Consider the following 1,130,394-nt stretch of genomic DNA (forward strand, 5'->3'; position numbering starts at 1 on the left):
GTGAAGGAAACTGAGCAATTTTCTTGAACACTGGGTGAGTCTAAGGTTTGAACAGTGGCAAATACCTAAGACAAGCTGCAGTTTTCTCTTTGGTCAGGAGGCAGAGAGGGAAGGAAGAAGTGGATAAGAGAGGTTTGAATACAGACTTCTCTGTGTGGGTGCCTTATTCTCCAGTTTATAGAAGGGCAGGCAGACTTATGGCTTGCTTTTCTGCAGCAAAAGCCATACAGCCCAGATCTCTCTAGTTGCCCATCTGATATTACCAGGGTGCCCTAAAGGCATGACTGAAACCAAATGCAATATCCTCCACCTCTCCTGAAACCAGAAGCCTGGAAGCCTGCCAATAGCACCAAGTAGCCTGGATGTTATACCTGAGACACTGTCTCCTTCAAGACAGGAGAATCACCAGGGCCCACGGGATCTCCTTCCTCAATTTCTCTTGGGTCTGCCCTGTTCTCTATAACTCACCCTCACTTTCTGAGCTTAGGCCACCCACATATTCCCCCTGGATCAATGCAAAGTCCTCATAACTAGTCTCAGCCAAGTGTGCCAAGCCTTTGGGCCTTTGCACACACTGATCCCTCTGTCTGGAATACACTGTCCCCACAGTTCCTGATTAACTTTTTTTTTGAGATGGAGTCTTGCTCTTTTGCCCAGGCTGGAGTGTAGTGGCCGGATCTCTGGTCACTGCAAGCTCTGCCTCCCAGGTTTACGCCATTCTCCTGCCTCAGCCTCCCGAGTAGCTGGGACTACAGGCACCCACCACTGCGCCAGGCTAATTTTTTGTGTTTTTAGTAGAGACGGGGTTTCACTGTGTTAGCCAGGATGGTCTCGATCTCCTGGCCTCGTGATCCACTCGACTAGGCCTCCCAAAGTGTTGGGATTACAGGCGTGAGCCCCCGCATCCGGCCTCAATGTTTTTGTTTTTGAGACAGAGTTTTGTTCTTGTTGCCTAGGCTGGAGTGCAGTGGTGTAATCTCAGCTCATTGCAACCTCCGCTTCCCAGGTTCGAGCAATTATCCTGCCTCAGCCTCCCCAGTAGCTGGGATTAGAGCCCCCCACCACCATGCCTGGATAATTTTGTATTTCCAGTAGAGATGTGGTTTCGCCACGTTGCCCAGGCTGGTCTCAGACTCCTGACCTCAGGGGATCCACCAGCCTTGGCCTCCCAAAGTGCTGGGATTACAGACTTGAGCCACCGCATCTGGCTCCTGATTAACTTCTTTTCCTGGAAGCTTTCCTGCCCCTCCAAGAATCCTCACACAAAAAGTACAGATGGGATCTGTCTGTGAAGGTGAATTTTATGCATCAACCTTACCACGCCACAGGATGCCGAGATTAAACATGTTTTCTGGATATGAGGGTACTTCCAGATGACACCAACATTTCAATTGGTGGACTGAGTAAGGCAGATTACCCTTCCTAATGTAAGTGGGCATCATCCAATTCATTGAGAGTCTGAACAGAACCTAAATGTGGAAAAGGAGGAATTTGCCCTTTTTCTTCCTGCCTGTTGAGCTGGGATGTCTCATCTCATCTTCCCCTGCCCTTGGACTGAGATTTACACCATCAGCTCTCCTGGTTCTCAGCCCTTCAGACTCAGAATGGAATTGATACCACGGGCTTTCCTGGATCTCCAGCTTGCAGGGAGCAGATCATGGGATTTCTCAGCTTCCTAAATTGCGTGAGCCAATTTCTCATGATCACTCTCCTTTCTCTGGGGAACCCTGACTACTATAGCATCAATTTCAGGAATAGAGTTACATTCAGAGAGGGAGAGGAAGTGAGAAAGCTAGACTAAGCTGGGACATTAGCAGCTTCTCTAAGGTTTTCTTTCTTTTCTTTTTTTTTTTTTGATGGAGTCTCACTCTGTCACCCAGGCTGGAGTGCAGTGGCGCGATCTTGGCTCACCGCAACCTCCGCCTCCCAGGTTCAAGCAATTCTCATGCCTCAGCCTCTGGAGTAGCTAGGATTACAGGTGCATGCCACCACGCCCAGCTAATATTTTATATTTTTGGTAGAGACAGGGTTTCGCCATTTTTCCCAGGCTGGTCTCCAACTCCTGGCCTCAAGTGATCTGCCCGCCTCAGCCTCCCAAACTGCTGGAGTTACAGGCATGAGCCATCATGCCCGGCCTCTAAAGAAGTTTTATTTCTTGAAAAAGAAATAGAGCCTGGTGCGGTGGCTCTTGCTTGTAATCCCAGCACTTTGGGAGGCTGGGGCAGAAAGATGGCTTGAGGCCAGGAGTTGAGGACATGCCTGGGCAATATAGCAAGACTCTGTTCCTACAAAAAAATAATAAAATATTAGCTGAACATGGTGGAGCATGCCTGTAGTCCAAACTACTTGGGCGGCTGAGATGGGAGAATTACTTGAGCCTGGGAGGTAGGGGCTGCAGTGAGCTATGATTATGCCATTGCACTCCAGCCTGGACAATAGAGTAAGTCCCTGTCTCTTAAAAAAAAAAGAAGAAAGAAAAGAAAGAGATAGAGATAAAAATTCAGAAGGAGAGAATGAGAGAGAGAGAGAGATCTCTGTTAAATGTGGGTGATAAGAATGCTGCTGTCTGTTATTTTATGTGTGTTTGAAATATTTCATAATTAAAAATAAAACTTTTAAAATGAGCAATGCTCCCTCTCTTTTACTACTCTAATCTTGTGTGATGAATCCTTCCATAGGACTTCTGAACCTGGGCTATGACTTTAGGTTTTCTTGAGTGTTCTTTCTACGAAAATGTAAACTGCCTGTGGGTTGTTTGTATCCCTCCCACATCCTATCAGTGCCTGGCAGACGCTTGCTGGTGACTCGAATGAATCTCTGTCTGCTGTGTGGTGAAGGCTGGGGCTACTGGGTGGTGTTGGCAGTTGGCAGATGTGTGTGGAAACCTGCAGGGGGAGAGAGGAGGAAGTTCTGTAGGGAATTTGGCAGAATCCATCTGGATTAGTCCATTTTCACACTGGTGATAGAGACATACCCGAGACTGGGTAATTTATAAAGAAAAATAGGTTTAATCGAATCATAGTTCCACGTGGCTGGGGAGGCCTCACAATCATGGCAGAAGGTGAAAGCCACGTCTTATATGGTGGCAGACAAGAGAGAATGAGAACCAATCAAAAAGGGAAACCCTTTATAAATCCATCAGATCTTGTGAGACTTACTCACTACCATGAGAACAGTATGGGGGAAACCTATGATTCATTTATCTCCCACTGGGTCCCTCCCACAACACAAAGGAATTATGGGAGCTGCAATTCAAGATGAGATTTGGCTGGGGACACAGTTAAACCCTATCACTGTCTATCCCAGCCCAGGGGGGTGATGTATTGAGGCTGTGAAGACCTTGGATCCAGCCAGGGGGACTGATGCTGTGGTTCTCAGGGAAGGTGACTGGCTTGTCTCTTGGCCAGAGGAGAGCCCAACTCCATAGCACCAGATGCTGGCTGAAAGTGCCCTCCGGCACTAGATGAAGAGGCTGAAGATCACCTCCCAACCCAGCTTATCAGAGAGGATAAGGAATTCCTGGACAGGCCAGAGAAACTAAAACAAACATATAAATACAGAGCATACCTGATTTTGACAAAGGCATGAGAAGCAGGGGAAGGAGGATGGGAGGTGGAGGAATTTTTCTATTTTAAAAATAAAATATAAAATATACTTTTATATTTATAAAGCACCTGTCCCAGAGAGGAGAGATGGGAAAGCACGAGAATTCTGCACCCCCAGACAATTTGTATATCTGAGCCATGCGATGTCATTTGGTTTGTTCAATTACTTCTTTAGCAAATATTTTCTGAGCACCTACTATGTGCTGGGCACAGTGTTAGATGCTGGGAATAAAGGGATGTGCAAAATAAGCTGTCGTGTGGCTAAGGACGATTATTTCAGCCACAGAGCTGAGGCCATTTGTCCATCCAAGGTCACAGATGAAATGGAGTCTGTGCACAACCTGTCTCCACCCCACACAGCATGACCCCATGTCCTCCCTTATGTGACAGCACAATAGACACCTCCGGTGCCCCCTAATCCTTAAACATTCTGTATTTTTTGTTTTTTTTTTGAGATGGAGTCTCACTGTGTCACCCAGGCTGGAGTGCAATAGTGTGATGTCAGCTCACTACAACCTCTGCTGCCTGGGTTCAAGCGATTCTCCTGCCTCAGCTTCCCAAGTAGCTGGGATTACAGGCGCCCACCACCATGCCCGGCTAATTTTTGTATTTTTAGTAGAGACAGGGTTTTACCATGTTGGCCAGGCTGGTCTCGAACTCCTGACCCAGTGATTCACCTGCCTCGGCCTCCCAAAGTGCTGGAATTACAGGCGTGAGCCATCGCACCTGGGCCCACATTCTGTTTCCTGGACTGGACACTTCATCCTCAGGGGAGAAGGCTAGTGGAGGGACCAGAGGCTGGCACTGAAAAGACGCCAACCAAGAAGAAGCTATTCCATGGGGTTATCGGCGCATAGAGCCTTGTACAGAGGGAGGATCAAATGTGCAAACCATTCCATGTGGTTCCTGTATGTCAGAGGTTCAAATACATGGAGGGTCAGGTTGGGTTCTCTTTATTCCAGAAGGCTGGGAAGAGTAGAGGCTGAAGGAGACACATACTGAGCCCTTCTCTGGGATGGTGCACTCATGCCTTGCCTGACACTGCGTTCTGGGATGCAGGACTTTCTGCCCAAGACACCCGGGGAATAGCAGGGCTCTGCCAGCTGCCCCATCACAACTCGAGGTTCACATATGCACAGGAAGCTCAGCATCTCCATCCCTCCACCTCTTGGGGAATCTTGCTGCTTTTCCTTTCCTTATCGAAGCTGCTGTTTGGGACTTTTTTTTTTTTTCCGATGGGGCCTTTGTCTATCACCCAAGCTGGAGGGCAGTGGTGTGATCATAGCTCATTACAGCCTCAAACTCCTGGGCTCAAGCAATTCTCTTGCCTCAGCTTCTCAAGTAGCTGGGACTATAGGGGTGTACCACTACAACTCTATTTATTTATTATTTATTTATTTATTATTTAGATGGAGTTTGCTCTGTCACCCAGGCTGGAGTACAGTGGCACGATCTTGGCTCACTGTAACCTCTACCTCCCAGGTTCAACTGATTCTCCTGCCTCAACCTCCCGAGTAGCTGGGACTACAGGCGTAAGCCACCATGCCTATTTTTTATTTTTTGAAGACAGGGTCTCACTATGTTGGCCAGGCTGGTCTGGAACTCCTGACCTCAAGCAGTCGTCCCACCTCGGCCTCCTAAAATGTTGGGGCTACAGGCATAAGCCACCACGCCAGGCTATGCCTCCTTTCTGATGATCCTTCACGGCTTTCTCAAAAGATCCCCACCAGGCAGCCTTTCCTCTGACATTCAAATTCAGTAGGTTTGAGGTGAGCTCTAGGCATCTTTACATGTATAAGGTACCTGGTGATTCTTATAATAATTGCAATTATGTATTGATCTCAATGTCCATCACTGTGAAAAAGTGTTACTAAGACAATGGTCCTTAAACCGGAGGGGGCATCAGAATTATCAGGGGCTTGTGGTTTTCGGCATCTCCAGAGTTTCTGATTGCATAGGCTGTGATGTGGCCTGAGAAGATTAATTTCTAACACATTCCAGGTTCTGCTTCCCTGGAAAGCACACGAGTCAGAAAGAGTAGGAGGAACTAACTGCCCTAATTCTTCACTCTGTGCAGTTAGAATCACCAGGTGAGCTTCTAAAATCCCTGAGGTCAAGGCTGCATCCCAGAACAATGAAGTCACCCAGAACAATGGAATATTTGGGGGCGGGGCCAAGACAGTGTCAGATTTTATTTATTTATTTTATTTTATTATTTTAGAGAAAGAGTCTCATTCCATTATCCAGGCTGAAGTGTGATGCTGCCATCATAGCTCACTACAGCCTGGAACTCCTGGGCTCAGAGATCCTCCTGCCTCAGCCTCCTGAGTAGCTGGGACTACAGGTGCCCGCCACCACGCCTGGCTAATTTTTGTATTTTTAGTAGAGACGGGGTTTCACCATGTTGGCCAGGATGGTCACGATCTCTTGACCTCATGATCTGCCTGCCTTGGCCTCCCAAAGTGCTGGGATTACAGGCGTGAACCACCACGCCCGGCCTACTATTTTTAAAACATTTTTGGAGGAGGGAGGAGGTCTTGCTCTATTGTGCAGGCTGATCTTGAACTCCTGGGCTCAAGTGATCTTTCCGCCTCAGCATCCCAGAGTGCTAGGATTACAGGCATGAGACACTGCACCTGGCCAACAGTGATATTTTTTAAAAGCTCCCCAGGCAACTGTCATGTGTAAGCATGGTTGAGAACCACTGCCTGGGAGAGGTCTTTGAAGCTCAGCTAACTTCAAGCTACCCTGAGAGCAGAGAAGAAAGATGGGGAAAGAGTGAGAAGCTGAGGTCCCAAGAGCCAAAGCGGGGCTATGAACCCCAGAGAATCTGAGACAGCATGTCATCTTAATATGGCTCCAGAGATTCCTGGTGGTTGGTACCTGCGTCTTTCTTCTTGGTCTTAGGAAACTCAGAAATGAGAGCAGGGTTCTTGCCTGGTGCAGGCAGCCAGGTCTGAGCACAGCTGCAGAATGGATTACCAAAGACCACTGAAACCATAGGAGCCCTCTGGCCACACACTGACCTATGCTTGGGATGTGGAGCATTGCCCCAGGTACAGAGAACCAGGAGCTACAGGTGTGTACCTGGGAGGCTAGAACATAGCTGTTTCCTCTGCTCAGGGCATGGCCTGGTGATTGAAACCTGGGTGTCCTGGGCCAGGTACAGTGCTTCATGCCTGTAATCCCAGCACTTTGGGAGGCCGAGGTGGGCGGATCACCTGAGGTCAGGAGTTCGAGACCAGCCTGGGCAACGTGGCAAAACCCGTCTCTACGAAAAATACAAAAAAATTAGCCAGGCAATGGTGGTGTGCGCCTGTAATCCCAGCTACTGGGGAGGCTGAGGCACAAGAATCACTTGAACCCAGGAAGCAGAGATTGCAGTGAGCTGAGATCACGCCACTGCACTCTAGCCTGGGAGACAGAGCAAGACTCCATCTTAAAAAAAAAAAAAAAAAAAAAAGAAAGAAAAGGAAAAGAAACCCAGATGTTCTGTGTCCTAAAACCAGGGAGTGCAAGACAGAACTTGGCCTCAGGTCTGCGGCAGCCAAGGCACCAATCCTTTATCACTCAAACCAAAGCTCCTTGCTACAGGTAGACCTTCTGGATTCAGCAGAGAATCCACGGGCACAGCTTTCTAACTGCGAATGTGTCTGAACCACAAACCTTTATGTGAAAGAAAAACCTTTGAATTTCATTTTGCTACGAAATCATGGAAAAATTTCGGCCAGGCGTGGTGGCTCACACCTGTAATCCCAGCACTTTGGGAGGCTGACGCAGATGGATCACCTGAGGTCGGGAGTTCCAGACCAGCCTGCCCGACATGGAGAAACTCTGTCTCTACTAAAAATGCAAAATTAGCCGGGTGTGGTGGTGTGTGCCTGTAATCCCAGCTACTCGGGAGGCTGAGGCAGGAGAATAGCTTGAACCCGGGAGGCGGAGGTTGCGGTGAGCCGAGATCGTGCCACTGCACTCCAGCCTGGGCAACGAGACTGAAACTCCGTCTCAAGAAAAAAATAAATAAAATAAAATAAAAATTTCAATGGGACTGAAAGTTAGGTTCACGTCTTAAGGGAGAATTTTGTCTTTCTTTGGACATTATCCAGTTTGGGCCCACATTGGACAATGAGTCTTTGGGGTTCATTGTCCTCATCTCAGTGTGTCAGGGCTCGGAGACACTGAGTTCTGTGGTCAGTGCTCTGGTGAGCAGTTTGTTACACAGGAAAACTCCTGGGTTGAGTTGCCCGGAAAAAAGAATATTCTTAACTAGGTGCTAGATTATAACAACAAAAATGAAAAACGGCAGATCAGAGAGGATAACCTCTAAGTCATCACCTCGCTGGAATTTTCCAGAGGCCCCTTCAATGGAGTGAAAAGCATAAAGGGTGCTTTATGCCTGAAACATTCTAGTTTTAGGATTTTTAAAACAATAACAGATGCTCAGTGAATTCACCTCATAAGCGACCCCTGAGAAGGTATATAAAATGGAATATTTAAAACAGGGTGCCCGAGAGGACCCTGGAAGATCCAACCCAATTGGAAATTCAGTTTTTTGGCTAAAAACAAGGCATCTGGAAAAATGTGAGATAACATTTTTGAGAAGTGAAGAAAATATGAGATGCTTCATGGTTCTTGGAAACAGGAGGCCGAGTTCCAGTCCAAATTTGGGCAGTGAACCCATAGTCACAGCTAGTCGGGAGGCTGAGGTGGGAAGATCACTGGAACCCAGGAGTTTGACACCAGTCTGGGCAATAAGAGTGAGACCCTGTCTCTGCCAAAAATTAAAAATAAAAATAAGCTGGGTGCTATGGGACAAGCCTGCAGTCCCAGCTATTCAGAAGGCCAAGGCAGGAGGATCACTTGAGCCCAGGAGTTCAATACCAGCCGGGGCAACATACTGAGACCCCATCTCTAAAAAAGTTTTTTAAATTAGCCATTCATAATGGTGCCCACCTGTAGTTTCAGCTACCTAGGAAGCTGAGGTGGGAGGATTGCTTTAACCCAGGTGTTCGAGGCTGCAGTGAGCTATGATTACACCACTGTACTCCAGCCTGGGTGACAGAGGGAGACCCTGTCTCTAAAAAAAGGAAAGAAAAGAAATTTTGGGCATGATCTCAGCTAGTGCCCTTAATCAAGTCACTTAACTTTGTCATACCCTGCGTTTCCTTATTTAAGGAAATAGGTGTCTTTTTCTATTTCCAAGAAGCTCAGATAACATTAAAAATTCCAAAAGCTTAAGTAAAAGCTATGCAATGCCATAACGTAACGTTGAGAAGAATTTGGCAAACAGAATCCCAAAAGGATGACACCATTAGCTTGGGTGTCTGCAAAGTTTTAAAAATTATAATGTCTGCTCCCTAGCCAGAAGACACTTCATAATTCTCACCATATGTTCCACAGTCCACTTACTTGCCCTAATGCCAGTCACCTCTCTTCAGCATCCCAGCAGACAGCAAGATCCCAAGGCCGCTTTCTCACCTGTGGCTTCTTGGTTGCCCTTTGGGGTCCCAGGGATGAGTCTCCTGACCCATTTGTAAATCAAACCACACATAATGAATGGAATCTCTCGTCAAAAGAAAAAAAAACTTTTATTCTTTCTATTGCATAAATAATGGTAAATTAGACTCTTTTTATACAGATTATATATTTACAGACAAGTTCGGTTAAAGAAAACATCTGGTAAATATGGCAGTTTTCCTTTATACACTAAGATAACATATTAATAATATATACTTCATTTGATCGGTAAGTTGCATGCTAAGTTAATTTATATTAATATGTACATTTTATATAAAGATTCTTTTTTGACTAGTCTGCTGACTTTCTCATCACTTAATAGCAGAAATCATCAACTAATACTGAATGAGAGAAAATGGGATGCTAATGAGGTAAATGGGAAGATGGTGATTGATGAGTTCCGTCTTAGTGGCTTATTCTGGATATGAGAGCTGCCAAGCTCCAGTCGTCCTGGCCATGATCAATCCCCAGCTGTGCTTCTATTTACACCCAACATATTGGGGGCAATATACAAAATACAGTCATTTACTACTGTGCTTTGAGAGACAACTCATGTCCTAAGTCTAATGACCGCTATGATCACAGCGACCCCTCCTCCCCACCCAACAGTTGACAGTTCACCAACCCAATGCCTGGACAGACTTTCTGAGTCTAATTTTTTTCCAAAGTCATTGTTTTTGGTTAGTCCTTGGAGAAATAGCTTCTTCCTGGATTCAGAACTGGGGAAGAAAATCAGACCCCACTAAGAAGCCGCTCGAGGACCCCTGAAAGCTGATTTTGAGCTAAGAAAGAGAAAATATGCTTTAATTTTCCTTGGAGAGAGTTGAGAGCCACTGGCTTGTGCAACTCTCCACCAGGAGCTGAGAGGATCCTTTCTTGGCCAATCTAGGTCTTTCCCAGGGAGAACAACAGGGCTTGTTAGAAAAACAATTACTGGGATGTCAGTCTACTTTAGGAAGAGGAAAAAAGAACAAGAATTTAGGGTTTTATGTTGCCTGGGGCAGAAGGGCTAGAGACTTGTGGATCCTGCAGCTGCTCTCTTCCTGCCCTCTCTCCCTGGTCATGGGTGGGTCACATCAAAAGCAGGCACCGCTCAGCACTCAGCATCCCTCATTAGCCATTTAAAGGGCTATCGCAGGTAGCCGGTCCCCCGGGACTGTTAATCTAATTCCTCACAATCACCAGAGATCACGACTCTCTTCTTTCTGTGGTATTAGGAATAATTACAAGCTACTATCAACATATACTGGAAGTGCTGTTATAGTGGCCAGGAAAAAAAAAAAAAAAAAGCAAAGAAAGAAATAACTAGAAATTGTGCTCTTTATTCAGTAGCTTTCAGTAAGGCTTTCTCAAATGGAGAAATAAGCATCTCTTCTTGGAATCTGCCATTATTTCCTCCAACTTTCTTCTGAATTCTGATTCACGTGACCTTTGGGGAGGTGACTGACTCCCTTTATTTTCACACTTGCCAAGACAAAGACAGAAAGCTCATCTTTGATGTTCCCTCGAGTCAGCAAGTCCTTAGGGAATAAACAAAACCTCTTGCCTGCAAGCTGGGACACATTTGACATACACCAATTTGCACTGTTTCATTTACAGACAGCGGACACCAAAAGAGAGACTTTATCACAACTGCCTCTTGGGACTTGTGTTCAAAAAGGAGCTCCCAGTTCCTAGTGCAATTCATGGGTGAAATCCAGACCCTCTCAGTAGGGAGCATTCACTCCATCTTGTTTCAGACAAAACAGATGGGAGGGCTTGTCTGGTTTACTTTCCCTCTGGCTTTAGAGAAACCTGAAGCCAGGGAGGAATGTCACTCAACATAACCTAGATAGTGGGTGGAAGAGTCCTAGCTCCTGGGCTTTCTCCAGCTGGTAGTACCGACCACACTTTGAGTTCTTTCTTCTGCCCTCCTGGCCTCAGTTTAACAGGCCTGAGCGCCCTGAGAGAGGCATTCTGGGCTTGACAGATGTCAGCATCCTTCCAGGAATGGCGAGCTACCAGCCTGCTCTTGAAATTCACAGAGCCTTTCGTGTGGATCAGACTGATGGGCAGCCCCGTGACAACGCCCTGCATATTTCCAAAGTAGGCCAGCGATCCGGAGAAGACCTTCAGAGGACAGCATCTGCAGCCCTTTAAGAACTTTGTCTCCCTCAGGTCCAGGGATGGAGCAATATCACAGTTGCACCTTACATTCCCTGGAATATTCCTTCCTAATTAGCCTGCTCTTCATCCCACTGGAAAATTCCAGCCTCTGCATCCTTTCCACTTGCACACTAACTTCTAACAGTGCGAGAAACACTAGTTTGAAAGCCAACCCATCACACCTGAGGAAAAGAGATGGGTGAGTCTATGCCCGGCATGGGGGGTGTGCTCAACTGATGAACTACCCCAAGGTCAGGGTAGGGGCAGGTGGCCGGGCAAGCTTTTCCACTTTCAGAGGACTGTCTTGTGGGTGGGACTGGAAAAACCTCATTCTTTGTGATATATTTCCAGTCAACAGAATAAAATTAATTTTGCCTTGGAGACATTTTCAACAGTATTGTCATGTCTCTTGAGACCCTATGAAGAGTCCCATATAAATATGAAGGAGAAACCACAGCTGTCAAAATGACCATATGCATTAGCAATGACCATAGGATACTAAGAGAAATGCTTGGCTTGTTGGTGTAATTGATCTCATTCCTCCAAACCAATCATAGAGGTTGGATATTTGTTTCCTCCAAATTTCATGTTGATCTCCAATGTTGGAGGTGGGGCCTGCTGGGAGATATTTGGGTCATAGGGACAGATTCCTCATGAATGACTTGGTGCCCTCCCTGTAGTAATGAGCGAATTCTTACTTTATTAGTTCATGCAATTGCTGGTTGTTAAGAAAAGGAGACTGGCACCTCTTCTCCTCTCTCTTGCTCCTGTTCTTGCTGTGTGACGTGCCTGCTCCCCCTTCACCTTCCACCATGAGTCAAAGCTTTCTGAGGTCTCACCAGAAGCCAAGCAGATGTTGATACCTTGCTCAAACAGCCTGCAGAACTTCAAGCCAAATAAACCTCTTTTCTTTATAAATTACCCAGTGTTAAGGTATTCCTTTATAGCAATGCAAAACGGACTAACATACACCTGTTTATGGCAGGGCCAAAAAATTGAGGACAGTCCCCTGTATGAAGTGAAGCTGAACAGTTGTGACACTGAAATTATTATGGAGACCGGGTTGGTAAGAGGCAGCCCACATTCTCCTCTATGTTGCCGTCACTTTAAATAATTTAAATTGAAAAGTCTTAGCTGGTGATTAATGCTTCTTTTTTAAAATTATTTTTTGAGATGAAGTTTTGCTCTGTTGCCCAGGCTGGAGTGCAGTGGCACGATCTCAGCTCACTGCAGCCTCTACCTCCAGGGTTCAAGTGACTCTCCCACCTCAGCCTCCACAGTAGCTAGGATTACAGGTGCCCAACACCATGCTGAGCTAATTTTTGTATTTTTTTTTTTAGTAGAGATGGGGTTTCACCATGTTGGCCAGGCTGGTCTTGAACTCCTGATCTCAAATGATCCACCTGCCTCGGCCTCCCAAAGTGCTGGGATTATAGGTGTGAGCCACCGCACCTGGTCCCTAATGCTTCTTTCCTATTTCAGATAGATTCTCCCCTTCTGGGGCAGTTGAGCAATCAGGTGTGGAGGGAAGATGGCTATGGTAAGGCCTTTAGGTTACAGACTCTTAGCTCCATGGGGATCACTGAAGAGGCCAATAAGAATGTTCTGATTTGAGGTCTTTTAAGACAGATGTTCTTCAGGAGTTGCAGCTCTGCAGACCTCCTGGTTATACAACCGGGATGTGCGACGTGCTGAAGTCTAAAAGTTTAATCTCAGTTCACCTGTATCATCACGGTGATATAGGAAAAGGGGCCCTTCCTAGCAGGGGAATTCCAGACCCTCCCTGTATCTTGGTGAAATGGTGAAAAATGTAATGACTATGGGCCTTTGGAGAAACAGTGTGGCAAAACGACCCAATAGGGTTTGAGACCTGCAGTTAGGAGGAGCAGAGCTTAGCAGCTTCTGCCAGGAAGGAGAGCAAGGACACAGTAAACACGGATCCCAGGACATGTGACCACACGTGGCCAGGTCAGCCCAGACCAGGGAGCTGTCCTGGGTGGTTGCATCCTGCATTTTCTGTCCATGCCCTCACAGGGCCTCAGGGAAACTGCTAGATTTAGGTGAAGAGCAACGTGCAAAACTGTCTTTGATTCGTGACCTGAGTCTGGACTTAAGCCGAGTAGGAGGCATTTGGAATAAAAGGTAAACTTTTCTCTCTCAGTTCTGAAGCATATCGCTTTATGATTCTATGAATGGGAAGTTGGGAGGGGCATTATTGTCAGAAGCAGCCGTCCATTTTTCATAGGCTCTTTTGGATAACTGCAAGATCGTAGACCATTTGTCAAGTGAAATTTGAGACAGGGCAGGTATCGAGAAAGCAGACTCATAAGACACATCTTGTTCTCTGCAAATAAAACACCCAGACATTTCTGAAACCACTGGGTTTGCCTAAGACCACATGTAAACCTCAGTTCACCAAAGTTCACACGTCTGGCTTGCGGGAGTGTGTTCAACAGGCAAACTGATACTTTTAAAGATTGGAGGCTTAAAATCTTGTTTGCCTTCCAAGATGATATTTCTGCCTATTTACCTAGATTAAGGGGTCCTGGCTCTGGACCCTGGGAGAAGGGGCTGGGAGTAGGGATGGGGAGATAGCAGGGCTTATAGGTAGCTCCTGTTCTCCTGAGTAAATAGAAGGACAAGTTCAAATGCAAGACAAAAAGGCAGAGAAACCACCCAGATTCTTTAAGGGTAACTGCCTCTCCCAGCAGGATACAGATGCAGAGAGTCAGGTTGCACTCAGGCTGAATTGGAGTGTTCTTTAAGAAAATGTTCCCTATTTTTGTGTGCCTTGGCAAACTCAGGGTGGAATGCAAGGGTTGCCATGGTAATATCCCTCTTTTTTTTTTTTTTTTTGTCGGATCAGTCACGTGGGACCCATGCACATTCTGGAAGCCACTGCTAATAGTCCCAATGCTAGATTCTGTCTCGGGGCTTTGTGGGTATCTGGAAAGGTGGGGCACAGCTTCTTTGGGGATCAAGGGGGTCAGGGTCCATTTCCCCTTCTCTCCCAAGGAAAATGCCTTCTTGCTCATCACTTGTGTTTTCCGGGGTGGGGGGTGGCGGGGGGTACCTGCTCTTGCAGCAAGAATGAGCCAACCTGTGTTTGTCAATCACTCAGCCTCCGTACAGTTGGGCAGCCAAGGTCACTGGTTCCTAAGTCTGGAGGACAGAGTGAAGGGTGGGCTCTTCCCTCTCAATTCCTGCGTAAGTCACCTCCAGCTGGGGCTATATGGCATCCCTTGGGCATGGGAGACCAGGACCTTCTGGAACCTTCAGCCATGAGCTTCATAGCCACCATGATGGGGACACTGACTGGCATGGGGCCCTGGCACAAAATTTGTGTGAACAGGGCTGGGAGTTGGCTGCCTGACAAGGAAGTCTTCCCTATGCCCAAGACAAACTGTCCAAGCAAAGCAGCCAGAGTGCAAGTCACCGGGACAAATTCTGAGCTCCGGAAGTCTAAGGAATGCCGCTAGCTCAGGGCCATCTCCACACACTGTGCCCTTCAGTCCCTGGGTGCCACGTGGGGGGTTACCACAGTGGGAAGTTAACTCCTAGGCTGTCAGAAGGAATTCTGTGTCTTCCTTCTTGCCATCTCTCTCTAGCAGTCTGCAGAGGAATGCATTCTCCTAGATTTTCCCCTGGGGAGGGTGGGCTTGCTTCCAGGTCACTGGGAGCAAGAAGGTCACCATTAAGAAAGGAATCCTGCAGCCTTTGTAGAAAACAGAATGATGGTGCCTCTCCAGAACTCCTTTTCCTCCCTACTCCTGCACAGTGGCTAATCTCTCTGCCAATGAAATCTAACCCTCACCTCTTGAAGGGTCTCTGTTCTCCAGCAGGAGGCAGAAGAACTCGCAGAAAAGCCGCCTTCAAAGAAGTACTCATTTTCTGCCCTGAAGACCAGCCTCAGCTGCAGCATTTCAGTCCCCTCTCATGGGGGAGGGGGCTTTGAAGAATCATCCCTGGGGTTTCTACCCAGTCTACTTAGGGTCCTGCACTCCTATGGATGTGGTTTGGTGGTTCAGGGGTCAGAGAAAGACAGGAAATCATGTCTCTTCAAAATCTGCTATGCCCTCCCATCCAAGTCCAGTTGGGAGAGGGCAAACTGCCCCGGGCAGAGATTAAGGATGAAGTTGTTCGATGTATTTATATTCTGCATTTGGACCTGTTCTAGTTGAGAATTCCAATCCTAAGGGGACAGTGGTGAGTCAGCCAACGGGAGCGGCAGAAGGGGCAGGCATGCAGTGTGCAGGCAGCAGGGCAGGTAAGGGAGAAAGGCAGGTTGCTGCCTCCTTGGTCTGGCCTTGCTGGGCTGAACTCCAGGAAGTTTTGAGAGGGACCTGCGATCCCCCAGGCTCTTGGGAGCTTACATCTGCTCCCTCCTCCGTATTATGGCTGAAACCTTAGTTTTACTTGTGCTCATCAGAATATTCACACTCTCCCACCGAGGGAAAGTGTCTACAGCTGCCCCCAGGCTGTTGCCAGTAGCACTTGCAGAGGTGAATGAGAAAACTCTCATCGGAGACCTTGAGTGCTCCAAGTCTGAGAAGGCAGTAGGGAGATAGCTGAGCGGGAAGACAGGGAGGGAGATCAGGAACACGCAACGCACCAAAAAACCCTACCCACTGCATTGAGACAAGAAAGCTTCTGGTGGCTCGCTACTGGAAGAAAGGGGGGGAAGCATGTAGTTTTAGGATGTAATCAAAAGAAGTAGGAGCAAGGTAATTCCATTACAAAATAAAGACCTGAGCTTGGAAAAGTACAAAGGGAACTATTACATCTAGAGATTACTGGCTAATCTGACTACACAAGCTTGAATTCATAGTAGTGGCTGACATCTAGGAAAAGTCAGGAAATTACAGACTTGGAATGGTGTTGAAAACAGATCCTTGGATTCAGTTCCCTTCCCCAACGAAAGTATTCTGCAGGCAGGAGTAAATTACCTGTTCTGTTGGCTAAACTCATAAACATCTTTTGCCCCTACCTCCTGAAAATGAGTCAGTTGCAGAATCTGAAGGCCAGAAGATCTTATGTAAAATACAGTCATTTGATCTCTCCATCTTTCCATTTTGGATTGCATTTCTCTTTTTAGCTGGGGAAGACTAACAGCAAACTCCAAGGTAAGGGAAAGGTAAGATGCACAAGGACCTTAACTTACAAAGGTCATCCGGCATAGAGACGTGGTGGGTCTCCGTGACTCCAGATGGCTGGGTGTGGGTGTCAAAACCTCACCGCCAGTCTCAGTCCCCTCCCCCCTCAACCTGCCTCACCCCTGCCCCAAAGAAGCAGGGATGAGTGTGGGAGGGAGGACAAGCTTATATTAGGTGTAAGCGATTAGGGAAGAATGACATCACACACGAAGAAGCCAAATATATATATCTGTCTATGTTATAGAGATGCCCACGATTATGCTTCTTTTTTTCTCTAATGGCAGCACAGGCGGCAAAGCTGGGAGAAAGGCTCTCTGCAGGTTCCAAAATGCTGGTGCGGGATGGGCTCTAGGAACAGAAAGCCAAGTGCCGACGGAAACTGAGAGCACCCCAGCTCTACCAATGGCAGTCCTCTAGAAAAGGCAGTAAGAACGGAAGCGGTGAGGGGTGCAGCTGAAGACCGCCAGGGGCTGCACCCCACTTAATGGCTTTCCCCTCATGCCTTGGGGGGGTCTCCACTGGGTGGAGGAAGGAAGCCAGGGTGGGATGGAAAGCCCCCTCTTCTGTGGCAACCCTGAAGTCAGCCTCTTGGAACTGAGGGTTGACCTCAGCAGAGAGTCTCCTGTTGACCCTTGGGTTGAAAGAATGGGGAGTGGAGGTGACTGTGTGTTCATGCCTCTCTCTTGCTCTCTCACCATTATACCTGGATGGCCGCTGGAATTCCGAGATGAAGATGAAGTTTTTCTCTAGAGTTATGACTGACGGTTGAAGCAATAATTCGGAAATCCTGGCTATTTATTGCATTAGAAAACAAAACCATTAAAGCACTGAAGACAGCCCTTTAGTGTCCCTGCCAAGGAGATGAAGCTGAAGTGCAACCCCAGTTGCACTCAACCTTGGGTTCTTTACTGAATGGTTCCATTGTCCGCATCCATCCATAGTCCATAGGTCCGTGTCTGCTGTGTGGAGGAAGAGTCTGCCCGCACGGCATGCACATGCGCGGTGAGCTGCAACACAGTGTGGCTGGCGGGAGGCTGCTACTCCATGCCGCTCCGGAGTATCTGGTTGGCTGCAATCAGCATGACACTGATGATGAAGGCCATAGCAAAGGCGCATATGAGGCTCTTCCGGACGCAGGTCTGTCTGTTCTGCTTCTGGGAATGCACTGGTGGTGGGAGGAGCAGGTGTGGGAGGAGGGAAGAGGGGTTGGGAGAAGACAGAAGAGAAAAATAACACAGTGAGATAGGTTGCAACTCTTCCTCAACAGGCCAGCAGTGAGTCCTACAGGATGAGACTGGTCAAATCAAGTTGACAGGCACTTATGGGACCACTGCCATGGAGACTGCATAATACAAAATGCCTTCTGGTGTAAGATATGAAATGAGAAAACTTCTATAACAAGAACCATGATGGATGTGATGATCAGAGTAAGGCCTACATTTTCTGATAGAATAGAGCCAGAGTGACTTTCAGAGCCAGGAAATATGAGACATTCCAGGGTGAGTTTCATAAAAGACATCATCCAGTGACTGCTGTATCCATTTCTGCAGCTGATATGAACAGAGTGGAAGTTCAGATGCTTCCCTACACCTCTGTGATCAGCTGGGTGCAAGTTACCTTTCCTGGACGTTTTCTTGGGTTTTGCTAGTTAAATCACTGTAAGTGACTTCTTGCATTATTTCAGACATACACATAGTGGTTCTACAGTGGGGTTGTTGGACAAGCAGCATCCCCATTACTGAGAGCTTTTTTTTTTTTTCTTTTTTTTAGAGACAGTGTCTTGCTCTGTCTCCCAGGCTAGAGTGCAGTGGTACTATTGTAGCTCACTGCAGCCTTAACCTCCTGGGCTCAAGCTGTCCTCCCACTTCAACCTCCTGAGTAGCTGGAAATACAAGTATGTGCCACCGTGCCTAATTTTTTTTTTTTTTTTTGATAGGGAGTCTCTCTCTGTCACCCAGGCTGGAGTGCAGTGGCAGGATCTCGGCTCACTGCAAGCTCTGCCTCCCAGGTTCACGCCATTCTCCTGTCTCAGCCTCCCGAGTAGCTGGGGACTAGGCTAATTTTTTGTATTTTTAGTAGAGATGGGGTTTCACCATGTTAGCCAGGATGATCTCGATCTCCTGACCTCGTGATCTGCCCGCCTTGGCCTCCCAAAGTGCTGGGATTACAGGCGTGAGCCACCGCGCCCAGCTGACTAATTTTTTTAATTTTCATTTTTGTAGAGATGGGGTCTTGCTATGTTGCCCAGTATAATCTCGAACTCCTGAGCTCAAGCCACCCTCCTGCCTCTGCCTCCCAAAGTGTTGGGATTACAGGCATGAGCCACCATGCTTGGCCACTGGGAGGTTTTTGAAAATGCAGATTCTTGGCTGGGTTTGGTGGCTCTCACACCTGTAATTCCAGCATTTTGGGAGGCTGGGGTGGGCGGATCACCTGAGGTCAGGAGTTTGAGACCAGCCCGGCCAACACGGTGAAACCCCATCTCTACTAAAAACACAAAAATTAGCCGGGCGTGGTGGCGCATGCCTGTAATTCCAGCTGCTCAGGAGGCTGAGGCAGGAGAATTGCTTGAACCCAGGAGATGGAGGTTGCAGTGAGCTGAGATCGCACCACTGCACTCCAGCCTGGGTGACAGAGCAAGACTCTGTCTCAAAAAAACATGCAGATTCTTGTCCAGCCCCCCACCCCAGATCTGCTGAATCAGAGGCTTTGGGAGTGGGGGTCCCCATCTGTGTTTAACAAGCCCTCTGTGAGATCATGGATGCTGCTGAAGTTGGGGAAGTGGGGACTGCTTGCTCTGGGCAGCTCCAATGTGAAGACGGGGAGGCAGCAAACTCTCTTAGACATGCCAGAGGCAGGGTGTCCTGCCTCCAGATACCATGGCCCCATGGGGTTGCCTTTGGGTCTAGGGGTTTCGTTCTCTTAATCTTTCTGTTGTGCCAGGTCTTGCACTTTCATTTTTATAATGCCCGTGAGAAACCATGTATAAGTCTCAATCAAAAGGCATGAATTAGCAGATATTGATATGGGCCAGAAACAGATAAATGGAAATAATAAGAAAAAGCATTAGCCTGTAATTGTAGCACTTTGGGAGGTCAAGGCAGGAGGATTGCTTGAAGCCAGGAGTTTGAGACCAGCCTGGGTAACATACGAAGACCCCATCCCTACAAAAAATAACACAAAAAAATTTAGCTGGGTGTCGTGGTGCATGCCTATGGCCTCAGCTAGTTGGGAGGCTGAGGCAGAAGGATCACTTGAGCCCAAGAGCTCTGGGCTGTGGTGAGCTATGGTCACATCACTGTATTCCAGCCTGAGCCACAGAGGAGTGAGACCCTGCAGGAGAGAAAGAGAGAGAGAGAAAGAAGAAAGAAAGAAGAAAGAGAAAGAAAAAGAAAGAATCAAAGAAAGAGAAAAAAAGAAAGAAAGAAAGGAAGGAGAAAGAAAGAAAGGAAGGAAGGAGCAAGAAAGCGAGAAAGAAAGAAAGGAAGGAAAGAGCAAGAAAGCAAGCAAGCAAGAAAGAAATGAAGGAAGGAAGGAGCAAGAAAGCAAGCAAGCAAGAAAGAAATGAAGGAAGGAAGGAAGGAGAAAGAAAGAAAGAAAGGAAGGAAGAAAGGAAGAAAGAAAGAAAGACAACAGCAAGCAAGCGGGCTTTGATGAAGTGCATCAAGGATCCCAGGCACTGCATTACCTAAGGGAAACTGGGTGGATGTCGGAATGTCTTTCTCATCTCCTCCTCCTTTTCCTCTACACTTTCTCCCTTGCCCTCTGTCCTGCAGTGGTGTGCGGTTCCCCAATTAGCTTAGAGGAGACATCTGTGCCCTGGTGGTAGGCAGGAAGCCACCTACTCCAGGGCAACTGGCTGAAACAGCAGCACGAGCGCCAGCTGCGAGTTTGATACAAATGAGATTCTTGGCCCTATTGCAGAATTACTGAATCAGACCTCTGGGTTGGAGGTTGAGAATTTGTGTTTTAATAAGCTCTCCAGGCAATTAAGCAATTGCTAGACACCCACTCCAGAGTTTCTGATTCAGTAGGCCTGGAGTAGGATGGAGCTGCTGGGGCAGGAGGGGTGTGTGTGTGTGTGTGTGTGTGTATGTATTGTTGGGGACGTTAAATCAGGGGTGTTGAAGAAGATGGCTCTTTACATTCAGCTGTTAAAGAAGACTGCGTAGCAAAAGGTCAAGGTGGTGTCCACATGCCTTTAAAGAATATAAAAATCACTCAAGCTCAACTACCTCTCTCCTTTGATGTTAAGTGGCTCATCCAAATTCCTGGTAATATTAATAACAGGGAAGAAGTAGGAAGCTGGCCATATTTCCAAAGGCAAACAGAACTTTCTCCAAGAGAAAGGGTCCGAAGGGCTTGTCAAAGGATCTCTAAAAATGGCATTGATCTTTTTTATGGCTGTGTAGTATTCCATGGTGTTTATGTACCACATTTTCTCGATCCAATCTACCACTGATCGCCATTTAGGTTGATTCCATGTCTTTGCTATTGTGAATAGTGCAATGAACATACACATGCATGTGTCTTTATGGTAGAACAATTTATGTTCCTTTGGATATATACCCAATAATGGGATTGCTGGATCGAATGGTAGTTCTGTTTCTAGCTCTTTGAGGAATTGCCACACTGCTTTCTACATCCTTTACAGGAACATCAATGGTGCTGGAGGCCATGATCCTTGGCAAACTAACACAGGAAGAGAAAATCAAATACCGCATGTTCTCACTTACAAGTGGGAGCTGAATGATCAGAACACATGGATGCAAAGAGGGGAAACACAGACACTGGAGGCCTACTTGAGGATGGAGGGTGGGAGGAGGGAGAGGAGCAGAAAAAAATCACTATTGGGTTCTAGGCTTAGTGCCTGGGTGATGAAATAATCTGTACAACAAACGCCCATGACACGAGTTTACCTATAGAACAAACCTGCACATGTATCCCTGAACCGAAACTAAATGTTAAAAAAATGGCATTGAGGCTGGGCGCGGTGGCTCATGCCTGTAATCCCAGCACTTTGGGAGGCCGAGGCGGGCGGATCACGAGGTCAGGAGATCGAGACCATCCTGGCTAACACGGTGAAACTCTGTCTCTACTAAAAAATAGAAAAAATTAGCCGAGTGTGTTGGCGGGCGCCTGCAGTCCCAGCTACTGGGGAGGCTGAGGCAGGAGAATGGCGTGAACCCAGGAGGCAGAGCTTGCAGTGAGCCGAGATCGTGCCACTGCACTCCAGCCTGGGCGACAGCGAGACTCCGTCTCAAAAAAAAGAAAAAAAAAATGGCATTGAGCAAGAAGGTTTCTCCAGAAAGCCAGGCTTCAAGAAAATGCACTTCAAACGCTGGGTGTGGTGGACAGAGCTGCGACCTGGCACTAATTCACGCATTTCCTGATAATTATTGAAGATTATCATGCATTTGCATTGTACTATATTTTTGTATATTTATTTACTCTTGCCTCTTGCTGTCTATTATTTAGAAGTCTGTAATAGAAGACTATAGGTCAGCCTGGGATAAACTGTAAGTCTAAGATCTGACTTACAGTGACCCCAGTGAGCCAGCCGCAGCCCCCAGCGCCCTCACCAGTATGATACTTGTGAATTATTTCGCCACTGTCTCTTAGGTCTCATCTTGTTATCTTTATTCCTTCTGAATCCACTGATTTCTGCTTCCCTGGGGTGATTTAAAGTATCTGCGGCTCAGCTTTCTTCTTGCTGATTCAAGCTTCCACCTTTTGGCTGCTACGAATAATGCTGTTTAGGTGTGGGTCTCAGAATCTTACAAGTTCTCACCAAGAAGAAGGCAATATCCTTAGGGTAGAGATGGGCTTTATCCCATCAGTAGGCAAATGTACAAAGATACCAAGTCCCAGGAAGGAAAAAGGAGGTGGCATTTAAGAAGGAAAGGGCCAAAGAAGAAAATAAGACGAGAATGTGGAAGTAGCATATCCTAACGCTTTCTGGCTAATTTATTCTGAGCAGCTTCTTCACCTGGAAGTGTTTCCGAAGGCAGCCCTTTTCCATTCCATCTTGAGGGCCCGCGAAAGCTTCAGGAAGAGAAACATTGCATGATTGGGCTGAGGCAGAAGGTTTTTGCTGAAGCCCTTCTTTGTGAAGGTCAACCAGGAAACAAGGTTGCCAGCAACAGGATTATCCCCGAGGAGAGCGGGGCCGCAACTTTGATCTAAAAATCCGTCCAAGCAGTAGGAAGGGAGAGATAAGGACTGAGCAATCGCCTGGAGAATTCACCAATGTCTTATAAGCGGAGAGTAGCAGAGCCAGGTGCGGTGGCTCATGCCTGTAATCCCAGACTTTGGGAGGCTGAGGCGGGTGGATCACCTGAGGTCAGGAGTTTGAGACCAGCTTGGCCAATGTAGTGAAACCCTGTCTCTACTAAAAATACAAAAAGTTAGCTGGGCATGGTGGCGGGCACCTGTAATACCAGCTACTAGGGAGGCTGAGGCAGGAGAATTGCTTGAACCCAAGAGGCGGAGGTTGCAGTGAGCTGAAATTGTGCCATTGCACTGCAGCCTGGGCAACAAGAGTGAAACTCCATCTCAAAAAAAAAAAAAAAAAAGTGGAGAGGAGCTTCTAGATCATTAGTGGATCGTAGCAGCTCTGAAACAGACCTTAGTCTGAGTCAGTACCCTGTGCTTTGATGAGAATCATTTTACACCACATTCTGACGTCATCATAAATTGTGTGGCTAAGCAAAGAGGAATGACTTCGGAGCCAGACCAAAATCTGGATCATGATTCTCTGTGTGACCTTGAGCAAGCAAATTTCCCTAGGCCTCAATTTTCTCATCTACAAAATGGGATAATAAGATCTATTTTTGTTGGGCTGGGTGTGGTGGCTCACACCTGTAATCCCAGCACTTTGGGAGGTTGAGGTGGGTGGATCACCTGAGGTTAGGAGTTTGAGACCAGCCTGGCCAACTTGGCGAAACCCCATCTCTACTAAAAATACACAAAAATATTAACTGAGCATGGTGTTGTGCGCCTGTAATCCCAGCTACTCGGGAGGCTGAGGCAGGAGAATCACTTGAACCCAGGAGGCAGAGGTTGATCACGCTATTGCACTCTAGCCTGGGCCACAGAGCAAGATTCTGTCTAAAAAAAACCAAAAAACCAAAAAAAAGATCTACCTCCTTGCGGAAATTATGCATACAGGAAGGAACTGGAAAATTGTCTGTGCCCAATGAATGCAAGCTCCCTTGTACAAACCTTTTAAATGCTCCTATTTCCTTATTGAACACCAGCCTCAGTGGGCTGGGTACTGTGTTAACTGCTTTTTTTGTTTTATGTGCAGAGGTTGCATAGTGGCAGATATCACGTGTGATGGGTGTGTCATCTTCATTTATTGCGTGAGGAGCCTGAATTCCAATAAGTGAAGTTCAAGGTCATTTGGGAAATGGCAGAGGTGGGATTTCAGCTGAGGGCTTACTGTAATGCCCAGGTTCAAAACTTGTGTACAAATTCTTCTTGGTCTCCTGCATAGCAATAAACAGGTCCAAAGAAAATGCACTTCAAACATCAGGTGTGGTGGACAGAACTGCAACTTGGCACTAATTTATGCATTTACTGTTAATTATTGAAGGTTATCATACATTTGCATTGTGCTATATTTTTGCATATTTATTTACTCTTGGTGTCTATTATTTAGAAGTCTATAATAGAAGACTATAGGTCAGTCTGGGAAAAACTGTGAGTCCAAGATCTAACTTCTTCCCCTAATTGCCACTCAGGAGCCCTGGACAAGTGAAGGAACTTCTTTGAGCATCAGTTTCTCTCTCTGTAAAAGGAGCTAATAATTGCTCTGCTCATCTCAAGAATTATTTCAAAGATCAAAGAGCTAATCAAAGTGAAAGCTACATCCAACTGTAAACTGCCAGCGAAATACAAAATTTCATTCTTGCATCCCCTGAGGACAGGAGGAAACTCCTGCTGGTTTTTCATCCTATTCCCTGCAGCCTACAGCACGAGGCTGAGACTACCTCAGATGCTCCCAAATCTTTGTTTTCATCTCTTCCTTCATCAAGTCATTCAGAACTGCAGCTAGACTCACCTTTCCCTGCACGGTTCCTGCAAAGGCCCCCGCTGATGGGAGAAGCCTGTTCCAGCCCCTAAGCTCAGCACATAAGACCATAGCTCACTCTCCCCCACTTCCTGGCTCTGTTCCAGCCTTGGCCACCTCTGTTCCTGCCAAGCAGGTCTCCTCATTTTCTTCAGTGTAGATCAGTGGTGGCTTTGATCTTGCCTCTTTTTCTTTTCTTTTCTTTTTTTCTTTTTTGAGATGGAGTCTCACTCTTGCCAGGCTGGAGTGCAATGGCACCATACTGGCTCACTGCAACCTCCAACTCCCTAGCGATTCTCCTGCTTCAGCCTCTCGAGTAGTGGGGAGGGGATTACAGGCACACACCACCACACTCAGCTAATTTTTGTATTTTTAGTAGAGACGGGGTTTCACCATGTTGGCCAGGATGGTCTCGATCTCTCGACCTTGTGGTCCATCCGCCTTGGCCTCCCAAAGTGCTGGGATTACAGATGTGAGCCACCATGCATGCCCGGCCATCTTCCCCCTTTTTCTCTGGGGCCTAGCCCAAACTTTTCTTTCCTCTGAGGTTTCTTCTGAACACCCTGCTCTATAAAAAGGGCCTGCTCCTTGTATTTATTTGTTGTAATGATCTAGCTTTCAATATTCATTTTTAATTAAGATATAGTTCACATACCATAAAATTGGCCCTTGTTCTAAAATTATGTCCAATTCAGCAGCGTTTAACACATTCGCAAGAGTGTGCAACCATCCCACTACCTAATTCCAGAGCATTTTATCACCCTAAAAAGAAATCTCAGGCACATTAACAGTCACTGCTCATTCCGCTCACTCTACAGCCCCAGGCAAACACTAATCTACTGTCTGTCTCTAAGGATTTGCCTACTCTGAATCTTTCAAATAAATACGATCACACAGTAGGTGACCTTTCGTGTCTGGCTTCTTTTAGCATGATTTTTCAAGGTTCCTCCAGCTGTATGTAGCATTTACCAGTACTTCATTCTTTTTTTTTTTTTTTTTTTTTTTTGAGACAGAGTCTTGCTCTGTCGCCCAGGCTGGAGTGCAATGGCACCATCTTGGCTCACTGCAAGCTCCGCCTCCCGGGTTCATGCCATTCTCCTGCCTCAGCCTCCCGAGTAGCTGGGACTACAGGCGCCCACCACCACACCCGGCTAATTTTTTGCATTTTTTTTTTAGTAGAGATGAGATTTCACCATGTTAGCCAGGGTGGTCTCGATCTCCTGACCTTGTGATCCACCTGCCTTGGCCTCCCAAAGTGCTGGGATTACAGGCATGAGCCACCGTGCCTGGCCATTTCATTCCTTTTTATGACTGGATAATATTTTATTGTATGAATATATCACACTTTGTTTATCCATTCGTAAGCTATAAACATTTGGGTTCCTTCTGCCTTTTGGGTACTATGAGTTCTGCCGCTATGAACATCCATGCACATGTTTACATGTCAACATATGTCTTAAATTCTCTTGGGTGCAAACCTAGAAGTTGAATTACTGGGTTATATAGTAACTCTTTCTTTCTTCTTTCTTTCTTTCTTTTTCTTTCTCTCTTTCTTCCTTTCTTTCTTTCTTTCTTTTTCTTTCTTTCTTTCTTTCTTCTTTCTTTCTCTCTCTCTCTCTCTCTTTCTTTCGTTTTTGAGACGGAGTCTCACACTGTCGCCAGGGCTGGTGTGCAGTGGCATGTTCTCGGCTCACTGCAACCTCTGCCTCCCAAATTCAAGTGATTCTCCTGCCTCAGCCTCCCGAGTAGCTAAGATTACAGGTTCCCGCCACCACACCCGGCTAATTTTTTTGTATTTTTAGTAGAGATGGGTTCCACTATGTTGGCCAGGCTGATCTCGAACTCCTGACCTCATGATCCACCTGCCTCTGCCTCCCAAAGTGCTGAGATTACAGGCATGAGCCACCGCGTCCAGCCTATGTTTCATTTTTTCAAGGAACTGACCTTTTGGGGTCTTACTGAATATGTCATGCTGCTGGTAATTCTTATCTATCTTCCCATTAAACCTTGGGCTCTTTTTCAGCACAGTCCTTGGCACAGTGGAAGCTCAGAAAGTATTTGGGAATGAAACGTGAGTTGAGGAGGCTGCGGCGGGAGGACACAGAGGCAGTTTCCTGTTTTCCTGCAAGCTTGTTCACAGGCTCCATGCATGACAGACTGGTGGCTGCCTCAGTGAGACCTGAGTGTGCAAGCTCTAGCGACAGACTGTTTGACTGTTTCTTTCCCTCTCTTATTTTAACAGCCATTCACACTGCTTCACTCGGCAAATGACAGGCAGTGGTTCTTGGCTTCTCTCCTGGAGACGGTCATCTGCAGAGATTCTGCCACTCATCAGCCTGTGGCCCTGGAGACAACAGGTTCATAATCCCTCTGCCTTCAATCTCCACATTTGGGAGCTGGGCTGCACGTTTTCAGAGACACTGTCTTCCAAATGAGGCAAATCAGAGCCATGAAAATTCTGATTCCTTGCTCCACGACAGACCAACAGAAGTCATATTATTTCTGGAAGGGAGGTGGGGGTGCAGGGATGCTAAAAAACAAAACAGTAGCAATCTCAACTCAGGTGATTCTTAGAATAACCAGAGCCACCAGGCCTGGGAGCTATTTTTGCTCTGTGATCCTTCCAGTTCTGATATTTTATGATTCTATGAAATTGGCTATTTATGCATCTTAAAATGGAACTAATTAAGAGCTTTTCAAAAAGAATTTTGTATACACCAATGATATCAGAAATGCCCGGCACCCAAAACTCAAAGGAAGAGCTGGAGGATGTGGCTTCTATGGAATAAGAGAGAGGCTGGTATGTTTCATGATGCTTTTAAGAGGAAGATACGTCATGCTGACTTGTGGGGCTGGGAGCTGCTCCCTTCTCCCCTACAAAATCTCATGCCCCGCATCTCAGGTTTGCTAGACCCCAGACAGCTCTGTTTTGCTTTGAGGGTCTTACAATGGACCCTCGTGCAGTAGCCGGGCATTGTTTTTGTCTCTCTGAAAGCCCTACCCCTTGTTCTAATAACAAAATTCATCTTTTGTGCTTGGGACCTGCACCACTCCATCTAGTGGAACTTAGTCCCTGACTTCACCTTTTCCACCATTGCAAACCAGTTGGCCAGGTGTCATACCCAAAGACTGTTCTGCAGTAGGCACCTGAGTTAAACAGGTTTGATTGGAGCTCCTTTTTGGATGAAGACAGATACTGAGAGAGAAAATCTTGAGACCTTGTGAAGAGAGAGTCTGCCCAAGAACGGAGCTAACAGGGAGTTAAAAAGGACGGAGAGAGGGAGAGGCAGAGAGCAGGCAAGAGAGAGAGAGACAGAGAGAGAGAGAGACACACACACAGAGAGAGAGAGAGAGAGACAGAGAGAGAGAGAGACAGAGAGAGAGACAGAGAGAGAGACAGAGAGAGAGAGACAGAGAGAGAGAGAGAGACACACACAGAGAGAGAGACAGAGAGAGAGAGACACACACACAGAGAGAGACAGAGAGAGAGAGAGACAGAGAGAGAGACAGAGAGAGAGAGAGACAGAGAGAGAGACAGAGAGAGAGACACACACAGAGAGAGAGAGAGACAGAGAGAGAGAGACAGAGAGAGAGAGAGACAGAGAGAGAGAGAGACACACAGAGAGAGAGAGAGACACACACAGAGAGAGAGAGAGACAGAGAGAGAGAGACAGAGAGAGAGAGAGACAGAGAGAGAGAGACACACACAGAGAGAGAGAGAGACAGAGAGAGAGAGACACACAGAGAGAGAGAGAGAGAGATGTTGCTTGAGCTCTTTGAGTCCAGGCCACCCAAAGTTCATGCACTTGACTTCCCCCATTATTTGAGCCAGTGCTTTTTAGTTTAAAAGAATCTTGGTTGGCTTTCTTTTATTTGCAACCCACACTATATTTTATTTATTTATTTATTTATTTTTAGAAACTGGGTTTCACTATGTCTCCCGGGGAGAGCAGTGGCATGATCATAGCTCACTGCAGCCTCGATCTCTTGGGCTCAAGAAATCCTCCTGTCTCAGTCTCCTGAATAGCTGGGACTGCACCATGCTTGGCTAATTTTTTAAAAAACTTTTTGTAAACACGGGTCTCACTATGCTGCCCAGGCTGGTCTTGAACTCCTGGGCTCAAGTGATCCTCCCACCTTTGCCTCCCAAAGTATTTGGATTACAGGTGTGAGCCACCATGCCTGGCTGGTAAGAGTCTTTTTTTTTTTTTTTTTTTTCTCAGATGGAGTTTTGCTCTGTCACCCAGGCTTGAGTGCAGTGGTGTGATCTCAGCTCACTGCAACCTCTGCCTCCAGGGTTCAAGCAATTCTCCTGCCTCAGCCCCCCAAGTAGCTGGGATTACAGGCATGCACCACCATGACTGACTAGCTTTTTTTTATATTTTTAGTAGAGATGGGGTTTCACCACGTTGGCCAGGCTGGTCTCGAACTCCTGACGTCGTGATCCACCTGCCTTGGCCTCCCAAAGTGTTGGGATTACAGGCATCAGCCACCACGCCCGGCTGAGAGTCTTGATGAATATCCTTGATACCCCCAATGTGGGCAGTGATTCGACTCTGGGAATGAATGTATCAACAGCAAGGCTCCCACCCCCTGCATTTGGTTCCTGCTCCATGAAGACATGGGACTCCAGCAGCAGCACATACTCAGCAATGTCTCCAGGTAAAAAAAATAACTAGAAGATAACTGGGGCTAGGGACTGGTTAGCCTTGCCTTTCATTCATTCACTTCCAGTGCTTACTAATATGTTGAGTTTTGTACTGAATATTGTCATGGATGACGTTGTTTAATCCTCAAAACAACTGTATGAGGAAGATTGTATCACGATTCCCCGTTCACAGATGGAGAAAATGAGGCCCTCAATATTTACTCAAGTGCCTCACTCAAGTGAGCACATGCTGGGGAAGGATTTTAAGCCAGGCTCATCCTGGGTGCAGAGCTGGAGCTCTTAACCAGCTCTGTTTTAGTGTATTTGTACAAAACAGCTCTCTGGGTCTTTATTTATTTATTTAGTTAGTTTTTGAGACAGAGTCTTACTCTGTTGCCCAGGCTGGAGTGCAATGGTGCGATCTCAGCTCACTGCAACCTCCGCCTCCTGGGTTCAAGCAATTCTCCTGCCTCAGCCTCCCGAGTAGCCGTGATTACAGGTGCCTGCCACCACACCCAGCTAATTTTTGTGTTTTTTTTTTTTTTTTTGTATTTTTAGTAGAGACAGGGTTTCACCATGTTGGTCAGGCTGGTCTCAAACTCCTGACCTCAAGTGATCCACCGGCCTCAACCTCCCAAAGTGCTGGGACTATAGGCATGAGCCGCCATGCCCAGCTGGGTCTCTATTTTCTATTTCAGAATCTCATTGCTTCCTACAGGTTTGCTGTGAAGGGTCCCCAAACAGAAGAAAAATTCCTTTTTGTCTGAAGTCCCAAATCTCTTTGAAAACTGTCCTCTGTCTCACCACTGGCTACTGACCTCAGCTCCTTAACCTCCTATGTCTATCCAAGGAGAAAGCTTTTATTTCAGGAAATTCACAGCACAGGAGAACTGCGAACAGATGGTGTTGATGACATATTGTGCCCTTTTCATTTAGATGGGCATGAGAGAACCATCGTGCATGGCCAGGTGATGGGGCAGGTCTCCCCATCCAGGTGTGAACTTGATGGCCCGACAAGAACGCTGTGACTTCAGCTGGGAAGACTGAGCTGGGAACCTTGGATTTGGCTGCAAAATTCCTTCTGACCTTCCACTGAGCCCAGAAGTTTCTGTATCTAAATATGACCATCATCATCCAGCCTTTATCAGCATTCCCAAGGTCACACAGCTAGTCGGCACAGAATCCACACCTCTTCCCCAGGGGGCTTCCTGGGGCTGCCTGGCCTGTGTCACCATCCTCAGCACTTGTTTCTTTTGTCCATCATATGGAAGCGCTGAGTGATTCAGAGCAGCTCTGTCTTGTCTTTCACAGAAACTATTTATTCCCCAGTTGGTGATTTCGCTTTACTTGCCTCTCCCGTGCCTGTTGTCAGAATGTCTAGAAAAATCTGACAGCTGGTATTCCATTTAGGGACAACACTTGGGGGATGTGTCTTGAGAGGGCGCGCACACAGATCTTGCTGCGCTTCTACTCAACTTCCAAATATATATAATATGCTTTCATCGGCGATGAAATGGAAAATGACTATGGGTGATGAAGCACCTTTTCGTATGAAGACTTAGAAATCCCTAAGCCCAGGTAAATGACCCAGGGTGACCAATGAAGAGGCCAGGGCCGGGCATTGACAGGTAGACCCGTTAAAATTATTTTTCTTTTGTTTTGACTCAGCAATTTTTTAAAAAAATTTAAGTTCCATGATACATGTGCAGAATGTGCAGGTTTGTTACATAGGTAAACGTGTGCCATGGTGGTTTGCTGTACCTATCAACCCATTACCTAGGTATTCAGCCCCGTATGCATTAGCTATTTATCCTGATGCTCTCCCTCCCATTGCCCCCTGACAGGCCCCGGTGTGTGTTGTTCCCCTCCCTGTGTCCATGTGTTCTCATTGTTCAACTCCCACTTATGAGTGAGAACATGTGGTGTTTGGTTTCCTGTTCCTGTGTTAGTTTGCTGAGGATGGTGGCTTCCAGCTTCATCCATGCCCCTGCAAAAGACATGATCTCATTCCTTTTTATGGCTGCATAGTATTCCATGGTGTATATGTACCACATTTTCTTTATCTAGTTAAAATTCTTTTTATAAAAACATTGAGACAGGGTTTCGCTCTGTCACCCAGGCTGTAGTGAAGTGGCACGATTGTGGCTTACTGCAGCCTCAACCTCCCAGGCTCAAGTGATCCTCCCACCTCAGCCTCCTGAGTAGCTGGGACTACAGGTGCCTGCCACCATGCCTGGTTAAGTATGTATGTATGTATGTATGTATGTATGTATGTATGTATCTGTCTGTCCGTCCGTCTATCTATCTATCTATCTATCTATCTATCTATCTATCTATCTATCATCTATCTATCTATCTATCGAGACAGGGTTTTGCCATGTTGCCCAGGTTGCAGGTTAAAATTCTTAGCCACTATTTGACTTGGGAAAAATGACTTCACTTTGTGGAGCCTCAGTTTCCTCATCTGCACAAAAATGGTAACAGAACTTGTCTTTCAGGGCCATGCAGAGGGGTCAGTGCAATGTGTTCATATTAGGTTGGTGCAAAAGTAATTGCAATTTTTGCCATTAAAACACTTGCCACTGCTGGGCACAGTGGCTCACATCTATAATCCCAGCACTTTGGGAGGCCGAGGTGGGTGGATCACCTGAGGTCAGGAATTCGAGACCAGCTTGGCCAACATGGTGAAACCCCGTCCCTACTAAAAATACAAAAATTAGCTGGGCGTGGTGGTGCGTGCCTATAATCCCAGCTACTCAGGGGGCTGAGGCATGAGAATTGCTTGAACCCAGGAGGTAGAGGTTGCAGGGAGTTGAGATCATATCACTTCGCTCCAGCCCAGGTGACAGAGCAAGACTGTGTCCAAAAAAAAAAAATTGCCATTCCTTTTAATGGCAAAAACCGCAATTACTTGTGCACTAACCTAATAAATGACCAGCACTTGGCAGGCATGTGTGACAGTTCCCTTCCACCCTCTTCCTCCTGGACTGCATCCATATGGATTAAACAGTAAACATCTTGGAAGCAAGCACTATCAACCTTAATAGATAGTATAATGTGTCATGGGAGCATTTAATAAGAATCTGGTGACGAGCAAATAGATGATTCAACCACAAAGACCACTAAATTCCATAGATGCCAGCAACTGGAACCAAATAATAAGATATAAATTCGTCTCAGTGTCATTGAGCTTATGATCTCTAAAACCAAGAATGTCTGGTGCCTAAAATGGGTGGAACTGAGGTAAAATGTCTTTAAGAACTCCCTTATTCAGCATGAATGGTGAATGGGTACTTTCAGTAGACACATACTTAAGTGTCCAACCTGTTATGGGGACACGGGCTTGGTAAGTTCTTTATTCAGAGTTGGGGTCTTGCTCTGTTGCCCAGGCTGAAGTGCACTGGTGCAATCATAGCTCACTGCAGCCTTGAACCCCTGGGCTCAAGTGATCCCTCCACCTCAGCCTCCCAAAGAGCTGAGACTACAGGCATGTGCCACCATGCTCAGCTAATTTAAACATTTTTCTTTTTGTAAGGAAGAGGTCTTGCTATGTTGCCAGGCTATGGTAATTTTTCCAAAAAATTAGGACGCAAAGATTGACAAGTAACAAAAAAGTATATCAAGCTGGGCATGGGGGCTCACGCCTGTAATCCCAGCACTTTGGGAGGCCAAGGATGGGGAATCACTTGAGGTCAGGAGTTTGAGACTAGCCTGGCCAACATGGTGAAACCTCGTCTCTACTAAAAATACAAAAATTAGCTGGGCATGGTGGTGCATGCCTGTAATTCCAGTAGCTCAGGAGGCTGAGGCAGGAGAATTGCTTTAACCCAGGAGGCAGAGGTTGCAGTGAGCCAAGACCGTGCCATTGCACTGGGCAACAAGAGCGAAACTCCGTATCAAAAAACATATATAAATAGAATAAAAAATAAAAAATATATAAATAGAATAAAAAATAAAAGGATGCTAATGGCATCCTCAAGTCTTCCCATTAATTTCTAATCGAGTCCTTGTCCCTCGTGCTGCCCACAGCAGCATTTTGAAATCTTTTCCACACTCCAGATCTCAGTCCTACCTCCAACTCTGCTAAGCTCCCAGCCCTCTGATGTGGGATTTTTAAAATTCCATCTCTGCCACAAATGTGTTTCTTTGCCTGTCTCCTAGTTTCTGGTGAAGAGGCAGATGTGCTGTTCCACCTTCTGATGACAAAGACCTTCCTAACTGCTGTGATTACCTGTTTGATCTAATGAGAGCAGCAGGAAACAACTTCCTAGGGATGAGGGGTGGGTTAGCAAGAGTAGAGAAGACCTGAGTGGGGGCTCTGGGGCTGAGGGAAGAGGCCCAGCCCATTCCTTTCCCTCTCATTGGTCATGTGGGGTTGTGAGGAGGATTCAGTTTAATGAGAAAAGAATTTCATCACTTGGAAGAAATAAAGGAAACCACCTTGGCCCTTCACAGTTAGGTGCTAGATTGATCAAGACTTGGGATGGAGGGAGCAGACAGAGTGAGTCAGGGATCTGAGATTGAACTGTTCTGCCCCTGTGAACCTTAGAAAATTAATCAAGGAAGAAGGGCAGGAGAGAAACAAAAATAAGCCAAATTTGCCACACACTCAGTATTGATCGTGAGGCCAGCTTGTTTTCCAACTTGCTTCCTCATAGGCGTTTGCAGCCTATTGCCCCAGAATCACATAGACCCTATTATAAGATTATAGTTCTTTATAATATAATGATTTATATTCCTTTGTGAATATACCTAGTAATGGGATTTCTGGGTCAAATGATATTTCTGCTCCTAGATCTTTGAGGAATTGCCACACCGTCTTCTGACAGACTGGATAAAGAAAATGTGGTACATACACACCATGGAATACTATGCAGCCATAAAAAGGAACAAGATCATGTCCTTGCAGGGACATGGATGGAGCTAGAAGCCAATCATTCTCAGCAAAGTAACACAGGAACAGAAAACCAAACGCTGCATGTTCTCACTCATAAGTGGGAGCTGAACAATGAGAACACATGTTGGGGAGAGGGGGATGGGGAGGAGAGCATCAGGAAAAATAGCTAATGCATGCTGGCTTAATGCCTAGGTAATGGGTTGATAGGTGCTGCAAATCACCATGGCACACATTTAAATGTAACAAACCTGCATGTCCTCCACATGTACCCCAGAACTTAAAAATTAAAATTAAAATTAATGAAAAAGAAAGCCAGACACGGCCAGGTATGGTGACTCACACCTGTAATCCCAGCACTTTGGGAGGCGGAGATGGGCGGATCACAAGGTCAGGAGATCAAGACCATCCTGGCTAACATGGTGAAACCCTGTCTCTACTAAAAACACAAAAAATTAGTCAGGCATGGTGGCGGGTGCCTGTAGTCCCAGCTACTTGGGAGGCTGAGGCAGGAGAATGGTGTGAACCTGGGAGGCGGAGCTTGCAGTGAGCCAAGATTGCGCCACTGCACTCCAGCCTGGGTGACAGAGCGAGACTCTGTCTCAAAAAAAAAAAAAGAAAGCCAGGTGCACATGCACACATACACACACACACACACACACGATTATAGATCCCCCCCTTTTTTTTTTGAGATGGAGTTTTCACTCTTGTTGCCCAGGCTGGAGTGCAATGGCGCAGTCTTGGCATACTGTAACCTCCGCCTCCTGGGCTCAAGCAATTGTCCTGTCTCAGCCTCCCAAGCAGCTGGGATTCCAGGCACATGCCACCACCGCAGGCTAATTTTTGTATTTTTAGTAGAGACGGGGTTTCATCATATTGGTCAGGCTGGTCTCGAACTCCTAACCTCAGTTTATCCACCCACCTTGGCCTCCCAAAGGGCTGGGATTACAGGCGTGAGCCACTATAATTCCTTTTAATTGCCCTATTGATAACAAGTTGAACAGTATAAAACATTAAGTTTTCCCTTTGAGATATTCTTTAGGTTCTGCATATCAATGAGACTACTGATGTCAGCTGGTCTGAAGGACCCCATAGGGAGCTGACTTACCAAAGAATGCAGTTTCCACATCCTGATGGTTTCATCAAATCAACAACCCCAATTTTTCAATCTCTTGCCCTCCACAATCCCCTTAAAAACCCTAGCTCAACACTCCTCAGGGAATGGATTTGAGATTTCTTCCTGTCTCCTTGCTCAGCTACCCTACTGTCATTAAACTGTTTCTCTGCTGCAAACCCTGCTGTCTCAGTGTATTGGTCTATTACTGAACAGCGGGCATAAGAACCTGGTGGTCCTGTAGCAGGACATCAGCAAGGGCATGGTTGGCGTGGCTGGACAAGGCATGCAGCTTAGGCTAAGGGCAAAAGAGGATAGGGAGGAGCTGACAGTTTGGGAGAGATGGGGAGGCCCCAAAGGGCTCAAGGCTGGGAGGAGGAGAGGGAGATTTAGGAGGTGGAAGCAATCTAACTGTGCAATCAGGTCTTGATAGAAGAAGGGAAAGGTTCAAAATGCCAACAGGCCCCCGTCTGTGGATATGGGACCAATACGGAAGCGAAGGGTCTAAGGTGAGCCACAGGGTCTCAGACAAACTCCTCTAGTCCTAGGAGGCTGAGCAGGTAGACTCAGGAACTCAGTATTCTCTTCCTAGACACCTCTGCCCAAAATGCAACCAGGGAGGCTCTTTCTTGCATGTGGAAAGGCCTGTGAGCATTAAATATATTCACCCATGACTTTGATCATGCTTGAAAAATTCTTAAACCTAAACACAAATCAATGAGCTTGTGTCTGGGGGACAAACAACCCTGACATAATGTTTTTACAAAGTTCCTCTGAGATAAAAATATGCAAAAGGGATTATGTAATGAAGGTCCCAGAGGTCATACAAGAATGCAACGTGCAAATTACAAAATAACAGCTTTTTAAAGTGAAATAAGATAATGAATTTTAAACCACTTAGTGCAGTGCCTGGACTAACAGGCTCACACCTGTAATCCCAGCACTTTGGGAGGCTGAGGAGGGGGAATCACTTGAGGTCAGGAGTTCAAGACCAGCCTGGCTAACACGGTAAAACCCCACCTCTACTAAAAACACAAAAATTAGGCCGAGCGTGATGGCTCACGCCTGTAATCTCAGCATTTTGGGAGGCCGTGGTGGGCGGATCACGAGGTCAGGAGATTGAGACCATCCTTGCTAACACAGTGAAACCCCATCTCTACTAAAAATACGAAAATTAGCCGGGCATGGGGGCGGGTGCCTGTAGTCCCAGCTACTGGGGAGGCTGAGGCAGGAAGATTGCTTGAACCCGGGAAGCAGAGGTTGCAGTGAGCCGAGACTGCGCCACTGCACTCCAGCCTGGGTGACACAGTGAGACTCTGTCTCAAAAACAAACAAAACAAAACAAAACAAAAATATTACTATAGTTATTGGTTAGGTAATGGTTAGGTACCTAAACATGGTTAGATAATACCATAATTATTACCATAATTATTAGTTATGATATTTATTAAATACCATGGTAATAATTATTACCATAATGGTTAATTAATGTTAAGCCACTTAGTGCAGTGCCTGGGCTAATAGTTATTAATGGCAATTAACAATGGTAATAATTATTAGTCCAGGCACTGCACTGACTTAAAATTATTAATTAACCATTATGGTAATAATCATTAATAAACATTAATAATTATAACAACAAGCATTAATAATTATTAATAAACAATTATTAATACTTGCATTATGGTTATTAATAAATATTATAATTGCTATTAATGATCATTCATTATATATTAATCATATTACATTAATTAAAATAAGCTATTGACAAATCATTAAAGCAAATCCAGCAAGGCTTCTATTTGGTAGCCCCTTTGTCAGGCATTTATTTGATTAATGTATAAGGCTTTGAGAAATAAAAAGGCCTTACTTCGAATTTAGATTATTTCCCAGTATAGCCTGACCTTTCCCAAATTACTAAGATCTATGACATTTCCCTGAACAAAACACTGATCCACCAACAAAGGCTGTTGTGGAAAATGAGATGATACCCAAAAATACCCTTCTCCACCCATCTCAAGAGTGCTCACTAGCAGTAGAGGGCTTGAGCCCCACACGCTTTCATTGTGTGGGGCTCACATTGTCTGTCAGCCCCCAAGCGAGATGGATTGGGAAGGCCAGGTCTGCTGTTTTCCCAAGTTTCAGTTCCCAATCCCTTCGCTCCTCACCCCTCCTCACCCTCGCATGTCCTGCTGGAAATGGCCTTGGCTGTGACCACCCCATCCTGCCCTTATAAGATCAGTGTGACTCACACTCCAAATACAGTCATTGATGCTGTCACCCCATTGTCACAGCAAGGAGACCAAGGCAGCTTCAGGACCACAGGTGGGTTTTGTTTGATGCACATGGCTGTTTTGCAGTGTTTAAATTTGAGTGACTTCAGAAGAGATCATCGCTCTCTGCTTTGCAACAGTCTCCACTACTCCCTCTCTCCCACTGTTTGCAACCTTGGAGTATAGGCCATCTCCTGTTCCTTCCTGTCCTGGCCTTTAATGCTGGCTCCATGATGCAGCAATTCAGCCAAGACAGGGCTGATGGGAGCCTGGGTTTGCATGGACAGTTCTGGTGCTTGGGACCAGCTCAGCTCCAAGCACACTAGCCTCCCTCCATAGCACTCACTGGCTCTAAGGGAGACAGCTACGAGACCAGGCAAGCAAATATATCCTTCTGGTGTCTATGTGACAGCTTCCCAACTATGTATACTGACTTATTTAAATGTTCAAAAAAAAAGAAAAGAAAAGAAAAAAAAATTTGACCTCCTTAAGAAATGTCAGAATTGAACAGAAAAGTCGCTGATAGCCTGCTATATGATGTTTTAATGTAATTAAAAATTTTTTTTCTATACATCCGGGGTATTAAAGCCACTCTGATTTTCAAAGTTGGAAGGAAGGATTAAATCCTTTAGCTTCTCAGAATTCTCTACTGATTAGGAGATTCAGTAGGCTCTCTTTTTTCTTTAAATTTGTTTTCATGAATAATAAAAAAAAAAAACCTCTCATGGGTCTCTTTTTTGGCCTCCAGAGAACTTTATTTCTTCTGTAACTACTTGGTTAAGTTCATCAAAGGACTCTGTCCCTTTTTTTTTTCTTTTTTTTTGGCCAGTGCATTTGGGAACATAGAGGTCATCCATTCCTAAGAATTCTGCGAAGTAGGTGTAATTATCCTGATGTTTATAGGTGAGGAAACACAGAGAAGGTCCATCCTTTGCCCAACGCCACACAACGGACTCCACCCAAGTTTGCCGGACAGCCAAAATAGGCTCTCTGCACCGCTCCATGCAGCCACAACAAGAAAAGGCAAACAGCACAAAACCACACATCCAATCACACGCAGACCTCAGAGAGCCTTGAAAGAAAGGACAGGGTCAATGGAGATTCTGCAAAAAATGCAGAATTTGGAGGAAAAAGATGGGGAAAATGAAACCCACCGCATCTTAGCAGAAAAGGTATTTAACCTCAGTCCTGGATTTTTGGCTTCAGTACAAGGCCACATCAGCCCCGGAGCCTGTGTGTAAACACATTTTTCATATAGAGAGCGTGGTGCATTGGCCTGTCCCGGACCGGGGAGGGGACAGCAGCAGGGGCACCTACCTCCTTCGAACTCTGTTTGGCAGTTCCCCGAGGTCTCGTTCAGGCTTTCTTCCTCATTGATAATGATGTTCTCAATGTCCTTCATCGTTAGGTGGTCTCGGAAGGCATGATAGAGAATGTGCTTCAACTCTTCCAGAGTTATTCTTTGCATGTCAAACTGTGGAGATAAAGAGTAGTGAGATGGTCAGAAACATGTGGAGATGGGAAGTCGGGTTGGGCCATGACAGTCAAGACCCACAGCTGCTCTGCAGAAACTTGTCTCAGCGTTTCAGGATATCAGGTGAACAGTGTTCCATCCTGTTCAGCTCCAAGTATACTCGCGAACTTGCAGGGACTTATTGGGATGATAGAGAGTGGAACATATTCCCTTCACTTTAGATTCTTGGAGGAAAAAAAATGCCACCCGCCAGTCTGGTTTCCTATTCACCCAGCCATCTGCTGTCAACCCTGCGTACCTTGTGTACTTTAGAATGGTGAAACCCTTTATATAATGCATACGTCTCTAAAAATTTTATAATTTACCAACACTCTGGCAATTCCCATATTGGTTTAAGTATGTATCTTTTTTTTTTTTTTTTGAGATGGAAACTTGCTCTTTCGCCCAGGCTGGAGTGCAGCTGCGAGATCTCTGCTCAATGCAACTTCTGCCTCCCAGGTTCAAGTGATTCTCCTGCCTCAGCCTCCGTAGTAGCTGGAATTACAGGCGCCCGCCACCACGCCTGGCTAATTTTTTTGTATTCTTAGTAGAGACAGGGTTCACCATGTTGGCCATGCTGGTTTTGAACTCCTGACCTCAAGTGATCCGCCCATCTCGGCCTCCCAAAGTGCTAGGATTATAGGCCTGAGCCACCGCGCCTGGCCTAATTATGTATCGTTTAAAAAAAATTTAGAGACAGGGTCTTGCCCTGTCACCCAGGCTGGAGTCCAGTGGTGTGATCATAACTCCCTGCAGCCTTGAACTCCTGGGCTGAAGCCATCCTCCTGCCTCAGCCTCCCAAGTAGCTGGGATTACAGGCATGAGCCACTGCGCCCATCTAACATTTATAATTTTTTGTAGGGACAAGGTCTTGCTATGTTTCCCAGGCTGGTCTCGAACTCCTGGCCTCAAGTACTCCTCCTGCCTCGGCCTCCTGAAAGTGCTGGGATTACAGGTGTAAGCCACTGTGGCTGGCCATGAATCTTGTTCTAACAAGACAAAAACACAAGGTCAAAGTCATGCTCATGAAGAAAAGCTGCTGAAGGAGAGGTGCAGAATTCCTGATTACACCCTGCTGCTCCCCGAGAGAGGATTGTACTTTTCCACTCCATTTATATTAGCTTTGGTAGCGTCACCTTCTTTTTTCTTTTTTCCGAGATGGAGTCCCGCTCCCATCTTGCAGGCTGGAGTGCAGTGGCGCGATCTCGGCTCACTGCAACCTCTACCTCCCGGGTTCAAGCAATTCTCCTTCCTCAGCCTCCCGAGTAGCTGGGATTACAGGTGTGCACCACCACGCCCAGATAATTTTTGTATTTTTAGTAGAGACGGGGTTTTGCCATGTTGACCAAGCTGGTCTCGATCTCCTGACCTCAGGTGATCCACCCGCCTCAGCCTCCCACAGTGCTGGGATTATAGGCGTGAGCCACTGTGCCTGGCCGGTAGTGTCACTTTCCTGCCAATGCAATGTGAGTAGAAGTTACATCTACCACATCTAATTCACAGCTTTATGAATCATTGTGTGGTTCTAACATTTGTTCTTTCCCTCTGCTATGAGAATTACATGCCCCAGATAGAGACTGTTCCTTCGGGCTGGGTCTCAGAATGAGGATAAAGTGGGAAACAGCTACAGCTGAATGACAATGGACAGCTCACGTCAGGAATACTCTGTGTTGTTATGAACCATTGAGATTTGGGGCTTGTTTGCTACTGCAGCGTAACTTAGACCATTGTTGGTCTATGTCACAAATAGAGAAATTGGTACATAAAACTAAGAGGCAACCATAACCAAAATTCTAAAATACAATGTACTGGTTCCAGAGCCAGGCAGTGAAAAATGAGAAAACCATGACTGGAGGCTGGAAAGGCACGGATCCCTGTTATACCATAGCAAAACACTTGGTAAAACTGTTGCCTGTGATACCTTGGAGGACAGGTAGGTACTGAATCCGAGTCCTGTGGCTTTAGGTAAAAAGTCTGTGAAACAGAATGCCGTGATTCACAATTGAAATTAGTTGCACCCAACAGAGCACTATAAGAAAGAGATGAGCTCAGGAAAGAACTGGTTGATTTGCAAGCCAAAAATAAAAACAACTCAGAAATTCCTGGTGTTGCAGCATTGAAAGGAGCAATTGTTTCTTTTTTTTCTCGTAATGATCTGTTATCTTCCTATCCCCACATTTCTCAAAGCCCCCTTTCTATTTCTAGTTCTATTTTTTTAGAGACAAGGTCTTGCTCTGTGGTCCAGGCTGATTTGCTGTGGTGTGATCATAGCTCACTGCAACTTCAAACTTCTGGGCTCAAGTGATCCTCCTGCCTCATCCTCCTGAGTAGTTAGGATGACAGACATGCACCACCATGCCCAGCTATTTTATTCATTATTATTATTATTTTTATTATTTGAGATGGAGTCTTGCTCTGTCACCCAGGCTGTAGTACAGTGGCGCAATCTTGGCTCACTGCAACCTCCATCTCCCGAGTTCAAATGATCCTCCTGTCTCATCCTCCCAAGAAACTGGGATTACAGGCACACACCACCACACCCAGCTAATTTTTGTATTTTTTGTAGAGACAGGGTCTCGCTATGTTGCCCACCTCAGACTCCCAAGAAGCTGGGATTATAGGCGTGTGCCACCACACCTGGCTAATTTTTGTATTTTTAGTGGAGACAGGGTTTCACCATGTTGGCCAGGCTGGTCTCGAACTCCTGGCCTCAAGCAATACTCTGGCTTCAGCCTCCCAAAGTGCTGAGATTACAGGCACTGCACCAGGAGCAATTGTTTCTCATCTCCAACTAGTAAGAGATAAACAAATGCTTTAAGTAATAATACAGCCCTATTAAAACAAATCAATGCCTCTTTAAAAAATCTCTGAATGTGTTAAGTGACTCTCCTAGGAAGCCTGTTATTAAGTTTAGAGAGAGGTATGTCTCAAAAATAATTGTGGATGTGTTTATTAGCATAAACTGATTGGAGCCAGATAAAAATATAACTAAGTCCTTGAGAGCTATACTGGCCAAGAGCCAACAATCTTGGATTAAAAGACACTATAACTGTTCCAAACTTTAAAAGATCTTTGGGGCTGGGCGCGGTGGCTCACGCCTGTAATCCCAGCACTTTGGGAGGCCAAGGCAGGTGGATCATGAGGTGGGGAGGTCGAGACCATTCTGACTAACATGGTGAAACCCCGTCTCTACTAAAAATACAAAAAATTGCCAGGCGTGGTGGTGGGCGCCTGTAGTCCCAGCCACTCGGGAGGCTGAGGCAGGAGAATGGCGTGAACACGGGAGGCGGGGCTTGCAGTGAGCCAAGACCACGCCATTGCACTCCATCTGGGCAACAGAGTGAGACTCCGTCTCAAAAAAAAAAAAAAAAAAAAAAAAAAATTTGAGCTTCCCAACCTATGGGCCCAAGCAATTATGAGGATAAGCTACACAGGTCCCAGGAAGGGTGTATTGCCCAATGCCCTCATAGAATAAGTACAAGAATAGTGGAAAAGGACAGCTTTCCTGGGAATCTTGGAGAACAGTGTCACCCAGGGTCACTTCTAGGAAGCAGAAGCATCTAACTGAAGGAAAATTCCTCACCCCAAGGTTTTTGTCCAACAGAGTTTCAGAACTGCTCTGAGTCTCTGACCGCTATGGGTATCCCATGTTTTGCTTTCCAGATGGGAATGTTTTTGGTGGTTGGCCTGACCCTGGTCCACCACCATATGTCAAGTGTGTGTTTGTGTCGGGCGAGGGTGAGAGGTAATTTGTCTTTTTAGTTTTTATGTTTCCAGACCAAGAAGAGCCACAACCAGATTTGATAAGCATCATGAGATTCTAGAGCTTGAGTCTGGTGTTATAACTGGATGGGACTTTTGGGGAGTCTCCCTTGGGGAGTGGAGGAGTATATTTTGCAGCTGAAGAGAGGGAAATGAATATCGATGAGCAAGAGTGTGGACTGTAACAGGGTCTATAATTGAGCCTTGAAAAACATGGGTTTGAACTGTGTGGGTCCACTCATATGTGGATTTCCTTCTCCCTCTGCCACTCCTGAGACAGCGAGACCAACCCCTCCTCTTCCTCCTCCTCCTCCACCTACTCAAGGTGAAGCCCATGAGGATGAAGACGTTTATGATGATCCATTTCCAGTTAATGAACTGACTTCCTCCTCTTTATGATTTTCATAATAGCATTTTCTTCTCCCTAGCTTACTTTATTGTAAGAATGCAGTGTACAATACATATAACATACAACATATGAGTTAATCAACTTTTTTTTTTTTTTGAGAGGGAGTCTCGCTCTGTCCCCCATGCTGGAGTGCAGTGACGCAATCTTGGCTCACTGCAATCCCCGCCTCCCAGGTTCACGCCATTCTCCTGCCTCAGCCTCCCGAGTGGCTGGGACTACAGGTGCCTGCCACCACACCCAGCTGTGCCCCTCATCTCTGCTTTGCCTAAGGGTCTACTCTATTTGTTTCCCCTTGTAGGATATCTCTGTGCCTGTTGATGTCAAGCTTTGGCCAATCAACTGAGAGCGAAAGTGATAGCAGAAAAGTATGAAAGTCCAAGGAGAAGCTTCAAAGCCATTGTGTTTTCTGCCATTTCCCTTTCTCTTCTTTCACATAACATTTACACCAAAGAGGGGCTGCTGCTTCATTCTAGGTTCTGGAATGACCTAGGAATTCAACCTGAGCAGATCCTCAACCACCCCACAAAGGACACGGGATCTGAGTGAGAAATAAATGGTTGCTGCTAACTGCTAAGACTCTGTGGTTTCTGCAGTGTAACTTAAGGATGAACACAAAACTCAGTGTTTTCAGTTACTCTGCACCATGAGGAAGGAAAGTTTTAGACTCTTTTTTCCCTCCCTCCCTCCCTTCCTTCCTTTCCTTCCTTCCTTCCTTTCCTTCCTTCCTTCCATTCCTTCCTGCTTCTTTCCCTCCTTCCATTCCCTCCCTCCTTCTTTCCCTCCCTCTCTCTCCCCCTCCCCCTTTCCTCCCCTCCCGCCTTCCCTTCCTTTCTTCCTCCCTCCCTCCCTCCCTCCCCCTCCCTCCCTCCCTCCCTCCCTCCCTCCCTCCCTCCTTCCTTCTTTCCTTCCTTCCCTACTTCCTCTCTCTTTTACTTTCTTGTTTCTTGATTTGTCACCCAGGCTGGAGTGCAGTAGCAGGATCATAGCTTACCGCAGCCTCAAACTCCTGGGCTCAAGCAATCTTCTAGCTGGAACTACAGGTGTGTAACACCAGACATGGCTAATTTTTTTTTTTTTTAATTTTCTTTTTCTTTAGAGAGAAAGTCTTGCTATGCTGCCCAAGCTGGTCTCAAACTCCTGGCCTCAAGCCAACCTCCTGCCTTGCTTGCTTGTTAAACAATTCGTACCTTGCTTTAACTGTGCACCTCTGTTCTAACAAATTAAATTGGGATATTGAATCTTGCTGTAAAATCTAAATGATTCAAGTTCAAAGCCATTTATACAGTTCAGAGCAACTGAAGGGGAGGTGTAAAACGAACTTGTTTTCTGCATTAGAGTTTAACGATCCTAGACAGGAATTTTGACATACACTCAGGGAAAACTCATGGGACCCTGTCTCTTTATATTGGGTAAGGGAGCAAGGCATTGTTCATTTGGCTTTGGGGAGAAGCCTGGCAGAATGCATGAAGAGGATGATTTACAGATGAGAACACCAAGACCCCCTGCCATGATCAGAGATGAAGAGTGGCAAGATCAAGGTCAAAAAGACTCAGAAAATGAGTAACCACTTCCTAACACTTGAAGAGTGTGGTGCCTGGAAAACCTCTAACCTGTTGAGAGGTTGCTGTCATTCAGAAATCAGGCCAAAAGATTGGTCAGGAGCAATGAGAAGACAAGGAAAGATACAGACTCTAAAATCTATAGCTTTGGGCCAGGCATGGTGGCTCACGCCTGTAATCCCAGCACTTTGGGAGGCTGAGGTGGGTGGATCACAAGGTCAGGAGTTTGAGACTAGCCTGACCAACATGGTGAAACCCCGTCTCTACTAAAAATACAAAAATTACCCAGGCGTGGTGACACACGCCTATAATCCCAGCTACTCAGGAGGCTGAGGCAGGAGAATCACGTGAACCTGGGAGGCGGAGACTGCAGTAAGCCAAGATTGCACCACTGCACTCTAGCCTGGGCGACAGAGTGAGACTCTGTCTCAAAAAAAAAAAAAAAAAAAAAAAATCTATAGTTTTGGAGATCTGGGTCATGTTTTAGTATTAGGGTATATATTTAGTATTAGGACATCTAAACAAAATAAGTTGAGTAGCATTCCATATGTCTCCTATATTGTCAATATCTTTCAAAAGTTTGAAAAAAATCACTGTAAAACAATGTGGACCCCATGCCAACAAGCCTTTCTTCCATGATTGTCGATCCATTTTACTTTTCAATTTTTCTTTAGTCAATTTTGGAATGTTGTAGTTTTTAGGAAAACCAGACAGAAAATTTTCATTATTATTAGTATGCAACTATGGACCCCAGTCCTGCAATTTTAAATTCTTCCCAATCATTATTACATCCCATTTCTCCTTTTATTAGTTTCTCTCTTCTAGTTGGTTTTCGTCACCTTTTTCTGTTTTTAATGGATCATAGTTAGAGAAGAGAATGTGGCCCATACAGCTATTTTTGGAAACCTAAGGAATTTTCCACCATAGTAGAATCTCTGTAAGGTCAGTTATACAAATATATTTACATTTATTTATTTATATTTATTTATTTATTTATTTATTTTGAGATGGAGTCTCGCTCTGTCGCCCAGGCTAGAGTGCAGTGGCGCAATCTTGGCTCACTACAACCTCCACCCCCCAGGTTCAAGTGATTCTTCTGCCTCAGCCTTCCAAGTAGCTGGGATTACAGGCACCCACCACCACGCCCAGCTTATTTTCGTATTTTTAGTAGAGATGGGGTTTCACCATGTTGGCCAGGATGGTCTCAATCTCCTGACCTTGTGATCCACCTGCCTTGGCCTCCCAAAGTGCTAGGATCACAAGTGTGAGCCACCGCACCCGGCCATATTTATATTTATTAATTACATTACGTAACCTTATAGTTATAATCTTTTTCTATAAACTTACTTTTTTTTTTTTGGACTATTGGAGTCAAGGACCATGAGTAGCATATTGAAATCTGTGAAGAAAACTTGTTCTCCATAAATTATTCTTATAGTTCAAATATTTGTTAAATGAGGCTATTCTTTTTTGCAAAAAGATTTATATACTAATCCAACAAATGGTTATTAGGAATGACTCTGCCAGATACTGTGACGGGAATACAAAAGTGAACAAGACATAAATCCTGTTCTTGAAACCAAGCAAATGAGTCATTTGAATTCAATGTGGTATGTGCTGTGGGAGGGAAGCCAGGATGTCTTGGCAGCACCTGGTGGGGGGTGAAGGGTGGGTCAGAGGGGGCTTTCTGGAGAACACGCCTACTATCAAAGACCTAAAGGAAAAAGAGGCTGACTTTGCCAGGTGAGTGAGGGGAGGGTGGGAAAAGGATAAGGAGGGAAGAGGAGAAGGTCAGGTAGAGAGCAGGGGGCAGCCGTACCAAGGCACAGAGTTGCAAAAGCTTGACACGTTCATTGACTGACAATATGTTGAGTTCTTCTGAGCCTTCGAGTAGCCAGGAGAAGGTGGGAAGGAATGAGGTGGGGGATACGGGTGGGGCACTAGTCAGTAAAGGCCTTGTATGATATGGTGAAAAGCTTAATTGTTTTTTGTTTGTTTTTATTTTTTAATTCTTACTCATTTTGTAGAGATGGGGGTCTCACTATATTGCCCAGGCTGGACTTGAATTCCTGTGCTCAAGTGATCCTACTGCCTCAACTTCCCCAAATGCTGAGATTACAGGCACTTGCCACCATGACCAGTTTATTTTATTTATTTATTTATTTTTTTGAGCTGGAGTCTTACTCTGTCACCCAGGCTGGAGTGCAGTGGTGCAGTCTGAGCTCACTGCAACCTCTACCTCCTGGGTTCAAGCGATTCTCCTGCCTCAGCCTCCCGAGTAGCTGGGACTACAGGTGTGTGCCACCATGTCTTGCTAATTTTTGTATTTTCAGTAGAGACGGGGTTCCACCATATTGGCCAGGCTGGTCTCGAACTCCTAACCTCATGATTCACCTGCCTCAGCCTCCCAAAGTGCTGGGATTACAGGCATGAGCCACAGCACCCAGCCAACCAGTTTCTTTTTAAAAAATATTTTCGTAAAGACAGGGTCTTGCTATGTTGCCCAGACTGGTCTCAAACTCCCAGGCTCAAGCAATCCTACCACTTCAGCCTCCTGAGTAGCTGGGACTACAGACATGCACCACCACTTGTTTTTATTTATTTATTTTTATTGTGGTAAAACATAATAACTAAAAGTTTACTATTTTATTCTTTTTTTTTTTTTTTGAGACAGGATTTCACTCTTGCTCCCCAGGCTGGAGTGCAGTGGCATGATCTTGGCTCACTGCAACCTCCACCTTCTGGTTTCAAGCGATTCTCCTGCCTCAGCCTCCTGAGTAGTTGAGATTACAGGCACCTGCCACCAAGCCCAGCTAATTCTTGTATTTTTAGTAGAGACAGGGTTTCACCATGTTGGCCAGGCTGGTCTCGAACTCCTGACCTCAAGTGATCTGCCCGTCTTGGCCTCCCAAAGTGTTGGGATTGCAGGTGTGAGCCACCGTGCCTGGCCTATTTTATTCATTTTAAGTGTACAGTTCTGTGGCATTAAGTACTTTCACATTTTCATACAACCACCACCATTATTTCTCTCCAGAAGTCCTTCGTCTTCCCAGACTGAAACTTTGTACACTATTATTAATTATCATTAATTATCATTAAACACTATCTCCCCATTCCTCCCTCACTGCAAACCCAACAACCACCATTCTATTTTATTTTCTCTGTGTCTTTGACTTTTTTAGGTACCTTATATAAGTGGAATCATATGATATTCGTCTTTTTGTGATTGGTTTATTTCACTTAGATAACGCCCTCAAGGTTCATCCATGTTGTGTCATGTGTCAGAATTCCCTTCCTTTTTAAGGCTGGATCATTTTCTGTAAACCCAAAATAGAATTCTAAGCCCCACAACCATCTGAACGGACCCCGCTTCTCAGCCAAGGGCATTCCAAAGTTAACCTGAAAAATGACTGTAGGCTATGATGGGAAGGAAGAATTGAACATGACTCATTATACCCTCCTCCCTTTTGGAATTCAGGCCCAAATATTAAAGTTAATTAATGTTTCAATTAACTAACATTAAAACAGAGTAAGACTGATAGAACAAGGAACACTTACAATCTATTCTCTCTGCAGCCGGCAACCCGGAGGCTTCATCTGCACAATAAAACCTTGGTCTCTACAACCCCTTATCATAAGCCAGACATTCTTTTCTACTGATTCCAAGCCTTTAGATAATACCTCAACCAACTGCCAATCAGAACCCACCAATGACCGATCCACCTATAACCTGGAAGCTCCCCACCCACCAACCTCCAGATGTCCCGCCTTTTCGGACTGAACCAATATACATCTTACATGTATTAATTTACATCTTACATCTCCCTAGAATGTATAAAACTCAGGTGTAGCCTGACCACCTTGAGCACATATTCTCATATTCTATGACCTCCTGAAGGCTGTGTCATAGGCCATTGATCATTTGTATTTGGCTTAGAATGAATATCTTCACATATTGTTCAGAGCCTGAGTCTTTTCATTGGCCATTCCATCGTATGGACATACCACATTCACAACAGACACAAAGTAGAAGCAGCCCAAGTGTCTGCTATGGATGCATGCAGAAGTACAAATATCTGTTCCAGTCACTGCTTTCGGGGTATATACCTAGAAGCAGAATTGTTGAATTATATGGTAATTCTATGTTTTTTTCAGGAACAGAGCTTTGTTTTATCTGTTGGGTATCTTTGAGTTGTATTTTTATCCACTAAAACATTTTCATCAGAGAAATTACTTGATCAGGTTTGAGCTTGAGAAAAATTACCCTTTGCTGATACAAGGGTCCCAACAACCAGAGAGGAGGCTATTGAAGTGACAGATTCTGAGACTGAAGTAGGCTATGGAGATAGAGAAAATTTAAGAGCTGTGTAAACAAGAGGTTGATAAGACCTGATGGATCACCGTGTGTGGCGTGTGATGGAGAATGGGCCATCCAGGAAGACACCTGGGTTTTACGTTCAGCTGAATGGATAGGCTTAGAAAGAAAGGCTACACGTTAAATTTTGGATGCATTCTTTGAATATTCCTGAGGGACAGCCAGGTACAACAGCCTAGGTAGAACAGCCGGGTAGAACAGCCTAGGATGCAGTAGAATGTATAGATACAGGTTAATGATACAGATTTAGCATTCATTTGCATACAGATGATGATAAAGTCATCAGAAAGGATGACACCACCCGAGAAGAGTGTGTGGGGAATGAAAACCCCGAGGGATGCATTCAGAAGACATCAAGATGAACAGGTGGGTGGCCCTCGTTACTGAATGCAGAGTGTGACTTTTATCATTGTATTAGACCGTTTTCATATTCTTCTAATGAAGACATACCCGAGACTGGGTAATTTATGAAGAAGAGGTTTAATGGACTCACCATTCCACATGGCTGGGGAGGGCTCACAATCATGGTGGAAGACGAAAGGCATGTCTTACATGGCAGTGGGCAAAAAAGAATGAGAATCAAGCAAAAGGGGGAAACCCTTTATAAAATCATTAGATCTCATGAGACTTACTCACTACCACCAGAACAGTGTGGGGGAAACTGCCTCCATGATTCAATTATCTCCCACTAGGTCCCTCCTACAACACGTGGGAACTATGGGAGCCACAATTCAAGATGAGATTTGTGTGGGGACACAGCCAAACCATACCAATCATATATACAATCATTATACACAATATTAATATTTTAATATTAAAAAATATTTCAGTGCTTTGCTAATGTCTTTTGGAAAAAATCTATTTTTATATAAGTACAGCTATGCTTATTTCCTTGGGTGTGAATTCTGCTAAATGTTTCTCTTTTTTTTTTTTGAGTCAGGGTCTTGCTGCGTCACCCAAGCTGGAGTGGTGCAGTGGTGTGAATGTGGCTTACTGCAGCCTTGACCTCCTGGGCTCAAGAAATTCTCCCACCTCAGCCTCCTGAGTAGCTGGGACTACAGCTAATTTTTGTATTTTTTGTAGAGACATGGTCTGGCCGTGTTGGCCCAGGCTGGTCTTGAACGCCTGAGCTCAACTGATCTGCCTGCCTCAGCCTCCCAAAGTTCTGTGACCACAGGTGTGAGCTACCACACCTGGCCTTTCTTTTGGTTTTTAAACTTTTTAACGTTATATTTTAGAGGTATGTCTCTTACAAGGAGGCTAGAATTGGATTCTAAAGACATCTAATTTGAGATTCTTTGCTTTCCAATGGTAGAGTCTAATTCCATTTTTATATATTGTTATAAACATATTTGGCTGTCCTTTTGTTATTTTATTTCCTGCTTCTGGTTGAGACTGCGTTTCGCTCTTGTTGCCCAGGCTAGAGTGCAATGGCGCGATCTCGGCTCACCGCAACCTCCACCTCCTGGGTTCAAGTGATTCTCCAGCCTCAGCCTCCCAAGTAGCTGGGATTACAGGCATGCGCCATCATGCCCGGCTAATTTCGTATTTTTAGTAGAGACGGGATTTCTCTGTGTTGGTCAGGCTGGTCTCGAACTCCTGACCTCAGGTGATCTGCCCACCTCGGCCTCCCAAAGTGCTGGGATTGCAGGTGTGGGTCACTGTGCCCGGCCCGCTTCTGGTTCTTATGGTTTGTTTTCTCTTTTACATAAGAAACCTGTGGACATTTTAGTTTTGGTTATACTGCTGGACGTTTTTCCATTTGTGGAATGCATGACTTAAGCCACCATTTCTTAAATTATCAAATTCAAGAAACTAAATTGCATCCTGTCATTTTTTCTTGTATGTAATAAGAAGATTCATAGATCTTTTATTTTCCTACCTCTTGCCTCATGCTTTTCAGTCTTTGTAAGTTGAATTTGAGATTTATGATGACACATATTCTACTATTTGCATCTTTTTCTAGAATAGTATTTGGAGTCTGCATTTAATTTTGTAACAAACTTTATAACAGCTCCTGCTACTTCATTATATTTAAGTGACTCCAATGCTTACTTCCATTTTTTAATAACTGTCCCTACCCTAAGTGCCTAATTGTCATCCAAATATCTGCTAGAGAGCATTTAAAACTATTTGACAGTGAAACATTTGTGAATATTACATTTTCTGCATTCTTAGAATTCTGATACCTTTCTCCCCTTCTCTCATGACAGACAATTTATTTTGACATAAAATTCTAGAATCATACAAATCTCCCCCTCAAAGTTGTTGAAGCTTCTTCAGTTTCTTCTCTCTCTGTCCCTCTGTGTTTTTTTTTTTTTTTTTTTTTTTTTTTTTTTTTTTTTTTTTTAGAGACAGGGTCTCACTCTGTGGCCCAGGCTGGAGTGCAGTAGTAAGATCAGAGCTCACTGTAGCCTTGACCTCCTGGGATAAAGCGATCCTCCTGTGTAGCTGGGATTACAGGTGCATGTCAACAGGCCTGGATAAATTTTTATATTTTTTGTAGAGACGGGATGTGTCTGTTCTCACGCTGCAAATAAAGACATACCCAACCTTGGGTAATTTATAAAGAAACAGATGCTTGGACCAGGAGCGGTGGCTCACACCTGTAATCCCAGCACTTTGGGTGGCCAAGGCAGGCGGATCACAAGGTCAGGAGTTCGAGACCAGCCTGGTCAATATGGTGAAACCCCGTCTCTACTAAAAATACAAAAATTAGCCGGGCGTGGTGGCGGGTGCCTGTAGTCCCACCTACCTGGGAGACTGAGGCAGAAGAATCGCTTGAACCCGGGAGGCGGAGGTTGCAGTGAGCCGAGATTGCACCACTGCACTCTAGCCTGGATGACACAGTGAGATTCCATCTCAAAAAATAAAAATAAAAAAAAGAAAAAAAAAGAAAAGAAAAAGAGAAAAGAAAAGGAAAAAGAGGCTTAATGGACTCACAGTTCCACATGGCTGGGGAGGCCTCACAATCGTGGCAGAAGATGAAGGAAGAACAAAGGGACTTCTTAGATGGTGGCAGGTAAGAGAGAGAACTTGTGCAAAGGGACTCATCTTTATAAATCCATCAGATCCTGTGAGACTTATCCACTAGCATGAGAACAATACAGGAAAGACCCACCTTCATGATCCAATAACCTCCCATCAGTTCCCTCCCATGACACGTGGGAATTGTGGGAGCTACAATTCAAGATGAGATTTGGGTGGGGACACAGCCACACTATATCATGGGTGTCTCATTATATTACCCAGGCTGATCTCAAACTCCTGGACTCAAGGAATCCTCCTGCCCAGGTGCCAGGCCCCTCTGTTTAGTGTGGGGAAAGAGCCAAGAGGTTGGATAATGTATGCAGAATACATGTTTTCTGAATGAATCTTCTATTTGCTCCACAGCCCAGTCTTTCCTGCCTGTTTCCCCTTCCTCAATCATTGTCCCCCCAAAACCCAGGAGAAGGCCAGGAGGAGCACTCTCTGCAGGTGGACTTCTCGTGTTCAGCTTCTCTACCGTGTCGCATGGAAAGAGCAGACTAACTGAACTTGTTTTCCTGCTGTGATAGGAACCTCAGGGGTGCCTGAGTCCCCAGTGAAGTCTGAATTCCCGATAAGATGAAATGCCAGGCTGCCAAAAGGCCAGAGCTCGCTGCTGGCTGCCAGCTGCCTTGTGAGGCCTTTGCTGCATTTTTCGTCCCTGACTCATACTGGGACCTGCCCAGCTGGGGGCCAACATCTTTCCTGCCCAGATTTGTGAGCGAGTCCAATCTCATGTCAACTTTCACTGAATGTCTGGAATGAATTTGATGACACAGTTCTTTCTCCTCTGAAGAAAAAGACAGGCAGAATAAACTCCAAAATATTTCACACCTCTATTCCTTTCTCTGCCCATCTGCAAAAGGCATTTTCCTGCCGAGAGAGAGCTGCCTGGACGATCAATGGGTCAGAACTTCTTAACCACGGAGCAGAATTCATTGCAGTTCACCACAATAGTAACTCCTGTTGTCTGGGGTATCCTGATGGGATCTTGACCAGCTGGAGTCCTACCTACACAGCTGAGTGATCTCACCCATTTATCTTGGTACACAGTATAAAAATACAGTCATGTTTTAAGTCTGCCTTGAGCGCCAATGTGACCAGGCCAAGCGAGGTCAGTAGATCTGCATAACTTCCTTCCAGAGCCTTCTCCTTCCTCCTTGGTCCCCACACTGCAAACAATGCAGCCTCTTCTATCAAATAAGCAGACCCCCTTCCTAAAGGGTGGGTCCAACCATCAACCTCCCAGGGGGGTCCAGATGTGAAGGGCAGGAGACACCAATGTAACCAGAAAGACGTCTAGAGTCTGATTGGTATGGTTTGGCTGTGTCCCCACCCAAATCTCATCTTGAATTGTAGTTCCCATAATTCCCGTGTGTTGTGGGAGGGACCCGGTGGGAGATAACTGAATCATGGGGGCGGTTTCCCTCACACTGTTCTCGTGGTAGTGAATAAGTCTCAAGAGATCTGATAGTTTTATAACGGGTTTCCCCCTTTTGCTTGTCTCTCATTCTTTTTTGCCTGAATGCACAGAGTGTGGCTTTTATCATCATATTAGTCCGTTTTCATGTTCTTCTAATGAAGACATACCTGAGACTGGGTAATTCATAGAGAAGAGGTTTAATGGACTCACAGTTCCACATGGCTGGGGAGGCCTCTGAGATTTTTCCCTATATGAGGAATTAAACAGCGGGACCGAAATGAGAGGTATCCTGAGACAGACTCCTCCCTGCCAAGAACAAAGAGACAGATGTACCTTGGACAAGACCACTTGGGAAGATGAGTAGTTTGGGCAAAGAAATGGAAGATTGGTAAAGGTAATTGAGAAAATGCAACATTCAAAGCAGAAAACAGGCCTGGGCATGGTGGCTCACGTCTGTAATCCCATCACTTTGGGAGGCCGAGGCAGGCTGATCTCTTGAGATCAGGAGTTCGAGACCAGCCTGGCCAACACAGTGAAACCCTGTTTCTACTAAAAATACAAAAATTAGCAAGGCGTGGTGGCAGGCTCCTGTGATCCCAGCTACTTGGGAGGCTGAGGCAAGAGAATCGCTTGAACCTGGATGGTGGAGGTTGCAGTGAGCCAAGACTGTACCACTGCACTCCAGCCTGGGGGACAGAGCGAGACTCTGTCTCAAAAAAAAAAAAAAAAAAAAAAAAAAACTGCAGAAAACAAACAACAAAAAACCCCAAACAGTAGGTGCCGGACTATGGATAAATCCATTCGGACTCCTGCATATCTTGCCTCATTGGTATAGAGAGACAGGAGGACAGAGAGAAAAGTGACTCCCTGCCTTCTTTGGCCCCGCAAGGAATCAGCTCAAGGGAGCAAGGGGATGGGGCCAGGGCACGTGACTAAGCCTCTGCAGTTGACTCCCAGAATGCACTGGTGGCTTAGAAAAAGATGAAAATGCCCAGTAACACCCAAACGAAGATTGAGCACCTATTGACTCCCACAGTCTAGAAGAAATTTTCCACTAACAGCAAGATCTATGGAGCAGACATGTGACGCAGACATCGTGGCTGACTTTGAAAAGCTTTGCTCTCTGAAAAAGAGCACAAGATCACTCTGAGTGAAGCCAGGACGGTGCTCTGACCTGCCCTTGAATACCTCGGGCTGGGGTGTCCCCAGTCTTTGCTCCTGAAGCAGCTCCGACCCCAACCCTAGCCTCTTGTACCAGCAGTCCTCCCTCCGCTCCTCTTCAAAGGCAATCAACCACAGACCAGGTTGGAGGGGACCTTGATGTGGCCTTGCTGCGTGCCTGCCCAGCATCGGATGAAGTGAGGTGTGAATCTGTTGTTCCCACCTCTTATCTCATTTCCTACAGGTCTCGCCCAATGTGGGGTCTCATCATTGCAACCTCTGCCTCCCAGGCTCCAGCAATCCCCAGTCTCAGCCTCCTGAGTAGCTGGGACTACAGGTGCATGCCACCATGTCCACGCAATTTTTGTATTTTTTATAGAGATGGGTGGTCTTGCTATGTTGCCCAGGCTGGTCTCCAACTAGGTTGCTATGGTGCCTAGAGATGTCTATTTCTTATAAAGCACAGCCCTGAACACAAGTCAACATCAATAAGGGCTCAGATGAAGAAATTGATCTCTTGCAGCCCGGAGGAAATGCCAGCCGGACGCACGTAGGGATAGGGTGCAGTCGGAGTCCAGGTCACTTAGACCATCTGTGGCTTTTGCCTTGTCACAGAGCCTGGGCTCTGTGGAAGATGGTATTCCCTACATCATGAGTGAGAGGAGGCTGCATTTCAACTTGGCGTGTCACTTAAATGAAGACCTGTGAATACAGACAAGTTGTCTGGGAGCTGAGCCTGTTGGTGGGTCCTCTGGCGGCAAATCTGAGAAGGGATGGCCACAGGATTGGGCTGTCTGGATGCCAAGTGTCTGGTCCCCACCTAGGCTGTCTGATGGCAGGTCAGACAGGCTAGATGCAGGGAGAGCTTCCTCTGAGCCAGGAGCACAGCAGACGTGGCCTCATTTAAGTCTCATGGAGGAAGCAAAGGCTACATGATGCCTATTTTACAGATAAACGCAGTGGAGTTCAAAGAGGTTAAATAACATAGTCAAAGATAAGAAACAAAAGAGTGAGGCCGGGTGTTGCCGGAAGTCAGAGACCCCAAACGGAGGGACCGGATGAAGCCATGGCAGAAGAACGTGGATTGTGAAGATTTCATGGACATTTATTAGTTCCCCAAATTAATACTTTTGTAATTTCTTATGCCTGTCTTTACTGCAATCTCTAAACATAAATTGTAAAGATTTCATGGACACTTATCACTTCCCCAACAATACCCTTGTGATTTCCTATGCCTGTTTTTACTTTAATCTCTTAATCCTGTAAGCTGAGAAGGATGTATATCGCCTCAGGACCCTGTAATAATTGCATTAACTGCACAAATTGTACAGCATGTGTGTTTGAGCGATATTAAATGTGGGCACCTTGAAAAAAGAACAGGATAACAGCAATTGTTCAGGGAATAAGAGAGAACCTTAAACTCTGACTGCCGGTGAGCCGGGCGGAACACAGCCATATTTCTCTTCTTTCAAAAGCAAATGGGAGAAACATCGCTGAATTCTTTTTCTCAGCATGGAACATCCCTGAGAAAGAGAATGCACACCTGGGGGTGGGTCTCTGAACCGGCCACCCCTGGGCGTGGCCTGTCTCTTATGGTCGAGGCTGCAGGGGTGAAATAGACCCCAGTCTCCCATAGCGCTCCCAGGCTTATTAGGAAGAGGAAATTCCCGCCTAATAAATTTTGGTCAGACTGGTTGATCTCAAAACGCTGTCTCCTGACAAGATATTATCAATGACAATGGTGCCCGAAACTTCATTAGCAATTTTAATTTCGCCTCGGTCCTGTGATCTCGCCCTGCCTCCACTTGCCTTGTGATATTCTACTACCCTGTTAAGTACTTGATGTCTGTCACCCACACCTGTTCGCACACTCCCTCCCCTTTTGAAAATCTCTAATAAAAACTTGCTGGTTTTTGCTGCTTGTGGGGCATCACGGAACCTACCGACATGGGATGTCTCCCCCGGACGCCCAGCTTTAAAATGTCTCTCTTTTGTACTCTGTCCCTTTATTTCTCAAGCCGGCCGAAGCTTAGGAAAAATAGAAAAGAACCTATGTGAATATTCGGGCAGATTCCCCGATAGCCGGGCATGGTGGCTCACGCCTGTAATTCCAGCACTTGGGGAGGCCAAGGTGGGCAGATCACTTGAGGTCGGGAGTTCAAGACAAGCCTGGCCAACATAGTGAAACCCCATCTCTACTAAAAATACAAAAAATTAGCTGGGCATGGTGGTGGGTGCCTGTAGTCCCAGCTACTCAGGAGGCTGAGGCAGGAGAATCACTTGAACCTGGGAGGCGGAGGCTGCAGTGAGCCAAGATTGCACCACTGCAATCCAGCCTGGGTGACAGAGTGAGACTCCATCTTAAAAAATAAATAAAAAATAATAAATAAATAAATAAATAAGGACTCCATGGAAAGTCACATTGAGAAGGTGACATTTGAGGAGGAACATAGAGGAGGCAAGGGTGGATCCATGTGGATATTTGGGGGAAGGACATTCCAGGTACAGGGACCAGCAAGAGCAAAGACCATGAGGCTAGAACCTGCTCTGTGTGCTGGGGCTGGAAGGGAGACGAGGGCACGTGTCTCCACAATGAATAAGTATCACTGGAAGAGCCAGATAAATGTTTCTCCTTTTAAAATGGAGATAATCACCACGCTGAAGTGCATTTCCTCGGGTAAAATTATAGGTATGGTTTTGGAGGACAGGTCAAAGGAGAAGCCCATTAGTAACTGTCTTCTCCCGATTTCCACCACTATCCTGACGGGAGCCTTGGCCCCAAATAATAATTCACTGGTGTCTCAGCCCTTCACGCCGGCTTGATCTGACCCGCTGGAGTGCAGAATGTGTGAGAACTCCAGGGAATAGAGTTCACTCTGCCCTCAAAGAAATGGTTTTGTGATAACCCAATTGGTGGCCCCAAAGATATCCATATCTTAATCCCGAGAACCTATAAATGGGTTACCTTACATGGTAAAAGGGCCTTACAGGTGCAAAGATTCACCTGGATTATGCGGATAGACTCTGTGAAAGGAAAATACCTTGGGACCCCAAAATTACTGAGCTAAAGGGAAAATTCAAGCTTGGAACTGGTCAGGGCAAATCTGCCTCCTGTTCTATTTTGGAAAGACTTATCAGAAAAAAGAATGCAACCATCTGTCTCTCATCTTCCAGTGACCTGGAAGCCCCCTCCCTGTTTTGAGTTGTCCCTGCCTTTCTGAACAGAACCAATGAACTTCTTACACACACACATATATATATATGTAAGATATATATATGTGTGTGTGTCTGTGTGTAATTTGGGGTTTTGTGTGTTTGAGATGGAATCTCGCTCTGTTGCCCAGGCTGGTGTGCAGTGGCGTGATCTCGACTCACGGCAACCTCCGCCTTCCAGGTTCAGGTGATTCTCCTGCCTCAGCCTCCCAGGTAGCTGGGATTATAGGCACACACCACCACATCCAGCTAATTTTTGTATTTTTAGTAGAGACGGGGTTTCCCCATGTTGGCCAGGCTGGTCTTGAACTCCCGATCTCAGGTGATCCTCCCATCTCGGCCTCCCAAAGTGCTGGGATTATAGGTGTGAGCCACCGCGCCCAGCCACATATATTGATTGATATCTCACCTCCCTAAAGTGTATAAAACCAAGCTGGGCCCCAACCACCTTGGGCACATGTCAAGACTTCCGGAAGCTGTGTCACAGGTGCGCGTCCTTAATCTTGGCAAAATAAACTTTCTAAATTAACTGAGACCTGTCTCAAATCAGGGTTCACAACCCTAAATGTAATCATGTAAGACTGGGGGAGAAAGAGATTTCACTAAAGAGGAAAAGGCCCTGTGGGGAAGGAAGAAGGCCCTGTGGGCAGAGAAGATGGGGCAAGCGGCCACCCACTTTGTCACCAAATGCCACCAAAGGGCAAAGAAATGAATTCTTCCCTTGGGGCCTCCAGGAAGACACCTTGGTGTCAGCCCAAGGGAATTGATTACAGACTTCTGACTTCCAGAAATGTAGAATACATTCGTGTTGCTTTAAGCCACAAAGTGTATGATAATTTGTTATAAGAGCAACAAGGAATGAATAGAGATTTATTTTGGTTGTTGTCTGTACAGTAAAGGGCTTTTATGCCAACAGCTCAATCTGTCTGGAAGTAACTCATCATCAGAAATCTGGACACAGGGTAGGCTGTGGTTTGCTAGTGGCGGCCGCACAGCTATTGGACTGCCTGGTTCGGGCCCTGAGGGTAAGCTGTGAATAGCCTCTAGAGTGAAGTGGAATGCAGATGGAGTTCTCAACAGGGAGCCCGCTCTATTCAATACCTGGGAGCTGTTTGCAGTCTGCACTGTCTGGGGATGATGAAATGGGAAATAAACAGGGCAAAGGAAAAATATTCATATCCTCACAGCACTCCTGAGAATAAACAACAGAGAAAATCCCCCATTGCACATCGAAGAGGATGTGCCAGTGTTCTCAAGTGGTTCATTTTATGTGAGACAGACAAGCATGTATTACAGACGTAATTACATGTATTACAGATCTGAGTGAAGATGAAGACTTACTGAAGAAGCCATTGTCTGTCTGTCTCTCTCTGTCTCTCTCTGTCTTTTTCTATGTGTGTATGTGTGCACGAGTAAGTTCCTTTTTTTTTTCTTTTTTGGAGATGGAGTTTCGCTCTTGTTGCCCAGGCTGGGGTGCAATGGCACAATCCTGGCTCACTGCAACCTCTGCCTCCCAGGTTCAAGTGATTCTCCTGCTTCAGCCTCCCGAGTAGCTGGAATTACAGGCATGCGCCATCACGGCCAGCTAATTTTGCATTTTTAGTAGAGATGGGTTTTCTCCATGTTGGTCAGGCTGGTCTCCAACTCCTGACCTCAGGTGATCCACCTGCCTTGGCCTCCCAAAATGCTGGGATTACAGGCATGAGCCACCGTGTCCAGCCGTAAGTTCTTTTTTTTTTTTTTTTTTTTTTTTTTGAGACAGAGTCTGGCTCTGTTGCCCCAGGCTGGAGTGCGGTGGTGCGATCTCGGCTCACTGCAACCTCTGCCTCCCAGGTTCAAGCGATTCTCCTGCCTCAGCCTCCTGAATGGCTGGAATTACAGGTGCCCACCCCCATGTCTGGCTAATTTTTGTATTTTTAGTAAAGATGGGGTTTCACTATGTTGTCCAGGCTGGTCTTGAACTCCTGACCTCAAGTGATCCACCTGCCTCAGCCTCCCAAAGTGTTGGGATTACAAGTGTGAGCTGCCATGCCCGGCCATTGAATAAGTTCTTAGTAGGAATAAAGGGAGAAAAAGTCCGTGAACTTGGTTCTTGCTCAGATACCATCATATAGGGGCTGTGTGACTCATTGAAAGTTACTAAACTTCTCTGTTCCTTAGCTTCTCTGTGAAAAATAGAGATGATGTTATTTATAACATGTGGTTGTTATGTGGATAGAACTCTTTTTATTCCCAAATCACACATCTTCATTTTGCTGTGGCCCACACATAAAAAGTTAAGGAGAAACAAAGTCATTCAGTTTGTTATTGCAGAGGTAAGAACTCATTGACGCCCTGATTCCCCATCCAAAGCTCCTTCGTGTCACTTTTATTGGCAGCTGCAGCTGTTCCAGAAAATAAAATGAATCAGCTAAGTTCTCTGCCTCCTCATGCACATAAATGCAGACCCCGAGTTCAGGAGCTAATGGACTCATAATCTGGGATGGATTCTGCCACTAACTAGTTGCATACCCTGAAGCAGGTCATTTAATGACTTGGAATCTGTTTCCTCATTCATTTAATAGATAATCCTAATGATAAAGAGAATAGGGCCAGGCGCGGTGGCTCAGGCCTGTAATCCCAGCAATTTGGAAGGCCGAGGCAGGTGGATCATGAGGTCAGGAGTTCAAGATCAGCCTGGCCAAGATGGTGAAACCCCGTCTCTACTAAATATACAAAAAATTAGCCTGGTGTAGTGGCGCGCGCCTGTAATCACAGCTACTCAGGAGGCTGAGGCAGGAGAATCGCTTGAACCCAGGAGGCAGACACTGCAGTGAGCCAAGATTGTGCCACTGCACTACAGCCTGGGTGACAGAGCAAGACCCTGGCTCAAAATAATTAATTAATTAGACGAATAATATGAATAGCAATAATATGATAAGAATAACCATAATAATGAAACTCCCTTATCCACCTTATAGAGGTTTTTGTGAGGATCAAATAAAGTAAGAGGCTGGGTGTTGTGGTTCGCATCTGTAAGCCCAGCACTTTGGTAGGAGGAGGTGGGCGGATCACTTGAGCTCAGGAGTTCGAGACTAGCCTGGGCAACATGGCAAAACCCTGTCTCCACAAAAAAATACAAAAACGAGCCGGTGCAGTGTGGCGGCACGCGCCTGTAGTCGCAGCTACCCGGGAAGCTGAGTCAGAAGAATCGCATGAGCCCGGGAGGTGGAGCTTGCAGTGAGCTGAGATCGCTCCATTGCACTCCAGTGTGGGTGAAGGGAGTGAAACTCTGCCTCAAAAAAAAAAAATAAATAAATAAGTAAATAAGAAATGTAAATTTTCTTCCATAAAAAATGCAAAGTAATACAAATATAAGACATACTGTTGATAGGCCCGTTAATGATGTGATGCCAATTTCATCTCTGTATTTAGGCTCAGAATGTCCATCTCTGCTCCAGGCGGGAGGCTGATGTTGCCCAATTCATAATTCTCCCTGAGAATGGTGAAATTTAAGTTCCTCGTGGCTAAAACACTCCAGCTTTTTTTTGTTCTCATTTAAAGCATGTCATGCAGGCTTTTAGGCTTCCCTCAACAGCTTCCATCTGGCATTCAGCAAAGCAAGAGGATGAGATGTCACTGCTATGACTTGTCTTGTTCTGGACAGTTCCTTTTACCACACCAATGACCCCAGGCAAGTCATTCTTACTGAATATCTTCAGATAGAGAAGAAAGCCATTTCTGATGGGGTTTTGAAGGGGAGGGAAAAAGAGTCAAACAGCAACAAATTGCAATCTAAATAAGGAAATGCATTTTTGCTTGTGCTGAGCAAATGAATGAAGTGTGGATTTACCTTGATCCTGTATGCAGGGACTGTGACTTTTGTAGATATGGGCACTTATTCATAAACAAGGTCCCAGAAGCCAAGGTGACTACTGAAAACCCTTCAATGACTCTTAGTTCTTTCATCACTGAGTCCAAGTTCTGAAACACAGCTCCTAAGTGGTTCCTTTTTTGTTTTTTGAGACAGTCTTGCTCTGTCGCCCAGGCTGGAGTGCAGTGGCACAATCTCAGCTCACTGCAACCTCCACCTCCAGGCTTAGGTGATCCTCCCACCTCAGCCTCCCGAGTAGCTGAGACTACAGGCCTGCACTATCATGCCAGGCTAATTTTTTTTTTTTTTTTTTTTGGTAAAGAAGGGGTTTTGCCATTTTGGCCAGGCTGGTCTCGAACTCCTGAGCTCAGGTGATCCACCCGCATTGGCCTCCCAAAGTGCTGGGATTACGGGCATGAGCCGCCATGCTCGCCCACTTGCAAGCGTTTCTATAATATCATCCAGCCTTGTCATTGTGTCCTGCCCACGACGTCTCGATCCTCCGTATGCCAACTGTTCTACTTAGTGGCTGCTCTATGCAACAGGCTTTCTTTCATCCATGGGTTTTTGCCTAGTCTTTCTGTCTGGAACACCATTCTCTGACATGTCCTCCTCCAAACTGATTCCTCCTTTAGGCCTCAACTTCTCTGACATTCTCTGGCAAGCCTTCTAGAGTTCTGGGGGTTGGATGGTGTTTTCTCTTACATGTGATCCATGTTATTCTGTACAACCTTAATACAGCACTTGCAACAGTGTGTGAGAATCACCTGCTGACATTTTTCTTCTGTCCATTAGACTGTGAATTCCTACGGGATAGCGACCATGCCCTATTGGTGGTTTTATCTCCATACTACTTAGCACACGTGAGCCCTAGATCAATATTTGTTGACTACAAGGATGAGTACACATTGTCCTAAGAAACGGGTAAAACAACCAATGCATGGAGGAAAATCCTCACTTATGAAGAAAAATATGTGGCAAGTGGAGACGCTCAACAAAATAAGCCATGATTCCATAGAAGCATTAAAGCAAGGAGAGAGGTGGAATAAAATCTAGTGACAGCCATGAGACTTAAGGAATGGAAAATACAGGATATAACATGGATAAAGAAGAAAAAAGACCAAATAGAGGATGAAGAATCAGAAGACCAGGCAAGGCACAGTGGTGAATGCCTGGAATCCCAGCACTTTGGGAAGCCAAAGCAGGAGGACTGCTTGAGGCCAGACATTTGGGAACAGACTGGGTACCATAGCAAGACCCTGTTTCTACACCCCTGTGCCCCTCTAAAAAGAATTAGCTGGGTTTAGTGGTACAGGCCTGTCATACCAGCTACTTGGGAAGCTGAGGTGGGAGGATCACTTGAGCCCAGGATTTCAAGGCTGAGCTATGATTGTGCTACTGTACTCCAGCCTGGGCAGCAAAGTGAGATCCTGTCTCTTAAAAAACAAAAAAAATCTTAAAAGTTAAATTGGCCCGGCGCAGTGGTTCATGCCTGTAATCCCAACACTTTGGGAGGCCAAGGCGGGTGGATCACAAGGTCAAGAGATTGAGACCATCCTGGTCAACACGGTGAAATCTCATCTCTACTAAAAATACAAAAATTAGCTGGGCGTGGTGGTGCGTGCCTATAGTCCCAGCTACTTGGGAGGCCGAGGCAGGAGAGTGGCTCGAACCCGGGAGGCAAAGGTTGCAGTGAGCCGAGATCACGCCACTGCACTCCAGTCTGGTGACAGAGCAAGACTCCATCTCAGAAAACAAAAACAAAAACAAAAAACAAAAAACAAACCAGTTAAATTAAATTACATAAATGACACAGAGTAAAAAGGAAGTGGCCACCTGCTATCTCAGTCTCCCTTTTAAAGGTAATTACGATCCACCCTAAAAAAAAAAAAATCAGAAGACTTAAGTCAAATTGAGCCCAGGCTGAGTGGAGAGTAGAAAAGAAATACGTATATAGAAGTGGTTGAGAGGAACAGCAAGGTAAGGAGTGTATCCCTTTCATGCCGTACAAATATTAGCATCAATTGTTAAAAACATTGGGAAAACTAAGCTATCGTGTTCTGAGATGGAAAAGTGAAACTAAGGGGGTTATTATGATTTTTTTCTTAGAAGCCCAAAATACTTAGAATATCCTTGCACCAACTTTAGTTCCCAGGGGAAGCCCTGTGCAATTTGGAGACCTCCTCTTTCTTCCAGGAAACAACCAGACAGGATTCCAAGGTTAGGCCCGGGGCCCTCTATTCATTAACCAGATGACAAATGCAGACTGCGTTTAAGCCGTAGTCACTGGGGCACATATACGGTGTATGGGAATGTGGTACAGGACTCTGTTTTAGCTTTTTCATTTCTTTGAGACAGTGTCTTACTCTGTCACCCAGGCTGCAGTACAGTGGCTTGTTCACAGCTCACTGCAGCCTCAAACTCCTGGGCTCAGGCAATCCTCCCACCTCAGCCTTTCGAGTAGCTGGGACTACGGGTGCACGTCACCATGCCCAGGTAATTTAAAAAAAAATTTTCATAGGGATGAGGTCTCACTATGTTGTCTAGGCTGGTCTCAAACTCCTGGCTTCAAGGGATCCTCCTGCCTTGGTCTCCCAATGTGCTGGGATTACAGGAATGAGTCACTGTGCCCAGCCAAGACTTTGTTTTCATAACCAGCTCACAAACAGGGCACTTGCCTAAGCCCCTGGCCTTTTGTTCTGGTAACTGATCACAAAGGTAACATGGCTGAGCTTATAATCCTCTGGTAACCAGAACACTAATATGGCACTTGGATAAGCCACATTTCCTTCTGTTTGTCTTACCAAATCATACATAAGGCATGCAGTTAGGAATTACAACCCTCTGTTTTAGTAACCACAGGGAAACATGGCGGCACAGGGGTAAGTGGTAGAAATATCTATTATATTTAGGAACCATATCACAAACTTAGCCTGTGTTTAAGCCATAGCCTCTCCCTTTTAATAAACAGATCACAAATATGGCAAGTGGCATTGCCTCTCAGATCACAAATTGAGCACACAGCTAAGTTGTGCAATGTGACATTTGTTAGATTCAATTATACTTCCTGGCCTCATCTTTTTAAATTTATTTGTTGCTTATGAAATTTTAATTAGCTAAAGAAAAACAAACACTTTATAGAAACAAGGTAACAGAGGCCATAAAGCACATAAACCACCAGCCCTGTAGAAGCACTTAAAAACATAGGTAGCGATCACATCCAGGAAGTCAGGGAGTCAAGACAGAGAAAACTGTAGAAGAAACACACCGACCCCACTAGAGCTGGCACTGTGAGGGCATCCGAGCAGCCACGGGGTAGACCAAGGACCTTTCCTTGTGAAGCTCTTTTGTCATCATGAATCATCATATTTGGGGACAGCTGGGAGTTATAATTTGGAATATTGCAAAGCAAATATGTACTTCTCTCACTTTGGGGTGTATTCCTGCCCGTTGGTGTTAGACTCGGCCAGATGACTTGCCTTGGGCAATGAGGTGTTAGCAGCTGTGGAATGAGCAGAGGCAATCGGTCACGACCTCTTGCACCAAAGACATCTCAATGAGAAAAACTTGCCTTGAGTTTCTGCTGCCTGGACCCAGAATGAATACATGAGACAGACCTGACCCAACTTCCTCTAGAAGCAGAGCCTCCCAGCTGAGCCCAGCCTAGATCAACCGGGGCTCCGCCCACCTGCAGATCCCGGAACATCAGGGTCAGTGCTTCTTGTGATATGTCACTGAATTTGGGGGTGGCTGCAACCTCATTGTGCAACATTAACTGTTACCCTTGCAATTTCCAAGGGCAAGAGTAACAACGTGATAGGGGCAGGGAGCAGCTGCAGGGAAAAGGCTGCACAGGTGGACCTGGATCTGGAGTGGAGGTCAGGTCCAATGAGTAAAAGGGAGGAAAAGACCTCGCATCTCTGCAGTGGTGTTGACTCCAGGTTCAGTGGCTTTCACCTTCACAGAGAAATAGCCACGCAGAGATGAACCTCCCTTAAGGGACTTATCTGTATTCCATGCTCTCTTCACACTTCTCATAATCCCTACGTGTTGTGGAAGGAGCCCAGTGGGAGGTAATTGAATCATGGGGGAGGTTACCCCCATTCTGTGGTTCTGGTGATAGGGAGTGAGTTCTCAGGGCATCTGATGGTTTTATAAGGTGCTTTTCCCTCTTTTGCTTGCCACTTCTCTTTGCTGTAGCCATGTGAAGAAGGACATGTTTTCTTCTCCTTCTGCCATGATTGTACGTTTCCTGGGTCCTCCCCCGCCATACTGAACTGTGAGTCAATTAAACCTCTTTCCTTTATAAATTACCCAGTCTTGGGTATGTCTTTACCAGCAGCATGAGAACTGACTAATACAACCTGCCTGATTTTTAAAATTTTCTTTAGAGATAGGGTCTCACCATGTTGCTCAGGCTGGTCTCAAACTCCTGGCATCAAGCAATCTTCCCACCTTGACCTTCTAAAGTGCTGGGATTGCAGACATGAGTCACTGAACCTGGCCCATTTTATCATTCTTGAGAGAGAGAGAAAGGGAGACCCATAGAAGAGATACTCCCTCTTTAAACTCTAGGTATCGTCATGTCTAGATGTGATGTTTGGAACTGCTGTAACCATCTGGTAACCATCATGAAAATGACACTTTTGGGCCAGGTGCTCATGCCTGTAATTCCAGCACTTTGGGAGTTGAGGCAGGCACATCACTTGAGGTCAGGAGTTCGAGACCAGCCTGGCCAACATGGTGAAACCCCGGCTCTACTATAAATACAAAAAGCAGCTCGGCATGGTGGCACACACCTGTAATCCCAGCTAGTCAGGAGGCTGAGGCAGGAGATTCGCTTGAATCCAGGAGGTGGCAGTTATAGTGAGCCGAGATCGCACCACTGCACTCCAGCCTGGGTGACAGAATGAAGCTAAGAAAATGATACTTTTCTGGTTATCACTGCCGTATAACAGCTTAACCGTTTTATGGATTCTGTGGGTCAGGAAAGACTCAGATGCTGGATTGGATTATCTGCATGAAGCCTTGTTCACGGTGCCAGAGCTGGAAGGAGTCTGAAACCAGGAGTGCCAACTCAGCCCCTCTCCATGGCCTCTCCAAATGGCTCAGCTTCTTCCTAGCATGGAAGCCTCAGGCTGGCTGGACTTCTTATGGTGGCATCTGAAGGCTCTAATTACAAGTGATCCGGGAAACAAGATAGATACTGCATTCCCTTCCCTGACCTAGCATCACTCTTGCTGCATTCTCTGGGTTACAAAAAAGTCACGTGCCCACCCAGATTCAAAGGGTGGGAAGGTGGACCCCTCTCTCTATGGAGGGCTGCCCAGGTCACATGCAGTGCCACGGCTGTCTTTGGAGAATGCAATCTGCATGGAAGTCAGCACTAAGGCAGGGAGAGGGGCCTCAAAGAATCTGGGTTACTGTTGGGCCACAGATTCAACCAACCCTGAAGTTTTCCCTGACTCTGTTTTTCTGTTTTCTGAGATATTTTCCTATCCTTTAAGCCATTTAGAATTGGTGCGTTTTGTTTTTGTTTTTGACTTGTTGCAAAAGCGTTCTAACAGAAGCAAACAGGCCAGGGGCAGTGGCTCACACCTGTAATCCCAACACTTTGGGAGGCTGAAGTGGGAGGACTGCTTGAGCACAGGAGTTCAATGCTGCAATGAACTACGGCTGCATCATGGCACCCCAGCCTGGGTGACATCACAAGACTCCTGTCTCCACAAAAAATTTAAAAATTAGCCGAGAACGGTGGTGTGCACCCGTAGTCCCAGCTACTTGGGAAGCTGAGTCGGGAGGATCGTTTGAGCCCAGGAGTTTAAAGCTGCAATGAGCTATGATTGCACCATGGCACTCCAGCATGGGTGACAGAGTAAGATGCTCTCTCTCTCGAAAAAAAAAAAAAAGAAAGAAAGAAAAAGAAACAAACCCCTTCTCAACATCCTGCAGGGCCAAGTGTATGGAGGAAATTGTCCAGACAGTGCTTCTCTTTAGACATTAAAGTCAGAGAGACCTGTGACTGCATGGCTGGGCTCTCTTAGGCATTGATTGAACCGCTCAGAGCAAAACCTCAGTTTCTTTATATATAAAATGGGGATAATAATACTAATGAATAGGACAGTTGTGAGGCTGAAATGAAGCAACACTTATAAAATTTTTATTGTTGGCACAGAGCAAACAGTCATTAAATGGTAGCCTTCGTTAGCACTGCTTGACTGTGACTATTTCGTGGTAATATATGATAGCATTTTGGAGGGAAAACCACATTTTGGATATATCCTTTCTATATTTTACTAAGATATGTGTGTGTGTGTCTTAAGAAGGTATTGAAGTCATTTTCCCTTCTTTTTTGAAAACAAAAATACCCTTTTAAAGGTGAAGAGTCAGGGAAGCATCTGTTATGGAATGATAGCCTAGAGCTCTTCATTATCTTAGTGGAGACGTTTTGCAACCAGAAATCATTCCAAATTGAGTTAGGCAACAAACAGAGGCTACATTGGAAGGACAAAAAGAAGTGCCATAGAATCCTAGGAGAGGAGATGAAGGATGCAACGACGGTTCTCCAAGGGTAACAAGGGTAGCTGTGTTCCATAGGATCATTGAAAGTAGAATGCATGACCCTCCCCAGACTCTCACCCCGGGAAGGCAGGCTGCTGCCTCTCTGCCCTCCCTCTCTCTGGGACTGTAAGACCCTCAGCTCTTTCTTCTTCTCTGTTCATGTGGCAGGAAGAAGCCTGCATGACTGTATGATGGTTCCGTCCGTTCATGCCTGCAAAGACTGGATGGAATCATCATGGGCCAATTCCAACAAGATCAACAAATCTCAAAGCAGTATGGAGATTTCCCAGAGCATTCAAAACAGAACTACCACTCAGCCCAGCAATCTTATTTTTACTGGATATCTACACAAAGGAAAATAAATCATTCTACCAAAGACACCCACACTTGTATGTTCATTGCAGCACTATTCACAACAGCAAAGACATGGAATCAATCTAGGTGCCCATCAATGGTGGACTGGATAAAGAAAATGTGGTAGATATACACTGTGGAATACTATGCAGCCATAAAAAGAGTGCAGTCATGGCTTCTGCAGCCACATGGATGCAGCTGGAGGTCATTATTTTAAGTGAATTAACACAGAAACAGAAAACCAAACGTTGCATGTTCTCAATTAAGTGGGAGCTAAACATTGGGTCCATATGGACATAAAAATGCCAGCAATAAACACTAGGGACTACTAGGTTAGGGACAGAGGGAGGGGGACAAGGGATTAAAGACTACCTATTGAGTATTATGTTCACCATTTGGGTGTTGGGTTCAATAGATACCCAAACCCCAGCATTGTACAATATATCCATGTAACAAACCTGTACATGTACTTCAAGAATCTAAAATAGAAAAAAAAAGACAAAAACAAATCTCTAGCCCTTCTTGGTCAAGTGTCTGTGCCAGTTTGTTACTGATGAGGAGAGAGAGATGTATGGCTCATATCTCACATAGGGAGGCTGGAGATAGCTAGATACTAGGCAGCAACTCACATGTCTGCCTCTGTCCTAAAAACAGTCTAGTCCCGAGCAAACTCTTTGACAAGCAGGATTCACCCAATGTGACAATGGAGAATTGCAGCTTGAGTGTGTGTCCTCGAATGACTGAAGCAAGCAATACCATCCCGCCCTGCAGGAGCATAAAAGTGAGGACCCTGCTGTGTCCCAAAAGCTTACTCCGATTCACTGGATGCTCCTCCCAAATTTCTCCCTGATGTTGATCACTGCCATTTTGTCTGGGTTCTTAGAGACACAATCCATTCCCACCTAAGATCAAGGGATGAGTCTGAGCTGTTGGGATTTTGCCCCTGTGGCTTAGCTGATTTCTTCCTGGGATTCTGGCAGCAGGGTTGGTGGCACAAGAGCAAGACATCCACGTTTACAGTCAATTCTGAGTTAAGAAAACCTCAGCGCAGCCTGGAATCCAGCCAGAGAAATACACCGGTACATTAGCTTCTCTGCTTCCATTTGCAACGTTCACCGATGCCTGCAAGCTGTGCTTGTTAGAGCACTTTGATAACATGCTAATGCACTTAGTGAGGCAAAAATAAATAACAGGGCCTCTTTGAGCTTGCCTGGCTTTGAACCCCGTAACTATTGGTACTTCCGTAAGTAATTATTCCCAAAAACTTATAGGTCCGTTCCTGTACCCTCAGCACTGCCTAACTTCGGGGTTATACCTCCTGTAAGTACATTTAGACTGTAACATAACTACATTAGACTGTCATATTGCATTTTACCCTAACAATACTCTAAATACTTTACATGACTGTAAATCTGATTTACAAGGATTCTTGGAAAATCAGTGAAGGAAAATCCTAGACCTCCGGCATTCCAGGGTAGTGAGAGGTTGTTATTTCATTTTTTCTCTGCTAGGCATTAACTAATAAAGGAAGAGATATGAGGATGGGTATTGGATGGCCTCCAAATAAGAAATGTAGGTGAAACACATAATTGATAGAAGCTGGATCCACCATAATTTCTACATCTTCTCATTCTCCCTAAGATGACATTTCTCCTTTCCCCTCTTTAAATGTCTTTCCTATGGTTCCTGAAGACCTCTTAGAAGCTGGGTTGGCCCACCATGAATGCAATGGAGCACCATCCTGAATTCACAAACAAAGAACGAACCAGCCAACTACATCAATGCACTCATTGCAACTAAGAGTAAAAAATTTTAGGCCAGGCATGGGGCCTCATGTCTGTAATCCTAGCACCTTGGGAGGCTGAAGAGGCTGAACTGCTTGAGCTCAGGACTTCAAGACTAGCCTAGGCAACATAGTGAGATCCTATCTCTAAAAAAAATTTTTAGAAAAATAGCCAGGCATGGTAGTGTGCACCTGGAGTCACAGCTACTTGAAAGGCTGCAGCAGGAAGATTGCTTGAGCCCAGGAAATCGAGGCTGCAGTGAGCTATGATTGTACCACTGCACCCCAGCCTGGGTGACAGAGCAAGACCCTGTCTCTAACAGACAAACAAACAAACAAACAAATCCAGAGAGCTAAGCTAAGTTCCTCAGGGCAAAGCTAACCCCCAGTTTCCTCACTTGTAAAATGGGACTAGAATGGATCTAATACATGATACTTATACCATACTTATTATGCTCATGGGCACGCATGAGGTATGCTAAATGCCAGCAGCCACAAGCCCTCTATAAATGTTAATTTCCTCCCCTGTGTCTTCTTTCTTCTCTGACAGTGACTGAAATCTGCACACAGATGGCGTTAGAGATTCTACATAGTGTGCTTGATTTTCTGGGAGAGGAAGTGGGGTAACAGCATCAGCTAAATGCACGTTACTCAGGAATTGATCTCGGTGACTTTTTGGTTGATTTGATGCACTGGGCATTCTGGCATTTATAGAGATGGACCCTGGAGTTGGGACAGTCATGTCACTTTTGCACAAGGAGCACACTGCAATATGATTTTCCTTTCTCCATAGAGCAGGCTACAAAGACAGGAGGGCTGATTGTCACAGGGTGGCAAAGCTATCTTTGTGAAGCCTGATTCTTGGGAATTCCTTTTATGATGGTTATCTGTATCATCCCATCAGATGCCCCTGCCATCATCCCAGCTGATATCTGCTCCTCCTAGAAATAGCTTTGAGCAAGGCCCAATTTTTTCTGATTTAATCTTACTTGCCTCCTTTATAATGACTCAAAAATGTGTTGCTACAGGATAAAACCAAAGTTCTAAGTTTATGTGACACTCACCCTGGAAAAACAACAGCTTTATGCATAGCCAGTTTCTTGAGCATAAATTTGGTACCAAGCATTACAATATCCTTAAGCAGATAAATAACAAATGGGGAAATAATTTAGTCATTTCAATTGGAACAAATTCCCAAAATATCTTCTTGTTATCACTTTCATGAATCAGACTCCAGAGTTCTTAGGGAACATATCACAATAACTAATTAAAGCTTTTAAGATGATGGAAAGGAATTAACATTAAATGGGTTGGACCAAAAGAGGGAACTGTAACACTTAGTGGAAAGGGCAGAAGAGAAAAGGAAGAAATCCTGGCTAAACTAAGAAATGACTGTGAAATGGACTCACCCCTGAGGCAAATGTCCAAAGCAGGGAAGAAATCACATCTTCTACTGAATTCTGCCTTAACCTAAGGATCTGTAATTTATTGGAAACATCATGTGTTTTAAATGGAAACAACATACTCCTCCATCTGAGTTCTTTAATGTCTTATTTTTTAAAATTTTTTACATTTTTTGAGACAGAACCTTGCTCTGTTGCCCAGGCTGGAGTACAGTGGCACGATCTCGGCTCACTGCAACCTCTGCCACCCAGGTTCAAGCAGTACCTCAGCCTGCCAACTAGCTGGGATTAAAGGCATGTGCCACCACACCAGGCTAATTTTTCTATTTTTAGTACAGACAGGGTTTCACCATATTGGCCAGGCTGGTCTTGAACTCCTGACCTCAAGTGATCCTCCTGCCTCGGCCTCCCAAAGTGCTGGAATTACAGGTGTGAGCGACTGCACCTGGCAGAATGTGTCTTACTTGTTCAATTTCACCTGGTTCCTGTCTCTTGATAAAACAAGCTAAGTCCGAAAAACATGTCAGGTGAGAATTTCATATGGAACATCAACACTGACGAATTCCATTCATCTTTCCAATTTGGCAAACACTCTGCCAGAAAGCAGGAACTGAGGAGGAGGCCTAGGCAGGATTTCCTACATGCCTGTGTTTAGTTTAGGTGTGGTCTGTGTGTTTCAATAACTCACCCACCTCCACTTCTAGAGGCTGGCTCTAAGGCCAACAGCTCCTGGCAGCTTGGCTTTGTTCATGGCCCAAGCCCTGGTCTCTCCTCTTCCACTTTGCCCTCTGCTGTTCGGCCTCATTGCAAGGGTCCTGACTTCCTGCTTTATGATTTTCTGCCTCTAGCCCTTTCCCCATAGCCCTGAACCCTAATACAGAGGTTCATCAGCATGGCTGGGGAATTTGTTAGAAATAGATACACTCAGGCCCCGTCCAGAGACTCTGGGGTGGCACCCGGCACCCAGAATCCAGGTGATTCTGGTCATCACTTCTAGGGCTGACCTGGGATTTCCTGCTGGGTTAAGATTAACACTCTCAGCTGGGCGTAGTGGCTCATGCCTGTATCCCAGCACTTTGGGAGGCTGAGGCAGGTGGATCACTTGAGGTCAGGAGTTTGAGACCAGCTTGGCCAACATGGTGAAACCCCATCTTTACTAAAAATACAAAAATTAGCTGGGCATGGGATGCACACCTGTAATCCCAACTAGTCGGGAGGCTGAGGCAGGAGAATCACTTGAACCTGGGAGGCGGAGGTTGCAGTGAGCCGAGATTCCACTACTGCACTCCAGCCTGGGGGACAGAGTGAAACTCAGTGTCAAAAAAAAAAAAAAAAAAAAAAAGATTAACACTCTCCTCCTGGATTTCATCTTCTTCTGCCCACTTTGCATAACAAAACCACACCAAAGGAGGGTTGAACATCCAACACCTGACTGACTGCAGCATTTAGGATACACCAATAAAGAATGGCCCTGTGAGGCGAAAGACATTTCTCATTGAATATATATTGATGCCAAGGTTTGGGAAAGCTGAAACCCCTTAAGTGATGTAATTTTTGCCGTTCTGATTCTCTTATTTTACAGAGATCAGCAGAGACTTGGGAGATGCCAGGCAGAGGTTATGGCCAGGCTAAGGTGCTGTCCATGGTCATGAAATAATGACACAGATTCTTCAGGAGGAAGAAAGGAGCCCGCAGTTTTCTGCTAAGCAGGAAAGGCACCAAACACTGCTCTTGGGAAGCTGTACTAGTTGGGTTCCCCAGAGAAACAGAACTAATAGGATAAAAATATGTGTGTGTGTATGTGTGCGTGTGTGTGTGTATAGACAGATATAGATATGCATATATATTAATATATATATATATTAAGCTTTTTGTTTCCCCCCATTTACAGTGCTATTCTTTACTTCTACAGAGTATTCCTCCTTCTATTGTGCAGAAATTTTCTGTGCAATATTCTGTGGGGTTTTATTTATCTACCTGTCTACTTGGAGGATATATATATAGCCTACTAGGGATAGTAGTAAACAAAATCCATACATATATGTATATATATGAATACAAATATATATACGTGTATATATATATATATGAGCAATATATACATAAATATGTGTATATACTTATATTGTGTGTATATATAATATGTACATATATATTATATATACACGTTATATATATATATACACACATATATAATATTGTTTATGTGATTATGGAGGCTGAGAAGCCCCAGGATCTGCAGGGTGAGGTGGCAAGCTAGAGACCCAGGAGAGCTGATGGTGTAGTTCCAGCCCAAAGGGTGGCAGGCTCAAGATCAGGAAGAGCCCATGTTTCAGTCTCTTCTCTTAGTGAATTCCCTTTAAAGGGAGTGGAAGCCTGAAGGCAGGTGATATGGTTAGGCTGTGTCCCCCACTCAAATCTCATCTTGAATTGTAGCTCCCATAACTCCCATGTATTGTGGGAGGGACCTGGTGGGAGATAATTGAATCATGGGGGTGGCTTCCCCACACTATTCTCGTGGTAGTGAATAAGTCTCATGAGACCTGATGGTTATATAAAGGGTTTCCCAGCTGGGTGCAGTGATGGTTATATAAAGGGTTTCCTAGCTGGGTGCAGTGGCTCACGCTTGTAATCCTAGCAGTTTGGGAGGCCAAGGTGGGTGGATCACCTGAGGTCAGGAGTTCAAGACCAGCCTGGCCAACATAGTGAAACCCCATCTCTACTAAAAAAAAAAATTAGCCAGGTGTGGTGGTGCATGCCTGTAATCCCAGCTACTCAGGAGGCTGAGGCAGGAGAATCTCTTGAACCCAGGTGGCGGAGGTTGCAGTGAGCTGAGATTGCACCACTGCAAGCCAGCCTGGGCAACAGAGTGAGACTCTGTCGAAAAAAGAAAAAAAAGGAAGAAGAAGAAGAAAGAAGAAGAAAGAAGAAGGAGAGGACGAAGATGACAAAGACGACGACGAAGACGAAGACGAAGAAGAAGAAGGAGTTTCCCTTTTTGCTTGGCTCTCTCATTGTGTCTTGCCACCACCATGTAAGAAGTGCCTTTTTTCTTCTGCCATGATTGTGAGGCCTCCCAAGCCACCTGCAACTGTGAGTCCATTAAATCTCTTTTTCTTTATAAATTACCCAGTCTTGGGTATGTCTTTATCAGCAGCATGAAAAGGGACTAATACAGCCAGAAAACAATGATGTCCCAGTTGGAAGGCAGTCAGGCAAGGGGAGTTCTCTCTTGCCCAGGGAAGGGCCAGTCAGTCTTTTTGCTCTATTCAGGCCTTCCGGTGACTGCATGAGGCCCACTCAGATTAGAAAGGACAAGCTGTGTTGCTCAGTCTATTGATGTAAATATTAATCTCATCCAAAAACACCCTCATAGCAATACCCACAATAGTGTTAGACCAAATGTCTGGGCACCCTGTGGTCTAGTCAAGGTAACACATAAAATTCACCATTGCGGAAGTGAAATTGGTTTTAAGAAAGCACCATAGGAGAATGGTACTTCGGGAATGCCAATTTTAAAGAATTGTAAAGAACTGTTCAGACTGTGTCAGATTAGCCAGCTGTGAGCAACACTCCCACAGTCAGAAGATGGGATGATAAAGTATCCCCCTCAGAACTGCATCACATCTGTGCTTGCTAATCAAATTTGATGCTCACACCCATATTTATACTGAATGGCCCCTTCTGTTCAAGAACCAAGTTTGGAATTCTGTTGACATCCAGAACACCAAAGACGAAGACCAAGAAGCACCAGCCATTCTGTGTCCTGGTATTTGTAAACTAGGGTAGACCTTTCTTCTCTGAAGGATAAACAGGAAAATAAAACCCCATAGAATATTGCAAAGAAAATGTCTGTACTGTAAAAGGAGGGATACTCTGTAGACGTACAGAATAACACTAAAAAGGGGTTATTACAGAAAAAAAGCTTAAAAGCCATCTGTTTTGTATTCACAATGAAACACACACACACACACACACACACACACACACACACACATTATTATCTATGAAACAAGAGCTATGATAATTGAAGACTGGGATAGAATTTTTTTAAGTTGAGAAAAAAAGGGAATTCAAGAAAAGAAAAAATTTAATAATATTAAAACATAATAGAAAAAATGACATTGCAAGTTATAAAGTCCAATATTGATGATGCTAAAACTCTTAATTCAGGTTACAGAAAACAAACTTGGAAAGCTCATCAATCAACTATTCAGTTTACCCTTGGGTTGTCCACCTTTTCTTTTTAAATTTTTACTCCTTTTATATATTTTGCATGCTAATCTTTTGTTTACTGTGAATGCTGCAGACATTTTCTCCTGGTCTGTAGTTTCTTTTTTAATTTTTTATGGTGGCTTTCCCCATGCGGGGGTTTTTAAATTTGCATTTAGTCAAAGCTGTTTGTTTTTTCCTTCTGGCTATGGGTGTCTTAAGGTGTTTAACTCAATGGTATAAATATAGTCCACTCTTTTTACATCTAACCATTTTAGAATTCTTACGTGTGTTTAATCTATGTGTAGCTTATTTTTAAAAGTGCTGCCGGGTGAGCATGTAGCTTTTTTACATCTCCAATAGATAGGCAGTTGCCCCAATTGTATTGAATATCCCATCTTTAGCCCAAGTGATTTAGCACAAGTTTCACGCTAAATTCCCATGTAGACCTGGGCATATATATGGACTCCCAGTCTATTCCATTGATCTAGACTCTATTCTATTTACGGCTAGTACTGCATAGGTGTATGTGTGTACTGATATTTGGTAATTCTTTGTTCTTTTTCAATCTTGGATCTTCCTATTTTTTTTTTTTTTTTTTTGCCACATGTATTTTAGGATCAATTTAGCAATTCCATGAGAATCTTGTTAGGATTTGTTTAACTTTATTAGTAATCAGGGAAATGCAACTTAAAACTACGGGATGCTATTTTAAATCTATCTAGTTGGCAAAACATTCACATTTGATGGTATTGAGGGTTGCAGAGAATTTAGTAAGAAAAGGTCTTCTATATTGTTATAGTAACTTTTTTTTTTAAAGACAGGATGTTATTCAGTTGTCCAGGCTGGAATACAGTGGTGCAATCATAGCTTACTGCATCCTCGAACTCCTAGGCTCAATGGATCCTCCCACCTCAGCCTCCTAAGTGGTTGGGGCTATAGGCGCACACCACCACACCTCTGTCATTGTTTTGTAGAGATGGGGTCTATGGTGCCCAGGTTAGTCTCAGACTCCTAGCCTCAAGCAATCCTCCCGCCCAGGCCTTCCAAAGCGCTGGGATTACAGAATCAAGCCACTGCACTCAGCCCGTACTAGCAACTTTTAAAAGTGACAGGACAATGTCTATTAAAGCTGAAAATGCGCATGGCCTACAACTTGGCAATTCTGCTTCCTGGAATCTCTCCTAGAAAAATCCTCACACCTGTGTGCATGGAGGCAAGAACACATATGTTGCCTGAAGGATTCTTGTGAAAGGAAAAAGTACTGGAATCAAGTGTCCATCATAAGAAAAACTAAGGAAAATATCCTTACATGGAATCTATGCCATATATCAAGAGATCTGAGTGCTTAATATACTCAAATACTGTTTTTGTTGTTGGTTTTTCTTGGAGATGGAATCTTGCTCTGTCACCCAGGCTGGAGTGCAGTGGCGCATTCTCGGCTCGCTGCAACCTCCGCCTCCCGGGTTCAAGAGGTTCTCCTGCCTCAGCCTCAAGAGTAGCTGGGATTACACACGCATACTACCACACCCAGCTAATTTTTGTATTTTTTTTAGTAGAGATGGGTTTTTGCCATGTTGTCCATGCTAGTCTCGAACTCCTGACCTCAGATGATTCACCTGCCTTGGCCTCCCAAAGCGCTGGGATTACAGGCATGGGCCACTGCGCCGGCCTGACATTCTCTTGAGTGAAATGAAAAGCAAAAATGCTAAATGTCTATGATATTATTTGTGGAAAAAGAAAAAAATCACACAACAAAATAGTGTATTTTTTGTAGGGGGGAGGTTATAGATTCTGGAAGGATCTATACTAAAGTAATAACAGTGGCTAGTTAGCTCTGCAGAGTTGAATATTTGGCAGGCAGGTAGTGGTAATGAGGTGAATGCACACAGAACAATACAATTAGCTCTTAAAAGCATAGATTAGTGAATAAAATAAAGAACAGAATAAAATATACGTTACAAATATTGTTTACTACTATCCCTAGGCAGAAAGTAGTGGTTGATACATAGTGAGTACTCAATACATATTTGAAAAATGAATGAAAAAACAGAATACCATTTATGTACATTAAGTACGCAAGACTGGTGCAGTCGCTCATGCTCTAATCCCAAAGCATTGGGAGACTAAGGTGGGAGGATTGCTTGAAGCCAGGAGGTCAAGACCAGCCTGGGCAACATAGCCAGACCTCTTTTCTATAAAAATTTAAAAATGGATTAGCTAAGCATGGTGGTGCACACCTGTAGTCCTAGCTACTTGGGAGGCTAAGGTGTGAGGGTTGCGTGAACCCAAGTTACAGTGAGCTGTGACTGCATCAATGCACTCCAGCCTGGGTGACAGAGAGAGACCTTGTCTCAAACACACACACACACACACACGCACACACACAGACGCACGCACACACATCACACATATACAGCTGGGTGCAGTAGGAGGCCGAGATGACCACTTGAGGTAAGGAGTTCCAGATCAATCTGGTCAACATGCCAAAACCCCATCACTACTCAAAAAAAAAAAAACAGAAAAATTAGCCAGGCATGGTGGTGGGTGCTTGTGATCCCAGCTATTTGGGAGGCTGAGGCACCAGAATTGCTTGAATCTAGGAGGCAGAGGTTGCAGTGAGCTTTGATCATGTCACTGCACTCCAACCTAGGTAACAGGCAAGGCCGTGTCTCAAAAAAGAAAAAAAGCATATATATATACATATATATGAATATATACACACGCATATATATATTCACTGAAAGCAAAAATGCAAATTTTGCACCAACAGCCACACATTAAAATCCTTTGGATAATTGCCCATAGGAATAGAGGTGGAATAGGAGTGGGAAACAGAGAGAAAAGGAAATAAACAAATGAGCAAACAAACAAGTAAGTAAGAGAGAGGCTTTGCATGGATCTAAGATGGTGTCCTACCCTAAATGGAGAAATATAATAGATGCAACTCTCTGCCCCTGATACAGAAAAGTGCACAAACAAATGTGTCTGTGAACCGACAAGGAAGAAAACTCCAGAGAGCAGACATTAAGAACAAGCAGTTAATCAAGGGAGAGCTCAGAGCTGGCTTTTTTCCTGAGAGGATCTGCCCAAGCCTGGTGCCTGGAAGCTGTGGTTTAATGACCCTGCAGAACCCGAAGACAGGACGCAGAGTCTATGGACCACACAAGAGGAGGATCTAAATGAGGTTCTGCAAGAAGGCGGAATCCTCAGAACCAGGTGGAATGGTTTCGATATTTATCCATGTCATTAGAACATGATTAGTTCATTCCATTTTGTCATCGAACAGCATTTCATTGCACACGTTCACTACAATTTTATCTGTTCTCTGGTTGATTGACATTTGGTTGTGTCTAGTTTGTGGCTATTACGATCAAGACTCCATGAACAATCTTGTACACATTATTTTACGGACATATGTTTTCACTCCCCTTGGGAAAATACCTAGGAGAAGAATATTTGGGTTGAAGAACAAGTATGTATTTAGCTTTATAAGAAACTGCCGACTGGGCACAGTGACTCACACCTATAATCCTAGCACTTCCGGGAGCTCAGTGGGGAAGACTGATTGAGCTCAAGAGTTTGAGACCAGCCTGGGCATTATAGTGAGACCCTGTCTCTACAAAAAAAAAAAAAAAAAATTAAATCTTAGCTGGGTATGGTAGCATGTGCCTGTGGTTCCAGCCACTCAGTAGGCTGAAGTGGGAGGATCCCTTGAGCTCAGGAGTTTGAGGCTGCAATGAACCATGATCGCACCACTGCACTTCAGCCTGGGTGACAGAGCAAGAGACTCTGCCTCAAAAAAAAAAAAAAAAAAAAAAAGAATACAGAAACTGCCAAACAGTTTTCCAAAGTGATCGTAACATTTTACACTCCTCTCAGTAATGTCTGAGAATCTCATTTACTCCACATCCTTGCCAACGTTTGGTATTTTCAGTCTTTTCGGCTTAACTTTTTTTCTGGGCAAGAAGTGGGTAACTCATGGCTGTTTTAATTTGTAATTTATCTAAGACAAATGATGTTGTACATCTTTATATTGATTGTGCTTATTAGCCATTTGTATATTTTCTCTTGTGAAATAACTAGATGTTGAGCACAACCTTTACAAGATTGTTTGTCTTTTATAGTATTGAGTTGAGACTTTTAAAATATATTTAATATATTCTGCTTACGACTCTTTTCTCAGATAGATACGTTGAAAATATTTTTTTCCTAATCTGTGCCTTGCCTTTTCCTATTCTTAGTGGTTCCTGTTAGAGAGCTGAAGTTTAAACACTTATTATTATTATTTGCTTTTTTTTTTGAGACAGCATCTAACTCTGTCACCCAGGCTGGAGTGCAGTGGTGCAGTCATAGCTCACTGCAGCTTCTAATTTCTGGGCTCAAGCAATCCTCCTGCCTGGGCCTCCCAAAGTGCTGGGATTACAGGCATGAGCCACTGCACTCAGTCTAAAAAGTTATTTTTAAAATTGGATTTAAAAATTTGAAAATATTTTCTAAAATTTTATTTATATAATTGGCAATTAAAAATTGTATATATTATTATTTATGGCATCTAATGTGATGTTTTGATATATGTATACATTATGCAATGGCTAAATCAATCTATTTAACATATACATTATCTCATATGCTTATCAGTTTTTGTGATGAGAACATTTAAAATCTCTCAGCAATTTTAAAGTATGCAATATATCTTTATTGAGAGTCTTCACAATGTATGATAGATCTTTTGAAATTATTTTTCCTGTTTAACTGAAACCTTCTGTCATTCTGAAATTTCAATTTTTTTTAAATTTGAGACAGGGTCTCACTCTGTCAGCCAGGCTGGATTGCAGTGGCACATTCTCGGCTCGCTGCAACCTCTGCCTCCCAGGCTCAAGCAATTCCCCTGCCTCAGCCTCCCGAGTAGCTGGGATTACAGGCATGTGCAACCACACCCGGCTAGTTTTTGTATTTTTAGTAGAGACGGGGTTTCACCATGTTGGCCAGGCTGGTCTCGAACTCCTGACCTCAGGTAATCCACCAGCCTCGGCCTCCCAAAGTGCTGGGATTACAGGTGTGAGCAACTGCGCCCAGCCTGAAGTTTTAAATTTTGATTAAGTCCATGAGTCCATTTTTTAATGGTTTGTGATTTTCATGTTCTGTCTAGGAAACTTGGTCTACCTCCAATTGTGAAGATACTCTGTTTTCTTCCACAATCCACATATTTCTATGCTTTTGGGACTATGATCACCCTAAACTAATTTGTGTGTGTGTGTAGGGTTTGAGGTAGAGGCCAAACAGATGGCAGAATTTTAACTTAAATTTGGATCCTTGATATTTGCTTTAAAAAGTCTTTACACAACATGGACTAGAAGAAAACACCTCAGACCATTGACAGTGTGTGTTTCTGAAAATGAATGGAGAGAAAGAAACAGGCCGGGCGTGGTGGCTCATGCCTGTAATCCCAGCACTTTGGGAGGCCAAGGCGGGTGGATCACCTGAGGTCGGGAGTTCCAGACCAGTCTGGCCAACATGGTGAAACCCTGTCTTTACTAAAAATACAAAAATTAGCCAGGCATGGTGGCAGGCGCCTGTAATCCCAGTTACTCAGGAGGCTGAGGCAGGAGAATCTCTTGAACCTGGGAGGCAGAGGTTGCAGTGAGCTAAGAGCATGCCACTGCACTCCGGCCTCAGTGACAGAGCAAGACTCCATCTCAAAAAATAACAAGAAAAGAAAGACAGACAGAAAGAAAGAAAGAAAAAGAAAGAAAGAAAAAGAAAAGAAACTGAAACGGCACATAAAAGAGGTATCAATGAAATCAGGAATGTGCTATTTATTTTAAGAGGAAAGAAAAGGTCAGAAGCAATTATAGCAAGTTGGTGATGTTTGTTCATTCTGCATTGTGGTTACATCCATGTTTGTTGTAAGGACCCTGTTCTTTTTCCTATTTCAAATAATTTTCCTAAGTAAAACCAAGAAAAAGTGTACACTACAAAGTAGCAATAAAAAGTTACTTTGAAGATTGGCAGTTTCATGCTAGACAGTGCAATTAGATGCAGTTGAAGTTGCCAAACTCTCTCGAAAGATCACAGAAATTTTCAGATTTGGAGAAGCCACATAGCTGATTCATTCACTGTGAATGTCTGTCACTCAGTGGGTGATAACTGTCAGAAGCTTCGGGCTCATTTCCCAAGAAAAACTATATAATGTGAAGCCAAGCTTAATTCAATTAAACAAAGAAAATAAATCACGGCTTCCCTTAAACATTAAGAAGCAGAAAATCTCACAGCTCTTTGATATATCTCAAAATTATGCTGCAATTCAAAACGACGCTAACACTGTCCGGACAAGGGCTATGAATTGTGAAAAGCTCTGGGCTATTCTGAGGTTCTGTGTAAAGAACTGCCGATGGCTGAAAGCGATTTAGAACATGCTTCATACTAACTGTGAACACAGCTTAAACTCAAACTTTGAGCTAATAAAGAAGAAAGGAATATGGAATTGTATGCATCAATGCATGCTAAGGTGAATTGAAAATAAATATGCATCCTAGGGTGGTTCTCCAAGTGTGGTCTATGGGCTGGCAGCATCACCCGATTGCTGATTATAGATGCAAACTTGCAGGTCTCAAGCCTGACTTACTAAATCAAGGGGAGTAGCTCAGGAGTCCGTGTTTTGTGAAGCTTCCCAGGGGATGCTTTGGCTGATGCTGGACAATGACTGCTTTAGTGGAAATGTGACATTCAGTTTTAGACACACAGCACCCAAATTTCCTTTCTACATTGGGCAGCTTCATCTTAGGAGCCTTGGTAAGTATCCCCCACCTCAACTTAGAAGCCCCAAAGGCCATAAATGTCACCATCTCCCATGCAACTGAGATTTGGGCATGTGACCCAGGCTTGGCCATTCAAATGCAGCACCCCAGCCTTTCAATCTGGAGCTACGGCTGCAAAGAAGTTTTTCTGGAGGTTCCATCTGACCTTAGGCAGCACCAAAAGTGTTGTGGTCCCTAGTGGGCACTCTCAGTCCCCCAGTGGCAGTGAGGATCTCGCTGTAGCTGTTGGTGATGGCGTTTGGACTGTGGTGCTGGCTACTCTATACCTCACTTATTTCCTATGCCTTCTCCAAGCCTGACCCACCAGCCTTCCTAGCAACTCTGTGAGCTACCCAGTGCTTTAGAATACATTTCTTTTCAGCTTAAATTGGCCAGAGTTGATTTCTGTAGTGAGCATTAAGAGTCCTGACTACATGTGCATTGAATGCAGTGCTTTTTCATTTATTTTATTTTGGTTTTGCTCCAAAGGCACTTTTTCAACTGATATTATGTGTGTGTGTGTGCACATTATACACACACACATATATATATATACACATTGAGACAGGATCTCTATGTATGTATGTATTTTGTGTATGTAGATATGTATATATTTGAGAGTTTCAAATATATATTTGAATATATTAAAGATATGCATGTATATATGAGAGTTTTCATATATATATTTTGAACTCTCAAATATATACATGCATATATACATATACACAGCCCTTGCCTAGGGTGATATATATGTAAATATACATATATATTTATAAATATACACATAAATATATTTAAACTCCTGAGCTGTTCATTCTGCAATCCTTCATTAATTTTAATGTAAATATTTTGTATGTATATATTTTGAGACAGGGTCTTACTCTGTGGCCCAGGCTGGAGTGCAGTGGTACAATCACAGCTCACTGGAGTCTTGACCTCCAGAGCTCAAGCAATCCTTCTGCCACAGCCTCTCCAGTAGCTGAGACTACAGGTGTGCACCACCACATCTGGTTAATATCTTTGATGATATATTTTAAAGTCAAAGATATTTTTAGAATTTAAAAACATTACTTATTACATGTATGTATCTATATGAACATATACATCTGAATGTGGAGGTCAAATATCTGGAAAAAAATAGGTCATACTGTTTAATTGCTTCATTTTCCATTGTTCTGTATTTTTATATTTGTTTTCCCAAGAATATACGTGTATGCCCAAATAAAAAATAGTAACTATGGATGGGTGTGGTGGCTTATGCCTATAATCCCAGCACTTTGGGAAGCTGAGGTGGGCAGATCACTTGAGGTCAGGAGTTCAAGACCAGGCTGGCCAATGTGGTGAAACCCCATCTCTACTAAAAATACAAAAATTAGCCGGGTTTGGTGGCACATGCCTATAATCCCAGCTACTCAGGAGGCTGAGGTGGAAGGGTTGCTTGAACCTGGGAGGCAGAGGTTGCAGTGAGCCGAGATCGTGCCATTGCACTCCAGCCTGGGTGACAGAGTGAGACTTTGTCTCAAAAATAAAATAAAATGAAATAATAACTGTAGACAACCTCATGATGTGTATGTGTATGTGTGTGTGTGTGTGTGTGTGTGTGTGTGTGTGTGGTGCAAACTGTAAATCTGTCCAGGCCTAAGCGTAGAAACTATGTGTTATTCAAATGGACCATGCTTCTTTTAAAAAAGAATCAGAAATGCAAACAAAGATGTAGGTCAAAAATATCTATCACAATTATTTGTAATTAATACAAAGGACATGAGTTAAATAATCTCACAAATGGGTTAAGTGGATTTTGGTGTCTCCATATTCTGGAATCTTATATGGCTGTTAAATATTAGATTTTTGAAGAAAGGTTCATTCTGCATCTTCCCGCCTCTGGCACTGTCATATTGCTCAGAGTTAAGAATTCAATATAGGGAATGTGTCAGACCCTTGTGAAGTGGGAATTAACCCTGTGAGTCAAAGGAGTTTAAATGGAGGGGCTGGAAGTGCTGTCAGGGCTCTCACCCATTTTGGCTGAGAACTGCTGCCTTGGGCATTTCAAAGGATTGCTCCTTTAGAAAATCATCAGGGGGAGGTTTACCCACATCCATCCTTCATCCTGTCTCCAGCCAACTGGCTGTCTCACTGACTCCTCTTCCCTCTCCTCCCCCTGTTCTCTTGGTGGAGTTGCCCACACTCACTTAATCAGGCCAGCACTGCGGCTGCAGAGTTTGGCATTGGCCAATCGCCCCAGGCAAGGGCTCTGCGATCCTTCATTAATTTTAGTGTAAATTGTTTCATTTACTCCTTCCATGGGAGAGGGGCCAAGGACCAAGGTATCTTAAACCAAGATGTCTGATGAAAATATAAAACAATAATTAGAAAAGGAAAAAGGCATAATGAGAAATAGCTGAGCTCCTCATAGTTCAGACTCCAAAGAGCTCATCACATTCCTGGGAACGCTGCATATTCTGTATTTCTATTATCCAGGAAATGGGCCAAAGAATTGCAGAATCCTGGCACTTAAGAAATCAGGTGATGATAAAAATGTTACAAAAGATGTGCAAAAGGCAAACAAATCTCAGGACCCCTGATATGGTTTGGCTGTGTCCCCACCCAAACGTTGCATTGTAGTTCCCGTAATCCTCATGTGTCGTGAGAGGGACCCTGTGGGATGTAACTGAATCATGGAGGTGGTTACCTCCATGCTGTTCTCATGATAGTGAGTTATCACGAAATAGGACGGTTTCGTAAGTGGCTTTCCCCCCACTTCACTCATTCTTCTCCTTCCTGTCGTCATGTGAAGTCCTGCCATGACTGTAAGTTTCCTGAGGCCTCCCCAGCCATGCTCAACTGTGAGTCAATTAAACCTCTTTCCTTTATAAATCACCCAATCTCGGGTATGTCTTTATTAGCAGTGTGAGAACAGACTAATGCAACCCCCACATCACTAAGTCAAAGGGAGGAGTCGAGCTGGGAACTGTGTCAGGCAAACCTGCCTCCCATTCTGTTCCTACACAAGATAGCTACAAAGATTAAAAAAAAAAAAAAAAAAAAGCTACAGATCCCCCTCATAATTTGCCCACAAGGAAATTCCTTATGGACAAAGGACAGACAGAACTCAAATTCATCCTTCTGCTTATATGAGACAAATATACATCTAATTGCTTCCCCTGCCCTATTATTTCACTAAGCCACACCAAGAGATAAGTGACTCTACTCTCCTCTCACATGTAAATTGTGTATTCAGCGAAAGTCCAATCAGAGATTCAAAAGAATGAATCTACCTATGACCTGGAAGCCCCCTTCCCACCTCAAGTTGTCTTGCCTTTCCCTACCTAACCAATGTACATTTTACACATATTGATTGATGTCTCGTGTCTCCCTAAAATGTATAAAACCAAGCTGTGCCCTGACCACTTTGGGCACATGTCATCATCAGGACCTGCTGAGGCTGTGTCATGGGCACGTCCTTAACCTTGGCAAAATAAACTTTCTAAATTGACTGAGACCCGTCTCGGAATTTTGAGTTCACAGATGTAAACTGAACAGGTTCAGAGTAGAAGAGTACCTCTGCTAGGTAATCATTTTTTTGTCTTTTTTCTTTTTTTGTGTTTTTTTGTTTGTTTTTAGAGACAGAGTTTTGCTCTATCCCCCAGGCTGGAGTGCAGTGGCATGATCTCGGCTCACTGCAACCTCTGCCTCCTGGGTTCAGGCAATTCTCAGGCCTCAGCCTCCCAAGTAGCTGGGATTACAGGCATGCACCACCACATCTGGCTAACTTTTCTATTTTCAGTAGAGACGGGGTTTCATCATCTTGGCCAGGCTGGTCTCGAACTCCTGACCTCAAGCAATCTGCCCGCCTCAGCCTCACAAAGTGCTGGGATTACAGCCACTGTGGGGCATCATTTTTTATTTGTCTGTTGACCTCCGGACACCAAGTCAGGCTAAGCCATTCTTCATGTTGATGTGTTTCTATCACTCCATGCCGTCTTTGAAAGGACGAGTATGGGTTGTTCCCAACAGAGGCCTCTAGGAACTTCGATTTCTCCTGCAACCTCCAGTTGACATCACGACCCTTGGCTATATGAGTTTGAGACTGTAAGTGTGGACTCCTATATCCAGGTACACTCCAAATTCATTTGATCTCCTGTCACCTCTGCTCATTCCAAACTTGAAAGAATCTACAGCAATGAAGGATATCAAACCAGAAACTAAATAAAAAGTTGCCCTTCCTGGCAATGTGGCCCTGCTGCATGGTGTATATGAATAAACTGTAGGATGGAGAATCCATCATTGTTAGTTCTTTTTAACTGAGCCCATGTGGACATGGTGTCAGAGGCGTGTGAACCAGAGTGACTCCATCTTGAATAGGGTCTGGGTAAAATAAGGCTGAGACCTACTGGGCTGCATTCCCAGGAGATTAGGTATTCTTAGCCTGCAGATGGGTATGATTAAGGGGACAGACTGATAACATTTACTAAACAGAGCTGGACTCAGGAATGTCCTGAGATCCCGATAGCTTGAGAACAGGAGCATTCCTAGTCTTGCTTTAAAGATAATAATATCAATTCTTGCGAATATAGTAATTAAGAAAATGAACGCTTTATCACAAACCCTTGTAGTAGAGCATATCTCCCATGATATTTTTGTTACCTTGTATAAACAAGCATTGTACCTAGGGTGGGTGCATTCCTCCTTTTGGGAAAGCCCTGCTCTGCCTTTATTGAGCATTCTTTCTTTTCTTTTCTTTTTTTTTTTTTGAGAAGAAGTCTCACTCTGTCACCCAGGTTGGAGTGCAGTGGAGTGATCTCAGCTCACTGCAACCTCCGCCTCCTGGATTCAAGCGATTCTCCTGCCTCAGCCTCCTAAGTAGCTGGGACTGCAGGCACGTGCCACTATGCCCAGCTAATTTTTGTATTTTTAGTAGAAATGGGGTTTCACCATGCTGGCCAGGCTGGTTTTGAACTCTTGACCTCATGATCCTCCCGCCTTGGCCTCCCAAAGTGCTGGGATTACAGGTATGAGCCACCGCACCCAGCCTTGAGCATTCTTTTATTCCTTTACTTTCTTAATAAACTTTCTTTCACTTTACTCTATGGACTTGCCCTGAATTCTTTCTTGGGCGAGATCCAAGAACCTTCTCTTGGGGGCTGAATCAGGACCCCTTTTCAGTAACAACAACACTAATAGTTATGACATGCCCCATAAAAAATGACATGACATTGTTACATAGCAAAGAAACACCAGGTCAATGTCACATTGCAAGCCTTTAAGGCCACCTACCACTGCCAGGAGAAGTTGAAAGTGAAAGATAGAAAATAGGCAGCGAGGAAGAGTCTTCAGAGTAAACTTCCAGGGAGCACTCTGCCAAGAATGATTAATGCCTGAATCCTCCCTGGGTGGTGCTCCTCTCACCAAAGCTACAGAGAGCATTTGCTGAGGGGACATTTATAGGCAGAGGATGATCCCACGGAGAACTCTCTGTGATCAGGAGACCAACAATGACAAAGGGAACCATCTAGTTCAAAGTAGCCCACATTATTAACTTAACATGTGTGGATCTTCAAAGAGGACCATTTAGGTCAGATACAGAGAGGCAGAACAAGGAATGAAGAGAAGACACTCCTTCCTCATTTCTCCAAGAGATGCATGGAGACATGCATGCTTAACACTGAACCCTGAATGCCATTTTGCATGCATAAAGCAAACTGGTGTGGTGTGGTGTGGTGTGGGGGGTGTGTGTGTTATGCTTATGCAAGTATAAGCTAACCGATAAACATTAATTGAGCATTTACTTGTTTTGGGCACCAAACTGAGTATGCAAAAAAGAGAGACACCTTCCCTCATTTCAAATTGGTCTCTTCACTTAATTTTCTTGTCCTTACAAAATCTCTTTTTTAATCCCTTCTGGTGTTATTTAATAGTGTCAGGGGAAACTCAGATTTGGATTCCACCCTCAGAAAGATCTCATAGGTTATCAAATCTGTGTTCAAGAGTAATGTCCAGGCAAGATGTGGTGGCTCACGCCTGTAATCCCAACATGTTGGGTGGCCGAGGCAAGGGGATCCCTTGAGACCAGGAATTCGAGACCAGGAATTCAAGGCCAGCATGGTAACATAGTGAGACCCTGTGTCTACAAAAAAAAAAAAAAAAATTACAAAAATTAGCCAGGCTTTGTGGTGTGCACCTATATAGTCCCAGCTACTCGGGAGACTGAGATGGGAGGATTGCTGGACCCTGAGAGGTTGAAGCTGCAGTGAGCCCAGATCACACCACTGCACTCCAGCATGGGTGAAAGAGTGAAACTCTATCAAACAACAAAAACAAAAACAAAAAAACAAACAAAAACCAGAGAGAGAGAGAGTAATGTCCAAAACATGTTGATTGGGTTTCCTGCTTTAAGGACTTTTCTTTAGCCTGGTGTAGACCTTTTCAGGTCCTTTTCAGTTTCCTTAGAGAATTCCAGGGCTGCCCATCTACTGAGATGAAAATCCTTGACCATCCAAGACAGGCAGAAGCAGGGAATGGGAAGCTTCACCTTAAGCTGCTAGCTTGTGAGCTGTGCCTTGTTCCTCAAAGGTTAGCAACTAACTTTCTCTAAGACGTGGCCATCTGATCTTTCCTTGACCTTTTTGGGCTGGACAGAGAATCCTGAGCCTAATTCTCAGGAACAACTAGCATCTCATAAATCTGCAAAGGTACCTGCTGTAAGCAGCTTGGGATTCAGGTTTACTCCGCTTTGAAAAATCTAGGGTGTGGCTGAAATAAGATCAGCACATGCTGGAGATGCTTGCCTGTGCTGTTAAGGCCCAAGAATGCTGATAGGGTTTGGCTATGTCCCTACCCAAATCTCATCTTGAATTGTAGCTCCCATAATTCCCACATGTCATAGGAGGGACCCACTGGAAGGTAACTAATCATGGAGACAGGTCTTTCCTGTGCTGTTCTCGTGATAGTGAGTAAGTCTCACGAAAGCTGATGGTTTTATAAAAGGGGCCCCTGCACACGCCCTCTTGCCTGCTGCCATGTAAGACGTGAGTTTGCTTCTCCTTTGCCTTCTGCCATAAACGTGAGGCCTCCCCAGTCATGTGGAACTGAGTCTATTACACCTCTTTCCTTTATGAATTACCCAGTCTCAGGTATGTCTTTATTAGCAGCATGAGAACAGTTTAATACACATGCTGAGTTAGAATGGAAAGACAAAACTACTCCTGTAATTGCTAGGAAGATTCAAGCAATCTTGATAAGCTCACATCTTTAGATACATTATCCTGACCAGGATTTAAATTCCCAGATTTTGTTCAGTGTTTCTTCTAAGTAAGGCACTGTGGTTACTTACTATTCCAGTGGATCAGCTCAAGATGACAATCTACTAATGGGCAGAAATTCAGGAGACAGGGCACCCGTGGTCGCACACGCCTGTAGTCCCAGCTACTCCAGAGGCTGAGGCAGGAGAATTGCTTCAACCTGGGAGGCAGGGATTGTGGTGAGCCGAGTTCATGCCACTGCACTCCAGCCTGGGCAACAGAACTAGTTCCAGCAAGTGGACAGAGAAGAGGAAATCCCATGTAATGACAAGATAATCCAAGTTAGTTGAATGTGGCATGAACGAACTTCAATAGGGGAACTATTATGAAACAACAATGGCTGGGTGTGGTGGCTCACGCCTATAATCCCAGCACTTTGGGAGGCCGAAATGAGTGTATCACTTGAGGCCAGGAGTTTGAGACCAGCCTGGGCAACATAGGGAGACCCCTGTATCTACAAAAATAAAAAAAGTTAGCCAGGCATAGTGGTGAACACCTGTGTCCCAGCTACTTGGGAGGCTGAGGTGGGGAGATTGCTTGGGCCTGGGAGATGGAGGCTGCAGTGAGCCATGATTGCACCACTGCATTCCAGCCTGGGCAACTGAGTGAGAACCTCTCTCTCTCACAAAAAAAGGCCGGGCACAGTGGCTCACATCTGTAATCCCAGCACTTTGGGAGGCCAAGGCAGGCGGATCACCTGAGGTGAAGAGTTCGAGACCAGCCTGGACAACGTGGTGAAACCTCCTCTCTACTAAAAATACAAAAATTAGCAGGGAGTGGTCGCACACGCCTGTAGTCCCAGCTACTCCAGAGGCTGAGGCAGGAGAATTGCTTCAACCTGGGAGGCAGGGATTGTGGTGAGCCGAGTTCATGCCACTGCACTCCAGCCTGGGCAACAGAACTAGACTCCATCTCAAAAAAAAAAGAAGAAAGAAATAACAACACAACACCCATACAAGCAACTAGCTTGATGCCATAGAAAACACACTGCAAAACAACGGAATTACTATTGGGAAGGCTCCACGCAGGAGTCTGTCCACACAACTGACTGTAAGATTAAGAAGTATAAGGCCAGCAATCATGGCACCTGCAGCAATCCTCTAGCCTGTCTGCATCTCTTCCCCGTGTTCTCATGAAGTCTGGGAAGTTGACATTCCATCCTGACTGATGATTCCTCAATCTGTTTCCAGCTCTCTCTCTTTCTTGAGCTCCATGCATGCATAACTAACTGTGAATTCTCCACTGGATGTCTGCATCGAGCAGGAATCTAAAAGTTAGCATGGCCCAAGTTGAGCTCTTTAATTCCACTTCTACTAATTACTAAAGTCAAAGTCCTATTCCCCTATTCTCTGCAAAGCATCCAGTTAGCTTTGTTCTTTACAGAATCTCTGTTGAGGTTAGTGATTTTTAATGTTTAAATATGATCCTCCCTCCCTGATTACAATTCTTCAAATAGCTTCTTATTGCAAATAGAATATATATATATATTTCCTTCCCTCTGTGGTAGATAGATAGAATTTTAAGATAATCTCCAATTACCCACAGTCTTCTATAACCTCCTTCACTTGAGGATGGGATATCACTCCTATGATTAGCTTAAAAATCAGTTGACTTTGAGTTGATGGAAATGGATAGTACACTGGGTGGGCCTGCCCTAATCAGGTGAGGTCTGTGAACCAGGCTCTGGTTGGCCTGGAAGAAAGCAAATGTGCATGCTGTGAAATGCCTGTGTGGGCCACACAGCAAGGATTCATAGGCAGCCTCTAATTGCTAAGAGTAGTTCCTGGCCCAAAGCTAGTACAAAACAGGGACTTCCATCCTGGAGCCACAAGGAACTGAATTCTGATCACCAATTAGAATGAACTTGGACTAGAATCCCGAGCTCCAAAAAAGCATCCCAGTGTTGCTGACACCTTGACTGCAGCCTTCAAATAGCTTCTCAGACAGAGGACCCACCTAAGCCTCCTGACCCATGGAGGCTGAGAAATGATATATTTGGACTGTTTTAAATCACTAAGTTTGTGGCAATCTATTATACAACAATAGAAAATAAATGCACCGGCCGGGTGCAGTAGCTCATGCCTGTAATCCCAGAAATTTGGGAGGCCAAGGCAGGGGGATCACTTGAGGTCAGGAGTTTGAGACCAGCCTGGCCAACATGGTGAAATTCTGTCTCTACAAAAAATATATAAATTACCCAGGCATGGTGGAACACACCTGTAGTACTAGTTACTTGGGAAGCTGAGGTGGGAGAATCTGGAGCCTGGGAGGTGAATCGTTGCAGTAAGCCGAGATCACACCACTGCACTCCAGCCTGGATGGCAGAGTGAGACCCTGTCTCAAAAAAAGGGGGAAAAAAAAAGAAAGCAAGCAAGACAGAAAGCAAGAAATAAAGCAAGCAAGCAAGAAAATAAATGCACCAATAAAATTTGATTTTTGATATGGTTTGGCTCTGTGTCCCTGCCCAATTATCATGGTGAACTGTAATCCCTAGTGTTGAAGGTGGGGTCTGGAGGAGATGATTGGATCGTGGCGGTGGTTTCTCATGGTTTAACATCATCTCCTTGGTGCTGCCCTGGCAAGAGTGAGTTTGCAAGATCTGATTGTTTAACAATGTGTGACACCTCCCTCCTCTCTCTCTTCCTCTTGCTCTGGCCATATAAGAAGCGCCTGCTTCCCCTTCGCCTTCCACCATGATTGTAAGTTTCCTGAGGGCTCCCCAGAAGTTGATGCTGCCCTGCTTCTCATACAGCCTGCAGAACCATGAGCCAATGAAACCTCTTTTCTTTATAAATTACCCAGTCCCAGGTATTTCTTTATAGCAATGTGAGAACAGACTAATACAGTTCTCAAAGCCTTATCTGGTTCTTCCCTGCCTCCTTGGCTTTATTTGCTATTAATCTTCCCCTTCACTCATCATGGAGCATTAAAACATAGCTTTGTCACAACAGCTGACCTTGGAGGGGGTTGTTAATTGGGAGGACACATGGTGGCTTCGGGGGTATTGGCAATATTTCACATCTCATCTAGGTGCTGTTTAGTCAAGGGTATTGAGTTTATTTATAGTTAAAATTCATTTAACTATACATTTGGATTTGTGCATTTTTATTTATGTATTATGCATTAGAGTCAATAAAAAGTTTAAAGTTAGTTTTGCAGAATAATATTTAATGATGTGACAAATGCTCCTAAGTTAATATTTATGTGAGAAAAGTCAAATAAAAATTACCAATTTTAGAAAGAGTAGCAAATAAAACACAAAAGTATACGAATAGCAGCTTTCTGTGAAATGCAAAAATTGTTTAATACCAGTCAAATTTTTTTCTTTTTTTGGAGACAAGAGTCTTGCTCTGTGACCCAGGCTGGAGTGCAGTGGCGTGATCTCGGCTCACTGCAAGCTCTGCCTCCCGGGTTCACGCCATTCTCCTGCCTCAGCCTCCTGAGTAGCTGGGACTACAGGCACGTGCCACCATGCCTGGCTATTTTTTTTTGTATTTTTAGTGGAGACGGGGTTTCACCATGTTAGCCAGGATGGTCTCGATCTCCTGACCTTGTGATCTACCCACCTCAGCCTCCCAAAGTGCTGGGATTACAGGCATGAGCCACTGTGCCCAGCCAATACCAGGCAAATTTTTATGTTTATTATATATTATACATGCAATATTAATTATATATTTATCTGTTCCATATGCTATATTATGTATATTATGCAATATACATATTATATATGTAATAAATCTTATAGACGTTTCCTCATTTTTGCTATCTGTTTTACATGGAACTGTAAAGTAGCATATGATCCATATGTTATCAGTAAAAAACATATGGATCATTGACAGATATTGGAAAGAGATGTTATAAAATGCAATGTTTGGTTTTGAATTGTAAGCCTTTTAGCAAGCTAATAATGGAATGAATTGAGTACTCCACATGCTTGAGAACATTTAACTAAAACTACCAGTCAACATTCTACCGAACCCCCAAACCTAGAGGTGGTCCAGGTAAACTCAGGGGATGATACAGGATGCTTTTCAACTTCAAAATAATTTAGCATGATTCTAGAATTTCAAACCAATATAGTAGAGGTATGAAATAGGGGGGAAAAGGTCTGTTATTTGAAAAAGGAGAAAATTTGGCAGATAATTTGTCTACTAGGAAATCTAAGGGCAGGCTGAGTGTGGTGGCTTACACCTGTAATCCCAGCACTTTGGGTGGCCGAAGCGGGTGAATCACTTGAGGTCAGGAGTTCGAGATCAGTCTGGCCAACATAGCAAAACCCCCGTCTCTACTAAAAATACAAAAATTAGCCAGGGGTGGTGGTGCATGCCTGTAATCCCAGCTACTCAGGAGGCGGAGGTAGGGGAATTGCTTGAATCCGGGAGGCAGAGGTTGCAGTGAGCCAAGATTACACCACTGCACTCCAGCCTGGGTGACAGAGCGAGACTCTGTCTCAAAAAACAAAACAAGACAAAACAAAACACAAAAAACTAAGGACACTTACAGTAGCATTACTCAAATTGATAGAGTATGATCTGGAATGGAAATAAACATAAAAATCAACAGCTATCTTATACACCATCTGTCAGGAAATATGAGGGAAAAAAGAGGCCAGTCACAATAGCATATAAACCATGAAATACATCAAAATGTCCTTAGGGGAATGACAGGAACATCAACCCACCAGAATCTGACCACATGTAGGTTTGAATGCATTTGGTGGTGTGTTGTGGGAGAGATGGGGACTGCCTTTTTACTTATTTATTTTGAGATGGAGTCTAGCTCTGTCTCCAGGCTGGAGTGCAGTGGTGCAATCTCGTCTTATTGCAACCTCCACCTCCTGGATTCAAGTGATTCTCCTGTCTCAGCCTCCCAAGTAGCTGGGATTACAGGGACGCGCCACCATGCCCAGCTAATTTTGGTATTTTTAGTAGAGACGAGGTTTCACCATGTTGGCCAGGATGGTCTCGATCTTCCGACCTTGTGATGTGCCCACTTTGGCCTCCCAAAGTGCTGGGATCACAGGTGTGAGCTACTGTGCCCAACTGGGGACTGCCTTTTAGAATACTCCTTTTGTTCACTTGTTTGGTTTTCTTTTTAACCATCAAAGACCCACAGTATTTGTTGACAGCTGTGTCAGGGCTGTGAGAGTGAACAGAGCCATGCCAAAGGCAGGCTTGCTGGTTACCGGTAGCTGAAGGCTTCTCTGACTCAGCTCTTACTGATTTGTGAGGACTATTTACATATTTACATATTAAAAACGGTCCACTTATGTTTTTAAACATCCATGATAGACATATCTCCTTTTTCATTATTTATTTTAATATACGGTCTTTTCATGTATAAAAGTATTCTTTTTTTGTTTTCAGATCTATTACTATTTATTTTTTGCTTTATTTATGTTTTCACATATTTATGCTTACAAAGTCTATCCCCATCCTAGAATCAGTATAATTCGGAAGAGGGGCAATGTATTAGCCTGTTCTCGCATGGCTATAAAGAAGTACCTGAGACTGGGTAATTTATAAAGGGAAGAGGTTTCATTGGCTCACAGTTCCGAGGGCTATATAGGAAGCATGGAGGCTTCTGCTTCTGGAGAGGCTGCAGAAAGCTTCCAATCACGGCAGAAGGCAAAGGGCAAGTGAGACGTCTCACATGGCAGGAACAGCAAGAGGGGAGGAGGTGTTACACACTTTTTTTTTTTTTTTTTTTTTTGAGACAGAGTTTCGCTCTGTCACCCAGGCTGGAGTGCAGTGGCGCTATCTTGGCTCACTGCAATCTCTGCCTCCCGGGTTCAAGCAATTCTCCTGCCTCCGCCTCCTAAATAGCTAGGATTACAGATGTCCACCACCATGCCCGGCTAATTTTTGTAGTTTTAGTAGAGACAGGGTTTCGCCATGTTAGCCGGGTTGGTCTTGAACTCCTGACCTCAGGTTATCTACCTGCCTCAGCCTCCCAAAGTGCTGGGACTTACAAGAACTCATTCACTCACTATCTCAGGACTAGCACCAAGGAGATGGGGTTAAAGCATTCATGAAGGGCCATCCCCATGATCTAATCACCTCCCCCCAGGTCCTAGCTCCGACATTGGGGATAATTCAACGTGAGATTTGCTCGAGGACACAGATTGAAACCATATCTGGGAAGGATCTGTTTGCCCTATTAATAGTAAAAGAGGATATAAAGTGATAAGAGTTCAATCACTGTGTTTGTAGCCTAAGAATAGAGGTTCCTGTTGAAATATACGCTGACTCCAGGAAGGAGACCAGGAGAGGCTGGCTCAGCTGACCAAACTGTCATCTGACTCATTTCCTCTTAGCTTCCATGGTCTCCTTTTTAAGAACAAGTTGGGTGAGGTAGCTATGTTCACTTTAACAACCTCAGTGAGTCACTACCACAATGGGGGCAGGGACATCTCCTAAAATGGGAGATGAGAAACTCTCCCGTAAGGGTCTATATATACAGCTGCTGGAGATCTGTATAGCACAGAATACATTCAACTTTTTCAAGACCTGGAAAAAACACTCTTTCTTTTTTTTTTCTGAGACGGAGTTTCACTCTTGTTGCCCAAGCTGGAGTGCAATGGCATGATATCAGCTCATTGCAATCTCCGCCTCCCAGGTTCCAGGGATTCTCCTGCCTCAGCCTCCCGAGTAGCTGGGATTACAAGCATGCACCACTATGCCTGGCTAATTTTTTGTATTTTTAGTAGAAACGGGGTTTCATCATATTAGCCAGGCTGGTCTCGAACTCTTGACCTCAGGTGATCTGCCTGCCTTGGCCTCCCAAAGTGTTGGGATTACAGGCTTGAGCCACCGCACCTGGCCAAACATTCCTTTAAATACTGGCTTATGGTCAACTTTCAGCCTTGGTTTCTAATAATGTTAATTTGCCCTTTGTTCTTCATGTAAAACCTAACAGGTAATCAGTATTTTTTAATGTGAATTTGAAGTCTAGAGTGGGCAAACAGTGCTACTCTGCCACCCTCTTAACCTGGGATTAATTTCATTCTTGGAACACAGTGTGTATATCTGAATATTCATGAAGTAGTACGTTTTGCACTCTAGTCTTCGGGTTGATCAGGTTGTTTGAAGGAGAAAATGGAATCATGTAATACAGTTGGAAGATGCCCCAGAAAGGTGAGTGAGACTGCAGGTTGCTGCAGGATCAGATTTTGGGAGTAGAGCAGAGGGGTCACCACCTCCTTCGGGTGGGCCTCAGCTTTGCAGACCAGATTCCTCAGGTTTCCTGGAATTACCAAAACCAAGACACCAACCCAGGTGGGCACTGATTAGCACATCGCAGGAAATCCCCAATGGCCGTAGTTACCTCTGGGGAGAAAAGGAACGATGAGGAGAGGGGATGGGCTTTACCTGCACCTATAATATTTTATTTGTTAAAAAACAAAGAGTAGATGGCGCAGTGGCTGACGCCTGTAATCCCAGCACTTTGGGAGTCCAAGGTGGGCCGATCACCTGAGGTCAGGAGTTTGAGACCAACCTGGCCAACATGGTGAAACCCCGTCTCTACTAAGAATACAGAAATTAGCTAGGTGTGGTGGCATGTGCCTGTAATCTCAGCTACTAGGGAGGCTGAGGCAGGAGAATTCCTTGAACCTGGGAGGTGGAGGTTGCAGTGAGCCAAGATGGCACTATTGCACTCCAGCTGGGCAACAACAGAGAAACTCCATCTCAAAAAAAAAAGAGTGCTCTAAAGCAAATATAGCAACATGTTAACACCTGTTCATTTGGGTTGTTTGTAAATTATTTTTTATACCTGTCTGTATGTTTGAAATGACTCATAATTGAATATTAATTTTTAAGAGAAAAGGCTAAAAAGAAATATATTACAATTAGTGGCTGTCTTTGAATAGTAGAATTTTTTTTCCCTCCTTCCAAATTTTCAATATTTTCCAAAATTTTGATATTGAGTCTTTGCTACTTTTATAATTAGGAGAACAAGAAGCTCCATTTGAAATAGGCATATAACCAATCAACTGAGATCAACAGAAACGTACTGAGGAGGAAAATGGATCAAGGATGACGCTGATAAAATGGCAAATGACGAAGCATAAAATGTGGTTAAGTCTCATTACTATATATTTTACTTATTCTGAATTAATTAGTGGGCAGTTGGGTTGGCCTTGCATGATTGGTGGAGAGAAAAGACTGCATAGCACTAGGTGGAATTCTATTTTTTAATGCTTATTCTATTCTGGAGTTCCACCATACACTTCCTATAGGCAAGGGACGTGTTTTCTACGTATTCAGTTTCTCCTTCCGTTTTGGGGATTTCTGGGCCCTCAACTGTCTGACAACACGCACCTGTTGAAGGAATGATTAAACAAAAAAAAAAGAAAAGAAAAAGAAAAAAGAAAAAAGGTAAGCAAAATTGCGGGGAGGCAGCGACATTCTCAATCTACTTAAGAGAACAAACTCTTTTAATAGCTGTTAGCTCATTAAGTGTTCAAATGTAAATATTGTAGCTAATTAAATACAGTTTTATTTATTCATTTTAGCAAGACCCAGCCGAACATAAATTATACAGGATACATTTTTAATGAATAAAAGAGCTTTAAAAAAAAAACCTATGTTTTCACTAACACTGGCTGACCTCTTTTTCCAATTAGCGTGAATTATCATCAAGCCTCATTTCCCCGGTATCTGTAGCCTGTAGGGCTTTCTCAAACAAAAACTGGACACAACCAGCCCTCTACCTACTCCAGACCTGCACCCACACAGCTGAATGTGACTGGGAAAAAGCATCAAGTTGCCACCTCCAGGCCGGGCACCATGGCTCATTCCTGTAATCCCAGTGCTTTGGGAGGCTGAGTCAGGAGGATCACTTGAGGCCAGGAAAGTTTGTGACCAGCTTGGATAACCGAGTGAGACCCCATCTCTACAAAAAATAAAAACTCCTTGCTGTTCCTGGACTGCCTCCTGCCTGCCCCCACTCCCACCGCCAGATGGCTTCTCCTCAGGACATCCGCACCTTCTGTTCCCACTCCCAGAATGCTCTTCCATCATTTTCCCTGGTTTCCAATGAATCGCTCTCCTCTGGTTTCCCATCACTCACTCTCCTGTTTTTTTTCAAATATCACCTTTTCAGAGACATTCTCAGATTTATGTAAATGTCAGCTCCCCTGTTCCCCACATGCCTGTTGTCCTTCCCAGATCTGCTTTTTACCATAGTATATTTCATCTTCTACCATACGATCAGGACCATCCACAGGACTTTCTGCCATGATGGAAATGATCATTCCGTACTGTCCAACATGGTAGCCACTAGCTACATGTGTCTACTGGGCACTTGAAAATGGCTAACACAACAAGATAACTTAACTTTTAATGTTATTTAGTTTTAATGAATTTAAGTTCAGTTTAAATAATCATATGTAGCTCAGGGCTACTGTGTTGGACATAGTAGGTCTATCATTGATTTGTCCCCGATAGTTTATTCAGAGGTCGGTTGTTTGCACATTTGATCTTCCTGAAAATAATACCCATGATTGACTTATTCCCATCACTAGCATGCACCCTCCATGAGGGCAGATGTTTTTCCTGCACCTGACACATAGGTGTTCAGTAACTGAGTCAATGCCCTTTACCTCAAGTTTATCATTTTAAGAGCCAAAGTGTTTTCATTCTCTAAATATTTTCAGAAATTATTCTAAGCTCTGCAGAATCTGTCCTTATTTTAACTTAGTACCAGAATGCATTGTTTCCTTGCAATTTCAATGTCGCTTTTCTGTACATAACTTGTTATGTTGTAATAAATTGTGTCCTCAGAGACGGTTAATGTTATTCCTTCAACAACTGCACAGATTGCTGGGTTTTTATTGTCTACTAAATGACTGTTTATCATTAACTTTTTCTTGTGTCTGTCTCTACTATATGCTTCATTTACTTTTCTTTCTTTCTTTTTTTTTTTTTTTTTTTTGAGATAGAGTCTCACTCTGTTGCCCAGGCTGGAGTGCAGTGGTGTGATCTCAGGTCACTGCAACCTCTGTCTCCCAGGTTCAAGCGATTCTCCTACCTCAGCCTCCTGAGGAGCTGGGACTACAGGCATGTGCCACCATGCCCAGCTAATTTTAGCATTTTTAGTAGAGACAGGGTTTCACCATGTTGGCCAGGTTGACCTCGAACTCCTGAGCTCAAGCGATCGATCCTCCCTCTTCAACCTCCCAAAGTGCTGAGATTACAGGCGTGAGCCATGGTGCCCGGCCGTGCTTTATTTTTCCATGGAAATGACTGGCTAAGGTTTGAAGGTACTTCCATTCTCCCACATAGTTAAAGACACAAAGTTTGTGACAATTTTTTTTTTTTTTTTTTTTTGAGATGGAGTCTCACCCTGTCACCCAGGCTGGAGTGCAGTGGAGCGATCTTGGCTCACTGCAGCCTTTGCCTCCCAGATTCAAGCGATTCTCCTGCCTCAGCCTCTTGACTAGCTAGGATTATAGGCACCCACCACCACGCCCAGCTAACTTTTGTGTTTTTAGTAGAGACAGGGTTTCACCATGTTGGCCAGCCAGGCAGGTCTTGAACTACTGACCTCAGGTCATCTGCCTGTCTTAGCCTCCCAAAGTGGTGGGATTACAGGTGTGAGCCACCACGCCCAGATGACAATTTTTTTTTTGGACACATTCATGGTCTGTTCAGAGAGACTGGTTGCCTATACATACAGTCATCATGAAAATAATATCAGAAATAATAAAGAAGGCAGTTACTGCTATTTCCCTTTATAAACTGGACCGCGAAAATAAAAGGTTTGAAACCTAAAGCCTCAAATTGAGCTAGAATTAAAACCCAGTGTTTTCCTCTGAGTCCGATGTTCTCATCTAACCCGGTTCTTCTCAAAAGTGTAGTCCATAAGTCACTTACTAAAAATCATCTGCTTTCAACTCAAAGTTGCTCAAGAAAAAAATAAAAGTAAAAACAAAAATATCACCTGCAGTGCTTGTTTAAAACAAGCATCCCTGGGCTACCCACCAGACCTACGTGGGCAGAATCTTGGGGCCAGGCCCCAAAAAGCTGTAGTTTTAATGCACTGCAGAGTTTGAGACCCACTGTGCTAAGTTTACTTTCTGAAGAGAAATATAATACTACCTTGAGCTTTTATTCTATAGGGGAAAAATGACACTATTTTCGTTGGCTCCCAAATCATAAACTTGTAACAACTATTCTGTGGCAAACCAAATGAGAATTTTAAGCCTTGATATATAATTCAACTAACCTGACCATTAAGTAGAGATATGATCAGTAAAAATGTATTTCAGTATAGATTATAGGTCAAAAAATACTTCTAGATTCGGCCAGGTGCAGTGGTTCATGCCTGTAATCCCAGCACTTTGGGAGGCTGAGGCAGGTGGATCACTTGAGGTCGGGAGTTTGAGAACAGCCCGGCCAACATGGTGACATCCCATCTCGACTAAAAATACAAAAATTAGCTGGGCGTGGTGGTGGGTGCCTGTATTACCAGCTATTTGGAAGGCTGAGATATGAGAATCGCTTGAACCTGGGAGGCAGAGGTTACAGTGAGCCAAGATCTTACCACTGCACTCCAGCCTGGGTGACAGTGACACTCCATCTCAAAAAAAAAACCAACCAAAAAAAACCCAAAAAAACAAACAAAAAAAAACTAGATTCCTTCACTGTGTCTTAGGAACAGAAAGATTCATCCATCAAGTATTAAGACCTAAGAGGATACCATTGCTACAATGTAGGGCTAATCTCAGAGAATCTAAAAGGTGATTATTCTATCCAATAAAGAAGGTCATTTGCAGCAAGAGCAAATGCACGTGTCCTTTTGCTAGGTTCACATTCTTCATTCTCTAGTTTGGGTTCCAGAGCACGGAATGACTTTGTGATTTAAAGCCACAGTTGCTGCACGGACTGGGACTGGCTTTGAATATTAGTGGTGTGTATCCTCACCAGCCACTACAGTAATTGGGTCTAGAATACAAGAGAACAACTCTATTTTTCTGTGATTCCCTGGAGCGAGTTCTGGCAAGAAGAGATTCTGGCAGAGCTTTTGCTTCTGCAGTGATTTCAGAGACTTCGAGTGAGACAAGACAGGTCTAGGGTAAACAAGGGTACAAAGGGGAGGCCAACGAGAGAAACGGCCAGAGTGGGAACTCAGGAGCTGAGTCCGGCAGGGCCGAGCACATAGTTGGGAGGGCTTTGTGTGTCTTGGGGTGGGTAAAGGATCAGTAAAACGGCTGGGTACTGTGATTCATGCCTGTAATCCCAGCACTTTCGGAGGCCGAGGTGGGCGGATCACTTGAGGTCACGAGTTCAAGACGAGCCTGGCCAACATGGCAAAACCCCGTCTCTACTAAAAATACAAAAATTAGCTGGGTGTGGTGGTGCATGCCTGTAATCCTAGCTCCTCAAGGGGCTGAGGCATGAGAATCACTTGAGCCTGGGAGGCAGAGGTTGCAGTGAGCTGAGATCACACCACTGCACTCCAGCCTGGGTAAAGGAGATTCTGTCTCAAAAAAAAAAAAAAAAGGAATCAGTAAGACGAGCTCCCTAGTGAATGGTGTCACCAGCTGTGTCAGCAGATGGGCAAATGCAAGGAGCCATGCAGGAGACCAGAGACCTGACAGAATTGGGACAAATCACCCTGAAGTGTGGGTCACATCCAAGTTTGCCACCGGATACCAGGGATCAGTTTACAGGGAAACCTGGATTTCTAGGCAGGAACTGCATTCCAGGAAAGCCCTGGGGTGAAGAGCAGTAAATCATTTTGCAGATTGGGAAAACATGGTAGAATGCCAACTTCTGATGGCACTGTGTGTGCTAAACTGTGATATAATGAAGCCTGTAATTGAGGGTCTGGGTCATGGGGCATAGTCATCAGTTATGAGTCTGTGGCAGGGGGTCATGGCAGGAAGCCAGACCCTAGGACCCTGATACTGGGGACTGTGGTAGAATAATATGCCCCAGATCCTCTGCTCAGCCATCATCTGCCATCAGGAGCTATGTATCTGGAGAATAGGTGAGTAAGAAGCCACCTGTCACCGTCTTTCTAAAGTGAAAAAGAGGTGGGGTAAGGGGGCCCAGCTAGGTTCTTATACTACACACTAGACAGACTCAAATTCCAGGAACTCCATATTGGTCTCTGTTATTAGGAGACTCCATGGGGAGAATGAGGTCTGTTGGCACTTTTGTTATTTCCTGCTCAGTCCACCATGGTGAGAAAAAGGTAGTGCTCACAGACCATGGTCAGTAGCAAAGTGTCCCTGACCATTAGCACAAGCTCAAGGGCAGTGGTCAAGAGGAGACCTCACCCCAACCTCCATAGAAACCTATTTATCAGATGAGAAGTTTGGGGCATTTGGCCAAGAAACCACACAAGTGACTCCCTCTGCTTCATGGTAGGATATGTTTTGACAGTTAACAGGGAAAGAAAAAAAAATAGCCTTGCTATGGTGTGAAAATGGTTTGTTTCCACCAAAAGTCATGTTAGAATTTGATTCCTAAAGTAATGGTGTTGAGAGGTAGTAGAACCTTTAAGAGATGTTTGGGTCATGAGGGCGCCATCATGAAGGGCATATGCCACTTTGGGACACTGGGTTAGTTCTTGTGGGAGTGAGTGAGTTCTTGCTCTTGCAGGACTGCGTTAGTTGCCTTGAGAGTGGGTTGTTATAAAGCAAGGTCACTCCTCGTGTGTTGGCCCTTTCACATGCACTCACTTGCACTTTTCTACCATTTTACAAAACTTTGTGCCAGAAGCTGCCACCAAGCCTTTGGACTTCCCAGCCTCCAGAACCATGAGCCAAATAAACTTTTCTTGATAAATTATCCAGTCTCAGCTATTGTGTTACAGCAACAGAAAACAGACTAGGACAAGTCTTTTTATAAAAAATTCCATAAATGAGGGTATAGAGCTGACTTTTATTAATTCTTTGTGATACATATTACAACAACCCTCTGTGCAAAGCATATACAATGATCTCTTACTTGGTAAGGGGGGAGAATGTGATTTAGAGAGGAAGAACCCTTGATGTCCTCTCCTTCACTCCAACTAACCTAAATGTATCTACATAACATTTTTAGAAAAACACAGTAAAAGTTCAGTAAGTGTTAGCCATTTTTCTTACCCAAAGTTGCCGAGTTTGCAAGTGGCAGAACGAATATTGGGACCCAGACTTCTCTGAGACAGAAACTCAGGCTTCGACCTACCACATTATTACTGTTATCAATGATTACCTTTTATTTGTCGTTTGGTTTAGTTGGGATGGTAAAAGATGAAAAGCTCCAACAATTAGGTGTGCAGGCATTTGTGTTTTAGCTTATCAGACTTATGTTGTGTTATACCCTAGCCCCACAGGTTTAGATAACTTACCTAAGCAATCAATTAGAACTCTTGTTTCTTTGTTTTTGTTTTTTAAAGAAAACTGATGAAACAGGAAAATTGATCGTGACAGTAATTTCTGTTTCTTCTTGCTACAGAATAAGAGCAACACATTAAAGAAAAAAATATACACATCAATAGATGCTGGAAAGACATTTGGTAAAAATCAACAGCCATTCGTAATAAAAATCTTAATTAAAATAGGGCTAGAAGGAAACCACTTAAATGTATTAAAGACCACCAAGCCCAATAGTAAATGTTATTCTAAATGTTGAAAAAGTAAAGCTGTTTTGAATTGAGTCAGGAACTAGCCCAGTGCATTTGCTTTTGCTATTATTTTTCCACATTGTTTGCAGGTTCTAGTGAATGCAGCAAAACAAAAGAGAGTATAAACATAGAAAAAAGAAAATTACCTTCTTATTAAAAATGTCACTGCAAAAAATTACAAACCACTTGAATAAAGAAGATAATTTAATAAAGTGGCTACATATAAGATAAATATTTAGTTTATGTGATAGCTTTTTTCTCTAATCTGGTAATAAAAATCTAGAAATAGAATAGAAAAAGTACTTAATTCAATATAATGAGACCTCAAACTATAAATTATTTATGAATACATTTGGCGAGAAAGTCAGAAGACCTTTATAAAAAAATAAAATCAAATTGATGGAGAAATAAAAAGACATTTTGTATTCTCAGATATAAACACTTAATGTCACAAAAATGCCAGTTATCCTAATGTTAATATATAATTTATTGCAATGCCCCATTGGAACCACAGACTGTTTTAATGGAATGGAATTTATGTTCATTTGAAAGAACAAATAAATGCCCATGAATAGACAAGAAAGTCCAAAATAAAACACTGATGAGGGGCATTCATTTTATGAGACAGTCAATATACAAGCATCTACTAGAAAGCCATTTTGCCATAGTGGTTGTCAAATGTCAGCATGCATCAGAATTTGCTGGGGGACTTGTTAAAACACGGAAGACCAGGCCTCACTCAGAATTCCTGTTTCAGTAGGTCTGGAGTGGAGCCCAAGATTTTGCATTTCTAACAAGTTCCCAGGTGACACCGATGGTGGCTGCTGGGCTAAGGAATACTCTCAGATCAATATAGTGTTGACCAAAAAGAAGACAAACCAGTAGACTAGACTAGAAAAGCCAGGAATTAGCCCAGTATAAGTAAGTATTTAAGAACTGACAAAGGATGTCCATGAGGTGCCACTGGGTAAGAAAAGTTAGATGTATAAAAGTTTGTATAATGTGGGCAAGGCACAGTGGTGCACGCCTGTAATCCCAGCTATTCGGGAGGTGGAGGCAGGAGAATTGCTTGAACCCAGGAGGCAGAGGTTGCAGTGACCCGAGATCATGCCATTGCACTCCAGCCTGGGCAACAAAGTGAGACCCTGTCTCAAAAAAAAAAAAACTGTATAATGTGGTTTCAAAGGAAATGCAAAATTAGTTTCTCATGGACCATCTGGGCCCTATGAGACAGCTGGTACAGGGCTGTCTGAAGGATGACTTAAGAGGGAACCTCAGACCAGACCCCAGTGCAAAGGAGCTACAGGTATGACAGAATCCCTAGAAGCTGGAGGAGAAGGAAGTGAACAGCTGAAATGGAAGTGGATTTTACCTGACATGAACACCACAGGTGAGTGATATTGACCAATGTAGAGTGTGGGAGGTCCTTGAAAACACAAAAATGCCCACAAAATGTGAGAAAGAGGTGGCTTTAACCATCTGCCATGTCCAGACAGCTGAGACAGTAGATCATCACAGTAGTAATGATTACAACTGTGCCAGTCAAAAGGAATGACCCCTGCTGTCCTTCCCTCCACGCCAAGCCTGAATTCCTGGTGACCCAGAGACCACAGCTGTGGAGCTCCAAGAGGAGCAGAAGAATCAGGTGAGAAGAGACAACGAAATCAACCAAGCCCCTTCCCACAACCTGGGTCAGGGATGGGGTGCTGGGACAGTGACTTCCAATGGAACTTGCAGTTTCGACGATGGCATGTTAATGAGTGAACTGAGGACTTATGGGACCTCAAGTGACCATAGCACAGAACATTTTTATTGTCTAAGAGTGAGTAGAAAAATCTGCCTGTGTTTTTACCTGATGGCAGAGAAAGAATAAAACTAAGGGACATGGAGAGACAAAAACAGAGTTGCTTTACTCTAAGAGTGTATTTCTTCAATTTAAGAGTTACATAAGATCATAAAATATTTAAATGAATTGCCATTGAAAAACAACTGAGATGTGTTTTTTTCTCCCCATTAGAAGATGATTATCTCTGTCCTCTGAGTAGGGAACTCCAGATTTTGGGGGCTACTAAGAGCTATAAAGTTTCAACACCCTAGATAGAATGATCTGGCACCCAGAAGATAAGCCTACTCACATCTCCCTCCAAAAGATTTTGTGCAAGAGGCGAAGGCTTGTTTAAAGAAGGGGAGATAAACTCTTGCTGAGAGTGGAAAGGCAGAAATGGTCTCCTGTGAGGTGGAGGCTTCCCTTCCAGAGGCTGAGAAAGAGCAGAGGTTGTGGGGTTTCTGAAAGTTGTAGAGACCTGTTCCCTCCTGTTGTTACTTCCCCAGGTGGGCTGAATGCAGGATAGCTGTCTGGCAGACCAGTTTTTTCTCAGGCTTAGAGACTAAATGGAAAAGATACTCTGAAAAGCTCCAGGGTCCAAGGGATGGCAGAGAGGAAAACTACCAGCATCTTTCTACAGCAAAGGGCAAGAGGGTAACCACGGCAACTTCCACAGAAGGACCAAAAGGACCCTCCTGGGCTCCAGGTACCACTCTGATGCTTACATGCCTCACAGAGATGGAAAGAGGCTCCTCAAACATGACTGAGAAGGAATTTCTCACCATTGTGGTGAGGGAGATTGTGAGCTAGATTAACTCTGAGTTAATAAGCCACTCTGGAACACAAAATATTTGGAGTATATATCCATCTATGCTCTGGACAGACATCTAGGCACTGTAAGCCAAATCCTTGAAAAAACAGAGGTTAGGCTGGGCATGGTGGCTCATGCCTGTAATCCCAGCAACTTTTGGAGGCTGAGGCAGGAAGATCATTAAAGCCCGGGAGTTTGAGGCTATAGTGAGCTATGATTGTGCCACGACCCTCCAGCCTGGGTGATGGAGCAGGATACTGTCTCCAAAAAACAAAAACAGAAACAAAAATGGAGGTTAGAGATTTTCACATTCCCAAACAATTGCTCAAGGTTGATTAGTTTGATCCTTCAATTGAGCTATCAACCTAAAGTGAAAGAGGGAAAGAAATTAACTTGACACACTGCTAATTCTCCATGTGATAGCATTCTCCTAGGGTTGAAGCTATGTCCTCTTCCAGCTTGCATTTTGCTTCAGGAAGACTATAATTACAACATCACTACCTCTTGCATGAACTTTCCCTTGCTCTCTGTGGCTGTGTGTCTCAGGCTGCCCTCGAAATCCAAGAATTGCCCAAGGCTTAGCCCACCTCTACTGGCTTTCTTCCCTTCCCCTGTCTTGCCTTTTCTTTCCCCCTTCTCTTTTCTTCTATGTTTAGGGGATCCTATCTGGTTCTATGTTGATGACCTTTGCATTTATTTCTTTAATAAAATCTCTCCCCCAAATTCTAGACTTTTATATACAACTGCTTACGAAACATCTCCATTTGGGCATCTAAGGACCATTTCAAACTTAAGTTCAAAATGTAATTCTTAAGCCTTCTCCCTCTCTAAAAACAGAAAAATAAATAAATAACTAACAATAAAATCCCCAGACTCTTCCCTCCTTTCGTATTTCAGTAATGGGAATTCCACAGTTGCTCAAGTTACTTGCTATTTGCTAGGAGTTATCTTCCCTACCACTTTCCCTTGCATTCCTTCCATCTAGTTGTGATGGTGAATATTGAGTGCCAACTTGATTGGATTGAAGGATGCAAAGTATTATTCCTGGCTGTGTCTGTGAGGATGTTGCCAAAGGAGATTAACATCTGAGTCAGTGGACTGGGAGAGGCAGATCCACCCTCAATCTGGGTGGGCACCATCTAATCAGCTACCTGCACAGCTAGAATGAAGCAGGTAGAAGGACATGGAAAGACTTGACTTGCTGAGTCTTCCGGTCTTCATCTTTCTCCAGTGCTGGATGCTTCCTGCCCTTGAACATCAGACTCCCAAGTCTTCAGCTTTTGGACTCTTGGACTTACACCAGTGGTTTGCCAGGGGCTCTCGGGCCTTTTGGCCACAGACTGAAGGCTGCACTGTTGACTTCTCTACTTTTGAGATTTTGGGACTGGGACTGGTTTCCTTGCTCCTCCACTTACAGATGGCCTATTGTGGGACTTCACCTTGTGATCGTCTGGGTCAATTCTCCTTAACAAGTTCCCCTTCATATATACATCTATCCTATTAGTTCTGTCCCTCTAGAAAACCCCAACACATACCCTAGTTTATCAGCAAGTTCTATGGTCTTCACCTTTGAAATAGCCCAGTCCTGACACCTTCTCACTGCCCCATCATCACTTCTCTCTAACTGGTCTCCATTCCCCAACTTCTCCCTCTCTGGGTTATCTTCTACCCAGGAGCCACAATGTTGATATAAACATGCAAATTGGATCACGGCTGTCCTTTGCTCCAAATGTTTCCAAGGCATTGATTCACGCTCCAATTAGAGCTCAACAGCCTTACCTAGGGTAAGGCTCTGCAAGGCTATCCCGGGCTCTCCATGATTTGACCTTTGTGTCCCAGTGCTGCTATTCCAAATTATCACACACTTAGTGGCTCACAACACAAATTTATTCTTTTATAGTTTTGGAGGCTATAGCTGAGCACAGTGGTTCATGCCTGTAATCCCAGAACTTTGGGAGATGTAGGTGGGAGGATTGCTTGAGGCCAGGAGTTTGAGGTCAGCCTAAGCAATGTAGCAATATCCTATATTTACAAAAAAAAAAAAAATTAGCCACGTGTGATGGTGTATTGCCTGCAGTCCCAGCTACTTGAGAGGCTAGGGTAGGAGGATCACTTGAGCCCAGGAGTTAGAGGCTACAGTGAGCTGATTGTGCTACTGGACTCCAGCCTGACAGAGTGGGACCCTGTCTCTTAAAAAAAAAAAATTGGAGATTAGAGGTATAAAATCAAGGCATCAGCAGGGTCATGTTCCTTCTGGAGGCTCTAAGGCAGAATCCATTTCCTTGCTTCCTTCAGCATCTTGAGGCTGCCTGCATCCCTTGACTCATGGGCCCATCCCTCTATCTTCAAAGCCAGCAGTGTTCCATCTCCTGTCCTCTCTGACCTCTGCTTTTGTCCTCACGTCTTCTCTCTATCTACCTGGCCCTCCTGCCTTCCTCTTAGGAAGACCCTTGTGATTACACTGGGGCCACTTGGGTAATCCACGAGAATCTCTCCTTCTCAAGGCCTTTAATCACATCAGCAAATTTCCTCTACTGTGTAAGGCAGCATAGTCTCAGGTCCAGGGGTTAGGACATGGACATCTTTGAAGGGCCATGATTCAGCCCACCACACCTGCTTAAATTACCTCTAACCTTGTCTCCGAATACCTGCGTTAGCACTGTGGCTTTAGCCACACTGGCCATCTTGCAAATCCTGGATACATGAAGTTTGTTCTAGATAACTGCTGTCCTCTCAGAGAGGCCTTTCCCTTTGCATCCAATCTAGAATAGTCCTCCCCCAATACTTTGTTCCCTTGTCCTACTTAAAAAAAAAACAACTTTTTAAGAGATGGGGTCTTGCTATGTTGCCCAGGCTGGAGTACAGTGGCACAATCATAGCTCACTTCAGCCTCCAACTCCTGGGCTCAAGTGATCCTCCTGCCTCAGCCTCCAGAGTAACTCGGACAATGGGCATGCCACCATGCCTTTCTAATTTGTGTGTGTGTGTGTGTGTGTTTGTTTTTGTTTTGTGAAGACAGTGTCTCACTGTGTTGCCCAGGCTGGTCTCAAACTACTGGCTTCAAGCAATCCCTCCACCTCCACCTCCAAAGTTTCTGGGATTACAGGCATGAGCCACCACACCCAGCCTCATCTTACTTTACCTTTGATAGCACTTATTATTGACCTACTATATCTTTATTTGTGCATTTTCCCTCTATCACATGAAATACTATGAGGATAGTGAGATATACATCTATAGCTATATATCTATACTAATCTATCCATCTATACACATATACACACATGCACACACACACATTTTGTTTGTTCACTGTCATGTCATCAGTATCTAGAAGAGTTTGTGGTACAAAATAGGTACTCAGAAGTATTTGGTGCTGTATAAATAACTGAATGAACAATTATTCTAGCTTTGGAAGGCCTAGGTGTGAGGATCGCTTGAGGCCAGGGGTTTGAGACCAGCCTAAACAATGTAACGAGATCCCATCTTTACAAAAACCAAAAATGGTGGGGGATGTCTTCAGAGCCTCAGAACTCAGTAGCATTTTAAGTTCTTAAGTTGTAAGTCACTCTGTTTCTCTTCTTCCCGCTTCTTGTTAGGAACGTAATGAGCAGGAAGTAATAATGAGCAGGAATAAGGAGTTAGGAATGTAATGAGCAGGAAGTGTGGAGGAGAAGGGCAACTCCAACTTGCATGCTAATCCACCAAACTGACTCATGGTTAACCCTGTTCCTGGAATGCCTCTAAGACTTGCAGTGTATCTACTGTTCCTTGTGTAAGAGCAGGTGCCTACTGTAAATCCTGCCCTTAGGTCAAACAACCTTGATGTGATCATATTTCACTTACCTTACCCATCCCTTCTGAATTGTCCTTTCCCTGCGGTATATAATCCCTGGGTCTTGAGGGTGTTGGCGTGAGATTTACCATCTCGTTTCACCGCTGCCCAAGACACACACATGGCTTCTATTTATATGTCTCCATTAAATGTTTCTTCCTGAGAAACTGGATACATCAGCCTCCTTCTTTCTTTCTTTCTTTCTTTCTTTTTTTTTTTTTTTTGGAGATGCAGTCTCTCTGTCACCAGGCTGGAGTGAAGTGGCGCGATCTTGCCTCACTGCAATCTCCGCCTCCCAGGTTCAAGTGATTCTCCTGCCTCAGCCTCCCGAGTAGCTGGGACTACAGGTATGCGCCACCACATGCAGCTAATTTTTTGTATTTTTAATAAAGATGAGGTTTCACCATGTTGGCCAGGATGGTCTTGATCTCCTGACCTCATGATCTGCCTCCCTCGGCCTCCTAAAGTGCTGGGATTACAGGTGTGAGCCACTGCGCCTGGGCATATCAGCCTCTTTTGTTAGCCTCTCAGCTTCCTGGGACTTTTGGGGATGGGTTTGCATAGACCCGCCCACCTCGAAACATATGCCTTAAGCAACCTCCACATGCAGTTCTTGAAGAGGTCCAGAATCTTGTGGGGTGTAAGCTGCCTGCTTCCCTTCCCTCCATCAAAACACTGGACAGGGCGGACACATCATCCTATCTGAATACTATGAAAATCAATGGAATGCGAAACCTAACAGAAGCCACAGACCCTGAGGCTGGGGGCGATGATCACTGAACCATGACGTCACCATGTTCCAGCTTGGGCCAGATCGATCTCTCGGTGGTGGTGACGGTTTACACTGGGAACAGTCACCTTTTAAAAATAATACTGAGGACTAAACTCTGATTCTTTTAAATCTTGCCCAAATTCCTAGTTAAGGGGTCTGGGGATTCATGCCCTACAAATCATAAATTCTAATCAGATGGGTTTTATTTAACCTTATATATCGTGATTTACTTTCCAACCTGACTCTGGCATAACATTACAAGACAAGGAATCAAAATATTTTACCCCGAAACCTGTTTCTTCGCCATATTTTGAAATGGTCCTGCAAAGTTGTTCTTTGTGGGGGAAAATCTGCATCTATAATAATCTCTATCAACGTAGCTAGATCTTTTTCTTCCAGACCCTCCCAATCCTAAAAAGACTAACTAAAATTTGAATAGGAAACCTTGTCATCTATTGTCTCTAAGGGCAGCCACTGTAAGACTTCAAAAGAACTTTGGTCTCCACAATCTTTATCTTAACCTGAACATTCCCTTTCTATCAATTCCAGGTCTTTAGACAAACTCAACCAATTGTCAACCAGAAAATGTTAAAATTTCACCTACAGCCTGGAAGCTCCCTGCCCCCTCTGCTTTGAGTTGTCCCGCCTTTCTGGACCAAACCAATGTTATTTCTTTTTTCTTTTTTTTGAGACGGAGTCTTGCTCTGTCACCCAGGCTGGCGTGCAGTGGCGTGATCTCGGCTCACTGCAAGCTCCGCCTCCCTGGTTCACACCATTCTCCTGCCTCAGCCTCCCGAGTAGCTGGGACTACAGGCGCCCGCTACCACACCCAGCTAATTTTTTTGTATTTTTAGTAGAGACAGGGTTTCACCGTGTTAGCCAGGATGGTCGCGATTTCCTGACCTTGTGATCCACCTGCTTTGGCCTCCCAAAGTGCTGGGATTACAGGCATGAGTCACCGTGCCCAGCCATCAATGTTATTTCTTAAATGTATTTGATTGATGTCTCCTGCCCCTCTAAAATGTATAAAACAAAGCTGCACCTGGACCACCTTGGACAGATGTTCTCAGGACCTCCTGAAGGCCATGTTCACTCATACTTGGCTCAGAATAAATCTCTTAAAATATTTTATAGAGTTCAACTCTTTTCACCCACAATATTGTCTTTCTTTTGGGAGTGAGTTCTGTAGGGACAGAATGAGCAAACAGAGAAGTGCTGAGATTAGCACATAAATTACAAACCAAACAAACAAACAAGAGTGAGATGCACTGACCACAAGCAGACAGATTTGCCAAATGTTTCTGACTATTACACATCCCCGGTTCTCTCTTCCTGCGGTTCTATTTTCATCCTTTCCCCTCTTTGGGGAGAAATTCACAGGAGTCTTGCAAACCTTGCTGTACAGCCTGCAAATCAGGAAGGAACCACAAAAGTAACAAATTCATTTCCGTAGTAACAGGCTCAGGACCATCCCGGCTGCCAGTACGATGAGCCGATTTAATTCCTTCCCAGAAAACATGTCCACAATTTTAACATGTGAATGGCAGAAAAAAGTTAATCTGAGGGGTCTAGAGAAGATAGCTGGCTGAAAAATTCAGGGTGGGTTCCAAGACCCAGCAAAGAATCCAGCACACTGTTAACACAAATCCGAAAGTAAGTTGTAAGTTTTCTCTGCTTTGAAAGGAGTGATTCATCATTTCACAGTGACCTACAAAGCCCTTGCCCCACTGCCGCAAGGCAAACGTCTCCTTTGAAAACTTCATTGTTAAATCCAGCAGGGTCCTTAGGACAGCTCAAAGTCACAGCAGCCCCAGTTGGAATAGGCTGGCCTGAAGTGCCCTGGAAGGGATTTTTGGCAGATCCTGCCTTTCCCTTCAGTGTCCAAGGCTTCAGCCACTGCCACGCCCCCTTAGCATGTTACATCTTTGTGTTGAAAGGAATCAGGATGAAGCTTCATGTGCTCTTTCATTCATGCAAGAAGTCTGCAGTCAATTATTGCAAGCCTTCTGGCTGGGTGCGGTGGCTCACGCCTGTAATCTCAGCGCTTTGGGAAGCCAAGACGGGCAGATCACCTGACAGGGTCAGGAGTTTGAGACCAGCCTGGCTAACATGATGAAATTCTGTCTCTACTAGAAATACAAAAATTAGCCAGGCTTGGTGGTGGGCGCCTGTAATTCCAGCTACTCGAGAGGCTGAGGCACAAGAATCACTTGAATCTGGGAGGCGGAGGTTGCAGTGAGCAGAGATCGCACCACTGCACTCCAGCCTGGATGACAAAAGTGAGACTCCGTCTCAAAAACATAAAAAATAAAAAAATAAAAAAAATATTGCATGCCTTCTATGTTACGGGGTCGCATTCTGCAATGAGGATCCAAGCTGTGAAACGGTGTTTGCTGCTGAAGAATTCACATTCTACTGGGGCACAGAGACATGCCCTGAAACCATAAAAATGGGGGCATAGCAAAACAGGATTAGGTACAAAGTGCCGTGAGAACTTAGGGGAGAGAGTGCCTACCTTAGCTGAAGGAACCATGAGCTGCATCGTAGAGAGTGAGTGAGATTTTGCTAAGGGAAAGTTCTGAACGGAGGAAATTCTAAATAATGTTGCAAATGTGTGAAGGTGTAAGAAGGATGGCACGGTTGGGGAGCGTCAAGGGATTTTGTGCGGTAGGGGTGGGGGTGTCAGGAGATCTGTGAGGCTGGCAAGACGGATACAGTTCTGCCCATCAGGATCTTGAAACTCTACTCAAGTGTTTGGGCTTGATCTGTAAAGCCAAGTGCACCAGACACACACCATGGATGGTTTTAGCTGGCAAGTCCATAATTACGTTTTTGTTTTTGAGATGGAGTTTCGCTCTTGTTGCCTAGGCTGGCGTGCAATGGTGCAGTCTCAGCTCACTGCAACCTCCACTTCCTCGGTTCAAGCAATTCTCCTGCCTCAGCCTCCCAAGTAGCTGGATTTACAGGCATGCATCACCATACCCAGCTAATTTGGATTTTTAGTAGAGATGGGGTTTCTCCATGTTGCTCAGGCTGGTCTCGAACCCCCCACCTCAGGTGATCCACCTGCCTCGGCCTCCCAAAGTGCTGGGATTACAGGCATGAGCCACTGCGCCCAGCCCACGATTATGTTTATAGTTTTGGAAAAGAGCTCCGGTAGCAAGAGGGAGATTAGAGCGGGGGTCTCTGCAAAAGTCAAAGCAAGAGGGAATCAAGGTGTGAACTGAGGTAGCCACAGTGCAGGAGAGAGGAGGCAATGCGAGTAAAACGTGCTCAGGGATTTAGAGTTAGCAGAGTCTGGCGAGGGCTGGAGATGGAGGGTCAGAAGGAGGAGAGCAGGTGGACAAGGCTTACCTTGAATTACACAGTGAATGCTGCTACCGAGAATGTGTGTGCAACATGTGTTGCAATAAGTGATGGCAGAATGGGTGGTGCGGGCTTGGAGGGCGATTCCTTCAACGTGGGACCCGTGGAGTTTGATGTGTCTGTAGGGCAACCGGTGGATACGTGCATTAAACTTGGAACCACGGCACTGAAGTGTTGAATTGAGTCTGGGCGTAGAAACAGAGCTGTGAGCATCATAGGGAAGTCTGGGATAAAAGCATAGGCTGGAATAAGACCTCCCAGAGTTTGGGGGCAATGTAATATAAGAAGAGGGCTAAGGAGTAGGGTCTGGGGAACAAAAATGCTTAAGATGCCGGAAGAAGAAGAGAAGGCTGAGAGAGAACGGTCAAACAATTTTGGCTAACTGGGAACAAAAAGCATCTGAAAAACCAACGGGCTGCTAATGGGCATGGGTTTATTTTGGGGGGAGACGAAAATATTCTAAAATCGACTGTAGGGATGACTGCAGAACTCTATGAATATACTGAAAACCGCTGACTTGTGCACTAAAAATGGGGGATTGTATGGTTTGTGGATTGTATCTCAATGTCTCTCTTATTGAGAGACAGAGAGACAGAAAGAGAGAGAAAGGCATTTTTTCTAAAAAAAGCAAAAAAGCAAAAAACAAAAACAAAAACAAAAACAATGAATACCTATGTCCAATACAGCCAAAGGTCAATAAAGAAAGGGCTAAAAAGTAGTCTTTGATGTTGCTAATTAGGACAGTAGTGTTGATCTCAGGGAAGGAGGCATCAATAAAGTGAAAGGAACAGAAGCCATATGGCAATAGGTTGGGTGAGAAGGGAGTTAGTTGTTTCTAGGGTAGGTCGATGGTTAACAAGTTCACAGGCAGAGTTCGGGGCTGGTAGTGAGGAAGTGGAAAGGAGGTGGTGGCAAGAGGGGTGATGTGATGGGGCCTATGCCTAGAGGAGAAAGGGGAGGAGGGCAGGGGACCCAGAGCTTGGGGTGGGGTGCATTGGGAAGAAGGAGACACCATGATGCCACTGAGTTCGGCAAATGAGGCAAAAGAATGAACAATGTTCACCTTCGCTGTTCCCTTTTGTTCATGATGTAGGAATCCAGGCCACTGCTGAGGAGGAGGGAAGCCACAGTGTGGTCGGGAGATCAGGAAAGGTAGGAACAACTTGGGGTACCAGCTACACAGAATAGAGAAAGTACAGGCAGGGGACAGGTGCAGAAACTGCACCACAGTGCCCAGGACCCAGGTGTGATGTGAGATCAGGTGTCTTAGTTCCTTCTGGCTGCTACAACAAAATATCATAAACTGGGTAGATTCTAAACAACTGACATTTACTTCTCACAGCTCTGGAGGCTGGGAAGTCCATGATCAAGGCATCAGCAGATTTGGTGTCTGATGACCTGGTTCCTAGATGGCACCTTCTTCCTGCGTCCTCATGTGGTGGAAGGCGAGCTCCCTTGGGGCTCTTTTATTTATTTTGAGAAACATAACATTTCAATAGATGAAATAAATACTCCAGTACATGCAAGGTAAAAACTTGACATTGGGGGAAAAAAATCACTCTACAGTATAAATTAAAAAATAAAACACATGCTCACAGTAGCTTCCCTCCATTTGCAAATCACTGGGGCTGTTTTATAAAAACACCAGTCTCATTCATGAGGTCTCCATGTTCATGACCTAACCACCTCCCAAAAGGCCCCGCCTCCAAATACCATGACCTTGAAGGAGGTTAGGGTCTCAACCTATGAATAAGGGGGGACACAGACATTCCGACCCCACACCATGGATTTGTGATTGTGTTGAAAAGAATTTGAGTCACTTGGCTGGGCACGGTGGCTCAAGCCTGTAATCCCAGCACTTTGGGAGGCTGAGGTGGGCAGATCACCTGAGGTCAGGAGTTTAAGACCAGCCTGGTCAACATGGCGAAACCCTGTCTCTACTAAAAATACAAAACTTAGCCATACATGGTGGCGTGTGCCTGTAATCCTAGCTACTCTGGAGGCTGAGGCAGGAGAATCATTTGAACCTGGGAGGCAGAGGGTGCAGTGTGCCGAGATCGCACCACTGCACTCCAGCCTGGGTGACAGATCTAGACTCAGTCTCAGAAAAAAAAAAAAAAAAAGAGTCACTTCAGAGTGTAAATTCTAAGAGAAACACAACAGTGGCTGATTTTGAGGTTATTTGAGTTGAATCCCATTCCATTCCCTGAATGAGAGGGATGAGAATGAGAACAGAGCTTCAAGATGGGCACATCAGCCATGACAAATGGTGCCTTGGAAGTTGCTATGCTCTGGAGCCATTACTTGTTTATAAGGGGTGGGAATGGTCCATGTTCTGCCTTCTCCAACCAGATTGTGACATAGAACACTCATCTTCCCTTCCCTCCTTTCCACACAGTTCCTGGGCTTCTGATTCCCTCTTTCTCTCTCCATACTGTGTTCCTCCTTCGTTCTAGCAATACTTTGTTAAAGTCTTTAAAGACCTTTCATTACAGTAGCAATGCATGCTCATATAAAATAGAAAAAATTAAGAAGAAAAAAATTATCCATAATATTTTATCCAGACATAACTACAGATAGTATTTGGTATATCTCTTTCCAATATCTTTCTGTGCACCTATACCTACATACCTACACCTACATGCACCTATGTTTTAACATTGTTAAGGTCAAATGTGCAATTTTGTTTTCTAGCTTTTTTTTTTTTTTTTTTTTTTTTTTGAGATGGTGTCTCACTCTGTTGCCCAGACTGGAGTGCAGTGGTGCAGTTATGGCTCACTGCAGCCTGAACCTCCCCAGGTTCAGATGATCCTCCCACTTCAGCCTCTCGAGTAGCTGAGACTACAGGCATGCACCACCACACCTAGCTCATTTTTGTATGTTTGGTAGAGACAGGGCTTTGTTATTTTGCTCAGCCTAGTTGCGAACTCCTGGGCTCAAGCAATCCACCCACATCAGCCTCCCAAAGTGCTGGGATTACAGGTGTGAGCTACCATGCCTGGCCTTGTTTCCTAACTTTCAACCTAAATGTCTACCCTTTAATAGCCTTCTCCTAGTTATTAAATCTAATTGTAAACACAATTTTCATGGCTGTATAGTATTCTACATACAGATATACTGTAACACAGGAACATTCTTGTGTTCTTAGTTTGTTTCGATTTTTATTTTATTAAAAATGCGACAAAAGCAAAGGAACTCTAATTTTTGTCCACAGCTCTTGCTTCCTAGTAATAGAATTATTAGTTCAAGTCACCATGGATATTTCAAAGATTCTTGATACCTGCTTCCCAATTGCTTTTCAGAAAGCTCATTATTCTTCTGGACTTACTTGACACAAGTCATGTTCAAGGGAGCCCTGTTCCAACTTCCATGGTGCTTTCTCCAGAAGCTGCCTATCAAACTGGTTAAGAGCAGGGACTCTGGAGCAAAATTATTTATCCTAGACTCCCACCTCTGCCACAGCTGTTGTCTTTGGGGAAGCTACTTGGCTTCTTGGTGCCTCCATTTTCCCATCAATAAAATGAGAGGATAATGACAGTGCCTATTGCATAGGGTTCTTAAGAGAACTAAAAGTATCAGAATCTGTAAAGTGCTTTCCTAGCATATAACAAGTGCTATATGCCGGGCGTGATGGCTCACGCCTGTAATCCCAGCACTTTGGGAAGCCAAAGTGGGCAGATCACCTGAAGTCAGGAGTTCGAGACCAGCCTGGCTAACATGGTGAAGCCCCGTCTCTACTAAAAATATAAAAATTAGCCAGGCATGGTGGTGCCCACCTGTAATCCCCGCTACTCAGGAGAATCGCTTGAGCCTGGGAGGCAGAGCTAAGATCATGCTATTGCAATCCTGGATGACAGAGTGAAACTCCATTTCCCAAAAAGAAAGAAAAAAATCCAAATTCTTTTTTATAATTATTATAGATATTTTTCCTGGTTTCTTGTGTGACTTTCAATTTCATGTATGCTGGGCTTTGACAGCAGAGTAAACAGAGGGGTTTACAAAGCCCTCCTCATTCACAGACTTGAGAAATATCTACTTCTGTCTCCTTCCACGTTTTGTATGCTCTGAGTTTTGTATGTTTCTAATAGAGAATTAAGAAAACAGCTAACTCTGTAACTATTAAATGACGTGAGAACCACGTCATTTTTTTTTTTTTTTTTGGAGACAAATTTATTTTTGTCTGCGTGTCCTCACTTTTAGGAAGCTTAAAATGATCATTGAGGTGTGATGTGTCCAAGTAAATTACAACGTGCAACGCTTTGAAATTGACTCTGAAAAGCCAATAAAAAGGTTCTGTTTAATAACTCCTTTTTTTCATTTTCTTTTCCTGGTTCATTACGTTAGATACCACTGTTAACAGCCCACATTTTCTCGATAAGCTATCTTATCCTGGTGGTTCACCACTGGGAAGATCCTGCACCCTCAGGGGACATTTAGCAATGTCTAGAGATATTTTTGGTTGTTTACAACTTGGCTGGGCAAGGGGCGGGGGAGACTCTACTGGCATTTAGTGGGTAGAGGCCAGGGATGCTGCTAAACACCCTATGATGTACAAGAAGGCCTCCCACTACAAAGAATTGTCTGGCCCAAAATGTCAATGATGCTGAGGTGGAGAAACCCTGTTTTAAACTGAAGTGTACAATCTAGTTGAAATAAGGTGTTTCTGGCCAGGTGTGGTGGCTCATGCCTGTAATCCCAGCACTTTGGGGGGCCGAGGCGAGAGAAGCGGATCACTTGAGCCCAGGAATTGAGACCAGCCTGGCCAACATGGCGAAATCCTGTCTCTACTAAAAATACAAAAATTAGCTGGGTGTGGTGGTGCACACATGTAATCCCAGCTACTTGGGAGGCTGAGGATGGAGATTCACTTGAACCTGAGAGGTAGAGGTTGCAGTGAGCCGAGACTGCATCACTGCACTCTAGCCTGGGCAACAGAGCAAGACTCGGTCTTGAATACAAAGAAAAAAAAAAAAAAATGATTAAGGTGCTTCTGCAAACTCTGAGGCTATTCTCGGGATGTCAAGAAGAAAATACCGTGAGATGAACCATTAAGGTTTCCTCCGAGCCTCTTTGGTTCTGCTCATTGCAAGATTTGGGCCTCTCTGGGAATACAGGAGCTGACATGAAGGCTAAGGAAGTAATAGTGGCCCAAAGATCATCTCTTAGGGATCTGAGTATGTTTTCTCTGTGAATCAGGCTTGTACTCCTTCCCATGATGCTGCCCACCTAGACATCACACAAGTTGATAAAATCTCCCAGGATTTAAAAAGCTTGGCGAGACTAGTTTTTTATATTCTGTCAACGTTCTTCAGGACTCAAACTCCTATAGCTACTGAAACTGGGTTCTGATGCCTCGTGCCTGATATCCTAGCATAGCCAGAGCCCTACTTGTGGAGTAATCCTTAGTGATTTTTAGTGCTTCCTTAGTCAGATCTGATGTCTTTATTTAGAAACGGGTTTAATTCTGGACTTATTATACTGTTGATTTCACTGATTTAAATACGATAACTTTATACTATGTTTTAATATCCCATTGGCCAAATCTCACTTATTCCTTCTATCCCCACTCAACCAGAAAGACAGGATCTTGCTCTGTTGCCTAGGCTGGAGTGCAGTGGCATGATCATGCCAACCAGGCTCTCACCTCAGCCTTCTGAATTGCTGGGACTACAGGCACACACTGCTATGCCTAGCTAATTTTTAAATTTTTTTTGTAGAGACGGAGTCTCGTTATGCTGCCCAGGTTGTTCTCAAACTCCTGGCCTCAAGTGATCCTCCCACCTCGACCTCCCAGCGTGGTGGGATTACAGGCATGAGCCACCGTACCCAGCTCAATCAATTATTTTCTTCACGGTCTTCAGTTTGTATTCTGTATTCCAGATGAGATTAGAATATATCTGCCATTTCAATAAAAGTTCCATTGGAATTTTGATTCAGAGCACAATGATCTATGCATTAATCTGAAGGAAATAAAAGAAAAACCCGTATCTTTATTTATTTTGCTTTCTGAGAGCATGATATGTTTTTTCACTTAATCAACTCTTAGTTTAGTTTTCAGTAGTTTAATTTGTATCAATTCTGTATATTTCTTATTAAGGTTATTCCTGTGTGCTTTATATTTTTGTTGTTACTAGAAATGAAGTCTTTTTCCATGTTTCTGACTGGTTATTGATAAGAAAAACAGACTCTGTAATGTTTGTGTTGCATTCAGCTACCTTGAATTTCATTTTCTTTTTTTGGAGACAGGGTCTTGCTCTACTGCCCAGTCTGGAGTGCAGTGTTGCGGTCTTGGCTCACTGCACCCTCTGCCCCCTGGGCTCAAGCGATCCTCTCATCTCAGCCTCCCCAGTAGCTGAGACCACAAGGGTACATTACCACGTCCAGCTAATATTTGTATTTTTTGTACACATGAGGTTTTCCTATGTTGCCCAGGCTGGTCTCAAACTCCTGGACTCAAGCAATCCACTTTCCTTGACCTCCCAAAATGTTGGGATTACAGACATGAACCATTGTGCCCAGCCTCGAATTTCATTTTCAATTTGTGTGTAATTTTGGGTGATTCTCTTGACAATTTTCTCTCTTTTCTTTTCTTTTTTTGAGACAGAGTCTCGCTCTGTTGCTCAGGCTGGAGTGCAGTGGCATGATAACTTTATCTCATTTTAATTGTTCCTCTTGTTTTGATTTCATAGACTTGTCTACAACTTTCAGAAAATGTTAAATAAGATGATCATAGTTCTCATTCATTCGGCAAGAATGACATGACTCATTTTGTTTCTGCTTTTGGCAGAAGCACCTCTCATGTATCACCTTTGGCTGGGCTGACTTTCCCCACTCCCTGGTGAAATTTCCAATTCTCTATCATGGGGTCTAAATTCTGATATAAATATTACATTCATGCCAGGTGCCCAACAAAATTCTCTGTAAGAGTTATGATAGAATGACAAGTTAATATACAGAAGAACAAAAATGACCTTTTAAGGAAGAAATCTGAGAAGAAAAATGACACCTTCTAGAGATGTACCTACTGAGGCATGGATTCCTTCCAGTCATTCATTAGAGTTCGTGCTTGACTCTAGCTGAGAATGAAAGTAATGTGGAACTATCACTTTTAATGGCAAAAACCGCAGTGACTTTTACACCAATCTAATAGTTCCATACCATCATTACCTTAGATTCTAAACTAATAGGAGGGATGCTCCAAATGTCAATTGTTAATAAACTTGGAACCACACTGGCCACAGAAGTATCTCAATGTGCTTATTTCCTGCAAATAATGATCTCAGTAGGCTCCCTAAAATAGGAGTGGGCTGCCCTGTGTAGCGCCTGCTGTGCCCAGAAACCAACTGAATTCTACAAAGGGCAGCAATTATTCTGAAAATGACACTCGCAATACCTTTCCATTTTAATAATATATGCTTTAATTTTTTTTAACAGTCTATTCATTTGCAGTTGTTGCCCAAATGTGAGGAGGGATGTGACTTGATTGGTAATGTCACATTTCTTTGCAGGGCACCAAGCCTCATACATAATACAAATATCTGACAATCCGTGACTACATAAACTCGACAATTGAGGGCTGATTTGTCACCAAATATCATCTCTCTTTACTAATTCAGTGTGTCTCTAGAGAACTTCTTTCTTTCTTACAAGCTCAGCACTTCCTCATGTTTAATAAAAGATTAGGTTCCCCAAAAAATAGCTGAGCAGGTTAAAATGGAATCATGCTTACAAGTCCTGATGCAACAGTTCCCAGTTTCTCACTAAAATACTTGCAAAACAACAAAAAACAATAAACACCGAAATTAGACGAGAATCTTATAGGAATTCACAATGAAAGGCCTGTGATGCTGGATTCACAGATAGGATAGGAGGCCTTGTGTAGGTCCATCAAGCTTCCTGCTCTTGAGTATGAAAGGAAGGAGGACCAGGCTTTGAGAAACCCTCAGTGTGTGTCCGTCTCACATGGGCCCTGAGAGCCTCAGACTGAACCAACAGCAAAGCTGGGCACACGTCTTTGTTTGAGGCAGCCAGAGAGCTCTTAGCTCCTCTCCACCTCCACTCTCATTTTAACTTCTTTCTCTGTCCATACGGAGCTGCAGTTCCCTGATAGCATTCTGCTCCCAAACAGAGGAGAATGGTGAGTTTCCTGGGAGGAGGGTTCCCTCCTGCAGAGCACTGCATGTTTGCCAAGGAGGAAAAAGAAATGCGCTGTGGCAGAGGTTTTCTCTATATTCTAACATTTTTGTGTTTCAACGAGCCAGGAAACAAGGCTATGAGAAGACCCCCATCTCAGTCTAGCAGAACCTTACTGGAGGGTCATTTGCTAAAAACAAAGCAAAACAAAAATCCTTGGAAACTTGCAGGAAATGTGTTCATCCACCAACACAAAAGAAAGCTTAATGTACCTACACAAGGCCTCCTATAATATCTGTGAGTCCAGCATCACAGGCCTTTCGTTGTGAATTCCTGTAAGATTCTCATTTAATTTTGGTGTTTATTGTTTTTTGTTATTTCAAAAGTATTTTAGTGAGAATTTGGGAACTGTTGCACCAGGACTTGTAAGCATAATTTCATTTTAACCTGCTCAGCTATTTCTTGGAAATGTAATCTTTTATTAAACATTATTAAGTGCTGAGCTTGTAAGAGAGAAAGAAGGGGGGATTCTACGAAAGGGCCGGTTGGAAGAACCAATCACTTGCTGTTCTGTTGGTAAACACCAGCTCAGCACACATTTCTTCCTGTCCAAGGATAAAAGAATAGAAAACAAAAATTTCACCTTGAGCCTCTGGAAACACAAGGTAAAGGCTGTGACTGCTCAGATTAAATATACCATCTTTGAAATTTATTTTCTAACGAAAAGGAAGGAAATTGAGCATTTCCTTCTTCTTATTAACAGGATGCAGAAAGATCCAGCAATGGGAAATGAAGAGAGGGGCTGGGGGGAAGATAATATCATCCCAGGCCTCAAAATATTTCGTTAGTGTTCAAATCTAGTATCCCACAAATAATAAAAAATAGTGTGGCCTATGAAGAGACAACACATTATGAACCCAAACCAGCAAAAACAGCAGAGAACAGAAACAGACTTGGAAGGACTTCCAATATTGAGGCTATCAGACACAGACTGTAAAGCAATGTGGTTTACAATGTTCATGGAAGAAAAAACCAAGCTTGAGAATGTTGCCAATCTAGCCAAGGAGTAGTGTTGGGGAAAAAAAAAGAGAGAGAGAGACAGAGGGAAGGAGAGAGAGAGAGAGAGAATGTTGTTAATCAATTGGAAACCATCAGAAAGAACACAGACATTGCAAATAAAGAAAAATAGCAGTCAGATCATCTGAGGTCAGGAGTTCGAGACCAGCCTGGCCAACATGGTGAAACCCCGTCTCTACTAAAAATACAACAATTAGCTGGGTATGGTGGCACTTGCCTGTAGTCCCAACTACTCAGGAGGCTGAGACAGGAGAATCGCTTGAACCCAGGAGGCGGAGGTTGCAGTGAGGCGAGATCGCACTACTGCACTCCAGCTTGGGCGACAGAGTGAGACTCCATCCAAAAAACAAAAAACAAAAAAAAAAAAAAAGAAAGAAAGAAAGAAAAGAAAATATCCCAAAATCTAAAACTCAATAGTTGGGTGTAACAGCAGATTGGACATGGCTGATAAAAGGATTTAGGAACTGAAATGTAGGTCAAAAGGAATATTCCTGAGTGATACTGGTAGAGGGCAGAGAGTATAAGAGACATAAAGCACATTATGAGAAGATCTGACATAAGGCTTATTCCAGAGTTTCACAAGAAGAGGAGATAGAGAATGAGGCAGAAGCAGTATGTGGGGGCTTAAAGGCTAAAATATGCAAGCCATGGTTTGAAGAAGCCCAACAAAGCCCAAGGAAGATACATAAAATGAAATCCACAACTGGACACGTCACAGAAAAACTGAAAAATGCAAAGACACAGCAAAAACCTCCAAAGAGGCCACAGAAAAAATAAGAAGTTACTCTTAAAGAAGCAATAGAGAGACTGATGGCTGACAGATTGCCCTCAAGAAATAACATCCAGATAGAGACGACTCATCTCAACAACAACGGATACAAGAAGACACTGGAATAATATCATCTCATTTGAATGAGAAAGTGACTGCTTGCTTAGAAATTTATTCCAGAAATAAGGGGCATAGCTTAGAAATTAGAAGACAAAACTACAGTTATTGAACTGTACAGAATCATATATCCATAGAATCTAAGAGACTCAGGTTCAATAGGGTGAATAAAATTCGGCAAAACCCAATGGCTTCTGTAAGCCAAAATACTAAAATATAAAGAAAAATTCCACTCACCATAAATACACAACTTCTTTCTCTCCCTCCCTCCCTCCCTCCCTCCCTCCCAGGCCCCTGCAGAGACATCTTTTTTTTTTTTTTTTGAGATGGAGTTTCAGTCGTCGCCCAGGCTGGAGTGTAATGGCGCGATCTCGGCTCACTGCAACCTCTGCCTCCTGGGTTCAAGCGATTCTCCTGCATCAGCCTCCCCAGCAGCTGGGATTACGGCATGTGCCATCACGCCCGGTGAATTCTGTATTTTTAGTAGAGATGGAGTTTCTCCGTGTTGGTCGGGCTGGTCTCGAACTGCCAACCCCAGGTGATATGCCCACCTCGGCCTCCCAAAGTGCTGGGATTACAGGCATGAGCCACCGTGCCCGGCTGAGACACCTTCTATAAAATGCCAAGAAATAATACTAACGAGAAATTTATGGGACGCTTATGAAAAACAGTGAGCATCACCACTGAAATTTATAAAGGAAAAATAAATATTTAGCCATTTCATGTTCCTGAATGGCAACAGCCTATATCTTAAAGGTCCTTAAAGTAATTTAATAAACATCTCGATGATATTTATTTTGGAATTAGAAAAAAAATCACTCTAAAGTTCATAGGAATAAATAAACAGGAAAGAATAATGTGAGAGGGCCAGGTCTCCAGATATTAAAGCATATAACATACTTCAGAATAATTGATAACATGTCGTAACAACAAAATGTCACCATATGGATGCATGGCATAGAATATGTCCATACATATATTAGGCACATTAAGACACTTGATTCTCTGGAAAAAAATCAGGTGAAATTCTCATCACAAGAATAAATGTAAGCTCTAGAAGGACTGAAGAATTTAATGTTACTAAATCAACTATAAGCCATAAAATTTAGAAGAATAGGCAACTATTTAACTCATCACTGTAAGGGCAAAACCTTTTAAATCATAAAACCTGTGGAGTAAATAAAATAAAAACTTGCTAGACTTGTCTACTTTAAATTTTTTAAACTTTATCATGTCAAAAATAGGAGAACGAAGGTGAAAATACAAAGGAAAACTTGCAAAACAGTTTCCATAATTGTGACAAATTTTTAACATCCTGAATATTATGGCTTTTATGGATCAGTAAGAAAAGCAGTTAAGGTCACAGAAAAAGAAAATGCAAATAACTATGGTTATTTTTTTAAATGGCTAATTTAAGACAAAGATGTCCACTTTCACCATTCCTATTCAACACGGTACTGGAAGTCTTAGCCCAGAGCAATCTAGCGAGAGAAAGAAAGACACTCAAACTGGAAAAGACAAAGTCAAATTATCTCTGTTTGCTGATGATATGATCTTATACCTAGAAAACCCTAAAGACTCTGCCAAAAGACTCCTAGATTTGATAAATGAATTCCGTAAGGTTTCAGGATACAAAGTCAATGTGGAAGAATTAGTAGCATTTCTATACACCACTAACAATCAGGCTGAGAGCCCAATCAAGAAGTCATCCCATTAAAGCAGGTAGTTAGTGAAGGAATGGGGCACGATTGCGTGCAGGTGGCTAAAGGCAAAACAAATGGGGCCAAAGAGGTTAGCACAAGGACCCCAGTCAGTAACAGATGTTCCAGAAAGGGGCTAGGGCAGATGTCTGTGGTCACCTGTGGTTGGCAACTTCCTTGCTGAAGGAGGAACGACTGTTGGAGGGAAAGTCCCAAAGGCTGAGCATGCATACTAGCAAAGGACTGTGTCCTTATGCTGCATCTTCCTCATTATAACAGTAAAAAACACACCCCTGGGTGGAGATTTAAAATGCTAATGAGACATCCGATGTAAGTACTAGCATGTACAATAACTGTGCACGTGGGCCCAAGAGACCATCCATAACATGCTGAGCAACAATGTCCATTCCAGCCCTTTCATGAACAATCATGTAAGACTCCCATAAAAGGAGTTTCCCCAGTGCCAGTCAGCACTGTCTCATTCTTGAGCAGCCCACTCTGACCCAGCTATCAGAGTGTACTTTTGCTTTGCAATAAACTTCTTTGCCTACTCTTACTTTGGATTTGCTCTCAAATTCTTTTGGGTGGTGAAGTCAAGACCCTGAACCAGTCCTCTGATAACACTATAACTACAAAAATAATAAGAATAAAATACCTAGAAATGCATTTAACAAAGGAGATGGAAGATCCTTACAAGACAAACACTAATAAAAGAAATTTGAGATAACACGAACAAATAGAAAAATATTCCATGCTCATGGATCGAAAGAATCTGTATCATTAGAATGCTGCCCAAAGCAATCCACAGATTCAGCACAATCCCTATCAAAGTACTAATATCATTTTTCACAGAATTAAGAAAAAACAATCCTAAAATTCATATGGAACCAAAAAAAAAAAAAAAAAACAAAACACACAGAGCCAGAATAGCCAAAGCAATTCTAAGTAAAACAAACAAAGCTGGAGGCATCAACATTACCTAACTTCAAATTATACTACAAGGCTGCAGTAACCAAAACAGAATGGTACTGGTATAAAAATAGATACATAGACCAATGGAACAGAATAGAGAACCCAGAAATAAAGCAACATACCTGATGCCAACTGATCTTTGACAAAGTCCACTGGGGAAGGGACACCCTATTCAATAAACGGTTCTGGAAAAACTGGAGAGCCATATGCAGAAGAATGAAATGACCCTCTCTCTCACCATATACAAAAGTTAACTCAAGATAGATTAAAGACTTAAATATAAGACCCAAAACTATTTAAATACTAGAAGAGAACCTTCAAAAACCTCATCTGGACATTGACTTTGGCAAAGAATTCATGACTAAGACCTCAAATGCAAATGCAACAAAAACAAAAACCAACAAACGGGACAATGGGACTTAATTATTACTAAAGAGCTTTTGCACAGCAAAAGAAATAATCAACAGAGTGAACAGGCAGCCTGAAGAATGGGAGAAAATATCTGCAAACTCTGCATCCAACAAAAGCCTAATATCCAGAATCTACAGGGAACTCAAACAACTCAACAAAAAGATAACAAGTAACCCCATTAAAAAGTGAGCAAAGGACATGAACAGGCTAAGGCAGGAGAATGGTGTGAACCTGAGAGGCGGAGCTTGCAGTGAGCCGAGATCGCGCCACTGTACTCCAGCCTGGGTGACAGTGCAAGACTCCGTCTCAAAACAAACAAACAAACAAAAAAACATATAAATGGCCAAAACTCTTATGGAAAACATGTTCAACATCACTAATCATCAGAGAAATGCAAATTATAACTACAATGAGATACTATCGTACACCAGAGTAGCTATTATTAGTAATAAATAATAACAGTAAAAAATAACAGGTATTGGAGAGGATGTGAAGAAAAGCGAATAGGTGGATAGACCAATGGAACAGAATAGAGAACCCAAAAATAAAGCAACATACCTAAAGTCAACTGAGCTTTGACTGTTGGTGGGAATCTAAATTCATACAACTTTTATGGAACACAGTATGGAGATTTATCAAATAACTAAAAATAGAACTACCATTCAATCCAGCAATCCTACTACTGGGTATCTACCCAAAGGAAAATAAATCATTATACCAAAAGATATGTATAAGTTACATTCTTGTATGTTTATTGCAGCACTATTCACAATAGCAAAGTAGAATTCATAAAGAAGTATTGCATAAGGAAAATGTGCTGTATATATATTACGGAATACTACTCAGCCATAAAAAAGAATCAAATAATGTCTTTTACAGCCATATGGGTGGAACTGGAGGCCATTATCCTAAGTGAAATAACTCAGAAAGTCAAATACTACATGTTCTAATTTATAAGTAAGAGCTAAATAGTGTGTACACATGGACATAGAGAGTAGAATTGCAGACATTGGAAGCTTGGAAGGGTAGGAGGGTGAGAGGAAGGTGAGGGATGAAAAATTACTTAATGGGTATAATATACACTCTTCAGGTGCTTGCTACACTAAAAAGCTCAGACTTCACCACTATACAATAAAACTGCACCTTTACCCTCTAGATCTATAATAACATATTTAAAAAGGGCTAACTTAAATGAGAAACCATTTTTTGAAATCATCCAACTGGCAAGATTTAAAATAAATTCTAGTGTTTAAAGTTGCAGGCATCACATTACCTAACTTCAAAAAAATACTATGAAGCTATAGTAAACAAAGCAGTATGGTATTGGCATAAAAACAGACACACAGACCCAAGGAAGAGAATAAAAAGCCCAGAAATAAATCCACATATTTACAGCAAACTGATTTTTGACAAGGGTGCCAAGAACACACAATGGGGAAAGAATAGTCTCTTCAATGAATGGTGTTGGGAAAACTGGATATCTAAATGCAGAACAAAATTAGAACTTTATCTCAAATCTTACACAAAAATCAACTCAGAATGGATTAGAGACTTCAGTGTAAGACCCAAAACTATGAAATTACTATATGAAAACATAAGTGAAAATCTTCATGACATTGGGCTGGGCAAAGATTCTTTTGGGTAAGACTTCAAAAGCACAGGCAACAAAAGGAAAAATAGACAAATGGGATTATATCAAACTAAAAAGTTTTGTACAGGAAAGGAAACAACAGAGTGACGGGACAACCTACAGAATGGAGGAAAATATTTGCAAAGTATGCATCTGATAAGGGGTTAATATCCAAAATATATAAGGAATTTAACTCCATTGGAAGAAAACAAATAACTGGATTCAAAAATAGGCAAAAGACCTGAATAGATGATTTTTTCAAAATAAGACATATTTTTTCAAAATAAGACAACAGGTATATGAAAAAATGCTCAACATCCCTTATCATCAGTGACATGCAAATCAAAACTGTAATGAGGTATCATCTCACCCCAGTTAGAATGGCTATGATCAAAAGGACAAAATATAACAAATGTTGGGAAGATGGGGAAAAAAAGGAAACCCTTATAAACTGTTTGTGGGAATGTACATTAGTGCAGCCATTATGGCAAACATTATGGAGGTTCCTCAAAAAACTAAAAATACATCTGCCCTAAGATCCAGCAATCCCACTACTCGGTACATGTCTAGAGGAAATGAAATCAGTACATTGAAGAGAATCTGCACTCCCATGTTTGTTACAGCAGTATGCACAATTGCCAAAATATGGAATTAATCTGTCTATCAAAGGATGAATGGGTAAAGAAAATGTGGTATCCATTCCCAATGGAATACTATTCAGCCATGAAAAAGAATAAAATCTTGTTATTTGCAACAACATGGATGGAACTGGAGGACACTGTCAAGGGAAATAAGCCAGGCATAGAAAGACAAACACCAAATAATCTCACTTACATGTGAAATCTAAAAATGTTTATCTCATAGAAGTTGAGAATAGAATGGTGGTTATCAGAGACTGGAGTGGATAGTGGGGAGAAGGAGATGGGGAGATACTGGTGAAAGAACACATAATTACAGTTTGAAAGGAGAAATGTATGTATACTTCAAAACATTACATTGCACGTGGTAAATACATACAATGTTACCTGTCACTTTTTTTTTAATGTAAAAATGAAAAGAGTTCACATTTCTGTGGAATGTGTAACAATATACATTTATGGTTTTGGCTTAGAATTATATTTTGTTATTTTTGTTCTTAATTTCTTTCTTTTATTTATTTATTGAGACAGAGTCTTGCTTTTTTTCTCCCAGGCTGGAGTGCAGTGGTGCGATCTCAGCTCACTGCAACCTCTGCCTCCCGGGTTCAAGCAATTCTCCTGCCTCAGCCTCCTGAGTAGTTGGGATTACAAGTGTCTGTGACCATGCCCAGCTAATTTTTGTATTTTCAGTAGAGACGCGGTTTTAACATGTTGGCCAGGCTGGTCTCGGAACTCCTGACTTTGGGTGATCCGCCTGCCTCAGGCAGATTACAGGTGTGAGCCATCGTGCCTGGCCTATGTATTTATTTTTTAAAATTATATTTCAATAGCTTTTGGGGTACAAGTGGCTTTTTGTTATATGGATGAATTATACAGTGGTGAATTCGGAGACTTCAGTGTACCCATCACCTGAGTAGTGTACATTGTACCTAATGTGTAGTTTTTTTTTTTTTTTTTTATCTCTAGCCCCCCTCCTACCCTCTGAAGTCTCTGAAGTCCATTATATCACTCGACTCAGGATTATATTAACTTTTCTGCCTTCTGTCATAATGTAGTCCAAAAAGATCAGGCTTTTTTGGACATTCTATGGAACATCTCATTGATCCTCTACGTCAGTAGCATGCTAAGCTTACTGAGCTGGATAAGCAAGAAATGGATTAGTCCCCTGGAGACCTTGGCAAGACATATGCACTCCATAGAGTGGGACATAAACTCTCTAAAGAGTCCAGGGCCTGATATGTCAGTAAAATGTTTAGGAATCCAGTCACCAGAGGTACCTGGAATATTTCCTGTAAAGTGAAAAATGCATCATTATAAAAAAAATCTAGAGTTTAACACTGTGAAATTGTATTAGTCTGTTCTCACACTGCTATAAAGACACTACCCAAGACTGGGTAATTTATAAAGGAAAGAAGTTTAATTGACTCACAGTTCCACATGGCTGGGGAGGCCTCAGGAAACTTACAATTATGGCGGAGGTGAAGGAGAAGCAAGCACCTTTTTCATGTGGTGGCAAGAGAGAGAAGAGGAAGCAAAAGAGGAACTTGCCAAACACTTATAAAACCATCCGATCTCAAGAGAACGAACTCACTATCACAAGAACAGCATGTGGGAAATTGACCCCATGATTGAGTCACCTCCCACCAAGTTCCTCCCTCAGTATCTGGGGATTACAATTCAAGATGAGATGTGGGTATGGACACAAGCCTAACCATATAACAAATGGACACTCCCAATCATTGCTGGAAGCTGTGTTCTTGGTGCCATCTTTCTGGCATGCTCTGGTGATCACTCCTATAAATGTGAGATGTTGTGGAATCTGGCAGCAGCTGTGCGGAACTTTTCATTTTCCAGGCTTTGGGAAGTGCAATTTAGAGGTAGACCACGTATTTCCTGGGCCACGAGCCAGCAGGCAGTGAGGAGGAGCTTAGATATTGATCCAGAGACTCCGAATGGGTGGGGAGACGCAGGTGGAATTCAGAATTTAGGGAGGAATATAGGAGTCACTAGAGTTGCAAAGCCCAGGGCAATAGGGACAGGGAAAAGGTCAGAAACCTTGGTTAGGAGCCAGGCAGAAAGCTTGCACGGGCACATTCATTGACAAAAATGGAGCAGGCATGACAGACCAGGCACTGGGTATCACTGATGGTGGTATCACTTGTTACTGATGGTGACAAGCTTGATGTAGTCAAGCACCAACAAGCTTACACTGTAGCAGGGCAAATTGGACAACCAGATTTTAAAAACCAAGCAAATGAGCAAACTTCAAAATAATGCAAGTTTTCATGAGAATGATGAAGGAAATAGATCTGGCATCCAGACAGAGTTAGGGCAGGGACCCTCATTTCCAGAACAAAACAGAAAGCGAGGAGGTAAGACTGGCAGCAGCCAAGGGTTTTGCAGTTGGGTTGCCCAAGTGGCAAATAGGTTCACGATGTCTATTTTTGCAAAATTAAAAACAAAAAGGCTGCATGTAATGTTCAGGTCTGCAGCTCTGTTTTACGCATCTGGGCATCTAGATGAGGAGGTTTCCCCACCCAGTTCAGGTGACAGAGGCAGGGGGCAGGGCCTGGTGCCATCCTGCCTTTTTGCAGCTTGCTTGCATCCACCCTGGGCCAGGCGCAGCTGACTGAACATGGGGGTGCCATTCTCTGGGTGTGGTTTGTGTGTGCTTCCTCTGGCCTTTTCAGCTTTGGATAATTGAACATTTAAGTGATTGTTCCACTTCATAAAGTATGGTCCAGGGAGGCACTGTGCAAATTGCTAAATCAATTTACTTTTAAACAGAAATGAGGTTTAAACACACACACACACGCACACACACACACACACACACACAACAAAGGCTTGATGTGTTCCATTGCAAGGGTCTCCAGAATGCTGCACTGCTCTCCCTGTGAAGTCAATATTACGCATTCCTGGGCTGCAAACCAGAAGGACAAATTGGGGGCAATGTGCACAGCCACATTATTTTTCTTGTTTGCAAAGGTCAGTGATTCTCCATGCATCAACTATGAAGCACACCACACAGCACCTCAGCATCAGCAGAATAAAGCTGTGAGTCAGAACAGGGTTTGGAGCTAGAAAAAGACTTGGACTCCAATTTCAGTCCTTCCCCTATGTGATTTTGGAGCAAACTATTTAACTTCTGGGCCCTCAAGTCTCTTCATGGTTTAAAAGCGATAATACCTATTTTGCTAGGTCTTGCTGAGAATTAAATGACTTTATAATAACAATAGTTGCCAACCTGTATGGAGCACTTATTATGTTCCAAGAACAATGCATAGTGCCCTATCTGTGAATTCTCAGATGTAGATATCCTTAGGAGATGAAAACAATTCAATTCCCATTATGCAGTTGGTATTTGTAATGTGCAGAACACACACTTCCAGTTCTTCCACTGGCCTATAAAATGACTTGTCATGCGCCTATTTTGTATTCAAACATGTTAGATTTGATGATATCCTGTCCCCAGGGACAAAGGATTAACAAAAAATGTATATGCGTATGCCTGTGTGCGCGTGGACATGGGGGCAATGTTGAAACAACTGCTCTTTCGAATCAGAAATGCTTCCTATACCAGATTATTGTGGATTTTAGGTCTAGCTTTCAGGTTATTGCTCCCATCATTTTTACTTGGTTCTGTTACCCTTCAGACAAATGATTTTTTTCTAGGCTTCTCACTTCACACCTCCAGTGAGCTCAGATCAAATCCTGTTTTCTCTGTCTAACCTCCTGAACCCTTTGGTGGCCCCCTTTGTCTCAGGCCTCCACCCAAAATCATCCAATTTTTGGTCCTCGTCTCTCAAAAATCTGAACTCCAGGTATTGCAAAACTTGACTTTTCCCCTATGCTTATACCATATACTTCTTTTTAAAATCATGGGCTTTTAAAACAATTTTGGAATTATTTTTCTTCCAATTTAGGCTCAATTGCAAAACCTGGAGTTTGGTCAAGGAAAGCTACTTTCAATGCCAAGTGAAGACAGAACATAAATCACAAAGTTAATATCGAAAGGTTTCTGAGAAGCCTGGAGAAAGATCAAACCTAAAGGTGACCCTGGAAGTCTGGCTGGGAATAGAAGATAAAAATTCTTTTAATTTCCAAAGTTCGCTGATCTATGAGAAAAGTAGGTATCTTTAAAGGACACGGAAATGCACCAAAAAAATAAACACAACAATGCATAACTAGCTGTTTTAATTCAAAACCCTCTCTCCTGTGCCTGACATGGTATCTCTACCATATCCTCCAAAAAGTAAGGATAGGCAAGGACGGAAGTGTCCTCCTTACTGTGAAAGGGAACTGAGGTAGAGCCTCCTACGGTGGTCAACTCACTAACAGCTTAAGCTGGACAAAGCCAAGTCAATGTGTCCACTCCCAGTTCCAGTGAGTCAACTTGGTCCGTTGATTCAGGGCATATCAGGGTGTAACCTCCTATCCAGGGATGTCCTTTCAGGGATCCAGCAATGTCTAATTGGGCACTTCGATGTTTGTTCATGTTTCATTTCTGGAAATATAACCTTAATGACTTCTCTGTGACATTTTATTGATTGATTGATTGATTGACAGGCAGACAAGGTCTTGCTCTGTCGCCCAGGCTGGAGTGCAGTGGTGCAGTCATAGCTGACTGCAGCCTTAATCTCCCAGGCTCAAGTGATCTTCCCACCTCAGTCTCCTGAGTAGCTGGGACAACAGGCAGGCACCAACACGCCCAGCTGATTTTTATTTTTTAGAGATAGGGTCTTGCTGTGTTGCCCAGGTTGGCCTTGAACTTCTAGGCTCAACTGATCCTTTCACCTTGGCCTCCGGAAGTGCTGGTATTACAGGCATGAGCCACTGTGCCCAGCCTGTATGATGTTTAATTTTGAGTTTCTCATTGCGGCAAGTCATCTTTATTTGTCAAACGTAATTTCCTTGAGATAAAATCAGGTATGCAAGGATTCACATATGTTTCTCATGCAAGCACACCATTTATTCCTCCTTATACAAACACTTACTGGTTAAAAAAAAAGCAGACTGCTAATAAAGGCTTTCTGTACTTCACATGGATTCCAATGGATTGGAAGCCAATGAGCCTTGGAATATTAGATTATTATTATCCAATAATAATATTGTAAGTCTGGGCATCTCAGATTCAGAGAATGAAATTAGGCAGACACTCATCTGAACAAGTCTGGTGTACAATGACAGGCTTCCACACCTTTTTGTCATATTTGTGGTGTTTCAAGTTGCATGGCAGATTTCTCCCCAAGTTAGGGGACATTTGGCATCACTTGGTTTCCATTCTCTGAATACTCTATAGAACACTGTACAAAGGGGATGCATTTGTCAGGACTGTTGAGTTATGCCATTGGTTCTAACTACCCCGAAGTCTCAGGTGACATAACCCCTTAGAGACCCAGTGTATTAGTCAGTTCTCACATTGCTGCAAAGATACTACCTAAGACTGGGTAATTTATAAAGGAAAGAAGTTTAATGGACTCACAGTTCAGCATGGCTGGGGAGGCCTCCCAATCATGGTGTAAGGCAAAGGAGAAGCAAAGGCACGTCTTACAAGGCAGCAGGCAAGAGAGCTTGTGCAAGGGAACTCCCATTTATAAAACCATCGGATCTCATGAGACTTAGTCACTATCACAAGAACAGTATGATTCAGTTATCTCCACCTGGCCCCACCCTTGACACATGGGAATTATTACAATTCAAGGTGAGATTTGGATGGGGACACAGCCAAACTGTATCACCCAGGAAGACAGAGATTCCATCATCTTATGATGCTGCCATGTCAACGCCAGACCTGAGAGTTTGCCATGGTGGGGAAAGATATGGAGAACCACACAGCAGCTCTTAAAGGCTTCCATCCCCAAACCAACCCACATCACTTCTGCCCAAGTTTCATTAGCCAAATCAAGCCATACATCTACATCTAACTTCCGAGGGTTGGGGAGGACATTCCTCTTACATGCCAGAAGGCGAGGAGATCAGGAAATATTGGTGAACACCAGTAATGTCTATGCACTGAACGTTTGTTGGTTCTGGCCGTCCTGCATCCGCACCTAACAGACAGATGACCCAAGCTGGGCCAACTGCACCCTCTCTCCCGGGTGTCAAAGCCACTGAAGCCATGTTCATTTACCTGCAATACCAAGAAACTAACTGAGTCTAGAGATGAAAGTCTCTCTAGAGACTTTTGTTCTTGAGTAGAGTTATGTAAGAACACAGAAAAAAAGGTCTCACTCATTCTAGCAGATTCTAGCAGCCTCATCTTGCTAATCCTGTCAGTTAATTTCCTCCTGTCCAGTCCCCCTGAAGCTACCCTTGTTTCCTGCACCTTTTTTTCTCAGCTTGTTTCTCGAACTGTCCTATGAACCTGAGCACTACCAGTACCCTCCCAATGTGTCACTTTTGTGCTTAGTATAAGACTCAGTTTCTGTTATTTGTGCCAAACATTTTCCCAAACAGAAAGCAAAAGCCAAAAAGAAAATAAACGCCCAACAGAAGCAATTTGCGAGGTGCTCTGAGATATACACACAGGTATGAACTTGTAGGGGGAGGTAGGAAAATTGGGTTCCTGTCTCAGGTCTGTCACCTGTCTTGCTGTGTGAACTTCAACAGACCCCCAAATTCATCCACAAAATGTAAGTCTGGGACTAGTTAATCTTCAAAGTCCTTACTGGCACCAGCAGACAATGACTGTGCCATTTTGGGATTGCTGAAACAAGCACAAACCCTGTATTTTGGTAGCTGATTGAAACCCAAACCAGGCCCCACACTTTGACAAATAACCTGTCAAGTCTCCACGTTGGCTGAGAATCACATTAGCCTAGGAAATCACGGATTGCTTATATTTTACATTTCAAATGTGCAGAGATCTTGGCATCGATCTGAGGGTATGCCATCACCCTGGGGATTCGTTTCAGCAGCAGGGCTGGTATTCAGTGCAAGCAACCATGCTCGGTACTCATCGGATGCCTATTCACCGTGTAGTACGTCCTTTAGTTTGTTTGAGACCAGTTGGGGTCCTTTATTTGCCCGTCAGCTTAGTACCCGAGAGGCAGAAGGACCTGACATTTCCAGAACATTGTGATATACTAATATCAATAAAAGTAAATTATTATTATAAAACCTCAGCTCTCCATCTCTGATTAGAACATCAGGAGCTGGGCAGAGAGAAAAATCCTAAGTATGTCTGTGCAGGTGGGTGTACAGATGAAAAATGAGATGACTTTCCCTGTGAATAAGTTTCACCTCTGATTAAAATTCTGCCTAGAATGAAAGGGTGATGTGCTAAGATATGAATGACTCACTAAATCAGAAGGGCCTCTCTGTACACATTCTTCTTCCTGCCTTTAGCTGCAATAAACTCTCTCTCATTCTTACATTGATAAAAATGGAGGTTTTCAGGATATCCTGCCCAGTAACGATGAAGATGAGTTTCCATCAGGAGCATGGGTGATCCTCGTCTTTCATACATATGAAGGGGCTTCACCAAATCCCAGAACACCACGATCAGGGGAATTTCAGGGGTCATTGATTGCATAGGCTATGGTCGGGGGCAGTCTCTGCTTGTGGATTATTTTTTCCTCTCTGCAAAGCTAACTGGGTGAAACGGGCTCAATCCTAAGATCTGGATCTCTTCACTCCAGGACTAAGTAGGACTGCACTTTAAAGCGGACCTCAGTGAACGTTAGTCTTCTGGGTGAGATGAGAAGAGAAAGGCTTAAGTGGCCGGCCAAACAGAAGGGAGGTCCAGCTGCCTAGTGATTTCAGAAGATCCTGACAAGCTATGTCTTATGGAACCTGAGACTTTCTGCTGCGCCAGAGCCCTTGTTCAGTTCCCTCAGCAAATTCTCAGTGGTCCCAGTTGATGATAACAGACACAGTGCCATGCCAAACCAAAGTTCCTGGCAATTGGAAGATGTAGTTGCTCTAGGATGGATCTCAAGTGTTTCCAATGCAGTTTTCCTGTTGAACACAGTTGCAAATGTCATAACTTGCAGCAACTTAAAAACACAGAAACCAGCCACACACAATTCGTGCAGGTTTGTGTTTAGTACCAGAAATGTGGCTTGGAACTTTTCCATCTTTAATACAAGGTAGGGAATTTTTAAAACAATCCACTGCTTCCAGCATTGGCTCTTTCTCAGGTAGGACTCACCCAATAGATATAACTGAGTTCCCGCTGAACTTGGCAGTAGAGAGCGAACCCAGGAATTTGGCAGGAAGTAAGTTATGTCCGCACAACCTGAGAAGCTACACGTCTGCCTCAGGATGCCACAGGCTTGGGGGTTGGGATTATTCTCCAGATCCCAGGAATCCGTGTCCAATGATTCCGTTATGGCCTCAACTATTGGATCTGGCAGCCCTGAGTTTGGTTTTCAGTATTCGGTTCCAGGGCATTCACTTGTAAAAACAATCCAGAAATGAGATTCTCAGACTCAGCAGTTTCTGCCGCTACCGACTTGACGGACTGAGCCAGGGCTGTGATTGAGCCAGAATTCCTTGGAGGGGAAGCTTGGGGTGCTAAGCTGATTGTGAAGCAGCGGAGGCTGAGAAGAGCATCCAGGATAAGCACTTGCAGGTGATGAGCTGCAAGTGTTTATCTACTTCGTCAACTTTAATAGGAAAAGAGCAAGACCAGGATGTGCATGATCCACTCAGGGTTACCTTGTCTCATCTGGTTGCAGCTGATGACTTTCACCAGAAAGAGGAAAAGTGAAAAGTAAAAAGAGAAATGAGGAGCTGGCCAGGCCAGGGCGTGGAAGGTGGCTTTCATCCATTCTAAATTCTAGCAGTAAGTCACTTCCACTGTGCATTAGGTGAGTTCTCTGCACTTTGCCACAGAAAGCCTTATAGCCACTCTTAGGATGCTATGAGCTGGCTTCTGAAACCTCCTTTAGTGGCGAATTCTTCAAAAGATCAGCGGGGCAGCAACCCCCTGGGGATAATATTTCAGCTGAGGAGATGAACATTGTAGGTACTAACTACAGAATTCAGGGCCAGGCTTCTCTTTATGTATAAGAAAGAAGGATATTGGTGGCAAAAGCCTTCCCACTCCCATAGTACGATGCAAGTTGCAAAAGGTTTTATTGTTTTTTAAAATGTACTTAATGTTTTAGAGACAGGCTCTCCCTCTGTTGTCCAGGCTGGAATGCAGTGTTGCAATCGTAGCTCACTGCAGCCTCAAACTCCCGGGCTCAAGTGATCCTCCTGCCTCAGCCTCCTGAGTAGCTTGGACTACAGGCATGCACTATCACACCCAGCTAAGGCATACAGCACCTGGTATTCACAGTGGTCTCCCATCCATGCACTAACCAGGTCTGACCCTGCTTAGCTTCTGAGATCAGAAAAGACCAGTCATGTTCACAGTGGTACATCTGCAGATGCTACAAAAGGTTTTAATACACATTATCCATTCGAGCTTTATCACAAGCCTGTACAAGGTGTGAGTCAGGAATCACTGTCCCTGGTTTACGATGACAGAAATGAAGGACTGAGGTTAAGTAGCCAGCCCAAGTTTCTGAGCTGGTAAGCAGCAGAACTGAAATTCTTTAATTGTTCACACCATTTCTCCAAAAAAGCAAAGGTTTTGTTTTTTAACTCTTAAATTCAGGGGTAAAAGCGCAGGTTTGTTACATAGGTAAGCTTGTGTCATGAGGGTTTGTTGTACAGATTATTTCATCACCCAGATATTAAACCTAGTACCCATTAGTTATTTTTCCTGATCCACTCCCACCTCTTAACCTCCAGCCTCTGAAAGGCCCCAGTGTGTGTTGTTCCCCACTATGTGTCCACGTGTTCTCATCATTTAGCTCCCACTTGTAAGTGAGAACATGCAGTATTTGGTTTTCTGTTCCTGTGTTAGTTTGTTAAGGATAATGGCCTCCAGCTCCATCCTTGTCCTTGCAAAGGACATGATCTCGTCCTTTTCATAGCTGCATAGTATTCCATGGTGTATATGTACCACATTTTCTTAATCCAGTCTGTCAATGATGAACATTTAGATTGATTCTGTGTCTTGGCTATCGTGAATAGTGCTGCAGTGAATATATTCATGCATGTGTCTTTATAATAGAATGATTTATATTCTTTTGGGTATATACCCAGTAATGGGATTACTGGGTCACATGCTATTTCTGTCTTTAGGTCTTTGGGGAATCACCACACTGTCTCCCACAATGATTGAACTAATTTATACTCCCACCAAGAGTATAAATATCCCTTTTACTACACAAACTTGCCAGCATCTTTTATTTTTTGACTTTTTAATAATAGCCATTCTGACTGGTGTGAGATGGTGTCTCATTGTGGTTTTGATTTGCATTTCTCTAATGATCAGTGATGTTGAGCTTTTTTTTCCTATGATTGTTGGCCGCATGTATGCCTTCTCTTGAAAAGCGTCTGTTCATGTCCACTTTTTTATTACGCATCTGACAAAAGTCTAATAGCTAGTATCTATAAGGAACTTAAACAAATTTACAAGAAAAAACTTAGTTTACAAGAAAAAAAATAAAGTTTGCAAATTGCTTTTAACTCTTACTGAAGGATACATACCCTACAACTAAACAATGGTGGCAACAGGACGCTGGTACACAAACACTTCCTGTGTTTTGTTTAAGGCAACATCACAAAAGGATTAGTCTCTCCACTGCCCTGGGTCTCTCCAGGTCAACGTTCAAGAAGCCTAAATTTTCTCCTTTTGCAACCTTAATTCTCTATTATAGGCCTAATCTCACCCCCTTAGGGGGCCAAGGTCTTCAGTGCAACAAAAGCCCAAGAGAGGATTAACTCTCAACCACACTTGTAATGACTGCCTTAGAAATGAGAAAAGCAATGAGGCCATCTCAGTGGGACTTTCTTTTGAAGAGAGGTGAATCAATTAAGTTTCCGACAACCCCTTTCCTCTTTCTCACTTCTTCCTCTTGAAGCAATCACATCAGGCTCTGAAACCAAATGTCTAGGAATGAAGACATGGCCTGCTGATGTCAAGCAACTATGTATTAAAATACCAATCTAGGCCGGGCACGGTGCCTCACACCTGTAATCCCAGCACTTTGGGAGGCCAAGGTGGGGAGATCACAAGGTCAAGAGATGAAGACCATCCTGGCCAACATGGTGAAACCTCGCTTCTACTGAAAATACAAAAAAATTAGTTGGGCATGGTGGTGCATGCCTGTAGTTCCTGCTACTCAGGAGGCTGAGGTGGGAGAATCACTTGAACAGGGGAGGCGGAGGTTGCAGTGAGCCAAGATCGCGGCATTGCACTCCAGCCTGGCAATAGAGCGAGACTCCGTCTCAAAACAAAAAACAAGCAAACAAACAAAACCCAATCTGCCCGAAAGGTAGAGCAGGGCCCTGAGGATAAGGAACTACCTTTAGTGGACCCAGCTTGCAATTTCTTGAGAAAGAAAACCCATCCCTCCAACCCATCCTCCCAACTCCCAGGATTAGGGGGCACCACTGTCACTGCAAATCTGCAGCAACGTGTGTCTAGTAGCTAAAATGTCACAACCCAAGCCCCACCATTTCTGGAAATGAATTAGAGCAACAGGGCAATAAGACAATAGCATTCTTCCTCCCTGTCCTGTCCCTCCACTTCCACCTCCAGTCCAGCAAATCTTAAAATAGTGAATTTCCCTAGAAATCAATGGTAAGGATTATTTGTTTTTAATGTGGGATGCGACACTTGAGCGAAGATTGGAGGTGGCTTCTAGAAACACAAAGGGATGTACCCATCAAGGTTGCCTAGGATAGTAGTATAAGAAAGAGGATCTTGAGTATATACTAGCGATATAAACATATCTGTTAGTCAATCAAACATTCTTAGTACAGGAAGAGAGAGAAGACTTGGGAGGTAAAATGTAGACTCCTTCCTCAGAGAAGATGGTGAATCAATCGCCTGAAACCAAGCAGAGGACAGGTTTGATACAAATGTGAATTTTTTTGAATGAAGGGAAGAGTCAGGCAAAGAGTGGGCAGAGGAGAAGAAAGGCATCAATGATTTTCTGGATAAAGAAAATGTGGTACATATACACCATAGAATACTATGCAACCATAAAAAGGAATGAGATCATGTCGTTGGCAGGAACATGGATGGAGCTGGAGGCCATTATCCTCAGCAAACTAATGCAGGAACAGAAAACCAAATACCACATGTTCCCACTTATAAGTGGGAGCTGAATGATAAGAACACTTGGACACAGGGAGGGGAACAACACACACTGGGCACCTGTGCTGGGGGAGGAGGAAAAACATCAGGAAGAATAGCTAATGGATGCTGGGATGATCTGTGCAGCAAACCACCATGGCAGACGTTTACCTGTGTAACGAACTGCACATCCTGCACATGCACCCTGGAACTTAAAATATAAGTTGAAGAAGCAAGAAAAAAAAAAGTCTTGGGATATAAGTAGCATAGGTTCTGAAAATCCACTGAGTTTCTCTCCCTAGGCCACAGACAGTCCTCTGACGTGGTACCATCATGTTATCTCAGGACAGCTGGGGTTTTTATCAGACTGTGAGGGCTTTCCACAGGGAGTTAGGGACAAAAGGTCCCATTTTCCACCTTATAGCTCGCAGAGAAGACAAACACCAACATATTTCTTCTAAAGATAATGGATTTAACAGCCTAAGAAATGGTAATGAGCTAGTTGAGAAGGTGCTTTTCTGAGATGTGGAAACCTTGAGCTCAGAGCAGCAAAAGCACAGTGCTGCTTCTCCCAGGAGATTTCACTGGAATTGTCTCATGGCCCATTGATACATTCGGAAGTGCCATCAAAGGCTGAGGAACTTTCAGAAACCCCAGGATGAGGCAGGTTGCCAGAGGTCAAAGGGTGGTAGAAATGGGGAGATAGATGTTGGTCAAAAGGTACAAATGTTCAGTCGCAAGACAAATATATTCTAGAGGTCTAATGTACAGAATGGCGATTATTGTTAATAACACTATTATATAATTGAAACTTGATGAGAGCAGATTGTTAAGTATCCTCGCCCTACATGCATACAAAATGGTAACTATAAATGGTGATGAATATGCTAATTAATTGATTACTGTATTAGTCCATTCTCACACTGCTATAAAGAAATACCTGAGACTGGGTAATTTCTAAATAAAAGAGGTTTAGTTGGCTCACAGTTCTGCATGGCTGGGGAGGCCTCAGGAAACTTTAAACCATGGTGGAAGGCACCTCTTCACAGGGCAGCAGAAGAGAGAATGAGTGCAAGTGGGGGGAGGAAATGCCAGATGCTTAAAAAACCAGCGGATCATGAGACTCATTCATTTTTATGAGAACAGCATGGGGACAATTCAATCACCTCCACCTGGTCCCACGTGTGGGACGTGTGGGGATTATTAAAATTCAAGGTAAGATTTAGGTGGGGGACACAGAGCCAAACCGTATCAATTGTGATTATTCTTACACAGAGTATGTGTATATCAAATCATCACGTTGTACACCTTGAATATGCACAACTTTTATTTGTTAACTATGTCTCAGTGAAACTGGAAAAAGAAAGAAACTTCAGATATGAAAATCCAGACTCAGGACCAAATGCGTTTAGGGTCGATGGCATGCATTATAAAATGATTCTCTTCAATTTTTTATTTTACTCCAATTTCCTCATCTATAAAATGTGGATAATAACAACCCCTGACTTGCCTAGAAGATAGGAATTGCATAAGGATCAAATTAAATCATGCACAAATGAGTGCTTTGTAAAACACACAGCCATACTTGCTTATCACCATTCTTATGAACATTAAAGCACTGTACACACATGTGTGCTGCCTGGCTGAATTACTTTCATGAGGACCTGAGAACAAAGTGTCTCTTGCCATCTTTATCCACCTGAAGACTTTCAAAAAGAGTCGTGAGGTGGGTTATTGACAAAATTGCTTCCTTTGAAACAATGCATCTGTGTGAATCAGGATTTCTCAATAATAAGCTGATCTAAGACTGAAATTCAGCAAATATGCTAATAGCTCTGGGCCTCAACTTATTCCAACTGTAAAATGGGAACAATAACTCAGCCCTTGTAGCATTTCTGATGATTTAGGAGGTGGGGTATGTAGACTGCTTTCCTACTGGGAGAACTGAGGTATGCCAAGGATTTTGCTTGTTTGTTTTTGCATACAAGCACAAGAATGAGAAAATCTGGAGGGAGAAGTTGTTGGCACTAGGCCTGAAATTCTTGAAGACAGTGTGGGAAGCAAAGACCCCCTTCACCTTCTCAGGCACAAAATGCATGTTCCCAGAAGGAAGAAGGTCAACCTAAAGCAGCCTAGACCAAGGATATTTGCTGAGAGTCACTAGGGAAAGGTCATTCCTACTGTCCAAAAAATGCTTAATCCAGCCCCCAGCTCCTTGGAATTCTATCCATCTCTTCAAGCCACGTTCAAGTCTTCCTTTGTGAGACACTCCCAGACCTCCTCATTTGGAATTTCCATTGTTTTCCTAGTTCTACTTTCTTTGGTTGCATTACATAACATGCTTATAGTTTGCCATATTTTATTATTCGTGGGCATCTTGAATTAATCTTTTTAAGAGACTTTGGAGAGCAAGGAGCATGTATTTTTCATCTTTATGTCCCTTATACTGCTCCATAATGATGTCTGTTTTTGAGTGAAATGTGTTTGAAACGCTCACCTCATCATTCATTTAAAGCCAATTCTATAAATAAGCAATGAGGGCTCTCTTTGCCATCACCACCTAATGCCCAATGCTGCCACGCTTCTTAACAGGCATCTTGTCTTCAGACTGGCCCCCCAGATTCATCATCCTTAAATGCCATTTTAAAATTCCTTATTCAAATTTCCCACTCAAAATCTTTTAAAGGCTTCACACTGCCTACATGATAAGGTACAAACGTCAAAGCCTTGAATGTGAGACTATCCACCCGCTGGCATCAATCCAGCTATTTAAACTCATTTAACCCACATATTCCCAAAGCAGTAGGCTGACTTCATTCATTCATTCATTCATTCATTCGGTTGTGCATTCATTCAGCATGGATTGAATGTCCCAGTCATTTTCACAGTCATTGTGTTAGGTGGTAGGGATATCTATAGAAAAAGACACAATCCCTGATCTCAATGCAGTTATCATCCACTGAGTTGGCAAGAAGTAAAGAGAATATTACAATTGTAAGTGATAATAGCTATAGCAGAACAATGTACAAGAGACACTGTGAGTATGGAAAAGCTGGGGCCCAAACTGGCCTAAGGGAGTCAGGGGAGTGTCAGTAAAAGAAGAACCAAAGGAAGACTGGTTTTCCAGGAAGACACTATGGTGGAGTGAAGACAGTGCATTTGAAACAGAGAGAAAATAATATGCCCCCCACACATACACACACACACAAAACCCTACAATGATGCTACGAGAATCTGTTATAAAGCTACCAGTGGTTCGGGAGGACCTAGTTGAAGCTGACCTCAAACTAAAAGAGATTTCTTGTGTCTGTAAGTGGTATTTATTATCTAATGCCAGTATTTCCCGACGTGTTCCTGAGCCTCATTCTGAGAGGCACAGTAAGTAGCTCACCATGATGGAAAGAAAAAAAATCATTCTGTGGTCATAAAATGTCTACAGAGTAAACACATGCTTTTCTCCTTCTTGGGAAGGTACAATGTTCAAAAGCATATGAAAGCTTCTGCTAAGTCTTGCAATAAAACAAGCTGTTTAAAGTGTTGCAGACATGTTTATCTAAAGAGTATCATGCCACTATGTACTTCCTGCAGAATGAGATCCAAGGAAGAGTTTTGGAAACACTGGTCTGTATCTGTACCCTGCTCTTTAGATGCACCTGTACTGGCCTGTAAATAGTTTATGAAGGCACAGGCTTCAAGGACAAACACACTTGATTTTAAATCTTGTCTGCATCACTTAGTTACTGTTTGACCTTGGACAAATTAATTTTTTTTTTTTTGGGATGGAGTCTTGCTCTGTCACCTAGGCTGGAGTGTAGTGGCGCGATCTCGGCTCACTGCAAGCTCTGCCTCCCAGATTCACACCATTCTCTCGCCTCAGCCTCCCGAGTAGCTGAGACTACAGGCGCCCACCACCGCACCCAGCTAATTTTTTTGTATTTTTAGTAGAGATGGGGTTTCACCGTGTTAGCCAGGATGGTCTTGATCTCCTGACCTCATGATCCGACCGCCTCAGCCTCCCAAAGTACTGGGATTACAGGCGTGAGCCACAGCACCAGGCCGACAAATTAGTTTTTTGATGGACAGTTTCCTCATTTGTAAAATGGGCATAATATGTACTTTCTCCATGTGTAGTTTTATTGAGCACATATGCCTGACACATACCTGATTAAATATTTTCTTTTCATTATTAGTGGCAAACATATAAGCTGAACTAGGTATAAGAACCTTGCGGCAATTTCTCAAGGATCTAGAACTAGAAATACCATTTGACCCAGCAATCCCATTATTCAAAAGATTATAAATCATTCTACTATAAATACACATGCATACGTATGTTTATTGTGGCACTGTTCACAACAGCAAAGACTTGGAACCAATCCAAATGCCTATCAGTGATAGACTGGATAAAGAAAATGTGGCACATATACACCATGGAATGCTATGCAGCCATAAAAAAGGATGAGTTCGTGTCCTTTGCAGGGATATGGATGAAGCTGGAAACCATCATTCTAGCAAACCAACACAAGAACAGAAGAGCAAACACCACATATCCTCACTCATAAATGGGAGTTGAACAATGAGAACACATGGACAGAGGGAGAGATACATCAGACACCAGGGCCTGTCGGGGAGTGGGGGTCCAGGGAAGGGAGAGCATTAGGAGAAATACCTAATGTAGATGACAGATTGATGGGTGCAGCAAACCACCATGGCACGTGTATACCTATGTAACAAACCTGCACGTTCTGCACATGTACCCCAAGACTTAAAGTATAATAATAAAAAAAGAACCTTGTAAGTAAGTTATATGGATTTGCTCCTCTTTTAGCATTCTAGTAGAATTTCTTTCCAATGGCTCACCAGTGATTCTTATTTACTGATACTTAAACCTTGGCACAAAAGGATTCCCTGAACTATTGCAATTATATAAATGAGAAGAGAAAGAAGAAGACAAAAAACCACCGTAATACATATATTATCAGGATGGACTGATTTTCCTAAGTGAGGTGCCATAATATTCAGAATAACCCCAATAACCCCAATGTCCCTTAGTGGTTGAAAAATAAACTATATAAAAAAGAAATATCTACCATATTAGGATTAAAATTATGGCATTTAGTGTGGAAGAAATCTTAATCTGCAGATTTTTAAAAGTAGGTGAGGAGGTGCTCTCTTCCATGTCTAGCCTGGGACACATAATCTGTCCTTGGTCCTTGGCTTTGAAAACCCTTTCTCACTGTATCCCCGGAACCATCCCCCCCGCCACCATCCTACCCCCTTCCCAAACACATCCTGGCCAACTCAACTCAACCATTATTTTCTTCATAAAGTTGTCCTTGACTTCCCAGGTTGAGGCAGGTAACAACCTTTGGTTCCCATAGCCTCTTGCGCACACGTTTCCATTAGGCAACAATGAGTGCGTTCTTACTGAGTGGACGTTATGGCCAGGGGCCTGGAGATGCAATTGTTGGCCAAACAGAGGTGGGCCTGCCCTCAGGGAGCTTACTGTCTGACGCAGGCAGCACACACCAAACAGATAAACAGGTGAGTCAGGTATGGTCACAAATGGAGACAAGCACTATGAGCAAATAAAGGAGATGTTATAATTGAAAGTAAAATGGATTCTCTTTTAATTGTTTATCTTGTCTCTTCGGCAGGCTATGAAGGATTTGAGTGTTATATCTGGCTCACATTTGCATAACTTGGCATGGCAATGTGCCTGTATACGTTGAGCATGCATTAACTGCCTCATCAATAAATGAAAGAATGAATGAATTCGATGACAAAGCTGAGACCCATAGGACTAGCCTACAGTGACAACTAGTTAGTGACAGTTTAAAGTCCCCTTCATTTAAAGTGAGTATAATTATATTTATTTATATTTATACATAAATATATTAATATAATATATAAATACGCAACATATAATAGACATATTATCTATAAATATATAATAGACATAATATATTGTCTATAAATATATAATAGACATAATATATTATATATAAATATATAATAGACATAATGTATATAATATATAAACATATAATAAATATATTAATATAACTATATAAATATATGTATGCATATATTTGTATATTCATATATAAGCATATACAATGTGTGCTTATAGATATATAAGATATATACATATATAGATCTATGTATCTATGTATCTATCATACTATACTATACATACTATACTATACTATACTATACTATACTATACTATACTATACTATACTATTACTATACAGCCAGCACATCCAAACAACCTCTTAATATCCAGGCCTAAGAAATGGGTAATTTTGGGTACTCAACAAAATTTATTTTTGGCCCAGCCCTGGCTGCTATTCTTTGTTGGTAAACAAGTGAGTAGCTTCAAAGTGGACTTTACACCACGCAATGTAGAGAAGGCACCCTTTATGCTCATCTGTTCTTTCTGACAGAAAAAGCCTACAGCCAACCTCAGAACGATGACTTCTGTGCTCTGCTGATGCTTGCTTTCATTTGGCTGTTTGGTTCTGTCAGGCCCTATAAAAACACAGATATAATCAACGGCTTCAAAGGAGAACTAGCTAGCTTGAAGGAAGAATGCATTTTATTTGGGAAATGGTGGCTCCCCTATGCACTTGTGATTAAAGGGGGAAGAAAACATTTGTGATTCATCCAATTAACCTCAATAGTATGTCATTCAAGCAAGGTCCAGACAGGAGTCTCACTCTATTATTCCAAATCTTTCATTAAACCAATTCCATCTGGAGCTGGCACTTTCCTGTTTTCCCGGTGCATTCTTGTGATTACCTAATTTAAATAAAGAGCTAGTTTATTGTTTTTCCTGGGTGCCAGGAAGATTTAGAGCAATGACCTGGATCAGGGATAACATTCTCATGTAATTTTCAGAATCTACAAAAAGTTAGAAAGTACACTTAAGGATGCTCATATCCTTCCTGGAGACAACTAGACACAGACGCATTTTTTTTTTCTTTTAGAGCATCACAATAGACCACAGTGTCCCCTCCCTGTGGCCCCCACTAACATTTGATTTTTAAAATGTCACCCATGTTAGCATGGCCTTTGAAGGCTCTGCAACCAGAAGTTTGCAGTTCAAGATTAGGATTTCAGGGCTGGGCATGGTGGCTCACACTTGTAATCCCAGCACTTTGGGAGGCCAGTGTGGGTGGATCACTTGAGGTCAGGAGTTCGAGACCATCCTGGCCAACATGGTGAAACCCCATCTGTACTAAAAATACAAAAATTAGCCAGGCATGGTGGCGGCCACCTGTAATCCCAGCTACTCGTGGGGCTGAGGCAGGAGAATCGCTTGAACCCAGGAGGTGAAGGTTGCAGTGAGCCGAGATCGTGCCATTTCACCCCAGCCTGGGCAACCAGAGTGAAACTCTGTCTCAAAAAAAAAAAAAAAAAAAGATTAGGATTTCAGGTATTTTTGCAGTGGCTGGTAGAACCCACCTCTGCACTTCAGACCAGCATTTTCCAGATATAGAATATAATTCCTTGGTAAGAGGTACAAAATTAACCTTCAAATTTTAATATAATACTTAATATATACAAAAGAATGTTTATATATAATACTTTCAAGGCAATGATGCATAATAAATAAAACACCTATGAACTCCTTATCCATCTTAAGAACCAGAACACACCCAATACTACTGAAGTTATAGATGGGGTCTTTCCAATCCATACTATCTCAGATAAAATAATATCTGAGCTTTGTGTTCCTAATTTCTTGTTTTTAAACAGCTCTACCTTAATCTGTTTTTCTCTGTGTTCCTTTTTTTTTTTTTTTTTTTTTTTTACTCTATCTGCCTTCACGATATCTCTTTACCTTTGGTTTTCAGTGGTTTGACTATGATGTCTATCTTCAAAAAATACAATGCTCATTACACATAAGAGTCTGAAAACAGTATTCTCCTCATTTTTTTCTCTCCAATCTTTTGTTCTATTGTTGTCAATCATTTAACTTTGACATGTGCTACAAATACATTATGTCTTAAAACTATTAATTGCTTTAAGTAATTGCTTTAAAGGATCAATTATTTTTAGGGTGAATCAATAGAAATGGATTTAAAATGAAATCAACCTTTAGATTTACAATGAAATAAATTTGGCCAGGTGCAGTGGCTCATGCCTTTAATCCCAGCACTTTGGGAGGCCGAGGTGGGCAGACTACTTGAGGTCAGGAGTTTGAGACCAGCCTGACCAACATGGTGAAACCTTGTCTCTACTAAAAATACAAAAATTAGCTGGGCGTGGTGGCACATGCTTGTAATCCTAGCTACTCGGGAAACTGAAGAAGGAGGATCTCTTGAACCCAGAAGGTAGAGGTTGCAGTGAGCTGAGATTGTGCCACTGTACTCCAACCTGGGCAACAGAGTGAGACTCTGAGAGAGACAGAGCGAGAGAGAGAGAGAGAGAGAAAAGAAAGAAAGAAAGAAAGATTGATTTATATTGACTTGCCTTTCAACTATTCCTAGAAATTCTCATTCTTTATGAAGATGTAAGTTTCTCCCATTATCGTAATTATTTTAAGAATGTCCTTCACTAGTTTTTATAGTAAAGGTCTGCTGGTAATGTGTTATCAAAGCCCCCCTCCTCCTATTTTTTGTTTTTTTTGGTTGTTGTTTGGTCTGGAAAGTCATTATTTGTCTTTAGTTTTAAAAACTATTTTCCTTTAATTTAAAAAATAATTCCTTTTAAAAATATTTTCCTTTAGTTTTAAAAATATAGACTTCTGGGTTGACAGATTGGGTTTGCGTCAGTTATCCATTTATTGCTTCTCAGCTCTGAATGCATCTTCCAATACAGGCTGTGTGAGAAACAATGTAATCCCTTTGAGCATTTCTCCTTTAAAGTCAGCACGATATTGAGCTTTCTTGGTAGAGGGTGCTGAAGCCAAACTGGAGAAAGAGGCGTTCTGCAATTCCTGGTGTCATCCAAGAGGGGTCAGTGGTGTAGTTTGTTGTTGTTGTTTGAAATGGAGTCTCTCTGTGTCGCTCAGGCTGGAGTGCAATGGCGTGATCTCAGCTCACTGCAACCTTTGCCTCCCAGGTTTAAGTGATTCTCCTGCCTCAGGTTCCCAAGTAGCTGGGATTACAGGCACCTGCCGCCATGCCTGGCTAAGGTGGTGTAGTTTTGAGGACAACTGTCACAACTCAGATAGTGGTCCCTCTGTGGCCTTGAAGCCTCAGTTTGGCAATAATCTTTCTGCAGCCCTCTCAACACAGAAGCTAACTCCCCACATGCTCGGGCTCTCTAAGCAAGCTTCCTCCTCTCCCCAACCCCTCAACCGCCACAGCCTGCTCAAAGCTCTGTGTCCCCGATGAGCAATTTGCAAGTCTCCAGATACCCAAGCTTGCCCCTTCAGCACTGAAAGCCTTTGGCCCCTGCCATCACCCAGATTCCCACTGTATGCTGCTTCACAGCCGGACTCCAGAAAGTTACCTATTGTTTGCCCAGCAACTCCAGACCAGATCTTTTCTGGTCAAACCAATGAGCTTCTCCACTACCCAGTCATCGGAACATACCATCTCCAATAGGCCTATTGGATAGCAAACCCTATCTATGCTTGTTGTGCCGATCAGACCCACTCTGTTACAGTGTTCTCTGAGCATCTTGGATCTGTGATTTGATGTCTTACATTATTTTTAGATAGTGCTTTGCTATTATCTCTTCAAGTAGATCGTCTGTCCCTATCTCTTTCTAATCCTTCTGGCATTCCAATTGTACAAATTTCAGACTATCTGGTATTAGCCTGTTGATCTTGGATGCTCTATTTTTTAAAAAATTTATTCTTTTTACCTCTTTGTGTTTCATTTGGTCAATTTCTATTGATTCACCTTTAAGTTCATAAATTTTTTCCTTGGCTGTGTTAAGTCCACTGATAAGTCCATCAAAGTCATTTTTCATCTCTGTTATTGTATTTCTTATTTGTAAGATTTTCATTAGACTCTTTCTTATAACTTCTCTCTGTGGAAATTCTCCACCATGCATATTGCCTACTTTTTCCATGAGAGCCTTTAATATGTTAATCATAGCTATTTTAAATTTCCCAAGAATTCCAACGTCTTTGTCATCTTTGAGTCTGGTTCTGTTGATTACTTTGACTCTTGACAGTGAATTGTTCTGTCTTGCATTTTTATATGTCTTGTAACTTTTTATTGTACATGAACACTGTGAGGTATGATAGTAGAGAATAAAGTAAATAGTACTTTTGCTTGGTCTGCCAACATAAGAATCTACTGGAATTGATCTGGGTTTAGTTTTTGTTGTTGTTATGCTTACCTTCAGTGTACCACCAGTCTCAAATTTTTTGTATGTGTTTTTTTTGAGACAGAGTCTGACTCTGTTGCCCAGGCTGGAGTGCAGTGGTGCCATCTTGGCTCACTGCAACCTCTGCCTCCTGGACTCAAGTGATTCTCCTGCCTCAGCCTCCTGAGTAGCTGAGACTACAGGTGTGCACCAGCACACCTGGCTAATTTTTATATTTTCAGTACAGATGAGGTTTCACCATGTTGGCCAGGCTGGTCTCGAACTACTGACCTCAGGTGATCCACCCGCCTCAGCCTCCCAAAGTGCTGAGATTACAAGCATGAGCCACTGTGCCCAGCCTCAAATGTTTTTAATGTAATCTGGTTCTTTGGTTAGGGTATGTGTTGCATGAAAGCTGTTTCTAATATTCCTGTTTAACCCTTAGCTTTTGTCTTTCTCTGTGTGTCTGTACCTCAGAGAAGGTCCCTTTTTTATGCTCTTCCTCTTCTCTCAGTGATAGATTGCTACTGTTACTTGATGCCTGCTGGTCTAGTAGTGGTGTATAGGAGAAGACAGGTCTCTGTTTTCCTAGTCCAGCCTTGGTCTTAGGAAGGCCCTGTGTCCCTAAGTCTTGCAGATCAGGCTTTCTCTGTAATTCTGATCTTCCTCCCTGTAGCAGCCAAACGATGTCTTGAATCTTTGGTGGCCCTGTTGAATGGGAGGGTTTCTTGCTCTTCCCCCAGTGGTAGGAGATCTTTAATGGCCTGGGTCCAACACCCAAGAATGGAAGACTTTTCCCTTTTCTTTCTGCTTCCTTGCTGCAATGGTCTTTACCTGTGTCCTAGTGACCACAAGGTTTGCTACCCTTCTCCAGCATCCTAAGGCTTTTGATCCTTAGAGGAACGACCTTGGTGAGACCCTTGGTGAGAATCTGTGCTTTGCCACAGAAGTGACACTCATCTCCTCTCCGTCTTCAATATGGAGGAAGGCTTTCTCTCACCTCCTGCCCCATCGCCAATCTTTCTTGTGAGTGCACAACAGAGGTCCCTGGAGAAGACCCTGTAAGTGGGTGTAAGCCTATGTTCTCATGCAAGTCCACCCCATGACTTCAGAAATGTGTTTAAAAACTTCACTGAATGATTCTCTCCCACTGTATGGCACCTGGCCTCTCGTCCTCCTTGGTCTCCCATAGATGACTCAATGGTTGTGTCCAATCTATCCTTGGGAATGCCTACCTTTCCACTGACTTCAGGCCACCTAATTGCCCTGGGGCTTCAATTCTCTGAGAGGTTTGCCATTACTTTTAATGGCCAAAAAAAAAAAAAAAAAGGCTGTGCATGTTTTGTACAGACACAATTTTTCCCCTGAATATTTTTGATCCACGGTTATTTGAATCCATGGATGCAGAACCCGTGGATACAGAATGCCATTACTTTTAATGGCAAAAAACACAATTACTTTTGCACCAATGCCATATCTTTCACTTAAAGTATACAAGTCAATGGTTTTTTGTATAGTCACAGAGTTATGCCATCATCACAACAACGGATTCTACAACTGATCCTAGAACACTTTTATCGCCGCAAAAAGAAATATTCTAGGCCTGGCGCAGTGGCTCACGCCTATAATATCACCATTTTAGGAGGCTGAGGTGGGCAGATCACTTGAGGTCAGGAGCTCCAGACCAGCCAATATGGCGAAACCCTGTCTCTACTAAAAATTAAAAAAAAAAAAAAAAAAAAAAAAAAAAATTCTTGATTTTCACCTACCCGCCCCCGACCCAAACTCGCCAGCAACCCCTGCTGCTCTCCCACCAGGGACCCACTTCCCTGCTTTCTGATTCAGTGGATTCACCGATTTTGGATGTGTCATGTAAATGGAATTATACGATATGTGACCTTTTGTGTCTGGCTACTTCCACTTAGCATAAAGTTTTATTCACATTGTAGCATGTAACAGAATTTCATTTTTTAAGATTTATTTTTCCAACTTTTAAGTTCAAGGGTACATGTGCAGGATGTGCAGGTTTGTTACATAGTTAAACATGTGCCATGGTGGTTTGCCTCACAGATCATCCCATCAACTATTCAGCCCAGAATCCATTAGCTATTCTTCCTGAAGCCCTCCCTCCTCCCACTCCCCACCCTCTGACAGGCCCCAGTGTGTGTTGCTCCTCCTGATGTGTCCATGTGTTCTCATCATTCAGCTCCCACTTACAAGTGAGAACATGCAGTATTGGTATTTGGTTTTCTGTTCTTGCGATAGTTTGCTGAGGATAATGGCTTCCAGCTCCATCCATGCTTCTGCAAAGGACATGATCTCATTCCTTTTTATGGCTGCATTGTATTCCATGGTGTACATGTACCACATTTTCTTTATCCAGTCTATCACTGATGGGCATGTAGGTCGATTCCATGTCCTTGCTATTGTGAATCATTTCATTTCTTTTTATTGATAAATAATATTCCATTGTATGGATATGCCACTTTTGTTTATTCATCAGCTGAAGGACATTTGGATTATGTCCACTTTTTGGCTATTGTGAACAATGCTGCTATGAATATTCTTTTATATGGTTTTCGTGGATGTATGTTTTTATTTCTCAGTATTACCCAGGAGTGGAATTGATGGAGTATATGGTAATTGTTCAGCTGTTTGAGGGATGCCAGACTGTCTTCCAAATTGGCTGCACAATTTGCATTCACAGCAGCAATGGAAGAGGGTTCCAATTTTTTCCACATCCTTTTTAGTACAGTTGTCCTTCAGTATCTGTGGGGATTGGTTTCAGGACATCTCATGGATACCAAAATCCACGGATGCTCAAGTGTCTTATATAAAATGATGTTGTATTTGCATATAACTGACGCACATGTTCCTGTACACTTTAAATCATCTCTAGATTACTTATAATACCTAATGCAATGTAAATGCTATGTAAATAGTTGTTATATTGTATTGTTTAGGGAAGAGTGACTAAAGAAAAAAATCTGTACATGTTCTGGACAGACACAATTTTTTTCCCAGAATATTTTTGATCTATAGTTATTTGAATCCACAGATGCAGAACCCACGGATACAGAGTGCCAACTGTACTTACTGGTATCTTTTTCAATATAGCCATCCTAGCAGCATGGTGTGGTGAGTCATTATGGCTTTGATTTGCATTTCCTTAAAGACATAATGTCGAACACCTTTTCATGTGATTATCGGCCTTTTGTATATCTTCTTCAGAAAACTCTCTTTTTTAGATCGTTTGTCCATCCTTTCTGTGTGTTGTCTTTCTATCATTGAGTTGAAAGAGTTTATACATTCTAGACACAAGTCCTTTATAAAGCTATATGATTTGCAAATATATGCACTCCATGGTGTGAGTTGTCTTTTTAGTTTCTTGATGGTGTCTTTTTTTATTTTTAATACATTTTTTAATTTTGATGAAGTCCAATTTGCCTATTTTATCTTTGGTCCCTTGTGCTTTATGAACATTTGCTCCTATATTTACTTCTAAGAGTTTTATCGTTTCAGATCTGGAATTTAGGTCTTTGATCCATTTTGAGTTAATTGTTGTGTTTGGTGGTGTAAAGAAGTGGTCCAACTTCATTCTCTCGTGCGTGTATATTCTGGTGTCCCAGTTCCAGAAACTCTTCTGTGCTTCTCACATGCTGTTTTCTGGGTCTCGAAACTCCTTCCCTTCTCTTCTCCATCTTTAAAAGGCTTAATTGCTTTTCAAGTTCAGCATAACTCATGCCAAAGTCTTCTCTGACTTCTTTGTCTAATTTAGATGTCCCTTTTGGTACTTTTATAACACTGTACATGCTTCTAGACAGAGGTCTGCAAACTTTTTTTCTGGCAAAGTGACAGATTACAAATATTTTAGGCTTTGTGTGCCAGAAGGATAAATCAAGGAAACTGTAGAAGCAGTTAATAAGAGAGAAAACAAATTTCCAAAAATATCTGTATTGATGAAATTAACAAATAACAACAGAGGTTTTTCTTTTTGAAATGTGGGTACATGAATGAGAAAAATTGAATTCTTTTTTTAGAGGGGATAACATTTTGCTTAATTGGGATTTAAAGTTAGTTCTTCCTATCATCAAATTGGTAGCATATGTTCATCTGTGAAAACCATTCTTCCTTTTTTTTGTTTGAGATGGAGTCTCACTCTGTCACCCAGGCTGGAGTGTAGTGGAGCAATCTCGGCTCACTGCAACCTCCGTGTCCCGGCTTCAAGTGATTCTCTTGCCTCAGCCTCTGGAGTAGCTGGGATTACAGTCATGTGCCACAACACCCGGTTAATTTTTGTATTTTTAGTAGAGACGGTGTTTCACCATGTTGCCCAGGCTGTTCTTGAACTCCTGAGCTCAAGTGATCCACCCACTTTGGCCTCCCAAAGTGCTGGAATTACAAGTGTGAGCCACTGCGCCCAGCTGAAAACCATGGTTTTCTCGGGCCCTACGAAAACAGGTGGTGAGTTAGATTTGGCTAACGGACTGTAATTTCCTGACATGGTAGGTCAGCAGTTCTAACCCTTTTCTTCAAAGCTGTTGCTACTGAGGGATACAGTGCAATCCCAATCATAATTGTGGATGGTGAGACAGGGATTCTTTTTGAGGAGGGTGATGACAGGAGGCTTACGGTGGCAGGAATTATACATTAGCTTAATCAATAATCATTCTTCTGATTTGTCTTCCTAAAGCGTAGAGGAGCCCAAAACTCATTTCTTAGACTTCTTTGCAGCAAGGGGTCTGCCAGCCCAGCACACTTTACATCAAACCTTGATTTGGAAGTGAGACACGTGAGCAGAGAATCAGGGCACTTGGCATGCAGTTTGCCAGTGTGAATGATGACACTGCTGGTGTGATTCTGGATCTGGCAATTAAGGTGGTAGCTTCTGGATTCAGCAAATGGCTCACTGAATCACCAGCTTCTCTGTTGTGCCACCGGAGGTAGCCACCTTGGAGTCCCCGGTTGTCAGTGTGCTTTGGAGAGTGGTTCTGGGAAGCTAAGACTTTCCAACAATGCCGTGACCCAAGACCCCTAATACATGTTTTATTTATTTATTTCATTTCTCTGTCACCCAGGCTGGAGTACAGTGGCATGATCATAGCTCACTGCAACCCCCAACTCTTGTGCTCAAACAATCTTCCCACCTCAGCCTCCTGAGTAGCTAGGACCACAGGCACACACCACCAAGCCTGGCTAATTTTTTTTGTATTTTTAGTAGAAACAGGGTTTCACCTTGTTAGCCAGGCTGGTCTTGAACTCCTGGTCTGAAGTGATCCCCCTGCCTTGGCAGCAAAGTGCTGCGGTTACAAGCGTGAGCTATCGTGTCTGGTGATAAAATGTTTTAAACTACATTAACTTGAATCTTTTGTCTACAATCTGACTACAAGAAGTATATGTGCCGGGCGAGGTGGCTCATGCCTGTAATCCCAGCACTTTGGGAGGCCGAGGCGGACGGATCATGACGTCAAGAGATTGAGACCATCCTGGCTAACAAGGTGAAACCCTGTCTCTACTAAAAATACAAAAAAAATTAGCCAGGCGTGGTGGTGGGCGCCTGTAGTCCCAGCTACTCGGGGGGCTGAAGCAAGGAGAAAGGCGTGAACCTGGGAGGCGGAGCTTACAGTGAGCCGAGATCACGCCACTGCACTCCAGCCTGGGCAACAGAGCGAGACTCCATCTTAAAAAAAAAAAAAAAAAAGGAAGTATATGTTAGAATCTAGAGACATATGGGAAGATTTTTATTCTGATACACTTCTCCCCATTCATAATCACTACTTTTGACAATTCCAGATAGTGCGCATGTCACATTGATGTAGGAGTTAAGAAGAAACTACTTAGGCAGATAGTGAAGGTACAGGAGTCCTTGGTAAGGTTTCCCTTTTTAACGAAAAGCAGCCTCCAAATCATATTCTAATAAAGAGCAGCCTGCAAAATCGAGCTACAGACATAGACACGCAAGCTAGAAGCTTGCACGGGTGAATGCCGTCAAGAAAAAAGCTACCTGGGACTAGGCATGTCCAAAATGGTGGCCCCATCTTCCCTCCTCTTTGCCAGCCGTGTGTACAGTAAGAAGACAAGATGGCGCCAGTGAAGTGGGAAATCCATTTGCGTAATAAGATTAGGGTGAGGTGGCCAGGCTTCCCAGTGTGGTATGTAAATGTCACACCTGATGGAACCAATCTGTGGGTTCTAGGTAAATCAGACACTGCCTCCTCAAGCCTGCTTATAAAATCTGGTGAACTCCGCTGTCAGCTGGTCTTTCCTTTCAGAAGCCCCTCTCACTAGAGACGGAGCTATTCTCCTTTCTCTTTCTTTTGCCTATTAAACCTCCACTCCTAAACTCCTCATGTGTGTCCATGTCCTAAATTTTCTTGGTGCAAGATGATGAGCCCTGGGTATTTATCCTGGACAACCACACAGCTGCAACATCATAAAAGAAATCGTTGCTTTGCTTAACAGCCATCAGGTCACAATTTTTTGTGAGCAGGCGCTTTGTCTTATTCACCTCTGAATCCTTGGTGCCAGGCAGTCAGTAGAAGCTTAACAAAATGGGCATTTCTAGGTTTTTATGTTCTAGAATTAATTCTCTATATAAATCTTAGCTTATCTCCCAGTGAGAGTGCAAGTTATTTTATGCAGAGAGACTTTAAAATAAGGTATTCTAAGTCACACAGTTCTGCTGTCCTAGGTTCAGAGCAGTATTGATAATTACTGGCCTTCAAAGGGTCAAGGGATTATCAACACCAGGACCAGGCAGGTGATGTGAGTGAGTGACATGGGATGATGCAACACAAAAGGGGTGGCAAGGATCAAGGAAACCCCAAATGTATGTATGTGCAAAGGAAGCAGCTTCAATTGGGGGCTGCCATATGGGAATGTAGGTTCACTCTTTACAGAACAGGCGATCTGAGTTTTTGCATTGAATTTCCCTTTTTGAAAATGCTGATATCAATTTTTTTTTTAAATGTGACTTGTATTTGCCAGACAAAAGAAGGCTGCAGGCTGGAACTGGCTCATGCAGCTTCTAGCTAAAATAGTTCTCTTGACACCTCAAAAGATTGTGAATTCTCAAAGAAAGATAATATTCAATGAGAATTGTTCTTTCTTAGATCCTACATCTGAAGGTGTATTGTTAAGTGGAATAAAGAAAACTGTGGAAGATTGTTAGTACTTATGGGATGTGTGAAGTCACTGGTACAGTCACTGATTATCTTAGTCTATTTTGCGTTGTATAAGGAATACCTGAGGCTGGGTAATTTATAAAGAAAAGAGGTTTGCTTGGCTCATGGTTCTGCAGGATGCACAAGCATGGTGCCAGCATCTGCTTGGCTTCTGGTGAGACCTCAGAAAGCTTTTACTCACGGTAGAAGGCAAAGGGGGAACAGGTGTGCCACGTGACAAGAGAGGGAGCAAGAGAGATGCCAGGCTCTTTTTAAACAACCAGCTCTTGCATGAACTCATAGAATGAGAACTCACTCATTACTGCAGGAAGGGCACCAAGCCATTCATGAGGGATCTGCCCCCATGACCCAAACACTTCCCACCAGGCCCCACCTCCAACACTGAGGGTTGTATTAGTCTGTTCTCATGTTGCTAATAAAGACATACCCAAAACTGGGTAATTTATAAAGAAAAAGAGGTTTAATGGACTCCCACTTCCACATGGCTGGGGAGACCTCTCCATCACGGTGGAAGGCAAGGAGGAGCAAGTCACATCTTACATGGTGGCAGAGAAGAGAGAGAACTTGTGCAGGGGAACTCCTGTTTATAAAACCATCAGATCTTGTGGCACTTATTCACTAACACGAGAACAGCACAGGAAAGACCCACCCCCATGATTCAATTACCTCCCACCAGGTCCTTCCCACAACACATGGGAATTATGGGAGCTATAATTCAAGATGAGATTTGGGTGGGCAAACAACCAAACCATATCAGGGTCACTTTTCCACATGAGATTTGGAGGGGACACACATCCAAACTGTAGCACTGGTGTAGATGTTGTTGTCTCAGGATCCAGAGTAGATGAAAAAGCTTGAGGGGTCCAGGCCAAGGCAATGATGAGGCTTTAATGAAGACGAACTAGATAGAAGGCTGCTAACATTGGTGTGAATCTGGCAAAGGAGTTGTTTCAGCTGTTCCCAGACCAGAGAGCAAACAGGGTGCAGGATAGCAGTAGGTTAAACAAGTGAAAGAAGGAAAAAGTGCTTCTGGCCCTAGGAAGGAAAAAGTGGGAGGTCTTTCTGCCAGGAATGGGACTGTCTGCAGAGTGAATCAGCAGTGGTAGATGGATTCATTAAAAGGAATCCCTCTAGGCCACGTGTGGTGTTTCAATCCCACCACTTTGGGAGGCCGAGGTGGGCAGATCACCTGAGGTCAGGAGTTCAAGACCAGCCTGGCCAACATGGTGAAACCCCATCTCTACTACAAATACCAAATTAGCCAGGCATGATGGCGCATGCCTGTAATCCCAGCTACTCTGGGCTGAGAGGCAGGAGAATTGCTTGAACCCGGGAGGCAGAAGTTGCGGTGAGCAGAGATCGCACCACTACACTCCAGCCTGGGCAACAAGAGCAAAACTCCATCTCAAAAAACAGAAACAAAAACCAAAAAACATCCCTCCTCCTGTACTGCCAGGGCACTGCTTTTCATTTTTCATCTTTCAGCTGTGAGTGAAATGAAGACACCCATCTGCCCAATGGTAATTGAGGTTGTGGGATGCTTGACCACAAAATGCAATCTACAGGTTCCATGTACCTTATGCAGCTTTTGCTTTTAGCTAAAGCTTTTTCTGTAACCTCGTTTTGACAGTGCAGGCAAGGAGGGAGTGTTGACCTGTCAGTGTAGTAGAGACTCCCAGGTGTGCTGGGTGAAGTTGTGCAGCGCATTTGGGATGTTCTTAAAATAATACCCTGGAAGTTCTTCTCAGCATGACCAGAAGCCATGTCAGAACTCTAATGGCATCACCTGCTGAGTTAGAAAAAAGTTTCCAGAAACCACAAGTTTAATTTCATAATAAACAGCTTCTCAGGGCCTCTTCGGCATGGCTACATAAATCTGACTGCTTAAAAATAGATGAGTGGACCGGGCATGGTGGCTCACGCCTGCAATCCCAGCACTTTGGGAGGCTGAGATGGGTGGATCACGAGGTCAGGAGATTGAGACCATCCTGGCTAACACGGTGAAACCCCATCTCTACTACAAATACAAAAAATTAGCTGGGCGTAGTGGCAGGCGGCTGGGCGTCTGAGCGAGACTCCGTCTCAAAAAAAAAAAAAAAAAAAAAATAGATGAGCCCTATAGAGCCTTGCTTCACTCCTCTGGCATTGTACACCAAGCTGGAAGGACCACTGATGATACTGGAACCATCTTCTAGGCCCCTAGGAAATTCTGGGGGAGGTCAACATGGTCACTGAGCTCTAGGGCGTGAAGATTCCACGTGCCTGGTATGGGGCTGCGGCAAAGGCTGGAAGGCGGGTATTTGGGTCTCGTCTGCTGAACTGCCCTTCTTTCTAAGGTATTCTTCCTCAGCCCCTGTTATCTACCCTCCTGAAAGCTTTTTTCAATTTGATCCCCACTTCCAAACTCCATTAGTGATATGGTCTGGCTCTGTGTCCCCACCCAAACCTCATCTTGAATTGTAGCTCCCATAATTCCCATGTGTTAGCGGAGAGCCTGGAGGGAGACAATTTGAACCACGGAGGCAGTTTCCCCCATGCTGTTCTCGTGGTAGTGAGTAAGTCTCACGAGATCTGATGGTTTTATCAGAGGTTTCTGCTTTTGTATCTCCCTCATTTTCTCTTGCTGCCGCCATATAAGAAGTGCCTTTCACCTCCAGCCATGATTCTGAGGCCTCCCCAGCCATGTGGAAGTATAAGTCCGATTAAACCTCTTTTTCTTCCCCGTCTCAGGTATGTCTGTATCCACAGCATGAAAATGGACTAATACAATTAGGCAGCTCTTTAAATATCTATCTTTCTAATCTATATATCACACATAGGAAACCTTGTCTCTACTAAAAATACAAAAGTAGATGGGCATGGTGGTGCATGCCTGTAATCCCAGCTACTTGAGAGGCTGAGACAGGAGACTTGCTTGAACCCGGGAGGCAGAGGTTGCAGTGAGCTGAGATCGTACCATTGCACTGCAGCCTGGGCAACAAGAGTGAAACTTTGTCTCAAAACAAAACAAAACAACAACAACAAAAAAACCCATACATATTTATATGCGTATGTATCTAGATATACACACACATATAAATATGTGTATATGTATTTACATATACACACATATAAATATATATGTATAATATATGTATATGCATGTAATATATATGTATAGATGTATAATTTCATGTGTATATAGGCAGGTATATATGTATAAAACTTGCCCTGTGGACCAGACAGGAGTCCAGTGGTGCAATCATAGCTTACTGAAGCCTCACATTCCTAGGCTCAAGGAATCCTCCCACCTCAGCCTCTTAAGCTGTTAGGGCTACAAGTGTGTACCAATACATCCAGCTAATTTTAAAATGCTTTTTGTAGAGACAGGGTCTCGCTGTGTTGCCAGGCTGATCTCAAACTCCTGGACTCAAGCAATCCTCCCACCTCAGCCTCCCAAACTGATGGGATTACAGGCATGAGCCACTGAGCCTGCCAACTCTTTAAATATTTGAAGGCTGTAGCCATACCTTCTTCCTACCTGGCCTGCTTTAAGGAAAAAAAAAAAAAAAGCAATCTGTGTTCCATCACCCAGCACCCAAGTGAAATGCAGCCTGTGCTTTCACCAATCTGACTGCCCTTTTTCAGAACCACATCATTTTTATCTCTGTCTCTATTTATTCAACACAGATTTATGCAGCACTCAGGGAGGTCCCTTGGGAAGGTTAGGGAAAGACTGACGTTTTAGGCAACATCTGGGTTGGGGCTTGTAGAAAGAGAAAGAGTTTACCAGACAAAGAATGGGTAATGTTCCCAAGAGTATCAGAGAGATTCGCACAGAGATAATCAGGAAATATCATATAGATGGGGGCTGCATTCTTCCCTGGGGTGGAACTTTCATTCCATATCCATCATTTCCAGATAGGGATACATAGCTGTGCCTACCCTGCCCAGAAAGAGAGTGAGAAAGTTGTGACACAATGATGACAGAGACTTTTTTTGCTTATTTGGTGCTCTATCCCCAGTGACTGAAATCATACCTGGAACACAGAAGGTGCTCAAAAAACATTGGGTAAATAAATCAACAAATGAATAAAGTGAAGTCAGTAGGAAGATCAGGGAAAGGTCAGTTAATGGGGCTTCCAAGAGATTCCCATAAAGGACATTATAACCATAATGTGTGTCTGAGAGTGGCGGGGGTGGGGAAGAAGAACTGAGAGGAGCATTATAAAAACGTACACAGGGCCGGGCACGGTGGCTCACGCCTGTAATCCCAGCACTCTGGGAGGCCGAGGCGGGAAGATCACGAGGTCAAGAGTTTGAGACCAGCCTGGCCAACATGGTGAAACCCCGTTTCTACTAAAAATACAAAAATTAGTGGGGCGTGGTGGTGGGCACCTGTAATCCCAGCTACTCGGGAGCCTGAGGCAGGAGAATCGCTTGAAACCAGAAGGCAGGGGTTGCAGTGAGCCGAGATCGCGCCACTGCACTCCAGCCTGGGCGACAGAACGAAACTCTGTCTCAAAAAACAAACAAACGAACAAAAAAACCATAGACAGACCCCACAGACTCACTGAGAACACAGAGCGCCATGGTGGGACAGCAGGAGGGGGCCATGAGGCTTGCAAGAGCAGGAGACGGACAAACACCTGCACTAAATCAATGCTTGTCAATGCTTTCATCATCAATTCAATGCATTCAGTCATCAGGATGATTGAATGATTGAACGAATGAATGAATGAATCTAAAATGGAATGCTGGAAGAAAACAAGACACAAGGAAACCAAAGCTTTTCAGCAATGTTCTAATAAAAGAATAAGAGGGCAGACTAAAGACAGCATGCATTTCAAGCTTCTTGCAACACAAATGGTAGGCAAGGGAAAATCAGGCCAGGAATTAGGAATATTAGCTTATATCTTTTGTGATACTGGATACTACTTATTCCGTGTTTAACGTGTGCCAAAGTTGATGCTAGGTGTCAGGGATACAGCAGTGACCACAGTCTCAATACACTTAATGTGTATGGATGTGGCCGGGCGTGGTGGCTCATGCCTGTAATCCCAGTAGTTTGGGAGGCCGAGGTGGATGGGTCACTTGATCCTAGGAGTTCCAGACCAGCCTGGGCAACATAGTGAAACCCCACCTCTATTAAAAATACAAAAAAAAAAAAAAAAGTTGGCCAGGCGTTGTGGCGGGCACCTGCAATCACAGCTACTCAGGAGGCTGAGGCAGGAGAACCACTTGAACCTGGGAGGCAGAGGATGCAGCAAGCCGAGATCGTGCCATTGCACTTCAGCCTGGGTGACAGAGCAAGACGCTGTCTCAAAAAAAAAAAAAAAAAGTTTATGGATGGTAGTTACGATAATCCTCTCCACCCCACATTCCTAGACAGGAAAATGAGGCAAGAAGCAAAGGTAATTTGCCCACTGCTAGGAAGTGGTGGAGCTGGGCTTGGGATTCACACTGTGATCTGAGACATCTCCTTACATCAACTAAGACAGACCCTAACATTAAGGACACAAAGGATACCTAGGGGTAGAGGTCAGGGCCTGGCTGGCATGGCACATTTCTAAATTCCTCAGGCTACTAGGAAATCCATACTCTTGCCAAACTCCCTAACAATGGGAGCTACCAGGGAAGTTATCAGCTGATTTACAACCCAGACCATGTCAACTCCAATGGACAGAATTCTGATATGCCTTACAAATAACATAAGCAACTGTGGACCTTAAGCCAGTTTCAGCCAGCTTATGGAGCCTGCACAAAAACTGTGTGTCCTCCTAAACCTTTGTTGTTGTTGCTGTTGTTTTGCAGTTTTGCCTCTCTTCAAGGGTATATCCCTTCAAGGGTCTCAACTGGAAACCTGGATGTTCACCAGGGTTCTTCCTTTTTTCCAGGCTCTGATCTCCACTTTTTTTCTCCTCAGCACTGTGAGACTGACAAAAATCTCTGCTTAATTTTTTATCTTTTGAGCACCTAGAAACAAAGATGTATTGAACTTGTATTTTACAGTTTATGAGTTGGTGAATGTCTTGAGGTGAAATTTCATGCAATCTGCTCTTCTGGGATGGAGCCCTTCAAGTTCAGGCTGACTTACTAGCCACTAACTCCAAGCCTGTAGACTCATCCCAGTGAGTACCACGATCTCAATGCCACTGCTTTCTCTTCTACCTTTATACTTGTTACAGCAAATTTCCTGAGTAAAATGCTGTGGAAAACATCCGGCTTACATCAATGCACTCTTCTCTTCTCTCTCACTTTTTGGACCCTCAAGTCTTAGTTGTCTTGTTTACTTTCCAATACCATGAAATGAAACAGCTGTTTTGTTGTTTGCTATTCAGTTTTTATAGTTCTTCTGTTTTTTTTTTTTTCAGAGTGGACCTCAATCTGTCACCCAGGCTGGGGTGGTGTAGTGGCGTGATCTCAGCTCACTGCAACCCCCACCTCCAGGGCTCAAGCGATCCTCCCACCTCAGCCTCTCGAGTAGCTGAAACCACAGACACGGACCACCACACCCAGCTAATTTCTTGTAATTTTGGTAGAGACAGGATTTTGCCATGGTGCCCAGGCTGATCTCAAACTCCTGAGCTAGGCAATCCACCCGCCTCAGCCTCCCAAAGTGCTGAGATAACAGGCGTGAGCCACTGCACCCAGCCTACAGTTCTTCGTTATAGAAGTTTAGTTTTATACAAATTACTCCACTATATCCAGTCGATGTCCAAGGAAATTATTTTCCAAACAAGACTCCAAGGTTTAATAAAAGCCCCCCAAAATCAGTGGATATAATTATATCAATATTATGAATTTCTGGCCAGGCATGATGGCTCACGACTGTAATCTCAGCACTTTGGGAGGCCAAGGTGGGCGCATCACCTGAGGTCAAGAGTTCAAAACCTGCCTGGCCAACATGGTGAAAACCCGTCTCTACTAAAAAATACAAAAATTAGATGGGTGTGGTGGCAGGTGCCTGTAATCCCAGCTACTCGGGAGGTTGAGGCAGGGAAAATTGCCTGAACCTAGGAGGCAGAGGTTGCAGTAAGCCTAGATCACCCCACTCCACTCTAGCCTGAGTGACAGAGTGAGACTGCATCTTGAAAAAAAAAAACGAATTTCTGTTCAACAAGGACACCATAAATGAAGTTAACTGATGGGGGGCAGACTGAGAGGCAATATTTGAAACCTCTAAAATTGATACTACCTAGATAACAAGACAGCAGACCCAGTATAAAAAATGGACAAAAGATATGAATAAGAAATTCACAGAAAGGTAAACCCAACAGCCTCCAGGTTTATGAAGAGAGGTTCAATTTCATTTGTGCTTAGAGAAATGCAAATGAAAAACACCAGTGGTATACACTCAACAGCCATCAAATTGGTAAAAATTATAAAGTCAGATAAATGTTGATGAGAAATTAGAGAAAAAAGAATCTTTTGTGCTGCTGGGAAGAGGGTTAGTATCACCATGCCAGAAATCAATCTAACGGGCAGTGTGTACTTTATATGCCAGCAATCCCATTCCAAATGATATATTCTAGAGAAATTCACACAGGTATGTAAGGGGCCATGAGTGAGAATGTTTATTAGAATGTTTGGGGATTAGGGATTGGGAGACATTCTGACTGCCCCTTGTTAGGGACATAAAAGAGTCAACTGGGCCAGGCACGGTGGCTCACGCCTGTAATCCCAGCACTTTGGGAGGCCGAGGTGGGCAGATCATCTGAGGTCAGGAGTTCCAGACCAGCCTGGCCAACATGGTGAAATCCTGTCTCTACTAAATATACAAAAAGTAGCCGGGCGTGGTGGTGCACACCTGTAGTCCCAGCTACTCGGAGGCTGAGGCAGAAGAATTGCTTGAACCCAGGAGGCCAAGGTTGCAGTGAGCCCAGATCACATCATTGCACTCCAGCCTCGGAGACAGAGCAAATCTCTGTCTCAAAAACAAAAAACAAAAAACAGAACAGTCAACTGACTCTGCCAGACCGCCACGCTGCCGTCATGGACACCAGCCATGTGCAGCCTATCAAGCTGGCCAGGGTCACCAAGGTCCTGGGCAGGACCGGCTCTCAGGGACACTGCACGCAGGTGCGCGTGGAATTTATGGACAACACAAGCCGCTCCAGCATCCGCAATGTAAAAGGCCCCGTGTGTGAGGGGGACGTGTTCACCCTGTTGGAGTCAGAGCGAGAGGCCTGGAAGTTGCGCTGAGCTTGGCTGCTCACTGGGTGTTGGATGTGGGGTTCGACCACTTCGCTGGTGGGAATGGTGTGCCACGATCTGCTCCTTTATTTTTTGCCCACCACACGGGAATTGAGATGCGCCTTTAAAGCATTTGTGCTTCAAATTAAAAAGAAAGAGTAAGCTGAGATGGATGGATGTGATGGAATGCTCTGTGGCGATCCATCAACTAGTGATATCTTTAGCAGGTGATTAGATCTTAAAAGCATCATGTAGAATGAAGAAAGTATGATATAGAAGGATATCTGTAGTATGAAAGGAAAATATCTTGGGCCCCCAATATCACTAAGGAAAACTAAAGGAAAACTGCTTAGGGCAAACCTGCCCCCCATTTTATTCAAAGTCACCCCTCTGCCCACTGAGATAGACCCATATCTGATTTGCCTCCTTTGGAGGGGCTAATCAGAAACTCAAAAGAATGTAACCATTTGTGTATCACCTATCTGTGACCTGGAAGTCCCTTCCCCAGTTCCAATCTTCCGCCTTTGATTCAAGTTGTCCCACCTTTCCAGACAGAACCAATGTACTTCTTACATATATTGATTGATGTCTCATCTCCCTAAATGGATAAAAGCAAGCTATGCCCCAACCACCTTGGGCACATGTCGCCAGGACCTCCTGAGGCTGTGTCACGGGCACGTCCTCAACCTTAGCAAAATAAACTTTCTAAATTAACTGAGACCTGTCTCACATTTTCTGGTTTCACAGTAGTTGCACAATAACATTCAAATACATTTTAAAACACGCACGCAAAACAACACAGTATATTTTAAAATACAGAGTAGATACAGTACTGCAGAGTGATAGAGCTCAGGTTTTATGTAGCCTGGATTCGAGTCCTCACGCTGCCATATGCTAAATGCGTGATCTTGGGAAAATTACTTCACGTATCCATGCCTCTGTTTCCTCTTCTGTTAAATGGGAACAACAAAAGAATTTTTCTTTCTTTTTTTTGAGACAGAATCTCGCTCTGTCACCCAGGCTGGAGCATAGTGGCACGATATCAGCTCACGGCAACCTCTGCCTCTGGGGTTCAAGTGATTCTCATGCCTCAGCCTCCTGAGTAGCTGAGACTACAGGCATGTGTTATAATTTTTTTATTTTTAATAGAGACGGGGCTTCACCATGTTGCCCGGGCTGGTCTCAAACTCATGAACTCAGGTGATCCACTCACTTCAGACTCCCAAAGTGTTGGGATTACAGGAGTGAGCCACCATGCCAGGCCAAAACAATGTTTCTCATAGTGCTGTTGGGAGGATGAAAGAAGATAATGTGTATAAAAGTGCTTGGAACAGGACCTTGGAAAATTAAATTGGAGTTGGCAATAATATTTATTTTCAAAGACATCTATGTATAGGCAGGATGAAAATGGGGAGTGAACATGGAGATAAAGAAAAAATAATAAAATAACACAACACGGTGTCTTTCATGGGCTTATGGTAAGGGTGTGTCCTGAATTGACAGGAATAATGAACTCAAGTTTTGGAACCTGACATTCCCCAAATCTGCAAGAGTTAAGCCTGAAACAAACAGACCAAAGCCCCAGGTTATGAATCTAGTCACTGCTGAGCAGTGAGCTTTCGCCAGCTTCCTTCTGAGAAGGAGCTCAGTGGTTTATGATGTTTTTGTGGTGTTAAGCAATGCTGCTAGGCCGGGTGCAGTGGCTCATGCCTGTAATCCGAGCACTTTGGGAGGCCGAGGCAGACGGATCACTTGAGCCCAGGAGTTCAAGATCAACCTGGGCAACATAGTGGGACCCCATCTCTATTTTAAAAAATAAAAAATAAGAAAACAATGGCTGGGTGCAGTGGCTCACACCTGTAATCCCAGCATTTTGGGAGGCCGAGGCGGGTGGATCATCTGAGGTCAGAGGTTTGAAACCAACCTGGCCAACATGGTGAAACCCTGTCTTTACTAAAAATGCAAAATTAGCCGGGCATGGTGGCACATGCCTGTAATCTCAGCTACTTGGGAGGCTGAGGCAGGAGAATCGCTTGAACCTGGGAGGCAGAGGTTGCAGTGAGCTGAAATCGTGCCATTGCACTCTAGCCTGGGCAACAAGAGTAAAACTCCATACCCTACCCCCCCCCCAACAAAAAAAAAAGAAAGAAAACATTTCTGATTGAATTTATGTAATAATTTGCCTATTGTGTCTAAGCTGTTCTTTAAAAAACTAATTGCTATTAAAATGCTTAATGAGTCAATTACTAATTATAAATCAGTGAATTAATTAATACGTCCCAAGTCACGAATCTGTTATGTTTACAAACAATTGCTACCCTCTGTCTAATCTTTGAATTTGTGCTCATGAAGAAATTGGCTACCAATGTGGTACCAGTCTCCCAGCATCCTTGAAGAAGAGTTAGGAGGTAGGGGAAAACACATGTACATCTGTCCCTAGAGGTGACTACACTGAAATCTAGCTAAGTGATATAGTTTGGATGTTTGTACCCTCCAAATCTCATATTGAAATGTGATCCCCAGTACTGGAGATGGGGTCTGGTGGGAGGGGCATGGGTCATAGGGGCGGATCCCTCATGAATGTCTTGAGGCCCTCCCCACAGTAATAAGTAGGTTCTCCCCCTATTAGCTCAAAGGAGAGCTGGCTGTTTAAAAGAGCATGGCATCTCTTGCTTTCTCTCTCACCATGTGATGTACCTGTTCCCCCTTCCCTTCCACCATGAATAAAAGCTTCCCAAGGCCTTACCAGAAGCCAATCAGATGTGGGTGCCATGATTCTTGTACAGCCTGCAGGAACCAGGAGCCAAGTAAACCTCTTTTCTTTCTAAATGACCTAGTTTTGGCTATTCCTTTATAGTAACACAAAATGGACTAAGACATTAAGTCAACAAGATACACAAAATAACACAGTTAAGTACCAACACAAGGCACAACCCAATGAGAATGAAATAGGCATTGCAGAGTGCCAGTGCTTGAGAGCAGGGCTCCCCAACCCCCGGGCCATGGACCGGAACCAGGCTACACAGCAGGAGGTGAGTGGCAGGTGAGCAAGCATTGCCGCCTGAACTCAACCTCCTGTCAGATCAGCAGCAGCGTTAGATTGTCATAGGTGCTCAAACCCTATTGTAAACTGCACATGCGAGGGATCTAGGTTGTGCACTCCTTGTGAGAATCTAATGCCTGATCATCTGTCACAGTCTCCCATCACCCCCAGATGAGACCGTCTAGCTGCAGGAAAACAGGCTCAGGGCTTCCACTGATTCTACATGATGGTGTGTTGTATAATTATTTCACTATATATTACAATGTAATAATAATAGAAATAAAGTACATAATAAATGTAATGTGGTTGCATTATCTGGAAACCATCCCTCCTCACCGGTCTGTGGAAAAACTGTCTTCCACAAAACTGGTCCCTGGTGCCAAAAAGGTTGGGGACCGCTGCTCCAGAGTTCAGAGAAGTTAGAGCAGAGATGACTTGGGCAGGCTTCTGAAGGACTTCCCCATGAATGGAATTCTGCCCAGGAGAGGCATGGGGTGAGGGCCACTTTAGGGACTGTATTTGGTGGAAGCTCAAATGCAGACTTTGTGGATTAGCTAGGCAATTCAAGTTCCAAAAGGATTTTTGGAAATTGTGGATCTTAGGGAAATGGTAGATGTTGGGCTCATTTTGTTTTAATTAGCTGAAGAACACAACAAGAAAAAAAGTTTCTCCAAAGGAGGGAAATCAGAATATCTTCATACATTTCTATTTTTGTCTGTTTCCCAAGACCTTGAGTAAAAAAAAATCTAATTCTTATAAAAATAGTGACAATGATAACGGTAGCTTGAATTTATGTTGCCTTACATCTAGTGGGTTCCATTTTTTTTTTCTTTTTTCTTTTTCTTTTTTTTTTTTTTTGAGACAGGGTCTTGCTCTGTCACCCAGGCTGGAGTGCAGTGGTGCAATCATAGCTCACCACAGCCTTGACCTCCTGGGCTCAAGTGATCCTCCTGCCTCAGCCTCTCGAGCGGCTAGGACGACAGGTGCACGCCAACAGACTCAGCTAATTTCTTTTTAATAGACAAAGTCTTGCTGTGTTGCCTAGGCCAGTCTTGAACTCCTGGGCTCAAGCAATCCTCCTGCGTTGGCCTCTGAAAATGCTCGGATTACAGGTGTGAGCCACCGTGCCTAGACAGCCAAGAATGTTGCACACATACATCATTTCCCCACATCTGCCATGAGGCAAGCATGACAAGGCCATTTTTCCTCGAGATGGAAAATAAACTGTAAGGCACTGGATGGTACCTGACATGGTCTAGAATCAGGATTTCCTGACTTTGAATTCGGTGCTGTGAGGGATGGCAAGGAAACTGCTGTTTTTCAGTCACCTGAAACCTTAGGTGAGTTGCTGTGTTGGCTAGGCTTGTCATGCACTCCAGGGCTCAAGCAATCTTCCTAGCCTGACCCAAAGCGCTGGGATTATAGGCATGAACCACCATGCAGGAGCCACGTTTGGTGGGAGTTGTGTTTTTTTGTTTTAGTTTGTTTGTTTTTTTGAGACAGAGTCTCGCTCTGCTACCCAGGCTGGAGTGCAGTGGCACGATTTCGGCTCACTGTAACCTCTGACTCCCAGGTTCAAGCCATTCTCGTGGCACAGCCTCCTGAGTAGCTAGGATTACAGGCACCCACCACCACGCCTGGCTAATTTTTGTATTTTTAGTAGAGACAGGGTTTCACCATGTTGCCCAGGCTGGTCTCAAACTCCTGACCTCAGGCGATCTGCCCACCTCAGCCTCCCAAACTGCTGAGATTACAGGCTTGAGCCACCACGCCCGGCCAGTGGGAGTTTTACGTACATTATCTCAGGCAATGCAATCACATCATGAACTAAGGCAATTTTACAGAAATGGACAGAGAATCAGAGAGCATCTTTCAGTTTGAGTTAAAATCCAGTACAATGAAGGTATGATACTGATAGTGAGAATGAGATCAGACATGGAAGCTGGAGCCTCTCTTGACACACCCTTTTCCTATGCTATGGTATGTCTTGAATTTCTGAAAATATCACTGGGCTTAAAAGTGAAGAAAATTATACTGGAAACTTTTTCTTCTTCTAAAAATCTCCACATAAATGGGTCACCTTGAAATACTGTTCTCATAATGCAGTTACGATTTTTTAGAAATTGCTGCCAGGCACGGAGGCTCACACCTGTAATCCCAGCACTTTGGGAGCCCCAGGCAGGTGGATCACCTGAGGTCAGGAGTTCAAGACCAGCCTGGCCAACATGGTGAAACCCTATCTCTATTAAAAATACAAAATTAGACGGTTGTGGTGGTGGGTACCTGTAATCCCAGCTACTCGGGAGGCTGAGGCAGGAGCACTGCTTGAACCTAGGAGGCAGAGGCTGCAGTGAGCCAAGATCGGGCCACTGCACTCCAGCCTGGGCGAGAGAGAGAGGCCCCATCTCAAAAAATAAATAAATAAAATAAAATTAAAATTGCAAGATGTAAACCACTCCTAACCATTCCAATTTACCTCTTTTGTGACTTGTGATATTACCAATATCTTACTGTTGAGACAAAGTTAGCTTTTCCCAATGACCCTTGGCAGTTTTTAGAACCCACTACTGTAGCCACCTTTTTTTTTTTTTTAAGAGAGAGTCTTGCTCTGTCGCCCAGACTGTAGTGCAGTGGTGCAATCTCAGCTCACTGCAACCTCTGCCTCATGGGTTCAAGAGATTCTCCTGCCTCAGCTTCCCAAGTGGCTGGAATTACAGGCACACGCCACCACACCCGGCTAATTTTTATATTTTTAGTAGAGTCAGGGTTTCACCATATTGGCCAGGCTGGTCTTGAACTCCTGACCTCAAACCTCAAGTGATCTACCTGTCTTGGCCTCCCAAAGTGCTGATATTACAAGCTAGAGCCACTGCGCCTGGCTGACACATCTTATACCTTATCTGCTCCCTAAATACCTCTGAATCTCCCCATCCTCAGGTTTGGGCTAAAGTAACCCCTCTTCCAAGGAAAGGTACCTCGTCACCCACAGGATTCTTGTCTTCCTCTCTAGGACTGGTTTATAAGGAAGAAAGAACGTGGTAGATAAGTGGATGAGTTTAAGAGATCTATTCCCAAAGCAAAAAGACACCTGAACCCATGAGAAGAAGGCCAAAGGAGTTACCAACAACAGAGACAAGAAACGCTGTATAAACAGCCACTTCTTAAGAAAGATGTGAGGGCCGGGCACAGTGGCTAACACCTGTAATCCAAGCACTTTGAGAGGCTGAGGCAGGCTGATCACTCGAGGTCAGGAGTTCGAGACCAGCCTGACCAACATGGTAAAGCCCCATCTCTACTAAAAATAACAAAAATTAGCTGGGTGTGGTGGTGGGCACCTGTAATCCCAGCTACTCAGGAGGCTGAGAAGGAGAATTGCTTGAACCCAGGAGGCAGAGGTTGCAGTGAGCTGGTTGCACTGCACTCTAGCCTGGGCGACAGAGCAAGATTCCGTCTCAAAAAAAGAAAAAAAGAAAAAAGAAAAGATGTGGACGTGCTTTTTTCTTCTCTTTTCTGGGGAAGTAGGTATGTAGGAAGATCCACGGAGGGGCAGTGCATTTTTGGGGGACTGATGCCCAGATTTTGTTCAGGTGATAATTATGCTGCCAGACTTCTCATCGAAAGGGCGATGGTGCATGCAGGGAAAGGGTACCTTGAGCCAGCACCCCTGAGGAAGATGTTTGTATTATGAGGACTCAGCAATCGGTCCGGGGAAGGTGTGGATGTCAGCAGAGGAGCTGCACTGCCACAAGGACTCTGTTCTGAGTGGGAGGAAGAGGACCACATAGTCTCTCTTCCCTTGCCCAGGCAGCAAAGGTCCCTTTTTGATCAGCAAATCAAATCAGCAAATAAAAGCTGATTTGATGGATCTTCTAAATGCTCAGTCTATTACTCCCATGACCCAAGGAAGCCATGGCTTTCTAAGAGAGAGTCATCATACATGTGACACTGAGCTCCATTAGAATTTGGTTTCAGGCCGGGCACGATTGGCTTTTGCCTGTAATCCCAGGACTTTGGGAGGCTGAGGCGGGCGGATCACCTGAGGTCAGGAATTCCAGACCAGCCTGGACAACATGGTGAGATCCCCGTCGCTACTAAAAATAAAAAATTACCCAGGCATGGTGGTGCATGCCTGTAATCCTAGCTACTTGGGAGGCTAAGGCATGAGAATCACTTGAACCCAGGAGGTAGAGGTTGCAGTGAGCCAAGATCATGCCACTGCACTCCAGCCTGGGTGACAGAGAGGCTGCCTCAAAAAAAAAAAAAAAAAAAAAAAAAAAGAATTTGTTTTCAGCCAGGTGCAATGGCTCATGCCTGCAATCCCAATGTTTTGGGAGGCCAAGATGGGATGACTGCTTGAACCCAGGAGTTCCACACCAGCCTGGGCAACATAGTGAGACCCTATCTCTACAAAAAAAAATTTAAAAAATAGCCAGGCATGGTGGCATGTACCTGTAGTCTCAGTTACTTGGGAGGCTGAGGTGGGAGGATCACTTGAGCCCAGGAGTTCCAGGCTGCAGTGAGCTGTGATGGCACCACTGCACGCCAGCCTCAGTAACACAGCAAGACTCTGTCTCTTAAAAGAAAAAAAAAAAGGCCAGGAGCAAAGAAGAAAACAGGCGGGGCGCGGTGGCTCAAGCCTGTAATCCCAGCACTTTGGGAGGCCGAGGCGGGCGGATCACGAGGTCAGGAGATCAAGATCATCCTGGCTAACACGATGAAACCCCGTCTCTACTAAAAGTACAAAAAATCAGCCGGGCATGTTGGCGGGCACCTGTAGTCCCAGCTACTCGGGAGGCTGAGGCAGGAGAACGGTGTGAACCCGGGAGGCAGAGCTTGCAGTGAGCCGAGATCGCGCCACTGCACTCCAGCCTGGAGGACACAGCAAGACTCCGTCTCAAAAAAAAAAAAAAAAAAAAAAGAATTTGTTTTCCATGCTGTCAGTTTGTCATTATGACAGTGTGGTCTGGACTGAAGGACTGGCCATAAATATTGTGGACATTCAGAGGAAGGAAGTGAATCCCTGACAGGCTGTGAGGCAGGAGAATAGGGTTTGGAGACAGAGAACATAAGGACTTCCTAGAGCTAAATCAAATGGAAACACTTCAGCTATGACAGGAAATATCCTCTCCATTTACATAGGGTGTAAGTCAAGTAAATGACTAGAACTTTACTTCATCCTCTTCATTTACATAAGGTGTATACCAAGTAACCAATGGAAACCTCGAGAGGGTTGTTTGTTTGAGATGGAGTCTCGCTCTGTTGCCCAGCCTGGAGTGCAGTGGTGCGATCTCAGCTCACTGCAACCTCTCCCTCTGAGGTTCCAGCGATTCTCCTGCCTCAGCCTCCTGAGTAGCTGGGATTACAGGCATGCATCACTGTGCCTGGCTAATTTTTGTTTGTAATAGAGATGGGGTTTCACCACGTTGGCCAGGCTGGTCTCCAACTCCTGACCTCAAGTGATTCACCCACCCTGGCCTCCCGAAGTGGTGAGCTTACAGGTGTGAGCCACCAAACCCAGCCTTAGAGGCTATTTAAACCCCAAAAAATTCTGTAACAGGACTCTTGAGCCCCTATGCCTGGGCCTGCTCCCAATCTGTGGAGTGTACTTTCTTTCTTTTTTTTTTTTTTTTCTTTTTTGAGATGGAGTCTCGCTTTGTCGCCCAGGCTGGAGTGCAGTGGCACGATCTCGGCTCACTGCAAGCTCCATCTCCCGGGTTCACGCCATTCTCCTGCCTCAGCCTCCCGAGTAGCTGGGACTACAGGCACCTGCCACCACGCCTGGCTAATTTTTTTGTATTCTTAGTAGAGACGGGGTTTCATTGTGTTAGCAAGGATGGTCTCGATCTCCTGACCTCGTGATCTGCCCAGCTCAGCCTCCCAAAGTGTTGGGATTACAGGTGTGAGCCATCGCACCCGGCCACTTTCATTTTTAATACATCTCTGCTTTTGTTGCTTCATTCTTTCCTTGCTTCATTTGTGCGTTTTGTCCAATTCCTTGTTCGAGATGCCAAGAACCTGGACACCCTCCCCCAGTAACACCTGGAGAGTGAGCCCCTTGTGGGAGGAGAATTGCTCACAGTTGTTTTAGCCACAGCACAAGTGTGGGCAGGGAGGAAAGGGGTCTTTCATGTAATCTGTTCCAATTCCATCATTTTACAGGTGAGGACACTGAGACACAGGGACTCATTCAAGGTCACCCATAGATACGTGGAAGGGTTGAGAATAGGATCTAGGTCTCCGACAATCACTACCATGCATTTTGGGATATTGCAGAGTACTTGCCAAAAAACCCAGGCATCATCTTTGATTCTGCGTCTTCCTTCAACACCCCATCCCTACGACCAATCCATCACCACGGTCCTCTTAAAGACTTGCAAGCACAGCCTGAATTGATCCTCTCCCCACCACTCTGGCCCAAATCAGCTCATACTGGGTTACTCCCTGACCCAGAGAAGTCAAGTCCTTCTTTTGTCCCTAACACCCCCGATCCACAGAGCCACCCGAGTCAGACTTTGAAACTGTAAATCCAGTCGGAACACACCTGTTTAAACTTCAAGCTACTTCAGACCACACAGGAAATCACATCCAGACTCATACTTGACCAGCCCTTCCCACTGCACATGTGGCACCAGCCAGCCTCCCTCAGTCTGCTCCAGCCAGACTGGCTTTCTTAATGCTCTGGGAACATGCTAAGCTGCTCCCACCTTAGGACTTTGTATCTGCTGTTCCTTCTGCACAGAATGCCATTCCCAGAGTTCTTCATAAAGCCGGCTCCACCTTGTCATTCCTTTCCTAGCCATTTCACCCTCTCTGAGAAGCCTGCCCTAACCAGTCATTCCTGAGTAGGCCCCCGTCTATCCCCGTTTTATTTCTACCATAACACTTATTCATAAATGACATTTCCTTGTTTGTTTGTTCATGTATTGTCTGTCTCCCCCTCTGTCTCTCTCATTCACGGCCAGTGCCTGAAACCTGCTGGGCACATAGTAGGCTCTTAGTAAATATCAGTTTAATTACTCAGTCAAAAGATGACAGCATAGCTGCCTCTAGGGCACAACACCCTTTTCTTTTTATATGGCATAAGGGACTTTGATCAAAGAGCTCTCTAACACCATGTAGTCTCCAGAAAACACTCTCAGTAAAGAAATGCTTTTACTTCCAGTAAAGAATAACAGAAACGGCTGGGTGCATGGCTCATGCCTGTAATCCCAGCACTTTGGGAGGCCGAGACAGCTGCATCACCTGTGGTCAGGAGTTCAAGACTAGCCTGGCCAACATGGTGAAACCCCGTTTCTACTAAAAATACAAAAATTAGCTGGGCATGATGGTGCGTGCCTATAATCCCAGCTACTTGGGAGGCTGAGGCAAGAGGATCGCTTGAACCCAGGAGGCGGAGGTTGCAGTGAGTCGAGATCAAGCCACTGCACCCCAGCCTGGGTGACAGAGCAGTACTCCATCTCAAAAACAAACAAACAAACAAACAAACAAAAACAAAACAAAACAACAACAAAAAAACGAATAACAGAAACAAGTTTTTCCAGCTTCTGCAAGAACTCAGTGAGGAGTCTGGTCTGTTATAGCATCTCTAAATACACTTTTTGGATTGGCAGATGTCACATACCCTACTAAGACAAAACTGATCACAGCCAGAAACCTGGTATCTATGGCTCACTGGCTGGTTCTGATTGGCTCACCTTGAGCCAGGATTTGAAATCAAAGTCTTTGACTTTGAAATTAATGCAAGCGACTTGCAGAATGGTGCATCTTCTTATGTCTTGTGCTTTTTCTGTGCTCTAGTTTGTCAAACTGCTGCAGCCTTTTTTTTTTTCTATATCCCTCCTGGGAGGCAGACCCAACCAATCCATCACTTGCCCAAACCTACAGATGCGGCTGCTGATGGTGGAGGGAGAACCAGGCAGGACCACCCCAGGACGTGAGTGAGTCTGCTTTCTGGGACATCTTCAAGAGAAACAGTTGCTAGCTGAAGTATGAAAAACGAAGAGTCTGCCCAGCAGCTTCCTTCTTGCATCTCTATCAAATCACTGATCTGTTGAATTGGATATGCGACCTGCAACTGCTAAATTGAAGATACCACAGGTCACCTGGCAGGATCTTCCTAAATTATGAAACTTTCATGCTCAGGGTCCTCCCATTCCTGGCTCCACCCTGACGCCTCAACAGTGGCTCAGTGGCTCCCAGTCATTTCTTCCTTTGCCAAGTGCACCCCCCTCACCTCCTTGCCTGAGGAAGATGTTGGTATTAATATGATAATGACTCCACAGTTAGTCCAGGGAAGGCGTGCATGTCAGCAGAGAAGGAGCTGCTCCGCCACAAGGACTTGGCTCTGGGTGAGGGGAAGGGGCCCACATAGGCTTGTCCCTTGGCCAGGCGGCAATGCTCCCTTTTTGAGGCTAGTGGCAAATGAAAGCCGATTTGAGGGGTCCTCCAAACGCTCAATCTCTGCATCACTTCCGTGACCCAAGGAAGCCAAGGCTGCATTACTTCCATGACCCAAGAAAGCTGGTGTAGATCACTAGTGATCTCAACTCATTCCTGGACTATTACAGGTACAGCCGTACAAATGCCCCAGGTGCTGGGCTGTCCCCCCTTGCACAGTCTGCTAGATTCTTCTTTCTAAAACCAAGTTCCACCATGCTCTCATCGGCTTGGCCCCTGTAGGATCCCTGCATCCTTCCTGCCTTCACATTCAAAGCTCATCAAGACCTGTCCAGCTTCTTCTAATCCCCAGAAAGTCTTCTTTAATTCCTCTAGTGGGAGAAAGTGTCTTCCTCTTTAGCTTGTCATAAATGCCTTTTGCATGGCTTTTGTGACTCAGTCCTCCATAATTTATTTACTTTTTGGAGATAAGGTCTTGCCCTGTCATCCAGTTTAGAGTGCAGTGGCGTGACCACAGCTCACTACAGCCTCAAACTCCTGGGCTCAAGCAATCTTCCTTCCTCAGCCTCTTGAGTAGCTGGGACTACAGGCACGCACCACTACACCTAGCTGATATTTTTAATTTTTTGCAGGAACAGGGTCTCGTTATGTTGCCCAGAGTGGTCTTGAACTCCTGGCCTCAAGCAAGCATTCCACTTCGGCCTCCCAAGTAGCTGGGAATACAGGCATGAGCCACCACAGCTGCCTTAGTCCTCCACACTTTATCTTAATCTGTTGGTGCCCATGACTTCTCTCCTCCATCCTGTTCTTCATCTTAGTACTTTCCACATGGCCTTGTTCCCTGAACTATTTAAGTAGATGCGATCAACACACACTTGTGGTAAAAGAATGGATTTATCATCTTAAATGACCACTCCAGGCCACTAAAATTGCTGTATCGTTGGCAGGAGAAAGATATAGTTACCTCTTTTTCTCCTTTATATACTGTCAAGGCTTTGGAGACAAGCCAATTTCTTGCTTTGATATATATATTCTCTTTCTGGTGTTTTCCGCATTCTAAGGTGCTTTCACGCCTATTACGGTATTTTATCTTCACAATAGCTCTTTTGAGATGTGTGTAGAAGTGTTTTGAATAATTGTTGATAAAGTTTCCTGAGAAATAAATATTTACTGAGTGCCATTTATGTGTTAGGCACTGTGCTGGGAGTGGGGACCCAAGGGCCGGCAGGGCTTTGCAGAGACTGACAAGCAGAGGACCAATTTCCATGTCATGGGGCAGATGCCCTGATGGGGCTGGGCTGACGTTTCTACAGGGGAACATAGGAGGCACCTGTCTCCTGGGGAATGAGGGAGGCAGCTAGGATATGTCTTCACAGACAGGGAGAGCTAGCCAGGCAAGGTGGGGCAGTGTGGACAAAAAAACACGATCTCGGTCTCTCAAAGGAAAGAGAACCTGAGAATCTGGCTTACTGGAACAACTGCAATGAATTCACTATTGCTAGAGAATCAGGGGTAAAAGCTGGGCACATTGGCTCACGCCTGTAATCCCAGCACTTTGGGAGGCTGACGCGGGAGGACTGCTTGAGGCTAGGAATTTGAGGCCAACGTGGGCAACACAGCAAGACATCACCTTTATGAGAAATTTAAAAATGGGGCCAAGCACTGTGGCTCATGCCTGTAATCACAGCACTTTAGGAGGCTGAGGGGCCGATCATGTGAGTTCAGGTGTTCAAGACCAGCCTGGCTAACAGCTTGAAACCCCGTCTCTACTAAAAATACAAAAAAATTAGCTGGGCGTGTTGGCACACACCCGTATTCCCAGCTGCTAGGGAGGCTGAGGGAGGAGAAACATTTGAAACAGGGGGACGGAGGTTGCAGTGAGCCGAGATCGTGCCACTGCACTCCAGCCTGGGCAATAGAGTGGGACTCCATCTCAAAAACTTAAAATTTAAAAAAATTAAAAAATAAAAATAAAAATTAGCTGGGCATAGTGGTGTGCACCTGTAGTCCTAGCTTCTCAGGAGGCTGAGGCAGGAGGATCGCATGAGCCTGGGAGGCCATGGCTGCAGTGAGCTGTGATCATGCCACTGTACTCCAGCTTGGGTGACAGAGTAAGACCCCATCTCAAACATTAAAAAGATACGGATTGAGAACTGACTGCTGGATTTAGCAACATGGTGGTCATCAGTGACCTCCACTAGAGCTGTTTTGTTTTATGGAATGGTAAGAATGAAAATCCAGACAGAGTAGATTCAGGAGTCAATGAGAGAAGAGAATTGGCAGCAGTGAGTATAGACCACTATTTGGGGGGTTGATTCAGAGCAGAGGAGTGAGGTTTAACTCTTCTCTACAGGGGAACAAACAGTTTCATTTGACTATTATTATTTGTTTTACCCACATCTTACAAGGCGTGGAATGTTGTTTTTTAGGATGACGGTTGTCTAAGTATGTTTATATCTGTATTAGTCCCTTCTCATACTGCTAACAAAGATATACCCAAGTCTGGGTAATTTGTAACGGAAAGAGGTTTAATGGATTCACAGTCCCACATGGCTGGGGAGACCTCACAGTCATGGCAGAAGATGAAGGAAAAGCAAAGGGACATCCTATATGGCGGCAGGCAGGAGAGAGTGAGAGCCAAGCAAAACAGAAAACCCCTGATAAAACCATCAGATCTCATGAGACTTATTCACTACCACGAAAACAGTATGGAGGAAACCGCCCCCATGGTTCAGTGATCTCCCACCAGGTCCCTCCCACAACACGTGGGAATTATGGGAGCTACAATTCAAGAAGAGATTTGGGTGGGGACACAGCCAAACTGTATCAGTATTCTAATGGGAATGACACAGTGGAGAGGTTGAAAAGCTGATGAACTTTTTACACACGTTCCTTTATTTCAATCTCAAAATGCTCTTTGAGGTCAACATGACCCCTACTCCATAAGTGAGAACTGCAGGAATCAGTGAATTTAGAGATTCCACACTTAGTCAATGGCACAGCAGGGGTTCAAATCCAGGTCTGTTGAACCCCCAAATGAACGCTTTCTCCACTGGTCGAAGTGGAAAATATTACAGAACATACTGCATTGCTTTCCTTAGATTAAAAAACTAACCAACATGGAGGTAATATAGGGCACAGACCTTAAGTTTTGAGCGTGCCCTGGTTCAATAAGCCCCTGATGTTCTGGAACTCAGGAGATCCGTCCCGGAAGGAGTCAGATTCCAACATGACCTGACTATGATGCACTTATTTCAGACCAAGCAGAGAGACAACCTCCTCTGGGAGGAAAGTCAGAAGTAGAATGTACTCTAAGAGGGCTTGAGGGCTGAAGATTGAAAAGCCGCTGTTCAGTCTGGCACCTGGGTGATACCTGGTGATCTCAGAGCCGGCAGTTTCACTGAAAGTCCCCAACCGAGATAGTATAGACTGGGCCATCTATGTTCTGGATTTTTTTTTTTTTTTTTTTTTTTGAGATGGAGTCTCACTCTGTCACCCCAGGCTGGAGAGCAATGGTGCTATCTCAGCTCACTGCAAACTCTGCCTCCTGGGTTCAAGCAATTCTCCTGCCTCAGCCTCCCAAGTAGCTAGGATTACAGACATGTGCCACCATGTCCAGCTAATTTTTGTATTTTTAGTAGAGACAGAGTATCATCATGTTGGCCAGGCTGGTCTCGAACTCCTGACCTCAAGCGATCCTCACTCCTCAGCCTCCCAAAGTGCCGAGATTATAGGCATGAGCCACTGTGCCCAGCCCGTTCTGGAATTTTAATAGCAGAAAGGAACTTTGTTTCCTTTTGTGATGAGGGGGATGATCGAGGGCACATATGTATGCTGTAGGGGAGGATTGGGAGCTACAGAAAGACTGCAGATATGAGTGCCCAGAAATTTTACTATTGGACATTACTTCAATTTAAAGTATTTTTTTAATTATTATTATTTTTGTTTAGATAACCTTTTTTTTTTTTTTTTTTTACAGAGGTAGGGTCTTGCTATGTTGCCCAGGCTGATCTCAAACTCCTGGCCCCAAGTTATCCTCCAGACTCAGCCTCCCACAGTGCTGGGATTACAGGGGCTGACTGTGTCCAGTCCCAACTTAAAAGTTTTGATTGTATGTAGCACTGTAGGCACACAGCAAGCCAGGAGCCTTTACATTTTATTTTATTATTTTATTTTGTTTTTTGAGACAGAGTCTCACTGTCACCCAAGTTGGAGTGCAGTGGCACAATCTCAGCTCGCTGCAATCTCTGCCTCCCAGGTTCAAGCGATTCTTCTGCCTCAGCCTCCTGAGAATCTGGAATTACAGGCACCCACCATAATGCCTGGCTAATTTATGTATTTTTAGTGGAGGTGAGGTTTCACCACGTCGGCCAGGCTGGTCTCAAAACTCGAGACCTCAGGTGATCCACCCACCTCGGCCTCCCAAAGTGCTGGAATTACAGGCGTGAGCCACCGCGCCCAGCCCTATACTTTATTTTTTTGATAGTCAATTCCTGCATCTCCCTTCACGGGAGCTTTATGAATTGGTGGGGAGGTGGTGAAAGTGAAATGAGACACCAAGAGAAGCTCTGAAATTAATCATCTTGTTTCTATCTCAGCCGAAGACATGGTCTGGATGCTGAAGTAATCAAGCAGCCACTCTCAGCTTTGATGGACAATTCACTTTCATTTTCTGTGAGAGAATTTTGATTTACTTCTTTCAGAAAGATTGACAGGAGGTAGGTGGGACTGTGACTTTTTAATTTTTGGTTAAATCTAATATTTTTCTTGACTGTAAGAATTTATCATTAATGATTCTGGAAAGACAAAAAAGTGATGAAATCTGATACAAAAGCCTAAAAAGGAAAATAAAGAGGTTTAAAAAAATAAAACAAAGACATTCTTTTTGTAGTAAGAAACTCAGAGATGAAATATTTCACTCTGCAAAAAATCAAACCCTAATAAAGACACCACTCTCAAACCTTGACACTCTTTCTCTACCCCATTACGATCTGTCGCCTGTACCAATCACTGCAAACCTAAAATACCTTCCTCAATGTACAAATGGCAAACCTCTTAAGTAACTTCAGTTCTCAGACAGATTAATGCAATTTTCCAGTGAGTTAGACAGAAATGAAGTAAGTTGATTCTCTGGATTTTTTGTTGTTTTTGAAGGAGGAGAAGAAACTAGGAATGTTCTCATTTTAAGACTGAAAAATTTAGGCTGGGTGCTGTGGCTCCTCACACCTCGCACTAAGAAAGTGCAGGTTTCTGCTGGGCGCGGTGGCTCACGCTTCTAATCCCAGCACTTTGGGAGGCCGAAGCAGGCAGATCACCTGGGGTCAGGAGTTCGAGACCAACCTGGCCAACATGATGAAACCCCGTCTCTATTAAAAATACAAAAATTAGCAGGGCGTGGTGGCACGCACCTGTAATCCCAGCTACTTGGGAGGCTGAGGCAGAAGAATCTCTTGAACTTGGGAGGCAGAAGTTGCAGTGAGCCCAGATTGTGCCATTGCACTCCAGCCTGGGTGACAAGAGTGAAACTCCATCTCAAAAACAAAAAAAAAAAAAAGAAAGAAAAATAAAAAGAAAGTGCAGTAATTACCAATCTCTTACATGATATATTCCATCATGGTGAAGTCTGGGATTTTAATGAACCTATCATCTTAATAGCGTACATTGTACCCAACAGATAGTTTTTCAAATCCCACCTCCCTCCCAACCTCTCCCTTTATGGAGCCCCCAGTATCTCTTGTTCCCGTTTGTCAGGTTTCTTGCCCTGTTCTCATACTGGTCTTGTTAAAATGAGCTTATTATTAGTTTGATCCATTCTCTGTCTCATGTGACTTTTGGCTTCCTCCAGTTCCCTGTCTTCACTGTAACACACAACAGACAACTCAGGGAGGCCCCTTTGTGTAGTCTTCCTATCTGTCAAAGACCTTATTGGTCCTTGACAAAGCACCAACAGACTACCAAGTTTGCCCAGGCACATGTGGTATATACAGTTCCTGGGAGAAGGGGAAGCTCATTTTCCTTTCCTCAAAAGGACTTGCCTCTCCACCCATCTTAGGAAAGTTTTCCAAATATATAAAAACAACAAAGTCTGGATTCTCCAATCCTATGTTTGCGATCTCCAAGAAAGAACAGAACACACTTCTGGACAACTCGCCCAAACTTCAGAGCTGATCACAATGGTGCTAGTCATATTATGTAGTCTCTTCCATTAGATTTCGTGTTAGCTTGTCATTCAAAACCAGGCAGAAAGGCAGCTCCTCCTGCACCGTGAGACCTGACCCATCACTGCTACCTTAACAGACTGAGTCTCCCACCCAGCCTCACAACAGACATTGTCCAGAGTTCTTTCTTGACTGACAGATCAGACCCTCAGATCACTTTCTAACATGTTGCCTAACTTCTCCGAGTGGCTTTCCTTATGACAGGAGACCTGGAGTATCAGGCTTTCACATGCCGGTACTTTGGGTCACTTGTTAGTTATAAAAGATAGGCATAGGCTGCTCAATTAAAGCAAGAATGTTCTGGAAGCTGTGGCACTATCAAAGGCTAGAAGAGAAAGCAAACTGAATGGCGTGTCCCTCTCCTTTTCATCAGATTTAGTAGCAGTGAAATACCTGTCAAGGTAGGCAGTGATGGGTCAGGTCTCATGGTTCAGGAGGAGCTTCCTTTCTGCCTGGTCTTAAATGACAAGCTAACATGAAATTTAATATCCACATAATGTGACTGGCACCATTGTGATCAGTTCTGAAGGTTAGACAAGTTGTCCAGAAGTGTGTTCTGTTCTTTCTTAGAGATCGCAAGCATATGATTGGAGAATCCAGACTTTGTTGTTTTTAAATATTTGGAAAACTTTCCTAAGATGGGTGGAAAGTCCTTTTGAGGAAAGGAAAGTTGGCTTCCCCTTCTCCCAGGAATATCTACCAAAATGACTATGTTCCTTTCCCAGAGCATAGAGCATAGGGGTATACCAGTTCTCCTGATGAGATGAGATGATACAGATAGAAGAGACTTGGAGTTCAGGACATCTCTACATATTCCCGGGTTTTGACTTTTTGCCTTTCCAGCTTTTTTTTTTTTTAAGTGGGGGAAGGATATGTGTGGTGAATACTTTCAGCAAAGGTGAGAGATGACGGTCACCCACTCCCAACTCCATCAGCACAAGAGGACAGTGGTCAGACTCCATGGTGCTCATAGGACCAGAATCTATTTCTAGTTCTAGTCTCTTTCAATTCCTGGGCAAACCAAATGTGATGTCTCTTCACAGTTGTATTCTTTTTCAAAAATGCATATTTAGGCGGGGCGCAGTGGCTCAGGCCTGTAATCCCAGCACTTTGGGAGGCTGAGGCAGGCAGATCATCTGAGGTCAGGAGTTCGAGATCAGTCTGGTCAACATGGTGAAATCCCGTCTCTACTAAAAATACAAAAATTCGCCAGGCGTGGTGGTGGGTGCCTGTAATCTCAGCTGCTCTAGAGGCTGAGGCAGGAGAATCACTTGAACCCAGGAGATGGAGGTTGCAGTGAGCCAGGACGGCGCCACTGCACTCCAGCCTGGGCAACTGAGAGAGACTCCATCCCAAATAAAATAAAATAAAATAAAATAACTAATAAAATAAAAGCATATTTAGAGGATACAGATGCAGGTTTCTTACATGTATATATTGCATCATGAACCCATCATCTGGACAGTGTACACTGTACCCAATAGGGAATTTTTCAAATCTCACTTCCGTCCCAGCCTCTCCCTTTATGGAGTCCCCAGTATCTATCATTCCCTCTGTACGTCCATTCGTACCCATTTGTTTAGCTCTCATTTATAAGTAAGAACATGCGGTATTTGACTTTCTGTTTCTGAGCTATTTCACTGAGGACAGTAGCTTCCACTTCCATCCAAGTTGCTGCAAAAGATACGATTTCATTCTTTTTTATGGCTGAGTAGTATTCCATGGTGTCTATGTGCCACATTTTCTTTATCCATTCCTCCACTGATGGATATTTAGGTTGATTCCATATCTTTGCTATTGTGAATAGTGCTGCAACAAACATACCAGTGCAAGTATCTTTTTGATATAATGATTTCTTTCCTGGTATTGGGACTGCTGGATTGAATGGCAGTTCTAATTTCAGATCTTTGTTAATAGTTATATTCTTCCACTCAACCTCCATGCAGGTGCAGACTCCTACAGTATTATCTGGTCGTGATATTAAGACTTTTTATTTTATTCTAATTTAATTTTTTTTTTGAGACAGAGTCTCACTCTGTTGCCCAGGTGGAGTGCAGTGGCTCAATCTCAGCTCACTGCAACCTGCACCTCCCAGGTTCAAGTGATTCTCCTGCCTCAGCCTCCTGAGTAGCTGGGATCACAGGCTTGTGCCACCACACCCCGCTAATTTTTATATTTTTAGTAGAGATGGGGTTTCACCATGTTTCCCAGGCTGGTCTTGAACTCCTGACCTAAGGTGATCTGTTTGCCTTGGCCTCCCAAAGTGCTGGAATTACAGGCATGAGCCACTGCTCCTAAGACTTTTTATCTTAAATGAATTTCACATAATCAGCAAAGTTACTATCATTGTCAGTCCAATGAGTCCATACCTATAATACATAAGGTATCTGAAAGATTACTTCTCATTCATTTATTCACAATGGCAGGAACTGCGCCAGATACTGGGTATACAATAGCAAACAAGACAGACAAGGAATCAAACCGAGCTTACATCCCCTCTTCTAAAGACAGATATTTACATCCTAATAGAAATTTCCCTACCAAATGTATTTATACATAGAACCCAGTTCTGTTTCAATGTTAGCACATGAGATCTAGCTGACGAAAATGTTACCTGTATTTCTCCCTTGGGAGTCAGCCCCATAGACCAGTAATTACCAATCTCTTTTCTGCCATAAAACCCATAATAGATTACGTTCACATGTGTACTGTACTCCCATGGGTACTGTTACATGAAATTTGCAAACTTCTTTCTCTCACTATTAAAACAAACAAAAAGGAGTAAGAAAATGTGTGTGGGCAATTCTCCATTTGCCGTCTCCACAAGCCATTCCCTGCACCTCTCTGCCCTGGGCCCTTGGAAACTGATCTCTGTAGATTGCATCTCCTAGACAAACTTGCTGCTAGCTTCTGTTTGGGTGAGGCCAGTTCAGACAATGGCAAGAAATCCAAGGGCAGCAGAAGAGAGAGGGCAGGGTCCTCTTCCCCTGCATACTTTCTGACAAAACTCTGCTACTCTGGCAGTAGCTATGTCTCTTCATAAGCCCATTTCCCGCTACGTGGGAGGTTCCAGTAACCCTTTCCCTTCAGCCCTTGGAGTGGGAACATTTTCCAGCTATTGTAGCCTCAGGGAGCCTCATTATATCTTGTTTGTTCCTTTCACCTGCCTATCCTATGTCCATCATCTCTTCATTTGTATCTGTGTATTCCGTTTTCTCATAAAACAAGATGCAAGTGAAAGATAGGAAAGTTATTATAAGAATAACCTTGTGGCCAGGCCCAATGGCTCACACCTGCAATCCCAGGATTTTGAGAGGATGAGGCTGGAGGATCACTTGAGGCCAGCAGTTCGAGACCAGCCTGGGCAACATAGCAAGACCCTATCTCTAAAAAAAAAAAAGTTTAAAAAATCAGTCATGCCTGGTGCCATGCATCTGTTGTTCCAGCTACTTGAGGCTGAGGCAGGAGGATCACTTGAGCCCAGGAGTTTGAGGCTGCACTGAGCTGTGATGGCACCACTGCACTGCAGCCTGGGTGAAAGAGAGAGACCCAGCCTCCAAGAAATTAATTAATGTGAGTAGAAGCTAATTACCTGTAACAAATACCAATACTGAGTCCATGCTGGGAACTGCTGGCAAAAGCCATGCCATATTTGAGCCCTCTGCATTTGCTACCGTTTGAATGGACATTCTGGACTATATAGAGAGTGAATATTTCCCCTCATCTCAACCTTTCACACTGGTGAGCTCAGGAGGCTAGAAAGTGTGAGACTGACTAAGAAGATTTCAAATTCTCCTAGAAACCTTTCATTATCCAATACTTTTTAAAATTCCACTTTGGGTGCGGTAAGGAGATTTCTCTTCCACATCTTTTCTACAAATTGCTGAAAGCTTTAAACCGGTTTTATCTATAGTATGTCACAGCAAATGTGGGTCTTTTTTCCTTCTAGTGCCTGATCTGTCAGGAATTGCCAGGCCAAAAAGAAAAAAGACAATCCCTGGTGAGATGAAATAAAGTAACAAGGAAAAATGACATCAGAAGAGATCAGTGGGATCTCATCAATTCAACGCTTACTCAAATTCTAGTAACCTTGAAAGATCAAGTATAATAAATTCTCATATAAGGATCTGAGTTTGGCCTTCAAATACTACAAAGAGGACAGGTTTAAACATAGGTATCCAAGATTTGAAACTGGTATTTAAGTTTTGGAATCTCAGTTACCAGGTAAACCTGGAAAGTTTACTCTTGCTAGTCTCACAAATTAGGGTCACCTGTACTAAACAGTAAGCTCCAAGAAACTTGATTATTATTATTATTATTATTATTTTTGAGACAGAGTCTCGCTCTGTCACCCAGTCTGCAGTGTGGTGGTGCGATCTCAGCTCACTGCAACCTCCGACTCCCTGGTTCAAGCGATTCTCCTGCCTCAGCCTCCAGAGTAGCTGGGATTACAGGCGCATGCCACCACGCCCAGCTAATTTTTGTATTTTTAGTAGAGACAGGGTTTTACCATGTTGACCATGTTGGCCAGGATGGTCTCATCTCCCGACCTCATGATCCACCCGCCTCGGCCTCCCAAAGTGCTGGGATTACAGGTGTGAGCCACTGTGCCCAGCCCACATGGCTAATGTTTGTATTTTTAGTAGAGACGGGGTTTCACCATGTTGGCCAGCCTGGTCTCGAACTCCTGACCTCAAATGATCCACCCACCTTGGCCTCCTAAAGTGCTGGGATTACAGGTGTGAGCCACCGTGCCCAGCCTAGGAAACTTTTTCTCTTCTTTTTTTTGTATCCTCTCTCCTTCATCCCCAAATTCCACTTTTTTTTTCCCCTTATCCCCTTGGTCACTTTACATGTTTTATATGTAATATTTACACATGTACTGTAATAGTGGATTACACTTATGAGCACTTATTCTATATTTTAAATGCTACACTTATATTAACTCATCAAACCTGGATAGCAATGCAATGAGATTATTACCATTTTGCAAATGGGAAAACAGGAACAAAAATTAAGTAACTCACCTAACAAAAGAGTAAATAGTGGAGCTGGGATTAGGACCTATGAAGTTTGGCTGAAGAATTCATATTCTTATCCCCTCTGACACACTGCCCCTAAAATGTGTTGTTTTCAATGTCCATGTATTTTAACACAAATGTCTCCTGCTATGAATCTCATTCTGTTTCTTTTATGACTAAAGAGAACATTGTTAAGGTTTATCCACATTGCTATGTATGTACATCTGGATTGTTGCTAAGTATGTCATATGATACACTTTGGCTTACGCATTCCCCTAGGGATGGACACTGAAATGGGAGTGTCCCCTTATCCCCCCTCCCAGGACGTGCGACAGGGTCACTGTGACTCACTTCTTTGCTGTCCTGCTGCTCAAACTCCCAAGGAAGCATGCAGACAGGCAGGTGCAGAGGTCGTGGGGAGCACTTTTGGGCTCCGACCTCACAGCAGTGTCTAAGGGTGAGTGTTTACAGCTCCTGAAGCCTCGGTGGGCGTGTGTTACAGTGTGCTCTTTCAGCTTTGCCGTCTGCAGACAGCTTGTGTTCATGAGCTCAATTAGACCCTCTGCTTATCGCAAGGACAGAGGGCTTTCTATATCCTGGGTTCTTGCCCTAGTGTACTGGAAAACTTGGATCACATGTGGGCTTGGAGGATGAGTGTAAGGTTTTATTGAGTGGTGGAGACAGCTCTCAGCAAGATCATTAATATCATTTTCAAAAGAACAACCGGCTGGGTGCAGTGGCTCACGCCGAGATCGCGCCACTGCACTCCAGCCTGGCAACAGAGCAAGACTCTGTCTCCATAAAAAAAAAAAAAAAAAGAACAACCCTTTATTTCATTCCAAAGTATAGATATATTTAACTTATTGAACACTTCATTAAAAATGCATGCCTGTTTCCCTCTGTATAAATGATAAGTCTGGGCTTTGCAAGAAATGTTGGGAACGAGATGGGCTTTGGGTATGAGTCTTCCAATACTGACCAATGTAATGTTCTATCAGTCCATGAAGAAATCTGTAAGGAATAGATGGTTTCACTGACTTGGGTTGAGCTCAGAATCAGCACCTTAAAAACACTGCCAGACTTTGAGTTAGCAGAGACCGTTTTTGAGGATTCAGGGGAAAATAAGAATGTTTTCTGGCTCACGTTTTATTTTTAACTTTTTAATTTTGGAGACATGGTCTCACTCTGTCGCCCAGGCTAGAGTGCAGTGGTACCATAGTAGCTCACTGCAGCCTCCACCTCTTGTGTTCAAGTCATCCTCCTGCCTCCACCTTCCAAGTAGCTGAGAATACAGGCACATGCCACCCCACCCAGCTAAACTTTTTATTATTCTTTATAGAAACAGAGTCTTGTTATGTTGCCCAGGCTGGTCTCAAACTCCCAGTCTCAGGTGATCTTCCTGCCTCAGCCTCCTAAAGTACTAGGATGACAGGTGTGAGCCACCATGCCCAGCCTCACTTTTTAAAAAGTATCCCTTTAATTGTTCAGATACTAAGATACTACTTTTGGAAAAGCACAGTCTTTAGTGTGAGTCCTAGAAAGAAGGTGCCAACCTTCTGTAAGGAAAACTAAAAGCTTCCTCTCACTTGCAGGTGACATAATTTTATACTCATGAGCCAGGAGTGACTTTAGTAGGCATCTCATTCATTCTACAAAGAAGGGCTTCAGAACTGCTATTTGAAAAACAGTAACAACAAACAAACATTAAATGCACTTAAATGGTGTATAGCTAAATTCCTACATAGGGACTTACCTTATTCATTTAAAAGAAATCCATTTTTCAACTGATACGGTATATACACAACCAAAAGATATATTGTTGAAAGTTCAAAGTTAGGCATATGGTAGTGACCACTTAAAATATTTCACAATTTAAAATTATTGCAGCTATGTTCTGGGGCATAAAAAGATGCCCCAGTATCACTCAATTGAGTGATCCCTAAACAATTTACAAAGATAACTTAGTATTTAAAAGCCTAGAGGATCTTTCTTGGTCTTCTTCCTGTAGAAAAGGACAGTAGCAGTGCTTCTTAGAGCTTTTCACTGTTGAAATATGGAGTTCTGCAAAACCATCAACACCACACTTCTGCCCTCCAAGTACTACCAGGGAGTATAATCTTGCATTCAATCTACACAATACTCAATAAAAAAACTCAGTTGAGACAATTTCTATTTTGCAGGTTAACCTAAAGGATATGCAGTCTGTCTATGCTCCTGTGCAAGACCAGATAACAAATAGTTCTGGTGCTCCTCGTAGCTTCTATCCCAACAATTCAACTCTACAGTCAACTCCATTGTCATAAAGCAAGCAGCCATGGACAATACAAATTAGTGTGGCTATGTTGCAGTAAAACTTTACTTGCAAAATAGGTGGCAAGCTGGACATGGCCTGTGAACCTTGGTCTGTGGAATCCTGCCCTAGGTCAATGGTTGATATGGTTTGGATCTGTGTCCCCACCCAAGTCTCATGTTCAATTTTAATCTTCAATGATGGAGGTGGGGTGGTGGGAGGTGGTTGGATCACGTGGGTGGACTTCTTATGAATGATTTAGCACCATCCTTCTGGTACTGTCCTCTTGATAGTGAGTGAGTTCTCATGAGATCTTGTCATTTAAAAGTGTGTGGCACCTCCCTCCTCTCTCTCCTGCTCCTGCTCCTGCCATGTACGATGCACCTGCTTCCTCTTCGCGTTCTGCCATTATTGTAAGTTTCCTGAGGCTTTTTCAGAAGCCCAGCAGTTCCAGCATCATGCTTCCCATACAGCCTGCAGAATCATGAGCTAATTAAACCTCTCTTCTTTATACATTACCCAGTCTCAGGTATTTACAGCAATACAAGAACAGACAAATACCATGGTTCTTAACATTTCGGGGAGCAAGTGGTGGTCACTGCTCCCATTGAAAGCCTAAAGAAAATTATAGTTCTTCTCTTCCAAAAAATTTAAAGCTAGATTAATTTTACATGCAACTTTATAAGTTGTAAATCCCCCCAAATGAAGAGGCTTTCTCCAGACACTCTAAAATTTATCATTGAATTCTGTCAGAACAACAGAAAGATATGTCCTTGGTTCAGCTTCCCCAACAGAAGCTGTTTCTGGAATATTCTTTGCCATGATGTCATTGGTTTTTATTGAGAACTGTTTAGGAAACATATCTTTGAAACCTATTAACTTGTTTATTCCAATAATGTAGTAGATAAACAGTTCAAAATGGAAACAACTTAAATATTAAACCTAAAACTATAAAATGTATAGAAGAAAACAGAGAAAACCTTTATCTAGGCAAAGATTTCTTAGATAAGATGTATAAAGCATGAATAATGAAGGAGAAAAATAGCAAACTGAACTTCACAATAACTGAAAACTTCTATTTTCAAAAATCACTGTTAAGATAATGAACACACAAGATACAATATGGCAGAAAGTATCGCAAAACAAATACCTGTTAAAGAAACTTGACTAGGTGTGATGACTCATGCCTGTAATCCTAGGGCTTTGGGAAACCAAGTCAGGATGGCTTGAACTCAGGAGTTCCAGACCAGCCTGGGCAACACAGTAAGACCTTGTCTCTACTAAAAATCAAACAAATTAACTGAGCTCAGTGGTGCATGCCTGTAGTCCCAGTTACTCAGGAGGCTGAGGTGGAAAAATCGCTTGAGCCTGAGTCAAGGCTGCAGTGACCCGTGATCATGTCACTGCACTCCAGCCTGGGCAAGAGTGAGACCCTGTCTCAAAAAAAAAAAAAAAAAAAAAGAAAAGGAAAAGAAAAGTCTGCGCCCAGAAAATAAAGAACGTTCAAACTCAATAATAAGAAAGCAATCAATACAATTTAAAAAGGGGGAGATTTGAGCATACATATTACTAAAGAATTTACCAAAGTAAATGAAAGCAAATAAAAACCACAATGAGACACTACTGTAGGCTTATTAAAGAGGCTAAAATTTAAAAGAGAACAAAAAACGCTAAGAATATCTATTGCTAGCAAAGATGTAGAGCAACTGGAACTCTCATATATTGCTGGTAGGAATTAAAAATGGTATCACCACTTTGGAAAACATTTTGGCATCTCTGTATAAAGTTAAACATACATTTCCCATTTTATTCAGTAATCCCACACCTAGGTATTTACTTGAGAGAAATGAAAATATATGCCCACACAAATGCCTGTACATGAATATTTATAGCGACTCTATTCATAGTTACTCCAAACTGGAAACAAGTCAAATGTCTACTAACTAGTGAAGGGATAAATGCACAGAGTGTAAGCTCTGGTAGGACACTCCTGAACAAAAAAAAGAAATAGACTCGTAATACACACATCTACACTGATGAATCTTGAAAGCATTATACTGAATGAAAAGAAGCCAGGCCAAAAGGTTATATACTGTTTCATTCTATTTCTGTGGCATTTTGAAAAATGCAAAACTACAAGAAGTGAGATCAGACCAGCAGTTCCTAGGGGCTGGGACTAGGGCTACTGACTCCAAAGGTACATGAGGCCTTCTTTGGAGTGATAGAAATATTCTCTTTTATTTTTGAGATGAAGTCTTGCTCTGTCTCCCAGGCTGGAGTGCAATGGTGCAATGTTGGCTCGCTGCAACCTCCGCCTCCCGGGTTCCAGCAATTCTCATGCCTCAGTCTCCCAAGAGGCTGGGATTACAGGTTTCACCATGCTGCCCAGGCTGGTATTGAACTCCTGACCTCAAGCGATCCGCCCATCTCTGCCTCCCAAAGTGCTGGGATTACAGGTGTGAGCCACCGTGCTGGGACCCGGGGTGATGGAAATATTCTCCATCTTTAACATAGTGCCAGTTACATGAGAGCATAAATTTTATCAAAATTCATAGAACTGGCTGGCTGTGGTGGCTCACACCTGTAATCCCAGCACTTTGGGAGGCTGAGGTGAGAGGATCGCTTGAGTCCAGGAGTTCAAGACCAGCCTAGGCAACATAGCAAGACCACACCTCTACAATTTTTTTTGTAATTGGCCAGTTACTGTGGCAGTCACCTGTAGTCCCAGCTACTTGGGAGGCTAAGGCAGGGGGATTGCTTGAGCCCAGGAGGTTGAGGCTGCAGTGAGCTATGATTGTACCAATACATTCCAGTCTGGGTGATAGAGCGAGGCTCTATCTCAAAAGCAAAAAAAACAATAAAAATAAAAATAAATAAATAAACCATAGAACTGCACACCCAAAGGATGAATTTTGGAAATTATATCTCCAAATACTTATTCAGTCTCCCCTTCATGTGGAGTCAAAGAAGAACTGTTTCAGCACCAGAAATGGTTAAACAACACTTTGAGTACTGGAGTTGTTTTTATCTTTTGCAGCCTGTGAACCCTGTTTAACTAATTCGTGTTACCCTTTACTGGGGCTCTTAGCAAGCAGGACACTGGGAGTCTGACATGCTTTCTGGGTATTAACCTCCTCAGCATCATCTTACTTTCCTACTTTAATTTGCCTTTTGTCCTGATTTCTTTCTGATAAAACTGTTTTATCTTAATGTGGTCTAGATACTTGTCAGAGACTAAGTATTTTTTTAATCAAGGTACATATCCGAATAAATACATAAATAAATCATGACGGTGTCTCCTCCTGAACATATTAATAAACGTTCAAGCCATAAAAACATAATTCATTAAGGCTTACTGTCATGCAGAATCTACCATGCTTTATTCAATTTGGGATGTTTCTTTTTATGAGGAATGAGGATCTGAACATAGCATTATCAGGAAAAGGTAAACAGGATGGTACTTAGGGAACAGGGGAACAGGGAAGTTTATCCTGGAGAAGAGAAAGAGAAAGACAGTGAAAACACAAAAGCTGTCTTTAAATATTTTATGAGTTGTCAGGTAAAAGGGAAGTAAATTAATTCTGACTTGTCCCATTGAATTAGGTGTGGGGCCAATGGGTGCAGGCTATTGTAGGACCATTTGGAGAAATCCTTTTTTTTTTTGAGACAGGGTCTCACTCTGACACCCAGGCTGGAGTGCAGTGGTACGATCTTGGCTCACTGCAACCTCTGTCTCCTGGGCTCAAGTGATCCTCCCACCTCAGCATTCCAAGTAGCTGAGACAACAAGCTCATGCCACCACTTCCAGCTAATTTTTTGATTTTTGGTAGAGACAGAGTCTCACCACGTTGCCTAGACTGGTCTCGAACTCTTGGACTCAACTGATCCTCCTGCTTGGCCTCCGAAAGTGCTGGGATTACAGGCATGAGCCACCATGCCCGGCCCAGGAACCCATTCCTAGTGGGGCACAGAACAGATGCAATGTACTGTCTGAGAAAAGACAGAGTTTCTAGGCAGTAGTTATCACACTATACACAGGTTGGATAGTCACTTGAGAAGGATCTCCTATAAAGACTGATTTAGATAAATGATTGCTTCCTTCCAATCCCAAGACTTAATAGTTACTTAATCCCGTGAGAAAACAGTATCCTTCCGATATGAAACTAACTTATTTTGACTAAGCAAACACCCTCATTTTCTTACTTATCAACTTATGTTATTATATTAAGTTATATCACAATCCCAGCATATCTGAACAAGTAGCAATGAAAAGGCTATACCAAGAATATGTTCTTATACTCATTTTAGGCTTTGGCCGTTAAGAAATCCAATGCAAAATTGCAACTAGGCTTTTTGGGACTTGTATTTGCAAAATATACCTTTTTTTGTGCAGCCAGCTGCCCTTTTACGCCCTCCAGAAATAGGCAGGCAATACAACATTCTCTGAATGGAAGTTAAAAGTGATTTCCCACTTCGTCCCCGCGCTTTAACACTTAGGCAATAAAGCTCATGACATTTTCAATAAGGAGCAGAGAAGGGAAGTGCTCCTTATTCACAAAAGGGCTCAAGTCATCACCATCCCAGCATTTTCCTATTTGACAAGGCCCAGTTACCGCCAAATGGCAAGACCTACAATTTAAAAACCACTTCGATCAGCACCAGGGATCTGAGGCTGATAGGTTCAGCAAAATTGAGAGCCAATTTCAGGCTGGCTTGAACACCTGGATTCCAAGGCCGTGCAGGTTCACTCGGCATTCTCAGTGGAGGCAAGAAAGACCCTGAAGGCATCTTAGGTGTGATTATGACACTAGGAACTAGTAAAGGAAAGAGCAAAAGCAATACTGCAGTATGACTGAGAATTACAGGCACACAGCTACAAAAGAGGACTGGTAAACAGGGAGTAATGAGTGTGTCTGCTGGAAGGCATGCTACAAAAGAGGCCAAAGAAAGGAGATGAGGCCGGGTGCGGTGGCTCATGCCTGTAATCCCAGCACTTTGGGAGGCCAAGGCGGGCAAATCACCTGACGTCAGGAGTTCAAGACCAGCCTGGCCAACATGGTGAAACCCCGTCTCTACTAAAAATACAAAAAATTAGCTGGGCATGGTGGCAGGTGCCTGTAATCCCAGCTACTAGGGAGGCTGAGGCAGGAGAATCGCTTGAACCTGGGAGGTGGAAGTTGAAGTGAGCCGAGACTGTGCCACTGCACTCCAGCCTGGGCAACAAGAGCGAAATTCCGCCTCAAAAAAAAAAAAAAAACAGCAACAAAAACAAAAAACCTGAATATTTACGGAGCCCCTTGTATGTGCTAAGTACGAAACTAAGTATTCTATAAGCATTATCTCATTTGACTGTCACATCTGCAAGAAGCAAGGTCATATTATTATTCTCATTATACAGGTGAAGAAATACAGGGCCGTGTATGATGGCTTACACCTGTAATCTCACCATTCTGAGGCCAAAGCAGGTGGATCGCTTGAGCCCAGGACTTTGAGAACAGCCTGGGCAACATGGTAAAACCCCGTATCTACAAAAAAGTAAAAAATTAGCCAAGTATGGTAGTGTACACCTCTGGTCCCAGCTACTCAGGAGGCTGAGATGGGAGGATCACCAGAGCCCAGGAGGTTGAGGCTGCATCGAGCTGTGACTGCTCACAGCTCCATTCATAGTCACTCCAAACTGGAACCACTGCACTCCAGCCTGGGCAACACAGTGAGACCCTGTCTCAAAAAAAAAAAAAGAAAGAAAGAACGAAAGAACGAAAGAACGAAAGAAAGAAAGAAAGACACACTCAGAGTTCACGCTATTTGCCCAAGTTCAACCCAACTAAAAAGAGGTGAATACGGATTTAGTACCCACAAATAGACCAGCAAATGAATACACAATACCCTCCAGACATCTGGACTCTGATAGGTTTAAATTTCCATCTCTCTCTGAAACCTTCAGTCTTCTAGGGGTCCACAGGCCCAAAGCTTAATGATGACATTCAATTCGTTCTGAATACCCCACAGGATTTTTCAATAGTGGGCATTTGCATTTTGTTGCACGCTCAGAGAGAAGAAACATTATGTATATCTGACTCGAAAATTGCGTGGGCCAAAAGACTTCTGGTTATAGAATGGTGGCCTTTGTGAGAAATGATCCTTTGGAGGTCTGATCCATTTTTTGTTTTAGTTTATATCTGAAAGGAGAATATTTTTACCTTCTCTTTTATGTTCATCTGCTAAGAGAGAGTGCAATACTTCCACACATGCAGAAGGAACAGACCTAAAGTGGGATAATTTGGCCAAAGGTGTATCCTCTTTTCCTTTGGTATTTTGTGGCAAGTGATAAATGATGTCAGACAAAGCTGTCAGATGAGATTTAGATGGTGTGCAGAGAGACAGCAATCAATTTCCAACTTAGGGAATTTAATGGATTTTAATGAGCCACTCTCTGTTGATTACCATGCAGCTTTCAGCTTCGTGCGTGCTTCATTCACACGTGTGCTTGGCAGTGATTGATGGGCCGTTAAACTCCCCTAATTTGATTCCTGTATAGCAATCAAGGCTGTCTCAGCTGTAACCAGGAGAAGCTGATGTTGAGACCTGCAAGGCGTGTGGGCAGAGTGTGATCTCTTGCCATCTTTTGTTTGTTTCCCATATTTTGCAGCTTGGAACAGTCACCTGATGTTCACTCATGAAAAGAGGGACAGCTCTGTCAACATTGAGCCCCAGGAATTGTCAGGCAGGTGAGAGAATTGTCCTCCAAAGCCCTCACACCATCCCCTAACTGGAGGGTGGGTTCTTTGAGGGTAAACGCTGATCTATTCCAGTTGATGGTCTCATAACAGCAACACAAGTAGGTGCTCTCTCGCTATTTTTGAAAAAATAATCCTGCACTACTTAACAGGCACATTCCCTGAAAATTGAATTTTTTTTCCCCTTTTTTTAAGACACTGTCTCACTCTGTTGCCCTGCCTGGAGTGCAGTGGCACGATCTCGGCTCACTGCAACCTCTGCCTCCCAGGTTCAAGCTATTCTCCTGCCTCAGCCTCCCCAGTAGCTGGGATTACGTGTGTGCACCATCACGCCCAGCTAATTTTTTATTTTTAGTAGAGACAGGGTTTTGCCATGTTGGCCAGGCTGGTCTCGAACTCCTAACCTCAGGTGTTCCATCCGTCTCGGCCTCCCAAAGTGCTGGGATTAGAGGTGTGAGCCACCTCGCCCAGCCTGAATTCTGGTTTGAGTATTCCTTGCTCCTGATGTTCGCACCATAGAAATAATGGCTAAGCCAGAAGATATGTATCTGTGAGCCAATATACGGCCATCTCACTGCGTGGTGAGAGCAGAAATGCATCTTCTCCTTGCTTAAGATGAGGCTTTTAAAACCAGAGACGTGTTTATGAACTGTAAACCCTCATTAAGAATTTTAGATTTGGCACATTTAAGATGTATGATAATGTGATGAGGGGAGGGCCTAAGTCTTCATCTCCATTATCACTGAAAATGAGCTCCCTGGGCAAACAAAGAGTAAATAAAATGACAGAGCTATGTTTAAGTGACTTAGGTAAAAAGAAAACTGCCAGAGACTTTGGCGTTTTAATTGAGGGTATAAAAGGATGCTCTAATTATCAATGCATCTCTGAGCTTCCATTTAAAAATACTTTTTAAAAGTAGCAGTTAGTTTCAATTACCTTCGATATACAAAAATGTGGCGATGTGCTGTAATAAAGCCGCATTTCTTCAAAATGTCTAAATAATGAGATATCTCTAAGTAGTCCAGGCTGGCCTTCCCTGCAGTCTGAATTGATGTAATTCAACCAAATATATAGTAAACAAAATGATGATCTTTATTAACTTGGATCATCCTTGCACTAAAGACACGGCTTGGCCGGGCATGGTGGTTCACGCCTGTAATCCCAGCACTTTGGGAGGCCGAGGCAGGTGGATCATCTGAGGTCAGGAGTTCGAGACCAGCCTGGCCAACACGGCAAAAACCCGTGTTTACTAAAACTACAAAACTTAGCCAGGCGTGGTGGCGTGTGCCTGTGATCCCAGCTACTCAGGAGATTGAGGCAGGAGAATTGCTTGAACCCGGGAGGTGGAAGTTGCAGTGAGCTGACATCGTGCCACTGCACTCCAGCTTGGGTGACAGAGCAAGACTCCATTTCAAAAAAAAAAAAAAAAAAAGAAAAGAAAAGAAAAGAAAAAGAAAAAAAAAAACACACAGCTTATACTGCTATCTAGTCTTTTTTAGAAAAGAATACACAGGCTAGGTGCCTGTTCCACCACCCCTTGAGGTGTTTTCTTCTGCTACGATGCTTACTGACCATTCTGCCCTTGAAGGTTCTGGGAAGAATGCAGTGGATTATAGTGACAATCTGTGACCTGGATGAATTGACAAGCATAAGTGGGCAGGTACCGGCAAGTTCTAGGGAACAAACCATCCACAGAGACGTCTGTGACTTGGAAAGTGCAGCCACAGATGTTCTTTTCCCCTGGCCCTGCTGTCAGTTGGAACAAACTTTCTGGCACTCTGGGAAGGAAGACGGTCACCACCTGGCCCACGGCTCTGCAGCTCCGAGGTTGGACCGGTGCAATTCCGCTCAGGTTCGCAATTAGGTTGGAAGCCAGCACAGGCTCCATTTGGGCAATCGTTCTGGGGGCTGAGATGAAGGCCCCTGAGATGTTTTCCTCTCTGTTCTCATTAACCTTCTGTCTGGGGAAAGAAGGTCCTGTCCTTATGCCAGGAACCCACAGCAGGGCGGCACATCAGTCACCAAATCCCACCCAGCCAGCTGGGGCTTTCACCAAATCCAATTAGTCACTGGCTGCATTTCTTCTCATCAGCAAGAAGGCTGCTGTGCAGGGACAGATACTCTTCTCTGGGCAAACCCATCCCAGCAAACAAGCCCAGAGACAGGTCCTGCAACAGAGGCACATTTAGGGAGGGATGTGACCCCGTGCTAGCCTCTCGTTCCACAATTTGACATTCACTCCTCTGGTGGGTGGCATCTGTGTCCTGAGTCATAAAAAACAATAAAGTTTAAATCCAATGGCAGAATCAATATTTGTAGTCTCTATCCCATCCACTACCTCCCTTGTTAATTTTCCTGGCACAATCCATATCCAGTATCTTCCGTGTGCTTCATGGAACATACCTGTGCTCTTTCATTTTTATTTTTATAATTTTTAAAGAAGGGGGTCTTGTTCTGTTGCCTGGGCTAGGGTGTAGCAATGCAATCATAGCTCACTGCAGCCTCCAACTCCTGGGCTCAGGCAATCCTCCTGCCTCACCCTCCACAGTAGCTGGGACTACAGACATGCACCACCACAACCAGCTAATTTTTTATTTTTATTTTTCTAGAGATAAGATCTCGCTTTGTGACCCAGGCTGGTCTTGATTTCTGGCCTCAAGCGATCCTCTTGCCTCAGCTTCCCTAAGTGCTGGGATGATAGGCATGAGCCACCACATCCGGCCTCTTTATTTCGTTTTTTAATGAGATCATACCAATAATTATTTTTAACCATGAAGACCCATGCCCCTTAATCCTCCCTCTATGCACTAACTTTCACTCTCTTGCTCTTCCACCCTCTTTTCATGATACCAGTTTCAGTACAAAACACACTAGGTTAGGTTGGTGCCAAAGTAATGGCAGCTTTTGCCTAATGTTACTTTTGATGGCAAAAACTGCAATTACTTTTGCACCAACCTGATAGTATTACCAGCTATATTAAGACTTTGAAAATTTGAGATCTCAAGTACACTCTAATTATGCCAGACTCCGATCTCCACAAGAGACAATTTCCAACCATTCGCACCAGACTGAGAGGATTCTCAAGACACTGGTCTTGGGTCCACCATTGACTTTATTTGAACAATAATTTTGGTCAAGAACCAAAGAGCTTCAGAGGGTACACTGATGTAAAACACATGGGGGTAGATCACAAGGCTGGCCATCTGGTCATGGCAATGACTGAAAGGTGACGAATCACGTAACATCCCCAAGCAGGGTGGACTGAGAACCACAGAGAAAGGCAAATATGGTAGCTGGACGTGACCTTCCAGGGACCCTTCCTTTGTGGAGCTAGGTCATGGGGATGGTCTTGGGCCACACATTCCCAGCACTGAGCTTGGCTCCTTCTCCCAGAGATTCTCCCTCCCCAAATGCAGAAATGGGAGCAGCCTGTGTCCTGGAGCATAGATGGCCTCTACAGACTCCTGCAGGGAACCCTAGCCTAGGTTCTGTCCAGAGACAGGAGCGCTGGGCGCAGGGAGGGCTGAGATGTTCCCAGAGATGGGAAATGAACTAGGTCCTCCCTTTGATCCTTATCCTATTGAAAACGGATAGGCTGCGTGAGAGGCTGTGTGCAGTGACTCACGCTGAAACTGTGTCCCCAAAGAGTTAAAAGAAACCAAAGGCAAATGGAAATTCCTGAGTCTGCAGGATGGCAGATAGAAAAAGAAACAACTGGCTGAAACTCCCCCTGCTTATGATATAAAAGAACTGACTGAAATCGATCGGAACCAAGATGGCTGGCTGGAGTTTGCACAGGAGCCTGATGTCACAACCTGAATTTCCCCTGCCTGTTTCAGACTAACTCCCCCTGCAATTTGCACGTGCAACCCATGAGCTAACATGAAGAGATAACTGCACACGCCCAAGGACTTTCCAGACCACCTCTTTCTTTCCAGCAATCACCTAATCTCAAAATCCACCCCAAACCTTTTCTAATAAAAATACTGCCTTGAAGCCAACACACACAGACGAATTTGATCTTGACACTTCTGTCTGCTTATGAGTTGACTTTCCATATAAAGCTTTTCTTTTCTAAAATATCTGATGTCATAGAATTGATTTCAGTCAAAAACCGAAATCAATTCTAGTGCATTGGGCACCAAGCCCCTTTTGCTTGATAACAATGTCTCTAATCTCAGTGCTTTGGGAGGCCAAGGGAGGATTCTGAAACCAGCCTCAGCAACAGAGCAAGACCCTATCTCTACCAAGAAAAAGAAAAAAATCAGCTGGCATTAGTGGCATGCACCTGTATAGTCCCAGGAACTTGGGAGGCTAAGGTGGGAGAATCACTTAAGCCAAGGAGTTCAAGGCTGCAGTGAGCTTTGATGGCACCACTGCACTCCAGTCTGGGCAATACAGCAAGACTCTGTTTCAAAAATTTTAAATAAATAAATAAAAATGAAAACGTGAGCTTGATGAGAGTTTAGACCAGACAGTGTTGCACCTGCTTCCTCTCATCAGATTTTACAATCAGGGGGGCTGGTACCTGGAGTTCAGCCAAATAGGTCTGTCTCATGGGCTATGGACACCTGCTGGGAGCTTACCTGAGACACGTATGTCTTCACAATGCTTGCAAAAAGCAATGCAAAGAGCCAGGTGTGGTGGCTTACACCTGTAATCCCAGCACTTTGAGAGACCGAGGCGGGTGGATCACCTGAGGTCAGGAGTTCAAGAACAGCCTGGCCAACATGGTGAAACCTGATCTCTACTAAAAATATAAAAATTAACCGTGCATAGTGGCAGGCGCCTGTAATCCCAGCTACTCTGGAGGTTGGGGAAGGAGAATCACTTGAACCTGGGAAGCGGAGGTTGCAGTGAGCTGAGATTGTGCCACTGCACTCCAGCCTGGGAGACAGAGTGAGACTCTGTCTAAAAAAAAAAAGCAATGCAAAGAAAACCAAAATCATCCCTCTTCATGCCCACCAGCTCCTGAAGCAAAAGCAGACTAACACACATCTTAGCAGCCGCCAAAGACATGTGTCCAAGCAAAGTGTAGCCTCAAGATCTGCATTCCTTTCTTACGTCTGGAAGCTTCCCCACTAGAAGAGTCTTGGTGGGAATTTGAGCCACTTCTGAGAATAAACCCTCAAACAAGTCAGCTTCTATGCCTAAGGATGGTCCAACCAGATGCATGCAATCAGGATGCTGAATCTTGAGCCAGTATTGCAAAAACTGAGGCACTCTAGAGAATTCTTTATGGTGCTGGCAGAAGAACAGTAGCAGCCTTAGCACTGAGGGCAGGGGCAGCGCCAGCTGTGGCTCCAGGTGTTGTCACAAGACCGATTGTTGACAGGCCTTTGCCTGGTCCTACTGCCTCCCATTGTGCATATAGAGAGAGACTAAACTTCCCTGAGTTGACTGCAGTTTATTCCCAGAGTCATAGGCAACACTAGAGATCCATCCTCCATCTCTGGTGACTATTATGCTTTCACTATATCCTATCACTGTAATACATTTATGCACATGATGGAACTGCAGAAGAGACTTACTGAGCAACTGTTTGTTGGGAGCCAATTCTCTGTGGATCTCTTACATTTCTGCATGTCTTACAAGCACAGGCACCAAATGCTTTTGTTCAGTATTGTCTTTTCAAGGATGTTTGCACAGAGAACAGCCTTTGAAGATACAGTGTCTCCCTCCAGAGAAAGTGCAAATTTAATTACTGCCCAGTATGGTAGAGATGATGTGTCCCTCCAGGACTGAGGTCAGGCAAGCCTACTGCTGCTTAGCTAAGGGGTCCTCCCCTATAATTTTATGCAGATGACACTGTGTCCTCTGAGCATCACTCTATGGTAGTGGTCCCCAACCTTTTTGGCACCAGGGACTGGTTTCATGGAAGATAATTTTTCCAAGGACTGGGGAGAGGGGATGGTTTTGGGGATGATTCAAGCACATTACATTTATTGTGCACTTTACTTCTATTATTATTAGATTGTAATATATAATGAAACAATTATACATCTCGTAATGTAAAATCAGTGGGAGCCCTGGGCTTGTTTTCCTGTAACTAGACAGTCTCATCTGGGGGTGATGGGAGACAGTGACAGATAATCAGGCATTAGATTCTCATAAGGACTGTGCAACCTAGATCCCTCGCATGTGCAGTTCACAATAGGGTTTATGTTTCTATGAGAATCTAATGCTGCCACTGATCTGACAGGAGGTGGAGCTCAGGCAGGAATGAGAGTGATAGGGAGCGGCTGTAAATATAGATGAATCTTCACTGGCTCAACCGCCTCTCACCTCTTGCTGGGCAGACTGCTTCCTAACAGGTCATGGACCATTACTGCTCCACAGCCCGGGGGTTGGGGACCCCTGCTCTATGGGAACTGGGGCTCAGGGGACCAATTAAAAATAATGATACTCTGCCTACTGCTATGGCTTGAGGAATAAAGTTCTTTGTATAATTTAGGTGTCTCATGTCTTCTGCTAGCATCCAGAAAACCATGGCAGGTCACTGGTTAGCGTGCAAGTAGCATAAAGTCTCAGACACATCAGGATTCTTCTTCTTTTTTTTTTTTTTTTTTTTTTTTTTGAGCAGAGTCTTACTCTGTTGCCCAGGCTGGAGTGCAGTGGTACGATCTCTGCTCACTGCAACCTTTACCTCCCAGGTTCAAGGGATTCTTCTGCCTCAGCCTCCCGCGTAGCGGGGATTACAGGTGTGCACCACTATGTCCAGTTAGTTTTTGTATTTTTAGGAGAGACAGGGTTTTACTATGTTGGCCAGGCTGGTCTCAAACTCCTGACCTCAGGTGATTCTCCTGTCTCGGACTCCCACAAGTGCTGGGATTACAGGTGTGAGCCACCGTGCCCAGCCGACACATCAGAATTCTTGACACCACTTTACAACGGCATAGTGTTCCTCAAGGGATATATAAATGAAACACTTTAAATGGTTCTTATCCTCAAGTAACTCAGGATCTAGCAGCAGTGCACCAGTCCAGTGGGCGATAGAAGGGCCTGCTCTGAGCACCACTTCCAAGCCCTCTGCAACATAAATAAGGGAAAGGAAAGACACTGTCCATCTAAACGACAAAGTCATCATTTCTATAGGCCAAAAATGGAACCCAAATGTAATGCAGAAAATTGCCCTGAAACTGAAGGCCTGCTGACTTCGGGTACAGAAACAGAGAGAGGTAGCGGGGTGCTCCTCCCCTCCTGTGGAAAGATGTCTAAAATTGCCCCCTACAAAATGAGACACCTGGGCTCAACTCACTCCTTGAAAGCAGGTGCTGAGAGCAGGCTCCTCGACCACAGGGTTCTTTCCAACCCTGGGGCTGACACGGAGCTGATCTTAAGAGGGCCACAAGAAGCAGAAAAACCACACACCAGGACGCCAGCCACACTGCCCCTGGCTCCCTGGCTAAGACTACAGGAGTCTACAGTGGGAATGTGGATGCCGGGAATCATTCACCGCGGTGCTATGATAGATATTAGTTTTTGTCCATGGTTCCTGGTTCATAACTCCCTTTGCCCTCATTACAATGTTTTGTTATAATATTTAGTGTGTTAGATCTTAGGAACAAGTCTCAGGAGACAGAATCTCTGATTTTCCCCTGTCCTCCTTTCACCTACCCAAAGGCAGGACTCTAATCTTCCCCCACCTTTCTGATTGTGGGTCTTAAGACCCTTTCCAGAGAGGGTCCTCCCCTATACCCTGGGGGACAAAATGCTGACATCATGAGGCGTCCATAAAAACCCAAGAGGGGCTGGGCGCGGTGGTTCACGCCTGTAATCCCAGCACTTTGGGAGGCTGAGGTGGGAGGATCACCTGAGGTCAAGAGTTCGAGACCAGCATGGTGAAACCCCGCCTCTACTAAAAATACAAAAATTAGCCAGGCACACCTGTAGTCCCACCTACTCAGGAGGATGAGGCACAAGAATCACTTGAACCTGGGAGGTGGAGGAGGTTGCAGTGAGCAGAGATCACACCACTGCACTACAGCTTGAGTGACAGAGCGAGACCCTGTCTCAAATAAAAAAACAAAAAAAAACCCAAGAGGACAGGGTTCAGTTTGGGGAGCTTCTGGATAGCTGAACACGTGGAAGTTCCTGGAGGGTGGAACTACCTACCTCTCTCTACGTAGATAGTGTCAGAACGGAATTGAAAGACTCCTGGCTTGTGTCTGCTGCTTGGTGTGGGAGGAAAAATCCTGCGCATCTGGTCACAGAAGTCTTCTTCCGTGTTGACAGTTGTGGTGGTGGTGGTATGAGTCGAAGAAAAACACAGTTGAAGAGTTTTTCTGAAACACTCACCCTTTTCCTGCAATGGGAAACCCTGCAGGCTCCCAGCTCATCCCAGCCAGGCAGGCTGCCTGCTTCCCTCGCCTTGCCTTTGGTGTTTTCTCACTTTTTAGTTGACTTCTAGCTTTCTCTCTTAGGTGATCTATTCAGTATGTGATTATCGACGGCTGTTTTGGTTCTTCTTCTTTGTGAAGGAGGTGAGTACCAGATGCCTCTGGTCGGCCAACTTCATGTGAAGCCCCTCTGTCTCCCTGCCTCTGTGATGTTATCAGGGTCACCCAAAAAAATCAAGAAAAAATGAAGGTGGCAGTGGCCACAGAGATGCTCAATAATTAATTTTGAATTTCATTAAAACATTTTAAAAGATATTAAAATGCAAGGGTTGGCCGGGCACAGTGGCTCACACCTGTAATCCCAGCAATTTGGGAGGCAGAGGCGGATGGATCACCTGAGGTCAGGAGTTCCAGACCAGCCTGGCCAACATGGTGAAACCCCATCTCTACTAAAAATACAAAATTAGCCGGGCATGGTGGCACGTGCCTGTAATCCCAGCTACTCCAGAGGCTGAGGCAGGAGAATCACTTGAACTGGGGAGGCAGAGGTTGCAGTGAGTCAAGATCACGCCATTGCACTCCAGCCTGGGCCACAGGAGTGAAACTCTGTCTCAAAACAAAACAAAAAACAAATGCAAGGGTAACCTTTAAATTAACAGAAATGCAATTTATAGCTTCCAAACCAAGGAAGTGAAATAGGAGTTAAGAAGAAATGATTTGGGCAGATAGTGAGGGTAAGGAAGTCCTCAGTAAAGTTTTCCTTTCAATGGAAAGCAGCCCCCAAATCATTTCCTTTTCTAACAAACAGCAGCCTATAAAATTGAGCTGCAGACATAGAAAGGCAGGCCAGAAGCTTACACGAGTGAATGCCGGCAGCTGTACCGGTAGCAAAGGGGCCACCTGGGACTAAGCATGTCCAACATGGCGGCTCCATCTTCCCTTCTCTTTCTCAACCATGTGCGCAGTAAGGAGCAGACAACCTTGTGCGGGCCAAGTGAAAGCCCATTTGCATAGTAAGATTAGGGTGGGGCAGCCAGCTTCCCCTCACACTATGTAAACATCACACCTGGTCCAACCAATCTGTGGGCCCTATGTAAATCAGGCACCACCTCCTCAAGCCTGTCTATAAAATCCAGTGCAGTCTGCTGCTGGCTGGGAGTCCCACTCAGGCACCCTCTCTCTTGAGACGAGCAAGCTATTCTCCTTTCTCTTTCTTTTGCCTATTAAACCTCCACTCTTCAACTCACTTCTCGTGTGTGTCTGTGTCCTTGATTTCCTCGGCATGAGGCATGAACCTCAGATATTTACCTCAGACAATGATGCCAATTCAGAAGGAAACAAAATGAGAAGAGGATTAATCTACTCAATAGGTAAAGAATGCAACCTATCCAATGATACAGAAAACACAAAATAAGGATAGTACAAATGAGTCCAACAGTGTCTCTATTCACACATACACACACCCACATAGGTGCACACACATACACACAGAGGAAGTGGATTAAACTTATCTCTTTAAAGACAAAGACTATCTGATTGGATGCTTTTTTTTTCTTTTTTTTGAGACGGAATTTTGCGAGTGTTGCCGAAGCGAGAGTGCAATGGTGTGATCTTGGCTCACTGCAGCCTCTGCCTCCTGGGTCCAAGCAATTCTCCTGCCTCAGCCTCCCGAGTAGCTGGGATTACCAGCGCCCACCACCATGCCTGGCTAATTTTTGTATTTTTAGTAGAGACAGGGTTTCGCCATGTTGGCCAGGCTGGTCTCACACTCCCGACCTCAGGCCACCTCGGCCTCCCAAAGTGCTGGGATTACAGGCATGAGCCACCACACCCAGCTGATTGGATGCTTTTAAATCCAGCTATATGCTACTTACAAAGACAAACCCAAGTAAAAACACACAGAAATGTTGAAAATAAATATAATCAAACTATATTAAAGGAGACATTAACAAATTATGATAAAAAAAGAGGAGATGATAACCACACCAAAAGATAATAGTTTGTAAAGACTAATAACATAGATGGACCTCTAGCTAATCTAAAAAAAAATTATATAAACTCTTAAGTGTAAATAATTAATCAAAAGAATACTCTCTTGCAAAAGAGGAAAGAAAACATGATGGCTATCTAGCTAGTGAGGTTAATTCAGGTGAAACAGCACAGATCAGCCAAATAAACACTCTTTCTCTTTGCATAGTGGAGGGTGGAAGAGAGAGAGAGTGGGAGGGGGAACAGGCAGAAGTGTCAAATGATTGGGAGCCTTTGACCATTTAAATGAGAAGGCCAAGAAAGTAGTAGGAATCCAGCCAAGTAGAATTAAATGCTTGATCAAGGTCACAAGGTGTGTAAGCCACATCTGGTTGCTTTAGAATCAGAATCTACTCATCTCATGAAATAAACGGTAATTTGAAGACAGATGTAGTGGATCATCCTTCAAAGTCACAATAACCAAAATAGCAAGAATGATGTTATCCAGGGGAAGAATTTGAGTGACGTATAGAGGGGTTAACTTGCCCCCAGGCACTGGAGAGAACATTTGGACCAGGCTGACTGGTTCCAGCCTCCAGTGACTCATGAACATGTGGTGGTGCTTATTCTCTCCCTCTTCAATCCTGCCCCACCACGTGAACATCACTGGAGGGGTATGGGAGACCCATGGCAGGGGCTGGTACCCTTCCGGAGAGATATGGGAGACCCATGGCAGGAGTTGGGTCTTGCCACCCAAGGCCATCCCAGACCAGGCTGCAGAGTAAATGCACCTGACAGCAGTAACTTTAGCATACCCTTAGAGTAACCCTGTATGGCAAACATATCTGAATGACTCTGGCTAAGCTTATGTAGGAAATGAACCATGGAGTTGCAGATTCATGCAATTACATATCCACACATGGTTGGCGGTTTTCCTCATTCATTACTGCCCAGATTCTTCTACTTGGCAAAAATGGAAGTTCTTTCTCTCTCCTGGGGACGTGGCAAGTTGGCTTGAGTTTGGAGCCATCCAGGCAGACTGTAGCTTGAGTTATTTCTCTGCCTGCTACTGCCCAGGAGCACTGAGTTACTCCAAGTAAGAGTACAACAATGAATCAAAACAAAGAAGAAAAAGACACACCGCCAAATTGAAAAACTTGGCAAAGATGATGAACAGGCAAGCTACAAAAGAGAGAACCCAACTGGCCAATAAAGATGGGGAAATGTTCAGCCTCTCTGAGGTTAAAAGCAGAGCAAATTGAAATGACTATGAAATACCATTTCACACTCTGCAAATTGGCAAAGATTAAGTTACCAAGGATGCAGGTAAGTGGGAGTTTTTATAAAGTATTGGTGAGATTGTGCATTGAAACAAAGTTCTTTAGAAAGCAACGCAGCAGGCTGGGTGCAGTAGTTCATGCCTGTAATCCCATTAGTTTAGGAAGCCGAGGTGGAAGGACTGCATGAGCCCAGGAGTTGAAGACCAGCTTGGGCAACATGGCAAGACACCATCTCTACTTTAAAAACAGAGAGCAACTTACCAATTCTTAATGGAACTAAAGATATGTATTCCCAATAACACAGTTCTAAAGAAACTCGTGCTGTACAGGTAGTTTTCTTTCTTTCTTTTTTTTTTTTTTTTTTTTTTGAGATGGAGTATTGCTCTGTTGCCCAGGCTGGAGTGCAATGGCTCAGTATCGGCTCACTGTAACCCCTGCCCCCCAGGTTCAAGCGATTCTCCTTCCTCAGCCTCCTGAGTAGCTGGGATTACAGGCACCTGCCACCATGCCCTGCTAATTTTTGTATTTTTGGTAGAGACGGGATTTCTCTATGTTGGCCAGGCTGGTCTCGAACTCCTGATCTCAGATGATCCGCCCACCTTGGCCTCCCAAAGTGCTGGGATTACAGGTGTGAGCCACTGTACCCAGCCAGTAGTTAAGATTTCAATAGCAGCACGACTTGTAATAATAAAAATTTGGAAGCAATATAAATGATCCATGATATGAGACTGGACGTATTGATGATGGTATAATGAAATATTCTGCAGCATTTAAAATAATCTATATTGACACACATCAACATGGATAAATCTTTCTTTTTTTTTTTTTGAGACAGAGTCTTGCTCTGCACCTAGGCTGGAGTGCAGTGGCACTATCTCAGCTCACTGCAACCTCCTCCTCCCTGGTTCAAGCGATTCTCCTGCCTCAGCCTCCTGAGCAGCTGGGACTACAGGCATGTGCCACCACGCCCAACTAATTTTTGTATTTTTAGTAGAGATGGGGTTTCACCATGTTGATCATGCTGGTCTCTAACTCCTGATCTCAGGTGATCCACCTGCCTTGGCCTCCCAAAGTGTGAAGATTACAGGTGTGAGCCACTGCGCCTGGCCAGATAAATCTTAAAAAGCATCTTGATGCTTAAAAATATAAACCCAGCTCATTGCAGTCTTACACCACTTAGATAAAATTATACAAGATATTCTCAACACGCACAGTGTGGGTGAACAGAAACTGGCTGAGCAGAATAAAGGTCTTGATCTTCAGCTGCAGACATCACCTTTCACTGATGCCTTTTATGTAAAGCACATTACAGTTTACACTACATACCTACATAGTAAAAACAGAAAAATGTGGTTAGAAAAGATAAAAGCCAATGTGGCCCAGTGGGAAAAAGAAAAGAACTTAAAACCAGGAAGAAAGCTAAGAGGACACAGATCTACAATATTTCACCTCTTTAGAAATTCTGAAGCAAATGCTGCATAGTTTAACATTTGTTCAGTACAGGTGATTTGTTATATAACACAGTGTTTCTTATATTTGCTCTGTACTTTGTTGTAGGAGTAAAATATTTAATTCTTAAAAGTCTTGTGGGGCCAGGCACGATGGCTCATGCCTGTAATCCCAGCACTTTGGGAGACTGAGGCGGGCAGATCACTTGAGACCAGGGGTTTGAGACCAGCCTGGCCAACATAACGAAAACCTGTCTCTATTAAAATTACAAAAATTAGCCAGGCGGTAGTACATGCCTGTAATCCCAGCTACTCGGGAGGCGGAGGCAGAAGAATCACCTGAATCTGGGAGGCAGAGGTTGCAGCGAGCCGAGATCCCTCTACTGCACTCCAGCCTGGGTGACAGAGCGAAGCTTCGTGTCAAAAAAAAAAAGTATCCTCCACACACAAGTCACAGGCCTGCCAGAGTTTTCACCTAGCGACAGTGACATTCCTCTGATGGGATACATTTTATTTTTTTTTTTTATTTTTTTTTTTATTATACTTTAAGGTTTTAGGGTACATATGCACAATGTGCAGGTTTGTTACATATGTATCCATGTGCCATGTTGATTTCCTGCACCCATTAATTCGTCATTTAGCATTAGGTGTATCTCCTAATGCTGTCCCTCCCCCCTCCCCCCACCCCACAACAGTCCCTGGAGCGTGATGTTCCCCTTCCTGTGTCCATGAGTTCTCATTGTTCAATTCCCACCTATGAGTGAGAACATGCGGTGTTTGGTTTTTTGTCCTTGCGATAGTTTACTGAGAATGATGTTTTCCAGTTTCATCCATGTCCCTACAAAGGACACGAACTCATCATTTTTTATGGCTGCATAGTATTCCATGGTGTATATGTGCCACATTTTCTTAATCCAGTCTATCGTTGTTGGACATTTGGGTTGGTTCCAACTCTTTGCTATTGTGAATAGTGCCGCAATAAACATACGTGTGCATGTGTCTTTATAGCAGCATGATTTATAGTCCTTTGGGTATATACCCAGTAATGGGATGGCTGGGTCAAATGGTATTTCTAGTTCGAGATCCCTGAGGAATCGCCACACTGACTTCCACAATGGTTGAACTAGTTTACAGTCCCACCAACAGTGTAAAAGTGTTCCTATTTCTCCACATCCTCTCCAGCACCTGTTGTTTCCTGATTTTTTAATGATGGCCATTCTAACTGGTGTGAGATGGTATCTCACTGTGGTTTTGATTTGCATTTCTCTGATGGCCAGTGATGAAGAGCATTTCTTCATGTGTTTTTTGGCTGCATAAATGTCTTCTTTTGAGAAGTGTCTGTTCATGTCCTCTGCCCACTTTTTGATGGGGTTTTTTGTTTTGTTCTTGTAAATTTGTTTGAGTTCATTGTAGATTCTGGATATTAGCCCTTTGTCAGATGAGTAGGTTGCAAAAATTTTCTCCCATTGTGTAGGTTGCCTGTTCACTCTGATGATAGTTTCTTTTGCTGTGCAGAAGCTCTTTAGTTTAATGAGATCCCATTTGTCGATTTTGGCTTTTGTTGCCATTGCTTTTGGTGTTTTAGACATGAAGTCCTTGCCCACGCCTATGTCCTGAATGGTATTGCCTAGGTTTTCTTGTAGGATTTTAATGGTTTTAGGTCTAACATATAAGTCTTTAATCCATCTTGAATTAATTTTTGTATAAGGTGTAAGGAAGGGATCCAGTTGCAGCTTTCTACATATGGCTAGCCAGTTTTCCCAGCACCATTTATTAAATAGGGAATCCTTTCCCCATTTCTTGTTTTTGTCAGGTTTGTCAAAGATCAGATAGTTGTAGCTATGCGGCATCATTTCTGAGGGCTCTGTTCTGTTCCATTGATCTATGTCTCTGTTGTGGTACCAGTACCATGCTGTTTTGGTTACTGTAGCCTTGTAGTATAGTTTAAAGTCAGGTAGCGTGATGCCTCCAGCTTTGTTCTTTTGGCTTAGGATTGACTTGGCGATGCGGGCTCTTTTTTGGTTCCATATGAACTTTAAAGTAGTTTTTTCCAATTCTGTGAAGAAAGTCATTGGTAGCTTGATGGGGATGGCATTGAATCTATAAATTACCTTGGGCAGTATGGCCATTTTCACGATATTGATTCTTCCAACCCATGAGCATGGAATGTTCTTCCATTTGTTTGTATCCTCTTTTATTTCATTGAGCAGTGGTTTGTAGTTCTCCTTGAAGAGGTCCTTCACATCCCTGGTAAGTTGGATTCCTAGGTATTTTATTCTCTTTGAAGCAATTGTGAATGGGAGTTCACTCATGATTTGGCTCTCTGTTTGTCTGTTATTGGTGTACAAGAATGCTTGTGATTTTTGTACATTAATTTTGTATCCTGAGACTTTGCTGAAGTTGCTAATCAGCTTAAGGAGATTTTGGGCTGAGACAATGGGGTTTTCTAGATATACAATCATGTCATCTGCAAACAGGGACAATTTGACTTCCTCTTTTCCTAATTGAATACCCTTTATTTCCTTCTCCTGCCTGATTGCTCTGGCCAGAACTTCCAGCACTATGTTGAATAGTAGCGGTGAGAGAGGGCATCCCTGTCTTGTGCCAGTTTTCAGAGGGAATGCTTCCAGTTTTTGCCCATTCAGTATGATATTGGCTGTGGGTTTGTTGTAGATAGCTCTTATTATTTTGAGATACGTCCCATCAATACCTAATTTATTGAGAGTTTTTAGCATGAAGGGTTGTTGAATTTTGTCAAAGGCCTTTTCTGCATCTATTGAGATAATCATGTGGTTTTTGTCTTTGGTTCTGTTTATATGCTGGATTACATTTATTGATTTGCGTATGTTGAACCAGCCTTGCATCCCAGGGATGAAGCCCACTTGATCATGGTGGATAAGCTTTTTGATGTGCTGCTGGATTCGGTTTGCCAGTATTTTATTGAGGATTTTTGCATCAATGTTCATCAAGGATATTGGTCTGAAATTCTCTTTTTTGGTTATGTCTCTGCCAGGTTTTGGTATCAGGACGATGCTGGCTTCGTAAAATGTGTTAGGGAGGATTCCCTCTTTTTCTATCGATTCGAATAGTTTCAGAAGGAATGGTACCAGTTCCTCCTTGTACCTCTGGTAGAATTCAGCTGTGAATCCATCAGGTCCTGGACTCTTTTTGGTTGGTAAGGTATTGATTATTGCCACAATTTCAGAACCTGTTATTGGTCTATTCAGAGATTCAACTTCTTCCTGGTTTAGTCTTGGGAGGGTGTATTTGTCGAGGAATTTATCCATTTCTTCCAGATTTTCTAGTTTATTTGCATAGAGGTGTTTGTAGTATTCTCTGATGGTAGATTGTATTTCTGTGGGATCAGTGGTGATATCCCCTTTTTCGTTTTTTATTGCATCTATTTGATTCTTCTCTCTTTTCTTCTTTATTAGTCTTGCTAGCGGTCCATCAATTTTGTTGATCTTTTCAAAAAACCAGCTCCTAGATTCATTAATTTTTTGAAGGGTTTTTTGTGTCTCTATTTCCTTCAGTTCTTCTCTGATTTTAGTTATTTCTAGCCTTCTGCTAGCTTTTGAATGTGTTTGCTCTTGCTTTTCTAGTTCTTTTAATTGTGATGTTAGGGTGTCAATTTTGGATCTTTCCTGCTTTCTCTTGTGGGCATTTAGTGCTATAAATTTCCCTCTACACACTGCTTTGAAGGTGTCCCAGAGATTCTGGTATGTTGTGTCTTTGTTCTCGTTGGTTTCAAAGAACATCTTTATTTCTGCCTTCATTTCATTATGTACCCAATAGTCATTCAGGAGCAGGTTGTTCAGTTTCCATGTAGTTGAGTTGTTTTGACTGAGTTTCTTAATCCTGAGTTCTAGTTTGATTGCACTGTGGTCTGAGAGACAGTTTGTTATAATCTCTGTTCTTTTACATTTGCTGAGAAGAGCTTTACTTCCAACTATGTGGTCAATTTTGGAATAGGTGTGGTGTGGTGCTGAAAAAAATGTATATTCTGTTGATTTGGGGTGGAGAGTTCTGTAGATGTCTATTAGGTCCACTTTATATAGAGCTGAGTTCAATTCCTGGATATCCTTGTTAACTTTCTGTCTCGTTGATCTGTCTAATGCTGACAGTGGGGTGTTAAAATCTCCCATTATTATTGTGTGGGAGTTTAAGTCCCTTTGTAGGTCACTGGGGACTTGCTTTATGAATCTGGGTGCTCCTGTGTTGGGTGCATATATATTTAGGATAGTTAGCTCTTCTTGTTGAATTGATCCCTTTACCATTATGTAATGGCCTTCTTTGTCTCTTTTGATCTTTGTTGGTTTAAAGTCTATTTTATCAGAGACTAGGATTGCAACCCCTGCCTTTTTTTGTTTTCCAGTTGCTTGATAGATCTTCCTCCATCCCTTTATTTTGAGTCTATGTGTGTCTCTGCACGTGAGATGGGTTTCCTGAATACAGCACACTGATGGGTCCTGACTCCTTATCCAGTTTGCCAGTCTGTGTCTTTTGATTGCAGCATTTAGCCCATTTACATTTAACGTGAATATTGTTATGTGTGAATCTGATCCTGTCATTATGATGTTAGTTGGTTATTTTGCGCGTTAGTTGCTATAGTTTCTTCCTAGCCTCGATGGTCTTTACAATTTGGCATGTTTTTGCAGGGGCTGGTACCGGTTGTTCCTTTCCATGTTTAGTGCTTCCTTCAGGAGCTCTTTTAGGGCGGGCCTGGTGGTGACAAAATCACTCAGCGTTTGCTTGTCTGTAAAGTATTTTATTTCTCCTTCACTTATGAAGCTTAGTTTGGCGGGATAGGAAATTCTGGGTTGAAAATTCTTTTCTTTAAGAATGTTGAATATCGGCCCCCACTCTCTTCTGGCTTGTAGAGTTTCTGCTGAGAGATCAGCTGTTAGTCTGATGGGCTTCCCTTTGTGGGTAACCCGACCTTTCTCTCTGGCTGCCCTTAACATTTTTTCCTTCATTTCAACTTTGGTGAATCTGACAATTATGTGTCTTGGAGTTGCCCTTCTCGAGGAGTATCTTTGTGGCGTTCTCTGTATTTCCTGAATCTGAATGCTGGCCTGCCTTGCTAGATTGGGGAAGTTCTCCTGGATAATATCTTGCAGAGTGTTTTCCAACTTGGTTCCATTCTCCCCATCATTTTCAGGTACACCAATCAGACGTAGGTTTGGTCTTTTCACATAGTCCCAAATTTCTTGGAGGCTTTGTTCATTTCTTTTTATTCTTTTTTCTCTAAACTTCCCTTCTCTCTTCATTTCATTCATTTCATCTTCTATCAGCGATACCCTTTCTTCCAGTTGATCGCATCTGCTACTGAGGCTTCTGCATTCTTCGCGTAGTTCTCGAAACTTGGCTTTCAGCTCCATCATCTCCTTTAAGCCCTTCTCTCCATTGGTTATTCTAGTTATCCATTCTTCTAATTTTTTTTCAAAGTTTTTAACTTCTTTGCTGTTGTTTTGAATTTCCTCTTGTAGCTCAGAGTAGTTTGATCGTCTGAAGCCTTCTTCTCTCAACTCATCAAAGTCATCCTCCATCCAGCTTTGTTCCGTTGCTGGTGAGGAACTGCGTTCCTTTGGAGGAGGAGAGGTGCTCTGTTTTTTAGAGTTTCCAGTTTTTTTGGTCTGTTTTTTCCCCATCTTTGTGGTTTTGTCTACTTTTTGTCTTCGATGATGGTGATGTACAGATGGGTTTTTGGTGTGGATGTCCTTTCTGTTTGTTAATTTTCCTTCTACCAGACAAGACCCTCAGCTGCAGGTCTGTTGGAGTTTACTAGAGGTCCACTCCAGACCCTGTTTGGCTGGGTGTCAGCACTGGTGGCTGCAGAACAGCGGATTTTCGTGAGACCACAAATTCAGCTGTCTGATAGTTCCTCTGAAAGTTTTGTCTCAGAGGAGTACCCGGTTGAATGAGGTGTCAGTCTGTCCCACTGGGGGGGTGCCTCCCAGTTAGGCTGCTCAGGGGTGAGGGACCCACTTTAGGAGGCAGTCTGTCCGTTCTCAGATCTCCAGCTGCGTGCTGGGAGAACCACTACTCTCTTCAAAGCTGTCAGTCAGACAGGGACATTTAAGGCTGTGGAGGTTCTCGCTGAGTTTTTGGTTGTCTGTGCCCTGCCCCCAGAGGTGGAGCCTACAGAGGCAGGCGGGCCTCCTTGAGCTGTGGTGGGCTCCACCCAGTTCGAGCTTCCTGGCTGCTTTGTTTACCTAAGCAAGCCTGGGCAATGGCGGGCGCCCCTCCCCCAGCCTCGCTGCTGCCTTGCAGCGTGATCTCAGACTGCTGTGCTAGCAATCAGCGAGACTCCGTGGGCATAGGACCCTCCGAGCCAGGTGCGGGACACAATCTCCTAGTGTGCCGTTTTCCAGGCCCGTTGGAAAAGCGCAGTATTAGGACGGGACTGACCCGATATTCCAGGTGCCGTCTGTTTCCCCTTTCTTTGACTAGGAAAGGGAACTCCCTGACCCCTTGCGCTTCCCGAGTGAGGCAATGCCTCGCCCTGCTTCGGCTCGCGCACAGTGCGCTTCACCGACTGTCCTGAACCCACTGTTAGGCACTCCCTAGTGAGATGAAACCGGTACCTCAAGCAGAAATGCAGAAATCACCCGTCTTCTGTGTCGCTGGGGCTGGGAGCTGGAGACCGGAGCTGTTCCTATTCGGCCATCTTGGCTCCCAAAAAGTCGATGGGATACATTTTAAAAGGGCAACAGAAGGGCAAAAATAAAAGTTGTGCTTTGATTACATCATGAGTTGTGCTTATTCAGCGTCTGTGAACAGGAGGAACCACTGGCTTCAGGACAGGGGCCCATGTGCTATTGCATAAGTCCATGCAGGAGGCTGTGAGGACACAGGAGCAGGACCCCCAGGGGTGGGCCAGGCAGTCTGCTTCCCCAGCGAGCCCTGACTACTAAGCAGCCTACGAACGCATGATGGGGGCACTGGCTTCAGGGAGGAGAGCAGAAAGGGAGGGGCCCATGGGCACAGTTGGAAGAGCCACTGGGAAAGTGTGGAGGTGCGAGGAGATGTGTTGGGACCAGGAGTAATTTGGGAGGTTTTCAGGGTAGGCTTGTGAAAGTGTTACGCAACCCCCATGAGAGGGGACTGGGCTTCGGAGGCAGATCATGCAGGGTTTCGGAATTTGGACTGTCCTGAGGGAGAAGTGGAGTCTTTGAAAGATTTTGAGCAGAGGCTTGACCTTGAAGGATCATCCAGTTCAGTCTCTTGCCTGCAGGCAGATAAATGTCTAAATCTTTCCGGATAGCAGGCTCGTCTCGTTTTTATTGTCTCTAAGGACAGGCTCTAGAGTCTCCATCCTTTATCTTTTTTAGTGTTGGGCACATATAGTTGGGAGTGGAGAAGGTCACTGCACAGGGCAGGACAGATGGGGAAGGGAATGAGACCTCACTCCTGGAATCCAGTGGGTCCAGGGACACAGACTGGAGAGCAGTGGGGGAAGGGAGGCCATGTCAGGCAGCAGGGCACAGAGTGCCCAGGTATGACAACAGGCGTCAGCAAACAGTCTGCAGTAGGAGAAAATGTCTGATGACAACGTCTGATGACAACGACAAGGATGGCCATCTTCGTCATCATCATCATCACAGCAGACACTGATACAGTACTTGTCATGTGTCAGGAAGTGTTTAATGCTTTACACAGTTCCATCAACCCTAGGAGGTGCGTAAATCATATCCCCACTTTAAAGATGAAGGAAATGAAGCAAAAACAAGGAGAAGAAGTTGACTGTGCTTCCACAGCTTGTAAGGGGCAGATCTGGCACTCAGTAGCAGCCAGTTGGCTCCAGCATCTATGAGCCTAACCACAACACCATATTGTGTCTCCAAAGGTGTGTGCGCGCATCCTGCCAGGCACAGAAACTGTGGCAGAGGAGGCTCTCAGGAAGGCATAGCCAGTGCCCCAAGCCCAGAGTCATGTGGAATAGACTCAGAGAGCATACTCGGTGGTTTCTTTCTACATCCTTTCTCCGACACATGGCTGAATTAGTGGAAATTCCTCCCAGATACAAGCCTGTGGTCAACTTTTATCTTCAGTTCACAGTTGGCACTGACTATATTTTAAATTTATTTCTGTGTGTATTCTTCTGGGAAATTAGAAGTCTCCACATACGAGGCGCTAAAAGCAGGGCCCTAGCTATGAGAATGAGATCCAGGCACAGACGCTGACCTGGGCCATCGATCAGAGCTGGTTCACAGGAAGTCTAATGCTTGCTGTTTCCATGTAGAGCATCGGGAATAGGAGGGAGGGGACTGGACACACAGTGAGTGACAGTGTGTCCAGCGTCTCAGACGTGGTCTCGCACTACATCCTCACAATGACCTTGTCATGCAGACATTCCTATGACAGCTAAGGAAGCAGGCTCAGAGGGGCATAGTAACAGGCTCACAGTCCCACAGCAAACAAGAGGCACAGCTGGGAGTAAGGTTATTTGCCTCAAACCCTGTGCTTTTTTCTATTACTCCTCACTGGGAATTTTGCAAGTATCACCCAACTGCATGCTGGCCCAGAGTCAAACCAGATTTCCTTGCTAATTTCCCAGAAGAATATACAAAGAAATAAAAAAGATAGTGCCGACTGTGAAGTATAGATAAGAGATGACTGGCTGGGCACAGTGGCTCATACCTGTACTCCCAACACTTTGGGATGCTGAGGCGGGTGGATCACCTGAGGTCACGAGTTCGAGAGGAGCCTGGCCAACATGGTGAAACCCTGTCTCTACTAAAAACACAAAAATTAGCTGGGCGTGGTGGCATGTGCCTGTAGTCTCAGCTACTTGGGAGACTGAGGCAGGAGAATTGCCTGAAGCCAGGAGGCAGAGGTTTGCAGTGAGCAGATTTCACATCACTGTACTCCAGCCTGGGCGACAGAGTGAGATTCCATCTATTGAAAAAAAAAAAAAAAAAAAAAAAAGATGATCACAAGGCCAATATCTGGGAGGAATTTCCACTAATTCAGCTATGTGTCTAATTCAGCCTTGTGTCTGAGAAACGATGTAGAAAGAAACCACCAAGTACACTATCTGAGCCACAAGAAGACAAACAGCCCCAAAGAAATTGGGAAACCAGGATAGATAACCTTTCCACTTTGCGACAAATCCCAGGATACTGGGAAAATATGGATCCAGGGCGAGCGGGTGGAGGGGAGTTAGCATAACACTTTTGAAAAGGAAATGAAGGAAAATAAACATTATCCTGATTAGAGGAGAAAAACAACTCCAAAAATCACTGTTAGCAAACAAAGATGGTGCTTTCACACAGTTTAGTGTCTTAAAAAAAAAATCCAGGCACACTATGGAACAGAAGCAGGAGGAGAAGAAATTGAAAAGGGGATGAAGCCAAAAGGGATTCAAGAAAGACAGAAGAGGATGTTAGGAAAATAAAAAACCAAGAGCAAAATGAAAATTACGTTGTAGGTTGTGTAGGCTTTGAAACCAGGGTGACTCCATCTTGAATAGGGGCTGGATAAAATGAGGCTGAGACCTACTGGGCTGCATTCCCAGGAGGTTAAGGCATTCTAAGTCACAGGATGAGATTGGAGTTTGGCACAAAATACAGGTCACAAAGATGTTGCCGATAAAGCAGGACGCCGTGAAGAAGCTGGCCAAAACCCACTAAAACCAAAATGGCGATGAAAGTGACCCCTGGTAGTCCTCACTGCTCATCATATGCTAATTATAATAGATGAGCATGCTAAACAACACTCCCACCAGCACCATGACAGTTTACAAATGCCATAGCAATGTCATATGGCCTAAAAAGGGGAGGAACCCTCGGTTCCAGGAATTGCCCACCCCTTTCCTGGAAAACTCATGAATAATCCATCCCTCGTTTAGCATATAACCAAGAAATAACTGTAAGAATACTCAGTGGAGCAGCCCATGCCACTGCTCTGCCTGTGGTGTAGCCATTCTTGTATTCATTTACTTTCTTTTTTTTCTTCTTTCTGTTGCCCAGGCTGGAGTCCAGTGGCATAATCTCAGCTCACTATAACCTCTGCCTCCCAGGTTCAAGCAATCCTCCTGCCTCAGCCTCCTGAGTAGCTGTGATTACAGGCATGCACCACCACACCCGGCTAAGTTTTGTATTTTTAGTAGAGATGGGGTTTCACCATGTTGGCCAGGCTGGTCTCAAACTCCTGACCTCAAGTGATCCACCAGTCTTGGCCTCCCAAAGTGATGGGATTACAGGCGTGAGACACCATGCCCAGCCTATTCCTTTACTTTCTTAATAACATTCTTTTACTTTATTAATAAACTTGCTCTTACTTTACTCTAAGGACTTGCACCAAATTCTTTGTTGTGCGAGGTCCAAGAACCGTCTCTTTGGGGTCTGGATTGGGACCCGTTTCTGGTAACAGTTTCATACAGCACAACATACACTCCAGAAATCAAGGAGTACTAATGCACAGGACCAACATTAGAATCTCTCTGAATTCAGATGGAAAACGTATGAAACAGTGAGGGCGGGTGGACAAATATGAAGGAAGAGAACAGAAGTAAGAATTCGATGTGTTGCACAGGAGAAAACCATAAGGCTGAATAAGAACAAAATGAGAGCATAAGCAAGAATTAAAAAAGGAAATAATAGGCCAGGCAAGGTGGCTCACACCTGTAATCCCAGCAATTTGGGAGGCCAAGGCAGGCAGATCATCTGCAGTCTGGAGTTTGAGACCAGCTTGCCTAACATGGTGAAACCCCATCTCTACTAAAAATACAAAAATTAGCCAGGTGTGGTGGTGGGTTCCTGTAATCCCAGCTACTCGGGAGGCTGAGGCAGGAGGATCACTTGAACCCAGGAGGCAGAGGTTTCGATGAGCTAAGATCATGCTACTGCACTGCAGTCTGGGCAACAGAGTGAGAATCCATCTCAAAAAAAAAAAAAAAAAAAGAATAGCAGAAAACTGCACTAGACGGAAGGCCTGTGTCTACATTTAGAAGGATGTAGAGTGGAAGATGGAGGTGCAGAGGCCCAGGAAGACATCACCAGCATCTGTTGCCACCTTGACTGATCTCACCCTCTGAGATCCAGGAAAAGTAATAATGATGAACCATTCTGACCAATCTATAACATGATTTTAAACAAATAAGAAAGCAAAATCATAAGCACCAGCCAGGTTGTACAAAACAGATTCTCTACAAGGAATATAATCAAGCCAAGTTCAAACTTATTTTCTACAAAGAACAAGAAAACAAGGGACAGATACTTAAAAGTAGTTCCAGTGAGGCATTCTGCCTACAATTTTACTTAGAGGAAGGTTGTGGCTGGTGCCATTTGTGGTATGGCCAGAAGCCACTCACTTCCCCTCTTCCTTTCTTGAAAAACACACACACACACACACACACACACACACAAACACAAAAAACTGATTTGATTTGATAATAATGAGTTTCAAAAATAAGTAATTCAAAATCTAAGCTGTTGGAACTTTAAAATACTTTGACTCTTAAGGGCATGTGATTATGGGTAATCAGTCACATAAACAGGCAGCTGTAACCTAGGCAGCTATCACCTTTGTTTGTATGATTGTAGATTATTCTTCTTCCTTACCTGTTAATACATTGTTTTAGAAATTGTAAATGATGAAAGCACACCAAGGAAGACCCCTTCTCTGTTCACTGTTTATCTTCATTAGATTAACTTCCCACTTACCTTTCTAACACAAAGACATTATGACTATCACATTGTCTAAGATGGAATGTTAAATACAGTCTTTTAAATTGGAAAGGAAATGAAAACAAGCTGCATAGAGAAGAAAATAAACTGTAACTAACTAAATTGCTGTAGCTCATAAATTAGCCTTGTATAAGAAAATGTTATAATTCTACTAAATTCCTTTGTTTACTGCCTATATAAGCAAGACTTTCATATTTTTTTTACTATTATTTTTCCTAGAGACAGAGCCTCATTGTTGCCCAGGCTGCAGCCTCAAACTCCTTGGCTTGAGCCATCCTCTCACCTCAGCCTCCTGAGTAGCTGGGACTACAGGTGCACATCACCATGCCCAGCTAAGTTTTAAACTTTGTTTGTAGAGATGGGGTCTCCCTACGTTGCCCAGGTTCATCTCAAACTCCTGGCTTCAGGCAATCCTCCAGCCTTGACCTTCCAAAGCAATGGGATTATATGTGTAAGCCATCGCACCCGGCAAAGACCTTAACTTTTTTTTTTTTTTTGAGATGGAGTCTCGCTCTTTTGCCCAGGCAGGAGTGCAGTGTCGTGATCTTGGCTCACTGCAAGCTCCGCCTCACGGGTTCACGCCATTCTCCTGCCTCAGCCTCCCGAGTAGCTGGGACTACAGGCGCCCACCACCACGCCCGGCTAATTTTTTGTATTTTTAGTAGAGACAGGGCTTCACTGTGTTAACCAGGATGGTCTCGATCTCCTGACCTCATGATCTGCCCACCTCGGCCTCCCAAAGTGCTGGGATTATAGGCGTGAGCCACCACGCCCATCCCAAAGACCTTAACTTTTAACTTGAGAGCACTGACCCCATTTCTCTGGAGTTTGTGTTTCCTGAATGGCTACTCTTAGCTTTGGGCTGCAATAAACTCTATACTTAATCATATTTTCTAAATCTCGTTACTTAAGGTTGACAGACTCCAGCCCCAAGAGTGGATCATAGAAGATCTAAGCCAATCACGATCACGGGCCTCTTTTCCCATTTTCTCAGCTTCTCTTGCTGCTAAGAGTAGGCATGCCATTCTGATCTTGCTAATAAAACTTACAGGGAAAAGCTGCTAGGAGATTTCTGAGAAAGAGTTCCCTTCGCTCACAAGAAAGAGAACCATCGGAGAAAAAAGGCTTTTTTTGCTACCACCCCCACCCCATTCCAAATATACTTCTGGTGTCTGAGGCTGTAGCAGCCCTTTTGTAGCCAGAAGGCCACATGGATGAGGATGTACTTCCTACAGGCTGAGGATGTAGAGTGGAAGACACAGGTGCAGAGGATCAGGAAGACATCACCAGCCTCTGTTGCCACCTTGACTGCCCATTTTTGTTAGGTCCGTGTCTTTAGTATTTAAGTAATTGTCAGGTTCTCTTTTAGATATAAGTAAGTACTCACTTATATCTTAGTGGACGGTGTGTGCCTGTAGTCCTAGCTACTTGGGAGGCTGAGGTGGGAGGATCACTCAAGCCAAGGAGTTTGAGGCTGCAGTGAGCTATGATTGCACCGCTGCACCCTAGCCTGGGCAACAATGAGGCTTTTTTTTTTTTTTTTTTTTTTTTGACATGGAGTCTCACTCTGTCGCCCAGTTTGGAGTGCAGTTGTGCAATCTCGGCTCACTGCAACCTCTGCCTCCCGGGTTCAAGCGATTCTCCTGCCTCAGCCTCCTGAGTAGCTGGGATTACAGGTGTGTGTCAACACACCCAGCTAATTTTTGTATTTTTAGTAGAGATGGGGTTTCATCATGTTGGGCAGGCTGGTCTCGAACTCCTGGGCTCAAGTAATCCACCTGCCTTTGCCTCCCAAAGTGCTGGGATTACAGGGGTGAGCCACTGTGCCCAGCCGAGGATATAAATATTAACAGGAAAAGCACACCACACAAAAATTCCATCATCATCATTTTATCACTTGAGACATGATACGCTAAACAAAATTAAACAACCTTCTCAAATGAAGGCCTTAATTAAACTAATGTACATTATGAACCTGCAAGAGATGAACTGATATGAAGCATTTTTACTACAAAAAATGTTGAATTATAAGACTGAAATTTAAATGCTGTGACCCCAAACTCTATATTCAGTCCTATTTTAATTTTATTCATAAAGTTAATAGAATAATATTTTCAGACCTGCAAAGGCCTGGAACAATATGTCTCTTGAGTAATACCCAACCCCTACTATGAAAATTTTTAAGAAATGTTTAAATTTTTAAAAATGTTATGAGAGATTTATTATAATTGACAATTCAGATATAAGAAATTTAAAGTACAAAGGAATGACAGTGTAAATAAAAACTGTTTACAGATAGTAAAACTGGGCCAGATACGGTGGCTTATGCCTATAATCCCAGCACTTTGGGAGACTGAAGCAGGTGGATCACCTGAGGTCAGGAGTTCAAAGCCAGCCTGGCCAACATGGCAAAACTCTGTCTCTACTAAAAATACAAAACTTAGCTGGGCATGGTGGTAGGCACCTGTAATCCCAGCTACTTGGGAGGCTGAGGCAAGAGAATCATTTGAACCTGGGAGGCAGAGGTTGCCGTGAGCCGAGATCGTGCCACTGCACTCCAGCCTGGGCGACAGAGTGAGACTTCATCTCAAAAAAAAAAAAAAAAAAAAATAGATAGTAAAATTGAAGTGGTGTTGTTTGTCTGGAGTAATACATGAGATTCGTTGCCTCATACTAAGGAAATTAAGGGTACCAACACACCAGAGTGAGGTTAAGAACGGAAGTTTAATAAGCGAAAGAAAGAGGAGAGCCCTCTGTGCAGAGAGGGGTCCTGGAGAAAGATGGGTTTCTCGTTCTGTGGTGAAATGCAGGTTTCATAGAGGAGTTGCGGAGGCGGTGTCTGATTTACATATGGGACAAAAGATTGGTTGGACCAGGTGTGCCGTCTGCATAGCTCACAAAGAACCTGGCTGCCCCTTCCTAATTTTTTTTTTTTTTTTTTTTTTTTTTTGAGACGGAGTCTGGCTCTGTCCCCCAGGCTGGAGTGCAGTGGCACGATCTCGGCTCACTACAAGCTCTGCCTCCTGGGTTCACGCCATTCTCCTGCCTCGGCCTCCTGAGTAGCTGGGACTACAGGTGCCCACCACCACGCCCGGCTAATTTTTTATATTTTTAGTAGAGACGGGGTTTCACGTGTTAGCCAGGATGGTCTCGATCTCCTGACCTCATGATCCGCCCACCTCAGCCTCCCAAATTGCTGGGATTACAGGCGTGAACCACTGCGCCCGGCCACCCCTTCCTAATTTTTTATTACACACATGGGTTCTCTATCTGGCCGGGGCCATGTTGCCTGGTCCTTACTGTACACGTGATGAAGAGAGAAGGGAAGACGGAGCCTCCGTGCTGAACACACCTGGCTTCCAGGTAGCCCTCCTTTATTAGCACAGCTGCCATCATTCACCCGTGCAAGCTTTAGCCTGCTTATTTATGTTTGCAGCTAGATGTTTTTAGGCTGCTCTTTGTTAGAAAAGAAATTATTTTGGGGCTGCTTTTTGTTAAAAGGGAAGCCTTGCTGAGAATTCCTTTAGCCTCACTATCTGCCTAAGTAATTTCTTTCTAGCTCCTGTACCAAAATTAACTGTTGTAAATATGATACAAAACTAAACACAAGGCCGGGTGCCATGGCTCACGCCTGTAATCCTAGCACTTTGAGAGGCCGAAGTGGGTGAATCACCTGAGGTCAGGAGTTTGAGACCAGCCTGGCCAACATGGTGAAACCCCGTTTCTACTAAAAATACAAAAATTAGCTGGGTGTGGTGGCACACACCTGCAATTCCAGCCACTCAGGAGGCTGAGGCAGGAGAATCACTTGAACTTAGGAGGCAGAGGTTGCAATGAGCTGAGATCGTGTTACTACACTCCAGCCTGGGTGACAAGAGCAAAACTCCATCTCAAAAAACAAAAACAAAAACAAAATACCAAACACAAAGACCAAAATATGATGGAAAAAGAATATTTAATGGTTAAAACCCAGCTACTCGGGAGGCTGAGGCAGGAGAATCGCTTGAATCCAGGAGGTCGAGGTTGCAGTGAGCCGAGATTGCGCCACTGCACTCCAGCCTAGGTGACAGAGTGAGAGTCCATCTCAAAAACAAAAACAAAAAAACGGTTTAATGATAATGGGACTTCTGGTCCAGAGAAGATGGAAGATGATGTGGACTCATTTCTCTCTGCTAAAGGCAACAATAAACCGGAAATAATGTAAGAGGTAATCAAAGGACAGCTCCCAATGGTGCTAAGAGGGAGGTAAACTAGGCAAACTAGGAAGAGGGAGTCTGAGGACCTGGCTCTGGAGGAACTAGACAGAAGCAGGATGTCTTATATTCCCCCACCCAACAAAAGAAGGCAATCAAGAGCTGATGTTTCCTGTCCCCCACATAGCAACAGAAGTGAGCCCAAGTAGGCTTGTTTTTCTCCAAGATTGAACTGAAGTCCCTCACACAGCCCCAGACAAACCCACATGATAGGCAAGGAGGATCTACTGGAACATCACTAACAGTAAAAAGCTAAGGGAGGTGCTTTCCTTCCCTGGCAGGCCTGAAATCTCCCTCTCCCACCAAAATGTAACACGGCAGCCCCAGCAAGGTGGATCTCCACCAAAACAAACAGCCTGATCCCGGTGGTTGAATCCACTATACTGTACTTGTGGTTGAATCCACCACACCGTTGCCCAGAGATTGGAGGCAACAGTATAGTGGATTCAACCACAAGTGCCTGGCCTGGGGAATGCTCTCTGTCCCCCACAGCAGAGGAGAATCTCGTCATAAAAAACACTTGGCTTAGGAAGCTTCCTTGTTCCTGCCTGAGAATCTCCTCCCACAAAGAGACACACCTGCCATCTTGGCCTAAGAAAATCTTTTCTGCCCTGTCAAGCAGCACCAGGAGGAACCAGTGGGACCCCAGCAGCCCTGTAAAAACCAGGCTGGCTAATATAGCACCATAAAGGCTCTGCAGACAATTTCTCATTGCAACCACAGTCCGCAAAGTATACCAGAATCTAAACCTAAATAGGGTGACTAAACCTAAACATGACTAAATCTAAACAAGGTAACTGCCTACTAAAATAAAATATTTAAATAGAACCCAGAGTCTGCTAAGCTACTAGATGAAGTATCTGTGATAATAATGGAAAATCACTCATCCCATCAAGAACCAAGAAACTCACAACTTGAATGAGAAAAGACACTTAACTGACATCAATACCGAGATGAGTCAGACATTGAAATCATCCACAAAGGATTTTAAAGAAACCATCATGCCCCAGTGAGTGTTGTTCCCCTCTCTTTGTCCATGTGTTCTCATTGTTCAGCTCCCACTTATAAGTAAGAACATGCGGTGTTTGGTTTTTTGTACCTGAGTTAGTTAGCTGAGGATAATGGCTTCCAGCTGCATCTATGTCCCTGCAAAGGACATGATCTCATTCCATTTTATGGCTGCATAGTATTCTATGGTGTATATGTACCACTTTTTCCAGTCTGTCAGTGGGGCAAGAGGGAGGGAGAGCATCAGGATAAATAGCTAATGCATGCAGGGCTTATTACCCTAGATGATGGGTTGATATAGCCACCATGGCACATGTTTACCTGTGTAACAAAGCTGCACTGTCCTGCACATGTATCCTTAAAATAAAATAAAATTAAATTTAAAAAAGAAGCCATCATGATGTTTCAAGAATCAACTAAAAAGTCTGCTGAAACAAATGAAACATAAGAAAATCTCAACAAGTAAATAAGAGTTATAGAAAAGAACCAGCTAGGCTTGGTGGCTCACATCTATAACCCCAGCACTTTGGGGAGGCCAAGGTGGGAGGATTGCTTGAGGCCAGGAGTTCAAGACCAGCCTGGAAAACACAGTGAGACTCTATTTCTACAAAAACAAATTTAAATTAGCTGGTTGTGGTGGCATGCACTAATAGTCCCAGCTACTCATGCGAGTGACTGAGGCAGGAGGATGGCTTGAGCCCAGGATTTGGGGGTTGCAGTGTACTATGATTGCAACCACTGCTCTCCAGCCTGGGCTACAGAGCAAGATCCTGGCTCTAAAAAAAAAAAAAAGAAGAAAGAAAGAATCAAATGGAACCAAATGGAAATTACAAAACTGAAAAAAATCAAAATGTACTGGATAGGAGAGTAGAGGACAGATGACAGATGTCAAAATCAGTGATTGTGAAGACAGATCAATAAAATTCACTCATTATGAACACCAGAAAGAAAATAGATGAAATGATATTAGCAGATCCTCAGGGGCAATTAAAAAATTCAACGTTCATGAGAGTCCCAGAAGGAGAGGAGACATGAAATGGTGCTAAAGAGTATTCAAAGAAGTAATAGCCAAAAATTTCCAAATTTAGTGAAAAACACAAATCAAAGATGCAACAAGCTGATGAAACCTCATACAGAAAAAATCCAAATAAGCCTATGCAAAAACATGTTACAATTGAACTTATGATAACTAAAAACTCAGAAAATTTCTAGAAAGCATCCAGAAAGAAATGATGCATTACTTATAGGCAAAAAATAATTCAAATGACAACAATGTCCCCATCTGAAATCATGGAGGCCAGAAGTAAGTGGCACAACATTCTTCAAGTTCTGAAAAATAAAAAGAATTTTTATTTATGAATTTAATTTTATTATTTATTTAGTTTTGAGATGGAGTTTCGCTCTTGTCCCCCTGGCTGGAGTGCAATGGCGTGATCTCAGCTCACTGCAAACTCTGCCTCCAGGGTTCAAGTGACTCTTGTGCCTCAGCCTCCCAAGTAGCTGGAATTACAGGTGCGCACCACTGTGCTTGGCTTATTTTTGTATTTTTAGTAAAGATGGGGTTTCACCATCTTGGCCAGGCTGGTCTGAAACTCCTGACCTCCCCAGGTGCCTCCACCTGCCTCGGCCTCCCAAAATGCTGGGATTATAGTCATGAGCCACAGTGCCTGGCCCATCTATGAATTTTACATCTGGCAAAATTATTCTCTAGAAATGAGGGGAAATAAAAACATTCTTGGATAAAGAAAAACCAAAAAATTTACCATGATCAGATTTACCCTTAAAAACTGCCCTAAAAGAAGTTCTTCAAACAGAAAAGAAATGGGAAGAGAATCAAGCTGGGGGCATCAAGGAGGAGGAAGAAATAAGAGAAACAGTAGCAATCTGGGTACACACAATAGACTATCCTTTTCTTTCTAAGTTGTGCAAATTATATTTAATGATTGAGACACAAATTATAACAACCTCTTGTACTCGAGACAATGATATTTAAGAGCAGGGAAGGTAATGGTTCTAAAAGGAAATGCGGTTTTCATGTTCCACTTGAAGAGGCAAAATGTCGATACCAGTGAAGTGTGATGTCACAGAGCAACCACTACAAAAACTATACAAAGAGATATACTTTTTTTTTTTTTTTTGAGACAGTCACGCTCTGTTCCCCAGGCTGGAGTGCAGTGGCATGATCTTGGCTCACTGCAACCTCCACCTCCCCAGTTCAAGCAATTATCATGCCTCAGCCTCCCAAGTAGCGTACACCATCATACCCAGCTAATTTTTGTATTTTTAGTAGAGATGAGGTTTCACCATGTTGCCCAGGCTGATCTTGAACTCCTGGACCCAAGCAATTACCTGCCTTGGTCTCCCAAAGTGCTGGGATTACAGGTGTGAGCCACCGCACCCAGCCAAAGAGATATACTTTAAAATGCAATGAAAAAAATCAAGATGGAATCTTAAAAGCTGTTCAAGTACCCTACATGAAAAGAAAAACAGAGGAACAAGAATCCAAGGAACCAAACAGAAAAAAATTAATAAAATGGTAGACTTACATAGATAATTAACTTAAATGTAAATGGTCTAAATACACCAATAAAAAAACAGATTGGCAAAGTGGACAGAGACACAATCCAATTTTATGCTGTTTACAAGAAACTGACTTCAAATTCAACAACATAGGCAGAATGGAAAATATTAATTTTAAGAGGCAGCAGTGGCTACATCAATACCAATAAAGTCAACTTCAGAGCAAAGAAAATTACTATTTAATAGAAGCAAAGAGGGACATTATATAATAGTCAAAGGATCAGTCCACCAGGATGATATGCAATCTTAAATATGGACACATCAAAAAGCTTCACAATACATGAAGCAAAAACAGAGTTAACAGGAAAAACAGACAAATCCACAATTATAGTTGGAACAGCCTCCTCTCAGCAAAGGACAGAACAGCCTCCTCTCAGAAAAAAACAGAACTACTAGGGAGAACAATCAGTATGTATACAGAGAGCTACATAGCAGAATCAACCAGCAGGATCTAACTGATATACACAGAACACTCCATCCAACAGCAGCATATGCATTTCTTTTTTTTTGAGTTGGAATCTCACTCTGTCACCCAGACTGGAGTGCAGTGGCACAATCTTAGCTCACTGCAACCTCTGCATTCTGGGTTCAAGTGACTCTCCTGCCTCAGCCTCCCAAGTAGCTGGGATTACAGGCATGCACCACCACACTCTGATAATTTTTCTATTTTTAGTAGAGACAGGTTTTGCCATGTTGGCCAGGCTGGTCTCAAACTTCTGACCTCAAGTGATCCACCAGCCTCAGCCTTCCAAAGTGCTGAGATTACAGGCATGAGACACCGTGCTCAGCCATATGCATTTTTTTAAATGACTATGGAACATTCACCAAGACAGATAATATAAAGGCTATAAAACAAACCACAAAGATATAAATAACTGAAATCACACAGAATTCAGTTATCTGGCCATAATGAAATCAAACTAGAAACTAGCAACAGAAAGACACCAGGAAAACCTCTAAATACCTGGAAAATTAACAACATGCTGCTAAACTCAAGGTTCAAAGAAGTCTCAAAGTAAATAAAAATACAGAGAACTGAAAGAAAGTGAGTGGGGAATGTCAATCAATAATCGAAGTTCCTATCTCAAGAAACTAAAAAAAAGAACAATGCAAGATGAAAAACTACAAAGCAGGCAGAAAGAAGCAAATAGTAAGCTAAGAGCAGAAAACAATGAAATTGGATATAGAAAAATAAGAGAAAAATCAACGAAAAAAAAGCATATTTAAAAAAAGAATAAAACTGACACACCTCTAGCAAGAGTGACAGAAAACAGCTAGAGAAAACACAAATCACCAATATCAGAAATGAAACAGGGAATATTATTATATATCCTGCAACCATTAAAAAGAGAATAGGGGAATACTATGAATAACTTTACACCCATAAATTCAACAACTTAGAAGAACTGGACCAATTCCTGGAAAACCACAAACCCCTAAAACAGATGAAATAGATAATTTGAATGATGCTACAACCATTAAAGAAATTGATTTCATAATTTAAAAGCTTTTGAAAAAAAGAAAAAATCTCCGAGCCTAAATAGTTTCACTGGAAAATTCTACCATTTAAATATGAATTAAAAACCATTTTATACCATCTCTCCCATAAACAGTTTTACACAACTCCCCACAAAATAAAAGAAATAGGAACACTTACTCATTTTACAAGGCCTCATAACAAACCAGACAGCACAAAACAAACAAACAAACAAAAACTGCAGACCATATCTCTCATGAACTTAGAGGTAAGAACCCTAACAAAATACTAGCAAACTGAATCCAGTAATGTATAAAAAGAATCATACACCATGACTGTTACAGTAGGTAGGCAGACATCAGCAGGGCAGGAGAGGGTTCCCCTCTCGACCAGGAATGTCAGACGACCATCGGGTGATGAGCAGGTAGTTGTTAAGTTGTCTCTCTAAAATAGTAATTGGTCATAGCCAGCACCAGGGAAAGGCAGTCTCCCAATAGGTAGAAAAACCTGAAGCAGGTGATCAACTTCTCAATAAGCTCTCAGGAGCTGGGCAAATGGACTCACGTATATGCACTAAGTAACAGTAACTGGTTGTAGCCAGCATCAGGGAAAGGCAGTCTCTAAACAGGGAGAAAAACCTGAAACTGGTGATCAGCTTCTCAATAAGATCTCAGGAGTTGGGTGAATGGGCTCGCATATGTGCACTAAGTGGCAAAGTGGCAGAGTTTAACAGGTACATGACCTTCTAGGAACATCCAACTCAAGAGAGCATGAGTGCAACTCCAGTACACACACTGCATACACATGTGGCCTCTCCTAGGTGCTGGCAGGCCACTGTGCATGTGGACAGCCCACCCCAAGGGGAGAATAAAAGGAGAAGGGACACAAGACCCCAGAAGTATGCCAACATATAAAACCCTAAGTCAAAAGTCAAACCATGCACTTGATAGCTCACACTGCCCACTTGGCCGCCTTCCAAGTGTACTTTACTTCCTTTTGTTCCTGTTCTAAAGCTATTTAATAAACTTTCACTCCTGCCTTAAAATTTGCCTCAGTCTCTCACTCTGCCTTATGCCCCTTGGTTGAATTCTTTCTTCTGAGAAGGCAAGAATTGTGGTTGCTGCAGACCCATCCAAATTGGCCACTGGTAACACGACAAAGACAGATTCATATCAGGTAAGCATGCCTGGTTCAACAGCCAAAAATCAATCAATTTAGTCATATTTAACATTTTAAAAGTCAATCAACATAATCCACCATATCAACAAACTAAAGAAGAAAATCATATAACCGTATCAAGTGAAACAGAAAAAACATCTGACAAAATCCAACACCATTCGTGACAAAAAAAACTTTCAAAAATTTAAGAAGAGAAGAATTAACTGAACTTGGTAAAGAACAACTACAAAAATTCTACAGCTAATGTGAAGGACTGAAAAAATTGAGTGCTTTCCCTATAAGATTGGGAATGAGCCAAGAATATTTACTCCCACCACAGCTAGTCAACATCATACAGATGCTCCTTGAATTATGATGGGATTTGATCCTGATAAACCATTGTAAATTGCAAATAAGGTTAAGTGGAAAATGCATTTAATGCACCTAATATACTGAACATCCTAGTTTAGCCTAACCTACCTTAAACATACTCAGAACATTTATGTTAGCATACAGTTGGACAAAAATCATCTAACACAAGGCCTATTTTATAATAAAATGTTGACCATCTCATGTAATTTATTAAATACTATATTGAAAGCAAAAAAACAAAGTAGATATATGGGTAATTGAAGTACAGTTCCTAGTGAATACATATCACTTTTGCATCATCATAAAGTTGAAAAATTGTAAGTTGAACCACCGTAAGTCAGGGAATGTTTGTACCAGAAATGCCATCCAGCTCAATAAGATAAGAAAAATAAAATAAAAGGTATACAGATTGGAAAAGAAGGAATTAAATTGTCTTTATTTGAAGATTACGTCAACTTTGATGTAGAAAATCCCAAGAAATCTAGGCAAACAAATCCCTCCTAGAACAACTAAGTGAGATCAGCAAGGTTACAAGACACTATTATATTCAGCCTTTAAAAAAAGGAAATCCTGTTATCTGTGACAATATGGATGAACTTGGAGGATATTACGCTAAATGAAAAATAAACCAGGCAAGCACTCCATGATCTCACTTATATGTAGAATCTAAAAAAGCTGAAATCACAGAAACAGAGAATAAAATTATGGTTATCAGGGACTGAGGAGTTGTGAGGTGGGGAGATATTGATGAAAGGATACACAATTTCAATTATGCAGTAGGAGAAAGTTCAGGAGATCTATTATATAATATGGTGGCTATAGCTAACAGTCTATTGTATACTTGAAATTCCTAAGAGATTAGATTTTAAATGATCTCAGTAAGTATGTGAAGTAACTGATATGTTAATTAGCTTGATTTAGCCATTCCACAATGTATACAGATATCAAAACATCATGTACACCATAAATCTATACAATTTTTATTTGCCTATTTGAAAAATTAATAAAATTTAAAAAGATTAACACAAAAAATCACATTTCTATTTACTAACAATAAACATGTTACATTCACTCCAAAGAAGATGAAATACTTAGGTATACCCTTGTCAAGGATCTTTATTCTTAAAATTACAAAATGTGGGTGAAAGAAATCAGTGACTTAATGAAAGGAGAGACATATTGCTTTCATGGACTAGAACAGGTGTCTCCAACTCCCGGGCCATGGACCAGTACCAGATAGCAAGAGGTGAGCGGTGGTTAGGAACTGGACTGCACAGCAGAGGGTGAACGGCAGGCCAGCGAGAGAAGCTTCATCTGTGTTTACAGCTGCTTCCCATCACTCGCATTACTCCCTGAGCTCTGCCTCCTGTCAGATCAGCAGTAACATTAGATTCTCACAGGAGTGTGAATGCTATTGTGAACTACACATGTGAGGGATCTAGGTTGTATGCTCCTTAGGAGAATCTAATACCTGATGATCTGTCACTGTCTCCCATCACCCTTAGATGGGACTGTCTAGTTGCAGGAAAACAAGCTCAGGGTTCCCACTGATTCCACATTCTGGTGAGTTGTATAATTATTTCATTATACATTACAATGTAACAATAATAGAAATAAAGTGCATAATCAATGTGATGTGCTTGAATGATCCCGAAACCATCCCCCACCTTGGCCATGGAAAAATTGTCTTCCAGGAAACCAGACTCTGGTGCCAGAAAGGTTGATGATGCTATTCCTAGACCACTGGACTAGGAGACTCGACATAATAAAGATGCCAATTCTCCCAAGTTGACTTATAGGCTTAAGGCAATTCTTATCAGTATCCTGGTGAATTTTAGTAGGCACAGACAAGCTTATTCTATAATTTACATGGAAATACACAGATCTTAGAAGAGCTAAAACAATCTTGACAGGAAAGAATAAAGTACAAGAATTCACTTAACTGATATTAAGTCTTACTATATAGTTACAGTAATCAAAATAGTGTAGAATTGGCAGCAGGACAGACACATGGATCAACGAAACAGAACAGAGAACCCAGAAATAGACCCACATAAATATGCCCAATTGATTTTTAGCAAAGTCATCTAAGTAATTAAATGGAGAAAGGACAGCCCTTTCAACAAATGATGCTGGAGTAAGTGGATATTTATAGGTAAGAAAATGAATCTTGACTTAAAGGTGTGAACCTTATCCAAAAATTAACTAAATTCTGGATCATGGACTTAAATGTAAAACATAAAACTATAAAACTTTTAGAAGAAAAAAATAGGAGAAAATCTTCAGTATCTAGGGCTAGGCACAGTTCTTAGACTTGACACCAAAATCACAGTCCATAGTGGGAAAAATCGAAAAGCCAGACCACATCAAAATTAAAAGCTTTTGTTCTTCCAAAGGTTATAAGAAGAGAATGAAAAGATAAACTACACACTTGCAGAATACATTTGCGAACAACATATCTGACCAAGGAGTAGTATACAAAATATATAAAGAATTCTCAAAACTCAAGAGCAAAACAAAACAAAACAAAAACAACTAACCAATTTACAAACAACATATCTGACCAAGGAGTAGTATACAAAATATATAAAGAATTCTCAAAACTCAAGAGCAAAACAAAACAAAACAAAAACAAAAACAACTAACCAATTTGCAAACAACATATCTGACCAAGGAGTAGTATACAAAATATATAAAGACCTCAAAACTCAAGAGCAAAACAAAACAAAAAACAAAAACAACTAACCAATTAGAATATGGGCAAAAGACATCAACAGATATTTCACAGAAGAGGACATACAGATGGTAAATGATCACTGTTAAAGATTAGCCATCAGAGAAATGCAAAATCACAGCTGAGAGACCACTCCACACCTACTAGAATGGCTAAAATATAAAATAGTGACATACCAAAGCTGGTGAGAATTGGAAAAACTGAATCACTCATACATTGCTGGTGAGAATATAAAATGTTACCATCACTGTGGAAAAAAAACAGCAGTTTCTTACAAAACAAAACATGCAGTTATGATACTACCCTGCAAGTGCATTTGAGCTCTTTTATCCTGGAGAAATGAAAATATGTTTACACAAAAACCTGCATACAAATGGTTGCAGCAGCTTTATTCATAAAAGCCAAAAACTTGAGACAGCCTAGGTGTCCATCAACATGTGAGTGGGTTAAATAAGTTTCATACCATGAAATAGTCATCCTGTAAAATACTACTCAGCAGTAAAAAGAAGCAAACTTTTTTTTTCTTGTTTTTTTGTTTTTGAGACGGGGTCTCGCTCTTTCACCCACGCTGGAGTTCAGAGATGTGATCACGGCTCACTACAGCTTGGAACTCCCAGGCTGAAGCCACCCTCCCATCTCAGCTTCCCAGGTAGCTGGGACTACAGGCACATGCCACCATGCCCAGCTAACTTACGCATTTTTTTTTTATAGAGATGGGGTTTCCACCATGTTGCTCAGGCTGTTCTCAAACTCCTGGGCTCAAGCAATCCTCCCACCTTAGCCTCCCAAGTGCTAGGCTTATGGGCATGAGCAACCCATGCCTGGCCCAGAGCAAATTATTGATACAACAATTTGAATGAATCTCAAGCATATTATGATGGAAGAAAAACGCCCACTCCAAAATTACATAGTATATGACTCCATTTATATACAATTTTTGCAATGGCAAAATTTTAGACTTTTTAGAAAACCAAGACCTAGTTGACAGAGTTAGGGGTGGGGGTGGGGATGTGGAGATGTTGTCATTAAAGGGCAACAGGGGTGATGGAATTGTTCAATAGCTTGATTGTGGTGGTAGACACAGAAACCTACACACGTGATAAAACTGTATAGAAGTCAACACACTTTCACATGTGAATACAAGCAAAACTGGGGAACTCCGAAGACTACTAGCAGTTTGTATCAATATCAAAATCTCAGTTATGATATTGTATTATGGTTTTGGAAAATGTTACCATTAGGAGAAAATTGGGTGGAGTGTACATGGGATCTTTCTGAATGATTTCCTACAACTGCATGTGAGTCTACAGCCATTTCAATAACTTAAAAAATATCCAGCTTGCATAGTGCCAGATTAATTTAACAGACAGTGACAAGTAAATGGGGAAAGTAAATATAAGCCAAATTTTCTTCCAGGAAAAGTAAGAGGTTAGTTTTTCCTTTGAATTTAATATTCAGACAAATATAATTTTAAATACATATTTCATGAAGGTAAAGAAAATCAGTAAAAGGCTTTTAACAAGAAGAGCTATTGTTCTATTCAATTTAGGAGACAAAATATACAAAACAATCAATAGAACAAAAGATGGAAAGTAAAATAGCTTAAAAGCAAAAAGAATAATATGGGGCCACTGAACTGTGAACAAGCAATAGTTATAACAGGATTGCCAATGGATTAAATCACTCTATTAAAAGACAAATTCTCTCAGGCCGGCTTATAAAAATGATGCTGACACCATGATTTTTATAAAGAGACGGACATCTAAAAAAGTAGACTTTTTTCAAGAAAAAGGATGAATGAGGTTATACCCAGTCAGAACAAATAAAGAGACAATGAGATGAGGTTAGTATTAATATTAGAAAAGGAGGATTCAAGACAAAAATAATGGATGGACCACAAACGCTATTTGTAGGTATAAATGGTAATCATGGATGCATAATGGAAATGCCATATATTAATTTAATGAACAGTGGTACTTCCAATATAAAGCTCACGTCTGTTCCTTACACACCATCTCGGCTCCTCCAACCCTAGTCTGAGCCATCCGCATGCCTCCAAGACTCCTAAAATAACTTCATAACTGGGTCCCCATTTCCATTCTAGCCCCTACACTCCTTCACACAGCAACCAATGATGTACTTTGCATACAAATTAAATCATTCCACTCAAGTTCTTAAAACACTCCAGTGAGAACTGCTTGTACATGAAATCATATCCAAACCCCACACCTTGATGAGATGAGAGCCAGTTCTTGCTCACGTGTCAATTCACCCTTTCTTAATGGCAACCAAAGCCTCAATTTTTAAAATTCTTGGACCAGGACTGTTCGGAATAAAGATGACATTTCCCTTGCTGCCACGTATGGCCACGTGACTGACATCTGGTCGGGGAACATAAGTAGAAGTGATGTTTGCAACTTCTTAAGGACTTCTGTCCAGGTGAAGTGGCTCGCACCTGCAATCCCTGCACTTTGGTAGGCCGAAGCGGGCAGATCACCTGAGGTCAAGAGTTCAAGGCTGGCCTGGCAAATATGGAGAAACCCTGTCTCTACTAAATATACAAAAATTAGCTGGGTATGGTGGTAGGCACCTGTAGTCCCAGCTACTTGGGAGGCTGAAGCAGGAGAATCACTTGAACCCAGGAGGCAGAGATTGCAATGAGCCTGGATCGCATGACTGCACTCTAGCCTGGGCAAGAGAGCGAGACTCTGTCTCAAAACACAAAACAAAACGAACAAAACAACTTAATATTATCTGAAATTTCCTTATTCATTATCCATTTATTTAATGCCTATCTTTCTCCTACCTCTTATACTAAAATGTAAATTCCATGAGTGCGAGAGCCTTGTTTATTGATCACCACAACATCTGTGCTCTATCCAAGAGAGTTTTTAAAAATTATTTTATTAAAAAACAATAGAGATGGGGTTTTGCTATGTTACCCAGGCTAGTCTTGAGCTCCTGGCCTCATGCGATCCTGCTGCCTGGGCCTCCCAAAGTGCTGGGATTATAGCCATGTGTCACTGGGCCCAACCTCAGAAGACTTTCAATAAGCCTCTGTTGAATGAATGAATGAATGAATCACATAATGGCTGGCAATATCAAATACGCACAGACACACACAAAGAGAAAGTGTCAGAAACAGTATTGAGACAAATGTTAACACCATCAGTCTAAGCCAGTGAGTAGATAAAAAATAAATGAGGACATTCATGATTTTAATGTAATTTTTAGTGGAAAGGGGTCATGGATCAATAGCTCTATTTCTTATAAATTGTGCAAGCAATCTATTCAATTACCATATTACGTTTGCAGAAATCAAACACACATTGAGACACAATAAATGGATACAATAAGTAGTATGAAGATATTATATATCTGACATTCTATGATTATGCAAAAAAATGAGAAATCAATAACAAGTATTTAAACAAGGTATTCAGTAATATTCTCCCAAATAACTATTGAGTGAATGAAAATATTATCTACAATTATAGACCATATAATAACTGATCCCAATACATATAAAAATCTCCAGAATGGTGACAAAGCTATACGAAGAAGAAAATTTATATCTAAATTATTTCATTAATAAAAAAGAAAAAAACTAAATAAAATAATTTACACAAATTATTATTATAAATGATAATAAATGATCAGAATAAGAAGAAAGCAAGAGAAAGGAAATGAAGAGAAAAGCTGAAAATACTAGAATGAAAACAGAGAAAAAAGGATTATTCATTAAATAGAAGCATAGATTTTCCCCAAAATCACTAAAATAGACAATCATCTGGCATATCAAATTAATAAAAAATGAGAAAAAAATTATAATTAAGAGAGGCTAAAACAACGGTATGAGAATACTTTGAATTTTTTTTTTTTTTTTTTTTTTTTGAGACAGAGTTTCACTCTTTTGCCCAGGCTGGGATGAAGCAGTGTGATCTCGGCTCACTGCAACCTCCGCCTCCCGGGTTCAAGTGATTCTCCTGCGTCAGCCTCCTATGTAGCTAGGATTACAGATGCCCGCCACCACGCCCATCTAACTTTTGTATTTTTAGTGGAGACGGGGTTTCGCCATGTTGGCCAGGCTGGTCTCAAACTACTGACCTCAGGTGATACACCCACCTCCTCCTCCCAATGTGCTAGGATTACAGGTGTGAGCCACTGCGCCAGCCTCAAATAAATTTTTAAACAATGTTATATGTAAGTAAATGCTATTAAACTAAGTAATTTTGAGGAATTGGTAACCTGAAGATAATATAAGTTTCCAAAACAGACTGAAGAACAATTAACTTCTAATGTTTATCAAATAATCATCTCAAAAAATGAAAACAAACAAAAAAGCAGTTTATGAACTAGCAAGCCTAAAGTCAAAGTTATAAATCAATTCCACACTGTATAGAATTTATTATAGATCACAGAAAATAATAGAAAGCAAACAAATGATTTCATCATGCTAGGTTAACTATGTTTCAAGAACTAACAATGACACTTGTAATTTTGTATAAACTATAGGGAACTTTTATTTATAAATATGAATGAAAAACTAAAAATTAATGGCAAATCAGGCCGGGCGTGGTGGCTCACGCTTGTAATCCTAGCACTTTGGGAGGCCGAGGCGGGCGGATCACGAGGTCAGGAGATCGAGACCACGGTGAAACCCCGTCTCTACTAAAAATACAAAAAATTAGCCAGGTGTGGTGGCGGGCGCCTGTAGTCCCAGCTACTCGGAGAGGCTGAGGCAGGAGAATGGCGTGAACCCGGGAGGCGGAGCTTGCACTGAGCCGAGATTGCGCCACTGCACTCCAGCCTGGGCGACAGAGCGAGACTCCGTCTCAAAAAAAAAAAAAAAAAAAAAAAAAATTAATGGCAAATCAAATTCAAAACTTACACTACAAATTCAAATTGCATTAAGAAAATGGCCTACCATGACAACTAATATTAACCCTAAGAATACAAAAATGATTTAATAATAGGAAATTTATTATCACATGGTATCCAAACAAGAATAATCACATGATCCTATTATTAGAGATTCAAAGGCCATTTGAGAAAAAGCTATCATATATTCATGGTTTTAAAAAACTGTTAGTAAGTTAGATATGGTTTGGCTTTGTCCCCACCCAAATCTCATCTTGAATTGAAGCTCCCATCATTCCCACGTGTCGTGGGAGGGACCATCCCTGGGGGAGATCATTGAATCATAGGGGTGGTTCCCCCATACTGTTCTCATGATAGTGAACAAGTCTCACAAGATCTGATGGTTTTATAACGGGTTTCCCTTTCATTTGGCTCCCATTCTTTCTTGTCTGCCACCATGTAAGACAAGGCTTTCACCTTCCACCATGATTGTGAGGCCTCCCCAGCCACGTGGAACTGTAAGTCCATTAAACCTCTTTTACTTTATAAATTACCCAGTCTCGGGTATGTCTTTAGCAGCAGTGTGAAAACAAACTAATACAGTAAGTAACAGGTTAATTTCATAAAATCAACTATCACCCTTACAGTTTATTAGTAATAACTAGGTTTCAGTCAATACAAATGGGATAAAATATACACTGCCAAAAAGAAGGTAACAAAATTGCTGCAATTTGTAGACAAAGTCATTGCAGGGATAAATAGTCTAAGAAAATCACTGGAAAAATCCATGACTGCTGTTTGTGTTTTCCCAAAATTCATATACTGAAATCCTAACCCCCATTGTGATGGTATTAGGAATCGGGCCCTTTGGGAGATGATTAGATCATGAAGGTAGAGACTCATAAAAAGAATTAATCCCCTTATCCCAAGGGATGAAGGGATAAAAGGACCCAAGGAAATCAGTTGACACTGCAATCTGGGAGAGGGCCTTCACCAGAACCTTCTAGAACTGTAAGCAATGCATTTCTGTTGTTTATAAGCTACCTGGTCTGTAGTATTTAGTTACTGCAGCCTAAACCACCTAGACTTTTGCTAATGAGAGAATTCAGTAAGGCGGCCAGATGAAGCCCAAAATTGCAAAGTCATTTTCCACCATACTGGCAGAAAGGGGTTAGAAACATTTAATGAAAAATTAAAATCAGGCTCAGTGGCTCACATCTGTAATCTCAGCACTTTGGGAGGCTGAGGTGGGTGAATCACCTGCGTTCAGGAGTTCAAGACCAGCCTGACCAATATGGTGAAACTCCATCTCTACTAAAAACACAAAAATTAGCAAGCATTTGGTGGCGCGTGTCTGTAATCCCAGTTACTCAGGAAGCTGAGGTGGAAAAATCATTTGAACCCGGGAGGCAGAGGTTGCAGTAAGCCAAGATCGCGTCACTGCACTCTAGCCATAAAGGAGACGCTGTCAAAAAAAAAAAAAAAAAAAAGAAAAAAGAAAAAGAAAAATTAGCCAGGTGCAGTGGCTAATGCCTGTAATCCCAGCACTTTGGGAGGCTGAGGTGGGCAGACCATGGGGTCAAGAGATCAAGACCATCCTGGCCAACACGGTGAAACCCTGTGTCTTCTAAAAATACAAAAATTAGCTGGGCGTGGTGGCACGCACCTGTAGTCCCAGCTACTTGGGAGGCTGAGGCAGGAGAATTGCTTGAACCCGGGAGGCGGAGGCTGCAGTGAGCCGAGGCATGGCGCCAGTGCACTCCAGCCTGGCAACAGAGCGAGACTCCATCAAAAAAAAAAAAAAAAAGAAGAAGAAAATTAAAATCCTATTTACCATGGTAAATACAGGAAAACACATAAAAAACAAAAAAACAGACAGCAGTACCTCAACAAGACGTGTAGGGCCTGCTCCCCAGTGTCTGTCTGGGAGGGGGTCAGGAGTGTGGGGATCAGGGCCCGCTGATCAGAGAGTCAGGTGGCTGTAGCCACCTCCCTGGTCTCTTGGCTGCACCCTTGAACCTCAGAACTCTATCCTGTGAGTCAAGAGCATTGGAGCTGTGGTCAGAGGCTCCTCCAGGACACCATCCCTGAAGCACAGGAAGACCCTTGTTCCTTCTCCTGAACCTACCTTTGGTTACTTCTTGTTTGGGGTTTGAAGCGATTTACCTGACTGACCCCCAGAAGTCCCCATCAGCTTCCACGCCTGTCTTGCTCCTTTCTCTGCTTCCTCTGAAATTTAACAAGTTCAGGGCCAAGATTCTCCTCTGATAGCATCCATCCTAATCATCTTTCCTTTCCCTCCTGTTTGCTTCATTGAGAGACAGTCTCACTCTGACACCCAGGCTAGAGTGCAGTGGCACTAGCTCACTGCAGCCTTGAACTCCTGAGCTCAAGTGATCCTCCCACCTCAGCCTCCCAAGTAGCTGGGACCACAGGTATGCACCACCAGACCCAGCTAATTTTTAGTTTTTTTTTTTTTCTAGAGACAGGGTCTCTGTATGTTGCCCAGGCTGGTCTTGAACTCTTGAACTCAAGCAGTTCTCAGTCTCTGGAAGTGCTGGGATTACAGGCATGAGCCACCATACTCAGCCCATTTAGATAACTTTCAATGAAAATTCTGCACCTTCCTGGGCGTCTATAGTTCACATCATACCCTATGGGTTAAAGACTTGAGGATAAGTAGATTGAATTAAAAAATACTTTTAAATATAATTTGGGAAGGTTCTGTGGAATAGAGATATGAAACCACTGGTGCCAGGACTTTCCTCATAATGTGACCAGTGATTTTTCTCCTCTCCCCACCTACAGCCACTGGTCAGCTCATCTCAGCTACAGACTGAAGTACCAGCCATGAGGTTATTTTGAAGGGATTTTTAAAAATTGCTTTTAATTGGCCGGGCACAGTGGCTCGCATCTATAATCTCAGCACTTTGGGAGGCCAAGGCAGGCGGATCATGAGGTCAAGAGATCGAGACCATCCTGGCCAACATGGTGAAATACTATCTCTACTAAAAACGTAAAAATTAGCTGGGTGTGGTGGTGGGCACCTGTAGTCCCAGCTACTCAGGAGGCTGAGGCAGGAGAATCACTTGACCCAGGAGGCGGAGGTTGCAGTGAGCTGAGATCGTGCCACTGCACTCCAGCCTGGCAACAGAGCGAGACTCTGTCTCAAAAAACAAAACAAAACAGAAATTACATTTAATCAATTTATTTTTTGTGATCATAAAATCGTTTCAGACTTTTTCCCAAAATATGAGTTTTCAGCATATTAACTGGACCTAACGCTGATATGTGGAGAGCAGCATCAGTGACAGTCCTGCCTTGGGCCTCCTGCAGCCTCTGCAGCAGAGGGTCATACAGCGGCTTTGGGTGACAGCTGCCACTCAGTGGTGGCCAGCGAGTTCCTTTCCTCCTGGCAGCTGGCAGCTGCATTACTTTTGATTTTAGGCTTTATTTATTGATTGATTGATTTTGAGACAGAGTCCCACTCCGTCACCCTGGCTGGAGTGCAAGGGCGTGATCTCAGTTCACTGTAACCTCCGCCTCCTGGGTTCAGGCGATTCTCCTGTCTCAGCCTCCTGAGTTGCTGGGATTACAGGTGCATGCCACCAGGCCTGGCTAATTTGTTTGTATTTTTAGTAGAGACAGGGTTTCACCATATTGGTCAGGATGGTCTCTAACTCCTGACCTCAGGTGATCCACCTGCCTCGGCCTCCCAAAGTACTGGGATTACAGGCGTGAGCCACCATGCCCAGCCGGCTTTTATACTCTTATATCAACTTTGTGCTCCGTTTACCATAACTATGGGCATGTGAACTAGAAACGCTTTAAATTCCAATGACTTCTCCCCTTTTTGTTTTTGCCACTGAAAACAATTCTTGGATAACATAATTTTGCTAATTTGAGATTTTTTTTTTTTTTTGAGACAGGATCTGGCTGTCACTCAGGCTGAAGTGCAGTGACTCGATCATGGCTCACTGTAGCCTCAACTTCCTGGGCTCAAGTGATCCTCCTGCCTCAACCTTCCCAGTAGTTGGGACCACAGATGCATGTCACCACACCCAGCTAATTTTTTTATTTTTGGTAGAGACCGAGTCTCACCATGTAGCCCAGGCTCCTGTCAAACTCCTGGGCTCAAGAGATCCTCCTGCCTCAGCCTCCCAAAATGTTGGAATTACAGACATGAGCTACCACGTCCCGACTAATTTGAGATTTTGTTAACTTTACTGAATAATAACAGAATAGACCATATAGCCTAATACAAACAAGTATAAAGAAAAAACTACATTCACTTTTGTGCCAGTCAAAATAAGTACAATCAGAATTTTTTCCATTTTTTTCTCTCTGACTATAAATGGATGCATAATAGATGAATATAAATGGGCATATAATAGATGTAGATGGTAATGTAATTATACTGTAAATTCCATCTCTATCTTGGCTTTTCCATTTAGTATAAAGTGAAAATATTATTTCTAACAATTATATAATATTTTATCTTTATAATTGCATTTTCCTACATCTCTGACTGATTTTATGTGATTACTAAATGTAGAATTATTTTAAATCACCGGGTTTGAACATATTTTAAATTATACGGCTTTAAAAATTATGGCTAAGTAACATCAAGTAGTTTTCTGAAAAGTTGTACAATTTACAAATTTACATTTCTACAAAGAAATTGTAAATACATTTCTTTCTATTTACATTTCTATCAGTGTTATATGAGTTGGCCCTTTTTTTTTTTTTTTTTTAGATAGAGTTTCACTCTGTCACCTAGGCTGGAGTACAGTAGTTTGGTCTCGGCTCACTGCAGCCTCCGCCCCCCGGGCTCCAGTGATTCCCCTGCCTCAGCCTCCCAAGTAGCTGGGACTACAGATGTGCGCCACCCCGCCCAGCTGATTTTTGTATTTTTAGTAGAGACACGGTTCACCATGTTGGCCAGGCTGGTCTCAAACTCCTGACCTCAGGCGATCCGCCCACCTCAGCTTCCCAAAGTGCTGGAATTACAGGTGTGAGCCACTGCACCCAGCCGAGTTTGCCTATTTTATCTTGCTCTTGACAACTTTTGAGTACTACATGACTTATTTTCCATTCTGAGAGGACAACGGTTAACCAATCCCTGTTTTAATTAACATTTCTAAGATTTCTGGTGAGGTCAAGCTGTTTTAATGTTTATTTCAAATGTCTATCAGTTGTCTATTGCTCTTTATCCCATTTAGTGTCAAGAGGTTTCATATAGCTTTAGAAATGTTCTGTACATGTGCTTTATTCTATAAATTGCCATATTTTTGCCAGTTTGTTAGCTTTTTTGTTTGTTTGCTTTTTGAGACAGGGTCTCGCTCTATTGTCTAGGCTGGAGTGCAGTGGCATGATCATGGCTCCCTGCAGCCTCGACCTCCCAGGCTAAATTGATCCTCCCACCTCAGCCTCCATAGTACCTGGGACTACAGGCATGCACCACCATGTCTGGCTAATTTTTGTATTTGTTTGTAGAGTCAGGATCTTGCTTTGTTACCCAGGCTGGTCTCAAACTCCTGGGCTGAAGCGATCCTCTGCCTCAGTCTCCCAAAGTGCTGGGATTACAGGCGTGAGACACTGCGTCCAGCCTTTGTTAGCTTTTTAAATATTCTTATAATTTAATAGTATAAGTTAGCAGTATTATTTGATTGTTCCATTGCCTCCAATGCTTAGAAAATTATTTCCTACTTAGAAATTAGCTACATATTGATAGGTAATTTCTCCACCTTTTCAAAACAGTTTAAAACTATAGTGTTAAATAGACTAAAGATCAATTACACTTATGAATAAGGGTAACTAAAAGAAAAACCCAAATTACCAAGCCTGGAAGGAAGCCAGGTTCAGAACCAGATCAGTAAACGTAACTCGCTGCCTTGTCCCAAATGTCAGGCTCATTAAAATCCTGTAACTAAGTGACTCTCAAACTCAAGCCAGCGTCGACATCACCTGGAGGGCTTATAGAAACAGATTGCTGGGCCACAGGCCTGGAGTTTCTGATTCAACAGGTCAGTATTGAATATTCAGTTCAATAGGTGGGGCCCAGGAGTTTGCATTTCTTTTTTTTTTTTTTTCTTTTTGAGACAGGGTCTCACTCTGTCGCCCAGGCTGGAATGAAGTGGTGCAATCACAGCTCACTGCAGCCTCAACTGCCTGGATTCTGGCGATGTCCTCACCTCAGCCTCCAGAATAACTGAGACTACAGGCATGTGCCAGCATGCCAGGCTAATTTTTTACATTGTTATTTCTAGAGATGGGGTTTTGCTATGTTGCCCATACTGGTCTTGAACCCCTGCGCTCAAGAGAGCCTCCCACCTCTGCCTACTAAAGTGCTGGGATTATAGGTGTGAGTCACTTGCCGGGCCAGAATTCCCGTTTCTAACAAGTTCCAGGTATTACTAATGCTGCTGGTCCAGGAACCACACTTTGAGAACCACTGTTGACATGAATGCTTCCCATATTCCATTTTTCCACACTTGGTAAGATCCCTGTGGGGACTGAAGGCTTGCTGTCAGTCTAGCAGGCCTTGATATAGACATCACTGCTGAAAACTATTAAGGTTCCATTAGATGATTAAGAATGGAAGAGAGGCCGGGCACAGTGGCTCACGCCTGTAATCCCAGCACTTTGGGAGGCTGAGGCCGGCAGATCACCTGAGGTCAGGAGTTCCAGACCAGCCTGGCCAACACGGTGAAACCCCATCTCTAATAAAAACACAAAAATTAGCTGGGCATGGTGGTGGGCATCTGTAATCCCAGCTACTTGGGAGGCCGAGGCAGGAGAATTGCTTGAACCCGGGAGGTGGAGGTTGCAGTGAGCTGAGATTGCGCCCCTGCACTCCAGCCTGGGCAACACAGTGAGACTCCATCTTGAAAAAAAAAAAAAAAAGTCACTGTCAATGGTTGAATATATTTCCTTCCAGTCTTTTTATGCATAACAGATTTGGAGTCACATTGTATTGTAGCTTTTTGTATGTAATATTTCCTTCACATGTCACAACCATGAAATGCAAATGCTCTCAACTGTCCATGGGTCAAGAATCTTATTTATTTTATTATTATTATTTTTTGAGACAATCTCCCTCTGTTGACCAGGCAGAAGTGCAGTGGCATGATTATAGCTCACTGTAGCCTCAACCTCCTGGCCTCAGGCAATCCTGCCTCAGCCTCTCGAGTAGCTGGAACTACAGCTATGTACCACCACGCCTGGCTAATTTTTAAATTTTTTGTACAGAAGGCATGTCACTCATTGCCTAGGCTGCTCTTAAACTCCTGCCTTGGCCTCCTAAAGTGCTGAGATTATAGGCATGAGCCACTGTGCCAGGCCTAAAGTCAATAATTTTTAAACCAAACCACCTGCCTATCTCTGCCATCAACCTGGGACCAGCTTATAAAATGCCCCAGACAAAAGCCTGGGTCCTGGGCTGGGAAGAACTAGGTTTTGGATCAGAACCTGAGACAGAGATCAAGATTCCTGGGCCAGGCTGGGCATGGTTGCTCACGCCTGTAATCCCAACACTTTGGGAAGCCAAGGTGAGTAGATTACTTGAGGCCAGGAGCTCAAGACCAGCCTGGCCAAAGTGGCAAAACCTCATGTTTACTAAAAATACAAAAAAAAAAAAAAATAGCTGGGTATGGTGGCACACACCTGTAATCCCAGCTACTTGGGAGGCTGAAGCATAAGAATCACTTGAACCCGGGAGGTGGAGGCTGCAGTGAGCCAAGATAGTGCCACTGCACTCCTGCCTAGGCAACAGAGAGAGACTCTGTCTCAAAAATTAAAAAAAAAAAAGTCCAGGACCAAAGCAGAAATGGAAATCCACAGGAGACATGAGACCACAGCAAGAACTGGGATGGAGAGACAAAACGTAAGCCTTTCCGGAAAGGTTTCTGGGGCAGGTATTTTACTGCACCTGCTGCATATTCTCCCACCAGATGAGTGAGGATTGGACAGCAGCAGACCTATGATTTATAACCAGAGAAAGGCAAAGCAAGTCAGCGTGGCAAACAGACTTTGATGCCTACCAAACTGGGGAACGAGTGCCCTATGCACTTTCAGGCTAGAGTAACTTACAGTGTCTTGCACATTGCACACAGCTGTGGGATAAACAAGCTGTTCTGAAGACCAGCTTGCGGAATGGCTCCCTGGACTTCGTGTGTGCTCGGGAGTATTGCCCAGAAGTCCTGAGCATGCAAAAAGACCAGGGAGCTATTACAGGCTTCTTGTCTCCCGAGCTTTAGCCCTGGACTTATTCCAACATGACCAGCACCATCCAATGAGCAGATCTATTGGCTCACAAACTATGAATGTTTCATTTCTTAAAACAGAAACTCTAAATTAGTGAAGTCTTCATGAATAAGGTTTGATTGTGAATAAGATAAAAATGTAAGCAAAGGAACCCAGTTCTACATGAGATGTTTTTGGCATCACTCTGGCTGAGGTGTTCTTGAACCTCACGGTGGCAAAAGTAAGACACACAAACAGCTCGGCTCTCCTCACCAAGTTCAGGACTCATTTCTCTGTTTCTTCAGAGGGAAAAGAGTTTAACAGAAGTGTTGGCTGGCCCCTGGGACTGGCAGACCTGTTTAATCTCCCATGATCCTTTCACGTATGCTCTCTATAGCTTGCTGTCTGCAAACTCACGGCAGAACACTGTTGCACGGGGCTTGAGGTCAAGCAGGAGAAAATGAAAAAGGCTGCTGGGGTGAATTCATGAAAACACCATGATAAAATAGCAGGGCTCTTTCCTCTGCCACTTGGGGACATCTACTGTATCATAAGCCTCTTATTCTTGGATACAAGTAGGCATATGATGTGTGGCGTAAATAAATGGTGGAAAAGCAGGGACCCTGAGGACCATGCTTGACGTCTCGGCAGTTGCAATTAACCTGCAGCATGGAGCAGGAAGGCTACCCCCCAGTTCCGAGTCTCAGCCCCGCTCAGTCCCTTCCTTCCCTCCTCTCCTCTCTGCCATTCCTATATACCATATCCTAAGGCTGACTCCAAACACAGTTTCACATTTCCTCAGCAAATATACCACTGCAGTAACAGCAAACACACAGAAGCTTGATGAACGAAGACTAAGAACACAATCACAGCTTTACAAGTTATGCATAGGAAAGCGGTTCTGACCTGGCTGCCAAAGAGTCTCACACCCAGAGGGTTGAGCGTATGCTGGGAGGACTAGAGACCCTGGGGTATGACTCTCAGACCATCCTCCCTGGGAAGGAAGCTGCATTTGTAGCCAACTATATTCCCCCTTCACTGATAACCAATTTCCTGCAAAGAGCCAGGGGCTCATAACTTTTGCGACTAGTGCCAACCAATAAATAGTTGTTTTTGCTGAATCCCATTTGATTTTATTCTACCCTTGGCAGTATAGGCTAGAACACCAGTAAGGAAAGCACTGGAAAAAAATTATTTTATTTATTTGTTTATTCATTTTTGAGACAGGGTCTTGCTCTGTCACCCAGGCTGGAGTGCAGTGGCTCGATCTCAGCTCACTGCAACCTCCACCTCCCAGGATCAGATGATTCTCATGCTTCAGCCTCCTGAGTAGCTGGGATTACAGGCAACTACCACCATATCCAATTCATTTTTTTTTTTTTTTTGTATTTTTTCAGTAGAGATGAGGTTTCACCATGTTGGCCAGGCTGGTCTCAAACTCCCGGCCTCAAGTGATCTGCCCACCTCAGCCTCCCTAAGTGCTGGGATTACAGGCATAAGCCATCCTGTCTGGCCTGGAAAAAAGGATTTTATTAGGAAAAGGCACCTAGTGCTTGATAGGATTGCTTCTCAGTGATACAGAGAATAGCCTTGGTTATAGGTCTCCTCTAAGGTAGGAAGAAACCTAAGCCTGGGGAAAATGGAAGGCTTGGGGCAGCAATGTCAGATCAGAAGTTGAAGTCCAATGATAGGATCTTTACCCTTTATGGTAGCTAGCCTCCAAAGCAATCCACAATGGCTCCTATCTCCTGGCATTCATTCACCAGAAGGCTGTTCTCTCCCACACTGAATAGGGATGACCTGTGTAATCAAGAGAATATTGTAGAAATGATGGTGTCCAACTTGATAGCTAGGGCATAAAAGATATCATTGCTCTTGCCTAGCACTGTCCTGGATCACTGGCTTTGAGGGAAACTGGCTGCCATGTCAGGAGGACACTCAAGCAGCATTGTGGCGAGGTCCGTGCAGTAGGGACCTGAGGGCTCCTGTCAACCACCAGCAGCACCTTGCCAGCCAGGTGAGTGAGCCACCAGGAAGCACATCTTCCAGTTCAGTCAAGCCCAAGGCTAGTCACAGCTCCAGCCAGCATCTTGGCTGCAACTGGGATTAGAGACCCTGAGCTAGAACCACCCAGTTTAGCTAGCTTTCAAATTCCCAACCCACAGAAACTAAGTGAGATAGAAAATATTTAGTGTTGTTTTCTGTCCCTAGATTTTGGTGTAATGTATTATGCAGCCACAGATCACAAATATATACCCTTCTAGAAGTAGTCTCAGGTCTGTTTCCATGGAAAACTGACTTTGTCACTGGTAGGAAGCCTTGCTAGAGTCTCTTAAGTAGGATGGTCTTCTTTCAAGAATATCAGTACCTCCTAAGATCAATATCTTCTGCCTAGATATCTGGAGGTGAAAAGCTACCTTTCTTATTTTTTATTTTTATTTTTTTTGAGACAGCGTCTCACTCTGTCACCCAGGATGGAGTGCAGTGGCACAATCACAGCTCTCTGTAGCCTCAAACTCCTGGCTTCAAGCGATCCTCCTGCCTCAGCTCCAGAATAGCTAGGACTACAGGGGCACATCACCATGCCCAGCTAATTTTTCAATTTGCTTATAGAGACAGGGTCTCACTGTGTTGGGAAAGCAACCTTTCTGCTTCTTTTTTGTACATTATCTTCAACTACTTCAAGGAAGGAAACACACACATGTATATATATGTGCACACACACACACGCACACTCTCAGCTTTCTTCTAAACCTGAAAAACCACTCAAGCACTGGGAACCTGAACTCTTTTCCAGAAACAAGCCAATGCTGTAGAAGTTTTAAGTACCATTTTTTCACGCTGTCTCTGAAGGGGCAGGCAGTCACAGGGGGAAGAGGGGGAGGCTGATTACTGAGAACTGATGGATGTTTTTGTTCTTGCGTGCTAGTCGTAAAATTCTGAGCTGGGTGAGCACTAGCAGGAGAGGAAAGCCACAGCCACTAAGTCTGTACCTTCCAGCATTGATTTAAATATTTCAAGATGGAATTTTCCCCTTTTACTCTCCTTTCTCCAGCCTATCTTTTCACCCTGAGTGTGGAAGAAAATCTTGAGTAAGACAAAATCATGGAGACTTTGTGAGCATTATAGCATGTCTGAATTATGCTACAGGCAGTCCACATATTGTAAGAGAAATATTTCCTTGCAGTGTACATGCTCTGCTGTGATGAACCTGGAAGACAGGAGGAGTAGGAGTGTAGATTAAGTAGCCATAGCTCCTTCCCATCCAGATGAGGGCCAGAAAGAAGAATGCTTAGAGCTTATAAGGCCCTGGAACATTCTCCTAGGCTGGAGTGGGCCCTAAGGATGGAGGTAAAGAGTAGAAAGCATTCAGGGGCTCAGGTGCCATGGCTCACTCCTGTAAACTCAGCACTTCAGGGGGCCAAGGCAGGAAGATTGCTTGAGGCTAGGAGTTTGAGACCAGCCTGGGCAACATAGCAAGATGCCATCTCTACCAAAAAACACACAAAAAAAATAGCAGGGGATGGTGGCTTGCACCTGTGGTCCCAGCCACTTGGAAGGCTGAAGTGGGAGGATCACTTGAGCCCAGGAGTTCAAGGCTGCAGTGAGCTATGGTTGCATCACTACACTCCAGCCTGGGTGACGGAATGAAATCCTGTCTCTAAAATACACATAAAACAAACAAGCAAAAAGACATTCAGGAGAATAGATGGAGAATGAGAGAAAGAAGAAGGAGAAACACCCAGGGGAGAAGCAACTCGCCAAGGCCCATCAGAGTGGACCTCCATGGGCCGAAAGATGGCCAGATGGGAAACAATGATCCTTCATCTTCTGAACTCTGGAGTCATTTCTTATTTCCACCAGGGGACTCTACCTATTGGTCTTCCCAAGTGTCAAGTCATAACTGAAGGTTCCATGAGCACTACAATATTCTCCTTGCATGGTAAGTAGGGTCCTGGAGATCTTCCAGATTCTAACATCAGTTCAGGGAGATGGCATTTTCCTATCAGCAGTGGGGGGTTCATGAGCCCCTGTCTCACTCTCCCCTGACCCTGGATGTCCTCTGGGACCAGGTCCCATCTCTCTGCTCATCCTCATTTATGCACCTTCCCTCGGTGAGCTCATCCTTGCCTATAATTTTACCCACCAGCTCTCATGAATCTCAATCCAGTGTTCCAGCCCCAACTGATTTCAGCTGTGCATAGACTTTCTCCCTTTACTTGGCTGCTTGACCCTCACCTTCCACTCAGCATGTCCAATTGAGGATTCAACCCCACAAGACTTCTCTGTTGCTCCATGATCTGACCCCTGCCAATAACAGCAAGTTGGGAACTCTGGCGTCAGCCTCACCTCTTCTCTTTCTTCAGGCCCTAAATCCATTCTGCCAGTGGGTCTTGAGGTCTTGCCCTTCAAACAGTATCTTAGTCATGGTCAATGACTTCCCCATGCCAATCCCTTTTCAAACTCTCATCATGGTGCTTGAAATGCCCCCTTTTCTTTCTTTGCATTTAATTCTACCCATATTTCAAGGTTCAAAGCAAGTGTCACATTCCCTAAATTCTTTTCTGACCCTTCAAGACTGTATTTTCTTCCTTTCTTGCCCTTCCATTCATCTATTGAAACAAATAGTTATTGAGGGCTTGCTGTGTACAGCATGCAGAGTGAGCTACAACTCTGAAGCCCTGTGCTTCAAGGAGTTACAGTCTAGTGACCATCACACTAATTAATCACTTGTTTGTTTTCTCTCTCTTAATTGTGTTTCCCTAGCCAAATTATTATTTTTGTTTGTTTGAGACAGGCTCTTGCTCTGTTGCCCACGCTAGAGTGCAGTGGTGTGATCATAGCTCACTGCAGCTTTGAACTCCTGGGCTCAAGCGATCTTCCTGCCTCAGCCTCAAGAGTAGCTGGGACTACAGGCATGTGCCATCACATTTGGCTAATTTTAAAAATTGTTTGCAGAGACGGGATCTCGCTATGTTACCCAAGCTGGTCTTGAACTCTTGGCCTCAAGTGATCCTCCTGTCTTGGCCTACCAAAGCACTGGAACTACAGGCATGAGCCACCAAATTTGACTTCCCCAGCCAAATTCTGAAATAGCTAGGTCTGAGTCTTAAATGCCTTTTGTAAAACCCACAAACACTGACAGATTATAGCGTACATAAGTTCTTACTAAATACTTGTTGGTTCTATGCAAGATGGGTACCTGAATAAGACTAGAAAGACACACCAACTGCAACCCTTATTTAGGTTAGAGAAATCTCTTGGTGAAGGGAAAAACCAGCATTAAGAAATTAAAAAAAAGAAAAATCATGCTGTGTCTGAATGGCGTTTTACGTGTCTAACCGGTAATTTAATTTAATTTGACAGACAACGTGATTCAAATTTTTTAAAATAATGATTGATAACCGACTCCCTAAATTTTATAATCATAAAATAATTGTCACATTTTAAGAGTAGAGAACTAATATAAAAATGATTTCATTATACTTTAATAATTACAATGTTAGATGTTTGGAATTTCCTAAGAGATTTTACAAGATAGAAACAGGAGCTAATTGAGAAGCACTGAATACATATTCTTAGACAAAACCATTCTCTCCCATTAAGTGCAAGGATGTCGACGGGATTCAAATGTACCAGGCAACCATGCCATTCTCTCAGCAAAGATATCCCGGAACTGGGGTCAAAGACAGAACCGGTTCAGATAATATCAGTGTGCCCCTTTGAAGTGTCCCCAGGAAAAAAACTTTTGTGAATGTGCAGTAGAATAATTTCATTTTTCCCAAATGCAAAAAGAAATTGCTATGAGAAAAAAATGGGGAGATATTTCACTCCTCCAAACCCTAAAAAAGGAGTAGTTTTGATTCTTTGTTCGGGAACATATGTCGCTCAGCCCAGAAGAGATCTTCATGTGCCAAAAAGAAGCTCAAGAATTCAGTCAAAAGTTAGTCTCAGACATATTTACTGTCAAACTTAGTCTGAAAAAAAATTCTTACTCACCTGCCAGAATATGCTGTCTATCGTGTTTCCAAGAAAACCATCACGACCTTCTGAAGACACCAGTTTGGGGCCAAGAATGGTCATGAATTCATCAAAATCCACCTGGCCATCCCCTGCAAGGAGAAGATGTAAATATGAGTTGCAAACAAGCTGCACTTGACCTACCGTACCCGATGCAATAAACACCTCTATGCTTTTCTTCTTGGCATGACCTCCATCAATGAAGAAGAGCTGGTAACATCACTTAAAACTGTTCAATGTTCTTCAACGACTGAAAGTACCACAAGAAACTGGCAATCATTAGTACATCCAGCACCACATATTCCTAAACATTTGACAGTATTTCTAGCTAAAGTCCAACCATCACTTCCCACTTAACATGGCTATACCTCACCCCTGCTTCTCCTTTTACTCCAAATTGCCCAGTTGTACATGGAAGTGGGAGCTTCACCCCATCTCTTCCACCATCCTTGTCACCCACATATACATGTAATCATCAAACCTTCTTGATTTCACCTCTTAAGTATCTGTGGTTGCTGTATCTTCCTCATTACTCAATGGCTAGTTCTCTTTTCAACGATGAAGGTGAGAAAATCCTTCTAAGAATTAATGTTCCTAGCAACGATTCTGTTATGAGTAGCACGGCTTTTACGCTTACCTTCACAGTCTCTTCTATGCAGTTCTGAGTTTAATTCCCGAAGACCAAATCTGATCATGCTTTCTATATTTGAACAGCACTTTTATTTTGTTTTTGAGATGGTATCTTGCTCTGTTGCCCAGGCTGGAGTGCAATGGCATGATCTCGGCTCACTGCAACCTCCGCCTCCTGGGTTTAAGTGATTCTCAGGCCTCAGCCTCCAGAGTAGCTGGGATTATAGGAGCAAGTCACCAAGCCCAGCTGATTTTTGTATTTTTAGTAGAGATGGGGTTTCACCATGTTGCCTAGGCTGGCCTCAAACTCCTGACCTCAAGTGATCCGCCTGCCTCGGCCTCCCAAAGTGCTGGGATTACAGGCGTGAGCCACCACATCCGGCCTGAACAGCACCTTTGACTGAAAATAGGGATACCACCTCAGCACAGCGTTCAAGCCTCACCATCTCTTTTGCATCCATTTGTCCCCAACCTTTGCATAAAATACAAGCTCCTTCACACCTCGTGGGGTGTGGTGCATGTGTATGCCTATCCCTCTGTTTCGGGATCCCTTCCCTCACTTCTCTATCTGGTGAATTCTCTTTCTCTAAGATGGAGCTGAAATGTCATGTTCTCTTTCTGTTTTGTTCCTGATCTCATTAGGCAGAACTGGTCGAACTTTTTTTCTGTCTCTCCTACTAACTCCATGTGTACCTACTGTAGAATTTAAAACCATGTATCCTGGCCAGGCGTGGTGGCTCATGCCTGTAATCCCAGCACTTTGGAAGGCCGAGGTGGGTGGATCACCTGAGGTCAGGAGTTCGAGACCAGCCTGACCAACATGGTGAAACCCTGTCTCTACCAAAAGTACAAAATTAGCTGGGTGTGGTGGTCCACGCCTGTAATCCCAGCTACTTGGGAGCCTGAGGCAGGAGAATGGCTTGAATCTGGGAGGCGGAGGTTGCAGTGAGCCAAGATCGCACCACTGCACTCCGGCCTGGGCAATAAGAGCAAGACTCCATCTCAAAAAAAAATAATAATAATAAAACAATAAAATAAAATAAAACCTTATATCCCAGTCACTGATTTGCATGCCTATCTCACAAGCAAAAGATTGTGAGTTCTGCAAGGTCAAGGACTTGGTCTGAAACATCTTTGTATATTGAACACCAAAGCAGGCGTTCAGTATGTACTTGTACAATGAATGAATGATGTCTCTTGCTCCTTCGTTCTTTGTTCAATTCAGCATCTGTTGGATCTTTCATGCTAGAGCTGACAGTAATCAGAAGGTGGATTTGAGCCAATTCAACAGACAAAAGCAAACCTTCAAGGCATTGCTGGATCCTCCAGGAGTCATCGGTGTAGCATTCTGCACCCTTTCAACTGCTCAAAAGGGCAACTCCATCAAAAGTTCACCACATCCCTATCTTGGCTGCAGCCGGCGCAGACGGCCAGGTGTCTGCACACAAGAGTTTGTCCAAATGCCCACACATAAATCAATGCCCTCTCAGAGTGCATTCACCTTCAAAGAATATCCATTCAAAACCTATTTCACAACGCCAAGCAGATGTGAGCATCAAGATACCAATAATTCAGAACAGATTGTCCAGGAACAGATCCCAGCAGAGGGAAAACTTCCTAAAGGATTAGAGAGGCGTGGCAAGTCAACGAGAAAGGGAGGATTTAACCACCAAATGACGAGGGGCAGTCAGTGGCTTCTGGAGAAGAAATCAATTTATCTCATCATTCAACAAGGTAAATCTAAAATTTCACTCTTGCTGGTAATCATAAGAAAGCTAATTCAAGCAACGAGTTACCATCTTGCCTTCAAAATTATCAAATACTTCCAAAAGCACACTAGCCGATGCTGCCAGAAATACACAGAGATCACCTCTATAATGCATTCCTGGTGTACTTGTCCCAGATATAGACAGGAAGCACCAATCAAGATTCTGTAAAGTGCTGTTTCCTTTGGATCTAACAATGCACTTAACAAAATAGAGGGGGGCTGGGTGAGGTGGCTCACACCTGTAATCCCAGCACTTTGGGAGGCCAAGGCGGGCAGATCACAAGGTCGGGAGTTTGCGACCAGCCTGGCCAACATGGTGAAACCCCGTCTCTACTAAAAATACAAAAATTAGCTGGGCCTGGTGGCAGGCACCTGTAATCCCAGCTATTCGGGAGGCTGAGGCAGAAGAATTGCTGAACCCAGGAGGCAGAGGTTGCAGTGAGCCGAGGTAAGACCACTGCACTCCAGCCTGGGCGACAAAGCAAGACTTTGACTGACAGAAGAAAAAAAAATAGAGAGGGGGTCTTGCTATGTTGCCCAGGCTGGTCTTAATCTCCTGGGCTCAAGTGATCCTCCTTCCTCAGCCTCCCAAAGTGCTGGGATTACAGGCATGAGCCACCATATCTGACCTTAATAGCTTCATTTTTAAAGAAAAAACAAAACAACATTTATCTTGAATATAGAACAAGATATTTGCCTACAGATAGATACTGAACCGGTATTTGTAAAAGTGAAAAGCAGAAAGCTAGAGGGAAAGGAGAATGGCCCAGTCTACCTAGAATTTGACACCTCTGAAAGCTAACTCCATGTGGCTCCAACGTCTCGGATAGACATGCCTGTTACATGTGTGCAGTAACTCTCTGCTCACCCCAAATCACCTCCACTGGTTACAGGTGGGGCTGGATGGCCCAACAGTCTCGAACTAAACTATGCATTCTCAAGAGAGACAGTATCACCCACAATGGGGTGAAACTGGATTCTTAGGGAACAAAATAACATTAGCCGATGTCAGATATTACAATGGCTTGCAGCTCTTCTAGGACTACAGTACATAATACACAGTGTATCTGTACAAAATTTCAAGGGGGTGGGACAACTAGAAAAATGCATATCTGAAAAGGCTCTTGGGGGGTGCTTATTTAAAAAAAGAGGAGGAAGGTTAAGAAGCACCGGCCTAGCAGATGCCCCAAGTACTGTGGTTCTTTTTCCCAGGTGCTCCCTCTGGAATGTTGGTCTATCAGCAGTGGGCATCATCTCACTATCTGCACCCACAGTGAGGTCTAACTTCATAGAGGCTTAGAAGCTCAAGGACATGGATCTATTTCTGCAAAGACGTCATGAGGGCCGGGTGCAGTGGCTCATGCCTGTAATCCTAGCACTTTGGGAGGCCGAGGAGGGTGAATAACTTAAGGCCAGGAGTTTGAGACCAGCTTGGGCAACATGGTGAAACCCCATCTCTACTAAAAATACAAAAATTAGCCAGGTGTGGTGGTGGGCACCTGTAGTCCCAGCTATGTGGGATGCAGAGGCAGGAAAACCACCTGAGCCTGGGAGGTGGAGGTTGCAGTGAGCCAAGATGGCACCACTGCACTCCAGCCTGGGTTGACAGAGTGAGACCCTGTCTCAAAACAAACAAACAAACAAAACACAAAAAAACAAATAAACAAAAAAACACATGAGACCTGATCTAAGATATGCCCACCAGGTTGGGCCACTTAAGCTCCTGACCGTGATATAATGGGCACCATTCTCTCCCACTTGGGAACCTCATAGTTTACGGGATGTGGCAAAACCCGTGCTTGCCAGCACCAGGAGAACGAGGCCGTCTTTGAACAGTGCACCTTCAAGGTAGCAAAAGGAGCAGGACCACCCACCTCTCTGAAACCTCGCCTCAGGGTGCAGGGAGTGCAGCAGTTTGGAACTGGTGTATTTCACAGGTCCACATGGAGCTCTGGGCCAAATCATCACAGTACCAGGCAGTGCTCACAGATGGTGCACTTGGCTGGAACTACAGACCAAAAGCTGACAAGCAGAAACGATGCTTCTGAAACACATCTTGGTCCTGGCAAAGGGAGCAGCTCATTTGCTATTCCAAATTGTTGGCCAGAGAAGAAGCGATGGGGAAGGGCACTCAGGATCCTATGGGCAGGGCCAACTATGGCGTGGAGTACACGCGACTTGGCAGAAGAGGTCCAGATCATGGAAATATTTGCTTCTAGTCATTTAGGAGAGGACATTTGGAATCCCAGATTGGCCGATATATATTTTTTGCTTGTGATACTGTGATTTATAATAAGAAATGCATATTGGCCAGGCACAGTGGCTCATGCCTATAATCCCAACACTTTGGGAGGCCGAGATGGGTGGGTCACTTGAGGTCAGGAGTTTGAGACCAGCCTGGCCAACATGGTGAAACCCCCTGTCTACCAAAAATACAAAGATTAGCTGGGTGTGGTGGTGCACACCTGTAATCCCAGCTACTTGGTAGACTGAGGCAGGAGAATCACTTAAGTCTGGGAGGTGGAGGTTGCAGTGAGCTGAGATCATGCCAGTGGCCTCCAGCCTGGGTGAAAGAGCAAGACTCCGTCTCAAATATATACATACAGATAGATAGACAGATATAGATATAGAAATCTTTGTCTCTGTTTCCTGGTACACAGCTCATAAAACACTGATAATTCCCTAAGTAATAGGGGTGCAAAGAGCATCTTTTGTTCTAATATTTGGACTTTTTTTTCTTTTTTTTTTTTTGAGACAGAGTCTCACTCTGCTGCCCAGGCTGGAGTGCAGTGGTGCGATCTCGGCTCGCTGCAAGCTCCACCTCCTGGGTTCATGCCATTCTCCTGCCTCAGCCTCCCGAGTAGCTGGGACTACAGGCACCCACCACCACGCCCAGCTGATTTTTTGTATTTTTGGTAGAGATGGGGTTTCACTGTATTAGCCAGGATGGTCTCAATCTTCTGACCTCGTCATCTGCCCGCCTCGGCCTCCCAAAGTGCTGGGATTACAGGTGTGAGCCACTGCACCCGGCCAATTATTTGGTCTTTGACCCCAGTTCCTGGCCAGAACTCCTAAATCCTTTGGAATTTCCTGGGTGATAGGAATGTCTTTTGTTCTAATGAAGCACTTCTTGGTGGGCTTCCAGTGAGAGATGTTCACCAGAAACACCAAACCATGATTAGAACCTTGGAAATTTCAGTGCCATCTCCCGAACCTCCAGAGAGGAAAGAGGAGCTGAAGATTGGGTTCATAATCAATCATGCATACATGATGAAACCTGGATAAAAATCCCTAATGTATGAGGTTCAGAGAGTTTTCAGGTTGGTGAACGCATGGAGATGCTGGGAGGATGGAGCTCTCAGAGAGGGCGTGGAAGCTGCATGTACCACTCCCATTACCTTACATCTCTCTGGCTTTCCCTGAGTTGTATTCTTTTCTAATAAATGGGTAATAATTAGTAAAGTGCTTTCCTGAGTTCTGTGAACTGCTCTAGTAAATGAATGAACCCAACGAGGGAACCTCTGATTTGTCATCAGAAGCACAGGTGGCCACGTGGACTTTGAAATGGTGTCATAAGTGGGAGCAATCTTGTGGGACTGAGCCCTTCACCTGAGGGACCTAATGTAAGTGGCAATTGTCTAAACAGGTGCTCCTCAAATAATGCTAACTCCAGGTAGATAGTAACAGAATTCAATTTAATTGTAGGACATCTAGTCCAGTGTTTGCAGATAATTGGGGAATTGCTTGGTGAGGGAGAAAAACCCACACTTTGGTATATTTGGTCTTGAGCATGAGAGTATCGGGAAAACGGTCTTCTTTTCTCTTACACTCTCTGTGTTACTCAATGAGCAAAGGGGGATGTCTCCAGGTCCATGGTTGGAGGAATAATCAGGGCAGGTCCCCCATATGTCTAGCTGTCTCCCGGTATTTCTCAGCTCTGGTTCCTAAGTATGTAAGGACACAGCACATTTTATGCAGACCTTCAGTAAATGAAGACTCTTTCCTCTAATCTACAATTCTATACCAACCCTACTGGTAACATAAAGGTTCTATTCAGATTCTGACTACGGAAATGACCTCTTTACCAGATTTTAATTTAACAGACAAACAGGGCTGGGAATACCCCCCCAAAAGTTATCAGCATTGTACTCAGAAGTCTGATCCATATGCCCCCACACCCTCAATCTTAGGGGAATGGAGACAAATAGAATCTCAGAGGTAGGTTTTACACTATGTCCCTAAAAACCATTCCCAAGCTGCAGGCTGAAGCAAGGTCCAGGAAACCTGATAATCATAATAATATCTAATATTTACTGGGCACACACAATGCGGTGGACATGGTTTTTTAAAATACCCACATGATTGATTTTTTTTTTTTTCTTAGAGACAGGGTCTTGCTCTGTTACCTAGGCTGGAGTGCAGTGGTGCCATCATAGCTCCCTGCAGCCCCAAACTCCTGGGCTCAAGCGATCCTCCCACCTCAGCTTCTGGAGTACCTGGAACTACAGGAGCATGCCACCACACTTGGACAATCTTTTAAAATTTTTTCAGAGACGAGGTCTTGCTATGTTGCCCAGGCTGGCCTCAAGCAATCTACCTGCCACAGCCTCCCAAAGTGCTGGGACATACACTAATTCATTTACGTCTTCCTGCTGCCCATTTGACAAATGAGAAAACTGAGGCTCAAAGAGGTTCAGTAGCTTGCAGAAGCTTACACAGGGAGTAGAGCCGAGATTCCAGCCCCAGCACTCTGCCTGTGCTTTTTGTGACCTTTCAAAAGGTCACTCACTGACATGGTCTGTCTGCATCACTGTCTCCTGATCCCGGCCTTTCTTACTAAGGGAGTGCTATGGAGACCAGGTACACAGAGTCAAACTGAAATCTAAATGACTCCCTGTGGTCTAGCTCTTGCATCTCAGGTCAGCCACCAGAGGCCATTCTTCATCATTTCAGAGAGTGATAATAAGTAATAGGAACTACTTATTTAGCACTTGCTATGTGCCAGGCACTGAGCTCAGGGTTTTACATGTATTCCCTTGTTGAATTCCATGCCAACACTATAAATAGGTTCTCCCCTTTCACATTTTATCAATGAGAAAACTTAAAAAAAAAAGAGGTTAAAAATAACTATATCAAGGCCATGCAGCTACCATGAGGCAGAGTGGGGGGCTCAACTCAGAATCTTAGTTGTTTTGTTTTCTGTTTTTCTAGAGACAGGATCTCACTCTGTCACCCAGAAGTGCAGTGGTGCAATCATAGCTCACTGCAGCTTTGAACTCCTGGGTAGAGTGATCCTCCCACCTCGGCCTCACGAGTAGCTAGGACCACACTTATGTGCCACCACGCCTGGCTAATTTTTTTCTTTTTTTTTTTTTTTGAGACAGAGAGACTCGCTCTGTCATCCAGGTTGAAGCGCAATGGCACAATCTTGGCTGATCGCAACTTCCGCCTTCTGGGTTCAAGCGATTCTCCTGCCTCAGCCTCCCGAGTAGTTGTGATTACAGGCACCCGCCACCATGACCGGCTCATTTTTGTATTTTTAGTAGAGACAGGGTTTCGCCATGTTGGCCAGGCTGGTCTCAAACTCCTGACTTCAGGTGATCCGTCCACTCTCCTCGGCCTCCCAAAGTGCTGGGATTACAGGCGTGAGCTACCACACCTCGCTCCTGGCTTTTTTTTTTTTTTTTGAGACAGAATCTCACTCTGTCACCCAGGCTGGAGTGCAGTGGTGCAATCTCAGCTCACTGCAAGCTCCACCTCCAGGGTTCACGTCATTCTCCTGCCTCAGCCTCCCAAGTAGCTGGGACTACAGGCACCCACCACTGTGCCTGGCTAATTTTTGGTATTTTTAGTAGAGACGGGGTTTCACCGTGGTCTCGATCTCCTGGCCTCGTGATCCGCCCACGTCAGCCTCCCAAAGTGCTGGGATTACAGGCATGAGCCACCGCGCCCGGCTGCTCCTGGCTAATTTTTAAATTTTTTGTAGACACAGGGTCTCAGTATGTTGCCCAGGCTAATCTTGAACTCCAGGCCTCAAGTGATCCTCCCACCTCAGCCTCCCAAAGCACTGGGATTGCAAGCATGATCCACTGTGCCTGACCAGAAGCCTGGTATTAACCCCCATATTGTACTGCCTTCCCTTGATATCAGAGACCTCAGCTCTTGGTCCTGGCATAGGATTACAGGATCTCAAACTCTTTTCAAAGCTTGAGAGTTATAGTGTGTTTTCCTATCTGGGCGTTTAGGAAGGAAGTTAGTGGGAAATTGGGAGAGATGGCTATCAGGAGCTTTAATGCAAATGGCAATTGTCAAAACAGATGCTCCTCAAATCGCCTCTTTGTCTGCAGTCAGCATCTTAGTAATTCTCTATAGGTGCTCCTTTCCCAGGGAGGGGATCCAGGTCATTCACACAGAACCCTGCACACATCTGAAGCCTCTTCCACCAGAAAAGAATTGGTCTGATGAACAAAACCTGCTCAGGCCCTGCAGGGTCCCATCAAACTGCCATTACGGAATCACATGCCCCCAAAAGACAATGGTGACTCTCTTCCCAGATCTGCAACCTTTCATGGAATGCAAGAGGTCCTAAAAGCAAAAGCTTTGATTAAATTCTTTTATGACTCTTGAATGAGCAAGTAGCTGCAGAAAGAAAGAATGTAATTCACTCCGACCAGGCCTCATTTTCCCTTCTCTAGCTTCCAAATATCATGATCCACTTAGCAAGAAGGACAGAAAGCTAACCTGCCAAGGACTGTGTCTCGTGGTTTCCCACTGCTATGTGAGTCAAAGTAATGAACTTGAACTAGGGCAGGAAGCTGCAGGAGTGCCAGGACTGTACAACATTCATTAAGACCAACCAGCTGAAATTCTCATAAGGAGGTAAAATAATCCTAAAAAAAATCACTGCAAACTAAAAGGGAGGAGAAGAATATACAGGAAAAGTGGGTGGGCTTCAAAGGGTAACAAGGAGACAAGAAAAAATGTCTATCTGAGACTCCATTCAAATTAGTTGACGAAATCTCCAAAGCATAAGGCGTAGCTTAGCTTCCAGGGGCTTGCAATCCATTACCCAAGGCAGAATGAAGGGAGTGCTGTAATTGACCTAAAAGCGTTGTGCTAAGGCAGGACAAAGTCAGGAACGCAGGGTCCAGACAGGCCATTCTCCATGATTTTGCAGTGAGCCTTTAAAAGAGGGAAGGATTCTAATGAATTGCAAAGGGAGATAAGCTGAGTGGCCTGAGCAATGGTGAGGATGCTAGGAAGGAGGGAAGGTGACCGACCACCCTTCATGCTGGATAGAGGATCCCCATAGGAAGAGAGTAGGACAAGCTGGGCCCAGGTCAAGGCAGGCTGAGGGGCTCATCTTCGATGCAGAGTCAGTAGAACCTGCCCAGGCTTGGGTATGTGAGTGCCAGAACTTTGCTCACCAAAGATCAATCTGGGGACAGTATGAAGGTTGGACTGGGTGCGGTAGAGCTGACTGGGGAAGGGGTCTTAGTTAAGACAATATTAGCCAGTGTGGAGGATGGGGATTGGAGAAGACTTGATACAAGAAAAGGGCATTTCAGATGGAACTGACGAGACATGGCAACTGACTGGAAGGGCAGGAAGGCTAAGAGGCAAGAGTGATGCTAAGGTGTCTGCTCTGCGACACCAAAGGGACCATGAAACTAATTAGGAACAACAAAGAAGTCAGGAGGAGGACGTACTGGGGAAATGCTGGTTTTGAGGTGCAGGCAAGATGGTGTCAGAGAGTGCCTGACAGCTAAGAAATGTGGATTTAAAAGTCTCCAGGATGTGCCCGGGAACGGTGGCTCACGCCTGTAATCTCAACACTTTGGGAGGCCGATCAGACAGATCACTTGTGGCTAGAAGTTTGAGACCAGCCTGGCCAAGACGGCAAACCCCATCTCTACTAAAACACACAAATTAGCCAGGCGTGGTGGTTCATGGCTGTAATTCCAGCTATTCAGGAGGCTGAGGCATGAGAATCGCTTGAACCTGGGAGGCGGAGATTGTGGTGAGCTGTGATCATGCCATTGCACTTCAGCCTGGGCGACAGAATGACAGAGTGAGACTCTGTCTAAAACAAAAAAAAGTCTCCAGGATCTATAGGAAGATCCCTAAGATCTTCAAGATAGCTTCTCAAGTTGAAGAAGCAAGGTATAGAACTGTATTTTAGTATGCTACAATTTGGTTAAAAAAATGGGGAGGTCAAGGAGAATATATAGTCTGATTTCTCTGCATAAGTATTTATATAAAAATATCCAGACTTGTACCCACTCCCCAAAAACTAATAATAGCAATTTATTCATCAGCACGTCTGGCAGGTGGGGCATAGGAATAGTAGAGCATGTTCTCATGACAGCTCCCTTTTTTTTTCTTTTAGTAAAATATACATAATATAAAATTTACCATCACAACCATTTTTAGATGTGCAGGTCTAGTATTAAATGCATTCATAATGTTGTGTAACCATTACCACCACAATCCATCCTCTGAATTCTTTTCTTCTCGCAAAACTGAAACCCCCACCCATGAAACCATAGCTCCTCATTCCCCCTACCCTCCAGCCCCTGATGGCCACCATTCTACTTTCTCTCTCAGATTTTGACTACTCCAAGTATCTCATGCAAGTAGAATCATGTCCTTTTTGTGTCTGGCTTATTTCATGCATAAAGTCCTCAAGGTTCATCCATGTCGTAGCATATGCCAGCATTTCCTTCCTTTTTTAGACTAATAAGGAGGAACTTACTTCTGTCATTTTCCTATTTGTTTCCACATGCCTTAAGGCTTTTGGTCCCTGATTTCCTGCATTGCTGTCTTCTTTTGTGTGTAGTTGATCTTTTTGTAGTGAAATATTTAAATTCCTTTCTCACTTCCTTTTTGTGTATATTTTATATCTATTTTCTTTGTAGTTACCATGGGGATTACATTTAATATACTAAAGTTATACACTCTAATTTGGATTTATACCAGCTTAACTGCAATAACATACAAAAATACTACTCCTTTACATTTCCATTCCCACTCCTTTCAATTGTTGATGTCACAAAATTACCTCTTTATATATTACATGGCCAAAACCACAAACTAGTAATTTTTGAAAATGCATTAATGTCTTAAATTATGTAGAAAACAAAATACAGTTACAAACCAATGTTACAATAATATTAGCTTTTATAATTGCCCACATAATTGCACCTTTATTGTGATCTTTATTGCTTCATACAGCTTCAAGTTACTGTCTAGTGTCCATAAATTTCAGCCTGAAGGACTCCCCTTAGCATCTGTTGCAGGGCAAGTCTAGTCATAACAAACTCCCTCAGATTTTGTTTATCTAAGAATGTCTTAATTTCTCCCTCACCTGTGAAGGACAGTTTTGCTGGATATTGGATTCTTGATTGACAGGTATTTTTTTCTTTTATCATTTTGAATATATCAGCCCACTGCCTTCTGGCATCCAAAGTTTCTGGTGAGAAACATGCTGACAATCTTATTGATAATCTCATATGTGATGAGACACCCCTCTCTTATGGCTACAAAGATTCTCTCTGTCTTTGTCTTTTGAAAGTTGATAATGTGTCTTGCTGTGGGTCTCTTTGAGTTCACCTTACCTGGATATTATCAATCTCCTTGAATGTTTATATTAATATTTTTCATCAAATTTAGGAAGTTTTCAACAATTCTTTCTTCAAATATTCCCTCTGCTCCCTCCTCTATCTTCTTTTACTCCGGGACTCCCACAATAGGTCAATTGGTCCACTTGATGGTGTCCCACAGATTCCTTAGGTTTTGTTCACGTTCCTTCAATCGTTTTTCTTTCATTTCCCCAGTCTTGGTAATTTCCTTTTCCTATCTTCAAGTTTACTGATTCTTCCTTCTGCCTGTTTGAACCCCTCTAGTGAATTTTTCATTTCCATTATTATACTTTTTGGCTTTAGAATTTCTCTTATGTTTCATTTTAGGTTTTCTATCTCTTTACTGATATTTCAACTTACTTCAAAATTATTTTCTTGACTTTCTCAATGTCTTTCTTTATTCTTTGTGTATTAGATCTGCTATCAGGTCCTTTTCAGGAACAGCTTGTTTATTTTTTTTTTCTTTGAATGGGCCATTCTTTCTTGTTTCTTTTATGCTTTGTGTTTTTTTTGCTGAAAACTGGACATGTTAATGTAATAAGTGGTATCTCTGGAAATCAGATTCTCCCCTCTCCCAAGGATTTATTTTTTGTTATTATTTTTGTCATTTTTTATTTGTTTTCATTTACTTGTATTGTTTTAATTTTTGTTTACTGTTTTGATTGTCGCCCAGGCTGGAGTGCAGTGGTGTGATCACAGCTCACTGTACACTCAGACTCCTGGCCTCAAGCCATCCTCCCAAAGTGCTAGGAGCTAGGACTATAGGTGTGAGCCACCCTGCCTAGCCTTAAGTATCTTTTCATAATTTTTTTTTTTGAGGCGGAGTCTCACGCTGTCACCCAGGCTAGAGCGCAGTGGTGCAATCTCGGCTCACTGCAAGCTCCACCTCCTGGGTTCACACCATTCTCCTGCCTCAGCTTCCCGAGTAGCTGGGACCACAGGTGCCCACTACCACCCCAGTTAATTTTTTTGTATTTTTAGTAGAGACGGGGTTTCACTGGGTTAGCCAGGATGGTCTCGATCTCCTGACCTTGTGATCTACCTGCCTCGGCCTCCCAAAGTGCTGGGATTACAGGCCTGAGCCACTGCGCCCAGCCTCTTTTCATAATTTTTGATATTTGAACCACATCATTTATTACCTGTTTAAAAAATAAATAAAATGTAAAGACTAAACAATGAATTCAGTTGTTTGTATCCAGCCAGATGAACTCATCAAGGTACACAGGAAGGAAAACACTGCAATAATCAGTGACCAGAACACAGATCCCTGATATTTGGAGGACAGGATGTTTTTATTTAACCTAGTTCTTGGAAACTGTGTGCAAGCTACTCCTGGAATGCATACACAGCTTCCTGAAACACTAGTACAGGGTTGTGGGTGGGGAATGGGGAGCTGCCTTTACCACCCAAGCCTGAATATCTTGTCTCTATGCCAATGATCAATCTGACTAAACTGAATGTCTTCTCAGGTCTTTTCTGTGCCTGTACATTTCCCTGGGCCTGTGTAGTCACTTTCTAGTGTTCCTTGTAGAGGCAATTGCTTTTGAATGTCCTACTCCTTAATGTCTGGCTCCCCACAGGGGGAAAATAAAAGTGGAGAAGTTGGGGAAGGCGAGATGGAGGGACAGGACACTGGACCTTAAAATCCCCTGAAAGCAACTTCAACCAGAGGGGAAGGGGCTTGCAACAGGGGGCCAGGTGCACCAGCAATGGCTTCCAGCCTCTTTGTCTGCACCTCTGTAGTCAGAACCACTGAACAGTGATCAGAACACAGGTCCTTGATATTTGGAGGACAGGATGTTTTTATTTAACTGAGTCTTGCAAATTGTGTGCAAGCTACTCCTGGAATGCATCCACAGCTTCCTGGATCACAAGTACAGTGTTGTAGGTGGGGAATGGGGAGCTGCCTTTACCCCACCCCCAAAGCTTCTCCTGGAAGTTTCAAGCCTCCATGGACTCCAGAATTGCATCAGCATGGCAAAAACTGCAATTACTTTTGCACCAACCTAGTATCTTATTTTTTTTTTTCTTTTTTGAGATAGGGCCTTGTTCTGTCACCCAGGCTGGAGTGCAGTGGTGTGATCACAGCTCACTGTAACTTTGAACTCCTGACCTCAAGCCACCCTCCCACCTCAGCCTCCCAGAGTGCTAGTGTCAGAGGTGTTTGAACCAGAACAACTCCATCTTGAATAGGAGCTGGGTAAAATAGGCTGAACCCTCTGTGCTGCATTTCCATATGGTTAGGCATTCTAAGTCACAGGATGAAATAGGAGGTCGGCACAAGATACAGGCCATAAAAACCTTGCTGATAAAACAGACTGCAATAAAGAAATAGCCAAAGCCCACCAAAACCAAGATGGCAATGAGAGTGACCTGTGGTCCTCCTCACTGCTACACTCCCACCAGCGCCATGACAGTTTACAAATGCCATGGCAACATCAAGAAGTTACCCTATGCGGTCTAAAAAGGGGAGGCATAAATAATCCACCCCTGGTTTAGTATATCATCAAGAAATAACCATAAAAATGGGCAACCAGCAGCCCTCATGGCTGCTCTACTTATGGAGTAGCCGTTCTTTTATTCCTTTACTTTCCTAATAAACTTGCTTTCACTTTACTGTATGGACTCCCCCCACAATCTTTCTTGCATGAGATCCAAGAACCATCTCTTGGGGTCTGGATCAGGACCCCTTTCCTGTAACACTAGGAGCTAGAACTACAGGTGTAAGCCACCCTGCCTAGCCTTAAATATCTTTTCACAATTTTTGATATTTGAATCATATGACTTATTACCTGTTCAAAAAGTAAATAAAATTTAAAAATTAAACGGTGAATTCAGTTGTTTGTATCTAGCCAGACGAACTCATCAAGAGCAAAGGAAGGAAAGGAGCAAGGCAAGAAAGAGAAGAGGAATAAGCAAAGGGCTTGAGGAGCAGCTATGTAGGTGGCATGTTGGATGGGCTAGGCTCCATAGGATGCAAGCAAAAACACTTTGCTCTTTCTCACAACTCCCTGTTCAAGCTTCCCTATCTCATATCTTTACCTGGAAAGAGCACTGGGCTGGTCCCATTGCTTTGTTATAGACTCTTAAGGAATCAAAAGTCATCCAGTAACTTTTAGATAATAAAAGATCCCGTGCAGGCTACTAATCACATAACTACAGACTTCCCTCCTTTGAAAGAAAACATCTTCCCTCTTTTGACTTGGGCTTGACCCAGGCTAGTAAACCTAGAGTGGGGAAGAGGAATAGATCAGGGTCTCCCCCACCACCACCACTCTTATTGAGTCCACCTCCTTCCACACTGTGCAGCTGTGGTTTCTAGCCACCATAGGTGGATAGGCTTAGGAGGAGGAGTAAGGGAAAAGGGGCCCAGGCCTCTCCCCCTTTTGGCTACTGAAAATGTCCTCCCCAAACCTCTGGGCTTCTGAGGGTCTCTTCCCTCCTCTGGGGCAACATTAGCACTCTAGGAGGTCCTCAAGACATCCCCAAGCAGGCTCCTCCATTGCCCCATGTGTCACTGAGATGGCAGCTCTTCCAAAGGCAGCCCTCTCCTGCTCTGCTTGGTTACTAAACTCTACAGCAGCTCCAGCCCCAGCCCAGGCCTTTAAACTTTTTGCAGGTTGCTGAAACATAAGCTGCCTGTATGTTTTATACTGCAGCAATCACAAGTCAATCTCTACAAATGGCTCTTAGGAAACACCTTTAGCTCAGATTGAATGAGAAAACACCCCTTCCCCACCCTGAGAAAGTTAGGAAAAAAATCAACTATTTCCCAAGGAAATTCTTTTGCCTAATCCTTTAATGTCAACCTCTTAAAAAGCGTTAATGAGGCTGGGCACGGGTGGTTCATGCTTGTAATCCAGCACTTTCGGAGACTGAGGCAGGAGGATCCCTTGAGCCCAGAAGTTTCAGATTTGCCTGGGCAACGTAGTGAGAGCTCATCCCTACAAAAATTACAATAAAAAAAAAAAATAGCCAGCCGTGAAGGTGTGTGCTTTTAGTCCCAGCTACTCAGAAGGCTGAGACAGGAAGATCACTTGATCCTGGGAAGTCGTGGCTGTAGTGAGCTATGATCATGCCACTGCACCCAGGTCTGGGCAACAGAGCAAGACCCTGTCTCAAAAAATAAATTAATTAAATACAGTTGAATTAAATTTAAAAAGTGTTATGGACTGAATTGGGTCCCATCAAAGTTCATAGGTTAATTCCCAATATGGTTGTATTTGGAGACAGGGCCTTTAAAGAAGAAATTAAGGTTAAATTGTCTCATAACTATGGAGCCCTAATCCATATGCACACATGCACAGAGAAAATGTCCAAGTGAGGACACTGAGAAAACGTGGCCATGTGCAAACCGAGGAGAGAGGCCTCAGTAGAAACCAACCCAACCAGCATCTTGAGGTTGGGCTTCCAGCCTTCAGAACTACAAAAAAATAAACAAATTTCCGCTGATGAAGCCACCAGGTCTGTGGTATCCTGGTGTAGCAGCCCAAGCACACTGATACATAAAGATAGGAAAGAACAATGGGATAATGGCAGCAGAGCTGATGCCATCTTAATTGGGGGTGGTCTAGCATGTACTTCTAGGAGGAAAACTTGGCATCTACTGTATTATTCTTCAGCTTTAGGGCCTAAAATTGAGGCAACAGAGTGCCCTTTTGATATCCTACCGCACTCTATGTAAGAGGCGGGAAACAAAGGACAATGGGAACAAAATAGTCTGAGAAGAGAACCGAGAGAGGCAGGTGCCTGAGAGATCAAGGGAGACCTCCAATCAAGGGCAGGTGGTTAGTCTCTAGTACTGTTCAATGCCACAGAGGGCCAAGTAGGATGAAGACTGAGCAAGGGACATTGTGGGGCTGATTACTGGAGTGAGGGGATGGGGGTGAGATATGTTTTGGCTGTGTCCCCACCCAATTTTTTTTTTTCTTTTTGAGACAGCATCTGGCTCTGTTGCCCAGGCTAGAGTGCAGTGGTACAATCTCGGCTCACTGCAACCTCTGCCTCCTGGGTTCAAGCAATTCTCCTGCCTCAGCCTCCCAAGTAGCTGAGATAACAGGTGCACACCACCACACTCAGCTAATTTTTGTATTTTTAGTAGAAACAGGATTTCATCATGTTGGCCAGGCTGGTCTCGAACTCCTGACCTCAGGCGATCTGCCCACCTCAGCCTCCCAAATTGCTGGGATTACAGGTGTGAGCCACCACACCTGGCGCAAATATCATCTTGAATTGTAGCTCCTGTAATTCCCACATGTCATGGGAGGGACCCAGTGGGAGGTAACTGGATTAGGAGGGTGGTCCCTTTCTTGTGCTGCTCTCAAGACAGTGAATAAGTCTCATGAGATCTGATGGCCTGATAAAGGGGAGTTCCCCCACACATAGCCTCTCCTTCTTTGCCTGCCACCATGTAAGACGTGACTTTGCTCCTCCTTGCCTTCTGCCATGATTGTGAGGCCTCCCCAGCCATGTGGAACTATGAGTCCATTAAAGCTATTTCCTTTATAAATTATCTAGTCTCGGGTATGTCTTTATTAGCAGCATGAGAACAGACTAATACAGAGTAGCAAGGTGGCAAAAACCATGTTCTTGTCCTGACAGCAGCACCAGAATTTTTATAGAAGGGACTTAGGAGTAGCAACTTGGTTTGAGGGGGACTGCAGGCTTTCAGATGGGTTATGCATTGGAGGTATCTCACGTTAGGTGGGTGGGCCATGTGTTGGAGGGACCACCAAGACCCCTTACCACGTTCAATAGTTTGGTACAAGTCCTCCCAAGACTGAGCATACAGCTGTATGCATAGCTATAACTTATTATGGAGAAAGAATACAACACGCAATCTTCTAAAGGATCCAGAGTGTGGGGAAAAATCTGGAGGAAACCAGGCTCAAGATTTCAAAATCCTCTCCCAGTGGCATCCACAGGACATGCTTCACTCCCCTAACAACGAGTAGCAGCAATAGATGTGAAATGCTGCTCACCAGAAAAGTTCATTGGAGAATGAATGTCCAAGGTTTTCACTGGGAGCTGGTCATGCAGGCCCTCTCTGCCTGGCATGTACTCAAATTCAAGACTCTCAAACAGGGGCAGGAGCAGTGGATCACACGTATAATCCCAGCACTCTGGGAGGCTGTGGCTGCAGGATTGCTTGAGGCGAGCAGGTTGAGTTGAGGCTGCAGTGAACTCTGATTATGTCACTGCACTCCAGCCTGGGCAACAGAGTGAGACTTCAACTCTTAAAAATAAATAAATAAGACTCCCAAAAGGAAAATGGGTGCTTAGCATAAACCATATTGTTTGAACAAACAGTTTGGCCATGATGAACCACTCTTAAAAGTTTTAGGAATGGTGGGACCCCTCCAAAACTCCAATTTTCCAGAAATCAGCTAAGGGCCAACTTGCAACTGTGCCATCCTAAGGATATCTTGCTAGGCCAACACTTCTGCACACACCCCCACTCTCACTCTCAGTTCCTGAGTCATTCAGCCAAGGCCACAAAAATTTATAGAAACAAACATTTCGACCTAGAGCAGGAATAGATGCATGGCTTCTCGTGGTTCAGAGGCCCTAATATAGATCTTGCAGCTGCTGGTGACACAAGGTAGGGTCCTTCCAGATCTGGGATGTTTAACTCTGTGCAGTGCAAGGGTGCTGCTGTTATTCTGAAAGAACTAGCACAGTCTCGTCATTCTCTTGCTTCTGTTCATGGAATTTTACATTCAGCAGGCTCTCCTAGTTCCTGAACTACCTTATCCTCACACAGCTGGTCAAAGTAAAACAAAGGTCGGGACAACCCAGAGAGGTTCATTGCCTTCAGCAGTACAGAACCCCCAGGAAGCCCATTTCCCAGGGGAGCAGAACAACGAGCACAAAGTTTTTATATGTATTACATAATGCAGAACAATAAACATAGGAAAAAATGCTTTTATGCACACTTTACATTAGAATGAAAAATATCAGTTAACCCATAGCAGAGTAGGAAAATCAAGCCAGGCATGGTGGCTCGTGCCTATAATCCCAACACTTTGGGAGGCTGAGCTGGGAGGATCGCTTGAGGCCAGGAGTTTGAAACCAGCTTGGACAACACAGCCAAACCCCATCTTTACAAAAAATAAAAAAAACTCCCGGGAGGCGCAGCTTGCACTGAGCCGAGATTGCGCCACTGCACTCCAGCCTGGGCGACAGAGCGAGACTCCGTCTCAAAAAAAAAAAAAAAAAAAAAAAAAAAAACTCAGCCAGGCGTGATGGCATTATGCTTTGGTCCCAGCCACTCTGGAGGTCGAGGCAGAAGGATCGCTTGAGCTCAGGAGTTTGAGGCTGCAGTGAGCTATGATTGTGCCACTGCACTCCATCTGGACAACAGAGTGAGACACTGTCTCTTAAATAAAAAAGGGGTAATGGGGTTGTATTAGTTCGTTTCCATGCTGCTGATAAAGACACACATGAGACTGGGCAATTTACAAAAGAAAGAAGTTTAATTGGACTTACAGTTCCACATGGCTGGAGAGGCCTCACAATCATGGCGGAAGGCAAAGGAGGAGCAAGTTACATGCATGCTGGCAGGCAAAGGAGAGAGCTTGTGCAGAGGAACACCTCTTTATAAAACCATCAGATCTCGCAAGACTTATTCGCTATCACAAGAACAGCACAGGAAAGTCCCCCCACCCCCACCATGATTCAATTACCTCCCACCAGGTCCCTCCCACAACACGCGGGAGTTCAAGATGAGATTTGGGTGGGGACACAACCGAACCATATTGGGGTGAATATGAGAGTTGGGGTAGGCTGATGGCACTTCCTAGTGCTGCTATTGTGCCCTCTCTTCTCTCCTCCAAAGAGCAGAACAGCAGGAGCAAATCAGATTGGGTTGGCTCCTAGGATGTGCTATAAGTCTGTGCTCAGAGATGAAGCCCATTTCTGGTCATGTTTCTCATCTATGTGGTAGGTTCATCCAGAGCCGGCCTCCTCAGAGTAGGCCAAGCCACCTCACCCCTGTCTTCTTTTCTGCATGGGGAGATGGGGGGTGAGCAAGGCAGATATAAAGGGGGACTTTATTTCCCATTCCAACTTCTCCTATACACACACCTCCCTCAGGGATCCATATGGAAGAGAAATTATACATGCAAGACAGAAACAGGCCTCTCAATTGCATCAAACCTCACTTTCTATCTACTCCGATGGTTGCAGGGTATTTTTTAACCTTCAGAGAATAATTTCCGCTTAAAACTTTTTTTTTTTTTTTTTTGGCAGAGCCTTGCTCTGTCACCCAGGCTAGAATGCAGTGGTACAATCACAGTTCATTGCAGGCTCAAACTCCTGGGTTCAAGCGAACCTCCTGCTTCAGGTTCCTGAGGAGCCAGGACTACAGGTGTGCACCACCATGCTTGGTAAATTATTTATTTATTTAATTATTTGGAGAGATGGGGTCTTGCTATGTTTCCCAGGCCGATCTCCAACTCCTGGCCTCAAGCAATCCTCCCACCTCAGCCTCCCAAAGCAACGCGATTAGAGGCGTGAGCCACTGCACCCAGCCACAGCCTAAAACTTCTGATCTGAAATATGTTAGGCATTTTGAGAATATGGATGCAATGACTGCAGAATAATCTTGACTTCACGATTAAGAGGCACGGAAATACCAATTTCTGATGTGTTTTTGCTCAACTTCTCATGGAAGTCTCCATGAAACTAGAAAAAGACATAAAGTGACACCGGTCCTAGAAGCTGAAGATAGTCATCCATTTGAACAAATCTGGGGAAACGTACACTCACCATGGCTCCAGTGAAGCGGATGGAGAAATACAGCTGGTGGTCTCTGCAGGCACTACTAGAAAGCACCTGACAGGAAAGGGTAGGAAGAGTCATGAACAGCATGTGCTGCCTGCTCCAAGCTGGGAGGAGACCCAGGTCTGCAAAATCCAGGCACCCAGACAACCAGCTCCTGACTATGTGTGCTTGGATTACTAGGAAGTCTGGCATCTTGTCCCCCTTCCCTTTTATCCATTTCCTCTCCCTTCCTGGTGCCTCTGTTTTGATCTTGAGTTGCAGGAACAACCCCAGCATATTACATGGAGAGAAGTTTCAGCACCTGCAAGTAATGCAATGAGTGGGAGCCACAGGCGGCTCCCTCCACAGGCTCCAGTTTCTTCCTTTTCTTTTTTTGGAGACAGGGTCTCTCTCTGTTGCCCAGGCTGGAGTGCAGTGACACAGTCATAGCTGACTGCAGCTTCCAATTCCAAGGCTAAGGCAATTCTCCTGCCTCAGCCTCCTAAGTAGCTGGGACCACAGGCACACAACACCATGCCTGATTCATTTTTTAATTTTTTCGTAAAGAGACCGGGCGCAGTGGCTCACACCTGTAATCCCAACACTTTGGGAGGCAGAGGTGGGTGGATCACCTGAGGTCAGGACTTTGAGACCAGCCTGGCCAACATGGTGAAACCCTGTCTCTACTAAAAATACAAAAATTAGCTGGGTGTGGTGGCAGGTGGCTGTAATCCTAGCTACTCGGGAGGCGGAGGCAGAAGAATCACTCGAACCCCGGAGGCAGAGGCTGCAGTGAGCTGAGATCGCACCATTGCACTCCAGCCTGGGCAACAGTGAGACTCCCTCTCAAAAAAAAAAGGATTGAAAACTAAGGCCAGGTACAGTAGCTCACCCCTATAATCCCAGCACTTTGGGAGGCTGAGGCAGGAGAATTGCTTCAGCCCAGGAGTTTGAGACCAGCCTGGACAACCTAGCAAAACCCTGTCTCTATAAGAAATACACAAATTAGCTGGGCATGGTGGCATGTGCCGATAGTCACAGGTACTCAGCTGAGGTGGGAGCCTCAGGCTCCAGTTTCCTTCTTTTTTTGGAGACAAGGTCTCTCTCTGTTGCCCAGGCCAGAGTGCAGTGGCACAATCATAGCTCACTGCAGCTTCCAATTCCGAGGCTAAGGCAATTCTCCTGCCTCAACCTCCTGAGTAGCTGAGACTACAGGCACACACCACCATGCCTGATTTATTTTTTAATTTTTTTGTAGAGGCTGGGTGTGGTGGTTCATGCCTGTAATCTCAACACTTTGGGAGGCGGAAGCAGGTGGATCACCTGAGGTCAGGAGTTTGAGACCAGCCTGGCCAACATGGTGAAACCTCGTCTCTACTAAAAATACAAAAATTAGCTGGGTGTTGACAGGTGCCTGTAATCCCAGCTACTCGGGAGGCTGAGGCAGAAGAATCACTTGAACCCGGGAGGTGGAGGCTGCAGTGAGCCGAGATTGCGCCATTGCACTCCAGCCTGGGCAACACAGCAAGACTCTCTCTCAAAAAAAAAAAAAAAAAAAAAAAGAGGATTGAAAACTAAGGCCAGGTGCAGTAGCTCACGCCTATAATCCCAGCACTTTGGGAGGCTGAGAATTGCATGAGCTCAGGAGTTTGAGAACAGCCTGGGCAACCTAGCAAAACCCTATCTCTACAAGAAATACAAAAATCTAGCAAAACCCTGTCTCTACAAGAAATACAAAAATTAGCTGGGCACGGTGGCATGTACCTATAGTCATAGGTACTCAGAAAGCTGAGGTGGGAGAATCACCTGAGCCCAGGGAAGTCAAGGCTGCAGTGAGCCAAGATTGTGCCGTTACACTCTAGCCTGGACAATAGAGTGAAACTCTGTCTCAAAAAAATAAATAAATAAAAATGAAAATTAGCGGGGAAATGTAAGGTTTAATCCAGCAGAGAAGGGAAGCACTGCCCTTTAATGTACAAAAACAAAATTAACTCCTCCAAATTATTCACTATCAGAGAGAGAAGAAAGGTTAAGAAACACCTGCTATGTGTTAGATATGGCCAATGAAAGCCTTCCACAAACAAGAGTTTGTCCACAAATAGACATACGAAGATGAAAAGACAAGAGGCTGAAACAAGAGTGGAAGGAGGCTGAGAGTCTTGGCTACCTGTAATTTCAGCACTTTGGGAGATCGAGGTGAGAGGCTGGGAGTTTGAGACCAGCCTGGACAACACAGCAAGACCCCATCTCTACAAAACAAATAAAAAATTAGCTGGGTGTGGTGGTGAGTGCCGTAGTCCCAGCTACTTGGGAGGCTGAGGCAAGAGGATTGCTTGAGCCCAGGACTTAGAGACTGCACTGAGCTATGATCACACCACTGCACTGCAGTCAGTGTCTCAATAAGATAAAATAAAATGAAAAAAAAATAGAGCCTGGCTTCAGTGAGGAGAACAAACAAGAACAATGAAAATGCACCAGCAAAGTCAAAGCCTACCTGGGATGCGTTAGCAGGGAACTGCAACTTCTAACTCATGTCAATAAATATTTACCCAAACCCATGACGTGGCAGCCATTGTGCTCGGCCTTGGGGATACTGCAGTGAACAGGCGGCACGTGGGCACTGCCCTCTAGGAAATTAGAGTTCAGCTGGGAGCAGAGACAACCAAGGACTCACAAAGGTGTGAGTGTTAAAAAGGGGAAAGTGCTGCGGAAGGAAAATGCAAGGAAATTGGATATTGTCTGGGACACTGGTCTCCATGATGTGAGCAAAGTAAGAGATGCTCATAAGCATCTAACACAGTGTGGGCAGAGATATCGGAGGCTTCATTCATTCATATAGCTTCTTCTTCTTTTTTTTTTTTTTTTTGAGACACAGTCTTGCTCAGTCGCCCAGGCTGGAGTGCAGTGGCATGTTCTTGGCTCACTGCAACCTCCGCCTCCCAGGTTCAAGCGATTCCCCTGCCTCAACCTCCCAAGTAGCTGGGAGTACAGGTGTGTGCCACCGCACCCGGCTAATTTTTGTATTTTAGTAGAGACTGGGTTTCACCCTGTTGGCCAGGTGGGACTTGAACTCTTGAGCTCAAGTGATCCACCCGCCTCAGCCTCCCAAAATGCTGGGATTATAGGCGTGAGCCACCACACCCAGCCCATATCTCTTCTTAATCATCCTTTTCAATTTGTTTTTTGGGTATGCGTTATAAGGGCCGCCACGTATGAGTAGAGCAGCGCCTGCATGTGACATGATAAAGAAATAACAGCGAAGGGGTAGAAATAACAGGGAAGGGGTAGGGCACAGGACCAGGGAAGGGGTAGGACACAGGACCTGGGAGGGACAGAAAGAGAAGCCATTGTGTAACGGAAAAGTTGAAATCTGCATGATATGAACTTTTTACTTATACACTTAAGACTTCGTATACTCCTCTGTTATGTTACTTAAAATAGCATATTAGTATATTAATTTTATAGAGGGAAATAAAAGTACATTTCGGAAAATGTAATTTCCTTCCTTTTCCTCCCCTCCCTCCCTCCCTCCCTTCCCTCCTTGTCTGCCTCCCCTTCTTCCTCCCTCTCCTTCTTCCCTTTTCTTTCCTTCCTTTCTTCTCTGCCTCCCTCCTTCCTTTCCTCCCTTCCTTCCTTCTCTGCCTTTTTTCCTCCCTTCCTTCCTTCCTCCTTCCTTTTTTCCTTCCTTCCTTCTCTTTCTCGCTGTGTTGCCCAGGCTGGAGTGCAGTGCTGTGCCATGATTATAGCCCTCTGTAGCCGCCTCAACCTTCTGGGCCCAAGCAATCCTCCCACTTCAGCCTCCCAAGTAGCTAGAACTACAGGTGCACACCACCATGCCCAGCTACTTTTATTTTTTTTGTAGAGACAGGGTCTTTCTATGTTGCTCAGGCTGCTCTAGAACTTCCAGGTTTAAGCAATCCTCCCGCTTTGGCCTCCCAAAGTGCTAGGATTATCGGTGTCAGCCACCATGCCCAGCCAGAAAATATGATATCATATTACCGGGGGGGGGGGGCGGGGGGCGGGAGGAGAACAATTCCAAAAGCATAATAAATAGCAACAGCCACAGCACAGATAATCACATCAATAACCTACAGCCCCAACCTAGTCTAGACAGGGAAAATAAAAAAGAAGTAAAATGATGAGAGAGAAAGATAACATATGAAACACAGAAATTGGAGACTTGAACTTTACAAGAGAGAAAGACAAAAGGATCCGAGAATACTACAAGGTATAGTAATGAGACATTTTTTTCTGAGCTAAGAAAGGGAAGACTTTCATGTGCTATCAATCAATAGCAGATCAAATAAGCAAATATTAATAACATCACTCACTGTGATGAACTATAGGGCAGGCACATTGTTAAGCTATTTTACTTCTTATGATAGCAATGAAAGGTAGGATTTATTTATTTATTTAGAGATGAAATTTCACTCTTGTTGCTCAGTCTGGAGTGCAGTGGCACCATCTTGGCTCACTGCAACCCCTGCCTCCGAGGTTCAAGCGATTCTCCTGCCTCAGCCTCCTGAGTAGCTGGGATTACAGGCATGCACCACCATGCCCGGCTATTTTTTGTGTTTTTAGTAGAGATGGGGTTTCACCCGTTGGTCGGGCTGGTCTCAAACTCCTGACCTCAGGTGAGCCACCTGCCTCGGTCTCCCAAAGTGCTGGGATTACAGGCGTGAGTACCCGCGCCAAGCCTATTTTTTTTTTTTTTTTTTTTTTTTGAGATGCAGTTTCACTCTGTCACCCAAGATAGAGTGCAGTGGTGCAATCTTGGCTCACTGCAACCTCTGCCTCCCAAGTTGAAGTGATTCTCCTGCCTCAGGGTCCTGAATAGCTGGGACTAGAGGCTCACACCACCACTCCTGGATATACTTTTTTTTTTTGTATGTTTAGTAGAGACGGGGTTTCACCATGTTGGTCAGGCTGGTCTTGAACTCCTGACCACAAATGATCCTCCTGCCTCAGTCTCCCAAAGTGCTGGGATTTCAGGCGTGAGCCCCCTCGCCCGGCCAAAGGGAGGCATTAAGTGATGTCCCTGTTTTAATAAGGCATAAGGGAGGTTCAGATATTAGGTGACCTCTATACGATTATGCCACTAATTGTAATAAAATTCAGATTTGAACCCTGATTTACCTTCAGTCTAAAACATTCTTTTCTTTCCATTACGCCATGTTGTCTTTCAAGATGAGAATTTCAGCAGTACAACTGCAATTACTAGATTATTAGCCATACACACAGAAAATAAGAGGTAATATACAGAATGCTGTAGTAAAAAAGGACTACCTCTTAAAACATTCACGAAACATTTATAAAAACAGGATTATATGGTAGATCACAAAAAAAATCAACTAATTTTTCAAAGCTGAAATAAGCAGACCTCATTCTCCTACTCAAACCCAAAGAAACTAGGATTTAATATTAATAGTAAACATTCAAGCAGAGAGCCCTAGATCATCACTCTGAAATGGAAAACACCCTCCTGATCAATGAAGAATACAAAATGCAAGATATCTTTTAAAGAAAATGATAGTGAAAAAATTACATAACTGAAATATGGAGGTATTCATCATAGTTGTTCTCAGAGGTAAATTCATAGCATTAAAATAATTTCATTATTTTGGGCTGGATTTGGTGGCTCATGCCTGTAATCCCAGCGCTTTGGGAGGCCAAGGTGGGAGGTTAATTTGAGGTCAGGAGTTCGAGACCAGCCGGGCCAACATGGTGAAACCTCGTTTCAACTAAAAAAATACAAAAATTAGCCAAACATGGTGTAATCCCAGTTACTTGGCGGGCTGAGACAGGAGAATCGCGTGAACCCGGGAGGTGGAGGTTGCAGTGAGCCAAGGTTGTGCCACTGCATTCCAGCCTGGGTGACAGAGCAAGACTCCACCACAATAAATAAATAAATAAATAAATAAATAAATAAATAAATAAATATTTGGAAAGGAAAAAATAACACATTTTTTAAAACTTTAGAAAAGTTAGACTTAAAGGAAACAGGGGTAATGATATAATTAGGGTGATGGTAGAATTAGTTAATTGGGAAATTCACAAATAGATATGATATGCATTGTATCAAAAAAGAGAATTATTTGAGAAAACTATAAAATATATGAATGATTGACAAATCTAATCCAGAAAGAAGAAAATATAATTACAACTGAGAAAAGCTATGCAGCCACAAATATAGAAGAGATAAAAATTCTGAAATACTGTACTTTGTATAACCAAAAGCTAATCCATTTTAAATTTTTTGTGAAACTAGTGACTTTATTTTAAAAAGATTCATTAGTATTGATTTAAGAAAATGCAGAAAAACAATGAAATCAGATTTCTAAAACTGATAAACTATTTTTTAAAAATACCTGAAAAGCTTCTCAAATTAGGAAAAATTATATCTGAGTTTTTTCCTGTTGTTGAGAAATAGACACTCCTCATGTTATACTAACTGTTCCAGGATGAAGAAAAAGTGGAAAAGTTAATATAACTCTCACACAAAAATACACAAAAGAAAACCAACCAACACATCTCACATGCAAAAACTCTAAAGCTGGAACTGGAAAATCTAATTTAAAATATGCTCCAAACATAGCTGACCATGGCCAAGTACAGATCATTCCAGAACTTGAGTACAATTTAATGCTAGAAAAATCAATCCATATATGAAATGAAATCAATAGACACAATAAAAAGTGTGGTGATCTCTATGGAAGCTGCAAACAGTGCTGGGGAAAATACAAGATTCCTTCAGGACTTTTTAGAACAAGGACAAGAATAATCCTTTCTCGACAAAGTAAGAGTGATCTATCTCAAGGCAGAAGCATATCCTCCTACACCAGAGGAATTTCCATTAAAATAAGCAATGCCCCAGGGACGCTCGCTATCACTTTTATTCAATGTTGTTCTCCGTGTTCTGGCCAATATTATGACTTGAGATACACGTGAGAAAGATGACTAAAAGAATTCGTGAGACAAGGTGATCACTATTCACGGGATGGTATGATCGTCTATCCAGAAAAAAAGAGATGACTCCATTGTAATTCTGGGAATTTACTAACAGTGGCTGGGTCCTTGACAAACATTTAAAAAATCAATCGTTTCCTTGTGTGGCAGCAATAATCATTTAGAAAACAGAGCAAATGTGGAGTTAAGGGGCTGTGAGTATACAACTGCAAGAACTCTCGACCTGCTGTCCTGGCAAGTCGCCTCTGGAGTGGACACCGGCCAGGGCAGGCAGGTCTCTGGAGGGAAGGTAGAGAGAAGATACAGAGGATCTGCGCCTTCCCCAGGAAGCTCCCCGAGAAAGGGCCACACCTGTTTACTCCAGCAGGCTCTGGGGGGGATTGGGGCTTGGGGGTGATGGTCTTGACCTCACTGACTACTGACCACCCGAAGAAAATCTACTCTATAGCCCGTGTCTCCTGCTCCTGGGTGAGATGTCCCCTAAAGAGAGGGGGCTTCCTCCTTGACCTCAGGAAGGAGGCACACTTGTTTCTGGTCAGGCGAACATGAAAACCTCCGAGCTTCCCCTAACCTGTTGGTGTGCCTTTGCCCTGACTTGGCAGAGAAGGCGGATGGAAATCTACAGCCAGGCAGAGAAATGACAACTCACTTCGGTCTCAGAAATGACAACTCACCCTGTCTCAGTGACCAGAGACAGGGTGACTCAATGAGTCTTTGAAGCACTTGGTTCCCACTGACTACAACTAAAGAAAGACGACATAGGTAAGAACTTAGAGGGTGGCCAGGTGCGGTGGCTCACGCCTGTAATCCCAGCACTTTGGGAGGCCGAGGCGGGAGGATCACCTGAGGATAGGAGTTCAAGACCAGCCTGGCCAATATGGTGAAACCCAGTCTCTACTAAAAATACAAAAATTGGCCAGATGTGGTGGCGGGAGCCTGTAATCCCAGCTACTCAGGAGGCTGAGGCAGGCGAATCGCTTGAGCCTGGGAGGTGGGGTTTGCAGTGAGCCAAGATCTCACCACTGCACTCCAGCCTGGGTGACAGAGCGAGACACTGTCTCAAAAACAAACAAACAAAAGGAATATGTGTTCCCAAAGAGTAGAATCAGCGTACACCAAAGACTCCCAGAAATTAAAAAGCATGATTTTCAAATATGCAGATTCATAGACACTCTGAAATTACCGGCTGGTATGTGTTAGGAACTGAGACAGTGGCCTGGAACCACTGCACAGAACAACCCACAGTATATACCCAGTAATGGAAGTGCTGGGTTGAATGGCAGTTCTGTTTTTAGCTCTTTGAGGAATCGCCACACTGCCTTTCACAAGGGCTGAACTGATTTACACTCCCACCAGCAGTATATGAGTGTTCCCTTTACTCCCCAACCTTACCAGCATGTGTCATTTTTTTTTAGACCTATGTAGCAACTTTGGTTTTCTTTTGCAACCTTTATCAAAGTTTATTTATTTTTTTGATTTTATTTTTCCGTAAGTTATTGGGGTACAGGTGGTATTTGATTACATGAGTAAGCTTTTTAGAGATTTGTGAGATGATGGTGTGCCCATCACCCGAGCAGTATATATTGCACCATATTTGTTGTCTTTTAACCCTCGCCCCCCTCCCACCCTTCCTCCCAGGTCCCCAAAGTCCATCATTCTTACGCCATTGTGTCCTCATAGCTTAGCTCTTACATATCAGGAAAACATACGATGTTTGGTTTTCCATTCCTGAGTTACTTCACTTAGAATAATAGTCTCTAATCTCATCTAGGTCATTGCAAATGCTGTTAATTCATTCCTTTTTATGGCTGAGTAGTATTCCATCGTATATATTGATATATATCACAGTTTCTTTATCCACTCATTGGTTGATGGGCATTTGGGTTGGTGCCATGATTTTGCTTTTGTGAACTGTGCTGTTATAAACACGCATGTGCAAGTATCTTTCTCGTATAATGACTTCTTTTCCTCTGGGTAGATACCCAGTAGTGGGATTGCTGGATCAAATGGTAGTTCTACTTTTAGTTCTTTGAGGAATCTCCACACTGTTTTCCATAGCGGCTATACTAGTTTACATTCCCACCAGCAGTGTAGTTATTTTTGACTTTTTCATAGTAGCCATTCTTACTGGTGTGAGATGATATCTCACTGTGGTTTTGATTTACATTTTTCTAACGGTCAGTGATACTGAGCTTTTTCTATATGCTCATTGGCTGCATGTATGTACATATATATATATATATATATATATATATATATATATATATATCATGGAATACTACGCAGCCATAAAAAAGAATGAGATCATGTCTTTTGCAGGAACATGAATGGAGCTGGAAGCTATTTTCCTTAGCAAACTAATGCAGGAATAGAAAACGAAATACTGCATGTTCTTACTTATAAGTGGGAGCTAAATGATGAGAACACATGGATGCAAAGAGGGGAACAACAGATACTGGGGCCTACTTGAAGGTGAAGGAGGGACAGTACCTCAAATGACTATTGGGTACTAGGCTTAGTACATGGGTGACAAAATAATCTGTACGACAAACCCCTGTGATAGGAGTTTCCCTATTATAACAAACCTGCACATGTGCTCCGGAACCTAAAATAAAAATCAAACAAAACAAAACAAAACACACAGAGCTAGAGATTGGGAGGTAAAAGCTGAGAGACCTGGAGACTAAGATCCCTGAGGTCTAACCTGATGAGGACAGGAATTCCAAAGAAAGAACGAAAGAACAGATGGAAGAGAAATGCTGTTCATGATCGCTGACATCCACAGAGCATTTTTTATCTGCCAGGCATCACAGTACATGAGTTAACTCATTTAATCCTCACACCACACTAACGAGGTAGATATTATTACTATTTCATGTCCTAAATCAGGAAGTCGAAATCAGAAGAGCTTATGCTCAATTTGCACGGGCCAGGCCTGGGGCTGGTTGGGGCAGGGTGAGGTGGGGGTTCTGAATTCAGTGGTCTAACTCCAGAGTCCATCATTTTAACCAAGCTGGTAAAGATTAACAGAGGTTGATTAAACAAATAATAGAAAAAGTAACCCCAATGCAAATAAAGACATATATAGCCAGGAAATTAAAACTTAGAAAAGTCAAACATAAATACAGTAATGGGGTAATGACGGAATTAGGGGAATGGCAGAATTAGTTAACTGGGAAATACACAAATAGATATGGTAATCACCGTTGCAAAAACAGAGGATTCTTTGAGAAACCTATAAAACATATGAATAATTAACAAATCTAACCCAGAAAGATTCAAATAAAATTGCAACGGAGAAAAACTATGTAGCAACAAATACAGAGGAGATAAAAATCATGAAATACTGTACTTTATATAACTGAAAGCAAATACATTTTAAAACTTTTGTGAAATGAGTAATTTTATTGAAAAATCACTAGTTTATGACATTTAGCACCAAGCTCAGCGTCTCACACCTGTAATGCTAACGCTCTGGGGGGCCGAGGTGGGAGGATTGCTTGAGGCTAGGAGTTTGAAACTGGCTTAGGCAACATAGCAAGACCTCATTTCCACAAAAAATAAAAAAATAAAAAAAAAATTAGCCAGTCTTGGTGGCACACACCCATAGAGCCCACTACTCAGGAGGCTGAGGCAGGAGGATTGCTTGAGCTCAGCAGCTGAGGCTGCAGTGAGCTACGATCACACCACTGCAATCCAGCCTGAGCAACAGAGCAAGACCCTGTCTCAATTAAAAAAAAAAAAAAATGACATTTAGGACCCATATGAAGAAACCTATACAACTTCAGTGACATATTTTTAAAGCCTTTAAAAGAAAACATAAAAGAATACCATGTTTTCTGGTAGAAGGATTATACCTTCTACCAAGTATAATCTAACAATTTTTATTCTTCCTAAATTAATAGATATGTTTAATGCAATTTCAGGATAAATCCCTATGGAATTTTTTTGAAAATGTCCCAATGAATTGGTCATTTGGAAGAATGAGCAAGAAAGAAAACCTCTAAAAGTATTTAAGGACAGTAATGCTATATCTAGTAATAAAATCTATTATAAAACTACAATAAAAAAGTACTGATGAAGGCTAAGTAGGAGATAAACAAAACAGGGCAATTCAGAAATACGCCCTAGTAAATAAAGATAATAAACAGAAATAATCGAACAGAAAAAAGGAGGCTTAGTTAACAAATGGTGCTGAAAAGACAGGTTAAGAATTTGAAAGGAAAAATCGATTTTATTCTTCACTTGGCATTTTACTCTAGAACATAAATTAGAGGATAAAAAATTAGAGAAATATATAGGTAAAATGAACAAAATCCTATCTAAACTTAAAATCAATAAAGGAGTAACAAAAAAATAAAGATTCACAGACTTGCTAACATACTCTGCATGTTAAAAACATCAGGGACTAAATTAAATATTTAGCAATAATCTAGGAAAACTCTATGCAATGAATATGGCAAAAGAACAGCATTCTTCAAATACGAAGAAATTCATTAAAAGATGAATACTAAAAGATAAAAACAGATAATCCACAAAAGACAAATACAAATATTAAACATGTAGAAAATGTTCAACTTCAATAATATGAAAATAAATGCAAATTAAAGCAATAGTGAGCTAGCATTTTCCACATCCCCAATATGCAATGTTATTTCATTTTTGTTGTTGTTTTGTTTTAAAAACAAGGTCTCACTCTTGTCACCTAGGCCGGAGTGCAGTGGCGTGATCATAGATCATTACAGCCTCAAATTTCGGGCCTCAAGCACCCCTCCTGCCTCAGCCTCCCCAGTAGCTGGGATTACAAGCACATGCCACCAAGCCTAGCTGTTTTTAAAAAATTTTCGTAGAGATGGGATATCACTATGTTGCCCAGACTGGTCTTGAACCCCTGGCCTGAAGTAATCCTCCCAGTTTGGCCTCCCAAAATGCTGGTATTACAAGCTTGAGCTGTGGAGCCTGGCCAGATTTTATTTTTAAGTGAAAAGACTGAGAGTGCAGTTTGCTGAGTCTTCTCACTAATACTGATGGTAACAGACATGGGTATGGACTTTCTGGATACTAATTTGGCAATGGTATTTAGATAAAAAGTTCCTTCTTAATGTTCTTTTTTTTTTTTGATTCAGTAATTCCTTTTCTGGAATCTGTCCCAGTGAGGTGTTCAGAAATTTGGACAAACATTTCTGCATCATGCTGTTTATCATAACATTATTTGTAACAGTGAAAAATGGAAAAGAATAAGGAATATAAATAGGAAATGAAAAATCAACCCACGGCCCAGAAATAACATACGTGTATTTTCTCTGCATTTTCTTCTAAGCAAATAAACAAAATAATTAAAATTATGTTTTCCAGTCCTTTTTACTTGATATTGTATTGTGAAGATTACAAGTTATTAAAACTCTTTACAATAATGAGTGTAAAAAGCTTATTGGGGAAAATAAAAACCTCTTCATAATAAAATTAGTTGTATGACATCTTACAGAAAGCCATAGATTTCTCCATTGATCCCCTATTTTGGTGTGGTCTTACTGTTTCTGTATTGGCATGAAATATGTTTGTAATAGAACAGGAAGTTGTTTCTCTTTTTCATGCCTTCAAGGGTCTACATGAAAGCGTTCTTGAGGGGTAATGGTTCTGGCAAGCGAATACTGCAGCTGAATGCTGATAATTTCCTCTATGGAACATGTAGCACAGTTTTCTAAGTTGTGCAGAAGTTAAGATGTCACTTGGCACCAGCCCATATTATCCAGAATGTTATACAACCACCATCCGGATCATTTCACGCAAAATTAGAATTGTATAGAAAATTGCTCTTCTGGGGCCCCACCACTATATCACATATTGAATAATCAAGCCACGTTAAATACCTATATGTGCTACCAGTCTTACCAGATGAGACCTGGATGATCGTAAGTGCAATTGTTTCACCTTCAGAAATTAACTTGCTTGAGTAAAAAGTGGGAGTAAATATTTCTTAGTGGCTGCTGGGAGTTGCTAGAAGCTGCAACAAGCTGGTATCTTTTTTTTTGAGACCGAGTCTTGCACTGTCGCCCAGGCTGAAGTGCAGTGGTGCCATCTCGGCTCACTGCAACCTCCATCTCCCGGGTTCAAGAGATTCTCCTGCCTCAGCCTCCCAAGTAGCTGGGATTACAGGAGCCCACCACCGCATCCAGCTATTTTCTTGTATTTTTAGTAGAGATGGAGTTTCACCATGTTGGTCAGGCTGATCTCGAACTCCTGACCTCAGGTGATCTGCCCGCCTCGGCCTCCCAAAGTGCTGGGATTACAGGCATAACCGACCACGCCCAGCCAACAAGCTGGAATCCTTAGGGAATACCCAAGAGTGTCTGTCCACACCCTGGGCAGAGGGCCAAGGGGGCAGGACTTTGGAAGATGGTAAGCTCTGAACTGAAATAGTGGAGAAGAGTAACTTCACAAAGCTCTCTATGAAAAATATGGCTTTGCCCCATATAGATCATAGACACTGGGGATGCTGAGTTGCAATGCAGTGCAAAAGGACAGTGATGTGCAAAAGAAGCCATGGTATTCTGCATTAAAAAAACAAAAGTCGCAAACGAAGAACGCTGTCTGGCTTTAAAACCCAGCTGTCAACAGGGGGAAGTGTAATCATTTTGACATGTTTCCATTTCGTTGAAGATTCAAGGTTTTAAACTTGGACTTAAACCTAAATGTTATGCTTCCTGGATTGTGAATATCCAATTTCATTTATATTTTTAAACTAAAACTTGAGAAATGGATTAAGCAGTTGAAAACTTCTGGGATTCACAAGAGATGTACAGAATATATTCCTTTTAAATGGTCACTTTCAAAAACCTTTATCAAGGAAAATTAACAAACCACTCTTAGGAATGTCATTCCATCTATGGTCTTCAAAATCTTTCTCCATCTTTCCAAGATCTAGACCTCCTAAAAGTAGGTCAGAGGGATTATTTTTTCCTGCCACTTACCTGGTCTTCATTAGCAATGGTATGATAGGGATGGTATATAAAGGGAATGCTCAAATGACAACAGTAGGGATGAAGATTTCTTCAATAACCCATGTCAAGAAAATATGGGCAGATTGAAGCAAACCCTGACAATCCCTCATACTTAGGAACTCCCAACCCTCATTCTTGCCTTGGCAAAAGTTTTCTGAAAAAAAAAGCCAGTAAGTCCATACTTCAGGCTAAATTTAAAGGAAACTACTTGGAAATTACCTTGCTCTGAAATCTTGTTAGAAGTACAGTATTTCCAAAAAGAAATTGAACTATAATAGGTTTCAGAGCTTAGCTTTCAAGGTTGCAAATGACTGTCAATTGTGAACTCAGGGTACCCACAGCAAAAGACTCATGACAGCGGATATCCCTATTTCTGGTGAGTCCCTGCAGCATTCACTCAGTATTTTATAATCCCAGTCCTCCTGTAATTTCCCATAACTTAGTTATAGTGACCTCATTTATGATAAAACATTCAATTAAACACTTAGGTTGAAAAGAAACTGTGAAAAATTTCTGAGAGTTTCTGATGATGGGTAGAGGAAGCAACACTCTACCCTGCTTCTTTCCACTGCTGGCAGCTGTGGAACATGCAGAGAACGGAGGGAACAGCTATTTCGGGATTCTGAGAAGTAAGTCGTAGTAGCAGGTGATTTGGAGAAGAATACCTGAATTTAAAGTACCACCAAACCAGCAAAGAGTTTGCTACAGTTTTTCCTCGAGTACCCCCAGCTAGATGCAATGCTAAAGACCCCTGGCAGTGGGCATTGGTGTGGATGGCGAGAGCTCCAGGAAGCCTCTAGTTCTGGCTTGAGGGGTAGGAAAAGGGTCTCTAACATTCAGAGAAAGTGAGGGAAATACTTCCTGCCTTTTCATTTCACCATTCCTTCATGCCTCAACCCATGGTAACCTGTAGGTGCTTACATGTGCTGAAGGAGAACCTTTCCTTCTGATCAGTGGAACCATCGTCTCGAGTAGGAACAAATGCCTGATGCCTTCTTCTCTTTCTGTTCTCTTGTAGCTTGGATTACGAAGCTGGTACAGCCAAGGAAAGTATGCATAAGAGTAGGACAAATAAAGCCTCAGCTTGCTGGACACAGGAATGAAAAGGAGAGTCCTAAAGAAATGGTAGTACCAAGGAGGTCTTGGAGAGTGAAGAGGTTGGCAAAGCTACCCCATCATTTTGTGTATGAAATCCTGGGCTCACCTGTTAAGTTGTTCATGCCTGTCTAACCCTAAACAGCATTCCCTAGACTCTGAAAACTAGAAAACATGTGAGATGGTTTGGATATTATTTGTCCCCTTCAAATCTCATGTTGGAATGTGAGCCCCAATGTTGAACTTGGGGCCTGTGGGAGATGTTGGACCATGGTGATAGATCCTTCATAAATGGCTTGGTGCCCTCCCCACTGTGATGCATGGTAGTGAGTCATGCAAGATCTGGCTGTTTAGAAGAGTCTGGGATCTCCCCCTCCTCTCTTGCTCCCTCTCTTGCTTTGTGACACACCAGCTGTCCTTCCCTTCCGCCATGACTGAAAGCTTCCTCAGGCCTCACCAGAAGCTGAGCAGATGTGGGTGCCATGCTTCTTGTACAGCCTGCAGAACTGTGAGGCAAATAAACCTGTTTTCTTTATAAATTACTCAGTTTCAGGTATTTCTTGCTAGCAAGGCAAACTTCTCTATAGCAACAACTAACTCACTCAACAGGACAAAGTACTACACAGCTCCCAGAACGGCCCATGGGTGGAGCATGAGCAGAACAGATCTGAAGAGCCTTGCAAAGCCTTGGAAAACTGAACAGACAACAATCCAAAGAAAGCTGGTCAGAATTTTCAGCCTACACCCAACCACTCAATCTGCCTGCTCAAACAAAAATATCAACATTCTCTGGAGGATTTAAAGAAGAGCCAGGGTCTCATATCATAATATTCAAACTGTCCAGACTATAATACAAAATTAATCAGCACATGAAGCAGCAGGAAAATTTGACTTGTATAAGAAAACACAATCACCAGACGCTACTGACACAGTTGTTGGAATTATCTGAAAAAGATGTTAATGAAACCATTAACACTGTGTTCTTATTTATATCATTTATTTCTTTGTTGAGAGGTTTTTATCTTTTTCTATCTTTTCACTCCTCTCATTTGCAAATCCTCTTGAGAGGAATGGGAAAATAGAAAGTCTTGACAAAGAAATACATGATATAAACAAGACTACAATGAAAATTTCAGAACTAAAGAAAAAAAAACAGTAACAGCTAAGAAGCTCTATAGAGGGGCTCAATGTAGAAATGGAGGTGAAAGAAGAGCTAGTGAATTTGAAGATAGATCAATAAAAAGTGTGAGTCTTTCTCCTCTTCTTCTGTGATTAATGTTCCTACTATCAGAGTCACAAAAGGAGATGAGAAAGGCTGTAGAGAAGAAAAAGTATTTAAAGAAATAATAGCCAAAAACTTTCTAAATTTCTCAATAGAAATAAACCAGCTGGGCATGGTGGTTCACGCCTGTAATCCCAGCACTTTGGGAGGCCGAGACAGGCGGATCATGAGGTCAGGAGATCGAGACCATCCTGGCTAACACAGTGAAACCCCATCTCTACTAAAAATACAAAAAATTAGCCGGGCGTGGTGGTGGGCGCCTGTAGTCCCAGCTGCTTGGGAGGCTGAGACAGGAGAATGGCATGAACCCGGGAGGTGGAGCTTGCAGTGAGCCGAGATTGTGCCACGGCACTCCAGCCTGGGCAACAGAGCGAGACTCTGTCTCAAAAAAATAAATAAATAAAAATAAATAAATAAACCAACAGATTCACCAAGCTCCCAAAGCCCCAAATGGGATAAATCTAAAATAATACATCCTCAGACATATCATAATCAAATTGCTGAAGAAGACAAAGAAAAACATCCTGCAATCAGACAGAAACAAATGATGCATTACCAACAGAAAGCAATGATTCCAATGACTATAGATTTCTCATTATAAAACACTGAGACCAGAAGGAAGTGGAACAACATTGTTAAAGAGCAAAGAGATAAAAACCATCAACCCAGAATTCTACATCCAGTGGAAACACGAATGCAGTCAAAATGAAGACATTTTCCAATGAAGAAAAGTAAAGAAATTCATTGTCAGCACACCTGCTCTAAAAAAAATTTTAAAGGATGTTCTCTAAAAAGAAATAAAATGATATCAGGGCTGGGCACAGTGGCTCACGCCGGTAATCACAGCACTTTGGCCAAGGTGGGTGGATCACTTGAGGTCAGGAGTTTTAGATCAGCCTGGCCAACATGGTGAAACCTCATCTCTACTAAAAAATACAAAAATTAGCTGGGTGTGGTGGTGTATGCCTGTAGTCCCAGCTACTTGGGAACCTGAGGCAGGAGAAATCTCTTGAACCAGGGAGGTGGAGGTTGCAGTGAGCCAAGATCATGCCACTGCACTCAAGCCTGGGTGACAGAGTGAGACTCCATCTCAAAAAAAAAAAAGAAAAGAAAAAAGAAAAAGAAATAAAATGATACTAGAAAGGAACTTAGAACATAAGAAATGGCAAATATATGGGTAAATATGAGATTATTCTTACCCTGTTTGGTTCTTTAAAAATGTTCTATGGTTGAAAACAGAAATTTTAACATTGTCTGGTGTGGTTTTCAATGTAGGTTGATATAATATCTAAACCTTTAGCAAGAATGACAAAGGAAATGGATTGATTCTTCAGATAATACAAAACTTACCAACGAAGAAAGACACATCCTAAATAGTCCTATTAAAGAAATTGCATTCATAGTTTAAAACTTTCCAAAAAAGAAATCTTGAGGCCCAGATGGCTTCCTTGGCAAATTCTACCAAAACATTTAAAGAATTTTTTTTCTTTATGGATAAATAATGCTAATTCTACACACTCCCTTCCAGAAAAGAAAAGTGGAAGGAACACATCTCAGTTTATTTGATAAGGCTAACATTGTCCTAATACCAAAACCAAAGACATTACAAGAAAAAACAAACAAAAAAACACCTAGAGTCCAATATCTCTCATGAACTTAAGACACAAAGACATAACATAAGATTTTCTTTGGTGTCAAAACCTGATCAAGTAAAGGATCAAACTGTTCTTGAGTTGTATCTTGAATGTGTTGACCTGTACATGTATATGAATCTACACGTGTTAAAATTCACAGAACAGTACACCCCCAAATGTCAATTGTATGTTAATTCAAAATTTAAATTTTAAATATAAAAATGTTTTAGGGCCATAACTCTCAGATTGCATTAAGAAGCCAGTTTCAACATCTGCAAAGCCATACAATAATCTTTCAAAATGGTATGACACACAATGCCGTAAGTCTCTTGGGAAAGTTTTCCTCTCTCTTAAAAGGGGACAGCCCTGGCTTTACATATTGTCCTGTGAAGATGCAATATGTAGCAGCCATCCTGTATCCACAGGGAGAAGCCAAGAGAACTGCAGAGTTACTGAGCTAGATAGAGGCCTGGCATCTTGAGTGGCTGCATTCACCAGCCAAGAGCTCATCTTATCTCCAGACTTGCCATGAGAGCCAACAAAACTAAATCATTCCATGTACTGGCAGCTGAAAAAAGCATAATTTGGATAGTATACCTGAATATATATTTGAATTACTTTATACAGGTTGAGTATCCCTAATCCTAAAATCTGAAATCAGAAATGCTAAACATTCTGAAACATTTTGAGTGACAACCTGACGTGGAAAGGAAATGCTCGTTGGGGCATTTCAGATTTTGGATTTTGGGATTGTGGATGCCCAATCAGTAAGTATAATACAAATATTCTCAAATCCACACCCCCACTCCCAAAATAAAATCCAAAATCCAAACATTTCTGGTCCCAGGAATTTCAGATAAAGAATACTCAACCTGAATAGCTTTTATGGATGAATTGGACATATGCCTTCTTGTAATAGCAAATTTAAAAACTTCTTTTTCTGGCCAGGCACGGTGGTTCACGCCTGTAATCCCAGCACTTTGGGAGGCCAAGGCAGGCGGATCACCTGAGGTTAGGAGTTCGAGACCAGCCTGACTAACATGGTGAAACCCCGTCTCTACTAAAAATACAAAAATTAGCCAGGCATGGTGGTGTGCTCCTGTAATCCCATCTACTCAGGAGGCTGAGGCAGGAGAATCACTTGAACCCAGGGGGCAGAGGTTGCAGTGAGCCGAGATCATGCCACTGCACTCCAGTCTGGGTGACAGAGTGAGACTCCATCTCAAAAAAAAAAAAATTAATTAATTAAAAATAAGTAAAAATAAAAATGAAAACTTGTTTTTCTCTATGAAGATTCTATGACCCCTAAAGGTGCAATTGAACTTTCTGAGTAGAAAATTACTCAAAATCAATTAAGGTAATGCAAAACTAATCACTTTTGGCAGGTACTCTTAGTTAGCCAGATGGACAATTCTAAACAGCTCTGTTAGATTCGGTAGCTGATCCAGTTAGGTGGGGAAAGGTTTTGTAGCCAGCAAATCCTGACAAGCTATCCTGATATAACCCCAGTAAAAATCATGTATTTTGCAACAACTATTATTTTAACATAGACGGGGATGGTTGTTAAATCCTGACATAGAATCTTCTAACTCAAGGTCATCTCTTTCATGATCCATGATGCAAGACTCCTAGCCTTCCAGATTTCTGATTTTGGATTTTTTGATTAGGGATGCATAACCAGTAAGTATAATACATAAATTCCAAAATCCATCCCCCCTCAAAAATCCAAAATACTTCTGGTCCCAGGCATTTCAGATAAGGGGCACTCAACCTGCATAGCTTTTATGGATGTACTGGTGCTTGCTCAGGCATTTAAGCTGATCCTAGGCTGATCTTTAAGAAAAAAAAAAATCTGAGCTCTGTTATTATGCGGCTCTAGGACTACTTCTGTGCAGAAACATAGCTGCAGTGCACTTGGGCACAGACAGACATCAGGCTATTTGTAAAACATATTAATATTTTGAAATGTTAATATATGTAAAACATATTTATATGTTAATATTAATATATGTAAAATATATTTATATGTTAAAATATTAATATTTTAATGACCTTTGTCACCTAGACATTTGAAATCTAACAAAATATGGGCTACCTTTAAATCAACAACGCATCATGGCCAGCAATCTCAACTATTAGTTTTACTGTTTGTTCATACTACAGCCCAATCTGTTGACTGCTGGAAGTTTTAGTAGCCACATAACTCTACTTTGCATCAAACTCTTGCCTTCACAGCAGTGGCTTCCCCGCCCCCCGCCCCAGCTGGTCCTTGTTATAGTTTTGAGAGCCACCCCAGAAACAGATTCATTCTTCTTTTGCATGACAACCCTTCAAGTATCAAGTGGCAACCTAAACTGTTTAAAGACAACTACCATATCTTCACCTATTCTTCTCTATAAAGCAAGCATTCCCAATCCCATCTCGGATTTACTACAGAACGTATTCTGGAGTCCCACTGAGATCCCCGTTCTTGCCTCCAAATGTCCTCTGTGGGATCTCAAGGTGAGGAAAGCAGGACTGAACCCCACGCTTCATCTGTGTGGAAGTCAGGAGTTCAAGACGAGCCTGGCCAATGTGGTGAAACCCCATCTCCACTAAAAATAAAAAAATTAGCCAGGCGTAGAGGCGGGTGCCTGTAATCCCAGCTACTCAGGAGGCTGAGGCAGGAGAATCGCTTGAACTTGGGAGGCAGAGGTTGCAGTGAGCCAAGATCACACCATTGCACTCCAGCCTGGGCAACAAGAGCGAAACTCCATCTCAAAAAAAAAAAAAGAAAGAAAAAAACAGCAAGGATAGAAGGATAATTACTTATCTTGATATGATGCAATACCTCTAACAGTGCAGCCTCCAAGTAAAATTCGCATTATTGATAGTCCCATCATTCTGTGGATCCACATCCAAGCTCAAGTCTGTCACCTGCACCCGTGCTGGACACTGGTCCTGCTCTTGTCACACTTTTCTCCTCTTGTTTTTGTATAGTTGATTGTTTGGATGCAAATGCAGGATCTTTCCATTGTTTCTGCTAAATCTCATCGTGTTGGATTCAGCCTAATTGGCTCAGCCTGTCAAGACCTTTTTGGATCTTAATTCCATCGGGCACTGGCTTCAGGGAAGCACTGCTAAAATTTTTCAACACAATAAAGTGGGAGACAGAGCCCTGGGGCATGTTACTGGGAGTCTTCCTTTGGGCATAATTATTCATCCAGTCCTAATTCTACCTAATTGCAGTAGCATCCAGCTCATATTTTTCTATCTTAACCACACACATACTAAATTCGTCAATGTAAACTTGTCAAATGCTTTGGTGAAATCCAGATTCACTCTAAGGCACTCATTTTCCTTTTTTTCAGTACTTTTTTTTTCAATAAAAGTGAATGTTTCCCGGAACCAACTGTCCCTTTCTGCTTACTGCTTTATAACCAAATGCAACCGTACCTGCTTCGATCTGCCTTTGTAGACAGCTACTATATGTATGACTCTTTTTGAAGAGACAGGGTCTCTTTCTGTTAATCAGGCTGGAGCACAGTGGCGCCATCATGGCTCACTGCAGCCTTGAACTCCTTGACTCAAGTGACCCTCCTGCCTCAGCCTCTGAGTAGCTGAGACTGCAGGCGTGCTATTTTATTTTATTTTTTTTTGAGACAGAGTCTCACTCTGTTGCCCAAGCTGGAATACAGTGGCACGACCTTGGCTCACTGCAACCTCTGCCTCCTGGGCTCCAGATATTCTCTCGCCTCAGCCTCCCCAGCAGCTGGGATTACAGGCACGTGCCACCACGTCTAGCTAATTTTTTTTTTTTTTTTTGTATTTTAGTAGAGATGGGGTTTTACCATGTTGCCCAGGGTGGTTTTGAACTCCTGAGCTCAGGCATTCCACCCACCTCGGCCTCTCAAAGTGGTGGGATTACAGGCATGAGCCGCCACATCCGGCTGGAACTATAATTCTTAAGTACTTACTCCCCAAGTAAGATGGGTCTGAAATCAAAGGAGAGGCTTCTTCCATGTTTTGGTCAAGTGACGCAGAGATGGGAAAACAGAGGCAGAAATTTAGGTAGAGCCGGACATCTACAGAGCCAAAATAGGTTTCTCCATACCTTTTCTTAGACACAAGGTCTCTCTCTGTCACCCAGGCTGGAGCGCAGTGGTGTGATCATGGCTCACTGCAGCCTCTACCTTCCAGGCTCAAGCCATCCTCCTGCATCAGCCTCCAGAGCAACTGGGACTACAGATGCTGTATTACCATGCCCAGCCAATTTTTTCTATTATTATTTTTAATACAGACGAGGTTTTGCTATGTTGCCCAGGCTGGTCTCAAACTCCTGGCCTCAAATGATCCTCCTGCCTCAGCCTCCGGAAGTGTTGGAATTACAGGCATGAGCCACCACTCTCAGCCACTCCATAATTTTTCTATGACTCTCTCAAGCCTCCAGAGCACTCTGGAAAGCAGTATCTTATAAAGAAAAATAAAAAAAAAATCAGCTATCTCTCAATAAAAAGTTATAGGAGAATCTGTCAATAAGTTACAACCAATCGCTATGCTAAGGAGGAGTCCAGTGAGCTGACTGCTGATCCACCGAATGGCATGCCTCTGTCATGTACCTGGGCAGCGGCACTTAGTATGCTTGGGTCCCGGGTCCAGCAAGGGCTGACCTCAGACCACCTTCTGCTGTCCTCTTCATCTGCATTTGGTGACAGATACAGACCAGGAAGGAGTCACAGGCAAGGAAAGTCAGCTAATTCTACACGGCCTTGCAACTTTGCAGAATGTTTTAATTTTTCAAAGTTATTCCCTCTGTATCTGCTTCTGTGTGCTTTGTATCTTAGTCATTATTTACAAGTCTGGCTTGGCTACCAGATAATGAGGTAAACTAAACTAATTCAGCAATCTCATTATCACCAACCAATTTGTGCCCACGTGTTCATTATAAATATCATCCTCAATTAAAGCTTAAATAATCAATCTTGGCTAAAACCAACAACGATGGGGCAGGGTGAGGGGAGAGCAATTTCCCTACTTTTTAAATGCAAGCACCTCTACCAGCAAAAGATTTTAAAATATACATGACATTCATTTATTCGCAAATTATATACATACACTATTTACTCATCAAATATTAACAGAGATCAATTCTTAATTTTAGATGAGAAATAAATATGAGAAGGTTCTAATATTTTCTTTTTATACCCCAGTGGATTTTTCCCACAACCCTTTAACTACACGCACACCACTTTGAATCCCAGTGGTATCAACCATGATAAGTTAAACAAATCCTGGATTGTAATCACGGCTTATTGACCTAAACCAAGTCATTCCTCCTCTTTGGGCCTCTTTTTTTGGGCCTCCTGTTTTGTTTGTTTGTTTGAGACAGAGTCTTACTCTGTTACCCAAGCTGAAGTGCAGTGGTGAGATCTCACTGCAACCTCCACTTCATGGGTTCAAGCAATTCTCCTGTCTCAGCCTCAGGTAGCTAGGATAACAGATGCCCGCCACCATGCTCAGCTAATTTTTAAATTATTTTTAGTAGACATGGGGTTTCACCATGTTAGCCAGGCTGGTCTTGAACTCCTGGCCTCCAGTGATCTGCCTGCCTTGGCCTCCCAAAGTGTTGGGATTACAGGCGTGAGCCACTGCACTGGGCCTGGGCCTCATTTTGCATATTTTTTTGTTGGATTAATAATACTCATTTAGCTACCTCACACAAGATGGTTAAGGAAAAAATCTCCCAAAAAGTGAAACCATCATATAGATGCAAAATAATGCTATTTTTATTATTGTGATTATCTTATTGATTGAGGACGGTGGAAAAGCTGGAGGAAATAGGTACACTGAAAACATTTGGAAGCAGATGCAGACTGATTCTAAGTTGCAGGAGAGTTCAGAACTGCTTTTGAGTATGCTGAAAATCGCTTTCCCATCAAGAACAATTTGACTGGTCAACCAGAGGAGCAGATGCCAGTGCACACAGAGAGGGCAAGTGACACTGCGGAGTGGCTGGAGATGTCCGTGCGGAATCGCAGACTTCAGGAGAACCACTGCAACTGTCAGACCTCTGACCTCAGGATGAGATGTCACAGCCAGGTAATGGGTCCCCGCTGCTCAGGCAGACACCTGTCAGGGACCAACCTAATGGGACATTGGCCTTGGTGGATGAGTGTAATGAGGTGACATCTTGGATTAGTTTCCTGAGGCAGGTGCAGCCAAGCATCACCCACCTAGTGGCTTAAAAAAACAAAACATGACCTAAATGAATGATCTCACAGTTCTGGAGGCCAGAAGTCTGAAATCAGTATCACTGGGGCCAAATCTAAAGCACTCCTTCTGGAGGCTCTAGGGAGCATCCATTCCTTGCCTCTGCCAGCTTGTGGTGTCTCCAGTACCCTTTGGTTTGTGGCTACACCACTCCAATCTCTGCTCCATCTTCACAAGGCCTTCTTTTCTCTGTGTGTCAAATCTCCCTGTGCCTCTCTTGCAGAGGGATACATGTGATGGCAATTAGAACCCACCCAGATTATCCAGGATAATCTCTCCCCAAATCCTTAACTTACTAAGGATTGCAAAACCTCTTTTCCAAATAAAGTAACATTTACAAGTTCAAAGAGGGAGAGTTTGATATCTTTGGGAGGCCATTTTTCAGCCTACCATACCCCTCCCCAATCTCCCTCTATCTTGAGATACTAGGATTCTATAGTTTATGCATAAGCAACAGTATTTTGTACAAATAAAGTGTTACATAAGCGGCATAATGAGTGCAAAAGCAGTCAGAAAAGGGAGGGAGAGCCCAACTATAACCTCTTGGGGATGACCTGAGTTCCTCACCAGGAGTGTCCCTTCCCAAGAACAACATCTGTCCCCAACCTCTATGGGGCACAGAAGAGAGAGAGTCCCAGAGCCTGACAGTCTCCAGGCAACTCCCTCTAGCCTTGATCCATCCTATTCTCTCTTCTACCTAATATTTTCTAATTGCTTTAGGAAAAATCCTTGTCACTGCAAAGAAAACAGCCTCTCTGTCAAAACTAGTTTGGTCAGTCAACTATAACAACACATATGAAAAGGGAGGGCAGAGGAAGGTGAAATGCCTTTGGGAATGCAGAATCGTTATGGCATTCTCATCTTTCTCTCTCCCAAAACGTAAAAACTTGCACTAGAAGAAAAGTTGCACCAAGTCCTCGCTTTTACATTGCTTCCTCAGGAGCACAAGGCAGAATATATGAGGTATGTCCTGAGTCAGAGAATTTGTCCAACTGCTGCAGGTCCATGAGGCTCTGTCTAGCCCAGCATTCTGTTGTTTACGGAAACCTCAGAGACTCAGCTAGGTTCTCCTTCCTGATGGCAACCTCAAATATTAAATGTATTCCACCTGCTCTTCATAATTATTGGTGATTCATGAATCTGCTTGGACCCTTTTGGAATTTATTTATTTCTCCCACTTCTTTCTTCTTCAAGGATATGAAGAGTTCCCTGAGTTTATTGTGGCTCTATGAATTAGGATTTAATTTTGTACCCAAAACTTCTCATTCAAGGCAAAAGGGACCACAAGGTATCAATTTCCAAATCTGACATATGATTCTGGGCGAATGCCCTGTAGTCACAACATTGTAGATTTTAATCTTGTCCCCCTGTGAGACTTTGCCACTTCAGTCTGAAGGGACCAAACTTTGCAGTTTTTATAAGGTCTCCTCCCCTGTCTATAATTCAATTTCTTAAGTCCAATTGAACATTTGGTTCATGAGGCCTGCTGTGAAATAAAATAGAAGAGCTTCCAATGCAAAGGCTTAATTGAGTTCACCCAGAAAATCAAAACAAAACTGGATGGAGAAGATGGCAAAGCAGAGAGCACTAGGAATCTGTCTCCCCACCTGGACAACAATCACGCTGGCAGAATTTGTCCTGTGTGATTATTTTGAAACTCCAGGCTATTGAAGGCTTGCAACTTCCAGAGGAAGGCTTGGTTGGTAAATTGCAGTTAATTTCCATCAATTTCAGCTCTTAGCACAGTAGCTGCTACCCATCCCATACTCCCAATCCCATGGCAGGGAGCTGTGCACATGTTCCTGGAGCAGCTTGCATGCAGCCAGCAGGAATCAGGTTGGGCAAAAAAGCACCCTGTCCTCCAAATATAGGGGTTCTGTGCTCTGACCAGAGAGGTGTAGACAAAGAGGCAGGGGCCACTGTTGCTACACCTCCGCCCATTGTATAAGCTCCACCCCACCCCCAACCCTGCCTTGCAGCTGAAATGATTTCCAGAGGATTTAGAGTCAGCACTATTTTCCCCCCTTTCATTTTTCTCTTTCCGTCTTTTGGAAGTCAGACATCAAAGACTAAGATATTTAAAAGCAATCACACATACAGGAGAAATAAGAAAAAAATAATCATGCATATCCATGAAAAGGTGCAGGCTCAGAAAAGACCTGAGAAGATCTTACATTTACACCTCAAACTGACCATTGGCCCAAAGACAGCCTATGACAATTAAAATACAAACAAAATAAAAACAAATGCTGGAGAATGCGGAGAATTGAATTTCCAGAAGTATTACATTATTAGCTTCAAATGTCCAGTTTTCTAACAAAAAGTCACAAGACATACAAAGAAACAGGAAAGTATGGTCCATTCAAAGGAAAAAATAATAAATCAACAAAAATTGTCTTTCAAAAAGACCTACTGGTGGAATTAATAGACAAATACTTTAAAACAACTGTTTTAAACATGCTCAAAGAAGGAAGACATAGAGAAAGTCAAGAAAACAATGTTATAAAGAAGATGGGTGATTTGAGCAGGCAGAAGGAAAAAAAGATCAGTGAACTTGAAGCTAGCTTAAAGAAAATTATCACTTCTTCAGAGCAGAAGGAAAAAAAGATTGAAGAAAAGCAAAAAGAACATAAAGTATGTGTGGGACACCATCAAGTGGACCAACATACACATGGAAACATGAGAAAGAGAAAAGGGTAGGGGAATATCTGAAGATATAATGGCTGGAAACTCCCCCAATCTGATGAAAGATACTAGTATCAACATCCAAGAAGCTCAATGAACTTCATCTAAGATGAACTCAAAGAGACCCACATCAAGACATACTATAGTCAAACGTTCAAAAGACAAAGAGAAAATCTTGAAAGTGGTGAGAGAGAAGCGTATTTCCACACAAATTCCCCAATATGAGTATGAGCAGATTTCTCACCAAAAACTTTAGAGGCCAGAAGGCAGTGGGCTGATAGAGCCAATGTGCTAAAAGAAAAAAAGCCTGTCAACCAAGAATCCAACATCCAGCAAAGCTGTCCTTCAAAAGTGAGGGAGAAATTAAGACATTCCTAAACAAAAGCTGAGGCAGTTTGTTATCACTAGACTTGCCCTGCAACAGATACTAAAGGGAGTCCTTCAGGGTGAAATTTAAGGACACTAGACAGTAACTTGAAGCTATATGAAGAAATAAAGATCACAAAAAAATGGTTCAATTATGTGGGCAATTATAAAATCTAGTATTATTGTAACATTGGTTTGTAACTCTACATTTTGTTTTCTACACAATTTAAGAGGTTAATAATTTTTTAAAAGAAATTATCAATTTATAGTTTTGCCCATATAATGTATAAAGAGGTAATTTTGTGACATCAACAAGTAAAAGAAGTGGGGATGAAGTTATAAAGCAGCATTTTTTATATGCTATTGGAGTTAAGCTGGTATAAATCCAAATTAGAATGTATAACTTTAGTATATTAAATGTAATCCCCATGGTAACTACAAAGAAAATAGACATAAAATATATACAAAAGGGAAATGAGAAAGTAATTTAAATATTTCACTACAAAAAGATCACTACACACAAAAGAAGACAGCAATTCAAGAAATGATGGACAAAAAGCTTTAAGGCACATGGGAAACAAATAGGTGAATGACAGAAGTAATTACCTACTTATCAGTCAATCTAAAAAAGGAAGGAAATTCTGACATGTGCTACAATATGGGAGAAACTTGAGGATTTTATAAGTGAAATAAGCCAGTCATAAAAAGACAAATATTGCATGATTCCACTTATATGAGATACTTACAGAGTAGTCAAATGCATAGAGACAGAAAGTGTCTATGGTTGACAGGAACTGGGGGGAAGGGAGAATGGGGTTATTGCTTAATGAGTACAGTTTCAATTTTCCAAAAAGAAAAACGTTACGAAGATGAACAGTAGTGATGCTTATTAAACAATATTTACTTGCTTATTTCCACTGCACTATACACTTCAAAATGGTTACAATGATAAAATTTATATTATTTTACACAATAAAAAAATGGGAAACAAAAACAGATGTAGCGCCTCCAATAAGATCTGCTTTTCTTCTGCTTTTCTGTGGCTTCAAAAACCTACGATTTCAGACTACAAGTTTACTTATTAAACACCAGCCAGGAGAAAAAGGGGAGGGGAATAATAAAGTGTTTATCTGTGTGGAATTAGGGCTGCATTTAGTCTGTCTTTCTTCCTCTCTCTTTCTTTCTCTTTCTTTCCTTTCTTTCTCTTTCTTTTTCTTTCTTTCTCTCTCTCTTCTTTCTTTGTCTCTCTCTCTCTCTCTCTTTCTCTCTCTTTCCTTCCTGTCTTCCTTCTCCCCTCCCCTCCCCTCCCCTCCCTTCTCCTCCCCTCTCCTCTCCTCTCCTCTCCTCTCCTTTCCTTCCTTTTCGGGACAGGATCTCATTCTGTCACCCAGGCTGGAGTGCCGCGGCACAAACATGGCTCACTGCAGTTTCAACTTTCTGGACTCAAGTGATCCTCTCACCTCAACCTCCTGAGTAGCTGGGACTACCTGTGTATGTCACCATGCCTGGCTAATTTTTTAATTATTTTCTAGAAATGAGGTCTTGCCATGTTGTCCAGGTCAGTCTTGAATTCCCCAGCTCAAGCAATCCTCCTGCCTTGGCCTCACAAAGTGCTGGGATTACAGGGAAAAGCGACCATGCATGGCCTGGTCCTTCTTTCAATAAATATTTGATCAGCACCTACTAGGTGCAAGGAGTCGATTAAGAACTGGGGAGAATCAAGTGTCAGGTCCCTGCCCTGAGAAACTAACCATCGCATAGCAGGTTAAAACATGAACACAACTACTGTATTGGTCTTTCTAGATCAGACAGTCAAAACCAGCCGTCGGTTGGTTGAGGAAGTGAACCAGTGAGGAGACATAAAAGATCATGTTGTGGGTTCAGAGAAGAAAAATATCATATTGGACCCATGAGCGAAAATGTTTCCAGAGAGAAGATGCAGTGTGACGTAGGTCTCAGAGGAAACACAGTGCCCTAGTCATAGGGGCAGGACCTCTCAGGGCCACCTCAATGACTCTTTGTGACCAGTTCCCCTCTGCCAATAACAGATGAGCAAATATACCTTTTTGGTTTTTGAGACAGTCTCACTCTGTCAACCAGGCTAGAGTGCAGTGGTGCAATCTTGGCTCACTGCAACCTCTGCCTCCCAGGTTCAAGCGATTCTCCTGCCTCAGCCTCCTGAGTAGCTGGGATTACAGGCACCCACCACCACTCCAGGCTAATTTTTGTATTTTTAGTGGAGACGGGGTTTTGCCATGTTGGCCAGGCTGGTCTCGAACTCCTGACCTCAGAAGATCCGTCCACCTCGGCCTCCCAAAGTGTTGGGATTACAGGCTTGAGCCGCTGCACCTGGCCCCAAATCTACCCCTTTTACAAGAAACCTGGCATCAGATTCAGTGCCCTGACAACCTACTTGCCACGCCCACAAACATTCACTTACTCCACTAATCAACAAATACTCATGAGATGTCTACCATGTGTAGGACATTAGGCTGGGAGCCTGGGGAGCCAAACATAAATCGGAGTAGATCATACTTGGAAGAAGTTAATAGTCTCATGAGATAAGATGTATAAATAAACAGAAGTCAAAAACTTATTAATTAAACGGTATGAAAATGAAGAATGGAAGCATTACTTCCAGCCACATTGGAGACCCAGGAGAGCTGATGGTGCCATTCCAGTCTAAAAGTCTCAGGAGGGTTGAGGCCCAAGAAAAGCCAAGATTTCAGCTTGCATCCAAAGTCAAGAAAAGACTGAGGTCCCAGCTCAAGCAGTCAGGCAGGAGGAGCTCTCTCTAAGTCAGGGGACGGTCAGCCCTTTGTTCGATTCAGATCTTCAACTGATAAGATGAGGCCCACCCACTAGTGGGAAGATAATCTGCTTTACACAACCTACCTATTTAACTGTTAATCTCATCCTAAAGCACCCTCACAGCAACATCTAGAATAATGCTTGACCAAACATCTGGGAACCCTGTGGCCCAGTCAAGTTGACACATAAGATTAATCGCCTCAAGCAGGAATAAAGAAAATCAGGCTGAAAGTTAAAATGCATAGGCTGGAACATCTCACCTTTTAGTTCAGCTGAAACAAAGCCTCTATCTTTAGAGAATTTTGGAGCTTACCTAGTTTACTGTAGTTTTCTGTCTACCGGTTGAGCCTGTGCCTTACTCTACAGCCTACCCTGAAGGGTGACGGCTACAGAGAAAGTGCTCAGTAAACACTTGGTGGGAAATTAGCGCTCCTCTTCCAGCCTGTGTTGACGAGCTTTGTCCCTGTCTTGGCCTGGGTGACAATGCTCAAGCCGAACCCTGGCCCTGCTCAGCTCCATCCCTGCACCAATGTATTCAGATTCCCTGTGACACTGGTGGCTTCTCACTGTCAAGTTTGCTCCTTTTGTCTGATAGTTGCATCGGGACCCCTGCCCTATCTTCAAAGCCCTCAGGCCATGGGAGGTTAGGTTTCAACAAATAGAGACGTCTGGGTGTCAGGAGAAGCTAAACAGCAGAGAGAACAAATGTGCTGGGGAGGAAGGGTAAAAGTTCTCAAGGATCTAAGAACAGATGTCTCTCTGGGGTACAGTGCATAGACACTCATGGGCATGGGGGAGAGGGGTGTCACGAGGAGAGGAAGGATGAAGCCCAGGACGGATGAGGCCAATTCATTTATTCCATAAATACTTCTTGAGCACCTATGAAATGCCAAGCTCTGTCCTAGACTAATAGAGAAGCAAGCTCAGTGAAAATCTTCAGGGGTGCAAACCTCACAGTGGCCGAGGACTTCATTTCAAAATGTGAAACTGCAACAGCCAAAAAGAGCTAATGCATGCTGGCCTTAATACCTAGATGATGGGTTGATAGGTGCAGCAAACCACCATGGCACATGTTTACCTAGGTAACAAACCTGCACATCCTGCACATGTACCCCTGAACTTAAAAAATTAAAAATTAAAAAAAAAAAAAAAGCAGGCCAGGTGCAGTGGCTCACTCCTGTAATCCCAGCACTTTGGGAGGCCCAGGCGAGCAGATCACTTGAGGTCGGGAGTTTGAGACCAGCCTGACCAACGTGGAGAAACCCCGTCTCTACTAAAAATACAAAATTAGCCAGGTGTGATGGCGCATGCCTGTAATCCCAGCTACTTGGGAGGCTGAGGCAGGAGAATTGCTTGAACCCGAGAGGCGGAGGTTGCGGTGAGCCGGGATTGCGCCATTGCACTCTAGCCTGGGGAACAAGAGTGAAACTCCATCTAAAAAAAAAAAAAAAAAAAGAAAAGCGAACACATTTCTTCCTGCTGTCTGTCCAGTTGACACCCACTTCTCCAGAATGAAAACAGCAGTGGGTAGCCACTCCTCAGAGGCTATCTCCTCTCCCTTGGAAAATTCTCATTTGCAAATCTGAAACCAATTCCAGATTGGGTGAAATGAAAGGAGCTTACTGGATTGGGCCAGGATACTAGACCAGCAAGGAACAGAAACAAATTGAAAACATATCTTTCTAAGTGTCTCCAGTATCCTTTCTCTTTCTTTTACCTTCTTTTTTTTTTTCACCTCTGCCTCCCAGGTTCAAGCAATTCTCCTGCCTCAGCCTTCTGAGTAGCTGGGATTACAGGCGCATGCCATCACACCCAGCTAATTTTTTTATTTTTAGTAGAGACAGGGTTTCTCCATGTTGGCCAGGCTGGTCTTGAACTTCTGACCTCAAGTGATCTGCCCGCCTCGGCCTCCCAAAGTGCTAGGATTACAGGGGTGAGCCACTGTGCCCAGCTCTTTTCTCTCTTTTTTATTCTCTTCCTTTTTCCAACCCCTGTCTCTCTTCAAAGGAGTCTTGTTTTCCCTGGACAAAATCTATAGGGATGTGTGTATATGTGTTTGCAAACCAGGATCTCACACAGATAGGTGTGTGTCCAAGGGGACAAATGACACTGGTGAAATAAGACCACACCCATTGTGTTTGCATTTGATCATCGTGCTCCCAGGGACAAGAGAGGCAGTCAGCAAACCAAAGCCATCACTTTGCAGACTATTTTCCAGCAAGATGCTTTCCTTCCTTTCTATGCCAGGTACCTGATAATTGTCACTTACAGACTGTTGGAAACATCGAGGCTCCTCCTGCCCCCTGAAATTCTCCTCACCTGTCAAACGCTGAGAGAGGAGCACAAGGCTTCTAGACAGTTTCCAAAATGAAGTTGTGCTGGGCCCACAGGTCTATGTCTGGAAGGTACAGTTGCCATGGCAATCCCGGCTAATGACTAGGTATGTAAATGAGGGAAGAATCTATTCATCATTTGCCAGTTGCTCTAAGTGTTTGCCCTTTTGGGAGCTTAGGGGAGTGAGGAGTAGTGTGTTAGAAAAGCATATGTTTGGTAAAATTTTTGGATAAATGTTTGCTTTCAGAGCTCCCCATGAGAAATGATTATTTTGGGTGGTATCCTCATAGAGTGGTTTATTCTGCAGCTACCCCGAGAAGGGAATGAGGATTAAGCAAAAACACATGCGACAATCCCACCTGCACTCTGGGTCCCTCTGGGAAAACTGCAGCCATCACTTCTATCACAAGCAGTGGGTTTTTGGTCCTCTTGGGTAGTTGGGAGTCTTAAGTTAAGGCCTCAGAGACTCGCAAGCTGTCCCTGACAGCAGATGAGCAGTATCTGACTTCTCCTCCCCTGATTCCTAATTAAAATGCCCATGAAAACCCATAAACAGACAAAAACTGGCAACAGTAACTGATACTGGAGACAACCAAACACTGAAGCCCAGATTGCCAGATTGTCGAGCAACTCTACTGCCCAGGAGAGGAACTTAGAAGAAGGGCCCCTCCGCCTTCTGAGTAAGAACACTGTCAGGGAGGGCCGGGCGCAGTGGCTTGTGCCTGTAATCTCCGCACTTTGGGAAGCCAAGGCGGGCAGACCACCTGAGGTTAGGAGATGGAGACCAGCCTGGCCAACATGATGAAACCCCACTCTACTAAAAATACAAAAATGAGCTGGGCCTGGTGGCAGGCGCCTGTAATCCCAGCTGCTTGGGAGGCTGAGGCAGGAGAATTGCTTGAACCTGGGAGATGGAGGTTGCCGAGATCACGCCATTGAACTCCAGCCTGGGTGGTAAGAGTGAGACTCCGTCTCAAAAAACAAAACAAACAAACAAAAAACTGCCAGAGACACGAAGATGAGAAAGGAAGCTGCCCGTCGGTACTCGAAGTCCGTCCTGTTGAGCGCTTGCTTTACTCAGCTGCTGCAGTTTCGCATTTTGAAATGAGGTCGTTAACGAAATGCCAGACTTTGTTCTAGGCTAATAGAGAACCAAGCTCAGTGAATTCTTCAAGGATGCAAAGCTCACAATGGCTGAGGACCTTCAAGAAGGCAAAGCCGAGTAAAGCAAAGACATCATTGTTCAGATCATCCTGGAAGACCTCGGGCAATCGACTTAATTTCTGAGTGCTTCCGTGTTCTCATCTGGAAATGAGAACAATAAAAGAACCTACTTCCTAGGGTTACTGTGTGGATAACATCGAGTTAAGATATGTAAGAAGAGTCTATTGCCACTACAATATAAATTCCGTATAAAACCAAGGTGTTAATTTGACCAGGTCTTCCTGACCTGCTTGCTTTTGGCCACTTGCTTTTTGTTATTTTTGTTACTTTTCCTTTTGCCACGTAGCTCATGGCCATGCAGCTATTAAGTTGGTGCAAGAGTAATTGGTGTTTGCCATTTTGTAAGTAATGGCAAAAACTGCAATTACTCTTGCACCAACCGAATAAATGCTGAAACTTAATGCAGGTTAAGTGAAGACTGGCTACCGTATAGGTCATTCCTACATTTCTAGGTCACCATGGTCCTAGTTGCTTCTGTTGTTTTTTAGAAACTTGGGCCAGCTCCTGACCAGTTCAGACTCACTGAGACCACTGGCCCTTCAGCTAGGCCTGTACAAGTGCCCAAGAGGTTGCCTTTTGTCTTTTTTTCTTTTCTTTTTTTTTTTTCAGACGAGGCCTCACTCCGTTGCCCAGGCTGGAGTGCTGTGGCGTGATCTCGGCTCACTGCAGCCTCCGCCTCCTGGGTTCAAATGATTCTCCTGCCTCAGCCTCCCGAGTAGCTGGGATTACAGGCAGGCACCACCACGCCCAGCTAATTTTTGTATTTTTAGTAGAGATGGGGTTTTGCCATGTTGGCCAGGCTGGTCTCGAACTCCTAACCTCAGGTGTTCTGCCCGCCTCGGTCTCCCAAAGTGCTGGGATTACAGGCGTAAGCCACCTCACCTGGCCCAAGAGGTTGCCTTTTGACATCAGTGGGTGAAAAGCCCCACCCTCAGATCATACTATTGCCACATTTACTGTACACGTCCTACGAAACGCCATGAACCCAACTACACCTGTGCAGAATGAACCTGTTACTTCATTTTTTTTCCCCACCACTAATCACTTTTCCCTATGCCTTAAACACCCCACTTCCTAACTCACAAATAATCCTTTAGCCTTATCTTTGGGGAAGTGGATTTGAGAGCTGTTCTCCTGCCTCCTTTCTCCGTGCCCTTGCAAATAAAACTTTTCTCTTTTGCAAAACCCGTGTCACAGGGATTGATTTACTGCATGCAGGCAAAACAGACCCGGACCTGGCAGGTAACACACAGAGGCAGGGATTTTGTTTGTTTCATTTGTGGATCTATGCCAAGTGCCTGGAATGGCACATAGAGGGTGTTCAACTAATGTCTGTGGAATGAACAAGCTGGTTGTTAATTGTGAATGTGGGGTGTAGAGGGTGGAAGCAGGATAAGAGAGTCCCTAGTGTACTGTGCCCTGGGGTATTTGACAGAAAAGGAAAGCTGTCAGCACAAGAATGAGGAAGTGCCTGCTGAACAAGATGTGCTAGGAGGGGTGGGTTTCCACACAGACTCACTCTGTATGCTCTAATAGGTCAGAGAACTGGGCAGAGGTACCTGGAAAGGGAAAGATGCCTGCTAAAATCAGCAAACCACTCTCTTACTAGCCCAGGGGGGAGCTGATGGCTGTTCTCAGCAGGTTTCAGATCGTATTAGTGTGTGTATTACAGAGAAAGGATACTGGAGACAATTAGGTGCATTTTCAACTTGTCCCTGTTTGTTGCTGGTCTAGTATCCCGGCCCAATCCAGTGACCTTCTCAAAGCCCCCTTCGCCTAATCGGGAATTGGTTTCAGATTTGTAAATGAGAACTTTCCGAGGGACAGCTGAGAACAATGCACCTACCCTCACTTTTGACAATTGATCAGGTCAGGCCTGGAAATTTGTTCCTCATTTAAGGACTGATGTAGAGCAGTGAGAGGGTCCTATCCGCAGCGTGTGTGAAGGATTTTGCTATGGAAAAAACCATCTTCAGAAACAGCATACTCTTGACACAAACTGTACCACAGAAATCAAAAGAAACATAGTGGAAAGGGTCTAGGTTATGTTAGCAGAAACTTCTAGAAAACATGAACTGTGAAAGACAAGCCTAACGAAACTAGAGGAAATTCAATTATGGTTAGAATTGCAGAAAGTCACAAGACCCTATCTCCCTCACCCCAACAATGAGAACAGTTGGCATAAGACGCAAAATCATAGTTTTGTTTTTTTGTTTTTGTTTTGTTTTGTTTTGGTGTGTGTGTTTTTTTTCTTTGAGACAGAATCTTGCTCTGTTGCCTAAATGCAATCATAGCTCACTATAGCCTCCAACTCCTGGGATCAAGCAATCCTCCCTCCTCAACCTCCCGAGTAGCTGGGACTACAGGTTTGCACCACCATGCCCAGCTAGACGAGGTCTCACCAGGTTGCCCAGGCTGGTCTCGAATTCCTAGACTCAAGTGATCATCCTGCCTCAGCCTCCTAAAGTGCTAGGATTACAGGTGTGAGCCCTGCTAAGAAACCTACTGAGAACAGCCGTCAGCTCCTCCCTGGACTAGCCAGAACTCATCCAGATGGCTTCCTAATTGAAGCGGGCATCTCTTCTACTCCAGATACCTCTGCTGAGCCAGCTTTATCTTTCTAATCCATCAAAGAGCTAAGAAATAAAGAAATCTGAAAGAGATAAATCCTGCAAAGCGATGAGTCCTTCCTAGGAGAGAAGAGGCTCCCAAAGGTTTTCATTCATGGTAGACATGGGCTTCAGGAGGAGGCTGCCTAACCTGGAACAAACTTTTTTTTTTTTCTTTTGAGACAGAGTCTTGCTCTGTTGCCCAGGCTGGAGTGCAGTGGTACAATCTTGGCTCACTGCAACCTCTGCCTCCTGGATTCAAGCGATTCGCCAGCCTCAGTCTCCTGAGTAGCTGGGATTACAGGCATGTGCTACCAGGCTGGCTAGTTTTTGGATTTTTAGTAGAGACAGGGTTTCACCACGTTGGCCAGGCTTGTCTCGAACTCCTGACCTCAGGTGATCTGCCCACCTCACCCTCCTAAAGTGCTGGGATTACAGGTGTGAGCCACCTCGCCCCGCCGGAACAAACTTTTAACAGCTGCTATGACAGATTCACATTCCAAAAAGCCCCAGCTGAAGAGCACGCTGTACCCACCACTACTTTAGTCCTTAGACCTTAACTGGGTGCAGGCAGTTAGTACGGTGAAGGTTGGATGGGGCAGGAGAGCTGAGGGAAATCCCTCTGAGACCCTCCCTCCATGGCTGAGGTCCTTCCTGCACCTGCTCTTTGAGGACTAGAAACAGAATGGAAGGAGACCTCCTGAAAACCCAGAAAACCATGGTGGAACTGGACAGAAAAAGACAGTGAGCAAAAAGTCAGCATGGTTCTGAAAGCTTGGCAGCTCCACTATAAAGCATAAAGACATCTGCAGAGTCTTCTCATTCCTCCCATCACAAGCTCTGCAAAACAGAAAGTCCTAATGCTACCCTCGAAATCTTTGAAGTTGCTGTGAACCAACTTCAACTAAACCTGTAACAGAACTCCTATCCAACTCAGCTACAGATTACATTGCGTGAAAGCCTGACTCTGGTGCCTGGCAGGAGGGTTCTGCCATTCTTTGGTGTGTAGATTTTATTTATTTTAGACTTGCAGGGTTTTTTTTTTACATGCAGTATCTGGCATTCAATCAGGAATTATGAGAAGATGCAGGAAAGCAGGCCAGGTGTGGTGGCTCATGCCTATAATCCCAGCACTTTGGGAGACTGAGGAGGGCAGTCACCTGAGGTCAGGAGTTCGAGACCAGCCTGGCCAAGTTGGCGAAACCCTGTCTGTACTAAAAATACAAAAATTAGCCAGGTGTGGTGGCGGGCGCATGTAATCCCAGCTACTTGGGAGACTGAGGTGGGAGAATCACTTGAGCCTGGGAGGTGGAGGTTGCAGTGAGCCGAGATCGCACCACTGCACTCCAGCCTGAGAAACAGACATGGAGACATGTTCAAAAAAAGATGCAAGAAAGTGTGACTGATATGCAAGAGAAAATTTCACAGAAGCAGACTTAGAAGATGGTCCAGATGTTGTAATGATCAGAATTTAAAATAAGTATGATAAATGTGGCAAAGATCTCATGGTGAAATAGAAAATGTGAACAAATTGGGGGTTTGAGCAGAGGTATGGAAATTATTTAAAAAGAAATAGTGAGCCCCCCATCTCTACAAAAATTGTGTTTAAAAATCAGCCAGGTGAGGTGGCATGTGCCTGTAATCCTAGTGCTTTCTAAGGCCGAGACAGGAGGATCACTTGAGCCCAGGAGCTTGAGGCTGCATCGAGCTATGATCATGCCACTGCACTTCAGCCTGGGTGGCAGAGCAAGACCTCATCTCTAAAACAAATAAAAATAGGCTGGGCGCGGTGGCTCACGCTTGTAATCCCAGCACTTTGGGAGGCCGAGGCGGGCGGATCACGAGGTCAGGAGATCGAGACCACGGTGAAACCCCGTCTCTACTAAAAATAGAAAAAATTAGCTGGGCGTGGTGGCAGGCGCCTGTAGTCCTAGCTACTCGGAGAGGCTGAGGCAGGAGAATGGCGTGAACCCAGGAGGCGGAGCTTGCAGTGAGCCGAGATCGCGCCACTGCACTCCAGCCTGGGTGACAGAGCAAGACTCTGTCTCAAAAATAAATAAATAAATAAATAAAATAAATAAATAAAAGTAAATGAAAATGCAAGGAATAAAAATACATATAGGCCAGGCACAGTGGCTCACACCTGTAATCTCAGCACTTTGGGAGGCCGAGGCAGGCAGATCACGAGGTTAAGAGATCGAGACCATCCTGGCCAACATGGTGAAACCCCCTCTCTACTAAAAATACAAAAATTAGCTGGGCATGGTGGCATACGCCTGTAGTCCCAGCTACTTGGGAGGCTGAGGCAGGAGAATCGCTTGAACCATACCTAAGTACAGCACAGACTGCCAAAAACTTGCAAAAAAACCTTAAAGCCAGTCAATGGGAAAGACATACTACATAATAATCGCTGGGTGTGGTGGCTCACGCCTGTAATCCCAGTACTTTGGGAGACCAAGGTGGGTGGATCACTTAAGGTCTGGAGCTCAAGACCAGCCTGGCTAACATAGTGAAACCCTGTCTCTACTAAAAATACAAAAATTAGCCGGGCATGGTGGTGTGCACCTGTAGTCCCTGCTACTCGGGAGGCTGAGGCAGGAGAATTGTTTGAACTTGGGAGGCAGAGGTTGCAGTGGGCCAAGATCATGCCACCACACTCCAGTCTGGGCGACAGAGTAAGACTCAGTCTTAAAATAAATAAATAAATAAATAAATAAATAAATAAATAAATAAATAAATAAATAAATTGAAAAACATACTATATAATTAAAAGTAACATTAAAAATATTTGTGAATGTCTCATCAGAACTAATGAAGGCCAGAAGATAAAATATCTTTAAGGTACCCAGCGAAAAATCTGTTACCTAGAATCTTCCATCTGCACCTTAAAAAATAAAGGCAAAATAAAGACATTTTCTTTAAGAGATACATGGAAGTATAAAAGTACTATCATAAAAGTACAATCTTCAAGACAGTGTGCTATTAGTGTACAAAAGACAGCAAGGAGATCCAAAACATAGAATAGAGAATCCAAAAATGACCTGTCACATTTATGGTCAACTGATATCCAATCAAGCTTCTAAGTCAATTCAGTGAGGAAAGAAAAGTAGTTTTAACAGATTACACTGGCTGGGCGCAGTAGCTCACGCCTGTAATCTCAGGACTTTGGGAGGCCGAGGTGGGCAGATCACGAGGTCAGGAGATTGAGACCATCCTGGCCAACATGGTGAAACCCCATCTCTACTAAAAATACAAACTATTAACCGGGCATGGTGCCTGTAGTCCCAGCTACTCAGGAGGCTGAGGCAGGAGAATCGCTTGAACCTGGGAGGCAGAGGTTGCAGTGACCCAATATCGCTCCATTGCACTCCAGCCTGGGTGACAGAGCGAGACTCTGTCTCAAAAAACAAAACAAAACAAAACAAAACAGAACAAAACAAAACAGATTACACTTAGAATAACTAAAACTTGTACAGGGCAAACCAAACCTCAACTTCTACCACACTCCACCTATGAAAACTAATTTCTCATGGCTCACAGACCTAAAAGTAAAAGCTAAAACCATAAATCTTCCAGAAGAAAATGTAGTAAAATATTTTTTTCTTCTTTTTTTTCCTTCTGGAATGCAGTGGGCTGATCTTGGCTCACTGCAACCTCCGCCTCCTGGGTTCAAGCAATTCTCCTGCCTCAGCCTCCCAAGTAGCTGGGATTACAGGCACCCACCACCACACCTAGCTCATTTTTTTTTGTATTTTTAGTAGAGACGGGGTTTCACCATGTTGGCCAGGCTGTTCTCAAACTTCTGACCTCAAGTGATCCACCTGCCTCGGCCTCCCAATGTGCTGGGATTACAATATTTTTATAACATTGACGCAGGCAGAGATTTTTTTTGACAGGAACCAAAGAGTACTGAACATGAAAGAAAAAAGTAATAAATTGGATTTAATCAAAGTTTCAAATGTCAGCTCATCAAAAGATACTACAGTAGTTCCCCCTCACCTGTGGTTTCACTTCTGCAGCTTCAGTTACCCCTTGGTTAACTGGTCAACTGCGGTTGGAAAATATTAAATGGAAAATTCCAGATATAAACAATTCGTAAGTCTTCAACTGCACACTGTTCTAAGTAGTGTGATAAAATCTCATGCCATCCCACTCCAACTTGCCAGAGACGTGAATCACTCCTTTGTCCAGCACATCCAAGCTGTCCATACTACCTGCCCGTTAGTCACTGCTGCCATCTACTTTTGACATTGTCATGGCTCCACGATGACTAGGATCACCTGAAGCACATGTTCCTCTTTCTGACTTATGGTCAGAAGGTCAATAGCAGCCAAACGCTATGTCATTATGCCCACGCCATTCACCTCCATCTCATCACACAGGCATGTTATCATCTGACATTATCACAAGAAGAACATGGCGGCTCCAGCTTGTGATCCCAGCACTTTGGGAGGCTGAAGTGCGAGGATTGCTTGAGACCAGGAGTTTGAGACCAACCTGGGCAACACTGCAAGACCCCATCTCTACAAATTTTTAAAAAATATTTTAAAAGGGGGAGTACTGTATAATAAGATATGTTGACAGAAAGGGAAATCACATTCACATACATTTTTTTAGAGTATATTGTTAAGATTTTATCATTAGTTATTGTAATCTCTTACTGCACCTAATTTATAAATTTAACTTTATTATAATTATGTATAGGAAAAAGCATAGTATATACAGGGTTTGGTACTAGTACAGTTTAAGGCATCTACTGAAGGTCATGGGGCATATGCCCCTTGGATAAGGAGGGGTTATATATTAAGAAATGAAATGTAAGCCACAGAGTGGGAAAAAATTATTTGTCAAGGGATTACCTAGGGTAATAGAAATGTTTTATACTTTATATTGGAGTATGCATTTTACTGCTGTTTATAATTGTCAAAATTCATCAAACTGAACTCAAGAGCTTTACGTTTTATAGTATTTGAATTATGTCTCACTTAAAAAGTAAAAAATCAGGTGGTACAGGCTGAGATGAAAAGGAGGCTGAAGAAAACAAAGAAAAAATACAACAAACTAGAATAACTCCTAGCAGAATTAAAATCCACAACGTAAATCTTCCCTCCAAAAATTGACCTAATACCACTATTAATCAAGACAGTGATATAATTCTCTGGATAAAAATAGATGTATGAGGAAAATCATCTGAAGGTCAGGTTAAGAAAAAAGAGATAAAACAAAAATATGTAAAGTTAGAAATCTCAAAGATGATATATTTACAGAATTAAAGGACATTAAAATATAAAAGAATGGCAAGTATACATTTATGTTAATACATATGAAATCCAAAAGGAATTAGTGATTTCTGAAATGAATAGATAATTGGATCCACTAAAGAAAATGATCACTTGTGTAAATTAATGAACATGACATAAACTAAATATCATTAAAGAACTGCCCTAAACTGTTTTAAGTTTTATGTGATTTCACAGAAATATGTGTTCAAATACTCAAAAATGGTTATTATGTAATCTTTTCCAGTGCAAAAAAGATGGAAAAGTCCCAAATATCCTATACATTTCACCTAACTCTGGTATTAAAAACCTGAAAATGGAAAGAAAATGAAATGGATCAATTATTATTATTATTAATACTATTATTTATTTTTTGAGAGGAGTCTCACTCTGTCACCCAGGCTGGAGTACAATGGCACAACCTTGGCTCACTGCAACCTCTGCCTCTGGAGTTCAAGCGATTCTCCCACCTCTGCCTCCCAAGTAGCTGGGACTACTGGTCTGCGCCACCACGCCTGGCTATGTTGTATTTTTTGGTAGAGATGAGGTTTCAGCACGTTGGTCAGGCTGGTCTCAAACTCCTGACCTCAAGTGATCCGCCTGCCTCAGCCTCCCAAAGTGCTGGGATTACATGCGTGAGCCACTGCACCCAGCCCAATTATTTTTATGGATATATTTGCAAAACCTAAATTAAAAAATAAAACAATAGTGAAACTTAACAGGATATATATAGAGAGAAGCTCAGCTAAAGAGAAGTAATCCATAAACAGTAGCAGTTTTTTTGATTATTGTAAATTCAATTAAATAAGGGTCAAATAAAAAAGTCACATAATAAAAAGACCTGATTTCATCATGAAGTCAAATAATAAAAACTACAGGATTATCTCAATAGATGTCAAAAAGTTACTCAAAGTTGTTACTGATTTAAAAAGATAAAAAGGGTAAGCCACAAGTAAGATATTACCCTAACCATAATAAATAATGTCCATCCCAGACAACAATTGATGTAATTTTCAAGTTTAAACTCAGAACTCTGGGGACCAGTACCATTAAAGTCAGAAACAAAAGAGTGTCTGAAATAACAATTATTACTATTGTTTTGATCTAAAAATTCCACCCACTGAAATAAGGCAGAAATGAAAAATAAGAAGTACCTCTCATAGCACAGACCCAGAACCTCAGGGAGCACTTTGTTACTACAAGAAATGCCTCTGGGAGGCCGAGGCGGGTGGATCACGAGGTCAGGAGTTCGAGAGGAGCCTGGCCAACATGGTGAAACCCTGTCTCTACTAAAAGTACAAAAATTAGCCGGGCATGCTGGTGTGCTCCTATAATCCCAGCTACTCGGGAGGCTGAGGCAGCCATCACCCATCAATCGTCTGACTTAGCAACTGCCCAGTTCTAAAACAGATCCACTAGAGGGTGAGAAAAGTATCTAGTTTATGTCCTCGACAATACTGAAAAGACGTCACATCAACCAGATTAGAAAAGGGACAAGAGATAATTCCACAGAGAGGAGAAAGCATTGTTACAAAAATGAAATCCAGTGATCAGTAGACTAGTCACTGGAAAACCTCCAAGTAGTGAAGCAGAAAATATATGTATGAGAATATAAAAGGCTGAGGAAAAACACAGAGAAAGAACAGCTATGAGGGGTATTGGAAGGCCACAGCCCAGGATCTAAGCTGTGGATAAGGCTAGTAAGAGAGATCGAAATATACGAAGCAAAAGCAGAAAACAAAAAAGGGTTGAACAAATGTTTTCCAGAAAGAAAACTCGGTCTAAAAATTGAGAGTGTAAGCTGGGCGTGATGGTGCATGCCTGTAATCCCAGCACTTTGAGAGGCAGAGACAGGAGGATCACTTGAAACCAGGAGTTTGGAAACAGCCTGGAAAACACAGTGAGACCCTGCCTCTACAAAAAAAATTGAAAGAATTTGCCAGGTATGGTTGCATGCGTCTGTAGTCCCAGCTACTCCGGAGGCTGAGGCAGGAAGATCGCTTGAGCCCAGGAGTTTGAGGTTACAGTGAGCTTTGACTGCACCACTGTACTCCAGCCTGGGACACAGAGTCAGACCCTGTCTCTAAAAATAAACAAGTAAATAAGTAAAAACTGAGAGCATGAATCATATTCCAAGGAACCACAACAACAACATAACACCAGGCACCACCACTACTAGAACACACACACAGATGAATATGAACTGGTGACATTTTCAAACTTCCTGGATAATGATTACATCCTAAGCCAAATTAGATTATTCACAAGGAAGGAAAAGCAGGTTATCACAAACTTAACAATATTAAACCCTAACAATAATGAAGGAGCACTCACAGACCTTTAAAAGAAAAGGGTTATGGGCCAGGAGCAGTGGCTCACGCCTGTAATCCCAGCACTTAGGGAGGCCCAGGCAGGCCGATCACCTGAGGTCAGGAGCTGGAGACCAGCCTGGCCAACACGTTGAAACCCCATCTCTACTAAGAATACAAAAATTAGCCAGGCATGGTGACGCATGCCTGTAATCCAAGCTACTCGGGAGGCTGAGGCACAAGAATCACTTGAACCCAGGAGGTGGAGTTTGCATTCAGCCAAGATTACACCACTGCATTCCAGCCCGGGAGACAGGGTGAGACTTCATCTCAAGAAGAAAAAAAAAAAGAAAGAAGAAGGAAGGAAGGGAAGGAAGGAAAGGAAGGGGAGGAAGGAAGAGAAGTCAGAGTGGTACGGGAAGGAAGGGAAGGAAGGGAAGGAAGGAAGGAAGAAGGTTATAGCCCAAGAATTTTATATCTAACCCAGTTGTTTATGTGTGTTAAGATATTCTCAGACTTGTGTGAATATGTGTGAAAGATATTCTCAGATTTATAATACTAAGAGGATTAATGCTTGAAGTAAACTTCCTGGAAAAAAAAAACAATGAAATTTGGAGAAGTTTATGCCAGAACAAATATGTATTAATTAAAAATAAGAAACAGAAAATGAGTTAAGTATGGCTGGGAGTAAGATGGTTAAATATACAGATAAGTGTTTCTAATATTATTATAAAACTGATATTTTTAAAATTGAAAATAATAAAAGTTGTAAAAAATGAGAGGAACATATTTACAACCACCATACATTAAAATTAACAAAGAACAGAAAAGAGAAAGAGATTAACATTTAATTTCTTATCGTCCATAAAAAAGGTATTATTCATTTGTAACTGATGTTAGCTGTTAGAGATGAGCTCACAAAAAACTTTACGGCCATCACTAAAGAGAGTAAAAGTAAGATATCTACCTTCCACACAGTTGAGTGGATAATATAAAAAAGAAAAACACAACCATAGTTACAAAAGAATAACCTTGTAGTAGGTACACAGGAGAACTCCCACAAAACAAAATGACAGAATTAAGACTCAGCCTTAATGTGAAATAAATATAAAAGGCTAAGTGTACCAATAAAAAGACTCTCAGAATAATTAAAAATTACAACATAATCACATATATTGGGTAAAAGTTTCACCCCTAACAAAATCACAGAAAAAGATAGGGCAGCGTGTACCATATTCCTGGAAGGAGAAGAAACTGAATAATTGTGAACGGTCCCAGTGACCACTGCACATAACGATAAATGTTATGCAAACACAAGCAAAAAGGTTATGTGGCAAAGATCAACAGGACTCAAAAACATAACTCAAAAGCATTTAAAGAACATTTGCACTGATAAAAGGTGAAATCCACTATGAGGGCAAAGCATTGAAAATTAAAATAAAAACTGTTTGAAGTAAATCCAGGAAGTAACATAACATCGATACATCACAATAATTTATCTTGGACAAAATAACCAAAAATAGGGCTACAGGGCACATGGGTAATGTGAAGATAACTTCTATGCACATACAAAAACCCTTGTGGCATAGAGACAATACCTTGATAAAAGTTCATCTTATTCTTGGTTACAGAGAAAAATCTTAGCAAATATCAGGTTATACTTACTTTGCATAATACAATGAAAATAGAAAATCGGCTCACACCTGTAATCCCAGCACTTTGGGAGGCCAAGGTGGGCAGATCACTTGAGGTCAGGAGTTCGAGACTAGCCCGGCCAACACGGTGAAACCCCATGTCTACTAAAAAAAGTACAAAAATTAGCCAGACGTGGTGGTGTATGCCTGTAGTCCCAGCTACTTGGGAGGCTGAGGCAGGAGAATTGCTTGAACCTGGGAGGCGGAGGTTGTAGTGAGCTGAGATCGTGCCACTGCACTCCAGTTTGGGTGACAGAGCTCCATCCAAAAAAGAAGAAAAGTAAAATGTAAACTAGAAATTTAAAAATCCCAGTGACTCAGAAATTAAATTGTAAGGTAGTTTTCTATAAAACTTATGAAGTAGCAGAGGGAATTTTAAAAATACAATAAAATATTATAATGAAAACATCAAAACCATCTATCAAAACTTGAGATATTACTGAGACTTTTCTCAGTGTCCAATTTCCCATCCTAGTTGCCTTAATAATTATTATTATTAACAATAATTATTATTAAGTATATTGATATATTATAATCAATATTATATTATAATATAATATATATTATATATTATAATTAATATAATATTGATTATAATATATATTATACTTAATAATTATTATTATAATCATAATTATTATATTTAATTATAATTATAATTAAGTGTATTATAATTATAATTAATAATTAATAATATATTAATAAATAATAAAGAATTTAAATAAGTAACCTATTGAAGTAGCTAGAAATGGTAACAAATACACAACAACAACCCACAAAAACATCAATTCCCTTATCTGCACTTTCGTGTTTACAACAGCAATATTCACAATAGCTAAGATATGGAATCTATCCAAGTGTCCATCAATGGATGAATGGATTTTAAAAAATGTGGCACATTTACACAGTGGAATATTAGCCATAAAAGGAAGGAAATCCTTTTACTTGCAACAACATGGGTTGAACTGGAGGACACTACGTTAAGTGAAATAAGCCAAGTGCAGAAAGACAAATATCTCATGTTCTCACTGATCTATGGCAGCTTAAAAAAAAATTGAACTCATGGAGAAAGAGTAGAACAATGGTTATAGGGGCTGGGATGGGTAGTGGGTGTGGGGGATAAAAAGAGATAGCTAATGGGTATAAAAATACAGTTATTTAGAAGGAATGAGACCTAGTGTTCAGGAGCACAATAGGGTGATTATTATTAACAGTAATTTATTGGCCGGGGTCAGTGGCTCATGCCTGTAATCCCAGCATTTTGGGAGGCAGAGGGTGGGCGGATCACCTGAGGTCCAGAATTTGAGACCAGACTGGCCAACATGGTGAGACTCTGTTTCTACTAAAAATACAAAAATTAGCCGGGTGGTGCACACCTGTAATCCTAGCTACTTGGGAGGCTGAGGCAGGAGAATCGCTGAAACTGGTAGGCAGAGGTAGCAGTGAGTCAAGATCTCACCATTGCACTCCAGCCTGGGCGACACAGTGAGACTCCATCTCAGACAAACAAACACCCCAGTAATTTATTGTATATTTCAAAATAACTAAAAGAGTGCAACTGCTATGTTCCTAACACAAAGAAATCATGAACACTTTAGGCGACAGATACCTGAATTACCCTGATTTGATCATTACACATCGTATGCTTGTATCAAAATATCACATGTACCCCATAAATATGTATAACTAATGTATATCCATAATAAATAAAAATTAAAAACTAGAAAAATTAATTCTCTATAAGGGAAGTGAGGAATGAAAATAGAATGGTAAAATATTACCTTATTGCTGGTCTGTATAGGTAGGGTTGCAGACTCTAAAGCCTAGAGACCAAGCCAGTTCAGCAAAAGGGGAGTAGGCAGGCATAAAACACGAATGAATAGTGGAGACTGTGGCAGATGCCCTACCCAGAGGGGATGGCTACTCAACTCCACCAAATTACTGCAATGAAGGAATGCAGGTCTAGTCTTGCCAAATTCTCCAATATTTGAACAGGAGAAATGTATATTTTTAATGTGAGATTTTCTGCTTTATAAAATGGCGTATGGCCAAATATAACATGGCTATGAGCTGTACTTGGCTGGTAGTCTGTAAGTATGCAACTTCTGATTTAGACTATTGACTTCAGCTTGAACCAATTTCAATAATTTACATTTTTCCAAAAAGATCTCCATTTCATGTAGATATTCAAGTGCATTAATATGAAACTGTATCAAGTATTCTTTTTAAAAATCTCCCATATTTACCTTTCATATCTAGTTTATTTTAGTGGTAATGCTTTCCTTTTTAATTAAATATGCTATCTTTGTGAATTTGTTGCTTTTCTTTTCCAAAGAATCAGTGCTTGGATCTGTTCATGAGATTGAAAGGTTTTTGGTTTTTAATTTTTAAATTTCCAGGTGGGTGGGATTCTTATTCAAACTTTTGTTACTAATTTCTGGTTTATTGTACTGTAGTCAAAGAATGTGCCTATATTACTTGTTCTTTGTGATTTAATTAGGTTGTCTTTGTAGCCTAATACATAGTCATGTTTTAATGTTCCAGAATCACTTAAAAAGTAAGCTATTCTCTTTTTAAGGCTACAAAATTTATATCACATACACACACACACACGCACACACACTAATATACACACATTCCGTGTCATTCAAATTCTGTTACTTCGTTTTATCCATTTGATCAAAGGGAAAGGAATGTGTAAAGTCTCCCAAAATAATTGTGTTTCGCCCCTCTTCATGGTACTTCTAAGAACTTGCCCTGCAATAAAACTTTTGCAATGAATATGGTATTCTAGTAAAAAAAAAAAAAAAAAAAAAAAAAGGAGAAGCCTAAAATTCTAAAGTTATCATTAGTGTTGTTTACCAAATATTTCCACTTCGTTCCCTTCTGGGCATATAGTTAAGTTGTACTCCTCAACACCCTTTGATAATAATCATGGTCACGTGACTTGCTTTAGCCAGTGAAATGTGAATAGAAGTGACAAAACCCTGAAGAATCACTGTGTGATTCCCTGGGTTTCTTTCCCCTGCCTTAGCTAAGACGGAAGGAGAGATCGGCTGGAGTCACTTTCTGCCAGAACTCTTGAGTGAGGATGACATGGAGGAAAGACCCAACCAACTCACAGTGACACATAGTCTGAGTGAGAGCTTTAATTTTGTGGTTTTAAGCCACTGCTATTTGGGGGTATATTTATTGCTGCAGCATAACTTAGCCTATCTTTACTGAAACAGCTCTGAAAACAAAGTAGGCAGCCTGCAACGGGGAAAAAAAATGGGTAACCAATCAATATATTTAAAAAATTCATCCTCTCACATACTAGTTAAAGCAAAATAAACTGCCACTTTTCACCATCATGTTACTAATGATTTTTAAAAATTATAACACTCAATATTGGTCAAAATGTTCTAAGACAGGCATTCTCATACATTCCTTTTGGTAAACACTGCCTAAGAAAATGTTACTTAGCATGAAGAATTTTAGCAACTTCCTATATTTCACATAATAATCTCACTTCTAGGAATCCAGCACGGTTTCTGCATTGAAGATGGCACCGTACATTTGTACCAGGGAGAAAACAAATTTCCAAAGTGGGATTCTGAGATTGGTTTGCTTGCCTCTAACCTTAAATGAAGTGCTGACCTCTTTGCCCACCAAAAAGGGGATACTAGTATCTACCGCATGCATTAGCATTATGATTAATCAATTGTCATCTGCGGTTTCTTGGGATACAATAATTATTGAAAGTAAGGCTTTGGAAGACCTAAGTGGCTCCAAGGTTTGACCTTTATGGTAACGATGATGACTACCAGGACTGCCAGCTGGGACGGCTGCTTCTGAACACCCTTGCGAGAACAAACAAGCTCAGACCTTTAAACTCTCAGCTCAAGTCACAGAGAACTAGATTGCTTCTATGGTGGTCCTAAAATAATCACTTATTTCTTATAACCTTGAAGGGAAGATGCCAAATTTAACTGTGTGCTCTGTAGAATTGTAAGTTGAAATCAGTCTCATCAAATCTCTTATGTGAAATTTCGGGTCCTGATGGAAAAGGAGTGGGACCTGAGATTCAGAACAGGAATTTTTAGGTGGATTTAGAAAACTGATTCCCAAAGTTTCCCTTACGTCCTCTCTTACCGCTCAGACAAGATCAACTAGAAGACCATGAAGACCTGTAATAAACACAACTAAGGCAGCTGCCTTGATAGGGGATGCCTATTTCTTCAAAGTCTACCCCTACCAGGTTTGTCTCTAAGCCCATGGCTAGAATTAGATTGGCATATCCCAAGAGGAAACATTCTAGGTCTGATGTGAATGAACAGAGAATTGCAATCAGCTTACATCTGGGGAATAGGTGTAACAATGGACTCTAGGTGTTAAATCAAAGAAGATAGACTGTAATGTTGGATGAGGCTGCTCTTATTGAAATAGGTGCACATACCAGAATGGCACGATCTCAGCTCACTGCAACCTCTGCCTCCCAGGTTCAAGTGATTCTCCTGCCTCCGCTTCCCGAGTAGCTGGGATTACAGGCACACACCACAGTGCCCAGCTAATTTTGTATTTTTAGTAGAGATGAGGTTTTTCCCTGTTGGTCAGGCTGGTCTCGAACTCCTGACCTCAGGTGATCTGCCTACCTCAGCCTCCCAAAGTACTGGGATTACAGGCGTGAGCCACCATGCCTGGCCCAGAATTTTTTTTTAATATATTGGCTTGAAGAGCTAGAAGGGACTCAAACAGTCTAGTTAGTCATTGGCTGAAACTTGAATTCAACATGGTCAGTGTTAATAAGATGGAGATGGCATACCTTCCTGGGCGTGCTGTAGAAGACAGACTTGCTTAGGGAGATAGGAATGTTGGAGAGGAACAGTCATGATCATCCACTACCATTCCATGTCCCAAGCAAGTCTGAAGAATTCTCCCTTCACCAAACAATGAGAACTCTAAAGACTGTCTTCAATTCACATCCTCTGCTCTCATACAAGGATATTTTCGGGAGTGGCTACAGTCTTTCACCCAAAGGTAACCTCATGAGAACCGCATGTTTCTAGAGACTATTTTGGAAAGCAATTGGAAGCCAAAACATTCACATATAGGTTTGAAATACCAAGGTACTTATGACTCAGGGGCGTGTGCGTGTGTGTGTGTGTGTCACAGTTTCGATGTCCTGTTGTCACCCTCAGTGACCTATATCCACTAAAATTACAAAAAGAATACTGTATCTAAAAGCTATCTGGTTAAGATCTTAGAGTCATACGGCTCTTACTAGTGGCATGACCTGTGCAAGTTTCTAGAAATCTCGGTACTTCATTTTTCTCATCCACAAAATGAGAATCGTAATAGTTAGCACCTATGGCTTTTCTGAGGACTAAGTAAGTTAATAAATAAAGTGCTTAGAACAGTCTTTGGCCCATGATGAAAACTCTGCATGCATTAGCTAGTATTATTGTTATCCAGGGTTACTATTGGGGTCCTGGTGAGCATTACATAAGTGTTATTTATCATTAATTACCCATTTAAAACTTGCCACAGTAAGATCAAAAGCACACAAGCCATAATTCACTAACACAGAGTGAAATACAAAAGAGTTTAATGCTAATTATGCTTATTCACAAATGCAAGCATTTGCAGAGACATTTTTCTTTAGTTGTTTTTCACCAACACTAGTGGCTTTGTGAATTATGTCGTTTGTAAACTTACAAATCTCCAGGCACTGAGTTCCCTGCAGGAGACTAGGGAGGGGCTTCACTCCCTAGAGAGACCCTCAAAGAAGGAAACACAATTGGGTTTGCTTTCCATTTGTCAAAGTGCGCCTCAGACTAGGGTATCTCCAATTTCAATGTGTATATGAAACACGTGGGAATCTTGGTAAAAGGAAAATTCTGGGCCAAGCCTGGTAGCTCACACCAGTAACCCAAGCACTTTGGGAGGCCAAGGTGGGAGACTGCTTGAGGCCAGGAGTTCTACACCAGCCTGGGCAACATAGCAAAACTTCATTGCTACAAATAATAAAAAACAAAAACTAGCCAGGCGTGGTGACGACGCATGCCTGTAGTCCCAGCGACTCGGGAGGCTGAGGCAGGAGGATGGCTTGAGCCCAGGAGGCAAGGCTGCAGTGAGCTATGATGACACCACTGTATTCCAGCCTGGGCAACAGAGCGAGACCTTGTCTCTAAAAGAAAGAAAGAAAGAAAGAAAGAAAGAAAGAAAGAAAGAAAGGAAGGAAGATAGATAGATAGATAGATAGATAGATAGATAGATAGATAGATAGATAGAAGGAAAATTCTGATTCAGCAAGTCAGGGGTAGGGCCTGAGTTGGAGCATCTTAAACATGCTTCCAAGTGATGCTGACTCTGCCTGTCCCTGGACCACACATGGAGGAGAGAGGACACCAGGTCTCTGCACATGCAAGCACTTTGAGGGCCACCTGCATTCAGTCACCTTAGGGGTGACTGAACCCCTAAGGACAGACTTTACTTCCTTCATCAGGTTCCCAAAGGAAAAACTCCTCATCACCTTGCATTTATCTTCCACTCAGACCTTCTTGCTCCTGCAAATATCCACAAGCTCGATGACTTCTCTGTAGCCAAAGAGTTTTCTTTTAACAAGAGTGCCCCCTGCCCAATTGTGTCAATGGACAGATTGCTGCACAATAACCTGATGTGATTGTTAAAGGATCAGGCTCATGGCCTGGCATGATGGCTAACACCTGTAATCCCAGCCCTTTGGGAGACTGAGGAGGGCCCTTGAGCTGCCGAGAACGCTTCCTGGTTCGATTGTTTCAGGAAAGCATTTGCAAAGCTAGCTGGATTCACCCCAGATGACCTAGTAGAGTGGTTGTGGAGAAATAGGAAAAGTTTTACACTGTTGGTGGGACTGTAAACTAGTTCAACCATTGTGGAAGACAGTGTGGCAATTCCTCAAGGATCTAGAACTAGAAATACCATTTGACCCAGCCATCTCATTACTGGGTATACACCCAAAGGATTATAAATCATGCTGCTATAAAGACACATGCACACGTATGTTTATTGTGGCACTATTCACAATAGCAAAGACCTGGAACCAACCCAAATGTCCATCAATGATAGACTGGATTAAGAAAATGTGGCACACATACACCATGGAATACTATGGAGCCATAAAAAAGGATGAGTTCATGTCCTTTGCAGGGACATGGACGAAGCTGGAAACCATCATTCTCAGCAAACTATCACAAGGACAGAAAATCAAACACCGCATGTTCTCACTCATAGGTGGGAACTGAACAATGAGAACCCTTGGACACAGGAAGGGGAATATCACACACCAGGGCCTGTCGTGGGGTGGGGGGAGAGGGGAGGGATAGCATTAGGAGATATACCTAAGGTAAATGATGAGTTAACAGGTGCAGCACACCAACATGGCACATGTAGACATATGTAACAAACCTGCACGTTGTGTACATGTACCCCAGAACTTAAAGTGTAAAAAAAAAAACACACTGAAAATGCAGAAATCAGTCAAATATATCCCTTAGGTCTTGAGGATACCAAGCCTTTATTCCCCAGTGAATGATGCAGGAAGCTCTGAGATCACCCAAACAGCTGCTGTGGGGACCACAGAGCTAAGGGGAACACATAGGGTGTAGCACAGCCCACAGTGACATCAAGAAGCCATTCTTCTCAACCTGCTTCTATAATTCAGCTTTGGCTGAGTGTGGTGGCTCAAGCCTGTAATCCCAGCACTTTGGGAAGCGCAAGTGGGAGAATCGCTTGAAGCCAGAAGTTCAAGACAGCCTGGGCAACAAAGCGAGACCCCCCATGTCTACCAAAAAAAAAAAAAAAACTTAAACAGAATACAGCTTTGGAGACAATTTTTTGAGTGAGTATTTTTTTTTCTTTTATATATATATTTTTGAGACAGAGTCTCGCTAGGACACCCAGGCTGGAGTGCAATGGCACAATCTTGGCTCACCACAACCTCTGACTCCCAGGTTCAAGCAATTCTCCTGCCTCAACCTGCTGAGCAGCTGGGATTACAGGTGCCTGCCACCATGCCTAGCTAATTTTTGTATTTTTAGTAGAGATGGGGTTTCACCATATTGGCCAGGCCGGTCTCAAACTCCTGACCTCAAGTGATCCACCCGCCTCGGCCTCACAAAGTGCTGGGATTACAGGCGTGAGCCGCCACGCCCGGCCTTTGAGTGACTGTTTTGTCAACCAATCCAAGGATGATACAGAACTAATACGATGCACAGGAGGAAAGTCGATTCCTGACATGCAAAGGACACCTTGGGAATTGGGCTTAAAGGTCTCAAGGAGCCTGGTGGAAAAGAGCTGCAGGCTTCCAGAATCAGGGCTGATGGAGAGATCCTGGCCCCCAAAAAAGGCATCCAGGAAAGGTGAATCTTGGTCCCCAACTGGTGCTTGGTAAAAGTCACCTTAGCTGCAGAGGTTGATGAAAGAGAAATGGAACAGTGACCACAAGAGAACAAAGAACTGAGTTAAAGTTCCAAGAAATAACTTTTGCTGTGATGAGCCAAAGAGGAGACCCCAGGCACTGGGCAGAAGTTTGGGCTTTTTGTTTATTTAACTCTGAATAGTTCAGGCTGTGCCCAGTGGCTCACATCTGTAATCCCACCACTTTGCGAGGCTAAGGCGGGAGGATCCCTTGAGGCCAGGAACTTGAGACCAAACTGGGCAACAGAGACTTTGTCTCTGCAAAGAATAATAAAAAATTTAGCTGGGTGGGGTTGCACAAGCCTGTAGTCCCAGCCATTTGGGAGGCTGAGGTGGGAGGATAGCTTGAAACCAGGAGTTTGAGGCTGCACTGAGCAATGATTGCATACTACTGCACTCCAGCTTGGGTAACAGAGTAAGACCCTGTCTCTATAAAGAATAAAATAAAATCAAATAACTCTGAGCAGTTCAGCCCATTTGGCACACACATGTGCATGCAGGCATGCGTGCATGCACACACACACACACACACACACACACACACACACACACACACACAGCCAGTCCCACCACTGAGGGCAAACTGGCTCCAGGCCGGGTGAGCAATCCCAGACCTTCCTGCCTGCCTTCCATTCTGCCCTCTGGAAATGTCTGGCTGGATCCGTGTCCAGGAAATCCAGGCGAGATCCCTAATCCAGGGAGATGACTGTTTCATGTGCAGCCGGCAAGGCACCCCCCCTCCTAAGGAGCCACCTAATGAAAACCTCATGTGTCAACTTGAGTTGCACAGACAAACCCAGGCGAATTCCAGCTGGGCCTCTTGCCGAAGGTATGACCTCACTGTCGGGCAAAGCAGCAGGGACCCCAGAGAAAGAAGATTGGTGTGTGGGCCAGACCTGCTTCTAACCACAGCCAGATGGAGGCACCACTGCCATCCCGCTTGCCCGATATGGACCAGGAAGCATGGTCATCCTACAGCGAAGAATCCTAAGCTTTGCCCCAAACACTCCTTTTTTTTTTTTTTCTTTTTTTTTTTTGGCATCATCCACATACTAGTTTGGTGTGATTACTTTTGCATCAACCTAATAAAAATCGCTGCCTTTCCACATGTTCCACACCAAAGAGAAACTTGATTAGGTAGGCTTGAATCTCTGGAGGATTCCCAGTTACAGAAAAGAGGAAGGAAGGATATAATTAGAACCTTTTTTTTTTTTCTTAACAGAACAGCTCAAAAGTCCCCACTAAGAGAAGGACAATTAAATGCAGTCATTCTAACCATAACTAGAACCTGGTACCTGAGAAGTTTCACTCATTGGCAAAGTGAAATTTGCAAAATACCTTCAAGACATGCACTTCAACCTCAGACTGGGCATTTTTCATTTAGCTCTTTTCACACTTAGGGACTGTATAAATTTTTGTGGCGGCAATACCTGTAACCTACACTGCTGTGTTCTTTTCATGGATTTTGTACTAAATCTTTTGTAGGCAACAAAACAAAACTTCAAGGAAGCTGAGCTTCAAAAATAAATAAATGTGCTTTTACCTGATGGGTCACCATGAAATAGTTGATGACTTGGGTTTTTGTTAAAGGAACAAACAGAAATTCGCTGCAAGATTTGCTCAGAAGTTCTGCTTTCAGCGTTGGTAGCTGAGTATGATGAGTTGCAAATACATTGGTGAAACTTGTAGTCTCTTAAACCGCATTCGAGATGCCTGAGACCTGATGAGCTCTTTGAACACTATCATCACATAAAGCTCCAAGCTCTCATGAAATCAGGGAGGATTTGCAATGATCTAAAATTTCCCCACAAGCTGGGGTCCAATGAGAGAATATACAAACAAGCATGAACTTGGGGCTGAAGACGCTTAAATCTTTTTTAATTTGTTTGCTTTTGTTTGTTTGTTTTGTTTTTTTTTTTTTTTTTTAGAGATAAGGGTCTAGCTCTGTTACCTGGGCTGGAGTGCAGTGGTGCAATCATAGCTTACTGCAGTCTTGACCTCCTAGGCTCCAGCAATCCTCCTGCATCAGCCTCAACAATCCTCCTGCCTCAGCCTCCCAAGTAGCTGGGATTACAGACGTGTACCACTATGCCCAGCTAATTTTTTCTGTTTTTGCAGAGATGGGTTCTCACTATGTTGCCCAGACTGGTCTCAAATTCCTGGCCTTAAGCAGTCATCCTACCTTGGCCTCCCAAAGTGCTGGGATTACAAAATGTGGGCCACAGTACCCAGCAAGATCCTTAAATCTTATAGGAATAACTCTCCCACAATTATAAGAATAACTTCTGGGCCAGGCACAGTGGCTCACGCCTGTAATCCCAGCACTTTGGGAGGCCGAGACAAGCAGATCATGAGGTCAGGAGATCGAGACCATCCTGGCTAACACGGTGAAACCCCCATCTCTACTGAAAATACAAAGAAAACTAGCCGGGCGTGGTGGTGGGTGCCTGTAGTCCCAGCTACTTGGGAGGCTGAGGCAGGAGAATGGTGTGAACCTGGGAGGCGGAGCTTGCAGTGAGCCAAGATGACACCACTGCACTCCAGCCTGGGCAACACAGTGAGACTCCATCTCAAAAAAAAAAAAAGAATAATTTCTGGACATAACTAGGAATAACACTCCACAAGAAAAATGAGCCCAGCCTATGTGTAAAGAAGTTGCTAATTCCATTCACATTTAGTCCATTTGACTAGGATTTTTGTTTGTTTGTTTTGTTTGTTTTTTGAGACGGGGTATTGCTTTGTCGCCCAGGCTGGAGTGCAGTGGCGCGATCTCAGCTCACTGCAACCTCCGCCTCCTGGGTTCAAGTGATTCTCGTGCCTTAGCCTCCTGAGTAGCTGAGATTACAGGCACGTGGTACCATGCCTGGCTAATTGTTTTGCATTTTTAGTAGAGACGGGATTTCACTATGTTGGTGAGGCTGGTCTCGAACTCCTGACCTCAGATGATCTGCCCGCCTCAGCCTCCGATAACAGGTGCAATTGACTAGGTTTTATTACAAGAGTTGTGTGAGCAGAATCAAAGACCCAAAGCCTTCTTAGTTCCAGAAACAGAGGTATAGATTAAGACTTTTCTTATTTCAAAGAGGAAACTTTTTTTCCTGCAAATGTATCTCTGAAATAATGATGGAAGTCACTGGAAGTGAGATCTTGCTGTAAAAGGTGTGCTTTGCTCCAGCTTTTCAGAATATCTCTAAAATATAAAGCAAGGTCAAATCAGGCCTACAAAGACATGGTGAGTCACCATCAATCAGAATTGGGAGAACAAGCCGAGAACCGCTCATACAACTGAATACCCTGGATAAAACATCTCTATCCTGAACCAGAAAATAAATGTCTACAGCTGCACTTGGCGGTTGTCCCTAGGGTCCATTCACCATATGGTCACCCTTATTATCATCCTCCCAACAAGTCCGGCAAGATAACAGGCGAGAACCACGCTCTTGTAACTGGCCTGCAGGCCAAGCAAACATCTCCTTATCATAACCTTGGTCTGTTCTTCCAAAGAGACTTCCTGCCCATCTCCTCTGTCTTTGCTTCTTGGTGTATATCTAATGCTCAACCTGGGCATGCCAAAAGCCCAGTCCTCTGGTGCCCAATGCCTAGAATTAAGCTGCTTTTCAGAGGACAAGGGTGTGTGTTAACAAAACAAAACAAAACAAAGAGGCCTCCTTCCTGGACCTTTATCTAAGGCAGGATCTAGCTGGTTTGGGATAAAACCTAGGGTTTTAGAGTAAGGAAGAAACTTAAAGATTATCAGATGCAGTCATTTTTCAAAGCTTATTTTATTTTATTTTATTTTAAAGACGGAGTTTCGCTCTTTGTCACCCAGGCTGGAGTACAATGGCACGATCTCGGCTCACCGCAACCTCCGCCTCCTGTGCCTGGTCCATTTTTCAAAGCTTTTTAAACATTATGAGGGCTGGGTGTGGTGGCTCACGCCTGTAATCCCAGCACTTTGGGAGGCTGAGGCAGGCAGATCACTTGAGGTCAGGAGTTCGAGACCAGCCTGGCTAACATGGTGAAACCCCATCTCTACTAAAAATACAAAAATTAGCTGGGCGTGGTGGCATACGTCTGTAATCCCAGCTACTCGGGAGGCTGAGACAGGAGAATTGCTTCAATCTGGGAGATGGAGGTTGCAGTGAGCCAAGATCATGCCACTGCACTCCAGCCTGGGCGTAAGACAGAGTGAGACTGTGTCGCAAATTTAAAAAACACTACAAGGTTGTATTTTTTCCAGTGAGGTTGTATGCAGAAACTCAGTAAATAGAAAATAGACATAAAACAAGCTGGTATGTCCATACAGTGGAATAGGAATATGGCCATCAAAAGAAATGAAGTCATGATAAATTCTACAACACAGGTGAACCTTGGAAACACTATAGTAAGTGCAAGAAGTTACTCACAAAGGAAGGCAAATTATATGATTCCATTAATAGAAAATGTCCAGCAGAAGCAACTATAGAGACAGAAAATAGAGAAGTGCTTGTGTAGGGCTTGGGGAAATATGGGGATTGAGAGGTTATGGCAAAGAGGTACAAGGTTTTGTCTGGGTGTGGTGGCTCACATCTGTAATTCCAGCATTTTGGGAGGCCGAGGCGGGCAGATCACAAGGTCAAGAGATCGAGACCATCCTGGCCACCATGGTGAAATACCATCTCTACTAAAAATGTAAAAATTAGCTGGGTGTGGTGGTGGGCACCTGTAGTCCCAGCTACTCAGGAGGCTGAGGCAGGAGAATCACTTGACCCAGGAGGCAGAGGTTGCAGTGAGCTGAGATCATGCCACTGCACTCCAGCCTGGTGACAGAGTGAGACTCCAACAAAAAAAAAAAAAAAAAAAAAAAAAAAAAAAAAGGGGGAGGTGCAAGATTTCTTTTTGGAGCAATGAAAATGTTCTAAAATCGACCGTGGTATGCATTGCACAAATCTCTGAATCTAGCCTGGCCTGGCTGACCTGGCAGAACCCCTATATACTCCTCTCCTGGATAAGCCCACCAATCACCTGGATATTGAGACCATCGACACTCTGGCGGACGCCATCAATGAGTTTGAGGGTGGTATGAAGCTAGTCAGCTATGACTCTGGACTCATTCAGCAAGTGAGGTCCCGGCCAGGTGTGAGGTACAGCAGGGAGTGTCTAGGTGGTTGGGTGGAGCAGTCATGGCATATGAAGGGGCGTAGTACTTGCTTACTGAATTAAGACAAGAGACTCAGGGTGTAGACACAAGTGGCGAGGACCAGATCTTACGGCTCTACTTATGGGGCTACTTTGAAAGTCTTAAATGAAACATTTCATTTCTTCAGTAGCTACTTGGAGATGTTAACCAACTTAGGATTGCTGAGCCAAATGGGGCAGAGAGTTGGGTAGAAAACAGCGTACTTTTGCTACTGGTCCCAAGATTCTTCAATCCAAAAATAGGATTCTACTAAGAAGGGCGTGGACTCGACAGGGGGCTGCCACAGTCACTGGAGAATAAGCTGCAGGTCATTTCTCTGAAGCTTTGGAGAGGATGGAAGTTGGGGGAAAAAAAAAAGGAGGCTGAGTGAAGCCTCTGAACAGATCTGGACAATGGGAACATCCAGACAGAAGGAAGTGACAATGGGAATGACACAGCAGCTCCAGCTTAGAAGGCCCAAAGCCTACGGGTTACGGTGTCCTTGGGATAGACTATCCCAAAGAACTTAGAGGTAGTGAGGCAGTGTGCAGGATATGGGCTTGCAGGGTAGGGCAGGAAGATAATGCCGTTTTCTTCCTTAGAATCCCCTTCCATCAGTCTGCTGGGCAAGAATGGGGACAGTGACTGGGCCAGGATTAAGTCTAGGATTTGTTTTCTAAGTTGCCTAGGAAATGTGTGTCTGTGGGAAGCAGAGAATCACTGAATGGCCTGGAGACACCCTGGCCAACAGGGAACACCTCAAGTCCAAGCTGGTAGATGAGAATCCCCAGCTCACCAGAAGGACGTACGACACATGAGCCCTCTAGTCTTGGGTTAGGACCTCCGTCTGGAGACCAACAGCTGCTACCCGTTGACCAGTCTCTCAGACAACGTAAAAAAGTGGTTGCCTAGGGCTTGCAGGGACAGGGGGATTGGGAGGTGATGGCTAAGAGATGTGGGATTCCTTTTTGGAGTGATGAAGATGTCCTTTTATTTTCCTTCAACTTTTATTTTAAGTTCTGGGGTCTGTGTGCAGGATGTGCACGTTTGTTACACAGGTAAACGTGTGCCATGGTGGTTTGCTGCACAGATCAACCCATCACCTTGGTATTAAGCGCAGCACCCATTAGCTATTCTTCCCAATGCTCTCCCTCCCCACCCCCAAAAGGCCCCAGTGTGTGTTGTTCCCCCCTGTGTTCATGTGTTCTCATCATTCAACTCCCACTTACAAGTGAGAAAAAGCACAGGTATCTTGGAACCTAAAATAATATACAATTTAGGCTGGGTGCACTGGCTCACACCTGTAATCCCAGCACTTTGGGAGGCCGAGGTGGGCAGATCACGAGATCGGGAGATGGAGACCATTCTGACCAACATGGTGAAACTCCATCTCTACTAAAAACACAAAAATTAGTCGGTTGTGGTGGTGCCTGCCTGTAGTCCCAGCTACTCTGGAGGCTGAGGCAGGAGAATCGCTTGAATCTGGGAGGCGGAGGTTGCAGTGAGTCGAGATCGCATCACTGCACTCCAGCCTGGGCAACAGAGTGAGACTCCATCTCTAAAATAAATAAATAAATAAACTACAATTAAAAAATAAAAATTACATTAAAATAAGACAAAAATGTTAAAATAGACCTGTCATGAAAAAAAAAAAAGGTGAGAACATGTGGTGCTTGGCTTTCCGTTCCTGCATTAGTTTGCTGACGATAACCAACTAAAATCCATTGTGTCATTGGTTTTACAAATCTGTGACTCTTGTCTGGCTACACTGGGGCTACACTCCAGCACTGCTGCAGCACTGCTCCCCTGGCCCCTCCCCTGCCTCTCCACCTGCCTTAGCTGCACTCTTAACTACATCGGGACAGTTACCTGTCTGTTTCATGTCCTCCTTCCAGTTACATTTGCCCGTGTCTGGACTTGACGGGCTGTTCCCTGCAGCCTCTTGCTGGTGAGCTTTTCCTGAGTGTGATGCAGCCAGAGACACTGAGGGTTAGCCCAGGAGCCCAAGGCCAGGCTCCAGCCCATACAGGAGCTTAGGATTCTTGTTTGAGGGGTTTTGGTGATGTTGGAGGAACATTCCCCAACTCACTGCCCCCATTCCTTTTTGCTTCTAGCTTGGAGCTCTGGACCAAGACCCTGGTCTTGGTCAATTTTTAAATAATTTCTCAACAATGTAACTTGTAGATCTGTGTGACATCTACAAAGCATCCAACAAAGAAAGAGGAAACAAACAAACAAAACCCTGCACATCCACTAAGCACCACTGAATTGTGCACTTTAAATGTGTGAATTTTAGAGTATGTGAATTCTATCTCAATAAAGCTGTTATTTAGAAGAAGAGGAGGAGGAAGGGGGGAGGGAGAAGAGGAAGAGGAGGAAGAAGAAGAAGGGGGGAGAGAGTGAGGGAGGGAGGAGGAGGAGTGGGGAGGGAGAGGGGGATAGGGATGGGGATGATGGAGGCAGGAGCGGGGAGGGGATGAGAAGGGAAAAAAGAAGATGCTGTAACTGCTCCACCAGCCAGGCCTCTTTCCTCACCCCATCCTATAGTGGCCCTGAAACCATCTCCATAGGGCCCTGGAACTCTATGGGAAGTTACTGAAAAAGCCTATTCTACTCCAAGTTTCTGCTTCTCAAATGTAAACCAAGTCTTTGGACTTAAAAGCGCAAGGCGCTGCATAAACCGAAGGTCTCACTGATGAGACCGGGGCATGTCTCGGGGGAGAAGCTGCTTGTCCGGGTCTTACCGTCCATGTCCAAGCGCTGCATGATGATGGCCAGCTCCACCTCGCTTGGCATGTACCCCAAAGAGCGCATGGCCATGCCCAGCTCCTGCTTGGAGATGAAGCCGTTCCCATCCCGGTCCAGAACCCGAAAGGCCTCTCGGATTTCTACAATGGGAAAGCAAAGAAAGTCCAGTGGTCACATGGCTGACTTTACTGCACTGCTGTTACTGGAGATTGTCTACTGAGAACTCCTAACTGCTTTACAAACAGTGATTTGTTAAAACTCTTTAATCAGATAAAAGGAAGGACAGAAGAAGAACATAAGAAATGAAGAAAAGAAAAAGGAAAGAGAAAAAAGGAAATGGAAGGGAGGAGAGGAGAAGGGAAAATGAGAAAGGAAGAGAAAGAAAAGAAAAGGGAGAAAGGGAGAGAGAAAAAGAGGAAGGTGGAAGGGAGAGTGGAAGAGAGGAATGGAGGGAGGAAAAAAGAGAAAGAAAGAAGAGAGGAAGGGAGGGAGGGGGAAAAGGGAAGGAGGGAGGGAGAAAGGAAGGAAGAAGGTGAGGGAGGGAGGAAGGAAGGGAGAGAGAGAGAGGAAGGGAGGGAGGGAGGAGCGAAGGAAGGAGGAAGGAAGGAAAGAAGGAAGGAAGGAAAAAAGGAAAGAAGAAAGAAAAAGGAAGGAAGGAGGGAAGAAAGAAACGCAGGCAGACAAAAGAAGGAAAAAAGAAAGAAAAAGAAAGGGAGAAAGAAAAAGAGACAGAAAAAAAGAAAGGAAAGGAAAGGAAGAAAGTGAAAGAAAGAAAGAGAAAGAAAGAAAGAGAGAGAGAGAAAGAGAGAGACAGAAAGAAGAAAGAGAGAGAGAGGAAGGGAGGGATGGAGGGAGGAAGGAGGCAGCTCGACCTGAGCATCCTCCAACTCTGTAGGAGGCACACAATTAGATGGTGGTCCCAGCAGAGAATCATGTTAACCAAGGACACTTTCTGAGCAAAATGAGGATTTGGTTTCAGCTGTGAGGAGAAAGCTGCCTCTTAACTGTAGTCTTCAGGAGGAAAGGAGAATGCAGTTCCCCTCTGCAGGCATATTTCAGATCCCTGCTGCTGTAGAAGCTGTGCAGAAAGCTCTTTCAGCCTCATAGGAGGAGAAGAGTTAAGTATCCGGCTGTTTTTATCTCATTCTCCTAATTTACAGGTGTTTTGTAGATATAAACAACCTCAGATCAATAAGAGCATCATGAAAACTCAAAAGATGCCTTTAATCACTTTGCCCCTGGGCTAGCAGAGAACTTGACTCTGCTGTCAGTAAAGGCTGTTTCACTTGGCAGGCAATCTCCCCTCCTCTTTCCCTAAACCAGAGTTGCTCTAAATTCCACCCAGAGTCCCCTTCTCCAGAGCCACTGCAGCTGTCAGTCCTGGATTGGATGTACAACACAAGGAAGTGGAGGTCACAGTGTGAAGATGAAAGGTTCATTAATTGTTTCTGAGTACACCAGACCTAGAGCAGCTTTGACTTTTCATCAATAAACCCAGTGCAAGCCCAGATATGTCAGTTGCCATTATTCACCATGCCACGCAACTAGTATTGACTTTCTATCACGTGAGAAGCACAGTATTAATAAATACGGAAAAATAAAAATGATCCACCAGGCATTGGGGTTCTCCCACTCGGCTCGACTCTACTCAGGATGGTAAGATGCATGCAGAAACTTTCTATCACTCTTCAAACGCATACAAGCCCCTTGGCTCTGACTCATTTACTTACTACCTCACTGAATATCTGACCATGCCCTAGCATGATCATTACCACAAACTTGGTGATTTAAGACAATAGAAATCTATTCTCTCACAGTCTGGAGGCCAGAATTCCAAAATCAGCATCATTAGATCACAATCATGATGCCAGCAGAGCTGTGCTCCCCGTGAAGGCTCTAAGGGAAAATCCATTTGTCTCTTCCAGCTGCCAGAGGCTGCCAGCATTCCTTGGCTTGCAGCCCCATCACTCCAATCTCCACCTTCTCCTCTTCTGTCTGTAAATCTCCCTCTGCCCTGCTCTTATAAGGACACTTGTGTTTGCATTTAGGGACCACTCAGATAATCCAAGATAATCTTCCCATCTCAAGATTCTTAACTTCATCACATCTTCAAAGACTTTTCTGTAAGGTAACAATTATAAATCTCAGAGATTAGGATTTGATATCTTTGGGGGCTGCTTTTCAGATTGCTACACTATTGCATCCAGTGCTTTTGCCTGAAACATCTTCCCTTCTTCTTTCCCTGCCCAAAATTATATCCATCCTTCAAGGTCAAGTGTGGATGCCAAAGTGACTCCATCTTGGATGCTAATCTGCCATGTTGACTTCTGACAAACTCTAATTCTGAGAATGCCTCCCAGATTTCTATTTTATCTACTGTTCCTTGTGTAAGACCTTGTTCTTACCATACATCCTGCCCTTAGGCAGGCTCCTGCCTTCCCCTACAATTGTTCTGTACTTTCCTTCCCTATGGTATATAAGTCCTGGGTCTGGTAGGTGATGGCCGGGAGGTTCCACCATCTTGTCTCGCCACCCCACAAGACACAGACATAGCCTAAGTCCCTACTAAATGTTTCTTTCTGAGAAGCTAGATATATCAGCCTCTTTTTTCAGCCTCTCAGCTTCCTTGGACTTTGGGAGTAAGTTTGCATGGACTTGCCCATTGCAAAACACCAAACCAGGGGTCATAGATTCCACAAAACTGTCTTTGCTCACCATAGCCAAGTTATCTCCCTTTCTGCTGACTGTTCACAGCAAGTCATTCATTCCTTTCTTGTGACATCCGGCATACTCCATCTAGAAATACTATGATTGGCTTCTTTTCTGAGCGGTAAGCACCTCCTACCCTTCTTTCATCTTAGTGTGTTCCCCGCCCACACTGTAGGAGGCGCTAGACAGACAGTTGTTCATGATGAGTCTGAATGGATAAGGATCATATATTAGTAGTAAATTCATTATCAATACTAATCCAGCATGCCGAATTCTTTCTGGGACGAATTGTGGGCTCCAGCAGAGATAAGACCAGCCTGTGCACCAGGACCCTAGGCTCCTAGCCAGGCGTATTAGCTAATCAGGTCTGTGGCCAAACCCTGGAGGCCTCAGTTGGTTCATGCGTAAAATGAGCTGTGCTGGCTGCAAGGATCCCTCAGGTCCTCCAGCCCTTCTTTATGTGGATCTGTGGACATCGTTAGTTTATGTGAGGAACAGGAAGCCTGTGTTCTCCTACATACCCTATTAATCTGCTGTTCAATGACCTCCTCCCCTTTCTTTCCATCAATGGTATAGAAACAAATTTTAGTCCAACCCAAATTCTGAATCAAGGCGTTTGTCTGCATTTTGAGCTTTTCCCATTGATGAAATATGCCCAAGGTTACCTAAAACAGCCATATGTTTTCCTACCAAGTCCCGACTGGCCTGGAAGGAGCTTGGAGCCACTACTCAGCTTGAGGTCATGGCGCACACTGTGCTCAAGGACACTGGGGTGGAGGATATGGCCTCATGTGGCCTGAGCTCAGATCCCCAATTGCCAAGGATGGGAGGACGCAGAGACCAGGCCTCCCAACGTGAGAGTCAGCCCATGAGGCAGCCAGCATGAAGCGCCAGCTCTGCCCTGCAAGCTGATGCAGGCTCCCCCTCAGCCTCAATTTCCCCATCTGAAAAAATGGGTTAGGTGTGATGTCCTTCCAGCCTCTATTGCAGGGTTTTACATTGGGGCCAGGACATACAATGCAACAGTAGGAAATGTGAGAGGATGACAAGGTCTGCAGCTGCAGTCACTGGATAGCCAGTTGTAAGCTAAGTTTTGCTCTTAGTTCTCCGGAAGGCTCCTTCCCAAGGCATCATCTCCACTTCCCATTCTTTCTGACTCAATCCTGAACTCTCTGGGTTACTGATATGGCTGGACAGGGTGGGTCCCTTCCATTGACAGGCCTTTGTTCCTATGGTCTTCCTGTATGCCCTAGACCTTACGGGTAAGCATCAACCTACATCCTTACACTGGATGACACCCCAGCGGGCCCTAGCTGGGGGTGTTTGAGAACATGGCCTGGAAATGAGGACCTGGACAGCCGAGCCTTTGGACCTCCGAGTTGCTCTACCTTTGGGGCTACTGGATTTAGCAAGTCAGATCATAGAGGGAGGTCACTCCAGAGCTTCCCTCCTCTAAAGGGAACTGTTCCTTCAAAGCCTTGAATGCCTGTGGCTTACTCTGTAGTCTGTAGCAAGGCTGGCCTCCCCCAACCAAGCCCAGGACAGGGCAGGCCACACATCAGCTCAGGGTTCTATTTTCTGTGGCATGCAGGTAAGTAAGACAAAGCTGTCCTTCTTTATTCTCTATTTGCATAGGGAACTCCTGGCTCCCACGTAGAGAATTCGTGTGTGTGTCTGTGTGAGTGTGTGTGTCTGTCTGTCTGCAGAAGCAGACAAACCTCACTAACTTTTTTTTTTTTTTTTTTCAAAATAGCAGAAAGAGGAAAAAAAATACAAAACTAGAAATCCATAAATAGGCACCTCTGGAGATTTAATGTTTCTAGGGTAAGGAAAGCCCAGGCGAACCAGAGGCTTATTAGAAGGAAATGGGTCTTGCAGTCTGGGAGAGACATGTGATGTGTGCCTCATTTTATTTTTAATAGCAGCACAGAGTGTGAAAAATATGCCCGTAAAACCCACAGAGACATTGGAACAGGCAGGATCCCTCTGGCTCTAGAAGGACGGCTCCCAGCGTTCAGTGGGCTTTGGCCACTTTCCAATCCTTGGGAACTGGGGACCACAGATCAAGTTTTCAAGAACAGTCAGTAATGTTGTGTGCTTTTCACTGAAACGTACTCCTTCTTCGGCCTAAAGTCTCTGGTGCGTCAGGGCTACGTGAGCACGCTGTATCTTTGGTCTTTAATTAAACTTTACTCCTCCATCTCATGCAACACGTGCACGTTAGACACTAGTATGCCAATTTTAACCACCTCCAAGATGTCTTTGTAGGCCACAGAAATGCTGTCTGCAATGGTGATAGGAACCTGTCCAACTGTCATTGTGTGGTGTATGAAAGGACACGTGGCAAGACGCATCGTCTGAAAGGACTCCAGTCTCCGCGCGCATATGGAGTCGCCCAAAATCAAAGTCGGCGTTCCCACAGGGATCTCAGCCCCTCCTCCTAAAGGGAAGCAGAGAGTCTTGAGACAAGCAAGGACTTGGAAAGAAATCATCCTGTTATTCAGCCCAAGAGATTTACTTCTCATTACGCTGGTAACTTTTTTTTTTTTTTTTCCTGAGACAGGCTTGCTCTGTTGTCTAGGCTGAAGTGCAGTGGCACCATGATAGCTCACTGCAGCCTTAGCTACTGGGCTCAAGGGATCCTCCTGCCTTGGCCTCTTGAGTACACACCACCATGCTCGACTAATTTTTTATTTTTAATTTTTTGTAAAGACAAAAATTACTGTGTTGCCTAGACTGGTCTCGAACTCCCAGCCTCAAGCAGTCCCTCTGCCTCAGCCTCCCAAAGTACTGGGATTACAGGCATGAGCTGGTAACTCTTTTTTCTTTTCTTTTCTTTTCTTTTTTTTGTTGTTGGAGATGGGGTCTCCCTCTGTCACCCAGGCTAGAGTGCAGTGGCATGAGCTTGGCTCACTGCAACCTCCACCTCCCTGGTTCAAGCGATTTTCCTGCCTCAGCCTCATGAGTAGCTGGGATTACAGGCGCCCACCACCACGACGGCTAATTTTTTGTATTTTTAGTAGAGACGGTGTTTCACTATGTCGGCTGGGCTGGTCTTGAACTCCTGACCTCAGGTGATCCACCAGCCTCAGCCTCCCAAACTGTTGAGATAACAGGCATAAGCCACCGTGCCAGGCTTTCTTATTTCTTAAAAAAATGTCTGCACTGGGACCTAATGCCCTCTGAGAATCAGGCCTCAGCTCCGTGATGCTTCCTAACAACACAGCCAATTCCAGGCAGGAACAACGGCAAAAGCACAGCTATCGCAGGGAGCAGACTCATTTCTCAGGCATCAGATAAAATCCAGACACCAGCCAGCACCGATATTAGTTGGCTGACATTCTAGCTTTGAAGAATCAGGTGAAATTTACAGTACTAATTTGCCACCTCAAATTGGCAATGAAGAACAACAGTTTACCCTATCTCAGTATGTGTACGATGCAAAATCTGCTTATTCTTCACAGAAGTATATCTTCAGGAAGAATGTGGATCTTCATTGCATAAAGTGATGGCTTTATTAACAAAGAAGATGCGTTGTGAGGCTCCACGGCATTGAGACATAGCAAAACTGGAGAAAGATGGGGTTCAGCGAGGCTAGGCCAGGCAGTTATTTAAAAGCAATGGAAATGCACAGGAAAATGTAAGATACAAACTTAGAGTTATTTATGCAAAGCAAGAAATTGGGCAGGGACTGAGCCTATGACAAAGAGATTTAGAAAGGTTTTCACCTTCTCTAAGAAAGGCAAAAAATGAATATTTACAGATGATTAATAAGCCATTCATTCTGCAAAGAGTTGCTGTTTACTTATGTGTCAGGGGCTGTGCTAGGATAGATAAGTAGCAAAAGAAACCTTCCAGGCTGCAAGAAATCTGTACTACAGTTGAAGAGACAGAGAGCTGACCAGATGTTCATAAGCAAGAATGACAAGTGCGTATTCACAATAGCAAAGACTTGGAATCAACCCAAATGTCCAACAACGATAGACTGGATTAAGAAAATGTGGCACGTATACACCATGGAATACTATGCAGCCATAAAAAATGATGAGTTCGTGTCCTTTGTAGGGACATGGATGAAACTGGAAATCATCATTCTCAGTAAACTATCGCAAGGACAAAAAACCAAACACCGCATGTTCTCACTCATAGGTGGGAATTGAACAATGAGAACACATGGACACAGGAAGGGGAACATCACACTCGGGGACTGTTGTGGGGTGGGAGGAAGGGGGAGGGACAGCATTAGGAGATACACCTAATGCTAAATGACGAGTTAATGGGTGCAGCACACCAACATGGCACATGGATACATATGTAACAAACCTGCACATTGTGCACATGTACCCTAAAACTAAAAGTACAATTATAAAAAAAAAGATAAAAAAATAAAATTAAAAAAAAAAAAGAATGACAAGTGCTATAATACAAGTCTACACAAAATCCCACGAAGGTTGAGATGTTGAAGGGACAACTCTGAGGAAGGGCTGTTGGGGTTACGCTTGAATCTTTTAAATCTCAAGTCTATCAAGAGAAGGGTAAACAGGCAGGGGTGGGAAAATGTGGCAAGACACGGGCATGTCTACAATTCTGGCTGCCCGGTGGGTGGAGAAACGAGAAACACTGAGAGATGAGAGTGGAGAATTGCACTAGGGCAATGCTACAGTTTGGATGTTTTTTCCCCAAAATCTCATGTTGAAATTTGATCTCCAGTGTTGGAGGTGGAGCCTAATGGGAGGCCTGTGAGCCATGGGGGCAGATCCTTCATGAACAGATCAATACTCTCTCTGGGAGGAGGGGGAGGGGTTGCGTGAGTCCTCAATTAGTTCCTGCAAGAGTTAGTTAAAAGAAAAGAACCTGGCACCTCCCTCTCTCTCTCTCTTGCTTCCTCTCTTACCGTGGGATCTTTGCACACACTGGCTCCCCTTTGCCTTTCTCCACGGGTGGAAGCATCCTGAGGTCCTCACCAGCAGCCAAGCAATTGCTGGTGCCATGCTTCTTATACGTCTGCAAACCATGAGCCAAATATATATTTTCTATATAAATTATCTAGCTTCAGGTTTTCCTTTATAGCAACGCAAAACAGACTACGACAGGCAATATTGCAATGGGCCTTCAGAGCCATCTGGGCTGTACCCTGCAGGCCAGGGGTTGGCAAAGGGTGGCCTGTACCCAAGCCTAGCTCACCACCTTCTTTCACAAACAAAGTTTTATTGGAACACAACCACGCTCATTTGTTTCTATATGTCTCCACTGGTTGTCTATCGTCTCCTGTTTTTGTGCTACACCAGCAGAATGGAATAATTGTGACAGGAACTGTGTGGCCCACAAAGACTAAAATGTTTATACTCCAGACTTTTCTTTTTAAAGTGTGTGACCCTTTCATGTAGGCCACAGGGAGCTCCCAGTGGTTTTAAAATATATTTTTTTAAGGGTGAGATTTTTAGACCGAGAGCTCAGGCATCAGGGTGGCTACGGCTGGAGTGACAAGAGGTAACAGGCTGTCACAGAGTCTAAGGGGCAGATGAGGTGCTCAGAGCTAAGCCAGCATGGTGGCAGAAGACACTGTGGAAAGAAGGTTTGAGAGACTTTTCAGAGATAGAGTGGATGGTGCTCAAGGAGAGCTCAGATGTCAGAGTCGGGAAGAGGGATGATTTGAAAGACAATGCTGGAGGGCCGGACACAGCGGCTCACGCCTGTAATCCCAGCATTTTGGGAGGCTGAGGTGGGTGGATCACTTGAGGTCAGGAGTTTGAGTCTAGCTTGGCCAACATGGTAAAACCCAAGAAAGAAGTAAAGTAAAAGTAAAAGTAAAAATAAAAGTTAAAGGGAAGAGAAGGGAAGGCAACATTGTAGTTTACCTGATGGCATTAACAACAAACAATTCAGGAGGGACTGCAGGCTGTCTTGGAGGGAAGTGAGGTTTGGCCACACTGAGGACAGGTGTCTCAGTGATACCCTGGTGATTGCTTCTAGCGAGCAGCTGCAAATATTTGGCAAGAGTTTGGAGACAGGTGATGCTGAAAATATGACAAGAATGGAAAATGGGGATAGAATGATGATCGCTGCATAGAAAATGCTGGTTTAATCCCAGTGAGGGCTTTAGTGTGAACGAGTTCTAATTTAATTATAACCTATCAGTCTGCAAATAACGACCAATTGACTTCAGAAATTAGGAAACATACAGGTGAAAGGGACAGAGCTCTGAAGACGGAGGGAAGTGTGCTAGAAAAAGGAGGCTGGGGCCAGGCATGGCAGCTCATGCCTGTAATCCCCACACTTCGGGAGGCCAAGGTGGGCAGATCACCTGAGGTCAGGAGTTTGAGACCAGCCTAGCCAACATGGCGAAACCCCGTCTCTACTAAAAATACAAAAATTTGCTGGGCGCAGTGGCACATGCCTGTAATCCCAGCTACTCGGGAGGCTGAGACAGGAGAATCACTGGAACCTGGGAGGCAGGGGCTGCAGTGAGCCAAGATCATACCATTGCACTCCAGCCGGGGCAACAAGAGAAAAAGGAGGCTGGGCATGCAACAGGAGCTCAGAAATGTTCCCATTTTTAGTAATGTGGGACATTATGGACATTACATTATATATGGACTTAATACTATATATATAGTATAATAATATAGTATAATACAAATATATAGTATAATGTCCATGTCCCACATTATATACTGTATAGTATATATTATACATAATATACAATTATATATAATATATTAATAATATATAGTATATAATATATACGATATATAATATGGAGTGTATAATAATAACATGGGCCACAGAAACAAGCCACTTACATGGAGGGGTGGATACACTGCTGCTTTGTAAACTCACTTTTTTTTAGCACCATCATCTCCACCTGGATTTTTTTTTTTTTTTTACTTTTTCATGGAAAGATCTATTTTAATTTATTTTTTAATATTTTTAATTAAGGTCAAAAATATAATTTACCATCTTTGCCACTGCTAAGTGTTCAGTTCAGTAATGATAAATAGATTATACATATACATTCTTTTTTTTTTCTTTTTTTTAAGACAGAGTGACTGTCGCCCAGGCTGGAGCACAGTGGTGCGATCTCGACTCACTGCAACCTCCGTCTCCTAGGTTCAAGCAATTCTCATGCCTCAGTCTCCTAAGTAGCTGGGATTACAGGTGTGTGCCACCACACCTGGCTAATTTTTGTATTTTTAGTAGAGATGGGTTTCGCCATGTTGGCCAGGCTGGTCTCAAACTCCTGGCCTTGTGATCTGCCTGCCTCGGCCTCCCAGAGTGCTAGGATTACAGGCGTGAGCCACCGCACCCGGCCATATACATTCTTTTTTATTTCCATCCCCCACCTTCTCTCCCCTCCTTCCTTACCTCTGGTAACCAGCAACCTACTCTCTAGTTTCATGAGATCCTCTTTTTTTAGCTCCCATATATGAATGAGAACATGCAAAATTTTTCTTTCTGTGCTTTACTTATTTCACTTAACATAACGACCTCCAGTTCCATCCACGGTGCTGCAAACGACAGGATCTCAACCTTTTTTATGGCTGAATAACAGTCCATTGTGTATATGGACTACAACCTAGTTTTTATTTTTTCTGGGCACATTTTTTAAAAGGGATTGTGACTCCTTAGGTGATTTGCTATTTGAGGTGTGACTGCATCTATTTCAATAAATACTCATTGAATGTGCCTCTACTGCAGGCTCAGACCTGAGAAGAAGGCTCAAGTGAGACATGGCAGAGGCACGCCTGAGCCGAGCCCAGTCCTGAAGGCACTTCCTGCTTTTGTTTGTTGAAATGGAATCTTATTTCACAGAGCATTTTAGGCAGTTTCAAGGACTTATAAATGAGACTAGCCTGCACAACATTGCAAGACTCTGTCCCTGTTTTTTTCAAAAAAGGCTTAAAATATACCTAAGGGAAAAACATGCACAGGAGTTGGAGGACAGAAAGATGAAATAGAAATCTCTGAGGAAATATACAAGGAGAAGGTGAGATTTAGAGGCTGAGAGAGGCTGAGGCTTGGAGGAAGCACAGCAGAGAGGCCCTTCAAAGAGGGCACAACAGGGTAGGGAAGCAGGAGGGGACTGAGCTGGGGCTTTGGGCTTCTCCTGGGTGGCGCCATCCAAAAGGGCACAGCTAGCACTAGCGGCCAGCCATACCTCCAAGTTAGCTGCAAGTATTAACCTGGAACTAGTCACTGCATCTGTGCTATAAGATGAGAAACCGATTTACAGGACTCCTGTAAATCAGTAAATTCCCCAGCCCAGATTCACCTTGGCCAGCTACCACCCAGCTGTTGACCAAAAGAGCCAAACTCTGTAAAATATTTAAAGAGGTTTATTCTGAGCCAGTATGAATGACCATGGCTCGGGTACAGTCTCAAGAGGTCCTGAGAAAGTGTCCAAGGTGGTCAAGTTATAGTTTAATTTTATACATTTTAGGGAGATAGGAATTATAAGCAAAGACATAAATTAATACATGGAAGGGGAGCATTAATTCAGCCAGATATCTTCAAGTGGGGGTGCTTACAGGTCATGGGGGATTAAAAGATTTTCTGAGGCTGAATGTAGTGGCTCATGCCTGTAATCCCAGCACTTTGGGAGGCCAAGACAGGAGGATCATTTGAGACCAGGAATTCAAGACTAACCTGGGCAACATAGTGAAGACCCCACTTCTACAAAAAATTAAAAACCAAATTAACCAGGTGTATTGATGCACACCTGTAGTCCCAGCTACTAAGGAGGCTGAGATGGGAGAATTGCTTGAACCCAAGAGTTTGAAGCTAAAGTGAGCTATGATCATACCACAGTTAAGAAGTCAGAAGAAAGGAATGCTTGAGTTAAAATAAGGGGACTGTCGAAGCCAAGGTTTTTGTTATGTAGATGAAGTCTCATAGATGGCAGCCCTCAGAGAGCATGTGATGCTATACTGGTCAGGCTGGATTTGGTATTTTATTACCTTAAGACACTGTTTGGTCAGTCTTACGATCTGCATTTTAATCTTAATGCTGGTCAGTTATGCCTAAACTCTGAAAGGGAAGGGATATAACAAGGTGTGTCTGACCTCCCTTCCCATCATGGCCAGAATTCAGTTTTTCAGGGTGCTCGGGGGTCCCCTTGGCCCAAACTGGGGTCTGTTCAGTTGGTTGGGGGCCTAGGATTTTATTTTTGGTTTACATTGCTTAAGAATGAGTCACTGTTGGCCAGACATGGTGGCTCCCACCTGTAATCTCAGCACTTTGGAGGGCCAAGCTGGGCAGATCACTTGAGGTCAGGAGTTTGAGACCAGCCTGGCCAACATGGTGAAACTCCATCTTTACTAAAAATACAAAAATTAGCCGGGCCTGGTGGTGGGTGCCTGTAATCCCAGATACTCAGGAGGCTAAAGCAGGAGAATTGCTTGAACCCAGGAGGTGGAGGTTTCAGTGAGCCAAGATCGCGCCACTGTACTCCAGCCTGGGCAACAGTGATAGACACCGTCTCAAAAAACAACAACAAAAAGAATCACTGTTGACCCTGGAACCAGGTAGGAGGCAGTGTTGGGGAAAAAGATGCACAGGCCCAGTGCTCAGGGCTGGTGGGTCATTGATAGGATGAAGCTACTGTGCATCTCAGATGTCCCCACATGCCACACTCCTGGCCTTTCTCATTACCTCATGGCCAAAACCACATTTTTAAAATTAAAACATGAATCTGACTCCTTCCCTAGCTATCATTCTGAAAGAAGGGCATTTTTGTAACTTATTAATTGGTGAAATTATACCAACAAAGACTATCTCAGGTTATGAAAAATAAGAATTTCTTTCATGGCCAAAATCACATCTTTAATGGAAAAATTAAGTCAACTCCTTCCCTAGCTAGCATTCTGAAAGCAGAGCATTTTGGTAACTTTATGAGGTGGTGAAATTCTACCGACTAACTAAAGAATCTCAGGTCATGAAAAGTAATTTCTTTCTTAAGCTAGAATGGCACAAGATAGTCAGAAAGCTAGAGGCATTTCTAAGGGTTTAAGAACTAGAGCATAAAGTTAATCTGTCCCCAAACGTTACACCTGGACAGATTAAGCTGAATCGATTTTAGCATGCCAGGTAGGTTAAAGCTAATGGAAAATTCCTCAACAGTGAAAGAACAAAGCAAATTAGAACAGAAACAAACAAGGAAAGCCCATCCCAGCCAGAGACACTGAATGCTCCAGGCAGGGCCAAAAGGAAAATGAGTGGATGAGATTTAAATATGTATGAGAGTGATAATCACTGGAGGGTTTCCATACAAAATGACAAATGACAAAATTCTTAGGGCTGACCCCTCTGGGAAGACGACGAGTCAAGTCAGAAGGAAGGGATCTCGCATTGCTGGAACACATCAGTTCCATTTGTCTGGAATGGTTCTAGACTCCACTGCTAGGTCATCAACGGCTGCAACTCCAGAGGATCAACAAGGCAACTGCTCCTCCAAAAAAGCATGAAAAACTGTTCAGAATGGGTTTTAAAAATCAAAAGACAGATTTCAAGCAGTATCTATGTTGTGATCTTATTTTAGTAAAATAAAAATGATATATATTTTGGAAGACTGCAAGAATAGACATTAAAATATTAACAGTGAACTTTCTGTGTGGTGAGATTACAGCTGATGTTTATTTTCTTTGCTCATTGGTATTTTCAAAGTCTCTATTGTAAACTTGCTGTATTAGTCGATTTTCACACTGCTGATAAAGACATACCCAAGATTGAGCAATTTACAAAAGAAAGAGGTTTAATGGACTTACAGTTCCACATGGCTGGGGAGGCCTCACAATCATGGTAGAAGGTGAAAGCCATGTCTTACATGGTGGCAGAAAAGAGAAGAGAGAGGACTTGTGCAGGGAAACTCTCCATTTAAAAACTGTCAGATCTCATGAGGCATATTAACTATCACGAGAACAGCACAGGAAAGACCTGACCCCATATGATTCATTAACCTCCCGCCAGGTCCCTCCCATAACACATCGGAATTCAAGATGAGATTTGAGTGAGGACAAAACCAAACCATATCACTTGCATTATATGTTAAAAGAAAGGAAAAAAACAAAAAACAGAGCTAACCTTACATAGGATACTGTATTAGTTTGTTTTTACACTGCTGATAAAGACATACCTAAGACTGGGTAATATATAAAGAAAAAGAGGTTTAATGGACTCACAGATCCACATGGCTGGGGAGGCCTTACGGTCACGGTGGAAGGTGAAAGGCGTGTCTTACATGGTGGCGGCAGGCAAGAGAGAACTTGTGTAGGCAAACTCCCCTTTATAAAGCCATCAAATCTTGTGAGACTTGTTCACCACTATGAGAAGAGCATGGGAAAGACCCATCCTATGATTCAATTACTTCTCACCAGGTCCCTCCCATGACATGTGGGAATTGTTGGAGCTAAAATTCAAGATGAGATTTGGGTGAGGACACAGCCAAATCATATGAGATATGCTACATTTTCCAGATTACATGTAGTTTTTAAAAAGTAATTTCAACTTTTACTTTAGATTCAGGGGTACATGTGCAGGTTCATTTCATGGGTATATTGTGTGATGCTGAGGCTTGGGGCAAGAATGACACTGTCACCCAGGTAGTGAGCATAGAGTCTAACAGGTAATTTTCCAGCCCTTGCCCCCCAGTAGTCCCCAGTGTCTATTGTTCCCATCTTTATGTCCAACACATATTTTTCAATGAAAAATGTCCCCGAAATGTATATAGAAAAAAAATTATCTATATTTCACTGGTCAGCAATAACCATTACTAACATATTAGCACATTTCATTCCATAATTTTTAATATGCAAATGTTCTTAATTCAACTAGGATCATGCTCTCTATATAGCTTTGTATCATTTTTTTCACTTAACACACTCAATTTTCAATCTTCCATATTGGTAACTAGTCTGCAGAACAGCATTTTTGATGGTTGATTAGTATTCCATCCTATGGCCATAGCAAAATTGATTTCACCAAACTCCTACTGTGGGATATTTAGGTAATTCCCAATTTTACATAATGTTGCAATGGAAATCTTTGTACACAAATTGTCATGTATTTTCATGGCCATGTCCTCAAGATGACTTCCTAGGAATGGAATCACTGGGTCCAAGAGCAGGAACACTTTTCAGGCACTTAATACACATTGCCAGGTTGCCCTCAAAAAGGCAGTATCAATTACACCATCCTCTGCTTCCCATCAGTTTCAGGCACAAAAATATAGTCCCCTTGGAAACACACCTTTCATCCAGCTATCTCTTAGGTTTTAGTTCTTGATGTTCAAGATCCAGAGGATTACATGGCTATGCTTCAAGGAAAAGGAGGCAATTCAGATTATGTCTGAAAAAGGCCTGCAGGGTGATCATGGGATGGTGAGTGAACCCCACATGCAGCACAGGGCCTGGCCCAAAGGAGGTCCCCAAGAAAGACACCAGAGCATCCGAATCCAGGTAAGGGGGCCAGGACTCAGTGAGGGGAAAAGGGCTCCCCTGAAAAGGGAGAAGGAGAGGTTTGAGTGGGGAGAAAGCTACTCTCCTAACTCGAGGGCCAGGACTGTTTTGGGGGTGGAACACTTTATATTATATACATATTATCTATTATATATTATATTATATATAATTATAGGTTATATATATTATCTAGTATATATCTATATTTTATATAATTATAGATTATAGATTATCTATTATATATCTATATTATAACTTATATATGAATTATGTATTATATATAAAATCTATATTATATATAATTTATATATGAATTATATATATAATCTATATTATATATAATTTATATATGAATTATATATATAATCTATATTATATATAATTTATATATGAATTATATATATAATCTATATTATATATAATTTATATATGAATTATATATATAATCTATATTATATATAATTATATATTATGTATTATATATAATTCTATATTATGTATTATATAGCTATATAATATATTATAATACATATTATCTATTATATATCTGTATTATATAATTAATATATAAATTATATATAATTTATAAATTAAATATATAATTAATATATAAATTAAATATTATGTAATTAATATATACATTATATATTATATAATTATGTAATATGATATATAAATTATGTATTATATAATATATGGCATATAACATGTACTGTGTATAATATAGATATATATAAATTATGTTATATAATTATATATAGTATAGATATATATAATATAGGTACATAATTATATGTTATTTATAATAGATAAAAATCAAAAATCAACATGGACATGAGTCCCTCACCTTCCTCCTGGACTCTGAGCCAGGTCACTGTCTCTTTAGAGGAAATATGATATGATTTGCATGTGTGCACATGTGTTCTGGAATAGTTGGCTTGCTCTTGTCATTGGCTTAGGATTACATTTCTGGGTAGACAGCATTATCTATCTACCCAGAAACATGTTTGATTATTATAGACATCAAATGTGTATTATAATAAAAATGTTTTGATTATTATAAAGGTTTTATCATGACTATAAATAAGCATATTATAATACGTGTTTTGATTATTGTAAACATGGTTGATTATAAACCTGTTTATCATTATATCTATTATATAATTATATAATATTAATTATCAATTATATATAATATATATTACATGTAATATATAATAGTTTGTTCTACAGAAAGATCGACCTTTTCCCATGTTCCAGCAAACTCCACAGCAGCAGGAGAGAAGCCTGGCACCCCCTCCACAAAATAGTCATTCGTCACACAGCCACAGGCATCTTCTCAGGGAAAATTAGACCAACTGCCTGCCGAAGACAGAAAGTAGGAACTGCATCATTTGGCCCATACGGCAATATTGGATGTGTCTGCAAGTGGCAAATTGAGTGGAATGTATCCGTGAACAACATGGTAATAATCAATAGTTAATCTGTCATTAGATCACACTGTTCCTAAGCTGCAAACGTTAATATACGGAGATTAGACACTCCTTGGCATCTGAGGAAACAAAATCATTTTGTGGATTTAGCATAGATATGCAGGCCAGAAGAACAAAATCCAAGTTCCAGGAAGAAACTAGAGAAAAAGTGAATGGAGAGAAGGGAGCAGCTCTCTCAGGCATGGCACCACCTCCCCTGCCCCCAGGGTCTTGGGAATCCTTTCAAGAAGCTAAGTTTGGCTGGGCATGGTGACTCACACCTGTAATCCCAGTGCTTTGGGAGGCCAAGGTGCGAGGATGACTTGAGGCCAGGAGTTCAAGACTAGCCTGGGCAACACAGCCAGACCCCATCTCTATGAGAAATTTAAAAAATTACTCGGACATGGTGGCACATGCCTAAAGTCCAAGCTACTGGGGCGACTGAGGTTGGGGGATCACTTGAGCCCAGAAGTTTGAGGCTGCAGTGAACTGTGATCATGCCACTGCACTCGAGCCTGGATGACAGAGCAAGACACCGCCTCTGAGAAACAAACAAACAAACAAAGCTAAGTTTATCTTCGGATCATTCAATTCAACTCAATTCAACAAATATTTCTTAGGCACCTATTACATGTCAGGCAGCATTCTAGGTGCTAGGACCAGGTCCCAGGAGACCAAGGTATAAATAGCAACAAGACATCTAAGCAGTGCTAAAGAAAATAATTGTTCAATGATACTTGTGAAAGCACAGTAAGAGAGCCTTTAATTAGCACAACTGCAATATCTACAGAGACCACGGCAATAGGATTTAGATATGGTGGAGAGAGATTGGGCTCAACTCTGAATACTGCATAGCCAAGGGGGAATTCAGAGCCAGGGAGCGGGCTAGGGGTCACAGCTATTTACCACTGTTGCAGTGACCCCAATAGAACAAGAAGACAGTGATGGTCACACATTTGCTTGACTTCTCACTCCTAATTCATCCATTTTGTAGTGCCTTAGACCAAGACAGCTCAGGTGCCTACAACAGGGTCCAAAGACTTCTAGCTGCCTGCTAGAAGTGAGCAGAAAACTTTTTGCTTGTGTAGCTCAGCCCATGAAACAAAAAATTCTCCTAAAGCCATCTGTCAATTAACTCATGGCACTGAGGTGTGGAACAAAATGACAAATGGTGGGAGTTGGAGGAACTGGTTCTAGTCTAGACAAGAACTCCTCTTCTGTTGTGTGATTTTCTTCCCATTTTAACTCATATCAACCTTGTCCTTCCTGTCATCACGTGCAAGGGCACACGTAAAAACCGAGCCATGTCTTGTTTCTAATTTGCTTGCAAATATGAGAGGCCCTGGAATCGCTATCTGTAAAAACGTAGCCAGAGAGAATGCGAGACGACTTGAGGGTAAACTGTGGAAAGGACTGAGACTGGCTCACGGAAGCCCAGCGAACCGCTCCCCTCTGCAGCTCATCAAATGCCTGCACACCAGCACTCCCATTTGTTCTCTGCCACATTATTTCTCAGTCCATTTGGCCTTCCTGATAATTGATAAAGGGCTGACTATGAAGGAAATTGTTCTCCACTGCAGGGTGCATAAATATCCCATTATCAATAGGAAGCAATTTACTTGCTTAAAATTGCCGACTCTCTCATTTTGTTTTAACACACTGTTTCTCTATTGAAGTAAGTCTACACCTTTGAAAAGGCTATCTCCAAAGCCTCACACTGCCTCCGGCTTGAAAAATAAATATGAAATCAGCTGAGGCAGAATGACCTCATCCCAGCCCTCTGATATTAAAAGGGCAGCTCAGAAAAGTGGAAAAATTGCTTTAGGAATTCTATCTACCAGAAATGTAATCCTAAGCAAGTTACAAGACAGTAGGCCAACTATTTCAGAACACACGTGCACACACACACACAAATCATTCCGTATTTCCCCTAAAGAGACAGCGACCTGGCTCAGAGTCCAGGAGGCAGCTGAGTGGCTCATGTCCGTGTGGATTTGGGGATTCTGAAGGTAAATAGTGTGGTAAAGGTAACATTGCAATCTACTGGAGAAAACAGGAAGTACTCAATACATAGACTACAATGAACAGTTAAGAACTTGGAAAAAATTAAGTTACAACTGTGCATCACACCATAGACCCAAATTCACCTTTGGAAAATTAAAAAGCAGAGGGAATTAAAACAATAATAATTACATGACACTTCGGGAGGCCAAGGCAGGAGAATCACTTTGAGGCCAGGAGTTTGAGACCAGCTTGGGTAACACAGCCAGACCCCATTTCTATAAATAATTTTAAAAATTAACTGGGCATACACCAGGCACGTAACTGCGTGCCTGTGGTCTCAGCTACTTGGGAGGCTGAGGTGGGAGGACTGCTTAAGCCCAGAAGTTTTGAAGTTGCAGTGAGGTATGACCCTACCACTGCACTCCAGCCTGGGAGACAGAGCAAGAACCTTTCTCTAAATAGTAGTAATAATATAATTAGATGACAAAAGATCTTTGTAAACAAGAATTGAAGGCAGATTGATATATCAAAAAAAAAAGAAACAAAGAAAAAAAACCATGAAGACAAAAAGACAACCTGAAGAAAAAAAAAAAAACAAATGAACTGACCTACAGCAGACAAGGAAATAGTCTTTGATATGTGAAAAGTTTTACCAGAATGTCCCACCAGAGCAATGCAAAAGACAAACAGCTTTTCCCCAAAAGGAAAAACACAGATATGCAAAAATTACATTAAAAAAATTACAACTCATTATTAAGTTTTTTCAACTCATGGTATTTTTTTACTATTAATTTTCTAGTTCAAGTGAGTATCACCATAATATACCATGGTTTTTGTTTTGCTTTGTTATTTTGTTTTGAGTCAGAGTCTCACTTTGTCACCTGGGCTGGTGTGCAATGGTGCAACCTTGGCTCACTGCAACCTCTGCCTCCCAGGTTCAAGCGATTCCTGTGCCTCAGCCTCCTAAATAGCTGGGACTACTCCCAGCTAATCTGTGTATTTTTTTGGTAGACGGGGTTTCATCATGTTGGCCAGGCTGGTCTCAAACTCTTGGCCTCAAGTGATCCGCCCGCCTCAGCCTCCCAAAATGCTGGGATTACAGCCATGAGCTGCCATGCCCAGCCCACCATCTTTTATCTATCAGATGCATATGCAGCCAGTAAATACTTGCTGATTGTCTCCTATGTGCCAGGCACTGTTCTAGGAGCAGGATATGGCAGTAAACAAAGCAAGGATCCCTGGCCTGCATGCTTGCCATCCACTTGGGGAAGACAGACGATGGGCACTTTGTAAAGTAAATAACATGGTGTATAGGAAAGTGATAAATGCTACAGAAATTTTTTTTAAAAAATAGAGGAGTAAAGTAGACAGCGGTACAGAATTATAGGGTGGGCTAAGAAACAGGTTAGTGTTTTAAAATTTTATTTCAACAGTTTTTGGGGAACAGGTGCATTTTTGTTACATGGATAAGTTCTTTAGTGGTGATTTCTGAGATCTTTGGTGCACCTGTCACCCAAGCAGTGTACACTGTACTCAATATGTAGTCTTTTACCCCTCCTGCCCCCACCTTCCTGTCCTCCCCAAGTCCCAAGTCCACTGTATCATTCTTTGTTGTTTTTGAGACGGAGTCTCACCCTGTCACCCAAGCTGGAGTGCAGTGGCACGATCTCAGCTCCTCCGCCTCCTGGGTTCAAGTGATTCTCTTCCCTCAGCCTACCAAGTAGGGATTATAGGCACGCGCCACCACGCCCAGCTAATTTTTTGTATCTTTAGTAGAGATGAGGTTTCACCATGTTGGCCAGGCTGGCCTCAAACTCCTGACCTCGTGATCCGCCCACCTCGGCCTCCTGAAGTGCTGGGATTACAAGCCTGAGCCACCGCGCCCGGCTCACTGTATCATTCTTATGCCTCTGCATCCTCATAGCTTATCTCCCACTTGTAAGTGAGAACATACGATGTTTGGTTTTCCATCCCTGAGTTGCTTCACTTAGAATAATGGTCTCCAACTCCATCAAAGTTGCCGCAAAGGCCATTATTTCATTCCATTTTATGGCTGAGTATTATTCCACGGTGTATATATACCACATTTTCTTTATCCACTCATTGGTTGATGGGCATTTAGGTTGGTTCCATAATTTTGCAATTGTGACTTCTACTGCTAAAATTTCTTCCAGTTCCTGACTCCAGCAACTGGAAGAAAGATCCACAAGGCTTGTTTGCTGCTATAAACATGTGCACGAATGTGTCTTTCTCATACAATGACTTCTTTTCCTTTGGGTAGGTACTTCTTTTCCTTTGGATAGATACCCAAAAGAAAAGTGGTGATTTCTGAGATTCTGGTGCACCCGTCAACTGAGCAATGTACACTGTACCCAGTTTGTAGTCTTTTACCCCTCACCCCTCCCACCCACCTTTCTCCTGAATCCCCAAAGTCCATTATATCATGTTTATGCCTTTGCATCCTCATAGCTTAGCTCACACTTAGAAGTGAGAACGTATGATATTTGGTTTTCCATTCCTGAGTTGCTTTACTTAGAATAATGGTCTCCAGCTCCATCCAATTTGCTGCAAAGGCCATTATTTCATTCTCTTTTACGGCTGGGAGGGTGGGAGGGGTTGAGGGATGAAAGACTGTAATACATATTGGGTACAATGTACACTGCTGGGGTGACAGGTGCACCAAAGTCTCAGAACTCACCCATAAAGAATTAAATCACCACTAAAGAATTTATCCATGTAACCCAAAACCACCTGTTCCCCAAGAACTATTGAAATAAATATATAAATAAAATTTTAAAAAATCATAACCTGTTCCTTGGGCCTCCAAGGGTAAAAACCCAAAGGAAAGGAAGTAGTGTATTTAAGTGGTACCATTCCATCCAGCAATCATTCCATCCAGTAGATTGCCGGATGGAACGGTACCATTTAAATACAGAGGTTAGGGTATTGAGGGGACATTTGAGCAAAGACTTGAGGTAAGGGTGGTAGCCATGGGCTGTCTAGAGAAGAGTGTTCCAGACAGAGGAAACAGTCAGTGATAAATCCCTAGGTAGATGTGTGCCTGATGTGTTGGAGGAACAGCAAGGATACGGAGTCACTGGGCTGGGGTGGAGTGAGTGAGGCAGGGAGAGAAAAATAGGTGAGAAGACCCAAGAGGCAATGGGTGGGAAGGCAGATTATGCACATTTTGTGTTTTTACTGTGAATGAGGTGGGAGCTCTGGCAGGTTACAGAGCAGAGGAGTCACGGGATCTGACTTGTGTATTAAAAAGATGCCTCTGGCTACTGGAATATCCTGAGAGCAGAGAGAGGCTGCTTCTGTGGTCCAGGGGACAGAGGATGACAGCAGCGGAGGAGGGAAAAGTGGTCAATGTATATACATGGGTTTTAAGGTACAGCCAGCAGTGCGTTCTGTAAACTGGGGCGTGGGATGAAAGAAAAGGAGAGACATCAGGAGGGCTCCAAGGTTTCTGACTCCAGCAACTGGAAGAAAAATCCAGAAGGCTTGTTTGATGATGTGCCTGGTATGGTGTAAGGTGATGGCAACATTTGCACCGTGCTGGTGGGAGTGTAAATTGGTACAATTGAACAGTAAGTAGCAAGAGCCTTAAAAAATACAGAACTTGTTTGATGAGAGCAAATCTTAAATGGACATTTTTGAGATAACTAGAGAAATTTAATTATGAGAAATATGCTGATTTCAGCTAGAGAGACTGATGTGTTTATAAATGAAATGATATGATATATGGGTTTTGCTTCACAATATTCCGTGAAAAAAAATGGTGGGGGCAGGAGTGATCGATGAAATACAATCGGTAAAATGTTGAAAATTGTTGAAACTCAGTCTTTGGGTATGTTTGACAATATTGATAATAAAAATATTTCTTAAGTATGCATGCCCTGGACCCAGCAAATCCATTGTAGGAATTTATCCTAAAAAATAAGAGATACATATTAAAAGATATTTATTACAGCCTCATTTGTAATACTGAAAATAGGAAACCACAAGCAATAGGCGATTAGCTAAATAAATAATATGAAGACATTTAGCTGAAAAATAGTAGAAAGATTAGAGATTGGTCTGTATGCATGCAGAAATTAAGTATATAACAAGAGTGACACTTCAAATAATGGGGAAAGATGAATCCAAAAAATAATGGGAGGACAACTAAGTAGACACCTGGAAAAAAATAAGAATGAAACTGCACTCCACAGTTTATATCAAAATGCATCCCAAAATAATCAAAGATTAAGTATATTAAAACAAACTCATAATTGTTATTACAAAAACATGAGAATTTTAAAATAATTTTAAGAGTGATAAGGGAGGAAACACAAACCAAAAGCCATAAAATAAAAGACCAGTAAGTTCTATATAAATCTTAAAACAGGCCAGGCACAGTGGCTCACGCCTGTAATCCCAGCGCTTTGGAAGGCTGAGGTGGGCGGATCACCTGAGGTCAGGAGTTTGAGACCAGCCTGTCCAACATGGTGAAGCCCCATCTCTACTAAAAATACAAAAGGTTAGCCGGGTGTGGTAGCGGGCATCTATAATCCCAGCTACTCAGGAGGCTGAGGCAGGAGAATCACTTGAACCCAGGAGGCAGAGGTTGCAGTGAGCCGAGATCAGGCCACTGGGCTTCAGCCTGGGGAACAAGAGCGAAACTGTCTCAAAAAAGAAAAAAAAAAAGCTTAAAACGTTTATCAGGGCAAAAATCAAGATAAGCTAAGTGAAAAATCAGAAACAAAGTAAAAATATTTGCACTTTATGTTACAAAAGAGGAGCTAATTTCCCTCACATTAAAAAATTTATATATACAGGATCAATAAGAAAAAAGGCCAACAAGCCAAAATAAAAATGGTCAAAGAACAAGAGCAGACAGTTTCCAAGGCCAGGATTACATATGGCTTTTAAACATATAACACCAAGTTCAGCCCAACTCATAATCAGAGAAATGCAAATTAAAAGTACATTTGTATACTTATATTTCACCTGGAAGGCAGATAAAGATCAAATGGTTTGATAATACACAGTGTGGATAAGACTGTGTGAAAACAGGCCCTCTCAAACATTAGTGATGGGAGTGTGTGTTACTATAAACTCTTTGATGTGCAATTTGGCAGTTTATACTGGTTATAAACGCATACTTTAACTCAATGATTCCACCTCTGGAAATGTATTATTCAGGCATACACACACATAGAATAATATATGAACCAGGCTAGTGGCTGTAATATTGTGTGGTGTGTGTGTATGTTATAGATAGATAGATAAATTTTAAAGATCATATTTAATGATACTAAGGAATTATTGTTACACCTGTTAGGAGTGATATTGGTTTTGTGGGGTTTCTTAAGTCCTCATATTTTTGGAGATATATGCTAAAATAATTACAGACGAAATGATATAATGTCTGGGATTTGCTTTTAAATAATATAGGAAGAAGGAGGTTTGGTAGATGGGAGTGTAAATAAAAATGCTTGGTTCAAGTTAAAGCTTAGTGATGGCCCCCTTAGCATTCATGACACTCAAATTTTCCATAATAAAACCTCAAATATTAAAAAGCTCAGAATCAACTCAAATAGCCATTAACAGAAAAGTTAAATAAACTATGATACACCCAAACAATGGAAGAGTATTGCTATGGTTTGGATATGGCTCATGTTTTGTCTCCTCCAAACCTCATGTTGAAATTTTATCCCCAGTGTGTCAATATTGGAAGGTGGGGCCTGGTGGAAGGGGTCTGGGTCATGAGGGCAGATCCCTCATGAATAGATTAATGCCCTCCCTCAGGGGTGAGTGAGTTCTTGCTTTATTAGTTCTCTCAACAGCTGGTTGTTAAAAAGAACCTGGCACCAACACTCCCCCACCCCCCACCCCCCACCAGGTTTCCTCTCTCACCATGTGATCTCTTTGCACACGTCCACTCCCCTTCTGCTTCTTGCCCTGATTTGACACAGCCTGAGGCTCTCAGCGGAGGTAGATGCCCAATTTTGAACTTTACAGCCACCAGAATCATGAGCCATATAAACCTGTTTTCTTTATAAGCTACCCAGTCTCAGGTATTTTGCTACAGCAACACAAAATGGACTAAGGCAAGTACACAGCTGTTAAAAAACTAAGCGTATTTTATATCCTGATGTGGAATGACCTGCAAGATGTATTGTTAAATGAAGAAGCCAGTTGCAAACAGTGTGCATCAAATGTTTACCATTTACTTATGAAAAAAAAGAAAGACTAGACCAACGTGCTTGTAAGATGTGTCAGTGGTATAGCGGAGAGCATAGCTGCCTTCCAATGTGCTTGTAAATATTAGGTTGGTGCAAAAGTAATGGTGGTTTTTGCCATTAAAAGTATTGGCAAAACCGCAATTGCTTTTGCACCAACCTAACGTGTAGAGTACGTCTGGATAATACATAAGAAACAGATATTCCTGATTGCCTCTGCAGAGGGAAACCAGGTGATGGTGATAAGATGGAGGAGGTATAGGTGTTATGAGGGACACTTTCAGTATATGCTTTTCTACCTGTTGAAATTTGTACCATTAATGCATTATCTATCCAAACAAGTAAAATTTGTGATTGTAAAAATACACACTTAATCATTAACAGTGGTTATTGCTGAAGGATGGGATTGTGGGTGATTCTTATTATTTTCCCAATATTCTACAAAGCACATATTTTTCTTAGGCAATTTGAATAAACAGAAGGTTATTTTTGAAGAGGCAAAAATCAGGAAATGCCTTAATCAAAGAGCTTGTCTCAATCATCAAACAGAAGGTAATCCACTAATTCCCAGTTACAGGACATTGCCACAGCCCTCTTCCTTTGAGAATCATACCTCTTGGTGTACTAAGTACCCATGGGTCATCAGAGACGGCGTAGGTAAGGACATGATGCTGAGTGAGATCTGTTTCTGCCCTTAAAACACTCGTGAAGGGGCAGAGTGGAGAGAGGCAGAAAAGCCAGCAGGCCATTACAGCATGAGGAGATAAGTACTATAATATCCGTAACTGAAGAAATCTGAAGAGGGAGGTGGGAGAGGGTCATGGGAGGAAACTGATTTTTCAGCAGGGATGTACAAGATCCTTAAAGATGAATGGTAATTGGATTCAAGATGCTATGGTGATGATTATGTTTAGTGTCAATGATAAAATGGCTGACTCCATTTGTTAATTGACCTCCCCTGATGATTCAGCACTGAAACGCTGCCTAATAATTTGCATGGTCCTGCAGTGGGGAGCTGAGCTAAATTTACTTATTGCTGCTCCTCATGCTTTTAAACTTTTACCAGGTATCAGAACAAAAATCTTGCTCCATTCCCAGATTTCGGTTACTATTCTAAGTGAATTCAACTGCTTCTCTAACAACTTTACCTCCACTCCATTCAAGAAACCCAACACATGGGCACATTCTGGATCTTGCCCTGACTTAACATTGTTCACACTCTAAAATTTTTAACTCTAAAATTTCACTCTCATCCCATGACCTCATATTTGCCCAACTCTGCCACTCCCACCATCTACTCATCAACAATCCAAGACTTTGACTCTTCAGCATTTCTCTGGATTGTCAGCCTTCATTGTCCCTTCCCACTCAACCCAACTAGAGAAGTTAACTGGAACCACTCTCTTTCCAAAACCCTAACTCCATTACCTCCTAGGTCTCTGTTCTGTGCCTCTAAGGAGCCTTTCCACTCCTGTGGCCAGACACAATTGTTTCCCCATCCCACATGATTGTCATTCAAGATCTGCATTATCCTCTTCAAACCCTCAATCCCATTTCCCAAATCCATCCCCAAACTCTGAAGTCCTCCAGTCACTCAAGGTACATGCAATATATATTTATTGATATACACAAATAACTCAATCTACACAAATACATATTGATCAATATAGCTCTATAGATGCCCCCTCAACTTATGATAAGGTTATGTCTCAGTAAGCCCATTATAAGTTGAAAACATCACAAGTCCAAAATGCATTTAATACACTTAACCTACTGAACATCATCACTTAGTCTAGCCTCTCTTAAACATGCTTAGAACACTTCCATCAGCCTACCGTTGGGCAAAACCATCTAACATAAGGCCAATTTTATAATAAAGTGCTGAATATCTCATGTAATTTCTGCAATTCTGTACTGAAAGTGAAAAACAGAATAGTTGTATGGGTACTCAAAGTATGGTTTCTACTGTGTGTGTGTCACTCTCACACCATCATGAAGTCAAAAATTCGTAAGTCAAGCCATCGGGGACCATTTGAAGTTAGTTTGTTTTCATTACTACAGAACATTCCATCTTCAGTTAATTGATATACAGGTTGCTGAAAAAAATTATATGAAGGATGCCACCACAATAAATATATGTTTGCATCTTGCACAGGCAGTGTTTCTCTCCAGCAGCTGCACAGCCAGTCTACCAGGTGAGGGCCCAGAAAAAATTATATCAACATATGCTGAATTTACACTTGTGTGCTATTGGAGTGTGTTAACTCCATTTCTGGCAATATTGTATGTCCCCAGCTAATAAAATGAGGGCATTAGCATGCGAGAGGGCTCTCTCCAAGACAATGTAGCCCCTCAGAAAAGTTAAAGTAGGGGTCCGCAACCCCCAGGCTACAGACCAATTTCAGTCTGTAGCTTGTTAGGAACTGGGCTGCAGAGCAGGAGGTGAGCAGTGGGCGATTGAGCATTACTGCCTGAGCTCCATCTCCTATCAGATCAGCAGCAGCATTAGATTCTCATAGGAGCAGGTACCCTATTGCAAACTGCACAAGCTAGGGATCTAGGTTGGGCACTCTTTATGAGAATCTAATGCCTGATGATCTGAGGTGGAACAGTTTCATCTTGAAACCATCCACCCCCAACTATCCATGGAAAAAATGGTCTTCCATGACACCGGACCCTGGTGCCAAAAAGGGTGGGGACCACTGAGTTCAAGCATTAAGTTCATTTGATGGACACTATACAATGACTAAAAATAATGCTTCGACTCCTAATGACATGAGAAATGTGCATAATTTATTGTCAAGTGGAAATACAGAGTCATGTGACCATCACTTTGAATAATGAGATTATGCCAAAAGGATTTAAGAACCAGCTTGAAGAGGCTACTACTATATTAAAATAAACAATAACAGCAGTAGCTTATAATCTGTTGAATAAAATAGGAATTGAAGAGTCCAGACTGATATGAATGAATGAATGAATGAATGAGGTTAAGACAAGGCTCTTACTTACAGAATAATGCCAAAAAATGTTGCAAAGATGGTGGACTTAGAAAAACCATTGTATGATTATCATATGGTTACATATGGTAACCACCTTAGTAATAACTGATTCAGGCAAAAATCACTAATGGACACTAAACCTAGTGGGTAAAAGTTTGACGATTATGGATATTCACATAGTTTCAAAGTATTTTCCCACTGAATACTAATTACAAAGGGGGAAAGAGCCACTTTAGAGTGGAAAAGCCTGGCAGACTCCACCTGAATTCAATGATCAAAGTCAACATGACCAGTAATGGGTCAAATCACCCCTAATATTACCTGATTGGGTGCCAGAACAAGGACACATCATTATCACTTCTGTGATATTTCTGCAAAAGCTGCATAACTTAATGTAACTATGAAGGAACATCAGACAAATCCAAAATGAGGAATATGTTACAAAATAACTGGCCTATAACCTTAAAAAATATCCAAGTGGTGAAAGTGAAAAGCTAAATGCTACGGTTTGAGTATGTTCTCTTCAAAATTCTTCAAAATTCATGCTGAAACTTAATCCCCGTTGTGGTGGTATTAAAAAGCATTAAAAGGCCTTTGGGGAAGTGGTTAAGTGATGAGGGCTCTGCCCTCATTAATGGATTAGTGCCTTCTGAGACGGCTGGAGGGACCTAGCTTAGGCCCTTTTTGCTCTTCTGTTCTTCTGCCATATGAGGACATGGCATTCCTTCCCTCCAGAGAATGCAGCAACAGGGCGCCATCTTAGAAGCAGAGAACAGCCCTTGCCAGACACCATTCCTGCTGGCACCTTGATCTTAGACTTCTCAGCTTCCAGAATTGTGGGAAATAAATTTCTGTTCTTTATAAATTACCCAGTAATCCAAGGTATTTTGTTATAGCAGCTCCAAAGGATTGAGACACTAAACAAAACACAAAACCTAAGGAACCTTTTCAGATTGGAGAAAACAGAAGAGACACCACAGATGGATGCTAAATTCAGACATACCTCAAAGATATTGCAGGTTTGGTTCTGGACTACCACCATAAGGCAAGTCACACCAATTTCTTGGTTTCCCAGTGCATATAAAAGTTAAGTTTACATTATACTTTTGTCTATTAAGTGTGCAGTAGCATTATATCTTTAAAAATGTACTTACTTTTATTTAAACATTTTATTGCTAAAATATATGAACAATCATCTGAGCATTCAGCAGTTCATAATCTTTCACTGGTAGAAGGTCTTGTCTAAATGCTGATGGCTGCTGACTGATCAAGGTGGTGGTTGCTGAAGGTTGAGGTGCCTGTGGCAATTTCTTAAAATAAGACAACAATGAATTTGGCTGCATAGATGGACTCATTTCATAAAAAATTAATCTGTAGCATGCAATGCTGTTTGACAGCATTCTACCCACAGTAGAACTTATTTCAGAATTGGAGTCAATCCTTTTAAGCCTTGCCGCTGTTTTATTATGTAAAGAATATGCTGACGGAAGATTCTACAATGTTCACAATGCCATTTCAACAATGTTTACAAAGCATCTTTACCAGGAGTAGATTCTATTTCAAGAAACTACTTTCTTAGCTCATCCATAAGAAGCAACTCTGCATCCATTCAAGTTTGATCATGAGATTGCAGAAATTCAGTTCCATCTTTAGGATCCACTTTTAACTCTCCTTCTCTTGCTATTTCCACCACATCTGCAGTGACTTCCTCCACTGAAGTCTTGAACCCCTCAACATCATCCATAAGGGCTGGAACCTACTTCTTCCAAACTCCTGTTAAATGTTGATATTTTAGCTTCCTCCCATGAATCATAAATGTTCTTAATGGTATTGAGAACAGTGAGTCCTTTCCAGAAGGCTTTAAATTTACTTTGCCCAGATCTATCAGAGGAATCACTATGTATGGCAGCTATAGCCTTACGAAATGCGTTTCTTAAATAATAAGACTTGAAAGTTTAAATTTTAACTCCTTGATGTATGGGCTGCAGAACAGATGTTGTGTTAGAAGGCATGAAAACAACATTCATCTCCTTGTACATCTCCATCAGAGCTCTTGCGTGACCAGGTGCATTGTCAATGAGCAGGAATATTTTGAAAGGAGTCTTTTCTTCTGAGCAGTATTTCTCAACAGTGAGCTTAAAATATTCAATAAACCATGCTATAAACAGATGTGCTGTCATTCAGGCTTTGTTGTTTCATGTCTAGAGCATAGGCAGAATAGATTTACTATCATTCTGAAGGTCCTTAAGATTTGGGGGATGGTAAATGAACACTGGCTTCAGTTTACAGTCACCAGCTGGATTGGCCCCTCACAAGAGTCAGCCTATCCTTTGCAGTTTTGAAGCCAGGCATTGACTTCTCTTCCCCAGCTATGAAAGTCCTAGATGGCATCTTATTCCAATAGAAGGTTGTTTTAAGCTGGGTGCAATGGCTCATGCCTGTAATCCCAGCACTTTGGGAGGCCGAGGTGGGTGGATCACCTGATGTCAGGAGTTCAAGACCAGCCTGGTCAACATGGTAAAACCCCATCTCTACTAAAACTACAAAAATAAGCTGGGCGTGGTGGTAGATGCCCGTAATCCCAGCTACTCAGGAGGCTGAGGCAGGAAGAATTGCTTGAATCCAGGAGGGCAGAGGTTGCAGTGAGCCAAGATTGCACCACTGCACTCCAGCCTGAGCAACAGAGCAAGACTCTGTCTCTTAAAAAACAAAAACAAAAACAAAACAAAAAACAAACAAACAAAAAAGACTGGCTTTTCTGCATTGAAAAATCTGTTGTTGAGTGTAGCCACCTTCATCAATTTTCTTAACTGCATCTTCTTGATAACTTGCTGCAGCTTCTACATGAGGACTTGTTGCTTCACCTTGTACTTTTATATTATGGAGATGACTTCTTAAACCTCATGAACCAACCTTTGCTAGTGTCAAACGTTTTTTCTGCAGCTTCCTTTCCCCTCTCAGCCTTCATAGAATTGAAAAGAGTTGGGGCCTTGCTCACTCTGGATTAGGTTTTGGCTTAAGGGAATGTTGTGGCTGGTTTAATCTTCTGTCCAGACCTCTAAAACTTTCTCCATATGAGCAATAAGGCTGCTTTGCTTTCTTATCATTTGTGTATCCACTAGAGTGGCACTTTTGATTTCCTTCAAGTACTTTTCCTTTGCATTTGCAGCTTGGCTAACTCTCTGGCTCAGGAGGCTAGCTTGCAGCTTATCTCAGCTCTTGTCATGCCTTCCTCACTATGCTTAATCATTTCCAGTTTTTGATTTAAAGTGAGAGACATGAGACTCTTTCTTTCACTTGAACACTTAGAGGCCATTGTAGCATTGCTAATTGGCCTAATTTTGATGTTATTGTATCTCAGGGAATAGGGATCCCCAAGGAGAGGGAGACAAATAGGGAAGGGCTGGTCGGTGGAGCAGTCAGAACACACACAACATTTATTAAGTTCACCATTTTATATAGATGTAGTTTGTGGCCTCAAAATAATCACAATAGTAACATCAAAGATCACTGATCACAATGTAAGAATTAAAGAAAGAGGAAAGAAACATGAAATGTGGCTCAACAGTTAAGGACAGGTTTATTTTAGAGAAAACAAACCTGAGAGGGGCTTCTGGCCAAGTTAGGTCAGAGAGCCCTTCTCTCTTACAGACTAAGGATATTTAAGGGTTTTGGAAAGGGGGTTGTCATAGGTTTGGAATGTTTCTATGTGAAGGAAAGTTTATTGCAGGGTTGGAATGTCTCTGGTCGGAGGGGAGGCTATCTCGGGGTTGGTATGTTTCTGGTCAGAGAGGGGTTTATCTTAGGGTTGGGGATGTTTCTAGTTATGCTGACATTAGCCATTAGGCTGATGTTTTGGTGCTGGATTTAGGTGGTTTTTAAAGAGAACTTACAACGGTGGTGTTTTGTTCAAGATGGCGATGCTCCTGCTCTGTCACACAGATCACCCTAACAGATATAATAATGAAAGCAAATAATGAAAAAGATTGAAATACTTGTGGGAATCACCAAAATGTGACCCAGAGGCACGAAGTGAGCACATGCTCTTGGAAAAATGATACTGACAGACTTGCCCAACCACGGGGTTACCACAAACCTTTAATTTGTAAAAAACAAACAAAACAAAGCAAAACAAAACAAAACAAAACAAACACAGTATCTGCAAGGTGCAATAAAGTCAAGTATAAAATGTGGTATGCAAGTATGATCCTGGATTAAATGATTTAGCTGTAAAAGAAATTATTTGGATAACTGGGGAAATTTGAACAGTCTGTGGATTAGGTGGTGGTATATGATGTTAAGTTTTCTTATTCTGATGTTTATAGTATGCTTATGCTATAGCATCTTTGTGAAAAATATACTCTAGCATATTCAACAGTGGAGGACATCATGCCTGCTGCTTACTGTAAAAAAGTTTAGAAAAAAACAAATTTTAGTATAAATGATATAAATATAGCATATCTATTTGAGAGAGAGAGAATGATACGGAAATGTGCTCAAATGTCTACAATCAGGAAATCTGGGTGAAAGATATATAGGATTTCTTTGTACTGTTCATGCAACTTTCTGCTATTTTTGAAATTATTTAAAGTAAAATAGTAAAACAAAAATAGACTATGGGATGGCAACTTAATTATATCCGTGTGGTGAAATATTACACACACTCAAAAACCACATTTAGTAAGTGACATGAGCAAATACATTTTCTTAAGAAATCAGTATATAAAACTATATGTGTAATATGGCTTAACCTGTGAAAACATGTGCCTAAGGGAAAAAGACATAAAGGAAATATATGACATGTAAAGATGGAATTATCATCAAATGATGCTAATTCTAGATGATCATGGGAAGTTCTTGTATTTTTATTTTGGATTTTTTTTTTTTTTAAATAAACGTCTCCAGGTGTCTGGCTCTTTTAAGAAGAATAAAATGTTATTCTACAAAATGAAACCAACAATGAGTAAACTGAAGGCTTGAATACAAGTGTTCTCTCCTTGCTGGGGAGTATTTTCCTGACGCCATCTGAAGCCTCAGAGTGGAAATCTTATTTCACAAAATTCAAAGCTTCTGTTCTTACACCTGATTCCTCAGGAAACTCTTTTCTCCTACTTGTATTAACCAATTCAGCTGTGAGGAGCAAAGGAGACGGGGACTCTGCCCTTAGCTGGGCTCTGAAGGTGCATATTTTAGCACCAGCTGAGAACTGAGTTAGCTAATCTTCAAAGAGGCTGCCTGCTATCCCATTCAACAACATAAAAAGCAATTTGTTTAGGGGGAGAAAAACCATTTCAACATGAAAATTGGTTTCACGACAATATCCCTGATAAAACGGCACATGAAAGAACCATTGGCTGGCCTCTCTCCCCTGGGTCCCCCCACAACCCCCCACACCCTTACCCTTTCTTTTGCAACTGTCACCATAATGGAAAAGGAAGTTATCTCAATGGAAAAACATGCTGGAACACATTTTACCTCTGGAGTAATGGACCAGGACTGCCCACGCATTCAATGAAAAACAAAATATTTGGTCATTCTGCTCCTTCTACCCAAACGCATTCTAAAGCTTGCAATGCCATCATCCAGCGTTCAACCTCAAAAATTCATGCTTGACTGCTTCCCTTCTTGTTGATGGTACCTCCAGCATCCAGAGTGGTGTGTCAAAGACATCACATCTAATCACGCTTCACTTCAGCTTCAAATTTCTCACTGGTTCCCATTCACTCATTCATTCAACAAGCAGGTTGCTATTCCACACCAGGCCAGAGCCCATGGACATCAGGTAAGGTCAGATCCATCCCCTCTTTGATGTCCCAGGCGCTTCCAGAACTGGGCCATGTACACCTTCTAAGCACCTCAGCCCCATGCCTACCATCTTCTAAGCACCTCAGCCACGCCCACCCTCTTCTACCCACCTCAGCCACGCTCACCCTCTTCTGCCCACCTCCACCGTGCCCACCCTGGGTCTTCTACTCACCTCAGCCACGCCCACCCTCTTCTACCCACCTCAGCCACACCCACCCTCTTCTACCCACCTCAGCCACACCCACCCTCTTCTACCCACCTCAGCCACACCCACCCTCTTCTACCCACCTCAGGCATGCCCATCCTCTTCTAAGCACCTTGGCCATGCCCACCCCCTCAGCCATGCCCACCCTCCTCTAAGTACCTCAGCCATGCCCACCCTCCTCTACTCACATCAGCCACGCCCCTTTCTAAGCACTTCAGTCAAGTCCACCCTCTTCTAAGCCTCTCATCCATGCCCACCTTCTTCGAAGCACCTCGGCCACGTCCACCCTCTTCTAAGCTCCTCAGCCATGCCCATCCTCTTCTAAGCTCCTTGGTCACCTCCACCCTCTAGGCACCTCAGTGCTCTGCCCCTCCTTAACCCACCCTAGAGAGCTGATGGCTGTATTTGGAGCAGGCCTTCACTTTCAGGACTATATACTATGTTGCTACTTCTCTTATCTCTCTTTGCAAATGATAAATACCTATTTATTCTTTCAGATTTACTGAGTCAGGTCTCCTACTAAGCCCTCTTAGGAAGAGGGAGAAGAGGCCCCTCTCCTCTGTTATCTCGTTGGAATATTTCACCACTGTTGGGGGAGGTCAGGAAAGCATGCTCAGAAGTGTCCTGTAATCTCAGCAATTTGGGAGATTGAGATGGGAGGATTGCTTCAGGCCAGGAGTTTGAAACCAGCCTGGGCAACAAAGTAACACCCTGTCTCTGCAATAAATTTAAAAATTAGCTGGGAGTGGTGCTGAACACTTGTAGTCCCAGCTACTAGGGAGACTGAGGCAGGAGCATCACTTGAGCCCAGGAGTTCAAGGCTGCAGTGAGTCATGATTGCACCACCTCAGTCCAGCCTGGGTGACAGAGTGAGACCTTGTCTCAAAATAAGAGAGAGAGAGAGAGAGAGAAGAGAGGAAGAGAGAAAGGGAGAAAGGGAGAAGGAAGGAAGGGAGGAAGGGAGGGAGGGAGGGAGGGAGGGAGGAAGGAAGGAAGGAAGGAAGGAAGGAAGGAAGGAAGGAAGGAAGGAAGGGTGGGAGGATCAAAGAAGGGAAGGAAGGAAGCAAGCAGCTGGAACCAGAGTCCCACCTCCTTCTGCTGCTCCTGTGGACCTGCCCAGACAATTTTAGCACACGCAGCTCTACAGCGAGACCCACTCAGAGGAAATCTTGCTGAAAGTATTTCCCTCTCCCTCCTATCAAAGGAAGACAAGGGCAGAAGCCCCCTCGGGAATTACACCCCAACCTTGGCAGGCAGGGTGTGGCCAGTCTGGGCCTATCTGGCCTATGTCTGTTGAATGGCAGAATAAATGAATGAACAGAGGCAACCCTGGTTGGCTCTTGAGTGGTGTGAGCTGGTCCTGTACCCAGATACTGGGGTGGCCTCGGCAGGGCCCTGGAACCAAATGGGTGTTCAAGACAACCTCCTATCGGAGCTCATCAACTTCCAGGACAGGAGAGAACATGTCACTGCCTCTCTCATGCACAGTCCTGGGGGAAAGCTGGCAAGTACATCAGGGCTGTGCCTGCCTGCCCAGCCCAGGGCGCTGGGGCTTTGCTCTGCAGTCCTGTGGCAGCTGGTCCCCCACCTGGGAGGAGGAAGACAGCCCCATTCTGAATGTCTCTAAAAGAGAAGGTAGAAGATACTAGCCTCCCAGTGTGGACCATGGCAGACTCAGGCTATAGCAACTCCACGGGCTGAGCATGAACTGGTGCTGCGTCGCCCCTCAACCCAAGGCCAAAGTCACTGGCTCCAACCTCTCTGCCTCCTGAGAAGAGTAGCAACAATTATCCAATAGAAAAATTAATCTCACTGGATGCAGTAGCTCATGCCTGTAATTCCAGCAATTTGGGAGGCTGAGGTGGGAGGATCGCTTGAGCCCAGGAGGTTGCAGTGAGCCATGATTGCACCACTGTACTCCAGCCTAAGTGACAGGGCACGATCCTGTCTTAAAAAAAGAAAAGAGAAAGAAAAAAAAGGCCAGGTGCAGTGGCTCACGCCTGCAATCCTAGCACTTTGGGAGGCTGAAGCAAGTGGATCACCTGAGGTCAGGAGATCGAGACCAGCCCCGGCAACATGGTGAAATCCAGTCTGTACTAAAAATACAAAAATTACCTGGGCGTGGTGACACTTTGAAACCACTGACCCTTCGGCTGGGCCTACGCATGTGCCCCAAAACAACCTTTTGTGTCCGAGGGCTCAAAACTCCACTCTCAGATGACGCTAACATCACCATTTTTTTTTTCAAGACAGAGTTTCGATCTTGTCACTCAGGTAGGAGTGCAATGGTGTGATCTCAGCTCACTGCAACCTCCGTCTCCTGGGTTCAGGCGATTCTCCTGCTTCAGCCTCCCGAGGAGCTACTATTACAGGCATGCATCACCACGCCTGGCTAATTTTTGTATTTTTAGTAGAGACAGAGTTTCGCCATGTTGGTCAGGCTGGTCTCAAACTCCTGACTTCAGGTGATCCTCCCACCTCGGCCTCCCAAAGTGCTGGGATTACAGGTGTGAGTCACTGTGCTGGGCCAACATCACCATTTTCTACAGATGGGCCCTATGACAAAACATGAGGCTTGATTACACCTGCACAGTGATATGTTTTGGATGCTTGTCCCCTCCACATTTCAGGTTGAAATATGATCTGCAGGGGTGGTTCCAAGATGGCCGAATAGGAACAGCTCCAGTCTACAGCTCCCAGCGTGAGCGACGCAGAAGACGGGTGATTTCTGCATTTCCAACTGAGGTACCGGTTCATCTCACTGGGGAGTGCCAAACAGTGGGTGCAGAACAGTGGGTGCAGTGCACCGAGCATGAGCCAAAGCAGGGCAAGGCATTGCCTGACCCGGGAAGCGCAAGGGGTCAGGGAATTCCCTTTCCTAGCCAAGGGAAGGGGGGACAAACGGCACCGGGAAAATCGGGTCACTCCCACCCTAATACTGTGCTTTTCTGACGGTCTTCGCAAACGGCACACCAGGAGATTATATTCCGTGCCTGGCTCAGAGGGTCCTACACCCATGGAGCCTCACTCATTGCTAGCACAGCAGTCTGAGATCTAACTACAACGCGGCAGTGAGGCTGGGGGAGACGCACTTGCCATTGCTGAGGCTTGAGTAGGTAAACAAAGTGGCCGGGAAGCTCGAACTGGGTGGATCCCACCACAGCTCAAGGAGGCCTGCCTGCCTCTGTAGACTCCACCTCTGGGGGCAGGGCATAGCTGAACAAAAGGCAGCAGAAACTTCTTCAGACTTAAATGTTCCAGTCTGACATCTTGGAAGAGAGTAGTGGTTCTCCCAGCACGGAGCTTGAGATCTGAGAACGGACAGACTGCCTCCTCAAGTGGGTCTTTGACCCCCTAGTAGCCTAACTGGGAGGCACCCCCCAGTAGGGGCAGACTGACACCTCACATGGCCGGGTACCCCTCTGAGACAAAACTTACAGAGGATTGATCAGGCAGCAACATTTGCTTTCACCAATATTCGCTGTTCTGCAGCCTCCGCTGCTGATACCCAGGCAAACAAGGTCTGGAGGGGACCTCCAGCAAACTCCAACTGACCTGCAGCTGAGGGTCCTGCCTGTTAGAAGGAAAACTAACAAACAGAAAGGACATGCACACCAAAACACCATCTGTACATCACCATCATCAAAGCCCAAAGGTAGATAAAACCACAAAGATGGGGAAAAAACAGAGCAGAAAAACTGAAAATTCTAAAAATCAAAGCACCTCTCCTCCTCCAAAGGAACGCAGCTCCTCACCAGCAACAGAACAAAGCTGGACAGAGAATGACTTTGACGAGTTGAGAGAAGAAGGCTACAGACGATCAAACTTCTCTGAGCTAAAGGAGGAAGTTTGAACCCAACGCAAAGAAGTTAAAAACCTTGAAAAAAGATTAGACGAATAGCTAACTAGAATAACCAATGCAGAGAAGTCCTTAAAGGACCTGATGGAGCTGAAAACCATGGCACAAGAACTACATGATTAATGCACGAGCTTCGGTAGCCGATTCGATCAACTGGAAGAAAGGGTATCAGTGAAGGAAGATCAAATGAATGAAATGAAGCGAGAAGAGAAGTTTAGAGAAAAAAGAATAAAAAGAAAAGAACAAAGTCTCCAAGAAATATGGGACTATGTGAAAAGACCAAATCTACATCTGATTGGTGTACCTGAAAGTGACGGGGAGAATGGAACCAAGTTGGAAAACACTCTGCAGGATATTATCCAGGAGAACTTCCCCAATCTAGCAAGGCAGGCCAACATTCAAATTCAGGAAATACAGAGAACGCCACAGAGATACTCCTCCAGAAGAGCAATACCAAGACACATAATTGTCAGATTCACCAAAGTTGAAATGAAGGAAAAAATGTTAAGGGCGGCCAGAGAGAAAGGTCGGGTTACCCACAAAGGGAAGCCCATCAGACTAACAGCTGATCTCTCGGCAGAAACTCTACAAGCCAGAAGAGAGTGGGGGCCAATATTCAACATTCTTAAAGAAAAGAATTTTCAACCTTGAATTTCATATCCAGCCAAACTAAGACTCATAAGTGAAGGAGAAATAAAATACTTTACAGACAAGCAAATGCTGAGAGATTTTGTCACCACCAGGCCTGCCCTACAAGAGCTCCTGAAGGAAGCACTAAACATGGAAAGGAACAACTGGTACCAGCCACTGCAAAAACATGCCAAATTGTAAAGACCATCGAGGCTAGGAAGAAACTGCATCAACTAATGAGCAAAATAACCAGCTAACATCATAATGACAGGATCAAATTCACACATAACAATATTAACCTTAAATGTAAATGGACTAAATGCTCCAATTAAAAGACACAGATGGGTAAATTGGATAGAGTCAAGACCCATCAGTGTGCTGTATTCAGGAAACCCATCTCATGTGCAGGGACACACATAGGCTCAAAATAAAGGGATGGAGGAAGATCTACCAAGCAAATGGAAAAGAAAAAAGGCAGGGGTTGCAATCCTAGTCTCTGATAAAACAGACTTTAAACCAACAAAGATCAAAAGAGACAAAGAAGGCCATTACATAATGGTAAAGGGATCAATTCAACAAGAAGAGCTAACTATCTTAAATATATATGCACCCAATACAGGAGCACCCGGATTCATAAAGCAAGTCCTTAGAGACCTACAAAGAGACTTAGACTCCCACACAATAATAATGGGAGAATTTAACACCCACTGTCAACATCAGACAGATCAATGAGACAGAAAGTTAACAAGGATATCCAGGAATTGAACTCAGCTCTGCACCAAGCAGACCTAATAGACATCTACAGAACTCTCCACCCCAAATCAGCAGAATATACATTCTTCTCAGCACCACACTGCACTTACTCCAAAATTGACCACATAGTTGGAAGTAAAGCACTCCTCAGCAAATGTGAAAGAACAGAAATTATAACAAACTGTCTCTCAGACCACAGTGCAATCAAACTAGAACTCAGGATTAAGAAACTCACTCAAAACTGCTCAACTACATGGAAACTGAACAACCTGCTCCTGAATGACTACTGGGTTCATAATGAAATGAAGGCAGAAATAAAGATGTTCTTTGAAACCAACAAGAACAAAGACACAACATACCAGAATCTCTGGGACACATTCAAAGCAGTGTGTAGAGAGAAATTTATAGCTAAATGCCCACAAGAGAAAGCAGGAAAGTTCTAGAAATGACACCCTAACATCACAATTAAAAGAACTAGAGAAGCAAGAGCAAACACATTCAAAAGCTAGCAGAAGGCAAGAAATAACTAAGATCAGAGCAGAACTGAAGGAGACAGAGACACAAAAAACCTTTCAAAAAATCAATGAATCCAGGAGCTGGTTTTTTGAAAACATCAACAAAATTGATAGACCACTAGCAAGACTAATAAAGAAGAAAAGAGAGAAGGATCAAATAGACGCAATAAAAAATGATAAAGGGGATATCACCACCGATCCCACAGAAATATAAACTACCATCAGAGAATACTATAAACACCTCTACACAAATAAACTAGAAAATCTAGAAGAAATGGATAAATTCCTCGACACATACACCCTCCCAAGACTAAACCAGGAAGAAGTTGAATCTCTGAATAGACCAATAACAGGCTCTGAAATTGAGACAATAATTAATAGCTACCAACCAAAAAAAGTCCAGGACCAGACAGATTCACAGCCGAATTCTACCAGAGGTACAAGGAAGAGCTGGTACCATTCCTTCTGAAACTATTCCAATCGATAGAAAAAGAGGGAATCCTCCCTAACTCATTTTATGAGGCCAGCATCATCCTGATACCAAAGGCTGGTGGAGACACAACAAAAAAAGAGAATTTTAGACCAATATCCTTGAAGAACATCGATGCAAAAATCCTCAATAAAATACTGGCAAACCAAATCCAGCAGCATATCAAAAAACTTATCCACCACGATCAAGTGGGCTTCATCCCTGGGATGCAAGGCTGGTTCAACATACGCAAATCAATAAACGTAATCCAGCATATAAACAGAACCAATGACAAAAAACACATGATTATCTCAATAGATGCAGAAAAGGCCTTTGACAAAATTCAACAGCCCTTCATGCTAAAAACTCTCAATAAATTAGGTATTGATGGGACGTATCTCAAAACAATAAGAGCTATCTATGACAAACCGACAGCCAATATCATACTGAATGGGCAAAAACTGGAAGCATTCCCTTTGAAAACTGGCACAAGACAAGGATGCCCTCTCTCACCACTCCTATTCAACACAGTGTTGGAAATTCTGGCCAGGGCAATCAGGCAGGAGAAAGAAATAAAGGGTATTCAATTAGGAAAAGAGGAAGTCAAATTGTGTCTCTTTGCAGATGACATGATTCTATATCTAGAAAATCCCATCATCTCAGCCCAAAATCTCCTTAAGCTGATGAGCAACTTCAGCAAAGTCCCAGGATTCAAAATCAATGTGCAAAAATCACAAGCATTCTTATACACCAGTAACAGACAAACAGAGAGCCAAATCATGAGTGAACTCCCATTCACAATTGCTTCAAAGAGAATAAAATACCTAGGAATCCAACTTACAAGGGATGTGAAGGACCTCTTCAAGGAGAACTACAAACCACTGCTCAATGAAATAAAAGAGGATACAAACAAATGGAAGAACATTCCATGCTCATGGGTTGGAAGAATCAATATCGTGAAAATGGCCATAATGCCCAAGGTAATTTATAGATTCAATGCCATCCCCATCAAGCTATCAATGACTTTCTTCACAGAATTGGAAAAAACTACTTTAAAGTTCATATGGCACCAAAAAAGAGCCCACATTGCCAAGTCAAGCCTAAGCCAAAAGAACAAAGCTGGAGGCATCATGCTACCTGACTTCAAACTATACTACAAGGCTACAGTAACCAAAACAGCATGGTACTGGTACCAAAACAGAGATATAAACCAATGGAACAGAACAGAGCCCTCAGAAATAATAGCACACATCTACAACTATCTGATCTCTGACAAACCTGACAAAAACAAGAAACGGGGAAGGAGTCCCTATTTAACAAATGGTGCTGGGAAAACTGGCTAGCCATATGTAGAAACCTGAAACTGGATCCCTTCCTTACACCTTATACAAAAATTAATTCAAGATGGATTAAAGACTTACATGTTAGACCTAAAACCATAAAAACCCTAGAAGAAAACCTAGGCAATACCATTCAGGACATAGGCGTGGGCAAGGATTTCATGTCTAAAACACCAAAAGCCAAAATTGACAAATGGGATCTAATTAAACTAAAGAGCTTCTGCACAGCAAAAGAAACTACCATCAGAGTGAACAGGCAACCTACAGAATGGGAGAATTTTTGCAATCTACTCATCTGACAAAGGGCTAATATCCAGAATCTACAAAGAACTCAAACAAATTTACAAGAAAAACACAACCCCATCAACAAGTGGGCAAAGGATATGAACAGACACTTCTCAAAAGAAGACATTTACGCAGCCAACAAACACATGAAAAAAATGATCATCATCACTGGCCATCAGAGAAATGCAAATCAAAACCACAATGAGACACCATCTCACACTAGTTAGAATGGCCATCATTAAAAAGTCAGGAAACAACAGGTGCTGGAGAGGATGTGGAGAAATAGGAACACTTTTACACTGTTGGTGGGACTGTAAACTGGTTCAACCATTGTGGAAGACAGTGTGGCGATTCCTCAGGGATCTACAACTAGAAATACCATTTGACCCAGCCATCCCATTATTGGGTATATACCCAAAGGATTATAAATCATGCTGCTATAAAGACACATGCACACGTATGTTTATTGCGGCACTATTCACAATAGCAAAGACCTGGAACCAACCCAAATGTCCAACAATGATAGACTGGATTAAGAAAATGTGGCACAGATACACCATGGAATACTATGCACCCATAAAGAATGATGAGTTCATGTCCTTTGTAGGGACATGGATGAAGCTGGAAACCATCATTCTCAGTAAACTATCGCAAGGACAAAAAACCAAACATCGCATGTTCTCACTCATAGGTGGGAATTGAACAATGGGAACACTTGGACACAGGAAGGGGGACATCACACACTGGGGCCTGTTGTGGGGTGGGGGGAGGGTGGAGGGATAGCATTAGGAGATATACCTAATGTACATGACAAGTTAATAGGTGCAGCACACCAAAATGGCACATGTATACATATGTAACAAACCTGCACGTTGTGCACATGTACCCTAGAACTTAAAGTATAATAATAAAAAAAAAATTAAAAAAAAAACCAACCAACCAACCAAACAACAGAAAAAAAAAAAAAAGAAATATGATCCGCAGTGTTGGAGATGGGGCTTGGTAGAAGATGTTTGGATCATGAATGGATTGGTGCCCATCCCACAGTAATGAGTTCACATCAAATCTGGTTGTTTAAAAAAAAAAAAAAAAGTCTGGGCCAGGTGCAGTGGCTCACACTTGTAATCCCAGCACTTTGGGAGGCCAAGGTGGGAGGATCACTTGAGCCCAGGAATTCAAGGCCAGCCTAGGCAACATAGCAAGACCCCACCTCTACAAAAAAGTTAAAAAAAAGAAAGAAAGGAAGAAAGAGAGAGAGAAAGAGAAAGAGAGAGAGAGAGAGGAAGAAAGAAAGAGAGAAAGAGAGAAAGAAAGAAAGAAAGAAAGAAAGAAAGAAAGAAAGAAAGAAAGAAAGAAAGAAAGAAAGAAAGAAAGAAAGCAAGCAAGCAAGCAAGCAAGCAAGCAAGCCAGCCAGCTCTGGTGCCTGTAGTCCCAGCTACTACTTGCGAGGTTGAGGTACGAAGATTGCTTGAGCCCAGGAGTTTGGGTCTGCAGTGAGCCATCATTGTGCCACTGCACTCCACCTTGCAGCCTGGATGACAATGTGAGGACCTGTCTCAAAGAAAAGAAAAAAGAGGCTGAGTATGGTGGCTCACACCTGTAATCCCAGCACTTTGGGAGGCTGAGGCAGGTGGATCACCTGAGGTCAGGTGTTCGAGACCAGCCATGCCAACATGGCGAAACCCCATCTCTATTAGAAATACAAAAATTAGCCGGCAATGGTGACAGGCACCTGTAATCCCAGTCACTCAGGAGGCTGAGGCAGGAGAATCGCTGGAACCCAGAGACGGAGGTTGCAGTGAGCCAAGATCATACCACTGCACTCCAGGCTGGGCAACAGAGTGAGACTCCATTAAAAAAAAAAAAAAAGAAAAAAAGAAGGAAAGGAGGAAAGAAGGAAGGAAGGAAGGAAGGAAGGAAGGAAGGAAGGAAGGAAGGAAGGAAGGAAGGAAATAATAATTAAAATGAGCCTAGCATCTCCTGCTCTTTCTCTTGCTCCCTCTCTTGCTCTGTGATATGCTGGTTTCCCTTCACTTTCTGCCATAAGTACAAGCTCCCTGAGGCCTCTCCAGAAGCAGATACTGACACTGTGCTTCCTGTACAGCCTGCAGAACCATGAGCCAAATAAACCTCTATTCTCGGCCAGGCACAGTGGCTCACATCTGCAATCCCAGCACTTTGGGAGGCCGAGGCGGGTGGATCACTTGAGAGGTCAAGAATACACGACCAGCCTGGCCAACATGGTAAAACCCCGTCTCTACTAAAAATACTAAAATTAGCTGCACATGGTGGCAGTCACCTATAATCCCACCTACTAGAGAAGCTGAGGCAGGAGAATCACTTGAACCCAGAGGTGGAGGACGCAGTGAGCTGAGATCACGCCACTGCACTCCAGGCTGGGTGACAGAGTGAGACTGTGTCTCAAAAATAAATAAATTAAAATTAAAATTAAAAAACCCCTCTGTTCTCTATAAATTACCCAGCCTCAGATATTTCTTTATAGCAACACAAAAACAGATTAACACACACAGAAACCCTGATTAGCTCACCTTTCCCACCCTCCCCTCACCGTTCCCCACACTGTAGAACATGCTGCCTTCTATCCCATAATATTCCCATTCCCTATTTTCAGGCAGGCAGATTTGAGATTTGTTCTCCTATCTCCTCACACAGCACTGCATTGTGAAATCTTTTCTCTTTCACAAAAACTCATTACCACAGTGACCGGCTTCTTGCACATGGGCAGAAAGGACCTGGTCACTAACAGGCACTGCTATAGGAGTTACCAGGACAGGCCAGGCACGGTGGCTCATGCCTGTAATCCCAGCCCTTTGAGACACGGAGGCAGGCAGATCACCTGAGGTCAGGAGTTCAAGACCAGCCTGGCCAACATGGTGAAACTCTGTCTCTACTAAAAATACAAAAAAAAAAAAAAAAAAAAAAATTAGCCAGGCATGGTGGCAGGTGCCTATAATCCAAGCTACTCAGGAGGCTGAGGGCAGGAGAATCGGTTGAACCCAGGAGGCAAGAGGTTGCAATGAGCCGAGATCGTGCCACGCTACACTCCAGCCTGGGCAACAAAACTCCATCCCCTCCCCCAAAAAAAAGATAAACGTTACCAGGACAGACAGTAGCCGCTTCTGTTGAGCAGATCTTCATGAATCTTTTGCATATGCAAGATGGAGCCCAAGTTCCAATTTGCTTGAGGGGGCCTAAATTATTTGAATCAATAAATCAAGGAAACTGAGTTATAAAATACTTTGTATGCTTTAGGAATGGATCCAGTGCCTGGGACAGAGGATTGAAGAAGCCAGGCAAGGTCCCTGTTCTCCCAAAACTTATGTTCTAGGAGGTTTACTCACAAGTAAACAAGACCAATGTTTCAGACGGCAGCAAGTGCTATAAAAAAAAATTGGTAAAGCAGGCAGTGTGCCGGGAGGGTAAGAGGCTCTCCCTTGAGATAAACATCAGGGCTGAGACTCATATAGAAAAGGGAGCCAGCCACGTGGAATGGAGTGGCAGAGCTGCCTAGGCAGGGAATGACCAATGCAAAGATCTTGAGAGGATGAGCTTGATATTGACAGAGCAGAGAGAACACGAGAAGGGCTGAGAAAGGCTACATTGGGCCTCTCCACCTACCAGCCATATATACTCTTGGGCAAGTTTCTTCCTTCTGTGTGTCTCAGTTTTTTCATTTGTAAAATGGGAATGTTACTAACATCAACCGCATTAACTTGTAAGGACTCAGTAATGTAAAACATGTAAAGTATGCTTGTCCAGCATAGAGTAGATGCTCAATAACTATTTGCTGTGATGATATGATGATGATGATGATGATGACGATGATGACATTGTTGTCATGAGCCTGCATTGTGAGGCTGTTGTTCACAATGATAAAAGCCTTAGGCACTATCTACCAGCTGGCCATATTATCACCCTTGGCCCTCACACTGCCTTCTCGTCCTTGCCATCTCCCTGGTTGGATTCTCACAAGCTCATCGTTGCCTGTAAGATGACCCTGTATCCATTTGTTAGGGCTGCCATAACAAAGGACCACAGGCCAGGTGGCTTCAACAATAGAAGTCTATTGTCTCACTGTTCTGGGGGCTAGAATTTGCCATCAAGGTTATCTGTAGGGTTGGTGCCCTCCAAGGGCCTTGGGCAAGAATCTGTTTCACGCCTCTCTCTGCTCGCTTCTTGGAGTCTGCTGGCAATCTTTAGGGTTGCTTGGCTTGTAGATCTCTGCCTTCATCTTCACACCATCTTCTAATGTTCTTCCTGTGTGTGTCTCTGTCCCAATTTCCCCTTTTATAAGGACACTAGTATTAGACTAGAGCCATCCTAATAGTCTCATTTTACCTCTATTATCCCAGTAGAAATCCTATCTCTAAATGAGGCCACATTCTGATGTACTTGAGGGTTGGGGTGCCAACATATTATTTTTCGGGAGGACACAATTCAACCCCATCATAGGCCCACGCATCACATTCAGGAGTCTATCATCAGTGCTGCCTCCCACTTGGGGGACCCTTTCCAATGAGTTACCTTCTCCCACATCCTGCTCTCAGCCAGGGAACATTCTGAACGTGCCTGCAAGACTAACCAGCTACCTTCCACCCATGTGCCTGCCCGGCAGGTATCATTTTTGTTGTTGTTGTTAGAGACAAGGTCTCACTCCGTGGTGTAGGCTGGAGTTCAGTAGCACAGTCATCGCTCACTGCAGCCTTGAACTCCCGAGCTCAAGAGATCCTTTCATCTCAGCCTCCCGGGCAGCTGGGACCACAGGTGCACATCACCACATCTGGCTATTTTTATTTTTTATTTTTATTCTTTTCTTTTTTTTTTTTTTTTCGAGACAGAATCTCACTCTGTCGCCCAGGCAGTGGCGTGATTTCGGCTCACTGTAACCTCCATCTCCTGAGTTCAAGTGATTCTCCTGCCTCAGCCTCCCAAGTAGCTTGGATTACAGGCACCCACTATCACCCAACTAAGTTTTGTATTTTAGTAGAGATGGGGTTTCACCATGTTGGCCAGGCTGGTCTCGAATGCCTGACCTCAAGTGAGCTGCCTGCCTTGGCCTCCCGAAGGGCTGGGAATACAGATGTGAGCCACCATCCCTGGTCTATACATTCTTTCCAAACCCAAAGCTATGAAGAGATTTCCTAGGTCTCTGCCTCCCCTATGGGGAGACCAGGTTCTCTGTGAAAACAAAACAAAACAGGATGTTCTGTTTATGCCAATATGACTGTGGCTTTAAGGCCTTCACTCTCACATCTGCGCCCATTTCTGTTGGTGTCTGATTTCCTGTGAGAGCCCCGGACAGCCACGATCTTCACACAGCTGGAGTTTGCATGGTGCAAGAGAGCAACACATGGAAGAGATGTTTCTAGGGTTCTGCAGTCCATTAGCATCTGGTGACTAGTGACAAGGTTTGATACAACCTGTCTATCTGCCAGGAACCACAGGTCTCAGCAGTCCAGAAGCCCAGCAAGGAGGAACAACACTGAGGAATCCACGGTTATGGTCCTAGAAGCACAAACTCGAGATGTTTCCCAGCCAAAGCTGTTGCACGTTGCCCTCCAGGAAAATTCAGGTCCTCAGACTTCAACTCCCAGCTACCAGCTGAGAGAGAGGCACCATAGAGATTAGAGTTTTTCCTAGTTTTTCTTTGGTTCTAAACGTGACAGGAAGCATTCCCCAGGCTACAGGCTTGTTCCTCTAGGCTGTACAAAATCTGATTCAGGTCTTTCCAAGCTGGGAAAGGTTATCTGAGGTCACTCCATGGGGGAGAAGAATAAACAACTCCAAATAAGGCACTGTTTGTCCCCAGACTGTTCCTGGCCAGTTGGACAAACACACTCAAATACACAGCTGTTTTGTCAGTATCTGAGCTATGTCCCTTTCATGGCTGGGTATCAATCAAAGCAACCACTAGAACAGGGTAGAACCTCAGTGTTCACACTGGGCTCCCCCGGCTACCAGAATCAAGCCCCTTTTCCTATAAATCAGTCACAAATAGTGAATGTTAAGACTGGCACTTCTTGCTTAGAGACCCAAATTCTGTTCCAAGAAGAGTATTTAAGGATCTTCCTCTAGCACTCTTGAGCTGCAGCAATCTTACCTGCCAGGGGACATTATTACAGCGAGATCACACCTAAGCGTGGGCTGCTCCACCAAAAAATATGCCCACTGTTCCACTAGGAGAGATCCTGCCTCTCTCTGCCCTTGGGGAACCTCTAGGGCAGACGTGGTGGCAGGATCTTGGTCAGAAATTGTCTGCCTGCTGACAGTACTGGATTTCTAGAAAGTTGTCAGCCAGGTGCACTGGCTCACTCCCATAATCCCAGCACTTTGGGAGGTCAAGGAGGGAGGACTGCTTGAGGCAAGGAGTTCAAGTCCAGCCTGGGTAATATAAAGAGATCTTGTCTCCACAAAATTAAAAAAAAAAAAAAAATAGCCAAGGATGGTGGTATGTGCCTACAGTCCCAGCTACTCAGGAGGCTGAAGCAGGAGGATCACTTGAGCCCAGGAGTTCAAGGCTGCAGTGAGCCATGATTCGTCACTGCACCCTAGTCTGGCCAAGAGAGTGAGAACCTGTCTCTAAAAAAATAAAAATAAAAAAGAAAAAGAAAGTTGTTAGAAAAAAGCCCTCTCTGAGTAAGGGGAGATCTGTACGGCTCCCTGGCCTTTCATCCCACGACATCCACTGGGTAGTTTCTGCCACTGGGCACTTGAAGGATGCTTTGAAGCACTCTGCCTGGTATCAGCCTGGGAGCTGGTCCTGGCTAACCTGGGCTTTGGTGGTTACAATGATTTTTCAGTGTGCCCAGCGCTCTTGACATGAGACGTTCATGTTTCCAAGGCAGCCTGAACCACTAACAATTCGCATTCCGGTGCAGTGGAGTAGACATTGGCCCAGAGTAACTTCTCTGTGAATTGGACACTAGGAGGGAGGTCTCCAAGACTGGGTCCCATGATGAGATGTCCCTGCAATGGTGTTGGAAGCATCCCTTTTACCAGGAAAGCCTCAGGCTAGATCACAGAAGGCTGGGGTTGGGAAAATAGAAATGGCTTCAACTCCTAGAAAGATAAAATAATGACCTAGGGCCAGACAAACTGCTTCTTTTACTAAGGAGGGTAGTACAATTAAAAAAGAAAAATAGGGGCATACTACGGGATTATTGACACCTTGTCCAGCGTCATGCAAAATGCCTTGGCCAAGCCAAACTTGAACTTGAACTTAACTCTCAAAGCTCGCCATCTACATGTCTGACGAGTGGCCCAGAAGAATTCATTTGCCGTCAGTGAAGGACTGGCCAAACATGCTTGATGAAAAATCCTCAAATATCCCGAATTAGCCTTTGAAGCTCTGGATTATAGAAGCAGAAGGTAAACTCACATGGGTACCGTCTTGAGGATACTTATGTGTTAGCAATGTCTCTACACACCACTCTTATTTGCAAAGGGCACTGAATACCCCAGATGTAAATGGCCTGAGAAACCTTTACCCCCCTTTTGCCCTGATATAACCATAGAGGGCCTCAGTGTCTCCCTCTATTAAAACTCAGATGTTGAAGTCCTAACCTCCAGTAGGGCTTTTAAGGAGGTTATGGGGTTAACTAAGGTCACAGGGTAAGGCTTAATCCGATAAGGCTGGTGTCCTTATAAGAAGAGGAAGAGAGCCAGGCCCAGTGTCTCCTGCCTGTAATCCCAATGCTTTGGGAGGCTGAAGAGAAAGGAAGATTACTTGAGCCCAGGAGTTGGAGACCAACTCAACATAATGAGAGCAATATAATGAGATCCTGTCTCTACAATTTTTTTTCTTTAAATTAGCTGGGCATGGTGGTGTGTGCTTTTAGTCCCAGCTACTCGGGAGGCTGAGGTGGGAAGATTGCTTGAGCCCAGGAGTTGGAGGTTGCAGTGAGCTATGTACCACTGCACTCCAGTTTGGACAACAGAGCATGATCACGTCTCTAAAGAAAATAATGATAGTTAATTAATTTTTAAAAAGAAAAGGAAGAAACACCAGGGATCTCACTCTCTCTGTCTGCATGCTCAGAGGGAAGGACATTTGAGGGCACTGTGAGAAATTGACCATCTGCAAGCCAGAAAGAGAGGCTTCACCAGAAACCAATCTTGCCAACACCTTGGACTTCCAGCCTCCAGAACAGTTAGAAAATATGTGTTGTTTAACAAGGTCAGGAGATTGAGACCATCCTGGCTAACATGGTGAAATCCTATCTCTACTAAAAATACAAAAAATTAGCCGAGCATGGTGGCGGGTGCCTGTAGTCCCAGCTACTTGGGAGGCTGAGGCAGGAGAGTGGCGTGAACCGGGAAGCGGAGGTTGCAGTGAGCTGAGATCGCGCCACTGCACTCCAGCCTGGGCAACAGAGTGAGACTGTCAGAAAAGAAAAGAAAAGAAAAGAAAAGAAAAGAAAAGAAAAGAAAAGAAAAGAAAAGAAAAGAAAAGAAAAAAAGAAAAAGTGTGTTAAGCCACCCGTTCTGTGATACTTCGTTAAGGCAGCCTGAGCAGACGAATAGAGCTTCATTTGGGTTTCAAAAAGCTCTATTCGTCTGCTCAGTCACTCAAAAAGTGAGTGATCCTATTTGGCCAGACAGAGATCCTTTGTACTAGGGAGGGCTGTAATGCCAACCTAGGGGCAATATATTAGTTTCCCATTTCTGCTGTAACAAATTACCCTAACTCTATGGCTTAAAACCACACAAATTTATTATCCTATAGCTCTGGATGTCAGAGGTCCAAAGTGAGTCTTATGGGGCTAAAATCAAGGTGGTAGCTGGGATGGTTCCCCCTGGAAGCTCAGCAAAGAATCCATTCCTTCCCTCTTCCAGCTCCCAGATACCAACCATGGCTCCCTCCTCCACCTTCAATGCCAGCTGAATAGCATTTTCTCCTCTCTCTAACCTCCTGCCTCGCTCTTGTAAGGACCCTTGCGGTTACGTTAAACCCACTCAGATACTCCAGGAGAATCTCTTAATCATATCTGCAAAAGTCCCTTTTGCCATATAAGGTAACATATTCAGAGGTTCCAAGGTTAGGACATGAACATCTTTGCAGGGGCCATCATTCAGCTAACACAGGTAACTAGTGGTCCAAAATCACCCAATGAGATTCTCTAGAACAGGACAAACCAAGGAGAACCTGGAAGGCCATCGGGGTCCAGCAATGGGCTTCCATGTTTAAGCAAAAAGAATGGCACGGGCCTAACAAATAATGGAAGATTGTTTTCCTAAGGAAACCAAGGAAAAGAAGGATTATAGACAAAACTGCTTGCATAGGACAGGACCAGCTGCTCAGAGAGGAGTCCTGAACACAGAATGCTGGGAAGAGCCCCCTGTATCTTCAGACCATGGTGCAAAGAGGCACTCTCTAGCAGCATCTGCCCAAATGTGGGCAGCCTGATGGAGAGTAGGCAGTCAGGCCCACAACACTAGGACCCAAGCCACAAAGCTTGGCTAATGCTCACATTGACTGGCCTGGAGGCAAGACTCCATCACTGTCTCTGTGCGTGGAAGCCAGCACAGAGCCATCCCTCGGGGAAGGGCACCATGAGTCCCCATGTCACCACCGTAGCAACCTACAGGCAGAGCTTGGTGCAGTTCAAGCTGGGCATCCCAACACATTGAGCCATGCTCACCACCATCCAGACATAAGTGCCCTACTGGGGCAAAGTGTTCTGTTTGTATCATAATCTCCTCACTCTAAGGGATGCACCTCCCATGGTGGGAGTGCTCTGGGGGACAGAGATGCAGAAGCCACCAGTTCCTTCTAAAGCTGCTTCGGGATGATGGGGCTGAACATCACAACCCCACCTGCAAAAACCTCAGTCACAGACTTCAAATCACAAAGCACTTCATGCACTTGTAAGTCTCTGTGAGTGGTGATGCTGGGTGTTGAGAGGACGCCAGGATTATCACCAAGACATGACCTCTGTCTACAGAGAGCTGTGATCGCCATGGATGAGACAGATGTTCACGAGATGACATAAACACCAGTCAAATTGATGGAAGTATAAAACAATGTACTAATTTATTAACAAATACCAGCAGAATGTACAAACAAATCGGTTGAGCCCATCTGACCTAGTGGGAGATCTTGATTGATGACATGGGAACTACCGGTCAGAGTTCATTCATTCATTCATTCATTTACCCATTTGGCAAATATTTGTTGAATGCGTTGCGTGCCAAGTACTGCACAAAACAAAGATATGCAAAGACGAATAGACATGGTCCATGTCCTCAAAAACTCTTATCTAGGAAGACAGACAACTACCTTAAAATACACTGGCTGGGTGCAGTGGCTCACACCTATAATCCCAACGCTTTAAGAGGCCACGACAGGAGGAGCACTTGAACCCAGGAGTTTCAGACCAACCTGTGCTATGGGAGGACTCAGGGGCTTCCAACAATGCCTAGTGAGAGAAAGGTCCAGAAAGTTTCCCAGTGAAGGTGACATTCCCACTGAAATGTGCTTCCAGAAAAGGACTTAATCATGTAAAGTGAGAAACGAAAAGAGTTTTAGGAAGACAGAGGGGAAAAAAAAACCAGGGTATTTTTGAAAAACTGAAGAAAGTTCCAGAAAACTGGAGAAGAGGAGGAAGGAGAAGTGGAAATGGAGGGACAGACCATTTCAATTGGCTTTCCAATTTCCAGAAGATACGAATTCACCTCAGGGGCAAAGGAAAGCCATTTGAAAGTTTGTTTGTTTGTTTGTTTGTTTGTTTGTTTGTTTTTGAAAGAGTTTCGCTCTTGTTGCCCAGGCAGGAGTGCAGTGGCACAATCTCGGCTCACTGCAACCTCTGCCTCCCCCGTTCAAGCGATTCTCCAGCCTCAGCCTCCAGAGCAGCTGGGATTACAGGCACCCGCCACCATGCCTGGCTAATATTTTGTATTTTTAGTAGAGACAGGGTTTCACAATGTTGGCCAGGCTGGTCTCGAACTCCTGACCTCAGGTGATCCACCCATCTCGGCCTCCCAAAGTGCTGTGATTACAGGTGTGAGCCACTGCACCCAGCCCATTTGAAGGTTTTAAGAGAGAATTCACAGAATCAGATTTACATTTCACTCATTCAGCCAGCCAAGACATATTTAGTAAGTACCTTTGATGTGAGAGGCCCTGCTCTAGGGGATAAAAGCAGGAACAGAACAGACAAGGTCTCTTCCCTCATGTAGTTTACATTATCATGAGAGATGCTGACAATAAATAACTAAGCACATAAATTAATATGATAATTAAACACTTTGGAAACATCCCCCTGGCAGCAGCAATGTGGGGAGAATGGATTGAAAGGAAGCAAGACCAGAAACAAAGAGAAAGAGTAGGAGGCCCTGGCCGTAGTCCAGACAGGAGATGAGTTTGCATGAGGCACATCATATTGAATGCCTCCCCCAAAATATTCCTTCCCCACTCCACCTCTCCAACCCAACCTTCATCCTGGCCAGCAGAACCTGCTTCCCACACCAACAGCTGAAAATGCCAGAAACTTACTTTCACAGCCTTGTTATCTACAGCGTGGAGAAGTGACCCAATCATGGCCACTGAGACCTGAGAGTAAGGCTACAGAGGGGCCTCGTGGGTAGGCTTTCCTTCCCCGTAAAGAGTGACATGACACAGCAAGACACGTCCCTCTTCTTTGCTTGATGTGTTTGTATCTGCAAGTCGTGCTGAGAACTGTTGCTGGCATCTTGTGACGCTAAGGACTGAGGCATTAAGGGTAGTGGAATGAGTAGTTTGAAAGTACCCGAGTCTTGATACCATTTTTGACTCACTAAATCAGCCCTGTAGCTGCCCTATCTCTTACCCCTTATTATGTGAGATTTATTTGTTTGTTTATTTTTGAGACGGAGTCTCGCTCTGTCGCCCAGACTCAAGTGCAGTGGTGCAATGCCGTGGTGCAATCTCGGCTCACTGCAACCTCTGCCTCCCAGGTTCAAGCAATTCTCCTGCCTCAGCCTCCTGAATAGCTGGGATTACAGGCATGAGCCACTATGCCCAGCTAATTTTTGTATTTTTAGTAGAGATGGGGTTTCTCCATGTTGGCCAGGCTGGTCTCAAACTCCTGACCTCAGATTTCCACCCGCCTCAACCTCTCAAAGTTCTGGGATTACAGGCATGAGCCACTGAGCCTGGCTGTTATTATGTGAGATTTTTAAAGAAACAAACAAAAAGCCTCTCACTGATGAAGCCACTTTTGGTTGGGTATTCTGTTTATCACAATCAATAATGGCTTCAGTGATATGCTGTGCAATGCTAGGATACTTGTGGTATTTAAAGAACTAGAGCCTGGGCAATATAGCAAGACCCCATCTCAAAATCATTTTTTAAAAATTAGCCAGGCATGTGGTGTGTCCCTGTAATCCAGCTACTTCGGAGGCTGAGGCAGGGAGGATCACTTGAACCCAAAAGGCTGAGGCTGCAGAGAACTATGACCACACCACTATACTCCAGCCTGGGCAACAGAGCGAGACCCTGTCTCTAAAATAAAATAACACAGCTAGGCATAGTGGCTTATGCCTGTAATCCCAGCACTTTGGGAGGCCAAGGCAGGTGGATCACCTGAGGTCAGGAGTTTGAGACCCACCTGGCCAAAATGGTAAAACCCCACCTCTACTAAAAATACAAAAATTAGCCGGGTGTGATGGTGGGTGCCTGTGATCCCAGTTACTAGGGAGGCTGAGGCAGGAGGATGGCTTGAACCTGGGAGGCGAAGGTTGCAGTGAACCAAGATCACGCCACTGCACTCCAGCCTGGGTGACAGAGTGAGACTTCATTTTAAAAAAATAAAATAAAATAAAAAGTGGGTAGGTGCAAAAAATATTTAGAAAGAAGAATTGACAGAGCTGGGTGATTATCACTGAAGGTGAAAGAAATAGATATCTCTGAAGTCTGTGACCAGCAGCCCAACAGATAGACCATTAATCACTGTGTCAGGCAACACAGAAAGAAGAGCAGATGTGGACAACTTGGAGGTTCCCTTGTGACTTCCAAAGTGAAGGCAGGTGCGAACAGACAGAAAGGCAAGGGCTGGTCTGGGCAACCAACCCAAACAAGTCCAACTGGTATTCCCCTATCCTGTGGGTCTGCACAATAAGTTACGTATTAACACAGAGAATATAACATGGTTATTCTACTGAGATGCTGGGGAGAGATTAGATTGCCATAAAATATGACTCCCTGATGAGTTCTCATGATGCCCACAGGAAGGAAGAGACATCCGTCATAATCATCAGCATTAAAGAACACTTTATTTGTTTTCTTTTTAGTTTTTTCTTTTTTTTGTTTTAAACAGAGTCTCACTCTGCCGCCCAGGCTGGAGTGCAGTAGTGCGATCTAGTGCCACTGCAACCTCCAGCTCCCAGGTTCAAGCGATTCCCCTGCCTCAGCCACCCGAGTAGCTGGGATTACAGGCATGCGCCACCATGCCCAGCTAACTTTTGCATTTTTGGTAGAGATGGGGTTTCACCATGTTGGCCAGGCTGGTCTCAAACTCTTGATCTCAAGTGATCTGCCCACCTCAATCCCTCAAAGTGCTGGGATTACAGGCATGAGCCACCATGCCCAGACAGAACACTTTATTTTTATGCAACACTAAAGTAAGCCTCTAACACTTAGTATTTGCACAACATAGACATTTGTGGATCCATCGCCAACCCTGATAAATAACAGTGGGTTCATGAATTCAAAGCTCTGCTATAATAAGGAGCTACTCATTATCTCAGCTTATCTTAGAATCTCAGCTCCCTCTAGCCTGACATTCTGAGGCCTGGGAGGGGCACTTTGCTGATGGCAAGCCCCTGCATGGAGAAAGGCTACCAGCACGATGGCTGCTGCAGCACTGTCCCCAAGCTAGCCCTGCAACCATTCCCAACATCTTCCTTCCATACTTGATGGAAAGCTAAGAGAAGTCAAATACTCACTTCCCAGCCTCCTTTGTTTGAAGGGATAACCACGGAACTCAATCTTGGTCAATGAAACCTAACCAAGTTAAACAGAAGCTGGCAGGGAGCTTCTGGGATACCTTGTGCTTTTCTGATGAAAAAGGCAGACAGAGCTGGTCCCTCCATGTCCCTTCTCCCTCCCCCCTCTACAGAGTCAGGTCACCATGGCAGGAGCTTCAACAGCCATTTTGTGACCATGAGGAGAAACGCAAACTAACTAACTCAATAAATAAAAGGATGACATAAGGAGGATTCCCTGCCTTCACTTGGGAAATCTCAAGGGAATCTCCAAATTGTCCACATCTTTCTGTATTCCCTGACACGGTGATTAATGGTCTACCTGTTGAGCTGGAGGTCACGGACTTCAGAAATATCTACCTCTTTCACTTTCAGTGATAATCACCCAGCCCTGTCAATTCTCCTTTCTAAAGAAGAATAAGGTGGAGAAGGATGGAAAGAGGCCTAAATGGTGTCATGAATCAGTTGAATCCAAGGTAGTGACTTTCTGCCCCAGATTTCTCATATAAAACAATGACAAAAAAATTCTATTTGCTTAAGGCACTTGATTTGTTTACTTACAGCTAAATATATCCTAAATTATCTAGAATTTGGTACCTAAAATGGTGGCTGGAGGCAATAGACCCTAAAATGTGGAACTCTCTGCCTGAAGGAGGTAGAATGCTGGGCAAAGAAGACTCAACTATTCTGAACTAGAAAGTTGGCGATTCTTGTACCGCATGTTCTCACTTATAAGTGGGAGGTGAATGATGAGAAGACAGGGACACGGGGAGGGGAGCAACACACACGGGGGCCTGTAGGGGGCAGTGGCGGGTGGGAAGAGGGAGAGCATCCGGAAGAATAGCTGATGGATGCTGGGCTTAATATCTAGGTGCAGCAAACCACCGTAACACATGCTCACCTATGTAACAAACCTGCATATCCTGCACATGTAGTCCTGAGCTTAAAACAAAACTTGAAGAAAAAAAGAAAAAAAGTTGGTGATTCTTGTAATGTCATGGAGGCAAATCTAGGAACTGAATCATATAATATTTTATATATATATATTAGGATTTTGGTATATGTCAGTTCCTTCTAGAAGTTTTCAACAACATTCTATAAGAGAGAGACAAACTCAGATTAGAGGTAACTGATGTTACAGCAGAGAAAGAATAAATTACATCTTTGCTACTAGAGGCTCTCTCTGCCTTCCACTTGGAAACAAAATTCACTGAGAGTCACAATCTATTACCTTGAGTCTTAAGAGCCAATTTCTGTGCCCTAAGTTAAATATATAAAAGTAGTTGGCAGAAAGTATTGGTTTCAGTAATGGCAGAGTAGCTTTTATCAGACTAACCTTCCTACAGATAACAGCAATAAATTCTAAACAAAATATGGAAAATAAATATGTGAAGGCACAGGATGGTGGCCAAAAGCAGATAGAAAGTGAAGGGGACCAGAATCTTCGGGGTTAAAAAAAAAAAAAAAAAGAGGATATATGGGCCAGGCGCGGTGGCTCATGGCTGTGGTCCTGGCACTTTGGGAGGCCAAGGTGGGCAGATCACTTGAGGACAGGAGTTTGAGATCAACCTGGGCAACACGGTGAAACCCCATTTCTACTAAAAATACAAAAATAATTAGCCAGGCATGGTGGTGCATGCCTGTAATCCCAGCTACTCAGGAGGCTGAGGCAAAAGAATCACTTGAGCCTGGGAGGCAGAGATTGCAGCGAGCCAAGATCACGCCACTATACTCCACCTTGGGAAACAGAACAAGACTCTGTCTCAAAACAAAAAAACAAAAACAAACAAAGAGGATACATACATGTTTATATGGCTTTTCTTCTGAAGATACTCCTCTGTATGAACCATGAGGTGGTTAGAAATTAAGGATAACTTAAAGTCTTAATGGATCAAGGTGTCAGATACAAAGTTTGGGGCTGCCAGAAGAGTTAAAAATAGAAAGGAAATATTCCAGAAAGGAGAGAGCTGCACAGGGCAAAGCCTTTCAAATCCACAGCTGACCTCTGAACTGCTCAGGCACAGGAGCACAAGGGGACAGAATTGCCAGAATGCTGAAAGTGCTGAGCAGAGATTTCAGCTGCTGCCCTCCATAGAGGCTGGAGAGACAGAGTTTGGAGTTCAAATCTTGTCAAATTACAGAGATTGGTAAAACGTTTGGAATTTCAATTGAAACTAGAAGGGCTAGTCCCTTGAAATAAAAACTAAATCCCAAAACTGAGGGGTTCATCCTACAATCAAGGACAAAATTGAAAAATGCCATAAAAGAGCATAAAAACAAACTTCTATAAAGTCAAGGTGATTGGAAGATAACTGCTTTTGAGAATAAAAACAACATTATTCAAGAAAAAGAGCATAATCAAGATTCTTTACAAGGCATTATCCACAATGTACTAAAACAAAAAAAATTATTGGAGATGAAAAAAAATAAACAGAAAAACATGTCACATAGTGGAAAACACAGTCAACAGAAACAGACCCCAAGATGACTCAATATTGAAATTGGCAGATAAGGACTTTAAAAGAGCAATTAAAATGAAGTTTAAAGACTCAGAGGAAAATATATCCTAATAGGTGACTAGATGGAGAACCTCTGCAGAGAAACAAAAACTATTACAATGAACTGAATAAAAATTCTAGAACTAAACAGTACAATATCAGTAATAAAAATTTCACTGCATGGGCTTAACAGAAGATTAGAGATGGCAGAAGAATCAATGAATTTGAAGACAGATCAATAGAAATCATCCAATCTGAAGAACAGAAAGAAAAAGATACAGAAAAATATTGATAGAGATTCAGTGACCTGTGAGACAATGAGAGATTTGACATACATGTAATGAAAATCCAAAAGGGAAGACAACATAAAAGAAGAAATATTTGAATATATAACAAGTGAAGATTTCCCAGGCTTCCTGATGAATCCATGATCAGACTACCACAAACAAGATAAAGGCAAAAAGAAGAAAGAAAGAAAAAATGTAAAGAAAGGAGATAAAAGATCAAGAAAGAAGAAACCTATACACATCAAAGAGAGAGAAAAAATGGAGTAGGATGGACTCTAATCCAACAACTTGTATCCTTTTAAGAAGATGGCCATATGGACCAGGTGCAGTGGCTCATGCCTGTAATCCCAGCACTTAGGGAGGCCAAGGTGGGCAGGTCACCTGAGGTGAGGAGTTCAAGACTAGCTTGGCCAACATGGCAAAACCTCATCTCTACTAAAAATACAAAAATTAGCCGGGCATGGTGGCACATGCTTATAATCCTAGCCACTCTGGAGGCTGAGGCAGAGGAATTACTTGAACCTGGGAGCCAAGATCACGCCACTGCACTCCAGCCTGCGTGACAAGAGCAAAACTATGTCAAAAAAAAAAAAAGACGACGACGACAGAGACACATAGGAAGAATGCCATGTGATAATAAGGGCAGAAATTGGAATTATACTCATACGCCAATGAATGGCAAAGATTGCTGAAAACCACTAGAAGACAGAAAGAGGCAAGAAAGTAGAACGTTCTCCCTACAGGTGTTAGAGGAACCACAGCCCAGCTGACATCTTCATTTCAAACATCCATCCTCTAGAACTGTGAGAAAATAAACTGACACTGTTTTAAGCCACTCAGTTCATAGTACACTTTGTGATGGCAGCCCAGAAACATGGTTACATGAGTATATACATTTTTTGTGTATTTGTTTCAGAGATAGGGTCTCCCTCTGTCACCCAGGCTGGAGGGCAGTGACATGATCATGGTTCATTGTAACCTTGAATTTCTCCTCCCACCTCAGCCTCCTGAGTAGCTGGGAATACAGGTGTGTACCACCATGCCTGGCTAATTTTTTAATTTGGGTGTTTTTTTTAGGGTTTTTGTTTGTTTTTTGTAGAGACAGGGTCTCGCTATGTTGCCCAAACTGACCTCAGACTCCTGGCCTCAAGGGATCCTCCTGGCTCAGTCTTCCAAAGTCCTGGGATTACAGGCATAAGCCACTGCACCCAGCCAAGTATATACTTTTAAGTGGTTACATAGGCATATACATTTACCAAATCCATCAAATTGTGCACCAAAGGCCTATGCATTTCACTGCTTCTAAACCGTAAATTTTAAAGTGTAAACAAGGAAGCAGATGTTTTACCAAGATATAAGATTAAAGATCCTGGTAGCAAAGAACAAGTTCAGCATGGTATCTGCCCACCAGAACCCAGAACCTACTGTTTCAAATTTCTTCAAGGCAACTGCCCATACATTCAGGTGTAAGAAGGATGGTAGAAACTAGAAGTGGCGGCCAGGCGTGGTGACTGGCTTCTGTAATCTTAGCACTTTGAGAGGCCGAGGCGGGCAGATCACTTGAGGTCATGAGTTTGAGAACAGCCTGGCCAACATGGTGAAACTGCATTCCTACTAAAAATACAATAAATTAACCAGGCATGGTGGTGCATGCCTGTAATCCCAGCACCCGAGCTACTCAGGAGGCTGAGACAGGAGAATCACTTAAACCCAGGAGGATCGCTTAAACCCAGGAGGCACAGGATGCAGCAAGTTGAGATCACACCACTGCACTCCAGCCTGGCCAATAGGCCAAACTCTGTCTCCCACAACAACAACAACAAACAAACAAACAAAAGCGAAAATGGGAAGGGAAAAGAATTATCAAATTTTAAAAATGGAGCCTAAATAATATCTTTATCCATGATACTAGCATTTAGAATTGCCCAGAAATAAATAACACTTTAGCCATGAGGGCCGTCTCCTTGTGGAAGGTTGAGTGTATACTAGATAAAATGCAGGGAAGAAGGAAATGAATTGTGTTTGTAATGCCAGGTAGCCAGGTTAAACAATTTATATGCATTGCATTGCATTTTATCAATTCAGATGGAAACCCCTGAACCATGATGTTGCCAAGAAACTGTACCAGTAGGCATGTTAGGATCAACCAAATATGTGGGGCTGCTACCCAAATTGTGTAATAGACCTTTTTAGGTGGCTGACCCACCAATTTTCCGAACCTCCTTCTCCTTTCTCATGCTTTGCTACAGAGGCTAGAAAACTAAACATTCACTGTTCCAGCCTCACTTGCAGTGAGCACTAGCCATGTATTACAGTCCTGGCTAATAAAAACATTAGAAGAAAGGTTATATTTTCAAATAAAGAGTGTCTCAGGAGGTGAAGGTGTTTTGCCCTGGTTCAAGTTTCTGTTTTTGTTTGTTTGTTTGTTTGTTTGTTTTTGAGACAGGTTCTCGCTGTTACCCAAGCTGGAGTACAGTGGCATGATCATAGCTCACTGCAGCCTCTAACTCCTAGGCTCAAGCAATCCTCCTACTTCAGCCTCTAGAGTATCTGGGACTACAAGTATGAGCCATCATGCCTATCACGGTCTTGCCGTGTCTTGCAACGGTGATGCCCAGGCTGGTCTTGAACTCCTGGTCTCCTATGAGCCACCATGCCTATCACAGTCTTGCAGGTGTCGCAACGGTGTTGCCCAGGCTGGTCTTGAACTCCTGGTCTCAAGTGATCCTTCCACCTCAGCCCCCTCAAAGTGCTGGGATCACAGGCATGAGCCAACACACCAAGGTGAAACTTCTTATTAAGTGAGCAATCATTGTCTTTGTGACAAGCCACTGTTCAATATTTCTATTACTTGCTACAAAATGCATTCCTAATTGATAAAACTAACAACTGTCTCCCTCCTACCTAAGAGTCCTAACAAATAAGAGCAAAAGATGGGAAACAGAGTGGAGTGGCAAACGGATTATGTAAATATACCACGCATTCTTCGAAGGCTATGAATAGATCAGAGTTTACTTGTTGGCTACCTCTAGCATAAAAATGCCAAGGTAGGCCAGGTGCGGTGGTGGCTTATGCCAGTAATCCCAGCACTTTGGGAGGCCGAGGTGGGTGGATCATTTGAGGCCAGGAGTTCAAGACCAGCTTGGGCAACATGGTGAAACCCCATCTCTACTACAAATACAAAAATTAGCCTGGCGTGGTGGTGGCATGCACCTGTAGTCTCAGCTACTTTGGAAGCTGAGGAATTAGAATTGCTTAAACTGGGAAGGTGAAGGTTGTAGTGAGCCGAGATCATGCCACTGCACTCCAGCCTTGGTGACACAGCAAGACCCTGTCTCAAGGAAAAAAAAAAAAAAAAAAGAAAAGAAAATACCAAGGCAAAAATAAAGCAGTTAATAATAAAAGAAGGGGAAGAAGTAAAATAAGAATTGTTAACGTTCATTGATGGCTTTCTAGGTTCTAAGTAATTTACATGCATTGTGTTATTAATTCAGATGGAAACCCTTGCACCGCAATGCTGCTGAGAAACAATACCAGTAGGCATGTTGGGTCAACCAAGTATGTGGGGCTGCTACCCAAATTGTGTAAAGAGAAAACAGTAGTAGACTGAGAATCAGTAGACTAACATTCTAGTTTCTTTTTTGTCGTTGGTTTTGTTTTTGTTTTACAGCGTCTTTCTCTATCGCCCAGCTTGGAATACAGTAGTGCGGTCTAGGCTCACTACAACCTCTGCCTCCCAGGTTCAAGCAATTCTGCTGCCTCAGCCTCCCCAGCAGCTGGGACTACAGGAGCCCACCACCATGCTCAGCTAATTTTTGTAATTTTAGTAGAGACGAGGTTTCACCATGTTGGCCAGGCTGGTCTTGAACTCCTGACCTCAAGTGATCCACCCTCCTCAGCCTCCCAAAGTGTTGGGATTACAGGCATGAGCCACCGTGCCCAGCTATGTTCTACTCTTCACACTGCTAGTCACATGTTCTGTGAATTTGAAGAATCACTTAATATCTCTGAGATGGTTTTTCTTCCCTTAAAGACAGATGTTGGAGAAAATTATTTGTAGGGTGCACTTGACATCAAACATCCTAATTTCCAACCTATTCAGTTTGGCTGAAGTAATTTGGCTGGATTTGTAACAATTCATGGAATATTTATGAAACATCACAGTCATGTCAAGAGAGCGACAGCAATTGATTATCCCAAGCTCCAAAGACTTGGCAGAAATAGTCAAAGCAGGATACAGAAGATAGAATTCTGCTAATAAAGATAACTTCCTAACCACTCTCAACAAGCTTATACAATAGCTGTGAACTTAATAAAGGAATTATTGCCTGGGCAAGATGTGAATTTGTTGTCAAATGTATGCAATCTATTTTAATGGCCAGAAACTATGTTTAACTGACTCAGGGACAGAGTGATGGCTTGTTTTGGGTTGTCTCTAATAGCAAAATTACGCTTCAAAATTATTTCTCCCCTGAAGCTAGCATTAAAATTCATTTACATTTTCTCAACACATACTTAATTTTTGCAAACAGGCAAAAAAAAAAAAAAAAGAAAATAAACAACTTGGGAAGAGGATCTTAGTTTGAAATATTCACATAGACAATCTAAAGATCTATAATCTGTAGGGTGGAGAATCAAAGGTTGATTATTTGTGAACTAGACTGTGAATAAATTTTTTTAAAAGTTATTCAAGATGCAGAAAATTGCATGGATACGTATTTATGTTTGGCATCAGTAGTAAAGTTACATTTTCTAATGAATCTACAGCTCAGGGCTTTAAAATGTGGATCTTTTAAAATGCACCAAGCAAAATTCCAAGCATTACAAGAAATGTTTTATTTATAATGTTTGTGTGAAGCTAGACATGGCACCCATCTGTCTCTTCCAATATATTTTCACAACTGGATTTATAGACTGTAACTAAAAAAGTAAAAGAGACAGTGTTCTGACTCTTGTGCAGTCTAGTTCAGTCTATTATCATAATTTTATTTGTTATAAGCTGTCAATACAATTTGTCATACTACCCTTCCTCTGCCAGTTTCATGGCAGTAAGTTTTGTGTCCCCTTTCTGAGAAATACTTCAAGGATGCCTGCTTATTCCTTTTTTTTTTTTTTTTTTTTTTTTTTGAGACGGAGTTTCACTCTTGTCAACCAGGCTACAGTGCAGTGATGACATTGCGGCTCATTGCAACCTCCGCCTCCCAGGTTCAAGCGATTCTCCTGCCTCAGCCTCCCGAGTAGCTGGGATTACAGGTGCCCCCCAACACGCTCAGCTAATTTTTGTATTTTTAGTAGAGACGGGATTTTACCATGTTGACTAGGCTGGTCTCGAACTCCTGACCTCAGGTGATCTGCCCGCCTTGGCCTCCCAAAGTGCTGGGACTTCAGGCATGAGCCACCACATCTAGCCCTATTTATTTCTTTATCGCCTTCTTCCCTACATTTACGCATACTTGATGTGGCAGGAGATAAATAAGTATTAAATGAAGGACCAGAACTCTCACTGCACCATATAAAAAGAACTTAAAAGAGAAAAAAAAAGCTCCAAAAAAGTAAAATTTTTCATGTACTCTCCTTGGCCCTCACTTGCCTCTTGTTTTTATCTTTTTGCTTTGTTAGTTTTTATGGTTTTGTTTTTGGTTTGGAGACAGAGCCTCACTCTGTCACCCAGGTTGGAGTACAGCGGTGTGATCATACCTCACTGCAGCCTCGAGCTCCTGGGCTCAAGTGATTCTCCTGTCTCAGTTTCCCAAGTAGCTAGGACTACGGGTGCATGCCACCACACCCAGCTAATTTCTTTTCTTTTTTTTTTTTTTTTCAGATACAGAGTCTTTTTGTGTTGCCCAGGCTGGTCCTGAATTCCTAGCCTCAGGTGATTTTTTTGCCTCAGCCTCTCAAAGTGCTGGGGTTACAGGCTTGAGCCACCGCGCAGCCTTGCCTCTTGCTTATACCCTCATTCTCCCCCTAAGGCTTTAATTTTTATTGTTATTTTCTTTTTCTTTTTTTTTTTTTTTTCCCCAAGACAAAGTCTCGCTGTGTCACCCAGGCTGGAGTACAATCGTGCGATCTCGGCTCACTGCAACTTCCACCTCCCGGGTTCAAGCAATTCTCCCTGCCTCAGCCTCCCCAGTGGCTAGGATTACAGGTGCCCAGCACCACACCCGGCTAGTTTTTGTATTTTTTTAGTAGAGACAGGGTTTCGCCATGTTGGCCAGGCTGGTCTTGAACTCCTGACCTCAGGTGATCCACCTGCCTTGGCCTCCCAAAGCACTGGGATTACAGGCATGAGACACCTCACCCAGCCAATTTTTATTGTTATTTTTTTAGAGACAGGATCACACTCTGTCACCCAGGCTGGAGTGCAATGGTGTACAATCATAGCTCACTGCAGCCTGGAACTCCTAGGCTCAAGCAATCCTCCCTCCCAAGTAACTAGGACATGCCTCAGCTAATTATTTTTTCTTTTTACATTTTGTAGAGACAGGATCTTGCTATGTTGTCCAGGCTGATCTCAAGCTCCTAGCCTCATGTGATCCTGCTCAACCCTTCAAGTGGCTGGGACTACAGGTGTGCGCCATCGTGCCTGGCTACCTCTCTCTTTCTTTTGCTGGCATTTAGTTCTACTCTCTTGTCTATTTACGGCCTTAATGACTCTGATGCTACTTTAGAAAGCATTTCCTATTCATTTTTAGCAATCGCCATTCAGTCTTCGATTGTGACAAGGTCCTCTGTAAGCCAACCAGATGAGCAGCAGCTGCAACCACTTGCAAAACAATCTTCAAAAAGATAAAAAAGAAGTGAATGACCATTTTTACATAACTTGGTTAAAGTCGCAGGAATTTCAACCTGGATGTTAGGGCCAGTGGCATTGCCCCTACCTTATTCCAGAGAACAGAGAACATCGGGCACACACAAAAAGAGAGTGCTACATCCTAAGCTCCAAGATGGGGTTCCTGAGTCATTCTCTGCCTAATTTAGGTCATCTGTCATTGTCATGTCTTTGTATCAAAGTTTCAAAACAACTAAGAAACCAGATTTTTTTAGCAAAGTCATTCAGAGAGAGAGACCAGTTAATTGCTATATTCCACCATAGATTTGAGATGAATTGAATTAAGCACTAGAAACTCATATTTGTGGGTACTTTTAAACAGGATGCTGAACAATGAATATGATTCCACAGAGTCAGACAGGCATGGTGGCTCACGCCTGTAATTCCAGCAATTTGGGAGGCCAAGGCAGGTGGATTGCGTGAGTCCAGGAGTTTTTAAGACCAGCGTGGGCAACATGGCAAGACTCTGTGTTACAAAATATACAAAAATTAGCTGGGCATGGTGGTGTATGCCTGTAATCCCAACTACTCGTGGGGCTGAGGTGGGAGGATAGCTTAAGCCCTTGAGAGTTCAAGGTTGCAGTGAGCCAGATTGCACTACTGCACTCCAGCCTGGGTGACAGAGTGAGATTCAGTCTCAAAACAAAACAAAAAAAAGATTTCACAGAGTCAAAATTAGGTATTGGCTGGTTTAAACTTTTCATCCCTAAAAAATAAGCTGACTTCCAATCAAATCCAACTTGAAAGCCAAGGACTTGGGTATTTGCTCTACACCTCCAAATAATCAGTCTTTTAAAATACATTCCTAAAACGTGTAGCCAGGCGTGGTGGCACACACCTATAATTCCAGCATCTTGACAGGCTCAGAGAGGAGGACGGTTGAGGCAGGAGTTTGAGACCAGCCTGGCCAACATAGTGAGACCCCATTTTTCTTAAAAAAATAAAAATTAAAAATTCCTAAAATGCATGGTGACTGATATAGAAATGATTTGTAATAAATGGCTGACAAATGAACAAATAAATCAATGAAGGAAAAACATCTGAAAACCTGTATTATTTAGCCTCGTATGTTCTCAGTACAAACTTGTTCACCTGCAAAAAAAGAGGCCCACATCCAGGACTAAAATGTGAAGTAGGAGAGGAGAGAAAAAAAAGAGATTTTTGAAGATCTTTGTACTAGGTCCTGTTCATTTATTTTTAGCTGGAAAACAATACTGTGGGATCCTCCTCATTTTACATATTATTATATTTATTTTAGAGATCAGTAAACTAAGGATCACAGCATTTAAATATTTGAAATAGTAATAATGTTTACCATTTACACACACACACAGATCCACACACACACCCATCTTTGATTCTTACAACCTTTCAAGTAATGTGTCGCCATCCCATTTTAAAGGCAAAGAAACTGGGGTCCAGAAAGATCACAGGTCATGTAGCGATCAAGTAGCACAGCCAGAACCATGATGAGAACTGATGAAAGCAGGAAACATCCCAGCAACATCTCTATCTGCTGGTCCTTTTGCAATTATCTCTTTTTGCCATTGTCACAAACAGGCTCATCAACAAAAGAGTAATCCACCAGGGAACAGACCCATGGGGTCCAGCCTGATTGTGACTAAGCAAGAGCCATGGAACCTGTGGAAAAGTTGAACCAAACAGTCTGAGTTTTTAACAGCCATTGTTCAGACTCCCTGTCCACCTCTTAGTTTTTCAAGGCTTTTCAAGAGTAAAAATGAAGTCATCCTTGCCTGAGAAGATGCCACAAAGATGCATGAGATGTCTACCAGGGAGTGCTTTGATACCTTCTCAGTCACATTCAGACCATTTGTCCCTCCTTCACAGCAACCAGTGATGGAGAAGACTTAGAGCCAGAAGGCTCACTAGTCAGTCTTGCCTAGCCCTGATACTTTGTGTTCAAGAGTGAAATGGACCAAAAAGCAGACAAAGCAATGATAAGAAAAGAAAACTCCAGACCAATAACTAGTGAACAAAGATGCCGAAATCCTTATTACAGTATTAGCAAATTAAACCAGTAATCTACAGAAATATATCAAAAGGCATATAACACATCATGACTAAGTAGGGTTTATTCCAGGAATGCAAGCCTGGTTCAACATTTTTTTAAAAAGAGATAATTCACTACCTCAACTGAGTAAGTTGAAAATACTTATGACTATTTCAATGACTGTAGAAAAAAGTACTTGACAAAATTTAACAACTATTCATGGTATAATCTCTCAGCAAATTAGAAATAGTGGGTAATTTCCTCAGTCTGATAAAATCCGTTATATATGAAAGACCTGTATCTCACATCATCCTTGACAGTGAAAGACTGAAGACTTCCCCCCTAAAATTGAGGACAAAGCACAAAGCAAAGATGTCCACTGTTACCATTTCTATTTACCACTGTACTGTAGGTCTTAGCCATTGCAATAAGGCAAGAAAAAAAAGAGATAAATATCTCTTTCTTTAAAAGATCTTAAAATAAGTAAAATGATCCCTTATTTGCAGATGAATGTTTGTACAGAAATTTACAAGGTATCTACAAAAACAATTTCCAAAAGGAATAAATAAACTTAACAAGGTCATAGGATACAAGGTTTATATGAAAAAAATTGCTCTATTTCTATATAGGAGAACAAAAATGAAGCTATAAAAATCAATTCCATCTGCAGTAGTATTGAAAAAAGAAAAATAAAGTACATATGAATAAAACTAATCAAAAATTATACAAAATCTCAAAGATGAAAGTTATAATTTAACGTTATTTGGGCCTTAAGGAAGACCTAAATGAATATATATATCATGTTTATGGGTTAAAATATTCCATATTGTTAAGAGATTAATTTCCCCAATTGATTACAGAGTTAATGCAATTACTATCAAAATTTAACCAGACTTATGCAGACATTGACAATTTGGATTCTAAAATTTACATACAAAGGTTAAATGCTATAAAAAGCCAAAGCAATGGTTTACAAGAATAAAGTTAAAGGACTTAACTGCAGCTGATCTCAAGACTTATTTTGAAGGCCCAGTCAAAAGGACAGACTTCTAGGTAATGGAACAGAATACAGAGTCAAGAAATAGAGATACATATAAATGGATATTTTACAAAGGTGCTAAGGTAATTCAGTGGCAAAAGAAAGGTGGTTTTGTTTGTTTTTAATAAATGATGCTGGAATGCCTAGATATCCACATGAGAAAAAAATAAACAATCATTTTTTCATCTTGTATGTAAAAATGAACTCAAAATTGATAACAGATCTAAATAGAAAAACAAAAACTATAAAACATTGGGAACAAAAGACAAAAGAAATCTCTGTGACCATGAAATAAAGATTATCTAGATAGCACACAAAAAGTATGAATCGTAACACGAAATACTGATACATCTAACTTTATAAAAAATAAAAATGTCTGGTCTTTAAAGGCTACTGTTGAGAAAATACAAAGGCAAACCACAGACTGGGAGAATATATTTGCAACATGCATGCAAACAAAGGACTTCTATCTAGTATATATAAAGAATTTATATAGCTAAAAAATACAAGAGGCTTCAAAAATGAAGAAATACAAATAGCCAATAAACACAGGAAAAGATACACATCATTAGTCATCTGGAAAAGGCAAATAGAAACAACAATTATATACCACCACACTGCAGCAGAATGGTTAAAATCAGACATAGTATCAGGATTGGCAAGGATGTGGAGCAACTGGAACTCTCATACACCAATGGTGGGAGTGCAAAACAGTACAACTACTTTGAAACACAGTTTGGCAATTTCTTAAAAAGTCAAATATCCATCTATCATGCAACCCACCCATTTCACTCACAGCTATTTACCCAAGAGAAATGGAAACATATGTCCACAGGAAGATTTATATAAAAACATTCAAAGAAGCTTTATTACATTTTTGACTATTACTTATAATAGTCAAAAACTAGCTAAACAAAAAACACAAACGTCCATCAACAGGTGGATGGATAAATAAATTGTGGAATAACCACACAATACGGTATCACCCAACAATAAAAAACAAACTACAGATACAGAGCAACACGGATGAATCTCAAAATAATATGCTAAGAGAAAGAAGCCAGACACAAGAGTATATATTGTCTTATCACATTTCTATAAAATTTCAGAAAACAAAAACTGAACTGAGTGATAGAATGCGGATCAGTTTGAGACAGGAAGGTGAGAGCATGGAGGAAGGAATGAATTGCAAGGACTATCACGGAATTTTGGGGTGTGATGGAAATCTTTGGTCTCTTTATTGGGTGGTAGTATTATAGGTGTATACTTAGTCAAAATTCAACAAATTGCACACTTTAAATATGTGCAGTGTATTGTATGTAAGCTATACCTCAATATAATCATTTTTTTTTTTTGAGACAGAGTCTCGCTCTGTCACCCAGGCTGGAGTGCAGTGGTGCAATCTTGGCTCACTGCAAGCTCTGCCTCCCGGGTTCACACCATTCTCCTGCCTCAGCCTCCAGAGTAGCTGAGACTACAGGCGCCTGCCACCACACCTAGCTAATTTTTTGTATTTTTAGTAGAGACAGGGTTTCACCATGTTAGTCAGGATGGTCTCAATCTCCTGACCTCATGATCTGCCCACCTCGGCCTCCCAAAGTGCTGGAATTACAGGAGTGAGCCAAATCATTTTTTAAATAAGAATAAACCAGAGCAAATTCAGAATACAGTAAGTGGGGTAAGAAAGCATGCAATCTGAGACACGAGTGAAGATTCTTGAGGAGCATCATGACTGTCCTCAGATGTCCATCAGATACAAGAGTCAGCTTCTAGACAACCTCACTGCAAGGACCAGAACACACTGGTGGAATTTGGAGATGGCAAACTTCATCTGAGGATAGAGAACAATTTCCTAACCAGAAGAATAATCCACAGCTAAAACTGGCTGCCACGCTGGAGAGGGTATTCCTTGGTAGTGGAGGTATTCATGGAGAAGTAGGCAGACCAGGGCTTTGGAGGAACTTCGTGAGAACAAACACCACCACTTTAAGTTCCAGCTCCCTTTCTAACCTCATGCATTTCAAGGAAATTACTTCGCTTCTAACAACAAGCAGCCTGAAAGAACAGACAGTAAATCACAAATAAAACAGCTCAGGCACAGAGGAAGAGGGAAAGTCTCTTAGGTAACCACCAAATTTCACACTCATACAATGGGCCCCAGTAAAACAGTGGGCCCTAAGAAGCATATTCCTTTCCTCTTAAGTGCACTAAAATAAAAAAAAAAAAAAAACAAATGCAAACTCAGAGGGTATGCCTGCAACTGCAAAAAATGTATGGGAACAGACATAAAACTCTCCCTCCCAAATAAGCAAGACAAAGAGACACAGAAACATTCAGAGTCTGTGATAAGCTCTTCCACCCTGAACCCTTAAAAACTCTTAATCTGTAAGAGAGAGCACCTCTGACCTAGCTTGGCCAGAAGCTCCTCTCAGGTTTATTCTCCAAAATAAACCTGTCTTTGACTGTTAAGCTACTTTTCCTGTTTCTTTCCGCTTTCTTTAATTCTTACAGACAGACCAGGGCTTTGGAAGAACTTTGTGGGAAAGGTAAGGCCTCTTCCAACCTGAAGATGCTAGAATTCTGCAAGACTAGGCATTCCCTGCTGTTTGCTGTTGGCATATGATGGAGTTTGGATGTTTGTCCCCTCCAAATCTCTTGTTGAAATATGATTCCCAGTGTTGGAGGTGAGGCCTGCTTGGAGGTGTTTGGGTCATGGGGGCGGATCCCTCATGAATGTCTTAGTGCTGGCCTTGATAATGAGATCTGGTTATTAAAAAGTCTGTGGCACCTCCTCCCTCTCTCTCTTTCTCCCACTCACGCCATGTAACATGCTGGCTCCTCATCACCTTCCCACCATGATTGGAAGCTTCCTGAGGCCTCATCAGAAGCAGATGCAGGCATCGTGCTTCATGTACAGCCTGTAGAACCATAAGCCAATTAAACTTCTTTATAAATTACCAATCTTCAGGTCTTTCTTCCTAGTGATGCAGGAACAGCCTACTACAGCATAGGAAAGCCCAAAGTTCAATAGAGTCTCCCTTTCCCAGACAATTTTCTCTAAAGAAAATTAAAATGTCAGGATGGAAATGAAGAGGAATTTTCCACCCTGTCTATTTGGTGCCAGATCCCCTTCTTTCTGTTGGCCCAAGAACACTTACACTGAAGATGGATGAATTTTAGGCTTGCTCCCTTCCAAAACCTCATCCTGTAATGACTAATTAGTCTGAAGTTAGCACAAACAGTAGCGGCTGAGTGGAAACACCTATTGTAATTTCTGGTGTGCTGGCTCCCAAAGCCATCCTCGTATTACATCTAACTCATAGCCTTCGTCTCCTGCTGAAACGGTGAGGAGGAGGGATGTGTGGGTGTAATCCTTAAATGTGATGACAAACCAGTTGAGCTACAAGAGCTCATTCACTCATTCATTTATGCATTCATTCAATGAGCACATGAGCATTCTGATGCACCAGAACACTGTCTCCCCTGCTTGGACTGTGTAGCCCCTTCTTATTGTTATTTCAAGTGCTTACCCTGACTTAGAGAGGAGGACACTTGGAGGAGGAGGAGACAGATTTAAGGAAGGTAAACAGAAATAAGACATCCTGGGCTATGTCATGACTCTTAAGCAGGCCTGGCCAGAGGGTCTATGTGAGACTGATCAACAGCTCAGGGTTTTTGTTAATTAATTTTTGATTATTCTCAAAGAGCTCAGGGTTCTTATTTTCTACACCAAGCTTTATGTTACAATAGGACATTTGGGCCGGGCAATGTGGTTCATGCCTGTAATCCCAGCACTTGGGGAGGCTGAGAAGGGCAGATCACATGAAGTCAGGAGTTTGAGACCAGCCTTGCCAACAAGGTGAAACCTCATCTCTACTAAAAATACAAAAATTAGCCGGGCGTGGTGCTGCATGCCTGTAATCCCAGCTACTTGGGAGGCTGAGACAGGAAGATCACTTGAACCTGGGAGGCAGAAGCTGCAGTGAGCTGAGATTGCACCACTTCACTCCAGCCTGGGAGACAGACGAAGACTCCATCTTAAAAAAAAAAGGACATTTGGTGGCGATTTGGCCCTTCTGAAGAGTCATTCCACAGGGCTCCAGGGACAATGGCAACCAAGCTATTTGCTCTTTCTTATTTCCCTTCTAGCATTCTCCTTTGTAACATGTTCGTGTCCCTTAGCACCTCCACCCAGTGCTGATCCAGGGCAACAAAAAAAGAACTCACTCTAGTCCAACCACCTGTTTTCCAGCCAAGTGCTCTTGCTCAAAGAGCCAAGGCAGGAGCTCATTTGGTAGAAGTTGAATCTGAGGCCTTTTATTACCATTAATCTAACCTGCCCCAATTTGAAAGGATGAGGAAGATGTGTTTGCATTCAGCTCAAATCACATCCTGAAAAATGGGGAAAAAAATTCGTAAGCAATTCAGAAGGAGAATAAGGCCCAATGTGTATTGCATAAAGGAATAAAACTCTGAACAATAGTGCTGTCAGAAACAGGAAGGAAGACCTCTTTCCACAAATCCAGATGAGACTAATTCAGCATGGAGAATTATTTCAGCTTGACATTAAAGGGAAATTCTGAGAAAGAAAAGGCAATGGGAAGTGTCACTGTTGAAAAAGGCTGCACTTGTGCAAGAGGTTGAATGGAGTAACATCCAATACATAATCACTGTGATTGCTAACTTAAAAAATGGGTTCTTTGGGCCAGGTGCAGTGGCTCACGCCTGTAATCCCAGCACTTTGGCAGGCCGAGGTAGGTGAATCACGAGGTCAGGAGCTCGAGACCAGCCTGACCAACATGGTGAAACCCTCTCTACTGAAAAGACAAAAATTAGCCAGGCGTGGTGGCGGGCACCTGTAATCCCAGCTACTCAGGAGACTGAGGCAGGAGAATCGCTTGAACTCGGGAGGCGGAGGTTGCAGTGAGCCGGGATCGCACTATTGCACTCCAGCCCAGGCGACAGAGAGAGACTCCAGGTCAAAAAAAAAAAAGAAAGAAAGAAAAGGTTCTTTGACAAACTCCCGCTTTACTTTTCACTTGGATAACGTTTTTATGCATATCATAGATGTCTATTTCAATTAGGGACTATAAACGTCATTTTGTCAGATTTAGACTCCATTGAAATATAAACAGCAAATTTTGAAATGCTTTGTTCTTGTATTTTATATCAAGTTTATTTGAAAAAGTCTGAAGTCTGGGTTTTCCATGTTTTCAGTATTTTTGGTCTTTAGGCATCATGGCTTACTTTAAGAGGCTAACCCCCAATAACATTTGGTTTCCTTTGTAACAAGCGAGATATTAAATGAAAACTGGTGATTTTTTTGGACTAAAATTAGCAAAGGTAAAACTTAGATATTTTCTCACATGGAAGCAACTTTTTAGTTGAAGTCATATCTCACACTAATTGGGTGAAAAGTTGATCTGAATTAGAGATGCTTTAAATTCAGTATTACGCCTTCCAAGGGCATTCAGTAACAAAAGGAAGTAGATAAGAAAAACATTCTATTTATACATCTAACCAGGACAGCTCTAAGAGGCTAAATAAGTTTCACGGGTAATTAACATCATTTGCATGAGGACTAATACGCTTGAGATTAAAAGTTCTTTTTTAAATGTCAAACAATTTTTTTGACTGTTCCCATCTTGACTTAGAGTAATGGCTAGCGCTGGCAAATACATCTGCCCCCAAAGACCAAACAGGTTAAGGCAAGTGTCACTAAACACTTACGTCTGCACCGGAGTTTCCATCAGCCAAAACCAGCAAGTTTTCTCTAATGGAGAATCTTGTCTCATTATACACTGGCAGATTATTTAACTTATCATCATGAAAATTAAAACTGAAGAAGAAAATAATATATATATATGAATATATGCATGTATGTACATATATATGTATAACTTCATATATCCACCTAATTTTCAAACTTGCTCAAAATGACAGATAATAACTAAATCAATCACCATATAACCATAACTCAGATTCAACAATTAGCAATATTTTGCCACATTTGCTTCATCTTTTCCCTTTCTTGCTAAAATATTTTAAAGCACTTCTCAGACGTCATGTCATTTCACCCCTACGCACTGCAATGCACATCTATTAAAAAAAACATTTTCCTATGTAAAAAAGTTATATACTGACTCATATTAACAAAAGACATATACTGTTCCCATATTAACAAAAGACTTGAGTCTATAATCCCATAATCACTGTTCTCAGGATGAAAAAAATCTCATCCATGATCCCACCTCCCTAATTGTCTCACAAAGGTCATTTTACATGATCTGTCCATATCAGGATACAAACAAGGCACACGTTGCTTGTCTCTAACGTGCCCCACCCTCCCCAGCTTCTCATTCTTTTCAAGTCATTGACTTGTCACAGAAACCATGTCAGCTGTCCTGAAGACTGTCCCACAATCCAGAAGCCCTTGGGGTATCATTTAGTTTGTTTCTCTGTCCCTCATATTTCTTGTAAATGGAAGCTGGCCCTAGAGCTTTGAATAGATTCATATTCAGCTTTTCATGAAGACAACTTCATATGGGATGCTGTGAGTTTCAAGTTGTACTAGGACCCCACCCTACCTAGATATGCCAACTATAGTGACAACTAGCAGGTTCGGGGGTGACAGCCCAAAATGTGCATTGTCAAGTTCTCCATAAACCTTTCATCTCATGGTTTCTTTCATCACAGAGCCTTGCTTGATGCAAACACCGTATTTCATTCTTGGCGGCAAACTGGTGATTTCCAAGTGCAATAATTTCTTCCACAATTATTCATTGACATTTTCATACAGAAGGTGTCCTTTTTTTTTTTTTAAATCAACTTGGGCTATCTGGTTACTGTTACTTGGGCTATCTGAAATACTGTTTATGCTTTTTTTCCTTTTTTTTTAGAGACAGGATCTCACAGTGTGGGTCATGCTGGAGTGCAGTGGCACCATCATAGCTCACTGCAATCTCAAACTCCCAGGCTCAAGTGAACCTCCAGCCTCAGCCTCCCACATAGCTGAAGGCTACCACCTACCACCTATCATGCCTGGCTTGTTTATGCTTTTTAAGTGCCAATCTTTGGAGTAAAAATTTGGTACCTGGCCAAGCATGGTGGCTCACACCTATAATCCAAGCACTTTGGGAGGCCGAGGAAGGCGGATCACCTGAGGTCAGGCATTCAAGACCAGCCTGGCCAACATGGTGAAACCCCATCTCTTCTAAAAATACAAAAATTAGCTGGATGTGGTGCAGGTGCCTGTAATCCCAGCTACTTGGGAGGCTGGGGCAGGAGAATCACTTGAACCCAGGAGGCGGAAGTTGCAGTGAGCCGAGATCACGCCACTGCACTCCAGCCTGGGCAACAGAGCGAAACTCCATCTCAAAAAAAAAAAAAGATTTGGTACCCCATAAGCTTTTACCCCTACCATGTTAAAGTACCATGGAAATAAGTCTATATATGTATGTATTGTTAGAAACACATTACAATATATATAACATATAAAATGTATATTATAAACATATAGTTTATAGTATATATTCCAAATATACAATATATAAAATATGTAAAATGTTTATGTACGTTATATGAATATATTTTTAATGTGTTGCTACCAATTGCATTTATTATTTCTTTTACTGCTTAAATCATTCCACTGAGTGGCCTCCAGTTCTTACATAACCTATTAGTCTTTGGACTTAGCACACACTGCCTAGCTCATAGTAAGGACTTCAATAACTTTTTTTTTTTTTTTTTGAGGCAGAGTCTTGCTCCGTCGCCCAGGCTGGAGTGCTATGGCATGGTCTCGGCTCATTGCAACCTCTGCCCCCAGGTTCAAGCGATTCTCCTCCTTCAGCCTCCTGAGTAGCTCGGATTACAGATGTGAGCCACCATGCGGGCCAATTTTTCTATTTTTAGTAGAGTCAAGGTTTCGCCATGTTGGCCAGGCTGGTCTCGAACTCCTGACCTCGTGATCCGTCCATCTTGGCCTCCCAAAGTGCTGGGATTACCGGCATGATCCACCACACCCAGCCGACTTCAATAACTTTTCTCTATTACTATATGAAAGCGAAACTTACTTCCACATAACAATGACCATAAGAACACAAGTATTCAGCCTATTCAACATATCTCTATCATGAGCATTTACTGGGTCCATACTATGTACCAGCACTATCCAAAGTAACTGGATTACAAAGACAGGTATAGCATGTTCAGTGATTATGGGATTACAGACTCGAGCAGCTGTTTATAAACACAGCATTCTAGTGCACCTGCACTTCAGGGTTAGGTTAGAAGTTGGTTATGAATCATTTATAGCTTGCCTTAGAGAAGAGTAGGGATAATTGCAAATGACAGGCTTCTTAAAGAAATAAATAAGAAGAGATTCAAGGTGAGCCCTACAATGTCGCTGGTCTCAGTGTATCTCAATATTCAGAAAACCAGGGAACAAACGCAGCTGGATCACTCAGCATTGCACACTGCAGAGTGTCCTGTATCTGTGCATCATTGATCAAGTGTGTCATGCTCTGAAAAAAAAAAAGCTGGTCTAGGAAGAGCAATGTGTTACCAGACAACTATAACACAGTGGGATGTGTTCTCACAATGCCATCAGAATAGCGATGAGCATGTGGTTGAAAAAAATCTGTAAGAAGGGAAATATCAGTTGGGCTTTTAAGAAATGACTGAAATTCATTTTTTCAGATGCAGTAGTTCAAACCTGTAATCCAACCACTTTAGGAGGCTGAGGAGGGCAGATTACTTGAGGCCAGGAGTTCGAGACCAGCCTCGGCAACATGGTGAAACCCTGTCTCTACAAAAAATAGAAAAATTAGTTAGATGTGGTGGCGCACACCTGTAGTCCCAGCTACTTGGGAGGTTGAGGCGGGAGAATGGCTTGAACCTGGGAGGTGAAGGTTGCGGTGAGCCGAGACCATGCCACTGCACTCCAGCCTGAATTACAGAGCGAACTCTGTCTCCAACAAAACAAAAAATGAAAAAAAAAAAAAAGACGAAAATTATACCAACGTTGTAAAACAAACAAACAAAAAAACAGAAAAGACGTTCTAGACAGGAAGACTAGCTTCTGCAAAGGCACAAAGTTGTGACAATTATATGGACAACAATGACAGGTTTTGTGTGGCTGGAAGACAGTATACTTGAGAGGTAGCAGAGGAAGGTTGAACAGGACCAGGTGGTAAAGGCATTGAATGCTATGAAAAGGAGTCTACGTGTTGTCATTACACCGAAAGGAACCATCCAGTTGTCAAGCAAGAGTAATATGGTCAGCTCTATGGGGCTTTTTTGTTTGTTTTTGGGGTGTTTGTTGTTTGTTTGTTTGTTTTTGAGACAGAGCCTCACTCTATCACCCAGGCTGGAATGCAGTGGCGATCTCAGCTCACTGCAACCTCCGCCTCCCTGGTTCAAGCGATTTTCATGCCTCAGTCTCCCAAGTAGCTGGGATTACAGGCGTGCGCCACCACACCCAGCTAATTTTTTGTATTTTTAGTAGAGATGGGGTTTCATCACATTGGCCAGGCTGGAGATCTATGTTTTTTAAAAGATAACAGAAGAAGGCAAGGAGGGGGAAAGGGTAGATGGACCAAAAGAGAGAAAAAGTCAAAACAAAAAGATGAGTTAGAAATCTACAGTGGCCCAGATGAAAAATTATGAGAGTCTAGAAGTATCCCTTAAACCTGCCAGGTAGAAAAAAAGGAGACAGAAATTCATTCGAAAAGCTTCACCTTTTCGAAAGGTGAAATTTACAGGACTTGGTGACTGCCAAAATGCGAGAAGTCATGAAGAAGAGGAATAAAGGATGACTCTGAGGTTTCTGAGTGTAAACAGGAGGTCGCTGAAATGCAATTCCATTTGCTAACTAGCCAAATCACAGTGCAAATTGATTAAGAATACATGACGGAATGTATTTGCAAAACAGGCAAGTTGCAAAAGACATCTCGGAGAAATAAACTCATCAGGATTTCCATTTTAAAAACACATGCAGGGCAACTCACATTTATAGCCTGTCCATTTTTAAATGTTAATGTTCTCTGGGAAGTAAATTGGGAAGTAAATTATGAACGTCCAGTATGCCAGGATGCCGTCCTTAGCGTCAAAGATGAGTCCCAAATTTGAGGTATAGGTTGCCTAGCAACTAAAGTACCCTCGAACAGAGAAAAACTGACTTTTTTTTTTTCTAGTAAAGTCGCTTCATGGATCCAAAGCAGGAGGAGGGGGAAATGATCATTAAAAATTGACCATATGACGACAGTCCAGTTAAAGAAAATTGAATTTACTCAATCAGCAGGGGGCATCCCACCTTCTCCAAGACCTTTGCCAAAGTTCTCCGTACAGGTTATTTCCCATCCTTGACTAATCTCAGCAAATGATAATCTGTCCTTCCTCTAAACTCTTATTTCACTGGGATGACCCTGGAGGCACAGCCTGGCATGATGGTTAATTTTTCAATTGTCGTCTTCAAATACATTGACATATCTGGAGCCATTATCTTTCACGTCATTTATTGACTGTGGACCTGGACAGCCTAAGTTTGAATCATGACTCCAGCCCTTACTACCTCTGTGGCCTTGAGCAACTGTGTAATGCCTCCATGCCTCAGTTTCCCCATCTTTAAATGCAGGCAGTAATACTACCCTCTCTCATGTTGTAAGCATTCTATGTGCAATACACGAATTTATATTTTCATATTTATGAGTTTATATTTTTATGTGTATAATTTATGTGAGCAGTATAGCAGTTAACATAGTTAAGGTGCTTAACACAGTTCTGGCACATAGGAAGCACTCAGTAGTGATTGGCTCTGATTAGTATTACATCATGTTACCTTGTATCCTCTGTCGTAGCTGGAAAGGTAAACATATAGCATTTATTGTAAAAGTGATAGGTGATTTTCTGGTTCTTTTTCCACTGCTTCCTACTTTCATGTTCCACTTTGCAGGAAAACACTAGAATTTATCTCAGAGCTCCGAAGGGGCCTCAGGAATTATCTGAGTATTCTGCAGGTACTTAGGGAGGAATCAGCCCAACCAAGACAGCCTTACTCTGTCACCCAGGCCGGAATGCAGTGGTGCAATCACAGCTCACTGCAGCCTTGAACCCCTGAGCTCAAGTGATCCCCCATCTCAGCCTCTTGAGTAGCTGGGACTACAGGTACAAATCACCAAGCCCGGCTAATTTTTATTTTATTTTGTTTTTGTAGAGATGAAGGTCTCACTGTGTTGTCCAGGCTGGTCTCAAATTCCTGGGCTCAAACTATCATCCCGCCTTGGCCTCCCAAAGTGCTGGGATTACAGGCTTGAGCCACCACACCCAGCTGAGGCATCTCTGTTGAATTAGTGTGAGAAATTTGCAATTTGTGTGCAGTTGGCTTGAAGGTCCTTCCTCTGGGCCAATCAGCTCACCCAAAGAGTCCAAGCGTAGAGTTTTATCTCCGGAAAAACGTACATGGGAAAGAGATCCCATCTCTTTCCCATGTGCATCCCATAAAAGGAAGGAGCATTTGCTGGGAGATGTTGAAGGCAGCCTCAAGAAGAAAGGAAAAGAAAAAGAGGAATGAGCTTATAACAAACAGGTAGGTGGAGAAAAACCAGAGACAGACCTGAAAACACAGATTGCTCAGGAAGCTTTCCTAGACAGGCCCTGGCATTCGAAGAGGAAGGCAGAGAACTTCCCTTCTCAAGGCCAGCAAACCAGGTTGTGGTAAGCAGAGTAATGGCCCTCCAAGGATGTCCATGTCTACGAATACGTCACCTTATATGACAAATGGGACTTTGCAGGTGTGATCAAGTTAAGGATTTTGAGATAGAGGGTGATATGGTTTGGGTCTGTGTCCCCACCCAAATCTCACCTTGAATTGTACAACCATAATTCCCACGTGTTGTGGGAGGGACCCAGTGGGAGCTAATTGAATCATGGGGGCGGTTTTCCTCACGCTGTTCTTGTGGTAGTAAGTCTCACAAGATCTGATGGTTTTATCAGGGGGTTCCACTTTTGCGTCTTTCTCGTTCTCTCTTTGCCTGCTGTCTAGCATGGAAGACACGATTTGCTCCTCTTTGCCTTCCCCCATGATTGTGAGGCTTTCCCAGCCATGTGGAACTGTAAGTTCAATTAAACCTCTTTCTCTTGTAAATTGCCCAGTCTCAGGTGTGTCTTTATCAGCAGCATGAAAACAAACTAATGCAGAGGGATTATCCTGAATTATGTGGGTGGGTACAATGTCATTACCACAGTCCCTGCTAAGAGGAAGGCAGGAGGGTGAGAGAAGGAGAGGTGAGGGCAGAAGCATAGCCACAGTGATGCATGGCCATGAGCCATGGAGTGCTGGTCACCTCCAAAAGCAGAAAAAGGCAAGGAAAGGATTCTCCACTACAGCTTCCAGAAGGAATGCAGCCCTGCTGCCCCACCCATCACTTCTGACTTTCAGAACTAGAAGATAATGAATTCCTGTTGTTTTAAGCCACTCAAATGGTGATTGTGGTTACAGCAGCAATAGGAACCGAATGGACAGGTGGGAAAAGGGAGGAGTCTGGGAGAAAATTCACGTGCCCTCCCTCAGATAGGCAAGGAGAAGACAGCAAGAGTGGAAGTGGCAAAGCAAACAAATTAGTGCCTATATCAGCATTTTCCTTTAAATTTTTTTAAACTGTAGATTCGGGGGTACATGTACAGGTTTGTTACCTGACGACATCACATGATGCTGAGATTTGGTGAACTGAACCCCTTACACAAGCAGTGAACACAGGACCCAACAGGTAGTTTTTCAGCCCTTGCCTCCTTCCTCCTTCCCCACTCTGGTAGTCTCCAGAGTACCCAATGTTTAGCTCTCACTTACAAGTGAGAACATCCAGTATTTGGTTTTCTGTTTCTGTGTTACTTAGGATAATGGCCTCCAGGTGCATTTGTGTGGCTGCAAAGGACATGATTTTGTCTTTTTTATAGTTGTGTAGTATTCCATGGCGCACATGTACCACCTTTTCTTTATGCAGTCCACCATTGATGGACACCTGTGTTAATTCTCTGACTTTGCTATTGTGAATAGTGCTGCCATAAACATATGAGTGCCGAACTTTTTTTTTTTTTTGATAGAATGATTTCTTTTCCTTTGGGTTGTACCAGCATTTTCTAAACTGTTCTGTAGGATGATATTATGAGTCCCCAGAAACGGACAGGGCAAGTAGGGGAGTTCAGAAGAAGATGAAAGTGGAACCAATTTGACAATCTGAGACTGATGGGAATTTGGTAAAAGAATATGACTGCTTTAGCCAGTTAAAAGTTGCAAGAAAGGCATTATCATTATTATTATTGTAACCATTACTATTATTATGACTCTTCTGTTTTTTGTGGGAAAAACAGGTGAGATTTGAAATGGATGAAAAAGATTGCTGGGTGTCTTGTCTGACACATTTTTCCAGGTTATCTCAGCCTTTCATCCTATTACATAATCTGTAAGTGGTAGAAAACTACTAAGAATGCAAGGAATTCTTGTCCATAGAGATGCAGATTAGTAGCATCTGGTGGAATGCAACCATTGTCTAGGACCGATGATCTAAGACGGGTACAGGTCCATAGCCTGTTAGGAACCGGGCCACACAGCAGGAGGTGAGGGAACATTAACATTAGCTCCTGAGCTCTGCCTCCTGTAAGATCAGTGGTGGCATTAGATTCTCATAGGAGCATAAGCCCTTTTGTGAACTGCACATGCGAGGGATCTAGGTTGCATGCTCCTTATGAGAATCTAATCCCTAATGATCCAAGGTGGAATAGTTTTATCCCAAAACTATCCCCGCCTCAAGTCCATGGAAAAATTGTCTTCCATGAAACTGGTCCCTGCTGCCAAAAGGGTTGGAGGCTGCTGGTCTAGGTGATAGACCCATTTTGCACTCACTTGTAAATCCATGTCAGCATTCGCTCTTTTCGTGTATACGTGTGATTCTTAGTCTTTTCCTTGGAACAAGTCATGTCACCTTACTGGCTCAGTGAATGCCCTATATAAAATTTGTGATATATGTTCATCCTGTATCTGTATGGGAGTCACAATTTCTCATTTTCAAAAATTTATCCTGCAGGAAATGCAAATCAAAACCACAATGCAATACCACCTTACTCCCACAAGAATGGCCATTATCAGAAAATCAAAAAATAATAGATGTTGGTGTGGATGTGGTGAAAAGGAAACACTTCTACACTGCTGGTGGGAACGTAAACTAGTACGGCCACTATGGAAAATAGTGGGGAGATTTCTTAAAGAACTGAAAGTAGAACTACCATTTGATCCAGCAATCTCACTGCTGGGCATCTGCTCAGAGGAAAAGAAATCATTATACAAAAAGGATACTGGCACACGCATGTTTATGGCAGCACGATTTGCAGTTACAAAAATGTGGAACCAGCCCAAATGCCCATCAATCAATGAATGGATAAAGAAACTGAAATATATATACATGTACATACATGTACATATATACACACACATATATGTACATGTATATATATCTGTTTCTTTATATATTTTATATATATTCTTTATATACATATATATGTGATGGAATACCACTCAGCCATAAAAAGGAATAAGTTAATAGCATTTGCAGCAACATGGATGGAATTGGACACTACTAGTCTAAGTGAAGTAACTCAGGAATGGAAAACCAAACATCGTATGTTCTCACTCATAAGTGGGAGCTAAGCTATGAGGATTCAAAGGCATAAGAATGATACAATGAACTCTGGGGACTTGGGGGAAAGGGTGGGAGGGGGGTGAGGAATAAAAGATTACAAATTGGGTTCAGTGTACACTGCTCAGGTGATGGGTGCACCAAAATACCACAGATCACCACTAAAGAACTTACTCATGTAACCAAATACCATCCATTCCCCAAAAATGTATGGAAATAGAAAATTTAAAAATAATAATCATATAAATTAAAAAGAAAACCCATCCTGCAATATTTTATTAGGATACAGCAGTTGTGTAGCTAATATAGCCTGAAAGCGTGTGTGTCCGTCTTTCTCCCACTTTCTCAGGAGCTGACTCAGGTACCACAGTGATGCAGCAAGACCAGGTACCCGAGAGGTATCCCCAGACCCCACTCCCTACACTGCACACACACAAAGCTCTCCCCATCTTGGTCTAAGAGAGACAACTAAGCATTCCTCCTACCAGGACTCTCCCTGCCTTCAGAACTGTGGCTACTCCAGTGAGGAAAAAGAAAAGAGAGAAGCAGAAAGAACTGCAAAGTCGACCCTTAGATGCTGCTACCCAAAATCAGAGCCAAAATTAAGAGAATCTTAACCCCTGCAAAATTATCCAGGTTAAAAACATACATGAGCTTCAGAAAGGGTGAACATAGTCATGGCTGAGAATCGTTGTGGATTATCATGATAGGAAATTGACATGCTTATGGGTGTTCTGTCCTTTGGGGTTGATGTCAGGGAGCCAAGTGGTTGCACTATTTCTGCTGTGTGTCAACATTTCTCAAGTAATATTTGTGTACTGTTTGGAGAGCGGACGTTTTTTGCTTCACTCCTACTTTTACAGAAAAGAATTTTGTTTCTCAAGCGACAAAACATTTGGTCTCTGGTATCAAAGAGGACTTAATTATATTAGAATTATAAAGCTTTAGTTAGGAATAAGTGTTGGACATTATTAAATCAAGTTACTGCAGGCTGGGCATGGTGGCTCACGCCTGTAATCCCAGTACTTTGGGAGGCCAAGACTAGTAGTCTCCAACTCCATTCCATCACTTGAGGCCATGAGTTTGAGACCAGTCTGGCTGTTATGGTGAAACTCCGTCTCTACTAAAGATATAAAAATTAGCATGGTGGCCTGCACCTATAATCCCAGCTACTCCAGAGGCTGAGGCAGGAGAATCACTTGAATCCGGGAGGCAGAGGGTGCAATGAGCCAAGATCCTGCCACTGTACTCCAGCCTAGGCGACAGTGCCAGACTTTGTCTCAAAAAAAAAAAAAATTTACTATGTATGGAGATGATTTTTCATCTTTTCCTTAAACTAGTCATACAACGTACCATGCTAATGAATTCCTTCCCTAGCTTCTCTACTGGGGCGTGGGATACAATACTTTGAATGCATATAGCCGAATTCTGTCTGCTAGTAGATTATTTTAGACTTTTGTGCCTATATCAGCATTTTTTACTGTCCAGCAAGATGTTAGTGTGTACCAATGTTTAAAAAAGGGTTTATTCTCCAACTTGAGAAGTAAATGGTGGGTAAACAAACAAACAAACAAACAAAACAAAACAAATTGCCGGGTGCAGTGGCTCATGCCTGTAATCCCAGCCCTTTGGGAGGCCCAAGTGGGCAGATCACCTAAGGTCAGGAATTCGAGATCAGCCTGGCCCACATGGCGAAACCACATCTCTACTAAAAACATAAAAATTAGCTGGGCACAGTGGCACATCCAGCTACTTAGGAGGCTGAGCCAGGAGAATCGCCTGAACCCAGGAGGGAGAGGTTGCAGTGAGCCAAGCCGAGATTGCACCACTGGACTCCAGCCTGGGTGACAGAGCAAGACTCCGTCTCAAATAACAACACGAAAAAGCTTCAGCAGGTCTCTGCTGCATGAGCACTGAGAAGCTGTAACCAGCTGATGTGCATTGTAAATTTCAAGATAAGGGAAGTGACAGCAGCATTTCCCAAACTTATTTGACTGTGGACCTTTCCCCCGGCACATCTATTCATATTTCCCAGCACACCATTCTGCAAATCACCCGTTTCCAAATGCTAGTTAATGAAAAAGTGAGTCTTGTTTATTTCTGAAATACCTTTATTGAGGTTTGAGTTCAAGATCATGATTGCCTAGAACAAATTTAATACATTAATGTGTGCATGTTTTAGAACATTATCTTTTTAATACAAGAGTCCTTTGAGTCCTTTGTACCTTGAATATTTGAAAGACTTAGCTGTCATTTTATCAGATGCCTCCTGGGAGAGGTTAGCATCGGATACATTTTGTAAATTTTTTCTCAGTCCCAACTTGCTCTGCCCTATTCAAGTGCCTACATCTGTACATCAATTTTTTTTTTCAGTTAAAAAATGTGTTTATTTAAAGCTCAAAACCTGATTGGCATTCAATGGTATGTTTTCATGTTTACATTTCCTTCATAGCTATTGTCAAATACACATTCCCATTTCTAATTCTGTTATATCTTTGGCATTCATTCATTGACCAAGAAACTCAAAGCGACTATTGTACAGCAGGAACCAGGCATGAAAAATGGCCAAGACGTAGTTACTGCTTTTGTGCAAGTCATGGTCTAGTGTGAGAGACAGATGCGCCAACAAATAATTACAATGCACTGTAATGAAGGATGGAATAAAGTCATGCAAGCAGGCTGGGAAGACAAGAAGAATGCGATTGACAGCCTCGACGAATTGGCAACTTCAAAGCCTTTGGATCCTACAAGATGAATAGAGAACAACATAGCAATTTAGGCGGAAGCTACAGACTGTATAAGAGGAAAGAGAAATGAAGAATGGCAGAGGAGGCGAGGCCAGGCATGGTGGCTCACGACTGTAATTTCCACACTTTGGGAGGGCGAGGCAGGTGGATCACTTGAGGTCAGGGGTTCGAGACCAGCCTGGCCAACATAGTGAAACCCCATCTGTAGTAAAAATACAAAAATTAGCTGGGTGTGGTGGCACATGCCTATAATCTCAACTACATGGGAGGCTGAGGCAGGAGAATCACGGATACCCAGGCGGCAGAGGCAAGACTCTGTCTCAAAAAAAAAAAAGAATGGCAGAGGAAGAAAGGAGGAAAAGTGTGCAGAGAGAACATGGAATGGAGCAAAGCAGGATGTGAGGCTGGTCAAATCAGGTTGAACCACAGGTTTGAGTATGTGTTAGGTTCCCAGGGCTGCCATCACAAATTCCCACAGACCTAGTGGCTTAAAACGACACAAGTTCATTATCTGACTGTTCTAGAAGTCAAAGTCTGAAATGGGTTTCATTATCTGGCTGTTCTAGAAGTTGAAGTCTGAAGTGGGTTTCGCTGGATGAAATCAAGGTGTCAGCAGAGCCGCAAGCTCCCCACTAGGCAAGCACCTGTTTCCTTGCCGTTTCTATTAGGTTGGTGCAAAAGTAACTGCATTTTTTGCCATTACCTTTAATGGCAAAAACCTTCAATGGCAATTACCTTTAATGGCAAAAACCACAGTTACTTTTGCACCAATCTGAGAGCTTCCAGAGTGCACCTGAATTTCTTGGTGTATGGCCCCTTCCTCCACATTCAAAGCCAGTCGTGTTGAATCTTCTCTTTCCTCTGACCTCTGCAGAAGGTCGAATATCACAGAGCATTATTTACATAAACCTAGATGGTCTAGCCCACTACACGTCTAGGCTAGATAGTATATGCTATTGCTCCTAGGGTACAAACCTGAACAACATGTTACTGGACTGAATACTGTGGGCAACTGTAACGCAATGGTAAGCATCTGTGTCTCTCTGTTTCCATCATCACGTTTCCTTCTCTCACTCTGCTCCTCCTGCCTCGGTCTTAGAAGACTTGTCAAAACATAGTAATATACTCACAGGTTCTGTTCTGAGAATTAGGACGTGGGAATCTGTGGATGGGGCGGGCATTGTTCTGTCAATCTGCCTAGAGTCTGGATTTTATACCGCAGGCAATAAGGAGCAGTGAAAGATGTTTATGCAGGAAAGTTATCACGATGGATTGTGATAGGAACTCTGACAGGAATGCAAAGAACAGCCTGAAGCAGGGACAGACTGGTTTTAGGACCTGCTAAAATACCCTAGGCAACATTGGGAGATCTCATTTCTACCAAAAACTTTTTAAAAAATTTGCCAGGGCCAGGAACAGTGGCTCACGCCTGTAATCCCAGCACTCTGGGATGCTGAAGCAGGTGGGGATCACTTGAGGTCAGGAGTTCGAGACCAGTCTGGCCAACATGGCAAAATCCCATCTCTGCTAAAAATACAAAAGTTAGCTGGGAGTGGTAGCAGCACATGCCTCTAGTCCCAGCTACTCAGGAGGCTGAAGCAGGAGAACTGCTTGAACACAGGAAGCAGAGGTTTCAGTGAAGCAAGATTGTGCCACTACACTCCAGCCTGGGCGACAGAGTGAGACTCCATCTCAAAAAAAAAAAAAAAAATAGCCAGGTGTGGTGGTGCACAACTGTGGTCCCAGCTACCTGGGAAGCTGAGGTAGGAGGATTGTTTAAGCCTGGGAGATCGAGCCTGCAGTGAGCCATGATCGTACCACTGTACTCCAGCCTGGGCAACAGAGAAGGGTAGAAGAAGACTCAGACATTTCTGTAGAAAATTAAGCCATTATCCAAGCTTGAAAATAATAAAGAATTCACTAGGGAACCCATCAGGTCCAGATGTCATTGCAGGAAGACACAGACGTGCATCACTTAACAATGGGGACACGTCCTGAGAAATGTGTCATTAGGGGATTTTGTGGTCATGCAAATATCATAGTCTACTTACAGAAACCTAGATGGCCTAGCCCACTACACATCTAGGCTAGATGGTATATGCTATTGCTCCTAGGTTACAAACCTGTTCAACATGCTAATGGACTGAATACTGTAGGCAATTGTAGCACAGTGGTAAGCATCTGTGTATCTCAATATATCTAAACATACAAAAGGTTCAGTAAAAATATTCTATCAGTCAATGGGTGGATAAAGAAATTGTCTATACTATTCAGCCATAAAAAGGAACAAAATAATGGCATTCGCAGCAACCTGGATGGAATTGAAGACCATTATTCTAAGTGAAGCGACACAGGGATGGAAAATGATACATTGTACGTTCTCACTCGTAAGTGAAAGCTAAGCTATGAGGATGCAAACGCATAAGAATAATACAATAGACTGAGGACTTGGGGGAAAGGGTGGGAGGGGGTGAGAGATAAGACTACACATTGGGTACACTGTACACTGCTCAGGTGATGGGTGCACCAAAATCTCAGAAATCACCACTCAAGAACATACTCATCTAACGAAAACCCACCTGTTCCCCAAAAATCTATTGAAATAAATAAATTAAAAGTATTATAACCTTGCAGAACCACCATTGTTTATGCAGTCCATCCCTAACTAAAATGTCATTACACAGTGTACAACAGCATCTCTTTGACTGGGTAGACGGCTATGCCATTAATCAAGGCTAAAACTCAGTGCAGTGTGGTAGCTCATGCCTGTAATCCCAGCACTTCGGGAGGCCAAGGCAGGTGGATCATCTGAGTTCAGGAGTTGGAGGTCAGCCTGGCCAACATGGTGAAACCCTGTGTCTTCTAAAAATACAAAAATTGGCCAGGTGTGGTGGTGCATGCTTGTAATCCCAGCTACTCGGGAAGCTGAGGCAGGAGAATCACTTTAGCCTGCGAAAGGGAGGTTGCAGTGAGCCAGGATTTCACCACTGCACTTCAGCCTGGGTGACAGAGTAAGACCCTGTCTCAAACAAAAACAAAAACAGGTTTTGGCAGAAGGGGATCTCCTAACTGGCCTCTTGCCTCTTTTTTTTTTTTTGACAGAGTCTTGCTGTGTCACCAGGCTGGAGTGCAGTGGCACAATCTTGGCTCACTGCAACCTCCGCCTCCTTGGTTCAAGCGATTCTCCTGCCTCGGCCTCCCAAGTAGCTGGGACTACAGGTGCCAGCCACCACGCCCAGCTGATTTTTGTATTTTTAGTAGAGACAGGGTTTCACCATGTTGGCCAGGCTGGTCTCAATCTCTTGACCTCATAATCCACCTGTCTTGGCCTCCCAAAGTACTGGGATTACAGGCATGAGCCTCTTGCCTTTTATTCCTCCCCTGTATTCTGTCCTCCACAATTCTTCCTCACTCTTCCATGGTCCCATATGGTTTAGGTTAAGATCAACTCCTCATTCTAATATACAAGACACTTTATGGTCTGACCCGTCCCCCTGTCTCCAGCTGTATTCCTTGCCTCTCATCCCATCCTCAATCCTCAACATCAGCAAGGTCAAGTCACTTTACAGTTCCTGTTGCATGAAGCAGCACATTGCCAAGTGTCTTCATGCATCAGCTCAGACTGACACCACTGCCTGAAGCATCTGTTTTACAGACACTCCACTCACCTAATATCTGTGCAGACACACTCATCTTTTGAGCCCTTGCTCCTCTGTGCATTCTTTGATATCCCTGCCGGATGGAATAACCACTGTCTTCTCCTACCAGTGGGCAGGTATGGGCTTCCATTATTTAAATTCAGGCACATTTGTAAGTGCCTAACTTTCCCACAGCTGGAAAATAAGTACTCTGAAGTCAAGAACAATCTCTCTCTTTTTTTAAACGACTGGATCTTGCTCTGCCATGCCGGCTGGAGTGCGGTGATGCAGTAATAGCTCACTGCAGCCTCCACTTCCTTTGCTCAAGCTATCCTCCTGCTTCAGCCTCCTGAGTAGCTGGGACTATAGGCAAGTGCTACCATTCCTGGCTAATTTTAAAAAAAATTTTTTGTAGGGATGGGGTCTTACTATGTTGTCCAGGCTGCTCTCTGACTCCTGGCCTCAGGCGATCCTCCTAACTTAGCCTCCCAAAACACTGGGATTACAGGCATGAGCCATTGTGCCCAGCCAAGAACAATACCTTATTCATCAACCCATTCTTGGTGGCTAACACAGCACTTAACATTTTCTAGCTTCTAAATAAATGTTTGGTGAAGGAATTAATAAATCAGTGGAGAAAGATGAAAAATAAAATGAAGTCATTAGAAGTTACAAGATGTCATATTTAGTCCACGAATTGAAAAATGGATAAACAAAATATTGGTATATATATTCAATGGAATATGATTCAGCCATAAAAAGAAATGAAGTACTGATACATGCTACAACATGAAGGAAACTTGAAAACATTACACTCAATGAAAGAATATTTGATATTATTCCATTTATATGAAATGTCCAAAATAAGCAAACAGAGAGAGACAGAAAGTAGATTTGTGGCTGCCTAGGGTTGGGAGATATGGCCAGATTGGAGGAGTGAATGCTAAGGGGTATTAAGTTTCTTTTTCTTTTTCTTTTCTTTTTTTTTTTTTAGGCAGGGTCTCGCTTTGTCACCCAGGCTCCAGTGGAGTGCAGTGGTGAGATCTCGGCTCACTGTGACCTCTGCCTCCTGGGCTCAAGCGGTTCTCCTGCCTCAGCCCCCCAGGTAGCTGAGACTACAGGCGCACACCACCATGCCTGGGTAATTTTTTGTATTTTTGATAGAGAGGTGGTTTCGCCACGTTGCCCAGGCTGGTCTCGAACTCATGAGCTCAAGCAACCCACCCTCTTTGGCCTCCCAAAGTGCTAGAATTACAGGCATGAGCCACCGCTCCTGGCCTTGAGTTTCTTTATGGAGCAACAAAAATGTTCTAAAAGTAATTACGCTGACACACAGCTACGCGATTGTACAAAAAGTCATGGAATTGCACACGTTAAATGGGTGAATTGTATAGTATGTGAACAGCTCAATCAAGCTGTTACCAAAAAAGAAAAAGATGTCATATTTAGATTCAAATATAATTCTTTACTGAAGAAAAAGAAAGAACTAGAGAAACACACTGGGAGATAGGCCCAACTGATGGTGGACATTTATCCAAGGCAGCAGGGAGAAACTGGAATGCAAATACATGTTCACATATATTAAATTCTTCCTATGTGCTTGCCACTATATCAAACACCTTACCTATGTAATTATTTCATCCCCATGAGTTAGATATTTTTATTCCTGTTTACAGATGAGAAAACTGAGTCATTTGCCCAGCAGCACACAGTTAGTATCATGAAACCAGGACTTGAACCCAAGACAACTAGCTCCAAAATCCACACTCTTGACCTCTTGGCTTTGTTTATGAACTTGGAGCGTACGTTAAGATTTTTCCTTTTTTGTTTCTTTAAATGAGGGATAGTCTTTGAAAAACTCTCTAGAGGAATGAGCTTATTTTCTTTAAGAATGGATGCACTTAGTGCAATCAAACTAGAACTCAGGATTAAGAAACTCAGTCGAAACCGCTCAACTACATGGAAACTGAACAACCTGCTCCTGAATGACTATTGGGTACATAATGAAATGAAGGCAGAAATAAAGATGTTCTTTGAAACCAACGAGAACAAAGACACAACATACCAGAATCTCTGGGACACCTTCAAAGCAGTGTGTAGAGGAAAATTTATAGCACTAAATGCCCACAAGAGAAAGCAGGAAAGATCCAAAATTGACACCCTAACATCACAATTAAAAGAACTAGAAAAGCAAGAGCAAACACATTCAAAAGCTAGCAGAAGGCTAGAAATAACTAAAATCAGAGCAGAACTGAAGGAAATAGAGACACAAAAAACCCTTCAAAAAATTAATGAATCCAGGAGCTGGTTTTTTGAAAAGATCAACAAAATTGATGGACCGCTAGCAAGACTAATAAAGAAGAAAAGAGAGAAGAATCAAATAGATGCAATAAAAAACGAAAAAGGGGATATCACCACCGATCCCACAGAAATACAATCTACCATCAGAGAATACTACAAACACCTCTATGCAAATAAACTAGAAAATCTGGAAGAAATGGATAAATTCCTCGACAAATACACCCTCCCAAGACTAAACCAGGAAGAAGTTGAATCTCTGAATAGACCAATAACAGGTTCTGAAATTGTGGCAATAATCAATAGCTTACCAACCAAAAAGAGTCCAGGACCTGATGGATTCACAGCTGAATTCTACCAGAGGTACAAGGAGGAACTGGTACCATTCCTTCTGAAACCATTCCAATCGATAGAAAAAGAGGGAATCCTCCCTAACACATTTTACGAAGCCAGCATCGTCCTGATACCAAAACCTGGCAGAGACATAACCAAAAAAGAGAATTTCAGACCAATATCCTTGATGAACATTGATGCAAAAATCCTCAATAAAATACTGGCAAACCGAATCCAGCAGCACATCAAAAAGCTTATCCACCATGATCAAGTGGGCTTCATCCCTGGGATGCAAGGCTGGTTCAACATAAGCAAATCAATAAATGTAATCCAGCATATAAACAGAACCAAAGACAAAAACCACATGATTATCTCAATAGATGCAGAAAAGGCCTTTGACAAAATTCAACAACCCTTCATGCTAAAAACTCTCAATAAATTAGGTATTGATGGGACGTATCTCAAACTAATAAGAGCTATCTACAACAAACCCACAGCCAGTATCATACTGAATGGGCAAAAACTGGAAGCATTCCCTCTGAAAACTGGCACAAGACAGGGATGCCCTCTCTTACCGCTCCTATTCAACATAGTGCTGGAAGTTCTGGCCAGAGCAATCAGGCAGGAGAAGGAAATAAAGGGTATTCAATTAGGAAAAGAGGAAGTCAAATTGTCCCTGTTTGCAGATGACATGATTGTATATCTAGAAAACCCCATTGTCTCAGCCCAAAATCTCCTTAAGCTGATTAGCAACTTCAGCAAAGTCTCAGGATACAAAATTAATGTATAAAAATCACAAGCATTCTTGTACACCAATCACAGACAAACAGAGAGCCAAATCATGAGTGAACTCCCATTCACAATTGCTTCAAAGAGAATAAAATACCTAGGAATCCAACTTACAAGGGATGTGAAGGACCTCTTCAAGGAGAACTACAAACCACTGCTCAATGAAATAAAAGAGGATACAAACAAATGGAAGAACATTCCATGCTCATGGGTAGGAAGAATCAATATCGTGAAAATGGCCATACTGCCCAAGGTAATTTATAGATTCAATGCCATCCCCATCAAGCTACCAATGACTTTCTTCACAGAATTGGAAAAAACTACTTTAAAGTTCATATGGAACCAAAAAAGAGCCCGCATCGCCAAGTCAATCCTAAGCCAAAAGAACAAAGCTGGAGGCATCACACTACCTGACTTTATACTACAAGGCTACAGTAACCAAAACAGCATGGTACTGGTACCACAACAGAGACATAGATCAATGGAACAGAACAGAGCCCTCAGAAATGATGCCGCATAGCTACAACTATCTGATCTTTGACAAACCTGACAAAAACAAGAAATGGGGAAAGGATTCCCTATTTAATAAATGGTGCTGGGAAAACTGGCTAGCCATATGTAGAAAGCTGCAACTGGATCCCTCCCTTACACCTTATACAAAAATTAATTCAAGATGGATTAAAGACTTATATGTTAGGCCTAAAACCATTAAAATCCTACAAGAAAACCTAGGCAATACCATTCAGGACATAGGCGTGGGCAAGGACTTCATGTCTAAAACACCAAAAGCAATGGCAACAAAAGCCAAAATCGACAAATGGGATCTCATTAAACTAAAGAGCTTCTGCACAGCAAAAGAAACTATCATCAGAGTGAACAGGCAACCTACAGAATGGGAGAAAATTTTTGCAACCTACTCATCTGACAAAGGGCTAATATCCAGAATCTACAATGAACTCAAACAAATTTACAAGAAAAAAACAAACAACCCCATCAAAAAGTGGGCAAAGGACATGAACAGACACTTCTCAAAAGAAGACATTTATGCAGCCAAAAAACACATGAAGAAATGCTCCTCATCACTGGCCATCAGAGAAATGCAAATCAAAACCACAGTGAGATACCATCTCACACCAGTTAGAATGGCCATCATTAAAAAATCAGGAAACAACAGGTGCTGGAGAGGATGTGGAGAAATAGGAACACTTTTACACTGTTGGTGGGACTGTAAACTAGTTCAACCATTGTGGAAGTCAGTGTGGCGATTCCTCAGGGATCTAGAACTAGAAATACCATTTGACCCAGCCATCCCATTACTGGGTATATACCCAAAGGACTATAAATCAGGCTGCTATAAAGACACATGCACACGTATGTTTATTGCGGCACTATTCACAATAGCAAAGAGTTGGAACCAACCCAAATGTCCAACAACGATAGACTGGATTAAGAAAATGTGGCACATATACACCATGGAATACTATGCAGCCATAAAAAATGATGAGTTCGTGTCCTTTGTAGGGACATGGATGAAACTGGAAAACATCATTCTCAGTAAACTATCGCAAGGACAAAAAACCAAACACCGCATGTTCTCACTCATAGGTGGGAATTGAACAATGAGAACTCATGGACACAGGAAGGGGAACATCACACTCCGGGGACTGTTGTGGGGTGGGGGGAGGGGGGAGGGACAGCATTAGGAGATACACCTAATGCTAAATGACGAGTTAATGGGTGCAGGAAATCAACATGGCACATGGATACATATGTAACAAACCTGCACATTGTGCACATGTACCCTAAAACCCTAAAGTATAATAAAAAAAAAAAAAAAAGAAAAAAAAAAGAATGGATGCACTTAAAACTATGAAATTTTACCTCTGGGTAATTTTGAGTGAATTTGGCCAGAAGTCATTTGCATTGCCCTAAATTTTTTTTTTTTTTGAGACAGAGTCTCACTCTGTCACCCAGACTGGAGTGCAGTGGCACGATCTCGGCTCACTGCAACCTCTGCCTCCCAGGTTCAAGTGATTCTTCTGCCTCAGCCTCCTGAGTAGCTGGGATTACAGGCGCACACCACCACGCATGGCTAATTTTTGTATTTTTAGTAGAGATGGGGTTTTGCCAGGTTGGTCAGGCTGGTCTCAAACTCCTGACCTCGTGATCCACCTGCCTTGGCCCCCCCAAAGTGCTGGGATTACAGACATGAGCCACCACACCTGGCCGGTTTGCTTCTTCAGACTGGTGTTACATTATGGCCAAAGAATGTGGCCTGGCTGGACATAGTGGTTCATGCCTGTAATCGAGCACTTTGGGAGGCTGAGGTGGAAGGATGGCTTGAAGCCAGGAGTTCAAGACCAGCCTGGACAACAGTGTGAGATCTTGCCTCTGCAAAAAAAATGAAAAAATAAAAATAAAAAATAAAGAGAGAAAATTAGCCAGGCAAGATGGTGTACACCTGCAGTTTTGGCTACCTGGGAGGCTGAGGCTGGAGGATCACTTGAGCCCAGGAGTTCAGCACTGCAGTGAGGTATGATCATGCCACTGCACTCTAGCCTGGACAATACAGAAAGATGCTGTCTCCGAAAAACAGATAAATACAAATTAAAAATAAATAAAAATAAATGTAAAAAAGAACGTGGCCTGCAGAGTTTCTGCATTGAGGGATTTAAGACACTTTTCTTCGTGGTCTAATCTAGAATCAGGTTTTGTAAAACTGCAGAACTCCTGAAAAAAAAAGGTTCATTCCCTCTTTGGAGGGGAAGTGCCTAGCGCTCCCTGATATATTAAATATAAGGCTTTCATAAAAGGAAATTCCAATTTCTTCTTAAATTATTTTAAAAATAGAATGGCCCTCTCAATAGTTAAATGTTTAATGCAAGCAACATGCTTAGAAGGTAGAGGAGGAAGAATACGTCTCAGTAATTCAAAAGGCCAGAAAGAGCTCAGTCATTTGTAATCAGATATTTCAATACTTGCAAGGCTTTTTACTTTGGCGTGATGAATGGCCATAAAAAACTATACACCTCCATGTAAAAGACGTTGGCTTCCTCTGCTCTTTACACAATCAATTTGACATTTGAATTTTGGCAAAGGATCGCAGGTACCTTGCTTTATTTATTACCTGAGATTAGATAAAAACATCACTGTTATCAAGTCATACCAGGCTTCTTCCTAAAATCATGTGCAATTTTTCAAGTAAGGATCACTTTGTTCTGACATCAAAGTCCCCCAAACAGGATTTCCAAGTATATTATACATAGAAGCCACATTCTCCTCCCTCCCTCCCTTCTCTTTCCCGTCTGCTATAACCACCCCCCACCCTTTACAATAACCCACTCCCAGCAATTCTACCTTCTACCAACTGTGACATTTATAGCATGGGACCAACCTAAAAAACAAAACGGGATTACTAAAGGATTCGTCATCAAAACTGGGCCAGAAAAGAGAAGCGCTCTCAGGCACCAACTCTGTCACTTTGCACACTATATGATCAATACTGAAAGGCAGATGGGTGCCCTAGGACCACAGGCTTGCTTTCATTTGGGATGGGAAGATTTTTAACACTGGGGAAAGGCTAAGAGGGCTACAGCCAGAGAAAGGCACTTGAGGAGGTCATCAAGCTCTCACTAATCCCTGTAGTTATCTCTGTGCTCTCAAAGGCACCCTTAAGAAAGGATCTGTCCAGAACCATCTGAAGAATGAGTAGAGGTTTAAAATGGTAAATTCTGGCTGGGCGCAGTGCCTCATGCCTGTAATCCCAGCACGTTGCGGGGCAGAGGCAGGCAGATCACTTGAGGTCAGCAGTTCGAGATCAGATTGGCCAACATGGTGAAAGCCCATCTCTACTAAAAATACAAAAACTAGCTGGGCGTGGTGGTGGGCGCCTGTAATCCAAGCTACTCAGGAGGCGGAGGCAGGAGAATTGTTTGAACCTGAGAGGCGAAGGTTGCAGAGAGCTGAGACTGTGCCACTGCACTCCAGCCTGGATGACAGAGCAAGACCCTGTCTCAAACAACACAACAATCAACCAATCAATCAATCAATAAGTTCTAATGCCCACTCTCCCAGTTTCCCATGAAAGGCTAAAATCCAAAAATACAGAACCTCAGCTCTCTCTCCAAAACTAAGCCAATGGTCAAACCACAGCCTAAATCTAGAAGCAACTGGCCAAGCCCAGTGGCTCACACCTGTAATCCCAGTGCTTTGGCAGGCTGAGCTGGGGGGCATTGCTTGAGACCAGGAGTTCGAGACCAGGAGTTCAAGACCAGCTTGGGCAACATAGTGAGACCCCATCTCTACAAACAATTAAAAAGTTAGCCACAGTGGTGCCCGTCTGTAATCCCAGCTATTCAGGAGGCTGAGGCAGAAGAATCACTTGAGCCCAGGAGTTCGAGCCTGCGCAACATAGCAAGATGCTATCTCTACAAAATAATTTAAAACTTAGCCAGGCGTAGTGGTGCAAACCTGTAGTCCTAGCTACTTGGGAGGATCTCTGGAGCCCAGGAGGTCAAGATCACAGCTGCAGTGAGCTGTGATTGCGCCACTATACTCCAGCCTGGGAGACAGAGTCCCAACAAACAAAACGACAACAACAACAAAATCCACAACTGAGCCAAAGGTCAAACTATAGCCTAACTCTAGATGGAATCCCTATACCACAGCCCAAACTATAAGGCTTGTCCTGGTTCTACCTCATGAAACAATGACAGGCAGCCTGCAAGGTTAGCAGAATTCTCAGGCGACCTCTACTATGCCCCCTTCAATCTTCAAATAAGAAATGGATTTTGCAGCTTCTATGGCACTCTGCAATTTCCCTTATCCTACCGCCTCTCCACTATATCTCACCTTTCCTCATAAATGTTGATGTCCCGACAAATCAACTCAAAAAAAGCCAAATTAATACGAAATTGGGGAGAGTGGGGGGAGTGGCAGTGACACATTTTTCAGACAGCACGTATGGTGACATGATGGTGAAGAGCCCAGTCTCTGAAGTCAGACAGCCAAGGGTGAATCCCAGCATTACCACCTACTAGCTGTGCAACGATGGGCAAATACCTTAACCTCTCCAAGCCTCCTCCTCTCTGTGAACTAGAAATGTTAATAGTGCCTACCTCATATTCTAAAACATGTGAAGTCCTTGGAAGAATGCTTAACCATAGTGAGCACTCAGTTTATTATTTCTAGGTTTCGAGCACCTTACAAATAGTGGCTCATATTATTTCATTTAATCATCCCAAAGATGCTTTGAGCTCCACTGTGTGGATGAACAAACTGAGACTTAGAGTAGCTCCATAACTAGCTCAAGATAATGGAGCTGGTGGGGTGGAGCTGGGGCTTGAGTTGAGATCTGCCATCAAAGCCCAGGTTCTACCAGCACACCATGCTATGCCCCTGGGGGATGCAGTCTCCATGAAAAAAAAACTACACACAGAGAAAAAGAAAACACCAACCCTGGCAGCAGCAAACAATGATGATGGCTGTTTTTCAAGTGCTCTGTTGGTTTAAACCAAAGAAGAACCAGACAGTGGGAAAAGAACAGGATGTCACATGTCAAAGCTGTAGCTATATTATACACTGGGTTTGTGAATTTGTTTCTCCCTGAAGAAAGCAACTTGGAGATTTCTCAAAGACCTAAAATTGGAATTATCATTCCATCCAGCAATCTCATTACTGGGATGTACCCAAAGGAAAATAAATCATTCTACCAAAAAGACACCTGTTACTCACATGTTTATTGCAGCACTATTCACAATAGCAAAGACATGGAATCAACCTAGGTGCCCATCAACAGTGGATTGGATAATGTAGTATATATACACCATGAAATACTATGCAGCTGTAAAAAAGAATGAAATCATGTCCTTTGCAGGCAACATGAGTGCAGCTGGAGGCCATTATCCTAAGTGAATTAACTCAGGAACAGAAAACCAAATGCTGCATAGGAACAGAAAACCAAATGCTGCATATTCTCACTTTTAAGTGAGAGCTAAATATTAGGTACTCACAGACACAAAGATGGGAACAAGAAATACTGGAGACTACTGGAGGAGCTGGGGGAAGGGTTGAAAAACTATTGTGTGGGGCATGGTGGCTCACGTCTGTAATCTCAGCACTTTGGGAGGCCGAGGCGGGTGGATCACGAGGTCAGATATTCAAGACCAGCCTAGCCAAAATAGTGAAACCCCGTCTCTATTTAAAATATACAAAACTTAGCCAGGCGTGGTGGTGCGCACCTATAATCCCAGCTACTCGGGAGGCTGAGGCAGGAGGATCACTTGAACCTGGTAGGTAAAGGCTGCACTGAGCCGAGACTGTGCCACTGCACTCCAGCCTGGGTGACTGAGTGAGACTCCATTTCAAAAAAAAAAAAAGAAAGAAAGAAAAAGAAAAACTATTTATTGGTACTATGCTCACTACCTGGGTGACAGATCAATCATACCTCAAACCTCAGCATCATGAATATATCCATGTAACAAACATACCCATGTACCCCCTTGAATCTGATTTAAAAAAAAAATGCAGTAACTGTAGCAAGTGAAAGCCAGCTAGAACCTGGAACCTAAATTTGGAACATCATACATCAAACTCCCCTCTAGCCTTAGAAGTGGAACTCACCATACATCACCCAAGAGGACAGAAGACGCAGCCTGGAGCAACCCACACTCCCTATCTGTTGGCAAGAACTAGGTCCGGACAGACCTTGCTTTGAAATAAAGCGGGAAACTGACATGGAGATGTGTAAAACCCTTTCAGAACCATATCCCAAAGTCTCAGTGGGAAGCGCAAGCCTCAAAACAATTCAAGGACACGTCGACTTCATGAAATGTGAGTAAAAGTCTATAGTGAGAGAACCTCCTAAAGGAAAAATGAAATGGAAGGAGATAAAAAGGGATACATGTAACATAAGATTTGCAAGAAATCAAAAAGCATTTAAATATCCACATGGAGATATTTATCAGCAAGACTGATACCGCAGGAAAATCAAATCAGTGATATTAAGAATACACTTGAGAAGTTCTCCAAGAATGTAAAGGAAAAGGATAAAAGAATGAAAGTAATGAGAATGATAGCTCTGTGAAATCCAATTTTAAAACTCCAATATAAATATAATAAATTTTTCAGAATAGAGTAGAATAAAAACAACAAACTAATGAAAAAAAGAAATAGAAAACATCTTTTCTTGACCTTTAGAAAAATCATGTTCTATAAAAAGAGATCCTCACATAGACATATCCTGGCAGAATATGTATTGAAATGCTGGAAAACTTTAAACCATTCCAGGATCTGAGAAACGTACTTAGAACTGAATGAAAATCAGACTGACCCTGGCTTTTCCTCTGTGATAGGAAGTTCAGGAAAACACCAGAATACCATCTACACAGTTGAGGGGAAGGGTTAGAAAACCAAGGAGTAACCAGAAACTTTGAAAACACACTTGTGTAGTCTGCCATCTGTGAAAATAACATGCTTGGCTGTTTTTGCTTTGAGAGTACATATCACCAATAAGCAGCTTAAGAAAAATACCACCTTAGTTCCACCATTATAGAAGACAGTGTGGTGATTCCTCAAGGATCTCGAACCAGAAATACTATGTGACCCAGCATACCCAAAGGATTATAAATCATTCTACTATAAAAACACGTGCACACATGTTTACTGCAGCACTATTTACAATAGCAAAGACTTGGAACCAACCCAAATGCCCATCGATGATGAACTGGATAAAGAAAATGTGGCACACATACACTATGGAATACTATGCAGCCATAAAAAAGAATGAGTTCATGTCCTTTGCAGGGACATGGATAAAACTGGAAACCATCATTCTCAGCCAACTAACACAGGAACAGAAAACCAAACACCACATGTTCTCACTCATAAGTGGGAGTTGAACAATGAGAACACATGGACACAGGGAGGGGAACACCACACACCAGAGCCTGTCAGCAGGTGAGGGCAAGGGGAGGGAGAGCATCAGGACAAATACCTAATGCATGCGGGGCTTAAAACCTAGATCATGGGTTGATGGGTGCAGCAAACCACCATGGCATATGTATACCTATGTAACAAACCTGCACATTCTGCACATGTATCCCAGAACTTAAAGTAAAATAAATAAAAAAAAAAAAAACCTTAAATTTACGTGAAACAATGAGTAGGTCATAGGTCATGCTATTTGTGGGTTTTCCTTAAAAAATTTAGTTCCCAAACTCTGGCGGGTTTGGGGTGGGTTAAGGACTGTCAGGATGTTTCTGGGGACCTGCAATACTTCCCCTGGTAACTCCCCTTCTCCCTGGTTTCTGCCAACTTCCAGAAACCAGGAACTGTGCTCCCTGGATCACATCTTGACTACTACAGTCCACGCCAAGTTTTCCAACCAGTTAAAACAATCCCTGGTGCTTCTCTGTTTCACTCTAATTATCAAGGGCTAAATTATGTACACTGCTGGATGCTGTATGAAAATTAATACAAAGAGCTTTATTCCTCCCTCCCAAACAGGGCAACATCATTTAAAAGGTGTCTTTGTTGCCAAGTAATTTGAGGTCCGATTTTTCTGTTTCTTTATTATTTAATAACTTTTTTTTTTTCTAAGTGCAAAAGTCATACTAGCCCAATGCAGAAGATATAGAAAAGCCAAGGGGTAAAATATACCCATTATCCCAATTACTAAAGAAAAACATTGTTAACTTTCGTTATGTTCTTGCAGCATTTCCTATGCATAGCCTTCATATAAGAGGCCTCTTTTTTTTTTTTTGAGACGGAGTCTCGCTCTGTCACCCAGGCTGGAGTGCAGCGGCACCATCTCAGCTCACTGCAAGCTCCACATCCCAGGTCCATGACATTCTCCTGCCTTAGCCTCCCAAGTGGCTGGGACTACAGGCACCTGTCACCACGCCTGGCTAAATTTTTTTTTTTTTTATTAGAGAGGGGGTTTCACCATATTAGCCAGGATGGTCTGCATCTCCTGACCTCGTGATCCACCCACCTCAGCCTCCCAAAGTGCTGGGATTACAGGCGTGAGCCACCGCACCCAGCCAAGGCCAAGAGGACTCTTTTTTAATGTTAATTGTATTCAACTATACACAGTTTGTTGTTGCCTTTGTTTATACTGTATCAAATTCCCATGTGAAAAAAAAATCTCCAACAATATTATTTTCAATGGCCATATTGCATTCCAGTCCATGAATAATTGACTCATAATTAATGCAACCAACCCCTGATCATTGAATTTTTTAACATTATAGAAATTATACTACACATTATACAATATACTATGTAATGTGGCAATTAAAAATTTAGTTCATGAGGTAAAATTTCCTGAGATCAAATCACTTTTCCACCATTTATTAGCCATGCAATGTTGGGCAAATTAAACAATCTGTGCCTGTTTCTTCATGAGCATAATGGGAATTACAACAGTACTTAACTCACAGAGCTGTGTGGATTAAATGAATTATACATGTAAAGACTTTAGAACACTCCCTGCAACATGGTAAACAGCATATATTTAGCTTCTTTCCAGTTCTTTGCTACAGTGTGGAATGAGCATCCTTCTACATGTAGTTTTTTAAACTAATACAATTATTTTCAATATAAAATTCTTAAAAATGAAATTGCTGGGTCCTGAGGTAATTCACATTTTTAAACTGCTACACATATTGTCTAAATTCCATACCAAAAAATTCTACAATTTTATAATCCTAACAATAAAGAATGAAAATGCTCATTTTCACACAGCATTGCCAACACTGGATATCTACTTTTTCTGTCCAACTCTGCTAAGATAGTGGATAGAAATTTACATTTTGTTGCTTTATTTTCCATTTCTATTACTAAAAGTTGGTGATTCTTCTCTGTAGGCTTATTGATCATCTGATTTTTTTTTCCTTTTGTGCAAAACCTGTTCACATTCTTTCCCCAGTTTTTCTTTTTGTTTCTATTTTTGCTTTTCTTTTGTTTTGTTTTTGAGACAGAGTCTTGCTCTGTCACCCAGGTTGGAGTGCAATGGTGTGATCTCAGCTCACTGCAACCTCCACCTCCCAGGCTCAAGCATCTTCTGCCTTAGCCTCCCTAGTAGCTGGGATTACAGGCATGTACCAATACACATGGCTAATTTTTTGTATTTTTAGTAGAGACAGGGTTTCACCATGTTAACCAGGCTGGTCTCTAACTCCTGACCTCAAGTTGATCCACCCGCCTCCGCCTTTCAAACTGCTGATTACAGGCATGAGCCACCACACCCAGCCTTTCCCCAGTTTTTGTCATAAGTATTTTTCTCCTGATTGCCAAAAGAAATATATATATATATGTTCAGGATAAACATTTATAATATATATTGGAAATATTTTATCTCAGTTTATCAGGCTTGTTTATAATGTTTTGTTTTTTAATGCTTTAAATTTTATAACATCAAAGTTACCAATTTTTCCTTTATACCTTACAACTTTGGGGTTAAACTTGAAAAAGCATTCCCAAATTCAAGTTTGTATGTATTTAACCTACAGTGCAATCTCTAACAGTTCTTTGTGATTTCATATTTTATATTTAACTCTTTAATCCAAATTCAATTAATTGCATGCTTTAGCATAAGGAAAGAACCCAACAATTATCTTCCCAAATATTAATACATTTTCCCAACCATGTTTACTGAATCCTTTTCTCGCTGATTTTGGATTTTAGCCATATACTAGCCAAATAAACTCAAATATATCACCAGCTTCTCCACTGTGCTTTACCAGTCTCCCTGCTTTAATAGCAGCACCACTTTTCATTATTAGAGTATTTAAAGTGAATCCTCAATATCTGGAAGATCAAGGGCTCACTCACCATTTTGTTTTTGTTTTTTGAATAACTTAATGGGCTCTTCAGACGAAGATATTTATTCTTCAGACGAATTTTAGAATCATTTTGTCACATTTATTCTTCAGACGAATTTTAGAATCATTTTGTCACATTCCCCAAAAAATGTTCAGTAGGAATTCTGTTATTGTTATATTTGAAATGCAGCATCTGTCATTGGATTTGTTTTGGCCTCTTCTTCGAAAATATAAATGGTCCCTCTGTTGGATCTTTGCTGTCTGTTCTCTGTACTTACGACGTCTCAAATACCTTTTAGTTTCTTGTCCTCATCCTATACATTCTAGAGCTTCTCTCAAACTCCTCTTCCTTATGACTGCATAAATTCACTGTAATATTACTTCTGCCTCTTACTGCTTCTAACACTATATGTGACTTGCAATTGCATGATTTGCTGCTTCTACTCTTTGAAATTTTGCCAAATTCATTTTCATCTTAGTCAGTGCCTTATCCTATAAGCTTATCTTTTTTTTGTATTTTGCTCTTTTGTTTTAGAGTCTGTTTCCCTTTATTGTGTTTATTCTTTTATTTATTTCTTTTCTTGTTTCATTGCCTAAAATCCCTTAAGACTAGAACAGATGCAGGCTAAAATTTGTTTTTGTTTTCAAAGAAAAAAATCTTTTTTTAACTATGCCCTTTCTTTACTTCTTGAAGAATATGTTTATCTCCTTTCACATTGCAGATTTGTTTATATATCCCATATTGAAGATTTGGTTTTTCCTGCTTATTCAGCCTTTAATAAGAATGGATTTATCCCTTGATGAGATTCATCCCACCTGGCCACCTGGAAGCTGGGACAGCTGCAACATGGGAATCTCATTGAATGAGCTAGGTCCCTGTATTTTTATAAGAACCAAAGACTAGTAATCTTCCCAAATATAGACATTATCTGTCACTGAGCTCCTCTTTTTATCTTTGCTGTAAAGCTGTTGAAACAGTCTCTATATCATCTCTAACATAAATGATAAAATATCAACTATTACAATTTGCCAAAAAGAAAAAGATGCTAATGAACTACTCAAAATGTTGGTAAAATCTGCATTTCATGACATGACTAGCAAGGGCTCCTTTGAGCTGGTCTTTCTATATTTATGCATCCTCCCACTCTCTCCCCGATTCACTAGGCTCCAACCACTCTGGCCCTCTGTCTCTTTGTCGGGGGGAGGGAAAAACTTATTCTTACCTTGAGTTTTGGGTTGAAGGGAATGCTCTGCCGCTGGATCTTCCCATGGCAAACAACTTTTTGTTTTTCAAGTCTCCTTTCAAATGTCCCTCCCTTGAACACCCTCATTGGCCAACTCCTATGTGGTTCCCAACCTGCCAGCCTGTTTTATTTTCTTGAGAGCACTTACAAGTAGCTAAATTCAGCCAGTTTGTTTATTTAGTAGTAGTAGTAGTAGTAGTAGTAGTAGTAGTAGTAGTAGTAGTAGTAGTAGTAGTATTTGAGACAGAGTCTCGCTCTGTCACTCAGGCTGGAGTGCAGTGGCGCAATCTCGGCTCACTGCAAGATCCGCCTCCTGGTAGTGCTGGGATTACAGGCATGAGCCACCACACCCGTCCTGCTTACTTTCTTACATGAGTGTCTCCCCTGCCAAAAATATAAGCCTTGTAAGAAGGACATTCTCTGTTTTTACATTGCTATAACCCCATAATTGAGAACAGTTTCGTATAATTAACAGACACACAATGCATGTTTGTTAAGTGGATAATGGTTATTATATATGACAGGTGGAACTCTGGGCGACTTTTATTTTTCTCTTCTTATTATTCTTTATTCTTCATACTTTGCAATGCATATATATTACTTTTATAGTAAAAAAGTACATTTTAAGACAAAAAAATCTATACAAATTTATCTATAGTATTGGTTTTCAAAGTTTTTAACAGCAAATCTGTTTTACGAAATCTCTGTGAAACTCCAGTACAACAGACATAAAGGCAGTATTTTCTTATCAATGTATTGTTAAACTCAGATCATGACAGTTGCCTCTTATACAATCAACCAATAAAACAAAGAGGCTTTTTAAATGAAAAATTTACATTTTAAATTGAGAAACAGGGAGGAAAGTTTTTATTTAATAAAAGCCTCAAATGGCATTCACTTATTTTAATTTAGCTATTTAATATTGAGGAAAATCCTGATTCACATAGATGGGTAGCTGCAAATGTAGCAGTTTTAATAAGTCACCTGGTTTTATGATATTCTTACATTGAATAGGACTTACAAGAGAAAAGTTATTTTTAAGTTTACACAATCACAAGTCAATCAAGCTACACAAATTTTCACACCGGTGGTTTCTAATAAGTTTGGTTTCTAATACATTTGGGTATCATTTTTATCATAGCTCTAAATAGAGCAGAATGTATTTAAAATACTAAATATGAATAAAACACTTGCACAACCACTCAAGCATGCCCATGGAAGACTGCAGTTGCATGGATGATATTTTGAAAACCACAGGGATATGCCTGCTACTACAACAGTTTAACACTTCATAGGCAGAGAAAAAAAGAGTCAAAAAATACACCAATATGTTAACAGTGGTTCCACCTGGGTGGCAGAATGCCTGGAGACTCTTATTCCTTCTTCTTGCTTTTCCGTATTTTCCAGGGACTTTTTTTAATGGATGTATATTAATTTGTAATGGGAAAACAACTATTTTTTAAAAAGCCAGAAGCCATGCTTGATACGCAGGAATGTCACAAATGTAATGTTGAGCTAAAGAGGCCAGACACAATAGACCATTTTGTTACTTTTACCTAAAATGCAAAAGCAGGAGAAGTGAATACACAGTGTTAGAAGTAAAGGTAGTGGCTGCTCTCCAGGAAGGCTGGGGATTTGAAAGGCATCACATCACCACTTCCAGGGCTCAGAAATTCAGGTCACGTTCTGTTTTTCTTTCTTCCTCCCTCCCTCCCTTTCCTTCCTTCCCTCTCTCATTTCTCCTTCCCATCTTCCTTCCATCCTGTCCTCTCCTTCCCTCCTTTCTTGTGTCATTTCTCTCTTCCTTTTTTATTCCTTCTTTCTCTCCCTCTTTCATTCCTTTCCCCCTTCTCCCTTGACTTCTTCCTTCCCTCCTTCCCTCTTTCCTTCCCTCCTTCTCTCCTTCCTTCCTTCCATCCTTTCTTCCTCCCTTCCTCCCATCCCCTCTCCCTTCCTTCCTTCTCTGCTCCCTTGCTTTTTTCCCTTCCCTTTCTTCCTTACCTCCCTCTCTCCATCCTCCCTTCCTCCCTGTCTCCCTCCCTTTCTCTTTGCAAACAATCAGTGGTTTTTTAGTATATTCAGACACTTGCATCACCAGTCAATATTAGAACATTTTCACCACCTCAAAAAAAAAGAAAACAAAAAATCCTCTACACTTTGACTATCAGGCTCTTTATTCCCCAGCCCTAAGCAGCCATTACTCTACCAGCTGTCTCTATAGACTTGTCTATTCTGGGCATTTCATAGAAATGGAATCCTATATGGCCTTTTGTCTCTGGATTCTCTCTAAAGCAAGCATGTTTTCAAGGCTCAGGTTCTGTTCCTTGACCAAGGGGCTGGTCACCCCACTTGGTGAAAATTCTCTGAGCTGTACAAGATCCTTGATACATTTTTCTGTACCTATGGGATACTTCAATCAAAAGTTCTAGATAATAAAAATTAAAGTCAAAAGAGGGTGTTCCACCAGCATCCCCCGAAGCCCTCGTTTCTGAAGGTGGTCCTCCCCTCTCTACCTTTCCAGGCCCTTCCCAGGCTTCCCACCACCTATCCCCTTTCGTCCTATTGAGAAGGACAACTGCAGGGACACAGTTTGCTTTTCTCCTCATCTTCCATCTCCCCCTTCCAGCCGTCCACCTCCTGCCTCCTATCAGGCTGCTGGGGCTTCTCCAGAACGGCCTCCCCTTGGGGCATGCCTGCCGTTCCATTCTTGTTCTTCCCCACCCCAACCTAATCAAGCTTCTCTTTGGTGTACTCCATCCCTCGGGAATCTTGGTGAATGTGAAGAATGAATTATTTTGTGCTAAGATTTTGTGCTGTCAGAGTAATCTTTCTAAAGTGAACATTTAGGCTGGGTGTGGTGGCTCAAACCTGTAACCCCAGCACTTTGGGAGGCTGTATTGGTTCGTTTTCATACTGCTGTGAAGAACTGCCCAAGACTGGTAATTTATAAAGGAAAGAGGCTTCATTGCCTCACAGTTCAGCTTGGCTGGGGAGGCCTCGGGAAACTTACAATCATGGGGGAAGGTGGAGGGGGAGCAGGCACCTTATTCACAAAGAGGCAGGAAGGAGAATGACACAGGAGCAACTACCGAACACTTAAAAAACCAGCAGATCTCGTAAGAACTCACTATCACAAGAAAGGTATGGAGGAAACCACCCTCATGCTTCAATTATTTAATACCTCCACCTGGTCTCTCCCTTGACACGTGGTGATTATGGGGATTACAATACAAGATGAGATTCTGGGTAGGGACACAGCCAAACCATATCAGATGCTGAGGTGGGGGGGATCCCTTGAGCCCAGGAGTTCAAGACCAGCCTGGGCAAGACGATGAGCCCCTGTCTCTACAAAAAAATTTCAAAAAAATTAGCTGGGCATGGTGGTACAAGCTTGTGGTCCCAGCTACTTGGGAGGCTGAGGCAGGAGGATGCTTTAGCCCAGGAGTTCAAGGCTGTGGTGAGCTATGATTGTGCCACTGCACTCCAGCCTGGGTGACAGAGCAAGACCCTGTCTCTAAAAAATAAATAAAATGAAGTGAAATGAAAATTTGATTGTGACACCCCCAATGAAATCATTCAAAGGGTTCGTATTGCCAACAAAATTAACTTAGGCTCCCTATAGCCTAATTCTCCAGGCTGGCCCCAACCTGACCCTTTCCCACCTCTCCAGACCTCAGTCTCTGCACCTCTTTTCCCTTCCTCTCCAGGCTCCAGAGAAGCTAGGCCAGGTAGAGTTCCTCAAACCCATTACTCTGTTGCACACACTACTGCTTTTGCTGTAACTCTTCCTTCTGCCTAAAACACCTTTCCCGCCCATTCCCTTCCTATTAACTATGCATGACTCAGCTAAAATACATACTGCTGACTCTCAGATGGAGCTCCATTTTGCCTTTTATTTCAACAAGAAAGGAGAGACCATATGCAAAGCATCTGTCCTGTGTCTCCTGACTTTGGGCAAATGAACTTACTCCTATCGTAGTTCAGTGTACCCATCTGTAAAATGATGATGATCCAAGAAATGACTCGATAGGTCTGTAGCAAGAATTAAATTAGATAACACACCTACAGCATGAAAAACAAGGCCCAGTACATCACAAATGTTCGATGAATGTTAGCTATCGCTGCAAAATATCATTGCACGTGCTTGTTCCTATTGATGGTCCCTGCTGCTAAAACAGGAGTCCCTGAGCTCTGGCATATTCATCTAACTTGCCAGCAGATGAGGTGACAGCCGGTGATGGGGTCAGGCCTGGGTTTGAATTAACATTCTTCCACCTATTAGCTGGGCCAGTTTCTACATCTCTCAAATGGAAATATGATAGTGTTGTGCAGAGGATTAAAGATGATGATGATAGAGAGCTCTTGGCACGTTTTCTGGCCCACATGAAAAGCACAATAAACTGTTTCATGTAAGACTTCAGACCTGACTCGTAATAGACACTTGATGAATAACCGTTTTTTATGGCTCCTAGATATCTGATTATTTTCCACTTCAAATCCGTGTTTCCTTTGCTTTTTTTTTTTTTTTTTTTTTTTTTTTGAGACAGAGTCTTGCTCTGTCACCCAGGCTGGAGTGCAGTGGTGTGATCTCGGCTCACTGCAAGCTCCGCCTCCTGGGTTCACGCCATTCTCCTGCCTCAGCCTCTCCGAGTAGCTGGGACTACAGGCGCCCGCCACCACGCCCGGCTAAATTTTTGTATTTTTGGTAGAGACGGGGTTTCACCGTGGTCTCGATCTCCTGACCTCGTGATCCGCCCGCCTCGGCCTCCCAAAGTGCTGGGATTACAAGCGTGAGCCACTGCGCCCGGCCTCCTTTGCTCTTAAATACCAGAGAGGGGCCAGGTGTGGTGACTCATGCCTGTAATCCCAGCACTTTGGGAGGCCAAGGTGGGCAGATCACGAGGTCAGGAGATGGCAACCATCCTGGCTAACACAGTGAAACCCATCTCTACTAAAAATACAAAAAATTAGCCAGGTATGGTGGCAGGCACCTGTAATCCCAGCTACTCGGGAGGCTGAGGCAGACGAATCGCCTGAACCCGCGAGGTGGAGGTTGCAGTGAGCCGAGATTGCGCCACTGCACTCCAGCCTGGGCAACAGAGCGAGACTCCGTCCCAAAAAAAAAAATACCAGAGAGGGGATGAATCTACCCAATAGATACGACATGGGAGAACTGAAGGACTATGACTAAGGAGAGCCGCAGCCCCCATTGAAACTATTCCAAAATATCTTCATCTTCAATCATGCATTGGGGGTACCACAGAAGAAGACCTATCTTAATATTCAGATATTTCTAGACCTGGCATAGTAGCTCACGCCTGCAATCCCAGTGCTTTAGGAGGCTGATAGGAGGATTGCTTGAGGCCAGGAACTCAAGACCAGTAGGGGCAGCAAAGCAAGACTCCATCACTACAAAGAATAGAAAATAAGCCAGGCCTGGTGGCACACACCTGTAGTCCCAGCTACTCAGGAAGCTGAGGCTGGAGGATCACTTGAACCCAAGAGTTGGAGGCCTCAATGAGTTATGATTATACCACTGCACTCCAGCCTGGGCAACATAGCAAGACTCTGACTCCTAAGAGAACATAAACATTTAAAAAAATATATTTCTAAATAACCAGTCTATCAACCAGTCAATAGTGATGACGCAAAATACCTTAACACAAAACTGCTTGTAGGCCACCTTCCACATGGAGAAAACTCTTAAGAGAAACTTTTTATTGTGGAGTCCACAAAACAAAAACACTCGAGAAAGCCTCGCTCTCAGGACCCTCCTTGCTGTGGACTCTGCCCTCATTTCACAGGGCTTGTGATCAACCTGCTGATGAATTTCTGCTCAGAATGAAAATCACTCTGAAGACGTGGGTCCGTTCTGGCAGTAACCCTGCTACCACTAAGACGCATTCCATCCTGCCTCTTATAATTGCTAATGCATCGCGTGTCCTAATTCAAAATAACTAAACATTTGTTCAGACATTGTCCTTGTTCTCCACTCTAGCAAGTTGTCCAGGACGGTCCACTCTGGCCTCAAAGTCAGAGAGAGCAAGTGGCAGTTCTTGGACATCAAGGAATTTTCTGAATTATTTGTTGTGCGTCTTAACCTGGGTTCCCTAAACAAAGAAGCCTCAGGCAAAACTTTATGGGTCAAAGAAGGCAAATCTACAGAAGCAGAAAATAAGATTAGTGGTTGCCTGGGGCTGGGAGTGAGAATGGGAAATGACTGCAAATGGGCTTGAGGAGTGTTTTTGGGGTGATGGAAATCTACTCAAATTGGATTTCGGTGAGGGATGCGCATTGCTGTAGATTTTATGGTATGTAAATGATACTTAATAAATTACACTTCAATAAAGCTGTTGGGGGAAGAAGAAAAGTGTATGAGCTAATGTTTATTTGGGGAATAGCATTGCAGAAAGGCAAGAGTGATGGTATAGGGTTGAGTTGGGGACGGGGGGATGGCAGCTCTGAGAAGTGTTGCCACAAGGCTCTGTGACCAGCTGTGTCTACTCAACAATGCACTCCACTCCAGTGCTGTGTGCTCCACACAGGGAGGGAGAAGGATGCACCCACCACCCTCAGGTCCCCCTGCATTACTGGGTTATGCATGAGCCCAGAGAGAGCTCTGTAGCTTCTTGCATTTCAGGGGCAACCTTAAAGTGAGAGACCAGGGCTACGAGGCAAAGGTGCTGTTGTGGCATTTGCTCAGCAAGCTGAGGGTGGAGTAGAGACCCCTGCAGTGAGCCCTTGGTCTAGGCAGGGGGTACCCAACACGACAGCCACAGGAGGAGCACAGGCCTCGCTAGCTCCATCCCAGCAAGTGCACGAATCTGGGCAGATTCCCCAGCTCAACCCTGTCCACTATGCAATGAACAATGCACAAACAGTTTGGTGACAAGGTGTGTAGCACCATAACTATTGACTAGTTAACGTGCTACCTTCTTTATAAATATTTGCATATTAGCCTGGGTGCAGTGGCTCACGCCTGTAATCCCAGCACTTTGGGAGGCCTAGGCAGACAGATCGCCTGAGGCCAGGAGTTTGACACCAGCTTGGCTAACATGATGAAACCCCGTCTCTACTAAAAATACAAGAATTAGCTGGGTGTGGTGGCACATGCCTATAGTCCCAGCTACTCGGGGGGCTGAGGCAGGAGAATCACTTCAACCGGGAGGTGGAGGTTGCAGTGAGCCAAGATCGCTCCACTGCACTCCAGCCTGGGCGACAGAGGGGGACTCCATCTCAAAAAAAAGAAAAGAAAGAAAGAAAAAAGAAATATTTGCATATTAAGATAGGTCTTTTGAGGACTTTGAGGCTGCAGTGTGCTATGATTGCACCACTGCACTCCAGCCTGGGTGACAGAGCGAGATCTTGTCTCAAGAAAAAGAAAAAAAAAATAGGTCTTCTACATTAGGGGTCCCCAACCACCAGGCAGTGGCCTATTAGGAGCCGAGCTGCACAGCAGGAGGTGAGTGAGGGGTGCAGAAGTGAAGCTTCGTATCTGTATTTACAGCCACTCCCTGTCGCTCGCATTCCTGCCTGAGCTCCACCTCCTGTCAGATCAGTGGCAGCATTAGATTCTCATAGGAGCACAAACCCTATTGTGAACTGTGCATGCACGGGATCTAGGTTGCACGCTCCTTATGAGAATCTAATGCCTGATGATCTGTCACTGTCTCCCATCACCCCCAGATGGGACTATCTAGTTGCAGGAAAACAAGCTCAGGGCTCCCACTGATTCTACATGATGATGAGTTGTATAATTATTTCACTATATATCAAAATGTAATCATAATAGAAATAAATTGCACAATAAATGCAATGCACATGAATCATCCTGAAACCATCCCGCATCTCCCACTGCTCCATAGGAAAAAGTGTCTTCCATGAAACCAGTCCCTGGTGCCAAAAGCGCTGGGGACCACTGGTCTATGTGCTAACATCAATGCATGATTGAAGATGAGGATTGCAGATGTGGCTACATCACCACACCATGTCACCTCTCCAGAAGCCTGACCCAGGCAGAAATGCAAACTTGCCTCACCACCTCTGTTGAACATTAAAGACAAAGGAGAGGCCAGAGGCAGTGGCTCACGCCTGTAATCCCAGCACTTTGGGAGGCTGAGGTGGGCAGATCACCTGAGGTCAGGAGTTCGAGACCAGCCTGGTCAACAAGGTGAAACCCTGTCTCTACCAAAAATACAAAAATTAGCCGGGTGTGGTGGCGCACACCTGTAATCCCAGCTACTCAGGAGGCTGAGGCAGGAGAATCGCTTGAACCCAAAAGGCAGAGGTTGCAGTGAGCCGAGATCACGCCACTGCACTCTAGCCTGGATGACAAGAGTGAAACTCCTGCTCAAAAAAAAAAGCAAAGGAGAAAAAAGGCAGTGAAGTCCCAATTTTAATCATTTCTATCCCATAATATGGCAAAAGATCTGAAATCAAGACAGCTCCACACGGAGCTACTTCCTTTGTACAGCAGCTGTGGATGGACCCAGCTAGGATCTCCCTGAGAAAAAGAATTCCCTGCTGCAAGAGGCCTTCCAGATTCACTCAGTGTTGAGCCACAGCCACGCCCTCCCCAGGCAGCACCCAGCCAGTGACTGGGCTAGCCATGGGACTTGGTCCTGGCCATTTCTACCCAACACAAGATTCCTCTAATGGGCAGTCTTTGCTGCAGAGGTGAGCATGGGTCGGACCAAGGCTTTGTCAGATCTGCATGGGAGTCTGAGACTCCTCCTGTTCAGTTCTACTTCCAGGCCGTTCACTTTCACAGCCATTATTATAATACTTCCTCCCTCCCCACCAATAAACCTTGCGCACTTGATCTCAACATCTGCCTCCAGAAAGACCCAACTAACAAACTTGTTGACCTTAAATATCACTGGGGCTGGGTGGAGTAGCTCACATCTATAATCTTAATGCATTAGGAGGCTGATGGGGGAAGATTGCTTGAGGCCAGGAGTTCGAGACCAGCTTGGGCAATACAGTGAGACTCTGACTCTACAAAAAAAAAAAAAAAAATTAACATAACTGAGCGTGGTGGTGTGCACCTGTAGTCCCAGATACTCGGGAGGCCTAAGCAGGAGGATCACTGGAGCCCAGAAGTTTGCGCTATGATTGTACCACTGCACTCCAGCCTGGATGACACAAGACCCTATGTCTAAAAAAAAAAACACTAAAGATAAATAAATACATATATCTTTCATAGGCCTGGGGATTAGGAGGTGGCATCTTTGGAGAAGCCATAATTCTGCGTATCATAGGGCGCATCCCAAGTGGAAAGTACCCTGACCCTAGGGGGGTGGAGAAGAGTCAGTGTGGGGCCAGTGGCTCTCTAAGCTCTTGTCACCTTCTGTCCCCTTCACCTGCCTCCTCACTCCTGAGGTCTAGACATAGTGAACAGTTATTGAACCAGATACACCTCTGATCCCAAAATAAAGCAGGGAACAGTGAAGCTGATTGGTCCCCTGAGCTCTTTCTCCAAAAGAGACAACTTCACAGCATTGTTTTTTGGTAGGGGAAGACAGGGTCTTGCTCTGTCACCCAGGCTGGAGTGCAGCAGCACAATCACGGCTTATGGCAGACTCAACTTCTCCACCTAAAGTGATCCTCCTGCCTCAGCCTCCTGAGTAGCTGGGAGTACAGGCACATGCCACCACACCCACTGATTTTTTTAAGAGATGGGGTCTTGCTATGTTGCCCAGACTGGTCTCAAACTCCTGAGCTCAAGTGATCCTCCCACCTCCCAAAGTGCTGGGATTACAGGTGTGAGCCATTACATCCGGCCTTCAGCATTTTTAAACCCATGTGTGAATGTGACAAGATGTTGGAGGCAATAGAGAGAATACAAGAAAGAATTAAGAAAAGTGCCTTTTTGAAGGTTTGCTTCCCCACGGACCAAGGTGCAGGCGTTGTCCCACCCCCAAACTCCCCCTAAGGGCTCTAGTCTCTGCTGTAGGACGTGGCTAAATGGACAAGAGGGTTCCTGGAGACCAAGCATACCCCAGCCGCTCCCCTGTCCTAGGCAGCACAGCACTGTGCCCCAGTGAGTAACAGGACTCAGGAGCCTCCTCGGGTGGAGGCAGGTCTGGGCCTGGGCAAGTTGCCTCCTGGAGTATGACTAACACCAGCCCCAAACATTATTATAGAAAACAACTCTATAAAGCCCTGGTCCACGCCAATAAAGCTCTCTCCCTGGCCCTGACATCACCGCTTCTATAGCAACCAGTTGTTCTTCAAAGAGCAAAGTGTGGGAGACTGCAAAATAGAGTCAAAACTGAAGACACCAAGTCATGCCCCAGATGAAGAAATGGGCCAGAAAGCTATATCACAGTTCAGAGGTCATCATCAGAGAAGGTCTAGGGGAAGGAGGAGGATTTCACAGGCATCTCTGGGGTCCAAACCAGAAAGACCCAACTGACAAACTTGGTGACCTTAAATATCACTGGGGCTGGGTGTGGTGGCTCACACCTATAATCCTAATGCTATGGGAGGCTTAGGTGGGAGGATTGCTTGAGGCCAGAAGTTCGAGATCAGTTTGGGCAATATAGCAAGATCCCCCACCTCTACAAAAAAAATTTTTTTTTTTTTTTTTTTTTTGAGACGGAGTCCCGCTCTTTCACCCAGGCTGGAGTGCAGTGGCACTATCTCAGCTCACTGCAAGCTCCGCCTCCCAGGTTCACACCATCCTCCTGCCTCAGCCTCCCGAGGAGCTGGGACTACAGGCGCCTGCCACTGCACCCAGCTAGTTTTTTGTATTTTTAGTAGAGACGGGGTTTCACCATGTTAGCCAGGATGGTCTCGATCTCCTGACCTCGTGATCCGCCCGCCTTGGCCTCCCAAAGTGCTGGGATTCAGGCGTGAGCCACCGCGCTCAGCCAAAATTTCTTTTAAATAACTGTGCAGGCCAGGCACAGTGGCTCACGCTTGCAATCCCAGCACTTTGAGAGGACGAGGTGGGCGGATCACAAGGTCAGGAGATCAAACCCATCCTGGCTAACATGGTGAAACCCCATCTCTATTAAAAATACAAAAAATTATCTGGGCATGGTGGCATGCACCTGTAGTCCTAGCTACTCAGGAAGCTAAGGCAGAAGAATCACTTGAACCCAGCAGGAGGAGGTTGCAGTGAGCTGAGATCGTGCCACTGCACTGCAGCCTGGGCAAAAGAGCAAGACTCCATCTCAAAAAATAAAATAAAATAACTGTGCGTTGTTGCTTTGGTGTCCCAAAGCAACAATGAAGTGCCCAGCTCAGTAGCCTGTTGTTATTGTGATTTGTTGGTTTTTCTGTTGAGTGGGGTGAGGAATTGAGTGAGAATCTCCAACCTGACCATGTAGAGGACGCCATGCTTGAAGAAGTTTCCAAAACCGAAACATCACTTCGCTTTAGTACATAATGTCTAAGTAAACATAATTGTCCTTCAAAGAAGAGAAACCCATTAATCCACTCAAGGGGAACCCTGGGAGAGTAGGAACTGGGTGGTCATTAAATCCTTCTTATGGACGTTAATGAATGTGACCCTATAAAACAATGACTGGTAAAGCACTATGTCCAACATCGATTTTCCTCTGAAGGAGAAGTGCCTCACTGTCCATTCTATAGCACTTAGGCTATCTTCATCTAATCTGATCTGGCCCGCAGGTAAAAAGTCATGGAGTTCAGGAAGGGGCTGGGTAGGAGAGATGCAAATTGTGTAGTCCCAAGAGCGACAGAGTGCAGGGAACTGCAGATGCCATGAGAAGCACACCCCTGAAACAGGAAACTGCACCCTACCTGAATTACCCCACTCTTGACTCTGACAACTAACAACATGCATTTTTTGGGAATATGTATTCATTAAATAAGCACTCAGCCATTCTATTTCTCAATTACCTCTGATGACCCTAAGATCTGACCATGAGCATAGAAGACGAAAAATTCTTCCCTAGTGACAGCCAGCTGTAACTGAGTCAAATGCCCTTCATTTTTTCTTCATTTTCTTAAGAGACAGGGTCTTGCTCGGTCACCCAAGGCTGGAGTGCAGCGGCACGATCATATCTCACTGTAACCTTGAAATCCTGGGCTAAAGTGATTCTCCAACTTCACCCTAATGAACAGCTAGGACTACAGGTGCATTCCACCACAACTGGCTAATTTTTCTTTTTATTTTTTGTAGAGATGGAGTCTTGCTGTGTTGCCCAGGCTGATCTCAAACTCCTGGCCTCAAGTGATCCTCCTGCCCCAGCCTCTCAAAGTGCTGGGATTACAGGCATGAGCCACTGCACCTAGTAAGATGCTTTTCATTTAAGAGTCAACTGAATTTCAGAATCAATCAGAGGTGTAACATGTAGTACTCCTTGATACAATTTCCCATTAAAATCCACGAAGATACACATGCGCGCACACACACACACGTGCACACACTCTTGCACACACATGCATACACATGCAATGCACACACACACACACACAGAGGCAGCAGAATAGGAAACTGCATATAACAGAATTTCCTATGCAAATAGGAGACATTTCAATGGCTGAACTGTCAATAGGGTCAGTTCGAGAGACAAAATCCTGGAACGAACAAGAGCTACCTTCTAAACCAGAACTGCATCGATGATATCAAAGGATGCAGAAAAACACATTGATTAGCCTCCTCATAAAAAAAAATTCAACCTCACTAGTAGTCAAAGTAAAACAAAACTCCAGTCTTATTTGAAGCTACCAAATTGGCAACAATTTCTTTTTTTTTTTTTTTTTTTTGAGACGGAGTCTTGCTCTGTCGCCCAGGCTGGAGTGCAGTGGCGCAATCTCGGCTCACTGCAAGCTCCGCCTCCCGGGTTCACGCCATTCTCCTGCCTCAGCCTCTCCGAGTAGCTGGGACTACAGGCGCCCGCCACCACGCCCGGCTAATTTTTTGTATTTTTTTTAGTAGAGACGGGGTTTCCCCTTGGTCTCGATCTCCTGACCTCGTGATCCGCCCGCCTCGGCCTCCCAAAGTGCTGGGATTACAAGCGTGAGCCACCGCGCCCGGCCGGCAACAATTTCTAAAATCATAAACATGATGTTGGCGAAAGGGTAGTGAAAGGGGAGTATTTTTCACACACGGTTAGTAGGAGTGGAAACACAACTGACCTATCAGGGAAGCAACTGGACAATCTGTTATAAGAGCCCTGAAAACGTGGAGACGCAATGCCCCAGTGTTTTCATTTGCACAAGTCTGGGCTTTTTTTTTTTTTTTTTGAGTCAGGGTGTCTATCTGTTGCCCAGGCTGGAGTGCAGTGGCGTGATCTCGGCTCACCGCAAGCTCCGCCTCCCGGGTTCAAGCAACTCTCCTGCCTCAGCCTCCCAAGTGGTTGAGATTACAGGCACCCACCATCATGCCTGGCTAATTTTTTTGTGTTAGGTTGCAGCTTTAAAAAACAATCACAAAGACAAGCAAACATTTGTTTTTCCATAGTTCACTACAGCACTACTTAGGACCGGGAAAAACTGGAAATAAAGCTCAGTGGCTGAGGCTGGACACAGTGGCTCATGCCTGTAATCGCAGTACTTTGGAAGGTGGGGAGGGCGGATCACCTGAGGTCAGGAGTTTGAGACCAGCCTGGCCAACATGGTGAAACCCCATCTCTACTAAAAATACAAAAAAATTAGCCTGGTGTGGTGGCGCATGGTGTCTGTAATCCCAGCTACTCAGGAGGCTGAGGCAGGAGAATCACTTGAACCCGTGAGGCGGAGGTTGCAGTGAACCAAGATCGCACCAGCATACTCCAGCCTGGGGAACAGAGCGAGACTCTTATCCACAAAAAAAAAGAAAAAAAAAGCTGGGTGGCTGACAACAGGACAAAGACTAAGTAAATGAAGGGGAAGGCGTTTCTCCAGTAGCTGGTGTTGTCGGAGTGAGTTCTCCTCCACTTAGACCTGCCATTAACCCGTGCCTGCCCCACTAAGCAGAACCTGACCCAAATCATCTTCCTGCGTCTCCTGCTCAGTCCTGCAGTGAATCCAACCAGGGCGAGGAGTTTATTTTCTGAATGTAACAAGAATTATGTAACCTGGAGCGAAATATCCAAGGAGAAATGAAGATAGGAAGCAACATGAGGAAGTAGGCTATTGAGTTGGCCCATACATTTTATTTACTTAAGATTTCTACCTTTACGTTCTTCTGAAAGCCTAGATTTCCCTCTGTAAAACTAAACTCACCCAAAAGCAGAAAAGAAAATAAGAATGGAGGTGGGGAAGGGAGAAAAGGGGAAGAAAAATAGTTGCCACCAGCCACCAGACAGGAATGTAATTATTATAACCGAGGACTGAATTCAGCAATACAATTCATGACAGCTTCAGCAACACAGGAAACGCTTGGGTAATAAAGTCCTTCTTGTTTAATTGTTAAAAAACAAAAGAATGGTTCTGTTGGAGAGATTGATTATTATCCAGTGTGGAAATAAAATAGGGATTTCATGCTTCTGTCATACATGGTTTTTTGTTTTGTTGAGACAGGGTCTTGCTCTGTTGCCCTGGCTGGAGTGCAGTGGTGCAATCATAGCTCACTGCAGCCTCAGATTCCTAGACTCAGGCAGTCTTCTGCCTCAGCCTCCTAAGAAGATGGGAATACAGGTGCACACCACTATGCCCAGCTAATTTTTTAAATTTTTTGTAGAGATGTGGTTTCGCTATGTTACCCATGCTAATTTCAAACTCCTGGCCTCAGGTGATCCTTCCACCTCAGAGACAGAAATGCAATGGGCCAAGCACTCTCTGAGCCTCCTCTGATGTGAGGACTCATGCCTTGCACCTTCTCGGTGTTCACGTATCTCTTCTATTAAACAGAAAGCCCTCACAGGGCAGGAACTGTCTGAGTGCACTTCTCATCCCTGTGCCTTCTCTCTCTTTTTGTGAGGGGGATGCTGTCTCGCTCTGTTGCCCAGGATGGAGTGCAATGGTGTGATCTTGGCTCACTGCACCCTCTGCCTCCTGGGTTCAAGCGATTCTCCTGCCTCAGCCTCCCAAGTAGCTGGGATTACAGGCACACACCACCACACCCAGCTAATTTTTGTATTCCTTTGGAGTTCCTCAACTGTGCTTTTAGGCAGGAGGTGTAGGATGGGATTAAGAAGGCACAGGGAGCTGGGCGTGGTGGCTCACACCTGTAATCCCAGCACTTTGGGAGGCCAAGGCAAGCAGATCATTTGGGCTCAGGTGTTTGAGACCAGTCTGGCCAACATGGTGAAACCCCATCTCTACTAAAAATGCAGAAATTAGCCAGGTGTGGCGGCACAAGCCTGTAGTCCCAGCTACTTGGGAGGCTGAGGCAGGAGAATCGCTTAAACCTGGGAGGCAGAGATTGCAGTTAGCCGAGACCGTGCCCCTGAGCTCCAGTCTGGGTAATAGAGCATCTCAAAAAAAGAAAGAAAGAAAAAAGGAAAGAAGGTTTAATTGGCTAGCAATTCTGGAGCCTATACTGGAAGTGCGGTGCTGGCATCTGCTTGGCTTCTGGCCAGGCCTCAGGAAACTTGCAATCATGGCAGAAGGCAAAGGGGAAAGCTGGTATGTCACATGGCAAAAGCAGGAGCAAGAGAGAGGGGGGATACCACACACTTTTAAACTACCAGATCTCATGAGAACTCACTCACTGTCATAAGGACAGTACCAAGGAGGATGGTGCTAAACCATCCACAAGAAGTTTGCCCCCATGATCCAATCACATCCTACCAGGCCCCCCTCCAACACTGGGGATTACAATTGAACATGAGATTTGGGTGGGGAGCACAGATCCAAACCATATCAAGTGCCTCATTTGGAGGAGTCAGTGCTGGTTTCTCACCCACCTCTCAGGATCTTGCTTGACACAATCAGAGACCCCCCCATGGCCAGAAATCACAGGCTAAAAAGGGAGAAGGCCAAGCGTGGTGGCTCATACCTATAATCCCAGTGCTTTAGGAGGCCAAAGTGCAAGGATTGCTTAAGCCCAGGAGTTCAAGACCAGCCTGAGCAACACAGTGAGATCCTATCTTGATCAAAAAATATACAAATTAATCAGGCACGGTGGTGGGCACCTGTAGTCCCAGCTACTCAGGAGGTTGAGGCAGGAGGATCGCTTGAGCCCAGGAGTTCAGAGGCTGCAGTGAGCTATGATTGCACCACTGCAATCCAGTCTGGGTGACAAAGCAAGATCTTGTCTCTAAAGATCAATGAAAAAAGAAAAGGAGAGGGTAGCCCCTGCTTAGGGTGAGCTGCAGGCTCCCGGTAAAGGGGTTGGCACTGGGACACAGGCAAGGGGGTGGTGGCAACAAAACGTAATCAGAATCATGGGCTTTCCTTGCCGCTATTTATTTAATGGGCAGTTGTCAGGCAGAGGAGAAGAGGGGTTCCCATTCTCCTGACAACAGAGCTGAGCTTAATCTGAAATTGAGGATGGAGCTGGGCACACGGGAGAAATAAAATCTCCCAGGAGAATTAAAGTCTGAAGGAATGACTTCCAAGTCACTGGATGAGGGAAAATACAAAGGAAACATCATCTCTAAACCAAAAACAGGGCCAAACCAGCATGAGGAAACCGCGCTCCTTCAGCTTCTAACTAGTATGGAAGGTGATTCGTTTTCTGATGGATATTGCTTACAGGGTAAAAAAGGAAGCAAGTGGCTTCTCTCAATACTAGTGAACTGGAGGAAGACCCAGCAGCCACTGCTTAAAAAGAGCAGGACATTCTCTGCACTTTCCCTGAACTTGGTCTCTCATAGGCCTAATGTGGTCCCTCACAGACCCCCACAAAAGGAAGTCATTACGAAAAGCAGAACTACCAAAAAAAATTGTTCTACCCAATTGTTCTACTGAAAAGCCACCCACACTAGCATGTTTATTGCAGCACTATTAACGGTAGCAAGGACATGAAATCCACACAGATGCCTATCAACAGTGGATTGGATAAAGAAAATGTGGTGCATAGAAACCATGGAATACTATGCAGCCATAAAAAAGAAGGAAATCGTGTCCTCCGCAGCCACATGGAAGCAGCCCAGGCTATCATCCTAAGCGAGTTAATGCAGAAACAGAAAACCAAATACTGCATGTTCTGACGTATATATGGAGCTTAAGTATTGGGTACACACAGACATAAAGATGGGAACAACAGACACTGGGGACTACTAGAGGGAGGATGCAGGGAGGAGGGCAAGGGTTAAAAAGCTACCTATTGGGTGCTATGCTAATTACCTGGGTGACAGGATCAATCGTACCCCAATATCACACAATATACCCTTGTAATATATACTCATTATCACACAATATACCCTTGTAACAAACCAGCATATGTACCCCCTTGAATCTAAAATAAAAGTTGAAATTATTTTTTAAATTAAAAAATAAAATCTTCTAAGAGAATTAAAATTGGAAGAAATTATTTTTTCATTCACTAGAGGAGGTAAAACGCAAAGGAAACATCATCTATATACCAAAGACAGGGCAAAGCCAGCACAAGGAAATAGCGTTCCTTCAGTTCCTAAGTCATATGGAAGGCAAATTTTTTTTGGGATAGATATTACAGGGTCAAAAACGAAACAAGTGACGTCTTTTAATGCTGTTACTCATGTTCAGAATTAAAACCCGTGAACTAAAGGAAGACCCAGCGTTGCTGTTTAAAAAGAGCAGGATATGGCTGGACATGGTGGCTCTCGTCTGTAATCTCAGCACTTTGGGAGGCCAAGGCGGGTGAATCACTTTAGATCAGGAGTTCGAGACCAGCCTCGCCAACATGGTGTAACCTGTCTTTACTAAAAATACAAAATTAGTCAGGGGTGGTGGCCAGCGCCTGTAATCCCAGCTACTTGGGAGGCTGAGACACGAGAATCGCTTGAACCTGGGAGGTGGAGGTTGCAGTGAGCCGAGATCGCACCACTGCACTCCAGCCTGGGCAATACCATGAGACTCTGTCAAAAAACAAACAAAAAAAAGAGCAGGATAAGGCCGGGCGCAGTGGCTCACGCCTGTAATCCCAGCACTTTGGGAGGTGGAGGAGGGTGGATCACGAGGTCAGGAGATCGAGGCCATCCTGGCTAACAAGGTGAAACCCTGTCTCTACTAAATATACAAAAAAAAAAGGTAGCCCAGCATAGTGGCAGGTGCCTGGAGTCCCAGCTACTTGGGAGGCTGAGGCAGGAGAATGGCGTGAACCCAAGAGGCGGAGCTTGCAGTGAGCAGAGATCACGCCACTGCACTCCAGCCTGGGTGACACAGAGAGACTCCGTCTCAAAAAAAAAAAAAAAAGAGGATATTGCAGCATTTTCCCTGCACTTGGTCTCTTATAGGCCCAATGTGGTGCCTCACAGGCCTCTGGGAACGAAGTCATTTTACCAAAAGAGGCCGGGCTTGGCTTTCACGTCTCTTCCTCAGGGAAGCTTCCTTCACTGAGCACCAGGTTCCTGTGAGACAGCAGGACAAACCTTAGCAGGGTGTCTTCCTGTGTGTCCCCAATTCTGTAAGCACCCTGCTTCGGTTCTTTTTCCAACTGACTCGATCCTTAAGTGCCAATTACCATTCCCCAGCACGGGGGTGGGGCAGTGATACCCCAAAAAGGGCCACTTACAAAGAAGTGAGCAGGGCTTTCCGCCGTGTTGGTCAAGCTTCAAAAGGAGTGGCCGATCGGGAAAAGAGGTCATTTTCAGTTTTCTGTGCCAAAGACAAGCGGCTCGACGGGAAGATCACACAGAGCTCAGTCTCTGAAGACTGATAATTCCACGTGTATTCTATTTTAAAGTGAAGCCCTCGGCGCTACCTTGATGATTTTGTAGAATTTACACTGAAAGGGCATAAAATGTCACGCCATCTTGTGTGTTCCTCACTTCCATGTGCTCTTTGCAAGAAAATCAAACTCGGCTGTTTCTGAGCTCCTAGCGAGTACCCACAATGTCTGAGGCTTACAATTTGAACTGTGCATATCTTCTGCAAGGCAAAAGGGTGCAGGGAAAGAAATAGCAGTGGATCAGGCCTGTAATCCCAGCACTTTGGGAGGCCGAGGTGGGCAGATCATGAGGTCAAGAGATCAAAACCATCCTGGTCAACATGGTGAAACTCCGTCTCTACTAAAAATACAAAAATTAGCTGGGTGTGGTGGTGCACGCCTGTAGTCCCAGCTACTTTGGAGGCTGAGGCAGGAGAATCACTTGAACCCGGGAGGCAGGGGTTGCAGTGAGCCGAGATTGCGCTACTGCACTCCAGCCTGGTGACAGAGCAAGACTCCATCCAAAAAAAAAAAAAAAATTAGCCAGGCGTGGTGGTGCACACTACTAAGAAGGCTGAGGCAGGAGAATCACTTGAACCTGGGAGATGGAGGTTGCAGTGAGCTAAGATCACAGCATTGCACTCCAATGTGGGTGACAAGAGTGAAAATCCGTCTCAAAATAATAATTAAAAAAAGAAAGAAAGAAATAGCAATGGAAAACTGTTCATGCCACCGAGATGCTTCCCTGAACCATGATTTCCCCAACTGCAAAATGAGGTTAACTCTGCCTACCTGGCAGGGGTGACATAATGACCCAACGCATAGTCTAGCCCATAGGAGTCCTTGCTCTTCCCCTCTTTGGGCCTCAGTTTCCTCATCTATAAAGCTGCAAGGAAGGGTCAAGAAAGTAGGCAACTTCGTAAGATGACCCAGCTTCAACACCCTACATTGTTAGGACTTCCTCTAAGACATATAACTGAAGGTCAGCTTTCGCTATCCCAGTGCTTTCAAGGGTTACATGGACAGGATAAAAGTTATGATCCCCAAACACATCTTTCTACACTGTAGAGATAAGAAAGAGGGCTGACATTATCCTAGGCAAACTAATGCAGAAACAAAATCAAATACCGCACGTTCTCATTTACAGATGAGAGCATTGGGTTCACATGGACAGGAAAATGGGAACCGTAAGGCCAGCCACGGTGGCTCACACCTGTAATTCCAGCACTTTGGGAGGCCGAGGATATTCCAGCATTCCAGAGGTGGGCAGACGCCTTGAGGTCAGGAGTTCGAGACCAGCCTGGCCAACATGGTGACACCCATCTCTACTAAAAATAAAAAAAAAAATTAGCCAGGCATGGTGGCGCACGTCTATAGTTCCAGCTACCTGGGAGGTGAGGCAGGAGAATGACTTGAACCTGGAAGACAGAGACTGCAGTGAGCTGAGATTGCACCACTGCACTCCAGCCTGGCCCACAGAATGAGACTCCATCTCAAAAACAAGACAGAAAAGATGGGAACAACAGACATTGGGGAAACAGGGATGGACGGCAAGGGTTGAAAAACTACCTGTTGGGTACTGTGCTCGCTACCTGGGTGACAGGTTCAATCATATCCCAAACTTCAGCATCATGCAATATACCTTTGTAACAAATCTGCACATGTACCCTCTCAATCTAAAATTAAAAGCTAAAAAAAAAAACAAAAAAAAAACAAAAAAAAAAAAAAACAAGGGCAGCCAGGAGTGGTGGCCCACGTCTGTAATCTCAGAACTTTGAGAGGCCAAGGTAGGCAGATCACTAGAGGTCAGGAGTTCGAGACCAGCCTGGGCAACATGACAAAACCCTGTCTCTACTAAAAATACAAAAATTAGCTGGGCGTGGTGGCAGGTGCCTGTAATCCCAGCTACTCGGGAGGCTGAGGCAGGAGAATTGCTTGAACCCAGGAGGTAAAGACTGCAGTGAGCCAAGATGGCACCACTGCACTCCAGCCTGGGTGACAGAGAAAGACTCCATTTCAAAAAAAAAAAAAGATGGTGGGAACAATAGACATTGGGTCATTGGGTTGTGGGGGGTGGGCAAGGGTTGAAAAACTACCTGTTGGCTACTATGCTCACTACCTGAGTGACAGGTTCAATCACATCCCAAGCTTCAGCATCATGCAATATACCTTTGCAACAAATCTGCACAAGTACCCTCTGAATCTAAAATAAAAAGTTAAAAAAAAGGAGAATCACTCGAACCCGGGAGGCAGGGGCTGCAGTAAGCCGAGATTGTGCCACTGCACTCTGAATCATTATGAAGATGAGAAGCAGAGGCACCAGAAACCCAGGAGAGCGTTCCCCAGGCTACACTGTAGGCACCATCCCGAAAGTCTTCCACCAGCTAGCAAGTACTCTGTCCCAGGACCCGTGCCTTCTCCAAGCGACTTCCAGCTCCACGATCCCTACTCTCATTTCTGCTAAGCTCCTCCAATGTCAGAGTTCAGGTTCACGGCAAAGCAGAACAGTTCTGAACAGGTATGGGAATATCGAACCAAGCCCTGCTGTCTGTGGCTATCAATGCAGCTCTTCTTTCTTTGTCGTGGGAACTTCCATCCACACACAGCTGCTTAATGGGGACTGGGCTTGTCAATGAGATGCCTGTGATCCCAATGTCTGTTTCTCTCATCTAAATAGTTCGGTCAAAGAGAGAATGTAGTGTTTCCAGGGACTAGAAGACTTACCTTAACCTTCCCTTCACCCAACATTCTGTCCTCTGCGTGCCTAGAATGCATGTAACTCCACTCCTGAGCTTAGCGTATCACAAATGTCTGGCTTCCCCACTGGGCTGAGAGCTCCTCACCGGGTCTCTCTGGGGTGATAAAATGTGTTCTAAAACTGAATCACAGTGATGTGTGCACAGCTCTGTAAGATTATGAAAAATCATTGAACTGTACACTTAATGCAGGTAATTTGATGGTATATAAACTATTCGTCAATAAAGTTATTTTTAAAAATAGTCCAGCATTCGGCCGGGCGCGGTGGCTCACGCCTGTAATCCCAGCACTTTGGGAGGCTGAGGTGGGCGGATCACAAGGTCAGGAGATCGAGACCATCCTAGCTAACACGGTGAAACCCCATCTCTACTAAAGATACAAAAAATTAGCTGGGCGAGGTGGTGGGTGCCTGTAGTCCCAGCTACGCGGGAGGCTGAGGCAGGAGAATGGCGTGAACCCCAGGGGGCGGAGCCTGCAGTGAGCCGAGATCGCGCCACTGCACTCCAGCCTGGGTGAAAGAGCGAGACTCCGTCTCAAAAAAAAAAAAAAAAAAATAGTCCAGCATTCACTGGTGTGTGGCTGCGGGAAAATTACTCTCTGAGCCTCAGTGTCCTCATCTGTAAACTGGGACAACAATAACTGATGTTGTACAATAGTCGTGAAGTTTAAGTAAAGGTGACGATGGAAAGAAAGTGCTTAATGCCAATCAGACGTAGGTTTGGTCTTTTCACATAGTCCCAAATTTCTTGGAGGCTTTGTTCGTTTCTTTTTATTCTTTTTTCTCAAAAATGATGAGTTCATGTCCTTTGTAGGGGGACATGGATGAAACTGGAAAACATCATTCTCAGTAAACTATCACAAGGACAAAAAACCAAACACCGCATGTTCTCACTCATAGGTGGGAATTGAACAATGAGAACTCATGGACACAGGAAGGGGAACATCACACTCCGGGGACTGTTGTGGGGTGGGGGGAGGGGGGAGGGACAGCATTAGGAGATATACCTAATGCTAAATGATGAGTTAATGGGTGCAGGAAATCAACATGGCACATGGATACATATGTAACAAACCTGCACATTGTGCACATGTACCCTAAAACCTAAAGTATAATAATAATAAAAAAAAAGAAAGTGCTTAATGCAGGGCCTGGAATATAGCAAGCACTCCACAAGTGTTGGCTTCCTTATTTATTTATTTGAGACATGGTCTTGCTCTGTAGTCCAGGCTGGAATGCACTGGTGTGATCATTGCTCACTGCAGCCTCAACCTCCTGGGTTTACATGATCCTCCCACCTCAGCCTCCTCAACAGCTGGGACTACAGGCACATGCCACCATGCCTGGCAATTTTTTTTTTATTTGTAGAGATGTTGCGGGTGGGCAGGGAATCTCGCTATGTTGTCCAGGCTGGTCTTGAACTCCTGGGCTCAAGTGATCCTCCTGAAGTGCTAGAATTATAAGTATGGGCCACCACATCCAGCCCATTTTTTTTATTATTATTATTTGTCCAGCACTAAAGATACAATCAGGGAAAAAGGAAAAACTAACATGGAAGAAAGGCTGGGTGCTGTGGGAGGCAGAAAAAAGCCTCTCCAAAGATGACCATGTCCTGGTCCCCAGAACTTGTGAATCTGTTACCTCGGATGACAAAGGGACTTTGCAGATGTAAAAAGAGATCTTGAGATGGTGGTATTATCCTGTTTTATCTGGGTGAGCCCAATGTAATCACAAAGGCTCTTAGAAAGATGGAAGAGGAAGGCCGAGCGTGGTGGCTCATGTCTGTAACCCCAGCACTTGGGAGGCTGAGGCAAGAGGATCGCTTACCATTTGACCCAGCAATCCCATTACTGGGTATATACCCAAAGGATTATAAATCATTCTACTATAAAGACACATGCACACGTGTTTATTACAGCACTATTTACAATGGGAAAGACTTGGAACCAACCCAAATGCCCATCAATGATAGACTGGATAAAGAAAATATGGTACATATACACCATGGAATACTATGCAGCCATAAAAAAGAATGAGTTCATATCCTTTGCAGGGATATGGATGAAGCTGGAAGCCATCATTCTCAGCAAACTAACACAGGAACAGAAAACCAAACACTGCACATTCTCACCCATAAATGGGAGTTGAACAATGAGAACACATGGACATAGGGAAGGGAACATCACACACCGGGGCCTGTCGGGGGGTGGGGGGCAAGGGGAAGGAGAGCATTAGGACAAATACATAATGCATTTGCAGGGCTTAAAACCTAGATGACAGGGGCTGGGCATGGTGGCTCACTCCTGTAATCTCGGCACTTTGGGAGGCCGAGGCGGGCGGATCATGAGGTCAGGAGATCGAGACCATCCTAGCTAACAGGGTGAAACCCCGTCTCTACTAAAAATACAAAAAATTAGCCGGGTGTGGTGGCGGGCGCCTGTAATCCCAGCTACTCAGGAGGCTGAGGCAGGGGAATGGTGTGAACCTGGGAGGCGGAGCTTGCAGTGAGCCAAGATTGCACCACTGCACTCCAGCCTGGGCAACAGAGCAAAACTCTGTCTCAAAAAGAAAAAAAAAAAAAAAAACAACCTAGATGACAGGTTGATAGGTGCAGCAAACCACCATGGCACATGTATACCTAGGTAACAAACCTGCATGTTCTGCACATGTATCCCAGAACTTAAAGTAAAATTTAAAAAATATTTTTAAAAAAGATCAGCCTGGGCAACAGGGCAAAACTCTGTCTCTACAATAGATACTAAAAAAAAAAAAAAAAAAAATTAGCTGGGTGTGGTAGCACACACCTGTAGTTACACCTACTTGGGAGGCTGAAGTGGGAGGATCACCTGAGCCCAGGTAGGTCAAGGCTGCAGTGAGCCATGACCACGCCACTGCACCCCAGCAAAAGAGTGAGGCCCTGTCTTGAGAAAAAAAAAAAAAGATGGAAGAGGACAGTAGGAGAGTCAGAGAGAGAGATCTGAAGATGCTCCACTGCTGCCTTTGAAGATGGAAGAGGGGATATGAGCTAAGGAATGCAGGCAGCCTCTACAGAAGTTGGACAAAGCAAGGAAACAGATTCTCCCCCAGCATCTCCAGAGGAATGTAGCCCTGATAATATCCCTATTTTATCCCAGTAAGACGCATTTCAAACTCCGACCTCCAGAACTGAAAGATAATATATTGGTATTCTATTAAGCCGCTAAGTTAGCGATAATTGGTTACAGCAACCACAGAAAACTAATATAGGCACAGTCGTTTCCCATCACCCACAGCGTCACTTTCTGCAGTTTCAGTTACCTGAGTTCAACTACATTCCAAAAATATCAGATGGAAAATTCCAGAAATAAAAAATTCATCAGTTTTCACGTGCATGCCATTCCAAGGGAGCGTGATGAAATCTTACACCATCCCAAACTGCCCCACCTGGGGGCATGAATCGTGCCTTTGTGTAGCCTAGCCACACTGTCTACACTACCAGTCTGTCAGTCACTCAGTAGCTGACTCAGCTATCAGATCGACTGCTGCAGTACATGCTATTTTTTTAAATTTTTATTTTAAGTTCTGGTGTACATGCGCAGGATGTGCAGGTTTGTTACATAGGAGGTAAATGTGTGCTATGGTGGTTTGCTGCGTGTATCAACCCGCCACTTAGGTATTAAGCCCAGCAGGCATTAGCTGTTTTTCCTAATGCTCTCCCTCCCCCAACGCCCCTGTCCAACAGGCCCCAGTGTATGCTGTTCCCTTTCCCGTGTCCATGTGTTCTCATTGTTCAGCTTCCACTTACAAGTGAGAACATGCAGTGTTTGGTTTTCTGTTCCTGCGTTAGACTGCTGAGGATAACGGCTTCCAGCTCCATCCATGTCTCTGCAGAGGACAGGATCTTATTCTTTTTTATGGCTTCATAGTATTCCATGGTGTATGTACCACATTTTCTTTATCTAGTCTATCACTGACGGGCATTTGGGTTGATGCCATGTCTTTGCTGTTGTGAATAGTACTGCAATGAACATACACGTGCATGTATCTTTATAATAGAATGATATTTTGTTGTTATTGTTGTTAGTCTCTTACTGTGCATAATTTATAAATGAAACTTCCTCATAGGTAGGTACCTATAGGAAAAGATGTACTAGGTACAGAGTTCAGTGCTATCCGCGATTTCAGGCATCCACTGGGGGTCTTGGAACTCCTCCCTTGCTGATAACCCCTCCCTTACTGTACCATGCCGTGGAACACCTGGGCTGTCAGGGTAACAGTAGACTTTAAGGAAAAGAGTGATCAACCAGAGCTAAATTTTTTGTAAAATCAATTTGTTTAGCAGCATGTAAGATGCACTGGGGGGCAGGAGAGAGGCAGCAAGTATCAGAAAAGATGCTGTTGTCTTGGACAAGACAGTGCATTGATAAGGAGACTGATAGGTGTGAAATGTGTGTTGGGATATTGGATGCATAAAACATATGCGACTTGGAGATCCCCTGCAGGCTGGGGCCAAAGGAGAAGGGTCAGAGAAGACAAAAGGCTGGCTCTTGGGAATCACAGTGACACCATTCTAGGGGTCAGAAGAAACTGCCTCAGCAGGGGGAGCAGAGAGGAGGTAGGAGCACACATCAGCTCCGGCAAGGGGTTTAGATTTGGGGCCAAGAGCTTAGAATTGCAGTCAGAACTAAAGATCCCATTGCAGAACCCTAATCACAGAGGTGAAAGCCAAAAGTAATCCAAGTCCAGGAAGAGGACAACTAATTGAACAACTGCATTGTACATGATAATACTATTTACAATAGCCAAGCATTGGAGAGAAACAAAAATCCAAAAAATAAGAGATGGTTAAATAAGTTATTGTAACTTCATGCAACGGACTCATAGAAAGCTTTCAAAAAATTTTTTTTTAATTTATTTTTTGAGATGGAACCTCACTCTGTCGCCCAGGCTGTAGTGCAGTGGCACCATCTTGGCTCACTACAACCTCCGCTTCACAGGTACAAGCGATTCTCCTGCCTCAGCCTCCCAAACAGCTGGGATTACAAGCACCTGCCACCAGGCCCAGATAATTATTATATTTTTAGTAGAGACAGGGTTTCGCCATGTTGGCCAGGCTGGTCTCAAACTCCTGGCCTTGGGTGATCTGCCCATCTCGGCCTCCCAAAGTGCTGCGATTACAGGCATGAGCCACCACACCTGGCTTAAAAAATATTTTTTAAAGAATAGTTAATGGTTTAGGAAACGTGATACATTGAAATTTTTTTAATACAACATAAAAAGGCAAATTTCTTTACAAGACTGGAAGGAAACAACAGACTTTAACACTGTCTATATTGGGTGTGATGATAGTGACACTTTCTTCTTCATAATTTGCTATATTTTAAATTTAGCATAAATTAGCATGTTTAGCATGTAACATGTTTAGCATGTTTCCATAACATGGAAACACGGTTTTCAATACTATATACGCATATAATTTTATCGTACCTGTTTAAAAGGCTTTGGCTTTATTAAGTTCTTTCTCTGATTGTTGATGAAAAAGTTTAGTTCCTTTATTTTGGTCACAAGGGGCTGTTTTTCATCACTATTTTTACTGTTTGACTTCTTGATACAATAAAGATCATTCTGTAAAAAGGAAAACAAAAGAAAGCACTGTGGAGAAAGGCATGGAGGAGATCTTTTGAGTAATGGACCCATTGCAGGGTTGGAAGAAGGAAAAAGAGCAACCCCAAGGACAGAATAAGAGCCAAAGGAGAAGATGGCCTCGGGGAGTTGCCTGTGACCTTCAGTGGGATGGAGAGTTAAGGGGCTAAGGGGAGAAGAGAAGGCAGTGTTCACAAAGAGGTGTTTCCTTCAAGAGACAGAAAAAGGCTGGGTGCAATGGCTCATGCCTGGAATCCCAATAACTCAGGAGGCCAAGGCAGGAGGATCACTTGAGGCCAGGAGTTTGAGACCAGCATGGGCAACATAGTGAGACCCCATTTCTACAAAAAAACAGAAACATTAGCCAGGAGTGGTGGTGAGCACCTAAAATGTCAACTACTCAGGGGCTGAGGCAGGAGGATTGTTTGAGCCCAGGAGTTGCAGGGTGAGGTGAGCTATGGTCACACCACTGGGCAACAGAGCAAGGCCCTTTCTTTTAAAAACTGAATTAGCCCAGGCGTGGTGACTTACACCTGTAATCCCAGCACTTCGAAAGGTCGAGGCAGGCGGATCACCTGAGGTCAGGAGTTTGAGACCAGCCTGGGCAACATAGCAAAACCACATTTCTACTAAAAATACGAAAATTAACCAGGCACAGTGGCGCACACCTGTAGTCCCAGCTACTCAGGAGGCTGAGACAGGAGAATCACTTGAGCCTGGGAGGCAGAGGTTGCAGTGAGTCGAAATCACGCCGTTATACTCCAGCCTGGGCAACAGAGCAAGATGTTGTCTCAAAATAAATAAATAAATAACTAAACAAACAAACTAAATTAAATTAAGCTAGAAAGAGATAGAAAGAAAGAGGAAACATAACAATAGAAAGAGACGCTGATGTTTACAAGGGAACAGTAAGGTTGAGAAGAGTTTGCCATGGACAGCTTCAATCTTTTACCACAAAGATAGAGGCATTTTGCAGGGAATTACAAGGTAAAGCAGGATTAGAACCTTACAGAGCACAGAGAAAAGCTGCGATCTCTGCTTTGGATGTCAACAAGAGAAGACAAGAAACTTCCCCGGGAGCCCAGCCAAGATTAGACTCTGCCTAGATTCCTCCAGCCAGCAAAGTACCTCCCACAGTCTAGCACATATGAGGCCATTAGTCAGGGTGGCCTCTGACATCTCCTGAATGTTGTTGGCTTTGTTATTTGTTATTTGAAGTCTACTTGTCTCTTTTTTTTTTTTTTTTTTTTGAGACAGAGTCTCGCTCTGTCACCCAGGCTGGATGGCACCCACTCTGCTCACTGCAACCTCCGCCTCCTAGGTTCAAGTCATTCTCCTGCCTCAGCCTCCCAAGTAGCTGGGATTACAAGTGTGCGCCACCACACCCAGCTAATTTTTGTATTTTAGTAGAGATGGGGTTTTACTATGTTAGCCAGGCTGGTCTCAAACTCCTGACCGCAAGTGATCCACCTGCCTCACTCTCCCAAAGTGGTGGGATTACAGGCGTCAGCCACCGTGTCTAGACATGAAGTCCACTTGTCTTATCTTCCCAACTTCTGGAGAACAGAGGCTATCTCTAATTTAATTTTGCATATGCTCCAGATGCTGGATTTCAGTAGATATCCCCTAAGTACTTAATTATGGGTGAAAAGCAATGGAAGAGAAGCAATAATAGCAAACGCTTCTGGTCGCTATTGCTATAATTTCCCAACATATTGGTTAAAACTTGCTTTAAAGAAACACAACAGATAAAAACGTAAAACAGGCCTGGTGCAGTGGCTCATGCCTGTAATCCCAGCACTTTGGGAGGCCAAGGTGAGAGAAATCACTTCTGGAAATTCAGAAGTTTGAGACCACCCTGAGCAATATAGCAAGACCTTGTCTCTGCAAAAATAAAAATAAAAATTAGCCAGTCATGGTAGCATGCTCCTGTAGTCCCACCTACCAGGGAGGCTGAGGTGGGAGGATCACTTGAGCCCAGGAGTTGGGAGGCCACAGTGAGCTATGATCACATCACCGCATTCCAGCCTGGGCGACACAGTGAAACTCAGTGAAACTCTGTCTCAAAAATAAATACATAAATAAGAAAAGTAAATTAATAATTTTTCAAAAAGTTCAAGCAGATCAATTAAAGTGTGTCCACGTCTTATAGAATTCCTTTAAATGCTGCGTTAGTATTGTCCTGGGTGCATTTTAAAAAGAATTTGCTACAGGGAAATCTACACTGCAGGCAACTCCTAAAGAAATAGCTCCACAGTGTAAAAATCATTTAACGCTAGCACAGACAGGCTTGCAAATGAAATCCTTCACAGCCCCAGCAGAAAGAGTCCCACACACTGTGCTGTGAAGCAGAGAAGGATGTCAAAGCAGCCCTTGTTGATAAGACTGTAAAGGGCTCAGAATTCCACTCCGGGGACCTGGCACATTTCTAAACGTGTGGGAAAACTCTCCAGCATCCCCCACCCCCGCCCCCTAACCTTGGACTCCATGACATCTCTCCCTCTGCTGTCTTATGTTGTTATTAAGCCTGTCAATCAAATCTCTGCCCCATCAACCCTTGGCCATGTAACCCTGGAAGGCCAAGTTAAAATCATTGTCCCTTTGATTCTCACCCACCCAGTGCCCCATCCTTATACACCTCTATTTGCACCCTCTGCAAAGCAAATACCCCAAGCTCCAAGGTAACATAGAACTGCTACCTGACCAAGAACCAGCCCTGGAGTCCAAATAACCTGATTTCACATTCTGGGCCAGCACAGTGGCTCACACCTGTAATCCCAGCTCTTAGGGAGGCAGAGGTGGGAGGACAGTTTGAGCCCAGGAGTTCGAGACCTGCTTGGGCAATATAAAGAGACTCCATTCTCCACAAAAAAAAAGAAAAAAGAAAAAGAACCTGATTTCACATTCCAGTCCAATTTCTTACAAGTTGCAAACCCTCAGAAAAAATCACCTAATTATTGGGATAGTGACTATCCCAACCTTAAAGGATTGTTAGGCACGCAATGTCTCTCACTTACGTAAAGGCTCATTAAGGTTGGGTATTATCATTAAGTGCTTAAAGAAGAGTTGATTTGGCTTGTAAGGCTGAAAGAAAACATATAAAATACTCAAAGTCAAAATTCTCACTGTTCAGAGCCACTCATCAAGCCCACCTGCCCTCCGAATCAACTGCAGAAGAAACCAATAAAATGGGATGGTCTCATCAAGGAAGTTCTACTGACAACAGTCAATATGGAGGATCAAATATGTTCATTAAACCAGGAAATCAGTGAGAAAAACCTGCCCATAGAGATAGTAGCAAAGACACAAGGAGAAACTCATCGGCATGCATGAAAAAGTTCAGGGTTGCAGAATTTTTTACCTCTCGCATCGTGGTGGAAAATGCCAGTCTCATCACAAAAATCAAATTATCCCTACAATATCTGATAATTAATGGTTGGATTATCTGAACCAAATGACATCCCAGAGCAAACTGTGCTAACTATTGGGAGGAGGAAATAAATGTGTCATTGATTTTCAGCTTTAATGATATAGTACAGGTATTTGTGACTATCTGTCACGTGGAAAAGACTCAAGACATGTTCGTTATTATTTCATAACCAATGTTCATGGTCTTTGGCCAAGGGATAGATTTGTGTCCTAGGACACCTCCCCATACTGGGAGTCTGCAGAATTTAACTGATGTATTGAAGGAGCCTGCAGTGGAAGGTGAAGTCTGACCTAGTTGGGAAATTCTTTTTTTTTTTTTTTTTTTTTTTTTGAGATGGAGTTTCCCTCTTGTTGCCCAAGTTGGAATGCAATGGTGCAATCTCGGCTCACTGCAACCTCTGCCTCCCGGGTTCAAGCAGTTGTCCTGCTTCAGCCTCCCGAGTAGCTGAGATTACATGCATGTGCCACCACAACTGGCTAATTTTCTATTTTTAGTAGAGACTGCGTTTCACCATGTTGGCCAGGCTGGTCTCAAACTCCTGACCTCAGGTGATCTGCCCCGCTCGGCCTCCCAAAGTGCTAGGATTATAGGCATGAGCCACTACACCCGGCCCTGGGGAATTCTTATTATACTTGTAAGAGAGGATCAAATGGATTTGAGGCATCACTAAACTGCAACATCACAAACATCTGCTGCTCTGAGTCCCACCTCCACGGCCAGAAGCTGAAATTGGGAGGTCCTTATTCCAGATAAGGGAGACAGGGAGAGCGGACAGGGCCAAAGAAGTAGACTGCACCTGTCACTGAGCAGAGGACTAGAGAGAGCAGCAGACCAGGAGAGGCAGAGACAGGCACAGAAGCCACAGCGAGGACCAGGAGACAGAAGCAGAAAAATGCATTAGACGAAGGAGAGTCTTCACTGCCTGTTAGAGCATTTCAGGTTGGCTTTTTTAGGTTCTTGGGGCTGAGTCCTGGGAGGGCTGGTTTCACTCAAGAGCCATCAGCCCTTAGCTGAGTCCTCCCTCTCTTAGGAGTTCCCCAAAATGACCAACACAAAAGCAAGACAGAGAGGAACGCTTCCTTCTTCTAGCCCCTTCACAAATCCAGAGTCTCTCTGGCTACTCACGAGGAAATCTACAAGGTGAGATTGCAGACATCAAGGGAATGAGGAATGTTTAACAAGGAGTGCCCCGGAAATGTTACCATGGAAAACGGAAGTGCCTGCAACATCATGGTTCTTTCTGCCTGGCATTGTTGGCAGCAAACGCATAAAGGACAAGGCTTTTGCCAAGTTGATGTATGTGTCAATCTAGCATCTTAAAGGACTCCAAAAACAGAGGTGGCATTCAGAAGCTTGTGAAGGGAATGACCCACAAAACAAGGAAGCCCTACAGAAGACAGCCGGGTTCACCAAAGCTCCAGGTGAGAGCTAATTGTTGAGGGTCTGCAGGTGTTCACCTTGGGAAACATTGAAATTGTTGCTCAGGAATAATACTCTTAAATGAAAAATTCACAAAAGGAAATCAGTATTCTATGATAGTTATAAGAGCACATCAAAATTAAGTTTTAATATTTCCATTTTTTTCTTTGATTTTTAAATTTTAACTGGAGTCTTCTCCATCCAGAGAAACAAATGTCTATGAGAATGAGTTGCAAAGAGACTGAGCTGCTGGCTTTATTCCCTAGAAATTCATGGTATAATGAATTTATTTCCTAGAAATTTATTGAATGAATTATTTAATGAGTATAAATTATTTAATGAATTTATTCCCTAGCAACACTTTATTCCCTAGAAATTCATGGTATAATGAGTGTCTGATATGGTTTGGCTGTGTCCCCACCCAAATCTCATCTTGAACTGTAGTTCTTGTAATCCCTACGTGTCATGGGAAGGACCCAGTGGGAGGTAATTGAATCACAGGGGTGGCTAGCTCCATGTTGTTCTCATGAAAGTGAGTGAGTTCTCACAAGTTCTGATGGTTTTTTAAGGGGCTTTTCCCCTCTTTGCTCTGCACCTCTATTTGCTGCCACCATGTGAAGAAGGGCATGTTTGCTTCCCCTTCCACCATGATTGTAAGTTTCCTGAGACCTCCTCAGCCCTGTAGAACTGTAAGTCAATTAAACCTCTTTCCTTTGTAAATTACCCAGTCTCAGGTATGTCTTTATTAGCAGCATGAGAACAGGCTAATACAATGTCATAGAAAAAAAAAAGATTGTGACAAGACAGAGACCCAGACCTCTCATGATCAGACATCCCCCACTAATGTGGACAAGGCTAGGAAGCAGGAGAGAGGGCCCTCAGACTCTTGCCCCACACTGAACAGCCTGAGTCTTCACACTTATCTGTGCCTTTACAGCCAGTAAGATGTTGCACTCCGTGATTTCTAAAATACCTCCTGGTGCTTTCCATTCAAATATTCTGTGATGGCTGGGAAGAGTGGCTCATGCCTGTAATCCCAACAATTTGGGAGGCCAAGACAGGAGGATCACTAGAGGCCAGGAGCTTGAGACCAGCCTGGGAAGCACACCAAGACCCCACCTTTCCAAAAAAATAAATAAATTAGCCAGGAGTGGTGGCACATCCTTGTATTCTCAGCTACTCAGGAGGCTGAAGCAGGAGGATCTCTTAAGCTCAGGAGTGAGGCCTATAATAAGCTACGATTGCACCAGCGCACTCCAGACTGGACAACAGAACAAGACCTTGCCCCTAAAAATAAATAAATAAACCAAAGATTCTGTGACGCTCTGCTGTCTTAGCTTCTAAACCCTCCTGACGTGCAGAGATTTTTGTTTATTTCTATTGTATTCTGCACATCTGACACAATAGAAATACCAACATATAATAAAAGTTTAGTATACTCCTGTATTTAAATGTAAACAGCAAAATCTTTCTAAATTCTCTGGGTATAACTTTTCTAAGGTGTTAATTTCCTAAATCCCCAAGGTGAATGGGTTTGTAGATCAAGTTAACTCAACAGAATAACATGGGATGCTACAGAAAAAAAAGATGCAGATTTTCTAAAGACACAGAATGACCAGCCTCTGCCAGGCAGCTCCTACATGTCCCCTCGATCCCAACAGGGTTCAGAAGAGAGAATGTGCACCACTTAGTACACAAAGCACAGCTTCGACTGTGCATTACCTTACTAAAACCAACAGAACCACTGTCAAAGTGCCTCTCCTCCTGAAAGTAGGATAGTCTTGTACATTGCAGGCCAGCAGAGACAACACAAGCCAAGGACGGAGGGGCCTGAGGATTTCTATTCGACCATGCTGAAACCAAGCTTTAAGTTTAAATATGAGTGACATTCTTACAACCAGCTCATTTTGCTGGGTAAATAACTAAACAATCCTGGAGAGAATCCTAGCCTCAAGTTCTAGCTGTAATGACTTGAGACTAATGTTTTGAACACAGACTCCAGGAGTGTGGGGGATACTTTGGGAAGTCTCATAGGATCCACCAGTCCTATAGTTCTCGAAATACTTGGGGAAATTTCTTTTTTTTTTTAAATAAAGATGGGGTCTTGCTTTGTAGCCCAAGCTGGAGCGCAGTAGAGTGATCATAACTCACTGCACCCTTGAATTCCTGGGCTCAAGCTATCCTCCCACCTCATCCTTCTGAGTATCTGGGACTATAAGGACGTGTCACCGTGCCAGGCTAGTTTTTTAACTTTTTGTAGAGTTGGAGTCTTGCTCTGTTGTCCAGGCTGATCTTGAACTCCTGACCTCAAGCAATCCTCCAGCCTTGGCCTCCCAAAGTGCTGGTGTTACAGGTATGAGCTGCTGCGCCTGGGGAAGATTTGCTGAATAGCTTCCAAAGCCAGTGTCTAGGGAACACAGATCAACTTGTTACTGCGTGTTCATATAAACATTATTGCCAGTTTGATCAATCAACTGCTCCACATGATTTGACTCTAAATTGTCATTCTCTGTTGCTAAAACTACCCTCATCTTCATTAGAGAGAGATTCGTTACTGCTAAGTTTATTCCTGAGGATGTCTCAAGGGCCTATAGTCAGCTAGCAAAGAAATCCAGTCATTCACTGAGTGTGGGCAGCGTTCTTGGAGAAAGAATCACTAATATGTAGGGTCCATCACTTCCACTGGTCTGAACTATGTTTCCGAGTGACCTATACAAATCAGAGTGTATCATGCTTTCCTGCTGTTCTCTCTACCTGGAAGGCCAGTCCCATGCCTGTTTACACTGGACAAATATTTGGTTTTTAAAGGCATTATTGGGCCTTCTGGAACCTTCCTTGAGTGCTCCCAGCCACCTCCTCTAAAAGCATTACTTACTCCCTACATTATCAGAGTCTATATCTGCCCCTCTCCATAGACTGGAGTGGAATCAAACTATCTTTGAACCATTTCAATTCCAATCTAGCATTTACTACATTCTCTGGCACATGGTAGATTCTTAGTTAATATTTGTTGAATTTGAATAGTTTTAGTTCAAGTAAGTTGGCTTGAGATTCATTCATGTTAGAGTCTGCTTTGCACAATGAAAGTATTCACCATTCAACAGGCATTTATTGGTCACTAAACTTATGCTAGCCATGGACTAGGGGAAGGGAGAGTCGTTTCTTGGTGTCTTTTCTCAGACTTGTGCACTGCATTTTTTGGGTGTCTTTATTTTGTTCTGTTTTTAATAATTTTTAAAAGTCAAGAATGGTATGAGCACATTCTGTTTTCCCCACACACATTTACTTAAACAAAAAAGTTTCAGGCCAGGCACAGTGGCTCACACCTGTAATCCCAGCACTTTTGGAGGCCAAGGCGGGCAGATCATCTGAGGTCGAGAATTTGAGACCAGCCTGACCAACATAGAGAAACCCCGTCTCCACGAAAAATACAAAATTAGCCGGGGGTGGTGGCGCATGCCTGTAATCCCAGCTACTTGGGAGGCTGAGGCAGGAGAATTGCTTGAATCCAGGAGGCGGAGGTTGCAGTGAGCCGAGATCACACCATTGCACTCTAGCCTGGGCAACAAAAGCGAAACTCCGTCTCAAAAAAAAAAAAAAAAGGTTCAAATATATCTGATGCAACACACTCATGTCTAAAACAACAGATACCCTAACTCAGCCATGCCTTTTTAGTTTGTCTCCAAACAAAAGCAGCCCATGCTATCTGAAAAGTATAGGCCACTAGGATGAAAGTTTATGCATTTAAAATCTCTCCCTCTTTTTAACCATTTAAGCTTTTGAGTATACAGTTCAGTGGCATTAAGTACATTTTCATTATTGGGCAACCACCACCATCCATCCTCAGGACTTTTTCATTATCCCAAAGTGAAACTCTACCTATTAAATAACTCTGCACTTGTTAAACAACCCTATTCCTCCTCTTCTGAGCCCCTGGCAACCACCCTTCTACTTTCTATGAATTTAGCTATTCTAGGGGCCTCATAGAAATGGAATCATACAGTAGTTGTCCTTCTGTGTCTGGCTTATTTCACTTACCATGCTATCTTCAAGGTGCACCCGTGCTGTACTGTGTGTCAGTCACAGTGTGTCAGGAAGGAATTTCCTTCCTTTTTAAGGCTGAATAATATTCCATTCAATGGGTATACCACATTCTTTCCACCTTTTGGCTATTGTGAATAATGCTGCTATGAACATAGATGTGCATTTATCTGTTTCAGTCCCTGCTTTCCACCCTTTGGGGTATAAGCATGAAATTGATGGATAATATGGTAACTTTATGTTTGTGTTTAAAAATCTCAAATTATTTTTAACCTTTGGGAGTAAGAACAACTCATTATTTTTTGTACACGGTTGGGAAAATAAAATCCACTCCAGTGGAGGATCTGGAAATGTCAGGTTTTTACCTACTCATAAACAATTCAAAAAAAGTAGATGATCATACCTTCAGGGACTCCTAAAAGCATTGGCAAAATATGGTTGAAATACTAAAATTAAAGCCAGGTGCAGTGGCTCAAACATGTAATCCTAACACTTTAGGAGGCTGAGGTGGGCAGATCACTTGAGGTCAGGAGTTCGAGACCAGCCTGTCCAACATGGTGAAACCCCATTTCTGCTAAAAATACAAAAATTATACGGGCATGGTGGCATGCGCCAGTAATCCCAGCTACTCAGGAGGCTGAGGCAGGAGAATTGCTTCAACCTGGGAGGCAGAGGTTGCAGTAAGCCAATATCACACCACTGCACTTCAGCCTGGGTGACAGAGCAAGAATCCAACTCAAAAATAAAATTAAAATTAAAAAATAAAAATTAACTGGCTTTCAATTATTGCCAGAAAAATAATACTAAAGTTAGCAAAGACATTTGATATTATAGATATGGATGTAGATATTCCCAAAACCCAATTTCACTCAATGATCTAAACCTAACCAGTAATCCAGATAAAGGGAAGTGATGTGGAGTGAATGCTTGAAGCCCTAATTCCCAATGGGATGATATTTGGAAGTGGGACCTTTGAGAGGTAATTGGGTTTAGATGAGGTCATGAGGGAGGAGCCCCCGTGATGGTATCAGTGCCCTTATTAGGAAAAGAAAGGACTGAGCTCTCTCTCTCTCCATGTGAGGACACAGCAAGAAGGCGGCCATCTGCAAACCAGGAAGAGCCTTCAAGAACTGAATCAGCCGCCATCTTTATTCTAGACTACCTAGCCCTTTAGAACTATGAGAAACAAACTTTTGTTATTTAAGCCACCCAATTGATGGCATTTCTATAGCAGCCCAAACTGACTATGATAAGAAGTAATCTTGATTATTTTCCTATTCCCAACTGTCAAACGTTTGTTTGTTTTTTAAATCAGTGAGCTTCTTTCGGTGCTAAGTGCTGACCTAGCAAACCTTAGCTGCATCCGGGGATGCAGTGTGGGGGACTCAGAGAAACAGCCCCAGGCACAAGAAGGTGGAAAGAGCACATGAACCAGCGCTCCCCACTCCTCTGCCCCTGCCCCCAGCACTCACTGTCAGGACTTAGTGGTTCTCCTGTCTGGAGTGCGTGACCTTAGACAAAACCTCTGGCCCTTCTGAGCCAATCAAGCTGCTAGACTGATCTAATGAGATTCTGTATGTGGACAGCAAAGTGGGCCATAGAACTGTGAGTCCTCACTGGCCGGAAGGAAAGAACTCATTCTACCTAAGTGAATTTCTCTACCTAACTAAAGTCCAGAGACAAAGTCCACTTAGTAAGTTTGAATGGAAATAACTGCTGAAACATATGACATACTTCTGTTCCTTCTTTTTAGTCTTTATTTGCTAGCTCAAGGTCTCCATGAATGCCGACGGTTCTACTTCTATCTACTGTACAATGGTCTTTCCAGGAGCTACTGTCAAGTCTGTATATTGAATTCTCCCATCCTGTTGAATGGAATGAGGACTTTTCTGAAGGCTAAATCTCTTTGCTCAAGACCATACACATAGAAGGTACAATGCATGGGCTGACCCTGCAAGGAACTCCAGAAAAGAACCTAAAGTTATGTTTTTGAAGAAATCTCTGATTTTAGGCACAGAGACCTCAACTTTTTCATCACTGCATTCCCAGTGCCTGGCATATAGTAGATGTTCAGGAAACCTTTACTATATTCCAATAAAACAATAGGGTAAAGATCCCTCGAACTCTGATTATTTCAGAATTCTGGGTATTTGGTTTCTCTTATTTCAATGCAAAGCTATTCAACAAGTCCACAAACACCGTATTAAGTCCCTACAATGTACAAGACTGTTGTAAACAGGATTGAAAAATCAGCATGCTCCTGCTCTCTAGGATATAATCTAGTAGAGGAACTAAAATACAGAAACAAGAAAAAAGAAAAGTTCTACAATTTATTATTGGGATATAAATGAGGAATAAACCAAGTTAAAGCACAGAGAATGAATTCCTTTTTTTTTTTTAATCAGCTTTCTCAGGTTGAAGAGAATGAATTTCATCTAGCTGTAGGGTGATTTTAGAAGGTTCCATAAAGAATGTGGCAATTAAAATGAGGGTTGAGTAGGAACTCAGCAGGTGAAGAACAAGCAGAAAGGGCTTCCCAGACAGAGAAAATATATTTATAAGTAGCTTGCAGGCAGAAAAATGTGGCTTTATGGCACTACCAATGGATAGAATGAATGACTATTCCCTTTCTCAACTCCACAATTAGCAATAACTTACATAACTTGGCGCTTAACTTCAGAGAGAGAGGAAAAGCAAATTCCAATTACCTAAATTGTACCAAATACTAAGATGGCGCTACCCTCTGACTCCCTCTGACTTTTATTCCAACTCCTCTAAATCGTGGTGTGGAGAGATGGATGAAATCACCAGGCATCCTTCATCCCACATGAGGAAAACAGAACAGGACATTATTCAGCATCCTCATCACCTTGCTCCATCCCAAAACATCGTCGATGATGAGTTCTCTTGGTGGAAAATACTCAAATGAGGTGACGTAGACAGAACAATCACCGCTTCAGGTGCTATGTGGGGTTTTCCCTCCTCCCTCTGAACTGTTCAAGCTTTCATGAATCATCTGCGCAGGCAGCCTAGCCCAGCCCTGGTAGGACAATACCATCTTAGCCACCGATTCCTACGCACCAGCAACGTGCTGACTTCTTCTGCAACCCTATGTGCAGTACTGTGATGTGACTCATTTTAAAGCTGTGTAAAGCGGGGCCGGGCACAGTGGCTCATGCCTATAATCCCAGCACTTTGGGAGGCTGAGGCGGGCAGAGCACCTGAGGTCAGGAGTTCGAGACCAGCCTGACCAACGTGGTGAAACCCCCGTCTCTACTAAAAATACAAAATTAGCCGGGCATGGTGGTGGGCACCTGTAATCCCAGCTACTCAGGAGGCTGAAGCATGAGAATCACTTGACCTGGGAGGCAGAGGTTGCAGTGAGCCAAGATTGCACCACTGCACTCCAGCCTGGGCAACAAGAATGAAACTTCATCTCTAAATAAATAAATAAAGTTGAGTAAAGCAAGATCAGAGACAGAATTCACTTCCCAGACATCACACCATTGGCTAGAGGCAAAGCTGGGATTTTCATCCAGGTATCTGTGACTCCAAAGCCCGTGGTCTTTCTTGGCTAGGCTGATGCCTCAGCAAAACTCAAAAGACCAGTTCTTCTTTCAACAGCGACTGTGCACCAGTGTTCTGCTAGCCACCATTTCTAGATGTGCTTCCGTTCCACCAGCAAAGAAATGTAGCTGGCCACAAGGTCTCACTGCCCTGGCAGCAATGCTTACACTGCAAGGCATTCTCCACATTTTTGAATTGAAAAAAGGTCACTATGAAACAAAACTCAGACCTAAGATGTACCCAGCCTTCTTTCTTTTCTCCCTATGGGATTCCCTCTCTCTTCTCTAGTTCCAGAGTGCCCTCTTATCTGACAAAAGTAATTTCCAGACATTTTATTATGGTAACATCTTTCCAGTTCCACTTCCTGTCTGGGTCTTGGGATGAAGGAATCAACTCCTTATGCAATGGGACCTCTGGATCATCAAACCCTTACCTCAGAAACACTCCCTTTCCTCTTTCAGATAGACCTGAGGTTTCTTTCTTTGGCAGAGGATAAAAGCTCTCATTTCAAAATTAGGGACTGGCCTTAAAATGCTGACACCATTGTGAGGGGTGAGGGCTCCTGCAGACAGCTCTGGACTGACTCCAACTCAGAAGACTCGGGCTCTGTGGTCGAAGGGACACACGGTGGCTTGGCGATGTCCCTTGGAGAGTGGTGTCCTCCCTGGGAAGCCCCAGGAGCTGCCCTGTCCTGCCCCCAGTGTCACTTGCCAGGCTAACTTTTAGTAACTCTATAATTCCGTGATCAAAACTCATCCAAGGTATAAATTACTATTACCAGATTCTCTTTTGAGAGAATGTTTTGATAAGAAAGTGATGAAAAAAAGGAGAATACTACTAAATGCCTCAAAGTGAACAGGAGAAAAAAAGACATAGAATAAGGACACGGTCCTTTGACCATCTTCTTGTTTTGCCCAGGACTATCCCATGCCCCATCCTCACAGTTAGGGCAATGATCCTCATTCCCACCAGAACAATTTTTTTTTTTTTTTTTTTGAGACAGAATTTCGCTCTTCTTGCCCAGGCTGGAGTTCAATGGTGCAATCTCGGCTCATCGCAACCTCCCCCTCCCAGGTTCTCATGCCTCAGTCTCCCAAGTAGCTGGAATCACAGGCATGTGCCACCACGCCCAGCTAATTTCATGTTTTTAGTAGAGACAGGGTTTCTCCATGTTGGTCAAGCTAGTCTCGAACTCCCGACCTCAGGTGATCTGCCCGCCTCGGCCTCCCAAAGTGCTGGGATTACAGGCAAGAGCCACCGGGCCCGGCCGGCCCTACCAGAACAATTTCTATATTATCATAGACAGCCCAGTGTATGCCCTATGGCCATCTTCCTCTACTCACCCTATCCCCACCCAGATAGTCATGGAGAAAGCCACAAGGTATTTCATGAACTTCGTGGGTCCTTGGGCTGGCAAGCGTTTTCAACAGACCATTTTTTTTTTGAGACGGAGTCTCGCTCTGTCACCCAGGTTGGAGTGCAATGGCGTGACCTCGGCTCACTGCAACATCCGCCTCCCGGTTCACGCCATTCTCCTGCCTCACCCTCCGGAATAGCTGGGACTACAGGCACCTGCCACCACGCCCAGCTAATTTTTTGTATTTTTAGTACAGACGAGGTTTCACCGTGTTAGCCAGGATGGTCTCAATCTCCTGACCTGGTGATCTGCCCGGCTCGGCCTCCCAAAGTGCTGGGATTACAGGGATGAGCCACCGTGCCCGGCCTCAATAGGCCATTTTCTTATTAAAGATAAATTATGATTATCATGCCCACTTTACAGAAGTGGTAACATAGTCCCCTGGTAGACATCTGTATTTGTTTCCTGTGGTTGCTGCAACCAATGATCACAAAGTTAGTGGCTTAGAACTACGCAAATGTGGCCAGGCATGGTGGCTCATGCCTGGAATCCCAACACTTTGAGAAGCCAAGGCAACAGGATTGCTTGAGGCCTGGAGTTGGAGATGACCAGCCTGGGCAATATAGCAAGACCCCATCTCTACAAAAAATTTAAAAATTAGCCAGGCATGGTAGGTGATGCATGCCTGTAGTCCCAGCTACTTGGAAGGCTGAGACAAGAGGATGGCTTGAGCAGGGAGTTCCAGGTTACAGTGAGCTACAATCACATTACTGCACTCCAGCCTGAGCAACAGAGTGAGGCTCTGTCTTTAAACAACAACAAAGAAAACACAAATGTATTATCTTATAGTTCTGGAAGTCAGAAGTCCTGAAGTCAAGATACTGGGAGGGCTGTATTCCTTCTGGAGGCTCTAGTGGATAATTTATTTGCCTTTTTTTTTTTTTTTTAGATGGAGTTTTGTTCTTGTCACCCAGGCTGGAGTGCAATGGCACGATCTTGGCTCACTGCAACTTCCACCTCCCGGGTTCAAGCAATTGTCCTGCCTCAGCCTCCCAAGTAGCTGGGATTACAGTGCTCGCCACCACACCCAGCTATTTTTGTATTTTTAGTAGCAATGGGGTTTCACCATGTTAGCCTGGCTGGTCTAGAACTCCACCCACCTTGGCCTCCCAAAGGGCTGGGATTACAGTCGTGAACCACCACGCCCAGCCTCTTTGCCTTTTCTCACTTCCAGAGGTTGCCTGCATTCCTTGGCTCATGGCCCCTTCCACCATCTTCAAAGTCAGCAATGCAGCAACTCCCAGCCAATCTCTCTCTCTTTCTCCTTCTTTCTCTCTTCCTTTCTCTCTCCTCTTCTATCATCACACGGCTTTCTGACTCTGAACCTCCAGCCTCCCTCTTATAAGGACACTTATCATTACATTACTATTCTCACCCAGATAACCCTAAATAATCTATCTCAACATCCTAATGTAGCCACATCTGCAATGTACTTTTTGCCATATAAAGTAACATATTCACAAGTGTCAGGAATTAGGACATGCACATCTTTAGGGGGATATCTTTGGGGGCACATCTTTTGGGGGACATTGTTCAGCCAACCACAATATCTATTAAATTTCAATCTAAATTTTTTTTTCAAAAATATAATCTCAATCCCATTTTGAGAATCAGGATAGTCTATAATCGATTATGTTTTGTTGCTATGGGAAACATTTCAAAAGGACATTTTAAGTTTTAGAATGTTCCAAGATAAAAGAAAAAGGCTTAAAAGAAGTATTTTTAATCAAGAAGATAAAAGGAAAGTGAGGCAAATTAATTTTAAGAATCACGTAAGCAGTGATGGATCACGAATTCCTTCATTAAAGAAACACTGAAAAATCACATGGGTTGTGCTAAAAAGCGACTAGACATCGTAGAGTTCCGACTGACCTGATTAGACACAGACATGCAGATTCATCATTCTGCCCTGAGTGAGGACAAGCTCAGGCCACCCCTGCCTGGCTCAGTATCACTGATGAAAAAAATTAGACAGATTCACCAGCCCCTCCACTCCAGCCATGAGCAACAGAGGTGTCATCTTCCTGTACAAAGCACCAGACACCTGCCCATACACAGCTCATGAAACCATCATCGCAACACCACCAGGAAGCCAGGCAAGCATTTCCACCCTCCCGTGTCAGGTCAAGAAATCAGGGCTCAAGGAAGTCAAGAGACTTGCCCAAGATCACATGCTTAATGGCTGGTGGAGGCAGGACCAGCCCAGGCAAGAAGGCACACTTTTCCCCCAGATTTATCCACAGGATCTTCAACAAGAAATAGACCTTCAGCAGGGCACGGTGGCTCATGCCTGTAATCCCAGCACTTTGGGAGGTTGAGGCAGGCAGATCACTTGAGGTCAGGAGTTCGAGACCAGCCTTGCCAACATGGCTAAAGCCTGTCTCTACAAAAAATACAAAAATTAGCTGGGTGTGGTGGCGGGCACCTGTAATCCCAGCTACTTGGGAAGCTGAGGCAGGAGAATCGCTTGAACCCAGGAAGTGGAGGTTGCAGTGAGCCAAGATCACACCACTGCACTCCAGCCTGGGTGACAGAGTGAGACCCTATCTCAAAACAAACCAAAAAAAGAGAGAGAGAGAGAGAGAGAGAAAAACAGACCCTCAGTGAACCATGCTGATCCTGCTAAGACCTCTCCTTCAACTCGGATGGGCTCTTTCACAATTCCACAATTCCCTGCAGTCTTCATTCCAAATCTTTACTATCCTTCTTCACCCAACACCACTCTTTCTCAGACAGTCCCTCCCCAAACTTATCTGAAAAATTCGATCTTAATGCAGTGTTCATCTTTTCTAGCCACTGGCTCCTCCCCTTAAAAATAAGCCTGGGATCTAAATAAGATGATTAGGAGAGGCTGAACTGTGAGAGGTTCAAACAAGGAGCCTGGAAGTAAGACAGCCTGGGTCTGCCACCTGGCTTTGCCTTGCTAGCTGTGTGACCTTGAGGCAGTCACTTAACCTCTCTGTGCCTTAGCATTCTCATTTGGAAATCAGAATAATGACAGCATAGGACCTGGCAGAGCAGTTGCGAATACTGAATGTCAGTGACGTCAGGCACATGGATAGCCTGGCTCCTGCACCCGTACTCTTAACCACTCACATGTGGTACAGACTCATTTTGGTGGCCATCTGACATATAGTTCAGATGTTTGTCCCCTCCAAAACTCATGTTGAAATGTGATCCCCGGTGTTGGAGGTGGGGTCTGGTGGGAAGTGTTTGGGTCATGGGGCAGATCCCTCCTGAATGGTTTGGTGCCCTCCCTGCGGTAATGAGTTCTTGCTCTATTAGTTCATGTGGAGCTGGTTGTTTAAAAGAGGCTGGCGTCTCGCCCACTCCCTCTCTTGCAATGTCATGCCACTCCCCTTCCTCTTCCCACCATGAGTAAAAGCTCCCTGAGGCCTCACCAGAAGTCAAGCAGATGCAGGCACCACGCTCGTACAGCCTGCAGAACCATGAGCCAAATAACCCTCTTTTCTTCGTAAATTACCCAGTCTCAGGTATCCCTATACAGCAATGCAAAACGATCTCATACACCATCCTTTTCCAACCTCTGTGAGGTTAAGGGCCTGGCTTTCCTTTATCTTTGGCTGTTGGGCCGGGTCTCTCTGGTCACCCCAGTGTTCCCCCCTGCTCCATCCCACTAAAGACATAGAGACCAGACCAATCATCTTGGAGCTGAGGCTGCATCATTTCAAGCTCAGAAAACTTCCAAGATCCCCCGGCTACCTCCCTACTACAGTCCCACCTTTTGACCTGGTCCCCTAAGCCCCCAGACCTAACCAGCCCTTCAATCCTGCTTCTGATGTGCCCACCTCTCACCTTCTACTCTGGTCAAAGCCCGACAGCCTCCAAGGCCCAGCACACACCAAAGTTCCACATCACAGGATTTTTTTCATTCTGCCCTTTATTATACTATCTATCCCAATTGTTCTCATCCTTCAGGGCCCATCTCAAGTGCCTCCCTCTGCTGGAAGCCTTGTCTGAGCAGTTACACCAGGACATTCTTTCTCTTTCCTCTGAACTACTTTTATTTTTCCTTTTTTCTTGAAATGGAGTTGCTCTGTTGCCCAGGCCAGAGTGCAGTGGTGTGATCACAGCTCACTGCAGCCTCAACCTCCCTGGGCTTAAGCTATCCTCCCACCTCAGCCTTCCAAGTAGCTAAGATTGTAGGTACACATCACCATGCCCGGCTCATTTTGTTTATTTTTTGTAGAGACAAGGCCTCACTCCGTTGTCCAGGCTATTCTCAAACTTCTGGGCTCAAGCAATCCTCCTGCCTCAGCCTCCAAAGTGCTAGGATTACAGGCATAAGCCACCATGCCACAGCTTATTTTCTGTAGTGTTTATGGCATCTAACAGATTACATGAATATGGGTGAGTTGTGGTGATGGAAAGGTTCTGTATATTAACTGTATCAATGTCAATATCCTAGTTGTAATATAGTGCCACAGATTTGCAAGACGTTACCCCTGGGGGACACTGGAAAAGGGTGTAGGCACCTTCCTGCATTATTTCTTACAATTGCATGTGACTCTACACACATCTCACAATAGGAAGTTTAATTTTAAAAATATAGATTAAGAATTATTCATAATTAATTAATTAACCAATAATTAAGGTTATTCAGCACCCAATTTTGCCACACACCACACAAGATATTTTACTTATATAAATCTTAATGCTTCCCCAAAGTCCAGACTAAGTTTTGTAATGGCCTATTCAGAATCTCCACCTGGATAGCTAATAAATGTTGGACTCAACACGTTCAATACGGAGCTCCTGGACTTTCTTTCTCCCTTCTCAGTTAATCTCACCTCTATTCTTCTAGTTAATTGAGCCAACAATCTTGCTAGTCATCCTTCACTTCTCTCCTCCTCTTGCACTCCACACCTACCCCATCAGCAAATCTTGGTAAATCCACCTTTGAAATAGATCCAGAATCTGTCCAAGCATGGTGACTCATGCCTATATTCCCAGCACTTTAGGGAGGCCAAGGCAGGCAGATCAGTTCAGCTCAGGGGTTTGAGACCAACCTGGGCAACATGGCGAGACCTCTTCTCTACTAAAAATACAATAAAAAATTAGCCGTGTGTGGTGGTCCCTGCTACTACTCAGGAGGCTGAGGTGGGAGGACTGCTTGAGCCCAGGGTGGGTGGAGATTGCAGTGAGCTGTGACCACACCACTGCACTCCAGCCTGAATGACAGAGCAAGACCCTGTCTTCAAAAAAAAAAGAGAAAGAGGAAGGAAGGAACGAAGGGAGGGAGGGAGGGAGGCAGGGAGGGAGATCCAGAATCCCACTGCTCCTTCCAACCTCCAGGGTCACCTCCCTAGTCCTAGCCACCACTATATCTTGTCTGGATTATTACAAAGCCTCCACGCTACTCCTACTCCTGTTCCTGTTTATTTTATTTTCTATAATTCTTATAATATAATATACTATGCCTCCTGCCACAAGAGCAGAAGCTCTATGGGAATTCTACTTTGCTTATTGCTGCATCCTGGAGCTTAAAACCATGCCTGAAACATTATAGGCACTCAATCAACATTTGTGAATGAATGAGCAAATCAATGAATATTATGCCTTCGGTATTTAAAAAACTTCACGAAGTTACTTATTGTCTCATTTTTGCAAGTAGGGAAACTGAGGTTTAGAGAAGGTCAAGGCTCTGGAAGGGATGAGAGTTGAAGTTCCCCTATCCTGAAACTGACATTCTATCCACCCTGTTCTACCTGGACTTAGTCTCTTGGCTGGGTCCTCAGAGGCTGGACCTGTGTCTGATTGATCATTTTGGTTTTCAGCATCTGGGAATACTGCTTAGATATTGCAGAGATGCAATAAAAACTTGAAGAATGAATGCAAATGTTTGATCATTTTATGAAAATGTACCAAATTCAGTTATGAGTTTATTTCTCATTTATTACCTCTATGGAACTGGTGCCTTCATCCTTACAACTTTCTTCTGTGAGTCAAGGTGTGATTCTAAGATAACAATTCCCATTTGTGTGAGTTTGTTTTAAGGACTGCTATAAAGACATACCTGAGACTGGGTAATTTATAAAGGAAAGTAGTTTAATTGACTCACAGTTCTGCATGGTTGAGGGGGCCTCAGGAAACTTACAATCATGGCTGAAGTTGAAAGGGAAACAAGCACATTTTACCATGGCGAAGCAGGAGAAACAGAGCATGTGCAGGACAAACTGTCATTTATAAAACCATCAGATCTCATGAGAATTCACTGTCATAAGAACAGCACGGGGGAACTGCCCCCATGATCCAATCATCTCCCACCAGGTCTCTCCCTGGACGTGTGGGGATTACAATTCAAGATGAGATTTGGGTGGGGACACAAAGCCAAACCATATCGCCATTTTTTTTTTAGACAAAGTCTCACTCTGTTGCCCAGGCTGGAGTGCAGTAGCCCGATCCCAGTCACTGCAACCTCCACTCGCAGGTTCAAGCGATTCTCCTGCCTCCGCCTCCGGAGTAGCTGGGACTACAGGGGTCTGCCACCACACTTGGTTCATTTTTATATTTTTAATAGAGATGGGGTTTCACCATGTTGGCTAGGCTGGCCTCGAACTCCTGGCCTCAAGTGATCTGCCCGCCTCAGCCTACCAAAGTGCTGAGATCACAGGCATGAGCAACTGTGCCCAGCCTCATATCCCCACTTTACCAGGAGGCAAACTGAGGCTCCATTTCTGCTCTTCTTGGTGGCTCTGACCATTGGGTAGCACTGCCTGTCAGCAAACTAGACCAGCTACTGCACAGAATACACAGGAACCTTTCTCAGTGCTGCGCTCTCTCTCTTGTGTAGTGCACTATAGAATCTCGTGATGAAGTCTTTCCTGCTGGATTTCCTTAGGCTGGCAATGAACAATTTTATAGCTACCTTCTCTACAGATGCCCTGGTTTTGTTGCACAGAATTTGCTCAGGACTGAATCAAATTTGGGGAGAATGCAGAGAACATGATTGTTTGAGTGTACTTGATTTGTCTCTGCCTGGTAATTTGTTAAGGCCATGAAGGAACAACGTGATGCATGAGTCCCCTGCCTGGATCCATCGTCTGCTGTCCCCACTCATCAGCCTCCCAAGTGACTTGTAGCTATCTCGAGCACACACATACAGAGCCACTGTCTCTATGAAGACAAATGTGTTTTACCCTGAGAGGGCAATGCTTTAGGGCAAAAAACACATTATAATCAAAAACAGTGATCAGAGGCTCAGAGGGCACTTCCTCACTCCATTTTTTTGTTTTTTTGCTGAGGGGACAGAATCTGTTTATTATGAGCTCTTAGTCATAACATGCAGCATAAGTCAACCTGAAACCATTAGCACTTACCTTCACGTCTTAGCTCACTTACATAAATATTCTTCCCCACCCCCCCACCCCCTCGGAGACAGAGTCTTGCTTGCCCTGTCGCCCAGACTGGAGTGCAGTGGTGCCATCTCGGCTCACTGCAACCTCTGCCTCCCAGGTTCAAGCAATTCTCCTGCCTCAGCTTCCCGAGAAGCTGGGATTACAAGCTTGCGCCACCATTCCCGGTTAATTATTTTTTATTTATTTATTTATTTTGTGTGTGTGTGTGTTTTTAGTAGAGATGGGGTTTCTCCATGTTGGTCAGGCTGGTCTTGAACTCAGGACCTCATGATCCACCCACCTTGGCCTCTCAAAGTGCTGGAATTACAGGCATAAGCCACCATGCCGAGCCTTTCTTTTCTTTTCTTTTCTTTTTGAGACGGAATCTCTGTCACCCAGCCTGGAGTGCAGTGGCACGATCTCAGCTCACTGCAACCTCTGCCTCCCGGGCTCAAGCGATTCTCATGCTTCAGCTTCCCCAGTAGGTGGGATTACGGGTGCCCGCCACCACATCCGGCTAATTCTGTTTGTTTATATTTTTAGTAGAGACAGGGTTTCACCATGTTAGCCAGGCTGGTCTTGAACTCCTGATCTGGTGATCCACCTCAGCCTCCCAAAGTGCTGGGATTACAGGGGTGAGCCACCACACCCAGCCTTTTTTTTTCATTATTATTATTATTATTATTATTATTATTATTATTATTATTTTGAGATGGAATCTCGCTCTGTCACCCAGGCTGGAGTGCAGTGGCATGATCTCGGCTCACTGCAACCTCTGCTTCCTGGGTTCAAGCGATTCTCATGCTTCAGCTTCCCGAGTAGCTGGGACTACAGGTGCCCCTATCAAGCTTGGCTAATATTTTTGTATTCTTAGTAGAAACAGGGTTTTGCCACGTAGGCCAGCCTGGTCTTGAACTCCTGACCTCAAGTGACCCACTGGCCTTAGCCTCCCAAAGTGCTGGGATTACAGCTGTGAGCCACCACGCCCACCCAGCCTAGCTCACTTGAATAATTTTTTTTTTTTTTTTGAGACAAAGTCTCACCCTGTCGCCCAGGCTGGAGTGCAGTGGCGCAATCTCAGCTCACTGCAACCTCTGCCTCCTGGGTTCAAGCCACTCTCCTGCCTCAGCCTCCTGAGTAGCTGGGATTACAGATGCACACCACCACGCTGGCTAATTTTTGTATTTTTAGTAGAAATGGAGTTTCACCATGTTGGTCAGGCTGGTCTCAAACTACTGACCTCATGATCCACCCGCCTCAGCCTCCCAAGGTGCTGGGATTACAGGCGTGAGCCACCGTGCCCGGCCTAAATAAATATTCTTTAAGGAGAGATATACTGAAGCGATGGGCACTTTTCAAGATTTCACAACTTGTGGGGACATTATTAGTGTCCTATTAGATGGTGGGCTTTTTTGCCCCTACACTTCAAGAAATTCCATCTCGAATAATTCTTGCCTGGCCTGAGACAGTGGCTCACACCTATGATGCCAGCTCCTTAGGAGGCCTACGTGGGAGGGTCGCTTGAGGTCAGGAGTCTGAGACAAGCCTCAGCAATAGAGTTACACCTCATCTCTACAAAAAGTTTTACAAATTAGCCGGGTGTGGTGGCATGTGCCTGTGGTCCCAGCTACTTGGGAGGCTGAGGTAGGAGGATCATTTGAGCCCAGGAGTTCAAGGCTGCTGTGAACTATGATCATGCCGCTGCACTCCAGCCTGGGTGAAGAGCAAGACCCCATCTCTAAAAAAGAAAAAAGAAGCACATGCACACACACATACACATACACACACTTCTAAAAAAGATGACCAAAATTCTGGATTCACAGATAAAACTTGGTTTTTCCCTTTCACATTAAAATATCCTTCACACTTTCCAGTGTTGTTCAATCCTTTTTTTTTTTTTTTTTTTTTTTTCAAATTTGAGACCGAGTTTTGCTCTGTCACCCAAGCTGGAACACAATGGCACCATCGTAGCTCACTGCAGCCTCAAACTCCTGGGCTCAAGCAATACTCCTGCCTCAGCCTTCCAAAGTGCTTGGATTACAGGCATGCATGACCATGCCTGACCCAATTAACTCATTTTTAATTGGACAGACTGGGAAAAGATAAAGGAAATTCATTATTGCTCTATTCCCTTACTCCTTCCCCCTGACATGCCAAGCAATAGTACTAATACTCAGCTATTGCCAAGTACCCTGCGCCATGTGCCAGGCATCATGCCACATCCTCCTCCTAGGAGGTGGGTGATTATATTCCCCACTGTATTAGTTCATTTTCACACTGCTATAAAGATACTACCCAAGACTGGGTAATTTATAAAGAAAATAGGTTTAATTGACTCACACTTCCACATGGCTGGGGAGGCCTCAAGAAACTTACAATCATGGCAGAAAGGGAAGCAAGGCATCTTACATGGCGGCAAGAGAGACAGCATGCGCAGGGGAAACAGCCACTTATAAAACCATCAAATCTCGTGAGAACTCACTATCATGAGAACAGCATGGGGGAATCCGCCTCCATGATCCAATCACCTCCCACCAGGTCCCTCGCTAGACACGTGCATATTGCAATTTGGATTACAATTGTTGATGAGGTTTGGGTGGAGATACAGCCAAACCATATCACCCCATTTGACAGATGAGGACACTGAGATGTGTGACTGTTTAAAACTTGCCCAAGGGAAATGAAAATTAAAACCACAATGAGATGCCACCTTACTCTTGTAAGAATGGCCACAATTTTAAAAATAAAAAAATAATAGATGTTGGCATGGTTGTGGTGAAAAGGGAACACTTCCACACTGTTGGTGAGAATGTAAACTAGTACAACCACTATGGAAAACCGTGTGGAGATTCCTTAAAGAACTAAAAGTAGATCTACCAATTGATCCAGCAATCTCACTATGGGGTTCCTACCCAAAGGAAAAGAAGTCATTCTATGAAAAAGACACATGCACACACGTTTATAGCAGCACAGTTCGCAATTGCAAAAATGTGGAGTCGACCTCAATGCCCATCAACCAACAAGTGGATAAAGAAAATGTAGTATATGTGCACCATGGAATACTACTCAGCCATGAAAAGGAATGGAACAATGGCCTTTGCAGTAGCTTAGATGGAGTTGGAGGCCATTATTTTAAGTGAAATAACTCAGGAAGGGAAAACCAAATATTGTATTTTCTCACTTATAAGTGGGAGCTAAGCTACGAGGATGCAAATGCCTAAGAATGATATAATGAACTCTGGGGACTCAAGGGGGAAGAGTGGGAGGGGAGTGAGGGATAAAAGACTACATATTGAGAATGGTGCACTCTGCTTGGGTGATGGGTGCAACAAAATCTCAGATATCGCCACTGATGAACTTACCTATGTAACCAAAACCCACTTGTACCTCAAAAACTATTGAAATGAAATTTTCTTAAAAAACTTGCCCAAGAGCACAGAGATCATAAACAAAACATCCAGGATTTGAACCAAGTTCAGTGAGATTTCACAATCCCTGGAATTTGCTCCTTCACTGGCAAGAAGTCAAGCTCCTTATCCATGGGGCAGCCCTAATTATAGGCAGGCAATCTTTGATTTCCTGCAGTCTCTTTACGGTTCCATTTAGCAGAGGAAACTACAGCATGTTTCTATGATACTCTGAAAAAGAGATTTGTGTGGCCAGGAGCCAGAGTGAACTTCCTTTAAAATCGGAGACAGCTACTGGGTTTAGACCAGTTTCTGATTCAAACAAGCAGTTTGAAAGAGAAGAACTCTATCAATCAATAACCCAAGGGCACTGTCAATCAATAAACCAGATTCACTGAACACAAACAGGTGACTTTTTGAACTCAATGTGTTCATCTTTCTGATAGGGGATCTTGGCTTTCAGAATACTATGGAAAACTAGGGGACTAAGCATGGCATGTTAAACACAGCCAAAAGATATGACGAAGCCGGCCAGGCGCGGTGGCTCACGCCTGTCATCGCAGCACTTTGAGAGGCCGAGGTGGGCAGATCACCCAAGGTCAGGAGTTTGAGATGAGCCTGGCCAACATGGTGAAACCCTGTCTCTACTAAAAATACAAAAATTAGCTGGGTGTGGTGGTGGGTGCCTGTAATCCCAGCACTTTGGGAGGCCGAGGTGGGCAGATCACCCAAGGTCAGGAGTTCCAGACCAGCCTGGCCAACATGGTGAAACCCTGTCTCTACTAAAAATTAAAAAAAAAAAAAGAAAGAAAATTAGCCAGGCACGGTGGCACACACCTATAATTCCAGTTACTAGGAAGGCTGAGGCAGGAGAATTGCTTGAACCTGGGAGGCGGAGGTTGCAGTGAGCCAAGATCACATCACTGCACTCCAGCCTGGGTGACAGAGTGAGACTCCATTTCAATTAAAAAAAAAAAAAAAATATATATATATATATATATATATATATATATATATATATATATATATCAAAAAAAGATATGAAGAAACTTAGTTGGAGAAGCAGTGACTCCCAGTTCTCCAGCCACCATTGACTGCCTTGTGATCAAGCATGATTAAGACTGCTGGGCCTTGGGGATGGGTCTTTGGCCGTCTTCTCATTATCATCACTTTAGTATAATGAAGACTCCAAAATCTGTGTATCTGGGATAAACACTTTGAGTCCCAGAATTCAATATGCAGGAACCCACTGGACATCTCCAGTAAGATGACCTTCAGTTCTCATCACCATCCCACCCTATCCAGACTCCCTGTCCCTGGTCTCAGCAGTTGTCACCACCTGTACCTCGTTACCTAGTTAAGCGGCCACACACCTCACTCCTCACCCCCACATCCATATCTCATCAAGATGAATTACAGTAGAGACAATTTAACATGGTAGTTAATTAAGAGCATGGGCTTTGGAGTCCGATGAAGCTGAGCAGGAATCCCACTCCCACCAATTATGAGTTGTGTGACTTGGGCAAGTGACTTAATCCCTTCCACATTAATTTATCTCATCTGTATAATGGGGATACCAATGCCTCCCACTTATTGCAAACATCAAATAGAATAACATAAACGCAACAAGGGTCTGTATTTTTAAATTCCCATGCCAACTTCTCCCCAACTCATTGCTCCTTCCTCAGTCTAAGCCCTTTCCTTTCTCCCCTAACTACGCAAAAGGGTTTCTGGTTGTTGCCCCAGCCTCAAGGCCCACTTCTCTCAAATCCATTCTGCAAACCACAACCAATGCAACCTTTTAAAATGCAAAAAGGATCTCATCAGCAAGCATCAATATACCTTGTCCAGTCTTCCCACCAAAACCAAAACACTCCAGTGCTTTGGGAGGCCAAGGTGGGAGGACAGCTTGAAGCCTTGGGTTTGAGACCAACCTGGACAACATAGTGAGATCCCATCTCTATAAAAAATGTAAAAATTAGCCGAGTGTGATGGCACACACCTGTAGTTCTAGAGGCCAGGCATTTGAGGCTGCAATGAGCTATGATTGCACCACTGCACTCCAGCCTGGGAGACACAGCAAGACTCTGTTTCCAGAAAAAATAAAATAAAAAACAAAGCAAAACAAAGTAAAAGCCTTGTGCAGTGATAAGAATAAGAGAAGTCCAGTTCATGAAGTGTGGATTAGCAATTGACATTACCCTTTTTGTTGAACTCCTTTGACAAACTCCTTTTGTTGAACTCCATATGACAAAACTTACAGATCTGTCTTCTCTCCAGAAAAAATCATCACTACTCATAAACACAATATTGTTAAGCTCCACAGGTGCACAGACCCCAGGTTAAAAACTTCAGACTTAGGCTGCTAGGCTGATCAACCACAGTCGTGGAGATTCAAAATTTGAAACATTTTTCTTAACTTGCATACTGAGGATCTTCAAAATCTGGCAAGAGACTTCAGCAGCAGCTCAGGGCACTTTTCCCAGAAAGAGTGGCACCTCTGAAGGGATCTTAAAGGGAGTAGCACAAAACCATGATCAATCACGCACCTGAAACCCTCAAGTTTTACACCCCCAGTGGGTGCTGGCTAAGCCATTGCACTTGGCTATCTGAGGAGCACCCCCCACAGATATAAGAAACACTAAGTTCTCAGATGTGTCTCCATGGCACCCCTTTTCCCACTTCCCCCCACCACAGCACCAGATGGCAGAGAAGCAAGCTCTCCAAAGTCCCTTACAAATGGCACAGGGGTACCAGACCAAAAATTTTATGATCTATCACAATGAGACACGGTGCTTCTAGGCTCAGAGATGTTAAATTGCCACGTAGATGGTTGAGGTCTGCAACATACCCTGAGGCTCATTTCACTGGATACGAGCAGAGTAACAGCAGCAAAGCCCACATCAACTGGCACCAGCTTAAAAACTATCAGTAGGCTGGGCGCGGTGGCTCTCGCCTGTAATCCCAGCACTTTGAGAGGCCGAGGAGGGTAGATCACCTGAGGTCAGGAGTTCGAGACCAGCTGAGCCAACATGGTGAAACCCATCTCTACTAAAAATACAAAAATTCGCCAGGCGTGGTGGCACGCACCTGTGATCTCAGCTACTCAGGAGGCTGAGGCAGGAGAATTGTTTGAACCTGGGAGGCAGAGGTTGCAGTGAGCCGAGATCACGCCACTGCACTCCAGCCTGGGTGACAGAGCAAGACTCTGTCTCAAAAAAATAAAAACAAGAACCAAAACACAAAAAATCTATCTGTACACATAAGCATGTAAATGGTGGCACACTCCTGAGGCCAGCATCACCTGCAGTCCTGAAACCATTTATTTCAGCAGCTTTTTTTTTTCCTTAGGGTATCACTCTGTTGCCAAGGCTAGAGTGCAGTGGCTGGAGTGCGATCATAGCTCACTGCAGCCTCGAAGTCCTGGGCTTAAGCTATCCTCCTGCCTCAGCATCACAAATAGCTGGGACTACAGGTGTGCACATCATGCTTGGATAATTTTTTCAATGATTTTCTGTAGAGATGGGATCTTCCTATGTTGCCCGGGCAAGTCTCAAATTCCTGGGCTCAAGCAATCCTCCTGCCTCGGCCTCCAGAAGTGCTGGGATTATAGGCATGAATCACCACACGCAGCCTATTTTAGCAGCTTTACAGGAAAAAACAACACCACCACATACTTTTTTCACCATCACCATAACACTTTAGTGTAACAAACAAACTCTTAATATTGAAGTTGATGAGTAGAGTTTGGAAGCAAACATTGAAACAAAAATGGCCTTGAATTTTAACCAGATGAGGTTAGGGAAACCGCAAGAGGAGTGAGAATAATCAGGGAAAAGGAACACTCCTGAAAATAGGCATGCTAACATCCACCACCATCCAAATCAATGAGGATAGCCATTGTGATACGAAGTGCTGAGGTTGAGGTGGGGGAGTAGGAAAGTTATCCTTATGTGCTTAGAGCTAAGACACAAAGAATCACAATAGGTTGTCCAGATTCTTCCATTTATTGACAGGCCTCTCCAGTTAGAGGCATTCACATTGTGAAGTGGGCCTGTCCTGGCAGAACAATTGCATTGGACCCGGTCCAGTGTTTTGCTTCTCTAAAGAGCTACTGTTTGCCCCAGTGTTGGGGTGGTGGTCCTTTGTCTGGGTTTGTTCCATCATAATTAGAAGCATCATCATAACAATAACAACAATTACTATTCCTGCTATTGTTCCCATACTGTGTGTATTTGGCATGCAGTCAGTGCCCAACAGATAGGAACAATAATAGGAATAGTAATTCCTCACTTTGCATGTATTATCTCTTATTATCCACATGGTACAGGTGAGAAAATCAAAACTTGTGGGGTGGTGAAGTAAGTCAAACGCCATGCATCTTCAACCATGCTTTTTTATTTTATTTTTTATTTTATTTTTTTTTAAGCAGGGACTCACTCTGTCATCCAAGCTGGAGTCCAATGACATGATCGTGGCTCTCTGCAGCCTCAAATTCCTGGGCTCACACAATCCTTCTCCCTCAGCTTCCTGGGTAACTTGGACTATAGGTACCCACCACCATGCCTGGCTAACTTTTTAATTTTTTGTACAGGCTGGTTGCCCAGCCTGTGCTATGTTGCCCACTATGTTGCCCAGGCTGGTCTTGAACTCCTGGCCTCAAGCAATCCTCCCTCCTCCGCCTCCCACAGTGTTGGGATTACAGGCACGAGCCACCATGCCCAGCCTAATGAGCTCATTTTTTGACAAAGTTCTCTTATCAGAGGAACTAGTGTTCATTTATTCAACAAGTATTTTTGAGCAGTCACTATGTGCCTATCATTTCACTGTGTTTGTTCCCAGGGATAAACATGATATATTTAGGCACTGCCTCAAGGATGAAACAAATTCCCCCCAAATTAATGTCCTCCTGCAGGCTTCAAGGATCTAGGCCATCCAGCCTTCCTTGTTGACTCCCCTCCTTTTACCTTGCTGAACTGCTTTGCATAAATATTAAGTGAAATTGATGGGAGGCCATTGGTTTGGACTGAGCTCCTGCACGCGGCCCAATAAACCAAACCAAAATGGAGTCCCTCATGCTAAAAGTTCCACACGACCGAGCCAAAACTAAGTGGTTTATATGACCTTCTGAGAAGTCAGGAGACTGAGAGCTGGTAGCCAAATCCCTAAGCAAGCCCGTTTTAGCCAGCATGAGAAGGAAGTCCCTCTGCTCTAACCTTTACAAGGAAAAGTCACTCTGAAACAATCAATCTGCTTTTTTTGTTTTCTGTTTCTGCTTTCCTCAGCCCTTTTCTGTCTATAAAACCAAACTTCTCTGCTCAGCTCATAAGAACACTCACTTGATAGAATGAGGTGTTGCCCAACTCCAGAATTGAATATAAAAGCCAGTTAAGATCTTTGAACAAAATATATCTTCAAAACAGGACAAACCTCCAACACTTTAAAATTATACATGTCTGTAGATCCTAATCTGCTACAACACTTCCTGCTCAAAAATAATAAGCAGAATTCTTTTTTTTGAGACAGGGTCTCGCTCTGTTGCCCTGGCTGGAGTGCAGTGGTGTGCTCATAGCTCACTGCATCCTGGAACTTGGAACTCTTGGGCTCAAGCAATTCTCCAGCCTCAGCCTCCTGAGTATCCAGGACCACAGGTATGCAGCACCACACCCAGCTAATTTTTTGTGGTTGTTGTTAACAACTTTTAAGTTTAGGGGTACATGTGCAGGTTTGTTCCATAGGTAAACTTGTGTCATAGTGGTTTGCTGTACAGGCTTATTTTGTCACCCAGGTATTAATCCTAGTACCCATTAGTTATTTTTTCCTGATCCTCTCCCTCCTCCTACCTGCCCTCCACCATCTGATAGGCCCCAGTGTGTGCTGTTCCCCTCTGTGTGACCATGTGTTCTCATCATTTAGCTCCGGATTACAAGTGAGAACATGCAGTATTTGGTTTCCTGTTCCTGCATTAGTTTGCTAAGGATGATGGCCTTCAGCTCCATCCATGTACCTGCTGGCTAATTTTTGTAGTATTTGTAGAGACAGGGTTTTGTCTTGAACTCCTAGCCTCCAGTTATCCTCCTGCCTCACCTCCCAAAGTGCTGGGACGACAGGCATGAGCCACCATGCCCAACCTAAACCAGGAAGTTTTTGAGTCATTTGTTACACAGTAATAGGGCAATACAGGTCTGGATGTAAATTCAACACTCTTCCTTCTTGAGAAGTAAATATTAATGACCATGTTGATAGAGCAAATTTGTATTTTAAATGGGTGTGTCCTAACTCATCACCTGCGATGAGTGGAGCAACGTTTAGATGCCCTGGATGCCACTGTGAAGAGAGAAGACCACTGAGTCATTGCTGCTAGAACATGTTGCTAATATCACATTCTTGAGTAGTCCCAGGGAACAGTTGAACCTGCTGCTGGCCAATTACTGCAAGGAGAAATAACTCAGTGTCAGTGAAGCCAACATCGGAATGATGGGTTTTGGCAAACTCCCTTCAGCATCCAGATGGATAATGTTCAACAACTCTACTCAACAGGTTAACTCATTTAGTTATCTGGGGAAGCACGATGGGGCTTAACTACCTTACTAGATCTATTACGATGTATTTCTGTTGAAAGTGAAAGGTTCCCCAGGAACAAGATAAAGGTGATTTTATGATTGAGATAAACACTTGGTTACTCCTGTTCCTCAAATAGCTCAAGTCAAAGCCATGCTTTAAGATGCAGCAGGTTCTTTCGCATAACAAGATACCACCCTCTGCTTGGTATCTCATGCAGGGTTCTTAGAAATAAGAACCCAGGAAACATTTTCTAAAACCAGTATTTAGACAACCTGTTGGGAAGGCTTTCTAAACTACAAAGGCTGGGCGCAGTGGCTCATACCTGTAATCCTAGCATTTTGGGAGGCCAAGGAGGGAGGATCATTTGAGCCTAGGAGTTCCAGACCAGCCTGGGAAACACAGTGAGGCCCTATCTCTCCAAAAATAAAAATCAAAACAAAATTAGCCAGGTGTAATGGCACGCACCTGTGCCATTGGGAGGCTGAGGTGGGAGGATCACTTGAACCTGAGACGTTAAAGCCACAGTGAGCAGTGAAGGCACCACCGCACTCCAGCCTGGACAACAGACCAAGATCCTATCTCAGAAAAAAAAAAAAAAACTAAACTACAATGTACCCCCATCTCCTTGCATCTAGAAAGTCTAGTATGAGCACCTCTTTCCTCATTGAAAATCACCATCATGATAGGTTACTATTACTAGAAGAAATATGTTTTGAAAAAGTCCACAGAAATTTGATAGTGAGGTAAGGTTGAAAGCCACCAATGTGTCTGAAATAATACAAAATACTTGTATATTAGATAACTTGAATATGGGGCAAAGAGTTTCTGTTTAAAATATAGTTGAGAAAACCATTCTTCCAATAGACACTTTAAGGCCATCATTGGAATCAGGTAACTGGTGTTTAACTTTTTGCCTCAACCAATTGGAAATTTGCAGCTAATGTCATGCACATTCCGAGCCAGTGTGTTCCTTTAAGGTGCCATCATATTTTTTTCCTTCCTCCCTGTGTGTGGATTTCTATTTTCGATTTCTATTCTGACAGGCTTTGCAGTTGTGTTTTTTCTTTTATCTTATGATGTCTTGATCACTTCTGGAAACAGGCAGAATATAAATTACAAATTAATAGCACGAAGCTGGAGGGGAAGGTAGGTACTCGGGTTTCTTTCTTGGCCACAGCTATCAAAATGCATTTTCAGAACAACATGCGGGAAACTACTAGAAGACTTAGCAAGTGCCCCTTTAAGGAATGTGCCCTTGGAAGCAGCTACCATCAGAGAAATCCCTGCTCTGCCCTGCTAACAAAGCCTCACAACTCTCCACAAAAGATCTCTCTCTCAAGGCTCAAAGGGCAGGTCAAGCCTCCAGGAGGAAGGTACCCAGGCAGATAAAAGACGTTAAGTTGTAAAGCTAATTCCCAGCTCAGGGCAGAGCTGTATATCTGACACTCCCCCTCTTACTGGGATGATGATGTGGCTCATTCATTGCGTAGGTTTTAGGCTTCCTCTGGAGGAGAGAACTTTAAGCCATCAGATAAGAGTTGTGAGCTTCTCTTCTTGTAACAGGAATGTTTCTGCCTCCTTCAAATCTCCTCTTAGAAAGCCTGTAGAGAGAAGTGTCCCCAAAAAAGGCAAGCTGAGTTTGCCTCTGGGATCCTGAAATCAACCAGCAAAAGCAAGGGAAAAAACAGTAGGGGACGGGGGGACCTTCATTACAAGAAAACGTAGGATGGGCCAGACGGGTGGCAGGTGGAGAGGGCCCTCCAGAGCTTACTACACAGAAACCAGCCCCGCTCCTGGCATAAAGTCATGCTCATGGCCAGCCTTTCCTGGGCTGCAGGACACCTCTCCTCTCAGTAAGGAGCACTCTGGGCTCACACAGAGCTTTAAAAAGATCTCTCCACCCACTGAAATTTGATTAATCAGCCAAGTGCTCACCCATGTGTCACAATGGTGGCAGAGATATATGTGATGGTGACATGACGGGTACAAGGGAAGCACACAGGATCTCATCACACAAGGAGCAGGATTCAGTACATAAAAGTGAATGGCATGGGCTGTGCAGCCAGGTGGCAGTTTGAATCCCGGGTCCAACAAATGCTGGTTATGTGATCTTGGACAAGGTTATTTAACTTCTGGATTTTTCGCGTTTGCAAAAATGTAGTTAGTAACAGTACCTGGGCCGGGTGTGTTGACTCACATCTGTAATCCCAGCACTTTGGCAGGCTGAGGAAGGAGGATTGCTTGAGACCAGGAGTTTGGGATCAGCCTGGGCAACATAGCAAGACCTTGTCTTTGCTAAAAATTTAAAAATTAGCTAGGCGTGGTATTCTGCACTTGTAGCCTCAGCTACTGAGGAGGCTGAGATGGGAGGATTGCTTGAGCCCAGAAGTTTGAGGCTGCAGTGAGCTATGATCGTGCCACTGCACTCCAGCCTGGGCAACAGAATGACAGCCTGTCTTTAAAATTTTAAAAATAAATAAATAAAAATAATAGTACATGTATAATAGGATGATTGAAAGGGTTAAATGAGTTAATCCACATAAACCACTTTGAACAGTGCCTAGCACATAGTAAGCACTGAATAAGCTTTAGCTGTGATGATGATTATGATGATGACAACAGTGACAATATTGAAACTAAAAAGTTGAATGAATAGGCAGGGATTTCCCAGGCAGACAAAGAATATGTCTGGCCCAAGAAGCTTAAACCAAAGCGGAGAAGGAGGAGGGAGCTCAAGGCAGCAGGGGATCGTGTGGAGGGTAAGCAGGGAGTTGAAGCAGACAAAAAAAAGAAGGGATTCAGCCACACAGGACTTCATACGCTTTGTCACCAAGTCTAGATACCGGTAACATGGCTGTAGGCTGTAGAGAGCTATTCAAGAATGATAAGCAGAAGTGAAATGTTAAAAGGTAAAGTGCCATAATGGTTGACAATTTTAACTAATTCAGGTAAACAAAATAAAATTAAATTAATTGTAACAGGCTGAGCATGGTGGCTCATGCCTGTAATCCCAGCACTTTGGGAGGACGAGGCAGGCAGATCCCTTGAGCCCAGGCATTCAAGACCATCATGGGCAACATGGCAAACCCTGTCTCTACAAAAAACACAAAAATTATCCAGGCATGGTGACGTGCACCTATACTCCTAGCTACTTGAGAGGCTGAGGCAGGAGAATCACTTCAGCCCAGAAGGTGGAGGATAAAGTAAGCTGAGATCACACCACTGCACTCCAGCCTGGGCAACAGAGCAAGACCCTGCCCCCCCGCCCCCCCACACACACACACACAACTAATTGTAACAGACTTCTGGGTATGACAAAGAAACTTGTGCAAGAATAACCCTCCCACCATGTGCCATAAGCCAGGCACAATAAAACTGAACCAAATATATGAGGCAACTGTTTTCAGGCAAATGACAACAGGCAGCACAAGATTACAACTGCAAAGAGAAGGGAAATTCACATGGCAAGCCCCATGCTCAACCTGGCTCTCTGCCTGGGGACAATTTGCCAACCATAATTCATGTAGTAGCTGCAGGAACTAGAATCCGCAGGGTAGGACAGGAGAGAGAAGAACACTATGCAGAGGGAACATCAGAAGCCCGTGTGTGGGTTCCCCATGAACATATGGTTAAAGCCTATGTTATCCAGATGCAAGGTGAGATTTTATTTTATTTTATTATACTTTAAGTTCTAGTGTACGTGTGCACAACATGCAGGTTTGTTACATATATATACATGTGCCATGTTGGTGTGCTGCACCCATTAACTCGTCATTTAACATTAGGTGTATCTCCTAATGCTGTCCCTCCTCCCTCCCCCATCCCACAACAGGCCCCAGTGAGTGATGTTCCTCTTCCTGTGTCCATGTGTTCTCATTGTTCAATTCCCACCTATGAGTGAGAACATGCAAGGTGAGATTTTAAATAAGACTTACGAGGAAGCAGCTGCTATAAGGTTGAGAACAGAAAACAAATACTATAACTGAAGCAGCAGATAGTGGAAAAACCTCATTAGTACTCCAGGCATCCAGCTAAGACACTAGAAAGACCACCTCTTAAGAGATGGTCAGTTTCCTCTGATTTGCCTTAACAAAGCATAAAAATTAACCTACACAAATTTAAGGTGGTCAGCCAGTAATTGAATTACCTACTAGAACAAAAATCAGCACTCTTCAGAGAAAGATAACACATAATCACTCTAACATAGGATTCACAATGTTCAGTCTACAGTCAAATATTCACAGGCATGCAAAGAAAAAAGAAAATCTGACCACAGTCCTTTTAAAAAGTCCATAAAAACCAATCCCAGGATGGCCTAGAGCCTTGATGTTGGATTTAGCACATACAACTTTAAAGAGCTATTATAAACATGGGAAAGTATATTCAGAGAATTAAAGAAAACTATTGTCTTAATGATTAAACAGATAGGGTATCTCACCAAAGAAATGGAAACTATAAAAAAGAACCAAATGAAAATTCTAGATATGAAAAAAAAGTGTGTGTTTCCGTGTGTGTGTGTGTGTGTGTGTATGTATATGTATGTGTGTGTGTGTTGAGAGAGAAAAAAAAACCCTAAATGCTGAAAAATGTTAAAAAGTAAGCCAGGCACAATGGATCATGCCTATAATCCCAACTACTTAGGAGGCTGAGGCAGGAGGATCACTTGAGCCCAGGAGATCAAGACTACAGTGAATTCTGATGGCACCACTACACTCACCAGGGTGACGATACAAGACCCTGCCTCAAAAAACTAAATAAATAAATTCTAAATAAATGAAGGATATACAGATATTCACTTTTACTTTCCAAAAACCTCTGTGGATTTGAATTTTTTAAGACTAAAGAAATATTTTTTAAAATGTATTTTTATTTGTATATATACAAAAAAAGAAGATAAAAGTTTTAATAAGCCAAGGCTGGGTGTGGTGGCTCATGCCTGTAATCCCAGCACTTTGGGAGACTGAGGTGGGAGGACTACATGAGCCCTAGAGTTCAAGACCAGCCTGGGCAACATAGTGAGACCCCATCTCTAAAAAAATTTTTTTTTAATTTAGCAGGTGTGGTGACACACACCTGTAGTCCCAGCACCTTGGGAGGCTGAGGCAGGAGGATAGCCTGAGATGAGGAGATCAATGCTCCAGTGAGCCATGTTTGTGCCACTGCACTCCAGCCTGGGCAACAGAGCAAGACACTGTCTTAAAAACAAACAAGAAAAGAAGTTATAAGCCAAGGAATAACCTAACTAAGTGTGCATTTGAGTAGCATCCCTCCAATGGTATCGAACTGAACTGACATGTGGGTGGATCACAGATGAAATCCAGTAAGATCAGCTCCAGTGAATGCTGTTGTCTAGGAAGTGGAAACCTGACTCAAGGCAATACCAATGTGATCAGAGAGGAAAGAAGAGTTACAGAATACGAAGAGAGGTCAAGATATATGGGACTAACGACTGTATGTAAGGACCAAGAGATAACAAGGATGATTCCCAGATGACTGCTGTGGCTGACTGGCAATATAATTTTCTGGGAAAAATCCCAGAGGAGGGGCAGTTTTCAAGAATAAAGAAAATCCATTTCGGCTTTAGATATTTGGAGTTTAAGGCAGTTGTGAGACACCTGCACAGGACTACAGGTACTAGGTCTAAAATCCAAGAGGGAGGCAGGACTGCAGATATATATCTTGAGGTCATCAGAATGTAGATGCCCAGACAGACGGCAACAAAAACCAACCCCAGGAGACAAGAGTGTGCCTCATATTTCTTTAATCTTTTTTAAAAATTTCAAATCTAGAGAGGTTTAGGAATGCATGGCGAATATCTTCCATTCTTTTTTATAATATTTCTTTTTGTTTTCTTTTTTCTGAGGGAGTGTCGTGGCATGATCATAGCTCACTGCAGCCTTGACTTCCTAGGCTCAAGCAATCCTCCCTCCTTGGCCTCATGAGTAGTTAGGATTATAAGCATGAGCCACTGTGCCTACCTTTAAAAAAAAAAAAAAAAAATTTTCAGCAGGCAGGGGATGAGGGGTACACAATGAATGCAGAGATGACAAATACGTAGAAAAGAGGAAGGAGGGGATCTAGGTAATGACATGGGTACCAAGGCAGTGATGGACTGCAAAAACTAAGGCATGAGCAACAGTGCCAGATGCTGCAGAAAGTCCTGAATAAACATTAAAAGTTATCTAGGCCAGTCATGGTGATTCACACCTATAATCCCAGCACTTTGGGGGCTGAGGCAGGCAGATCACCTGAGGTCAGGAATTCAAGACTAGCCTGGCCAACATGGTGAAACCCCATTTCTACTAAAAATACAAAATTTAGGCGGGCGTGACGGTGGGCACCTGTAATCCCAGCTACTCGGGAGGCTGAGGCAGAAGAATCGCTTGAGCCCAGGAGGCAGAGGTTGCAGTGAGCTGAGATCGTGCCACCGCACTCCACCCTGGGTGACACAGCGAGATTCTGGCGCAAAAAAAAAAAAAAAAAAAAAGTCATCTACAGGAGGCAAATAGGGGCTCCTAGAGAAACTGAGCTGCAGGAGAGCAGTGACTCTGGAATAGTCAAAGTGACACTGGTCAACTACTAAAATGGAACCCCAGGTTCAAAGGATGGCAGTCTGGAATGTCTATTCCATACTCAAAATACCCCCTATGATATACAGAAGAGTATATCAGTATAAATATTAATTTTGAGGCCAGGTGTGTTGGCTCATGCCTGTAATTTCAGCACTTTGGGAGGCCGAGGCAAGTGGACCACCTGAGGTCAGGAGTTCGAGACCAACCTGACCAACATGGCAAAAACCCATCTCTACTAAAAATACAAAAATTAGCTGGGTGTGGTGGTGCACGCCTGTAGTCCCAGCTATTTGGGAGGCTAAAGCTGGAGGATTGCTTGAACCCAGGAGGTGGAGGCTGCAGTGAGCCAAAATCGCACCACTGCACTCCAGCCTAGGTGACAGAGCCAAACTCTGTCTCAAGAAAAAAAAAAAAAGAAAAGAAAGAAAAAGAAATATTAATTTTGAAACATGCACACATGTGAGAGGCTGGGAATTTTTGCTAATTGCCCCACCAATGAAATTGGAGAGACACAATTTCCACCCACACTTGGAACTACAGTGGCACATAAGGAAGATTGACTCACCACAATACATTGACAGCACATCATGCAGTCACTCCCTACTTCACAGCAACTGTTTTCCATGGGAATCTATTCCTCAACCCAAACCCACTTCAGCAGCACCCTTTTTTAAGCTCATTTGGGGAACACAACTTAACGGCAGCCATGGGTTGGTATGTCCCATCCTCGGTTATCTATACAGCATAGGTGAAAGCCAAAATGTTCCTAGGGATGACCAAACGTACAAGAGTAGTTTGGGAATGGGAAGGAGAGAAGGAGAGGGGAACAACAAACAACAGAGATGGAGAATTCTGTGGCATAGGGAGCAAAGACAGCAGGAACAACCATCGAGACCCCCGCCTCTGCCCAGAGCCATGGGCTACATGAATGTCTTCTGGAAACTGGAGATGGCATGCATATCAATCTCTCGCCAGTCTAAGGATAAAAAGGGCTAGGCCGGGCACGGTGGCTCACACCTGTAATCCCAACACTTTGGGAGGCCAAGGTGGGCAGATCACAAGGTCAGGAGTTCGAGACCAGCCTGACTACCCCGTCTCTACTAAAAATACAAAAATTCACCAGTCGTGGTGGTGCACGCCTGTAATCCCAGCTACTCACGAGGCTGAGGCAGGAGAATCGCTTGAACCCAGGAGGCAGAGGTTGCAGTGAGCCAAGATTGCACCACTGCACTCCAGTCTGGGCGACAGAGCAAGCTCCATCTCAAAAAAAAAGGGGGGGTGGGGGTGGGTGGGGAATATTATCTCAGGTTTGGGATAAAGTGAAGAAGGCAAGATTCTTTTTCTTTCTTTTTTTTCTCTAGAGACAAGGTCTTTCTTTGTCACCACAGCTCAAGTGCAAGTGCAGTGGTACAATCATAGCTTACAGTAGCCTTAAACTCCTGGGCTCAGGCGATCCTCCCACCTCAGCCTCCCAAGTGGCAGGGACTACAGGCATGCACCACCATGTCCCGCTAATTTTTTGTAGAAACAGGGTCTTCCTATGTTGCCCAGGCTGGTCTCCAACTCCTAGGCTCAAGTGATCTTCCTGCCTCAGCCTCCCAAAGTGCTGGGATTACAGGCATGAGCCATTGTGCCTGGCCAAAGGTAGACTCCTTACAAACCTTGTTTACTGACAAATACTGAGCCTACAAAAAAACTTCATAATGTTGAGTTACAAAGCATAATAGAAAAAAGCAATATAAATTATACAAAAAAAGGTGCATGCGAAAGAAAGGTACCATCATCTGGAAGACTTGGAGAAAAAGACTTTTATTATGAATACATATATAAATAACTTATGACCAGAAATAGAAGAGATTTTCACAAACTGGAAAATAGCTAATAGCTATTTCCTAATAGCTCCAAACTGGAAACAACCCAAATATCAATTGAAAATAAAATAGGAAAATAAATTAAGATGTATTTATATACAATGGAACATTATATATTAAAGAAAACAGGTAAACTTCAGATGGAGGTGAATTTAGTTTAAGATTAAGATAGCATTACAAGGCCAAGCACAGGGTCTCACAACTGTAATTCCAGCACTTTGGGAGGCCAAGGTGGGTAGATCACTTAAGGTCAAGAGTTCAGTACCAGCCTGGCCAACATGGTGAAACCCTGTCTCTACTAAAAACACAAAAATTAGTCAGGCGTGGCGGCACGTGCCTGTAATCCTAGCTACTTGGGAGGCTGAGGCAGGAGAATAGCTTGAACCTGGGAGGTGGAGGTTGTAGTGAGCAAAGATCACGCCATTGCACTCCAGCCTGGGTGACAGAGTGAGACTGTCTCAAAAAAAAAAAAAAAAATAGTATCACGAGATTATTCCATAAATAGCATTAAGAAAACTATTCTTCAACAATCATACTGCATATATCTAATAGAATTCCATATAATACACTCTAAAAGTGTAAGATACTGCTAACAAATCTGGTATATGCATAAACTTCCTGGATAGATGTAAGCTCCTTGGAAAGAGGCAATGAATATTATGCTTATTTGATTTTCCTCTACTACCTAGAAGGCATTTCCTCCTCCACCTAGTAAACATCCGTTTAATGAATGAATAAAAATGGATGAATGAATGAATGTCTCCATCAATCCACCTTCACTGAGTTTGGCTGGGTGATTCCCAACTTTAATCTGATCATTTTGATGCAGCTTTGCATGTTTCCCTCCTGAGCTTTGTGTAAAGAGAAGAAATAGAGACTTCCCAGAAGGGAATTGCAGCTGAAAATGACCTGCATGGCAAGTGGTCCTTTTCATGCCTGTTTTCAGAGGATAACCATTCATGAAGTGCACACCTTTGGCCCTTACACCGGAGGAAAGGGATTTTCCATCATTGGTGATAAACACGAACAGGTGGGGAAACGTGTAGCCATTCACAAGCAGAAGGCTGCAGTTGCTACAGGGTGGGGAGCTAGACAGCAGATAAGAATGGCACCCAACTAATGCCTATGCTCAAGGCAGCCAGACCACAAACGATGCTGCCATGTCCATCAGTGTCCAACACATCAACTCCCAGCGCAGCACCACCTGTCCTCTGAGGGTAAATGAGTGCCCCCAATCAGCAGAACTTTAGGGTCACCTTGCCGTGAAGCAGCCCGAGAGAACAGCAAGCAAACTATGCCCTGGAAACTGGCTTCCCCAAAACCAATCCATAGTCATCTGAATTGATTCAAGCCAGTTGGTTTCCAGACCCTGCATGCCTGCTCTAAACTCAGAACACATCTGCACTGTCCTGCCCGGAGCCCCGAGATGCTTGTAATAAACCAAGAGCAGTCGTAACTCAGTGTTCACCTTGGCAAAAACTAAATAAATAAGTAGAATGAATCTTCCGTCAGAAAATAAATGGCCCTTCCCCAGGCTGAGAGCCTGGATTACCCTCCTGAAGGACAAACACAGCATCTTCACCAGCCAATCTCAGGCCTTTATAAAGCCCCCACTTCACTCAATAAACTACCCCAAGGCTGCCAATGTTCAGGCTGCCAGCCTGGGCTTGGAGGGCTCTTAGAATTACTCCCGCTAATCTACATACTGAAAAAGTGCATTTCAGTCCTTCTCAAGCTGCCTTTGCCTGATTAAAATAGCAAGTTTATATGCTTTTCTGTTTGTCCAAGAAAGTGGAGGGCATTTCAGCAGGGCACCCAAGTAGGGAGAGGAGGGTTGACATCCAGCCAGCAGCCCTCTTGAAAAGCCATGCACTCCCACAGTGGCCCTGAACAGTTGCCTTAACAGAGCTTGAATTTAACAGTGAAAAAAGCCATTGCGCTGAGAAGTCACAGAGAAATCATCTCCTGATCATTCATGGCAAAGTTGGGAAGGAGGAAGGGGGGAGAATATGGAAAGCCACAGATGATTCCAAACTCCATTTGGTTAGTGATTTTTAACCTCTTAAAGAATTGCCCAAAACATATAGATAGTGTTGCCCAGTTCTCAGCCAGGGCCACTCAGTAGGTCCTGCATGCATGGGGGACTCCCAGTCCCTCCTGCTGATGACTGAGCCTGGAGTATCTACTCAAATAAACACAAGCAAGCGAACACCCACCCCACATTAATGCACCACCTGCCCTAATGTCCATTCACAGTGAAGACTCCCATAGGTAGGAAAAGCCTGGGCCTCACTTCACCTCCCAAACACACCTGATATGAGCTGAATGTTTGGGTCCCCCCAAAATGCATATGTGGAAACCTAACCACCAACGTGATGTCATTAAGAAGTGAGGTCTTTCAGGAGGTGATTAGGAGGGAACAGCCCTCATGAATGGGATTAGTGCCTGCTATGGTTTGAATGTCCCTTCCAAACCTCACATTGACATTTAATTGGCATTATGACAGTGCTAAGAGGTGGGATAGTTAAGATGTGATTGGACTATGAAAGATCTGCCCTCATGAATGGATTAATGTCATTATCTCAGGGGGGAGTTCATTATCCAGAGCATGGACTATTATGAAAGTGAGTTTAGTCCTCTCTTGCTCTCGTTCTTACCCTCTGTCACCTTTCCACCTTCTGTCATGGGATGAAACAACATGAAGGCCCTCACCAGATACCAGTGCTATGCACTTGGACTTCCCAGTCTTCAGAACCATCAGCCAAATATACTTCTTCTCTGTTATCAATTACCCAGAATGTACTATGTTGTTATAGCAACACAAAGCAGACTAAGACAGTGCCCTTATATACTCAAGGCCCAAAAGAACTTATTCACTCTCTCCACCATATGAGGACACAGCAAGAAAGTGACACCTGTGGCCCTCCCCAGACATCAAATCTGCTGGCACCTTGATCTTAGACTTCCAAGCCTCCCGAACTGTGGGAAATAAATTTCTGTTCTTTATGAGCCACCTAGTCTATGGTGTTTTGTTACAGCAGCCTGAACAGACCAAGACACCACCCAAGGGCAGCCTTAGCCTGATTTGTGGTTGCCTGTATGGGCTCACTTTGGAGGAGGTCAGAGCTCAATTTCCTGCTTCTGTGTCCTGCACCAGCACACCTTTTGCTCAACTGAAGACCAGAAGATGTAAGGGTTCCTGCTGTCCTCTCAGGCCACCAGTCTTTGTCCAGACCACAGTGAGCAGCTGCTATCCCTAGGAATCTTGACTCTGCCCCCATCACTCCACTTCTTCAAACATCCCCCAGACTCTCCTTGGACCCAGCCCACCGGGGCCACATCCTCTGCTGCCTCCCTGCTTATTCATGTAAATAAGCAAGCATTTAAATAAGCACACAAGCAAAATGGATGAGAGAAGGAGAAGCTATTCAATGGCCTCTCCTCTTCACCTCCCTCACCTCCTGCCTGTTGTGAAGCAAGTTTGGCTTCACTGTCTCAGAGCCAAATGTCCTCCCCATCTTCCTTCTGGGAGAAATGAGGCTCCCTAATGTGCACATACAAAGCACACTGATTTGAACCATTACACTTAAAAGCAAATATGTGGGCCATCTGGGGTAATTTTGACTTCTCTACTTGAGAAAGTAAATTTAAACTTTGTGCTTTAAAATGGTATTATTACAAATAACAAAGTATTCAAAAACACCAGGGAAAACTGATTCTGGTTTGACCTCAGCCAATGTAGTACCTAGGTAAAAACATCAGGCCAAATCAACCAAATTCTCTATTCCAGGGGGGAAATAAAACAAAACTTGTTTTTCCTATTTTTAATTTTTTTTAATTAGAGGATTGGTTTATCCAAGATACAATGAGACACAGTCCTAGGATGAATTTAGTCATCATGTTCCCAGGTTTATGTCCATCCCTAACCCCTGCCTTGAGCACCCAGGGCTGTACTGTGTTACAAAGAAACAGAGGCAATTAAAATAATTGCTATCCACTGTCACCTAGACAGAGCTTCCAGATGACTCTGATCTGGGCAGGATTCAAAGCACCATGGCCAGAAGTCAAGAGACAGCCATTAACAGGGCTTAAACCTCCCCTGCAGATGGACTCCATTGTCAGTGACAACACAGAAACAAGACAATTCCATTGGTGATAAAGACTCCAGAAATTGGATAACATATTTTAAGAGAGGTGAAGGCTATCTCCCCAGTCAATATCCAAGGAAACCGAAATATCCACCATAGATTGTTCAGGCTATCAGGTCTGTCCCGCACACACACATACAAAAGTCACTTGGGCAAAATTTTGTCTCTGAACTCTTTCCCATCATGCCATGGTTACACTTGGCCACAACTGCCAAGGAGTGGCCAAAGCCCAGGGCTTTCAGCTGAGCTTCACAATAGCCACAAACACCTCCCTGGGAGGGGCGACCAACCCCCCCAAACAGGGTAAGCTCCTTACCATCGAGCTCCTCCACGGAGATGTTAGCCAGCTGTTCGCTGTCACTGCCAGCAGAGAGCGATCGGTTGAGGTAATTCCCCTTGTACAACAAGCCGGCGGTCACATGGTGGAACGGCATCTTTTCCCTGCCCAAGAGAGAACAGGGGAGGGGAAAAGAAAGACATCATCATTCATCCTTCCTTTCCTTTCTTAAAGGACCATCTGATTTTCAGATGGCCAGTGTCATTTTAAAAATAGCAATAATATTTCTAGTGGGAAAGTCAGGATATTTCCAGGGTCCCAATGACCTGAGTGATTTCCAAAAGAACTCAGGTTCTTCCCATTCCTTCACTGTACATCTTACTTCATTTTCCCCATTTAATTATGAATTTGAACGATGTTGTCCTTGTTAATCATGGCACACCACATCACCATCAAACTATCTCTTTATGCAAATGGCAATATCCTTGACTCCTTTCCTTGGCCCAATAAATTCTCACTTGATGCTTGTAAGGAAGGGCTGAGAATCCCAGAAGTGTCGGGATGCCCAGGGACTAAACGTCTAGATGTCTTGTCTGTGATCAAGCAGAGATCCAAATGTCTCATTTCTCCCAGATAATACAGGCATTGCACTCACACAGCACTCGAAACAGGTAGGAAATGCCCAAGCTCTAAGTACATGCAATGCTCTGCATCTCAAGAAGCGGCTGCCAAATCTGGTTGAGATGCAGATGCTGCTTACACGAGTGGTGTGTGAGCACACACATTCTGAAATGCTGATCACACCTGCCCTGCTGGAAACAGGAGTGACGCCTTTAGGTGTCCCACAATGAAGCTACTTCCAGCACTCTCACACAAAGTTAAAGCATCCTTCTAGACCAACAGAAAAAAGCTCCTGAACCCAGATGGTCATCGATGGGGCTTAGAAGTTTCCACTAATGCAACGCTGACTGGAGGCTCCAGGCTAGGGAAAAAGAGATGTGAGATAAAAGGACAGCAAAAACAATGGAAGAGAATGGAAGAATGAGCAAAGACAAGAAAGAGGAAAGGCAGATGGGAAGATTATCTTCTCCAAAGCAGAAAGAGCATAGCTCCTGGCCCAACTTGTCTAATGATGCTCTCCGTGACTTTGAACAAGACGCCAAATGCTTCACATTCTGCTTCCCTATCTAGCAAAGGGGACTAAGAGGATGGATAAACCTCTGAGCAGAATTAGGGCCAACAGGCAGGAAGCACAGGGAGTCAATCACAAGGAGTGGGTAGAGAACATCTTTGTATCAGAGCTTCTGGAAGGTGAACTGGGCAGCACTCAACCTGTGAAACCCCTGAAAATTAAAAGGTTTAACCAGGAACATAAAGCCAGTTAGTGACAGAAGTTGTTCTAGAACTCCAGCATCCTACATGCTATTTCCATTAAGCAGCCCCAGCTAAGTGCCAGACATTTCCACCCGGATGTCAAACCCTCATTTCAAACTCAAAATGTCTAAAAATGAATTAATTATCTTCCTACAAAGTAGGCTACACTTCCTGGTTTCTCTATTTCTATCAAAGGTGCTTTTCGCTCATCACAACTGGGACAACTCTCCCAAATGCTCGGGGCCCCAAAAAGTAAAACAGACACATGGCTGAGGCAAGAGCCAACTGTCAGCTTGCAACCCATCCCCTCGCCCTTAACCCTTTCCATATCTAACAGCATGTACATCCACAGGACAATTGCAAATGGCAGGGATGCTGATTACAAAGGGTATATGCATTTGCTAATTATAAGAGGTACATCTTCAGCTAGTTACAAGTCAGATGTTTCCACATCTATCCTTATATTTAAACAAAATACAAGAATCTTTCTCTAGAAGAACACTTCAATGACCACCTTCTTTTTTTCTCCAAGTTAATTTTCAGACCAAAAAGCTTTAAAAAGGAGAATCGCATGTGTGAATTAGGACTACTCTATCTTTTCCTTAAGGCCAATCCTGATTTCTTGGGACTGCATGTCACGGTCATTTGAGTACGGACTGATATCCACTGCCATAATGTGAATGTCTCCCCAAAATTTTGTGTGTCAGAAACTTAATCTCCAATGCAACAGTGTTGAGAGGTGGGACCTTTAAGAGGTGATTAGGTCATGAGGTCAGAATTAATGCTGTTATTGCAGGCATAGGTTACCTATCACAAGAGTGAGTTCCTGATAAAAGGATGAGTTCATTGGGTGCGGTGGCTCACGCCTGTAATTCCAGCACTTTGGGAGACCTAGGCAGGTGGATCACCTGAGGTCAGGAGTTCGAGACCAGCCTGGCCAACATGGTGAAACCCCATCTCTACTAAAAATACAAAAAATTAGCTAGGCATGGTAGTGCACACCTGTAATCCCAGCTACTCAGGAGACTGAGGCAGGAGAATTGCTTGAACCCAGGAGGCAGAGGTTGCAGTGAGCTGAAACCATGCCATTGCTCTCCAGCCTGGGCAACAAGAGTGTCTAAAAAAAAAAAAACAAAAAAACATGAATTCGGCCCCTTTCCCTTCTCTGTCTCTTTCATTCTCTTTCTAACACTCATGCTCTCTTCCTCTTCTGCTACAGGATGACACAGCAAGGCAGCCCCTGAAAGATGTAGGACCCTTGCCTTGGACTTCCCAGCCTACAGAGCTGTAAGAAACAAATCTTTGCTCTTTGTAAACAACTCAGTCTCAGGTATTCTGTTATAGCAGCACAAAACAGACTGAGACATCCATGGTCCAGAAAATGAGACGTCAACCCTGGCTAACACTTCTTATGTGATTTCAACTTCACCCTCAGCACCAGTCCCACATGCAGTGAGCCTCACCAGCTGTTATCTTAACATGTTTAAGTCTTCATAAACATGGTAAGACACCTGCTCTGATATTACCTAATTTGTTAGCTAAGCCTCACTAGATGAGCCTCACCAGCTGCTATCTTCACCAATGTTTAAGTCTTCACAAGCATGGAAAGACACCTGCTCTGTTCTTATCTAATTTGCATCTTGGAACAAGACCCAATAAGTTCGGTACAAAAAGCATTCCTTCCATTCCACCATGCATCACTCTAGTTTCTCAGCATTTTATAAATATCTTCCTCTTGTCACCTTTTACCTGGTTGTCTGCAGCTTTGGATTCACTACACAAATTTTTACAGTCACAATAAGGATATTATACTCAAGCAAGCATCTCCAACCCACGCCCCAGTTCAGCCACAGAATAAATGTTGAGTACTTTGCAGAGAAAACTGGTCACAACTGAATCTCACTTGATATACCAACATAATTTGCTTCTGAAAAAAAAAAGGCAGCTTACAAAATTAGGTACACATTCAGTTCATTTAGTCTCTGCATTCAAAAAGCTCAAAGTCTAGTGGGGAAGAAACCATGTGCAATGGAACCATCCATATAGATATATACAGTCATGTTCAAGAAAGGGAAGAACATTATCCTAAGTAAGCTAAAAACAGCTGCTGCAATTAAGGACTAAATTTCACTCCAAGATGCCTAGGGAAACCCAAGCTTTAAGATTCTCTCCTTGGCTAAGGGAAGAGAAATATCCAAGTTCAAGCAAAGATAAACCTTGTCCTGAAACTAAAACTTGAAGATGGATCCTTCTATAGAGGGCAACAAACAAAAATAAATAAATATTTTCAACAGCAGTTTCACTCACTGTGAAATATTTAAGCGACTGTCATGAAAACAATCTGTATTTTATGTAAGCCAGTGATATGGTCTAAATGAATGTGTCCCCCAATAATTCATACACCGGAATCTAAGACTCTAATGTGATAGTATTAAGAGATGGAGCCTTTAGAAGCTGATTAGGTCCATGAGGGCTCCTCCCTCACTGATGGGGTTAATACCCTTATAAAAGGGCTGGAAGGAACTAGCAAGGCCCTTTTGTCTTTCTGCCTTCCACCATGTGAAAATGCAGCAATAAGGCAGCGTCTTGGAAGCAGACAGCAGCCCTCACCAGACACAAAATCTATAGGTATCTCGATCTTGGACTTCCCAACACATAGAACTGTAGGCAATGAATGTCTGTTGTTTATAAATCAGCTAGTCTAAGGTATTTGTTACAGCAGTAGAAACTAAGGCAGAGTGGTTTCATGGTTAAGAATTGGCTGGGTGCGGTGGCTCATGCCTGTAAACCCAGCACTTTGGGAGGTTAAGGCAGGCAGATCACCCAAGGTCAGGAGTTGGAGACCAGCCTGGACAACATGGTGAAACCCCATCTCTACTAAAAATACAAATATTAGCCAGGCGTAGTGGTGGGTGCCTATAATCCCAGCTCTACTTGGGAGGCTGAGGCACGAGGATCACTTGAACCCAGGAGTGGAGGTTGCAATGAGCCAAGATCGTGCCACTGCACTCCAGCCTGGGTGATAGAGGGAGACTCCATCTCAAAAAAAAAAAAAAAAAGGCCGGGCGCGGTGGCTCACGCTTGTAATCCCAGCACTTTGGGAGGCCGAGGCGGGCGGATCACGAGGTCAGGAGATTGAGACCACGGTGAAACCCCGTCTCTACTAAAAAAATACAAAAAATTAGCCGGGCGTGGTGGCGGGCGCCTGTAGTCCCAGCTACTCGGAGAGGCTGAGGCAGGAGAATGGCGTGAACCCGGGAGGCGGAGCTTGCAGTGAGCCGAGATCGCGCCACTGCACTCCAGCCTGGGCGACAGAGCGAGACTCCGTCTCAATAAAAAAAAAAAAAAAAAAAAAAGAATCAGCACTTTCTAGTCAAAAATAGTGTTAGACTTGAATCCTACCTCTGCCCTTATTAGCCAGGTAAATAAGTTGCTTGACCTCTGTAAGCCTGTCTCCTCTTCTGTAAAACTAGGGTTTTAATACATACTGAAGAGAATAGTACTGTTGTAAATATTAAAGAAGATAAACAGCCAGGCATGGTGGCTCACATCTGTAATCCCAGCACTTTGGGAGGCCAAGGCGGGAGGATCACTTGATTTCAGGATTTCCAGACCAGCCTGGGCAACAGAGCAAGATCCTGTCTCTTCACACAGACCAAAAAAAACAAAATTAATTAGCTGGGCATGGTGGTACACACATGTAGTCATAGCTATTTGGGAGGCTGAAGTGGGGGGATCATTTGAGCACAGTAATTTGAGACTTCAGAGAGCTATGATCACACCACTGTACTCCAGCCTGAGTGACAGAGCAAGACTCTTACTCTAAAAAGATATGGAAAGCACTGTACTTAGCACCAGGCATCTGCTCAGTATCACCAGTAATTATTTGCTAAGGATTATATGAAGCAGGATGCAGGGGCAACAAGAAGTCATGAATGAATTAGATTGATGCCTGGATTACATGCTGGATTACAAAGGAAGGTCAGTGAGACCTGACAAAGGGCAAGCTTCAGGGAGAGGCTGGCATGTAAACCACTGTGCTGAGGGATCAGGTGTGAGCAGCAAAGCACCAGCAGGTTCCAGTGCTGAATGGTGTCAGCATGCAGAAGGCGCTACTTGAACGGAAAGTGCCAGAGCCAAAGAAGAGTCCATTTCCTGGGTGCCAGGGAGGCTGGCTAAATGGTCATAGCAAAGAAAAGATCTTGAAAGGTTAAAAACAAAAGGGATGGTTCCTGTTAATGGGGTCAAGGAACTGGTACATTTCTTGACAGAGTAATATACTGAAGAGGACATGTATGGTGGCTAACACCTGTAATCTCAGCATTTTGGGAGGCTGATGCTGGAAGATCACTTGAGGCTAGGAGTTCAAGACCAGTCTGGGCAACATGGTGAGACTGTGTCTCCAGAGAAAAATTTTTAAAATTAGTCGGGCATGGTGGTGCATGCCTGTAGACCCTGCTACTTAGGAGGCTGAGGTAGGAAGATCACTTGAGCCCAGGAGTTTGAGGCTGCAGTGAACTGTGATCTTGCCACTACCATCCAGCCTGGGCAACAGAGGGAGACCTTATCTCTAAAAAAATTAATTAAATAAATAAACTAAAGAGCCTCATTCACATTCACTTGAAATGACTCCCTTTTGTGATGGTCAGTTTTATGTGTCAACTTGACTGGGCCATGGGTTGCCCAGATATTTGGTTGAACATCATTCTGGATGTGTCTGTGAGGTTGTTGCTGGATTAGTTTAACTTTTGAATTCGTAGCCTGAGAGTAAAGCAGATTCTCCTCCCCAGTGTGGGTGGGTCTCATCCAATAGTGAATAGAATGAATAGGACTACATGGAATGAACACACTAAGAAAGAATTTGTTCTTCAAACTGTCTTCAAGCTGGGACATCAGTCTTATTCTGCCCTTGAACTCAGACTTGGACTGGAGCTTTTCATTATCTGATTCTCAGGTCTTAAAACCAGACTGGAACTATACTGTCAGCTCTCTTGGGTCTTCAGCTTGCTGACAACAGACTGTGGAATTTTCAGAGTCTGTAACTACATGAGGTAATTCCTTATGATAAATCTCTTTAAAGTTATACAGATGATAGATAGATAGATAGATAGATAGATAGATAGATAGATAGATAGATAGATAATAGAAGATTGGTAGGTAGGTAGGTAGGTAGGTAGGTAGGTAGATAGATAGATAGATAGATAGATAGATAGATAGATAGATAGATAGATAGATTCTGTTTCTTTGGAGAACCCACATTAATATACCTTTCTTTTTTTCCCTCTACAGTACCAAAGACCCAGGCACATTATAGTAGGGTAGTAGTAGTATTCTGAGCAAAGCCCTGAGTGTTCTGCAGGGCTTCTAAAGCAGTGCTACTCAAAGTGTGGTCTATAGACCACTGCCAATTGTACACCATTTGTTGCTAGTCTGCAATGAGATAAGCACAAGAATTGAGAGAAAGCATTGAAATAGCAATTTAGAGCATTGCCCCAACTTCTAAGCACATGACCAGTGGACTTGATTTTGTATATTTTTGCTTCTTTTATTTTTCCTGGTAATTCTTTCTTACTGTATTTTTTTAAAATATCAGTCTACAGATGACTGAAACTAAAAAAAAATTAAAACTGGTCCTTCCTCACAAATAGTTTGAGAAGCACAGCTCTAAAGTATTTAATTTATGTTGTATAGATTTTTGGTAATGAACCAGAGAGAGAGCAAGAAAAACATCTGGAGAAATGCATCTTAACTTGTCCCTGAAACTTTTTCAAAGAGCTTAAGATTTCTTAAAAGTCTTAGATGGACTTTTGAAAGAAGCTGAAAGACTTCAATTGATTCCTGAGCTCTCTACAGACTGCTGGAGAAGTACAAGGCATCTCTTGCAGACTTGACAGCAATCCATGTCCTCCAATTACCAGACATATAAGGGGCAATATTGATCTTGCATGCTAAAGGTTAAAGAGCCTAACCAGCCCTGATACAGCCTTTGCCAAATTCCTGTAAAAATAACCACGAAAACACACCAAAATAATGATATTCTCAACAACATCAATGCAAGGGTATGGAAGAAGCTTTCATAAAATCAGTACAGTTAGGATTAGAATGATGAATAATCAGTGGTGCAGCCTTGAAGTCAGAGACAGAATAGAGTCAGATAGTACAGTGATAAGAAGGGATTGTTATCTACCCAAATCCTCTTCTGTTTCAGGGACTTGGGGATGACCAACCATAACAGCAGGCAATCACCCTTCTGAGTGGAATTGCTTTATTAAAGCAGCCAAGGTCAAATCCCACCACCGACCCTTCCACCACTGTGAAGCAACAACTTTTTTCCTCTAGCTATTCATGGATCATAACTCCCAGTATGCAATGTGGCTAGGAATGGAAGGTCTGAGAGATGGACCCTGCACATGAAGATGAGAAATTAGCTGCAAGGCACAGGTGTTGGTGAGAAGGATCCCAGGAGTAACGACCTATGGGGATTATGATTTTTCATGCATTGCTTCTGATTAAGGAAAAACTGCAGAAGGCCTCAAATAACCCAGAAATATATATCTCTTCCTCTCAGTCCAACAGCTACCTGGTGGGGACAGGAAGATCTCATCTTACTCCAGCAAAGATGTTCTCAACAAAGGCCAGCTAGACCCCGGACATTTGGCTAAGCGCTTATAAAACAGTTTTGTTCCCTTGTTAAAATCCTGCAGGGGCATGCCAGTTGGCAAACACTTGGTTTGGACGGATCTCAAATCAGACAAGAATGAGTAAGCAAAAACACTAACGTAGTGGTCTGTGTAAAAGTTCTGCATCATTAGAGAAGGAAGAACTTTCAAGAAGTAGTAGAGCAAAAGCCTATTGCCAACAATGATATAATACAAGAAAGGACAATTTTACAAACTTTAACAAGGTGTCTATGACATAGGAATGCAAATTCATAAAGAAATATCAGAGTGAGAAGAAGAGATATCAAGACAAAAAGAAAAGGCAATAAGCTGAGAGGTAAGCCGGTTTGGAAAAGGTGCAAGCATTTGCAAACAAAGGAGAAATCCAAAAACAGTAGCAGAATGAAAATCTGCATTAAAGGCAATGAAGAATATTTCAAAGAAACAGAAATTTTAGCAAATAACATAATGCACCCATGTACCCACCACCCAGATTTAATGATATTTTGCCTTCTTTGCTTATTTTTTTAAAGAAATAACATGTTACACTGAAACCCTTACCACCTACTCTATTCTTTCACTTCCCTCCCTCTACAGTGACAACTCTATTATCCTTCCTGTCCATGCTTTTAAATTTGTCCACATTTTGATGTAACTACATAGAATATATTGTATTATTGCTGTCTATCTTTAAATTTACATAAATAATATTACACTATCCATATGCTTTTGCAATCTGCATGGTTCACTCTATATTGGATTTCTGAGATCCATCTAAATCCATACACATACACCTAGTTAATTAATTTTTCTTTTTTTTTTTTGAGACTGAGTCTTGCTCTGTCGCCCAGGCTGGAGTGCAGTGGCGCGATCTTGGCTCACTGCAAGCTCCGACTCCCAGGTTCACGCCATTCTCCTGCCTCAGCCTCCCGAGTAGCTGGGACTACAGGCACCCGCCACAACGCACGGCTAATTTTTCGTATTTTTAGTAGAGATGGGGTTTCAGCATGTTAGCCAGGATGGTCTCGATCTCCTGACCTTGTGATCTACCCGCCTCGGCCTCCCAAAGTGCTAGGATTACAGGCGTGAGCCACCGTGCCCAGCCTAATTAATTTTTAACTGCTCAACAGTTTTCCATTGTATAAATACCCAAACATATAAATTACACAATTGATGGAAAAGTGTGCTGCAATAAATACCCCCATGTGTGTCTCTTCATGTATATTTGCAGGAATTTCTCTGAACTGCATACCTAGATAAAATACTACCTGGTTGTTGAGTATGCAAATCTTTACCTTTATTGGATTTAGTGAAATTGCACTCCAAAGTGATTGGGTTATTTATTGGTATATAATAGTTATTTATTGGTATATAATAAATTACCCCTGAACTTTGTGGCTTAAAATAAATATTAATTATCTCAGGTTCTGTGGGTCAGAATCAGGAGCTGCTTAGCTGGGTGGTTCTGGCTCAAGGAGTCTCCTCTGATTGGGGTCAAGACACTGACTGGGGCCACCATCATCAGACGGCCTGACCGGGGCTGGAGAATCCATTTCCAAGATGGCACACTCACATAGCTCTTTGTTAATATGAGTTGGGAGCACTCACATGGCTCCCAACATGATGCCACTAAACATGGATTTGGAAAGAGATGTTCATAAAAGGTCTCACGTTCTTGTGGGTCTCTCCATAGGGCTGCTCAAGTGTTCTTATGACATGGGAGCTGGATCACCCCAAACAAGTGATCAAAGACATGGGGGCAGGGGCTCTTATGACTTGGTCTTGGAAATCACACACCATCACTTCTGCCACATTGTTTTCATTAGAACTGTGTCACTGAATACAGCCAACACTTAGGGGGAAAGTAATTAGACTCCACCTTTTGAAAAATGGAGTATCAGATAATTTTTAGATGTATTTTAAAACCACCTTAGTGATTGTGACAATTTACAGATTCACCATTAGTCTAGGAGTGTGTCAATTTCCCCGATAGCCTTGCCAAAACTTGGTATTAGCAGACTGTTTCATTTTTAATTGGATTTCCTTCACTGCTAGCTTAAGCATCTTTTTATACGGCTTTTGCTCATTCAATTTCTTCTACTACAAGTGTGCTTTTCATCTTATGTATTGGATTGTTTATAATTTTTGCACTGCTTTGTCCTTCTATGTTATTGTCCAGTGTCTAATTTCAATCTTATTTTTAACCCTTTCTCCCCCAAAATTAGTCAGAATTATTGTTTCTTACAACTGATGCTTATCTAAACTTTGCCACAAATTTGCCAATTTTCTGCTCATCATTGATTCTTCTGGGCTACTCTTTTGTTCCAGATTCAATTTATTTTTCAATGAAGTGTAAATGTAAGTAAGGGGCTATAAATGGCAAGCTTTCTAAGTCTTTGTCTTAAAAAGTCTTTAACTTCATTTGAATTATGAAGGTTAACCTAGTAGAGAATTATAAATTAATGATTTCCTTAGCACTTAGAAAACGTTTTGTTGCTGATGAGAAATCTATAGGTATACTTGCTGTTCACCTATTCATACTCATTCTGGACAATTCTAAGTTATTATGTTTTCAGATACAGGTGCTCTCAAAATCTCTTTATTCTCTTTTTGGTAAGCTCTTATTAGATGTACGTTGGACCTCTTTGTTCAAGCTGGATTCTCTTGACTGGTTAACCCAAAAGTTATTCATAGTTCATCCGACTGAGGAAGCTGGGAAGCCAATAACTATTTTCCAGACTTTCTTGCTACTAAGGCTCTGGATTAAAGTTAGTTCTAATATTCAAAAGCTCTCACACAAAATTTGCAATAGAGACATGAGGTGAAGGCAGTGGTATACTGGTAAATGTTTAGCACTCGGTCTCAAAAAGAAACACTCTTGATGTGTAGCATTTTCCATTTTCATGGCGTAAATATTCCCACAAGGGCCAATTCCAAGCTCCCAACATGGTGCCACTAAACATGGATTTGGAAAGGGATGTGCAGCAGTATACCAGCATACCACCATGCAGTATCTCTGCCACACAGACACAATAGACTAAATTAACCACAAGATCACAAATAATAGTAAAATGTAGCAAAATGATTAGAAAGTGATGAATTTTAAATATTTATTACCTTGATTTTTTAATTTATTTCATTGTAAGTTTATATTCCATTTTTAAGAATGAATGCATAGGCTGAGTGTGGTGGCTGACACCTGTAATCCCAGCACTTTGGGATGCCAAGGTGGGAGCCAGGAGTTCAAGACCAGCCTGGGCAACACAGCAAGACCTCATCTCTACAAAAAATACAACAATTAGCCAGGCATGGTGGTATGTGCCTGTAGTCCTAGCTACTCGGGAGGCTGAGGTTGGAGGATCGCTTGAGCCCAGAAGTTCAAGGCTGCAGTGAGCTATGATTAAACCCCTGTACTCCAGCCTGGGTAACAGAGAATGAGACCCTGTCTCAAAAAAAAAAAAGGATACATTTAATAATCACATCACGAAATCCCTTAAAATTTAAAAGTGGGCTCTCATAAGCCAGTATGAGCTTATGAGCTAGCTCCAGCAGGTCACTGGCTGTTTCCTTGCCATGTTTTGACTTTCTATTGAAAAGAAGACATGAAAACATGACATTTTCCTGCAGCAACATTCCATTGTTCACTCTCCAGTTTCCTGGCTGTGACAAAGCAGTTATGATGGTGGCAGCAACGGCTTCTGAATCCCCAGATCACAGCTCTAGGGGACCATTCTCCAAAAGTGCGGAAGTCAAGAGAATGTTGCAGGGACAACATACTGCAGTGGCAGCCTCAGTGGTAGCAACTCTCCTGAAGAGTTGACTTTGAATTATTCTGGAAGTCATTCTGGACAACCACCTAAAATCCACTCCTTCAACCCTTGAACAGTTATGCAAGCATCAAATCCCTTATATTAAATCCCCTCCTGCTTAAAATACCCAGAGTGGTTACTGGTTCTTGAATTAAGTCTTGACTGATACATCATAGTATTGTCCATGTTCCTTAAACTCTTTTTAATTGTTCACATTTTTACCTCTCTGTGTATCTTAGAAGTAATCTCCTCAAATTATTTGCAAATTTGTACTTTCTCTTTTCAGTTTTTACTGAATTGTGGTTGAACCTGTCTACTGAATTTTTCATTTAAATGACTATATTTTCCATTTCCAGAAGTTTACCTTGATTCTTTTACAAACACACCTCTTATTTTTCACTGAGTATGAATCTTTCATTGATTCCTATACTTTCTTTCACCTTTTAACCATTTATTTTTTATTTTTTATTTTTTTGAGACAGAGGTCTCACTGCTGCCTAGGCTGTAGTGTAGTGATGCAATCTGGGTTCACTGCAACGTCTGCCTCCTGGGTTCAAGCAATTCTCCTGCCTCAGCATCCCAAGTAGCTGGGGTTACAGGTGTGCACCACCATGCCTGGCTAATTTTTATATTTTTAGTAGAGACGGTATTTCACCACGTTGGCCAGGCTGGTCTCGAACTCCTGCCTCAAGTGATCTGCCCACCTTAGCATCCCAAAATGCTGGGATTACAGGTGTGAGCCACCGTGCCTGGCCCTTTTAACCACTTCTAACTGACTTGTTTCATATTTTTCTTCAGAATGTCATTTTATAATTTCCATTTCTGAAGGCACTAATCCTCTTTTTGTACTACTCTGATTTTCCCAGTGACAAACTGTTTCCCAGTATGGCCTGTCATTTGTTGATGGGAGGAACCCCAGCAGCCTTTCCAACAGGTGACACTTTTCCCACTGGAGTTCAAAGTTCACAGAGAACCCCGTCCATCACACAGGGCATCTCACCAGTTCAGAACCAGTCATTACATTAATTCCTTAACTTAGAAGCCTGCACCACACAGGTAGTGTACATTTGGACTGCACATCCCCTGGAACACTGGCTTAGAGTTTTGATTTGTCACTGTAGCCATTCTCTTTTGCAGCCATTGATCTCGGAAGAAATAAGCATCACTGCTACTTTGCTGGGCCAGTGGGGAGACTGAGTCTAGCTCCCACCTGTAAGTGAAAACTGTAACCTCCACCTCCAGGGTTCAAGTGATTCTCCTGCCTCAGCCTCCCAAGTAGCTGGGATGACAGGCATGCACCACCATGCCCGGCTAATTTTTGTATTTTTGGTAAAGACAGGATTTTCTCATGTTGGCCAGGCTGGTCTAAAACTCCTGACCTCAAGTGATCCACCTGCCTTGGCCTCCCAAAGTGCTGGGATTACAGGCATGAGCCACTGAGCCCGACCATATGTTGAAATTCTTATTGCCAATGTGATGGTATTAGCAGATAGGGCCACTGCACTCCAGCCTGGGTGACAGAGCAATACTCCATCTCAAAAAAAAAAAAAAAAAAGAATTTCAACATATGACTTTTGGGGAAACACAGACATTTAGTCCATGAATAGTAAGTTGCTACTAGGTTGTGCAAGAGTAATTGCAGTTACTGCCATTACTCTTGCACCAACGATTACTTTTTGCCATTACTTTTAATGGCAAAAACAGCAATTACTCTTGCACCAACCTAATATAACAGAATATGTGGCTTAAACAACAAACATTTATTTCTCATGGTTCTCAAGCCTGGAAGGCCAAAATCAGGGTGCCAGCTTGATCAAATTCTTGATGAAGACCCTCTTCCTGGTCTACAGGTGGCCCTCTTCTCATTGTGTCCCCATGGGGTGGACAACAGAGAAAGCTCTGGTCTCTTTGTCCCCTTATAAGGGGACATTCATGAAGATTCCACCTCATTAGTGAATGAGGCCTCCACCTCCCACTCATTAGCAGATAGGGCCTTTGAGAGGTGATTGGGTCACTATATCATGACCCAATCACCTCTCAAAGGCCCTATCTGCTAATACCATCACATCGGCAATAAGAATTTCAACATATAGTCGGGTGCAGTGGCTCATGCCTGCAATCCCAGCACTTTGGGAGGCCAAGGCAGGTGGATCACTTGAGGTCAGGAATTCGAGACCAGCCTGGCCAACATGGTGAAATCCTGTCTCTACTAAAAATACAAAAATTAGCCAGGCATGGTGGCGCATGCCTGTCATCCCAGTTACTTGGGACGCTGAGGCAAGAGAATCACTTGAACCTGGGAAGTGGAGGTTACAGTGAGCCGAGATCGTGTCACTGCACTCCAGCCTGGGTGACAGAGCAATACTCTGTCTCAAAAAAATAAAAAAGAATTTCAACATATGACTTTTGGAGAAACACAAACATTTAGTCCATGAATTCCAGGGGGCTGGGAAACCGGAGTCTCGTTTCCTACTTCCTGCCTGTGCCAGTCCAAGACCACATCTTTTGTCTCTGCATGAACATTAAAACCCCATCACCAGAGCTTTCTGGAGGGCAGGGAGGTTCCTGTTGTTCAGTAGCGCCCACTCCTATGCTTATCTCCCTGGGCTCTGAGTTTCCCCTTCCTTCCTTTCTTTCTAACCAACTGATTTTATTCGTCAGAGCTTAGCCAGGAAAACAGAGCCTGTATCAGGCAGTTCAACAGAGGATTTAAAACAGCTATCTACTAAGTTGTTGGAAGGGTGGAAAAGCCAAACAGAAATACTTAGCAGAGATTAGAGATGGCAGCAACGTATTCCCACCCCTAGTCTGGAAGGACGTAGGGAGAGGGTGGTACTATCAGAACCTCAAAGTTGAGTTTCCCAAAAGGATCTAGCACCGTGGTAGGGGCTGCCCAGTAGGAACTAAAAGGAGAGATGGAAAGGCTTTGCTCTGCCAAGATTCAAAGCAAGAACCACTAAAAAGAGACAGCCACTGCTGGAGACAATTATCAAAAGCAGATCGAGATGGGGAAAAAATACCCCAGCCTCTTTCCCGCCTTTTCATTTCCTGGTGTTGTCTCCTTTTGGCCAAATCAGTCAGCAGCCTATTGCCAGGGAATATGGAAATGTAGTTTGCAAACATCAAGCCCTACCATGCAGGGTAGCAGGAGAAAAAGGCAGATAAATCTGTAAGAAAGCAGGCAGATGACCAGCAGAGCGACACATTTAATATATTTTTTTTCTATTTTATTCTGCATTTCTATGTTGATAGCAGAAAAAACACCCATGTTAGCTTAGGACACTGACAGAGATAGATCTCCAGGTGACGTTTTTGAACTTCAAAGATAAGGAAAAATGCTCTGAGCATTCAGGTAGAAAATACAGGTTACTGGCCAGGCGCGGTGGCTCACACCTGTAATCCCAGCACTTTGGGAGGCCAAGGCAGGCAGATCACTCAAGATCAGGAGTTTGAGACCAGCCTGGCCAAAATGGCAAAACCCTGCCTGTCCTTAAAAATACAAAAATTAGCCAGGCATCATGGTGCGCACCTGTAATCCCAGCTACTCGGGAGGCTGAGGCAGGAGGATCACTTGAACCTGGGAGGCGGAGGCTGTGGTGAGCCGAGACCACACCACTGCACTCCAGCCTGGGCGACAGAGCATACCCACAAAAAAACAAAATTAGATTCAGTTTCCTTCAGAATAATAATGGCTTCTGAAGATTCCTCCAGAAGCAGCCACAAAAACAACACTATCTCCACCTCCTGCCACCTTGAATGGGTCACTTAAATTGAAGTAAGTAGAGGAGTTTATGAAGTAAATCATGAGGAAATATTTTAAGTCAAACGTAATAGAAAACAAAGTTCTCACTTCAAACAATTCAAACTAAAAAATACTGAAGTACAGTGAAGTCCAAGTGAAAGATGATGAAGGTCATTTTATGTTTGAGGGTAAAATTGAAAATGATAGCATATTAGTCATAAACGTCTATGTACCATATCATAGCACTGTAAAGTAAAAATAATTTAAATATAAAGAAAAATTGGCTGGGCACAGTGGCTCACACTCATAATCCCCACACTTTGGGAGGTTGAGGCAGGGGGATAACTTGAGGCCAGGAGTTCGAGACCAGCCTGGGCAACACAGCGCAACCTCATCTCTACGAAAAATTTAGAAACAGCCTGGTGTGGTGGTGCACACCTGTAGTCTCAGCTACTTGGGAGACTGAGGTGGGAGGATCGTTTAAGCCCAAGCAGTCAAGGCTGCAGTGAGCATGATGTTGCCACTGCACTCCAGCTGGGACGACAAAGCAAGACTGTCTCTAAAAAAGTAATTAATAAATAAATACATATTTTTAAAAATTGTTGAAGTCTTTAAGACACCCTCTAAGCCTCTGGTAAATTACCTGGACAAAAAATAAAAACAAAAAGGATATGACGAAAAGTGGGTATTAGACTATGAAGGCTAATTTAATGTGTGCATTTCTGTGTGTGTGTGTCCCCCAGAGATCCGTCAAATTATCAAATATAAGACCACAGAGCAAACTTCAGCACAGGTATTTAAAAAGTTGGTCTACCACAGTTGAATATAAGTAGAGACAATAATAAAAGTCAATACTTTCAGTGTATACTGCGCAAGTGATGGGTGCACCCAAATCTCACAAATCACCACTAAAGAATTTATGTAACCAAACACCACCTCTTCCCTAAAAACCTATGGAAATAAAATTTTTTTAAAATAAAACAGAAGCCAAAATTGAAAATTTTATTATATTCCCCTAAATATTTCCTAGGTCAATATTTAAATTAAAGTTATAATTACGGGCTATCTTTAAATTAATGAAAATGGAAACAACACTTATTTTTAAAAATAACAAAAACAATACTTATTTTTTAAAATCACAGAGTGTAGCAAAGGAACATTCAGAAAAAAAGTTTTGTTATTTAAGTGTTCTCTTTATCTTAAAGAAGAAAAAAAACTAAGTCCTCAATGCTAACTTCTTAGTTAAAAAATAACAACAAAATAAATTAAGAAAATAGAAAAAAAAGGAAATAATGAAAGCAGTGAACTAGAAAACAGGTAATTTGAAAGAGCTCCAAAACAAAAGCAATAAACAACAAATCTCTGACGAGTTTATTAAAACAAATATAGAAAGCATAAATAGATAACATCCTGAAATATGGGAATTCTACATGCAACTCCAGACTAATAAATTTTAAAACACTGGTTAAATGAATAACTTTGCTCTCAAGATATAGAAATTGAATTTTTTTAGTGAAAACAAGATGATTTAGTATTATTCACACTTACTGAAAACCTTGACATAACACTTTGTTATACAGTAATTTGAAGATCTGGTTTTGGGTTGAGTTTATTTCCAGACTTTATTTTCATGTCTGCCATAACCAAAACTACACCTCCGTAAGAGACACAGATCCACATGGAAGAAAAATGTCATTGGCAGTATTTACGAAGTCATAATATTCATTCTTCAATTCCATCTGACAAGCATGCCAAGGTTTTTGCTGACATTTGGCTAGTAAAGTTTCATCTTCCCTAACGTCAATGGATGATTTTGCAAACTGAAAGCAGTTGCACTTTCACATTTTTAACAAATAAGTCTGAAACTCCCTTGATCTCTTCATTTGGAAGTTTCTCACACAGTTGACAAAGTTCTGTTTCCAGATTTTTGAACTTTACAGAGTAGAGTTTGTAGATAGTGCACTCACCATCTCTTTTTTTTTTTGGCTACAAAATCACATAATAGTTGAAACATTTCCAAAAACATCTATTTTCAAAAATGTTCTTTCCACAGCATAGGGTTCCTTTGAGAAGCAGTGATTTCCTCAATCTTTGTTAAAATTTCATCTTTACCTGTGTATGGCCAACAACATCCCGCCATCTCAGAAAAGACCAGAAAATGTGGATCATTTGACTGTTTATGACAGAAAGCATGCAACTCTTATTTGTGTTTGACAATTCATTTAAGAACTTTACCCCGAAATAAGCAGCACACTTTATTGTGGCACAAAAGCCACCTGCAGCCATCTTCCATCTCAGTGGAAGGCCAGTGAGAGTCAATAGAGATCTACATTTTAAATTGTCTTTTGGAAGTTTGTTAATCGTTTTGGCCAACTTCTGTCCAATCTGATGAACTCCTCACTGTTCTAACTCATAGAGTAACTAATGAAGGGCTCCTTTTGGGAACAAAGGAAATGTCAGCTTCATCACTGTCTTGGGGCCCACTTGGGCCTGTTAGATCAGCAAGATCAAAAGCTGAGGTTTCTTGGTGGACGTTTTGTAAAGCCTCTTGCCTATTATCTATTAGTCTAGTTGAAGCAAATTAATAAAATCTGTAAATCCCTGATATTGTTTGGCTGCATCCCCACCCAAATCTCATCTTGAATTCCCACGTTGTGGGAGGGGCCTGGTGAGAGGTGATTGAATTATGGGGGCTGATCTTTCCTGCACTGTTCTTGTGATAGTGAATGAGTCTCAAGAGATCTGATGGTTTAAAAACAAAAGGGGGAGGGGAGTGAGCAGAGTTTCCCTGCACAAACCCTCTTTTTGTCTGCTGCCATCCACGTAAGACGTGACTTGCTCCTCCTTGCTTTCCTCCATGATTCTGAGGCCTCCCCAGCCATGTAGAACTGTAAGTCCAATTAAACCTCTTTCTTTTGTAAATTGCCCAGTCTCTGGTATGTCTTTATCAGCAGCTTGAAAACGGACTAATACAATCCCCCTAACCAGGCACTTCTGTCACAAGTCACTGGAAAGTACCACAATACCTCCCAGTGTGAGATGCTCTCCTTTTCCTAAACAACACTTCACACCAGACCAGAGGGCATATGGGCAATTGAAGGCGTCAGTGTCATTCTCTACTCTAGATAATTTCCTCCTTTTATTCTTACACTCCAAAAAAACACCTTACATGCCCTCCCCTTTGAAAATCAGGCAGAGACATTACCATGAAACAAGGAAAAAGACAAGAAGCCCATTATGTCCACTATTAAATAACACTATCCTAGAAATTCTCTTAATGCAGTAAGGCATGAACAAAATAAGAGACTATTTAAGAGGAGAAAACTAAAAAATAAAAATGAAAAGCCTAGAGTGAAATACATGTAAATATTTAACTTATCTTTCATAGTTAAGAGACATTCAGCGTTTAAGTAAAACAAAAGAAATTACAAAGGAAAAGATGAATAGCCTTGCCAGTATAAAAATAAAAACTTCTAAACATTATAAACAGCATAAATAAAGGTAATAGGCAAACAGGGAACGCAAAGACTATATGACCAGACAATTCACAAAACTGGAAAGACAAAGAACTAATAAAGTATGCAAAAACAATAGTTGATCTCACAAGTAACCAAACAAATACAATTTTTTAAGAGATGCTCTTATCTGCTTTTTTTTTTTTTTTAAAAAAAAAGACCTTGGGGTCTTGCTGTGTTGCCCAGAATGGTTTCAAACTCCCGCGTTCAAGAGATCCTCCTGCCTCGACCTCCCAAAGTGCTAGAATTACAGGCCTGAGCCACCATGCCTGACCATGTTATCTGCTTTTTCAATGGGGGAGGGTTTTTGTTTCTAGCTTTTGTTTTGTTTTGTTTTGTTTGTTGTTTTCTGAGACAGAGTCTTGCTCTGTCACCCAGGCTGGGGTGCAGTGGGCTCACTGCGCGATCTCGGCTCACTGCAATCTCCACCTCCCGGGTTTAAGCATTCTCCTGCCTCAACCTCTGAAGTAACTGGGATTACAGGCACACGCCACCATGCCCAGCTAATTTTTTGTATTTTTAGCAGAGATAGGGTTTCACCATGTTGGTCAGGCTGGTCTCGAACTCCTGACCTCATGATCCGCCCACCCCGTCCTCACAAAGTGCTGGGATTACAGGCATGAGCCACCGTGCCCAGCCCTTTTTTAAGTTGTTTTTAACATACTGGTGAGAATGTAATGGGACTGATACTTCATAGCAACTGAAACAACAGTTCAGAGAAAGTAATTTGGCCATTTTGCATCACAAGTCTGAAAAAAATAGTTCTGGCCCTTTGACCCTGTAAATCTATCTTCTTTTTAAGTCTGTCCTGAGATGTAACCAAAGATTTGTGTATCAAGAAAAGGCACTGCGTTGTATTTTTAATGAACAACAACAACAACAAAAAAAGATGAAAACAAGAAAAAAAGTTAAAAGTACAGAAATCAATTAGCAAAGTACATTCAATATCAGAGTATGTTGTGGATCAATGATGCTTACTAAAATTTTAATGACATCCAAAATCTTTATATCACTAACTCTAAAAAGTATTTCAACTGAGAAAACTGAACACACTTCTGTCTCCTAAAATTCTATTACAATCATGGTATGGGGAACAAAATGGAATAAATGCATAAATGCAGATGTATATATTTAAGCATAAATTGTATTTGTTTAATTATATTTATAGCAGGTCACAGTGGCTAATGCCTGTAATCCCAGCACTTTGGGAGGCCAAGAGGGGTCAGATCACTTGAGGTCAGGAGTTCGAGACCAGCCTGGCCAACATGGCGAAACCCCGTCTCTACCAAAAATACAAAAATTAGCTGGGCATGGTGGCAGGTGCCTGTAATCCCAGCTACTCTGGAGGCTGAGGCAGGAGAATCGTTTGAACCCCCAAGGTTGGAGGTTGCAGTGAGCAGAGATCGCGCCACCACACGCCAGCCCCGGTGACAGAGTGAGACTCTGTCTCAAATAAATAAATAAATATGTAAATAAGCATAGAATATCAGGGAAAGACCGTCATTGGCCCAAAAACTTTGGCAGATCCCTGGAGGGCAGGATGAATTCATCCATCTTTACAGATGTAATTGGGCAGATGGAAGCCAGGCTGGAAAGCATGCAAACTGGAAAGAAAGTGGTGGAGGGAGAAGCGCTGAGAGCACACAGAGTATAGTCCCAGTCCGCAGGTGCTAAGATCTGGACTGGAGACAAGGTGGACCAGGGGTGACTGATTTAAGTCCTTCACTTAGATCAGCTTGCTGAGTTTCCCACCCCTAGAAAAAGATCCTCTTAAAAGCAAGCAGGCTGGGCACAGTGGCTCACACCTGTAATCCCACCACTTTGGGAGGCCAAGGCAGGTGTATCACTTGAGGTCACGAGTTCGAGACCAGCCTAACCAACATGGTGAAACCCTGTCTCTACTAAAAATACAAAAATTAGCCTGGCTTGGTGGTGCGCGCCTGTAGTCCCAGCTACTCCGGAGGCTGAGAGAGAAGAATCGCTCTAACCCTGGAGGCAGAGGTTGCAGTGTGCTGAGATCACGCCACTGTACTCCAGTCTGGGCGACAGGGCAAAGACTTTGTCTCAAAAAAAAAAAAAAAAAAAAAGCAAGCAGTGATCTGCCTGAGAAGTAGATCTGAGGTTGATCCCCCAGAGTAAGGCCTTCGTCCCCCCGCATTTACATGGGGCATCCTGTTCACCCCTTCCCAGTCTTGAACTCTACGATGAAGCCTGCTGGTCAACATGCCCCACTGCTATAAAAGGGTTTGCAGCCATTGGTCTCATTCAGAGAGAAAGGCTGCTACTAAAACCTGCCTCTTATCATAGCCCATCACGTTCAGAAACGCCAGGAATGGCAATGACCAAACAAAGATTGCCAGACACTTCAAGAAAACCAGTGTCACCCACAAGCAGGACAGAAAAGGTGACCCCAGACACAGCAAGGATGATTCTGGAAAAAAGAAGAGACCTTGGAAGAATTTTAATGTAATGCTTCAGGGAGAGCTGAGAGCCTGCTAAAAAAACAGTCTGAGATGAGGAATTTAAGAAAGTTTAAAAAACTGATGAAATAGGAGAGAAAATTCAAATTGTATACACAGTGAATTACTGCAGATGCATTTCAGAACAAGAGAACAGAGACCACAGAGAGGAAATAATTCAAGAGAAATTCCTAGAGCGGATGAGATGAAGCTCGAGACTGAAAATGCCTGTCAGCTGCTATATGGGATAAATGAAAAGACCCACAAAGAGCCAAACCTCATAAAATTTCAGAACATCAGAATTAAAGAAAGCACCTAAAGCCCTAGAGGAAGGAACAGACGTTTTAATGAATGGCCATCATGCTGACATTAAACTGCACATCAGCATCATCAGACATGAGATGACACTGGAGCAAGTGGTCTGGACATCACAGGAAAAACTAATTTACACCCAGTCAAAATCCAATTAAGACAGGGGCTTAGAAAGTTTACAATTTGGCTGGGCGTGGTGGCTCAGGCCTGTAATCCCAGTACTTTGGGAGGCCCAGGCATTCCAGAACAGCCAGCATATCAAGCCCCCATCTCTACAAAAAATACGAAAACAGGCTGAGCGCAGTGGCTCACACCTGTAATCCCAGCACTTTGGGAGGCCAAGGCGGGTGGATCAGTTGAGGTCAGGAGTTCATGACCAGCCTGGCCAACACGGTGAAACCTCATCTCTATAAAACATACAAAAAATTAGCCAGGTGTGATGGTGTGCACCTGTAGTCCCAGCTAATCCAGAGACTGAGGCACAAGAACTGCTTGAGCCCAGGAAGTGGCGGATGTTGCAGTGAGCCGAGATCGTGCCACTGCACTCTGGCCTTGGAGACAGTGTGAGACTCGGTCTCAAAAAACAAAAAAGAAAGAAGAAAAGAATATGGGCTTCATGGCATGCATCTGTAGTCCCAGTTACCAGAGAGACTGAGGCAGAAGGATCCCTTGAGCCCAAGTGTTCAGGAGTTCAAGGCTGCAGTGAGCTACGATTGTGCCATTGCATTCTAACCTGGTGACAGAGCAAGACACTGTCTCAAAAAAAAAGAAAAGGAAGTTTACAATTCATAGACATCACCTAAAAAGCATCGCTCAGTGAATTATTTCAGCAACATGCAAAAGGAATCCAAGAAATGAGAGAAAATGAGATCTAATTCATGAGATGGATTCTAACAATGAGGTGAGAGCCCAGAAGACCACAGTGGGGGCAGGTGTTGTAAATCAGTGCCAAGGAGGACAGGAAGAAGTGAACTTCCAGCATCAGTGCGTTAAAGAAACTGCATACCAGGTGGGCAGATCACCTGAGGTCGGGAGTTCAAGACCAGCCTGACCAACATGGAGAAACCCTGTCTCTACTAAAAATACAGGCCAGGCGTAGTGAGGCATGCCTGTAATCCCAGCTACTTGGGAGGCTGAGACAGGACAATCGCTTGAACCCAGGAGGCAGAGGTTGCGGTGAGCCAAGATCACGCCATTGCACTCCAGCCTGGGCAACAAGAGCGAAACTCCGTCTCAAAAAAAAGAAAAAGAAAAAGAAAAAGAAAAGAAACTGCATATGCTTAGTGAGAAGAAGCAGCCAGCATCAATATCAAATATTAAATAAATACAATGAGAGTAGACTCGACCTCCCTCCTTCACTCTTTTTTCCAATTTATTTATCCTTTTCTCTTATAAATGTTACAGCACTAGGTGGGGTGTGCTGGCTCACATCTGTAATCCCAACACTTTGGGAGGCCAAGGCAGGAGGATCCCTTGAGCCCAGGAGATGAAGGCTTAGTGAGCTATGATCACGCCACTGTACTCCCATCTGGGTGACACAGCAAGACTCTGTCTCGAGAAAATAAAAAGTAACTGTCATGGGATTACTTATATCATATTTGTTTCTGCAGTGAGTAATTATTTACATAATCATAGTAATCATATTCACAAAATCTTTGGTTTTGAATTTGAAATTAATAGGAGAATCATGGAAATTTCAGATAGAGAACAAATGTAAGTGCTGCCACTCTAAGAGTCAGTAATACAGAAGACAAGTTGCAAAAAAGAAGAAATGAAGAGGTGCTAAGCCCTCCCCCCAGACCACCGTCTTTCAGACTGGGAGGTCCAAAGGTATGGTTTCAAGTTAATAAAGAAAGACTTAAGTTTATGAGCTAAAGCAATAAAGCTATTCAATTCAGATTGGAAAAATAAAAATGTGACTGGCAGAGACTGGGATGGGAAAGGGGAAAGACTCCATGTTCTTCCTGTCTTTCAAAGGAGAGGATGGAGAGATCCCATTTCAAGTGGATGCTCAAAACCACGTAAAGTTGGGCACAGTGGCTCATGCCTGTAATCCCAGCACTTTGGGAGGCCAAGGTGTTCGGGGGCCAGGAAGGGGGGATTGCTTGAGCCCAGGAGTTCCAGGCCAGCCTGGGCAAAAATAGCAAGACTCTATCTCTACAAAATTAAAATGAATTTTTAAAAAAATCAAGTAAGCACTTTACTTGGAGTGATTTCATCTACCAGAATCACTGAGACGAAAAATGGCTTAAAATGCTTGCCTCTGACATGGGGGGGTATAGCTGCCAGCGTCTTTTTTACGTCTATCTACTTATATTGTTTTTTTATTATCCTATGCTTACATTACTTTTATTAGGTCAGGCCATAAAATCCTATGTAGGGCATAATCACAACTATATAAATACAATTACCTGGCCTACCTAGCCACATACATATATATTTATATAGATATATAAAGTTCTTCAAAGGATATAAACCAAAATGTAAATACTAGTTATTGCTGAGTGATGAACTTACTGTCATTGTATACTTAGTTGTTTAACCTCTCCACACTTAGTGCCATGGGTCTATTTCATTTTTACAGCTAGAGAGAAATTTAAATGATTTTACAAATGAAAGAGCCTGGCTGGAATTTCCTTCACGTGGGAGTAAGGCCCCAGGAAGCCCTCAGACAGGACCAAGACTGTCTCATGGCCACGGCTAGAGTGACCTGCAGCCTCACATGTGACCTGCTGTCTGCAGCCCAGGCCTCCAAAGAGAGAAAGCCTGGGTCGGAGCCCTTTAAGGGCCCGTGTTAACAACTGGCTGTGTCAGCCAGGACAAACATGTGCCTCCCATCCCAATTTTGATTTTGATTGGGACTGGCCCCCAGAGAATTGTGGAGGATTGCAAACCTTCAGGTAATTAGATGAACACTCCTGCTGGAAGAAATTCTTTACCAGCTTCACAAGGATGCCGGCGCTGGCCTGCCGACAGGAATGCTTTTGGCAGATGATTTCGAGTTGTTCTTTCTGAAAGTAATTACAAAAAAAGTTCCATTGCTTGTTAAGGCTCCTTCTTAAGGCTGTTTTGATCTCTTTTAATTAATAAGTTGAATATGGAAGGATTTAATTGTGATGAATTTCTATGTAACTTCCTTCAAGATCCCCACGTAAAGTGGTCCTGCTAAGTCCACCATACACTTCTAGCTGCTCAGACACCTGTATCAAACCGAAAGCCTTAGACAGCTTTCTGCAAAGTTTGAGAGAATCCTGCTGGCTGAGTCCTCTCCCAAGATGGTGAGAGGTCAGGGATTATTTGATATATGGGAAATAACTGCACACTGTACCCAACATTGATTGTTGAGAGTTCTCTAGAACAGCACTTTTAAGACTTTAGTAGCTTAGTTTGCTCAGGTTACCATAACAAAAGACTACAGACTGGGTGGCTTAAACAACAGAAATTAATTTTCTCATAGCCTGAAGGCTGGAAGTCTAAGATCAAGAGGTCAACATAGTCAGGTTCTGATACGGGCTCTCTTCCTGGCTTACAAACAGCCACCTTCTTGCTCTGTCCTCACATGGTGGGAGGGAGACAGAGGAAGCTCTCTGGTATCTCTACTTAAAGGGCACTAAATTCCATCATGAGGGACTAACCCTCAAGACAGCATGTAAACCTAATTACCTCCTGAAGACTAAAGTTATCTTGCCCAAATTCCTATCTAAGGGGTCTAGGGAGTCATGCCCTACAAACCATAATACTCATCAGATGGGTTTTATTTAACCTTGTATATCATGACTTACTTTCCAACCTGATGCTGGCATAACATGACAAGACAAGGAAGAAAATCAAAAAATTTTACCCCAAAACATGTTTCTTTGCCATATTTTGAAATGGTCCTGCAAAGCTGTTCTTTGTCGGGGAAAATGTGCATCTGTAAAGAATCTCTATTCACATAGCTAGATCTTTTTCTTTCAGGCCCTCCCAATCGTGAAGAGATTAAGTAAGAGTCTAGCAATTTTTTAAAGGTCTGAATAGAAAACATTTGTCATCTATCTATCTGTCTCTAAGGGCAGCCACTGTAACACTTCAGAAGAACCTTGGTCTCCACAGTCTTTTATCTTAACCTAAACATTTCCTTTCTATGGATCCCAGGTTTTTAGACAAACTCAGCTAATTGTCAATCAGAAGATGTTTAAATTTATGGTGTACTTGGTTTCTCCAGTCGCCCACCTGGCCTTCCAACCTGTACTTTCCTTCTTTTCTTTTCCTACTGTTCTAAAGCTTTTAAATAAACTCTCACTCCTGCTCTAAAAAAAAAAAAAAGAAAAGAAAATGTTTAAATTTACCTATAGCCTGGAAGCCCCCATTTTGAGTTATCCCCTCTTTCTGGACCAAACTATCATATTTCTTAAATGTATTTGATTGATGTCTCATCCCTCCCTAAAATGTCTAAAACTAAGCTGTGCCCTGACCACCGTGGGCACCTGTTCTCAGGACCTCTTCAGGGCTGTGTCTCAGGCCATGGTCACTCCTATTGGCTCAGAATAAATCTTTTCAGATATTTTACAGTGTCTGACTCTTTTCGTTGACACTCCCAAAACCCCATCTCCAGATAGCATCACATGGAAGAGAGGAAGAGCCTCAACATGTGAATTTGGGGTTGGGGGACACAGTTCAGTCCACAGCACTAACCAGGTTGACAGCAAATATGATTGAAGACAGACAAAGTCAGGCAGGGGCCCTAGCCAGACTTCTGTTTTTGGTTTTTGCTTTTTGTAATTTTTTTTTAAACTCAAATTAGCCCTATCTCAGCAGAAGAGGCTTTTAAGAGATTCAAGCAGAAAGGTACAGGACCTCTGGAGATTAGCTTCATTTTGGCCAATTAACATAAAATGAATAGCATGTAAATTAGTTCATTCAATCCATCATTCAGATGGAAAGCCGTTTGAAACTTACGTGTTATTTTTGAGTTGACAGCGTGAGAATGTTCGGAAGTAAGACTACAGCACTGAGGACAAAGATTGCATTATTTTTTCCTGAGGTTTCTTCTCATTCTGCCATAAAACCGAGGGCATGCCCTACGAAGGCTGAAGCCCGTCTGGCCGCAAGAGAGGTCAGTTCATTCATTCGGTCGCTCGTGCAGTGGGCATTTAACACATCTAATGGGCTGTGATCCCTGGATGGTATCACAGCAAAAGTCACAGCCTGTGTCCTCGCAAAGCTTGCAGAATAGCTGTGATATGATATTATCTGGGCAATGCGACTGCCTGAGAGCTACGCATATTCAAAGACAGCAGAGTGGGGACTAGAAGCAACCTCCTGGCTGAGCCTCTGGTGCAGGTGCTGTGGGGAGGTGACGCTGGTCACAGACTTCCCAATGCAGACCCAGACACTAGTGCCCTGCAGAGAGCAGCCGGCAACAGGGATGTCACCAGCAGGACACAAGATCATCCCAACAGCCGGGCAGAGGACAATGAATGAAAGACGGCTGTTGCCTCAGGACATCTGCTGGCAAGAGGAGGGTCCCAGATGACCAGAGAAGCGAAAGGCAGAGACAAAAAAAAAAAAAGAACACAACCTAACCCAAGAGGGTGAGTTCACCAGAAGGACATTTCGTGAGTCCTCTCACTCACTAACCTTCACAAAGACATGGTGATGGACAGAAATCTGCTACAAGAAATCAGAGCTTTTCTTTGCTCAAGATGTATAATAAACAAAACGACAGAAATCCACAAACTAGGGCTGGGTGCAGTGGCTCACACCTGTAATCCCAGGACTTTGGAAGGCCGAGGCAGGTGGACTGCTTGAGGTCAGGAGTTTGAGGCCATCCTGGCCAACATGGCAAAACCTCACCTCTACTAAAAATACAAAAATTAGCCAGGCATGGTGGTACACACCTGTAATTTCAGCTACTTGGGAGGCCAAGGCACAAAGATCATTTGAACCAGGGAGAAGTAGGTTGCAGTGGGCTGAGGTCGCACCACTGCACTCCAGCCTGGGCCACAGAGTGAGACTCTGAGAGAGAGAGAAAGAGAGAGAAAGAGAGAGAGAGAGAGAGAGAGAAAGGGAAGGAAGGAAGGAAGGAAGGAAGGAAGGAAGGAAGGAAGGAAAGGGAAGAGAAGAGATCCACAAAGTACCATCAAACCTTGAGCTGCTTGGATGCAATGCCCTCCCAGTGTCAAGCCCAATGTCAGATGTAGAAGGAATATTTGAAAATGTTTGCTGAATGCACGAATGAATAAATGAATGAATGATATGAGGGATCCAGTCCCCCTGGGAACTGCAATGAAAACATTGCAGATGACATAAAATGATCAGTCCCCCAGAGCTACCATCCTCCCATGTCCTTCTGATGAACTCACCCTCTTGGGTTAGGTTGTCTTCATTTTTTTTGGTCTCTGCCTTTTGCTTCTCCTGTCAGCTGGGACCCCCCTCTCAGTTCCTTCCCAGAACAAAACACAACCTCGAAGTCGGTGGGGGCAGAACAATAAAAACTTGGGTGAAGAACTTTCATGGAGTCATAACGATTCTAGAAGCTTCCCTGGGGATCATTCCCATCTGGCACGTAAGCAAGTACCAAAGGAAAATTTTGCATGAAATTTCATGCAGCTAACTCATGCATGAAAATAGTAAACATTTTTAGAGGGCTCACCATGTGCTAGGCAATTCTAGGCAATGTTAAGTAATGCCTCAGTTATACCTTATCCTCATTTTATAGATGGGGAAATGGAGCACAGGCCAATTAAATAACTGGTTCAAAACTGCAGAGTTAGTAAGTGGTAGACCAGGCAGTTTAGCTCCAGAGGCAACAGCTTGCACAAGGTCTATAGCCTGCCTTTTCCATTTTCTCACCTATGCCAGGAACCTGGAGGGAGGCTCTACGGGAGGGAGACTATTCAGAACTCATCCTGAGCCAGATGGAGAAGACACAACTAAAGGCATTCATTTATCCTAGAAATCCATGCCGGTCCTGTTCATCTTTCTGAAGTCACATTCTGAACCAGGGCCTCCACTCTTTGAAACATACAAATCACTCTGTCTGAAAATAAATCCACTGACACCCAAGAAGGGACTCAAAAGGGTCCCAAGGAACCCAGGAATGGACCCCTCTCTTCTGATGGAGCACACGTCCCGTGCAAGGTCCTGTGGCCCAGAAACACAGCCGTAGCAGGTGTCAAAGGTGCTACAGAAAAGAATAGGGGAGGGGGGCTCACATGGGTTACAAAGGACTCAAGGAACGGCAACGTGCATGACCAAGGGAGGGAAGCCACCTTCAAGAGCCCTTGGCGGAGGGCATGGGAGGGAAGCTGATGAATCAGAAGTGGCAAGCAGGGAAGGGCGGGGAGACGCAAAACAAGCACAAGTGCAAGGTCCCCCGCTGTGCACTGTCGTCTCCTCTCCCACAGCCGGCCAAGAAAGACAGCGCTGGACAACTTCCCACACTCTGCTCCAAGCCAAAGAGGTCCAAAAGCCAACCTCATTTAGTCATCTTCTCTCTACTCTCTCCTGAAATGACCTTCCTTCATCACCAGGTCCAGGGAGATTTGCTGACTTTGAATGAGAAACTTTACCTGCGCTTCCCACTTCAAGGCTATCCAGGGCCAGGGGCAAGCCTGGACAAACTCCGATGCCCTCCAAGAGGCCCCTGCCAGCATTCTCTTCCCTGAGCACTGCACCCTGTCACACTGGTCTGCCAGCATCCCCCAGGGATGCCCCCACACTGCCCTCCATGTCTTCATTCTTTGACTACTCATGGCTACTAGCTGACTGTTACAACGTCTTGCTCAAGGACTTGCTCAGGAAGGAGGATTTCTGCAACCCTTAAGTCTCTACATATACAAAGAGAGGCGGCCTAGTAGATTGGTCTGGTTTTCAAGCCAAAAGGCCCCCTGACCCAGTCCTGGGTCTGAAAAACCCTAGACAGTGCAATGCTTCTCTGTCTTAGTATTGCCATGGATCAAATGGGAGTTGTAAGGTATCTACCTCATTGAGCCATTGTGAGGGTTAATCGATGTGATCCAGAAGATACTTATCACAGAGGCTGATATGTAGTCAGAAGATAATGCGTCCAGCTCTTGGCATTCGAGATACTACCTAATAACAATGACTGCTTAATAACAATGGCAATGGCCTAGATGCAGCAGTGCTAGTACAGTAGACAAGGAACAGAGGGCAGAACAAAAGGAATCTTGGCTTCTGTGGTTATAATATTGACATCACCCTAGTGCCGTTTAGACAATACCTTGGGTAGTGCCAGCTCTCAGCCATGTGCTGGCATGGTGTGGCGGTGTACACTTGATGCATCTGGTGACATCTACATCAAAACATAAGAGCAGGACAGGCATAGTGGCTCATGCCTATAATCCCAGCACTTTGGGAGGCCAAGATAAGTGGATTACCTGAGGCCGGGAGTTCGAGACCAGCCTGGTCAACATGGTGAAACCCTATCTCTACTAAAAATACAAAAATAGCCGGGCGTGGTGGTGGGCACCTGTAACCCCAACAACTCAGGAGGCTGAGGCAGGAGAAATCGCTTGAACCCGGGAGGTGGAGGCTGCAGTGAGCCGAGATCACACCACTGCACTCCAGCCTGGCGACAGGGCAAGACTCTGTCTCAAAAAAAAAAAAAATGGAGAAAATATATACATACAGTGGATCCTTAAATAACATGACATTGAACGGCACAGGTCTGCTTACGCATGGATTTTTTTCAAAAGTTACAGCAAGTGTGCCTTTCTTTCCTGCCTCCCTTCCCACCTCCTCCACCTCTTCCAACTCTGCCACCCCTTGGGGAACAAGACCAACCCCTCCTCCTCCTCTTCAGTCTACTCAATGCAAAGATGATGACGATGAAGACCTCTATAATGACCCACTTCCATTTAATGAATAGTAATAAATAGATTTTCTCTTCTATATGGTTTCCTTAATAATTTTCTTTTACTAAAAACTTTTCGTTTACTTTACTGTAAGAACACAATATATAATACATCAAATACACAAAATATGTGTTAATTACCTGTTTAGATTATTGGTAAGGCTTCCAGTCAACAGTAAGCTATTAGTAGTTAAGTTTTGGGGGGTGTCAAAAGTTATGTGAATTTTTTACTGTGCAGAGGATCAACACCCCAACTTTGCACTGTGGAAGGATCAACTGTATTTCTTTTTTTTTCTTTTTTTTTTTTTTGAGACAAGGTCTCACTCTGTTGCCCAGGCTACAGTCCAGTGGCTCGATCTCAACTCACTGCAGACTCGACCTCCCAGGCTCAAGCAATCCTCCCACCTCAGCCTCCCAAGTAGCTGGGACTACTGGCACATGCCACCACACCCAGCTAAATTTTTTTTTTTTTTTTTTTTTTATAGAGATGAGGTTTTGCCATGTTGCCCAGGCTGGTCTCGAACTCCTGAGCTCAAGCGATCCACCTGCCTCAGCCTCCCGAAGTGCTGAGATTACAGGCATGAGCCACCACCGCGCCTGGCCATCACCTGTATTTCAAGCAGAGTAAGGTGAAACCCTAAGTGAAGGGTTTGAATGCCATAGCAAGGATCAGACTTTGAAGAAAAATAGGAATGATCCAAAGAAACAAGAAAGATCCAAGAAATGAGCATAGGAGAGTGATGGGAAAGAAGGAAGAGGAAAACAACAGTGGCTTCCAAGACCCAGTGGCAGAAGCAACCTGCCACAGGCGCCATTTCCAGCTGAGTAAGATCCACATCCCCAAGGGATACTGTCAACATTTCTGGACATTGCTAAAAGCCACCTGCCCTAGACTACAAGAAGCATTCTGGTTTCAACAAGTCACTCCCAGGCTGGGCACAGTGGCTCACACCTGTAATCCCAGCACTTGGGAGGCTGAGGCCAGAGTATCACTTGAGGTCAGGAGTTCGAGACCAGCCTAGCCAACATGGTGAAACCCCGTCTCTACTAAAAATACAAAAATTAGCAGGGTGTGGTGGTGCGTATCTTAATTCCAGCTACTTGGGAGGCTGAGGCAGGAGAATCACTTGAATCTAGCAAGCAGAGGTTGCAGTGAGCCATTGCAATCCAGCCTGGACAACAGAGTGAGACTTCATTTCAGAAAAAAAAAAAAAAAGCAAGTCACTTCCCTGTAATATTTTGGATTTTGTTGTTCACCTCATGTTATACCTATAAGCCGTGTGCCCCAGGACAGACAGCACTGGGCCACTTTGCAGTTGAGGGGGCAGCAAATTGGGTTGCAGGTGAGCCATGTATACCAAGAGATCCTCATGCTAGTTTTTTTTTCTTTTGCAAATTTAAAATGTAACTTTGGAAAAGATGCCTCAGGTTTAGAAAATTCAGAAAGGACAAGTAAGTCAAAGAAAGAAGGACAATGGCATTATTTAAAAGGAAAACAAACGGTTATGACAAGTTGAAAGATTTGGGACAACTGGAAAAATAGTGACCATAAAGATCATGAATATTTTCCTATTGAAAAAAATATGGATAATTTTAAAATAGAAGAGAATAAGGGAACATTTGCCCTAATATAATTTTTTTTTTGAGATACAGTCTCATTCTGTTGCCCAGACTGGAGGGCAGTGGTGCAATCTCAGCTCACTGCAACCTCCACCTCCCGGGTTCAAATGATTCTCTTGCCTCAGCCTCCCAAGTAGCTGGGACTACAGGCATGCGCCACCACACCCGCTAATTTTTGTGTTTTTAGTAGAGACAGAGTTTCACCATGTTGGCCAGGCTGGTCTTGAACTCCTGACCTCAGGTGATCCACCCACGTCAGCCTCCCAAAGTGCTGGGATTACAGGCATGAGCCATGGCACCTGTCCAATCATAAACTTTAAAGTTACTAAAATTAAACCAGGGAGCACTGGAAAAAGAATGGATGGGAGAATGGAGAAGAAACAAAAGATTTAGAGGTCAACCCAGATGAGTATGGTAATTCGGTACATAACAAAAACGACATTTCTAAATCAGTGAATGGATTATTTAGTAAGCATTATTGGGAAAACTGAAAAACATTTGGAAAAAAATAACAATAAAGTTATATCCCTATATCCTACCATAGCCAAATTAATACTGGTTGTATTAAGAAAAAAAACTTCTTTGAGACAGAGTATCACTGTGTCACCCAGGGTGAAATGGAGTCATACAGTCTCAGCTCACTGCAGCCTATGGCTCCAGGGCTCAAGCAACAGCTCCCAACTCAGCCTCTGGAGTAGCTGGGACTACAAGTGCGCACCACCATGCCTGGCTCACTTTTTTGTATTTTTTGTAGAGATACGGTCTCACTGTGTTGCCCAGGCTGGTCTCAAACTCCTGCGCTCAAGCGATCCTCCCACCTTGGCCTCCTAAAGTGCTGGGGTTACATGCGTGAGGCACCATGCCCAGCCTGGATTAAAAAATTTGATGATGGGACTATACATTAGACTTCTGGCTAATAACTGGCAAGCTGAACTCGTTCATTTTCCCTTCTTTACCTCAACACTGCTAAAATAGGAATAAAGAACAGAGAGGCAAGGGAGATACTCCCCTGTAAACCACAAGGAAACAGAGGAAGGGAAGGGAGAGATTTCAAAGGAGATGTGGAAGGCACAAAGAAGAGGGACTGGTAACCACAGGGTGGACAAATTCTGTGCCTATTGTGGGTCTACACCAGGAATGAGCCAGACAACAGGCTTCAGACCCTGAGAGCCACAGGGGACACTGGGGAGTAGCTGATGGCACAGGAGGCCAGGATCAAGGGCAGACACCCCGTCCCTCACCCATGGAGTCAGCACATTGCCCCATGCCTGTGTTCCTGGAAGCCTGCAGGCCAGCCTTGGCAGCAATGAGTAAGAGGACACACTAGGCCCAGCACAGGGCTGGAGTGAGGTGTCGGTCGACTGAGGGCAAGGAGGGGGAGCCAGTCTGTGCACAGAATCAGGGGGCCCTCTGCCATCATCCCCCGCCCTGATGGCAGAATTCCAGCAGCTGAGCCTACGCCTAATTCCTGCTTTCCAGCACACCTTCCTAGGGCAGCAACGGACAGCCATTTTGTGTAAAGAGCCATTTAATACTATTTGATTTCTAAGCTGTGTGCAATACACTATGTTAACATATATACACATACTTTTTTTTTTTTTTTTTTTGAAAAGGAGTCTCATTCTGTCACCCAGGCTGGAGTGCAGTGACACAATTTTGGCTCACTGCAATCTCTGCCTCCCAAGTTCAAGTGATTCTCCTACCTCAGCCTCCCGAGTAGCTGGAAATACAGGTGCCCACCACCACACCTGGCTAATTTTTGTATTTTTAGTAGAGACAGGGTTTCACCATGGCTCGAACTCCTGACCTCCAGTGATCTGCCCGCCTTGGCTGCCCAAAGTGCTGGGATTACAGGTGTGAGCCACCGTGCCCAGCCATATTTTTTAATTTTTAAAAGAACGCAGAGGTAAGTATTTGTGTAATCTCAGGGATGGGGAAGAATTTTCTAAACATGATTCCAAAACTTAAATATTTAAAGAGAAATAATAAAACATTTTGTTAAAAACAAAACAAAACAAAAAACTCTAGGCTGGGCACAGTGGCTCACACCTGTAATCCCAGCACTTTGGGAGGCCAAGGCTAGAGGATCACTTGAGGCCAGATTTCAAGACCAGCCTGGGCAACACAGTGAGACCCATCTCTACAAAAAAAAAAAAAAAAAAAAAATTAATTAGCTGGACATGATGGCACACACCTGTGGTCCCAGCTACTTGGCAGGCTGAGGCAGCAGGATCACTTAAGCCCAGGGGTTCAAGGTAGCAGTGAGCTATGATCGCACCACTGCACCCCAGCCTCGGTGACAGAGTGAGACCTTGTAACTATAAAAATAATTTTTAATAATAAACACTAAGTTAAAAGTAATACTAAAGAAATAAAGGGATAAAGAGCAAACACAGATAAAAGAGCAAACACATGTAATAAAGGCTACTATTCTTTCCACTACAATTCTTTAAAAAACATTTTTTTAAAATCCTTGATTAATCAACAGACATAAAACATCAATGTTCAATTCACAAAAGGAAAAATCAAACAGCGAATAAGTATATGAAAACAAAACATATGCGCTCACTTATAATCTCAGAAATCCAAGCTAAAACACCAACACAAAACCATTTTAGCTGTCAAATTTGGAAAAACAGAGGCCAAGGCGGGAAGATCACTTGAGTCCGGGCGTTCAGGACCAGCCTGGAAAACACAGCAAGATCCTGTCTCTACAAAAATAAAAAAAATTAGCTGGTGTGGTGGTAGGTGCCTGTAGTCCCAGCTACTCAGGAGGCTGAGAAGGGAGGATTGCCTCAGCCCAGGAGTTCGAGGCTACAGTGAGCCATGACCACACCACTGTACTCCAGCCTGTGTGACACAGTGAGACCTTGTCTCTAAAAAAAAAAAAAAAATTCAAAAAACAATGCCAATAGCAGACATTGGTGAGGATGTATAGAAGTAAGTCCTCTTTTCATTGCTGTTGGAAATGAAAATAGGGAAAAGCTTGAAGAAAGGTCTCCAAATTGTGGACCTGATAATTCCTCTTCTAAGAATTTGTCTGGCCGGGCATGAATCATGCCTGTAATCCCAGCACTTTGGGAGGCTGAGGCAGGAGGATCACTTGAGGTCAAGAGTTCAAGACCAGCCTGACCAACATGGTGAAACCCCATCTCTACTAAAAAAAAATACAAAACTAGCCAGGCATGGTGGCAGGCACCTGTAATTCCAGCTCCTCAGGAGGCTGAGGCAGGAGAATCACTTGAACCCAGGAGATGGAGTTTGCAGTGAGCTGAGATTGCACCACTGCATTCCAGCCTGGGTGACAGATTATGCCTTTAAAAAAAAAAAAAAAGAAAGAAAAAAAAACAATTTGTCCTTAAAAAAACACTTACAGATGTGCAATATTTTTCAATAGTGAAATCAAAAACAACACGTGGCACACCCATTTGTGGACTATGATGAAGTCACTGAAAATGTTGAAGTGGGAGAATATGTAATATTAGGTTGGAGCAAAAGTAATTACGGTTTTTGCCATTGAAAGTAACGGCAAGAACCGCAATTACTTTTGCACCAACTTAATAACATAGAAACATTCACAGGATATTAAGTGAAAAAACAGTTCATTTAGGAATGGACGCTGCAACCCCTTCAGATAATAAAGAGGGGAATACAGAGTAAAGACACACAGCATCCACACAAATGCAGACTCTGGGACATTTTAGCCTGAAATTGTCATCAAGGATAACCTCTGGGGTCAGTGGGATTACAAGTAAATCTAATTTTCTTCTATTTGCTTATCTTTAAAAGTTTAACCACAAATCTTTTACTTATGCACTTAAAAGAATATTTTAGGCCGGGGGCAGTGGCTCATGCCTGAAACCCCAGCATTTTGGGAGGCCAAGGTGGGAGGATGGGAGGATTGCTTGAGTCCAGGAGTTCAAGACCAGCCTGTAACAGCATAGTGAGACTCTGTTTCTACAAAAAATTTAGAACTCAGCTGTGCATCGTGTCACATGCGTGTAGTCCCAGCTATTCTGGAGGCTTAGGCAGGAGGATCACTTGAGCTCAGGAGTTCAAGGCTGCAGTCAACTATGATGGCACCACTGCACTCCAGCCTGGGCGACACAGCAAGACTGCCTCTCAAAAGAAAAAGAAACAAATAAAGGAAAGGAAAGAAAAGGAAGAAGGAAGGAAAGGAGAGGAGGAGGGAAGAGAGAGAGAAAGAGAGAAAGAGAGAAAGAAAGAGAGAAAGAAAGAAAGAAAGAAAGAAAGAAAGAAAGAAAAAAAGAAAGAAAAAAAGAAAGAAAGAAAGAAAGAAAGAAAGAAAGAAAGAAAGAAAGAAAGAAAGAAAGAAAGGAAGGGAGGGAGGGAGGGAGAATGGGAGGGAGGGAGGAAGAGAGAGAGAAAGAAAGGGAAGGAGAAGGCAGGGAAGAAGGGAGCAGGGGAGGGAGGGAGGGATGGAGGGAGGGAGGGAGGGAGGGAGGAACGGAGGAAGAAAGAAAGAAGGAAGAAAAAGGAAGGAAGGAAGGAAGGAAGGAAGGAAGGAAGGAAGGAAGGAAGGAAGGAAGGAAGGGAGGGAGGGAGGGAGGGAGGGAGGGAGGGAAGGAAGGAAAGGAAGGAAAGGAAGGAAAGGAAAGGAAGGAAGGTGTTTCCAAATGAGAAAGCAAAAACGAGACAGCAGCAGTTTTCTCCTAGGGAAATCCCTGTTAGGTTGGTGAGTCTTACAAGCCATCATCCCACAGGATTTATTCCTAAACATTTCTACAATGAAGGATGAGAGGATCTAATGTTGCGTTTGGTACCACAGCTGTTCCCACAACTCTGTCTGCTCTGCCTGGCTGGCCCCACCAGAGAACTGATGACAGCCAGCATCTGGTAGGATGGGACGGCTGGGCTGCAAACACTGGAGACGGAACTGTGACCACAGGGCGAACTGGGCAGCTGCCATTCAGAGAAGAACCTGTGTGGCACCTGGACAGACCTGGCCTAGGAAGTCCCCCCCAGACTCAGAAAGGAGTGCTAGGCTGAGAGGAAAGAATGGGCTGAGGTTAGGGATTTGAGGAGAGCATTACTTCTAGTCTTTCTAAGAAAAAGGACTCAATGCCTCCCTCCATGAGACACCAGCATGATACCAGCCCAGAATTGGAGGCTCCAGCGCTGGTAAACACAGGGAATCCAAAGAACATCCTCGCAACAGATGAAAAAGTAAAGACACGCGTGAACTGGAAATACAGAAAAAAAGAATGTCAAACCACCCCACCCTTTAGGAAAAATATTTTACTCTGTGCAATAGATCAAATTCTACTTCCCAGTGATTTGCAAAACAGTATGGGACCTGAGTGCTATTTCTGATTGAGCTTCTATGGCTGCTCACAGGGACCCTTTTTCTCTGGTCTCACCTCCCTCTGTCAATAACCTGATCTGGAAATTTCACTCAAATTCATAATGGGCATCCCTATTTCCAAGGACCCTACAACAGTGAATTATTTGGTTTCAATGCAAATGATACTCAAGTCTTATACATCTGTTCAGATATTCTTAAAGGTTCCCATTAAGAAACACTTTGATTTTACGTTATCTTCTCTTCTGCTAATTCTATGAAGAATTCAAGGGACTGAAAGAAGTCACTCATTTAACACACTTTCATTCTTCTCCTACTACCAACCTCTCCAATAGTGTCTCAACTATTATCTCCCACTTACTCTGGAGCAAAAAATCACAGAGCAAGGGACAGAAGACCAGGATTCCTTGCAGGAAGAACCACCTTGCAAACAAATACAAGCTTATTCTTTCCACATTGGTGTCCAGGAGTTATGATAACAGAGGATCAAATGCACAGCTAGCTCTCCACAGTATAGTTAGTCCTCCAATTAAACTTCATTTTTCTTTTTTTTTGTTGTTTTTGTTTTTATTATTATACTTTAGGTTTTAGGGTACATGTGCACAATGTGCAGGTTTGTTACATATGTATCCACGTGCCCTGTTGGTTTGCTGCACCCATTAACTCGTCATTTAGCATTAGGTATATCTCCTAATGCTGTCCCTCCCCCCTCCCCCCAGCCCACAACAGTCCCCGGAGTGTGATGTTTCCCTTCCTGTGTCCATGAGTTCTCATTGTTCAATTCCAACCTATGAGTGAGAACATGCGGTGTTTGGTTTTTTGTCCTTGCGATAGTTTACTGAGAATGATGTTTTCCAGTTTCATCCATGTCCCTACAAAGGACATGAACTCATCATTTTTTATGGCTGCATAGTATTCCATGGTGTATATGTGCCACATTTTCTTAATCCAGTCTATCGTTGTTGGACATTTGAGTTGGTTCCAAGTCTTTGCTATTGTGAATAGTGCTGCAACAAACATATGTGTGCATGTGTCTTTATAGCAGACATGAACAGACACTTCTCAAAAGAAGACATTTATGCAGCCAAAAAGCACATGAAAAAATGCTCATCATCACCGGCCATCAGAGAAATGCAAATCAAAACCACAATGAGACACCATCTCACAGCAGTTAGAATGGCGATCATTAAAAAGTCAGGAAACAACAGGTGCTGGAGAGGATGTGGAGAAATAAGAACACTTTTACACTGTTGGTGGGACTGTAAACTAGTTCAACCATTGTGGAAGTCAGTGTGGCGATTCCTCAGGGATCTAGAACTAGAAATACCATTTGACCCAGCCATCCCATTACTGGGTATATACCCAAAGGACTATAAATCATGCTGCTATCAACTTCATTTTTCTTTTGAGACAGTGTCTTGCTCCATTACCCAGGCTGGAGTGCAGTGGTGTGATCATAGCTCACTGCAGCCTCGAACTCCTGTGTTCAAGCAATCCTCCTGCCTCAGTCTCCTGAGTAGCTAGAACTACAGGCATGCACCACCATGTGTAGCTAATTTTTTTTTTTTCTATACAGACAGGGTCTCGCCATGCTGCCCAGACTAGTCTCAAACTCTTGAACTCAAGCGATCCTCCCACCTCGGCCTCTGGAGTAGCTGGGATTTCACGCATGTGTCAGAATGGCTATTATTAAAAAGTCAAAAGAAAAAAAAAAGATGCTGGCAAGGATGTGGAGAAAAAGAATGTTTATACACTGTTAGTCTATTAATGCGAATGCAAATGAGCACAACCTCTATGGAAAACAATATGAAGATTTCTCAAAGAACTGAAAAGAGAACTACATTTGATCCAACAATCCCACTACTGGGTATCTACCCAAAGGAAAAGAAATCATTTTATCAAAAAGAGATCTGCACCCATATGTTTATCCAAGCACTATTCACAACAGGAAAGATAAAGAATCAACTTAAGTGTCCATCAATCGAGGACTGGATAAAGAAAATGTGGTATAGACATATATATTCTATATTATTTCATTTTCACACTGCTGATAAACACATACCCAAGACTGGACAATTTACAAAAGAAAGAGATTCCACAGACTCACAGTTCCACATGGCTGAGGAGGCCTCACAATCATGGCTGAGGGCAAGGAGGAGCAAGTCACATCTTACGTGAACGTTGGCAGGCAAAGACAGAGCTTGTGCAGGGAAACTCCCTCTTTTAAAACCAAGAGATCTCGTGAGACTTATTCTTTATCATGAGAACAGCATGGAAAAGATTCAATTACCCCCATGATTCAATTACCTCCCACTGGGTCCCTCCCACAACACGTGGGGATTCAAGATGAGATTTGGGTGGGGACACAGCCAAACCATATCATATACACATACACACAATGGAATACTACTTAGCCGTGAAAAAGAATGCAGCAGCACCATAGATGGAACAGGAGGCTGTTATCTTTAAGTGAAATAAGTCAGAATACTATTTGGTTTCCAAGCTATGCGCAATATACTATGTTAACAAATACATACACTTTTTAATTTTTAAAAGAACACAGAGGTAAATCTGTGGTGAGGCGGGGGTGAGGTGTCCACTGAAGGCAAGCAGGGTGGGCCTTGGGAGCTAAATAATGTGTACACACGGACATAGAGAGTGGGAACATAGACACTGGAGACTCAGAAAGGTAGGAGGGTGGGAGGGGATGAGAGATGAGAAATTACTTAATGGATACAATGTACACTATTTGGGCGATGGTTACACTGACAGCCCAGACTTCACCACTAGACACAGCCTGGCCAACATGGTGAAACCCAGACTCTACTAAAAATACAAAAACAAATTAGCCGGGGCGTGAGACAGGAGAATCACTTGAACCCAGGAGGCAGAGGTTGCAGTGAGCTGAGATCGCACCATTGCACTCCAGCCTGGACGACAGATGGAGATGACACAGCGAGACTCCATTTCATAAAAAAACAAAGAGCAGACTGTGGTCCTCTAAAAATCAGGCTGTAATACCAGGCAAGCAAGCAGAGAGGGAGGGCCAAGATCAAGCCAAGCTGCTGACCAGGGCAGCGAGCAGGGGCTAGGACCCCAGCCTACGACCTTGCAAAACGGTAGAGCAATCCAGTACCATTCAGGCAAGGATAAGTCGCAGGAAATCCAGTCCAGTGAGTCGAGCCTGAAGTTCGGGAGGACTCAGGGAGCTCTATCTGTTCCCCAGGTGCACATGCTCCAGGAGTGGCTCTTATTGGGGAAGCAAGAATGAGGTAACAAGTTTCAGGATGGAAGCAGAAAAGAGCCACAGTCCTGGAACCTCGGACGACATAAGCAGAGAAGTACTCTGCAGACACTTGTACAAGTTGAGCAATTAGAATTACAGAGGCAGCTGGAAGTGGTGGCTCACGCCTGTAATCCCAACACTTTGGGAGGCCGAGGCGGCCGGATCAATTGAGGTCAGGAGTTCAAGACCAGCCTGGCCAACACGGCAAAACCCCATCTCTACTAAAAATACAAAAATTACCCAAGCGTGGTGGCATGCACCTATAATTCCAGCTACTCGGGAGCCTGAGGCAGGAGAATTGCTTGAGACAGGGAGGCGGAGGTTGCAGTGAGCTGAGATCACACCACTGCACTCTAGCCTGGGCAACAGAGCGAGATTCCATCTCAAAAAAAAAAAAAAAAAAACCACAGAGGCAGCCTAACCTAGCAGGTTAAGAGCATGGCTTTTAAAGTCATGAGTCCAACCTCACTAGTCCATAGCTGTGTGACTTTCAGCCAGGTATTTAACTTCTCTGGGTTTAGGTGCCCTCATCCATAAAAATGTTATTGAAAGGATTAAATGAGTTAACCTATGCCAAGTACTTAGAAAGCAGTACTTATATAACCATAAGCTGTAATTATGCTGCCTCAATCTTTATGCTCACTTTCAGGTGCCCCCTAAGACTTCACCTATTCAATTTAAACACTTGATCTTCTAGAACATAATGCACACACTCTGAAAAAGCACTGTCTAATTTGAGTCCTTGAGTTTCACATTTATTGTCTTCATCTCAAGGTAGCTCACAAAGGGCCAGGCAGGAAACCGTCCCTTTCAACACTGACATGCTGAGACAGGTGACTTGGGTTGAGAAAGAAGGAAAAAAGGATCCAACGAAATACAACTTATTAGTCATCATGCGCTGAGCACATCACGGCTGGGTGATAAATGCCAAGAGCATCAATTATGAACTATTCTCACAACAAGCTGAACATATTCACCACAACACCAAGAAATCTATAGGTTACAAGTGTTCTCTACGGGTTTCAACGACAGGAGACAATACTTTGGGCGAAAATCGTAAATGTAATTGTTTTGCGTGAAGTGGGGCAGCCTACATCAGCGTCCCACCTGGAAACAAGCTGTTGAACATCTGTCAAGGTGTCAACTCCAACTGCAGAAGCAAAGAATTTCATTAAGCTTCTGTGTAGTTAACTAAAGTTGGTGAGGTGCCTGGAGGGAGGGGACGGAAAATCACAGGTATAATTAACTGTGACATCACTGGAGTCACAGGTGCCTTTAACGTGACTATGCCCGCAGTCTTTCTGGATAGCTCTGTCTCCTGATTCTCCCGTACCAAGAACAGCACAAAGTGTCATCTCTCTTGACATCTTCCTGCCACGTCTGTCCTCCTGAGCAGACCTCCTGTTCTAGCGGTCTGTGACTCTAAGCAAATCACCCTGGGTCCCAGCTTCCTCCACCACAAAACACAGTGGTTTAGACCAGCTGTCCCCAACATTTTTGGCACCGAGGACCAGTTTCGTGGAAGACAATTTTTCCCATGGACCGGGGGCAGGAGGGATGGTTTGGGGATGATTCAAGCACATTCCATTTATCGTGTACTTTATTTCTATTATTATTAGATTGTAATATATAATGAAATAATTCTACAACTCACATGATTCTACTCATGTGGAATCAATGGGAGCCCTGAGCTTATTTTTCTGCAAGTAGATGGTCCCATCTGGGGGTGATGGGAGGCAGTGACAGATCATCAGGCATTAGACTCTCATAAGGAGCACGCAACCTAGATCCCTCACATGCACAGTTCACAATAGGGTTCCTATGAGAATCTAATGCTGCCACTGATCTGACAGGAGGCGGAGCTCAGGTGGTAATGTGAGCAATGGGATGCAGCTGTAAATACAGAAGCAGCATCGCTCCCTTGCCCACCTCTCACCTCCTGCTGTGTAGCCTGGTTCCTAACAGGCCATGGGCCAGTCAGTACCCATCCATGGCCAAGGGGTTGGGGATCCCTTGTTTAGACTAGATAATTCCTAAGTTCCTTTCCATTTCCCCAAGCCTCCAATTCTGACTCTATAAATTCTGACCAGGAGTGAAATAAGCCAGGCACAGAAAGACAAACTTTGCATGTTCCCACCTATTTGTGGGAACTAAAAATTAAAACAATTGAACTCATGGAGATAGAGAGTAGAAGGATGGTTTAAAGAGGCTGGGAAGGGTAGTGGGGGAATGTGGGGGATGTGGGGATGGTTAATGGGTACAAAAAATTAGAAAGAATGAATAAGACCCTAGTACTTGCTAGCACAACAGGGTAACTATAGTCAAAAATAATTTAATTTTAAATTTAAAAATAACTAAAAGTATAATTGGATTGTTCATAACACAAAGGATAAATGTTTGAGGGGATGGATACCCCACTTACCGTGACATCATTATTACGCATTGCATGCCTGTATCAAAATATCTCATGTACCCTATAAATATGTACCCACAAAAATCAAAAAATTTTTTAAATAAATAAATAACCTGGTGGAGTGGGAACAGAAAAAGGAGAGGAGATGGGAAGGGAGGAGAGGGGAGCAGAGGGGAGGGGAGGGGAGGGGAGGGGAGGGGAGGGGAGGGGAGGGGAGGGGAGGGGAGGGGAGGGGAGGGGAAGGCAGGCAAAAAAAAATTTGTAATTCAAACCACAAAAAAAAAAAAAAAAAAAAATTCCTGACCAGGGACAGGAGAATGTGCTAAATCTTGAAGGATAAATAAGTTTCATCCTGACAACTGGTTCTGAGAGGGACCCTGTAGAGAGGACTTGGAGTGTGCTGTGAGCCTTTGCAGTGAGTCTGTCTTGTTCTGAGGGGTGGGAAAGGCAGGAACCCAGTCCTTTGTTCTCTTAACCCTGCTCTGGATGAACCCACGCTACCAAGCATCTCATGAGAAGGCAGTGATTCTGGAAGCCCTTCATGTAAAGCTAAGGATGTCAGGAAAATGCTTCTCTTAACTAGCATCTTGGTAGGGTCCACCCTATAGTAGTGGTGGCTGCAGCTTGTTAGAAATGCCTGCTCCACGGGCGATTGCCTGAGACCAGCCTGGCCAACATGGTGAAATTCCGCCTCTACTAAAAATATTTTAAAAATCAGCCGGGCATGGTGGCACGCGCCTGTAATCCCAGCTACTCAGGAGGCCAAGGCAGGGGAATAGCTTGAACCTGGGAGGCAGAGGTTGCAGTGAGCTGAGATCACACCACTGCACTCCAGCCTGGGAGACAGAGCGAGACTCCATCTCAAAAAAAAAAGAAAAGAAAACAAAAGAAAAAGAAAAAGAAAGAAAGAAAAGAGGGGCCGGGTGCGGTGGCTCACACCTGTAATCCCAGCACTTTGGGAGGCCGGGGCGGGCAGATCACGAGGTCAGGAGATCAAGACCATCCTGGCTAACATGGTGAAACCCCGTCTATACTAAAAACACAAAAAAAATTAGCCAGGCGAGTGGCAGGCGACTGTAGTCCCAGCTACTCGGGAGACTGAGGCAGGAGAATGGCGTGAACCTGGGAGGCGGAGCTTGCAGTGAGCCGAGATTGCGCCACTGCACTCCAGCCTGGGTGACAGAGCCAGACTCCATCAAAAAAAGAAGAAAGAAAGAAAGAAAGGGAGAGAGAGAGAGAGAGAGGAAGAAAGAGAGAGAGAGAGAGAGAGAGAGGGAGGGAGGAAGAAAGAAAGAAAGAAAGAAAGAAAGAAAGAAAGAAAGAAAGAAAGAAAGAAAGAAAGAAAGAAAGAAAGAAAGAGAAAGAAAGAAAGAAAGGAAGAAAGACAGAAAAGAGATGCCTTCCCCAAACTCAACAATCATAATTTGCAGTTTAGGCTGAGCACGATGGCTCATGCCTGTAATCCCAGCACTTTGGGAGGCTGAGGTGGGCGGACTGCTTGAGTCCAAGACTTTGAGATCAGCCTGGGAAATATAGCGAAACCCCATCTCTACAAAAACACAAAAATTAGCCAGGTGCCATGGCACACGTCTATAGTCCCAGTTACTCGGGAGGCTGAGGCAGGAAGATCACTTAAGCCCAAGAGGTTGAGGCTGTGCCATTGCACTCCAGCCTGGGTAACAGAGTGAGACTCTGGGTTTTTTTTATTGTTGTTTTTTTAAATTCAGTTCAACAAGATCCCCTGGTTGGCACATCCCTTGGAGAAATGGTGTCCAAGGGCCCTGGTTCACAAAGTTGGCTGTACAGTGTGCAATCACCACCGCCTCCCAGGCCCCAGGAGACTCCTGGGATGTGATTAGAGCATTGGAACTTGTTTAAGCCTCCCCAGAGAATTTTAATGTGCAGCAAAGTTTGAGAACCACTGAATTAAAATCTCTGCTTCAGATTCTAGCACTCAAATCCAAGGTCTGGAGGGATTTCACCTCCTCCAGAAAGGTCTGTTTCCTGAAGAAGCATCACTGATAACCATCCTTTTCCAAGACCACTGCAGGGTGTCATCCCATCTCTGGAGTTATCATTTATGATGGGGTCACTGTCCCAATCATACCTGCCTCTTGCATTTACTTTCCCTCCTAATATTATTCCCCAGTAACCTCCAAAATCTTTCCCTAGCAGTGGAAAGCTCATTTTCAGCTCCAGCTCTCTCTCTTTTTCCCTCCTTTTTAATGATGTGAATTTTTTTTTTTTTAAGACAGAGTCTCACTCTGTTGCCTAGGCTGGAGTGCAATGGGACAATCACAGCTAACTGCAACCTCTGCCTCCCAGGTTCAAGTGATTCTCCTGCCTCAGCCTCCCGAGTAGCTGGAACTACAGATGCGTACCACCATGTTCAGCTAACTTTTGTATTTTTTTGGTAGAGACAGGGTTTAACCATGTTGGCCAGGCTGGTCTCAAACTCCTGACCTCAAGTGATCCACCCACCCCCAAAGAGCTGGGATTATAGGCATGAGCCACTGCTCCCAGTCTCAATGATGTGATTTTTCCCCGTTGCCTGCTACCCTCTGAGGGTTCCAGGGAGTTCTGTGCTGGGTTTTTGGAAGCTCAACAGAAGCATTTATCCCTTTGGGTGTCGAGAATTAGAGAATTTCAGTGTTTATTTAAAGATTGCTGGGTGCAGTGGCTCCTACCTGTAATCCCAGCACTTTGAGAGGCCAAGGCAGGAGGACTGCTTAAGGGCAAGAGTTCAAGACCAGCCTGGGCAACATGGTGAAACCCCGTCTCTACAAAAAATTTTAAAAAGTAACTGTGCTTGGTGGCTAACTTTGGTCCCAGCTACTCAGGAAGCTGAGGTGGGAGGATCGTTTGAGCCCAGGAAGTTGAGGCTGCAGAGAGCCATGATTGTGAGACTGCACTCCAGTCTGGGTGACAGAGACTCTGTCTCTGAATAAATAAATGAAAATAATGCTTCCTGGGTGCAGTGGCTCATGCCTGTAATCCCAGCACTTTGGGAGGCCGAGGTGGGTGGATCACCTGAGGTCAAGAGTTTGAGACCAGCCTGGCCAACATAGGGAAACCCTGTCTCTACTAAAAATACAAAACTGAGCCGGGCGTGGTGGTGAGCACCAATAATCCCAGCTTGGGAGGCTGAGGCACAAGAATCACTTGAACCCGGGAGGCAGAGAGCCAAGATTACACCATTGCACTCCAGCCTGGGCAACAAGAGTGAAATTCTGTCTCAAAAATAAATAAATAAAACAAGAGTGAAACTCTGTCTCAAAAATAAATAAAATAAAATAAAAATAATGCAGGAACCAAGTCAGTTAGTTGCCTAGGTAACTAACTTGAGGCTTGGGTCTTGGCAGGAAAAGCAAACTACCCATCTCAGCTGAGGGCAGATGATCTATTGGTGACCTGCTCCCACCAAGTGACTCATGAAGGGAACGGATTGATGGCAACCCACAAAACAGGCTTGAAAATGCAATAACCTCGCAGAGCCCTCTCTGCCGCTTGACATCTGCGCAAAAAATGTGATTTAACTGTTTTTTTGGTGGGCTTTTGTAGAAGACAGGGTCTTGTTCTGTCACCCAGGCTGGAATGCAGTGGCACAATCTCGGCTCACTGCAACCTTTACCACTGCAACCTCCGCCTCCGGGTTCAAGCAATTCTCCTGCCTCAGCCTCCTGAGTGACCGGGATTACTGGCGCCCGCCACCACGCCTGGCTAAACTTCTGTATTTTTTAGTAGAGACATGGTTTCGCCATGTTGGCCAGGCTGGTCTCGAACTCCTGGCCTCACGTGGTCCGCCTGCCTGGGCCTCCCAAAGTGCTGGGATTACAGGTGTGAGCCATCGTGCCTGGCCTTGATTTAACTATTGAAAGTGGTTTCACAAACTCAGATCCTGATCCACCTTGCATAAAGGTTGCTTGTCTTGGATAGGCAGAGAGGATGAAGGCTTTATCTAGTGGGTTACATACCTCTGGGTTTCCAAGTACTAAACTGTGACCCTGTGCAACACCTTTGTGACCTGGCTACATCTCTGTTTCTTCATCTGTAGAATGGGAGAAATAAAGCAGATGACACCTACTAAGCATTAAGCTAGTTTGCCTGCTGAGATGGAATATGTGTTTATGTGTATGCATATAAAATGAATCATCAACCACAGATCAGATTAAAAAGCAGAGCAACTGGTTTTCCGAACCAGCAGTAGGAATGCTGGAGGCTGAGACGCCACATCAGTGTTCAGTACAGATGTTTGAGGTTTTCTTACCAGGCTATAAAAATGTTTACACAGTAATTAGGCCTGTTATCAGTACACAAACAGATTACACTTTGCAGAATGAATGAACGGCTCAAAAACCCTCTCGGTTTTCATGAGGTTCGGAGCATTTTCCTGATTCTTGGGTTTACGAAAATAAATTCGGTTTCCAATAACACGGAGCCACGGCTGAGTGTAGAGGAAAGGGCTCTGGGGTGTGAAATGAACTCTGTTTGACAGCGCACATGTCACTCAGTCTCTCTGACTGAGTCTCCCCATCTGTCAAATGAGCTAACCAAGGTTCCTCTCCTCCTTTAAATTGTATGGTTCTATTACTTTGCAGTCAATGTCTTCTAAACACATATTCATTCTTTTCACCACAAAAAGATATGTTTAATTAATGATTTTTAAGGCAGTAATTCTGCTGAATCACATAATGAGACTCCAATCCAACACTATTCAGTCATATTGGGACTGAATTTGTGGCAGTTAATTCCTGACACTGAAGCCCCCAAGCCCAGTCTGTAGGATGAGACCACAAGGTCGACTTGGGCTTTATGTGAACATCCAGCTCTTCCAGAACACATCAATGGTTCTGAGTAACACTTGATTGAGGCTGGGTGCAATGGGTCACGCCTGTAATCCCAGCACTTTGGGAAGCTGAGGCGGGAGAATCACTTGAGGTCAGGAGTTTGACACCAGCCTGGCCGGTATGGTGAAACCCGTCTATACTAAAAATACGAAAATTAGGTGTGGTGACACGTGCCTTTAGTCCCAGCTACTCAGGAGGCTGAGGCAGGGGAATTGCTTGAATCCAGCAGGCGAAGGTTGCAGTGAGCTGAGATCATGGTACTGCACTCCAGCCTGGGCAACAGAGCAAGACTCTGTCTCATAAATAAATAAATAAATAAATAAATAAATAAATAAATAAAAATAAATAAACACTTCATTGAATTTTTTCTTTTCCTGTTTTCAAAGAATAATACTTAGTTGTAACAAATATGACACCAAAATAATTAGCCAAACTGCCGAATTTGCACTTCTAAATTTTCCCATTGCCTAACTTTTGATAATGAAAAAGTGCAAGCGATTTGTAATCGTGATACAAACTTTTGGGATCCAATACAAAAGCAATAATGCTTAAATGTTCAGAAATAAGCTTTTAATGATTTAATTCCTGCATTCTTCATAAGTATAAATTATGCTTTCAGTAACACTCTGAATACTAAAAAGGCAAGGTTCAGTTCTTCCTAGTTATGTGTTCAAATTTCCTAGTAATTTGTTTCAAAGGGGAAAAGAAGGGTCATCTTGGTTTCAACCTCTATGAGAAGGAACTTGGAGAGTAATTTAGAAGCAAGGTAACTTCTTACAGCAATACCCCAAATTCAACAAAATTTAGATGTATGTATTTGAAATGCATAGAAAAAAATCTAACAATATATGTACTTGAGATGTTAATGGTATTGAGAATGAGAGTGAAGAAAGGTGCCTTCCATGTTCTATGTAACATTTCTGTATAGCTTTTAATTTCTTTTTTAAAAAGATTGTTTACTTTCACCGCTAAAAAATGTCTTAAGCACAAAACAGAGCCACTCATTGGGCACCTTGTCAAAACATGTAATATAGTTTGGCTGTGTCCCCACCCAAATCTTACCTTGAATTGCAATAATCCCCCCCCCCCCCCCCCCCCCCCGCGTGTCAAGGGTGGGGCCAGGTGGAGATAATTGAATCATGGGGGCGGTTTCCCCCATACTGTTCTCATGATAGTGAATAAGTCTCATGAGATTTCATGGTTTTATAAATGGGAGCTCCCCTACACCAGCTCTTTCCTGCCATCATGGAAGACATCCTCTTGCTCTTCCTTCATCTTCTGCCATGATTGTGAGGCCTCCCAGGCATGTGGTACTACTGTGAGTGCATTAAACCTCTTTCCTTTTAAATTACCCAGTCTCAGGTATGTCTTTATTAGCAGTGTGAAAACAGACTAATACAATGAGCATTCTATGTTTTGTCCCAACCAGGACCGTGGGTTTTTGAGATGAAAACTCCCAAAATAAGATGGTAGGGGGAAGTGTTTAGTACATATAGTCTCCCAACATTCTGTTCAAGGCATTGGTGATCATCGGTGTCTACATTTCATTTATTTACTTTTGTTGAGACAGAGTCTCACTCTGTCGCCCAGGCTGGAGTGCAGTGGCACAATCTCAGCTCACTGCAACCTCTGCCTCCTGGGTTCAAGCAATTCTCCTGCCTCGGCCTCCCAAGGAGCTGGTTTTACAGGCACCTACCACCATGCCCAGCTAGTTTTTTATATTTTTAGTAGAGACGGGGTTTCGCCAGGTTGGCCAGGCTGGTCTTGAACTCCTGACCTCAGCTGATCCAACCATCTCGGCCTCCCAAAGTGCTGGGATCACAGGTGTGAGCCAACGTGCCCAGCCTGGTGTCTACATTTTAAAACACACATTTTTCCTATTATAAATGTGTGCTCATTTGCAAAACCATAAAATCATTCATAACGCCAACAACTTTGGACAAGCGTTGTTAACATTTTTTATCCATTTATTTCCATTGTTCTTCTGTACCACGTTTTTAAACAAAAACTGAAATCATACTATGATTGCAGTTTTATTTGTATCCACACTTAACTGGTACATTAGAAATCACCAAATTAAGGTCACCAAAGCATTTTCTCTCCATCTGTTACTCTTAAACACTACATTTTATTTTACACTCTGATGGATACTCACTTTATAGTACCACGGTAGTGCAAGCAGAATGGACAGCTGGAGACAGGATGATCTTTGGAAAATACAGACTAAGTCATATCATTCACCTGTTTAAAACCCCTCAGTGGCTTCTACTGAACTCAGTATCAAACCCAAACTCCACAGGGTGACCCCATATGAGCTAGCAAGCTAGCCCCCATCTCTCTGAACTCGTCTCCTGCCACACCAGTCTCCTTCCTTCTCCTCTGATGAGCCCAGTTAACTCCTGCTTTGAGACTTCTGCACTGGCTGTTCCCACACCCTGGAAGTTCTTCCGCAGATATTTCCCCACCTTATCCCTTCGTGTCATTCTGGTGTCAGCCTAAATAAGGCTCATCAGTGAGACCTTTCTTGGTTGGGTGCAGTGGCTCACGCCTGTAATCCCAGCACTTTGGGAGACCGATGCAGATGGATCACTTGAGGTCAGGAGTTTGAGACCAGCCTGGCCAACATGGTGAGACCCCGTCTCTACTAAAAATACACAAATCAGCTGGGCGTGGTGCCACGCACCTGTAATTCCAGCTCTTCAGGAGACTGAGGCAGGAGAATCTCTCGAACCCGGGAGGCAGAGCTTACAGTGAGCCGAGATCGCGCTACTGCACTCCAGCCTGGGCGACAGAGCGAGACTCCGTCTCAAAAAATAAATAAATATAAATAAGTAAATAAAAATAAAAAAATACAAAAATTAGGTTGGGCACAGTGGCTTATGCCTATAATCCCAGCACTTTGGGAGGCTGAGGCAGGCGGATAACCTGAGGTCAGGAGTTCAAGACCATCCTGGCCCAACATGGTGATACCCGTCTCTACTAAAAATACAAAATTTATCTGGGTGTGGTGGCGGGCGCCTGTAATCCCAGCTACTCAGGATGCTGAGGCAGGAGAATTGCTTGAACCTGGCAGGCAGAGGTTGCAGTGAGTTGAGATCACGCCACTGCACTCCAGCCTGGGTGACACAGTGAGACTCCATCTCAAAAAATAATAATACAAAAATTAGCTGGGCGTGGTGGTACATGCCTGTAATCCTAGCTGCCCAGGAGGCTGCAGCAGAAGAATCACTTGAATCCGGGAGGCAGAGGCTGCAGGGAGCCAAGATCGCACCACTGCACTCCAGCCTGGGCAACAGAGCAAGACTGTCTCAAAAAAAAAAAAAAAAAGAGAGAGACCTTTGTTGGCCATCCAATCTGAAGTAGCCCTTGCATCTGTCTCAATTATATCCTCCAATTTTATTTCTGTATTTTTTATTGTGTCTTACACCACTAGACTATAAGGGTACCATCTCTGTCTGACGAATTCATCATTTTCCCCAGTACCTGAACCAGAGATGCTCAATATATTCTGGGTGGATGAATGAAAGCATTTTCAAAGAATCTAGATTTGTGGTGCATGAGATAAAGTAACCTACTTAAATAGGTCTTATTCACAGCAGCACAGTCCCTTAATGAGGCTTTTTAAAATAGATTGTCACCCTCTCTGATAGCCTGGTCATGGAGAGCTGCCCACAGCCCTGCCAGTGGGAAAGCCAACTAGTTATTTAGTCTTGCTCGGACTTCAATTTTGCTTCTCCACCATTACCTAAACCAGAAACCCAATGGTGACACCTTCCCTTTCTCCCACTTCCCCACCAATTAATAATCCTGCCAATTTTCCCTCCTATGGAAGACAAGCTCAACATCGCTGTCACTGACTTTTAGCAGAATCATTCCAGTTTCCTTTCAGAAAACAATCTCTCCTGGCCAGGCACGGTGGCTCATACCTGTAATCCCAGCACTTTGGGAGGCCGAAGCAGGTAGATTACCTGAAGTCAGGAGTTCGAGACCAGCCTGGCCAATTTGGTGAAACCCCATCTCTACTAAAATTACAAAAATTAGCCAGGCATGGTGGTGGGAGCCCATAATCCCAGCTACTCAAGAGGCTGGGGCAGAAGAATCGCCTGAACCCAGGAGGCAGAGGTTGCAGTGAGCCGAGATCACACCATTGCACTCCAGCCTGGGCAACAGAGCGAGACTCCATCAAAAAACAAAAGAAAAAGAAAAAGGAAAAGAAGAAAGAAAACAGTCTCTCCCAATCCCAGTGACTTTTCAGAAACCTACCCCTAGATACAGGGACCCAAAACTATGCCAATCAGATATGTCCTCTGAGCATCTTGAATGCAGCAGAATGATACAGTAACAATAATGGAGGACAGGTGAGCCCAAAATTGGGGCTTAGCCTGGGAGGTTCTTGGCTTTGCCCAGGAAAGAATTCAAGGGCAAGCCAGGGGTGTGAGACAGCAGCTTTTTTTTTCTAACGGTCACAGACTATCTATTTATTTATTTACTTATTCATTTTATTGGTTTTTTTCCAACTGTTACCTTATTTTTTTTCCAACTTTTATCTTAAGTTCAGGGGCACATGTGCAGGATGTGCAGGTTTGTTACACAGGTAAATGTGTACCATGGTGGTACAGATCATCCTATCACCCAGGTATTAAGCCCAGAATCCATTAGCTATTCTTCCTGATGCTCTTCCTCCTCACACCCTCCACCCTCTAACAGGCCCCAGTGTGTGTTTGTGTGTCCCCATGTGTCCATATGTTCTCATCACTTAGGTTCCACTTATAAGTGAGAACATGTGGTATTTTTCAGTTCCTGCATTTGCTAACGATAATGGCCTCCAGCTCCATCCATGTCCCTGCAAAGGACATGAACTCATCATTTTTTATGGCTGCATAGTATTCCATGGTGTATATGTACCACATTTTCTTTATCCAGTCTATCACTGATGGGCATGTAAGATGATTCCATGTCTTTGCTATTGTCAGTGGGAGACAGCAAGTTTTATTGAAGCAGCAGTGTACAGCAGCAGCAGTGTACAGCAGCAGCAGTGTACAGCAGCAGCAGTGTACAGCAGCAGCAGTGTACAGCAGCAGCAGTGTACAGCAGCAGCAGAGATACTCCTTGTAGAGCAGGGCTATTCCCTAGGCAATGTGTGCAAGGTAGCACCCCAGAAGCAGTGCTGCAGTCATATTTACACCCACTTTTAGTTACAGGCAAATTAAGGACAGTTTATGCAGAAATTTCTAGAAATAGGGTGGCAACTTCTGGGTGGTTGGGTCATTGCCATGGAAAGGGGTGACAACATCTCGTTGTTGCCATGGCAATGGTAAGCTGACATGGCACATGTGTGGGTGTGTCTTATGGAGAGCTGCTTCCACCCCAGCCCTGTTTTAGCTGGTCCTCAATTTGGTCCAGCTACTTGGACCAAATTGAACCCCACCTCCAAAGTTGAGTCCCACCTCCTACCTCAATAATAATAGAAAAGGTTGGTGATCATTTACTTCCATAGCATCCCCTGGGAGAGACCACAAGTCAATTCCTGCCACTGAGATCCCCTGGACTGCCTAATGCCTGACTATTCCATGCCTGGTTCTTCAGGGATGCTCTTAATCCTGTGAGTTTCCATCAATATTCCTAATGCGATCTTTGTTGACGTTGTCAGCCAGACTCAGTTTCTGTTGCTTGCAACCCAAGGATCCTAACTGACAACTCTCCTGTTTGCCAAATCCATCCCATCTTCTCCATTCTCCCCATCATGGCCTCATCAGCCTTGCCTGGATTTCAGAGCCAGCTTCCTCCCTGGTATCCATGTTTCTGGTCTTCTCAGTGTCAAATCCATTCACCATGAAGTCTCCAGCCAAATCTGACCATGCCACCCTAATGGAGAAAAGCTGAGTCCCTGGTCCCGACCAAAGGCCCGCATCTATCATTCTGGTCACTTCTTTTGCACCTCCCTGTCTCAACCTTTAAGCACCAAGAACTCCAAACTACCAGCTGCTTCCTCATATTCTCCACATGTGTTCTAATTTCTCAGCCTTTCCCACCCTTTCCTCTGCACCAGAATACCCATGAAAAGCTAACCACGTCCTAATCATCCTTTAAACTAAGCTCAGACATCACCTCCACCATTGCCTAGCTACCATCCATCTCTGCTCACAAATGTTCAACCCTAACACATGGTCTGCCCTCCCCACTAATCTGTGAATTTTTGATGACAGGCACTGTGTCATCTTCATCTATCTACCCGTACCACATAACAGGCACTGAATAAATGTTCATTGAATGTTAAATGATTAAAAACATAATTCACATTGAAAAACCCCAGGTTGGATGCAACAATGGTGTTTTCCTTTTCCTCCTTCCGAACCACATTTGGAATTATCCTCGAATTGCGCGTTCTGAGAAATCTGCCAATGCTTTGCTAATCGTGAAGGATGGTTTCATAGCCTAAGAGTCAGAACTCACACTGTTTTAACAAGCATCAGAGGCTGTTGCTGGTTGCACTGCTTAATGGTTCTCAATCATGAAAGGACATTTCAGACACTCTGACTACACCAGCTGAAGCCCCAAGTGAAGCCTATACCAACATGGGTACAGAAAGGGAACATGCAAAAAAAAAAAAAAAAAAAAAATGCTTATCATCAATCATCAAACCAGTATGGGCTCAAACCAGTACAGGCACACGTGACAAGGAAAGGGCTTTGCTATGGGATTCTCCTTCCACCCTAGACCAACCGCACAAGACACAGCTCCTCCTGTGCCTCAGTTTCCTCACCAGGAATGAGGAATGAGCTGCTGACCTAGATTCACTCAACGAACACAGGGCACCCACTCTGTGTCTGACTCTAAACAAATTACTGCAGGTCAAAGGTTCCCAAAATACTTTTCCTATCCTAAGGAAGCAGTGTGGAAAGTGCCCCGCACATAGGATCGAAACCCAGCCTGTAGCCTCAAACCGTTACTCTGCTTCTGATCTACAAGCTTCACAGCCCCAGGAAAAGTGATTTCACTTCCCTTTGTATCAGTTTCCAAACAGGAAAAATGAGGATGACATGAGCTCAAAGGTGTGAAAGGGTCTGGCACACAAGTAGGGTCTCAGAAATCTGAATTAAGAGGGTCTCCGAAGGCATTAAACGTCCAAAGTTATCAATTGGAATTTCTCTCGTAATGAGAACGAGTGCCCCCTTCTGACAACCAGCGAACACTGCATAGGTTGTCAGTACAAGAATGTGGTAAAAGACACCACTGCACACACCACAACAAGAGGAACGACAAACCACAGATATCCCACCCCGGCTGGTGACCCTCAAGAGACCAGCTGCTATGAAAAAAGAAATTTCTAAATGCGACCCCAGCCCTGCCCAGTATTTATGAAGGGATCAGAAGCTACCCACTGGAGAGAGAAATGTCAAACTCAACAATGAACAGTTGTCATCCACCCCTCAACCTGTACCCCGCCTCCCCTTACAGAGGAAAGGGCATCATGTGTGTCAGTCAAGTCTTGCCCATCGTTTCTCAACAGAAGCAGCTGAATTAAATTATTTTCTTTCTAAAAAGCCCTTATCCGGCACCCTAGCCGAAGGCCTGATTACTGGCAATAGTTGCTTTCAGAGTTCAGGGAAAGGTGACATCTTGGTGAACAATTCTAAGAGGATTTAGCTCTCCTCCAATAAAATATCATGAGGATTGGATTTCCAAAGAGTTTTGTTTTCATTACTCCACTTGGATACACCCAGTAACCAACTTCACCATCGTAGAACAGCTTCTCAGTAAACAGCTCCATGCAGCTATTGCCATGAAAAACCCACACTACTGCAGTGAACTCATCAAACAGAGCCACTCCACTGGTCTTCCACCAGGGCAGGCTACTCTGGAAACACAGCTCAGGGCATCCTTGGGGCTTTGGTAGAAGACCCCACCGATTGCCTGGGGAACTAGCAAAGTTATGCAGTTCCTGGAACCCCGGAACGGGCGTGGTGACAGAACCACAAGGCCGAGAGGTCTGAGGTGACACCTGGACATCAGTACAGGTAGCGGATAAAAATCAAGACTCCACATTCTTCTTCTTCCAACACCTCCTCCCACCCCACAAAAAATGAAATAAAACCGCGAACAAGCCAAGAAGGAGAGCTGGAATGGGGCTTCTATGAAAAACACGTCCTGTTCTAGCCTCAAAACAATTTCACACCAAATGGCTTTAAATTCCTTTCCAAAGCTCTGATGCCCGAATTGAAAAATAATTTCCCTTTTTGAGCAAAAGTCAGCAGTTAAAGAAGCAGAACCTGAAAATCCTAGGAGCTCATGAGTTCTCCTATGTGCACAAATGTTGCGTGTGTCCGAACACACGCAGTGCAGAAATCTACCCATTCTTTCTGGGAAGGTCATCCCAACTCTGTCACAGACGCTACTGTGGGTCACTCTAGAATGTAGTTATTATCACCACTAAACAGACTTCCCAGCCACACACAGCCGGCGCTAAGCTGCTATTCCCTGAGCCCAAGAAAGTCTCCTTTTTTGCAGAAAACCGGCTCAGGGCCTGGGGATAGCTGGCGCCCCAGTCTTGGCACTCAGGGAACTGCAGGCACCGCTTCACCCAGAAGCTAAGGGCTTCGACCCAAATGGAAGAAAGGCGCCTTCCTCACACAAGCCTCGTCCAAGAAAAAAGAGCACTGGGAAACGATGGTGGGCTGGTGGCCCGGGCGCACGTGGCCCAAGGCTAGGACGCAAGCCGATCCCCTCGGTGCACGCTCTGTATCCCCAGCCCGTCGGGATGGGGCGTCCCCCGCTCGCCCTCGCCCCAAGGGCGGCCCAGAACTACCTGCTGCTGCCTAGGCGCCCTCGGACCAAGTCTCGGGAAGTTCACTCCGCGTCGCGCTAGTCCGGGGAGACTAAAAACTCGGGTAAACCCAGACTGTCCGGGGAAGACGGAGCCCACCCCCGCCTGGGCGCCAGACCCTTCCAGCTGCTTGGAGCTCAGAGACTAGATCCCAGCCGGACTGCAGAGGCCTCTCTGGTTACCCCTTGCATCCTGGCGCCCCCAAACTCGGGGTGGGTGGCGGCGAGGAGCGTGCGCCCAGAAAGGCAAGCAGTCAGCGTTAAGGGCCGGAGGTGGAGAGAACCCTGCCTCCCGCCTCCCCCGATCGCCATGACTCTGGCTTCCCGAAGAGACCTGGTGGCCGCCGGGCGCTCCCACCTGGGCTGCGGTGCGGCTCCGGGTCCCCTGCCCTCCCTCCCCACCGCGCGGGCGCCTGCAGCCGGGGGCGCACAACCTGGTGGCCACTGGCGCCTGGGGGCTAAAAGAGCAGCTCCCAGCCTCCAGCCCGCACGGTGCCGGGACAGCCGAGTCCGCCGCGGCCCTTCCCTAGCCCCACGCCCCCAGGCAGGCCGCCAGGAGCCAGCTCCACCGAAGGCAAGGCGGCCGGCACGGCCCCCAGCCCGCGCGGTGGGTGCCCCAGTGCCGGAGCCAACAGGTACGGGAGGTGCTGTCTGCCAATCGTCTGCCCACTCCGAGCACGGGGGCCCGCGACAGCCCGGGGGTTTGGACACCCTAGAGAGAAGCGAGAACCGAGGGAAGAGGAAAAGAGAGAGCGCGCGCGGTGAGCTGGGGAGTCGGTGGCGGCACTCACCTCTCGCTGGGCCGAGGCTCCGCAGCCCGGCAGCTGAGGCGCCTCCGCACCGCGCGGGGGGCTTCCTCCGAGGCCCGCAGGGAGGGGGCGGTGCGGAATGGAGGCGCCGAGCGGGCAGCGCTCAGCCTCTCGCTCACACCCCCAGCCGGCAGCCGCGTCCCCGTGCCGGCATCCTCGCTGCCGCCGGCTCCCTCGGCGCCCCCGGGCCGCTCCCCACGCGCGCGCCGGGACCTGCACGAGCCCCCTCGTCGACTCGGAGCGCGATCTAGGCGCGTGCCTCCCTGTCCTTGTCCTCTGCTCCCGTCTGGGGACGTGTGCCCCGCACCCCGTGCACCGCGCGCTCCTCTACCCCTCCCGCTCCCGCTGGCCGCGCGGGTTCAGCCCATGTGCGCGGCTGCCTCGCTGCGCCCCGGAGCCCAGTGGCCGAGGCCCCGCCGGAGTTGCGCGCCCTAGAAACTCCATGCAGCTCCGGCCTCCTCCCTAGCTCCTCCCCAGCGGATCCCCCGGGGCCTTGCGGCCGCCAGCACCACGGTCCTTGCTCTGCCGGCGCCCGCGTTCAGGAGCCGGGCTTCTGGGCTCGCCTCGGCCGCCTGCGCCCCGGCTCCTCCGAGGGTCGGGGAGCCCCCACCCCCAACCTCCGCCTCTCCAATGGCTCCCTCGGCTTCCAGGCAGCGCAACCTGAGGAACGCCTAGGCGCGCGCGCACTCACACTCGCGCGCACACACACACACACACACACGCATGCACATGCACGGCACACACAGACACGCGCGGGGCGAGCAGGCGCTTGGCAGACGGTGCTCCTTCCTTCCCTTCCCAAAGAGGCTGCCCACGTTAACTCCGGCAAACTGCTGCTCCTCAGCACAGGACAACTCACCCTAGCGCCCTCCGCCTTCACTACTTCATCCCAGGTGCCCACACCCTAGATCCACGATTACACCTGAGCCCAAGGGGAAGGCGGGGCGCCGAGGTGGAGGTGCCGAGGGGACCAGCATTCTGCGTGACCGCCCCTGGAGACATCCAGGGAGGCACGGCTGCCGCGGGGCATTGCCCACCCACCAGGGATTCCACTCCTCCAGGGCCTGAGAACATGTGGTGTGGCCCCCACTTCTTCCAAGGTCATAGGATGGATCCAATGGGAGGGAGAGGGCGCTTGGGCACAGGTGTGAGTTACAAATTCGCAGACTGTCTGCAACCTGCCCATGCGCTGACCTCTACTGAGTCTACGCCCAGACAGACCCCTCTCTCCCCTGCCCCGGGTCTCAAGGGCAACGCATGTGCTTGGAGTCAGCAGTCACCTTTCCCAGTCCCCACCCGTCTGCCTCCCAAGAACTGACGGAATACACAGTGCAACCAAGGTTTGTCTTGGCAAGAAAAAGAATCAAAGCAGCAAGGTGGGTCTCACTGTCCTGTAGACAGATTAGACGCTTGCCAGTTCCTTTCTGCTGCCCCCAAGGTTGTGCCAATAAAGGAACAACAAACCTGGCTGAAGCAGGCTAGTCCTTCCTTACAGCACCGTCTTCTCCCGGGTCCCCAGTTTCTTGTCCCCTCTTGGTGGCAGAAAGACTGCTCACCAGCTCAGATGTCTCCAATTCCCAGAACCAGAGAAAAGATACATGTGAAAATTTTCACACCAATCAGGAACAAAAGCAGGCAATGCTGCTCTAAGCCTCTCATCCAAACAACTCAGCAATCACCTCTCCACTGTTTGGTTCAACTGCCAGGGAAGTTTGGGCATTTTTTTTTTTTTTTTTTGTCAGCCAGCAGCACAATCGTGTGTGTGTGTGTGTGTGTGTGTCTCACCTGGGTGTGGTTTCAGAGTCCCTGAAGCACTCATTGTGGGTGCCACGCTTTTAGCATTTAGCATTTCCTAACCTGTATTATTACTATCTTGTAGAGACCCTACTTCCCTAGTAATCTTTTTTAAATATGTTTTTGTTATTTTTATAGGTACATGGTAGGTGTACATATTTATGGGGTACATGAGATGTTTTGTTACAGGCATGCAATGTGAAATAAGCTCATCATGGAGAACCGGGTAGCATTCCCTCAAGCATTTATCCTTTGAGTCACAAACAATCCAATTACACTCTTTAAGTTGTTGTAAAATATATGAGTTATTGACTATAGTCAGCGTTGTGCTACCAAATAATAGGTCTTATTCATTCTTTCTAACTTGTTTTTTTTTTTTTAACCTATTAACCATCCCTACTTACCCAACCTCCTCACCCCCTACCCAGCCCCCTTCACCCTTCCCAACCTCTGGTAACTACTGGTAGATTCTCTATGTCCATGAGTTCAATTGTTTTGATTTTTAGATCCCATAAATAAGTGAAAACATGTGATGTCTCTCTTTCTGTGCCTGGTTTATTTTACTTAACATAATGATCTCCACTTCCATCCATGTAGTTACAACTGACTGGATCTCATTCTTTTTTATGGCTGAATAGTGCTCCATTGTGTACGTGTCGCACATTTTCTTTATTCATTTGTTGATGGACACATGGGTTGCTTTCAAATCTTAACTATTATAAACAGTGCTGCAACAAACATCAGAATGCAGATACCTCTTTGATATACTAATTTCTTTTCTTTGGGGTATATACTCAGCAGTGGGATTGCTGGATCATACGCTCCCTAGCAATCTTATAACTAAGATGTAACAGGCACCACTCTTAAGGACTTGCTGGTTACCCCTCCCCTACCCCAGCATGAAAACACAGAAAAATCTTGAGTTCCTTCAAAGAAACTCCAGGTACCTAGCTAGCCCTGAGAAGTAAACCAGCAACTTGATAAGCCAGATGGTAATTTTAGCTTAAAACAATAGCCAAGGAAGTTAAGAGTCAGGAAGTGTTTTTGTTCCCTGTATCAGTCTGTTCTTATACTGCTAATAAAGACATACCTAAGACTGGGTAATTTACAAAGGAAAGAGGTTTAATGGACTCACAGTTCCACATGGCTGGGGAGGCCTCACAATCATGGCAGAAGGTAAAGGAGAAGCAAAAGCACATCTTACATGGCAGCAAGCAAGAGAGCTTGTGCAGGGGGAACTCCCATTGATAAAATCATCAGGTCTTGTGAGACTTATTCACTATCATGAGAGCAGTATGGGGGAGACCTGTGCCCATGATTCAATTTCCTCCCAACAGATCCCTCCCACAACACATGGGAATTATGGGAGCTACAAGTCAAGATGAGATTTGGGTGGGGACACAGTCAAACCGTATCATTCCCTATAGAATCTAGACATAACATCTTATGTGTATGTCCTTGAGTTGTTTTTCAGAAACGTGGACCCCCATTAAACTGATCGACTAGCACATAGACCTCAGATAAGAGGGAAATGAGGACTAAACTCTAACTGTGGTTCTTGTTCTAAATTTCTTCCTGAAGGGTCTGGAGGAAGCCACATCTACAGGCTGGAGTGAACATTCTGCAAACCCCGTATTTTTAGACAAAGCTTTACCTCCTTAACTAATCACAAATCAGAAAATCTTTGAACTCACCTATGACATTTGTAGAGATGGGATCTCCCTATGTTGCCCAGGCTGGTCTCAAACTTCTGGCCTCAAGTAATCCTCCCACCCCCACCTTCCAAAGTATTGGGATTACTAGTCCCAATGTGAGCCCATGTGGGCCTCTGCTCCCAGATGTCTGCTTTTTTAAGTCAAACCGAATGTAGAGCTTTCATGGATTGATTTATGGCTTTGCCTGTAGCCTCTGCCTCCCACCTTTAAAAATCCTTCCCTGTAAGCCAACTGGGTGGTTGGGACTTAAGCATGAGCTGCCTGATTCCTCTTGGTTGGTGCCTTGCAAATAAATGCCTTCCTTTCTCCTGCTGCAAAACCTTGATGCGGATAGCTGGTCTTACTGCGCTGGGTGAGCAGCCCAGTTCCATTCAATAACATGACACGCTCGAGCCACTGGTTGAGTTTTATGTACCTAGTTCAGAGATGCGCACAGAAGGTGATATGGTTTGGCTGTGTCCCCTCCCAAATCACATATTGAATTGTATTCCCATATTTCCCACATGTTGTGGGAGGGACCTGGTGGAAGATAATTGAACCATGGGGGCAGTTTCTCCCAATCTGTTTTCATGGTAGTGAATAAGTCTCACGAGATCTGATGGTTTTATAAGGGGAAACCCCTTTCACTTGGCTCTCTCGCTCTGTCTCTTGTCTGCTGCCATGTGAGATGTGTCTGTGCCTTTGGCCTTCCACCATGATTGTGAGGCCTCCCCAGCCATGTGGAACTGTGAGTCCATTAAATCTCTTTCTTTTGTAAATTACCCAGTCTCAGGTACGTCTTTATCACCAATGTGAAAACGAATTAATACAGAAGGTATTATATTTACAGGGGTTTCCACAATGGGTCACAGGCAGATGAATAGAGTTGACAGGATCTCCATAAGATCTTTCCCTTTGATCCCTTAGTTTGGATGAATGCTGCATCATCTAACAATCTGTTGCCTCTGTAAGCAATTATTCTGACACTTTCTAGATGGCAACCAGGTCACCAAAATGCCTTGGTAGGGCCAAGCATGGTGTCTGAAGCCTATAATCCCAGCACTTTGGGAGGCCGAGGAGGGTGGATCACTTGAGGTCAGGGGTTCAAGACCAGCCTGGCCAACATGGTGAAACCCCACCTCCACTAAAAATACAAAAATTAGCTAGGCATGGTGGCGGATGCCTGTAATCCCAGCTACTTTGGAGGCTGAGGCACGAGAATCGCTTGAACCTGGGAGGCAGAGGTTGCAGTCAGCCGAGATTGTGCCACTGCACTCCAGTCTGGGCAAGAGAGTGAGACTCAGTCTCAAAAAAACAAACAAAAAAAGAACAGACACACAAACAAATGCCTTGGTAAGTGTAGATACACACATGAAGTTCCTGTTAAATGTGGGGGCCTCCCACATAACCAGAGTGGGAAACATTTGGCCAAAGCCATCATTCTGCCCTCCCTGCCTGCCTGCATAAATTTGGGCAAGTTGTTTATTCTCTCTAAATCTCATTGCCCTCATCTATAAATGGGGATAATTAAAGTATCTATTCCATAAAGTTGTTGAGAAAATTAAATGTGACCATGTGAAATAGCAGTTCACTCAGTTAACCCAGCTCCAGGCATAGAGTAAGCTTTCAATAAATGTTGGCTGTTGTTACAAGTGAATAGTCAACACAAACACATATCAAAGACCTTACTTTGGGAGGAAAAAAAAAAAAAACAAGGATCTCTTGCCTTAGGACACAGGTCAGCGAGCCTCAGAACTAGAGAAGGCTAGGCAGTGGCTCACACTTGTAATACCGATACTTCGGAAGGTCTAGGTGGGAGGATTACTGGAGGTTGGGAGTTTGAGACCAGGCTGGGCAACATAGGGAAACCCCATCTCTACAAAAAATGATTTGCAAAATTAGCCAGGTGTGGTGGCATGTGCCTGTAGTCTTAGCTACTCAGGAGGGTAAGGCAGAGGATCCTTTGAGCCCAGGAGTTCCAGATTACAGTGAACTATGGTCACACCACTGCACTCCAACTTGGGTGAAAGAGCAAGACTTTGTCTCAAAAAAAAAAATCAGAAACACAAATAACTAGAGAAGCTGGATGGCAGACTTCTGCAGTTTCTTGGTCTTCTCCAGCTATGACCATTTTGAGACCTCTATGTTAAGGTGGTTGCAGGTTTACAGGCCCTGGCACTTTTGCTCCAACTTTTATTCAATATACGTGGTCAAAATGTGTCAGCTCCTTCTTATGAAAATACCAAAGAAAATCTTCTACCAATTACCGGGATGGAGGCTAAACTCAACATGGAACAAAATGAACAGGAAGGACTTCTCCTTATCGTGCATTTGTAGCTGGATTTAGCATAAGTTCTCTCTCTAACCTAGAATAGTACAGCCCTCCAGGAAATAGTGAGGAGTCTATTTCAACTTCCTTCTACCACCTGCCTCTAGCTTTGGGATTCAGAGTTACACAAATCAAGACACCGAGACAAGTGCTACCTTACCAGTGATAATCCTCTGGTAAATATCCCCTTCCTTTATCTTCTTTTATTTTACCATCAGTAAATATATCTACTTCAAGTGCCCAAGACACCCAAGGGTAGAGGGTGATGAAAAGATTCATTGCACTCTGAGTAGAAATAGGTAGAAGTAGAAAAAAAAAATCACTCAAGAAATATATGTTGGAAGGTAAAATTTTTCATGTCTTCCATCAAAGTATGGAATCCAGGATTCACTAAATTCTTTACAACACACATTCTCTCCTGTGTGGCTAGGGGTTTGCCACAAACTTTGCAGTGGTTTGCTTTGCAGTAATCGATAGCCAGGACAAAATTTGGTATCTGGAAGGAGAGTGCTGCTGTAACAATAACTTAAAATACTGGCTTTGGGATTGAGCAATGGGAAAAAGCTATAATTGCCTCGAAAGACTATTAATGAGAGTTGCAAGGACCTTTGGAAAACTCTTGGAGGAAACATGAAGGGCACAGAAAGTGCTTATTGGAAGCTGGAGAAAAGAACGCCTGAGTCACGTCCCAGCAGAACAGTTAGCAAAATTGCTGCCTGTCAATAGTCAGCTGGGTGCGGTAGCTCATGCCTATAATCCCAGCACTTAGCAAGGCCGAGGTGGGTGGATCACTTGAAGTCGGGAGTTTGAGACTAGCCTGGTCAACATGGTGAAACTCCGTTTCTAGTGTAAATATAAAAAATTAGCCAGGCATGGTGGCACATGCCTGTAATCCCAGCTACTAGGAAGGCTGAGGCAGGAGAATTGCCTGAACCCAGGAGGCAGAGGTTGCAATGAGCTGAGATCAGCCACTGCACCCCAGCATGGGTGACAGAGCGAGATTGTCTCAAAAAAAAAAAAAAAATCAATATAACCAATGGCAAGGATACTTAATGACCTCATGGATCTGACTAGGGTGATTTCCAAGTGGAAAAATAGAAAATGCCAGCTGGATTTTTCCAGATGCCTATGAGAAAAGGTAAGCAGAGACAGGTTAATTGAAGAAGAAGCTATTCCAGTTTTTTAGCAGAATTGAGATGGAATAGCAAGGAACCAGGGTTTGCTGAGTTAGAAAGGGTTACTGTTTCTCTGCTGGGTTAGAAAGGACTACTGTTTCTCATTGTGGTGTCTCCAGGCAAAACCTTTCAAATCTAGGGCAGTAAAATCTGGTTTCTGGGAAAGATGGACTCAAGGATGGGGCTGTAAGATCCCTTGTTAAGGCCTCAGACATATTTAAGGGGATGCCCAAAAGGGCTTCTACATGTCTTAAAGACACTGTGCCTCACTCAGCAGCTTTGCAGGAGACTAAAGATAAAGAAAGGTCTATTTTTTTATTTTTTAATTTCATTTATTTACGCATTTATTTAGAGACAGAGTCTCACTCTGTTATCCAGGCTTGAGTGCAGTGGCGTGATTTCAGAGAGGAAAAGAGACAGGGAGAAAAAGAGAGGTTCCGGGCCTGTCTACTCAAGCCCCTGCTGTGAGCATCTTCCCAGAGGAGGCTACAGATTCTGCTGGAGAGAGGCAAGCCACCCCCACCATGGGCTATCTGAATTCCCAATCCACAGAATCATAAGAGGTAGTCATAAATTTTTGTGTTAAATAACTTCGTTTTGGGATGAATTTTTGTTATGCAGCAATAAGTAACCAGAAAAATTTAATTTACTAAATTAGAAAGATGTCAAAAAATACGTTGTAAAGTGAAAAAAGTTAATGGCAAAATAACATGTATGGTGACACTTTTGAAAAAGAAAACTTTGTATATGGGATCCATGCACACATATGTGCACAGAATATAATTCCAATGCTTTCTGTTAACTAACTCTGGAGAACAAGTATTGAGGGGATAAATATATATGTATTTATTTATATATTATATTTATATGTAAATATATATTTATGTATTTTATGTATACATAAATATATAAATTTAAATTATATATTTTTATTTATATAAATATATATTTTATTTATGTATATAAATATTTACATATTTTTATTTATATATGCTTACTATATAAATGGCTTTTTATAAATGGAATGTAAATGGCTTTTTGCTTTTTGAAAAAATTTTCAAAACGTATATTAACCAGCCAAAAAAATGAAATCTAGGTTAAATATTATACATTAAAAAATATAAGTATATATAATATAGCATATATTTATATCATATATAAATGTATATGTGAACATATATTTATTCATATATGAATTATTTTGTGGTATTTATATTTATATACAAATATTTATAAAAATAATGATGTATAATACATTATATGATATAATTATAATATAATGGCACATGTTATATATTATATCATATGTACTGTTATATTCATGCATAGTATGTTATGTATAATTATATCATACATATTATATAATTATATATCATACATACTATGTAATTATAATTATGTTACACAAAATTACATAATATACGTATTAGATACTATTATATAATGCCAAAACAAAAGAACATGTTAGAGATCTTAAGAGCATCACAGGCATAGAAGGAAAAGGAAACCTTGGAAAGTGGAGGCATCATTGTGCTCCATTGTCCCCTTAAAGGCATTCATTCACCTGTGTTTGAAACTGCACATGGTGAATGGTTAAAAAAAAAAAAATAGCAAGAGAAGGAAAGAAAGAGAGAAAGAAAGAAGAAAGTGGAAGGAGGGAAAGAGAAGGAAGGAAGGAAGGAAGGAAGGAAGGAAGGAAGGAAGGAAGGAAGGAGAAAGAAAAAGGAAAAAAGAAGGAAGGAAGGAAGGAAGGAAGGAAGGAAGGAAGGAAGGAAAAAGAAAAAAGGAAAAGAAAACAAAAGGAAGGAAGGAAAGAAAGAAGGGAAAGAAAGGAAAGAAAGAAAGGAAGGAGGGAAAGAGAGAAAGACAAAAAGAAAGACAAAAGAAAGAGGGAAGGGAAGGGAGCGAGGGAGAGAGGAAGGGAGGGAGGAAGGGTGGAAGGAAGGGAGGAAGGGAGGGAAGGAGGAAGGAAGAAAGAAAGGAAGGAGGGAGGGAGGGAATGCAAGGAAAGGAAGAAAAAGCAACGAAGGAAGGAACCAAGCAGCAGGAAGGAAAATTCTTGGGAAATTGGAGTCTATAACCTCCCCAGGAGGAGGGGCACTGATAAACACCCCAGGGTTTCAGTTGAGGCTTTTGAAATACTACATGCATTAAGATTAAGGGCAAACCAAAAGTCTTTGGAGAATCAAATTCAGCCTTAAATTATCTCAATAATTGATTAGCCAAAAATGATCTTTATGTACCCTAAATGCCTGCCGGATGACAAGTTAAATCTCTCTGAGGAGAGAGAACAAATGTATAGCCACTATAATTTTTTTAAAATAACGTGGCATTTAATCAAAAATCAACAGGCATGTCCGGAAAAAGAACCGAATTAAGAAAAAATAAAGAGAAACAACAGACAATAGGAAAATCAAACATAGGAAATTCAGATACTGGATTTATATAAAACAGACATTAAAACAATTGTATAGATGTTTAAGAAAATGAATGACAAGATAAATTCACCAGTGAATAGCTAAAGTCTATTTATTTATTCTTAATTTCCTTCTGATTCAATAATTTAACTTTTACTTTTTATTAAAGTGATCCATAATTGCTAAAGGTCAAATGGTAATTTGTTATGCAGAAATAGAATTTAAAAATAAACATCAAACAGTTCTAAAAGGTCAATTGTGCAAAATGGTGTTCTCTCTTTCCTCCTCCTCTATTCCTTTTTCCCAAAGATAACCACTTTCAACTAGTCAGTTACCTCTTTGGATAATTATATCCATATTTCTAAATAAGTGATTTTTTAAAAATACTTATTTTCTTTTCCGATTAAAACACCTAACTGAAGGATGAAGATGTAATACTCTTGTTTCTCCAATCCACACACATACATTCTGTCCTGATTCTCCCATATATAACTTTTAATTTGGTCTCTATTCAGTTAAAATTTATTTATTTATTATTTATTTATTTATTTGAGACGAAATCTCAACTCTGTCACCCAGGCTGGAGTCCAGTGGCACGATCTCGGCTCACTGCAACCTCCACCTCCCAGGTTCAAGTGATTCTCCTGCCTCAGCCTCCCGAGTAGCTGGGGTTACAGGTGCCTGCCACCACGCCCGGTTAATTTTGTGTATTTTTAGTAGAGATAGGGCTTCACATATTGGACAGGCTGGTCTCGAACTCCTGACCTCAAGTGATCCACCCGCCTTGGCCTCCCAAAGTGTGGGATTACGGGTGTGAGCCACAGCGCCTGGCCAAAATTTGTTTATTTTTAACACAAAATAAAGTAGCAATTCTGGAACCCACCAAAAAATAAATAAAATGCAGTCAGTAGATGTGGTTAAAGCAAATTGGACACAGTAGAAGAGATTAGTGAACTTTAAAGAGGTCAGTAAAAAATATCCTGCTAATGTGTGAGAAGGAAAGGTGGGAATAGAGAAAAGAGAGTAAGAGAGAATTAGAGCACAGTGAATCGTCAAACATGTAACTAAAGTCTGCAAAGGAAAGGGGAGAAACAACGGGGTGGATACAATGCTGGCTGAGAATTTTCCAAAACCAATAAAGACATTAAGCCACAGATTCAGGAAGTCCTATAAACTCCAAATAGGATACGTGCAATGAAATCCACATGAGAGCAGTCATCATTACATTTCTAAAACCCAAAGACAATTTTTTTCTTTTTTTTTTTTTTTTTTCAGACGGGGTTGTGCTCTTTTTGCCCAGGCTGGAGTGCAATGCCGTGATCTCAGCTCACTGCAGCCTCTGCCTCCCGGGTTCAAGCGATTCTCTTGCCTCAGCCTCCTGAGTAGCTGGGATTACAGGCATCCACCACCATGCCTGGCTAATTTTGTATTTTTAGTAGAGACAGGGTTTCTCCATGTTGGTCAGGCTGGTCTCGAACTCCCGACCTCAGGTGATCCGCCAGCCTCGGCCTCCCAAAGTGCTGGGATTACAAGCGTGAGCCACCATGCCCAGCCAAGACAAAACAGTAAAAGCAGCCAGGCCCACTCTCCTTCACACACACATACACCTTTCAAAGAACAATTTGCCGGACAGACGACTTGTTAACAAATGTAATAAAAGCGAGTACAACTTACAATCATTGGTATCATCTTTGGTGCACTAAAAGAAAATACTATCCACTAAATTCTGAACGCAGTGAACATGCCCACTAAAAAGAAAAGGGAGCAATTTTTGCTTCTATGTTACTAGGTTGGTGCAAAAGTAATTGCAGTTTTTGCCATTGAAAGTAATGGCGGTAGGGCGAGGTGGCTCATGCCTATAATCCCAGCACTTTCAGAGGCCGAGGAGGGCGGATCACTTGAGAGGTCAGGAGTTCAAGACCAGCTTGGCCAACATGGTGAGACCCTGTCTCTACTAAAAATGCAAAAATTATCTGGGCATGGTAGCAGGTGCCTGTAATCCCAGCTACTTGGGAGGCTGAGGCAAGAAAATTGCCTGAACCTAGGAGGCGAAGGTTGCAGTGAGCTGAGATCACTCCAGCCTGGACGACAGAGCGAGATTCTGCCTCAAAGAAAAAAAAGAAAGTAATAGCAAAAACCTCAATTATGTTTGCATCAACATAGTAAGTTAGCTTCCTTCCCACTATTTACAATTAGAAACTAAACAAACGTACAAATTAAGTGTTTTCTGTAACTGGACAGCAGATACTACAGGGCTGTGATCCATGTGAGAAGAGGAACAAATTACATGTGTCCTGCAACTGCCCAGCTTTCTACCTGGAGATAGTTTCTGTATCACTGTAGAGGAAAAGAAAGCCAAACAGAACACAGGGGTCTCACTAAATTGAGGGATCAGAGTTCACGAAGGCTTAGGTAGCTAGATTTTGGAGGGCAGAGAACTGGACAGGAGAAGGCTACACAGATAAAAAGGTGGAAATTTTTCATAAGGATTTAAGTTCCTAGCTGACAACTAAGATGTGCATAAAAAGACAAATCCCATGCCGCTAGCCAGAGAACAGTTAGTGGAGAGTTGTTAAGTCGAACAATTTCTAGATGTAAGAAAGAACTGGAAAATAGGCAAGTTCTGATGATCCTGAGTAAGAAAACTCATTGAACACCCGGCGGGTACAATACAGCCCATATGGATTGCCCCTTCCTGGTAGCAGGAATAAACTAGCTCTAGAATAACAGCTATTTAAGACTTGACCTAACAAAGCTTAAAAGCAAACATCAAATGGATCAAGGTGATTCCCAAGTTACTAATCCAATGCCTAGCAAAGAAACTTCAAAACTCTTCAAAGGACAAAAACAAAATTCAGAAACTCAACAACATAACACCCACAGTGTCCATGGAAACAGAAGGAAAAATAACAGTGGTGATGGAATCTGCAGAAAGGGGCTTTCAAGCAGCTATTAGAAATATGTCCAAGGATTTAAAGGAAATTGTGAACAATAAAGGAAGGCATGCAAACTAAAAAAAGAAGCAAATAAAATTGTGCTGAAAAATGTATATTTAATGTGAAAAAGCTATTTGAGGGCTTAACATAACATTAGGTATTGTAGAAAAATAAGTGAGTTTGAAAAAACAGAAACTGAAGCAGAGAAAGAATGCTGGCTAAAAAAATCTTAAAAATCCTTGATGGCAGGTGGAACAATATCAAGCTACCTAACTATATGTTCGATTTTAATACCTAAAGCAAGAGAGAGAGACTCTCTGTACACGTGCATGCTTGTGTGTGTGTGTGTGTGTGTGTGTGTGTGTGTGTGTGTGTGTGTGTGTGTGTGGAGAAGGTTAAACAGAAAAAAGTATTTGAATAAATAGTGGCTAATATTTCCCAATTTGATAAAAGCCTAAATATACAGCCCCACATGACAGAATTTACTGCAAGAAAGATAAATACAAAAAATACACACCAAGGTACCTTATAATCAAATTGCTGAAAACCAATGATAAAGAGAAAAATCTTAAAGTATCCAGAAAAAAAAAAAACATCATATCAGGAGAACAAAGAGAAGATCTAATACTAACTTCTTTTAAGAAACAATACAAACCAAAAGACAATGGAACGACATTTTTAATGTGCTGAAATTGAAAACAAAAACAAAAATACTGAGAATTGTCATCATGGTTTCAACTCGCATGTCTCTAACAATTAGTGATGCTGAGCTTATTTTCGAATGCTTATTGGCCATGTATATGTCTTCTTTTGAAAACTGCCTGTTTGTGTCCTTTGCCCACTTTGTTATGGGGTTGTCTGCTTTTTGCTTGTTAATGTAAGCACCTTATAGATTCTGGATATTAGCCCTTTGATAGATGCATATTTTACAAATATTTTCTCCCATTCTGTTGGTTGTCTGTTTACTTTGTTAGTTTCTTTTCCTTTGCAGATGCTGTTGAGTTGAATTAGGTCCCATTTGTCAATACTTGTTTTTGTTATTGCTTTTGGCATCTTTGTCATGAAATCTTTGTCAGGATCTACGTCCAGAACGGTATCTTCTAGGTTTCCTTAAAGGGTTTTTATAGGCCCATAAACCCTTTAGGTTTTATGTTTAAGCCTTCAATCCATCTAGAATTGATTTTTGCATATGTTGAAAGGAAGGAGTCCAGTTTCAATCTACTGCATTGGCTAGCCAGTTATGCCAGTAATATTTATTGAAAAGGGACTCCTTCCACTGTGGAAAGCAGTTTGGAGATTACTCAAAGAACTCAGAACAGAACGAGCACTTTACCCAGCAATCCACTGGGTATATACCCAAAGGAGTATGAATCGTTCTACCATAAAGTCCTTTGCACTCATGTGTTCATCACAGCACTATTCACAATAGTAAAGATATGGAATGAACCTAAGTACCCAGCAATGCTAGACTGGATAAAGAAAACGTGGCACATACACAACATGGACTACTACTCAGCCACGAAAAAGAATGAGATCATATCTTTTGCGTAACAGGGATAGAACTGGAGGCCATTATCCTAAGCAATTTAATGTAGAACAGAAAACCAAATACTGCATGTTTTCACTTAGAAGTGGGAGCTAAACATTGAGTACACATGGACACAAGGAAGAGAACAACAGACACCAGAGCCTATTTGAGGGTGGAGCAGGAGGAGGTTGAGGATCAGAAAACTACCTATCAGATACTATGCTTATTACCTGAGCAATGAAATAATCTGTACACTAAATCCCTGCAAGACTCAATTTACCTATATAACAAACTTGCACATGTACCCCTGAAACAAAAGTAAAAGTTAAAATAAATAAATAAATAAATAAAATACTGAGAATTTCCTAATCAGCAAAAATATTCTCTGAATTTAAAGGTGATGGCTGGGCGAGGTGGCTCACACCTATAATCACGGCACTTTCGGAGGCCAAGGTGGGTGTATCACCTAAGGTCAGGAGTTCAAGACCAGCCTGACCAGCATGGTGAAACCCCGTCTCTACTAAAACCACAAAAAAGTAGCTGGGTGTGGTGGCAGGTGCCTGTAATCCCAGCTACTCGGGAGGCTGAAGCAGGGGAATCACTTGAACCTGGGAGGTGGAGGTTGCAGTGAGCCGAGATCATGCCATTGCACTGGGCGACAAAGTGAGACTCTGTCTCAAAAAAATAAACAAACAAATAAATAAATAAATAAATAATAAATTTTTTAATTTTAAAAAATAAAGGTGAAATAAAGAGCTTTCCAGATAAACAAACAGTAAAATAATTTATAGGCCAGGCACAGTGGTTCATGCCTGTAATCCTAGCCCTTTGGGAGGCTGAGGCAGGAGGATCACTTGAGCCCAAGAGTTCATGACCAGCCTTGGCAACCCAGCAAGACCCTGTCACTACTCAAGAATTTATAGCCATCAGGCTGAAGTAAATGAAAACAGAAACTTAGGAATGATAAGTCCTGGGAATGGAAAATATGTGAATAAAAATAAAAAGTTTGTCATTATTTTTAACTTTCTTTAAAAGGTAGTTTACTGTTTAAGACAAAAATATTACCCAATGCATTTATGGGATTTATAAGACATGTATAAGTAAAACATATATGACAGCTACAGCACAAAGGGAGTAAGGAAATGGAAATATACTATTAAAAGGTAGTCAATTTATCCATGAAGTGGTATAATATCATTTGATATCAGACTGTTATATTTGAAGGTGCATTGTTAAACCCCAGAGCACAAAGAGATACAGCAAAGAAGCCGAGAGTAAATACAATATTTGAAAAATAATCAATACCAAAAAAGTCATGAAAAGGGAAAAATGAACAAAGAACAGATGAAACAAAAAAGAAATAGCAAGACGGTACATTTAAACCTAAATATATTGTGAATTGCATTTAAAGAGTGTGAACCATTACCAAATTTGGCCATATTAAATTTATACAGCACTATATTAACATAATCTTTTCAAGTGCCTTTGGAATGTTCATAAAAGATAGACTGTATCTTGTGCCACAAAATAATTCTCAGTACTTTGGTATTTTAAGCCAGGTGTGGTGGCTCCTGCCTGTAATCCCAGCACTTTGGGAAGCCAAGGCAGGCAGATCACTTGAGGTCAGGCAGGAGAATTGCTTGAATCCAGGAGGTGGAGGTTGCGGTGAGCTGGGATTGCACCACTGCGCTTCAGCCTGGGTGACACAGCAAGACTCCATCTCAAAAAAAAAAACAACAACAACAACAAAAAAAAAACACTTTGAGATTTTAAAGTTATCCCATCCCTACTAAAAATACCAAAATTAGCCAGGCGTGCTGGCACATGCCTGTAGTCCCAGCTACTTGGGAGGCTGAGGCAGGAGAATGGCTTCAACCCGGGAGGCAGAGGTTGCAGCGAGCCACTATCATGCCATTGCACTCCAGCCTGGGTGACAGAGTGAGACTCTGTCTCAAAAAAAAAAAAAAAAAAAAAAAAAACTTTGAGATTTTAAAGTTATCAAAATCATACAGAAAACATTCTATAACCACAACGGAATTAAATTAGAAATCAGTAATAAGACACCTTAAAAACTCCCCAAGATCTCACAAGTAAAAAAGTTTTGCATAATGCATATGTCAAAGAATAATCACAAAGGAGGTTTAAAACTATTTTAACTAAATGAAACGAAAGCACAAGGTATTGAAATTGGTGAGATCAGCTAAACAGTGCTTACAAGGAAAATTATAGCTTAAAATGTTTACAAAAAGATGAAAGGTTTAAAGTCAATGTTTTAAGATTCTAACTTAAAAAGCTAAAAAGAGAAGAGCAAATTAAATTGAAAGAAAATAGAAGAAAGGAAAAAGGATAGAAAAAGCTAAAAAGAGAAGAGCAAATTAAATTGAAAGAAAATAGAAGAAAGGAAAAAGGATAGGGAAATCAAATTTAAAAATGGACAGAAAAATGAAATAAAATGTCATAAATTAATAAATCTGTAGCTAACTTGATTTGAAAATACGGCAAAAACACAAAGTACCAAGATCAGGAATCACTATAGATCCTAACAATATAAAAAAGAATAACAAGTGAATACTATAAAGTAACATTATGACAAAAAAATGACAATTTAAACAAAAGAGAAAAATTTTTTTAAAAACACAAATTACCACAAAATAGACTCAAGGAGATATAAAAAATCTGAATACTCCTATATCTTTTAAAGAAACTGAATTCATAATTAACCTCCTATGCCCTCAAATTATAAACAAATTCCTCTGTGCCCAGATGGTTTCTCTGGTGAATTCTAACATTTAATGAAGAGCTAATACCAATTTCATAAAATGCTTTCTTAAAATAGAGAGCGGGAACACAGCTCAACTCATTTTATGAGGCTACTGTCTGTTATCAAAATCAAATACAGGCAATACCAAAACAGAAAATGAAAATAAATGCAAAAAAAAGTCTTAACATATATTAGCAAACTAAATCCAGCAATATATAAAAAGGATAAGACATCTTGACAAGGTGGAGTTTTTTTAAGTCATACAAAATTAGTCTAAATCTTAAATTCTAAAAGATGAATCAATTTAATTTATCCTATTTATAGAAGAAAAAATTACAATCCTCCTAATGGATTCATGAAGAGTATTTGACAAAATTCAACCCCTATTCTCCATGAAAACTTAGAAAATTAGGAATAAAAGGGAACTTTTTCATCCTGCTAAGGGATACTACAAAAAAACCTACAGCTAACATCACACAAAATGGTTAAAAACTGAATGCTTTCCCTGTGAAATCAGGAAAAGGGCTTCTATTGAACATTTGTTGGAGGCTCCAGCCAGTGAAATAAGTCAATAAAAAGACAGAAAATGCATCCCGATTGGTAAGTAAGAAGTAAAATTGTTTTTATTGAAAAGCAACATGATTGTGTACATTAAAAAATAAGGGTATTTGAATGAAAAAGTGACCTTAACAAGGTCACGGAATACAAGGTCAATGCCAACAATAAACAACTGAAAAATGAAATTTTAAAAATAGTTCCATTCGGGCTGGGCGTGGTGGCTCACACCTGTAATCCCAGCACTTTGGGAGGCCAAGGTGGGCAGACCACCTGAAGTCTGGAGTTCGAGACCAGCATGGCCAACATGGTGAAACCCCATCTCTACTAAAAATACAAAAATTAGCCAGGCGTGGTAGTGGGCCCCTCTAATCCCAGCTACTCGGGAGGCTGAGGCAAGAGAATCACTTGAACCCAAGAGGTGGAGGTTGCAGTGAACCGAAATCGTGCCACTGCACTCCAGCCTGGGTGACAGAGTGAGACTCCATCTCAAAAAAAAGTCCCATTCACAATAATATCAAAACCATGAAATATTATGGATAAGTTTAACAAAATAAGTGTAAGTTCTGTATACTAAAAACCTCAAAACATTGCTGAGAGAGATTAAAGAAGACCAAAAATAAATGGAGACCTATACCATGTTAATGGATTAGAGGTTTGATAATTTTAAGATGTCAATTCTCTCCAAATTGATCTACAGGTTCAGCCATCATCAATATCCTAACAAAATGTTTTGCAAAATTTGACAAGCTGGTTTAAAAATTTATATATGTATGCAAAGGACATAGAATAGCCAAAACAATTTTTTCAGAGAAGTTGGAAAGACTTTCTTTCCAACTGATTTCAAGACTTAACTGTAAAGCTAATCAAGAGAGTGTGGTTTTGGCACAAGGATAGATGTATAGAGCAAAGCAACAGAACTGATTAGGAACAGACTCACATGCGTGTGACCAATTAGTTTTTCACAAAGGTGCCAAATTAATTCAAATTAATTAATTTAATGAGGATAGTCTTTTCATCCAGTTGTGCTGGAATAACTGGATATTCACATGGAAATAAATGAACTTTGATACTTTATTTACCCTATAGGCAAAGATTAACTCAGAATGGATCGTAGACCTAAATGTAAAGGCTAAAGCCGCAAAACTTTTAAAGAAACCCAGGAGAAAATTTTTGAGAACTTGGGTAAACAAAAATTTTTTTTCTCTCTTTTCTTTTTTTTTTAATTTCCCTTGAGACAGGGTCTCGCTTTGTCGCCAAAGCTGGAGTGCAGTGGCACAATCACAGCTCACTGCATCCTCCACCTCCCGGGCTCAAGCCATCCTCTCAGCCCCGGAATAGCTGGGACTACAGGCTCACGCCACCATGCCCGGCTAATTTTTGTATTTTTTATAGAGACAGAGTCTCACCATTTTCCCAGGCTGTTCTCAAACTCCCATGCTCAAGTGATCGGCCCACCTCGGCCTCCCAAAGTGCTGGGATTACAGGAGTGAGCCACCGTGCTCAGCCAAAAACTGCTTAACGAGGATACAAAAGGCATAAATTGGCCGGCCGCTGTGGCTCACGCCTATAATCTCAGCACTTTGAGGCCGAAGCCGGCAGATCACTTGAGGCCAGGAGTTCAAGACCAGCCTGGCCAACATGGTGAAAACCCATCTCTACCAAAAATACAAAAATTAGCTAGGCGTGGTGGCACATGCCTGTAATCCCAGCTACTCGGGAGGCTGAGACAGGAGAATCGCTTCAACCCAGGAGACAGAGGTGGCAGTGAGCCAAGACTGCACCACTGCACTCCAGCCTGGGCAACAGAGTGAGACTATCTCAAAAACAAAATGGAACCAAAACAAAAGAACAGAAAGCCCAAGTCATAAAAGAAAACTTTGATCATTTTGACTTCATGAAATTTTAAATCTTATGCTCCTGAAAAATTCATTTTTGAAAAAATGAATAGACAAGTCACAGGCAGGCAAAAATTATTCATAATACATATCCATTATTTCATTCTTATGAAATTCTAGAACAGAAAAAAACAATCTGTAGTGACAGAAATTAAATTGGTGGATTCCTGGGGCTGAGTGGTTGACTCCAACAGAGTACAAGGGAATAGTTTAGGTTGAAGGAAATGTTTATGTCTTAATTATGGTGATGGTTACAAAGGTTTATACGTTTTGTCAAAACTCATCAAAGTGTACATTTTAAATAGGTACATTTTATTATATGTAAATTATCCTCAATAAAGTTGATTTGAAAAGAAAGAAGAAAGTGAAACCTTAAAAAAAATTATGGTTGTACAAAAGGAAGATAAATGTTTGAGGTGACTGATTTGCTAGTTACTCTGATTTGATCACTACACATTGTATACATGTATCAAAATATTACACTGTACCCCATAAATATGCACAATTATTATGTGTTCATTTAAAATGATAATTTAAAAGTTAAAGATTGTGGTTAAAATTTTGTAAAAGGAAAGAATTGCTATAGTGAGCTATTCAGATAGAAAAAAATATGGTTTCAAATGGAGGAACAGAGATGAAAGAGTAAGGAGCACTGGAAATAGCAAATATGTAGATAAATCTGAATAACTATTGTATTTTGATCTAATAATAATAAATGTTAATAATGTTTGGTAGTTTCTTAAATCCACAAAGAAATAAAATACATGAAAACAATTGCACAAAATGTAGGAATGGGGTAAACAGAGTTAAAGTGTTCTAAGATCCTTGCAACTTTAGATACAACTTGTATTAAAGTAATAAATGTACTAACTTAGGATATATACCAGTGGGTCAAGGATACACACTGTGGTCTCTAGGGATATCACTAAAATAATAGTAAAAGAATGTAAAACTAACAAGGAGGACTAAAGTTGTATAATAAGTGCCAATCTCCCTGGAAGATGTAACATTTCAAAAATTGGATACACCTAATAATATAAGCTCAAAATATATAAAGCAAAACTTACAGAATTAAAAGCAATTATTATTGTGTATTATTAGCTCAATCTGACTGACATAGTAAATAATCAAAGAACTAGAATGTAAATTACAACATAAGAGAAGAAAATCAAAATATATTAGCTAAAAACTGTAAATTAGGAAAATGAGTATATTATTTAGTCTGGGCATGTTGAAACAGATCTGATTAAACATAGCTGCTTCAGGGGGAGTGAGAAAGCTTAGAGCAATATATTAGTGCTTGTCAACATATGTCTTGCTCTAAAACCAACACTTCTAAGCTTTGGTTTTGCTTTTTTTTGTTTTGTTTTGTTTTTAATTCAGGGCAAGAAGTGGAGACCTCCAGGAAAGATGATGGTGTAAGTGGACATTTTTAAAACCTCCTCCCTGAAACCTACAAAAACCAACAAAGGAACTAATGATTAAAATGAAAACCAAACTGAAACTTAGAGACAGCCTTAACCTTGCCCTACAAATGCCAAAGAATACTTGCCAGATACAACACAACTTGAACCAAAATGAAATATGATGCTGGAGTTTGGCCACAATTCCTGCGCTTCGGAACCAACGCAGTGCTGCGGGCCCAAGAGCCTTGCTAATACATTCCCCCACCCCAAGCTGAGATCTGGCGATGTGGTTGGACTCAGAATGAGAAAGGTTCCTCCTGCACCACAGATCAGCTCCAGCGGAGAGGCCTCGTGGGACCAGGTACTGCCAGTGTTAATGAGTCCCAGCTTTTTTATGGTGAAACAAAGGGATTCGATTGGAAATAAAGCAAATTTCTTATCAAAGAAGAAAATTAAAGGTAGAGAAAAGTGTGTGCTGATACCACCCCCACCCCATCCCTAATCAAATCTCGGGGCTGCCTTGATCTTACCGTAAGCATCGTGAATGAAGTTTTTGAATGCTTTTAAATACACAAATGAGACTCACGTCAAATCAACGGAATCAATCTACAAAAGTGAGGCCCAAACAGTAGTTGAGAAAACTCCCCATTATGAGATAACATGTTTAGCCTAATCAATAGGCAAAATTTAAAAATATTTATAGCAACCCAATGTTGGCAGAGGTATAAAGAAATAAACATGTTTATAGGAATTCTGAAGAAAATAGCCATGGGGTAAAAAACTTTTTTCTTTTATTACATATATATATATATATATACATATATATATATTTTTTTTTTTTTTTTTTTTTGGAGATGGAGTCCCTAGCTCCCAGGCTCAAAGGATTCTCTTGCCTCAGCCTCCCGAGTAGCTAGGATTACTGGCACACACCACCATACCTGGCTAATTTTTTTGTATTTTTAGTAGAGACGGGGTTTTGTATTTAAGAGGCAGAATCTCACTGTCTCCCAGACTGGAGTGCAATGATGCAATCATAACTCACTGCAGCCTCAAACTCCTGCGCTCAAGTGATCCTCCCACCTCAGCATCCCAAAGTGCGGGGGTTGTAGGTGTGCACCACCATGCCCAGCTAATTTTTTAACCATTTTCTAGAGACAGTGTCTCACTATGTTGCCCAGGCACTGGTCTCAAACGCCTGGCCTCATGTGATCCTTGAGCCTTGGCCTCCCAAAGTGCTGGGATTATAGGTGTGAGCCACTACCACGCCTAGCCTTGGATCACAAATTTTCACGTGGAGTGATATCCACTAGTGTAATACTCTGGATCTCTCTGTATTTCCTCACTCACTTCTCTGTTTAGTAAATGGAGAAAGGAAAAGGACTGTTAGATACAATCCTCTTGTTCTCTCTCCTCGGCTCTCCCTTCCCGCACAGAGCACTGTCTGACTTTGACCTTGCACTTAGCCATCACTCCCTGTGGCTGACCAGGTGGTACGTGTCCTAATTCTGGGTGCAATATACCAGAGCTGGCATTGTGATCCCCGTTAACCTGACCCCAACTTTGGAGAGAGAAGAAAAGTGCAATCTGTGAATTCCCCTCAAGCCCATCGGGGCAAAGTCAACAAAGATAGATGTAAAAATAACATTGGCAACCAGGCACAGTGGCTCACACCTGTAATTCCAGCACTTTGGGAGGCGGAGGCAAGCAGATCACGAGGTTAGGAGTTCGAGACCAGCCTGGCTAACATGGTGAAATCCTGTCTCTACTAAAAATACAAAAATTAGCTGGGCATGGTGGTGGGCGCTGATAATCCCAGCTACTAGGGAGGCTGAGGCAGGAGAATCGTTTGAACCCAGGAGACGGAGGTTGCAGTGAGCTGAGATCATGCCACTGCACGCCAGCCTGGGTGACAAGGTGAGACTGTATCTCAAAAAAAAAAAAAAAAATTACATTGGCTGCTACCGACGCCACAAACCTGCCACCTCATCACAGTGCATCCTGTTTTTTTCTTCCCCATGAAGAGGCCCTGCACCTCTTCCTGCCAAAGGCCAGGCCCTCCGCTGTGCTTCCTAGGATCCTGTTCCTCTCCATTTTCTAGGAACCCTGCACTAGATCTCATACCTTTTATCTGTAGATTTTAGTTTGCTAATTAGCACAACCCTCTATTTTAGAAGCCAGACCATGTCAGAGTCATTCTTGGCACCTTCCTCCTCCCCGACCACGTTCTCAATCCATCTCTGAGTCCCATCACATGGTTCAATATTCCAATGTGAAAAACAATACTCAATAACACATCTCCCTCCGTTTCGTCTTCCAGATCCTCTGATCTCCTCCTACAGGGCAAGCATTGTAACTTTCTTGCGTTTCTTTTCCAGAGACATTTTACATATATCTGCTTCTTTATACAAATGCTAACACACTGTACACATTGTTCTTTTTCTTTTTCACTTGACAAGGTACTATTTTTAGGTCACATGTACATATAGTGAGGTATAGGATATGCGGGCACCACGTGCCTCCTGATATGACACAGTGAGAAGATAACAACACATGTACGTACTATTCCTGACAAAAACGAATAACCTGATTCCAATCGTGAGAAAACCTCAAACAAACTCAATCAAGTGGAGGAACCTTGTGAAACTTGACCTGGTTTAGGGCCGGGCGAGGTGGCTCACGCCTGTAATCCCAGCACTTTGGGAGGCTGAGGCGAGCGGATCACAAGGTCAAGACCATCCTGCTGAACACGGTGAAACCCCGTCTCTAATAAAAATACAAAAAAATTAGCCGGACGTGGTGGCGGGCGCCTGTAGTCCCAGCTACTCAGGAGGCTGAGACAGGAGAATGGCATGAACCCGGGAGGCGGAGCTTGCAGTGAGCCGAAATCACGCCACTGCACTCCACCTTGGGTGACAGAGTGAGAGTCCATCTCAAAAAAAAAAAAAAAAAGAAAGTTGACCTGGATTCTGCAAAAATGTGAATGTCCCAAAATACATAAAAAGAAGCTAAGAAATTCTTATAGCTTAAAGACTTGGCGGCGAAATACAATGTCCAACTCATGGTCGAATCTTGGTTTTAAGACAAACTATAAAGGATATTACTGCAACAAACTGGGAAATTTGATTTTGGCCTGCATTTAACTTTATTAGTGTTAAGCTTCCTAGATACGATAAGTATATTGTGGTCACGTAGGAAAATGTAATTGTCTTTGGGAAATATGTGCTAAATATTTAATGGTGAAGGCTGTTGTGATGTTTTCCGTTTATTTCTACCTAATATTCAAATGGTTCAATAGAGAGTGGAGAAAGGAAAAGAAGAAACAAATGTGCAGGATATACGGCTGTTTTTGGTACTATTTTTACGATCTGTCTCTAGTTTTGAAATTTTTTTATTTAAAAAAATCAGAGAGAGAATGAAGACATCATGCATGTTTACAGATGCATAGAAAAAAATGGGTTTCATAAAAGCCAAACTGGCAACATTGGAGGTCAATCACCTTGGAGGAGTGGAAAGAAACGATAGCATTAGATAGAGAAATAACTACTATAACACTTTTTCTTTTCTATTTTTTCTTTTTTAATTATACTTTAAGTTCTAGGGTACATGTGCACAACGTGCAGATTTGTTACATATGTATACATGGCACATGTATACATATGTAACATGTAACAAACCTGCACGTTGTGCACATGTACCCTAGAACTTAAAAGTATAATTTTGAGACAGAGTCTCCCTCTGTCACCCAGGCCGAAGTGCAGTGGCATCATCTCAGCTCACTGCAACCATTACCTCCCGGATTCAAGCAGTTCTTCTGCCTCAGCTTCCTAAGTAGCTGAGATTACAGGCGCACACCACCATGCCGGGTTAATTTCTGTATTTTTTATTAGAGACAGGGTTTCATCATGTTGGCCAGGCTGGTCTGGAACTCCTGACCTCAAGTGATCTGCCTGCCTTGGGCTCCAAAAGTGCTGGGATTACAGGCGTGAGCCACCACGCCCGGCCTAACATTTCTTATTCTATTTCATTCTGCCTTGTTGGCATTTGTTGCAATGAGAATGTACTACTTTTCATTTTTTGTACCAAAAAAATAAGCTTACATTTTTGTAATTTAAATTCTCCACAGGTTATTCATGCACAAATCAAGATGAAGCATCAAATATCTCCAAATATCCCCAACTCTCCAGGTCCATGCCTGGAGACCCCTGGATTTCCCCAGATCCAAAGGCCAAGCCTCCAGAGCCTTGGTCCCTAGGGCTGGATGCTAAGTATTTTGAATAAATACTATAAAATCCATTAATAAGTAAAATTGATGTCAAATAAAAATGAGTTCAGACCAGGCGTGATGATGTGCGCCTGTAGTCCCAGCTACTCAGGAGGCTGAGGCAGGAGGATCGTTTGAACCCAGGAGTTTGAGACTACGGTGAGCTATGATGGCACCACTGCACTCCAGCCTGGGTGTCAGAGCAAGTTCCTGTCTCTAAAAAACAAACGAAACAAAGAATTCATCTTTAACTCCAGAGATTAATTTGTACATGTAAATGTTTTATAAAAGTTTACCATAATATCATACACTGGACCAAATGATACCACATTTACATTCGCATGATCGCATCATTTACCAGAAGTTTACCAGGTTACCACACTCTGGACTAAGGAAATGCCAACTGAGTAGTGGGGAGAACGAGGAGAAAGAAGTAAAAAGAATTGAAAGGAATAATCTGTTTCTTGATCTTTCAGAGCAAAGGCTCAAGAGAAACTGTTTGATTTCAAGGTAAGTTTAAGTGAAAAACATCAGCTTAAGCACGTAAAGTTATAAATTAGTGGACATTACACATGTAATATCCATTACAAATCACCAAAGAGAAAAAAGATTTTAAGATCATATGACACATTTTTTTCTTATGCAGTTTTATTCATAAATTAATTTTTTTAATGCGAGTTCTAGATATCTGTACTCAGAACAGGATAAAACCAGGAGAGAAAATTTCCTCATTATCTTGGTAAATAGCATGTATTGTGTAACCATAGTGCCATTTCTTCCTTGGACAGGTTTCTGTCATTAACACAATACAATATGTAACAGTTTCTTAAGTATGTTAATTTTGAGGTCCAAATGAATAAAATATTCATATCCAGGGTTAGCACAATTAAACATGTTCACAGCTTCATTCGTTGCTAACTGTGGAAGCATTATGGATCTTATGTCTGGATCTTATGTCTACCAATTTGATGACTTTTGATAAGTGATACGCCCACATGGCCACCTCCCAGTGAAGATACAGAAGATTTCCACCATATACAGTCACAAGAGTTTCGTAGCTTACATATTTCTCAAGTCTGTTGACTTTCCTCCATGGCCAACAGAACACTCTAACTCTCCGTCCTCTCTCTACCAGCTTCTCTGGTGGCTTACTAGGCATCACCCTAGGAGGGTGATCTCAAAGCCTCATCTGGTCTGGGTACCACGCTATCTATAAAATACACTTCCTTCACTTCCTTTTGCTCTCCAGGTAAAGATGCAAATTCTTTCATGGATAATGAATTCTCCATGGTGGCCTGGTTCCAGCGACCTCTCATCTCACACTCTTTTTTTTACCATGAGTTCTCTCTATCCCTCCACACAGCTAGCTGTCCTTCTGTCCTGTGTGCCCAGTCCCTGCCACCCCCAGGATATTCCTCTGTGGCCCGTTGTCCTGGGGACTCTCCCCCTCCTGCAGCCTTTCTTCCTCTCAAGGAAGAAATCGTACTCATTCTCTTGATCCCAGCCCAGCCATCACCTCCTCGGGCCAGCATCCATTTCTTGGTGTCTGCCCCGAGCAGCTCATATACATTTACCATATTCTGGTAAATGAAGCAGACTTCAAATGCACAGAATCCTGGTTCTGTGTTTGCCCTGACACCTGTCCCGTCACAGGCCAGCAGCCTGGCCCAGATATTACTTCATTGCAGACAATTATAGGCAAGGTAGAAGCACCTGGTTTTAAGGATGTTCTTTTTTTTAATTTAACTTTTATTTTAAGTTCAGAGGGTATATGTGAAGATTCGTTATACAGGCAAACTTATGTCACGGGGGTCTGTCGTATAGATTATTTCATCACCCAGGTATCAAGCCCAGTACCCATTAGTTATTTTTGCTGATCCTCTCCCTCCTCCCACCCTTCACCCTCTGATAGGCCCCAGTGTGTGTTGTTTCCTTCTGTGAGATTATATGACACATTATTTTATTTTATTTTTGAGACAAAGTCTCGCTCTGTCACCCAGGCTGGAGTGCAGTGGCACAATCTCAGCTCACTGCAACCCTCGCCTCCTGGGTTCAAGCGATTCGTGATTCTCCTGCCTCAGCCTCCCTAGTAGCTGGGATTACAGGCAGGCACAAACATGCCCAGCTAATTTTTGTATTTTCAGTAGAGAAGGGTTTTCACCATGTTGGCCAGGCTTGTCTCAAACCCCTCACCTCAGGTGATCTGCCTGTCTCAGCCTCCCAAAGTGTTGGGATTACAGACATGAGCCACAGTGCCCGGCACAAAATGTTTTTTTAATTCAAAATCGCAGTAAAAAAAAAAACTTGATCTATAATGGAGAAAATTTGAAAATTCTTCTAAGAGACATGAAAGGACACCTGAATAGAAGAAAACTTCAGTACAGAAGCATACCTCATTACCAGATAAGAAAAGACTTTTGTAAAGATGTCAAATCTCTCTAAATTAATTTCAAAATTCTAGGCAATCACAACAGAAATCCCAGTGAGATTTAGATTAGAATTTGATCAAACAATGCTAAAACTTGTCTGTAAGATTCAATATTTACAGAGTCAAAATAATTAATGGGAAGAACTAGCTCTACCTGAGCTTAAATACACCATAAATCTATTGGAATTACAACTATAGATGTATCTATAATTGTCATACTAATTCTGGAGAATAAAAATAATGTTTATGATTTAGTATTTGTCTCTATACCTCCCTTTGAAATGTAAGCTTCATAAGGAAAGGAGTTTTGTCTCTCTTTTTTAACTAATATAGCACAAATTCTTAGCAAAGTGCCTGGCAAAGTATTTGTTGGGTAAATAGATGAACAAAACACAGAATTATATTCTCAGTACAGAAATAGACAAACATAGATCCTCAGGAATTCTGAATGTTGATAACGTGTATTTCAAATTAGAAAAGAAACAACAGTGATAGGTAAGTGAGGTATGGGTGTGTTAATTGGCTTGATTTAATCATCCCACGTTATATTCATATATCAAAACATCACACTGTGCCCCATAAATGTATAAAATTATGATTTGTTATTCAAAAGTAGTATTAGTATTCAAGATCAGCCTTGCCAACATAGTGAAACCTCATCTCTACTAAAAATACAAAAATTAGCCGGGCGTGGTGGCACACACCTGCAATCCCAGCACTTTGGGAGGCCAAGGCAGGTGGATCACCTGAGGTCAGGAGTTTGAGATCAGCCTGGCCAACATGGTGAAACCCAGTCTCTACTAAAAATATAAAAATTAGCTGGGCGTGGTGGCACACACCTGCAATCCCATCATTTTGGGAGGCCAAGGCAGGTGGATCACCTGAGGTCAGGAGTTCGAGATCAGCCTGGCCAACATGGTGAAACCCAGTCTCTACTAAAAATACAAAAATTAGCCAGGCCTGGTGGCACATGCCTGTAATCCCAGCTACTTGGGAGGCTGAGACAGGAGAATCACCTGAACCCAGGAGGGTTCAGCAAGACCCCATCTTTACAAAATTACATATATATGAGATAAAAAGTTGTGCCACTGCACTCCAGCCTGGGTGACAGAGCGAGACCTTGTCTCAAAAGAAGAAAAAAATAATAATTATATCTTCAAGTATATACAGAACTTATACATCAGTGGGAAAAAACAACAATAAATAACTAGCAAAGTACGTAAAATGAGAAATACAGTTTTCTAAACAATGTGTATTTATTTTTTGAATAGGGTCTGGCTCTTGTCACCCAGGCTGGAGTGCAGTGGTGTAGCCTCAACCTCCTGGGCCCAAGCGATCCTCCTACCTTAGACTCCTATGTAGCTGGGACTATAGATGCATGCCACCACTCCCTGCAAATTTTTTAAATTTTTTTGTTGACACAGGGTCTTGCTATGTTGCCCAGGCTGGTCCCAACTTCTGAGCCCAAGGGATCATCCCACATCAGCCTCCCAAAGTGCTGGGATTACACGTGTGAGCCACTATGCCTGACCTAAAAGGTGTGTAAGATCACGAATAATCAAAGAAATATTATCTAATGCAAATATGTGAAATTATTCTACCATATTGGCAAAGCTTAAAAATATAGGGAAAATTCAGTGTGAGTGAGAGTACATGAAAATGTACCCTCTCGCTCAGTTGGTAAAATTCTAAATTATACTTCATCATTTCAAGAAGAAAATTGGACAAGTATCAAAATTTTAAATGCACATGGGCATACCCTTGGATTCACTAAATCCAATTCTAAGTATTTATCCTAAAATGATAATCAGTCAATTGCATAAAGGCATGTTTATAAGGATGTGGAATAAAGCATTGCTCATATTATGAAAAATGAGAAGCACAGGAAATGTCTATTGATGAGTGACTAAAGTATGGTACATTCCTATAATGAATACTGTTTTTTATCTTTTTTGTTTTATTTTTTAATTTAATATTTTATTTTATTTTATTTTATTTTACTTTATTTATTTTATTTATTTTTGAGATGGAGTCCCACTCTTTCACCCAGGCTGGAGTGCAGTGGCGCCATCTCCGCTCAATGCAACCTCCACCTCCCAGGTTCATTGATTCTCCTGCCTCAGCCTCCCAAGTAGCCGGGATTACAGGTGCACACCACCATGACCAGCTAATTTTTATATTTTTAGTAGAGATGGGGTTTCACCATGTTGGCCAAGCTGGTCTCAAACTGCTGACTTCAGGTGATCCACCTGCCTCGGCCTCCCAAAGTGCTGGCATTACAGGCATGAGCTACAGCGCCTGATCTATTTTTTTTTTCTTTTCAAAAATTTCAGTAGCTATTGGGGTACAAGTGATTTTTGGCTGCATAGATGAATTCTGTACTGCTGAATTCTGAGATTTTAGTGCACCAGTCATCTGAGCAATGTACCTAATTGTACCTAATATGTAGTTTTTTAGCCCTGGCCCCCTTCCATCCTCCCACTTCTGAGTCTCTAAAGTTCACATATAATGAATATTATTAATTGACATGAAAAAAGTCTCACTTGTTTAATGACTAAAGCAAGTTTCGAAATAGTTTGTCCATTATGATAACCATTTATTCAAAGTTGCATCTAAATTGCATGTATATGACCTGGCAGTTTCTTTCTCAGGGATATAACCAACAAAAAAAAGGTGTTGACATGCTCACAAAAGACATGCACTAGAATATTTATAGCAGCACTATCCAGAATAGCCCCAAGCTGGAAACCACACAAAAGCCCATCAACAATAAAATGGATAAATAAATTATGATATATTCACACAAAGGGAAAGAATATACCACAACAATAGTGAATAAATGACAACCTCCTACAACCATATGGATGAACCTCACAAATATAATGTTGAGTCAAAGACGACAGATAAGGCAGAAAGCATGCTTCATGATTATATTTTAATAAAATAAAATAAAAAAACAGGCAAAAGTAACCTATGTCATTAGAAGTCAGGATACCAGCTAACTTGGGTTGGTGGAAGCAGGTTGGGACTAGAAGCAGATACAATGATAGCATCTGGGGTCACACCTGTAATCCAAACACTTTGGGAGGCTGAGGCAGGAGGATTGCTTGAGGCCAGGAGTTCGAGAATAACCTGGGCAACACAGTGAAGCCCTGTCTCTACAAAAATAAAAAATTAGCTGGGCATGTTGGCATGTACCTGTGCTCCCAGCTACTCACTCAGAAGGCTGAGGTGGGAGGATTGCTTCAGCCCAGGAATTTGAGACCAGCCTGGGCAACAAAGTGAGGTCCTGTCTCTGCAAAAATAAACTTAAAAATTAACAGCGTGGTGGTGCATGCCTGTGATCCCAGCTACTTGGAAGGCTGAAACATGAGGATGGCTTGGGCACAGTATTTCAAGGTTACAGAAGCCTATGATTGCACCACTGCACTCCAGCCTGGGTGGCAGAGCGAGACCCTCTCTCTACAAATAAAAATAAAAATAAAAATTAGCCAGGTTTGGTGGCACACGCCTGTAGTCCCAGCTATTCAGGAAGCTGAGGCAAGAGGATCGCTTGAGCCCAGGAGTTCGAGGCTGGAAGAAGCTCCGACTGCACCATTGCACTCCAGCCCAGGTGACAGAGCAAGACCTCGTCTCTTAAAATATATATATATAGGCCAGGTGCCATGGCTCACACCTGTAATCACAACACTTTGGGAGGCTGAGGCGGGTGGATCACCATGCCAGGAGATGGAGACCATCCTGGCTAACACAGTAAAACCCCGTCTCTACTAAAAATACAAAAAAATTAGCTGGGCATAGTGGCAGGCACCTATAGTTCCAGCTACTTGGGAGGATGAGGCAGAAGAATGGCATGAACCCGGGAGGCAGAGCTTGCAGTGAGCCGAGATTGTGCCACTGCACTCCAGCATGGGCAACAAAGCGAGACTCTATCTCAAAAAAATATGTATCTATATCTGTATCTATGTGTGTGTCTATATATATATGTGTATATATATGTATCTATGTATATATATATATATCTATGTGTATATATATCTGTGTGTGTATATATATATCTAGGATGCTAGTAATGTTCTGTTAACTGTTAACTGATTGAGTGCTGGTAACGTAGACATACTCAGTTTGTGGAAAGCTGTACACTTGTGATTTGTGCACTTTTTACCTATATACATGAAGAGTATACATGCACAGAAAGCACATAAGATGGCAGGAAGGATGTCGGCAGAAATATTAATATTGGTGCCATATAGAAATGGGATTCTGCATGACTTTGGCTTCTTTTTGTGTGTTTATATCATTCAAATTTTACCAACTGAGTGTGTGATAATGGTAAGTTTATGTACAAGAAAATACAAAGGAGGAATGAAAATAAGTCTACTGAACATTCCACTCAAGAAATCAGAAAAATCATCAAAAATGAAAAAGGAGAATGAATAAAGTAATAAAGATATGAGCTATAAAACCATCCGATCATAGAGGTCGTCTGAAAGTGACTGATACACTTTCTCCCAAACGACCATTAAAGAACTCATGAATTTATACAAGAAGACAAACTGAAAAATGACACTTCAACCATAAGCCAAAGCCAAAGTCCTAGGGAAATTTCTGCTGATTTCACCATCACAGAGAATGGTTTGAAACCCCCCTCTTTTTTTTTTTTTTTTTTTTTTTTGAGACAGAATCTCACTCTGTTGCCCAGGCTGGAGTGCAGTGGCACTATCTCAGTTCACTGCAACCTCCACCTACTGGGTTCAAGCGATTCTCCTGCCTCAGCCTCCCCAATAGCTGTGATTACAGGCAACCGCCACCACACCCAGCTAATTTTTGTATTTTTAGTAGAGACGGGGTTTCATCATGTTGGCCAGGCTGATCTCGAACTCCTAACCTCAAGTGATCTGCCTACCTCTGCCTTCTAAAGTGCTGTGATTACAGGCATGAGCCACTGCGCCCAGCCTGAAAACTCATTTTAAAAACAGATGTATTGAAATCTTATTGACACACAATAAGGTTCATGTAAAGTGTACAATTTGTAAGTTGATAAGTGTAAAGTGTACAATTTGTAAGTTGGTAAGTTTTACACCTGTATACACCTGTGAAATCGTCACCACAATCAAGAAAGTAAACATGTACATTACCCAAAATGTTACATGTATTTGTTGTTGTTGTTGTTTGTTTTTGAGATGGAGTTTCACTCTGGTTGCCCAGGCTGGAGTGCAGTGGTAATCCCTGCTCACCTCAGCCTCCACCTCCCAGGTTCAAGCAATTCTCCTGCCTCGGCCTCCCAAGTAGCTGGGATTACAGGCATGTGCCACCACACCTGGCTAATTTTGTATTTTTAGTAGAGACGGGGTTTCTCCATGTTGGCCAGGCTGGTCTTGAACTCCTGACCTCAGGTGATCCGCCCACCTCGGCCTCCCAAAGTGCTGGGATTACAGGTGTAATCCCTCCCTTCCATTTCCTCCTTCTCTCCTTTCACTCATAGGAATTACCATAGTTTGCATTTTCTAGAACTTTATAGAAGTAGAACTGCTATATGTACTTTTGTTGTCTGGCTTCTTTATCTCATGCAGCATAATTTTTCTGAAATTCATCCATGTTGTGTCTAACAATGGTTTTCTGAATCGTATTCCATTGTATGAATACACAATTTGTTAATCCACTAACCTACTGATGGACATTTAACATGCTTTCAGTTTCTGACTATCACAAATAAAGCTACAATTAGTAGTCATGTCTGAGTCTTTCTATGAATATATGCTTTTATTTATTTTGGTTAAATGCCTAGAAGTGTAATGTACATCATACAAAAAATGTATGTGTGTTATTCTTAAAACCGCCAAATACTGTTAATACAAAATAGTTGTACCATTTTACACTCCCACCAGCCATGCATGAGAGTTCCAATGACTCTACGTTGTCACCAAAACTTGGTATAGTCATTTTAACTTCAGACATTTTAATAGGTATGTAATGACATCTCATTGTAGTTCTCATTTACAGTTCCCTAATGATCAATGATGTTGAGTATCTTCTCAGATGCTTATTTGCCATCTGTATATCTTTTTTGCTGTGTATATTTTACCTATTTTTTTGTCTTGTGCTCATATCTTTTACCCATCTTTAAATTGGTAGTCTGTTTCCTTATTATTAAATTTCAAAAGCTCTTCATATGTTTTAGATATAAGTCCTTTATAAGACATGTGATTAACTTTGGGAGGCCGAGGCGGGCGGATCATGAGGTCAGGAGATGGAGACCGTCCTGGCTAACATGGTAAAACCCCATCTCTACTAAAAATACAAAAAATTAGCTGGGTGTGGCGGCACATGCCTGCAGTCCCAGCTACTTGGGAAGCTGAGGCAGGAGAATGGCGTGAACCCAGGAGGCACAGGTTGCAGTGAGCCAAGACCACGCCACTGCACTCCAGCTTGGGTGACAGAGCGAGACTCCGTCTCAAAAAAAAAAAAAGTAAAATTAATATATGCAATTGACAATTTTTTTTTTCTGAGTTCATGGCTTGTCTTTTCATTCTCTTAACAGTATCTTTCAAAGAGAGAGCTCTTGGCTGGGCGTGGGCTTATGCCTATAATCCCAGCACTTTGGGAGGCCAAGGCAGCGGACTACTTGATATCAGGAGTTTGAGACCAGCCAGGCCAACATGGTGAAACCCCATCCCTACTAAAAATACAAAAAAAATTAGCTGGGTATGGTGGCATGTGCCTGTAATTCCAGCCACTCGAGGGGCTGAGGCATGAGAATCACTTGAACCTGGGAGGTGGAGGTTGCAGTAAGCCAAGATCACCCCACAGAACTCCAGCCTCGGCGACAGAGCAAAATTAAGTCTCAAAAAAAAAAAAAAAACCAAAAACAAAGAGAGGGCTCTTAATTTTGATAAAGTCTGGTACACTAATTTGTTCTCTTATTAATAATGCTTTTGGTGTCCTATTTTAAAAATATTTGCCTAACCTAGGGTTGCAAAGGTTTTCTTCTGTATTTCCTTCCAGAATTTTTATGATATCATGCTTTACATTTAAGTGTATGATCCATTTTGAATTAAGTTTTGTGAAATCTAAGGATTGAAGTATGTATGTTTGCATGTATGCATATGATATGGTCCGGCTATATCCCTACCCAAATCTCATCTTGAATTGTAGTTCCCGTAATCCCCTAAACATGTTGTGGAAGGGACCAGGTGGGAGATAATTAAATCATGGGAGCACTTACCCTCATGCTGTTCCCATGATAGTGAGTTCTCATGAGATCTGATGGTTTTACAAAAGGATTTTCCCCCTTTTGCTTGGCACTTCTCCTTCCTGCCATCATGTGAAGAAGGACACGTTTGCTTCCCCTCCCACAATGATTATGTTTCTGAGGCCTCCCCAGCCATGTGGAACTGTAAGTCAGTTAACCTCTTTACTTTATAAATTACCCAGTCTTGGGCAGTTCTTTATAGCAGCATAAGAATAGACTAATGTAGCATGTATGCATGCATGTATGTGTATGCATTATGCATGCGTGTATTCCATATGGATAACTAGTAGTTTCACCAGGTTTCATTGATAAAACTATGCTTTCTCCACTGAATTGCCTTTGCATCTTAGTCCAGGAATCAATTCAGTAGTCTTCCATTTCTGAATAAGATAAAGTAAGCATGTTCCACCCTTGCTCTCCCCATGAATGCAGCAATAAAATCAGGGCAGAATGCATGGAGCAGCTATTCAAGGACTCTGAACATATACACTAACAGGCAGATCGGGAAAGATAAGGAAAATTCACTGAACAACTAAACTGGTAGTTGAGTTTCCCATTTCCTCCTTCTGGCATTTCTGGGACTGAATTCAATATCGCCTGAAAGTTGAACGTAGGTATTAGCAAAACAGGGAATGCTCCAGGAGACACCTCTCATTCTGGCTTGATGAAAGGATACATGGTTTCCTAAGCAGTCATGGCAGTGGGGACAGCAGGAACCTCAAACTCTGAGGAAGGAGAGCCTTACTCTCCAATAAGATAATATGTGGTCCCAAAAGGATGGGAAAAATTTCTGTTGCTTTTTCTGTGTTTCTGCCCTCTGTTTGCTTGGCCCCAACACAACTATAGTTGCAGAAAGCATGCAGCAGATTGGGATTAACTAAAGCTGCAACTTTCTAGCTGGAGGGCCAACAAAAGGAGTACCAAGAAAATGGAAAGTACTGATAAGATCATGGATAGGGAAAAGTTTGCTAAAGTAACTGCTTTGAGTTGTTTATAAATATTTGGGCTCAATTTCATATGAGTATATTGATTCAATCCTAATCAATCTATAAACTTTGAGAACTGAACAATGGAGTAGACAATAGCTTTGGTGCCAAACTAGTCACTGATGTCACACACATGGGACAGATCTGAATAGCAATGCAAAAGCTTTGGAAATTAACTGAAATTGGAACCATAACCAACATAAAATTGGTCAGAACTTGAGGCCTGGATCCAACCAGACTGATCGCCTACTAAAACCAAAAAAATTCTACATTATCCATGACCCTGAATCACATAACAAAATACTCAAAATGTCAAGGATACAACTCTGAATTCCCAAAATACGATGAACCAAGAAAATCCAAATGTTTGGGTGAAGGTAACCAACACATGGGGTGCCAAAATGACATGGATGTTGGAATTATCTGGCAAAAAGGTAGCTACCATAAAATGCTCCAAAAAGCAATGGAGAACACTTTTGAAAAGAACAGGAAAACAAAGTCTCAGCAAAAAACTAGAAGATACGAAGAATGACCATGTGGAAATTTTAGAACTTAAAAATACAATAACCAAAACTTTAAAAACACACTTAACCAGCTTTGCATGACATAACCAAAGAAAGAGCCAGAGAATCTGAAGATAGACCTATAGAAATCATGCAATCTGAACAACACAGAAAAAAAAGGAAGTTTGGGGAAAAAATGTGCACAGAGCCTCAGGGGCCTGTGGAAAAATTCCAGTACTATTTGTGTAATTAGAGTCCCAAAGGACAGAAAAAATATATGATGCAGAAAAATTACTTTAAGACATGATGGTTGAAAACTTTTCAAATTTTGCAAAATGCAGACAGTCTCCAAATTAAAATGGTCTGACTTAGGATTTTTTAACTTTACAATGATGCAAAATCAATACTCAGTCAACAGAAACCATACTTTCGGTACCCATACAACCATTCTGTTTTTCACTTTCAGGACAATATTCAATAAACTACATGAGATATTCAACACTTTATTATAAAATAGGCTTGTGTTAGGTGATTTTTCCCAACTATAGGCTAATGTAAGTTTTCTGAAGATGTTTTAGGTAAACTAGGCTAAGTTATGATGTTTGGTAGGTTAGGTATATTAAATGCATTTTCAACCTAAAGATCCTTTCAGCTTAGGGTTGGTTTATCAGGATGTAACTCCATCATAAGTCAAGGAGCGTCTGTATGTAAATCTATGGATTCAGTAAGCTCATAGAATCAGAAACAGAGAAAGTCTCAAGAAACTCACATGAAGACACACCATAAACTGATGAGAACTAAGATAAAGAAAAATATCTTGAAAGTAAACAGAAAAATGATGCATTGCTTGTAGAAAAGCAATGATTCACAGAACTGTGGATTTCTCACGTGGAATCATGAAGGCCAGATGGAAGTGGAAAAATATTTTGAAAATGCTGAAAGGAAAGAATGTTAAACCAAGAATTCTATATCCAGTGGAAATATCCTTTAGGAATGAAGGTGAAATAAAGACATTCTCACATGCAAGAAAACAAAGACAATTTCTTGCCAGTGGATCTGCTCTAAAACAATTGCTAAACGAGGTTTTTCAGACAGAAGGTGAATGATACAGAAAGGAAACCTGAAACCTTGGGGAATGAAGAAAAACAACATAAAAGGAAATATCTAGGTGAATGTAACAGACTATTCTTCTGTTGAAATGTTTAGCAAGCCGGGTGCAGTGGCTCACGCCTATAATCCCAGCACTTTGGGAGGCCAAGGCAGACAGATCACCTGAGGTCAGGAGTTCAAGCCCAGCCTGGCCAACATGGCAAAACTCCGTCTCTACTAAAAATACAAAAGTTAACTGGGTTTGGTGGCAGACGCCTGTAATCTCAGCTACTCGGAAGGCTGAGGTAGGAGAATAGCTTGAACATGGGAGGCAGAGGTTGCAGTGAGCCAAGATCATGCCACAGCACTCCAGTCTGGGTGACAGAGAGACACTCTGTCTCCAAAAAAAAAAAAAGAAAAGAAAACTAGAAATACAAAGGCACTTTCTCAACCTTATAAAGGACATCTGCACCAAACTTTAAACAAACTTAGAGCTAGCATAATTTTAATGATGAAAAATGAGTGCTTTACCCCTAAGATCAGGAACAAGGAAATGGTATCCCCTTTCCAATTATATCCAAAATTGTTCTGGAGATTCATGCCCGTGCAATAAATTTCTTCATGTATCACCTTCTCCTAAGCATGAGGTTATTTAATGTTTTGTTTGAAACTATTATCACATATTTTGCTCAAATGAAAACCTGTAAATAGCTCAACCTCTGAATTTCAATTTTACCTGAATACTACTGGGATCATCTGTAAACACTGATTTTTATACACTCGAGCGCTTTTTACATATAAATATGGATCTAATTTTCCCTGTGTGTTAAAAAATCTATCAATAAAAATTATTTATACTTACAAAAAACTTAAAAAATATAAAAAAGGCATCCAGATTGAAAAAAAAGTAAGATTGTCTTTATTTACAGATGACATGGTAGTTGTATTAATTTGTTATTGCTGCATAAAAATTACCACCATCAGTGGCTTAAACACCCACTGTCTCATAGTTTCCTTAGGGCAAAAGTCTTGGTGTGGCCCAGCTGGGCTCTTTTCTCAGGGTCTCAAAAAGCTGAAATAAAAATGTTCAGTAAGCTCTATTCTCATCTGGAGCCTTGACCAGAAAAAAGAATCTGCTTTCAATGTGGTGGCTCACACCTGTAATCCCAGCACTTTGGGAGGCCAAGGCAGGAAGATTGCTTGAGCCCAGGAGTTTGAGAACAGCCTGGGCAGCATAGTAAGACCCTGGCTCTGCAAAACAATAAAACAGATTAGTCGAGTGTGGTGGTGCACACCTGTAGTCCCAGCTACTCGGGAGGCTGAGGTGGGGAGAATTACTTGAGCTCTGGAGGTCAAGGCTGCAGTAAACTGTGACTCCGTCACTGTACTCCAGCCTGGCAAAACAGCAAAACCCTGCCTCCAAGAAAAAAAAAAAATGGAAAAGGAAAAAATAAAAGAATCTGCTTTCAAAGCATAATATAAAATTAAGCATATATAAGTATATGGACTTTAAACATTTTGAGACAGGGGCTTGCTATATTGCCCAGGCTGGTCTTGAACTCCTGGCCTCAAGCAATCCTCCTGCCTTGGCCTCCCAAAGCACTGGGATTACAGGCATGAGTCACTGTGCCTGGTCTAAAATATATAATTTTACTTATTTTAAAGTATATAATTCAGTGTTTGTTAGTGTATTTACCATATTGTCTAACTATTACAACTATCTGATACTAGAACATTTCCACCACCCCAAACGGAAACCTCATTCTTCCCATTTTCCCCTTCTCCTCATCCCAACCACTTATCTACATTTCATCTTGATGGGTTTGCCTATTCTGGACATATCTTATAATTAGAATCATACCATATACAGCCTTCTGTGTCCAGTTTCTTTGCCTAGCATAATGTTTTCAAGGTTTAGTCATGTATGTATTTTATTCCTTTAATTGGCTGGTTAATATCCACTTTATGGATATACCATCTTTTGTTTATCCATTCATCAGTTGATGGACATTTGGGTTGTATTCAATTTTTAACTACTGTCAATAATTCTGCTACAAGCATTTATATACAAGTTTTTGTGTGAACATGTGTTTTCAATTCTTTTGTGTATATATCTAGGCGTGGAATTGCTGATCCTATGGTAACCCCATGTTTACCCTTTGAGGAATGCCAAGTTGTTTTCCAAAGTGACATCATTTTACACTACAATGCAAAAGGTTTACAATGTCTCCACATCCTTTATGAAACTTCTTGTTGCTGTTGTTATCACCAACCTAGTGGGTTTTGATCTTATTGTGGTTTTGATTTGTATTTCTCTAATGACTGATGACTTTGAGCATCTTTCATGTGCTTACTGACTACTTGTGTATCTTCTTTGGAGAAATATCTACTGTAATTATTTGTCCTTTTTTAATTTAGCTGTTTGTCTTTTTGTTGAATTGTGCAAGTTCTTTATATTCTCTACATTTGACCATTATAACGTACTTTACTTGCAAATATTTTATCCCATTCTGTGGGTTATCTTTTCACTTTCTTGATGGTGTCATTTGATTCACATATGTTTTAGATTTTGATGAAATCCAATTTATCTATTTCTTATTTTGTTGCTTGGACTTCCTGATTCACATTTACGAAATTGCTGCCTAACCCAAGTCATGAGATTTACACCTGTTTCCCTCTACCAATTTTATAGCTTTAGCTCTGGCATTTGAAGTTAATTTTTGTATATGTTATGAGGTAGGTATCCAACTTAGTGTTTTTTTGCATGTGGACATTCAGTTGTCTCAACATTATTTGTTGAAAAGACTGTTCTTTCCTCCATTGAATGGCCTTGTCACCCTTGTCAAAAATCAATCGACCAAAATGTATAGGTTTTCTTTTTGGATTCTCAATTCTATTCCATAGCATTTATTTTTATACTTACGCCAGTGCCACACTGCTTTGACTACTGTAGCCTTGTAGTAAGTTTTGAAATCAGAAAGTGAGTCCTCCAACATTTTTCTCCTTTTTAAGATTGTTTGTCTAGTCATGGTTCCCTGAATTTCCTTATGAATATTAAGATTAGCTTATTTTTGCACAAAGGCAGTTAGAATTTTGACAGCAGTTGCATTGAGTCTGCAGGTCAATTTGGGGAATCTTGTCTTTAGTTTTTTTAGACATATTTTCCTTTAGCTTTTTAAACATTTTATACATAGCTGATTAAAGTCTTTGTCTAGTAAGTTCACATCTGGGCTTCCTCAAGAGTAATTTCTGTTGATCGCTTTTTTACTCTTTGGGTAATATGGGCCACATTTTCTTGTGTGTGTTTTCCTTTTTTGCATGTATTGTAATTTTTTATTGAATGCTGAACATTTTGACTATTATAAAGGAATAATTATGGAAATTAGATCTCCCTTGCCTAGGGGTTTGTTGCTGATGCTTATTTTAGTTATTGTTTGTTTAGCAACTTCTCTGAACTAATTTTGTAAAGTTTGTATTATTTGTCATATATGGGCATTGACAACTTTGTTCAGTTAGCTTAGTGGTTAGCTAATGAGCAGACTGAAATTTCCTTAAACTTACGAAACCCCAAATTTCCCAGTCTTTCCCAGAAGAGCTCTGTAAGTTTCTCCAATACTCAGCCAAGAAGTTGACAAGTGTGACAGTCTTCACTTTCTACCTGCCTAGAAGCTGAAGGTCAGCCAGAGGTGAGCACTTAGGGCCTCCTCAGGTCCTTCCTGGGCATACTCACAGCTCTGGGAATGAGTGTTAACTTCTAAATTCCCAGGAATATATTGGAGCTTTTCAAAGCCTGCCCCTCCCCCTGCCCCCATTTCCCCCAAAGCATTTTATTTCCCAGCCATTCCTCCTAAACTTTTTGATTAGTCTGTTGTTTGCTTCAACCATTATCCATTGGCTTAAGCAGCAAGAACTAAGTCATTTGCCTGCAAATGTTTTCATCTAACGACCACTGGTAGTGGTTTCAGCACTGGGTGATTTCCAAGTTAGATGAGAAAAAGTCAAGCCTTTTGAGCTATTTTTTTTCAAGGGAGCCATCAGACAAGCTAAAACAAATACTTTTTTTGTGAATGAGGTTTATTCTGTTACCAGTACTGGACATGTGCGCTATCATTTCAAGGCTATCACTTATCTGGGGAGCAGAGAATAGGGAAAATTAACATTCCACAAAGCTTGTTGTTCTCACCAAAATTCAGCCATTTTTCTTGAATAAGTGCTTCCTGGGTTGCTGCAAGCCTTTGACTAGTTTCCAGAGTTCCAACAAGTTGATTCAGACCATTTTTTCAGGATTTTTTAATAGCTTTTATGGAAACACAGAATTTTAGAGTTCCTGATCTGCCATTTTCACTGATGTCATCTCTAGTTAATCACTTCAAGTAGAATGTAAAAATCTTACCAGCACGTAAGTCCTTTTATTCTCTTCTTTTATATTGTAGTTGTCTTATACGTTACTTCCATATACCTTAGAATCTCCATTAGCTAATGTTATAATCTTTACTTCCATCTGTCAAAGATGTTTTTTTTTTTGAGACGGAATCTCAAAATACAAATATAAAATCTTTTTTTGTATTTTTAGTAGAGACAGAGTCTCACAACGTTGGCCAGGCTGGTCTTGAACTCCTGACCCCAAGTGATCTGCCTGCCTCCACCTCCCAAAGTGCTGCGATTACAAGCATGAGCCACTGCACCCGGCATGTATTCCTAGTTTTCTGAAAGTTTTTCTTTTTAAGTCAGGAATGAATGTTGGATTTTGTTAAATGCTTTTTCGGCATCTAACATGATGATCATGTGGGTTTCCTTAGTCTGTTATGGTGATGTTGTTTGATTTTAGAATGTTAAACCAACTTTCCATTTCTGAGATAAACTTTCACTTGGTTGTGTTGGATTATCCTTTTTATATAATATTTTTTCATTTGTCAAAATTTTGTAAAGAATATTTGTGGCTGTGTTCATAAGTTTTTGTATGTTTTTTAGAGACAGAGTCTTGCTCTGTCACACAAACTGGATTACAGTGGTGTGATCACAGCTCACTGGAACCTCTAACTCCTGGGCTCAAGCGATCCTCCCACCACAGCCTCCCAAAGTGCTGGGATTAGGGGTGTGAACCACCACACCCGGCCAGTTTATTCTCATTTTCTCTGATAATATAATAATTTTTAAAGGATGCATTAAAGGGTTAAACCCTAAGTATATCCAATTAATGGCAATGGTAATAGCTAACAGTTACAGGGTGCATACCAGACACTAGACTAAATGCTCTTCATGAATTATCTCAATTAATACAACAGATATACCAAAAAAGTCACTCAACCTCTACAAGCAGCACTACAGTATTCATTACATCGTTTCAAAATTCCAACTGACTACGGCTGGCAATTTCAAGCAATTAACAGCCATTCCCTGGTCTGGTCACAGTGTTCATGACCCAGGTCAAATTTCACCTTGAAAACTCTTGCAAACACGTTCACAAAAATGTCCAACAGAGACAGGACACTCTCAAAGAGGAGTTTTCTTCACACTACTTGAAAGCATCCCTTATGTATTGCATGTTTCTCATTTATTTCAGTCATATTTTAGCATTCTATCTGTGTAATCTATCCATCCATCCACCCCTAAGCAGCTGTGTAGCTGGTTCATCTCTTAATATGACTCTGATGTTAGGACTTAAAGCCTGCAGGGACCTGAAAATGACATGGCCACCTCCCAGGTGCATGAGAATATTTTTGGAGACTGATGGCATCACGTGCAACCTTCTCCCACTCACTCGACTTCACTCAACTTCTCTATGTTTCAATTCACTACAACTCTTTACCATGCAAGAAACCAAGTATGTCTGTCAGTCTATGCTGTAGAAGAAGTGTTATAAATAGGGTATTTGCTACTGAAACATAATATGTGAAGAGCAGTGTAGATAGTTACAAACAGTGCACATTGTTTTTTATTCATTTGATGAATTCTCCAACAGTCAGGAAATCCAATAGTCAGACAAAAGAAGATCCCACTTAGGTTCCACAGCCCCATGCCAGCTGGATACCAGTCAAACCCCACAAATCAGCAAATGCCAAGCTTCAATGAAAATGAAAAAGTAAACATGGGGCCTACAAGAAGACACTGCAACATGTAGGAAGGAAAACATTGTCCCAAGTCTCAAAGAAAGAGCCTATTCCATCTTAAGAAACAGAAGTAGGCTGGGTGCAGTGGCTCACACCTATAATCCCAACACTTTGGGAGGATCATTTGAAGCCAGGAGTTCCAGACCTGCCTGGCCAACATAGCAAGACCCCATCTCTACAAAAAATATAAAAATTAGCCAGGCATGGTGGTGCGCATCTGTAGTTCCAGCTGCTCAGGAGGCTGAGGCAGGAGGATCGCTTGAGCCCATGACTTCTCATTTACCTGGGAGGTGACCGTGTTTGTTTTCAGTTCCCTGCAAGCTTCATGTCCTAGCATCAGAGTCATATTAAGAGACAAACCAGCTAGACGGCTGCTCAGTGGGTGGGTGGATGGATGGATGGATAGAATAGATAGATTAGATTAGATTAGACAGACAGACAGACAGACAGACAGACAGACGATAGAGCTAAAGTTCGCTTGAGCCCTGAGCCTCACCCAAGGCTGCAGTGAGCTATAAAAGCCATGGCACTCCAGTCTCGGCAACAGAGCAAGACTCTATCTCAAAAAAAAAAGAAACAAGTAAATTTTAGAAACCATGTCGATGGGGTCACCCTAAAAGGATGCAGGAAGACATGGCCTTTGTGAGACTGGGGCAGATCGCTGCAAAGACAGCACAGCATAGTGACAGGGAAGCCACAAACAAGAAAATAAGGAGAGAGGAATGAAACATCCAGCAGCTGAATAAAAATGCACATCAGAGGCAATAAAGACTAGATGTTTTCCTGAAAAATAAACCAAAGTTTTGATATAAGAGAGAAACTAGAAGAGCTCTCCCAGAATGCAGACGGAAAGCACAAAAATATAAACATGTTGATAAATGTGTATTAAATTATGCAGAGCAAAGAATGAAGACGCGACCTAAGAATTATAGGTGTTCCTTGCTTTTACACTGTTGGTGAGAGTGTAAATTAGTTCAACCATTGTGGAAGACAGTGTGGTGATTCCTCAAGGATCAAGAACCAGAAATGCCATTTGACCCAGCAATCCTATTACTGGGTATATACCCAAAGGATTATAAATCACTCTACTATAAAGATACATGCATACGTATGTTTATTGCAGCACTATTAACATTAGCAAAGAGTTGGAACCAACCCAAATGCCCATGAATGGTAGACTGGATAAAGAAAATGTGGCACATATACACCATGAATACTATGCAGCCATAAAAAAGAATGAGTTCATGTCCTTTGCAGGGGCATGGTTGAGCTGGAAGCCATCATTTTCAGCAAACTAACACAGGAACAGAAAACCAAACACCCTGTGTTCTCACTCATAAGTGGGAGCTGAATAATGAAAACACATGGAAACAGGGAGGGGAACACCACATACCAGGGCCTGTCAGGGGCATGGGGGCAAGGGGAGGGACAGCATTAGGACAAACACCTAATGCATGCAGGGCTTAAAACCTAGATGACGGGTTGATAGGTAGAGCAAACCACCATGGCACATGTATACCTGTGTAACGAACTTGCACATTGTGCACATGTATCCCAGAACTTAAAGTAAAATTTTCAAAAAAGAATTATAGATGCTCCAAGATATAAGCAAAACCCATAGAAGAGACAATCCTAAGAAAAATGCATAACTTTTTTTGTGAACTGATCAAATTAGGTATGTAGTTCAAAGTGGATCACAACTTGGTGAAATCAATGAGAGGAGACTCACAGGTAATAGTAACATTTTTGAAATGTATGGGTGAAGGGGATAAAATCACTGCAATGTACAAGCAAAACAAAACAAAAATGGAAGCCCCTTGGATTGACCCTAAGAGGAATCAAAGCTACAAGTGTTGGAAACAAGTCCTTCAGCTGATGGCAGCACTGTCCGTGGGCATTTCCAGCTGTGACCCAGCAATGGCTATATCCAGGGAGATCAGCAATAGGAATTTTTCTATCAGTGCAAGACATTCATGGGAGAGGGCCGTCTTAATGATGAACGATGAGAAAGGGAGAAAAATGACAGCCATCCGGCAAGAAATAAAGAGAATCTGGGCGCGCAGACATGTGAGAAACACCTCTGCAGAGTCTGGGAGGCTTAAATTCCCAGAGTGAGTGACAGACTGTCAGAAAAAATGCTTCCTGGTGACTGTTATTAGAATTGCATTTTTTATTTCAATTTTTTTTAGATTTAAGGGTACATGTGCAGGTTTGTTACATGGGTATATTGTATAATGCTGAGGTTTGTGGTACAATTTTATCCATCACACACGTAGTGAGCATAGTACCCAAAAGGTAGTTTCTCAACCCTTCCCCACCTCCCTCCCTTCCACCTCTAGTAAGTCCCCAGTGTCTGTGGTTTTAGTCTTTATGTACATGTGTACCCAATGTTTAGCTCCCACTTATAAATGAGAACATGCAGTATTTGGATTTGTTTCTGCGTTAGTTCACTTAGGATGATAGTCTCCAGCTGCACCCATGTTGCTGCAAAGGACAAGATTTCATTTTTTTTTTCTTTGAGATGATGTCTCACTCTGTTGCCAGGCAGAGTGCAGTGGTGCGATCTTGGCTCACTGCAACCTCCATCTCCTAGGTTCAAGCAATTCTCCTGCCTCAGCCTCCCAAATAGCTGGGACTACAGGTGCACACCACTATGCCCAGCTAATTTTTGTATTTTTGTAGACACGGGGTTTTCATATTGGCCGGGATAGTCTCCATCTCTTGACCTCATGATCCACCCTCCTCGGCCTCCCAAAGTGCTGGGATTACAGGCATGAGCCACCATGCCCAGCCAGGATTTCGTCCTTTTTTATGGCTGCCTAGTATTCCATGATGTATGTGTACCACATTTTCTTTATCCAAATCCACCGCTGATGAGCAGCTAGGTTGATTCCATGTCTTTGCTATTGTGAATAGTGCTTCAATGAACATAAGAGTGTATGTGTCTTCCTGGCAGAACAATTTATTTTCCCTTGGGTCTATATTCTGCAATGAGACTGCTGGGTGAAAGGACACTTCTGCTTTTAGTTCTTTGAGAAATCTCCAAACTGCTTTCCACAGTGGTTGAACTAATTTACATTCCCACCAACAGTGTATGAGCGTTCCCTTTTCTCTGCAGCCTCATCAACATCTGTTATTTTTTGACTTTTTAACTACTGTGAGGTGGTATCTCATTGTGGTTTTGATTTGCCTCTCTCTGGTGGTTGGTGATGTGGAGGATTTTTTCATGTTTGTTGGCTGCCTGCATGTCTAGGATGTGATCCCCAGAGAGCAGGCCCTATGGGATGCTGTCTTTACTTCTGTCCCCAGCAGCTGGCGCAGATGGTCCTTGCATAACTGCAAGTATAGGACCCCATCCTACCTCCAAGGAATTGTTCTGGGAAGGGACAGAGCAGGGAGTCTTTACAATGAGGAGGAGAAAAGTCCTGTCTGAAAATTTTTTCCTGCCCAATAGAGAGAATAAGCAATGATTTCACAGCTTATTTTCCAATCCATAGTGCAGCTAAGGGTGGAGGCATACAGGAGTTGGCCCTGTTGTCCCATTAGCATCACAATAATCCCCCTTTTTAAAATTTTACTTTAGGTTCTGGGATACCTGTGCAGAAGATGCAGGTTTGTTACATAGGGATACCTGTTGACCCAGCAATCCCATTACTGGGCATATACCCAAAGGATTATAAATCATTCTACTATAAAGACACATGCACCCGTATGTTTATTGCAGAACTATTTACAATAGCAAACAAAGACTTGGAACCAACCCAAATGCCATCAATAATAATCCCCATTTCTTATGCATAAATGCATTCCTGGATATGACTTGGAGGAAGAAGACGGCCAAATGCTTTCTCCATTACGGGCAGGGGACATTTTTGCAGATTATGTTGCCTTTAATAAAATAGTTTTTTTTCCATCGTGTGGACTTACATAAAACTGTCTCTGAGAAGTATAACTTTTCCTTGGGAGGTGAGTGAATGTCTGCAAGTGTGTGCATATTCTCTCCAAGATCTACTCCTGGGGGATCAGAAGAACACAGAGAGAATAAAAAACGTATGTTGATTTCAACAAATGCTGCTGGAACAACTGAATGAACATACACAAAGAAATGAACCTTAAAAAAATAAAGAAGAGAGAAAGAAAATGAACCTAAATATAGAACTTATACCTTTTTATTAATTTGGGTTAATGAAAATTAATTCGAAAATGGGGCTTGGTGTTGTGTGCCTGTAATCCCAGCTACTCAAGAGGTTGACGGGGGAGGATTGCTTGAGCCTGGGAGTTCGAAGCTGCAGTATGCTATGGTGCACCTGTCATCAACTACTGCACTCCAGCCTGGGCAACACAGTGAGACCCCATCTCAAGAAAAAAAAAGAAAAAGAAAAATGGATCATAAAAGCCTTAATGCAAAACACAAAACTATAAAATGTCTAGAAGAAAACATAGAAAGTAGAGGTGACCTTGTGTTTGGTGGTGAGCTTTCAGATAAAACACCAAAAGCATGACCCATGAAAGAAAAAAAATTACTAGTTTGGACATTATTAATATTTAAAAATACACTTTTAAGAGAATGAAAAGATGAACCACAGATTGGGAGAAAAATATTTGAAGAATGCATATCTGATAAAGGACTTGTAGTCAAAATATACCAAGAAGTCTTAAAACTCAAAAATGAAAAAAAAACAAAGAATCTCATGGGAGAAGTGGTCAAAAGATTTGAACATACTCCTTAAGTAAGAAAAAATATACAGATGGCAAGTAAACATACGAAAAGACGCTCAACATCGTTCATCATAGAGAATTGAAAATTAAAACAAGATACCACTACACACGCATTAGAATGACTAGAACATGTTTTAAAAGACAACAGTAACTGCTAGCAAAAATGTGCAGCAACAAGAACTTTCTTCCGTGATGATGGGAATACAAAATGGTACATATCACTTTGGGAGACAATTTAGAAGTTTCTTACAAGGCTAAACATAATCTTATCACATGATTCAGCAATCATGGTCTCAGGTATTTACTCAACTAATTTGAAAACATTATGTCCACACAAAAATCTACATGCAAATGTTTATAGCAGCTTTATTCGGAATCACAGAAAGGTGGAAGCAATTAAGGTGTCCTTTAATAAGTGAATGGATAATAAGCAAACTGTGGTGCATCTATGAAATGGAATATTATTCAGCTATAAAAAGAAATGCCATATTGATATGGTTTGGCTTAATGTCCCCACCCAAATCTCATCTCGAATTCTCATCCCCAGGTGTCAAAGGAAAATGGAATATTATTCAGTTATAAAAAAGAAATGCCGTATTGATACGGGTTGGCTCTGTGTCCCCATCCAAATCTCATCTGGAATTCTTATCCCCAGGTGTCAAGGGAGGAACCTGGTGGGGATGACTGGATCATGGGGGTGGTTTCCCCCATGCTGTTCTTCTGATAGTGACTGAGTTCTCACAAGACCCAATGGTTTAAAAGTGTGTGGCAGCTTCCCCATCACACGCTCTCTCTCCTGCTGCCATGTGAAGGTCCTTGCTTCCCCTTCACCTTTCCACCATGACTGTAAGTTTCCTGAGGCCTCCCTGACCATGCAGAATTGTGAATCAATTTAACCTTTTTTATTTATGTATTACCCAGTCTTGGGTAGTTCTGCATAGCAGTGTAAAAACAACTAATACAAATTATCAAACCACAAAAACATGGATTGATCTTAAATGCATATATGTAAGTGAGAGAAGGCAGTTTGAAAAGGCTACCTACTGTATGCTTCCAATCACACAACATTCTGGAAAAGGCAAAACTATCAGGGATAAAGGGAAAGGTTGCAGAGGTGAAGCAGACAGCATTTTTCAGGGCAGTGAAACTATTTTGTATGGAACTGTAATTGTGGATACATGACAATATGTATTTGTCAAAACCCACTGAACTTTGGCACAAAGAATGAATCTTAATGCATGCAAATTTTTAAAAATGATCTAGGAGGTCCATGGAATCCCAGGATGGAATACAGAATGTGACAAATCAATCTGTATTACAAATGGTATGACACAAACTCACTGAAGCGGTTAGGAGAAAAGTGCTGACTTAAGTAACGTTGGAAATGGCTGAATTCTAGAAAACTCACTGCAAAGGAACTATACACAAGCGTTTTAGTTGATAAGGTTGTCTCCTATGAGTGAATTGGTTAACAATTCTGATATTACTGTACATGTAAACTAGACCTGAACAATTAAGCAAATAAAGGGTGGATGGTAGGAGCCAGATTGCAGTATTGAAGTCGGGGTTTCCAATAAACAAGGGGAGAATTCTAGGATGACCATGTAATAATAGATTACAGTTGGAGACATCAGTGTAAACCTATGTGTTGTTAGTGTTTTTTAGAGATGGGGTATCACTCTTTCACCCAATCTGGAGTACAGTGCAGCTGTACTCAACTGCAACCTTGAACTCCTGGGGCTCAAGAGATCCTCCTACCTCAGCATTCTGAGTAGCTAGGGCTACAGGGGCATGCCACAACACCTAGCTAATTAAAAAAAAAATTAAGGGGTCCTGTCACCTTGCCCTGTCTGGCCTTAACCCCATGTTTAGTTCAATATAGATACAGATAGTTACATATAGAAGTAAGTATAGATATGTGTACATACATGGGTTAGTATATATACATAAATTTCATTATTCTGTCAGCTGAGGGAACCTAGAAGTAACAATGCCCCAGTAGCAATACACAAGATGAGCCTGGAGCATCTTTTAGTGCCAGAAAGAAAGTTCTCAAAACACATGGGGCAACAGTTCCCAATGGTTAAGAGTGCAACAGTTTGAGCAATAAAAGAAAAAAAGTTGTATTGGATCATAACCCAAAGTGTAAAATAAATATCCATAAGTCCATACTTATGAAAATACATGATCAAACGAAGGAAGGAAGGAAGAAGGGAAGGGAAGGGAAGGAGGGAAGGGAGGAAGAGAGGAAGGGAGGAAGGGAGGAAAGGAGAAGGGGAGGAAGGGAGGAAGGGAGGAAAGGAGGAGGGAAGGGAGGAAGGGAGGGAAGGAAGGAAGGGAGGAAGGAAGGAATCTCCCATACAGAAGAATTCCAAGTAATTTATAGGTAATCTGCTCTCATGGAGCAGGAGCATGACTCGTTTCTTAAGTGTAGTCTGTGCAGTGACTTTCTCCCAAAGGATACAGTATGGAAAGAGGGAAAAGTTGTAACTTCACAGTAGAGAAATCTGACAAACACACTCCCTCCGCTGGGTGATCAAGGTCAACATCAACCGTGATAATCATGTTGCTAGTGAAAGCCTTTGATACGATGTGATGAAAATGGCCCTTCCCCTCTGTGATCTTCCTCCCCTAAACCCATCACCCCAGTCTAATCATGAAAAAACCGTCAGATGAATCCCAATTGAGAGACAGTCTACAATATACCTACCCAATACTTTTCAAAGCTGTCAGGGTCATCGAAAATAAGAAAAGTCTGAGAAACTGTCACAGCCAAGGGGAACTAAGGAGACAGGACAAGTAAATGGACCACTGCCAGGCACAGAAGGACAAATACCACATGATCTCACCCATATGTCATCTGAAAAGGTTGATCTCATAGAAGTTGAAAGTAGAATAGAGGTTACCAGGTGTTGGGGAGAATTGGGGGATGGGGGTAGGGAGAGGCTGGTCAGTCGGTATAGTCACAGTGAGATGAGAGGAATAAGTTCTGTGTTCTATTGCACGGTAGGGTGACTGTAATTAACAATAATATGTTGTATATTTCCAAAGAGTTATTAGGTTGGTGCAAAAGTAATTGTGGGTTTTGCCACTGACTTTTAATGGTGAAACGCACAATTGCTTTTGCACCAACCTAGTAAAGAAAGGACTTTTTAAAATGTTCTTCCAACAAAGAAATGATAAATGTTTGAAGTGACGAATATGCTAATTACCCTGATTTGATCAATACACAATCCACAAATGTGTAACATTACGCTGTAACCCCTAAATATGACAGTTATTATGTCCATTAAAAAAATAAAATAAAATTTTTCAAGAAGGGGCACGTCCTTCCATCTTCCCAAGAGGTACTTCCTACCTCTTGTCCTGCCTGGACATGGTCTCAGGAGTCTTGGAGAGCAAGGAAAAATGAAAGAAAAAGAAACAAACAAACAAAAAAAAGGTACGGTTATATCCTATAATGAGATCCAAGGACAGAAAAAGGACATTAAGTAAAAACCCAAGGAAATTTGCATAAATCATGAGCCTTAATGAATAATAATGTATCAAAGTGGTTCATTAACCGCAGCACACGTACCATACTTAAGTAAAATGCTAATGGGTGATACTGCGTGTTGGGGATATGGGCACTCTGTGCTATCTTTGCAATGTTTCTGCAAATCCAAAACTGTTCTAAAAAAAAAGTTTATGTTTAAAAAATTTAGTCTCATATTGTCTCCCCCATCTGTGCCCTCTACACATTTTAGATGGCCTAAAAATGTGTAGAGAAAGAAAATCACGGCTTAAGCATCCTGCGTGCTGATCCCACATACGTGACCACAGACACCTGTTGGTCTCCAGGGGGATGTGTCTTGTCACCCGGTCGCAGGTGTGCACTGGCTGGCCAACAATCCTGAAGTTCAGAACTGGTGCATTTGGGCTCCTTCTAGTTGGTACAATGCTTTCAGGATTCCTGGCATCTGGGCTTCCTCTCAGCTGTGTGTGGCTGCAGATCACTGGGTCTCTATTTTGCCCTCTCTCTAGACCTGGCCCAGTAGGCTACGTCCATCCTCTGTTCTGGAAACACCCTGGCATCCAGCGCTTACTTCAGTTACCACAAAGCTATTGAGTGAGACTCAGGAAAGCTACCTTGTTGCGCTCTCTACTCATTTAACTAGACTTGCAAGCAGCATTTTGAGCAGGTGCTCTGTCCGATAGGCTCCCAAGGTCTCCATGGAGGGGCAAGGCAGGAGCCCCTGTCCCTGGTATTCACATCAAACACCCCCTGGGGACCAATCCCAGACAGAAGGATGCAGGAATTCTTCTAGTTCTCCTGCCTCTTTCTCATTTTGCCCTTGTCTTCTCCAACTTTTGATCAGAAAGTAGAAGTTTCCTTTACTTCTGTTTCATAGCCTCCTTCTTTCTGGCTCCATCCTCAAAATTAAGCCTTAAAAGTATCCGAGGCATCTTCTTTACATTAGGAAAAGAACTTTTAAGCCTTAAAAGTGTCAGAGGCATCTTCTTTACACTAGGAAAAGAATTCAAAAATCTGAGTCTTCCCTGTTAGGCTTTAATTTTGCAAGCTCTCGCTGCCCGTGAAGCATGGTTTTAAAGCGTAATGTCTCCTTAAGAAGTCAAATGACTGTTGTTGTCTTGCCCTGGGGTAAAAAGTCTCTTGACTTAGGCTCAGTTGCAATCAAATACCAATGGGCCGGGCTTGGTGGCTCGTGCCTGTAAACCCAGCACTTTGGGAGGCTGAGGCAAGTGGATCACCTGAGGTCAGCAGTTCAAGACTAGCCTGGCCAACATGGTGAAACCCTGTCTCTACTAAAAATACAAAATTAGCTGGGCATGGTGGTGCATGCCTGTAATCCCAGCTACTCGGGAGGCTGAGGCAGGAGAATCCCTTGAACCCGGGAGGCAGAGGTTGCAGTGAGCCAAGATCACGCCACTGCAGCCATTGCACTCCAGCCTGGGCAACAAGAGGAAAACCCCATCTAAAAAAAAAAAAAAAAAAAAAAGAAGAAGAAAGAAAAAAAAAGAAAAAAAGAAAGGGGAGAATTAACAAGCACTAGTTTGGTATTTGCCGAAATATTATTCCCATGGCTTACTGCTGGGGTAGTATGATGATGAGTTCTATGGGCTGGCTGGGTGGGACACCAGGTTGGCTAAGGAAGGGTGGAAACTTTGCCCTGGGAAGACCTGAAAAAAGAAGCACTGGCTCTAAAAAATAAGAGGGATTGGGGCCAGGCACGGTGACTCACCCCTGTAATCTCAGCACTTTGGGAGGCCGAGGCAGGTGAATCATGAGCTCAGGAGTTCGAGACCAGCCTGGCCAATGTCGTGAAACACCACCTCTACTAAAAATACAAAAAAATTAGCGGGGCATGGTGACGGGCACCTGTAATCCCAGCTACTCAGGAGGCTGAGGCAGGAGAATCGCTTGAACCTGGGAGGCAGAGGTTGTAGTGAGCCGAGATCACGCCACTGCACTCTATCCTAGGTGACAGTGCGAGACTCCGTCTAAAAATAAAAATAAAAATAAAAATAAAAATAAAAGAGAGATTGGCTGCCCTGAGACAGTGACACGTGGCTGAGAAACTCACCAGCCAGGGGGCCCAAGAATAGAATTCAAGAGGTCCACAAATTTGGACGGAAAAGAATACACCTTTATTTCCATTATCCTATAAATGAAATCTAGCATTTTCTTCAATTAGGAATGCAAGCCACAAGGCACCGTGGAATTAGCAATGCCTGTGATTATGTCACTAATATTTTACTATCATGTTCCCACTGTCCCAATTACTTTGAAATGTTGTTTATGCTTACCATAACAGCACTTCAAAATTATGATTATTATATCTACCAATAGCCCTTATTATTTAATGCATCAACAAAGAAGCACATGTGTTATTATATCAACACATTTGTTCTGTTTAGCATTTTTGATACCATACTTATGTATAATAATACATTTCCCTTTGTTGTTAACTTAAGTATTCTGTTTTATGCATTTAGAAACATAATTCACAGGCTTCACCAGACTGCCAAAGGGATCTATGCACCAAAAGTACCCTTAAAATATATTTTTTTCTGACTCTAAGAAGGTTTCTTTGTACATTGTAATTTTTCCTGACATTGAAATTCTCCAGTTACTCCCAAGCCTTCGGTAAAATCTGATTTATATACATCTGCTGTGTGTTAATGGGCTTGTGGAGAATTGAGAGAGGATGGAGTAAAACAAATTTCACCCTCCCTACTCACCTCCCAACCCCAGAGGCTGGTGACTTGGTAGCAGCCTCATATTGAAAGAAGATGGTAGATCCAGAGTCCCAGATGCAGACCCAAAGTGAAGCTGCAGAGGGCTAAGATGGTACCAAGCCCAGTTAGGTTAGGAAAAATGTTAAGAGATAAACACTCTTCAAACCTAATAATGATCAGAGGTATCCATAGGATCCTCAGATTGCTGGAAGGCATCTTATCTTGACTTCCCCTAGAATTCTACTTTTCCATTTCACCCAGCAAGAAACCAGAAGATCCCAAAGAGGTGCACTGCTAGGACCAGGTAGCAAAAGGACCCAGCATGATGAAGAAGAAGTGTGGTAGTTTTAAAATACGGCCCCTGATATAGTTTGGCTGTGTCCCCACCCAAATCTTATCTTGAATTGTAGCTCCCATAATTCCCACATGCTGTGGGAGAGACCCAGTGGGAGATAATTGAATCATGGAAGGGGTTTCCCTCATACTGTTCTCATGGTAGTGAGTAAGTCTCAAGAGATCTGATGGTTTTATAAATGGGAGTTCCCCTGCACAAGTTTGTGGGGTTTTTTTTGTTTTCGCCTGCCACCATGTAAGACATGCCTTTCACCTTCCACCATGATTGTGAGCCGTGCGCCCCCAGCCACATGGAACTGAGTCCATGAAACCTCTTTTGCTGTATAAATTACCCAGTCTCAGGTATGTCTTTATCAGCAGCATGAAAACAGACTAATACAGTCCCCAAATTCATTCAGCCTCCTTCTATTGAGATGTAGTGTCTACGCCTCCACTCCCTGAATCTAAGAGGATTTGCACTGCTTTGACCCCTAGAGTATGGCAGAAGCAATAGCTTGCAAGGTTAAGTCCTAAAAGGCCAACCGGGTTCCATCTGTTTCTCTTGGAAGGCTCACTGAGATGCTCTTTTAGGATGCTCTTCTTACAACCCAGATACCAAGCTGTCAGAACACAAGCCACATGGCAAAGCCATATGTAGATGCTCCCAGCTGAGCTAGTCCTTCAGCCATCCCATCCGAGGCACCTGACATGGAAGTGATCAAATGATGTCAGGCCCCAGCCATCTGCGTTTTTCCAACAGAGGTACCAGACATCCTGGAGCACAGACAAGCTGTCTCTACTGAATTCCTGACCTCGAGATTCCACAAGCGCAGGATGGTTGTTGGTTTATCCCCCTGAGTTTGGGGCGGTTTATTACAAACCAATAGTAACTGGATTAAGAGACAAGAAGTTCAGGAAGAGGCTCCTGTGATGGCCACATGGTTCATGGATGGAGAGCTGAACGGTGCTGATGGGAGAGACTGGGGAAGGGGCACACAGCGAAACAGGACTGAAGATCGACTTGTGTCTCTACAGTGCCCTTTGCACTGTGATGAGTAGAAATGACTAGTGCCCAGAGTAGCACTGTTTCATATGGTCTTCTGCTAACAGCAAGACTATTTAGGGCATGAACTCTATTGACTAATCCTCTCCCCTACCCCAGTTTCTCAATAGGAGCAAAATGCTCAAATTAAAATTTGATACAGGTCAATGCAGTGGCACATGTCTGTAATCCCAGCAGTTTGGGAAGCCAAGGTGGCAGGATCGCTTGAGGCCAGGAGAGTTCAAGACCAGCCTGGGCAACATAGAAAGACCCTATTTATATTAAAAAAGATCTTGTTTAATTTTAAAAAAATTAACTAGCCAGGCATGCTGGCATGTACCTGCTGTCTCAGCTACTTTGGAGGCTGAGGTGGGAGAACTGTTTGAGCCCAGAAGTTCAAGGCTGCAATGAGCTATGATCTCACCACTACACTCCAGCCTGGGCAATACAGCAAGACGCTGTTTCTTGAAAAAAAAATTAGTACAAACACCAGGAGTGTGTTAGATGAATTCAGTCTCTCAGTGATTCCAATTTTTTCCATGAAAGGGCTTCTAATGAAGGAGAATTACAGGGTCATAGCCCAAAACGGCCCAGCCACAAGCAAAAACCATCTTTAAAGTCCAATATTTTTGTCTTAAAAACTAACATTCTACACCATAACATATGAAGTATGTTTTTAATAGTACAATGTCTTAAATTACCTGTCATGAGGTAAGAAGGACATTGCATGAACATGTACTCTGTTTATCATCAGATGTCAGATGTACTCTGTCCCACAGCTGGGCCCCCCCAGGCAAATGCCAAAAGAATAGGTATACAGAATTCTGATGCACCAAAGCCCTTTTGAAGGAATCAGGTGCCTAGGGGTCGGCCATTTAGCTTATTGACCACAGAGGTTTTTTTTTTGTTTTTTTTTTTTCTATTTTGAGACAGAGTCTCGCTCTGTCACCCAGGCTGCACTGCAGTGGCACAAGCTCAGCTCACTGCAATCTCCACTTCCTGGGCCCAAGCAATCCTTCTGCCTCAGCCTCCCAAGTAGCTGGGATTACAGGCATGGGCCACCGTGCCTGGCCTCGGAACACTCTTAAATATTTATCAGCATTGATGTTATTCATCAAGTTGTGGCATGTTTTATTAAAAGAATCACATAGGAAGTAAACGGATCCTGCATGAACATAAGATTTCCAAGAGATGGGGTCAGCAAATCTCCAGGAAGGTGAAAAAGTGATCAAAATTTCTTAGCTAAGATCACTGGTAATATGTACAGTGGAGTGCAGAATTTACACTTTGTGCATATAGAATTTTTTTTATCATGACGACACTTCTCTTGATCCTGCACCCTCTCACTTCCTCAAGGACATGACTCCATTAATGGTCGCCCTCAAGCACTTCCTGTCGCCTCCTTCCCCTCCACTCTGGTGTCCTCGTCCTCAAAAGCCCTTCCCTTAGGTGAATTGGTATGGTAATTCTGGAGAGCAATTTGGCAAAACCTAGCAGAAGAAAAAATGTACATGTTTTGACCCAGATGTTTCACTTCTAGAAAATGTGTCTTTAGCTATGCTTGCACAAGTTCATAAGGATAAATGTTGCTCATACACAGATGCTCTTTGAAGCATTGCCTGTGAGAACAAAAACAGAGCATGACCTGAACAGACATCATTACGGGACTGGTCCAGTACATTGCAGTACAATAGAAAAGGATGCTGGTAATAAACTGTGGAGTGAAAAAAAAAAGTTGCATAGCAACGTGATCACATTCATAATAATAAGCTGCACATTTTGATGTATATATGCTTATTTAATCGGAGTAGATGGCACAACTTCAGGAGTACTACTGACTTTTTTTTTTTTTTTTTGAGACACAGTCTCACTATGTTGCCCAGGCTGAAGTGCAGTGGTGCAATCATAGCTCACTGCAGCCTTAAATTCCTGGGATCAAGCAATCCTGTCACCTCAGCCTGCTGCGTAGCTGAGACTACAAGGGTACCACCATGCCCGATTGTTTTATTTTATTTTATTTTTTGTAGAGATGGAGTCTCACTAGATTACCCGGGCTGGTCTCAAACTACTGGACTCAAGTGATCCTCCCACCTCAGCCTCCCAAAGTGTTGGGATTACAGGCGTGAGCCACTGTGCCCAGCCTACATTCTATTCTTGTCTTATAAGTGAATGAATGGTACACACGGGAACTGTACATCTGCGTGTGTGTGTGTCACCTGATGTGCCCCTAGGAACGCCCTGAGCTTGCATGTATCCTAATACATAGACTCTATGGTAAGTACTAACCTGCCTCCGCAAGACCCTGTAAACTGCATGAGGAAAGGGATTATTATTCACCTTTTTATCTCCAACACGTAGCACAGTGCCTGGCACACCAATGGCACTTGAATAAATAAGGGTGTGAGCATTCATGGGCCCCAAAATATGTCAGTTATCTATTATTTGCATTGATCTAAGAACTAGGCATGTCTCCAGGAGAGAAAATAAACAGTAGGTGGTTTCCATACACACACACACACACACACACACACACACAATCCAGGATTCCAAGCTCAAAATGTATTTGGGAAAACTGAGATAAAGATAAACCATTTTCTTGGCTGCACGGCATCAAGATTTTAATTTGCATTGATATTCTCCAAGAGGCAGATATAGAACGGAGTTATCATCCGAATTTTACTGACCATGAAGCACCTTTAGAGGAATCTTTATTTACATTGATGTTCTGAGGTTCATGCATCTGTAACAGGCTGCATTAGAAGAATCACAAAGGAAGTCAATGGATCCCAGGTGAAAGTCAGATTGCCAAGAGGTAGGGTCCAAGAATCTCCAGGAGGGTGAAAGAGTGATGAAAAGTTTCTTACGTAAGATCATTTGAAACTCCCACTGAATGGCGAAAACCGAGAAGGAAAAGATTTGGTCAACGGAACAAGAGTGAGCAAAGCATGCTTGTTGAGCTGACAGCAGGGTGGCAAAAATCCTCCCCTGGGGACTTCTGGGACCCTGGCAGGAATGTCAGGGAAGGAGCCCAGCGATCAGAATTCCAGGTGCTTCCTGAAAAGTTTCTGATTTAGAAGGTAGGGGCTCCAAATATATATATTTTAACTCACCAGATACATTTTGATGTTGAGCTAAATTTTGAAGTGGCCATTGCTTGACATCGCTCCTTCTGCTCTGACACTAGCTCTTGTTCCCTCCAGAATCTGATCAGTAAACTGATGGGAGCAGAGGTTACATTACATGAGGCGAGATTAAGAAGGAAGTGAGGCCGGGCACAGTGGCTCAAGCCTGTAATCCTAGCACTTGGGAGGCCAAGGCATGCAGATCACTCGAGGTCAGGAGTTCGAGACCAGCTGGGTCAACATGGTGAAACTCTGTCTCTACTAAAAAAAAAAAAAAATAGCTGGGTTTGGTGGCAGGCCCCTGTAATCCCAGCTACTCGGGATGCTAAGGCAGGAGAATAGCTTGGACCTGGGAGACAGAGGTTGCGGTGAGCCAAGATCATGCCACTGCACTGTAGCTTGGGTGACAAAAGGAAACTTTGTCTCAAAAAAAAAAAAAAAAAAGAAGGAAACCAGAAGTGGGTAAGTAGAGCAATGTATACAATTTTTCTTGGGGGAAGAAAGAAGACACTGGTGAATAGGATGGAGGAGGTATAACTGATGGAATAAGGTCTCTAAAGACAGTGTGGCAGGGAAGAGATACCTGAGCACATGTGGCAGGTGGTCCTTGGACTTGAGAAAGGACCATCCTCTACTATAATGGGCAGGGAGGGGCAAAGACAGAGCTGAATGTAGAAAAGGTGACAGGGTGGGCAGGGAGTTGAAGATGTTTCTGCCTGGGGTCTTTAATTGTGAGGGAGAAGGTGACACCATTCTTAAGACAAGTGAGTCGGGGTTGAAATAGTCATGGAGACCTGATCACTAGAACCATGACTCACACTGAGGACTTCGTTGAGGTTGAAGGTTAGAAGTATAAAGGATCAACTATCTGTGTCCCGTATCCTTGTAGAATCTTTTAGTAGTAGTAGTAAAAGTAGTAGTAGGAGTAGTAAGACAGGGTCTGTCTGTCTTGCCCAGGCTGGAGTGCAGTGGCATGATCATAATTCACTGCAGCCTCCAACTCCTGGGCTTAAGCAATCCTCCCCCCTCAGCCTCCCAAGTGGCTAGGACTACAGGCATGCACCACTGTGCCTGGTTAATTTTTTTTAGTTTTGCAGAGATGGGGTCTCAACTATGTTGCGCAGGCTAGTCTCGAGCTCCTGGCCTTAAGCAATCCTCCTGCCTCAGCCGTCCAAAGTGCTTGGATTACAAGCATAAGCCATCATCCTCAACCCACGTAGGATTTTACCCTGGAGCACTCCACATACTGAAGCGGATGTAACAATGGAAAACAGCTGTCAAGGAAGATGCCAGAGAGGCAGGTTGCAGCGTAAGCACCCAGAGGGTCCACATTCTAGAGAATGACGAGATCAAGGTTAAGGCCACAGGAGTGAAAGTCAAGAGGATAGAAGGTCACAGGAGTTGAAGTTGAGGCAACAAGAGGTGAGAATGTTGCCTGGTCATCCCCATGCTCATTCATCTCCCTGGTATGATCAGGACTTGCAGCAGATACAAGAATGAACAAGCTGCTAGGGAATTCCAGGAGTGGAGGGGTGACTAGAAGAAAAGCAGGTGATAGCAATGAGGGAGAGGGAGTCAGGGAATGTGTTCCTCAATGGAGCAGAGATTTTTACACAATGGTTAGGAACAAGCATATGAAGGTCTACCAGTAGCCTCTTCAAGTGAAGGATCTCACTGCTCCTCTTGGGGGGTCTTGGAGGGCACCCATTCTCCCAAATACATACATACACACACACACACACACACACACACACACACACCTTGCTCCAACCAAAGTGGGTCCTCTAAGTATTAGCATTCCCCTTAAGACTTACTTTAGAAAAGCTTTTATGAGCAAAACAAAAAAAAAATTAAACACCATTGATCATGCCTAGCCCTTCCATTATAAGCCAAGGATGAGCCTGATGAAGGTACCTACTGCTGCAACCTGCTAGCGTGCCACATGAGGTACACCCTCCCCTAAGACACAGCTCCTGGATGATGCATCCTTTTAGGGCCGATGAGTTCGGCACCGCTAAGTCCAGAAGAGCCAAGCATTGTGGGGAAGAAGGACCATTGGCCAGAGAAGGACCATGATGGAAGCCCTTGGACACCTGTTAGGGACAGGGAAGAGAGGCAAGAAGAGGAGAAATAAAGATGGCAAGCAAAGAGGAGTCCAGCTGATGATTCAAATCTAGCAAGGAAGAGCAGCTCAGCATCCAGGCAACAAAGGCTGAGTTCCTTCAGCCTCTCACTGTGCAGGACCTTCCGTCACAAGGAAGTTTACGGGTCTTGTTTATGTGTAGACTTTTTATAAGCTATTCAGAGCAGGGGTGGGAGGGAAAACTAGAGAGAAAAGTTCCCTTTGAATTTCCATTGCTTTCAGAGTCAGCAATTTAATGAGTCATGCATTCTAAATCCTTGCTTTGTCTACACGTTTTCATTTCAAAATACGAGAAAACATTTTGTTTGGAACATGAGTTATTTTTAAATCATATATCAATAGTGCACATCCATTTCTCCCCACATGAATAAAAAAGCTTCCTTTGGATTGGGCTGGAGCCACACCATAGTGGTAGGGTTATTTAGCTGGCATTTGTTGAAGCTACCTAGGCATCACTCTAGTCCCTGGAGTCTGTCTTCTAGGTGGCATCATAGATGAGTCAGCTCTAGACCTGGTCCAAAGAGCTCCCGATCTCATAGTCTGGACAAAAAGTAAAGAAGTGAAGGATTTCACTGCTCCTCTTAGGGGTCCCCATTATCCCAAATACATACACACACACCTTGCTCCAACCAAAGAGGGTCCTCTTTCTGAGTATTAGCATTCCCCATATGACTTATTTAAGAAAAGTTTCTATAAACAAAACAAAAAAATTAAAACACCATTGATCACGCCCAACCCTTCCATTATAAGCCAAAGATGAGCTCAAGACCACACAGTGAATTGAGGGAGGTACCCACTGCTTCCTCCTGCTAGAGAGTCCTTTCAGACCTCCATGCCAAGGAGTCACCTTGACAGGCTAGAAAAAAGGTCAGGGCTTCCTTGCTTCACTCCCTTGTGAGCACTTTGAGAAAAACGAGTAGAAGAGAAAGGTCACCAACTACAGGTCACCTCCTGCAGATGCATTGAGAGAAGCATGTTGACACCTTAGCAAAGACAGGAGCAGACAATCTGGGATCTTATTCTGCAGTGATGTAGACTGACAAACGGGAGGACAATGTGCTGCAGGGCTAGCTGGCTGTGGGAAGGGTGGTGTCCTACCTCTCCAGTCCCCAGCCGGTTTTGTCTAACCTATTGCTTTTTTTTTTTTTTTTTTCTTTTTGAGACGGAGTCTCACTCTGTCGCCAGGCTGGAGTACAGTGGCGCGATCTTGGCTCACTGCAACATCCGCCTCCCAGGTTCAAGCGATTCTCCTGCCTCAGCCTCCCAAGTAGCTGGGACTATAGGCACACACCACCACCCCCAGCTAATTTTTGTATTTTCAGTAGAGATAGGGCTTCACCATGTTGGCCAGGATGGTCTCCATCTCTTGACATCGTGATCCACCCACCTCAGCCTCCCAAAGTGCTGGGATTACAGGCATGAGCCACCATGCCTGGCCTAACCTATTGCTTTTGTTCCACAAGTCACAGTTCACTAATTTGGGTCTTATAGGGATCAACTTCTTAAAAAGCTCCAACTTAAAGCCTTAATAGCAAATACTTTCCCAGCACTTCATGGAGAGTCAACTAACTCCAAGAATAAGACATACATCTAATAGCTCAAAGAACTGGAGTGATATAGCTTGGCTATTTGTCCCCTCCAAATCTCATGTTGGAATGTGATCCCGTGTTGGAGATGGGGCCTAGTGGGAGGTGTCTGGGTCATGCGGCCGGATGCCTCATGAATGCCTTGGCACCCTTCCTGTGATAATGAGTGAGTTCTCACTCTATTAGTTCATGCAAGAGCTAGTTGTTTAAAAGAGCCTGGCATCTCTTTTGTTCCCTCTCTCTCCATGTGACATGCCTGCTCCGCCTTTGCCTTCCACTATGATTGGAACCTTCCTGAGGCCCTCAGCAGAAGCAAATTAGGCCACACTTCTTGTACAGTCTGCAGAACCATGAGCCAAATAAATCTTTTTTTAATCAATTACCCAATCTCAGGTATTCCTTTATAGCAGCACAAAAAGAACTAATACATAGGGGTGAGGAGGCACCCCACTTCTCTAGTCATTCCCCTCCCCATCTTCTGTCCACCCATTTATAGTGGCAGCATCTGCGTTCATACATCTGACCCTCTTCTCTTGGGCACTACTGATTTGATCTGGAGTGGACAGCAATGAGCTTTTTTCCCAGGGGATTTGGAATTGAGACCACACTGATTCCTCCATTTGATCACTGTCAAATGGGTAGCTGTTTGACAGGGATCATCTTCATATGGACAGAGAAACCCAAGAGACTCAGCTATCTCAGATTTTCCACATCCTTCTAGGTCCTTGATGATGAGCTAAATTTTGAACTGGCCATTGCTTGGCATCACTCCTCTGCTCTGACACTAGCTCTTGTTCCCTCCACAATCTGATCAGTAAACTGATGGGAGCAGAGGCTACATTACATGAGGTGAGATTAAGAAGCAATCACGGCCAGGCATGGTGGTTCAAGCCTATAATCTCAGCACTTTGGGAGGCCAAGGCAGGTATATCACTTGAGGTCAGGGATTTGAGACCAGCCTGGTCAACATGGTGAAACCCCGTCTCTACTAAAAATACAAAAATTAGCTAGGTTTGGTGGCGGCGACCTGTAATCCCAGAGCTGCACCTCTGGCCTTAAATTTCATGAGACCCACCCTCTGCCCACTCCCATGGAAATCTCCCTAACATGTTTCCCTTTTTACTTTTGAGAACTCTCCTGGACTTCTGTCCCTTGCAACCAGTACGGCTCCAGGAGGTGTGAAAGTGATCTGGAGACGGAAGACAAGACACATCAAGAAGACTCCTCTCTGCTTTCTAACTTTGCCTGCCCTGCCCACACTGTGCATAACCACTCAGGCCGCCACAGCTAGGAAATAGTGGTGGCTCTTTTTTGAGCATGCTTTGGGGTCAGAGGAGGCCCCTGGTGCCCCTGTTTTTGCTAAGGTGTCAACATGCTTCTTTCAATGCACCTGGAGAAGATGACCTGTATATGGGGACCGCATTCTCGTCTACTCCTGTCTCTCAAGGGTCTCACAATACCCAGGCAGTGCTTTATCTGAAAGAGGTTCCCAACCAAAGAACTGAAGGGCAGGAGGCAATGCGCTCTGAGAGATGACATTACTGCTGAATCTAATGGGAGAACACGTTCCAGATGGGCTGTGTTCTCACTCCCCTCCATGTCCAACTCCCTGGAGCCGAGACCTTGACCACAGATCTCCCTCCTATGGCCCCACCTAATCCCCTGCTTTTTGGCTTTCTCTCTCTCAGCCCACTGCACAAAGAAATCTCTGAGGAATGTGTGGATCCGTCCCCAAGGAAGGAATAACAAAAACAAAAACATGTTCACTGCGTGTGTGTGTGCGCACGCACGCGCACAAATGTGTGATTGGAACAAGCCAGGAGGTGTAGAGACCCTTAGCCCCAGGGTCTAAAGGGAGTTCACGTTCAGCCCCAAAGGAGAAGCACACGCCTTGGGAGAAACTGACTCCTTGGGTCATCACTGTCCCCGAGACAGGTGACACTAAACTGCCTAATTCATGCCGCTCGCAACTCTGGCCAAAAAATTCCAAATTCCCAAAATGCAGGAACAAAATGAGGAAACATTTTTAATGTGACAGTATGTTGAGCAAAAAGATTTGTCTGTTTGCTATGTGATATCCTCAGGATCTACAAAGGCAGGCAAATACCCCTTTCCTCCGTCACACCAGCTTTCTGTAAGGCAGCCCTCCTAGGACTTACCAAAATGTTTCTCTTACTCAATTTTTACCTCCTTTTCTCAACATGCCCCACCCCCTTTGCAGGGGAAGTGCTCAACATCCTTTCATTTATCCTAGGCTGGTGAAAGTCCAACCATGCCTGCCTTTGGTGGGAGGTCCTCTCCTGGAAGGGATGAGCTGGGATGGGGAAACCATCCCAAGATGATCTCTGACTCTAGCCAACCTTCCTTGCTCTGAGCCTGCCCTTCAGCATTTGTCATTTCCAGCTTTACATTGTCCTATTCCAGGTGCTTCCTCAGAGGCTAAGAGAGTGGCTTCCCCAGTAGGTAAGCGTTCCCTTGGCCAGGGGTCTCATCAGCTCCTGCCCTTGACTTCTCAAATGTCAAGTTGCGTTGGAGAAGGTTCTGAACAGTCTTGTAGCCTGTTCCTGGGTCCCACAGCCTAGCCCCCTGCTCATGGGAGAAACTGCTGAATATCAGGTGCTCTAGTCACCAAAAATACATCCACTTCCTTTCCTTCCTCACAAGCCTAACTCTAAACTCACTGCCCCCACCATATCCACTTTCAGCCGCCACTGGAAGCTGGTGGTTAGAGCTGGAGATCCCATTCTGAACAGCCTTAGGGAGACAATTTCAGGACGTAGTGGTTTATAGGACTCACCACAGACCAATTCTTTGATGCCAGCATCACACAGATCAAAATTGTGTTCTATATCAAACCACACCCAGAGCTGAAATTCCTCTTGAGTTTGTATAGCCATGAGGGTCTCCGAGGAAAAGAAAAAGAGCAAGATCAAAAACCCAGGGAGGCCTGTGGCTTGGTAGCACAGAAAACTCCTCACCGTGAACTGACCGCATCAGTGACCAGAGAGAGACAGGGTAACCTAGTGGTTAGGAACATAATTTTTTGGGGGGATGGGATGAGATTCAGAGAGACTTGGGTAGGAATCCCAGGTTTGCCTTCGGCTGTGATCTCAGTCAAGCTGCCTAATGTTTGTGTTACTTTCCTCCTGTCAAAGCGAGATTAACAACACCCTTAGGAAATTACTTGAGAATTGATTGAAATTGTCTATGCAAAGCTCCCATTTTTATGCTAGTGCATAGTCCACTCTGTAAGTTGTATTTGTCATTGTTCACCTGAAAACAGGCATGTCCCTCCCCAAGAGTCCGTCTGCAAACCCACCCCTTCATCCCATCCACACATCTCAAATAGGCTCAAGAAAGGGAATAGAATCTCTGTACCCAGCCGGGACAGCTTTCCCAGGTGTCCATTTCATAGATTCTCCTCTCCAGCCTAGACACGCAGCAGCAACAAAGGCTCCCGGACCCCGCGCCACCCCCTACCTGAGGGCTGCCAAACAATCTAGATCCTGGGGTTTGGGGGAAGAAGACTTGCCAGGTGGGGAAGTCGGGGGCCTGGCTTCTCGGCGGCTCCTCTCCCCCTCCGAGGGCTCCTCCGTCCCCCTTTTTCTCATTCTCGGGCTTCCCCTCTCCGGGTTGCTCTGGCAGCCGCATCGGGGGTCCAGGGCGATGTTCTCAGAGAGATTTAGGAGCACATCAAAGGAACGTCAGCGAAGGCACTGAGACTCTGAAAGGAGTTGACAGAAACTTACAGCCTGCACAGTGCTGGGCGATTATTTTTCTCAAAGCCGGCCGCCTAAATAATTCACACCCTCCCTTCCGTGTTTACACAGGACAATGGTAGAAACACAATCCTGGCACAAGAAATATAATTACAGTTGTGACAGATGTTTAGTTATTAATAAGGCCTCAAATGTCACCAGAGGGTATTGCACAACAAGCCAATAATGCGCTTTTGGAGCCAACCTTAATATTTACAGGTATTTTTCCATTCGTACCCCCATGGGCATTGCTGGAGTATGAGCATTGTGGAGAGAGCTATAGCCGCGAACGTGATTGCAACTTGCAAGGAAGCAAAACACCTTGCCAGCATCATTTGTTTCCTTGCTGCTGACACCAGGAAAGCCACAGAAACAAAATGGGGGACTGAGCTGGAAATCACCATCTAACGGTGAAGGACTCTGGCCAAGCCTCCCAAACTTAGTCATGCTGTCATAATCCCAGGGCAATACCCTCCTAACTTGGATGCAAACAGCATCCAAGATGGCATCCCATTACCAGCTCCAGAGCAGACTTGCAGCCCATGCATATGGAATCTCTAGGTCCACTTGATGTCACCAAGTGGCAACATCCTCTTTCTACCTCTCTCTGATATCTAGTTACCACCTACTTGTCCCTTACAACTCAGCTCAGGTGTCCACTCTTCTGAAAAGTTTCCCTTGACCTGGTCCTCTCCCTTGGTTGGGTTAAGGCGCCCCTCGTCTCTGCCTACTTCTACTGACATTTGTCCACAATCTCCATCCCCTCCTCCCAACATTGTGTTGAGAAAAACCCCAGGCAGGGAAGAGTTCAGATGCACACTGTGTGGCATTTAGGCCCAGGCAGGGACAACCTTAAAATAATTGGTGCTCAATGAATATGTATTGAACACACATTTAATCAACGTCAGTTCTCTTTGGTTCCACTGAAGTTAAAAACAAACAGTAATAAACACAAACAAAGATTCTCCTGAGATGTCAAGTTCAGAGAGTGTAAATGGAAGACATTGGTGATGAAACCAACAAAGCCCCGGCCACCATGGATCAGGGCCCCATCTGAGAAAGCTGTGCCCATATGGATGTCTGCACATTGCAGCAGGCAATGGCTTCTCGCAGCAACACACAGATGAGTCTCCATTTCTCACTGCTTGGCCCCTGAACGTTGTATCCTGGGAAGTCCCTCTGCCCTCTTTCTACTCTCTCGATTCTGGGGAGAGGTGCATGCCCATGCCTGGAAAGTGGTCTCCTGTCAAAGTCAGCTCTTAGGAGATTAGGCTCAGAAAATGACTGTAGAAAGCAGGAAGAAGGCTTGAAGAGCTGTATATGGATGGTGGACATTATTGTTGTAGGTTGTTGTAAATCTGCACACACAGTACCCATTGAAAGTTAGCCTCATTCGGCTCAAATGAAACAGGCTCAGGCCCAAAGCCCTGTGCATAACTCATCAGCCACTGGGGTGAATGAATGAAGGACAGACACATAAACCAACTGGATGCTTTGTAATTTCCACCTGGACCAAAAACCCCCACGGTTTTAGCTCAGAGCTGGACCAGATGGTGTCTGGGTGCCCCTGACCTCTGAGATCTCTGGTTCCCCGACGGTTGTGGGAAGGAATTGAGCCCTCCATCCCACAGGAATGATGAGATAGGACAGGAAGGGTGTTTTGTCCTGTGATTACACTGGAACTTTCCAAGGGCTGGGATCTCAAAGACACCTTAAAGAGAGTAAGTGTCTCAAAGCAAGAAACCATGTCTCACCAAACAGCACATGTGCAATGCATCCATGCAACAGCACTTGGCCTCAAACACATACATGCACACACACGCACACACACACAACAGCACTGGTCTTCAGATGTGTGCTCACAGACCAGCCTTATAACACTCACAGCCTAGGGATGATCTTAGACCCATCTAGCATGGCTTGGGAGGCCTCAGGAAACTTACAATTATGGCGGAAGGCAAAGGAAAAACAGGCATGTCTTCACACGCCTATTTCCTGAGACATATGCCCAGGAGCACTCACCCCCACACCCACATGGCTCCCACGCAACTTCACACAGCTGCACACTCTGTCCCCAGCAGCACACACCCGTACACCGCTCTTACACATGCCTATGACTCACATTCACACACACTACAACGCCCACTTCCCCACACACGCGGCACATGCCGAAACTCTTGGAGACTTCTCTAGTTAGCTCGTTAAGTTAAACAGGAGAAACAAGTGTGTCATTACAGTAGAAACGCAAAAAAAAAAAAAAAAAAAGACATTTTATTTTCAGATATGCTTTTAGTTGCCATGGCAGTCCCCAGCACCATGGAAGTTGTGATTGGTGGTAAGTGCATATTTCAAAAAGCAGTAATTAGCTCTCCACATGCAAAAACTTCTGAATATGTTGAGTCTCTTCTCCTGTCAGGTCCCCCCAGGCAGTGTGGACATCAGAGCAGGGCACCCAGATGAGAGCTGCCGGGAGCTCTCTGCAAGGATGTTCCAAACTGATGGTCGCCAGGCTTCTAAGCCCAATACACTTAATGACTTGGAACCTGCCCACAGCTCAACACGCACACGGCACTGAAGGTGGCAGCTCCCCGTAAGGAACAATCGCTCTTGCTGCTCAGCCGGCCTCTGGTGCCCTCACTGCAGCACTCGGGATGTGCCAGAGAAACACAAAGTCAGGGGACCCAAAATGGAGCTGGCTCCCGTAGCCAGAAGCCATCTCTCCAGAATTCCCCTCTCCCAGTCACAGCTGCCTGCTGGCATAACGGGGGAAGCCAAGCTGCCCTGCACAAGCCGGACTGACCACCCTTGGCCAACTAATGAAACACCCCACGTTGGCATCTGCACAGAAGACAGACCTCCATCTTCCCCCAATTTAACTGGAAGCTTCTCCAAGACACAGGCACCTCCTGAGTCCTCACAGCCTTATGCATCTTGGGACCCAAGGTGCATTTCCCAATGAGGTTCCTTGTCCCCAAATTAACCGGTTACCTCATTTCCTGATGCGATTCCTAAGGGCGATTAATTTCCAGAATTTGTCCTCTAAAGTCCATTTGCTAATTGCCTTTACAATCATCATCTGAAAGGTCAGCCAGAAGGAGCTGGATTTTTGAGCCCGTCTTGAAGTTAGAGCTTTGGGCTAATTCCTAGACCCACATGAGGGTCCTCGTCAGCTTTTTTTTTTTTTTTTAAGACGGAGTCTTGTTTTGTCTCCCAGGCTGGAGTACAGTGGCATGATCCCTGCTCACTGCAGTCTCTGCCTCCCAGGTTCAAGCCAGTCTCCTACCTCAGCCTCCCGAGTAACTGGAATTACAGGTGCACACCACCAGACCTGGCTAATTTTTATATTTTTAGTAGAGACGGGTTTCACCATGTTGGCCAGGCTGGTCTTGAACTTCTGACCTCAAGTGATCCTCCTGCCTCAGCTTCCCAAAGTGCTGGGATTACAGACATGAGCCACCACGCCCAGCCCCTTGTCAGCTTTTCATTCCAATAGGTGACCATCCTTTAGCACTGAAAATGTCCCTGGAACACTGGCCAGTCACTCTTTTAGGGCTCAGACCAGTAGGAGGCACTCTTAATCCACCCAAAAAGTGATGTAGCCCTGAGTCTACCCTTTGAGTGCTCTATCACCTGCATCACTTTTATCAACCCATAATATGCAGAGAATGGTGGAGTAATATTGTTAAGAACATCACTAATCAAATTAGACCATGCAGTTCAAATCCTGGCTGTGCCACTTAGGGGCTATGTGACCTTGGGTAAGTGACTTAACCTCTCTGGGCTTGTTTCCTCATCTGCAAAATGAACCTGATAATAACACCTACCTTTTAAAGTTATTGTAAAGTGTTAGGTACACAGCAGGTGCTACATATGCTAGCCACTTGATATGGTTTGGATTTGCGTCCCCACCCAAATCTCATGTCAAATTATAATCCCCAATGTTGGAGGTGGGGCCTGGTAACAGATGACTGGATCACGGGGGAGTATTTTTACCACTTTCATGCTGTTCTTGTGATAAGAGTTCTCATGAGATCTGGTTGTTTGCAAGTGTGTGGTGCTTCCCTCCTCTCTTTTCCTCCTGCTCTGGCCATGTGAAGACATGCCTGTTTCCCCTTGGCCTTCCACCATAATTGTAAGTTTCCTGAGGCCTCCCCAGCCATGCTTCCTGTATAGCCTACAGAACCGTAAGCCCATTAAACCCCTTTTCTTTGTAAATTACCCAGTCTCAAGGATTTCTTTACAGCAGTGCAGTAACAGACTAATACACTATCACTCTCCATTTTTTTCTTTTTGCACTAATAGAGACTGAGCTCCTCCTCTGCTCAGATGGGCGCTGGACTGGACACAGGGTCGGATGGAGGTGGGACATGTAGAAGTGAATCCACCACAGATATGGCCTCATGGAGCTCAGAGTCAAGCTGGGAAATCAGACGCAAACACACGGAACAGGGGAAGATTGTCTCTGCTCCTTCAGTCTGAAGGATCAGTTTGTTCCTAAGGGTATCCAAGAAGGGAGACTTTGATTCTCCCCCTCTGTGGCACTAGGTATGCAGTGTGTGGCATTTAGGACCAGGCAGGAGCAACCTTGAAATAATTGGTGTTCAACAAACATGTACTCAACACACATTTAATCAATGTTAGTTCCCTTTGGTTCCATACTGACGTTAAAAACAAACCGCTGGCCTGGCATGACAGCTCACATCTGTAATCCCAGCACTTTGGGAGGCCAAGGGCGGGTGGATCACCCAAGGTCATGAGTTTTGAGCCCAGCCTGGCCAACGTGGTGAAACCCCATCTCTATTTAAAAAAACAAAAATTAGCAGTGCGTGGTGGCTCACGCTTGTAGTCCCAGCTACTCAGGAGGGTGAGGCACGAGAGAGAATCACTTGAACCCGGGAGGTGGAGGTTGCAGTGAGCTGAGATCACACCACTACACTCCAGCCTGGGCAACAGACTCGGTCTCAGAAAAAAATTAAACACACACACGCACACACACACAGAGATAATAAAGACAAAGACTCTCTAGAGATGTGAAGCTCAGAGAGAGTAACTGGAATATGTTGGTGATGTTGGTGACAAAACCAACAAGGCCCTGGTCATCATGGATAATTTTTTGTATAAATTTATGGGACACAAGTGCAATTTTGTTACATGCAAGGATTGCATAGTGGTCATCATGACCACTAATTATTATCTTTTCCTTTTTTTTTTTTTTTTTTGAGACAGGGTTGCATTCTGTCACCCAGGTTGGAGTGCAGTGGTGCAATCATAGCTCCCTGCAGCCTCGACCTCCCAGGCTCAAGTGATCCTCCCACCTCCAGCCCCCTCAGTAGCTGGAACTACAGGCGGGCACCATCACTCCTGGCTAATTAATGTGTTTTTTGTAGAGATGCAGTTTCACACCATGTTGCCCAGGTTGGTCTCAAACTCCTGGGCTCAAGTAATCTACCCACCTCAGCCTCCCAGAGTGCTGGGATTGCAGGTGTGAGCTAGCACACCTGGCCCCAAGTATACTTTTTTGGGGCGGGGAGCGTGGCGGTGGAACAGAGTCTTGCTCTGTGGCCCAAACTAGAGTGCAGTGGCATGATCTCAGCTTACTGCAACTTCCGCCTCCCAGGTTCAAGCGATTCTCCTGACTCAGCCTCCTAACTGGGATTACAGACACCCGCCACCGCTCCTGGCTAATTTTTGCATTTTTAGTAGAGACAGTGTTTCACCATCTTGGCCAGGCTGGTCTCGAACTCCTGACCTCATAATCTGCCCGCCTCGGCCTCCCAAAGTGCTGGGATTACAGGCAGAAGCCACTGCACCCGGTCCAGTGTACTCTTAAATGGACCTCTGTGCTTGGAACCCGTGCACCAGATTGGTTGCTGAAGGTCACAGAGGCTGAAATGATGAGGTTGGCCAGTCCTCTCAGACTGTATCCATATACCTCCCTCCTTCCTCAGAGGCTGGCACAGAGTATACTCTTAAATGCATCTCTGTGCCAGCCTCTGAGGAAGGAGGCATATGGATACAGCCTGAGTGGACTGGCCAACCTCATTATTTCAGTGTCTGTGGCCTTGAGCAACCAATCTGGTACATGGGTTACAAGCAGACTCAGCACACCGAAGTCTTTCATGGATTTGACCCCTTTTGAAGTGTCTAAAATTCCAATCACTGGGAGCAAGATTGAGCTGAAAATCTAACGTTTGTGAATGGAGGGGGATGAGCCTGCATTGTTTATGGGAATAAATAATTCATAAGCATGGGTTAAATGATTTTATTTAGCCTCTGGGAGCCCCATGGAACAGTGGTTCCCAGGCTGTTACTCGAAGACCCAGTTCAAAGAATCACCAAGGAACGCTCCCTCCCTTTTAACCACGTTGGGCATCAAGTTAGTCTTTTGCATCTTGTGGTCTCTGCTAGATTTTACAATTCTTGAGAGCCACATTATAATCATAATTTTTTCCCTGTAATGCTCGATAATAGTTTTGCCCGTGGTCCTTTCCTCTAAAACCCTGCAAAGATGCACGATATTTAACCCACAACAAGAATTTATTTTTGTTATAACTGATTCTTTTTTGAAGGTATCTTTTGGACAAAATGTTGCATAGTTCGTGTCATGCCATACGTTGTGTAATGGGGTATGAGTTGCTGACAAAAAAGAGGACGGGGCAGAGTGTGAGCTCCAGCCTGCCCCAAAACTAAGCCCTGCTTTTGCTGGAACATGGGAGCCTGGAGCTCTTAAATACGAAACAGAGGTTGTCAGATCTACTCAGCTGCTTATGAGCAATGAAGTCTCATCACTGCACTTGTGTCTACTGACTCTGTAAAGGTGATTGTTGGCCATCATTTTGAATATCTTACTACTAAGATGTATTCAAAAGCACAAAAAAGAAATCTAAAACTGCTGGTCTAGGACGTAGAAAATGTCCATGAAATTCCTTGAAAGATGCAAAAGCGAAATCCTTCTATGTGATGTAAAATCAAACTTGTTTTCTCCCTATCTCTGCCCAAAACCAATTAGATATCATCATGGAAATAAAATATATACACAGGCAAAGCCAAAATTCCAAGTCCACATCTGAAAACTGAAATTAGCTTTTCAAATCACCTCCATACAATTCTCCTACAAGTGAGACTTCTCAGGAGCCCTAATGTCCCTTCATGTCCTGGCTTAGATTCGCATAAGCAAAACATCCTAAACCCTGGTTCTTCAAAATGAAAACCAAGACCCTATGAATGGCTCACAACAATTAAATTAACATTGAAAATCAGAGTAAAATAGGGAACTATATATATTTCCTGAACATAAATACACACACCTCCATATCAGCTCACAAGCCAGCACCCTACTTCTTACTTTCCAGGAAGCACTAGAAACTTTATTGCTAAAATCAGAAGAAATACAAGGATGTTCACTATCTCTGCTACTATTAACACTGTATTGTAGGCATTAACCAACATAATTAGACAATTAGAGGCATAAAATGGGAAAAGAAATAAAATAAAGTTATTTGAAAGTGATATGATTATATGTCTAGAAAATCCCGAAGAATTCATGAAAAAAACTATTACAAATAATAGGTGAATTTAGTAAAGCATTAGAACAAGACCAACATACAGAACTTAACAGATGTGTAGAAACAGAAGATAATGTATGGGCAGAGCTTATTTATAAGAGCAAACATAAATAAGTCTTACAGATTTGAAAAAAACTGTCAAAAGGAAAAAGCAAAGCAATTCCTTAAAATAGAAAATGAACTGAAACATGCAAACACAACTGTATTTCAAGTTAATGGCTTAACTACAGAGAAAATCGTTTTTTTCAAGTTACTTTATAATATTTTGACTGAGCTTTCCAAGTGAGACATAGTCTCCGGACAAAAAGAACCACAAAGAAATCATACCTAAGAGATTCACGTAACATCATTAGGAATCAAGATTTTCTATGTTAAAGAGCTGTAAATATAACAATTTTAAGGTTAAGTAAAAACTCTGAAATCTAGTTTGAATAAAAATATCACTGTGAACTCATAATTTATTTTTGTCTTTAAAAAAATGTGGACTTATCAGTTGCGTCACTGAAAAGACGTCAAGGTAATAAAACTCAGGCAATGAGCACTCAAATTGTAGTCTCGAAATACCATTTCCGGCTAAGTAATCAGTTCCATGACAGGAAATACGAAAAGTCTTGTCAGGCCTAAAAGTGGATAAGCTCTCAATGATGCCAAATGACAGAGAAACCAACTCGAAGACACAGTCAATCACCAAATATGGTACAACTCATTATCCTGAAAAGTCACATGAATGTAATTGCTAAGGCATAAAGTAATTACTCTTTTAAAGTAATAAAGAAAAGAACTAAAGAATTGTCCTGCCTTTTCTATACAAATTATAAGATAACCAAATAGTTGATGAAGCAACTCTCTTTTAGAGAGGAATCATAAACCGATAAAGAAAAAATCATAGATTAAAACACCACCATAATCTGGAGCTTGTCTCCAGACTATGAAAGTACCCAGATGGCTCCCAACCTGGCCCAGCCAGGACCCAGCCGTCACCTGCACGCAGCTGAGCCCACCACGCCCATTAGCTTCTGTGCCCACCTGTGTGCGCAATTTATTCCTTCTGCTGGGTTCTTGGTCTCGCTGACTTTAAGTATAACGCCGTGGACCTCGCGGTGAGTGTTACAGCTCTTAAAGGTGGCGCGTCCGGAGTTGTTTGTTCCTCCCGGTGGGTTTGTGGTCTTGCTGACTTCAAGAACGAAGCTGCAGACCCTCGCGGTGAGTGTTAAAGGTTGCACGGACCGAAAGAGTGAGCAGCGAAAGATTTATTATGAATCGCAAAAGAACACAACGCCCACACAGCGGAAAGGGACCCCAGCTGAACTCCCCTGCTGGCTCGGGAGGTCAGCTTCTATTCCCTTATATGGCCCTGCCCATGTCCTGCTGATTGGTCCATTTTACAGAGTGCGGACTGGTCCATTTTACAGAGTGCTGATTGGTCCATTTTACAGAGTGCTGATTGGTCCATTTTACGGAGTGCCGATTGGTCCATTTTACAGAGTGCTGATTGGTCCATTTTACAGAGTGCTGATTGGTCCATTTTACAGAGTGCTGATTGGTCCATTTTACAGAGTGCTGATTGGTCCATTTTTACAGAATGCTGACTGGTGCATTTACAATCCTCCAGTTTGACAGAAAAGTTCTCCAAGTCCCCATTGACCCAGAAGCCCAGCTGGCTTCACCTCTCACACGCAGGGGCAGCTGCTGGAGGAGCAGCCCCAGCCCTTGTCCCCTCATCCTGCCCCCATGGAACCTGCTTTGGGAAAAACAAACTGGAACAATAAAAATGCCCCACATTCCAAATCAAGCCCTTGTCAAAGTCCCTTGCCTTCAGCCCAGGAAGTTTCTAGAAGCAGTCAAGCCACAGGACAGAGAAATATCTGGTGGCCCAGCTCTCCCTGGAGAATCCATCTCCCACCTCCACAAGGAAGCACCCAGACCATGGAGGCCACAGTCCCAGGCCTGGCTTTCATGGTAGGATAATATTTAGGGTCACCCTCTTACTCCTGGGGCAGCTGGTCTAGCTCCGAGAAGGTTCCCTGATGGCTGTGCTGGCTCACGCTAAGCCCACCTGGAGTAGGCCAGTGGCTGGTGGCCACCTTCAGACCTGGGCTCACCCCGGGGGTTTGCACTGATGGGCCCCCTGGCAGAGATCACAGAGGCAGTTTCTGTTAGACACATGCACACACATACACTCTTACATGTATGCTCACTTACACACTTACACATACACTCATGTACACACTGACACTTGTGCCCACCCAGTCACACACACACTCATACACACATATACACTCACAGCACACATACACACATATACATTCACACACACCACACACACACTCATGCACACACACCACATGTACACACACACATATTCATACACGTACTATCATACACTCACATCCACACATACATTTACATACATCCACACTCATCCACACACACCCACGAATATACACACTCATACATGCACACCACACATGCACATTCTTACACACACGTACACTCACATAGACTCACATACCACACATGGACACACGTGCATACTCACACCACACATGCTCACATAAGGACACAAACACACATACACACTCGCAGATACACTCATAAACACACGCACACTCACAAGCTCATACATGCATGCACTCATATGCACACCACACACTCACACTCATACATATACACACTAACACATGCACACACTCATACACATATACTCACACTACACATGCATATAGACTCACAGTTATGCACACACAGTGCATAAACAGGCACACACACACATACATTCACATTCACACTACACATACACATATACACTACACTTATGCACATTCATGCACAGCACATATGCACACACATACGCATAACAAACACACTACACATACACACACCCCCCTCTCAAACATTCCCACTTATGCATTCACATGCATGGCACATACACACACAAACATGCACACACATCACACACACTCATGTATACACACATACATGCACACACACTCTCTTACGTACATACACACGCACACCACACTCTCACACACGCACCCTCACATATACTCCCCCTTCCTTCTGTTTCCATGATGTCTGCTGTCTCCGAGGCTTTCTGTTTTTGAGTCCACTGCTACAATTAAAATACTCCTGAGAGCAATTAAGCTTTGGCAGCTAATAACTTAATTACCCACTAATACCGTATCTTCCCATCACCCTCGCCAAGCAGGAGCAGTGAGGTATGAGGCGGATTCACTCATTGGAGGCAGACTGTGGGAAGATCCAGGATCCTGGAGTTTGGCGGGAAGCTCAAGAGACCCATGGGGGAGCCAGAGGCCCATGGGCCTCCTTGAGTCCTGGGGCCGAATCCTTCATTCTGTGCACCCACTACAGAGCAGTGTCCTTAACCAGGGCTTAAAATTACCTACTAACATGAAGAGTGACCTACAAAAGAAACTGACCTAATCAACCCCTGGTTCACAATTGGGTAGAGTGAGACAGATAGGCTGAGTGGCTTCCCATGGTCACACAGCTTCTCTTGCGGGCCAGAGGCCTTCTCGATGCCAGACCAGGGGTCCTGGGATGGGTGGTGGCAAGACCCTCACACCAGCCTCCCTGAACTCACTCTCCACTCCACCCTAACTAGCATGGCAGCACAGAACTTCCCAGAGATGTTACAGAACAGCAAAGATTGGAAGTCCAGTGTTGGCCCCCAATCTGGATAATTCAAGCAAATGTTTGAAGGAAGGATGTCCTGAATTTGCCATAAGCTATATTTCTCCTAGGATGACTGAGAAGCAGTATCTGTAGAAGTGGGAACATGAGCTCTGTACCCCTCTCTGTTGCCAAGTTCATCCATTTCATGGAAATGGTTTCTTTTCATTTTTGTGACATGCTTGGATGGCCCGAGACTCCACTGGTTATTTAATTTCCCTTCCCAGCACCCAAATATACATCCTGAATTCCAGATATGCTATGGAGTGAATTGTGTCCCTCCTCCAAATCCTTACATTGAAGCCCTCAACCCCAATGTGACTATATCTGAAGACAGGGGTTTGGGGAAGTCATTTTAAATGAGGTTTTAAGGGTGAGACCCTAATCCAATTGGACTGTGGCTTTATAAGAAGAGGAAGAGAGGGATCTCTATCTCTGCCATGTGAGGACACAGCAAGAAGGCAGCTGTCTGCAAGCCAGGAAAGGAGTCTTCCCTAGAACCTGACCATGCTGGCACTTTGATCTTGGACTTCCAGCCTCCAGAGCTGTGAGAAAATAACAGCTGTTAAGCTGTAGTTTAAGCTCCCCACCCGCCAGTCTATGGTATTTTGCTATGGCATCCTGAGCAGACTACTACAAGGTACCTAGATCTTTCTCCCTGTGGGAGCACCAGGGTCTAATTCATACTATTGTGTCATCCACTCCAGATGCACCTGTGTTTTCTCCTTCTTGTAAAACGGGGCATGCCAGCTCAAATGCCTACAGGGACCGGCAGTCATGCCAAGAGGCAAAGACCACGAGGAAGTGGCTCCCTTTGTGCAAAACGGTAGCCATGACTCATCACCCATCCATTGTTGCTATGAGTGAGTATGGCCTGGCAGTGCCAGATGTGATGATTTAAAGAGGAGCTGGAAATCCCGATTGTTAATAAATCAGCTGATTTTTTAAATACTGGCAACGACTTCTAAGTTTCAAAACACTTTGGGAGAAAACCATAACAAAGACACAAGTAAACAAGAAGAAACAACAACAAACCTGTTTGTGGGCTGAACCGGGCCTGCGAGCCACCAACTCACAATCTCAGTTTAGTCGATCCCCCTGGGAAAATGCTGGAAGCCTGAGCGGTGACTAAGACAGCAGGGTCCCAGGCAGTGGGCAGAGGCCTGTGAGGGTACGGGGGGTGCGGGGGGCATAGAACTGCGCTACTGGACGGTGACTCCGCCTGCAGGTGCCACCAGGCTCCTTCATCTAGGGCTTCCTTTGGCCAGTGCCCACCCAGGTGCCTGAGTCTGATCTGTTCCCAGGGACCAGGATCCCACATCTAGAGGCAGCACAAAAACAAACAGCCCCAGCCCTGGGCTCCATTTCTTTTGAGGTTGTGGGTCTGCTTCTGCAGCTGACCACCAATGCTTGTACCGTTCCCTTCGCCCTACCCTTGACATTTACCAATCTCCTCCTGTGATGTTGAGGTAGGAGGCAGGACTTGACTCCAGACCAGATTGAAGACTGGCTAAAATAGGGAAGAGGCCCTGGAAGCACCTCTCCGTGAGACACGCCCACCAGTGTCATGACAGTTTGCCATTGCCATGGCAACACCCAGAAGTTACCACCCCTCTTCTAAAAATTTCTGAATAGCCTGCCCCTTAATTTGCATATAATTAGAAGTGGGTATAAATATGACTGCAGCACTGCGCCTGAGCTGCTGCTCTCCACACACTGCCTATGGGGTAGCCCTGCTCTGCAGGAGTAGTCACAGAGCTGTAATGCTGCTACCTCAATAAAGATGTTTTCTTCTGCCACTGGCTCAGCCTTAAATTGTTTGCTGAGTGAAGCCGGGAACCCGGCTGGGCACGGTGGCTCACGCCTGTAATCCCAGCACTTTGCGAGGCTGAGGCAGGTGGATCACCTAAGGTCAGGAGTTCGAGACCAGCCTGGCCAACATGGTGAAACCCTGTCTCTACTAAAAATGCAAAACTTAGCTGAGCATGGTGGTGTGTGCCTGTAGTCCCAGCTACTCAAGAGACTGAGGCAAGAGAATCACTTGAACACGGGAGGCGGAGGTTGCAATGAGCCGAGATCGCGTCACTGCACTCCAGCCTGGGCGGCCAAGTGAGACTCCGTCTCAAAAAAAAAAAAACAAATAACAAAAAGAATCTTCCCAGGCTTCATCCCAATTTGGGGACCCACCTCTCCTGCATCAATGTCAGCATCTGTCAGCTGAGGGTCGAGCTGCGCTGGGCTGGGCTGGACTAGGCCGGGAGGCAGAGAAGTGCAGGGCACAAAGAGGCCACAGAGAGCTGAGACCAAGTCTTTGGTCCAGGGCAAGTCAGTGGGGAAAGGCGTGCTTCGCCAAGGCACGCTTCAGGTCTCCAGGTCAGCTGCCACATGGAGGCTCAGCTTCCCTGGGATTCCCACAGAGCCTGAGTCTTCATCCAGGCCCAGAAACCTGGAGATATGCTCAATGAGTACAGTCGGAGGGCGGTCCCAGCCATGATCTGGAGGCCAAGGATAATAAGACAACAAGGGTTTGAGAAGCACCACTGCTGTTTGGTGCCCTCGCCTCCCGAGGGAGGACATGAGTGAGATGCCCCGTCCAGTGGGATTGGCAGAGACCTTGGGCAGACCCCTGACTGCTCAGAAGGTTGCAGTCTCTGGCCATCAGCCTGCCAAAAACATCCTGCCTCCCCCACTCCGCCTTTCCATCCCAAATGACAAAAAGATTAAGCACCAGCCAACAAAATCAGGTTGCAGGAACCACAACCAGTTTGTGTGGATTTGCCTGAGCCAGGGTGGGAGGAAGTAAATTAGAACCTAAACCAAAGGAGACAAAGAAATCAGTTGCAAGCCTGGGGTGGCTTTCTACTTCTGTCCCCGCTACCGTGGGCTCTTGCCACATAGTTCTTGGTTACCAGCCAGCATGCTTTACCAGCACTGGTTCCTAAGTGACTGTTTAATCATGCATTGTGTGTTTGAATGTATTCATTATATTTTAATATGATTATGTTCAATCCAATAGACTGAAACTGATTTGTCCAGATGTATAATTATTTTCTAAATGCTTATAATTCTTGGCGGCAGAGTTGGCAGAGGCTTTGAGAAAGAAGAGGAGTCCATTAGCTCTTCGTGTTCATTAGTCATGGTTGTGGGAGCCTCATCGGTGGGTTCGAGGTAATCCCTGCAGTGCTACCCTGGGACACCCTGGCCTCAAACATGATCACAGGGACCTTGTGTTTTGAGCCCCAAGCAGGGAGTCACTGGGTCTCTAAGTTTCATCTGGAGCTCCTCCCTCTGCTGAGCTGTTTTTTCCTATTCCTCTTTTTGTTTGTTTGTTTTAAGGGTTTTAAAATGTCCAACTTTAATTTAGATTCAGAAGGTACATGTGCCGGTTGGTTAAATGGATATATTGTGTGATGCTGAGGTTTGGGGTAAAAACATTCCCATCACCCAGGTAGCAAGCATAGTACCCAATAGGTAGTGTTTCAACCTTTGCCCCCCTCTCTCTCTTCCCTCTCTAGTAGCCCCCAGTGTCTGCTCTTCCCATCTTGATGTCCACATGTACCCAATGTTTCTCTCCCACTTATAAGTGAGAACATGCAGTATTTGGTTTTCTGTTCCTGCATTAATCTGCTTAGGATAATGGCCTCCAGCTGCATCTATGTTGTTGCAAAGGACATGATCTCATTCTTTTTCATGACTGTGTAGTATTCCATGCTGTATATGGACCACATTTTCTTTATCCAATCCACCACTGATGGGCACCTACGTTGATTCCATGTCTTTGCTCTTGTGAATAATGCTGCAATGAACATACAAGTGCAGGTGTCTTTTTGGTAGAACAAATTATTTTCCTTTGGGTTTGGGAAGGGGCTCTGCCCAGGGTGACTGTCGCACTGCACCCTCCAGGGGTCTGGAAGACAGTAGTCCCCAGATTTACCACAGTATCCCCAGTACCTCAGCCATATATTCACCACTTCTGGACAGTCGTCCTCTGTAGCTTCCCCTCCGGCTCACATAGGGCTCCTGGAGTTTACCAGAGCTTTCCACAGAGATTCTTAGTCTTTTGCTCGGCCCCATCTGGATGGGTCTCCCTGTAGTTCAAGCTCTCATGTCACTGGGTGATGTGGCGTACACCTATAACCCCAGCCCTTGAGAGGGCAAGGTGGGAGGATTACTTGAGGCCAGGAGTTTGAGGCCAGCCTGAGCAACATGGAGAGACCCTGTCTCTACCAAAAAATCTTTTTAAAAATTAGCCAGGCATGGTGGTGCATGCCTGTTATCCCAGCTACTTGGGACACTGCGGCGGGAGGATTGCTTGAGCCCAGGAGGTTGAGGCTGCAGTGAACTACGATCATGCCACTGCACTCCAGCCTGGGTGACAAAGCAAGACTCCAAGTAATCACTTCATTTTTTGGTTTGGCGGACCTCTACCCATTGAAAATCCTAGAAGTAGATTCCCAGAAACACCAAGCAGCCAAGAAGATGGATGCCCATCCCAGTGGGTGCAAAGCTGAGCTGCACAACACATGAATGCCATGCTGACAACGCCCTGCCACTGCTCAAAGCATCACAGTTCTCACCCTACTGCTCCAAAATTCTGTGTTGCACATGATAATTTTGCAAATGGTCTAAAATGGATTGTGATCACCACAATCCATTTTAGACCATTTTCATCATTCCCAAAAGGAACCTCATATCCACTGGCAGAGTCACTCCCTAGTCCTTCTTTGGGAAGGAAGATTCCTCAGGTCTTCCTTCTTTGGTAACCCATGGAATCTTGGGGCAGGGCATTTGGCTGCTGTATTTTCCTCAGGATTCATGTTTGGATTGGCTCAGGTAATCCCCTAAGGCTGAGTTTGGCAGGCACTGATTTGCCCTTCTTGGCTTTGACTGCATGAATACGGGTGTCCCAGAAACCCCACTTCTCCCAGTTGGCCTTAGAGTCATCCTGATATAGAATGGCTGGGCTCCTGGCTAAACCCCACCCTCAAGCCTGGAGCCTCGGCCCTAAGTGGAAACAGCTGGCCCAATTCTTCTGCCCAAATGATTGCCTTATTGGCCTGCCACACCCCTATCCTGTGCTCATAAAGAGAAAAGAGCAACACAAGTGGCTGACTGGCAAGGATGCAAGTGGCTGAGCGGTGAGCAGGGAAGCAACAACTGAGCATTGGAGACTACAGGTACATGCAGCTAACTTCAGACGTGTGGTTTTGGAGGGGAGCCCAGCCAGACATGGCTGAGCTTCAGGGAAAAGATCACCTTCTCCCCACACCATCCCCTTTCCAGCTCCCTCTCCACTAAGAGCCACTTCCACTGTTCAATAAAGTCTTCTGCATTCATCGCCTTTCACACAGTTCATGTGACCTGATTCTTCCTGGACACTGAACAAGAACTCGGGTGTCAAAAAGGACAGGTGCAGAAGACTGTCACCCTGACCCTTCATGGAGCCGTTAACACTTAGCCATCCACAGTCTGCAGGCTGAGTGAAATGAGCCACTTCAGTTCCTGCCCACGAAGGGGCAAGTTAGATGCTCAATTTAACCCTAACCCTAACTCCCACCCTAACACTCACCCTTGGGTTGTATGAAGACGACTAGAAAGAAACTTGGAAAAAGAAGGACAGAGGTAGCCAGACTGATAAGATTGAGGCACTATCTAAAGTGGTCCATCCTGCCTTGGCTGGTGCCCAGCATAAAATAACTACATGACCTGGCTCTAAACCCCACAGGCAACGCTTCCTCTTGCAACCCCAAACAGGTGCAGATTTTGCTGAGTAGATGCTGGCTGGGAGGCTTCACTCACTTCAGAGTGAAATCTGAATCCAGGGCTCCCCTTAAGGAGGGAAGCAGGGCTACACAGAGAGGGAGAGGAGCTGGCATTCACCTGGGCACCTGGTTCAGGTCATGAGAAATCACCTTTTTAAAAAATTCCCCCAAAGGCAACAGTGCCTCTGCAGAAGACAGGTTTAACAGGCCTGCTCCAGGCTGATCTGGATGCATCTTTTTTTTTTTTTTTTTTTTTTTTTTTTTGAGACAGAGCCTTGCTCTGTCGCCCAGGCTGGAATGCAGTGGTGAGATCTCAGCTCACTGCAAGCTCCGCCTCCTGGGTTCACGCCATTCTCCTCCCTCAACCTCCCAAGTAGCTCGGACTACAGGTGCCCACCACTACGCCCGGCTAATTTTTTGTGTTTTTAGTAGAGACAGGGTTTCACTGTGTTAGCCAGGATGGTCTCAATCTCCTGACCTCGTGATCTACCTGCCTCAGCCTCCCGAAGTGCTGGGATTACAGGCATGAGCCACCACTCCTGGCCTGGATGCATCTTAAACATGCATCTGCAAGGGTCTTATTCATATAATAACTTTTTTCCTTTTGGGTAAATACCCAAATTTCCCAATTTCCAGGGAGTTCTGGGTATAGAAACCCGGGCAGGTTCTTACTGCACTTTCCTTTGCGCTCAGAGTGAGCATTGTCTGGGAACTTTCCTGAGATCGGATTCCTTTTTTAAAAAAAATGGTAATGTATTTCAATAGTTTTTAGGGTACAGGTGGTTTTTGGTTATATGGATGAGTTCTTTAGTGGTGATTTTTGAGATTTAGTGCACCCGTCACACACTGTACCCAAGATGTCTTTTATCCGTCACTCCACTCCCAACCTCTCCCCACCCTGAGTCCCCACAGTCCATTAGATCGCTCTGTATGTTTTTCTATCCTCGTAGCTCAGCTATGAGTGAAATAACTCAGGAATGGAAAACCAAAAGAATAACTCTTATTCTTCACCTTAACGTAATTCCTCACCTTTTCTGAATTGTTTTTCTCTCTCTTCATCAACCTTTCTGCTTTTAACATCTTATCTTCTTGGCTTTATCTTTTACATGAACTCTCATGGTGTCATTTTGTCTTTATTTTATCTTATAACATTCATCATATTTCAGATTATAATATTTCATTTTATCCCACTTTTTTTTTTTGAGACGAAGTCTTGCTCTGTCACCTAGGCTGATGTGCAGTGGCACAATCTCAGCTCACTGCAACCTCCGCCTCACGGGTTCAAGCGATTCTCCCGCCTCAGCCTCCCAAGTAACTGGGACTGCAGGCACATGCCACCACACCCAGCTAATTTTTTTGTAATTTTTAGTAGAGACAGGGTTTCACCATGTTGGCCAGGCTGGTCTCGATCTCCTGACCTCATGATCTGCCAGCCTCGGTCTCCCAATATCCCATTTATTAATGAGAATATATGGCATTTGGTTTTCCATTCCTGAGTGACTTCACTTAGGATAATGGCCTCCAGTTCCAACCAACTTGCTGCAAAAGACATTATTTCATTCCTTTTCATGGCTGAGTAGTATTCCATGGTGTGTATATATACCACATTTTATTTACCCACTTGTGGATCGACCGGTACTTAGGCTGGTTCCACATCTTGCAATTGTGAATTGTGCTGCTGTAAACATACATTTGCAAGTGTCTTTTTCATATAATGACTTCTTTTCTTTTGGGTAAATACCCAGTAGTGGGATTGCTGGATTGAATGATAGTTCTACTTTTAGTTCTTTAAGGAATCTCCATACTGTTTTCCATAGTGGCTGTACTAGTTTACATTCCTGCCAGCAGTGTAGAAGTGTTTCCTTTTCACCACATCAACGCCAACGTCTATTGTTTTTTGACTTTTTAATTATGACCATTCTTGCAGGAGTAAGGTGTTATCACATTGTGGTTTTGATTTGCATTTCCCCGATAATTAGTGATGTTGAGATTCTTGAGTAACCACAAGCCCCTCGGCTGTTTATTTTGATGAAATCTTTTCAAGGTAGCAGCAGCAGCTGATAAAGTTGCAGGGTCCCCAGCATCCTTTAATTCTTCTTGCTGAGTGACACCATCCTCTGCAGAGGGGAGGCTTAGTTTAGGATACTCTAAGAACCAGTTACAAAGCCACTTCCCTCGTCCTCCGCAAGTGCTTCCAGCTGACCTCTTAAAATATTCCCTCCCAGTGAGATTCCATTTATATAAATTATCATTTACCTGTTTCATTCTTATTCTTCATCCTTCATGTAAATCCTCACCTTTTCCTCATTGTTTCTCTCTCTTCATCAACCTTTCTGTTTTAACATCTTATCTTCTTGGCTTATCTCTTACATGAACTCTCATGGTGTCAGTTTGTCTTTATCTTATCACATTCATCTTATTTCAGATTAAAAGATTTCATTTTGGCTGAGCGCATCGGCTCACGCCTGTAATCCCAGCACTTTGGGAGGCCGAGGCAGGCAGATCACTTGAGATCAGCAGTTTGATACCAGCCTGGCCAACATGGCGAAACCTCATCTCTAATAAAAATACAAAAAATAGCCAGGCGTGGTCCCAGCTACTCAGGAGCTAAGACATGAGAATCGTTTGAACCCAGGAGATGGAGGTTGCAGTGAGCCGAGATCATGCCACACTCTAGCCTGGGCAACAGAATGAGTTTCCATCTCAAAAAAAAAAAAAAGAAAAAGAAAATATTTCATTTTATCTTATCAGTTTCACCTAATCTTAATTTTTAGTGGATGGAATTATTCAGAACTTGTACTATTGTATTTTTCTTTTGTCTTTATTCCTTCTGATTTTTCCTTCAATTTCAAGTTTTAATTTTCCTACTTTATACAAGTCCTGTATCACTGGACAAATGCGCTTCTCTTAATTCCCTTCTTTCCTCTTTCCTTGTTTATCTTGCTTTTCTGAGTAGCACAGAAAGCCTAGCACCAGGGCAGGGACAAGCAGAGGGGCAGGGCAGGAGGTTTTCCTCCTTCACAGATGTCCTTAAAGATGCTTCTCCTCCAAACAGACCTCCAGACCATCCAAGGCTGGCTTTCCAGATGACCTCACATCCAGGAGACCCAGAGATACCAGCCCTGGGATACTGCACTAATAATTACCTTGCTACATGTAACACACCTGCTCTAAGAAAAGGGCCTGGCATCTGATGCCCCACACCACCTGGGCATGTTCAAAGATGATAATCCAGCCTCTCTGGAAAATACTTGCATCTGGCCAGGCACGGTGGCTCACACCTGTAATCTCAGCCACTCAGGAGGCTGAGGATGGAGGATGGCTTGAGCCCAGGAGGTAGAGGCTGCAGTGAGCTGTGATCATGCCACCACACTCCAGCCTGGGTGACAGAGCAAGACCTTGTCTCAAAAAAAAAAGAGAGGGAGAAAGAAATAAAGAAAAAAGAGAAGAAAGAAAGAAGGAAGGGAGGGAGGAAGGGGTAGAAGGAAGGAAGGGAGGGAGGGAGGGGGAGGGAGGAAGGGAAAGAAAGAAGAGAAAGAAAGAAAGAAGGAAGGAAGGAAGGAAGGAAGGAAGGAAGGAAGGAAGGAAGGGAGGAAAGAAGGAAGGAAGGGAATACTATGCAGCCATAAAAAATGATGAGTTCATGTCCTTTGTAGGGACATGGATGAAACTGGAAACCATCATTCTCAGTAAACTATCTCAAGGACAAAAAACCAAACACCGCATGTTCTCACTCATAGGTGGGAATTGAACAATGAGAACTCACGGACACAGGAAGGGGAACATCACACTCCGGGGACTGTTGTGGGGTGGGGGGAGGGGGGAGGGACAGCATTAGGAGATACACCTAATGCTAAATGACGAGTTAATAGGTGCAGCAAACCAACATGGCACATGGATACATATGTAACAAACCTGCATATTGTGCACATGTACCCTAAAACCTAAAGTATAATAATAAAAAAAAAAGAAGGAAGGAAGGAGGGAGGGAGGAATGGAAGGAAGGAAGGAAGGAAAGAAAAGAAAGAAAGAAAATACATGCACTTAAATTTGTACCTTACTGCCAGCTTGGGGCAGGGACCCAGGCCTCCGATCCCTTAGCAGGAGCCAGAGTGCCCTGAAGAGCCGCCTGGGAAAGGCAATAGAGAAAGGCCAACCCTGCCCTCCGTCTCAGGTGTCCAGTTCTCAATGGAGCCCCCTTGTTTTGCTGGGTAGGAAAATTCTTCCCCCAGGCAGCCCTCCAGGCTTCCTTCCTCCATCAGCAAGTTATGAGGCCTTCCAGTTACTTCCAATACAATCTTAAGGCAGAGGACCGGCTTGAGTTGAATCATAACATCTGGGGCTTTTTACATTTTAAAATTTTAAAGTTTAAACTTTCTAGAACTGGGGACTAAAATGTGTAGTGCCCTAACATAATGGCACTTTTGGATTGTAAAAATGAATTTTAGGCACACTAAACCCACCCAGCATTTCAGGACCATCTCATCCCCCAAACCATGCACCTTGCAAAATATAAATCTGGTGTAAAAAAAGATTGTTTATTTCCATCCTTTTAATTTTCTTTCTTAATTTATTTTTATTTTTTTAGAGAACAAGTCTGACTGTATCACCCAAGCTGGAATGCAGTGGTGTGCTCATAGCTCACTGCAGCCTCAAACTTCTGAACTTGAGAGATCCTTCAACCTTAGCCTCCCCAGTAGCTGGGACTACAGATGCATACCACCACTCCCGTATAATTTTTTTATTTTTTGTAGGGATGGGATTTTGCTGTACTGACCAGACTGCTTTTAAACCCCTAGCCTCAAGAGATCCTCTTGCCTCAATCTCCTGAGTAGCTTCCTTTTTTATTCTCCGCCTTGATAAGTTGGGGCCCATCCTAGATGAATGGCAAGATTCACAGGACTCACTCAAGTGGGTGTAAGGCTGGGCCCATCTCTAAGGTTTCTCTCCTGAGCCTGAGGATGCTACACAGTGATATAATCAATCCACAAGCTCTAGGACTCGTTGGCACGATTTCCACCATTGGCATCCATGTTGCTAAAGGACCTAAGGACCTTAGAGAGGGGTAGGGTTTGTTTTTGCGGGGCGTGTGGGGTTGTTTTTTTGAGACAGAGTCTCACTCTGTTGCCCAGGCTGGAGTGCAATGGCACGATCTCGGCTCACTGCAACCTCCACCTTCCTGGTTCAAGCGATTCTCCTGCCTCAGCCTCCCAAGTACCTGGGATTACAGGCACGTGCCAACACACCCAGCTAATTTTTGTACCTTTAGTAGAGACAAGGTTTCACCATGTTGGCCAGGCTGATCTCGAACTCCTGACCTCAAGTGATCCACCCACCTCAGCCTCCCAAAGTGCAGGGATTACAGGCATGAGCCACCGTGCCCAGCCTCCTGCCCAGTTACTACCAGGAGCCCTCTAGTCCCACGTGCCCATGGCTGAGGCCATGCTCCCAATCAGTGCCATGCCTCATTACTCATGAGTTCCAGCACAGCTCCAGTCCATCCACGACTGTCTGAATTTATTCCCATCCTGATGGGTTGGCCATTCTTAATTATGGAAAGTAGTATACCTCATCGCTACTATTGCAGCTAATGTTGATTGACAGCTCCTTAGTGCCACATTCTGTTGAGCATGCAACAGGCCATTCACTCATTACCATCTCATCTGAGTCTCACAGCCATCCTGTGAAGTAGGAGGTGTTTGTATTCCTGCTAATAGATGACGTTAAGGGAGCTATAAAGCTTGCAGAATTTGACTTTGCAGATTCTTAAGATTGCAGATTTGAATCCAGGCCTCTCTGCACACAGAGTACCACGTCTAAGCTGCCACTCTGTCCCTTAGGGAGATGGCTACCTGTTGGCTTTGGGAAAGAGATTCCAATAATTACAACCGAACGCCTCCTCATCCCACGGTGCCCTCGGAGGGAGCCAAAGACACAAGGAACCACAGCTAAGAGGAAGCAAAATGCCTCAGGGTGAAGGTGAGCTGCTGCCTCTGATTGAGGGGCATTTCTGATGGGGTGTGCTGGCACCTAGACTTAGGCCAGGAAACCAGGAGGGATTTCTGCCATTGTCTTCCAGAAAGTGAAGAATGCATTGTCTAGACTTGAGTCCACTTACCCCAGGGACTCTGTAGATGAGCCTCATCTGGATGAAGGACCAGAAGAAGGTGAGGGGCCCAGGCCCAGCCCAGCCCAAGGCAGCTGGCCCATCTAATGCCTGCAAGTGCTCTACTGATATGGTTTGGCTGTGTGTCTCCATCCAAATCTCATTTTAAATTGTAATCCCTAGGTGTTGAGGGAGAGACCTGGTAGGAGGTGATTGGATCATGGGGGCAGTTTCTCCCATGCTGTTCTCATGATCATGAGTGAGTTCTCACAAGATCTGATGGTTTTATAAGTATTTAGAAGTTCCTCCTTTGTTCACTCTTCTCCTTCCTGCTGCCATGTGAAAAAGGACATGTTTGCTTCCCCTTTCGCCATGATTGTAAGTTTCCTGAGGCCTCCTCAGCTATGTGGAACGTGAGTCAATTCAACCTCTTTCCTTTATAAATTACACAGTCTCAGGCATTATCTTTAAACCAGTGTGAAAATGAACTGATACATCTACTGTAGCTGAAAAATCATGAGCCTGAATATCCCAGGCCAGGCATCACGAAATTGATAGACAGGGCCAGGCAGGGCTGTTCTGCTGTAACCACTGGGCTGTATTTATCCCCCTGAGGAGTGGTCTCTTAGGAAGCACTTCTATCAACCTCACTTGAGTCTTTGGTTCTGGGGACAGTGACCAGCTATGGCTTGCATTGACCACTGATGTTTGCTGTTCGTATAGACTCAACAGTGTGTGGCGATGCTCATTGCCCATGGTGGGCCTGTCTGTGTGATGGCATTCTTACCCAAGCCCCTGTCTTCCCCCTCCCACAGGAGCCCCCCACTGGCCTTCCTGCCTATTCTCTGCAGAATCAGAGCAATCTTTATTTTTAAAGTGATGAGGTCTCACTCTGTCACCCAGGCTAGAGTGCAGTGGTGTGATCATGGCTCACTGTGGCCTCAACTTCCTGGGCTCAAGTGATCCTCCCACCTCAGCCTCCCAAGTAGCTGGGATGGTAGGCACACATCACCATGCCTGGCTAATTTTTAAAAATTATTTGTAGAGATGGGGCCTTGCCAGGCTGGTCTCAAACTCCCGGCCTCAAGCCATCCTCCCACCTTGGCCTCCCAAAGTGCTGGGATTATAGGTGTGAGCCATCTCACCCAGCAACTACCCTGCCCTTTGAGAACCAAAAGAAGAAACCAAATTTTCCTTAGCTCAACTAGGGCCATTTCTCCAATTGTTTCATCAGCAAGGAGCCGGTTATTGAGCTGTCCAGGCCTCTCAAGCAGCACAGAAATGAGATGAAGGCATTTTCCTGCTGCTCCACTCTGTGTGGAGTTGGAGGATGACTCCAACTCTTTGCAGAGAAAGATACTCTTTAGGCACCTTGGGATGAAGGGAACTTGATTCCAATGTCCTTTTGTTTTCTTCTTTAGAAACGGGGTCTTGCTCTGTCATCCAGGCTGAAGTACAGTGGCACAATCATCACTTCTGAGTAGCTGGGATTACAGGTGCGTGCCACCACACGTGGCAATTTTTTTTATTTTTATTTTATTTTTTTGTAGAGACAGGGTCTTGAACTCCTGGCCTCAAGCAATCCTCCCACCTTGGCCTCCCAAAGTGCAGGGGTTACAGGCAGGAGCCACAGCGCTGGGCTGCAGAGTGATCTTTCAAATGAGCAAAACGGATCACATCACTGTCTTGCTTAAAGTTCTCTCAGTGATAGATCATTCTATGTAGAATAAAATCTCAATGACCATCGCGTGGTCCAGCTGCTGCCTGCATCTCTGTCTTCCTTCTGTCTTGTCCCCACTGCCTAACCTCTGCCTCTCCAGCAGCCTAGCTCCTTCTTGCCTGAACATTTTTACACCTGATATTCCCTCTGGGGTGCTCCTGCCCCACTATACAAATGTGGCTTTCCCATGTCATCCCAGCCTCAGCTCAATGTCCCTTCTGCATTCATTTGAAGTGACCCTCCACAGACACACTCCAGACACTCCCTGCCATGCTGTTTTCCATTATAGCATTGATCACTATGGGGAATGATCATATCTGTTCGCTTACTTACTTGCTAAGTTTTAGAGTTCTTCTCATAATCACAGAGTAGCTCATATTTGACCAGCTCTCCTACAAATAGTAATCATAAATTCTAGACCATATACAAAAGACAATGCTCAAAAGGCACTGGGAAGTGGCCCAAAGCAGGAAGAAACTGAAAGGGAGGCGATTTTTGGAAGTGAGGCACAGATTGATTTTGTTGTTGTTGTTTTTATTTTATTTTATTTTATTTTATTTTATTGAGACAGTCTTGCTCTGTGGTCCAGGCTGGAGTGCAGTGGCCTGATCTCAGCTCACTGCAGCCTCAAACTCCTGGGCTCAAGTAATCCTCCTGCCTCAGCCTCCCAAGCTGCTGGAACTACAGACGCATGCCACCACGTCCAGCTAATTTTTGTATTTTTTGTAGAGACAGGTATCACCATGTTGCCCAGGCTGGTCTGGAACTCCGGGATTCAAGTAATCCACCCACACTGGCTTCCCAAAGTGCTGGGATTACAGGTGTGAGCCACCATGCCCAGCCCAAATTTTTGGTTTTTATTGCTTTCACCTGCAGACAGTCCCCAGTAAGCACTGCTGCTGGCGTGAGGCCAGAAACCAAAGTCTTACTATCAAGAAATCAGAAGAGACTTTTCAGGATGACACCAGCAGCTAGAAAACTAGAAGGATGGCCTGGCACAGTGGCTCATGCCTGTAATACCAGCACTTCGAGAGGCCAAGGCGGGCAGATTGCTTGAGTCCAGGAGTTCAAGACTAGCCTGGCCAACATGGCGAAACCCCATCTGTTTGAAAAAAACAAATGCTAGAGGGACCTATCAGAAAAGAGAGAATCACAGAAGGGGAACCCACATTTTGAGAGTGGCTCTATCAAACCTCCAGTTGACTCCCTAACTACACATACACACAGGGCAGACTCCAAGCGACCCAGCTCAGCCTAAGAGAACCAAATAGACATTTCAGCTGCTGTCCAGCCGGGCTAACTTCCTACTAAAACAAAAACTGACAAATAAATCAATATTCTTCAGATGTGCCCAACAGAACCCAGAGTCTGCCCAACAGATCATTCACAAAGTCCAAGGTAGAATGCAAAATTACTACACATACCATAAACAGGAAAGTAGAATCCATCTTCAAGAGGAAAGTAAATCAATGGACACCAACCTCAAGTGGATTCAGATATTGACATTAGCTCAAGGTCCTAAAAGAAAATATTAGCTAAGTTTTCATTATTTGTGTTTCACCCCTAGACTATGAGTCCCATCAGAGCAGGACATTACTGGTTTTATTCCTTGCAATATCTCCAGCACCTAGAATAGCAAATGGCTCGTAGAAAATATCCCCCCAAAATGAATGTGGCATAATGTGGGATTTTCCCCTCATTTTCTACCTTTGGGACTTGAGGCCCCTCCTAGATGAACAGAATGCTGACAAAGAACAAAATCATCACCGTTCTCTTTTCAACGGAGGGCATGGTTTTATGGTCCTGAATTAGTAGCAGCTGTTGTAGACAAATGGCTTTGATCTAAGATTACTGCCACAAAGAAAGCACGTAGAATAGCTATTCTGAAACTCAATGTCATCATTTAAAAAAAAAACCTCTCACATTCTTCATGATTTAACTCCCTTAGAATATCTCTCTATATATATTACATAAATATATATAACAATTATATGTAATTATATATGTCTCTGTGTATATATATATACACATGTGTATATATATACACATCTATATGTATATGTGTGTATATGTGTGTGTGTGTAAATATATATATATATATATATATATATATTTGAGATGGAGTCTCGCTCTGTCACCCAGGCTGGAGTGCAATGGCGTGATCTCGGCTCACTGCAACCTCTGCCCCACCGGGTTCAACTGATTCTCCTGCCTCTGCCTCTGGAGTAGCTGGGATTACAGGCACCTGCCACCATGCCGAGCTAATTCTTTGTCCTTTTAGTAGAGATGGGGTTTCACCTTGTTGGCCAGGCTGGTCTCAAACTCCTGATCTCAGGTGATCTGCCCACCTTTGTCTCCCAAAGTGCTGGGATTACAGGTGTGAGCCACCGCCCGGCCTGTAATTATATATTTTAACAAATATGTGTAATTATTATAGATTTATATATAATCATATATCTATACATAGATAACGTATATTTATACATAATAATTATATATTTATAGATTATATTTACACATAATTATAAATTTATAGAAAATATATATTTATCTATAATAATTATATATTTGTATCTATAATAATTATACATATTTTAACAGACATAATAATTATATATATATATATAAATTCTAAGACCTAGGTATTTAATTTGTGGTCAATTTATAACAGGATACACCAGGAAATTATGATGTTTAAGGTTAAACATAAAATTTTACAGGGAGGTTAATTACTGAGGTGGCTGTTTAGGTCACCTGCTTTAAGTGTTTTCTGGATAAACGTTTTTCTACCAGGGTCAACGCTTGGGATGTTGTTACACCCTTTGCCTGGACTTCACATGGGACCCTAAATATTCCCCTCAAGGGGTTTCTCAGCCTGCTCACACACAGGGGAATGTCAATATTTAACCACCTGTAGGGCACATGCACTGACCAATCAAAATGGAGGTGAGCCAAGCACCAACCAATCAGAAGCAATGCCAGCTCTAATGAACCGGTCTGACTGTACCTGCGCTCTGCATGGTATCCTGTTCCGGAAGGTGTCCTGGTCACCTGTTCCCTGTTCCTAAGAGGATTTCAGTGCCACCTCCGGCTCTACCAACTGTTAAAGCATATGGGGTTGCACTCAACCAGCAGCCCAAGGCAACTGCCCTCCAAGTTTTTGTCAAGGAGAATTATCTTAAAATTCCTCGCCCAGTGCTCACAGTGTTGGGAAAATAACTACCCATGGAGTGAAGCCAAGCTATTTTTTTTTTTTTTTTGAGATGGAGTCTCGGCTCACTGCAACCTCCGCCTCCCGGGTTCAAGCGATTCTCCTACCTCAGTCCCTCGAGTAGCTGGGATTACAGGCCTGTGCCACCACACCCAGCTAATTTTTGTATTTTCAGTAAAAACGGGGTTCCACCATATTGGCCAGGCTCGTCTCGAACTCCTGACCTCAAATGATCCACCAGCCTCAGCCTCCCAAAGTGATGGGATTACAGGCATAAGCCACTGAGCTGGGCACCAATCTATTTTTCTCAACCACTAATAAAGCTATTATTAGTAGTGGGGGGCCCTTTTCTTCAGGTAAAATATTATGAGGAACTCCAACATGAAAATTACAAAAAACTGAGGGTTTAGGGGAAACAGAACCCTCCTGATCTCTGCACCCCCATCCTTTGCCATTCCCCTAGTACATACGCACACATGTGTACACCCACATGCACACACGCACGCACAACTTAACACTGCAGCAGCCTCTGTTGCCACTCCGTGGAATCACTTGCCATAGAGAATGACTTGGAGGGAAGGCAGCCCACCATAGGTAATCTAAGATCTAAGTCAGATTAAGTCAGGTGCAGTGGCTCATGCCTATAACCCCAGCACTTTGGGGCGCCAAGGCTGGAAGATCGTTTGAGGCCAAGAGTTCGAGACCAGCCTGGGTAGCATAGTGAGAGAGACCTCATCTCTACAGAATATTTAAAAATTAGTGAGTGTGGTCATGCGTGCCTGTAGTCCCAGCTACTTGGTAGGCTGAGGTCAGAGGATCTTTGGAGTCCAGGAGTTCAAGACTGCAGGGAGCCATGATCATGCTATTACACTACTCCAGCTGGGGCAAGAGAGTGAGACCTCATCTCCAAAAAAAATAAATAAATAAATAAGCCAGACTATCAGAGAATGTTTTGGGACAGCTCTACCTCCCTAACTACCTCCTAATCTTGAGAAATATTACAAGAGGAGGCAGCCAGTTCTATTAAACTCCTTGCCATCATAAACTGTGAGACTGTTCGGGACACTATTATTGCATTATACCATGTCTTCCCTTTGAGGATTGATATGATTTGGCTGTGTCCCCACCCAAATCTCATCTTGAATTTTAGCTCCCATAATCCTCATGTGTCGTGGGAGGGACCCAGTGGGAGGTAACTGAATCATGGGGGTGGGTTTTCCTGTGTTGTTCTGGTCATAGTAAGTGAGTCTCATGAGACCTGATGGTTCTATAAAGGGCAGTTCTCCTGCCTACACTCTCTTGCCTGCCACCATGTAAGATGTGCCTTTTTTCCTCCTTCGTCTTCTGCCATGGTTGTGAAGCCTCCCCAGCCATGTGGAACTGTGAGTTCATTAAACCTCTTTTTCTTTATAAATTACCCAGCTTTGGGTATGTCTTTATTAGCAGCATGAGAACAGACTAATACAAGGACCCATGGGCAATATTCTCTCTGCCTCCGGGAACAGAAATAGCCGTGCGTCTCCTGAGCAGCTGGCTTGCTTTCATCACATAGATGCTGGGTCTGTAACAAGGGACTGTTTCCCTCTCCGTGTTGGCTGAAAGAAAGCTCAGGGCCACCTCAGACTTTTGCCTCCAGTAAATGCACAGGATCTGATGTCATGAATTTTGTGTCCTAACCTCATTCCTGGCTCCATCCTTGCCTTCCCGGCCTGCTTTTCCCTTTGTCTTGTTTTCGTTGTCTCTTTATTTTTTCATTTAATTATGTCCTATAATTGGATACTCATCTTTGCAAATCGCTTTGCATCCTTTCTGGAACAAGGTGGAGAGTATATAAATGGATCCTAAATGTTGGGTTTCTGCAGTGCACCAGGGCTCTCTTGAAGTTGGCTACTTTATGACATGCTTCAGCAAGCACCAGCTCTCACATCAGCAATTTCACTGTCTTTTAAAACCAGGAAATCACTCTGCCTGGGCAAAAAGATGGTGCTGGTAAACTAACTAGATTTCACTGCATTACATATTCATGTAATCGCGTTATCTTCTAGATAGCACATCAAGGAGAGGCGGGAAAAGAACAAGGCCATGGCTCTGTTTGAACCCAACATTTGTTACTCTTTCTACACACCCTATGGACTATCTTTAGGCTCAAGGGCAGAAAAGGAAGATTCAGGGTGTTGGACAATCTCATTGGAGCTTGGGTATCTTCAATTGCTGCTGGTATAATTCCATTTTCCTCTGAATCACTGACTACAAGGGGGAAAGGAACCTGCCCCTTGGAGCAATCTTTGAGATATTGATCGCCCTCCAGCAGCCCCCTGACCAGGTAGCAGCCTAAAGTGTCCCCGGGACAGAAAAATAGATTAACTGCTATCCAAACAAGAGAACACATCCACAAGACAGCAGGAATTCAACCAAGTGGTCTCCTCCCAACTCTTAGCATGCATCAGCTGTGCTATATAAACAGGAACAAAAAAGAAACTGGTTAGAAGAAACAGGGGACTAAAAAACCCAAGAGCTCTCCCACAAGGGCCCTGAGTTTTTCAGTTCACCATGGATCCCACAGATTATGCCAAGGCTGGGAGTCCCTCCAAGATCAGGAAGCAATGCCCTGCTACCCCATCCTGGGTGCTTGCAGCTCCTAAGTGGAAATCCACGGAAACCCCAAGAGAAACACCCGAGAACAGTGGCAGAGACTCCAGAAAACTCTCAGCTTTGGCATTTGGGAAACATTCTGAGCTCTGCTTCCCTACTTCTTCTCAAGCAGAAGCGTCTCAGGCTTCAGGTGAATTTACAATCTAGCTGGGTCTTAGGGTAGCAAGAAGGACCCACGGCTAGTAAACCAATGTGGATGCTGCTATCAGCTCAAAGGTAGGTCTTCTGGGCTCTGATTCAAAATGTACATTGGAGGCAGGACACAGTGGATCATTCCTGCAATCCCAGAGCTTTGGGAGGCCAAGGTCGCTTGAGGCCAGGTTTTCCCGACCAGCCCGGGCAACATAACAAGGCCCCACTTCTGCAAATAATAATAATAGTTAGCCAGGCAGGGTGGTGGCACACACCTGTAGTCTCAGCTACTCGGGAAGCTGAGGCAGAGGATCACTTGAGCCCAGGAGTTCAAAGCTGCAGTAAGCTATGATCATGCCACTGCCCTCCAGCCTGGGTGAAAAAGTGAGACCCTGTTCCTGAAAGAAAAAAAAAAACTGCATATTGGATTTCCACAAATCACTTCCTGTTTTCTAGTCTACTCTCTGCTTTCCAACTCACCCCCAAATCAAGGAAGAGTGCTTAAAGTTAACAAATAGGAAAATAACATTTCTGTTTTTTAGGATAAAAATAATTTACAGGCCAGGCACAGTGGCCCATGCCTGTAATCCCAGCACTTTGGGAGGCCAAGGCGGGTGGATCACTTGAGGTCAGGAGTTTGAGACCGGCCTGGCCAACATGGTGAAACCCCGTCTCTACTAAAATACCAAAAAAAAAAAAAAAATAGCTGGATGTAATGGTGGGTACCTGTAACCACAGCTACTCGGGAGGCTGAGGCAAGAGAATCACTTGAACCCAGGAGGCAGAGGTTGCAGTGAGCCAAGATCGTGCCACTGCACTCCAGCCTGGTGACAGTGCAAGACTCCATCAGAAGAAGAAGAGGAAGAGGAAGAGGAAGAAGAAGCAGAAGAAGCAGAAGCAGATGCAGAAGCAGAAGAAGCAGAGGCAGCAGAAGCAGAAGCAGAAGAAGAATTAGAAGCAGAAGCAGCAGCAGCAGCAGCAGCAGAAGCAGAAGCAGCAGCAGAAGGAGAAGCAGAAGCAGCAGAAGCAGCAGAAGGAGAAGGAGAAAGAAGGATAAGGAGAAGGAGGAGGAGGAGGAGAAGAAGAGGAAGAAGAAGAAAGAAGGAGAAGAAGAGGAAGAAGAAGAAAGAAGAAGAAGAAGAAGAAGAAGAAGAAGAAGAAGAAGAAGAAGAAGAAGAAGAAGAAGAAGAAGAAGAAGAAGAAGAAGAAGAGGAGGAAGAAGAAATTTACAAAGAATGGTAGAATTAGTTACTGGAAACATCTTTCCAGGGACAGAGGCAGCAAGGTGAGCTCTCTTAGCTGTAAGACCATGGAGGGCTCCCTTCATCCTAAGGACTAAGGACTAAAAGCATGTCTCCCTGTCTCTGAAAACAAGTAAACATCATCCCCCAACTCCCCACAGAGCAGAATAGCATTAAAAACTTTCTTGCTGCATTTCTGCACTTCATGGGAGGCTGGACAGTCAATAACCAATTCCTTGCTAATGAAGCAATCCGGAAACAGCCTACCTGAGCTAAGGAAAATTTGGCTTCTTCTTTGGGTTTTCAAAAGGCAGGGTAGGGGCCACGCATGGTGGCTCAAACCTGTAATCCCAGCATTTTGGAAGGCCAAGGTGGAAGGATTACTTGAGGCTAGGGGTGTGAAACCAGCCTGAGCAACATAGCAAGACCCTGTATCTACAAAAAATTGTTTTTTTAAAAAAATTAGCTGGATATGGTAGCATATGCCTGTAGTCCTAGCTATTCAGAAGGCTGAGGTGGGAGGATCACTTGAGCCTAGGAATTCAAGGCTGCAGTGAGCCATGATTGCACCATTGCACTCCAGCCTGGGCAACGGAGCCAAATCCAGTCTCTAAGGGAAAAAAAAAGAAAAAAGAAAGAAAAGAAAGGAGAGGAGAGGAGAAGAGAGGAGAGGAGAAGAGAGGAGAGGAGAAGAGAGGAGAGGAGAGGAGAGGAGAGGAGAGGAGAGGAGAGGAGAGGAGAGGAGAGGAGAGGAAAGGAGAGGAGAGGAAAAAGAGAAGTAGGAAACAGGCCAGCAGAGAGAGCAGATGAGAATGTGGTGGAAGCTCATCTACAATAGCTTTCCTGGGCTCAAACATTCTGTCTGAAGACTAGAGAGGGTGAGTAACTGTGCCTCCTAAGTGTAAACACTGGAGAAACGCAAGGCCCCATTCATCCACGCCTCCCTCGGCCTGCGGGGGCCTCCTGGAAGTGGACAGATGGGTTTCCTTCCCCTGGGACCACAATTGCAGCCCCAGAGAGCCTCAGGCAGCACAGGAGCGAGGAAGCAGCCAACGCGGAGAGGCCAGCAGCGCTCTGTGAATTTGTGAATGTGCTGTCCCATTTAGGGCTCTCTGGAGAATTCCAGGAGCCAACCCTCAGCCTCTGTTTGACAGAGCCACTTTTCATCTTCTCTGGCTTCGGTACAAGCAAATGCACACAGGCGAAAATCAGTTAATAACTATGCACATTTTCTAATAAATTTTAACAATTTAAGAGTGTGGTACAGCTTTATTATAGTTTTTATTTCACTACACTAATTCAGCGCATAATATCCTGCCAGAGACACAGAATTCACTTGACATATGCTCTGAGTGCCAAGATAATGGAATAAGCTCAAGAGGAACCTTGAGTCTCACCCAGCTGGGTGCTCCCCATTCCCTTGGGGAGTGACAAAGGGGTGCTGGCCTCAGAGTGGCTGCAAGGGAAATGTGAGCTATGAGATGCCCCCCAGCCTGGGTCTAAATGGCCAGCTTCCCTGTGATTCTCTTTCTATGGAAGGCAGAAAGATGTAAAAGCACAGACCGTGCTGTATTTCATGACGGCCTGGTTCCTGGGATTAGTCCCAGGGCTCAGCCTGCTACATTGCTGATATGGTTTGGCTGTGTCCCCACCCAAGTCTCATCTTGAATTGTAGCCATAATCCCCACGTGTCGTGGGAGGGACCCAATGGGAGGTAATTGAATCACGGGGGTGGTTGTTTCCCCCGTACTGTTCTCATGATAGTGACTAAGTCTCACGAGGTCAGATGGTTTTATAAGGGGGAGTTTCCCTGCACAAATTATCTCTTGTCTGCCGCCATGTAAGATGTACCTTGGGCCTTTCAGCTTCCATGATTGTGAGGCCTCTCCAGCCACATGGAACTGTGAGTCCATTAAGCATCTTTTTCTTTATAAATTACCCAGTCTCGGGTATGTCTTTATCAGCAACATGAGAACAGACTAATACAACTGCATTCCTTAAGTCTCTTGGTGACTAGGAGGTGAAATGGTGTTGATCTTCTTGGGCCTGACAGCTGGCCACCTACACCTCATTCAGGCCTGACCCAAGGGAAATGAGATCAGGTCAGAGAAGATGCTTGCTTCTAGGGGCCCCAGTCTAGCTGCTCTCACTCCCTCCCTGCCTGCTCTGGGCACACCCCCTCTTAAATAATGTTCTCCAAGTGTGGGCCCAAACAAGCAGCCTCAGTGTCACGTGGGAAAGCTGTTGATGCTGCAAATTCTCAGCCTCTTCCCAGCCCTACTGAATCAGAAATTCAGAAGGGGTGGGGCCCAAAAAGTCTGTCTTGACAAAACCTCTAGATGAGCCTGGGCAACACAGCAAGGGCTTGTCTCTACAGAAAATAAAAAATTAGCCAAACGTGGTGGCACACGCCTGTAGTCCCAGCTGCTTGGGAGGCTAAGCAGGAAGGTTTGAGCCGCTTGAGCCAAGGAGGTCGAGCCTGCAGTGAGCTGTGATTGTATCACTGCACTCCAGCCTGGTGACCGGATGAGACCCTGTCTCAAAAAAAAAAAGGAACCTCTAGATGATTTTGGTGCTTGCTGAAATTTTAGAAACACTCAAGTTTTAGACAGAGATTAGGAGGGAGAGTTTTGAAAATGCCTGGAACTAGGGAGTTCTGGAAATACAGTCAAGTAGTCTGGCGATCTGGGGTTTAGCTCTGCTGTTCTCTCTACCTTGCCAGGAAATCATGGGCCTCAGTTTTTTCATTTGGAAAATAAGAACACAGGCTGGACACTCACTAAGGGCCCTGGCAGTCCTGACATTCTAGGACTGATGGCTGAAATTGACAGATTACAGACAGTGCCCCTTTCACTAGAGAGAAGCCTGAGTGGGTCAAGTTCGGTTGCTAAGGGCTGTTTTAGCTTCAAAACAAAAGAGAACAATGGCAAGGAGAAGGGTCTGTCACCAGGAAAAGTTAAAGAAGGTGAGAAACCCAGTTGTGTGGAGTGTGCGTCTGTGTGTGTGTGAGTGTCCACAGCATGCAAATTTATCTTTTTAGGTCTTTACTTGCTTTAACTATTTTTTCTCTCCTCTTTATCTTTTGCCTTTCTTTCTTTTTCCTTCTCTTTCTCTCTTTCTTTCCTTTCTTTCTTTCCCTTTATCTTTCCTTCCTCCCTCCCTCCCTCTCTCTTTCTTTCCTTCCTTCTTTCCTTCCTCCCTCCCACCCTTCCTTCCTTTCTTTCCTTCCTTCTTTCCTTCCTCCCTTCCTTCCTTCTTTCCTTCCTACCTTCCTTCCTTCTTTCCTTCCTTTCTCCCTCCCTTCCATCGTCCCTTCCTTCCTTCTTTCTTTTCTTCCTACCTTCCTTCCTTCTTTCCTTCCTTTCTCCCTCCCTTCCATCGTCCCTTCCTTCCTTCTTTCTTTTCTTCCTTCCTTCTTTTTTCCTTCCTTCTTTTTTTCCTTCCTTCCTCCCTCCCTCCCTCCTTCCCTCATTCCCTCCCTCCCTCCTTCCCTTCCCTTCCCTCTCTCCCTTCCTTCCCTCTCTCCCTTCCTTCCCTCTCTCCCTTCCTTCCTTCCTTTTCTTCCTTCCTTCTTTCTTTCCTTCCTTCCTCCCTCCCTCCTTCCCTCTCTCCCTTCCTTCCTTCCTTCCTTCCTTCCTTCCTTCTTTCCCCCTTCCCTTCTCTTTCTTTCTTTTTGAGATAGAGTCTCACTCTGTTGCCCAGGTTGGAGTGCAGTGGTGCAATCATGGCTCACTGCAGCCTTGACTCCTAAGCTCCAATGATCCTCCCACCTCAGCCTCCCAAGCAGCTGGTTCTATAGGCATGAACCACCACACCCAGCTAATTTGTTTTTCTTTTTATTTTTTGTAGAGATGAGGTCTCGCTATGGTGCCAAGCTGTTCTAAACCCCTGGCCTCAAGCAATCCTCCTGCCTCAGCCTCCTCAGTAGCTGGTTCTCCAGGCGTGCACCACTATCCCTGGCTCATTATTTTTATTTTTATTTTTTGTAGAGATGGAGTCTCACTATGTTGCCCAGGCTGGCCTTGAACTCATAGGCTCAAGCCATCCTCCCACCTCAGCCTTGCAGAGTGTTGAGATTACAGAAGTGAGCCACAGCGCCCAGCCTTGCCTGTATTTCTTGACTACCTATTTCTCCAAAAACATGATTAAGTCTCCCTCATTCTATTGAGAAATAAACAAAATCCTTCCTTATGTTTTACAAGGTCTTCTACCTGCCACCTTTTCTCTCCTTCCCATGAGAATAGACCATCTCAAAATAGTAGCCACCACGTAGAGACATCACAGCAAATCTCTTATTCCTTCCTTGACCTCCTCCCTCAATCTGGCTTCTACCTCCATCACTCCAGGAACCTGGCTGGCTGCCTCCTACTTTCTAACTCCGAGGGACACTTCCAGGCCTTATGTTGCTTCATCTCGTTGGCATTTAACACTCCATCCTCTCCTGATTCTACCTTCTGACTGCCCCTGGTTGGGCTTCAAGCGATGCCAAATAGCTGCCACTCTTCACCTTAGCTTATAAGTTTATATTTTATGTTTCATTACACACACATAAATTTGCATGCTATCCAAAGTATGTTATGGAAATAGACAAGGTACAGGCCACCTAAGTTTTCAACATTCCTTAAAGGAAACCTCAGAAGAAAATACAGTTGACCCTCAAATCCTGTGGGGGTCAGGGGTGCTGCTCCCCCTACCCTATGCAGATGAAAATCTGCATACAACTTTTTCTTTTTTTCTGGAGACAGCATATCACTCTGTTGCTAAGGCTGGAGTGCAGTGGCGCCATCATAGCTCACTGCAGCCTCCTGGGCTCAAGTGATCCTCCCTCCTTAGCCTCCCGAGGAGCTGTAACTACAGGCACACACCATCGTAACTAGTTAATTTTTAAAATTATTTCTAGAAATGAGGTTTCACCATGTTGCCCAGGCTGGTATCAAACCCCTGAACTCATGCAATCCTCCTACCTCAGCCACCCAAAGTCTTGGGATTACGGGCATGAGCCACTATGCCCAGTCACGTATGACTTTTGAATCTCCAAAAACTTGACTGCTAATAGCCTACTGTTGACTGGAAGCCTTACTGATAATGTAAACAGTTGATTAACACATATGTTGTGTGTTACATGTAATATATTCTGTGTTCTTACAATAAAGTAAGCTAAAGAAGAGGAAATGTTATTAAAATATCATGAAGAAGAAAAAATATATTGACTATTCATTAAATGGAAGTGGATCATCATAAAGGTCTTTTTCCTTGTCGTTTATTCTTTTTTTTTTTGAGATGGAGTCTTGTTTTGTTGCCCAGGCTGGAGTGCAACGGTGCAGTCTCAGCTCACTGCAACCTCTGCCTCCCGGGTTCAAATAATTCTCTGCCTCAGCCTCCTGAGTAGCTGGGATTACAGGCGCCCACCACCATGCATGCCTGGCTAATTTTTTTGTATTTGTAGTAGAGACGGGGTTTCACCATGTTGGCCGGGCTGGCCTTGGACTCCTGACCTCATGATCCACGCGCCTCAGCCTCCCAAAGTGCTGGGATTACAGACATGAGCCACCGCGCCGGGCCTCTCTTTCTCTTTTTCACATTGAGGAGGCTGAGGAGGAGGAAGAAAAAGAGGAGTTGGTCTTGCTGTCTCAGGGGTGGTAGAGGCAGAAAGAGATCCATGTATAAGTGGCCCCTTACAGTTCCAACCCACATTATTCAAGGATCAGCTGTATTCTTTTAGAATTAAATGCCGAAAAGCTTTGGTTTTCCTTAAGGAACTAGCATATCATCTCACGTACAACAAAACTCAGAAAGCAATTCCCAAAACAGTTTAAAACAGACAAACGGTTAATGTCAGTCCCTAGAGAGAGAACCAACTGGAAATTATCACAGGGGTGGCACTAGGGTGCAGACCATGTCCTATTTCTTGGTCTGGGTCCTGGTTAGGTAGCACCCAGAATACCCAAAACCCAAAGATGTATTGACCCACACAATGATGATCTCAGAGCATTGGTAAATTTTTTTAAGAAATCCCCATTTTCTGTTTTCTGACCAGAAAGTTCTGATCAGATTAGAGGCTCAATTATATTCTTATACAGTTTTATGACCAGCCAGGCACAGGTGCTCATGTCTGTAATCTCTATACTTTAGGAGGCCAAAGTGGGAGGATCACTCGAGGCCAGAAGTTTAAGACCAGCCTGGACAACATAGTGAGACTTTGTCTCTCAAAATTAAAATAAAATAGAATCTGGCCAGACACAGTGGCTCAAGCCTGTAATCTCAGCACTTTGGAAGGCTGAGGCAGGCGGATCACTTGAGGCCAGGAGTTCAAGATCAGCCTGGTCAATATGAGGAAACCCCATCTCTACTAAAAATACAAAACTTAGCTGGATGTGGTGGCTTATGCCTGTAATCCCAGCTACTCCGGAGGCTGAAACAGGAGAATCGCTTGAACCCGGGAGGCAGAGGTTGCAGTGAGCTGAGATTGCACCACTGCACTCCAGCCTCAGCAACAGAGCGAGACTCTGTCTCAAAAACAAACAATAATAATAATACCATGGAATCTTATGACCTTTATTTCCGCATTCTGTTTTTTGTACTGATCTTGCTCCTCTGTTCTAAATTGTATTTTAGAATACAAATACAAATTTTTTGGTACAAAATTTTTTATGTTTAGCTTATGATCATATATTCTATATTTCATTATATATACATGTCAAAAAATGCTATCCAAAATGCTTTATGGAAGTAGACAAGGTGTAAATAAATATTCTTTCAAGTAGGGTAAAATCTGTCTTTTGTTTCCATGTTCTTTACTCCTGGTATGCAGCAGTTGTTTGATTAATGCCAAAAGAAATAAAAGTTTATCTGTGAAGAAAAAGAGAACAAGAGAGCAAAAGCTAAAGGAGTCGGTAGGAGCTAAGGGAAGGTTCTTTTTAAGATGAGAAAGATCTGAGCAGACCTACAGGGAGGTGGGAAGAAGCCAGGAGAAAGGAATAAATTAAAAATTAGGAGAATGAGGGCCAGGCACGGTGACTCATGCCTGTAATCCCAGCACTTTGGGAGGCCAAGATAGGAGGATCACCTGAGTTTAGGAGTTTGAGACCAGCCTGACCAACAGAATGAAACCCCGTCTCTACTAAAAATATAAAAATTAGTCAGGCATGGTGGCATGCGCCTATAATCCCAGCTCCTTGGGAGGCTGAGGCAGGAAAATCTCTTGAACCCGGGAGGCGGAGTTTGCAGTGAGCCAGGATTGCACCATTGCACTCCAGCCTGAGCAACAGAGCGAGACTCCATCTCAAAAAAAAATTGGGAGGATGAGCTATGAGTCTTGGTCCCAGGAGAGACGAGGATGTAGAATGTACAAACGGGGCGAATCGTCTTGAAAGAGGAAGAAGGAAGACACCTCCTTCTCAATCTCCTGGTTTGGGTTTCTGGTCATCTTTTTAACCTGTAAATAGCTGTGATGCCTCAGAACTCAGTTCTTCATCTCTTCCATCTCCCGATGATCTCATCTGAGATGGCTTTAAATACCATCTGTACTCTGATGATTCCCAAGGCTGTCTCCAGCCCAAATCTCTCCCGTGAACCCAGGACTGCCCACTCAACATCTCCACCGGGAGCCTCAACAGACGTCTCCAATTTAACATGAGAAACACCCGACTCCTGCTCTCCTCCCAAACCTGCTCCACCCACAGCTGTCCCCGTCTCAGGCCAAGGAAGCTTGAGTCATCCTCGACTCATCTCACACAACTCTCCAACCCATCAACACATCCCATTGCCTCCATCCTGAAAAAAACAAAAAGTTCAGAACCCTAGCACTTGGCAGACCTCCAATGGTACCCCACTGGCCAGCCACCATCACCTCTCACCTTGATTAAATGTTCACCTCCTAGCTGACCTTTCTGCTCCCACCTTGGCCACCCACAATCTTTCCTCAACACAGCAGTGAGGAGGATCATTTAAAAATGTTTCGCCTCTTCTCAGAGCCCAGCGCTGGCTCCTGCCTCACTCAAAGCAAAAGCCAAAGTTCTTACAACGCCTCCGAGAGTTTTCATTCTGCTGCCACCTTTATTTATTCAGGATTGCATTTTACTTAGGATTGCACTTTATTAAAGGCTGCACTTATTTAGGATTGTACTTTATTTAGGGTTGCAGTTATTTAGGATTGGACTTTATTAAGGGTTGCACTTATTCAGGATTGCACTTTATTCAGGGTTGCAATTATTTAGGATTGCACTTTATTAAGGGTTGCACTTAGGATTGCACTTTATGTAGGGTTGCACTTGTTTAGGATTGCACTTTATTAAGGGTTGCACTTATTTAGGATTGCTCTTTATGTAGGGTTGCACTTATTTAGGATTGCACTTTATTAAGGGTTGCACTTATTTAGGATTGCACTTTATGTAGGGTTGCACTTATTTAGGATTGCACTTTATTAAGGGTTGCACTTATTTAGGATTGCATTTTATTAAGGGTTGCAGTTATTTAGGATTGCACTCTATGTAGGGCTGCACTTATTTAGGATTGGACTTTATTAAGAGTTGCGCTTATTTAGGATTGCACTTTATTAAGGGTTGCACTTACTTAGGATTGCACTTTATGTAGGGTTGCACTTATTTAGGACTGCACTTTATTAAGGGTTGCACTTATTTAGGATTGCATTTTATTAAGGGTTGCAATTATTTAGGATTGCACTTTATGTAGGGTTGCACTTATTTAGGATTGCACTTTATTAAGGGTTGCAATTATTTGGGACTGGACTTTATTAAGAGTTGCGCTTATTTAGGACTGCACTTTATTGAGGGTTGCACTTATTTAGGATTGCACTTTATGTAGGGTTGCACTTGTTTAGGATTGCACTTTATTAAGGGTTGCACTTATTTAGGATTGCTCTTTATGTAGGGTTGCACTTATTTAGGATTGCATTTTATTAAGGGTTGCAATTATTTAGGATTGCACTTTATGTAGGGTTGTACTTATTTAGGATTGCACTTTATTAAGGGTTGCACTTATTTAGGATTGCACTTTATTAAGGGTTATGCTTATTTAGGATTCCACTTTATGTAGTGTTGCACTTATTTAGGATTGCACTTTGTTAAGGATTACACTTACTTAGGATTGAGCATTATTAAGGGTTGCACACACACACGCATGCCTCATCACTGTCTCAGGACCTCGTCCTCCTCCTCGGCTGTATGTCTCTCCAGAGCGTGTGTCACCGTGTGACATGCTATGTACAATTTACCTTTCATGGCTTATTTTTTTGTCTTCTTCACTGCCTGCAAGTTCTGCAAGAGCAGGGGATTTTGTGTGTTGTGTTCACCGCTGCATCCAGGTGCGTAGGACACAGTTTGGTAAAGGATCGATGCTCAGTGCGTATTTGTTCAATTCAATTTTCCCAAGTGATTCCGTTGCTTAAAATCCTTCAGTGACTCCATCTCCTTCAAAATGAAGTCCCCTCCTTTCACGCACCCAGGGTCCTTTAGGATCTAACCCCTGTCTCCTCTCCGGCTTCTTCTTTTATCACATTGCCTCCCATAATGGTCAGACAGATTTGCTGCCACTCCCTCGAGTGTTTCTTTCACCTCTGTTCTTTGCATGTGTAATTTCTTCAGCCTAGGATGATACTTCGTAGCCACCTCTGTCGGGACTCAGTTTGGGGATCATCTACTTGAAAGAAGCCTTTCCCAAGGCCAAGATCATCATCCTCCCACGATCCACTAGACTCGTGCCTCATGTGTCCTATGACACACACTATTTACCCCCATCCCTTTACTTGAGAATAGGGGCCAGCCAATCTCACGTGGGTTCCTCCAACCCCTAGCTAGAGAGACCCTCTGCAAATGTTAGGTGGTGGCATTCACTTTTATGATGATGATTATCTTCGATCAATTTTTTTATTTTTTTGAGACAGAGTTTCTCTCTTGTTGCCCAGGCTGGAGTGCAGTGGCGCGATCTCTGCTCACTGCATCCTCCGGGAGGTGGAGGATGCAGTGAGCAGAGATCGCGCCACTGCACTCCAGCCTGGGCAACAAGAGAGAAACTGTCTCAAAAACTAAATTAATTAATTTAAAAAAATTATTAAATCAGTGACTCTCCCCAGTAGGTATTAAGTGTCTCCACACAAATCAACTTACTCTTTTTTAATGGATTGATATATTGATAGACTCGTACTACGCACCAGAGTAGCAGTTGAAGCTCCTCTTTCCATTCAGAGCGGTTCTCCCCTTTCAGAGCCTCTTCTCTTCTTCAAAGCATGAAAAAGAGGAAGTAGCACATGAAGAGGGAAGGCTGCTAGCAATCAGAACGGCTCCCAGGGCACTCCCGCAGTCCGCAGGCACCCGGTACAGGCTCCAGTGCAGGAGACATTTTTTTAATTACAGTTCAAATTTCCCCACAAATGGATCTATCTTAATCCAAATTTATTACAGTCACGAGGCTCTTTGATCTAACTGGCTCAGCTGTACTTCTTAAGTAAACTGAGTGAGAATTGGTTTTGCTTAGTCATTAAAAACCACCTATGTTGAAGGTTATGTGTCCACAGACCGGCGTGTATTCATTCAATAAACTTTTATGTTGTTTCCACACCATACCAGGCCCTTTGCTAGCTTTTGGGAGAGATAGAGTGACAGAGAGGAGGCCATCCCTGCCCTCAGAAAAGGCACAGTCCAACAGTCAGTACAGGAGTCACTATAACTATTTAAACAGTCCAATCCTTTGTGTTAATGTTGACTTAAGGCAGCTGCAACTGAAGGAAGAGATACTCCTTTGTACCAGCTACATACACAGACTTCAGCTAAATGACTCCATTTAATCCTGACAATGCTACCATGTTACAGACAGAGAAACTGACGCCCACCTGATGAGATATCAGCAGCCCAGGCTACGTGCTCTTGTGTGGTGAAGCTGAGACTCCAATGAAGGTCTGTTGGTCCCCAAAGTTCATGCCTTTCCTACCACCCTATAAGCTGAGAGCCCACCACGGCCATTAAAGAAACGTCAGTGGAACACAGAACTACACAAAGTTGCCAGATCTAAACTCCATTGGGACCTGTTTACAGCTTCTTGAAAGCCAGCAGCCATCAGTGAATTAAACACACACACACACACACACACACACCATTAAGTTGAAAAGAAAATTTGACACAAAAGAACAGTCTACTTAATTACTTATTGTTAATGGGCCCCAGCTGGTACAAAAACACAGTTAGTGACATCTATTTCAAGCCTCTCTTGGCTTCCCCTAGAAAGTGGAAGAAAAGTGTTGACCTTTGGGCCACCAGGCAACAGAAGAAGAGGTGCCTATAGCTGTGTGGACGAACCTTCCCCACTGAATGGTCTGTGAGCTCAAGGAACTCACCCGGCTAACCATAGCCTCAGTCCGCATCTATCCTCAGCTCCAGGAGAGAACCTGACCTCACAGACCAGCTGAGAGCACGACCTTTAAAAAGGACCTCAAACCTCCAACGCCACCCTCCCCGAAGACTCCTCCCTCTAACCAGCACGACCAAGGCCTCCATGCTGAGTTTCTGTTTGCAGGAAACATCTCTCCCGGGGTTACTTCTTTAGAATCTTTAAATCAACCACACAGATCCACCAATGGGCATGGGGATAAGAATTCATTCCATCAAGAGCTTCACTCATAAGCTCTGAATGGTCTCTCCTAAACCAGAGAGTTTCTGCCACAGCGGAGAGTTTAATGATTCTGATCATACAAAAGGCATTGCACCCCCAGTGTCTGGGAAGCAGACAGGCTGACTTCCGGGACATTCACCCAGAGAAAGTGCCCATCCTTGGCTGGAGGATTGCAAAGGGATGTAGCTGCAAACGCGGTAACTACCGTTCATGGTAACGGTTCAGGACTCTGCAGGCAATCACTTTGGGGGAAAATCCCTACGCACGTGAGCTGTGTTTTGGCTCAGATCCCTCTCAAGACTTGAACAGGGATGTCAACCATTCAGCGTGTTTTAAAGCCCCTGGAAAATTCAGTAAAAACACTTTCCCTCCCAAGCTCCTCTCCCAGGTGGGGAATTGGAAGTCCTTAGAACCCTGCTCCCAAGCCACAAGAACCCCTGCCCCCGGGACCCCCAGAGACGACTGTCACTCAGGCCAATGAAGATGCCTCCCTCTGCCCAAGTCTGACTTTCAGGGATGTCTGTGAAGTCGTGTCAAGCTGATGGAAAGGAAATCTTTCCTTTGGGTATGACTCGGAAAGAGCATTTCACCCAGAAGTCACCCCGTGAGGGTCAAAAACAAATCAATGAAGGATTTGCAGATAGATATTCTCTGAGCCCAAGTACAATTTACACAATGCAATGTACAAAGAAGATAAATCTACTCCTTCTCTCTGCCAGGCTAGAACAGATTCCTGAATCAAAACAACTCTTTGCCACAGAACCTGAGACTCGGCTAGAAGTGAGTTTCCTCAAAAGGCACAAGGGACAGGGTTAGGAATTCCTGAAGTCATACAGCAAGCATTTGAAAGGAGCAGCGTTCAGAGAGTAAAGAGCAGCCTTCAGAGAGTAAAGACGAGGGGAGAATGAGGGCAGGGACGGGGAGGGGGGACAGGTGTCGGCGAGGTGTTCCTCCAGGACGACTTACAGGGAAAGTTGTATGGAATGAGTTTTCCAATAACATAGGAGCACAGCCACACAGCCATGTTCTGACTGAGTGGCAGGGCACCGGTTTGACAGGCAAGTCAAGTCAGGGTTATGCCCTTTTCATTATCTCCAAGGGGAAGGGACCCGGCCAGGAGGAAATGGTTTTGCATGAGCCATAGCTGAAAGAAGCGTGTCTCCCCACTTCTCCAAACCACTTTGACAGCTGGGTGAAGCTAGGGCCAAAACAAACATGCCAAGAGCCACCGCCACCTCCAGATCTCCCTACCCCTCCCCTTCCTCTGAAACCCATCAAAACTTGATACTGTCTCAACTAAACACAAGCTGGGAAATTGGAGAGGAGGAAGAGGGGAAGAGGAAAAGCAGAAGGGGGAAGGCAGGCAGCATCCATGCAGTCAGTTATATCATTGATTTAGAGCCACACAAGCTTCAGAGTGTCATCGGCAAGGGTCATACCTCCTGCTGATCTCGGGGGAAATTCTCCAGGATCCATGGCTGGGAGTTAAGGAGAATCTCTAAGCCATCAGGAAGGAGCAGGGCACTGCAGCTCCTCAGAATGATGGACCGGGGCGAGCTTTAATTAACAGGGTCTGATGCCTCTTCTTTTTTGGTAACTGAGCAGATTTAAAGGGCTAGAGTCCCAATTTGAAGGGTGCCAGTGCTGCTGCCGTGGCTGCTCTGGCTGCTGCTCCGGCTGCTGGGAAAGCTTCCTGCAGCCCTCTCACTCCAGCAAAAAAACGGGGCTGGGAAGGTGGAAAAGTGCAGCCAGAAACACCGGAGTCTCTCGGGCTGCATGGTTTGAATCAGAACCACAGGGCTGTGGACCCGGGCACTGCCTACCCTAGGAAGTACCAAGGTCCTGCTCGCTGTCTTCTAGACCGAGGGAAAGAGGTGGGCTCCATGGAGGCAGAGGGCATCGGTGACACCCTCTTCAGACACGGGGCTGCATGGGACTCTGCCTGGGGAAAGTGGGAAACCTGGTCTGTACTGTGTGTTCCCCTCCTGAGAGCACTGCCACTTATATAAGCTGCATGCACACACACCTGCCCATGTACACACACACCTGCCATGCACACACCCATGCCTGCCTATTATACATACATACCTGCTCATGCACAAACATGCCTGCCCATACATGTACACACAGCTGCCCATGTACACACACATGCCTGCCTGTGTATATGCATACACATTCCTATGTGCACACTTACCCACCCATGTACACACACATGCCTGCCCATGCACACACACATGCCTGCCCATGCACACACACACACACGCCTGCCCATGTAGACACATACACACACGCTTGCCCATGTACACACACACGCCTGCCTAGGTATACACACGCCTGCCCATGCACACACACATGCCTGCCCATGAACACACACACACACACACACACACACACATGCCTGCTCAGGTACACACATGCCTGCTCATGCACACACACACACATGCCTGCCCATATCACACACACACACCTGCCCCGGTACACACGTCTGCCCGTGCACACATAGATGCCTGTTCATGCACACACATCTTCCCATGCACACACACCTACTTGCCCACTTTTCCAGACATGTGTCTACAGCCAGCTAGACACACTGCCTGCATATTACAGGCAGATCACCAAGAGAAATAGTTGTGACACAGAGCATGACCAGGAGAGGAACACAGAAAGGTAGCCAGAGGGATGAGGGGAAGTGCAAACCTGTGTTGGGAGTTCCTGGCATCTCCAGCTGCCTTTGATAGAGCACGAATCTGTGTCAAGGACAGTTCCTGTGTCAGGGGTAGAGGGTCAGCCTCAGAGACCCCCTTCCCATGCCGCCTCTTTTCACTAGCCCCTGCTTGAGCAGCTGCTCGTCCCTTTGTGAGCCTGTCTTGGCTAAGACCTCCACGCCTCATCCTCACAATAGCTCATTGCACTTGGCATCCCATACTATGGAGTCAGTTTTTCAGAGATATTTCTTTAGTCAATACGGTGGCACCTTGCATGATCTTTTTTTTTTTTTTTTTGAGAGTCTTACTCTGTTGCCCAGGCTGGAGTGCTGTGGCATGGTCTCGGCTCACTGCAACCTCCACCTCCTGAGTTCAAGCAGTTTTCCTGCCTTGGCCTCCCGAGTAGCTGGGACTACAGGTGTGCACCACCATGCTCGGCTAATTTTTTGTATTTTTAGTAGAGACAGGGTTTCACCATGTTGGCCAGGCTGGTCTCGAACTCCTGACCTCATGATCTGCCCACTTCAGCCTCCCAAAGTGCTGGGATTACAGGCGTGAGCCACTGCACCTGGCCACATGATCTTTTTAATGCCATTTTCCCCTCATAAGCACGTGAAATAAATCCAGCCAGTTGGTGCTCAGAAGCCAGAGGTCTCCAGGGTACATGCCTTGGAGTGAGTGTCAGGGGTTTCCAGGAGGGAGCTGGGCTGTGGTGTCACAGTGAACTCCAGATCCCATCTCAGCTCTACTAAGAGCATGCATTTGACCCCCTTCCCCTTTTGAGCCTGGGTTTATAATTTAAAAATTAGACAGGGTTGAACTAAGCCAGTAATGCTCTTAACAGAAAGGGAAAGGAAGGAAGGGGATATATGGACTTTTAGAAAGCTTGTCAATTATCTCAGCACCAAGGTTGACCAAATCTTCTTGGCAGATGGGGACGGCGCACTGCAGAGGGCATGCCCTAAAAATCTTGAGAAAATCTGTGCAGGATCATCTCTAAGGACCTCAGAGTCCGTGAGGGATGGAGCAGGATGGCCACAATCTCCCAGATCCCAGCCACTTCTCTAAGAAATGGATCCTGCACTGGGCCAGCTCAGACTGGCAATGTCAGAAGGAGTAGGCTTTCAGCAAAATCCCTGAGCCTCCCCAGCAAACCTCCCTCTGTGCCCACTTTACCCCTCCCTGGCTCACACCCTCAGATGCCCACAGCCCTCACCCACACTGGCCGCAAAATCTTTGTCAGCAAAGAATGTGCTGTCAGGCCGGGCGCGGTGGCTCACGCCTGTAATCCCAGCACTTTGAGAGGCCAAGGTGGGAGGATCACGAGGTCAGGAGGTCGAGACCATCCTGGCTAACATGGTGAAACCCCGTCTCTACTGAAAAAAACACACACAAAAATTAGCCGGGCGTGGTGGCGGGCACCTGTAGTCCCAGCTACTTGGGAGGCTGAGGCAGGAGAATGGCGTGAACCTGGGAGATGGAGCTTGCAGTGAGCCGGCATCATGCCACTGCACTCCAGCCTGGGCAACAGAGCAAGACACCGTCTCAAAAAAAAAAAAAAAAAAGAATATTCGGTCAGCTATTTAGGCTGGACACTGTGGCTCACACCTGTAATCCCAACGCTTTGGGTGGCTGATGAGGGAGGATCCCTTGGGGCCAGGATTTTGAGGCCAGGCTGGGCAACATAGCAAGATCCCATCTTTACAAAAAATTTAAAAGCTAGCTGAATATGTTTGTGCATACCTATAGCCTCAGCTACTTGGGAGGCTAAGGCAGGAGGATCACTTGATCCCAGGAGTTCAAGGTTACCGTGAGCCATGATGGTGCCACTGTACTCCAGCCTGGGCAACAGAGTAAGCTCTTATCTTTAAAAATAAAAATAAGAATCTGCCATCACCCATTCAGACATCAGTTACATGCAATTTCTTGTCCTCCATTTTCTGAGGAGATTTGCATATTGCATCTTCTCTTCTCCTTAAAGAAAGGTGTGGGAAATAATGAGGTTGTAAGTGGGGGATATAAACCTGGCATAAACAGTGTCCACAGACTCCCAGAGCCCCCTGACTCCTAGCGCCCAGTGGGCCATCTCCAAGTAAAGTGGACTCAGGTCAACAGAGGATGGCACAGCACAGATGGCCAACAAGGACCACATGACAAGGAATTGTCTGGAGGGGAATTCCAAACACTGTTACTACTACGTCCTCTTCAAGTCTTTGGGTCTCTTTCTGCTTTTTAATTAATAAAATCAAGCCCCTGCCAGGCGTGGTGGCTCACGCCTGTAATCCCAGCACTTTGGGAGGCTGAGGCAGGCAGATCACTTGAGGCCAAGAGTTTGAGACCAGCCTGGACAACATGGCAAAACTCCATCTCTACTAAAAATACAAAAATTAGCCGGGCATGGTGGTGCATGCCTGTAATCCCAGCTACTCGGGAGGCTGAGGCAGAGATCACACCACTGCACTCCAGCCTGGGCTACAGAGTGAGACTCTGTTTCAAAATAAAAATAAAATAAAGCCCTAAATTTTTTTGAGGTGGAAGGATCCTCGCATGGGGCAGGAGCAGTGGCCTCAACTCTGCCCTTTCTCCAGTCCCTTAGAGTTCTCTCAATCATGTCCTCATAGTTGCCACCATGACGGCCTTGTGGAAGCTCTGTGCCCCAGGATGCTGCAGTTCACATCTTCCCCCAGCTTTCTCCATAGTTCCTCAGAACATAACTCAGACCAGGCAGAAGGAGGAGGAGGAGGAGGAGAAGAAAGGAGAAGGAGAAGCAGAAGAAGGAGAAGGAGAAGGTGGAGGAGGAGGAGGAGGAAGAGGAGGAGAAGGAGGAGGAGGAGGAGAAGGAGGAGGAGGAGGAGAGGAGAGGAGAGGAGGAAGAAGGAGGAGGAGGAAGAAAAAGAAGAAGGAGGAGGAAGAAGAGAAAAAGAAGAAGAAGAAAAGAAGAAAGAAGAAGGAGGAGGAGGAAGTGTGGGGGGAGGGGGAGTAGGAGGAGGAGTTGGGGAAGGGGGAGCAGGAGGAGGAGAAGAGAAGCTGCAGCTGGTAATCTGCCCAAAGACAAGAATTCAACTCCCATGGGGCCCCTAGGGTCCTGTGGGCTGGTAAGATGTCCACAGCATCCACCACCAGGGAGTACTCTCATGTCTACCCTGACCTCTCAACCTCCAAACAGGAGAAACCAAAACCCAGAGAGAAAGAGGCGGTCCCTCAATTCCTGCCTGAGGTTCACCATTGGCACCCCTTTGGCCCACAAGATGATCTGCCCCGTCCCCAGTGATTGACAAGTCATGGACAAATGAGAAGCTCCACTTTGTTTATTCCTGGCACATCCTTGTGTTATGTATTTGTCATTTATTACACCAAATTAACCTATCAAGAAAAAAAATATTCCAAATCTAATTTAAGATGTGGTGAATTAAAAAAAAAAAAATCAGGGGCAACTAAGAAACTGTATTTTGGGGCTGGGCGCAGTGGCTCATGCCTGTAATTCTAGCACGTCGGGAGGCTGAGATGGGAAGATCATTTGAGCCCAGGAGTTCAAGGCTAGCCTGGGCAACAAAGTGATACCCCCATCTCTATTTACAATAAATTTTTTAAAGGAAAAAAAACTTCACTTTGGGAGAATTGAATGGAATATGCCAGCACAGCAAAGGACTATGGATAACTTACATATTAACATTCTACTTGTTGTCTGGTTATGTTAGGTGTGTTAGGTAAATGTTAATATGTTTTATGAATATTTTGGAACTTGGATGGGGGAGGTTATTAGAGAACTGGAGGGCTTTAATTCAGCTCTCAACTCAATCCTTATGGGGTCTCTGCTCTGATCTCATTCCCATCTGCAGGAATGGTACAGTTTGGATGTTTGTCCCCTCCAAATCTCATGTTGAAATGTGACCCCCAGTGTTAGAGGTGGGGCCTGGAGTAAGGTGTTTGGGTTATGGGGGTGGATCCCTCATGGATGGCTTGGCACCCTCCTTGCAATAATGAGTGGATTCTCACACTATTAGTTAACAAGAGATTTGATTGTTAAAAAAGAGCCTGGGCTGGGTGCCGTGGCTCGTGCCTGTAATCCCAGCACTTTGGGAGGCTGAGGCAGGTGGATCACAAGGTCAGAAGATCGAGACCACCCTGGCTAACACAGTGAAACCCCGTGTCTACTAAAAATACAAAAAATTAGCCGGGCGTGGCAGCAGGTGCCTGTAGTGCCAGCTACTCAGGAGGCTGAGGCAGGAGGATGGAGTGAACCTGAGAGGCGGAGCTTGCAGTGAGCCGAGATCACACCACTGCACTCCAGCCTGGGTGACAGAGTGAGAGTCTAAAAAAAACAAACAAACAAACAAAACAAACAAACAAAAAGAGCCTGGCACCTTCCTCCTCCTTCTCTCTGTCTTCCTCCCTCTCACTATGTGATGGCTGCTCCCCCTTCACCTTCTGCCATGAGTAGAAGCTTCCTGACACCTCACCAGAAGCAGATGTTTGCGTCATGTTTCTTGTACAGTCTGTGGAACTGTCAGCCAAATAAACCTCTTTTCTTTATAAGTGACCCATCCTCAGGTATTCCTTTATAGCAGTGCAAAACAGACTAATTCAAGGAGCTTAGCTTTATTGAACCTCTAAGAGATAAGCTTATCAGAATAGAATCCAGGAGGCCTAATGTCTGTTTAAGGTGGGAGTGATTTTTGTGGAGCTTCAAAATTGGCCTGTATGTAAATCTGGTTTTGTGCTGGTTACTTCCCATTGCCCCTCAGCTCCAGGATACCCACAGAGACTCTGCAATGTTGGGGCCAGGCTCTCCAGACTACAATTACTAGTGCTCCTACCTGCTGGCTTCCTGTTAGATTCAGTCAAAGGAGGACTCAGGAGATGGGAAGGCAAGGAGGAAGGAAAGCAGCAGAGAGTTGGCTCAAGCCTCCAGCAAGCTTTGGTGCTGCTGATGTCAGCCTCACCACACCCCTCAGTGGTCCAGCCCTTCCTAAGCCAAGCAAACCACATCTTCCTTTTCTTTCCCTCAGCCCTAGTGGTAGTAGTAATGCAGGGCAGGTGAACCCCAAAATTGGGGCTTTGGCTGAGAAGTTTCTTGGCTTCACTCAGGAAAGAATTCAAGAGCAAGCTGATGGCAGAAAAAAACAGCTTTATTGAGGGGGCAGTGTTACAGCTCCATGACTGCTCCTGCAGAACAGGACTACCCCACAGACAGTGTGTGGAGAGTAGCAGCTTAGGGGTAGTGCTGCACTCATATTTATATGCACCTTTAATTACATGCAAATTAAGGGGCAGGCTATTCAGAAGTTTCTAGAAAAGGGTAGTAACTTCTGGGTCATTGCCCTGGAATGGGGTGGTAACTTCTGGATATTGCCATGGCAATGGTAAACTGTCATGGTGCTGGTGGGCATGTCTTATGGAAAAATGCTTTAGGTGCTTCTTCCCTGTTTTAGCCAGTCTTCAATCTGGTCCACAGTCAAGTCCCACCTCCTATCTCATTAGCTACTCTTGCAATTACAAATCTCTGGGTTTTTTCAGCTTTCCAGTTCCTGTGCAACTAATCATTTGTATGAAATGCCATCTGTTTGAAACATCTCATATGGATTTTGTTTTCCTGACCGGACAAGAATTTTCCTTGGAGATCCCAAATTGGAGTGTTCTCATAGCCATGGTGCAGCCCTAATCTGAACAGCTGGGCACAGATAATGCACTTTGGAGTATAAATGTCAACATGGAAACACGAAAGGAATTATAAGAGAGAGTGAAGTTTTAAGATCATTCCTTAAGTTGGAGCCCATTGGCACGTCCTTGTATTACATATTTGTCATTTATTAAACCACATTAGTATATCAAGAAGAAATAATATTCCAAGTCTAATTTTAGATGTAGTGAATTCACAACCAAAAATATATATATATGTTCATGGGCAACTAAGAAACTTTGCTTTGGGAGAATTAAATGGAATACCAGCACAGCTTGTTATCTAATTGTGTTAGGTGTGTTAGGTGTGTTAGGTAAATGTCTGTACATTTTACTAATATTTTTAGAACTTGGTTAGTGTAGGTTGTTAGGGAACTGGAAGGCCTTAATTCAGCTCTCAATTCATCATCTGTGGGATCTCCGCTCTGAGAACCATGCAAAGAATAGAGGAGCCCCAGGCAGTGCCTGGAGAAGCTGCCCTAGGCTAGGAGGTATAAGAGATGACTCTGGTGTCTCCACTGGGAGGAGGGAGGCCATCAGGGGTGATGAGACCTGGAGAGCAGGCTTGATCAGACACCCACCAGACACAGAGAGAGAGGGCAGCTGAAAGAGGCCAGCTTCAGGTAATGAACGCCCTGTCCCACTGGTACACTGGTACAGTGGGACAGTCCCACTGGGCTGTCTGCCAAAAGACAGGAAGCTCAATAAAGTGACTGGCTGTAAATGGCAATGAACTTTCTGACCACAGACACCAGACCCTGCCACTAATCCAGGTCCCAGCTCAGATCAGGGATTCACAAGTTCTCCTCCTTATAGAAAGCGATTGGCAGAAAGGCAAAAGCCCAGAGAACGAAACAGAAGTATTCCTTCATTACAGGAAGGAACAAAAATGTGGGGAGAGGAAGAAAAATGTCTTTGCAACACTTCAGATCATCGTCCTACCTCTCTCCACTCTTCCAGCGCAGCACATCAAATGTGATTTATTTGTGCTATCTTAGAAATCCGGTCCTCAGCTGTCTCCTCCTCTCCGTTCCCACTGCTGCTGGCTTCAGTTAAGCCCCATTGATCTCTTCTCTGGTCTCTTTTTTTTTTTTTTTTTTTGCGATGGAGTTTCGCTCTTATTGCCCAGGCTGGAGTGCAATTACACGATATCCGCTCACTGCAAACCCCACCTCCCGGGTTCAAGCGATTCTCCTGCCTTAGCCTCCTGAGTAGTTGGGATTACAGGCATGCCCCACCACGCCCAGCTAATTTTGTATTTTTGGTAGAGACGGGGTTTCTCCATGTTGGTCAGGCTGGTCTCAAACTCCCAACCTCAGGTGATCCACCCACCTCGGCCTCCCAAAGTGCTGGGATTATAGGTGTGAGCCACCGCGCCTGACCTCTGCTCTTTTACAAGAAATTTCTGGCTGGGCATGGTGGAGTGCACTTGTAGTCTCAGCTACTGTGGAGGCTGAGGCGGGAAGATCACTTGAGCCTAGGAGTTTGAAGCTGCAGTGAGCTATGATCGCACCACTGTGCTCCAGTCTGGTAACAGAGAAAGACCCTGTTTCTAAATACAAAATATGTATATATATATATATATATATATATATGTGTGTGTGTGTGTATATGTGTATATATGTATGTATATATATAATACATACGCACACACACACACACACACACATATATATATATTCTCAATGAATTCCCTACCTCCATTTATTCACAAATCATACCCCACATCCTATGACTCAGTGACAAATGAGGGAGATAAAGCCCTCTTGGAGCTCAGGAGCTGGCAGGAAAGACAAACTTCAAACAATTGCAAAGAAGGACAAGTGTCTAAAGCAAAATGTACAGTAGCCCCTGGTTCTCATCGTGAGGACTGAGTTACTCCGGGGACATGGAGGAGGCTCCTGAGATGGGTGTTGGTGACATTGGAACCTGGAAGATCATAGGTATTGATGAGGTAAAGTGGGAGAGATTGCTCCTGACCCACAGAATGAGCTCCAAGGCTCCCAAGCTCCAAGCAAGGGGGAAAAGCCAACATTGATCAAGGGGAGAGACCAGTCCAGGTCAGGCAGGAGAAATAAGCAAGAGACATTCATGAGGCTATGAACTTGACAGTGAAGGAGAGGGGAAGCCACTATAGGACTAAGCTGTGTCTTAACATGGTGAGGTCACGCCTGTAATCCCAGCACTTTGGGAGGCCGAGGCAGGCAGATCACAAGGTCAAGAGATTGAGACCATCCTGGCCAACAAGGCGAAACCCTGTCTCTACTAAAAATACAAAAATTAGCTGGGCATGGTGGCATGTGCATGTAGTTCCAGCTACTCGGGAGGATGAGGCAAGAGAATCGCTTGAACCCAGGAGGCAGAGGTTGCAGTGAGCCGAGATCGTGCCACTGCACTCCAGCCAGGCGACAGAGCGACATTCAGTCTCAAAAAAAAAAAGAGAGATGTACCATTGTAAGAGAGATCCTTCATGGCAGGGCTCCGTGGGTCGCACCTATAATCCTAGCACTTTGGGGAGTCGAGGTGGGAGGATCACTCGAGGCCAGGAGTTCTAGACCAGCCTGGACAACATAGTAAGACCCTGTCTCTACAAAAATAAATAAATAGATAAATAAATAAATAAGCCAGGCATGGTGGTGCACACCTGTCATCCCAGCTACTCAGAAGGCTGAGGCAAGAAGCTTGATAGAGCCCAGAAGTTCAAGACTGCAGTGAACTATGACTGCACCACTGCACTCAAGCCCATGAGACAGAATGAGACCCTGTCTCCAAAATAATAATAAATATATAAAAGATCCCTCAGCCAGTCACGGTGGCTCATGCCTGTAGTCCCAGCACTTTGGAAGGCCAAGGCTGGCAGACTGCTTGAGCCCAAGAACTCAAGACAAGCCTGGGCAACATGGTAAAACCCCATCTCTACAAAAAGTTAGCCAGGAGTGGTGGCGTGCACCTGTAGTCCCAGCTACTTGGGAGGCTGAGGCAGGAGAGGCACCTGAGGCCAGGAAGTTGAGATTGCAGTGAGTCATGATTGTTCCACTGTACTCCAGCCTAAGAGACTGGAGTGAGACCCTGTCTAAAAAAATAAAAATAAATAAAAATATAAAAAATCCCTCAACCATATGGCATATCTAAGGGATCTGTCATACAGCCCAAGTAGGTAATGAGGGAAACTTGAACAAGGGTATACAATTGATGCATAATTGGTTCAGTCTTTTTTTTTTCTTTTTTCTTTTTTTTTTTTTTTTTTTTTTTGAGACAGAGTTTCCTTCTTGTTGCCCAGGCTGGAGTGCAGTGGCGCAATCTCAGCTCACTGCAACCTCCACCTCCCGGGTTCAAGCGATTCTCCTGTCTCAGCCTCCTGAGTAGCTGGGATTACAAGCGTGTGCCACCACACTCAGCTGATTTTTTGTATTTTTAGTAGAGATGTGGTTTCACCATATTGGCCAGTCTGTTCTCGAACTCCTGACCTCAGGTGATCCGCAGCTTAATCTTTTTAACATGCAAAACATTTGTTTCTCATAGTTTTTGGAATAAAAATCAAACTCCACAATCTGCCTTAAATGCCCTTTCATAAGCTGCTGGCACCAAATGACAATTCACCACCTTCATCTCCTTCCAGCTCCCGCTGAAAGTACATGGTCTCCAGCTACATGAAACCACTCACAACTCCCAGAAGAGGTCAGCTGTACATACCTTGGGGACTTAGTGAGTGCTGGTCCTCCAGCCTGGAATGCCCTTACTTGCTGCCCTAGTGAACCCCTACATATCCATCAAGGCCCTACTCAGATGTCACATTCTCTGGGAAACCTTATCCCGAGGATCACCTTTCCCTCTTCCTCCTCCTTCTCCCAGGGAGAGAGGGGTACCTATTCCCCTGAAACAGTCACCACACTGCATAGCCATTCATCCTTCCACAGGACTGTCCCCCACTCTTTCAAGGTGGTATCCCTCCATAAGTGGGAAGTGGCCCTTACCTTCTTATTCTTTTTTTTTTTTTTTTTGAGACAGGCTCTCACTCTGTCACCCAGACTGCAGTGCAGAGGTGCAATCATAGCTCACTGCAGCCTCGACCTCTCAGGCTCAAGTGATCCTCCCACCTCAGCGTCCTGAGTTGCTGAGAAAACAAGCATGCACCACCACGTCTCAATAATTTTTATATTTTTTGTAGAGATAGGGTTTTGTCATGTTGCCCGGGCTGGTCTCAAATTCCTGGGCTCAAGCAATCTTCCCCACCTTGGCTTCCCAAAATCCTGGGGTTACAGGCTCACCACTGCACACAGGCTCACCACTTCCCAAAATCCTGGGGTTACAGTGGCTCACCACTGCACCCAGCCACCTTCCTATTCTTAGTGCCTGGTACAGAGTGGCCTCACAACAAATTCTGGTTAAAATGAAAATTGGTTTTATAAATATATATATTTAATATATTTATATATATTTAATATATAATATATTTATTAAATATATTAAATATATTTAATATATAATATATATAAAATATATTTATATATATTTAATATATAATATATTTATTTAATATATTAAATATATTTAATATATAATATATTTATTTAATATATTAAATATATTTAATATATAATATATTTATTTAATATATTAAATATATTTAATATATAATATACTTATTTAATATATTAAATATATTTAATATATAATATACTTATTTAATATATTAAATATATTTAATATATAATATATTTATTTAATATATTAAATATATTTAATATATAATATATTTATTTAATATTAAATATATTTAATATATAATATATTTATTTAATATTAAATATATTTAATATATATTTATTTAATATATTAAATATATTTAATATATATTTATTTAATATATTAAATATATTTAATATATAATATATTAAATATATTTAATATATAATATATTAAATATATTATATTATATAATATATTAAATATATTATATTATATAATATATTAAATATGTTATATTATATAATATATTTTATTTAACATATTATATAATACATAATATAGTGTATTTGATATATAGTATAATATTTAATATATTATATATATTTTTTTATATTCGTATATAAATATATATATATTTGTTTGTTTTGGTTTTTTGGGGTTTTTTGTTTGTTTGTTTTTGTTTTGAGACAGAGTCTTACTCTGTCGCCCAGGCTGGAGTGCAGTGGCACAATCTCAGCTCACTGCAACCTCTGTTTCCTGGGTTCAAGCGATTCTCCTGCCTCAGCCTCCTGAGTAGCTGGAATTACAGGCATGTGCCACCACTCCTGGCTAAATTTTGTATTTTTAATACAGACGGGGCTTCACCATGTTGGCCAGGCTGGTCTCAAACTCCTGACCTCAGGTGATCCACCTGCCTCAGCCTCCCAAAGTGCTGGGATTACAGGCATGAGCCACCGTGCCTGGTCATATACTTCTATATTAACATGCGAAGTGAGCTTAGCTCCCTGATGTAAAATGCGCGGTTTTTCAACCTCACACCTGTGAAATTCTAATAAAATGCCAACAATCTGTAGCCACTAATGGCCTGTAATCAAGGGACAGTCTGTCCAATAAGTAAATAGTTGTCTTATTTGTTAGAGTAATACACAAGTTATGATTATTAATTTTTCTCATTTTCCTGACATTGCCAAAATTTTCTAGAGTTGTTTCACTGCATCTCTGCCTGCAGAAGCAAGCTAAGCTGGGCATGGTGGTGCAAGTCTTATAGTCCTAGCTACTCAGGAGGCTGAGGTAGGAGGATCCCTTGAGCCCAGGAAGTCGAGGCTGCAGTGAGCTATGATGGTGCCACTGCACTCAGCCTGGGCAACAGGGTGAAACCCTGTCTCAAAAAAAAAAAAAAAGGAGGCTAGGCCAACCTAAGTGTGGAAATAAAATGCCTCAGATGCAACTAGCCCTCCACTCTTGCTCAAGAGTTGCTGCATCGAAGGAAATGTATATTTCCCAATTTAAAGAAAAGGCAACCCAACATGACACAGCTTCCATGTGTATGGAATACAGGCGTGCAAGATACCAAGCCACCAGCTTCCAATAGCACCAAAGTCCAGTCTCCAACCTACAGCCTTCTCTGATTGCATGAGTCCATTTTGCATTGCTGTTAATATAAAGGCATACTTGGGGATTGGTAATTTATAAAGAAAGGGTGTTTATTTGGTTCACGGTTCTGCAGGCTGTATAAGAAGCATGGCGCCAACGTCTGCATCTGGGAAGGCCTCAGAAAGCTTCCAATCATGGTGGAAGGAAAAGAGGAGCCAGCATCACATGGCAAGAGAGGGAGGCCCTTTAAACCAGACCCTTTAAACAACCACATCTCACAGGAACTAATAGAGTGAAATCTCACTCATTACCACAGGGACGGCACCAAGCCATCCATGAGGGATCCGCCCCCATGACCCACACACTTTCCACCAGGCCCCACCTCCAACACTGGGGATCACATTCAGCATGAGATTCAGAGGGGAGAAACATACAAAGGATGTCACTTATGAAGGTGGAAAGACATCCACTTCATTCTACAGGTGGTAAAATGGAGATGAAAATGAAGTCCTTGGCAGGGCGTGGTGGCTCAAGCCTGTAATCCCAGCACCGCAGGAGGCTGAGGCGGATGGATAACCTGAGGTCAGGAGTTCGAGACCAGCCTGGCCAACCTGATGAAACCCCATCTCTACCAAAAATACAAAAATTAGCCAGGTGTGGTGGCAGGCACCTGTAGTCCCAGCTACTCAGGAGGCTGAGGCAAAAGACTCTCTAGAACCCTGGAGGTGGAGGTTGCAATGAGCCGAGATCACACGACTGCACAGCAACCTGGGCAACAGAGTGAGACTCAGTCTCAAAAAAAAAGAAAATGAAGTCCTTACTGCCCCGTGAGATTTCTGTGAGTGCATGGGATAAATTGTATACATCTCGAGTGAAGTCTCCCCTTGAGCACCAGGTCTAATTTCCTGTTGCTCAGCCCTTGTGTCCCATTCTCTGACCTATTGTGGTCAGCTCTGTGGCCACATTTACTCAGTGGATGTGGCCTTGGGAGGTGCCCCCTATAGAGGTTTTGCTTCCCCCCATGGCAGGACAGAGAGCTTTTCCTTCTTGAATCACCCTGAGTCTGGGTTCAGCTCCATGGCTCTGAAGTTCAAGGTTTCGAAGGATTTGCAAATAGCAGAAACAGCACGTTCCAACCATTCCTGATTCATTTCTGTCTCCAGCTTCCCCTCTCCTTCCTCCTTCCTTCTCTCCATCCCATTCCCTAGGCTGGGAGGTGGCACACCTATGCCATAGAATGCCTCATGAGGGGGCATGACAGATTTGAAGCATGAACAGGACCCATGAAGGGTACAAAAGTCAAAAAATAACACATCAGTGAGACTGTGGGGAAAAGGGAACAATTATACACTGTTGGTGGAAATGCAAATTAGTTCAGCCCCTGTGGAAAACAGCATGGAGGTTTCTCAAAGAACTAAAACAGAACTACCACCAAACCCAATCCCATTGCTGGCTGTCTACCCTGGAAAATAAATTGTTCTACTAAAAAGACACCTGCACTTATATGTTCATTGCAACACTATGCACCATAGCAAAGACATGGAATCAACCCAGTTGCCCGTCAGTGGTGAATCAGATAAAGAAAATGTGGTATATATACACTATGGAATGCTACACAGCCATAAAAAAGAATGAAGTCATGTCCTTTGCAGCCACATGGATGCAGCTGGAGACTATTATCCCAAGCAAATTAACGCAGAAACAGACAACCAAAAACTGCATGTTCTCACTTATAAGTGGAAGCTAAACAGTGGGTACACGTGGACACAAACATGGGAATAATGGACCCTGGGGACTAAAGAGGGGAGCAGTTTGCTACTCTAGCAACAAACCTGCACACATATCCCTGGATCTAAAATTAAAATTCATATGGGTAGGGCATGGTGGCTCATGCCTGTAATCCCAGCACTTTGGGAGGCCGAGGGGGGTGGATCACCAGAAGCCAGAAGTTCGAGACCAGCCTGGCCAACATGGCGAAACCCCATCTCTACTAAAAATACAAAAATTAGCCCAGCATGGTGGCACACACCTGTAATCCCAGCTACTAGGGAGGCAGAGGCAGGAGAATTGCTTGAGCCCGGGAGGTGGAGGTTGCACTGAGCCAAGATTGCGCCACCGCACTCCAGCCTGGATGACAGAGAGAGACTTCCTCTCAAAAAGAAAGAAAGAAAAATAAAAAAAAAAGGACATCACTTTGCGCTTTGGAGTTTCTTAGGACTTTAGGAGTTGTATGCCAGAAAACTGGTCAAAGACCAAATATATATTTCACTACATCACACCTTCACTGTGGGCCCTTTATTTCACTTATTTATTTATTTATTTATTTATTTATTTATTTAAGACAGAGTCTCGCTCTGTCACCCAGGCTGGAGTGCAATAGTGCAATTGTAGCTCACTGGAGCCTCAAACTCCTAGGCTGCTCAAGCAATACCTCCTGCTTGGGCCTCCTGAGTAGCTGGAACTACAGGTGTGCACCACCATGCCCAGCTTATTTTTCTATTTTTTTGTGGAGCCAGCATCTCGCCATGTTGCCCAGGCTGGTCTCAAACTCCTGGGCTCCCACTGTCTTCCCACCTCAGCCTCCCAAAGTGCTAGAATCACAGGCATGAGCCACCGCAACCAGCTTGTCCCTCTATCTTTAGTCAAGGCTGGTGTGCGGCGCCTGCTGGGAATGGCTGATGAGGTCGGGCAGTAAGGAGAAAATCCCACAATACCGTCGCGGAGGTCGCAGTCCAAATGGGCTGGGGGGACAATGACCAGCAGTAAAAGGAGTGCAGCTCATAGCGGGACTGGACAGCAGGGAGGAGCTTGCCCCATGCAGGTTCACCTGCCAGGTGGGAGATTCAGGGGCGGATGTGAGATGCACTCCCTTTTTCCCCAGAATTCTAGAGAACGCTGTCTATGGAAGAGGAGAGATTTACACATGGGTTACACCCCGGGGTTCAACCGTGATTCTGCCACTGCCTGCCCGAACTTGCCGGGCACATCCTTTCCTCTAACCAGACCACACCGCCTCCACCAGAAAGTCTTCCTCCTCTCTCAACTGCCCAGATTCTACCATCCACTTAGTTCTGCTCAAGTCCCACGTCTTCCATCAACGAACATTACTATAGCAACAATCATGTGTACTGTTCAGCACCTGGCACATGCACTAGGTGAGGTGCATTTAATCCTCACCTCCATGCTGTGGGGTTAGGTACTATAATCTCCAGTTTTCAGGTGTGGAAACTGAGGCTCACAGAGCCAGAATGGTTTGCATTTTTATTTATTTATTTATTTATTTATTGAGACAGGGTCTTGCTCTGTCGCCCAGGCTGGGGTGCAGTGGCACGATCTTGGCTCACGGCAACCTCCACCTCCCGGGTTCAAGTGATTCTCCTGCCTCATCCTCCCCAATAGCTGGGATTACAGGCGCCTGCCACCATGCCCAGCTAAGTTTTGTATTTTTAGTAGTGATGGGGTCTCACCAGGTACTTTTAGAAGAGATGGGGTTTCACCAGGCTGGTCTCAAACTCCTGACCTCAAGTGATCCACCCGCCTCGGCCTCCCAAAGTGTTGGGATTATAAGCATCAGCCACCGCACCCGGCCTGGTTTGCATTTTGAATATCTGCATTTTTCTAGGAGTTCAGGAAGCACCATCCACACAGAATACAGTGGTACTCCCCCCAACATTGGAGTTTTGCAATGTGGAGATCTGCCTACTTTATTTTATTTAATTTTTTTGAGTCAGTATCTCACTCTGTCTCCCAGATTGGAGTGCAGCAGTGCAATCACAGCCCACTGCAACTTCAAACTCCTGAGCTCAAGCAACCCTCCCACCTTAGCCTCCCATGTGGCTGAGACCACAGGCAAGCACCACCACCGCTGGCAAATTTTTAAATTTTTTTGTATAGATGGGGTCTTGCTCTGTTGCCCAGTCTGGTCTCAAACTCCTGGTCTCAAGCAATCCTCCCACCTCAGCCTCCCAAAGTGTGGAGATTACAGGCATGAGCCACCTTTCTTGGCCTGGCCTGGCTACTTAAAGGAATGGGTTTCTTAGAAGCAGGAGGATCACTTGAAGCCAGGAGTTCAAGATCAGCCTGAACAACAAAGTGAGAGAAAGAAGGAAGGAAGGAAGGAAAGAAGGAAGGAAGGAAGGAAGGAAGGAAGGAAGGAAGGAAGGAAGGAAGGGCAGGGAAGAAGGAGAGACAGAGAAAGAAAGAAAGAAGAAAGAAAAAGAAAGAAAGAGAGAGGAAAGAAGAAAGAAAGAAGAAAGAAAGAAAGAAAGAAAGAAAGAAAGAAAGAAAGAAAGAAAGAAAGAAAGAAAGAAAGAAAGAAAGAGGGAGAGAGAAAGAGAGAAAGAGAGAGACATTTTAATTAACTGAGTATGGTGGCATGCACCTGTAGCCCCAGCTACTCAGGAGGCTGAGGCAGGAGGATTAGTCAAGCACAGGAGTTCAAGGCTGCAGTGAGCTATGACGGTGCCACTGCACTCCAGCCTGGGTAACAAAGCAAAACCCTGCCTCTTAAAAAGAAGAGAAAAGGGTTTCTCCCTTCATGTGGAACTAGACCTCGCTATCTCTGAGTATCAATACTGACCTGACTTCAAAACGTGTGTTAATATTTTCTTCGATGCCGCTGGATAATAAAAATTCATATTCCAATGGTGACCAAATGTCCATATTAGCCACCTGCATCCCAAGGGAACCCACTGCTAGCTCCTCCCTTCATGCCAATCCCACACATTCCTCTTCTCTCTGTTCCGTGTGGTCAAGGTCCCTCCAAGCCCTGCAGTTAACCCTTTCTCAGAGTTGCTAAGCCCACCTGAGATCATACATTGAACCTGCAAGAGCAAAGCCCACTGCAGACTCTAAAATTAACAGCTGCCCCAAGTAACAGTGACTGGAGCAGCTCCAGCTTTGGGAAGTTAGTAAGGTTAGAGCAATATTCCCAACCACAAGAGGAACTGGCACTGATAAGTTGGTTAATGGGTCTCACTTGGATCCTTCAGTTCTAGTCCTGGGGATAGACGCCATCCATAGCAAAGGTGTTGAAACCAGAAACCACCAGTGCCCTTTGTCCCAGAATGGGACCTGACCCAACCTAAGACTCTCCCAGACAGAAATCAGAGGCAGTGCCACCTATGCCAAACCTCATGGCATTCCAAGAACCTCCATGTCCTCTTGATGTCTCCAACTATACCCAGGCCCAGGCTCGGGGTCCCAGAAGAACACCCACTGTTATGCTCTGTCCAGCTCAGACTTCAGAGTCCAGGCCACCAAGCCCAAATGTCCTGGACACAGCACCGGACGATATCTCAAATGCCTCTCTCTGCTCTCTCCAGAACTTGAGAAAGAGGAAGGAATTCGGAGGTCAGGGTACAGGTGGACACACTCCTGGATAACTTTACTTGCTCTTCATGGCTCTGGGCAGACATCACCTCATCCAAGAAGTCGTCCTTCATGCCCAAGGTTAGCTCGCTGTGATCGCAAAGCATCATGCACCTCCCATACATATTTAACACTTCAGATTGTAAATTTCCAGTGCTCTGTCTGCTCCCAAATGCATGCTAGGTTGTGTGCTTTTGAGCTTCTGGGCTCTGTCTTCCTTGCCCCTGTAGTAGGCTCTAGCAGTGACCTGCATCTGCCAATATCCTGGATACGCTCAACTCCAAACTGGGCTTTAAGACGTGGCCTGTGTGTGTTTGTATCAGGGCTAACATCTTTTCCACTCGAACCCACCCCTGATTGCTGCAGCCAGGAGAAATGGGCAGTGGAAATTGACTACAGAGCTCTCCAAGGCCAGACCAATAGGAGAGGGTTTTATAATGTCACAGTCAAAATTGGAAAAGAGACAAGACACTCTTCCATCATAATAAAGTCCTAACATTATGCTAGCAGGAAGACATGAATCATATACATGGATCATTGAGGTCTGCGGGTAGGAGATCAACACTTGCAGTATAAAATGCCTGGTTTGTTGTTTAAAACAGTTTGGAATGATCAAAGAGAAACAGAAAGGAAAATCAAGCTGCCACCCAGAGTGCGGAATCCTCACCCTTCTCTCCTCAGCCTTCCAGGCTCCAGGTCTCCCCTGACTCTGTGTGACAGTAAAATGAATGGGGACACCGATACGCAAGAGGGTGTGGGACACCCCCACCATGAGACAATCCCGGACTTGGGAAAGGAGAAAAGCAAATCAGAGTAGAACAAAGATGAGAAACAGGATCCAAGGGGGAGATCTGGCCAGCCAAGAGAATATATGCTTCTGCTGGTGGATACCATAAAGCTCTGCACAGAGAAGCCCATGCTTGGAAGGATGCAAGGGTTTGAGCTGTTTAGGTGGAGGTCACAGTGCCCACTCCACCTCCATTGCCCATTCCAGCTCTGTATAGTTTAGATTCTATCACAGGGACCTGAACAGGAGAACAGACCCAACAGACTTTTCTTGAGATGTGTGGTGTGCGTGTGTGTGTACACACACACAGGTGTGAACAGAAAATTACCTGGCAAAGAGAAGGAACTGGTTGTCCCTTCCCAGGTCACTAGCAGGCACCCAAGACAACTGTGGCGGTAAGTAGACCCCTGGAGATAGACCCCCAGCCACAGTCTGGTGTGTCAGGGGAACCAAGAGATCAACAGGTATTTACAACATAAAGTAGAAAATGCTATGTAGGGTCGCCAGGCACAGTGGCTCACACCTGTAATCCCAGCACTTTGGGAGGCTGAGGAGGGCTAATCACTTAAGGTCAGGAGTTTGAGACCAGCCTGGCCAACGTGGCGAAACCCTGTCTCTACCAAAAATACAAAATGTAGCTGGCGTGCTGGTGGGCACTTGTAATCCCAGCTACTTGGGAGGCTGAGGCAGGAGAATTGCTTGAATCCAGGAGGCGGAGGTTGCAGTGAGCCAAGATCGTGCCACAGCACACCAGCCTGGGCAACAGAGTGAGACTCGGGAAAGAAAGAAAGAGAGAAAAAGAAAAGGAAGGAAGGAAGGGAAGGAAGGGAAAGAAGGAAAGGAAGGGAAAGAAGGGAGGAAGGGAAAGAAGGAAAGGAAGAGAGGAAGGAAGGAAGAGAAGGAAGGGAAGGAAGGGAAAGAAGGAAAGGAAAGGAAAGAAGGGAAAGAAGGAAAGGAAGAGAGGAAGAAAGAAAAAGAAAGGAAGAAAGAAAAAGAAAGAAAGAGAAAGAAAGAAAGAGAAAGAAGAAAGAAAAGAAAGAAAGAAAGAAAGAAAGAGAAGGAAAGAAGGAAAGAAAGAAAGAAAATTATAGGTAGGAAGTGAAGGATGTTTTGAAGGCAGAGGAAGGTCACTTAGGGCATAGGAAGGCTTCCTGGAGGAGGTGATGTCAGTGTTGAGCTCTGAGGATCAAAGAGAAATTAATCAGAAGGCTGTTACTGGACTAACACCCTCCATTACCCCCAGAGAACAGCGGCAGGCCCTGCAGCAGGTCTAACATACAAGGGGACCAGCGCTGGGTCACGCACACCTCAGATGTGTCTGAGACAGCCTACGACCAATGTGAGTCCCCAGAGCTCTCAGGCCCTCTCATTTACCTGCATTCCTGGGCAGTTCCAAGCCCTTTCCCTGGGGCTGCCAAAGAGGTCCCCAATCGCGCTGGTGGGGCTGAGAAGGCGGTTTGCAGTGTCCTCACGGCGGGGGATCCCACACCAAAGCAGCGCTGGCCCGTCCTTGGAGCCCACTGAAGGCCTGCCAGACCCCAGCTAGGCTGTCAGCTCGGACTGTAAGAGGAATGAGTGTTGCAAGCTCCCTGGAGCTCGGCCAGGACTCCTGGGCCAGCCAGCCAGGTGGAGGAGGAGCCAGAGAGAGCCTTATAAAACCTCCAAGATCGGATTAACTCCCAGGGAGCCGTGAAGGCAGCTGGCTGGTGGCGGTCTCTAGGTCCATGGCAGAGCCCCACCCGGGTTGGTGGGGGTCCACCTCCCTCACTCTAGCCCTCTGGAATGCTCTGGTTAACTTTGACTTGCTGCTTCAATCAGAGCTGTCCGTCCATACCCCCACCCCAGCAATACACCCTAAGTAGAGTCCTCTGCTATACAACTATTGTCTTGCTTGCATCTTTTTAAAAAATATATTTTTATGAAGCTAAAATTCACATGATGAAATTGACCATCTTAAAGTGAATAACTTAGTGCATTTAGTACATCCACCTCTACCTGGTTGCAAAACATTGCATCGCCACAAAAGGAAACCCTCGACCCATCAGGCAGTTACTTCCCGTTCTCCTCTACCCCTAGCTCCGACAACCGCCAATTTGTATTATATCTCTCTGGATTTACCTATATTCTGGATAGTTCTGTAAATGGAATCGTATAGTATGTTTTGTGCATAGCTTCTTTCACCCAGCATGTTTTCAAGGTCCATCCATGTTGTTGCATGTATCAGTACTTCATTCCTTTTTATGATCCCATTAATAGTCCATTGTATGTAAACATTACAATTTGTTTATCCAGTCTTCCATTGATGGACATTTGGGTTACGTCTGCCTTTTAGCCCTTATGAATAGTACTGCTATGAATGTTTCTGTACATGTATTTATTTGAGTACTTGTTTTCAGTTCTTTGGGGCGTATTCCTAAGAGGGGAATTGCTAGATCATATGGTAATTCTGTGTTCAACTTTTTTTTTTTTTTTTGAGACAAGGTCCCACTCTGTCACACAGGCTGGAGTGCAGAGGTGTGATCTCGGCTCACTGCAACCTCCACCTCCTGGGCTCAAGCAATCCTCCCACAACAGCCTACTGAGTAGGCGGGACTACTAAAAAATCAGGAAACAACAGGTGCTGGAGAGGATGTGGAGAAATAGGAACACTTTTACACTGTTGATGGGACTGTAAACTAGTTCAACCATTGTGGAAGTCAGTGTGGTGATTCCTCAGGGATCTCGAACTAGAAATACCATTTGACCCAGCCATCCCATTACTGGGTATATACGCAAAGGACTATAAATCATGCTGCTATAAAGACACATGCACACGTATGTTTATTGCGGCACTATTCACAATAGCAAAGAGTTGGAACCAACCCAAATGTCCAACAACGATAGACTGGATTAAGAAAATGTGGCACATATACACCATGGAATACTATGCAGCCATAAAAAATGATGAGTTCGTGTCCTTTGTAGGGACATGGATGAAACTGGAAAACATCATTCTCAGTAAACTATCGCAAGGACAAAAAACCAAACACCGCATGTTCTCACTCATAGGTGGGAATTGAACAATGAGAACTCATGGACACAGGAAGGGGAACATCACACTCTGGGGACTGTTGTGGGTGGGGGGAGGGGGGAGGCACAGCATTAGGAGATACACCTAATGCTAAACGACGAGTTAATGGGTGCAGGAAATCAACATGGCACATGGATACATATGTAACAAACCTGCACATTGTGCACATGTACCCTAAAACCCTAAAGTATAATAAAAAAAAAAAAAGAGCCATCATGCGGCTATGAAGTCATATCTCATTGGGGTTTTCATTTGCATTTCTTAATGACTAATGGCACTGAGCATCTGTTCATGTGCTTGTTGATAATTTTTGTATCTTCTTTGGGGAAATGCCTGTTCAAATCCTTTGCCCAGTTTTAAATTCAGTTGTCTTTTTGTTGTTGAGTTGTAAGAGTTTTTAAAATATATTCTGTATACTAGACTCTTATCAGATATATGATTTGCAATTCTTTTCCCATTTTGTGGGTTGCCTTTTCACTTCTTTGACAATGACCTTCAACGCCCCAAAGTTTTTAACTTTGAGAAAGTCGAATGTTTCTATTTTTCTTCTGTTACATGTGCTTTTGGTGTCATATCTAAGAACCCACTGGTTCATGAAACCCTGGTCATGAATATTTACCCCTATATTTTCTTCTAAGGGTTTAATGGGTTTTAGTTCTTAGCTTAGGTCTTAAATCCATTTGGAGTTTTCTTGTTTGCTTGTTTGTTTAATGTAGTATGGGGTAGGTATACAACGTCATTCTTTTTCATGTGAATATCCAGTTGTCCCAGCACCATTTGTTAAAAAGACTGTCCTTTCCCTATTTCATGGTCTTGGCACCCTTGTCAAAAATCAGTTGGCCATAGATGTATGGGTTTATTTTATTTTATTTTATTATTTTATTTTTGAAGCAAGGTCTCACTCTGTCACCCAGGCTGGAGAGCAGTGTTGTGATCTCGGCTCACTGCAACCTCCACCTCCTGGGTTCAAGCAATTTTCGTACCTCAGCCTCCTGAGCACCTGGGATTACAGACACACGCCACCACGTCCAGCTCATTGTTTTGTATTTGTAGTAGAGACAGGGTTTCACCATGTTGGCCATGCTTGTCTCGAACTCCTGACCTCAAATGATCCACCCACGTCGGCCTCCCAAATTGCTGGGATTGCAGGCATGAGCCACCGCACCCAGCTGGTTTATTTCTGAACTCTCAAATCTATCCCATTGATAAAACTATCTATCCTACGCCAGTACCACACTGTTTCAATTAGTATAGCTTTATAGTAAATTGTGAAATCATTTTTCTCACTCTTGCCTGAACCCAATCAAGAGTAGGTGACTCGAATCAGTTCTCCTTTTCCTAACTGGGTGCCTCATAAGCAGCCTCCTAAATCTCAGCTGTCCCTTGAAATTGTGGCTTCACGTCCTAATTCTGAAGTCAGCATAGAAGGGGAGATGGGGCAGTATAGAGCCTGCAGAGCCAGTGAATTACTCCCTTCAGTTTCCCATAAAATGAGGGGGCATAACGCAGCGAAAAGAACATAGGCACGTGTGAGACACTAGACATGTGACTGAACCATTTTACATTCTCACCAGCCACGTACAATGCTCTGAACATGGTAGGCCACTCTGAAGCCTACCAACTATATCGTCTTTAGCAACTTATCCTCTCTGACCCCTCAGCTTTGTCATGTGGAAAATGGGTTATTGTGAGAATTACATATGTGCAATAATGTGCATAGAGCCCAGATGAAGTCAGGTGTGGTGGCTCATACCTGTAATCCCAGCTACTCAGGATGCTGAGGCAGGAGGATCTTGTGAGTCCAGGAGTTCAAGACCAGCCTGGGCAAGATAGCAAGACCCCCGACTCTACAAAAAAAAATTAAAGCCTGGATGTACCCCCAGTAATGTACGTCTGGCCAACAAATAGCGTAAAATGGCACTGTGAGATGATCATGGAAATGTGTGATTATCCTGACTACTCCAAGAGCAGAAATATAATTCCCCTGGAAATGTGTGAAACGGGAATAGATTTCTTGTTTTTCATCAGTCACAGGCACATGCAGACCTAAGCCAGGCAGTAGAAGAGAAAATTTGTCTTTTCTATGTCCTTACTTTCTTTGCAGTAAAATGAGTTCCTTGGTAAAATATAAAATTAAAATTAAACACTAAAATAAAATAATAAAATATGTCATATGTTATGTGGGATACCATAAAGACCAATAAGGCTTTCTCTAAGTCCACAAATAGTGTTGCTGGCAGAACACGTGAGCAGGGGAAGCAAACCCATATCCAGAATTAGTATATTTCAGTGACAGCCAGTCACTGTCTTCTCCCTGATGGAAGGGAGAAATTCTCCCGACATAGGTTAGGTGGTCAGAGAAGCTAAGTGTTAACAAGCAAGACAGTTGTCCCCCACGTGGGGCATCATAATGAGATCCTTTGTTTGTTTGCTTGCTTTATTTTTGAGGCAGAGTCTTGCTCTGTGGCCCATGCTGGAGTGCAGTGGCGCAATCTTGGCTCACTGCAGCCTTGAACTCCCGGGTCAAGCAGTCCTCCCGCCTCAGCCTCCCAAGTAGCTGGAACTACAGGCAAGCACCACCACACTGGCTAATATTTTATTTTTTGCAGAGATGGGGTCTTGCTGTCTTGCCCAGGCTGGTCTCAATATAATCAATCATCCAGCATTTCTATTAAAGGAACAGGCAAGTTGGAGCTTATAGGGTTTCCTAACTGGCCCCCAGAATTCCTTTTCATGAGGCATTTCTAGATGCTCAAGGATACCCCTAGGTTGAGACAGGTATATTTCATTGAGATCTCCTTTGGGGAGAAGGCACGTGAAGGGCCTGAAACCCATTGGCGCTGCCTGGTGAATGGCCTGAACCAGGTGCTAAAGAGAGGCTACCCAGTGTCAATGGGTCCTCAGCCATGCACCTCCCCTGGGGGAACACACTCTCTCTGTCACTGGGCACAGGCTGCTCTGTGCTGGTTCTGGAGCAAGGTGTCTCTGCACCACCCTCACCAAAGTGGTGTCCATGGGGTTCTTGCCTCTGTGGGTCACTTGCTTCCAAACTGAAATGTATGCAGGTCCATGGGACCGGGCAGAGCCTCAATCACATGCCTGCCTTCAGCTGCAAGGGTGATGGGGAGAGCTTATTCCTGAGCTTTATTTTGGGGAGGAGCTGGCCCATCAAGCAGGAAATTCTCCCAACATCGGTTAGGTGAGCAGAGGAGCTAAGTGTTAACAAGCAAGACAGTTGTCCGCCACGTGGTGGGGTGTCACAATGGGGTCCTTTTTTTTTTTTTTTTTTTTTTTTTTTTTTTGAGGCAGAGTCTTGCTCTGTGGCCCAGGCTGGAGTGTAGTGGCGTGATTATAGTTCACTGCAGCCTTAAACTCCTGGGCCAAGCAATCCTCCTGCCTTAGTCTCCCAAGTATCTGGAACTACAGGCAACCACCATGACGCATAATATTTTTATGTTTTGTAGAGATGAGGTCTTGCTATGTTGCCCAGGCTGGTCTCAAACCCCTGGCCTCAAGAAATCCTCCCACCTTGACCTCCCAAAGTGCTGGGATTATAGATGTGAGCCACTGCGCTCAGCCAAGGAGGTCCTGTGAAGGCCTGGTAAACAGAATGCTGCTCCTCTGCTTCCAAATCCACCACAGTGAAGGCAGGAACATGCATATTGAAAAGGGAGAGTGCCACTTTCTCAGCCATAGCCACCAAAACCTTCCCACCTGCAGCATCGCCGTTCCTGAGCCAGGCATTTGCAAGGCAATACATCCTTGCTGAGCAAGTGGATGAATGCATGATCAATGGAGAAAATGTAGACACACCTTAGTTGCCCCCAGCACAATATCTGCCATGCCTGGGATCGAGCCCCATGACCCCAACACATTCCCAACATGTCCCAACACTTCTCATTCTCACCTGCCCCCACCCATTGGCCAGATCTGAAAGGTGGAGCTTTTGCTGTGTTTCCAATTCTGCAATGAAAGGTGTGTCTCGAGGCCTGGCACAGTGGCTCACACCTGTAGTCTCAGCACTTTGAGAGGCCAACGTGGGAGGATCACCTGAGGTCAGGAGTTCGAGACCAGCGTGACCAATACGGCGAACCCCTGTCTCTACTAAAAATACAAAATTAGCTGGGCGTGGTGGCGGGCGCCTGTAGTCTCAGCTACTCAAGGAGCTGAGGCAGGAGAATTGCTTGAATCCGGAGGCAGAGGTTGCAGTGAGCCTAGATCACACCACTACACTCCAGCCTGAGCAACAGAGGGAGACAGACTCCATCAAAAAAGAAAAAAGAAAGGTGTGTCACTCAGCCCAAACACCTTGCTATCCCTCCCACAAGGGACAGAGCCTGCTCACTTTATCCCGTGGACATTGGCCAGGATTTGGTTTAAGTTCTTCCTTCAACAGATTTACATCTAGAAATATAGGGCAAGGGGTGGGAGGCAGATATGCTTCTGCTGCCAGTCTAACCTTGAAGTGACCTGCTGCAGAGAAGCCCTCCGTCCTGTACCATCTACTGGGCCAGGGTCCACACTGGCCCCAACCAAACTCCAAGTGCTTGTGCTTAGCCGGGTCAGCTCCCCTGTTTTTGAGGCTGCGCGACCTGTTCTTTTTGTTTTTGTTAAGAGATGGGGATCTCACTATGTTGCCTAGGCTGGTCTTGAACTCCTGGATTCAAGCGATCCACCCACTTCTGCCTCTCAAAGTGCTGGGATTATAAACATGAGCCACCGCGCCCGGCCCAGCCTGTTCTTGCTACTCTTCACCCTCAATCAAAGCTGCCAAGGTCTCAGGGTGCCCATCTGATCTGTGATACTCCCTTCAATCCTTATGACAACCTTTCCATCTTAGGTTCCCCTCATCCCCTCCCAGCTTTGCTTCCCAAGCCCGATACTGAAATGAAAAAATCTCTCCAGTCTTTCCAGTTCCATAACTCGCTCTTCAAAGAGATTTTTGGCTGATATCACCATCGAAGTATAATTTTCACAAAATTAATAACATGGTTCTCATGTAAATGTAAAATGAACACATGCCAAAGATTTATTTAACTTATTAATGAAATAATTAAGAGAGTTGGGTAAAGCAATTTCAAAAGTGAATAAGTAAAGCTGGTTCAAAAAGCATTTGAGGGCTGGGTGCAGTGGCTCATGCCTGTAATCCCAGCACTTTGGGAGGCCAAGATGGGCGGATCACCTGAGGTCAGGAGTTCGAGACCAGCCTGGCCAACATGGCGAAACCCCATCTCTACTAAAAATACAAAAAATTAGCCAGGCATGGTGGCAGGCACCTATAATCCCAGGTACTCAGGAGGCTAGGAGAATTGCTTGAACCCAGAAGGCGGAGGTTGCAATGAGCTGAGATCACACCACTGCCCTCCAGCCTGGGCAACAAATGGAGACTTGTCTCAAAAAAAAAAGAAAGTAAAAGAAAAAAAAAGAAAGTGAATAAGTATAGCCAATTCAAAAAGCATTTGAGGAACTGAGTATTTACAGGTTTTTGAAAACAAAATTGTTAGAATAAAGTTGCTAGGTTGGATACAAAACTAGTTAGTGTCCTTACAGGGCAATAAGATCATAACATTTGGAAATATCACTTCTACCAGACAGAAATCAATTGCATTTCCACCGGGAAAACATTCATCAAGTTAACATGTAACTCCACAATGGCTAGGCTTTTAATCAATAGTGAATTAAACAAAGGTACACTCCTCTATATTTAAATAATCCAGGGGGGCTTGTTAAACAATGCTCCTGTGTGGCATTGAAAGAAGACATTGTTCTTTCTCTGTATTATTTCTTACCTTTTATTAACTCCTTGGACAGATAGTGAAACCAAGCTCTCAAGGAAATGTCACTAAGAGATGGACCTGCATGCAGTGTTTAAAATCCTGCAGGGACCAAGTGCAGAGGCTCACACCTGTAATCCCAGCACTTTGGCTGAGGTGGGAGGATCACTTGAACCCAAGAGTCCAAGACCAGCCTGGGCAACATAGTCAAGCCCTGTCTGTGCATGAAATACAAAAATTAACCAGGTGTGATGGCAATCCCTGTGGTCCCAGCTACTCAGGAGGCTAAGGCCAGAGGATCGCTTGAGCTGGGAAGGTTGAGGATGCAGTGAGCCGTGACTGCACCACTGCACTCTAGCCTGGGCGACAAGAGCGAGACCTTGTCTCAAAAAAAAAAAAAAAAAAATACGGCAGAGACCCTTCATTGCTCCCTAAAAGGATAAAACCCAACTCTTGGGCAGGACATATAAAGCCCTGTATGAGTTGAGACCATCTCCCTCCTGCCTCTTGCCACTTCTGCACATGTGCCCAGCACACGGGGCTGTGCACTCCCTAAACACACTGGCCTCTTCTGTCATTCACTTTGCCCTGCACCTGAAACACCCTCCCCACAATCGTTCTTCTGGATTACTTCTGTGCTTACTTCATGACGTGTCCCAGGCAGTACTTTGTCTCCCCCAAGCCTAGGGAATCAAACCCTCCCAAGACAGTATCTAAACATAGCAATTACGGCATTCTTCCCGATGTCTGGGTTCTTAACATGTACCGGGCTTTGTCCTGAATCATGTATGAGTCTTATCCAATGGAAACCTTTCAGCAAAGATTGAACAAAGATAACGTTATCTCATTTTCCTTATAAAGAAAGTGAAGTGGCTGGGCGCAGTGGCTCAAGCCTGTAATCCCAGCACTTTGGGAGGTCGAGGCAGGCAGATCACAAGGTCAGGACCATCCTGGCTAACATGGTGAAACCCCGTCTCTACTAAAAATACAAAAAATTAGCCGGGCGTGGTGGCGGGTGCCTGTAGTCCCAGCTATTCAGGAGGTTGAGGCAAGAGAATTACTTGAACCCAGGAGGCAGAGGTTGCAGTGAGCCGAGATCGCACCACTGCACTCCAGCCTGGGCGACAGAACGAGACTCCATCTCAAAAAAAAAAAAAAAAAGAAAGAAAGAAAAAAGAAAGTAAAGTTCAGAGAAATGAAGTTGCTTTCCAAAAATCACACAGCCAGAAAGTGGCCAAGGCAGGACTGGAACACAGATCTTTCTGATGCATAACTTTATTTGTTCCTCTACCCCAGAGAGATTTACTTTTCACACTGCTCTGTGCAGATTTTCATGAGCCCCCTGAGGAAATGAATTTCATGGCATATGCCTTTTGCACAGATTGCTCAAGATTATCTGAAAATTTAGACAAGCTTGGCTCCAAAGACGAAATATTAGGCATGTTGTAGAAGAGCATTGCCCAAATCTCATTTCTAATTGTAGCTCCCATAATTCCCATGTGTCATGGGAGGAACCCGGTGGGAGGTAATTGAATCATAGGGGCCGGTTTTTCTTGTGCTGTTCTCGTGATAGTGAATAAGTCTCACAAGATCTGATGGTTTTATAAAGGGAGAGCTCCCCTGCACACGCTCTCCCTCTCTCTCTCTCTCTTTTTTTTTTTTTTTTTTTTTGAGACAGAGTCTCACCCTCTCACCCAGGCTGGAGTGCAGTGGTGCAATCTCATCTCACTGCAGCTTCTGCCTCCCAGGTTCAAGTGATTCTCCTGCCTCAGCCTCCCAAGTAGCTGGTATTACAGGCATGCACCACCATACCCAGCTAATTTTTGTATTTTTAGTAGACACAGGGACTCACCATGTTGGCCAAGCTGGTCTCGAACTCCTGACCTCATGATCTGCCTGCCTTAGCCTCCCAAAGTGCTGGGATTACAGGTGTGAACCACCATGCCTGACAGCATGCTGTCTTACATGCCGCCACGTAAGATGTGCCTTTGCTTCTCCTTTGCCTTCCTTTGCTTTCTGCCATGATTGTGAGGCCTCCCCAGCCATGCTAAACTGTGAGTCCATTAAACCTCTTTCCTTTATAAATTACCCAGTCTTGGGTATGTCTTTATTAGCAGCATGAGAACAGAGTAATACAAGCATTTAGTGTGTAAATGGTTGATAACCCCTGGGAATTCTGGGGTAACCTCCATTGGCAAAGCCTAGCCTATGACCATAGTGCAGTGATGTGAGTCACTTCCTGACTGAGACCTCTCAGGACCTCCAAAATAGTGGAATTCTACTGGACATACCCACATCATATCTCAACCCAAGCCTGCTAGCTTCCTGGGGCCTTTGTACAACCAACCCCCTCAGCCTTCAAATGCTATCAGCCTGTAGCATTCAGGGGTGCTTTTCCAGCTTCTCTTTGAACTATGCATTCATTCATGCATTCCACACAATGATACTGAACACCTACCACGTGCCAGGCACTGTACAAGGTGCTGGAGGGGGCAGAGGTTAGCAAATCAGACAGGGGCAGAGTACCCTGCTGGAGATCATGTTCTATTGCAGGTAAAAAGCAACAGGGAATGCATGCATAAATGCGAAACCACAGTGTTAAGGAAAGTGCTATGAAGAAAAGGTGCATCGCCAGGCGCGGTGGCTCATGCCTATAATATCAGCACTTTGGGAGGCCAAGGCAGGTGGATCATTTGAGGTCAGGAGTTTGAGACCAGCCTGGCCCACATGGTGAAACACCGTCTCTACTAAAAATACAAAAATTAGCTGGGTGTGGTGGCACGCACCTGTAATTCCAGCTACTTGGGAAGTTGAGGCAGAACTGCATGAACCCAGGTGGCAGAGGTTGCAGTAAGCTGGGATCGTGCCACTGCACTCCAGCCTGGGTGACAGAGCAAGACTCTGTCTCAACAATAACAAAAAAAAAAAAAAGAAAGAAAGAAAGAAAAAAGAAAGAAAGGTGCATGTCCTGAGAACATGAAAGAGAAAGGAGCTATTGAGCTGAGATCTGATGAGTAGAATTGTATTAGGGGAACAAAGAACGAGTTGAAGGTGAGGGACAGAGAGGAGGCATGTGAGGCACCCAATACACAGGAGAGTTAAAGGAGATCTAACTGATATTGCTCAGAGCCGCCACCTTCTCCTTACCCCTTTTTTAATTTTTATTTTTGTTTTTTTGTTTTCGAGACTCTGTCACCCAGGCTGGGGTGCAGTGGCATGATCATAGCTCACTACAGTCTTGAACTCCTGGGCTCAAGCAATCCTCCTACCTCAGCCTCCTGAGTAGCTGGGACTACAGAAGAGCAACACCACATTCAGCTAACGTTTTGTTGTTGTTTTTGTAGAAACGGTGTCTTGCTTTGTTGCCCAGGCTGCTCTTGAACTCCTGGCTTCAAGCAATACTCCCACTTTGGCTTCCCAAAGTGCTAAGTCTACAGGCACGTGCCACGATGCCTGGATAATTTTTTCATTGTATTTTATAGAGACGAGGTCTCACTACGTTCCCTAGGCTGGTCTCGAACTCCTAGCCTAAGCGATCCTCCTGCCTCAGACTCTCCTTCTCTTTTCATTGCCTTGCCAAGAGTCACCTTTGTGTCCATTGGGTTCTCCCAGGAATACTTGCCTTTATTCTCCAAAATCTCCTCTATCTAATCTCCTTTGTTTCAGTTGCATTCATATCACGCTTTTCTGACATCCCTACCTTACCCATTATTGACTAAGCTGCATTAAGACAGGAACCATGTGGTATTCATCTTCATATCTTCAGAGCCTAGCACGTTGCCTGGATCAGAATAAGCATGTAATAAATGAATGAATGAAAATGGATGATGATGCCAGGGCTTATGCCTGTAATTCCAATACTTTGGGAAGCTAAGTAGGGAGGATCACTTGAGGCTAGAAGTTCAGGACCAGTGGGCAACGTAGCAAGACCTTGTCTCTACAAAAATATATATTTTTTTATAAATATATACGTTATATATTTTATATATATTGTCACCATATTTATATATATTTTATATGTAAATATTTATATTTAATATATTAAATATTTTTATATTTATTTATATTATTTTTATTTATATAAATATTTATATTATATATACTTATATATAATATATAATATATAAACCTTATATATAAATATATATATGTTTTCTTAATTAGATGGGTGTGGTGGTATGTTCCTGTAGTCCCAGCTGCTTGGGAGGCTGAAACAGGAGGATTCTTTGACCCCAGGAGGTCGAGGCTGCAGTAAGCTATGATCACACCACTGCACTCCAGCCTGGGTGACCAGGACATGCCACAGACATCCCAGTCTTCCTGGAATATTTATCCCAATGAGGATATGAAGCCCAGAGAAGGCCCCTGAGATCTCAGGGCCTAGTAAGGGGTGTCAGTCTGTACATGATTGCTTCCTCTGCTGCCTCCATGTCCTGACACCCTGGTATGCAGAAATGAACTGTGAATGTATCATAAATAACTGGATACCCAAAATAAAGTCAACATTTGCAAACAATGTGATTAAAATAATAAATTATAGGGTGTATACTGTAGTTTTAATTTGCATGTCCCGAAAAACTAATGTATTGATTATTTCTTCACAGGTTTATTTGCCATGCATATGAACCACTTCTTTTTTTTTTTTTTTTTTTTTTGAGATGAAGTCTCGCTCTGCCACCAAGGCTGGAGTGCATTGGTGCGATCTCAGCTCACTGCAACCTCCACCTCCCAGGTTCAAGTGATTCTTCTGCCTCAGCCTCCCGAGTAGCTGGGACTACAGGCACTTGCCACCATACCTGGCTAATTTTTGTATTTTTAGTAGAGATGGGGTTCCACCATGTTAGCCAGGCTGGTCTCGATCTCCTGACCTCGTGATCCACCCACCTCAGCCTCCCAAAGTGCTGAGATTACAGGCGTGAGCCACTGCGCGGGGACCATGAACCACTTCTTGGTTGAAGTGTGTGTACATATATTTTATCTATTTTAATGGGTTGTTTGTTTTCTTATTATCAAGTTTGGAAAGTTCTTTATATATTCTGGATTCAAGACTTCTATAACAAGATTTACAAGTTATTTCCCACAAATATATTTCTATGCCTTGTCTTTTCATTCCCTTAACAGTATCCTATAGACAGATGATTTTTTTTATTTTGATGAACTCTAATATGTCTATTTGTAGTTTTTTATCATGCTTTTTTTTTAAGAAATTATGCTTAAATAAGGTCACAAAGGTTTTCTCTTATGTTTTCTTCTAGAAATGTTATAGTTTTAGGTTTTACATATGGATATTCAATTGTTATAGCACAATTTTTTTTTTTGAGATGGAGTCCTGCTCTGTCACCCAGGCTGGATTGCAACGGCGTGATCTTGGCTCACTGCAACCTCCATCTCCTGGTTCAAGTGATTCTCCTACCTCAGCCTCCTGAGTAGCTAGGACTACAGGCACATGCCACCATGCCCAGTTAATTTTTGTATTTTTGTAGAGACGGGGTTTCGTCATGTTGGCCAGGCTGGTCTGGAACTCCTGACCTCAGGTGATTCACCCACCTTGGCTTCCCAAAGTGCTGGGATAACAGGCATGAGCCACTGCGCCTGGCCTACAGCACAATTTATTGACTAGACTAGCCTCTCTCCACTCAATTGACTCTGCATCTTTGTTGAAAATTAATTGCCCATATAAGTGTGGGTATATTTCTGAACTTCCTATTCCATTCCATTGTCACTTTTGTCTACTTTTATGCCAATAATACCTTAGCTTAATTGCTGTAGCTTTATAATAATTCTTGAAATCAGGTAGCATTAATTTTCCAATTTTATGTTTTTCCTTCCAGTATGGATGCCTTTCATTTCTTGTTATTACTTTTTGTCACTGGCCAAGAATCTCCAGTGCAATATTAAATAGAATGGTGAGAGTGCTCCTTAAGGGGAAACACAGATGTTCTTTATCAGACTGAGAACATTACCTTCTATTCCTAGTTTTCTGAGAGTACTTGTCAGGAATCAATGAAGGGTTTTGAGAAATGTTTTACTGTGTCTATTGAGAGTGGATTACATTGGTTGATTTTCAAATATTAAACCAACCCTTCATTCTTGGGATAAAAGTTTTTAATCTTTCATCTTCTTTATATTTATATATTGTTAAATTTGATTTCCTGAAAATTTGTTTAGAATTTTTGCATTTATATACATGCAGGATATTGGACTGTCCCTTTTTTCTTCTTTTTCTTATCATGTCTTTGCCTTGTTTTGGTATTAGAGTAATGAGTTGGGAAATACTCTCTCCCTTTCCATTTTTTAGGAGAGTTTGTGTGGTATTGGTATTGGTATTTTTTCTTCATTAATTCAGAATTCCGTAGAATTCAGAATTCATCATCTGAATCAGTAGAATTCAGAATTCATCAGTGAAGCTGTTTAGGCTTGGAATTTTCTTTCTGTGAATGTTTTAAACTACAAATTCAATTTCTTCACTAGACATAGGGTTTTTCAAATTATTGATTTCTCTTTAAGTGAACTTTGATAGCTTACATCTTCCAAAGAATTTGTCTGTTTCGTTTACATTGTCAAATTCATTGGCCAAAAAAAAAAATTGTTCATCATATTTTTTATAATTCACTTACTGTATATGGAATCTCTAATGATGTTACCTCTCTCATTCCTGATATTGGTAATGTGTATCCTGATAAATCTGGCTAGACGTCTATCAATTTTTCTTATCTTTTTTGTTGTTGTTTTTTGAGAGTCTCGCTCTGTTGCGCAGGCTGGAGTACAGTGGTGCGATCTCGGCTGCCTGCAAACTCTGCTTCCCTGGTTCAAGTGATTCTCCTGCTTCAGCCTCCTGAGTAGCTGGAATTACAGGCGCAGGCCACCAGGCATGGCTAATTTTTGTTTTTCTGGTAGCGACGGGTTTTGCCATGTTGTCCAGGCTGGTCTCAAACTCCTGACCTCAAGTGATCCGCCCGCGTCGGCCTCCCAAAGTGCTGGGATTACAGGCTGAAGCCACCGTGCCCGGCCTAATTTTTGTATTTTTAGTAGAGACAGGGTTTCTTCATGTTGGCCAGGCCGGCCTGGAACTCCTGAACTCAAAGCAATCTGCCAGCCTAGGCTTCCCAAAGTGCTGGGATTATAAGCGTGAGCCACCATGCCTAGCTGATTTCACCAATCTTGTTAAAGAACAAACTTTTGATTTTATTGATATTCTCTATTGCTTTTCTGTTTTCTATTTCGTTGATTTTTCATTCTGATCTTATTATTCCTATTTTTAAAAACTCATTTTGGGTTTATTTTGCTCTTCATTTTCTAGTGTCTCAAGGTGGAAGCTTAGGTTATTTAAGAACTTTCTTCTCTAATATACTTGTTAGTGCTGTAAATGTCTAAACACTGCTTTCACGGCATGCAACACATTTTGATGCGTTGTATTTTGATTTTCATTCAATTCTCAGTGCTTTCTGATTTCACTTTTGATTTCTTCTTTAACCCGTGGGTTTTTTAAAAGTGTGTTATTTGATTTCCACGTATTTGGGAATTTTCAGGAAACTTTTCTGTTATTGATTTAGAATTTAACTTGATGTCTAATTTAACTTCATTTTGGTCATAGGACATTTTTTATTATTTGTATACTTTGACATTTGAGACTTGTATGTTCTATAAATATCATTTACATAACTTGGTTGATAGTGTTTTTCACATCTTTATTGTCTTTATTGATTTTCTGTCTACTTGTTTTCTCAAATATTGACACAGAGGTATTAAAATATTCAATTGTAACTGTGAATTTGTCTATTTCTCCTTGCAATTATGTCAGTTTCTGCTTTCAGGTATTTCGAAGCTCTGTTATTAGGAACATAAACATTTAGAATTATTGATTAATCAACATCTTTATTATTGTGAAATCAACTTTTTTAATGTCTGGAAATATTCTTGATTCTGAAATCTACTTAGTCTGATATTAATAGAGCCATTCAACTTCATTTTCATTTGTGTTAACATCATTTGCTTCTGACCTATTTGGATTTTTATGTTTAAAGTCTGATTCTTATAGGCAATATATAAAGGGTTCTTGCTTTTTTATCCAAACTGAAATTCTTTGCCTTTTTATTAGAGTGTTTAGACCATTTCTGTTTAGTGTAGTTATGATATAATGAGGTCTAAGCCTATCATGATAATATTTGTTTTCTATTTGTTCCATCTGTTCTTTGGTCACTTTTTCCTCTGTTTCTACCTTCAAATGATATTATATCATTTGATATATAAGAACATTACAATAGTATTCTTCAATTTCTCCACTCCTAACCTTTGCACTATTGTTGTCATATACAATAGTGACATATTGGATTTCCATATGTTATAAATCCAATACTCCATTGTTCATATTTTTATATAAAAAGTCATATATATATAAAAGTCATATATATATAAAATATATATTTTTTATATAAAAAGTCAATATCTTTTAAAGAGATTTAAATAATAAGAAAAACATATATATATATATATACACTTATGTAGTTACCATTCCCAGTACTCTTCATTCCTTTGTGTAAATCTATATTTCCTTCTGGTCTCATTTTCTTTCTTCCTGAAAAAATTTCTTAAACACTTCATTTATTGCAGATATGCTTTTTGATTAATTCTTTCAATTTTCTGTGTCCAAAGAACTCTTTCTTTAAATTTCATTTTTGAAAGATATCTTTGCTGAACATTGACTTCTAGTGTAAAGGGTTTTTTTGTTTGTTTGTTTACTTGTTTAATATTTTAGAGATGTTCCATTGTCGTTCCACTTACTTTGTTCCTTGCAAGAAAGCCACTGTCATTCTTATCTTTTTTTATATATATAACATGTCTGATTTTCCTCTGGCTGCTTTTACGTTTTTTTTTGTTTGTTTTTTATCACTGGTTTTGAGTAGTTTGATTATTACATGCTTTGGTGTCGTTCTTATTTTCCCCAATGTTTTTTGTGGGGTTTTTTTTGTTTGTTTGTTTGTTTTTTGTTTGGTTTGGTTGGGTTGGGTTAGATTGGGTTGGGTTTTTTGTTATTTTTTTTTGTTTTTTTTTTTGGTTGTTTTTTTTTTTTGAGACAAAGGCTTGCTCTGTCACCCAACCTGGAGTGCAGTGGTGCGATCTCAGCTCACTGCAACCTCCATCTCCCAGGTTTAAGTGATTCTCCTGCCTCAGCCTCCCGACTAGCTGGGACTACAGGCACCCGCCACCATGCCCAGCTAATTTTTGTATTTTTAGTAGAGACGGAGTTTCACCATGTTGGCCAGGCTGGTCTTGAACTCCCGACCTCAGGTGATCTGCCTGCCTTGGCCTCCCCAAGTGCTGGGATTACAGGCGTGAGCCACCACACCAGGCCCTCCCCTGATGTTTCTTGTGCCTTGGGTTTATTGAGATATTTAGATCTGTGAGTTTATAGTTTTCATCAAATTTCTAAATTTTCAGCCATTATGTGTTCAAATATTTTTTCTGCAATGCCTTCTCTCCTTTGCAGATTCCAATTACACATTTATTCAGCTGCTTGAAGTTGTCTAAACAATTCACTGATGGTCTGTTCTTTGTTTTCTCTCTTTTCTCTCGGTGGTTCATTTTGGATAATTATCTTCAAGTTCATTAATCTTTTATTCTGAAAGGTTTGATTTGTTATTAACATTTTCCTGTCTATTGTCTCAGACATTGTGGGTTTCATTTCTGAAAGTTTGGTTTAAAATTTTTTTTTGAGATAGATTCTCACCCTGTTGCCCAGGCTGGAGTGCAATGACACAACCTTGGCTCACTGCAAATTTTTTATTACAGTCCCCATGTCTTTTCTTCACTTTTGAACATATGTAATACAATTACAATACTTGTTTTAACGTCCTATCTGCTCATTCTGACACCATCGTCAGTTCTGGGGTGGTTTTTATAATTGATTTTTCTTCTCATTATGGGTCATGTTTTTCTGCATCTTTGCATGCCTGGTAATTTTAGATTGGATGTGAGTTCACATTGTGAATTTTACCTTGTTGGAAGCTGGCTATTTTTAAATTTTTATAAGTATTCTTGATTTTTTTCTGGGACACAACTATTTAGAAATAGTTTATCCATTTGGGTCTTGATTTTAAGATTTATTAGGTGGGACTAGACCTGTGATTAATCTAGAGTTAATTATTCTCCTGTTGAGGAAAGACCTGTGAACTCTACCTTCTGTCCCATGAATTGTGAGGTTTTCTATTCTGGCTGGTGGGAACAGGCACTATTCCCAGTCCTGTGTCAGTGTCAAGCATCATTACCACTAATCCTTTCAGGTCTTTCCCCCCCCCACCCCTCGCCCCCGCGTAGTTTCCTGACTTCCATGCACTAATCAGTATCCAGCTGAATAGTAGAGGGTCGCCCTCTGATATCTCAGGATTCCTCTGTGTAGCTTGCTTCTGTCTGGTGCTTAGTCCTTTGAATTCTAGCCATCTTCATCTCCCCAGAATGTCAGCTATCTCTTCTCGACTCAAGAAGGCTTCCTGGCTCTTCTCGGGTTTCCCATTCCCACAACACTGCCTGGGTATTCTCAGGGCAGTAAGCTGAGCAATTGCAGGGTTTGCCTCATTTCTTTTTCATCTCATTTCATCTCTTAGGGATAATGGTCCCTTCTTCTCTGATATCCAGCATTTTGCAACTGTTTTTTATTGTTTTTTTATATATTTTGTCCTTTTTGTGTGTGTCCAAGCCTATCTGGGAACTCTGATCTCTGTTCTTTTATCTTGACCAAAAGTGAAAATTCTACACTTTCTTGAATGGGAGAGAAATAGGTGGCCTTATACTTGGCTTGGCAGACAGACAAATAATGCACAGCCTTTCTTATCTATGCCAACATTTTTGATGTACTATCAATAGTTGGAAGTCTGAGCAACATAGTGAGGCCTTATCTCCAAAAAAAAATTTTTTTAACTACCTAGGCATGGTAGCATGTGCCTGTAGTCCTAGCTGCTTGGGAGGCTGAAGACAGAAGATGGGTTGAGCCCAGGAGATTAAGGCTGCAGTGAGCTATGATTGCACCACTGTACCCCAGCCTGGGCAACAGAGCAAGACTCTTAAGCATTAACTCAAGGACTAATACCATGCCAGGGATGGTGATTCACACCTATAATCCCAACACTTTGGGAGGCCAAAGTGGGAGGATCACTTGAGCCCAAGTGTTTAAGATCAGCCTGGGCAACATAGCAAGACCCTGTCTCTACAAAAAAAAATTTTTTTAATCACAGAATTTAGAAAGTTTTTGCTATTTTAATTTAATCATTTTTTAAATCCATGCATAAATTTCATTTTAAAGTAAGGAATTGAATGAAGAAAGTTTAAGTGGTGCTTTCTACATACACATTTGTGCATAAGCTAGATTGATCTGTGGCCATTTTGCTTAATAGAAAGTTAACTGTGGCTGGGCACGGTGGCTCACATCTGTAATCCCAGCACTTTGGGAGGCCTAGGCAGGCAGATCACCTGCGGTCAGGAGTTCAACACAAGCCTGGCCAACATGGTGAAACCCCATCTCTATTAAAAATACAAAAATTAGCCAGGCGTGGTGGCATGCACCTGTAATCCCAGCTACTCGAGAGGCTGAGGCGGGAGAATCACTTGAACCTGGGAGGTGGAGGTTGCAGTGAGCGAAGATCGCACCACTGCACTCCAGCCAGTTTGCAACAAGAGCGAATCTCTGTCTCAAAAAAAAAAAAAAAAGTTAACTGTTACTGGACTAAATGTAGATATACAGTCATGTGTTGCTTAACAGTGAGCATATGTTCTTTTTTATTTTTATTTTTGGAGGTGGAGTCTCACTCTGTCACCATTGTTAGGCTATTTCATCATTATATGAACATCACAGAACATACTTACAGATACCGAGATGATATAGCCTGCTATACACCTAGGCTAGATGATACAGCCTATTGCTCCAAGCTACAAACCTGTACAGCATGTGACTGTACTGAATACTTCTGGCAATGGTAAAACAGTAAGTATTTATGTATCTAAACATATCTAAGCATAGAAAAGGTAAGTAAAAATACAATATTATAATTTTATGGGATCACCTTTGTGTATGTAGTCTGTCATTGACAGAAAAGTCATTATGCAACATGTGACTTAATGAACTTCTCAGTAAAAAGGCTGCAGTAATAATATATATAAACCTGTAGATCATCTATATTATACCCTTTTTCACAATACAATAACTTTTTTTTTTTTTGAGATGAAGCCTTGTTCTGTCGCCCAGGCTGGAGTACAGCGGCACAATCTCGGCTCACTGCAACCTCCGTCTCCTGGGTTCAAGCGATTCTCCTGCCTCAGCCTCCTGAGTAGCTGGGATTACAGGTGCATGCCACCACACCTGGTTAATTTTTTACATTTTTGGTAGAGACTGAGCTTTACCATGTTGGCCAGGCTTGTCTCGAACTCCTGACCTCAAGTGATCCACCTGCCTTGGCCTCCCAAAGTGCTAGGATTACGGGAGTGAGCCTCAGAGCCCAGCCACAATACAGTAAGATTTAGTTGTACTACCTCTTCACTTGTATGTAGGTCTCAAAAAGTGTTTTTGAAAAATTTAAAGCTTTAAAATTTTCTGTTAAAGCATTTATATTTTCTCCAATTTCTTCATTCATTCAATAAATACTCACTGATTACCTACTATATGGTAGCTAGTAGGTTTCTTATAAAACATCAAATTTAATTATTTTCATCAGGTACTTTAGTTATAAAGTTATAGAATGCAACTGGGGCAACATTTATTTCGCTTCCATACAAAATTTTAATGGATTCAGAATCTAGCCACATTCACGGGAGTATTCTTATTATGTATCATGTGTGTTTCATGCTTTATAATCATCATCAATGTGGATGTATCTCTCCTTCCTCTTCTTTCTTTCTGGAGATAAGGTCTTGTTCTGTTGCCCTGGCTGGAGTACAGTGGTGTGATCATAGCTCACTGCAGCTTCAAACTCTTTGGGCTCAAGTGATCTCTTGCCTCAGCCTCCTGTCTACTTCATCTTTGATATGGGTGAGGGATGAACAAGGATCTATGGGGCTAAACAGTTGACGAGAATGGTGTGAAAACAGACAAGGTGAGTAGACCTCAGAAGAGGACCAAAATGGGGGTTGTAAAAGTTTAACACATGTGAAAAAGTCTGGGATGGGAAGCTGCTTGTGGGTGTTGAGACCAGGAAAGAAAACTCCCCAGTTGGGGAATGAGAAAATAGACAGGTGGCCAGGTGCTGTGTCTCATGCCTGTAATCCCAGCACTTTGGGAGACTGAGATGGGCAGATCACCTGAGGTCAGGAGTTTGAGACCAGACTAGCCAACATGGTGAAACCCCGTCTCTACTGAAAATACAAAAATTAGCTGGGCGTGGTGGCAGGTGCCTGTAATCCCAGCTACTTGGGAGGCTGAAGCAGAAGAATCACTTGAACCCAGGAGGCAGAGGTTGCAGTGAGCCAAGATGGCCCCACTGCACTCCAGCCTGAGCAACAGAGCAAGAGAAAGAGAAAGAAAGAAAGGAAAGAAAAAAGAAAGAGAGAAAGAAAGAAAGAAAGAAGAAAGAAAGAAAGAAAGAAAGAAAGAAAGAAAGAAAGAAAGAAAGGAAAGAGAAAGAAAAAAGAAAGAAAGAAAGGAAGGAAGAAAAGAAGAAAGAAAGAATGAAAGAAAAGAGAGGGAGGGAGGGAAAAAGAGAGAGAGAAAGAGAGAGAGAGAAAAAGAGAAGAAGAAAGAAAGAGAGGAAAGAAAGAAAGAAAAAGAAAGAAAGAACGAAAGAGAGAGGGAGGGAGGGAGGGAGAAAGAGAGAAAGAGAGAAAGAGAAAAAAGAAAGAGAGAAGAATAAAGAGAGAAAGAGAAAGAAAGAAAGAAAGAAAGAAGAAAGAAAGAAAGAAAGAAAGAAAGAAAGAAGAAAGAAAGAAGAAAGAAAGAAAGAAAGAAAGAAAGAAAGAAAGAAAGAAAGAAAGAAAGACAAAGGAAAGAAGGAAGGAAGGGAGGAAGGAAGGAAGGAAGGAAGGAAGGAAGGAAGGAAGGAAGGAAGGAAGGAAAGAAGAAAATAGAGAGGTGCCTTGTGAGCAGTTTTAACCTGAGCGCAAGGACAAATACCATGCCGGGCATGGTGGCTCACACCTATGATCCCAACACTTTGGGAGGCCAAGGTGAATCACTTGAGCCCAGGTGTTAAAGACCAGCCTGGGAGGATCACTTGAGCTCAAGTGTTTAAGACCGTCCTGGACAACATAACAGGACCCTATCTCTACAAAAAAAAATTTTTTTAATTAGCCAGGCGTGGTAGCACGTGCCTGTAGTTTCAGCTACTTGGGAAGCTGAGGCAGGAGGATTGCTTGAGCCCAGGAAGTTGAGGCTGCAGTGAGCCATGACTGCACCACTGCACTCCAGCCTGGGCAACAGAGCAAGACCCTGTCTCAAAAGAATAAAAAAAAAAATAAAAATAAGAATAAGTTTTAAAAAGGACTAATACTTTGGGAATTGCTAGAGGTTAGGGGGCCTAAAGTTCACTCTCCCTTTCTTTCAGCATTCCAGCTGATAAGAGAGCACTCAGTGAGTGGCCAAATGGATACCAGAGAATCATTGTTATTAATGGGCCACAGAGTACCTGCTAACCCCAAAGAGTAGGGCTCTCTGCTAAACTATATTGGAGCATGTGCCTTGGACCAGACATCTGATGTGTCTCCTGTTACCCTGCCAGCTTCAGGAAGAATCACAGGCCTGCCTCATGTACCCATTCACTTTTTTTTTTTTAATGTAGGATCTCACTCTTGCCCAGGCTTGGGTACAGTGGTGCAATCATAATTCACTGCAGCTTTAATCTCCTCGGATCAACCCATCCTCCCTCTTCAGCCTCCCAAAAAGCTAGGACTATAGGCACATAGCACCATGCCCAGGTAATCTTTTTATTTTTTGTAGAGATAGGGCCTCACTATGTTGCCCAGGCTTCCAGTTATTTCTTAAAAACTGATCCTTATTCTGACCCTGGTGAGCTTACTCATGGAAGCTGGAAGTGTAGGAGAGCTTACGGACTCCTTATCAACCATGAGACAGTCAAGATAGATATGGTAAAATATATTTTTCTTCTAAACTCAACCCCCAGTTATGTGGTTCAAGGATTATTGGGCCCTGTGAGTCCATCCGCCAACCCTCCACCCATGTGAAGAAGTATTGAAACCATGGGAACAGAAGTGAAGCTTTTCCCTCCAATACTCCTCCTCCAGGCCACAGATTCAGAAGTCCATCTCCTCTTTGGGAACAGGCAGAACAAGGGAAAATCATACTGCCTTGACCAAAAAGAATCACGATAGCTTTTCTGAATTCAATTCAACATATAGTTGCTGAGTGCCTGTGATCCCAGCCCTCCTGGCACAGTCTTATCTGTAAATATTCTCAGCAGAAGTAAGAAAGCAGAATTGGAGCTTTTCTTATCTTTTACTTACATTTTCTTAGTATGATTTTTCTGGTAGCTTAAGTCTGATGCCCCATGAAGTGTGAGGGATCAAGCCCAGGACAGTCTCATCTCGAGAAAGAGTGTCACTCTATTAAAGTGACTGAATCCCATTGAGCTTGTTCACCAGCTGGAACCGCAGAACTCAATGTTGTTTCTTGACTGTTTGCCTCAAGAGGAACCTCTTGAAAGAGCCTTTATTTCATGTTCCTAGAACCTGGAAGCAGCAAAAAGAAAGGAGTGGGTATGAAGGTGGGCAATTGCACCCACTAAAGCCAAGGCTTTGTATGAAGATAAGAAGGAAAGACACCATGGTGGAGGGAGTGGGTCCCATGGTAGCCCCAACCTTCAGCCCCCTGTGACCAGGCAAGAGACAGTTGCTGCACCATCTTCCTCATAGCAGAGTGTAGCTGCACTCAAAGACTTCCTTATCGCTCCCCAATTCCAGGGCTGCTGGGACATGTACACCAATGTCTTTCTCATACATTTCAGGTACCAGGAAGTCCACATATGGCTGGATCCTCATATGAGGCCAAGTCTCCTGGCTCCTAGCCAGGGCTCTCTAGACAGCCTAGTGGAGACCATTCCGGATAAAGATTACTTTCTTTGGTGTCTTTGCTGTCTTAGGCAAAGGAATTGCAAGTAAAGCTTGAAGAGATTAAGGCTAAAGAAGTAAATGGGAAGAAATAGAGACCATGGCTTCTCCTTGGTAAATAGTGGAAGACCTTCCACATTAGTAGGGTTCAAAAGAATCCTCCAGAAATGGTCATCTGTAGTGTGAATTTCCACATCAATCTAACCCCAAGGGCTTAGGGATTCCAGCAAGTAGAAGACCTTTAGAAAATGCTTATACAGGCCGGGCGCGATGGCTCACGCTTGTAATCCCAGCACTTTAGGAGGCCGAGGCGGGCGGATCACGAGGTCAGGAGATCGAGACCATGGTGAAACCCCGTCTCTAATAAAAAAAAAAAAAAAAAAAGAAAAGAAAATGCTTATACAGTATGATCTCAATTATGCAATTATAAAATAAAACAAAATAAACAAAAAAACTGTGTGGACAAAAAGACTGGCAGAAAATACTATAAAATATTGAGAGAGATGGTTATATAGAGCAATGACTCTGGAGTCAGGCAGACACGGACTTTCATCTCCTCTGCCATTTACCCACTGTGCTGCCGTGGCCATGTTGTCTAACTTCTCTGAACCTCAATTTCCTCCTCTACAGTAGGAATAATAGCACCTACCTCAAAGTGTTTGATATGGTTTAGCTCTGTGTCCCCACCCAAACCTCATGTTGAGTTGTGCTCTTCAGTGTTGGAGAAAGGGCTTGGTGGGAGATGACTGGATCATGGGGGCAGATTTCCCCCTTGCTGTTCTCCTGATCGTGAGTGAGTTCTCACGAGATCTGGTTGTTTTAAAGTGTGTAGTAGTTCCCTTTTGCACTTTCTCTCCTGTCACCATGTGAAGATGTGCTTGCTTCCCCTTCACCCTTCCACCATGATTGTAAGCTTCCTGAGGCCTCCCAGCCATGCTTCCTGTACAGCTTGCAGAACTGTGAGTCAATTAAAGCTCTTTTCTTCATAAATTACTCAGTCTCAGGTAGTTCTTTAGGCAGTGTGAGAATGGACTAATACAGTGTTGTGAAAATTGCATTATATAATGTATGTAATGCCTGGTGCTTAAAATCATGCTCAAAAATTGGCAGTTGCCCAGTTGCAGTGGCTCATGTCTGTAATTCTAGCACTTCGGGAGACTGAGGTGGGAAGATCAGTTGAGGCCAGGCCTTCGAGAGCAGCCTGGGCAACAGAGCAAGATGCTGTTTGTGCAAAAAGTTAAAAAACTAGCCAAGTATGGTGGTGTGCACCTGTAGTCCTAGCTACTCAAGAAGCTGAGGCAGGAGAATTGCTTGAGCCCAGAAGGTCGAGGTTGCAGTGAACTATGATTGCACCACTGCACCCCAGTCTAGGCAGCATGGCAAGACTCTGTCTCAAAAAGAAAAAAAAAATGGTGTTCTGCAGCTTGACAAGGGTTCTTTTCTTTCAGGTTCATTCCATGAGGTGCTTCACTGGGGCCTTCAGGACTGCTGTGTGCAAACAAAGCCCATTTCTTCAGGACAAGCCTCTGCCCTGTGCAATTAGCTGCAATGGGGAGGTAGTGGGGAAATGAAAACTCACAGAGTAGAGAGGAAGACCACTGCTCACAACTGCACTTTTATCCTCTCATTAAGTGACCAGAGGCCCTGAAAGAACACACCAAAGGTCATTTTTCGCACAAGTAGCAAACAGTGAGACACTGTTCCAAACAGCAAGGTAATTCAAGATGCCATAAGTTATGTCTTCTTGTTGCAAATATTACATAACAGGTAGAATTTTCCCTTTAACTAAGATATGGGGCAAACTATGGAGGCCAAACAAGGGACTCCAGCTCTCAAAGGCAGTTTCTCCAGTGCCCTCATCATGCTCCCAATCTCATCTCTACCCTCGGGCTCAAAGGATCAGGCACCTAGGCTGGGCCTCAGCTTTTCAAATTACAGCTACTGCAAACAACAGAGGTAGCCAACAGGTAAGACACAAACAGAAATGTGCCACCTTGGCCTTCAGTGGGTGAACTACATTTGTTCTCAAGAGTGTAAGCCAATAGCTCATTGAATTTAAAACTGAGAATGACCTTAAAGGTCTAAGCCTTGGTTTCCCATATAAGACTCAATCTATTGACATACCCAAGGTCAGAGAGTTAGTGGCGTGATCTTGGTCAATTCAACTAGCAAAGCCAGGTCTAGAAGCCAAGCCTCCTAACTGCCAGCCAAAGATGCTTCCTCTAAAGATGGATTTTGCTTTGTCCCACATTGCTGGATTGATTGGTTCCACCCTTTAGGAGGTGCTTACTACAGGCGCTGTTGTGCAAGTTGGAGGAATGCAGATCTTGGATGCAAGTTGAGTGAGAATTGGAAGCAAGGCCTTGCCACCTGTGTAGTCCTGCGGCTGCTGTTTCTCACAGCCACAAGCTGTCACAGACCTCCAGCTAATGCCAGCAGGGCTGTGGGGGCACCATGCCAACCTCTGGGTCAGCCCTCATGGCTCTAATAGTTGGACTAGTGATTAGAATGAAAGTACCCACTCTCATCTGGACCTGGTCATTATCTGTGAATGGGGACAACAGATGAACCCCTCACAGCACCATGGCAACGATCGGAAAATACACTGGCTGCCGAGCACCGGAACAGTTGTGTTCCTACAATGCATCCCTGCTGGCACATGCTATCCAGGACGTATGGACAATGGTATGTTCGATCCTCAGAAAACCATCGTCTCCATCACAGATGACTAACACATTTGCAGAGACTAAATCACAAGGACAACAAGATAAATGTAAAAATGTAGCTGAACACAAGTATTCTTTTTTACAGCTTTGAGATAGAATTCACCCATTGAAAGTATGCAGTCCAGTGGTTTTCAGAATACTCACAGAATTTGGCAACTATCACCACAACCTAATTTTAAAACATTTTCTTCACCCCCAAAAGAAACTCCACACCCTTTAGCTGATATTCCCCAGTCTCCCGCCATCTCCCCGGGTCTCCCACCATCTCTAGGCAGCCACTAATCTCTGTCTCTATAGATTTGCTTATTCCAGACATTTCACAGAAATAGTATCATACAATATGTAGTCTTTTAAGACTGGCCTCTTTCATTTAGCATAATGTTTTCAAGGTTTGTCCATGTGATCAATTATTCTTTTTTTTTTTTTTCCTTGAGACAAAGACTGACTCTGTCACCTGAGCTGGAGTGCAGTGGTGCAATCTCGGCTCACTGCAGCCTCCACCTCCCAAGTTCAAGTGATTCTCCTGACTCAGCCTCCCAAGTACCTAGGACTACAGGCATGCACCACCACTCCCAGCTAATTTTTGTATTTTTAGTAGAGACAGGGCTTCACCATGTTGGCCAAGCTGGTCTCGAACTCCTGACCTCAGGTGATCCACCCGCCTCAGCTTCCCAAATTGCTGGGATTACAGGCGTGAGCCACTACGCCCGGCCTGATTAATTATTCTTATCATAACTCTTACAGCATCTTTTCTAGATCTTGAAGCCCTTCTGAAATGTCCTCAAACATTTTGGTTACTATTGGAAATCAGAAGGAAAACAAATTCTATTTACGCAAGCTTTTAGTGTGCTAGTGCAGGTGGCATTGTGTTATTGCTGAGATATGGTCAATCAATTTATTTATCTGTATCAACAGCCACTAAATCCTTGGCTTAAAAAATATTTAGTTGTGCTTTGTGGGTGTAGTTTTCTCATCATGTATAAGTCTAGGGCTTGTGGCAAAAAGCAATTATTCCCAAAATAACACACTTTGGAAGACTGACACTGGAGAATCGCTTGAGACTAGGAGTTCCAGACCAGCCTGTGCAACATAGAGCTCGTCTCTACAAAAAAATGAAAAAATAAGCTGGGTATGGTGGTGCATGCCTGTAGGCTCAGCTGCTCAGGAGGCTGATGCAGGAGAATCGCTAAGCCCAGGGGTTCAAGGCTGAAGTGAGCCATGATTGCGCCACTGAACTCAAGCCTGGGCAACAGAGCGAGACCTTGTCTCTAAAAAACAGGCCTGTGGAACTTGGAACAACTCCCTCTTTCACCTTATGGATGTTCACGAATTCGGGGATGCACAACACTGCCCTCTGCTGACAGTGTTCCAGGAAGACCAAAAAAGAAGAATGCACCAAAGTCAGAAATGGCACCAAAGGTCCAGAGGACCTGCTAGCAAGCTTACCTTTATTTGTTCACTAATCAAAGAACATTTAAAGGGCACCCACACCGTGCTAGGCACTGTCCTGGTAGTAACGCAAAGATAGGCAGTGACTATTGCCCTCCAAGTGCTCCTTGTTAGAGAAGTTCTTTTTGACGCAACCTGGGACATCTCCCCACCTGCGGGAATTCCCTGGACCTGAACATTGCCCAGAACACATGTCTCTGGTACCACATCAAAGGCAACACAGGCTGGGTGCGTTGGCCCATGCCTGTAGCCCCAGCACAGTGGGAGGTCAACACTGATTGCTTGATGCCAGTCTGGGCAATATAGTGAGACCCTATCTCTATAAAAAAAAAAAAAAAGATTTTAATTACCCAGGCATAGTTGAGCACACCTGCAATCCCAGCTACTCAGGAGGCTGAGGAGGGAAGATCGCTGGAGCTCAGGACTTCGAGGCTGCAGCGAGCTATGATTGTGCCACTGCACTCCAGCCTGGGGGACAGAGAAAGACCCTGTCTCAAAAATAATAATAATAATAATAAGATTGTTCCTCTCCATATGGTCCTCCCCAAGGGCTGTGTGAGTGCCTTTATGGCATGATGGCTGGCTTCCCCAAAATAACACCTGTAAGCTGCAATGCCTCCATGACCTGGTCTTGAAAATCACCCCCCATTACTTCCACTTTCTTCTGTGGGCCACACAGCCAGCTCAATCCAATGAGGGAGGGACCCACACAAGTGCATGAATTCTAGGAGGCATGAATCATTGAGGGCCATCTTGGAGTCTGACCATTGCATGATGATTCCAGTTTTCTTCCATTTTCCATTTCCATTTGAAGGTCAAAATCCAGATTCCTAACTGTTGTTTGAATCCACCCTTTAAATTTCTGCCAGGTGTTCATCCAATCTCTACCCAAATCCTCCTTGGGCAAGAGTCCAAGGTCCTCCAGCTCTGACTGGTCTGTCCTCAGATGGCACTGACTCTTGGAGGTCTCCTACGCAAGCTGGGTCAGTTCCTCCTCAAGTGAGTCCTTCAGATAGTTAAAAATAGCAACCACGGTCCTTCAATAAATATTGATTGAGACCTACTCTGCACCCAGCCCACTGTGCTAGCTGCTAGGGACATTGCAGGGAACAAGGCACAGTCTTTGTCCCAAGAGCTCATTTTGGTTTGGCATCCCTTGCTCCATTCAAGCAGGTCCATGCCACACCCCATGAGCAAAAGACCCCAAAGCCTGACCTTAAAGAAAACCCCTCTCTGTTAGTCAAGGCTCTTCTGGTAGCAAATAACAGAGAACAAAACTCAAATGGCCTAAAGAAAACAGAAAAGTGTGGACAAACAGTGGGCTGTAAAGTTGCTTGGAATCTGAGGCAAATCGTTATTGCTTCTGAAATACAATTGAAAAGATGTGAAGCTGATGGATAGAAAGCCACAGAATTTTTAATATTACTCTGATATCTAGCATCCTTCCTGAACTTCTATTTTTATTAAAATTGCTTCTCTAGATTCTTTCAGATTTGTATATCATGGGCAGATAATTCCATTTCTGTTTCTTCCATTCCAATTTGTTTTTGTTTTCAGTTTTTTTGTTTTGTCTTGTTTTGTTTTTGATGGAGTCTTGCGCTGTTGCCCAGGCTAAGGTGCAGTGGCACAATATTGGCTCACTGCAACCTGCACCTCCCGGGTTCAAGAGATTCTCCTGCCTCAGTCTCCCAAGTAGCTGGGACTATAGGCATGCACCACCATGCCCAGCTAATTTTTTTGTATTTTTATTAGAAACGGCATTTTGCCATGTTGGCCAGGCTGATCTTGAACTCCTGACCTCAGGTGATCCACCCACCTAGGCCTCCCAAAGTGCTGGGATTACAGGCATGAGCCACCGTGCCCAGCCTCATTCCAGTTCTTATACCTTTTCCTTTTTGCTTATTTTTGCACTTGTTAAGACCTCCAGTATAATGGAGAAAGGAAGTAATGATAGTACACATCACTACTTTATTTTTAAATACTTTTTTCTTCTAGTTCTGATAATGGCAGGATAGTTTGTATCAGAAAAAACCATCTGTTGATAACAACTGTAAACAATGGACAAAATATTAAAACAACTATATCATGTCCTTGGAGAGTAGCCAAAGCCAGGCAGAAATTAGGGAACTATAAGCCTTGGAAAAATGGAAGCACATGATGTGAGATTCAAGTTTAACCAGCTTTTCTTCTGAAAGCACTCTTCAATTTGTTTGGGGCCTAGGGACTAGAATTCAATCAAAAAGCAAACAGTTGGGTTGGGTGTGGTGGCTCACACCTGTAATCCCAGCACTTTAGGACACTGGAGTGAGAGGATTGTTTAAGACCTGGGCAACAAAGCAAGACCTCATCTCTACAAAAAATTTTAAAAATTAGCCAGGTGTGGTGGTGTGCACCTGTAGTCCCAGCAACTCAAGAGGCTGAGCTGGGAGGATTCCTTAAGCCCAGGAAGTTGAGGCTGCAGTGAGCCGTGATCGCACCACTGTATTTCAGCCTGGGCAACAGAGCAAGACTTATTAAGCTAAAGTTTTATTAGGGCTTATAGTCTTATGAGGCCAAAGAGTCACAGGTGAGAATTTGGAGCTGCCAGAGAACTGGAACTGAGAGACAGGAATATGGAAAAGGAAGGAGCCACAAAATCCTTATATAAGTACGCTCTCAAATCCTTGGCTGAATTTTAACGTCTGTGCATGGAGGAAAGATTCCAATGAGCCCAGAGGAAAGGAATAGCTGAAAGGGAAAAAAAGCTGAGCAGAGATTTTAGCAGCTGCTCAGTGCTATTAATAGAATGACAGACTTGGCCGGGCACAGTGGCTCATGCCTGTAATCCTAGCACTTTGGGAGGCCCAGGCAGGTGGATCACCTGATGTCAGGAGTTCAAGACCAGCCTGGACAACATGGTGAAACCTCGTCTCTACTAAAAATACAAAAACTAGCCAGGTGTGGTGGCATGCACCTGTAATCCCAGCTACTCAGGAGTCTGAGGCAGGAGAATCGCTTGAACCCGGGAGGCGGAGGTTGCAGTGAGCTGAGATCATGCCACTGCACTCCAGCCTGGGTGACAGAGCAAGACCCTGTCTCAGAAAAAAAAAAAAAAGGAATGGCAATGACCAACTTTAGAGTTAAAATCTCACCAACTTAAAGGGGTTTGATAAATACTTCAAGATTTTTAATGAGTCCTCAAAGGGCCATGCCCTGAGATTAGGAAGCACATGCTAGGGTTAAGAGCTTCACCCTAGAAACGAGCAAAATCAAAATAGACCCATGAAACAAAGCTTTCAACTAAACTTCTGGGTGATCTGCCAGTGGGTCTACTGGATCTGCTAGAACAGAATTTAACACTCTTCAGAGGAAGATAACAGAATGCAGAGTTTCTGCAATGTATCATCCATAAGCTGTTATACAATAAAAAAATTACCAGACACGTGAAGAAATAACAAAATGTGATGACTAATAAACAGTGGGAAAAAAGCAGTTAATAAATAGTATCCCCACAGGCAACTCATGTGTTGGTATTAAGAGAAAAGGACTTTAAGATAATTGATAACTATATGTTAAAGTTTTACAGAAGAGAAATTGGATGTAATGGATAAAGAGACAGAGAATCTCAGAAAAGATGTGGAAACTCTCAAAAAGTACCAAGAAGAAATCTTAGAACTGAAAAATACAATATGAGAAATTTTTAAAAACCATTACACAAGATTTGTAGAAAATTGGATATGGAGGATGGAGGAAGAAAAGTTATTGATTTAAAGACAGATAAATAGATAAATTATCCAAAATTAATCCAATGTATAAAAAAAGGTGAAAGCCTCAATAGCAAGTAATACCAAATAGATCCATAATACCAAACCTCTCTAAGGTATATTTGCCATCTCAGGAGGAGGGAATAGAATTGAGAATTTTTAAAATTTCAATAAATATTGGCCAAAATTTCTCCAACTTTGGTTATAAACATCAAATCCTATTTATAAGAGCCTTAACAGGCCTCCAAAAAATTAGTTAAAAAAAAAACTTATACCTAGCCACATCATAGAAAAAAAACAAAAATAAATAGAAAATCTCAAAAGCAGTCAGGCAAAAAAGACACATTACATACAAGGAAGCAATAATAAAAATAACAGCCAACTTTGTACTCAATAAATGGAGGCTGGAAGACAAGGAAATTACATCTTTAAAGTATAAAAAGAAAAAACTGTCAACTTAGAAGTTTATGTCCAGTAAAACTATTCTTCAAAAATGAATGCAAAGAAAACAAGAGATTTTTAGATAAATTCAGTTGAGATCATTTTTTGCCAGCAGATCTTTACCACAAGAAGTGCTAAAAGAAATGTTTTAGGCTGAAGGGAAATAATATTATTTGGAAAATGAATACTACAAGTTATTAATTAATAGTTGATTGATTCATGAGTTTTCTTTTCATCACAAATGCAAAATATTATGAACTAATTCCTCATTATGATAAATAAAGCACTAATTTAGGTACTATTTTTTGAATGTTTTAATATAAATGTTCTTATGAATTATTCATATACTTATTTTGCAAAATATCAGTTTAAGTTGACTCATACACAGACGCATACACAAATAATTGTTCCTTGAAAAAAGGAACAATACTATTATAAAAAGGAATGAGTAGTATTGAGATGGTTAATATTTGGGCAAATATTAAATAATAATTGTCTATAAGGAATAATTTCTTTTTTGAGACAGAGTCTCACTCTGTCACCCAAGCTGGAGTGCAGTGGCACAATCTTGGCTCACTGCAACCTCCACCTTCTGGGTTCAAGTGATTCTCCTGCCTCAGCCCCCCTAGTAGCTGAGATTACAGGAACCTGCCACCACACCCAGCTAATTTTTGTATTTTTAGTAGAGACGAGGTTTCACCATGTTGGCCAAGCTGGTCGCAAACTCCTGACTTCAAGTGATCCACCCACCTCGGCCTCCCAAAGTGCTGGAATTACAGGCATGAGCCACCATACCCGGCCAGCTGAAAGAAATCTTTTAGGCTAGAGAGGAATAATATTATTTGGAAAAGGAACACTACAAATTATTAATTAATAATTGATTGATTCATGAGTTTTGTTTTCATCACAAATGCAAAATGTTATTATGAACTCATTCCTCATTATGATACACAAATAAAGCAATAATTTAGGTACTGTTCTTCTGAATGTTTTAATATAAACATTCTATAAATTATTCATATCATTATTTTGCAAAAAATCAGTTTAAGATAAACTGACTCACATGCAGACTCATATGCAAATAATTGTTCCTTGGAAAAAGGAAAAATACTATCATGAAAAGGAATGAGTAGTATTGGAGATGGTTAATATTTGGGCAAATAGAAAAGAATCTGTAAAAAATTATTTTTTAAGAATTTGCCATTAATTATAATTTTTGCTGCATACTTCCAGCTAAAACTTTCTTTCTTTCTCTCTTTTTTTTTTTTGAGACAGCATCTCACTCTGTTGCCCAGGCTGAAATACAGTGGCATGATCTTGGCTCACTGCAACCTCTGCCTCCCAGGCTCAAGCAATTCTTCTGCCTCAGCCTCCCTAGTAGCTGGGATTACAGGCGTGCATCACCACGCTGGGCTAATTTTTGAATTTTTTAGTAGAGAGAGGGTTTCACCATCTTGGCCAGGCTGATCTCAAAGTCCTGACCTCAGGCCATTCACCCGCCCCAGCCTCCCAAAGTGCTGGGATTACAGATGTGAGCCACCGCGCCCAGCCTCAGCTAAAACTTTCTATGTGTCTCTTTTGTGGGCCTCATGAACTTCTGTTCTTTCCTTCTTTTTTTTTTTTTTGTTTTGTTTTTTTTTTGAGACAGTCTCACTCTGTCACCCAGGCTGGAGTGCAGTGTCGCGATCTCGGCTCACTACAACCTCTGCCTCCCAGGTTCAAGCAATTCTCCTGCCTCAGCCTCCCGAGTAGCTGGGACTGCAGGCATGCACCACCACATTGGGCTAATTTTTGTATTTTTTGTAGAGACAGGGTTTCACCATGTTGGCCAGGCTGGTCTCAAACTCCTGACCTCAAGTGATCCACCCGCCTCAGCTTCCCAAAGTGCTGGGATTACAGGCGTGAGCCACCACCCCCAGCTTTCTCTTTCCTTCTTTATCATCCCCTCTCCACTGTTTATATAACCTACCCAATTCCTGTGATTATTGAGATTCATTTATTTAATAAGTAACATTTTGTTTCTTAAAATCTAAAAAAAATACCCAAAACTGATATGAAAACATACACTCAAAATTCTGAGTGATGAGGCACTAATGTTATTATCTTATTCTTTGTGCATTTCTATTTTTAATTTTTTTGTTTACAATGTCCAGCTACTTCCATTCCAGATTTACTGTGTATGAATCAATTTATCTTAAATTGATTTTTTGCAAAATAATTATATGAATAAAGTATAAGAATGTTCACATAAAATCATTCAAAAGAACAGTACCTAAACTGTTGAATTATTGATTTATCATAATAAGGAATTAGTTAATAATAAAATTTTGCATTTTTAATGAGAATAAAACTCATTAATTAATAAACTTTTCCAGGATTCTTCTCTTTTGTTGCCTGCTGAAGACAATTCTGTCTTTCCTCTCTTCCCACATCTTCCAAGAAGAGCTTTAGTGATACAAAATCAGGAGAATGGGTAGAAAGACACCAGAATTGGAGCTAAAATACTCAGAGTTAAGTTGGGGTAACAAGTGAATAATAGTTTCAAGGATGAGTGGCTTCAGAGTAGCTAGACATATAAGAAAACCACAGAGGAGTCTAGGTGTGGTGGTTCAAGCTTATAATCCTAGCACTTTGGGAGGCCGAGGTGGAAGGATCACTTGAGACCAGGAGTTCAAAACTAGCCTGGGCAACATAGTTAGGTCGCGTCTCTATTAAAAAAAAAAAAAAAAAAAAAAAAAGACAAAGAAGATGAAAGAGGAAGAAGAAGAAGAAAAAAGAGGAAGAAGAAAAAGGGGAAGAAGGAGGAGGAGGAGGAGGAAGAAGGAAGGAGGGAAGAGAGGAAGGAAGGAAGGAAGGAAGGAAGGAAGGAAGGAAGGAAGGAAGGAAAAGGAAAGGAAGGAGGGAGGGAGGCAGGAGAAGAAAGAACATTCTAAGAACCATGGCTAGGAGTTATGAATTGAATGGATTATAACATTCTTGGCTGGGCACAGTGGCTCACTACTGTAATCCCAGCACTTTGGGAGGCCAAGGCAGGCAGATCATGAAGTCAGGAGTTAGAGACCAGCATGACCAATATGGTGAAACCCCACCTGTACTAAAAATATAAAAATTAGCTGGGTATGGTGGCGGGTGCCTGTATTCCCAGCTACTTGGGAGGCTGCAGCAGGAGAATCGCTTGAAACCAGGAGGTGGAAGTTGCAGTGAGCTGAGATCATGCCACTGCACTCCAGCCTGGGCAACAGAGCGAGATTTCATCTCAAAAAAAAAAAATATATATATATATATATATATATGTAAATATATATACACACATACATGCATATATATATTCTTTAAATGATCTAAGTAAACATTAGAATGACTTTTTAATTATTATTGTTTCTTTGCCAGTGCTAAGGGCCTCAAGATTTATTTGAGTTACATGTTCATAACTGAACATTTATGAAGTAATTGAAATTTTTTTCCTGCTGCCATATTAGAAGAAACCTTAAAACCTTAGGAGGGACAATGTCAGAATATTACATTTTGCTGAATTGCTTGTGGGGCGGGGAGGAATTATTTCATTTAAATACAGTGACAGTAGAAAGGATTGGCTTTAAAATCTTCAGATTTTTTTAACTGAATTCTGAAAATATAATTTTTTAAACATCTGAGCACTTTGACCTGTCTTTCAAACTGTGACATCTTCTCCAACTTTACTACAATATATTACATATATATATAATGTATGTTATATATAAATATAATTCAGAAACCTTACCATGTCTGTATTAACTACTGTTACAGGCATTTAAAAATTTTAAATAGATTTCCCCATCTGCCATTCTCACAAAGTAATCACTTTCACCATATTTTAGCTTCGCAGGTACAAGTATTTACCTTCGCATTATAGAATTTTCTATTTAAACTACTATTTCTTGATTTTTCAGTTTTAGGTATTAACTATTGACTTCCTAATATGGAAGATGGACATTCAACTTTCTTATACCTCTTCCCTCATCCTCCCAATATAGTTACAATTTTTGGTTAAATCCATATTCAGTGCCTACGTAAATATTCATGGCTGAGTGGCACACTAGGAAAACAATTTCTCTCTTATATGGCATTTTATTTTCCTTGGAGTTCATAATTGTCTCATTTTTTTCCTTTGCTTGTTTTCTATAACTGTAAAAAAAAATTGCAGGCCGGGTGCAGTGGCTCACACCTGTAATCCCAGCACTTTGGGAAGCCAAAGGAGGCAGATTGCTTGAGGTCAGGAGTTCGAGACCAGCCTGGCCAACATGGCAAAACCCCGTCTCTACTAAAAATACAAAAATTAACCAGGCATGGTGGCCTGTACCTATAATCCCAGTTATTCAGGAGGCTGAGGCAGGAGAATCGCTTGAACCTGGGAAGCGGTGGTTGCAGTGAGCTGAGATGGCGCCACTGCACTCCAGCCTGGGTGACAGAGTGAGACTCCGTCTCAAAAAAAGAAAAAAAAAGTGTATAATTGTAAACCTCTGGCTATGAGTTGTTCTACGTGTCAAATGGGGACAGGGGCTGGGACGCTGGCACTATTCAGGATGATCATTTTTACTTAATTCCCCTATTTCCATTGCAGTGCCCTGACCCTCACCTGCGTCCAATGTTCCTAAGCCAAACTCCATGTAAATTAAGCCCTTCAGAGAGGACTCCTTCAATGCTGTGCCATCAGGGGCAGTCACTGAAGTGGTGGTGCTCCCGGGGGTATTTGGGGGTCCAGTCGCTTCTCGTAGGATTTCCACCAATCCTATTTTGCACTCAAGCTATCTTGCACTTTCAGAAATACCTGCAGCCTTCCGGGGTTCAGACATGCAGCTCAGCTTGCTTTTCACTTTTCCCTTCTGCAAGCTTGAGTTTCTCTTTTCTCCAATTTGCTATTCATCCCATGTCTATTTTCTTCTTATTTCCAGCTTCCCAAATTTTGGTTTCTAGCCTAACTTTTCCTGAAAACCGAGGAAGCCAGTACCAGTAACCTTCTCTCAGTCTGTTTTCCTAATCTATTAGACAAAACAGCCATGATCTCCTCTCCAGCACCTGGACTCAAATCCCAAAGCACCCTTGGTTTATATACATCCTTGCAGCCTCTGTTTGCTACCGAGATCTCTGAGGGCACTCTGGCCAGAGAGGAGGATCTGCAGGAAATGCTAATGCTTGCCCTACACTGTCAGTCAAGGCGAGAACGCCTTGGTTTTTAATGGCTCCCAGGGAATTTCACAGAAACATAGTTTATTCATCTTTTTTACGACTGCCCCTATTTTCAAGAGCTGTAGCAACAAATCACCCCATAGAGGAGTGTGGGTGGGAGGATGGGAGAGAGAGGAAAATAACGAAGAGAAAAGGGAACAAGACAAACTGCTCTATCCCGCTTTCATGCACATCCCCCTGTCCCGAAGTTGGGAGACTCACATCACAGTGACCACAGTGGAGGCTCAGGCTGAGAATCCCGCCGCATAAAGGTTAAGATGACAAAGGCAAACGGATTGCTGTGCCCGGCTTCATAGGCAATAAATCCCATGTGTCTTTCATCCTTCCCACCCTCTCCCCGGTGAGTCTATTTCCATGATGAAATACCATTCCACAAGCCCAGCTGGCGGATGGATTATGAAACATACAAGACTAGCTCCGGTGAGCCCTTTGAAGTGGATTGAAACACGGGCTTTGTAAAAATGGATGTCATCCAGGCTCCCTGTTTCAAGGTTGGCAGCATAATTTTCTTTCTTAAGTGTAGGTCTCTACTTGGTACTGCAGATGGCTTTACCTCGGCCTGAACATGAATTACAGGCTCCCTCCAGGGTAACTCACAGCTCTCTCATTTCCTCTACCTCTTCCCACACACACAGGGGTGTGGGGAGAGGCTGGCCCCATAGCCCTGAAGTCATGGAAAGAGAGGGAGCGGCTAGGCCATTCACCCCAGGCCATCCCAACCTGGAAATACAGGGAAAAGGCTCACAAAGCTTTTGAAAAAGGAAAAGAATAATAAAGAGGTAGTAGTTGGGAGCTGAGAATGGGGATGAAGGCCAATGCCTTCCAGATCTGTGGTCTTCTGGGGCATTCGAAGTCAGTATTCTGGGCTGGGCGCGGTGGTTCATGCCTGTAATCCCTGCACTTTGGGAGGCCAAGACGGGTGGATCACCTGAGGTCAGGAGTTTGAGACCAGCCTGACCAACATGGCAAAACTCTGTCTCTACTAAAAATACAAAATTAGCAGGGTGTGGTGGTGCATGCCTGTAATCCCAGCTACCAGGGAGACTGAGGCAGGAGAATCGCTTGAACCTGGGAGGTTGCAGTGAGCCGAGACTGCTCCATTGCACTCCAGCCTGGGCAACAAGAGCAAAACTCCATCTCAAAAAAACAAAAAAGTCAGTATTCTGGCTGGGTGCGGTGGCTCACGCCTTTAATTCCAGCACTTTGGGAGGCTGAGGTAGAAGGACTATTTGAGGTCAGGAGTTCAAGACCAGCCTGGATAACATACCAAGACCTCGTCTCTATTTTTAAAAAATGTTTTAATTAGCCGGGTGTGGTGGCTTGCACCTGTAGTCCCAGCTACTCAGAAGGCTGAACCAGGAGGATGGCTTGAGTCTGAGAGTTGCAGGCTACAGTGAGCTATGATCATGCTACTGCACTTCAACCTGGGCAACAGAGTGAAACCCTGTCTCACCAGTTACCAGTCTCTGCTGATGGCTGTGTAAGGATCCTAGATGCGGGGGGGTGGGCCTCCCCTCTATCAGCCACTCTGGGGCTCCCTCCCTTCCCAGGCTGCCTTCTAGAGGTCTCCCTGGGAGCCAGAGGTACCACAGGCAAACCTGGAGAAACAGAAAGAGGCTGGCATGAAGTTAACCTCAGTTTTGTCAAGCTCCCAAAGAATGTGTTCCACCTGTACCAAGCTAACAGTGTACCAAGAGCCTCTGAGATACACCCAAAAACACATCCAGGATTCTTAGCACAAGACAGTGCCTCAATACCACCTTCCAAAAGATTCCGTCTTTCCCATGTGTCCACCAGGAAATGATTTAAAATTGCATTAAACTGGATGGACTCGGTGGCTTACATCTGTAATCCCAGCAATCTGAGAGGCTGAGACAGGAAGATTGCTTGAGCCCTGGAGTTCCAGACAGCATTGGAAGCACAGCAAGACCCTGTCTCTACAAAAAATAAAAATAAAAGGATAAAACAAAAAAGTTGCATTAAACCATTGCTCAGAATCACAACTTTTTTTTTTTTTTTTTTGGTTTAAAAAATCAGCTTACAACTAATTAATGGGAGTGCAAAAGGAAAGAGAAGACAAGCTTCTTACTGCTAATCTAAGAAAAATTGCAAATATAGCAGCGTGTGGTGGCTCATGCCTATAATCCCAGCACTTTGGGAGGTTGAGGCAGAAGGACTATTTGAGGTCAGAAGTTCAAGACCAGCCTAGCCAACGTGGCAAAACCCCGTCTCTACTACAAATACAAAACAATTAGCCAGGCGTGGTGGTGCACAGCTGTAATCCCAGCTACTTGGGAGGCTGAGGCAGGAGAATCACTTGAACCCGGGAGGCAGAGGTTGCAGTGAGCCAAGATCATGCCACTGCATTCCAGCCTGGGAGACAGAGTCTCGAGGCAGAGGCTGCAGTGAGCCAGGATCACACCACTGCATTCCAGCCTGGGAGACAGTGTGAGACTCCATCTCAAAAAAAAAAAAAAAAGCAAATATAGCAGATAGCCAGCTGCATGAACAATGTATCCAGGTGCAGCTCTCCAAAACACAGCATGCGCCAATAGCAGTCTTTCACTGATGGAGCTAAAGACTAAACCGCAAAGTCATTAGGATTGAGGTGTGCCCTGGACACGTCTCACCTGTTTAATGGTATTGAATAAGTGGACAAAAAAATAAGTACAGAATAGAAGAAATGAGCAGCATAATAATTTAAAGGACACAAGCCTCATGAATATGCATTGAACTTTATGCCTAATGACAGCAAACTGGTCTTCTCAAGCACACATGGGAAATTCACAGGAATGGATCATATTTTAGGTCACAAGGAAAATATCCGTAAATGACAGTAAATTTCATGTGGAAAAATAAGCATCCCAAAATAGCCAGGAACCCAGTACAAAATGAAAACTACGAAGGGGACCCAGCGTGGGGGTTCACGCCTGTAATCCCAGCACTTTGGGAGGCCGAGGCAGGAAGATTGCTTGAGGCCAGGAGTTTGAGTCCAGCCTGGGCAACATAAAAAGACCTCGTCTCTACAATAAAAAAAATTGCCAGGTGTGACGGCATGTGCCTGTAGTCTCGGCTACTCAAAAGGCTGGGGCAGGAGGATCCCTTGAGCGCAGGAAGTTGAGGCTGGAGTGAGCTATGATTCTACTTGCAGCACTGCACTCCAAACTGGACAATAGAGCAAGACTGTCTCCCAACAAAAACCCATGAGAGACAACTAGCCCTATTAGATAATACTACAAAGCTTTGATAAAATAGTGTGGTATTGGTACATGAATAGACAGGCAGGTCAGTGGAATAGAATAGAACATCCAGAAACAGATTCAAGTACATATGAGATTGTATTTTATTTACTCTTTTTTTTTTTTTTAATAGGACTCTGTCACCTAGGCTGGAGTGCACTGGCACAATCTCAGCTCACTGCAACCTCTGCCTCCTGGGTTCAAATGAGAGGCTCATGCCTCATTCTCCCAATTAGAGGCATGCCACCATGTCTGGCTAATTTTTTTGTATTTTTAGTAGAGACGGGGTTTCACCATGTTGGCCAGGCTTGTCTCAAATTCCTGGCCTCAAGTGATCCACCAGCCTCAGCCTCTGAAAGTGCTAGGATTGCAGGCTTGAGCCACCGCACCCGGCCAGTAATTTTAGTATATGATAAAGGTGACATCTCAAATCACTGGGACAAAAATGAACTTTTAAAATTAATTGTGCTAGAACAACTGGTTAGCTACTTTTTAAAAGATAACATTAGATCCATACTTCATACCATTTACAAAAATAAATTCCCAATGGATCAGGGATTTAGTTTTAACCTGTCTAGCTCCATTTTAAAAGCTTGTTGGTATTTTTCATTGGGATTGTATTGAATTTTTCTTTTTTTTTTTTTTTATTAATTTTTTTTGCATACAAAAACAATAAACATTTTCTAAAAATACATACAAACAAAAAGATGCGTATCAAACATATTAGGAAGGTTGCACATGGGAAGTCGGGGAATAGAAATGGGGGGTGGGAGTTAAAATAAATGAGAGAGGGACTTTATATGGATCAGTGATAATAACTCAATCCTCTATTTGACAAAGAAGAAGGAGAAGGAAGAGGAAGAAAAAGAAAGTGGGATAAAGGATCAGAAAGGGAGGAAAATAGAAAAAATTAGAGTATGACTCCAGGGTAGACCTGTTTTGTTGTCACTGAGTTGGTTGGTTGGTTTGTCTGTTGTATTCTTCATGTTTCGCCAAGTTGGCCAGACTGGTCTCGAACTCCTAGCCCGAAGTGATCAACCCGCCTCGCCCCCCAGAGTGCCGGGACCACAGGCGTGAGCCACCACGTCCAGCCCCCACATTGCTTCTGGCCTCCGTGGTAGACCTCCCAGACGGAGCGGCCAGGCAGAGGAGCTCCTCACTTCTACCCAGACACGGGGCGGCCGGGCAGAGGCGCTCCTCACCTCCCAGACGATGGGTGGCCGGGCAGAGGCGCTCCTCACTTCTTCCCGGACGGGGCGGCCGGGCATAGGCGCTCCTCACTTCTTCCCGGACGGGGCGCCTGGGCAGAGGCACTCCTCACTTCTTCCCGGACGGGGCGGCCGGGCAGAGGCGCTCCTCACTTCTTCCCGGACGGGGCGCCCGGGCAGAGGCGCTCCTCACTTCTTCCCGGACGGGGCGGCCGGGCAGAGGCGCTGCTCACTTCCCAGACGATGGGTGGCCGGGCAGAGGCACTCCTCACTTCCCAGACGGGGCGGCCGGGCAGAGGCGCTCCTCACTTCCCAGACGGGGTGGCCGGGCAGAGGCGCTCCTCACTTCCCAGACGGTGGGTGGCCGGGCAGAGGCGCTCCTCACTTCCCAGACGATGGGTGGCCGGGCAGAGGCGCTCCTCACCTCCCAGATGGGGCGGCCGGGCAGAGGCGCTCCTCACTTCTTCCCGGATGGGGCGGCCGGGCAGAGGCGCTCCTCACTTCTTCCCGGACGGGGCGCCCGGGCAGAGGCGCTCCTCATTTCTTCCCGGACAGGGCGGCCGGGCAGAGGCGCTCCTCACTTCCCAGACGGGGCGGCTGGGCAGAGGCGCTCCTCACTTCCCAGACGATGGGTGGCCGGGCAGAGGCGCTCCTCACGTCCCAGATGGGGTGGCCGGGCAGAGGCGCTCCTCACTTCTTCCCGGATGGGGCGGCCGGGCAGAGGCGCTCCTCACTTCTTACCGGACGTGGCGCCCGGGCAGAGGCGCTCCTCATTTCTTCCCAGACGGGGCGGCCGGGCAGAGGCGCTCCTCACTTCCCAGACGATGGGTGGCCGGGCAGAGGAGCTCCTCACCGCCCAGATGGGGCGGCCAGGCAGAGGCGCTCCTCACTTCTTCCCGGACGGGGCGCCCGGACAGAGGCGCTCCTCATTTCTTCCCGGATGGGGCGGCCGGGCAGAGGCGCTCCTCACTTCCCAGACAGGGCGGCCGGGCAGAGGCGCTCCTCATTTCTTCCCGGACGGGGCGGCCGGGCAGAGGTGCTCCTCACTTCCCAGACGGGGCGGCCGGGCAGAGGCGCTCCTCACTTCTTCCCGGACGGGGCGGCCGGGCAGAGGCGCTCCTCACTTCTTCCCGGACGGGGCGGCCGGACAGAGGCGCTCCTCACTTCTTCCCAGACGGGGCGCCGGGGCAGAGGCACTCCTCACTTCTTCCCGGACGGGGCGGCCGGGCAGAGGCCCTCCTCACTTCTTCCCGGACGGGGTGGCCGGGCAGAGGCGCTGCTCACTTCCCAGATGGGGCGGCCGGGCAGAGGCACTCCTCACTTCCCAGACGGGGCGGCCGGGCAGAGGCGCTCCTCACTTCCCAGATGGTGGGTGGCCGGGCAGAGGCGCTCCTCACTTCCCAGACGGTGGGTGGCCGGGCAGAGGCGCTCCTCACTTCCCAGACGATGGGTGGCCGGGCAGAGGCGTTCCTCACTTCTTCCCGGATGGGGCGGCCGGGTAGAGGCGCTCCTCACTTCTTCCCGGATGGGGCGCCCGGGGAGAGGCGCTCCTCATTTCTTCCCGGACGGGGCGGCCGGGCAGAGGCGCTCCTCACTTCTTCCCGGACGGGGCGGCCGGGCAGAGGCGCTCCTCACCTCCCAGACGATGGGAGGCCGGGTAGAGGCGCTCCTCACTTCTTCCCGGACGAGGCGGCCGGGCAGAGGCGCTCCTCATTTCTTCCCGGACGGGGCGGCCGGGCAGAGGCACTCCTCACCTCCCAGACGATGGGAGGCCGGGCAGAGGCGCTCCTCACTTCCCAGACGATGGGTGGCCGGGCAGAGGCGCTCCTCACTTCCCAGACGGGGCGGCCGGGCAGAGGCGCTCCTCACTTCCCAGACGGGGTGGCCGGGCAGAGGCGCTCCTCACTTCCCAGACGATAGGTGGCCGGGCAGAGGCGCTCCTCACTTCCCAGACGGGGTGGCCGGGCAGAGGCGCTCCTCACTTCCCAGACGGTGGGTGGCCGGGCAGAGGCGCTCCTCACTTCCCAGACGGTGGGTGGCCGGGCAGAGGCGCTCCTCACTTCCCAGACGGTGGGTGGCCGGGCAGAGGTGCTCCTCACTTCCCAGACGGTGGGAGGCCGGGCAGAGGCGCTCCTCACTTCCCAGACGATGGGTGGCCAGGCAGAGGCGCTCCTCACTTCTTCCCGGACGGGGCGGCCGGGCAGAGGCACTCCTCACTTCTTCCCAGACGGGGCGCCCGGGCAGAGGCGCTCCTCACTTCTTCCCGGACGGGGCGGCCGGGCAGAGGCCCTCCTCACTTCTTCCCGGACGGGGTGGCCAGGCAGAGGCGCTGCTCACTTCCCAGACGGGGCGGCCGGGCAGAGGCACTCCTCACTTCCCAGACGGGGCGGCCGGGCAGAGGCGCTCCTCACTTCCCAGATGGTGGGTGGCCGGGCAGAGGCGCTCCTCACTTCCCAGACGGTGGGTGGCCGGGCAGAGGCGCTCCTCACTTCCCAGACGATGGGTGGCCGGGCAGAGGCATTCCTCACTTCTTCCCGGATGGGGCGGCCGGGTAGAGGCGCTCCTCACTTCTTCCCGGATGGGGCGCCCGGGGAGAGGCGCTCCTCATTTCTTCCCGGACGGGGCGGCCGGGCAGAGGCGCTCCTCACTTCTTCCCGGACGGGGCGGCCGGGCAGAGGCGCTCCTCACCTCCCAGACGATGGGAGGCCGGGCAGAGGCGCTCCTCACTTCTTCCCGGACGAGGCGGCCGGGCAGAGGCGCTCCTCATTTCTTCCCAGACGGGGCGGCCGGGCAGAGGCGCTCCTCACTTCTTCCCGGACGGGGCGGCCGGGCAGAGGCGCTCCTCACTTCTTCCCGGACGGGGCGGCCGGGCAGAGGCGCTCCTCACTTCCCAGACGATGGGAGGCCGGGCAGAGGCGCTCCTCACTTCCCAGACGATGGGTGGCCGGGCAGAGGAGCTCCTCACTTCCCAGACGGGGTGGCCGGGCAGAGGCGTTCCTCACTTCCCAGACGGTGGGTGGCCGGGCAGAGGCGCTCCTCACTTCCCAGACGGTGGGTGGCCGGGCAGAGGCGCTCCTCACTTCCCAGACGGTGGGTGGCCGGGCAGAGGCGCTCCTCACTTCCCAGACGGTGGGTGGCCGGGCAGAGGCGCTCCTCACTTCCCAGACGGTGGGTGGCCGGGCAGAGGCGCTCCTCACTTCCCAGACGGTGGGTGGCCGGGCAGAGGCGCTCCTCACTTCCCAGACGGTGGGTGGCCGGGCAGAGGCGCTCCTCACTTCCCAGACGGTGGGTGGCCGGGCAGAGGCGCTCCTCACTTCCCAGACGGTGGGTGGCCGGGCAGAGGCGCTCCTCACTTCCCAGACGGTGGGTGGCCGGGCAGAGGCGCTCCTCACTTCCCAGACGGTGGGTGGCCGGGCAGAGGCGCTCCTCACTTCCCAGACGGTGGGTGGCCGGGCAGAGGCGCTCCTCACTTCCCAGACGGTGGGTGGCCGGGCAGAGGCGCTCCTCACTTCCCAGACGGTGGGTGGCCGGGCAGAGGCGCTCCTCACTTCCCAGACGGTGGGTGGCCGGGCAGAGGCGCTCCTCACTTCCCAGACGGGGTGGCCGGGCAGAGGCGCTCCTCACTTCCCAGACGGGGCGGCTGGGCAGAGGCGCTCCTCACTTCCCAGACGATGGGTGGCCGGGCAGAGGCGCTCCTCACGTCCCAGATGGGGCGGCCGGGCAGAGGCGCTCCTCACTTCTTCCCGGACGGGGCGGCCGGGCAGAGGCGCTCCTCACTTCTTCCCGGACGTGGCGCCCGGGCAGAGGCGCTCCTCATTTCTTCCCAGACGGGGCGGCCGGGCAGAGGCGCTCCTCACTTCCCAGACGGTGGGTGGCCGGGCAGAGGCACTCCTCACTTCCCAGACGGTGGGTGGCCGGGCAGAGGCGCTCCTCACTTCCCAGACGGGGCGGCCGGGCAGAGGCGCTCCCCACCTCCCAGATGGGGCGGCGGCCGGGCAGGGGCTGCAATCCCAGCACCCTGGTAGGCCAAGGCAGGCGGCTGGGGGGCAGAGGCTGCCTCGAGGCCAGACCACGCCACCTCACTCCAGCCGGGGCAACAGCGAGCACTGGGTGAGCGAGACTCCATCTGTAGTCCCAGTACCTCGGGAGGCTGAGGCCGGCAGAGCACTCGGCATCAGGAGCTGGCGACCAGCGTGGCCAAGATGGCGAACGCGTGCCTGCAGCGAAAGGAGAAAAGGCAGGCAGCGGTCGCGCGCGCCGGCAGTTGCAGGCAGTCCGCGGCGCGGGCAGCAGCAAGCGGAGTAGATTGTAGCCTGGGCCAGAGAAAGAAAGAAAGAAAAGAAAGAAAGAAAGAAAGAAAGAGAGAGAGAGAGAGAGAGAGAGAGAGAGAAAGAAAGAAAGAAAGAAAGAAAGAAAGAAAGAAAGAAAGAAAGAAAGAAGAAAGAAAGAAAGAAAGAAGAAAGAAAGAAAGAAAGAAAGAAAGAAAGAAAGAAAGAAAGAAAGAAAGAAAGAAAGAAAGAGAAAGGAAGGAAAGGGTATTGAATTTTTAAATTTGTGAGGGTGTATACATATATATCCATGTTAAGAAAGTGTTCAGTTCAGGTACGGTGGCTCACACCTATAATCCCAGCACTTCAGGAGGTCGAGGCAGGAGGATCACTTGAGCCCAGGAGTTTGAGACCAACTTGGACAACATAGTAAGACTCAGTCTCTGCAAAAAACTTTTTAAAATTAGCTGGGCATGGTGTTATACACCTGTTGTCCCAGCTACTTGAAGGGCTGAGGTGGGAGGATCACTTGAGCCCAGGAGGTTGAGGCTGCAATGAGCCATAATTGTATTACAGCACTCCAGCCTGAGCAACAGAGCAAGACCCTGTCTCAAAAAAAAAAAAAAAGCATCCATCAATTTCTATTTTCTTGAGTGTATTTATTAGGAAAGGCTGTTAAATGTTATCGAAAGTATTTCCAGCACCTATGGAGACAGTCATATGATATATCCTCTTCTATTTCTTAATGTGGAGTATTTCGTGTGGATTTTAAATACTGAATTTGTATTCAGTTTTTGACTACAAATTTCTGGAATCTGTATTCAAATTTGTATTCCTGGAATAAATCATGCTTGGTCATGATGTATCATTTTCTTAATGTAGTATTGAATTCCATCTGCAAGTATTTTATAGAAAGTATTTAAATAAATATTCATAAGTAACACAGGTATATAATTTTCTTATTTGTACTGTCTTTAGCATGTTTTGATGTCAATGTTATACTTGCTTCATATGATTAATTAGAAAAGTGAAGGGAAAAACAGACAAATGACAAATGTGTTACCTAAATGCATCTTTCTCTTTCTAGAATGCCTAATAGAAGGATATTGAACTTCCTAGATGGCCTGGTTAGATGTGAAATGCATCTCATGTTTTTAATTCTCTCATTCCTTGCTTTTCTTGGCAGACTGTTTTAGTTCTATGTTCTTATTACATCTCCTCTAGTTTCTCTGATGCTATTAATTAGAATTATATAATTTCTCCTTGCATTCAATTATTTATTTCTTCTGGGTTTTCATGTTCTATTTATTCATTTTGATCCTTGTCTTTTATGCTATTGATTTTCTTCAAATATGTAGAGATTCTTAATAGTCATTAACATTTATAAAGAAAGGACTGGGTTGCTCGATCAAGGAAGCTGATCTCGCTTCTCCAGGCATGGGTTGCAACAATCTGTAAGTAAAAAGAAGGCCTTGAGCAAGGAAGTGATATGGTTCCACTTACTTCCTAAAAAGTTCACTGGGATTGCGCTGTAGAAAAGTCCATTTTCCGGGCAAAGATGAAAAATGCAAGCCAGGTAGCAATCTGACATACATGTTCTTTTCATGTTTTGTTTTGCTGTTTTGAGACGGACTCCTGCTATGTCGCCCAGGCTGGAGTGCAGTGGCGTGATCTTGGCTCACTGCAACCTCTGCTTCCTGGGTTCAAGCAATTCTCCTGCCTCAGCCTCTCAGGTAGCTGGGATTACAGACACACCTGGCGGTGGGGTTTCACCATGTTGGCCAGGCTGGTCTCAAACTCCTGACCTCAGGTGATCTGCCCACATCAGCCTCCCAAAGTAGTGCAGTTACATACGTGAACCACCATGCCTGGCTTTATCTAGTCTGTCACTGATGGTCATTGATGGTCATTTGTGTTGACTCCATGTCTTTGCTATTGTGAATACCCAGTAAGGGGATTGCTGGATAATTTCACATTCTTGAAAAACCCTTTCCAAGTGTTTTGTGAACTGCTCTGCTCTGGACTGGTTTCCCTCCCCCCACCGATGCACAGTTGTCAATGTGGGACCTCCCAGAACCATCTTCTGCAGAGTCTTTTCTCCTCTCCTGTGGGATCCTCTGTTTCCTGGGTCCCATAGCTTCCTGCTTCTTGATTTTCTCCCCTATTTTGTTGAAGTGCATTCTCTGGTAGCACCTTAAAAGAGGGTGAATGAGCCTGTACTTTAAAAACATTGCAGACAGGTGCAGTGGCTCATGCCTGTAATCCTAGCACTTCGGGAGGCCAAGGTGGGAGGGTCATGAGGTCAGGATATTGAGATGATCCTGGCCAACATGGTGAAACCCGTCTCTACTAAAATACAAAAAAAAAATTAGCTGGGCTTGGTGGCACACGCCTGTACTCCCAGCTACTCGGGAGACTGAGGCAGGGGAATTGCTTGAACCCGGGAGGTGGAGGTTGCAGTGACCCGAGATCGTGGCACTGCCCTCCAGCCTGGTGACAGAGGGAGACTCCATCTCAAAAAAAAAAAAAAAAAGAGAGAAAGAAAGAAAAGAAAAGTTGCATGTCTGAAAATATTTTTATTATCCTCTCACTTTAATTGGCTGCTTATGAAAAGCATGATCACTATTTTACAGTGTTGTGGAAGTTGTGACTCATGCTAAAAGGCTTGACACAGGTGCGGTGGCTGACGCCTGTAATCCCAGCACTTTGGGAGGCTGAGGTGGGCAGATCACCTGAGGCTAGGAATTCAAGCCTGGCCAACATGGTGAAACCCTGTCTCTGCTAAAAATACAAAAAATGAGTTGGGTGTGGTGGCAGGCACCTGTAATCCCAGCTACTCAGGAGTCTGAGGCGAGAGAATTGCTTGAGCCCAGGAGGCAGAGATTGCAGTGAGCCAAGATCACTCCACTGTACTCCAGCCTGGGTGACAGAGCAAGACTCCATCTAAAGATAAATAAATAAATAAAAAAGGCTTGACACAGATTCAAAATATATACCAGGAGTAGATAAAATAATAAATAGTTGCCCCTATTATTATATATCTTTAACCCATTTCCTGTCTGCCCCAAGAATACTACATGGAAGTGAACTGCACTTTTTTTTTTCTAAATGGTGAATGGATTAAATTCCAATGAAACACTCTTTAGAAATTAAAAATAACAAAATTCTGTCATTTGTGGCACCATGGATGAGCTTGGAGGACACTGTGTTAAGTGAAATAATCCAGGCACAGAAAGACAAATCCTGCACGGTCTCACTCCTATGTGGAAGCTAAAATAGTTGATCTCATAAAGTAAAGAGTATAATAGGGGTTACTAGAGGCTAGAAAGGGTGGGAGGAAGGAGGGATGGCCAAAGGTTGGTTAATGGATATGAAAGTACAGCAAAATAGAAGGAATAAGTGTTCTACAGCCCTATGGGTGACTATAATTATTTTATTTTATTATTTTATTTTATTTTATTTTATTTTTATTTTATTTTATTTTTGAGACAGGGTCTGACTCTGTCACCCAGGCTGGAGTACAGTGGCACAATCTCGGCTCACTGCAGCCTCGACCTCCCGGGCTCAAGCGATCCTCCCACCTCAGACTCCCAAGTAGCTGGGACCACAGAAGCACGCCACCACGCCCGGCTAACTGTTTGTATTTTTAGTAGAGATGGAGTTTTGCCATGTTGCCCAGGCTGGCCTCAAACTCCTGAGCTCAGGCAATCCACCCACCTCAGCCTCCCAAAGTGCTGGGATTACAGGCATGAGCCACATTGCCCAGCCAGATGACTATAATTAAAACTATTTATTGTATATTTCAAATAGCTTGAAGAGTGGATTTTGAATGTTCCCAACACCAAGAAATGGTAACTCTTTGAGGTGACGGACATGCTAATTACCCCGATTTGAGCATTATACATTGTGTGCATATATTGAAACGTCACCCAGTGCCCCATAAATACATGCAGTTATGTATCAAGTTTTAAAGTTTTGTTTAAAGTCCAAGTATGTCAAAATAAATCTTGCTACAAAATTCTGTTGGGAGTTAGGGACTGAATTGTGTTCCCCCAAAATCCATATGTTGAAACTCTAACTCCCAATGTGACTTTATTTAGAGATAGAGCCTTTAAGGAGGTAATTAAGATTAAATGAGGTTATATAAGAATGAAGCCTAATCTCACAGTGCTGGTGCCCTTATAAAAAGAGGAAGAGGGCCGGGTGTGGTGGCTCACGCCTGTAATCCCAGCACTTTGGGAGGCTGAGGCAGGCAGATCACAAGGTCAGGAGTTCAAGACCAGCCTGGCCAGCATGGTGAAACCCTGTCTCTACCAAAAATACAAAAAATTAGCCAGGCATGGTGGCACGTGCCTGTAGTCTCAGCTACTTGGGAGGCTGAGGCAGGAGAATTGCTTGGACCCGGCAGGCACAGGTTGCAGCAAGCCGAGATCATGCCACTGTACTCCAGCCTGGGCAACAGAGTGAGATCCCATCTCAAAAAAAATTAAAAAGAGGAAGAGGCCAGGCATGGTGGCTCATGCCTGTAATCCCAGCACTTTGGGAGGCTGAGATGGGAGGATCGCTGGAGCCCAGAAATTCCAGACCAGCCTGGGCAACATAGCAAGACCCCAACTCCACAAAAATTTTTAAAAAAATTAGCTGGGCATGATGGCACACCCCTGTGGTCACAGCTGCTCAGGAAGCTGAGGTGGGAGCATCACTTTGAGCTCAGGAGTTGGAGGCTGCAGTGAACTATGATTGTGTCACTGCACTCCAGCCTGGGCAACAGGGCAAGACCCTGTCTCAAAAACAAAAAAAAAAGGGGAAGAGACACCAGATCTCTCTCTGTCTCTCTCCACTCACAGAGGAAAGGCCATATGGAGACACAGTGAGAAAGTCACCTTTGCAAGTCAAGGAAAGAAGTCTCGGGAGAAACTAATCTTGTGGGCCCCCTTGATCTTGGATTTCCAGCCCTCAGAACTTTGAGAAAACAAATGTCTATTGTTTAAGCCATCGAGTCTGTGATATGTTAGTATGGCAGCCCAAGCAAACTAATACAGGAAACATTTTCACTTTCGAAGGCATTGTTCTATTTTCTCCCAGTAACCACTTTTACTATAGAAAAATCCACAGCCAGTTTTTTTTTTTCTCTCTCTCTCTCTCTGAAAATCTCTAGGATCTTATTTTTACCTTCCCACATTCCAAAATTTCACAGTGAAAGGGCAGCCTTCCCTACCCACCCATCTAAAATGGCCACTCCCTTCTTGCCATTTTTTAGTTCATTTTCCTGCTTAATTTTACTTGTTTTTTTGTTGTTGTCATTGTTGTTGTTTCTTGTTTTTGAAATGGAATCTTGCTCTGTGGCCCAGGCTTGAGTGCAGTGGCACAATCTCAACTCACTGCAACCTCCCTCTCCTGAGTTCAATCGATTCTCCTGCCTCAGCCTCCCGAGTAGCTGGGATTACAGGCACCCACCAACACACCTGGCTAATTTTTGTATTTTTAGTAGAGATGGGGTTTCACCATGTTGGCCAGGCTATCTCGAACTCCTGACCTCAAGTGATTTGCCCGCCTTGGCCTTCCAAAGTGCTGGGATTAGAGGCGTGAGCCACCGCGCTCAGCCTAATTTTATCTTGTTGAGTTTTGTCTCCTTGGCTAGTCTGTGTCTTCCATGAGGGTGAGAACTTTGGTCTGCTTTTTAGCTGCTGTATTTCCACAGCTGAACCAATGCCTGCTACAGAGCCAGGGCTCAGTGAGCACCTGTAGCTAGAGAAACAGACAAAGGGTGATGGCATGGGTCTATTTCCACGTATCTTCAGTTATGGAAAATGTTCTGGAATTGTTTCTTTTATGATATACACCTTTATTTTTCTCTGTGCTTTATCTCCAGAACTTCCACTGTTTGTTTGCTTGTTTGTCTGTTTGTTTGTTTGGAGACTGAGTCTCACCCAGGCTGGAGTGCAATGGCACAGTCTTGGCTCACTGTGATCTCCACATCCCAGGTTCAAGTGATTCTCCTGCCTCAGCCTCCCAAGTAGCTGGGACTACAGTCATGCGCCACCACACCTGGCTAATTTTTGTATTTTTAGTAGAGATGGGGCCAGGCTGGTCTCGAACTCTCGACCTCAGGTGATCCATCCTCCTTGGCCTCCCAAAGTGCTGGGATTCAAGCAGGAGCCACCGCACCAGGCCCTAACTTCCATTGTTTGGATGCTGGCCCTCTTCAAGTTGTTCTTGAGTTTTCTTATCTTTTCTCTCTTACTTTTCATCTCTTTTTGCTCGACTTTATGGGAAATTTCTTCAATTTTATCTTCCAAACATTCTATTGAGTTTTATATTTCTTCTATGAGGCTTTTAATTTATTTCTTCTATCATGCTTTTGGTTTTCCGGGAGGTCCTTTCTATTCTACGAGTGTGCCTGTTTTTATTTAAGAGCATCCTGTTTTGGTCTTTTTTATGAACGTATTATTCTCTCTTCTTTCTCTGAGATTATTAATGATCGTTCGTTTCAAAAAGTTGTATTTTCCCTGAGTTATCTCTGTTTCCTCCCAGGTGGGTTGCTGTTTGTTTGCATCATAATTTTTCATGTTACAGCATTTTTGTACCCATCTGACTTTCCTTGATTTTCTAGTCATGTTTAGCACTTAGGGGCTAAGAAGCCATCTGAAATCTATTAACCTGGCCTAGCGCGGTGGCTCACCCCTGTAATCCAAGCACTTTGGGAGGCCGAGGCAAGTGGATCACGAGGTCAGGAGTTCAAGACCAGCCTGGCCAAGATGGTAAAACCCCGTCTGTACTAAAAATACAAAAGTTAGCCAGGTGCCATGGCAAGTGCCTATAATCCCAGCTATTCGAGAGGCTGAGGCAGGAGAATTGCTTGAACCCGGGGGAAGGAGGTTGCAGTGAGCCAAGATTGTGCCACTGCACTTCAGCCTGGGTGAGAAAGTGAGACTGTGCCTCAAAAAAAATATATATATATAAATATATATGTGTGTGTGTGTGTATATGTATATGTGTGTGTGTATATATATGTGTGTGTGTGTGTGTTTATATATGTGCGTGTGTGTGTGTGTATGTGTGTGTGTATATTAACCCTTAGACTATGGCCTTGAATGGAAGGTGGGCTGACTGGGTCATTTCACTGGAAATACCCTTGTGGAAAGACCCTTAAGTGTTTTTCCTGGGCTGGTCAGGATCATTGGCAGAAGGTCATCTGCAATAGTTTAGAAACAGAAGAGGGCTGGGGTGGATCACTGGTCTCAGAACATAAATGCGAGGCCAGGCGCGGTGGCTTGTGACTGTAATTCCAGCACTTTGGGAGGCTGAGGCGGGCTGATCACCTGAGGTCAGGAGTTTGAGACCAGCCTAGCCAGCATAGCGAAAACCCATCTCTACTAAAAATACAAAAAATTAGCTGGGCGTGGTGGTGGGCGCTTGTAATCCCAGCTACTCGGGGGGCTGAAGCAGGAGAACTGCTTAAACCTGGGAGGTGGAGGTTGCAATGAGCCGAGGTCGCGCCACTGCACTCCAGCGTGGGTGACAGAGCAAGACTCCATCTCAAAATAAATAAATTAATTAAAATTAAAAATAAAAGAACTTAAATGCTTGTTTTCTTTCTTTCTTTCTTTTTTTTAGACAGAGCTTTGCTCTTTAGCTCAGCCTGGAGTGTAGTGGCGCCATCTCAGCTCACTGCAACCTCCACCTTCTGGTTTCAAGTAATTCTCCTGCCTCAGCCTCCTGAGTAGCTGGGATTACAGGTGCCCACCAACATGCCCAGCTAATTTTTGTATTTTTAGTAGAAGCGGGGTTTCACCATGTTGGCCAGGCTGGTCTCGAAGTCCTGACCTCGTGATCTGCCTGCCTCAGCTTCCCAAGGTGCTGGGGTTACAGGCGTGAGCCACCGCACCCGGCCTGCTTGTTTTATTTCTATACAGCTTACCTGCCTTCACATGGGCTAGTGTCCTCCACCCTCCACAACTTACACCCACTTTTCAGGTAATGCACCTCTAGTCTTCTGCGGGGTGGAGGAAGGAAGTTGTGAGATGTGCAGAGTGGGAGTCAGGAACTGAGTGTCCACTGACTTTATAATTTTTTTAATTGTAATTTTGACATAATTTTAGACTTCATATGGAAGTTACTAAAGTAAGTAGTGGATATTGACAAATTATAATTGTGATATGGTTTGGCTGTGTCCCCACCCAAATCTCATCTTGAATTGTAGCTCCCATAATTCCCACGTGTTGTAGGAGAAACCCAGTGGGAGATAATTGAATTATGGGGGGTGGGAGGTTTCCCCCATACAGTTCTCATGGTAGTGAGTAAGTCTCACAAGATCTGATGGGTTTTGTTTTTTTTTGAGACAGAGATTTGCTCTTGTTGCAAACTGGCTGGAGTGCAATGGCGCGATCTTGGCTCACTGCAACCTCCGCCTCCCAGGTTAAAGCTATTCTCCTGCCTCAGTCTCCTGAGTAGCTGAGATTACAGGCATGCACCACCACATCCAGCTAATTTTTGTGTATTTTTAGTAGAGATGGGGTTTCACCATGTTGGCCAGGCTGGTCTCAAACTCCTGACCTCAAGTGATCTGCCCACCTTGGCCTCCCAAAGTGCTGGGATTACAGGCGTGAGCACCACACCTGGCCTATGTGGGCAAAACTTTCTAAGTATAAATAATGAAAGGAAGTAGAAATAAAACATTAGAAGACTAATTTTTTTGTTTTTAATAAAGTTCCTATTTTGGAATAATTTTAGATTTTCATAAAAGTTGCAGAGATAGTACAGAGAGTTCCCATATGCCCCTCACCCATTCCCCTGAATGTTATCATTTTACATTACCATGGTAACTTCATCAAAACTGAGAAATCAACATTAGTGTGTTACTATTAACCAAATTCCACACTTTATCCCAATTTCCCCAGATTTGTTGCTAATGCCCCTTTTCTGTTCAAGATCTAACGTATCCAACCCAAGACGTGGCATTTAGAAGAGTTATATTTCGACTGTATAAAAATTATTTAATTACTTATTTGAAAATGCAAAAACAAAATAAGGGCAGGGCGCAGTGGCTCATGCCTGTAATTCCAGCACTTTGGGAGGCCGAGGCAGGTGGATCAACTGAGGTCAGGAGTTTGAGACCAGCCTGGCAAACATGGCAAAACCCTGTCTCTGCTAAAAATACAAAAATTAGCTGGATGTGGTGGCACATGCCTGTAATCCCAGCTACTTGGGAGGCTGAGACAGAAGAATCGCTTGAACCTGGGAGGCGGAGGTTGCAGTGAGCTGAGATTGCACCATTGCACTACAGCCTGGGTGACAGAGCAAGACTCTGTCTCAAAAAAATAAATAAATAAAAATAAGAAACTAACAAGCTGACAAAAAATAATAATAATTCTAGGGAACGTAAAGATCAACAGCCTAAATCAATTAGTTCTTAAAAACCAATATGTAAAACGCTAACCCACCCATAAAAAAAATAGGCAAAGGACATGAATAGATAACTCAAAATGTAAGAAATTTTATTAATGGGCTAATGAACATAAAGAACTTTGGGCCTTTACTAGTCATCAAAGCTTTATTTAACCTATCACACTGGCAACGATTTTAAAAATAATACTAGTCAGATGTCATTAGGCAGGTCCCCTCATACACTGATGGGGAGAGTATGTTACACAATTGTTCTGAAAAACCTTAAAAATGCAGCCTCTTGCACCCCTAATCCATGTCTAATGCATGTCAGATTTCTTGGCGTGTTTTTTGTTGTTATTGTTGTTGTTTTCAAGACAGAGTCTCGCTCTGTTGCCCAGGCTGGAGTGCAGTGGCTCCATCTTGGCTCACTGCAACACCTGCCTCCCGGGTTCAAGTGATTCTCCTGCCTCAATCTCCTGAGTAGCTGGGAGTATAGGTGCACATCACCACGCCTGGCTAATTTTTGTATTTTTGTAGAGACGGGGTTTTACCATGTTGGCCAGGCTGGTCTTGAACTCCTGACCTCAGGTGATCTGCCCGCCTCGGCCTCCCAAAGCGCTAGGATTACAGGCATGAGCCACCATGCCTGGCCCTTGGCATGTATTAAAATTCAGATTCCCAGGCTCCACCACCCAGAGATTCACCTTTGGCAGATCTGAGATGAGGCTCTGGAGTTTGGCCACATTCAGGAATTAATCAGAATGTTGGGGCAAAAGTGGCTGAGCACATGGCCACCAATCATCCATGTGACACCCCAACTTTCTTGCCTGTATCTACAGCCACTGGGGACACCCCACTAGTGCCTCCATCTCCCCTTGTTTGGCTTCCCCGAATTAAAAGAGAACACAGGAAGGAAAGAGAACATGAGAAGAAAAGAGAAAATGGGAAATTTACATTTAAAAGAGAAAAGTCAGAAATAATCTAGATATTCACCAACAGGCAGATGTTAGATATATTTTATATGTATCTCGTGCAGTCATCAAAAATAGGTTTTGAAGGAATGTCTGCTGGCATAAAAAATTCTCATAATAAATTTAAGTGGAAAATATGGACTAAAAATTATCATTCCAATTTTTTAAGAGTTAAAAAGTATATGTTCATGTAGGCATAGAAAGTCTAAGCATAGTTATCTCGAGGTAATTGAATTTACTGACGTTTTTGTGTTTTTCCATATCGCCTAAATATTCTACAAAAATATAACTTTAAAAACACTGAATATTTCCTTTTAACAAGTTCTAATTTCTGCATAACTTCCATGTGGCTTATGGGACTGGAAATATGTTTTTCTGGTTCAGTATCACGCTTTTGGTCCCACTGTTCCTGTCTTTCGGGAGCCTGCCTGCTGTGCAAATGATTAAGTACATAGATTTTATTTTGAACCAAAAAGAAAATGTTTTTGAAAGTTCTTAGGAGATCAATCCAGAAGAACTGAACTAATTCTCCAAAGAAGAGACTTCAGGGACCATCTGTGTTCAGTGGGCTCTTTCTCTCTTTCTTTCTCCCATGTCTCAGTCTTGGAACAAAGCTCAAAGCCAAGCCTGGCAGAGTAACCAGTTGACTTGTATGGTGGCGAAAAGAATAAGCAGTGTCAAGGACACCCAGGGAATGGCAGGGAGGAATTTTTCGGAGCAATGAACAAGAGGAAGCAGGAGCAAGACCTCAGCGGGCCATCTGAGGACAACTGCTCTCCCAGGAATGGGGCTGGGCTGGTCTCAGTCTTTATGACAACCTGGAAAAGAGATTTTGCCATACAATACTTAAAGAGACATAAAGAACCTTAAAGACACATAAAGAGCCTTTACAGGACAATTCAGGCAGTGACTGCAAAACCTACACTCCATATTCAAGGAAGCTTCTGTGTATATGTGGTAATAGTTGCTGGTTCTTTATATCAGTGTTGCTCAAAGTGGCCTGCCGACCAATATGAGAAACCATTAGAATCTTCTGGGTGGGGGACAGGCATGGTGGCTCATGCTGTAATCCCAGCACTTTGGGAGGCCCAGGCGGGCAGATCACTTGAGGTCAGAAGTTTGAGACCAGCCTGGCTAACATGGCAAAAACCCATCTCTACTAAAAATACAAAAATTAGCCAGGTATGATGGTGCATGCCTGTAGTCCCAGCTACTCAGGAGACTGAAGCAGGAGAATCGCTTGAACCCAGGAGGTGGAGGTTGCAGTGAGTCGATCGTGGATCATGCCACTGCACTCCAGCCTGGGTAAGAGAGAGACTCGGTCTAAAAAATAATAATAATTTAAAAAAAGGGGGGGCACTGGTGGCTCACACCTATAATCCCATCACTTTGGGAGGCCGAGGCAGGCAGATCACAAGGTCAGGAATTTGAGACCAGCCTGCCCAATATGGTGAAACCCCGTCTCTACTAAAAATACAAAAAATTAACTAGGCATGGTGGCAGGTGCCTGTAATCCCAGCTACTCAGGATGCTGAGGCAGGAGAATCGCTTGAATCCGGGAGGCGGAGGTTGCAGTGAGCCGAGATCGCACCCCTGCACTCCAGCCTGGGCAACAAGAATAAACCTCTGTCTCAAAAAAAAGAAAAAAAGAATCTTCTGGTGGTGCGAGTTCAAAATGCTAAACTCCAGAACCTCATCTCAGATCTACCAAAGGTGCATCTCCAGGTGGTGGAGCCTGGGAATCTGAATTTTAATACACACCAAGAAATCTGACATGCATTAGACACCAAGAATCATTTCTCCACATTCTGCTATTGTTCATCAATGGAGGAAAATAGGCAAAGCTAATCAGATATGTAGAGAATTTTATTTTTTCATGCATCACTCAGTACAAATGTATCGTCACTACCATATGTCAGGCAATGAGTCTAGTCCTGCTAGTTCATACTGTAGGAGAACATTGCATATCTGCTCATAGTTTGGAGCCATTAGCTTTGCTTGGGGAGGTTGTATTGGTGAAGATGTATTCAGCTGCAAGTTATGGAATATCCAACCAAAAGCAGCTTTAAATTACAGATATTTAATTGTCTATTAAATTAAAAAGTACAGCTGGATAGAGTTCTGGATTTGGTGAGCAGATCAACAGCAAGGCTCTAGCCTCTTACTACCACCCTGCTTGCCATCCTCAGCAAGCTGCCAGAGTGGAGAAGATGTCACCTCCTTTGTCCTAGACATAGTATTTCTTTTAATTCAGCCTAAAGTCACACTGGCACTTTTTTCTTTTTTGGCAGCCACATCAACTCCAACTCATTTGGAGTCAACTAGTATTCTTAGTTTTTTTTAACATGTTGCTGCTGCTAAGCCATTTCCCACTGACGTGTATTTTCCACAGATTTTGCTTTATTTTGCTGTGTGTTTTTGAGAGGTAACAATTTCCCTTGCATGGTAGCTTTGCAGAAAGGGAATCACTCTCCTGCAAAGGTGCACAAACTACAATCCAGTACAAATCCATCCTGTTCAGCCACAAGGCTTGGTTCTCAAGCTCCCGATTATGCCACAAAGGAGGAAGTGCTTCTGCAGCTATGAGCTCTTGTGTGGCAAATCCTATAGATATTAATCCCAGCCTCCTGATTACGCCAGGGCAGGTGCTGATTCCCATTCCCCCCAAACACACATCTCGAGCTGGTAGGATGGGGCTGAACCCAAGATTCTGTCATGTCATATGGTTATTTTACCTTCTGACGATATACAGTGCCTGCTGGGACCTAATGTTTTTCTTTTTTTTGAGACAGAGTCTCATTCTGTTCCCCAGGCTGGAGTGCAGTGGCATGATCTCAGCTCACTGCAACCTCCGCCTCCCAGGTTCAAGCAATTCTCCTGCCTCAGCCTCCCAAGTAGCTGGGACTACAGGTTGCACCACCATACCAGGCTAATTTTTGTATTTTTAGTAGAAACGGGGTTTCACTATGTTGGCCAGGCTGGTCTCGAGCTCCTAACCTCAGGTGATCCACATGCCTCAGCCTCCCAAAGTGCTGGGATTACAGGCATAAGCCACCACCCACAGCCCCTGATGTTGTTCTTATCATGCAGCTTGAAAGTCCCTCAGCTTGACAGTGTGGGGAAATGAAGGCAAACGAGCATACAGGAAAGGAGAGAGCTATACAGAGAGAGAACCCCAGAGAGCCTGATATGGTCTGGTTGTGTCCCCACCCAAATCTCATCTTGAATTGTACCTCCCATAATTCCCATGTTTGTGGGAGGGACCCTGTGAGAGGTAATTGAATCATGGGGGCAAGTCTTTCCCCGCTGTTCTCGTGATAGTGAATAAGTCTCATGAGATCTGATGCTGTTGTTCCCCTACACAAGCTCTCTTGCCTGTCACCCCATAACACATGGCTTTATTCCTCCTTCACCTTCTGCCATGATTGTGGAACTGTGAGTCAATTAAACCTCTTTCCTTTATAAATTACCCAACCTTGGGTATGTCTTTATTAGCAGCGTGAGAACAGACTAATAAAGAGCCAAAAAAATTTCCCTGGAGAATTCACCCAAATATTGATTAGCACATCAGCGTGATGAAAAGTGCCTAAGGCCAGGGGAGAAAAGCTGTCTGAAAGAATTAGATTGAACAGTGCCCAGCACTAACATAGGGCCTAGAAGGATGTTTGTTCCCATTAATCAGGCTGGAAAAAATTCATAATGCATGAGGCACTGGGTAGAGTATTAGGACAGGTCTTATCTTACACCACTCTTGTTCCACCTAAGAAATCGTTGTGTTTTTTTGGAAACAGAGTCTCAGTCTGTCGCATAACCTTGGATCACTACAACGTCAGCCTCCCAGGTTCAAGCGATTCCCCTGCCTCAGCCTCCCAAGTAGCTGGGATTACAGACGCCTGCCAGCACACTTGGCTAATTTTTGTTTTTTTGGTTTTTTTGATGGGTTTTTTTTGTGTTTTGTTTTGTTTTGTTTTGTTTGAGACAGAGTCTTACTCTGTCGCCAGGCTGAAGTGCAGGAGGTTGCTCACCACAACCTCTGCCTCCTGAGTTCAAGCAATTCCCCTGCCTCAGCCTCCTGAGTAACTGGGACTACAGGCACCTGCCACCACGCTCAGCTAATTTTTGTATTTTTAGTAGAGACATGTTGGCAAGGATGGTCTCGATCTCTTGACCTTGTGATCCGCCTGCCTCAGCCTCCCAAAGTGCTGGGATTACAGGTGTGAGCCACTGCGTCCAGCCTAATTTTAATATTTTTAGTAGAGATGGGGTTTTGCCATGTTGCCCAGGCTGGTCTCAAACTCCTGACCTCAAGCAATCCACCCGCCTTGGCCTCCCAAAGTACTGGGATTACAGGTGTGAGCCACTGTGTCCAGCCCCACCTAACAAATCTTAAAAGCAAGGATCAAAATGTTTCCAAGTTACTTAACTGTATTCCACAAGAAATGTCATGAATATAGGATTACAAAAAATCTGACATTCAGGCCGGGCAAGGTGGCTCATGCCTGTAATCCCAGCACTTTGGGAGGCCCAGGTGGGCGAATCACGAGGTCAGGAGATTGAGACCATCCTGGCTAACACGGTGAAACTCCATCTCTACTAAAAATACAAAAAATTAGCCGGGCGTGGTGGCAGGCGCCTGTAGTCCCAGCTACTTGGGAGGCTGAGGCAGGAGAATGGCGTCAACCTGGGAAGCAGAGCTTGCAGTGAGCCGAGATCTTATCACTGCACTCCAGCCTGGGCGACAGAGCGAGACTCTATCTCAAAAAAAAAAAAAAAAAAACCCAGCATTCAGTAAGATAAAATGTACAATGTCTTGCAGCCAATCAAAGAATAGAAAGCTTGCAAAGAAGCAGGAAAACAGAATCCATCATGAGAAGAAAAGCCAATCAATTGAAAATGACCCAGAACTGACAAATATATTCAAATTAGCAGATGGGGCATTAAAATATTTATTATAATTATATTCTTTTTTTGTTTGTTGTTGTTGTTGTTTCTGAGACAGAGTCTTGCTCTGTCTCCCAGGCTGGAGTGCAGTGGCACGATCTCAGCTCCCTGCAGCCTCCACTTCTCAGGTTCAAGCAATTCTCCTGCCTCAGCCTCCTGAATAGCTGGGACTACAGGTGCCCCACCACACTCAGTTAATTTTTCTATTTTCAGTAGAGAAGGAGTTTTGCCATGTTGGTCAGGCTGGTCTCAAACTCCTGGTCCCAAGTGATCCACCTACTTCGGTCTCCCAAAGTGCTGAGATTACAGGCAAGAGCCACCACGCCTGGCCTTTTTTCCTTTTTTTTGAGACAGGGTCTCACTCTGTTACCCAGGCTGGAGTGCAGTGGCATGATCATGGCTCACTGCAACCTCCACCTCCCTGGGCTCAAGCAATCCTCCCACTTCAGCCCCATAAGTAGCTGGGACTACAGTGGGACTACAGGTACATGCCACCACACCTGGTTATTTTTTGTATTATTTTGTAGACACACGGTCTCTCCCCGTTACCCAGGCTGGTCTTGAACTCCTGGCGTCAAGTGATCCACCTGCCTGAGCCTCCCAAAGTGCTGGGAATACAGGCATGAGCCACTGTGCCTGGCCTATATTCTTTAAGTTCAAAATGTCAAGTAGAGACATGGGAGATATTTTTTTAAGACTCTAGAGATGAAAACTACAATGTTTAAGATGAAAAATACAATGGATGAGATTAATGGCAGATTAAACATGGCAGAAGAAAAGAGCAGTACATACCCTTGAAGATTTAGCAAGAGAAATTATCCAAAACAAAACACACAGATTTAAAAAAAGAATTTTAAAAAGCTAAGAGGCCGGGCATGGTGGCTCATGCCTGTAATCCCAGCACTTTGGGTGGCCGAGGCAGGTGGATCACCTGAGGTCAGGAGATTGAGACCAGCCTGACCAACATGGTGAAACCCCATCTCTAATAAAAGTACAAAAATTAGTCGGGTGTGGTGGTGTGTGCCTATAATCCCAGCTACCTGGGAGGCTGAGGCAGGAGAATTGCTTGAACCCGAGAGGCAGAGGTTGCAGTGAGCCAGGATTGTGCCACTGCACTCCAGCCTGGGTGACAGAGCAAAACTCCATCTCAAAAAAACAAACATGAGGCCGGGCGCAGTGGCTCACGCCTGTAATCCCAGCACTTTGGGAGGCCGAGGCGGGCAGATCACGAGGTCAGGAGATTGAGACCATCCTGGCTAACACGGTGAAACCCCATCTCTACTAAAAATACAAAAAAATTAGCCGGGCGTGGTGGCGGGCTCCTGTAGTCCCAGCTACTTGGGAGGCTGAGGCAGGAGAATTGCTTGAACCCGGGAGGCAGAGCTTGCAATGAGCTGAGATCTTATCACTGCACTCCAGCCTGGGTGACAGAGTGAAACAAAAAATCTGAAAACAATGTATTGTGAAGTTTACAGCATATGTAAAAGTAAAATATAGGGCAGCAATCACATCAAAGTTGAGGGAGGAGAAATGAAAGTACACTATTGAAAGGTTCTTATCCTCTATGTGAAGTTGTATAATGTCGCTTGATGTATTCAATAAACCCTGAAGCAACACTAGAACTTTTTTAAAGTTTTAGAGCTAATGAGTCAATGAAGGAGGCTAAAATAGGATTATTCAAAAATACTCATTAGGCCAAAAGAAGGCAGAAAAAATGAAAAAAATAAAAGGAACAAAGAGTGGATAAGACAGATAGACAACACATAGCAACAGTATAGATATAAACCTAACTAAATTATCACATTAAATGTAAATTGCTCTAAGCCGGGTTTGTTGCCTCAGGCCTGTAATTCCAGCATTTTGGGAGGCCAAGGCAGGCAGATCACTTGAGGTCAGGAGTCCAAGACCAGCCTGGGAAACATGGTGAAACCCCGTCTTTACTAAAAATACAAAAATTAGCTGGGTGTGGTTGTGCACGCCTGTAATCCCAGCTACTCAGGTGGCTGAGGCAGGAGAATAGCTTGAACCAGGAAGGCAGAGGTTGCAGTGAGCCAAGATTGCACCACTGTACTCTAGCCTGAGCCACAGAGCAAGACTACATCTCAAAAAAAAAAAAAAAAAAGTAAATTGCTCTAAATATCTCAAAAGGCAGAAGTAGTTAGACTGGTTAAAAAGAAATCAAAACCTAAAAAAAAAAAAAAAAAACCTAATTATATGCTGCTATTAAATTGTACTTAAATATGAATAAATGAAGAGATATCCATTTTTTAAATAAGCAATTTGAAAATGTTGTATCATATAACAGTAGCAAAAAAAATCTAAAATGGCTCTATTAATACTGGCAAAGTAGATTTCAGAGCGAAGATTACCAAGAAGGTCACATTATGATAAAAAGATCAATTAAGCAAGAGGACATAGCAATTCTTTTTTTTGAGGCTGAGTCTCGCTCTGTCTCCCAGGCTGGAGTGCAGTGGCGCAATCTTGGCTCACTGCAACCTCCACCTCCTGGGTTCAAGCGATTCTTCTGCCTCAGCCTCCCAAGTAGCTGAGACTACAGGCACGTGTTACCATGCCCGGCTTATTTTTGTATTTTTAGTAGAGACAGGGTTTCACCACATTGGCCAGGCTGGTCTCAAACTCCTGACCTTGTGATCCACCCGCCTCAGCCTCCCAAAATGCTAGGATTACAGGCGTGAGCCACTGTGCCCAGTCAACATAGCAATTCTTAAATGAGAATATACCTAATCATAGAGCTTTAAAATACATGAGCAAAAACTGAGAGGTCACAAAGAGAAATCAGCAAATCCACAATTACAGTCAGAAAATTCCATGCCCTTTCTCTTAGTAACTGATAGAATAAGTAGACAGAAAATCAACAAAGACATAGTAGAGTTGAACAATATTAATTTAATCTTATTGGCATTTGTAGACCACATCATCCAATAATAGCAGACTGCATATTATTTTCAGGTGCACAGAGAACATTTATTGAGATAGACCATATTATGGGCCATAAAAACACATCACAATAAATTAGAGGGACTGAAGTCATGAGGAGAAGATATCAGAAATAAGTGAGGTTATATTACTACATATTCAACAGATATTACAAAGATAATAAAGAAATAACAACTTCATGCTTATAAATGCAATCACCTAGATCAAATGGACAAATTCCTTGAAAATCACAAAGCTCACTCAGGAAAAATTGAGAATATGAACAGTTTATATCAAAAAAATTAAATTTGTAGTTTAAAAACTTTACACAAAGAAACTGCTAGGCCCAGGTGGCTTTTCTGTTGAATTCTACAGAAATTTAATGAAGAAATAAAACCAGTTCTACTCAATCTCAACCAGAAAATTTAACAAGAGGGACTAATTGTCAACTCACTCTATGAATTCAGCATTACTTTAATACCAAAACTATACAAAGACACTAAAAGAAAATAAAACACAGCTCAATATTTCTCATGAATATAGATGCAAAAATTTTTAACAAAGTTTAGAAAATTGTGTCATATAAAAAGGATATATTATGACCAAGTGAAGTTTAGCCCAGGAATGCAGGGTTGGTTTAACATTTGAAAGCCAATCAGTGTAAGTTACCATATTTACAGACTAAAAAAGAAAAAACATACTATCATCCCAAAAGATGCAGAAAAGCATGTGAACAATTCTAATGTCTATTCTTGATAAAAAGTCATAGCAAATTAGGACTAGAAGGAAACTTCCTCAACCTGACCAAGAGTATCTACAAAATACCTGTAGTATTTTGCCTCTAGTATTGTATTTAAGAAATCTTTGTCTAACTCAAGGTCACAGAGGTTTTTCTCCTTATTTTCTCTTAGAGGTTTTATAGTTTTAGGTTTTATATTTAGGTCTTTGATCCATTTTGAATTAATTTTTACATATAGGGCTAGGTATGGATCAAACTCCACGTTCCTTTCTCTTTCTCTCTTTCCCTCACCACCTCTGCATATAAATATCCAATTGTCCCAGCATCACTTGTTGAAGAAGCCAGGCCCCCCATCCCCTGGCAAAAAGAAAAAAAACAAGAGTACATACTGTATGATTGATTCCATTTATGTAAAACTCCAGAAAATGCAAACTAATCTTTCGTGGCAGAAAGCAGATCACTGGATAGGGCAGGGGAGGGGGAATGAAAGGAAGAATTATAAAGGAACACAAAGAAATTTCAGTGGTGGGGGTGATGGACCTGTCCACTATCTTGATCAGGGTGATAGTTTCATGAGTGTATACATATGTCAAATGTATCACTTTGTATTTTAAATATGTGCAATTTATTATAGGCCAGTTATATCTCAATAAATTCATTGGTAACAACAACAAAGTTCTCAGTCCAAAGGCTGGGATCCTCTCCTGGAGTTTGAAGTACTCAGCAAGCCACTTGGCTATTAGTAAGTGGCTTCTTTCTGCATTGAGACATGAGAGAAGTTGTTGCTTGATTGGTGCAGAGTTCTGTGGCTTCCAAATAGGCTGCCCATCATGGTCTCAAAGTGGAGGGAGTGAGAGACCTGCTCAGAAAACCTAGGCTCCTGGTTTTGCCTTAGACCCAATAAGCAGAATGTGCCAGAAATCCGAAGGATTTGAGCCTTTGTCACACAGATAATGATGGAAGCAACTGGTATATGGGTTTGGAGAAGAGGGAACAGAAGCTTAGTGAGCAGTTTTAACTGACTCTATGTTCCTCATACCAGGACCAGGACCAGGACATGCCATAACCACCAAAACAGCCCAATTCAATTCAACTTTGTGTAATAAAATGGAGAGTTTTCAGTTGCCATGTACCTCCGGGTTAAAGGTCACATAATCTGAGCATGCCCAGATGAACCAACTGTGCAACCATGAGCAGAACCTAAGTGCCTGGCCCAAGGAATGAGGACTGAATTAAGAAATGGACATCACATGTCAGGATCCAATCAGATGAATCCCTGGCATCACCCCATGGCAGGATCCAGTCAGATCACACCTCCCGTTATCACCTTAGCACCTCATTTCAAGATCCAATCTGATCACACCTCATTACCCTATGCTAATAAAACCTGCCCCAGCTCTCAGCTCAGGGAGACAGATCTGAACGTTTCTTCCTATGTCCTTACCAGTCAACTTGCTTTTCTTTCCTCAAAAGCTTGTCCCATGGTATTGGCCACCCTGCACATCGGGAAACAAGCCCATTCATTGCCCAGTAATGATGGAAACTACTGGAAAAGATTTATTTCAAATCTTCAGTGATTTCATCTCTGTAAAGGTGTGCTCCCCTGAGTCTGGTAAGGTCCTCATCACTAGAAGTATTCAGTTATGAACTGGACAACCATCTGGTTAGGATTCTTTAGAAATAATTGAAACACTGGTTGGGTGTTTCTGGGATTTTGAAAACCTTTTCAAGCAGTTTAAATCTTTACTTTTCTACTTAAAACCTCCACATGTTTGTGTGCGTGTGGCTACTCACGTGGAGGAAGGAGAATTTGCCTCTGAATTAATCCTCCCTTGAGCCTCATCCACATCTGATTTTTTTTTTTTTTTTTTTTTTTTTTTTTGAGATGGAGTCTTGCTCTGTCACCCAGGCTGGAGGGCAGTGGTACGATCTCGGCTCAGTGCAACCTCTGCCTTCCGGGTTCAAGTGATTCTCCTGCCTCAGCCTCCTGAGTAGCTGGGATTACAGGTGTGCACCACCACACCTGGCTAATTTTTGTATTTTTAGTAGAGATGGGGTTTTACCACGTTGGCCAGGCTGGTCTTGATCCCCTAACCTCAGGTGATACACTTGCCTCAGCCTCCCAGAGTGCTGGGATTACAGGCATGAGCCACCGTGCCCGGCCCCATATCTGATTTAGAGGAGAGATGAGATTCTAGACTTCAGACGTTTGAGTTGATGCTACAATGAGTTATTAGTTTGGTGCAAAAGTAATTGCGGTTTATGCCATTGAAAATAATAGCAAAATCCGCAATTATTTTTGCACCAACCTATAAGACTTTTGGGGCTATTAGGACGGAAGGAATGTATCTTGTACATCTATTTCCTAATATGATAGTGGGCTTTTGGGAGACAATCACTGATTCACCAGAGCAACTTCCAGTCCTGCAAGCTCCATTCATGGCAAGTGCCCTAGACAGGTGTACCATTCTAATCTTTTTTTCTTTCTTTCTTTTTTGAGACCAGGTCTCACTCTGTCACCCAGGCTGAGTACAGTGACATAATCTTGGCTCACTGCAGCCTCAGCCTCCCAGGTTCAAGTGATCCTCCCACCTTGGCCTCCTCAGTAGCTGGGACTACAGGTATGCACAAACACGCCCAGCTAATGTTTTTTTATTTTTTTTTTTTTGTAGAAACAAGGTCTCACTGTGTTGCCTAGGCTGATCTCAAACTCCTGGGTATCTCAAAGTGCTGGGATTACAAGCGTGAGCCACCATGCCTGGCCCATTTTAATCTTTTATACCAAATTTTTACTGGACATTTTCTACGTTTTGTTTTTTGTTTTTTTTTGTTTGTTTGTTTTGGTTTGGTTTTTGTTTTTTGAGACAGAGTTTTGCTCTTGTTGCCCAGGCTGGTGTGCAATGGTGTGATCTTGGCTCACTGCAACCTCTGCCTCCCCAGTCCAAGTGATTCTCCTGCCTCAGCCTCCTGAGTAGCTGGGACTACAGGCGTGTGCCACCACGCTCGGCTAATTTTGTATTTTTAGTAGAGATGGGGTTTCACCGTGTTGGCCAAGCTGGTCTCAAACTCCTGACCTCAGATGATCTGCCCGCCTCACCCTCCCAAAGTGCTGGGATTACAGGCGTGAGCCACCGCGCCTGGCCCTGGCACCCACTTTCTTTGGGGTTTGTTTTCCAACCCTCTCCTCTTGCTCCAGCTGCTGGTGAGAGTCTGGCTGAAAATGCATGACCCTCAGTGCACAACATCAAGGCCTCCGTCCTCTGAGGCTTCCGTCCTCAGCTGTGTGTGCCCCCTGCCTCGTGGGGCCTGCTCAGATGCTGGGGAGTGGCCCAGCTCTGGCACTGCCACGCCTGCAGACTCCTGGGGGCCAGCCTTGGGTCTGCTTCTGGCTTCTCTCCCCAGCTGCACACCCATGTCACGGAGCCCCCCCTGTGGTGCCTCAAAGCCAAGCTTGCAAGAATAGGGTGCATGTACAATGGCACGGGCACAAGTCACTTCAACCATCAGAATCAGGTGCAAGCATGGAAAGTTACAAGGCCATTGATTTCTACAGCCCAGGATTGAATCTTCATTCTTATTTATTTATTTGTTTTTGAGAGGAAGTCTCACTCTGTTGCTCAGGCTGAAGTGCAGTGGCACGATCTCGGCTCACAGCCACCTCCACCTCCCAGGTTCAAGCGACTCTCCTGCCTCAGCCTCCTGAGTAGCTGGGATTACAGGTGCCCGCCACCATGCCCAGCTAATTTTTGTATTTTTAGTAGAGATGGGGTTTCGCCATGTTGGCCAGGCTGGTCTCAAACTCCCGACCTCAGATCCACCTGCCTCAGATTCCCAAAGCGCTGGGATTACAGATGTGAGCCACCACACCCGGCCTGAATCTTCTCTTTTAAAATATCCAGGTATATCTCTTTAGTGAAAAAAAAGCAATAACCCAAACCAAGACTTCCATGTAAGAAGGGAAGAATGAGAGATGCCAACCCCTGGCAGAGACATGGACTGTTTGCACTGGTTTCAATTTAACAACCTCAGAGCACACGTGATTCATCAGAATGCTGGGGGCTGGCCAGGTGCCGTGGCTGATACCTGTAATCCCAACACTTTGGGTGGCCGAGGTGGGAGGATCATTTGAGGCCAGGAGTTCAAGGCCAGCCTAGGTTAACAAAGAGAGACCCCATGTCTACAAAAAATATAAAATAAAACATAAATTAGCCAGGGGTAGTGGCGTGCACCTGTAGTCCCAGCTACTTGGAAGGCTGGAGGCAGGAGGATTGCTTGAAGCCAGGAATTGGAGGTTGCAGTTAACCATGATTGTGCCACGGCACTCCAGCCTGGGTGACAGAGTGAGACCTTGTCTTTAAAAAATTTTAAAAATAGCCGGGCGTGGGCTGGGTGCGGTGGCTCACGCTTGTAATCCCAGCACTTTGGGAGGCTGAGGCGGGTGGATCACAAGGTCAGGAGATCGAGACCACGGTGAAACCCTGTCTCTACTAAAAATACAAAAAAAAAAGTTAGCCGGGCGTTGTGGTGGGCGCCTGTAGTCCCAGCTACTCGGAGAGGCTGAGGCAGGAGAATGGCGTGAACCCGGGAGGCGGAGCTTGCAGTGAGCCGAGATTGCGCCACTGCACTCCAGCCTGGGCGACAGAGCGAGACTCCGTCTCAAAAAAAAAAAAAAAAAGAAAAATAGCCGGGCGCAGTGGCTCACACCTGTAATCCCAGCACTTCGGGAGGCCGAGCTGGGTGGATCACAAGGTCAGGAGATCAAGACCATCCTGGCTAACACAGTGAAACCCCGTCTCTACTGAAAATACAAAAAATTAGCTGGGCGTAGTGGCGGGCACCTGTAGTCCCAGCTACTTGGGAGGCTGAGGCAGGAGAATAGTGTGAACCCAGGAGGCCGGAGCTTGCAGTGAGCTGAGATCGTGCCACTGCATTCCAGCCTGGGCAACAGAGCGAGACTCCATCTCAAAAAAAAAAAAAAAAAAAAGTTTTAAAAATAACTTTTGCTGGGTTTTGATGTCTGTCATGTCTCCTCACGTGCCATTGGCCATGGTAAGCCAAAAAGCCATCCCTTACACCAATCGGATGAGAAGAAAGTACACCACATTCTAGGGGAGGCAGCAGGGATGGCACAAGTGATTAGTCCAGAGAGGGGCAGTGAATATTTGGGACAAATTATCTAAACTGCACTACTGCAGGCCGGGCATGGTGGCTCACACCTGTAATCCCAGCCCTTTGGGAGGCCGAGGCAGGAGGCTCACCCGAGGTCAGGAGTTCAAGACCAGCCTGGCCAACATGGCAAAACCTCGTCTCTACTACAAATACAAAAATTAACCAGGCATGGTGGTGAGCGCCTATAAACCCAGCTACCCAGGAGGCTGAGGCAGGAGAATTGCTGGAACCTGGAAGGCAAAGGCTGCAATGAGCCAAGATCACGCCACTCCACTCCAGCTTGGGCAACAGAGCGAGACTCCATCTCAAAAAATAAATAAATATATAGCCAGGTATGGTGGTGCAACCCTGTAATCCCAGCTACTCAGGAGGCTGAGGCAAGAGAATCACTTGAATCCAAGAGGCAGAGGTTGCAGTGAGGTGAGATCGCACCACTGTACTCCGGCCTGGGTGACAGAGTGAGACCCTGTCTCAAAAAAATAAAAATAAAAATAAGCTACACTACTGCAGATCCTGGGGAGCCTTAGACATTTGAAAGGGGGGGGCCTGGTCCGCTGACATCACATCACATCACAGACAAAAATATCAAAGATACAAAAAATATTTTGAATCCGCTGGAAGAAAGCTGTGATATAGATATTATGACTCATTCCAAAATGTTCTCGTGGCAGATTAGTATACCTTAAAAGGATAAATCAATCCTGCTCAAACTCAGAAAACCATTTAGGGCCTTTCAAAACCAAAAGAGGTGCCAAGGCATTTTGAAAGAGGCCATTAGTGAGAGACATGGCAAGTTACCTCTGACTTATTAAAAAAGCAAATGATTTTATAAATGAGCCCATTACAAAGTATTCATGAGATATTAGAGCTCTGAGAACTGGCTGAATAGGAGGGAAGGGAGGATAATTAGGGCAGTTAGAAATCTGTTATTTTGGGAGTTTGCCAAAGGAAATAATTCCTACATTTGTTCTTGGGCAGATAGTTATGATGGCTTTGCAGAGGGCCTAAGTGACAAATCTGGCACTGAAAAAAAAAAAAAACGATAGTGATGACACCGTCCCTGACTCAGGGACTCACATCTGGGTCGGGGAGGGGAAGCAAATATTTACACCAGTAAACCGTAATACCATGTGCTATGATAATACCAGAAATATGGGCCAGGTGCAGTGGCTCATGCCTGGAATCTCAGCTCTTTGGGAGGCCAAGGTGAGAGGATCGGTTGAGGCCTGGAGTCCAAGATCAGCCTGGGCAACATAGCAAGGCCCCCATCTCTACAAAAGCCTACAAAAATTAGCTGGGCGTGGTGGTGTTCACCTGCAGTTCCAGTTACTCTGGAGGCTGAGGTGGGAGGATCGCTTGAGCCCAGGAATTGGAGGCTGCAGTGAGCTATGATGGCACCACTGCATTCCAGCTTGGGTGACAGAGTGAGATCCTTTCTCTATTAAAAAAAAAAAAGAAAGAAAAAAAAGGCCAGGTGCGGTGGCTCACACCTGTAATCCCGGCACTTTGGGAGGCCAAGGCAGGCGGATCAAGAGGTCAGGAGATTGAGATCATCCTGGCCAACACGGTGAAACCCTGTCTCTACTAAAAGTAAAAAAAATTAGCCAGGCATAGTGGTGCATGCCTATAATCCCAGCTACTCAGGATGCTGAGGCAGGAGAATCGCTTGAACCTGGGAGGCAGAGGTTGCAGTGAGCTGAGATCACCCCACTGCACTCCAGCCTAGACAACAGAGTGAGACTCCGTCTCAAAAAGAAAAAAAAAAAAAAAAGGCGGGTCACTCTGGCTGCAGGGAGGGTGTGGGAGGCTGAATATGATCCCCCCCAAACACCCAGGTCCTAATCCTGGAAACCTGTGAATGCCACCTTACATTGCCAAAGGGGTTTTGCAGATGTGAGTACATTAGGGATCTTGAGATGGAGCAATCATCCCGGATTATCTGGCTGGGCCCAAAGTAATCACACATGTCCTTACGAGAGGGGGGTAGAGAGAGATTCGATGACAGTAGAGGAAGGAGCAGACGTGACAGTGCCTGCAGAGAGATTTGAGGATGCTTTGCTGCTGGCTGTGAGGACAGAGGACAGGGCCCAGAGTTAAGGAGTGCAGCTCTAGGAACCAGAAAGGCAAAGAAATGGATTCTCCTCTGGACCTGCTAGAAGGAGCATGGCCCTGAAATACCTTGATTTGAGCCCTGGGAAACCACTTCCAACTTCTGACCTTCAGAAGGGTAAGAGGACAAATTTGTGTTTTTTGTCTTTTGTTTTTCTTTGTTTTGTTATGTTTTGTTTTTTCTGAGACGGTCTCACTCCGTCACCCAGGCTGGAGTGAAGTGGCGCGATCTCGGCTCACTGCAACCTCCGCCTCCCAGATTCAAGCAATTCTCCTGCCTCAGCCTCTCAAGTAGCTGGGATTACAGGCGCCCACCACCACGCCTGGCTAATTTTTGTATTTTTAGTAGAGATGGGGTTTCACCATGTTGCCCGGCTGGTCTCAAACTCCTGACCTCAGGTGATCCACCAGCCTCGACCTCCCAAAGTGCTGGGATTACAGGCATGAGACTCTGTGCCCGGACAAATTTTTGTTTTGTTTTTGTTTGATTTTTGTCTTTTGTTTGAGACAGAGTTTCACTCTTGTCGCCCAGGCTAGAGTGCAATGGTGAGATCTCGTATCACTGCAACCTCTGCCTCCCGGGTTCAAGCAATTCTCCTGCCTCAGCCTGGCAAGTAGCTGGGACTACAGGTGCCCACCACAATACCCAGCTAATTTTTGTATTTTTAGCAGAGATGGGGTTTCACCACGTTGCCCAGGCTGGCCTCCGACTCCTGGCCTCAGGCGATCTGCCCACATCAGTCTCCCAAATTGCTGGGATTATAGGCATGAGCCATTGCTGCCAGCCAAAAACATGGATTTTTATCCACCTCGTGTTGCATCATTTTACATGTCTATTTTGGTGAATGTTTTAGCGTACACTAGTAAAAAGTTGATGCATATGATGTATAAATACACATATATGTCCTTGGGAATGCCTCCTAGAATTTGTTTGTTTGTTTTGTGATAGGGGTGCATGATCGATAAACATGCAGAGGCCCCGGCTTAGAGGCAGGAAGAGCAACAGCAAGGCCTGCCGAGACCCAGACAGAGGAGCTGAGGGCTTGACCTGAAGGGGCGGCAGCAGCTGTCACAGACAAGTTTACCCTATCAGATCTGCTGAGCATGAGGAGCCCGTGGGCGTCTACAGCAGTTGAACAAACAGGTTTGTGGTTCAGATGGGAAACGGGCTGGGAATATCCATTTGAGAGTGATGAGGGCCAGGTGCAGTGGCTCACACCAGTAATCCCAACACTTTGGGAGGCCGAGGAGGGCAGATCACTTGAGGTCAGGAGTGACCACCCTGGCCAACATGGTGAAACTCCATTTCTACTAAAATACAAATACTAAAATACAAAAATCAGCTGGGTGTGGTGGTGCGTGCCTGTAATCCCAGCTACTCGGGAGTCTGAGGCCGGAGAATCGCTCAAACCCAGGAGGTGGAGGCTGCAGTGAGCTGAGCTTGCGCCACTGCAGTCCAGCCTGGGTGACAGTGCAAGTCTCCCTCTCAAAAAAAAAGTGGGGGGGATAAATGCTATATTCATTATAAACACACCCTTTATTTTATTTGTAGTCATGTTTGCGTCTGTTTCTCTGTGTGTCTGTATAGCATTTTCTTATTTTCCAGTAAAATTAAATGAAGACTTATTAGCTTTAGTAAACAGAGCACAAATAAATGAGTGTGCAGGGATGAGAGGCTGTTTTAATGAAAAAGGTTTTCGTCCTTCCTTTCATCCCCCCTCTGCCCACTGCAGCCAGCACTGAGCTTCTACCTCCCACGGTCATCTCTGTAATATGGTGAATGACATCAGCGCCCCTTCTTCCTGGAACAATAGGCTGACTGTCTTGGAGGGGACACTGGGAAGAGTGGGACAGGATGCAATGGCCAAAGAAATGGCCAATTTGAGATTCTGAGTCATAAATTGTCATAATTAGAAGGCAGACAGAGTGTGTGGCTGTTGCTGTATTTGCTGCCTGTTCTCTGTAAAAAGCTTCGGGAATTAAAATAATAGGCTTTTAAAAGAAGCACCACGCAGGGCTTTACTTAATGGCCTGCACATGGAGCATTCGCCGCAGACAGACCCAGACAGACCGGTGGTCAGATTCAAATGTCAGCTCCGGCACTGGTCCCCACCCCTCAACCAGGGCAAAGAAGCAAATAGGGAACCCTCATTATTCACTAGAACAGGCTAGCAAAGAGTCCCCAGGAATCTGCCTGCAAGGGTTAAGGAATTAGGGTGACCTATTAAAGAAGTACAGCTTTGCAATGACAAAGTAAATCACTTGGCCGGGTGTGGTGGCCCACACCTGTAATCCCAGGTCTTTGGGAGGCCGAGGTGGGCGGATCACGTGAGGTCAGGAGTTCTAGATCAGCCTGGCCAACATGGTGAAACCCTGTCTCTACTAAAAATACAAAAATTAGCCTGGCATGTTGGCGTGAGACTGTAATCCCAGCTACTCAGGAGGCTGAGGAACCTGGGAGGCAGAGGCTGCAGTGAGTCAAGATCACGCCACTGCAATCCAGCCTGGAAGACAAAGCGAGACTCCATCCCCAAAAAAATAAAAATAAAAATAAAAGAGTCCCAGGCAATCTACAAAGTAAAAGTAAATTGCTTGGTCAATGCATTGGCTCAGGCCTGTAATCCCAGTGCTTTGAGAGGCCAAGGTTAGAGGATCAACTAAAGCTAGGAGTCGAGACCAGCCTGGGGAACACAGCAAGACCCCAGCTCCACCAAAAGAAAAAAAGTCAATTACTCAAGGGCAATTACAAAGTACCCAATCCTAACCATCCATCTGTGACAGCAGGGCCTGGTAAAGACAAGGCCTTGGCGGGAGGTGGGAAGGCTCAGGAAGGAGAGAAATGCTGAGGGAAGGGACATTTCCTACTCTGCAAATCAGACTTCTCCATGACATCGGGAGATCCCTGTGGGGTCAGCCACACTCAGCATTCTTCATCTGCAAGAGCCAACCCTGGCTCAGCTTATCACAAGATCAGCATTTCATATTTTCATATTTGGATATCCCGAGAAGAGGAAGAAAAAGACGGCAGGCTGGAGGGTGGGGGTGGGGGTAATGTCAAACCTTCCTGCCTCTTAGGCCCACATGCAAATCCCCACGAAACAATCCAAGTCCTTTGACAGGCCCTGCGGTTGATCTTGCCAACCCGATTTTCTAAGGAGTCACGCTGGGTGACCCATCTCCTCTTGGCCACCCAGGGGACTTCCCCCCAGGGCATTAAAAAGTGCAAGTGAGGCCGGGTGCAGTGGCTCATGCCTGTAATCCTAGCTCTTTGGGAGGCTGAAGCAGGTGGATCACCTGAGGTCAGGAGTTCGAGACCAGCCCGGCCAACATGGTGAAACCCTGTCTCTGCTAAAAATACAAAATTAGCCAGATGTGGCAGCGCCTGTAATCCCAGCCACTCAGGAGGCTGAGGCAGGAGAATTGCTTGAACCCAGGAGGTGGAGGTTGCAGTGAGCCGAGATCACACCATTGCACTCCAGCCTGGGCAACAAGAGTGAAATTCCATCTCAAAAAAAAAAAAGTGCAAGTGAGCTCCACCTCTGAGCTGCATTCCTGCCTTCCCGCCAACTTTCCATACCTGTCACTTGTAGAATGAACCTTTGGAAGAAGAAAGAATAGAAGGGGCTGTCTTCTTGTCTTCTCATTGGTCTAAAAAGTCCTTGCCCAATAGTCCTTGGCCTAGGGTGTTAGCCACTGAAGCCGAGCCTCCCCTTCCTTCTGTCAACAGAAGCCTGATTCTGCTCAGGCAGCAGGTGGAGTTCCAAACAACTTGCAGGTGGAGGATTTTTTGAGCTCAGGAATTCAAGATCAGCCTGGGCACCACAGTGAGACCCCATCTCTACAAAAAATAAAAACTGAGCCAGGCATGGCAGCACACATCTGTGGTCCCAACTACTTGGGAGGCTGAAGTGGGAGGATCATTTGAGCCTAGGAAGTCAAGGCTGGAGTGAGTGAGCTAGGATCACACCACTGCACTCCAGCCTGGGCAACAGAGTGAGATCCTGTCTGGAAAAAAAAAAAAAAAAAGGAGCCTGCAGTGTTGCTGACATTTCTTCCTTTTTTTTTTTTTTTTTTTTTTTTTTGAGATGGAGTTTCACTCTTTTGCCCAGGCTGGAGTGCAGTGGCGTGATCTTGGCTCACTGTAACCTCTGCCTTCCAGGTTCGAGTGATTCTCCTGCCTCAGCCTCCTGAGTAGCTGGGATCACAGGCACCCACTACTAATTTTTGTATTTTTAGTAGAGATGGGGGTTTCTCCATGTTGGCCAGGCTGGTCTCAAACTCCTGACCTCGTGATCTGCCCACCTCAGCCTCCCAAAGTGCTAGGATTACAGGCATGAGCCACTGTGCCCGGCCCGTTGCTGAGATTTCTAAACAGGGAAGCAAATGCAGAACAACCACCTCAGACTGGTCACCGTGTGAGAGGGTTCAATGTCTTTCGTGCTCAAGCCACTGTTGACGTGGGGTTGTTACTTGTAGCCAAATGCACACGCCAAGACCTTTGTGGTCTCCATCGGTGTCGACTTGTCAGTGAGTGGGTGCACTCACCGAGTCCCCAGACTGACGGTTTCACCTATGCCTCCTGGATCAGCCTGCTTTTTTTTTTTTTTTGGCAAGAGATAACATAATTTATTTAAATATATTCCAACTCAAGATGAAGGTAAGCGGTTTACCTAGAAAGGTTTACATATTTTAGCTATAGTTTTTCATTGAACCATTTTTTTGAAATGCCATTCTTTTCATTCATGCTTCTTTTATTCTCTCTCTTTAGAAGTTCACAGTGTTATATAAGTAAAAAACAAGACAGATAGAAACCACCCTAAACATGTGGCTTTATGTACATAAAAAATTCAATAATGTTGCCATAACCCCTAATACAGTGCTGGATCAGCCTGCTTTAAGAAGCAGGTGGCGGCAGGTCTCAGCGTTGCAGAGCCCCAACATTTAGGTCCGTGTACTCGATTCACAGTAAGGCAAACATTGACACATCAGCACTCAGGAGCAGAGAAAGATACATTCGATTTGGCCAAAGCAAGAGGGCGGGAGACCTGAACTCTCACGTCTGACTAACCTGAACTCTCACATAACTGGGGGCTTTCATGAGTGAGGTGGGTATCTGGGAGGTGACATCCCCAATGATCAACACTGTCTGCACCCCTCGGTCAAACTTCTGGATGCCATTAGGGAGGTCTGCATGACCTAAAGATCATTGTTCTTTATAAGAAAGACAAGTTCATTAATCATGCATGCAGCCCCTGGGGGTCAGGATATAAAATTTATCAATGATTAGTGACTCCCCTCTACCGAAATGACTATGAAATGAATCAGGCACAAAGCAAGAAAAGAACAAAGAAAAAGGAAAATAAGTAAAACCAACACCTTATTTTTTTTGTTTGTTGGTTTGTTTTATTACACTTTAAGTTCTCGGGTACATGTGCACAACAGGCAGGTTTGTTACATACGTATACATGTGCCATGTTGGTGTGCTGCACCTGTTAACTCATCATTTACATTAGGTATATCTCCTAATGCTATCCCTCCTCCCTCCCCCAGTTCCACAACAGGCCCCGGGGTGTGATGTTCCCCACCTTGTGTCCAAGTGGGAAGTGAACAACGTTTTTTGTTTGTTTGTTTGTTTTTGACACAGAGTTTCTCTCTTGTCGCCCAGGCTAGAATGCAATGGCGTGATCTTGGGTCACTGCAACCTCCACCTCCTGGGTTCAAGCAATTCTCCTGTCCCAGCTTCCTGAGTAGCTGGGATTACAGGCATCCACCACCAAGCCCGGCTAATTTTTGTATTTTTAGTAGAGACGGGGTTTCATCATGTTGGCCAGGCTGGTCTCGAACTCCTGGCCTCAGGTATCAGCCTGCCTCAGCCTCCCAAAGTGCTGGGATTACAGGCATGAGCCACTGCACCCAGCCACCTTATGATTTTTATAACACAGGCTCGGTTGCAACAGTACTCAGACTCTGGAATGGCACTGGGAGGACCCAGACATTGTGGCAAGGCTAGCTGAGTCTGCTGGCAGGGACAGCACCCTAGGACTTGGGGTTCCAAATAGAACGTTAGTGAGAGGTTGCCACGGTGGACCAAAGACATCCTGGCCTGAAGTTTCAATTAGGTTCCTGAATCCCCATAGCAAGGTAGAAACATCGGCTGACCCAGGGAAGTGGGGAGATTCAGGCCCTTTTCTTTCTTTTTTTCCTTTTGAGATAGAGTCTCGCTCTGTCACCCAGGCTGGAGTGCAATGGCGCGATCTCGGCTCACTGCAACCTCTGCCTCCCAGGTTCAAGCAATTCTCCTGCCTCAGCCTCCCAAGTAGCTGGGACTACAGGCGCATGCTGTCGTGCCTGGCTAATTTTTTGTATTTTTAGTAGAGACGGGGTTTCACCATAACCAGGATGGTCTCAATCTCCTGACCTCGTGATCTGCCCGCCTCGGCCTCCCAAAGTGCTGGGGTTACAGACGTGAGCCACCACTTCTGGCTGACTCAGGCTCTTTTCTATGGAGCTAGCCAGGGACCAATGGGACAGCCCCCAAGACAGCCCTCAGCAGGTGCACAGGCGATAAGAATGTTGCGGAAGTGGCAGCCACCCCGTGGCTGGCATGGGGTCAGCCTCTGTATCTGAGGCACACACTGATGCATGTTGTGACTTGAAGGGTCTCAGGAGCCCACTCCACCCCTAAGAAGTGCCCCACATAGGACAGTATAGTGGCTCATGCCTGTAGTCCCAACACTTTGGGAGGCTGAGGCAAGAGGATCGCTGGAGGTCAGGAGATCAAGACCAGCCTGGACAGCATGGCAAGACTTCATCTCTATGAAAATTTTTCAAAATTAGCCTGGCATGGTAGCACACACATGTAGTCTCAGCTACTCAGGAGGCCAAGGTGGGAGAATTGCTTCAGCCCAGGAGTTTGAGGCTGCAATAACTTAAGATCACGCATACCACTGCACTCTAGCCTAGGAGACAGACCAAAACCCAAGGAGGGGAGGGGAGGGGAGGGGAGGGAGAAGGAAAAAAAAAAGAGGGGGAGTCCCTAACCTGAAATTCCAGCACTAACAAATTATTTGATTTTAGACAATGGTCTCTTTCTGTGTCCCCTTTAAACTCTAAGTCCCCACAAAGGAACAGCATAATGAGTGTTCCTTTCCCTTGGAAGATTTGCATGCAAGAGAAGTCACCAGAAAGCTGAAGGGAAAAGACAGAGCAAGGTCCCCAAACCTTTTCTGGAAAGGGCTGTGTGGTCTCTGGCCCACTATTCACTCTCTGCCACCACAGCATGAAAACAACCACAGACAATTCACAAATAAATGAGTGTGACAGTGTTCCAAAAAGTCTTTAGTTATAGACACTGAAATCAATTTCATGTGATTTTCACATGTCAGGAAATATTATGTTTCTAATTTTTTTCCAACCATTTAAACATGTAAAGGCAATTCTTGGCTCACAGTCACAAGGAAATAGGTTGCAGGATGAATCTGAATCATAGATGATAATTTACCAATCCCTAGGATAGAAACACGCCTGTAATCCCAACACTTTGAAAGGCTGAGGTGGGAGGATCACTTGAGACCAGGAGTTTAAGACCAGCCTAGGCAACACAGCGAGATCTCATCTGTAGAAAAAAATTTAACAATTAAAATTAGTTGGGCATGATGACCTGTGCCTGTGGTCCCAGATGCTTGGGAGGCTGAGGCAGGAGGATTGCTTGAGCCCAGGAGGTCAAAGCATCAGTGAGCTATGATTGTGCCACTGCACTCCAGCCTGGCTAATGGAACAAGACCCTGTCTCGATTAAAAAAAAAAAGGAGAAGAAGAAAGAGAGAGAGACAGGAAGGAAGGCAGAAAGAAAAGGAAGGGAGGGAGGCAGGGAGGAGAGAAGGAGGGAAGGAAGGAGTGAAGGAAGGAAGGAAGGAAGGAAGGAAGGAAGGAAGGAAGGAAGGAAGGAAGGAAGGAGAGAAAGTAATGTGGAGCAGAATGATCATTTATCTAATACTAGGATAATCTTTTTATTTTTTTTTTCTTTTTTTGAGATGGAGTCTTCCTCTGTTGCCAGGCTGGAGTACAGCGGCATGATCTTGGCTCACTGCAACCTCCGCCTCCCGGGTTCAAGTGATTCCCTTGCTTCAGCCTGCTGAGTAGCTGGGACTATAGGCGCACGCCACCACGCCGGGCTAATTTTTTGTATTTTAGTAGAGGTAAGGTTTCACCATGTTGGACAGGATGTTCTCGATCTCCTGAGCTCATGATCCGCCCGCCTCGGCCTCCCAAAGTGCTGGGATTACAGGCGTGAGTGATAATAGGATAATCTTATTATAGGGGGCATAGACTCTTGGCTTCCTGAAGTTTCACCAAAAATCACTGACTTGAGGCAGTTTGATTAACAGGAGAAAAGACACACAAATGTATTTAACATGTATACAGGGGAGCCTTCAAAAGGAAGGAGTTACAGAAACTTAAATACCATCCTGATGCCACAGTAGAAAATGCAGACTCAGCCAGGCTTAGTGGCTCATGCCTGTAATCCCAGCACTTTGGGAGGCCAAGGCAGGTGGATCACCTGAGGTCCAGAGTTCAAGACCAGCCTGGCCAACATGGTGAAACCCCATCTCTACTAAAAATACAAAAATTAGCTGGGTGTGGTAATCCCAGTGGGCGCCTGTAATCCCAGCTACTCAGGAGGCTGAGGCAGGAGATTGCTTGAACCCGGCTGTAGTGAGCCAAGATAGCACCATTGCACTCTAGCCTCGACGACAGAGCAAGACTCCATGTCAAAAAAAAAAAAAAAAAAATACACACGCAAATTTTCCCCAAAAGACAGCTTTGCAAGATCCCCACATCTCCCCCGACAACCTTTTTTAGAGGCAGGGTCTTGCTGTGTTGCCCAGGCTGCTGTGCTGTGGCACGATCATCATTCACTGCAGCCTCAAACTCCTGGGCTCAAGTGATCCTCCCACCTCAGCCTTCCAAATAGCTGGGACCACAGGCACGTGATACCACACCCAGCTAATTTTTTAATTTTCTTTTTTAATAGAGATGGGATCTCACTTTTTGTCCAGGCTGATGTGGAACTCCTGGCCTCAAATGATCCTCCCACCTTGGCCTCCCAAAGTGCTGGGATTACAAGTGAGAGCCACTGTGCCCAGCCCAAGGCTACTTCTGTTTACTGGCCAAACAGCAGCCGTTTCAAAAGATGTGAAAATATATATTTTGGGGTAAAATATGTTCATTTCCTTCACTGTTAAAGGCTTTGAAAAGCTCCAGCTGGGGTTGGCTGCCTGGGGAAGGAAACTCATCAATCCCACAGAGGTGGGAGAGGCGCTGATTTTGCCCGGCCTTGGTGCTCTGGCTCTGAGTCAGCTATTTAATGAGCTCCCTCGAGCTGACCCCGAGCACAGCAGGAAGGTGTGAACACTCCCTCCCAAGAGAGTGGAAAGGTGGAGGGAGTTTTGTCACCTGCTGCAGGCTCCAGCTGCTCCCAGGGGTAATGGCCTGGGTGGCATTCACACCCCCACGTAGCTGTGGGCAGGAAACTCACAGCCAGGCTGCTGGGACGAGAAGAGCCATGTGACGGCTTGAAGTGAAAGGGAGCCAGAGGGATGTCTTTGGAGAGATGAGAAGAGACACACTAAAGCAGAATTCGCAAGGAATTATTTTCTTCCTCCTTCCAGACTCAGCAGGATGGAGGGAAAGTCTCACTGCAGACAGGGACACAGTCAGATGACGTGGCAGTCAGGCAGCATTGCTGATGATGAGCTATTATATTAGTCAAGACTTTATTGCAGGTGATAAAACCCACTTCCAATACACCCAAGTGAAAAAGAGGGTGATTTGTGTTTCCCATAACTGGGGTTTATAGGGGCAAAGCTGTGCTCTGGAATGATTGAGACCTGACAGGTTGTGGGCTCCATCTCCAGATCAGCCTCTGCACACAGTCAGTGTGGATAAAAAGAGTCACACTGTAAAATATTTGAAGAGATTTATTCTGAGCCAAATATGAGTGACCATGGCCCATGATACAGCCTCAGGAGATTCTGAGACAAGTGCCCAAGGTGTTAGGCAACAGCTTGGTTTTATACATGTTAGGGAGACACAAGACATCAGTCAATACATGCAAGGTGTACCTTGGTTCAACCTGGAAACATGGGACAACCTGAAGCAGGGGAAGCTGGGGAGGGGGGTGGGGGGATTTGAGGTCATAGGTGGATTCAAAGATTTCCTGATGGGCAATTGGTTGAAAGAGTTAAGTTATTATCTAAAGACCTGGAATCAATAGAAGGGAGATCTTTGATTTTTCCCAATATTGAACCCAGACAAGAGGTTGTAGAGACCAAGGATCTTATTATGTACATGAAGCCTCCTGGTAGCAGGCCTCAGAGATAATGGATTGTAAATGTTTCTTATCAGCCTTAATAAGGTGCCGGAGGCCAGGTGCAGTGGCTTGTGCCTGTAATCCCAGCACTTTGGGAGGACGAGGTGGGCGGATCACGAGGTCAAGAGATCGAGGCCATCTTGGCCAACATGGTGAAAACCCATCTCTACTAAAAATACAAAACTGAGCTGGGCATGATGGCACGCATCTGTAGTCCCAGCTACTCAGGAGGCTGAGGCAGGAGAATTGCTTGTACCCAGGAAGCGGAGGTTGCAGTGAGCCAAGATCGCACCACTGCACTCCAACCTGGTGACAGAGCGAGACTCCGACTCAAAAAAAAAAAAAAAAAAAAAGGTGCCAGACTCTTAGTTAATTCTCTCCTGGATCAGGGAAAAGACCTGGGAAGGGAAGGGGATTCTCTACAGAATGTAGATTTTCCCCACAAGAGACAGCTTTGCAGGGCCGTTTCAAAATATGTCAAGGAAATATATTTTACGGTAAAATACTTCAATTTCTTTTGGGGCCTGCTATCTGTCATGTGACGCTATACTAGAGTCATGTTGGAATGTGATATCTTACTGCTCCAAAAAGTCTGTTTTGTCAGTCTTAAGATCTGTTTTAATGGTTAATGCAGGTCAGCTGTGTTGGAATTTCAAAGGGCTGAGAGTATAATGAGGTATGCCCACTTCCATCAAGACCTGAACTAGATTTTCAGGTTTACTTTGGAAAGCCTTTTGCCAAGGGCTGGTGGGGGAGGGTGGTCCATCAGTCAGTTGAGGGGCTTAGAATTTTATTTTTGGTTTATACCAGGGATAAGGGAATGGGCAGTTCTGACCTTTCATCCTTACATTGTGTGTCCAAAGAGGAAATGAAGCCCCTTTTTTCAGGGTGATTTGCAGAAATCCAGGTAGGTCCTCCAGTTGGTTCAGTGTGGGTCCTGCACACATCCAGACCATCGCCATCTCCAGGGGGCAGCTATAGCAGCTGACCCAAGTCACAGGGATGTGGCCAATCTCAGGGCCACCACAGGGTAGGGAGGCTGAGCCCCCCAGTTTCAGTGAGTGAGTGTATCCCACAAAAAGGGACGCCATTGTAGGCTGAACAAAACAAATGCCCCGCACAGCACCCCATCCCTCCCACTGTAATTCTGAAGGACATGACTGCCCTCCAAATGAAGAATCCCCAAGTGGAATGAGCACAACATCTCCACTACTCTAAGAACAGCCAAAATAGGCAGTGAAGCTTGGCTTTCAGGAAGCGTTGCATTCATTCAGAGTGGACGTGCTGATGGAGATGGGAGAAAACTCAAAAGGGGGTGGTGGTTATTGTCAAAAACAAAAGGCATTTTAAAAACTCTGGATATGCTCTTTCTACCCCTAGGCCTTAAATGGCCTTTCCTGTCTTCTTCATCTGGGAATCTCCTATGCATCTGTTAAGACACTGCTCAAGGCCCGGTGCAGTGGCTCACACCTGTAATCCCAGCACTCTGGGAGGCCAAGGTGGGCAGATGACCTGAGGTCAGGAGTTCAAGACCAGCCTGGCCAACATGGTGAAACCCCACCTCTACTAAAATATACAAAAATTAGCTCAGTGTGGTGGTGGGCACCTGTAATCCCAGCTACTCGGGAGGCTGAGGCAGGAGAATCACTTGAGCCTGGAATGCCAAGGTTGCAGTGAGCCAAGATTGCACCACTGCACTCCAGTGTGGGTGATAGAGCAAGACTCCATCTCAAAAAAAAAAAAAAAAAAAAAAAAAAAGACATTGCTCAACCATCACCTCCTCTGTGAAGCCTGCCTTGGTTCTCCAAGACAAAGCTGGTGTCTCATTGCTGCTCCAGATTCCAAGAGCAGTTTGCATTTACTTCACTGGTGTTTGTTTCTTGTTTGTTTGTTCGTTTGTTTGAGACAGGGTCTCACTCTGTGAGTGAGGCTGGAGTGCAGTGGCACCATCTCAGCTCACTGCAACCTCCACCTCCTGGATTCAAGCAATCCTCATGCCTCAGCCTTCTGAGTAGCTGGGGTTACAGGCACCCACCACCACACCCGGCTAATTTTTGTATTTTTAGTAGAGATGGAGTTTCGCCATGTTGGCCAGGCTGGTCTCGAACACCTGACTTCAAGTGATCTGCCTCCCAGAGTGCTAGGATTACAGGCATGAGCCGCCATGCCTGGCCTCCTCACTGGTTTTTAATCTCTGGCTCATGGGTACTGCCTCTCTCCTGGGTATTTCACTATGTGAAGTTTTTCTTCCAGCACCCCAAGCAGAAACCTAACCCTCAGCAGGTGTTCCTGACTGGTTTGGTGGGTGGTTAAACTACACAGCAAGATGTATATTTCCTGTGACAGATGGTGTTATTTACCATGTGGTTTTCTTCTAATAGAACCCACCTCCCATAATAGAGGCTGTAAATTCCACCAACTTCTGCTCCCAGCCTCCCTTACAAATGGAGGTTGACAAGGGACTCATTTATGGTGAATAAGACTTAAGAAGTCTCCAAGGGGCTTTTCTCCCTCCTTGATATAAAGAGCACCTCAAAAGAGAGAAACTCTCTTGCCTGTCCTCTTCCTTCCTGTCTCTGAACACAACTGTGAGAGAATGTGATGCCTGGAGCTGCAGCAGTGATCTTGAGATGATGAGGCAACAGCTGTGGTGGCCATCTTGAGACCATGAGGCAACAGCTGTGGTGGCCATCTTGAGACCATGAGGCAACAGCTGTGGTGGCCATCTTGAGACCATGAGGCAACAGCCTGGAGACAAAAGCCAACATGTTCAAAATGATGCAGTAGAAAGGTTGGAAGTGGGTCTTTGATTATTCATCCTTAGATTCAAGGTGAGTAATATACTTCCATATTGCTTCAAAGAGAAAATAGAAACCTCTATTGTTTAAAGGCATTTTTAGTTAGCAATTCCATTACTGGAACCAGAGAGCATGCTAACTGACATATGCTTTCTCACCCATGGCAGCAGTTAGGGACTCCACAGTACAAACATCTTTTCCCACCTAGCACCAGTTTAGAAAAAGAAGGGCCAAAAACCACCTCAAAAATTAAAATTATGGCCGGGAGCAGTGGCTCATGCCTGTAATCCCAGCACTTTGGGAGGCCGAGTCAGCTAGATAACTTCTGATCAGGAGTTCAAGACCAGCCTGGCCAACATGGTGAAACCTTGTCTTTACTAAAAATACAAAAATTAGCCGGGCACAGTGGTGTGCATCTGTAATCCCGGCTACTCAGGAGGTTGAGGTAGAAGAATTGCTTGAACCCAGGAGATGGAGATTGCAGTGAGCTGAGATCATACCATTGCACTCCAGCCTGGGCAACAAAGTGAGCTATGATCATGTCTCAAAAAACATATATATATATATATATTTATAAAAATTACGGGCCATGTGTTATGGCTCATACCTGTAATCCCAATGCTTTTGGAGGTTGAGGCAGGAAGATTGCTTGAGGCTAGGAGTTTGAGACCAGCCTGGGCAACATAAGACCCTATCTCTACCAAAAAATATTTAATAATTTAAAAAATTAAAATTATGAAGGTATTGTCCTTGTTTTGTTTCCAACTATCAATTTATGTGAAGTTAAACACAAAGTGAATAATGATGTTCTGTGGCTTGAGCATAAACTCAAAGCTCAGACCTCCTGGTTGGTCACCTGAGTACATGTCTAAGTCACCTATCTATTCAGTCTTTCCCCTCATGTTTTTGTTTTGTTTTGTGTTTTTGAGATGGGGTCTCGCTCTGTTGCCCAGGCTGGAGTGCAGTGGCATGATCTCAGCTCACTGCAACCTCCACCTCCCAGGTTCAAGTGATTCTCCTGCCTCAGCCTCCCAAGTAGCTGGGATTACAGGTGCCTGCCACCATGCCTGGCTAATTTTTGTATTTTTAGTAGAGATGGGATTTCGCCATGTTGGCCACACTGGTCTCGAACTCCTGAGCTCAAGTAATCCGCCTGCCTTGGCCTCCCAAAGTGCTGGGATTACAGGCATGAGCCACATGACCTCCCCTCATGTTTGTGAAGCATCATGCCCCTCCCCAACCCTCTGACCCTGAAGATGGCACCATGAATAAGGATTCTGTGCCACAAGGGTAATATTTCACTCAGTAATTTACTCAAAGGCTATGAATTATGCAAATATGCTGAAAAGCTATGTGCTGAGTTGCCCTAGGCGAAAAAAAAAATCAAGGCAAATATGTACTTTAACCATCAAGCCAATGCAATAATCTGAATGTTAATTGCAAATCACAACTCAAAAGTTTGAGTTCAGAAGCTAAGCAGGAGCTGGTCAGGTGGATGGAGGTAGGGATGGGTATTATAGACTGAAACAGTGAGCGGTGGGGAACAGCCGAATGTCCTCAGGCTGAAAGCTATTTCACAGAACTCAGGAGTGAAATGTGTCAGAACAAGAGGTTGGAGCGTGTGGAGCCAGCCAACATGCTGAGGAGTTTGCACTTGCCCATGGGCTTGAAGGAGACATTAGAGGGTTTAGGTGGAAGAGACATGGTCAAACACGCATTTTAAAAGCCAGGTGCAGTGGCGCACACCTTTAATACTAGCACTGTGGGAGGCCAAGGCAGGAGGACCGCTTGAGGCAGGACTTCAAGACCAGCCTGGACAACACAGAGAGACCCCAGTTCTACAAAAAAAATTGGCTCATGCCTGTAATCACAGCACTTTGGGAGGCCAAGGTGGGCGGATCACGAGGTCAGGAGTTCAAGACCAACCTGACCAACATGGTGAACCCCGTTTCTATTAAAAATACAAAAATTTGTTGGGCGTGGTGGCACACGCCTGTAATTCCAGCTACTCGGGAGGCTGAGGCAGGAGAATCGCTTGAACCTGGGAGGTGGAGGTTGCAGTGAGCTGAGATCACCCCACCGCACTCCAGCCTGGGCAACAGAGCAAGACTCCATCTCAAAACAAACAAAAAAATTAGTCAAGCACGGTGGCATGTGCCTGTAATCCTTGTTACTCTGGAGGCTGAGGTGGAAGTATCGCTTGAGCTCAGGAGTTTGAGGCTACAGTGAGCTATGATCATGCTTCGGAAATCCAGACTGGGTGGCAGATCCAGTTTCTAAAAGAAAAACGACCAAAACCACACATTTGTGCATTCTAGAATCATCACTCTGGAAGCTATCTGGTGGCTGGACAGAACAGAGGGAGATGGAATTTGGGTTTAGTCATAGAGTTATAGTTTGTTTTGGGATTTTTTTGTTGTTGTATGTTTGTTTTTTGAAACAGGATCTTGCTCTGTCACCCAGACTGGAGTGCAGTGACACAATCACAGCTCACTGTAGCCTCAAACTCCTGGGCTCAAGTGATCCTCCCACCTCTGCCTCCTGAGTGTCTGGGACTACAGGCATGTGCCACCATGCCTTGCTAACTTTTTAACTTTTTGTAGAGACAGGGTTTTGCCATGTTGCCCAGGATGGTCTCGAACTCCTGGCCTCTAGCAATCCTCCTGCCTTGGCCTCCCAAAGTGCTTAGATTACAGGCATGAGCCACTGCGCCTGGCTAAGTTATAGTTCTCACCAGTGTCTGCCATTTAAACCCTGAATCTAAAGGGTATGGGTCATGCACGGTGCCCGACATATAGGAAGGAGGAAGGGCTCAATAAATAGCCACCGTTATTATTTCTATGATTATGTGTCCACCACCATCATCTGCAGAATGATGGCTAGATAAAACATATCAGCTAGAGGAGTAACTCAGCTGATACTACAACCTCCACCTCCTGGGTTCAAGTGATTCTCCTGCCTCAGCCTCCTGAGTAGCTGGGATTACAGGCACCTATCATGATGCCGAGTTAATTTTTTGTATTTTTGTAGAGACAGGGTTTCACCATGTTGGCCAAGTTGGTCTTGAACTCCTGACAAGTAATCCACCCACCTCAGCCTCCCAAAGTACTGAGATTACAGGCGTGAGCCACTGTGCCTGGCTGGCTGATACTGTTTCTATCAGCAACACCTAACACCACCAACCCCAATGACATGCCACACACACTTGCTGACAACCTGCTATGGCAGCCTTTCAACTGCGCCTTCATGCTCCATGTAGGCCCCTGTCTTTCACCACTCCACATTCTACCTGATTCACTAGGGCCTCACTTTTCATACTGAAGCTGGCTGTGTTATAGAGGAAGTGCTGTCTTCTTGTCCCTTGGGTAGGGTCTAGGTCAGAGATAAGTCACAGGACCCCAAGTCCCTAGGAAGAAATGTTTCAGGGGCCATGGGGGCCTTTCACCAGGAATTACCATTCTGTGTGTGGCAAACAAATGGTAAGAGTTCCCAGACCATTCTGTACCCCTGCAGACATCACAAATCGATCACTGCACTCTTTCCTGCTAAACCAGATGTGCCTGAATGTCCTCCTCAACATGGTGCCCAGGCAATCATTATTAACAGGTCTAAGTGAGCACATGCTTTACTAGGTGCCTTAGTCTGTTTATGCTGCCGTAACAGGATACTTGAGACTGAGTGATTTATAATGAACAGAAATTTCTCATTCTACAGGCTGGGAAGTCCAAGATCAAGGTGCTGGCATTTTGCCAGGGCCTTCTTGCTGTGTCACCACATCCATGGCTGAAGGTAGAAGGGTCAAGAGAGGGTGAGAAGCTGGGCACGGTGGTTCACGCCTGTAATCCCAGCACTTTGGTTCACACCTGTAATCTCAGCACTTTGGGAGGCCAAGGTGGGTGGATTACTTGAGCTCAGGAGTTCAAGACCAGCCTGGGCAATATGGTGAAACCCTGTCTCCACCAAAAATACAAAAAAAAATTAGCCAGTCATGGTGGCGTGCAACTGTAGTCCCAGCTACTCAGGAGGCTGAGGTGGGAGGATTACTTAAGCCCGTGAGGAGGAGGCTGCAGTGAGTCGACATTGTACCACTGCACTCCAGCCTGGGCAACAGAGTGCAACCCCATCTCAAAAAAAAAAAAAAAAAAAAAAGGAGAGAGGGTGACACAGAGAAAATAAAAGAGAGCTGAACTCGCCCTTTTATAACAAACCCACTCTAGCGATAACAACATTAATCCATTCACTGCACCTTCATGGCCTAACTGTCATAGTACAGACTCCAAAATTGGGGTTCATCTTGGAAGGCCACACGGATTTTTGGCTTTGTGCAGGAAGGAATTCAAGAGCGAGCCAATAGAGTGAAGTGAAAGCAAGTTTATTAAGAAAGTAAAGGAGGCCGGGCGCGGTGGCTCACGCTTGTAATCCCAGCACTTTGGGAGGCCGAGGCGGGCGGATCACAAGGTCAGGAGATCGAGACCACGGTGAAACCCCGTCTCTACTAAAAATACAAAAAATTAGCCGGGCGTGGTGGTGGGCGCCTGTAGTCCCAGCTACTCGGAGAGGCTGAGGCAGGAGAATTGCGTGAACCCGGGAGGCGGAGGTTGCAGTGAGCCGAGATCGCGCCACTGCACTCCAGCCTGGGTGACAGAGCGAGACTCCGTCTCAAAAAAAAAAAAAAAAAGAAAGTAAAGGAAGAAAAGAGTAGCTACTCCATAGGCAGAGCAGCCCTGAGGGCTTCTGGTTGGCTATTTTTATGGTTATTTCTTGATCATATGCTAAACAAGGGGTGGATTATTCATGAGTTTTCCAGGAAAAGAGGCAGGGAATTCCCAGAACTGAGAGTTCCTCTCACTTTCAGACCATGTAAGATAACTTTTGGATGCTCCCACGGCATTTGTAAATTGTCATGGCGCTGGTGGGGGTTTCCTTTGGTATGCTAATGTATTATAATTAATGTGTAAAGAGCAGCGAGGATGACCAGAAGTTGCTATCATCGCCATCTTGGTTTGGGTTGTCTTTTTTTTTTTTTCCGAGACAAGCTCTTGCTTGCTCTGTCGCCCAGGCTGGAGTGTAGTGACATAACTACAGATGACTGCAGCCTAGACCACCTGGGCTCAAGCAATCCTCCTGCCTCGGCCTCCCAAGTAGCTGGGACTACAGGCACATGCCACCACACCTGGCTGATTTTTTGAATTTTTAGTAGAGGTGAGGTCTTGCTATGTTGCCCAGGCTGGGCTTGAACTTCTGAGCTTAAGCAATCCTCCAAGTTTGGCCTCCCAAAGTGCTGGGATTACAGGCATGAGCCACCATACCTGGTCTTGGCAAACTTCTTTACTGCACCTTGTTTTATCAGCAGTCTTTGTGATCTGTGTCTTGTGAAACCAGTCCTGGTGAACTCCTATCTCATAATCACGTCTCATTAGGCCCACCTACCAATACTATTGCATTGGGGATTAAGTTCCCACCACATGCTCTTTGGGGATACTTTTTTTTTTTTTTTGAGATGGAGTCTTGCTGTGACATCCAGGCTGGAGTGCAATGGCACAACCTCGGATCACTGCAAACTCTGCCTCTCGTTTTCAAGTGATTCTCCTGCCTCAGCCTCCTGAGTAGCTGGGACTACAGACATGCACCACCAAGCCCAGCTAATTTTTGTATTTTTAATAGAGACGGGGTTTCACCATGTTGGCCAGGCTGGCCTGCCTTGGCCTCCCACAGTGCTTGGATTCCAGGCATGAACTGCCAGCCCAGCCTGGGGGATACTTTCAAACCATAGCAGGGCTCTTACCCACTATGCTCATGTTTTCCCACTCCACTGCTCTGGAGTGAATTAGTTTATGCTGACACTCCTGGGCCCTCCTCTCTATCCCCTCCTTAAGGGAGGAAGAGGCTTCATAGTGATGAGAATGGCATTTCCTAATCCCCACCTGATATGGTTTGAATCTGTGTCTCCACCCAAATCTCATGTTGAAATGTAATCCCTGATGCTGGAGGTGGGTCCTGGTGGGAGGTGATTGGACCATGGGGGTAGTTCCTCATGGTTTAGTACCATCCCCCCTTGGTACTATACAGTAAGTTAGTTCTCACAAGATGTGGTTGTTTAAAAATGTGAGGCACCTCCCCTGTCTCTTTTCCTCCTGCTCCTGCCATGTAAGACGTGCCTCTCCTTCCTCTTTGCCTTCTGCCACGATTGTAAGTTTCCCGAGGCCTCCTCAGCCATGCTTCCTATACAGTCTGCAGAACCAGGAGCCAATTAAACCTCTTCCCTTTAAAAATTACCCAGTCTCAGGTATTTCTTTATAGCAATGTGAGAACAGACTAATACACTACCTGAGCAAGGGTTAATATGTTGGCAGACAGCCCAAGCCTTCTAACTTACCGAGTCACAGGCACAAAGGAACTGCAGGCTCCTCCCTGCAGGTGATTAGAGGGACCCTCTTCCATCAGCACACAGACAAATCTTGCAGGGGAAGGGAGGCCCCAGTTGATTGAAAAAACTTATTTTGACTTTTCAACAGTCCAAGTTATTTAATCCAACCTCTCCTAAGCCAATAATCAGAGTATAAATTTCTAGTAGTCCTCAGTGAGAGACAATTAATTAGCTACCCAATTAATTAGCTTCCTCAATAAGGGGGGAGGCAAAGACATTAACAGAGGCTTCAGTGTCTTTGATAAGTGTTCGCAAGTAGAGGAAGCCCAGAGAATTGCAGAACATTTGCCTGCTGCGATTTTTTTTTTTTTTTTTTTTTTTTTTTGAGACAGAGCCTCGCTCTGTCACCCAGGCTGGAGTGCAGTGGCGCATCTCAGCTCGCTGCAAGCTCCGCCTCCCAGGTTCACGCCATTCTCCTGCCTCAGCCTCCCAAGTAGCTGGGACTACAGGTGCCCACCACCATGCCCGGCTAATTTTTTGTATTTTTATTAGAGACGGGGTTTCACTGTGTTAGCCAGGATGGTCTCGATCTCCTGACCTTGTGATCCGCCCACCTTGGCCACCCAAAGTGCTGGGATTACAGGCGTGAGCCACCGTGCCTGGCCTGCGATTTTTTTTTTTACAAAGATGCACTGTCTTTGTTCCCCCAGAAATGTGTCGTTTCCCTGGCAGTCAGACAAAGGTCTGTGATCACTTTCTTTAACATCAAGGCCAGAGTTCTGAAATCAATGAGAAATTCTAAACACACCAGGATGCCTTCCAAACAGGCGGGCTTTTTGTTCTCCAGAAAATGCAATGAATTTAAAACATTGTACCAACCATCTTCAAAACCTAGTCATGAAAGTAACATACTTTATTACATTAAATGAAATTAAATCAGTAGAGGACAAATGCCCTAAGCAGGCTAATGGCCAACATGATTAGTCACTGCTAACTTGCATGAAATCAATAGTAACCAAGAGGAGTTCATCAGTTTGCATTGAAATAAAACTTGAGAGAAGAATCTAGCATACTGGAAGAACGACGAAAAAGATTAAATAATCTTTTAGCTGGGAAAAATATGTTGTTTTGAATATTTTGAGTATATTTTAACTTCAATGATAGGTTTAATTCCAATTTCAGGATATTATTTAAGGAAAAGCTTAGAAGTGTACTCCACAAAGAATTAAGAAACACATGTCCTCATAAATTTTATTATGTTCTTTTGATTAAAATAACACATATTCATTCCTATATGCTCCTTCATATTACAAATGATTTTTACATCATGAAGATGATGCTATTCTGTGTTTTGTATTCTATGTTTCAAACTTAGCATTATACTTCATAAACATCTTCTGTGATTAAAACTTCTCCAAAAATTTTCACTAGCTGCTGGCGTTCCACTAAAAGTGTCATCAATAACCCCATCAAACGATATTTTTCTGTCATCCTCCCAGAATTCACTTCTCATTGGCGTCTGGTCCTGTCAATTTGTCTTTTTTTTTTTTTTTTGAGATGGAGTCTTGCTCTGTCACCCAGGCTGGAGTGCAGTTGCACGATCTCACCTCACTGCAACCTCCACCTCCTAGGCTCAAGCGATTCTCCTGCCTCAGCCTCCCAAGTAGCTGGGACTACAGGTGTGTGCCACCACCTCCAGCTAATTTTTTGTATTGTTAGCAGAGACATGGTTTCACCATGTTAGCTAGGCCAGGCTCAAACTCCTGGCCTCAAGTGATCTGCCTGCCTCGGCCTCCCGAAGTGCTGGGATAACAGATATGAGCCACCGTGCCTGGCTAATTAGTCTTTTTGTGATCCACTCTTCCCACTGGATTTCTGTGACTCCACGGCCTGGTGTCTCCCCTAAAACTGCCTTTGCAAAAAATTGTAACAGTAAGGAAATTACGACAGTGAAAGATTGGATCTCACCAATCCCCATCTTGCCTTCAACATCCAAACCGCCTTTAATCATATCTGGGCTTGGGCCAAGCAAACTTTGGGAGACATTTAGTTTATAGTTTAAATGATAATATCCCTTCTCCAAAACTCAGTCGCTTTCGTAAAGCTAATGAGAGACCACCAGGCTAGGATGAGGAGAGCCTGAATTCTGCTGAGATGTAGACATAAACGATTACCAGCCATTATTCCAGAGGTCACAAGATTTGCAACCCCCCAATAACTCCTACAGATAACATCATTATTATAGAAACTAAGATTGGCCTTTTGAGATAAGGTTTCAGGTTTGTGCATTTCTGACAACCGATGGCTCCACTTGGACCTGCCAAATTCCCTCTGGCCCCACCCAGAAGTGAACTCAGCAGACAAGGACCATTTTTCACACCCCTACAATTGCATCCCCAACCAATTAGCAGCACCTCTACCCTAGCCCCCTGCCCACCAAATTATCATCACCTCTGAATTTTCAGGGAGACCAAGTTGAGTAATAATAAAACTCCAGTCTCTCATTCAGCTGGCTGTATGTGAAGTAAGCTCTTTCTCTGTTGCAATTGCCCTGTCTTGGTAAGTCAGCTCTCTCTGGACAGCCAGCAAAATGAACTAATTGCACATGGTTACACTTTCATCTCTACCCGCTGTAGACTCGCCTCCTCTGTTGGAGTTCATCAAGGCTGGGTCTCTCCTGTTCTCATTTTATTCTCTCTCCTTAGGTGACCTCAGCCCTCCTCCAGGCTTCGATTATAACTTACAGGATGGTGATTCACACATGTCAGTTTCCACCCCAGACCCCTCCAGACATGTCCATCTGCCTGCTGTGTTGACTTTTCCCTTGGGAGTCTTGAGGCAGCTCCAAGCTTACTGACCAGAAATGAACTCAAGCTCTCCCCCAAGCCTGGTCCTCTTCCAGGATCAGCCAGCCTGAAAGATGGCACTGTCATCCACCCTGTTCTCAGGCCTGCCACCCAGGAGTCATCGTTAGCGTCATCTAATTGTTGGAGGCATTTGAACCACAGCAACTCCATCTTGAGTAGGGGATGGGTAAAATGAGGCTGAGACCTGCCAGGCTGCATTCCCAGACAGCCAAGGCATTCTTAGCCACAGGATGAGATAGGAGGTCGGCACAAGATACAGGTCATAAAGACGTTACTGATAAAACAGTTTGCAGTAAAGAAGCTGGCCAAAACCCACCAAAACCAAGATGGCAACAAGAGTGACCTCTGGTCGTCCTCATTGCTACCCTCCCACCAGCACCATGACAGTTTACAAATGCCATGGAAATGTCAGAAAGTAACCCCATAGGGTCTAAAAAGGGGAGGCATGAATAATCTACCCCTTGTTTAGCATATCATGAAGAAATAACCATAAAAACGGGCAACCAGCAGTCCTCAGGGATGCTCTGCCTATGGAGTAGCCGTTCTTTTGTTCCTTTACTCTCTTAATAAACTTGCTTTCACTTTACTCTATGGACTCGCCCTGAATTCTTTCTTGTGCAAGATCCAAGAACCCTCTCTTGGGTTCTGGATCAGGACCCCTTTCCTGTAACATAATCAATTTGGTGCCAAATGCATGAAGTATTATCTTCTAGGTCTCTCAAATAATCCACCGTTCTCCATCCAGGAGAGTGTCATCAGGGCTGGCACAGATGGTTGCGTACTGCAGAAAGGTCACCACCCAAGCCATTACCTCTCACCTGTTCCATGAAAATACCAACTCATCTCCTTCCCTTTTGGCCTTTCCAAGCCATATTCCAACCCACAGCTAAAATGAGGGAGAGGTCTGGTCTCCATCTCCCTGAGTCATCACCCATTATGTGTCCCTGGTGTCCCCGTGTGGCCTGGCTCTTTCCTTTACTTTCCACATCATCCTTCAGCTCCAGCCACTGTGGCCTTCCTGCAGCTGCCCAGGTGTGCTGTGCTCCAGTATTAGTCCATTTTCATGCTGCTGATAAAGAGATACCCGAAACTGGGTAATTTATAAAGAAAAAGAGGTTTAATGGACTCACAGATCCTTGTGGCTGGGGAGGCCTCACAATCATGGTGGAAGGCAAAAGGCATGTCTTACATGGCAGCAGACAAGAGAGCGCATGAGAGCCAAGCAAAAGGGGAAACCCCTTTTAAAACCATCAGATCTTGTGAGACTTATTCACTATCATGAGGACAGTATGGGAGAAACAGCCCCCATGATTCAATTACCTCCCATTGGGTCCCTCCCTAAATATATGGGAATTATGGGAGCTATCATTCGAGATGAGATTTGGGTGGGGACACAGCCAAACCATATCAGCCCCCATCCCCTACCCCAGGAATTGGAAGAATTCTCCTTTTAGACACCAGCACAATCAGGGCACACCTCCTCCCACAACTCTGACTCCATCTCTCCAATGACACAATCACCCAGAGACTGTCCCTGTCTTCTGTGGCTCTTACCATCACTTGTGTTTGATGTATAATATTTATTTCTGTGGATCTTTGTCGTTGATGAATGTCTGGCACATCATAATGATAAGAAATATCCTTTCTTTTTCCTATTCTCCTTTCTTTTACTTATCAATAAATCCCCTGTAACTAGAACAAAATTGGTATTCAGTAAACATCTGTTGAATGACTTGAATTATCTAGACAATAGGGTGTACTGTAATGATTTTGCCATGCTTTCCAGAAATATTAAATGCCTCCTGTATTTTATTTATTTATTTAATTTATTTATTTATTTGAGACAGAGTTTCGCTCTTGTTGCCCAGGCTGGAGTGCAGTGGTGTGATCTCGGATCACTGCAACCTCCATCTCCCAGGTTAAAGTGATTCTTCTGCCTCAGCCTCCCAAGTAGCTGGGATTACAGATGTGCACCACATCTGGTTAATTTCGTATTTTTAGTGGAGACGGGGTTTCACCAAGTTGGCCAGGCTGATCTCAAACTCCTGACCTCAGGTGATCCACCCGCCTTGACCTCCCAAAATGCTGGGATTACATTCATGAGCCACCATGCCCATCGGCCTACTGCATTTTACATTAAGGTTTCCTGGGTTTTGCTATTATTAAATGCTTTAATAATTGTAAGATACAATGAATTTCTCTTCAAAGGTTCAGACTGTTAACTTCCTTCTTCTTTGTTCTCAAACCTAACTTTCTTGCTCTCCATGCCTCCTTGCCCCTAGTTACTGTAAACAACTTTTCCATCAGCTTTAATCAATAACTCACATCTGTTCCCTTGGTTACTCACTCTGCACCCATTCCACCCTTTGAAACCACACCTCCCACACATCCCACCATTGTAACTCACATCCCCCTTCCCCCCTCCTTATTTGGGAAAACTATTCACAAATAGCCAGTTGAGTCACTTTAGATTGTGTGGTCCAACCCCAGCCCATGGAGGAGTAACACAGAGGTAGGGATTGCGTTAAGAACAAAAAAACCCTGCTTTCCTTTGTTCCCTGTGCTCTTGCGATCATGATTGACACAGGCAGGACCCTTCTGCAGAAGTAAGGTGCCTTGCTGAGAAAACTTTTGCCTGAGTGAGTACTGGTTTCCCTTTGTGGCACCAAGCATTTATTTCTAACATAAATATCTTTAAATATAATTTTTTTTGGCTGGGCGTGGTGGCTCACACCTGTAATCCCAGCACTTTGGGAGGCCAAGGCAGGTGGATCATGAGGTCAAGAGATCAAGATCATTCTGGCCAACATGATGAAACCCCGTCTCTACTAAAAATACAAAAATTAGCTGGGTGTGGTAGCACGCACCTGTAGGCCCAACTACTCAGGAGGCTGATGCAGGAGAATCACTTGAACCTGGGAGGTGGAGGTTGCAGTGAGCTGAGATCATGCCACTGCACTCCAGCCTGGGCGACAGAGTGAGACTGCAACTCAAAAAAAAAAAATGGTTTGGTGAGCTAGGGATAAGGGTGGCTGGGCAGTGGGTGCTTGCTGCCAACTGGTGGGTGAAAGAGAAAATCCTAGGGAACTTGGCCGGGCATGGTGGCTCATGCCTGTAATCCCAGCACTTTGGGAGGCCAAGGCAGGAGGATCATGAGGTCAGGAGATCGAGACCAGCCTGGTTAACATGGTGAAACCCTGTCTCTACTAAAACTACAAAAAATTAGCCGGGTGTGGTGGTGGGCGCCTGTAATCCCAGCTACTCAGGAGGCTGAGGCAGTAGAATGGCATGAACCTGGGAGGCGGAGCTTGCAGTGAGTGAAGATCACACCACTGCACTGTATCTTGGGCGACAGAGCAAAACTCTGTCTCAAAAAAAAAAAAAAAAAAATCCTAGGGAGCTGAAGCTATCTTCTTGTGCTGAGTCACTTCTGGGTGTGGCCACAGGAGCAGCTGGCAGGTCCAGGCAGAGCCAGGTGTCGAAAAGATATCTCAAAAGGTCAATCTTAGGTTCTACAATAATGATGTTACCTGCAGGAGTAATTGGAGAAATTGCATATCTTGTGACCTCCAGAATAATGGCTGGCAATTGTTTATATTTACAGATAGTAGAAATCAGCCTTCTCTGTCCTCCTCACCTGATGGTCTCTCATTAGCTTTACGAAGGCAGTTGAGTTTGGGGAAGAGCTATTATCATTTAAACTATAAACTAAATGTCTCCCAAAGTCAGCCCAGTCTAATCCCAAGAATAATTAAGGCAGCTTGAAGGCTAAAGTCAAGAAGGGGGTTGGCTAGATCAGATCTCCCCTGCTGCCATAATTTTCTTGCTGATACAATTTTTGCAAAGGTGGTTTCAGTTTGATGAATAAAATATTCTTCTAATTTGCATTTCCTTGGAGAAAGTGAACAGTTCGTATTTTGTAGCCATCTGTATATCCTCACTAGTAACACTTTATGTCCCATGTCCTTTGTTCATTCAGCCAGTCATGTCTTAACATTTTTTAAATTCAACTATATGAGGTTTTTGAGGATTTGTCTATCACACTTCATACAAATTATTTCTCCCAATCTTTGCCTTTTGAGTTTATGTGATGTTTGATATATCAGATGCTTAAACATATTCTACAGTCAAGGATTTTTCGACCTTTCCTTTATGAGTTCTTACATCGGCTTTAGACCAACAATGGTTCTGAAAGTGTGGTCTCTGGGCTAGCAGCATTAGCAGCATCTAATGAAACCACCTTTGCAAAATTATGACTGAGACAGTGAAAGAGATCTAACTTAAACTCCATCTTGCTTGCTGTCCTTGTTCATTCCTGGGCATAGGCTGAACTAACTTTGGGAGAAACTTGGTTTATAGCTTAGACAAAGACGGTAACAGCCCTTTCCCAAAGCAAAACTCTTGTTGCCTGAGGACTAGAATGCCTTTGTAGGACTAACATTAACCACAACATTAGATATTATGGTTTAGGAGTCATGCAGCTGGAGGCTACAAGATTCTGACCCTCCCTAAATTGCTCCTAAGATCAGTGCTCCAGATATTTTGCAGACCCTGCACTTGATGGATCAGCTGGTGCCACCCAGATTGATAAACTGGCTCATCTGATCTTGTGGTTCCCACCCAGGAACTGACTGAGCACAAGACAGCTCCAACTCCATGTAATGTCATCTCTGACCAATCAGCACTCCTGGCTCACTGGCTTCTCCCCACCCAACAAGTTGTCTTTAAAAACTCTGCTCCCCAAATGCTCTGGGAGACTGATTTAATAATAAAACTCCAGTCTCCCGCAGAGCCGGCTCTGTGTGAATTACTCTTTCTCTATTGCAATTCCCCTGTCTTGATGAATTGGCTCTGTCTAGGCAGTGGACAAGGTGAACCCCTTAGGCGGTTACACTAGGAGCCTTTTAGAAATGCAAATTCTACTCACTGAAGACCTGTGGTATCAGGATATCAGATACTCTGGGGCTGACCCCAGTAATCTGTATTAACAAGTTCCCCAGGAGATTCTGATGCAAAGGAAAGTTGTGGAAGCCACTAGTCAAGAAACAGCTTCCTTACATAAGCTTTCTTCTGAGCATTTTGTTTCTCCTGATTCCTTTTGGTATATAATAGAACTAAATGATGTTTTCCTCCCAAACCCCCACCAATTTAGGATGCTTCCTTTATCTTAAGTTTTATAAACATTCAGATTTGCCTCTGTGCTTTCATTCTTTTTTAACAGCTTTGTTGAGATAAAATTCGCATACCGTAAGATTCACCCATTTAAAGTATACAACAGTTCAGGTAGCTGGGCATGGTGGCTCATGCATGTAATCCCAGCACTTTGGGAGGCTGAGGAGGGTGGATCACTTGAGGTCAGGAGTTCAAGACCAGCCTGGCCAACATGGCGAAACCCTGCCTCTACTAAAAATACAAAAATTAGCCAGGTGTGGTGGCGCATGCCTGTAGTCCCAGCTACTCAGGAGGCTGAGTCATGAGAATCGTTTGAACCCGGGAGGTGGAAGCTGTAGTGAGCCAGATCTTGCCACTGCACTCCAGCCTGGGTGACAGAGCCAGACTCCATCTCAAAAAAAAAAAAAGTGTACACAACAGTTTGGGGACTTTCAGTATATTCAGACTCGTGCCAACATCACAGTGTTCCCACATTCTGATTTTAGTCATTTGCATCTTCTCTTTTGTTCCTGGTGAGTCTAACTAAAGGGTTGCTAATTTTGTTGATCTTTTCAAAGAACTAACTTACTATTTCACAGATTTTTCTCTATTGTTTCCTTTTCTGTATTTCATTTATTTCCACTCTAATGTTTATTATTTTCTTCATTCTGTTTGCTTTGGGTTTTATTTGCTCTTCTTTCTCTAGTTTCTTAAGGTAGAATGTTAGGTTATTGATTTGAAATATATCTTCTTTTCAATGTAAGCATTAACTGTAAATGTCCCTCTAAGCACTGATTTAGTAGTATTCCATAAATTTTCATGTTTTTATTTTCATCCATCTTGAAGTATTTCCTACTTTCCCTGGATGATCTTTTTTGACCCGTTGATTCTTTAGGATTTTTTAAAATGTTTACATATTTGTGAATTTCTTAAATTTTTTTCTGTGGTTTCTAATTTCACCCCATTGGTTGCAGAACATAACTTGTATATTTTCAATCCTTTTAAATTTACTGAGACTTATTTTATGGTCTAACATATAGTCTATCCTGGAATGTTCCATGTGCTCTTGAGAATAATGTATTGCTAGATGGAGTGTTCTGTTATGTCTATTAGGTGGAGTTAGTTTATAGTGTTACCCAGGTCTTCCATTTCTTGCTGGTCTTCTGATTAGTCCTTCTATCTATTATTGGAAGTGGGGTATGTAAGTCTCTATTATTGTGGTCTTTCTCGTATACATTCTGTCAGGTTTTGCTTTATATATTTTGGGGCTCTATTATTAGGTGCATGTATGTTTATAATCATTATATCTTTCTAGTAAATTGGTCCTCTTATCATTATAAAATGTCCTTTGTTTTTAGTAGCAATTTTATCTTAAAGCCTCTACATATTTTTTTCACACCTGTAATCCCAGCACTTTGGGAACCCGAGGTGGGTGGATCACAAGGTCAGGAGTTTGAGACCAGCCTGGCCAAGATGGTGAAACCCTGTCTCTACTAAAAATACAAAAATTGGCCAGGCATGGTGGCATGCACCTGTAATCCCAGCTACTTGGGAGGCTGAGGCAGGAGAATTGCTTGAACCCGGGAGGTGGTGGTTGCAGTGAGCCAAGATCGTGCCACTGCACTCTAGCCTGGGTGACAGAATGAGACTCCATCTCAAAAAGAAAAAAGTCTCTACATATTTTTAATATTGCTATAGCCACTCCAGCTCTCTTCTGGTTACTGCTTTCATGGGATATCTTTTTCCCTCCTTTAACTTTCCACCTATTTGCCTTTGAATCTAAAGTGTGTCTCTTATAGACAGCATATAGTTGGATTTTTAAACAATTTTATTGTCTTTTTAAAATTTTAGATTCAGTGGGTACATGTGCAGGTTTGTTACAGGGGTATACAGCATGACCCACAGGTTTGAGGTATGATTAAACCTATCACCCAAGTAGTGAGCATAGTACTCAACAGGTTTTTTTCAACCCTTGCTTCCCTTCCTCCCTCCCCCATTTTGTTTTGTAGTCCCCAGGGTCTATTGTCCCCATATTTATGCCCATTTGTACCAGTGAAAACAATGCAGTTATTGGTTTTGTCTCTGCATCAGTTCACTGAGTAATGGCCTCCAGCTTCATTCATGTTGCTGCAAAGGACATGATTCCATTCTTTTTTTATGGCTATGGGGTATTCCATGGTATACATGTGCCACATTTTTTCTTTTTTCTTTTCTTTTTTTTTTTTTGAGACAGACTTTTGCTCTTGTCGCCCAGGCTGGAGTGCAGTGGCATGACCTCAGCCTACTGCAATCTCCCTGTCCTGGGTTCAAGCAATTTTCCGCCTCAGCCTCCTGAGTAGCTGGGATTACAGGTGCCTACCACCATGCCCGGCGAATTTTTGTATTTTTAGTAGAGACAGGGTTTTACCATGTTGGCCAGGTGGTCTTGAACTCCTGACCTCAGGTGATCCACCCACCTCAGCCTCCCAAAGTGCTGGGATTACAGACATGAGCCACCATGTCTGGTCACCACATTTTCTTTATCCAATCCACTGTTGATGGGCATCTAGGCTAATTCCATGTGGTTTGCTATGGCAAATAGTGCTCCAATGAACATAGTTAATCCATTCTTCCATCTCTGTCTTTTGATTGGGGTGTCTAATCCATCCACATAGTACAGTTACCTATAAGGTAGAAGTAATGTCTGCAATTTTTGCTACTTCTTTTTTTAATGTCTTATGATTATGCTGTTCTATTCCTCCATTACTGTCATCTTTTGTATTCAACAGATATTTTCCATTGTATCTTTTAAAATTCCTTTGTTATTTCCTTTACCATATGTATTTTAAATGTATTCTCTTAGTGGTTAGCCTGGGGATTACAATGAACATCTTAAAACAATCTCTTTTGGATTCATATCCACTTAATTTCAATAGTGGCAGTCAAGAGTCACTCCAATATACCTTTATTCTCTCCTCACTCCCTTGTGCTATTATTATCATACAAATTACATCTCTATGTATTATAAACCCATCAACACAGTTTTATAATTATTGCTTTAGGCAGCTGTCCTTTAAAACAGAAAAGTTACAAACAAAACTGTTTATATTGTCTTTCACCATACCTACATAGTTACCCTTACCTCTGCTCTTTATTTCTTCATCTGGATGCAAGTTAATGTCTGGTGTTCTGGTCAGGTGCAGTGGCTTATGCCTGTAATCCCAGCACTTTGGGAAGCCGAGTCAGGTGGATCACCTGAGGTCAGCAGTTTGAGACCAGCCTGGCCAACATGCCGAAACCCTATCTGTACTAAAAATACAAAAATTAGCCAGGCGTGGTGGCGCGTGCCTGTAATCCCACCTACTCAGGAGGCTGAGGCAGGAGAATCGTTTGAACCCGGTAGGCGGAGGTTGCAGTGAGCCAAGGTCGCGCCACTGCACTCCAGCCTGGGTGAAAGAGCGAGACTCTGTCTCAAAAAAAAAAAAAAAAAAAAAAAAAAAAAATCTGGTGTCCTTTCATTAAAGCCTAAAAAAACTCCCTTTAGTACTTCTTTTGGGAAGATCTGCTAATGACAAATTCTTTCTTTGTGTATCTGGCAATGTCTTCATTTCTCCATTAATTCTGAAAAACGGTTTAACTAGATAGAAAATTTTTGGCTAACCATCTATTTCATCCTATCTTCTGGCCTCCATGTTTTCTGCTGAGAAGTCAACTGCTAATTTTTACTGAAGTTCAGTGGTTTATTTTGATAGATGATTTTCAATTTGTGGTGAAATTCCGGCTTATTATCAGAATTCTAAAATTGGTTTATTTTAGTTGTATTGCGCATATTTTCATTGTTTTAGAGGGAGAGAGAGTTCACTGAGGCCCCCACTCTGACAATTTGGAACTGATCTCGTTTCATTTTAATTATTTAGGTAGCATATTTTAACATCTTATAAACCAACTTTCACTTAATAGTTAATTTTTCTAAAATTTCTTAACTATTGTCTGTTTGGCTAATTTTTCAGTTGAATGTTAGAATCATTTGCTTAAGCTCCAAAAAGAAATTCCGATAGAATTTGGGATGTTATTTTGCAAACAGATAACCTTCTTAGAACATTCAGGTTTCCCATTCTCTCCCACTTTTATACTGTTCAGCAAACTTACTGAATGTTTTCATGTAGATTGCATTGTATTTTCCTTAGACATTTCAAATGTTCTGTTGTGACTGTGAACTGGGCTTAAAGTGCTGTTATTTTAAATATGAATCAATACATCAATATTTTCTGGGATGAAAGAAAAACACTCATTTATGTATCTAAAGTTAATGGAATCAGAGGCCGGGAGTGGTGGCTCACGCCTGTAATCCCAGCACTGTGGGAGGCCGAGGCGGGTGGATCACGAGGTCAGGAGATTGAGACCATCCTGGCTAACACGGTGAAACCCTGTCTCTACTAAAAATACAAAAAATGAGCCAGGCATGGTGGCGGGCGCCTGTGGTCCCAGCTACTCGGGAGGCTGAGGCAGGAAAATGGCGTGAACCTGGGAGGCGGAGCTTGCAGTGAGCTGAGATCGTGCCATTGCACTCCAGCCTGGGCGACAGAGCGAGACTCTGTCTCAAAAAAAAAAAATAGTTAATGGAATCAGGAGGGTTCATTCTGTAGGTAAGAGGTTTGCTTTTTTTTTTTCTTTGAAACAATAAAATATCTTTGTTCAATTTAAATCTTGAGGCCACGCATGGTGGCTCACACTTGTAATCATAGCACTTTGGGAGGCTGAGGTGGGCGGATCACTTGAGGTCAGGAGTTTGAGACCAGCCTGGCCAACACGGTGAGACCCCCATCTCTACTAAAAATACAAAAATTCACCAGGCATGGTGACTTGTGCCTGAAATCCCAGCTAATCAGGAGGCTGAGGCAGAGAATCACTTGAACCTGGGATGCAGAGGTTGCAGTGAGCTGAGATCACACCACTGCACTCCAGCCTGGGCGGCAAAGCAAGACTGTCTCAAAAAAGAAAAAAAATCTTAAGCAGGACTTCAATTCATAAAAAAGAAAAGCATACCTGTGTGGTTGAAAAGAGGTTGAGGAGTAGCACAAAGTCCTGCATGCTCTGCCTCCTTCCTCGCTCCTTAGGGCAGTCTCCGAGGTGCTTTCCAACAACTGGATGCTTTGTTAACTCTCCTGTATAAGAGCCCATCTGTGGGCTCCTTAGCATAAGCTCTTACTTTCTAACACTTCATCGTACTTGAAAGACTTTTTCCATCTCTCTTCAATGACCACTAACACATCTGTGTGTCAGTGAGACCCTGCTTCACTGACTTAGACCACCTGGCCCTGTCTGTTGCATTAAGTCAGCAGAACAGGGGACTGAACAGAAGCTGAAAGATGTGGTGGGGAACAGGCATGGTGGTTCACACCTATAATCCCAGTGCTTTGGGAGTCTAAGACAGTAGAATTGCTTGAGGCCAGGAGTTCAAGACCAGATTGGGTAACACAGCAAGACCCCATCTCTACAAAAAATTGAAAAATTAGACAGGTGTGGTGGCATGTGCTGGTGGTCCCAGCTACTCAAGAGACTGAGGTGGGAGGATTGCTTGAGCCCAGGAGTTTGAGGCTGCAGTTAGCAGTGATTGCACTGCTGCATTCCAGCCTGGGTGACAGAGTGAGACCCCATCTGTTAAATTTAAATTAAAGAAAATTTAAAAACAAAAAATGTTCTTAAAGACCTGGTGACTTGGGCCAGTCGCAATGGCTCACACCTATAATCCCAGCACTTTGGGAGGTCGAGGTGGGTGGATCGCTTGAGGTCAGGAGTTCAAGACCAGCCTGGCCAACATAGTGAAACCCCATCTCTACTAAAAATACAAAAATCAGCCGGGCATGGTGGCGCATGCCTATAGTCCCAGCTACTCAGGAGGCTGAGGCAGGAGAATCACTTGAACCTGAAGGCGGAGGTTGCAGTGAGCCAAGACTGAAACTCCATCTCAAAAAAAAGACCCAGTGACTTCAAGAAAGATAACACTTCTGTGCTACTTTGTCACTATCCCATCTGTGACATAATTTTATATATATATTTGGTATTTAGTCTCTGTCCTCAGTACCTGGCACAAAGCTCTTGAAACCCTTGTAATCTCCTGAGTGCACCCAGCACGGGTGCATCTTTTATCCTCATATTTGCTTTTTGACCCAGCTCCTGCCATCGAGCTCCAAATCTCTTGGAACGTCCTGGGTTACAGGATCATCTTTTGTTCTAATGAAGTGGGCTTGTTTTTGGTGGGCTCCTGGATGGAGGCTGGCCACCAGAAGGACCAACATGATTAGAAGATTGGAACTTTCAGCCCCACCCCTGATCTGCTGGGGTGCCTACATGATGAAGCTTCCATAACAATCACAAACTATGGCACATAGGGAACTTCCAGACTGGTAAATACGTCAACATGCTGGGAGGGTGGCACAGCTCAACTCCCCAGGGACAGAAGCTTCTGTGCCCAGGATCTTCCCAGACCTTGCCCTCTGTATCTTTTCATCTGCCTGTTCATTTGTATCCTTTGACATATCCTAATAAGTTGGGCGCGGTGGCTCAAGCCTCTAATCCCAGCACTTTGGAAGGCTGAGGCAGGCGCATCACTTGAGGTCAGGAATTCAAGACCAGCCTGACCAACATGGTGAAATCCTGTCTGTACTAAAAATACAAAAATTAGCCAGGCGTGGTGGTTCATGCCTGTAATCCCAGCTACTTGGGAGGCTGAGACACAAGAATCGCTTGAACCCAGGAGGCAGAGGTTGTATTGAGCTGAGATTGTACCACTGCACTCCAGCCTAGGCAATGGAGCAAGACTGTCTCAAAAAAAAAAAAAACCCTAATAAATCAGCAATAGTAAGTGAATTGTTTTCTTGGGTTCTGTGGGCTACTCTAGCAAATTACTGAACCTAAAAATGGGGTTCCTCTGATTTATAGAGGAAGAAGCTCTGATTTATAGCCACGTCAGACAGAAGCTGTGGGTAACCTGGGGACCTCCTACCTGCAGCTGGTGTCTGAAGTGAGGGGCAGTTTTGTGGGACTGAGGTTGTTTTTTTTTTTTTTTTTTTTTTTTTTTTTTTTTGAGATGGGGTCTTGCTCTATCACCCAGGCTGGAGTGCAGTGGTGCAATCTCAGTTCACTGCAACCTCTGCCTCTCAGGTTCAAGCCGTTCTCCTGCCTCAGCCTCCTGAGTAGCTGGGATTACAGGCGCACATCACCAAGTCTGGCTAATTTTGGTAACTTTAGTAGAGACGGGATTTCACCATGTTGGTCAGGCTGGTCTCGAACTCCTGACCTCAGGTAATCCACCTGCCTCAGCCTCCCAAAGTGCTGAGATTACAAGCGTGAACCACAGTGCCCGCCTTGGGACTGAGCTCTTAACTCAGGCAGTGTTTGTTAATTCATTACCATCACAATTGAACTGAACAGTAGGATGCCTGGCTGGTGTCAGAGAATTGATTGGTGTAGCAAAAAGCCCCCAAAATTTGGTGTCAGAAGTGAATGACTGAGTGGTGTAAGTACAGAGAGAAAAACGATTGGTCTTTCCTGTATTCACTGATCCATGTAACAATACAGAGAAGTATTTTGATTCTACCATTTAGAAATAAGTATGGTGGGGGTGGGTGCAGTGGCTCCCAGCTATAATCCCACCACTATGGGAGGCCGAGGCAGGCGGATCACAAGGTCAGGAGTTTGAGACCAGCCTGGCCAATATGGTGAAACCCCGTCTCTACTAAAAATGCAAAAATTAGCCAGGCGTGGTGGCGGGTGCCTGTAGTCCCAGCTACTCGGGAGGCTGAGGCAGGAGAATCGCTTGAACCTAGGAGGTGGAGGTTGCAGTGAGCCGCGATCACGCCACTGCACTCCAGCCTGGGTGACAGAGAGAGACTCCATCTTTAAAAAAAAAAAAAAAAAAAAAAAAAGAAAAATAAGTATGTGGCCAGGCGTGGTGGCTCACGCCTGTAATCCTAGCCACTATGGGAGGTTGAGGCGGGAGGATCTCTCAAGTTCAGGAGTTCAAGACCAGCCTGGGCAACATAGTGAGACCCTGTGTCTACAAAAAAACATCAAAAAAATTTAGCTGAGCTTGTGTATGCCTGCAGTCCCAGCTATGCAGGAGGCTGAGGCGGGAGGACTGCTTGGGCCCAGGAGATTGAGGCTGCAGTGAGCCGTGACTGTGCTACTGCACTCTGGCTTCAGCAACAGAGCGAGACCCTGTTGCCAAAAAAAAAAAGGTGTCCAGTTTTCAACTGGGTAGGTAGATTATACATCTATGAATTTTAATTTGGCATAGAATAGAGGATAGAGTTACAAAAGGTGGGTCTAACAGAGTTTAGAACTGCAGGACTGGCCGGGCATGGTGGCTCACGCCTGTAATCCTAGCACTTTGGGAAGTTGAGGCAGGAGGATCACCTGAGGTCAGGAGTTCGAGACCAGCCTGGCCAACATGGTGAAATCCCATCTCTACTAAAAATGCAAAAATTAGCCAGGCGTGGTGGTGCATGCCTGTAATCCCAGCTATTTGGGAGGCTGAGGCAAGAGAATCACTTGAACCCGGGTGGCAGAAGTGACAGTGAGCCAAGATTACACCACTGCACTCCAGCCTGGGTAACAGTGAGACTCTGTCTCAAAATAAATAAATAAATAAAAATAAAAAATAACTAAAAGAGTATAATTGGATTGGTTTTTGCACAAAGGATAAATGCTCGTGGGGATGGTGACCCCATTCTCCATGATGTGATTATTACGCATTGCATGCTTGTATGAAAACATCCCATGTACCCCATATATACACCTAATATGTACCCACAATAATTAGAATAAAAATTTAAAAAAACTCATGCTGCAAGTCTTTACAAAAGATTATTTTATTAATTCAATTTTTGCATAAAAGACTGTTAAAAGAACTTGCTAACTTGAAAACAATTTTGAGTATTTATGATCTTTCCAACTTGAAAACACCTGAACCTTAAAGAACAGATTGTGTAAAGCAGCGAGGGCCACAGGAGTGAAAGAAGATGGAGACCCGCCGTCTGGTCGTGATATGAGAGGCCCGGACAGTGACCTCCTGAACAAAAAGAAATTATCCTCTTTAGTCCAAAGTGTGTTTGTGAGACTGATGACTCCATGCCCTCACATGGCGACTCCTCTTACAGCAGACAGCTTCGTTCCGCTCCAGCCCAGGTACTGAGGTCTGTGGTAATGTACATGGGAATGGGATGAGATCTAGTACAGTTTTAGATCCGATGCAATTTTGGGAAGGGTTGGTAATAAACCAAAACTCAATCTATGCAGTATTTAAAAAATAATTGAGAGTTGTGACAACTTCGATTCTTTTCAGGAGGTGCTGTCTTAAGATAGAAGAAAGGGATCAAGCTCTTATTTTAGAAGGCGCAGACATGGTTAGCTCAGGGTAGTGCAATTCAATGCTAAGTGGCTGCTCCATGAAATCCAAGGGCCCGGTAAGGGGAAGAGGCCCAGGGATTTCTTCCCTGTCTGACACTCTCGGGACTAGCATTCTGGCAGGTCTTACAAGTTATAATACAAAACTATCAGTTAAATTCTAATCACGACTGTGTAGTTCCTCCTCAAAATAATTTTCCTCTTAGAAGTAAAATCAGGAAAGGGGCTGAGTTCTGAAAAGAAATATCGGGGCTGTGGCACAGGCCCTCCGAGTGTGGACGCTGTCCCCCGTGTCCCCATGTTTACTGCCTTATCGTCTCCTTCGTATGAAAGTATAATTTTTGTAATTCGTCCTTGGAGAATCACAGTGGTGTTCAAGAACCTTTTGAGGCCATCCAAGTTTTTGTCCTTCAGTACCTTGAAATCAGATAATCTCAACATCCAGAAATAGCCTTTGATTTGTTCTTTCTCTGATGTCTTGTGTCCTTGGGATCAAAGCCTCTTTCACTGGCACCAAATAATGCCCAGTGAGGAGTTCTGGCCATATAATCCTTTGCGCTGAACGTTTCTGATCCACCATTATCTTCATATTCCTGGATGAGTTCCTGGAAGCGGTTATAATCGATCCACGTCCACCATTCACCACCAATTTTAAACTGGAAAGAAAAAAACGTGTCAAGTCAGAAGTAAAAACATCCCTAGAAAAAAAAAAAATGAATGTTTTTAAAAATCATGAACAAGTCTGATCTTTTCTCCCTATCACGTCAAAAAAACAAAAACAAAAACAAACACAAAAAACCTCTTCCATGTTCCAGACATGACTTCCTATCACAGGAGAGCTTCCTTTCCCTTGGGCCTGCAGTTTTGCAGTGAAGTTTATCTCAAGCAGTCCCGCTGACCAGGGTTAAATGTTTCCGTGTTACCATGTGACTAATTCAAACTCATTCTAATTCCTGCTGTTGCCACTTTTGATCGGTTACAAATTTTCAAGGCTGTGTTAACAGCACCTCATGGAATCCTTTTTAGACTCAACTTGGCTTGAGTTATTAGTGAAGGTTTCATCAATAACTTCTAATTGAAACATGCTAACTAAATGACTCAAACTTGCTTTTCTGGCCTAACATGGATACAATATCTCATTAGTGGAAAGCCTGAAGAATTTCAATTCAGTAAGAGGGGATAATCCAATTTGTACTCTCTTAAGAAAATTGCTTCTCAAAAGTCACAGTGGAATAACGACCTGGAATGAAGAAAACAGAAAGAAAGTTGAAGAGGCTCAGAAGGAAATATTAGTTGAACTGTGAAGGCTTTTAATTCAAAGCATTTGTTTGGCATTCATTTGTGTAAATTAACTAATATGCTGATACCTGACTCATAAATAGACAAGTACTTGTCATGCCACTGTCTTTTTTTTTTTTGAGACGGAGTCTCACTCTGTAGCCCAGGCTGGAGTGTAGTGGCCTGATCTCGGCTCGCTGCAAGCTCTGCCTCCTGCGTTCATGCCATTCTCCTGCCTCAGCCTCCCGAGTAGCTAGGACTACTGGCTCCCACCAGCACACCTGGCTAATTTTTTGTATTTTTAGTAGAGACGAGGTTTCACCGTGTTAGCCAGGATGGTCTTGATCTCCTAACCTCGTGTTCCACCGGCCTCGGCCTCCCAAAGTGCTGGGATTAGAGGCGTGAGACACCACGCCCAGCCCATGCCACTGTCTTTTAAAAAACTTCGACTAATGGCCGGGCACGGTGGCTCATGCCTGTCATCCCAGCACTTTCAAAGGCCAAGGCCGGTGGATCACCTGAGGTCAGGAGTTCAAGATTAGCCTGGCCAACATGGTAAAACCCCATCTCTACTAAAAATACAAAAATTAGCTGGGCGTGGTGGTGTGTGCATGTAATCCCAGCTACTTGGGAGGCTAAGGCAGGAGAATCGCTTGAACCTGGGAGGTGGAGGTTGCAGTGAGCCAAGACCGTGCCACTGCACTCTAGCCTCAGTGACAAGAGTGAAACTCCGTCTCAAAAATAAAAATAAGAAAACTCCGACTAACTAAATAACTGAGGAACAATTTCCTGTTCTAGCCACAAAAAAAAAAAAAAAGAAAATACATAGGTTCCTGAATTTAGAATATTAAAATATGTTGAATTTAAATGACATCTGATTTTTTACCCACTAGCTAAGAGCTTTCTAGGGGGAAAATGCTGAATACGTGGAAAAGTTTAATTACTCTATGAATTAGAAGAAGTTTTCTTGTAATAAGACCATTCTTGGAAATGGTGCCTCAAGGGCCCTGTGAACTCTACAACCCAAGATGTAAAATTTATATCTCATCATCATTTTCTCTCCCAAGACAGACTGTCCCTGAAGTGTTGTCTACTATTGTGGAAGCAATCACTGTCATTCCCAGGCACTGAGCCTCAAAATTGCAGAGTCAAAGGTGACCTTTTCCCTGGCCCCTCACACCTCCATCGATTCTCCCTGGGCAGCACTTCTGCCGCCAGTGGCGTGACTTGGTCACGCAGGCCCTTCCTCTGGGCCGCAGCCACTGTCTTCCAGCCGATTGACCTTCTGATTCCAGCTGTGGCTTCTCTCAACTTCCCACAGACAGCCTGAGACTGTGCCGACAGCAGAATTGATTCCTACGATCCTGAATGTAAAGTCTGAGTATCAAATCTGCATCTCTTGGTGAGCTGTGGTCCTCTCACATGACACCCAAGCTATTCCCTCTAACTCACATGTCCTTCATCCTTTGCTCTGGGAAGTCTTCCTAAATCCTGTTAGTTCGGTTGCAGTGAGAGAGTTCCCGTGTTAGACAGTTTCTGTCAGTTTTCTGGCCACAGGACCTCACTGTCCTGAACTTCCGTAGACACTATAATGGCCCCTGCAGTTTCCTCCTGCATTCCACCCCACCAAGCCTGATGGCTCTGTGAATATATGAACTTAACAACATATGCCGTCACCCAGGACATGTGAGGGCCCAGCCTTTCTTCCTCACCCTTTTTTTTTTTTTTTTGAGACAGAGTCTCGCTCTGTCGCCCAGGCTGGAGTGCAGTGGCGCAATCTCAGCTCACTGCAAGCTCCGCCTCCCGGGTTCTTGCCATTCTCCTGCCTCAGCCTCCTGAGTAGCTGGAACTACAGGCGCCCACCACCACACCCGGCTACTTTTTTTTTGTATTTTTAGTAGAGACGGGCTTTCACCATGTTAGCCAGGATGGTCTCGATCTCCTGACCTCGTGATCCGCCCGTCTCGGCCTCCCAAAGTGCTGGGATTACAGGCATGAGCCACCGCACCCGGCCCTTCCTCACTCTTAACAAAGCTAGAAGACGATACAAAGAATCAAAATTCCACCCATTCTACTGACATCTTGAGACATGATGGGATTTTGCTGCTACTGGCTCCATAGACTAGAAGGGACTGCTTCACTGTGTATTCATGACAGAGGCATGACACTCACCCTTGACCGAGCCTGGGGTGACTGACATGACATTAACATGTAATTCAACATGTATGGCAGTCAAATGAGGCCAAAAATGATGATCCATCCATCAACATGGGCCAACCAGGCCAACTATGGACTTGGCCCAGTTACATACATTTAGAAAATAATTATAATACAACATAGCATGTATAGTGAGTGAGGTTATGTACAAGGCACTTGGGGAGTACAGGGACAGGTGTGATAAATCACACAAGCTTGGCCCCATAGAGGAGTCTTTTTGGGGATCCCAGTGTTGCTTGCTGAAAGACAGAGATGACCATACTCTCTTCTTCCCTATTTGTGTCCCTTTGGTGTTTTGATTTCTAGGTCTGAAGTCTGACCCCTCTGGTTCATAATCCTGACGCTCCTTCACCCTCAAACTCTAACATGATCATTTGCCATGGGTGTTCTAAGAGAGAGAAAAGGATTAGTTTGAGCGATACAATGGATTTAATTTTTTTTTTTTTTACCATACCTACAGTCAAAAATATACTTTATATCTCAATCTAGTACACGCAAATAAACACACACAAGCTGGGAATACAACTTTCACAAAACGGCAGGCAATGCATTTCATAAGAGAACTGCTGGCTCCAACTCACAAAACCAACTTCCTCACTTCTAATGCAGTTTGAAAACTTCTGCACTAGAAGATCTGGTTTCCTTTGACTCTAAAACTCTACTCTGGTTTAAAAATTTCAGTTGCACAGGTAGGACAACTGTAAGCTAAAATCTGACAACTGACTGCTCTGATTCCCAAAGTCTAAAAAAACTAGCTGAAGACCAAGTAAATGCAGGACAAAGTGGGAGTATTAGCTCAGGCTGCCGTAACAAAATGCCATAGTATGGGGGACTGAAACAACAGAAAATTCTTTTCTCACAGTTCTGGAGGCTGGAATTCCAAGGTTCTGGCTCAGTTTCTGGTGAGGGCTCTCTTCCTGTCTTGCAGGCAGCTGCCTTCTTGCTCTGTCCCACATGGCCTTTTCTTGGTACATGTACATGGAAAGTGAGTGAGCAAGTGAGTTGGGCCCTCTCATGTCTCTTCTTCTTTTTTTTTTTTTTTTTTTTTTTTTTTTTTTTTTTTTTTTTTTTTTTTTTAAGAGATAGGTTCTCACTCTGTCACCCAGGCTGGAGTGCAGTGTTGCAATTATTGCACACTGCAGCCTCAATCTTGTGGGCTCAAGCCATCCTCCCACCTCAGCCTCCTGCGTAGCTGAGACTACAGGTACATGTCACCATGCCCAACTAATTTTTAAATTTTCTGTAGAGAAAGGGTCTAGCTATTTTGCCCAGGCTGCTCTTGAACTCCTGGCCTCAAGTGATCCTCCCACCTTGATCTCCCAAAATGCTAGGATCATAGGCATGAGCCACCGCTCCCAGCCCTGATGTCTCTTCTTATAAAGACACTGATCCTATCAGATCAGGGCTTACCCTTATAACCTCTTTTAATCCCAGTTGCTTCCTTTGAAACCCCATCTCCAAATATAGCCACACTGGGAGTTAGGACCTCAACCTATGAATTTGGGAGGGGAGGAGGGCCACAAACATTCAGTCCTTAAGAGTAAGTTATTCTGAAATGAACAGAGCCACTAGACCCAAAAGACAAAACTGAACCACATGTGCCGCCTCTCAGGGCAATCTGAGACGAATCATACTGAATAATCACAGCTCAGAAAAAATCAAAGTGTTCTATGTAAAAAGCAGAAGCTGAAAGAGGAAAATTTGGTATGACTGACACACAAACAGCACTGAAAGACAGCTGCATAAAGAGAGGCATGAAACCCCAAATCGTAAAATCTGAGGTTAAGTATCCTGAGACACAAGGTCACCCTGCTAAAAGAATCCCTCGAATCCAACAGTAAGGGAAGAACGGAATCTATGCAGAATTACAAATAAACTCAAAAGGTCATAGATGATCTTAAAAACACACAAGCGCAATAAGGTACAGCCTGACTTAATAAAGCCAGGCTGCTAAGGGTCTGTGGCCTTGCTGGCTAGATGAGGCAATGCAGGCTCCCACTCTCTGCAAGAATCAAACTGCTGTACAAAGGGCCTTGTTCTCCTTATGTTCTCATCTTTCACACAGGGAGAATTTCACTAAACAATAATAATGGCATAGGTTCTGTTAGTGTAAATGTTTAAAAAGATTATATTAAAGATGGTAGATTAAACGCATGCATTTACTATTACTTCCTCTTGAAACCCCACTAAAATGACAGTAAGAACATTTTAAAAAGATATATAACATAAAAATAAAGCTATCAGGAGAGGAGAAAACAGTATTGGACTTTTAGCAGCTGAAAAGATGATGGGTGAGCAAACTGGTTTAGCAGACCCAAGAGAGCTGAATCCTAAGCTAGCAAATAGAGAAATCCAAGATTCAGCCCAAATTATCCTCAAAGGCTCAGAAACTGGCTGCACCAGTTCCCCCCTACAGGAAGCACGGATTGAGGAGGTACCAAACCCACTCCCCACCAAAAACCCAAAGGCAGGTTTATATTCTGTTTAAGACATGATTAGAATCTCAAGTTCCTGAGCCCCCTGCATATATTCACAGCTGAGCACCTGCCCACTCCATGCCTTGACAGATGCTTGGAGGTTTCTTCTCAGAAGACAATTCAGAAAGGATCTATGGTCTGTGGGACAGCAGGTATAGCTGAGAGCAGGGCTGCCATAATAAAACTATTTCCTTTCCTGTTTCTGGACCACCAGGGACCACTGCAAGCTGCAGAAAATGAGAAGACCCTACCGACCAGCCCAAGAAGACAGATGACAAGATACTGAGGTTGGGATTCCCTGAGGAAATGATCCGGCAGATCACTCCAAGATAGAGTCAAGCCCATACCATTAGGGTGCTCTTTATTTTTTATTATTATTTTTATTTATTTATTTTTGAGACGGAGTCATGCTCTGTTACCCAGGCTGGAGTGCAGTGACGCAATCTCGGCTTCACTGCAACCTCCACCTCTCAGGTTCAAGCGATTCTCCTGCCTCAGCCTCCTGAGTAGCTGGGATTACAGGTGTGCACCACCATGCCCAGCTAATTTTTGTATTTTTTGAAGAGATGGGGTTGCACCATGTTGGCCAGGCTGGTCTTTAGTCTCCCACTCTCAAATACAAGCATATAACCAATGACCATCAGCCACCTCAGAAAAACTTCTAACATGATAGAGGGATAAAAATAAACAAAAAGAGGCCGGGAGCAGTGGCCGGGCACGGACACTCTGTCACCCAGGCTGGAGTGCAATGGCATGATCTCAGCTCACTGCAACCTCTACATCCCGGGTACAAGAGATTCTCCTGCCTCAGCCTCCAGGGTAGCTGGGACTACAGGCACACGCCACCACACCCGGCTAATTTTTTGTATTTTTAGTAGAGATGGGGTTTCATCATGTTAGCCAGGCTGGTCTTGAACTCCTGACCTCAGGTGATTGGCCCGCCTTGGCCTTCCAAAGTGCTGGGATAACAGGCGTGAGCCACTGCACCTGGCAAAAAAGATTTTTTTTTTAAATATTAAAGAACTAGTCCATAAGACCCAATTTAAAACTTTTTTTTTTTAGTAGTTCTAGACAGAAAGGAGAAAAAAAAAATAGAAGAGAGGACATATTCATTGAAATAATTCTGGAAATGTTAAGAAGTGAAGGACACGAGTTTCCACATTAAAGGTGTCTACAATGGATAAAACCAGACACACCGTCTGAGGCACATTACAGTGAAATTTCAAAACAATGGAGACAAAGAGAAAATCTAATGAGAAAAACATGGTCATACACAGAGGATTAAGAATCTGAATGCCTTTTGAGTTCTCAATTACTGCAAGGAAAGCTGAAAGACAGTAGGTCCAACCTCAAAGGGGGAATAGTTTCCAGCCAAGAATTCTATATCCAAATCAAATGCGTAGGGAGAATGAAAACACGTTTAGACATTAAAGGTCTCAAAAAGTTGTACTTTTTACATGACAGTTTCTTAGGAATCTCCTAAAAGTTGCGTTTCCTGTGAATGAAGGAGCAACTTTAGGAAACACGGGATCCCAGAGACATTTCACTCAAGACAGAGCTGGTGATCCCAGGATAACAGCTGTGAACTAGGTGGTAGAGTGAACTGTCCAAGGTAGGTGGGTAAGTAAGTGTCCTGCAGAGACTTCTTCAAAAAGATGAACGTGATAGCAAATCCAATGCATCTGAAAGTCTGAGAGGCAATATATTTGAGATGGCAGGGAGTTTGAGAGTTGTTAGCAAAAGAACACAGAAATCTAGATGAAGAAAATAATAAAAGTTAACCAAAGGTGGCACTGCAAACAAATAGCAATTGCAGGAGATGGCATGGCTTGGCCGTGAACAGTGTTCACATGGTTATAATAATGCAAAAAAAATCATCTAAATAAAAATCTGGTATGTGTATGTTACGAGGGTGGGGGAATGGGAAAGGATGTTCCTGGAGAAGGTAGAAGCAAGCTCGAGCCTCATCTTCCATGGTACACAGTAAAGAGATAATAAGCAGCCAGGCATGGTGGCTCACGGCTGTAATCCCAGCACTTTGGGAGGCTGACATGGGTGGATCATTTGAGGTCATGAGTTCAAGACCAGCCTGGCCAACAAGGTGAAACCCTGCCTCTACTAAAAATACAAAAACCAGCAGCCTCCTGTAGTCCCAGCTACTTGGGAGGCTGAAGCAGGAGAATTGGTTGAACCTGGGAGGTAGAGGTTGCAGTGAGCCGAGATCGCGCCACTGCACTCCAGCCTGGGGGACAGAGCGAGACTCTGCCTCAAAAAAAAAAAAAAAAGATAATAAGCAAAATGGCGGGTTGGGTGTGCAGGGGCGAGCAGCAATATAAGTATGCTATTTAGAGAAACGGAAATAAATACCAAATGAATCACCTAGAAAATCTGAAAGTGGTTGTTGCTTGAAGGGGGAAATGGAGGTGTGTTTTTGTTTGAGGAGGGTACAAAGAACTGCTGTTTTTTGTTTTTGTTTTGTTTTTTAATAAACTTGGACTTTTTAACTGTCCACGTAGAATTTTGACAAAACTAAAAATAAGGTTTAAAATAGTGGTGACTGTATCCATCCAAGAAAGGAAAAAGCACATCAACAACCTCAGCCAAAAAATGTAGGGCAGAGGAAAGGAGAGGACTGGCAGGCAAACAGTAGTGACAAATCCTTGTGAAGTGTCCTACTGGGTACTAGGTGCTATGTTTGGTTCTCTATCTTGTGTAATCTACATAATAAACATGTTGTAGTCACATTCCTATCTTTAGAACGAGAGCAAAAGTCCAAAAAAAGCTAAGTGATAGATGTGCTTAGGCCATATCCTCAGGAAGTAGAAGGGCCAAGATTCAAATTGGAGGGTGTTAAAGAGACCATGGCCATTACATGATCCCATGCTACTGGTAGCTTTCAAACTGGAAAATGACAGAACTAATAGTCATGTCTTTCAAATATTTCTCAAGGAAACTGCAAAGAGAGGCTTTTTGTTTTGTTTTGTTTTGTTTTGTTTTGTTTTTAGAGACAGGGTCTTCCTCTGTCGCCCAGACTGGAGTGCAGTGGTGCAATCAGAGCTCACTGCAGCCTCAACTTCTTCGGCTCAAGGATCCTCCCTCCTCAGTCTCTGGAAGAGCTGGGACTACAGTGCATGCCACCATATACAGCTAATGTTTTAATGTTTTGTAGAGAGACAGTCTTGCTATGCCGCCCAGGATGGTCTTGAATTCCAGGGCTCAAGCAATTCTCCCATTTCAGCCTCTTAAAATGCTGGGAATACAGGTGTGAGCCACCTCACTTGGCCAGAGCATTGTTTTTTTTCTGTTTTATTTTGTTTTACCCCTGGACTTATTTGTGTGCAACATCCCTAAGTTAACTCCCTTTAACTTATCTAAAACTTACAGAAAACGGTGTATATTCCAATTTTTTTTTTTTTTTTGAGATGGAGTCTCACTCTCAGGCTAGAGTGCACTGGCACAATCTCAGCTCACTGAAACCTCTGCCTCCCAGGTTCAAGAGATTCTCCTGTCTCAGCCTCCCGAGTAGCTGGGATTACAGGCATGCCCCACCATGCCCAGGTAATTTTTGCATTTTTAGTAGAGATGGGGTTTCACCACATTGGCCTGGCTGGTCTCGAACTCCTGACCTCAAGTGATCCGCCTGCCTCGGCCTCCCAAAGTGCTAGGATTATAGGCATGAGCCACTGCACCCAGCCTATTATTCCAAATTCTTAAGGTACGTCAACTTCTCTCGGCATTCAGTCTAAACAATGAGTGCACTGAAAAGCCTACTGTCTTGTTAATTATTTCTCTACTCAAGTACAGCACAAGAGGCCTTAGGCAAACAAGAGAAGCCGAAAGCTTTTTATGAAGACCTCTAAAGTCAGTGTGCTCTGCCTTTGATTTGTTTGATTTTATTTACAAGCTCCCATCCCTTCTCAGAAAATAATAACCAAACAAATAAAACTGCCACAGTGAAGTATATTCTCCTCCCATTACATGAACTAGTTCCTAACAGTTACAGGCAAGAGGTTGCCGATGAAGAACTGACTTCCCATCAGTTTCCCTTGTAACTTCTCCATAGACTCATCTATACGGGAGATCCAGTCACCTCAAACTCAAAATGTCACAAAGAAAAAATCTGTATCATTCGGCTGGCCCCCAGCCACTGTCTCAAACCAGGTTCTGCTGAAAGTTGTTTTGGCTTTTGTTATAAATACTGCAGAGTCACTGAAAAAGTTCTAATCGTACAAAGGTCTCATAGTTCTACACATTCAAGAGCTGAAATAAGAAGAAAATCTTATATATGAGCTGAAAAGAGAATACCCCACAAGCTATTTATTAGCATCAACATTGGAGGTGGTTTGTATGACTATTCCTCCACGTAACACTATACCATTCTTTATTTAAAAAGCAAATGGTCAGAATCTTTAGGAAAAAGCCTTTATTAAGAAACTGCTTGAGGCCGGGCGCGGTGGCTCAAGCCTGTAATCCCAGCACTTTGGGAGGCCGAGGTGGGCGGATCACGAGGTCAGGAGATCGAGACCATCCTGGCTAACACGGTGAAACCCCGTCTCTACTAAAAATACAAAAAATTAGCCGGGCGTGTTGGCGGGCGCCTGTAGTCCCAGCTACTCGGGAGGCTGAGTCAGGAGAATGGCGTGAACCCGGGAGGCGGCGCTTGCAGTGAGCCGAGATCGTGCCACTGCACTCCAGCTTGGGGGACAGAGCAAGACTCCGTCTCAAAAAAAAAAAAAAAAAAAAAAAAAGAAACTGCTTGATATGGTTGGCTGTGTCTCCACCCAAATCTCATCTTGAATTATAGTTCCCACAATTCCCATGTGTTGTGGGAGGGGCCAGGTGGGAGGTAATTGAATCATGGGGGTGGGCCTTTCCTGTGCTATTCTCGAGATAGTGAATAAATCTCATGACATCTGATGGTTTTATGAAGGGGAGTTTCCCTGAACAAGTTCTCTTCTCTTGTCTGCCTCCATATGAGACATGCCTTTCACCTTCCGCCATGATTGTGATGCCACCCCAGCCATGTGAACTGAGTCCATTAAACCTCTTTTTTCTTATAAATTACCCAATCTCGGGTATGTCTTTATCAGCACCATGAAAAAAGACTAATACACTGCTATAGGCAAGGCACAATTCTAGATGCTTTTTATACTTCACTTCATTTAGCCGTCACAATCACCCCAGAAAACAGAGCTACTCCCATATTGCAGTTAAGAATGAGAAATGCTGAAACGAGGATTGGAAAACACATTCACCAGTGCAAAGTTCAGGGGCCCCCAAGACCACCTCCAGATTTAACAGTTCACTAGAAGGACCCACAGAACTCTCTGAAAGCTGTTATATTCATGTATGTTTTATTATAGCATAAGGACACACATTAACGCTAACCGAGGGAACAGGCACATGAGACCGAGTCTAGGAGAATTCCATGCTTGGAGCTTCCAGTTGTCCTATCGCAGAGGGGTTATAGACAGAGCTAACTTCTCCCAGCAGGGATGTGTGATGATATGCACAGAGTGCTGCCAACCTTGGAAATGCACCTGAGTCTTGGTATCCAAAGATTTTACTGCAGCTCAGTCACCTAGACACAGTTGACTGCTACATGTCTGACCTTAATTTCCAGCCCCTCCAGAGGCTGAGCCAATAACTGCATGGCCCAAAGCCCCAACCATATGAAATCATTTGGTTGGCAGAGAATATCTGGTGTGGGGTCCGGGCTTGGTGGGTCACGCCTGTAATCCCAGCACTTTGGGCAGCTGAGGTTGGAGGATCACCTGAGGTCAGGAGTGTGAGACCAGCCTGGCCAACATGGTGAAACCCTGCCTCTACTAAAAATACAAAAATTAGCCAGGCGTGGTGGTGCATGCCTGTAATCCCAGCTATGTAGGAGGCTGAGGCAGGAGAATCACTTGAACCTGGGAGGGGGAGGTTGCTGTGAGCAGAGATCATGCCACTGCATTCCAGCATGGGCGACAGAGTGAGATGCCCATCTCAAAAAAAAAAAATAATAATAATAATAGAATATCTGGTGTGACCTAAGGCCTACAAATAAACAAAGGTACTCTTATCAGGCAGGACAGTCCAAGGGCTTAGAGGTCACCTCCTAGAAGCTGAGGGCAAAGATCAGCCCTTTGGGTAAAATACATCTATCTGCATAATCAGCATTTCAAAGGCCATATATAATAGACAAAACGGAATAAAACAAAAATAAAAAAGAACACTAATGCAAAACGAATCATTCATAGTATTTTCATTTCTACACTCAAGGGCTTTTATGCGATCTTAGTGTCAATTATTATTTTCTAAATGGGTCTTCCAAACATACAATCATATTTACAAGCCAAACAGCAGGGGAAGTACTGATGAAAGGAAAGAAGAGAGGCTACCAGACCTTCTCACAACTCAAAATTAATGTCAACTGCATGGGAGTAGAGGAAGTCCAGGGGTCGTCTGAGGGAGAAGTGATTTTGGAATACTGAGGGGTGATTTTTAGACTACAAAAAAAGAGTGTTACTGAAACCACCCAGTGAGTTCACCTTGCCCACTGCCTAGACAGAGCCAATTAATCAAGACAGGGGAATTGCAATGGAGAAAGAGTAATTCACACAGAGCCAGCTGTGTGGGAGACCGGAGTTTTATGATTACTCAAATCGGTGTCCCTGAGCATTCAGGGAGCAGAGTTTTTAAGGACAACTTGGTGGGTAGGGGGAAGCCAGTGAGCCAGGAGTGCTGATTGGTCAGAGATGACATCATTGGGAACTGAAGATGTCTTCTTGAGCTGAGTCAGTCCCTGGGTGGTGGCCACAAGATCAGATGAGCCAGTTTATCGAGCTGGGTGGTGCCAGCTGATCCATCAAGTGCAAGGTCTGCAAAATTTCTCAAGCACTGATCTTAGGGGCAGTTTACGGAGGGTCAGAATCTTGTAGCCTCCAGCTGCATGACTCCTAAACACTAATTTCTAATCATGTGGCTAATTTCTTAGTCCTACAAAGGACATCGGGTCCCTAGCAAGAAGGAGGTTTGTTTTAGGAAAGGGCTATTATCATCTTTGTTTTAAATTATAAACTATAAACTAAATTCCTCCCAAAGTGAGTTCAGTCTACACCCAAGAATGAAGAAGGACAGCTTGGAGGTTAGAAGCAAGATGGAGTCGGTTAGGTGAGATCTCTTTCATTGTCTCAGTCATAATTTTGCAATGGTGGTTTCATTACAGTGGTATCTTTTGAACTTCCCAGATTTACCAAAATTTGTTCTTGCCGGTTGTAGCTACAACTAGGTAGTTTCTTCTTTGGGTAAGAAGAGGCAGAGATCACAAGGGCAGACTTGTGATTGCCTGCAATAGTGGAATGCTGAGAGCTGTTGCCATCTTCTGAGTTTACTGGTAATAAGTAGGATTCACATGGTAACAGTTGCCCGTGGAACCGTTTTCACAGACAAAACTATAACCATAAGATTACATTCTTGACATATCCAAGTGCAATTCTAAAAGTTTATCTGGAAAGTCATTTTCTGAAGTTTCAATCTTAATATCCAATTTTGTTGGAGTGGAGCTAAATCCTCTGTGCAATGTTACCAAGCCAATTTCCTCTGATATTTCTCTAAAAGCAACTGCTGCTGGGAGCAATCAGGCCTCTGATGAGGGTGAGTTCCACATGTACCACAGTCACTAGGTTTTGCTAAGAGAACACTGTGCAAAACCTAAATGGAGATACACAAGTCCCTTCTTATTCCAAGATGGGAGGGTGTGGGGGAGGTGATAGTTCTTCTTCCCCTCCCTTTACAGACTACAAGTTTTATTATCTCCAAGAAGGAGGTCCCTGTGATCAGTGCCTAATTATCTACAGGGTCTTAATTATGGCCAGACTCTCAGAGCTAATGGTCATGGAGATCAAGGAGACTGCTGTTGGCTGTGCTGGGACAGGGACTCTGTCTCCTGTTTCCAAAGGACATTTCACCTGCCCTACCCTGTCTGTACAATGTACTTGTTCAAAAGTGGAAACACTTGGGATTGAATTCTAGTTGTGTCCTATTTGCCCTTGGACAAGACTTGTACTTTTTTTTTTTTTTTTTTTTTTTTGAGACGGAGTCTTGCTCTGTCATCCAGGCTGGAGTACAGTGGTGCAATCTCGGCTCATTGCAACCTCTGCCTCCCGGGTTCAAGTGATTTTCCTGCCTCAGCCTCCCAAGTAGCTAGGATTACAGGCAAGTGCCACCATGCCCACCTAATTTTTATATTTTCAGTAAAGATGGGGTTTTGCCATGTTGGCCAGGCTGGTCTTGAACCCCTGACCTCAGGTGATCCACCCGCCTCAGCCTCCCAAAGTGCTGGGATTACAGGCATGAGCCACTGCATCCGGCTAGATTTGTACTCTTTTAAGCCTCAGTTTCCTCCTTTGGAATATGAGAAAAAATAGTATCTATGATCCAACAGACTTTTGTAAGGATTAAATGAGTTATGGCATGTGTGGTGCTTACCATGCTAATCTTAATAAATGTTACTGGTTGCTGAATTTATCAGCAGACTCCAAAACTAAGGAATGACACCAGACATTTTCTTCATGGTGATGAAAGACACTAGAAGATAATGAAATAATTATGTTGGAAGGCAATAGAGGAATATCTTCAAAGTGCTAATAGGAACTACCTCGATTTAGAGTTTCTACTCTGATGATCTATTATTCAAGAAAGTGAAATAAAGATGTTTTGGGGAGAAAAAAGAAGACTAAGTTTACCACTGAGTTCAGTAAGAAGGAAACCGTGCCAGCAGGAACAGCTGGGAGTGCCAGAAACAAAGGTGAACTGAGAAAGTGGTCTGTACGAGGACACATCTAAACAAGTATCGGCTGGGCATGGTGGCTCACGCCTGTAAACCCAGCATGTTGGGAGGCCAAGGCAGGTGGATCACTTGAGGTCAGGAGTTCAAGACCGGCCTGATCAACATGGTGAAACCCCATCTCTACTAAAAATACAAAATTAGCCAGGTGTGGTGGTGTACACTGTAATCTCAGCTACTCGGGAGGCTGAGGCAGGAGAATCACTTGAACTTGGGAGGCGGAGGTTGCAGTGAACTGAGATCATGCCATTGCACTCCAGCCTGGGCAACCAGAGCAAAACTCTGTCTCAAAAATAAATAAACAAACAAGTATCAACTTGTTTAAAAGGAAACTTGTAGGAAAAAGCACAGGAAAGTCCTTGTGTTGTGCTGAAGGAGAACAGCAAAGTTAATTTACTTCAGAATTCAACTAAGTACAAATTTTAAAAATATCCAGGTAGAGGATTCTGGGAAGATGCTGGAGTAGAAAGCACTAGGAATACTTTACCCCACCCAGACAAAAATTACACTGGCAGAATTTGTCTGATGTAACTATTTTGGAACTCTGGAGTCTATTGAAGGCTTGTAACATTCAGGGGAAGGCTTGACAGTAAATTGCAGTTATTTTCAGTCAATCTCCGCTCTTAGTTCCAAAGCTGCTACCAGTCCCCGACGACTCAGCCCCATGGCAGGAAGCTGTGTACATGTTATGGGAGCAGCTTGCATGCAGCTTCTAAGAGCCAGGATAGGCAATAAAGAACACTGTCTTCAAAATATTAAGGATCTGTGTTCTTGTCATGGAAGGGCGGAATAGAGGCAGCCAGTCAGGGTGCCAAGCCCCTCCCCATCTAGCTTAAGTGACACCCTGGGGACTTCAAGGGCCAGTGCTTCCCCCATCCCTACTCTTTCACTTTTCTCTTTCCCCACTTTGGGAGATATACATTAAAGACTAAGACATTAAAAAATAAACATATTTATAGGGAAATTATAGTTACCATGGATGCCCAGGGAAAGGTACAGTCTTCAAAGAGAACTGAAAAGACTTTAAGTTCACACCTCGGGCTGATCCTTGGCACAGAGACAGCCTTCAATAATAAAACAAAACAAAACAAAACTCCAGAAAACACTGAGAGGCAAAGAATCTGATTCCCATGGTGGCCACATGATAAGATAAAAATGTCCAGTTTTCAACAATAAAATCACAAGGCACACAAAGAAACAGTGAAGTATGGCCCATCCAAAAGAAAACTATAAATCCAACAGAAACTGACCCTGAGAAAGGGCAGATGGCAGATCCACTAGACACAGACTTTAAAACAGCAATCTTAAAGATGCTCTAAAAACTACAGGAATATGTGGGAAAAGTCAAGAAAAGGATATATGAACAAAATAGAAATATCAATAGGCATAGAAAAACTAAAAAGAAACCAAAAAGACATTCTGGAACTAAAAAGTATAATAACTGAAATGAAAAATTCATTAGAAGAATTCAAAGGCATATTTCTACAGGCAGAAGGATTAGTGAACTTGAAAACAGGACAATGGAAATGATCACATCTGAATAACAGAAAAAAAAAAAAGAAGAAAAGTGAACAGAGATTAAGGGACCATGAACACCATCAAGTGAACTGACATTTGCAGGTGGCAATCTCAGAAGGAGACAGACAGAAGACAACAGAGAGAATGCTTGAAGAAATAATGGTCAAAATTTTCTCTAAATTTAATGAGAGACATAAATGTAAACATTGAAGAAGTTCAAGGAACTCCAAGGATAATGAACTAAAAAAGACACACACCAAGACACATTATAATCAAACTGTCAAAAGTCAAAGACAGAGAATCTTGAAAGCAGCAGGAGAGCAGTGACTTGTCACACACAGAGGGGATACTTAATAAGGTCACAGAAGATTTCTAATCAGACATTTTGGAGCTAAGAAGGCTAATATGTTTAAAGTGCTAAAAGAAAAAAAAATGTCAACCAGGAATCCTATACTGGCAAAACATGAGGAAGGAAATAAGACATTTCCAAATGAACAAAAGCTGAGGGAGTTCATCACTCTACTAGATCTGCCCTGTAAGAAATGTTAAATGGAGTCCTGCAGGTTGAAATGAAAGGACACTAGACAGTAATTTGAAGCTGCACGAAGAAGTAAAGATCACAGTAAAGGTAACTATATGGGCAAATATAAAATTGATTGTTATAGCTTTGCTCTGTAACTCTATGTTTTTTTTTCTTTTATTTTATTTTTATTTTTTTGAAATGGAGTCTCGCTCTGTTGCCCAGACTGGAGTGTAGTGGTACGATCTCAGCTCACTGCAACTTCCACCTCCCAGGTTCAAGCAATTCGTGCCTCAGCCTCCTGAGTAGCTGGGATTACAGGCGCCCACCACAATGCCTGGACAATTTTTGTATTTTTAGTAGAGACTAGAGATGGGGTTTTGCCATTTAGCAAGGCTGGTCTTGAACTCCTGACCTCAGATGATCCGCCTACCTCGGCCTCCCAAAGTGCTAGGATTATAGGCGTGAGCCACCACACCCAGCCTCTATGTTTTGTTCTCTATGTTAACACACTAACATGTTTAAAAAAAAAAAAAAAAAGACAAGTATTAGTTTATGTTTTGGGGCACACAATGTATTAAAAAGGTGTTATTTTGTGACATCAACAACTGAAATGGGTGGGGACAGAGCCGTAAAGGAACATAGTTTTTGTATGCTGTTGAAGTTAAGCTGGTATAAATTAAAATTAGAGTGTTAAAACTTTAGAATGTTAAATGCAATGTCCATTGTAAGCACAAGGAGAATAGCTACAGCATCTACACAAAAGGAAATGAAAAGGTAATTTAAATGTTTCACTGCAAAGAATCATCAACTCAACACAAAAGAAGACAGTATTCAGAAAATGAGACAAAAAAGCTGTAAGCATATGAGAAATAACAAAATGACATAAGTAAATCCCTCCATATCAGTCATTACTTTCGATGCATATTAATTAAACCCTCCCATCCAAAGACAGAGATTGGTAGAATAAACAAAAAGATATGATCCCATTCTATGCTATCTACAATAGATTTGCTTTGGACCAAAGATACAAGTGGATTGAAAGGGAAAGGATGGAAGAAGGTATTCCATGCAAAGAGTAACCCAAAGACAGCAGGAGTGGCTCTACTAATATCAAAGAAAATAAGACTTTGAATCAAAAAGGTTATGAAACAAAGAAAAATATTACATATTAATAAAAGGTTCAACAGAGCAAGAACATATAACTATTATAAACATTTAGGCACCTCATAATAGATAATCAACATATACAAAGCAGATATTGATATAATTGAAAGAAGAAATGACAATTCTACAACAATACTCAGAGACTTCAATACCTCATTCTCATTCATAGATACAACAACCAGAGAAAGATAAGCAAGAAAATAAAGCACTTGGCCTGGTGCAGTGGCTCACACCTGTAATCCCAGCACCTTGGGAGGCCAAGGCAGGTGGATCACCTGAGGTCCTGAGTTCGAGACCAGCCTGACCAACATGACCAGCCCAACCAACCCCGTCTCTACTAGAAATACAAAATTAGCTGGGCATGGTGGCACATGCTTGTAATCCCAGCTACTCGGGAGGCTGAGGCAGGAGAATCGCTTGAACCTGTGAGGTGGAGGTTGCGGCGCGCCGAGATCGCGCCATTGCACTCCAGCCTGGGCAACAAGAGTGAAACTCCATAAAAAAGAAAAGAAAAGGAAGGGAAGAGAAGAAGAGAAGAGAAGAGAAGAGCCCTTGAAGAGCGCAATAAGCCAACTTGATTTAACAGGCACACAGAACACTGTACCTAACAACAGAATACACATCCTTCCCGAGTACACATGGGACATTTTCCAGAAAAAGGCCGTAAGTTAGGCTACCAATTAGGCCTAGATTCAAAAACATAGATGTCATACAAAGCATATCCTCCAAGAACAATGGGATGAAGTTAAAAATCAACAAATTAATGAAACTAAAAAATTCACGAGTTTGTAGAGATTAAGCAACACACCCCTAAATATTACCAATGGATCACAGAAGAAATCACAAGGAAAATTAGAAAATGCTTACAGACTAATGAAAATGAAACCACCACATGTCAAAACGTATGGAACACAGGGAAAGCAATGCTAAGGTAAAAACTTACAGCTATAAACACTGATTTTTAAAAAAGAAGACCTCAAATCAACAACCTAACTTCAAAACTTCAGGAACTAAAAACAGGACAAACGGAACCAAAAGCTAGCAGAAGGAAATAATAAAGATTAGAGCAGAGATCAACAAAATAGAGAATAAGAAAAAAAAAAAAAAAAAAAAACCCACAAAACCCAAAGCTGGTTCTTTTAAAAGATCAACAAAATTGACAAATAACCTTTAGCTGGATGAATTTTTAAAAAGAGAGAAATAAAGACTCGAATTACCAAAATCAGAAATGATTTTGCTACCAATTCTACATTAAAAAAAAAAACAAACTGTAAGAGTGTACTATAAACAATGGTATGCCAACAAATGGATAATCTAGATGAAATAGACAAATTCCTAGAAACATGAAATCTACCAAGACTAAGTCACAAAGAAATAGAAAATCTGATTAGACTCATAACTATTATGGCGATTAAATCAGTAATTTAAGATCTCCCTACAAAGAACAGCCCTGGACCTGATGGCTTCACTTGTGAATTCTACAAAACATTTAAAAGAGAACTAACACCAATCTTTCTCAAGCTTTTCCAAAACACTGAAGAGGAGGGAATACTTCCCACTCAATCAATGAGGTCAGCATTATCCTGATACCAAAGCCAGACAAAGATCGTACTGGAAGAAAACTGCATATGGGTATCACTTTTGAATACTGACACAAAAATCCTCAAAACACCAGCAAGCCAAATTCAGCAGCATATTAAAAGAATTCTATGCCCTCGACAAGTGGGATTTACCCCTGGAATGCAAGGATGGATCCATGTAATATACCACATTATCATTTCAATTGACGCAGGAAAGGCATCTGACAAAACTCAACACCCTTTAGCGTTTTTCATGATAAAAACACTCAACAAAGAAGGAATAGCTGGAAACTATCTTAACATAATAAAAGCCACATATGAAAAAACCTACAGTGAATATCACACTCAATAGTAAAACACTGAAAGCTTTTCCTCTAAAATAGAACAAGGCAAGGATGACCATCTTCACTACTTTTGTTCAAAATAATAATGGAAGTTCTCACCAGAGCAATTGGGTAAGAAGAAGAAATACAAGGTATCCAAATTGGAGAGAAGAAAGTAAAATAATTTTTGTTTTTAAATGATATGAAGTTATATGTAGAAAATTATAAAGATTCAACCAAAAAACTGTTTAAACTAATAAAGGAATTCAGCAAAGTGGCAAGATACAAAGTTAACATGCAAAAATCAGCTGCATTTCCACATACTAATAATGAACAATCTGAAAAGAAAAAACAAAAACAAAAACAGGTTCATATACAATAGCCACCATAGTGAGTGGTGGCTCATGCCTGTAATCCCAACACTTTGGAAGGCCGAGGTGGGCAGATTACTTGAGCTCAGGAGTTTGAGGCAAGTCTGGTCAACATGGTAAAACCCTGTCTCTACAAAAAATACAAAAATTAGCCAGGTGTGATGGCATGCACTTGTAGTCCCAGCTACTCCGGAGGCTGAGGCGGGAGGATTTCTTGAGTCTCAGAAGTGGAAGTAGCACCAAGCTGAGACCATGCCACTGCACTAGAGCCTGAGCAACAGGGTGAGACTCCATCTCAAAAAATAAATAAACAAATATAAATAAAACAAAATTAAAAATACAATAGCATCAAAAATAATAAAATACTTCAAATTAAATTTAACCAAAGAGATGAAAGATTTGTACAATGAAAAGTATAAAACATTGCTGAAAGTAAAGAACACATAAATAAATAGAAATACATCCCATGTTCATGGATTGAAAGATTTAATATTAAGATGTCAACGCTGGCCGGGCACAGTGGCTCATGCCTGTAATCCCAGCATTTTGGGAGGCCAAGGTGGGGAGATCACCTAAGGTCAGGAGTTCGAGACCAGCCTGGCCAACATGGTGAAATCCCATCTCTACTAAAAATACAAAAATTAGACAGGCATGGTGGCGGGTACCTGTAATCCCAGCTACTTGGGAGGCTAAGGCAGGAGAATCACTTGAACCCAGGAAGCAGAGGTTGCAGTGAGCCAAGATCACGTCATTGCACTCCAACCTGGGCAACAAGAGCGAAAAACTGTCTCAAAAAAAAAAAAAAAAGACATCAACACTACCCAAAGTTATCTACATATTCAGTACAATATCTATCAAAATAACAAAAACATTTTTTGTAGAAATAGAAATCTATCCTAAAATTCATATGGATTCTCATGGGACCCTTAATAGCCAAGACAATCTTAAGAAAGAACACAAAACTGGAGGACTCACACTCCCTGATTTCAAAACTTACAACAAAGCTATAATAATCAAAACAGTATGATACTGGCATAAAGACAGACATGTAGAACAATGGAATAGAGAGCCCAGAAACAAACCCTAACAAATATAGTCAAATTATCTTTGACAAGGGTGCTAAGACCACTCAATGGGGAAAGGACAGCATCCTTAACAAATGGTGCTGGAAAAACACTATATGCAAAGCAATGAAGCTGGACCCTTATCTAACACCACATGCAAAAATTAACTCAAAATGGATCAAAGACCTAAACATAAGACTTAAAACTATAAGACTCTTAGAAGGAAACATATGGCAAAAGCTTCATGATATTGAATATAGCAATGATTTCTTGGGTATGGAGAATAGGCAAGAGAACAAAGAATAGACAAATTGAACCTTATGAAAAAATTTAAGTCATGCATCAAAAGGCAGTATCAACAGAGTAAAAAGGCAACATAGAAAATGGGGAAAAAATTGCAAATGATGTATCTGGTAAGGGATAATACCCAAAATATATAGAGAATGCCTAAAACTCAACAACAACAACAACAACAACAACAGCAACAAAATCCCAATTCTTTTCCAAAGAAGATCTAGAAATGGACAATAAACACAGAAAAAAAAGTGCTCAGCATCACTTCTTAGGCAAATATAAGTCAAAACTATAATAAGAACACAAAGTATTGATAAAATTATCCACACACCAAGCCACATAACCAGCCTCAAAAAATACTCCCGATAAATATAAAGCAGACCACTATATATGAATAAAATGCAATAAAATTCAAATCAAAATAATGAAAAATATTCATATGACAGATTAAAAAAATACTTCTAAATAATTCATGGATTCAGTATGAAATCATGATGGAAATTGTAACAAACTTAGATCTCAATGATAAGAAAAGTTATATAGGGCAAAATTTGTGGGATGCAGCTAAAGTAGTACCTAAAGGGAAAGTTATGGCCCCAAATGCTCATGTTAGCTTAGAAAAAAAGAGGTAGAGTAAAATATTATGAGCAAAGTAATCAACTCAAGACAGAAAAATAACAGAGTCATTTCAAAGAAAGTAGGAAGGAAAGAAACAATAAAAATAGAAAGCATTCTGGTGAAATAGCAAACAAGAGAAATAAGCAAAAATTGCAAATGCTGGTTCTTTGTAAACACTCTGAAATAGACACACCTCGTCTATGGTGGTACCACCCTGAACGCACTTGATCTCGGCTGAACTAGACACACCTCTGGGCAAGACAATTAAGAAAAGATGAGATGAGACCAATAGTGACAATGATAGGATTAAAGATTTGAAATTTTTTATCATAGAGAAAATCTTAAGTAATTTTTGCAAAAATTTCGAGAATTTAGATGAAATGCACAATATTCTAGAAAAATACACATTACAAAACATGATGCAAGGAGAAAAACTTGCATCACGTTATATCCGTTAAAGAAAAAATAATTACCTATAGAAGGCAGCAGCCCTAGATGACTTCAAAGAACAAGCAACTTCAGGAAAAAGAAATAAAGAAAACACTCCCTATCTCCTATTATGAGGTGAGTATTAAGTCCAAGGTAGATAAGGACAGTACAGAAAGGAAAAAGAACAGATTAATCTCACTTTATTTGAACATGATGGTTAATACTGAGTGTCAACTTTGATTGTATTGAAGGACACAAAGTATTAATCCTGGGTGCGTCTGTGTGGGTGTTGCCAAAAGAGATTAGCATTTGAGTCAGTGGGCTGGGGAAGGCAGACCCACCCTTAATGTGGTGGGCACAATTTAATCAGTTTCCAGTGAATATAAAGCAGGCAGAAAAACATGAAAAGGAGAGACGGGCCTAGCCTCCCAGCCTACATCTCTCTCCCGTGCTGGATGATTCCTGCCCTTGAACATCGGACTCCAAGTTCTTCAGGTTTGGGACTCAAACTGGCTCTCCTTGCTCCTCAGCTTGCAGATAGCTTATTGTGGGACCTTGAGATCATGTAAGTTAATACTTAATAAACTCCCCTATTAGTTCTATCCCTCTAAGAGAACCCTGACTAATACACATACCAAGTAAAATATTACACAACAAAATCCAAAATATGCAGGAAAAGTTATACAGAAAAGGGAGAGGTGACAACGAGAGTGGAGGTGTCTTGAGGCCAGAGCTCTCAATGAGGCTGAAAAGCAGGTTTATGTAGAAGAACTTTTAAAAAGTAAATGAACTGGAAGAAACATGAAGAAAAATTCATTTTGTCCAGTAATGGCTTTAGTAAGTTTAATAGCCTGAGAAGTTATTACAAGTAAGAGTGGGCTACTCAACTGGATCAAAGGGAAGGGGCTGTTAAGAGTTAAACTAGGTTAATTTTATCTTGAGAATTTGGCACTTGTGACTGAGTCAAGTGGGGGTGGGTGCTTGAGCTAATCTGGGGCTACAGCAGGTGATTTGAAAAATTAAAATGCAAAAGAAGCCCAGAGAGGAAGGAGGAAGGGATAAACAGGTGAAGGAAGACAGACAGGTGGAGGTGAGGAGTGGCCTGACAGCTTCCTAGTTCCTTGTCCTAGGTGGGTTCATTGGTGAATCCTACCAAACATTTAAGAAAGGAATAACATCCATTCTCTGCAATATCTTCATGAAAATAGAAGCAGAGGAAACACTTCCTAACCCATTCTATGAGACTGGCATTACCCTGATACCAAAATGAGATAAAGATACTACAAAAAGGAAAACCACAGAACAATAATTGCCATAAACACAGATGTAAAATCAATAAAATGTTAGCAAATCAAATCCAACAATGTATCAAAAGAATTATATACCATGACCAAGTGGGACTTATTCCAGGTATGGAAGGCTGGTTCAACATTCAAAAATCAATTAATGTAATCCATCATATCAATAGGCTAAAGAAAAAAAATCACATGATCTTATCAATAGTTGAAGAAAATCAATTTGACAAAATTGTAACTGATTTATGATTAAAAACCCTCAGCAAACTAGAAACACAAGGGAACTTTCTCAACCTAATAAACAATATATACCAAAAAGCCTTCCGCGAACATCATACTTAATGGTGAGAAGCTAGATATTCCCCCACTAAGATCTTAATAAGGCAACGATGTCTCCTCTCACCATTCCTATTCAAGATTATACTGGAAGTCCTAGCTAATACAAAAAGACAAGAAAAGGAAATAAAAGATATAGAGATTAGGAAGGAAGAAATAAAACTCTCTGTGTACAGGTGATGTGATTATACATGTAGAAGATCCCAAAGAATCAATGAAAAACAAAGCCCTCTAGGAACTAACAAGTGATTATAGCAAGGCTGTAAGACACAAAGTTAATATATATATAAAATGAATTGCCTTCTTATATACTAGCAAGGAACAACCGGAATTTGAAATTCAAAACAATCGTGTTTACATTAGCATCAAAAAATTGAAATATAAATCTAACAAAATATATACAGGATATATATATGTAGAAAACAAAGTCTGATTAAAAAAAATCAGGCATATTTCAGTAAATGGGAGGATATTCCATGTTCACGGATTAGAAGACTCAATACAGTTGTCAGTTTTTCCCAACTGGGTTTGTAGATTCAGGGCAATCCCAATCAAAATCCTAGAGAGTGATTTTGTAGACATTGACAAACTGATTCTGAAGTTTATATGAAAAGGGAAAGGATCTAGAATAGCCAATATAATAGTGAAGAAGAACAAGTTAGAAGAGTGACACTACTCAACTTCAAAACTTACCATAAAGTTACAGAAATCAAGACTGCATGGTATTGGGGAAAGAACAGACACATAGATCAATGCAGTGGAACAGAAAGGCCAGAAATAGATTCACACAAATACAGTCAACTCACCTTTGACAAAGGAGCAAAGGTAATTTAATGAAGAAATGATAGCCTTTTCAACAAATGGTACTTTAACAATTGGATGTCCACATGCAAGAAAGATAAATCTAGATACGGATCTAACTTATCTCTTTCAAAATGGATCACAGACTTAACCATAAAACATAAAACTTCTAGAAAATAGCATGGGAGGAAATCTAGGTGACCTTGAACGTGGCAATGAATTTTTAGATACACCATCAAAAGTGGGATCCATGATAAAAAATTAGTCAGTTGGACTTAATTAAAATTGAAAACATTTGCTCTGAGAAGGGCATAATTAAGAGAATGAAGAGTCAAACCACAGACTAAGAGAAAATATTTTCAAAATACATATCTGCTAAACAATTTGCATCCAAAATATATAAAGAACTCAAACTCAGCCATAAGAAAATAACCAACTACCAGCCTAAGCAACAAAATGAAACCCCGTCTCAACTAAAAATAAGCCAGGCACAGTGGCATGAACCTGTAGTCCCAGCTACTTAAGAGACTGAGGTGGGAGGATCCCCTGAGCCCAGGAATTAGAGGCTGCAGTGAGCCATGACTGTGTCATGGCACTCCAGCCTGGGAGACCTTGTCTCTTAAAAAAAAAAAGGCCAGGCGTGGTGGCTCACGCCTGTAATCCTAGCACTTTGGAGGCTGAGGAGGACGAATCACCTGAGGTCAGGAGTTCGAGACCAGCCTGGCTAACATGGTGAAGCCCTGTTTCTACTAAAAATACAAAAAATTAGCTGGGTGTGGTGGCAGGCACCTGTAATCCCAGCTACTTCGGAGGCTGAGGCAGAAGAATCGTTTGAACCCGGGGCAGGGGGTGGAGGTTGCAGTGAGCTGAGATCATGCCATTGCACTCCAGCTTGGACAACAAGAGCGAAACTCTGTCTCAAAAAATAAAAATAAAAATAAAAATAAACCAACCTAATTAAAAAATGGGCACAAGATCTGAGCAGACACATCGTAATACAAAATACACAGATGGCAAATAAGCATATGAAAAGATGCTCATCATTATTTGTCATCAGGAAATTTCAAATTAAAGCAATAGCGATATACCACTACAAATCTATTAGAATAGCTAAACCTCAAAAAAAAAAAAAATCTGATATACACCAAATTCTGGCAAGGATGTACAGCAACGGGAACAGCCATTCATCAATGGTGGGAATGCAAAATGGCACAGCTACTTTGGAAGACAGTTTTTTACAACACAACATAATCCTACCATATGATCCAGCAATTGCACTTAGATATTTACCCAACTAATTTGAAAACATATTCACACAAAAACCTGTGCATTAATGTTTATAGCAGCTTTGTTCATAACTGTCCCAAACTGGAAGCAACCAAGACGTCCTTCAATAGATGAATGAATAAACCAACTGTAGTACATTCACACAATGGAGTTTTATTTGCCAATTAAAAAAAATGAGCTGTCAAGCCAGGAAAATGCACGAAAGAATCTTAAATGCATATTGCTAAGTAAAAAAAGAAAAAAAAAAAGTTAAAAAAAAAAAGAAAGAAGCCAGTTTGATAAAACTACATAGCATATAATTCCCATTATATGACCTTTGGAAAAGGCACAACTATAATTACAGAACAATAATCAGTGGCTGCCAGGAGTTCCAAGTTTGGCGGGAGGGACGAAAAGAGGAAGTGCGGAGGCATTTTTAGGGCAGAAAATTATTCTAAGTGATACTGTCATGGTAAATGAATGACATTATGCACTTGTCAAAATCTATAGCATTTTATAGCTGAAATGCTGAATCTTAATGTATGCAAATTTTTTTAAATGCAGAAGTTAGGAGATCCCAGGAAGGAATGAAGACTGTGATAAGAGAATGGAATTCTATTACAAATGTATGAAATAATCTCACGGAAGGGCATAGAGGGGGAAAGACGCTGACCTAAGTCATTTTGGAAATGGGTGGAGTCTGCAAGACTAGAGGCAAAAGGAACTGCACATAGCGCTGTGCTCCAGGGTTAACAACTCCAATGCCGCTATATACGCTGCAGTCGAATAGTGAAGTAAATGGATGGCTGAGAGTGGGAGCCAGGTCTCTCACTATTGGGTTGGGAATTTACAGATGTGCAAGGGGAGGAGGCTAGAATGATCCATGGGAGATGGATTAGAGACTTCAGTGTGTTCACTTAAATATAAGTATAGACAGAAATACAGAAATGTGGATACACACATGTATTTCTCTGCTCTGCCAGCTGAGAGGGCCTAAAAAGACAGCCCAACAATGAGTATACCTTCCCCAGAGCTTGATTTCTAACACCATTCTCCAATAAACCATGGCTAAGGCAGGAAATACAGATGCTCCTCAACTTACAATGGGGTTATGTCCTGATAAACCCATAGTAAGTGAAAAACACGTGGCTGACTGAGAGCTGCGGCTTACTGCCGGTGCCCAGCATGGCAGCATACGTACAGTTTCAACTGAATTTGTATCGCTTTCACACTATCATAAAGTCAAAAGACTGTAAGTTGAACCACTGTAAGTTGGGACCATCTGTGTGTGAGATAATCCTGGAGAATCCTGTAGTGCCAGAAAGAAAGTGCTCAACACACACACACACACACACACACACACACACACACACACACACACACACACATATGTTGATGGGGGTATGGCAAAGTAACACAGGAGCCAACTGAAAGAGATCCGAATGGTCAAAGCTGGGACAATTTGAACAACAAAAGAAATAAGGTAGTACTGGATTATAACCCTAGGTAAAAAATAAATATTCATGCATTCACACTGATATGGACACATAGACAGACAGGCAGGCAGACACAGACAGACAGACAGACAGATGATGGATGGACGGATGGATGGATGGACAGATGGACAGATAGATGATAGAAGGTGGATAGATGGATGGATAGATGGATGAATAGACAGAGATTAGCTGGACAGATAGACAGATGATGGATGGATGGATGGATGGATGGATGGATGGATGGACAGACGGCAGACAAACATGATAGATGATTGATGGATGGACAGATAGATGACGGATGGATGGATGGATGGATGGATGAATGGACAGATAGACAGATGACGGATGGATGGATGCACAGAAGGATGGATAGAAAGACAGAGATGGTGACACAGATATATGACTGAGTACGTTAATAAATGAGGGAGAAGGGACAAACCTTCAGTATGGAAGAATTCCAAATAACTTACATAGATATTCTGCCCTCACGGACGGGGAGCCTAACACCGAGCCCCTTGGATATGGACCACACATGGTGATTTCCTCCCAAACAACACAGTATGAAAAGCAGGAATGGAGGGAGTAATTTGACAGTGGAGAAACCTGACAAATAGTGCCTCAGTTGGCAGATCGAGGTCAGCATTGCTAGTCATAAGCCATGCTGACAGTAGGTACGTGCCCTTGATATAATGTGACGAAAATGGCACTTCACCTCGATGATCTTCCTCCTGAAAATTCATAACCCAAGTCTTATGAGAAAAACATCAGACAAATTTCAATAATAGGGCATTCCACAAAATCCCTCGAGTACTCTCAAAGCTATCAAGGTCATCAAAAATAAGGAAAGTCTGAGAACTGCCACACCAAGAGGAGCTTAAAGAGAATTGACAACTAAATGTAACGGGATCCTAGAATAGAAAAAGGACATTAGATAAAACCTAAGGAAATCTAAATAAACTGTGGACTTCGGTTAACAATCATAAATCAATACTGGCTCGCTAATTGTAACACAGGTACCACACCAATGTAAGATGCTAACAGGACAAATCTAGGGTGTATGGGAACTCTCTATAATACAGTCTCAATTTTTCTGTAAATCAAAAACTTCTGTAAAACATAAAGTCTATTGAAAAAAAAAATAATTGGCCGGGTGCAGTGCTCATGCCTGTGATCCCAGCAATTTGAGAGGCCAAGGCAGGTGGATCACTTGAGGTCAGGAGTTCAAGACCAGACTAGCCAACATGGTGAAACGCTGTCTCTATTAAAAATACAAAAGTAGCCGGGCGTGGTGGTGCGCGTTTGTAATCCCAGCTACTCAGGAGGCTGAGGCAGGAGAATTGCTTGAGTCCAGGACATGGAGGTTGCAGCAAGCTGAGATCGCGCCACTGTACTCCAATCTGGGCAACAGAGCGCGACTCTGTCTCAAAAAATAAAAAAATTTTAAAAAATTTTACAAAAAGAATGAAGTTTTGAAACACTGCTACGTGGATTCCACAAGCCATATATATCACTTATCACTCAGCTTCCACTGGTTGTGACCCACTGTACTAGGATATTGCCAATATGTGGAGAGAATTTCAATGTTTTTGCACTAAAATTATCAAAGCTTGTTGGATTCTCACGGTCTAATTAATTTCTAGACTCACAGGACCAAGGTTACATTTAAGCTGCTAGGTTGAAAGCCCAGAAACAGCTGACTGTACCACCTTGTCCCAGCCACCCCCTCCAAAGCACAGAGGCCCACCCTCCCCTGTAGGTAACTGTGGTCATCTCCTTGTCCCTCTAGCTCAACCCTGAAACTAAAACATGCAGGCTCATTTACCTGAACGTGAGTGGGATTTGTCTTTCCGCTGCTCAAAGCCACAGTCATTGAGCTTTCTGCACCCTTCTATTATGTTGGTGCAAAAGTAATTGCGGTCTTTGCCATTGAAAGTCATGCTTACTATCCTAGCCACTAAATAGCCTGCCTCTTATCAAATGCAGAAGCTCCGCTATCTAGACTCTGAACATCATATCTACATGACAAAACTCAGAAGGATATTACAATAGATCATCCATTTTCAAAAATATTTCACTACAATAATTAAGAAATGATTTGCATGTGTCATAGAATAGGACAGTGACAGTATCACTACACTGCAAACGACCACGAAGTATTCCAGGTATGAATAGGGTAATACAGATCATAGGACACTCTCCAGAGGCTATATCATGTTGTGAAAATCTTACAAATTTAATGCAGGATCTTTAAAGCTCACGTAGATGTAAATATCCAACCGATGTCTGGGATCCCTCTAGAATGTTGTGGGGTTTTTTTTCTTTTTTTGAGACAGCCTCTCACTCTGTTGCCCCGGCTAGAGTGCAGTGGCACGATCTCAGCTCACTGCAACCTCCACCTCCCGGGTTCAAGTGATTCTCCTGTCTCAGCCTCCTGAGTAGCTGGGACTACAGGCATGCGCCACCACGCCTGAATAATTTTTGTATTTATAGTAGAGATGAGGTTTCACCATATTGGCCAGGCTGGTCTCGAACTTCTGACCTTGTGATCTGCCCACCTTGGCCTCCCAAAGTGCTGGGATTACAGGCGTGAGCCACCGCGCCTGGCGGTTGTGGGTTTTTTAAAGAATCACTTTACATAGCCGGGCGCGGTGGCTCGCGCCTGTAATCCCAGCACTTTGGGAGGCCAAGGCGGGCAGATCACGAGGTCAGGAGATCGAGACTATCCTTGCTAACACGGTGTAACCCCGTCTCTACTAAAAATACAAAAAATTAGCTGGGCATGGTGGCGGGCGCCTGTAGTCCCAGCTACTTGGGAGGCTGAGGCAGGAGAATGGCGTGAACCCGGGAAGCGGAGCTTGCAGTGAGCCAAGACCATGCCACTGCATTGCAGCCTGGGCGACAGAGCAAGACTCCGTCTCAAAAAAAAAAAAAAGAAAAAAAAAGAACCATTGTACATTTTGGATTATGTGGTATCATGAATCAGATGGTATGTTTTGTTATTTTATTTTATTTAGACAAGGTCTGGCTCTGTTCCCCAGGCTGGGGTGCAGTGGCACAATCTCTGCTCACTGCAACCTCTGCCTCCCAGGCTCAAGCGATCCTCCTGCCTCAGCCTCCCAAGTAGTTGGGACTATATGGGCACACGCCACCACATCTGGCTAATTTTTGTAGAGATGGGGTTTCATTATGTTGCCCAGGCTAGTCTCAAATTCCTGGCCTCAAGTGATCCTCCCACCTCCACCTCCCAAAGTACTGGGATTACAGATGTGAGCCACCACACCAGCCAGAGGGTATTTTAAATTTGTGAAGTGAGCTGGGTGCAGTGGTTTACACCTATAATCCCAGCACTTTGTGAGGCTGAGGCAGGTGGATCATTTGAGGTCATGAGTTCAAGACCAGCCTGCCCAACATGGTAAAACCCCATCTCTACTAAAAATACAAAAATAGCTGGGCGTGGTGGTAGGCACCTGTAGTCCCGGTTACTCAGGAGGCTGAGGCAGGAGAATCACTTGAACCTGGGAGGCAGAGGTTGCAGTGAGCCGAGATTGTGCCATTGCACTCCAGCCTGGGAGACAGAACAAGACTCCATCTCCCAAAAAAAAAAAAAAAAAAAAAAAAAGCAAACAAAATTTGTGAAGTGGATAAAGAAATGTCACAACTGGGGAATTTTCAATGTTTTACTTTGTAACAATATTCTTATTTCTGTTAGTCAATTTTACTATAACCAAAAACGTACAGTACAGTAGATAGGGATGACTTTCACCAAGCATGGATGGCATCAGTTTCCTGCTGCAGAAAAAGGAAGGTATAGTGAATGAGAAAAGGTCACTGGATTTAACAACTAGCGGGTCACTGATGACATATAAAATAGCAAATTCAGCCCAGTAAATATTTACTGAATAAATGGGGTGAATGAATGATAAGGAAGAAGGTTGGTAGGTACCAAAACTAGCAAAGAAGATGGAACAAAGTTTCTGATTCCAGAAGGGAAGACGAGAAAGGAAAGCAGATGAAGGAAAGAGGGCTATTGATCCACTAAGCACACTGAGAATCTGATATGTACCAGGTACTCTAGAAAGTACTGGGAATAACAGTCCTGGTGTTCTAGTAACTCATAGCTTCCTAGAGGAAGCATCTTTGTTATGTGTGCATATAGATCTGACAGAAGTAGTCTCAAAGGAAGAGAAGTTTCTTTTACAATTTTAAAGAGCGGAACTACACAAGGTGAATTGGGGTGGATAGGGAAAGGAGGGCATTTCTGGCCGAAGAAATACCTTGAGCAAATGCACAGAAGAAAGAAGGAATATGGCAATACCGTTTAAAAGCCCGGGGAGGGGGCATGAAATGAAGTGAAAAAGGACCCGATTGTGAAGGCCATTACAAATCCAATGAAATGATTAGGTGTTTCTCTTGCATGTTATGTGAGATGTCACATGTTCTAAAATGTAGAGAAACAATAAGCTTGGAATTAGCAGCATAAACAAGGAGGATGTTGAATAGTTGATATCTGCTCTCGGTTATGTACAGATTGTAGATCATTTTAGTGGATTCTTCTAGTCTTTAGGGTTTGTTTTGCTCCTTTTCTGCTTCTTTCCTTTGTCTTTTAGTTACATCTCTGCTTCATTTTATTTATTTATTTATTTTTGAGACAGTCTCACTTTGTCACCCAGTGGCGTGATCTTGGCTTACTGCAACCTCCACCTCCCAGGTTCAAGCAATTCTTCTGCCTCAGCCTCCCAATTACAGGCACCAGCCACCACACCCAGCTAAGTTTTGTATTTTTAGTAAAGATGGGGTTTCACCATGTTGGCCAGGCTGGTCTTGAACTCTTGACATTAGGTGATCCGCCTGCCTCAGCCTCCCAAAGTACTGGGATTACAGGTGTGAGCCACTGTGCCTGGCCACATCTCTGCTTTTAAACACTAGTAACCTTAGAGTAAATTGCTAGCCTATTTATTAAATGGGATCTGATGAGATCTGATTAGGATTGGGAAAAGAAGTTTTCATGTAAGTGTCAGGAAATTCTTTCCAATAACACTGCAACAGCAGCCCTACAACCTTAACTGGACAACACCTTTCAATTAAATAAAGAAAATGAGTTCACCTGGAAATAATCTACCAATATCAAATAGTCCCATCTGGATTGGCATTACTGTTCACTAGGAGATGCGAACCCCAACTCTACAGTGGTACAATGTCTGGTTCTGGACAAGATGGAGTCGTACCTCTCCCTATTCCGCCTGCTAAGTACAGCTACAAATAGAGGATATTATATATAAGGCAAGCAAAAAGATTCTCAAAGGCAGAGATAAGAAGGCACACTGGCTAGGGGACTTTAGGAACAACATAGTGGTGAGTTTCTTGAGTTTTATTTTTGGCTCAGATATCCCGGACTGGGCTGCAAGCCAGAAACACCAATGGCTGTGGACAATTATTGGATTAAAAAAAGCAAAGAGTCTCAAGTAAAGGCTGCTCTCTTAGGACAGCAGGAACAGGGCAGTCTAGCAAGACAGAAAACTTTTAGACAATAATCACCCTAGGCCATGGGAAAAACGGGCCTCATTCCCATCTGGTCAGCAAACGCTGAGTGGGGAACCTAGACTCCCACCTTCACCTGGTTATAATGCGGCACCCCTCTCGACTCCTACTACCAGGGAGGCATCAAACAAGGTGAGTGGGGAATCCTGCCCTCCTCCTCCCCTCCAGCTGTGATGTCACACAGACTACACAGGGAGCCTGGACTTTCACTCCACCTAGCAGTAACAAGGCACCTGTCCCCCATACACTTGAGTGGTGTCAGAAGAAGCTTAGTGGAGAACCAGGACTTCGACCACCACCCAGCAGCAATAAGGCCCCCCCGCCTCCATCCTATAATGTCAGTGGAGTCTAAGGAGGGAACAGTCACAAGATGGCTCTCCCTTCCTCATCAGAATGGTATCACAGGAGGCTGACGGGAGCCAGAACTTCTGCCCCTACTTGGCAGTAACAAGGCACCCTTCCTACAGTAGGTCAATAGAAGCTGAGAGGAGAACTGGACTTTTACCTCTCCCTGGAAGTAAGGAGGTAACACCCTCTCATGCCAGCCCCACAGTGCAGTGTCAAAGGAGGCCAGCTAAGACAGAAGATTTATTAATAAATAAGATCCAGAGTCTCCTAACATTAACACGCAAAATATCTGGGAAACAACTGAAAATCACTTATCACACCAAGAAACAGGAAAATCTCAACTTGAATGAGAAAAGACAATCAAAAGATGCCAACGTGGTATGTGTGTTGGAATTATCTGATTAAGATTTTAAAGTAGCCATCACAAATGTGCTTCAATGGGCAATTAAAAACGGACACAATAAATAGAAAGTTGGCTGGGCATGGTGGCTCATGCCTATAATTCCAGGGAGGTGGAGGTGGGTGGATCACTGGAAGCCAGGAGTTCAAGACCAGCCTGGCCAACACGGTGAAACCCCATCTCTAATAAAAATGAAAAAATTAGCTGGGCGTGGTGGTACACACCTGTAATCCCAGCTACTCAGGAGGCTGAGGCAGGAGAATCACTTGAACTCGGAGGTGGAGGTTGCAGCGAGCTGAGATTGTGCCACTGGATTCCAGCCTGGATGACAGAGTGAGATTCTGTCTCTCAAAAAACAAAAAAAAAAAAAAAAAAGAAAAGAAAAGAAGAAGACGAAAGAAAGAAAGGAGAAGGAGAAGGAGAAGAAGAAGAAGAAGAAGAAGAAGAGGAAGAAAAAAGAAGGGAGGGAGAAAGGAAGGAAGGAAGGAGAGAAGGAAGGAAGGAAGGAGAAATAGTTAAATAGAAATAGGAAAATAATCAAATGGAAATTTTAGAACTGAAAAATACAATAACTAAAATAATAAATGGTTCAACAGAATGGAAGAGTAAAAAGACAGAATGAATCAATCTAAAGTCAGAACAAGAGTCTAAAAAACAGAGACTAAAAGAGAAACAAACAAAGCCTCAGATACCTGTGGGACCATAACAAAAAAAAATCTAACATTTGTGTCATCAGAGATCTAAAAAGAGAAGAGAAATAAGATGAGGCTGAAAAAAGTATCTGGAGAACAACTAGAAATTTTCCCAATTTGTAAAGGGCATATACCTGCAGATTCAGGAAGCTGAACATGCCTCCAAAACGACAGACCCAAAGAAATCTAGGCCAAGGCAACCTGTAGTCAAACTTCTGAGAACTCAAGACCTGAATATTTTTAAAAATCTTGACAGCAGGGAGAGAGAAACATCTTACCTAAAGGAGAAAAACAATCAAATGACAAAGGATTTTTCATCAGATACCAGAGAAGCCAGAAAGAAAGAAAAGAGCTGTCAATCCAGAATACTTTACCTACCAAAAATATCCCTCAGGAACGGAGAAGAAACCAAGACAGTGGCAGATGAAGGAAAACTAAGAGGACTGGTTGCTATCACACTGGCTCTAAGAGAATTGCTAAAGGAAATTCTTCAAACAGATGGGGAAGATTCCAAAGGAAACTTGGACCATCTGGAAGAAAGAACAACAGAAGGAGTAAGAATATGAGTAAATACAATAAACTCTTCTTCTCTTGAGTTTTCTAAGTTACCTTTGATAGTTGAAGCAAAAATTGTAATATGATGCCATGTGATTTTCACTGTGGATGCAGGAAACATCGAAGACATTCTAAGTAAGGGAGGGAAAAGAGATTTAAGAGAGGTAAAGTTTCCACATTTCACTCAAACTGCTAACATGTTGTCACCAGTAGACTGTGATATATTATATATGCATAATGTAATATGTAAATCAACCACTAAAAAGTCTACACGAAGAGACGCACTCAACAACAGTGCAGAGAAATAAAAATGGAATTCTAAAATAGATTGGCAGAGTAGACTAAAAAAGTATGACAACTGTATGTTGCCTATAAGAAACTAACTTCGAATATAATGATACAGGCAGGTTGAAAGGCAAAGGACAGAAAAACATATACCATGCAAACACTGATCAAAAGAAAGCCGAAGTGGCTCTATTATTGTCAGATAGAGTAAACTTCTATTTATATATCCTTCTTCCAGTGAGAAAATTACAGAGATGGAGGAGATTAGTGGTCGCCAGAGGCTAGGGATAGTTGGTACCGGACTACAAAGGAATAGCATGAGAAAGATCTTTGGGGTGATAGAACAGTTTTCTATCTGGGTCGTGGTGATGGCTACATAAATCTACACACAAAACAGCACAGAATTAAACACACACATGTGAGTGCATTTAAAATTGGTGAAATCTGAATAAGGTCTATGGGTTGTACCAATGTCTATTTCCTGATTTTGATAAAGTACTATGATCACGTAAGACGTTATCACTGGGGAAAACTATATGAAGGGTACCTGAGACCTTTCTGTACCATTTTGCAGCTTCCTGTGAATCTATAATTGTTTTAAAGTAAAGACTTGGTATTCAGTTTTCTTTTGTGGCTGTCTTGGTATAACAATAGGAAAGTAGTCCTTCATTCAACATGACTGCAGCAGCTTGCACTCTCTTTCAGAAGTCCCGGGATTATTAGTAGAAATTGAGGCTGGGCACGGTGGCTCATGTCTGTAATCCCAGCACTTGGGGAGGCCGAGGTGGGAGGGCTGCTTGAGCCCAGAAGTCTGACAGCAGCCTGGCCAACACAGTGGGACCCCATCTCAATAACAAATTTAAAAATTCGCTGGGCATGGTGGCTCATGCCTATAGTCCCAGCTACTCGAGAGGCTTAAGCAGGAGGACTGCTTGAGCCTGGGAGGTTGAGGTTGCAGTGAGCCATGTTCACGCCACTGCACTCCAGCCTGGGTGACAGAGTGAGATGAGACCATGTCTCCAAAATAAAAAAATAAATTGAGCAATCTCCTGAGAAAGCTGAGCATGATAAACAGGTATTTGATGATTGGGACCTCTCTGGTTTCAGGTCACCTGACCCAGCTCAGGAGCTTAAAGGGCCAGTGGACCAGCCCTGAGAAGTGACTACTTCCTAAGAAGTGGTACCATATTTTCATTTATTTCACTAGACACTAGTATAAGAATAGAGAGGCCATGACTGGAAAATGACAAGATCTGCATACTCCGAGATCAACAACAAAAAGGAAAAGAAGTGCCAGAAAACACATAATTGGAAGGAATGTAAATGAGCCTTGTTTTACTTTTTGGATGGGTTTCTGTATTATTTCCTCATGGCCATGGTTCCCAAGCAGTGGGAGCAGAGTACTCACTGGGACACTGCAGGGTATCTTGAATTTTAAAGAGGAACGCAGTGACACTGGACATCTGTTGGGCATTCCATCAACTACTAGCTTGAGATAGTTCCCAGTTTCAACGTTAGGCTGTGTCACACTTCTTTCGATGATGTCATAACAAATAGAATTGCTAGGTATTTCTTTTGACCTACAGGTCTTGTGAAAAAGCTATTGAGGCACTAGAGCACTGTGAATGTGCAAGTTGGAAACCTCCACGTTAGGGTGTATCTGGTGTTTAAGTAATTAATTTCAAAGCATTTTGGATGCTTGACCATCTGTCTCACTCTGGGCATTCTAAGGACAACTTCTCATAATCTGGACTCCATAATTTGATATCTATATCTTTGCTGGAATTTCTTCCTGACGTCGCTGAGTCAACCCATTCACTCTCTACCTACACAAAAAATAAATATGCAAGTAACATCATCTCCATGGACGACACCATCACAATCACCCATTTCCCAGGTTAGAGGCCAGGGAGTCATGCCTGAACCTGCACACTCGTTAATGGTCTTCATTTAATACTTTGCCAGGTCTACTACTCACCATTCTCATTCATCACAGCCTTTGTCTCAGACCCCCATTTCACCCTCAGATTGCTAGACCTGAGGGAGAAACAGTTGCTGGACCTGAGGGTTATAACAGGTTTGTTGTTGTTGTTGTTTTAGAAATGGTGGAGGGTCTCACTCTGCTGTCCAGGCTGAGCTAGAATTCCTGGACTCAAGTGAGTCTCCTGCCTCAGCCTCCCGAGTAGCCGAGACTACAGGCACACGACACCACAGCTGGCTATCGCAACAGTGTTTTAACTGGTTTCTCTGTCTTGAAGCTTTTCAATCCATCCCCTGTAATGCTGCCAGACAATTTCTTCTGAAACACAAATGTTCACTGTGGCACTCCCCTACCTAAAGCTCTTCAGTGCCTCCCCATGCCCTTTAGGGAAATAGGGAAAATGACATTTAGGATGCTATTCAATGCTATCTGTGATCTTAACCCTGCCTAATAATCTCCTTCCCCTGCAACCCTTCTCTTGACCTTCAGCCATCCCAAACTACTTGTGGTTCTCAATGTGCCATGTCTCCGTGCTTCTCCTTGGACCTCTGCTTGTACCGTTTCTGCTTAAATGTTTTTCCTACTTCAGCCATCATTTAAGATCCAGTTAAATGGCGCCTCCTCTGTGAAGCCTCTCCTGATGGGACCAAGCAGTCCTCAGAATGCACCCATTGAGTTCCATTCCATTCTTCCATCATAGCTCTGATTACACTTCTCGGCACTTTTTTTGTTGAGATATTTGTCTTTTTCTGTTAGCCCATTCTTGAAGGCAGGAACTGATATGGTTTGACTGTGTCCCCACCCAAATCTCACCTTGAATGGCAGTTCCCGTAATTCCCACGTATTGTGGGAAGGACCTGAATCATGGGGTGGTTTCCCCCATACTGTTCTTGTGGTAGTGAATAAGTCTCACGAAATCCGATGGTTTTATAAGGAGCTTCCTCTTTTGCTTGGTCCTCTTTTCTCTCTTGTCTGACACCATGTAAGACATGCCTTCCACCATAATTGTAAGGCCTCCCCATTCATGTGGAACTGTGAGTCCATTAAACCTCTTTTCCTTTAATAAATTACCCAGTCTCGGGTATGTCTTTATCAGCAGCATGAAAACGGACAAATACAGGGACCACTGTTTACTCATCTTTGTCTTCTCAGAGTACCCAGCCCTCTGTATTCTCAAAATACCCATGTGCCTGACACACATGGGTATTCAACAAACATTATAGAGAATAATGAGGGTCTATCTCAGATTCTCTCCTCTGTCCTGGTGCACACTTGGTGCCATGTCTGGCTTTGCACTGATCACACTGATTTTCAGTCGTTTTCCCCACTAAACCGCGAGCTCCTTGTGGGTAGGGGAAGACCAATAAAAGCAGCAGTAACAACTATTTATTAACTGCCTACTTCACTTCAGGTTCCCTTCTAAGTTCTTTCTTTCTTCTTTTTCCTTCCTTCTTTCCTTCCATCCTCCCTCCCTCCCTCTCTTCTCTTCTTCTCTTTCTCTCTCTCTTTCTTTCTTGATGGGTTCTTGCTCTGTCGCCCAGGCTGAAATCCTTCTAGGTACTTTAAATATGTTACTTTTAATCTTGATAATGGCCTTGAAAGCAATACTATTAGTATCAATTTTGAATAAGGATATGAGGGATTTAATTAGAGAGAACGGAGAGACAGAGAGAGAGGAACAGGGAGTCTAGAAGAGTGGTTTAAAATCAGTACAGTAATGAATAATGACCCACTGGGACAAAAAATAGAATTCCTGAGTCCATATTGATAAATAAATATATAAATGGGAGGAAAGAGAGGGCTTTTGTTTACAATAGAATGCTGAAGGTAATGTGGAAGGAGTGGTACACTTACAAAAATCACTATTTTACAATCAATAAAACACTTTATCAGGCAGGAACCATCAATAAGTGCTAAATCAATGGGAAATTTTGGTAAGAAGCGAGATACTGCATTGTCCTAAGGTACCTTTTCATAGATAGCTTATTAGGTGCAAAGGAGAGAAACAGAAGAACTGGGTAAAAGTAGTTGGCTGAACAAAATCATCACCACTAATGAGGGAGATGTGGACACCAGGTACCAAGTGTGACACTCTGAAAAGGACACATTGCCAACATATTATTCCATCTGGGGATGTACAACCTCAATCTAGCCACAAGGAAAAATCAGGCAAATATAAAACAAAAAACATTTATTATTTTTTTTTTTTGAGATGGTCTCACTCTGTTGCCCAGAATAAAGTGCAATGGCATAATCACAGCTCACTGCAGTCTTGACCTCCTGGGCTCAGATGATCCTTCCACCGTAGCCCCCTAAGTAGTTGGGACTACAGGTTCATGCCATCACACCTAGGAAATTTTTCTATTTTTAAATAGTGATGGAGTCTCACTATGTTGCCCAGAGTGATCTTGAACTCCTGGGGTCAAGGGATCCACCTGCCTCGGTCTCCCAAAGTTCTAGGATTACAGGTGTAAGCCACTGCACCTCACCAAGAAATATTTCTATTAAAAGAAAGGGAAGGGGGGAAACTGTATTCTTTTAAAATAGCAACATCATAAAAGACAAAGGAAGACTGTGGAAATGTTCCAAATTGAAGGTGACTACAGAGACTTGAGAAGAAAATGTAGTATCTGCCTAGATTAGGGGTTGGGTAACTGTGGCTGGTAGGCCCAATCTGGCCACATTTAGCTCACAAACCTGTTTTAAGGACAGTCTTTGCATTTTTAAAAGGTTGTAAAATGAGTAAACAAGCAAAGAAGAATATCTGACAGAGGCTGTATGTGCCTTGCAAACCTCAAATATTTACTTTATATAAAAATTAAAATATTTACTTTATATCTTCTTTTTTTTTTTTTTTTTGAGATGGAGTCTCACCCTGTCGCCCAGGCTAGAGTGCAGTCACCCAGGCTCGATTCACTGCAACCTCCACCTCCCGGGTTCAAGAGATTCTCCTGCCTCAGCTTCCTGAGTACCTGAGATTATAGGCCCCCGCCACCACACCCAGCTAATTTTAGTATTTTTATTAGAGATGGAGTTTCACTATGTTGGCCAGGTTGGTCTCGAACTCCTGACCTCAAGTGACCTGCCCACCTCAGCCTTCTTCCCAAAGTGCTGGGATTACAGGCATGAGCCACCGCACCCAGCCCATATTTTCTTTATAAACAAAGTTGGCTGACTCCTACAGACTAGATCCTGAACTGGAGGGGGAAATGCTATAAAGGACATTACAAGCTCATCTGACAAAATTTGAACATGGATGGTAGATTAAAGTCATGTATCAGTTTACAATTTTGAAGTTGATAACTGTATTGTGGTTGTAAGAGAAAATATTCCTGGTCTTAGGAAATTCACACTGAAACATTTAGGGCAAAGGACCATGACCAAGGCAACATTTCCTCAAATGGTTCAGAAAAGACGATGTGTGCACGTGTATGCTGGAGGGCGGGGGGCGGGGGTGGGAAAGGGAGGGAGAGAGAACGAGAGCAAAAGAGAAAGCAAGAGAACAAGCAAATGGCAGAAAAATGGTAACAGGTGATTTTGCAAATCTGTGTCCTTTGCTCTATTTTTATCATTGTACTTTTTTGTAAATTTGAAATAATTTCCTAATTTAAAACAAAAGAAAAAGAAAGAAGGAAGGAAAGAAGGGAATACAGGCTCTGGAGTCAGAGGCTAGGGCTTAAATCCCATTTCTACTCCTTACTGGCTGTTTCACCTTGGGCAAGTTACTGAACCCCTTGATGTGTCAATTTCTTATCCATAAGACAGAGGTCAGGCTGGGCATGGTGGCCCATGCCTATAATCCCAGCACTTTGGGAGACTGAGACAGGCGTATCACTTGAGGTCAGGAGGTCGAAACCAGCCTGGCTAACATGGTGAAACCCCTCTCTACTAAAAATACAAAAATTAGCTGGGTGTGGTGGCTCACGCCTGTAGTCCCAGCTACTCGGGAAGCTAAGGCAGAAGAATCGCTTGAAGCGAGGAGGCAGAGGTTGCAGTGAGCCGAGGTTGTGTCACTGCACTCCAGCCTGTGCAACAGAGCAAGACTCCATCTTTAAAAAAAAGAAGACAAAGGTCTCGATAGTACCTACCTTGCAGGGATGCTGTGAGGATTTAAAAATACACTTGACAGTATCTGTCACATATTAAGCATTCACCAAATTAGGCGGTTTTATAAAAATAAAAATAACTGAAGCAGCAATAACCGAATCATGCTATGAGCCAGGTGCTGTGTTAAGTGTTTCATAACAATGGCCTTGGCTAGCAATATACCCATTTTCCAGATGAAAAGCTAAAGAGACAGGGGCCAAGATTAAAGCCCTCTAATCAATCTGACTCCTCGCATAATCTCTTCTCATTCATTACACTACAGAAAGATGAAAGAACTTACACAAAGTCACCTAGTTAACAAGTGGTGGTGTAAGATTTGTGCCAAGTCTACTTTTCAATTAACCCTGTGGCTTTCCATTCTTCATGTCTGAGCACTGTGTCCCTTGCTGCACAGCCTGGTGTCCAGAACTCAGCAGGCATTCAATAAACACTTGAAGAACTGAATTGGCTTGAATGAGATGGTTTGCTATCTATTTCCTCTATCCTCATGGGAAAAGAGAAGAAATCTTACAGACTGAAGTAAAGGATTAGACTAAAATTAAATTGTCCTGTTTTAAATGTTCCTTTGAATACTGCCAATGGTTTTGAAAGATGCCTTGTAGTATAAAAAAGATCAATGGTCTAGAGGGAGAGAAGGCTGTGATTCCAGTTTGACACAGCCATTTAAGCCAGTCTCTTCACCGTTCAGACCTCAGTGTCCATATGGAAAAAGTGAGAGGGTTAAATCACGTATCTAAAACACCTCAGAAGAGATCTTCTGATCCTAGGCTTGACTTGACTTCTAGAAATAATCTTCTAAATGCAACGTACAGAATGCAATCACACGTAACAAGGCACTGGAGAAGACAAGGCAACATGAATGAGAACCTGCAGAAATGAAAGACAACAGACACACGCCCACAGGAGCTTTGGTCATTGGAATTATCAGATACAAACCATAAAACAACTCACTTTCAGTACTCAAGAAGATAAAACCCAAGCTTGAAAACTTTAGCAGGGAAATAGAAATTATACAAAATAGCATTTTTGCAATAAACCAAGCAGAAATTATACAACTAAAAAAAACATAAAATACAAAATTAAGAAATTAATGGTTGAATTTAATAGAATAGGAGACATAGCTGAAGCAAGACTTAGTGAACTGGAAGATGAATCAATAGAAATTACCCAAAATGAAATATGGAGATGGAGAGACAAAAGCACAAAAAATACAAATGAGAAGGCAAGAGATATAAAAAAAATATATAATGATGTCTAACATATGTTTAATTGGAGTCCTAGAGGAGAACATATAATGAGAAAGAATAAGTATTTAAAGAAATAAAGACTTTTTCCAGAACTTCTCCAGAAAATTAACAAATTATTTTAGTGGCCCACCTCTATCAAGAACTTGATTTTTCCTTTGCTAGGAGTTATTTACTTAAGAAAGATACTAGATTCATGTACTTGTTCTATCTAATAAAAGGACTAAAGGGGAAAAATGGAAATAGCATTATAAACTAAAATCCCAAACAAAATTCTCCAGATGCCAAGATTCAAGCAATCCAAAATTTGATAGATACCTCAATATTGCTTCTGACAGCTGGAAACTCATATGGGGACTATTTACTATTTTAGCTTTTCCCTGTCATTCCAGGAAAGGACTAGAGGTTATTACAAGGGCATTTTGCTTTTGTTTTGTTAGCACGCACCTTCTAAAAATTGCAAACCAGAAAGTACTTCAAGATGTCCACAGGAGGGCTAAACAAGAAGCAATTTCACATGGAAAAGAGTTTATGAGCCCAGCAGACAGAATTTAGTGCTTTCTTATTTTTGTTTTGGGAAAGGTAGCAAACAAGCAGATAATCCCTATAACAATGTAAGAGGAAAATAAAGAGAGAAGAGAAGGAAACAACAGCAGGGTCGGGAACAGAAGAATCCATGTTTGAGTTATTCTTACCTTTCTGTGTGCTATCAGGAGGCAATTAGAGTGTTCGTGTTCACATGCAATTTCATAGTCGGGGATCAGATCCACCAACTCGCGGACAAACTGTACCACTTCCTCATGCCAGGGCACGTGGGCCATGGTAAGACTGCTTGCTGAACTTTCTCCGCAGTAGGTAACACCCTGTGGAAACAGTATAACTATCAGAGATGCCTACAGACCTATCTGCATGTCATAGAAGAAGACTTTCAGAGCCGGAAAGCCTTCTTGAGGTCATCCAATGCAATCCAGTCCGTATTTTACAGTGAAGGAAGTGAATATACAGATGATAAAATCTGCCTAGGGAACCATACAAGTAGCTACTGACAAAGACAGCAGGCTGATGCTCTTGCTACTCTATGACATTGCTGGGGCTTAAGTACCTGCGCTTTCTACCGTTGTCACAATCTATGCTGTCTGGTCACAATAATGTATTTGAATCAATAGCATGTCTTTTGATTCAGATTCATCTGTGCACTATAACTGAGGAATTCTGAAGGGGTTATCACCCCTTAGGACAATAATGGGGGCATAGTGGACACTCATAAAAATTCACTGACCAAGTAATTGATTCACTGGGAAAATAAGCTGAGCTTCCATTTTCTAATATAATTGAGATTGAAACTGGCGAACTTTTTCCTTAAAGTGACAGATAAGAATCCCTTTAAAATTATTATTATTATTATTATTGAGAGAATCTTGCTCTGTTGCCCAGGCTGGAGTGCAGTGGTGCAATTGCAGCTCACCACAACCTCCACTTCCTGGTTCAAGAGAGTCTCGTGCCTCAGCCTTCCGAGTAGCTGGGATTACAGGCACCTGCCACCACTCCTGGCTAATTTTTGTATTTTTAGTAGAGATGGGGTTTCGCCATGTTGACCAGGCTGGTCTTGAATTCCTGGCCTCAAGCAATCTACCTGCCCCGACCTCCCAAAGTGCTGGGATCACAGGTGTGAGCCACTACACCTGGCCTAAAATTATTCTTTAAGGAGTTCATTTTGTAATGCACTTTGAATGTGGTTACATAAACAATCATGCCAAAAGGGAAATACATTTGTGCATGTATCTATATACCTTTACACACAACTACATATACACATGTATTTCACCAACATAGAAATTCTTAAGTACAACTGCAGAAAGATAAATTATCTAACTCTTTTGGACTCTACCTAATAGCCCAGGCATACAAGACCCCAGAATTTCATAACTAAGTTCTCTATTTGGTAAATTACATAATGGTAAAATGATTAATTTTCTAATAATAAAAGATTTATCTTATTTCTTGAAATAAATCTTAACTCTGTGGGCTCTTCAAATACCCACAAATCAAACTTTTCTCAACAACTTGTTGAGAAAATCCCAGAAATGATTCCGCTAAGTGGGGAATAACTGGGGGGGAGTGGGGAGAAAGGCATGTGCACCCCTCATACACATTCACTCACACACACACACAAACACACACACACACACAAACACACACAAATACATATAGAGACAGGACACACACACACCACAGACAAATTGGAGAATGCAGAATGACACTGAATTTTTTTTTTTTTTTTTTTGAGACAGAGTCTCATTCTTGCTGCCCAGGCTGGAGTGCAGTGGCGTGATCTCGGCTCACTGCAGCCTCCGCCTCCTGGGTTGAAGTGGTTCTCCTGCCTTAGCCTCCCAAGTAGCTGGGAATACAGGCACGTGCCACCACGCTCAGCTAATTTTTGTATTTTTAGTAGAGATGGAGTTTCGCCGTGTTGGCCAGGCTGGTCTTGAATTCCTGACCTCAAATGATCTGCCCATCTCGGCCTCTCACGTGCTGGGATTACAGGTGTGAGCCAATACACCCGGCCGACACTTAATTTCTAAAAACCAACAAATGAGCAGGGTGACCCTGACCCTGATGACAGAGCTGGGACTTGGATGAAGACTCACATGAGCTTTGCCAAACACTTGACTCAAGACAGCTGTTCAAAAAGATTACTGGTGCACTAAACTGTGATGGCCTTTGTGGAATATAAACCACAGCCGCCCAGCTTAATTACAATAAACAAGAGAATCTTCCCAGTTTGCCCAGTGATTTAGAGAATTCATTAAACGAGTTGGAGCTGAAACTGTGCCCTACAGAGTTAAAGAAACCAATGACTAACAGAAATCCTTGTGTTTGCAGGATGGCAGTCTAAGAAAATAAACAACTTGCTAAAACACTGAAACTCCCTCTGCTTGTGAGATTAAAAAAAACTGGCTGAAATTGGTTGGAACCAACATGGCCAACGGATTCTGAGTAGAAAGAGCTTGCTGACGTCACAGCCCGAATTTCCACCACATTTCATACTAACTCCCCCTGAATTTGCATATGCAATCCACGAGCAAGCATGATGAAACAGAAAACTGCGCGTGTCCGAGGACTTTCCAGATCTCCCCTTTCCTTCCACCAATCACTTACTAATCTGAGAATCCATCCCCTAATAAAATCACTGCCTTAAAGCCTGTACAGGAAGACAAATTTGAGCTGGACTTATTGTCTCTTTATTAGTTGACTTGCAATAAAAAAGCTTTTTTCCCCCTCAAAAACCCTATGTCAATTAGTACTGGCTTCCAGAGCATGAGGCAGTGAGCCCCTTTTGCTCAATAACAGAGCTTAAGGTGAATAAAGAAGGCAAATAATGATATGGTTCAAGAAATCATTACAAAAGCATAGCTGAAAAACTGCTAGCCTTACCAAGTGCATAAAAAACATGAAAATGATTTATTGATAAGCATTAGTCATAAAAGTGTACTCTACATCAATTTAAATACTGCTTATGTGTGGATTACACAAACAACCATGTATGCAGTAGCTACTTCAAAGGACTTTCTTTTTAATATTTAAAAAGTTAGTTCACTGAATCACAGAGTTGTTAGATAAGATCTTGTCTTCGTGAGAACAGCTTTTGAAAATATTTTAATATTTTATTACTCAGCAAAAATAGCCGTGAAATACTGAGGGGAGATTTAGTTTGGGAATGGAATGAGAGAATGCCTGCTGCAGTTCATTATCGTGACTCCACCATTCCTTACGACTCTACGATGCTTTATGGTATTTTCACATAAAAGTTCTCATTTTAGCCAAATAAAACCCTTTGAGGAGGCTAGGCACAGTGGCTCATGCCTGTAATCCCAGCTCTTTGGGAGGCTGAGGCGGGCAGATCACTTGAGGTCAGGAATGAGACCAGCCTTGCCAACACGGTGAAACCCCGTCTCTATTAAAAATACAAAAATTAGCCAGGTGTGGTGGCGCGTGCCTGTAATCCCACCTACTTGGGAGGCTGAGGCAGGAGAATCGCTCGAACCCAGTAGGTGGAGGTTGCAGTGAGCTGGGATCGTGCCTCTGCACTCCAGCCTGGGCAACAGAGCGAGACTCTGTCTCAAAACAAAACGAAACAAAAAGCAAACAACAACAACCAACAACAACAACAACAAAACCCTCTGAGGGAAGCGGTCCTGGGTAACTTCCTGAGTCAACCACAAAGCCAGAGCCTGCACCGTGACAGAAATGCTCTGGGCAGAAAATGGTCCTGGTGACTCAGACTGGGGTCACCTCAGGGACCCCGAGCTCTCACTCAGGCGCCCAATGGCTCTGTCTGGTGTTATCTCTGCTGCAACTGCCCCACTTCATCCTACCCTCTAATCTACTGATGGCTTGCCCTGACTTTATTCCTGAGCACAGAATCATCTAAAAAACTTTCCCTTCATATCACAGCTGTCTGCCACCTTCTCATCCACTCTCACCCTCACCCCCAACTCCATTTATCAGAAGCAGCAAGTTCTTCACCCAAAACTCTGAATAAAGAACAGTCTGAAGGAAACAGATGGGTATGGCGTGGTGATGGAAAAGCCAAGTCACTCACACCAGAATCTGCAGGCTGAAGAGTGACAAGCAGACCCCAAGAATGTTCGTGAAGAACAGGATCATTTATGTATCTTTGAGTTTGCAGTGAAAAGCATAACCCACACTTTTACAACCTGGCATGGTGGCTCATGCCTATAATCGGACCCACCCCACTGCCCTAGGAGATGGGGGCTGCTATACTGTGGATATCTGAACCATCAAACCTCATGCTGAAATGTGATCCCCAGTGTTGGGGGTGGAGCCCAATGGGAGGTGTTTGGGCCACAAGGGCAGTGTCCATCTGTCTGTCTCTCTGTCCGTCCGTCTGTCTCTCTCTCTTTCTCTGCCTTCTGCCATGATTGAAAGCAGCCTGTGGCCCTCACCACAAGCAGCTGCTGGCACCATGCCTCTTGTACAGCCTGCAGAACCATGAGACAAATAAACCTCCTTTCTTTATAAATTACACAGCCTCAGGTATTCCTTTATAGCAATGCAAACAGGCTAAGACGGGGCCATAAAGTCTTCCTCACTGGCTGCTTGGAGAGTTTGCCTTGGGATTCATGGTCTGCGGGAAGAGCAGTATTTTGCTGGTTTGACTATTTGATATTCTAATTAAACAGTGTCAAAAGACTCCTAATACTGTTTTTGTCCTGTACAGTTTGATGAGAAAAGAAATAATGACTTTATGATTTTTTTCCCCACAATATACCCCAAATACTTCATTCCTTTATCCTAAAAATGCTTCAATAACTCCCCTTTAAACCAGCCCGAGCTTCTCGCCACAGCACAAGGCCTTCCTCACCTGCCTCTGTAGCTTGCGCTAACAATGGACCATCAGCCATTCAAGCCCCTGTCTTTGGCCATATGCACAAGTAATTCCAGAGCTGGACTGCCCACTCAGCATCCTGTCTGCACGTGGCTAAACCGACCCATCATTTCTTTAACCTCCATTCAGGAACCTCTACGCTATCTGACCCTGATCTTATCACATCCTGTGCAGTTATCTGTTACCAGGTAACTGGTATAACAAAGCGACAAAACTCTGAGCCTTTCAAGGGCAGGGGCTGTGCCTTGCTCTTCTTGGCACCCCAAATCAATCTATGCTAAATGAACGAAAAATCAAGTCAGACATTCTCCTATGACATTAAACTCCACAACTCTTTTCTAATCTAATACAAAATTTCATTCACATGACTCAGGAGTTTTCTACTCTGTAACAGTTATTAACCAGCTGATAAACACTGGTTAGGGACTGCTACGTACAAGAAAAACTGACAGTATTCCTCACGTATGTGGGAGAGAGTGAGGCTATGCTTAGACAATCATTTTGCAGGGGGCATTCTGCAAGGTTTGAGCACTACACACAGCTAGGGTGCCGAAAGTAAGTAGTTTTAAATCATTTGACAACAAATAATTACTGAGCACATCCTATTCTCAAGGTGTAATGCTAGGCAGATAACACACAGACAGTATTTCATTTACAAATGGATTGTGTTACAAAAGTTTTCAGCAAGACAGATGGTTGTAACATGAAAACTTTTCATAAGCAAACAAGCAAATAATGACAAGGAAGATTCTCAGGCTAGCAAATAAAGGCCTCTTTAAGCCTAATGAAGCTAAAATACATGCTAATTTACAAGGAATATAGCAGAAAAATATTTTACAAGACTGGTAAAGAAAGAAAAGAGGAAATCGATATGATAAAGAAATAGCCTCTATTGATTTCATTTAAATAAATGTGCTTAATGGAAAGTGATCTAAAAACTTACTGAATCCAGGCATATATTACCCCATTGAATTCTCAAAACAAACTTATTAAAGAGATATTCTTAAGCTAATTTTAATATTGACAGAATTTAGGCTCAAGAAGGATGAATAACCTGTCCTAGGCTACACTGGCACATTTTAGGTAGGTATCAAAACTGGGCACTGCCACTCGCCCCACATGAGACTCTAGTAAGTGCAGACTATGGGAGACACAGATCTGACACACACACGCACACGCAGACACACACAAACACACACACCACACACATGCACATAACACAACACACACACTGCACACACATGCACACAACACACACAACACACATACATGCACACACACAACACACACAAGTGCACACACACACACATGCACACACACAAAACACACGTGCACAACACACACAACACACATGCACACACACCACACACATAAACACACCACACACTCACACGTCAGGGAGAAAAGATGCTGAGGGCATGCCTGGCCATGACGCCACTCCCGCATTTAGAGTCGCCCTTCCTGACCCAAGGGTTGTTCATGCTGCCACTTCTATGACCAAAGTTAAGATGATTTTTCCTTTGACTCACAAAAGAGAAACTGCACACAGGGTAGATAGAAAAAGGAAGGCAGAGTTTTCTAAATCCAATTCGGTTAGTGCTACAAGCAAAATGAGAAAAAGAAGTTGAATGGGGTGATACATACATGTTAGAAACCTTCCTCAAACTGGATTTAGAAATTTGTCAACAATTCAGTACAGTACTCTGCACACACAAACACATACATGTGTGTTTCCATTTTAAAATCAAAGAACTCAATAACAAAAAGATAAGCAACTCAATTGAAATACAAAGGGTATGAACAGCATTGTGTCTGCATCTGCAGGGAGCTCCAGGCATATCTGTGAATCTAGGGCCAATTTGTATTATTGATTTCACATCTTGGGGGCATTTATACGACCTTGAGGTACCATAATACTAAATTTGAATTCCAAGGCCATTTGAGGGTAAGGCCCTGGAGAGACTTTTCCTTTTTACCAAGAGCACGGGTACGGAACAAGCCTTCCAAGTGTTACTGTGTCCGTGAGTAAGTTTTTCCCTAATCCATCCTTTCACTGAAGGTGAAAGGGCCTAGTCTTCTGTCCTTTAAACCCAAGTCCTGTCTACTAGGACCATGGAGTACTTCCAGAATGGTCTCTTTTCTTCTAGCTCCAAGAGTGTCTCCCTTACAGCCCTGCCTGATAGATATGTACCTTCCCAAACGTATGGTTTTCATAACAGATTCACTTCTAAGTGTTTATCCTTAGAGAGGTTTGAGGTTATAGCCTACCATATTGCTAGTTCTTACCAAATGTTTTATGGAGAGATCTTATTATTGTTGTTGTTATTTATTAATTTTTTTTTTGAGACAGAGTCTTGCTCTTTTGACCAGGCTGGAGTACAGTGGCATGATCTCAGCTCACTGCAGCCTCTGCCTCCTGGGATCAAGTGATTCTCATGCCTCAGCCTCCCGAGTAGCTGGGATTATAGGCACCCACCACCACGCCCAGCTAATTTTTGTATTTTTAGTAGAGACACGGTTTCACCATGTGGCCAGGCTGGTCTCGAACTCCTGACCTCAAGTGATCTGCCTGACTCAGCCTCCCAAAGTGCTGGGATTACAGGCATGAGCCACCAGGCCCAGCCAATAATTTTAAAAACTCTATTTTAGAAATTTTTAACTTTAATCAATAAGACAACAACAACAAAAAGATGTATTTTCAGACATTCTGTAGTTTAATCCTATTGAACAGGAAAAGCATGCCTTCTCCATTTACTGATTTCATTTGTCTTTTTTTTTTTTTTTTTTTTTTTTTTTTTTTTTTTTTTGAGACAGAGTCTCGCTCTGTCACCCAGGCTGGAGTGCAGTGGCGCGATCTCGGCTCACTGCAAGCTCCACCTCCCAGGTTCACGCCATTCTCCTGCCTCAGCCTCTCCAAGTAGCTGGGACTACAGGCGCCCGCCACCACACCCGGCTAATTTTTTTGTATTTTTAGTAGAGACGGGGTTTCACCATGGTCTCGATCTCCTGACCTCGTGATCCACCCGCCTCGGCCTCCCAAAGTGCTGGGATTACAAGCGTGAGCCACCGCGCCCGGCCTCATTTGTCTTTTGAATTACAAACCAATGCATGCTCATTGTAATAATCCCCATAATATATAATTACAAAAAGTAAAATCAATAAATCTTCCCTCCCCTTCTCCCAAATAGGTCACTGTTAGCAATATGACATATATCCTTCCATACTTTTCTTACATAAATACATCTGAACATACAACACTGAAAATATAATCAAGGATTTAAAATGAAAATTAAAATTTTAAAAATGGAATTGCATAATAAATATTATTCTAGAATTTGTTTTGCCTCTTAGTAGCAGTATGCTATATTCTGTAAACATCCCTTTTGTGACTACAGCATCAAAGGAAGAATCTCATTGACTTGCTGGACAAATGGCAGGTAAGTTAACAAAGCATGAGACTAACCTCCAGTGACCAGGCATTTGACATTCATTGCAGGACATTTCTCCCTGGGGTCTTTTATGAAAGATATGACATGACTGAATGTGCCTCCCTCTGATGTAACATGAACTGTTATTTATTACATTATATTTTATCATCAAAATATTTATTTTAAGCCAGGTGCGGTGGCTCACGCCTGTAATCCCAACACTTTGGGAGGCCAAGGCGGGTGGATCACCTGAGCTCAGGAGTTCAAGACCAGCCTGGGCAACATGGCAAGATCCTGTCTCTACAAAAAGTACGAAAATTGGCCAAGCGTGGTGGTGTACACCTATAATTCCAGCTATTTGGGTGGCAGAGGCATGAGAATTGCTTGAACCCGGGAGGTGGAGGTTGCAGTGAACTGAGATTGTGCCACTGCACCCCAGCCTGGGAGACAGAGTAAGACCCTGTCTCAAAAAAAAAAAAAAAATTTAATTGTGGTTATACATTTCTCCAAGAGTTTTCAATTATAAAATCTCTCAGAGTAGGTCATTTTACTTTTATAGATTTTTGCCTATTTTCAATAAAACATTCATTTCCCAAATAGCACATTCATATAAAATTTTTCATCTCCAGAGCTTTAACAAGGTCTATCACATGGAGAGAGCTCAACACTATTGTTGAATGCAAGGACCAAATAGTAAAATGGAAATTTTGAAAGAAAACTTTGTTGTTAATAGCATCTTAGCTAGGCTGGGTGCAGTGGCTCATGTCTGTAATCCCAGCACTTTGGGAGGCTAACATAGGAGGACTGCCTGAGGCCAGGAGTTCAAGACCAGCCTGGGCAACATAGTGAGACCCCATTTCTATAAATACAAAAATGTTTTAAATTAGCCAGGCATGGTGGTGTGTGTCTGTCGTCCAGCTACTTGGGAGGCTGAGGTGGGAGGATCGCTTGAGCCCAGGAGCTGGAGGCTGCTGCGAGCCATGATTGCACCACTGCACTCCAGTCTGGGCAACCGAGCAAGACTGTCTCAGAAAAACAAAACAAAACAAAACATCTCAGCTATAGACAGAAGGCTTTATCTATTTCCTAGTGATGTTCATAGTTGGTGAACCAAATAATACCCATCAGAGAATTATACTGTTTACCAAGTAGCTGTCTTTCTTTAAAAAATAAAGTTGACTGATTTTTTTCAGATTTAAAATACCTGTACTTTATAGAAAAACATGACTGCGAAAGTGAGAAAGGAGGGGGGAGAGGCAGGGCGGGCGGGAAGAAAGGAAGGGAATGAAAAAAGGGGAGATCCAGCCAAGCTGCTTTATTATAATAGAGGTTTTACTGCAACATAATTTGAGGCAGCATTCTTTAATAGCTAAATCATAAATTAAAACACCACTAATCTCTGATGTTGGCAAGGTTTGTTTAAGCTGATACATATATTTTCAGCTGCAGTTTGTATCTTTGCATCATTAGAACTCCTGCCAAGAGTAGCCTTTTGAAATTAAGAGCAATTTCAAGAGTGTCTTCGGCCTGACCAGAGATAAAATGTTATGTATTCAGACAGCAGTATTTCATCTGTTCCCACTTCCCCACCCCTCTAGAGTAACACCAAAAGCTAAACCCACCAAAAGACAGCTGTAAAACCTCTGATATGACACAGAGAGGGTTCAGTTTCAAAGCTATAAACAGAAATGAGCAGAGTTGGCTTTCCCAGACAGAGTACATTTTCTCATCACTTCTCTTGTCTTATGGACTCTTAGTTGCCCAAAAAAGCCATTACTTCTAATCATTATTTCTAGCCCTATCTTATCCTCGAAACTTCGAGCTTATAAAACCTATGATCTATTTAAACTTCTACTTGGATATTTAAAAGATATCTCAAATTTAACGTGGCCAACAGGGAGCTCAAAATTTCTCCCCAGATATGTCCCCTTTTCCCTCCTGGTTTCCTGTATCTCAGCAAACAGTTTCACCATCCATGCAATGGCTTAAGCCAAAAACCCAGGTGCTATTCTTGATTATTTTTTCTTTCAGCCCGTACCTATAATCTAGCAAAACATTTTATTGGTTCTACTTCCAAAACGAATCCTAAATGCACCCACTGCTCTCCAATCCTAGTCCCACTGACCTTCCCCAAACCATCTCTTGCTTGGACTAACCACTCACTTCATGACTGTTGTGCCTACCCTACTGCCCTCTATAACCAAGCCATGCTGCAGCAGTGGGGTGATCTTTTAAAATCACAAATCAGATTGCATCTCTCCCCAGCTTCACGCCCTTTCCTAGTGCACCTATATTTAAAAAGCTTACCATCAAACTTAGTTTAAAATCCAATCCCCTTATCTTTGCTTGAAAGGCCTCATAAAAGCTGCCCCAGCCCACTGCTCTGATTCATCCTGTGCCACTGCCAACCTCAGCCACTCCACTAGGACAGCACAGGACCTCCATGCACTAGCGCCACCTGCCTGGAACGCCCTTACCCCAGGCTTCTGCTTACCATTTACGTATCAGTTTTTAAAATGTCATCTCAGGCCCAGCACGGTGGCTCTAATCCCTGTAATCTCAGCACTTTGGGAGGCTGAAGTGGGTGGATCACTCGAGGTCAGGAGTTCGAGATCAGCCTGGCCAACATGGTGAAACCCTGTCTCTACTAAAAATAGAAAAATTAGCCAGGTGTGGTAGTGGGCAGCTGTAGCACCAGCTACTTGGGAGGCTGAGGGAGGAGAATCGCTTGAACCCGGGAGGCAGAGGTTACAGTGAGCCAAGATCGCGCCACTGCACTCCAGCCTGGGTAACAGAGCAAGACTCCATCTCGAAAAACAATAACATAACAGAAAATAACATAAAATAAATAAAATAGTCATCTCAGAAAAGCTTCCCTAAAATAGTCAACCACCATATCTAGTAAAATAATATATGCATTTACCCTTTGACCCAGCAATACACTCATCGGAATCTATCCCAAAGAAACACTTGCAAAAATATGAGAGGCAAGCAGACATTATGTGACTCCTGATTGGAGTATACAAGACCACCAGTGAAATATTCCTGAAATACAAACAAACCCCCACACACAAGCACCCCTGAATTTAATCAATCTTCTCTTGATGTAACTATAGGCACCAATCCACAGGATGCACAGGAACATGCAATCAACAAAATCTAAAATATAAACATAGGGCATCAGCCAAGATGCATGATCCATTTTCTACAGCAAAGTGATTTCTAAGAGGAAAAACAAAACACATGGAAGAGGAAATTAAAATTTTTAGTTGAAAATTTTTAGGTATGAGCCCAGCACTCTGAATAACTGTTTCAAAAGAATACACATCAGCCGGGCACAGTGGCTCACACCTATAATCCCAGCACTTTGAGAGGCCGAGGCAGGAGGGTCACTTGAAGCCAGGAGTTTGAGACCAGCCTAGGCAAAACAGTGAGACTTTCTCTCTACAAAAAATAGCCAGGCATAGTGGCGTGCACCTCTAGTCCTAGCTACTCAGGAGGCTGAGGCAGGAGGACTGCTAGAGCCCAAGAGCTGGAGGCTGCAGTAAGCTACGATCACAGCACTGCACTCCAACCTGGGTGACAGAGCAAGTCCTTGTCTCAAAATAAAATAACATAAAACAACATAAGATGAAATAAAATAAAATAAGAAATAAAGTAAATAAAATAAGAGTAGATATCTTTTAGGAATATATGCTGAAATAATTCTGGGTAAATGATATAATTTTGGTGGTTTGCTTTAAAATAATATGGGCTAAGAGCAGAGAAAATGGGTAAAGGTATAATTGAAACAACTCTGGGTCATGAGTTGATCATTTTTGAAGGTGAGTGATGGGTGGATGGGGGTTCATTAGACCAATCTCTCTACTTCCATGTATGTCTAAAATAAAGGTTTATGTAAAAGCCAACCAATTACTCACCACCACACTATTTTATTTCTCAGCATATTCATGTCACTACATGGTTTTTAATGACTCATTTTGTGTCGACTATCCATCCTCCCACTAAAATACTAGCTTTATAAGAGCAAGAGCTTGGTCTTCTTTACTGCTATTATCCCCAAGGCCTAGAACAATGCCAGGTTCTTGATGAATATCGATCACAAAATGAATACATCAATAAAACTCCTGGGACCTCTAGAGGTTTACAAGGTTTTAACTCCACCATGGCCAACGAAGCACCACGATTCTTTGTCACTCCACCAGGGCCACCAAAGTCAGCAGGGGCTTACCTTCACTTCGATGAAGTCAGGATTCCCCAGGGACACGAGCTGCGCGTAGGCCTGGAGCTCGTCCACGTTCCATGCTTTCACGAGCGTCAGTCTGTAGACAGTTCGTTGTTGCTAAAACAAAGGAAAAGCCAACTTCGTTGTTATCTTGGTGGACGTCATCTCTTAACCTAGAGGGTTTCTCAAGCTTTTTCAACCCAGAGAACCCAGGGCAGGTAAAACTCATCATGAACTTTTGTAAACTGAAGCTATTATTTTGAGGAAAGATGAAACAAAAATAAACACTATGATTCTAACATGCCTTATGGAAGGCACATGAGATACTGACATATTTCTTTTCTCTTCCCCACAACATTTAACACTATGCCAGGCACCCAGAGATTTCTTGACACAGATATACTGAATTACATTTAGTAAGGAATGATAAATTGACCAGTGTTAGGCTATAAAAAATTAATTTAAATACCCTCTAGGCTTTCAGGTAATAATCACCCAAGTTGTTAGTGACAAGAATTGTTAGTAAGTCCTGTCTTCTTTCCTACTCCCTCATTATTTAATGATCTCTTGGCATTTCTTGCTGGCAGAAAAGGCACATGGATGGATTGTCAATGTTGCCATTTGTGTGCCATATAACCACAAGAGGGACTGGCTTTCTTTTCTTATTTTTTTAGAGACAGGGTCTTGCTCTGTTGTCCAGGCTGGAGTGCAGTGGTGCAATCATAACTCACCACAGCCTCAATCTCCTGGACTCAAGTGATCATCCTGCCTCAGCTTCCCAAGCAGCTGGGACTATAGGCACACATCATCATGCCCGGCTAAGTTTGAAAAATTTTTTTTAGAGATGGGGGTCTTGCTATGTTATCCAGGCTGGTCTCGAACTATTGGCCTTAAGTGACCCTCATGCCTGAGGCTTCCAAAGGGCTGGGATTATAGGCGCACACCACTGAGCCAAGCTAGCTTCCTGAAAATGTAATTAGACAATAGGCATTAAAGCCTTTAAAAAGCTTACACTCTGACTTTGTAGCTCCCTTTTAGAACCCAAAACAAATGATTAAAAATTCAAAAACACTAAAAAATCTCAGGACAACATTATTAATAATGGCTTAAGGCTGGGCGTGGTGGCTCACGCCTGTAATCCCAGCACTTTGGGAGGCCGAGGCAGGGGGATCATCTGAGGTAAGGAGTTTTGAGACCAGACTGGCCAACCTGGTGAAACCCCATCTCTACTAAAAATACAAAAATTAGCCAGGCGTGGTGGCACCCACCTGTAATCCCAGCTACTTGGGAGGCTGAGGCAGTAGAATCGTCTGAACCTGGGAGGTGGAGGTTGCAGTGAGCTGAGATCACGCCACTGCACTGAGACAGAGCAAGACTCTGTCTCAAAATAAATAAATAAATAATAGATAAATAAAAATAAATAAATAAATGAAGAAGAATGGCTTAAAATCTAAAGTGAGACCCACCCCTTGAGTAGGTGCAGGACCTGTGACTTGCCTATAACCAACAGACTATGGCAAAGGTGATGGGATGTATGTAGTTCTATGTACACGATTACATGCATCTGTAGCAAATGCCTAGGTAACACTCAGGCTGCCAACCCTCAAACCACATCTTAAATAGCAATGCTCAAAATACTCACAAAAAAAAAACAAAGTAAAGTAAAAGGGATTCACAAAATGATACCAATCTTATTACTTTAGTCTATGTTTGAAAACTTCCAACATTAATAAAAAAGAAGAAACACTTGATATCTTCATTGAAGAAAACTAAGAGATCTTTAATAAGGAATATTAGGCAGCCACACCAGAAATTAATGTTTTCTAAGCATATTTACTCATGTGTACTCAAAAGTTCCTTCTAAAATGCAGTATATCATGCAAGGAAAGACAGAAATCTTCCAGATTCCCTTTACATACTTATAATTCTTCCAATGCCAAAAGCTAACAAAAATAGCAGAAAACTGCAGACCAATCTCACTCATACTTACATATGTAAAAATCTTATAGAAATTTTAGCAAGTAAAATTCAGCATTTTGTTAAAAATTCCGGGAATGCAAAAACAATTCAATATTAGGCTATACAGTAATACAATTCATTATACTAGTAGTTCAACACAGAAAAACCACACGATCATCTTCATAGATACCCAAAGGTATTTGATATAGTTTAAAAGCCACCCCTGCTTTTAAAACAAAACAGAATGAGCAAATCAAACACCATTTGGTAAATTCAGTAATTAAAAAAACACATCCTTAACATTAAAAAAAAAATCCACAACATTCTCCAGTCAAAAATCAACACTATTCTTACTGGCTAAAAAAATAAGAGAGGCTGGACGTGGTGGCTCACACCTGTAATCCCAGAACTTTGCGAGGCCGAGGTGGGTGGCTCATTTGGGGTCAGGAGTTCGAGGCCAGCCTGGCCAACATGGTGAAACCCCGTCTCCACTAAAAAATACAAAAATTAGCCGGGCATGGTGGCAGGCGCCTGTAATCCCAGCTACTTGGGAGGCTGAGGCAAGAGAATTGCTTGAACCCAGGAGGCAGAGGTTGCAATGAGCCAAGATTGCGCCACTGCACTCCAGCCTAGAAAACAGAGTGAGACTCTGTCTCAAATAAATAAATAAATAAATAAATAAATGCATTTCTATTTAGTTGGACTAACAGAAGAATTTCTACTCTTTCTTAAAAAACACTTTTCTACAAGTTATAATCAAAGCAACAAGGCCAGGATAAGAATTACTGGAGAATATACGAAAAATAATTAATTGTAAATAATATGACTGGCTTCTTGGAAACCTAAGAGAATCAACTAAAAATGAGATTAGGCCAGTTACCAAAAAAAATATATAAAAACCAACAGCTTTCCAAGCATACAGCAGTGAGTTAAATGTGAACACTGGGGCCAGAATGAATCCCAACCCATGTACTAGGTATCATTACCTCTCTGTTCTTAGTTTCTACCTGAATGTAGCATTTAGCATGTAGAATCTAGAACCAAGCTTGGCAGCAGTGTATCATACCAAGTATTAGCTATTATATGCCAGCAATCAGCAATTACAAAATTCAAGAGAAAGCATATTCCACTTATAATTATAAAATGCCTAGTGATTCAGCTGGGTGCAGTGGCTCATGCCTGTAATCCCAGCACATTGGAAGGACAAGGTGGGAGGATTATTTGAGGCCAGGAATTCGAGACCAGCCTGGGCAACATAAAGAGATCCCATCACTACAAAAAATACAATAGCTGGGCACAGATGAAGCAGGAGGATTGCTTGAGCTTGGGAGATGGAGGCTGCAGTGAGCCATGATCGCACTAACGCACTCCAGCCTGGGTGACAGAGCAAGACCCTGTCTCAAAAAAAAAAAAAATTATATATATATATATTTTTTTATATATATATATTTATTTATTTATACATATAAATGCCTACTGATTAAATTATGAAATAGCATGCAGGACAGTGAACAAAATACACTTTTCTAAGAGACCTAAACAAAAACTCATCTACATGGAGAGCCATGATGGATTTATAAATATAATGTAATTCCAATGAGAGTTTACAATTCATCTGAACAAATAAACTGGCAACGGTAACCATAAAAATAATAGCAGGAGTTTGCAATTACTCAGCCCTTACTATGTGCCAGCTGTTGTTATAAAGTGCTTTGTAGCTTGGCAAAGACTCCAATATTTGTCTAATCTTTACAACAAATCTCACAAAATAGATTGGATTATTAACTTCACTTTACAGATATGAAGGTGAGGCTGACAGCTGTTAAGTAAATTGCCTGACGTTACACAGCTGGAGAGCAGCAAAGCTGGGGTGTGAACCCAAGCAGTAGTGAGGTGGGAGACTGGCAGGACTTGTTTTCTGGTCACAACCCTGCTGACCAAAACAGGTCCAGACAGGATGAAGTGAAGAAACCAGGAGGAACCAGCAGATGGCCACTAAGGTGATCCCAAGATAGCCTTCTTGTTCATTAGCATAAGACACTCCCACTAGGGCAATGACAGTTTACCAATGCCATGCAACAACCCAGAAGTTACTACCCCTTTCCTAGAAAGTTCTAAATAACACACCCCTTTATTTGCATTGGCCTGCCCCTTAATTTGCATGCAATTGAAGTACATTTATATGTGCATAAATACAGTTGCCAGGAGCCCATACAATGCCCATTCTGGGTGCGCTGCCTATGAGTTAGCCCTGCTCTGCAAGGAGCTGTACCCTTCAATAAAAGATTCCCGTCTAACACCACCGGCTTACCCTTGAATTCTTTCCTGGACAAAGCCAAAAACCCTCCCAAGCTAAGCCCCAGTTTTGCAACAGTAGGAACCAGAATAGGCTCTCTCTCACTTTGCTAAATCTTCTAAAACTGTGAGATGAAACATATAAAGAGAAATGTACACAAAACACGAATGTGTAACTCCAGGGATTATCACAAAATGCCCATCACCCAGACACCCTTCTGCTCCTCCCAGTCAATACCCACTCCCTTCACCTGACTAATATCTAATATCCTGACTTTAACATGATAGTCTAGTTTTTGACTGTGTTTGGAATTTATTTCAGTGGAATCACACATTATTTTGTGTCTGGCATCTATCACTCAACACTGTGTTTATAAAATTCACCCATGTTGCTCCATGTTTAGGTTTGTTCATTTTCATTATCTAGTATTGGGTTGCATGAATATACAAAAAGTTATTCAACCATTCCCTAAACATTTGGATTATTTCCAGGTTTTAGCTATTATAAAACAATGTGGTTATTTCTTTGAACACCAGAGTTCAGTTTTACCTGTTTAAGGAAATTATATAAAATGCTACTGTGACATATATTCTTTTGTGTCTGGCTTCCTTCACTGAATTCGATGTTTGCGAGATTCATTCATGCTGTTGATGTAACTGGAGCTTCAGTGACCCAGTAGAGTGCTTGGTACTTATGTGTAACCATAGATACATCTTTATGGCCACACTGTATGAATACACTACTAGTGAGCGACTTTAACCCCCTACTTTGGGTTTCTTAGAAAATACTGCTGCCATGAGTGCTACTGTACTCATCTCTCTCTCCCTCTCCCCGACCTCCTTTTTTTTTTTTTTTTTTTTTTTTTTTTCTGGCTTGAGATAGGGTCTCGCTCCATCACTCAGGCTGGAGTGCAGTGGCATAAGCACAGCTCACTACAGCCTCAACCTCCCAGGCTCAAGGGATCCTCTTGGCTCAGCCTCCTGAGTAGCTGGGACTACAGGCACATGCTGCCACTCCTAGCCTTTTTTTTTTTTTTTTTTTGTAGAGACAGGCTCTCACTTTGTTGCCCAGGCTGGTCTCGAACTCTTGGGCTCAAGCAATCCTCTTGCCTTGGCCTCCCAAAGTGCTAGGATTACAGGCATGAGCCACCGTGCCCAGCTGTACTTGTCTCTTGATGCACAAGAACACACATTTTCTAGGATCTACCTAAATATGGAAATGCTGGGTGATGGGGGATATGTATACATTCCACCTTAGCAGATACTGGCAATCTGATTGCCAAAGTCATTTTGCCACACATTCACCCACGTTGTATCAGAGCTTTGGTTGGTTGTTATCTTCAACAACACTTAGTGTTGCTAGTTTTCACCACTTTTGCATTGTTTTGGCTTTGCATCTGCCTGCGGATGTAAGCAAGCTGAGTTCATGTTTTCTGGCTATCTGTATCTCTGTTTTTGTGAAGTACTGGTTCAAATGTCTTGAATATTTCTCTGTTGGAATATCTGTCTTTTTTCCAACTGATTTTCAATAAATTATTTGCATTTTCTGGAAAGAAAAGCTCTGTTATAAATGTATTAGAAATAATTTCATCCACTTTATGGCTTCCTTTTTTTCACAATGTCTTCTGATCAACAAGAATTCCTAATTTTCATACATTTCTACTTTATTTCCTTATTAGCATTTCTTTCATATTAGTGTTTCTTGTGCCTCTTTAAAGGATCGTTCCATGCTATCAAGAGCATGAAGATAAGCTCTTACATTTTTTTCTAGAAGTTTTATATTGCCACTCACATTTGTGTCAGAAATCCCCCAAAACTGACTTTTGCGTATGGTGTTGACAGGTTAAACTTATTTAACATATGGATAATCCACTGTAATAAATATGATAGAATCATTGTCCATGCATGTGAGGGTCTGCTTCTGGTTTTTTCTATTCTGTTCCACTGATCTAATTGTTCCTCATTGTCTCAATATCACACTTTTAATTACTGTTGTTTTATATTAAGACTTGATATCCGATAGAGACGGTTCTCAACCAGGAGCGATTCTTCACCACAGGGGACAATTAGCAATATCTTGAGAAAATTTTTTGGTTTTCACAAATGGGGGCTGCTACTGACATCTAGTGGGTAAAGGCCAGGGCTGCTGCTGAATATCCTACGATGCATGGGACAGTCTCCCCAACCCTTTTCCTAAAAAGAACTACCCAGTCTAAAATGTCGATGGTGCCAACGTTGAAAAGCCCTACAGCGGAGCACGTTCTCTTATGTCGTCCTTCTGAAAGAGTATGTTGGCTATTCTCGGCCCTTTGCATATCCACGTACATTTTAGAATCAGCTTATTAATTTCCACAAACATATACAACCCTTTATGATTCTGCCTGATATAGCATTGAATCTATAAGCCAGTGTGGTTCAATAGAAATATAAGTTCACAGGTGAAATTTTTTTAAATGTATTTTAACTTAACATATCCCCAAAACTATCAACTCAAGAAGCAATCAATATTTAAATATTGGGATACCTGACATTCTTTTTACCAGACTAAGTCTTTGAATTCCATCACTTCTCGGCCTTTTGGCTAAGATCAAGTGTAGTCTTTGAATTCCAGTGCACAGCACGGCTCAATTCAGGGTAGCCACGTTTCAAACACTCAATGGCCATATGTAGCTAGTGGCTACCATAATTAAATATAATCAGTGTATGAAGAAATGATACTTTTACAACCCTGAATCTGCCAAAATAATTACCTTTATTTAGATCCTTTAAAATTTCTCTCAATAATATTTTATAGTTTTCAATATAAAAGTCAAAAACTTCTTCCCATAGATTTATTCCTAGGGAATATACTTTTGATGCTTTGTTATGGTAGTATCTTTTCTATTTTTCCTCTTTTAACTAATATTTAACTGATATTTTAATAGCTGGTATACAGAAATAGAACTGATTTTTGTAAGCTGACTGTGTATCTATATTAACAGTCTTGTAAAATACATTTATTAAAGTGAATAATTACAAATTTTGGAAGGGATTGTTTATGTACACATTTATTTACTAAAAATGACATCTTCCTTTCCAATTATAACTTCTTCCCCTTTTTCTTGTCTTTTAGCACTAGCCAGGACTTTGATTCCATGTTAAATGGAAGTGGTGATAAATATAGCGGGTACGCTTGTCTTATTCTGCACAGTAAGATTTTAAACATTTACTCAAGAAGTATGACTTTTATGGGTAAATATCTTATCAGATTAGGAAGTTTCCTTCTAATCCTAATTTGCTACAAGACTTAAACCATAAATAAATATTGATTTCTGTCAAATTCTTTTTATGCATCTATTAAGCTTATCCTACCATCTTTTTATTATGACATCTTAAATAGGTTGATTTTTACACATTAAACAAAACTTGCATTCTTAGAATAAAGCCAATTTTTCATGGTTTTATAGACTGCTATATTTAGTTTGTTGATCTTTTCTTTAAAATAGTTGCTTCTATGCTTATGAGTAAAAATCACTTTTGTCTTATTCTTCTTAGAATTTGGTATAAAGATTATTCTGAACTGGCTGGACACGGTGGCTTATGCCTGTAATCCCAGCACTTTGGGAGGCCGAGGCAGGTGGATCACCTGAGGTTGGGAGTTCGAGATCAGCCTCCCCAACATGGAGAAACCCTGTCTCTACTAAAAATACAAAATTAGCCGGGCATGTAGCACATGCCTGTAGTCCCAGCTACTCGGGAGGCTGAGGCACGAGAATCACTTGAGCCCAGGAGGCGGAGGTTGCGGTGAGCTGAGATCACGCCATTGCACTCTAGCCTGGGCAACAAGAGCGAAACTCCATCTCAAAAAAAAAAAAAAAAAAAAGTATTCTGAAGTAATAAAATGAGGTAGAGAGTGCTACTATTCCTCTCTGGAATAGTTGTGTAGGGTTGGTGTTAGTTCTCCTGATAACTGGTATCATCAAGAATTGGTATAATTCAACAATGAAATCATCTGAGCCTGGAGTTTCCTTTGGGCGAGGTTTTAAATTTTAAAAAGCAATTTATTTAACAATTATAAGTCCATGAAGATCATTTCATCTAGTATTAATTTTCTTAAGCTTCATTTTCTAGGAATTTGTATATTTCATCTAAATTCCCAAATTAATTGGCATAAAGTAATTCAAAATATCCTCCTATCTTTTTAATGTCTATAGGATCTATAGTGATGTTTCATTTTCATTTCTAACATTATTTATTTGTATCATCTCTCATTTTATTGATTAAACTTGCCAGGTAATCATCGGTTTTGTAAGATTTTTTGAATAACCAACTTTTGCTCTTCTATAATCTAATCCTATTTTATGAATTTTTTTATTTCCTTAATTTCTGCTCTTTTTATTTCCTTCCAAGTACTTACTCTATGTTTAATTTACTGCTCTTTTCTTTTTTTAAAAAAACATTTTTAGTACCAATTAACTTCTTAATATATGCATTTAGCTTATTGATTTTTATCCTATTTCCTTTACTAAGTAGGCATTTTGTCTTCTTCAAAACTTTTTTTTTCTCCTTCACTCTTGAAAAATATTTTCATTGGGAACAGATTTCTAGATTGGCAGCTCTTGGCAAATTTCAGCGCTTTGAGCCTCCATGGTTTGTGCTCTCATTTCTGTTGTGCAATCAAGTACTGGCCTATTGTTGCTCTTTTGAAAGTAATCTCTCTTTATCTCTGCCTGCTTTTAAAAATTTCATAAAATGTTTTTATTTATCCCGTTTGGGTTTATGTTTTCCTGTATTGCACCAAATTTCTACAGTAAATGAGTAAAACTTTTGTAATGGGGGGAAAAAGACATGCAGAAATGTTAATCTGATAAGCAGCCTAATGGTAAGTTCAGAATATCCCAAGAGCATAGGGGAAGGGGGTCCTAATGTGACAAATGTCCCAAAGAGTCTAACTACAGACATCTTGGTTATCAAACAAAAGACCAGCACTATGCAATAGAGCTTCTCACAATTCTCCACTAAAATACTCCCAGAAAACCCTTTTGCCATTTGTATGCAGGCAAACAAAATGGGTTGTTTGTTTGTAACCCATCTGTAGGTAAGGCTGGTTCAACATTTGAAAATCAGTTAATGTAATCCATCACATCAACAAGATAAAGAAGGAAAATCACATGATTGTATCAATAGATGCCAAAAAGCATATGACAACATTCACCACCCATTCATAATAAAAACTCTCAGCAAACTAGGAAGAGAGGAAAATTTTCTCAACTTAATAAGGATATCTACAAAAAACCTACAGCTAACATCATACTTAATGGCAAGAACCTGGAAGCTTTCCCACTAATATCAGGAACAAAGCAAGGATGTCTTCTCGCACCACTGCTTTTCAACATGGTACTGGAAGTCCTAATCAATGCAGTAAGACAAGACAGGGGAATACAAGGAAAACAGATTTGGAAAAGAAATAAAACTGTCTTCGTTTAGAGATAACATGATTATTTATGTAGAAAATCCACTAATCAATCTTAACAACCAGATGTTGTGTGCAACTTGATTGATGCATTAGGAAACAGTACAGCAACAATTATTAAGTATTCTTGCCAAAAACTGAATATATCGTCAATCGAGCCTTTAGTTGTAACTACCATTTTACAGGAATTACAAAGAAACAGAGACTATATTAAAAGATACCAAAAGGACTCAATCAGCCATATTTGGGATGTTGCAAATTCTAATGACAAATGACCCACCTTCTTCCACAAATAAGTGGCACACAAGAAAGGGAAACAGGATTGGAGCAATCACATTACAAGAAGTATAAACAAAGTACAATGTGAGACTCTTGTTTGGATATTACTCTGAGAAAAAAAGTTATAAAAACACATTCTTTTGGAAACTATCAGAGAAAATAAGACACATTTGAATTTTCAGGAAATGCATTAAAATGCATTGTTAATTGTATTAGTAGTGATAATGGTATTGTGTTTATATTTTGTTTTTAATTTTTTGTTTTTTGAGACAGGGTTTCACTCTGACACTCAGGCTGGAGTGCACTAGTGCATCACCATCCCCGGTTAATTTTTTTTTACTTTTTGTAGAGACAGGGCCTCATTATGTTGCCCGGGCTGGTCTTGAACTCCTGGATTCAAGTGATCCCCCTACCTTGAACTCCCAAAGTGCTGGGATTACAGGTGTGAGCCACCACATCCAGCTTGTTTGTTTTTTAAAAAGCCCTTCAGCTGGCAGAAGAGACATAGGAAAGATTGAAGAGAAAATTTGTGGTTAAATCATGAATATTGACTGTATGAAACAAGAATGGTAAGGTCTTAGCTGGGCACAGTGGCTCATGCCTATAACCCCAGCACTCTGGGAGGCCGAGGTGAGTGGATCACCTGAGATCAGGAGTTCAAGACCAGTCTGGCCAACATGGTGAAACCCAGTTTCTACTAAAAACACAAAAAAATTAGCCAGGCGTGGTGGCACGCACCTGTAATCCCAGCTACTTGGGAGGCTAAGGGAGGAGAATCACTTGAACTCAGGAGGCGAAGGTTGCAGTAAGCTGAGATTGGGCCACTCCACTCCAGCCTGGGCAACCGAGTGAGACTCCATCTCAAAAAAAAAAAAAAAGTAAGGTCTTGAGGGGTTCAAAAAATATGTAAAAGTAAAATGTACAACGAAAACAGCATAAATGTTGGGAGGGAATTAATGGAGTTAAGTATTCTAAGTACTATTACATATAAAATCATATAAATGTTAATTTACATTGACTAATAAGTCAAGGATGCCTGCTTGAATCACTAGAGTAACAACTAAAAGAACAATAATAGAAAAATAAATATTAAAAATCAACAGAATGGAAAGCTTATAATAAAATTCCTTAGTTAAAAACAAAAGAAAGCAAAAAAATACAGAAAAAGACACCTAAAAAGGGGAGAGGAAAATAATGCAAATAATTAGATGCTAAATTTAAATTCAAATATGTCAATTATTGTATTTCATGCAAACAGATAAACACTCAAAAAGATAAAGATTTTCCAAATGTTTAAGAAAACAAACCAATTACATGTTATTAAAAAGTCCTTCAGATGGAAGCAGAGACATACGAAAGAACAGAGAGAAAATTTGTGGGTAAATCATGAATACTGACTGCATGACACAAAAATGGTAATGTCTTGTGGAGATATAACTTAAATATAAAGATACAAGAAAGGCTGAAAATAAAAACAAAAAGAAAAAAGTTGTACTATGCAAACACTGACCATAAAAAAATACTACTGTTGCTTTACTAGTATTAGACAGACTTTAAGATGAGAAGGTTAGAAGGGCATTATAAAAACGCCAATCCACCAAAAATATGTAACAACTCTTAACTAGTATAACAATGTACTAGTACCTAACAATATAGCATCAATATGAAGTAACAATTGACATAACTAAAACGAGAAATGAACATAGCCATAGTCACAATGGAACATTTGTACACATCTCTCTCGGTAACCCACAATAAGACCAAAAAAAAGACAAAAGAACTTTCTCAGTAACTAACAATTAAAGACAAAGGAGTAAAAGCACAGAACACATGAACGACATGATTAACTTAACTCTCCTCCAGGACCTAGCAAAAGAAGAGTAAATTAAACCAACAGGGTTAGGAAAGAAAAACAAAGACTAGAACAGAGGTAAAAGAAATAGAGAACAGAAAAACAACTGGGGAGAACAAAAAAAACAAAAGTATGTTCTATGAAAAGATCAACTAAATGGACCTTTAGCTAGACTAAGAAAAAGAAGACACAGATAACTAAAATCAGAAATGAAAGTGGAGATACTACTACTAACCTCACACAAATAAAAGGAATTATGAGAAAATACTATGAACAACTATATACTAAAAAAAAGTAGATAACCTAAATTAAATGGACAAATTCTTAGAAATATGTAAATTACCAAAAATGACTCAAGGAGAAATGGTCAGAACAGACCTACAAGTCAAGAGATTGAACAATCAAAAAACTCCCAACAAATAAAAGCTTAAGAGCAGATTGCTTCATTGCCAAACATTTCAAGAAGAATATTCTCAAGCTCTTCCAAAAAAAATAGAAGAGGAAACACTTCACATCTCCTTCTTCGAGGCCAGCATTATCTTCATAACGAACCAGAAAAACACATCACCAGAAAAGAAAACTATAATCCAATCCCTTATGAAGTAGAAATTCTCAGCAGAATACTACCAAACCAAATCCAACATCATATTAAAATATTTTACATTATTACCAAGTCGGATTTATTCCAGGAATGAAAACAAGTCACATACTACACGAATCCATTTATATGAAATTTCCAGAACAGATATATCCATAGAAACAGAAAACAAATTGGTAGTTATAAGGGACTGGTTTATGAGGTATGGGGAGTAACTGCTTAATGGGTACAGGATTTTATGTTGGAGTAATAAAAATGTTTAGGAACTAGATAAAGGTGATAATTACACAAGACTGTAAATGTATGAAATGACACTTAGTTGTTCACGTTAAAACAGTTCATTTTATGTTACTTGAATGCTACCTCAATAAAAAATTTTAAATCCCTGTTAAAGTTCCAGCTGCCTGTTTTGCAGGCTTTAAAAGCTGATCCCAAAATGCATATGGAAATGCATAGGAACCCAGAGAGCCAAAAATTTTGAAAAAGAAGAAACTTGGAAGATTCAAACACTGCGATTTCAAAATGCACTCAAAGCTATGTTAATCAAGATTGTGTGGTACCAGCATAAGGATAAAAGTGCAGATCAATGGAACAGAACTGGACAGTCCACAAATAAAACCCATACACTTACGGCCAATTGATTTTGACAAGGGTACAAAGACAGTTCAATGGGGAAAAAAATAGTCTTTTCAACACATGGTACTGAGACAACCAGTTATTCACAGGCAAATGAACATCTCACATTGTCCACAAAAATTAACTCAAAACTGCTCAAAGAGCTAAAACAATAAAACTCTTGGAAGAAAACATAAGGTAAATCTCTGTCACCTTGCATTAGGCAATCAGATAGGACACCAAAAACATAAGCAACAGAAGGAGGAAAAAAAGATACAATGGACTTTTTCAAAGTTAAAACTTTTTGTGATTCGAGTTGGCAGCTCCTGAAAAAGTTAAATATAGAATTACTATATGACCCAGCAATTTTATTCATAAGTGTGAACTGAAACATATATTCACACTAAACCCTGTACATGAATATTCCTAGCAGTATTACTCATAACAGCCAAAAGTTGGAAACAATGCCAACGTCCATCAGCTGAAGAATGGACAAAGAAAATATAGTATATATCCATCTAAGAGAATAGTATTCAGCAAAAAAGATGAAGTTCTAGGCTGGGTGCAGTGCAGTGGCTCATGCCTGTAATCCCAGCACTTTGGGAGGCCAAGGTGGGTGGGATCACAAGGTCAAGAGTTCAAGACCAGCCTGGCCAAAATGGTGAAACTCCATCTCTACTAAAAATACAAAAATTAGCTGCGTGTGGTAGAGGGTGCCTGTAGTCCCAGCTACTCAGGAGGCTGAGGCAGGAGAATCACTTGAACCTGGGAGACAGAAGTTGCAGTGAGCCGAGATCATGCCACTGCACTCCAGCTTGGGGAACAGAGCAAGACTCCGTCTCTCTCCTTCCTTCCTTCTTTCCTTCCTCCCTCCGTCCCTCCCTCCTTTCTTTCTTTCTTTCTTTTCTTCCCTCCGTGGCCCAGGCTGGAGTATAGTAGGCTCACTGCAGACTCCCTGCCTCCGGCTCCCGTGATTCTCCTGCCTCGGCCTGCGGGCTGCCTGGGATTGCGGGCACGCGCCACCACCCCTGCCTGGTTTTTGTCCTTTGGCTGGAGGCGCGGTTTCGCCATGTTGGCCACGCTGGTCTCCAGCTCCTGACCTCGAGTGGTCTGCCCGCCTCGGCCCCCTGAGGTGCTGGGACTGCAAGAGTCTCGCTCACTCCGTGCTCAGTGTTGCCCAGGCTGGAGTGCGGTGGCGTGGTCTTGGCTCGCTGCAGCCTCCGCCTCCCAGCCGCCTGCCTTGGCCTCCCAGGGTGCTGGGATTGCAGCCTCTGCCCAACCGCCGCCCCGTCTGGGAGGTGGGGAGCGTCTCTGCCTGGCCACCCATCGTCTGGGATGTGAGGTGCTCCTCTGCCCGGCCGCCCGTCTGGGAGGTGAGGAGCGCCTCTGCCCGGCCGCCCATCGTCTGGGAAGTGAGGAGCGCCTCTGCCCGGCCGCCCCGTCTGGGAAGTGAGGAGCGCCTCTAACCGGCCACCCCGTCTGGGAAGAAGTAAGGAGCGTCTCTGCCCGGCCGTCCCATCTGGTAAGTGAGGAGCGCCTCTGCCCGGCCACCCATCGTCTGGGATGTGAGGAGCGCCTCTGCCCGGCCGCCCCGTCTGGGAAGTGAGGAGCGCCTCTGCCCGGCCGCCCCGTCTGGGAAGAAGTGAGGAGGGCCTCTGCCCGGCCGCCCTGTCTGGGAAGAGGTGAGGAGCGTCTCTGCCCAGCCGCCCCGTCTGGGAAGTGAAGAGCATCTCTGCCCGGCCACCTATCGTCTGGGAAGTGAGGAGCACCTCTGCCCAGCCACCCATCGTCTGGGAAGTGAGGAGCACCTCTGCCCGGCCGCCCCGTCTGGGAAGTGTGGAGCGCCTCTGCCCGGCCGCCCCGTCTGGGATGTGAGGAGCGCCTCTGCCCGGCCGCCCTGTCTGGGATGTGAGGAGGGCCTCTGCTCGGCCGCCCCGTTTGGGAAGTGAGGAGCGCCTCTGCCTGGCCGCCCCTTCTGGTATGTGCAGAATGCCTCTGCCCGGCCACTCCGTCTGGGAGGTCTACCACGGAGGCCAAACGCAATGTGGGGGCTGGACGTGGTGGCTCACGCCTGTAGTCCCAGAACTCTAGGAGGCCGAGGCGGGTTGATCACTTGAGGCTAGGGGTTCGAGACCAGCCTGGCCAACATGGCGAAACATATGAAAAATACAACAGACCAACCAACCAACCCAGCGACAACAAAACAGTTCTACCCTGGAGTCATACTCTAATTTTTTCTATTTTCCTCCCTTTCTGATCCTTTATCCCACTTGCTTTTTCTTCCTCTTCCTTCTCCTTCTTCTTTATCAAATAGAGGATTATTATCATTGATCCATACGAAGTCCCTCTCTCATTTATTTTCTTTAATTCCCACCCCCCATTTCTATTCCCCATCTTCCTATGTGCAACCTTCCTAATATGTTTGATATGCATCTTTTTGTTTGTATGTATTTTTAGAAAATGTTTATTGTTTTGTGTGCAAAAAAATTAATAATAAAAAAGACTCCATCTCAAAAAAAAAAAAAGATGAAATTCTGATTCATGCTATAACATGCATTAACCTGGAAAACATTATACTATCTGTAAGAAGCCAGACACTATTGAAAGTTCTGAAATTAGATAATCCACATGGTCACACTGTTTTGTAAATAAAAAGCCACTGAATTATATACTGTAAAAAGTAATTTTTATGCTACATAAATTATTTCTTAATTTTAAAATGGAAAGGATGAACATCTACAATTTACTATGTACAAGATGTTAAAAAGTAAACAATAATGTAAATATAAGAAAAAAGAAAATAAAAGAACAGAAATTAATAGAAGAAATGCCATAAAATAAGGATGGCAAGTATTCCAAAAATTACTTGTAGAAAAATTTAACAAAAGTGACAGATTAATGGAAAGAATAAGAAATAGGCCGGCCAGTGCTCACGGCTGTAATCCCAGCAGTTTGGGAGGCCGAGGTGGGCAGATCACCTAACGTCAGGAGTTCGAGACCAGCCTGACCAACATTGTGAAACCTTGTCTTTACTAAAAATACAAAAATTAGCCAGGCATGGTGTTGCACGCCTGTAGTCCCAGCTACCCAGGAGGCGGAGGCAGGAGAACTGCTTGAATCTGGGAGGCGGAGGTGGCAGTGAGCCAAGATCACAACATTGCACTCCAGCCTGGGCAACAGAGCCAGACTCCATCTTAAAAGAAAAAAAAAGAATAAGAAATAAAAATATGCATACTATTATTAGGAATGAGGTACTACTTGGTTTTACCAAATCGGCATTTGATATTTGATATTTGGCATTTGAATATTATGGGCAGTTACACAAAGTCATTTTGAAAATTTAAATGAAATGTACAAAGTCCCAAAGAAAGCACAACTTAATAAAATTGATAAACAGAAAATCTAAATGGTCCTATAATTATTTATGGTGTTTGATCTGAAATATTAAACTCTTCCAGAGAACAGAAAAAGAAGGCCTATTCTCCTTACTCATTTTATGAGGTCACCATAATACTGATATTAAAACTTAAAGTCATTAAAAGAAAGAAAATGACAGTTCAGCATCTCTCACGAATAGAAATGGAAACATCTTTTAAATAATAATACATAAAAGAATCCCATGATACATAAAAAAGATAATACATGGTAACCAAGATGAGTTTATTGCATGAACAGAATTTGGTTTGTTATTTGAAAATCAATGCAATTCACCATATTAGCAGAATAAAGGAAATCATATAATCTCAATAGATGCAAAAAAAGATATGATAAAAACCCAATAGCCATTGATAATAGATAGTCACATAAAGCTAGGAATAAAAGGAAATTTCTTCAGTATGGTGGAGTATTCATAAGAAATCAACAGTAGGCGGGGGGCTGGGGCTCACACCTATAATCCCAACACTTTGGGGGGCCAAAGTGGGCGGATGACAAGGTCAGGAGTTCAAGACCAGCCTGGCCAAGATGGTGAAACCCCGTCTCTACTAAAAATACAAAAATGAGCTGGGCGTGGTGGTGAGCGCCTGTAATCCTAGCTACTCAGGAGGCTGAGGCAGGAGAATCGCTTGAACCCAGGAGGCAGAGGTTGCAGTGAAAGCCTGGGCGACAGAGTGAGACTCCGTCTCAATCAATAAATAAATATAAATAAATAAAAACAAATAAAAACAGACCCAAACATGTAAGGATACTTAATTTATGACAAAACTGACACCATAGAACAGGACAGGAAAGGATTGTTTTTTAAAAAAATAAATAGTATTGAGTCAAATGGATACCCATTGCAGGGGGAAAAAAACCCCACTTTAATGACTTTAAAAAAATTATAGACTTTAAAATGTGAAAGGAAGGAAAAACAACACAATGTCTAGGAAATTACATAAGAAACTCTCTTCATGACTTTCGTAAACAGGATAAAATGCACTCACCAGATAAGGACACCTAATAAACTGACTACATTGAAATTGGCTACTTCTTATCAAAAGTCATGAGGCAAAGGAGAGAGAAGGCATAGAGCAGAAAGGGACATTTACTCCTATCTAGAATACATTTAAAAATCCTATAAACCAGTAAGAAAAAGACAATGCAAAAGAAACACTGACCAAAGCCTTGAATGTTCTTATATGGCCTTGAGATTGTCTGGCACTATCCACTAATGATGACTGAACGCAGAACACCCAATGAGGCGGCAATTCCACTCCCAAATACACACTGAACATCGGTTAGTCCACGTGTATATCAAAAAACATGTACAGAAAGGTTATTAGTGCAATTATTCATCATAGCCCCAAACAGGATGCAATGTGAACATTCTTCAATAGTGGAGGGAATAAATCATGGCATACTCATATACTGACATATAGCAATGAAAATGGATGAATTACAGCTGCACACATCATGGATGAACCTAGCAAACATACATAAAAAAAACTCATATATTCACAAAAGAATTTAAATTGTTAGGATTCCACAATGTTCAAAACCAGGCAAATCTACCTTATGGTTTAGCAATCAAAATAGCAATTATTTTTAGAGAGAGGAGGGGCTGATGACCAGGAGAGAACTCTGAAGGTGCTATTAACATTCTATTTCTTGAGCTATTTGCTGGCTGTGTTCATTTTGTAATAATTCATCTAGCAGTTCATGTAAGGTCTGTGCCCTTTTCTGTGTGTATGGTATACTCCAATTAAAAAGCCTATTAAAAATCATGTATATATGTATTCTATATTATTACATATTACTACATATTATGTTATATATTATATATTATTACATATTATGTTATATATATTATTATATATTATATATGTTATATATTATATAAAAAGTACTGGGAGGAGGCACTCAAATTTTTAAGTCTTTTTGTTTGTTTTTTGTTGAGAGACAGGGTCACGCTCTGTCACACAAGCTCAAGTGCAGTGGCACAGGCATAGCTCAACTGTACCTGGAATTCAAATTCCTGGGCTCCTCAAAAGATTCTCCTACCTCAGCCTCCTGAGTAGCTGGGACTACAGGTGCACACCACCATGTCCAGTTTATTTTTTTATTTTTAATTTTTTTTGTAGAGATGGGGTGTCGCTATATTGCCAGGCTGGTCTCAAACTCCTGACCTCAAGTGCTCCGCCCATCTTGGCCTCCCAAAGTGTTGGGATTACAGGCATAAGCCACTGTGCCTGGCCTAAAAAGTATTTATTTTATTTTATTTTTGAGACAGGGTCTCATTCTGTTGCCCAGGCTGGAGTGCAGTGGCATGATCTTGGCTCACTGCAGCCTTCACTTCCCTGGCTCAAGTGATCCTCCTGCCTCAGCCCCCCAAGCAGCTGGGACTACAGGTGTGTGCCACTGCACCTGGCTAATTTTTGTCATTTTTTTGTAGAAACGAGGTTTTGCTATGTTGCCCAGACTGGTCTCAAATACCTGAGCTCAAGCGATCTGCCCGCCTCGACCTCCCAGAGTGCTGGGATTACAGGTGTGAGCCACCATGCTTGGCCCTAAAAAGTCTTTATATGTTGTATATAGAAGTATTCACAGATAAAATGATATTATGTCTGTTATTAGATTTTAAATATTCCAATGCCTTCCCTACTGCCAAAACTGCGAAGATAGACAAAACCAGAACTATAGAATGCTGATGGTTCTCAAAGCTAAGATGATGGTTACAAGGAATTGGTTATATTATTCTCTCTCCTCTTGAGTATTATAAAAATCCACAACAAAAAGTTTAAAAATATATAGTCATGAGTTAGAGTTCTGTTGCTTCTAATTAGGCAGCTTTCAGTGCTACATAGACTGGATGAGGTTATTATAACCCAGGACTACAGCTTTTAATTTCAATGATTTATCTTGACAGTTGCAATTCAAGACATACTCTAGTTGAGGCTGTGTCAAAACAAGATAAAATGGTCTCCTAAAATATGGTACTGACTTACTAGTAATCAAAGAAATGCAAATTGAAGCAGTAATGAGGTACTATTTGGGCTTATCAAATTGGCAAAGATTTTTTTTTTAAACAGCAATATTCAGTGCTGCCTAGAGTTTACCACGACAAGCATATTTGTTCATTGATGGTGGGAGTGTAATTCAGTACCAACGTTTAGAAAAGTAACATGGCAAGATGATTAAAGAATCTGAAAAATATTCAAATCTGTTGACCAAGTAATTGCATTTCTAAAAATGTAGCCTATGGACATGATAAAAATTATGAACAAAGACTGATGAATAAGCATGTTTATTCTAGCTTTATAATAATGAGACATTACAAACTCAAGATGATGACAAGATGTTCAATCCCAAGGAATGACTAGATGATTTATGATATCACCCTTTAGCTAACACTAAAGATGTTATTTCAGAACAATGGTCATGAATGCCAACATATCTGAGGAACATCCTCCTAACAATAGCAGGATTCAATCTAGATGTGACTCTCAGAAAGAGAGGGAAATTTATTTTTTTGTACCTCGTTCCCATTGAGAATAACTGTTTTAGAAGAGTATTTGTTGACAAGGGATAACTTTTCTTTTTTCTTTTCTTTTTCTTTTTTTTTTTTTTTTGAGACAGTTTTGTTCTGTTGCCCAGGCTGGAATGCAATGGTGCCATCATAGCTCACTGCAGCCTCGACTTCCCAGGCTCAAACCATCCTCCCACCTCAGCCTCCCGAGTAGCTGGAACTTCAGGCACATGCCATCACATCCAGCTAATTTTTTTTTGTATTTTTTGGTAGAGATGTTTCACTATGTTGCCCAGGCTTGTTTCGAACTCCTGACCTCAAATGATCCACCCACCTCGGCCTCCCAAAGTGCTGGGATTACAGGCCTTAGCTACCGCACCTGGCTGCAAGGGGTAATTTTTATGTTACCATGATGAATTTTTTTTTTTTTTTTTTTTTTGAGATGGAGTCTCACTCTGTCACCCAGGCTGGAGTGCAGTAGCGTGATCTCAGCTCACTGCAAGCTCCGCCTCCCAGGTTCACGCCATTCTCTTGCCTCAGCCTCCTGAGTAGCTGGGACTACAGGCGCCCGCCACCACGCCTGGCTAATTTTTTGTATTTTTTAGTAGAGACGGAGTTTCACCATGTTAGCCAGGATGGTCTCGATCTCCTGACCTTGTGATCCGCCCGCCTCGGACTCCCAAAGTGCTGGGATTACAGGAGTGAGCCACTGCGCCCGGCCACAACGATGAATTTTTTAAAAGCTGAAAACAAACTTATACATGCAGCATGGCATTAATAATGTAAATATATCTACACCAAAAAAATTAAGGTTTAGAAGGAAATACAACAAAAGTTTGGGGATCAGAAAACATGTATACATACACACTTTTTAATAGTAATGATTCTTAAGATGAGATTGGTTGGGTTTAACAGTCTCTTGATATGCCTGATCTCCGCTATCCACTGCAGTGGATACTTAAAACTCTCCTGCTCCGCCAGGCATGATGGTTTGTGCTTGTAATCCCAGCACTTTGGGGGACCAAGGTGGGTGGATCACCTGAGGTCAGGAGTTCAAGATCAGCCTGGCCAACATGGTGAAACCCCATCTCTACTAAAAATATAAAAATTAGCTGGACGTGGTGGCGCATGCCTGTAAACTCAGCTACTCGGGAGGCTGAAGCATGAGAATCACTTGAATCCAGGAGGTGAAGGTTGCAGAGAGCTGAGATCGCACCACTGCACTCCAGCCTGAGTGACAGAGCAAGACTCTGTCTCAGAGAAAAAAAAAAAAATTATCCTGCTTAAAGATCAGAAATCTGGTAGAGAGTAGAAAAGACTTGCCTTGAGTTCAGTAGAACCTAAGAAGACCATGCACATCAACTGAATCGTAGGACAGTGTGGCCAGAGTTTGAAGAGTCATGTACTCTACAGGTTACTTACAACAGGAAACAGAAAAACAGAGCTTGACATCCACCCGGCAACTTGGTTAGTGTGCTGGAAGATATCACCTGTGTGAAGGAGTAAGCGGAGGGTGAAACCACAAGAAGAGATGAGTGCAAGAAAGCTGAGAGGCACAAGATGCACACAGAAGAGGCTCAGGGCCGGGCAGGGTGGCTCACGCTTGTAATCCCAGCACTTTGGGAGGCCGAGGTGGGCGGATCACGAGGTCAAGAGATGGAGACCACGGTGAAACCCCATGTCTACTAAAAATACAAAAAATTAGCCGGCCGTGGTGGCAGGCACCTGTAGTCCCAGCTACTCGGAGAGGCTGAGGCAGGAGAATGGTGTGAACCCGGGAGGCAGAGCTTGTAGTGAGCCGAGATCACGCCACTGCACTCCAGCCTGGGCAACAAGGCGAGACTCTGTCTCAAAAAAAAAAAAAAAAAAAAAAAAAAAAAGAAGAGGCTCAGAGCACTGGCAGCAGAATGTGAAACAGAGGAATTATAAGCAAAGTAACCATGCAATGGCAGAAATAAAATTTCCACTGGAATTTTAGTGTAGTATTTACACTTTGGGAAAATCAAATGAGTAGTATGGAGCAAGGTTTCTTCATCCTTTGGAGGTTGGGAGAAATTAGATGGGGGTGCTTACTGACATTTTGAACAGGACAGTCCATAGTATGAAAATGACCTGTGCCCTGAGAACCAGAACACGGAAATTTACAACATGGGAATTGTATGGAAAAGGACAAAGAAATGAGAATACTCAAAGAAAGAATGACTAGTAAGGAATACAAAAAGTAAAGAGCTGAGGACAAAATAGCTGAAAGAGAATAAATAAGTGGTAAGGTTTCTAGAGAAAGAAAGATGCAACTATAAAATCCTAAGGGCTACTCTATATACTTTCATCTGGGAGAAGAACTTTCTGAAAAATCTAAAACCACCACCACAAGATGAATAAGAGAGGTGCCCTATCCATAGAATAGTAAACAGAAGTCAGAGAAACAATGTCATAAAAATCAGTCAGCAGAAGATCATGTTATTGCCTAAACCAGGATGCCATCGCAGACTCGCATGACTTCAAGCAACGTACTAACTTGGATGTCTGAGGATACTGAAAAAAGTAAAATCTCTGGCAATGTTCCTGCACACAAAGTCTATCCATCACTCCTGCATGAAATACAAATGAATAGAAATAATTGGACCCCATATGTGCAGAAGACAGGGTATGCGAAGGATATTTAAGACAGCCAAATTATGCTTCACAAAATGACTGAGACAAAGTAAATTTTAAAGGAATATAGGGCAGCCCCAAACTATACATCTCTAAAATCAATAAGCCCTAGAGCAGGTCTATTTCTCCAGAAATATTACTTGTACTAATCTACAAGTTCCCAAAGTCCCAAATATCATAGTAAATACTCCCTCCTTGGAAAATTAATCATTCAAATGCAAAAACTCTATAGTCCAGGGATGTTCAGAATTTTTTTTTTCTTTTTTTTGAGACAGAGTCTTGCTCTGTCGCCCAGGCTGGAGTGCAGTGGTGCAATCTTGGCTCAGTGCAAGCTCTGCCTTCTGGGTTCACGTCATTCTCCTGCCTCAGCCTCCTGAGTAACTGGGACTATAAGCACCCGCCACCACGCCCAGCCAATTTTTGTGTGTGTGTGTATTTTTAATAGAGATGAGGTTTCACCATGTTAGCCAGGATGGTCTCAATCTCCTGACCTCGTGATCCGCCCACCTCCGCCTCCCAAAGTGCTGGGATTACAGGCGTGAGCCACCGCGCCGGGTCCAGAATGTTTTTAATCCATCAATTAACCTCCCTGTGCCGAAGCTTGGTCTTGCAAAACAACAAAAACAAAAACCAGACTCATCAGAAGGTGACTCAGTCTGTGAAGTAAGCCTATAAAATTTCCTCCCTGGAAAGCTTATTAGTGACAAGATGTGCCTAGGGGTACAGCACTCTACTTTATGTCTGACACATAAGAAAGTGAATCTGGAATAACAGGAAGATAAGCCCAGAAAGAAGAGTAGAACACACTTATTATACTAACATTAGGATGCCAAAAATTAAGCCTTCCATCCAAAATCCTTCTTTATGTAATGTGCATTATTTACTAAATAATATATATATAATGGACACATGGTCAAATAAGTGCTATAAATTCATCTCTTGAGACATCCCCACTGCAACACAGATAAAATGAAAATCAAATAAAGCTGGTTAAAACATACAATGAAACAACCTCCTGGCCAGGAATTGGACCTAGCTGCCTGTTACAGCACACATGCATGCAAAAATAACACCTACTCAAGATGAGCCTGCAAACCAAAATTCCAAAAGATACGTGGTAATCTAACATTTCAGAAAGAAAGCCAACCTAATCTACAATTCGAACATAAGCTTTAGTGAAAGACAATTAAAGTGACAGGACAGGCAATTTTAAAATAAATGGAAGACATGGCTTCATAAAGATGGCAACTTTTTCAAATTAACCTATAAATTCAATGCATTCTAATCAATATCTCAAAGTTGTATGTGTGTGAAAACAAAAACTGATTCTAAAACATATGAAAATGTAATTAAAGGCTAAGCACAGGCAAGACCATTTTGGAAAAAAACAATTTTGAAGAACATACCATGTCTTTTATGCTAGAAAACAAGGCTTACTATAAAGCTATGCTAACTTAGTGAGGTAATGTGACAAGAGAGAAAAACTAATCAATATAACACAGTAGAAAGCTCACAAATAGATTCATGCATATATGGAAACTTAATTATGAGAGGCAACCATTACAAATCACGGAGGTAGAGAATGAATTATCCAACAAATGATGCTGGTTCAATCATTTATCCACTTGGGGAGGGTGAAATATCCCTGTGTCTTATCATACCTTAAAAAATAAATAGGCCAGGCACAGTGGCTCACGCCTGTAATCCCAGCACTCTGGGAGGCCGAGGTGGGCGGATCACTTGAGGTCAGAAGTTCGAAACCAGCCTGGCCAACATGGTGAAACCCCATCTCCACTAAAAGTACAAAAATTAGCTGGGCGTGGTGGCAGGCACCTATAATCCCAGCTACACAGGAGACTGAGGCAGGAGAATTGCTTGAACCCGGGAGGTAGAGGTGGCAGTGAGCCGAAATTGTGTCACTGCACTCCAGCCTGGGCAACAGAGTGAGACTCCAACTCAAAAAAATCAAAAAATTTAAAAATATATAGATAAATGTGTGTACATGTATATGTATATGTATATGTATACACATACCTTAAGTACGTAAGTCCTTAATAAAACACATTTGCAAGTCCTAAAAAATCACAAACATCTCAAAAGAAAAAACTGACAAAGAACCAGATACTTGAAAAAAGAATAGAAATGGTTAACAAAAATATCATAAATTATTTCAATATCACAAATAATTAAACATGTATTACAACAAGACACATGTACTAAAAATATTCAGAAAAAACTGGCAAACAAAACAGATACTTCAAAAAAGAATAGAAATAGTTAACAAAAATATCATAAATTATTTCAATATCACAAATAATTAAACACGTATTACAACAATAGACACGTGCTAAAAATATTCAGAGTTGCAATGTTCATAATAGACACAAATTGGAAACAATTTTAATTAATTAATTAAGAGATAGGGTCTTGCTCCGTGGCTCAGGCTGGAGTGCAGTGGTGCAATCACAGCTCACTGCAGCCTCAATCTCCTGGGCTCAAGAGATTCTCCCACCTGAGCCTCCCGGTAAGACTACAGGCACTAGCCACCACCTCTGGCTCAACTTAAAAAATTTTGGGGCCGGGCACGGTGGCTCAGGCCTGTAATCCCAGCCCTTTGGGAGGCTGAGGCGGGCAGATCACGAGGTCAGGAGATCGAGACCATCCTGGCTAACACAGTGAAACCCCATCTCTACTAAAAAAATACAAAACATTAGCCAGGCGTGGTGGCGGGCACCTGTAGTCCCAGCTACTCGGGAGGCTGAGGCAGGAGAATGGCGTGAACCCGGGAGGCAGAGCCTGCAATGAGCTGAGATCGCGCCACTGCACTCCAGCCTGGGCGACAGAGTGAGACGGTCTCAAAAAAAAAAAAAAAAAAATTGTGACATTGTTACAATGGAATTCTTCAAAGCAATGAAGAAAAATTAACTATTACTACATACAACATGGCTAAATGATAGACATAATGCTACTAAAGAAGCTAGTCAAAATAAAAGACTATATTGAATGATGGGGAATAGTGGCTACCTTTGGAGGTGGGGGATGACAGGGAACAAACGGGAAAAATGCTTTTGGGGAGCTAGTTATACTGGTGAATTGAACTTATAGAAAGTCATCAAGCTGTACACTTTTTATACACCTTAGTGATAAAGTATAAGGTAAAACATTAACATTAAAAATCAGACATATATTATTGTTTATAAAGCTGATGATGAAATATTAACATCTGGAGTTGTACTTCATCATGTAAGAATGTGCAAAAATGACAAGACCATGAGATATAATCTTACTAAAGGACAAATTTGGAAATATCTGTTAAACTTTACAACTGTAGCCTCCTATCCCTGGAATTTGCCTTCCAGAATTTAAGTAAATGATCAGAAATATGTGCAAAGGTGTACATAAATTTTTGCAGTGCTATTTAATAGTAGATAGGTTAAGAAAATCATGGCAAACCCAACTAATGAATAACTATGCAGCAATTTAAACTTAAGGTAATATAATACTTAGACAAAGGATCATGATATATTACTAAGTGAAAAAAATCAGTAATTGAAGACTTCATTTTAGGAAAGTAGAAAAACAAGAGCAATTTAAACTAAAATGATCAGAGGAAGAGAAATTATAAAAGTCAGAGCAGAAATCAATAAAATAGGTAAGAGAAAACCAAAAGAGAATAATCAACAAAACAAAAATTTGGCTCTGGAAAAAATAAAATTATATTAACAAACTTCTAGCCAGGCTAATCAAGAAAAACGGAGAGAAGACACAAATTACCAATATCAAAAATGAAGAGGCTGGGCGCAGTGGCTCACGCCTGTAATCGCAGCACTTTGGGAGGCAGAAGCGGGTGGATCACGAGGTCAGGAGATCAAGACCATCCTGGCTAACACAGTGAAACCCCCGTCTCTTCTAAAAATACAAAAAATTAGCCGGGTGTGGTGGCGAGTGCCTGTAGTCCCAGCTACATGGGAGGCTGAGGCAGGAGAACGGTGTGAACCTGGGTGGCGGAGCTTGCAGTGAGCCGAGATCGCACCACTGCACTCCAGCCTGGGCGACAGAGCAAGACTCCGTCTCAAAAAAAAAAAAAAAAAAAAAAAAGCAAAATGAAAAGAGGGATCATGACTACTGATCTCATGGACAATTAAATAAAGTGAATACTGCAGACACTACACCTACAAATTTGATAACATACATGAAATGAACAGATTCCTTGAAGACAAATTACCAAAACACACACAAGAAAAAAACCTGAATAGGCCTATCTATATTAAAGAAAATGAATCAAGAATTAATAACCTTCCACAACAGACAACACCAGGCCTACATGGGCACATAGATGAATTCTACTAAACACTTAGGAAAGAAATGATACCAATACACCACAATCTCTTCCAGGAAATAAAAGCAGAGTGAACACTTCCCAGTTCATTCTATGAGGTTAGCATTGCTCTAATACCAAAACCAGATAAAGGCATTTTTTCAAAAGGGAGATTAGAGAACAGTATCTCTCACGAACACAGACAGAAAAATCCTCAACAAAATATTAGCAATTGAATGCATGTATAAAAATAATAATATACCTGCTGACCAGCTGGGGTTTATTCCAGGTATGCAAGGCTGGTTCAATATTCAAAATTCATTCAACATCACACATTCGCAGGCTAGTACAGACAAATCATATGATCATATCAATTGACGATGAAAAGCATTTGACAAAAGCCAACATCTATTCATGATAAAATCCTCGGCACGCCAGGCGCGGTAGTTTACACCTGTGATCCCAGCACTTTGGGAGGCCGAGGCGGGCAGATCACAAGGTCAGGAGTCTGAGACCAGCCTGACCAACATAGCTGAACCCTCTTTCTATTAAAAATATAAAAATTAGACACATGTGGTGGCACGCACCTGTAATTCCAGCTACTCAGGAGGCTGAAGCAGGAGAATCACTTGAACCCAGGAGGTGGAGGTTGCAGTGAGCCGAGAGCGTGCCACTGCACTCCAGCCTGGGCGACAGAGCAAGACTCCATTACAAAAAAAAAAAAAAATCCTCAGCAAACAAGGAATTAAGGGGAACTTCCCCAACATAATAAAGAGTATCTATAGAAAACCTACAGCTAATAGCAAACTTAATAGTGAGAAACTGCACACTTTCCCCCTAAAACATGGCAGTCTTTACTAATCAAAATCACAGAATTTTATAGCACAAAGAATGAGCCTTCATATATACAAATTTTATTACAGCTCTCTGGTCTTCCTGCCCAAAACACATAAGCACAATTTAATCATAAGAAAAGTATCAGAAAAATCCTAATCAAGGGACATTCTACAAAATACCTGACCAGTTCTGCTCAAAACTGTCAAGGTATCAAAGACAAGTGAAGTCTGAGAAACTGTCCAGCCTAGAGAAGCCTAAGGAAGTAAGTCCATTAAATGTAAGGTGCTATTCTGAATGGGATCCTGGAATATAAAAGGGGCATCCCTTCGGCCAAACCTAAAGAAATCTAAATAAAAGTATGAATTTTGTGTATCAATATTGGTCATAGGCCGGGCATGGTGGCTCACGCCTGTAATCCCAGTACTTTGGGAGGTCGAGGCGGGTGGATCACCTGAGGTCAGGAGTTCGAGACCAGCCTGGCCAATACGGTAGAACCCCGTCTCTACTGAAAATACAAACATTAGCCAGGCATGGTGGTTGACGCCTGCAATCCCAGCTACTCGGGAGGCTGAGGCAGGATAATTGCTTGAACCCAGGGGGCAGAGGTTGCAGTGAGCCGAGATCATGCCACTGCATTCCAGCCTGGGTGACAGAGCGAGACTCCATCTCAAAAAGTAAACAACAAAAAATATTGGTTCATAAATTGTAACAAATGTACCATAGTAATGTAACACATTAACAATAACAGAAACGGTGTGTGCTGGGAAAGGGGGTGTGCATGGGAATTCTGTACTATCTTTGTAATTTTTCTGTAAATCTAAAACTGTCGTAGGAGATGTCATCAAGATGGTTGACTACAGGCGCTTGGTACTCACCTCCTCCACAAAGAAGGACCAGAATAGCAAGTAGATAACCACACCTCGAAAAGAGCATCTAAGAGACAATATGGGATTTTTGGCAGGGAAGTGACTGGGAATGTCTAAGACACAGAAGGAGAGGGGAAAGGTAAGTGAGAGGTCCCCAGTGGCCCCCATCCCCACCACCGACACCTGCAACCCTACCCCCAGAAGAGTCCCTCAGCCCTCACAAGCCCTGAGCCTGGTACAGGAGGCCTTCTGGAATCCACATGACTAACCGTTCCAGAGAGAGAATTCACACTGGGTCCCACTCACACCAGGAGCCCCAAGCAACTACATCACAGCACCATATTGAGCTCAACCCCCACCAGACTGCATCCTGCCCTGGAGCCCCATAGCCCCTGCATCTCCACATCCCTGGAGCCCTGCTGGCATCCCCCATGTTCTTCCAGAAGGCTGTGGCAGCACAACGCCAGCTGTGGCCAGGTCCCCAGCACTCTAGTCCACCCTGTGTCCTACGCCTTGGGAAACAGATGGCCAACACACCAGGATGACTACTCTCAGGAAAAAAAGAGCCAAAACATGTGTTCTCCAAAGCCTGGGAGCTACCTGCCTAGGGCGACAGTCACCAGTAGCAACCCCTCCCTGCCACTGGCAGGGCTGCCAATGTACCTGCACACACCTTCAGGTGCCCTGGAAACGTGGTTTCTCCAGGCATGAAGATGTGTCTGCCCGTCTGCACACACTGTCCAGGAGCCTGGAAATCAACCCACTCCACCTGTCACCACCCACTGTCACCACCTGCGTGTCTCCCAGGAGCCTGAGGATTGGCCCATTACCACTACTGCTACAGCCAGCGCCATGGCACACTGCCTGGGGCCTAAGAACCCACAGGCCCAGTCCACAACTGCCACCACTATTGCATGAGCATGCCACCTGGAGGCCCAAAGACTGGCCTGACCAGGACCCCACAGCCACCACTGGCATCTTTGTCTGCCATCCAGGGCCATGCTGCCACCACCACTGACTGGTGCCTTACAACTGATCAGGCTGGTATCCCCTTCCCAGCAGAGCCTTACCACAGCCTCCACTAACAACCACAGCCTATGCCACTGAGAGGAACTCTCAGACACCACTGACATTGATTACAATAAAAAAAACATAAGACTTCACTGCTGCGCCCACCCAGAACCACTACCCAACCAACAGGATAAATACATCTGCAGGAAAAAGTCTTTGCCTATGAAAGCTAATCCATAAAATTGGAAGAAGTGACCATTAAACCAGGTGTAAGACACAATGATAAGGACACAAGAACCATGAGGAAGCAAGAAAGCACGATACCTCTTGTGTTAGTCCATTTGCACTACTATAAAAGAATACTTAGCCGGGCTCAGTGGCTCATGCCTGTAATCCCAGCACTTTGGGAAGCTGAGGCGAGTGGATCACTTGAGGTCAGGCATTCAAGACCAGCCTGGCCAATATGGTAAAACCCCATCTCTACTAAAAATACAAAAATTAGCCAGGCGTGGTGGCGCACAACTGTAATCCCAGCTACTTGGGAGGCTGAGGCATGAGAATCGCTTGAACCTGGGAGGCGGAGGCTGCAGTGAGCTGAGATTGAGATCACGCCACTGCACTCCAGCCTGGGTGACAGAGCAACTCTGTCTCAAAAAAAAAAAAAAAAAAGGCCGGGCGCAGTGGCTCACGCTTGTAATCCCAGCACTTTGGGAGGCTGAGGCGGGTGGATCACAAGGTCAGGAGATCGAGACCACAGTGAAACCCCGTCTCTACTAAAAATACAAAAAATTAGCCAGGCGTGGTGGCGGGCGCCTGTAGTCCCAGCTACTCAGAGAGGCTGAGGCAGGAGAATGGCGTGAACCCAGGAGGCAGAGCTTGCAGTGAGCCGAGATTGCGCCACTGCACTCCAGCCTGGGTGACAGAGCGAGACTCCGTCTCAAAAAAAAAAAAAAAAAAGAATACCTAAAGCTGGGTAATTTATGAAGAAAAGAGGTTTAATTAGTTCAGAGTTTTGCAGGGTGCACAGGAAGCATGGTGCTGCGACCTGCTTCTGGTGAGGCCTCAGGGGCATACACTCATGATGGAAGGTGAAAGGGGAGCAGGTGCATCACATGGTGAGAGTGGGAGCGAGAGCGAAGGAGGAGAAAGGTGCCACACACTTTTACACAACCAGGTCTTGCAAGAACTCACTCACTATTATAAGGACAGCACCAACTCATTCCTGAGGGATGTCTCCACGACCTAAACACCTTCCACCAGGCCCCACCTCCAACATTGGGGATCACATTTCAACATGAGATTTGGAGGGGACAAACATCCAAACTATATCTCCTCCAAAGGAAAATCATAATTCTCCAGTAAAAGATTTCAAAGAAAAGGAAATTTATGAAATGCCTGAAAAGAATTCAAAATAATGATCTTGGGGAAACTCAGTGGATTATAACACAGATCAACAATATAAAGATACAGATATCCTAAAATAGAACCAAATCAGAAATCTTGGAACAGAAGAATTCAATGAATGAAATAAAAAATAAAATCAAGAGCTTCAACAAGAGATTAGAGTGGAAGAAAGAACTTCTGAACTTGAAGACAAGACTTTTGAAACAACTCAGATTTTTTTTAAAGAGATAATTTAAAAGGATATAGAAAGCCTATGTGACATATAGGACACCATAAAGCAAACATATTTGAATTTTAGGAGTTCTGGAAAGAGAAGAAATGGGCAAAGGCATAAAAAACCTATTTAATAAAATAATAGTTTAAAATTTCTCCAAGTCTTGAGAGAGAGAGATATAGACAACCAGATACAGCAGCCTCAAAGATCCCCACATATATTCAATCCAAAAAGGTCTTCTCTAAGGCACACTATAGTCAAGCTGTCAAAAGTGAAAGAGAATTCTAAAAACAGCAAGTGTCAAGTCATATATAAGGGAATCTCCATTAGACTAAGAGCAAATTTCTTAGCAGAACCCTTATAGAACAGGAGAGAATGGGATGATACAATCAAAGTACTGAAAGAAAAAAATTGCTTATCAAAAATACCATATCCAGCAAAACTATCCTTCAGAAATGAAGGAGAAATAAAGTCTTTCCCAGACAAGTAAAAACAGATAATTCCTCACCACTAGACTGACCGTACAAGAAATGTTTAGGGGAGTCCTATATCTGAAAATGAAAGAATGATATCTACCATCATAAAACTGTTCCAAAATACAAGTTTATTGAAAAATAAAAGTATGCTCAACTGTTTATAATCACAAACAAATGGAAGTAACCATCAGAAGGTCGTTAAATGGTCTGGGTGCGGTGGCTCACACCTGTAATCCCAGCACTTTGGGAGGCCAAAGCAGGTGGATCTTGAGGTCAGGAGATCAAGACCATCCTGGCTAACACAGTGAAACCCCATCTCTACTAAAAAACACAAAAAAATTAGCCGGGTGTGGTGGTGGGCGCCTGTAGTCCCAGCTACTCGGGAGGCTGCGAATGGTAATCCATGAGGCGGAACTTGCAGTGAGCTGAGATTGCACCACTGTGCTCCAGCCTGGGTGACAGAGCGAGACTCCGTCTCAAAAAATTAAAAAAAAAGAAAGTCGTTAGAATGAATGACATATCCATGGAATAGAATGCAACTAATTAAACAGTGAGGTAAACTGCTTGTATACAAAGAGGTAAAACACATTAAATATATTGTTAAACAAACAAAAAAAGCAACTTGTAGGGAGTATGCAAAGCATGATCCAATTTGTACTTTAAAAATTCAAGTATAGTTAGTATAAACTAAACACGTCAATAAAGATGGTTTCTAAATTATAAATAGATACTCCTTCTAGAGAGTGAAACTTAAGTGGGAAGGAAATGGGGGTCCAACCAGGGTGGTTTTCATTTTTATATTTCTGTATATTATATGAGAGCAAATTTGATAAAGTAATTATTTTCCTTAAAAAGAGACTACATTACACATATAGCATGATACATTAAAACAATATGGATATGTATGTGCAAATATACATCTACGTATATAAACATAAGACTATTTTGTATTGTTTTGTTTTTTGAGACTGAGTCTTGCTTTGTCACCCAGGCTGGAGTGCAGTGGCACAATCTCGGCTCACTGCAACCTCCACCTCCCGTGTTCAAGCGATTCTCCTGTCTCGGCCTCCCAAGCAGCTGGGATGATAGACGTGCACCACAACACCCAGCTAATTTTTGTATTTTTAGTAGAGATGAGGCTTTGCCATGTTGGCCAGGCTGGTCTTGAACTCCTGACCTCAAGTGATCTGCCCACCTTGGCCTCTCAAAGTGCCGGGATTACAGGTACCACACCCACCCATAAACATAAGATTTAAAAAGCATGCATTCAGCATGTATTACCTTAATCATTAGGAAGAAAGCCCAAGAAACCTAATACAAACATCACCTAGCAACTGTGAAGGCTGGGGCTAAATGTGACAAGAGTAGAAAAATGACCTCCCCCTGGTGTGGTGTGACTGGAGAACTACACAACTAGAGCTAGCAAGGAGGAAGGCAGGCTTGAGAAGAGAAACAATAAGCTCAGTTGTGTTCATTTAGATTCCAAGGTGCCAGCAAAAAACTGGGGAATATGGCAGGGCGTGGTGGCTCACACCTGTAATCCCAGCACTTTGGGAGGCCCAGGCAGGCGGATCACCAGAGGTCAGGAGTTCAAGACCAGACTGGCCAACATGGTGAAACCTGTCTCTACTAAAAATACAAAAATGAGCCAGGCATGGTGGCGCACACCTGTAGTCCCAGCTACTCGGGAGGCTGAGGCAGGAGAATCACTTGAACCCGGGAGGCTGAGGGTGCAATGAGCCGAGATCATGCCACTGCACTCTAGCCTGGGTGACAGAGGGAGACTCTGTCTCAAAGAAAAGAAAAGAAAAAAACAAAAAACTGGTGAATATGTGTAAGAGGCAAGTTGAGTTCAAAATATGGAAACAGAAACTAGGTGTGCAAACAGGGTGGCGGGGTGAGGGAGGATAGAATGATAGGCTCAAGCAAGATTGTCAAAAGAGGAGGGGAAGATGCCAGCAAAGAAGAAAAAATAAGAGCAAAATCTTCTAAAACCCCCAAAGGAGAGAGTTTCAAGAGGAAACTGATGGTGAGCAAGGTGAAATAGCACTGCATTCAGGAGGATGAACTAGGAAGCCGTTACAGATATGGCAATTCATGAGTAAAGTCTTAGCAGAGCAGTTTTCGAGTATCTGAATGGTGAGTCTAATCCAGGGGTCAGCTAACTTTTTCTATAAATAACATATACACATAGTAAATATTTTAGGCTTTGAGAACCAAATGGTCTCTGTGGCAGCTACCCCAGTCTGTCAGTGTGGCAGGAAAGCACCACAGACAATATGTAAACAAGAATCATGGCGATCAGGTGTGGCAGCTCACGCCTACAATCCCAGCACTTTAAGAGGCCAAGGTGAGAAGATCATTTGAGCTAGGAGTTCGAGACCTGCCTGCACAACATAGCGAGACCTCATCTCTACTAAAATTAAATTTTAAAAATTAGCCAGGTGTGATGGTGCATGCCCGTGGTCCCAGTTACTGGGGGCTGAGGTGGGAAGATCGCTTGAGCCCAGGAGGTCGAGGCTGCAGTGAGCTGTGATTGGGCCACTGCACTCCAGCCTGGTCAAAAGAGCAAGTACCTGTCTCCAAAAAAAAAAAAAAAAAAAAAAAAAACAGCAGCAGCCGCATGGCTGTGTTCCAATAAAACTTTATTTACAAAAACAAGTCATGCCAGATTTGGCCCTGAGCTGCAGTTTCCTGACCCCTCACACCAGTCTACCATTTCTGTGGAGAAAGAACTACTTTCAGATTCTGCCATCAGACACAATAATTCTTGTTTGAACACCAGTTTCCTGTTTGCAAAATCCTGCTACTGCTTGTAGATATATTCCTCTATGTATTTTCCTTAACTGTGAAGATTTAAATGAAAATATATAAGAATTCTGAATCACTCCTAATGGAGACATTAGGAAAAAGAAAGACCTAGGTATTGGTAAGAGAGAAAGGGATATAAAATAAAAGGCAGAGCAGTAGAAGGTTCTGGATTACAGTCACAAGTAAAAATTAAAAGACAAAACAAACCCAGGCCTTAAAAATGCACTTTAGAATTAGGTTCTAATGGTGAGCCAGGTGCAGTGGCTCATGCTTGTAATCCCAGCACTTTGGGAGGCTGAGGCGGGTGGATCACCTGAGGTCAGGAGTTCAAGACCAGCCTGGCCAACATGAAACCTCATCTCTACTAAAAATACAAAAGATTAGCCAGGCATGGTGGCGTGCAGCTTTAATCCCAGCTATTCGGGAGGCTGAGGCAGGAGAATCGCTTGAACCCAGGAGGCAGAGGTTGCAGTGAGCCAAGATCTCACCACTACACTCCAGTCTGGACATCAGAGTAAGACTCTGTCTCCAAAAAAAAAAAAAAGAAGAAGAAGAATGTAATGGGAGGAAAAGAATCAGCTGAATTAGAGCAGCTCTGCTGAATTCTAGGGAGGCCTGGTGTAAAGTTACCATGGGTGCACTATAGGCAACTAATGTGTCAGAAAGTAAGTTTGAAATAGGATACATTAAATGGATTAAATAAAATTTACCCACAGGTTTTTAATTTCAAGCATGAAATTCTCTGGGTTTCTTGAGCCCAGTGGACCCCAAAAGTCAACAACTCAGTCATGGGTCAGACAGGGTGAAAAAAAAGGCAAGGCCTTTATTTACTATGCACAAACACAGGACAAAACAAATTTACAGAACAAAACAAATTTATAATTATCATGTGGATACTGTAGGAGAATCTGAAATTTCAGTTGCAAGAAAGAAACAGAAAAGTAGAAATTCATTCAATAGTACCCATTACTAATTAAAGATGTATAAAATGTTACTAATATTCTCTATTCAACATTATTTCCTTGGTCCTTTTACTAAATGAACATAATATTTGAAGGATTTTCACTGATTTACTACAGTTCCCAACTTTGATCTAAATTTTGCTTTAAAGAGCTTAATTCTTCAAACTTGACTTTCCCAATCACACAGATGTTGTAGGATATAATCTCTGTGTTTGATAATGAAATGACTGTATTCAAAATGCACCTCCACTAAGAGATGGGCAGGTGGTAGTTTTTTTGTTTTGTGTTTTGTTTTGTTTTCCTGATCTGAGAATGACACCAAAGGTGGTAGGTTTGTGTTTGTTGTGGACTCTGCTTCTCTATTTCCCTTTCAGAGATTATGAGGATGTTCTAGAAAACTAGGCAGTCTCTAGTTTTCTAGCTTTCCTCTAATCCCTGTCCTCCGTCCTACCACACCCAGAAAATGGCAAGCAGGAGTCCAAAAAGAATCACTGCCTTTACCCTAGGAGGAATGGTGAAGACATGCTTATGTCATAATGGGTTATAAATAGACAAATGGACCTACGACCTGGGAATTCTCCAGTGTTTTTCAGGGTCTACCAGATATTTTCAAAGAACATAAAGGCAAAAGATGGTAATTTGCTTTCATGAGCCAGGAAAAGAAAAGATGGGAAATGTGGTTTATGGTGATATAAATCTTTAAATAGTTAGCTTTGAAAGTCAATGGAGTCAACAGATAACGGTGAACAAAAATAAAATGAAGTGTTCCTTCAGCCGCTGGACCAGGTTGGGGTCTCCCCACATCTCGTGATGTGGTTCACGTGTTAGGAGGAGAAATGAATGATGATATATCCCTTCAGGTTTTTAATACAGATAGATAGATACATTTTTCCTTTTTTGACAAGCTCCAAAGCTAGCAAAATATCACATCAGAAAGATTCTAAAACTGGTAGAGAAAAAGCTAACAAACTCTAAGAGCTGCTCAAATTTTATTTACATGATTTTTAACATTTCTAACAGGCAAAACACATTTTTTCCCCCAGTGTGTGGCTGGAGGAAGGGAAGGTGCAAATGGCTGAATATAAATGGTATTTATTTCAATCCAATATCTCAGACTATGAAGGAACCAATGGCATAATCTTTTTTATTCCTAAGAAGGTGGCAAATGAGTTTTTGCCTTGTATACGAGTTTCTTATGGACCCACATCAGAAGAGCAAGCCATCTTCACACTGCCATAAATCAAATAGAATCCATATAGTTTCTATTATCTTCATTTCCCAAATGCACTAATAAAGGTTTTCAAATGTCAACTTGAGAAAGTGCTTCCTTCTTTCTAGTTTCCATGAGCAAAAGAAATTAGCTTCTGATCATTCTTTTTAATTTCCCTTTCCTATAAATTCTTTATTTCATAAATCAAACACGATGATTCTCATAAAAAGGTTCAACTCTAATCTCCAAAATGGCAATAGCTAGGCTAAAAATTTTTAAACAAGTGGTGAGATGAATGGCCATGAATGATTCCATTTAGAAGAAATTGAGGAGGATGAAATCTACTTTGTAACGGGGTAAAATGCCACTGGTCTCTTAGTCAAGGCAGGGGGTGGTGGGGGGAGCGATGACTTCTTTGTTATCTGTTTGTGGCAATGGGTCACAATCATTTTAAATCCCAAACCACTTTTGATAAACATGAAAATGTTCTTTCAATGCTATTTGAAATTTCAAAGTAAATATCATTAAAAACAAATTGAAAGCAATAGTTATTTTTTAAAATGTCCGTTCAAACCACCTGGGTGCTCTTGGAGTGCCCCCTCCCCCAATTATCTGCTAGGTGAAAATCCATGATCTATGTGACCTAGAACAAATAAAAATCACTTTCAAAAGCCGAGTGTGGTGGCTCATGCCTGTAAGCACTTTGGGAGGCCAAAGCGGGCAGATCATGAGGTCAGGAGATTGAGACCATCCTGGCTAACACGGTGAAACCCCGTCTCTACTAAAAAATATATATATATAAAAAATTAGCTGGGCGTGGTGGCAGACGCCTGTAGTCCCACTTACTCAGGAGGCTGAGGCAGGAGAATGGCGTGAACCCGGGGGGCAGAGCTTGCAGTGAGCCAAGATCACGCCACTGCACTTCAGCCTGGGAAACAGCAAGACTCCATCTCAAAAAAAAAAAAATCACTTTCAAGTAAACCTTGTTAAGTGACCTTAGTTCAACTTGGAGTCTCAGACTCACGTTAATTTTTTTTTTAATCTTATGACACTCTGTTGAACGACTACAAACCATTTACACGTATATCACAATAACTCAAGAATCCTGAGAAACGAGTGAAACCATTATTTTAGAAATTAGAAATAAAACATATCTCTACTGAGATATATAAAGATCAACTGTCTTACATCTTCTTCTCTACCTACGTGTCCATGTTCAAGTCTCCCCACTTCAAACCAACAGACCAATAACCCTCCCCTCAATGCACCCCCCCAACAAACCCCAAAGCCTTCTGTGACCTTTCCTCCCAAGATGACCATCTGTTCTCTTTCTTGCCAAACATTATGACAATCTGCCATCCATCTCCACCAAACCATTGAGATTACTTTGGTAACAGGCATCAATAATGTCTGATTTGTCTTTGGGTTTTTTTTTTTTCAAATTAATTTATTTTTTCTTTTATCTTGATTCTTTCTTTCTTCCTAATTTCCATAGGCTTATTTTGCTATTTCTTAGATTTAATGCTTAGCTTACTGAGCTAACTAGTAGATGACTAGTTGCCCACCAATCCCTATTCTCCCCTTTGTTCTTATAAGCAGGGTGCCTTGCAGACATAAAAAAGAACAAGATCATGTCCTTTACAGGGACATGCATGGAGCTGGAGGCCATTATCCTTAGCAAACTAACACAGGAATGGAAAACCAAATACCACATGCTCTCACTTATAAGTGGGAGCTAAATGATGAGAACACATGGACACACAGAGAGGAACAACACACACTGGGGCCTATCACAGAGTGGAGAATGGGAGGAAGGAGAGGATCAGGAAAAAAGCAAATGGGTACCAGGCTTAATACCTGGATGATGAAATAATCTGTACAACGAACTCCCATGACACAAGTTTATCTATGTAATCAATGTGCACGTATACCTTTGAACTTAAAAGTTAAAAAAAGATCAGATAGTTGTAGATATGCGGCATCATTTCTGAGGGCTCTGTTCTGTTCCATTGATCTATGTCTCTGTTGTGGTACCAGTACCATGCTGTTTTGGTTACTGTAGCCTTGTAGTATAATTTGAAGTCAGGTAGCGTGATGCCTCCAGCTCTGTTCTTTTGGTTTAGGATTGACTTGGCGATGCGGGCTCTTTTTTGGTTCCATATGAACTTTAAAGTAGTTTTTTCCAATTCTGTGAAGAAAGTCATTGGTAGCTTGATGGGGATGGCATTGAATCTATAAATTACCTTAGGCAGTATAGCCATTTTCACGATATTGATTCTTCCAACCCATGAGCATGGAATGTTCTTCCATTTGTTTGTATTCTCTTTTATTTCATTGAGCAGTGGTTTGTAGTTCTCCTTGAAGAGGTCCTTCACATCCCTTGTAAGTTGGATTCCTAGGTATTTTATTCTCTTGGAAGCAATTGTGAATGGGAGTTCACTCATGATTTGGCTCTCTGTCTGTTATTGGTGTACAAGAATGCTTGTGATGTTTGTACATTGATTTTGTATCCTGAGACTTTGCTAAAGTTGCTAATCAGCTTAAGGAGATTTTGGGCTGAGACAATGGGGTTTTCTAGATATACAATTATGTTATCTGCAAACAGGGACAATTTGACTTCCTCTTTTCCTAATTGAATACCCTTTATTTCCTTCTCCTGCCTGATTGCTCTGGCCAGAACTTCCAGCACTATGTTGAATAGGAGCGGTGAGAGAGGGCATCCCTGTCTTGTGCCAGTTTTCAGAGGGAATGCTTCCAGTATTTTCCCATTCAGTATGATATTGGCTGTAGGTTTGTCATAGATAGCTCTTATTATTTTGAGATACATCCCATCAATACCTAATTTATTGAGAGTTTTTAGCATGAAGGGTTGTTGAATTTTGTCAAAGGCCTTTTCTGCATCTATTGAGATAATCATGTGGTTTTTGTCTTTGGTTCTGTTTATATGCTGGATTACATTTATTGATTTGCGTATGTTGAACCAGCCTTGCATCCCAGGGATGAAGCCCACTTGATTATGGTGGGTAAGCTTTTTGATGTGCTACTGGATTCGGTTTGCCAGTATTTTATTGAGGATTTTTGCATCAATGTTCATCAAGGATATTGGTCTGAAATTCTCTTTTTTGGTTATGTCTCTGCCAGGCTTTGGTATCAGGATGATGCTGGCCTCATAAAATGTGTTAGGGAGGATTCCCTCTTTTTCTATCGATTGGAATAGTTTCAGAAGGAATGGTACCAGCTCCTCCTTGTACCTCTGGTAGAATTTGGCTGTGAATCCATCAGGTCCTGGACTCTTTTTGGTTGGTAAGCTATTGATTATTGCCACAATTTCAGAACCTGTTATTGGTCTACTCAGAGATTCAACTTCTTCCTGATTTAGTCTTGGAAGGGTGTATTTGACAAAAACAAAAAATGGGGAAAGGATTCCCTATTTAATAAATGGTGCTGGGAAAACTGGCTAGCCATATGTAGAAAGCTGAAACTGGATCCCTTCCTTACACCTTATACAAAAATTAATTCAAGATGGATTAAAGACTTAAATGTTAGACCTGAAACCATTAAAATCCTACAAGAAAACCTAGGCAATACCATTCAGGACATAGGCGTGGGCAAGGACTTCATGTCAAAAACACCAAAAGCAATGGCAACAAAAGCCAAAATTGACAAATGGGATCTAATTAAACTAAAGAGCTTCTGCACAGCAAAAGAAACTACCATCAGAGTGAACAGGCAACCTACAGAATGGGAGAAAATTTTTGCAACCTACTCATCTGACAAAGGGCTAATATCCAGAATCTACAATGAACTCAAACAAATTTACAAGAAAAAAACAAACAACCCCATCAAAAAGTGGGCAAAGGACATGAACAGACACTTCTCAAAAGAAGACATTTATGCAGCCAAAAAACACATGAAAAAATGCTCATCATCACTGGCCATCAGAGAAATGCAAATCAAAACCACAGTGAGATACCATCTCACACCAGTTAGAATGGCCATCATTAAAAAATCAGGAAACAACAGGTGCTGGAGAGGATGTGGAGAAATAGGAACACTTTTACACTGTTGGTGGGACTGTAAACTAGTTCAACCATTGTGGAAGTCAGTGTGGCGATTCCTCAGGGATCTAGAACTAGAAATACCATTTGACCCAGCCATCCCATTACTGGGTATATACCCAAAGGTCTATAAATCATGCTGCTATAAAGACACATGCACACGTATGTTTATTGCGGCACTATTCACAATAGCAAAGAGTTGGAACCAACCCAAATGTCCAACAATGATAGACTGCACTAAGAAAATGTGGCACATATACACCATGGAATACTATGCAGCCATAAAAAATGATGAGTTCATGTCCTTTGTAGGGACATGGATGAAACTGGAAAACATCATTCTCAGTAAACTATCACAAGGACAAAAAACTAAACACTGCATGTTCTCACTCATAGGTGGGAATTGAACAATGAGAACTCATGGACACAAGAAGGGGAATATCACACTCCGGGGACTGTTGTGGGGTTGGGGGAGGGGGGAGGGACAGCATTAGGAGATATACCTAATGCTAAATGACGAGTTAATGGGTGCAGGAAATCAACATGGCACATGGATACATATGTAACAAACCTGCACATTGTGCACATGTACCCTAAAACCTAAAGTATAATAAAAAAAAAAAAAGTTTAAAAAAAAAAATACAGAGCATGCTTGAGCTACTTGGTCACAGCAATATATGATCTGTGGGGGATTGGTTCCAGGAACCTCATGGATGGCAAAATCCATGGATGCTCCAGTTTCTTATATAAAATGATGTCATATTTGCATTTAACCTATGAACATTCTCCAATATACTTTAAATAATCTCTAGGTTACTTACAATAGCTAATACAATGTAAATGCTAGGTAGTCTTTACACTGTATTTTTTTATTGTTGTATTGCTATTTTTTTCTGAATATTTTCAATGTGTGGTTGGTTGAATCTGCAAGGACACAACCTGTGGATACAGAGGGCCAACTCTGCTCTGCTAAAAGAACCTATTTCCCAGTCTCCCTCTAGCAAGGGGTGGCTAAGACACCTAGTTCTGGCTAACAAGATGTAAATGGAAGAGTTATGCAAATAATTTTAAAAGAAAGAAGATGTGCCCTTCTTGTACACATCTTTGTACTGTCTACTCAAAATGAAGGCTGGAATGCCAACATGATGGCTGGAGCTCTAGCAACCATTATGAACCACGAAGTAAACTGCAGAATGAAAGTCATCTGTTGAGTGTCAAAGAAGACAGGAATCTGAGTCTCTGACGACACTGTGAAGCCACTGTATCAGCCTCCGGTTCACCTACAATCAGGCTTCTGTGACATTAGAAGAAAAGATATTTCTAACTTTATTAACCCACTCACTATTTGGGGATGTTATATGCAGCTGATCTGAATCCCAAGTGATACAATTCACGTTTGGTCCAATTCTGAATATTGTTATACAATATTCTTATTTTCACTATCTTACAAGTATCTATAATTGTAGTTTTGATTCCCTTTCACTTAATGAAAATTAAAAGTGACTCTTCTGAATTACCAAGTGGTTGGGCTTTGTTTATACTTTTGTTGGTCTTGCTCCATTGTGTTCAGTGGCAGTAGCCTATGATATATTTGTGTTTATTTTTTGTCTCTCCTATCATAAAACAGGGGCCTTATCTGCCTATTCACTTGTTCTCAGAAGCTAGAAGAACCTTTACCAGATATTAAGCACTCAATAAATATTCGCTGAGTGAATGAATACAGTTTGGACAGTTCAGATCTTTTTAACATTTGTTTATAGTCTAGTATATTAAATGTTATGCAAACATAAGAAGGCATCATAAAAATAAAAATACAAGGGAAAATAGGTAAGTGTTGGAGGAAGGCAATCTATCATTATGAAGAAATAGAGCAAGATTCTATCACAGGATGTAAAACTACTTATGTTACAAAGGAGATAAAGTTATGCACATAGTATGATTATAACTATGAACCCCAAACTTAAACTTATATCTAAATAAGTACCATAAAAATAATAAAAAAGGCCAGGCACGGTGGCTTACGCCTATAATCTCAGTACTTTGGGAGGTCGAGGTGGGCAGATCACTTGAGCCCAGGAGTTCAAGACCAGCCTGGGTAACGTGGCAAAACTCTGTCTCTGAAATAAATAAATAAATAAAATAAAAATTTAGCTTAGCATGGCGGCACGCACCTGTAGTCCCCGCTATTTGGGAGGCTGAGGTGGGAAGACTGCTTAAGCCCAGGAGGCGGAGGCTGCAGTGAGCTGTGACTGTGCAGCTGTACTCCAGCCTGGGCAACAGAGCAAAACCCTGTCTCAAAAAAACCCCAAAGAAACAAAACATAAAAATGATAAGCTAAATACTATAAATTTGAAAAATCTACTTGAAATACAGTGGGCAGCAGGAAGGCATTCAGAAAAAAATGACCATAGGAAATATATACCCAATACATTTAATGAACCACTATATCACTGGCTGATCTAAGATGATGAAACAACAGTAACACAGGCATCTCCTAGTTGAGAGCACCAACCTGTTTCTAAACTCTATTATACATAAAAATGCTAAATGAAGCATATTTCACACTATTTTAATTGGGAAAAATTAAAATGTGTTACACATCAACTCAAAATCTCCAATTTTTAAAAATGAAACCAGTCAGGCACGGTGGCTCACGCCTGTAATCCCAGCACTTTGGGAGGCCGAGGTGGGTGATCACGAGGTCAGCAGATTGAGACCATCCTGGCTAACATGGTGAAACCCCGTCTCTACTAAAAATACGAAAAAATTAGCCGGGTGTGGTAGCAGGCACCTGTAGTCCCAGCTACTCGGGAGGCTGAGGGAGGAGAATGGCGTGAACCTGGGAGACGGAGCTTGCAGTGAGCCGAGATCGCGCCACCGCACTCCAGACTGGGAGAGACAGCGAGACTCCATCTCAAAAAAAAAAAAAAAAAGAAAGAAAGAAACTAAAACAGGGTAAAATGCCCATATACACAATAACCATTGTATTGGTCTATAAAATATGTAAAAGACTGCTAACAACTGAAAACAAAAAAACAAGATTCACATCAACTGCTCAGGATGGAAAAGTGGCCTCTCTCAGTGCCAGCACCAGCAAGAAGCAAGTTTGTAGGCCTTTCAAATCACCCACATCTGACTCTCATCATCGATTGATTGTATTTGGAGCTGGCATTCTGGAGTTTTCCTGCATATGGTTTTGTTTAAAATGCTGTATTAGTTTTTGGAAATAAATATAAATGTGGCCTTTGTAAGTATCAATTAAAGACATTGTATTGAAAGACTGCTGTGATGTAGGAAGTTTGGATATTAAAAACAAAGAGGAGGCCAGGCGCGGTGGCTCACGCCTGCAATCTCAGCACTTTGGGAGGTCAAGCCGGGCAGAAAGCTTCAGCTCAGAGTTCGAGACGAGGCTAGGCAACATGGCGAAACCCTGTCTCTATAAAAAGTACAAAAATTAGCCAGGCGTGGTGACACACGCCTGTACTCCCAGCTACTCGGAAGGCTGAGGCAGGAGGATCGCTTGAGCAGGGAGGTGGAGGCTGCAGTGAACTGAGATGATGCCACTGCACTCCAGCCTGGGTGACAGAGCAAGACTCCAGCTCAAACAAACAAAACAAAATAAAGAGATGTTGTAGTGGGAAACCAGCAACACAAAGAGGTGGCCTGTAGGGTATGCCTGTATCTAGAAGAGATGTCTGTTCCTATACTCTTCAGACAATCTGATGAAACAAAAGTCAAAGGGTAGAGAAAATTCTATTCCCTTGTGGCTAGCCAGATCTTTAAAACCATTTTTCTTGTTTTTTAGGAGTTGTGTGTCACTACTATTCAAGCCATAATTTACTCAAGGCTGACCTTAATACACAACTAGTGTCACATAAAAGATACTTGCTCAAATGAAAAAAGTCTTTAAGTCACCCTCCCATGACACACACTACCCGTGTATTTGGTCATCTAGGCCTTGGAGTCCTAGAAATGTCTACTGAATTAATGATCCACTGCTACATTACTGACCTATATAAAATTTCATTAAACTTTTAAAGATAAAATACAAATTGTTTTTCTGTAATGTTATCATAGATTTTGTTTGTTTTCAGTGGAAACTGGAAAACATGAGAAAATGTCATCCATAACTCAATACTTATACGCTATTATAAATGTTTTTGTTCAACCGTTAAGTCAAAAAATTAGCTAATTAGCATATACATCAAAAAATGCTTTCTCAGCTTCTGTCAAATGATTACTTGAATGTTTTTAGAATCACAGAATTATTTAAACAGCCTTTTAAAAGCTCTCTCGGTGTGCTAGGCACTATCAGCTTGTGGACAGCTAGATTGTTAAGACCATTTCCCATTTTTGGAGTAGTGTAGATTTGTTTTTTAACATGAAGGCTGAGAAAACTCCTTCTCAACACCCCAGCTTATCCACTGTCACTCCACTCCCCACCCGACCCCATGCTCTTGGACTCTGGTGGAACTGAACTGCTCCACAAGCCACACGTGCTTTCCCAAATCGCCAAACTCTGCCTGCTTCTGCAAATGGGAAGGCTCTTTAGTAATCAGTGGTGGCTCTTAAGGAACACAGAGCGGCTGGGGGTCACAGTGGAGGGAAAGCTTGCTTCTAACTCCCTATCAGTCTGTGACATTTTAAGTTTATACCAGATGAATAAAGTATGTATTAAATAACACTGGGTTTTAAGTCTCAGTTCCGCTATCACTTCTTGCAGAATGCCTTTTCTGATGTCAATGTCAGCATCTCTCCTCATGCTCCTTGTAGCCCAGCACTTGTCACCAAGTCCTGAAACTATTTGTCTCCCACACAAACAATTCCTCCAAGGCAAAGACCACATCCTAGTTGTAACTATAACCCCCTGCCTAGCACAGAACTTGAAATATACTACGCACAAAGCAAGAGTTGGTGGAAATAATTATAGTATAAAGAAAGTCTCCAAAATAATGACAGTCGTTTATACACAAAAATTATTCTAAGAGGCAAACAACCACTATTTAATTCTAAACTTTTTTTTTTTTTTTTTTTTTTTTTTTGAGACGGAGTTTTGCTCCTGTTGCTCCAGGTTGGAGTGCAATGGCGCTATCTCATTCCAACTTACGCCTCCCGGGTTCAAGAGATTCTCCTGCCTCAGCCTCCCAAGTAGCTCAGATTACAGGCACCTGCCACTATGCACGGCTAATTTTTTGTGTTTTTAGTAGAGATGGGGTTTCACCATGTTGGCCAGGCTGCTCTTGAACTCCTGACCTCAGGTGATCCACCCACCTCAGCCTCCCAAAATGTTGGGATTACAGGCGTAAGCCACTGCACCTGGCCTAATTCTGAACTAATTTTATTAATAATAGCACTGGCTGGCCAGGCACAGCGGCTCATGCCTAAAATCCCAGCACTTTGGGAGGCCAAGGTGGGCAGATCACTTGAGGCCAGGAGTTCAAGACTAGCCTGGCCAACATGGCGAAACCCTGCCTCTTAAAAAAAAAAAAAATCAGCCAGGCATGGTGGCATGGTGGCTTGTGCCTGTAGTCCCAGCTACTTGGGAAGCTGAGGCAGGAGAATTTCTTGAACCCGGGAGGCAGAGGCTTCAGTGAGCTGAGATCATGCCACCGCACTCCAGCCTGGGTGACAGAGCGAGGCTCTGTCTCGAAAAAAATAATAATAAATAAATAAATAAAATAATAATAATAATAGCACTGGCTGGATGTGGTGGCTCACATCTATAATCCCAGTGCCTTGGGAGGCCAAGGTGGGAAAACCACTTGAGGCCAGGAACTGAAGACCAGCCTATGCAACACAGTGAGACCCCCTTTCTACAAAAAAAATAAATAAATAAAGATTAACTGGGCATGGTGGCACATGCCTGTAGTCTCAGCTGCTCCGGCAGCTGAGGTGGGAGGATTGTTTGAGCCCAGGGGTTCAAGGCTGCTGCAAACCATGATTGTGCCACTGCACTCCAGCCTGGGCGACAGAACGAATCCCTGTCTCTAAATAATAATAGCACTGACATTATTGAGCCCATGTGCCAAGCAATGTATTCAGGGTTTTCATGTGTTATCTTTTTTTGGAGACTGAGTTTCACTCTTGTCACCCAGGCTGGAATGCAATGGCACGATCTTGGCTCACTGCAACCTCCACCTCCCAGGTTCAAACAATTCTCCTGCCTCAGCCTCCCGAGTAGCTGAGATTACAGGCGCCTACCACCACGCCCAGCTAATTTGGTATTTTTAGTAGAGAGGGGGTTTCCCCATGTTGGTCAGGCTGGTCTCGAACTCCTGAACTCAAGTGATCCACCCGCCTTGGCCTCCCAAAGTGCCGGGATTACAGGTGTGAGCCACCACGCCTGGTCTCATGTGTTATCATTTAATTCCAATTAGGAAGTACTCTTAACCCCACTTTACAGTGAGGAAGCAAAGACTTCACAGAGATTCAGTGGTTTGGCCAAGGTTGCATAGCTATTACAGTATGGTGCCCTGGAAGTCAAACACTTACACTCTGCTCGCTTTCTGAGGAGTAGAAAGACCCCCATGGGCTTCCAGTGAAATATTCTGACTAGACAAACACAAACTCTAAAAATGTCTGAACACTTCCAAAAGGTGGGGGAATAAATGGAGTACGAAAGGAAACACTCAGTGCTTTTCAGAAGCCACTGTACCAAATGGTGCTCAAACAACATATTCAAGTTGAGCAATTACTAGTATAAGACTTGGAAAATTACTTTCCGTGTTGGTTAGAATATTTAGGGAAAATAAATATACATGATGTATTTTTATTTTTATGATGGCCTCTTACGTTTGCATAAAGCTTAATATTCCGGTCTGTAAATACATGTTAAAAAGAACTAAACTGCACAAACTGTATTGATTTACTCAACAAATACTTATTGAGTGTTCAATATCTGGTAAAGATTCTTCTAGTTTCTGGGGACCAGTGACTAAGGCCAACAAGGGCCCTGTTCTCTGGTCAGAGAGATAGAAAATAAATGAATTAAGATAAACACTTATAGGCTATTTTTCCCCAGAAAAATAACCTACAAAATAGAAAATACTAGCTTTCTAGGTTATTATTCCTTAGAAAAATGACCTTCTTAGGGGTGGCTTCTGACAGCTGTCCTTTTTAAAAATAAGTAACACAGAAAAGGTACAAGGATGAATACAGCCAAAGGTCTCCCTCCACCCCCAGACACTTGGGTCAAAACCAATTCAATGTGTGGTTGAACCATGACTTATTTAACTGGCTCTTGACTGATGGATACTTTGCTTCTAATCTTCCGCTATTATAAATAATGTCACTATGAATAATCTTGTATATATTTTTTTCACATGAATGTATGTCTCAGGGTAAATTACTAGATACGAACTGTTCACTCAAAGTGCACATTCTTTATTTTAACAGGTACAATAAAAGTGATCTTCAAAGATGAGGCTGAAGCAATTTATAGTCTCACCAGGTATATGAGAGTACTTACTTCCTCACTAATATTTTTATCTGTATTTAAGGGCTATGTGGATTTCACTAAAGGATTTGTTTCTTTTCCTTATTTTTCTATTTTCTTATTTTCTATTGGCTTATAGGTCTTTATTTAATGATTGGCAGTAGTATTCTCAGTATGTTTAGGACATTTTAGTACCAACTTTAAACTTTTTTTAAAAGTGTACCAACTTTATTCCCTTTATTAACTTTAATTTCTTTTGAAATTGTATTTTAAAAGTCTTTTTTTTCCAGAACTATTCAATCTCAAAACACACCATTATGTAAGTAAGAAAGATTCAAGGAAAGAATAGGAGGCTGGATAAATATTTTATAAAGCCTAAAGGCAAAGAACAAGGTGATATGGTTTGGCTGGATCCCCACCCAAATCTCATCTTGAATTCTCACATGTTGTGGGAGGACCTGGTAGGAGGTAACTGAATCATGGGGCAAGTGTTTCCCATGCTGTTCTCATGATAGTGAATAAGTCTCAAGAGAGCTGACTGTTTGAAAAAGTGGGGTTCCCCTGCACAAGTTCTCTCATTTTTTTGCCTGCCGCCATCCATGTAAGACGTGACTTGCTCCTCCTTGCCTTCCATCATGATTGCGAGGCTTCTCCAGCCATGTGGAACTGTAAGTCCTATTAAACCTCTTCATTTTGTGAATTGCTCAGTCTCAGGTGTGTCTTTATCAGCAGCATGAAAATGGACTAATACCCAAGGGATTCTGTTCCTCTCACATTAACAGAGCATGAAGCAAAATGATGATTCACAAAAAAAGATAATTTTAAGAGGGAAATCTTTTTTAAATATGGTGATCATTACAGTTTGAGGACCTGAATTTATTTGGGCACACACACACACACACACACACACACACACACACACACACACCCCTGTATACACAGGTATGTAATATGCAGTTAGCCTTCTATATTTCTGGGTTCCTTCAGCATCTGCAGATTCAACCAACTGCAAATAGAAAGGGCAGTACTCGAGGGATTTGGGAACCTCGAATAGAGAAGGACAACTTTTCATATCTGTGGGTTCTGCAGGGTGAACTGCAGGATGGTAACTGTAGATTTTGGTATCCATGGAGGTCCTGGAACCAATCCCCTGCAGATACTGAGAGACAACAGTATATATGTACATATACACATATGCGCGCATGCATATGTATGTGTGCATACACATGTGTGTACATTTTGTTTCAAGGATTACAAATACTTGCTCTATTTTAGAAACTCACGATTTCAAAAGATCCACAAATAGGCCGGGCATGGTGGCTCATGCCTGTAATCCCAGCACTTTGGGAGGCCAAGGCGGGTGGATCACTTGAGGTCAGGAGTTGGAGACCAGCCTGGCCAACATAATGAAACCCCATCTCTACTAAAAATACAAAAATTGGCCGGGCGTGGTGGCATGCACCTGTAGTCCCAGTTACTTGGAGGCTGAGGCAGGAGAATTGCTTGAACCCAGGAGGTGGAGGCTGCAGTGAGCCAAGATCGGCCACTGCACTCCAGCCTGGGCAACAGAGCAAGACTCTGTCTCAATAAAATAAAAAGATCCACAAATAACTACAGGTTTTGAAGTAAGGTATTAGAGAAGTTTATATACTACATATATTTGTATCAAAACTCTTTTCAGATCAGTATATCGAACATGGAAGAGACATCTGCACTCCCATGTTTATTGCAACACTAGTCACAATGGCCAAGGTTTGGAAGCAACCTAAGTATCCAACGGCAGATGAATGGATAAAGAAAATCTGGTATTTATATACAATGGAGTACTATTCACCCATAAAAAAAGAATGAGGTCCTGTCATCTGCAACATGGATGGAACTGGAGGTCATTATGCTAAGTGATATTAGCCAGGCACAGAAAGGCAAACATCGCGTGTTCTCACTTACTTGTGGGATCGAAAAATCAAAACGATTCAACTCATGGAGACAGACAATAGAAGGATAGTTACCAGAGGCTGGGAAGGGTAGTGAGGGTGTTGGGAGGAAGGTGGGATGGTTAATGGGTACAAAAAAATAGAAAAAATGAATAAGACCTAGTCTTTGATAGCACAACAGGTTGACTATATAGTCAAATATAATTTAATTGTACATTTAAAACTGACTAAAGGAGTATAACTGGATTGTTTGTAACACAAAGGATAAATGCTGGAGGGGACAGATACCACATTTTCTAGCACGTAACGATTACATAGTATATGCCTGTATCAAAGTATCTCAGGTAACTTATAAATACATACACCTACTATGTACCCACAAAACTTAAATTTAAAAACAAAACTCTTTTTAGAAGCCTCCTCCTTCATAGAGTTATTATTGATTTTTTTAAAAAGGTAATTTCTGGTCTGGAGAATAAACACTCGAAGCTGAGAAACCAGGAGGACTACCAGTTCAATACCCACCATTCCCTGTGGGCATCATACAGATGGCTTGCTAGGATACTGCCTAGGCTTCATGGGGGATGGAACCCCTCACTCCGCTCCGTGAAGTGTGGGGTGTCAGCAAAGCAAGCCCTTAGCCACAAGGAGGTAGCTGTCCAGCCCATTCTCAGAAAGTCACTTTAAGCATTTACAAGAGCACAAGGCCTAGTCCAGATCGGCAGCAACCTCCCAGGTTTCCTAGTCCAAAAGTCTTTTTCGGTACCCTGGGATCAAGAGGAAGAGGTGCATGGTGTGAGAGTGTGGGCCTCTCTCTGCTACTAAGATGAGGTTGTTTTCGGCAGTGGCTGTGATGTCTCCTTAGAGAAACACTTACTAAGCACCACAGAGATGAGAAAACCAGGCCCTTCAGACAGGATGTCTGATGCAGGGCGTCTTCATAGATTCCTCCTATAGATTCCATTCCACCTCAAAGATTTTTTTTTTAATTAGGTCTTAATCCACACCTCCATACACACCAATCTTTCCACATAGAGAAGCTGTAATGCTCAGCCATGCAGACCAGTCACCCAACCACGCCTCCCAGAGCCTTGTTTAAACTGGCCACATAGTGTTGAATCATTCCACTCCAACTAAGGTTGATTCCTGTGCTTAAAAGCATTTTGCCCAATGGAATTGTTTCCTGTTAGGTAGGCTATCAAATATAATCTTTTAAAAAGCACAGTTTCAAATTTTCCTTTTTTCTTTCTTTTTTTTTTTTTTTTTTAAAGAGATGGGTTCTTGCCATGTTGCCCAGGCTAGTCTCAAACTCCTGGGCTCAAGAGTTCCTCCTACCTCAGCCTCCCAAAGTGCTGAGATTATAGGTGTGAGCCACCATGCCTGGCTTAAAATTTTCTATACTTGTCCTTAGAAAGGGATTTCTAGCCTTAGAATAAAAAGAGTACCAAAAAATAAGGGATGACTTGCAAGTAAGTGGGAATTCCAAGGAACTGCTTAGAATAACTTTTAGTTCTAACATCTTTCTTTCTAGAAAGTGCTGGAGGAAGGAGTTTGCTTGAAACAACCGATTCCCAACCAAAAATCCTGTAGGAAAATAACAAAACAAAGGCCAGGTGCAGTGGCTCACACTGTAATCCCAGAACTTTGGGAGGCCGGGGTGGGTGGATCACCTGAGATCAGGAGTTTGAGACCAGCCTGGCCAACATGGTGAAACCCCGTCTCTACTAAAAACACAAAAATTAGCCGGGTGTGGTGGCAGGCACCTGTAATCCCAGCTACTCGGGAGGCTGAGGCAGGAGAATTGCTTGAACCCAGGAGGCGGAGGTTGCAGTGAGCCAAGATTATGCCGCTGCACTCCAGCCTGGGCGACAGAGCAAAACTCTGTCTCAAAAAAAGAAAAAAAAGAAAACAGGAAAACTTGCAATTTTTTCCAATCACTAAGTCAACTGGAAAAGGACAACTACACATTATTAGTTTTGACAGTCAATAGTTTTAGTATTTTTATGTTGCCCTAATATAGTGATGTCAGTGTATATATATATATATATATGTATATACACACACACACACACACACACACTAATATATGGTATGTGGATCTACGCTTCATCAAATTACAAACACTACTCCACAGTCATCATAGTTCATCAGCTAACACTTTAAATGTCACATTATTAATTACAATGATTAAATACAAAACAATTTTCTTCTCATGTGAAAAAAAAGCCAATTTATAATAGAAGAGATTATTCAGATCAGATGAAATCTTCCTCTAGTACTAATAATACCTTGGCAACAGATCATTACAGAATTACATAATTGTAATAGTTTCATACGCTAACCCTGAAAATCTTAACATCACACTACATAACATGGAAACATACTATGCTGTTCTGGTTCAAAGAATAAATAAGAGAAGGGAAAATGATAACTTTAGGTAGCAGGACTAACTTCTGTGTTCTGGAAACGGTTATGGTTAACAAACTGAAGCTCTTTGGGGCTAAACAGGGGTTCAAATACCGGTTTGATTTTAGTGGCTGGTATTCAGGTTCCCAGACACGATCACCTCCACTTTGGGCTATGTCAAATAAACAAGTGCTAAAAGATAATAAAAGTATGCCATGAAGCCAAACAGCTCTGTGACCTTCAATTTACTCATCTGTAAAGTAAGGTGAACAGTATCTACACCTCATATAAAAAAGGTATGAAGATAAGATGATACATACTCAGGATTAGCAGTACCAGAATTTAGTAAGAGGTTAACAGATGTTAGCTATTAGACCTATGATTATTAAATAAAAGAACTTATGCTAAGAATGTTCTCTGCAGGACCCAATGTCTGCTGTACACTATATTTAGTTCAATAATGAAACACAACAGAGTCTCAACAGCAAACCCTGAGTGATACAGTGACTGGCTTCCCGGGGCAGACACCAGGAACTGGTGGGGCTGCCATACCTGGGCGGAGTGGATTTGCTGGCCAGGTGCTGGAAGAGCAGCAGCCCTGGGAGTGAGCACATCCTTTATTTACAGAGAAACCCAGTTAGTTGGATGCTTCAGCATAAACCATAAAGGCTTTAAAAAAAAAAAATTTTGGCTGGATGTGGCGGCTCACGCCTATAATCTCAGCACTTTGGGAGGCCGAGGCAGTGGATTGCTTGAGGCCAGGAGTTCAAGACCAGCCTGGCCAATATGGGGAAACCCCGCCTCTACTAAAATACAAAAAAATAGCCAGTGTGGTGGCATGTGCCTGTAATCTCAGATACTTGGGAAGCTGAGGCGGGAGGATCGCTTGAACCCAGGAGGCGGAGGTTGCAGTGTGCTGAGATCATGCCACCGTACTCCAGCCTGGGTGACAGAGCGAGAGACTGTCTCAAAAAAAAAAAAAAAAAAAAAAACTGTTTTAACATCATATTCAAAAAGAAACTTGGTTGGGGTGATGACAATGTTCTCAAATTAGGTAGTGATGATTTCACAAGCTTGTGAATATACTAAAAATCATACTTTAGAAGGGTGAACTTCCTCTCTCTCTCTCTGTATGTATATATGCATCTATTCATCGATTCATTCATTCATTCGAGACAGGGTGTCGCTCTGTCACCTAGGCTGGAGGGCAGTGACACGATCATAGCTTACTGCAGCCTCGGCCTCTTGAGCTCAACTGATCCTCCCACCTCAGCCTCCTAAGTAGGTGGGACTACAAGAATGCATTAGCACACCTGGTTGACCTTTTTTTTTTTTTTTTTGGTAGAGAAAGGGTCTTGCTATGTTGCTCAGGCTGGTCTGAAACTCCTGGGCTGAAGCAATCCTCCCATCTTGGCGTCCCAAAGTGCTGGGATTACAGGCGTGAGCCACCACATCCTGAACTTTATGATATATAAATTATACCTCAATTATTAAAAAAAAAAAAAACACATGGGCGTGGAACATTTGTCTCCTGATTTCCAGGATTCTGAGTTTTTATACAGCTGAGGGAGGTTGGGAGTGCTTGGCAGAATGAAGAATGACTACCTGTATCTTTGACAGCTTCTGCTTCCTGGTCTAGCAGAAACTTTTTCTGCTTTTCCCTGGGTTCTCTGACAAGGTGAAGACATGCACTCTGCTAAGGTTCACAGAGTTGTCTGGATATATGGTATCATCTTTTTTTTTTTTTGAGATGTATTCTCGCTCTATCACCCAGGCTGGAGTGCAGTAGTGTGATCTCGGCTCACTGCAACCTCCGTCTCCCGGGTTCAAGTGATTCTCCTGCCTCAGCCTCCTGAGTAGCTGGAATTACAGGTGCCTGCCACCATGCCCAGCTAATTTTTGTATTTTTAGTACTGACAGGGTTTCACCATGTTGGCCAGGCTGGTCTCGAACTCCTGACCTAGAGTGATCCACCCACCTCGGTCTCCGAAAGTGCTGAGATTACAGGCATGAGCCACCGCACCCAGCCCCTTTTATTTATCTATTAGCACTTGTTTATTCCACCTAGCCCAAGGTGAAGGTAATCATTTCTGGGAACCTGAATACTAGGATGCATGAATTATTATATTAATTCTATTTTTATTAAATACATACTACAAGCAAAGCACTATCCGGGGCACTGAGGATACTGCAGGGAATGAGAAAATGTCTCTGCTTTCACAGTTGAAAGGAAATAAAAACCAGTAACATGCAAGTCTGGTGCTGATGCTGCTATGGAAAAAAAACAAGCAGAGAAGAGGGATGGGCAGTGCTGCTGGTGAGGGATTTATTTTCCATAGGATGAGGAGGGGCTAACTCTCTGATAAGGCGATATTTGAGTGGAGTCCTGAAAGAAACGAGAAAACAAACCATATCAACATAGAGAAGCCCATTACAGGCAGAAAGAACGAATTCTAAGAGTGTAGACAAAGGCAAACAGCCAATGGAGAAATGGGTAAGGTATGGAAAGGCTATTAAAGACATGGCCAAACACAAAAAAATGCTCACCCACTCCTGGGAGGATTATAAAATAAAACCTCAAATCAGACTGGCAAAACCTAAAACCCTGACAATGGCCAGGCACGGTGGCTCACACCTGTAATTCCAGCACTTTTTTTCTTTTTTTTTTTTTTTTGAGATGGAAACCCACTCAGCCGCCAAGTAGCTGGGACAACAGGCGCACATCATCACACCCAGCTAATTTCTGTATTTTTAGTAGAGACGGGGTTTCACCATGTTGGTCAGGATGGTCTCGATCTCTTGACTTCGTGATCCACCTGCCTTGGCCTCCCAAAGTGCTGGGGATTACAGGTGTGAGCCACCGTGCCCGGCCAATCCCAGCACTTTTGAAAGCCAAGGTGGGAGGATCACTTGAGGCCAGGAGTTTAAGACAAGCTGGGCAACATAGTGAGACTCCATCTGTACAAGTTAAAGAATCAAAAAAATTAGCCAGGCATGGTGGTGCATTGCTATAGTCCCAGCTTCTTGGGGGACTGAGGTGGGAAGATCACTTGAGCCCAGGAGGTTGAGACTGCAGTAAGCCGTGATGGCACCACTGCATCCAGTCTGCCAATAGAGCAAGATCCTGTCTCAAAAAATAAATAAAATAGAATCAACAACTAACAAGACCAAATATTCATGAGGATAGAAAATAGAAATTTAATGCAGTAGTCTCCTAAGTATAATCATGTAGGACAGGGTACGGTGACAAAAATCTAATCAAGTTCAAGTTTAAGATGTATATATCCTATCATCCAGCAACTTCCAACCACAGGTTAGTTCCAAAAGAAATTATTGCACATGTGCACAAGGAGACACTCTCAATAATGTTCATTGCAGAGTTAGAAACTGTGAAACAATCCAAATGCCCATCTGTAGGAGGATGAATTTCTCCTACATTGGGGAATATTTACAGGATAGAAGGCTACATAGCAGTTACAAAGTCTCAAAGGCTAAATATAACAATATGAATACGTCACAAGCATAATATCAAACAAAAGAAAAACAGGTTGCAGGGAGGAAGAAATGAAGGAGGCTACTATTTAATGGGCATGAAGTTTCATAGTTTGGGGGAAAGAACGGGGAGATGAAACAGCTCTGGAGATGGATGGTGGTAATAGCTGCATATAGTATGAATGTTCATGATACCACTGAACTGTATACTTTAAAATGGTAAAAATGTAATTTTTTATTTTAAAAAAGATGGTCAAAAATTAAATCAAGTTGCATAAGGATACATATAGGGTTACATCACTATATCAAGTTTTAAAATATGGAAAATACTATGCTCTGTTACTTATGCAGTTATACGTAAGAGTGAAGTACAAATATGGAATGATAGCCCAGGAGCAGTAGATCACATCTGTAATCCCAGCACTTTGGGAGGCCAAAGCGAGAGGATCACTTGACGCCAGGAGTTCGAGACCAACCTGAGCAACACAGTGAGACCATATCTCTACAAAATGCAAAAATTAGCCGGGCGCAGTGGCGCACAGCTATTGTTTCTAGCTACTTGGGAGGCTGAAGTGGGAGGACTGCTTGAGTTCAGGAGTTCAAGGCTGTGGTGAGCCATGATCATACCGTGGCACTCCAGCCTGGGCAACAGAGCAAGACCGTGTGTGACGGTTAACACTGAGTGTCAACTCGATGGTATTAAAGGATGCAAAGTATTGTTCCTGGGTGTGTCTGTGAGGGTGTTGCCAAAGGAGATTAACATTTGAGTCAGTGGACTGGGAAAGGCAGACCCACCCTTAATCTGGGTGGACACCCTCTAATTAGCTGCCAGTGCGGCCAGAATAAAAGCAGGCAGAAGAATGTGGAAAAACTAGACTGGCTGAGTCTTCTGGCCTTCATCTTTCTCCCGTGCTGGATACTTCCTGCCCTGGAACATCAAACTCCAAGTTCTTCAGCTTTTGGACTCTTGGACTTATACCAGTGGTTTGCCAGGGGCTCTCAGGCCTTTTGGCCACAGACTGAAGGCTGCACTGTCAGCTTGACTACTTCTGAGGTTTTGGGACTTGGACTGGCTTCCTGGCGCCTCAGCTTACAGACGACCTATTGGGGGACTTCACCTTGTGAGAGTGAGAGTCAATTCTCCTAATAAACTCCCCTTCATATGTACATGTATCCTATTAGTTCTGTCCCTCTAGAGAACCCTCACTAATACAATATGGAATGATAAACATGAAATATGAAATACTGAAGACAATATGGAATGATAAACACCAATTACAGGATACTGATTCCCTCTGAAAGAAAGAGAAGGAAAAGAAGTATGATAGAAATGAGGTCCACAGAGACTGCAAATGAATTTGTAATATTTATTTCTTAAGCTAGACTATAGCTATAGTGGTACTTACTATCTTATTCACTGTATCTTTTCATATGTATAAAATATTTAATCATATACACAAAAATGATAATAGAGGGCATCATTTTGTAAAATTCAAACAAAATTACCTCCTATAATGTTTCTAGGTGTTTTTGTCTAGACCCTATAAGGTAGGCACTGTTATTTACCCCATTTCACAGGTGAGAAAGTGAGTCCCTTGCCCAAAATTACACACACAATAGGTGGCAGAGCCAGTATCCAAACCTTGGTAGCCTTGTTTCAGAGACCCAAGCTTTCAATTACTAAACCAAGCAGGTTGTTGGGAAATAACAGAATATACACCAAGAGGAGACCGGATAAATGCAATTTGCTCATTGATCAAATACTTATGTGGCAATCATGTGTCAGTCACCATGTTAAGGGCTTTGAATACCACAGTGAACAAAAAGGCATAACACACATTTTGCCTTCCCTAGGGGACCTTTCAATTCAGAGCATGGACAATTAAATAAGCAGTCACACCAACCCCTGCTGTCCTGGGTGGTAAAAGAAAGCACAAGTACCCTTCACCCAGAAGTGCCAAATGCAGACTGTGGGAGGGGCGGGAAAGAGTTAGGGAAGGCTGCCAAAGACAAGACTTGTGAGGCTATTTGTTAAATCCATATAAAAAAATATCCAGACAGTAAGAACAGTGTTGGAGTATTATATTTACTTCTTTTTTGTATTTTGTATTTTTTTTTTGAGATAGTCTCGCTCTGTCGCCCAGGAGGAGTGCAGGGGCATGATCTCCACTCACTGCAAGCTCCACCTCCCAGGTTCACGTCATTCTCCTGCCTCAGCCTCCCAAGTAGCTGGGACCCGCCACTACGCTCAGCTAATTTTTTGTATGGTCTCGACCTCCTGAACTCGTGATCTGCCCACCTCAGTCTCCCAAAGTGCTGGGATTACAGATGTGAGCCACTGCGCCCGGCCGTCTGTTTGTTTTTTTAGATGGAGTCTCTCTCTGTCTCCCAAGCTGAAGTGCAGTGACGCGATCTCGGCTCACTGCAAACTCCGCCTCCCGGGTTCAGGTGATTCTCCTGCCTCAGCCTCCCGAGTAGCCGGAATTACAGGCACCTGCCAACACACCCACCTGATTTTTGTATTTGTAGTAGAGATGGGGTTTCACTGTGTTGGCCAGGCTGGTCTCGAACTCCAGACCTCAGGTGATCCACCCGCCTCAGCCTCCCAAAGTGCTGGGATTAGAGGCATAAGCCACCACACACGGCCTATAATTACTTCTATAGAAAGATATGACACTCTGTTAACAAAAAAAAAAGGAGAGATCAACACACAGAGCACCTTCTGGGAATGGAACAGCACATATATCAAGTTTCAATATGTAGTAATGATAGCTTATCAAATCTGTACTTTAAAGATGGTTCATTCAATAAATAGTACTTGGGAACTACATAAAAATGAATGCTAAGTTATATCCCAACTGCATTAAAGAGTTGAGATTTAAACAACTGGGCTAGGAAAGAACCAGAAAATATACATAAATATTTTTATATCCTAAGGGTCTACGCATGACACTAAAAGGAGAATTTACAAAGACAAAAATTACTAGGTCTTAAAGAAAAAAGCTGTGGGACTTACACTATCAGATTTTAAAACTTAAAATTAACCCCCACGAGCCTTCTAGTTTCCAATGCAGCAAGAAAGTTGCTCGGAAGTCATCACTGTGCCTTAACAAGTAAAAAGCTGAACAAATTGAAAACTCAACAACTGTTCTTAGATCCATCAGAGAAGTGAGGTCACAGGGCAAACCTGCTGTCCCCATAATTGGAGGGAAAAACAGGCAGGCACAGAGAATCACAACTTAACAGGAGCAGAAACCTCCACAGGGACCAGCGCCAACACAGGGAAACTGAACTGTAATTGACAAAGTGCTGGAGGCTCAGTGTGGACAAGTCTGACACATAAAAATTCCAGACAGACCCAGTCATTAGGGGCCCTACACTTTTGTGAGTTTTACCTACTGGAGCTCTGCCAGATTCTCACAGTGAATATACAGGGGGAAATCCCTTGTGCTTCCGGTAAGGGGAGGGAAACAGGAACCATTTGACATGTGTCAGAGCATTCTGTTGATAACAAGGTCTGCTCTCAGGAGAAATGATTTAACCAGAACCTAACTTGCTTGGTTTTATCAGAGCCTAACTAACCAAGTGGAAGAGAAATACCCAACTCCAGCCAGCACCGGCCTTCCATGTAAGAAAACGGAAATAGCCAACTGCAGCACACTCTAGCCAACCAGTCCTGTCTAAGGGGGAAGAAAAAACTGAGAAGTATTTGAGAAGTTCACAGTCCAGGGGTACAGCCTCACTCAAAGACTGAGACCTAGACTGGGCGCGGTGGCTCACGCCTGTAATCCCAGCACTTTGGGAGGCCAAGGCAGGTGGATCATTTGAGGTTAGGAGTTCAAGACTAGCCTGCCCAACATGGTGAAACCTCGTCTCTACTAAAAATACAGAAATTAGTGGAGCGTGGTGGCGGGTGCCTGTAATCTCAGCTACTTGGAAGGCTGAGGCAGGAGAATTGCTTGAACCTGGGAGGCAGAAGTTGCAGTGAGCCGAGATCGTGCCACTGCACTCCCGCCTGAGTGACAGAGCAAGACTCCATCTCAAAAAAAAAACACTGAGACCTAATCATAAGACTACAGAATGCTTCCCCTCCCCATATACCATACCATCACATTATTAAAGGTCTAGTGAGAGCAGTTCCTTTTATCCAGGATATCACGTTCAGTAACAAGAAGTTACAAGGCACACTAAAAGGCAAAAAGCAAAGTTTAAAGAGACAGCACAAGCATCCAAACCAGGCTCTGACACAGCAGGGATGTTGGGATAACCCGACCAGATGCAAAGGGCTCCAGTGGATAAAGGACACAGCACACAGGAACAGATGTAAACAGAGATGGAAATCCTAAGAAAGAACCAAACCGAAATGCTGGGGCTCTAAAACACTCTAACTTTGGAAATGAAGAATGGCCTTGAGACTGGACATGGCTGAGGAAGGAATCTCTGAGTTTAAGGATTCTCAACAGAAACCTCTAAAACTGAAAAGCAAAATGAAAAAAGACTGAAATAAACCAGAATGGAATATTCAGGAGCTGTGGGATAACTACAAAGGGTGTAATGTATGTGTAACAGGAATACCAGGAGGAAAAGAAAGAGAGAAAAGAACAAAAGTAATATTTGAACGAATAATGACTCAGGATCCCCCCATGTTAATGTCAGGCCCCAAACCACAGTCAGGCGGCTCCCAGAACACCAAGTAGGATAAATGCCAGAAAAACTATAGAGAAGCATGTAAGTTTCAAACCATCGAAAATCAAATATTTAACAAAATCCAGAAAGAAGACAGAGGGAAAAAAGCCTTACTTACAGAAAAGGAAAGAATGATTTCAACTTCTACCCAGAAACCATGCAAGCAAGGAGACGGCAGGGTGAAATATTTAAGTACTGAAAGAAAAAATCACCACCTAGAATGTGCACCCGATGAAGATGTCCTTCAACACTGAGGGAGAAATACTTTTTCAGACAACCAGAAACTGGGGGAATTTGTTGCCAGTAGATCTTCCTTGAAAGAAATGTTAAAATAAGTTCTTCAGAGAAAAGGAAAATGATATAGGTCAGAAACTCGGATCTAAGAAAAGAAAGGAAGAACATCAGAGAAGGAGTAAAATAAAAATGTTTATTTTTTTCTTATTCTTAATTCATCTAACAGATAGCAATTTGGCCAAAATAATAAGATAGCAACAATATATTGATTATGCATGTCTATGTATAAGTAAAATGAGTGATGGCTATGATACAAGGACAGGAGGGAAGAATCAGGATTATTTTGTTATTATAAGGACGCCGGGCACGGTGGGTCAAGCCTATAATCCCAGCACTTTGGGAGGCCAAGGCAGGCGGATCACTTGAGGTCAGGAGTTCAAGACCAGCCTGACCAACATGGTAAAACCCTGTCTCTACTAAAAATTAAAAAAATTAGCCAAGTGTAATGGCGAGCGCCTGTAATCCCTGCTTTTTGGGAGGCTGAGGTAGGCGAATTGCTTGAACCTGGGAGGCGGAGGTTGCAGTGAGCTGAGATCAGGCCACTGAACTCCAGCCTGGATGACAGAGTGAGACTCTGTCATCGAAAAAAAAAAAAAAAAAAAAGATTATTTTGTTATCATAAAGTACTTGTCCTACTCAGGAAGCAATATAGTGTTCTTTGAAAATGGACTTCAATTATTGGTAGACCTATATTACAAACTCTAGGGAAAACACTAAAAAAATAAGTGAAGTATGATTAACATGCTAAGAAGGAGAGAAAATGGAATCATATTTAACATACTCAAAACCACAAAAGAAAAAATGTGGAATACAAAAAACAGAAATAAAGAACAAGATCAACAAATAGAAAACATTATCAAATATAGTAGATGTTAATCCAACTATATCAAATCCCCTGAAATGTATGTGACATTGTTGCAAGAACAGACAAATAGACCAAAGGAACAGAACAGAGCCCAGGAAAAGAGTCACACAAATATAGTCAACTGATCTTTAGCAAAAGAGAAAAAAGCAATACAATGGGGAGAAGATAATTTTTTTCAACAAATAGTGCTGGAACTAGAAATCCACATGCAAAAAAAAAAAAAAAAAAAAAAAGAATCTAGACGAACACCTTATACCTCTCCCAAAAATTAACTCTAAGTGGATTACAAAACTAAATGTAAAAGGCAAAACTGTAAGAGTTCTAGAAGATAACACAGGAGAAAGTCTAGATGACCTTGGATTTGGTAATAACTTTTTAGATAGCAAACCAAAGGCACGACCCATGAGAGAAAAAATTGGTAAGTATTAACATTTTTGCTCTGCAGAAGACACTGCCAAGAGATGAAAAGACAAGCTACAGATTGGGAGAAAATATTTGCCAAAGACATATCTGATAAAGGACTCCAAAATATACAAAGAACTCTTAAATCTCAACAATAAGAAAATGAACAACCCAATTAAAAATGGGCCAAAGACCATAACAGACATCTTATCAAAGATATATGAATGGCAAATAAGCATATGAAAAAATGTTCCACATCACCTGTCATCAGGGAAATGCAAAATGAAACAAGAATGACAGAAACTCTCATCCATTGCTCACAGGAATACAAAATGGTACAGCCACTTTGGAAGACAGTTTGGCAGTTTCTTAAAAAACTAAACAATACTCTTATGAAACTACCCAGCAACTACACTCTTTGGTATTTACTCCAAGGAGTTGAAAATTTATATTCAAACACAAACTTACACACAGATGTTTATAGCAGCTGTGTTCAAAATTGCCAAAACTTGGAAGAAACCAAGATGTCCTTCAGTAGGTGAATAAACTGTGGTATATCCAGACAATGGAATATTGTTTAGCTCTAAAAAGAGATGAGCTATCCATGTGAAAACACATGGAAGGAACCTTAAATGCATATTGCTAAGTGAAAGAAGCAAATCTGAAAAGGCTACATGCGGTACGATTCCAACTATATGACATTCTGGAAAAGGCAAAACTACGCAGACAGTAAAAGATCCATGGTTGCCAGGGATGAGGGAGGGAGAGATAAACAGGCAGAGTACAGGAGATTCTTAGGGCAGTGAAACTACCCCATATGACACTGTAATGGTGGATACATGTCACTATACATTTGTCCATACCCACAGAATGTACAACCACAACAATGAACCCTAATGTAAAACAGAGACTATGGCTGATAATGATGGATTCGTGTAGGTTCACCAGTTATAATAAATGTGCCACTCTTGTGGGTGATGTTGACAAGGAGGTAATGTATGCATGCATGGAATAGGGGGATATGGAAAATCTCTGGACCCTCTGCTCAATTTTGTTTTGAGTCTAAAACTGCTCTAAAATATAAAGTCCATTAAAAAAAAAATCCAGACCCCCTACCTTATGCAATACCCCCAAATTAATCTCAGATGATTCACAGACCAAATTGAAAAATAATAATAACACTTCTGAAAGAGGAAAACATAAGAAACTATCTTCATGACCTTGGGGTAGGCAAAGATTTCACAAATAGGACAGGAAAAGCACTAAACATATACTTTTTTAAAAGTGATAAACTAGACTTTGTTAAAATGAAGAGCTCTGTTTATCAAGCAATATTAAGAGTTTAAACTGGCAAAGACAGGCCAGGCGCAGTGGCTCACGCCTGTAATCCCAGAACTTTGGGAGGGTAAGGTGGATCACTTGAAGTCAGGAGTTCGAGACCAGCCTGACCAAACTGGTGAAACCCCATCTCTACTAAAAATACAAAATTAGCTGGGCATGGTGGTGCATGCCTATAATTCCAGCTACTTGGGAGCTGAGGCAGGAGAATCGCTTGAACCCAGGAGGCGGAGGGTGCAGTGAGCAAAGATCATGCCATTGCACTCCAGCCTGGGCAACAACAGCGAAACTCCACCTCAAAAAAATAAAATAAAATAAAATAAATAAATAAACCGGTAAAGACAGACTGGGAGAAGATATATTCAGTACCTGTATCTGGACTTGTATTCAGAACCACTATTACTTGCAAAATCATGGCGGAATCTCTGAACACAATGTTGAATGTTATTATAATATTATAAAGTTGAGAAATCAGACACAAAGGCATAAACAATCGTTTCATTTATATAAAGTTCAAAAACAAGCAAAACAAAAATAAATTTAAAAGTTCAATAATAGGCAAAATTCATCTACGATGATAAAAGTTGGCATAGTTGTTCATAATATATAAACTGTATAAAAATATAGTTGAAGGCCAGGCACAGTGGCTCATGCCTGTAATCCCAGCATTTGGGGAAGCCAAGGTAGGAGGATCACTTGAAACCAGGAATTCAAGACCAGCCTGGGCAACAAACAAGACCCCATCTCTCAAAAAAAAAATTTTTTAGCCAGGTGTGGTGGAGCACATCTATATTCCAATTACTATACTAGGGAGGCTGAGGCAGGAGGACTGCTTGAGTCCAGGAGTTCAAGACCAGCTTGGGCAACAAAAGGAGACCACCATCTCTACAAAAATAATAATTAATAACATATATATAGTTGCAAAAATATGTACAACATGATTTCAATTTTATAAGTGAAATATAGACACATATGTATGAACATGCATAAAAACTGTAGAAGATGTAATGCAATATAGTAACTGTTTACCTTTGAATTCTGGTAAAGTATGAGTCATTTTCTTCAATATTTATTTTCTAAATGTAAAGTTTTTAGCAGATATGCTATGCAATTCTTTAAGCTGATGAAAGGAAATGCCTTTGACTTCTTTATTATTAGTATTCTTGGTTCAAAAGGTCAGTATTCATTACATTCAGATCTATTATTTACTCTCCCCATTTCCATCTTTCCCATTCATCCCTCTATACAATGGCTTCCACACAAAACACTGCACCATACTTTCTTTTTGACACAGTAATTAAAGACCAACTGGTAAAGCTATTTTCTTTTTTGTCTTACCTTTACTTCGTAATCTTTCTGGAAACTCACTGTTTCCTTGAGTTGCATGGAATTGAACCAATATCTTTATCAAATTCTTCCCAGACTCACTCTCTATGTGCTTCACGTTGAAAGCTTCAACACTTTTGTTCCCACAGGCTCCCTCTTTGCCTTCTTTACACACTTCTTGGGTCATCCCATCTGCTTACTTGCCTTTAACTACAATCTGTTGCTAAAGAGATGACTTTCAGATCTACACCCGGCATTCCTTCCCCAATGTTCTCCTGAGTCTCCAAACCCACAGAAGCTATTACCCACTAGACATTACCTGATGCCTCAACACGAACCTAAGATGCAATACACTTATATTTCTCTAAAACAATATTAGGTAAAAGGTCTGGAGGGAAGCAGTTTACTATGGAGTTAGCCAGCTTGCAGACACTGGCTTTAGACAACACATTTGCACAAATCAAGCACAGCAGTCTTGTCTTATTTCTGAAGTGGCTGAAAGCAGGATAACATTTTAGCTAAGCAGAGCAGGGTAAAATGGCATTAAATCCAGGCTGAATGGAATCAGCCCTGGGGGATCTATGCCTGTGGATAGGGGTCCCACGGTTTACATGAAAGTTAAAGCCTTCAAAAAAGTGGTAGGAAACAGATATCCAGATTAGCCAGATGGGTCAAGGCTCAAGAATAGACTTTGGCACCGATGATGAGAGGTGGAAATAAACAAAATAGGTCAATAAGAAGGGAAATTTGTCAGAACCATGAAAGGGAGACGAGCTCATCCTAAAGGAAAGGAAAGAAGAAGATATATTTCATTGACTACAAGAAACTCTAGGATAAAGGTCATGCCATGATTTAATGTACCATTATCTTATGCTTCTCCTTTGTGAAAGTCTCAATGCCACCAATTAAATGTAACATGTCATCTCCGGCTGCATTCAATTTTCAAAATGTTCAAAAGTGACAAAATGTGCATGCTGCAACTCGGCAGTAGCTGAGACTTTGTCCTCAGTGTGCTATGGACAGAAAATGTGACTGTCAGGCCCCTAGGATGGGAAGAAGGATGCCGGGACATCACACACTCCTGCTGCTCCCTACTACTGGCCAACAAGCAGGAGACTGAGAAGGATGAATGACTACACTGTCTTTAACATGACAATCACAGAGAAGTGTAATGACAAGGAAAAATACTTATGACACGATGTTAAACAAAAACAAAAGTAACATATAAGATGGAATTAAATTTGCAAAAAAGCATGCCCTCCCCCAGTGGATTAAGTAGAAGTACTTCAAATGTTAATTACTGTGTTAAGGTCCTGGAATTATAGGTAATTTCTTTCCTTGCTTCTTTACATTTCTCTTTACTTCCCCCAAATTTCCATAAGCAGCACATAATATTTTTATAACCTGATATAAGGTCAAATGTGAAATGTTTGTTTTTTAATTTGCAAATTCTAGGCCACATACATAAATTGGTTTATTTAAATATTAGATAGAGGGCTATCTCATTAACGTACAATAAGCCCTTCGTAACAATGGAACAACCATTATTCAAATAATGATGTCAGGTCAGAGTACCCTAACATCTGTAGAGAGAGGGCCAATGGTCATTGTTAACGTGTAATGCAAGAAATTATGTTGGTCATTTTTCTTTTTTAAATATGAGGTTTCAAGAATGTTAATGCTATTACTTAAACAGAGAAAAGAATTAAATAGTTCAGTTTACTACTGGATCTTGACCTTGGCATAATCATAGTTCAGCAGAAACACATCTGGTCACACTGCTGATAAAAGTTTACTGCTAAAAGCTGGCAGTGTTTTCTTGTATAAGATATATTTCTCTTTTTTTAAAAAAAGGATTGTTGGGCCGGGCGCGGTGGCTCACGCTTGTAATCCCAGCACTTTGGGAGGCCGAGGCGGGCGGATCACGAGGTCAGGAGATCGAGACCACAGTGAAACCCCGTCTCTACTAAAAATACAAAAAATTAGCCGGGCGTGGTGGCGGGCGCCTGTAGTCCCAGCTACTCGGAGAGGCTGAGGCAGGAGAATGGCGTGAACCCGGGAGGTGGAGCTTGCAGTGAGCCGAGACTGCGCCACTGCACTCCAGCCTGGGTGACAGAGCGAGCCTCCGTCTCAAAAAAAAAAAAAAAAAAAAAAAAAAAAAAAAAAAAAAAAAAAAAAAAAAAAAAAGGATTGTTTGACAAGTAGCTATCGCGGACGGAAATTGAAGCTAACACATTTTTTACTCTGGTATCTTGATGGAATTGGTTTTTAGCCCACATACTCAAGTACCAATATATTTCTCTCCTCGTATTGAAAAGGAACATTTTGACAAAGGATAAAGATCTGGAAATGTAAACATTGTACTTGCCAAGAGTTAAAAACAAAATATGCTACCTTCTACTTTGGGTAGTACTAGATCAGAAATAGACTGAAAATCTTGGGACAAATCACAATTTTTTGTTTATAAAGTTTAAGAAATTATCTTCAAATGCCTTTCCTTGCTCAGGCATAGTAAAAGTCTAATCAAATAACAGAAGATAACACTATGGATGTTCTAATTAAAATATCTGAAATAACACTCTTATTTATAGTAATATGGTATCATTTGAGTTTTTATTTTTTATTGTAATATATTTATTTTGAGACAGAGTCTCACTCTTGTTGACCAGGCTGGAGTGCAATGGTTCGATCTCGGCTCACTACAACCTCCGCCTCCGGGATTGAAGCAATTCTCCTGCCTCAGCCTCCTGAGTAGCTGGGATTACAGGTACCTGCCACCACTCCTGGCTAATTGTTTTTTGTATTTGTAGTAGAGACGGGGTTTCACTATATTGACCGGGCTGGTCTTGAACTCCTGACCTCAAGTGATCTGCCCGCCTCAGCCTCCCAAAGTGCTGGGAATACAGGTGTGAGCCACTGTGCCCAGCCAGCATTTGAGTTTTTATATGTTTGACCCTAGCTAATACATACAACTACAAAATATATGTTTTAAGTGCTAAACAACTGTAAAACAAATCTTTCTTAATAGCATCTACTATGTCTTATAAGATCAGACATTCAGAAGGAAATAACAGCTTGAGTCAATTTAAAGGAAAATTTTTAAGAGCAGCATCCTGCCACAGATCTTCTCTTACAAGGCAACAAAAACAATGCCAAGAACAAGAAACAACAATTCTAATTGCTACAAATGCTCAGAAAGTCATTGCCCTAATGTGTGGGCAGTTTAAATTGCCCAAAGAAACATTCCAACAAGAATTACATAGAGACAATAATGACTTCTATTTAAGATGCTCCTGGGTTGAAATTATTTTCTAACTTTAAGTTACTGCATTACTGTCATGAGCAAACCCAGAGTAATTACAACTGAATTAATCACCGAAAGGCTAGTGACTTCAAAGTAAGAATTCAGTTTTTGGAACATTTTGACCAAAGACAGGAAGTAAACTATTAAGCTATTGTGTTAATGTTTCCTTGTCATCTTCCATACTCAAAGAACACAGCCTAGATAACAATGTCAGATGGGCCTGACTTTGCCAGCTCCTGCTGTTTACTCCCATTTAAATCCATTCTAATTTTTTATGCTATGTAAATCCAAGACCGCTTAGAAACTAAAATAAGGCCTTTTTGCATTTCTTAAATAACATTAGTATTAACAACCAAAGAAGGCATGGATTTAACTTCTCGGGCATAAAACAGCAAAAGAAACCCACAAAGATTTAATCAGCTAGACAACTGGTGAAACACATATGGTACTTTACAAATCTCTGCTGAGTTTCCACCCATTCATTCTTTTAAGATACAGGCTGGGCGCAGTGGCTCACACCTGTAATCCCAGCACTTTGGGAGGTTGAGGCAGGCAGATCACTTGAGGTCAGGAGTTTGAGACCAGCCTGGCCAACATGGTGAAACCCCATCTCTACTAAAAATACAAAAATTAGCCAGGCATGGTGGTACGCACCTGTAATCCTAGTTACTGGGGAGGCTGAGGCATGAGAATCACTTGAACCTGGAAGGCAGAGGTTGCAGTGAGCCAAGATCACACCACCGCACACCAGCCTAGGCAACAGAAAGAGACTCAAAAAAAGAAAAAAAAAGAAAGAAAGAAAAAAAGAAACATTTATCAGGCCTGGAGCAGTGGCTCATGCCTATAATTCCAACACTTCCAAGGCAGGAAGATTGCCTGAAGCCAGGAGTTTGAGACTGTCTCTACAAAAAAAAAAAATCAAAAAATTAACTAGGCATGGCAGTATGTGCCTGTGGTCCCAGTACTTGGGAGGCTGAGGCAGGAGGATCGTTTGGGCCCAGGAGTTGGAGGCTGCAGTGAGCTATGATGGTGCCACTGTTCCAGCTTTGGTGACAGAGCAAGACCCAGTCTCCAAGAAAAAAATGGAAGCATTTATCAAATACCTTAAAGTGTACTATGCTAGACATTGTGCTGAATTCAGACATAAGTAAGGAATCCAGCTCAGGAGAGAGCAGCTAAGATAAAACAGAAGAAAAACAGTGTTTTTTAATAGATATAAAACTTAGGAAGGGAAAAAGGGGCAGCTAATTGTAATCAGAAAAGAGTTTGCAGTAGAGGTAATCACAAAACTGGGTCTAGGAGGTGCACAGAATTTCTACAAGTCAAAGAATGGAAAGAAAGAACATTCCTTCCAAAATCTGCAGAGACAGTAATCGAAGACTCAGAAGGGAGAAGGTGGTGGGCACACGTGCAGAAATGGCAATGTAAGCAGGGAAGCATGGCCCTCCTGGGGAATACGGTGAAAGATGAGTCAGGAAATGTACATCGAGGCCGGACAGCGATGGGTTAGGAATGTCAAAGTAAGCGCTGGACACAGGAGAGAAAGGCAAGTTTTCTGGGACAGTGACTCCCATATCTGGCTGCATACCAAAGGACGCCTGCGATGTCTAACAAGCAGATCTCAGATGCCATGAGGACCAGGAAACTGTCATTTTTTTAAGCTCCTGGGGTGATTCTCATTATCAGTCAGATGTCAAGAAAGCACAAAGAACGCTTAGAAAAGTGACAGAAAGGAAGCAAGGAAGGAAGGAAGGAGGATTAATGGAAAATCAGAACCAGATGGTTACTTTAGGTGAAAAAGAAAAGGAAGGTAAGTATGCCATATGAAAACACAAGAAAGGCCAAATGTTTGCAGAAAAAGACATTCAATGTGAACATTCTGAGGCTATTGATGGCTTAGGAAATTTGGTTCTAGAAATTCAGGAAAATTAACTTCATATTTAAATGTATACTATTTGCAGACACCTTTTTTTTTTTTTTTTTTTTTAGATAGGGGTCTCACTGTCACCCACGCTGGAGTGCAGTGGCGCAATCTCGGCTCACTACAACCTCTGCCTCCCAGGCTCAAGTGATTCTCCCACCTTAGCCTCCTGAGTAGCTGGGACCACAGGTAATTTTTGTATTTTGTTTTTTGGTAGAGACGGGGTTTTGCCATGTTGCCCAGGCTGGTCTTGAACTCCTGACCTCAAGCAATCTGCCCACCTTGGCCTCTCAAAGTGTTGGGATTACAGGTGTGAGCTACCACACCCGGCCTGCAGATGCCTCTTTTAAGGTGGTTATGTACAGTCTGCCCTCCATATCTATGGGCTCCATTTCCACACATTCAAGCAACCATGGATGAAAAATATTTGAAAAAAATAAGGACCTCTTCAAGGAGAACTACAAACCACTGCTCAATGAAATAAAAGAGGATACAAACAAATGGAAGAACATTCCATGCTCATGGGTAGGAAGAATCAATATCGTGAAAATGGCCATACTGCCCAAGGTAATTTATAGATTCAATGCCATCCCCATCAAGCTACCAATGACTTTCTTCACAGAATTGGAAAAAACTACTTTAAAGTTCATATGGAACCAAAAAAGAGTCCACATTGCCAAGTCAATCCTAAGCCAAAAGAACAAAGCTGGAGGTATCACGCTACCAGACTTCAAACTATACTACAAGGCTACAGTAACCAAAACAGCATGGTACTGGTACCACAACAGAGACATAGATCAATGGAACAGAACAGAGCCCTCAGAAATGATGCCGCATATCTACAACTATCTGATCTTTGACAAACCTGACAAAAACAAGAAATGGGGAAAGGACTCCCTTTTTAATGAATGGTGCTGGGAAAACTGGCTAGCCATATGTAGAAAGCTGAAACTGGATCCCTTCCTTACACCTTATACAAAAATTAATTCAAGATGGATTAAAGACTTAAATGTTAGACCTAAAACCATTAAAATCCTACAAGAAAACCTAGGCAATACCATTCAGGACAGAGGTGTGGGCAAGGACTTCATGTCAAAAACACCAAAAGCAATGGCAACAAAAGCCAAAATTGACAAATGGGGTCTAATTAAACTAAAGAGCTTCCGCACAGCAAAAGAAACTACCATCAGAGTGAACAGGCAACCTACAGAATGGGAGAAAATTTTTGCAACCTACTCATCTGACAAAGGGCTAATATCCAGAATCTACAATGAACCCAAACAAATTTACAAGAAAAGAACAAACAACCCCATCAAAAAGTGGGCGAAGGACATGAATAGACACCTCTCAAAAGAAGACATTTATGCAGCCAAAAAACACATGAAAAAATGCTCATCATCACTGGCCATCAGAGAAATGCAAATCAAAACCACAGTGAGATACCATCTCACACCAGTTAGAATGGCCATCATTAAAAAGTCAGGAAACAACAGGTGCTGGAGAGGATGTGGAGAAATAGGAACACTTTTACACTGTTGGTGGGACTGTAAACTAGTTCAACCATTGTGGAAGTCAGTGTGGCGATTCCTCAGGGATCTAAAACTAGAAATACCATTTGACCCACCCATCCCATTACTGGGTATATACCCAAAGGTCTATAAATCATGCTGCTATAAAGACACATGCACACGTATGTTTATTGCGGCACTATTCACAATAGCAAAGACTTGGAACCAACTCAAATGTCCAACAACGATAGACTGGATTAAGAAAATGTGGCACATATACACCATGGAATACTATGCAGCCATAAAAAAGGATGAGTTCATGTCCTTTGTAGGGACATGGATGAAACTGGAAAACATCATTCTCAGTAAACTATCGCAAGGACAAAAAACCAAACACCGCATGTTCTCACTCATAGGTGGGAATTGAAAAATGAGAACTCATGGACACAGGAAGGGGAATATCACACTCCGGGGACTGTTGTGGGGTGGGGGGAGGGGGGAGGGACAGCATTAGGAGATATACCTAATGCTAAATGACGAGTTAATGGGTGCAGCAAAACAACATGGCACATGGATACACATGTAACAAACCTGCACATTGTGCACATGTACCCTAAAACCTAAAGTATAATAATAAAAAATAAAAAAAACAATTAAAAATCATACAAATATTTAAAATGCAGCATAACAACTACTTACATGGCATTTACATTGTACTACATATTATAAGTAATGTAGAGATGATTTAAAGTATACAGGAAGATAAGTGTAGGTTATATGCAAATACTATGCCATTTTATTTTTATTATTTATTTATTTATTTTTTGAGACAGAGTCTCACTCTGTCACCCAGGCTGCAGTGCAGTAGCATGATCTTGGCTCACTGCAGCCTCCACCTCCCAGGTTCCAGCGATTCTCCTGCCTCAGCCTCCCAAATAGCTGGGATAACAGGTGCATGCCATCACAACTGGCTAATTTTTTGGTATTTCTAGTAGAGATGGGGTCTGACCATGTTGGCCAGGCTGGTCTTGAACTCCTGACCTCAAGTGATCCACCTGCCTCGCCCTCCCAAAGTCCTGGGTTTATAGGCAGGCATGAGCCACCATGCTTGGCCTATGCCATTTTATATAAACTTGAGCATCTGTGGATTTTGGTACCCATGGGGAGTCCTACAACCAATCTTCCATAGATTCCACGTTGGGTATCTACGGGGAATTGGTTCCAGGACCAATTGTTATTAATTAACTTTGGGAGTATATATACCTCTCTCCTTAAATGAATGAAAGGCAAATGATACATACAAAGCATTGTGCTACAAACTTAAGAGGAACTCAATAATTATTTAACAAATAGTGAATGTTCAAAATTCCTTGAAGAAGGAAGGAAATCTCTAAAAAGTTGAAAGTTATATTTCATCTTTTTTTATTTTAAAGAGAAAAGAGGAAAAAGTACCTCTGTTCTTTTCTTCCATCTTTCTTTCTTCTTAACTTCAGTACACACCTGAGGGTTGTTTATTTATTTTTAAGATGTCATAATTCTTACCTTGACTGCCAAGGCTTTTAAACTGTCAAGGAATCTCTGCCAGAAATCCTTGAAGAGTGGGCGGTCGATTTTCTTCAGGCTGTCTTTGGTACTGGCATCCACACTGACATACAGCTGAGTAACTGGCTCGAGGTTCCTTAGTAATTTTTTTTTTTTTAAAGAAGAAAGAAAAATTATTCCTCTATCAGGCTTTCCATGATATAAAACTTGCAATCTGTAACAGACGTGAGGATTAAACACTTCACTGGGTCTAAAGACTTCCACTTCCCCCAAAAGACTGAACTAATGATTTTAATCATGTGACAAAATGGGATGGCCTCTGGTTATTTTTTAAATGACTGGAAACTATCCCTAATACATTGAAAATATTGAATTACTTAAAATTGGTCCTTCTTCAAATACTAAGTTTGAATGGAAAATAAACAAAATGTGATCTAACTTCAGATCTGACAGCATCAGCCCAGCACAATTAGAGGGGCTCTCTGATCTAACTTCCCCACCCACACACTCTGCCAACCACATGGGGTCTGTGCTGCTGGGCCACCTCCCTCCATCAATCACTGACAGAAGTCTTCTAAGGAACAAGAAACAATCCCAAAAGCTCAGGCCTTATTCGAAGGACACAGAGTCACACCTATGCTTCCATAAGTGGGACTGGGTTTCATGTCAAGCCTTGGGTGGGCAAACAATGACCTATTTGGTGAACTTTAAGTAGTGCAGACCTAAAACAGTAGCAACCTCATACTTACACAGGAGCACAACCCAGAAGAAAAAAATGCATTCTTATTTTCCTTGCCTTTACAATCAGTTTCCATGAATACCACTCATTCTCCACTTCTCTCAAATTCACTGCCTCATTTCATAATTTCATTCCTACCTACTAGATTTCTAGTAGGTCCTTCTTCTAGTAGGTCTTTTCCCCCAGCCCAATGGATCTCATTCTCATCCAGGCTGGAGTGCAGTGGTGCAATCACAGCTCACTGCAGTCTCAACCTCCCAGGCTCAAATGACCCTCTTATCTCAGTGTCTCAAGTAGCTGGGACCACATGCATGTGCCACCACACCCGACTAATTTTTAATTTTTTTTTTTTAGAGACAGGAGTCCCACTACATTACCTAGGCTGGTCTGGAACTCCTGGGCTCAAGCGATCCACCCACCTCAGCCTCCCAAAGTGTTAGAATTAGAGGCGTGAGTCACTGCACCCGACCCTACTAGATTTCTTGCGAGTTATACATTAAACCTAGACTATACTTTTTCTTTCCTTTTCTTTTTTTTTTTTTTTTTGAGATGGAGTCTCCCTCTGCCACCCAGCCTAGAGTACAGTGGTGCAATCTCAGCTCACTGCAACCTCTGTCTCCGGGTTCAAGTGATTCTCCTGCCTCAGTCTCCTAAGTAGCTGGGATTACAGGTGTACCCTGCCACATCTGGCTAATTTTTGTATTTTTAGTAGAGAAGGGGTTTCACTATGTTGGCCAGGCTGGTCTTGAACTCCTGACCTCAGGTGATTCACACACCTTGGCCTCCCAAAGTGTTGGGATTATAGGCGTGAGCCACTGTGCCTGGCCTAGACTGTACTTTTTCTAAAGCCTCTCCCCTTCTCTCTTCAAATGGGTCTCATAATTCATTCTCTTCAGTAAATTTAGAACTAGAAGAAAGAAATTCCCCCTTAATAATCTTCTGATCAAATTCTCCCAATATTCTTTTTCTATAAGGATTCCACAATTTATTCCACATTTCCACCTAGAAGTTTTATGCATTTTTTGTTTCAAAGTCCATGCATTTTTAAAAAATGAAAATATCATTCACATGCCATACAATTCACCACTTTAAAATGGTTTATGTGCTTTATATACGTATCAGTAGCAGCCTTATCAATCTTTGAGTGTAAGATCTTGAAGAGCAAGAATCCTGTTTTTCTTTTTATCCAGCCACACAGGCAGACATTGAAGCTACTTTTTAGGAGATATTGTTGATTTTAGCAGATGGAATTTTTAAGGGAGTATAGGCCAAACAGATGCTTGCAATGATGTGGCTTAGTGATATATAGAAAAATCACAAGTGTCTAGACTTCTATTCACTTCTGTTAAAAGTGGAGAGGCTCTGACCAAATGTAGGACAGAGGTGATTAAGATCCTGGCAGGCTCTCATTGCTTTAATGCCTCTGCAATACCGATATACTAAGGGGATCCTTCAAAGTTCTGGTAATGTGTCACTACTGAGCAAAGCACATTAATTACTGAAAATGTAAAACAAAAGCATCAGTAATAACAGCATTCTGTCTCATCACCCCTTTGCTGAGTGCCTCTTTAATAAAAGACAAGCTATGCTTCCTTAACTGGACTTTTATTTTTTTTTAAAAAAAAAAAGGACTGTCTTAATGGTTACTGCTGGCTATCATCATCTGATAACAGGACTTTGTCAAAAGCTTCCTGATGCAAAATGAGAACTGCCCTGACCTTTTCACTATGCTTCCATAACTACTTAAGATTATGAACAGTACATTCCAAAGGCCATACTCCTTTTACAAACCTCTATCATTTACAAAATAGGAAGCCCTGGACACTGACACTACCAATAAGGAATTCTGGTCAGTACTAGATGTCTGAGATGCTACACTCAAGGAAGTCCAATAAGGAATTCTAGTCAATACCAAATGTCTGAGATGCTGCACTCAAGGAAGTCTACAGATCTCTTGTCAAGGAGCAGAGGAAGAATGGAGAAGAGGAAAAGGTCCCCAAGAATTAAAGAGCTCATTTCTAAGGGGCTCAAAATTAGCAAAGAGACTTTTGGAGATATTTTCTGAGCTTTAGGGATCTTATTTCTGCCTAGCACTGGTCTCTATTCACCCAGAAGAGATAATGAGGCTCCCAGTAGAGTCACTTATCTGTCTCTATTCTATACAGAGATAACAAATGTTCCCAAAAAGCAAAAGAGTCTTACATCATCAAAATCATCATAATAATTCCTGTATCTGAGAATCTCACAGCACTGCTGGGAGTAATTAAAAAGGATATCCTCTGCTCTCCCCAAAAAAGACAATATTTAAGATAGACAACGTTAAGCCCAATCCTCTGTACAAATGCCCCAGGATTCTTGATGTGAGTACTGTAAGGACCCTCCATCTTAATTTTAAATCTCTGAGTGAAGAATTATCATATATAAGAATGTGCAGATGAACATAAAAATCCCTCTCCCATGTTGCCTTTCTGTAGAGATTATCAGGCCTCTTTCTACCTTCCAAGGCTCAGAAGGTAGAATGAGGCCTGACATGTCTGCAGGAAAAAAAAAGGAGAGAGATTTATGTTTGTAAGAAATTCAAGTAAACGGTGACTTTGAAGCTCCTCCTTGGGATAAAAAAAATAACCAGAGTGACCCAAACAAGCAATGATATTAAAACCTAAATCTCTAAGACAATCTGGGGCTGTCAGATCAAGCCAAATAGCTCAGGAAGAAGAGAGGAGGAGGGTGAAAGAGAAGGAGAGAATTATTTACCACTCACCAAGCTGGCACACTCTGCTGTGTGCTTTACCCTTCTTGATCGGTTCACTGAGTCCTCACAATAAAACGACCACATAGTTGCTACTTATGCCCATTTTAGAGACGATGAAACTGAGGTTCAAGAGGTTAAGTAACGTGTGCAAGGATCTACAAAGAATAAGCATCAGGCCGGGCACAGGGGCTCATGTCCGTAATCCCAACACTTTGGGAGGCAGAGGCAGGAGGATCACCTGAGGTCAGGAGTTCGACACCAGCCTGGCCAACATGGTAAAACACCATCTCTACTAAAAAATACAAAAATTAGCCAGGCATGGTGGTGCACACCTGTAATCCCAGCTACTCAGGAGGCTGAGGCACAAAAATCACTTAAACCCAGGAGGTGGAGGCTGCAGTGAGCCGAGATCGTGCCACTGTACTCCAGCCTGGGCAACAGAGCAAGACTCCATCTCAAAAAAAAAAAAAAAGAAAGAAAGAAAAAAGGAAAAGAAAAACAGTAAGCGTCAAAGAGATTCAAGTCCAGAGATGACTCCAGAGCCTTTCTCCTAACCCTGCACCATGATGGCAAAATCCAGTGTGGCTCAGTGTTCAAGTCACAGTGGTTACATGTAACAAACAGTATCCCATAAATGAAAAATCCAAGAGAACACGGATGATCTGTGAAATGCACATTCTGACTGCAAAGTCCTAAGAGAAGCCAAAACAACAAGTCCTCAGGAAGAAATTCTGAACTTAATTCTTTTCAGGGGCTTATGCACTTCATTCAACATTTATTCAGGGACTACTATGAACTGGACACTGAGGCCAAGAGGCTCGGCCCTCAATATTTACATTCTGGAGGGAACAGAAGATGGATGAGAGTCCCACCATGCAGCGCCATGACTAAGGTGTGGAAAATCTAATGGGTATAAATGGAGGAGTGAGTTGATTTTGCTTGGCAAAATCATACAAAAGACATAACAAGGTCAAAGTCAAAGCTGATCTCTGAAGGACACAGAGTTCATCAGGAAGAGAATGAGATCATTTCCAGGGATGTCCAAAGAAGAAATGCAAAGGCCCGCAGCTGTGAGATGCAGCAGGATAAAGGAATCACAAACTATCCCCCGTGGCTCTAACATGGCAAATGGAATTGGGGGATGCCTGCAGCCAGGTCTCATGTCCTGCCAGGGTTAGGTTTGGCTTACTGAGGTTTTATGCAGCCAGTGACACAGTCAGATCAGCGCTGATGAAAGTCACGTGGCTCCAGTGTGATGGCTGGATTAAAAAGCCAGCACAGTGCACCGTTCTGCATCTGGCTCTCCCGTGCCTCCCACTTATCACCCATCCAACAACCTCTTAACCACAATTTAAAAATCCGAAAAGCTCTAATAACCGAAAGGTTGCTTTTCTAAGTTTGGAGACATACTTATCTCGAAGTAGAATCTGACTTACAAAGCTGTTTGTATTCTTAATTTTTCTTTTTTTTTTTTTTTTAAAGACAGAGACTTGCTCTGTCACCCAGGCTGGAGTGCAGAGGCATGATCTCAGCTCACCACAACCTCCACCTCCCGGGTTCAAGCAATTCTCCTACCTCAGCCTCCCAAGTAGCTGGTTCTACGGGCACGCACCACCACATCTGCCTAATTTTTGTATTTTTAGTGGAGATGGGGTTTTGCCATGTTGGCCAGGCTGGTCTTAAACTCCTGGCCTCAGGTGATCTGCCTGCCTCGGCCTCCCAAAGTACTGGGATTACAGGCGTGAGCCACCGTGCCTAGCCTAATTTTTCCATTTCTGTGACTAAGCATACTTTATTGTAGAACTAATTACATGTGTGTGGCTCTAGGGTGCTGGAGATGTTTCATAAAATACAGTGGATAAACTGTATTGTCTTTCTAAAATTCTGAAACACTTTTGGGCACAAGGGATAAAAGATTGTGAACTTGTAAAAATCATTCCATATCAACACATAAAGAGCTTTTGCACTTTCTCTTTTTTTTTTTTTTTTTGTGAGACAGAGTCTTGCTCTGTCACCCAGGCTGGAGTACAATAGCACAATCTTGGCCCACTGCAACCTCTGCCTCCCAGGTTCAAGCGATTCTCCTGCCTCAGCCTCCGGAGCAGCTGGGATTATAGGCACCCACCACCACGCCCAGCTAATTTTTTGTATTTTTAGTAAAGACAGCGTTTCGCCACGTTGGCCAGGCTGGTCTTGAACTGACTTCAGGTGATCCACCTGCCTTGGCCTCCCAAAGTGTTGAGATTACGGGCATGAGCCACCGCGCCTGGACCTTTCTTTGATTTTCTAACAACTACAGAGAAAGAATGCACTTTGTGATTTCTCTTTGATATTCTGGTTATTTAACAGTGTGTTGTTTAATTTCCACATATTTGTGAATTTCCCAAATTCTAGTTTGTGAAGTTCTTGGTCGTTATTTGTTCAAATATTCTTTCTTCTCATTTCTCTCTCTCCTGTCCTTCTGGAATTCCCTTTATAAATATGTTGGTATGCCTGAAGGTGCCCCGTGGGTCTCTGACTTTAGTGATAGTCTATTTGATGAGTCATCATTTTCATACTTTTGTTTCTTTGAAAATGCTTTTCTGGCCAGGCGTGGTAGCTCACGCCTGTAATCCCACCACTTTGGGAGGGCGAGGGGGGCAGATCACTTGAGGTCAGGAGTTCAAGACCATCCTGGCCAACAAGGTGAAATCCTGTCTCTTCTAAAAATACAAAAATTAGCCGGGTGTGCCGCATGCCTGTAATCCCAGCTGCTCAGGAGGCTGAGGCAGGAGAATTGCTTGAACCCGGGAGGCGGAGGTTGCAGTGAGCTGAGATTGTGCCACTGCACTCTAGCCTGGGTGACAGAGCAAGATTCTGTCTCGGAAAAAAAAAAAGAAAAGAAAAGAAAATGCTTTCCTTTAGTTCTTTGAACACATTTAAAATAGCCAATGTCAAATCTTTGTCTAGTAAGTCCAACATCTAGGCTTCCTTGTAGATGGATTCTATTCTCTGTTTTCTTTCATGTGTATAGGCCACATTCTTGTTTCTTTGTATTGTTGTGGGTTTCTTTAAACACTAGACATTTTCTTTTTATTTTTTGTGACAAGGTCTCACTCTGTCCCCCAGGCTGCAGTGCAGTGGCATGATCATGGCTCACTGAAATCCTGAACTCCTGAGCTCAAGCAACCCTCCCGACTCAGCATCCTCAGTAGCTGGGACTACACGCACGCACCAAAACACTTGGCTAATGTTTTAATTTTTTGTAGAGACAGGATCTCACTATGTTGCCCAGGCCAGTCTCAAACTCCTGGCCTCAAACAATCCTCCCATCCCAGCCTCCCGAAGTGCTGGGATGACAGATATGAGCCACCACGCCTGGCTATTATTTTAAATATCATTAGTGGCAACTCTGGAAATCAGATACCTCTCAACCCAGGTTTGTTTGGTTTGGTTGGTTACTTTGGTTTTGGGCATATTGTTTTGTTTGCTTCTTGGTTTTCTTTTTTGCTGTTTGTTGTGTTTATTTTTGCTGAAATAGTTTGGTAAATTCGATATTCATTGCTGTGTTTGGCCACTGAAGTCTATGTTTGGTTAGCTTAGTGGTCAGCTCATTAATGGACAGAGATATCCTTAAATGCTTCCAACTGGTAAGCCTCCCAGCCTTTGTCGAGGGGCTCTGTGTTTTTGTTAGGGGATCACCCAGGCAGGCAGTTTGCAACTCTTCCTTAGTTTTCGCTGCCTGCTTACTCAGGAAGAACCAAGAGCACAGGGCCTTCTCAAGTCTTCTCTGGCATGCCCACAGCCCTGATCGTGTGAGTGGGGTTGGAGATTCCCAGGAATACGATGGAACTTTTCAAAGTCCCCTATGACATCTCATGGCCCAGCTTTTCCTTTTCCATTTATTGGTGAGCTTCTTGTTTGCCCCAGCTGTTAATGCCACTTGAGGCAACTTTGCGAAGCTAAACAATAGTCTATAATTGTTTAGGAGAAACATCCAAAGGCTTTTTGCACCAGACAAACTTGAGTCACTTCAAATAAAGACAACCCCTGTGAGAGAAAGTTTCCAGGTTTGCCATACAAGTCATATATAATGACAATTTCCCAGGAATGAGACTTTGAAGGAGTTCCCACTCTGTTCTGCCCCCTCCCACAGCTGCCGGGCTGCTGGTTATTACTGTGGTTGTGAGCTACTGGTTTTCTTTTTTATTTTCTTTTGAAAGGGAGTCTTGCTCTATCCCCCAGGCTGGAGTGCAGTGGTGTGATTTCAGCTCACTGCAACCTCTGCCTCCTGGGTTCAAGTGATTCTCTTGCCTCAGCCTCCCGAGTAGCTGGGATTACAGGTGCCCGCCACCACAACCAGCTAATTTTGGTATTTCAGTTGAGACGGGATTTCACTATGTAGGTCAGGCTGGTCTTGAACTCCTGACCTCAAATGATCCTCCCACCTCAGCCTCCCAAAGTGCTGGGATTACGGGCATGAGCCACTGCTCCCAGCCGAGCTACTGGTTTTCAAGGCTAGGGAAAGTAAGAATGGAATAGAACAAGTTAACATCACAAAGCTCATTTTTCTTACTGAGATGCAACCATTTTTTTGTGAATATATGCTCCTCACATTGTTGCATGCCTTTGGTTAATTTCCACAGGTAAAAAAAAGTCGCTTGTGACCATTTTTGCCAGTATTCTCATTGTTTTCACAGAGAAACAAGATTTTTAAGGTCTGTGCTCTGCTATTTCTGCTGACATCCAACCCACATATTTTGTTTTCTTATCTATCATCTTTCATCAATATACTTTTTTTTTTTTTTTTTTTGAGACAGAGTCTCGCTGTTTCGCCCAGGCTGGAGTGCAGTGGTGCGATCTCGGCTCACTGCAAGCTCCGCCTCCCGGGTTCACGCCATTCTCCTGCCTCAGCCTCCCAAGTAGCTGGGACTACAGGCGCCCGCCACTGCGCCTGGCTAATTTTTTGTATTTTTAGTAGAGAGACAGGGTTTCACCATGTTAGCCAGGATGGTCTCGATCTCCTGATCTCGTGATCTGCCCGCCTCAGCCTCCCAAAGTGCTGGGATTACAGGCGTGAGTCACCGCGCTTGGTCTCATCAATGTATTTTCTATTTCCACTGTAACTTCTTTTTGACCCACAAGTAAATAAGAAGTGTGTTGCTTAAATTCCAGAATATTCTAATTATCTCTTGGTATTGGTTTCTTGGTATTGTGTTCAGATATCATGCTCTATACAATTTCGACCCTGTTTTGAAATGTCTATAATGTTCAGCAAATGGCCATTTGGTAATTTTTCTGTGAACAAGTTCTGTGCTCTTGAAAAGAATCTGTATTCAGACCAGACACGGTGGCTCATGCCTGTAATCTCAGCACTTTGGGAGGCCAAGACAGGCATATCAGCTGAGGTCAGGAGTTTGAGACCAGCCTGGCCAACATGGTGAAACCCCATTTCTCAGAAAATAAAAAAATTAGCCAGTGTGGTGGCACGTGCCAGTAGTCCCAGCTACTGGGGATGGTGAGGTGGGAGAATCACTTGAACTCGAAAGGCAGAGGCTGCAGTGAGCCAAGATCGCACCACTGCACTCCAGGCTAGGTGACAGGGTGAGACCCTGTCTCAAAAAAAAGAAAAAAAGAAAAAAGAAAAAATCTGTATTCCAAAGTTTCTGGTTGGAATGCTCTGTTTCTGCGATATAGGTTAAATTTGTTAATTCCATTGTTCAAATCTTCAATACTCCTACTAATTTTGTCATTTTGAGAGAAATCAGTTAAAAACCTACTACTGTTCCTCCCCCTTTGTAGTCTGTCAATCTTGAGACTATATTATTCAGTGTTAAAAATTTTGAGTTGTTGTATGATTTTACGTTTCTGGTGGGCTTAACGTTTTATTATTAAGAAATGTTCATCTTGTCTGGGCGCAGTAGCTCATTCCTGTAATCCCAGCACTCTGGGAGGCCAAGGCAGGCAAATCACTTGAAGTCAGGCATTCAAGGCCAGCCTGGCCAACATGGTGAAACCCTGTCTCTACTATAAATACAAAAATTAGCTGGGCATGGTGGTGCATGCCTATAATCCCAGATACTCGGGAGGCTGAGGCACGAGAATTGCTTGAACCTGGGAGGTGGAGGTTGTAATGAGCCCAGATCGCACCACTGCACTCCAGCATGGGAGACAGAATGAGACTCCATCTTGAAAAAAAAAAAAAAAAAAAAAGTCCATCTTGGCCAGGCATGGTGGCTCCCACCTGTAATCCCAGCACTTTGGGAGGCCAGGGTGGGAGGATCACTTGAGCACAGGAGTTCAAGACCAGCCTGGCCAATATAATGGGATGCTGCCTCTGAAGAAAAAAAAAAAAAAGTCAATTTTATCTCAAGTAACGGGTTTTGCCTTAAAGTATATTTTGACCAACATTACTTAGCCTGCCTTTCCAAAGGTGAAACTTCTGTGTTTCATGTCTTATCTCACATACTTGCAATGCCACCATAGGGTAGTCATTATTATTATCATTTTACAAATGAGGAAAGCGGGCACTGAAAAGTTATCCTCCAACATCAGAAAGACACCAGGAGATCCAGTCAAGATTCAAACCTAGATCTTTTCTAGCCCAAAGCCCAAGCTTTTTGCCACCTCTCTGCACTTTCTCTCTCTCTCTCTCTCTCCCTTTAGCCCATCCAGATACGCATGTTTCAGAAAAATATTCCATGAATTCAAAGACAGGAGAAAAAATTAGATTTTAAACTTCATATGTTCAGTGCAAACAAGATAGGCTGGGGGGCGGGGAACTTCTATTGAAAGAATCGGGCCGTATTTACTTCTATTGAAAGAAACTTCTATTGAAAGACTCAGGCAGTATTTACTTCTATTGAAAGAAACTTCTATTGAAAGAATCAGGCAGTATTCAATCTTCATTTCCTTGTAGCTGTTTTCTGGAACCATTTTGAGCTAACACATACAAGAAAACGGCATGTTTATTAAACTTCACTCATCTCTTCAAACATATACTATGCATCTAATATGTAAAGAGACATACAGTTTATAGAGGTTCTCTAAAAGATGGGGTGAATGTCTCAGCAAAAACTAAAGAAAACAAAACACAAAGCAAACAAAACAGAAACATAGAAGCAGCAAAGGAAAGAAAATAAAGTTCCTACATAGATTCAATGAAAAGGTGTTCGAAAGTAAACGTACACAGGGATGAAATTTGGGAGCAGGAGGTGAGTCTGAGAAGTTAATCATGTCATAGTTAAATGCTGAACACAGCTCTGTCTTCTTATGATAAACCTGCTAGCAGCTAAAAAGCTTTAGATTTACACTACTCACCAAAAATGAGCTATGAGATTCTAAATGTAAATTTTAAAATAATGTAAAATAGATGATTATGATACATAACAGTTAACGTGGACTAAATATGAAGCTAAGAGTTTGTGAGTCTACAAATGACTACAAATTTGACTCTGAACTCTGGCACACTCATGAAGTGGGAGACGCTGTTACAGGATTCAAATGTCCACAAGGTAAGAACAAACCAGTTCTCTGAGGTTCCTCAGAGGGAAGAAGCTATTCAGTGTTGGGAAACATCCTCAACAACTTCCTTGCCTTACAACACGATGCCATACAGAGATCTGCTTTTACCAAGGTGTCGTCAGCATTACAGCATGGAGCTATGTATAAGAAATGACTCCATGGAGTCTTCTATCGCAGCAATAACATCAGCTATGATGCACCTCTCTAGGACTGCAAAGCTGAATGCACAGATGGTACAGTGTTCTGGAACAAAGTTCTAAACTCACATGTCTACAGGGACCAAGGAAATAATGTGAGTCAAGTAAGCCACTTTAAAGAGGGAAAAGAATTCTTTGCGTATCAAAATGCAGATTGCATATGAAACACACATGAATATTCTCTCCGGCCAGGCACAGTGGCTCACGCCTGTAATCCCAGCACTTTGGGAGGCCGAGGTGGGCAGATCACCTGAGGTCGGGAGTTTGAGACCAGCCTGACCAACATGGAGAAACACCGTCTCTACTAAAAATACAAAATTAGCCGGGCGTGGTGGCAAATGCCTGTAATCCCAGCTACCTGGGAGGCTGAGGCAGGAGAATCACTTGAACCCAGGAAGTGGAGGTTGTGGTGAGCCGAGATCGCACCATTGTACTCCAGCCTGGGCAACAAGAGCAAAACTCCTCCGTCTCCAAAAAAAAAAAAAAAAAGAATATTCTCTCCTCTCTCAAAAGTTCTTTGTGCACCAAAATGCAGACTGCATATGAAACACACAAGAATATTCTCTCCTTACTCAAAGTGATATGCTTTCTTCCATTTCTCTGGGACTATGTGGCCTCTCAGTCTACCTTTCATTATTTCACTTTTTTAGAAATGGTGACAGGAATTTCTCTGCTATAAGAAAATCAACCGTGCAATTCCTCTGACAAGTGGCAGATGACACTCAGCCTCAGGGCTGAAGAAACAGCAAGATGGGAGGAGTGTGGGAAACTGAAAACCACAGGGCTTCCTGGAAAAGATAACTACTCCTTGGCTCTTGACAACTTTTGCCAGATCATCTTTTCAAAGTCAAAAGTCCAGATTTTATGTAAAACCTCTTGGTTTTTCAATGTTGGCTCCAAAAAAAGTGATAAACAGGCTGTAGGAAAAGCAAAACCTACTTCTTATCAACCGAGGGTTTGAGACCTCTGGGCTTAAGGAGAAAATGGATTGCATATCATCTGGGCTATTCACATAATTATAATCATCAACTGAGTTTCTGAAGAATACTGAGCTCCAGTAGGTTCAAGGTTATACTTCTTGCCAAGTGTGGTCTGTTGTGCTATATGTAGACTGCAAATGTGGCCATCGACTCCTCCTGTCCCAGTACCCAAGTGCCGCTGCCCTGTAGATCTGAGTGCCTTCTCATTGACTTGAAGCTCCGCCGTGTGACTTGCTTTGGTCCACAGGAAGTGAGCAAATGTGATACAAGCAAAGGCTTGAAAGATGCTCGTGCATTGGGGCTTGCCCCCTCGCTGCTCTTTGAAACCCTGCCACCCTGTGATAAAGTGCAGCATAGCTCCTGGGGGATGAGAGGCCATGTGAATAGAGGCCCCTGGGCCCCAGCCCAGCCCATCATCAACCAACCAACCCTGGCAGATCTACCCACTGAGCAACACTGAGTGCAAGTAAAGCCACCCAAGACCAAAAGACTTCCAGGCTGATCTGCAGAATTATGAGCTAAATAAATAATTGTTAGTTAGTTTGAGGTGGGTGGTTGCAGCAAAAGAGAACTGACACATATTAAAATATATCAGTACCTTCCTATCAAGAAATGGCTTTTTTCTTGTCTAATCACCACCAGGCCTATTAACGTGAAGTGTGTTACACATTCTTGTCACTTTTATTAACTTCTGTTTTGACAAACAAAAGCATAAAGCTACTCAGAGAGCAAAAGCTTTCTCATTTGCCTAAGGTGTTTGCTTCTATACAGCATCCACAACCAATATCTGGCTCTCCCAAAAGTCCTGGTGGACCACTCACCGTGAAAACTCCTCTCAGGGGCAGAACTGTCAGTAAATAGCCTGATATAATTTGGCTCTGTCCCCACCCAAATCTCATGTTGAATTTGTAATCCTCAATGTTGGAGGAGGGGCCTGGTGGGAGATGGTTGGGTGATCGTGTGTCTGGAATTGGCGGGTTCTTGGTCTCACTGACTTCAAGAATGAAGCCGCGGACCCTCGCGGTGAGTGTTACAGTTCTTAAAGGCGGCGTGTCCGGAGTTTGTTCCTTCTGATGTTCAGATGTGTTCGGAGTTTCTTCCTTCTGGTGGGTTCATGGCCTCGCTGGCTCAGGAGTGAAGCTGCAGACCTTCAGGGTGAGTGTTACAGCTCATAAAGGCAGTGTGGACCCAAAAAGTGAGCAGTAGCAAGATTTATTGCAAAGAGCGAAAGAACAAAGTTTCCACAGAGTGGAAGGGGACCCGAGCGGGTTGCCACTGCTGGTTCGGGCAGCCTGCTTTTATTCTCTTATCTGGCCCCACCCACGTCCTGCTGATTGGTAGAGCTGAGTGGTCTGTTTTGACAGGGTGCTGATTGGTGCCTTTACAATCCCTGAGCTAGACATAAAGGTTCTCCACATCCCCATCAGATCAGTTAGATACAGAGTATCGACACAAAGGTTCTCCAAGGCCCCACCAGAGCAGCCAGATACAGAGTGTCCATTGGTGCACTCACAAACCTCGAGCTAGACACAAGGTGCTGATTGGTGTGTTTACAAACCTTGAGCTAGATACAGAGTGCCGATTGGTGTATTTACAATCCTTGAGCTAGACATAAAGGTTCTCCAAGGACCCCACCAGAGCAGCTAGATACAGTGTCAATTGGTGCATTCACAGACCCTGAGCTAAACACAGGGTGCTGACTGGTGTATTTACAATCCCTGAGCTAGACATAAAGGTTCTCCAAGGCCCCACCAGAGTAGCTAGATACAAAGTGTCGATTGGTGCATTCACAGACCCTGAGCTAGACACAGGGTGCTGATTGGTGTATTTACAATCCCTGAGCTAGACATAAAGGCTCTCCACATCTCCACCAGACTCAGGAGCCCAGCTGGCTTCACCCAGTGGATCCCACACCGGGGCTGCAGGTGGAGCTGCCTGCCAGTCCCACGCCGTGCGCTCGCACTCCTCAGCCCTTGGATGCTCGATGGGGGTGGCGCTCGTCGGGGAGGCTCAGGCCGCACAGGAGCCCATGGAGGGGGTGGGAGGCTCAGGCATGGTGGGCTACAGGTCCTGAGCCCTGCCCTGTGGGAAGGCAGCTAAGGCCTGGTGAGAAATCGAGCACAGCGCCGGTGGGCTGGCACTGCTGGGGGACCCAGTACACCCTCCGCAGCTGCTGGCCTGGGTGCTAAGCCCCTCATTGCCCGGGGCCGGCAAGGCCGGCCAGCTGCTCTGAGTGAGGGGCCCGCCAAGCCCACGCCCACCCGGAACTCCAGCTGGCCTGCAAGCGTCATGCGCAGCCCCAGTTGCCGCTCACACCTCTCCCTCCACACCTCCCTGCAAGCTGAGGGAGCCAGCTCCCACCTTGGCCAGCCCAGAAAGGGGCTCCCACAGTGCAGCGGTGGGCTGAAGGGCTCCTCAAGTGCCGCCAAAGTGGGAGCCCAGGCAGAGGAGGCGCCGAGAGCAAGCGAGGGCTGTGAGGACTGCCAGCACGCTTCACCTCTCAATGGGGACTTCCCCCTTGCTGTTCTTGTGATAATGAGTAAGTTCTCACGAGATCTGGTTGTTTAAAAATGTGATCTCACGAGATCACATTTCTCTTCCCCCTTCATTCCCTTCCTCCTGCTGTGTGAAGATGTGCCTGCTTTCCCCTTTGCCTTCCACCATGATTGTAAGTTTCCTGAGGCCTCCCCTGCCATGCTTCCTGTCCAACCCACAGAACTGTGAGACAATTAAACCTCTTTTCTTCACAAATTACCCAGTCTCAGTTAGTTCCTTATGGCAATGTGAGAACAGACTAATACACAGTTATATGCTTTGGAGCTGGAGGGAAGACTGAAACCCTTTTAGGGAAAGGTTTAGTACCCTGAAAAAGCTACTAGCCTGAACATAATACAGACAATTGACAAAGTCTAGATTCCTTGAAAAGATACCAGAGTATAGGTGGTATTGCAGTTACTTAGAAAAAAAAAAATCTAATTAAAAAACTAAAAAATAAATAGGCCACCCAACCACCCAGAGAACATTATTACTTCCTAGTGTGTGTGTAAGGTCAAAAGCCCCTCCCAGGTTTAAAATAAACCTATTGACTGTCAAGCTGCCCTTCTTGTTTCTCTCCTCTTTCTTTAATTCTTACAGTGTGCTCAAAGACGAAATGGCTGCAAGAGGCTCAGCAAATAGCTGAACTTGCTGACTTGCTGTATGAGCTGACTTGCTGTATAGAATTAGCAATATCAGCATTAAAGGAAACTTCCAAAATACATGGCCTCTGTGTTCTATTAGTTAATCTACAGCCTTATTTTTCTGAAAGAAACTAAGACACCAGAGACAACTGGTATTTTGATTCCTCCTATTCACAGAAATAAGTAAGATTATCTCCTCTTAGAAAACTTTTTCTTTCTGTTTTCTCTTGGGATATGGGGGTTGGCAGGGAGTGTCCCTAGTTTAATTCGGAGAGGCCTCAAGTCCTGAAAGTATTAGTTTAAAAGTAAAGGCTGTCTGAAGACTATCTTGTTTCACTACCCTATAGTCCAGAGTGTTTGAAACTTGTGGTTTTATGACACATCATAATATCTAGCATGGTAATTCTCATCATTCTGTTTTTGAAGTTTTTTCTGGATAATTCAAATCTTTCACTGGTAAAATGTGGGGGTAGGAGGGTTGTCTTATACTTAGGACCTCCTAACTTTTGGACACACATTATTCCCAAGCCAGGAGGACTGCTCTGTTTCAGAAAAGGGTAAGCTGAAAGATTATGTCCTCAACCCATGTCTACTAGACTCCCATTATCAGAAATTCTTCCCATATCCTAGCAGTAATCTGTAGATCTCAGACTTGCTTTTGTTCTTCTCTTTCTAGATAGGTATTTCAATGGATAACAAAGACGTGCCCACTTTTTGAGATCTGAATCTAGAATGGCTACTTTCTACATATTCTGTCTTGTTCCAGGGAAGGACATACCCTAAAAGATGCAACACAACTTGCCTGCTTATTCCCTGAAGCACAGCACCCTTCATATTAGGAGCTTCAAGGATGCTTTAAAAATCCGAAAGCGTGGCCGGGTGCGGTGGCTCACGCCTGTAATCCCAGCACTTTGGGAGGCCGAGGCGGGCGGATCACGAGGTCAGGAGATCAAGACCATCCTGGCTAACACGGTGAAACCCCTGTCTCTATTAAAAATACAAAAAATTAGCTGGGCGTGGTGGCGGGTGCCTGTAGTCCCAGCTACTCAGGAGGCTGAGGCAGGAGGATCACGTGAACCCTGGAGGCGGAGCTTGCAGTGAGCCGAGATTGCACCACTGCACTCTAGCCTGGGCAAGGGAGCAAGACTCCATCTCGAAAAAAAAAAAAAAACCTAAAAGCATAAACTCTATTTCCTAAGGATTCCTTCTTTCTTGATGATTCCTGATAGAGTAAACCCATCCACTTTTTAAACTCTCATTTTCAGGATCGGAGAAATTTGCTAATCTTCCTATTAGCCCAATCCTGCCACCTTACTTCTTCCTTTTTGTCTCCCTCCTCATTTCCCAGTCAGGTTTAGTAAATGAAGAAATATTTCTTTGGAATCATATGCCATCCTATCTCATTTGTTTACTGAAGATGGCAATCAAGGCTAGTACGAACATCTTGTCGTGTTCCATGATCCCTCTGCAGGCCTGAGAAGACTCACCAGCAAGAGAGGGAAAGAGAGACTCGATAACATCTACCAAATGTGCACAGCATTTTACTGGATGTTTTCAGGTAAATATCTTATACTCTGTAATTTTCCTCAATCCATGATGGCATTCACAGACAATTCCATTCATGATCAAACAGTGCATCATCTTCTCTGGTTATCATTTTGCAAAAAATTGCCATATCCTACTACTAACAGATTCCATTCTTTTTGGGGATATATACCTTTAATTTAAGACAGACTCCCTTTTTTTATGCATATATCCCAAACACCACTCTATCCCAATGTCCCCCACGTGAGCCATGTGAAAATTCAGGGATTTAAAACCCAACTAAAGTTTAAAAACGGAAATGGCAACCCTATGTAAAATAGACACATTGACTTTTTAAAAACATTTTAACTTCACCTTTTTATACAACTTCAAAAAGTAATAGCTTAGCTATCTTTATGACAATACACTGATTTTCATCTTATTGCCTGGTAGCTAATAGTTTTATTCAACTCTTCGATTTCCTATGACATTAAATTTCAGGCCGGGCTTGGTGGTTCACGCCTGTAATCCCAGCACTTTGGGAGGCCAAGGCGGGTGTATCACTTGAGGTCAGGAGTTTGATACCAGCCTGACCAACATGGTGAAACCCCGTCTTTTAGCTGGTGTGGTGGCGTGCGCCTGTAGTCCCAGCTGCTGGGGAGACTGAGGCAGGAGAATCGTTTGAACCTGGGAGGCAGAGGTTGCAGTGAGCCAAGATTGTGCCACTGCACTCCAGCCTGGGCGACAAAGCAAGACTTTGTCTCAAAAATAAATAAATAAATATTTCAAGCTGACTGTGTGTGTGTGAATGTATGTGATCAATCTTTCTAGAAATAACCATGGTCTTCATTTTTTGCAAATATTTTCACCTTTTTTCACATCTTTGACAGAGCAGGAGCACCATCATCTTGGACAAACCCCGCCACTTTAAGTTCCAGCTCCCTTTCTAGCTTCATGCATTTCAAGGAAATCACTTCCAACTACAAGCAGCCAGAAACAGCAGACAATAAAACACAGATAAGACCCCTGGGGCACAAAGGGAGGTGAGGGAAAAGTCTCGGGTAACTGCCAAACTTCACCCTCATACACTGGGCCCCAGTAAAACAGTGGGCCTTAATAAGCACATTCCTTTCCGTTCAGGTGCACTAAGATAGGGAAGTTAAAGCAGACTCGGGGTATGCCTGCAGCTGCAGAAAGAGGTATGGGAACAGACACACACCTCTCCCTCCGGGATAAGCACAACAAAGAGACACAGAAGCAGTCCAGGCCTCTGATAAACTCTCCCACCCAGAATCCTTAAAAACTCTTAGTCTGTAACAGAGTGTGGCTTCTAACCTAACTCAGTCAGAAGTCCCTCCCAGGTTCAGAATAAACCTGTTAACTGTTAAGCCGCCCTTCATGTTTCTCTCCTCTTTCTTTAATTCTTTTTTTTTTTTTTTTTTTTTTTTGAGACGGAGTCTCACTCTGTAGCCCAGGTTGGAGTGCAGTGGCGTGATCTCGGCTCACCGCAAACTCTGCCTCCCGGGTTCACGCCATTCTCCTGCCTCAGCCTCCCGAGTAGCTGGGACTACAGACAACTGCCACCACGCCTGGCTAATTACTATTTTTTTTTTTTTTTTTTTTGTATTTTTAGTAGAGATGGGGTTTCACCATGTTAGCCAGGATGGTCTCGATCTCCTGACCTCATGATCTGCCCGTCTCAGCCTCCCAAAGTGCTGGGATTACAGGCGTGAGCCACCACGCCCAGCCCCTTTAATTCTTACAATCTTACTTTATTGGCCAGTGTTAAGGAAACAAACTTGAATTCAAAAAGATCTTTTTTTTTTTTCTTATTTCCCCAATATTTCACTACCCATGTACTGAGCACGTTTAGTGCACCAGGCAAAAAATGCACTGAGATAAATAATCAGAGGTCATGACCTCAAGGAACTTGCAGTCTAATCGGTGAAAACACCAATAAATAACAGATGAGTAAAATTTAATAATACTTTTGGTGTTACAGCATGTGCCTAGTCCCATTATAACACAAAAACAGATCATTTCCCCAGAGGCCCCAGGAGATACCTTTGATCATCCCTCTCAGGAGAGCCCTCCCTTAAGTCATCCAACCCAAACTTATCATCCTACCACCTAAAGCTGACCCTTCCTTACAAAAGCCCTCTGCTGTTATGGGGCCCCATAATCCTAGCAATCAACATGGCTGGAACCCTCAGTGTAATTACCTAGTCCTCTTCTCCGCTAGCCTCTCAGAGCCATACAAGAAGTTTGCCAATCGTACCTAGCAATCCTTCAACCGCATCTTTTTTTTTTTCTTTTTTTGAGTCAGAGTTTCACTCTTGTTGCCCAGGCTAGAGTGCAATGGTGCGATCTCAGCTCACTGAAACCTCCGCCTCCTGGGTTCAAGTGATTCTCCTGCCTCAGCCTCCCAAGTATCTGGGATTACAGGCATGCACCATCATGCCCAGCTAATTTTGTATTTTTAGTAGAGACAGGGTTTCTCCATGTTGGTCAGGCTGGTCTTGAACTCTCAACCTCAGGAAATCCACCCGCCTCAGTCTCCCAAAGTGCTGGGATTACAGGCGTGAGCCACCACACCTGGCTTAACAGCATCTTTTTTAAGACTCCCTCATTCGCACTGACTTGCTTCCACCCTTATAACTCTGACCTAAGCAAACATCATAATCTCCTATATAGGTTCCTGCTGTTTCTTGTCTCCCCAGTTGCATACCATGCCAGCAGACTGCTCTGCAGGAAGCAAGATCTTTCTAAAGGACCACGTTTGAAGTCCTAGACCATCTAATCCCAACCTTTCCAACTTGACTTCCACCTGCCACTCTCTTTCACACACTCTGTGGTCTAAATAAACTACACTTAACATAATGGTTATCACAAATACCCCAACTCCACGTCTTTCTCAGGAAGTTCCTTATTAACAACAATATAGTTTCCTACCTTCTCAAGTACAAATCCCAGACATAAAGATAAAAATTAGGCCAGGCACAGTGGCTCACACCTGTAATCCCAGCACTTTCAGAGGCTGAGGCGGGAGGATCACTTGAGGTCAGGAGTTCGAGACCAGTTTGGCCAACATGGTGAAAGCCCATCTCTATTAAAAAAAAAAAAAATTCGCTGGGCATGGTGCCAGGCACCTGTAGATCCAGCTACTCAGGAGGCTGAGACAGGAGAATCACTTGAACCTGGGAGGCAGAGGTGGCAGTGAGCCATGATCACACCACTGCACTCCAGCCTGGGAGACAGAGTGAGACTCTGACTCAAAAAAAAAAAAAAAAAAAAAAATTAAATGACAGCTTCTCTGGCAAGTTTTACCCTGCCTCTCCCATTTGGAAAAAATTCATTCTCTTTTGAATTCCCCTAGTGACATAACTGTGCCTCTAGTCTTTTTACTAATGTTGCTATCCCTAATGGAACAGATTTTGAAGAGCAGGACCATCTTCACCTCCCAAAGCCCAGCATTTGTATGTAGTAAGTAATCAATAAATCCTATTTGATTGCATTAACGCCTATTAGTTTTACTTTGCAGTGAAACATAGATTCAAGCAGCATCTCTCCATAGGCTGGAGAACTCACCTGATTTCCGCAGGAAATTGTGCATTTGTGACCAGGAAGCTGGAGATTTTACACTGGTGGAGTAGCTTCAAAAACCTGTTGATCTCTGGGTACATTATTGGTTCTCCCACAAGGGACAATGCACAGTGCTTTACCGTCATTCCTTCTTCAAAGCGCTCCGCTTTGACGCCCGGTACTCCTGGAGATTACAGTGAGAAGGACCCAGCTACATAAGGCACAGATAGAGGATGTCACTTACATTTTTCTTAATGATGCTTTGATTTTATAGAGCAAATTCATTTTTGATACCAAAGAATACAAAACAAAGGCCAAAGGGCAGGGCAGGACTAGAATTATTAAATCAGAAAAATCAGTCAGTAACCTCATTCTTAGTTCTGGTACCAGTTAAACTACATCAATACAAGCAGGCAAAACTAGCTTTGTTAGCTAATTATTTGGAATGCAGAATAAATCCCTTTGCATAATTTGCTTAGCTTTGCATTCTTTCATGTTGATCTAAGAAAGTGAACTCAGTATATCTGCATAAGAACAAGCTTCTTCTAGACCAGTCATTCCTCAAGTATCCTGAACTGGGAAAGTAAATGTAGTTTGGTCCAAAGCTGTATAGGAGAGAAAAAGAAGAGACCTAATCATTCTCATCTTTGGCTTCATACTGGAATGCTTCATAATTCATACTTCATACTGGAATCACCTGAGGAGCTTCAAAAAATACTTCTACAGGCCAGGTGCGGTAGCTCACACCTGTAATCTCAGCACTTTGGGAGGCCAAGGCAGGAGGATTGCTTGAGCCCAGGAGTTCAAAACTAGCCTGGGCAATATAGTGAGACCTTGTCTCTACTAAAAATTAAAAAAAAAGAAAAATAGCTGGGCATGGTGGCACATGTCTGTGGTCCCAACTACTTGGGAGGCTGATGTGGGAAGATCACTTGAGTCTGGGAGATTGAGGCTGCAGTGAACCATTATCATGCCGCTACACTCCAGCCTGGATGACAGAGCGAGGCCCTGTCTCAAAAAACAAAAATAGGCTGGGCACGGTGGCTCACACCTGTAATCCCAGCACTTTGGGAGGCCAAGATGGGCAGATCACTTGAGGTCAGGAGTTCAAGACCAGCCTGGCAACATGGTAAAACCCTGTCTCTACTAAAAATGCAAAAATTAGCTAGGCGTGGTGGTGGATGCCTCTAATCCCAGCTACTCGGGAGGCTGAGGCAGGAGAATCGCTTGAACCCAGGAGGCACAGATTGCAGTGAGAGGAGATGGTGCCACTGCACTCCAGCCTGGGCAACAGAGTGAGACTCCGTCTCCAAAAAAAAAAGAATACTGCCACCTAGGTCCACCTCTAAAGAGTCTGTTTCATCAGAGTGGATGCAAGTCTGGGCAATAAGTTTTGTTAAAGCTTCTCAGATGATTGTTACGTATAGCCAAGGCTAAAAGCCACTGCATGAAACCAGAGGAGCCCAACCTGTCTGCCCATTGGAATTACCTTGGAATCTTAACATTCCCACAATCCAGGCCACAGCTCAGATCAACTAAACGCCAATCTCTGGCGGAGGGGTGCAGGCAATTCGCAGTTTCGGAAGCCCCCCAGGTGATTCCAATGTGTAGACAAGCTTAGTAGCCACTAGCACACACCACTCGTTCTGAATCCTAGCTGGACACTGGAATTACCCAAAAAACATTTAAGAATCCCAATGTCCAGGCCGTATCCCAAACATATTAAATCACAGTCTCTGGGGAGGGGCCTCGTGCATCAGGATTTCTAAAGGGCTCTCCGTGTGATTCCAGCATGCAGCTTGGTTTGACAGGTAGTGCTCTTGACTCAATGTGGAAGGCATTAAGAGATACGCTGTCCTAAAAGTCCTTCAGTCTAACAGAGAATGTGAAAGACTCGGAAAGAGTGTAAATAGGCAAAAATATGTATCCTAAGAACACATGAACACATAGAGGGGAATGACACACACTGGGGCCTATCAGAAGGTGGAGGGTGAGAGAAGGGAGAGGATCAGGAAAAACAACTAATGGGTACTGGGCTTAATACCTGGGTGATGAAATAATCTGTACAACAAACCCCCATGACACAAGTTTACCTATGTAACAAACCTGCACTTGTACCCCTGAACTTAAAATAAGAGTTAAAGAAAAAATATATATCGCCTTGACTCCTGATAGTTCTAAATCAATGATTTCTAGGTTCCTTTTGAAGCATACATTCTCTCTGCAGGATACAGATTCCTCATGGAGCTTGGGCCTTGGGGAGAAGCGTGTTCATGTGTCTTCTCCAACTCTTATTGGACATCTTTGTTTTGTTTGTTTGTTTGTTTGTTTTTGAGATGCAGTTGCGCTCCATCGCCCAGGCTGGAGTGCAGTGGCACAATCTCGGCTCACTGCAAGCTCCGCCTCCTGGGTTCAAGCCATTCTCCTGCCTCAGCCTCCCGAGTAGCTCTGACTACAGGCGCCCGCCACCATGCCTGGCTAATTTTTTGTATTTTTAGTAGAGACAGGGTTTCACCATGTTGGCCAGGATGGTCTCGATCTCCTGACCTCGGGATCTGCCCGCCTCGGCCTCCCAAAGTGCTGGGATTACAGGCGTGAGCCACTGTGCCCAGCCATCACTGGCCATCTTTGAAACACAACTTTCTTAGCTGCGAACGCTTGAAGAATTTTTGGGGGGATTAAATGAGATAATGCATGTAAAGGCCTTAGCAGAGTGTCTGGCACACAAGAAACGTTCATTAATGATTTGCTATTACCACCTTTATCCAGGTTTATGAAACTGATTCGATCCCAGTCACTGTCACCTTAACAACAATAACAAAGAACGTGGGCAAAATAAAGTTAAATTTCATGGCTCAGTTGTGCCTCAGTTTTCAGAAAGTGATTTTATTTTAGACACACTGTTCCGCCAGACCCTGATTGTGTTCAGTAGGGATAGCATCACGTGTGAGGGGCTGGCAAAGAGATTCAGAACCAGTGAACGAGATATAGGGGCTGTTGCTGTTGTTGTTTTTGAGACAGAGTCTCGCACTGTTGCCCAAGTAGGAGTGCAATGGCGCAATCTCAGCTCACTGCAACCTCCGCCTCCCAGGTTCAAGCAATTCTCCTGCCTCAGCCTCCTCAGTATCTGGGATTACAGGCGCACACCACCACACCTGGCTAATTTTTTTTTTTTTTTTGTATTTTTAGTAGAGATAGGGTTTCACTATGTTGGCCCGCCTCAGCCTCCCAAAGTGCCACCGTGCCCGGCCAAGACATAGGGTTTATTGAAGGGACTCACAAACAGGGCAGTCCAGTGGCAGTAGGCTGGGCAGGAGAACTACAATTGCTTGTAAAAAGCATGCAGTTTGGTTGGGCATGGCAGCTCATGCCTGTAATCCCAGCACTTTGTGAGGCCGAGGTGGGTGCATCACTTGAGGTCAGGAGTTCAAGACTAGCTTGGCCAACATGGCAAAACCTCATCTCTACTAAAAATACAAAAATTAGCCAGGTGTGGTGGTGCATGCTTGTAGGCCCAGCTACTCGGGAGGCTGAGGCAGAAGAATCACTTGAACCTGGGAGGCGGAGGTTGCAGTGAGCTGAGACTGCGCCACTGCACTCTAGCCTGGGCAACAGGGCAAGACCCTGTCTGGAAAAAAAAAAAAAAAAATCATGCAGTTTATACAGCATTTTCACTTAGTACCCCCCACCAACTAGCAATCTCCACCAGGCACCACTTTATTTAACCCAAAACAATGGGCCTTGATCCCCTGTACAACCTGCATTCCACAGGAAGGGCTAGGGGTTCAGATGTTCCTCATAGATAGAGAATGATCTGCCCAAAATAAAACCTTCACAGAAAAAAACAGAGAATGAATCCCCAGGTTGGCCACTCCTGGATCTCCCAGTTCAGAGCTCAGAACACACATTCTTCTTAGAACATACAGTCATTCTCCAGGTATGTTTAAGTTAAGGTATTGGTGTCAGCTGTGCTTCACACACACACACACACACACACACACACACACTCTCTCTCTCTCTCACTCTCTCTAATTCTCTCTCTCTCTTTCTCCCACAGCTTAGAAATACAAAAGTGTAAGTTACGTGAAAAAAACACTCAGCATCACTAATAATCATTTGTAGAGAAATGCAAATTAAAATTACAATGGGATATCATCTTATACTAGTCAGAATGGCTATTATTAAAGCAAAACAACAGAATTGGCATGGATTACACACTGTTGGTGGGGATGTAAATTAGTTCAACCTCTATGGAGAGATTTCTCAAAGAACTAAAAATAGAACTACCATTCAACCCGGCAATCCCATTACCAGGTATCTACCCAAAGAAAAAAAAATTATATAAAAAAAAATCCTGTACCCACTTGTATGTTCATCGCAGCACTATTCACAATAACTAAAAGTCATGAAACCATGACCTAAGTATCCATCAACGGTTGACTGGATAAAGAAAATATGGTACATATACACCATGGAATACTATGCAGCCATAAAAATGAACAAAATCATGTCCTTTACAGGAACATGGATGAAGCTGGAGGCCATCATCCTAGGTGAACTAAAAAACAGAACACCAAATATCACACGTTCTCACTTTTAAGTGGGAACTAACCAATGGGTACACATGGACCTAGAGATGGAAATAATAGAGACTAGAGACTCCAAAAGTGGATGGGACGGGGTGAGAGTTGAAAAACTGCCTATCAGGTACAATGTTCACTATTTGAGTAATGGGTATGCGAGAAGCCTAATTCCCGCGGTACACAATACGCCAATGTAAATAACATGCACATGTACCCCTAATGCAAAATAATAAATAAAATAAAACACAAAGTGCAAGTAAATCCCCAAGAGATCAAAGCAACAGAGTGCAGACCAAAATGAGAACAATCTAAGCATGACAAGTGATGTCTTCTTTGATGACTATGTAACTGCAATTGTAAGAATGTATTTCGTGTCAGTATTTTTGGATGGATGAATAATTTTTTAGGTTATTGAAATCTAAGATCTTAACTCAAGTAAAACAAGGTTTTTAAATAAAATTTTATCCTTAAGCTCATTCTATGTTGCCAAGACAACTCAGCATTAAGCATAACATTTGCTTTTCAAAAAGCATATCATTAACTATAATCCCCACCATGAGCAGCTGAGTAGAAAGGAAGGTTGAACCTGAACTCCAAAACCAGCCTAAAACTCAGAAAGTGGAAGGAGCATCGGCTAGGCCCTGGCCACTGGGATTCAGATGCACTGGGTTCACACTCTAGCTCCACCGTGAAGGTAGTTTTATATCCTTGGTCAAGCCTCTCTCACCCTCTCCAAGCCCATTCCCTGATTTTTAAAATGGAGATTTTACACACACACATACAGCTATTATAACAATTAAATGAAATAAGCTACATAAAATACTTAATGGGGTGCCAGGCCCAGCACATACACATTCAAAACATGCTAGCTGCAAATGTTTTTATTTTGTGAACTGAAAAATAAATTCAATTACCATTATTTATTTTTTTTAGACAAGGTCTGCCTCTGTCACCCAGGCTGGAGTGCAGTGATGTGATCAAGCTGACTGCAGCCTCAATCTCCTGGGCTCAGGTGACCCTCCCACCTCTGCCTCCTCAGGTGCTAGGACCACAGGCATATGCCACTGCACTTGGCTAATTTTTTTTTAATTTTTGGTAAAGACGAAGTTTTGGGCCAGGCGTGGTGGCTCACGCCTGTAATCTCAACATTTTGGGAGGCTGAGGCGGGTGGATCATGAGGTCAGGGGTTCGAGACCAGCCTGACCAACATGGTGAAACCCCGTCTCTACCAAAAATTTAAAAACATTAGCCAGGTGTGGTGGCAGGTGCCTGTAATCCCAGCTATTCAGGAGGCTGAGCCAGGAGAATTGCTTGAACCCAGGAGGCGGAGGTTGCAGTGAGCCAAGATCTCACCACTGCACTGCACTCCAGCCTTGGCAGCAGGGTGAGATTCTGTCTCAAAAAAAAAAAAAAAAAAAAAAAACAAGAAGGTGATAAGCACGTAGAAAAGTAAAGAAAGAGCAGGGCAATGAAGATGTAGGGTGCCAACAGAAAAAAGAGGCAGGCTGCCCTGTCAATCAGGCTGGTCAGGATAAGTCTTGCTAAAAAGGGGAGTGTAGTTGGAGGAGGTGAGGGAGTAGGCCAAGAGGGCAAAGAGGGAAGAGGATTCTAGTCGAAGGAAAGACCTCAAGGTGGGAGCCTGCCTGATTATGTCTAGGGAACCTGAGTCACACGGGTAGCCAATGCAGGATTTTGAGAAGAGGGTGGCATAAACTAATTTTTGTTTTAAGTAGATTACATCGGGTTCTCCATTGAGAACAGAGGGGCAAGGAGCGAGGATAATCTGCCGATAGACTATAATATAATACAAAAAGGAAACGGTGGCTTGGACCAAGGTGGTGACACTGGAGGTGGCATAATAGTGGAGGTGGCAAAGTTGATCAGCTGGCTCTACTTTCAAGGTATCGTCAAGAGGGATTTTCAAATGGATTGCATGTAGTGTATGAGAGAGTGAGAGGGCTCAATGATTTCTACAAAGTGTTTGGCTCGAGCAACATGGCTGCCATCAACTCAGACAAAGCAAGCATTGGGGCTAACAGGACAGGGAGGAGGACCATGGACTGAGTCCTACAACACTTACAGTTCTGGGGAGAGGAAGAGGGACCAACAAAGGGCACTACCACAGAGCAGCCAGGGAGGACAGGAGGAAACCTAGAAGCAAAGACACCAACACCACCCTTTCCAGAAAGCTACAAATAAAAATATCATAATCAAATTCCCCCATTTAGACAATCACAAAAACAAACAAAATACAAAACAAAAAAAATTCTTGATGACCAACTTTTTAAAGTAATAGATTCTTAGATCTTAAAGTTATCCTGATTCTCTCACAAGTAAGGCATTGAGAAGCTTACGTAAAACCTTGGTTCTCTCCTTCATAAGAGCATGTTTCTATTTCTTGCTCTCTGCCAGAGGCTGTTACACCGGTCCTCCCAAAAACAAAGCCTAAAGGACTCCACTTCATGTCTTGCACTGTCCTCAAGGAAATATGACACAAATTGAAACAGCCTCTAAATTTCTTTTTTATTATTATTATACTTTAAGTTCTAGGGTACATGTGCACAACATGCAGGTTTGTTACATATGTAAACATGTGCCATGTTGGGGTGCTACACCCGTTAACTCGTCATTGACATTAGGTGTATCTCCTAATGCTATCCCTCCCCCCTCCTCCCAACCCATGACAGGCCCCGATGTGTGATGTTCCCCTTCCTATGTCCAAGTGTTCTCATTATTCAATTCCCACCTATGAGTGAGAACATGAGGTGTTTGGTTTTCTGTCCTTGTGATAGTTTGCTCAGAATGATGGCTTCCAGCTTCATCCATGTCCCTATAAAGGACATGAATTCATCCTTTTTTATGGCTGCATAGTATTCCATGGTGTATATGTGCCACATTTTCTTAATCCAGTCTATCGTTGTTGGACATTTGGGTTGGTTCCAAGTCTTTGCTATTGTGAATAGTGCCGCAATAAACATACGTGTGCATGTGTCTTTATAACAGCATGATTTATAATCCTTTGGGTATACACTCAGTAATGGGATGGCTGGGTCAAATGATATTTCTAGTTCTAGATCCTTGAGGAATCACCACACTGTCTTCCACAATGGTTGAACTAGTTTACAGTCCCACCAACAGTGTAAAAGTGTTCCTATTTCTCCACATCCTCTCCAGCACCTGTTGTTTCCTGACTTTTTAATGATCACCATTCTAACTGGTGTGAGATGGTATCTCATTGTGGTTTTGATTTGCATTTCTCTGGTAACAGCCTCTAAATTTCTAATGGAAAGGATTCCTGGAGAAGAAAGAAAGAGTCCACATGAGACGCAGGACATTTCAACAGCAAATCTATAGTGCTGTTTCCCATTATCTCACACTCACACACACACACACACACACACGCACACACACATGCACACACACACACGCACACGCATGCACGCACATGCACACACACACGATCTGTTCTCTTCGTGGTGCCCAAATCTTAAACCTTTCACAACTAAGCTCTGCTTTGTTATGATAATTCTTTTGGTTTTTTTGGTTAAGCAAGTTTTCTGACATTTTTCTTATTCTGAACAGCTTCCTGATCTTGGATAATCACAATTACAGTCATCAGAGTAACTAACGAGCGGACTTCATCTCATTGAAAGATGACAAAGCCAGAACTTAAGATCCTAAAATTTTCATCCTAATGTCATAGCGATAAACCAAATAACACACAAATAAACATGATGTAATGCTCAGTATATTCCTATTTCTAAAGTTTGGGCCGATCAGAAATAAAACATTCTCTTCTTTCTTCTCATAACAATGCAGTTCCTGGCCAAAAATCTTCCCAACGACCCGTCCTGACTAAAAGTCATAAATAATACCTGTTTGAGGCCGGGCGCGGTGGCTCACGCTTGTAATCCTAGCACTTTGGGAGGCCGAGGCGGGCGGATCATGAGGTCAGGAGATCGAGACCACGGCGAAACCCCGTCTGACTAAAAATACAAAAAATTAGCCAGGCGTGGTGGCGGGCACCTGTAGTCCCAGCTACTCGGAGAGGCTGAGGCAGGAGAATGGCGTGAACCCAGGAGGCGGAGCTTGCAGTGAGCCGAGATCGCGCCACTGCACTCCAGCCTGGGTGACAGAGCGAGACTCCGTCTCAAAAAAAAAAAAAAATACCTGTTTGATATAGATACTCCACTTGAGGTTTTTCATAAATTAGTTTCTGAAAACAATTAACAGGTGGTGTTCTCTTCCCCACCTTCACATTTTCTTTATGATGTGTATGTTAGCATACCTAGCTTGTGAAAACCATCTGTTGGAGATCTTTTATTTCTTGCAGTACTTCGCTTCTAGCCTAAAGTATAGATAAAAACACCTAGCAATAAATGATGTCTTTTTCATCTTTGCAGCTTTAATACCGAGGACGTTCCTGACAAAGACGGTGCAATCACTTGGTGTTTGCTGAACGGGTGGAAAACTGAGCTAAAGAAATCTCAGCCCCATTTTCTGGGAACTATTTCTCCCTGCCATGGTAGTACTTAGAAGGGGGCAGGCAGCATTTTGAATAGACGCTGAGTGGCCCTGAAATTCTGACCCACTTTTAATCAATACAAAGTTAATTTTGTATGTATATAAAAGGAAAGCTAATAGGTCAGGAAAAGAAAGATATTTTTATAACTCAGTGAAATAACTGAAAAGACAATGATTGCCCTCAGAATTAAGAACACAAAAGAGAAGCATTGAAAACATCAGGAATTATCTTCCAAAGCTGCTCAGGACTGGCCACTTAGCTCCAGTTGGGGAACTCAGACAATAAGCAACAATCCCCACAGCCAGTTCCACCTTTCACACAACTGAACCAGACCCAGGACAGACAGCAGGCGTTCTTTGTCATGGGGTGGGAACTCACACTAGAAAGCAAAGGACTCTCCAAGCCAGAGTGAGGTAAATAATTAATGAGCATTCCCGTCTCAAGGCCATGCCTTCCACCTACAGTGGAGTCTTGAGCACCCAGCGCATCGACCTTTACCAGCAGTCCTCCCCACCAGATGGCCTGCACTGGATACCTAAGCCTTGGGAGTGGACAGGGCCGCCACCTGGAGAAGGGCCCTCTCAACGGGCAGAGGAGGCTGGGTCCCGAGGGGACAAGGAGCCTGGGTTGCCCCCACCCCACTGAGGGAGTTCCTCTTGCCCCCTACCCCCAGGGCTTGTATATAGATTATAAATATATAAGGGGGAAAGGCATGGTGAGGGAGGGGTTTTGGGGCTGGGGCCTCACTTCCCCTCCTCCCCCTTCCCCTGGTCCCCTGTCCCTGGGGCTGTTTGTTAAAAAAGAGTAATAAAAGGATTTTAAAAAATAATAATAATAATTAATGAGCTAAGAGTGGACCTCCAAAAAGAGGCCAAAGTGGAGATACCAGGAATACCACAAACTACGAAGGAAATGCCGTCCAGCCTTTGAAATTGACTATAATTGCCATTTATACAAGAAATTTGTTCGTAAGCATTTCTGTTTAAGCCTGAAATTTGTATTCCCATAGATACAATATTATTAAAATGAAAATTAAGGCCAGGTGCAGTGGTTCACATGTATAATCCCAGCACTTTGGGAGGCTGAGGCTGAAGGATTGCTTGAGCCCAGGAGTTCGAGATCAGACTGGGCAACATAGTGAGACCCCCATATCTACAAAAATGTTTTTTAAAGTATTAGCTGAGTTTGGTAGCACATGCCTGTAATCCCAGATATTTGAGAGGCTGAGACAGGAGGACTGCTTGAGCCCAGGAGGTTGAGGCTACAGTGAGCTATGATCATGCCACTGCATTCCAGCCTGGGCAACAGAACAAGACCCTATCCCTTTACGGCCTTTTTCAGTTGAAATTACTTGCTGCCAAGAGAACAGAAAATACAATCAATATTCTGAAATACTAAAATTCTATAATGCTGTCAAAGTTAACATTTTAAAAGAAATCACGTAACATTTTTTTCTCTGAAGTGTTACAGACTACCACCAGTTTTCCAGAAGGGCTCTGGATTCTTACAAATTATGCACTTTACCCTTTACTAATTAGGGTTTTTTTTCTTTTCTATTATCATAATTTTACAGCAAGATTTACTATGACTATTATAGCAATAAGATGGATTTTCAAAAATAAAGGCTTGTTTAACCTAACTTAGAACACAGAAAAAAGCATTAAACAAATAGTTACCAGGGCCCCAAAATTACAAATTAAGGGATCTCTCATTCATTGTGAAAATGTGAAACAAATGAGAGCCAGGCACGGTGGCTCATGCCTGTAATCCCAGCACTTTGGGAGGCCCAGGCAGAAGGATCATTTGAGCCCAGGAGTTCAAGACCAGCCTGGGCAATATAGGAAGAACCCATCTCTATTAAAAATTTTTAAATTAGCTGAAGCACAGTAGCATGCACCTGTAGTTCTGGCTACTTGGGAGGCTGAGGTGGGAGGATCACTTGAGCCCAAGAGGCAGAGGTTGCAGTCAGCCAAGATCACGCCACTGCACTCCAGCCTGGGTAACAGAGTGAGACCCTGTCTCCAAGTAAATAAATAAAGTAAAATAAAATAAAAATAAAACAAATGAGGCTCCCTTATGCCTATGTGCTGACCCATCTACACCCTCCACACCTTCAAACATGCACCTGTTTTCTGCTAGCTTCAAGAAAAACTGCTTTGCTAACCTGAAGAGCATCAATGCACAAATATCAACCAGTTCCACTCTGAAAACCCTTCCAGCAAATTTGCTGCTGATTAAATACACTGATGTTTTGCTGACATGGTAACATGTTATCAAGTCAATCCATTCAGATATGAAAAAAAAAATCCTTTGTAGGAATTACCAGGGTAAAATAGACACTGTATAAATACCATTTTTAAGTATGAAATTGGTGGCAGTTGTTGAATTTCTGGGGATCATTCCTTCCATCATATGCATTCTAATGCCTACTCAGGATTCACGCATCCATAGACATGCTCTATTCTTTCTCTCTGCTATCCTGAATCCTATCATCCCTCAAGAGAATATAAATTTTAAAACTCTTTTGTTTTCCTCACATCATAAGAACCCATGGACAAACCATTTGAGATGCCTGCTGATTAACGTTAAGCCTAAGGTCACTATTGGACACTCCTTTCTGCACAGGACAAGACCCTCAACAGGCCCAGCAGACAATGAAAAACATGTGCTCACGGAACTCACCTAACACATTTTATTAACATCAACAAAGTCTACCTCATGGTTTATTCATTACATATTTCCATTTAAAGTGCATTTGCAAAAATGCTCCTGTCAGAAAAACTACTATCCAAACTCAGATCATCATTCTGTATGAAGGACATCTCAGCATAAAGAAATGAAGGTGTCTATTCTTCAGGGCAGGGCTGATTCCTCCTCACACAAACTGCCCGAGACACAGTTCATTCAGGGAGACTCCAGGATGTCCAGGAAACACACATCCTCAGTCATCGTCCCATTAGCTCCTTAAGCACTAACTCAAAAATCAACTTCATATAAAAATAAAACTGGCATTTCCTGCTTCTGATATTACTATCTGTGATGGTTAATTTTATATGTCAACCTGTCTGGGTCACGGCATCCAGATATTTGTTCAGCCATTATTCTGGATGTTTCTGTGGAGGTGTTTTTTGGATGAGATTAACATTTAAATTGCTGGGCTTTCAGTAAAGTAGATTGCCCGTCATAATGTGGATGGATCTCATCCAATCATTTGAAGGCTTTAATATAAAAAGATTGACCTGTTCCAAGCAAGAAGGAATTCTGCCAGGAGAATGCCTTTGAACTTGAACTCCCACTCTTCCCTGAGTCTCCAATCTGCCAGTCAACCCATGAGATGTTGAACTCACCAAGCCTCCACAAATACATGAGCCAACTCCTAAAAATGAACAAATGAATCTCAATCTCAGTCTCTCTGTCTGTCTCTCTCTCTCCCCTCATACACGCACACACATACACATACACACACACCCATTAGTTCTGTTTTTCTGGAGAACCCTAACACACTCTCTAAAGGAAAATAAGACTTTGCCTTGAAATTTATTAAAAAGACACATAGATTACTTGAAGATCAACAGTCAATTATTAACTAAACCAACAATGAGTCTAGGAAAAGCCAGTCAAATTCCAGATGTGGGGCTTACTAGTTCTTTACCAACGGTTTCATTTAATTTTCCAAAACACTGGTAAGAGATACTGCTTTATCAAGTATGAGAATGTAATTTTTACCCCTACCTCCTGCCATTGAAAAATGCTTGAAACTAAAAATCAAGACGAAAAATTAAAGTAATCATTAGCATCTCTGTAAATGTACAAAAGTCAGACCACCTACAGATATACACAAATATGTACAGGTCAACTTTCCCTAGAAAATTCATAAAGAATAAAAGTATAATTATCAACTAATTTTTTTGTTCTTGAGATGGAGTCTCACTTTGTCACCCAGGCTGGAGTCCAGTGGCGTGTTAACTCAGCTCACTGCAACCTCTGCCTCCCGGGTTCAAGCAATTCTCCTGCCTCAGCCTCCCGAGTAGCTGAGATTAAAAGGCACACACCACCATGCCTGGCTAATTTTTGTATTTTTAGTAGAGATGGGGTTTCACCATGTTGGCCAGGCTAGTCTCGAACTGCTGACCTCAGGAGATCTGCCTACCTCAGCCTCTCAAAGTCCTGGGATTACAAGCGTGAGGCACCGCGCCGAGACTACTGAATAATTATCTTTTATAAATTAGTACTGATCTTGAACCATTATTTGCATGACTTTTCTCCATTTCTCATAAGAAGGAGAAGTAAGTATGAGCCCATTTTCATACTGCTATAAAGAACTGCCGGAGACGGGGTAATTTATAAAGGAAAAGAGGTTTAATTGACTCGCAGTTCAGCATGGCCGGGGAGGCCACAGGAAATTTACAATCACAGCGGAAGGCAAAGGGGAAGCAAGGCACCTTCTTCACAAGGCAGCAGGAAGGAGAAGTGCAGAGCAAAGGGGGAAGAGCCCCACATAAAACCATCAGATCTCATGAGAACTCACTCACTATCATGAAAACACCACGGGGGAAACAGCCCCCACATTTCAATTACCTCCACCTGGTCTCTCTCGACGCATAGGGATTATGGGGATTATGGAGACTACAATTCAAGATGAGATTTGGGTGAGGGGGACAAAGCCTAACCATATCAAGGGGTAAGGAGTATTATAATATTATGAATGAGTGGCCAGAACAGATTTCCCTACATGAAAGAATAACCTGGTCTTCAGAATGCTAATTACTGAGGTTTCTAAAGACTTCCATATGTGCTATTAATACCTTAAGAGTGTCTATATTAAAACAGCCTTGGCTGGGACTATTTTTTAATGGTTGCATATGACGGGAAAGAAGAATACAGGAGAGGAGTCACCAGTGGTAGGTAGAGACCAGAGCATACAGATTCAACAGGGAACCTAACAAATTCCAATTCATCACCTACAGCTGTTGCTTTATGAAGCCATCACATGTACAGTAGTGGTTCTCAAAGCGTGGTCCCCAGTTCAACAACATCAACACCAACCAGAAACCTGTTAGAAATGCACATTCTCAGGTGGCTCACATCTGTAATCCCAGCACTTTGAGAGGCCAAAGCGGGCGGATGGCTTGAGTCTAAGAGTTTGAGACCAGCCTGGGCAACATGGCTAGACCCCATCTTCACAAAAAATTAGCCAGGCGTGGTGGCCCGCGCCTATAGCCCCAGCTACTCAGGAGGTAAGGCTGAGGTGGGAGGATTATCTGAGCCTGGGAAGTGAAGGTTGCAGTGAGCCAAGATGCTACCACATACTCCAGCCTGGGTGACAGAGCGAGATCCGGTCCAAAAAAAAAAAAAAAGAAGAAGAAAGAAAAAAAGCATACTCTTGGGCTTACTGACCCAATCTCTGGGAAAGGAAACCAACAATCTGTGTTTTAACAAGCTCTCCAGATGATTCCGATGCATGATAAAGTTTGAGAACCAGTAACCTCCAGTGAAGTCAATATTTGTTAATATGAGACAGAATTAAATCAGGAAATTCAAAAAAATGGAGTGGCTGAATTTCTACCACATTACTATGCATTATATGGAAGAAACTGTTATTTATATTATCCCTTCTTTTTTTTTTAATAAGGAATTCATTCAAAACTGTTTTCCCATCACTAACTAACATTATTTAAGATTTTCCACTAACCTAAAATTTCCAATCCATTCAAAAGGCTGCTTAGCTCAGCAAGACAGAACAATAGCAAAGGTTTCCAGGAAGATTGATGGTACATTCCCAGGTAAAGCTTTCAAGTTGAATGCAGCATATTATAAGTTGCTAAACTTTTTATTATTTATTTCTGAGATGGAGTTTCGCTCTTTTCGCCCAGGTTGGAGTGGAGTGGAGAGATCTCGGCTCACTGCAACCTCTGCCTCCCAGGTTCAAGCAATTCTCCTGCCTCAGCCTCCCAAGTAGCTGGGATTACAGGCAACCACCATCATGCCCAGTTAATTTTTGCATTTTTAGTAGAGACAGGGTTTCACCATGTTAGCCAGGCTCATCTCGAACTCCTGACCTCAGGTGATCCGCCCGCCTCAGCCTCCCAAAGTGCTGGGATTACAGGTGTGAGCCATCACACCTGGCCAAGTTGCTACATTTTAAATTTTTAGTTCTTCCATCATATGGGATGTAAAAGCTAAAAAGGCAAAATATATATAATATTCCTACAAAGTTTTCACTTCCTTAGAGGAAAATTTGCCAGTGGGGACAAAATCCTACCAAAGAGGCAATTCTTCTGCCAATCTGATTCAGACTATTAACAGGCATTAGCATTCCTCTGTAGAGGGAAGATAAATACCTTTAAACTGCTTAATCATGTTCTGATGGTTTTCGATGGCTTCCTTCAAGATCATTTCAGGCTGGTCCATCTTCCACCGCCATTCAGTGCCCACGGGGTTGGTGTGGTGCCTAGGAACAAGACGCAAAGTTCTAAAAGACCCTTCCGTAATAAGATCTGGGCTAGTCATTTATGATGAAGTCATCCATTTTTAAAAATCACAAAATCAGGACTGGTTTCCTCCTAAGAGTTCAACCATGTATAGTGGTATTTTCCAACTTATTTTAAATCATGACACCCAACAGAGAGGGGTGAATAGAGAAATCATTCAACTCTTCCCAGAGATGTTGGGCACCTAATTCACTCAATTCCAGTTACAGGTTGACAGAACACTCTCTGCTGCTTTAACCATGTTAACTATGAATGTACACAAACAAGGCAAACTGTCACCACCATGTTACTGTCATCTACGTCGACACTTCATAAAGTGAGTGAGGACAGCTGGAACACTTGCTTGGAAATCACACTGACAGGGCCTGAGAATGAGTTTCTCTTGATGCAGGCCTGGGGAAAGGACAAGAACCTCCACCTGGGACCCAAGCAGCTACAAAACAATGTCATTTTGAGACCAAAACCACTGCTAGAGTGTATCCTGCCCTGGGAGCCAAAGCCCCTGTATCTCCATATTCCTGAGGTCCCACCACCATCACTCCATGGCCATACAAAAGATTACGATGCCATAACCCAAGCTATACCTAGCAGTACGACCATATCCAAGCACCTGAGCCCATTCAGAACCTTGTAATCCAAAAAACAGGGCAGTGCAGTACAGCAAGGAGACTACCCCCAAGACAAACACAATGCCAGAGCCCAAGGACCAGCTCCCCAGTGTCCACCACTGCCAACCCTCTCACCCTCACGACAGGCAGAACCACCGTGTGCCCTACAGGCCCCTCAAGGCCCAAGGACCATTCTGCCCAGAAACCAGCACCACTGAAGCCACTACCCCCATAAGCAGCAGAGCTGCCGGAAATAGCACAAGCTCCCCTAGGGTCTAAGGACCAGCAAGCCCAGCAATACTGCCCCTAGCAAAGCCATGCCACTGCCTCCACAAACACCCACAGTCCAGGCCAGTGAGGCACCCACAGGAACTGATTATGGCCAAAGAAATCACATGGAGACTACACTACTGTACCCGTCTAGAGGACAAGTCAAAGCACCCCACTCAACCAACACTATAAAATACTTCTCCAGGAAAGTCTTTCCCTATGAAAACTACTCCATAAAAATGGAAGAGGTGGCCGGGCGCGGTGGCTCACGCTTATAATCCCAGCACTTTGGGAGGCCGAGGCAGGCGGATCACGAGGTCAAGAAATCGAGACCATGGTGAAACCCCGTCTCTACTAAAAATACAAAAAATTAGCCGGGCGCGGTGGCGGGCGTCTGTAGTCCCAGCTACTCGGAGAGGCTGAGGCAGGAGAATGGCGTGAACCCGGGAGGCAGAGCTTGCAGTGAGCCGAGATTGCGCCACTGCACTCCAGCCTGGGCGACAGAGCGAGACTCTGTCTCAAAAAAAAAAAAAAAAAAAAAAAAAAAAGGAAGAGGTGACTGTTATACCAGATGTGCAGATATCAATGTAGCAAAAAACAAAAACATGAAATAGCAAGAAAACATGACACTCCCAAAGAAACACGATAATTCTCCAGTAACAGACCTGAAAGAAAGGAAAATCTAGGCCTGTAATGGAATTTAAAATAACGATCTTAAGGAAACTCAGAGAGATAAAAGAGAATACACACAGACAATTCAATGAAATCAGGAAAAGAATTCATGATCTAAATGAGAAATTCAACAGAGATAGATATCACAAAAAAAGAGCCAAAGAGAAAACTTGAAGGTGAAGAATTCGACAAATGAAATAAATACAACTGAGAGTTTCAACAACATACTAGATCAAGGAGAACAATGTCTGAACTTGAAGACAGAACTTTTGAAATGACCCAGTCAGACCAAAAAACAAAAAACAAAAAAACAAAAAAAAAAAAAAAGGAAGAAGAAAGAAGAAAAGGAGAAAAGAAAAAGAAAAGGAAAAGAAAGAAGAAGGAGGAGGAAGAGGAGAAGAAGAGAAGAAGGAAAAAAAGAAAGAAGAAAAGAAGAAGTGAGAAGGGAGAAGGAAGAAAGGATAGAGGAGAGAGGAGGAGTAAGAGCAGGAGGAGGAGGAGCAGCAGGAGGCGTAGGAATAAAAGCCTACAGGAATGATGGGACACCATTACATGAACAAATGTTTGCATTTAGGAATTCCAGAAGGAGAACAGGTGGGAAAAGACATGGAAAAGTAAATAGGTTTTAATGAAATAACAGCTGAAAACTTCCCACATTTGGGGAGAGATACGGACATTCAGATCAAGCAAGCTAAAAATTCCTCAAATGGATTAAATGCCAAAAAAAAAAAAAAAGCCTCCTTGAGACACATTATAGTCAAACTGTCAAAAGACAATGACAAAGAGAATTCTAAAAACAGCAATTGAAAAGCATCACGTCACATGTAAGGAAATCTCCATAAAAATAACAGCAGATTTCTCAGCAGAAACCTCACAGGCCAGGAGAGAATGGGATGATATATTCTAAGGGCTTAAAAAAAAAAAAAGACCACCAAGCAAAACTATCCTCTGGAAATGAAGGAGAAATAAAGCCTGCCCCAGACAAGTAAAAATTGAGGGAATTCATCACCACTAGACTGGCCTTACAAGAAAAGCTTAGGGAATCCTACATCAGGAAATGAAAGAATGATAATTACCATCATGAAAATACGCAAAAGTATAAACTCACTGGTAGGGCCGATATACAAATGAGAAAAAAAAAAAGGATTCAAATGTTACCACTGTGGAAGACCACCAAACTGCAAAAATAAACAATAAGACAGTAAGAAAACAAAAACAATATACAAAACAACACGAGTAAGTCATCATCTACCATGAATAACCTTGAATGTAAATGAATTAAAGTCCCTTGTTAAAAGATATAAACTGGCTGAATGAAAAAAAAAAAAAACACCCAACTATTTGTTGCCTACAAGAAACTCACTTCACCTGTAAAGATATACACAGACTGAAAGTGAATGGGATGGAAAAATACATACCACACAAACCAAAACCAAAAGCAGCTGAGTGTGGTGGTTCACGCCTGTAATCCCCGCACTTTGGGAGGCTGAGGCAGGGAGGTCAGGAGTTCGAGACCAGCCTGGCCAACATGGTGAAACCCCGTCTCTACCAAAAATACAAAAATTAGCCAGGCGTGGTGGTGGGCACCTGTAATCCCAGCTACTCAGAAGGCTGAGGCAGGAGAATTGCTTGAACCTGAGAGGCGGAAGTTGCAGTGAGCCAGGATCACCCCACTGCACTCCAGCCTGGGCAACAGAGCGGGACTCCATCTCAAATAAAAAAAAAAAAAAAAGCAAGCAAGAGTAGCTATCCTTATATAAGATAAAATAGACTTTAAGTCAGAAACTGTAAAATGAGACCAAGGAAAAAGTCATTGTATAATGATAAAGGAATGACTGCAGCAAGAGGATCTAACAACTGTAAATATTTATGTACCTAACACTGGAGCACTGAGATATAAAGCAAACATTATGAGATCTAATGGGAAAGACAGACTCTAACAATAGTCGGGGGCATCAACATCACACTCTCTCAGAATTGGACAGACCACCTAGACAGAAAATCAGTAAAGAAACACCAGATTTAAACCATAGGCCAAACTGACCTAACAGACACTGACAAAATATTTCATACTACACCTGCAGAATACACAATCTTCTCATTCATACATAAAATATTCTCCAGGGCAGACCATATTTTAGTCTCAAAAAATGTTAAAAAATCAAAATCCTATCAAGTATGTTTTTGGACAATGGAATAAAACAAGAAATCAGTCATAAAAGAACTTTGGAACCTATACAAAGTAATGGAAACCAAATAGCACACTCTTGAACAGCCAATGAGTCAATGAAGAAAGCAAGAAGAAAAATTAAATATGTACTGAAACAAATGAAAGTAGAAGCAAATGTCAAAACTTAAGGGACAGAGCAAAAGCAGTACTAAGAGGGAAGTTTATAATAATAAACAACCATATCAAAAATGTAGAATGATTTCAAATATCAATCTAACAATGCACTTCAGGGAACTAGAAAAGCAAAAACAAACCAAACCCAAAATTACTAGAACAGAAAAAAATAATAATCAGAGCAAAAATAAATGAAGTTGAGACTAAAAAAACACAAAAATCAACAAAACAGAAAGTTCGTTTGTTAAAAAGATGAACATCGACAAACCATTAGACTAACCGAGAAAAAAAAGAGATGATCCAAATAAATATAATCAGAAACAAAAAAAGAGACATTACTACTGATACCACAGAAATACAAAGAATCATTAAAGACTGTTATAACCAACTGTACACCAACAAATTGGAAAACCTAGAGGAAATGTAGAAATTCCTGTACACACACAACCTACCAAGAACAAACCAGGAAGAAAGAGAAAACCTGAACAGATCATTAACAAGATTAAATCAATAATAAAAAGTCTTCCAACAAAGAAAAGTACATGGCCAGATGGCTTCCCTGGTAAATTCCACCAAACCTAAACACACACACACACACACACACACACACACACACACGCACGCACACATACACACACACACACATACATACACACACACACACACACCCCCCTCACACTAATACTTTCCAAACTATTTCAAAAAATTAAGGGGGAAGAAATTCTTAGAAACTCAGTATTATACGAGGCCAGTATTACCCCGAAATCAAAACAAGACAAAAACACAACACAAAAGAAAAGGAAAATAGAATGTCAATATCCCTGATAAACAAAGGTATAAAAATCCTTGGCCGGGCGCGGTGGCTCATGCCTGTAATCCCAGCACTTTGGGAGGCCGAGGCGGGCGGATCATGAATTCAGGAGATCAAGACCATCCTGGCTAATACGGTGAAACCCTGTCTCTACTAAAAAAATACCAAAAATTAGCCGGGCGTGGTGGCAGGCACCTGTAATCCCAGCTACTCAGGAGGCTTAGGCAGGAAAATCGCTTGAACCCAGGAGGTGGAGGTTGCAGTGAACCGAGATGGTGCCATTGCACTCCAGCCTGGGTGACAGAGAGAGACTCCGTCTCAAAAAAAAAAAAAGAAAGAAAAAAGAGAAAATTGCGTATCACTGAGGAAAGAAATTGAAGAGAGCACACACAAAAAAATGGAAAGACATCCCATGTCCATGAGTTAGAAGAATAAATATACTTAAAGTTATCATACCACCCAAAGCAATTTACAGATTTGATGCAATCCCTATCAAACCACCAAAGACATTTTTCACAGAAATAGAAAACAATTCTAAAAATCACATGGAACCACTAAAATCCCCAAATAGCCAAAGAAATCCTATGCAGAACGAACACAACTCAAGGCATCACAGTACATGACTTCAAACTATACTATAGCCAGGTGCAGTGGCTCATGCCTGTAATCCCAGCACTTTGGGAGGCCGAGGCAGGCGGATCACAAAGTCAGGAGTTCAAGACCAGCCTGGCCAACATAGTGAAACCCCATCCTACTAAAAATACAAAAAATTGGCCAGGAGTGGTGGCAGGCACCTGTAATCCCTGCTACTCGGGAGGCTGAGGCAGGAGAATCACTTGAACTGGGCAGGTGGAGGTTGCAGTGAGCTGAGATCACACCATTGCACTCCAGCCCAGGCAACAGTGTGAGACTCCATCTCAAAAAAAAAAAAAAAAAGAACTATAAACCTATTGTAACCAAAGCAGCATGGTATTGATATAAGAACAGACACATAGACTCACAGAACAAAATAGAGAACCCAGAAATAAATCCAAATATTTACAGGAAACCAATTTTCGACAAAGGTCATGCAGTGGGGAAAGACAATATACAAAAATCAACTCAAAACAGATTAACGACATAAACCTAAGACCTACTGTGAAATTACATACTGTGAAAACACAGAGGAAACACTTTAGAACATTGGTCTGGGCAATGATTTTATGAATAAAACTTCCAAATTACAGGTAACAAAAGTAAAAACAAATAGACAAATAGGATGATATCAAACTAAAAAGCTGCTGCATTGCAAAGGAAACAATCAACAGGGTGAAGAGACAACGTGCAGAATGACAGAAAATATTTCCAAACCATTCATCAAACAAGGGATTAATATCCAGAATATACAAAAAATTCAAACAACCCAACAGCAAAAAAACCCACAAATAATCTGATTTTTAGAAGGTCGAATGATGTAAATAGACATTTCTCAAAAGAACATATACAAGTAGCCAACAGATACATTTTTAAAGGCTCAACATCACTAATCATCAGAGAAATGCAAATCAAAACCACAATGAGATTCCATCTCACTCAAGTTAAAATGACTATTATCAAATAATAACAAATGCTGACAAGGATGTGGAGAAAGGGAACTCTTATACACTATTGTTGGCAATGTAAACTACCACAGTCATTATGGAAAACAATATGGAGATTCCTCAAAAAACTAAAACTAGAACTACCATATGATCCAGCAACCTCACTACTGAATATATATCCGAAGGAAAGGAAATCAGTATGTTGAAGAGATAGCTGCATTCTCATGCTTATTGCAGCACTATTCACAATCGCCAAGATATGGAACCAACCTAGGTGTCCATCAGCAGATAAATGGATAAATGAAATGTGATATATATTCACAATGGAATATTATTTAGCCCTATAAAAAAGAATGAGGCTGGACATAGTGGCTCACGCCTGTAATCCCAGCACTTTGGGAGGCTGAGGCCAGTCGATCACTTGAGGTCAGGAACTTGAAGCCAGCCTGGCCAACTTGGTGAAACCCCATCTCTACTAAAAATATAAAAAATCAGCCAGGCGTGGTGGCATGAGCCTGTAATCCCAATTATTCAGGAGGCTGAGGCAAGAGAATCACTTGAACCTGGGAGGTGGAGGTTGCAGTGGGCCAAGATTGTGTCACTGCACTCCAGCCTGGGCAACAGCAAGACTCCGCCTTAAAAAAAAAAAAAAAAAGGCCAAGTGCAGTGGCTCAAGACTGTAATCCCAGCACTTTGGAAGGCCGAGGAGGATCACCTGAGGTCAGGAGTTCACGATCAGTCTGGCCAACATGGCAAAACTCCACCTCTACTAAAAAAAACAAAAATTATCCGGGCTTGGTGGCGTGCGCCTGTAATCCCAGCTACTTGGGAGGCTGAGGGACAAGAATCGCTTGAACCTGGGAGGCAGAGATTGCAGTGAGCTGAGATCAGGCCACTGCACTCCAGCCTGGGCAAAAGAGCAAGACTCTGTCTAAAAAAAAAAAAAAAATTCACATGCCATAAAATTCTCCTATTTAAGGTTTATAAATCATTGGCTTTTGCTATACTCACAGAGTTGTGCATTGTTAGAAATGCTTGTACCCCAGTGCCACAAAGAAATAGCAACTGAACATAAATTTAATTTTCTCCGCAAGGCCATTTTTTTACTTTCTGCAGAAAGGGTACACTCGCCAGCACTTCTGCCACGGGAGTACACTGAACAAAGGAGACAGGGACATTTATAACCTGACACATTCACCCTACTGCTGTTACCAGTTTCCATTGGCTGGAACGGGACCTCACATTCTGTATTTGTCCCAATTGGCTAGCAACTTAGAACTTTTCAAAAGAGGCAAAGGCAGAGGAGAACAAAGGAAGGAGGAAGTAACTTGTCCAATGCTCAGAAAGGTAAAAACACCTCCAAATAAGGAAGAGGAATAGGCTACGACCTAATGCTTGCTTGGACCAGTATAAGCATGCCAGGGCAAATATTTAGGCTAAATTGTGGAGGCTAAGAACACAAAGTACATTGATTTCTTTATTACGGCCAGCAGATATCTAAGAATGTTAGCACAGGTCTTTGAATAAATTTTGCTTCTAAGAGAAGTTACTATTTATTCTTAATTAGATGGGGAGGAAAGTCTCTTTGAAGAGGAGCCTCTACTTCACTTTTTACATGCATCCATCACCAAAATCCATTTTAAACGTTTTGTCATTCCCAAAAAGAAACCCTATCCCGGCCGGGCGCAGTGGCTCACGCTTGTAATCCCAGCACTTTGGGAGGCCGAGGCGGGCGGATCAAGAGGTCAGGAGATCGAGACCACGGTGAAACCCCGTCTCTACTAAAAATACAAAAAAATTAGCTGGGCGTAGTGGCGGGCGCCTGTAGTCCCAGCTACTCGGAGAGGCTGAGCCAGGAGAATGGCGTGAACCCGGGAGGCGGAGCTTGCAGTGAGCCCAGAGCGCACCACTGCACTCCAGCCTGGGCGACAGAGCGAGACTCCGTCTCAAAAAAAAAAAAAAGAAACCCTATCCCCTCGGGTATTGCTCCTCAACCCCCACATTCCCTCTGGCCCTAGGCAACCACTAATCTACCTTCTGTCTCTACAGATTTGTCTATTCTAGGCAATGCACAGAAATGCAATCTTACTATAGATGCAGCCTGTTGTGATCGGCTTCTTTCACTTAGTATAATATTTTCCACATTAATCCATGCTGTAGCATGTATCAGTATTGAATTTCTTTTTATTGACAGATGACATTCCTTGGAATGGATACACCATACGTTGTTTCTCTGTTCATCAGTTAATGGACATCTGGAGTATTTCTACTTTTTGGATATTATGAATATCTTTTCATGTGCTTACTGGTCATTTGTATATCTTCTTTGGAGAACTATCAAGATTTTTTGGGTTATTTCTTCAAGACAGATATAACTCTTTCCTCCACCCTGCCCCCACTTCACAGGCTAACCCATGAGCAAGGAAAACAGACAAAACCCTCAATTCAAAATTTCAAAGAATAAAACTTTCAAATAAAATTTTAAAAACAGGAATAAGAGACACACAATGATAAATATGTGATATCTATACATACATAAAAATACCCAATATATCCTTCTGAAAATTGGTGGAACAGCATTTTATCTATCCATAACAGTCTACTTCACATATAATCAAAATGAAGTAAAAATTTCACTTTGAAAAAATCACATCTACGTACATCATGTTGTAGTTTAAAAACACGGTCATTGGCTAGGCCCGGTGGCTCACGCCTGTAATCCCAGTTATTAAAAATACAAAAATCAGCCGGCATGGTGGCACATGTCTTTAGTCCCAGGAAGGCTGAGGCAAGAGAATCGCTTGAACCCAGGAGACAGAGGTTGCAGTGAGTCAAGATCACGCCACTGAGCTCCAGCCTGGGTGACAGAGCGAGACTCCATCTCAAAAGAATAAAAAAAAACCCACTGTCATATACAGAATCTCACTCAAGCAATTAAGCCTTACAGCAACCCTGTAAAGAAGGTATGTTGTTTCATTTTACAGTTGAGAAACTGAGGCTCAGAGGCTATTTTAAGAACCCACTACAAGAAAAGGACAATAATAAAAGCATTTACGTAACATTTAAATCAATTTTTAATGAAACTTTTCTGACATTCTTGTTACATATTTCATTGAAACAGATGGCAAATTCTAATTTTAAAAGCTCATATATTAGTCCTTCTTTACCAGAAGCCATGGTAAATGAAATATCTCTATTTACTTAGATCTTTCTAAAAATCTCATTAAGGAATGTGTTAATCATACTGTTTGCTTTCCAAAACTCTGGATAAATGTACTGCTCAAGAAACTGAAAGACTGCATTGTTGGCTATGAACAGGAAATTAAGATTGAGGAGCACTACCCATTAGATCCTGTTATTTCTTTTGAATTTTGACCTGTAAAAAAACCAACTACTTATGCCAACAATCTTAAGAAGAGATTAGGATTTATACTTAGTGTAAACTGTGAAACAAGAAAAACTAGGACACAAAATACTTGATTATTTGTCCTACAACCTAAGTATGATGTGATCCCAGTACTTCAGTCTACATAATCATATGGCTAACATACTTTTGTCTCGCAAGCGCTCACCCTATAATATTTCAAACTCTGTAAGCACATACTCTATTCCTAAAAAGTGTTTTTTTGGTCACATCTTATTTCTTTTTTTTTTTTTTTGAGACGGAGTAGCCCAGGTTGGAGTGCAGTGGCATGATCTCGGCTCACTGCAAGCTCCACCTCCTGGGTTCACACCATTCTCCTGCCTCAGCCTCCCGACTAGCTGGGACTACAGGCGCCCACCACAATGCCGGGCTAATTTTTTCTGTTTTTAGTGGAGATGGAGTTTCACCGTGTTAGCCAGGATGGTCTCGATCTCCTGACCTTGTGATCTGCCTGCTTCAGCCTCCCAAAGTGCTGGGATTACAGGCGTGAGCAACTGCACCTGGCCATATTACTTTTTTTTTTTTTTGAGGAGTCTCGCACTGTCACCCAGGCTAGAGTGCAGTGGCGCAATCTTAGCTCACTGCAACCTCCGCCTCCTGGGTTCAAGCAATTCTCCGGCCTCAGCCTCCCAAGTAGCTGGGATTACAGGCGCCTGCCACCATGTCCAGCTAATTTTTTATATTTTTTTTAGTAGAGATGGGGTTTCCCTCTGTTGGCCAGGCTGGTCTTGAACTCCTGACCTCATGATCCGCCTGCCTCAGCCTCCCAAAGTGCTGGGATTATAGGCATGAGCCACTGCGCCCGGCCTGGTCACATTCTATTTCAGTGCTGCCATGTTCCAGCAATACCCTTCACTGAAATAGTAACTGTAGACCATGGCACACAGGTTATTTCAACCTCAGCACAACTGCCATTTTGGACTAGATAATCCTTTGTTGTGAAGCGCTGTCCTATGCATTAGGGAATGCTTAACAACATCCCTGGCCTCTACCCACCAGATACCAGCAGCACTCTCCTTGGTTCTAACAATAAAAAATATCTTGAGAAATTGTCAAATGTTCCAAATCTCCGTATGGGGCAAGAAATAGCAATTTTGCCCCCAGTTGAGAACCACCGATTTAACAGGATGACCTAAGAGATACTTTTAGTGTTTTGTTTTTTTGTTTGTTTTTACCACATCTCTAGATAACTAAAAGAGGAAATACATATAAAAGAATTGGCTGGTATGTTAGCCCATGCCTATAATCTCAGCACTTTGGGAGGCTAAGAGGGGAGGATTGCTTGAGGCCAAGAGTTCGAGACCAGTTTGAGAAACATAGCAAGACCCCGTCTCTATCAAAAAAAAAATAATAATAATAAATTGGATAGGCATTGTGGCACAAGCCTGTAGCTGGAGTTACTCAAGTGGCTGAGGCAGGAGCATCACGTAAGCCCACAGGTTCAAGGTACCAGTGAGCTGTGATTGCACCACTGTACTTCAGCCTAGGTGACAGGGCTTAATATGGGATGACAGTATTGTGGCTAAATTATTTTTTAACAGACCTTATTATTTACATTTTACATGATCTGTCAATTGAAGTATGTACAGATAAAACAATATGATGGCTAGGATTTGTATCAAAATAGGTAAATGGAATATGATTATCCATATGACGATAAATGTTCACAGAGGTTTAATATAGTGTTCTCTCTCTGCTTAAGTTAAAAAAAACTCTATAAGAATTTTTTGAAAGTGGGTAGAGAGGGGTCAGGCGCGGTGGCTCACTCCTGTAATCTCAGCCCTTTGGGAGGCCAAGGAGGGCAGATCACGAGGTGAGGAGTTCAAGACCAGCCTAGCCAGCATGGTGAAACTCTGTCTCTGGTAAAAGATACAAAAAATTAGCAGGGCATGGTGGCGCACACCTGTAATCCCAGCTACACAGGTGGCTGAGGCAGGAGAATGGCGGGAACCTGGGAGGCGGAGGTTGCAGTGAGCCAAGATCGTGCCATTGCACTCCAGGCTGGGTGACAGAGTGAGACTCCGTCTCAAAAAAAAAAAAAAAAAGTGGGTAGAGGGGTTAACAAAGGTCTCATGAACAACTTGCTGTTAAGAAAAAAATTATAGTTGAGGTAAACAATACACAGCTGAATGCCTGGGAAGAAGAGCTAGGCACCAAAGCTAATGCGGTGAACTGGAGCACTGAAAAGCACCTGCATGCTCCTGGGATTTAGAAAGGCACACTGGACAGGAGACATGCTAAGAAGCCGCCTAGGAAGAGTCTAAACTTTCACCTCTGCCCGATCTTTAGGCTCAGCACAAGCAGGAAGCAAAGGCTAAGGCAGAGTTGTAAATGGCCTGGCTAAACATTAAAAGAGTGTTCCAGTCCGGGTATGGTGGCTCAAGTCTGTAATCCCAGCACTTTGGGAGACCAAGGCGGGTGGATCACTTGAGGCCAGGAGTTCAAGACCAGTCTGGCTAACACAGCGAAACCCTGTCTCTACTAAAAATACAAAAAATTAGCCTGGTGTGGTGGCGGATGCCTTGTAGTCCCAGCTACTCAGGAGGCTGAGGCAGGAGAATGGCATAAACCCGGGAGGTGGAGCTTGCAGTGAGCTGAGATTGCGCCACTGCACTCCAGCCTGGGCGACAGAGCGAGACTCCGTCTCAAAAAAAAGAAAAAAAAAATTAGCCAGGTGTGGTGGCACACACCTGTAATCCTAGCTACTCAGGAGGCTGAGGCATGAGAATTGCTTGAACCCGGGAGGTGGAGGTTGCAGTGGGCCGAGATTCCACCACTGTACTACAGCCTGGGTGACAGAGCAAGACCCTGTCTCAAAAGGAAAAAAAAAAAAGAGAAAGAACGTTCCAAGACAAGAGTCAATCTGCAAAAACTGGGAGAAGCTTTTTTTTTTTTCCAATTATTTTCTTTGGCTCCATGAGCTCAAGGAAATCTCTGTCAAATCATTAGCTGACCCCTGAGCTTAAGACACAGACTTCGGAGATAATATAAAACAAAGAATAAAATATTTACAAATATAGTTTAGAAAACTCACTAAACAAACAAAACCCAGAACAAGCAATAAAAAACAAACCCTGAAGAGTAAGAAAAATCTGACTTCCAGAGTTAACACATTCTAACAATCAAAATATGCAGTTTTCTTTTTTTTTTTTTTTTTTGAGACAGAGTCTTGCTCTGTCGCCCAGGCTGCAGTGCAGTGGCGCGATCTCGGCTCACTGCAAGCTCCACCTCGCGGGTTCACATCATTCTGCTGCCTCAGCCTCCCAAGTAGCTGGGACTATAGGCACCCACCACCACGCCCGGCTAATTTTTTGTATTTTTAGTAGAGACAGGGTTTCACTGTGTTAGCCAGGATGGTCTCAATCTCCTGATCTCATGAGCTGCCCGCCTCAGCTTCCCAAAGTGCTGGAATTACAGGCGTGAGCCAGGCCAAAATATGCAGTTTTCAACAAAACATTTCTTTGCATACAAACCATGCAAAGAAACAAGTGTGGCCCATTCCCAGCATGTATTAGCAAAAACTCTCCCTGAGGAAGCATAGACATTAGACCAACTAAAAAAATACTTTAAGCCAACTATCTTAAACATGCTCAAAGAGCTAATGGAAACCATGGACAAAGAGATGAAGGAAACCAAGAAAACAGTGTCTAAACAAATCCAGAATATCAATGAAGAGATACAAATGATAAGAAGGAACCAAACAGAAGATGTGAAAGAATAATAACTGAAATGAAGACTTCACTAGAGGGTTTCAACAGGAGATTTGAACAGGCAAAAGAAAAACCTCAGTGAAGTGGAAGACAAATCAATTTGGAATTATCTTGTCTAAGTAGAAAAAAAAAGTGTGAAGAAAACTGAACAGAGCCTTAGGACACCACCAAATTGAAAAGAGCTGGGGGACACCATCAAGCATACCAACATATGCATAATAAAAGTTCCAGAAGTAGAGAAAAAGGAACAGAAAGAACATGTGAAGAAATAATTATTGAAAAATTCCCAAATTCGGTAGAAGACTTGAATTCACAGAATTAAGAAGCTCAAAAAACTCTAAGTAGTACAAACACAAAGAGATCCATACCAAGATATGTTATAATCAAACTGTTGGAAGAGTAAGACAAAGAAAGAAACTTGAAAGAAGCGAGAGAGAAGGCACTCATCACATATAAGGGATCCTTAGTAAAATTAACGCCAATTTCTCAGCAGAAACCATGGAGGCCAGAAGGCAGTGGGAGAGCGTATTTAAAATGTTACAAGAAAAAAACTGTCAGTCTAGATTTCTATATCTAGCAAAACAGTTCTTCAAAACTGAAGGAGACATTAAGACACTGACAAATAAAGGCTAACAGACCTGCCCTACGATAAATGCTAAAGGGAGTCCTTCCGACAAAAATGAAAGGACACTAAACAGACCCATATCATACAAATATGCAAAGAACAACATAAAGGTAAAATACATAGGTAAATACAAAAGTCACCACTGTGTATTTTTGGATTTTTATTTGTTTGTGTTTGTTTTTCATTTGTTTGTTTTGAGACAGGGTCTTGCTCTGCCACCCAGGCTGGAGTACAGTGGCACAATCAAGGCTCATTGCCACCGCCACCTCCCAGGCTTATGATCACCCCCACCTTAGCCTTCTGGAGTAGCTGGGACCTCGGACATGCACCACCATGGCCAGCTAATTTTTGCATGTTTTGTAGAGACAAGGTTTCGTCACATTACCCAGACAGGTCTTGAACCCCTGGCCTCAAGTGCTCCACCCAACTTGGCGTCCCAAGGTGCTAGTATTACAGGCATAAGCCACCGCACCCGGCCAGTATTTTTGGATTGTAACTCCTCTACTTTTTCTCTTGATGATGTAAAAGACAAATGTATAAAACAGCAATTATAAATCTATGTTAATGGGCATACAGTATATAAAGTGGTAATTTGTGACAATGACATAAAGGAGGTGGGACAGAGCTGTTTATGAGCAAAGTTTCTGACTACTATTGAGTCAAATAATATCAATTCAAAATAGTGTTACCAATTCAAAATAGTCAATCCCATTAATCACTGATTTCATATTTGTAACATTGTCTACTTGCTAAAATTTATTTGTAACCCCCAAATAGTCATAACGAAATAACCCCCAAATCAAGTTATTATAAGCATTTATCATAATCAAAATAATATTTTTAAGAATAACTGGAAAAAAAAAGAATTACAATTCTCGTGCCAATATGGAGGAGATAAATTAAGAGATGACATTGACTAGAAAGTATTAAATCATTTTGGTTGCTAAAGGGAGAAATAATGAGAATCTGAAACATAATCAATAGAATTAGATAAGCAAATGGATATAGTGGGTTTGAGAAAAAGAGAAGAAATGTCCAGTCTGGGCCATTAGATGGCTAATAGTGCCATTACCCAAAACAGAACAAGTTAACACAAGCCTAATAAATTCCATGATAAATACATTAAGCTTGAAATGACTGCGGATGATCCAAGAGAAGATATGCAACAGGAAATTGGAAATGGAGAATGAAAACTCAGAAAAGAGACTGAGGTATTTAAAGGTGTCAAACTACAGGTAAATGAAGCCATGGAAATGGTTTACTTCTCCTACCATCATAACACAGACTCATAAAAGATGGCTGAAGGACAGAAGCAGAAAGAAGAGCTAACAGGGGGAACTGAAAAGAAACCAACAAGGATGGGTGGAGTACTAGAAGAGACTGGTATCTCTGAATCCAACAGAAGGAGTGGTCCTTCCCCTTCTTTCCTAGCATGCTTTACGGGAGTTCAACTAAGATAAGAATTAAGTAGCTTCTATTAGATCTGATAGTAAGGAAGTCATTAGTGACCACAACAAAATGAGCTGCTATGGAGACATCAGTTGGCATAGAGAACTAGGAGTTGAAGAGTAAGCAGTTGTAAGTGAAGGAAAGAAATGGGTTAGTAGGCTGGGTGCGGTGGCTCACACCTGTAATCCCAGCATTTTGGGAGGCTGAGGCAGGCAGATCACCTGAGGTCAGGAGTTCAAAACCAGCCTGGCCAACATGGTGAAACCCCATCTCTACCAAAAAGACAAAAATTAGCTGGGCATGGTGGTGCGCACCTGTAGTCCCAGCTACTTGGGAGGCTGAGGCAGGAGAATCACTTGAACCTCGGAGGCAGAGGTTGCAGTGAGCCGAGATGACGCCATTGCCCTCCACCCTGGGCAACAAGAGCAAAACTCCATCTCAAAAAAAAAAAAAAAAGAGGGTGGAGCCAAGATGGCCGAATAGGAACAGCTCCCGTCTCCAGCTCCCAGCCCCAGCGACACAGAAGACGGGTGATTTCTGCAATTCTGCTTGAGGTACCGGTTTCATCTCACTAGGGAGTGCCTAACAGTGGGTGCAGGACAGTCGGTGAAGCACACTGTGCGCGAGCCGAAGCAGGGCGAGGCATTGCCTCACTCGGGAAGCGCAAAGGGTCGGGGAGTTCCCTTTCCTAGTCAAAGAAAGGGGAAACAGACGGCACCTGGAATATCGGGTCAGTCCCATCCTAATACTGCGCTTTTCCAACGGGCCTGGAAAACGGCACACTAGGAGATTGTGTCCCGCACCTGGCTCGGAGGGTTCTATGCCCACGGAGTCTCGCTGATTGCTAGCACAGCAGTCTGAGATCAAGCTGCAATGCGGCAGCGAGGCTGGGGGAGGGGCGCCCACCATTGCCCAGGCTTGCTTAGGTAAACAAAGCAGCCAGGAAGCTCGAACTGGGTGGAGCCCACCACAGCTCAAGGAGGCCTGCCTGCCTCTGTAGGCTCCACCTCTGGGGGCAGGGCACAGACAAACAAAAACTCAGCAAGAACCTCCACAGACTTAAATGTCCCTGTCTGACTGACAGCTTTGAAGAGAGTAGTGGTTCCCCCAGCATGCAGCTGGAGATCTGAGAACGGACAGACTGCCTCCTAAAGTGGGTCCCTCACCCCTGAGCAGCCTAACTGGGAGGCACCCCCCCAGTAGGGACAGACTGACACCTCATTCAACCGGGTACTCCTCTGAGACAAAACTTTCAGAGGAACTATCAGACAGCTAAATTTGTGATCTCACGAAAATCCGCTGCTCTGCAGCCACCGCTGCTGACACCCAGCCAAACAGGGTCTGGAGTGGACCTCTAGTAAACTCCAACAGACCTGCAGCTGAGGGTCCTGTCTGGTAGAAGGAAAACTAACAAACAGAAAGGACATCCACACCAAAAACCCATCTGTATATCACCATCATCAAAGACAAAAAGTAGATAAAACCACAAAGATGGGGAAAAAACAGAGCACAAAAACTGGAAACTCTAAAAAACAGAGCACCTCTCGTCCTCCAAAAGAACGCAGTTCCTCACCAGGAACGGAACAAAGCTGGATGGAGGATGACTTTGATGAGTTGAGAGAAGAAGGCTTCAGACGATCAAACTACTCTGAGCTACGAGAGGAAATTCAAAACAATAGCAAAGAAGTTAAAAACTTTGAAAAAAAATTAGAAGAATGGATAACTAGAATAACCAATGGAGAGAAGGGCTTCAAGGAGCAGATGGAGCTGAAAGCCAAGTTTCAAGAACTACGCGAAGATTGCAGAAGCCTCAGTAGCAGATGCGATCAACTGAAAGAAAGGGTATCGCTGATGGAAGATGAAATGAATGAAATGAAGAGAGAAGGGAAGTTTAGAGAAAAAAGAATAAAAAGAAATGAACAAAGCCTCCAAGAAATTTGGGACTATGTGAAAAGACCAAACCTACGTCTGATTGGTGTACCTGAAAATGATGGGGAGAATGGAACCAAGTTGGAAAACACTCTGCAAGATATTATCCAGGAGAACTTCCCCAATCTAGCAAGGCAGGCCAGCATTCAGATTCAGGAAATACACAGAACGCCACAAAGATACTCCTCGAGAAGGGCAACTCCAAGACACATAATTGTCAGATTCACCAAAGTTGAAATGAAGGAAAAAATGTTAAGGGCAGCCAGAGAGAAAGGTCGGGTTACCCACAAAGGGAAGCCCATCAGACTAACAGCTGATCTCTCAGCAGAAACTCTACAAGCCAGAAGAGAGTGGGGGCCGATAATCACCATTCTTAAAGAAAAGAATTTTCAACCCAGAATCTCCTATCCCACCAAACTAAGCTTCATAAGTGAAGGAGAAATAAAATACTTTACAGACAAGCAAACGCTGAGTGATTTTGTTACCACCAGGCCTGCCCTAAAAGAGCTCCTGAAGGAAGCACTAAACATGGAAAGGAACAACCAGTACCAGCCACTGCAAAAACATGCCAAATTGTAAAGACCATCGAGGCTAGGAAGAAACTATAGCAACTAACGAGCAAAATAACCAACTAACATCATAATGACAGGATCAGATTCACACATAACAATATTAACGTTAAATGTAAATGGGCTAAATGCTCCAATCAAAAGACACAGACTGGCAAACTGGATAAGGAGTCAGGACCCATCAGCGTGCTGTATTCAGGAAACCCATCTCACGTGCAGAGACACACATAGACTCAAAATAAAGGGATGGAGGAAGATCTATCAAGCAACTGGAAATCAAAAAAAGGCAGGGGTTGCAATCCTAGTCTCTGATAAAATAGACTTTAAACCAACAAAGATCAAAAGAGACAAAGAAGGCCATTACATAATGGTAAAGGGATCAATTCAACAAGAAGAGCTAACTATCCTAAATATACATGCACCCAACAGAGGAGCACCCAGATTCATAAAGCAAGTCCTCAGTGACCTACAAAGGGACTTAAACTCCCACACAATAATAATGGGAGATTTTAACACCCCACTGTCAGCATTAGACAGATCAACGAGACAGAAAGTTAACAAGGATATCCAGGAATTGAACTCAGCTCTACATAAAGTGGACCTAATAGACATCTACAGAACTCTCCACCCCAAGTCAACAGAATATACATTTTTTTCAGCACCACACCACACCTATTCCAAAACTGACCACATAGTTGGAAGTAAAGCTCTCCTCAGCAAATGTAAAAGAACAGAAATTATAACAAACTGTCTCTCAGACCACAGTGCAATCAAACTAGAACTCAGGATTAAGAAACTCACTCAAAACCGTTCATCTACATGGAAACTGAACAACCTGCTCCTGAATGACTATTGGGTACATAATGAAATGAAGGCAGAAATAAAGATGTTCTTTGAAACCAACGAGAACAAAGACACAACATACCAGAATCTCTGGGACACGTTCAAAGCAGTGTGTAGAGGGAAATTTATAGCACTAAATGCCCACAAGAGAAAGCAGGAAAGATCCAAAATTGACACCCTAACATCACAATTAAAAGAACTAGAAAAGCAAGAGCAAACACATTCAAAAGCTAGCAGAAGGCTAGAAATAACTAAAATCAGAGCAGAACTGAAGGAAATAGAGACACAAAAAACCCTTCAAAAAATTAATGAATCCAGGAGCTGGTTTTTTGAAAAGATCAACAAAATTGATGGACCGCTAGCAAGACTAATAAAGAAGAAAAGAGAGAAGAATCAAATAGATGCAATAAAAAACGAAAAAGGGGATATCACCACCGATCCCACAGAAATACAATCTACCATCAGAGAATACTACAAACACCTCTATGCAAATAAACTAGAAAATCTAGAAGAAATGGATAAATTCCTCGACAAATACACCCTCCCAAGACTAAACCAGGAAGAAGTTGAATCTCTGAATAGACCAATAACAGGTTCTGAAATTGTGGCAATAATCAATAGCTTACCAACCAAAAAGAGTCCAGGACCTGATGGATTCACAGCTGAATTCTACCAGAGGTACAAGGAGGAACTGGTACCATTCCTTCTGAAACTATTCCAATCGATAGAAAAAGAGGGAATCCTCCCTAACACATTTTACGAAGCCAGCATCGTCCTGATACCAAAACCTGGCAGAGACTTAACCAAAAAAGAGAATTTCAGACCAATATCCTTGATGAACATTGATGCAAAAATCCTCAATAAAATACTGGCAAACCGAATCCAGCAGCACATCAAAAAGCTTATCCACCATGATCAAGTGGGCTTCATCCCTGGGATGCAAGGCTGGTTCAACATACACAAATCAATAAATGTAATCCAGCATATAAACAGAACCAAAGACAAAAACCACATGATTATCTCAATAGATGCAGAAAAGGCCTTTGACAAAATTCAACAACGCTTCATGCTAAAAACTCTCAATAAATTAGGTATTGATGGGATGTATCTCAAAATAATAAGAGCTACCTACGACAAACCCACAGCCAATATCATACTGAATGGGCAAAAACTGGAAGCATTCCCTCTGAAAACTGGCACAAGACAGGGATGCCCTCTCTCACCGCTCCTATTCAACATAGTGCTGGAAGTTCTGGCCAGAGCAATCAGGCAGGAGAAGGAAATAAAGGGTATTCAATTAGGAAAAGAGGAAGTCAAATTGTCCCTGTTTGCAGATGACATGATTGTATATCTAGAAAACCCCATTGTCTCAGCCCAAAATCTCCTTAAGCTGATTAGCAACTTCAGCAAAGTCTCAGGATACAAAATTAATGTACAAAAATCACAAGTATTCTTGTACACCAATAACAGACAAACAGAGAGCCAAATCATGAGTGAACTCCCATTCACAATTGCTTCAAAGAGAATAAAATACCTAGGAATCCAACTTACAAGGGATGTGAAGGACCTCTTCAAGGAGAACTACAAACCACTGCTCAATGAAATAAAAGAGGATACAAACAAATAGAAGAACATTCCATGCTCATGGGTTGGAAGAATCAATATCGTGAAAATGGCCATACTGCCCAAGGTAATTTATAGATTCAATGCCATCCCCATCAAGCTACCAATGACTTTCTTCACAGAATTGGAAAAAACTACTTTAAAGTTCATATGGAACCAAAAAAGAGCCCGCATCGCCAAGTCAATCCTAAGCCAAAAGAACAAAGCTGGAGGCATCACGCTACCTGACTTTAAACTCTACTACAAGGCTACAGTAACCAAAACAGCATGGTACTGGTACCACAACAGAGACATAGATCAATGGAACAGAATAGAGCCCTCAGAAATGATGCCACATAGCTACAACTATCTGATCTTTGACAAACCTGACAAAAACAAGAAATGGGGAAAGGATTCCCTATTTAATAAATGGTGCTGGGAAAACTGGCTAGCCATATGTAGAAAGCTGAAACTGGATCCCTTCCTTACACCTTATACAAAAATTAATTCAAGATGGATTAAAGACTTATATGTTAAACCTAAAACCATTAAAATCCTACAAGAAAACCTAGGCAATACCATTCAGGACATAGGCGTGGGCAAGGACTTCATGTCTAAAACACCAAAAGCAATGGCAACAAAAGCCAAAATCGACAAATGGGATCTCATTAAACTAAAGAGCTTCTGCACAGCAAAAGAAACTATCATCAGAGTGAACAGGCAACCTACACAATGGGAGAAAATTTTTGCAACCTACTCATCTGACAAAGGGCTAATATCCAGAATCTACAATGAACTCAAACAAATTTACAAGAAAAAAACAACCCCATCAAAAAGTGGGCAGAGGACATGAACAGACACTTCTCAAAAGAAGACATTTATGCAGCCAAAAAACACATGAAGAAATGCTCATCATCACTGGCCATCAGAGAAATGCAAATCAAAACCACAGTGAGATACCATCTCACACCAGTTAGAATGGCCATCATTAAAAAATCAGGAAACAACAGGTGCTGGAGAGGATGTGGAGAAATAGGAACACTTTTACACTGTTGGTGGGACTGTAAACTAGTTCAACCATTGTGGAAGTCAGTGTGGCGATTCCTCAGGGATCTCGAACTAGAAATACCATTTGACCCAGCCATCCCATTACTGGGTATATACCCAAAGGACTATAAATCATGCTGCTATAAAGACACATGCACACGTATGTTTATTGCGGCACTATTCACAATAGCAAAGAGTTGGAACCAACCCAAATGTCCAACAACGATAGACTGGATTAAGAAAATGTGGCACATATACACCGTGGAGTACTATGCAGCCATAAAAAATGATGAGTTCGTGTCCTTTGTAGGGACATGGATGAAACTGGAAACCATCATTCTCAGTAAACTATCGCAAGGACAAAAAACCAAACACCGCATGTTCTCACTCATAGGTGGGAATTTAACAATGAGAACTCATGGACACAGGAAGGGGAACATCACACTCCGGGGACTGTTGTGGGGTGGGGGGAGGGGGGAGGGACAGCATTAGGAGATACACCTAATGCTAAATGATGAGTTAATGGGTGCAGGAAATCAACATGGCACATGGATACATATGTAACAAACCTGCACATTGTGCACATGTACCCTAAAACCCTAAAGTATAATAAAAAATAAAAAATAAAATAAAATAAAAAAATAAAGAAATAAAAAAAAAAAGAAAAAAACAAACAAAAAAAAAACTCAATCAGAAGGGTGAGAATAAAAGCAATTGTGTAAAATTATTAAACCCTTCCTATCAAATTTTAATATATAAATTCAATCTCCTTCAACTTTACCATATTAAAGAACATTTAAAAAAAAAAAAAAAAGAAAAGAGAAAGAAACGGGTTAGTAGCAAGCACCACCGCCCCCAAAAAGAGAGACAGAATTGTGCAATTTAGCCATTTTCTTTCACTTAAAGTATTCCCAATTGTAAAAGAGTCAATTCTGCATACAATGGGCTGTAACCAGCTGAAACACAACATTCACTGCTTGTATTTCCAGCAAGATAAACTGAAAAGCCTCCAATAACAAGACACCCAAGCTGATACCTTAGCATAAAACTAGTCGTAGATAGAAAAAAAAGAAAATAATGTAGGAGAGCAAGATAAACAGAAAGCACAAAAGGATAGAATAAAAATAAATTTTTATTACTAATGTATCACTATTTATCAATAATCACTATAAATAAGGCAAACTAAACTCACCAGTTAAAAAAGACAAATTGTCCGAATGGATGTTTACAAATCCAGCAATTCCTCACAGTGTTTGTCAAAGAGAAATAAAAACATTTGTCTATAAAATTTTTATACACTAACATTCACACTTAAAAAGAAGATTAATCACCAAGACAGCAGAGCTCTTAGGTAAGTCTGAGTGTGAGCTGGGCAGATTGATTACCACAGCTCATTACATATTCGATCACCATGACCATTCATTTTTACTTACCGCCAACAGAAGACACATTTATTAGCACACGCCAAGCTCGGGGTGGTTTCCATGCAGCGATGGCTCTCAATTCCATAGAATGTGTGTTTGTAACAACCTCCTCTCCCTCGGAGCATCGACTATGACAAGTAAACAAATCATAATTTGAATAAAATCGTCAAAGCACAGAAACAAACCACCAAGGCATCATTTTTAAGAGAAACCATGTGTTTCGTAACCATGAATACTCCTACTGGTATCTGCATGACGCAGGAAATTAGCATTAGGGCATTTTAGTGTTTTGGCAGTGTTTTGGGTTTTTACTAAAGCCCAATGAAATAAACCTGATTCATTAACTCTGAAAACTCTATAGGGAGAACCACTAATGTTTTCATTTTCAAATCCATCAGACTCCTCCAAATAATATTAGTACAATAATATATAATGCTAGGAAACAGATAAAACAGACTCCTAAAAAATGGGGGCTGTCTGCCTATGCAAGCATATCCCTGCTCTGAATAAAGAAGGATGGGTAAGGGAATGCATCCTGGAGTGTTGTTCTTTTGTTTGTTTTGTTTTGAGACAGGGTCTTGCTCTGTTCCTCAGGCTAGAGTGCAGTGGTGCAATCATAGTTCACTGCAACCTCCAACTCCTGGGTTCAAGCAATCCTCCCACCTCAGACTCTCAAGTAGCTGGGACTATGGGTGTGAGCCACCATGCCTGGTTATTTTTTAATTTTTTGTAGAGATGAGGTCTCACTATGTTGCCCAGGCTGGTCTTGAACTCCTGGCCTCAAGCGATCCTCCCACCTTAGCCTCTCCAAATGCTAAGATTACAGTTGTGAGCAAGCCAGTGTGCCCAGCCCTGGAGTATACATATTTGAGACATTGTGGGGGCAAGCAGCAGGTATATAAGAAATAGATTATTCCCATTTCCAAAAAGATCACTATCTGATGCAAGGGACAGAAACATATCACATGAGTCATATAAGTTGGTACATGGAGTAAGAAGGTAATCTAAAAAAATATCTAGATCAACCAGGGTTGGAATCAAGATAATATCAAGCTTTAAAAGGTAAAATCAGATCTGTCCAGAGCTCTGGGTAAGACGAGCTTGATTTCAGTACAAGTGAAAGCAGTGAAGCCTGGGAGGAGGTTATGTGAGACAGGTAATGATGACTTTCTCCTAAGATCAGTGGAACGGGTAGGGTACTAAAGAAGTGAAGTCAATGTCATTCCCCACTGAGGAGCAAAACAGAGAAATTCATCCAAAATAACTGATTTTGAGGCCAAGTGACTGAAATAATATGGAATTAACAATACCAACAACGAACAAGGAGAAGGAAAGCAGAGACACGAATGAGTAGCCTTTACACATGTATAGGGGTGTGTGTGTGTGTGTGTGTGTGTGTGTGTGTGTGTGTGTGTGTGTATGTGTGTATAGTCTCACTCTGTCACCTAGGCTGGAGTGCAATAGTGTGATCTCGACTCACTGCACCCTCCGCCTCCCAGTTCAAGCGGTTCTCCTGCCTCAGCCTCCCAAGTAGCTGGGATTATAAGCATACGGCACCACGCCCGGCTAGTATTTGTATTTTTTGTAGATACAGGGTTTTACCATATTGGTCAGGCTGGTCTTGAACTCCTGACCTCAAGTGATCCGCCCACCTCAACCTCCCAAAGTACTGTTATTAATATAAGCCTGTCCACAATGAAAGAACATTACATAAATGTCTACTAGCTTATTTACCGTCAGTTGACCATGAAGCCTTTAACTATTTTTTGTTCTAATTAAAAAAAAAAAAGTTTCCCTGTCCATCTTAGCACTGCATTTGAAAAAAAGGCGTGAAGGGAAATCCTGTGCCTACAAACCTCTTCCAAGTTCCCAATAAAATGTACAAGGCAGCAAACAAAACATTCAAATCTTGTAAATAGCACTGAAAACCAAAATGTCCAACATACGCCAGAGTCACAGAGTAATTTCCACAAAATCTCATGCCACTAGAGAAACAAAGCTGAAGAACTGTACACTTCAATCACTATTAAGAAGTTAATACACTCTGTTTTGAACTGCCTGCCCTGTGCTCCCCTGTCCCATTCAGGTTGAAGTCCTAAACCTCAATGCAATGCAAAGGCATGTGGATATAGGCTCCTTAATGAGGTATTTAAGGTTAAGTGAGGTCACGTGAGTGGGACCGGAATCTGACAGAACTACTGTCCTTATAAGAACAGGAAGAGAGACCACAGATCTCTCTGCACGTGCACAGAGGACAGATCATGTAAGGACCAGAGCCCATAAGATGGAAAAGCAACCAAGGTAGCTTCGCCAAAGGACCAGTGAGAGCTTCCCAGAGGTGTGCAGTCCAAATCCAACACTGACAGACTAAAAGGATTTTTCAAAAGGACTCAGACACAGGCATAGAAGCATGTGAGACAAGGACAGAATGTTTTTCGTTTTAAAAAATGATTTCTCCAAATGTTTAAGTCTGTGATCCATTCTGAATTAATTTTCATATAAGGTGTGAGGTTTAAGACACTCTTTTTTGGAATTTGTTGGGGGAAGCAGTATTTGGGTCTTTCATTTTTTTCTGTTGGTTTTGGCCTATGGATATCTAATTGCTCCAGCAGCATTTGTTGAAAATTTCACCATGGAACTTGATATGGTTTGGCTGTGTCCCCACTCAAATCTCAGCTTGAATTGTATCTCCCAAAATTCCCACGTATTGTGGGAGAGACCCGGGGAGGAACTGAATCACAGGGGCCAGTCTTTCCTGTACTATTCTTGTGATAGTGAATAAGTCTCATAAGATCCGATGGGTTTCTCAGGGGTTTCCACTTTTGCGTCTTCATTTTCTCTTGCCACCACCATGTAAAAAGTGCCTTTTGCCTCCTGCCATGATTCTGAGGCCTCTTCAGCCATGTGAAACTGTAAGTCCAATTGAACCTCTTTTTCTTCCCAGTCTTGGGTATGTCTTTATCAGCAGCATGAAAACGGACTAATACAGAACTGCTTTTGCATTTTTGTAAAAACCCAGTTAAACATATTTTGTGAGTCTATTTCTGAGATCTCTAGTCTTTCCCTTGATTTATATGCCTATCCCTCTACCAGTAGTACCACACTGTCTTGATAACTGTGACAATATAGTAAGCTACAAGATCAGAGTGAACTATTCCTCCCAGTTCTTTCTTCTTTGTCAACATTGTTTAAGCTATTCTAGGGCCTGTGTCTTTCAAGTCTTGAATAAGTTTGCCTATTTCTACAAAAATCTTATTGGTATTTTTGTAAGAACTGCATTCAACCTACAGAATCAATTTGGGGAGAATTGACAGTTTATTATACTGAGTTTTCTAATCCATGAACATGGTATGTCTATTTGTTTAGATTTTATTTTTTTATCAGCATTTTTAAAATTTTCAGCATCCAGTCCTGTGTATGTTTTGTTAAATGTAAATTGAAGCATACTACTTTCGTTAGAGTGACTGCAAATGAACTTTTTAGTTTTGGTTTTCATATGTTCATTGTTAATATACAGAATACGGCCGGGCACAGTGGCTCATGCCTGTAATCCCAGCACTTTGAGAGGCCAAGGCGGGCGGATCACAAGGTCAGGAGATCGAGACGATCCTGGCTAACATGGTGAAACCCTGTCTCTACTAAAAATACAAAAATTAGCCGGGCTTGGTGGCAGGTGCCTGTAGTCCCAGCTACTCAAGAGGCAGAGGCAGGAGAATGGTGGGAACCTGGAAGGCGGAACTTGCAGTGAGCCAAGATCACGCCACTGCACTCCAGCCTGGGTGACAGAGCGAGACCCCGCCACAAAAAAAAAAAAAAAATACAGAATACAATTGATTTTTGTGCTTTGATATTGTATCCTGTGACCTTGCTGAACTCAAGTTCCAGGAAATTTATTTTTTTGTCATTTCCTTGAGATTTTCTACATAACAATCATTTCACCTGCAAAACAAGACAGCTTTATTTCTGCCTTTGCAACCTGTATGCATTTTCTTTTTCTTTACTAATTCCAGTGGCTAGAATTTACAATACTATGTAAAACAGGAGTGGTGAACACAGACATACTTGTCTTGTTCCCAATCTAATGGGAAAAGCATTTACTCTCTCATATTAAGTATGATGTTAGCTGTAGGAATTTTGTAGATACTCTTTATTAAGTTAATATTCCTCTATTTCTAACTTGCTAAGAGTTTTTAATGATGAAGGGTTAGACTCTGCCAAATGCTTTTTCAGAATCAATTGATATGACTGATTTTTTTCTTCTTAACATGTTTGATATGGTGGATTGCTTTGGTTTTTAAATGTTGAACCTGCCTTGCACACCTGAGAAAAATTCCACTTGGTTATGGCATATAATTCTTTCTATACTTGGCTGAATTCTATTTGCTCATATCTTGTTGAGGATTTCTACACCTAAATTCCTGAGAGATTAGTCTTTAGTTCTCTTTTAGTGCATTGTCTTTGCCAGGTTTTATCGGGTTAATATTGGCCTCATAAAATGAGTTCAGAAATGTTCCCCACCTCTTGTATTTTGGGGAAGATATTAAGTAAAACTGGCATTAATTCTTCATTAAATATTTGGTAGAATTCTTCAGGAAAACCATTGAAAACTAAGATTTCACTTTGGGGAGGCTTTTAATTACAAAATCCATTTCTTCAATGATTACAGGATTATTCTGATTATATATTTTGGTTGAGTTTTGATAAGTTACAGTTTTTGAGGAATAGATGTATTTCACCTAAGTTGCCAAATTTATCAACATAAAATTGTTTGCAGCACTCCCTTATCATCCTTTCAATGGCTGCAGGACCTGTAATAATATTGTTTCATTCCTGATATTGATGACTTGTGTTTTCTTTTTTTTTTTTTTTTTTTTGAGATGGAGTCTCACTCTGTCACCCAGGCTGGAGTGCAGTGGCACGATCTTGGCTCACTGCAAGCTCCGCCTCTTGGGTTCATGCCATTCTCCTGCCTCAGCCTCCTGAGTAGCTGGGACTACAGGCACCCACCACCAAGCCCAGCTAATTTTTTGTATTTTTAGTAGAGATGGGGTTTCACTGTGTTAGCCAGGATGGTCTCAATCTCCTGACCTCGTGATCTGCCCACCTGGCCTCCCAAAGTGCTGGGATTACAGGCATGAGCCACTTCACCCAGCCTCTTTTTTAAGTCTTAACTAAAGATTTATCAATTTTATTGATATTTTCAAAGAACTAGCTTTTTGTTTTATAGTGATTTTTTATTACGCTATTTTCAGTTTCATTGATTTCTATTCTTACTTCCTTCCATTTTCTTTTTTTTTTTTTAACTTGGCTCTTTTCTGTTTCTTGAGGTAGGAACTTAGATTGCTGATTTGAGACCTTTCCTCATTTCTAATGTAAGAATTTAATGTTGTACATTTTCTTCTGAGAACTGCTTGAGCTGCATCCTACAGATATGTTTAATTGTCATTTTCATTAATTCTATGTTGGTTTTTTTTGTTTTTGTTTTTGAGACAAGGTCTCACTTTGTCACCCATCATAGCTCACTGTAGCCTCAAACTCCTGGACTCAAACGATCCTCCCACCTCAGCCTCCCAAGTAGCTGGGACTACAAGACATGTGCCTGAACACCTGGTGGGGGGGGCGGTGGGTGTGCGTTTAATTCTTTTTTTTGAGATGGGGTCTTGCTATATTGCCCAGGCTGGTCTCAAACTCCTGGCTTCAGGTGATCCTCCTGCCCTGGCTCCCAACCTACTGGAATTACAGGCATGAGCCACTATGGACAGTCCCTATGTATTTATTTTTTATTTTTTTATTTTTTTTTTTTGAGACGGAGTCTCGCTCTGTCGCCCAGGCTGGAGTGCAGTGGCGCAATCTCAGCTCACTGCAAGCTCCGCCTCCCAGGTTCACGCCATTCTCCTGCCTCAGCCTCTCAGAGTAGCTGGGACTACAGGCGCCCGCCACCAAGCCCGGCTAATTTTTTGTATTTTTAGTAGAGACGGGGTTTCACCGTGGTCTCGATCTCCTGACCTTGTGATCCGCCTGCCTCGGCCTCCCAAAGTGCTGGGATTACAACCGTGAGCCACCGCACCCGACCCCTATGTATTTTTTAAGGTTTCCTTTAAGACTTCCTCTTTGACCCATGGCTTATTTAGGAATGTAGTGCTTAACATACACAAGCTTAAAGACCTTCCTTTTTTCTTTCTGTTATTGATTTCTAGCTTGAATCCATTATGATCAGAGAACACACTATGTGATATAGATTATTTTAAATGTCTTAGGTTGGTTTGTTCTCTGGTCTAGGCACAGTCTAGCTTAGTGAATGCACCACAGGCACTTTAAAAAACATGTATTCTGATGCTTTTGAGCAATATGTTCTAAATATGTCAAATAAATACTGTTGATTAACTATTGTTCAGATTTTCTATATTCTTGATGATTTTCAGTCTACTAGTTCTAGCATTTACTGAGAGGAGCTTTTGAAGCCCACAACCATAACTATGGCTCTTTTTTAAATTTCTCTATTCAACTCTATTCATTTTTCTTTGATGTATTTTGAGGCTCTAATGTTTGGTGTGCACTCATTTCATGATTCTGAAATGTCCCTCTTTGTTTCTAGTAATTATCTTTGCTCTGAAGTGTACTTAGTCTGGTATTAATACAGGCCCTCCTGTTTTTTGGATTACTGTTTGTGTGTTATATTTTTTCTATCAATTTACTCAACCTACTTACATCATTGAATTTGAAGTGAATGTTCTTGTAAACATCATATATTTGGGTCATTTTTTTTCATCCACTCTGCCAATCTCTTAACATTTGATTAGAGAATTTGGAATATTTAAATTTAAAGTACTTACCAATGTATTAGCACTTAATAAGTCTACTAATTTTTTTGTTGTTTTGTTTCTTTCTTCTGTGTCTCATTCGTTACCCTTTTCTTGACCTCCTGCAGGTTATTTAAACAACTTTAGGATTCCATCTTAAGTTACCTTGCATTTCTGAGTTCATCTCTTTTCTTTGTGGTGTTTGTGCTTTGTAGTGCTTGTTCTGGGTATTAATTACAACATACATACATGACTTATCAGGCTGCTGCGATCAATATTTTACCACTTCAAGTGAAGTGTGGAAATATCACTTCCGCCTAGACTCCTTTAATTTTCCTCTTTTTAAATATCATTGTCTTATTAAATAGTGTTGCAATTTTTGCTTCAATCATCAAATACGATTTATAAAACTCCTGAGGAAAATGATCATCTATAGTATGACCCCACATTTCTGCTCTTTCCATTGTTATTTTTCCCTTTGGATGCTCCAAGATTCTTTCTTTTATCATTGAATTCAGGTTTTTGTTTTGTTTTTTGAAGCAGAGTCTTGCTCTGTCACCCAGGCTAGAGTGCAGTGGTGCAATTCTCAGCTCACAGCAACCTCTGCCTCTTGGGTTCAAGTGATTCTCCTGCCTCAGCCACCTGAGTAGCTGGGATAACAGGCATGCGCCACCATGCCTGGTTAATTTTTGTATTTTTAGTAGAGACAGGGTTTCACCATGTTGGCCTGGCTGGTCTCGAACTCCTGACCTCAAGTAATTGGCCCACCTCAGCCTCCCAAAGTGCTGGGATTACAGGCATGAGCCACTGCACCCAGCCCTGAATTCAGCTTGAAGAATTTTCTTTAGCCAATATTTAAGGGCATGTCTGCTAGCAACAAATTCTTTCCATCTTCCTTCATCTGATAATGCCATTATTCATCCTTCATCCTTAAACAATATTTTGCTGCATATGAAACTCAAAGTTCATGGTTCTTTTCTTTCAACACTTGAAATCCTATTGTGCTACTCCCTTCTTGCTTCCATGGTTTCAGATGAGAAAACTGCTGACATTCAAATTGGTGCTACCTTATAGGTAATAGATTGTTTCTCTCAAGCTGCTTTACATATTTTTTCCTTTTTCAGTTCTTAGATCATTAGTTATATAAAGTATTGGTATGGATTCTTTTGGTTTTATCCTGTTTGGGGTTCCCTCAAATTCATGAAGCTGTAGGTTGATGTCTTTCATCAAATTTGGGCCATTTTCAACCAATTATTTCTTCAAATACTCTTTCGGCACCACTCATGAAATTTCACTCCCCTTCTGCAACTCTGATGACATAAATATTGGATCTCTTACCACAAATTAAGCATCCCTTATCCAAAATGCTTGGGACCAGTAGTGTTTCAGATTTCAAATTTTTTCAGATATTCGAATATTTGCAGTATACTTAGTGGTTGTTCATCTTTAATCCAAAAATCCGACATCCAAAACGTTCCAGTGAGTATTTCCTTTGATCATCATGTCTGTGCTCAAAACATTTTGAATTTTGAAGCATTTCTGATTTCAGATGTTTAAATTAGGGATACTCAGCCTAAACTGCCACGCAATCTCTAAGGCTGTACTTTATGTTGTTTTCCAGTCTACTTTTGTCTATGTTGTTCAGGTTGGGTAAATTCCCTTTTTTTTTTTTTTTTTTTTTCCTGAGACAGAGTCTAGCTCTGTCACCCAGGCTTAAGTACAGTGGTATGATCTTGGCTCACTGCAACCTCCACCTCCTGGGTTCAAGCGATTCTCCTACCTCAGCCTCCCGAGTAGCTGGGATCACAGGCGTGCGTCACCACGCCCAGCTAATTTTTGTATTTTTAGTGGAGACAGGGTTTCACCATGTTGGCCAGGCTGGTTTTGAACTTCTGACCTCAGGTGATCCACCCGCCTCAGCCTCCTAAAGTGCTAGGACTACACGCGTGAGCCACCACACTCAGTACAGATTGGGTAAATTCTCTTGTTCTGTCCTGTTCACCAATCATTCTATTGATCTGTTAAGGTCACTGATTCTATCTTGTCATCTCCACTTGACTACTGAGCCCATCAATCAGAGATATCTTTATTTCTCTTACTGTATGTCTCAATTTTAAAATTCCCTCTTGGTTCTTTTATAACTTCTATTTCTTTGCTGAGATTTCTTTTTCATTTGTTTCAAGACAATTCGTAACTGATGGCTGAAGCATTTTTATGACAGCTACTTTAAAATCCTTGTCAGTTAATTCCATCATTTGATTTATCTGGTGTTGCTGTCAGTTGATTATTCTTATTCAAGGTATGATTTTCTTGTTCCTTGCTATGGCAAGAGATGTTTTCTTGTGTCCTAGACATTCTGCTTATTATGTTGGAAATTCTAGACCCTGGTTCATTCATTCTTTTATTTTAGTACATTATTTCAATTTAGCATGCAGGTCCTGGCCTACTTCTGTGTGCTATGGTTCCAATGGCAGTTTAATTTTCAGAGCCTTTGCAGTGTAATTTTTCTTAGACTCCCACTGGTCCCTGCTGGAGCTGTCTGAGGGAGAGGGAGGGGCTCCTCCAAACCGACCCACTGGGAGTCTCTCAGTGGAGAAGGAGAATGTCAGGCCAGCCGACTTCCAAGGCCAGGCTGCTTTTGTGGCAGCTTGTCTGGCCTATGCCCTCTGGCAGCCCCAGTATCTCTGGGTAGAAAGGGAAGTCTCAGACCCACAAGGACAAAGAGGGTCCCCCAGCTGGGCCACTTGTGGTGGTGGGGTCCCTCTTGCTAGTGCCACCCAGCCAACATCATATCTCTTGGTGGGGGAAGAGAGTATCAGGCCCAGCAGGGATCGACAGCATTTCACAGGCCAGGCCACTTGAGGGGACTGCAGGCTGGGGAGAAGGATCATGTCTCTCTAATTAATATACAGTGACAGAAAGCAAATCAGTGGTTTCCAGGAAGTAAAGAGAAATTTGGATTATAAAGTAAGAACAAGGAAATTTTTGTATTTTGGAAATACAAAACATTTTGTATTAAGGAAATATTATCTTAACTATGGTGATAGTTTCACAGGCATATACATGTATAAAAACTTATCAGGCAGAGCAGGGTGGCTCATGCCTATAATCCCAACACTTTGGGAGCCCGAGGCAGGTGGATCACTTGAGGTGAAGAGTTCGAGACCACTCTGGCCAACATGGTGAAACCCTGTCTCTAATAAAAATACAAAAATTAGCCGGGCATGGTGGCAGGAGCGTGTAATCCCAGCTACTTGGGAGGCTGAGGCAGAAGAATCTCTTGAACCTAGGAGACAAAGGTAGCAGTGAGCCAAGATTGCACCACCGCACTCCAGATTGCACCACTGCACTCTAGCCTGGGCGACAGAATGAGACTCCGTCTCAAAAAAAAACCTCATCAACTTGTACACTTTAAATATGGACAATTTCTCATATGTCAATTATACAGCAATAAAACTGAAAACATTTTAAAATTTAAAAATAAGACACAGGAGTCTGCTGAAAAATGTCCCACCAGCCAAAGTGTGAAAATTTGATGATCAAAACAGAAAATAACTGTAATGGATGGAGTTGATGAAAATGCATCATTACATTCAAAAACAAGGGAAAAAGTCACCATTTGAAGGGGCAAGTAAAACAACTCTGACTTTGAAAACTGGTAATTTAAGAGAAAACAAATCAGGCATTTATCATGCCATATCAATAGGAACTGTATTTCAGAGTAACTAAATATTCTTGGTTGATTAAAAAAAAGAAAGAAAGAAAAGCTCTCCTTTACAGAATAATGCTAGCTAGTAAATACAGAATAAATGACAGAATTAAAAATATGATTTTACAAACTCTAATTAGATATTATTTCAGGGAAGTATCAGTATTATCAACTGGTGGGATTTTTTTAAGACAATCATTCGCTTAATGGTTGACAGAAAACTAGACGTTATAATAATTCCGTAATAAAGTTCTAAAGGCATAGAAGAAAGCATAACTGAACAAAGGAAGCAGTAGAGTATCATTACCATGTTTCAACTGTCAATATTGGCATCACAAATGGTGGGCTGACCAGCAAAAAGACTATGACTCGCTGAAGGCTCAGATGATCATTAGCAATTTTTTTTTTTTTTTTTTTGAGACAGAGTCTTGCTCTGTCGCCCAGCCTGGAGTGCAGTGGTGCAATCTTGGCTCACTGCAACCTCTGCCGCCCAGGTTCAAGTGATTCTCCTGCCTCAGCCTCCCGAGTAGCTGGGATTACAGGTGTGTGCCACCACGCCCGGCTAATTTTTGTATTTTTAGTAGAGACGGGGTTTCAGCATCTTGGCCAGGCTGATCTTGAACTCCTGACCTCGTGATTCACCTCAGCCTCCCAAAGTGCTGGGATTATAGGCGTGAGCCACTGCGCCTGGCCCAATCATTCGCAATTTTAGAAATAAAGTATATTTTAATTAATTATGATTCTTAAAATTACATTTTTTAAAGACATAATGCTATTGCATACTTAACAGACTACGGTATAGTGTAAACATGACTTTTTTTTTGGCAATGGGAAACCAAAACATTTGTGTGGCTCGTTTTACTGTGATATTTGCTTAATTGCAGTGGTCTGGAACGAAACCTGAAATATCTCCAAGGTATGCCTGTCATTTGTTGGCACGCTAGCCCTTCTTCAATAAGGGTTATTTCCCTCTCTTATCACATATAAACAAGCCTGTCTTGATATTCTTGTAAATAATAATAATAACCGCTAGTCCCTTTACTTCTGTTGTTTGTTTTGTTTTTTGTTTTCTGTTTTGGTTTTGAGATGGAGTCTCGCTCTGTTGCCCAGGCTGGAGTGCAGTGGCGCAATCTCGGCTCACTGCAACCTCCACCTCCTAGGTTCAAGTGATTGTTCTGCCTCAGCCTCTTGAGTGGCTGGGACTATAGGTGCCTGCCACCACGTCCGGCTAATTTTTCTATTTTTAGTAGAGATGGAGTTTTACCATATTGGCCAAGCTGGTCTCGAACTCCTGACTTTGGGATCTGCCCGCCTCGGCCTCCCAAAGTGCTGGGATTACAGGCGTGAGCCATTGCACCAGGACTGTTTTTGTTTGTTTGTTTGTTTGTTTTGTTTGTTTGAGACAGAGTCTTGCTCTGTCTCAGGCTGGAGTGCAGTGACGCAATCTCAGCTCACTGCAACCTCCACTTCCCTGGTTCAAGCAATTCTCGTGCCTCAGCCCCCACAAGTAGCTGAGACTACAAGCACATGCCACTATGTCTGGCTAATTTTTATATTTTTTGAAGAGACGGGGTTTCATCATGTTGGCCAGGCTGGTCTCCAATTCCTGACCTGAGGTAATCCACTTGCCTCGGCCTCCCCAAGTGCTGGGACTATAGGTGTGAGCCACTGCAGCCAGCCACTTCACCTCTGTTAAACCTAAACTTATCCATTATAAGAAGGTGCAAGTAGCTAACTACTTCCTGACACCTTCTAATGTAGTAGTGCCAGACTATTTTTGTACAGAAATACGTAATATTTAATATAAAGGACTTCCCTTTGTCTCTCATTATCTTATAGTTTGGGCAAAACACAAATTTTGTAAAATTATGTATGTGATATTGTATTATCTGTAAATTTACTTTAACAATAGTACAGAGTATGGTATAAACAAAAGGCACTGAGTCTGATATTACTGAAAATCACCGGATTGGAAAGAAGAAACTTGGGATATGAGAAGTATTAAAAATAAATAAAATAAAATAAAATAAGATGACAGGGTTTAGCACATTGCTATCAACAGTAGATGGAATAACAGAAGTGTCATCTGGCTGGGCACAGTGGCTCACACCTGTAATCTCAGCATTTAGAGAGGCCAAGGCAGGTGGATTACTTGAGCGCAAGAGTTCAAGACCAGCCTGGGCAACATAAGGAGACCCTGTCTCTACAGAAAAATTTAAAAATTAGCCAAACATCGTGGTGTGCACCTATAGTCCCAGCTACTCAGGAGGCTGAGTTGGGAGGATCACTTGAGCAAGGGAAGTCAAGGCTACAGTGAGCCATGACTGCATCACTGCACTCCAGCCTGGCCGGGTTTGGTGGCTCATGCCTGTAATTCCAGCACTTTGGGAGGCAAAGGTGGGCAGATCATGAGAGTCCAGGACTTCAAGACCAGCCTGGGAGACATGGTGAAACCCCATCTCTATAAAAAATACCAATGTTAGCCAGGCGTGGTGGTGCATGCCTATAATCACAGCTACTCCAGGTGGATCACTGAAGCCTGGGAGGCTGAGGCTGCAGTGAGCTGAGATCATGCCACTGCACTCCGGCCTGGGCGACAGAGTGAGCCTGTCTCAAATTAAAAAAAGAAGGGAAGTGTCATCTGTCAGAATATTCCTGCCCCTTAGGATAAAGCCAGAGGAAAAGAAGTGAAAAACAGGAAGAAGAGTTTCTCAAATATCCACAGGCAACAGGCCTGTGGAGCAGACTGTACTAAAAAGATTCAACAGAGAAATCTGGAGAATGTTATTCTGACAACAGCAGAGGCTAAGAATCAGGTTATTAGGAAGGACCACCAAGGTAAATGAAGTATCAAAGCAAAGATCAGGTGTGGACTGTGAAAACAGGCAGGGGCAGTCCAGGAGAAAAATGAAGACAAAGGGATGTTTCCTGCAAAGTCCAAGAGGGCACAATGGAAAAGGCTGGCACAGAGAGAGGCAGGGCTCACGCTGGAAGGAGCACGTGGAAATGGAGAGTGAAACATAGTCAGCAGAAGGGAAAGTAAGTATGAACCCAAGATAGAAATGTTTAGGAACAGTAATAAAGAATGTAAAAAGTCAAGCATGGTTGGAGAAGAAAGGCTGGTTTAATTAGAACTGCCAGTTTATTATTATTATTATTAATTTTATTTATTTATTTTTATTATTTTGTGAGAAAGATCCTGGCTCTGTCGCCCAGGCTGGAGTGAGGTGGCACAATCTCAGCTCACTGCAACCTCCACCTCCCGGGTTCAAGCGATTCTCCCACTTCAGCCTCCCGAGTAGCTGGGATTACAGGCATGCGCCACCATGCCCAGTTAATTTTTTTTTTTTTAGTAGAGACGGGATTTCACCATGTTGGTCAGGCTGGTCTTGAACTCCTGACCTCAGGTGATCTGCCTGCCTTGGCCTCCCAAAGTGCTGGAATTACAGGTGTGAGCCACGACACCCGGCCTAGTACTGTCAGATTTGAGCTAACCAATAACAGTAAAGAGACTGAGTTTTGTATGGGGAACTTTGCTAGGGCAGAACAGGCTGAGAAAAGGTCTGGCAGACAGGACTGGAGGTGCTTCGTCACCAGGAACTGAGTTACTGGTAGCCGGCGGTCACTCAGCTCCTGCAGATACAGCCACAAACAGTGGTAAGAGACGCAAATCAGGTACCTGATAGAGCCCTTATCCAGAATTTACAAAGAACTTTTACAATCCAACAATAGACACATAATCAAATGTAAAAATGGGCCAAGATTTGAAGAGATGTTTGTCTAAGGAAGATATACAAACATCCAATCCATAAATGAAAAGATGCTCAACATCACTGGTCGTTAGGAAGATGCAAACCTCTAAGAGATACCACCTGACACACCCTAGGATGGCAATAATCAAAAAAAGAACAATAACAAATCTGGCAAGGCTGAGGAGAAATCGGAACCCTCATACACACGCGAAAATGTGTGCATATAATGTTGGCCAGGCACGGTGGCTCATGCCTGTAATCCCAGCACTTTGGGAGGCTCAGGTGGGTAGATCACCTGAGGTCGGAGTTCGAGACCAGCCTGACCAACAGGGGGAAACCCTGTCTCTACTAAAAATACAAAAATTAGCCAGGCGTGGTGGCACGTGCCCGTAATCCCAGCTACTCAGGAGGCTGAGGCAGGAGAATCGCTTGAACCTGGGAGGCGGAGGTTGCAGTCAGCCGAGATTGCACCACTGCACTCCAGCCTGGGTGACAGAGCGAGACTCCATCCATGAAAAAAAAAAAACAGAAATGCGAAGAATTAAGAAGAGTGGAAGTAATCTTGGCTATAAAGAAAAACAGAATGGAGAACTTATACTACATAATTTCAGACTGACTACAAAAGCTCACATAATCAAGACAATGTGGTATTGGCACAGGATAGACAAATATATCAGTGGCACAGAATTTGGAGAGACCAGAAATAGTCCTGCCCATATGAGGGACTGACTGTCTACAATGGCCTAGAAAGCAATTCAATGGAGAAAGGAAAGTATGAAGTTATCAGAATCAACATGGAGTTACTGATGTTAAGAAAGCCCTGACAAACAGAGCTGGGGAAGGGTTTGAAGAGAGGGCTATCATGCTTGTATGCCTGATAACAAAAAAGATTCTGCAAAAGCCACAACCTTGAACAAAGGCCATCACAACCTTACACAGAAATATTTCTGTAAGGACATCAGCCCAGCAACTGCCTGTCCAACCTTCGACAGCATCACCCTTGTTATTGATCTTGTAGCCAAGAAAAATGACTTCAAAACAATTCTGTAACACTCCTCATTTTTTCCTTTACAGCTGGGTGTAGGCCGGGCGTGGTGGCTCATGCCAGCACTTTGGGCAGCAGAGGTGGGCGGATCAACTGAGGTCAGGAGTTCGAGACCAGCCTGGCCAACATGGCGAAACCACGTCTCTACTAAAAATACAAAAAAATTAGCCAGTCGTGGTGGCGTGCGCCTGTAATCCCAGCTACTAGGGAGGCTGAGGCAGGAGAATCCCTTAAACCTGGGAGGCGGAGGTTGCAGTGAGCCAAGATTGTGCCACTGCACTCCAGCCTGGGTGACAGAGGAAGCCCTCTAACAAAAAAAAAAAAAAAAGCTGGGTATAGTAGGTACAATAGTTCCAGCTATTTGAGGGGACAAGGCAGGAGGATCACTTGAACTCAGGTGTTCAAGTGCAGCCTGGACACGTAACAAGACCTGTCTCTTAAAAAACAAACAGACAAAACCCATTGTCTTCCTGAAAATGGACCTAATTTATTATGTTCCCATTGCTATGTTCTATTCCCAAATAAACATTTTTTTCTCTTAGAAAAAGGCCTCTCAGCCAGGCGCGGTGGCTCACGCTTGTAATCCCAGCACTTTGGGAGGCCGAGGCAGGCGGATCACAAGGTCAGGAGATTGAGACCACTGTGAAACCCAGTCTCTACTAAAAATACAAAAAATTAGCCGGGCGTGGTGGCGGGCGCCTGTAGTCCCAGCTACTCAGAGAGGCTGAGGCAGAAGAATGGCGTGAACCCGGGAGGCGGAGCTTGCAGTGAGCCGAGATCGTGCCACTGCACTCCAGCCTGGGTGACAGAGCAAGACTCCGTCTCACAAAAAAAAAAAAAAGAAAAAGGCCTCTCTCTGTTTGTTATCTGGTTCACATAATTGGTTTCAGAAACGGGACCTGAAAGAGAGCACTAAGAATTGGTAATTCTTGGCACCACTGCAGTACTCACTTGAGCCCTTGAGCTCTCCACCACCACGATCCGCCTTTTCTGCCCTGGTATGTCTTCTCTCAGTCTGAGCCTCCTTCCTTTTAGTAGAGGCTTTTTTACTTTATTTAGAATGTGGTTTGGATAAGGCCACCTTAATAATGAATCACACAACCCTCTTGGCATGACAGACTTTTTACCTTTTCTGGAAAGTATTTTCTAGTATAAAGAAAAGTGTCTTTCTGGATTAAGTACTCTTGGTTTCTACAAAATTGACATTCTCTCTGGGAGGCATGACTTCTCTGGTTTGTGTACCTCATTTAGTATCTCATTTGATCTGCACGCCTAGGTTAAAATGCTTTTGAACACTCTTATCTTGGGTTCTTTTCATTTGGTTTGACTCTTTTCCCACGCTTGTTTTGGAAAACTTTCTGAGACCAAAATAAATGTTCTGGATAGTGGGCACAGAATGGCTAATTAAAAGCCACTAGGCGGCCAGGTGGCCGGTGGTTCCTGAGATTTTTTTTAAATCTGAGATTCCTGTGTGATCAATGTGGGAAGAAAAAGTTATGTCTCTATAGAAAAACTATAATATACCTATTCTTATTACAGATTGTAGCCCCGTGCATTGTTTTAAAGTTCTTGTTATCTACGTGTAGACTGGACTAGATTCTGAATTCTTCTAATTTCCTCCAATACTTGGTCACAATTCTCCAGCTGGCTTAAAAAGCTTTATTAGCTGAAACTAGATAATTTTTTTGAGATGGAGTCTCACTCCGTCGACCAGGCTGGAGTGCAGTGGTGCGATCATGATTCACTGCAACCTCCACCTCCCGGGTTCAAATGATTCTCATGCCTCAGCCTCCCGAGTAGCTGAGACTACAGGCACACACCACCACACTCATCTAACTTTTGTATTTTTAGTAGAGACGGGGTTTCACAGTGTTGGCCAGGCTAGTCTTGAACTCCTGACCTCAAGTGATCTGCCAGCCTTGGCCTCCGAAAGTGCTGGGATTTCAGGTGTGACCAAGGTGGTGCCTGGCTGAAACTAGATAAATTTTAAGAAACAAGCCTCATGTCTGATTTATGAACCACAAAAAAGGTTCACCCAACTGCCCAATGTCATGACCGAAGATATTCAAACTACAAACCAGAAGAAAAAGTTGCTATTTTCACACCGTAAACAGCTTTCTCCAAGAGGTTGGAATAAGACTTCATATCATAATGAGACTTTTACTCCTCTTAATGCTACTTTTCTCACTTGGCAGACTAACAGTGTAATCGAAATTTTACAATCAATAGACTCTGCTGGTAAGTTAACAAAACCTAACTTAAGAAATACTTTTGTATCGATTCATTAAATAAGAAAATGTGTGTGCTATTTCTAATATTACAAGCTGTACTTGGATAAATTCCTCTGGGAAAGCTGAAACCCATATACACAAAACAGCTCATAAGGTTACAGCAGGTCTCACCTAATTCCCTATGGTGATTTAACTTATTCAATTGGTTTTCTTTAAGCCTAGATTCATGAGTCAAAGCCATTATGCAAACTGACATTGTCATATTAAGTTTACCTTTTATTTTCCCTTTTTAAACTTTGAATCTGGGCCAGGCGCACTGGCTCACGCCTATAATCCCACCTGTGGGAGGCCAAGGCGGGCGGATCACTTGAGGTCAGGAGCTCGAGACCAGCCTGGCCAACCTGGCAAAACCCCGTCTCTACTGAAAATATAAAAATTAGTTGGGAGTGGTGGCCGTTGCCTGTAATCCCAGCTACTCCGGAGGCTGAGGCAAGAGAATCACTTGAACCCGGAAGGCAAAGGTTGCCATGAGCCAAGATCATGCCACTGTACTCCAGCCTGGGCGACAGAGTGAGATTCAATCTCAAAAAAAAAAAACAAAAAAACAAAAACATAACTACAGGGCTGGGCGTGGTGGCTCACATCTGTAATCCCAGAACTTTGGGAGGCCAAGGCAGGTGGATCACTTGAGATCAAGAGTTCGAGACCAGCCTGGCCAACATGGTGAAACCCTGTCTCTACTAAAAATACAAAAATTACCCAGGCGTGGTGGTGCATACCTGTAATCCCAGCTACTCAGGAGGCTGAGGCAGGAGAATTGCTTGAACCCAGGAGGCGGATGTTGCAGGGAGCCGAGATCACACGGCTGCACTCCAGCCTGGGTGACAGAACAAGACTTTGTCTCAAAAAAATAAATAAATAAAAATAACTACAGGATGAATGATCAGTCATGCTTTCTGAGAAAGATCTTGATCAAAAGCAAGAAATGTAAAAGTTGTCAAAATCAGAATGGAGTCACTAATGTTAAGAAAAACAGAAGCAGGGAAGACCATGAGGAGAGTTATCTTGTATGCCTGGTAATGAAAAAGACTCTACAAAAACCACAACCTTGCACAAAGGCTACCACAACCTTACACAAAAAAATGCTTCTCTGCCAACGTCATCTGCCCAGCAACTGCCAGGATCCCTCGGACTGCCATCACCCTTGTTATTGATCTTTGCAGCCAAGGATAATTATTTCAAAACAATTACATAATCTTCAACTTTTCCTTTAAAAATATTTGTCTTTGGCCAGGCACGGTGGCTCACGCCTGTAATCCCAGCAATTTGGGAGACAAAGGTAGATGGATCATGAGGTCAGGAGATTGAGACCATCCTGGCTAACAAGGTGAAACCCCGTCTCTACTAAAAATACAAAAAAAAAAAAAATTAGACGGGCGTGGTGGCAGGCGCCTGTAGTCCCAGCTACTCAGGAGGCTGAGGCAGGAGAATGGTGTGAACCTGGGAGGCGGAGCCTGCAGTAAGCTGAGATCACACCACTGCACTCCAGCCTGGGTGACAGAGCGAGACCCCGTCTCAAAAAAAAAAAAAATCTTTGTCTTCATTGACTTATAGTAACTCACAAAAAATTAAAAAGTAAACTTTGTCTTCCTGTACCTCCCCAAAAACACAGTTTACTGTGGCTTGCATATTCCCATTGCAATGCTCTGTTCCAAAATAACTATCATTTTCTTCTAGAGAGCCCCTCTCTGTATGTTATTTAGGTTGACAAAAGTCTTCAACAAATGGTGCCAAAACAATTGGATATCCACACTGGCAGAGGTGGGATAAATCTTAACCTTTACCTCACACCATTCATAAAAATTAATTCAAGACGAATCACAGGCCCAAACATAAAAGTTAAAACTACATATGGGGCCAGGTGCGGTGGCTCATGCCTATAATCCCAGCACTTTCAGAGGCCAAGGCAGGCAGATCACTTGAGTCCAAGAGTTCAAAACCAGCATGGGCAACATGATGAAACCCTGTCTCTACAAAAAATACAAAAAAAAAACTATTGCCAAGCATGGTGGCACACTGCTTGGGAGGCTGACAAGGGAGGATCGCTTCAGCCCAGGAGGTGGGAGGCTGCAGTGAGCCGAAATCGCACCACTACACTATAGCCTGGATGACAGGGCAAGACCCTACCTCAAAAAAATAAACGATTTTAAAAATGGCTTCTTCCACACAGGTTGCTTAGGAGAAATCTGCCCAAGCAACTCTGTCCGCCCCCTCGGCCACTGACCCCCTGAAGAGCTCCTGCCACCACTCTAGGAATACAGACATTGAAGTTTGGGGACAATATGTTTATCTAACTTCTGTATCAAAACTAAAGACCTGCTATGGCAGTGAAAAAAGAAACTGAATTTGTCATTTTCACCTAAAGAAAAACAACAGACAAAAGTCAAACCTATAGGCCAGGCGCGGTGGCTCACGCCTGCAATCTCAGCACTTTGGGAGGCCGAGGTGGGCGGATCACGAGGTCAGGAGATCGAGACCATCCTGGCTAACACGGTGAAACCCCGTCTCTACTAAAAATACAAAAAATTAGCCGGGTGTGGTGGCGGGTGCCTGTAGTCCCAGCTACTTGGGAGGCTGAGGCAGAAGAATGGCATGAACCCAGGAGGCGGAGCTTGCAGTGAGCCAAGATTGTGCCACTGCCCTCCAGCCTGGGCGACAGAGCAAGACTCTGTCTCAAAAAAAAAAAAAAAAAAAAAATCAAACCTGTGGTGCAGGACAGGATCCTGTGCTTTGTATGATTTCTCTAATTCACAAACTCTAAGAATGGTTTACTGTGGAACAGTTGGAGGACTATTTGAATTTTGCAAACTATCTCTTGTGGGTTTTTACACCATTAACACTTTTAATACTTCCTTACTTTACTATCTTTCTTCTCTACCTTACTATTATTTTCCTACACATTTATAAGAGAAAGAACATATTAAATGAAGCCTACTCTTATAATTTATGGGATGGTGCAAGGAACACGGAGGCAAGTCTGTGGGAGGGGCATGCAGCAGTTTGGCATGGTAAGCGAGGATGCTTTCATCTCTGTGTTGCTGTTCATGTATGCTGCATCGGAACTGTGTTACCATGCCATTTTATTGACTGAGAAGATACTGAAAAATATAACAGAAGTGATATTTACTATTCCCTGTTATCTGTTTGCATGCATCGTGCATATGTATGTGTCTTCCTTAAAATGAGTTTTCCCACAGAGATTAGTTTCCATTAAACAGAGAACCACGCAGCACTGCAGACTATAAGCTAACATGTGAAAATGTATATTTAACACATCTAAAAGAGTTAGAGACTAATTAAACTATAGAAAACTGCTTAAAAAAATTAAAACTACATAAGAAGCTTCTAGAAGAAAATCTAGAATATCTTTGTGACCCTGTGGTTGGCAGAAATGTCTTAAAATACAAAAAACACTAACCATAAAAGAAAAATATGATATAGTGAACTGTATCCAAATTAAAATTTTCAAAAGATACCTTTATGGAAATAGAAAAGCCACAGTCTAGAGAAATATTCACAATGCACATTCAACAAAAGATTCACATCCACAACATATAAAGAACTTCTAGAAATCAATAATATGGCATCAAACAACTGAGTTTGAACAAAGATGTGAACAGACATTTCACAAGTATAAACAGCCAATATGCACAACACAAGATGTTCTTGGCTGGGCATGGTGGCTCACGCCTATAATCCCAGCACTTTGGGAGGCTGAGGTGCGTGGATCACTTGAGGTCAGGAGTTTGAGACCAGCCTGGCCAACACAGTGAAACTCCGTCTCTACTAAAAATACACAAATTCAAAACTTAGCTGGGCGTGTTGGCACACGCTTATAATCCCACTTACTCAGGAGACTGAGACATGATAATCACTTGAACCTGGGAGGTGCAGTGATCCAAGATTGCACCACTGCACTCCAGCCTGGGTGACAGAGCATGACAGAGTGAGACTCTGTCTCAAAAAAACAAAAAAAAGTTCCCAATCATCAACCATCGCCAGCAAAATGTAAATTAAAACCACAATGAGGGCCAGGCACCGTGGCTCAAACCTGTAATCCCAGCACTTTGGAAGGCCGAGGTGGGCAGATCATGAGGTCAAGAGATCAAGACCATCCTGGCTAACATGGTGAAACCCCGTCTCTACTAAAAATAGAAAAATTAGCTGGGCGTGGTGGTGTGCGCCTATAGTCCCAGCTACCCGGGAGGCTGAGGCAGGAGAATCACTTGAACCCAGGAGGCGGAGGTTGCAGTGAGCCAAGATCATGCCACTGTACTCCAGGCTGGCAACAGACCGAGACTCCGTCTCAAAAACAAACAAACAAACAAACAAAAAAAAAAAAAGAAAAAAACACAATGAGGTACCATTTCACAACCATGAAAATGCCTAAAATTAAAAGACAATACCACATGATGGTGAGAATGTGTAACAAATGGAACTTTCATAAATTGCTGAGCAAGTATAAAGTAGTACAACTACACTGACAACAGTTTGGGAGTTTCTTCTAAAGTTAAATATATACCTACTCTACGACTTAACAATTGCACTTCTAGGCATTTACCCAAGGAAAACTGAAATTTACATTCACAAAGTCTTGTGAAGAATGCTCATAGTACTTTTTTTCATAATAGCCAAAAATTAAAAACAGACCAAATGTCTATTTACAGATCTTTAAAAACTGGTATATTCATACAATGGCATACTACTGAGCAATAAAAGTGAATGAACTACTGATGCATGTTACATGATACGACACGGATGCATCTCAAAAATATGTTGAGTTTAAGAAGCCAGTTGCAAAAGACTGCACATTACATGATTCCACTCATATGAAATTCTTTTTTTTTTTTTTTTTTTTTTTTTTGAGATGGAGTCTCACTCTTAACATCCAGGCTGGCGTGCAGTGGCACGATCTGGGCTCACTGCAACCTCTGCCTCCTGGGTTCAAGCGATTCTCCTGCCTCAGCCTCCCGAATAGCTGGGATTACAGACGCCCACCACCACACCTGACTAATTTTAGTATTTTTAGTAGAAATGGGGTTTCATCATTTTGGCCAGGCTGGTCTCGAACTCCTGACCTCAAATGATCTGCCCACCTGGCCTCCCAAAGTGCTAAGATTACATGTGTGAGCCCCTGCATCTGGCCACTCATATGAAATTCCAAAAAGGCAAAACTAAGTAACAGTAATAGCAATTAGAACAATAATTCGCTAGGGAAAGGGAGTTATTGACTAGAAATAGGCACAATAAATTCATTGGGGTGGGGATAATAACTTATATCTTAATTGGAGTTGGTGAATATAGGTTCTACATCTATCAAAATTTGCTGAACTCATTTTAAAGAATCATTTAAAAATCTGTGCATATTAAATGTAAATTATACCTCTAGTAAATTTATTGACAGTGTATAATAATAGCTATTTAAAAGTTGCATATAATAGACATACTGAATAAAAACAAAAAAAATACCTTTGTCCACCTGCAAAGCTTCACCCCCGAGTGGCTCCCAATCAATTGATAACCTGAGTGGAAAAGCAGGGAACACAAAGTTAGACTAATCCAAAGGGTCATATCAAAAAGTGACATTAAAATTTAGCAAAAAAATTTTTTTTTGCTAAATTATTGCAGTCAACCAACCCATGGCAGAAAACATTAAAGATTTAATTCAGCAAGATGAGAAAACAATTTAAAATCTATATGTATCTAATAATATAGACTCAAAATACATAAAGAAATGATCTTTTTTTTTTTTTTTTAAAGACAGTCCCGCTCTGTCACCCAGGCTGGAGTGCAGTGTTGTGATCTCAGCTCACTGCAACCTCTGCCTCCCGGGTTTAATCGATTCTCATGCCTCAGACTCCCGTGTAATTGGGACTACAGTTGTGCTTCACCCTGCCAGGCTAATTTTTTTGTATTTTCAGTAGAAATGGGGTTTCACCATGTTGGCCAGGCTGGTCTCGAACTCCGGTCCTCAAGTGATCCATCTACCTCCGCCTCCCAAAGTGCTGGGATTACAAGCGTGAGCCACCACACCCAATCAAGAAACAATAAATTAATCCAAACATTATACGAGGAGATTTTAACCTCTCTGTCTTTAACAGATCTCATAGGTAAAAACTCGGTAAAGCTCTAAAAGATGTAAGCAACACAACACATAAACTTGACCAAAAACACACAGAGCCCTGCACTCACCAACTACAGAATTTACATTCTTTTCATGGACCAGTGAAACATTTATAAAAATGAATGGTATGCTGGGCCATAAAACAAAAGTAACAATATATTTCAACTGAATGAATGGGGAGCTATCATCAGTAATCTTTGAAAGAAGATGAAGAACCAGATGTCAATAGGAGAATAAAACAAAGTAATGTTGACCCAAAGAGAGAAAAATCAAATTCTAGGAACTACATCTTAAACGTGAATTCTCAGTAGCACTATAACCTATCACTTCAAATTTTTGAGCTACATAGGACACGAAAAGCATGGAAAAAGCCAGGCCAAAGTAATCTCATTTCCTTTTTAAACAAACTAGTAGTACAAACAAGTAGTACATTCTGATTTCAGAAAGCATTCAATATCGTTTCTCATGAGGCTTCAGGTAATAAGCCACAATTATCATGAGTCGCTTGCACAAAAAGACTCTTGCAGGCAAATAAGGCAAATGGAGAAATACAGTCTGGATGACAGCATAAGTGGATCAGTGGCTGGTTAAACATCCATATTCACACTGTGATGATTATTGGGGCAATGTCAATTTGGATTACAAGTCTCCAGTGGTAACATTTACAGGGCTTTGTCTTTTATCCTCTTCTGTATTTATGTAAACATCTTGCATATAAATAAAGGACTGCTTATGTACTCGAAGGTGGAACTGAGTCCAACTGAATAACTCATCTCTGATACCAAATATGCATTTAAAAGATACCCAGAGGAAATTCTAGTTCTTCTCTTGGAATTCCGTATTATACTGTTCATACTATCATAGAAATCATCCTCTATTACATTGACTCTTTATATTTTTCTCTCCCAAGATACATATAGGTTTCTATAAATTTTGCATTTAGGTAAAGAAAAAAACTGTACATTACAGAATGGAGAGATCTGTAGTTGACCACAGCACAAATATAAGCCAACAGTGTACAGTTGCTGAAAATCATAGTGTGGAATTCTGCTTCTAGCCAAGATGGAGTAACAGAGAGGATTTATAATCCTACTTGAAATGCCAAAAAATGGACAAAATATATGAAACAACAGATTTCAGAACATGAGACATCAGGCAACAAAAGATGGTGATCCCATAGAGATAGGAAACAATTAAGGTGAGCCCTCCCATTACCTCGGCTTACTGTCTAGAAACCTTCCAGGCCATGTAGCAAAGAGAGACTTACCCAAGCAAAGCTCAGTGGACTCTTGAGTTTGGAAAATGCGACAGAGCCTAGGGAGACAAAGGTGGCTACAGTTTGCAGGATTGAAAGCTAGAGACATGAAACCTACAAAGAGACTCCAAGAGTCTACAGGGGATTTCTCTCAAGTATTTGCCCAAGTACCGTTTAGCACATTCACAAGAGAAACACTACCCAAGGATGGGAAAGAACCATTTTTGGAGGACTAGACATTTAGAGAAGAAGCAATTACTGAACTTGAAGACACAGTGATAGAAACTATCCCAAATGGGACGGGCATGGTGGCTCACACCTGTAAATCCCAGCACTTTGGGAGGCCAAGGCGGGTGGATCACCTGAGGTCAGGAGTTCGAGAACAGCCTGACCAACATGGTGAAACCCTGTCTCTACTAAAAATACAAAAATTAGCCACGCGTGGTGGCGCATGCGTGTAATCCCAGCTACTCAGGAACCTGAGGCAGGAGAATCACTTGAACTCAGGAGGAGGAGGATGTGGTGAGCCAAGATCACACCACTGCACCCCAGACTGGGCAACAAGAGCGAAACTCCGTCTCAAAAAAAAAAAAAAAAGAAACTACCCCAAATGAAAAGAGGGTAGAGGAAGGGAAGGACTGGGGGTAATGCCTGATGCTTACAGCAGGCTGAGAATTGTACCTGTTTCTGCCAGTCAGACTAGAAATCTAAAGATGCACAAGGCATTAGGTAGACTACATAGAAGTGTTTTGCCTCAAGAGTGAGGAATAATTAGCCCTATACTGAGCCGGCTCTCTTCTCACCTAAAAAGCCAAAAAAGTAAGATATAAAGCTCATATTATTTCCAAGTAACTTAACCTTGTCCCAGGAAAAAAAAAAAAAAAAGCTTAAAACTGTTTATAAGAGTGTTTATATAAAAATATCCAGGCCAGGCACCATGGCTCAAGCCCGTAATCCCAACACTTTGGGAGACCAAGGTGGGCAGATCAGGTCAGGAGATCAAGACCATCCTGGCTAACACGGTAAAACCCCGTCTCTACTAAAAATACAAAAAATTAGCCAGGCGTGGTAGTGGGCGCCCAGTTACTCAGGAGGCAGAGGCAGGTGAATCACTTGAGGCAGGAGAATCGCTTGAACCCGGGAGGCAGAGGCTGCAGTGAGCCAAGATCAAGCCACTGTACTCTGGCCTGGGCAACAGAGCGAGACTCCATCTCAAAATAAATAAATAAATAATAAAAATAAAAATATCCAGTACCTAATAAGGTAAAATTAGGTCTGACATCCAATCAAAGATACGAAACATGCAAACAGATAGGAAAACATGACGAATGAGGAAAAAAATCCATCAACCAAAGCTGATCCAGAAATGACAAAGACATTAGCAGACTAGGACATTAAAACAGTTACAACTGTATTCTATAGGCTCAAAAAGGTAATAGATGTGGAAAATATAAAAAGACCCAAACTGAACTTCTAGAAATGAAAACTACAATGTCTAAGTTGAAAAATATATTACATAGGATTAATGGAAGATGAGACATCACAGAAGATTACTGAACTTGAAAACATAGCAATAGAAACTATCCAAAATGAAAAGTGAGACAGAAGAAAGAACTTTTTTTAAATGAATAGAACATGAGTGAGTTGTGGGTCAAATTCAAGCAGACTATTACACATATAACTGTAGTCTTCTAGGAAGCAAGTGGGTGTGGGGGGGAGAATATTTGAAGAAATATTGGCCAAAATTTGTCCGAATTTTATGAAGACCATAAATCCACAAAACCAAGACACTCAACAAAACCCAAATAAAAGAAACATGAAGAAAACTAAACTGAGGCACATTATAATTAAATTGCTCAAAATCAGAGATCTTTGATGTCTCTTAATCAAAAAGATTAAAAGAAAATCTTCCAAGTAGCAGGCGGTTGGGAGAAGGAGGATCCTATTTAAAGGAACAAACAAAAGGGTGACTGATTGCTGAACTCTAATCAGAAGCAATGTGAGCAAGAGGACAGCGGAGTACCATCTGTAAAGTACTGAAAGAAAAAACAGCTGTCAACCTACAATTCTATATCCAGCAAAAAATTACTGAACTTGAAGACACAGTGATAGAAAATGAAGGCAAAGTAAAACCATTTTCAGATATACAAAAGCTCAAAGAATTCATCACCAACAAACCTGCACTATGAGAGATGTTCAAGAAGTCCTTGGAGTCACCACAGGTAAGTTTAAATTAGAAAAAAAAAAAAAAAAAAAGTAGTCATACAGGCAGATGGAAAAGGATATCAGACGGAACACAGATCTACATGAACAAAACATGGTAACTACATGAGTACTGAAAATGGTAACTACCTAAGTAAATACGTGAGATTCTAAGTATATAAATCTTTAGTACATAATTAAATAGATGTTTTCATTGAGTTAGATATAAAAATAGATATTTTTGTTGAGGAAAAAAATAATAATAAAGTGTAGGCTTTAGAGCATACGTAAAACACTCAGTGTGGTGGCTTACACCTGTAGTCTCAGCTATTCAGGGGGCTGAGGCAGGAGGATTCCTTGAGCCCAGGAGTTCAAGGCCACAGTGAGCCATGATCATACCACTGCACTCCAGCCTAGGCAAAAGAGTAAGACCCCACTCAACCAAAAAACAAAAGTAAAAGTAAAATGTGTGATAAAAATTACATACGGATTAAGAAAGAAATAAATGGAAGTATAGTATTGTAAGGTTCTTCTACACATTAAGTGAGATAACATCACTCAAAGATATACTATGAAATGATGAAGTAGTATGGTGTAGGCCAGGTGCAGTGGCTCACACCTGTAATCCCAGCACTTTGGGAGGCTGAGGCGGCAGATCACTTGAGGCTAGGAGTTCAAGACCAGCATGGCCAACATGGCGAAAAAATTAGCTGAGCATGGTAGCATATGTCTCTAGTCCCAGCTGCTCAGGAGGCTGAGGCAGGAGAATCACTTGAACCCAGGAGGCAGAGGTTGTAGTGAGCCAAGATTATGCCACTGCACTCCAGACTGGGTGAAAGAGACTCCGTCTCAAAAAAAAAAAAAAAAAAGAGGTATCGTGTAAAACCTTCAGCAACTATTAGCGAAAATGTTATTGCTAGTAAGCAAACAAAATATAAAAGAGTCATTTTAAAAAAATGAATTAATTTGAAAGAACACAGAAAAACAGGAAAAGGGAAATAAAAAAGCGGATGAAATAGAAAATAGCAAGATAAATTTAAATGTATAATGAAATCACATTAATATAATCCACCCTAATTAAAATATAGACATAGACGTTAAAATACAAATATATATATATTTCTCTAGTGTACCAGACCAACGGTTCCTTGAAGCAGATATAGTTTCCTGTGTTTCTCTGCATTGCCAGAACTGTCACATAAAAGGTCTCTCATAAATATAGAGGGGAAGTGGGGAGAGGGAAGGAAGAAAGGAGGTCGGTCTACTGATTCCCATTTTACTACTCTTTCTTCCACAGGAAACTAATATTATTACTCATTCATGCAACTATAACCTCCTTAATAAGGTAAGACCACAAAAATCCAGATATGACACCTCTACATAAACACTTCTAATTAACCCATTATCGTATCATATAAGCTTTTCTATGCATTTTTAATAGCTTTCCCAATGACAGCACTTTTGATCTGTGAACTTGACCCACACTGACAGTAATATCCCAATAAACCAAGAAAAAAGGTAACTCATTGGTGCAGGCAGCCAACAGAAGCGATCCGCAGAAATAAGAAGGTAAATCTTTACACTGTTATATCTGCCACTATGAACAGCTGCTGAGCTAATTAGAGAGAGACTTCATTCTAGGTATGAAATGAGAATGCCTAAGACTATAGTCATATAACAACAATTCTTGAAGATTTTCACCTTGTTTAGTAAGGGCTTCTCGGAGAGCAGGAGTTATCATAGCTCTTCTTTCACCATCTTCATTCCTCCCCATGTTCCTGAACAAACCAGACTTCTCTTCCTGCTGTTCCGTTTCTCTCTGCATTAAAATAAAAAAGAATGAAATCCAGAATTGGCAATGTGCAATGTAAATAACAGCACAATCATGAACACCTAGCATCAATAAAAAGGTCCATTCTGAGGCCGGGCACGGTGGCTCACGCCTGTAATCCCAGCATTTTAGGAGACCAGGGCAGGTGGATCACCTGAGGTCAGGAGATCAAGACCAGCCCGGCCAACATGGCGAAACCTCATCTCTACTAAAAATACAAAAATTAGCCGGGGATGGTGGCTCACACCTGTAACCCCAGCTACTCAGGAGGCTGAGGCAGGAGAATCACTTGAACCCGGAAGGCAAAAGTTGCAGTGAGCCAAGATCACACCACCGTACTCCAGCCTGGGCAACAGAGAAAGACTCCATCTCAAAAAATAAATAATTATAAATAATTTTAAAAAAAATTTTTAAAAAAGGGCTGTTATGAACCATGGCCCACAAAACCCATCCTCTCCAAAGTGAACACAATCCCAATGAGACAACAATCTAAAGACATGCCAGGATGCTCTTTTGTTAAGTAACTATATACTCAAACATACACATCCAAAAACCATAAATCTACAATTCACTTATCTAAGTGTCAAACATTTTCAGCAATCTGAGTACAGATAGCTGCCTAACTTTAGCAAGTTGTTTATTTTCTCTGAATTTCAATTTCCTCACCTGAAAAGGGGGAAAAATAATAATAGCAATAGAGAAGAAATATGTTGAAGGTTAAATGAAATAAAATCACGGCACAACCCCTGATGTACAATAGGCATTCAATAAATTATAGCTGCTGCTGGTATTACATCTCTAAACCCCAAAAACAAATGAAAAAAGTACTCTAAGCCACCCTGAGAGCCATCAGCTCAGAGACCAAGTTACCCCACTACCACCAACAGCCATCCCAATGGTTCCTTCTCCTTTATTTTTTGAAACAGTCTCGCTTTGTCGCCCAGGCCAGAGTGCAGTGGCACGATCTTGGCTCACTGCAAACACCACCTCCCAGGTTCAAGCAATCCTCATGCCTCAGCCTCCCAAGTAGCTGGGACTACAGGCATGCACCATCATGCCCAGCTAATTTTTTTGTATTTTTACTAGAGACAGGGTTTTGCCATGTTGGCCAGGCTGGTCTGAAACTCCTGGCCAATGTCTACTTCTAGAAGATCCTATGCAGGATATTTTTCTTCAGTGACAGAAAAAGAAACACTTAAGAAATCCGAAGGATAATATAAAAATAATTGTGTTTCCCATTGACTTTGGCCACCAGGAAATTTCACCAGCACACCTTTGATTACTGTTACAAAACCTTGCAGCATGCTGGTCTTCTATTCATTGTAATTGGCTTGATATGACAAGATGACCCTCATTCCCTCTTTCCACTGATTTCTTCTTCTCTTTTTAAAAGTTTATTTGTGTATATTTTTAAGGATATCTCCCTATCTTTTTGGGAATGGCGGAGTGCTGAGTAATAATTTCAGAGACAACACACAAGATCTGTGTTACACTTTAGGGGAGATACTCATCAAATCTTACTGACAGCTGCAGAAATTCACAGTAACTCATCTTGGCAGTGGCCCTACCACCAAGCCCCAGACCACCCTTGGTCCCTGTCTATTTTAAATGTCCAGCCATCCAGCCCCCAGGTGAATAAGTGAATGGACTCACCGTAACACCATTTCTACTTTAATATGAGAATATCTCACAGATAAGGTCTGAGATTTGCTTCAAACTAAAACAGAAAGGGGTATACAAAGGGCACCTAGGGGAGGATGGCTCATAAGTTGCTGGTTGATGAGGCCAGGCAATAGGTAATAAGAATTCACTATATCACTGTGTACTTTTGAGAACATTCAATGTCCCCCATATATAAAACAGATTAAAAATTTTAACACGTGGCTGGGCACGTTGGCTCACGCCTGTAATCCGAGCACTATGGGAGGCCGAGGCAGGTGGATCACCTGAGGTCAAGAATTCGAGACCAGCCTGGCCAACATGGTGAAACCCTGTCTGTACTAAAAATACAAAAATTAGCCAGGCATGGTGGCGGGCACCTATAATCCCAGCTACTCAGGAGGCTGAGGCAGGAGAAATCACTTGAACCTGGGAGGTGGAGGTTACAGTGAGCCAAGATTGCGCCACTGCACTCCAGCCTGGGCGACAGAGACTCTGCCTCAAAAAAAAAAAATTAACACTCACAGAAAATAAGTGAAATTTGGAGTCAATATTTCTACATTCTCTGTTACTTCAGGGACATGCTCTGAAATAGGAGATCAGTGAAAAAAGTATTTTAGAGAGTCAAATGTACCAAATGAGAAAAAAAAAAAGCCGCATTAAGTCCTATCTGTCCTAAAAGTCAGCATTCCAAATTACTAAATATAATCAAAATGCGAGGCAAATGAACATTTTTGCTTCCAGTAATAGGGTTCTTAATTACACATTGCTGCATGGAGCTGAAAAAATTCATAAACAAACATCAATCATTTGTTCTTATAATAAATGTAATTAGCTTAATGCTAGGCCTTTTATACAAATAAAAAGGCTCCAGTTATTATTTTGTTAAGATAGTTTAAAATAGAAGGAATCCTTTGCCTTTTGTTTTCTGAGATGAGGTCTCGCTATGTTGCCCAGGCTGGTCTCAAACTCCTGGGCTCAAGCGATCCTCCCGCCTCAGCTACCCCAGTAGTTTGCTTTGTTTTTTTTTAATCTAAAAGCAAAGGTGTGAGCTTGAAGAAGTCTTGTGGTGAAGCAAAATGAACAAATCTCAACCTTGAAAGCATTTAAATTCTCTGAAGCAATTCTATAGCAAGTCTCTATAATTCCTCTACAAATCATGTAAAAAATTGATAAGACATGGCAGTATTTGCCCTCAAAAGCCTCTGTCACCACAAAACATCACCAGCTTATTTGCTTAACCCAAAGGCCAGATAAATCCAAAACTGGACCCAGGCCCATGACACTGGCCTCTGACCACTATGCCCAAAGCTCCACAGACACCTGGGGTTTTAAACAGAGACTTCTGGCCCCTACAAAATGAACAGACTCCAAAGGACGGCCATGGAATACTGTCCCTGTCCCTTCACTAGAGAAAGTATCTATTATAAAATGTGAGTGCTGCAACCCCAGAGTCAATCATAAGGGCTATGATTAAAGGTCTTGAGCACTCAGGACAAACAAAATTCATCACTCCTTCCCTCTAAGGCAGCTCAGTCCTATCCTCCATATGCAGTAGTAATTTCGTTTCTGAAAAGAAATGTAATGGTTTATAACACTCCGCAAGGGAGTTTAATGAACCATTCAAATTCTAACTCTAATCTGCTAGGTGCAGACATTGTTTACTCTCTGCCCAGAATGTAACAATATAACAACCATGTAAGATCCATATATTTTTGTGTATTTATTCATTTATAGCTGTTACATGGCCTAAACAGAAATAAATAAGATCCCAGAATCGGCCAACCTTGATTTCTTCCTCTCCTGTACCATCCCACTTAAAGATGAGTGGCCAAGTTCTGTAACCACATAACTAGCCCAATCTGGTTCAAGTATGTGTATAAACTAGTAAGTTGTATTTCAGTTGCCACAAACCCCCAGGTTGTAGGTCAGGTAACTCAAGCACAGATGAACCCAGTGTGCCCAATGCGTGATACCAGAGTCAATCAGAACTAAAAAGTCAACCGCAAGCAGAACCAAAGGGCTCGGATCAGGAAAAAGAGAGAATTAAGAAGCAAGCCTCGGCATCACCTCAGGGCATGCGCCAATCAGATCATGTCCTGGCATCACCCCACAGCATGCTTCAATCAAATCACACCTCCTGGCATCACTTCGTTGCAAGATCCAATCAGATCACACTTCACTAATTATATTGCCTCATGGTAATCCCTCTGCCTATAAAACCCGCCCCAGCCTCCAGCTCAGGGAGACAGATTTGAGTGTTTCTTCCTATCTCCTTGCCAGTCGACTCCCAATAAAGCCTTTCTTTTTTCAAAAGCCAGTGCCACAGTATTGGCTTCTATATACATCCAGCAGTGAGCCCATTGCCCAGTAAAACAGTTCTAGGGTTTCATTTCCCAACGTAACTGTTCTCTCCACCTACAATGCCACCGTTCTTGTCCATGGCCTTGCTTTCTCCTCAGGGACAATGGCAAAAGCCAAACTCAATGGTCTCCCTGTCTCCAATCTCTGCCTCCACTCCTCCCATCTCCCATACCCATCACACTTGCCTTGAAAGAAAACTCATGACCTCACCAAGCTGCAGTGGCCTGACATGCAAACAGTAAAGGCAATTATGAGCTAACTTACTAAGCACTTATGAAAACGGCAATGAATACACAAAATGTCCTTTATAAACTGACAGGACTACATGAATCTTACAGAATAACAGGAATAAAGCAATGGTACTAATGTTTTTTGTTTGTTTTTGTTTTAAATATCATATAATACTGGTTGGGTGCAGTGGCTCATGCCTGTAAATCCAGGACTTTGGGAGGCCAAGCAGGAAGACTGGTTGAGCTGAGGAGTTGGAAACCAGCCTGGGCAACATAGTGAGATCCTAGCTCTACAAAAAAAAAATTTTTTTAATTAGCCAGGTGTGGTGGCACGTGCCTGTCATCTGAGCTACTTGGGTGACTGAGGTGGCAGAATCACTTGAGCCCAGGAGTTCAAGGCTGTGGTGAGCTATGACCACACCACTGCACTCTAGCCTGGGTTACAAAGCAAGACCGTGTCTCTAAAAATAAAAAAATTTTAAAAAAATCATAAAATACCACTTAATTCATTTTGATACCATCATCCCAGAAACCACAGTACCATCCAATTTTGCCTAGGATAAAAACAAGGCCAAAAACTGATTTGCTGAAGACTTCAAGGTAAAATGCTATATAGTTGGAAACTGACAAACAGGAGTTTTACAACAAACAAGCTTTTTCTTACCAAAACATACATTTCTCCTGGGAAAGAGTCTTTCTGATTGTTTGATCCTTTTTTACCATCAGGTGATTCCTTTTCTTATCAATTCCTACAGAAAAGGTTGGCTAGGCCGGGTGTGGTGGCTCATGTCTGTAATCCTAGCACTTTAGGAGGTGGAGGTGGGTGGATCACCTGAGGTCAGGAGTTTGAGACCAGTCTGGCCAACATGGTGAAACCCCATCTCTACTAAAAATACAAAAATTAGCCAGGCATGGTGGCAAAGACCTGTAATTTCAGCTACTGGGAAGGCTGAGGCACAAGAATCACTTGAACCTAGGAGGCAGAGGTTGCAGTGAGCAGAGTTGGTGCCACTGCACTCCAGCCTGGGCAACAGAATCTGTCTCAAAGAAAAGAAAAAGAAAAGATTGGCTATAGAATACCCAAATTCTCTAAAGGTCATTTTTCTAGACAGTCAACCTGGCTAGGCCTGGAGCCATGCCAGCACAGGATGGGCCTTCAGTAAATGTTGGCTGAATAAATGAAGAAATGCCTCAAAACTATCAGACAGCTATTTCCAGACCCAGAAATTTAGACCACACTTCTTTCAGTAACTAATTCTAAACCTGGTAACTTTCAATATTAAAAACTCAGGTTGGACGTGGTGGCTCACGCCTGTAATCCCAGCACTTTGGGAGGCTGAGGTGGGCAGATCACTTGAGGTCGGGAGTTCCAGAAAAGCCTGGCCAACATGATGAAACCCATCTCTTCTGAAAATACAAAGATCAGCCAGGCATGGTGGCATGTGCTTGTGGTCCCAGCTACTCAGGAGGCTGAGGCAGAAGAATCACTTTAACCTAGCAGGGAGAGGTTGCAGTGAGCCGAGATCACACCTGGGCAACAAAGCAAGACTTCATCTCAAAAAAAAAAAAACTCTTATTTATGTTTAATTATACAGAAATAGAGTTTTAATATTAATCTAAACTAATAAAAATTATATCACTGAAAAGGAGTCACAGTAAAAAAAATTAATTATTAGTATTTAATAACTTTTGCTGCAATTTAACCCAACATTTAGATTCCTATTTAACAAATGAATCTCCAAGATATCACTCATTGTTCATGGTTCGGTTTTAAAATGACCAATTTTCACCATTACTCAAAGCTTTTGTATATACTGAGTTCTAAAAATGCCTTTTGAACTTGTGGAAAAGCAGTGTGCCTAAGCTTGTCAAGAGCTTTACTCTGACACAGTAGTTCTATTTTGGATAACCTACCTTAACAAGATAATGTAGGGACTCATTGTTAAGTGCTCCTAGCTACAGAGACCACGGTGAGTCAAGATGGTTTAAGGGCAGCGTACTGGGGTTGAAAGGCTATCACCTCTTGTTTCTAGGTGAAGTAAACACTCCAAAGCCTTAAAAATAATTCTGAAACTAGCTTCCTGTTATTCCACTGCAATACCAATAGAACTTTATAATCAGAACTGGACATACTGAGATCCTTCTGCAGTTTAAATAGCTAGCAAATTGAAATGTTTCTCCAGTGAGTAACTGTCAAGCATTTGCCATTTATTTCCAAAATTAATGATGCTGATGCTAGTGTTTGTCTGCTTAGCCAGAACATTGCTGTGGGGAGTATTTAGCAACATTTATTTACTGCAGGAAAAAAAAAAAAAAAGTAGCAACAGGCTTTACATTTACAAATCACAACATAAGAGAAAGAAAAAATAAACAATATAAAAATTATCAGGCTCCTCCTGACTCATGGTTCTCTAAACACTACAGCTTCTCTTCTGAGAACCACTCCTCCCTGGGGAAGCAGCCAAGAGGAGCGACACAGACAGATGGAGTCCAGGCTTGAGCCTGTCAACTTACCAGCCATCTGACGATGGACAAATTGCTTAAACTAAGACTCAGCTGCTATCTCTGAAATGGTAAATTGCAGATGATAATAGTTTGATCATCTCAAGGTCACTGTGAGGATTGAGTGAGATAATCTAGTATGTATTTTGATTTCTCCTTTTTTCCTTTATTTTTTGAGACAGGGTATTCTCAGGCTGTTGCCTAGGCTGGAGTACAGAGGCGCAATCTCAGCTCACTGAAACCTCCATCTCTCAGGTTCAAGCAATTCTCCTGCCTCAGCCTCCTGAGTAGCTGGGATTACAGGCGTGTGCCACCACATCCAGCTAACTTTTGTATTTTAAGTAGAAATGAGGTTTCGCCATGTTTGCCAGGCTGATCTTGAACTTCAGACCTCAGGTGATCCACCAGCCTCAGCCTCCCAAAGCGCTGGGATTACAGGCATAAGCCACTGCACCCGGCCTCCTAATATTTTAAACCTACACTGGAACTCTCCTCTCTCCCCACACTCCCTAACCCATTCTCCTATTCAATCAAATCACATTGCCTCCCACTGCCTTCAGGAGAAAGCTCAGCCCTCCACTGCAGGACTTGAGAAGCCTCTAGGATCCTACCCTGTCTTCCTTCTCTATGTCACAGCTCCAAACATTCCTACCCCTACTCAACTCTAGGCATGCCAAACTGTTTAGGGTTCCCCAAACATGCCACCCCTTAACACCCCATTCCCCCCACATCTCCATCTGTCTCCCTAACATTCCAGTGTTTCAAACTTTAGTGCTCTAGTTCTTAGAAACCACTCTCATACTTCAAATTATCTTCAGTCCCAGAAGAAGTCTTAGATATTACTACAGAGGGAGGGAGGTAGAATACCACGGTGGTGTTTTGGTAGGACCAAATCTATCCTATTTAGAGACATATTCTTACATAAGTTAATATTATAGTCTAATTATTAACTATTATAGTTAATATATTCTAATTCTAATTGTAATGGAATAGTTATATTCTAATTCTAATTATATATATTATACTAATAATATATAATTATATTAGAACTAGTTAATATTATATTCTAATATAATTATGTAATTGTTACATAATTAATTCTAATATAATTATGTAATTGTTATATAATTAATTCTAATATAATTATATAATTGTTGTATAATTAATTCTAATAAAATTACATAATTATTATATGATTAATTCTAATAGAATTAGAATATAATATTATTATATAAAAAATATATTAACTACTATACAAGAAAATACAATGTGGCTTTATTAACTTTTTTAATCTATATAAGAACTTTATAAGGCAGATACTGTTATCTCCCACATTACAAATGAGAAAATGGAAGCACAGAGGGGTAAAATAATTTGTCCAGATACACAAGCTGAGACGTATGACTCCATGAAAGTTAGTGAATATTACTCAAAAACCAGTCTTACAATGACAGTGCTTCGGCCCAGCTCTTAAGCACTGGCACATACTACTTCCCTCAACAGTAACAACTAAGGCAGTTTCATGTGGTGTGTCATGGATGATCACGCGGAAAGCACTCAGGGAATATGTGTGAGCCAGCCCCAAAAAAAATGCCAGAAAAAGCCAGGCTCAGTGGCTCACACCTGTAATCCCAGCACTTTGGGAGGCTGAGGCAGATGGATCACCTGAGGTCAGGAGTTCAAGACCAGCCTGGCCAACATGGCGAGGCGCTGTCTCCTCTAAAAATACCAAAATTAGTTGGGCGTGGTGGCGAGTGCCTATAATCCCAGCTACTCTGGAGGCTGAGGCAGAATTGCATGAACCCGGGAGACAGGGGCTGCCGTGAGATGATACTGTGCCACTGCACTCCAGCCTGGGTGACACAGCAAGACTGTCTCAAAAAAAAAAAAAAAAAAGAAAAAACAAAATGCCAAAAAAAGAAAAGCCAAGCAGTAAAAACCTCCATTGCCAAGTTTAGTATCCCATATCCCATAGAAATCAAAAACATGATCTATTCGAACACTCTGCTGTAATCTAACAATCATGAAAAACGAAAACTGGTAGCTTATTTTCATGTCATACTAAAATTGGGAAAAAACAGGTATTTTTCCCAAAGATCTGAGGATTTTATGAGAGATTTTTATAAGAAAGCTGAAATATCATAAACCAGCTGCTTAAAGCTCATAAAGCCCAAAATCATTTCATTTCAAAAAAATAATGTACACAGATGTCTGAAATCTTCATTAGTGTTTTCTCCAGTGCCCTCTAACGGCCATAAGATGAAAAAGCAAAGAAAAACACATTCCCACAAATTATCCCAAACTCTTCACCCACGATAAACAAAGTTTTTAATTTTTTTTTTTCTTTTTTTTTTTTTCAGATAGGGTCTCGCTCTGTCACCCAGGCTGGAGTGCAGTGGCGTGATCTCGGCTCACTACAACCTCCGCCTCCCGGGCTCAAGTGATCTATCCACCTCAACTTTCCAGTAGCTGGGATTATAGGCACGCACCATCACGCCCAGCTAATTTTTGTATTTTTTGTAGAGACAGGTTTTCGTCATGTTGCCCAGGCTGTTCTCGAACTCCTGAGCTCAAGCGATCCACCTGCCTAGGCTTCCCAAAGTGCTGGGATTACAGGCATGAGCCACTGCACCCAGCTAAACAAAGCTTTTAAATAAGGCTTAACCTGGTAGAAAATACAAAAATCTCTAAATCAGCTATCTCATGCATCATTTTAAGACAATTTCACCAATTAAAATTACTCAGATTTTTAATTAAGAGTCATAACATTACACATTCACGTTGACCCAGTATATCAATATGGGGAATGTGTAAATGTAGGAAAACATTCATACATTTTTCAAATTAAGAAGGTCTCATAAGATCTCTCATAAAATCATCAGATCTTTGGGAAAAATACCTGTTTTTTCCCAATTTTAGGATGACACGAAAATAAGCTACCAGTTTTCGTTTTTCATGATTGTTAGGTTACAGCAGAGTGTTCGAATAGATCTTGTTTTTGATTTCTATGGGATATGGGATACTAAACTTGGCAATGGAGGTTTTTACTGCTTGGCTTTTCTTTTTCTTTTCTTTTTCTGGCATTTTGTTTTTTCTTTTTTTTTTTTTTTTTTTTGAGACAGTCTTGCTGTGTCACCCAGCTGTGTTAATTATAAGAACAGAAAACTTGAAATCATCAAGTGACCAACTCTAAGAAAATGTATAAGCAAATTTAAAATGTCTACGCAAGGCCAGCCCGGTGGCTCACGCCTGTCATCCTAGCACTTTGGGAGGCCGAGGCGGGCAGATCACTTGAGGTCAGGAGTTCAAAATCACCCTGGCCAACACGGTAAAAACCCCCTCTCTACAAAAAATACAAAAATTAGGCAGGCATGGTGGCACATGCCTGTAATCCTAGCTACTTGGGAGGCTGGGATGGGAGAACTGCTTGAACCCAGGAGGCAGAGGTTGCAGTGAGCCAAGATTGCACCACTGCACTCCAGCCTGGGCAACACAGTGAGACTCCATATCAAAAAAAAAAAAAAAAATAGGCCAGGCACGGTCGCTCACGCTTGTAATCCCAGCACTTTGGGAGGCCAAGGCAGGTGGATCACGAGGTCAATGGATCAAGACCATCCTGGCCAACATGGTGAAACCGCCTATACTAAAAATACAAAAATTAGCTGGGCGTGGTGGCGCGTATCTGTAGTCCTAGCTACTCGGGGGGCTCAGGCAGAAGAATCACTTGAAAGAGGGAGGTAGAGGCTGCAGTGAGCCAAGATCGCGCCACTGCACCCCAGCCTGATGACAGAGTAAGACCCCGTCTCAAAAAAAAAAATTAAAAAAATAATAAAATAAAATGCTCATTTCAATGTCTGTCGGGCTTTTCAAGATTATAAAGCACTTTCATATACAACAACTCTATGTTCATCAGGAAAGGGGATTAAGGCTAGGGAAGGTTAAACTGTACCTTTAGATCACCAAGTTACAATCTGGCTGGACCAGACCTTGCACCCATATTTCATCTACTTGTCATGGTTTCTTTTTTTTTTTTTTTTTTTTTGAGACAGAGTCTCACACTGTCACCCAGGCTGGAGTGCAGTGACGCAATCTCGGCTCACTGCAAGCTCCGTCTCCTGGGTTCACGCCATTCTTCTGCCTCAGCCTCCCGAGTAGCTGGGACTACAGGCACCTGCCACCACACCTGGCTAATATTTTTGTATTTTTTAGTAGAGATGGGGTTTCATTGTGTTAGCCAGGATGGTCTCCATCTCCTGACCTCATGATCTGCCTGTCTCAGCCTCCCAAAGGACTGGGATTATAGGCGTGAGCCACTGCACCCAGCCTACTTGTCATTCTTAATAGCTTCTCTTCCCGGGCTTCAAAATACAAAAGCTACTAAAAATGACAAAGACCACATGGCCACATGGAAGTACAAGCTGAGTAGCTTTAGCTGAAATGCTTAGGGGATCAGAAGTTTTTCAGATTTCAGAATTTTTTTTAGATTTTCAAATACTTGCATTATGCTTCCCAGTTGAGCATCCCAAATCTTCAAAGCCAAAATCTGAACTGCTCCAATGAGTATTTCTTTTGTTTTGTTTGTTTTGTTTTGTTTTTGAGATGGAGTCTTGCTGTGTTGCCCAGGCTGGAGTGCAGTGGCACAATCTTGGCTCACTGCAACCTCTGCTTCCAGGGTTCAAGCGATTCTCCTGCCTCAGTCTCCCGAGTGGCTGGGACTACAGGCATGCGCCACCATACCCGGCTAATTTTTGTATTTTTAGTAGAGACGGGGTTTTGCCATGTTGGCCAGGTTGGTTTCGAACTACTGACCTCAGGTGATCTGCCTGCCTCAGCCTCCCAAAGTGCTGGGATTACAGGCGTGAGCCATCATGCCCGGCCACATGTTTGTATTTTTGAGACAAGGTTTTACTTTGTTGTCCAGGCTGGAGTGCAGTGGTGCGATCATAGCTCACTGCAGCCTTGACCTCCCAGGCTCAAACAATCCTCCCACTTCAGCCTCCCAAGTAGCTGGGACCAAAGGTACCAGCCACCACGCCCAGCTAACTTTTTATGTTTTGTAGAGACAAGGGTCTCACTATGTTGCCCAGGCTGGTCTCAAACTCCAGGGGTCAAGAGATCCACCCACCTCAGCCTCCCAAAGTGCTGGAATTACAGGAATGAGCCACCAAGCCTGGCCTGGTGTGGGCGTGAATTTATTTTGAGACAGAGTCTCACTCTGTCACCCAGGCTGGAGTGCAGTGGTATAATCTAGGCTCACTGCAACCTCTGCCTCCCGAGTTCAAGCGATTCTCCTGCCTCAGCCTCCTGAGTAGTTGGGACTACAGGCATGTGCCACCACACCAGGCTAATTTTTATATTTTTTTAGTAGAGACAGGGTTTCACCATGTTAGCCAGGCTGGTCTCGAACTCCTGACCTCAGGTGATCCGCCTGCCTCGGCCTCCCAAAGTACTGGGATGATAGGCATGAGCCACCAAGCCCAGCCTGAGCATTTCCTTTGAATGTCATATCAGGACTCAAAAACTTTCATATTTTGAAGCATTTTGGATTTCAGACTTTTGGATTAAGGACACTTGACATGTATTAGGAAGTAAGTAACAAAATGCTAAAACAAGAGAAAGATGCTAATTTTAAATTTAGAAAATAACTATAGTGTTAGAGTATTATATTTATCACAGTACTTTTTTAATTTTTTTTATTAATAGAGACAGAGTGTTGCTATGTTGCCGAGGCTGGTCTCAAATTCCCGGGCTCAAGCAATCCTCCCACCTCAGGCTCCCAAAGTGCTGGGATTACAGGCAGAGCCACTGCACCCAGCCTGGAATATTTTTTTATGATAAGCTTTACAAAAGAAACCAAATAATCCAATATAAAAATAGATGAAGCACAGTGTACAATAAAGAATAAGATGTCTAGCCTTTGTCCCCAGCTCCTGGAAAATTAACCTCTAAATCCTTGAACATTCTCAAGTGATAGGATTATCTTTTTTTTTTTTTTTTTTGAGACGGAGTTTCACTCTTGTTGCCCAGGCTGGAGTGCAATGGTGCAATCTTGGCTCACTGCAACCTCCGCCTTCTGGGTTCAAGGGATTCTCCTGCCTTAGTCTCCCAAGTAGCTGGGATTACAGGAATGCACCACCACGCCTGGCTAATTTTTTTTTTTTTATTTAGTAGAAACGGGGTTTCACCATGGTGATCAGGCTGGTCTCCTGACCTCAGGTGATCCACCTGCCTCGGCCTCCCAAAATGCTGGGATGACAGGCGTGAGCCACTGCGCCTGGCCAGGAGTATCTTTGTTACTCATGGTGAGCCCTTCAGACTACATCTGATATTTTATGCTAATTAGGTGTCTCATGGCGGACCCCTAGGGCAATGTGGTATCAGCCCAAAATTCAGGAGGAAGAGGGGGTGCTCAAGACTGAGCCTTACCACAGAGGCAATCAATTAATCAATCATGCCTAGCTAATGAAGGCTCAATAAAAACTGGGCCAGGCACGGTGGCTGACATCTATCACCAGCTGCTGGTCGGCCCCACTGGGTCTGGCAGCCCTGCCAGGATGGGCCCACACCCTCCTCCTCCAGTCCCTGCCCAGCAGCTGCACTTGATCCCTCTGTAGTCCCTTTGCTTCTGGCTGGTAAATGATGTCAACCTGCTGCCTTAGCTGCCAGACCCTGTACACTCCTCAACTTCCGTTGTGTGACCAGTTCATGGTTTATTCTCTGTTTGTCTCCCATGTCTTCCTTCTCCCCTGAAGAATCCTGTCTTCTCTTTGGCCATCTCAAGTTGAGAACCTAAACTATTCCTGCAGAACTGCCTGGCTGGCACCCACAAGCAATACCTCTTGTTCCAGCAGGACCAAGGGAGCCAGCCTCCAGTGAGTGACTCCAGCAAGTGCGGTCACCTCTCCCTTGAGGGTCTGGAAGCCTGGCCCCAGCAAGGGGCCCTGCTGACCTCTGGCTCTAGTGAAGCTGAATGTCTTCACTTTATGGGTCACACTCTTTCCATTTCTGTAAGGAATCTTGGCACACCTGGGGCTTACCAGTGGCCCAGGTAATTTTTGTTTCATGGACTATGGACTGTTTCAAAGGGACCTGATCCTTTTGAATTTTGCACAGCCCTAGATATAATCTCTTTTGATAAAAGGGTCTAATCAGAGGAGCACTACGGAATGTCTGTAAACACGTTTTTATAATTCCATGTATTGTTGGTATGCAGTCACATAATACCAGTCCCTAGCAGCTGCTCTTCTCTGTATAGGGCCATAATAGGATTCCGAAGAAACCTCGGGGAGGGAGGGAGAGTTGGAATAAATGTCTATTCCCTGGAGCCCAGACTCATTATAAGTTGCCACTGCCAACATGACACCAAAGTGTGTGAGTTGTCAATAAATGCAGCACGACAGCATTAAAGACTGATGCTAAACCTCAAAAAAAAAAAAAAAAAAAAACAGGAAATATCAAAACTATTCTGACCTGAGGACAATGGGAGCCTTGGACTTAAGAACAATGGAACCAGCCAGGCACAGTGGCTCACGCCTGTAATCCCAGCATTTTGGGAGGCCAAGGCGGGCGGATCACAAGATCAGGAAATCGGGACCATCCTGGCTAACACGGTGAAACCTCGTCTCTACTAAAAACACAAAAAATTAGCTGGGCATGGTGGCATGCACCTGTAGTCCCAGCTACTCGGGAGGCTAAGGCAGGAGAATCTCTTGAACCTGGAAGGTGGAGGTTGCAGTGAGCCAGATGGCGCCACTGCACTCCAGCCTGGGCAACAGAGGAAGAATCAGTCCCAAAAAAAAAGGAACAATGGAACATCCCAGGCTTTGCCTTGTGCATGTCTTCCCTTAGCTGATTTTCTGTATCCTTTCCTTTCCTCACAATGAACTATAGCCTTGAGTATAAAAGGGAGCTCTGTGCATTTTTCTAGCAAATTATCAACCTGAAGATGGTCTAAGGACCGCAACAAATCTGTAGCTGGTGTCAAAAGTGGGAGCAGTCTTGGAGACTGTGCTCTCAGACCTTGCAGTTTATCTAATTCCAGGCAGACAGAAAGAAATGATCCAGGCCAGGTGCAGTGGCTCACACTTGTAATCCCAACATTTTGAGAGGCTGAGGCAGGCAATTATTTGAGGCCAGGAGTTTGAGACCAACCTGGCCAACATGGTGAAACCCCAACTCTACAAAAAATACAAATTAGTTGGGCATGGTGGCATGCACCTGTAATCCCAGCTACTCGGGAGGATGAGGCAGGAGAATCACTTGAACCTGGGAGGCAGAAGTTGCAGTGAGCCGAGGTCATGCTACTACACTCCAGCCTGGGCGACAGAGCAAGACTCCATCTCAAAAAAAAAAAAAAAAAGAAAGAAATCTTTCATAGGAAAAGAAAAAAGGCAAATGAACAATAAACACAAAATGCATCCAATCTCATTCAAAATTTTAAAAATGCAAATTAACACAAAGCTACTATTTTTCAGATTGACAAGATTTGAAAGATTGATAACACCTCAGATGTAGAGAAATAGGTACTCTCATTTCTCTTCTACAATGGAAACAGAAGGGGAACTTTTTGCAACTTTTACAAGGCAATTTGGAAATATCAAAACTACAAATTCCTTTTGACGCCGGAATTTCAATTTTAGGAATTTATTCTTCGGATAAGTTTATATCAGCCACAAAAAATACGAGCAAGAGTATCCATTACAAAAATGAGAAAACACCTGAATGTTAATGAACAAGAGCCAAATAAATTGTGGGACATCATTACGAACTACCTTAAAATAAACCTTACATTGAATTCATCTAATATGACAGGACCAGAAAGCTGTCATGTTAAAGGGAAAGAAAAGCAGTCTGTATACCAGGAGTACAAAATGATCCCATTTGTGTAGCCAAAAAACAAAATTATACCAAAACAAATGTGTTTATAAAAGGCAGTAAAATACCTGGAAGAATACTGTCAAACTGAAAACTGTGGTTACTATGAAAAGCGGATCCAGGAAAAACAGGAACAGAGGACTGCTGTCTGTGAAATTTTAAAACATATGTCAACAGGGTTTTAAATTAAAGGAGGCTGGACACGGTGGCTCACGACTGTAATCCCAGCACTTTCGGAGGCCAAGGCAGGTGGGTATCTTGAGGCCAGGAATTTGACATCAGCCCAGCCAACATGGCAAAACCCCATCTGTACTAAAAAAATAGAAAAAATAGCCAGGTGTGGTGGCACACGTCTGTAATCCCAGCTACTCGGGAGGCTGAGGCAGGAGAATCGCTTGAACCCAGAAGGAGGAGGTTGCAGTGAGCTGAGATCGCATCACTGCACTCCGGCCTGGGCAACAGAGCAAGACTCCATCTCAAAAAAAAATAAAAAATAAAAATAAATTAATTAATTAAATGAAACTACAAAGAGAAGATCAGATCAAGTTAAAAATTTTCAAAGAAATATCTGAGAAATGGTTTTACAACATTAAAAATGGCTCCCCCAGCCGGGTGCGGTGGCTCACACCTGTAATCCCAGCACTCTGGGAGGCCGAGGTGGGCAGATCACAAGGTCAGGAGTTCAAGACCAGCCTGGCCAAGATGGTGAAACCCCGTCTCTACTAAAAATACAAAAATTAGCCAGGCATGGTTGCAGGCACCTGTAATCCCAGCTACTCGGGAGGCTGAGGCAGAGAACTGCTTGAATCCCGGAGGCAGAGGTTGCACTAAGCCAAGATCACACCACTTCACTCCAGCCTTGGCGACAGAGCGAGACTCCGTCTCAAAAGAAAAAGGCTCCCCCAGATCACAGAGATGAAAGAGTAGAGAGAATGGAGGTAAAGAGAGAGGGTTTTTGAAGATTTCTCTGGCGAATGTTGGTAAGGTACTTTAAGTTCTCTCCACACCCTCAAAAGGAGAGAGGCTGCAAGGAGCTGTCAGCCTCTTACCTCTAGCCCAACAAGAAAACTGCCAATCCAGCCTCTCAAAGAAGTTGCTCTGTATCCCCCGCCCTCAGAGGATTACAGACTGACGTATGGCTGCCGCCTAGGAAATTCAGAAGCAAACAGATCAGCTACTTGCATCAGCAAGTGAGCACTGCTGCTGGGTAGGAATTGGCCTGTCCCCTCCAAATAAAGAACTCATGAGTGTTCCCCTGACAGCAGGATGGGGGCAAGGGAGATCTCAGATCCTGACCAGCAGACAGCAAGTGACAGACTTCAAAAGAAAAGCCAGAGGGACAGGGCACAGAAGAGGGACTAAGCAGCCATCAGTATACTTCTTGGCCAAGCACAGTGGCTCACGCCTGGAATCCCAACACTTTGGGAGGCTCAGGCAGGCGGATCACCTGAGGTGAGGAGTTCAAGACCATCCTGGCCAACATGGTGAAACTCCGTCTCTACTAAAATTACAAAAATTAGCAAGGCGTGGTGGTACGCACCTGTAATTACAGATACTCAGGAGGCTTACACAGGAGAATCGCTTGAACCTGGGAGGCAGAGGCTGCAGTAAGCTGAGATTGTGCCACTGCACCCCAGCCTAAATGAGACAGCAAGATTCTGTCTGGAAAAAAAAAAAAAAAAGGTATACTTCTCTGCTGCTGGAAAATGGGCTCAAAAAAGAAGGAAAAAGAAAGACAAGTACACTTCTCAGCTTCTCAGAGTACATTTTGCTCAGCACAAGGGACTTGCCAGGGAGATGGTCATGGAAGATATCGCCAAAGAAGCAATGAAAACATTCCCTGGAAAGAGAGTCAACTCAAAACACATGACTAGGAGAGAGAGCACAAAGACAACAAAGACATCTATGACAGCAGTGATCAAGTAAGAACTTCCCCACTTTTTTTTTTTTTTTTTGACACAGGGTCTAACTCCCATCGCCCAGACTGGAGTGCAGTGACACGATCTCGGCTCACTGCAACCTCTGCCTCCCAGGCTCAAGCAATTCTCCTGCCTCAGCCTCCCGAGAAGCTGGGATTACAGGCGCCATCACACCTGGCTAATTTTTGTTTTTGTATTTTTGGTAGAGACAGGGTTTTGCCATGTTGCCCAGGCTGGTCTCAAAAACTCCTGGGCTCAAGTGATCCATCCATCTCGGCCTCCCAAAGTGCTGGGATTACATGCGTGATCCAGCACACCCGGCCTCCTACTTCTCTTTATCTGTCCTGCCTTCCCCCAGCTGCTCCCAAACCCCACGGAGATCCAAAACAGCAGCTAACAAATAGGCTGGGTGACAGTGAGAGCCTGTCTCCAAAAAACTAAAAATAAAACAAAAAAATCCACTGCAAATTTCCCAAAATGTCCAGACAATGGTCTTTTCTCTTTGATCCAAGACTAAAACTTACAAAACACATTTGGGGTTTTTTTCATTGTCTCTTTTAATCCTATAACGGTTATTGCCTCGCCATGTTTTTTTTGTTGTTATTGTTTATGACACTGACATTTACAGAGTCTAAAAGGCTTGTGGCAAATACTGGATTTGTCTCATTGTTTCCCCATAAGATTCAAGCTAAACATTTTTTGACGTGAAACTACAGAGATGATGATGTGTGTGTGTCTTGCTATACATCACATCAGGAGGAACATGGGTCAAATTTTACCAGAAATGATGATGCTAAATTTGGTTGCTTGGTATAGGTGGGAATCACCTGATCTCTCCATTTGTAAAGGCACATTGTTCTCTCTGTAATTAGAAACTAATATGTGGGGGGTTTTTCCCACTCATTCCTCATTTCTAGTTGGTTTATTTTGTGGGATGATATTTTGAGACACTGAATATCTATTCTTCAAAGACATTTCACACAATCCTTGCTTACATCAATTTGTTTTGTTTGTTTTGTTTTTGAGAAGGAATCTTGCTCTCTTGCCCAGGGTGGAGTACAATGGTGCAATCTCAGCTCACTGCAACCTCCGCCTTCCAGGTTCAAGTGACTCTCCTGCCTCAGCGTCCCCAGTAGCTAGGACTACAGGTGTGTGCCACCACGCCTGGCTACTTTTTGTATTTTTAGTAGAGACGAGGTTTCACTATGTTGGCCAGGCTGGTCTCGAACTCCTGACCACAGGTGATCCACCCACCTCGGCCTCCCAAAGTACTGGGATTACATGTGTGAGCCACGGTACCCGGCTGAATCCTTGCTTAAATCAATTATTACACCAGGAATTGCAAACAGCTGATTTTCTAATTCTCTCATGCCTTAGATGGTTAGTGTCTAGAAGCCTTCTCCTACACAACACACCTCCTGTTTGAGCTGCACACAGACTGATTTTTTTTTTTTTTTGAGATGTCTTGCTCTGTTGCCTAGGCTGGAGTGCAACAGCACAAACTCAGCTCACTGCAAGCTCCGCCTCCCGGGTTCAAGTGATTCTCTTGCCTCAGCCTCCCAAGTAGCTGGGATTACAGGTATGCGCCACCATGCCCAGCTAATTTTTAGTAGAGACAGGGTTTCACCATGTTGGCCAGGTTGGTCTCCAACTCCTGACCTCAGGTGATCCACCCACCTCAGCCTCCCAAAGTGCTAGGATTACAGGCATGAGCCACCGTGCCCGGCTGACTAATTTTTTTTTTAATTTGATGTCATATAATCTATTACATTCATTAATCTCTTTGGAGCTCAAATTGTTCCAAGTTTGGCCTGTAAGAAACCCTTTGAGCTGGTTCCTATGTCTTGTTTTTGTTTTTTTTTTTTTTGTTTTTTTTTTTTTTTGAGACGGAGTCTCGCTCTGTCGCCCAGGCCGGAGTGCAGTGGCGCAATCTCGGCTCACTGCAAGCTCCGCCTCCCGGGTTCACGCCATTCTCCTGCCTCAGCCTCTCCGAGTAGCTGGGACTACAGGCGCCCGCCACCACGCCCGGCTAATTTTTTGTATTTTTAGTAGAGACGGGGTTTCACCGTGGTCTCGATCTCCTGACCTCGTGATCCGCCCGCCTCGGCCTCCCAAAGTGCTGGGATTACAAGCGTGAGCCACCGCGCCCGGCGGTTCCTATGTCTTTTTGGCAGGTCTCCATAAGTCTCTGAGGCCCCACTTGTTCAATAAGATGTCCCAGGGCTCATCTGTTACCCTTCTTTCGCCAGTCCTGAAACCAGCCCTTTATCATAAGGAATGGTATTCAGAAAAAAAAGATCTGAGTGCTTAGTACATTCATTATTTCTGGGTCTGTGGCACAATAAAGAACATATCTGGGCTAGTCATGGTACAATGGTGCAATCTCGACTCACTGCAACCTCCACCTCCTGGGGTCAAGCAATTCTCCTGCCTCAGCCTCCTGAGTAGCTGAGATTACAGGCACGTACCACTATGCCCAGCTAATTTTTGTATTTTTTTAATAGAGATGGGGTTTCATCATATTGGTTAGGCTGGTCTCCAACTCCTGACCTCAGGTGATCCGCCTGCCTCAGCCTCCCAAAGTGCTAGGATTACAGGCATGAGCCACCACACCCGGCCATATATATCTGGTCTTTGACCCTGGTTCTTGGTACACAGCTTCAAAAAACCTTGGCATTAACTAAGTAATAGATTCAGGATGAAGGCTGATCACCAGAAAGAAACCACATGATTAGAGGATTAGAATTTAGGGCCAGCCTGACCTTTGAGGAAAGGAAGTTCATTGGAGATTGAGCTTAATCAACTGCCCAATGATTTAACCAATCGTGCTTGCATGATGGGACACCAATAAAAACCCTGGACACTGAAGCTCAGTGGGGCTTTCTGGTTGAGGAACACACCGATGTGCCTGGATTCCAAGAGGAGAGGACACAGAAGCTCCGTGTCTCTTCCTCATGCCCACTCCCCAGACCTTGCCCGAGAGTATCTCTTCCATTTGACTGTTTCTCATCTGTGGCCTTTATAATAAAACTGCAACCCAGATCAGCCTGGGCAACATAGTGAGACCTTGTCTCTACAAAAAAATGTAAAATGACCTTGGCATGGTGGTGCGTGTCTGTAGTCCCAGCTACTCAGGAGGCCGAGATGGGAGGATCCCTGGAGCCCAGGAGTTCAAGGTTGCAGTGAGCCATGATCACACCACTGCACTTCAGTCTGGATGAAGGAGTGAGACCCTGTCTCAAAAACATCAAAAAACAAAAAACAAACCCACAATCTTAAGTATAGTGCTTTCAGGGAGTTCTGTGAGTCATTCCGGCAGAAGAGTAGGTAGCTGTGAGACTTCCAGCTGGTATCTGAAGTCAGGGCAGTCTTCTACAGCACTCTGCCCTAAACCTGTCCAGTCAGACACTAACTCTGGGTAGGACATATCAGAATTGAATTGAACACCAAATGGTACCCATTTGGTGCCAGAGAATCGATGTCAGAACATGCAAAGTCTTTCAGTGAACCCAGCTAGAAAATACTATTTATATATATATATATACACATACACACACACACACACACACACATATATGCATATTTAAACTAAGTTTGCAAATATAAATGCACATTTTTTAAAATCTTAAGTCCATATCAGCTGGCCGGGCACGGTGGCTCACGCCTGTAATCCCAGCACTTTGGGAGGCCGAGGCGGGCGGATCATGAGGTCAGGAGATCGAGACCACGGTGAAACCCCATCTCTACTAAAAATACAAAAAATTAGCCAGGCACGGTGGCAGGCACCTGTAATCCCAGCTACTTGGGAGGCTGAGGCAGGAGAATGGCATGAACCCAGGAGGCAGAGCTTGCAGTGAGCCGAGATTGTGCCACTGCACTCCAGCCTGGGTGACAGAGCGAGACTCTGTCTCAAAAAAAAAAAACAGTCCGTATCGGCCTCCAAATCAAACCCAACACCACTTGGAAATCACATTAATGCATATCAATCCACCATAGTGTTATTCAGAGCCACACAACAATATTCCATTGTGTGGATATACCATGCTTTTCTCAACTAGTATTCAACAGAGTTGTTTGCTATGTATGCTGCAATGCATAAGCCTGTGGAAATGCTGTTTTGCATTAATGAAGCTGTATCTTTAAGGCAAATTCATACAACTGGGCCTGCTGGATCATGGATAAATGCATATGTGATTTTGGTAAAAACTGCCAAAAGCCCTTCCATATAGACTAGACCATCCTGGACTCCCACCTGCAAGGTATGAGTGCCTGTTTACTCACAGCCTTGCCTGAGTATGTCATCCAGCTTTTGAGTTTTGTTATTATATTCTGAAAGGTGCGAAATGTTTATCAGTGTAGTTTTCATTTGTATTTCTCTTATTATGAGTAAAGTTAAGCATCTTTTCATCTTTCAATCTCTTTGTAGAGCCATTTCTGAGAAATTCTTATTCGTGTTTTGCCAACTTTTTCTACTAGGTTTTTGGTCAGCTGGAATTACAGGCATGCACCACAACACCCAGCTAATTTTGTATTTTCAGAAGAGACGGGGTTTCACCATGTTGGTCAGGCTGGTCTCAAACTCCTGACCTCAAGTGACCCACCTGCCTCGGCCTCTCAAAGTGTTGGGATTACAGGCATGAGCCACGGCACCTGGCCAGGTCTGCCTTTTTTTTTTTTTTTTTTTTTTTTTTTGAGACGGAGTCTCACTCTGTTGCCCAGGCTTGAGTGCAGTGGCATGATCTCGGCTTGCTGCAACCTCTGCCGCCAGGGTTCAAGAGATTCTCGTGCCTCAGCCTCCCAAGTAGCTGGGACTACAGGCGTGCGCCACTAGGCCCGGCTAATTTTTTTTGTACTTTTTAGTAGAGATGGGGTTTCACCATGTTGGCCAGGCTGGTCTGGAGCTCCTGACCTCAAGCGATCCACCCGCCTCGGCCTCTCAAAGTGCTGGGATTACAAGCATGAGCCACCACACCCAGCCAGGTCTGCCTTTTTTTTTTCCTTTTTTTTGAGACAGAGTCTCACTCAGTCACCCAGGCTGGAGTGCAGTGGCACGATCTCGGCTCACTACAAGCTCTGCCTCTGGGGTTCACGCCATTCTCTTGCCTCAGCCTCCCGAGTAGCTGGGACTACAGGCGCCCACCAACACGCCTGGCTAATTTTTTGTATTTTTAGTAGAGACGGGGTTTCACCATGTTAGCCAGGATGGTCTCGATTGCCTGACCTCGTGATCTGCCTGCCTCGGCCTCCCAAAATGCTGGGATGACAGGAGTAAGTCACCACGCCTGCAGGTCTGCCTTTTTTTAAGAGTTCATTGTATAGTAAAAAGATTAACACCTTGTCTGAGATATAAGGGGCAAATATCTCCTGTTTTGCCTTTTGATTTTCCTTATGGCCATGTAAAACACTTTAAAGTCATTCATAAATTTAATTTTTTTATTGCTTCTAGATTTTGAATCATATAGAAAAGTTTTCTCCAGCTTATACAATAATCCATCTGATTCTACTATCTATATAATTTTTTCAACATTTAACTCGCTCATCCATTTGGAAATTATTCTGATACATATACAAGCTAACAGAGGTTTCACATCTTTTTTTTTTTGAAACAAGGTGTTGCAATGTCATGCAGGCCGGGGTGCAGTGACACGATCACAGCTCACTGCAGCCTCGAACTCCCAGGTCCAAGCAATCCTCCCACCTCAGCCTCCCAAGTAGCTGGGACTACAAGCACATGACACTACATCTAGCTAATTTTTTTTATTTCCTGTAGAGATGGGTTTCACTATGTTGCTGAGCCTGGTCCCAAACTCCTGGCCTCAAGAAATCCTCCCATCACCTCAGCCTCCCAAAGTGCTGGGATTACAGGGTGAGCCACTGCACTCAGCCAACATAATTTATTTTTAGAGTCCCTTTTAAACTCCAGGTCTTCAGAGTCCACCTTTAACATATATGAAATTCCTACATATTCTTAGAATTTTATTCTGTTGCAAGGGTCTTTGTCTCATCATGAGCCAGTACTACAGTTTTAATTAGAGATACCTTGTGGTACGTTTCAATATGTGGGAGGGTTAGTCCTTCTCATCACTACTTTCACCAGGGTTTTCATAACTATTATTCCATGTTTATTTTTTCCACATGAATAGATCAATCTAGATCTAGGATGCTAGAGGACTTACTGGAATTTTTATTGGGATTCCATCAAACATATATTAAGAGAACTGACATCTTTACCATTCTGAGTCACTCTACCTAAAACAAGGAATGTCTTTCCATTTGTTCGAGTCCACTTTGATATCATTCAGGAATGTTTTAAAGTTTTCCAACGTAGGTTTCAGACATTTCTTTTTAAATTAATCTGTAGGTAGGCCAGGTGTGGTAGGTCACGCGTGTAATCCCAGCACTATAGGAGGCCAAGGCAGGCAGATCACCTGAGGTCAGGAGTTCAAGATCAGCCTGGCCAACATGGCAAAATCCCGTCTCTACTAAAAACACAAAAATTAGCTCAGCATGGTGGTGTGCACCTGTAGTCCCAGCTACTCGGGAGGCTGAGGCAGGAGAATCGCTTGAACCCAGGACGCAGAGGTTGCAGGGAGCTGAGATCACACCACTGCACTCCAGCCTGGGTGACAGAATGAGATTCCATCTCAAAAAAATAAAAAATAAAAATAAATTAATCGGTAGGTAATTATCTTTTATGTAGCTAGTCTAAATGAGGTGTTCTCTTTTACTACAGCTTCTAACTGGTTATTGTTTGGAAATATAATGTCTATTGACTTTCTACATTATGATATCCTGCTAACCTTACTGAGTTCATTTGAATTTGTGTAGGTTTTAGCATTGATTTTCTTGGATTTTCTAGTAGCTTTTTTTTTTTTAAGGCTTCTGGACTACATATAATTTTAATGTAGGGTCTTCTCATTTTCCAAAACTCACAGTTAAACTGAGGCTGTTATTTTTATAGTATAGTATATACAATATTATTTCAATTTTAGATCACTGGACTCTGCATGAAATCCTACTGCATCGTACGTTCTCACATTCATCTAGTCACTGAAACAGTCACATCCCAGATTGGTATTTCCTGGGTTCCTAGGGGCCCCACTCATGCTGATCTCCACACCCACAGACCAGGCTGCCATCCTTAAGCCTCAACACCACTTAGTCTATATAGCAGAGAAGCAAATTTACACTGGAGTTTCACTTGGAATCTCAACCATAATAAATCCTATCATGCTGTTCATCTTCAAATAGCCCTGAATACAATCTCTCTCACCATCTACACCAAGCTTGTCCACCCACAGCCCACTGGCCCAACACAAATTTGTAAGCTTTCTTAAAACATTATGAGATATTTTTTGTGAATTTTTTTTTTTTTTTTTTTTTTTTTTTTTTTTTTTTAGCTCATGAGCTATCATTACTGTATTTCATGTGTGGCCCAAGACAATTTTTCTACCAATGTGGCCCAGGAAAACCAAAAGATTGGACGCCCCCGATCTACACTGTCCTCAGTCCTTGTTCTCAAATCTCCTGCTTATCCTCTGATGAGATGACTTTCACAGGGCTGAGAGGGGAGATGTTCACTACGCTCATGAAAAATGGCAAAAAAATTACAAAACTCTCAAGACAGAAGCTAGAGAAATGAAACTACTCTTGTGAGCTCAGAGGGACTACACAGCAATAAAGAAATACTAAATGTTAACCAACTGCGGGAGCCAAGTGCAACATTTCCCAAAGTAATGGTACCTTTTCTTTCTTCACATGATCTATAATTTTGCCCAAATCTTCAACATCAACAATGGAATTTAGGCTCTGATGGTTCTCGTCACCAAACTCTTCTTCACTGGAGCTCTCAAAGGGTTCTTCCTCCTGGAAGAGAAATGCTTCAAAAACACATTGTTCAAAGGGGCAAAGGCAAAGTTCTTTTACCCTCCCTCCCACACTGAGAATTCACTATGTCTCTAAATTCTTTTTTTGAGACAGGGTCTCGCTCTGTCGCCCAGGCTGGAGTGCAGTGGCATGATCTCGGCTCACTGCAACCTCCACCTCTCAGGTTCGAGCGATTCTCCTGCCTCAGCCTCCCAAGTAGCTAGGATCACAGGTGCCTACCACCACGCCTGGCTAATTTTTGTATTTTTAGTAGAGACAGGGTTTCACCGTGTTGGCCAGGCTGGTCTCGAACCCCTGGCCTCAGGTAATCCACCCACCTCAGCCTCCTAAAGTGCTGAGATTACAGGCGTTAGCCACAGCACCCGGCTGTCTATAAATTCTTAATTTAAAAATAAAACCTAGGCTGGGCATGGTGGCTCTCACCCATAATCCCAGCACTTTGTGAGGCCAAGATGGGAGGACTTTGAAACCTCAGGAGTTTGGAACCAGCCTGGGGAACATAGCAAGACCACACTGCTACAAAAAATGTATACAATTAGCCAGATGTGGTAGCACATGCCTATAGTCCCAACTACTTAGGAGGCTGATGCAGGAGCATCGCTTGAAGCCAGGAGTTCAAGACCAGCCTGGGCAACATAGTGAAACCCTCATCTCTACAAAAAACAACAACAACAACAATGAAGAAATAAATCTTCAGTCTTTAGCATCAGACTAACAACTGTGAAAGGGCATGATGGAGTGGCAACAACTAACACTTCACCTGCCCTCCCACGACACAATGACATGAGCTGGGCTCAGGGGAATGAGACACATGCCAAGCAGAAGTAGAGGGAATGTGACATCACTGGGAAGACACATTTGCTGAGTATCTACTACGTCCCCAACACAATGTTCATATACCCATTCATTTCATCCTTAACTACTTATGATGTAGACAGGTTCAACCTCATCTCATAGATGAGGAAATTACAGGTAGTGAAGTTAAGAAATCATGGCTAATATGTGGCAGCCTTCATCCCTTTCTCTAATGGAGGATAAGGCAGAATCAAATGTTAGAGAGATTTTTTTGCTTTTTTGTTGTTGTTGTTGTTGTTGTTGAGTCTCGCTCTGTCACCCAGGCTGGAGTGCAGTGGCGTGATCTTAGCTCACTGCAACCTCTACCTCCTTGGTTCAAGCAATTCAATTAAAAGAAGCAAAATGTCAATAACCTTCATATGCTGGCCAATATGCCCCACAGTATAGCAGAGAGATGTCACATAATCAGATGCTACTGATCAAGTGTTCAATACAAAATAAAACAGCCCCTCTTAGACGAGGTCACGCCTGTCCTGCGCCAGATGATAGGATTATCATGGACGATCTTACCCTCTCCTATTTGAAACCAAGCCTGAGACTACAGAAGCGGCGCTGTGGCTGGCTCCCCGGTTCTCTTTTGCTTTGTCAATAAATGAGTAGAGTCTTCTCTGCCTTGCTTCCAGATGACAAAATAAATTGTTCCCAGAAATGTGTATGAATGTGCTCTTTAATTTAGCCCAGCTTCAACAGAAAATCTCTGCCAGTTAACTCCACTCTGATATCCCAGCCTCATGCCCAAGCTATCAAGAAGAGACAAGTACACCACCTGAAACATACTTTCTAACAATTAGTCCATTTTTAGATCTTCTAGTCCAGTGTCTCCCAACCAGTTTGTCGAGTCCACTTTGATATCATTCAGGAATGTTTTAAAGTTTTCCAACGTAGGTTTCAGACATTTCTTTTTAAATTAATCTGTAGGTAGGCCAGGTGTCTGGCCGCCCCGTCTGGGATGTGAGGAGCGCCTCTGCCCAGCCGCCCCATCTAGGAAGTGAGGAGCGCCTCTGCCCGGCCGCCCCGTCTGAGAAGCGAGGAGCGCCTCTGCCCAGCCGCCCATCGTCTGGGAAGTGAAGAGCGCCTCTGCCCGGCCGCCCCGTCTGGGAAGCGAGGAGCGCCTCTGCCCGGCCGCCCATCGTCTGGGAAGTGAAGAGCGCCTCTGCCCGGCCGCCCATCGTCTGGGATGTGAGGAGCGCCTCTGCCCGGCCGCCCCGTCTGGGAAGTGAGGAGCACCTCTGCCCGGCCGCCCCGTCTGGGAAGGGAAGAGCGCCTCTGCCCAGCCGCCACCCCGTCTAGGAAGTGAGGAGCGCCTCTGCCCGGCCGCCCCATCTGGGATGTGGGGAGCGCCTCTGCCCGGCTGCCCCGTTTGGGAGGTCTACCACGGAGGCCAGACGCAATGTGGGGGCTGGACGTGGTGGCTCACGCCTGTAGTCCCAGCACTCTGCGGTGCCGAGGCGGGTTGATCACTTGAGGCTAGGAGTTCGAGACCAGCCTGGCCAACATGGCGAAACATATGAAAAATACAACTGTCAAACCAACCAACCAACCCAGCGACAACAAAACAGGTCTACCCTGGAGTCATACTCTAATTTTTTCTATTTTCCTCCCTTTCTGATCCTTTATCCCACTTGCTTTTTCTTCCTCTTCCTTCTCCTTCTTCTTTGTCAAATAGAGGATTGAGTTATTATCATTGATCCATACAAAGTCCCTCTCTCATTTATTTTCTTTAATTCCCATCCCCCATTTCTATTCCCCGTCTTCCCATGTGCAACCTTCCTAATATGTTTGATATGCATCTTTTTGTTTGTATGTACTTTTAGAAAATGTTTATTGTTTTGTGTGCAAAAAAAAATTAATAAAAAAAAAGAAAAAAAAAGAATATCTTGAGTATTAGGATCTCCTGATGTACTCATTTTCCTAGAATTGCAATAAGTTCTGTATTGCCCATGTGTCCCGTGCTCCTACCTCATCATTTCCAATAAATTTCAGAATCTTAGACACAGAAGAGACATCATGGATCATCTAGTCCAATCTCCCCATGCTATCCTGGACAAGAAGTCTGTAAACTTTTGCTGTAAAACACCAAATTTTAAGTATTTCTGACCTTGTGGGACCTACAATCCTGTCTTAACTATGCAAATCTGCCCCTCTAACACCAAAGCAGCTATGACAATACATAAATGAATGAGCATGGCTATGCTCCCAAAACCCTTATTTTAAAAAATTAAAAAACAAGCTGGATGCAGTGGCTTACACTTATAATCCCAATACTTTAGGAGGCCAAGGCAGGAGGATCGCTTGAGCTCAGGAGTTTGAGACCAGCCTGGGCAACATAGTGGGACCTCATCTCTACAAAAAATAAAAAAACTTAGCTGGGCATGATGGTGCACGCCTGTAGGCCCAGCTACTCAGGAAGCTGAGATAGGAGGATCACTTGAGCCCAGGAGTTAGAGGCTGCAGTGAGCTATTCACTACTGCACTCCAGCCTGGGGGACAGCCCAGCCCCTGTCTCAAAAAAAAAGCAGGCAATAGGCTGGATCTAGCCAGTAAGCCTGTTTGCTGATTCCTGTCCTAGACTCTCCTTGATAACTCCTCCTTTGACTCAAGTTTCTAATGGAAAGACTCATGTCGAGAATTTACTTTTTCCAAAAGGAACCTATTTCATCTTCACATCTAATCAAATCAAAACTGCTAACTTTGTTCTGTGACCTTGGGAAACTTCAAAAGTTATCTTGAACACTGAATATACTCATGGTAGCCAGTAGTGCTAGAAAATTAATGCGACACATTCCCCGTGGTCCTCACAAAGATTCCAATCCAGTAAGAGACACACAGATACTACACTGAAAGGGGCAAGCTTTAATGAAAGGGTTTAGGAATACGAAAAGGAGCCATGCAGTGGGCTCCAAATCCACGGGTGGCTGCCTGAATGAGACACTACCTGAGTCAAATGTGAAGGGTAAGTAAACAGGCCTGGCCAGAGAAAGACATGTGGGAACGCTGTTGGAAGAGGATGGGCAAAGTCACTTAGGCAAGCACCAGGAGGCATGCAGCTACTATCAGCCACTCAGAAAGTACCAGCAGACGGAGAATAAAGCATATGACATGGGGAGAAAATGTAGCAGAGAAAGATGTGGGCTGGCCTGCAAAGGATCTTGCCTGTCCCGGAAAGAGAGAATGAGAAGCGTCTAACATGGTCTGAACAGAGAAATAACACAGACCTGCATTTCAATAGCTCACTCAACTGGGAAGACAGAAAGTAATTTAAGGGAAACAAGACTATAGACAAGGATAAATCTGAACAACATATGATAATCCCCTAGGGAAGAAAAGATGTTGGCCTGAACTAAAGAGTAACAGGTGAGCAGAAGGTTGGATATTCAAACTCATTTGACAAATTAGTTTTTAATTTTTTTTGGAGATGGAGTCTCACTCTGTCGCCTAGGCTGGAGTGCAGTGGCGCAATCTCGGCTCACTGCAACCTCCACCTCCCAGGTTCAAGCGATTCTCCTGCTTCAGCCTCTTGAGTAGCTGGGATTACAGGTGCCCGCCACCATGCCCAGCTAATTTTTGTATTTTTAATAGAAACAGGGTTTCACCATGTTGGTCAGGCTGGTCTCGAACTCCCGACCTTGTGATCCGCCTGCCTTGGACTCCCAAAGTGCTGGGATTACAGGTATGAGCCACCGCGCCCGGCCTTGACAAATATTTTTAGCACCAAGGAGACCACGTGGCTAGAGGCTGGAGAGGAAGAGAGAGAATAATAGGATGACGATGGTGAAATTCAAGAGTCAGATAGGTGCTAAGGTCACACTAAGGAATGAAGTTTTTATGAAAGCAGCAACGAAAAATCACTTTTAAGCAGGAGGGTAACATGGTCTGATTTGTACTTTTAAGATTACTTGGCCAGACGCAATGGCTCACGTCTGTAATCGCAGCACTTTGGGAGGCCAAGGCCGGTGGATCACGAGGTCAGGAGATAGAGACCATCCTGGCTAATGTGGTGAAAGCCGGTGTCTACTAAAAATACAAAAAATTAGCTGGGCGTGGTGGCGGATGTCTGTAGTCTCAGCTATTCGGAGGCTGAGGCAGGAGAATGGTGTGAACCTGGAAGGCGGAGCTTGCAGTGAACCAAGATCGCGCAACTGCACTCCAGCCTGGGAGACACAGCGAGACTCTGTCTCAAAAAAAGAAAAAAAAAGATTGCTCTGAGGCCGGGTGTGGCGGGTCACCTCTGTAATCCCAGCACTTTGAAAAGCCAAGGCAGGTAGATTGCTTAAGCCCAGTTTGAGATCAGCCTAGGCAACATGGTGAAACGCTGTCTCTACAAAATATACAAAAATCAGCCGGGCACAGTGGTGCGTACCTGTAGTCCCAGCTACTCAGGAGGCTGATGTGGGAGGATGGCTTGAGCCCAGGAGGCTGCTACAGTGAGCCAAGAGTGTGCCACTATACTCCAGCCTGGGAAAGACCCTGTTCCCCACCCCTCGCCCCCCAAAAAGACTACTCTGAATGATAGATAGAGAAAAGATAGGAGAAGGACAAGATAGGTGGCTGCTACAGTAGTCTGGTCAAGCAATATGGCTTGAACTTGCAGGTTAGCAGTAGAGATGGAGGGAATTGGATGGATGTGAAATATTTTTAGCCAGAGGTCTGCAAACTATGGCCAAATCCAAGCAGCCTCAGGCCAGATCTCAACATGACAATTCATTTACATGTCGCCTATGGCTGTTGTCTTGACACAATGGCAGACTTGACAGTTTCAACAAAAACCATGTGGCCTACAATGCTGAAAATATTGACTAACTGGCCCTTCATAGAAAGTTTGCTGACCTCTGTTTTAGACAAAGAAGGAATCAGACTTACTTAGGAATTCAATGCAGGAATGAGGAAAAGGAAAGAATCAAGCACAGGTCTCAGGTTTCTTTTTAAGCCACTGAGATGGTGGGAGTGTTTCTTGAGATGGGAAATGCGACAACGGAACAGAACAGAATGGTGGAGATCAAGAGCTCCATTTTGGATTTGTGAAGCATCAGATATACAAGAATAAATTATAAAAAGGCAGCTGCATATATGAGAAGAGAATTCAGGGTTGACCCTGGATCTGGAAATACAAATGTGGGAATAACTGGCACATGGACAATGTTTAAAGTCGTGAAACTGGATGAGATCACTCAGGAAGAAAGTGTCAGTGCTTAATCCAGCACCAAACCTGAATCACTCCAACATGCAGACGCTGAACAAAGAAAAGGAAAAGACCCCAAGTAAAAAAGGAGAAACTCCATGACAATAACGTCATGAAAGTCAGGAGGATAGATTCAAAGGAGGAATCAGCTATGACAAATGCTGTTGAGAAGTCAAGTAAAATAAAAACAGAAATATCCATGAGACTTGTATATCTAAAAGAAAGGTGAGACACAAAACATTATTTTCTTTTTAATTTTTTTTTTTTTTGAGATGCGGTTTTTGCTCTTGTTACCCAGGCTATAGTGCAGTGCCACAATCTCGGCTCACTGCAACCTCCACCTTCCAGGTTCAAGCAATTCTCCTGCCTCAGCCTCCCGAGTAGCTGGGATTACAGGCACCCACCACCGCACCCAGCTAATTTTTTTTATATTTTCAGTAGAGACAGGGTTTCACCATGTTGGCCAGGCTGTCTCGAACTCCTGACCTCAGGTGATCTGCCCGCCTCGGCCTCCCAAAGTGCTGGGATTACAGGCATGAGCCACCATGCCCAGCCCCTTTTTTAAATTAGAGAAAGCGTCTCACTATGTTGCCCAGGCTAGTCTCTAACTCCTGGCCTCGAGCAATCCTCCCATCTTGGCCTCGGACAGCACTGGGATTGGGATTACAGGGGTGAGCCACTGCACCTAGCCAAAATATAATTTAAAGGGTTTATTTGAGCCAAAATGAGGGCAGCTGCCTCAGACACACTTTGCAGTTGAAGGGACTGCTCCATTAGCTTTTATTACAAGCAGGTTTTTAAAAGCAAAGGGAACAAGGAGTGGTCGATACCAAGTTGTTGCACAGAACTTCTCATTGCTTTACAGTGATAATATTGATTAGTGATTAGCTATGCACTGTTGAATGACAGGATATAAGGTATGGTGTGCAATGCAAATAGCATTTTATGGCTACCTGGAGTCAGTCAGTCTGAGTCAAGCCCACAGAGCAGATGGCTTCAAGAGATAATTATTTAGCTCAACAGGAAGTGATATGACAGATGTTTCATTCCAATTTCATTTCAGTCCAAGCTATGACTGCAATGAAATTGGAATGAAACATCAATTTCAATTCAGGTTATGGGTCCCATAACTTACAGAGCTTGCAGCCAGTGTGGAGGCTCATGCCTGTAATCCCAACACTTTGGGAGGCCAAGGTGGGTGGGAGGATCGCTGGAGGCTAGGAGTTCAAGATCAGCCTGGGCAAAATAGTGAGACCTTGTCTCTACAAAATCAAAAATTAAAAGTAGACAGGATGGTGGCTCAGGCCTGTAAATCCCTGCTACCCAGGAGGCCGAGGCAGGAGGATCACCTGAGCTTAGGAGTTCAAAGCTGCAGTGAGCTATGATCACTCCACGACACTCTGGCCTGGGCAACAAAGCAAGACCCTGTATAAAATAACGTAATAAAATAAAAATAAAAAGCTTTCATCTCTTAAATAAAATCTATTTTCCTTTGTAAATCCCCCTCAGGCTTGATGATATGAAGTCCCCTGGGTGTAGAAAAGAGCAGTTCAGGGGGAGAGAAAGCCAAACTGGAGTAGCTGAGAGTTGACAGAGACTTCTGTTCCCAATCATACGACAGACTGCACACTTTCAACAACTCTCCTGCAGAAAACAACACAAACTAAATAAGGGTTTTTTTGTTTGTTTGTTTTTGAGACAGAGTCTTGCTCTGTTGCCCAGATTGGAGTGCAGTGGCGCAATCTCGGCTCACTGCAACCTCCGCCTCCCCGGTTCCAGCATTCTCCTGTCTCAGCCTCTGGAGTAGCTGGGACTACAGGCACGTGCCACCACACCTGGGTAATTTTTGTACTTTTAGTGGAGACGGGGTTCACCATATTGGCCAGGTTAGTGTTGAACTCCTGACCTCAAGTGATCCACCCACCTCGGCCTCCCAAAGTGAAGGCCTTGGGTTCAAGTGATTCTCCTGCCTCAGCCTCCCAAGTAGCTAGGATTACAGGCGCCCACCACCACGCCCAGCTAATTTTTGTATTTTTAGTACAGACGGGGTTTACCATTGTTGGCCAGGCTGGTCTCGAATTCCTGACCTCGTGATCTACCCGCCTCAGCCTCCCAAAGTGCTGGGATTACAGGCGTGAGCCACCACACCTGGCCGGATCAAAAGAATTTTAAAGGCCAAGCACAGTTGCTCATGCCTATGATCCCAGCATTTTGGGAGGCCGGGCCAAGTGGATCGCTTGAGCCCAAGTGTTCAAAACCAGCCTGGGCAACATGGTGAAACTCCATCTCTGCAAAAAATAGACAAATTAGCTAGGTGTGGTGGCACATGCCTATAATCCCAGCTACTTGGGAGGCTGAAGTGGGAGGATCACCACTCCCCGGGGAGGTCGAGGCTGCAGTGAGCCATGATCATACCGTTGTACTCCAGACTGTGGGTGACAGAATGAGACCCTGTCTCAAAAAAAAAAAAAAGGAATGTTGTTAAAGTAGAGGCCACAGAATGAGGTCATAGTAAGCATGAGAGGAACTTGAATTTCAGATGTGCCCATGTAAGGGAGAGACCAAGGTCAGTGGAGAAATGGTTGCTGGAGGTGTGAAGGCCAGGAAACCGCAGGCCGGGGTGTTAGACAGATCATCCACAAGGATGCCACAGCCTCAAAGAATAATGATAGGAACAGGGGTGGAGAGAGAGACAATGAGTCAGAATGTAAAGTTGCTGCTGAATTATGCAACTGACCAGGTGGCCAAAAGATAACAGCTGTGAAGATGACAGGAGTGTTACAGCCTGAAGACAGGAGCTTCAAAGGAATTGGGGTATTTAAAGAAGGAGGCAAGAGACATGCTCAGAATGTGAGGGAAAAAGAGCGGAATCTAGGATGACTTGCAGCCTTCAGTTTGAGTAACTAATCGAGTCATTGAAGTCAGGAGGTATGTGTGATCTCACAGGATAATGAGACGTGAGCTCAGGCTGGGACAAATTTAACTTCTCTGTGGCTCCGTTTCGCAACTTGCAAAATGTGGTAAAAATCGATTAAAGAAGAGATTTTGGTTGTGTGTGTGTGGTTTTTTTTTTTTTTTTTAAGACTGAGTCTCACTCTGTCGCCCAGGCTGGAGTGCAGTCGCGTGATCTCAGATCACTGCAACCTCCACCTCCTGGGTTCAAGCGATTCTCGTGCCTCAGCCACCCGAGTAGCTGGGATTACAGGTGCCCGCCACCACACCCGGCTAAGTTTTGTATTTTTAGTAGAGATGGGGTTTTGCCATGTTGGCCAGAATGGTCTTGAACTCCCGACTTCAAGTGATCCACCCACCTTGGCCTCCCAAAAGTGCTGGGATTACAAGCGTGAGCCACTGTGCCCAGCCTAAAGAAGAGATTCTGGGAAGCATCTAGCACGATATGGCTTAATTCCTAAGGCCTCTCTCTCTCTCTCTGAAACACCACCACCTGAGTTTCACATCTTCCTTTTTTGTTATTGTTTCTGTCTTTGTTTTTGGGGCAGGGTCTCACTCTGTTGCCCAGGCTGGAGGGCAGTGGCATGATCACAGCTCACTGCAGTCTCAAATTCCTGGGCTCAAGCAATCCTCCCAACTCCACCTCCTACGTAGCTGAGACAATAGGCATGCACCACTATGCCTTGCTAAATTTAAAATTATTGTGGTAAAGATAGGGTCTTGCTATGTTGCCCAGGCTGGTCTCGAACTCCTGGACTCAAGCAATATCCCCACCTTGGCCTCCCAAAGTGTGGGGATTACAAGTGCGAGCCACTGCACTTGGCCAGATCTTCCTTCTAACCAGAAGCCAAAGGATGGTTTATGGAGGAAGAGGTCAAGCTTGAGATCTCCAAGCAGAGAGGGAAAGCCTCGAGAGATGAACACACAGGCGGTATACCTCAGTGTCTCTGTGATACAATTCATCCTGCTCGTGAGATCCTTCCTCCCTCTCCTCTGAGCCATGTTGGTGAGAATCACATTTGCCTTTCTTGCAGTGGCCGCCACAGGACTTCTTTCTCTCCCCTTTCTGAAGTGCCTGCAGCTGGGAGATGAACTTGGTCTTCCATGCTCTGAAGTCGGCCTCAATGCTGCCGTGCTTGCTTTTAACCACGTCGCAGTCGCCCTCCCCTCGACTCATCACACGATGCGCGCCAAGCATCCAGAGCCACTTGTCAACATTTTTGCCAACCTGTGAGGAAAAGACAGATAGGCTAAAAGCACAGTTCTCTAAATCAGGGTTTTCCAGACTGCTCTGCAAAAGCCCGAAGTCCTTCTGGGGCCTCTGGTCATGGGCTGCCACTAAGGAAGAGGAAATGGCTTGGCAAAATGACCTTCAAGCCTTCAAGCTCCAGCCTTGACCCAGAAGAGCCGCATTTTATGTATTCTACTTTCCTGCATTAGATTTTCTTTTTTAAACAAAAGGAAAAACAAACCCCCTTTATCAAATGAAGGGTTAATGACTAAAAAAAAATTTGAAACCTACCATTCTATATCATAATAAGAACAAAACAGGAGTTAACAAAATAAATGAGTTCCAAAAATGTAACAAAGCCTATGGGGCCTAAGCCTATTCAGTTATAAAATGAAAGTGTAATCAATTTGGCAAGATTCGTAATTTCCTAAACTCAGTAATTTATTTCACTGTGATATGAAGCAATTAAGCTGAGGAACAGGGGTTATCAGAGGCATAGTTAAGAGTTCAAAAACTTAATAAGCTTCCTGAGTGGCAAGGCATTAAACAAAATATTTACATATCTAGGCCAGGCGAAGTGTCTCACGTCTGTAATCCCAGCACTTTGGGAGGCTGAGGCAGGCAGATTGTTTGAGGCCAGGAGTTCAAGACCACCCTGGTCAACATGGTGAGACCCCATCTCTACTAAAAATACAATAACTAGTGGGGCGTGGTGGCACATGCCTATAATTCAGGCTACTTGGAAGGCCAAGGCATGAGAATTCCTTGAACCCAGGAGGCAGAAGTTGCAATGAGCCGAGATTGTGCCATTGCACTCCAGCCTGGGCAAGAAAGTGACTCTGTCTCAAAAAAAAAAAAATTTTACATATCTGAATTTTCCCATTCATAGTGTAATTTATTTAACAATATGGGGAGAGGCCAGATGCAGTGGCTCATGCCTATAATTCCAGCACCTTGGGAGACCGGGGTGAGAAGAATGCTCAAGCCCGAGTTCAACACCAACCTGGGCACCAAAGTAAAACCCCATCTCTACAAAAAATACAAAAACTAGCTGGATGTGTGGTGGGCCCCTGTGGTCCCAGCTACTCAGCAGGCTAAGCTGGGAGGATCACCCGAGCCCAGGGAGGTCGAGGCTGCAGCAAGCTATGATCATGCCACTGAACTCCAACCTAGGCAACACGGTGAGACCCTGTCTCAAAAAACACATAATCAAAAATGTTTTTAATGAAAATATGGGGTAAAATCTACATTGTGACACAACAGAATAAAAACAGCTTTTATTTTATTTTATTTTATCTTTTTTGAGACGGAGTTTCACTCTTGTTACCCAGGCTGGAGTGCAATGGCACGACCTCAGCTCACTGCAACCTCCACCTCCCAGGTTCAAGTGATTCTCCTGCCTCAGCCTCCCAAGTAGTTGGGACTACAGGCATGCGCCACCATGCCTGGCTAATTTTGTATTTTTAGTAGAGATGGGGTTTCTCCATGTTGGTCAGGCTGGGGTTGAACTCCCGACCTCAGGTGATCCGCCCGCCTCTGCCTCCCAAAGTGCTGGGATTACAGGTGTGTGCCACTGCGCCCGGCCGTAAACAGCTTTTAAAGAAAACTCTCCATCTCTACCGTCACTCACACTCCACCAGAGACAGAGAGCTAGGCAGGGCCCATCCCTAGGAAGAGGTACACAGTGCAAATGACCAAGAAACTGAGAGGTCCATCGTTTCATTTTTTCAAATGTAGAGAACAGGATGCAAAAGGATCCAAGTTAATTTCATTTAGAAAAACAGCCCAGGAAAACTAACCAAAAAATTTAATGTTTTATTACATAAAGTGCAATGAATGTTTCTTCCTCCATTTCCCTTGAAAAATTCATGATTTTTTTTTTTTTTCTGAGACTGAGTCTCGCTCTGTCACCCAGGCTGGAGTGCAGTGGTGAGATCTCGGCTCACTGCAAGCTCCGCCTCCCGAGTTCACGCCATTCTCCTGCCTCAGCCTCCTGAGTAGCTGGGACTACAGGCGCCTGCCACCACACCCGGCTAATTTTTTTGTATTTTTAGTAGAGACGGGGTTTCACCATGTTAGCCAGGATGGTCTCGATCTCCTGACCTTGTGATCCACCCGCCTCAGCCTCCCAAAGTGCTGGGATTACAGGCATGAGCCACCAAGCCCAGCCAAAAAATTCATGATTTTTTAAAACTGAGTTCAGGCTGGGCACGTTCACGCCTGTAATCCTAGAAATTTGGGAGGCTGAGGTGGGTAGGACTGCTTGAGGCCAGGAGTTTGAACCAAGCCTGGGCAACACAGTGAGACCCTCATCTCTACAAAAAATTGAAAGATTAGCCAGGGATCGTGGTGCACGCCTATAGTTCCAGCTGATAGGGAGGCTGACTTGGGAGGATCCCTTGAGCCTAGGACTTCAAGGTTCAAAGAATTCTGATCAGGTCACTGCATTCCAGCCTGGATGACAAAGCAAGACCCTGTCTTGAAAAAAATAAACATAATTTAAAAAAAATTCTTTTTAAGAGTTCACCTGCATAAAGAGCTTGGGCAGGCTGGGCATGGTGGCTCACATCTGTAATCCTAGCACTCTGGGAGGCTGAGGTGGGTGGATCACCTGAGGTCAGGAGTTCGAGAACAGCCTGGCCAACATGGTGAAACCCTGTCTCTACTAAAAATACAAAACAATTAGCCGGGCATGGTGGTGGGTGCCTGTAATCCCAGCTATTCGGGAGGCTAATAAATGAGAATTGCTTGAACCCGGGAGGCAGAGGTTGCAGTCAGCCGAGATCGCGCCACTGCACTCCAGCTAGGGGATAGAGCAAGACTCTGTCTCCAAAAAAAAAACAGAAGAGGCCGGGCGCAGTGGCTCACTTTGGGCAGATCACATGAGGCCAGGAGTTCACAACTAGCCTGGCTGGCATGGTGAAACCCTGTCTCTAGTAAAAATACAAAAATTAGCCAAGTGTGGTGGCACATGCCAGTAATCCCAGCTACTCGGGAGGGTGAGGCAGGAGAATCACTTGAACCCGGGAGGTGGAAGTTGCAGTGAGCTGAGATGGTACGACTGCACTCCAGCCTGGGCAACAGAGCAAAACTCTGTCTCAATCAACCAATAAAATAATAGAAGAAATGTATTTATTACTAGCTACCAAAGTTTGTGGATTATTTCACATACGTGTGTGTGTGTGTGTGTACATGTGTGTGCATGTGTGTGTGTGTTTATAGGGAGAATTTATTTCTATAATTCAATATAGACCTACCTTGTTGAAGTGGCTGGCATAGGCAGAATTTCCCAGGCCAAATACCGCATATCTCATACCCTTCAGGTAAGTTTTGCCAAATCGAAAATCAATGGATGCTTCCTCTAACCATTTGCAGAACCACTCTGCACTTTCGGTTGGTCGGCCATCAGTATATGTCGCAACCAGGAAGACACAGACATTTTTACTAGTCACCTAACCAAGAAAGTAATTGTTTCAGTAGAATATTCAAGGCATAAATTATCTCAATGAAGAAAATCCTTTGAAAAAATGCATACTCATCTCTAAGAACAAAGGGCACCTTCATAAACATGACTCATTTTCGAAAGGGAAGGGCATAACTAAGAAACACAGCAAGAACAGCTTGCACAGAGGAGAAAACCCAGTCCCTTGCTCCTGCCAATATACCTCCTGGTATATTTCACCATACACGCCATTCCATTATGCAGACTATACATTCTCATCATCACTGCTTTGCCACAGTGGAAACAAAATCCAAATCAATCAAGAAAAAATAACAAAGAGATGGCCAGGCACAGTGGCTACTAATGGAAGAACACATTGGGGGAAAACAAGGCACCTGAGTTTCAAACCTTAAGAGGAAACAACAGCTCGTGTTCCTGCTTCCACTGCTCTGTGGTGTCAGAAAGACGAGGAATGTAGTGACCTTGCTTATCCAGTAAGAGCTGTATTTGGTGTTTGAGATTGTTTTAAATCTCCAAAATCTCCAAGGAATAGGGGAACCGTGTTCTTGGTCTATTACCATCTCCTCAGGCAGGAAGCTGTGAATATCCGTATCAGGGCAGTGGATGTTGGCTGGGGCTGGTGGCTCACACCTGTAATCCCAGGACTTCGGGAGGCTGAGGCGGGTGGATCACTTCAGGTCAGGAGTTCAAGACCAGCCTAAGCAACACAGTGAAACCCCGTCTCTACTAAAAATACAAAAACTAGGCAGGCGTGGTAGTGGGTGCCTGTATTTCCAGCTACTCGGGAGGCTGAGGCAGGAGAACTGCTTGAGCCCAGGAGGCAGAGGCTGCAGTGGGCCACAATCACACCACTGCACACTGCACACTGCACTCCAGCCCGGGCAATAAAGCGAAGACTCCATCTCAAAAAAAAAAAAGGAAAAGAAAAGAAAAATACAGAGAGCTCTCTAAAAAATTAATAAATTAAAGCAATAAAAATTTTTAAACATAAAGTAATTTAACACTTGGCACCATTATCTAAACAGAACTGTTGCAAATCCCAGGGAAACAAAATACAGGCTAGGTATCCGTTATCCAAAATGTTTGGGATGGGAAGTGTTTTGGATTTTAGAGGTTTTTTTCTGTTTTTTTTTTTTTTTAATCTGCATATACATAATGATGTACCTTGGGGATATATCAAGTCTAAACACAAAATTCCTTTGTTTCATATATACCTTACACACATAGCCTTTAGATAACTTTATACAATATTTTTGACAATTTCAGACATGAAACAAAGTTTTGACTGCGTTTTGACCTTGACCCATCACAGGAGGTCAGGTGCGAAATTTTCCACTTGTGGCCTCCTGTCAGTGTTCCAGAAGTTTGGATTTTAAAGAATTTCCAATTTGCGGTTCAGGGATTCTCAACCTGTGTATCCTTAGTCTTGATAGCCTGGTGTTTGAATTCATCTTAACAGTTCCAAGTCATGAAGTCAGTTATAAGTAATCTCTTAGTTACAAGTATCAAAGTTTGCTAATAATTTTTCACAAATAATTTAGAGCACATTCAAGCTCACTCATGTGCAAACCAATACGTTTTCTTGGGGGACAAAGAAATGGACAGAGTTAAAGCTAGATATTTAACCACTAAGACGGGGCTGGTAAACTACAATCCACGAGCCACATGTTGCTTGCTGCCTTTTTGGGTTTTTTTTTTTTTTTGAGACACAATCTCACTCTGTTACCCAGGCTGTAGTGCAGTGGCATGATCTCAGCTCACTGCAACCTCCACCTCCCGAGTTTAAGCAATTCTCATGCCTCGGCCTCCCAAGTAGGTGGGACTACAGGCGTGCACCACCATGGCTAATTTTTCTATTTTTAATAGAGATGGGGTTTCACCATGTTGCCCAGGCTGCTCTCATATGCCTGAGCTCAAGCAATCCACCAGCCTTGACCTCTCAACTTGCTGGGATTATATAGGCGAGAGCCACCATGCCTGGCCTCTATTTTTTTAAAGAAAGTTTTAGTGGAACACAGCCACACTCATTCATTTACATATTATCTATGGCTGTTTTGTGCCTAAGTGGCAAAACTGAGTAGCTGCCCGGCCCACAAAGGTGAAGATACTACCTGGCCCTTTACGTGAAAGTTTGTCAACCCCAGCTCTATCTGCTTCTTTTTTTTTTTTTTTTGAGACGAGATTTGCTTTTGTCACCCAGGCTAGAGGGCAATGGCGCAATCTTGGCTCACTGCAACCTCCGCCTCCCAGGTTCAAGCAATTCTCCTGCCTCAGCCTCCCGAGTAGTTGGGATTACAGGCACCCACCATCAAGCCCCGCTAATTTTTGTATTTTTAGTAGAGACGTGGTTTCACCATGTTGGCCAGGCTGGTCTCGAACTCCTGACCTCAGGTGATCCACCTACCTCGGCCTCCCAAAGTGCTGGGATTACAGGCGTGAGCCACCGCACCTAGCCTCTGCTTCTCTAACTCTACCTGCATCAGCATCACCAGGAGCACTGTTTAAACTCTACAGTGCAGCTAGGCTAAGACCTGAGATTCTGCATTTCTAGCAAGTTCACAGGAGATGCTGGTGCTGTTGGCTCAGGGGCCACACTTTGAGAACCACTGCTGTAAGGTGAAATCTCCTAACTGGGCATGACTGGAGAAAAAAGGGGAGAAACATTTTTCAGATGAAGAAATTAAACCCTCATAGATATTAAGTAATGCACCAGGGCGCAGTGGCTCATGCCTGTAATCCCAGCACTATAGGAGGCCGAGGCAAATAAATCACCTGATGTCAGGAGTTCGACACCAGCCTGGCCAACATAGTGAAACCCCATCTCTACTAAAAATACAAAAATTAGCCAGGTGTGGTGGTGGGCACCTGTAATCCCAGCTACTCAGGAGGCTGAGGTAGGAGAATCACTTGAACACTGGAGTTGGAGGTTGCAGTGAGCCAAGATCACACCATTGCACTCCAGCCTGGGCAACAAGAGCGAAACTCCATAAAAAAAAAAAAAAAAAAAAAAAAAGATATTAACTAATGCATTGAGGTCACACAGCTAATAAGAGATTTCTCTGATTCCGAAACCCATACTCTCTGCTCTTGAACTTTTGGTTGGATCGCCCATGGTCTACAAGCATAGCACACTGCCACCAATAACAACCCTTCCTTGATTAAGAGATTCAAAATAGGGGGGAGGGCTGGGCATATCTATAATCCTAGTACTTTGGGAGACTGAGGCCAGGAGTTTGATACCCACCTGGGCAACATAGTGAGACCGTATCTCTATAAAAAATCTTTTGGCCGGGCGTGATGGCTCACGCCTGTAATCTTAGCACTTTGGGAGGCCGAGGCAGGCAGATCAGGAGGTCAGGAGATTGAGACCATCCTGGCTAACACGGTGAAACTCCATCTCTACTAAAACTACAAAAAATTAGCTGGGGATGGTGGCGGGCGCCTGTAGTCCCAGCTACTTGGGAGGCTGAGGCAGGAAAATGGCATGAACCCGGGAGGCGGAGCTTGCAGTGAGCCGAGATCACGCCACTGCACTCCAGCCTGGGCAACAGAGCGAGACTCCATCTCAAAAAAAAATATTTTTAAATTAGCAGGGCATGGCAGCACATGCCTGTAGTCTCAGCTACTTTAGGAGGCTGAGGAAGGAGGATCACTTGAGCCCAGGAGGTTGAAATTGCACCACTGTACTCCAGAGCCTGGGTGAGAGAGTGAGAGCCTGTCTCCATAAAATAAATTTTTAAAAAAATAATAATAGTAAGGGCCAGGCACAGTGGCTCACACCTGTAATCCCAGCACTTTGGGAGGCCAAGGTGGGCGGATCACTTGAGGCCAGGAGTTTGACACCGCCTGGCCAACATGGTGAAACCTCGTCTCTAGCAAAAAATACAAAAAAAAAAAAAAAAATTAGCTGGGCATGGTGGCGCATGCCTGTAAATCCCAGCTATTTGGGAGACTGAGGCAGGAGAATCACTTGAACCTGGAGACGGGCATTGCACTGAACTGAGATTGCACCATTGCACTCCAGCCTGGGTGACATAGTGAGACTCCATCTCAAAAAAAAAAAAAAAGAAAAGAAAAGAAAAGAAAAAAGAAAATTGTGGGAAGGAGTGAACTTCCAACCACCCAAGCTTCCTCACCTCTAGCCCTGCCCCAGGAGAATTTAACACACCTGAAGAACAAGCCCCACACCACGTGAGAATCACTGAACCTTACCCCACATTCAATTCTCTGATTCACACTGGAATTCAACTAACTGAAATCCTTTAGCACGAAAATTAAATTTATTCTGAAGATTCTAGTTATCTAATTAAATTTACTGTGAAGATTGCAGATCAGTCAAATTTGAGAGTTTTGATTGAAGAAAAAGACAATTACCAACCTCTTCTATCAGATGATCATCTGGATCATATTCTTTTAGATTAATAATTGCCACAGGCAGATCCAGGGACGTAACTGCTTCAGCAAGAACTGTTGCAAATCCCTAATAGGACAAAAAAAAAAAAAATCAAATAAAGTCTTCAATGAGCCAAATATAGCCCTCATTTACCCCTGTTGGCACAAGAATGTGGCATTCCTCATGAAAAATGTTTTCAGTGACTGATATGTGTCTTCATGAACCCAAATTCTATCCGCACTCTTACCATTTTCTTGGGCACCATTACAGAGATCATTCAATTGTGTTGTTCTCACCCCATCAGGGTTTACGTAGGACTGAATCTAATTTGGCTTTGGATGATCAATCTGCCTTGCCCTACTAGAATAAACATATCAGCCAGGCAAGATGGCTCATGCCTGTAATCCCAGCACTTTGGGAGGCTGAGGTGGGAGGATCACTTGAGGCCAAGCCTGGACAACAATGTGAGACCTCATCTTTATAAAAAAATTTAAAAATTAGCCAGGTGTGATGGCACACACCTGTAGTCCCAGCTACTCAAGAGGCTGAGATGGGAGGATCCCGTAAGCCCAGGGGTTAGAGGATACAGTGAGCTATGATCACACCAATGCACTCTAGCCTGGGCCACAGGCTGAGATCCTGTCTCATAAAGAAAATAACATATTAAAAAAGAATAAACACAGGGAAGTGCAAAAAGAAATAGTGAAGAATGGGCTGGGCACAGTGGCTCACACCTGTAATCCCAGTACCTTGGGAGGCCGATGCGGTTGGATCACTTGAGGTCAGGAATTTGAGACCAGCCTGACCAACATGGTAAAACCCCGTCTCTACTAAAAATACAGAATTAGCCAAGCGTGGTAGCACACACCTATAATCCCAGCTACTCGGGAGGCTGAGGCAGGAGAATCACTTGAATCCAGGAGGCGGAGGTTGCAGTGAGCCAAGACTGCACCATCGCACTCCAGCCTGGGCAACAAAACTCCATCTCCAAAATAAATAAATAAAGAAAAGTAAAGAAAGAGTGAAGAATGAAAAGAATGGGAAACATGAAAAGAAGCCGGTTGACAGACAGGAAAAAGCCCTAGGGAAGAGTTCACAGGGCTGACAGAACCCAAGAGAAGCTCTGGGCTGGGAGCAGCCACTACAACAAAAGATGTAATGAATATCTTTTGTACGCTAATGAGATGACTTACTGGGGTGAGGCCTCAGGTAGCTTCAGGATGGAGGCTCGTTGCCAGAGAAACTGATGAGAGGTTAAATTCAGCACCTCCTACCCAGGCCCCAACAGGGAACACTAGGGAGAGAAGAGGGACTGGAGATTGAGCTTAATCACCAAGGCCAATGATTTAATCAATCGTGCCTCCGTAATGGAGCCTCCAAGAAAAACCCCTGAACAATGGGGACTGGTGGATTGGTGAACATACCAATGTGCTGGGGAGAAGACACAGCCAGAAACGGCCTGGAAGCCCTGCTCAACCCCCACCCCTCCATAGCTGGCCCTGTGCAGCTCTTCCATTCGGCCGTTCCTGAGTTGCATCCTTTTAACCAGTAAACATAAGTCAAGCAACTTCCTGAGGTCTGTGAGTCATCCTATAGAACCTGAGGAGGCAGTGGTGCGGAACCCTAAATTTAAAGCCGGGACTTGTGACTGGTGTCTGCAGTGGGGGCAGTCTTGTGGGCTAATGATAACTCCCAATAGTAAGCATGAGAACTGGTATAGAAAAAGGACAGGTTGGCCGAGCGTGGTGGCTCACATCTGTAATCCCAACGCTTTGGGAAGCCGAGGCAGACAGATCACCTGAGGTCAGGAGTTCGAGACCGGCCTGACCAACATGGTGAAACCCCATCTCTACTAAAAATACAAAAATTAGCCGGGCGTGGTGGTGGGCACCTGTAATCCCAGCTACTCGGGAGGCTGAGGGAGGGGAACTGCTTGAACCCAGGAGGCAGAGGTTGCAGTGAGCCGAGATTGTGCCACTGCTCTCCAGCCTGGATGACAGAGCGAGACTCCATCTCAAAAAAAAAGAAAAAAGGTATTTGGGGGTCAGAAAACAGTACTGCAGCAGGCCTCAAGGACTGATATGGTTTGGATATTTGTCCCCTCCAAATATCATTAACACGTAATATCCAATGTTGGAAGTGAGCTCGAATAGGAGGTGTTTGGGTCATGGGGGTGGGTCCCTCATGAGTGGCTTTGTTACCAGTAGAGGGTCTTGACTAGGAGTTGTCCAGGTTGTTCGCATGTTGAACAAAGAATTGAAAAAAATGCACAAGCGAAGCAACAAAAACACAGATTTATTGATGGGAAGGTACACCCTACAGTGAGGAGGCAGGCTTGAGCAAGTGGCTCAAGACCTCCAGTTGTAATGTTCCTTGGGTTTTTATTGAGCTAGAAGAATTTGGTAACACCCCCAGGTACCCTTTGGAGTCTTCCAATTGGTTACACCCTATGTAAATGAAGAATTGGCTCATGGCCAATCAGAGGCTGCAGTGGAGTTACACCCTATGCAAATAAAGAATTAGCCCACAGCCAATCAGAGGCTAAAGCTTTCCTTTCAGTTTAATTCAAGGAAGTCAGCCACAGGTTGGCCTTAGGCTCTGTCTCCAGACTCTACTTTCCTACCTCAGCTTGCTGCTCTCCCCTTGGTGTTGAGTTCTTGCCCTATTACTTCATAGCTGGCTGTTAAAAAAAAAAAAAAAAAAAGCCTCACATCTCTTCCTACTCTTTTGCTCCCTCTCTCACCATGTGGTACCTATTCCTCCATGGCTGGAAGTTTCCTGAAGCTTCACCAGAAGCTAAGTGGATGTTGGCACCATGCTTGTACAGCCTGCAGAACTATGAACCAAATAAACCTCTTTTCTTTATAAATTACAGTATTAGTCCATTCTTGCATTGCTATAAAAAAATACCTGGCCGGGCATGGTGGCTCATGCCTGTAATCCCAGCACTTTGGGAGGCCGAGGCGGGTGGATCACTTGAGGTCAGGAGTTCAAGACCAGCCTGGGCAACATGGTGAAACCCTATCTCTACCAAAAATACAAAAAATTAGCTGGGCATGGTGGTGTATACCTGTGGTCCAGCTACTTGGGAGGCTGCGGTGGAAGGATCACTTGAGCCTGGGAGGCAGAGGCTGCAGTGAGCCGAGATCACGCCACTGCACTCCAGCCTGGGCAACTGAGCGAGACTCCATCTCAAAAAAAAAAAAAAAAAAAAAAGGAAAAAAGAAATACCTGAGACTGGGCAATTTATAAAAAAAAAAAAAGTTTAATTGGCTCACAGTTCTGCAGACTGTACAGGAAGTGTAACGGCATCTGCTTCTGAGGAAGCCTCAGGGAGCTTCCAATCTTGGTGGAAGGCAAAGGAGGAGCAGGCACGTGACATGGCAGGAACAAGAGAGAGAAAGAGGAGGTGCCACACACTTTTAAACAGCCAGATCTCATGAGAACTCACTCACTGTCACGAGGACGGTACAAGAGAGATGGTGCTAACCACTCATGCGAAATCTGCCCCCAAAATCTAAGCACCTCCCACCAGGCCCCACCTCCAACAATGGGGACTACGATTTGACATAAGATTTGGTGGCGACACAGATCCAAACCATATCAATTACCCAGCTGCAGGTATTCCTTTATGGTAATGCAAAACAGACTAACACAAGGATAAAGTGAGATTTCAGCCAAATCTGAAGGAACTGGGAAAACCATGAGGTTATCCCAGGCAGCAGGAACAGTGAAGTACAAAGGCCCAGAGGAGGTTACTAAGACTGAAAAAAAGGGAACCAAGGAGATGGGGTAAGAGAGTTAACAGCCGGGCGCGGTGGCTCACGCTTGTAATCCCAGCACTTTGGGAGGCCGAGGCGGGCGGATCATGAGGTCAGGAGATCGAGACCACGGTGAAACCCCGTCTCTACTAAAAATACAAAAAAAAAAAAAATTAGCCGGGCGGCGGCGGTGGTGCCGGGCGCCTGTAGTCCCAGCTACTCGGAGAGGCTGAGGCAGGAGAATGGCGTGAACCCGGGAGGCGGAGCTTGCAGTGAGCCGAGATTGCGCCACTGCACTCCAGCCTGGGCGACAAAGCGAGACTCCGTCTCAAAAAAAAAAAAAAAAAAAAAAAAAAAAAGAGAGTTAACAAAGAGCCACATGTGTAGGGTCTCTGGGCCACTGTGAGGACTTTGGCATTGACTCTTGAATGAAGGGGTCAGTGCAGGGTTTTAAGCAGAGGGATGATGTGATTTCACCTAAGTTTTCAAACAGTCACTGAGGTTGCTGAGTTGAGAGTATACTGGAGTCAGAAGAGGGCCAAGTGGTGCTGAATCAGAAAGACTGTCTTAGTCCATTTTGCTATAAAGGAGTACCTGAGACTGGGTAATCTATGTCTTTTTTTTTTTGAGACAAGGTCTCACTCTGTCGCCCAGGCTGGAGTGCAGTGGCACAGTCACGGCTTACTGCAGCCTTGACCTCCTGGGCTCAAGCAATCCTCCCAACTCAGCCGCCCGAGTAGCTAGGACTACAGGCACATGCCACCATGCCTGGCTAATTTTTGAATTTTTTGTAGAGATAGAGTTTTGCCATGTTGCACAGGTTGGTCTCAAACTCCTGGGCTCAAGTGATCTACCCGCCTTGGCCTCCCAAAGTGCTGGGATTATAGGCGTGAGCCACTGTGCCTAGCCCAATCTATGTTTTAAAAAGGTTTATTTAATGCAGAGAACCCCAGTGAGACACCACATAAGATGGCCATCCCCAAGACACATAATCGTCAGATTCTCCAAGGTCGAAATGAAAGAAAAAATGTTAAACGCAGCTAGAGAGAAGGGGCAGGTCAGCTACATAGGGAATCCCATCAGGGTAACAGTGGACCTTTCAGCAGAAACCCTACAATCCAGAAGAGATTGGGGCCTATATTGAGAATTCTTCAAGAAAATAAATTTCAAGGAGGGCATGGTGGCTCACATCTGTAATCCCAGCACTTTGGGAAGCAGAGATGGGTGGATCACCTGAGGTCAGGAGTTAGAGACCAGCCTGACCAACATGGTGAAACCCCATCACTACTAAAAATGCAAAAATTAGCCAGATGTGGTGGCGCGTACCTGTAGTCCCAGCTACTCGGGAGGCTGAGGCAGGAGAATCGCTTGAACCCGGGAGGCGAAGGTTGCAGTGAGCTGAGATCGCACCACTGCACTCCAGCCTGGATGACAGAGAAAGACTCTGTCTCAAACAAGAAAACAAGGAATTTCAACCAAGAATTTCATATCCAGCCAAATTAAGCTTCATAAGCAAAGGAGAAACAAGATCCTTTTAGGCAAACAAATGCTAAGGGAATTTATTACAACCAGACCTGCCTTACAAGAGGTCCTTAAGGAAGCACTAACTATGTAAAGGAAAAACTGTTACGGGCCACCATAAAAAGGTTTATTTGGTTCACAATTCTGATATCTGAAAAAGTTCAAGATTGGACATCTACATCTGTTGAAGGCTCCAGGCTGCTTCTACTCCTGGCAGAGTAGAAGTGAAAGGGAGCTGGCGAGCACAGAGATCACATAGCAAGAGAGGAAACAAGAGTGCAGGAGAGGTTCCAGGCTCTTCTTACTAACTCTTCTCTCTTGGGAACTAAGACAGCAAGAACTCACTCACCCCTCCCCCAGGGATTCATCTATTCAGGAGGGATCTGCCCCCAGGACCCAAACACCTCCCATTAGGCCCATCACCAACACTAGGGATCAAATTTCAACATGAGTTTTAGGGGAACAAACAACAAATTATAGCAGAAATCAATGGTGAGATGACTGTCCTAATCCAGACAAAATATCATGGCAGTGTCAAAGCTGTCAGAATCAACAACATGGAGTTACTTATGTTAAAATATCCCTGACAATTAAGAGCTAGGGAAGACAAAGAATTCGCACACTTAGATAGCTTTTTTTTTTTTTGAGACAAGGTTTCACTCTGTTCCCCAGACTGGAGTGCAGTGGCACCATCTTGACTCACTGCAACCTCTGCCTCCCGGGTTCAAGTGATTCTCGTGCCTTAGCCTCCCGTGTAGCTGGGATTACAGGCATGGCCACCGCACCAGGCTAATTTTTGTATTTTTTAGTACAAACAGGGTTTTGCCATGTTGGCCAGGCTAATCTCAAACTCCTAACTTCAAGTGACCCACCTGCCTCAGCCTCCTAAACTGCTGGGATTACAGGCATGAGCCACCACACCTGGCCTCACACTCAGATTCCTGATAATGAGAAAGATTCTACAAAAAAATACAACCTTGCACAAAGACCACTGCAACCTTACACAAAAAATACTGCTGCAAGGACATCTGCCCAGTAACTTCATGTCCAACCTTGGATTGCGTCACCTTTGTTATTAACCTTTGTAGGCAAGAACAATTATTTCAAAACAATTCTGTAGTCCTCATTTTTTCCCTTAAAAATCTTTGCCTTCCTTTACTTCCCTGAATACATGCAGTTTACTATGGCAATTGTATCCCCATTGCAATGTACGTGCTATTCCCAAACAAACATCTTTTCTTTTGGAGAGCCTCTCTATGGTATTTAGGTTGACAATGGCATGGACCAGGGGGGTAGCAGTGAAGGTGGTAAGAAGCGGTTGGAAACTGAATCTATTCTTAAAGTAGAACAAACAGAATCTGCTGACAGACTGGACATGGGTTGTATAAAAAGAAGTCAAAAGGTGTTTTGGACCAAGAAATTGGAAGGATAAAGTTGTCATTTACTGAAATTGTAAGGATTACAAGTAGAACAGGCTTGGGCAGAAAATTGGGAGTTCAGTTTTGAGCATACTGATGTTAAGATACTTACTAGACATTCATATGATGCTCTAAGATAGGTAACTCGATATGAAAGTCTGGAGTTGAGAGAAACAGTTAAGATTAGAAACAGAAATTTAGGGCCAGGCGCGTGGCTCAAGCCTGTAATACCAACACTTTGGGTGGCCAAGGCGGGTGAATCACTTGAGGCTAGGAGTTTGAGACCAGCCTGGGCAACATGCAGAAACCCACTAAAAATACAAAAATACAAAAATTGGCCAGGCATAATGTCGTGTGCCTGTAATCACAGCCACTCAAGAGGTTGTGGCATGAGAATCCCTTGAACCTGGAAGGCAGAGGTTGCAGAGAGCCAACATCATGCCACTGCATTCCAGCCTAGGTGACAGAGCAAGACCCTGTCCCAAAAACAAAAAAAAAACTGGGCCAGGCGCAGTGGCTCACGTCTGTAATCCCGGCACTTTGGGAGGCTGAGGCAGGCAGATCACGAGGTCAGGAGATCAAGACCATCCTGGCTAACACGGTGAAACCCCGTCCCTACTAAAAATACAAAAAAATCAGCTGGTCGTGGTGGCAGGCGCCTGTAGTCCCAGCTACTCGGGAGGCTGAGGCAGGAGAATGGCGTGACCCCGGGAGGCGGAGCTTGCAGCGAGCCGAGATCACACCACTGCACTCCAGCCTGAGCGACAGAGCATGACTCTGTCTAAAAAAAAATAAAATAAAATAAAATAAAATAAAAACAAATTTACAAGTCATCATCAGATGTCAGTAAACTAAGGCCCACAGGTCAGCAGGTCAAATGCCTCGGTGTGTCTTATAACTAGAGGTTATCAGAACACAGCCATGGCCGTTTATTTACATATCGTCTATGACTGCTCCCACACTATATTTGCAGAATTGGGTAGTTACGAGGACCATATAAGTTGCAAAACCTGAAAAATATATATGAAACAAAATACCTGGCCCTTTACAGAGCAGTTTGCTAACTCATAATCTAACTGATAGAATTTAAAGCCCCAGATAATAAGATCCTTTAAGGGCCAGGCACAGTGGCTCACACCTATAATCCCAGCACGCTGGGAAGGTGAGGTTGGAGGATTGTTTAAGACCCTCCTAGGCAATATGGCGAGACCCCGTCTCTACAAAAAAATTTAAAAATGGCCGGGTACAGTGGCTCATGCCTGTAATCCCAGCACTTTGGGAGGCCGAGGCAGGCAAATCACCCGAGGTCGAGAGTTCGAGACCGGCCTGACCAACATGGAGAAACCCCATCTCTACTAAAAATACAAAAATTAGCCGGGCATGGTGGCACATGCCTGTAATCCCAGCTACTTTGGAGGCTGAGGCAGGAGAATCGTTTGAACACATGAGGCAGAGGTTTCAGTGAGCTGAGATCACACCATTGCACTCCAGCCTGGGCAACAAAAGTGAAACTGCAACTAAAAAAAAAATTTTAAAAACTTAGCTGGGCATGTTGGTTCACACCTGTATTCCCACCTACTCGGAGACTGAGGCAGGAGGATTGCATGAGCCCAAAAGTTCAAAGCTGCAGTGAGCCACTGCATTCCAGCCTGAGTGACAGAGCGAGATCTTGTCTCTAGAAAAAATAAACATAAGAAATAAGAGGAAAGGATAAGTTTATTGGGAAGTAAAATTAAAACAAAAAAAATTATATCCCTTAGGGAGTAAAGTGAGTGTAGATAAAGGCACAGTCTCTAGGACTGTGGCCTGAGACACTCCTGTCTTTGGAGGTCAAGAAGACGAAACCAGCAAATGACAGTAAGGAAAATGAGTCTCAGCACAGCAGAAAAAGAACCAAGAGGACAGGAAACTGCAAGTTACATGAAGAAAGTATTTCAACTAGAAAGGGGTGGTTATACAGCTAAAAGGCCAGCCAAGTAAGACAAAGACTGAGAATCAATTAGCAACGCAGAACTCAGTGGGGAATGTATGGGAATGCAAGTCTCACTGGCGTGGTTCCAGATAAACAGAAGTAGAGAACTTGGTGATAACAAGCACAGACAATACACTGAAAAAGTTTTACTATAAAATAAAGTACAAGGCTGGGCGCAGTGTCTCACGCCTGTAATCCCAGGACTTTGGGAGACCAACGCAGGTGGATCACCTGAGGTCGGGAGTTCGAGACCAGCCTGACCAACATGGAGAAACCTCGGCTCTACTAAAAATACAAAAAATTAGCTGGGCACGGTGGCACATGCCTGTAATCCCAGCTACTCAGGAGGCTGAGGCAGGAGAATCGCTTGAACCTGAGAGGCGGAGGTTGCGGTGAGCCAAGATCACGCCATTGCACTTCAGCCTGGGCAACAAGAGCGAAACTCCGTCTCAAAATAATAATAATAATATACAAAATTAGGCCAGTCACGGTGGCTCACGCTTGTAATCCCAGCACTTTGGGAGGCCGAGGCGGGCGGATCACGAGGTCAGGAGATCGAGACCACGGTGAAACCCCGTCTCTACTAAAAATACAAAAAATTAGCCGGGCGTGGTGGCGGGCGCCTGTAGTCCCAGCTACTCGGAGAGGCTGAGGCAGGAGAATGGCGTGAACCCGAGAGGCGGAGCTTGCAGTGAGCCGAGATCGCGCCACTGCACTCCAGCCTGGGCGACAGAGCGAGACTCCGTCTCAAAAAAAAAAAAAAAAAAAAAATACAAAATTGCAGTGTAGAGGGGAGTGTGGGGCCAAAAAATAACATGGCATGCCCTGACCTGAGCACAAAGCATTCCTTAAGAAATTACAATTAGAGAAAACTACGTCCTCAGCCTGGGAAGCATGGCGAAACCCCATTTCTACAAAAAAAAAAAAAATGTTTAAAAAGTAGCCAGGCATGGTGGCATACACCTGTAATCCCAGCTACTAGGGAGGCTGAGGTGGGAGGATCACTTGAGCCCAGGAGGTCAAGGCCACAGGTCAAGGCTGTTCACAAAATAAGAAGAACTACACACCAGCTATCCCATCGTTCTGTCCTAACTATGAACAGAAAACCACAGATCGGGGCAGGCGCAGGGGCTCACACCTGTAATCTCAACACTTAGGGAGGCCGAGGAGCATGGATCACTTGCGATCAGGAGTTTGAGACCATCCTGGCTAACATGGTGAAACCCCATCTCTACTAAAAATACAAAAATTAGCCGGGCCTGGTGGTGGGCGCCTGTAGTCCCAACTACTTGGGAGGCTGAGGCAGGATAATCGATTGAACCCAGCAGGTGGAGGTTGCAGAGAGCCGAGATCACGCCACTGCACTCCAGCCTGGGCGACAAAGCAAGATACCATCTCAAAAAAAATAAATAAATAAAATAAATAAATATATATATATATATATATATATAAAATAGCTGAAATAAAACATTTAAAAGAAGGTTTAGAATGGAAATCTGAGGCTGGGTGCGGTGGCTCACGCCTGTAATCCCAGCACTTTGGGAGGCCGAGGAGAATGGATCATGAGGTCAGGAGATCGAGACCATCCTGGCTAACACGGTGAAACCCCATCTCCACTAAAAATACAAAAAAATAGCCGGGCGTGGTGGCAGGCACCTTTAGTCCCAGCTAATCAGGAGGCTGAGGCAGAAGAATGGCGTGAACCCAGGAGGCAGAGGTTGCAGTGAGCTGAGATCGTGCCACTGCACTCCAGCCTGGGCGACAGAGTGAGACTCCGTCTCAAATTTAAAAAAAAAAAAAAAAAAAGAATGGAAATCCGAGAACCCAGAATAAAAAGATAAAGTTAAGACCAGGCACAATGGCTCATGCCTGTAATCACAGCACTTTCGGAGACTGAGGCGGGCAGATGACCTGAGGTCAGGAGCTCCAGACCAGCCTGGCCAACATGAAACCCCCACTCTACTAAAAACACAAAAAATTAGCCAGGAGTGGTGGTGGGTGCCTGTAATTCCAGCTACTTGGGAGGCTGAGGCAGGAGAATCGCTTGAACCCAGGAGACAGAGGTTGCAGTGAACTGAGATAGCGCCACTGCACTCCAGCCTGGGCAACAGAGTGAGAAACTCTGTCTCAAAAAAACAGAAAAAAGAAAAATAGGTTTAGAATGGAAATCTGAGAACCTAGGATAAAAGATAAAGTTACAGCCAGGCATAGTGGCTCACGCCTGTAATCACAGCACTTTGAGAGGCTGAGGCAGGCAGATCACTTGAGCCCAGGAATTACAAACAGGCCTGGGAGGCAGATCAGCTGAGGTCAGGAGTTCGAGATCAGCCTAACTAACACGGCGAAACCCTGTCTCTACTAAAAATACAAAAATTAGCCAGGCATGGTGGCTCATGCCAGTAATCCCAGCTACTCGGGAGGCTGAGGCAGGAGAATTGCTTGAACCCAGGAGGCGGAGGTTGCAGTGAGCTGAGATCGCGCCATTGCACTCCAGCCTGAGTGACAGAGTGACTCCAACTCAAAAAAAAAAAAAAAAAAAAAAAAAGTAAGAAACAGGCCTGGGAAACACGTCGGGACCTCATTTCTACAAAAATAAAAATAAAAAAAAATTTCGCCAGGCGCAATGGCTCACACTTGTAATCCCAGCACTTTGGGAGGCCGACACGGGCAGATTACAAGGTCAGGAGATCAAGACCATCCTGGCTAACACGGTGAAACCCCATCTCTACTAAAAATACAAAAATTAGCTGGGTGTGTTGCCGGGTGCCTGTAGTCCCAGCTACTTGGGAGGCTGGGGCAGGAGAATGGCGTGAATCCGAGAGGCAGAGCTTGCAGTGAGCCGTGATCGCACCACTGCACTCCAGCCTGGGCGACAGAGCAGGACTCCATCTCATAAAAAAAAAAAAAAAAAAAAAAAAATTAGTGGGGCATCATGGCATACACTTGCAGTCCCATATACTTCAGCAGGCTGAAGTGAGAGGATCACTTGAGCCCAGGAGGTTGAGACTGCACTCACCATGATTATGCCACTGCACTCCAGCCTGGGTGACAGAGAAAGACTCTGCCTCAAAAAAAAAAAAAAAAAGAAGAAAAAGAAAAAGTTATAAAAATATAACAGAAAAGATCTGAGACACAGAAGACCATCCAAAAGTAGAACATCCCACAGGAATCCCAGAAAAAAAGAAATGAAAAGGGAAAAAAAATTCATCCAAGAAGTATTAACAGAACTAATGCACACAAATTGTCAAAATGCATACAAATAGTCAAAACAAAAAAATTCAAGTATCCAGAACAATAGCTGAAAAAGATCCAAATAGTCACCTTCCCATAAAATTTCCAGAAATCAAGGACAAAGAAATTATCCGAAAATCTTCCAGAAACAAAATAATCAAGTCATCTACAAATTTGCCTTCTCATTAGCAATACTAACCTGCTGGAAGACAATGAAGCTACGCCTTCCAAGGCAAAAGTTTTTAAGAGTCTTCCATACACAACCAAATACGAATCAATCAAATCCAACAGCAGAATGAAGAACTATTGAGATGGGCTGGGCACAGTGGCTCACACCTGTAATCCTATCCTGTAATCCTAGCCCAATATTGAGATGGGCTGGGCATGGTGGTTCATGCCTGTAATTCTAGACAGAAGGATCACTTGAGACCAGGAGTCAAGACCAGCCTGGGCAACATAAGGAGACCCTATCTCTACAAAAAAAAATTTTTTAATTAGCCCAGCATGGTGGCACAAGCCCATATTCCCATCTACCCAGGAGGGTGAGGCAGGAGGATCGCTGAAGCCCAAGAGGTCGAGGCTGCAGTGAACTAAAATCATGCCACTGCACTCCAGCTTGGGTGACAGAGCAAGACCCTATCTCTTTTTTTTCCCTTTCCTTTTTTTTTGTTCGAGACAGGTTCTCACTCTGCTGCCCAGGCTGGAGTGCAGTGGTGCAATCTAGGCTCATTACAACCTCCACCTCCCAGGTTCAAGCAATTCTCCTGCCTCAGCCTCCCAAGTAGCTGGAATTAAAGGCGTGCATCACCACGCCCAGCTAATTTTTTGTATTTTTAGTAGAAATGGGGTTTTGCTTTGTTGCCCAGGCTGGTCTTGAACTCCTGGCCTCAAGTGGTCTGCCCACCTCGGCCTCCCAAAGTGCTGAGATTACAGGCGTGAGCCACCACGCCGGGCCAAGACTTTGTCTCTTAAAAAAGAAAAATAAAGGTCAGGCGCAGAGGCTCACACCTGTAATCCCAACACTTTGGGAGGCCAAGGCGGACAGATCACAAGGTCGGGAGTTCGAGACCAGTCTGACCAACATGGTGAGAACCCGTCTCTACTAAAAATACAAAAACTAACTGGGCGTAGTGGCAGGCGCCTATAGTCCCAGCTACTCAGGAGGCTGAGGCAGAAGAATTGCTTGAACCCAGGAGGCAGAGGTTGTAGTGAGCCAAGATCACACCACTGCACTCCAGCCTGGCAACAGAGCAAGACTCCATCTCAAAAAAAATAAAAAAATAAAAAACAAATAAAATAAATAAAAATAAATTCAGATGGCGCAGTTTTAAGATGGAAGATGGCTATCTACTCCAAAATCACCTATGATATGGACAGCAACATTAAGCCACTGAGACTTGAAGGCTGTTTGTATAAACTAATTAATATAAAGAGTCAATAACTTTTGTGTAATGTTGATAAATCTAGAAACACAGCATAAGCATCAGAGGAACTCAAAATAGAAATAGTTAAAAGGTTTCTGGAGAGTACATTTCATTATGAACTTTCTGTACACCTGGATTTGTTACCATCTGCAAGTATACATTTGATCTTTTTCCTCTTTTTTTTTTTTTTTTTGAGACGGAGTCTTGCTCTGTCGCCCAGGCTGGAGTGCAGTGGCGCAATCTCGGCTCACTGCAAGCTCCGCCTCCCGGGTTCACGCCATTCTCCTGCCTCAGCCTCTCCGAGTAGCTGGGGACTACAGGCACCCGCCACCACGCCCGGCTAATTTTTTGTATTTTAGTAGAGACGGGGTTTCACCGTGGTCTCGATCTCCTGACCTCGTGATCCGCCCGCCTCGGCCTCCCAAAGTGCTGGGATTACAGGCTTGAGCCACCGGGCCCGGCCGATCATTTTTTTAAAAAAGGTAAAAACATGCATAAAGAGGCTCTGAATAAGGTTTTTTATGGTAACATAAAAAGGACTTTGCTTTGGCTGCTCAGACACCTTTTTCCTTTTTTTCAGGTTTCCCACCTCCATTGATTAAGGTTTAACAAGTGACCTTCCACTGTAAAATGAAGCAAAGTATCTGCACTCAAGTAGTGAAAACCTAAGAAGTACTATTCTGCGCAACTTCCACAAGAGGGCAGTAGAACCCTCTGAAGTAGTCTATAAAAATAACAGACCTTGATTATTCCTCTAATTTATTTTCATGCTAGCCTTCTTTAACATCTTTTCCTAGAAAGCACTAATTAGCTGTGACCTGGCTAGGCCTGGTGGCTCATGCCTATAATCTCAGCACTTTGAGGGCCAAGGTGGGTATCTTGAAGCCAGGAATTCAAGACCAGCCTGGACAAGATTGCAAGATCTTGTATCTACAAAAAAAATAAGTAAGTTTTTTGGCTGGGAGCGGTGCCTCACGCCTGTAATCCCAGCACTTTAGGAGGCTGAGGCGGGTGGCTCATCTGAGGTCAGGAGTTTGAGAGCAGCCTGGCCAATATGGTGAAACCTCGTCTCTACTAAAAATACAAAAATTAACCAGGTGTGATGGCAGGCACCTGTAATCCCAGCTACTAGGGAGGCTGAGGCAGGAGAATTGCTCGAACCCAGGAGGCGGAGGTTGTGGTGAGCCAAGATCACACCACTGCACTCTAGGCTGGGGGACAGAGTGAGACCATCTCAAAAATAAAATAAATTTTTTTTTAAATAGCTGTGACCTTGTAACACAGAAACAGGTAGCATCTAAATATAATTAGAGAATGGGGCTGGGCACGGTGGCTCACGACTGTAATCCCAACACTTCAGGAGGCTGAGGCAGTCAGATTGCTTGAGCCCAAGAGTTTAAGACCAGCCTGGGCAACATGGCAAAACCCCATCTCTACAAAAAATACAAAAATTAGCTGGGTATGGTGGCATGCACCTATAGTCCCAGATACTCAGGAGGCTGAGGTGGGAGGATGCCTTGAGCCCGAGAGGCAGAGGTTGCAGTGAGCCAAGATGCCAAGATGGCACAACTGCACTCCAGCCTGGGTGATAGGACAAGATCCTGTCTCCAAAAAAAAAAAAAAGCAAAAAAGAGAAATCAAAGTACATACCAGATAATCTCATTAAATCCTCACAGTGACCCTGAGATAACCACACTATTACCATCTGCAATTTACCATTTCACAGATAAGCAATGGAAGCTTAGATGGCACTACAGCCAGACCCTGCTCCCCCCAAAAAAAGAGAGAGAATGGGAAGCATCTTTCAACTAGATATCGGCTGTATCTACTTTAGTGTCTACCTTTAACACTTTTAGCACTATTAGAAATCAAAACAAGTTTCATTACATAGATGTGTGACGTGAGGCCAGGTACAGTGGCTCACGCCTGTAATCCCAGCACTTTGGGAGGCCGAGGTGAGCAGATCACCTGAGCCCAGGAGTTTGAGAGCAGCCTAGCCAACATGGCGAAACCCCCATCTCTACTAAAAATACAAAAATTAGCCAGGCGTGGTAGCAGGCACCTATAATCCCAGCTACTCGGGAGGCTGAGGCAGGAGAATCACTTGAGGTGGAGGTGGAGGTTGCAGTGAGCCAAGATCGTGCCACTGCACTCCAGCCTGGGTGACAGAGTGAGACTCTGTCTCAAAAAAAATAAATAAAACATAAACATAGATGTGTGATGTGAAAGTCAGGCCCATATTGGAACTATTGGTGCCATTCTTTTTTCCTTATTCCCTACTTCCATACCCATGGGCATCAATAATGGACTCACAACTTTCTCTAGCCTGCTGAGGCAGAAGCAAGCTTCAGAACAAAGACCCCCTCAAGACAGTGACCACCAGACACCACCAATCAGCTCTAACTGGGCACAGGAGATGAAACCCGCCTACCATCGCAGAAAGGAAAAATATTTGAGGGGAAAAGGTTGGGAGAAAGAATAAAGAAGGTTAGATGACCAATTCAGTTCACTGCTAAAGGACAGTTCACTGCTAAAGTTCACTGCTAAAGGGATTTTCTTAAAATGTCAGGAAACGAAAGGAAAAGCATCATATAAAGTTCTTACCTTTGCTGTGCCAGTCTGAGAACCATAAAAAATCTTCACTCCAGACACAAAGATGTCTTTCTCTTGAAGGGAGACATAACCATTTGTCATCAAATCCTGAGATGCCTTTGGAACAGATTTTTCCTGTAAGTTCCTGTCCTTGAAGACAAATAATTACACAAAATCCATCAAGTCTAAATCGTTCCCAACTTCAGCAGGGATGAAAATTACCACAGATACTGACACACTTTATTTTTCTCTTAATCTGACACACTGTATTTTTCTCTTAATCTTTCTGGTTGTATTCCTCAAATATTAGCCCCTTGGTGTAATAAGGTCCTTTAATAGGCAGGACCCACATTTTTAAGGCTCATGATTTCCATTCCCTCCAAGAAAAAACTTTACATACTTTTATCCTATAAGGTATTTTAGTAGAATAATAGTACGAACTTATTTTTTGATCCTTAATTAATGGAAAGGAAAGAGAGGACTACTGACCCTTAAAGGTATAAAACAAATTTGTTTTTCACATAAAAGATGCACTTTTCATTACAAAAATCTTCCTGTATCTTAAAAATGAGACACACCTATCAAAGAAAAAGTAAATAACTTAATCCAAGATAAGTTAGTCTCCAAAAACTTAGAGAAGAAATTTATTTTAGGCATTTCATTAAAATGCCTAAAGACCAAACACAAAAGTAATTAAAGGTTCCTTTTAGTGTTTAAATCCTTCTATAAAATCTGATGCCTAAATACTCTATTAAAAAAAATAACTCCACTTACCTGCGTCTTGATGACAATCTGAACACAAATCCAAAGGCTAATGCTAACAGCAAAGCCCAAATAAATGTAAAACCTGTTTATCCATAATGATATTAAAGGTGAGGAGAGGTCCCATGTATCCACAGAAGGATCTAAATTTAAAATGACACACACAGATAATTTCATTTAAAGCTACATATACAAAGATATCCATCCCAATTTTAAGAAGAAAATAAAACCAACCTTACATTCAACAACCCAGCTAAGAAATCTAATTTAAAAATCAACTGTTGGCCGGGCGCGGTGGCTCATGCCTGTAATCCCAGCACTTTGGGTGGCTGAGGCGGGCAGATCACCTGAGGTCAGGAGTTCGAGACCAGCCTGGCCAACATGGTGAAACCCCGCCTCTACTAAAAATACAAAAATTAGCCGGGCGTGGTGGCGCGCGCCTGTAATCCCAGCTACTCGGGAGGCTGAGGCAGGAGAACTGCTTGAACCTGGGAGGCAGAGGTTGCAGTGAGCCAAGATCGCGCCACCGCACTCCAGCCTGGGCGACAGAGCAAGGCTCCATCTCGGGGGCGGGGGGGGGGGGAATCAACTGTAATAAAAATAACACACTATGTCGTAACGTAATAAAATTATCATACTGTTAACACTAACTCAAAGAAAAAACAGAATATAAAATTGTATCTTCACTTCGAAATGAGCATTTAGAAGCAACAGAAGGGAACATAAAGTAAAAATACTTCATGTGAAATTAAGTTAATTTTGTGTTGTTGTGCTTGCTCCATAAAAAAAGCTTAAGTAGTAAAAGTACTCTTTTTACTAATTGTACTTTCAAAAGCTCACGGTTAAACTTGTAAAAGATTCTCAAGTAACTGACCTTACGCCTCATTTTTTTTTTTTTAAGAGAGATATGCAGGGACCTGGCTTCAAACGTTCAACCTGGGAGCAATTTCAAAAGTCGAAGCCTGAAATTCAGGCTTTACAGGTGCAAAAGTCCTAATACACGTGGGTAAAGTGGAAGGAGTAGTTTTCTGTCTAACCCCGTAGCCTCAAAAGGCAAAAGCCAGGTCAAAAGTAAGGATCAGTCCTCCTCGCTCTCAGCGGCGGCTATCCGGTGCTGTCAAGTGCAACGGTCTCCGAAGGAAGGGGACCGAGGACGCCACTCCGCCCGGAGAGGGTCTCAGTAAAAGGTTTACCTCCCCTGCCGCCCCAGGGTCCTTGCCCGCCGGGTGCCCTTACCCATCCTCCTCAGAGCCGACAGGAGACTAGGATCTCGGACCTTGATAGCCCGATGGTTCGCATTGGTACGGCGAGACGCACCGAGCTACCACGCCGCGTTAGCAGCGTACCGAGTACCTGCAGACCTGTGGACAGCCATGACACTGGCAGGCCGGTCCTGATTGGTTCAGAGGACGAAGAGGTGGGCCCAGAGGGAAGCCCAGAGCTCTGGAAAAGGAAGCCAGTGCCCGGTGCGCTCTCGGCCCTGCTCCGATTGGCTCATAGGGGAAAGGGGGCGAGCCCAGAAATAAGCACCGCCCAGAGTTCCGGGCGATGAAGCCGGAGCGCTTCCGCCTCCGTTTGGATTGGCTCAGGCTGGGAAAAGGCGGGTCCAGAGAGAAATGATTGGCATGGGAAAATTAAAAGAGGAAAGGAGTGGGGAGCGGGGGAAATGCTATGTGGGCCTGTTTGGATCTTAATTGGAATAAACCGACTGTAGAAAGGCATTATTTTTGGGAAACCCGAGGATGGACTCGCTATTAGATGATATTAAGGAGTTGTAGTTAATCTCGTCGCGTGTATCTGTTAAGGACTGTAGGCTGAAGTATTTAATGCTGAAACCGTATGATGGTTTCTTTAAAATACCCCCAACCGGCCGGGCGCTGTGACTCAAACCTGTAATCCCAGCACTTTGGGAAGCCGAAGCGGGAGGACAGCTTGAGCCCAGGAGTTCGAGACCAGCCTGAGCAATATAGTGAGCCCTCGTCTGTACAAAATTTTTTTAAATTATTTATTTAATTAAATTAGCTTGGCGTGGCCGCTCACACCTGTAGACCCAGCTACTTGGGAAGCTAACGCTGGAAGATCGCTCGAGCCCAGGAAGTCGAAGCTGCAGTGGGGCCATGACCGTTCCACTGCACTCCAGCCTGGGTGACAGAGTGAGACTGACTTTTAAAAAAAAGTGTAAATAAAAAAGCAACAAAAAAAATGAAAAAAGAGGAATAAAACAAGGATGGCAAAATGTTGATAGCGGGGTGATGGGTACATGGAAGGTTCATTACAATTTTTTGTCTATATTTTATGTTAAAATATTTCTATTATAAAAATATGATTAAATAAAAATATTTATTATAAAATCTATTATTAAAAATATTTCTAGTATAAAGTGGGTCTGGCCCTTGAATTCCGCGGAACGAGGTGGTGCCAACGCTGTGTTTCAACCCGGTCACTAAACATCCGCGAGGATCCTGTCAGAGCTCTCGGCTCATTGGCGAAAGTAAATTACGTCAGGAAAAGCACCTCCCTTTTGGGGCGTGGAAAGATGGCGTAAAAAGCCACAATGCGCAGGCGACGTCGCTCACTTTTCCCCTCCCGGCTTCTGCCCCACCTGACGCCTGCGCAGTAAGGCTGCCAGACGCACTGTGGCGGCTGCCTGAAGCTAGTGAGTCGCGGCGCCGCGCACTTGCGGTTGGGTCAGTGCTGCGCGCCGCCCGGTCGTTACCGCGAGGCGCTGGTGGCCTTCAGGCTGGGCGGCGCGGGTCTGTCCTGGTTCGCCGGCTCCTAGGTCTTTAAACAGCCGCGATGTCGATCTTCACCCCCACCAACCAGATCCGCCTAACCAATGTGGCCGTGGTACGGATGAAGCGCGCCGGGAAGCGCTTCGAAATCGCCTGCTACAAAAACAAGGTCGTCGGCTGGCGGAGCGGCGTGTGAGTAGTCCCCTCCCTCGGGCCTGGGCCTGAGCCGTCACCTCCGAGGCGGCCTGTCTCTGCCCAAGTCGAGTGAATGGGCCAGGCTAGGGTGTTGGCCGGGGAGGAAATGGAACATTCCTGCTGTGAACATGAGACGTCGCTGTCCGAACTTGCGCCTAGCCAAGGGTTTCTTATTTGGTTGGTTCGGATTGGGTTGTTGGTTTGGGGTTTTGTTTTGTTGGTGTCATAAAAGCTGCAGCCAAGAAATCTCATAATTGTGGTCCTTTTCCTAGAATAATGGTGGCTGAGAACCTAGTCTTCCGAATACTGTCATAGTTGTGGGTACATCTGGTGTCATAGATCTCAGTAGCCCTAGCAGTTTAAAGTGCGTAGTGTCTTCACTGCTGCCATCTAGGGACTGGCATTCCGTGGCAGCAGCTGTCTGCACCCCACCCCACCCTTGTGTTTCTTACGTCCTCCCATGACATTTTTCTCCAGTGAGCAAATGGTAAGGCAAATATGGTTCTGAGTTTTCAAAGTGTTCCCTCAGGCCGATACGGGCAGATCAGTTGAGGCCAGGAGTTCGAGGCCAGCCTGGCCAACATGAAACCCCGTCTCTACTAAAAATACAAAATTAGCCGGGTGTAGTGGCGCATGCCTGTAATCCCAGCTACTCAGGAGGCTGAGGCAGGAGAATCACTTGAACCCGGGAGGCGGAGGTTGCAGTGAGCCGAGATCGCGCCACTGCACTCCAGCCTGGGCAAAAACAGTGAAATTCCATCTGGGGGCGGGGGTGGGGGGGAAGAAAAAGAAAACGCGCCCTCGACACTGAAGGTCATCAGAGGGATTTGTTGTCTTGCCGTTCATGTTGTTGCCATCTCGTATTTAAATGTAAATGCGTGTCCAAGTTTCAAGTATATTCACATAGGACTTTCTTTCCTGCCCTCACAAGGGAAAAAGACCTTGATGAAGTTCTGCAGACCCACTCAGTGTTTGTAAATGTTTCTAAAGGTCAGGTTGCCAAGAAGGAAGATCTCATCAGTGCGTTTGGAACAGATGACCAAACTGAAATCTGTAAGCAGGTGGGTAACAGCTGCAGCATAGCTAACCCTAATAACCATTTATAACGTACCTGTAGGTATACTAAACATTAAAGGCTGTTTTTCTGGAGGAAAGACTAACCAAGCAATAATGTGAGCTGCACAGTGTCACTTCTAATAATGAAGAACTTGGTGGTTTTGTTTGTTTGTTTTTTGTGGTTTTTTTTTTGTCAAAACCTCCTGAAATCAGATTTTCTACTAAATTACCTCATTTTTCTATAAATTACCTCATTTATAGGATGTAGTATACCTGAAAACTTGAAAACTGAATTTGTTTTCAAGTATTTCATCTTTCAGACCCTTTTTCTTTTTTTTGAGACAGAGTCTTGCTCTGTTGCCCAGGCTGGAGTGCACTCAGCTCACTGCAACCTCTGCCTCCCGGGTTCAAGCGATTGTCTTGCCTCAGCTTCCAGGTTAGCTGGAATTACAGGTGCCCACCACCCTGCCCAGCTAATTTTTGGATTTTTAGTAGAGATGGGGTTTCACCATGTTGGCCAGGTTAGTCTCAAACTCCTGACCTCAGGTGATAGGCCCGCCTTAGCCACCCAAAGTGCTGGGATTACAGGTGTGAGCCACTGCGCCCAGCCAAAAGATTCTTGCATCTTTTGGGCAAAGCTCAAACCATTACTTACATATTAATAGCTGGAGAGGATGAAATTTAATTTTCTCCCTAGTTACTCACTTTTTGTGGTTAGTTAACAAATAGCGTGTGATAGAGAAAGATAGTGATTTCTTAAATGTGTTGGCATTTTTTTAGATTTTGACTAAAGGAGAAGTTCAAGTATCAGATAAAGAAAGACATACACAACTGGAGCAGATGTTTAGGGACATTGCAACTATTGTGGCAGACAAATGTGTGAATCCTGAAACAAAGAGACCATACACCGTGATCCTTATTGAGAGAGCCATGAAGGACATCCACTATTCAGTGAAAACCAACAAGAGTACAAAACAGCAGGTGAGTGGTTTCTCATGTCATCAAAATATAGCCATGGAAATCAGTTTTCTCTGAAGAAATCATTAAAATAATGGGTCTGGGGCCAGGCACGATGGTTCACGCCCATAATCCTAGCACTTTGGGAGCCAAGATGGGAGGACTGCCTGAGGCCTGGAAATAGCCTGAGAAACAGAGGGATGCCCCATTTCTAATTTTTTTTTTTTTTTGAGACAGAGTCGCACTCTGTTGCCCAGGCTGGAGTGCAGTGGCGTGATCTTGGCTCATTACAAACTCTGCCTCCCCGATTCAAGTGATTCTCTTGCCTCAGCCTCTTCAGTAGCTGAGATTACAGGCGTGTGCTACCACACCCGGCTAATTTTTCTTTTTTTTGTATTTTTAGTAGAGACGGGGTTTCACCATGTTGGCCAGGCTGGTCTCATATTCCTGACCTTGTGATGCACCCACCTTGGCCTCCCAAAGTGCTGGGATTACAGGCGTGAGCCACCACACCTGGCCTTCACTTTCTTCATAGTTTTTTGAAACACAAAAGCTTTTCTTGTTGATAAGTCCAATTTTTCTATTTTTTTTTAATGGTCACTTATGTTTTTAATGTTATACCTAAGAAACCATTACCTAATCCAACTACATGGAAACTACTTTGTTTTTGAAAACCTTATGAAATAATATAGTGGAAGGTATTACATTCTCGATTTTGTCTTGGTAGGCTTTGGAAGTGATAAAGCAGTTAAAAGAGAAAATGAAGATAGAACGTGCTCACATGAGGCTTCGGTTCATCCTTCCAGTCAATGAAGGCAAGAAGCTGAAAGAAAAGCTCAAGCCACTGATCAAGGTCATAGAAAGTGAAGATTATGGCCAACAGTTAGAAATTGTAAGAGTCAAATATTTTCTTTGCTTCATGTTACCTAAATATTGTATTCTCTAGTAATAAATTTGTAGCAAACATTTAGACGTTGTAAACAGATATTTTCTTTTCTTTTTTTTTTTTTTTGTTTGAGATGGAGTCTCGCTCTGTTGCCCAGGCTGGAGCTCGGTGGCGCAATCTCGGCTCACTGCAAGCTTTGCCACCTGGGTTCACGCCATTCTTCTGCCTCAGCCTCCCGTGTAGCTGGGACTACAGGCGTCCACCACCATGCCTGGCTAATTTTTCATACTTTTTAGTAGAGACGGGGTTTCACCATGTTAGCCAGGATGGTCTTGATCTCCTGACCTCATGATCCACCTGCCTTGGCCTCCCAAAGTGCAGGGATTACAGGCATGAGCCACCATGCCCAGCCAGATATTTTCTTAAGACTAAAGGTTGGTCAGCCTTGTTTACCACAAATCATTTTATTTTTTTCCCAGCATTTATTTTTGTCATATATTATGCGTTAGTGTTTTAGATACATGATTTTAGCAAATGTAGCAACTATTTAAAATAAGCCACTTAAAAATTGCTATTTTAGTGGAAGATTGATAATTCCAACTACCTTAAAAATTTTGGAGAAATTAGTACAAAGCACGCTATGGAAATTTACATTGCGTTTTCAGAGATAGCTCAATTGTGTGCTTTACTCCAGTGCTGGTCATAATCCTAAAAGACAATCCCAAATGCCACAGTCTCAATGTTGAAATAATAAAAAAGTCAAAATCTTTTAAGTCCAAAGCCTGAACTTCTAATATCTTGAAAATCATAGTTCCAAAAGATTGAATCCTGGCTGGGCGCAGTGGCTCACGCCTGTAATCCCAACACTTTGGAAGGCCGAGGCAGGTGGATCACTTGAGGTCGGGAGTTCGAGACCAGCCTGACCAACATGGAGAAACCCTGTCTCTACTAAAAATACAAAATAGTCATGCGTGGTGGCACATGCCTGTAATTCCCAGCTACTCGGGAGGCTGAAGCAGGAGAATCACTTGAACCTGGGAGGCAGAGGTTGCGGTGAGCCAAGATTGCACCATTGCACTCCAGCCTGGGCAACAAGAGTGAAACTCCATCTCAAAAAAAAAAAAAGATTGAATCCTGAATGATGAAATTCTGAAAGCTGAATTCTGGCAAAAGCATTAGCACTCTTTGAGTTGTATGCAGGATAGTCGCGTCTGGTTAATTGCATCATGTTAGGAAAAGCTAGGATCTTGTTATTGTCTTCATTTGAAAATTAAGAATGGTTTAAAGAGATGTGTCTGGGTGCCAAGTTGATAAGGGGTGGAATTGTGGATGTAATTTTAGGTGTCAGCTTGACTGGAAAGGAATCCCTAGAAGCCTGATAAAGCATTATTTGGGGTATATCTGTGAGGGTGTTTCCAGAGGATATTAGTGTGTGAACCTGATGACACTAAACACAGAACATTTTAAAGAAGCAGCGAAACCACTATGTCCTTATGACCTCACCCCACAGCTTCAAACACAATGTAAATTCAGCTGTCTACAAATTCGTGTTTTCAAGGCTTTGCAGCTTTTGTATTTATTTATTTTTTAATTTATTTTTTTTTTTTTTTGAGACAGAGTTTCACTCTTGTTGCCCAGGCTAGAGTGCAATGGCGTGATCTCAGCTTACTGCAACCTCTGCCTCCCGGGTTCAAGCGATTCTCCTGCCTCAGTCTCCCGAGTAGCTGGGATTACAGGCACGTGCCACCTCGCCCAGCTAATTTTGTATTTTTAGTAGAGACAGGGGTCTCTCCATGTTGGTCAGGCTTGTCTCAAACTCCCGACCTCAGGTGATCTGCCCGCCTCGGCCTCCCAAAGTGCTGGGATTACAGGCGTGAGCCACCGTGCCCGGTCTGCAGCTTCTTTTTAAAAGTAAATGAGCTGTAGAGAAGTGTTGAGTATGTGAGTATCCACTGTAGATGTGAACTAACCCATCTGACACTACTTGAAGTTCTAAAATCTTTGCAAAACTGTACACATGGGCCAGGCACAGTGGCTCGTGCCTGTAATCCCAGCACTTTGGGAGGCCGAGGCGAGCAGATAACATGGTGAAACCTTGTCTCTACTAAAAATACAAAAAATAAGCCAGGTGTGGTGATGGGCGCCTGTAATCCCAGCTTGGGAGGCTGAGGCAGGAGAATCACTTGAACCTGGGAGGCAGAGGCTTTAGTGAGCCGAGATCACACCACTGCACTCTTTCTCAAAAAAAATTAAAAACATACACATGGTGTCTAAGTCTTCACATTACTTTTTCTCCTTCATACGTGGAGGTGACTTTATTGAGCTATAAAATGTAATGCAAAATTTTAGTATAGGAAGAATCAGAGTTTTCTAGTTTGTCCCTTCCATTTACAGCTGAAGAATCAGAATAAGTGTTTAAACATAGGGATTAATGCCTTGTCACAGGGGGCTACATGGATACTTGAGGGCAGAGGCTGAACTAGAACCCAGTGTGCTGCCCTACTCATTGTCTTATCTATTGCACCATAGAACTGTGGTATTATGAGAGATCTGGAAAGCATTGTGCTTGCCTCAAAGGAAGTTAAAGCTGAGTTTATTCTGTGTATTGCTCATCCTTATGTGGTAAACTGCTACGTTAAATGTTTCAGGTATGTCTGATTGACCCGGGCTGCTTCCGAGAAATTGATGAGCTAATAAAAAAGGAAACCAAAGGCAAAGGTTCTTTGGAAGTACTCAATTTGAAAGATGTGGAAGAAGGAGATGAGAAATTTGAATGACACCCATCAATCGCTTCACCTCTAAAACACTAAAGTGTTTTCATTTCCGATGGCACTGTTTCATGTCTGTGGTCTGCCAAATACTTGCTCAAACTATTTGACATTTTCTATCTTTGTGTTAACAGTGGACACAGCAAGGCTTTCCTACATAAGTATAATAATGTGGGAATGATTTGGTTTTAATTATAAACTGGGGTCTAAATCCTAAAGCAAAATTGAAACTCAAAGATGCAAAGTCCAGAGTGGCATTTTGCTACTCTGTCTCATGCCTTCATAGCTTTCCAAAATGAAAGTAACTTGAGGCAGCTCTTGTGGGTGCAAAGTTATTTGTACAGTAGAGTAAGATTATTAGGGGTATGTCTATATGACAAAAGGAGGGTCTTTCCTGAAAAAGAAAACATATGATGCTTCATCTCTACTTAATGGAACTTGTGATCTGAGGGTCATTATGGTGTCGTAATGTAAATCTTGGATGATGTTCCTGATTATCTGAGAAATAGATACAGAAAAATTGTGCCGGACTTAAATAATTTTCATTGAACATGCTGCCATAACTTAGATTATTCTTGGTTAAAAAATGAAAGTCACTTATTTCTAATTCTTAAAGTTTATAATATATATTAATGTATCTAAAATTGTATGTAATCAATAAAACCACTCTTATTTTTATTAAACAACTATGGCTTGTGTTTCTAGACAACTTCCTAACTCCCTTTCTTTTCTCTGCCCGTGTCTGTGGTAGGGTTAGGGAGTTGTTAGGAGAACTAAATAAATCAATATGAAGAGTGCTTAGAACAGGGCCTGTACTTGTAAACACCTGAAAATTTTTTGCTAATACTTGGGATATAACTGAAGTATTATTTTAGTATTTAAACACATAAATGGACAAGGTGCAAGCTTTTAAAAATGTACTTCAAGGCCAGGGGAGGTGACTCACACTTGTAATCCCACCACTTTGGGAGGCCGAGGCAGGCGGATCACCTGAGATCAGGAGTTCGAGACCAGCCTAGCCAACATGGTGAAACCCCCGTCTCTACTAAAAATACAAAAATTAGCCAGGCATGGTGGCGCGCGCCTGTAGTCCCAGCTACTCGGAGGCTGAAGCAGGAGAGTCGCTTGAACCCAGGAGGCAGAGGTTGCAATGAGCTGAGAATGTGCCGCTGCACTCCAGCCTGGGTGACAGTGAAATTCGGTCTCCAAAAAAAAAAAAGAAATCTATTTATTTCAACAGAGATACATTGTAGAATATAAATTAAATTCACTCAAATATACAGATGTATTTCTGGACAGCAGTTTTTATTTTAACTGAAAACAGGCTTCTTGACTTGAAAAGGTACTGATTGGTTTATAAGCACACAGAACTCCCTGCTAATACAAGCTCTCAGAAACGTCCCTTTAGTTTAAAATAACTACAATTGAGATTATAAAGTCAAAATTTTTTCTTACAGTGTTAACAAAATATATTCTTGTTTGATAACATGGGAATGAACCCTTTTTCTGTTAATGCTAAAGCTAGGCTGCTGTTTTGATACAGCTATTTGTTCAATATATCAATAGCTCTATCTTAGTAAGAAAATATAAACATTTAATATAACATTTCCTTAAGATTTTCTGGGGCCAGGTGCAGTGGCTCACACTGGTAATCCCAGCACTTTGGGAGGCCAAGGCGGGTGAATCACTTGGGCTCGGGAGTTCGAGACCAGCCTGGGCAACACAGTGAAACCCCGTCTCTACCAAAAACACAAAAAATTAGGCATGGTGGTGTACACCTGTGGTCCCAACTACTTGGGAAGCTGAGGCAGGAGGATCACTTGAGCCCGGGAGGCGGAGGTTGCAGTGAGCTAAAATCACCCCACTGCACTCCAGCCTGGGCAACAGAGCCAGACCCCATCTCAAAACAAAGATTTTCTGATTCTGAATATTCATTTTTTCTAAAAAGCTGGAATTTCAAGAAGTGTCAAATGTAGATCACATCTGAGTCATCATCTAAACTTATTTTTTTAATGTTATACTAATTTCATTATCAAAGAACTTAACATTTTTGGTTCATGATCATCTTCCCAGTACCACGGCCATAATGGATTATTTTAAGGATTGATTTATTTGACTTTTTCAATGCAAGCTGATGGTGTGTGCATTTGGTCACAATGACATTTCAGACTTAGGCCTCTTCTTTTAGCACAGTTCTTTTCTCTGAAGCTTCCCTTGTACCCCATACACAATTATTTGCTCCAGTTGCTGGAACCCAGTACTCTAACTTAAATTCCTTCATAGGTCTGGATTTATTCAAACTTGTATTAGAGCTGCTTAATTATCTGTCTTCATGCTAGACTGTGAGCTCCTTAAGGGGAAGGGACTTAGCAATGTGTGTGTATATCCCACCATGCTTTGGATCTAGTAGATGTGGAGTAAATGTCTGAAATAATAAATATGCGGGCCAGGCACAGTGGCTCATGCCTGTAATCCCAGCACTTTGGGAGGCCCAGGTGGGCAGATCACCTGAGGTCAGGAGTTCAAGACCAGCCCGGCCAAAATGATGAAACCCAGTCTCTATTAAAAATACAAAAATCAGCTGGCCGTGGTGGCTCACGCCTGTAATACCAAGACTTTGGGAGGCTGAGGCAGGCAGATCACAAGGTCAAGAGATTGAGACCATCCTGGCCAACATGCTGAAACCCCGTCTCTACTAAAAATACAAAAATTAGCTGGGCATGGTGGCGCACGCCTGTAGTCCCAGCTACTTGGGAGGCTGAGGCAGGAGAATTGCTTGAACCTGGGAGGCGGGGGTTGCAGTGAGCTGAGATTGTGCCACTGCACTCCAGCCTGGGCAACAGAACGAGACGCCGACTGAAAAAAAAAAAAAAAACATTGGCCAGGCATGGTGGCGGCCGCCTGTAATCCCAGCTGCTCAGGAGGCTGAGGCTGGAGAGTCTCTTGAACCCAGGAGGCAGAGGTTGCAGTGAGCCGAGATTCTGCCACTACACTCCAGCCTGGGCAACAAGAGCAAAACTCCACCTCAAAAAATATATATATATTATATATCAGTTATAGAACTAAATGTAAACATAAAACTGTTAGTTACTGGCTTACGCCTGTAATCTCAACACTTTGGGAGGCCAAGGCAGCCAGATCACGATGTCAGGAGATGGAGACCATCCTGGCTAACACGGTGAAACCCCATCTCTACTAAAAATACAAAAAAATCAGCCGGGAGTGGTGGCACGTGCCTGTAGTCCCAGCTACTCGGGAGGCTGAGGCAGGAGAATCGCTTGACCCTGGGAGGTGGAGATGGCAGTGAGCCAAGATCGCGCCACTGCACTCCAGCCTCAGCGACAGAGCGAGACTCCATCTCAAAAACCAAACAAACAACAACAAAAAAACTGTGAGTTAGTAGAAAATATAAGGAAATATTTAACCTAAGGGTTAAAAAAAAGACTTTCTTAAGAAAAACAGAAACCTAAAAATTATCAAGGCAAATACCAATAGATTTAACTACATAAAAATGTAAAATTTCTGAATGACAGAAGACACTTAAAGTTTAAAGAGGCCAGTCCAGGCACAGTGGTTCATGCCTATAATCCCAGCACTTTGGGAGACCAAGGCAGGAGCATCACTTGAGTCCCGGAGCAACATAGCAAGACTCTGTCTGTACAAAAATTAAGAATTAACTGGGTGTAGGCTGGGCACAGTGGCTCACGCCTGTAATGCCAGCACTTGGGAGGCCGAGGCAGGCAGATCAACTGAGGTCAGAAGTTCAAGACCAGCCTGGCTAACACGGTGAAACCCCATCTCTACTAAAAATACAAAAAATTAGCTGGGTGTAGTGGCACATGCCTGTAGTCCCAGCTACTTGGGAGCCTGAGGCAGGAGAATTGCTTGAACCCGGGAGGCAGAGGTTGCAGTGAGCCAAGATCGTGCCACTGCACTCCAGCCTGGGCCTAGGCAACAGAACAAGACTCCGTCTCAAAAAATAAAAATAAAAATAAAAAGAGAATTAACGGAGTATAATGACACATGCCTGTAGTCCCAGCTACTAGATAGGCTGAGGTAGGAGGATTGCTTGAGCCTGAGAGGTCGAGGATGCAGTGAGCCATGATCAGGCCACTGCACTCAGCCTAGGCAATACAGTGAGACCCTGTCTCAAAAAAAAAGTTTAAAGATATTATGGCTCAGCTGGGCACAGTGGCTCACGCCTATAATCCCAGCACTTTGGGAGGCCAAGGCTGGTGGATCACTTGAAGTCAGGAGTTCAATACCAGCCTGGGCAACATGGTAAAAACCTGTCTCTACTAAAAATAAAAATAAAAATAAAATTATCTGGGCGTGGTGGCACACGCCTGTAATCGCAGCTACTCGGGAGGCTGAGGCAGGAGCATCTCTTGAGCCTGGGAGGCGGAGGAAGCAGTGAGCTGAGATTGTGCCATTGCACTCCAGCCTAGGCGACAGAGTATAAGACTCTGTCTCAAAAAAAAAATTATGGCTAGGAGAAAATATGTGCAACAGGTAAAACAGGTAAAATGCCAATAAGTTATGACCAACCAAGAAAAAGGTCTAATATTCACCCCTGAGCATGGGGAAAATTTATACATTAATTTAAAATTAAATGCAAAATAGGATATTCGACTTCTCTCAGAGAAATGCTAAACAATGAGAAATCATTTTCTACCCATAAAAGATTAATTTTGATATTGGCAAGGATGTGAAGGAATGGCACTTTCATGCATTTACTGATAGAAGTATAACTGACTCCAAACTTTCGGGAAAGTAATTTGGTGGTATCTTTTTTTTTTTTTTTTTTTTTGTGATGGAGTCTCCCTTTGTTGCCCAGGCTGGAGTACAGTGGCACGATCTTGGCTCACTGCAAACTCTGCCTCCTGGGTTCAAGCGATTCTCCTGCCTCAGCCTCCCCAGGTAGCTGGGATTACAAGCGTGTGCTACCGCGCCCAGATAATAATTTAGTAGAGATGAGGTTTCACCATGTTGGCCAGGCTGGTCTCAAACTCTGTTCTTTTGTTTGTTTTGTTTTGTTTTTTGAAATGAAGTCTAGCTCTGTCACCCAGGCTAGAGTGCAATGGCATGATCTCGGCTCACTGCAACCTCCACCTCCCAGGTTCAAGCAATTCTCATGCTTCAGCCTCCCCAGTAGCTGGGATTACAGGCACCCACCCCCATGCCCAGCTAATTTTTGTATTTTTAGTAAAGACAGGGTTTCACTGTGTTGACCAGGCTGGTCTCAAACTCCTGACCTCATGATCTGCCTGCCTCAGCCTCCCAAAGTGCTGGGATTACAAGCGTGAGCCACTATGCCCGGCCAGGTCTCAAACTCTTGACCTCAGGAGATCCACCTGCCTCGGCCTCCCAAAGTACTGGGATTATGGCATGAGCCACCGCACCTGGCCTGGTGGTATCTTAAAATTTTTAAATATGTGCACTTTTTTTTTTTTTTTTTTTTTGAGGAGGAGGGTCTTGCTCTGTCGCCCAGGCTGGAGTACAGTAGCAAGATCACTGCTCACTACAGCCTCAACCTCCCGGGCTCAAGTGATCCTCCCACCTCAGCCTCCTGAGTACCTGGGACTACAGGCAGGCACCACCATGCCCGGCTAATTTTTTTTTATTTTTATTTTTCTTAGATACAGAGCCCTGCTATGTTGCTCAGGCTGGTCTCGAACTCCTGGCCTCAAGCAATCCTACCACCCCGACCTCCCAAAGCCCTGAGATTATAGGCATGAACCACTGTACCTGGCCATGTGCACCATTTGATAGAGCAATTGATTGCTCTTTAGGCACCTATCTGCCAGAAATAAAATTACCTGAATTCTAAGGATATGTGTACAATGTTATTTTCTGCTTGTATTAGTAAAAACTGAAAATGACCATCAATAGCAAATACAGGCTGCGTATCACTCATTCCAAATGCTTGGGAAAGAAGTATTTCAAATTTCAGATATTTTTTCAGATTTTTGCGTATGTGCATGCCTAATTCAAAAATTCAAAAATCAAAATGCTAAGGGACCATTTCCTTTGAGCATTATGTTTCTAATTTGGGAGTTTTTCGGATTAGGGATATTCAACCTGTAGTTAAATAAATTGTAACATCTCCTTACTGTGGATTTTTTTTTTTTTTTTTTGAGATGGAGTCTCGCCCTGTTGCCCAGGTTGGAGTGCAGTCGTGCAATCTCAGCTCACTGCAACCTCCAACTCCCGGATTCAAGCGATCTTCCTGCCTCAACCTCCTGAACAGCAGGGACTAGAGGCGCGCACCACCATGCCTCGCTAATTTTTGTATTTTTAGTAAAGACAGCGTTACCCTATTTTGGCCAGGCTGGTTCTGAACTCCTGACCTCAGGTGATCTGCCCGTCTCAGCCTCCCAAAAGTGCTGGGATTACAGGTGTGGGCAACTGCACCCAGCCTATTGTGGAATATTAAGTATATTTTTACAAATGAGACCTCTTCCTGTATGTCGTATAGCGATGTCCATGGTAACAAATGGAGGAGGGGTAGAGATGGAAGAGGGAATAAAACTGCGGAGGAATGTATTATGGTGTGATCCCATTTTGTAACTTTTTTGGAGGAAAAACCCTGAATATGTGTGTACAGGTTTATATACGGTTGAAAGAGCGTAGAAAAATCTGTGGAAAAATACACATATAACCTACACAAGCATATTACAACCAGCATGATTAGTTTTGAAATAAAGTTTTCAGCCAGTCACGGAGGCTCACGCCTGCAATCCCAGCACTTTGGGAGGCAGAGGTAGGCAGATCACCTGAGGTCAGGAGTTCGAGACCAGCCTGGCCAACATGGTGAAACCCCATCTATACTGAAAATATAAAAATTAGGCCAGGTGCAGTGGCTCATGCCTATAATCCCATACTTCTGGGATGCCAAGGCTGGTGGATCACTTGAGGACAAGAGTTCAAGACCAGCCTGGCCAACATGGTGAAACCCCATGTCCACTAAAATACAAAAAGTTAGCTAGATGTGGTGGCGGGCACCTGTAATCCCAGTTACTTGGGAGGCTGAGGCAGGAGAATCACTTGAACCCGGGAGGTGGAGGTTGCAGTGAGCTAAGATTGCGCCACTGCACTCCAGCCTAGGCAACAAGAGCGAAACTAGCTAAATCTGTCTCAAAAAAAAAAAAAAAAATACAAAAATTAGCTGGGCATGGGGGTGGGCACCTGTAATCCCAGCTACTCAGGAGGCTGAGGCAGGAGAATCGCTTGAGCCTGAAAGGCAGAGGTTGCAGTGAGTTGAGAGCACACCACTGCACTCCAACCTGGGTGACAGAGTGAGACTCTGTCTCTAAATAAATAAATAAATAAATAAAATTTTCAAAAGCATATGAAAATACTAATTTAATAAGCTTTTTGGAAAACTTAAAAGTGAAATTGCAATTTTATTCTCATTCAGATTCACTTTCAAAGATCTCTTCTGCTCTGCCCTTTAGAAATTGTGAGAGGCTTCCCTGGGTCTTGGAAGTTGAGGTCTTGAACTTTTTCCCTAGCATGACCAGTGCTGTTGCCAAAATGCCAGGGGTTTGGTGTAGGTCTTGCCGCTTGCTGCACAGAAAGCCAATCAGTAGTGCCAGGGAAGAAGGCTTTAATTGGGTGCTCCAGCCACGGAGATGGGAGATCGGTTTCAAATTCGTCTCCCTGACCAACTAAAATTAGGGGTTTATATAGGAAGGAAGAAATATAACTACATGCAGTAAAACAGGAATTACGGAGGGGTAAGGAAGAGGAGTTGATCAACAGGCAGCAGGTGGTCTGTTAGGCCATTATGACAGATGAGGGGTCCTGCATCTCATTGTCCAAATGCAGTGATCTGGTAAGTTTCAGTTCCTTGATACCATCTGGGAGGCCTGATGGTTGATTTCCTGAGAAAGGAACTTGGATAAGACAAATGTCACTTTCTCAAATTTCAAGACTGGAAAGGTCAATTTGTTTTTCTTTTTGCTTTTGCTTTTGTTTTGTTTTGAGACAGGGTCTCACTATGTTGCCCAGGCTGAAGTGCAGTGGCTATTCACAGGCGGGATGCCACTACTCGTCAGCATGGGAGTTTTGACCTGCTCAGTCTCCGACCTGAACTGGTTCACCCCTCCTTAAGCAACTTGGTGGTCCCCCACTCCTAGGAAGTTGATGCTAAACTTAGTGCAGACACCTGATTGGCATAGCGCACTACAGCTCAGACTCCTGGGCTCAAGTGATCCTCCCGCCTCAGCCTCCCAAGTAGCTGGGAATACAGGCACACTCCACCACACCAGGCTAGAAGGGTCAATTTCTATGTTTATTCAAAAGAAACCATAAACATCTGCTCTATGAAACAACTGAGTCAGTTTCAGTACCTTAGAAGGTGACACAGACTCTGTTGTGAGAACAGAAAACCCAGGAAAGAATTGTAGATTACTGGTTTCAAGCTGTCTTATACCTACCTCAGGCACTAGGAGGCATTTGCCTTTAACAGCTATTTAGGAGAGTTTGCAAGAAGTGATGAGGAGATTTAAAAAGAAAAGGCAGAAGAGATGGAGAGTGGATGGAAAGCTCCCAATAAAGAGAGGCTGGCCGGGCGTGGTGGCTCATGCCTATAATCCTAGCACTTTGGGAGGCTGAGGTAGGTGGATCACCCAAGGTCAGGAGTTCGAGGCCAGCCTGGCCAAAATCGTGAAATCCCTTCTCTACTAAAAATACAAAAAATTAGCTGGGAGTGGTGGTAGGTACCTGTAATCCCAGCTACTAGGGAGACTGAGGCAGGAGAATCATGTGAACCCAGGAGGCACAGGTTGCGGTGACCCAAGATCACACCACTGCACTCCAGCCTGAGCGACAGAGGGAGACTGTTGAGAGAGGGAGAGAGAGAGAGAGAGAGAGAAAGAGAGAGAGAGAGAGGATAGGAGTGTTTTGAGCAGAGCAGTTACTTCCTGCTGCAGTTCCTTTTCCCCAGAACAGTCAAAATGTGCTGGCCCTTACTTTTCTTCGTGTCCCTCTCCTCCTAGGCTGGGATCCAGCAGCCCCAGGACTTGGTGCCACTAAAATAACTGCCGAATTTTTTTTTTTTTTTTTTTTTTTTTTTTTTTGTCCTTCAGTTTCATGGCATGGATCGCAGATTTCAGCTTTGAATCTTTGAATGTTTTGAATGTTTCAGCTTTCAAATGTTTTGCTTTTCTCCAAATAGCCTAGGCTATAGTGAACCATAGAAGGGCAAATGAGCAAGCCATCATCCCCAAATATTTCTAAATCAATCCATTTTCCATCAAGACTCAGTACATGTGTACATCTGTAACAGAGTGCAGTGGTGCAATCATAGCTCTCTACAGCCCAGAACTCTTAGGTTCAATCAATCCTCCTGCCTCAGCCTCCAGAGTTGCTGGAACTACAGGCTTGTGCCACCACGCCTAGCTAATTATTTTAATTTTTTGTAGGGACAGGGTCTTGCTATGTTGCCCAAACTTAATCTACTATTTTGTTTGTTTGTTTGAGATGGAGTCTCGCTCTGTCGCCCAGGCTGGAGTGCAGTGGGGCGATCTCTCCTCACTGCAATCTCCGCCTCCCGGGTTCAAGAGATTCTCCTGCCTCAGCCTCCCAAGTAGCTGAGATTACAGGCACCCCCTACCATGCCCGGCTAATTTTTTATTTTTATTTTTAGTAGAGACAGGGTTTCACCATGGTGGCCATGCTGGTCTCGAACACTTGAACCCAGATGATCCACCCGCCTCAGCCTCCCAAAGTGCTAGGATTACAGGCGTGAGCCACTGTGCACGGCTGTAATCTACTATTTTTTGTGGCAATAATTAGATGCTTAATTCTCTAAGTAAAAATTAAGTCCAATTCCAAGCTTTGCAAAGCATACTAAAGTATACCCAAACGTCTTCAGAGAAACTATTCTGAGCAATTTCTTTACCATATTTTGCCTAAACACAGTCATGAATACAGCTGAATATTCCCTGCATGTTTTGCTAATTTCATACTTTCCGTCAGTAGACAGAACATGGCAACTGTGTGTCTCAAGTGTTTTTCAGACATCATCTGACTTACTGTAACTGTCTGCAAAGTAGACCTGGTATTATGCATCTTTCACAGATGGAGAATTTGAAGTTAAATAAGGGCCTAGGTGCACAATTACATTTCAGGGCCCAGAATTTAGGTATAAACGTTGGCCTTAAGAGAGTGCTGTTTTATTTTTAGAACACTATTTCAGTAAATAAAACAGCAGACATGGGCTTATGATTCATTCACCTTATTTGTGAAAAGAAAAACTTAATAACCTCAGCTTCTTTGTCAAGTGGTTTAGTAAGTCACATAAAGAGAAAAGGAAAGCGCTGGGTGCGGTGGCTCATGCCTATAATCCCAGCACTTGGGAGGCTGAGGCAGCATATCACTTGAGGTGAGGAGTTCCAGACCAGCCTTACCAACATGGTGAAATGCCGTCTCTACTAAAAATACAAAAATTAGCCGGGCGTGGTGGCGGGCACCTGTAATCCCAGCTACTCGGAAGGCTTAGGCAGGAGAATTGCTTGAACCTGAGAGGTGGAGATTGGAGTGAGCCAAGATTGTATCACTGCACTCCAGCCTCGGTAACAAAGCAAGACTCGGTCTCAATTTTAAAAAAAAAATTAAAAAATAATTTTTTAAAAAAAAGGAAAGGAAGCAGGGAAAAAATTAAATGAGACCGTAAAAGTTACTAAAAAATAGCCCAAACCTTTTAACAAAAGAAGCTTTGAGGCCAGGCGGTGGCTCAGGCCTGTAATCCTAGCACGTTGGGAGGCCAAGGCAGGCGGATCACCTGAGGTCAGGAGTTCGAGACCAGCCTGACCAACGTGGAGAAACCCTGTCTCTACCAAAAATACAAAATTAGCTGGGCATGGTGGCGCATGCCTGTAATTCCAGCTACTTGGGAGGCTGAGGCAGGAAAATTGATTGAACCCGGGAGACAGAGGTTGCGTTGAGCTGAGATCACGCCATTGCACTCCAGCCCGGGCCACAAGAGCGAAACTGCGTCTCAAAAAAAAAAAAAAAGAAGAAGAAGAAGCTTTGAAAAGCGGGGAGGGAGAGAAATATTTCATTACTATTTATTGCAGAGAAGCTCTCCACCAGGCTGCCACATGTGGTTGCACAGGCTGAGCACTGCACAACTTCCACAGCTGCCATACAACAGCTACTCCTGAAGTGCAATGGCTCAGCTATCAAGATAGCTCTTTATGGCAATAACAGCCATTTTCTGTATTGAAATCATTTTTAAAAATAAAGATGGGGTCTCGCAATGTTGCCCAGGTTAGTCTCAACCTCCTGGGCTCAAGCAATCCTCCTGACTCAGCCTCCCGAAGTGTTGGGATTACAGGCATGAGCCACCATGCCCAACCGATTGAAACACTTAATTTTTTTAATTAAGTGTTAAAGTACTTTGCATTAGAAAGAAAGAAGAGCTAAAATAAATCTTATTTATAAAGGCAAACATAGGGCCAGGTGCGGTGGCTCACACCTGTAATTCCAGCATTTTGGGAGGCCAAGGTGGATGGATCACCTGAGGTCAGGAGTTCGAGACCAGCCTGGCTAACACGGTGATGAGGGAAGAGAAAGACCCTCTCATATTGTTTTATATTGTTTTATACTCAGTACCTGTTTTAAGAAAAAACAACAAGGAAGTAAAACCAAAGACAGGCAGCCCAGCACTAGGCCCGAAACCAGGCCTGGGCCTGCCTGGTCTAAACCCAGTAGTTAAAAATCAACTCATAACTTAGAAACCGATGTTATTCATAGATTCCAGACATTGTATAGAAGAACATTGTGACACTCCCTGCCCTGCTGTGTTTCTCTCTGACCACCGGTGCATGCAGCTCCTGTCACGTACCGCCTGCTTGCTCAAATCAATCACGACCCTTTCATGTGAAATCTTTAGTGTCGTGAGCCCTTAAAAGGGACAGAAATTGTGCATTCGGGGAGCTCAGATTTTAAGGCAGCAGCTTGCCGATGCTCCCCGCTGAATAAAGCCCTTCCTTCTACAACTCAGTGTCAGAGAGGTTTTTTTTTTTCTTAATAAATTTATTCACAAAAAGTGATATTGCCGAGGGTCTGGGGGCTGTACATGGGCAGGGGCTTGGTGAGCTCTGTACATGGGGCTGGGAGACAAGGGAGCCTCCAGGTGGAAGGGTATTTTTTAATAAAAAAAATAATGGAGCTACAACCACCCCCTCCCCCCTCCCCGATTAAAAAGACACAAAAATAGACGTCTCTGAGGTAAACGGGGAGCATGGGGCTTAAGGGTGTTTAAAGGGCTTCACAGGTGCCAGGGCTTAGAGGTGTCACAGGCACCGCGGTGGCTCCTGCATCGGTTGGTAGAACAGCACGTAGCCCTCGCTGGATGCCACCTGGTTTTCACTGACAGGGGAGACACGAGAGTCATTGTAGACATGCCAACCAGTCTGGCACCGGCACAGGGCTGTGTAGTGGCCATAGTGGACGCTGCCTGAGTGGTTGCAAAGGGCATACAGCTGGTATACAGGACCTCCGGCTTTGTCACTGGCAAAGTCCCCTAGGCTCAGTTGCTGCAGTGGAAGGTCTACACCTACCGAACTTTTTTTGATGGAGCCTCGGGCGGCAGAAAATCGATTCAGATGGAGCACGAGGATTCGAGGGAATCTTTGTACTGTCAACTTTTTGGTACTTCGAGTTTTCTGCCGACGTCGGTCACACACTGGGGCATTCTCCGACTCTAGCTCTTCTTCCTTAGTGAAAAGGTTGAAACAATCCCGCAGAGACACCTTGCCCCCAGCAAATCCTTTCTTGGGGATGGGCAGGGACAGGTCACAAAAAACCTCGAAGGTCGTGGAGCGATACCCACAGGCCTGGCACTTGAGACAACTTTTCAACTGGCCCACAAACAGGCCCACAATCTTGCTGTCCTCTCGCTCCAGGTAACGTTTCCACATTAGGTTGGCTCGGTCAGCATCACTGAACTCAGGTTCTTCTAGCAGAGCCCCTCCTCGGCGGGGTGGAGAGGGAACCGGACCATTGGCAAGTATTGGTGGAGCCCGGAGGCCTCGGCGGTTGATTTCAAGGTGTAGCCGCTCCATGAGGAGCTTCAGGAACTCTTGGGCATCCTGCTGGCTGTATCCAGAGAAGGAGGGAACATATTTCTGGAAGACAGCTCGGAATCGAGTAGGATTCACAGCTTCGCAGGAGTCAGGGTGCCAGAGGGCACCAATCCCATCTGCAAAGGTTTCAGTGAGCTCTTGGGCTCCGCCTCCTCCAGGCACCTCTTGCCGGAAGTCCCTTCTCAGACAGAAGTCCCGAAGAGGTCGAGTGCTGCTCAGACACTGCAGCACAGCATTCAGGAAGCACGTGTTTCCCAGGTTTCGAAGGCCAACATGACCAGAGCCCAGAAGCAGTGTGTGATGAGCCATCTTGTCATCAGAGTAGAAAGGCTCAGAGGACCGGGCGGATAGCATGTGGAAGGAGCCATGGGAAGCAGGGGGCTCTGTCCGTATGCTGAACAGGGTAGGGGGTCCAGGAAAGCCCCCTAGGCGGCGGAGAGAAGTGCTACGTCTCAAAGTGGGTGGCTCAGGCCGGAGGGCCAAGCAGCTCAGTGCAGCCCCAAGCTCTCCGGTGCCACAGTGCCCTCCCAAGGCAAGCCCCATTGGACGCAAGTCCCCACTGCTCACAGACTTGGAATGGGCTAAGTTGGTCCGAGATGGGAGAGGCAAAGCCACAGTTGGGGGTGGTGAGCCAGGCAGGGGAACCCCATGATCTGCTCGAAGGGGGCCTCTGGGACGAGGGCCTGAGGTCCGTCCCCGTCCCAGCTCCAGTTTCTTGAGCCATTCATCAGGGGGACCTGGCCGGGGAGGCAGAGGTCGTAACATGGGGTTTGGCCCAGAGGCTGGGTTTCTGCGCTCCTTGCTGCGGGCCCTGGGGGCAAATGATAGCTTGGATCCCACTCGGGGCTGGATATTAACAGGTGGCTCTCGGGTCCGGCCCAGGCGGTGCTCAGAGGCCTGGGGCATTGTGGACACCACAGGCTGGATCTGTCCCCCGGTGAGGCGGCGGGAGAGGCCAGCCGGGGCCAGGCCCCAGTTCAGGGCCACCCCCTACTACCCCCGTGCAGCACCCCCGTGGGCCCGGCTGCGGCTTTAGCCGCAGCTGTTGCCCAGATCGCTCCCGCCGCAGGGGCCGCCGCCATCTTTGTTGGTCCCCATCAGAGAGGTTTTGTCTGAGGCTCGTCCTGCTACAGTGAAACCCTGTCTCTACTAAAAATACAAAAATTAGCTGGGCATGGTGGAACATGCATGTAATCCCAGCTACTCATGAGGCTGAGGCAGAAGAATCGCTTGAACCCGGGAGGCGAAGGTTGCAGTGAGCCAGGATCAGGCCACTGCACTCCAGCCCGGGTGACAGAGAGAGACTCCGTCCTGAAAATAAATAAATACATAAATAATAAAGGCAAACAGAACTTTTTATTACAATTATTCCCCGCCCCCCCCACCACCACCAAATTCTAAAACAGCATGTTTTGGACAAAGACTCCAATCTAAGTAATTAAATCGACATAAAAAATAGAGAAAAATTGGACTCTCTGCGTTAGGAAGTTTATACAATAAGCATGTATTGATCTCCTGCTAGTTGTGAGGCTTTGTGTTAGGGAATGTATTCGTGACTTTGGCTTCTTCTAGTCAAGTAGTTCTCAAAGTGGGGATACACCATTAGGATCGCCTGCCTCGGCCTCCCAAAGTGCTGGGATTACAGGCGTGAGCCACCGCGCCTGTAGCTGCACTAGACCAATCTGGTTCAACTTTTATGTAACAAAGTTGTTAGTTTATCAGTTGCCTGGAACCCTCAGATTATGTAACCTGAGCATGCCCAAACGAACCAAGCCTGCACCCACAGAGGGAACCTAAGTGCTAGGATCGGGGCATGGGGACTAAATTAAGAAGCAGACACAGCCCACCAGGATCCAGGATCCAATCAGATTGAGCCCTGGCGTCACCCCGTTGCAGCATCCAGTCAGATCACACCTCCTGGCATCACCTGACTACAAGATCCAATCATATCATGACTTATTAGCCTAGGCTTATAAAAGCCAACCCAGCCCCACCCTCCAAGTGGCACTGTTTTGGGAGCTGTCTGTCGTCCACCAAGCCACTGAACCCATCCACTGCATAGGTAACAAGAACTTGCTAAAAATGCAAAATCTTGGCCGGGCATGGTGGCTCACACCTGTAATCCCAGCACTTTGGGAGGCCGAGGCAGGCAGATAACTTGAGGTCAGGAGTTTGAGACCAGCCTGGCCAAAATGGCGAAACCCCATCTCTACTATAAATATAAAAATTAGCCGGGCGTGGTGGCTCACGCCAGTAATCACAGCTACTCATGAGGCTGAGGCTGGAGAATTGGTTGAACCTGGGAGGTGGGGGTTGCAGTGAGCCGAGATCGCACCATCGCACTCCAGCCTGAGTGACAGAGCGGGACTCCGTCTCAAAAAAAAAAAAAGCAAAATCTTAAACCTCCAAACCTAATCAATCAAAGACGGGGCCCAGCAATTTTTAAACTCAATAAACTGTAAATCTGTAAGTCAATAAATTCTCCAAGTGACTCTGATGCACGCTAAAATTTCAGAACCACTATTCTAGTTTGTAGATCAATATTTTAAGGTAAGAACAGGCATATAGACAGTTCAGAGCTGGAGGCGTAGGGAGGAACACAACAGAAATGCCGAGAGATCAAACGCACATAAGACTTCAGCTCAGCAAGATCTGCCACAGATTTTCTCAAACCCTGGTGGTCCTTTTGGTGAGATGGGGTGTTTCAGAGGGATATGGCTATAGATGTGATGGCCCTCTTGAGAAGCTGACAGAGACTTAAAGTATCAGGCCGGGCGCGGTGGCTCACGCCTGTAATCCCAGCACTTTGGGAGGCCGAGGCGGGTGGATCACAAGGTCAGGAGATCGAGACCATCCTGGCTAACACGGTGAAACTCCGTCTCTACTAAAAATACAAAAAATTAGCTGGGCGTGGTGGCGGGTGCCTGTAGTCCCAGCTACTCGGGAGGCTGAGGCAGGAGAATGGCGTGAACCTGGGAGGCGGAGCTTGCAGTGAGCCGAGATTGCCCCACTGCCCTCCAGCCTGGGCAACAGAGCGAGATTCCATCTCGGGAAGAAAAAAAAGTATCAGATTTGTTTTAAAGTATTATGGAAATGGGAATAGCCCAGCCAGAGTTGTTTGTTCGTTCATTTGTTTGTTTCTTTGTTTGTTTTTGAGACAGAGTTTCACTCTTGTTGCCCATGCTGGAGTGCAATGGCACGATCTCCGCTCACCACAACCTCCGCCTCCCGGGTTCAAATGATTCTCCTGCCTCAGCCTCCTGAGTAGCTGGGATTACAGGCAAGCACCACCATGCCTGGCTAATTTTGTATTTTCAGTAGAGATGGGGTTTCTCCATTTTAGTCAGGCTGGTCCCAAACTCCTGACCTCAGGTGATCCGCCCCCTTCAGCCTCCCAAAGTGCTGGGATTACAGGCAGGAGCCACCGCGCTTGGCCTGTTTAGTGTTTTGTTTTGTTTGTTTGTTTGTTTTTTGAGACGGAGTCTTGCCCTATTGCCCCGGCTGGAGTAGTCTCGCTCTGTCGCCCAGGCTGGAGTGCAGTGATGTGACCTCTGCTCACTGCAACCTCTGTCTCCCAGGTTCAAGTGATTCTCCCGCCTCAGCCTCCTGAGTAGCTGGGATTACAGGCGCCTGCCACCATGCCCAGCTAATTTTTTTATGTTTAGTAGAGACTGCGTTTCACCATGTTGCACAGGCTGGTCTCGAACTCCTGACCTCAAGTGATCTGCCCGCCTCAGCCTCCCAAAGTCCTGGGATTGCAGGTGTGAGCCACTGCAGCTGACCAGTCCAGAGTCTATTTGAAACAGAGTTGGAAAGACAGGAATTTAAATCTTACTAATTGTGTAAAGTTGGTATGCAGCAGGCACATTTTAGGGTGTCTGCCCAGCCCACGATTCTTCCATTTCTTCTCTAGAATCTCTGTCTCTCAACACAAGGGGGAAGAAAGAGAGAGTGAGAGAGACAGAGAGACTCTTATGCAACCACACAAAACGAATAACCTTTGCTAAGAAGATACGATTGTCTCTCTAAGGAGTTTAGAATATGGACAGAACAATAATCATGGATTTTTGCAGATAGCTGAACCCATCTTCTGTGACTCCAGGAGTTGTGGGGCAGCCATGCTTCTCTACAAGGATACAGATGCCAAGAGAAAGATTCCATTCTGCAGGTGGAGAAAAAGAGGACTCTGGGGTCTGTTACCTGAGTTTCCAGCTCTCTCCTGAGCCAGATTCAGCACATTCCTCTGTCTCATAGCAAATCAGCCCCTGAATTCAGCAAGATATCCCGAGAGCCTACAGATAACTTTGGCTGCCCACCTGTATTCTTTTGCTTACTTGTTATTATTATTTTAATTTATTTTGAGACAGAGTCTCGCTCTGTCACCCAGGCTGGAGTGCAATGGCGTGATCTCGGCTCACTGGAAGCTCCACCTACGGGGTTCAAGCAATTGTCCTGCCTCAGCTTCCTGAGTAGCTGGGTCTACAGGTGCCTGTCACCACGCCTGGCTAATTTTTGTATTTTTAGTAGAGACGGGGTTTCGCCATGTTGGCCTGGTTGGTCTCAAACTCCTGACCTCAGGTGACCCGCCTGCCTTAGCCTTCTAAAGTGCTGGGATTACAGGCGTGAGCCACGCCCCGGGTCCCGTATTCTTTTTCTTTGCAAAAGATTCAGCTCAAGTTCGTTTCTGTAACTCATACCAGAAAGCCTTTGCTAAAACATGTGAGCAATTTATCTAATCTCACTAAACTTCAATGTATTTGTGGAAGGAGGCTGCTAATAGGTACTTCATCCACTGGTAAAGAGCTAAGTGAGATAATGTGCATAAATACTTAGGGCAATGTCCGGCACACATTAAAGTTACCCTTTCAAGTCATAGGTGTGAGTTCTCTATCGCCCTGGGCTGTGGTAATCACCTGTGTGTTCCGGGTCAAAAGGCCCGGGGTGGCTCTCTGGAATATGGTCTCCACTGAGTCTACTAATCTGAAGGCTGGGCCACCACAGATTACTTGCTCTGATTGAAAAGTTTGACAAGAAAATGATGACCAGGTGCCTTTCAGTGATTTCAATATTTGAAGGTGGCCGGGTCCACCAGCTCACACCTATAATCCAAACACTTTGGGAGGCCAAGGCAGGAAGATGTCTTGAGCCCAGGAGTTCAAGACCAGCCTGGGTAATAGAGTGAGACCCTGTCTCTTAAAATAAGTAAATAAATAAATGAAGTAAAGAAGAAATCTGCAGGCTGGGCACGGTGGCTCACACCTGTAATCCCAGCACTTTGGGAGGCTGAGGCGGGTGGATCACCAGGTCAGGAGATGGAGACCATCCTGGCTAACATGGTGAAACCCCATCTCTACTAAAAATACAAAAAAATAGCTGGGCGTGGTGGTGGGCGCCTGTAGTCCCAGCTACTCGGGAGGCTGAGGTTGGAGAATGGCGTGAACCTGGGAGGCAGCACTTGCAGTGAGCCGAGATCGTGTCACTGCACTCTAGCCTGGGCGACAGAGCGAGACTCTGTCTCAAAAAAAAAAAAAAAAAAAGAAAGAAAAGAAAAAATCTGAATACAGTGTGAAAACTTCATTCCTAAGATTATTCTTCCTGGGTCTTTTAATTTTTTTTTTTTGGAGACAGAGTCTCTTTCTGTCACCCAGGCTGGAGTGCAGTGGTGCGATCTCGGCTCACTGCCACCTCCGCCTCCCAAGTTCAAGCAATTCTCATGCCTCAGCCTCCCGAGTAGCTGGGACTACAGGTGTGTGACGCCATGCCTGGCTAATTTTTTGTCTTTTAGTAGAGATGGGGTTTCACCAGGTTGCCAAGGCTTGTCTCGAACTCCTGAATTCAGGCAATACGTTCACCTCAGACTCCCAAAGTGCTAGGATTACAGGCATGAGCCACCTCACCCAGCCTCTTCCTGGGCCTTTTAAAACAACCCCCTCCCTTATTTCCTTGAGGCCAGGAAGAGCTTTTAAATTTTTCTATTAAACATTCTTCCAAATTATTTTACCTCAAATCTCACTAAATTATAAGAAACAACATTAGTACTAGAAAAACTAGAAAAGAATATAAATGTAGATGATTACTTAGTTAGATGAAAAAGATAAATTATAATAAGGGACTGAGAGCTTTATACATTTAGTTAAATTAATATGAGATTTTTGGCCAGACGAAGTGGCTCATGAATGTAATCCCAGTGTTTTAAAAGACCACTGCAGGAGGATGGCTTGAGCCAAGGAGTTCAATACCCACCTGGGCAACATAGTGAGACCCTGTCTTTACAAAAAAAAAAAAAAAATATATATATATATATACACACACACACACATATATGTGTGTATATATATATATATATATACACACACACACATATATGTATATATAAAAATAACCGCCCAGCGGTTTTAGGGGTATTTTTGTGTTGAGATGCTGATATGGTTTGGATTTGTGTCTCCACCCAAATCTGATGTTGAATTGTAATCCCCAGTGTTGGAGGAGGGGCCTGGTGGGAGGTGATTGGATCATGGGGGTGGATTTCCCTCTTGCTGTTCCCATGATAGTGAGTTCTCACAAGATCTGGTTGTTTAAAAGTATGTGGCACCAGCTGGGCGCGGTGGCTCATGCCTGTAATCCCAGCACTTTGGGAGGCCAAAGCGGGTAGATCACCTGAAGTCAGGAGTTCAAGACCAGCCTGACCAACATGGTGAAACCCCATCTCTACTAAAAATACAAAAATTAGCTGGGTGTGGTGTTGCATGCCTGTAATCCCAGCTTCTCGGGAGGCTGAGGCACAAGAATCACTTGAACCCAGGAGGTGGAGGTTGCAGTGAGCCATGATTGCGCCACTGCACTCCAGCCTGGGCAACAGAGTGAGACTCCATCTCAAAACAAAACAAAGTATGTGGCACCTCTCCCTTCACTCTCTTCCTCCTGCTCCAGCCATGTAGACATGCCTCCTTCCTCTTTGCGTTCCACCATGATTAAGTTTCCTGAGGCCTCCCTAGCCATGCTTCCTGTACAGCCTGTGGAACAGTAAACCAATTTAGCTTCTTTTCTTTATGACTTACCCAGTGTCAGGTAGCTCTTTATAGCAATGCAAGAATGGACTGATACAGATGCCATGTTTGTACCCATGCCATTGTGCCAGCCCAAGACTGCCACAGGGCTGGCCAGTCCCAAACATCCTCCACATCTGGCTCCAGCCAGGTTCCTGCAGCTTTGGGCTGGCCTCACAGGACCAGAACTCAATACATAACTATCTGACTGCTCCCTGCAACCTCTGGCAGGGCTGGGCAGCCACGACCTCACTCCCCTGCCCTAACTCCAAGGTACTGGCATTACCAATGGGGACTCGAAACTGCAGCTGGGTGAGCTCCAAGCCCTCTACATCCTTCAGCAGGAAGGTCATAAGAAGTGGAAAATGCAACATTTGGGTATGAAGGCAGAAGTGCCTGTCTTCACCTAGGTCCGTGGGGATGCAGCCCTAGCAGGGACCCACCTTTCTCTACCCAGCACTTCCCTGCCCTCCTCTAGTATCACAGGGACTGAGGTAGGAAGGGCCTGAATAGGACAGGGGCAAGGCTTGTAAACACAGCTCTGTTCCTGCCTCTGCCAAACTGTTTTGCAGTTTTGACCTGCAAAAATTCTCCCACGCACACACCTAATTCCCTGCATGGACTATGAGGTAGGCAGGCTGACTCCAACCACCCTTCCTCCAATTACAGAAAACAGTGACCATCTACAGGCTTCACATATCTTAATTAATTTAATCTTCACAAGAACACTAGGTAGTAAGTGCTATTATTATCTCTATTTTTACAGATGACGAAATGAAGGCATACAGAGTACAAATGAAATTTGCGACCGGGCATGATGGCTCACTCCCGTAGTCCCAGCACTTTGGGAGGCCGAAGCGGGTGGATCACGTGAGGTCAGGAGACCAGCCCGGCCAACATGGTGAAATCCTGTCTCTATTAAAAATGCAAAAATTAGCTGGGCATGGTGGCAGTCGTCTGTAGTCCCAGCCTCTGGGGAGGCTGAGGCAGAATGCATGAACCTGGGAGGCGGAGACTGTAGTGAGCTGAGACCATGCCATTGCACTCCAGCCTGGGCAACGAGAGCAAAACTCTGTCTCAAAAAAAAAAGAAGAAAAGAAATTTGTGGCCAGGGGCCGTGGCTCACGCCTGTAATTCCACCATTTAGAGAGGCGGAGGCGGGAGAATCACTTGAACTCAGGAGTCAGAGACCAGCCTGGGTAACATAGTGAAACCCCCACCTTTTTTTTTTAAAAAAAGAAATTTGCCCAAAATTACCCAAAGAAGCATCAGTGCCAGATTTTGAACCCAGGCAAGCCAGCTCCTAATCCTAAACCCAACCTGCTAACCACTAGGTTCTGCTGCCTCCCAGTAAGCCACTCCCTGTCCATGACCTGGGCATTAGTAATTGCTGGCTACCAGGAATCAGAACTGGCTACCAAGGAGAAAAGCACCATCGTTTGCTCTAAATAAGATATGCATGTTTCAGGTTTGTAGAATTAGGGCTTAAGATACACAAAGATGGGCTGGGCACAGTGGCTCACGCCTATAATCCCAGCACTTTGGGAGGCTGAGGCAAGAGGATCACTTAAGCCCAGGACTTCAAGACCAGCATGGGTGACATCACGAGACCCTGTTTCTAAAAAAAAAAAAAAAAAAAAAAAAAGAAAAGAAAAGCCAGGTGTGGTGACACTCACCTGTAGTCCCAGTTACTTGGGAAGTTGAGGCAGGAGGATCACTTGATTTCAGCTGATCAAGGCTGCAGTGAGCTATGACTGAGCCACTGCACTCCAGCCCGGGTGACTAAGACCTTGTCTCAAAAAAAGAAGAGGCCAGGTGTGGTGGCTCACACCTGTAATCCCAGCACTTTGGGAGGCTGAGGGAGGTGGATTGTTTGAGCCCGGAAGTTCAAGACCAGCCTAGGCAACATAGCAAGCCAAAAAAACAAAACAAAACAAAAAACAAAAAAACTAGCTGGGCGTGGTGGTGCATGCCTGTGGTGCCAGCTACTTGGGAGGCTGGGGCAGGAGGATCCCTTTACCTGGTGAGGTTGAGGCTGCAGTGAGTTATGATCATGCCACTGTACTCCAGCCTGGGCAATAGAGTGAGGCTCTGTCTAAAAAATAGCATTAATACTAGCAACCTACTCCTGGGATACAGACATAGAATATGCAAAGATCTGTCCCAAGTTCCATGTGGCTCCAGTGTCGTATCCAACATTCACACAGATGAAAAATGTTCATCCTCATTTGAGCCCTGAACCGAACTCTATTTTGCAGAAAGGATTTTTTGCACAGTCTTAACATATATTGTATTTTCCAGCAATGAAACTAAATTGAAGCAAAAGTGTACTTTGTTTGGGGCCGGGCGTGGTGGCTCATGCCTGTAATCCCAGCACTTTGGGAGGCCGAGGCGGGTGGATCACCTGAGGTCAGGAGTTCAAGACCAGCCTGGCCAACATGGTAAAACCCCGTCTCTACTAAAAATACAAAAAAATATATAGCCAGGTGTGGTGGCAGGTGCTGTAATCCCAGCTACTCGGGAGGCTGAGGCGGGAGAATTGCTTGAACTGGGGAGGCAGAGGTTGCAGTGAGCTGAGATCATGCCACTGCACTCCAGCCTTGGAGACAAGAGTGACCTCTGCCTCCTGGACTCAAGCAATTCTCCTGCCTCAGCCTCCTGAGTAGCTGGGATTACAGGCATGTACCACCACACCTGGCTATTTTTTGTATTTTTGGTAGAGACAGGGTTTCACCATGTTGGCCAGGCTGGTATCAAACTCCCGACCTCACATGATCCACTCACCTTGGCCTCCCAAAGTGTTGGGTTTACAGGTGTGAGCCACCACACCCGGTCTTTTTTTCTTTTTTGGGACAAGGTCTTGCTCTGTCACCCAGCCTTGGGTGCAGTGGGGTGATCATAGCTCAGTGGTCTCCAGTGCCCAGGCTGCACAGCAGGAGGTGAGCAGCGGGCGAGCGAGTGAAGCTGCATCTGTATTTACAGCCACTCCCCATTGCTCGCGTTCCCACCTGAGCTCCACCCCCTGTCAGATCAGTGGCAGCATTAGGTTCTCATAAGAGCACCTATTGTGAACCGCACATTAGAGGGATCTAGGTTGCACGGTCCTTATGAGAATCTAATGCCTGATGATCTAGGTGGAACAGTTTCATCCCCAAACCATCCCCTACTACCCCCCATCCATGGAAAAACTGTCTTCCACAAAACCAGTCCCTGGTGCCAAAAAGATAGCTCACTGTAGCCTCAAACTGCTGGACTCTAGTGATCCTCCCACCTCAGCCTCCAAGTAGCTGGGACTACAGGTGTATGCCACCACACCCGGCTAATTTTTTTATTTTTTGTGATAATAGGGTCTTGCTATGTTGCCCAGGCTGGGATGATCTCTTTTGAAATATTTTTTTTTTTGAGACAGAGTCTTGCTCTGTCACCAGGCTGGAGTGCAGTGGCGCAATCTCAGCTCACTGCAACCTTCACCTTCCAGGCTCAAGTGATTCTCCTGCCTCAGCCTCCTCAGTAGCTGGGACTACAGGCATGCGCCACCACCGCCCAGCTAATTTTTGTATTTTTAGTAGAGATGGGGTTTCACCATGTTGGCCAGGATGGTCTCAATCTCTTGACCTCGTGATCCACCCGCCTCGGCCTCTGAAAGTGCTGGGATTACAGGCACGAGCCTCCACACCTGGCCCAAAATTTTTTTAACTTTCAAGGTCAAGGGTACAGATTCAGGTTTGTTACATAGGTACACTTGTGTCATGGGGGTTTGTTGTACAGTTTATTTCATCACCCAGGTAATAACCCGTTAGTTATTTCTCCTGATCCTCTCCCTCCTTCCACTCTCCACCCTCTAATAGGCCCCAGTGTGGTGCTTCCTTCTATGTGTCCATGTGTTCTCATTATTTAGCTCCCACTTATAATCGAGAACATGCAGTATTTGGTTTCCTGTTCCTGCGTTTAGTTTGCTAAGGGATATCTTTTTTAGAATTTTTTTTTTTTAAAGGAGCCTGCATCCTGACTAAACATCAGCATGCCTTCACCATGCGGTGACCCAGGCAGCTGCAGGATCTTCCTAGCACAATGTTCCCTTGAACATTCTCAGGCACTGATAAAGGCATCTAGATTGTTGCTCAAAACACTGAAAAAAAAAAAAAACTAGTCCTGAGCCAAATTTCTCAAACCCTCATAAAAACTCCTGACCCTGAGCCCCTCACTGCAGACATACCTAGGTAGACCCTCCCTTTTCTCTCACTGTTGTGAGGATCACTGCAGCCCTCCTAAGTAAATTCCCCTAAGAAATGTTCTGGCCTGATCACCCCGGCAGTTAGTGTTTCTTTCTTTAGAATCCCAACCAGCCTCGGCTGCTGCGGTGGCTCATGCCTGTAATCCCAGCACTTTGGGAGGCCGACAGCGGCAGATCACTTGAGGTCAGAAGTTCAAGACCAGCCTGGCCAACATGGCGAAACCCTGTCTCTACTAAAAATACAACAACAAAAAAAAACTTAGCTGGACACGGTGACGGGTGCCTGTAACCTCAGCTACTCGGGAGGCTAAGGCAGGAAAATCGCTGGAGCCCAGAAGGAGGCGGTTGCAGTGAGCTGAGATTGCGCCATTGCACTTCAGCCTGGGTGACAGAGCAAGACTCTCTCAAAAAAGGGCTGGGCGCGGTGGCTCACACCTGCAATCCCAGCACTTTCGGAGATCGAGGTGGGCAGATGGCCTGAGGTGAGGAGTTCAAGACCAGCCTGACCAACATGGTGAAACACCGTCTCTACTAAAAATACAAAAATTAGCCAGGTGTGGTGGTGGGCACCTGTAATCCCAGCTACTTGGGAGGCTGAGATAGGAGAATCGCTTGAACCAGGGAGGTGGAGGTTGCAGTGGGCCGAGACCGGGCCATTGCACTCCAGCCTAGGCAACAAGAGTGAAACTCCGTCTCAGAAAAAAAAAAAAAAAAAAAAGAGCTGCATGTGGTGGCTCATGCCTGGAATCCCAGCACTTTGGGAGGCCAAGGTGGGCAGATCGGATCACCTGAGGTCAGGAGTTTGAGACCAGCCTGGCCAATATGGCAAAACCCCATCTCTACTAAAAATACAAAAATTAGCTGGGCATGGTGGCAGGGACCTGTAATCCCAGCTATTTGGGAGGCTGAGGCAGGATAATTGTTTGAACCGGGAGGTGGAGGTTGCAGTGAGCTGAGATTGCACCATTGCACTCAAGCCTGGGCAACAGAGCGAGACTCCATCTCGAAAAAATAAAAAATAAAAATAAAAATAAAAAATTCTTGATAGCTAGAATGTTGGCGTTCAGAGTCAGAACTACCCCAGCTGTAAAATATTTTTTCTAGATCAGTGTCTTGAAACTGTAGGCTGCCTTCCATTTGCCGGCCATGCGATCAAAGGACTGGTCACGCCCTGTGTTTTAGTTAAACGAAAAGAGACTAAATGGAAACGTATCAGTGTGTGTCCTATGCAGTGAGGGTGATTATCATGTAGTGAAACTTGTTTCTGTTACATACGCATCCTTTCAGAGACTGGTTCTCATACCCCCACAACAAATGTTAAGAAGCCACGGCACAGATAGATAGCATCACGGTGATGAAGGACTAGGGCTTAGGGAAGATTCTCTTTGCTTGGTGAGCACTCCTCTCCAAAGGGTAACCAAGGTTGACACACCAGCTGCATTCTCGGACACCTCCACTTACCATTTCCTGTAATTCTGGCACTTTGGGAGGCTTAGGTGAGAGGATTGCTTGAGGCCGGGAGTTTGAGAACAGCCTGCGAAACTGCATCTCTACCAAAAAATACTTTTTTTTTTTTTTTAAGACAGGATCTCACTCTGTCACCCAGGCTGGAGTGCAGTAGCACAATCATAGCTCACTGGAGCCTGGATCTCCCAGGTTTAGATGATCTTCCCAGCTCAGCTGCCCAGGTAGCTGGGACCACAGGTGTGCGTCGCCATGCTTAGCTCATTTTTTGTATTTTTTCTAGTAATGGGGTTTTGCATGTTGGCCAGGCTGGTCTCCAACTCCTGGGCTCAAGTGGTCTGCCCACCTTGACCTCCCAAAGTGCTGGGATTACAGATGTGAGCCACCATGCCCCACCAAAAAAATTATCTAAAAAATTAGTTGCGCCTGTAATCCCAGCACTTTGGGAGGTGGAGGCGGGCGGATCATGAGGTCAGGAGTTTGAGACCAGCCTGACCAACATGGTGAAACCCGTCTCTACTAAAAATACAAGAATTAGCCGGGCGTGGTGGCGTGCGCCTGTAATCCCAGCTACTCAGGAGGCTGAGGCAGGGGAATCACTTGAACCCGGGAGGTGGAGGTTGCAGTGAGCTGAGATTGTGCCACTGCACTCCAGCCTGGGCAACTGAGCAAGACTCTGTCTCAAAAAAAAAAAAAAAAATTAGTTGGGCTCAGTGTTGCACACCAGTAGTCCCAGCTGCTCGGGAGACCGAGGCGGGAGGATCGCTTGAGCCCAGGAGATTGAGATTACAGTGAGCTGTGATTGTGATCACACCAGTGCACTCCAGCCTGGGTAATACGAGACCCTGCCTCTAAAAAATAATTATAATAAAAAACTTAGCTGGACGTGGTGGTGCCTGGATGTAATCTCAGCTACTCGGAAGCCTGAGGCAGGAAGGCTACTTGAAGCTGGGAGGTCGAGACTGCAGTGAGCTATGATCGTGCCACTGCACTCCAGCCTGGGCAACAGAATGAAACTCTATCTCTAAAAATAAATAAATAAACATTCGCTGTGTGCCACACACTGTGTTGACGTGCTGAATCCTCACCACATTAAAATGAGTCCCACGACGGGCGCGGTGGCTCATGCCTGTAATCCCAGCGCTTTGGGAGGCCGAGGCGGGCGGATCACGAGGTCAGAAGATCGAGACTATCCTGGCTAACACGGTGAAACCCCATCAAAACTAAAAATACAAAAAAGTAGCCGGATGTGGTGGCGGGTGCCTATAGTCCCAGCTACTCGGAGGCTGAGGCAGGAGAATGGCGTGAACCTGGGAGGCGGAGCTTGCAGTGAGCCGAGATGGCACCACTGCACTCCAGCCTGGGCGACAGAGCGAGACTCTGCCTCAGAGGAAAAAAAAAAAAGTCCCACCATCCTTGTTTTACAGATGAGGGAACTGAGGCACAAGAGGCTCAGCCACAGCCAGACGCGGTGGCTCATGCCTGCAATCCCAGCACTTTGGGAGGCCGAGACGGGTGGATCACCTGAGGTCAGGAGTTCGAGACCAGCCTGGCCATCATAGTGAAACCCCGTCTCTACTGAAAATATAAAAATTAGCCGGGCGTAGTGGCAGTCGCCTGTAATCCCAGCTATTCAGGAAGCTGAGGCAGGAGACTGCTGGAACCCGGGAGGAGGTCGCAGTGGGCTGAGATCGCACCACTGCACTCCAGCCTAGGCAACAGAGCAAGACTCCGTCTCAAAAACAAAACAAAACAAAAGGCTCAACCGCTTGGCAACAGTTACAGGCCTGTAGGAGTCAGGGTCTAAGCTCACACCCACCATGCTGTGATTCAGCTCTGGGAGCTCCTTCTTGGACTGTCTTTGGAGGAGCGTCTCCCTGCGCGTCCTCCTGCTGACCACCCCCTGGGGTCCCTCTGGCAGCAGCCTGGGGGAATCCTGTCCTCAGATGGGGAGACACGTCCCTACAGGACTCCTAGTCTCCACTTAGCAATGACCCAGGGCACCTGAGCATAGCTTCTGTGCACCAGGAGTACAGCCCGCCGTCTCCACATGGAGTGCCTAGGTCCAGAGCTCCCCATGTTTGTCTACAAATGGCGCCTCTTCCAAGATGTCTTTTTTTTTTAGGCAAGGTCTTTCTCTGTTGCCCAGGCAGAGTACAATGGTGTCATCTTGGCTCACTGCAACCTCTGCCTCCCGGGTTCAAGTGATTCTCCTGCCTCAGTGTCCCGAGTAGCTGGGATTACAGAGATGCACCACCATGACGAGCTAATTGTATTTTTAGTAGAGACAGGGTTTCGCCATGTTGGTCAGGCAGGTCTCGAACTCCTGACCTCAGGTGATCCGCCCACCTCAGCCTCCCAAAATGCTGGGATTATAGGCGTGAGCCACCATGCCTGGCCTCAAGATGCCTTCTGTGAGCACCTCAAGTGAAGTATCATGTCCATCCTCTCTATCCTGCTCCTCTCCACCTCCCCATGATCTGCCATCAGATGATGCATTTATGTGTTTCCTTATGACTAGAAGGTAAGTGCCAAGAGGGCAAGCACTGTCTGTGAACTGTTGTATCCCCAGCTCTTAGAACAGTGACCGGCAATAAGAGGATCCCGGGAAATGTTTGTTATTGAATGAGCAAAAAAGTTTGGAGGCACCAGGTGTGGTGGTGCACGCCTGTAATCCCAGCACTTTGGGGAGGCCAAGGTAGAATTGCTTGAGCACAGGAGTTCGAGACCAGCCTGGGAAATACAGCAAGACCCTGTCTCCACAAAAAATGTAAAAAATTATCCAGGCATGGTGGTGTGCACCTGTGGTCCCAGCTACTCAGGAGGCAGAGGCGAGAGGATTGCTTGAGCCCCGAAGTTCAAGGTTACAGGGAGCCATGACTGAACCACTGCATTCCAGCCTCCTGGGTGACAGAGTGAGGCCCTGTCTCAAAAAAGAGAGAGAGAGAGAGAGAAAAAGAGAGAGAGAGAAAGAGAAATAAGTAAAGGAGGAAAGAAAGAAAAGAAAAAAGAATTTGGAGAAAACAGGCTGAATGTCAACAGCAAAACTCAACCCCTGCTTCTTTCCCCTTGGATGTAGCATGATTTACTGCCAAGTCTTCTAGCATTTTTTTTTTTTTTTTGAGACAGGGTCTCAGCCTGTCGTCCAGGAGGGAGTACAGGGGTGTGATCATAACTCAGTACAGCCTTGACTTCCCAGGTTCACGTGGTCCTCCCACTTCAGCCTCCCAAGTAGCTGGGACTATAGTCATGTGCCACCACCACGCCTGGCCAATTTCTGTATTTTTCGCAGAGCTGGGGTTGCCCAAGGTGGTCTCAAACTCCTTAGCTCAAGTGATTCTCCCACCT

The 1,130,394-nt window shown here is 43.4% G+C and overlaps 6 protein-coding genes and 1 pseudogene across 37 annotated transcripts; 3 read left to right on the forward strand and 4 right to left on the reverse strand.

Moving 5' to 3' along the window:
- Positions 1 to 9,174: 9,174 nt before the first annotated feature.
- CALN1 (calneuron 1) lies at positions 9,175 to 685,984 on the reverse strand. Of its 19 annotated transcripts, none has more exons than XM_055292953.2 (7): positions 685,541 to 685,984; positions 640,172 to 640,363; positions 516,524 to 516,648; positions 340,406 to 340,549; positions 257,704 to 257,816; positions 38,741 to 38,897; positions 9,175 to 17,585 (listed from the first exon to the last, which is right to left on the reverse strand). In XM_055292953.2, the coding sequence occupies exons 2-7, from the start codon at positions 640,288 to 640,290 to the stop codon at positions 17,458 to 17,460; spliced, it is 786 nt and encodes a 261-aa protein (XP_055148928.1). In that variant the 5' UTR covers positions 640,291 to 640,363; positions 685,541 to 685,984; the 3' UTR covers positions 9,175 to 17,457. The 19 variants fall into 19 exon arrangements, 18 of the variants coding, with proteins under 18 accessions (XP_055148928.1, XP_055148927.1, XP_055148926.1 ...); XM_055292952.2 differs by lacking the exon at positions 685,541 to 685,984 and adding an exon at positions 648,989 to 649,565; XM_055292951.2 differs by lacking the exon at positions 685,541 to 685,984 and adding an exon at positions 648,989 to 649,560 and having other exon boundaries at positions 640,120 to 640,363.
- On the forward strand, positions 168,373 to 171,597 carry LOC129489811 (small ribosomal subunit protein eS28-like). Its single transcript, XM_055292967.2, has one exon. It carries the CDS (start codon positions 168,383 to 168,385, stop codon positions 168,590 to 168,592), a length of 210 nt encoding a protein of 69 aa, XP_055148942.1. The 5' UTR covers positions 168,373 to 168,382; the 3' UTR covers positions 168,593 to 171,597.
- Positions 369,309 to 372,151, reverse strand: LOC129490485 (tigger transposable element-derived protein 1-like; annotated as a pseudogene).
- Positions 573,512 to 595,528, forward strand: LOC134737515 (sterile alpha motif domain-containing protein 1-like). Its single transcript, XM_063646452.1, has 2 exons — positions 573,512 to 574,284; positions 594,803 to 595,528. Exons 1-2 carry the CDS (start codon positions 573,834 to 573,836, stop codon positions 594,853 to 594,855), a joined length of 504 nt encoding a protein of 167 aa, XP_063502522.1. The 5' UTR covers positions 573,512 to 573,833; the 3' UTR covers positions 594,856 to 595,528.
- Positions 685,985 to 814,531: 128,547 nt separating the features above from the next.
- Positions 814,532 to 1,094,079, reverse strand: LOC129489808 (S-adenosyl-L-methionine-dependent tRNA 4-demethylwyosine synthase TYW1). Of its 13 annotated transcripts, none has more exons than XM_063646354.1 (17): positions 1,093,848 to 1,094,048; positions 1,092,624 to 1,092,754; positions 1,091,862 to 1,091,999; positions 1,075,916 to 1,076,017; positions 1,071,332 to 1,071,526; positions 1,067,781 to 1,068,071; positions 1,057,714 to 1,057,836; positions 1,032,293 to 1,032,410; positions 1,026,480 to 1,026,532; positions 1,003,423 to 1,003,541; positions 980,357 to 980,466; positions 964,914 to 965,091; positions 944,452 to 944,587; positions 871,187 to 871,297; positions 858,813 to 858,980; positions 819,440 to 819,538; positions 814,532 to 815,740 (listed from the first exon to the last, which is right to left on the reverse strand). In XM_063646354.1, exons 1-17 carry the CDS (start codon positions 1,093,849 to 1,093,851, stop codon positions 815,519 to 815,521), a joined length of 2,298 nt encoding a protein of 765 aa, XP_063502424.1. In that variant the 5' UTR covers positions 1,093,852 to 1,094,048; the 3' UTR covers positions 814,532 to 815,518. The 13 variants fall into 13 exon arrangements, with proteins under 13 accessions (XP_063502424.1, XP_063502425.1, XP_055148921.1 ...); XM_063646355.1 differs by having other exon boundaries at positions 1,091,862 to 1,091,966; positions 1,093,848 to 1,094,010; XM_055292946.2 differs by lacking the exon at positions 819,440 to 819,538 and having other exon boundaries at positions 1,093,848 to 1,094,079.
- Positions 1,094,080 to 1,095,131: 1,052 nt separating this feature from the next.
- Positions 1,095,132 to 1,101,888, forward strand: SBDS (SBDS ribosome maturation factor). Of its 2 annotated transcripts, none has more exons than XM_055292968.2 (5): positions 1,095,132 to 1,095,535; positions 1,096,470 to 1,096,599; positions 1,097,375 to 1,097,575; positions 1,098,279 to 1,098,443; positions 1,101,086 to 1,101,888. In XM_055292968.2, the coding sequence occupies exons 1-5, from the start codon at positions 1,095,408 to 1,095,410 to the stop codon at positions 1,101,212 to 1,101,214; spliced, it is 753 nt and encodes a 250-aa protein (XP_055148943.1). In that variant the 5' UTR covers positions 1,095,132 to 1,095,407; the 3' UTR covers positions 1,101,215 to 1,101,888. The 2 variants fall into 2 exon arrangements, with proteins under 2 accessions (XP_055148943.1, XP_063502496.1); XM_063646426.1 differs by lacking the exon at positions 1,101,086 to 1,101,888 and adding an exon at positions 1,100,055 to 1,100,285 and having other exon boundaries at positions 1,095,179 to 1,095,535.
- Positions 1,101,889 to 1,113,229: 11,341 nt separating this feature from the next.
- Positions 1,113,230 to 1,118,713, reverse strand: LOC129489814 (ubiquitin carboxyl-terminal hydrolase 21). The gene is made up of 2 exons (XM_055292970.2): positions 1,118,503 to 1,118,713; positions 1,113,230 to 1,115,613 (listed from the first exon to the last, which is right to left on the reverse strand). The coding sequence occupies exon 2, from the start codon at positions 1,115,206 to 1,115,208 to the stop codon at positions 1,113,511 to 1,113,513; it is 1,698 nt and encodes a 565-aa protein (XP_055148945.1). The 5' UTR covers positions 1,115,209 to 1,115,613; positions 1,118,503 to 1,118,713; the 3' UTR covers positions 1,113,230 to 1,113,510.
- Between the last annotated feature and the right edge of the window lie 11,681 nt (positions 1,118,714 to 1,130,394).

This window comes from Symphalangus syndactylus, chromosome 9 (genome assembly GCF_028878055.3).
Source record: "Symphalangus syndactylus isolate Jambi chromosome 9, NHGRI_mSymSyn1-v2.1_pri, whole genome shotgun sequence".
NCBI lineage: Eukaryota > Metazoa > Chordata > Mammalia > Primates > Hylobatidae > Symphalangus > Symphalangus syndactylus.

Excerpts from the sequence above, each read along its gene's own strand:
- LOC129489811 (XM_055292967.2), top strand. The coding sequence starts at position 168,383 with ATGGACACCAGCCATGTGCAGCCTATCAAGCTGGCCAGGGTCACCAAG.
- LOC134737515 (XM_063646452.1), top strand. The coding sequence starts at position 573,834 with ATGACTCTGGCTTCCCGAAGAGACCTGGTGGCCGCCGGGCGCTCCCAC. Across the intron at positions 574,285-594,802 it reads GAAAAGAGAGAGCGCGCGCG|GGCAAGAAGTGGAGACCTCC; the intron begins GTGAGCTGGGGA and ends TTTTTAATTCAG.
- CALN1 (XM_055292951.2), bottom strand. The coding sequence starts at position 640,250 with ATGAGAAAAAGGGGGACGGAGGAGCCCTCGGAGGGGGAGAGGAGCCGC. Across the intron at positions 340,550-516,523 it reads CTCCGTGGAGGAGCTCGATG|AAATCCGAGAGGCCTTTCGG; the intron begins GTAAGGAGCTTA and ends TTCCCATTGTAG. Across the intron at positions 257,817-340,405 it reads GCAGCGCTTGGACATGGACG|GGGATGGCCAGGTGGATTTT; the intron begins GTAAGACCCGGA and ends TTCTCCTTGCAG.
- LOC129489808 (XM_063646354.1), bottom strand. Across the intron at positions 871,298-944,451 it reads TAAAAGCCTTGGCAGTCAAG|CAACAACGAACTGTCTACAG; the intron begins GTAAGAATTATG and ends CCTTTGTTTTAG. Across the intron at positions 858,981-871,186 it reads CTGACTTCATCGAAGTGAAG|GGTGTTACCTACTGCGGAGA; the intron begins GTAAGCCCCTGC and ends CTGTTTCCACAG.
- SBDS (XM_063646426.1), top strand. The coding sequence starts at position 1,095,408 with ATGTCGATCTTCACCCCCACCAACCAGATCCGCCTAACCAATGTGGCC. Across the intron at positions 1,095,536-1,096,469 it reads GTCGGCTGGCGGAGCGGCGT|GGAAAAAGACCTTGATGAAG; the intron begins GTGAGTAGTCCC and ends TGCCCTCACAAG. Across the intron at positions 1,096,600-1,097,374 it reads AAACTGAAATCTGTAAGCAG|ATTTTGACTAAAGGAGAAGT; the intron begins GTGGGTAACAGC and ends GCATTTTTTTAG.
- LOC129489814 (XM_055292970.2), bottom strand. The coding sequence starts at position 1,115,208 with ATGCCCCAGGCCTCTGAGCACCGCCTGGGCCGGACCCGAGAGCCACCT.